The sequence below is a fragment of the Apteryx mantelli genome, chromosome 5 (assembly GCF_036417845.1).
Source record: "Apteryx mantelli isolate bAptMan1 chromosome 5, bAptMan1.hap1, whole genome shotgun sequence".
Lineage (NCBI taxonomy): Eukaryota > Metazoa > Chordata > Aves > Apterygiformes > Apterygidae > Apteryx > Apteryx mantelli.
In genome coordinates this window covers 12992742-13936605 of record NC_089982.1, presented here as the reverse complement: position 1 = coordinate 13936605, position 943864 = coordinate 12992742, and the positions used below count along the sequence as shown (strand labels likewise).

Below are 943864 nucleotides of genomic sequence, written 5' to 3'. Positions count from 1 at the left end.
CTTGAAAATCGCTTCCCACAGCTGGAGGAAAAAAAAAAATCAATCTGCAAATGAAGCCCGGCGTGCTGTCTCTGTCGCGCAAGGTAGCGGTCGGACCGGGCGGGAGCGAGAGGAGGAGAGCCCGGAGCAAGGCAGAGGAGAGCAGATGATGGTCTGCAGGTTGCTTTTGGAGCTTGCTTTGCTGGTGGGATGCAGAGGGAGCTGGCAGCTCCAGCACCAGCCAGCACGTTGCCTAGAAATGGATCACCTAGGAGAAGGAGAGAGCGCGAGAGATAAGTGCTATCAGCCAGAGAGGGAGAAACAGAGCGAGCGAGCGAGCGCGCTTCTCTCTAATAACCACCTCCTCCCCCTATCTGCAATACAAGGGAGAAGCAAAATAGAGCTCTCATCTCCCTTGAAATCTTCAGCTGGGACTGAGGAAGAGACACAGGCAGGAGTGCATGCAACCTAAAAATACATTAGGGGGAGGGAAGGAGGGGGAAAAAAAAAAAAGCATCTCTTTGAAGCGTTAGGCCCAGCTTAAAAAAAAAAAAAAACCTATTTATTTAACCTTGTAACTCCACCGTGGGTATCAAGTTCAAAGCTGGATGGGCACTTTTGCTTTTCAGTCTTTGACAACTGAGTCAGGGACATTGCTTGAAGGGGAAAGGAAAGAAAAAAAAATCAGGGACACCTGGTCTCAAAGGGAAAAAGAAGACCTAAAAATCTATTAATATGATTTTAATTATCTGTGTTCTTGATGGAATTCTCACAATTATTTAAAGCAGTGAATTGGCTTTTCTTTTTTTTTTCTTTGGGTAGTAGAGAAATTTCTATTGGAAAACAACATTTAGAGAGCATTTTTCCTGTGCCAGGTACTACAAATTCATTAACCGGTTAATCCTCAGACTTCACATGCTGTAGTTAAATACTTTATACCCATCACATAGATGGAGAATTGCATAGAGAAGTTAAGAACACTCCTGTAAGCTACTCCAAATCCCCACTTTATGTCCTATTATGCTCCCTTCTGACTTTAGTATTTCTGGTTGTATTAGAGACAGGATGCAGAAGTCAAAGAAATACAAACTTTAGGTTAAATCCTAAACTCATATAAGCCATTGACAGGACCTGATAGTCCTTGTGAAAGTCTGAATATAGGTAGATCAACCTTCTCTGAACATCCCTGCCTGAAGGCATCTCTTTAGCTACAGGACTTAGTCTAAGTTCATTGCATCTGAATTGAAGATTTCTGTAAAACTGAACTCAGTCTCCTTTCCACCAGGGGACTACTTAACCAGCACACTTGTATGTTTCTAAAATTTAAGGATTTAGCTCAGGAGGAGGAAGTAAGATTTTTAAGAAAAACACAAACTAAATCAGTGCAAATGTACAAAGGAGCAAGGTAATTAAATCTGTGAAAATTCCAAACAAACAAAAGAGAACCCAGCAGCAGCAATTTCTGCTTTGCCTAGGTGCACAGTGGCAGGTGAGTACTTCCTAAAACCAGTAACAGTCAGAAGGCTTAGAGTCAGACCCAAAGCACAAGGAAGGGGTCATCTTTCCTCCGGCTGCAAGGGGCTTTGTCTTTTCTAAGAGTGTAACCCAGTATTGTAAATAAAACTGACTTTAAGAGGTGAAAGAAAGGGGTACAGAAAGAGGAGAAAAGATGATGAGCAGTGAGAAGCAACAAATCTCACAAATTATGTCACTCACATGTTGCATTCTTCCATGTCCTCTATGCAACTGTTACAGATCTGTTATTCATAATAGCAAACAGTATAAAAGGCTTTTTTTCTATAAATGACAGTTTATGCACAGTATCAGCAAGTGTAATGGGCATTAATTTTACAAGTAATAAATTCCGATTCATCTGAGAAACTTTTGGAGCTGCTTTAGTCATTATTACTTCTTCACAAAAGAACAGAGTTCAGAAGAAATGTTAATTTGCTTCTTTGGGGGGCATGTCAGAGCAGTACTCTTTAATAATGTACAATGCACAGTAGGCAGAGTAGGAAATGTAATGAAAACCTTTGGAAAATTATAACCTTTTAATCCTCAGTTTAGATAATACTGAGAATTTTGCGGCCTTATCTGGAAACCAGCTATCCTTACTGACTATTTAAAGCATTCGGTAAATGTACCCTGCCTTAGCCATGCTAAATGGAAATTTTCACTTAAGTCTGTGGACATATTTAACAGGACAGGAGGCACAGCTGAGAGTCTGTAGCGCTCAAAAGTCCTCTAACTAAAAAAATTGCTTTTTGAGTGTGGCTCTGATTGATAATTCCAGTGATAAAGATTGCTACCTGAAAATTTGAGAAGAAAGAGTCTGAAGTAAAGTTAAAAAGTAAATTAAAAAAACCCTCGCTTTAAATAATGAACACGTTATTGACTTAATATGCATCCTCTACAGAGATAAAATCATTTGCATTTCCTCTCTTTCATTCTCTTCAATTCTTATTCATTAAAAACAACAGCCAGTGTCATCTACATAAATAGGCTGGAAAATCTTATGCTACATGGTTAGCTAAATGATCAAGGTATCAAAAAAAGATTGTTGAAAAAGGATAATAGTCTCGTCCAATCAATATATGCTAAGCATTTACACAAAGTTAGAATAAATTACAAAACAGCAGTTACCTGGTCCTGGGAAAATACTGTTCTAAAGAAGAGACTACTACATTTCAAGTGTACCAGAGTAGACATATTTACACAGTTTTACAGGAGTTAGTATGATAGCAGGATGGCTGCTCTCTTGTAGCAATATCACTGCTCTTCAAATCAGACCACTAGTGTCCCCACTGCACCTACTGTACAGTGAAAGCACCACTGTGGACGAACCAATGTTTTTAACCACAGGGAGTAGCTTTCTCACCTTACTCTATGATGGGATAAACCGCAATGTGGTTAATGGTCGGTGTACATAAGGTTACCACTGATCAGCTATTGCAGTGTTGCAAATTAATGCAAACTCTAGAGAAACAGCAAAGGAAGGATGCTTGTAAAACCGATGCAGCAGGAAAAAAATATTTCCATCTAAAGCTTATTTCCTCTCACCCTTGCATAACACTGCTCCCTTCACCAAGTCAGTTTAGGACCTGAACTTCTGTCTAAGAAGAAAGATAAACACATAAATCTTATGTGCCTGTTACTCATCTAAAGCCTCAGTTTTCAAAATGTTATGCCACTTGCCCCTTCTCCTGTCTGGGTGGCCATATAAATAGATCTGACCATGCAGCGAGGTTAAAAATTACAGTTTAATCAACCACCACGTACTATCTTTGCACATGATTTGTTTAATTCTGAGTTCCAGGAGTTTCTTCAGTTACTGAAGAAATTCACAAAGCCATAAAACAGTCACTTGCATCCTGCTGTGTTGAGAGATGATCAGAATGGCAAAGCCTTACAATGAGACTTCAGTTACATAGTAAATGTTTAACATTTCCGTACATGAGCATTAAACTCATGCCATTTAGAAAATGATGTTTTGTATTCAAATGTATTGTTAAAAATGAAAAAAAAGAGATTGGATGAGATTGGATTACACCTAAGATTAGTACACTGGTCCATTTGCTCTAACATCTTCCTTCTCATGAAGGCCCCTAAGTAAAACTTCAGAGGAAGGCAAGCAACAGTACGCCACCATCCAGTTGTTCTGTGCTGTGCACAGTGAGAAAGGGAGAGAGGAGAAATTCCTTCCTGATCCCACTAAGCCATCACCACCTGTCTTGTCATGGAGTTATCCTTACAATAAATAATTAAACAAAAATCCAACAACTGCATTAAATTCAGTGACCTCTGTGGCAATGAATTCCAACAGTACCATTGGCTGTGAAAAATAACATTTCTTTTACTTGGTTCAAATTTACTCCTCTGTCTTTCAAAAAGTAGTTCAATATTATTGCATTATGGGGTGGGATTAAAAGAACTGATCACCTGTTACAGGAGAGAACCAATCACAAATACATAAGACATACCCAAATCATTATTGATGCCTTTGAACATGGGAGAAATGCCAGAAAGGCCCACCTACTATTGCTAAGATTGGTTTCTATTTCTGGACTTTTAATATCATTTGTTTTCATTTTCACCACAGCTTCTTCTTCTTCGAGTCCTTGAGGGTCATTTTTTATATGAATGCTCCTGACAGGGGAAAATTCGCAGTAATTTTGCGAGTCTCCATATTTCTTTGATGGCTATACCGAAGGATAGGCTTGTTTCTCTCTTCCAACAATATTTTATAGTTCTGATTTGTCACCGTGTAGTAACATTATAGATTAAACACCGGAACTCATAACATTCTCAGTACTACAGCTCCCAAAACATAGTGTGCTGACCATGCAGTCAGATGGTGGTTCTATACAGAGCGCTATTTCAGTGGCTATTGACACAGGTACAGAATCTCCCTGTAAGCATGCCATTCCTAACCCATATCCTAATTTAACCGAGATGAAGCAGGAAAAAAAAGTCATCATAAATATTTAACAATTCAACTGTTTGTGACTTTCGACTATTATGATATAGATTTCAAAAAGATCTGCCTAACTTGAAAACTTAACGTGCTCAAGGCTGTTCAGATAAATTCTTAATGATCACGAGACTACCAACCACGGGCCCCCAACTCCTAATTCATGTAGGACAGCTTGTTCCATTTGACAGTGCTATTTGAATCTCAGTACTGGTTTTCTCCCATTTTAAAAACAGAAGCTGACAAATAGCCATCACCTTGCATTGCTATAGCATTTTTTAAAAATGCTTTCTCAACTGCTGATATCTGACAGACCTATCGACAGAGTATGTGCCACAAACAAATATTCCTTTGCCACTGAGCTGGTGCCCAGACTTTAAGGGAAAGCGCTACCTCTGAGAGGTTACTTTAGTTGACATGTCTACTCAGTCTTTGCTTGGCCTGGCATAGCTTCAAACAAGAAGTCATCTGGGAGGGTTTTAGTTAAGAGGACATCTGTCTGTTAGGAAATAGACTTGCTTCAGTGACCGCCAGATAACCTTTAAGTGAAAGCTTTAGTCCACTGCCAACTTTCAGATTGTTCTCTGTATTATAAAAGAGGTCCAGGTTAACAGGACCATTTGAATTCTAAATAGTGGCCCAGACATTGACTCCATCTGTCCTGTCTTACTTTGAGTGAAACATACACTCTTGGATCTCTGCTACTACTTCTGAATAACAGCAATAATCTTTTCTTTAGTTAAAGGAGTTGTCTGAGGACAAATTAATTCATTTTTGTCAAAGGCAAAGTATTACGTCCTTTTTCCAATTTTCTTCATTCTATTCCTCCTCAGTTTAAAGGTGTGAATGTGTACGTATGTGCATATGCATATATAAAGACAGTGATAATTGGGGGTGGGGGGCGGCACATGCATATCTATATAGATAGATGGAAAGTAATTTCATTTAGTCATTATACAAATAAATATAACATATCAAATATTTACTCCATTTCAAAGGACAGTGAATGTGACAGCCTTGAAAAAATCTTATCACAAAGAAACAAACACCAAATCAGAACCAACAGTTATTCTGCTGAACAAAAAAAATCCAAAAAATTGTGTGCAGTACACAGCAAGAATTTCAAAGCCTTTTGCTTTTTTTCAGCTACATTGTTACCGAGTTTATTTGAGAGCTTGTGTCTTATCCTTTAGCCTCACTACACAAAACTTAGAAAGCAGTTATGAAATAAAGTCAACCTTTAGAGCAACCAATGTTATCAGAGTGATTTGGAAGGATTGCTGCTATGGTAGACTTATTTTGCCTCTCTTTAAACTCACGTTATAGATCTCCTGTGTTGCCTGAGCCATCCTTTTATGTGCCACGCTTAGAAGCTGTTATGCTACTGGAGGGAGCAGGCAGTGCATAATAGCAGTAAGACTTCTTGGGCTTGATCAGAACAAAAGAAAACTTGAGAAAACAAAACCAAAGGAAGAAAATTGTGTTCAGTCGTTCTTTTTGTTGAAAGAGGAAACAATGTCATGCTCAGAGATACCTATATATCAGAGACATGTCAGATATATCAAAGACATATCAGATACCATATATCAGATACACAGATAGATTGATGCCATGCATCAAACTGTGTGAACTTTTGTTCAGGGAGCTGTAGCAAACAAAGCTAAGAAAACAAATGCATAGAGCTAAGTAGCATCTTTTCAATATTATCTAAGTTAAAAGCAAACCAGAAAATAAATTCTTCCTTCTCCTGCTTCATCTGCTCAGTGAGTAGTGAGTATCAAGTCAAACTCTATCAAGCCATATCCTTCTCTGTCTCCGTAAACACCCTGCTAGTCTTCTTCTTTCATCTCTGAGAATCTCTAACTCCTTCTCTTATCTACCACTCTGCAGAGCCATTTTCTCCTCCAGAATTTTCCTGGTTTCTCCCAAAGATGCCTTACCTTACCTCAACACCATATATATACACACAGTTTCACTCTTCTCTCTTGCTGGTACTTCATGTCTTTCTAATATTCCTCCTCCAGTTACTCACCACACTGCATTTCAGAATCATGGCTCTTGCTGCCCTCTTCCCTTTCCCCCTCTTTTTTTTCCATTCAAGAACTACACAAAGGAGGAGAAGATGCAAGACCCTTTCCTCCAGCGTCACCTCATAGTTCTGTCCAATGAAAAGCAAATTATGAATGGTTGAAAACGCCAGTAGGTGAAGCAAGAACAGCAGGGTATCCCCTGCTGATGCTAGAGTCACAGCTAGGATGGCTACCAATGACTACCTGTTGCTGGCAGCAGCACAGGAGAGTAGTCACTTTCCTAGTGCTCAGTCAGGCCTAAGTGCTTGGGCAGGTAACCAACGGCAAACACAGAGGCAGCAGCCTCAGTATCTTCTGCACAACAACAGATTAAGGCAACAGCCCCTATTAGCCATGTGCAGAACTAGGTTATTGTATTCTAGTTGCTCAAAACAAGGCTTTATTTTCAGTCTCTTTCACCATGGGTTTATATAGGAATATATGCCTTCACACTGAAAGCACAAAGGAACTTTCCTCTAACCAACTAATGAAAGACACGTGTGTGTTGCTCAGTCTGTCCACCTCACTCCTAGCTCCTCTCCTGGTTCCTGTTAAGGACTTCTGGCTCTCTCTAGCCACAAGTCCAGGTTATAATAAACCTAGATAAGGGCTGATGATGCTCTGTGGAGGCTGTGGAAAGAAGCCCAACCAAATGCATTAGTTGCTGGGGAAGGTATGCACAAAGGAGAAGTCAGGAATGCTGGAAAACTGGCTTTGAGAATAGCAAGCCTTACGGTGGTGAGGAATCTGCAGAAAAGCTTAGAGGAAAGAAAGACAGCAGAGTGGTGGCAGGATACGGCAAGGTCTGAGTAGCTCTTCACATAGCCTTTTAGTGTCATGTAGATAAAGGACTCAAATTTTTTGGAAAGTACAGAAGAGAGAAAGGACTGAAAGAGCCAGCTAAGAGCAAACCATTTCACTAACCTCATTCTACTTCTTCACCACTGCTGAGAAGAAAGAGAAGAGTTTCAGCTGTGACAGTAACAGAAAGGCCAGTCAAAAGTCATCACTGAACCAGAAATGCCACATGCTGTCTGTTTGCTTCATATCATGCAAGAGCCAGAATCAGCTCAGTCTGTACTGCTGCAGACAGTGGAAGAGGTAGTCGGAAAGGCTTAGTCTGGGAACACAGAATTATTGTTGCTTTGCGAGCCAATGGTTCAAGCATGGGAAAACCCCACATATGATGTTCTTTTGCCTATTTGGAAGAGATAGGAGGGAGATTGTTAAATCTGATGGTTTAACAGAAGTATGACTCATATGGTTACTTATGAAAGACAAATAGTGCGGGCATTGTTAGTTATTCAACACTGTAGGCAAGCTGGCACCTGCAAAGCTGTACACATTTTCCTACTGCATCTTTATTTGGTAATAATTAGTGTTGTAATGGGATTTCTGGAGTTCCTTGCGGTAGATTTCAAAATTTCATTGTGGTAGATACAGGACAAAATGCATAGCAAAGTAGTTCTCTCCACAAATACACTACACTAATAACACAAGGAAAAGAAGAGTCAGAAAGGGAAACAAGAACATCAAGTATCTTACCAAGGTTGTATGTCAAAATCAGAAACAGGATTTGGAGTTCCCAAGTTCCAATACAGGAAACTACCCACCAAAATCTACCCACTATCTTTTATGCCGTATTTTGAACAGCAGCTGGCCTCTTTTGAGCAGAAGCAATAATAGGACAAAAATTACTCTTACCTGTGAATTTACATGTCTTTAATATTGGGACCGCAAAAACATTTGCTAAGCTGTTGTAATACAAAATCTGAAGTAAGAGTCTATGCTGCACGCTACTTTCTGCGCACTGACTTTTTGGAAACAAATTCTCAGTACAAAACAACTCTCATGTCTTGTCTAAGCTTTGTCATACAATTATTGGTGCAAGGTTTTTCCCAAACCAGCAGTTATCTGAATCCAGCGAAGACCCAAGTAGAGAAGGATGACTGCTAAGTAAGAGCTGTATAAACCATTGCTCCTCATGTGAAAAGACAAATAATTCCTTATGCCAGAAAGCACTGATTGGTCATTACATGGCTGGTTGTTAGCAGGTCTAATTGTCTCTGAAACAGTTTGTGTGTTCTTCATCTATGTGAGAAACATGTTTCCATACCTAAGTGCCTTTAATCAATCTCTGTGACATGCATGTTTTCACACTGCTATTATTTTCAGGAAGAATTCTTCACCTTGCCCTTCATTCCTTTCTCCCTAAAAGAGATACTAAATCAAGATAGCTGAAATAACCTATTTGAAATTTCTTGCTTTGATGCATTAAACATAATTTCCTTCTCTCAGTGTTTTCATCATAACAAACAGCATCATTATAGTTGACATTTACCTTATTCCACAGTATTTCTGTCATAAATTGAGAAAGAACCATTAGATCTGATGACATGGCAAGAAAGAAAGTACCTAACTAACATGATAAATTATTTGTGGTGATTTTTAAGATAATTCAATTTTATCTAAAATTAAGATAAACAACCTATTTTTCTCAGTTAGAGCTGGCTTCCACAAGTACTTTTCACCTAATATTTACCCTACACAACTACCCTAACAGGACTGGAAAGGCCACATAACTTTGAAATGCTGCTATTTCACAGAAAGCCAGGCAGAAAGACTGTTCATTTCAAGCAGCCTCTTGAAAACATACAATTCTAACAAACCTTATGAAAGATGGAAAAAAGGACACACAAACAAAGTAAAATTATCTTCCTATTATGACCTACTTTTCCTTGATGCTTACTTCATTTGTTTAGAATTACTAACAAGTGAATTTTGAAAAGAAAAAAACTGCATTTTCTGTATCGACTAGGTTAAACATTTGCTTCACATGAGCAAAATCATGCTGATAAATTGAAACAATTCCTATTAGCATGACTGTAAAATGTGTCTTGGGTGACTTGAGATATTGAATGCTCCTATGCCATCCCCATCACACGCAAAAATCCACCCTATCTATTTATATTACGAGCTTTCCAACCGTTACTTCTCTCCATGTTCTTAAATCTCTTTTCACATTTCCTCTTTAACATTTACTCTTCTGGTTTGTGCCCTTTCATCAGTTTAAGCCACAAAAAATAAGTGAATGGGCAGTATACTTTTAAGTGACCAGTGAAGTATAAGATCTTTCCGAGCACCTACCAGCTGGGTGGAATGCTGAGAGCAATCTCATCACCGGGGACAATGATCAAGTGCCCCATTCGATGGTCCTTCACCTTTCAACTTTGTGGTCTTTTCTCAACAGTCAAGTGGTAACAATATAATTCAGCTCCTCTACGTTTACTTACACTGAATGCTTTTTACAATTAATTAAGAGTACAAACACACACACACAGAAAGACTACATCATAAAGTCTCATTTTAACTCTCAGCAGAGGAAAATATTGTCAGTAATATTGTCAAAATACAGCTCATGGCCCAGTAACAGTACTTCCATTAGTCATTTGGCTTTGAAAAAAAAAGGGGGGGGGGAAAGTGTTCAATAAGAAGAATGCACACCTATGTTACACTCTTAACAGCAGCATAATTTGAATTCTTAGCAAGGCCTGAAAGAAAAAGCCAAGAACTTCTACAGCTTAAAAACCGCACCCTCTAATTACTTTATTAGACAGTTCTCCAAGTAGCGTTAACACAGCAAGTGTAAATAAATTATTCTTCTAGATAAACAGCTACATGTTCTGTGATCTTCCTTACATGCACAAATCTGAATGGACTTCTGCTGATATATGCAAGCCACCTATTTCAAAAGCTTTAAACCATTTAGCCTGAATATCTGTGTCCTGATGCATATTTCTGTTGAGTATCAAAAAATTGTTCAGGTTCAGTAAGTGCTGCTCTACTGAAGGTCTGCTGTAAATACTGTGCTACTACCTCCCACCTTTATTTCTTTTTATTTTACATATTCAGACACGGCAACAGATTTCAGCAAACACATGGAGCTTTGATCCTTTTATACACATTACCTCTCAAGTAACTGAAGGGAAATGTAGTGGAATTGCTTGAGGAGCAAAGTATGGCTTATAGTGACACAAATGTGGCCCTTGACTTGTCCAAGCTGCTTGATGAGCTGCAGTTTCCGACTTCAAACTGCCAGCCTTGCAAAATAAATTTCATACTAACACAGCAAGCACCCAGTGAGGGGGAAACAATAATTGCAATTGCATTAAGCCACATTTAAAACACTTTTGACAGGTGAATCTTGGCACAAACTGGAAAGCAGTAAATCACCCCAGGGGTTTAAAACTCCACACACATCTAGAAATTCATGTTACCATCAAGACTCAGTTACCTAACTCTCTTTTAAATTGGTTAAAGTCTCCACAAGATCAAGGCTAAACACATCTGCTCATCTTTTTGCTTCAAAGAGTTTCAATGAAATCAGAGGTCAGAGGAGCATTCCACATGCGGAAGGCTGAGCACACAAACACAACTTGGAAGAATTGGAGTTTAATGGTATACTATGTATCAGTTCTTCTTAGCATTTTTTACTGTTGTTCTTACCAAAATATTGGAGCATAAAAATCAATAATCCATGGAATCTGCCATGTCTCCTTTTTGGCTATCAAAGTTAGATGGATAATACATATATTATTTTTTAATATACGTATGTATGTATAAAAAAGAGGTGACAGAGCACAAGCAACTTTAATAAATGCATTGTCAGCGAGATTCTTCTAACTCCAACTTTGAGCAAATCTTCCAAGCCTAATAATGCACAGTGCAAAGCAGAAAAAGAAGTCTGGTTTTAAACTGTGCAAATAGAAAGCAAGCAGCTGCTCATTTATAAAAGAAAGCAACATTACAAGAGGCCACCAAATTTGAATTTGAAGTGTAATATGGCAATTAAAAGGGTTATACATGTGGAAGAACACAGACAAAATCCAGCAGGCAAAAGTGAATTCAAAATCAAATAATGAACAAAGCCATTTAGACTAATTAGCTCTCTCTTCTATCAAGTTATATATAAAATGAGAATTATTTCAGTATAAAGATTAAACTTTTAGCAGAACCAAGAACTGAATTTTTTGGTCTCCTAAGGGCAGCAGAAATAAGTGAATGATCCCTATTTGCTAGAAAGCCCTCTTTAATAAAAATAAGTAAATAAATAAATAGATAAATAAAGTCATCCTTCTTCTGGATGACCTGTGTATAGAACAATATAGGGTTGTGTATAAGGCCTGAAGGAGGAAGGTGCTCATATAAACTGTATGAGAAATAGTACTAAGCTTACTCATTGACATGAATTTTGATCCAAAATCTCAGTTTTCTGTACTATGAGAAAATACAGAGGAAGGAACTCAGATGAGAATAGTATACATTTGAATGGTGATTAGAATTTTGTCATCTATTTCATTTTTCTTCAAAAGAAGAAAAAAATCTGTGAGACCCAACAGTTGAACCCGAAAGTTTACATGACATGTTACCATTGATAAGTCTTTATCAGGCAGTGTAGGAATGGCATTTCTGATCAAAAACAAACTAAAATACCAGAATAAGCAGTATCCTCACGGATTAAACCTTAAGGCAGAGCGATAACTGGAACCTGGATCTGAGCACGTCAAATGAGTTCCTTAATTGTTAGTCTATAAATAAGGGCTGGCTAAATGGTGCTGAGAGCTTTCAGGTCCTGGTTTCCTGAGAGGGGACCTGGCCAGGACGCAATCGTTTGCCTCCCCAGGTAAGCAAGTCGCCAGTAGGATAGGGCCTCTCACCGGACTGGAGTCCAATGCAGCGAAGGTGAAAACAGACTACTGAGAGCTCAGAAGTACTCCTGGATACAGCAATTTGTACAATGCACTTGAGCTTCTCCTGACAGAGCTGTCCCACTTTCTATAAATAAAAGAATTCTCCAGCTAAAGGAGATTGACTCTATGCTTCGGCTGTTCTCACATACGATTTAATTTGGACCTTCTACTTCTGCAGTGAATAGTCCTATTCACAGGGATAGTGGTTATTCCAAGACACCACTCACCACTTTTTTTTTTTTTTTTTTTTTTTGAGGATGCTCTTAGTAAGATTTAAGTTTAATTCCAGGAAGGACACTAATTTAAAAACTTTGAAAATTCTTGTGAATGGAATGCTTGTATTACATATCAAATGTATGCATATTACAAATGGCTCCACTTTTTTTTTGTTTGCTTTTAAAGTGCTACACAGAAGATGCCATAGCAGAGTGAGCCAGTGGCACTGAAACTGGGTTTTGAGTTTTTAGCTTGGGTTTTGAAAGTGCTGAGGGACATACGGTAAAAGACAGAGATATGCACCCACTTTTGCAAAAAGGAGAAAATAAATGACTATGAGATGAAAGCATCAAAGGTGTATTCAGCTGTTCTTCAAATGATAAAAGTTTGTGAGAAAAGTCAATACAAGCGTCAAAGAGCCCACCCCTAACTTGACACATCATCACCATTCAAAGAAAAGCCAGGATTTACCATACAGACTCCTTCCTGAACGCCAGCCTTATATCAAAGTGACCCTTTGTTTCAGCTCCTTTTAGTACATTTAGAGGAGGGTCAAGAGGACTTTATAAGTAGGAAACCGCCAGGGAGACAGAGAAACAGGATCAGTGTTTATCAGTAAGTAACACTCCCCATTGCTGTTGTCCATCTAGACAATTTCAGCCCCTTGGTAGAAGTCATCTGACAAATCTTTTGAGAGACAAAGTTAAAGAATGGTGCCATGGCCAGAGCTAATGTTGTGCTATGGAAAAAAGTTAAAAATGATTAAAGAAAGGTGCAATATACAACAGCTGTCATGCAATTTGATTTGTTTAATAACCTAAATATTTTTTTTTGCATATGCAACCTCATACCACTGAAGGAAACCCCCATATTTCCAAAGCATGTATCTACACTCAACTGAGGGAGAAAAAACATTTTATCTGTTTAAAGACTTTATGATACTGCTGTCACACAGGAGACCCTTACTTCTAGAGAAACATTCTGCTTGAGTATTTCTAATGGGCAGTTCTAGTCCACATTGTGTCAGCTTCACTGTATGCAAAAATTATCTATGTCAAATAAATTTCTAGGCTATTTTTAACAGTGCCTGCTCAGCATAGTAAGCTATCTTTTTTATCATAAAAGTACATAACAGCCAATACAGTGATGCAAAAGAAAAGGCAACTGATCTCCTGGGTTTTGTTGATGTGATTGAGGAAATTTCAAATATGTTCACATACCATCAGATTATTTGCTTTCAAAGTATGTCATATTTCATCATTCTATTATGGAGCAGAGTTAAAAAGGAGGCAAAGAAATGTCCACAGTTGAGAGGCAAATATCTGCATATATTTACCTTCAAATCAATTTTTAGGTGCACTTTTGAATTTAAATTTATGCATGATCTACTTTTGAGAGTAGATTGAGGTTTCTTTAAAAACAAAACCTATCCCCAAAATGCAAAGCTATTCAAGTTTAGAGTACTTGCACTCAAACTTCCAAAGTTAAGATAACTTTATCTGCACATTTTGTATATACACTATATACATAGAATTTGTTACTGGCTATGAATTTACCTGCAGTGCTTCTGTTCATAGTGAAGTAGCTTTTAGTTCTTGCTTAAAGTTACCTTAATAGTAGTTTTCTCTGCATGCTTGATTCCCTCGATGTTTAAATGAAAAATTCCTGTACTGTCTGGCTGGGGAATTAAGTAAAGTCCATGTCCTTTATAGAGGGAAGCTGGAAAGTTCCTTGAAAGAGGCAATTTCTTCAGAGGCTTCCCCAGAACTTCACAAACAAAATCTCTGCAAGACAAAATAAATGCTTATGTCATTTTGAACTGAAGAAGCTACTAAAAAGGCAAAAGAGCAAAGCTACAGCCTGAGGTATCAGCAGTAAAGCCCTCTTCTCTTAAAATGTCAGCAGCTTCAGTTACTTTCGATCAGTTTGCTTTCTTATCTTACACACCCTTAAGAATTGCAAAGAATCAAACAAAAATCTCAGATAATGGTGGAGCATTAATATTTCACAAATCAATAAATATTTTTAGTTTATTTATATATATAAATATTTTAAGCAACTGAACACATTTTCTTCAAAATGCAGTTTGATTTCACTATGTGAAATGTGTCTTAATATGATCTGTCATGCAAAGGAAGTTTCAAATTGTTACCTTAAAGGTTCATGAGTTCCTAGAAGTATTAGGGTTTTTATCTGAGCTACAACTTGAAACATCCCTCTTCAGAGCAGTAACCAATTATTTTCATTAGTCAGCAGTAGAATGATGGTGATTAAAAATCCAGGACGACTTCTATTTTCCTGGAAAGGCGGGCCTATACTGAATGGAGGTGAGATACCCCCCAAAAATATTTCATTTTTCTAAAGAAGGTTCTTCACAGAAGAATCAGCAGTTCTTCCTTATCACAGAAGTTAATATCCTTGGCTACAGTACGTGAACAACATTATTCAAACAGCATTTAGAAAAAGTAAGACTTCAACTCCTGGTCTCTCTTTTTTCAGCCCAGGAATTTTCCTGAAGGCTTTTCCTTTCATTAGATTAAAATTTGCTAAGGTCATCTTATACTTGCTTCAGTGCTTATAGTTGTAATTTTGGCTAAAACGTGCAAACGTATTCTGGTCAACAGTAAATGAGCAGCAGGTATATGCATGAAAGATAGGTCCACAAATGTTTGACATCACTTTTGTAAGTGAAGTGGAAAAAGCAGCAAGCTAATTTGATGAAAACTGTCAAGAAGATTAGTTTAAGTCATTTGTTAATTCATTTTTCTTGAAAATGATGAGAAAATTCCAAGATATATATCAATCATTTCTTCCTATCAAAAATAAAATCTGCTCATTGAGATCTAAGAGGGTCATTTTTTATGTATTCTTTAGATTTGTTGATATCTTAAGTCTGACAAGGCTACTTTGATCACCAAGAATAATTACAAATAGCTATGGGACCCTGACAATTATGAAGATCCATATTTTGATAACGTAATACTCTGGTGACATTTTAACAACTTATCTAAATATATCAGACTGTTTCCACATAATTTATTTGCTTCCAGACATTCTGATTTCTTTCAGTTGACGTATTCTTTCAGAGCTGTCAATTTGTAGTGTTCCTTGAGCATGTAAAATTTCCTCAGTAATTTAATCATGTATTTTTCTTCTCTATTCTTTTAGACCCAAACTTCTTGAAAACTCACACCTTCTCACCTGAATTCACTTAGTCTCATAAAGGTATATGTCTAAGTTTGTGCTTTCTCCAAATATTAATTCCATGCCTAATTAAAAGTTCTCAAGTATGCCACAGGCATTCAACATTTTGAACAGCTTTACCACTAAGTAATCTCCTCCTTAACCGCCTTGTTCCTCCAGAGATTTGGAAAGTGCCTGATTTTTTATTTTTTTTTTTAAGACAGATATGAATAATCTACAACATTAACATGCAGAGTCACTTATTTCAGGTTCATAATGTTCTCTGGTAGAAGTGAGAGTTGTGAAACTCTTTCTAGAGAAGCTGAGCAGACTCTTGCTGTAAAAAGACAGCACTTCTCTAAGACATCCCAATCTAGCTTGAGTAGCTTTTGTTGCTGTATGCAGGGCCAAAGTTGGTCTTAATTTTTATTTGCTCTGAAATGTTTATTTGCAGAGTATCTTCTAAATATCTCACAGATGGTTCAGGAAACAGAACAGTGTTCATGGAGACCCCAGATAGCATCACTGCTTCTCCCTCTTACTACTTCGTCATTCTTCTCTATCAAAGTCTCCTTTTTCTAATACTCAGAATAGACCTCAGATATTGCACAGTGGTATTTATATAGTGCTGCCAAGTTTTTAATTGTTCCCCACTATTCTTTTAGACAGAGAATATGACTGTTTTCTTTTTAAACGAAGAGTCTTGTGCTTTCATGTCAGGCTCTGAATAACCATACACACTTAAGCATTTCTTTAATGCTTGGAAAATTATACGAGAATACTGTTTCTAGCATATCTAAAGATATGACTTCTATTACCTAGGGCAAAATGTTCTTGTGGACTGAATGCGTGAAATTGAATTTCTACCTTTAATTTGTTTTATTACATAAGAGGCTTTGAAAAGCCTATTTGAAGATGCATTACAAAAGTCTGTTTTGTGTTGATCATTCTGAGATTAATTGGAGATTTCTGAGAAAGATCTAATCAGACTGTACTCATTCTGATCTCAGATAACACAGGAGCAACTCAGCATGCTCATGTATATATCATGCAATATCATTGTCATTGCAACACTTAAGATCAAATCATGGATCTGGATTTCACTTGCAGTAACACTCTACAGTGAAGCAACATGTAAAACAACAGTGTAAAACCTAGTAAATCAGCACATTTAGCATGTTTCAGATGATGTAGCCACTACCCTCTCAACTGTAGTGAAAAGTAAATGCCAGTCCCTCTAAATAGCTTAAGAAATGAAAAATACAAGAAATGAGGCAACCAAGACTTTCCCAAGATTGTATCTAAACTTCCAAAAATCGGCGGTCCAGACATTTCCTATGCTTGATGCAGCATCCTTTCAAGATTATTTTGTTCAAAAATAAAGTTTAAAATACAACATGAGTTTTGCAGCTTTTCTAAATTTTATGTGATTAAGTCAGGTATTCTGTGAAGGGGGGAAATGATGAAGTGTAATTTGTGCTCCACTGTGTAAAACAACTGAGAATTTTAAATGGTTTCCCATATTAAAGAGATTCAGTTAGTCAAAATTTACTGTAAGCAAATTTTACAACTCTTACTTTTACAAATTTGGCCAGACACTGAGACAGTGTTTGTTTCTCCGGAATTTCACTGATTTCTCCAGGTTGCCTGTCCATCTGCACTCAATTTTTTGTCAACTAGTGACAGAGAGAGATTAAACACAATCTCAAATGTGGCATGCAGCACAACTACCATAACACCAGGATTAAACTCTAAACTGTACATTCTCTTCTCAGATCAACTTGAAAGTTGACAATTGTTCTAATCAGCTTCAGTCTTCTTACTCCACTTTTTACTTCCATGCATCACATGACAAAGATGTCACACAAAGCACATTTAAGTGGTCAAGGAATAAATGCATGCAAATTCTACATAGTTGCTTTCTTAAAATGTCAGTTTTCAGGGGGTTTTTTCCTCTGAAATATGAATAGTTTTTCCTTCTCCCCCACACTCTGTATATGCATACACTGTTGAATTTTAGGTATGAACAGTGACCATTTCAGCAGTTCAAGGGGTATGTCATTTTTCAAGGTATAATTACCGATAGTTGATGGTTTTGGAAATAGCATTTATCCCCCATACAATTACATCCTTTAACAACTAGTACAGATTCAGACTAAGTTAGAATATGACCAAGATATTTTTAGCACTCTATTTAGTCGTTTCACATTAGAAACAAAAGAAAAATGTTTCTATCAAACCCTACAGCCTTCCAAGGAAAGGGAGAAAGAAGCAGACACAATTAAACTAATCTGACCATATTCCTACAAACTGAGAAATAAGTACCCTGACGAATTCACTTCAGTTTTTCTACCTTAGACCAGGGTATATAGGAATTTACTCCACTGACGTAAAGCCCTACCAAAATAATTAACTGCATAATTAACTTAAGGCAATACAGATACGATCAGTTCTGCAACTCAGACTAAATCGTTAATGCTTGTGTTTATAAACAGGTGCATCTCAGTATCTTGTATCTAGAAGTATCTCAGCTCTCTTGTATATTTACCTTGTGTTACAAACCAATATTTCCGCTGAGTACAAAGATACTTAGCTCTAACTAAATAGATGACAGTGGGAGCCATGAAGTTAGGCCCTCTGATGCTGTATTAAATTCTTTGATTAACACTTCAATCAACATAGTATCTTGTACAGCTCTGCCTAAATCTAGGACTAGGACATAGAAATTACAAAAAAATCAGTTTATGTATCAATCTTGGTTTTATTTCCTATGGCAGGAAAACTTCAAATTATGTGGAAAGTAGAAAATTTCAGATCTTGCTAAACTATTTATCACAGATTTTCCAGGAATAGCATCAGAGTTTGATCTCAGGTGTAGTTCTTGAGAAAATGCCTTTGTGAAAACAACATTGGGGATTCCACGGGCAATGTTTTTCATCAACTTTTCTATAAAATATTTATAATTTATAAACAGAGATAATTTCTCTATCTGTCATCAGTGCAAGCTCCTTGGGACATGATGATCATAATAGCTTCTTTCCGTAGAACACACTAAGATAAATAAAAGGGGGACTGCAGACCCACAGGTATATCTGTGAAACCCTCCCTGACTTCAGCTTGTACACACATACTTACTAGTCTTAAATGGGTTTGCACCAGTATCACAAGGGAATAATCTGAAAAGATTGTAGTTGCACAGAAAAAAGTTATGGGAAGCCATAGGCTACAGGCCTTCTGTTACTGTGGGTAATACACAAAACAAAAAGAAGTCAGTTTGACTGTTAAATCCAAGCTATGCCTGCAAGACAGATTTTATGTTACAAATGAATATATTTTAAACTGGGGAAAAAAAAAGGAAACAAGTGAGATACAGTGAACACACTCCTATGAAACAAGTATACAAATAGCCCATATTTAACCTAGAGTGACAATTTAGAAAAACGTACTTCTGACATCTTTCTCATCTCCTGGTAAGACCTCACTGTATAAATCTAACGTTAAAAAGCCTGCAGATTTTTATTTACAGTGAGCTGAAGACTATGCAAGTTCATCCAGCAGTTATATCCTGCAACAATAAAACAATAGGTCACCAAGTCCAAAGGCTTTTATTTATTTTCATGGTTTGTGAAAGAGATTTGAACATTATTTTGCTCTGTGCATTTCAGTGAGCAGATTCTGCTTAATACCAGTTTAGTGGGAAACCATGTGAAAAATGTGAGGTCTTCACTTTGCTCAAACTACTGGTGTTTTTGAATGCATCAATCTGTATTAGTAACAGAGATGAGCATTTTCACTGGGATTTGTGCTGCTAAATCAGTTAGATTTTTAAAAAAATCCTGTAAAGAGCCTTGCTGGTAAAATCTATGTTGTAAATAAGGAAAGTGGTCAAGCAAGAGACTATCAGCTCATCACTTTACTCCAAAGCTGAAGAAGTCTCTTATCACAAAGCACGTGCCATTCATCAATACTGAATTTCAAAACCTCAGTAAAGCACGTCTCCAATTTCTTGGTAGCTCTCCTCATTGATTTTGTGCCAAGTTTACAAGATCTGCTAGTAACCCTGTCCAGGGAATCCTTTCTTGGCATTACTCTATTTTTCTCAGCCATACAGAAACCCCTATGAACAGATCTACATCAAAACAGACATCATCTGACAGTTAGGGTAGACAGTGGAAAAAGGACACCTCCATGTTCCTGCATCAACATAGGGATTTTAATTCCTTGTTAATGTACTTAAGGAAAACATTGCAGCCAACAAAATTTTTAGGCAGATATTGCTTTCAATGTTTCTTGTTAGAATATTTTTGCTAAGAAGAAAGCATTTGAGGCATTCAGCTGAGGTGCCAAAGCCTAACACCAAAATCTGTCCTTCAATAAATATATAATTATTTTTTACAAAATAGGTCGCCACACATCCATTTGAAAGACCAGGGTTCACTCTACTTGTCTAAATTACACAGTGCACAAACCTTAACCCTTCATCTTTGAATTACATTGGCAAGGTTTAACCATTGAGTCATTGAGAGACTGGCTGCCTAGGCTGCAGAATAACTAGCAAATGCAGCTTCTCATTATTCATGTGGTGCAAGTTCAGAACTGTGCCTTGCCGGCAAAATAACTGAGCTGACAGGGTAACAGATAACAATTACTCTGTGAGACAGCAACGGACAGCATATTTTGCCATCGTATGCCATTAGTACTTGCTAACAAAAGATGAACAGAGAGACTTTAAAGATTTGAGTTTAATTCTATACTTTGGAGGAAACAGTAACAAATGGTACCATCCCCAATTTAGGAAGTTTGAACAGGTTTGGAGAAACAGAGTGTACTCTGGGGAGGTCCTATTGCATGCTTTCCTTTTCTCATACGTCTCCTAGGTATTCACTGTTGACTGCTGTTGCAAATGAGATATTAAGTGAACCTCTGATATGATCTGCAATGGCTCCTCTTCTATTCCTGTGTTTCTTCTTCATGAACACTAAGTCTTCTCTGTAAATACCATAAGCCTGACCCTTCTGCTTCATCTCATCCATCCTCTCCATCCTTTGTTTTGGCATACGTGCCATCTTTTCCTCCTTCCCGATTCCTTGAAGCAGTCTTATTTGGCTTGACCTGATATCCTCAGTCCTCATTCTAGTCCCCATCCTCTAGCCCGGTCACAATGTTAGACCTCCCTCTCCTGGATCTCCATCCAAGATCTCAATTCTCTACTGACTTTCAGTCTTTTCATCACACCTAATTCTCTACTCCCACATTTTCACCAGATCAGTTCCTCATCCCTTCAGCTTCCTGTTTTCATTCCTCAGTCTATGTGTCTCCTTTAATCTAGGCCACTGTTCACACTGAGGCAATAAATTACAGGCACATTTTCTTTACCTATGCAGTCTCAGTTCTGCTTTAAGCCAGTTCCTTTGGAGATCTGTTTTCCTTCAGCCCTACTTAATACTCTGCCTATATTACCTCTTTGTCTAACCAGTCCCATCCTTTCCTCCCACTGTCTTCATTTTTAAGTGCTCCCTGACACCCAACATCTATCAAGTCCTAACACTAAACCCAATCATGTCATTAGATTGGATCTCAGTTTCAGCTATGTACCACATCCTTCTTATCTTTTACTTCTTATCTGATGGTTCAGAGGGAGGGCAGTGTGTGTTAAAGAAGACAGAGCCAGATTCTTCTCAGTGGTATGTAATGAAAGGACAAGAGGCAATGGGCACAAATTGAAATACAAGAAATTCCACTTAAATGTAAGAAAAACCTTTTTCACTGTAAGGGCAGTCAAACACTAGAACAGGTTGCTCAGAGAGGTTGTGGAGTCTCCATCCTTGGAACTATTCAAAACCCAACTGGACAAGAACCTGCGTATGTGCTCTAGGTGACCCTGCTTTGAGCAGTGAAGGTCCAACTAAATCATCTCCAGAGATCTTTTATAACCTCAGCTGTTCTACAGTTTTATGCAATTCTGAATATTTAAAATTTTATTCATGACAGTGCCATGGAGAATATTATCAGGAGCTGAGAAGGGGAAATGCAACTCCTGAATTGCTATTAAATAAGGTACAGGATCCAGTCACAGTGGAGGAAGCACCGCTCTGCAACAATGACCACAAGATCATATGTTCTTAGATTCAACATCCCTACAAGAACAATCAAGTCCAAAAATCTACTGCAGTTGTGCTCATATTCAAAACTGCAACTACGTAAAAAATGAATAAGTTGCTAAAAAGAAGCTAACAGGAACACATAGGAAAATTAAAAGCTTACAGAAACTGTGAAAACTACTGAAAAAAGTCATCTTGGTAGCAAAGTGCCAGTAGATATCACCAGTTAGGAAGGGCTTGAGATATGGGTAGACATCAGATTAAAAGAGGCTATTAGAAATAAGAAGGTGGTCTTCAGAAAGATAAAGACCTACCTAATTGAAAAAAGTAGAAAGCATCATAAATTCTAGCAGCTTAAATGAAAGATGATGTAATCAGCAGGCCAACAGCTGTGTCTGAGGCATCACTAAGTTATCTGAATCAAAACTAGTACTAAATCCTTTTTCCAACAAAATCAGGAGCCCACCAGAAAAAAAGAAAAAAAAATCAGGTCGCACACAAGAATCTGTGGGGTCAACTGATGAGCCTGGAATAAAAGCAGCACTCAGAGAAAACAAGGTCACTGTAGAGAAATAACATGAATTCTCTGAATCAGTGTTTATTGTAAGAAAACTGAGAAGATTTCCAAACTCTAACTCTTTCTTTTTGAGGGATTGAAGAACACTTAGTAGGAAATCAAAGCGGCTGTGGAGAAAGTTGAAGTATAGGTAGGCATAAAAAGAAAACAAAAGAAAAATTGTGATACCAATTTTGGTACTTTAAAAAACAAACAAAAAAATCAAAAAAACCCCCACAAGCTTGAAAACTTGCTCTCTGAACCAGACAAATTAATAGAGACAATGAAAAGAATTAATGGATATCTTGAGTAAATATGATATACTTAGAAAAAGACATTATGGCTCCTGCAAAGCTAACTTCAAAAAGTTTTTGAAAAAGTTCTCTGAAGGTGTCAACAAGCACGTGGATAGCAGCAATTGGGCTGATACAGCCATCTGGGATTTCCCTAAGCCTTTCAGCTTTTAAGGAATCTAAGCGTTTAGGTATTAGTGGGTACAGATAACACTGATTTGGGGCATCTCTAACAAGGTAACAACATGAGAAATGATAGGATGTTACAGAAAACAAAAAGGGGAACTAAAGTATACATAGATGGCCCTCCCTGACCTGTGGCTCCACTAACAGTATAGCAACATGGGAAACTGCAGGACACTACAGAGAACCAAAGGGAAACAATAGTCTAACAGAACTGCTGGCCTAAGTAGAAATTACCAGGGTAAACATATCATAAATACCAGATAAGGATATAAAACCAACAAAACTGGGTCTAGCAGGGAAAAGATAAATAGGGGTCAGCTGTTTATTTGAGAGGGAATGTGCAATAAAAGGAAATAAATTGGATGCAGGGTGAGAAGATGAAGCAAATAATGTGATCCGGGCAGTTTGGGGATACCTGTCAAACAGCCCTGTGCTTGATCAATGCCCCCTGAAGCAGGACAATCAAGGTGTGGATGCTCTAACCATACTTCCATTTAACTTACTCCCACAGTTGGGGGAACCTGGGTACTTCCCTACTGCTGGTTAGGGAACAGGCGGAGGGACATCCTGACATCCTAACACAAAGTAGACATGACTTCAGAGGTAAGGGCCTAGAAAGGACAAATAATCTGTTTATAGTTAAGAAACAGAAGGTAGAAGTAAAGGACAATTTTCATAACGGTAGATCTGCAGGGTTCTATGATGCAACCTGTTTATGTTTGTGAATTTAACTTATTTATAAGTGACCTGAAAAAGCAGTTGAGCAGCAAGATGATGAAGGCTGCTGATAACACCAAGTTATTCAAGGTAGTAAGGATGAGGGCAGACTTTGAAGTATTGCAGAAGGACTTTGGGAGGCTGAATAACCAGGCAACAGAACAGTAGATGAAATTCAGTGTAGGTATATTTAAGATGATGTACACATGGAAAAAAGCCCCAGTTTCGTGTATAAAATGATGAGCTCTTAGGTGACAATTAGTTTTTCAGGAATTAAACCTTGGGGGTTATGCAAGCATCACAGCAGTACTCAACAGCTGTTAAAAAAAAAAGAGGCTAAAGGAGTTCTTGGGAAAGGAATGGGAGTCAGAAATAAAACATCACTATTTCACGAAATCCATGGTTCACCTACATCTTACTACTGTGTCCACTTTGGCCTTCTCATCTCCAATGACTATATTAGACTTGAAAAAGAGTAAGAGAAGGACAACAGAGATGAGAGTAAGGCATGGAGTAGCTTGCGTACAGGAACAACTGAGCAGGCTAGGGCTCTTTGGCTTGGGGGTGTAACAGAGGTTTATGAAACTATGAGGAAAGGAGAAAGAAAGGATGCGAATCAATTCTACATTGTCTCTTCCAACAGAAGAACCAGAAATGCAGCTAATAACTCAGTTCAAAATAAAGAAGCAGAGATGGTTCTTTTAGCACAACTCACCTCTCAAATTCCTTGCTTCAAAGATACATATGGCTATGAAACTCCCATTGCGATCCCTGCACTCTGATAGCATTTGAGAATGCCAATGTGAAAGTAATGTGGTCTCTACACGAAAGAACGGTGGCCTCTACCTGTAACTATCCCCATATGGTATAGGCACAGTATCCTTTTTTCTGCAAAGAATATCTTAGCTGACTTTTTCCAAAGCAATGAACGATAAGCTGGGTTGCTAGTTTGCAGTCTAGTCTTTACTCATCTCAGTCTCTCTCTATTTCTTCTTTCATTTAAAGAAAACAAACTGCAATCTGCTTCATCTTATGCTTCTTGACAGACTGGACTAACCAGTCTTATTTTCACTGTGTAGAAAAATGGGGTCCTAGGTCTGGTGTATGACGGTGTCTAAAACAGTTCTACTCACATCAGCTCAAACTAAAGATGGCCCAGTTAATTAGAAGTTTCATCAACAGTTAATGGGGTTGAATAACCCATCACTTAAAAAAATTAATTAAACATTTCTCTGCAGTTTGATGAAATTTCTTAGCAAGTCTTCCTGTGGCTCATTCTTTTTGTAAATGACAGAGAGAAAGTTTCCGCAGTTAGTCTGATATTTTGGTTTAATATGGCACATTACCTCAGGTAACCATGGAAAGAACTTTAGAAGGTTTGGTATTACAGATTTCCCTTTAAAAGACCTTTTAAAATTATTATTTTATTGGACAACAACAAATACCAATGCATTATCTCATGTTTCCTATTTGCTGTAATAGTAATTGGACAAATCTCAGGCAGATAGAATACTGATTAAACTGTTACTAGTATTTTGCCTATCCTTTCACAGACCTGGGCCCTTTGAATTGCATGCACAGGTAAATAAGAATCTTACTCTTCACTGCAATAGGCTTCAGCTCAAACCCTTTTTTTTTTAAAAGGCATTTCTGATAGAGAATTGACATCATTTAAACAGATGATCAGCTACCCACTCAACAGTGCACTCGCGTGCACACACACAAAGAGAAGAAGAAAGGTCAAAATACACCATACAAATCTGTTCCATCACTGATAACACAGATATTCTACATAGGCCGTGAGCAAAGGAAGAGCTACCAGGACTTCTGCAAGAGAGAATTTTTCTCACAAGGGAATTAAAAATAAAGCCATAATGTCACAGGGTTTTGTTGGTCATAATGGACCAAAGATTACTTCACAGACTTACAAAATAGAATAGAATCTTTTGAGAAGAATGAAACTTCTGATATACTTGACATAATTGCATAATTAAGATTCCTTTGGAGTGGAGGAAAAATACATCCAAACTATAGGAACCCACTACTAAGTAGAGATTTTTCCCTTGTATAGTAAAATAATCATACCAGTGAAATTCTTGCCTTAAGGATGAGATTAAGGCACTCTTCAAATGAGCTCGCAAGTGAGTAATGGCCAAAGCAAAATGACTTTGAAAGGTCAGGAAGAACCCTGTCTGCTATCAAGGTAAATGCTAAAAACTTTGGATGAAGAAATCTTAAGCTAAAGTGGTCCCTTCATAATATACTTGTCTATGTAAAGAAAACTGGACAGGTTCTCCTCTAAACTGCAAGAAGAAGGGGACAGCAGCCCCACTATACTACAGAGAAATCTGTTATTGTTGCATTTTGTGGGCAGATTGTCAGCAGATGCTATCAATTTAAGGTTTTCACAAACAAAATTCTTCCCAATAATTTTTCTCACTTGGTATTTAAAGAAAAGTAGTAGGAAATGAAGGTGACTGTTGATTACACTAGACAACTACTCCAATAAACAGTAGCTCTGTCTCTGTTTCGGTATGTCACACAGCACAGAGATACTCAAACGTCTGAACATAGTCATGAAGGATTATCCATGGTGGTGAGAAATTCTATATATCAAAGACTAGCATTGTGAACTGCTGCAGCCTTGTTCAAGACGTAATTCTACATGCCAGCTCTGAATCTGCATTTCCATCTAGAGACCCTCTTGAAGTTTCTGAATAACTCTCTGCTACAGAAATTGCACTGCACGCATCTTCTGCAGGATTTGCTTCCCTTAGAGGTTGTTTCCAGACCATATTACTTAGAATTGGAATTGCAACTGTCAGACACATTCAGATCAATTCTGTTTTAAGGCTATAACATGAGTTCAGTAGGATTTGTGGCTGTTCATCAATTTGTGGAATGGTGTCTTTGAACATGAAGGTCATGTCTATTTCTCAGATTATAATAATGTTATATATTAACATTTTTATTCCATGCAAAACACTAAAACTAGTTTATATAGGTTATGGATATTAAATCATATCACTTAGTAAGTTACTCCACTTTTGTATTTCCCTGTGCTTCCTTTCTTAAGTAACTGTCTTTTATTCTGCACACTTTTCAGGGAAGAAACCGTATTTTTACTTTTGTTTGTTTCTGTGATAAACAAATAATACTTAATTTACATGATTAATCTTTCTCTATAGTTTTTAATATTATTTTCATTCTTTCTACCTTAATTGCTGCCTCATAATTCTCCAGTAGATCTTTACTGACAGACAAACATGTTATGCTGTTTTCTGGCTGGAATATGAATTCCAGTAATTTAGTCAGCAATCATTGCTGTACATTTTCTCCTCAACTTTCCAAATATATGTGTTCCTGAATTCCCTTTTAATTGTAAAGATAGCTTATCTGCAGACTGAGGTGTCACGTGTCAGAAATTCCTCTTACTTTATATTCTCATAATTAACTTCCAGCTTATTGTATAAAAATTGTTTATTGGGTTTTTTACAGTGTAAACAATGTGAAGACATACTGCTTGCCATAAACTGTAGTTAATTACATGAAAAGATGAGTGTCTATATTAGAAAAAGCTGTATGCTAATATAAATATAATTTGAAAAACCATATGTGTCCAGTTATAAACACGCAATAGGCAAAGTTAATGCAGAGCATGGAATATTAACTCGATCACTTCCTGCCATCTAGATACTTTCCTTAACCATATAATTTTTAACTTGGGACGACAGCATAAAATTTGCATTATTTGTGTTTTGGAAACAAGATTTTCTGGCACATTCCAATTAAATTTATAACCACTGGAGCATTCACTTGACAGATTATAAACTACTATTCATTATAAGTTAAGTCATTTCAGAGCTCTAATTGCTGAAAAAATTTTAAAGTATTTTCTTTTGTTCTGAAAGGGGGAAGTAATATTTCATTGTTTTTCTTGTATTCTAAAGTTACTTAGCTTGAAAGAGCTGATCAAAAGTTATCTGCCCAAAGTGAAACAATTCAAGAAGTTTTCAGTTCTGACTAGAGGGAATTAAAATGAAACGTTAATTATACTGATTGCCACAGCTCTTACAAGCTCAGACTCTGGTACAGATAACTATCCTCTTCTGGATAGCATTTTGATTGCTTATGTACCTTCTGTATTCTATAGTGTACAGAGGCAACTAACCTATTGCTGCCCTGCGTTATAGACAGTTCTGTGCAGAACTTCAACTGCCAAGTTTTTCAGAGCCAGACACTTATATGGATATATATGTATGCTATCTTTTAAGCTTTGTAAGGGGAAAAAATTTCAAAGGAGAAAAATTTGTCCAAAGTAAAGTGGGTGGGGAAGGGAAGAAGTCCCCAAACCGTGAAAAGTAATTTTCCATCTAAATTTTTAAAAATGATAGTGACATGGGATCTGCATCTTATTTTGAGAGTACTGTTCAACTACCAATCAAAAAGAACATTAAGATTATGCTGCAAGTTGCAGTCTGCAACTTTGAAATGGAAATGAACTTTGAAATGTATTTCTAAAACAAACCCTGCAATGAATTATCCCTTTTCAACCTGACTAATTAGCTTTACCTCCCCTGAGTCTGTCTTTAGTAGTTTCTTTAAACTTCAATGTCACCCTTTCACGATGACACAACCTATGCACACACAGACCTATTATCACAAGTAGGTTGATGTTTCAGCGATTAATACAAAGAAAGAGTGGAAATACACAACAAAAAGGAGCATTAGCTTGACAGGTGTAATGAATGAGAAGAGTCTTAAAATAAAAATTACGCCTATCAGCAGAGATCAATCATAAAACTTGCTAACATTAGGACTTGGCATATAAAATTTTATCTTTCACATTTTGGTCCATGGAAAGAACATATATTCACAGGAACATATTTATTACAGATTACTTTGGAAGTGACCAAAAATGCTTCTGCACTTTAGCTAGAACAGTACTGTATGCTGTCCTGATCTAGCAACATTTTTTTCATTATTACCTTTTGAATGATCAATGGTTATTTTCAGATACATTCACAGTATTCACTCTAATCTGTGCAGATCCCTTTTTACAATCAAAGTATCTAACTCGCCTATAGGGCTCTCCCTCTCAGAATACATTTTCACGAGAGCAAATATCATTTAATGGTTCAGAAACTAATATATGCTTTTGTAATAACCGGAGTTAATTGTTGCTATGAATTTTTCATCTACTTTGTGAATTTAACATACTTTCCATACCTAAACAGGCCATAAAAAGTCTGTGGAAGATAGTAATTTGTTATTTACAATTATACAAAGAAAAAAAAATCTACAAAAAGAAAAAATTTTATCCAGTGAATCAGCAACAGCTGGGATGGTAATTTATTCACTTACTCCCTCACTTTCCAGCTACTTCCTTTTTGCGATCTGTTACTAACCTGTCAGGTTTCTCATTTTAATCATACGTTATTATTTCTGCATTTTGATAGGATGACCTAACTTCACACAAGGGGTTTAGACTGTACTGTTAAAAGGCACCCTGCTCTGTGAACAGAGAAAAAATAAGAATGCATCAGTGTGTGCAAATCCTTGTTTGCTCAGAGAGGAAGGGAAAGGAATTTCATTCTTATCCCGGGAAAGACCTCCTTCCCTCCCACCAGGAGCAGGGAGTGCAGTCGGAATCTTTCCGCTTTCCATTCCTCTCCAAACCTATCTGCTCTCACTCAGGAAGCTGGAAAATGAGAGGAGGCTTTCTTTGGCTTGGCTGGAGTCATGGAGACAGCTGGGATAGCCAAAAGCTTACTCCTTGATACTCTTCCTCACCTCTGGTTAAGCGTTGAGACAGTCTATCCTTCCCCATTAAAGATATTCTAACCACAGCCCTGATTTCACACTCGGCAGTCACCCTAGCAAAACATTATCTTCACTAATACTAGTAAAAAGCAAATGAACATAATGAGTTGACATGAAGCTAAGTGGAAGTGATTCAAACATCCAAAAATAAGTTCATCTTTTTCCTTTGCCATTTCTTAAGTTTCAAGTAAAAATTCTGTTCCATGCTTGTCAAATAACTGAAGGCCTGATCCAAATTTTTAATCAGCCAGTGACAGGATTTCAGCTTAACTGGAGTTTGCATTGCTTCCTAGTGATCGTTAAAGACAGTAAGTCAGGATTCTTGTATTCTGTGGCATTTAGATTCAAGCAGTTTAAGCTGTAAATCAGTGTGTGTGTGTGTGTGTGCGTGTGTGTGTGTGTTTTGTTTTTTGGGTTTTTTTTTAAGGTGGGAAAGGCATTTACCACTGGTGCCCACTGGTGTACAGTTCCAAGGAAAAGAGGAGTTTATAAGTTTTCAGAATGAAACCAGATACCTTTCTGGAAATTACACTCAAGTCACATAAAACATATTGGGCTTTAAGCAGTGGTAACAGGGAAAAATGAAGAAGTGGCCTGTAATATAGAAAATAAACCTAAGCAATCCTATTTGTAACCTGTGACTTGAAATGCACTATGTTGCTATTCTGTTAGCAGTATCTTCAGCTTCAGAGTTTTGGCCCTACTGCTCAGGCTTCCAGTCATTCATTCAGCTTGTCACCTTTGAGCGCTGCCTCCTCAGCTGCACTGGTGCAGGAGTTTGAACAGCTCATTCTAAGCCACATCTGCGAAATGAACTTCTGTGTTGAAGAAGGGGTGGTTTGCTCCTGAAACAAGTAAGCCAAAGAAGTCTCATCAGCATAAAAATGATCTTCAGTAAATCAGAGATATTGGGAGATAAAACTGAGGACTGGCAAAAGGAAGATATGCTAATAGAAGATAGAAATGTAGAAAGAGGACAAAAAGCTCTTGATGTGTTAGCAAGAATAATCAGGCATATAGTAAGTAAGGAAGACAGTATGTGAACACGTGGGAATAAATGTGCAAAACCCAATAAACATTGTTGGTTTATTGAAATCTCTAGTAGGTCATGCCAGAAGTATGTAATAGCTGGACTGTGCATATATTAATTTCTGATTTTAGTGTAAAAGAGGAGGAGAAGATACTAAAAATTGGGTTGGGTTTGTATTAGAACCTGAGAGCCATTACAGGGTAACAATACAGCATAACAGTGATATTACTTCACGCATACACGGAGGGATTCAAGTGTAATACCACGTAATGTGCTGCTGCCTTTGTGTAGTACTGCATTAGTTTCAATGAGCTGCCCTTAGAAAAGGCAGCAAAACAAGGCAGGTGCAAAGATGAAAAACGCCCTCATGAGATCCAGATTTCTTGCATCCATTACCTTCTTTTATCTCCACAACCAACTAATTACCACAGGTAAAAGAGAAATTTGTTTGGCATGGCTCAGTAAAAATGTCATAAACCCATGTTGTTTATCACTTAGGCAACTCCTTATCCCAAATTCTTACCTGCTACCATATACACAAGTGGTTTCAGTCACCAGGAAAGTATGATTGCTTGCCCAACACACAGCTCATTTACATTGTAACGCAGTGATAAAGAATACTGCATCCAACTGAAATTTCAAAAGAAGTTTTAAGCTGTTAGAACCTAAAAAAGGTATCTGAAATCTCCCCATACTAGTGTTCTGATGAAAATTTTTCAATTCTTTTAATTTTTAGAAGTGGTGAATACCCCTAGATTATCTCTCAGTAGAAAGTCAGGATCACAAAGTTGCATGATATTTGGGGAACTTTGTCCCATAGCATGTGTCCAGGAAATAAGTCTTTAGCAGCAGATTTCTGTCTTAGCCATTTTTTATACAAGCATTAACCAGAACTACCCCACTTAGCTTGCTTTTATCAAAGAAGGTCTGGGAACTTAGATTGCACAAGACAGTATACACTATGTTGCCTTCTAAAATACTAAATCGATTCACAGAACTGTATAAAACTAGACCAAGACAATCAAAAGGACCTAATAAAGTAAATATAACTGAAGTTTTACTGAAGTGTTATGGTAACAAAAAGATCTATTTTCTTTCTATTCTCTCTTTTTCTCCTTCGCATCTATCTACTGACTGGACACATTATTCCATCCATAACATGCTAAACTAAATTAATATTTCTGCATTTATAAAATATCAGTGAAAATGCTTTGCTTTTCACTAACTGTTATTTTCGGAATTACAAAGCAATCAGAATTATACACACATAAAGAAACTACCTATTGATGCTATTGCTTCAAGTGTTTATGGTCTGTAGTGCATCATCTCCTATACCATATGGTACTGCTTCTGCTTTCCCGAGAAGGCTGAAAAGCATACAGAAAAGCTTTTCAAGATTGCCACCAAGCACAGTATAACCTGGTATATCCTATAGATGATGATATAGAGTTTAAAGCAAAAATGTGGATTCAAGATCAGTCAAGTACTATCACAAATATACGTGTCTCTGAAGTTTAATCCGATTTCATGAGAAAACAACAACAAAAAAATGAAAGCACATATCAATTTGACATGAAGAAAATCTAGGAGAACCCCACCATCTAGTTAGTTTTCCTTTCACATTTAAAGGCATGCTGCATATGACAGAATCACAGAATTGCTGAGGTTGGAAGGGACCTCTGGAGATCGTCTAGTCCAACCCCCCCTGCTCAAACAGGGTCACCTAGAGCACGTTGCACAGGATCGCGTCCAGGCAGGTTTTGAATATCTCCAGAGAAGGAGACTCCACAACCTCTCTGGGCAACCTCTTCCAGTGCTCTGTCACCCTCACAGTGAAGAAGTTTTTCCTCATATTCACATGGAACTGCCTGTGTTTCAGTTTGTGCCCGTTGCCTCATGTCCTGTCGCTGGGCACCACTGAAAAGCGTCTGGCTCCAATATACTCTATTTATGAACATATAGGTATCTCTCGCTGCATATACTCTTTATGAACATAAGTATCTCTCTTGGTTCATTTGTTTTAAAAGTACTCTGAGTAGACTGAAGGAAAAGAACACAAGCGAGATTTACCAATCCCATTTAAAATGAATATGAAAGGTCCCATTAATTGACAGCTACTTTAATCTCCAAGTATAGGCACCTGCCATTTTAGTGAATTTCATAGGTTCTACAGAGCTCTCCCATACAGAATTTTCTTCAGAAGGGGCATCTTTGGTTTTGTCAAAAGCATATGTTTTAATATAATACATATTGATTCAGTTGAAACATTCCTTCCTGCCACCAAAACCATCAGTTCCCGATTTAACACCTCTTTGTATTTGCATCAGACTTAATGGGTAGCAGCAATTTGTTCTGTCAAGAAAACCAGAAAGTGATTTTGACAAGGATTAGATGTCAAAGCTGATGGAGCAAACTGAAGCACTAAGAACAAATATGGGACACAACCATGGAAAAAACATTCATCTTTATAAGAATATTTCAGTTAACTGTGTAGTTTTAAAAAATGAAAATAGGCAAGGACTACTAAAAATATTTCAGGTGACCATGTTATACAAGTAAATAAATACCTACCTTATTTAAAATAAACACAACACATGAGAAGGTATGAAGCTAAGCTCTCAGTGCTTTTGCTCTATATATAATACAATAAAACTAGTGCAGAAAAAAAGGCAATCAGACAAACTCTGCCTAAAATATGACCTTCAGTTCTAGGAACCACATCTTAAATTTAACCTTCCTGAAGCCGGGGGTGGGAGGGATGTGCGTCTTGTAGATTATTTTCCTGTACAGAGGATAAAACTCTGAAGGCAGGCTCCACAAGGGAGCATGTGGCTGGACTCCTCTGGCCTTCAACCAAAGGGGACGCTACTGGGAATTCTCTACTGACTGCTTTTGGCAGTGTGGCTTAGCAAGGAAAGCAGTCTCCTGAGGAGGGAAACACAGTACCATTTAAAGTTCTGTAAATTCCTAGCTAAGTCTGCTTGTAGTTCAGTGGCTATTCAGTGCAGGTTGTGGGTTATCAGTGTGGTTCACATATGGTCTGGGACACCACTCTCCAAATGGAAATTTGCCGAAAATTAGAAAGAAGTTGGGGAAAAAAAAGGAAAAAGAAAAAAGAAAAGCCTTCCTTATGGAAGCAGCAATAGCTGTAGACATAAAAAGTACCTTCAAAATACAAGCTGCAACAGAAAAGACTCCTTAAGGATAACTTAATGATAACTGAAGTAATAGTAATGCATACGACTATCATACCACGAATCCCATGTGCTTCCTCATTAACCCTTCCAGTCATTCTACATGCACATTGAAGACAACTGGTGATAAAGCTTTATCTAACCAAATATAAGAAAAAACCTTATAATAAAAAAAATAATAATAATTAAAAAGTCCCTGAATCTTTCCCCATTTTTCCAGGTTCTGAGAGACAGAAATATGTTTGAAAGCCAATGTTACCTCCTTCTTTTAGCTGATAAGTTAACTCTCTTTACAATCAACATACGTAAGACAGAATTTAATAGCATTTGCGTGGACATATGATGTCTTTGCATTGCATGTAAAATATCGCCTACCAGTTTCTGAATCACACCAAGAGTTGTCCTACAACTGGTGTTATATTTCAAACAGACAAATACTATGAATATATCTCATTTACCTTTCTCTAATAACATAAAAGGGAAAAGATGGGTGCAAGACCGATAATTGGTAAGATCAAATGAATAGCTTATTTTTTGACCACAGTCAAAAAGGAAAGTTCTTTGACTACCTGACCTTCCTAAAGTGTTCACTGACAGCCACTACAAATAAGAGACGCATTACTTTTCTCAAGGGAGAACAAGAAAAAGAGAAAAATGGAGGCATTTAATAAAAACAAATTACGAGTTGCAAATGTGTAGCACGTGATACAACTTTCAATCTGTCAAGACTCAGATGCATCACACAAATTCAAGTGGCAGATGCGCCAAAGTGCAAGACAGCTCTTGAAAATTTTGTTACCTCTTTGCCCCTTATAACTGTATCTGAGAGCATTTACTTTATGAAACCTGAAAGCTGACACACCTGCTTTGTGATCTTTACACAAAAATTTCACCTATAAATTGGAAAGGTATCTTTGAAGGGCAACTTAAATAAGAGACATCTAGCTTCATCAAATTTGGCTTCAGTAACTGTTTCTAAGAACAGAACTTCTTCACCTCTGAGCTTTCACCTAAGCATTCATCAGCTTTCATAAATTAAGCAGCTGGGGGGCAAATTACCCAACAGTGTGTCTTATTTAATCTGACCTTTTAAATGATTGACCTTTTTCTAGCTGCATTTGGTCTTTTTGTATCTTTATTTGAGTGACCTTTATTTTTTCTGACTAGCTTTTCTTTCCTGGCATCTGTTAAACACTTTATGAAACTACATAAAATAGTTTAGTGATAAGTAAGTCAGGAAAGCGGGTGACAGAAGTTCAGATTAACAGCTGCAGCAGGAATTTAACCCTTGACATTTAACCAGAGATTGACCAGCCTTGGGTAACTCAGTAAAGAACTGCATCCACATAAGGTTTGTAAACCCAAAGACAGACATTAAAACAGACCAGATGAAGTACAAGCATGGATTTAGGATATGATGGTGAAAGAGGTAAATAAAAGGCAACAGGTGATACGGCATCAGAAAGTATTCTTTTAAAGAGACAGATTAGAAACATGATAAAACCTTAAAAAATGAGCACAACTTATTTCAGCCAGGAATTCTTAAACTAGAAATTTGGAGAGATGAATCTTTTATCTTTTTACTTGCTATAGTCAGGACATTGATATTATACTTAAATGTTCATGAAATTCTATACCTATAATCTAGGTGTGTGTGTACATATATATATATTTTTTTTATATGTATGTATGTATATATATATCTCCTATAACATAAGGATGCACCTACCACATTACAACAGCAGCACTTTCTCAATCAAAAAATTTTATGCCTAAACAAAGAGGAAATTAAAAAAAAAATCATGTAAGAGTAAGAAAATCTGGAAGTGAACAGGCAGGGGACCCATCTGACCATTTTACTTCCCTATAATCTTTCACGTCTCTCATTCCAACAAATTAAGGATATGTCCACACTGAAGGCGTGTACAGTAGCAGGCTTCCTTCTGGTAAACTTTACTATGTTTTGATTTAAATTCCTAGCCAACAGAAGAGACAAGCTTTTTATCAGATTTTGCAAGAAAGACCAACTTCTCTACACATGCCTCAAAGACAAGATAAGCAAATAAAATCTGCCACCTAGCATTTACAGATAAGGCAGAGCATTTCATTCAGTGCAAAACTACTTGATATGTGGTCCAATATAGATAAAGGTTGAATTTTGCTGTTGAAAAACAATATACTGAGACTTCATCACAACCCTTACAAACATATTCAAGAGAGTTTGCATTATGGACCTCCAGAAAGTGCTTCTTCTCTCCAGTATCCTCAAAGCATATCTGGGCATTAGCACCTTCAAGAACTTTGACTTGCAAGTCAGACACAACATAGATACCAGTCCTGTATCACTAAAATGCTTATTTCACAGTGGGATGATGTAGAGTAGGCCAAGTGAAGCATTTTAAAGAAATCTTCCCCAAACTGAACTGCTGCAAGAAAGATTCCTATCACCACTTACAGAACTAAATAAAGATCCATCTAGCCACAAGTTTCCTGAACTTGTATTCTTTGTGCATCCATGAAGGTACACAAAAACCCGGGTAGGAAAGAAGGGCAAAGGCCGCCTCCTCCCCTCCTTCACTGGTGAACGGAGCTTGGGGTCCTCTGCTAATGCATGGTTTCAAACACAAGTGCCAGTCTCACTGGGAAGGCACGTGTGCCTATGCAGGAACTCCAGCACAATATGACCTTTTATGGATTGGATAAGAAATACAAAGTCATGCTCCCTAGGTAATTAACCCTAAATCTATATCTGTGAGGGAGAGATTTCTATCTATGGTATGCCCCCTACTCCCTCACCTCCTAAAAAAGTAGTTAAATAGCTTGCTGAAGGCTGTCTGGGAAGTCAATACCAAAACCATCCCGACTTAATGTTAAAACAATGTTTTGGTACAAAACATTTTTATTCCACTTGCTTCCATGCCTGTGCCCCCCTGCCTTTTTTGGCGAGCTCTTCCACATACACACTCTGTTTAATGAAAAGCTTCTGAGGGAAAAAAAAAAAATTTGTTATTCTGTAAGTACATCTATTCCAAGATGAAAAACTCTCTTTAAACTTCCTCAGAAAACACATAAGAACCCAAGATGAATAAGAAACAACAATTAAAAAGAATATATATCAGTAAAAGTGAGAAACGAGTAGCAAATCTACGTTTTGCCGGCTAGATGGATACTAAAAACATCTAAGGGAATTAAGAATCCCTTAGAAAAGGGCAAAACCTCAAGGAAAACGATTACCTGCATTATAGTAATTGGTAATTTTTGCAGTTATTGTACCCACCAAATGCAAGCCGCTAAGTGGTAATTTTGGTAACCTGCGATTCATTACCATAAGCATACAAGAGAAAAACTCAGTTCCCAGTCTGGTATCATAGAAATTATCTCACAGCAGAGATTTACAACATTCCCAAATCCCAGGTGTTAAACCAAGTTCTAAAGGAAAGAGTAATCTAAGCTTTGAATAATCAATCTTTGCAGAGATTGATGTGGGTCAACTCTAGTATAATGAAGCTAGACATATAGTAGTAGATGCAACACCTGAGTATTTCACATGTTGGTAGGTACTAGCAAGCAGTGCTTACAAGCTCACACTCTATATAATTTTAGTTCTTTATAATGGACAAAATTTAGTAGTACCTGTAAATTGAAATACAGAATTTAATTGGCTAGATATTATGGTCTTCCTTTCATGCATGGGGACATCAGCAGGGAGAGAAAGTACAGAAACTTGCTCAAGATTACATAGTTGCTCATGCAGAGCTGGGAGCAGGAGCAAACAGTTATTAGGCCCATCCTTAGTCCTTCAGATTAAACTGCTGTAAACAGGTTTTAAGTTACTCTATGCTTGAAGAGCACAAATACATAAATCTGTGACCCATCCTGTGAGACGGGGGAAAACACCTTTGCCTGCTCTGAAGACCTCTGAAAGAGTTTCTGAAGTCCACCTTCTTCCTTGGCCTTTTTTTTTTTTTTTTTTTTTTTTTTGGAAAAGCATAGACAAGCAAAAGTCTTTGTGGAGCAGCCTTCTCTGAAGCATTCCCTTTCTTCCTTCCACACACGCCTTTTCGTTAGACATGAGAGTCCATTCTTACTTACAGCATCACAGTGTTAAACCCTTCAATTAATCAGAATAGCTGCTCTGCTGCCTCTGACCTCTACTCTGCTTCAAGTAGCAAACAACCTCTACACCTCAAGTACCAAGGTAGAAATGATGAGGTGGTCAGGAAAGAGACCATCTGCTGCATCCAATGGCCTGGATATATATCTTGGGGAGACATAAGCACTGTCAAGGTTTTCAACTTGGCCACTTTGTCTTCTCTGTGACTCTGTTGCTCCCGGAACCTCATCTTTTACCAGGTTTATGGGAGCAGAATACCTTAAATGTCTTCCTGCAAAACGGACATTTGTGACAGTTACAGCAACCAATAGAAGATATCTGTGTAGAAACCAACGCATGGAAAGGCTGGGGTCTATGAGAGTATGTCATAGCAGGAGTTTAAGAGTCCAGGTTACAGAAGAAATGCATTGTTTAAGTCAAACTCCTAGCTATTCAAAGTACAGTACATTAGATATAAAAGGGAAATGCCTGCCTGGGTCAGGAAGCTGAATCAATATTGAATGGGATCAGCTAGGAAATGTCTAACCACACTTTGGATAGCTAATTTAAGGGAGATGAATCTTATCCTTAGGGCCACATTTTGCATCCCTTCTTCCTTCTGAGTAGTACATTGCTTAATCCAAAATGACTTCTTGAAAAGTATATATCTTTGCAAAATGAGCAAGGGTATTACAAGCTGACACTTAAACTATAACTCTGGAGCCAGGGACTACCATTTATTGTATGCAGAACAAGCTTTGATTGTCCTGCTAGGCACTATTGAAAGTATACATATTAACTATGAAGCATATAATCAGTCTAAGCAAGCAAAGAATCCTAAACTTAATATTGGTTGCCGAGTTCTCATATTGACCAAATGAGCAAGAAAAGATAGATAATTATTACTTTCTGGCTTCTTTCTTCTGGTAAGCTTACACTTTTAAAATGCTGCTATACTCTTATGCATACTAAAGGACACCAGGCCATTGGAAAAAAAATCGAGACCTTTGTTATTGTGACTACAGTCTTAATGACAACAGCTTGGTAATTTGTACGCTGTATAATCACGTTGGGTTGATTACAATGCTCTGTACACTATAGTTAGGGTTAGAAGACTGAACTTAGTACTGTACAGAACATTGGATTTAATACTGAATAATGACATTGCATATAAAATGTACACTGTAATTTACAGGTGAACTTTAAAGCACAAAATGAAGATATCATAAAATAAAAGGAAAAAATACATGTTTTATTACCTTTTATTGCTTAAGAAATTGATCTATAATAGCATTAAGTCAAGCAAGGTGCAAAATATCAAACAGGCGTAATTGCACAGTTTCCATCTCCTTGTAGCTGGATATGAACTGATTAGTATATTCATAGACATCAGGGTGTCATTAGATCATCTAATCTGATTTCCAGTATTTCACCAATTAAAGTTTTGGCTATTTTCCCTGTAGTATGCCAACACTTAAGATTTGATTGTAATCAATAGAACAAGAAAGAAATTATGACCTATGCTTATTTCAGCCCTCCCACCTCCAAATTCTGGACCAGCACCACTGCTTCCTATGACCCACTGCTTCTCAACTTGGTTCTAGCCTCTGAACTAGACCAGAGGCTGACATGAACTAGAAGTTACAAGGGAAGTTGGTAGATGATGATTAGCATTGTGGTTGCAACAGGGTGAGTAACAGAGCCAAGACAGACCAGGGTAATTGTTAGTAATGGAGATAAAACAAATAAATAACAACCACCACACTGCTCCAAACAAATATTTATTTGATTTGTAATAAAAGTTAGACTATTTGTGGACTGCTACTGAGCCTAACTGGAGCCTAACTAGCAGAAAGAATATCTGGCATTAATTTGAAGTCTTCAGGAAACACACAGTCCACACTTTCCATTGGCAGTTTGTTTCAAAGGTTAATCCTTCTCACCATAAAAATGTGTCTTATTTCTAATTTGAGTTTACGCGTCTTCTGTTTCCAGCCATTGGTTCTTGTTATTATCCTTCTATTAGATTAATGTAACCCTTTAGTACATCTTCTCAAGCCTGTCAATCCTTTTCCATAGCTCTTTTCAACATTATCTTCAGGTTACTGTTCCATTAAAGACCAACATCAGATTGTGCAGTGCAGCAGTATCAGTCTCAATATTACTTTTATCATGTAATAGTTGAGGTAAAAATCACTTCCTTACTTCAAAAATCTACTACCCTGTTTACAAAAGCTATAGCAAACACATATACAAGGGACCATCTCTTGGTCCCTTGTATATGTGCCAAGGCTGTAGCAATTAATCCCACTACATTTCAGCAGCCTCTTTCCAAAACCTGTAGTTTCAGGTTCAAACCTTCAAACCTTTTCCTAATATACGACCAAAAAAACCTTTATGTCTCTTTAAGCTCATTATCTCTTGCTCTCTAGGAGAACTTGGAGAAGAGTTAATTCGTTTTCTCACTGCAACTAACTCATGTATATTTGGAGCTCATCACCATGTCTCCTTTCTATCTTCTTTGCACTCCAGAATCCATTGCCTTCAATACTTCTCCAAACCTTACAGCTTTCTAAGCCTCCTATCCTTCTTTCAGTGATGTCTTCCAGACTTCCCCCCCACACCCAACTAACTACTTTCATGAAGTGTTGTGCAAAAAGTCAGAAACAATGACTAAGCTAAGCTTTTACCAGTACTGATAGAGCAGCAGGCAGGTCATATTTGCTCATTTTGCTGATGATCAGCACCTGTGTAGTCCAATATCTAGCAGCTACCAATAGTAGCATGTCACTCCTCAGAGGGTTATATATGTGATATTAAATAAAGGCCCTGACATGGTGCACATTGGTAAATAATTACAATTTATATAAAAATTAGAGAGCATTCAGCAACACCCACGACCAGCACCAAAACTCCATTCAGATACAGTTCTACAGATTGGTGAAAAGGTGTTGTTACTTATGTTAAAGAAGTGATGGTGGAATGTGAAAGGATGAAGGTGTAAATGAACTGTACATCTGCAACTGTCATACATCTCATAGCATGAAAGCTTTATTTGCCCCAAAGAAGGCTTAAGCCCAGCCTGATAGGTAGGGATTTATCTGAAAATCTGCTTGTCTTTCCTTGTTGTGTGGTATACTATCTCTGCTTTATGTTTTCTCTGAGGAAGAATGTACCTTTATATAGTATATTCCTTTTAAATTTGTCTCCTTATCCAAGACTGGGCCTTTTTTATAATATCACCAACGTGATCAAAAGGGGCATAACCTTATGAAAGTGTATGATGTATCTATGTCATCAGAAGCACTTCCAAATGAAATGCAGTGTTATCAAAATTTCACTGTAGCATGTTTGTATTAGAGATATAGAACTACAATTTCATAAGATAAAATTTTAGATTTTCTACATGGCATGATCATAGGTTTGCTATTCACAATATATTCAATGGAAGTCTTGTGTAGATAACAAAATCTGTGATTTAAACATATGCTGTGTTATTCACTGTAAAATGCTGTAGTTTCATCCTTTCCCCTGGTTTTAAAAGTAACTGAGGGAGAGTTTTTCCTGTGATATATTTCCTCTATCATTTTCTATCTTTAATACCATGTTAAGTACAAGGTCTTGTCTTTTAATCTTATGTCATTATTATTAATATTAATAGTAGAAAGACAGTTACTACTTTTCTTATAAAACTTGGTTGAAATGATGAGCTCTAAACTGAAAAGTAACATTTTATATGTTCAGATTTTCAGTCTACCTTTATTTTAACTGGAAAAAAAAAGTGTTTGCACATGGTTTTCTCTTCACAAATACAATTGTATTATATACAAAAACTTTTCTTACATGTCCTGCAGTTCAAAGAGATTACTTAAAAAAGCAAATAGTTACAAATATCTAGGAGAGGAATAGATGATAAAAGATGACGTCACGTTATCACAAATTCATAGTGAACTGGCACTTCAAAAACTGTATGCAGTGTGATCTATCTACACTACCTCTAGTAAAACTGGAAAATGTTCAAAAAGGCTAGATGGAAGGATGAGATGGCTTCCATACAAAGAAGTGGGGTTAGACTAGAAGACCTCCAGAAGTCCTTCCAATCAGTCATTATTCTATGAATGACTGAATAGATTCAGGCTGTTTAGCCTGGAGAAAGACATCTGAGAAGGCACACGCACGAAGGGTCTATAAAATCATGAAGGGTGGGGGGGAGCAGAATGAATGATCACCACCTCTTTTGATGCAATGACTAAGGTCTGTCAAATGAAATAAGTAGGCGACAGGATTAAAACAACAATAAAAAAAGTGGTTCATCACACAGCTTGTAGCATAGCTGTGGGATTCCTGATCACAGGATGCTTTAAGTTTGTACAAGTTCAAGGATAGCCTGGATTCATGGAAGAAGAATCCTTTGAGGGTTAAGAAATAAAAAAAAAAAAAAAAAAATCAGTTCTAGCTCAGGAACTTCCTAAGCTGTAAATGCTTTGAGGCTGGGAAAATATTTCTACTTGCCTCAGTCTTACGCTCTCAGACATTTATTTTTCCTCCCCTGGCCACCGTCAGAGGCAGGATAGCGGGCTACATAAACCTTCAGCTTGGCCCAGTACCCAGTTCATTATATTATCTTCCTTTGTTCTTAGCTAAAATATTGACTAATAATATTTTAACCTGAAATGTGCTCATGAATCTTTTTGGAAACCCTTTAATTTGTCCACTTAAAACAACCTTCCCTCCCTTCCAAATCTTATCTCCATTTTTTATCCGAAAAAGAAACGTACTTTCTCAAATCAGTTTTTACAAATCATCAGTATATTTAAAACTACAGTTATGAAGTTTCTAAAAGACAGTTTATCTGCGAGTATGAGGGCCTGGCAGTTTTTTGCAGTATGCTGCATTAAGACTGCTGCTAACAGACTCCCACAGTTGTCAGGAAATACTCCTCTGGCATGGTTCACTCTTGCTCTCACTGGAGTTCATGTTGATCAATAACAGGAGCTGGATCAGGCCCACAGAGTGAAATCGTACACTCACTAATGATGGACAAGTCAAATTACAGTCGCAGTTGCGCTCAGGAGGAAAAGGTCACTGGCCACAAGGAAGCTGAACAAGGTATCTCTAGAGTACTATCACTTGGCACCAGATTAGACAATTTTGCTTTGACTGACTTCAGTGTTTTTGTCCTTTCTATTGGGTCTTTTTAATCTACTTCTATTGACAAGAATCTAATGGTGATACCAACTTCAGGCCTTTCCCTCCAGCAGCTCTACACTATTTTGCGCACCTTCGTGTGTGTGTGTGTGTGCGTGTGTGTGTGTGTGCGCGTGTGTGTGTGTGTGTGTGCGTGTGTGTTTAAAAACAAACACAAAAACCCCACTCCTATGGAAGATATGTATTCAGAAAACCTCTCCTTTAACCCCAATGTTATCACGGTCACAATCCCTAGAATCTGTTCCTGGCACTAGTTAAATAAATACCTTGATCCATGATTCCATTTTTCTCTTAAGCTCTACATATTGTTATCTTAGCCTCTCACCTTGCCCTGCCTGCGTGATTGGTCCACCCTGTCCTTTTCCGCCATATCCTTTCAGCTCCTTGGAAGAGCAACCATACTAGCATTTGTCAGTACAGTATCTAATATAGGGGTGTCCTACTGCTTCCTGCAGTTTGCAGTTACTACACTTAACATACGCTTCAAGAGCGAATTTAACCTTCAAATTCTTACTGGAATGGATACAAAAATCAGATATTTAATACTATTTGAAAATTTTTATCACCAATTCAATCCAGTTCAACTTCAGAATCTCTTTCCAACTTCAGTTCATCTTTTCATCTGCAGGACTTTGATTATTAGTCCTCTCTTAAGACACTCACAGTATTTAAAAGGCGCTTAGCTATGTTTAAAAAAAAAAAAAAAAAAAAAAAAAAAAAGCACAACTCAGGGTTCAATACACACATAAAGCTTTGCCTTACAGAAGTATCTAGCTATGCTAACCCAGCTTTTAATAACTGGTCTTGACATGAATGAATGCATGCATGCACTTTTTACATTAGTCTATTCCTTATGTGGCAAAAATTAGGATAAAAGTGTAGGAACAGTTACTAAGGCACTATTCACATAAGGAATCCTCTGGGTTAAGGCAAGCCTCCTGCAGCTGGCTAAGCTGGCTTTAGGATCTCTCTCTCCATTAAGGTCAATGAATGCATCTAAGCAATGAAAATAGATTTTAATTAGTATGTATTAAGTAAAACATCATGTTCTATATCATTTTGCCGATTTTCTTTTTGCCTTTGATTTCTAAATCTGCCCAAGTTCCGAGTTCCTTCCATCCAGCTATTGATGGCTAAAAAACAGAAAATGACAGAGCCCTGCACTAATAGTACCAAAGTCCAATCAACACTGGCTTTTTGTTTGAATGCTTTCTTAAATAAGAGTACAAACAACTCCTGTTTGCTCACAGATCCATGCTTTTAAATAGCTTTGAGGAATGACGACATCAAAATGCACTCTGTAAATTTAAGGTGAACAAAACAAAGGTAAGTTTTCTTTGGTTTGCATCATAAGTTACAGATATTGTCTGCAGAACAGTCTAATCTATCTCCTGGGTCATCTAATTTAATCACCTTTCATATCTCTCTTGTTGATAAGCCTGAAAAGCCTCGGTAACAATCTACAGTTTCCATGATGCTAAGCTATAACAGAAAACTAAATAAAACTGAAGTACTGTGGCTGCAAGTGAAGAGACAATATCATCCACTTAGAAATTTCATATACTCAGTTGTACAGAGGTCACATTATATACTCCAAGTAGAAGGATTTGGTTAAAGGTCTCACATACGACTGCTTTAGTAGTTCAGTGGTTATTGTGGATTTTATCCTTTCATTAAGTTTTAAGGCACAAATGTCCAGACATTTAAAAACAAATTTGTCATTTTGAGCACTAGGGAAATTACCATTTAAAAATGAGGCCATCTTTCTAGTATTCTATCTTGTGCAGCAAAATGTACCCATACGCATGACAACATTCATACATAGACAGTTTAACATACAGAAAACACAAATTCTGAAGTACATTGAACATTTTTAAAAACCCTACATATCAGTTGTCTAATTATGTATTTATAATTTTCTTTAAACCGTCACCTGGGATATATGCATTTGCTTTACTGATGCACTTGGTTTGAGCTTATGGATAGCTCCTTCATTCCTGTAATCTCTCTAATGAATGCTGCTACTTTACTAATCTCTGTTATATTATCTTATATCCCTGCTATTAGGAAGGAAAGGTACCAAAGTATGAAATGTGTGTTATGGGAGAAAAAGTGAACAGACATACTTATATAAGTGTATAAAAAGTGTATAAACAGGCATTAATATTCTGTTTTCTACTCCAGTAAATAGAAGCAGTTCAGCTTTCCTATGCATGGTGATGTTTTATAATCAAGATTGTACATATAAAATATTTTTCTATTCTGACAGACAAATTCATGTTATGATACAAAAGGAAGCAGTCATGATTTTGGGGGCAGAGAATTAGAAACAAGAATTTCTGTTAGCAATTCTGCTGACTCTCAGGAATGTCAAATTGAAGCAAACTCAAGAGAAATCAACGATGATCAAATTTTCTGTAGCCCTCTGCCCTGTAGGAAAAAGACCTCTGCAAATGATAGTTGAATTCATGCTGAAAGTTAATTTGGTTTTGTTTTTACAAAGCTGTAAGTCTGAGACAGCTGGAACTCTCTTATTTATTTGCAACATTAGAAAAGAAGCCAAATCTTAAATGAGGAATTGACACCTTAAAAGTAAGTGATTCAATTATTCTCATACCCTTCGTACATTACCCTACATAGAACGAATATTTTAACATAGTAGTTGGCAAAAAAAAAAGCAGCACTTAAAGAAAGCAAATTCTAAGTAAACAATACAGAATATTTATAAAAATTTTCTGAATCTGTATTATTTTTTGCATTGCAATTATTCTTCCCGCTGCAGTCATGAAACTAGTTTTGCAATATTGTACTAATAAAGCAAAACAGTTTGCAGATTCTTGGCACTACTTTTGCATCATGGGGCTTTAATAACACACTTGGATTCAATTTAGACCAGAGTACTAATCCAGTCATTTGGAAGTCCATGTTTGAGATTTAAACAGAGTTGCATATTGTGAAAACAACTGATGATAAATATTTAAAAAATAAATAAATAAAGGGGAAAAGCAGAACTGATTTATATTAGGGATAGAAAAAGCTTTTTTTAGTTATTAGCCTTTTTATGATTGAGGAAGAGAGCTTTAGAGACCAAGTACAACTCTTACCTAACTGTTGAAGAGAATGAAGGCAAGAGGAAAAGCAGATAAGGCCTGAGATAAAGCTGATAAAGGACATTATCCAGTCATTTTAATATTATATAGTACATAAGAGCAAGAAAAGTCAAAGCTTCCACTGACTAAAATCATATATATTGACCGAAGACACAATAGCATTTCAACCAATCATTATATCATCATATTCTGTCAGTTGCCCAAAGGAGAAGAGAAAGCCATTGAAAATCCCGTTTATCTTTGCATCACTAATACCTCAGAGCAATCAGCTGCAGATGGTCAGTGTTAGCATCCCAGTGCATGCCTCTGAAGTAGTAAATTAGCTAGTTAAACACACACATTTTCATTCCTATGGCTCTGAATTACACTGGCTCAACCGTAGAAGAATCTATGGTCTCAACTGCTGTTGGTCCCTTGGGGGATGTGCTGGCCACTGATGGGGGTTAACCTCACCGGCCAGAGCTCAAGCCCCAGCTCTGCCAAACAAGTCCCATCTACCTGTACAATCCAAGACCTGGCAGGAGGAAAACAATGCTGCTTTCTCCATCGTGGTCTAGATGGATTTAAAGGTGCAGTGCCTAGAACTCAAGATCATCAATGTTAGTTGAGATGGTTACATGCTGTTGTGTTACAAATAGTAATATTAAATAACTTCATCTAGGACAGGGCTTACTGTTCAGCACAGAAAGCCAAACAGTGGAAGTGTTCTTATGATCTATGCTTCCTGCGATTACAGTGGCTTAAAATGCCTTTGCATTCAATAACAGGAGACTGTGTTGCTGAAGTAATTGCTCACAAATACTTGAGAAAAAGATTCTCTAGTTCAAAGACTAAGTTACTTAAAACAGTAATTAAAACAATTTCTCTTTCTTAGACAGTTCTCATGCTGGGTACCCTGTAGTGCTTGTAAATAATCACCTGCCTCATGGGAATGATTCTTATATTTCTATTACAGTAGACAGTGACCAGATTATTATTATAAACCTCTTTCTTAGTTTCCCAACAAGCACATGCACTTAACTGACTTCTAAAGTAATCACATGATTTAATTTGTTTAAGCTGAAAAGTTCCTACAGCGTGAAAATTACTGGGACAAAAAAAATCTCAATTCGATTAAAAGCAGAATCTTTTTGTTCCAATGATCTTTTTAACAAACACTGACACATACTTCTAATTGTTTTGTATCCTCTAATGTTTAGTGATGTCTTTTGGGGGCAAAAAAAAGAACTCCTTTTTATTGGAATAAGAGCACTACAGAACTGAGTCATTCTATTAGTAAGTCTCAGTTACTGAGTTATGCAACTGCTTTTCCTATAGCACAAAATGTTCATATATGACCATAACAGTTTCTGACTAAGGGTGCCCAAGAAGAGGATGACATGTCCATGAGAACAGCTGAAGAGCATTCATAGTGCCATACTAGAGTTCATTTTCAGAGACAGGTGAAATCCTGCAAAGCACTTGCATTTTCCATAGCGCAAGTTTTTGAAAAAACAAACTCCATGCCACTCACTTTAAAGAAAAGGTAAATAACTAATCTCTTTATCTAAACCATTATTTTTTACAGTCTTGGTAATTAACTTTTTTCCTCAGTTACGAAAAATAAGTTTGGCATATGTAATTTATTATTTTTAATGTCAGCCTGATGACTTAATAAGGTAGTTGCTCATACTGAGAACAGTAAATTAAGACATTTATGATTTATTAATTGGTAAGTCTGAAACTGCAAATATTCCTGAAGCTAATGCATAGCACAGCTCCTCATTATTTTGAATATACCTTGTTAAAGAGCCAAGGTCTTGTCTCTTTCCCACGAGAAAAATGTCACTTCATATTGTGCACTTGAATTTATAGAAGCAGTAACTCAAGTGAGCCAATGTTTCAATTACAGGGCATCATATGAGTATCAAAGTACTTTTTTCTTTCTCAGTTATCGAGGTTTCAGTCTCAATGGATCTGTGACTTGCTCTACATTGCACTTTCTCTTCTCGCATTATAAGTTATATTCTTCAAAGTCAAAGTTCTGAGTGAGCAAAGTATTTCTAGGTCATAGAAATAACTGGGATAAAACACATGTGTACAGGACAGTTTTACTTGACATAATCGGTCCAAGTCAGGCAAGCCAACAGTATCTGTACAAAAGGAAATTATTCACTTACGTTCCCAGAGTTGATGAGGCGACCTGGACCTAATCAATCTTTATGTCAGTGCCTTTCCATCACAGTAATGAAACATTATAATAATATACTAGCAGATACTGTATATGACTCCTACGACTCCTAACCCTTGCATTCTGCTCCAGGATCATACGCTAATCATCATCATTATCCTCCTCCTTATTTTAAGGCTCCCTGCACGGAAGGACTCCCCTAAGTCCTTCCCTCCCTCTGTTTTCTAATAGTCTTCCAATCTGTTCTATAGAAATAATACATTAATCACTCCTCCATATGTTGGGGCTATATCCACTGTGCTTTTTAAGATTTGGCTTCTATTTTGGGATTCAATTCTTCTTCCTTGTCTTAAATGCCTTCAAAAATAAAGAAAAAAAATCAGAGGGAAAGGAAGAATGAAGCACCTACTTTACTTGGGTTATCATTTCTGCAGTAGTCATGGTGAAGATACTGAGCACATGTAAGTGAATAGTCATCCTTTGATGCAAGAAATTCACCCCTTTAGCTGAAAACATGATCTTATTTTCACATCTGTCATCTCATCCTTACCACCAACCAAACTTGCCCATCATTTTTCAACTCAAATCTCGTTTCAGAACCGATTTAAAACTACGCAGTATATATACATATGGAAGGCAGGGAAAGCTCTTCAAAAAAAAAAAAGAGAGAGCAAGTTCTTCTACACACTTAGGAGGAAAACATTATGATGGCAGCCCTCTGTCTTCATGTTAATTAGAAAAATCACTCTCTATATCTCCGATATAACTGCACTCAATCAAGCTTCCACTTGTTTTACATTTGGCAGATCGCCCATCCCCAAAGGTAAATAACTAAGACCTAAACAAGAAGATCAACAAAGGTCTTTTTCTGCTTTACCTGCTTAGCCCTTCATTCTCCATGTTAAAGTAAGAATAGTGCTGTCAGTGTCCAAAATAGCCATAATTTGTCAAACTGAATATGGTAGTGTCCATCTTCTTGAGGAAACTGTCATGGAGGTTTCTACTAGTGGGCTTTGTGTCTAGCAAACAGTACAATAGGACAGACTGAAAAAGTGCAGATCACACATCACTGACTGTCAAACCTTACATACAGGAGAATGAGATGAAGTGCTGCATGGACATTTTTTTTCCCCCTATTTCATGACCTTTTGCTTGAATCTGAGTAACTTTATACAATTTTCAATAAAACTTTGAAGTATTCTTATTTTGAACCATACTATTATATAGCTGGATTAAATGGTATTGATTTAGTTTAAAATTTGGGTTTGTTTCAGTCAAAAATTCAAGGCAAAATTCAGGGACTCAAAAATCACTCTTGTGTCTTGGGAAAAAAAATTCAATAAACCTAAGCGTAGCAAAAATCAACCAAGATCCAAAATAAATACTTTAACACATCATTTTTTCAGCACAGACTCCTTACTTTTTTTGAAGTTAAACTAGCAGTCAGTAGGAAAAAAAAAAAAAAAGAAAGAAAGAAAGAAATCATGTAATTATCCTCATAGCCTCTGTAGGCTATATAAATTTATAATAAACTATGTAAATAATGAATTAAAACCACCAGATAAAGTATAATTTCTTCCCTTCATCTGAACACTATTTTAAAACAACTGTTTGAAATCAAAACATACTCGTTCTTTTCATTCATGCATTAGGGACAATGGGATGTAATGACAGAATTGTGACCATTTTTAAACCTTACAAATCTAAAACAATTTCATAATGAACTACATTTATTTTCCTGAGCAACCTTATCTTTTGTTGCACTGTTTAGCACTTCTCCTTCTCACTCAATTTCATTTTTGTTCCTTCAATTTGATTGTGAGAAAGTCTCTATTCATCTCCTCTCACACCACATGAACTGCAATAGATTCTCTGTAAACAATTATTTGTCCAATAGGTGTGTGAGTTGCTGAAGGTCTACATAAGTTTTTATGCCATTCATGAAGTAAACTAACTCAAAAGAGGCTCTAATCCAAAAATCATGAAATTACCTTTTGTTGTTCAAGATATTTTCAAGTGAGTATGCTTTCTTAGGGTCTGAATGTCAAAACCATTCCTTTTAAGTATCAGCACTTCTTATGTGCGTAAGAGCAAAAGAAATGGGCTTGATCAGGCAGCCATGCCAAATAACACATTTTCAAATACTAATCCAACTCAGTTTCAAAATCAGATAGAATTTTACCTTTACCACACACTGGGTGGCCATGCTAAAAATCTTGTTTGATGGCAAGTTTTTCATGTTTGTATCAACCCTTCTCTTCTGCAGACCACACACCATCTCATTTTGCTCCGGTAACAGGCCTGTCACCAGGCTTCAGAGCTGTTTACAACACCTCATCTTGATACTGATGTGAATCTCCTGTCTTTATATTTCTGTTTTTGGTCTGTAGAACACTTAGGCTTTCTATTCTCTTTTCACATGCATCTGCTTATCATCTTTGCTTTTCTTTCCTGCACTCCTTTCACTCCTCCTTCCTCTTCATCTCCTGTCCTTAGCCTTTGACTAACTCTAATCTTCTAGTCCTCTTTTTTCCTGGAACTAATTCATTCCTGCCTTGCCAGATCGTTTCAAGCTTCTGTTTTTATTTGGTCTTCAATGTAGGCAGCTTCTTTGACAATTGTATTGTTTTCTCCACTAGGCCATCTCTTCATTTGCCATGTTCTCGATATCAACCATCAATCTCTAGAGTTGTGTCCCCTGAATATTTGGTTCAGTCAATATTGGCCGATCTTAAGACCTATCATCTACTCTTCTCCATCATGTTCTTTAGCTGCAACATGTCACTGTCTTCACCTGTGTCTAAACACAATATAAGGAACATTTTATCACCAGTAGAATTATAATGTTGTGTCTACCAGTAGTCAAAAATCACATCATGTTTTTGTTTTCCTTTTGAAGCAACTTTCAGCCTGTTTACACAGCACAAGTGACACTTATGCTCTGTATTTCAACAGACATTCAGTAGTTTAATAGTTTCACAAAGGGCACAAGCTAATCTAAAATTCACTCTATGTGATTTAATACACAGAGCAATAAAGGCCTGGACATTTTCCCTGAATTAATAACAGTAAAATATAACCAATATATCACCCACTTAGGACCTGTAACTCTCAGGCAAATTTTCATGAATAACATCTTCCCTGAAACACTTATTTACATGATAGTTCTGCATGAAGTCAAAAGTGAATGGGAATCTAAGGAAGGAAGGAATTTCAGCAGATGTGTAGTTGTGACCCAGGAACCGAGGCACTGTTACATACAATTAAACCCTCCCAATATATATTTGTCTAACCTGTCTCACAAAAACTATTATTTTGCCTCAATATTTTACTTTCCTCATAGTCTGAGCAGATTGTCTGAAACTCATTGTCTTTCACCGCTTCACCATTGTTTTCTTTTTCTTGTCCCTCAGTTTGAAGAGGGAGGGAAACAACTGCCTTTCTAGATCAACAGCAAACTTCCTTGTTTCCTTCACCCTGCTGGATTCTGTCATTGCTGATTCTCTGGCATTTTAGGCTTATTGTCTAGTTCAAATTTGTTTTGCCCAGAAGCAAATTACTATGACTTAAAGGAGGTAATCACCTTCACAGCCAAGTCACTGGGACATCTGGAGAGGCCCAGAGCAGGATGTCTAAATCGCCGTCAGTGCCTGTTCTGCACACATGTGTACATGCATACAGCATGTCAGGATATTGCCACTTCGGCTTCCCTGCCCACTCTGTAGATCATAATTTGCAGCTTGAATAAAACACAGCAAGCCACCAAGCAATGGGTCAACTGTTCACTTTTCCCAAAAGATCCAGAATTACTCTCTCTCTCCCCTCCACTCCCTATTTTCTGCTCTTTGTCTGATGGGCCCTAGGGCACTGAGCTATTTACATCTTCAAATTAACTTACAGCAACATCGTTTACATATGGTTAGCTTGGACAGAAGATGAATATTTTTACAGATATATTGATAAAACAAACTAAATGTTTTAAAAGTTCAGGAAGTAACTGGAATATATATCCTAGATCGGACTCAACTGAAAAATAAATCTGAATTTAATTAGAAACAACCTGAATTACAAGGGGAGCGGAACCCAAACCCCATCATTTCCTCCCAATGTGGCTATTCCAGTCACCCATCTTGGCAAGAACGTAACAAAAACATACTCTACTTGACAGTCCAGCCATGAGGTCTTAAATGTATGGTATATTGCCTAGCTTTTAGCATAGTAAATCAGGCACAGCGCCTAAGCCTTGATTGCTATATGTGAATGTGTTAAATCACAGAGGGGAAGTTCAGACTGGTTTATGTCCTTTGCACATCTATTAGGCTACTGAATGTCTACTGAGATAGAGATCAGAAGCACCGCATAAGCCACCTCCATAAGCTGGACAAAACAAAATACACTGAAGGTGTGCAAGCGTATAAGTCTAAATTTATTGTTTTATTATTCTAACCTACTTTAAGGAAGGGAGAGATTTCCTCCACTTCCAAAAACCCCAGACTTCAAATTTGATAGAATTTGCACAAGATAAACAATTTAGGGTGATTCAAATGCCCTTAATCACGATGAGCAAAACTTTGCTTTGCAAGTAGCCTGAGTTACCATTTGCAGAGAAAATTACTACCAACAGCAGAAAGAATGGCAGAATTTGGACCTAAATTTTAATAAATCCCAAACTCAAAAAGGATTAAAAAATGCAGTATAATTTCTATTAGGAATATCATTATAATAAAATAGTAATAAAATGTTCCTTATACATTGGTTAGACTGAGACCAGCAATACAACATGCACAGGACTGTTGCATTTGCACTGAACTCTAAAGAATTTGTTGAACCCTATTGCTGAGGAATTACAGATTATTTATTTGCATTTGTTTCTCATGACAAGACTGAGTCCTCAGAAGGGAAAGAGAATTTGTGTCCTGTAAGCCTGGATGTAAGTGTATCACTAGGGGCCAAACAGCATTTTGTTCACAATAAGGACAATGGGAGTAGGTTCAGTGTAGAAGGTTAAATGAAATTTAAACCGTATGTTTCATTTTTCAAGCTCTAGTTTGGAAGCGTTTATGGAAGGTTGAACTGTCAAACTAGCTGGGTCTCCTTCCTCCTTTCTTAGCTTTTGTTATTTGCAGAAGAACTAAAATGATAGTTCTCAGTAGCTACTTGCATAACATACCTTAATGGGACTGAAGAATTATTATTAGCTAGTAAGAGAGTTATAACATGAAACTGGTACACGTTAATTGAAAAATCACTTATAATCACATTACATAGCACATTCCTTGATAATGACATAATGAAATCTCATATCATTAGCCGAGTGCCCTGCAATGATCCTTAACACCTCTGTTGAACAACGTGCATCATTTTCATAGCAGTTTTGCTAGCCACATTTCCAAACATAAAGAAAATATATCAAAAAAGGATAGACTGATTGTATCAGTTATGTCAAAAACAACCAAGTTCCGATAATTATTCTAGAAGTTATGTTCTTTTCTGAAAATTACTAGTTTCAAAATAGGTTAGCATTTATACGTAAAGTTCCAAATGTTTAATACTGTCAGCAACCCCAGGATTCTTTTCATTTACATTGGAGAAGTTTTAAAATTCTTCATTTTTATGCAAGTAACTAAATAGCAAAAGGAAAACTTTCAGAAAAGGGAGCTGCCTTGCCTCACTCAAGAGAGAAAGCTAAAAAAAAATGTGTTTTCCTTTTACCAATGAAAATTTTCAACATATAGATCTGAAAAAGTTCTGTTATTCACCAAAATGAAAAAGTGAAAAGGAAAACATGAAAATATTCCCTTACGTGACATGTTCTCATTGCATTCAGAAAAAGGGAGCATGAGGAAAATCCCAGAATGTCAACATGCAAAATGTATGTGTTTCTATTTTAAAAGTTCAAAAAAAATCCTAATTTTTAATCATCACCTTCCTAAAAGAAATGGAAACCAAGGGATCATAACAAGAGGGCATTAAATTACAAAAATCAAGCACTAGATTTTGTTCCATCTTAATGCTACCACTTCAGGTATGTATTATGATGCAGGCCCTTATTAGTCATTCACATGCTCCATTTCTCTTTCCTACAAAAGCTGTCCTACCTTTGGGATGCACACAGAAACCAGGAGAAACAAGTCAGCATGTAGAATACCAAATCTTGCCTTTTCTCACTATCAAATACTTGACTTTTGTTATATTTTTTGAAGAAAATGTGTGACATTAAGCTTTTTAACCTGGAAATCTATCAAGCACTCCCTTTAATTTAAAAAGCTTAGAATTGATAACATCAGCTTTAAAGAGTCACCTTCCCTCAAGAAATCCGTATCTAACAAACCAAAGACTACTATAAGTGAAAGTTATTGGATCTTCTTTTTATAGGTGAAAACCGCCACAAACAGTTAGCTTAGTTATTTCACTATGAAGTTATAATTAAAATCCTTCAAATGTAGGTACCATGTTAGTCACATGCATAGTAACAAATAAACATCCATCTGTGCAAATAGTTTAAAAGTATTTCACTGGGGTTTGGATCAGGCCCTTAGCTAGCTAGTGCATTTATGTCACACAGAAACTAGAGGTAAGAAGGAACCCCTGAAATAATAGCTCAAATGACTGCCAAAAAAAAAAAAGAAATAGAACAGAAAACAAACAAAAAACTCCACAGACAGCCAGAGACGCATATTCAATAACTACGCATATGTCCATTCTGGGAGACATCTGCATTGTGTGGCTTAAGACCTACAAACTTAGGCTCAGCAAACATATCCCTTGCCATGCACACTGCATCATTTATACACACTATACTTACATGCCTCTACGCCATCTCCCCAACAGTCATGGAAGTCACATTTGGCAAAACATCCGAGTCACATTTGGCAAAACAAACTCTTTTCAATGCCTTTCTTTTCATTCATGGTATACTGAGGGATAATATATCTTTCCTACCCAATACAACCTCCATTCAACTTACTACCACATAAAACTTTTCTGATTCTTCACTCCACTGTTCCTTGCATTTTTACCAGAGTGTCAAACCACAGACCCATTAGCTGATGTTCTCCTGCAGCAGTGCAACTATTTTGCTAAGTGTCTTTTTGCCCCCTAGCATTAATGAAATGCAAGAGGAGATGAAAAAGACAATACATCGCTTGATTGCTCTATTTCTGTTAAGTATTCTGTAAATATGTTAGGTACCATGATTGCTACCTTACCCTGTGCGTATTCTCATGTTCACAGAGCAAGAGAACAAGCACTGTGTTCTGGGATATGCTTTTGCAGACCTAGACTGATCAGTAACACTTTCAAGACCTACGTGAGGAGCCTGCCCCATCTTTCTGGAGCTATAATAAGTGACAAAGAACCAAAAGAGAGAAGAAACCCAGTGAAACCATGGTGTGTTAGCAGGCTGCTCCAGAAGTCCACAGAGCCCTAATTAACCAGCATGGTTCCAGTAACACCAACACCAGCTTGCTGGTGGCATGCATCTGCAGTGCTATTCTGAAAGCCCTTTACCTATTGCTTGCGAGCACATAGAGCATGCTTTGATGGAGGGTGGTCTTAAACTGTGGGTGCATGGGGAGAGGGAGGAGTGGGCACAGTGAACCAGCCAGTATAATAACTCTAAGCACTGCTCATTAGTTCTGCAAGGATTGTTTGGCTCTTCTTACCCTTTTGGCATTGTTACACTGGCGAGTCACAAATGGCCAGGGTCCTGTGGAGCTGATATGCCCAAGATTGTTCAGGCTTATGTTCTTTACTGATAGCACTTCTAATACGTTAATATCTTAATTGACACTACTATCGGTGAGATTCATTTGCCTATCATTCTTTCAGGGACACCACTTATTTTTCATGGTTGTGGACGATGAAGCTGAACCCACCACAACAGTCAGGCCCATCAGGAAATACAGTTATATGCTAAGCAGTTACATGAGGTTGATGGAGGCTTGGAAGGCTGAAGGCAAGATGGCACTAGCTCCCAGTTTGTTTGGATGCAATGGCTCAAAACGTTATTTATAACTCTAGCCAGCTACCTATCGTTAGCACAGCTAAAAGTGGATGTTTTCATATGGCAGGTACCCTGCACCACTGACCGTGTCCTTTCCTGATTTGTACAGCTGGAAATCTACACAAGGAGCAACATCAGGCTAGGTCCAAAGAAGCATTCAATGATGGGCACGATATCTGCACACATTCTAATAATATGATTTAATGGTTATACATCTAGTTTTGTGCTTTACCAGAAGATATGCAATATCTGCATGGTATAAGAGTTTAAGATCCTACTTACTTATTTCAAATTTCTTGGATGATGTAAAGTGTAGTTTTTACAGAGCATGTGGTGCCTGTATAGCTTAATGGGCTTCAAGTGAGCATAGGCAATTGCTTCATCAGAATCATGGATTCTCATAAAATTAACTTCTACAAGGAATTTAATATTCTCCCAATACTATATTAAAAGCTTTTGGCTTAACTATGTCATTGAATTTCCTTACAGATAAGCTAAAAACAGGTAGCTAATAAAAGCAAAACTAAGCACTTGACTTTAACATATTAGAATATTGTGGAAAAGGGAAATTCACAGCAGTGTAGCCCACTCCAGGGCTCTGCATCCCAACCCCAGATGTCAAACAGGTCTATTTCAACTGCTACAGACAGTGTCACTGTCCTCCAGGTCATGTCTAAAATTTGTGGATACTCCTCTGGCCCGCTACCTATTTACGTCCTCTGTCCAGCACAGTAGAAGTCACATTGAAACCAAGAGTGACAGAAATAATGTCTCCAGTCCATAATTGTCTGCAAAGAAAACCCAGACTGAACAATCCAACACGGAGCGCCAACCACCTGCCAGAAAAGCAGGTGTAAAGGCTGGAAGATGCTGACAGGGAATGGGAAGAGTACCACCAACGGAGTCTCTATAGTCACACTGTGCTCCTGGGATCAAGACAAAACTAAACATCTCTGAAACACTGCTCTTGAACAAATTAACAAAAAAAGCTTTCTTTATGTTAGAAGTGGCACAGACCAGGATACAAGCACAAATGCACAGGTAATTTGGCACCATTGATACTTGATGGATCAACAAACATAGAAAGCAATACTTTCGCAGAATCAGGTTTCACACTTCATTCCTTTTAAAAAATTGGAAGATAGAGACATTACTATTTCCTAAAATTTACTTATCAGAGGAAAAAGTTATTTGGATAAATTTCTGTGATGTGGAGAAGAAACCCTCCAGTGCCATCTAAAAAAATTGTAGAGGAGGAGGGAAATCAGTCGCTCAGAGAGACAAGATATGACATTTTCTTACTATGTTCAATTATAGGTGACCACCAGAGAGTGTCCAGAGCTGCAGAACCATTTGACACAAGCTATTGGTTTATAAAGTGACCTTTAAAAAGTTTGGATTCCCCTTCACTCCCCCCGACCCCAAGCCAATGCCTGAAAAAGTTGGTTATTTATCTAGCTACAGCTTTTTCTTTCCAAGAAGTGTAGGTACAGAAGGTTGTCTTCATTCTGATAGATGCAAATGTCAAAAAAAGCTCTCAAAAATATACATAAGCCTGAAGAAATTAAGCAGTGGTTATTGTGTGGTACTTTTAAAAGACATTGCAATTAATTCCAGCTGTGTGTTCACATGGAAAATGTTTTAGACTGTAGTATACTACTTTTACGTACGACCTTACAGAGAAAGAGGTGCATCGCCATTGTAATTATATAGATCAGATATTTTATCTTTGGACTACATTGAAATCAATGCCACAATCCACTTCATGAACTGATGCATAACAGTCTGACAAGAACAAGCTATGTATAATGGCAAGAATTCACATTTTCCTGCAGGCCCTGTGAAAAACATGTCTTTAAAATTAAGCAATTACAGAAGACTACCTTACACAGAGGTCCCTACCTGGCATTCCCAAGGTTCCCAAGGGCAGCAAAAGCAATGCTAGCAGAGTTTCACTGCTAAAAATTCTGGTTAAAACGAGAACTGTGGGAGCCGACTTAAAGTTGTTATTATTTATAGACTGCCCAAAGATCCCAAGGTTTAGAATCATTTAGTACAAGTGGCTGTATATCTATATAGCTTTTCCACTGACGATAAGAAGTAAAACCTTTCACCTCTTCATGTGATGACAAAGTAGAGCTGATCTCCGTGGAGAGATTATTCTTTCCAAGTGCTTCTTTCTACGAGTTTTACAACAGAAGGAGTCAATCAGAACAAAAGGCATTTTGCAGAAGTGCACATATATTTGATATTAAACACCAACTGTCCTAAAATGGTGTTCAGAAGAACAGCTCAGAAAAAAGGTCTCTCTTTAATACATGTCCTCATTTTAACTTACTTTAAAATATTTTAGAACATTTGATCATGATTATTCTTTCAAGAAGCATTACATTTGTAACACATTAAACCTCTGAAACCATTATTTAGAAATACAAAATATTTTATCTGAAAATTATCAAAAACTGATAGTGACCAGAGAACTGCAATGTGGATATTCATATACTTAGAGTGACATTTAATTAAGTGCTTGGAATAATTTGGGTGCTTGTGATGATATCTACTGTTGATATCCTCTAGGAAGTGTTCACAGGGTAACAGTAGTGAAAGCACTGATCATAAAGCCAAATTTCTAAACTAACTTTCAAATCTGCTATATAAGTTCAAAATTCTAAAGAATTTCTGGGAAAAATAGATTCCCACTTCCAGCATTAACAATGGTGAAGTAAAATGACAACCAGTGTAATCCAGTTTCCTGAAAAGAAGAGAGGAAAACTCCTTGTTTTTAGGCAAAAGGCAAGCACAGAAAGTTTCAGTCTGAAATAGAAAGACATCTATGTCTATGCTCATGACTTCCTGACAGGGGCGGGGGGAACCCAAGATTGCCACTCTGCAGATCTACTATAAAAGTCCTAACAGGAAACCACAACAAAAGTAAAGAAAAATACCCACACTCTGTATTACTACATTCTTCAGGTATCCAACAGAATTCACCAATTAGCCTTCTGACAAATGTCACACCCCTCTAATTGGGACTCCTGCCAGAGAGCAGATTCATCACTGGGTATTGGAATGGCTCTAAACAGTGCATACATGGTACACCTGCTTATGCCAGACCCTTAATTACAACCTTGTACTAGGACAGCATTAGAAGATTATCATTATTTACCCACAAGGGAAGAAAGGCCTGGTAATATGATCTAATAAGTTGGAACATGGTTGGTTATAATGGATCTGGCTTTAATTTTCCCGACACAGAGCGCTGAAAATAAAGCGATTTATAAAATGAATGGGTAGCACCTGCTGAATCGCTACTCCTGCATACTGAAAGAGTTAAGTAAGGTGCCTTGCATTAGCAGAGATTAGGTACTGAAACGTCTGCCTTTTTCGGGGCCTGGCCTCTCACGTGTAACCAAAGTCAGAATTAGGTGCCAAGGCTTTGCATACAATGTATGGGGAAGAGCTGGGCACCTCAAACAACGAGTGCCGAGGATGCCACGCTGGTCAAAGAAAACCGCTAAGCTAACAGTGCCTGCGAACTGCTTCCCTTCACTGGGCCAGGCCCCTAGTGGGGCCAGCACTGCTCCTGCCCCTCAGCTGCTATAGCCCAAAATCCTCTCCAGAGGGTAAAGGTGCGGGACTGCTTGCAAGGACTGATCAAGGCTCATTCCTCCCCCCCCTTAAGCGAGCACTCATTCTGGTGATAGTAACTTTGACTCCCTTTTGATATTGAAAACTGGTTATTAACACCTTCATTAAGGAAACTGAAGGCCAATTTAATTCTCTTCCAAAACTAGAAAAGAGCATGATGCCATATCATGCTGACTAGTGTGCTCAGCTAGGAAGGACAGAGAGGATAAAAAGTTCTGTTCTCTTTCCAAATCATTTTTCCCATACATGTGAATAGCTTCAAATGTTTGATAAAAACTAAAAACAGTTCAGAGAGCAGTATTGAGACCTGCTTTTGTTTCCCCTCTGAATGCCTTTGCCACTAGAGTACCCACCCCTCTTTGCTTCTTGCTGAAGGGCTTAGCACGCATCTGTGCGGAAAGCGTTACAGAGCACGATTCTGTATTAGCTCTACAACTTTTTCCTTTCAGGCATTTAGGAGATTTTTGTAGCTGCCTATCAAAAGAAGCAGTTCCCACTTCCTGATCTCTATAGCTATACCTTCCAACAGAGTGCTGCAAACACAAGGAGAAAGATTATACACCACATTTTCTTCACCAAAACAGATGTCGTCCATGGTGTTCGCTCTTATTTTCCTTGCTAGCAATGGACACAAATCAAAATAAGACTAAAAACCACAGAAAAGAATGTCATCTTTTTAGATAAACAAACATAATTCAAAATTCTGTTTACAAAGAGCACAAAAATGAGAGCAGCATAGTTTCAAGTTACAAAAGATAAGCCATTTAAATTTGCCCTTTGATTAGGCTTAAAAGACTGGAAGTTTTCTGAAGATTGCCAGGTAGATTTAGGAGCAGCCAGGCCTTAGAAAGTAATTAGAGGACTGATACAGAAAAGAGTATCAGAAGATGGATATCACTCCCAGGGAAAAAGAGAAGGGGGAGTAAAGGGAGAGTAATATAGTAAGAAATGATTATCTAACTATCCCTCAGTATCTTTTTTGACTACCTGTAAACAGATCTAAACTAATAATTTGCCAGTATATTTTTGTTTCAATACACGTTGCTGTCTTCCTGCATACCAGGTGTCTGAAAATAGACTGTGGTAAAAACATTGGTAGTGATGAAAGACTAGAAAATAAACAGCTATAGCTGTGGTAGCAAATAGTAACATAGGTAAACATAGAAAAGGAGAGCAAGTTCCCAAAATAGTTATCAAATTAAGACAGACAGTAACTAGCTTTTTCTTCTACTAACTGCAGCTTCCTCTGAAGCTTCTCTTGTCCTTCCTGAGCATGTTAGTTAGTGAGCCACAAATAACATCTAGGCAGTTCAGGCATGTAACTGAAATAAAATGAGGTCAAAACTAACTAACTAAATAAAATAAAAACGCACAGCCCCAAAACATCCAGTGCAGTAAGTAAGCAATTTCAGTCTATTTCATTTTAAAGACAATTTGGGGGTTACTTGTCAAATAGAACTGCACAATTGTAACGGTCTCTGATTCTGTTCTCAGCTTTTGGAGTAAAAAGGGCCTGGGATCCAACAGATCACTTTCTAAAGGCTTAAAGCAGCTCTGAAACATAATTTTCTTTCACGAGTCTTCACTTTGAGAACTTCTGCCACTGAACTTCAGTAGCATCAGAGCTCTGCAGAAGCGAGGAGAAGAGAAGGGCTGGAAAGGCGCGCGCCACGCCACGCTCCCCGGAGGCCCTGCGTGCTTCCGCTTGGAAGCCTAACTGGGAGGCAATGAAACAGCTGCAGTTCCCTTTAAACCCTTCTCACGGGTTCCCTCAAAAGGCTGCGGAAACCTGGGGCTGACCAAAAGACCGTAGTCACCAGGGCATAGAAAAAGTACCTTGCAGCTATGTAGACAGAAAGGTTTAATCAAAAGGATGAGAAAACTCACTGTATTTAAAGGCTATTCCTCATCAATCCTCCATGAAGGGATACCCTCAGAACAAGTGTTTGGGGCTAGATCTTATGAAAGCACCTGGTGATACTCTTTAAAGACTCTGGTCTTTGTAGCTTTTCACAAGCTCTAAGATAATTTAAAACCAATGAGGTAAAAATATTCTGCAGAGTTTTTTATCCTGTTATATTAATGAATTGGAAAATACTAGTTTGTGGTGTTTGACCAATGTGATTTTTCTAATAGTTATCTTTGTGGAGGTATTCTATATCTACACAGGCAACATGCCACTTTGGCTTGGTATCACAGCTAGAAGGAAGGTGTCATATTCATTCTCAGTTAAGAGTAATGTATTTACTCCAAAAACATACCAATGGTTAAAATTTGAGTAACAATACACTTTAAAAACTTTATAACATTCAACTTAGAAACAAATTCTCCTATAAAAAGAAATGTGATTTGAAATCCTCTTCTGAAAAATTAGAATGCAAAAGTGACACCTTTCAACTCTCTTTATAAGCAGCCAGTCTCATATCATCTGCCATCAGGTCAAATAAAAAGGCAATACATTTTACTCTTGCTTGCCCTACAGAATTGCCATAGATGGAATAATCTGAATTCTATTTCTATACACCTCTGACAGAACAGTCTCTAAGTACTAATCAATTATACTTTGCAAACATATTGTGAAGCAGGTTTAAATTAGCTTGCAGAGCTTCATTTCCAGTGATCATATGGATGTTAGAATGATGTAATCATAATTGTACCCGTAACTGTTTACAGAGCTGGTGGTTAGTTTGCAAGCTGAATAATTTCTAAATTAACTGTACTCAGTTAATAGAAATAGATGTAGTTGATAGTTATTTAAGTCAGTTAATAGCTAATTAACTCTTAATAGACAGACATATCTAGAATAGATAACTTTCTATCAAAGAAACCAATGACGATGATATTTTTAACTGTATGTCTGCTTTCTAAATAAAACTTCAATTTACCACCACAGAAAACATCTAGATGCTGAATGAACCAAACATCTTAAAATGTAATTTTTCCTACAGCCTCTATAGTGCTGCACAGTTCTCCAAATCTCAGTAGGAATTAAAGGTGTTAAACAAAGGAGCAGCCAATAACATATAGACAGCACAACCTCATAGTACTGGGGTTTGCTACGTGACCACAAGATTTCCAAAAACATTTCCATCAGACAGATGCAAAAGAAAAACAAACAAGCCTACGCAACCAAGAAGGTGGCAAAGTTAAAGTTGGTAAAACCCCATGAATGTTCCTCTAAGGATTTTTCTTGCAAGAGGATGTCACTGTTTTTTCTTTTTTGAAAGCATTTTGGAACTCTTACTGAACAGAGAAGTATTTTGAACATACCATACAGGGAGGTTTTTGTCCTCTATGACAGGCCAACAAAACGTTATTCGGCAAGTCCATTCTTAGGGTTCACTTTCCTTTACAAGGTCACTTTTTAGAATCACTGATAACTGCAGCTTCGCAAAATGGCAGTGTTCAGCACTGTACAGGCTATAATCTTTCTACAGCTTTTGCTACTATGTTTCTCGCTACAGAAAAACAAAGGCGTGCATATGCCCAGATTCCTCCTAGCCACATTTAACTGTGATCACTGACCTGATTTAAGGAAGCATAGGCTAGACAACAGCTTCATACAGAATTTGCCTTCAGCCAATAAACTGAACATACTGGAGATCACAGGTGTGATAAGCTGGCTTCCTGCGTTATCCATCCATGCCCTGGCCCCCAGGTGCATTCACGCTGTGCAATCATATAACCTTTCAAATTGTCTCTCTAATGCAGAGACCTCTAAACTCAGCAGCCGCTGCCAGATCACGGGCATGTGCTTCCTTATGGTAGATCCCACATGTACATGCCTATGTGCCAAGAGTACCTGAAATCTACAGGAGAGGAAGACTCAGGATTTGGAGACAGCTCTGGTTGCCAATGAGACAGGTTGCACTACAGCAGCATCCAAGAAACTCTGACAAACACCTGTGATATTGAACACAAAACAGAAGGAGACAGCTGCCTGCAAGCACTCTGAATGGAAGTTCAATCATGAAAAACAATAGCTTGAGGAAAAAAAACTTTAATTACAAAATTGAGACTCTACCACATATTTTGCTTTCCTCATGGCTAATAGGCACATCTAATGCAGTGACATTATATTTGGACCTAACAGCGGCCACATACCACAAACTCATCAGTGTAGCTTGACTAACTAAAAGGCAACAGTCCCACCACGTTACACAGAGCTCACAGCAAGGTACAAAACTTACCCGGGAAGGATCTTGCCATCATTAACCTACTTCTGGAACCTGACCTAACCATGTTTTACTTACTCAAATACATCTGCTAATCCAAAGTCACTGCTTGGCCTATAATATTAGCCTAGCTTTGAAGTGCTGCAGGCTTCTATGTTTAGAAAATGAAGAATGTGTCTGTCACTTGACCACACTGCCCTAGCTTAGATGTAGCATTCCAATACACTAAGAAAAATGCTAAGAGGTGCCTTACAGGAAAAAACAGGGGCAATGCCTTAGAGTTTGTGTGTGCCCTTAACATGAAGGCTCAAACACCCATTGACAAAATGGAAGCTTGAGAGAAACTTGTACAGGCTGGTGATATTTCCGTTTAAATGAAAGTATACAGAGGTTATAAAAGTTGGGGGAGAAATGTTAGAAAGCTCATTATACCAATATCTAGAAGTTCTGTATAGGGCCATACTGCTTATAACGCTGACTCAGTTATCTTATTTTCTTCCTCTGCCCTGCAGTACTTGAGTTAGGACTAACCTCCTAAGCACTTACTTTAGTCTGTCACTACTAACCTAGGACTAGATTCAAACTACAAACAAAAAGTTACAGGGGAAGGTTTTAATCTTCATATCGGCCTCCCAACAATCCATGGCGCAGTAAGCAAGCAAGAGCTGTGTTATTGTCACATGGTATCCTAAATGCTGTAAGTGACAGAACTGTCTGTAAGGGAGTCCAGGAAAGTTATAGCACCTCAGTGCTAAGGCACCTGAGACTGTTTTGGTCCCAAAACAGCTTAGGACTAGGAGAGCACAAAGATGCTGTAATATTAAAGCCTACTTTGCTTTCCATTACCCAAACTTCAATCATGCAGTTCTGTAAAAGGCGAGGCAGACTTCTGTCCTAAACTATTTTTCAGTGACTGAAATAAAACTGACATTGTGCAATACAAATAGGCCAAAAGAGTGTTTCATACTCTTTCTAGGTGCCCAAAATTCACACAGTTCCAAGCAGCCGAGGTACAAAGAGAGTACACCGAAGTTAAGTACTAAACATAACCTGGCAACCTAAGTTGATTTGAAAATGCATTTTCTATCTCCCAGTCTAGCATGGCTCATTGCAGGAAAGCATAAAGAAAAGCTGTTAGATATTATAGTACCATTGCAGTAAAAAGTTATCCGGAAAGTATGACTCATCTCCACAGTTCCCTTCATCAGGTAGCTGGCACTTATTTCTCAAGTGCACGGCTTTGAGAAAAGCACACGCAGCTGAGCAGGCAGAACTGGTGAGATTCACTACATAGCGTGCAGTCAGCAGAGGGCAGCGGAAAGTATTTTCTTCTTAGCAAGTTTGTTTCTACTTGCAAAGCTTTTCTCAGGCTTCCTATTTTGAAACATTTTACAATCTTTGGTCCTGATCCTGATCTCCCACCGTCTTATAATAAACTGGCTAGAAGAGCTCCACATTTTGGTTTTCTCTTATGCCTTTGGGCTTTTGGATGAGGTATCAACCCCCAGCCCCTCCTTATTTTTGAAATCTGTATCATAGTCACCACTATTCTTGATAATAAACAGAGCCTGCTCAGGCAGATCATGTGACTTTAAAAGACACAAATCTTTAGATATAAAATAATTCAATGCTCTTTAGCAACCCAGGGCAAGCAATTTCCCCAGTTTGACACTGTCACAGCATTTCTACAGGCAGCAGCAGAGTACTAGTTTAAATAGACTGGGGGACTTCATCAGCATAGGCACTGTATGATTTAGATCTGCTAAAGCTAGAGTCTCACCCCAGCTATAACAGCAACTGCTAATTAAAATAGACCAATTGATCATATGAGGGAATACTAACAGAGCATTATTACATGTTATTTGGCCAAATCAGCTATCTTCACTGGTAATTTTAATTTTAGAAAGGCCAAATTAAACAAAAGAGCAGCAGTATTACCTAAATCCATGATTCCCATCTCTACTGCAAGACAGCATGCAACAAACTGGAAACCATATTGACAGATAGGAGTAACCAGGTTTCTACAGAGGAATGATTTAAAAGCAAAGGAGAGAAGACAACTCCCTCTGCACCTTCCAATGGCAGATATTAACCACATTTTTAAGAAACAGACTTTCCTAGATGAATTGTCTTCTAGACTGTTTAATAAGTAAAGGTTTGAACGCACTTGGGGGTCTGGAGGGACGCAGAATATTGCTACAGTAAAAGCAAACTATTAATGTTTTGCTGTTAACTTATTTTTTCTAAAACAGCAGCATATGCAGGCAGAATGTCAAGAGCCATCACGGTGACAACTCTGCATCCCTGGAAAGAACCGCAACACCTGAAGGGCACTTTGCCTTCTCATACTTAGAAAATAGTTGTCTTACAGTAAGGCAGCTCTCTCAAGTGTAGGCATCTCCTTTCTGAAAAGTTCTTAGCATGTCTGTTTATCAGAGGACCATTAATTTTGATTTGATTCATAAGTTGTGGAAGAGGCAGAGAAGGGAAGAAATAGACCTACCACCAGCATCTTCTCAGTGGTACTTTTACGGCTTCAGTTTCTTTTCAAACCTCTATCCTGTTTTCAGTTCCTAAATGCCTGAAGATTTATGAAAAAGTGACTGCACAGACATTTGGTATCCAAATTCTTCTGTTAATATTTGCATACTTACTCCTTTCTGTAAATATCTTGTAAATCAAATGAACAAAAACTAAAAAGGAAGTGCTGTGACCAAAACAAGATAGCATTCAACTATCTTGAATAGCAAGATAGGTTCTCTAACTTGAGCAGCATCCTATTCAACTATACCTTATAATATTTGTAGCCTACACAAATAAAACTAATTAAGAAAAAGCTATATTATCAGAAGCCTTCTCCTTTTACAAGTCATCACTGATGATACCAAAATATCCAGTAATTTTCAACAAAGGCCACACAGTGCTAAGACTTGTACAATATGGACTACAAATTCCCCTTACATTTTTTATATTGTCACCTGCTTGCTATAAAACCTACATGCCTTCTGCATAAAACAGATAGACAAAGGCAACCTCTACAGTATTTCCCCCTGGCTTTTTTATTGATATCAATATAGAAAAATTTTAAGTGACTGTGTCCTGCTAAACTGTAATTTCATTCCACTAAATTTTAGGTTTTATGAGGAGATGAACATAATTTTATGTAAATTATCTTAACTTGAGGGGAGGGGGGGTCAGCACAGACAAACACAGACTCATTTATAACTATCCTAAACTCCTGACATAGGGTGTCAGGATTATTCCAGAGTCCACATTATTATTCCACATTATTCCAGAGTCACAAAGCAACATCAAAAGCTTGTCTGCCTACTTTCCTGAAGTTTTTATTATTATTATATGAATATAAAATCAGTATTTATGTCAGAACATCTTACAAACAAAGCTCTATGAAGATATCAGTAGCTGAGAGCAAAACTAGACCACAAAGTCTAATTTGTAGAGTAATATACCTCAATGGGGATCACTTATCTCTTCAGAAGCACTGCGAAGAGCCCAGATTAACTCAGCCTAACCTTTTGAAGTTAAGCAAGTAGGGCTGGGCAGACAGGTATATATAGAATCACAAAACAAAAAAAAAGAAAAACCTTAAAAATACCCCAGTGTTGCCAAGTATTAATTTTTCCACTAGCCACCTCAGCCTCAAGATTTCTTAGCCGGGCATACACACAAATGCCCATGCTCCGTTTACTCAGCATCTATGTTTGAGGTCTTTGAAAGGCTTTTCATCAGGAAAGGAAAAAAAATTAAGTTTTGACATCGCAAGAACAAAGTTAAAATTAATAAAATGACAGCTTACAGTCACCAGCCATAGTAAAAGAAGGTGATGGGAGCGCAATCTGTCCCATTCTCTATCCCCTTTCCACTGTAGGGTGGAAGGTGCTCCCTTCGAGCTGTTACCAATGGTCTAGTCAGCAGACTTGCTGAGCCTTACCTAAATCTGACCCTGCTTATTTTACAGCAAGTTTCAGTGGAAGTCCTGCGGCTTGCAGCGCAAATCCCCTTTAATAAGCTTACCCACAAAAATGACTTCAAAGATATCCATCACACTCCATGAGTTTATCCCATTCTGAAACAGAGTATAGGCACTCATCTACAAAGGAGATTCATAATTACAGCTCCAGAGCTGAGCTAGCAGCCATAAAAAGCAGTTAGCTGAGCAAGGGAAGCAGAGTTTACTTGGGATACTTTTTCTACAACCTGCCTTAGGTCCCCAGTCAGTGCTTGTGTATGCAAAGCTTGCTATTTCCCATGTCTATGAATCCTAGAGATCTCGTCTCACTAGAATTTAGACTACCATGTCTACAGTACCAGGGTTCCTGGAGCCATATAGCTATATTGTAACTTTAACCTGGGGCGGGTGGTGGTGGTACTGACTTCAGGATTATAAATAGCCTTGTCTGCAGGCGGAATTTAAGTCAGATGTTGCAAAGCATAAATATGCAGGACTGAATTAATCCAAGATGTCAGCAAAATTCAGATTTAAAACTTAGACTTTGTTCTTTTGTCTTAACTTTTCTTCACATACTACTAACCAGAAGGCAACTAGTTAAAAGGAAAAAAATAAAATAAAACTTTGAAAATTGCATAGGCTGTTTAAAGCTGCAGGAAAGAGCATCTGAACTTTTTCAGTATGCTAAACTATGCTGTGCCTAAAATAGTCACTGAGAATGAACTGCTTTCCAAGCTCATGGAGTTTATGTAGTCATTCACTACTGCACATAAGATTTCTCATATAAAAGAAAAAAAAATGGCACTGGCTTCAAATGAGCATTTTCCACTGTCTAACTTGAATCTAAAAGTTTCCCTTGCTAGGTGTTGCCATGTTACAGATCTCAGACTTTCTCCATTTCCAAGTATCTATAGGATCTTAACAGATTTGAGTAGGCAAGCAAGTCTCTCAAGAGATCTTGTTCATATTTCAGGTAAGGGCAGGGAAGGGGAAGCAGTTTTCCTTCCCAAACAGTGTAGTCCTCAGTTTTCATGTCAGCAGCATTTGACATTGCCATTTTTAGGCATTATTTATAGACTCTGCTACATAAGAACCTAGCTTTCTTTCCTTGTGAGTAAGGGATTATCTCCTAATGCACAGAACCTCTGCAAAATCATCCTGTTCATCCAGGAAACAGGAGCAACACTTCAGAGTTTAAATCTGGCAACAGATAAGTGCATCTCTATAAACTCAAGGGAGTTTCACAGAGCAGCTACACAGCTTTCATTGGGAGGATTCTTGCCTTTCAGGCAACTGCCTGCTTTGCCCAAGCTGTGCCGCTCTGAAAAGCTTTGTGTTATGGATTATGGCAAGTCCAGGATATAACTATTCACTAGCACTCAAGCTTTTTTTTTAATTCCCCAATTTTCTCCAAGGGAGAATACAATATAACAAAGCAAAGCAATCTGGTTGAATATTAGATCATCTTATCAATGTGTATAAATATCTGAAGGCAGGGTGTAAAAAAGGCAGAATTTTGAACACAGGAGAAGTCTTTTTTACTGTGATGGTGACTGAGCACTGGAAGAGATTGTCCAGAGAGGTTGTGGAGTCCCCATTCTCAAAGATATTCAAAAGTTATCTGGACGTGGTCCTGGGCAACCTGCTTTAGGTGATCCTGCTTGAGCAGGGAGGTTGGACTAGATGACCTCCAGAGGCCCTTCCCAACCTGTGTGATTTTGTGATCTACCGGAAAGTGCCTGTACAAGGAAACCTAGCTATCATATATTACCATGATCATTCAGAAGAGACTCTCATGGCTTTGCCATAAAAATCCTAGAACATGATCATTGCAAGGCAAATTATCTTTTGAGTTAGAGACCTATTTGGCACTGGCTCCTTCCAGTGTTCATGACTTGCCTCCTCTCTCCCCTTCTGCTTAAGAAGCTAAGCCAATAGCTGTAGCTACACCTTTGGCAGGGAACGCAACCTGGGCCTAGATGCCAAACATTTAAATACTCTGCATTTTACTCCACCTCTCTGCCACCTCAGGGACAGACTCAGGGTCTGTAGATAAACTTTTCTAAACAGTTACCTGGCAAGGTCCTTGGCAAAAAATAACTTTTGACAGTACAGCCACAGTGACGGTAAAGAACACTACAGAAGAGTCCCATAGTTGGGTGTGATACCACTTTTGCATAGCATCTCTGCCTGAGAGAGGATGTCCTACCATACAGCAAAGTACAATAATCTCCTCAAGCTCTAGGGTATTATAAAATGAAGGGGATTTCGTGATAAATCTGTTTCAGTAGCTACACCTATTTCCAACACAGGTATTTCTGTATCTTCAGTAGACACAGTTGGTGAGAGGAAAATGCCAGTCACATCATTCAGTCTCATACCCTTTATCCAGTACTGACTGACCAATTCCCTTTCTGGAATATATCCATATCCACAACACTCAAAAGGTGATGCTCTGTGCAGTAGAATCCACTTCATTCCTGTATATTTTCGGCACCCAAAACCTAAAAGAAAGAATGGATGGGAAATGCCAAAGAAAAGTAACCAGGAATGCTTTTTTCTGATCTTTGGAATTAGACTAGCTAACTGGGTCTTTGCATTGCAAAAGCATGTGCAGAATGGGAGAGAAGCAGTCCTTGTATATGGAAAAGGTTCGGTAATGGCTGAAATAGGTGCTCTTTTTATACACTGACTGAAAGCAATTTGGTAGGAGGCATTTTAAGCAGGAGGCATTTTAAAGTAGATGCTATAATTTAAGAACTCACTCAGTTATTAGAGGTACCTAGTATACAACAGTATCTGTCCATATAGTCACGTGAGGAAGGCCAATATGCACATGCATGAACTGATACAAAACTATTTGGCAGCCGTGCACTCTTAGCTGGAGTTCCTTAGAGCCAGTCTACTGCAGCCATGGAGAGCCAGAGCTGCACTGTGCCTTCCTGATTCTGATAACCAAGAATTGTTCATATTCAGACTACAGTAAATGAGATAAATAGTGTATTCTTCTTCTTACACAAACTTAATAAGTGATCTGTGTGTGCTTATGGAGTCTGTGCATACATGTATGGAGTCCATTAAACAAAAAATGTGCAGCAGCACTGACACAGGCTCTTTTTGCATGTAGCATTATCAAGTCAGTTTTAAATGGATTGAAGTAAAGACTCTAACGGAATGGATTTGTACCCAAGCATCTGCATCAGAACCTTTACGGGAAAGATTATAAATAAAGGTTATTTTTCATTTTACCCCCTCCCCCCCCCCCCAAAAAAAAAGAAAGAAAGAAAGAAAAAGAAAAAAGAAAAAACTGGCATGCCCTTGAGTCATAATAGCATGAGAAGTTTGTTATTTAGGCACAAACACTCTACATGGAATCACATTAGCAACAGAGGATGAGACCACAGCAGCCTGTAATAAAGTAGCAAGTGCTAAGCAAGAAGAAGCAAATAAGTCAGTCTACCATGAGATTAAACCCATAACATTGTGACTCAAAAAGCCCATAAAACATCTGCTTTTTGAACCCAAATAAAGAGACTCTGCTGGACAGAAAGCAGGCTCTGTCTGAGCAAGACCTCCACCCAAAGCAAAAACAAAAAGTATGAGACCATTACCACTAATATTTATATTTAACTTTAAAAACAAAACTAATTTAAAAATAATTTTCAAGAGAATTCTATTTCTGTAGCAAGCTGTAAAGAGGCTCTATTTTTGCTGCATCTCAGATCACTCACTAGATGCTACCAAATACAGAATATTATCATTCCTCTACTACAAAAAATCTGCTCGTTAACCTGAGTTTTTTGTTGGGGGGGGGGGGGGCAGGGGGGAAGTAGTCCCTTCCAAGAAATCCTTTCCCGGCTGGTGGACCAAACATGAAGTATTTTCACACAAGCACTGATTTCATCTGTAGCTCTGCTGCCCAGGTCATAAAATGAAGTTGCACTGCCAGTACTGTGAGAAGAAAGATATGTACTAACTGTTCCTAAGCAAAAGTTAAGGGGTGAAGATTTTTAGATCCCAGAAGTCATTTGGTACTTGATGCAAGAACCATTTTATCTTAAACAACACAAATGAAACTCATTTTATTAGTCATATCTTTCTGTCCTATGCAAAAAACTTGCTATCAAGTGCTGTATTCTTTCCTTTAGCAAGTCATTCTTGAAAAGCAGCTCCTCAATTTGCTGGAACCCGATTTGAACACAATTCATACAACACTTTCTAGCCAACAGAGTTTACACCCTTCTACCAAGTTTCACCTCATAAAGACTTCTGGAGAAAACCGTAGGTCTAGATAGCAACAAGCTAAAGCTTCACATACTTATTCACAGCCTGATATAACACATTATAAGGCATAGGGTCAATCTTGTAGTGTTTGCTTGGGTGAAGCTCCCATTAATTTCTAAGATAGTTTCACCTTCTCAGGAAAGGTCGGGCACTGTATCTGCTTACAGAAACCTGCAGAAAAGGAGTCAGCTTTGTCATGAACAGAAATAAATTCCTTCAGGATTAACTAAACATACAGGAGGAATCCTTTTAAATGGTTGGACTCCACATATTATTTGCTGAGAAATTGTTTAGGGTGAAGAAAAATGGATGAAGGCTAGGGAAACCAGAATATGAGAACAGACTGTAATGAGACCAGAGCAATTCAAAGCAAACTCACTTTAGCCAACAGCTGGATTTCTCTGTTCCCATACTGATTTCAGTTCTTGGTCCCATAAGCTGCAAACTCTTCTTCTTTTTCTTTTCTCCATTTCACTTACAGGTTAAAAAATGTCTCACAAACACATCTGCTCTGCCTCACCAAGATCTACTCAGTGAGTGCATATTCAAAGCATAACAACACTCACCTGTCTTTAGAAACTGACCCAATCCTTTCTCTTGCTTTTCAGGTGTTTCTGTTTCCATCATTTAGTTACTACATGAAGTGCTCATAACCTGATGTCGACAGCACATTATCTTCAGACTCCATTACATTCTTCCCAAGGAGAGTTCTTGTCCCATAATGCTTTCCACCTGTTTTCCCAGCACACAAACCTCTCCCAGCTTTCTGCCAAATAGGTATCCAGAGCTACCTGACTAAAGCACATGCACTTCATAAATTGTCAGCAACCTCAAAAGACTTCCTCACATATTACCTACCGTCTAATGTTATAAACAGAGCCACTACAAGCTTAGCCAGCATGATGTCTTATGAGAAGCAGCTAACCTCAGACACACCTGACAGCTATACAAGCACTTCAATACCAGCACAGACATGGGACGTTTGGGGGCGAGGGGAAGGGAAGAATATCCCAGAAAGCCTAAACTATATTAAGAAAACATTACATTACCACATGACCTTTTCTACAAGAATAGTAAGAACAAATTAAATATATAGCTTATGACTACAGTGAAATTAGAAGTACAACTTCAATACACACAGACACACCTGAACAAAGCTGAACCATGTATAGATATGGAACAGTTCTCAAACTCACACCCTTGACTGCTTAGAAAATTATCTTAGACAATTATCTCAACCTCTTTCTTGTCAATAGTCTTTCTGGTGCACAAGCCTCTATCAGTCAGAAACTAAAGTGGTGCAGGCTCAAGCCCACTGGAAAAATGCAGACTGAAATAATACCAAGAAGGAGTTGTAAAAGGCAAAAAAAAAATAAACAGATCAAGTCATTGTGACCATAATATAATCTATAAGCAACAGATGATCTATAATAATAAATCATCTATCACTGAGACCAGTGAAGTATGCTTATTTGTCGGAGGAGAATAGACTTTGTTACAAAGGATGAAGCATCTGTGATGTCTTCCATAAGCCTGTAGAAGAACTCTACCTGAAGGGCTTCCCAGAAGAGCTGTGTGGAGCACCTTGGGGAAATGCTGACAGTGAGAGCTTTAGCGAAATCAAGACAGAATTGCATGCAAGACTAAACCAACACATGGCACTCATCAGCGAAAGCCCAGCCAGCTCCCAGCTAGGAAAACATGCCTTATCCACAGGTTATAGAATAAACACAGATGCAGCAAAATGAGTCACCAGAGGAAAACAAAAATTTAAATTGGAGGCAAATGAAGCTTTTTGCACATGCATGACAAGAAACCCATTGAGCAAAACTAATTTTATGTCTGTGCTGGAATAGCTGTCTTGCATGTTAAAAATAAAAAGACTACAATGGGAAGAAGGAAAGTACTATAGAACCTCAGATTCTAGGGAAAAAAAAAATCAGAAATCAAAAAGCTCACCCAGATAAAAAGGAATGTATCTCCAAGAACTTTATTTCCTAGGTAAAAAATAAATAAAAGAATAAAAATGATCCAGCATTGTCAAAAAAAGTGCAAGAGGAAAAACCAGGTTTCATATAAAATAAACATTCATACTTCTTTTGCTCATTTCTAAAAATGTTAGATCCCTTTCACAGAGGCTTACATTAATATATTTTACTTTCTATTTGCTGCAGGCTAAGGACATACTATGGTCATTCACTGCACTGCAGTTGATAGGCACTAACTAATTAATCCACAATAACTCTACTCTGGATCTAGTATGCATATTGTGTCTTTTCACACCAATAAATCTTACTTTGTTTCAAATGGCAAAGCATGACTAGAGTCACCCCAGTGTCCTGAGGCATACAGAAAATAACTGATTTCCAAAACACAAAAACACAGCAGAAACACATAATATATATAAAAAAAATAATGATTTTTTTTGTAGAGAATACCAGCATTGGGAGTCAGACCTTTATTCCAGTTGGTGCTTTAGCAACACAGAATAAAAAGCCAGGCTGAGCTGCAAGGAGCTTACTTCAAATATTAATCAGGCATCTTGTGAAATGAGTGCTAAAGAAAACAAGTATTTTCATAAAGGCTCACGTAGGAGGGTCATTTCAGAAGAATGCAGTGTTTGATGTAGGTGCTTCACGCACAGTAGATCCTAACCCTGCATTCTCTATCAAGGCAAGTGAAAAATGCTTCCAATAATCTGAGGTCATTCCCACTATAAAGTAAACAGGATTTATAAACTCTTTGAAAACGAAGGGAATAACCTACAGTTTCCAGAAGTATCTTTTACACCATTATGATTTTATACCACTTTATTACCTCGCAGTAACCATCCTAGCCAAAAACTATGCAGAGCATAAGAGCAAACTGTTTTCTACAAGCCAATGCTACAAAAGTAACCACTGTCTGGAAGCAAAATAAGTGTTGCAAAGTCAGGTGTCCCAATGGCTTACCATCTTTTTTTAGGTGGCCAGTTTCCCACCCATATTTTGTGGCTGCTGATTCTTGCTTATCTAACAAACAAGAGAAGGAGCTGAATAAATATTTTGAAAGTGATTTGATATTCTCAGATAAAGGAGGACACACACAGCCAGATTTTCAGAAATATATGTGTGTATATGTATACTTAGAGTTTGAGCATTCTTGGATTATATTTCCTATATTTTGTTCAAATATTGCAGACTTTAGAAATGTAAATAAAAGAAAAATAACTATTTTGTAAATGAAAGAAGCTCTTAATCAGGTATGTCACGTATTTTTAATGCATGTAAAATCACAACCAGTGAATGAATATGAGAATAGAAAACATCCCATTAGCCATGAATAACTGAACCTTAAAAAAAAAAAAAAAAGACTCTGTCTTTTTATTTGTGATGAACAGCAGTATTTGCAGTGTTGTAGTCTTGATTTTCGGCTGGGACCCATAGGAATTGCTATGCATTCTGTTAAAAGGCAGGTCTGGGTTTTGGAAACTTTCTGTTTCATTTGTTTGTGTTCGAAATGGACACAAAATTCCAGACAGGCTTGTTTGGGGATATACTCGCAACAAAGAAATAATTGAGAAGAACAGTAAAGGGCTAGTTGCTAAGCAATATACTTTTCATAGGCCAGATGGAATCCCATCCTACATGGGAGTCTTACTGTTTCCCTTTAAACACTATAATAACATGCGTTGAAAACGTGCTCTCCAAATGGCATCCTGTGAGTCTGTAAAGTGAAGTGCTTGATTCAGCCTCACTGAAGTCATGAGCGCTGCCTGAGGAAAGCCCTTCTGCCAGACGCTTCCTGTGATGAAGCGGTTCAGCAGTTGTTCCATTAGGATCTTGTTGCATTTACTGGCACAGACAACAGCAACCCTAACTTCTCCATTTTCTGCACTTTTGGTGACCGTGAAGAAAGGAAAAAAAAGACAGAGCCCCACTGGTTCACCTTAGCCTCAGCACTGCCTAGTGGAATATATTTTTTCTTACCTCCTTATTTCCACTCAGGACAAAAACTGAATAAAAAAACCCAAGTGGACACACGCACACAAAAGCAAAGCATACCAAAAAAAAAAAAAAAAAGTCTGGAAGGAAATCCATCAGTCTAACCCTCTGCAGGGCAGGGTGGGACTGCAGGGAACTGCACAACCCACAGGTTCAGCCTTCACCCGTTTGCTTCCAGAGTTGACGCTGCACCAAAATTTGCTATTATGTTTCAAATCGAACCCAGTAGGCCATACAAATGTCCTCGTGCAAACACACAAGAAACGCTGTTCAGATCACCTTTGGTCAGTTGAATTTTCTGAAATATTTATCAGTATTACCAAGTTTCCAACCAGATGTACCAATAAACAAGTTAAACTTAACAGGCAAATATGTATTTACTGACATGATTCAAATTTCCTAAGTATCACTCATACAAGAATAACTATAAGATTTAAATATTGCAGTGTGTTGTTGCTGTGAGATGATGTGCAACAGCTGGCAATCTGCATTTTCCGGGTATTAAATAATACCGAACATGTTAAAGAATAAACATTCTGGTCTCTTAGGGCCCGATTCTGGAAAATCAGAAGTCTGGCTCCCACTCACTTTGCTGTGAGCTAAGTGAATTCATCTTAGAGGATTGCCTTGGAAGGGTGAGTTTCAAATTAGATCTATAATAAGCACAGCTGTTTACTTATGCGCAAGCTATGTTTAAAAAGACATTAGAGGTTAAAATCTAATTTTCTAATTTCAATAGTATGTGCAAATGGATTTGCTGCTGCCAAAATTTATAGCTATAAAAATCCATAACCTTCCTTATCTCTCTTTTCATAGTGTGCATGTATAAGAGAATATATAAATATGTGCTGACATGGAGCAGCAGCGATGAGCTTTTTGAAATGTCTGTTCAAAAATGTATATTGTAGTCAAAATAAGACACACATTATATAATATTTTGCTTTGCTTCATGTTATCAAATATTTGGCCAAGGGAACCTGTCATACCAAGTGCAAACCAGGAAGGGCTCACCAATTCTAAAACAGTTTCTTTTGTTGTTGCTCTCATTCACAAAACACATTGCCACGTCATGCTGTCCTTTTAGCTAGATGCGTGTAGAGTAATTCTTTACTGTATCACAGCAAAGACGTCAGAAGAAGCCCTTTTTTTCCAGAAAAGGGGTATGTTCTGCCACAAAAAAGGAAGAAATTATTTTTTATTAATATCCCTTTATTGCATTTTCCTTATTCTACATGTTGTACCTGACTGTATTATCATCTTCTCATTAAATAAGGAATTTAGTGAATGTTTAGCATTTGCCTTTTTTTCATTATAAACAATTCAAGCAAATGGAGGAAAGAGTATTCATGCAGCAGTTTCTGTTGCTACTGTTGATCTTCTTAAAGTTACTGATGTAAAAAGATGTTTCTTCTCTTTACAATTCTATTACCTTCTGAAGAGCTTTTAAAGTGAGTTTGGCTCCTCTCTGTTTTGTGAGCTGCAGGGATACCTTGGTTGGATCTTCACCCTTTGGCAGATATGTCATTTTGTAACTATTATGTTATGTGCGTATATTAATATATATAGTATGTGTATTCATATGTAAATATACAGTAGGTAAAGCATTAAGTTTCTGTTCTAAAAGGCTAAAATATGACAAACATAAATGGTATTCTAAAGCAGTGATAAGGACAGCCTTTGAAGATTCATAGTTTAACTATGGAGATAAGACTTTTTCAAGGATTAATAATGATATCATAGCTTCTTTAGTGTTGTAACATTTCCATTGTTTCAGTATTTACAAAAGCTTTATTTTTTGTAATGCCAAAAGAAACTTCATAGAAAAATGAAGTAGTATTGAAGTAGAGCAAGGGAGAACAATCTAGCCTTGGGCCACTCATCATCAGAAAATAAGACTACTGGAAGAGAAATAAAGCAACCCTTACTCCAAGCACATAAGTATACTTAAGCTATGAGAATATTCTCACTTATGTGCTATGTAAGTGGAGTGAGGGTTTCAGAATCAGACTGCATAATGTCAGGAGACAGCCATGAGGTTGGGGCTAATAACTGAGCATATAGAAAAACTGAAAAGGGATGGGCTTAGAAGAGGAAAATTAAAGCAAGGAGAAGGGTGGGAAACTGTGTGAAGAATCTTAAGCGGACAGACAATAGCAATATTTCTTAACGCAATCACAAGTCTGGTAAAATTCAAGTACATACCTACTTTACAGTCACAGAAAAAAGGGGCTGAGATCAGCCAGTCTTAAAGACTGTGCTTAGCAATCTACTCTGCTCTGTGAGTACAGGTGCCAGAACATGGCTTAGAGAATGAGGCCCAAAAATAGTCAAGGAAAAGAGGAAGTTGTGAAGGAAATAGAAAAGACAAAGATAGCAGTGTTAAGAGGATTTTTGAGAACGTTAGTATTGCATTTCAAAGCTTAAAAACTTGCAGACTGCAGAACTCAACGTAAAATAGAGCACCGACACATATGCCCATCTCAAGAAATTACAGACGGGTTTTGGGAATAGAGAGATGAAAATTAATTCTCTTGTTACTGAAAGCTGAGGGCCATTTCAAAGCTGCAGAAAAGAAAGTATCGCAAATGCAACGTCAATTGTTTTTTAAAGAGATTGTACCTTACTTCTACTCAAAAACATAGTGAGTGTCTTAGTATGACATCAAAGGAAAAAAAGGAGGAAAAGGTATTACAAAGGCTGTTTCACGGCAATCTTACAGTAAAGAGTCATGAGGTAAAACTGAACAGAGAAAAATTCTGGGCGGCAGAAAATATTTCCCAGCAACATTTATTTGATAGTGGAAATTATGAGGAACGGGACCACTGGCAACATTGTCATCTGAGTTCTTTAAAATGGAAATCTACCAAGCAGAAGAACATAGGCATATACAGACTGAAGTGGATTCCCTAACAGATAAAAATCTATTGTATTAAACACATGTAAAAAGCACTAAAGTCTAACTTTTGGTGGCCTTCTATATGCAGGCAAAGACACATTCACATAAAAAGTTCCTGTAGCTTCAAACTGACAATCTGGAAAAGTACATCTGTGGATTTTGCTTAACATTTTTATTCATCTTAAAGTTCAAATAACTAAATTATCCTGGAATTATACTGGAAGGGGACTATTGTCAAGCTGAGCCAAATTCCCTTTTTAAACAACTTCTTAGAGAAGAGCTTCTTGTTACCGTTCTTCAAAAACTTCAAAAATATCTTTATAAGCTTTAAGATCTTCAGAAGATTGGAGCTGTGTAAGCTCTGTTGTACTGAGGCCTCTTTCCACCAAACCGATCAATATTGTCTCTGTTTGCTGGACTCCTCAAACTGACTATATTCCTTTCTTGTCCTTTGCTGTCCTTGGTTGTTGTTCCTTGCTGTCCCATTCCTTTGCTGTCCTTTGATTGGAAGCTATTTGGGCAGGAATTCCCTTCTTTGTAAATGCTTCTACAAACCTAACACAATTTAGTCCTACCCAAGAATAAGGATTTTACATACGGCCATAATCAGTACTAAGAATGAGAGCGGCCAGAATAAAGCACCCTTTCTCCAGTAAAGCCATGTAGCTTGGGCCAGACATTAGCAAAATAGTACCTGGGTTTTCTGTCTAATCTTCACTTTATCAGTAAGAACATAGAACCATACAGTACCTCACATATTGACACAGTTCTTGAGACAAACTGTAAAAGATATGAAGCATCTCATCACTGGAAAATAGTTTTAATTTGAGACTTACTGCTGTCACACAGAAACATGAACACTCATTTCTCTGCAAATGTAAGAAGATACTTAAGACTTAAAGATATTAATTGCAGTCAAGATATGTACCATTTTAACGAATTTTCAAAGTTTAGGGAGGAAAAGATGAAATAACTGCAGATCTACTTGGTTTAAAAAATGTAAACTGAAATACTTCTTCCCTGATTTATAACTGCATAAGATGATGTTGGTCACTAAAGTAAAAACAATTTGTGCCAAACTGGCATAGTTTAAATAGAAACAAATGCCAATTCATGTCAATGTCCAGAAAAATGTATTATAGCTAGAAGAATATGAAAGATGATCTGGTAAAAGAAGGTGACCAGCAGAGGGAAAGATATGTTCTTACTAGTGTTTTGAACCATGCTACACTCTGAGTTAAAAAGCCTCATTGAAGCTTAAAGTAGCAATAGCTTTCCGAGGGTTTAAATTGTTTGAAAAGCTGGCTGTAGTGAACACTGTTAGGAGGCCTAAGGTACATCAGAGGGGTCTGCAGTAAAGCCAAAACCAAAGTAGCTTTCAAGATCAATCAGAAACTGCTGTTTCAGGAGTTGTGCTAGAATTAATGCCAAATCAAATACCTGTTGTTCCACAGAGATGTTAATGAACCTGCTTGGAGGTAAAAGAAAGAAGGTGCTGTTGGAATGGAATAACACTTTTGAAAAACCTGGAGCTGGTTGCCTGAAGTCCAAACATTTATAACAAAGCTGAGCAACAGACAAAACAGGACTAGAAACTGAGAAGTTAATGAAGTTCTGTACACAGCATAAATCTCTAACTAAAACATACAGAGAAAACAAACTACATTCTTTTCTTTTTTTTAATGGCATGCAAGATATATCAAAATCCTTTGAAAAGGGTGGAAGTTTGCTTAGCTCCTCTGAACAGCTTTGCGCATTTACATTCAGTAAATAAAACACCCAGGGAAAATTACAGTCAAGCCCTCCTGTCCCTCCGAGCTAAGTTCATTGGCATTTGTCTCTCCTTTTCTTCTCCATCTGCTCCATGCTCTTTTTCATCTGTGTTCCACTTTCAATATACCACTTGGGATCAGCACACAGCAACAGCAGCAGTGTTTCTGTATAACTGTGCTGCGCCAGAGCTAGTTACGAGTTTATTCACCGCTGTAACTGAGCAGTAATTCCAAGGCATTCCTTATTTCAGTTTTTCTGTTTTCTCTGAAGAAATTTCCTCGCTACTCCTGGAATCTGAAACACATTTCAGTCAACAACGTCAAAATTAGAAATGGCACCCTAAGAACTGGTACATTTTTCAAGCATCTCTGTATTAGTAAAGTGGGTATTTTCAAAGCCAGCACTGGAGAAAAAGGGGTGCTACAATATATTTTACCTTTTTTTCCCTACTTATGCTGTTCCTATTTGTTCTGCTCCTAAGAGGAAATGAGCGTCAGCATCTGACACAGAGCTGAGCTGCTATTGCTAGGATGAAAATGCTGCTTGTCTGACCCTTGAAGTTTGGGCCAAGTTATTACTCCAGTAGTATTAATGTTGATGAGTTTCAATTGTACCAGACACAATGAACACTGGATCCTTGTATCCTCAGAATGGCTTCTTTGTAGTAGTGTCTACCAAAGCTACGAACAGGGCAGCTGAACTAGTCAAAGCAATGGGGGAAAATCTTAGAGGAAGAAGAAAAGCTAGGCCATAAGTTATAGCTCATTAAGTTACTGCAAACTTTCTGGTCTCAGATTTTCCAGAGTAGACTTTCAGGAAATTTGTTTTTGAGAATAGTCTTTTCCTTCTTTTTCATGCAGAAATGCATAAGATATGGTACTTCACAACTTATCTTGCTCTGATGGAACAATTTCTTTTAGAAGAGTTCAACAGTTAGATTGTCATCCTGTTGGTAATTAAGATCATGTCATCACAGTTTCAGACACCAAAAGTGAGTGTAATATACCTGAAACAAGCAGAAAATATGTTCGCATTTCAATTATAGTTTTTATTCATTTTTTCCTTGTCATTTTAAACAATGTGTTACAATGAAAGAGCGCAAAAGCATTAGATAGAAAATTACAACGTATCAATATTATCACCTCACATGAGTGAAGTGCAAAAACAAATGATACTCACATGGCAAAAAAGTAAATGAAATCTTTAAAATCTTTAATTTTTAGTACTCACATTAATGATAACACAGTTGATGACCATTATTAATATAACTGATTTTGCCAAAGCTTACTGCACACCTGTATTTGAATCTGGGCTAGCTGGAGTTAACACTCTTCTTGAACAATAAGAAATGGTAATAGTTGATCTGTGCAGCTATTCGAGCCTGGCTGAACATGGCAGGGATGAATGCATTTGGAACAGGTGTTCAGCAGCTCAGGCAAACACAGCTTGTTTGGTCAGAATAAGGGAATCTGCTCAGTTATTTTTATGAGTTAGGAATACTTAACAATAAATAGGGAAATACTCCCCATAGCAAACAACTGTGTTCTTGACTATATGTGGCAAGCACAAATGTTGAATATATCACCGACAGAACAAACTGCAAAAACAAGGAGGGGAAGGTAAGGTAGAGGCTATGAATCCAAGCAGCATAAAGGAGAAAATACTGTGAGGAAATAAAACACATGCTTTCCAGTGGTTCTTGTGTGAGGGTAGCTGGGCTTTTTTTGTTGTTGTTGTTTTCTTGCTCTTCATTTTTTAAACTTCTAGAAACACTTTAATGAATTAAAGTTTGATAAGTTTCTGGATTATTTGTATGGCCCGTAACAGGAAAGCTGTGGGAAACAGCAGTTCTTGGCAAGCAGATAAATGTACAAAAGCTATGAATATTCTCAATAGCTATATCCCAAGCACCACAAACAATTATTAAACACAGTTGAAAACCGTTATCTTCTTTGTATTTAGATTCACATTAAGAAATCTCCTGTTGTAGTGGAGACCAGAAAGAGCCCAGGAGGAACAAAAATAACATATATAAGTATATAATGTATATATGTTATATATGTAATGAAAGAATAGGAAACCACCAGCAAAGCACTGTTTCTTTTTCCTCTTATTTTCTTTAAAAAATGTACACACGTAAGTCTTGGGGACCAGGCAAAAGTCACAAAGAGTCTAGCTTAAGATATACATGGTATAAACAAAATCTCTCAAAAGAAACAGTAGGCGGGGTGATATCAGGTTTAGCATCTCAACAGTCTTTCACCACAAACCTAAGGGATTTCAGGACTAAGCTGCAAAGGCCTTATGAGAGAAACTTTCATTATTTACGACCTTGGATGAGGATAAACATAAACAAAACATTGAAAAACAAACAAAAAGCTCAGCAGACATCATACCATGTGGTTTACTACATTAGGAGTTTTGGTTAATAAAGTGATCTTTTTTAGCAACAATGTAGCAATTTAAAATAATAAAACCTAATAAAAAGTTAAACATAACATGAAACGTTTTAGTAATGTTCCCTGTAATGGCTGTTGACATGGGAAATAAATCATCAAAAGGATTTTTGAAGAACAAATTTAACAAAGAAATATGTAATAAGAGCGGCTTAGATGGTTATATTCGGTACATAGACTTAAAATGTAATTCTATTTCTCTCACATTAAATATTTAAATTCTCATAAGGAACAAAGTGTGGGAGACTCTCTCTCTCTCTCTCTCTCTCTCTCTCTCCAGGCATATTACATTTCAAAGAAAGGATGTTCTTAGGATCCAGCTAAAGTCTACACCTGCAACTATTCTACTGTTTGGCCTCAAACTAATTGTAGCAGAAAATTAATTATGTCCAACATTTCAAACTTAAATTTTTAAAATGAAGTTTGATACTAAGGGCAGGAGTTGCGCAGCATGTTACATATTGAAGCTCTATGTGGCCTGATTTTTCAGAATTGCTTGACTTGTCTAATGCACTAGCTTTTGATAGAACCAGATGGCATTTAGGTCTCAGTATTTCAAGGCACCTTGACACAGATCCTTAAATGTGTTTCTGTATAATTCAAAGTGATTTTAATACCTCTGAGAATCTGGCCCTTGGGTACATACTGGCATGTACTAAATGTGGACACCAACATTTGGAAGCTTCAGTCTAGGCATTAAAACTGTCCGTGTGTGTGTGTGTGTGTGTGTGTATGAGTGTGCGTGCGTGCACATGTGCATGAACATGTGTAACATATGTGGACAAACACAATTTGAGCAGTAGAGAGCAAAGGAAATAGGTCTTTTTGTATAAGTCTAAAACACAAGTGAAAGATTCTACTAAAATTTTGGCCTGTTTTTTCATTTTACAAACTATGGTTTTTAAAAGAGATTGCAAGGTTAACAATCTGTGTAGTATTCTCTAACTGAAGAATTTCAAATGTTGTGTCAAAGATATCAGAGTGTGTATTTGACTTTTATAATCAATAACTGTAACAGCAAAAAGAAAAAAAGCCATGAGAAATACTATGTATATAATCACATCATATTTATCATTACCCAAACTACACAAAACCCCTGAACTTTAACCATTAAAAGGAAAACAGCTTAAAATGAGGACTTGTAGACTTGTCAGGGCAGAATCCAGATTCTTCCAGAATCTTTTATATCCAACAGGTGGGAAAGTCTCAATTCCTTCAAGAAGGCTCATCATTGCAAAATGGTTATGGTGAATGTTCTCTAAAAGGGCTGTTTTGAAATATAAATATCCTGTCCTTGACTTGACTTGAAGCTCTGACAGTTTCTGAAGTGTATCATAAATTCACACACCTTGCTTACACTTGCTGAAGACTTGGAGGTTTTTATGAAGGTATTTATAAACTGAAATCAAAAATAATCTCAATTACAGCACCTACTTTGCAAGTGAACCCTGTCTTGTTTTATGTAACTGAGTTTACTGCAAATATTTTATAAACCTCCTTGGTTTAATATTTATCTATAGTTTGATATGTTTACGTCAGGCTGTGGCTTAATATTGAACTGATAACTTCCAGTAGCAGAAAGGTAATAGATAGATTGTCTGAATTTAACTGAAACAATCAGTGAAGTAATGCTAAAGTGAAAACCAGAACAATCTCTGAAGTCCACCACCCACCACAAATACTCCACTCATCTTCAGCTACTTTCCTTTACTATAATAGTCCAAATATCTTAAACAGAATGACTCTCCATCCTTCATCTTGCTGTGAAACAAGTTCTGTGACCTTTACAGACATACTAATGATAGCATGTAGCTGGGAAAAAGTGAATGGAAATAAAATGTCCTGTTGTATTTTAATTCTTCCATTGGCCTTTTAAATACTCTATCTTCAAAAACGAGGAATAGGCAATTGTCAAGGATAGTAATTTCTCCAGCTAGCTGTATTATTCACAGCACCGCAGAGTGTGTAGGTGACTCCTTTGCTTTTGTTACAAACAGATATTATTCAGTTTTATTTTGTATTTTTGTTGCTGAGATAATAAAGCAAGGATGAAACAGTAGGTTGCAGAGGAATCAAGATGAAGCACCAACATGTGTGCTGAATAGCATGTGCTGAGCTACAACCAATCCCATTTTCAATGTAACATCAAAGCCAAGACTTATCATAAATGCCTCACTAGAATATTTGTTGTCAGTAAGATCCTCAGGAGGCGCTGAGTGGACAGAGTAGGAAGTGCTCACCTCCTTGGTGGCTGCCCTGAAAAAGCAAATCCAAATGCAGAAAGGCTGCTTGGGTCTCTCAAACTGTCTCAAGCAGGGTTTAAGGCTGACAGATTGGCAGCACTCAAACTTTTTTTCCCTTTAATCTTGCCAGATTCTTTTGGCTCTGTGGGCATCTTATGTCTCTGAAGAAGTCTGCTATAATAACTTTATCTAACTTCATTTTTTATTCTCAGACTGGTCATAAAATATTTTACATTTAAAAAAATCCTGCTTTCAGCTTCAACTATTCACTCAATATCCTAGCAGGAGAGAATGCATTTCCTTATTTTGTTTTAGTGAAGTCATTCTTTTTTTTAACTGTCTATGCATTCATCTCATAGCAGCTCTGAGTTTTTATTCAAGATACTAGTAATATAAAAGCATTTTACCCCGTTCATTCATTTAAAATTCCCATCAAGGCATCACAAACAAACTATATTTTCTTCTGAAACATAAGGATTAATGTTTATACAGAATAATCTGCAGAGCATAGAGGTTTTAAATTGACACCCATTTTATTCTGAAGGAGAATTATGGAGGCAATTGGAGTCTCACTGTAGAGGAAACGAAGTAGTTGACCTTTTTTGTGCTGTTCAATATGATCTTTACTGCCAAATAATAATGATAATGATGGCAATGATGACAACACTTACTGATTTGAGCTACTCAAAATAATGAGGAAAAACATGTCCTTAATTCTGACTTATAAGTAAAAAATGGGCTGTTAATCCTCACAGGCTCTCTCTAGTATACAATCAATAAAATTGCAACTCATTTTTTTTTAAATCAGTATTCCTCATAGAAGACAACAGACAAAAAGTGAGCATAAGAGCTAACCATACTATGAAGTATTTGCCTAAGAATTCAGCATTTAAAGTAACTTTTGGAATTAATAAATACAACAGTCCATGCAATTTTAACTTATTTAAAAGTATGATGCATTTGAATCGTTCTGACTCTGCTCTCATGAACATTGATAAAAATAATTCAAAGCAACCACTTCACTGTAAAACTGGAGACAGGCCAGAATCAGGCCCTTGTTAGCATGCTTCACAGCCATACAAATGATTATATCTATTAGAGTCTGCAATATTTTTTCCAATAGAGCTTGGTGAGACACTGAAAATTGGCCTTTGCAAAGTGCTAAAAATACACGGTAAGGAAGAGTGTTGAACGAGCACAGAGATGGATGACATGATCTGACAGGCCTTTTCAGCCTCTACTACGTTATCTTATGTATTTATCAATATGGAATGGAGAGAATTCGATGACTTTCCCAACCTGAACATGGCATTGAATATCAGACTCCTTAAAAAAAATCACCAGTCTTTAAGGTGTGATAAGCTAAATCCACAAAAGGATTTCACTGTTATGGTTGCTTTAAGCTAATTATTATATCAGTTTCCAATTCTTAATTTGTTCCCCTCTGACTGAAATAACTCCCCCTTCCATTGGTATCATAACTTGGGAATGAAAACATATGGGGTAAAATCCTGCTTGTCAAAATCCACTGCAAAACTGGACTTCACCCCAGTAGAACCAAGAGTTCACAGCAACGATGTTAGAAGGTTTAGTCTTGTGTTCCAATACAAAAGTCTTAAGAACACTTTTTTGGTATTTTATATGTTTATAGATGAGGTATACCCATTCAATTCAGCACAGCTTCAGGAATTGTACATTTTACAGAAACATTTTACAGAAGAACATCAACTAGGCTATATCAAAGCTTAAAAAAGGTGTTTCTCAACTTTTAAATAAGCAAAGCAGTGATTATTTAGAAACATTGCAGGTTTTGCTTTAAGTGTTGCTTACTGTGGGGATGGCATGAGCTGGATTTTGAGTGAAGGGTGGGCAGATAAGGAAAGAGGTCTTCTCTGTTTAGACTACTACTGCTAATGTGGTCTCAGCACCAAAAGATTATCCACAGAGAGGACAGCTCAGCCCAGCCTATTCAAAATTTTATAAACCAATCAAGTTAAACTACTTAATAATTGCAAAGCAAGCAAAGCAAGCTAAATATGATCAGAACAGTCAAGCTCAGGAGTGGCAATGCTACCGCGTTCTGAACAAGCAGCAGACTGACATGAAGGGTGCATAGCCATCAAAGCTTGAAGTTGGAAGAAATGAGCTATCATGTCTACACTGATACAGGTTAAATATATAATATTTACTTAACAATATTTACCTAATACAAATTATTTATCTAAAAGTGTAATCCAAACAAATACCTCTCTATGGACATAATTAATAAAAAAATGACACCAAAGCCTTTTAATCAGACTAACAACCTTGAAGAAAGTCCCCTCCACCTACACGTAGAAAAAAACGCCCCCCCTCACAAGAAATAATTCTTGTTCAATTCCATCAGTTCCACCTACACTCAGAACTGGTACAGCAACTCTGAAGCATTTGGTAATGATGTTATTCAGGCATTCCCATAGAGCCAAAACCAATCCCACAAAGTTTTTATATTACAAACTACAAACCAGGCATTCTCCATATACCAATGATCTACAGGCTTCATGGCCATATCTGCAGCTGGATCTGTGTAATGACAGAGCATAGGCAATGAGATGGAACCTTACAGATGCAATAGCAACAGCTGAAATTTCTAAGGCCAGCTCTATATTTTGTATTCAGGATAACTTAAAGCCTAGCTGGGAACTAAATGTCATTCATATGTTATTAAAAGGCCACATAAGCAAACATTTGGCATAACTCATAAAAAAGTCAGCCATAGAAGATTATGCACCTACAGGAGGAAGGTTAAGTTAATGTTTGTATTTTCTCACTCTTTTGTTTTGTACTGTCTTTCAAAGGCTCAATATCATATTGCCTACTCAGAATAATCATTAATCAGGTATTTCCTTGAAATTCATTAGCATTTTGTTTTTTCTTTGGAGAAGGATTCATATATCAACATCATCTTTTTTTGCTTTATTATCTTGCATATAAGACTAACAGAATAATGTTAATTACAGAAAGAATACCATGATTTAACATAAGAAAACAGAACAAAATTGCTTAATTCTAATGTTTAATGTTTAGAAAATACTAAATAACCATAAATGTGATGCTAATTAAGCATACTTTATTCATGTATCACTCTGAATCTGAATTGATGACAATTTATATGAGAAAACTAGGCTCCTCTGCATATTAGTATATTTATATTCTATAAAATTTGGAAGATTTTTAAACTGTATGGATTACTATAGATCTATTTTTACTCTTATTCAGAAGAAAAGAATGATGCTTCTGATCTAGCTTGACAATTTTATTCTGGCAAATGGATTTTGTAAATTGGTAAAGGAATGCATAACTTCAAAAAAACACTATTTTTGACAACATAATGATGTAGATTGAATTCTCTTCTTATGTCCACAGGAATATAGAAATGATCTGAAAACTAATGGTTGTCCTAGCTAAGAAAAGTTACATTCACTTACTCCTAAAATAACAAAGATAGTCAGGCTGAATATATATTAGCTGTTTAGCTAGCCATATAAAAACTATGCTTAGTGCTAAATAGTATCTCTTTCCTGAAAACACCTATACAGGTCAGTAGTTTCAATTATATCCCTTGAAATGCATTTTTGTAAAACCTTTTCCACAATTAGCCCTCACATGTGTAAGTAATGAAATGGCAATTGAACATTATCCTTGATTGTATGTTTTGACCAGATATAATAAACCAAAACTAAGCTTCCTATTCCCTAAGGTGTGTGGAGAGGCCACTATCTGCAGATCTATATGTTTTAAGAGACTAGAAAACTCAGTAGGAAATAGACATCTAAAACATCTGTTTTCTTGGTTCTGTTTTCATATGTCAATAAATTGTTCTCAAAATATATTTAAAATCAGAAATTTTTCTATCATGAGCTTGTATTAGCAGCATTATATATCATCGAATAGCCTTGAAGCTCCTTGGTGAATTTACATTATGCAGCAAACATTTTTGTTGGGGCCAGTTTTCTCCTGAACTATTTATTTATTTATTTTACATCTCCAAAAGATTCTTGACTGACAACAAAAGAATAATTTCCTCTGCCAAAGTGCATAGTTTGATAGGAATTTTGCTTATATTAAGAAGTAGCCAAGAGCAGAGCCATACAAGCCACTTCTCCTCAAAGAAAATGAAGTCCAGCAATGATCTGTATTGCAAGAGCTGTGTTATTAGCGTAACAAAGTCTTTACTGTGGTGAGGATATGACTCAAACAGGGCTCTGGAGCACAAAAAGAAGTCAGATAGTTCAGGTATGACTCAAGCTTTAAGTATCAGTGGAGCCTCACACGTAAAATGACAATGGTGCTGAAGTACAAAAACAAAGGAACAAAATAGTTAAAACTGTTGTTGGGTCACAAAGCACATCTGAGGTAAACAACTTTAGGATTCTGACCATTTGATTACAAAGTTTCCTGCTCTCTCCTTTTCAGTAAACGTTGGCATCTTTTACTTTTGACAAAAAATGTCCAGATTTTCTGTTCTTAATCAACCCTAGCTATTTATTAGCAGCTGGTGAAAAGAAAATATAAAATGTAAAGTAATAAATTCAAGAAAGAAGTTCAAAACAACCATCTTTCTAAAATGCAACTATTGAGCAAGTCTAGGAATAGAAAAAATAGAAGAGAAGAAGAAAGACACTTTACATAACAGAAGCCTATCATAAAGCAAAAGCCATGGAGTGAGAGCACTAATTGCTTTAGATAAAGCATCACTAAAGTATTAACATCTGAAATGGGAAAGGATTATTACTATTATTACTATTGGGCATTTGGGTATGAACATTATATAAAATGTATATGCAAAAGAACAGAGGTAATGATAGCCTCCAAAATCCATGTTTTCATACCACTCTATAAATGGCTGAGCCAGGAAGAAAACTTCTCCCAAGAATACCTATCATGCCAAGTAAAAGGCAAACCTGCAATCATTACAATTGTGTGCAGCCACGAGATGGCACTCGGAGTGATGGTCTGTAAAACAGCACTTCATGACTATGGGATGCCTACAATCTCATTAATTACTATTTCCATTGAACCATACAGAATTCCTGTTTAGTCGAGGCAGTTGCACCCTCTGATACAGTAATGAAGGAAGGCAGGAGTACAATCTTAAAATGCTTCTCAGAGACAGAATACCAAGTATAAAGGGAAGGGAAAAAGACAAACAATTCAAAGCAGACTGTGAAATGCGTAGAAAGAAGAGAAAGCAGTGAACAATTAGAGAGAATATATTCAACCTTTCACCTCAGTCATATCAGTTTAAATCCTGCATATTCCAGAGTAGCACTATTACTGAAACAATAAAAATAAATACAAGACCGAGCCTTTAACCTTATTACCCCTTGACACAGCACTGGAGAAATATCCCTTTGGGAGTTTCAGCTCAGTGATAAAAACTGTTTCTCAGGAATTTAATAATTACCAACATGAGTGGAAAGCACGGAACATCACAATACACATCATAATTCCAAAAGATAATTATTTTAGACTTAGACAAAGATAATACAACATGGGTATTTTTAGTCTGAGAATACGACGACATGATGTTCCAGGACATGCATTGCCTTTACACAGAAAGTGAAATGAAGAACATTCTTCTCATATGTGTTGGTATTGTTACCAAGGGCCTCAGACAAGAAGTCTCAAAAGGGGAGAACGGGGGAACTGTTACCAGGGGCCTCAGACAAGAATGCACCCAAGGACTGTGACTGGTACATCCTGAGGAGTGCAGATAAACCAGCAGAAACCAGGATAAGAAACAAGACAGCTTGCTCAAAAAAAGAGATGAGCCAAGCTGAGACCATATATGGAAAAGGAGCTCAGAGTTCATGGAAAAGGCACCTCTTCAGAGACCACTAGGGACCACCAGAGACCACCAGGGACCACCAGGGACCCCCATAGAAGCCCCCCGGAGACTCAGACCGCATGTGTAATGACTACGTGAATATGATAATTAGTTCCAGGAAACAGAATGAATATGTATAATTATTCCAGGAAATTTAATGCTTATGTATGTAACAGAGCAATATAAACTTTGACTGATGCAACATACGGCATGCACGTTGGGTGGAGCGATCCCCCATGCATGCACGTTGGGTGGAGCGATCCCCCATGCATCCGGTGCTGTAATAAAGAGAATGCCTGCTTCTTAACACTACATTGGTGTTAAGGAGTTTTACTCCCGATTTCGGTGACAGTATGGCTTTTAACTGTTAATATACACTGTCTCTGCAGCAAGAGGCAGTTCCTTTATGTTTCTTTATTTTTTTTGCAAAGCATCATCCACCCGAAGGATGCTATAAAAATGAAAACAGTAACTGTGGGGGAAGTAACAAAAAAAACAAAAAACAAAAAAAAAAAAATCAGGTTTCATTGCTAAGTTTGACCGTTTGCTAAGTTTCAAGAATCCAGGTAGTACAACTGATTTTAATCACCTCATATGAGCTCTTCCCTTGCTGAGCATGCCATATTCTATATGGTTTTGGTGTAGCTTTAAGTTCTTCTCTGTAACTTGTCTAAGAAATCTGACAAGGACCACTCCTGAATACTCCAATTTTAGGGGCCCTTCTATCACCTCTTGTACTATCATTCCTCTTGCACACTGATGATGGGTGAGTTTAATCCCTGTCTAGTGAAACCATTCTTTACAGGCTGCTTACAAATGGCCTGAAATCTAGAAAATATACTTAACTTCAGCACTGATTTTCTGCCAGGCAGAGCTTGGACAGAGGCAGAGTCTCCTGGGACACTTCCTTCTAATTGTGCTGAAATCAGTTGTTACAATTAGAAATATAGCAACACTTTTCAATAGTATTTGCTGTGTGATGTCCCTAACCTCCACAGATCTTCATTAGGAATGGAACAGAAAAGATATTAAAACTAAAAAATAAACAAATAAATGAAAAGGAGGCCTAGGTAAAGAAGTGAATTCTTCAATAAAATAATTAAAATAAAATCCAGTAACATCTCAAAATCTGCAAGATTCAAGCCAAATGAGCCAAGTCAAACTAATACAACTCCAGGTCAGAATGGTGCTCATTCAGTATCTGAGATGTTCATTTGTCCTTGATCACGATAATGAAGAAAGTTTACACAAAAACGGGGTTAAGAGGCTCATTGTTTCGTAGCACAGTTGCACTCTTCTCCTGAAGCAAAGGCTAGAATTAATGATCTGAAAGCATTTACTTTCTTGTGATGTAACAAAGCAAACATTAGAGGTTCTTAATATTGGCACAGCTATGAATTGATGGAAAATTATTTTAGTTGATTAAAAAAAAGGTATGATGCTGTCCTAAAGATTCATAAACTGGAGATGTCTTCTTTTGTCCTTACTTAAAAAATAGTATCACATTCAAAGCTGCTTTTATAACTGTTTGAAACCTATACATGACTAAATCATAGACCTACTATGTCTGGGCCTACAAAACTCCTGTGAGTTAAGGTCCAGTTCTTTTCAGAAGACTGAAAACATAAACCAAAAAAGTTGCCCAACAATATTAAAATCAAAGGAAAACTTCCCACTGGCTTGTATGAAGCCTGGATTTTACCCAAATTTTCCAAACATACCAAAATACTTCTCTATCAAAGAGAACATCACTGATTTCTAAAAAATAAATTATTAATATGAACATCCCAAGCAACATTCAGGTAATGAACAGTCAGTCAGCTAATGCCTGTAGAGAAACGGACTGCTCTTTTTGCAGTAGCATCCACTCATTCTGACTGAGATATATCTCTGGGTTTCTGTTTAGGTGGCACTCAGAAAAAGGGATCACAGTCTCTGTGCTGGAAGATGAACCAAGTCTGAAGAGGGACACACAGTCACGTTAAAAACGACTTGTCCAAATTAACAGAGCCGTTAGTGAGGGCGAAAGTAAAGAACTGGAGGCCTTCCAAAGTCTTTTCCAATGAATCAGACTGTCTTTCAAACGTATGTATCACTTAGAGGGCAACACCTTCCTTTGTGTTTCATTATAGTAATTCTTCAGAACACAAAAAGCTTTCTAGGGAAGTACCTATCAATGTGGAAATCAAAGATGTGTTGGGCTGAAAGGCACCCAGCGAGATTATGTAGTTCATCTTTCTCCCCTAAGGCAAGCTGAGGTATATACCTAGAACACCCCAGACAGATATTTTGTGAGACCTATTCTTAAAAACTGCAAGGTTATCTCGTTACTTAAATCTTCTTTCTACAGGCTAAGATTGTTACTTCTTGTCCTATGTGCAGACATGACAAAAACCTCCTGGTAACATTTTTCAGGGTGTCGTCTCTCAGCCTTTTCCCTTATCAACAAAGCAAATCCAGTACTTTCAGCTTTCTAAATCTTATTCAATTTTTACTGTCCTAAACCTTATGCTCTCCTCTAAACTCTACATTATTCTTAAAGAAGGATATCCAAGAGTGGTCATTTTACTCTTGAGTATAATGTGCCTGTTACTACGTTCCATGCAAAAGGGACAATAAGCAGCAGAAGCAGGATTTCATGTTAAAAGCAACACAAATATATACCCCAAGCATTATCTTCTCTTTGATGCTCACTTTAGTTAGCTGCTTACGGAGATAAAGAAAAAGTAACTGAGGGAAGTTTCCAGAAAAAGCAAATGCTGCACAGATCAGACCAAAAAAAAAGCTGGGAAGAGAAGCAGTGACAGTATCAGCAGCAGGAGAATGTGTTTGTCTTTCTCCTTTTCTCCTTTGGGAGTGATAGAACATGTAGAAACGTGAGGGTTCTGTCATTTGCAGGAAGTGTGGCAATTTTACTAAGATGGGACCCATCTTCTTCAAGATGAACAGAAGATTATTTGCATGATAATAACCTCTTTGTATGTTGCAGAAGATCTCTGGTGCATTAGAAACACGGAGGAGTGACACAATACTATATTTATCTATTTAGCTGCATGTCACAGGTGTCCATATTATGGAGAATTTTACATATATTTGAGTTGCGTTTAAAGAAAAGATTATATTTTGAGTTACTTGAGGACATTTGGGAATGGAAATAGTAGAATGGACCATTTTCTAGTTAAACTTCTGCTTGGTGGTGGTTCAACTATGAAGTTTGCCCACTAGTCACAAAACAAACTTTTTACTAATCTCAATTACCATGATGAACATATCCTGAATTCACCTATTTCAGATACTACAAAGAAAATCTTATCAGCAAAAGGACACTGGATCAAACGTGGGTGCAGGAGACACATCTTAGATTTGTAACATGAAACTATGAAAAAGCAGGTTTTTTCCAGATTTATCTATATTACTGCAGACTATTCATCTGCTATAATAATCACCTATTCTCTCTTCATTAATTTACACCCAGAATTAACTTGTGACTGGTAGTCATATTAAATAGTATGGACCAGTTCTATCAAAACTAAATTTGGTGGGGGCTGTAGTAATAGATGTTAAGCATGTTTGATCAATTATTTTGATCTGTAATATCAGGTAGAAATCTATTAAAAAAAACTAAATGAGCCCCTGAAGAGCCAAATAAGGCACCATCAAGCAAGGCACCAAAAACACTAGAAGATCTTATTGCAGTTAACTTGTATATTTGAAAGCAATTTTTGAGATATTTCTCAGGACTCATGAATTAACTAAATTAATAAATTATGAACTAATTAGTGTGCACAAAGGATGGATTCTAACTCTCTTCCACCAAGGTATTAATGTGAATACACTAATTAGCAATTCCTGCTTCTGTGTTGAAAAGATCATCACTTCAAGGTTGTGCCCCTCCTTCCCTTTGGGAAATGTTTTGCATATTGGTATATTGATCCCTTCAAACTGGGAAATATGATGAAACAGCGAAACAATATGCAATGCCACACTGCATATACGCTAATCTTTTTCTTTTTCTTTTTTTTTTTTTTTTGGCAACTATATAACCTGGCTTTTAGCTACTGCAGCATGGTTCATAAAGCATAAATTATATATTTTTTAAATACTTTGCATTAATCCTCTGCTGGAATATGGATGAAGAACATGCATACTCATACCCACTGCTAGCATGTTGTCTAGTACTGTAAATTTAGAATGCCTCTGATACAACACACTATATGACAGGCTCTATATGAGATTTGCTGTGCTTTCCTCTGTCCTAGTAGAAGGCCCTATTCATTCTGCATTTTTACTTCTTTCCTACAATTTTTTTTTTTAATAGAACTATGAATAGCTGCAAGACTTTCTCCTCAGGACATTAGCTGCTCTTTCAGCATCTGTTTTTAACTCAATTTACTTTTACTACTAATCTATGAGAATTTCCTTGCATACAGAGTAGCAGTAAAAGCTTGCTTGCTTGTGTATACCTGAGCAAATACATTTGGAATATTAAACACCTGCTAATTAGAGGCAGATTTCCAAAATCAACATGTGTGACTACTTATGTGGGTGAATTGCAAATTCCTCTCCAGCTGGACAACAGAACTGGTTCAAGGATTTTGTTTTAGTAGAGAGATCATAGCTATATTCATCTGGAACTGTTTTGTATATAAGGGTGACTTTAGATAGAAATGAGGATTTAGACTAGCTGTTTTCCAGTAGCTGTGCCATTACACTAGCCAAGCATAAGACAGATTATCTTTACAGCATTATAGAATATCTTTATATCTCCATTCATTTTCTGTCAAACCGTATTTCTTTTATCTCAATGTTCTTCCCAGGAGGCCTAATCTTAAAAAATACCAGCAAAATGTCGGCTCCCACTGAAGTACATAGGCACCTTTCACTGCATGGAGATTTTGAGACAAGTAGCAATAGCTTATAATGTTGCCTTTTAATAAAGTATGAGACAAGTAGCAATAGCTTAAAATGTTGCCTTTTAATAAACTACTGTTATCTGCTAAATGTGTATTAAGGTAACAGAATTTTAACTGAAGAAGACATTATTTTAAAAGAGGTTTCTGGGAATAATATTAGTAACTGTGTGCCTAAAGAAAAAGAATTTGCTATGAATTAAAAAATCAAATCTTTTTTCAATTCAAAATACTACAAAATTACTCTACATCAAAACAACAGGTATATCTTTATTTCTAAGCCACCTCTCATTTTATTCCTTGCCCTACTCCTGGTCATACACTACTGCATGCCATTGATAAACTCAGAAAAATATAATTATCTGGCTTTTTCCATTTGCAAATACATTTCAGGAAAATAATTTTCTCAAAAGTAGAAATATTTCAAATGTTTTTATAGTGCAGTTCTTTTTTTTTTTTTTTTTTTTTTTTTCCAAACTGCAAATATACCCAAAAGGAACACTGGGTTTATCTAAAAGTACTTTGCAGCATTTTCATGACATGTGCCAAGCTTTTTTGTATACCAGAATGAAAAAAGGATTTTACAGAAGAAAAACTGTTTTGGATATGTTCTTCAGAATAAATCTGATTAAAAAAAAAGAAAAGAAAAAATCAATTGTTATCAGTGGCACTACTTTCCAGGAGCAAAACATATGTATTCAACCTCTTTCCTTCTGTCCAAAAAGAAATGCCAGAGGAAAGAACTGTGGTTCTACTGCCCACAATTTCAACTTCAGATCTCTAGAGAATATGCTCCAGAAACCTAAAAATTTCTGGGCTTATCTGTCTCCTTTCCCTCTCTTGGTGTCTCTCACTGTCTCACACCTATTTGCTGATAACTCAGTATGGATAGCAAAAAAAAAAAAAAAGAAGAGGGAGAAAAATTGAAATGGTGCCTTAACTGTTGGGAACAAAAAGTAAGCGACATAGACTAATGCATGAAGACGCAAAACGAAGGTGTATATAAATTGATGGATGAATTAAAATGTTAAAATTAGAAGAACAGGGAGAAAGATGGATAATTACTCATTTTCATAATACATCAACATTTGCTCCTGAGCAGAGACTTTTTTTAAAGCCAATTTTAGCACAAACTTCATCCTTCTGTTTGACTTAGTAACAAAGCTTCATGAATAGAGGCGATACAGCACAAATGTCTGATCAGTCTTAACAGAACATTACAATTGGATGTTACTATAATAAAACTGCAACATTGCTCTGAAGTTAAGACAGAACTTCTTGTCTGTTACTCGATAAATTTCTAAAGGATAGGTTCAATAAAAATATATCCAGTTTCTGCACTGCAGATTCTCACAAGGCCACAAAAGCTGTATATATTTTATTGAATTCTGCCCGAAGCATAGATTTGTAAATGAGAAATTATCTGTTCTTGAAACCCAGCAAGAAGATATCATTTTATTCTTCAAAGCTGATTGTATCTCACTTTTTTCTGGAGTCTGAAGAGCAGAGTAAAATAGCAGAAGATACTGAAGACTTTCTTGGCTATTTAAAATATTTATCTACATATCACAAAAATGCAGATGGGTTTTTAAAAGTGAACAGTGCCATGGGATATTGTTACGCTAACACAGGCCAGTCTTTTTAACGCTCTGGTCATGATTTTAAGTAGCTGAGATTATTGTGTACAGCACTTTGTTAGCACAGCATGAATACAAAGATTGTTGCTGAGATACAATTACTCTTCTAACAAGCCTCTAAGAAATTCTTTTCATTCTTTTTGTTTCCAACCTTAATGTTCTTTTTACATACGTCCATGGGTTATGTCTGTGCAACTGTGCCTACATGCACACTAGTAAACAGTCAAGATCACTGTCTCTTTTGAATAAAAGAATATTAAAATTGTTTATCCTTCTTTAGCTTACTTGCTGCCTTGGAATCAGTGGACAACATTTACTGGGAATAGCTGTGACAAAACTGCAAGAAATACTTGTCAGAATTCATTACGTCTTAGCTATTAATATAATGAGACTTCACCTTTCAAGAAATTCAGAGGAGGAAAGAAAACTCATCTAATGACATTTGGACGCATCTTTCTGAGAAAAAAAAGTCCAGAGTTTCTAAAATAGTGGAGATTCTGGCTTTTCATAAGCACAGAAAACAGTGCTGTAGCCTGAGATTACTGTATGTCCTCTGTAACTTTGCCCAGCTAGGGGCTGTACAATTCAGAGAAGCAAATCAGAAGACTGGTGCCTCCCTGTGGAAAAACTGCTGTATTTTCACAGACAAACGCCAGGCTGCTCCAGCCATCAAAGGCAATGCTGCTGACTGATGTCTGAGCCAAAGACAAACAAACAGACAAATTTAAAGATAATTTTAATGGAGCAAAGAGAAAAGGATCAAAGACATAGAGGAAAGGAGGTGTACGCAACAGTAACACATACTTGGAGTCAAACTGAAAAACATGGAAATTCAGAGAGGGAGGGAACATGATTTCCTACTTCCAAAATTTAGACATAGCATGGCACCTAAAAAAGACATCAAGACACAAATCTGGTTCATTTCTCCAACACCACAGAGTGCTCACAGGCAGTGAAATCAGTACAATCCCACTGCACACTCTGACATTGTTCAGTCCGAATGCTGGGTGAAAGTTGTGATCCTAAAAGTGCACTAAAATCTCAGCTGAAAGTGTACTAAAATCTCAACTACTGCCAGGGACTGTCCTGCCAAGAAGTCAATCTCTCCAGTTTTCCACAAACACCACTCATTATCATGGGGTTGTGAAGCTCTCAGTTCTTTCCTAGCCAAGAGATACAAAGTCATGGGTCTGATGCATATATGCTACAGGAAAACTTTTAAAGAGATGATAAGATGGGGAGTGTCCATTTAGTAATTAGGACAGCTGGAGAAGGATTGTGGATTGGAATAAAAAAGGATATGAATGTAGTCAAAGCACCATTGAGGGGTTACCAAAATGAGTTGTTTTTAAGGAGTAAATTCTTCAGACTGCTGTGATCACTGCACACCCTTCTGGCAATGCTGGAAGAGCATAAACAAAGGTCGTCCCACCCTATTTCAGGACATTCACAGCAGAAGTGAACTGATTCCTGCTTTAGCTGACTCCTGTGCAGTCCCTGCTGATGAGAGTAGAGCTTTTGCTCCAGTTAATGTCATCTGGAGAATGATCTTTTAAGGTCAAAACCAGATACTATTAGGATAAACTAATCTCCTGATCTCTATCTATCACCATACTAACAGCAATAGAGAGCAAAACTCTGTAGTTTTGTATTAGCCTTATTATTTATAACAAAAAACCTCAATTTCTTAAATTCATCCCAACTGTGCTCTGCCTAGCTCTGCAGCTAACATTTTCCTTACTTTAACAGTAGCTAGCTATTTAGCTCTTTAAATAGAATACACAGTTAAGATACAATAAAACCAATTTGCAAGTGTTCTTATTGCAGTAGGCAAATGGAAATTATTTCTCACAGATTTAGTGCATTTTTTTGGAATAAGAATCATGGTTAAGGATTCCTAGGACTATATCAGTTTATCGCAACCAGTAAATTGCATCTTTGTCACTGACTTTTACAATAACCACTTCAGCAGAAGTAACTACAACTACTAACTTGAGTAACTCTTCCACAGTTTAATGAATAGGAAACCTCTCATATTATCTCTAAGAATAAGCAGCTAAAGTTAGCAGCTTTCCAAAGCATTCTGCACTGGAATAACTGTAACTTGTTGTACTGTGAATATCAGATAAAGGTAGGAGTTTTTCTCAGAAGTACTAACAGGAGAAAACCTCCATATCCCCCACCACACTACAGTTGCAGACTACTCACTGACAACAAACAGAAAAAGAGGTAGAAGTGTAATCTACTCTAAATGTGTTACTTCCTGCTCTTCTTTCATTAGAAAGGGCACTTTAGGGGAACAGTTTATACCTTGTGACAGGGATACTAATAAGCCACAAACTGTATGCTGGGTATTGGCCAATTCCATAATCAACACACCCTTTCAGTAGGGTGCTAAAAAATCAGTGCAGAATAAGCCTTTTATCAGAACAGGGAGACACCTCACGAACTCTTTTCCTCTGGTTCCCTTCAAAACATTTTGGAATCAAACCCTTTGAGCAGGTCTGTTAGGAATGTCTATGCATTACAGTGATTCTTCAGTAAATTCCACTTCCTCTGCGATTGTAGACAGAAATTAGCAGATTTTAAATACCTGCCCTTTTTGATGCTTTAAAAGTAAATTAAAAAACTGTGCTTAGCAGGAAGAAGGGCCAATAGTCAGGTTGACAGAAAGACATAAAAGAAAAGCGAGTCAGTCTTGCTCACAAAAAATCTTTTTTTTTTTTTTTTTTTTTTTTTTTTTTTTACACATTTTCAGAAACGTAGTGCACAGAATGAATCTAAGATTGTCTTTAAAGTAAAAGAGTGTTCATTTCAAATTAAATAGTTAAGCTGTTTAGGAATAAATCATGATGAAGTTGGTGAGAACACAATTACCAATTAGCAGACAAGTGGAATCTGAAGATAAAATTAATTCTCCTTTTCATTTTTCATTTTGTACACCTGTTATGTACTATGCAGAATCCAGTGGCAGTTAATCAGTCTACAGTCCCATCAAAGATTCAAACATTCAAAAAATTATTTAGACACTGTTCTCATTATGTATGTTATGCCTATATACTGCTTACCTTTCACGTGTCTTCACTTTCATGAGACTTTAAGGTTCAAACTTTCAAGCTTTTCTCTACAACCTTGAGGTTCAGAACTTTATTTAATGAGTTTCTTCTTCTCCTTCAGCTGGATAGCAAATTGATGTGGGTGAGTTACTGAAAGAATGAAACATGAAACAAAGTGTTCTTCGTGAAGCTGGAACCAGTTCTAGGGAAAGCAAACACAATAGGATAAGAATTGTGAGCTTGTTTGATTAATGCTTACGTTTTGGGCAGTTTTTTAGTCACTGTTCCTATACATTCTAAGTAATTCTATGAACTGTGTAGTTCATACTACACAATACCTTGATTAAATGCAATATTGTGTAAACAGAAGTAATAGAAAAGTGAGATTATCATATGGTTGTATGACTTCAAGAGCTGGCAATTGAACATTACAAAGTTGATGGTAGTAATTACATAAATAGATAATGCTAATTCTAGGACCCTCAATTTAATCCTCTGTCTCAAGTTGATCTCCAAGTAATCATCAACACCGCTTTGAATTGATTGTATGAAGACAACAATGACAAGTACTGTAGTCCAAAAATGCTACCTATATACAATAAAAAACAATTACAATTGCTGTGGGAACTATAACTTCGATTAAACATTATGCAGTATGATAATGTTAAGTAGTCCCTTTAAGTATTTGATGCTGAATATTTAACACCAAATTTCCTTCTTTTTTTATGTTGACTAAAGCATTTCCATGGTTTTTTTTTTTAATTAAATTGTGTAAATTTTTTGATAGGTCCAAACAGGCTGAAGTTCTGATAATTGTTTTTCACATATTAAGATACCCATAAGGAACGAATAATATTTTTACAAGTCATATTTCTTTCTAATTCTACATAATGAAACTGTTATAGAGAATGCCATACCACTGATGATGAACAAAATGTTGCCATAATAAAAAAGAAAAAAAATTTGGATCTTATATATACATAGGAAATCAGGTGTAAAATAAAATCCTCTCTAGAACTAAGTTTCCAGTGCTTAGAATTCAGTAACTTGTATTTGGTAATTGCTACCAGATTTTTCTAACTTTTTGACACCTGAATTAAGTTTGGCTGAAAATACAACTCCAGCTGTGACTGCTGAGTTGTTGAAACCTGGGCTCATCCAGCTCTCAGTTCACACATTTGTTGGCATTAGAGGCTGAGATTACGCTTCGTCTGAACATTATAATAAGTACCTAAAGCAACAGCCCCAGTTAATATTGCCTGAAACTTCCCACTGTAAGAGTTTCGTTCCAGTAAACTAAAACTAAGATTGGTAGGAACATACATGCAAGTTCGTAAGTCTCTATGTTTTCCCCCTAAATTGATTTTGCATATGCAGTTTGGATCCTTTCTGGCCTAAATTAGCCTAGAGACAACCACAGACAAGCTGTTCAGGTTGAAATTTTCTGTGGCATGTCTAGCTTGGGACAACTTGTTTTTTCTGCAAGTTTAAAATAGCTCAGCTTACTTTCAGGGGACAAAAACACAGTGCTTTAGACTATGCCAGAAAGCTTTCATGCTTTGAAGCAAAGACTTGAAACCGGGATCTTTGCTACTTAAGCAGCAATATAGAGAGTTAACGTGGTCAGGGGACAGTTAAAAAAAAAATATGTCTTTTTCCACTTGCCCCCATCCCTGATACTTTTTTTTCCCCCACCTTCAGGCTGCAGTTTGAAAACTCACCTTTACCAGAAGGCCACCATGTCCATTCCCTTCTTCTCCCTTTTATTCCCCAAAGAGCCGGGCGCAGCACCACGGGGAGGCATCACCTGTGGGCGGGCGGGCGAGCAAGCGAGGCCCCCTGCGACCCGCAACGCGGATGCGGGAGCAGAAAACCAGGAGCTGTGGAGGCGCCCCTGGAGGTGGCACCGCCGCCCGGACACGGGGCCTGCCACAGTGGAGGAAAAAACCACCGTTTCCTACATGTTTTAACCTAGTTTAAGCTGGCAGTCCCTGTCACAGCTGCCCTCCCCGGGGAGGCGGTTTAAGCGGCAGGTGGCTGCGGTGGCCGGTGCAGGCGGAGGCCGCTCGGGGCCGGTTGGAACCAGCTCCAGCCGGTTCCGAGGCAGGTGCAAACACCTGCCGAAACCCCCAAACTGGAGCCGCGCTGCGGGCCGGGAGCGTGTGCCGCGCCAAAACGGGGCACGGGTGCCCCCCGCCAAAGCCGAAACGACAGCCGAGGCAAAAGTGAGGCAGTGGAGCCGGGGGAGCAGGGAGGCTCGGGGTTCGCTTCGGTGCTTGTGAAACCGCTTGCGTCCTTCTTCTCCTTCTCGATATCCGAACTGGCGATCAGAGGTTTGTGTCAACTGACGGTAACTTAAGTAAAATTGCCCAGCTCGAGACGCTTCTGCCCGTGGCGCTCACCTTTCAGAGAGCTGCCGCGCTCGGTTGCTGCGCCGGCTGACGTTCACAGCGCTGTGCCAGCCGGGGCACGGGGCAGAGAAACCGCCCTCCTCGCTAAAAGCTAGCCCGGCCAGAAACAGCCGGGCGTTTGGTTTGGTTTTTCATTTTTAATTCAGACCTACCCTCCAAACAGAAACTGCTTCTCTTAGAGAGAAGGGCAGTTCCTGCCGATTTACGATGTACGCAAAAACTGTAGCCTTAGAATTGCCTTTCAGAAGGGAAAAAAAAAAAAATCATGTTTTAAATGGTGTTTAACCGGGCATTAATTAGGTGTGAAACTCTGAGCTAGTCTACTAATAATGAAGTTGCCAACTAAAAATTTAAAGAAGCAAAGATCAAATAAAGATGAAACGGACTGAATCACATTTTTATTCTTGCAGCTTTATTCAGTAGAGTATTTTATGTTATTTAGTCTTTTCAAACTTAAAGGAAAAAATGACATCCTACTGCTTTGGGAGAGCTGTTCAACAGGACCAAAAACTGTCCTTGGAGGTATTTCCACTTAAGGTGATTATTATGGAACTGCACCCCCAAATGGTTATTCTGACATGCACTGCTAGGTAGGGGAGTGTTTTTTTCAAAGGGAAGATCCAGTTCTCTATAGCTTACAACAAATTTAATCATAAACATATGTACAATGGAAAAGATGACCTGTAGTGTAAGTGAAGATTTCTCATAGGATTGTATTCTCATTGCAAATGTAGAAATGAGAATGAAAGTAAAACCTTTTAATTCAAGGTACAAATGCAGTTTTCTTTCTGTTTTTTTTATTTTTCATAGCGATGGCATGTTCACAACAAAAGATGTAATGAGAAAGCATGTACATAAGGGTGTAATTCGCAGGCTGCTTTGTAAGAGCAAGAGCTAGGTTAAAAATTATTTCAGATAAGTACCTCCTCCCTTTTTCTGCAGTGAAAAATAGTGTAAATGAAGTAGACGAAAAGAATAATTTTTGGCTTGTGGTTCATTTTGCTCCCAGACAGCAAGTTCCTTGAATTCTTCTCATTTTCTTCTTTTCTTTTCCATCCCCTTTTATACTCAATGGAAAGAAGGAAAATGTAAAAGCAAAAGAATCATAAACAGTGATGTATTATGTACTATGTATTGTATTGAAGTGCATTGCTTTAAAAATTATATTTAAAATATATTTTAGAAGTGAACAAATTTTGTAGTCATTTCAAATAAAAAAGTCATTTTCTGCTTCTGTTCAAATTGTCTACAGAAGATATTATATTTGACGATGCCTTCAGTTAAAAGTTTTCAATATAAATTTGCAGGTTAGTGACTCACTGTTTACATTTGCATTGTAAACATGCTCTTATACTGTAGTCTAATGCCTTAGTTTAATCTATTTTGTAGCATAAAACATTATGGTGGTTCTAATAATCCTAATTTTAAAAAGATAGTAAAATATTTTGTTATGATATTACAGAGGCCACAAGAATTGAATGCTTTATATGCTGTAGTGATCTAACCTGTACAGGTCCAAGTGGCATTTAATAGTATGATTTTTTTTTTTTTTTAGTTGTCTAAAAATGTAGACAAATACTTAAGTGTGTTTTTGAAAGTACATGCTTTCTTCACAACCATTGAAATCACAAGAAATGGCAATAACCTTCCCAAGATATACCATTGCAGGAGCCAAAGGACTAACTTGTGTTCTGTACGACTGCACTCTATCAGCAGCATTCAAACTCTTCAAGGAGAGCAGACCACTTAAAAGCATCAAAATCTAATCCGGATATCCCTTCCGCAGGGTTTGGATGTGATAAATGAAAAGGTTTTTTTTCTCATGTTCAGTGACCAAGCATTGTAGCTAAACACGCACGTGCTCGAACAAAAAAAGAGCCTACATCCAGCTTGCTTTTCAATAATCAGGAATTGCTAACTGGAAAAAAATATCAAAAAGGAAAGACAAACTGTGACAGAATTATGAAGCAGTAGGTTTCCAATCACTGTGGACCTGCTATGTCAAGTACTTGAGCAATACAAATGTAGAGTACTGTGGGAACAATGCACATAGGCTGCAGTGCGTTTTGGCTGGCTCAGGGAAATGGCACTGCTTTCAGTACTGCTGCTTTTTTATCTATAGGTCTTAAAGTGTCCTTGAGGAAGGGAAGTGTTGTTGTTCCATTTTCCAGATGGGAAAACTGAAAAGATTTGCCACTGAATAGCTGGAAGGAGTAGTAAGAGAGCAAGGAAAGTATTTCTTATATTTATTTGATTTTTCCATTTGAATGCCGGGGTCCTGCTCTCCTTTAAGCTACATAGCATATTCCTTTTTTACAACAGTAAGCCATGGCTACTACTATAAATTTTTCGATCAGAAATTACCTCACTCGAAAACTGTGTAATAATTCTTGCAGAGGAATTAAAACCTCCTAGATCTTCCTGTGTCCTTTGCTTGTACCAGAACCTCAACAGTCTGAGAGGTGCTAGAGGTACATAGAAGCCTAGTAATTATGTCTCTGTTAAATGCAATTCTAAAGAGAGTTCATCAGGGACGTTTAGAAATGAACTAATCTACAAGATAGATTTATGAATCTGTTTACCATCCAAACATGAATAAAAGCATTAAACAGATGTTGGTAAATTGCAGCAACTGTAAAATACTATTGTAAACAGTGAAGGGAACAAGGGATGACAAGAACAGGGCCCAGCATCCATGGGGGAAAGGCAATCCTGTATTTACTTCCTTTCAGCTGAGAGGACATGCTTAATAATTACTAAACTAGAATTTCCTCTGTCAGCTCTTCCACATCAGCCTGGAAAAGTAGCCATAAAAATATCTGAATATTTACACAATATGGTCTTTTTTTGCCCCTTATCCTCAGAACACAAGATAAGATAGCTAAGATACTGCTGAACCCTGAGTTTGGGTAAAGAAACAAGGACTAAAGGAACATCTGCTACTATACTCTGAAAGATTTCATCTGAGCTTTGCAAGGCTCAACTTTTATTATTACCTTTCCTTTGTAAAGTTTTAATCCTTCTCACTTTAGAGGTACAGAGAGGTGATAATAACATCTGAACTGTTTTTGTACCTCCAGTTCATCTCATTTTTACCTGTGTTCTTGAAAGAATGACAGCGATTGCTACTGCAGGAGCATTAGTACTCTTGTTGCACTAAGTAGATCACTCCCAAATTTAAATATTGCCACATTTCTATGGTAAAATGGATCGTGACTGTATGTCACCCTACCACCACCCTGAGGCATTCAGTTTTCCCCAGGATGCTCCTGAATTCCCAGCAGTGCCTGCTAGCAAAACTGTCTGTCTCCAATCCGCCCTTCTCCTTCAGACCTGCAGGGTGGCTACTGCACCAAAAGGCTGTTGGAAGTTAGGTCTGAGCACCAGGAAAGATATAATCACACAGGAGTTTTCAGTAGGGACAGGTGATTTGAGTTTGTAGCAAAAGAGATCTTGTGTTATATAGGGCTTTCAGCAACACCACACCTTTCTCTTGTTAAGCCTTGTTCCCTTTTGCAGTCTGTGTTATCACTGGCACTGAAATGCAAGCAACTTTTCTATCTCTTGTTATGTCCTAGAAAGGAGTTGTATAATCAAAGCTGGTATGTTAAGGACTCTTGAGAAGCCAGGAAGCTTAGTTATAACCACACATTCCACACATCCAAATTTCCACAGACACCTACCCAAACTACACAAGCTGTAGAACATATTGTGTATCTCATTATCAAAGTGCCTCTGCTCTCATCTTCTATTAAACCTGAATTGTTTCACTTTAAAATACTGTCAGTCTCTTACAGTTTCTGCGTCAGTTAGATCACTCCTGTTTTCAATAGCTAATTATCTTGTCTCAGCCTAGAGATACATTGTTGACCCTTACTGGCCTAAGCAAAAGTGCTTCAGGTTTTTTCTATTCACAGAAAACATAGCTAATCAAGTCCTGTATTTCTTTGGGGAAATGCTGTTTGTTTACACAGAAGATACAAACTGTCCTTTTCCTTTAAACACAGAGAAACAAGTTAAGCAGTTTCTTTTCATAGTAAGCAGTGGGCTTTAAAGCAATCCCAACAAAGAGACCTTTCTGGAGCTTGCTTCAGTGGCATTGATGCATAGCTGAGACTGATTGACCACTCAGCCTCAGCTGCATTTGCTGTCAGTCCCGAAGCAGCACCTTACTTCTTGGGCTTTGCTGTTCTTCTGAATCAGCTAAGGCTTCCTTTTGTAGTAAACTGAACTGTAAAAGGTGCTAGAACAGCCAGCTGTATCCTGCTACAGTGTTCTTTAAAAAAAAAAACTAGTACACTGTGCTCTGGTGGTGATATTTGGTGCTTGAAAAAAGACAAAAGAACTGCCCTCTACCCGAGTATGTGACCAGTGCTATAGGAAACATGGACAAAGGGGAGGAAAACAGCACTGTCTTCTCAGAGGAATTCTTCCTAGGACTGGTAGTCTGTTTCAGTAGATGGTAAAATGGATTTTTGCTCTGGAACTCATTAATTTCAAGTTAGACTAAAGGGTATATATATCTACAATTTGCCAGAAATGTTGATAACAGCATCAAAAGAAAATCCAGATGTCATAAGTAAAAACAAGAGCAAGATCATATGTTTTGTAGTGGGACTAAAGACCCTTAGAAGTGAAGGAGAAGGGAAGAGAAAAAGAGAGAAGTGATGACAATAATAAGTCTCTTCTCATACCTTGGCTATAGGAAGCAAGTGCACACATAATTTCTTTGTGATTAAAACCTTTGCTGCTAGAGGAAAATAGAGGAAAGAGCTCAAATTATTATGGGAAGATAGTTTATACATTTTATTAAATGACTTTTTAGAAAAAAATTTATTAATATGCCTTGGAATAGGAAATGGAACTTAGTTTTCTCCTGCCCCAGTCAAGTGCCTGAAACTATGGTATCATATTCTCCTGTTTTTCTTTTCATAGTTTCCCCCCTTCCTCTCACTGTTCAAGTGTGATGGAAGACATCATCTTACATAAAAATAGCTCCAACCCTCCCTACAGGGACATGAGAGTTGCCTCAGGTAGAGAAGGAAGCTGAACTGGGTCTCTTACAGTCATGTACAAAGACATTAAATACGGCTATTATATGAGCAGGAAAGGTAGCGAAAGATATTCCTCCTTCTCTCTTAAATGACCTGTATCCTCTAGTAATGATTACTGCGTTAAGGTCCATGAGGCAGAAAGTGGCAAGAGAAGAAAATAATTTGTTTCTGGATAGTGACTCTTTTAAGCGTGAACTAGAATATTCAATTCTATCAAAACTGAAACCTTTTTAGGCATGAATAGAAGCAGCCTTCTGTGGCTTTGTGGAAAATTGAGATAAAAAAGGAAGTATGACAGTAATAAGAGTGAGACTGGAGCTGTTCGAAGATTTTTAGGATTGCAATTTAGTGGTGTTTTTTTTTTAATCTCTGGCTTTAATGGGTTGGGGTATGTGATGTGCTTTAAGGATACCAACTCTAGCTTCAGGTATTGGTCCAGAGGTATTCCAAACTTCTGGAGGTTAGCATTTGTATCAAATTTGGATCCTAAAGGTTGTTACTTGAGCCCTAGATAATATTCACCAAAGCACCTGTACAGCTGAGAACTTAAGTCATATTTTCAAAAGGCATATGGCTTTATTTTCCTCACAAATGGGTGCTTAGTCATGGGGAGAAGGAGATGGACAGGGCAGTGGCAGAGAGGATGTTCAGAGAATATATTGCTTTTAAAAATGAGCCCCATCTGTACTGTGCAAGGGACTACTGTCTGGAGACATCTGCCTTTGTATTAATCCAGGTGTTATATCCACAATATGCTGTGCCTGGAGAAAATACCAACTCATGAGCTGAAATCACTATCTCTGAACCCACACTGCTTCTCAGATCTAGAAGCAACATAGCTGGTGCTAGAATCAGGATTCTCTAAGCAAAATAGATGTACCTTTGGTCTCATTTTCAAAAACATTTTAAGTACTGAGCCTCTACATCTCTTTTGAAGTAACCAGATAAAAATGATTCCGTCAATGGGACAAAAACATGTCCCTCTCCCTCTCAAAACAAAAAGCGGGGCGGGGAGAAACAAGCAGTGATGGGTGTAAACAAAGATGTCATTTCTACAGTTAAACTCAGTAATGCCAGAAGGCTCTGTTCCCTGACTGCTCTGGAATTTTTTTCCTTAGGCTTGTTTACATAGTATTCCTTGGTTCTAGATAGGAAAGGACTCTGAAAAAATTTGCAAGTGTCTCAGTAAGAAAAATATTGATTCTTCCTATGCAAGTGTGTGGATTTGGGGCAGAGGGAGTGGGAAGGGGATGGAGAAGAAGAGGTGGTTTCAGGCTATTTATTCTTTTTAGAGGACAAAGTTTGAAATGCTTGGTAGGCGCACCTGAGAATTGCAGACTTCTTTAGGACAATATAGGAACTTCGAACCAAGGAAGAATATAAAATCTTGCTTTAATGGAACCCAGATTTTAACTGTATCATATGTCCACAACACCTTTTAAATATTCCAACTCAAAATCTTCTAGGCTAGCTATACTAGACAAGTGCAACTAGCTTGGTCCCCCCCCAAGAGAAGGGCTCATTAACATCTGGACCACTCCTCTAAAGTCAGATGAGATAAAGTTAGCTCTTAACACCCTGTAAGTAAAATAAAGAGAAACTTCTAACACTAACAATTATTAGTAGTGCTCCTTACAGAGATCACTGTTCCTGGTGTCCATACAGAATAGAGCCAGGCTCTTTACTTCATGGTTTATTAATAAGCTTCAGGTTTCTGCCCAGAGAAACTGATTTCTCTCATGTTTTAGGATTAAGTTTGTTTTGGTTTTCTAATGAGTACTTTTATGGATAAGGTTTGGAAAGAAAGCAGCTGTCAGTTATGTTTTAGAACTTGGTTTTGGCAGAGACATTTATTTTCTGAGAAATGCAGTCAAATCTGTCTAAGAACTGATAGGCCAAGGTCAAACTGCAGTCATCTTTGGAAAGGAAATAATCTTTTTCAAGTACTTTGACAGGAAACCAACATTTCCAGCTGAAGGTACATGCAGAACATGGAAACATGTACATATATATACATGATTGTGCATTAAGAACTGGAAACAATTGTGGCTTTTGCTTCTAATGTTGTAGTCTAGGGAATCCTTGCCAAAATGTAAGTTTTGTACTATTATGCCCTCATTTCTTTAGAGGCAGCAGTGTGTTTGGTATGCACCATTCCAAACACGCGTTTGGTATGCACCATACAGGAAAGTATTCTTAAATTTTTTAGGGATCAATGCATCTCCTGCTAAAGAGAAAACTGAAAGTTAGAAATAGTAGGGAAAATAGTTTTCCAAGATTCATAGCTTATAGTATTTTAAGAGATGACTGATAAATCAAAAGGATTGTGGGTTAAGTGCAGATAGTGAAATCAAAACTTACAGAATCTAAATATCTGTGCTGTAAGTAAACGTGAAACGTAACAGCAAATCAATGGCAAATGGGCAGTTACGTCCTTTCAGTTCATGATTCTTTGTGAAATGGGCAGTTCTGCCCTTCTGGTTCATGATTCTTTGGGGAGTTATGTTAGTATTGATAGTTCTGTTGTCTTCACAGAATAAACCATAGAAGATAATGCTGCTTAGTAATGAGACTAGCATAAAGAAATGCTTGGGAGATGAGGCTCTATCCATCCATCCTTGCCTGGGGCTGCACTTCCGCACAATCTGTTAGTCTCCTTACAAATTGCAGTGTTGGGCTGCCACAGACTCCTGAGGACAAAGATGATGAATAGGATCCCAAACTTCTGTTACCAGATGTAAAGTTCTAAATTTCATTTCCTCCTACCCTCAAAAGCAAGAGATCATGCTTTTTCTGACTCAGGTGGGGGAGCAGGAAGATGATCATTGTCACTTTCTTATTCCCAAATATATTGATTCAGTTAAATATCCAAATGCAAAAAACACCAGCAACATTTCTGTTCTCACCTATAGCCAACCCATAACAGATACCAGCTGGGGGAAAGGAGAACAATAACAAAAGAATACTCTGACATTTAGTCACATCTAGAAAATGATAGAATGTCTAGCCAGCTTTTGAACAGAGGTCACTATTCTCAAGGCACACTTAGACATCTTTTTATTACAAGAAATATGCATTTACAAGAGTGAAATGCAAACAAGGTAATATAGATGTTTTTGCTTGAGAAGCAGACAAATTGTTCCCTTTTTATCATGCCTGTATATAAAAGATACATTAACTAAGTTTATTCTTTACAGTTTGCTCATGATAGTTTGTGAAAAATATACATCATACTGTTCACAGTACATATTTAAAGAAATATTCACAGTATTCACATGAGTATTAAAATCAGCATATGCTTTTGTATTCAAATTTTAAGGAGACTTGAACTTTGGATGTTCAAAATGTTAGCGTATTTGTAACACTATTTCATCTAGCATCACTGCCAAACGTCTTTTGATTGCAAGGAGTTATTAGACATATAGTTAGAGTCAGGTATCACAAAGGTATTACCCTTTTATTTTTCCAGTTTCCTTAAATTAGTCAACACTAGAAATGATGCTTTTAAAGAGCTCTCACTTCTGGCATGTAGTTTTGCAGTTTTCTGTAGCCCCCTAATATTGACAAAGTTGACCTTTTAAAAAGAGGTAGGTTTAAAAAAAACAGTCAAGATTTATTTAAAATTTGTCTCAGAAAGAATGATACAACGCATTGGCCTGTCTTTGCATGGAAGAATGAGTAATGGGGAAGATGGTGATAGAATCTAGATGAGAAAGACTTGAAACCTGAGGCATTTCTCTTCGGTTTTCCCACCACCTCCCTTGCTGCTAGTTTGTGTAGAAACCTCCCCCTAATATACCCCACAGATCCATGCATCAGGCATTCACTTCTATGTTCAAAACATTAAGAGTAAGCATCTGCTACATTTCTCAGTCTAAAAGCTAGCCTTTTAATTCAAATTTGACATGGCATACATGTATCTGTATACGTATATATAGATATCAGGACTACTTTTGGATATCACATTGCAAATGACTCACTAGTCTATAAGATAAGATACTGTAATGAGCATTTGAACACTAGAAGTAAAATTGCTATTCTACTTAGAATTTCTGTTTCATCCCTCTAAAATCTTACTAAGAATACATTTGCAATTTTCTTGCTTTTTGCATTCCTAATTCAGGCAACCCTTTCCCTTGGTTTTAGGGCTGCAGAATCAAATACATTCCTATTATATTATTCCACAGAGAACATGTAATTTTCTCTAAGATTTCAACCTTTCTGCATATTTAGGGGACACGTGAAGGAAAATGATACAGACCTTGTTTTTAAACTGGAAAATGGGGCTAAATGTGACTCCTAGACCATACACCACAGAGAGAAAGGCAGGTTACCTTCTTTTTCCTCTACCCTCCTCATCCTAAGGTGCAAGGTTAAAGAAATTCAAGTTGTTGTGCTTCCCCCTTCTTTTCTCTTCCTTAATTTCTTTGAGGTTCAAACTAATACATTTCATTAAATGGAATAGCAGGAAAGAACACCACCATAATGTTCCATAAATGGAATAGCAGAAATCACTTCAGGATTCTTTCCTCAGTCTGACCCTCACAGGCTACTTTCTGTGGAGATCCTGCTTAAATCAAATTTCTTTCTTCTCCAGCTTTTTTCTACTTTATGTACTTCCTTAGGTAAGCGATAGGCAAATTGTATACAGCATGTTTTGAGTTCTGTGTTACAACGTCAATTACAAATAACTATTTTGATACTTGACATAGTAATGTAGGGCAGGAAGCAGGGCATAGACTTTGCCAAGTATTCCGAGAGGAAACAGCTAAGAAAAAAATTAACAGTGGAAGTCACAGATCTTTAACTTGTGCTAAATCAATACAAAGTACAAGGTATAAGCAAGAACAGCTGTTTGAAAGAATGAAGCTTTGATGCAAGCTCCTGGATGCAAACTTTACTACGGCCATTATCACTTTTTGGCTTGCTTTTTTGAGTGAAACCAGGAATGCTGTGGTTAACTCAGTTTTCATTTTATTGATTAGTGGTGGCTTAATATTAAAAAACATCTGTTATTCACAGCCTCAGAAAGGCACAGTTGTATTTTACATGGACACACTGTAAACTATGGGAATTTCACTTATTATCAATCTAGCTGTTAAAGTGTAAGTGACATGCTGTGGGATGCCTTCCAGATTTTGAACTTACACTGTCTACCATGCCAAATGCTAGGTCTGTGATGCTTCGAAAGAGCTGAGATTTCTCACAAATCCTTTAGCCTCTAGCCTCAGTGATCAAATCTCAATATGTAGATTCCGAATGCCTGGATATTTATATCCAGGATTTTTTGCTTTGCCCCCTTATGATGGAAAACTCTGCGCTTTTAATGTCTCAAGTGAAAATATTTCTGATTTTTTTTTTTAATCCCCTATATTGCATGCCAAAATCTCACCACATAATTGAATGTGACTGATCTTCTGCCAAGGCCTGGAATAGCAGGGAGAACTGCCTGCAGACATTTTTCACAATTTCTGCTGGTAAAGCACTTGACTCAGAACAATTTCTTATTTTTGTGTGTTAAAACTTCATTCCCAAATTAAGGGAAAAATAGCTTCTGATGCTTATATTAATTACAAAGTAAAAATGTGCTCAATACTTCAGTACAGGTCAGTCATCTACCTCATTATAATCTCAAAAATTACACTAAGTTAACCACTGTTTGGCATCAATATTTTCTTACTCAATTTTTCTTGCCAGTAAATTTGCTGACACTACTCTGACTTCAGAGGGAGCAGAATCTGTCTCCTGAATGGCTAGTAGTTTGTTGAACCAGGACAAAACCAAGACCCCAGAAGGACACTTACAGTTCATACTAATTTATGCACAATAATATTATTGTTCCTCTCACCCCCAGTACAGCACTGCTGCTACCACAAGCATCTTGCAAAGAATGCGGGACGAATCTGGCATGCTGACCCCGCTATTTAATAGGCATATCTCTCTCCCTGGCACTGTCTGCTCCTGGAAATGTTAACTAAGATCTTCATGTTCCAAGAAAATTCTTTTGCATTGCTGCGTTTCAACCTTTACTTATTTCCTACTAGCAATAAGTTGTTATTTACCTTCCAGCGAATCTAGCTGCAGTTGCCTTTTGTGAAGCCAGAAGTTTCTACCAGTTCAGCTAGAGGAGCATCACTGACAGTCCATACTTAGCAATTTCTTTAGAATTATAAAGGATTTTGCCTTCTTTGCTCTTACACAAAGACTCGTTGAAGAAATCATTTGGGCATGGTGGAGCTCAGTGAATGATTTCTGGTAGATGGAAAGCAGGCAAAGCCAACCTCTTTTTACTGCTGTCGTAGGCTTCTGAAACAAGGCAAAAGCTACTAAGAAGATGCCATCCACTTATTGTAATTACATCGTCCTTATAATTCTGTCTGTATCTATTTAAGAGAGGAGGAAACTAGAGGAGGAGAACTATATTGACTCTGCAAACAGAACTCTCCCCAAAATAATGTTTGTTGTGAATCCAACTTGTATCATAAAATTAAAACCCAGTATTGTTCCTTGTTACTCCTGCTAGAAACTATTATATGACCAATACCTTTCTCCCAAGCACCAGCGGGTACGTCAGTACTGGCATTCCAGAAGATGACCTGTGCCTGCATGCCTAAAGCAATCAAATTCACACTACTAGTGATGAGGGAGAGAATCCTACTGGCAAGCGTCTCTCTGTTATATGGGAGGAAAGTCCAGTCTGGAAACTCTGATGACCTGGACAGGGATAGCACACTGTGGGCACAACAGATGGTTATTTTAGTCACACCTATTGCAAAATCTCTGGTCAGGGATTCATGGGCTCTCTTTCTGGGTATTTGAATATGCAGCCCATCATACCTGCACATCGGTGCTCTGGAGTAACAAAAAGTCATGGGAAAACTTTATTTGGAAAAAAATTGTGTAGTCTCCTATTTCTAAGCTCAAAAGCCAGTCATTTAAAAGACAGATATCACATACAACATGACTGAATAGTTCCCAATATAATAAGAACAATACAATAACAGTGCTTAGTCTTTCAGAATGCTGAATGTGATCAGCTCTCACTGAAGACTTTAAAAAATATATAAATAAAATTGATTAATTTGAGGAAGCTGCATTGTTGAGAAGGTCTCAGTAAAAGCGTATTATATAATGTTAAATTGTGCTGTCAATACAGGTTCAGCTCACCTTGAGAATAATAAACTAAAATATATGTTACATTGTACTATATTTATTAAAATCAGTTCTCTCTTAAAAAAAAAAAAAAAAAAAGCCAGCTAGGTATTTAACTGTAACATGAGCTGACCAGAGCAGCTTATCATACCGGCATGAGTAGTCTACAATGGCTTATATTTCATGTCATGCAGCACTTAATAGCCTGTTAATGTTAATATTGGGATTCAGCCAGAAAAGAAAACTCTTTTGGAAGGAAAACATAATTTAGTATGCTCCTGCTGAATGCTCTTGAGGTACGTTATATAGACTGGGAACAAAAAAAGTCACATTTTCTTTGCATACCCTTGTCAAAATATGGGTATAAGCAATCTCTCCTACCATCATTAAAATGTTTAAACAAAAGGAGTTTCCAAATGCACAAATATGAGCCAGCTGTTTGATTCACCTGAGAATCATAAGGAATAAGATGTTTAAGTAAGTCTACTTTCCATTGTGTTTTTTGAAAAGTCCTACTTTGGGCGTAAGGAAGAAGTTACTATAAAAGGTACAATTCCAAACAAAAGACAATGGCACAAAACTGGTCATTAGGCGTCCTGTGTGGCAGATCACAAGCATCAATGAGAAACAAAAAGAGAAGGGGATGGAAAATAGATTTGACTGAAATTTAAAAAAAGATACGATGTAGAAAATGAGTAGAAAAGGCAGAGTCATATTATAGAAACATTAACTGAAGAAACTTTTCTTCTTCATCTTGAGAGTATGGGATGAGTCAAAGTTTGGGAGGATCTTTGCCCTGGGAGCTAGAGATATCACAAGGAGCTCCTGCAGTAAAGGACCGTGCTGTGATAACAAAGTAGTCTTGCATGCAAACACTCCACAAATCCAGTTGAACGTTCCAGGCCTGAACAATTCCTCCTGAATTCTCACTCCTGACCAGTGAAAGTGAGCTACACAACTGCCCTCTTTGCTTCTCTGTTAGTGTGCCAAGTGGAGTGAAGTACTTCAGAGATTAGACATAGCCATGCTCTTCCTCTGCCTAAAGATGCAAAAAAGAGGAGTGAACACCATTGTCCTGCCTGGTCAAAATCTGGCTCAACCTGCAACACCTGTTTACCAGGGGATCTCTGAAGGGCATATGGCTAACAGTTTTTATTTCATGCTGTCAGTTCAGCAAGGATGGCTGTGCAAAACAACGCAACCAGAGCAATGCACGCATTGCCATCTAGACACAGGTCAAGTGAGAGAGCAGAGCCTCATTGTATTGGACTTTTCCCAGACACATTGCAAAGATGTTCTCCACCTTGACGGGATAATTAAGAGATACGCAGGTAAACAGAAATGAACATGCTGAAATTGAGGAGAGAAGGGAAGAGGGAAATAGACTCCAGGTTTTCTTAGTGTATGCCAATACTGAACAGTCTCAGAATCATATAGTACAATCTGCTCAAAGTCCACTTTGCACATCATCTCCTCAGTGCTAATTACCCTCCTTCCCTTTTCCCAAGAATCCAGCCCATGACTTACAGCAATATGGTGATCTTCAGCATTCTGCAGGAAGACTGCCTTAGTTAACCCTAGTGGCACAGTGAAGCAACCAAGGCATCCCTGATGGCCTTGTAAAGAATACCAGAAAGAGGAGCATTTTAATCTCCAACCCCACAACAGTTCAGTGCAAAGTGTTTCCTCAAACACCAAAGTCTCAGATTTTTAACTACAGACACCACTCATGTATAATGCTATTGTTATACTACTCCTAAACTCTTGTCATTTCTCTCTATAGCTGCAAGAATAGCTTTAGAATACATAAAGCTATATCTGTATCTCTATACAAAGGTAAACAATCTCCATAAGACATTTTTGGCTGAAGGCCACCAGCAGTGGCTAAGCTGTAAACCTCTGAGTAATGTGATTTAGAATAGAAATGCTACCAGAGTAGAAATGAATTTCAGTCTTAGTGGTATGAACAGGAACTGCTATCATAATGAATCAGGACAGTAATCTGGATAGTCTTAAGAGCAATATGCTTTGAAGTTTTTGGATCATATAGCAAGTCCTACCATATATTTTTCTATGATTGAAATTCAGAATTATTCTGCAACTTAAAAATGGGAATTTAAGTGTTTCTAAACCCTCACTGTTGAATGTCATTTTATTGCTATCCACATTTATGCTGTATAATATCCTATTGTCTGTGAGACTGGTGCTACTAGTAGAACAAATCACATCCGCTTTTCATTACTATTATGGACAAGAATATAGGTGAAGCAGCAAAACCAGCACATATTACTAGCTGGTATTTAGGATTTGGGAAACCTTATTCTGGTGAGAGGAGGGACTAAAGCACATTATTAGGATGATACATCACACTTGAAGAAAAGCAAAAGGATGCATTTTGTTCATACTTACTAAGAGAGTGTTTGGATCTCAATGGATTTATATTCTTTTCTCCTGTTTGAAGGTAACATATCCCAAAGGTGTTCTGGATTTGTGTACAGGCAAAAGATTTTTAGCAAGGAAATATGTCAGAGTGGAACTGACATCAGAGCAACATACCTTTAGTTATATTCAGTTAGCAAAAACAATTTCTTTACAGCAGGTCAGGAATTCCTGCCTTGAAATGGATTTTAAAAAAATCACACTCAAGCTTTACAACCCTTCACAGGAGCATGTTTCTAAGGAGTTGCTAAATAAGTATTGCACTAACTTTCAGGTATCAATCAGAAATATTTAGGACAGGACAAGAGTTAAAATTTTCTTGTTTTTTGCTTTTGGTTTTTTTTCTTCATTTTTTCCCCTCAAAATAAAGCATCTCACATGAGTTCTGGAATCTCCCCAGGCAGACAAGTTGTGCTGCTAGCACCAGTATGAACTGTTTCTGAATGCACATGTGTTGAACTGGGCTGTAGTGCTTTGGTATTGCCGGTGTTTAATGCACTACATTTCATGTTTCCTAATACTGGGATGGTGAGGCTACAAGTTGACAAAGGACAGAGAAAGTCACACATGCAGGATGGTGCTTGCCTATCTAAGCAATTCTTGCAATTTTTGTCAGTTTGAAAGCCTGGCTTAGCTCTGCGCTGTTCAGCCCTATGACCCTCACAAGCAGCGAATGATCACTGTTGCCGCACTGATTCCAAAGTAGAATTCAGCTTCCATTTCCCACATTTAGACAATCATTTTATTAAAATGATCTCCCAGAAATTACAGTACAGAGGATATAATTTCCCTTCAAAGTTGGAGAGGAGATTAACGGAAGAAGAAAAGCATGCTTGTTTACTACAATATTTTATGTTTAACATACTTGACTCGAAAACAGCCTAGTTGGATGATGATTGTTGCTACTTGCCTTCAGAATTGCCTCTCCAGTGGTCACTGCTTCTGTTTCCGGGATCTATTCTTGACTACACTGGATTTGCCTTATACCACTAGCCTATACTAGGTTTGTCATAGAGATTTCCTGTACTCAGGCAGTACGGACAGCAACAAGCATAACACAGGTGACTAAACAGTAAGCCTAGGTCTAAAAGATTCAAGCCCCAGCTTTGCTTTCTACAAATTTTATTCAGTTGTTATAATTTGTTGCCCAGATTTCCCTTCTGATTATCTTCCATCGTGTATCTATCAATAATCCTTAAATTGGCTAATTGCTTTGTAAGTGAAACACTCACTGAAGATCCCGGTTGCTGGATTTAGTTCATGCAACATATCCTTATATGCTGCATAAGGACACTTGCCAATTTGCAAATCCATATTGCATAATACTACAACCACCCTTCATTAGTCTGTGAGATAGTGTTAAAGGTGCAAATGGATGTCAGATGAACTAGTGACTGAGTTCTGTGCTTATTGTCAGTTATGCGATAACTGAATCTACTACAGGAAAATTTCACTATACTTTGACTTCTGTTGTCTTTAGTTGTCAGAGCTTGTTTCCTAGGACCAATGAAATAGCTCAATCAAATGTCACTGTAAAAAAAGTAGAATTAAAAAAAAGAAACCCTAATACATTGAACAACAAGAGGTTTTGGTATTGCTTACATCTACTATGGACTGTAATAGTACATAATGTGATATTGTATAGAAGGCTAGATTTCTTTGGTTGTACACTCAAATGAAAGAGGAAAAAAGGGAAAAGGGAGGAAACAAAAGACTAGGTAGTTAGAGGATATCAGAAATAATAGCGTTAAACTAATATGGAGTAAACCGAGGTAGAAAACAGATAGGAGATTGCCCTTTAGGACTTTAAAAGGTTCTACTTTTTGAAATAAATGCCTTGCCTATAGCAGTCTAGGAATTCTGCCCAGAAGCCCTTTGTGCTTAGAGGAAGGTTATTTATCCATGTCACTGCATTGCCACAGTTTGTTACAACTACCAGGTGTCTCCCAGGCTTCAAACCACACAAGCTTCCAGGTGAGCTCGATGGCAGAGAGGGGATGTCATAAGAGATCTGAGAAGATCTAATCTGACAAGGCCTGTCAGCTCTTTTCACTGTATCAGGGAATAACCAAACCAAACCAAACCAAACCCCCCAGAGAAAACAGTTGAGATGATAGCTGTGGAAAATTAGTAGCTTTCAGTGTCAGACGATTTCCCTAATACTCAGTTCAGATGGATTCATCTGTCTCTGGATTCACATAGAGATTGCTTACGTCTCTAAAGTTTTTCTTTACTGAGCTCATTTCCATTCTTAAAATAACACATTTAATATTTTCGTTACCTATTACTATAGTACCTCTACTGTGTTTCCAGACTATGTTTATGTTTGTCAGCCTTTTCAGATTATTTTATTCCTTCAGCCCACCCCTGTACATACCTTTAAAAATCTACAGACTTTTGCCAGTTTTTAAATATATTTGCAATAATGAAGTGATCATAAATATAGGCATTAAGTATGATTTTAGTGAATCCTATCATTTTCCTGCCCCATGATTAAAGACACACATCATGTGTTCAGATAGTCTACCTCATCCACAAATACATAAACAGCATAATTTCAGTAGTTTTCTTTCAACATCGTTTCTATGGGTAACTTATGGGAGAGAGAAGGCATACAAAAAGAGTCACCAGAATGAAAGGAACCTAGTATCAGAAATAGGGGGAGGGTGCAGTCCTAAAATGTTCCAAGTATTCAATGGTGCCAAATACTTTCTTAATAAAATTTGACAGAAAGGTTTCTGAGGGTAGGTCTACAAAGGCACGTAATTGACTTAAGAGTGTACATCCATTGATTTTTAATAGGAACGCTGTTTAGGGGCTTTGGAAAAATCCTGTTTGAAATGTATTTCATGTCTTGATCGGATTACGAGATGTGTCTTGACATCTGTGTCAGAGGTCAAACCTCATTGATACTTTTGTCTTGTGCATATATACATGGAAATATTCTCATCAGCAAAGCAGTGCCACTTTGGGAAAGTTTGGAAGTCAGGCACAGACTGCAATTGGTTCAGTTCCCAAGTCCATGTAGGAGTGGTGCTAAGATTTACACCTTACAATAGGACTTCTTTTATTAGAATAAAGAATTTTCTCACCTTTTTATCTTTACTGTCAGTGTATTGTTCTTGATTGCTCATATTGATTAACTGGAGCTGCATCATGGTTAGAAATTGATTTCTGTTTTGAATCATTAAGGCCATAACATTTATTTGTCCAATCACAGTTTTCTAATAAAACTCTAAGGAGTTGTTGTAATTTATTTTTGAAAGTGCAGATTTCAGGGTGTTTCATTTATTCTTTTCATCTATACTTTAATTAATTTCTCTTGTTAACAGGAGATGTTTGTTAATTTAAAGCACAGTTTTGTTTAGGATAGATTTTTTTTTTCCTGCATGAAGTTATCTAGTATGCAAAGTTGCTTCGAATTTCTGTGCATGAAAAGATCAGTGAGGCACTACTTTATTCAATTTTCCTGTTCAAACAGACTTAACTTCATGCTTCTTTTCCTTTAAGTTCCTTTTAGGTGTCTTGTCCTTTTGACTAGTGGATACATAGTTTCATCGATCAGTTGCATAACAATTCCAGAACAAATGAAAATGCAGTCCTGTGCAACTGGGCACTTCTTTTGGAAAATAAGGAAGTCCTGCAGTGTATTTATAATAAGCTGTATTGCTTTCATTTCCTTTTTATAGCAGCTGGCTAACATCACACTACCAGAGCCAAAAAAAAGTTTGGATTTTAATTTAATCAACAGATTTTTCTTCCCCTTTCAGCAGTTCTTTTCTGTACATTTCAGGTTTACAACTATCTTATATTAAGTAACATTACAAAAAGCTATTTGGGGAGTGAAATTTAACAAAACTGAACAGATTTCATTTACATTAGAAGAAGTTCTGTTTACCATATGTGGAAAGCAGGCTGGTTTGTCATGTCTAGAATTTCAGACAGAAAGCAGTAATCTTTCTTGAAAAACATCATTATGGTGCAATAGACAGAAGAGTCAACCCCCTGCGAAGGATTGTGACTTCCTCATTATTAGTTTTCATTGCAGTTGAAGTCTGTCTAGCCAGTCCATGTCATTTTGTGGGAAGTAGGTAAGGGTGGGAATGAGATCAAAGTGTAGAATATGAAGTAACATGTTTATTTTAATGGAAGAAAAAAATTTATGACTGCAGTAGAAGATGGCAGATGAATTTTTCTGCATGCATATCCATTTCTCTGAAAAGATACAGACTCCAATTTAATCATTCTCAGAAAATACATTAATACATATTAATCAAAAAGGATTCTATGTGTTAAATATGCATATAATGATGTGAAATGTGGACTATCTGATGCATGATTGTTGCAAGAATTCACAACATGTTTCACTGACTAAAACAATCAGGCAGCTGGAGCTTATTCAGCCTCAACAGTTTCACAGCAGACAACTGCTGAGTATTTTGCTCTTCAGTATAAAGCATCAAACTATTTTATAAATAGGTGACAGTGAGTAAAATTAGCTGATGTTCCCAAACACCTTTGGCAATACATTATTCATTGAATTACATTCTGAATTCACTGAAAGAACCCTTGGTACAGTTCATTTAAATTGACTTTCTATTTTTTACACTAGATTGTATGATACAGTACAGTAAAGCACTTCTAATGCTATAGAGATTCCTTATATGCACTATTCTATACAGTAAAGTAATTGACAGAAGTTTATCTCTAGGTGAATAAGCTGAGCATAATACTCCAAATAATTTTAATGAAACTGTCTCAAATCAAGAGTGGGATGTTAAAGCAAAATCAATTACAATTTATTATGAGGCTGCAAGTGTCATATTCAGCCTAGAAAAACATTATTTAATAGCCTTATTAGTTTTTTATGGAATAGACATAAAAATTAAGATAGCTCTATCTAGAGATATATCTAGTAAAGTGGCATTATGTGAGGGTATATGGAGGGATTTTTCTTTACCGTATCTCAGCACCATTCATACGGCACTTGCTTAGCTTTGGAGTAGTCTTGTAGGTTTTAGATTTTGTTTCCTTTCCTTATTTTGTTACCTGGAAGTGTGATCACTGATGCTAAGCCCTTAAATCCAAATTAGATAATTTTCTTCTCATGCATCTCCAGCAGTCATGAAGATACAGCAGGCCAATGTGACCCTCAGGGACATACACTTCTGCAGTCCCATTGGCCATTAACTCTTATTTTCATGGACCAGGACTGTGAGAGGAGAAACTGAAAAGCAGCTGGATCTGCAGCAGCTCTACAGAAATAAATAAGTTGCCAGTACTCGTAGAATATAGTGAAAGGAGTGAAGAAGAATGAAAAAATGGTGTGCATCAACCATGCCTGTTACTATAAATGCCCTAGATTTCCATTTTAAAAAGTGCAAGTTAGTCATAGATGAGAATGGATGGTTAGCTGAAGACATAAGAAAGGATTATAAACAACACATTTTCTTTCATTCGTTCTCTGTAATAGTCTAATATTCCCTGCAAACATTTATTATCCTGTATGTTCAAATAAACTTCTCTGATTTCCAAACAGGTTTCTCCCAGTTTTGGCTTAATCTAGTCTCTTTCATATAACTTGCAACATTTAGTTTCCTTCTCTTTCCCCCTACAGAAGTTCATTTAACACTCACTACTTTTACATAAAGTCGGGGCATTTTAATGCACTTGATGGCACTTTGTGGTTGCGAGACAATCTCAAGAGAGGGTGTCAGAAGCAGTGAGATCTCCAGCTCTGTTTGGTCACCTTTGTTTTTGAAGCAGGTCAACATCCTTCCCAGTATGTGCTTGAATTTTTGAAGGATTTATGTGCAATTTATATGCACAAGATGGAGAAGTCACTATTTAAACAGTATTTAGCGAGTTTTCAGTTATGTGCGTGTTTGATGTGAGATTGTTGTGCATTATTGTATGATTACAAAAGTATCTGAAAAACACAGGGAAATGCCATGTCCTAGTCTATTCTCATTCTGAGCCTCTTTCTTCCCTCCCCAACCTTCTTCCCCACACACAGTGTACTATAGGGTTTATTTTTTTTGTATTTCCACATGTCCACTATTTGTGAACATTCCCTTCTTCATTTAAACATATTCTTTTAACCTTCCTAGTAAATAATTGCTATCTCTAGAAGTAATTGAGCACATTTGTAATTACTGCGAATTACTTTTAGTTAAGCCAACTGTATTGCTAATTAAAACCCTGGCATACCACTTGACAGAATATACAGTAATAAATACTTCTTTTCAAATATTGTAACATTAAACTTGTTAATCACCTGTCTAGTGAGAATCAATTCATTCCAGCCCTACAAACAGAGAAATCCTCTTAAAAGATTATCTTGGAATACCAAACTACTATTAAAAAAAAAGTGTTCTTCATGGCTAGGAAACCAAACACAAACAATCCCACCAAATTACTTGGAGAAGTAACAGTATCCCTCCAGAACACACATTGCTAGGAACAAAATTAAGCAACTTAACACAAAAGAAGAAATGTAGCAAGCAATTGTTCTAAGGCTCCCTGGGGTTTCTGAAATCAATCTGCCTGTGCTCAGGAACCCTGTCTCCCTCTGAACTGCCTCACCTTTCTTTACCATCTTGCTTTGCATTTATTTTTTCCCACTTTCTCTGATTATTTCCTCCCACCCCTTCCTTCTTTTGGCTTTCCTTTCTTTAATCAGCCTTATCTTCTGTTGCCAACTACTCTATTATTTTCCTCATTGTTCTTCCAGTTTTTTCCTCTTCTTTCCAGTATACTTCTTTAGAATTAGAAAGCTACTGCTTTGAACAGAGACTGGACAAAGTCTAAGTACAAGTTAAATATCATTTGCATCTTATGATTTAGGTGAGACTTAATTTAGGCACTGTAGGGCTTTTCGGAAGGGGAGAGATTGTTTTTCTTTACCGCAGTTCTTTTGCTTTTCCTCAGGCTGTTTTTTAATAAAATATACCTTTTTGCATTTTACAATTTCTTCAGTAATTCTTGTTGTCTGTGTGTGATGCAAATAAATGCAAAGAGTTACACTGGAACAAGAACTAAGCAGACACAATGAGTGTACTTGCCACATCTATACTGTTCTCTTCACCTTTTATAACTTCACACTTTCTTTGGATGGGCTCTGCCTTGGTTGTAAAGATGTGGAGCAAATACAATGAAAGAAAACCACCCCAAAGTTTTCAAAAGACCCCTAACATGATGAATGTAGAATTACTACAGGAAAATCATAGAGTTTCCTCCAAAAAAATAGGCAATGTTCTTGTCAGTGCAAGCAAAAATAATATATAGATTTTACAGTGCAGTCTAGAGAAAGTAGTTATTTTTTTTATTAATTCTCAGGGAATAACTTGTGGAAAAAATGAAGAGTAAACTACCAAGAACATACTTCTGAAAGTCATCCGTGTTCAGTTCAGAAAAAAATGAGAGTTTTTAAATGAGGAAGGTTCCTGACACTGTGGGGAGAGGGATTAGCAAATTAGTTCAGGAAAAATTCAACGGTGAAGAATGTAAAGGGGCTGAGCCTTAATCCCAGGTGATCTACTAAGGAATGGGCTACATTAGAAATCAGAAGGTGCCTGGGTATATGATGTCAGATTCTTCAGAGACCTGACTTTTCAAGGTGATTGGTCCTTGTGTAAAATCAGGCAATTTCAAGACCTTAAAAGTTGAGGAACACCCAAATTACTCATCAGTTTAAAAAAAGTGGAACTTAAAAAACCCTCAGAAGCTCCATGCTTTTAGAACTTAATACAGCTTTTGGCATACTAAAAATGCATTTTGCATACTAAAAAAGCATACTGTCCCACTATGGTAGCAGAGTAAATGATGCAACAAATAAAAGGTTATGAATAAAAAGTGTGACATCATAGGGGGTAAATACAAAAGAGGCAAATGTGTTATTTAAAAAAAAGGATGAAAGGCTGATAAATTCCTGTCTGGTCCTTGAGATACACTTTTAAAGTCATTTTTATAAAGTCTATATAAAGTAAATATATTCTGTGTACACAAAGCAGTAAGTCCTAAGTGGAGGAAACTATGAAGAGATCGTGCATTTTAGGTTTCTGGCTGAGTGCAAGACAAGGTGGAAGAATCCTGTATAACAGCTAAAAACGTAGTCATATGTTTCCCAGTTTTAGTCCCTCCAAAGCTTCCTGTTGTAGAGGCCTGCGTCTAAAAGTTTTTTGAGGGTTCTCAGGACTTCTAATAATCCATACAGAGGCATTCATTTTGCAGAACAGTTGGAAGATTAAATTTCTACAAGCTGGTGGTTAACTTCAATGAGAAATGGTCTGCTAATGAGGATGTCTCCATACAGGGCTTCCGTTCCTACCTTTCTTGCCTGATGGCTGTTGTAGGTTGCTATTACCCTGTGCAAGGGTATTAGACACACTGATTCCCTGGTATGCAAAATATTGATCATTGATGATGGAGACAGACATACTTACTCCCAGTCTAGATATGTTTTACTTTTTGAGAGAACTTAGAATAGGGTTTACATCTTTTGTAATAGCACTGCCCAGAGCTTCAGGAAGTGCACTATGCTCACAGGCAAGCAGTCTGGCTAATTATCCACCTCCTTTCATTTAATGGTTTGTGCAATAGCTCATAGCAAGCTTCAATTGGTACCAATTCCCATTTCTTAACCTACTGCAAGAGCAAGGGTAGGAATGCTTTAAATACCACTTAAATGCAGAGAATACACTCGAATCGGCAAGATAGATACAAGAAATGATAGCGGTCCAGTACCGCCACTATGCTCACAAAAAGGAAGAAGAGTTTAGATACTTCCTAAAAATGTTTTAAGTATTCATCTCAAGTAAATAGTTGTGTTCTAAATAGAATGCGAATTAGCCATGAATGGAAACAGAGAGGGAGCAAATGCAAAGTTGCAGTGTCAGAAACAAGGCAGTCATACAGTAAGTGCCAGACCTACTAAGGATTCAGACCCCCTGAAATCAGTGATGAATTTTGATCCAGCTGAATGTACAGTTGTGTATTATGAACTATTTAAGATGTCTGTATACACACTGCTGCAGTTATGAACAGTGAAACACATATCTTTCCGTGTTAGGATGTCCGACCTTCCCACAGACCCACTAACAAAAATTCTCAATGTTTTACATGTGAGATGTACTACAGCAAATCTCTGCCTCCCTTGCAGAAATCACTTTCATTTAATGTTTCTCTCCTATTGTTTTAAAAAATCCAACTCACTGAGAAGTAGTCCTACGTAGAATAACATTTTTAAACTGGACTGCTGAGATACACTAGAAGGCCTGTCGAGGATGTGTTTTGCATTGCAAATTTTTTTTAAGTATCAACCATTGATAGATTGCATAGCGTGATGATATGCTTTTATTCTGCTGCTCTGTAGGAAACAAATCTCTGAACAGTTCATAAGAGTCTAGCTTAGGAGTTACAGTCTATGATACCACAATCACCTACACAGCAACTGGTGTGTGAACAAGTTACAGCATGCATTGTAACCACTATCACATTTATGTATAGCATAACTAATGTATAAATTACTTTAAATGACAAAGCTCCTGTTAAACTAAAATTCTTAATGCTTTCCTGTTTGAGAAGAAAATACCTCAAGATATTTCTTTACCTTCCTGTCATACACTGAATATGCTAAGAAGTGTGTCAGCTCACTCCTGGGCCTGGATATTTGTCAATAGTTTGAATTTTCACCATCATGTTAAAGCGAAGCTTCACTTAAAACTATCTAAAATAATTTGTGATGGTGTCCTGTTTTGAAATTTTGTCTTGACCAAAGTCACCTTCTCCAAAATGCGTTCCCGGTTAGCAATTCTAAAAAGATTTTATTTTGGAAAACAAGATAGACCTGAATTGTTCATGTACAATCTAGGTACTTGCAGACCCTGACAGTCCTTCTCAAGATTAATCCATTTCAGGAATTCTAGAGTATGAAATAGTAAATATGTCTATATTTACTATTATAATACACATATGCATTCAGGAATATATTTGCAGCTTGCCAAAAAATACATCTGTTTCATTATGAACCAGGGGTCATCTGTAGGCTTCTTGTTTTGAAGTGCTTATAACGCGGTATTTGGCTTGAGTATCACAATCCACAAACTAGCTCTTCTGTTACATTTTTCTGTGTCCTTTGCCATTTCAAATTCATCCTGTGAAATTCATTTAAAACTTCACAACTAGTTTAAGTGCATTTTCTCCATTGATAAAGCATCTCATTTTAACCTGTCTTGCTGAATAGGCTGCCTTAGTGAAAACAAATATTGCTGTACCTTGCAGTTTCACTTTCTTTCCACAATTCTGTACATACATACTGCCCTGGGTGTAAAAAAGCACTACAAAAACTGAATGTCCTGTCTTCCAACTTAACCAATAGATTGTTTTATACTTTATTCTCATCTCTTATAGTACCTTAGGGTTTCAATCAAGGGGCAAAGTTTATCATGCAACGTCCTATGCTAGAAGTTGTGTTTTGTTTTTTATAGAGCATCCATGGAAACAGGCCTTATTCAGAGAATTTACAGTCTAGGTGTATTTTCCGTGTTTCTACCCTGCTGATAGGAGAGAAGAAATGGCAATAAAAAGAATGGTCCTGCTCTTAGTTGGTAGTTGGCTTTGTATCATTAGAAAATACTGTCCAAATGTGATACATTTGTATTGTTCTTCACAGATAGATAATGACCAGTTTAAAGAAAGAACTCTTCACATGCTCATTCAGAATGGTATTTACAAAGCAGATAAGTCTAAAATAGTAATTTGAAAAGATGCTTTTTTAAAAAAACTTTTTAATAGTCTAGGAAAACTTGGATGTAAGTATAAATACAGGGAAAAAATCATCAAGAAGAATATTAATAGGTGCAAAAGAAATGCCACTTTCTGTCTTGAAGTGCCTAGAATTAGTATGTAGTACTAGAGAAGAGATTACATTTCACAGATTTAAAAAAATATCTTTCAGTTGTTAGTGCCATTGTTGGTTTAAAATTTATATTAATCTGGATAGTCTGAACTGAAACAGCTATTGTACTGAATAACAAAGCATAGAAAGGGATGATAATGAGAAGTGAACATACGTTCAAAGAAGGTTTGTAAGAAGACTGGAAGAAGTTTAGAGATTACAAGATAAAAAGTACATTTTCTATAACAAATATAGTGAAACTCCATAGAAAAAGATTACTTCCTCTTTAAATAACATGATTTGCATTAATATTGTACCCTATTTCATGCAGCCATCAGAAAAAAAAATAAGTTCCACCTTATAGTACATTTTTCATTTATTACGTATTTTAAGGGTGCGACTAGGTATCTGTGTGTTTTTGTTTTGGAGTTCAGATGCAGCAGTGCCAAAAAAGAATCATTCTGCTTAGCTTTATGGAATGACTCTGTATGGTCTGTTACATGATTTTAAATGAGAACAGGTTTTGGATCTGAGTTTATTGTATGCTTCCTGTAGATGACATCGTAATACTTAAGAACCAAAAAACCCAATTCTTCACCATTCATAAAATACCTACAGAATTATGTTCCATCATTAAAAATAAAAAGAGAGTACTTTTTTTTTTTAATGACTTACAGCAATTTATATAAGTTTGAAATCTGGCCTAAGATTTAAAAACATATAGTAAGAAAAAATGACTAGGATGTAAATATATAAATATTTATAAAGGGTTGATAATAAATACTAAAGCTTTTGCCTTGTTTGCTTCCTCCCCCTATCCCTGAATTACATTTTTCAGGTCTATCTTCAGAGACTTCAGCGTTCAAAGCAACATCAAATGCAGCAAAGGAAGAAGTAGAATGAATCCTAATAGAGAGTTTGATCAGAGTGGGAATGAGAGCAAGAGTAGGCGGACTGAGGTGAGTGACTAAGAGGAGAGTTAAAAACAATACATAGAACACGAGTTGCAAGAAGACAGCAAACATGAGAATTACAGAAGGTAGCTCGCAGAAACAGGTGCAGATTTTATACTTTGTGTGGTGAATGATTGGGGGCAGGAAAATGCTGGTTTAGTGAACAGAGTTTTTATAGCTGGTGAATGATGTGCTAAGCAGGTTTTGTTTAACAGATTTGCGTAGGAACAGAGAATACAATGTCCCATAGTAAGTAATTACAAATGAGTGGGAGGACTGAGCAATGGGGACCCTGGCATTGAACCTCAGTCAGCAAGTGGCTAAAACCTCAGTGAGAAAAAGGAATAACTACATAAGAATAGCACAGGAGAATGGAAGAGACCGTTATTAAAAGGTAATCCAGTTCAAAAAAAGACCACAGAATTGCTGTGAGTGCAACATTTTTATATTTTGGGTTTAAGAGTTGCAAAGTGACAAGTAATAAATGCAAACTCTTTGCTGATCTTGTCTGTGCAAGAAACCAGGGAAACTAACACTGGACACATATCAATGGTCATCCTTGTGAACCCACAGAAAGGGAAAAATGAAAATAGAGGAAGATGCCAATCGAGTGAGAATGAGACCTACATAATATTTCATTAAAATCACATGAAGCTAATATTTTATATCATACCAAGTTTAAATATGATCATGATCTGAAACTAAAGTCAAATAGTGAGATACAAGTGCAGCTACAAACCACATTAGAAGAACAGGATCATGTGCTAGCCTTTTGTTTTCACAAGTCTTGTCCCACAATAAAATGAACAGGATAGAGTAAAACTATTACACCCTTCTTCAACTGCAGATCTCTATCAAAAGATAAATCACCACAAGGAAATGGAAATCTGATGAAAATAAAAATGACTAACAGCAAGGTAACATTTAGACTGTGTGATTAATATTGGTTCTCCTTCAACCATCAGCTATAAAGAAAAATATTGAAAACCAAAGTATGTATGTTTCTGTGCATAAAATTGGAAGCGGAGCTTATCTTTTTGATAAACACTGAGGGACATCCAACTTGGGGTTGAGGGGAGAAGACGACAAAAACAGACAAAGCATCTGGACCGTAATCTAAAGCCAAATAAATTGACCTGAGAGAGTTCTATTGTCTGTGCTTGGATCAGTATTATCCTACAATTTTTTATAATTATTTAGAAATACATCATGGAGGTATTATGGAACTTCTGATACCTCTACACATTACTTATGAGGTCAGGGTAATCCAATATTCTGTTTATTATACTTTCATGTATGTCACAAGATAAATCTTAAATAATTTTATTTCATAATGCTGCTTAGTTGTAAGACATTTTTGTAGAATAAATGAACATAATGGTTATGCTCAATCTCCAGATTATCTATAATGTACATGTTGGAATAAGTGTTACTAATTAACATACGTGGCGCCACAAATCTTGAAATATTTTCAGTATTGTATACCATATTTTCATTCTTTCTGTAATACTATCTTCATCTATCCTCTTAATTTACCCCCTACTGTGCTTCTGTACTTCAAAAGGATGAAAACTTTGTGCTGAGTATATTATACATACACTTTTCTGGTTTAGGCAGACAGATACTTGTCCTGTGCTTAATATGTTGCTGCAGATTCTCTCTCTCTCTTCTCTCTCTCTCTCTCCTCTCTGTTCTCTCTCTCTCAAAAACAAACAAACAAAAAAAACCCAACCCCCCCAAAACCTTCTGAAAACCCCCAGAATTCTAGGTTTCCAAAGACAATGCTACAACATTAGATTAGCATAAGATTGTATCTAAGCAAAAAAGCACAATTTAAAATTCAGCTTTCCAATAATCAGTTTCACTTTGTGCAGAACTAATTTCTATCAATTTTAATTTCATCTGAGATGAATGGAGAAGAGATTTGAGGTCTTAGCAGATGATTGTCACTAACTGCAGATTACAAATGAGGCCAACATTTCCAGCAGGCAGCATGTGGGAACTGGGCACGAAATTTCTAGTACTGACACAAGAAGTCAGGAATCAGGAACCAGTCTCTCCATGTAACACTACAAATTTAAGTTTAATGCAGGAGGATATTTGGAGAAAGATTTTTTTGTTCAGATTTTTTTTTTCTGTGTTTGAAGTTTAGAAGTTTGTACAGTAATCCCCAGTGTTTGGCTTTAAGCTTTCTGACAGACTGAAAAGTACATATTAGAATGAGTTGTAAAAGACAGTTCATGTTATGTTCAATGACTAACAGGTTACCAAGACCTACTATCCTACAGGTAAAGAAATAGAGCAGTGATACTGAAATCTTTTAAGGCCTCCCCTGATCAAGCATGTTACCCCTACAAGCTTGTTGAGTAACAGGTATTCCTCCTGTTATGACTGGCAGGTATGTATTTTTCTCCTGCGTGCTTATACCAGTGACAAGTCAGTAGCTTCAATGGCAGCACAAGCTATTATCCTTCATACATTCTGGAGCATGTTTTTGGAGACAAGGCATTTTTTCATAATTGGCTGCATCCATAAAGTGAGGTTTGCCTAGTTGTTATATATTTATCTTGAAGTCACCCTTAAGTCAGGTAAAAGTATTATGCAAATAACAACATTTATTTACAACATCCAGAAGAGAAGCAAACAATTGTAACAAGCTGTCTCTGGAACAGTAAGACTGAAAACTGCCCAATCCAAAGGCAAAGTTTCATGAGATAGCCAAGTCAAGCTATAGGATCACTGCTGTTAAAAAAAGAAGTAATTCTGCTGCACCATTTTCCACTTCTATTCAGCTGGGCACTCATAATGTTTGGTTGTCTAGGTCTGGCACTTCCTGCAGTGAACTGGATTGATTTATCAAGCTGACAGAAATGTGGTTCAGAAAAAGAAAAATAGTAAATGTTTTCTACAGGTTTATTGAGCAGTAGTGGCTGATCAAGGGTTCTGTCAAGTGCCAAAGTCATTACAGGAAAGAGCTTGGGACCTTCTAGCTTGGACCACAGTTTGGAATAATTAGATCATCCCTGTTGGCAGCACAGAGTTTGGCTCAGCTGTCTCATAAAATATCCCTCAAGATTAAATCTGGAAGTTTGCCCTCTCCCCATAGCCAGCCGACCTGCTATAGATACTTCCCTGACACCCATTCTCTCAGGATTTTTGCCTTCCTGAGAACAGGAAACTTCTTTGGTTGCATCCATTAGAGAAAACCACCACCTAGTACATCATGTTTCATAGCTTTCTCCATTTCTGAATGCCTCCAGGGGCTAGAGACAGACTTGCCTACTGTCATCCTTCCTGTCTGCAAATTATTTACCTTTAATTTACAAGAGTCTTTAAAATTGTCCAACGAAAATAGAATTGTCTCACTACCTTGGACATACGAATGCCACTTCTTTAAACAGATATTATCTCACACGCTTGGCTGGCTAATCAACATTTTCCCTCTTCTGCTTTCAAACTGATGACTCATCCTGTTTACTGTTTAATTTAGAGTGAAGTGACTCCATCTACTGAACTTCGTGTCAATCTACACATTAAAAAACACACTTGACACTAATATCGAAGTCGGATTCCTCTCTGGTTCATTATCTGAAATTCATTGAAATCAGAGATTATGCTAAGTGAACACTCTGGAGTGACAGGAGGTTGACATTAACACTAAAATATCCTAAAAATATCATAGTATCATTTTATGGAATTCAGTTGTGCTGATGCTCTCTGCCTGTGTATTTGTAGCGTCTTCCTACCACTGAGGGGAAGACTAGAAAGAATACATGATGGAAAACTGCCCCTTGTGTATTTTGTCATATGCTTAAAACACATTGTGAACACTGGTAAGGGTTATATTGTACATATGGTAGAAATATATCAGTAAAGATACATTCCTGTAAAACCAGGATATGCCTCCAGCTTTGGCTGACTAGCTTAAAAGGTCTCCAATTAATTTTCGCAGGAACAAGCACCTCTGATTTCTGTTATTACCAGAAGGAATCTCAAGTGCTTGGCAAACTGTATTCACTGACAGTCACTCCTGTGTGTAGGATCTTTCTTGTGTGACTCAAGGCAGAATCAAAACAGTGTATTACTAGCATTAGTAAGACAGTCTGCAGAGTCTTCTTCCATGCTGATAGTTTCTTCCATTCTTACTAGAATGAATGTATGGGTAAAAGTAGTGTTTTTGTGAAGGGAATGTAGGACAAAAACCTTGTCTGCTTTGGGGCACCACAAATTGTGAACAGCTCCACAGGAAAAGATGATCTAGAGATAACTAGCCAATCTAGTGTATAGACAGAGTACTTGTGGTAGAAGAATAATAGCAGTTCCGTGCAATTTCTTGTTAAGAGAACAGGGACACTGTATGAATAAAAGCTACAAAATCTGCTAAAAGCAGAGTTTCATGAACAGTCTTAGTGCCCTGTAATAAGTATATGGTAGGAACGTATATCAGTTCTTCCAGTAGACTCAAATTGAAACATTAACATTCATAGAAAATTCCCTGAATAAAAGTGCTCTTTTTTGGTCTTTTTGGTTAGGATATGCAGAAAAGCACATCAGTTGAAAATGGGACTTCAAGTGCACAGTTTTAGAATGAACTTACTACAGTATTATTTAAGAAGCAGAATTTGCTCAGAAATGTTTTCATGAATTTTAATTTGTATAAATCTAGCAAAGGTCCAACGTCAGATTCCAAAATCCTCCTTTATAAATTAGTTCTATTTGAATATATGGGGAATAAGGGGCATGTCAATGAATTCAGGTTCAGTAGTGAGATTATGTACCGCCACTGCTGCTTTTTCAATGTCTTATCACATGACTATAGGAAAACACTATGAAAATTAATTTATGCTGTACTTCAAGCATTACCTGAATTGACACTAGGTAGATGAAAGAAGAAGTGGTCTGCTTCAACAGGGAAGAATCCTTAACTGAAAGTTCACTGTAATGTAAATAGTTGAAGTACCTTATTTTTCTATTAACTTTTTGTTCAAAATATGTCAGAGAGAGTAGGTGAGTAGGTTTAATATTTATAAACCTCCTGAAAAATTTGTGTTCTTAGAGCACTTGTATGTGTAATTTACAGTTACTGTTGATTTAATTTATTTATTTACAAGCATTTTTAATGGGGTGAATATGATTTATCCTCTGTCTGACCTTCTCTACTGAGGCTCATTTTGGTGGCAAACTGAACTTTATAATGTCAGACTAAATAGCATCATTTCTGCTAGCACAGCTTTTCAGCACAGTAGCAAGGAGCACTCTGCTGGACCCCTGCTGCTGCTAAGATTTCCTCTCATTGTTTGAAAAGTTAAAGTTAGTAACAATACTTAAACGCTTAGGGTCACTGATCTGTAGACCCAATCTTTACCTTGACATCCTAGTCCTCAAAGGGATGTTGCGGGTGCCTGAAAATGTGTCACACTTAATCAGAAGTTTCCACTATGCTCCTGAATTTGACACACTTAATTTTCTCTAGGTGAAAAGCAGCTTCTGGTGTTGAAAATTAGTTTGCTTTTAACATTTCAGTGGATTAAAAACAATGCAATATCTTCTGTCTCTAGTAATAGAAAAACCTTTAAAAAGGTATGTTTCAGCTATGATTATCTCACTCAGGGGCTGATCCTGTGCTTATAGAATATCTCCTAGATGTCGGTGAAACTACTCTCCTGAACTTGCCCTTTAAATATGACTAGTCCCAAGTGACTGTGTGAAGTGCAGAGCTTTCATTGAAGTCAGGAGATAGCCAGCCTCTTTCAGGGTCTGGCTCTGAGTCTTCATCCTCACCAGAGACTAAACAAAGTAAACCCTAAAGGCATGGGAATTAATCAGAAAACAGTTTGCTCTCCAAATCCCTTTGTGGTGCCATCACACTGTTGGAGTACTTATGATTTCCCAGATGGCTAGCTATATGTTCAATTTGCATATTGGAAGTAGGTTTTTTGTTGTTGTTTTTTTTCCCTTCTGTCAAAGAGGTGACCTTAAGTTCTGCCCACAACTATTCGCTCATTATAACTGTCCTACTGAAGATACTCTCTCTACATTCAGGCATTTCGTGAACTCCTTTCTGGTATTAAACTTTCTTTGAAATTAAATGTGTTACTTTCCATGCCAGCATTAGAGCGCAAATGAGGCTTCAATACAAGGGTACATTTTTCATTGCTGGATCTAACCACATTTAATGAGATTTGTCATTTACATCTATACCATCAGAGAAGAAAGCTCCCTAAGGTCACCTGCTCTTAATGTGGTCACACTGAAGCATTCTATGCCCCCATTAATAATTTTCTTTTGTCACAAGAGAAGCAATGCTTACTACTACATACACGTATTTCCAATCTTTTTGAAGAAATTCATCTAAGAATTCAATGCTTTCTGAAAGTACTACTCAGCTCTTGAAGGCTTGTGGTCATCAATAATGATGTATATCTATAGAAAAACCTGAATGCTTGTAACGTCTAATATGCACAATTTAGTTGCCAAGAGCTGTCACAAGCTACTGTTACAGTCAAATTGCCCTAAACCAGACAAATTTCCTTTCTGGACACAAGATATGGGGACCTATTGGACTGCTTGTCATATTAGTGTGCTTACGCTCCCGAAGTTTATGACCTAAATAATGTGAGTTATTTTTCAACATTTTTATTCGTGTGGTCCTTCTACCCTCTCCTTGTTATTGTAACCTGGATGGATTAATTGTTTTGAGAGGAGTCAGCTTGAAAATTGCACCTTGTCCGGTTCAGGCTTCTTTCTAATTCGTATGGGTTTTGCAAACCTTTTGCCCATTTAAATCCATACACTATCCAGTAACTTCCCCCTCCTTTCTGCCACAATCTCATTGCATGGCTTCAGTAATTACTGTTTATTAAAGAGGGCTGCAGACAAGGCATCAGAAAACATCTTTCCAGCTTCACTACTTGTTTTTCCTCCATGTTGCTTGAACTACTCCAACTGTCACCCAAGGTTAGAAACAAAAGATTAGTCAAAATCAGTTTCAACAAGTTCATATTTTCCTTTCATATCTGAGTGCATTCATGTTCCAGTCTTCTGTACTCATCTTTTTACCTTTCATTTCTCCTGGCATTGTGTTCTGCAACTCGTTTACCCCAATACGTTTTCCATAAATGCCTATAAAGTAAGCTGTGTAAATGAACAATAAAAATTTTCTAAAAAAAAAAAATCACTGGAAGAAAGGAGAGACTGAATAGTTCTGGATAGTGTCAGTGAAAAGTTCAGGTTCCTCATTTTGGTCATAGGTTAGAATGCTGAGGTTCTTCTAGCCTTTGGCTATTTTTATGGTAGAGCATGCAAAGTTCTTTGAAGCATAGTGTTGTACTATTGCCTTCAGTCTGCTGCTTGTTTAGCAACCTTGTACATATCAAATTAGCTCTGTGAATTCCTCACCAACAAAATCAGGAATACCTAGTGTAGTCACTAGTACAGTGGATTTTGGATCAGGCTCCAAATCTGTTTCCTGTTATTTGCACTTCAAAAAAAACTGCTTGACCTTGCTCAGGGGCTTCAAAAATACGTCTAATCCAAGCATTCTTTAGAAGAGCTGGAGTGGCATCCTGTAAACTAAACTGAATAGTCACACAAACACATGCACCTACTGTACAAAGTACAGTTTTTTGAATAAGAAGGGCAAAGCATGCAGCCAGTAGACTTTGTTAAATGATCATTTAAGTTCTTGTTCCAAATCAGGGACAGCAAAGACTAACTGTTTTCAAAATGCAAAAGCTACTCGTGAGGGAGGCATGAGGGTGGGAAGGAAGAGAAAGGAAGAGCAACATCTTGGACTCTTACAGCGTATGTAGCAACATTAAATCTAAATCACACCCCGTCTCTAACAGTAGCCAATAAATGATGTTTAAAGAAGAATAAAAGAATCAGAACATGAATTCTGTGACTCTTACTATGGCATACCCACTCAGCTGACAGCATATACTGATTTAGGGGCTTTGTAAACCTGCTTTAGTAGTCAAAAGGGACCTGTTTTCCATCAATTAATCTAATCCCAAGCTGTACCCATTTAAAGCTTTTGGCAGCCCTCTGAAAAAAAGGTATGTTCCTGTGCTTCATTCCTAGAAAATGTTTCCACTTCATCCTGATACAGGCTCTGTAATCTGAGTCATGGAGCAGAAAAAATTTCTGCTCAAATAACTTCTTTTTTTTAATGTTACCTTGTATTGTACATCAGCATAATTGATGTTAACCCATATAATGTAGGGATCGTTTTTATGTGTTCACCCTTTAATGCCATGAATTCTTCGTATGTATTGGGGTCTCAAGTATATTACAGTGGTTTACTGTGATATACAGAGCCTCATTAAAGGGCATTTTCTACTCTAGAGTGTCTTTACCCATTTAATCGTGAGTTGCTTGCTTTCCCATAATGACTAAAAGAGTAGTAAAGAAACCAATAATCAAAGTCTGCTGGGTTGTTAGCTCTTGTCACATGTTTCTGCTCGGACTCAACCCTTGGTAGACAAGACTGCCTTTATGGTGCACTTCAAGCAGCCAGGATGGCTGAGAGCTAGGACTGCTGGGCTGTTCCACAGATCAAGAGGGGTGGCAAGTTTAGTGTGGACTCCCATTGAGAGAAGCTGGGTTTCAAGTTCAAAATAATTACCAACTGAATCCATCTAAAATTTGGCCTAAACCATGACAATGACACGTTGGCTGAGACCAATTTAAGGCCTTGCTGCTCTTTACTGAAAGTCAAAGGGAACATAAAATCTGTCTCCAAGGAAGCACGAGTTTATTAACAGGTGAAGAGCAGTCCTTTTCCATAGCAAATAGTAAAGTATTCTCACTGAGGTGTGAGCACATGGCCTTTTCGGGAATTGATATCATGGGCAATACTCATGTTATGCTCCCTCTAGAATAAGGCTGGTCATGGATACTCGCTTAAGCAGGTGTTCAGCTGTGTTTGTGTAAATCAGCTGCTGGGAAATCAGTAAGCAAGTTCTACTGACTTGGTAATACAAGTGGGTCTTCACCTGGGAACAGATAGATGAAAGTGAGTAAGATCTCAAATAAAGGTTGAGCTTATTCTCCTAGAACTGCTGAAGAGGAGTCAGTAGTAAGGAAAAACTAATTCCTAGAACAGAATGGCAAGGAAAAAAAAATAAAAAAATAAAAACTGAGTTTTTCTTTCATCCTGATTCAGGTCAAAGTCAAGATTTATACGCCTGTTTTCTTGTTTGCTTTTCTTTGGTTTGCAAAATTATCACCCTTACAAAAGGTTCAGGAAGGCTGCACTTATTTTCGTGAAGTAACAAGTAGCCAGATACAGCAAGAGAAACAATTGACCTTATCTAATCACTTGGGAGTTGTATTGAATCAAGCAGTTCTGCTCAGTGGAGCCAAGCACAGAAAAAACACAACCAGCACCTGTATTTGTTGCGGGCTTCAGGAACCTGACATAGCCCTGCAAAAAAAGATCCTTACTATCAGACCTCTTTGGCCATAGTATGCTTATTAATGAATAAAGGCCATAGTGCTTACAACTAGGACTGTTGCTGATGCCTGCATTAGATTTCATATGGCTATAGGACCATACAACTTTGTTTCCAAAATAAAAAAAGTTAGCAGTAAGACAAATGAAGGTATTATTCCTACTGAATAGGCATGCATCTTACAATTATTTCCTAGTTTAAAGCACTGTCAAAAAAAGAGCCCTGTATCACAGAAAAGTATCTTTTTCCTTGGTTGTCTCCTGACAAAAATAAATCTCTGATCTTTGATAGCTTTTCTGAAAACATGCTAGTTTATTCCTCCTCCAATCCTAGTAGCAAAGGAAAACAAGAAAAAACTGGGTCAGAGTTGAAATACATATGTTATTAAAAAACAGGTGCAGATTTTCTTAAATACAACAAAAACTCTTAGAGTTTTAGAGACATTTTTGGGCATTTTGGTCTGAATCACTTTGCAAGTATTTATGTGCAAACATGCGCATGAAAAGAACAAATACTAACATACACATAGGTTTCTACCTTGCATGAAAAAAACACAGGTATTCCCTGAATAAGAAATGAGGAAATTTGCTACACAGTTAATACTAACAACTTTCAGAATTCAGCTTTTATCATTTTTTTATAGGTTCACTTAACAGCGAACAAAAAAATCCGAATTATACTGCCAGTGTCCCAGAAGGAGGAGGCAGACCTTAAAGTTGGACAGAACTACTGTAAAATGAATTGTTTGTAATGTCTCAAGTTACATGGGTAGCAGACGCCATTCAACAGGCCTCCTGTAATAAACCCTGTGGGAGGGGGAAGGAAGGAGAGAAATATGAAACTTCATGGAACAAATCCATTTTACTCCCCTCAAATGCCTCAGATTTTTCCATAGCAGTAGAGAAGCCATTTGGTGTTTGTTACAAGCTCAAACAGTGATTGCAGTACATCAGTATTCAAAGCACCAAAGAAAAAATGTTTCATAATAGAGTTAAATATTTTTATAACAGTAGTTTGATTATGAAAGCTCTTAATACATATCCGTTCCTTTATCTGTATCTGGTATATTTGTCTACTGAAAGGTTGAATGCAACAGTAAGGTCTTTATCCTTGGATCTTTGCTTTGTTGTGTGGTTTGGGGATTTTTTTTGGGGGGGGGGTTAAGTAATATGCCTATATGTAGGGATTAATATTTTATTGGAAAGCTGCCTCTAAACACATTAAAGCTTTGTATGTAGGGGTTTGGTTTTCTAGCCACTCTTCATTCATACTGAACTTTTAAAGAATTTTTATTCAGTTATAGTTCTGTTCTGGACTAAAAAGCAGTAAGAAGTGTTAACCTTTTGATTTCAAGACACAATACAAAAATTGTAGTTCATCTGACTCCCAAAACAGCCAAAGATGATAACTTGCACCCTCAGCACTGAATGTTTATGTACTGTATCACAAAGTTGATGCAAGTCAAAGTATTAATTTAGGCCTTGCATTGTTTTGGTCCTTTGAGTCAGAAAGCAAGCTACCATTAACCTGAGCAGAACTAGATTTGACTTAATACCTATGACTAAGAAATGCGCAAAAATAATTTTACAGGAACCAAATTACAACCCTCAGCTACAGCCTGGAATACTCCAAACCCAAAAGAAAGTGAAGCAAGTATTGTTAACGTAGATACTGGCATATCCAAATTTCAGACTATATGTAGACTGTGATGGCAACACAAGCTTACTTTGAACTGGCTCAGGATCAAGGAACAGTTCAGCTATAGCATTAGGATACGAAAACCTCCCTCTTCCTTCCCTCAAGGATTAGCCTGTATTGAGCTTGTATTGTGGTTTACACAGGTCTCAGTATCCAAGCTGCCTTAATTAAAACTAAAAAAAACAGGTGCCTCATTCTCCTTAACTACAGTGCTTTTCTTGAGTTCGCTTGTGATGTATTTGACGCTCTCAAAACTCAACTTTTTTCCTGTATAACACAGCTTTGTTGCCTGACTCAGGCAAAAGGATAAGCTATTGCAATGATGTTAGTCACGTGCTTGGAGGACAACAGCCATTCCAGATGGCCCTCACACTGAGAATGACACTCAGTTTTCTACCACAGTAACTTATGGTCATCTAGAACACACACCACCTAGCTCAAAACAGTCAGCTTTAAAGAGTTAACATGGACCTATGCCGTAAGTCAAATAGAAAAGGTTACAGTTTTCTCATTAAAAAAAATTTAGCAATAGTAATAGACTGGAGAAAATGATATGCATTACTCATTTCCCTGCAGTGCATGCTGACATGCTGTCACCATAATCATGCATATGTACTGGTGCAGAGCAGAAAGGGCGTTGGTACAGCAATATATACCTGGAGAGATGAAAGGACAAGTGTCATATGCTCCTGACACAAGGAGAAAGCAATTGTCAGCCCTACTAATTGAAAGATCAACCTTTAAAAACACTTATCTTCTCAGCATCTTAAAGTATCCACCTTCGGTTTTGGAAGCCCTGCCTGGTATTTTGATACTTGGTACTTTGGCCCTTTTGCCCAACCACACGTTTTCTTAATTTTCTTGTCTGAAGCTAAATGCAGATGTCCTTGTAAATGAAGAAGGAAGCATATATTTCTCCTTCCTGTTTGGGCGTTCTGCCAGCAGCGAAACAATAACCTTCAAAAGGTGACTGCCAGCCAGATTACTGGCAAGCAACTTTCTTGCAATTCCAAACAGCAAAGAATAAGAGACAAGGGCAAGCACAAATCTTTTATCTCCCAACATTGCAATCTGCTTTTGTTTTTATGCCATCACCATGATTTCATTAGGGCCATACTTTGAAAAGTACTCGGCCATCAGAGGATAAAACTGACAAAGCAGGATCAAGAATTGCTCCAGACTGTAACATTTGGAAATTATATGGCTATCTCTACCACTGCATGTTGATCACCCTTTACCATAACACTGATATTGCAATACTCAGTAGAGAAAAGCCAATATACATTCAAGTGCCAGTGGCAGCTTAACCCAATTTCTGTAACTGCATTCTGTAATACTATTTCTTGACCTTCAGAACAGTTTCTGTCACTGATAATGTACCAAAAACCCTTTCCTGAAAACTCACATCTTTTATACAGATTCAAGGCCCCCTGAGAAAAGAATTTCCATATAGTCACATGATTCCATTGCCTATAGAACAAATTGTACCAGTATGAAGTTTCTTCTTTCTCCAAAAAGAACCAAAGTAGATTGTTTTAAGCTAAATTCAGTCAGTGTTGTGAGTGACAGAAAGAGCGATCAGGGACCTAGACATCAGAAGTGCTAAATTGGGGATGCAGATGATTGCAGGCATGAAACTCCTCCTGCAGATATTGTGCCCTTAATTTTCCACCCACAGAAAAAGATATATTTTAGGCTTCTTTCCTACCCCCCTATCAGTACAGCTTTAATAGTCAAGGAATCTCAGTTTTGAAAAAAAAACAAAAAAAAACCCAAAAACAAAAATAAAACAACCCCCATTGCTTTCCAAGCCAAAAGCAGAATTTTATGACAATTCCATTCTTCTACTTCATCCCATTCAAAAAAAAAAAGTTAAATTAACATTTGTTGGTGTTAAGTTTACTGTCAAACAAATTTTACATTTTGATTCAAGTTTAATTTCTTGATTTGCCTCTATAAAAAAAAAAAATTCAGGGAATTTTTTTTCCCAGCCACATCAGGCTCTTGAATTCATTTGTTCATACACAAAAAAGACAAAGAAAGATTTATATTAAAAATAAATCTGCAAGAATTTAGAATGATTCCTCAAATGGCAGTGAATGAAATAAGGGAGTTTCCAGGCTGTAGTAATTGTTGCCCAGATGCTTCTTGTGTGGTAGTCACCTTTACCACTTAAAAGTGCATGCAGAAGTTCAACAGGAAAGTTAAGAGAAGACCTTTTTAAAAGCACCACTCCTGAACTGAAGAGATATAACTTTAACTTCTTAGTTACGCTAGAGCCACTGAGTAACCTTGGAAAAGCTATTGAGGTTGGGTTATAAAAGACTGTTTCAAAATGCAAATTAGCATCCAGTAGGCTTCTCCAGAATATGTAAAAGTCCTTCTTGCCATTTAATTGCATAAGGCTATTCACTTAGATTAAGCACATGTTTAAGCATTCTACTCAAAGTAAACTGGAATTAACCTTATTCCTGTGTTGTTTATGAGAATGCAAGTAGGGAAAAAGCTGACCTTAAGTTTGAGGCACAACCCTAGGTTACTTTCCAGAAAGGTTATAGTGATACCCCGCTCATTCTCAAACTGGCTAACAGAAAATGCATGAGGTTTGTGTTAGACTGGGCTGTTTGCTAGAATTATTTTTAGGAACTTAGTGAATTGCAAGGTTAAGGTGTGACAGCAGCAGCAGCTATGGTAATAATATGCACAGACAGTAAAGTGACTCTTAAGTGGATAATATGTGACAGCTACACTTACAGGAGTTCTTCTCCCAGGCCACACTACAATAGCTAGCCTTCATATTGCTGAGGTCCAGACAAGCTGTCTCTTCATTTCTGCTTAAATAAGCACATGACTTTCTGCAGTTGTTTTGGGGTGAATGGTGAAAAGCACACCCAAAGTGTGAATTGCGTCCCATCTAATCTTGGTCTCATCCAGTGATTAATAGTAACAAAACCAGAAGAAGCAAAAGTTTTCCAAAGAAAACCAAACAGAGCATTTTATCTTTGCTTGTTTTAGAGTTAAAACTTCTTTCAGTAGACTACACATACAAATAAAGAGCTGGTCATGCTGAGCAAAGGCAACTGATTTTGAGTCCTTTTTCACTCTGAGCATTTGGTGCTATAAGGGCCAAGTGCTGCTCGTGAGACTTAACTACCTCCTGAACACAACAGGATGAAGCAATGAACAGCTTTGCTTCTACTTGTGCACTAGGACATTTAAAAAAAAGTATTTGACATTTTCGTTTGGAGACAAGCTTTTAAGAGCATGAGATAATTTTCTTATTTTTTCCACTATGCATATTTCTTAAAGGAGAAACTGGTTGAAGTACAGCTTCAAGTTAAGCACACCTTTAACTTGAGGCTGATGTCACAGCAATGTTTAGCTTGATAATTTTTTGTTACTATTTTCTTCTTCATTTTTATTCTTTGAACCTGAGCAAAGGCACCAAGACACAGGTATTCCTGCTCTCAAGTGGCAAGAAATCCCTGCCAAGGAAGGTCCAAGATGAGGAAGGCATTGCTTTTTTCCCTTACAAGCCTTCAGCAGGAAACAGTGGCAAAGTTCCCATGGACCGTGATAAATAGTGTACCCCAGTTCTGTACACAAGAGCAGAGCAAGAAAATAAAAAACAACAATGAAAAAAACAAAAAACAAAGAAACCAAACCCAACTAAAAAAATCCCTTGCCTGCTCAGTATGTTCAAAAAAAAAGATTCAACCCTTGAGGGTTTAGGGTTCCTCCCTCCTCCCTGTCCCCTGACCAAGAGCACCAAGTTAGAGTTTTATTCAGCTTGTTCCTGAAATGAAATTTACTATTTCCCCAACTCCCGTATTGTAACTTACTTTACTCATCTCATCCAGCCTGTTTCCAGGCTGACCCTTAAAAGCTAGACTGAAGCTGGAAAAAGGATGAACAAAGTGTCACAGCAGCCAGTGACAAAGTATTCTGAAGCTGGAGTTTGCAGTTTAATTTAATATAAATGCATGGTGATTTTGACTATATGACTGAAATTGTGTGTTAAATTTTTGCCAGGAGTTTGAATACAAGTTCTTACTCCAAAGAAGCATATATAATCCAGTATGTTAAGGAAGAAATTTTGCTCTCAAAGTTTTTGCTCAAAATATAACACTTTTTTAGTTAAATTGTATTTCTTTTTTTCACGTGTAGATATTTTACTCTTATTTATGGGAAACAAGGATTTTTTTTTTTTTAACTTTAGGAGAGGATGGGTTTATCTTTAAACAAATACTTTGTTCTTAGTTTTACAATACCAGCAGCTTCATTAGGCTGTGATGTAATTGAATAGCTCATTGTAATCTGCTGTAAGCAGCAAGTGCTGTTTCAGGATTTTCGGCAGTTTTCTTTTTTTCCCTCCCAAGTCAAATTCTACAGATTGTAGTAGTAGTTGCTTCAAAAAACTTGCATTTTTCTTAATATTAATAATAGTATCTTCACCATGCTATTTAATCTTCCACATACCCCAGTAAAGCGTTAAATTCTTGCATTTTTGCCATCACACTGAAGAAAAGGCTTTAGACTGCCCAAAATAGCAACCATCTTTCCTAAAAGTGCAGATGCAGCGTAATAGAAGAGCAATGGCCACAGCCTTAAGACTATAGAATCCTTTTGGATGACAGTAGTTTATCAAGGAAACTACAGTTTTTTGTTATAAGACAAATGTGAGGCCAAAAAGCCCCAGGTATTTTGAGCACTTACATAAGTGATTCCCAGATACTTGTTCTGAAGGATGATACCATTTTCTGCTATCACCAAAAAGTGCCACAATTACATAGCTAGACTAAATGCAGATACAGACACAGCTGCCAGTCCTTCAGTAGGCATTTGCAATGTATTAACAGAGCTATTGCAAAACAGTGGCTCTAATGGTGACCCTCAGGGCATCTCTTCTAGGGAGTACTGAATTCATCTGGTTCTCTAATACATAAGAAATTGGTGAAGAGTCCCAGTCTGTCCCACAGCACCTTACACCGCTGATAATGGTGGTACTGACTTGGTGTATGACGACAAAGGGTGATGATCAAGTGATTCCATGACAGCAGATTTATGCTGTAGGGTAATGTGTTTCAGACAAGAAATAGAAATACTACTTTTGCAGTCATTTTTCTACCCCCTCCAGAACACAGAGCATTAATAGGGTAAGCTGGTTGTCTTGCAAATTTGTTATTTTGAATCTAAGTTATCAAAACACGAGAGATGTGTTAGAATGTCTTGTGCTTTGGGAGTTCAAGTATTGTCCCCCCCCCCCCTTTTTTTTCTGTTTTAGTCAAGAGTTTGCTTTCCTAAGGTGTCCTAAGCATTATGGCCATCACTTCTGGTTTTGTTCTGTGAGCTACAGTTTTGATAATCTACAGACGAGAGAAACAAATGGTTTCCCCCCTCCCCCCCTCCCCCCATCTCTAAGCATGCCAGACAGCTTCAAGTATTACAGATCTTGAGCAATCATTAGTACCATTTTTAGGGCAACAGATGGAAATTGTCATTATTTCTATAAATATTTCAAGTAGCTTAAACAATTTCTGTGAACATTTTGCTGCTTTATAAATACCCTAAGAAATTCACTTTCTCAGTTAGCTACAATGACCACAGAAAGTAAAATAAGGGATTGACATCTTATCTTTTATAACATGCTTCCCAATTGGAAGTGACTGTAGCTCTTGTTTTCCTATGTGCTATATTTTAATTATACGTATGTAAAGCCCACGCAGCAATATATTTACCTCTTGCCACCAGAAGGTTTTACTTTGGGAAACATATCAGTTTCAGTGATAAAGCATAAACTACATTTAGTCTTTTGTAGGCTAAAGGTTTGGGGTCTCTGAAATTATGCTACATGTGGAAGTGAGATTTGGAACGGTACACAGTCTCTAATGATGTTTCATTATGTCAGAAGACAGAAGGCCAAAACCACCTGGATAAATTAAACACCCATATGGCAACTCTGAATAATATGAAGTGACCTGATGGCAACATGCTGATGCTGCTGTGTAACAGGCTGCAGCTATTTCAGAAAGCAGAATTTTAAATGACCTGATACTATAGTGCCATAATATACTGGTGGCAAGGTCATGGCAGGTACTCCTTGTACCCTTCTCTAGGTTTGCTGCCTATTTGGTTGTGCTCTTACAGCCATTCATGAAGCTCATGAAGAGAAAAGACCCTTGAAGAAAGAAGAGGAGGGCTATTTTTAAACCAGAATTGTGTATACATCTGTTTTTTAGCATAGCCCTACAGTTTACATGGAGGCAGCTTGCTTGGAAGCACTTCAGTGTATGGTTGAAGTACAAGCTGAGGAAATCATCACTTTGGGCTGAAATAGTCTTTCTGAAAACCTACATTGTTGATTTCTTAAGAAAGGAAGGGCATCCCTCTTTGGGACAGGCTAGCATTAAGGGCTTGCCGATTCAGTCCCCATAAATAATTTAGCTCTAAAGTATGGTAAAGACAATTGATTCAGTTCTTATCTGTTGCCACAAGTATATAGTCAGTTGAATGTTCTTTCTGCCTTTGAAGGCTACCGTACGCTTGATACAAAGCATCTGACACCTGAGAGGTTCCCAAAGAAACAAAAATAGAGCAAGGAAAGGATATATTATGAAATAGTTAAGCTTCATGGCAGAAAGGCTGATCTCAGGTCTCAAGTCTATCAAACACCTCTGTCCAACGTCTTCATTGATTTTGTAAGCTAGTTGCCATAGAAAGCAATTCAGCTGCAAATCAGTCTGGCCATAGCAGGGTTATCTCAGAAAAAGCAGAAGATACACGACAAGAAACACAGAAACAGTCCCTCAAAGGATTTTGTATGAGAACTACAAATTATTTTTAAGTTTAGGGTGATAACTGTGGAGCATAAGGAAACAAAATATTGAAATATTGGAAGCAGTTAACACAGAGGGAGACAGTTCTCTGATAAGCTCTAAGGCAGGTAGCTGTTCTCATGGCTTTATGAACCTAGCCTTCTCCAAGTCAGCACAAGAATACCATTTTAGTGCAAGCCATCCAGAAGTTGGCAGCCGTAGAAGAGAGGGGGAAATAGAAATTCTTTCGATTTTTCAGTTAGCTACTTACCTTAATATTAAGTTGTATGAAATTTCTATCAAATTTCCTCTCCCATCTACCTCTAAAATAGTGCACTGGCTAGATGAAGGATTTATAATGTTAGAGGTATTTCACTTCTAGTGGCCAAACTGTGTATTTACTACAATCAAGTCTGATTCCAAGAGCTCGGAGGTCTGTATACAGCAATACAATGGATTATCTGAATCACAATGGCAGCTAGCATGCATCTTTTCATGTAGATTATAACTGATGCTTGGAATAGATTAACTTGTTAACAATTAAACAAAAACAAGTTTGTCACCAGTGAATACCAGCCTGTAAAAGAGCTGGGGCCCAGAGCAGAACATTATGTGCCATTGCTGCCAGGGTAGCTTAGACTAGTGGAGTGCTTGCTGTGCCGCCCCAAGAATTGCCACAGCTAGCGACTTCCTTTCAAATTTTACTTTACTAACTCTATTAAGTTACATCAACACACCTAAAGGCGAGAATACATGATTCAGGGGAGAAAAATAAAAGCTTAATGCTTAGATGCTTTTTCTCTCTCACAACAATGCTTTAAAGTCACTTGCTTTCTAGCTCTATCTGAACTGTACTGCAAGCATCTGCATTTCCTGAAGGTATTTTATATGGCTGTCACACACAGACTAAGGGAAGTTCTTTTGAAGTATCCTTCACAGCAAAGGTTGCTGAAGGCAGAAATGTTTCCCAATTATTTATCCATCAGATGGCTAGGTCTTCTAATATATTTTCTTTCCACTTTCTTTGGGGAAGACTATGCTGTTAGTAGCCTTTGCCTGTAAGTTTTTAACTGGTTGAGGAAGGTAGCATCACAAAGAAGACCTCTTTCAGGGATGCCAGAGCAGTGATCTGCATGTGTGTGCATGCGCATGTGCGTGCATGCATGTGTTGGTGCAACAACCCTTTCCTTCCAGAAGTTTTTCCACTCTCTCCAATCAAAATAGAAGTAACAGTCACTAGGAAAGACTCACAAGTATTTCTGAGAAATAAACTCAACAGTTCCCAGGGTCTGGGATTATTGTTTACTCAGAGTACACAGACATGGAAATTTGAGGCTGATATTAATAGGCATTTGAACATAATTTAAGGGTTTATTATTTTTGAAGGGTGGGATAAGGAAATTCATTTATAAGTAAGCACTATGGAATCTATTACTATAAATTTTCACTTATGTAATAAAGTGTTGCTCAGACATAGGTGTCTCCTGATACTTTAGATGCCATAGGGTACCAAGCACAGCTTCTAGCTGTTGCTCTGGAAGAGTAAGATTCTTCCCCCTGCCTTTTATACATCTGGGGTCAGAGCTGTCCATATAGAAGGATGCTTCATGCCTTGGAACATCTGAAAGGGCACTACATATCTGCCTAGGAAACAGACTCCCAGCCAAATTGCTTTGCTTAAAGCTTGTTTGCACTGTTCAGTATTGCAGAAAAGGTTTATTTGAAAATATTCAGTTAGTTGGAGAAAAAAATTCTTCTGGCTTACCTATTAATATGGGCCTCAAATTTCCATGTTCTCTGATATTGATGTGGGAAATCTTTAGTAATGTCTCATTCTCAAAGAGTCCAGCTTACCAAAAACAGTACACAGCAGATTACGAAGACAGGGGTGGTGGTGCGCAAGTTGGGAGCCTGGAAGGGCTGATGAGTATGTAATGTCTGCTATCCTACCTTCGGAGTACTGTTAGGAGTTCTGGATCGTATTACGGCCTCATTAGTTGTGAGTGATAGAAGTTTTGTATGAGGTCTTGTGACAGTAAAGACATAGACAACGAATGATTGCAGTCAGGGTATCATACCCATCAGCGGAGAACTCTTTTCTCGTTATTATATAACCAGAGAATACTTGGGTGGAAAAAAAACAAGACCAAAACAAACAAACCACAAAACAACAAAAAAAGCAAACAAAAAAAACAAACTTGGCAGAAATTCAAAGCAACGATATGATGCCAGCAGCTATTGCAGAAACATGGTCAGGCTGAGGATACTAGGACACAGAGAAAAATTTAACAGACACGGATGGCCTACCTCAAAATTCAGGACTACAACTGACTTTGAGGAATAGCATGACACAGCAGCACCCCACCCTCTTAAAAACACACACACCCTCTCTCAAACAAAAAACCTCTAAAACAACAAAAAATATGAACCACTTCACAGCTTTAAGGGAACAGGGGGAAAGTTCGACAAGCTAAGTAACAATAGTGCACATGACCCTCTCCCCCCACAGCCCATATGGCCCAAACCATATTACTCTCCTTAGTGGGAGTCGAAGCTCTGCCTTTGTAGATTTTCACAAGGAATTTAAACAAAACAAGGCTAGAGACAGTATCAATAAGCCTGGCTCCCTCTGGCATCTGTCATCTAATCAACGTCCCAATAAGACTTCCATAAGGAGCAACATTAAAAAAATAAGTTAGATTTTGAGTTTAAAAATTGCAAGCGAACAAGGCAGACGCTTAGTTGAAGATAAAGAAAAGGAAACTGGGGTTCAAAGAAAAGGTAAAGCAATTCAACAGAGCTTAGAATAAGAGTCAAGGCATTCAAATAATATACCACGTTCTCGAGGCACTAAGATGAATATTATGTAAATACTAAAAAATAAAATCAAGGTATTGCCAATTTAAAGAAACTTAATTTATATATGAATAGGTATTATTGCTAGAAAGGAGAATGTCAAGAATTCTCTGAACAGACATTTCAGCCTTAGAAGAGAGTCCCAAGAGTCACTCAGTCACTGAGCCAACACTGTTTTTTGAGTACTATAAAGGGAAGTTCTTTTCAAGGCATAACCCTGGAGAGTTTTTAAGGTTTCTTCAAACAGATATGCCAGAAACTAGTTAGGACTTTTTTATCCTTGGAGTCTGACTTTCAACTCTTTAAGCTCATAGCAAAGCCAGAGAATTGCCAAGATCCCAATGGAATTAATTTGATGTTAACACCCCCCCCCCAAAAAAAAGCCCCAGTTATTTTGCGTGATTTGTTCTATGTACTGTACTAGTGTTGATTTTCCACCTGTCATGAGCTGAAAGGTCTTTTGCAGTGAAAGAAGGTGTGGTTTTTGTTGTTTTTGTTTTTTTGCTTTTGTCACTTCTGTATCAGAGCATAAGCTTTATGAGAAATGGTATTGGTGAATATCTAGCACAGCTGTCCCAATCCATACCAATATGCCTATGACTGTGCTAATGTAATAATTAATTCAGTGATACTGTTCCAGAATTCAAGCTCTTAATTTTACAATTGGATTGCTCCAGCTATATATTGCAGTTCTTTGACGGCTTAGCGCATCAGGCAACCAGTGACAGTGTTCGCATGGCTGAACTAACCCCACATTCTGTGGATGTATTTCTTTCTTAGCTTTATATAGTGGCACGTTACCATGGAAACTAATAAAGAAAATTACTTATTCATATGTACCTTATCTGATGCTTGTCTAGTGCAAGCTTTTCTTAAGGCCGGGTGCTGCTAAGGCACTGAGAAGCCTCAACTCCTCCTGTTGTCAGGGGGCAAAACACGGAGCAGGGGGAATTCCACAGAATTTGATTCTGCTGGCAGAGTCAACTTTTCTCCATTTGTTCATAAGGTTTAGCTTCTTTCCCTGCTTCTCCAAGATACATCAATAATTGCTGTCTCTTGCATCTCATGCAGCTTAGACCATTTAAAAACGGTACTTAGAATCAAATGGACCTTTAAGGAACTGTATCTTTACAGCAAGAAAGCAACAAGGCTTCAAGTAGATAGAGTAACAGCAGGTCACAAGAGTTCACATGTGTCTGTCTGTGTGTTAGAACAGACCACAAATTTAGATCCTTTTCACACTTGGCTCTTACAGATAAAGAAAATCTGCCCTGAAGCCATTATAATTTGAAAAGAGAGAGTCAGGTCAAAATTAAGACCAGCAATATAGATGAAATAATTATCCCAGGATTATACGACTAGTTATCAACAGAATTAGGGATACAACTTCATATGATCTGTTGCAAGAGTTCTCTCCAGCAAGCCATGCTAAATAAATGAAGACATGTCCCATTTTCATTAGTCCCTGGTCAGGTTTAAAAATAGCAAGGGGAGAAAGGTACACCGCAAATGACAGGCCCTAAGCATAATGAACTAAGGGATGAAAACAAAGCCTGATTTTATTTAATAGGTCCAAAAATTCTGAACTCAGCAGCACGTAGCCATCTCCCAATAATAAAAATTTCATAGTGTTAAAGTGTAGGGCTATAGTGACTTACCAGTGTCTTCTTTCAGCTGGTTTATGGCAGTTGTCTTTTGACAGTGACAATGCTTCCATCTTTTGTGTAGCCAAAGCTTGAATAGCTCTTTCTCTCTTCATCCCCTCTCCAGAATCAAGTGACCAGTCTAAACTACTGTAGTCATAAAAAAGAACATAACATGTAGTTCAGAGCATGCTGCTCCCATCCTTGCATGGCTTTTGTCTTTGCTATTATTAATAAGAACACTTTTAGGCTTTTCCTGGTTTTGACTCAAAAATCCATGCCTCCTGCTTATGTTAAATTACAGAGTCCATCTCTTTCTCCAGTTCATTCTGTGAAGCAGCAGATCTTTTTCATTCTCACTACTAAACTTCTTTCTTTCTTTTTTTAAACTGCTTTCTGTAGGGTTTATTTCTTATTAGGTTTTTTTTTTTTAAGCTAGTTCAGCATACTGTTTGCATTTTCACTGCACAAAGTACACTAGCTGCTTCTGAGTTTCACTTAACCAGGGTCTTTAGTACTGATGATAGCAATGGTTTCCTTTTCGCCACCATCCTATAAAGCCTTCTTCTTAGGCTAATGATCTGGGAGTTAAATCAGGCACAGGTGAAACTCAATTCAAGAAACTCTCTTAAGAGGGTCAGGATGTCTTATATTACAGATAGAAATCTGTAGCAAAGTGTAAAACAGATCAAAAAAAAAAAAGAGAGAGAATGAGAGAGAAAGAAAGAAAGAGAGAATATGATTAAAATGACTGAAGAAATTTCAAGTAGAGCCTGGATCCAGCTGCTTGTGCTCTAGAGTTAACAGACGTGCGTATGTTCTGTGTTGTGCAACAGTATAGCATTAGATGCATGTCTATTACTCTAAAATAGTGCTTCGTATAACATCAGTTTGCTTGAAACAGTACTGCATATAGACCAAATTATGCTTATAACTAAATTACCTTGCAGGGAATCAGTGTATATAAGGGTTTTTTTGAATGAAATAAAATTCTTAGCTAAAGTAGCTCATGTTTGTGGTTAAGAGAGAGATGAATTCAACGAATGATGCTTGTTATTAGTGCTTTTTTAACATTTGGAACATCTCTGAGATTTTATTCAATTACTTAAGTAACCTTTAAAAAAAAGCACTTAAGTACTTTTTAAAAATCTGAAACCATGTATTAAGACTTAGCTCATCCTCTTATATGTGTTTTTTCTAAAACAATAATATTCATAATCTTTTTGGAGTTATTCTAAATCATTATAAATAATAATACGTACCGATATTTACTGCTTGCATTATACAGGTTACTTGTGCTGAACACAGTAAGCCACAGGGTCTTGGTTCCACATCTGGTCAGATAAATATATAAACACTTCTTAATGTGTAGTTTCGTGCCTTCATATATAGTTGTTCATGTGGCTTTGAATTATGCTTTCTGAAACACTAATTCTAATAAAATGCAACCCTTTTGCCTCCAGGCACAGACAAAAAGGAAGACCAAAGCATTTTAGAAGAGCCATTTGAAGAAAATTGTTCTTATGAAATGTGATTCTCACAAAAATTGAGATTGTATGAGAATTAGGAGGATATTTAGAACCTGGAATGCTGTATTGTTCTGCTCTTTGACATACAGCCCTTTGTAGTGGAGTTTGGCAGAACAGACAGAACTATTTTCATTTGCTTACAATTAATGCATATTTTTCATACTGAACTGTCAATCCCCTTGATATTAAAAAGAGTGTAATAGAGAAATTCTTTTCAAATATATCATGTTAAGCCATTGTAATGTAACAAAGCAAAATGTCGAATCTGGTTTAATTTTGGACCGTTTTTTCACCTCATGGGTTGGCAAGCAAAGTGTGCAGGGTGATGTGAATAGGAAAGATCTCGTAATCGACAAGACAGAGATGAAAGGGGCTCACTTCAAGCCTGTGCACATAAGTAAGGAAGTGCCCACAGAACAGCATTATGGGGAAGGCTTTCATACCCTTTCTGGGAAACCAACGTGACTGGGTGCCTCTTTGAACTGCCTATACACTAATGCACACAACATGGGGAAAAAAAACACGAAGAATTGAAGGTATCTGTGGAGCTGCAGGGCTATGATCTCATTAGGATCACAGAGATGTGGTGGGATAGTTCACACAACTGGAGTGCTGTGACGGATGAATATAGGCTCTTCAGGAAGGACAGGCCGGGAAGGCGAGCAGAGGGAGTTGCCTTTACATGAGAGAACAGTGGGAATGCATGGAGCTCTGCCTGGGGACAGGTGAGGGGTCAGCTGAGAGTTTATGGATGAGGATTAGCAGTCAACAACACTGGACTTCAGGAGAGCAGACTTTGACCTGCTCAGGGACCTGCTTGGAAGAGTCCCATGGGATATGGCCCTGGAGGGAAGAGGGGGGCCAAGACAACTGGTTGACTTTCAAGGATTACCTCCTCCAAGCTCAAGAATGATCCATCCCAATGAGCAGGAAATCAAGCAAAGGCTGCAGGAGGCCTGCAAGGAGCTTCTGACAAAAGTCAAATATAAAAAAAAGGAAGCATTCAAGAGGGGGAAGCAGGGTCAGGTGATCTGGGAGGAGTAGACACTATCCAAGTGTGCAGGGATGGGGCAAGGAAAGCCAAAGCCCACCTGTAGTTGAATCTGGTGAGGAATGCGAAGGGCAACAAGAAGCACTTCTACAGGTACATCAGCAGCAAAAGGAAGACTAGGGAAAATGCGGGCCTGCTGCTGGATTGGGCAGTGGACCTTGTGACAAAGGACACAGAAAAGGCTGAGCTACTCAGTGGCTTCTTCACCTTCATGTTTCCCAGTGGGAAAGTCTAGAAGGAAGACTTACCCTCAGCGGAAGAGGATCAGGGTAGGAAACATTTAAACAAACATGGAGATACATAAGTCCATGGGACCTGATGGGATGCACCCATGAGTGCTGAGAGAGTTGGCTGAGGTCATTGTGAGGCCACTCTCAATTATCTTTGAAAGCTCATGGTGATTAGGGGAGGTTCCTGAGGACTGGAAGAAAGAAAATGTCACCCCTATGCTCAAGAAAGGCAGGAAGGAGGAGCCAGGGAATCAGAGGCTGGTCAGCCTCACCTCAGTCCCTGGGAAGGTGATGGAGCAAATAATCCTGGAACTCATTTCCAGACACATGAAGGACAAAAAGGTGACTGGGAGTAGTCAACGTGGATTTATGAAGGGGAAATCATGCTTAACCAACCCAGGAGCCTTCTGTGATAACACAGCTGGCTCGGTAGATGGAGGCAGGGAGAGCAGTGGCTATTGTTTAGCTTGACCTTAGTAAGGCTTTCAACACTGTTGCCTGTAACATCCTCACAGAGAAACTAATGAATTATGGACTAGGTAAGTAGATAGCGAGGAGTGAAAGCTGACTGAACAGCAGAGCTCAGAGGGTTGTGATCAGCAGCATGAAGTCCAGCTGGAGACCAGTCACTACTGGGGGTCAACACTGTGTCCAATACTGTTTAACATCTTCATTAATGACCTGGATGATGGGACAGAGTGCACCCTTTTCCAAGTTTGCAGATGATGCAAAACTGGGAGGAGCACCTGATACACCAAATGGTTGTGCTGCCATTCAGAGGGACCATGACACACTGGAGAAATGGGCAAACAGGAGCCTCATGGAGGCCAACAAAGGGAAATGCAATGTCCTTTCTGTGGGGAGGAATAACCTCATGCATCAGCACAGGCTGGGGACTAACCAGCTAGAAGGCAGCTTTGCAGAAAAGGCCCTGCAGGTCCTGGTGGACAGCAAGGTGATCATGAGCCAGCAACATGCCCTTGCAGCAATGAAGCCCAACAGCATGCTGGGCGGCATTAGGAAGAGCGTTGCCAGCAGGTCGAGGTAGGTGATCCTTCCCCTCTGCTCAGCACTGGTGAGACATCCATTTGCAGTGTTGTGTCCAGTCTGGGCTCCCCAGTACAAGAACACAGACCAGTGAAAGGCCACAAAGATGATTAAGGAGTTGGAGCATCTGATACATGAGGAGAGATAGAAAGACCTGGGACTGTTCAGCCTCGAGAAGAGCAGGGTTGGGGGGGGAGGAGAGGATCTTATCAATGTGTATAAATACCTGATGGGTGGAGCGGGTAAAGAAAACAGAGACATACTCAGTGATATGTAGTGAAAAGACAAGAGGCAACAGACACAAACTGAAATACCAGAATTTCCATTCCATAATGGAATTCCATAAGAATAAATTCCATAAGAAAACCCTTTTTCCTGTGAGGATAATCAAACACTGGAACAGGTTGCCCAGAGAGGTTGTGAAGGCTCCATCCTTGGAGATACTGAAAATCAGACTAGACACAGCCCTGGGCAACCTGCTCTGCGCTGGGCAGTTGGACTAGGTGATCTCCAGACATGCCTTCCAAAGTCGACAATTCTCATTGCTAATACCTTTTGGGTTCTTCTCTTCTTCGCTTTAACTTTTCCAGTAGCTAAAGCTACCTATTGGAACAGAAATTTTGTGAGAACACTGCTGCATCACTAAAACAGAACTGTGATATGCTTGTGTCTTTCAGAGTATCTGCAAAAATCCTAATTTGAACTTCACATTAGGCAGCCAAACAACTGAGGAATTACTTTGCTATTCACTGAATATTATTTAACTCCAATTAATCAATACCTTTTGAGGTATTTATGTAACAGGGAATAAATTCCTGTCATATTGTTTCATAAAAATAGTCTTACAGGCAAGTAAAGAAACATCTATAATATGTAATCATGGAAAAATTCTTAGGTACTTTACCAGCTATCAACATACAAAGGCTAAACTGTCCATCATTTTGGCAACACAGCAAGAAGTCAAGCTTCAATATGCTTCATAGAAGTGTTATCACTTACTTACTCCCCAAACACTTTGTATAACTTGTGCAAATTTCAAAGAAACTTCTGCTCCTTCTGCTTGTATCTAATTTGGTTTTCATTTAGCTTCATTGAGTAGAAGACTGACAATACAGTAATCTAAATTCACAGAAAAGCACCAGTGTTCTCTATAGATATGGACTGGTATAACATTGTACTTTATTTTTCTACTGATATAATAATCATGCATTCCAGTTTTATAGTTTGTTTTCCTTTGAAGATTTCAAAAAATTACATAAAGCGTTACATTCTTGCAAGGCACTCAAGTGCCAGAAAGAATCACTATGTAGGTACACCACTGAACTGGGGCAGCTATTGAATACTGTATAGTAAGAAACAGCTTAGAGTAGGATATATATTTTTAACAGTATTACTGACAAAGTGCTTGGACATATAAGTACTGCGAAATGAGCTACAGGCTTTTCTGGATGCTGAATGGGAGGCCAAGCTGAGGCTTTCAAAGTTGCGACTGAAAATAGTATATTGCTGGTGATGCAAACCAAAACCAAATAAACCTGCTGGACTAGGAATGCAGCCCATAGAAATTATTTACATGCAGAGATAAGCTGAAGTGGCATTTTACTAGACACTAGATCATCAGTTATGACAGCATCAGCAATCATTTAGCTCTTCATGTTTCTTTTATTAATAGAGCAGTGTTAGTGATGACAAATATTTTATAGCCTTAAAAATGTGATAATTCGCTTATTTTTCCTATATTTGAATCAAAATAATATTCATTATTTTGGCCCTTGCAGGTCAAATATTCATTTAGACATGCTACAGGGAAAATAAAGCAAAATGAGTAAGTATTTTATAATATCCTTGCTTGAAACACTGCTATGGACAATAACCAAGTGTACTTGTAATGTAAGCAAAGAATATAGCAGAACAAAAAGCTGTAGAGAAGAAGCAAAATAAAATTAGGCCTAATTTTGATTATGGAAATTACTATTTTCATACTAAGAACAAGTGGGAAGTGGAGTAGGGAACTGAGAACAGCTGTTGAAGCAAAATTACATTGATACTCAGGAAGCAGTGTTATAAGGACTTTGCAAAATTCAAGACAGAATAGAAAATTCATTCTTTTTTTCCTACAGCAGAGTAGGCCTGTTTATTTTGTATATACACTTTTAATTGTGTAAAAAGTTCTGAAGAGGCCTTTTTATTTAATTATTAGTGCAGTATCAAATAGCTTCAGTCTGTGATTGAAGTGATGAGAGGGCCAACTGGAAAAGTAATAGAAGTCTTTTGATTGTGTCAGATTGCTAATAACTGCTAGTCAGATTGCTAATAACTGCTAATAAACTCATGAAAGTATTTGTATCTATTAAAGTGCAACATGTATTTCACCAAAAAAAGTATGAAGAGAAGTCAAAGAAATATAAGATATTTCAAACAAAAAACAACACAGGATCATCAGAATAACAGGATTTTTATTAACCAACTTTTTTTGGAAGAAAGGAAAGAAAACTGTAAGAGCCCTTTATGTTTACTTTAAGTACGGAAGTATCTGAATGTTCACCTCTACAGTGGACTTTAAAATTAAAATTCCATTTAAATATTCAAAAATAAAATACAATTTTTTCCATCAAACTGAAAAGTAAAAATAATTGGCCTTTAAACAAATACACTGAATGCCAGCTAGAAATAAGCACAAATGTCCATTAAATAATACCAATACAATCCTGTGGTACTGTTTTATGAGCTGCCATAAATCTTCAAAGTAGCCCACATTTATATCCCCAGTAATCTGATAAAAAAAAACAACAGAATGCTCCTTGATATTCTTCATACGCTACAGTATTTGTATTCAAAGGTTATGTGGGGGGTTTCTTCAGTCAGTGCACAAAGATTGAATTTGAAACAATCAGGTTCATATTGCACACAAGTTACAAAAGCTCAAAACAATTAAAAATATAGAAGAATATAGAAGAAAAATCATAGGAATTGAGGTGCTGTGACATTAAAATCAAAGGTTAGAGTTATGCTTTGAACATTTTAAAATACTAAATAATATTTAACTGGTAAGTATTTGAATTTAACTCATTTGTGTCTTTGTAGGGTAAAAACACCAAAATTCACCAATGAACTTGTCCAATCAGATCTTAGATACTCTTTACAGCTTTTTACTCAGAACTTAACTGGAAGTTAGCTACCATGGGGCTAAATACCTTCACTGTTGTAAATTCTATTCCAAGCTGATTTTAAGTTACCTTTTGAAGTGTGCTATTTCTTTAAAAACTGTTCTCATTTTTTTCTTTTTAAACTGACATTACCTTCTAAGTTTTCAAACTGAAACCCTGGACTAAATGAGGTTCACAGTAAAGAATCTTCCATAGAGCTGTACTCTTTTCCATACTTTTCAATATTGTATTATTTTATACTTAAAGTTCAGGTGAGTATTTTCCTCCATTTCTCCTCTTTGTTACAGCCCCAAATCAAAGCCTCTCTATGCTATTGCCAATTAAATTTAAAAAAATAAATCAATAGTATATAACAAATGGCCTTGCAGCCTACAGCTGCTGAAATAAAATGGATGTATCAGCATATAATATGAAAGTCAATGTCTAGTCCTTTCATTTTTATAGTGGTCAGTAGGTAAAAAAAATTATCATCCTGAACAGCAAGACACACATAAACAAGTGCACAATGAGAAAATGGTCAGATATAACCAGTCTAATTTTAATACTCAAAGTAAAACATTCCACATTTAAAAAAAATGCTTAAAGCTTTCTAATGGTCATTGTCTTCTATTACTGAATGAGGACAAAAATGTTCAGGCCTGGCCTAATTTTAAGTCTCCCCAAATCAGTCTGAATTTCCGATAGGCCAGATAGGATTCATTTAGATAGTATATTTTGGAGATACTGTTGTACAAGTTTTTTCCAAAAGAATCATAGACCTTCATTGGAAAGTAGGAACAAAACAGTGACCACATAAGCTAAATGGAGTTTTTGATGAAAGGTCTGGTTCCCATCTTACATATCTCCTGATTATTTAGAGTATGCATATACCTAGTGTAAGGATATTACCACATCTGTGTAAAATATAATTATACAAACTTATTTCAGCTAGATAGAAATGACTACACAAAGTGCAAGGCTTTAAAGATACAATCTTTTTCTTCTGAATTGTTTCTGAGTTACAGCACAATTGTGTTGTTCTGTTTATACTTATCCTTTAGATAAAGATAACTCAACACCATGGTAATAAAAAGATGTAAATTCACTTGGATGCTATTTGATCAAAATATGGACGTACCCTTATCCACACCTTCTGGTGTTACATGATCATTTTATCTCTCACTTCTTTTTATTTCAAGAGATTTATTTTATAAATATTACTTCAGTGTATTTCACAGAAAACAGCTATGCACTGCCACCCTCAGAACAGAAAAAGAGCTATCAATCTGTTGCCCTTTACCCTTCCATTAGATTTTTACCAGATACAAAACATCTGTTCTCCACTTACATGGATTTTTACGTACTGTTGAGCCTCTAGCTTAAACAACATTAGATGCATCAATGATCAAGAACTTTGATATCTTATATTTTCCTTGTAACATTGATCATCCCTACATACAAGGTGTAGAGTATATACAAAACCATTATTTTTTTTGGACTCTTAACCATGGAAACTAAATAGATTTTTTAAAAAAGTTAATGAGTTGGAAAACAAGGCCTGACAGTATAGTTGGACAAGGAGCTTGAGCAGAAAGGCTGTTTCTCATCTTTTCTACCTGTCTGAGGGTTTTGAAAATTATTTATATGTATATATAAAGAAAAATATATTTCACACATCATGCCTTTAAAACAATAAATATGAATGAGACTGTTTATGTTAGAAAAAATATTTTTTCTTGTTTACCTTTTCAAAGAATCAGGATTTGATTGTTTTACTTTGATGGGATTGTTTACATGCTTAAAGTTAAACAAAGAATTCTGAGCCCTGTTGAAATCAAGTTTAATTAAGAAAAAGAATAAAAGCTAATTTTTAATTCATATTAAGCCTTCATATAAAGTGCATTGACATAATGGAAAATAAAAAGAAATCAAAATTCTGCTCCTACTGTTGATACCAATATACATTTAATAGCTACTCTATTCGGGCTTTTTCAGCATGATAAAAGCAGACTCAAATCATGCAATGTATTAGTTTATACAGGTGGTTAAGAAAGTTTAAGATTCTTTTTGGCTGGATGTAAATCTGACATAACCACATCTAGTCAATAGAATCCCAAAGATACACAACCAGTATCAGAGGCTTTAGTTTGGAAGTGGAAATTTTCTGTGACTTTACTATCTACTGCTCTAGCAGCAGCACAACAACATTCTGGGAGAGAATATTAAACATTTTGGTGAGCTGATGTTAAGAAAAATACAATGGAGCCTTCTTAAAGTGGAAATGACGCTACTTTCTCTGTTGCTACAAAGAAACCTGTCTGCATAATCAACACATATTTACCTAAAGCAAGCATTTGTGAATGCCAGATGGAGAGGCACAGTGAGGATCACAATACAAAATACAAGTTCGTATTACTTGTACACTAGAAAAACCTTCTCTGTGGAATGTTCTCTGCTCTATAGCCTCTGTATAGATTTGGGAAACCAACAGATATGACACTCACCAGATCCATCAGCCTCTCACAAATCTTTCATTGTTAGGATAGGTCAGCATAGGTTTTCCATCCCCAGGGATCATGCAGAGACCCTCATGTAAGTTTATTGTTGCTCTGCTTTCGCAGAGGCAGGATTACTTCTTTAGAAATCCCCAGCAGTCCTCCCTGGGTGTTGGACTTACAGGACTGAGGGCACAAGAACAAAACTAGGGTTAATGATTTGCTGCTAACGAAGCCCACAAAAATGGCAAGTCCAAAATTATTTCACAGTAGCACAAAATGCAAGTGGCACCTGTGCCTACTGAGAATGTCTGATTTATAGGCAAGTTGTGGTAGAAAAAGTTATATTTATTTTCTTTTTTTTACAACTAGCTACTGAGGGACATTTTAAGCATATTCAAAAAAATTAACTACAAAGTACTTACAGAATAGATCAATAAGTAAGTTCCCTTACCATTACCCTTGCTACAACAGAAGGCCCTTAAAGTTCAACCTGATGATAATTAAATCCAGGAAGTTGCCCTAGACTGGAAATAAATTGCGAATCTCAAATCTCTCAGAGAGGGCAGACATCCAATGTCTTTTGTAATACAAGGAGTTAGCATCATATGCATCATGGTGGATACATTATCACAAGTTGGACAATCAGTGAGCAGGAAAGATCCAAATACACAGAGTTTACGAGGCATTTTTATGTTTAAATTGGTTGGCTAAATAACAGCAAGACACATTCTACAGCTACTGAAGTTTCCAAATGACCTTGAGTGCCTTAGGTAGGACACTAGATTAGATTAAACTTAGTTTAAAGGCAGTTACAGCCTGCATGACTTCAGCATATTCTTCACCTGAGGGATGTCTGCAAACCTCTTGCTGACTGCAGAACATTAAAATGCATATTAGAAATAATGCTGTATAATTCTCCAAGATAGGGGAAAATCTCCACCATTTCTTTCAGTTTACTTTCTCACTCTGTAGTGTCTACTTCATCTGGCATGAGCTTCAAACAGCAAAGAAAGAAGAAAAGAGACTATAGAACATATTCCATTCACCCAAAATATCTGTCAGAGGATTCCACTATATTCTTTGCTTCAGGAATTTATTTGAAAGTTTTGTTAGAGGTCACTGTTACTCTACTGTGTGAGAGGACTTTGTTTAAGACCTATATAGATTTACGAGGATTTTTGTTTGTGGGTTTTTTTTTTCCCCACTTTTTAACCTGAAGGAAAAACATTTGCATGTTTGATACAGATTATGAATTGGTATTTTGCTAGGTCAAATCTTTTCTGATCTTTTCTGTAAGCCAAGAAAGATTTCAGAATTCAGTGAGAGCATATACTGAAATTGGTTGGCTTAAAGGCCACAATCCCAATCCTCAAGTGATTTAACTCAGTATAGTCTATTTGAAGCCAATGATGCTACACTAATCAAATCAGTGGAGGCACAATGGCACAACAGTTATATAAAAGACAGGACTGATTTTTAAATAGCCTATATCCATTAGTTTTCAGACTGTATATTATACTGTATATTTAACAGTATACAGGGAATCAGTTACAGCAGCCAGAAATCACTACTTCCAAACTGGCTTTTAGAAAAAGGAAAAATGTAAATTTATGCCTTTGCCATCATCTTGCTGAAGTGACTGGAATTAGATTGTAGGACAAACATGAATATCCCAGGTAAGCATTCATATGCTTATTCAAACCTCATCTGAACATTTTCAGTCTGGAAATATGCTCTTTCAAAACGTACAGAAAAAAAACCAACACATAAGGAAAGCCCTTCTAACATTTGAGTGGAACTTGATCTTTTGGAATGAAAAGCAGTGAAGTTAAATATAACAGTCTGAACTGGAAAAAGGAATCTCTTCCAGCTGTCCCATTTTGAGTAAAAAGGGATGCCCTTTGTCTAAAAGGCGGTAGGTATTACATTGTCTTAATGTTACTGAATGCTTTCAGACGCTGCTAAATAGCCTAGATGGAGGGGATGGTAAAAAGATTTCTCCCTCCAGTATGCACAAAGCATACAGTCTGAACTTCATTCATGTGCAAAGTATATACCAATTACCTTTCCACTACTCTGAAAGCCAAATATGAGTACAGTACTGGACAGATGTTTTCCTTCCACCTTAGTAGAAGGAAGAGGAATTAGGATTGGCCCTAGCATGCTTTGTATGGTATAATACATCCAGTTGAAACATGTAAGTGGAAGCACTCTAGTAATGGAAGAAAGGATAATTACAGAGATGATACAGCATTTCAGGTGTGGTTCTATTAAATTATTAAAAAATATTTAGGGCACAGAAATAATGTTTCTCATGCCAAGTGACTGTTTCAAAAGTGGGACATTGATTCAAATGAAAACAGCTTTTCTTTGGGGATTTCCAGCTCCTTAAAATGCCCTCTACAGCACGAAAAGATCTGGAAGTAACAAGAAGTAATTTGCAGTAGAAATTTTACAGTTATGCTTTGCTGTGCAGAAACATCAAGAAAAGGAAAAAAAGGTACATCCGTGGCAAAAATAAGAAGTGCCTTTTCCCCCTGGTGTCATGTCTTTGGATATGTACAGCCTTGGAGAAATGTATAAATCATTTTATACATGGAACTCTTAAAAAACTAGAGATTTTAGTACAAAGGAATCAATTCACTGAAAGAATGTCCACATGCTGTTGCTTTATGATTTACTATATACACAAGAGGATCAAACAAAGGACCTCTGTTTTACAGTTACTGCTGTACTGTACATTAACATGTGGCTAATACCCTTCTCTGGGTGAGATTTACACTTAGTATTACAAATAATATAACAATGCTGAAAATACTGATACAAAACAGCTTCAAGATGACATTTAAAAAATATCCCTCACTTTAATTGAACTGTTTTCTCCAGTTTTTTTTTAAGTTTCAGCTTTAAAAAAGATTTTTCAAGAAAATAGTAGCATTTAAATGTAATTTTTGAAATGTATAGACAGATTTTTTTAACAAAGTGTAATCCAAAAGTCCATTTTTCCAGGAAGAAACAACTATAGATACAGTACATGAGTTAAAATTGAATTTTTTTTTAATGTAGTATAGTACATTTGTATCCTGGAAAAAAATTCCTTGATTACAATGTAAGTTTATTTACAGATCTGAAATATAATTGCATACATCAACTCTTGAGATAAGCAAGAAATGAATTGTTGATAATAACCAACTGTCCTTTCAATCTACCATAAGCTTAAGAAATTGCTCAGATGAAAACATGACTAAATAGTGAAATTCTGTTACTAGTGTTTTTAATTTTTTTGGTAGACTTTAAACTATGAGTTTCAAAGCAGGACTGAAAGTCTTGAATACCCATAGTATGTTCAGTGAAGCTGTGTCTGCAATTTTTGCATGTTTTGTTTTGGCAGTAGCAACACACACACAAATATATAAAAGCATGAAGAAGTTTGGCAAATGTTTTGATTCATATGCATCCAACTATGGACACCCAAAATTATCACTATAGAATACTTAGGCAGAACCTGCTCTATTCAAGATCTGATAATATCATCAAATTTACTCTACCCTAATTAAAATCCTCAATAAACAGAATCCTGGAAGTTCAGGCTGTTGAAATGGCTTTACAGAATCTGCGGAAGCTTATAGTCTAGTTGTTTCATAACCTAACCAATCTTCGTATTAATCTGATAAGTAAGTAGTTGAATGGAAGTCATGTTTAACACTAGGTAAAATTTGTATTGCTAATTCATTTTGTATGCCTTATGGACTTACTTTTAAAAGAAGTTACAGCATTTTTACTGGCCACAGAAGCTTCATTTTTCTTTATATCCTACTTCAGTTAAGTCATACCAGGTGCTTGATTCTTTGTGTGAGAATGTGCTACGCCCTTGTCTTTCATTATTAATCACCAGTTAGAGAGAGAGGTGACTTGTCTCAGATCTGTCTCAATCATACTTAAATGCGCTAGGTTACTTATGAGCTACTAACTATACGATCTATTATCATTCAGACAGATTACCCGTCATCAGAGAGGTTGTAAACTAAGTGTCATGTTTAGTATATGCCACATGTTCAGAGTAACTTGACTTAGCTACCTGTTTTCAAGCCCTCTGAAAAGGGAAAACAGGGTCTTTTGTTACTGACAAGCTTTTAAGTTCGATGGTGTCATCAGATGACTTCATATTCCTATGAGCCCAGCCTACTGCATGCCAAATAGGACTAAATCCATCTCACTTGTGCATAATACATTGAGACTATCAAACCTGCTGAGTTAGTGTAATTCAGGTCATTAAGTGCAAGATATAGTCTACAGAAATTCTGATTGCATGGTTAATTTGGACTGGGTAACAAGACAATTGCTTCTATTCAAGTAAAATTTACTTCCACCCATTTTTGGTGTGGGAATGCAATTATATGACGCATCATATAGCATAGAACGTCATGTTGCGTCATGAGTGATATATTGTCTGTAAAAGCACAACAAATACCACCACAACATCACATGTTATAATAGCACAAAAATAGTAGAAAAAAAATGTAGTTTAAAAAAAGGGAGGGGGGAGGGAAGGTTGAGGCATCAAGCTGCCATCCTCCGTTTGGATCCCAGTTACTGAGTCAAATACCTGGTAAACCTCTATGAAACTAACTGTTAAAGGAAGAAAAACGTCAGTCATTCCCTCTGCTGCTGCCCTGAGGCATCCATAAAATACATACAGCAGGAAGTGGTAACATATCTCTACAAGTGAGCAAACGTCATTGTATTTAAAAAAACTGTAATGAGAGTGTCCTCAGACTTCTGACTCTTTATTTCCTTAGTCTCTATGAAATCCAAGAGGGTTTCCTAATTACTTATCTATTCAATCCTCACATCTACTTTTACAGTAACATTATTAAATGTACACAGTATTATTTATGACCACCTTCCAGAACTTCAGTGGATCTTAGTGGCTTATAGAGGCAAGAAAGAAAAAAAAATTTAGCCAACTTTGGATTAGCGATGCCAGCCAAATGGTCCCATTTATTAAACACATGGTAACTTCTGCACAACAAATCAGTTTAGTTATTTAACAATCTAGTTCATCCCTTTGCCACAGTCCCAAATGGGGAAGTATGGAACCTACAGACAATGCTATTTTTTTTTTTTTTTCAGGTAAAGGTAGCAGCAGATGAAAACTTAAGACTGAGCTCTAGAAGAGTTTACATTCCCATTTAATCAACTCTCCTTCCACGGTAAGAATACAAGAACCCTGTTACCCATCTTGTTGACCTAAAGTCTGCAGCTCTGCTGTGTGCAAATTGTGGTGGAGAAAAACATTTTTTCTGCTGTACATGTGTAAAGAGATGGGTCCCCTCGGAGGCTGTCCCAGTCTCCCTGTGAAAGTGGTATGCTGCCGAGGTACAGCAGTTTGGTCCTTTGGAGCTCCTGAAAAAACAGGGTAGCCGTCTGTCTTGGACGCTGGCTTTGCCGTACTTTGTGCAGTGGTGGCGAAACCATTCTGGGTGACCTCCGAAGCGAGGGTTTCATATGTGCCTCTAGTATGCTTGATGACGTCCACTATTTCCTTCTCTTTCAAGAGGTTACTCAGACACAAATTTGACAGCTGACAGCTTTTGCTTTCATAGGCTATTGCTTGGTTGTCTGTTGAATATCTAAAAGGGTCCTCGGTGGGAGTATGTGCTGACTTTCTGTCCCTTGTGTTGAGATTTTGGTTCCCCATTCTGTTTTGATATGTAGCCTGGGGTTAAAAAAAAAAAAAAAAAAGAAAAGAAAGAAAAAAAGTATTAGTAACATGTTACATACAACATATTACTAGGAAAATGGTACAGACTATATAAAACGTGCCTCATAATAGCTATAGATGCACAGCACACCTGGCTGGCTGATTAAAGTGAAATGAAAGACAAATCTCGAATGCTAATAAAACCTGCTAAAACACTGCTAGCATTACATGGAAGATTCATATTTAACAAACCAACATTGAAAAATACTTATTATATGTATTATTTGGGGCATTTCCTTAAAAATATTTGTTTAAATAAAAGAAAGGTTTTTAAGAACATAATAAATGGATAAAATGTTCCATGCATGCAGATTTTCAAGAGCATTTTATTGATAAAACAAGAATTTTGATTGTATAACCCTTAATACTTTTAGATTATTACAAAATGTAAAGAACATCTTTTGTGAATAACTTCATGCCTCAGTTAAGCTCAGAACATGCTCATCTTCCAGTGTCCCTTGAATCTAGGTATTTTATAGTGTACTTATGAGTTAAATATGTGCTAAAGTGCTCTTCCAGAGCACAGCAGTAATTTCATTTCAGCCACCTGAAAAAAAATACATTTTAAGAAGGATTCCAGAATGTTAGCAACTTCTGATTTACTGTGTGAGCATGCATGTATTTGTATCTGTTTAAACAGAGGAATTTATCTGTTCATGACAAGCCAGATCACTATAGATTTCCAATTCCACTTAGTGTGATGGTTCATTTTCCCCTACTCAGAACACCCAGCTGGGGAGGACAGGAGAGGCCTGTGGGACCAAGTTTAATCCCTCTCTCACACACATTTGAAAACATTTATCAGTATATAAAAGTAAAATAAAGAAAATATTGAGGGGAAAGTGCTAGCACAGTCAAAGCAGCATTCTGCCTGTTCCACGACTGTCTGCACTAGGGTAGCTTCTAGAGGTCTTGCCAAGGAACGCAGCTCACTGGGAGATGCTTTTGTGGCTGAAGAATTGCACTAGCCAAGCTGTGAATGTCAGAAATTTAGTCTCTGGACAAACTTGAGTTTTGAACCTGACTTTGAAAGAAAGCTTCATACCTTTATAAATTGTCACAAAACATATCTGACACCAGTCTGCCAAATAAAAATTAAACATTTTAACATCTAAAATTTAAACATTTGAAATTTAAATATTTGAAGGTTTGAAATTTAAACATCTAAACTTTTGAAAGCTACACTTAAATGAGTTGGAAAAACTGTTGCTGTAAGCTACTTAAAATCTATTTCCCTAGTGATCTAATATAGTGTGAGCATAAAAAGAAAGAAAAAAAAGAAGACAGGTGTTTCATTAATTTCTCCTTTAACAATCTTTAAGTTACAATGCAATTAGTGCACTTCAAATTTTGTTCTTTTTTTTTCAAACTAGTCAGGTTACAGTAACTAAGCTGCCGTTATGTGAGAAAAGATTCTAATAATAGCATCAATTGTACTTCATTTTAAAAGTTATTTTGGAATATACATTTTCGCTTGTTTTATCCCTGTCCCACTTTCTCAGGTATTGTTCAAAGAACCTAGTTCTGGCATTCATTTGCAATAAAAGACCAATATTATATCATATAGGTTTTCTGCAACAGAACCCTGAAAGGACTTAGTAGCAGCTTTTTGACATTCATATTGCTGTTCCTATACAGGCTAAGACATTGCAGCGCAAAGCCAAGAGAATCAAAAATACTCCCAAGTCTTATACCAATACGTTGCTAAAAAATATTTCAGGATGTTTCCATGATTCCATAGGAAACATTTAAGTATTGTTTCAGGAAAACTTGTATCACTTCACATGCCCTTTGCTTGTTTAAGCAACTCAGAAGAAAGATATAGTCAATATCCATGGCCTACATCTTTTTTCTGTGCAGGCATGCTAATGATTAGCCTTCTGCACAGATTCATATGTAGGTATGAACACAAATATTGCAATACATTTTAGACATTAGAGGTGACATCTTCAAAAAGGATCAGTATTGGTGTAACATTTTTCCCACTTAATTCAATGATGATTGCTCCCAGACTGATCAGTGGGAGTGGAAGACCTCTGAAAAACATCACTTTAAGTATTCATCCTTGCAGCACATATGTATTGAGATGAAATTCAATTTAGTTTCTAAGGAACCATTCTTGGGGATACCTATCTGTAGGTTCAATTACAATTTTTTTTATGCCAATAAATAAAATCTTTCCACTAGTACAAGGGATTCACATTCAACACCTTGCCAAAAATCCGTGCTTTTGCTGTAAGGGAGTATTTCTGGAGTTACAATCTAAAGATTCATGTTCCATTCCACAATAGCCATACATATGCTAAGATTACCTATATATCTGAGCGTGCACTTACTAAATGTCTTTCATGAATATACAGGAAAGTATTTCTTGAGGAATGTTTAGGCCCTTTATTAAACACTATTTCCTTGCAACTTATGAACTTATGTGAATTATGTTTCTGTAATAACAAACCTTTAGGAGCTACTTTTGTAAATGAAAATATCTAATTTTGTGTCTGAGGGAAAGAACCTGCCATGACATAAGGACATACAAAGCGGTGGAAATTATGAAACATACCATGCTACCATACCACAGTATCATAGATCTCAGAGGAGCCTCATGGAGGGACATCTAGTCTATTCTACACTTCTGGTCAGGATTAGTTTATGTCTTTCCTGGCATTTTTTCTTAACCGGCTGTTATGCAAACGCTACAGATTCATCAGATACTCTATTCAACTATGTTTTCCTTACAGTTAGGAAAGGTCTTCCTAATGTCTGAACTGAATCTTTCTGGCTGCAAGTCTATTCCTTCTCTTTCTATCCACCATGCAATTCAAGAAAGGATTGCTGTTTCATCTTTCAATACCTGTCTTTGAAGAATGCTATCATGCTACCCTTTACTCTCCTCTGCTGCAGAATTAAAAGTACCACTTTGATCTTTTCTCATAAGACTTGTCTTCTAGACTTTGAGTCATTCTCACTGGTCTTCTCTAGATTCTCTTCAGTCATTCCACAGTTTTGTTGAAGTAGATGGCCCAAGAGTTACTGTTACTTAAGGCACTGTACTCCTACCACTACCAATCAAAAGAAGCACTAACAATCCTACAAAGCATTTCTTCACCTGCTCCTTGTTAATTCACTTCACTATGAGGTTTATCTTTTTTTGCAGTAGCATGTGTTGACTTCCATTCATCTGACCATCCACAATGGTTCCTAGACTTTTTTCTACAGAACTGCTACTAAATTGTTCAGTCGATTATTTCCACAGAGGAATAATTTCTCTCCACTGAATTTCATCCTTTTTCTCAGATTTTTTTCTCTAGTATATCAAGATCATTCTGAATTCCTGTTTTATCCATTAACATATTCTCCATCCATCCCAGCTTCGTGTCATCTGTAAATTTAAAATGAATATTCTCTACTCTACCATCCAGGATGTTAATGGACAGTACTGAACACTGTAAAAAGCCCTACTTGATACATCCTTCTGTTTTAACTTTGTGCCACTGGTTAAGTACTTCCCAAGGACAGTTTTCCAATTTACTATATATTTGTTTCATATAGTCTGCATTTCCCCAGTATATTTATAAGACAGTGTCAAAAGCCTTACTAAAAGCAAGAAATCTGACATCAACTGCTTCTCTTCTAGCCAGAAAGGCTGTTACTGTGCTGCAGAATGAAATTAGATTGGTTTAACAATTAGTTTGATTTGTAAATCCAGGTTGGCTCTTGTTCATCTCCTTGTTTTCTTCTAGGTGCTTGTAAATAGTTTTTTTTTATTATCTTTTTTTCATAAACTCCCCCCCCCCCACAAAATGACAAAACACTGATACTGCACCTGATCAGTTTATACTTGCTTTAATAAAAATGTTGCTATGCTTTTCATGGTGTTATACACTGCTCAGTAAAAAGTCTAGGAATTAAAAACTGTTCCTCTTCTTAAACCAGCTACTGAAGTGCCAGTGAAAGCATATCACTTAACTGTTTAAGAATAGTTGCTGATTAAACAGATACAAACAGCATAGCATTTGCATAACCAGGTTTAAGCAAGTTATTGCGGATCCTTGGAGCCTTGGATATTGAAGCCACTTCCAGTGATAAGCAAAACCATTGTTGGAGGTCATGGCTATAACGTGTTTTATAGTCTTAAGAATGGCTTAGCAGGTTTGTCTGTCTCTTGAAAAGCTAAAATAAAAAATAAAAACTTGTAGGGAAAAAAGTTTTTATTGAATATGATATGCTAACAAGGTGTGTTTTAAAATAAATACAGAACAATTAACTGGTTTTGAAAATAAGGAATACAGAAACATGTAAGAGAGAGTTCAAAGCGACCAGGTAGCAGTAAATGGCATAAGACATGATTACAGCATTTTGTATATTGTTATTTTAACTAGACCTAAGATGAAATGCTTTATTTGGAATACCTAAAACACTACTTTTTTTCTTTCCTCTTCCTTATCAAGTTATGCTTTGGATGACATATTTTCATTTTAGAAAATAAGTGCTGGGTCTGTGGGTCTCTAAAATACTGGCTTCAGGTTGTAGCTTATATACAGTGCGTGTTTGCACCAATAAATGTTTAACAGTATGTATGTGCTGAGGAAGAGTCTTACTCAATTTTGTAAAGCTGTAACTTGCTCAAATTCCTCTCCAGTTGAATAATTAAAGAACCACCACATGGTGCCAAATTAAGAGCTAATATACTGAAATTCTAAAACAGCAATAGAAATTTAGAAGATGCCATCCACATCCTAAGACATTGGTTTGACCCCATCTCCAGCAATAAGTTGTTAAACAAGGAAAGACAAACTTATTCCATCAGAGGTATAGTTAGTCTTAGAAAGAACAGAGATTTTAATAGAAACTTTGCTAAGAAGCAATAGCATCTTTGTTATTTATGACAAACTACTGAACAACAGTTTCTGATCAGGAAAAGAGAACACAGCGGTCAGTTGGGAGTGAAAATCAAAAAGAAATCTCTTCCCCCCACAAAAGAACTACTTTATTCTCCCTCAAAAATACTGACAAAACAGTATCTAATGACATCGAATGCTGCTTTGAATTTAATGGAAGTTATACTTTGCTATCGTATAAACTTTCATATGAGAATCACAGCAACATACAGAGCTAAAGATATCTGTATGTTGTTAACTTTTTGAATTTGGATCATTTAGCTAAAAAGAATCCAGTCCAACCACATTTTCAACTCAGCAAGAAAAATATTCCAGAATGAAATGTGGAAAAGTAAAAAATAGACATGCAAGAACAACAAAAACTTCAGAAAACCTGAGAACCGATTTTTAATATACTTCTCAAAACTGCTCATCTTCCTGTAACTGCGTCATGCAACATTTTCCACGCTGGGCTATTAGGTGCAACTGCATTCCACATGCATTAGTTAGGTTAGTGAGCAAAGCTACGATCCCAAAGGAGCCATTTGCCAATCTCACGGCTGAGCCGTGGTTCAAAGATGCCAGCCTGGGTTTCAAACCAGCATAGAGCAGCTGCAGTGCTGCTGTAAACTGTTTCTTGGCAGGGCTCCGAGAAGCCAGTATGCCAGCTGGTGACTGCTGCAGCAAGAAACCATTCCCCCTTTTCTCCTTTTATCTTTGAGTAGCTCAGTTAAAACCACCCAACTTCTCTGCCCCATAAATCCCCAAATGCCACCCTATGGTCTTAGCTGTGGACCCAGGAAATGGGCTGCAATTAGGAGGAAAACGTTGCTCCTAAATTTCTTTCAAAAATAGCCCATTTTAAATATACAGGAAAAAAAGCCTCCGTTGTTGTTTCAAATATCCCGACATAAAACAATGCCTTAAACTGAATGTTTAAGAAAACATCTGGATTTGAATTTCCTGATCAGATTAAACAAAAAGAATAGATGCTTTCTTGCTTAAGGGGTCTATTCCCCCCCCCAATTTTTTTTTTAATGGATTTCCATTAAAATCTGTTTGCCTGTAAAATTTTGACAGGTTTGTCTGTTGATCGCTGGTGCATTATGGTACATGAATATGAGGAAGTTCTAAGGATTGTAGGTTTGATTATTACACACTAGTACTAAATTCATTAAGACTAAACCAAAAACTGGCATTTAATATTCTTAAAATGTTTGTTCCATAAACTGTTTTGAGGGTCCCCTTATGTGATTGTCATTCTGGCAACTTTTTCTTACATTAAGAAAAAAAACAACCCCTCAGTGACCCACTTTGAAGTAATGAAAATTGACTACCCTTATAGAAAGCTCCAGAAAGGGACATGTTATTAAAAAAAACACTGAAGCCATTCATCACTTTCCATTTCCAAACCCAATGAGTGAAATATGACAGGAGTTAACGACAAGACAATACTGCTGCAGGACATTCAAAAACGGATATTGCTGCTGTCTTGTGATAAAGTACTGATATAAAATAATAGAAAAAGACATGAATTACAAAAATGCCAAGAAAAAGATGCAGATTTTTAAGACGCCTGTGCCCAGAGGCATCTAGAAGTCTTAAATGCCTTGAATGTAATTCTTACAAGTAGAGCAACTTTCTTAAATACATCATTTTGACAGCAGGCGTAGAGATTAAAATCAAACAAAACATTCTCTAACCCAGTGTACCCAGTGTATACTGACATCCAATTAACAGTGCATTTGAAGAACAAGATTTTCCCACCCCAAACGACTTTTGTTTTCAGAGGTGTTAAAGAAAGTGCATTCTAGAGAATAATTATTCTGACAGACACCTGAAGACATTCTGGATTCCCTTGAGATTTCTACCACTTACTTCATTTGTGTTTGCGGGTATGTAAGGAACGTAAAATGTGTCCTCTAATTTAATATTAACTATATAGCCCAGCATAGCTCATTTGTGCCTTGTCAGGTCCGTTGGACTTCAGCACTTTTTGCAGAACTGCCTTCATCCCCAATCTAGCTCCGATTTCATAAACTATAAAGTAGCATGAAGAAGTCAAGAAACAAAACAAGCTAATATGGCACTATACTTCTCCAAAGGATGAAGCCCTCTGCTTTTGAGTTTATATCCCTTCAGATGCCTTTCATAGTTCCAACGTTTTTTTAAGTGCAGATCTAATTTACCAACACAGGTTGACTTAGCACTTTGGTATGCCACATCCGTCACCATGTCAACTCCTTAATTTCTACACCTCCTCACTTTTGTGCCCACCAGCTTTCAGCGTGTGAAATGGTCCAATACAAAATGTAATTTAGCTGCAGCAGGTAATTGTTCTTCATTCAAGTCTTTTAAAAAGCACTCTTTCATATTGATTTCAGACAGGACCTCGACCACAAGAGTAGTTTTTACAACCCAAATATGCTCCTATTGATCAACCAATGCTGCCTTCTGGCAACAAATGACACATGAAAGAAACAAAGCCCACTGTGCTGAGATAAGGCATGGGGACTAGTACCCACAGGTTAGGGGCAAGAACCAGCTGCTGATCAGTGTGCAAGTTCTGCTGTCATCAGTTACAAAATGCAGTCAACATAAATCAGAAGCATTTACTTTCCTCCCTTTCAGATTTCTCTAGCATCTTTATTTACTTACTAAAAGCAAAAACTATGACACAGTTTAAAATGCACGCCTCTTACCATAACGCACTTTTAAACAACAGTCCAGTTTAATAAAAGTGAATGAATACAATGAGTGAATACAGCTAATGTCCTGAAAGGATTTTCAGATAGTGACAATACAGTGTGATAAGTAGCCCAGTAAGGGCTGAATTAAGATATTCATCTTCTCACTACATAGAATTATCCCTGAACAATTTCATTTATGTAACTAATAAAATACAATTACAGGCAACCAGGTGTAAAAAGATACAATGCTGTTTTATAAAGTGCGAAGAAAACAGTGAAGAATTTCCCACTACCCTCCAGTAACTTACAGTAAATCACTGCTCGGCATTCTCAATACTGTATTTCTAGGGCTAACTGGAATATTTTTCTCACTGGTAAAGGTAATGGAAAATTTTGCATATTACAGCTGTTTATCATTCCCTTTCAAATTAAACATTTGGAACTATGGAAGCTGTTCACCAGTATTAGTCATATTTGTCCAAAATGATACAAAATTCATTTAGATACTGAGTACCTCTTGTCATACCCTAAAGCTTAAAATTCAGATAACTGTAAAAATGCTAATGAAAATCAAAAGCTATTGAACACTGTGGATGTTTCAACAGTATGACTACAAAGCAATAGGACATACTGTGTGAGATAATTTTTATTTCACATAGTCCTTATGTAAGAGTTCCCCAGGATCAGTAAGTCTATCCAAAGGAGTTATTTCCTATCAGGTGGACTTTTCTTATTTTGGACATGGGGACAAAATGGCAAGAAAGATGCAATCAACTCTTAACCCCATTTTAAAAATATGCTAAATTTATAATCTTGGAAACCTGTCTTTAGCAAAGACTAGCTCCACCACTTGCAGTAACTCTCATACAACCTCTGTTAGTTTTGAATTCACCCTGAGAGGGTGCCTTTAGCATCTGGTTTTATTGGCCTGCTACCCCTTCAGCTTTTTCAGGTAGCCACAACTATTGCAGCCACTGAGGAGGATAATATCTTCACTGAGCTCTTGCTAAATAAGCCCCATCTTTGTTTACAGGTGGCAGAGACTAGAATAAGGTGCCAAAAGTTGGCCTTGTTTGTGAACCTTCACAGCTACCTTCGAGGGCACTGGACAGGCCCCATGTTCACCCAGTACATGGGGTCTCACTGTCTCTGTGCAGTCCAGGAATTAAGGGCCACCTGTGCCATGGCATGCTTTTAGCCACAGTGTTATAGGAAGTCATAGGTGTCTACACTTGGGATCCTTTTGCATAAATGAAACCTAAATGAACTGACAGAAAATGGAGAAGTGGCTCCACTGGAACTGGAGGGTCACTTCAAAAGACCATATTTCCTGCAGTGTGAGCATTCCCAACGAAACACCAAGTGAGCTTGCTCTGAAATTACAAGCAGGAAAACTGCACAAGTGCTACTTAGCCCTTCTGAAAGATAGAGCTATTCAGTTGACATTTACTGCTGTGCTAACACAGGTGTTCTGATTTTGCAAGCCAAACTAGTATTTCTGTACAGCATTTGATATGCCATGTAGACATATCAGATTATGCCAAGATATCTCCAAGATCATTACCTTGTGCCTTATGTATTTTTTTGATGACCAGCTGCCTGAAAGCTATGAATTCCACTTCTAATCTCAGATCTGACACTGTGGTCACTTAAACCTGATTATTTTATCTGTAGATCATCTGAATTAAAAGTGACTTACAGGTGATAATTACCTTTGACAACTAGGTTCTGTTAGACATATGTTTAGTTTTTATCAACGTTCTATTCATACAGTTACTTATTTTTCGTATTCTAATATCACCTGATGTGATTTCCTGATATAACAAACGTTCCACAAGTAAAATGAAGTTCACATGACTATGCATTCAGTGAAATGAGATACACAGTGGTCTCAAAAAGATTTAAAGATGCAAAGTTCAATTTTATATGTATCTACATAGCCATATATCTGAGACATACTTACAGGAAAAGAAAAAATACAGTCCCCACATTAATTGCTTATAAATTCTCATTTAAAAACCAGAGGCATACATTAGACATTAGGCTTAGAGATGTAATTTGGTTATGTTTAGGATGAGTATCTTAAAGACTTTGGCATATAAGGCTTTTGCTTTATCAGCTAGACATACAGGAACTCAAACCTCTACCTCATCACTATATATTTTTATTATCCTACTTTCTATGAAGAAAACAGTCATATGCACTTTAAGTTCAGGGCTTTATTGTCCCACTTTCAGTTATCAAATGTCACAAATTGGCTACTTGCTGAAAGTGTGCCTTCTGAAAAAGGCACTGCTTGCTCTCTCAAAAAAAGCCCACAACAAAAAAGATAGGAACTGTATTTAGCCAACACCTTTTTACATTACACTTTTTACCAACAATAAAAAAACCCTTTCATTAAACTGAGTTTCATAGATTACCATCCTTAATTTTGTCAGCAACAGGGACTGAAGTTAGAAGAACAACGGGGGAATTGCATACATTGGCAAATGATGTTCAGCTACTGTCATGTTAATCAGTAATGCTATCCCTCAGCTCAATATACAATCTGCAAAGGAGAAATCAAAGGACTAACAAAAAGGGCAGCTTGTATCCTGGTGACAAGAAAAGAAATCCTAATTATCCCTTAATTGACTTGACTCTTTATTTTTATGACAAGATTACTCAGAGCAAGACATCCCTGAAGAGAAAGAGAAAATAGTCTTTTTTATTTTATTTTATATGAGGGCACCTGTTTTAGAAACGAAATATCACAGATACCACTTACTCTTAAGGTGAGCTTCCACATAAGGCTTTTTGTGTGGTAAGACAAATGCATACCTACAATCACTCCTTAGCCTGAACTGGTAGAGTTCAGTGTGTTCAATAATATGCAGAAATAGTTTAGATTCCTACAAGAAGATGAATCATTACTATTGCAAGAAGATACTGAAGCTGGGCCTGTAGGATTCAGTCAGAAAAGACTGTATGAACTCTGCACTCTGAACTCTGTGGGTCTGATACTCAGTGAATTGTATTTCAACTAAAAAAGAAAGATTTCTCAGGTACTGACAATCCTAGAAATTTGCAAAGAACAAACATGGGTCTCTCAGAGCAGAAGCAAAATAAGTAAGGCAGTAATTCAGCAGAAGGAATTAAAACTCAGAGAACACAGCTAAAAATAACTCTCCTTTTTAAATCTCCTTTTCTGTTAAAGCAGCTGGCCACAAAAGGTATTGGCTTTGTCAACATGGACTTTGTGTATATAAATACTTTTCTCTGATCTCATTAGGGCAATATCAGATATATTTATTTATTTATAGCAAGAAAACTTTATCAGGAAGCCAAGAGGTATAAGTTGCGGAGGAAACCTGATGTCCAGAAGGAATCCATAGGACTAATTTACTTGACAGTTATTGCTAAGATAAAAGAGTGAATCTTTGTGGTTGAATGACATAATATCTCTCATTTTCTCAGACAAAAAAAAAAAGGAAAAAGAAACTGATCCCCTCTCATTTTGAAATTGTATATAGTTGGTGCTGACAGAAAATTTTCAAGTTTCGCATAGACAAGATAACTTCTCAGGTAAGTAGACAACATCACCTCTTCCTGTCTATGGCAGTAGCTTACGCAGAAGAGAAGTATTTCATAGCATCTTTACTACAGCTCTATAAAGGTCCATTCAGTTCAGCTCTTTATAAAATAGCTAGCATAGCAAGGTGAACGTTACAAGAAGTACTACTTACTGTTTTTGAAAGTAGACTCTAACAAGGTAAAACTCTTTCCTATACTTCACATATTTTAAGGCCAGCAAAAAACATTATAATCATCTTGTCTGACCTCCTCTGCAGATGGAACCATAGATTTCTCTTGGTGAAATCATGTAATCCCAAAAAAGTGGTAGAATTAAAGCACAACTTAAAAGGCTTAAAGTAATGGAGAATGTAGTTTACTTTTTTCATAATCCATTCAAGGATTTAACACTGTAATTCAGGTGCTCACTGGAAACACTGACACATTCTGTTAATTGATCATAAATTTCATGTTCAAACAACAGAAACTAAACAATTTCTGCTGACAGAGCTACTGCTAAAATCCACTAGGAGGTGAAGTGTCCCTGAGGACCAGAGGGGACTAGTGTCTATGACGTTTTAGGAACCGGCAATTTTTTGAGAAAGTTCTGGCTAGGTTTGGAATTATACTGGCTGGAGAAAGTTTTGGTTATGTAAGTAGCTACATGTACCATGTGAACGTCCTATCCCCTGTGGTAAATGAGCGTTCAGAGTGCAGGACCAACAAGAGCCCACTACAGAACAAGGCAAAGAACCCAACACTTCACAGAAGTACTGTAGTACCAAGAAAATGACTTTCCTTTCCATCTCACTTACCTGGAAACATGAAAACAGTTAATGCAGATATTTCAAAATATTAAGCATATCAACTCCTTATTTTGTTCAACAAAACCATATTACGCAAACTTATCAAAAGAAAAAAGAACAAAAGGAAACCGAAACATAAATAAGCACCCCCAGAAATTTGTTATTTTGCCTTTCCTTCTAGCAGAGCTGACATGAGAAATTTCTCTGCTTTTCTATTCAGTTGCTTTATGTAAGGAAGGTTAACAAGACTCCATTTCATATTCTACCTCCAACTTACTGTAATAGATTATATTTTGTACCGTACCTCCAATTTACTGTAATAACACACATAGGGAGACATTTACCTACTTCCTGTTGCAGTACACCCTTTCCCTCTCAGTTTACATCTTCTTTTCTTTATCGGCCATACCACTCATCTCTTACATAAAAAAGTATTAGATGATTTACTCACCTAGATTTACAGGTTTCAGTTGATGTAAATTCATGTAGTAGTGCTGACTTACTAGTTGCTACATACCAGCTGCTAAAGTGGTCCAGTTTTTTAGGCTTCATGCAACCTAAACATCAGCTCAACTCCTAACCTCCACTGTTTGCAATCCTATTTTGTTAAGTGCCATTTTAATGGAATTCCTAAATTTTGAAATGGTAACACAGTAGGTAAAATCATGGTCCCATTGAATCCACAAGCAAAACTTCGACTGGCTTTAATATCCGGTTAAGTCTTGAGCGGGAATGATCTTAGGCACATGCCTGAAGGCTATTTCCTACTATATAAACTTCATGGAACCAGATTTTTTTTCCTTGTCTGAGTACTATATGCTGTTGTGATACCAGCTGTTTCTCTCCCCCCATCCCCAAATTAAGGATATAATTACTTTAAATAATGCATGACCAAAGTAATTAGTTCTAATATGTATTCTTTGCAAAAAGAAGGCTCTTCAGTGAATTTTAAGAAAAAAGTAACAAAACATTTATTATAATTAACAGTCTCGAAAGATGAATTTCTGACTGGTTAGAGCTGTTTATCAAAGACAGATTTCAAAGATGAAAGGTATTTTTCTGGTCTGACAATAAATAAAGAGAATAGGTGAGAAGCAAAAGGCTTAACAGGATGGGGTTTAAGAAGTTACAGACATATCAGACCCGCAGCTCACCGTCTACCTTCCCTTTTTATTTGCATCATACAGCCAGGACTGCAGCTCCAAAATCTGCTCAGCCAGGGCACTGTTCCTAAATGAAGCAGAAGAGTATGATACAGCTTAAACTGGCAAGGAAAAAAAAATTCTGTAGGACTTGCATTCTTCCACTGCCCCAGGCCTGAACACTGGGTTGCTGCTGTGCCGCTTGAGCACCAAGTAGTTCTCTAGTAACTCATGAGAGATCTCTGACCTGACCATCACGCTTTCTGCTGTAAGCTCTCATCTCAAAGCCCCATTAAGCTGAACTCCAACATTTTGTAGCATTATTAGTGTTGTAAATGTGCTCAGTGTTTCCCTTCCCAGCTAAAACACTGCTTTTTTAAGAACTGTGGTTTATCTAAAAAGGATCCATTAAGTATAACCCACAGGCAAAGAACCTGCCTATTGGTTGAGAGGCTGTGACACTTAAATTGGCCAAGCATGCAGCTACAGAGGCACTGTACTTAAAACTCACAAAAGTACCAGAAGCAGAATAACAAAACATTGCATATAGACAAGGAAGCTGTCTAGGCCAGCATACAAAGCACCCCAATTAGCTGTACATTGAAAGATAAAGATGGGCAATGTTTGAAATTTATGAAAGAAGACAACGCATGCACACACACCCTGGGGATTGATAAAATATAGCCTCACATTTGACTGACATCCAGCAACTCATAAAAGCTTATAAAGCACACACAAAGCAACTCCCCAGAATATCCCAACAGCACATTCAAACCAGTATTTCTTTATTTCAAAGTAGGCTACGTATACTATGTTTACAATGCATCCTAGGTAATCATTATTTAGGAAGAATTATCTTACTAGGGGCCCCTGTCACCTCTGGGCCAGTAGCAAGCCTCTCTCCTCACTCTCATAAACATTGCAGAAAACAAGGAGTAGAATTATAATTCAGAGCACATATCTACTCTGCTGCCTCCAGGCTTCCAGCTACTGCATGCCATCTACCTTTAAAGTCCCTCAAACACAATCTCCATTGTGATCTTGCAGCTGGTTAGGTACTAGTTTGGCAGTTCTTTGCTCTGATTCCAAAGTAAAAGGCTTCCTCAGCTGTAGAAACAGAGATTAAGCAGCGAGCCCCAGAATAAAAACGAGTACACTGAAGGCATTCATGTCTATACTGCTTAGCGTGCTGCAAAATCACCCTTTTTTCCTTCGGAAAATCAATCTGGTGTTTTGAAAATCCCAATTCATTGACTTTTCCAGATCAATCAGCACTAAAAATAATGAATCAAGTGTTTATCAGGCATTGAAGCACAACCAAACCTATTCTTTCCGACATCTCTCTAATTTACTGCTGCCAAGATAGTCCCAAGATTGCGTTTCCCTGCAATTGCACCGGTATGGCTGAGTGATTGCATGCAAAACCACTAGTAACCTCGGGAAGACTGGCAAACAGTAGGACACACACCAACTGCTGCCTGACGCATATAATGAGTAGCACAAAGTCACCACATCAGAGCAGTCTCAACAGCTCACCTCCCCAGGCCAAACAGGTTAACAGCAGACTTGTGACTTTTCACACAGGAATAATTACACGCTTCTCAGCAAACTCTCATATTGGTATGCTGTCTGTAGCTGCGGGGAAGGAAACCAAATGCAAAAGCTCTTCAGCCAAACCTGATTACCTTAGATCTGCAACACAGTGCTTTTCTACCAGTGAGCAGTTGTCTCTTCCTCACCGCACAGAATTACACTGCTTCAAGAAAATTCAGGCTCAGGCATCATCTCTATTTGGTCTTTCTGTTACCCTTTGCTTTTTCCGCTTACTCATTTTCCTCAAGATGCAGCTAGAGGGAAGAGGAACTTAGAGCAGTTGCTGCTATTCCACAAATCGATTGTTAGAACAGTCACAGTGACAATATGTCAAAGATGCCATCAGAAACTGTTGAATATGTCTGACTGCCAGGCTGCAGTGCAGAGAACTGCTCCTTCCACGAGCTCCCAAGCATTTGAAAACTGGTGCCAGAAGAGGAGGAGAATATCAGAAGAGCAAACATAAGGTTTCCACAGACTTGACCTGTGAGGTGGAACTCAGCGACTCCAGTTTAGTTTCCACAAGATATCCTGCCCCGGACTGCAGGAAACACACGGCTACTTGAAATCTGCTCAGGTGAAATAGTTATATGTGCGATAATTCTTCCTGTGAAAAAGCTCCGATTGATTCCTTTGCAAACTGGTTTTGAATTGAAATGGGGATCATAACTTTTCAGACCGCTTTCCTTTAAATGCAGAAAAGCATGTGTTGGAAAATAGATAGGAAGGTACTAGTGTGTGGAAAGAAAAGCTCTCTCCTTTTAGTACCTGAAGATGAATGCTGAAAGTGTATATGAATACAAAGCTTTATATGAGAACACAAATGCAATATGTCTCATACCTACACAAAAATGAAACTGCTTTCAAGTACCAGAAATTTATGTTCTCCTGACTCTACAGAAATTATTTAATTGAAAAATAGTCCATGTTTAACACCCTTCATTTCAAGATGAAGCACCAGTGCTTTGAAGTCTTAATAGTGGATTTAACAAAATTTATGCTATAAGCTCAACACACACAGTTATTGGAATCTGTAACCAGAATCTCTCAGTATGAGTTCTTATTAATATTAAACTATGCCCTCCTCCTGAAAGCTCTGATAAAGGCATCTAATCTTTTCTTTTTTACCTTACAGCACCCACCAAGCTTTATCTTAATAGCATTTAAATCTCACAATATCATCTTAAAATAAGTTCAAGCAGCCTTGTACGTCCACGTAAAGGAAAACTACAAATGCTACCTCCAATATGCGCATACAACCCTCTTTCTCTCCGTGCATAGTACATACGTGCACAGAAAAATATCAATGATTTCTACTTAACATCCTCTTTCATGAAATTACTTCTACTTCCTTCTGTGGGACTTTAACATTATATTGTTTTTAAACAATCTTGGCTATATTAAATCTCACACATACAGAGAAGAATTTATATAGATACCAAGAAGCAGAAAGAAAAAAAAACCACTGAAAAAATAACCTCAGAATAAAATAAATGTACTAAAAATAATTAAAAATAATAAAATAAAAATAATTAAAACAACCCACCAGAAGCATAAGAAAATGGCAGGTTAGACTAAAATTATTTGTGTGTACACATGCACAGGTTTCAGTTTGTGTGGTAGGACTTACAAGAAAATATAGATGTCCCAATATGAAATGTATATATTGCACAGGTAATATTCCCTTAAGGTTGCAAGAAATGTTGACATGATGTGCTGGCTGAATTTGACTGTTTTTGATTTATACAGTCAATGTAAATGCAAAGTAAAAAGCATGCTAAATCTAACTGGGTCACAGTGCCATAAACAATACCTATTATACTTTATTTCAATCTCTCAGGAAAAAAAATATGGTAATTTGCTAAGCCATTTTCACTTCATTCTTAACATTTACAGCTACCCCTAGGAGAAAGCAACAACAGCTTGACTTTTTAGCATGCAAAATGCTACATCAGAAAAAGACATATAAAAGAAAAATGTGTGTTACTCTCCACTTGTACTGTGTCAGCAAAACCTTTAACTAGGTATTCTTAGTAGATTTTGCTAATTATAAGTGATTTCCAGTGCTTACAATTGCCAAGGGAAGAAAAGGAAATGAGGTATGAGAATAAGATAAATTTATAGGGGCGTGGCTTAAAAAAAAATTATGTCCCTATCTTGCCAATGTTTTGAAGGTGAATTATAGCAAATGAACAGCATTCCGATGCCTTTTTAGGAAATGCCCTGCATACCAGACTGCGCTCCATATTGAACAGTTGCGTCTACACTGAGATGGTATATTGCTATGTTCATTATGATCACTATTTTTTTTTCTAAAACATCAGGGAACAGGATGTATATATTGTAGGGAATCACCTAAAGCTTATACTAAAAAGCAGGATGTAACTTCCAAAGAGCACTATTAAAAGGTCTATTTTGGAGGCTTAGGCTCTTTTCAGAATATTATTCTTGGGAATCATACTTTTGAAAATGACAATATATCAAATAAAATGGCCATTGCTATGGTGGCCACAGTGGGGCACAAGCTGTGTTATGCTTTGGTCATATGCCATCTTTGCTCTTCAACTTCGAATAAATCTTCCCTGCTGCTTCAGGGGTGGCCTCATCTCGTTCCCAGTCATCCGTTCCTGCAGATTCCCTTGCGCAGGTATTAGCATTTGAGTGGCTACGCAGTGAGGTAGGTACAGAAACTGGTGTGGCCGAAAACCTGAAAACTAAATCCTTCAAATCTCTCCCTGCGGAAGGTTTTTTTTCCAACCAGAACAGTACACTGATCAAGTTCACTGTGCGGTTGTACAAACGCTTTCACTAGCACAAGTAAATCAGCCAGAACGATGAGGCAAAGGGGAAGAGGGAAAGCAAGATCTCTCCCTTTGGCCACGGGCAGTCCTGCAGTAAATGAAAGTGGGTGACAGAAGCCAGCTGGTGGGGACCCCTCTCCTCCGCACCCAAGCTCTGCTCCCAGAGGCAGAGCGCTTCCTCCACCACGCTGCGATGCTGCCAAACGCACCAGCGGCCCTCAGCCCTGAAGGGAAGCGAGACTCACCCAGGGGCAGGGGATTACAGTTTCTGGTGGGAATGGATCCCACCACCTCCAGAGAAAGAGCTGCCTCTGCATGTAACCCTGACCTTCGATCCCCTAGTGCAGCCGCACTGCCACCGCTGCCCAGCGAGCCTGGCTGCAGGACTTGCCGCATTCATCTCAGGGAATTTTGTTCGTAGTTGTGGTCTGTCAAGGTCAAAGTATGGACACAGCTGCAAGCATTGTCTAAGCTCTCTCCTATATGTGACATCAGTGGGAATTATCAACTTTGTAACTTCACAAGGTCACCATCTAACTATTAATTTTGCTGTTGCTGTTAAAGAATTTCTTACTCACCACTGCACTATGAAAAAACCATAAACATCCAGCTGTCTTAAGTCCTATTAGTCCATTAAATGAAAGCCATCGCCATGGTAAATTTTCTTGCCCATAAGAAAATAATGATGAAAAAGATGCACAAAAACTAAAATACATAAGCAGACCCTCATTTTTCTTTCTAGCACATAAATTATTAATAAATATTTTGTATTAGAATAAACACATTTGCATGGAGTTCCATTTACTTATTTATTTACACACTATCTCAACATACTAAATAGGAAATTGAGTTCCACTTATGAGATCAGATTTGTCCAGAAGCAGATATAGGAACATTATTCTGTAGTTTTTTGTTTTTTTTTTAATCTGTAAATGGGTAGCGGTGTTATATTTTCCAGATTTGTAATAAGAAAATGAAGAGATACTGATTTTAAATATGGGCTGCTGATCAGGACTTTGTCCAGACAATTAGAAATTATTAAAAAAACCCTCTTCTTACTAAATTTAAGAGAGAAAATACTTCAGTAAATGTTGCTATGAAAACCTACTGGTCATAAGAGAATGGAAACTGTTCTCTTCCACATTATAGAAGTGTCAGGTGCAAGGATGGTATCATTAATAAAATCGCACTGGAGTGTTTCATCTTTAGGCAGTTCAGTTTTGAACATTTTTTTGAGCTTTCCCTATTTTAACTTTTCTACTAACACAACCACTATCCCCCATTATATGATTACTTCACAGATATTAATATAGTTATTCCAATGAAAACCAAGAGAAGAAGGCAGTTATCAGCTTGTAGGCATATGATATACAGAGGATTGATGACTTCCCTAATTTAACACAAAGATCTTTTGATCCCAGGATTGGTTCAGGTTTTGTGGCTTCCACACCAGAAGAACATTCAAGTATTCTTCTCTCCCCTTCACTCCCTGGAAAAGATACTGCCTTTTACACAGAGTCAATAAAATGTTTATCATTTGTTATTACAAAAAGAGAATGAAATTATTAATGCACTCTTGTATTGCAATGCCTGGCTTCCATCTGTTCTGGTTTGGTAGACATTTGCTTATTTTTAACATGTGATAGATTCTATATCAGATTCAATGTTATTCTCAGACACTCTGTGCAGTACAGGACAAATAAATAAATCAGCATCACCTCCATGTTATATTACATACATTGAAAAATGCTATGTAATATGAAAAATGAAAAATCCAAAAATTGGGACAACTTTGAATTATTTCAATATTTCAGTCTTGAGGGGATAGATGCTAGATTTTTTGCTTATCTGCATTGCTTACAATCAAGTGATGTAATGACACAGAAAAAGCTTCTGTCATAATTAAATCTTTCTTTTCTTTACAGATTTCTGGCACGATATCTTGAATTTAGCCAGAAGATTGCAGATGGTGATAGAAAGCCATACAGAAGAAGAGTGGAAGCTGTGGCTTTCAGGTGAATTTCTCTATTTTGTAGAGCGCCATTATAAGGTCTCCACAACATTTTATCCCTGAAAATAAAGTTTAGCTAGGATTTTAAGTCTTTTGTAAACACTTGCGCTAGCAGAGAGCAGTTGCCCAGTGGAGCTCTTCCTGTCTTCAACCATATACCTACGTGACTCTTACTGAAGGCTTGGGGCTTTAAAAAATAAACTTAAAGGGCTTTTTTGTTTTTTCTTCTTCCTTTTCTGATATGTTTTGTATAATGGGAAATATGAGAGCTGCCAACTCCCAGAAGTGTCAAGTGAGAATTTATTATCCCTGGCTTTGTAGATGGCAAGGTAGATTACTTAGGAGGAAGAAATTATTTTTCCTCTCCATTATACATAGTGAAATGTATGCGTTCAGATTTTAGAGGCAGACACTTTTATCTCAGTATATGTTGAAGCAGATCATTAAGTATACAGTCACAGTTTTTGCATTTTTAAGCAAGAACGTGTAACGGAAATCCTTATTCACCTCCCACATTCTCCATTATGATGGAAACTCAGACACTCTGAAGTGAAGAAATTGTTACAATACAAGACTTCTCTGCTCCACTTTTATTTCAAGTCTTGGAACTCTGCACAAAGGCAGCAGAATGGTTTCCCAAGGCTTTTAAGAAAAACTGTATGCAAATATATGTAGAAAAATAGTCCATACATATATTCCAATATCCATTGCACATACTGTGTCCAAAACAATCCTCAGCGCTTATTTCAATGCTGCATTTTAAAGCTATCAGTCATTTTGATAAACTCTTGTTTGAGACCTAAACTAAATTCTCTGAAGTCCCTGTACACCTCCATCAAAGGTCTCAGCAGATCTGGTAAAATCTTCTTGTATCCTCCTTAATATTTCTGGCCTCGCCTTTATTTGTTTTTTTTTTTTTTCTTCCTTTTAGTAATTCAGATAAATTCATAGCTAGTTTTGCTGCCTCCTCATTCATTTTAGGGTTGCCTTCCTGTTTGAAATGGGTAACTTCTGTCCTCCCTCTTCCAGGTTGCTGACTGCCACACATACTAAATTTTAAACCATTTAGAAAGAATATAATTACTAGATTCTTACCTAGAAATTTACAAATTGACCCACTAACTTCAGAGAGCTTTGAATGAGGCCCTTAGTAATTGTCATTTATTTCTATATTTGTTAGTGTGTAGGGAGTTTCAGAGCACATTAGGTCCCTGCTGGACAGAAGATGCCTTAATGCTCTCTTAACATGTAAGACATGCTCATATTGCTGCTCTGCTCCTGCACTGATCAAAAGTCAGACTAAGCACTTGCCTAGAACCTTTTTGACTTCAGCGGGAATTAGCCTGTAATTCAGTTAAGAACAGGAGACTATTCTCTCTCTCAGTTTGAGCTTTTATCTACTTGAAATATTGGAGGAAATAAGAAACAAAACCAAAATATCATTGCTCTCTTCAAAATCAACTGCAGTATTCTTGCCAAAATGTATCATTATCATGAGGTGAGACAGTAAGTTGAATTTCAGTGGAAATAATATTCCCACTAAAATCCATTATATAAAAGAACGTCAAAAAATTCCCCTAATGGTTAAGGTTTGAGCTCTGGCATATGAAAGCTCTAATTTAAAGTTTTGCATTAATCCTTAAAAAAAAAGTCTGGAGGTATTATGAAGGACCTTCTGCAATATCAGTAAGAGACTGTGTAACTCCAATTGAGCCTTTTTGAAAGGGAAATAATGGTTTTTATCTTTTGAAAATTGTGAAGAAATGTAATGATGTAGCATGGAAATTTATTTCAATTTGGACACTAAGTCCTAGGGACTCTTTAAGTAAGCAGGGTTTCTTAATATTTTTTCCTGTTTTTGTTTTAATAAAAAAAATGGAAGCAAATTCATTTGTAAGGGAAAGCCATGTTATTTGCCTCAAATATATTCATGAAGCTGCTTGTTCTCGTTGGACCTAATTCAGTCCTCACTGAAGCAAATGGAAAAACTTCAGCCGATTTCATTGGGCTTTGGGTCCAGGACCCCAGTGCATTGTTGTAATTTTGTTTCTTCCTTCTCTTTCATCACAGACTATAATGGAATGGACAAAGATCGTATGTAATGTAGAACACACAATGTGTTATACTCAGTATAAATTTGGGATCACCATTTGATTGAAAATTACAGTTCTCCATAATTTTATACCACATGGCAGTCAGTGTGCCATGTTTTATAAGGAAAACAGTATTTCACAAACTTTTACAGCCTTTTTAGAAAGTGCTACTTGGCATCTTTTTATTATGCCTTTTTCGCATCTAAGACAGACATGAAATCTGTAGGACGCCATGCAGGTTTTTTTGCATAACACTGTGTCTTTAAAATAAGATATGTCTAGATAATTTCAGGGTATAAAACTCTTTCTTTGTGCTACTGAGCAGGAATGCCTATCTGTCCCAGAGGTTCCATTAAAGCTAGAAAGAAATGCCAATCCTAAGCTTGCAAGCATTCGATATCTGAAAAATGACAATCTTCAGCCACTGATTCTTTGTCATTCCCATTGCATGGGAAGCAGTTGTTGTTTAGAGTAGGAAGAATTGGGGAAAGTTGATAATTTTAAGGCTGTTTTCAATTAGAATAGTTATATTAAAATTGCAAGGACGTAGAAGATTTAAACAGTGAGCAAGGTTAAAAGTTCTGTAATTAAAAAAACTAAAAAATACATTTAACTTTCCTTTTCCATTAAATGCATTGTTGTTTTAAAGATCTGAAATTTTAGAAATATTCCAAGGCCAGAAAGAAATGTTATATTCTACTGCCAATCTGGGAGTCTCCTTTTCAAATTATGAAGGGCCCCATGGCAGAGTCCAGCTATTAATTAGCTGGAGAGACCTAATAGGGAATTCCCCATGGGTAATGGTTTCTTAACATTCTCATTTCATTCAATCCATCAACTGTTAGGCAGATAGTTTTTGTTTGTATTGCACGTGTTTTTTAATTAAAAATAATTTGGCTGAAAATTATGGTTGATTTTGTAAGAGAACTGTGCCAATTTCTGCTTTTGCAGAAGGCTGGCAAATGTGAGAATTGTTCCAGAAAGAGATGGCGTGCTGAGAGGCTTGGGTAGATCCAAGCTTCACTGCACCCGCAGCCTGTGCACAATTTAGAGCAGACGCTCTGCTGCTGAGACCAGACTGCTGTGGTTTATGACCAGCTCCCTGCGGTCAGCGCTCTCTCTCACAACTGAGAATCAGAACCTACCCTGTTCCCTCTCTAAGACCTGAGTCACTAGAATTAAAATGTAAATGGTTTAAAGAAAGAAATTGGGCTCTTTGAAACTCCTCAGAGTATAAAATGCCAGAAATAATACCAAAATGTTTGCAAAGTGGGGAAAAATATGGAGAAATGATTGAAATGTGGTAGCCGTCCCATGCCAAACTGCAAAATCATACACATTATTTTTTGAAGTATTTTAAAAATGTCACACTTTTATGAAATACTAATTTAGTTAACATTATCCTGTACAACCCTGTCTAGGCCATATTTTTAGCTTCATTTCTGATATATCTATAGAATATTTTCAGCTGATTTCTTTTTCAGCAAATGTACAAGGTCTCTCATTCTGTTGAGAAGACTGTTCTACAGCAGCTTTGTCAACAGTCCTTAAATGAAAACAGTATTGATTTTAATGAGTTTACTGTCAAATATAAAATTTTACTACATTTTAAACAGTATAGCTGCAAACATATCATGTGGTGGGTGTCAAATGAAATCTGGACTCAAACTTCAAAACTGAGAGGTTTGAGCCCATCTATCACTCATGATATTCATTACAAAAAGAAATATTCACATTTTCAGTTTAACATCACTGCTCAAATTAGCCAGGAGAAAGGCTGAAACACAACCTCTGTATTTTCAAGGGAACACCAAGAGATCCTAAAACTTACAGCAACCTATTTTGCCATTTTCTTAATTTCCTTCAATCAAGCAGTAATGAAAAACGTATTGTAATTCTTATGACTAATCAATATTCTGTAACGATCTTGTCCAGAAAACCTTGTGGGAAGAAACAAAAGTCTCAGCCTATGCTATGTAATAAAATGGTCAATTTAAGCAATGCATGCTATTTTCCGTTTTTAGTCTTATAATAATATATTACTAACCAAAGCATTAGTAAAGATTACATTTCATTGCATTCTGCAATTTAATTAGGGGACATTCATCTTTGAATCAGCAATCCTCAAAACAGTCTTTATGCCCTTCAGTGGCTAACAGATTTTATTCTAGCTATGAAGAGTGCACCACTGTGAAGCCTAAAAGTTTGCTGCATCCATGGAGGACTTAGGAGGAAGCAAAGGAGAAATCAGTGAGGCTGAAGCAGACCCTGGTTTGCATAATCTTTCTATGTACCACATAGTGTCTTGAGGCAACTAAATGAATTTAAAACCTTGGTCCTTAAGTTGCTTTCCTAAGTTCCCATTGATGTAAGGGTACTAGCTGCCTACATCACTTAAATAAGTAGTCCATAAACTCTTCAGGCACTAAGAGGTCTAAAAATGTTTACTTTATGTCATACAGAAATATGATGCATTTTGTACATCATAAACATGCACAAGACAAAGCACACCTATAAAATATATACACCAAACGTATATGTCAAAAGGAGAGAAAGAGAGAATATAGAGAGGAAGTGACATACATGTTTGCCTATCTCAAATTCAACCTGATTCCCACATTATGTACATATCACAAAATACAGTAATGTCGGCAGGTTAATAATATGCAAAGGAACTCTATAATAATAATAAAAAGATTAGAAATATCAAGAAAATCAAGAATTTCATAACTATAAATTTTTATGGTGCTTTTGCATATTTTGGATTATAAATGACAAACATTTTCCTAAAATAGAAAGATGGTTCATTCAAACATTACATTCAGGCGCCAAAAATTAAAATGTACTATATTATTTGATGCAAACTTCAGTATCTTCCATTGAAGGTGGGGGGAAGAAAGAAAGAGAAAGGCATATAAAGGGAAAATTTATTAAGTATTAATAATTCAGCAGAACTTTTTCCATCTCTATGTCTACTCAATAATGCCATTAATGAATATTCTTGACATAGCTTCGCTATTCAACACAATGCACAAAAATACACTAAAAGCTGATCTTCAGTGAATATATTGAACACTTGAAATGAATAATCTTATGAGAGTATATCTACAAATTCAATTTCTGTTAATTGAACAGAGTAAGAACATTCAGAGAAGGAACTGACTTCTAGTACATTCTTCCAAACAAAAAAATCAGCAGACTATTAGCATGAAATAATTTCTTTATAGAAATATAAATATTTCGCTGAAGTACATCACTTATAAATTTAGTACTAGAGCTAGTCGGTACAATCTGAAGTATATTTTCAGCACCCCAACCCACAAACTAATGTCTTTTAGGTTTGATAGTAGTGTTCCAAACCTCACAGTTTCCTTGCTTTATCAGTGCAGATAATGGAAGAACAAATAAGCTTTTCATAAACCTTACATTCCTGCTTTGGTGTTTTTTTCCTCATACCTAGAGAAGACAGTCTTGCAGCAATTCATTTCAGTTAAGTGCTGTGCATAGGTCTTTGTTTTCCAGATTTTTTTGCTTTAAAAATGTATTTTTTACTTCAATTCTCTATTTTTTATTCTTAATCCGAAAAGCAGTTTCAGTGTTCAGTGGATATGAAAATGGTTCATAATGGAGAGGAAAACACTCTTGGGATATGAAGTGCTGCAGGGAAGAGATGTAATACGCATGCAGAAAGTAAATAAATTCCCTCTCACTACCCTCTGATGTGAATTTTAGTAAATATCTACAACTTGTTGTGTCAATACTAATGTTCAGAACATGTATCAGGCATGTGACATAGAAATGAATGACCCCAAGTAAAATCCATTAAAAAGTCTCTTTTTCTAGCCTAGCCCAAGGAAATCAAGCAATGACTTTCTCATTAACAGAGAGAGTAATTCTAATGTTGCTCTGGTAGCTTCTCATTCCAGTGAGTGGTTTTCTGATCCTCTACAAAAAGTAACTGTTCTAAGCAGACTCTGCTTAAAGATTTTTTTTATCCCGTTTCTAAGCCAAAGAAATAACAGGAGCAGCATTACAAATTATCTTTGCAGGTATTAATGTTCTTGGGATAAGACTGGTCACAATATGAATGATATAATGTTCATGAAAAAAAAAGCTAAAGTTGACGCAAATACAGAATAACTGATTTACACTAATTTTGTCACATTTGATTTAAACGTACAGTCTTCATATGATTCCATGGGGATTCATAATCACTTAGTGCTTGCTTACAAAGTTCCCTTAAGTAATGACAGGGCTACATGAATTCTTATGGCAAGCTTTCGCTAAAGTAATTTGGTGTGTTAGGACCATACGCAAATACAGGTTATTTTATATGTTGAGAGGGTCTGCTATAAAAGACGGCGATCTGACATAAGTTGACACTAGAAAATCATATGCGTAAATTTAAGAGCTTTCACAAAGCTTCTTGCTCCAAGGTTACCATTAAAAAGCATCCAGGGATTCATATAACAGTAATCATTACTGTACTATGCATTAAAAATCAGTGTACAGTCAAATCTGTTGCTTTACTCTCCCCTCCATTTGTTCCGTATTCTATGAAGCTATTGTTGATTTTCAATGAGAAAAAACAAGAACATAAAGCTGATAAGGTGATTTTTGTATGTATATTTCTATTTCAAGTTCAACAGAAAAGTTGTTTTAAATTTGATACTTAGAAAAGCTATTTCATATTCCTGCTCATCCATCCCTTTACCTTTAAATCATTTGAATAATAGCCTTACTTCTGAAAAAAATATGTCTTTAAAATCTCATTTTCTATATTCATATTTTCTATATTCTTTCTATTTGATATTGCAGAACTTGAATTCAGGAAACAACAACAAAAAAGCAATCCTTTTGGCCATCAACTCCACAGCTTTATACATTGCAAGTCATCAGTGAATCTTCAAAATTAGGTTTTGTTTTACATCGCATGTGTGTGCACTGAGTAGATACTCAGTCATCATGTTCAAGTGGACAAACCAGGTCCCTGAAAGCCTGTGTTTAGGGACTACAAGCACACTGCCATACCTGCTTTGCATGTGCCTATTGGCTATATAGCTGTAGGAAAGATAGGCAAGTTAATGCATATAGATAATTAAGTGGCTCTGATTTTAAAAGCCTGCCTTAACACAGAGGAAATACTTTGAGGTTCACAGGAGATGTGTTCTTCCTCAGAAGCTCTTCCAGAGCCCAAAACAACAGAATAAAGTATCCCACAAAGGAGTTAATAGTTATTTGGAATACAGTGAAGGATCCAGTCTTTCAGACCTGACTAAAGCTAAACTTGCATTCCTTTCAGTGAGTCATAACTGAATCAGATAAAAGTGAAATTGCTTCTGATTAGAGAAAAAAAAAGCTCATTACAGCAAGTTCCATATACGGGTTTTCAATATCCAGACACCTTCTAAAAACACAAACAACTCTTAAAGTGATAAGGAGAGTTAAGTTTTTCATTTCTATAGTAGATTAGACAGTTGATAAAAATCTTTGTCACAAAGTAAGAAAATCAAACTGTGCGCTTCTGTAGAATTGAACATAAGAGGACACAGTAAGTAACATAATAGTAATATGCAACAGTTTCTAGGGAAGAGTTTGTCTGTTTCTGACTTTTTTAAAGACATATTTTTCTGAATTCTTTTGGCTTTTTAGAATATACAGCTTTGACAATGGTAATCTCCTTACAGTAGTGAGATCCATCATTTTTGCTAAAAGACTTCTGCTTAGCAAAACTGAATTTTCACCTTCAAGGGCAATGCAAAATATTGCCATAGAGACCACCTATTTTTAGAAAGAACTACCAAACGTGCAAGTAGAGGTCTGTACTTGCTTCTTCTTGATCTGCATAGCGTAGAGAATAACATTTTGGAAGCTAGAAAGGAAGCATGGTTAGTAGTTGAATTCTGAAAGGAAAACAAGGAAAAATTTCAAAGGAGAGTATCAAAAGTGGGAAAGACGAGAATGGAAGAGAGATGGTTTCATTGGGTTTTAATTTTAGAGGTAATCTCTCTCCCCTTACCAGTTTGGAAAATACTGCCTTTCATCATGTACAGAATTCTGATGTGCATATTTAAAGTTTAATTACATTTTCAGTAAGCCTCTTTCTAGTTGCATAATTTCTAATCATTCTCTTGAGGGAGATCAAAACCACTGTTACTCCTTGAATGCTTGACTGTTAAACCAGTGGAATCATTGCCATCATTTTCTGCTTTTATTTATTTATATTTTAGTGTGTAACTCCTTGACTAGACTTTTTCATCAGCTTTTCTGGCATGCATTTCACTGGAGCTTGATGGAGGAATGCCACGAAAGACTTAGCAAGTATTATTAAGCAAACCTGTAGTGCTTGCAACCCCTGCAGTTTGGAACTAGCAGAGTATGATTAATTAGAAACAGCTGGGCATTGCAACAAGCACCTATCTATATTGCCCTGGTTGGGTTAGTTCTGTGACATGAGGATTTTCTGTAGCTCAAAATCTCCTCTAAGCTGATTTACATAACTATTCTATGTTGCTTTTGGATGAAAAGTAGTTTTCCACCATCTATACCATAAGAGCATAACATCCCACACTTCCCCTTCTCCTCTAAACCAAGAACACCAAAGAGGTCAAGAGTAAATGGTGCATGCTGTAGAAAGATTAGGAAAGAACTCAGAAAACTCTTTTCACATTTTATTCACCTAATAGAACTATGACTTGTATTAAATGCCAGCTGTGCCATATGATTGGTCTGAATACTAAGAGCTTTTTAAAGATTCATGCAATAATGAATCTCATCCTTCTGTTCTATCATAAAGCTCTATTAAAGAAAATCCAAAACGTTCCTCTTCCCCATTTTACATTTTTATCACCTATATATGTGGCATATTAACATCTATTTCTTGCTGCAGATAAATACATAAAAAGAGATTGTTTTCGTGGCCCATCGTAGCATCCAAGTGAATTACCACTAATGTGACTTATTGTTCATTGTCCAAAATAAATTTTAAGTTATTATATTTAGAGCTGTCTTCACATATTGTTGTTTCAGACCACGATCATATGAACTGCCTATTGATGGCTGAACTTCTTTATAAACTAATACCACTTTTACTATACCTGTACTCACCATATTACAACACTTCCACAGTCATTTTGAATTTCCTTACTGCCTCAATGACTGCCATTAAGTTCAGCGAGAGTTGATTTGCAGTGATCCACTAGGGATCTGCGTGTCCATGTCACGTCTTTACTGGCAACGAAGTTCACACCAGTTGCTGGTTCTGCTGGGTGCTGCCCACGTGGAGGGAACAACCTCTCTCCACCCTGCAAATAGCTCTTGTGTGCAAAGTCAGCCCAGGCTACACCAGGAGGGAGACCAGGCCAGACCAAACACACCAGCGGGACCTCCCAACTCAGAGGATACACACAAGGCAAAACTGCATCTGCAGTTCAGTCACTGCAAAATAAAACTCTTTGGAACATGTTGTTGCTTTGGATTTACTTCAGCTTAGTACCAGAGGATATTAGATGGAAATGCTGTATAATGTAGCTCTGCATAGGAATCTGTTGGAATTCTTCTGCTTTTTACATGACACAGATGGAGATAGGACACCTGCAACACTTTTTCCACTGTTCATCAGAATGTTCATTGCAAGTTTCTAATGCTAACTTCCATCTCTTCTTTGGCGATGAATGCCAGCTACAAATTTTTCTTAAAAAATTTAAACAGCACGTAGCCTGTGTTCAACTACTTCACTGTGGTTTTTGTAGAAAAAACAAGGTCTCAGGTTCAGCAATAAAGTCAAAGTTACTTTTTCTTTTGTAATAAGTACACACAGGCTTATGTCAGAAATTACTCTAGAAACATAGCACATCAAAGTGGTGGCAATATCATTTACAAATGAGAACTCTAGAAGAGAAAATAGTATTGCATTACCAGTCTTTTTCATAAATGCTCATTAATAAGAAATGATGAAATATGTTCCTTTGAAATTCAGCTAATGAAATCTGCATTGCAGAATATGCATTATGGGAATTCACATTACAGAAAGAGAACCCAGTAACAAAACAGGTTTGCAAACTGTTTTTAATATATGGCTAAATTAGCTTGTTGATACTTTGGGGAAGGTGAAAGAAAACAGCCTCTATCATACATAAAGTTCTTCATCTTTTCATCTGACACACCACATTATTCCCCCCAAAAGAAAACTGAAAAACAGTGCTCAGCAAATTCTGATAGCAATAACTCAAGGAAATGTCAGCAATGGTTTTTCTCAATGCTGCTCTGACTCGCAACCATGAGAAAGAGTTCCAATGACACAGAGTTCTGAAGCTTGAAACACTGGTTGTGAAAGCAGAGATAAAAAAAACAATCAAGGTTTTCTTCAGGGTGAAAGAAAAGTACAAAGCCAAAATCTCCTGAAAGAGCTTCTTAAATGATATCATTTTCATAACAATGTAATAATAATGCTATAGATAGAAAAGCTAAAAAAAGCAACTGTTTTCTATGTTACACGGAAGTGTTGAACAGGAAATGCTTGTGAAATTTATTCATGCACTAAAAATAATAGTAGCTGTCAGGTCAATGCGACAGAGCAGTAAAATACTTTAGGTTCAGTGGATTTAGATCTCCACATTTCATGAGTTTTAGCATGCGGTCTTCAATATTTCTAAATTCAACATTTACTGCAGTGACTGCTGGTAGATACTGTTTTTTTTTATTTGGAGAGATTATTAAAAAATGTGCATTTAAGGGCACCCTCTCCAGTAATGATTTTGTGTGCAAGGTATTGTTCATCTTGGGAGACTATGCCTTAAGTTTATTTGGGGCTGGGCTGCAGTGTGTTGGGCAGGATCAGTGTTGCCAAATTCATAACTCTTTATGTGGAAAATGAGACAAGCCCAGCAGTTTGGGGTTTTGCCTATGGCAAATGATCACTGAGTTTTGTAAAAAGTGATCCTTTGATTTGCATTAGTGTATATGACTATGGAGTTCTTCATGCTTTCCAACAATCCTCTGCTTATCTCTAATGCTTACACTTCTTTTTCTTTCTGTATAATTTTCACCTCCTTTAGGTTATTCTGTAATTAAAGAGACAAACACATGTAATGTAAATCTATCCCACTGCATTAAGCATACAGTACAATAAAAAAAAAGGGGGGGGTAGTAGGAAACAGAAATGGTAAGATTTTCAGAAGTCATTTTATCCCTGTCCCTAGGAAGGATCAGTGATGCTTGTATGATGCTCAATGTTCCTAAATTTTTTAATGAAAACTCTCACTAGAGCTCCACACTCTTCGAGTGACTCTTCACAAATATCAGTAGCAATTTTGCCAGTGTTGTGAATACTTTGTCTTGCTTTCTGGAGTTACAGAGTATTTGTATATATGTTTCTGTGTTAAAATCTTCTCAGGAGACAGACTCCTTTCTCTCTTACTTCCCAGAGTACCCATAAAGCTTACACTTAACAGATCTTGTATCACCAAGAAGATGCTGCAACTACTGCCCCCCACAAAAGTTCTTGTCCCTTTTGTAGCCCATAGGTAATGACAATAACTATATTTTATGTCCTTTTGAAGTAACGTAAGAGAAGCTGCTACTATCATTCTGAACCATGTGCTATTCCACTATATCAGAAGCCTTTATACAATATATCTAAGCACATCACACAGGGTCTATCTACTTCTCTCTTTAAATACTACATCCTGAACACCTCATTTCTTTCACGATGGAGGGCAATTATGAAGGCAGGAGAGAGCAAATTAGCACATGCTTAGACTTCAGATATAAAACAGATTAAAGTAATTTAACTATTTCACACCTAAAAAAACAAGTAGCATTCAGCTATTTGATGTTGCCTTCATGAGGAATTATTGGACTAGTGACATTTCTGATGACATTTTGATTTTCATTTCCTAATTATCTAAAATCCTCATAAGGAATAATCTCATATAGCTCCAGTGAATTCATGATGCTTCACCAAACTTGCACAGAGGAGGATCTCTCTGGCCCACAGTTTTGCAGGAAAATTGCCCACAGTTTGAAGACCAAGGCCTTTGCAATCTCTACTCACTCCAAAGTTTTATCAGACTTCATAAAGCACCTACAGCACATTGAGATAGGAGAGTAGCCGACTTCTGTTTCTTCTGACAATGTACACCATACAATCAACGAGCTTATTTATGTGCCCTGTCAGGTCTGAGGGTCTTGAACTGAGGAACTTCTCAATAGCCAGTATCAAGCAGTGTTTATTCTTCTGTACGCGTTTATAATTTGCAGATAAAACTAAGGTCAGTCTTGTCCTGTATTACCCTCTCTTGATCTCATTTCCAGCCACCACCATCTGCTCAGTAAGATTTACATCCACAGAATTTCTTTCATTTGCTTTGATAGAAGCAGGAATTGGCCTCCAAGACGAAATGAAGATAAAGAAGCTCAAGGCAAATTTTGAAGAAAAACAATTCCATCCAAGAAAGTAGAAATTTTGCTCAGTTTACCAATTAATCCTCTAATGCAGACTTTAGACATGAATTACCTGGGACAAAGATGACAGTTCTCTGCATTATAGTTAATTACTTGTGCAAAGGTCAAATGCAGGATAATGTGACCTCATGAAAAATTCTTAGTATTGGCAGAATGAAGCGAAAAGTGAAATGGCAGCAACAATTGTTTGACAGTTTAAACATGACTGTCTGAAGGTGCTCCTTTGTTTTAGATCTATGGAAAACACACTTCAATTCCCCATCTCACACTCCACACCCAGCCATCTCGGACTGCCTGGAGCTGCGAATAAGTATGCCACCTTAACAAATCAAAAGAAATGGGATGATAAAAGCAATTAATTCTATCCAGGAAGATCATCATGCTACATATTAGTTAGTTTTACTTACTGGCACAATACTATTACTCTAAATATTCCCGTAGTTCTTTTGATTTGTATAAAAACCTGCATAATAACTGCCGATAAAGAAGTCAGTCACTGACATGCTGATTTGTACTGCATTATATAAGGAAGATTTTTGAAGATCTGATTTTTTTTTTTTTTTTTTTTTAAGTTCTGTTAGGTGTGTGTGTATTCTTATATTATGCAGGGAGGGAGATAATCTTGCTAAGTGCTGACAAAGATCCAGAACAGAAGATTCAACACACATAAAAGCTCCATAAAGAAAGGTGTATGTCATCTCTGATCTGATATATTTTGTGGGATGAATGCTGACGATAGTCAAGCTGTTAAGGTTACTTCTGTTCTTTTCTTGAGGTGATGTAATAGTAAATACTCCTATCTAGAGATGGCAAAAATATTTGGCAACTGAAACAGTAGTTGGGTTTGGACAGCCCTTTCTAACACTAAAAAAAAAGGTGTGTGTGTGGGGGGCTAGTTAAAATGGGAGAAAGTCGTTCAGAATTCTTACTTGCAGTCGAAGAATGCAGAAAAGAAAATTGCTGTCAAGTAACCCTGCGTTTAAACCTGGACAGTTCACATGCTTAGATTATTTGAGTGTTTCAGTGTTTTGCAATGCCTAGACCTTTATGGGGACACTAACCTTTTCATTAAGCATGGCCATAAAACTTCTCTGGAGTAACTGCAACTTCAAAAACCAACACACATCGCTGCCAAGTGAACAACCACCCCAAGTGCAGGAAATGCTCTAGCAGGTAGCATCCATCGCACACTCACCGAGTTAACAAGCAACTTTTACCCAAGAAAAGAATATTGTTTTTAATGTAATCCAACCTGAAATAACAGCCTAACTTTCATTTTTGATGACTTTTACTACTCTCAGAGATAAACACTCTTCTCTTTTTTTGAAGCACAGGAAAAGAAGCATACCAATGTGATGAACATTTTTGTATTCCTTTTGGCAAGAGGACTAACAATTCTCTGAGGGTTTTTTTTTTCATTCCAGTAACAATTGGTACTTTATCTCTCCGTAATATTTTATGTTCAATTGTTTATTTCAGTTGTATTCTTTCAGTGATCGCTGTTATTAAACAAACCAAAAGACTGCCAACTGAAAAACAGGATATGCTGCCTGATAATAAGCAGTGCAAATAGGATATTATCCCCGTAGGGTGGTGTTTAAACAGTACGTTTCAGACACAGCCATAGGAACAATCTGTCAAATTGCTGGAGTCCTGCATATGAATATAAAAGTATACTTTACAAAATTGTATACACATACATATATGCACATGTGTACGCATATACACACACATTTAATGAGAACTGTATTCACATCAGCAATTCTCACAGATCTTGAAAGTAATTATTCTATGAAGATAGAGTATTTGCTTAAAGAAGTGCTAGATTTCTTTATCTGCATCTATGTAAAGAAAATTACTGCAAGTTGCTTGAATTTCACTTAAAATCCTAGTGTTTTAGGACCCTAGGATTTAGGAACCTGGCAGTCTACAGATAAGTCATTTATATTTGCATGTACTTTACAGCTTCCTGTGCTAGAAACCTTGGGTAAAAATGCTTTTTTGCATAGGCCTACTGTGATTTTTGAACCCTCATACAATCTGTCAAAGCAGAAGCACTTTCCATAAGAAAACTCAGTAGTGACTGTCCTCTGGCAACTAAAATTTGTGACTTCTGAATAACAAGCAGTTTCAGTGACTCTGCCATGACTGCAGGACTGGAACTCCACTTCACAGGAAACTCCAGCATCCTACCTGCAGGCTGTCTGGTGCTGAACCTGCTTGCAGAAGTGATTTTTTTTTTTCTTTGAAATGACAAAAGTGTTTTTCCTCTTCACTTTCACCTCTCTTGAAAATGGATGACAAACACTTGGCCAAATACCTTGTAAAAAATGGAACTAGTAGTTTCACACATTGCAGAAATCAGAAAAGGGAAAATGGAAGACAAAAATAGTTTAAACTTGAATTCATTTTCCGAAGGGTGGTCTAATCGAGGAAGATTCAGTTGAAGGTGCTCTTTCATTACTGCTTCAGAATATGCATCGAGTATGATAAGTGGAAATTAAAAGCAACAAAAACAGATGCATATGAAGATGAGACATGCGGAAAGTAAGGAATTGTCCAGGAGAGTGGAAAGTGGGAGTTTTAGATTGGCATTTGTATACTGGATAAAAAATGTAAAGAAGCATGTAAGTACTGCTAAGGTGGCAGTCACGAAAACTCATGAAAAAACACTTGGGGACCCCATAATGAACTTAAGGTAGGAGGAGATGATCTAACATTGTCAATCATAGAAAACTGAATGCTTGGAAAACAGGAACAAAAGCATAACAAGTCAGCAATCAGAGCTTCAAAATAAAAAGCTGAACTTTCAGGATGATAAATGTTCTTTTGGGGGGAAACCTTTAAACTAAGCAAAAGTCCATAGGCACAGCCTATGTGAAATCAAGAACTAAGATTAATACACCAGTGCAGAGAAGGTGTTCAGAGATTGCATGTGATTTTAGATTAAGAATCTTTTATATTGTAAGAAACATATTGCATCTGTGATGTGTAGCAGAAACTACTATTATGCAGATAACACAATTCAATCCATTATTCTTAGAGCTCTTCATGTAGAGTTTGGAATATAGTTTGCCTGTGAAGATCAATGTGACAGCAAGTTATCACCAGATATACTGCATGGAACATCAAATTGTGCAGCACAGATACCACGTTTTTCATTGGCAACAGCTGCACTTTGTTCTTAAAATATCCTATAAAAAATGTACACTGCTGTTGCAAAGTGCTTCTCAGAAATTCAGATATGCTTTATCTTGGACTGTCCTTTAGAATGTGTAAATTCAGGCAAACATTAATGGCTGCTATCCTTCTTATAAGGCTAATGTGTAGGACTACCAGACATTTATTTTCAAGGGACTCTGTGACATAAGTTGGATTCCGAGAAGAAAGACAAAAGCAGAATATGTTATGAAAATGATTAGAAACATATTTAAGAAAGAGGACATTGAAAAGAATCAAAAGAATGCAGAAAAAACATTTCAAGAGTGCTAATTCCATGTTTGCACTGCACCTGCAATTCAGGATGAGATTGCTTTAATAACCTATTTTTAGTGAAAATCTCATTCTAGTTTAGGGTTTTCATATTTAAATCCTCAGCTCAATCAAAAACTTAGCTCAAAAGTTCAACTCAAATCTACTTTTGCTCTGCAACCTGTTTCTGTTAAAAGACAGCAAATGGATTCTGTAGTTCAAAGGAAGGTTTCAGGAGTGCAGGCATGGCTGTTGGGAATGGGTTTTCAGAAGAAAAACAACGTACTGGAATGAAGGCCTAACACATTGTCTTTGCAGCTTGATTAGCCTTGAGATCTTGGGCACTAATCAACTGTTGCTTTGTAATGATTCTTATTAGTACCCTGTTCAGGTTCCAGCTTCACTCAAAACTAATAAAATATAATTTTATCTATTACTTTGTATATATAACTGTAATTGTACAAAACACTGCTTCCTTTTACCTTTTTAAATTATATTAGATTAAAATTATATCCTGGTTTTCAATTCTGCGCAACTTTATGCATGAGCAGAAACGTATCAATTTGTGATTTGAGCAAATGCTGGAACACCTAGTTGAGTAATTCAGGGGACAAAAGAGAGCCAGGACAGAGAAAGAGGGGTTCTATCATGAAGAGTATTCTTAAAGTTACAGAATTTATATCTTCTAACTGACTTTAGAGCTGAGTTCATCCAAGCATGCTGGCCTCGCTCTGAACCTAGAGGGAGTAAATCATTAGGAAAAGAAGATCAGGAGTACTGAGGCTGAGTTTGGTAATTTGAAGTAAATGTCAGACTAGTTGGTGGTCATACAAAGAGCTAACTGTGCAATGTGAATTCAGCCTATGATTGAGGAGGAAGAAATTTCTGGAGCATTAAAAACAGCCATGGAGAGGCTCAGGGAAAGTGAAAACTGAACATGCTCCAGAAAGATTGACATTCATAATGGAAAGAAAAAATCCCAGCAAGTGTTTTTACTCTTCGTTTGTTTTAACATTTGAAAGGTCTTAAATTTGTCTTTCTAAATTCTTGACCTTTTTTTGTTCTCTCCTTCTCCAGATATATATTCATTTCTTGAACTTACAGATTTGAGCGCATTTAGGGATGAGTTGTTCCCAATTTTTAGTACCTTTACACTTCAGAAAGCTACAATTACATTTCCTAATGCCTACCTCAGTTCACCTTTAACATCTAAGGAGTATAAAAAATTTTTAAATGTGAGGTCAAGGCACTCCCTGTTTAGCATCATTGCTAATGTCCCTTCCCTATTTAAAAATTCCCTAAACATAAAGCCTATGCAGAAAAGGAAAGCACACATTTAAGATTTCAAAATATTGATTGAGTGCTGTTTCAGAACATCATCTGGAAAATATGAAGGGCATAGACTGCACTAGAGACACGCTGCTGGACAAAGATAACTGCAAGTAGGTGAGGAAGTGAAAAAGGACATGTGACTGAGTCAGAGACAAAGTAGCTGTACTAGCATCTGCTAACCTTGTACACTAATGCAGCAACAGACTATTTCTGAAGAAAATTAACATGGCATAATAAACCATCTGCTTAATGGGAAAACTAAATGCAGTCTTTCTCTATTTAAAACAAAAACATTATAAGCAAGGTGAAAGAGCAAGCAAGCTGCTGGCAGCAAATGTAAATGCATAAGATGTACAAATAACCAACTGATTAAAGCATCAGCTCAACCCCATTTATAATTGGATAGAAAAAGCCAATGAATTTATGGAAACATCCATGTATCTAACTGCAATCTTCATATTTACAATCATCTCGGGCATCTGCTGAAAGACTTAGTTTGTCAAAGTTAATGAACATTGAAAACCATGAAAGAGAGTGACCTGTCTTCTTTCAAGAAATAAACAGGCCATTAAGTCATTAAATTTAGATAATACCTAGAGATACTGGTTTAACTGTGGGGTTTTATAAACTATTCTGTGGTCATCTAAATCAGGTACTAAAATCAGTGCTTCAGGAAGCAGAGAAGAAAACACATATGTACACTACTTAAAGGCCACAATGCTTATAATCAGAATCCATCTCTGGCTAGCAAAAAAAGTTTCAAGATACTGAGCATGTAAAAGGATGATATATTCATTATGCTGGGCATATCAAGACTAGTGTTTTACAGGAGGAACACAGCATACATATACCAATATAGAAGTTTTGCAGTTAAACTGTTTCATTACATCTCTTACTGTTTCATTACATTTCTGTTTCATTACATCTCTTAATGGAAAGAAGGGGACTGACAGAGCAAAATGGAGTTATGATTTAAAAGCATTATCATTTTGGCCCACAAGTCTTTTAGCATCTGAGATTTAGCATATGTAAGACATTCTGTCTTGGAGAGTAGTTCTGACTCCTTCAGGTTACTGTCAGGGCTAGTTACGGAAAAACAGCTTTGCATTTCCTTTAAATTTATGATTTATTACTATCTTCTATAACACATTCATTGAATCTGTCTTAAGCCATTTATTTGTCATGCGCAAAAGGCAGTAAAGGCTTTAGAAATAACGCAAAGAATAAACAAATGCATTGTTTGGGCAAGATCATCAGATACACTATACTGAGGTGCAGAACTACAGATGGTAAAGACAGGCTGATGCATACAAAGACAGAATTCAGTAGGAAACACTCGATCGAAGGCACATACTATCAGCAATAATATCCCCTGCTTTGGTGCAGTCAGAGAATGACCATGCACATCCTCTACAGAATCATGAGATGTTTCTAGGACTGCAAAAGCATTTTTTCTAGAAGCTAAGGTAAAACACAGGGATGCAAAGCACAGCTTAGGACATTACGCACTGCAATAATCGCAGCTGTTTGAAGAGTGAACTTCTTGGTCCAACGGCTAAATTAATTTTTTTCATTTTTTGCTTTTTAAATTAAAAACAGAAACAAAACAAAAATGTTGCTTTCCATTTAGTTTTTTAAAATAAGGTATCAAGGGGAATATTTTTATTTGCACATAACATTGGCATCTCTCTTTCATCTTCATAATATTCACTGAATTTGACTTAATTTCATGAAGTGAACTTTTGGTGAACTTAATATTCACTGACTGTTTGTGGAGTTGTACTTATTTTAGAGTTTATATATAAAGTTGGGTTATTTAGTGAGGGACTAATATTTCTTGTAACATTCGTGATCCTTCCTCCTCCAACTAAATCCCCATTTCTGTCAAGCTGGTGAGCTGCACCACATTAGCCAATATTACAGGAGCTTTTATTTTTGTAGGTTGTTTTTATAATGTAGCAAGTCAGCCCATTTTTCTACTTTGAGCTGCTATGCATTAGAGGTTACACATGCCTCATGTACTTTAATTCTTCTGAAAACAGATTTGTTTAACCAGCATTAACTGTTTTCTGATAAATTGTTTATTCTTAAACATATACACAAGCAATATTTGTCCACAAGTGTTTACTACTGTAAAGCTTGCGAGAATCTTTCAGGTAAAAGCCAGTCAAAAAAAGACTGAGTATTTGTTGCAACCACATCTTTTTCTGCAGATAGCTAAATTAAGTGAATGAAATTAAATCAAGGTTTAGACAAAGGTACTCTAATTATTGATTGCTTATTTGTTTTTTAAAGGTCCACAGGGGTCTCTTATTTCAGTTGTACTGTAGTATAAAAAACATTAAGATTTACTGTTTGGTTGATAGATATGATATGACGTGATTTTGTAAGGACTTGGTTCTCATCTAAAAAAGCACTTAAACAACACAGTTTAAGCATTTTAGCAATTATCATTGATTTTAGCGAGACTACTTATTCACTTAAAATTAACAGTAATAATAAGAATGGGTGAACTGGAGATGTCTGCAGAATTTTTCTTCATGGAAAACCAAACCTAAATGCATGTTCTTCCTAAGCTAGGAACTGAAAATTGCATGAACTTGTTTTAAAATTTGGAACTCCTGCTATTGCCTCTCATTGAAGGGGGGGAAAAAAAAAAATCAGTAAAAAAGATACATAATATACAGCTTGCCTAAGAATTATCACTGTGCTGGACCATTGTTATGCCTTATGATAGAGTTCAGCTCTCCCCAAATTAAACTGTCAGTGACAGCTCACAAAAAAAGTGAAATGCTTTGATTCCTCCATAATACAGGAAAAGAAACCTGCAATTCCCTGTCCTTCATATTGATAATTCTTTAAGTTGTTTGTATAAATTGACATTTTACTGAATTCCAGTTTAGATAAGTTAGCCAAAAAACAGAGTCAAGTCAAAAGCAGTAAAAAAACCTCTCTGTTAACATTTATTTGTATAATAAACCATGTACTTATCATGTCAGAAAAGTTCACCTATGACTTTTCCCATTCCCTGTATATTTATTGGCCTGCGTGTAGATTATATAGGAACATTTTCATGTCCTATTCACAAGAGAAGAATATACTGTAGCAGGTTCTGTATCTAATGATTGCAATAGATGTACCATTATTATACCCTTAGTTCCCAAGCCTCCCCTCTGGCATTTTTAAAAGCAGCTTTTGCTAGTAGCCCAAACTCTCTTACGCATTACTGGAAAGCAGCTATGAGAAGCCAAGGTAACTTTTAAATGCTACTACAAAGTAAAACAAAGCTCAAAGGAAAAGAACAAAAAATGAGAATCCAAGACCCATTAACAGACAAATAATTTTTGCCATAAAGATAGTTGGAGCTGGCAAAAAACAATGGACACCCTTTTTCAAAGAGCTATTTTTAAAAAGAGTTTAATTAAAACCTGTCTGACACTCTCTGCTTTGAACAAAGCTTTGACTTGTTTCAACTTCAGTGGCATGGCATTCATTTATGGCATAACTTTTTATAGCATATTGCCTCTAAATGACATGGCTAAATCCATTATTATACTGCCCTTGCAGAGAGAGACAGAAAATTCAGACCAAAGCTCCTTCTATTGTGATTTTGCTATCTTTTCAAGGTCTAGGACCACCAGCTCAAGCTATTCACAATGCTTAAAACAGGTAGGGGAAATGAAAACTGTTCTCAAAAGTTAAAATGTTTATTATTGCACACAGTAATTCCTTACCTAAGTTTTTGCTTAGTGTCCCCACTAACTTCCATTCAGCCTATGACTTGCATATTTATAATTCAAAGAGTTCTTGCCAGACTACTTCTCTTTCCTTGTTACATAAGCCCTGTTCATTATTTAAGAAGAGGCATCAAATAAATAAAAAGAGGAATCAAATAAATAAGAGTTAGAACAAAAACAAATAAGAGGACTTAATAATTAAGTTCTCAGTGAATAATAGTTGGGCAAGGGCAGAACCTTGCAGCAAAAGAAAACCATTTATTATATTAATTATGGTATGTGTTCAGGTAGGGGGATTCCACTGATCAGGACCTTTATGAAAAAAACCCCTGCTTCCAAAGACCAAAGAAATGACAGACATTACTTGTTCCTGTACTGTTTCCAGAGTGACTGGAACATACAAAACTGCAGAGTAACAGCAAAAAAGTAGCATGGTGTCATGCTTACTGTCTCCGATCTCTTCCTTCCTAATACATTAAAAATGTCAGAGTTGTCCATGACTTCAGGAAAATATGGTTTCACTTTTCCCTATTATTTCGTTAACAAAGATCCAGGCAAAATGCGGATAAGTTTATTAGTTAATATACTGAAATATTTAAACTATAAATCTGTCCTGATTCATAAATGTAACTTCATTCCTTCCCATATTTTCCCATCCCCCCCCCCCCCCAACCCATAGCTTTTCTGAGCTTGTCAAATCATCCTTTTGTCCTCTAAAAGTATTCTGGAATAGTATCTTCTGATGACAGTGACATTTAGTGAAGACAGCAAAGCTGATAAACTGATTATTGAGTTACTATAATCTCCTGTTCTCCTCCCCCAAACCTCCCCTTCCTCTATAAAGCTGCAATAAAGAAAGTCTAGTACATGCACTGCATTAAGTAGTCCTTTTAGCATTCCCTGAAATACCAGCCTTGGAAAAACAGAGCCATTTGCAGACTGAAGCAACATGAGGCTACCACGAACTGTTTCTTCTTGTTCATATAAAAGCACAGATGTCTACATTTTATCAATGAAATACTGTGTCGCTAATAACATATTTCATAAAAAAGAGATTCAAAAGTGATTCTGCTATTTATAATATACATGCTGGTTACCTTTGTTCATATGGAAGAATCCCTTTTTAATGCAGCAACCATACTTTCCACAAGCTACAGATTCTCCTCAAAAATCTGTGTACGCCATTGAAGATTTAAGTCTCTTGTACCTTTCTTGCAACTATCTGTCTTCATATCCTTGACAAGTTTTCTTAAAACAGATAAAGCAATAAGGCTTTCTGCCTTTATTTCTGCCTAAAGTCTATCACAGTGTTATTTTTGCAAATTTTCCTTTTTTTCTCCTACTAAACTTAAGCTTCATTTTGTTCAGAGTGAATGGACAGTAGGTTACCATCTCAGTTTTAAAGTCAAGTTAATATGTGGCAAAAGGAACTGTTCTAGAAGGCATGTCTTATCATGCTTTCATTAATTGGGTAAATATTATTTACTCTTCATTAAGGAAATTCAGGCAGAAGGAGAATCTGGCTCACCCAGTATAGTCTGCAAGTCACTAGATCATCTAAGAACAGAACAAATCAATCCTAACTCCCTCTTGTTTTCAAACTAATATATAATGCTCTGGTTAAGCTGTACTTTCAGAGTGCTTGATTAATGAGTGCATATGCAGTAAGATTTAATGAAATCTTCCCTTTGCTCCATCTGGATGAAGGCATTTATATTTTGGCTAACTAAACTTTTCTTCTCCTTGGAGCACCGGGGGGGGGGGGGGGGGGAAGGAGGGTGACAAAAAGCTGCAGGAGCATTTGGCTGTGGTCTCCCGCACTTCAGAACGCAGCAATTCTCATGAGTGATTCTCAAAGCCTGACTCTACGGTCTTCTCGCAGTCAGTGCGTATCTGCACTTTCTAATGAAAATGCATCAGTTTTTATCAGCTACAGGTCTGTTCCATGAGTGTAAATGGAAAAAAGTCTTCTACCCCTGCTTGTGGTAAGAATTCTAATTAGTATGAGCGCCTTGTGTAATGGGATCTCAATTAGGGACTCACAAAAGTTAACAGAAGTACGCTTGTTGTCTTCTGTGGAAGCAGATCGAGGCCTTCATTAGAAAAGAGCATCTTACTTTGTGCTTTGACAAGTAGCGCTATTGTTATTTCAGTAGCACTGTTGACTTAAGTGGAATAAGATACGGCTGTGTATAATTCAGGATATTAAATCTATTATTTAATACATCTCAGAGATGTTCTAGCTGTGCACTTCAGCAGTTCCTCTATTTCAAAAATGCTATGAAATTTTATGATGTCATTTTGATCAATTTTGCTCTTAAGAAATGATAGTAAGTGTTCCACTTGTGTCACAGTAGAACAAAAACAAAAAGGGGACATGTACTTCCCATGGCAAAGGTGAACCACAATGTGTGCAGCTGAGCAGTCACAACTGCAAATAGCTGCAAATACATTTCTGACTAGAAATATTTCCTTTTTCTAATAAAAATAGCAGTGTTTTTTAGAATAAACCAGTAATTTTTTTCCTCCAAGACTCTCTCCTTTTGACAAACAACAGAACAGTAATGTATTCCATTTCTCAAAATGAGGATCAGTGGGTCAGAAAAAAAACATCTTCAAGCTCTATTTTCCTATTATACAAAACATAAGTGACCCTACCATTCAAGAAATCACACTAACATAGTGAGTTAAACCCTAAATGACTTTTTACCACTGATTTTACACATGCATGAACATGCAAAATCTTGCTCCTTTTTTTGCTTTGTTAAACCTCACTTCTCCCCCTCTCCTCCATATGCAGATTTTTTTTCAGCAGTTTTTAGTATTCTACATTTCATAACCAAACTACGGAGAATTTTGCTTTCTGAGAACTGTGCTGTTCCTTGACTGAGTCACACTACCTTTCTAACGAGTGGGGGATTCTTCGTCAATTCTTGTAAACCCGGTGTTTTCTACCATACTTCATATCTTCCAACTAAAAGTATAGCAAAGTAGATTCTGAATTAGAGTTGTCTTGTGTTTTCTTCCCTGTCTAGTAGATTGAGACATTTTAATGACAACTAATATGATGCCTATAACTGTGCTAAATAACATTCCAACATATACTGCCAGACATATTATTTTATTGTTAAAAAATAGTTGCAGTCTTGGAATTGCTTTGTGAAAAGTGGCATATATGACTAAAATTGAAACACAGCTATTCTGGTGGCAGTTAGCCATTTTTTTCATTGAATTCTATAGGGCATTCATTCACATCAATGGACACTGAAATAAGACTCAAAATTTATCTCTAGAAAATCCAATCCATTTTTAACAACACTTTAACAAAATGAAAATAAAAACTAATGCAGCATACAGACTAAGGGCTCTAAGTATTCAATTAAATTATAATCCAATAACATTTCTTACAAAAATGAATACGTAGCTTTTCAAAAACGCTTTTCGTCAGCAGACATGAAAGCATTCTGTAAAGGCTAAAACCTATCATTCCTGTTTTAGAGAACAGATAGAGAAGCTGAAGGTAGAAGAAAATCTGGATCTCCTGATTCTCTGTCCAGCCACCTGTTTGCTATGTGACATTGCCAATTCAGTATTGTACAAAGAGCAGAGTAACTGAACAGCCAGACTCTCTCCAGCTGAAGTACCACACATGCAGAAGGGAATGGTTGGGGAAGAAAAGGCAGATGAATCTCTTTTCCATACAAGTGCATACACGCATGTACATGCTCTCCAGCGGATCATGGTGCAGCTCCCTTCTACCTTCTTTCTCTAGCAGGCTGAGATGAAAGATGAAATACCAAGTTCATGGCTAGGAAGGCACGTAGCCCTCCCCATGCTCACCTCAATCCAGTATTACTCAGTCATGCTCATTTTGAAGCTTTTCTATTAGCTGTTGCAGAGGAAGCTTAAACTGATAGTTTTGTAACCCAAGTAGTGAGTGTGTATGGTTCTGTAGAAAAGGTGGATGCGTCAATCATAATGACTTTTTAAAAAGAACAAAAATACAAGAAATTGCAAATACAGGACTAGCACAGAGATGGGGTTTCAGGGGATATCTTTTCTGAATATTCAACTGACACTTTCCTCATGCAAAAGCACACTGCGAGAGTAAGTGCTTTGGAAGGCCTTTAGGGTTTTCTACGCATGGGTAAATTTGCACCTTAGGAGAGAACAACAACAAACATTAAAACATTAATGTTCTAATGCAATAAAATATTTCCCTGAATGCAGTATCACATTTTATTTCTGAATTTCAAATTGTACCTCCGATCTTACAGTATAATATAGGAGCTAAAAAACTGTCCATCAAAAATTTGGCATCCATTTATCTCTTGATAGTCAGGGCCAGCATTCGAAATTTATACTGACTATCAAAATGCTTTTTCTTGGAAACATCAACAGCAGGTTTGGACTAAACATTTCAGTTTGAGGATCTTCTGTTAACTTTGCTGTCAATTCCTCAGCAGACATTTTACTACCTCTCTGGAAATTTGTAGCATTATAGCCCTACAAAAAGATTAAATTATTATAATTTGCCTCAAGATAGACTGTGAGACATCCTAAAATTAAAAATACACAAGTTGGTAAAGTCAAAAATTGTCCAAATATTATGAAAATTAAGTGAATAAACATATCTTCTAAAAAGCAGCATATCTAAACAGATACCCATTACTGTAAGTCCTGAAAAAGTATTTGCGTGAGAATGTTTATAAAACACTCAACCCATTCTTTTATTACACAATAATAAACAAAGCCTTGGAATAATAATTACAATTCCTGCCATTTGACCTGTATTTACTCTATATACTGACTGTATCTGAAGTATCATAGCTCCAAGAATCTCTCTCACCTCAGAAGTTAAAATGTTATTTCTGCATACAGTCACTTATCCTCTCAAATCTTTTCCTTAGCTTACAGCTTCATCCTTGACATCTTTTAAGCCTGGAACTTCCTTGTGTATTTTACGCTTCCTTAAACTTCCGCCTTTTGAGACTTCCCTCACAGTATCCATATCCTAAAACACCCCAGCAAATCCATGACAGCTTCGTAGTTCACTCTGAGCTGCAAACTATTGCTCTGCACAAGCTTGTGCTACACCAACCAGGAGGGCTACTGCCTGTGTAACCAAACACCACTCTTCCGTGAAGGCTTCCAGTGGGAGCACACACTCAATCTTTCCAGCAGTATCTCATCCGTTAAACTCAGCCTGGAGCAAGGGTTTGCAGCACTGAGCCCAGAGACTCTGTGAATGGCACTGGCTGGCACGTATTCTTCTTCCTCTGTGTTCACTATTGTCTTCTAATGAGTTTGATACAGGGCTAGAACAAAACCTGCACTACAAAATTAGAGAACATAAATAACAGAAAATTTTCATTCTCTGACCCATGCTGCATGCTTTACCCATTTTTTAAAAAAGCTATTCTCTAACATGGCGATTCTCTCTTAGGCTTGATACTATCACCTGAGCAGTTGAAAGATGGAAATGTGTCAAAAGCCCTCTGATCATACTTATAATGTTAGCCTGCTTCATTCAAGGTATTAGTCTATACTTTTTTCACCAGAACCTCCACATTTCTTCAGGGAGATACTTCTCTAAATTTCAGATGGATTCAGGACACTCCTTCCATGGTTTTTCTCAGTGGTTAGCAGATTAGCTTTCACTCAGCCTCCCTCAACACTTCTCCAGTCCTGTAAGGGCTTTTTTTTTTTTTTTTTTTTTTTTTTTTTAAACAAGCCAAAGCATATCTTCTGTATTTCAGGCATAAAAAGCATGTCTTCTGCATTTCAGGGGTAAAAAGCAGAGTAATCATGCTAAACATATTCAAACCTACAACTAACAGAAAGGGCAGTATTTCCAGTGCTAGTGAAAAAAAGGTGATGAGAGAGAAATCAAGAAAAAAGACATCTCTCGAAAATAAAGACTTCTGTATTATTTTGTGAAGGATAGGATGTACATAACAAATCCTCTGCTATCTAGTCCAAATTTCCTATCATTCATTTGCTCAGTTTAAAACCTGGCAGCTTCCTCCCTCCCTTAGAAGTAAAGTAAGATTCTCTTACAAGTGACCACGCAACCTGGCATAGCACATGCCAGCCCTATGGGAGATCGTCACAAAGTAAATCAACTCTGACCATTCTTTCATTTCCCCAAACACTTAGAAAAAAATCTTCTACTCTGCCAGAGGAGGAACAGTATATTGATCACTCCTTGGGAAAGTGTTTACAGGAATAATGAGGGTTATTGTAACTGAATACATGTAGGGTTTTTTTGTCTGGGATTGCAAGGGAGAAATACTTTCATGTTTTATCTATGATTGTCTGAGGCCAAAGCCTAACTTTAGCTGTGTACAGTTATTTCTATCTTTTTTTCTGCGTTCATACAAGTTACAGGACAATTTCACTGCAGTTCCATTCACTACTGATAACATGTCAAAGACTAATTTTTAAAGCTAATGAAAGTCTTGCTACTAAAAATGTACTTTCTATAATTACTCGAAACTATTAGCAATAGTTGACTTTATGCTGATTTGAAGATGTATATCTGACATGTTTTTAAAGGAAAACATGAATTAAAATTTGACTCAAAGTATAGATATTATGAAAAAGTTTTTTCTTAATCTAAGACTAAGAAATATTTTTATATTTTAGATAATAGTTTCAAAATAAAAACTTTCAGCAAAACATTAAGTAATTTATCAACTTAATCATATTTTCCTTTATTTTGAAGAGAATTGAATGCTTTGCACGTTTTGGTGTGTGAAGATTGTTCCCAGATACAGTATAATCATTTTTTTCCCCTGTATTCTTATTGGTCAGAAATAAGCTTTGGCTATATATTATAATACTTTTTCTGAAGTATTATAATACTTTTTCCTTTTTCTTTGCATGAAAAAACAGCTTTTTCTTTAATAATTACAATAAGAAGAGATTTTTTTTTCTTTTTTATGTAGGGCTTCTTCAAACGAATAAAAATTCCTTTTCGTTATCCGCAACCCAATATTGCCGCATGGACAATTTGAAAATGAAGCTGTTGATAAACAAGAATTAACGCCTGCTTCATTGATTTGTCATCATTCTGCTTCAAAAGAAAAGATTTGTCAAAAATCAAAAAAAGTGTTTTATATCCAACCTAAACAGTAAGTACACTCAAATGGAGAAAGTTAGTCCATTTTAATAATGCTGAAGTGAAAGATGTAAAAAACTAACTTTGAACTGCCAGTTTTTCTTTAAAATGAACTTTTTGTGGGCAGCCTTCTCTAAATGGATAATATAAAATGCTCTTACTGACCTTGAATACTTCCTGATATCAGTGTTCCATCTAACAATATAAATAATAGGTATCAGAATAGGATTCTTAACCATTTTTAGCCTAAATGTTATCTTAAATACATATGCTTCTATTTATCATCATCAGTATGGTCAAGACATGTTCAAGAAATGATTCTTAGGAAGGGCTTCTGTAGTGTGTTATTTTACCAAGCCAGATGCAAGCCAGACACAAACACACACTCAGTTTTGCCTGCCAGCTGTATATAAATTCCTACTGAGTCAGTTTTTTGTTATATAAATGAGGCAGGTAGGTATTAAGTACAAAGAATGGCCCGAGTGAACAATTCCTTACTGTGGATAGTTAGATTAATTGTAATTCAGCAGATTTATTATGCCTATAACAAAGGTAGGGCTATTTAAGCATACTGGGAAATACTTATGTGGACCATAATTTCCTTCCAGTGTTGCTTTAAATTTATATGAAATATACATGCCAAATTCATTCACTCTAAACGAAGACACACCGCAACCCAGCAATTCTTCTGACCCGCCACTTATGCTGTATCTGTCTTTATCACAGCAATCTGTCAAAGGATTGCTGTGCAATGGCCTAGACACAATGACACTTCATCTTAAACATATGGTGAATTTCAGCGTGTTTAATTTCTTTGGTATGGACTAAGCTAAAAACTTTATTTACATATACAGTGCACTGTTTTCATTGTACATTTGTAGAGAGGAAGACAACAGCTGCTTCTCATGCTGTCACAACACTAAGCTTAGTCTTGTCCAAAGACAAAACTAAGTTCTTTAATACATTGTGTTAATATGATCCATTAAAGTACAAGTGTTCTGGCTTTACCTGTTTAACTTAACGTCCTCTGAAAAAATATATATTGAGGTTGGGTAAATGGATTCAATCTCAAAATCATCTATTGAATGGATAGATTTAATGCTGTCCAGGCAACAACTTTAGTTTTGTTGATCAGTGCTGATTTTTAGCTCATGTTCTCTGCACAAGCATGAAAAGAATTCTGAAGAGTCTATGTACTACTGAAGTACTACTGAAGGAGAGAGTAGGCAAACAATTAGAGGATGAAAATATTTTTAAAAATCAAGCTAATTCAGGGAGTAATTTTGATAGAAATATATGGAGAAAGCTTTTAGAAACTTTTAGATAGGCGTTTTCCTAAAGAAAGCATTTTGGCTTTTCATTAAAATGAACAAAAAACTTAGACATCAATTTGAGAAAAACTTTTCCAGGTTTTTGCTATCCACAAAACCATACATGTTTCACCATCTTTCTGGATAGAAACCAAAGCTGTTTTCAATTTTAGTTAAGCACCAAACAAAAAGATCCATATTCACTAAACTTCATAAATCACCACTATACTCAAGTATTGTATAAAAAAAATTAGTTTTCCAGAAAAGTAGAGAATTTGCAACTGACAAGGAAGCTGAAAAAAAGGAGACTGGGGGTTACATGTGGCATAGCAGATCCCCCCAAATGGATCCAACATGAGTATTTTTTGAGGCTTGAAAAATGTACTCACGTACCTCATACGCTTGCTGTCACCCAACTAAATGTGGTATCTATTCATCTGCTCTTTTAGTGGTAAATACACAGTTCATCTTACAAGGGACAGTGCAGAAATTAATACAGGTAAATATGGTGCGAGTGAAGCATCAAGTATTGCCAGTGGTTGAAGAGGAATAGCCACAATTTGGCAAATGTGTAAACTGACAAAATTAATAAAATATAACATGAGAAAAAGCACCTAATTTTGGTTCTTTTAACTCCTAACCTTGCATCCAAGTTATAATAAAGAAAAAGATTTTTCTAAGATCACAAATAATCTTAGTTTATACAGAGGTGTTTCTATTCTGTTTGTGCACAAACATATCCTTGGGTTGGTACGAAACATTTGTGAAACATGGCGATCATAAAAATTGCAGTATAAGCCTGTATTGAATCTTGTCAAGCATATATTCTACTTGTAGAACTTAACATCATGCCTTCCAGCATACCCAAATTCAGACAAAGCTCTAATATTCCATAAATATCATCTGTCAATTCTACCTTAAAAATCTGTTTTATTAATTAATTTTCAAGTTTTTAACCAAAAGGAAATTAAAACTTGAAAGTACATTATTCCATTTATTTTACAATGAAATCATCTGATGTATTCTTGGTGCTACAGAACTCTGTTCAACCACTCTAATTTCTGTTGTAGCTTAATACAAAGCCTTTTACAGACTACAGCATAAACATTATGCTCATAGTTAAGGGGCCACAACTCTAGAGTTGGAACCCAAGTAAACTGCCACAACTATTTTCCCAGTGCTACTGCAGTCAGGATACAGTCAAATGGTATGACAGCGCTTTGTACAGCAATTGTTAATATTTATGATACTGACTTTACATGTATCAGTTTTGTTACAGTTTGAGTTTGTCTTAATTGCAGCAGTTAGTTCAAACTAATACCCTTAAGGTGATCAATTTAAACTACTGCAGTGGTAGTGAAATGCTGTGAAACAAAAGCTGAAAATACAGAGTGATTTCACTAACAATACGAGATGTGTAACCTTCTATTTGAGCTTTTTGCTTCTACATCCCTTTATAAAATTGCAAAAATTACACTTTTTTTTTTTTTTTTTTATTTCTATGGGAACAAATCAGAGGATAACATGACCTAATTCTATTAGGCACTGTGCAAAAAATGCCTCCTGAACTAGTTTATGCCTTAAAGATCTCATGATTTTGGGTGTTAAAAAAAAATGCAGCAGCAGAGAGCTGTAAATTGGAGGATAGTCCAGCTAAGTACTGACACCCAAGCAACCCTATGTCAGATAACAGCAATTTGTCAATAGAACAGGAACACAAGTACAGTACTAAAGACAATTATTTTTTTGAAAGAATAAATGCATACCTTTGTGATTTTTGATGGGGGAGATGATGGCACAGGAGAAGGCACTTGTTGTGAAACTGAATGAAGGGGGAAGTCACACCTTACTTAATTTTACTGCATTGCTGCAGCAACACTCCATGCAAGCAGCCTTTGAAGTTCACCATTAACCGCCAGTGTTGTCATGCTGTGGGCACTTGAGGTGTGTGGCCCTTGATTCACTGAAGTCCAAGCCTTTAAGTGTTTGGAAAATATGCTAAATATATACTGCAGAGAGAAACATTTGAATAAATGGCTAGGCTTAGTATTGTATTTTCTATGTGAAACGGAGTTGTTGGTAATAACTTGAGAGTTACTCTGTTCTACCCTGGAATGCAAGATTATCTGGGTTCCCTCTCAGAGTATCATCCATAGCTTAGATCTTCTGAAGAACAGCTGATATTTGAATTTTTCCCCAAATTCCCCTCTGCTTAGATGTGTTGACTTCTCAGTTATAAACTGCAAGGATTTATTCTCTGTATCATATGACAATAAAAAGTGGCTGGAAGTAATTCATTATTATATTCCAGATAATCAGACTATAACATACACAGTCCACAGCTAACAACAGAGAAAAAGAGAGTCTGATTTGCCAAGGAGGATTTTGAAGTCCTTGAAAAGGGAACAGGAGGGAAATCAGAACAGAATAAAACTAGTAAGGATCGTGGCTGAATATGCTTCAGACAGCAAGTTAGTTACAGGAGTAGACTGTAGGACTTTTTCTCTGCAGAAAGAACCACCGGACTATGAAATGACCGCACTAATAAAATAGCATTTAAAAAGGTGGGAATGATAGTAGTGTAAAATTTAAATTATCCAGAGATGTAAGAGCCTAGATTACATCTATTTAAAGTAATAAGACCAAGGGGCACAATATGCCGGCCTTTCTGAAATGTTACTAAATTCAACATGTACATCAAATTACAAAGGAACAGAAAGGAAGAAACAGATCTCATTTAGGGCAGAGGAGGATCTTGGTAGCACAATTTTGATTAAAAAAGAAGTTAAATTACAAAGAAGAGAGGTACTTCCAAGGCTGGGTGTATATAAAGCCATACCTTTGCCCAAATGGAAGTAAGCAGGAGAATGCAGGAAAAATAAGAATAAATGAGAAGGAAGGAATTGAGAATGATTAACTGAACATACAGATAGTATTGAGGTTGCTTATAGGAGTTAGAAAATAAATACATTGCTGGAATGTCACAGCTCTGTGACATTTGGCTGGAAAGGTAGGTTGACAAAAGGATTGAGGAAAAAGTCTTACTGGAACTTATAAATATCAGTGAAAGAGGTTGAGTGAAAAATATATAAACAGAAATTAAATTAGAATCTCTGCACGGATGTGGGGGAATAAAAACAGCCAGTAAGATAAAAAATGGTGCAAAAAATAAAGATGAAGATCAGGCAAGCCTTTTGGAAGATGGTTTTGTAGTTCACAGAAGGTTGAATGGAAGCTAAGAGATGGCTAATATGTGCAGATGTCCCCATAATTAAGATAAAAAAAATCAAGGAGTGGTTCTGTTGCCAGCTGTGACGTGCTTCAGGACACACTAATAAGAGAAAGGTTTATATACAACGTGCAATGAAATAAGGGCCAGTCAGCCACGATTCATGAAAGAGTATCACACCTGTCAGACATGCTTGAGTTCCTCTGAGCACATTACTGAACTGGAAGGGAAAAGGTGAGGTGACAGATACAATTTGCCCAGCATGAAAAACAGGCTCATGGTATAAAATCCATGTCTGCAGGGAGGTTTGATTGCTCATGTCAAAGTGCTATAGCAGAAAAGAGTTATCAAAATGAATTAGAGCCTGCTTACAAGGAAAAAAAAAAGTCTCATCAAGCAGTAATTGCAAGAAATTGAAGAAGATAACAGGTGGGCCTACCAGCATCGTGGAGCATCTCGGATTTGGGTTTTTATTCCTTACATGTGAATAACCTGGCAGAAGACATTATTTCCAAGTACAGTGGAGCAGAGAAAATCATTTTAAGAAGCAGACACAGTATCGTCATCGGTTAGCTGGGGTTGAGAGGTAGGCTGAAAGTCTCTCCTTAACTGTCATGATATGCAGATGATAGGTCTCACATGGAAATTTGCTGTAAATTGAAAGTTATAGCTAGGACTACGATAAGAGAAGAGAAACGTACTTACATAGCAACAGTGAAAGCCATCTTCAGAAGTAAACAAAGATGATATTATTGCAAATGAGATCATCTTATTTTTGCCATTTATAACCCCCCCCAAACACACATACATACATACTCCTGCAACCCTCAAACTCTGAGAATTATTCCCAGTTCACAGAATTGTTACTGAGAGAATTTGGTCCTTTTTATGGAATTACTATGGAATTTTTCAACTTAAAAGTTGCACAGAGTGCAGCTTGTTTTAACATATCCAAACTAGCTTTAAATTAATTGGAACAAATATTAGTAGCTACATAGGCACTATTTTCCTTAACCACAATTTAGGTTGTTCCCTTTGATTCATATTACGGCTATGAACATGGCAATTAAAGCTATTTCATATCCTGAAGACATGCACAGCACAGGCTACTGAAACTCTTAAGTCTGTTTTAATCTGGTCCACAAGTTTTAGATCACACTGTAATTCAACTTCATTTCAATCACAGCAATGGTTTCAGTGCTCTGTAGACAAGGCAGAAAAAAATGTAAAAAGTTAAAGAAAAAAAGGGGTGGGGGAAATTGCAACTGCTGTAGGTTCTTGATTTTTCATCCTTTAGTCTTCTGTGAAGCGTTTAAGGAAAGATTGACTAGCATGAAACTGTTTGCAAGTAACTCTTCACAATTGCTTTAAGAAACTAAGATCCATTTTTAAGAACAGAGTAAACCCTCAGATAATATATTAAAGAGGTGATCCTCCTTTGGCGCCTGGAAAGTCCATAAAAGCAAATAAATTGCATCTTTTATTTCTGTACTACTACACTGCATTCCTCCAAAGCACTTTAGAAAAGGGTGCATATCTCATACAAACGAGCATTTTCTTTTTCTCCACCCATGATAGCTGGTTACAATCTTAGTAACAGAGAAGCTAGTCATTAGAAAATAAAATGCAGCTCTTATCTAAGTAAAATGTTTGCTCTAAGTAAAATGTTTTTTAGGAAAATATATTGATTCCACTGAATTTCCATCAGAAAAAGTAAAAATAAATCAAATTCCTCATTCTGGTACTGTTGATGTGTTTCAATTATCATTTAGATATTCTTTTTTGATTGTTGGAAAAGATATTTAGCTGTAGTACTAAGATAATTTTAGCATAAAATCAAGGTGAAATAACACAGACATTTTTGCTTTCATAACTAAAAATATTCAGAAGCTTTGTTCTGTACAAAATTTAATCTAATTCTTCCAGTTTGCAATGGAAAGTAAGGTTTTTCTACATTTGATATTCCAGCCATATATAAAGTACCACTTCTTTCTTGCAAAGAATACGAATGCTCACATAAATAGAGGCAAGAAAAAATAAAAAGTTCAGGAAATAGGAGTGAGAGAAAGCAAAAAAAGGGAGCAGAGCAGAGCAAGAAGATGAACTAAAACCAGTTATCAGCAAGAAAGAAATGCTTAAAAAAAGGGAGAGGGAGAAAGAAAAGACAGGGTAAGAAGTCAAACATGAGGAAAGAGGAATACAACCCCCCCCACCCCAAAAAAAAAAGCATACACTTAGTAATGACAACAAACTTTTACCTTCATCAGCTGTGGCCTCACCTTACAAAAACGTACCTCCCTCACTAATGCGTTTAAAATCTGAAGCCTAAATAATTTATGTGCTGCTACAAGAATTTCTGCCTTTATACAAAACTCGCATTCTTTGCGAAGAAAGGTCCGTATTACCTCCAAGAGTAACAGCAACCCAAACTGTTCGGAAAGTGGAAGGGGAAATACAGTACATCTATAGTCTCAGATTAAATCAGCATTCAATTACTCTAGAACCCCACTTGTAAATCTTTACAATTCCCCATTTCACAGTGCTCCAAAGCATCAGAAGTGAAAAAAGCCAGGTTCTGATTTCAGTGTAGTTGCCCTGTACCTAGTGGCCCAGAATACAAACTGTCTGCACATTTGTTATTTCCAAAATAGAAGCGGAGTAGCCACACTTGCTTCTGTTAATTTATATTAGCATAAATAAGAGAAAAAATGTAATCCTTGGTCTGTGGAATTAGATCATCTTACTGAAATATCAGTGCAAAATTGTAAAAATGTAATACCTAGGTATAATTCTTCCATATTTTTAAACATAAAAAGTTATATTTTATTTCTCCAAATTCCCCTTCCACTTTTATTTTAGACTCTGTATGTGAAGTCTGACATATTTTTGGTCTCACAACCCCTGTGAATAAAGTATACTGATTTTAAATAGATAATAGGTAAAAGTGACCTAATTTTATATTTCCCTTCATATCCCTCAAGGCAAAAGACACTGCAGAATTTGGATGCAACACTAGCAAACTGCCTATTTTCTGAAAAGAGTTATTAAATTCCAGTAATACTCTTCCATTAAGTAGGCAATTTTGCTATGAGCTAGATTCTGTTTGAGCTGTACCTCTTCATAAGGTCAGAAGAAGTGACCTTCTCTTAAATGTGGAATACTTCACATTTAGCAAATAATGGGCATTCTACAACTGAAATGCCTGTTCAGCTAGGCATTAGGTGACATATAGATCTCATTTTGGCTCCTATAACACAGTATCCAAATTATCTAAGCCAGAATAGATGGTTTAGTATTGCTGCCGTTATATACATCAGACACAAACTATTGCCCTCCAAAACAAGGTGAGACTGGGAAAGGATATAAAGCCTGGGAATACTCCTAAAGACAAGGGGATGGATGCCATTTGGCAAAATCTGGCCTTAAATCCTTGTACAAAAAAGTCATTTGCCTGACCTAATACACTAGAGGTGTTGGGAATGAGGCTATGAATGCTGGCCCTGCTGTGCTCAGTGGCAAACTTCTCCCTACACCATTGGCTTTCATGAAACCAGGATTGCACCTAACCGGCTCAAGTGGCATTTCAAGTCATCATACAAAAATCCTGAAAAATACAAAATCTTCAGAGCAACATGAACTGTAAAATACTACTACTGAAAATATGCAAACAAATCAGGAATACACTATTGCTTTCTACTTTATATGGTATTTCTCTCATTGCATCTGTAAGGTAATTTGAGTGAATAATCAAATAAAGTCATTACTGGCTTCTTCATCATTTCTATATAAACATTCCATCACTTCATTTCATCACTATTTACAGCTGTAATAATTAAATATAATAAAACTTTATATATTATTTCCTATGCACTCCTGAACATACTACTTGAGAAGAATTTCGATTTTTTCAAGAATACCATCAGCTTGAGAAGCAAGTAAAATTGCAAATTGCATTAATGGCTGACTTTTTCTTTTCTTTCTTTCTTTTTTTTTTTTTTTAAGAGAAAAGCAGCTTGTTTGTATATTGTTCATCACTCTTCATCTGTACAAGCCTACAGAGAAATATCATTTTCCAGATTATCACCCTGTTAGCACAAGGAAGGAGAAAGAATAATGTATCATAGATTATAAAATATAATTAAAGCTTGCGCAGAAGAAACATCATTAAAATTAAGTCAGCCTGCCATAAAAAAAAAAGCGCAGCCCATTAATTACAATGGAGTGGAGGAAAGAGAAGAAAGTGGCAAGTAACAAACTTATCTTTAGATGCTTCAATTAATTTCACCCATAAAACTGTCAGTACACCATGGCACATATAAATTCCATAAATATGATTTGGATGACTTTGCAAAGACTGCAGTCATGAATAATGTGAATGCCAAGTACCCAAGGACTGTAGATGAAGATTAAATCCTAAGGTCAGAAGTTATCATTGAACAGCAAGTACTGAATGTGGTACTTGCATAAATGCTAGAAGGGGTTAATATGGATCAGTTTTCAACCACTGATGAAGAGACTGAAATGGATATGGAAGAGTTACAGAAGAATCCCTGGAATAGGAAGAAATCTCTTTTCTGGCATAAAAGGAGTTCATGTGGTCATCATGTACATTATTCTATATATTACATATAATCTATTCCTGTATACGGCTGAAATCTGTATGCATTTGAACTCACAGTAGAGCACTGCAAAACTAGAAGACATGTACACGTGCATGTTACATATGGATGAACGCATAAAGCCAATCTTTCTTTCTTCCAGGGAGGCAAAGATCTAACATAACATAGCAATTTCTTTTGAAGTTGCTATGGAAGAAAATGTTGCACAGCTTTGCAAATAACAAATAACTATAATAAGCAAAAGAAACACTCAGGTTCAGGAAAATGAAACATTCCGAAGTTAGTTAAAATATTTCTGAGAGAAAATGCTTTAAATATTTCTTTTAAATGCTGTACCACAAAAGCTGTCAAAACCCTGTCACCCTTCATTTTGATTTCATTTTTTCTACCTAGTTAAACTTATGCTAACAAGTCTTAAGTTCTTCAGTTCTACAGTATAATTTCAGAACACATCAAGAATTTAACTGTATACTCTGGTAAACTGAGCCATAAATACAATGGAAAATATTGAACACTGTATGAAGTATTTATGGTAGCTTTATTTCTCTTAGAAAACTGAATCCATGAGGGTCTCTATCAGGGAAAAAAAAGTCTTTCAATCTTGGAAAAAGAAAAAAGTGCTTTAAATTTAAAAACAAACAAAGCCATCTTACAATTCACTTCAGGAACAAATAACTTTCAGATGCTTTTGTTCAGCACAAAGTACTTGTTCTGAGAACAGCACATGGTAGCAAATAGCTCAAACTCCAGGCAAAAACCAGATTTGAAAATTTATATTAAAAACATGACTGTGAACTCCCACATCTGAGGAAAGGTCTTAAGCATGGAGCTACATGACATTCTGAAATAGGCCTCACTCAGCTTCTCCTGCAGGTGCTCCTTTCTTTTTGGGTGCTCCAAAATACTTGGACATGCACCAAAACAGGGACTGAAGTAGAAGCATTACTTTCCAAGTGATCACAGCCACCTACATACCCCCCTTTTTCCTGTCTCAATTACAAAAAATGTCTTTGAAACAAACTGCAGAAAAGAATCACCAGAAAAGACTGAAATTAAGTCACCTTATAATACAATATGGCTCTAGGGATGGGATGGGAGCTAGAAGTTGTGATTTCAAATCTTTTCAGTCAAGGGAGAAAACTGAACCTTGTGCTCCGTGCCTAGGCTAAGCATTGCCTGAACTGAGAGCATGATGTCCTCCTGCGTTCTGACATTGTGACTGGCTTTAAAGTTTGGCCCTACATTTCTATTGCTTTACTTCTATTAAAAATCCTGAAATGGAAAAACCCAGCATTCTAAGTAAAATTAACATTTGTTTTGAATTAAAAAGAAATTAATTGCAATTTTTTTATTTTGAGAAAAAATTGGGAGAATGTTCATTTTCACTGGATAAAAAAAGGTTCCTCTGTGAGGAAACCTCTCCCTTTCCGTTCCCATGGAGGGGGAGAAAGAGTACACACTCAGCTATGCAGGCAACAGAGAAAGCAATGAAACCGTTCCTGGAGTGGCTGTAACAACATGTCTTTACAGAATAAAAAGGCACATCGCTACAGAGGTAAACTGAATAAAAAGAGAGAACAAATGCACACACAGGAACACATGTATGCAGGAATCTGAGACTTTAAATAATCTTTCAGAGGAAAATACAACAAAGTAAGAAAAGTCAATCCTTATTTTGTAAAATAACAAACAATCTAGTGTTTCACCTTCACGTGATTCTTCCGATTCTTCTTCCCAAAGCATCAGTCTATTCCATACCAGTTTTCATCTCAGATCAAAGCGTTATTTATCAAACTTGCTTCTACCAACAGTTTAAAGTGAACCCCCCTTGTGGTACACACTGGACGCTGCAGTTCCCAGTTCCCCACCCCCCAAAATTCAATGTGATTTTTAGAAAATCTGCTATTGCTATTTATTTATTTTTAATGAGGAAAATGAAAGTACTCGTGCATCTCTGTTAAAAGACTTCAGTAACGTAGGGATCTGCAAGGAGGGAATTTATGTTCTCTTCACTGGGGTAATACTCTCTCCTTGCTAGAATAACCATGCCACGGGAGGAACATACTCTGCTATGAATGGGCAGCTCCTAGAGAAAGCACTGTCCATTCTTGGCCTCCTGCAGCAGAACGGTTCTCCAGACACAGTAATCTTCCCCAGGGAAACACGGGGCAATGCATCACACCAGCACTATCTACCTTCACCTCTTTGTATGTCTCCATAACCTGGAGGAACCCACTGCTAAGAAGTGGCGAAAACACCAATGTGGAAAAACACAAAACGCATTTCCAAATGCATACCATACTGAGTATTGCTGTTTGGCATCACATTTCTCATCTCAGCAGCTGTCTAAATTTATCTATACTCTATATAAAATGCTTGTATCTCTCCATATTGGCATTCTTTTATCTCCTCTGACCTGACATGAACCATTCAAACAGTTAAACAATGTAATGCACCAAAAATATGAAAGTTTGGAGTAAATACTTTAATTCCATCATGAAATAGAGTAATTCAGGAGATTAAGAAAGCGATTTTGGCTCTTCAGTGGCTTTGCACACAAAAAAATTCCCCATCATTTTTAGAGTGCATTGATTAGCATAGGACTTTGCAAAATTAAATTTGCCTGTGATCAATACCAGCAGTGCTGGAACAAGGGAGCCACTTACATCCTGCTGTTTCCGGTTTCTCTGTTGGTACTATACACACTGATCTTCATATGACCTTAGGACTAATACTTGTATAAAGAATCATTTGCCCAGCAAACAGAGTTTGTTATTGTTATATCAGAACACATAGCTGCCTAAAGCTTTATTTTTCCTAGGCACTACACAAGGTTAGCATAGTATGCCAATAAGACTAGCAGCAGAGCATAGGACAAGATACACTACAGAGCAAGTCCAAGAAAAAAGACCAAGTTCATTTGAGATAAATCCTAAAACTAGCTACTTTCAGATCCCCTAAGAAGATCTGGATGTCAAGTAGACAGTATTACTTTCTCCTCCTTTTCCTCCTCCATATGCCACCATACAGTCTCCTTTATCTCTTTTTTTAAAAGTTTATCTATAGGTTGGCATCAGGATTTCTTTTTTTAAGGAAAAAAACCCCCAGAAATTAAATGAAACAAAATAAAGGGATGCAACTGTATTTGAGGACACAAATAATGAGGGGTACCAGAGAAATTATAACTGGCATCTTCATTTACAAAGGTACCTAAGTCAGGCACATATAGTAGGTAAAGGAGCATGCAAGTTAAAAAACGTGTTGATTTAATGTTAACCCCTAATTTGCATTTCAACAATGAGTACAAAATATGGTGGTTTATGAGTAATGAGTAATCAAGAGCTTAAAAGTGTACCAGAAATCAACTCTCTACTTTTTACCAGCCTGTACTCAGTGTATCTGAGTGCTCCCTGCAGAAGTAGCCCTTGATTGTGTTATATGTACTCTTATACTGCTCTCTTCGCAACAGTATCCATCCATATTTACATTCTGTTTTAGCAAAACATGCTCTCCCGGAAAAGAGAAAAGCCATCCCTCTATTTTCTGCAATGCTTCATGACAGTTAGGTTTCAAGCAATTTAGTCAGGGACAGAAGAGGAGCTCTTTACTTCAGGAACTCTGAAGAACAAAAACCGAAAACAGAGTAACAGACAAACAAAAGACAACATTCAGTACCAGCCTAACAGTTTAGGAAGACAATGATGTGAAGTTCCTTTGCTTCAACAGAAGGAAACCACAGTACTTCATAATTTGACAGTGCCTGTTTTCTTCAAGCTCTTAAGTGGTCTTCATGGCACTGAGATTTGAGTAGCTAACATATGTTGCACAGTTGTGCTTGTCAAAGGATAAATCTTGGCTCAAGTATTAATATATTTATTCTCATACAGTAAAAGTTGAGCTAGTGAAACAGTATCATATTTAGGAGTTGTGAACTGAGAATGAAGGCTAGAGTCCAACTCTATGTATACCGAAAAAAAAAAAAAAAGGAGCTTTAAAAATTAGAGGATGAGATGCACGGGAGAGTAAATTTCCCTAACACGTACTTGCACACCTGAGACAGGAACAGAGCCTGTGAGCAAGGCCACGCACAGACGCCCCTCCGAAGAACAACGCCTCCACTGAGGACTTCTCAGTTTCTGCCTTTTTATCATTTCATAACAAATGGGCTCTATGTCAGATGGCAAAAAGTAGTTTCCTGTATGCTGCTATAGTGCAAAGAAGATCTGTGTTCTGCTGGCATGCACCTTTCTTTTCAGACTTTAAGAAGAAAATGTTAGAGGAGATTGTCTCCGTTAAAGATATAAATAACAATTTTGCAGCTAGTGATCCCATCTTTGAGTTAAGAACATCTTATAGTCAAATATCTAATAAATCGTGTTTTGCTGCTGTCATCTCTAGCCCCTCAAGTAATTCTCAAAAGTTGAAGTGATTTTTTAGCAGTTCTACCTAACTAAAAGATTTTTATTTAAAGCACAAAATTCCATGATGCACTCTGAAAGTATTTTTCCTGAATAATGCTATAAACCAAACCTTCATTTTATTGCTGTGTTTGTACAGCTTTGTAGCTAGGCTATAACTAAAAAATTGAGGAGAACACCTGGTTAAGATCATTTTACTTGTCTCCAGGGATAGAAGGCATCTTTACTAGGAGCCTGTCTATGACAAACTTTTTACTAGAGTTTTTTTTTTTTTTTTTTTTTAATAACTGCAAGATGAACGCTGAATATAAAAAGACTTAAATTCACTATCAAACACCATGATTGATCGAACTTTTACTGATTTTGGCATAACCTTATCAGCATTTGGTAATCAACAATACTATCTGTAGCGGAAAACTGTTAAGGCTAACTTAACTATATATTAAGGAAGCTCTGAAGCACCCCAACATTAAATGTCACTTTTACAGGAGAATACCAAGTAGATTTTTTTGTTTAGTTAGAAAAATACATTCCAGTCAATTCTTGCCAAAGTTTTTCACCTTCCATTAGATGCAAAATGCCTATAAAAAACCTGTTTTGGCAAATTGGTGCTTTGCTTATTTGTCATTGTATTTTTCTATATTTTGTTCAATTGCATGGAACAAACTTCCATTTGTCTGGCCCTGTTATTGCTTATGCTGGCAACACAGTAATCTGCTCCTAGTATTATGAGTCTGACTCTTCTTTACTAATGCTAACTAACTAAAAAAAAGGAAAAGGCACTAGCTTATTGTAGCCATTAAGTCATTAGTAATGCACATTATATTCTCATAACCTCATGTATTTCTTTCTTTAAGGACAAAGAATCAGAAATAATGCTTACCTCAAAGACCTTACTTATGCCAAATGGCTTTACATTATGTAGCACCAAGAACAAGAGAAAGCACTAAGTGAAATGAAATGCATTAAGGAAATTTAAATGAGTTTTTTGTTGCTGGTTCTGGTGCTTTTTGGAAGACAACAACGAGATCACCTAAGGGGCTGGTCAGGCTGAGTTTTTGCTGGCTTTATTACCCAGCAGATGGAATGGCAAATGTGTGACATACGGAGCAAGCTATCTTATATGCCAGTTTGTTAAACAGATTGTCTTCATCATCTGACCACTGTTAGAAAGGCAATTGAAAACCACAGGCTTCTAGCTCCTCCATAATGAATGTTAAAAATGCAAATATGGAGCCATTTCTCACCCTTCAAATGGACTGTCAAAACCACACACACAGCGAAAACTCTGCGCAAGCCAAAGTGGGTCAGTATCATTTGCAATCCACATCCTGAAGACCCTCCATGGGAACCAAGGAGAATTTACATCTTCAGTGCTTTGCTCACTGGTATTCAGTGGGAAGAGAGTTCACAGTTCTGTCTGTGCAAAGCAACAACAAACAGTGCCTTAAACTTTCAAAAAAGTACTCTCCATACAAGATCTCTGCATAAGGAAACCAGGGAAAGCTTTTGTATTTGTATGTGCTGATAACGTTCTAGGGTACCACCGTCCCTACTGAGTGGTTCTGTGCATTAGATGTGCTGCACTACTATCAGCATTTGAGTGCACAGTCAGTGCAATCACATGTGCAATAACTGCGAGTAACAAGGCAGTGCGTAAGTGCTCAAATACTTTGAGAAGCAGACTGTTGATTGACAAACAGTATCAATAAACTAAAAACTGCTAGTCTTGCAATGTATTTTGAATAGAAATTAGGAGAAGGGAGTTTTGGAACTGTCTTCCAAACACCATAGCAGGGCAAGAAAATTGATTGTTTTATGCTGAAACTGGAAAAACTTATGGGAAGAACTGTGAGACAAACACCAGAATTCCTGGATGTAAAAAAGTAATATAAGCTCACGGTTACTTAGGTGTTGCTCTCTCTGAAGGACAGTGGAAGTCTGTACCATGCTTTTACTGCATTATTCCCATGCTGATTTATTTCTGCTGGTCTGCACAGGAGCAACTTGTGGGATCTAGAAAAGAGTATGCTTTTCCCTTTTTGTTGCATAGTTTAACTTCAATTGCTACAATTGCAAATACAATGTAAGGCAAGATACGGTTAGTGATACTAACATTTCTCAGGTACTTGTTGTGTATCCTGCTGCCACTTACGAGTTAAACCAACTGCTAGTTTTGTGGGAACCCCTCACTCCTGTCAGGCTGGCAATATCACTGGGCCTTTATAAGCTCCATTAGATTATAAGGGAGTTTTACTTAATGTAGAACCTGATGCTGCAGAGACGTAGAACATTAGCGACATTCCTGTTCTCTCATCTAGTTGCATGCTGTAGTTTAAGCTTCGAGTCTCTTACTTTTTTAAGATTACCAGAGACAGTTGTGCCTGTCAGGGGGGAGGGGTTGGAACTTTTTGGACATGACTGTCCTTTTCCAGGGCGTTGTGTTCAATAAAGGATATATTCCCTTTCGGTCCTGTGTTGCCATGTAATGCAATAATATTTGTGCCATTGGTGAAATGATTATTTATATTCTTTTTTAACAAAAGATATTTAGAAGAGAACCTTTTCCTCACTAGCACATTTCATCTTTAAAGCTTCCTTCCTCCCATTAAGCCAAGCCCAAGGAGTTGACAATAGCAAGTCCTATGAGAAGAACAAAGTGCACAAATATGCTCAGAAAGGTACTTGGAACTATTAATGTGCAAGAGATGCAACTTTACTGTGAGCCTACAGCAATCTCTCTTTAATGCATATGTTACTTAGCGTGTGAACTGTTGTAATACCTTTTAAATCAAGAGAATAACACTTCCCTCAGGGAATTTCAAAGGTTAGCATTGCTTCAAACACTTGCAAAGCAAGCTACACACAGCTCACAGGCAGTTGGTTCACAGCTGAATATAATGCTGGCTTAAATGTCAGTTAGATGTATTTTAGTGAGAAATGTACCATTTCTTCCTAGCATCATTAAGTCATGAATGCAAACAATTAGCAGAACTACAACTGCTAGATTCATGCTGTCTTATCATTTATGTTAGTACATCCTAGTGCAGTGACACAGTTTCAGCCTGTGCCACTGGAATGCTTTCATTAATTTCAATTTTTGTCCATTCTCTCCACTCACACTCCTAGATAATATTATTATTATTTTTTTTAATTTCAATACCATTTCCGTATTGCTTCCTTTGGTACATGCCTAACTGGGCCTATGTGTTTGAAAAAAATGAACTAAACAAATTTTTCAGTTTGAAACTTGAGCCTTTTTGCTTTACAGAGACACTTAAAAGAAATAATATTACTTACTCTTTTTAAAGATAGTTCTTTTAAGCTGATTCCTCATAACACTTTTATACAATTAAATGTTACTACTCTGCTTTTATAGAAGGGTGAAAAGACAGATTAAGCGAGTCTCTCAAGGCGCTGCCAATAGCAAAGGAGAAATAAGAATGAAGGCTAATAAATACATCTTAGAAGCTATATTTGAAGAAAAACTTTTTTGACAGGGATTTTTTTTAAAAACAAAAGTATTTCTGCTGGTGAGTTTTTCTTGGAAAACTGAAAACAAGAGGATTCTTCTGAAAATATTACGTGCTCTCAGTTTTCAGTTGAAATACTTCTTCTTTAACGAGGTGGCCCAATTTTATGCTGTGTAATAATACAGAGATATTTTCTGCCCAGCTCTAATTAGACTTGTAGTTCAGTACTCCACCTTCAACCTCATACTCTATGTTTTGAATTAGAGATGCTCCAATACACCCAAACACATATGACACCTTCTCTATTTCTAAATAATGACTGATGCTAAGTTTCCACCTTTTTACATGCATGACTATATTCTAAAAGATCCTGTGAGCAGTTAGTAAGAACAGGTAGTGAGACAGCTCAGCAAATACAACAGGTGAACCAAAAAAGCCTGCTGAGCCCAGAAGATGACTTCAAGGCCTGCAGAGCACACCGTGGGAATCTCCTGCACGCTCTCTGAAATCACAGACTACAAATTGACCAAAGAGACCATCTGAAATCAAAGGCAGGCAGACAGACATGCTCCTCTTAGGATACAACAGAGAAAAACAAACACTGTACTGGGAAGTCTGGATCCTCACTGTCCAGTTTTGAAGAATTAGCCAAATCAAATGCCATTTTTTATTTTGACTTCTTGGGTTGAGACATTTTTTAGTGCTTGTATGATGTGCAAAACAAATACGGTTCTACCTTGTTCAGTCTAAAATCGGGCATACTTACGCGGTTAGGGCACAGCTTATTCCTGAGGTTTACTTCCACTGAATTACTGGGACTATTTTGAAGCAAGATACTATTCAATGTGAATAAAGGTATCACAATCTAAATTATTATAAACTTCATAAAGAGTAATCATTGTATTCTGTCTTCAAAAAATAAAAAATAAAGTTCATAAACAGCAAGGACCAATAGAGATCCCCAGGATTTGCATGAACAGTTTAAAGCACCACAAAGACAGGAGAAGTAGCCAAAGTTAGAATTATCATATTAATCTAATCTAGTACCCTAAATAAAATTGGGGATGAGGGAAGGGATTTTTAAAATCACTTATGTGCCTCAAGGCATATCTATTTTGTTTTTATTTATTTTTCTCCTTCATATGAATTCTGTGATCCATGAATTACAATAGAAATACTGCTTCAGGTCCCTTAAGTGGGTCTGAAAATTCTTCTTAAAGACTAGATTTTCAGAGAAGCCTGGTGAACAAAGCACCCAGATCTCTTTGAAATAAACAGAAATTGGACATCAGATTTCCACAGTTTCCTTCAAAAGTCCTGTCAGAAAACTGAAATAGAAAAAATGTCAAATGATATGGCTTAGAAAATTTTTTCCTAATGTATTTCAGTGACCCTGCTATAAGAAATCCCCTTCAAGAGTGGAGAAGTAGTTCAGTTCACTACTATTTGGAAAAGTAGAAGTAGAGTCAATTGCTAATTCCAGTAAGAGACCAGGTTATTCATGAGGAAGAATTCCATTTCTTCTGGCACAATAACTCAGTAGAGGCTCCAGTGGAGAACACCTATGATACTAAATGCATACAACTCTCTTAGAAAGAAATAAGGACATAACATATAACTTAGATGGTAAAGGACAATGAAATACATCAGTATTTCCTTCTCAGGTAGGCTGGCTTTAATGTCTCCAACACTTTAACCTTTAGTGTTAACTGTAAGTGGAATGTTTCCATCGTAAATAGTGACACATGCCAATTAATAGTTGCAAGAAAACCTCTATTCTTGCTTTGAAGCGGTAAACTTATGCTATGACAGGAGAAGTTGTTTATGGAAAGATGTTAAGACTGTATCCTCCTTTCTAATTGGAATTTTAATTGTCTTTTGCTTCTTTAAAATTACATGCTATTTGATATTTTCAATTAATTTGAGAAACTAAAAAAAAAAGAATCCATTCACTGAAAAAGACAAATAAAAATATACACCTAGGGTGGAGCTGAGGCAACCTTTTCTTAAAGGCATAGTTAGGATTCACAGTGATTTTGTAAGAGCTGATTTAGGCCAATGCTGAACAAATCTGAAGATCTGACTTCAATTATTCATGATCAGACTCAGTACAAATTGTAATAGAGAGGAAAAAGCAAGAAAAATAGTATCTCCTGAATTTTTTTTAAATCCCATCACACCTGTCAATGAACCTTCCTAATTAATAAAAATTCACTTCTCTGAATATTGTATCCCGGTCCAAGCTGTCATCAAAAACGCATGCAGAAGCTGTTAACCTTTAAAATCTGCCCTTCAGTGCAGCTTGAATTACTTTGCTCATTGCTAACCCAAGGTGCTAAATGTGGTATTTAGCAGGAGCTTAAACCACTTAAATTAAAACTGGCAACTGTGAGAAAACAAAAACACTCTGGTTTGACTTTAGATGCTTGGTTTCTTTTACCTGTATTGCCTACTCTATGGACAGATCAACATATCATGTAAGAATTTTTACTTCATTACACACTCTACCATTGGAGAAGTTCGCCAAAGTAAATAACCAATCTGACAAAGAAAGAAAAGGTACTTACAGAATAATGTCCTATGCTACACTGGGTCACATGAAATAAACAGCATTTCTGAAGTGAATGATACAAAGCAGCTTGTTTCAAAATTAGTATCCTTACTGTAACACTGTTCCTATGGTCAATACAGATTACCAAGTCATGGGAATAGCTTCCTTCCAAAATAAAATGACAACAGGGCAGGTCAGCGTAGCCTCACGTATTTGAAAAGGTGGGCTAGTTAACAAACTGGTACTTCTATGGCCATTACAATACTTTTGGGGGGGCACCCTCATACCAATCTTCTACAGGATTTTATTAAGGAAAAGCATCAACTGAATCGGTAAAGCCTCTTATTGAACCTGTGACAAATTTTCAAGCATTCATCACAATTCTGTTAAATCAGGAGATTACCTTTAAACTAGTATGCTTTACACAGGAAAACAGATACAATAATTTTTTGACTTAGTCAATGAATTACTATAACTAGTGAGCAGCTCGTGAGTGGGACGGAGGGTATGACTCTGATAGATTAACGAGAAACCTCCTCAGGGTACAGGAGCCAAGCAGGACTCTGCCACCAGACCATTTGTGCTTTGCTTTTATATAAAACAGCTGCTTCCAAAATGAAAGATACTAAAAAATATCTATTTGTGTGCAAACCCTTTAGCAGGCAGTTTGTTATGGACAGCTGCTATCAGGAATCTGATAAACGCACTAAGGATCAAATCTTTATACCTGACTCGTGTGGAGTGAAATCCTATACAATCTGATAAAAGACACAAGGATTTGGTCCCAAAGGAGCAGATATCAAGCCTGAATAAAAGTTCTGCCTCCTAGAGCAGAAACCAGAAAGCAAATCTGCACACAATCCCACATCATCAGTAGGGTAAAAAAAAATAAAAAACAAAAACAAAACTTGAACTGTTATATCCAGTAAAAACACAATCCTTGCAGCTCTTTTTGACTGCATAAAAGCTATCAAAGGAAATCAGGATACAGCTACCTGAATCTGAGCTGTTGGTGCCAGAGACTTCCCCTGCTGCAATTAAGAGAATCAAGAAATTCTGAAGAAACAAACATGTCATTTATTTGTCCTATGTCTATACTGAAGATAGCAAGAATTATTCAGCATTAAAAAATAGCGCACGAAGTGGCCACTGCCTTCCTCATGTATCCAAAAAACTGTTTCAGGTTCTTAAATCGGGAAGAAAATGGTATGTTCAAGGTTCATCTGCATATGGAAAATGGCTTCTTGCTCTCAACAGCGCTCACGCCACAGGCCTCCTGACCGCTAGCGAACGCTACGCCCGCGCGTGCTGCGGCGCTCGGAGCGGAGGAGCTGCGACGCTGCTCTCGGCGCCCCGTGGAACGCGCGCTGCTGCCGCGGGGATGCCGCATCGCCGCATCACCACAAATACGCATCTCCCCGTAGACACAGCGCAGCATTCCACAACCAGAGCGAGTTTCGCTATCGACAACCTCAGCAACAAGCAACGGAGCACAGAGGTAACAAAAGCTCACTTAAATACGCCACAACTATTGCTTACCAACCTCATATTACACGTATTGACAAAGAGTATAAAGCAAATTGGGAGCTGAAATAAGATGGCTGCATTTCAGCAACCAATTAATTCTCTTTTTGAATGTCTGGATGCTCCCCCGAAAGGTACATTACTATATTCTAGGCTTAAAACTAATGCATTTTTTATAGACAGACAGACAGACAACTGGCCACCATGGCAGACTTAAACTGGTATAAAGTTTAGTCCCATTTATATATGAGAAAAGCCAGACCAGTTAAAGTACATAAGTGTAACTGCATTACGGGAAGTTACCTGTAGATATCTAAATATACAGAGCTTTAGAGAGAAAGAAATGTCAGAAGAGGCTAAAAACATAAAATAAAGAGAACACAACATAGAGAAGAAATTACTTATGAATATGGCTATATCCATACATTTTTCTTTTTTACTCCAGGCGCATATTTCCCACTGACTTCAATGCACATCCAGTATACAGGTCAACAACATGACACAGAAAACTAAAGTGAGATCACTATGATAAGTCATGTTCCAAAAAGCTAGCATTATTTGTAGAATAACCATTTTAAACATCTTTTCCAACAGAAAACTCACTATGTTTCTGCTGATGTCAGTAAAAATAAAAAAGGCTAAAAAGATCAACTGCACAAAAATATAACAGTAACAGCCCATCCAAAAATGCTGAAAATTTCATTTTATTACTGTATCAGTTTACATCCTTTTATTTCATCTACCTCCTCAGAAATAAAGAATGACAGTAAATGAACTATTTATAGTTATAAAAATAGTGACTTCCATCTGCTAGAACTTGGAATTACTGTGTCCCAACAACTTGCATGCTTGATGAGAATCTATTTTTCTTGATGAGAATTGTATTCTGCTTGAGCAGAATATAATTAGGTAGTGTGACTGATGCATAATGTCACTTTGCACTACAGTATACTGAAAACAACCACCCACCTCCTCACCCACCCCCAATATGCCAGACCCACAGTACCTGCTTGGTATACCAGATAAACAGGAGCTTTGAAAATTCTTGGGACATTATGTGGAATATCACAGCAAACGCATCTTTTCCACTTTGGAAAGCTCTAGAGGACTAACATCTCAGTATTCCTGTGCGCAAATCAGTACGTTATTAAGACAAGCAGCAAGCAAACACTAATAAGAAATAGTAATATTTAGATGGTGATACTAAGAATCTGGGAAAAACAGAATACAAGATCAGAGTGCAGCGCTTCTCATTTTTAGTCTATCGTATCTGAGCAAAAATTCAAATCTTCAAAAGTCCTTAAGTGACCTCATAGCACCATGTTCCTATTCCTTATGCACCTCAGATGTTTATGCGAGTATCAGTTTAATTGTTCACTGCGGCGCATGCCAGGTACACTCAGTGTTGTCAAATGAAGGTCTCACCAAAAACACAACCGGCAGATAAACTGAATAAACTGAACCATTCAACCATTTTAGGAAGATTAAGTACACTTTATTCCTAAATGAGTGCATCAGAACTTTGTGGATTAATACAATAAATACATAAGCTTCACATTTGCAGCTGATTTATCTTACCCTGCTCAAATCTTTCCACGCAGAAAAACACTAAGAAATGAACTCTCTTGGGGCATACTAGGAGAAGTTTGCAGTGCTACCATTTAAATTGTAACTGTGCTTTAGAAAAGGTTCTTCCCAGCAATTTCTATCAGCAGTATTTTTTCACATGAAAGAGGAGGAAAAGAATTATATTTAAATATACCTTCAGGTCTAGGAAATAATTTAGTAGCCAAAGTCTTGTAGCAGTACTCAGAAAAAAGAGCACTTCCACTCTCGAATCTGCAGGCTTTTATGGGCAACTTGTCTGTAGCTTGAGGTTTGGCTTATTTAGGAGAATCAAATCCCTTCAGGTTCATCACAGAGGTAAAACAATTCTGATTTCAAGGTATGCTTTGAGTACTTTATTATATTTTTCATTCAATGTTAAAATTTATTTTTCACAGATAAATGACACTTTTGAAAGGGACCTTCTCTTTTCCTCTTGAATAACTCCAACTGTAAAATGTTTGTCTGACAAGTCAGTGACTGAGTGAAAGTAGAAATTTTAGCTTAAATGCCAACAGATTTTCAGCATCAAAAGAGTCCAACTTATTGCTTCACTGAAACAAAATTAAGAGCAGAAATCCCACAGAAAATCAGTTTTTATATGATGTCTTCCAGTGTTCAAGTATATTTCTCATTTATTTAAATCTTGCAGGAAATCACTCCGAATAAACACTCGGAATTAAGGCAAGGTTAAATAGTATTATGTTAAATACCACTTATGATTCACTGAGGACAATTAACTCTCCAAATTTAAATTGTTTCAAATGATTGTGGTTAAACCTATCAACCACTTTCCTACAAGAATTAAACTGGAGACTTTTAATGGAATCTAGACCACTAAACCCCACTGACTGCAGTGAGACTCCGGCTCCTAAAAGGGTCTGGCATCGGTGGATAAACCTTAGCCTTCCAACAGAAGACTAGATACGACTATCTTGACTATACCGAGGGATGAACCACTTTTCACATTATGCTTACTACAACAGTCCTCAGTTTTTCAACGAGGACAACTCCTCTGAACAGCAGGAGGTTAAAAACGTCCTTTCTCCTGCTGACCCCTTTGTTATTCAATGTATAATTAGCTTTTCATGAACTGAAGAGTATGCAAGTTAACAAGTGGCAAAAACCGTTGACAGTTAAAGATCATTTAAGTTTGGGTTTCCTCACAGTGAAAAAGTGAGAGGAATATCCAAGTATCTACTTGCCTGACTGCTTTACTGGAAAAGTAGTCCCACTGCAATCAACTCAAGTACACACAGAGAAATTAGGCCTCCTAAACGAAGGACTAAATGGTTCCATTTCTCATTATAATATATATGCTTTTGCTTGTGTACAAGTACATACACAGTGACGTGCTCATGACCTTTACAGTACTCATCAGTAGCACCCTGCAATGCTATTATATTTTTAAACTCTTACCCCCCCGTTGGTGGACATAACTGTAACACAACAGGGTTTGCCTGATCAAAACATGCACGCTTTTCTTTAATCAATCTATTTTAACTTAGGAGGGATAGGAAGGGCTTATTATGTGTACATGTGGGTTGCTAAAGCAATTTGTATACATATTTTACTTCTTTCAGTTATTTATATTTGCTTGTATGTATCTTAAGAAAGGCCAAGCATGAAATTAGAGCTGTAAAGCACGTCAGAATTTATTGATATGACTCTGCTCTGGGAGCTCAATAGGTGTGCAGCAAAGCAAGAAGGGTAAAGGGGCTGAATTATTCATTGAACCTTTAAGCACCAGCAAATAACACTTGCAGTGAAGAATGCACGTTTTGCAATAGTAGGTGTGAGGTGTACACATAAAAGAAAACAGATGTTCCAAAAAACATTACGAGAGCATTACAAAGTCTGCTTTTTATAAGTAATTCTGAAGCAAAAGAGACACTAGCAAGTTATTTACAGGAGGCGCACAGCACGAATGGGTTTTTCTATCTTATTTAGCGTAACACCTTGAACACTGCACCTACTGTATCAGCTTACAGGGAAAGTTAAACTGATAAAACAAGTAACTGATAAAAGGAAAAGACTTTCCTATCAAGCAATTACAGTACTGCAATAAAGAAGCTGTTACTAACATAAACTTAGCATGAGAAATGAAAATATGTGAACTATACCAAACTCACTGTCTCCCTCTCTCTCTCTATATATAACATATGTCACATAGATGTTATAACACAGGCAAATTACTTCTTTTAAGTTCCAGCTTCCATTCCTGTTTCCATTTCTGTGATTGCTAATTTTCCCAGAAAAATCCTTTGGGCCTGAAATTATCTTTGAGCACAAAATTAATTGTTTTGATTTTTTTTTAGCTACTCAAATTTTAAAAGTATATTTTTCTACCATATAGTCAAAAAGAAATCTTTAGTATAAATAATTTAAATGTTCAGGCATTATTTCTATTTTCAAACTTCACTGAAAATGTAGAATGTAAGACAGAAAAGCAAATACGGTGAACATCAGCTAAGGATTCATATATACACGCACATATACATACATATTATTTCTAGCTCAGAATCTGACTCACACAGAATCACTTTGTCAAATTCTCAATTTATATTTATAAACATAGAGACCCTGAGTCAGTTTAAAAAAAAAAAATCCACACACGCTTGTATAAGTTTCAGGTAAAGGACTGCGCAAACCATAAGCTCAGCTTCAAAACTAAGCACCTTCTAAGATTACTGAAATTCAAACACTCCAGCTGGGATGCCTAGAAGGATGAGAAAGGATGGAGCTACTTGTGAGCAGCCACAAGGCTGAGCAAATCTGTAGGTGTAAGAGACCAATGCAACCCACTGCAAGAAAGTGCTGAGAACCTAAGAAACAGACTCAACAAATTAGCTGGTATATTCATGTTTGTCTAAATACCCAAGCTGTGGTATAAGAAGGCAAAGAATTTATCTTTGCTGTGCACCCTGTCAACAAGTGGAGAACAAACTTCTCTCAGGGTTTCAAATATTGACTATTCCACTGTCAATAGGGCTCTTGCACAGGTACAATAGCACAAAACTTGTCTGTTCTGCAAATTAAGTAAGGTATGATGAGTAGGACTTCATAATATGTCCATTGTCTCTATCCCCATGTCCACCCCCAGCATAAGTGGTATCGCAACTGGAAGTACTCTAGTTCACTTGGATCAGACCCGGGGAGCAGCAGACAGGCAGCAAGGTTTAATCTTGCTTGACAGGTAATTGAACTTACTGCGGACTCCATCTTTAGGCTTTTTGATTTAAACAAAAAATAAATCAGATTTAAGGTGAAATGCCCCATCAGTACTAACTTTAACAAGATTCATTTTATAGCATGCACCACTCAATTCATTGCTGAATGTAAGCAAGCCACTTAGTTGCTAAACACAAACGGAAGCACAACTCCCATTTGAATTAACAGTGAAAATAATACAACAATGAAAATAAAGAGTGAAAATGGAAGCTGATATTCTATAAGAAGATGCAATACTCTCTTCATACTGAATTAACACTTGTTCAAAGGTATTTAACTTGCAGGGAAAATACTTGTTTTTATTACTATGATACTTTTGTGACAGATCCAGAAACTGTAATATTTCACATCTTCAAATAGGTTTCTGTGTTCATGGCTCTGGTACTTCAATTTGTTTTGATTTCACCTTTTGTTGGCCTAATCCTAACATCATAACCCTTGTCTACTGCTTCATTTTCTGAAGGACCACTTATAGTATCATTTGGGGTGGGGTGGGGGGGTTAATCTTCATTTCTGTTATCATTTTGTACCTCACAATGCAAATATTCTGCTCCTCCTTTTAATTTCCATTGTATTATCATACAGACTTTTCAAGTTTCCCATCTGCTTCTTAAAACATAGGAAGCGTGAGAATGACCACACCAAACTAGGCCAATACTGTGCCAATCTGGTATCCTGCCTCTGACAGTGGCTGAGATCCAGTGCCTAGGAAAGGGTAGGAGATCTTGGGCAATCAGAAAGGGATAGTTCCCCAAAACACTCCCTTAGCCTCCAGCACTTTGTGGTACAGGAGCTCTTTTTATAACAAACCACACAGATTTCCACTTCTGCTTTTATTCGGGTTTCTTTGAGAATTTGATGTACTAACTGCTCTCATTAACCAGAACAAGAAAGCAAAGCACAGGAATTTTGGCTCCTGTGGACCATATCAAACTTACTAAAAAATTCAAGTTTCTGCCTCCCAGGAGCGCACTTGCCCTGCTTGCCACTTCTGTCAGAAAGGACTGCACATCTAGCAGAGGCAGCAGGAACAAATGTGCGTCCCTGTCTCGATGGTTGCAGCTCGCAGTTTGAGTCAGCACAAAAATGACTCGGAGTGGGAACCACAGTCATTTCTATCTGTTGCTCCTGCTGTGGCATTACTAACCCTTTGACAGCGAGAGAGAGAGAGAGAGAGAGACAGACAGACAGAGAGAGACAGAGAGAGACAAAGAAGCAGTGGGTAACAGGCATCTGTAACGTCTTAAACTGCAGCAACCACAACTGGAGGAATAATGTTGAAGTTTGACATCACAGGAAAGACTATCACGTTACTGAGGACAGCTTTGGGCAGAAGCAGCTTAGAGCCCTACTCTGGCATGGGCAGATAGATCCAGCCGAACTGAATTTGAGGGGAAGTATCAGTGGAGTAGTATTTCTCATATGTCACATGTTAGACCACTTGTTGAAAGGACATTTAAGACATGCATTGCTTCCTATTTTCACTAAAAACTTCATAAATTTGCTAATCACAAAAATTAGCTAAATCTCAAAAAACATCACCTCTATGTCAGCATGGCACAGCCTCCTTCTTGTGACACAGGTCACTTCCTCAATGAGTTATCATCCTTGAACATTTGGTTACTCTTTTCCTATGCCAGGCCAACATACCATCAAAAAGCACAACAGGCAGTTTAAAGCTTTAAACTCTTAAATAAGAAAACAGGGTTGCAATGAATTCTCCTCTCATTTCCTAACAACTTATGTATACCTTTATATAAAAGAAATTCTCTTGTTTTGAAGTTTGTACAAAATAAATAGCTTTTCCAAAGAATGGAGTAATTCAACAGTACTTCTACATTGAATTAACTGCAGCAGGGTTTTTTTTTTGCTTCACTACAAAGAATGAGAGCTATGCATGAAATGAAAGCCATATAAAATACAGCTCTATACATAAACTTAGCATTATTTCCTGGGCACAAATGTTGTATCCTCTTTGATACCATTGTTAAAACAAGCAGCTGGCTCTTACAGAAAGATTCTGTTAATGCAAGTAGTATCTACATGTCTCAAGCAAGACCAGAAAGAATCCCATTTTGGTAGGACTCGAATAAGTCATGGCTAGGGGCCAGTTAGTCAGTTATCTGAATAACTTCCAATTTGATAACTGAGAGGGCACAGAGATACAGAAGTGTAAAGTGAGGTTGTAAAGCAAACCAGGAGTAAAATAGTGACAGACACATATTTCTGAACCTGATTCACTGTTGCATCCACTGAAATGCTCTGTCCTACCCCTACTAGCCCCCAAACACAACCCCAAGGATTGCTTTTAGAGGGCTTAAAAGGACCAGCCCTTGCTAGACTTTTGCCTGCTGCTCTAGAAGATACTCCAGGAAGATGACTGCACTCCCTTTACAAACCTTAATACAACAACTAAGTGTACTGGAGCAGAAACTCCCACATAGGCAATTCTACTTTTGCAGAAGTGTGTGAATGTCCCTACAGCCTAACCACACAGCCAGGTAGCCTCTCAGTGTACCCTGTTATGCCCCAGGAACCCTTTCAGCATAAAATGAGCTAGAACAACCTAAGGAAAAGGTTGTGAGGCCCATGAAATTACTTGATGAAAGTATGATGCTTTTCCTTCTTATATTTCTTTATCATCTTTGTACTCTGTTTAAGATTTCAAACATAGGTCTACTTTGCTGGGAAGATATAGATCCATCCAGGACCTATTCTAGCTGACTCTCTTTGAGCCAGCAGTCCCCCAGCAGAAGTTAGACCTCCAAGGAGAATGGAGCCTCATTACTCCATGCTGTCTAGCACAAAGATTGTAGAACTGCATCTGCTGCTGTCTCCTGATAACACCCTGCTCACTATTTAGTAACTTCTGGCCAGCGAGTGCACATTTCCTTTTCATGTCCTTCATTCTATGTTGTCGTGGTTCTGTATTTCTCCACATGTAACTGAAAATCCATCTATCTAACCCGAATCCAAGCCTGTCTAAATCACTCTGAAGTTTATTGCTTTCTTTGGCAGTTTCAGCTCAACAGAGTATTTCATCACATTTCAAGTTCTTTCTCTTGAGTCTTTAAACACATAGCAAACAAAAACCTTCTTAATAGCTTTCTATCTGGAACACAATCAGTTCACTTCCTTTGTATCAAACTGTGTCCACTCACATATTTTCTGGCTGCTAGTCTCCGACACTACGCTTCTCAGACCCTCAATCCTTTCCGCAATTTCTGACTTTGAACTTTAGTCATTTGTAGCTCAATTCCAAACAATTAATCAGATAACTTCTACCCCATCACACCAGAGAGGAGAGGTGAGAAGTCTCTTAACTTCTCTCCACACAGTTTACTGTATAAAAACCTCCAAAAGTTCAGGAAAAAAAGAGGAAAAATTAGATGCAGCAAACAGTTCACTCCCAGAGATGTCTATCAAAGGGATCACTATCTAAGCTCCAGATGGCAGGTCTCCTACCGGAAGCAGCTGGTCCTTTGGCAGCATGTCCTCAAAAAATGCCAATGGCTAAGTCCGTCTGTGGTAATTCAGGGCCACCACAGGAATATTATGCTGAAATTATTTCAGTTGTACAAGCTAAACAAAGAGTGGACCAGAGACGGTGGCCAGACCCACTGCTTTATCGTGTATCATCCATTACGCCATACTTACTGTGCTCTATGGGGGAACATTCAGATGTACCACGTACTTTTAACTGTTTTTAACATAACCACAAAAGGATATTGGTAAACTTGATCTATTACCAGGGCCAGTGTTTCTGATTTCTTCAAGCACTGACATATATTACTGTGCATGTAAAACGTTTGGTACTAAGTTGTGTAAGAAAAAGAACAGTACATCATCTTTTATGCAGAATGGATGATACCCTTACTTCCTTGCTTAATTTTATTCAGCCCTTAATCAGAATAAATCTTGAAATTTAAGTTCAGTATTACTTGTTTTACTACAGTTCCTAAACTTAATGAATTCCATATCTAATATGCTAACCCTAAATTGATTTTTTCAAATCTCTCCTATTTCTGATCAGTATGTTTAAAGCATAGTTCAGCTTATTTCCTTCTTTCATTATCTTTATTGAGAGGCATAATTAATTTGCTTCACCTATAAGTCCCCTAGAATCTCCTTAAGATAGGAGATGGGTCACTTACCTCCAATCACACTTTTCAAGCCAAACTTTATGTACTTCCTTTTCCTTCTATAGAAAACTCTCCTCAATGTTTTTAAGATGCTGATCAGAGATTCCTCATTACTGTGTTCCTAAGATGACCACCTAGCTTCTCCGGATGGCAGTTTTACTCCGTAGGTGCTCAGCAAACATGTTTTGCGCTCCTGTGTAACACACACAAGATTCGTAACATTGATCTTTTCTAAACCAACTATATTGGTCAACAGAGAATCTAGTCCCTTAAAAATTAGAACACCTTGTAGCTTACCTAAGTACATTAATAGCTTAGGAAACAGACAATGACACACAATGTCAAGATTTCCAGTCAGGCTGCAAAGTCCTGCTCGCTCCACACATCAGTGGCACCAGCTGTAGCCCAATTAAACTCAACAGTGCACAGGTGTTCCCAGAAATGAGTAACAAAAGCAAACTTCCCTTTAGGGTTCTTAAAAAAAAAAAAAAAGAGCCCTTTAACTTCTTCCAAAAACCAAACAAAATGAGAAAATAAGAAAGAGAATGACATACAGTGGAGTAACAACAATCTGAACTATTACTTAATTAAATTCAATATTTTTGGTACAATTAGAAAATACATATGCTCATGGTTTACCTGCACAAATAAAGACTCATGAAAAATTTTAGGGCTTTGACATGAAAGTCCACTTCTGTTTTGGCCCTATTTTTAAGGAGCTCTTTTAACCCGGAAAAGTCGCATGCATCACCCAAAAGACAAAATGTAATATTTCTAAGTTCTGCTGATCTGAAGCTTCATCTTTTATCAACATTTGAAAGCAACCTGCAGCAAAGAAAATTTTGTGTAAAAGCAACTCATCTAACTCCCTACAACTTCTGGTGATTGTTCAATATGTCCGAGTAGTGTGGAACCAGTTCACGTAAAATATCAAATGTAAAATGAGACTACCTAATTATAGAATTCCAGAAAGCTCACAGCTGCAATATTCCAAAGAGCTAACTGAAAGAGGAAAACAAGGAAAATAATTCTATGAAAATGTATTAATAAAGAAAAACATTTCATTCACCTCAGAATAACCTGTTCATTAAAAGAAATCCACTTCATTTTCAAACTAAGAAATTAATCAGTTTGGAGATTTGAAGAGTTTCATTCATCAGTAAAATATTATTTCATTAAGGCAATAAACTTGCTCTGACAAAATGAGCAAATGGATGTTTATTAATTAAACTGCTAGAGAGCCAAGATACTATGGTACAGTTGTCAGCATGTAAGATTCACAGATTAACATTCTCTTATTAAAAATAAGAGTACTTATACTAAGTAATTGATCTTATTCTCTTAATAGAGACTTGAAGAGAAGCTGTGTGACCATACAGACAGCACAAACAATAAAAAATTAATTATACTGGGAATGACACAGTCTTTTCAAGTGGAGGCAGTATTTAACTTTATTGATATGGCCAGCCAATACCATTGAATATCACTGGCAGATGGTCAATTGTCTTATAAATTATTCTAATATACTAACTGGCAACACAGCAGATTTTCAGCTCATAAAAAGAAATACCATTAACACTTACTCTCTGAACTGTGAGTTTGTTTGTAATTTAATAAGGTAACAGCAATCCTACAAAATGGATTGGTCAATAAATGAGAAGCAGGTGTTCTAGCATGCAAGATACTCCGAATCATCACAGTCCACGATGTGACTGCATTTGATAGACTACGGGAGAACATCAGCTCCCAAAATAGCCATTACAACAACTGCAGTGTGGTAATGTGGAATATTTCCAGTCCTGCAGCTCCTGGATGCAGGAGCTAGATGGACTGGGAGAAGCCAGCTGGTTGTCCCTATAAGAGATCTTACAAGCCCTCAAAAGGAGTTTGGAAAAGTAGTGATTCCAGCTAATAGGTCGGATGCATTTAGCCAAGCTCTCTGATGTTTTACAAGTTTATTTTACACTGAAATGCGGGAATGAAACAAGGCAGAAGAAACAATACCTTGTGAACTAACGCTGAAAAGACAGTTCACTGATTCTCTGGGACTTGAAACCTGAGTCTTATATTGTGCTTTTCTTGTGCTGGTATACCTGACTTAGTTTACTGCTCCATGTCCACCACATCAAACCAAAGCTCTTTGAAAGAGGCAAATAGAGACATACAGCTCCACAGAATCCCTGAAAACCCATTCATATAAAATCTGTTTTCTCTGCTCTGCTGACAGACTCAGAGACAGGATGAGAGATTTCTGCCTTGAGCTTAGATCACATCCCTCCTTTGTCAAAGGATGGCAATACTGATGTTAGGAAAGTTTTTCAAAGCAACAGCCATTGATAATTTGTTTTCAATTTGTGCCTAAAAATAACAATCCTTACCTCTCTTTCATTCTTAATGGCATTGCAGATGCTGCTTGATGACCACTGTATTTGTGAACAACCCTTTTTTTTAATTAGGGTTGCAAGGAAATAGAAATCTTAATGTGAAACTGCAAAGTTGCTCTGTAAATTTAACAAGACTTCTGTCTGTTCTATTTCTGATTCAGTCTGAAAATCAGTCAGGGAACTTGCTTTTCAAGAAGGATTTCACAGGCTTGGCCCTGTTCCCAGCAAAGTACAGAGCTGCAATCTCACAGACTATGAAGAGTAGTTCTATAGACACCTCAACTCTGCCTAAGCCTGGTTGGAAAAACTCAGGGCAAGAAGTTTTAGTTTTTGAAGAATCAAGTCTCCACCTTTCCAGGACTACTTTGCTTTCACTAATATTTAAATGGTCAAAGGCTCAATAAGCAAACACAAAGGTAATAGCCAAGAAATGACAAAAAGCTGATTTAACTCACTGTTTAGAGCTTGGAGAGAGTCCAGTACACTGCTGAAGAGATACAACATTTTAAGACTGTTTTTTGAAGCTGCTCTCTGTTGGAGAGCTCTTTGCTAAAATCCTGCTTAACAGCGAAAAATAATGGGTTGAAAAGCAACCAAGAAAGCAATTAATTTTTTCATCCTTTGATGACTTTTTTCTTGGTACCTGGTAAACCTAATTAATGCGCTCTGGACAATTTTGGGTGCAGACATGCCCTTGAGCATTAAAAATATTTTTCAATAACACAAGTAAGAATGCTGAAGACATTAAAGTAAGAAATTTTTTTTTGAAACTTAAGTTCTATCTGTAAGAACACATACAATAAAGAAAAGCTTGAGATAGCCTTAGATCTGTCACACTTCAAAATATATATTATACTTTACAATATACTACAGCAATTGGCCTTAGGTAGATGTGAGCTGTTTGGGGTTTTTTTGTCTCAAATCCTGAGCAAGGGTCTGAGGGCGGAAAGAAAAATGTGACTTAAACCAGCAGTTTAGTCACGATTCTCACGTGTACAAAAGATCAAGTTATCAGGATTAGCATTATTACGCTACAAATACTGCCCATTAAATAGAGGAAACAGAGTCAAGTTCCACCATTAAATGCAAATCTCTGGGAACAAGGGAGCCTTTATGGACTCTTGCTTCCCTGTGCAGACGCACAGCAGCATCACAATTTGGCCCTTAATTTCAAGAACAGCTCAGTGGTTTCTCCTAGTTTCATTCCACTGGTCTGGAGGGCTTTTCTACAAAGGTTGGAGATGAAATAGAAATAAAATAACAAAATAAAAGTCCTTCTGATTGCAAATATAACCAAGGGAGAACTCAATTTTAGAAAGCCTTGAAAGGCATTAAAATGTTATAATGAGATTTTTTTTCCTCCTTATACAACAGTGGATAATCCTCAGAATTACAAGTCTCTTCTTACATATAGTCATAAATTACATTGTTAAAATATTGATATAGTCAGACCTGGTTAATTCAAGCCAGTTTTGCTTCTCATTAAGGTTTAACAGAGGCTGAAGCACATATGGTATAATGTCATTCAGACTGGGACACAGGGAATACAGTGAGCATGAATTAGGCTAGAATACAACAGCAACTGAATTGCGTCAGAAATAAAGAGAACATTTGACATGGAGAAAATGTTTTTCTCTTGGGCTAATGGTAGGAGATGGAAACACAGACAACCAGCCTCCCAAGAGAGTTGCCATGCGAGTCTTCTGTAGCCTTTCTCATCTGCCACCTTCTTTGCCCGGAGGGTGCCGCTAGCTTTTATCACAACACCTCCCTGCGCTTAAAGCACATCTCACTGTGTGAATATCATCTCTCCGGCTGCCCGCTTCATCCACAGCGATCCATCGCAGCTCTGGGGGGGTGCTCAGGCTCGGGGCCGCCCAAATCGGCAATGTGATAAATCTAAATGTACTTCTAAATCTATTGTGAAACAAAAGAGTAGTTCAAACTAACTACATTAAAGAACACTTTACTTTACAAAGTCATCGCTTTGCAGAGTGGCGGTACATGCACTGTAGCTTAAGATCAATACAAAGTCCAACTTTATTTACTCTGGAAGAAACAGCAGCATGCAATAATTGCGACAACAACAACAAATGTGTTTTTGAGAAGTGTTGAAAAGAAGTGACTGTTTCGAGGCAATCTTTAGTTGTCTGTACCATCAGAGACGCAGTCCAGCCAACAGTAGCAAAATGTCTTTTGACTAAAAAGTTCACCGAGGAAAAATAAGCAAAGCTCAGATCTAGTGCCAAGATATTCAGCCCAAGCATTACTGTGATGATGACTGTTATTTACTTATCAGTAAATTGCCTAACCTGAAACTAGGTGACAAGATACAAACTTAAAAAAAAAAAGTAAGTTCTACTTTCTGTCAAGTCCATGTTCCTGATGATAAAGAAAGACATTCACAAGAAAATTCTTTGTTGCAAGAGATCTAGGGTGGAAAGTCCAAACAGTTGGGCAAAAAAGCAAATCCAACCACATTCCTAAAACAAGATTAAACCATTTGACAAAAATGCATGAATATAAATCAAGTATTAAAAACAATAAAAACCTGCTGGCCTACTCCATGGTCATACATTACCACCACAGCTTAGTTGCAAAAGCACAGCAGTATCAAGAAGAGGTAGAGAAACATTCTTACTACTGTTACGGTTGTAGCAAAATGATGATGAAATTTCAGAGGGAAACTGCAAATAGCATTTTTACCAGCAAGCAACCAGTGGAAAGTAAAGAAATGTATATTTGAAATTAACTTATTGCATTTATTTAAAAACAAAATTACTAAGCATAACCTTTCTTAATATTTCTTAATTCTTGGAAAAATACATCTCCTTCTGTGCTCCAGAAACTGAAGTCAAGCATGCAAGAAATCCTATGCACAATGCTTTAAAATTACAAAAATTGCTGATTACACCCACGTCTGCCTGTTACAGCCAGTTGCAGATCTCTGGTGGAGACAATATACATACATCTGGAATTTTAAAGGACTGCTCAAATGAAACCACCCAGCCACAGGAAAATAAAGAGGCTTTCTCTCCAGCAGAATACAACTCTGGTCCCTCCCTGAAATAACAAAACTGGAATTTCCCTGCTCGTACATTTATCCTTATTCTATCCTGCTGCCTTTTTAACCAGAAGACAGAAGGAACACATCCTCCCGTATCATCAAACTACACCATCTGTCTGACAATTAAACACTGGATAAACACTTGCTTTTTTACTGTACATCAGAAACAGGGTTCTTCAAAATGTAGAAGTCAAAGAATATAACTCCTATCAGGCATACGAAGTCCAATTACATTTGCAGGCATTTCTGGGCCTTACAGCAGAATTAAAATGTAATTCTTCAATCTGTTCCACAAGAGGAGCTTGATAATACAGCTCTGTCATTTCTGAGCGTGCACCGCTGTATGGTTCTAGAGATGTTAAGTGAACTAGAGACTAAAGTTTGGGCAATCCCTCCTTAAGCAAAAATCTATGCTGCTGCCACAGTTTAAGTGTGATGAGGTTAGGAAAATTTTATGACAACGCAGGAGTTTTCACTTGAACTCTTACTTATGACAAACAATGTATATGAAGAGCAAATAAAGCACAGGCCTCCATTATTTATCAAGTAGCAAGCTGGAACTTCCTTCTCTGACACCAACAGAAAAGAAACTGAAATATCCACCCCATACGCTACCACTGTGGCGCAGAGCTACAACTACACCCGGGCTGCGCTGGTCTTGCCTCGAAGGTGCAGCTCCCAGCAAGAGGGAAATCCTGACAGATGGTGCCTGCAGAGCAGAGCATGTTACATCAGAAGGGTGTTTTCCAGGAAGGCACCACTGCCCAGCTGTTTTGCAGTGCCTCCGATTTCACTGGGTAATATGACTTTGCCACCCGGCTAAGTTCTCAGCAGAACCCTCCACCTGCTATTTTTTTAAATCAAATCAAAACAGAACAGTTTCAATACCACTGTAGTTTGCATTTCTATAAAAATGTAAATGACAAAATGTTTGGAAGCAGAGGTCTAGCCTCATCAAGAAATGTGCAAACGTATTTCCCATTATATGCTAAGGGGAATTGTATGCGTGCAATAAAGAGCTGTCTAAATCTTACAATTATAATACATTCCTTTATCTGTGTCTAAACCTGTGTCTGTGTGATGGGATCCAGTGTAGATTCAGAAATAGATACGGGTCTGTACGTGAATAAAGTTTTCCCCAAAAGCAAGGTTTTATTCAAGATTAGGTTTTCTACTGGAGTGCATGTCTTCTATCAATTCTCTGAAAAGGTGGCAAGAGAGATGCTTTAACAAAACCAGGATGCGGTACTAATCGTTTCGTACTCTTTCCTAAACCAGAAAGGTAGCAACCCTGCCCTTCCCAACTGTATGGGGGGTATATGGAGGGGAAGGCAGAGAGTCTGCCAAATGGCAGAGGCTCTCATACCGAATTAAGGAGCTCAAAGACAACAAGAGAAAAAAATCCCTCTAGGAAACTCCATATTAAGACTACAGAGGTAGCCACAAGGACAACAGGGAAAGGTTCAGTAAACGGGTGTAAGATACACAATAAAATTAATAAATAAATATGAAATTATCACTGTTAGAATAGATTGCTATTACTTAAAGATAATTAAGTGAAAGATTCAGAGAACAAATTTCTCAGATTTATTGGACACAGCAGTTAAATGGTTGCGAACAGTGTGAAAAATAAATGACAAAGATTACATTAAAAAACTGAAAATAGTGTTCCCAGGTTTTAAGAAAAGACAATCTATCACTAGGGTAACATTCATAACCGAATGCTCCTCTTACAGCTACTTTGCCTGGTGGTTAGGGCTACTCCTCGTCCGATGGGAGGACAGATCCTCCAGCTCCTGTCTTGACAATTCTTATCATAAGAAAATTTACTTTTACAAAAAAAATCTCACAAAGCAAAGCAGATGACGTTATAGGACTTCTGCTGAATCAAATGGGGAAACCAGGCCTCTTTCGAAGTGAATCTGGATAGGGAACTAGGTTAAGACTGGAGATGGTGAAACAAAGAGAGAACTGGAATTCAAGTTTTGAGTTTTGCATATCCTACAAAATGAAAATGACAAACCACTATTGACGAAGTGTCTTTCGGAAAGAGTCTAGAATAGTATACTTTTTAAAATCTAAGATTTAAAAAATGTAAAATGAGGTTTCACTTTCCCTGCTTCAGCCTTTTCAGAAATGGCTTATTCTTTTACCTTGGTTATCCATGTCTAACAAAATGGCTGGTGTAAAGCTTGATGCTACATGCAAGTCCCATTCTTAAACCTCGTCTCTTGGTCCTTGGCCAGACAGGCTGTAGCTATGCGACTGTTCTTAACAACCATGGGGACTCCCAGATCACCTCGTAATACAAATCCGATAAATACCGAATAGGGATCCCAGACAATATTTTAGTTGGAGTGCACAGTACAGAAGAAATGGCAGTTTTAATGTCTTTACGCAGGCATTACGTCAGTTAAGAAGGTCAGGCAATGCCTGAACCCACATAAGCCTTCCCATATTCAATTAACCTGTCAAAATTATTTGAATCAAATACCGAATACCAATACTGGATTGGTACTTTACTTGAGATAACTATGCCATTTTTTATTTGATACAAGGAAGTCAACACAGACAGCTACAGGTCTTCCATCAGAAAGTTGACAATTCGAAATCTACTCAGGCAGAGATGTTTAGCTCTGGATTTTGATCACTTTACATAAGGATCACTAGCATCCTCAAAATACTTGATTTTCTATCTTCCAGAGGCAAAGAACTGCAAATGAAGAACGACTCATCATTCTGTTTCCCCCGAGGATTTATTGCGATGAGACGTAGAGGCACTAATAGACTGAGAGAGAAGTGTGGGCTAAGCTAATTGAGAACTATTGATCCACTAGTGCCAGGGAGATTCGCATGCAACTTTCCTTGCTTAGCTGCAAAGTCTTCACAACATGGAAAATTTCAGGTGAAGTAACTGATTCAGGAAAAAAAAACAACCCTCCAGCCAACTCTCAACACTACATTTAGTGACTCTGTTGCAATAATACTTAACAAATATGCTACGTGGCCAAACTTATTTTCCAAGCTTTACAAATATTAGCTAATTAATCTTTTACCACTGTAGCTTTACTCAAAAACACATCTTAATTTTTCTTTGTAATTGAAGCTAAAGATGCTTTAACTGGTAGACAACTACCCATTTCTAAGGAGAAAGCTCCATGACCTCATCATACTTAATTTGCGCCATACAACAGGTAAAAGCTTTTAAAAGGATGGAGGAAATGTACATTTATAGAATGAACTACAATCACTTTTCTGCATAATATTTCAAGTAAAATACATGTTCACAACATAACAGGCAGTAATGCAGTTTTACTGGAAGTTTAATGAGAGACGTGTGATCAAAGTTTGTAGTTTTGCACTGCAGCCAGTTGACGTGCTAAAATGTCAAGCACAGACTGATTGCTGCCTAATTACCAACCCATAAACAACCTTATATGGCTACAGAACTACTCCCCCAGGTCTTTACAGTGCTGCAATCAAGACCAACTTCAAGAGGGCTGCTTAATTCATGCACTGTATTCGATACATAATTTTATTGTTAGGACTTTTCGTTATTCAGTCAAAACCTGGATGATGCTTCCCCAGTAATCATTGCAATGAAACTTTCATCTCTTCCCTGTAAAAAGATTTGGTTTTTCATTTCTGGTCCTTACTTGTTCTTGAAGCTAAAAATTGCATCAAGAGACATAGTGATTTGGTGACGGGGTAAATGTTCACGCAAAACAAGAAAGAAACCAGCATTCACTGCAGCCCCGTTGTTAAGGGGCAGGAAGTTCAGTGGATTAGCTCAGTACACCACCTCTACTCAAAGCACTTAAAATACTAACGTACAAGATATAATTTGCTTATCCCAACATGGGTGGGAAACCCTCTGAGCAATTCTGAAATCATACAGGACTTCTTGCTATTTTATGATACCAGCAAAGGAGAAGTTTGAACTGTGTGAAGCTATGTCACCGTTCCCTTCAGTAAGCAGGTGACATAAAAGAGGAAATAAACAAGCAGAACAAGTCAAGAATAACAAAAAAAGTGAGAACTAAACTGCTCCCAAGAACACAAAAAGCAGATCTTGGTCATAAAACAGTCTCTTATCATTCACACATATAAAAAAAAGTTTGTAAGTTATTAACATATGCGATATGACTCTTACCTTTGATCTCTAATTGGAACAAGAATTGCAAGTGCAAAATGATGCACTGTAGCATCAGGCTTTAGTAAAACTATTTATGTGTTTCACACTACGTGGACTGAATAACTGTTTATTAATATATCTGTTATTTATTTTTTTTAATGCCTTACTAAACAGCCTATTACCTAGCTATATCACACAAATTTTAACAATAACATATTGATAGGTCAGTTAAATATTTTGTTAAAACAATATAAGACTAAAGTATATGTTTTCCTTGGTGTGTATATGTTAAAACCTAATCTCATTTAGGTGTGTTTGATTATTTTGTGTGTTGCACATATAAGCCATTAAACACTTAAGAAAAAATTCACATTTGCCAACACACTTGCTCCCAACTCATTTTTTCTAATCTGAAAGAGTAAAGCTGATTTGAGAATTTTATTGTTTTGGTACCCCTCCTATGTATAATGCATTTCCTTCATATAGAAAGTTTGATTCTACTACAATTCTCTCTCATTTTTCTAACAAATAGCCTCCCTATTCTTTTAACTGCACATTACATTTTTGTTTGTATCTCAAACTTTGTTTCACCATCAACATAATGCAAATCTAGCATAAGAATAACAAAGCTGTCACTGTCCTTTTAAGAGCCCAATACGTTTTCTTAAGAACTTGGCTGAGTGAACAGCTTAAAAAGTTGCCGAGTATTTGAAATAACCAGTTAATGGCCATTGTATTCTATACTGCTGCATGTCTTGTAAATCTACAGTTTTCACTCTACTTCTATGCAGTTCAGTAAATCTTAAAAATTATACTAGTACCTTTTCCTCTATTTTCTGCCCCATCCTAAAGGCTGCATTACAATCCTGATAAGAAAGCACAGCTAGTCTTGACTACTAAAACCACCAAGATGGGTTCCCATGGAGTTGTGGCATTGAAGTCTGAAGTGCTGTCACAACATTGCTATTTCAGTCTTATTCAATGTGTTTTAATCTTTGCATCTTGGCTGAACTGAACTCTCATTTAGATTTGATTGTCATTTTCTCTAAATGAAATGCCTTAGTGGTTTTGTGCACAATCTTACTCTAAGTTTTTATATACATATTAAAGAAACACGTTTTTCCCCTCTGAAGATGTAAAACCACATTGGCTTTGTGACTGGCAACGAAGCTGGTTTAGCAAGTTTCCCATTTGCCTGTCCCCTGACTGCTCATTGCTGTCTTCGGGAATGCCAGCACGTGTCTCTACCCGAGTTGTGCTGTTACCATTAACAGCAGAGCTGCGCTGTAAACCAAATCACTGATATGATGTTGATTAAAAATAAACTTCAGTTTTACTTAAAAATTAACTCACATTATTCAAGTTGTTTCTGGTGTGAAAAACGATCCCATAAAGCATTGTATTGGCATAGTTGACAGGTGTGGCAAACTCTGCCTAGGATTGGAGGCAGCATCTTCCCCCCCCCCCCAATCAAAATGAATAAATATTCTGACTAACATTTTCTACTATGGCAAGTGAAAAGTGCACAGCTGCATCATTTGCCCCTACTTACAGCTACTTTTGAAAGGATAAGTGTGTACAGATTATTCCTTTTACTTCAAAATTTCCTCCACTGGCCAGAGAAAGCAAAGAAATACTACTACCAATAATATGATACTTGACTTTTTTTTTTTTTTTAAGTCAGTTTGTGGAATTATTTAAATGCCACATCTCTTTTTCCTAAGATTAGAGATGTGAACTCATTTTTCATTTATTCTGCTCTGGAAAGAGGAAAAAATTTTTTGAAGGAGTACTATTATTATGAACACTATTATCATGGATTCAGGTTACATTCTGAGTTTTACTCTCTTATTTGAATGTTTTAGTTTGCCCTGATTATGATTCCTGGGCCTCTAACATTTGGAATAAAATATGCACTTGTGAGCTCCATCTATGTGTTCGAGTTCTTCCTTTCTCTCCTCTATTTTTTTGGCAATTTTTGCATTTTTTCCTTCCCTCTCACATCCTTTTAACTCAGGGATTTCCTTTACAGTAACTAGTAAACTCTTGCTCCGTAATCAAGCCGTTGCATAAAGCTTAAATTTCAGAAATTACTATACCGATATACAAATCATCTTTATGCTTTTTATACTGCTTTTGAATTCAATGAAACAACATTGTAAATACTTTGAATACTGCAATGACCCCTTCTCCCAAATACCATAATTTTAACTTAAAATCACCAATCTGCTGATGAATTTTGTATTGTAGTACGACGTAAGAAGTTTTGTTGCAAAAAAAAAATTTTTCCCCCCAAATTGCTACACAAGACAATTTTACTCACAGCATTCATTTAGCTCCCACTCTTTCCTTCTCCAGCTGTTTGGCCTCCTGTAATCCTTTTCGCATCTGACTATGAGCGAGACTCCAAAACAGATTTAGGCATGTAAATGACAGACAGATACCTGGTCCTGGAGAAAAATCCATAGCCCTTAATCAGGCATCCGGATTCCTTACGCAGTACTTCATAGCAGTAGCAGTCTTAGAGGAGCGCTTCACAAACTGCCTGCTATAGGAGGAGATAATCCTCTCTCAAGCTACTGCTACCAACTGCAAGTGTGAGCAGCCCACCCACGCACTGCCGAGGGCACAGAAATCTCTCTGGAAAGGGTGAAACCCCCATCAACTCTTGGAAGGAAAGACAGAAAACTCTTGCTCTTTTGCTGTAAAACAAGAAAAGGAGGGGAAGGTAGTTATCCAGAGGGTTATTTTTGGACTGGCGTTGTTTCCATGCTCTCCTCTGCCCTGTGGCCAAAGTTGCTCACCTCCAAGTTCCTACAAAGAGGCCCCAGTTGGGGCAGTGGGTCAGGCAGAGCTGAGCGCTCTCAGCTCTTCCTGAGGGTGCCGTGACGCTGCAGGAGGAGAGATTTATGGGCACAGAGCGCGCACACATGCTCAAGAGCATAATTTAGGAACTGCGAGGTCAGGGCATTCGGCAGACAAGAATAGCAATTGAACAAAACAAGAAACTGTAAGTCACACTGGCCACTCTAGGGCTACGTGAGAAGTAGCAGAGAGGAGGAGAAGTAGAAGAACTGGAGGGAATAACAGTATGAACAGGGAGATTTCAGTTCTACCTAAAACCTCTTCTAAGGTACATATAGCCATGACTTAATTACACCTTTCGTCTTCATTTCTCATGCCTACAATCTCTTTTCATCCTATGCATGTCAACTGAGTTAACAGTAACAACAACAACTGTTTTTCATCGTGATTGCTATCTTAGTCACATTCCTCAGTTTTCTATATATTTTGCCGAATACATTTGACTACATTTAAAAGTTACTTCTCTCTCCTTGTGATTTCTCAGTTTGTTTCTGATAACATATTTGTTATTTGTTTGAATCAAGTGCTATGCCTCTGTGCAGACATATGTCTCCCTTACATTATTTCTGTACCTGTTATTTTGTTCTGTTTTTATAGAAGAATACATTAAAATACCTAAGTAAAAAAAAGGCTTGGTTAGCCAAGCTGGTAGAAGGACATTTTTTTCTGGATGAAATAGTTGCCTACATAAGATAAATTTATTATAATTTAAAAAATGAGATAAAATAACAAAATAAGAAAGAATTGCTATTTTTGAAGTCAGATGATTTGAAAACTGCCTTTGAACTGCAGCAGTATGAGCACACAATTGCAGACAAAAGCTTTTCTTCTGCTCCTGCGTGGTGTTTATATTGACAAGTCCAATTATAAAATCAGGGCGGTTTCAGCACAACACTGAAAACATCAGAAGCAGACACTATGTGCAGGGCAGCAAAAGACAGGGCCACGTGCCTTGATTTATCTTTAAACCAGCAGTAAATTATGAAGCCCTGAATACAGGCAATATCAAAGGTCTATAAGCACAATGTTAATATTCTGACTGGTGAGCATGTAGAAAGGCAACACGTTTCCCCCTGAATAAAGCTTTATTCATATTGATCCGGACAACAGCCTTCCTCTCCTTCAGAGGATGACCCGAAATTACAAGCCACAGCCACCAGTGGCACTGCTCTTTCGTTAAAATGCAAATTATCACCAAAAGCCAGAGGGTCCTGCTGAGGAGGAGAAGAGCTGAAGCCTTGAACACAGATGTCTTTCCCCAGACGTTAAGAGCTCCCGTGCTACCATTCACATGAAACTATTCTCTGCCAGTGGAAAAATCTAGGTGGCAAATTAGTAGTACTCATAACTAACTTCTGTGGGAATTACAAGTTTTGGAAGCAGTAACTGGCACACCGCCTAACGGTGATTTTCGGTTACGCTGCATGGCAAACATACGGCTGGAAAGAAGAAAACATTCAGTGCCTCAGTCTATTGTAGAGTCCGCCTAAATAGCTTATAGGGTGGAAACGGAAATAAAGTGATTATTCCCATTATCAGTGGCTCACAGGAATATATTGAGCTGTAAGAAATTTACCCTCATTTAATAAACTACTTAAAACTAATACTGTAAAAAGCAGCAAGACAGTTAAAGGCTATATGAAGTTCAACTGATCTGACTGCAGCAGCTCAGGGGGGCAGGACACACCGAGCAAACGGGGACAACGCTCCTCTTCCCAGGCTGTGGTGACAAACACCCATTAAGCTCTGTAAAGAATTATGACTAGTCTTGAAAACACCAAGAACAAGACATTTGCATGGACTTGCAATATGATTTACCAATTGTTTAGGTTTCCTGAAACACCTTGCCTTTTGCTTCTATCCTCTGGCATTTCTCCATTACAGTGGTGTGCCAAAAGTGAATTGTTTCATTAAAATTTGAAACGTGTGACTGAATCTGAGTTACAAAAACTAATCTTTTTAGAAGATACTATTTGTTAATAGACAGCATCTGATCACTGCGATTCAGTGGTTGCACTTCATGCCATTAAAATGCACTGAGAGTATGAATGTGTAAACTAATCCACAAGCACATTTTCAACAAAGCTCCAGTAGTATTTTCTTTATAAAATAAAACTACAGATAAATTTCTTTCCTTGGCTTTACACGAAGTTACACATGTGTGGATTTCAGCTATTTCATGAGTGGAACTATAGAAATCTCCTCCTACTTAAACCCTTTTTTTTTAATTACATATTTTTGCATAAACCCAAGGGGGCTACATAGAAAAACTATAATTTAATCCTCTGTCAGATTTTTAATGATCAGAGGGAAAAAACACCTTAAAGTCTTACAATTTGATGACAGAACAGCATCTGTATATAACTTGAACTATCAATAATATATTGTTTGATGAAAAATTACAATATTAAATATATGGCATTACATTTCTATGACAAAGACTTTTAGTATATGTTTTAGAAAACAAATTACAGAACAAGTGATACAAATATAAAGTACTTCAATGATAATATTCCAATCCATAGAATCTCATTGAGGTAACTCAAATTGCCAAGATGTGTTTGAACAAAAAGGTTTTAAAAGTGGAAATACACAGAACAAAAAGATAAATAGCATAGACCAGATCTAAACAGTACCACTCACATGTACTCTTCTATTACTGATTACGTCCAAAAAAGTACTAACATTTAACTAATCTATTCTATGAGATAGAAGGGATAGTTTAGGGGATATCTCTGATAAATGACATAATACCAACTGATGTGATCAGAGAAGGCTTAAATTGCCAGGATCAGGATTTAAACAACAATAGCTAAACATAATTTTCTTTTTCTAAACTCACTGCAAATTCATGATCAATACAGTATAATCACACTTTTGTGTAAATTGCCCTACTCTTTCTCATTAGCAATGTGTAATGCAGAAATTAGGCAGAACTGGTTTGTAGGTTTTATTAGCTTACTTCTGAGCAGTGCTACAAGATAAGGCTCTGGTGCTTGTTCCCAGATTGTCCACAGAAGCAAAATACAGGCCTATTAATTTCTTTCAGTTCTTATTCTCCTCCTCCTTTATAACATATCTTCATTTTAGAAATGATTTTCAATGCCTAAAATTTACTGAATTTTTATCACTAAACTAAAGGTTGCACTAAAAAAAAAAAAATCAAATAGCTTCTATTAGAATCTTATGGTCCTCATAAATCAGGGAGCAGCTTGCATTTTGAGAGTGATCTTGAGATTGCCAAACCCTAGTAAAAGAGAATTGCATAAATTTAAAAACAGATTTAAATCTTTGTTTAAATATATGACAGGTATACTGCATCCATCTTGTAACTCAGATACTGATTATAATGCAGAATTCTCTACTAATTTGAATCCAAGAATGTTGCAAAATCACTTAGCCTGCTGGTAGGATTAGACTCACAGTCATTTAACTATTTGTCCATCCATTATATATATCTCTAGTTATCTCAGTGTTTCCAGGTCTTCTCTAGGAAGCTCAGTGTTCAAAAATAAAATCAATTTTTAATTACTTTAAATCAAATTACATTTGTGCTTTTGCAAAACGTGATGCGATTCCACAGCAGGTACCGTATCACAGCTGTTATCCCATGTGATTACCCTAACCGAGCCATGATCCTTTATCCATTGGCTTTACTGAGCCAATTAATAGTTAATTTTATATCCCCCATCTTTTACTTTACTATTAAGTAAGGAAAATCAATTAAGGTAATGTAATTATGCAGGCTGGAACATAACAGGGAAGCAATGACAGTTCATTTAGGTTTGACCTCTCAGTAATGTACCTTGCAGTTTGCAGGCTATAAAGCTGCAGCTATTTAGGACCACATCTTATTTATGGCAACACACATCCTGAATACCTCTGCATAAAGTTGTGAAAGAGGTACTGAGTTGAACTTTAACACCTTTAAGTGTTATCACTTAACACAAGAAAAAGTTGTATAAATAAATCCAGCCTTTTCAAAGTATTATTTTAAAGAGAAGCTTTGCTACCTCCCTTTTTAACTTCCTAATATTTACTAGCATTTTACAGTCTGAATTTGAGGGGAAAGACAAAACACCTCCTACTGACCTATCAAAAGAGGAACTTGTATGGAAAAATAATTATGTTTACATGGGAAAATGATTATGATATTAAACGGTTGTCACAGATACACTGGAGACGAGAACGGAAGAGCCTAGAGATGACTAAAGAGCCTAGACTAAAGGCCACGCAGTACAAACATGCTTTTCTTTTTCAAGAACTTTTATTTTCAGAAACACTAGTTTTGAGAGTTATAAGGACTGTAATTTGTTTGAAAACAAACATTAAATAGAAAGAACTGTCATCTCAAATGGTATGAGACATGTCACCATCAGAATCAACCGCGTTATATTCATATTTACCGATGTGGATTTGATAACTTGCATTTAAATTCAACTCCTGTGCAAAGAGGAACGCTTAGAAATACATCGTGCATCTTTGACACATCCATGTATAATAACCGTGCATAATAATTTCTTGAACTTAGTTTTTATTTTTGAAGAATATGTCATAAGACCATTTAACTCTATGTTCTGCTATCACCACCAACAGTTTATTTACAACAACTCTTTAACAAAGTTTTCTTCTACTAAATTGCAACAGTATACTGGCTATTCAAGCTGCAAAGTCAGTGATGTCCAGAAACACATTAGAAAGTTATAAAAACTTGCATCTAAGGGAGCATCATTAGGATCTTGCTATTTTCTTCAGGCAAAATAGTAACACCTCTAGAGGAGGCATTTCCACCTTGCTATACACCAATCCCAGAATAACATATATCTGAGAGCCCCCAAAATAATGGGGGACGGCAGTTTGAATACACAGAAATAGAACAATAAGGAACAACAAAATACTTATTTGTTCACCAGTGTTTAACACTGAAGAGCTGAAAAGTACAGCTGAGTATCAGGCCTCTCATATAAATTGTTCAGGATTACAATAAAAATCAACTGAATAATATCAACACACTAAAAAAATTACAGGTCCAAGCCATGACCTCGGGACTATGAGAAACCTGTGCAGTATTGCCTACTAGTCCATAAGAGAGACATCATGTGCTAGCTCTTCCCTAGATCTAGATCCTTCTTTGCTTCAAAGCATTACATCAAATGCTAAACAAAACAAAACAAACAAAAATAATGAATTATTTTTAAAAATAAGAGCAATTGCTGTAGATAGTGCAGGAATGTTAATTCATATCTAATAGGAAAGGAAGAGAAAGAAAAAAAAGGTGAATCTGAAAGAGTCTTGCTAAGACAATACACAACACAAAAAGTTTGAAAACACACACACTTGTTTTCAGAGAAATAAGACACCGTACCTGGTGACGTGGGGGATTGCCTTCACATGGCGGCAACGATTACACACACTGTAATTAGGAATGCAATTTGAGACATTGGATGGATGGAAGCAAAAAAAAAAAAAAAGGAATGAGAATGATATAAATATACACGCAAAGATGATCAACAACTTGAAAACTTCAAAACTAAATGCCCCTCCAATTCACTTCTGAAACCTCCAAACTAAACTAAACACAGATCATACCTTTACACTGACATTTGTTTACCTTCTGCTCATCTTTCCAGTGGTGACTGACTGGCCTTCTGTGCGTGCAACGTTTCAGCTGACCTGCTCCCCCCATCGCAGCATCACAGATTGCTGAAACTAGTTCCACCACTGTCGCCAGGCACCCACTGGGTTTTTTTGGTGAGTATCCAGTCCAGTATGTTATATTAGGTTATGAGCATACGCACTGCAATCCTGAGCATTTTTGTTATCAGTGAAGAAAAGTTTCCGTTAAATCCCAACAAAAATAACCACTTTGAATTTATCCTAAAATTTGATACATCTTTAAAATCATCCTAAAGTACCCTAATTCCTCAGTTGCAACTACATTTAAGAGTCTTGTTCGAATCACACAAAACAATCATAACATTTGATCCATCTTTGCTTTGCCAGATCTGACAGTCTTCCACCAAAATTCCTTCCAAAGTCCACTTCTGTTTGAAGACCTCTACGGTTGAGATGGGGATTTAGAAGGGATCTCTCAAAATGCTGTTAATTGTAGATAGGTGTTATATGGTTTTGGGCACCCATTAAAAATGAAAAAAAAAAACCTTAAATTTTAAAGGAAATTATTCCTTTACCATAGTCCCCCTCCCCAGCATTCAAAATATAATAAAAAAGAATCTTAAATTATTTTACAGTATTAGTGGGTCATCTGCAAGAAACAAATAACAGGTAAGAAAACCACAGACCAACAGCAGCTCAGACTCCCTGGTTCAGTGCTATGTGCGCCCTGAGGGGGGCTAAACAACAGGCTGAAAGATGGATTAGGAGGTTCCTGGTGTTTCTTTCTTGTGTTTTCCTTTGCGTCCAAACCACTTCGCCGATGCAGTTTCGACTACCTCCGCCGAAACAAGCCGCAGCAGAACCGCCGGGGTAGCAACGTGCTGCTGGCGGCGGGAGTGGGATGATGGCAGGGAAAGGAGGAAATCTCTTAAATCAGGTTTGTCACCAAAGCAATGGCAGCATTAAGCAGTAGCCAGACTATCTGCAACTGCCCACATACAGTCTTTCAAATGATATACAGTGAGCCAAAAAGATATGACTGCAAATAAACTTATACTACATTGAGACAGCAATCTTAATCTGTCATTTATATATAGTGTTATAATTGCCTATGTTAACAGGACTTACAAATTTCTAAGATGTTACCACTGCTGAAAGCCCTCCATAGAAAGAAACACGAAAGAAGTTGTACTCTAAGTAACTGGTATTGTCATTTATTGTATCTTTTCGCATTTTTTTTTTCCTTTCTTTAACAGTAAATAGCCAGATCACTGATGGGGGAGAAGGTAGCCCCATATGACTAAAGCTGTGGGATTGCATTTTTGGATTGACAATAAGAGATGCAATTATTTCAACAGGCTTCTTGCATTTCTTTATTAGTCTAGGATACAGCTTGCTTAGTTATTGAAGATGTAAAAATTACTTGGATTCCTGCATCTTTGAATCTTTTGAATGATCTTTTCTCATTCTGACATTATCAATTTCTTAGAGAGGAAAATACTAACTGTATACTTCATTAAAAAAAAAGGGAAAAAAAAAGTTCCTACCCAGAAATGGGCAATTTTTTGAATTAGGACCCCTTTGTTTTCCAGTATTATGTGTATGTCATCTGTGGATATTATATGTTATTGTATGTGTACCTTATATACACATAATATGTGTATTTTGTGTATACACAGGCCATGTGTTGAACTCTACCAGACTATGAGAATTTGGAGATAAATGTAAAACTTATGAAAGGGGTCCATTGAGCTGACATGCAAGTGAAAAAATAAATTCATCATAAGCAATTTTCATTATAAGCAATTAAACATTTCTATTTACTAAACTCAGTTTCTATCTACCTTTTATTTATTTATTTTTAAGGGAAACTATCATTAAACTGCTATTTAGAGGTTTTGGTTCATATATTTTATTAGTGTAATTTGAACAGCAGAACAAATGAATAAAACTGAGAAACCAAACTGAGAAACTAAAACAACCATTTAATGAAGAAAAATAACATGCATTTTTTTCCTGTTATCTGGCTGATTTATCTGAAAAATCATTAATACTATTTTCAAACTAATTTAAATTACTCTCTAAATCAGTAAATCAGTGATAATTACATTATAAACTGAAATCCCAGTTTCAAAGCAGAATCGCTATATTGCTAATTGATGGCTCAAAGAAGTGAAAGGCTGGAATCACTGCAAGTTGATTCTTTTATGCTACCATTCTCCTTAGAGCACCATTACAGCTTTCAATTACAGAGAAAATAAGCCTGAAAATAACATACAGAGCTAAAACATAGATGCATACAAAAAGTTACGATTTAAGCCACACATGAAGCAAAGAACTGAAAGCGACTGTAGTATCATATAGAGCCCAAGGAGCAAGATGAAATAGCAGTTGAATCTACTGAGATGTAGGCAGCTAAGTTACCATGCTACCCTGACTCTTTCTAATCTTTTCATTAAAATCCGGAAACTTTGCAGTAGTTTCAGTTATAGAGATTGTGCTAAAATTTTGACAGCATGCCAGTAAAGCCAAGATTAACTGACAAAGTCTAATGCTTTCTAATACTAGTTGGACACTGCTAAGGACTGAAGGGAAAACCTAAATAAATGGTGTTTAAGCAAGTTGCCTGTCACTGAAACGCTGTAAATTCTTCTCAAAAAGTCCTCTAAGGACTGATCGGAGGGGGAATCCCATGGCATGAAAGTTATCCTAAATGTAAAAGGAACCAGAATCAAGGCTCAAATTCAACAAACTGCTTGGCAAGAGTGGTCCCTCTGAAGCCATCTAACGCTCCGTCACAGCTCGCTTGGTGATCTTCACAGCCTGCGCTGCCAGTATAACCACAGGCCGACCCACCGCCACTCCAGTACACCCCACGTTATTAGGCTTTGCTCTTCCCCAAGATGAGAGTGGCGAACAAATCAGAGAACTGTCCATTACTCCGCTCACTCCTCCATCCTCTCTGCATGGGGACATATATTTCCATATGGAAACATCAGCACTCTAGGGAGGGTTTTAATGCATGATCAGCTGGCGCATCTTTTTATCTGCGGTTGATATTCATTGATAGAGAGGTTGTGCCTCTAAATCACTGTTCACGGTGGCCCAGAGGAAGACCTGGAAGGTGTTCGCTCCTCTCTCCCCGCACACAGTTTTGGGACAGAACGCGTTGCAACCCTCAGCCCAGGGCTGCAGCCGCCTGCGATTCCAGGTCTGGGCTGAGGCAGCACATATACGTGACCGTCGCTTACTCAGAAAATTGTTGTTCAGGCGTAATAAAGCGCACCAGGTAAAGCAGTGATTAAAAAAAGGAAAATCAGTTAGAAATGTAACTGCTGAGATGGGCATAGTTAGCAGCTGTAGGATTTAAGAGCAAACACGGTCATGGAAAGGTACAAAAGCTTAAGGGTGGAGGGGGGGCGGAGACACAGAGAAGAGCAATTCAGCAACAGGATCAGCCTGTTCCAGGGCATATTACTGCTCAGCCCAGGAGCTTACTACTCCTAGCAATGTACTGGGAGTATTAGCTAATAAATAATTGCTTTATAACCTTGCCCTGTACACCCTTCTTGAAGGGTCTCCTCAAGCACAGCAGAGGTTGCCCAACAAAGTGACTCGGAGAGGGAGAGTTACACTGTATTTTCCTGTATTTCATCACACCTCTGGTTCACAGAGTTTCCTTCCCTTGCTTTTTTGTTTCTTTTAAAGCTAACCTAGGATATCCAGAAGTAATTGCATGATTGAAGGAAACATCTATTTATCACAAGTTATTTTATATTTTGAGCTCTCTTGACTTAGTTTTGCTAAATACCTAGAGTAAGGAATACATCTTTCTGCACTGCCTTGCAATCACCAGCAGAGCTCGGATCTCATCAGTGCAAAAGCTGGCTGAGAATTCATTATGTGATACAATTAAGACAGCAGGTACAGAAAAGAAATCATAAAGGACAAGGAGTTCTAAATCCTATTAGTTAAAGTGAGTAAGCATATTAACAACTCAACTATCTTCCATTTAAGAAGAATAGAAAGTGATATTTTTATAGTCTGAATCTTCAATCTCAAGACATGTATAAGTAGTAAAAAGTAAAGAAACAACAGGAAAAAACAAAAGCAAAGGCTTGTAAGACAACACAAACCACTAAAGAAACAAAGGAGATCCCTCCCACCTTAACTACAGAAATTATCTGTCTTTCCTCAAAATCTAGTAAATTTACTTTGCCCCTTATTTTTCATGGAACCTTTTCTTAAAACAGTATGGGACTGATTTCCTCAAGTTCTTTTTATGATGCCCTTTCAGCTTTATCATCCAGCAAACGTTCTGCATTCAATGTATCAGGTGTCCATCTATTTCATTAGTTCCTGCTGGGTAAACTCTGTTGCTCTTTTATATGTCACTTGCCATTCCTTTGCACAACATGATTTCCAACAGTTTGCCTATAAATTAATTCAGGATCCTTGTTACTGCTCTACATCCTAAACTACTTTTCCCACAAGAAATCATAAAAAAACCTTCTCCTAAAGAGATGTCTTGTTCCCTGTTTTTAGAGAGAGAAATGATTCTTTTCCTTATTTTTAGTGCAATTTCCTGTGAAATATTATCAATATTATATTTCTTGGTATGTCTTAATTTGAACAGTTTACAATTATCCTGGCTATGTCTCCTTATTGGGAAAAAAATGTTTTTGTTTTGAAACATCCAATAACCACTTGGAAAGCTTCCATAAAAATTGTTGCAAAATGAATATTTATAAAGACTGCCTTGATAGAAATAGATTTCCTGACACTATATAACCAACCTCCAAATGAAAGATACAGCTCTAAATAAATACCTAACATTTGGTAAAACAATTCCTGTTATCTCTCTAATGGAGCGTGTATAATAAGTCTTTTGGCGTGCAAGGGAACAGTTAAAATTAATTATTTCTCTGATGGTTAACAGGCATTCAAGCACTGCATATTTAATCTTTCGCCAAAAAAATTCATGTGGCGCTGTAGAAGAGACATTTACAGGAAGACTGAGAAAAGACCTGCATTGGTAAGCTTTCACGGGGGGTTATTGCACACGTAGAGACAGCACGGAAACAAGGTTAAGTGAAGGTGGGGAGGGATTTGTGAGTTTGGCCTTGTTGAAAGCTTTGAATGTTTGGGGGAAGCGGCAGGACACAATTTAACACAGGCAAGCTCATGAGGATTTGTATTCAGCCTTGAGTCTGAGAGTGAGGCTTTTACACTTGATTCTCAAAGCAAAGGATCAAAAAATCTGGGGCAATAACACCTCACATAAATCATGCTCAAGTACCTTACTCCACAAGTAGACATACTGATTTTAAATAATCAGTGCATCTGTTTACAGTCATTATGACGACTGGAAGAATCTTCCTTTTCAAACTCATTAGGTTCCTCATTTAATTTGCCTTTTTATATAGAACTAAATAGGAACGCTTTGGGGATCACAGAGACTCATGCACAAGATACCCTTTAGTTATGCATAATCATGCTCAGCAAAACACAGCGGTCAGGCTGCTGTGCTGTAAAACGAGAGCTGGATTTCAGGTACGCTCAACAAATGGCAAGATAAGCAGGCTAACAGCAGCATTTATACGCTGCTATCGCAAGCTCCTCCATCCAGCACCCTTTACCAGGCCCTGCTGGAAGCCACCAAGTCTGCTGAGGTCACTGTATTAACACCATGCCTGAAATTTAAAGTTTGCTTAGTTGCTTTAACAGAATACGGATTGATATTTATCTGGAGTTGATTTGGGCAAGAAAGATCTTCCCTTCATTTCATCTTGAAACCTCAAGGTTGCTACCTAAATTAATTAGTAAACTGCAGCAGCTTTTCAAGAGGATGAATAAGTTTTATGCAGGCTTTACTCTTACAGGGTTTTCATTAGAATTATTCCCTTTACACCCTTTACCATTAGTACATACTTTCTTGTTGAAGTTTTGTATTACTTCTCAACATATAAAACCTAAATTGGACACTGGCATAATTGTAAAATGATATGATATGCAAAATACTTCAGCTTCCACCAACCCAGAGGACAGATGTGTGGAACGATGTCTATCATTGGTATGTCCCATACTGCTACTGTTGTGACTTTAAAATATAAAGTTATAGCATCAAAAATAAAACAGATTGAAGAAGAAAGGGATAAGAAAATTGCTAGCAGAACTCCATACGGAGTCCGGTATGTGCTACACACTCTGTGCACTGACTGCAAGAGAAGCCGAACACTTCTTTTGCAGAAACTCAGGATTTTTTCAGTGGGGGTAGACCGTTACTGTTAAATGTGGCATATCCTATGAAACCACTTCATAACTCTTCAGCAATAAAAGCCTGTCAAAATCATGAAAGATGCAGTTAGGTACTCTGCTTCCCCAAAGCTGGGGTAGCAGTTAGGAGCCACTGCAGGCTGCAACAGTTTGTAACGGGCTTGTGGCTCCTGTTAAACTACTCAGGGGAGAAAGAGCAAGCTGCAGGAGAACAGCTCTTTTCCAATTTCCACGCTCCTGTGGACCTACCATTTGCTAGAAATGTAAATGTCTTTTTATTAGATTCCAAAAACCCATTGGAGCTTGCCGACCGTTATGAACTACGTGCAAACGTACATGGAGGAACAAACTCTGTCCCATAGCAAAGTGATCTCATTTAAAGCAAATACCCGAAACAAAAAAGGTGGCAGGAGAAAGGACAACAACGGAAAAAAGCAAAACACCTTGATAATTATCTTGGGTACAGAAGTGATTTCAGCTGAAGAGGGGATGTTCAACCATCTCGATACACTCAACACCTTGAAGAACTGGTCCTTGAGGGTTTTTTTTGTTTGTTTGTTCTACAGAAAAAAAATCCTAATTGGGACTGAATGACAAATGGGGGCACAAGGGATCTTAATGGATGAATTTTACACATTTAACTTGTACAATGTGTCTAAACATTCAGCTTGCAGCAATTTTTTCATCAGCTCTAGCACAAGATCTTGTTTTTACACTGTGCTAATGAGACAAGCAGATGTAAATAAAAAGATATTGCTCAGAAATAAAATGTCTCATCTCTCTCTCTGAGGACACTGATCAGACAAAAAGAAATTCTTACTTTGAATGTTTTATTTAATTTATATAATCCTTTCTGGAAAGCTTTCCCCATCCCAGATTTATTAATCCTTACTACAGCATAAAGCCCTAATTATAAAAAACTTATCAGGATTTTTTTGATATTGTTGCTGTATTAGTCATCGATTTTGTGTTAATCATATACAAAAAGGATGGTTACAGACCTCAAACGTCCACGTTCTTTTAACTACAAGAACAAGAACAATATCAGAACTGTTAGCTGAAAAGCTGACAGCTTTATCGACAAGACTGGTATCTGTTGCAGATACCACCCAAAAGATCATACAACAGGATAACTTTGAAAACTATTATTCAGTAGCAAAACAGAAGTGTCATACGTGTATATCTTAAATAAATGTTATGACAATTCAGTTTACATGAGTACACCCCAAATGAAGGAGGTCAGAACGTGTCAGTTCATTAAATCTGGCAAACTGCAAGCTTTTTTGTACAACGACACACGGTGTCACTAGCTCAGTCATTTTATTGACCTAGAAGGCCACAATGGGCACAAGTGCTTTTCTACATTAAAATTTGGGTTTTTTTTATTTTTAAAATATATCTTCCAAGTTTGGGCTTGAAGAAAAGCAACTTGGGTTTGCAGTGTCTTTTGCAGGCTAACTAGAATTTTCTTGCAAGGAAAGAATTAAGGTCACTTATTTCATAAGAGGGACCACAGATTTCCAAAAATGTAGGAGCAAATGCTTTGAGTGGTATTCAAGTTTTCATTTCTGCATTCCCTTCTGAAAAACATTCCAGAATCATGGCAATATGTACACTGAGATTTGTACCATCTTGCTAATTCTTCTGTTCAGCCTCACGGCTAAACAGTAGGGTTTTCAATATGTAAGTTTTGGGAATTGGCAATGTCCAAGAGTTTGAACTACGTGTCATTTCCATCCTCGATGCTGCTGACAGCTTTATGAGCTGTGGCACACGCAGAATATATTGCACACTCAGAGCATGCTCAGCACCGTTATTTCAAAAGCACGACAGATGTACAGCCCCGGCAGGATCTCACGTTACAGAGGCCTCAGAAATCCTGCCACGCGCTTGCTTCCCTTTGTTCGAGGAGGCACAAGAATACCCAGGAAACCAAACTGCCAAAACCCATGCTATTGCAGCAGCTTTCCTCTAATTCATTAACCTCTTGTCGAATAGCAGCTTCACTTCAACATTTCATGCTGCAACTTGTAAGGCCTTCGTGAGACTGGCACAGTTACTGGAGATGCTTCCCTTCCACTAAATGCTCATTCGTAACAACAGGAACAAAACCGTACACAGCAGCCCCATTTAAAACATAGAAGCTTGGACCCTTGACTCAGGATACTAACTTGCTGAATGGACCTGAAGGGCTCTGAAGTTCACCACCATCAGAGCAACTTGCAAACCCACTCTTTCTTCAAGCCTATACAAGATAAAGTCAGCAAAGGAGATGGTGAGTGGGAATTCACTCTCTATATTTTAAATGAAAATTTGATGTAATCAGATGCCAAGGTGATGAATGCATAGAAGACGAACTGCCGTAACTGAGAGAACATTAGGATAGGATCTTTTGTTAGCATCTGTCCTAATACTTTTCAACTCAAATGCCATCTTTAAAAAAGCTTCTAACATATCCAATTACACAATGAACAATAATCTCTCTACCTCCTTGTGAGAAAAGTGCAACAGTACATTTACATCAAACAGACTCATATGGGAAGCAATCCAACCTTCTAAAATGAAAGCTCTAACATGATAAAGTATTTATTTGCTGAGAATAATTCTTTTAGAGCATTTTTCAACTTCAACTTTTCTAACCCAAGCAAACTTTCTCTCCTGAACTGGCTTTTCCCTTGTAGGGAAAATATCAAATCTCTTTGCAATGTTAGGAGGCAGTTCTTTTATTATCTTTCTCCTGTTTTTTCTATTGCTTATTACATCCCGGATCAAACCGCCCCAGGGATGTCTCTTCACAATGCTAACTCCACTTGTGAGAGCAACGGTTTTGACTTCCCTACGGAGACAGCAGTACTGGGAAAGCATTTAAAGTTGTTGCAGGTAGGAGGTTAAAATCTGCTTCTCCTTCTCCTAGGAGAGGGATGCAGAAATCCCTTACCCCCGTGCTCCCACCTGAGAGCCAATGCATGGCCTCTGAGCATAGTAGCCTACCAAGAACGTCAGTGTGAAAGTAAAAAGTCCAAGGAAAATAGCTATAGTTGTGGCTTCTTTTGTTAGAAGGGGTATATAATTCAGGAGATCAGGCTTAGTAGCCCAGAGTTGCATGAAGACCATTTTAACTCTGCTGCAGAGTTGCTACTCTAAGACAGTAGTAAATTAGACCCTGAATACTTCTCATAATAAAGCCAGCTGGTTTAGAGCTAGTTTAGCATGCAATACAGACAACCCCAAAGACAGAAACATGAGGAAGGAAACTCCCACTGGCAGCAAAACAACTGAATTTGGATAATAACTGTTCCAGCCAAAATGGCTGTGCTAGTCGACCACGTATCATGCTGTTCTTGCACCTAGAGTCACAAAGAGGCCAAATACTACAAGCCTAAGAGCTTGGCAACATTTAAAGACTTTTGTTGGGGTTTTAAATGGTCAATTTTTATGAACTGAAACCACAGCAGCTGTCAGCTACTCCAATTTTTACTATGTATTTGCTTAAAAAACAAATGATATACAAGTGGAATTTACTTGAAACAAGAGATGGGTTCAAAACACAGAGTTCAAAGCCTAGTGGGAATGTCTTCAAACAATAAAGGATGGAGGCACAGGACTAGCTTCAGTTTTGACTTACATGTATGTATAGGGTACAACAAGGTTAGAAAATTCAAATGTTAATTTTTCTAAAATATGAGAAGCTGTCCAAATATTTACAATTTTCTCTTTTAAACAGAATTTCCTAAGTTATGTCCAGAAAGTTTCAGTCAAAGTCCTGGCACCATCTGCCATCACCTGAAATACAGCCAAGGTATGACACTACAATTGCAGGTGTACGCGGCCCAGCTTCACTTGAAACGGGGCCATTCACCTGCCTTTCAGCTTCCCTCCACTGCACTGCAGGAGATTCCTAGCGAAGGATTTGTCCAGCTCCCTTCGGAAACTTCCCCAGTCAAGCGGATCCTCTCCCTCATTCCACAGCAATCCTTGGCCAGCCGGACCTGCCATTTTACATCAGCCTTCTGCTGAGGAACACACACAACCAGATTTAATGGACCCAGGAATCTGCACTATCGATCCCCAGACAGGGCTGGAGTGATGAGTGGCAGTATAACGGCAAGGTCGTGCCCAGGCTCTTCTGGCAGCAGACGGTTAAGCAGCAGCATTTGTTGATTTAAGAAATTTCAACAGCAAAAACTTTTTCACACTTGAAAAGGAGAAACATTTTAGCACTCAACTAAAGGGTGAACAGAAAGAAGGAATTCGCTCCATTTTAAAGACAGAATCGGAAATGTAAATCACAGGAAGGAACTGTGGGAGAAAGTATTTTCAGTTTTTTTTTTTCTTTTTTTCTTTTCCAATGCTATTGTATAAGCAAAGTTAAAAACAAGAGAGAGACTAAGCACTGGCAGAATATTCACCAGGTTATAATGCCTCTCTAGCTTGTAGGTTGGTTCAAAAAGATTAATTTCCTGCTGTAAAATTAGTAACTACAGTAACCAATTTAAAATTTCATTTAGATGCTGCTTTGGTAAATAAGTGTCTGACACGCACTGATAGCCGAGTAAGACTGTGTACTATACAGTCTTCAAAATTCTCTTCCCCAGCTATCAAGCCGAGCACAATGGTTATAAAAACATGCACACTTGGACAATTCCTCTGATAACAATAGGATCCCAAATGTTTATGAAGCTGTGTAGTGAAGATGATCTTTCTGACAAGAATGGCTGGTTAGACACTTACAACCATCAAGAGCAAAGGCACATACAAAGAGACAATTTCTCTGTGATACAACTATTCTTAAAGATTCACTGAGTCAAAAATGAGCATTGCTTAAAAGCGCATTTGAAAGTTTACAGAACTTCTCCGTAAGCAAAAGGGCTATATATCATCAGACCATAATTCATTATGTGAAATGCTTTCATTTTACCAAAAGACATATTTTTAAAGATTTTACAAAAACACTTTTAAAATATTAATTTAATGATTATGGTAATAGATTGAAGGAAAGAAAATAATGAAAAGAAAATAATGATGCGGTAACTGTAGTCTGAAAATATTTTCAGTCTGTTGGACCACTTGTCTTCTCTTATGCATTAAATCTGCTAGGTCTGCTTAAACACATGTTCTATCTATTTTCACTTTTATTAGCTTATTTTTTGACAAAGTCTGTTTTAAAGCAAAAGAATAACAGAATCAAAGCTACAAGAAATGCTCGTTTTACTTGTCTTTTAAATTACATGGTATGCATTTATTTTTTTTTCCTACTAGCATGAAGTCTTACATTTAAGAGATGAACTGATAATTATCAAGTTTTGTGAGTTCTAGAGCAAGTCCAGATGGATCTATTTTTTTTTTAAGTAAACAAATTCAAATACATATTTTTGTTTAGAAGAAGCGGATTTTTTCACATGTTACACATTATATAAAATTTTCTTAAGTTTGGACAACATAGAACTTGATTTTTATAAGTTTATTGACGAAACTAAAATTCTAAACTAGAAATCTAAAACATTGCCCATAATATAGTCTCTTTAGGACTACTTATAAATTTACCCTTTTTGTTTTAAAGATTTTTTTTTAAATTATAAAGATAAAATATAATTATTTATTGATACAGTCTTTACAGGAGCTCATGGTTAACCTTTGTTAACCATGACCTGAAGCATTATCCTGCTTCAGGCTGAACACCTTTTAAACTGTGCAATGAGAACTTGAATCTAAATCCTTTGAGATCAGCTGAGAAACTCCCATGGAATGAAATAAACCTTGAATCAAGCAGAAATCCACAGTTTTTCAAGAACTATCAGAAACATTTAGAAATGTTTAAAGTCACTTCTCCTCATTTTCTTTGGTCTCAAAATAGCAAAACCCTTTTCCCTCAGACTTAAGAGAAAAAAAGCTGTCAACAAGCAAATACATCCAGAACCAGGTATTTCCATATTTGTGATAAAGCTTAACACTGTGTTTGCACTGTGAAAACATTGTTTAGGTTGTTTTTATTTAGCACACAACAACAACAAGGACAAAACTTGGATAAACCAGTCCCTCCATTTAGGAAAAAAAGCTTCAACTCTCCCAGGTGGCAAAGCCTAATAGACAAGGAACCAAAAACTGCAGCATCAAGTCTACAGTCTATGCTACTGATACATCATAAATAGTTCTAAAGGGCTCTAGACACAAAGCCTCACAAAAATATATTCAGTGAAATTTTCATATGATATATGATTAATAAAATACATAGACAGTTAATTTTGGAAATATTTTAAATAAAAAATACAGCACTGCTTCTCCCAAATAAGTCCTATACACTTCATCATGAAACTGCCCATGAAACCTCTTTCAATAGGAAGAACCCAACTTAAGGCAGTAAGAGGAAGAGGAAATAGGCAACACTGCAACTCCATTCAAGGAAAGACATGTGACCCACCAAAAAAGGTCATTCCTATTGAAAAAAAACAAATAAACAGTCCAACAAATTAGACTAGACGAAAAAGACAGACATGGGAGAACATCTTGGACAGAAGAAGGGGAGAAGAATAACACAGAGGATCAGACAGCATCAACTCAAGAACTCTGAAGGACCTCAAGGATGAAATAGCTACATTACTATTCGCGGTGTATAATCTCTTGCTTAAAAGTCTTAGCATCAGAGAACTGGAGGATGATAAATTGGTTTCACTGGAAAGAAGTGACAGATCTGGAGACCTACCAATGTTCATGGTATCTGTACTAGACAAATGATTAGAAATGCAAAAAGTCTAGAATTGGTGTACATCAGAATAAACATTTTCTACTTGAGAGGAGTCAGCTAGCTGACAGTTTGCCAACAGTACTTTGTTATTCAGGGCACAAAGGGCAAAGATGACTGTTAAGAACTGCAGAAGGACATTACAAGACTCAGTGAACAGGCACGAAGTGGCCAGAATGAGATCATCTCCGCATTAGGATATGTAGCTGTGTGAAACATCAGTTCAATGCTCAGCAGCAGCCAACAAAGGAAAGGAAACGTTGGCAAGTGTAAGAAATTGATGATCCTTGTTACCTTTCTTTGAACTTACTCTAAGGTGTGGAAAAGTGTTCCTCTACAAGGAAGAGCAGAATAAACAAGGGCACTTCAGCTTGGAAAAGAAATTACGATGGGGGCATGAAAAAAGTGTTTAAGAACAAACTGTCTACTCACTTAGAACAATCAAATGAACGAACAAAAGCACACAGTTCTTCACACAGCACACTGCCTGTCACAGATACGCTCTACGTAATCAATGGGAGGCCTCAAACCAACCCAGCCGAATAGCTGCTAGACAACAAACTGAGGAAAGCTGATCCTGTAACTTGCGTTTGACCTGAGTGATAACGTAAGCCAGACTAAGGCAGCCTGAAGGCTGCAGCAAACAGGAGAAAACACAAAGTGAGGGTTGACTATTTGTGAGTGGATGATGTGATGAAACCTCCAACTGGGTGGGTATTTCTGCACAGCCCTTAGAAGCCTATAAAGAGTGATGGGTGAGAGTAGGGACCTAAGAAACAACACAAGATCTCAATTTCCCTTGTGAAGATACATAAGATCTGATCAAGCCTCACTTAACCATAGCTATGCTTATTGATAGTAGATACAAACTTAATTTATTGCATCCTATAGCTGTTAACTAAGTCATATCTTTGGCAACTGGTAACATATTGCGTTACCTAATTTGCGCACCATAATGCTTATTTGCCCTCACTGTAGGGATTCTCTTGCTTACTGCCTTTAAAACCCAACGGGTTCAGTGGCAGCCTGGACAAGCTTGTGGAAAATAATTCCACTGAGGTTTACAACATACACAAAAGCACACCAGTCACAGCTGAAAATATCCGGGCTGTGGGAAAGCATAGGCCAAGGCACTATCATAGGGACTTGTCCATCACTGGAAATAACACAGGGCAAACAGACTTAATAGAGCCTTTTGTATGTTCTTACTTAGAAAACTCCCTGCAGAAAGCAACCCTGATTTGGAGAAAGGAGGTCCTCAGATTCCCCAAGTCACTTTTAATGATCAGTTCGAGTTGTATTTAGGAGGTTAAGCTGAGGCTTAGCTCATAGACTGTCAGTGCTAAGACAATCCATGACTTTAAATAACTTCAATCTCTCACACCCACACTGTAAATACCATTCTTGATATGACTCATTTTCTATATGTGTATTTTAGCCAAAGAATTGAAAGCTCTTTATTGTACACTGTGTGAACTCTTCATTCAGTTCTATTTCTCAATATAATTACGTTCTACTGTTGGGCGTATGGGTGAAAATACTCTGCCCTCTCCCTGTACATGACTAAGCATACACATAGTAGTTGCTTTCAGTTAATCTGAAGAAAGAATTAAAATCTCCTCTACTTAAAAGAGCTGCATTTTAATAAAGAAAAAAGAACGTCAAACAATTGCTTTTCCAAAGAAAAAAATTAGATTAATTTCCCATTAAACGATTGATTCATAAAGTTGTGACTAATGAATAAACATCTCCATTTTCCAAAAGATAAAACTCATGAATCATTTTACCATCCACAGTATTCTGAGCTATTAATATTTAATTGTGGTCTCAGATTGTTTTTCTTTACTTGTCTAGGACTGAAAGAGAAACAGAATATTACCAAGTACTTATTCCTAGTTTAAAAAAAAAAAGAAAGAATAATAGAAGACAACAGATATGCAAGTTGGCTCATGTATTAGCAGTATGAAATGCTGCCATTGCAAGCAAGCAACGTGCAGCAAAACACAAAAAATGTGTGAGACCATGAGTCTGATTCCAGACATCACACTACAAGGCTGAGCCACATACTTTAATCTCAGCTTTGCTGTGGAATGCTAACAACTCTGAAAACAACCTTGAGCAACAACATATTTCTGTCTTGGTCTTTTATCTGTCTCATAAAGATGATGATAAAAAGACTCTTCGGTTTTCACTGGCCTCATAATTAACTAGGTGGCAGAAACAGCAGAACAGAGGATTAGCTGTATAGAAGGACAGACAGTCCATCTGAAGCATCATTAACTGCTGAGGGCTGCTGATTTTGGTGCTCTACTGCTCTAACACATCTTAGTATTTTAGCAGGAGGTCAAGCATAATATTCCAATCCAACAAATGTGAGAGTTAACGTCACGCTCATTTCAAATATATTTAAGGTCTCAAATACATTGGGGGTATAGTTTTTCCCTGATCATTGATAAAACTGTCCTCAGTACTTGCAGTAGATCAAAACTAATAGACATATGCATACACATGCTAACTTCATTTTACTTTTTCAAATGCTGTATTGTTTAATATAAACTACTGGGAAACAGAAATACTTAGTCCTAGGACTTGAGAAAGTATCTAGACAGAAACAACAAGAGCTTGGTGGATAAGCTTTCTCTTCTCTCTCCAAGACATAGAAAATCAGCATGCGTAGAACATTTGTGAATAATGGTATTGGATTCACTATACCATGACCTACAGCACAGCTCCACTGGAAAAATCTTCTGCTCTGAAATGGTTATGCCTCGTAATACTGTAAAGGACAGGAATGAAAGAAACAATCAGGTATATCATGAGGACTTTAGGAGTTATAGATTTTTTTATGCAACTGTTGCAGTAATTAAGTTAAATCAGATTTCAGCTCCTCAAGCTGCTTTGACTATCTGTACAGTAGGGGCAATTATCCGCCAAGACAGCAAGTAACCTTTTGGGGTGTCTCTGAGAGCTGCCGTAAGCACTCCATAGTGACTGCTGTGGTTTCCATTTTAAACAATAGTTCCATCTTTCTGTTGTTGTTGCTCTTTTCAACAAAATTCATTGATATGTATTGCTGCCTCTCTTATTTAAAACATCATGAAATTAACTGTACAAACAAAATATTATTTATTAAACATCGATAGAGGCCAAAGTCTATTGGCCTCTAATACAGACGCAAAATTCTGGAACCAAAACTAAATGTTAGTTATGCTTGAGCACAGTTTCTGTTCTTTTTTTTAAAAGCATCTGCGCTTATCAGTAAAAATAAGGATGGCAATACTGAAACCTGAATTATCAGATTTTACAAACTGTATGAGAAGATGCATCAAAAGAAGAAGCTTCAGGAATTACTGTTTCCATCTGCTCCTGTACTTTAAGTGATAGGTGTTCAGACCTGTAATTACTGATAGTTTCCTACCCTTAGGTGTATTCAAAATACCAAATTGCTCTGTGGCACTGGAGAAAAGAATAAAAATGCCCATTTCTACCTCTAAGGAAGCTGCTAAAGAAGCAGCCATACACTGATAATGTGCAAGAACAGCCTGAGTATGACTAGGACAAGCTCCTGTTCTTTGTCCTGTGGTTACTTAGCTTGTTTTTCAAAGTGAAATGGGGAAAATTAATAAGTATGTCCGTTCAACAAATGTCTTAAGTCCATCGTGTACCTGAGATATCACAATTGCTTCAGACTTTTCAACAGCGGGCTTTTCCAAATTCGGTATCTGTAGTATACAGGATAGCAGTATCTATGGCATGTTGCCCTACTGCACTGTACAACAGACATACGCTGTCAAAATACGGCACATTGGAAGCAGCTGCACACATGACCACGTTAAGAAAGATCAAATGCAAGTCCCCTGGCTTATTGCCAAGGAAGGTGGCCGAGGAGGCACCTGCTCCCTTCCCAATTCCTAAAGCACTAGCTGTTGTAGGGACCAGAAACTGAAGCTCATGCAACTCTCCCGCATCAGGTAGTCAATTTAATATTCTTACCTTCCTTCTCTTTGTAGTATGTCTTGGGACTGACTTCAGCAAAATAAAACTTCTGTGCTTCTATGAGTTGAACTGTTCCAGCTCTGAAAACCCTGGTTCTAGCTCTCTTCAGTTAAGGCAAAAATTTAAGAGGCTTTTAATTATTTCAAAATATGTAACAATATTGCTGCATTGTCTTTCTTCGGAAAGGGAAACAAGGTCATGCACTTCCAGCATCTGCCTCTTACACAAAGCATTTTTTATATTTCAGAGAAATATCTGCATGTAATGCAAGCTTTTTTCTGAAGAGTTAGAATCCATGCTGCAGATTAGAAATACATTAGACCTATAAGAAAACTGTCTGCAGTTTCATTAAATACATAGTTATATAAAGACTTAATGTTTAATGAGATACAAAACTTTAAGTCAGTTTACTTCAAAAAATAGGAGACAGTGTCTTTTTCTGTTTCTCACTATTCAATATATTACAGTATCTCATCTGCAAATCTTTAGTTTCATTTTGCAGTGAAATGTTTTTAATCCCTTAACACTACCACCACCTATAGTAAATGTGTTAAAATGTAACAAAGAGCTTCATCCAAAAAGCGACAAATAATTTGTAGGGGAGCATTCTGAAAGTCAGATAATATGAAATCATCATTGCTTAATAATTTTAGAGGGCTGAACTCTCCTTCCTTTGTTAGGCAGACACCGTCCTCCATGTCCACAGCAGCCTCCGAGCTAAGCAGCTCAGCCCCAGGGCGCTGAGCGTGCATTTACCCTTTCTTCCTCTTTCATGCTCTTGGCATGCCACGGGCAATGACCGGCACTGCCAGCATGCTTACAGTGCCTATTACTATGATTTCACACTTTAAACTAACACACAATTGAACAAGCCGCTGATCTGTATCATTTCTGGAAACAGAAAACTGCTTAGAGCTGACTCAGGCCCTGGTTCTCACAGCACCTTTCCCACCCCGTAACTGTGGCTTGTATTCACGGTGCTGCATGCAAATTAAGAGGTTGTATCCTGACCAGGAATAACGTTTTCCTAGAATTCTAGTGCACAGATAACAAATTTTCATAACGTAATTAGGAACAACGTGGGACACGGGAGACATCCCTTAGGGATGCTTTATGTGCTGGCACACAGTTGCAGAACCGCCTCCCGGCACACACAGCACAGCTTAACCCTTCGCAGGAAGGGCCCTCTGAAAGGAAAGCGGTGTGAACCACACCAGCATGACCAGTCAGCGTACAGCACCCCTTACCAATGAAGGGGCACTTTGCCACGGTCACAGTCTGAGAAATCCGCACTGATAAAAAATCCTACACAATGGGTTTAAAGCTATTTAGCCTCTATCAGTATTTAGTCCCTGGAATTACATATTAACATTTGTTTGTGGTGAAAAATATATTGAACCTTAGATGCCTTTTATATTTTTGCCATAATAAAACACGAACTATGTAGCTTTATGTTAATAAACAGAAAAATAATCTTGAGTATTTCTGTTACTGGAAGCATTACCTTCACCTAACTAAAGCACTCCTGTAGGGAGGCAGGTAGCATTTTTGTCAGACCCACCTGAATAACACACAAGAAATTATTTTAACATGATTATTGACTGTACACCCTGGATGTCGCATACTACCCTGCCCTCACACCTATACAGGAAGTCATTACACGATTACACCTAACACTAGATGATGACCCATCCTTGAAGTAATTGCCCCAGAGCCCTGTTTTCTATACTTCAAGCAGTCCCTTATCCATATACTAAGCTCCTCATCAACAACATATTCTGTGAGAAAAGACTGTGTCATGTGTGTGCAAAGCAGCATGTGCACAATTTGTTGACCCTTTTCCTCAGTCACTACAGTAAATACTTCCCAGATGCTCCTCTTCCTTTCATCCCAAGAGAACATCGAATAGCAGCATAACAACATATTGATCTCCTTCCTGCCTCCATGGTTAATGGGACATAATTTCTTGTGTTTCATTTCCTTAGGCACTAAGCATCTTATTATATCTTTTTGCTACTAACATCTCCTATGCTTCACAAGTACCAGCTACCTTTTCATTCAGATAGACTGATATATGTCTAAATAAACTCACGGTAGATGTTTTTGGTTCAAATTTTGTTTTCAAATTTGCTGCATTTACTTCAGATGTGGAAAAGGACTTATGCATGCAAAAACTTGCCTACTTTGCCTATCATGCTGGAAGATGATAAACTTACGTAAAAAAATTTCATCAGCATTTACAAACCTGGTCATGAATGCTACATATAATATTTTTCATTATTAACAAGAACCTGCCATAGACTTAAAACATCCTCGTTAAATATTGTCGCACTGTCACGCTATGAAGGTTTGATAGCAATGACTGAGACAGTAATATAATAATAATAATAAAAAATGTTTATTTCCTCACACAAGTTCTTGGATTAGTAACATCCATTAAAATAATGTGATTACTAATTTAGAAAGGATAACACAAAACCATCAGTTACTAATTTAGAAAGGATAACCTGAAACCGTCGATTACTGCGCTATTAATTGGAAGCACTGCTTATCCCTACTTGAAAGCTAGCTTGCTCACTCTCTTAGTGAGAGGACTCTCAACCTCGAGGAGTTACCTTACCCCAGCGTCCCAGGAAAAGGGGAGGGGGGGTAATACTCATGGGCCAGCCGGAGAGGATGGTCAGGTCACGTTCCCGTCCCTGCTCAAACTCTCCTAGCTCCCAAGTCTCTTTTTATACGGCTGGGGCTCTGGGCAAACCCTACTTTTGCTGACTTTTAGCAAGTTTTGCAATCACAGGACTGTCTGTTTGTCTGCTTGGGAGGACCCTGCTAGCGAGGCAAGACCACAACACCTCCGTATGGTTTCTTCCCTCCCCGGGGGTCCGTGCAGATTCCAGGTGGCAGACCTCTTCAGTCTTGTTAATGCTGCCGTTCCACAGCCTTGCTCATATTGGTTGGTAGACTACTTCAGTCCTGTTAACTCCTCTGTTCAACAGCTTTGCAATTACCAAACTTCAGTCCTGTTAACTCTTCACTCGCCCATCAAATATGATACCATCTATGACCTGGTACCTTGATTCAAAGGGGGAATAAATACCAACCTTTGTTTCCCTTCAAAAACAATTATTGAACAAAGGCGTAATTTTCATGCTTGGGTTGATATTTAAAATGGCAAGTTTCCATGAGAGATTGTCTTTCTGCTTTTCAGCATTAGAATCAATAATGCCAAACTGTATTGCTTTCCACAGATGAAGAACACAGAGGTTTATCAACTAAGTTCACTCCAGGATCAAATGACTGGCATTGACTTTGAAGCCTTTGAGCAGCTCAGTAATGCTATCTGAGTTTCACCTAATGTCTGTATTATATCGGAACTCACAATTTTCTTTTATTAAAGAACAAATATCACAGGTAATGATGTTCCTCAGACACTGAGGTTTTATAAATGTAAAATAGAATTATTTCTTAGAAAGCAACATTTAAGAAACCAAAGGATCCTTCTGCAGCTTAAAGAAATAATAAAGCGTGCTACTTCAAACAATCTTTATTCCTATACCCTATATACCTCTTGTATTTATAGCTCTTATAAAAAAGACTGCAAACAGACATCTTCTCTTTTAATAAGCAGATTATTGCAGAATCACCTTCTAGAGACACCACCTCACTTTCACTTCTCTCCAAGGGAATGCTATGACACGTTTGGTTAGTTATTAGAATAAATAGAGTTTAAAGCATTATGGATTCAGCATGGCAGAATATCCTGGATACATTATGGTCTGTCATAATACTTTTAGTCATGCCTTGAGGAGTTTCTGGTTTAAAGCAACATGGCGCACGTGGAAAAAAAGAGCATACAAAAGAGATGAATGGCCAAAGCACTGCTATGTTTGTTGGGTCTATTATGTCTGAATAAATGTGTATCTATTTAATTTGTTGGGTTTTGCAGGGAGTAGAGAAAAAAACAACATGCAGCTGATGGAACCTAAGACTGAGAACACCGGTGTTTAAAGATCCTGAAAGAGGAAGATTCACAAAGGTTAGGAGATGATGTAGCACGATGGACTATTTGTGATTTTGGTCGGCTTGCCTTGCACTTAAACATAGTACAAGCCTGCTTCATTTAGGGTAAGAAATAAAATGTTTTGTAGTAATTGTTTGTAACAATAATAATAATAGTTGCAAAAAAATAGTCCCACTAAGATAGATAAAACATCCTCTCTGCAACTACTAAAAGGAACTGGATGACCAGCAGTCAGTCAGTAAATAGGTAACCCCTGCCTCAGCGAGCCAGAATAGATCTGCACCCAGGAGGTAACATACATCTGGGCAAGCCGGAACGGACGCCTGATGAAAAAGCAGAAGGAACCATTTGGCAGAGGCCAGCCTGGAACCCCAGAAAGGTGTTCACAAACACCACTGACAGACAGGGGAGCTCCCCTTTGCATCTGGTTTCCCTTGAGGAAGGGCTCTGGAGCATGGCCAGCTCCACCTTCGGGGCTAAGAGCTGTCAAAGACTGCGGCCACCACAGCCCTCAAAAGGGCACCGAAATAGCTGTATCGTATACCTAAGGCTTCACTAACATGCTTGAGTAACGCTTGATTCTTAGCTGTTAACAGATTAGTAGACGGGCTTAAATAAATGCTTGTCTGAGGTTTTGATATTTGCTTGGCATCTCAGTCTCAGAATACAGCCCTCACAGGAGCGCCCAGCTCCCTGAAAAGAACAGTGGCAACAAAGATATCAAAGAAATTATTCAGGTTAAATTTATAGATGAACGTATGTTTCTAAAATACATTAGAAGTTCTAATCCAATCTAATCTTTAGCTAGTGCAGAAAGATGCACTCCCGTTACGGTTTAATAAGCAATGCATTAATTTTTCCATATATTACCACTCTGCATTCTGTAATATACATATATAAAATATAATTTATATAAATATAAATATAAAAAAATTGAAATAATGTCTTGGAATAAGTCACATCAAGAAAGAAAACTTCCCTGAGAATAACAAGTAGTCTGGTCTAAAAGTTTCTATGTCTGACCAGGAAAACTATAATACAATACAGAGTCCTTGGGTGAATTCTTTAAACTTCACTGACAACCAAAAATATTTCTTTTATCAAAGGCCTAAATCCTCTTTACAAAACTAGTTTATCTGTAATGCTTAATTTAAGATTTCATCCTATAGAATGCGATAGGGCTACTACTTATACACCTACATACGTGGGCTAAGCATTGCCTCAGACAGATCTGCACTGAGGATATGAAAGATGGTCTTTCATCTCTTCCCTTTCATCCTGTTAAAAGACCACAGGTTAATGCATATTTAATGGCATCCAATTATATCAAATGATTTATAAGGGTGTGGGAAAGCGTCTGAATTATTTCTCACGACGACACTTTCAAGAACAGTCATAATAACATATCCTCACTTTTCAGCCTCACCTAAGACCAGGCAGTCTAGTAACACAGTTTGATGGTGGTTAACTGACACTAACAGATACAAAAATTCAAGAAAAAATATTAACCAAGAAACAAAAATTGTAAAACCCTAGCAATGCTGAAATCATTCGTGTCAGTGGACCAGCAGTTCAGTGTCCAGAAAAAGTTATAAAGCTAAGCACTCAAACTTTCTCATTGGGAAAATTGTAGTTTATAGTACTATTAACTTAAATTTACAAGTAAATTTACAATATTCACTGCAAAATTAAAACCTCTGTGGCTGACTGATAAAAAGAAAAATAAAGAGAATTTAAGCGAAGTCTGAAAAATGCTGTTAATGCATGCCTGAAGCGCAAAGACATTTAGTACTTGCAATGTCAGAATCTCAAGGTGAAACCAGCAAGCAAAATTTTAGATGTGAATCATCCTGAAGCCTTTACAAAATACGTGTTGGATATAGGATTGTAACAATCTTATTTTACAGATTTCCCTTCTTACCACTGATTTCGGTTGGGAACATAGAACCACGTGATATATTTCATGCTTTCCCTCAAATGTTTAATTGTATGTTACTCTGTTCGCCTATCAGGACTTGCACTGCTTTAAGCTATGGCTGATGTTTGAGGAGAAAAAAAAGTCTGTAATAAAGTGAATTAATCCAGTATTTGCCCAAGCTTGAGGAAGTTCCCTTTTCAAACTTGTCCGCAAAATATCTCAAGTGGGGGATAGTACTATAAAATTACTGATGCGTTTTCCTGACATGATGATAAGCAGGAATACCTACAATCACATAAAAATAGTTCTCAGTAGAGTTTGTGTCAAATGAGAATAGGAGGCGATCCAGAGGGCTGCCTTTGTGCTTGCAAGCTTTCCATCTCAATGTGCATCTTCAAGATTGATTGCACAAGCTTTGGATAAACATCTTAAGGCATTTTATCAGGACTCATATTTACATAGCTCTTGATAAAGGTAGTGAGGCAGTTAGCTGACCAAAGCATTGCGTTAAACCAGGAAACATTTCCTGAGGAAAACTGTCAGATGCCCTCCCTTCTTTAAGATTTCATCAGCTACTTCTGCAAGGCAGAGGAATTGACCTGCCAAGAAAATACAGCTGTGGAGCCAAAAGCACATCCAGGCACATCTGGAGCAAAGGGAATGAAAGGTGGCATTTCACCTCTCATCCTTCCTTTCATCCTAACTAAAAGAGCATAGCTTAAGCTATGTTCAGTGCATCTAACATTTCCCTTATAGTTCATCTTGATCTAATCAAAAGGGCCTAAATTTGTTATTTCGCCCAGAGAGCTGCAAGAAGAAACACCATGGCACCAGTTTCACCTCTCATTTCCATCTTTGAAATGTAAAATGTTAATTCTAGGCCCATTTCTAATAAAGAATAAGCTGGTCAGAAAATACTGTCCTGGTTTCAACAAAAAGAGATGCAGCATTGGTACTGACAGCTCTATTCTGATATATCTCACATTTCTGAAAGCATTACCACTGAAGCCATCCAAGTTCTCTGTATAATGACAAAGAGAGTAAACCGATATCAACTTCCCTTATGACTTTATTCATTATTTTAATTAATCACATGTCATCTTCCCAAAGCTTACTACAATTATTAGGCCTACAAAAAAATGCAAAATAAAATGAGAACTAGTGCTTTTAAAAGTTATTTCTTCCACAAAACATATGTACGCACTTCTCCGAACTGCAGATACCGCTATTAAGTTCTGTCAATCTAGCTTTTACCACCAACACAGAATGGTTAGTGCCTAATGGGCAATATCTTCAAATGCATTAGTGTCAAGCTGTACAAGAAAGGGAGGAAAAATAGCAATTACGTGCCATTTTGAAAGCGCCTGGTAAGGCTGGTAGGGTGACAAAGGGGAAGTAAATGGTCAAAATACCAAGCGAATGTTTTGCATTTGGATTTTTTCCTTCCTTCCTTTTCCATTTATGAGGTCACTGGCCCAATATTTCTTAATTTTTTGCTCAGACTGAACTGAACTACTTCAAAAATCAGCTTGGATGCAGTTTTAACATGCATTTTGTTCCAGATTTCTCTATTTCAATTTCAAGGGAGTATTTTATCACAAAACAGGTATTTTACTCCAAACGAAACTATTCTGAGGGCTTGGATAAACCTGTATTATGAATCTAAATGAAAAGTTCTGGTACCACAGTAAAAAGAACCAAAAGCAGTAGTCATCCAGTTCAAGTTATCTTAACTGTTACGATAATAGGGCTTTGACACATTCAAAAAAATTTATTTTACAGTAAAACTGCTCTTTACAGTATGTTTCTAAGAGCAGTATATATTTTCATTGGTATTTATTTTGTGATAAGTGACACATTTATATAGTGATTTATGAACACTATTGAAATATATGTTCCAAGAGAGTAACACTTTTTCGAGAGGGTGAACATGCTGGGGGACTTCCAAGCACTTCAGAAACAAGAGGGCCAAATGACAGGTCACAAAGACAGCGCAAAGCACAGCTGCTCAGAAGGGAGCTGGACGGCATTCGGTAGGTGACCAGCAAGTATTAGGACTAGTGCGGATTGCCAGCTTTCTGCAGTAACACAACCATGTCCGTCTCAGCTATACAAACATAATTTAAGCAACTGGAGAATAACTGTGGTGTCATTCTAAGAACTGGTTGCCACTTGAACTTTATTTTGTGGACACATTCTGCACAGTCAGATGCCACTCATAATCCACACGCTGATTCCCCATCATTGCATATATATCATATTTTAATACCATAATAGAAAAAGCTTTAAAAAAATCTTTTCGTTCTTTGTTCCATAACTCTGATAAGTTAACCTAGGAGCCAAGAAATGACTGCAACAACATGATGGCATGGCAGTAAGTTACTTTTAAATGCAATTATTAAACATACTTTGGCTTATGGATGTCAAAGTAAATACATTTTCTTCAATAATAGCTTTAAAATGGCTCCAGATAGCCATCAGTGCCCTTTCAGACTTAGTTGTTCACTTAAAGTCTAGCCAGAGAAATTAAAGGTTCAAAGAAAAAAAGTATTTAAATGGGATTTACTACCTGACCTATAGATATCCAGAAAACACCACTTAGTTTTAAATATTTGTTTTGTTTTTCATTTTCCTGATTTTACTTGACTCGGACTCTAATTTTTACTTTACTCAGAAATGCTGTATTTTTCCTCAAGCTACATTAGCTTCAATGGCTGAGATGAATAAGAACACACTCCAAAATTAAGCTGAATGCTACAAGGCAACATAATTTCATATAAAGTCAGTATCACAAGTGCACAGTTTTGGGGAAGATGACATCTGGCATATGTTCTGATTAAGATCCAACAAACATAAAACAAAGCTTGTAAGTTCAAAGTTATATCAGAAAGTCAGTAGCAGAAAAGTGTTCCTACTCTGAAAGAAGAAACCTCCGTAACTTCAATATTTATGCTGTCAGTAACTTCCTATGTCAAAATAATTAAGTTATTTGTTGTTACTGGTCTTTAATAAGAACAAGAACTTGAGTTCAGCATGCAGCATTAATCGGCGTGGAATAAAAGGCATGGGAGTATTTTACAATATGAAGAGTCTTTTTTTTCCCCACATACATAACTTGAAACTGGTCTAAGATGTATTAATGATACCAGAAAATGAACATTGGCATTTAAAGATGCCTAAAATACCAAGTGATCATCCTATAAAGCTCATTATTCTCTAAAACAATTCTTTTAAAAAACTGGCAAATCTGTATGGACCATTAGTGGATGGAATTATTTTCTCCCCAAATTAGTTATTTTATTTTTATAATTATAGAAAAACATTAGATGCTTGCAATTTTTGACTTCCTAAGAACCCATTTACCCACTGGTACATTTTTTTCATAAGTGTACATTTTCAAACTACTGCTTATTCAGTAAGGCTATTGTTGGAAATCTGGGCTATTGCTCGAAAGCTGAGCAGGTATCTTCTCACTCATCCTTTATATCCCATTACAGACTTTCTTTTTTGAAGAGTACTGCTTCAAATTTCAGTGTCACCTGTCATTAACATACATTTCTTCCACAACTTAGTTTACACTAAGAGATGTGTGCGAACAAGCAATGTCAGATTGTACCATATGTTGTTTAATAAGGTGTTATAAAACATACACATGTAAAATACAGCTTCCTGGCTGCAGGTTTCTGTGGAAAAAAGAACACAAATTTGCCCTTTGTATTTCTTGACATATTTATCCAGATTCCAGGAGAGCTGAATAGCCATTTCACGCCACACACTTGGCAAGACCTACTTGTACTACAGCTGTACTGCAAATGAGGAAACCAGCTAAGCGCAGCAGAGTCCCTCCAGTGCCACTGATTCTTCTCTAACAAGCAGTAATAAAAACAGGGTTGAGAAAAGAAGTTCTGCCCAGGGAGGGACTCCACATCATCAGCAATCGCAAGAACTTGCATAAAAATCACGTAATATTCAGCTCATGTTATTTAGGTTAAGGATAAAGCTTGACACGTTACTTGGTCATGATTCCCTTGCATCTTCCCAAAGGGAAGTTTGCAGATTTCCTTGGTGGCTACAGAAGATTTTGGCCACCAAAATTTGGATATGGTAGCAACAGTTTCACGGAATCTCTTGGCATTTCGTATAAAGTCAACACAGGAAAGCATAACATTTCTCCTTTACAACTGAAGCTAAAACTAGACCTCGTACCTGCAGCAGTCACATTTGGATGGTGAGGGTCAGCATAAATGAATCCCTTAGCAGGATCAAAATGTTAATTGCTACATGCTCAAATTATTCGCTTTCAGCTACTTTAAATACATCATCCATCAAAGATAAATTACAGTATTTAAATTGCCTTCTGTCTGATGTTTTGCAAGGGAAAGAACAGCCTTTCAATAGCTAGTTACAAAATAAATATGCAAGATGAGGAAATACTCCTTATTTGCCTTTCTTGATTATCTGCATAATTCAAAGCAAGATAACTGCTTAAACTGTATACTAGAAAAACTACAACAATATAGCACCTCATTCTGTAATTATTTAGTTAAGTATCTGTAGGGTAACTTTGTTCTGTGACATTCTAGTCCATTAGGAATTAACACAATTCGCCCGCTTTCTGCAGCGGTTCCTTTTGCACATTATAGCTCAAGGTAAACGTGAAGGTGGAATTGGTAGCCAGGCATCCTACACCTAAGGCAATAAAACACACATTTGGCACAGAGAAGAACCCAGGCGTGGTAGTTCTCCTTCTGAGATGAAATAATACTGCAGGTTTTTTTCACACTATTCTTTTATTCCATGAGACTTATCACACAAATTACATTTAAGTTTATTTTAGCACTGAAATCAAAATGAACTGGAAAATATCCTAATGCAATTCTGAGTTCAGTTTGTGGCTGTGTTCAACAGTCTCTTTCAAAATATTTGAGATACTTGCATTACCATATAAATAATATACATATACAGGTAAAAAATTTCTTTCACTACAGAATTGCCATTAAATAAGTTTCTTTAGCCATATTGTTGGTACGAAGGATAACCTATAATTTCAAAATAAGTAATAAAATCCCAGTATAGCTTTATGGTATCTGGTAGATTTTACTTTTACCATGTTAACTTTTATGCATATGTTTCTTTGGAATTATAGTCTTTTAAATAAAAAAGATCAGATATGAAGACAAATGTCAAAAAATCAACTTCCAGAAGCAGTGAACTTCATATAATATGCCATTTTAACAACAAAACTAAGGCAATTATTAGCATTTTGGAGAGAAGGGACATGAAAATAGTTACTTTACAGAAAGGCTCAACAAGGTTTTGTAGTAAGCACAGCTTTTATTGTATTTTCATATAATGAATGCTTAAAATAGATTCCAGAAAACTTTCAGCACACATTTATTTCCCAACTCTAACAAAGCACAAAAAAGAACACTCATTCTCTTTCAGTGTGCTTTAGCTTCATCAGTATGACCAAATGACAATAATGAAATGACTTTTATAGAAAAGTAAAGCAGCATATTTTTTCAGGATGTTAGAAATGAGTGCATGAAAAGGAGGAAAAGCTTATTAGAAAAATAAATGAAAGCAGAATGAACTTGGGCTCAATAAACTGGGTTGATATATTAATGTAAAGTGTTTATATATTGCTACTTAAATTTGCATGATACTAAATGTTCACTTTCAACAAATCATACCACATTATTTGTATTTATAGTTCTTATGGGTGACCTTCACAAGCACCCCTGAATAACTCAAGCATTTGCAATTTCCTGCTTTATCATATTAACTCTTTCCAGTCATATGAAGTAAAACATCTATCAATCTGCTTTTTCACTGTTAGGAAACAGTGTTTTTCCCCTAATCTGGGAAAAACCATGCTGTCTGTATTAGAAGTTGATTAACAGTAGCTAACGGATTAAATAAAATATAGACAACTGTTAACGGTTTAATAGCTACATCAGAAGAAAGAATGAAAAATGGCATCATGGTAAATCAGTCTATCCACATTTGCAGTTATGTCAAAGAAAAACATTTGTAATATACTCTAATAACATATTTAACATACAGCAGTATGCCAAAAAGTGTAGTTTCCTAGGTTTTCTTCACTGTATTTAACCTACTTTAACATGAGAAAGGCGTGCTAACTTTTTAATATTGATTTGCCTACACAGTTACTTAAATTACTATATGGCTATCTTCAGCACTCCCAAATTTCATTAATCCCCTGAGGTTAGAACTGCTGACCAAAACAATGAAGGTAACAGTTTTTAATTTAACCACGCATGGCAGAAAAGCACCATCTTTTACAATGATAAATCTAAAAGTAAATACAGTCTCCACATTTATTAATGCGAAGACCAACAAAGGGAACTAAGATGCAAGCTTGCAAGCTCTAAGTCCTTCTATCATAAGAGGACGGTGTAATTCCTCATATCGTGAAATAACGTCACAACTCTCTGCTAATTCACATGATCTAAACCAGACAAACACAGCTAAGTACTTTCTTTAGTTTAAATTCTGCCTGAGACAGCTTTGCTTCAGCCTGTCGCAGCACCCGTCAGAAGGCTGGTGCCCGAAGCTATGACATACCTGACACTCAAAGGTCTTCACAGCAAGAGCCTTCCAGCTAGCAGTGGCTGCAGGCTCTACATTTTCTCCTTCACCGTAATAGTCTTCCCTACCACAAATTCTTTCCCTGGAAGTTCAAGCTGTATCTACACAAAATTCCCCCTACTATACTCATTAATGAGTTAAAGCATCGATTTTGTATGAGTCATTTTTATTCCTTTTCCTCACACTCTCTGTATATAAACCTTTGGTAACTACATGATCACCAGAATATTTACAATAATCAAAGAACTAAGAATGCTCATAGGAAAAGTTTATTCCAGGAACATTTAACGGCAGACACTTTGAAGATATCTATTGCTATTATAGCACCATAGATGGTCACTAGGAGAAAGTGAAGTTATTCCCTGTAGGGGAGTCCGGGAAGAGGAGCAATACTACAGCGCTCAGGAAGGGAAGCGCTGAACAAGGGAGATGATTCCACAGACAAATCACAAGCTAACAAACACGTATACTGACAATTCATTACAATTCCAAAGAATAAACACAGTTATAAAAAAATCACTGTCAGCTTTTAGATATTCACTAACAGGAAATAGGATTACTCTGACAGGTAATTTATTCAGAATAAATGCATCATTGAGTTTACTCCTAATGGTGATCTATCAGAGATTCAATTTCACTACTCAAAATAGACTTGGGTAAATAATGGACACTGATGTTTCAATGAAAAAGATCAGATCAATCAGGAATATTTTGTTAAGCCTAAAATGAAATATTACTTTAATTCAAGAATTATTTGCCACTGTAGCCTTTTTTTAAGGTTAACTTAAAAACTGTATTGCTACTTTGAAAACTCAGTCTCATTCGCAAAATTTAAAACAAATCTCTCACTTAAAAAAAAGACTGATGTCACTAGCTGAAGCTTCTTAAAATAGCTTCTTAAGATTAACTGCACATGAATCTGCAAATAGAAAATAAATTCACAGTGATGATGCAGGTTTAGAGGACTGCATTTTCCCACTCCCTTCCATCCCCAAATTGCAGAATCAGAATCACAGAGGTGTTGGTGGGCAGGGGCCCCCGGAGGACATCATGCCCTACCACCAGCTTGGGACTATCACCAGTTCCATCACCAACAAGCACAGAGATTTTACAACTTGAGCGACCTGTTCCAGAGCTCCACTGCCTGACTAGTTAAAAAGTTTTTCCTAACAATCATTTTGAACAGAAGAGTAAAAGGCTTCATGCAGAAATTATTTCAAAACACTTATAATGATGAGTTATATTTTATAGATGCTTTGAAATACTTGACAGAATGTCAGAAAATGTAATTCCACCTATAAATTATATGAGGTAGTTCAAGAAGCCTAGAGAAGCATCTTTCTTTTTAAAATTGCTTTAGAATTACTTTCACATGAATCTATATAATTTCTATAGATTCCCTTATCTTTCATCTTTTAACCTTATAAAGAAGTGTAAAAGAACGCATCTTATTTTTACACACTCCAATGGCAGTGACAACAGAAACAACAAGCAGAACGAGCAGCTCCGCAGCTCATGCCTGCTGTGCTCTCCTTTCGTTAAGCTACAGTCAAGTCTGGGAATACAAAGCACGACACAACAAACTGATGATATCTTCCTTTAGTGAATCTCACCCTTTTACACTGTTTCTGTCAGCGATGAATGACTACGTTTTTTGAACAAAAAACCCTCTTTTTAATTAAAAAAGCATGATGGCTTTTCTGTGCTCAAGGATAAGCTAGCTGAGATAGCAACAACGTATTCGTTTTATTTCTCCTTCCAAATTCGTGTGCACTACACAAACCAATCTTCTCCAAGATTTTTAATTTACCAATGTATATACCACTCCAACATAAATGCTCTTCTCGCTCTCATGAAGCACATACTGAAAATTCAGTTCCTCTGAGTTCCTCAGTGCTCCCAGGTATTGAAATACATCCCCAAGTGTAATACCCCTCTTGGGGAGTTCTGTACTAGTACACTCCAAATCCAATAAAAATTCTTTTTCAGGAGAAATCCTTCCTTGTCTCTAATCAGGGAATTAAGAAACAAATAAAAATAAAAACCACATGCTGAGCTGTAAAATAAAAAGGTTTTATTTCTGTTCTATATCCAAACTCCATGGGTTTTTGAGTGGGTTCCAAATTTGCTTAAATGAATTCTCCAGTCCCCAATGTTTTAAAATAATAACTTTTTAAGAACTTTTACTATGCTAATACTTGTTTCCATGGAAACAGGACTCAAAGCAAGAGCTGCTGTTAAAGGAATTAGAATTCTCTCCCACAAATGAAAGACTTAAAAATAATAATACATTAATATAACTATTGTCAGAATATATATTTTCTCATTTTGCAAAAACAGAGCATGATCTTACATCCACTGGAGTTAATGAGAGTATAACTTGTGATTACAATAGAATAAGCCTAAATAGCTGAGAATGTATTATTGAGTTAAAAAACCTGATCAAAAGCCTATTCAGCCAAATAGATAATTTTCTAATGAATTTTTAAATTAAATTTAGCAGGTGACTGTCAGATGAGGCCATTTCTGGAAATATTACAAAAAGAATTATGAGCTAAAAATGTAAAACAATAGATCCTAAGGATTATTACTATTTGTATAATTTATTTCTATTACTGTTCTTAATTTTTTTTGAGAATGAATTATTTCATTAAAACCTTATCCTAATCTTTTGCAGTTAGTCAAATATATTTCTAAACTCCAGCCAGCCAGTAACTGAATCCATGGACATCACTCAGGTATGAACCTAAACTTCTGTAGAATGAAGACCCTACATATTTTACAGCAGTTAGAGCACTCTTCCTCACAGAATTTAAGTGTACCTCTCTGCACACCTAATACTCATTTAATACTTGATTGAAAAAAAAATCTGGAAAATCAGAATTTACTTCACCCAAAACTCTAACTTCAGCCAAAATCTTGGAGAGAGCGCCTATCCTGGATCCACTAGCAGGGTTCCTGACCTGATGAGATTTTACCCATGCAAAGAGTCCTACTGAGATTAACAGTGTTGCTCCGATATTTCTGCACGACCAGAATTTCGAGGTCCAGCGCTAACCACTTCACTCGAGGGATGGGCTTCTGTTATAGTGCGTTGATGCAGACAAAGCCTTCGTAGCTCAGGTTCACATTAAGCTCAGGGATTTCCAGTCTGCCCTCTATCATACCATGCAAGAGGCCCAAGAAATCAGTTTTGATCACTGTGACAGCAACAGCCATAACTGTTTGGTAGGATTAGCTGCCATTAAGTTTTTGAAGAAATCATGGCAAAAGAACAGCTTCAGATTTTCAGCATTTTTCCAAACTTTCTTACTTCTCTTGAGTAATGAAACACACCTAATGTAATTCTCCTACACGTTTTCTACACACTTTTTTCTAGAGCAGCCTAAAATTGCACCTTCTGTGATGAAAACAAAATATTTGCATCTTCAAAGGTTAATTCTTTACCTTCCCTGCAGTTCTCAATCAACTCCATTTCTCATCTTTCTGCACATTCATTTAGCCTGATCAAAAACCTCGAGTTCTCCTGAAGTCTCTCCTTCTCCTCCTGACTTACCTGAACACTGTCTTTGTAAATTTTGATACACAAATATCTATTTTATTTTTCAGAAGACAGACAAATGTGTTAGCATCATTTCAAGTAAAAACCCATTAAACAACTGATACCAGTCTTAACACAGACTTTGAGACCTGCCACTCAAAGTGGTGACACTACCTTCAATTAAGACATTGAACATGTTCTCTTATTTAGTTCAAAGTCACGTCTGGGCAACATATTGTATCTGCCATACAAAGAAAAAAAGGATTGCACCCTTCTGCAAAGGTAAATTCTTCTTATAAAGCTTAAAATACTCAAAAAAAGTTCATAATTTTTATGATTAAAAAAACCCCTACTCTAATAGATAAATATTTGCAGAAAACATTGTGGTTGGACTCCACAAACTTGTAGGTCTTTTCATTGAGGTATCTTAAGCATTATTTTAACCAATCTGCTACCAGTACATCTTGACTCCATATACTTTGATGACGTCCGTAAGAACTGACTGCCAGTACATTACATTTTCTAAGTGAACAAAGTCTGTTTTTACTAATAGTCTAACCCACTCATTTCTAAATTCCTTTAAAATTTTGAAAGATGTTTTGAATCTTTCAATTTGCAACTTTTATATTTACCAATTTTTATCACCTTAGTTTTTTCTCTATTTTAGAAATCCATCTGTGTGAAAAAGGTTTCTTTCCTATAAGAAAGAATTCTACAATGCACAGTGATTCGAAGCAAGTTAACTTAGCAGCAGTCTACCTACCTTCCTCATTTTCTCCATCTGGTTGACCAAAGAAGCCATGACTCCTTTTGAAATATCTTGACAGTGGGGAAGTGCTTTTTTTAAGATTGCTGTATATACCTTGAACTATCCAGACCAAGAATTTAACTCTTGTAATTTCCATTCTACATATTTTCTGCTCTAATTTACACTTTAAAAAAATCACTGCAGCTGAATTTAAAACACTGAAATATTTGTTTGCCTCAAGTAATTCAATTTTGCCTTGTGAGATTATAACATTTATCAAGAAACCAAGGATTTTACTTCTTTTAACTTTGATGTCAGGATTTTTATTTTTTATTTTTTTTAACAGTAAAGCCTTCATCGTTTGAAATGCCTAAAGGTTAGTTTAACTGTGTTAGATTTTGGCACTTTTCTTCTCATTAGAGGCTATGAAATTCTTTGGATATAGCACAGCTGTTTCAAGTGTCTGATCCAATTTGTTCTGTCTGTAAAGTTTATTGTCAGGTATGGCAGAACTTCATTGATTTTTGCCAAGCTTCTGCTGTGTTTCAGCAACACCTATTCTAGCAAGGCTTGCTCCCTGTCTGGATATTCCTTCTCACTGATTTCTGCTTCTAAGTAGTGCTAATCAAAAACGGTAGTAATTTTTCATCCCCTAAATTACATGCAGATGATAATATATTTTCTCAGAGAGTACTTCCGACTGTTGCCCTCAACTTGTAGTTATAGTTGGAGGACATTTCAGCTTAAACTAGGAAAAGGCTTGAAATAAATTTGCCTTGATAAAAAGCACCACACATATAGAGATGTTAAAGCTTTGTCATCTAGTGCAAGGTCCATCAGCTTAATCCAATTGGTTTAATAGTGGATATAAACTTAACATTGACTCTCATGTGTGTCTTTGCAGGAACAGAGCGTAGCCATACTTTGCAGGGAAAAGAGTGCAGTCAAAAGGAAATTCTGTACTGAACACGTGTGTTTTCAGAATGTGGGTTTTACTCTTTGTAATGTAATACACGAATAAAATATTCTGACAGTTTAAATTGCACAGTATACCAGTTTCACTGGTGTACCTGTGCTTCTGTTTCACATAGTAGATATATATGCCTGGAGAAAATATGAATGATCTTCTCCTCCTAGGGCAATCATACTGCCATTCTACCTAGAAAGCTGAAGCTGCATTTTATTTTGATATATTTTATTTGGTCGTGAGTGTATTCTGTAACTCTATTTTGCTTGTATGTCAGCAGTGCTCAGATGAACAAAGCTGGGTCATACAATTATCACTAGGGGCTTCTGACAACGTATATATTTACTTTGGATTCCCCATTCACTTTGTTGTCTATCTTGGCATCTTATTTTGTTGCTAACCACAGACCTCCTCATATATATGGTCAGTTTTGATTGTATGTTCCTTTACTTCTACTTCTGTTGATATATTTTATGTAAAACAAACTAAGTCACGACCTATTGTCTTCAAAGGTTAAGTTTTTATCTTGTGGAAAGGAGTATTAACTTCCCTACCGAATTTTTAAATTATTCTCATTGCACTCAGTTTACAGCCTGAGTTTTAAAATGCACCATTAGTAGAAGCTTGTTATTTTAAAATATTATTTAAACAGTATCTTAGTCTTGACTACTCATTAAGTTGCCACATCTCACCAGCAGCTTCTCTGGGCCCTGGGCTACAAGGGGCAGTGCGGTAGCACAGCATTAGTACAGATACTCCTTGATGCCTTCGGCACCTCCGACTCCCAAAAATGCATGACCTGCTGGTGACTGTCAAGACCGCCACAGAAGCAGTGGGCCATCTCCTCTGCCCACTCCAGAGGCCAAGCAGCCACAAGTCCCCAGTTAAATTGAAAACAGCTTGTGTGAACTCAGAAATCAAATTAACCTTGTTTCTTCTACAGCAGAGGTGTTATTCCAGGATCTCTCATAGCACTAATTAGAAAAGATACAGCTAACCTGTGAGTTTCTGCATGATAGGACATTTGTCCAGCAGCAAAAGCATTCTGGGTTCCCGGACATCCCTATCTCGTGTTTGGCAGTAAACAATCTGAATTTTCAACACTTCGCAAGCACCAGAACAATTGCCACTATTGGCTAGAAGACAAGTTTAAAAAGCCCAAACTCTACTTTTAGCCCACTATTAGAAGAACTTTGCCATAATATATTTATATTTCCATACTCTATTTGTCTTCTAGGACACATGAAAGCAGAAAAGAGCTGGCTGAAATAGCTCCTTTTTACTCTGATATTATTTATTTCCTCATTTATATTTTTCTTTTACTCCTAATGGCTTTACAATTAAGCCATAGACACATTCCATATATGCAATTCGAAACCTACTTCCCACATTTGACCAGTTCAGTGATTTTAGTTTTATCCTTATTTCATATCCTTATTCATATCTTTATTTCACTGAGATTCTGCCTGTTGTCTCCTACCTATCCATCCATACATTTAATCCAGTCATTATCCATTCCTCCTCGTTCACATCACAGTTCTTCACTTTTATTAACATTCATAAGCCTAATCCTGTCTTTGCCAGAAAAAAAAATATTCTGCTCTTCCCAAAGCTTTAATGTTCCAATCCTGAATACTTCAGTACATGATACCTCATGCTCACCTCAAACGCAGATCCCATAAAATGAAGGAATCGGCAGTGACTCCATGCACATTTCTGATTATTTGTAGCTAAGCATGTTACCAAGTAGGTATGCTTTCAAAGTCCTCGCTGATTTTGTTAACCACGGAGACCAGTAGCAGGACTAACTTGAATGAAAGTAAGCCAGACAGCAGTTTGATTTTTCATTTTAGCAGACTGTTAAGTGTAACGCATCTTGGATAAAAATAGCAACTTCAGGTTAGGGACAAGCTAGAATCATTGTTTTTGTGAAGGATAAAAATATACATTCAATAACAATATTATTTTTTTCCACCATAATTTAAATAAGCATAATGGGAGCACAATTACAGTATTTCATCTTAATATTTCTTTTTTTTTCCCCCTCTCCTTAGATATATCCGGTAGAATAAGAACATCTTACATAATTGCGCAAAAGAAAGGACAATGAAATACAGATTATAATTTTTATTGCTTTTGCAAGACCCACATTCACAGACAAATGCTGTATGTTTGCCTATGAAAACACAGAGCAGCACTGGTGAATTTACGCAAGCAACATGTTTTAAGACTGCCAGCAATGAAGCATCATTCAAACTGCACTGTATTTCATGAATAAGCCTGTAATGTTACACTGTGATGAATCTATTTGCCATTCAGTGGTGTGATGCAGTGCATAGTAATTATAATAAAGTGCAAGGGGGGCTCCAGCTTATTATATGCATATGGATTACACCAACGTCTTTAGGATGGACATTTAGATCAAGGTAGGAGGAGAGAGACAGAAATAGACTCAAGGAATGTAAGAAAGTCCTCATCTCAAAGTCTGATGGTATTCTGAGAATCTATATATTCAATATACACACTCACACACGCACACCACGTTAAAGCAGCAGAGAGATCATCTTGAATTATAATGCTTTTCTCTTCTTTTAAAAAAAAATTTATATAGCACATTACACTTGTTTTCTGGTAGACAGCTGGTGGAAATTTCTTTAGATAAAAGAAATAGTATCTATCATCAATATTTTTAATGGATTTAAGGGAAAAAAAAATGAGAGACCCCTTATAAAAGTCCCCTTTCCTCCCTAGCTCAGGGGACTGACTTGTTTTTCAAATTAATTAGAAGGAGAGTCTTATATGAAATACAGCTGGTCTCAGTAACATCTGCCTTGCATCATGCTGTTTGATTTTCTGTTTCTTAGCTTTTTGAGATCCAGATTCTTTCTGGTTTGTTTGCACAATGGAGAGATTAATTTGAAGAATAGGAAAGAGATATTCATTGGTTTTAACAATGCTATTCATTAATATGTTGAGGACCTGATCTGAGGATATTATTTGCATTCCCTCCAGACTTTGAGTTATCATGGTATTTTCTTCCCCTCTTGCAACTCCATAGTGTACAGCACAGCCTCAAACTATGTGTTGGACAAACACAACAAAGAAATAAAGAAGGGGTCAATAGAAGCTCAGAGCTACAAACACATTACAGGCAATATACAACACCGGTGGTTGAATATTGACCTCAGGGCAGTAACTCTATTTTGGCATGCCATGCTACAGCACATGAACACATAGTCATCTTTACAACACAGAGCGGAATTTAAGAGACTCACATAATTGCCTGCGAGAAGGTACAGGAGCACTTCCAAATGCTGTGCCCTGTAAATAAAACACATTTTTTTTTTCTTGGAGCAAAGGATGTCAGATTAACAACAGCAGCAAATGAAAAAAATGACACAACATGAAGAAAATGAAGGCAGTGAAACAAAATAGAGACTGTTTAGATAGAGGAGCTTCTTATTACTGAAGAACTATAGTTCCTATTTTCAGATAAACATAAATTATGGTAGAGAAAGTTTTTATGAGTAATCCACCCATCGGCAGACACAATGAGCCAGAACGAGAGAGAGAGAAAGAGAAGACAGAGAGAAAAAAGTATCAGCATAAGACAGGCATGCTCACACTTGTCAGAAATTAAATTTGATGGGAAGGACAACATACAGAGCATATATTGAAATGGATTCCTTTACGAAAATAAAAAGGCTCCATTATATCAGTGTCTTAGCTGATACTGTCACTGTTTGAAGGTAAATTTCAAACAGGTAGGAGAGCTAGCGCAGGAATAGTTTGGTCCCTGTCACTCCCCCCTCGTCTTCTCTCCATGATTCTTTCACAAGTACTCACTGGGGCAGCTGGATGACAGCTGATAGGAAGCCACTTTGGTAAGTCCCTGATCAATAGAGGCAGGGTGCTCTTTCAGTAGAGAGCGCTACAGCTTTTCTTATTATGCCAGTAATTGCCAGGTAGCTCTGAAATACCAGCTATGCACATAAAGAAAGTATGACTCAAATGCCAGGCAAGTTATATGGGTTGGGATCTATTGACAAGACTCTTCCACACACGCCCAACCCTGTGCCTCCCAAAAGACAAACCAGTAACAGAAAGCTTGAGGAAGAAGAGGATTAGAAAAAGAGAAACCCTACCGTACCACGTTTGCAGAGCAGCATTAAAACAAACCAGGTCATCTCATTCTGAAACTAGATAACGCATTATAGCTTTGCTCTGACTTTGTGTCCAAGGCTCCGCTTGCCTTCCCAGTGTAACTGGGCACTGATCACTTGGACTGGGTAGTCGGTGGTGACTGAATATGGTAATAATTACATTGCATCTATTCCCTACAGAAAAATGAAGCACCTGAATCATATGAGATCCAAGTGGAGCTTCACTTCCTTTTGCTATGCACCATTTCGAATTAAAGACTGGGAACTGATTTACCAGGCATTTAGATATTGCTACACACTTGTTTTCTGTATTTTTCAGGTCTTTTAAAATTCTTTTTATTTTTATCTGGCAAGGGCGAAGGACAGATATGCGCATCTGGCAGGCACCACAGAGAAACCACCTCTAAACTACTCCTCCCCATCTGATTTTATTTAACGAAAACCAGCATGGCCCTGATGACCAGTTACTTCAGCCGCGGCGGCTGTGCAGCTGAGCCTGCAGCTCACGGCGCGCGGGCCGCATGCAACGCCAAGCAGCGCTGCAGATGCCGTTTGTCTCGCTGTGCCCAAAGCTCGTCAAGCCGCGACTAACTCCTTCCTACGGCTCTCAGAAGAGGTGGCCCTAGTCACAAGGAGCCACGGGAGCAGGCTGGGGGTAACTCACGTAGGCGCTGCGAGACCCCTCTCCTCCCCGGCCCCCGAGGCTGCCGTGCAAAGGCATGAAGCTCTCCTGTCACCCAGCGCGAGGGAGCGAGCAGACAGCGTGCCCGGAGTCCGTCCCGGCCGAGCGGCTGGCGTGCCCCAAACGTGCCACCCCGCTGCCCCCGCGCCTATTTGGGGGGTTAATTCAGCACCGCCGAAGCCCAGCTTTATCTCCCCATAGCCACATAAAGCTACCGAAGGACAAGTAGGCAGGCCCTTGGTGAGGTACCAAATCTGATCGTATGTTTGGCACTTAACTTGCTCTTCCAGAAATAATAATTTCCAGTGCTCCTAGAAGTATCTTCTAATCAAAATGCAGTTCTTTGAAATACTAAGAGTACACGCATTCATCTACAAACACCTGCTTAAAGGCAGATTTCTAGTAAAGCTGCGGTGCACACGTGGTACCTCATACTACTCAGAGAAGCTGTCCAGAAGAACGCTCCCTGATAGGAGTTAAACCGGGCACATTAAGGCTACTGATTTATTTCTAGGAACTGGAATATTCACGGCATACATTCTCAAAGAGCTCTAAAACTTGATTTTTACCCTCCTAAAGGTAACAATTTTCAATTCTTCATTTAAAGACGCTGAAATGATCTGTGAAAAGATACACAAAAATGAAAAACGCTAAGTAGATTGATCTGACAATAGTTAACTGACTGACTGCTAATTTACCAAAAGGACTTTTTTCCACAATTTTCTATTATTTTTCCCTGATGAACTGAAAAGAAAACATTTAAATGAACTCAATACATACAATTCCTTCAACCAAAGGACTGGGAATTTCACTAACATTCATCATTATTAGTCACTATTATCACTATTGAAACCAGTTAAGTAATGTACTTCTAATAACCTAATACTCCTTTGAAAGGCAAAATGCAGATGAATTTGACTGCATTACTTTTTCATATTTCTGAGTAAATGGCCTTTTTAGGGGAAAGGATAGATATACATCTTTAAACCAGAGCCTCCTTTCCTCTTCTCCCCTCCTCCTCCTCCAGAAATAAATGTTATCCCCTTCAGCAACATCTGGCACCATGATAATGGGCGTTCTCAAAAGTAAGCAAAGACAAGTTCGGACACTCTCCATGGAAAACTCAGGCTCCGTCAAAACTCTTATTAGTGACATTTCTCTTTGAGTCAACACTGAACTAATGTCTCATCATCCTCCAGAGCATACTGTACATCAGGGTGTGTCATATCTCTGACAAAATTTACTAGCCAAGCCCTGGCCACTTCTGATTAAAGACCAGTCCCATGACACGTGTTAATAAATAATGAACCTGGAGTGTGGGCAGAGACTGTCAATAGGATATTCATATTCTTCTTACTTAATAATCTCTCACAGTTTTAATCACATACAGCTTTTTCTCTTGCTTTTTTTTTGGTTTCCTCTCTGAGTTTGGTTAACACTTTTTCATTCTTCTCTCTGTGTATGGTAACCCTTTTTCATCCTAAAGGTGGAGAGACTTCCTTGGTAACTTAAGTGCTAAATAGCGTATTAAGTTTTTCAAGTGCCCTGTGATTCCTGGAAATGTAGAAGCTCATATAAGCAGAAGCTTTTATATTAATAATGTAGAGGCATGTAAGCACTGCAGATGAACTGAGTTGCCTTGTTGTTACTATGTTAACGTTTTATAAAGTTAGCACACTCACCGAATGCTTCTGAAGGACTAAATCTTCCCTACCTTTTAGCTGCATAATTTTAATCCAGGGAGATTACTTACACATCTCTCAAACAATTGCTTCTAGTATACAGTAAAGTTCAAATTTTGGTTCTACTTGGCGTCATTTTTTAATATTCCAATACTGTGCTACAGTTGCATTAGGTGTTAAGTATTAACCAACACCTAACACCTTAACTATGTGTTAAACATTTACATGCATATTAAATGCATGCAACTCATTTTCACTTTAAATGTTTTAAAAAGCTGTTTTAGAGGATAAATAAAAACTGTTAATAATGGTATCTTCTGAACCTTCATTATGTAAACGCACAGAAGAGAGGTGCAGTTTCACAGCCTCAGGACCACTGTGCACGCATTTCTTGTTTGTTTTGGTTGATAACTCTGGCTATGTCTACTCAAGGTCACTTAATATTTTATGTTAAAATCTAGACCCAGCCAGTCCATACTGTCACTGACAAGAAGCAGGAAAAAAGTTTTCCCGACAATTATATTCCTTACTTTTCCTAATCACTTAAATCAGTGCTAAAGACCTTTTTGTCTTAACGTACATAAAATGAGTCTGCCTCTAATTCATTTAACAAGGAAGAGATTTTTAGAATTATAGCCCTGATATTACAAAGTACATTATGCTTCCAACAAATACCAATGCAGTTTAATGAGTGCAGCAGGCCACACTTCATCATCAGCCAATTAACATGCCACTGAACAATAATTTGTTGTTTGTGACCAGAGACCTTCTGGAGAGAAGGTTTAAAAATAGACAGCCCTTAGATTTCACCTTTGAATAGGCACATGAGGAGAAAATAGGCATCAATATGTGAAAAGTTCACCAAATCGGAAAGAATTAATCAAGATCCGGGAGCCCCTCAGAGCGAAGCTGTTAGGATGCCCCATTTCTAACGCATGCCCGACTCAGCGGAGCAATGCGGGAAACGCAGCTTTTAGGACCGCTTTGCACATTAGCACACTATGAAGGGGAAACGCTCCTGCTCAGGACTCGATTCCTGCCTTTTTACATCCCTTTGGCTCAAAAGGAGCATTGAGATTTGAGTCTCGAGTGCTGGCCCACTATCCTGGGAGGGCCAGAGCTCCTACTCCAGGACTCACGTGTTAAACTGGCTCACGTGATCTACAGGCAGGCACAAGACACATTCGGACACTTCTTGAAATTCAAAAACGGTTTAAAATCTCTGTATAGTCATATTCATTCATTTAATATTTACGAAAACATCAGATGCTGAACTAATCACTAATTAGCTAGTTACTCATGCTTATGACGGACCCCCCAGTAGATTCCCTAGAAAGTATGTTCCCTTTGAAAGCAGGGTAGAGAATAATTTTTCTACGCTTTCCTGTGCCATGTAGTTCAATACTACAGCCTTCGTTCCTCTCAAGAAAAAAAGAGACTTTTATTATCTTTTCTCCCTCCATACAACATATCCTTGCAGCACTGACTCATTGTTAATGCAGGAATGTTTGATTACCCAAGACATTCCCTAAAGTAAACGTGGATTTTATGCACCAAACAAGCTGATACATTGTTGCTCTGTTTATATTTTTTCACTCAGTCATTTGCAATTTCTTTTCACTTAGCTTTCAGAAATGCAATCAGAACATTATAAAACTTGGTTCTTCTTGAAAACACTATCAATTTTTAATCTTCTCAAGGTGAGTACACGACACAATTTCCATCAGAAGTCAGAGCAAGTACTCACTGAAAGCTCCAATGAACTCACCAAGGGAATCTGGCATTAACTTCCCAGTTATTTTATTTTACACCTCTACCAAAACCAGTTCCTGCCAATTTTTCAAGTAACAACCACAAACTCAGCCAGCTTAACTAGCTGTGACTGTTGCTATTCTGGGACAACAGCAGCAAGAAAGTCCGAATGAAAAAGATTCATAATGCAAGGTATTCAATGAAGCAAAACATTCAGGTATGCAGTAGATTGCTATTTGAAGCCTTTCAGTAAAAATATGTTAGCAGTTGCATAAGGTTGCCTACGTCTCTCTAAACTCTTAAGTTATGAGTTCACCTGTTACTAACTCTATCGTACATAGTGACTGAAGTCCTCTGGGTTCACCTTCAGCAACTTGGAAGTCCGAGTACTGCAATGTATGAAATGATCACATCAGTAGAGCTGAACTGAATACCCCCAGTGCAGCGTAACTACACAAATATTGCTGTTCCTTTTGTGTCACTTTCTAGGAGGAAACTTCAAAGATATGTATTGACAGCAGACCAATCAATGCCAGAAGAAAATGAGAGCTCACTACTCATCAAATGAATGTTTTTCCAATAAACACCGTCTTTTTTATTAGAGCACAAACCTATCTATTACATAGTTAACAAAGTCACAAACAAAAAAAAACTTTGATCTTTACAGAGGATACTCATAGTAGGTGACATTTTCCCTAAACAGAATTGTATAATACTTTGACCTAGAAAAAAAATAAATAGCTGTTTTTCATCACAGAAATAAGACTGATACCTCAAAATATTTCAGAGCACTACTAGGAATAAAAAGCACTGTCTTAAATGACATGTACATGTACTGAAGTCTTCATTATTACCACAAAACTGATGCAACATGGAAATTTTGGTAGATGGTACTGTAGTATCGAGTGATTTGACAAACTCTGTTGATGAGCTAATAAACTGAATTCCAATACATTTTTTATTGCCTCATGAGCCATTGAGCTCTGAAGGACAATTATTTGTCAATACATGATGGCATAATATCCATTTATACGTAAGATTGCCCAGAGATGGAAATTTGTTGGATCACTAACACATTCTCCTGCAAGGGCAGAATATTTTTCTTTCATAAACAGAACAAATACTAAACCAGAAGGCCACACACTGATATGATAGCTTTCTCTTGTATCAAGTAGCACTTCACCGGTTGAGTATATTAATGAGATAATTCAGAGCAGTGTGCTGCTCAGCAGGAATAAGTGCAGTAAAAGCTGACTTGAATCTACCATTTCTGTAAAACAATGTCACTGTTAAATGTTTTTAAAAAAAAAATTAAATTCAGTATCATGACATTAGCAGGTCTCCAGATACCATGCTGCCATTATATTCTAAAAATGCAGACTTTATGTCCTTTCTCCAAAGGTTCAGGTTTGGTGGAAGATCCTTATTCATTAATACCTTCTTCACCACTGGATTTTTCTGTGCGCTCTCAACCATTCTGAGCACAAGCTTCTTCCAAAGGCCTTGCACAGCTGAGACCTATATCTAGCTCTCCAGTATGTCTTGATTACTATATTATGACCCATGGCCTCAACATCAGTACTGCCTCTTCCAGCTGCATTCAGAAAGCAGCTTGTAATAGTTGATTTTGTACCATGTGACTCCCTGTCCAATTCTTCACCTTGGCATTATGCCCCACCACTTACCTACAATTACCATGTTTCCGAGATGCCTGCTGTCGGTTTCTTTATTTCAGACGATGGAAGTTCACCCATTGTATTTTTAAGATTTTTACCATTTGGATAGAAGAATTTGTTCTTTGGTCGCCTATTTTTGTGCGAATTGATCCAACGGGATTATGTTTGTTAGGACAGCTCTGCACTGTTCTCTTCCTGAATTTCAATAACTCAGTTACTATCTATTAGTAAGAATTGTTTATGGGTTTGTTGTTTTTTTTTTTGGAGGAACTTACTTGGACTCGATGCTCCACAGCAGCTAGCCAGCCTTCTTGTCTTTCATTTAAAGAAATTCCCATTTTAAATGTTATGTGCTAGGACCACTCTTAATTATGTAGAGCTTATCCACTCTGTATAGCTAAAATTAGACTTCGGGATCCTTTTGACAGGTTGAAGAAATGATCAGTTGAATGCAGAAAGGTGAAGAGTTTGGTATGTTTGAATGATCAGCTGCATAAGTATAAATGAAAAATGGTACTCAAAGTAGCAGTATTACAGACAACAATCAAGGCATTAAAACAGAATGCAAGCAGGAAAGGAATTCTTATTCCTTTTAGAAAGATAGGATTATAAAATGCTAAAAAATATTACATTTCACAAGCAATTGTTTACATCTTAATCTCTTTTATAGCATCATCCAACTTTAACAACAGCCAACATTCATCAGAGGGATTGTAAAGACTGAAAAACTGCTTATCATTTGTGTCTTTTTCCTTTATTAGATTTCAGATTGCAATGTGTTTTTCCTTAAACGAAGAAATAAGAAAAAATATTTTGTTTCTACGGAAGGCAGAAATACCAACATGTGGCATTTACACAACTCCAAAATATTTAAAGCTATATGCAGTTGCAGATGATAGCACAGAGATCACGCATATTTATTTTCCTTTTTTCTTGAAAGCTATACCAGGCATGAACAAAATTACTAATAGAATATAGCCTCAAGAGTGAATGCAACTACACAGTCTACAGATATATTAATATAAATCTGTTCCTCTTCCAAATATCTTCCAAACTGAAGTTATAGCTCAATAAGGAAAGCCTATTCATCTCAAAGTTATCAGTAAATATTTTACTAGCAGTATCTTGGCACATTTTCAGCTCCCAGAGAATTAACATTTACAAGCACTTCTCAGCAATCTGCTTCTTCCACATACAAGTGAAAGACCCTAAAATGTACTTGCACACTACAGTTTGGACTGCAACCTCATAAGGCCAAACTATACATACCGTGTTAATTCTAGACACGATGCCCACAGAAGTCAGTCTTTCTGCGTACCTACAGTCCATTATGTGATTAGCAATAGGATAACTGTTTTTAATGGATAACCCATTTGTTACTGTACATGTATCACATGTTACTGTAGAGCTAGCTTGCATTTGTTAACCAGATGTTTCCTTGGAAGCACCTCAGTAGCAACAATAACAACCTGCTCAAATTGCTTAGGAAAAACCTTCTTACGGATAACCTGTGAATTCCTGCATGTCTCAACATCTGCTGAAATACTGTTCTTCCTGTTTAAAGAAGTAGTTGTAAACATAATAAAAACGTGAAATAGAAAAACAGTACCTCACATTGCAGACATCTCATTCACACTCATAATGTTACAGTAACTTCTTAATCACTGTATGAGCCATCCACCTGATTTTTTATCCTCTCAGGGTACTACTTTCCTTAAGAAAACTTGAATTTAGCTATTCCTGCATTCAAGCTGGCACATGTTGTTTTAAAGCCGCTGCTTTGCTCATTTAAGTCTTTCCTGAACTTGGTCTTTCAGGCCTCTTAGACGCTATTGCCTATGACATCTTTCATTTGTAGCATATTAGCTGTACTCGCTTCAGTAACAGTGTTTCTGTTTTAGAGCTGTGCGCTGGAAATGAGCTTGGAGTGAAACTCCAGGACAGTCTCAGTCCTGACACAACTTCCACAACTTTTCTACTTCTGATCAGCCCTCTGTTCCTGCCAAGGGTCTTCCCTCTGCTGACAGTCTTATCTGGACTGATACTATGTATTTAGGTCCTCCTACTTGCACTAATTTTTCTATATTTAGTCATACTGGCAATCTTTTTTTCTGTGAATGGCCATTTTTTGTCTGCTTGTACCTGTACCATAACCATGCTATGCAGTTCTGCAAAGCAATGTTCAATCTTTGCTTGCACACATTAAAGATCCCATTAAAAACAAAGAAAAAAATTGCATTATATAGCATGACAGTTTAGCTTATATTTTAAGGAAGACAGTTGAAAAGCTACTACGTAATAAATTGTCACATACATTAGAGAGGGTGCTGTGAATGTATTAAGAAAAAGGCGGGGCGCCCACCCTACTATCAGCTTACCAGCAAGCACATGCTTTGTGGTACAGAATACTTAAAGATATGTGAATAGAGTGGGCGAGTCTCAGGCCACATGCAAGTTTGTTTAGTGTTTGCAAAGTCCTTTTTGCCGATATTACATTTAATAAGAGACTGTAGATGTAATGGATACCTCACAGCCCCCCAGGGAGTGTTAAGTTCATTTCTTGTCTGAACCATTTGGCTCTAAGCAACACCTATGAGTGAATCTGATATGGCTCAGGAAGACACGTGATGACGCTGAGGCATGAGTGAGGGGCTCTTTTAAAGGCAGGTCTTATTCATCTCTGAACTACCCCCTGCTTTAATCACTGGGACCTTTCTTTGTTAGACTCAAACGGAGACAAAAAAGGCAAATGAGCGGTTGTGAAGTTAATTTTTTTTTGTTTTCCATTTTTACCTATTGCTGCTTTTGTCTACACATTCCTCTGTCACTGCATATACATACATACACATACATGCACACAATATACTTGGGACATACAAGTAACATATCAAAAAATAAATAAGGCATGGGTGTGTGTACATGCCATTGACTGAAAAAAATCACAGACTCAGACTCATTCTCTTTGGAATGGACTCAGCTGGTCACCTCGTACCCCCTCCTGCATCAACAAGCTCGCACTTAATCCAGGCCCAAATTAAAAATTCAATATAGAGAACAACAGAAACCACTGGAAGATGGTACCTAGATCAGAATACAACGCTGCAGTAAACGTTTGTATAAAGCATAACTGAATCACTAGGAATTCACGTACCAATTTTAATTTATAGTCAGAAACTAATGCTGGAGAATATATATTTATTGCTACCTTTTCAGCACATATTTCTGCTAAAGCTCATTTATTTCTAAAAAACCTCTAGTGCTTTCATAAAGAATAGCTTTAATGCTAAAATGAAGGAAAAAAGAAATATATGCTAAAAAACAATGAATGTGTGAAATTTAGATTTTTCTCCCTATTGCAAACTGCAAATTTATTCACATATATAGAAAGTGCAGACCGGCAACATTTGTTTTGCCATATTAAATAAATAGTTCTACAGTTCAGTACACTGTTTCCCATAATGGTCTCTATCTGAAGTATCCCAGCAAGACAAGCTCCTTTTCTTATTTTTAAGGGATGAAAATGTTTGATTATCTTTGTACAAATAATCATGTGATTAACATTACAGGTTGGGATGCAATTACATTATAGGTCTAATCAGAAGTCACTGGGAATCTTTCATGTCCCAAAGCACTTTCTCCTTTCATAAACACTAACACAGTATCAAGCTCTAAAATACTGTCCACACCAAGACACTCATAGTCCTAAACCAAAACTAGTAGAGAACATTTTTAAAAAGGTCTTGTTTGATTTAGCTCAGTATCATTTTATCTGTCATGTTTAGAAGACTTCATTAAACTAAATATCCTATTACCATTTCTACAATTGCCTCCCAAAAGAAAATGAAAGGGTCATTAAAACACTGAAAGTGAAAGGCCTAAGTGCACTGAGCATAAGGTGGTATCGGGGCAAAGCTAACCTAACAGGGAGCAGACTACCCCTTTCTCCACATAAATTCTTTGAAAAAAATATTACTGTAGATCACCATTAAGCACGTTTCCCCCTCAACTGGATACGTGACCCCCCTCCCCCCCTTACTTCTTGACCTCAGTGTGTTTGAAGGTCAATGAAAGTAGAGCTGGAGAGTGCTCTAGATCTAGATGTAGTGAATTACGGGAAGTTTGGAGCCAGCACAAGATGCAGCTCTTGCTCAATGCTATTAAGTATAAATACACACGAAAAAAAGATGTAAGGCATTTAAAATTTGTCCTCAGATGAAATGTAATAGTAAGACTCTCTTGCGGTGCCCTTTATTACCCCATCTGCTGAAAAAGCAGTTTGGTGATAGACTCCTATAGTGTGTCAGGGAGTGTTTAATTAAGCTAACAGAAACAGTTAATTCCACAGAAGATCTCTAACAAATACAGTGAATCTGTATCTCAAGACTGTGTACAAATAACATGATTAGAATTTTTGGGTGCCCCGTTGCTCAATTAAACTAATTTAATGGTGCAATCAGGGAAATTTCAATTATAGTTGAAAAATACAAACAGATCTTTAAAAAAAAGAAATCACGTGATTTCACAAGAAAAAGAAGGCTGCAAGGAGAAATGAGATGGTTATTAGAAGATGCAGATTTCATCCAGCAAAATCCCAGGCAGGCAGTAACGAAAGCAATTGCCATCGGATCAATGCTTGATCACTCTCAAGAGATGACATTAGGGCTTGTGGTAAATGCTCACATGACAATAAAACACTACACTAAAATCCTCCTTGCTCAATTAAAAAAAAAAAAAGTGATTGGACACAAGCTGTCCTCTTATGCCACAGAGCCGAAGGAAACGGTTGTATGAGAAAGCTTTCAATGCCGAGATCTCTGTTAATTCATCCCATTTCAAACAGAAGACTTTGTTCTTTCAGACTGTTGATTCGGCTTTGCTTCAGAAGGAAGTTAAAATATACACAAAATGCTTACCACACAAGAAAAGGGACATGATTCCGGATACACCTCATTTTCATCCTTATTTTACAGGCAGTGTGACTAGCTCTCAAAATTTAATTTCAAGTGCTCTGGTAGCAACTGTTTTAATTTCTTAGCTCCTGAAGAAAGTTATCTTGACTGCCTTTTCTTTCCCCCTCAAAACAAAAACTTTCCTTTTTATTTTCAAAAGAGGTAGACAAGACAGTCATTGCAGTTGAACCTTAGACACTTTAAAAAATAAATAAATAAAACGGAGAAATCAAAACAACAAAAGTTTTAATGATGCCTGTATCTAAACCATAGCCTGATCCGTGTGTTCATGGTTTATCCATGTCCTCTAGCATCTAGGTTTGTCAGCTGTGTACAGTAAAATACTTGGCTGAATGTATGGTCAATCACAGAAGTCTGCTATTAAATTTAGCTTTCCTACTTTTTTCCTGTCTTTTCATTTACATATATATATATATCTGGGTTAATTTGATCTCTGTGCACCTGAGCAATAGAACATTTGAGGTTTCTTGGCACATACCGATAACGTTGCCTTTAATACAGGCCATTTGTCATCTTTGTACAGAAGCCCTTTAGCATCGTGCTGCTGAAGCATCTCAGCTGCTGAAGGAGCTCATCACAAAAAATAAAATGAAGAACCTCATATATGGCTGCAGGGGATTACCCTATTGCTAAGCTGTAGGGTGTTACCGCCTGAACATTTCTGTTGGTGCTTGATTATGTTTTCTTCAGTGTTGAGGGGTGGTGGGCCTTCCAGGCACAATCTCTATTCCATTCAGTTCTGTCCTTTCCTCAAAATTCACCCAGAAATCACCCCTTAAACGCTATTTTTCCCATCTCTTTCACAAAAGGGCTTTCAAAACAAGTGAACGTCTTATAACTACATCAACACCTTCTGAATACAGCTCAGTCCCTTAGCTTTGCTCTTTAGCAGATGCCCTGACATCTCCTTAAGGCCTATTTCCCTGAGAACGCAATTCCCTCAAGTGCCGCCTGCCTCACATACAGGGTGTGAGGCATAACAAAACCCAGCTCGGCTCCAAACGTTTTTTCCTTCCCGCATTCTGCAATAGAAGTAATAATGCTATACAGTCCTAATATGGAGAAGGAATTAGGATTCATTACTGTAATTAGATTTGCCAGTATATTATACGCCATAATAAATTGCAACATTTTACTGAATTGATAGGAGGCTAGGGGAAAAACAAAAACAAAACTATGTTACTAAGTAGCCTCATCAATGAGGCATAAAACAAGAGGAAATTAGAGGTGGGGGAACTAAAATGAAGAAACACAAGAAACAGGAAAACAGGCCCAAACTCATAGACTAAACGTCTGTTACCCATTATTAAAATGAGTAAAAATGCCAAGGTAAAGAACACCTCAGCTACAGCCTATGGAGCAGTAAGGAGCTGCGCAGAAAGTCAGTTCTAATAAACCTAGCTCCAAAGTCAGTTAGCGACGAAGCAGGTGACATTTCTACTTTGAACCCCAAACCTCTGAACAAATTTTGGGTTTTGGATCTCTGAAATTCTCATCTGATTAGAACTGGTTCGCAGCAACACCTAACCCAGTTTTGCACAGCTGGAGACATATTCAAGCTATGTCTAATTTTCTAATTGTAACTTCATAACTTTCCAAACCATGGATATAGATCTGCCACAAAACAGATGAGGTTAAATACGAAAAAAGAGTAATTATTGGAAAAGAAGTTGTTCAACATTGCAGAAATCAAAACTGTAATGCAAAACAAGATATTCCAAGGTTTTTTTTGGTGAGTGGGTGTTAATTATACACATACACACAAGGGATCAGGTACCATACTGAAGTTTTTACATACACCACAAAAAAGACAGTAACATCTGCTTGTTTACTGTATCATTATGAGAGTCACATTGACTTTTGCTATCATTTAATTTTTTTTTTCTTTTTACATATTGACTTTGCTTTGAGGCTAATACAGTTAGTTACTGAATGTCAAAAAAGGAAGGCAGATATTAAGAACCAACGATGACAGACAAAACTGTCCTAGAGTAATAGCTGCAAAAACAATGACAAATACAGGTTTTTAAAATGTTTTCCTTCTCCCTTTAGAGAATATCTAATATAGTAAAAAGGAGGTATCACCAACAACAAGACGCGTACATGCAGCCACTTAATTGGGAGGCGAGGGCATGCTTGTCTCCTGATTTAACAAACATTTAAACTGACATATAAAGGAAAAAAAGAAAAAACAAACTTTTGAGTATGCTCCACACACTAGAACTCAGTCTCTCTTAACAGTGCCCACAGTGCCAATATTTTGTAAGTATTTGTCATCCTGGCAAAGAGCTTGTACCTCTAAGTATTTGTTGTCAATGCATCATCCCATCAAAACAAGAATTTAACCAGTACAAAAACAATTATAATAAATGCAAATGCTATTTTAAAGGCTGCCAAGGTGTGATTAATAATAACCAGTGTCACATTTAGAAATCAAACCCTCATTTACAGTTCATAAACAGCCTGAATGATACACACTCAAATAGAGATCCCATCCTTATTTAAATGCTTTTTTGAAGAGAAACCCATGTGATCAAAATGTTTTTACTACCCACTAAGAATCTTGAGATTGAAAAATTAGCAGCAATTTTTTGGCACACAACTTCAGTGTTTGGACATCCTACCACATAATTAACTTGCAGTGAAAAGCAGCACAGCTCTAAGCGTACGTTATGAGTAACTTTATGAGTAATCTTTGAGAAGTTTCACTCATGAACACTCACAATGCGACTTATGCATTCAAGCCTAGAAAACCAGAATCGTCTTTTTCCCTAGCAGAAATTATAGGGCACACTGATACTCACTGCGCCATCCTTAGGTCAGACATGCAAGGAGGAAATATTCCAATTTTTTTTTTTTTTTTTTTTTGAGTTCTTCAACTTCTTTTTCAGAAACTGAGAAAGATTCTAATTGAGAAAAGACAGAGATTGGATAGTGAAGAGATAGCACCTGCCCAAGAAGCAGAATTTCTGTTCAGCAACCCTTCTTTCCCCTTCAAATGATGCCTACAATTGCAAAAAGATAGGGTGGAGGGGAAGGCCTTGAAGGCAACCTGAGCACTTCACACATGCTAGCATTGTCAGAAGTGGAGACTGGAATCAAAAAGAAAACACATAAGAATGAATAAAAAATGTGAAAACCAACCAACCAACCTGCAGTGCAGTTTCAAAAAGGTCTGCTAAACCTCAGGGCTTCAAAATCTTCAGGAAACCCAGGTTTGGTAGAGGAGAAAAAAATGAATATTGCATAGCAAACTCTACCCTTCAAAGTCCAAGAAGGGAGTAAGGTGTTTAAAGTACACAAATCCTCCAGTCTGCAGCATTTAAGTGGTGCTCCATCCTACTGTGAAGCAGATGCAAGGAGGCACTCCACAGAAAACCTAAACTGCCCAGAAAATAAATGCTATGTTGTATACTGAGGTAACTTCAGTGACCCAAACCCCAGCAAATGCTCATTAGAGGAAGCAAAGGAAGAAGCACAAGATATGTCAAGGTAAGACAAGTTCACAGGTTTCGGAGATCAGAAAACAAGCACATCACCCACCCAAATACTAAAAGCAACAATGTACTTGCATTTGGATAAGAGATTAAGCCAGCTACAAAGAAATCCGAAAAGGAAAAGCAGTTGAGCCTGTTGACGCTGCAGTAACTGGAGTAGTCAAAACAGAAATGAAGAACTGTAGGACTATAGTTGAGAATCTCACCCGTTTCCTACTTTGGGGTGGGTCACTACCATGGGTGAGGCCACCATGCTCACGTCTTGTCTGTACTCCCAGACAGAGCTTGGTTTGGGCCCAGGGTCACACAGGTGGCAGGTTCGAGTCCCGGCTCGCAGCACATGCTCACCATTTTGACAAAAATCTTCACATGCCTAATTTGAATAGCTTTGTGTCTAGCTGAGCTAGTGCTAGATAAAATGTGCCAAAACCAATTAGTGAAGAAAGATGCTGCTATAGCAACAGCTTCTAATTTTCCAATTAGTAATAATTGCTGAAACACCTGCTATAAAACACACATACATTCGGATTGGAGGTCTCTGCAACCAACTTTGCTTTAAAGTTTTTTTTAATTGACCTTTATCAGGAAAATGAAAGAGAAAAATGTGCCAGTTCTCTTTTTCCTGCAATCAAATGTATACAAATAGACAAAGTATTATTTCTTTTTAAAGGAGTCCAAAGAATGTGTCCTAAAGTCTTAAGCTAATTAACTACGCTGTGCTTAGAGTTTCCCAGGAAAGGAAAAATTCCAGATGGCAGTCAGTGACAATGAAGAGCTGTACAACGAATGCAATATTGAAATACCAACTGTAAGATGCAAATGCGTTGTTTCTCAGAGGAAAAGACAAAGCACATAGTAGCGTAACTGTAAACAAATTAAAATTGGGATTAGACAAGACAGCAACAACCCTATTCAAGCTAGACATGTTCTGATCTTTGAACATGTCCTTTTTGCATATGAGTATATCTGTACCCTCTAGTTCCAGTCACAAACAACAGTGGAACTCATATTTATTGTATCCTGTACCCAGAATATTTTTGTTCTTGTGGTAACCATTAGCCAGCTACGAGCTGGAAGTATCTGAAGCTGTATTGTGGAACAGGATGAAGGCAGTAAGCGGATACTTATTTTCAGTCTTGGATAACATCAGTGGAGATTCCCATGGTCTTTATGTATTCAAAGTAGGTGCAGTTTTCACTGTTTCAGATGTTTACCCTTCCTCCCTCACCCATGGAGTAGGGATTATATAGTTATCCATCATTTACCAAAACTGATTTTGAAAATAATAGTTGGTTTTCCCCACTTTTCACATATAAATCTACGTAACTAGATGGAGCGAACATTTTTCTGTGGTCACCCACCTAAGTACACATTCTTACACACACACTCTTCTAAACATCGAATTTAGAAAAATGCAAATAATGTAATAGAAACGCAAGGTAATAGCATACTGAAAATTATAAATAAGTTCCAAAACACACAAGTACGGGCAACATGCAACCCTTGAGAAAAAGGAGACAGAAGAAAACTTGCAAAGTTTGTTTATTTTTAAACACCAAAATGGCATCTGAAATATTAAAAAATAAATAAATAAAACCAAACCAAAAAACTCTATGGTCAAGCTCTAACAGGTTGCAGAAAGGTGGCTGGAAGAAGAAAGGGCATTTTTTCTCCTTTGCAGTGAAAAGTTTGATCTTACAGTGAGAGATCATTTCAGAGTGGTCAGCAGTTAATTTCAGCTAGCGAAAGACCAGCTACTCATCGGGTGCCTATTTGTAAGACCCTAAAAGGGGGCACACAAGGATCTTCACTGCAGCCTTCTCGGAAGCTCTAACCTGACTGAACACGAGCAGCTAACCAGAAAGGCAGGGTTCAAAGCCAAATGTAATAAACTAACCCCCAAAAGGTCAAGCCCAGCAGCGCTCCTTAAAACACGAGCAGCATCAGTTGCAGCAAACACGTGCTGCTCTTTCACAAAGTCAAAAGAGGTTTTAACAAATACTTTAAGCTACAGCTGAAAAATAATGTTTCTGTATCACAGAGCCTTGACTTCTTTTTGGATTTGAATGGAAAAGGAGGAGAGCAGCAGTAAAGACAAATCTGCACTTTTAGTGATGTATGGTGCTCATTGCACTACCTTTATAAACTAGCTATGCCACCTGTTGAGACCAACTGAATTATTTTCCGTTTTTTTCTTGGAGTTTTTTTTAAGCTTAGAGAAAATAAGCTGCTCTTTGATGTTAAAAAATAAAAAATAAATTTAGCACATTAAATCCAATAGTTATTCAAAAATGGTACTTATTGCAGCAGACAGACAAATAGGGGAAGTATTAATGGTATTTTAATATTCTATTTTTGCAAATGACCTAATTAACTTTTACACAAAAGTGTCCTTTAAGTTGCATACTAGCGTTTTGTGCTTCAGAGTCTCAATAACGTATTAACTTCAATAATTTATATGAAATCACAATCCTTGCCCAGTTATTATTCCTGAAATCCAAAGGGACATCTTTGGATAGAGGGACTTATCTAAAAATTACTATTTCATTAAGCAATTCACTTTCACTTCACCTTTGAAAGGTGAAGTCTCAGTGACAAATACATTTTGAGGGAACAAAGTTTGTGATAAAGGCTTTTGCAGCATTATTAATTATGCCCGCTCTCTGAATGCTGAAAAATAAGATTCGCTTCCTTTATGTGCTTAAACCATAGTAGGGCACATAAGCCACTGAAGCTACTGGAAATCTTACCTCTGAAAGGAATGCAAAATTATATCAAGATGGAAGAAAAGCCTCTAAGAATTTTCTAGCTCCTATTAAAAAGGGAATTTAAAAGGTAGACATAGCTGCCTTTCCAACCTGCAACCTGGGTGAAACTTAAAGGATCCAATAAATTGTATGACTTTATCTGTTTTTTTTTCCTCATTTACTTCAGCCTCTGCAGAACCAGCTTTGCAATCTCAAGCTGCTTCCCAGGATTTCTGTGAGCAGTAAGAACAGTTAGATTAAAAAAATAAACCCAAAACAGCAAAACAAAAAATCCTACTTGTTATTATACATCAAATTGAATCCTCCACACTGTTTATGACCAGCTTTTGATGGAAGGTCTTCCTACTGTACTTCTGAGTCAGGTAGGAAACCAGTACACTTGAAATCGTATGAGAACTGCTTCAACTAAAGCCTTCTGGTAGTTTTTAAAATAATTGCATTTATGACATTATTTTTGGTCATAAAAGAACAGAAATATTTTCAGACACTTCATGCCGGTGCACTACATAAGCACATTTGCTTTTAAACACTGGTAATCTCATTGACACTGATAACATTATTCGCACTTTGAAAATCAAGGCATTAAGCATGTCCTTACACTTTTTCCTTCACCGGATCTGTAGGTAATAGGCTCAAAAGCACAGACTGCACACGATTTTTACATGACAAAGCATGATTTAAACAAAGAAACAAAAAGCTGAGTTTAATGTTTCTCTCCAGCCTTTCTGAGCATGTTAGTCCTTCAGGGGGACAATTATGAATCCTGCTCTCCAGAAATGACCGACAGCGCATGAGAAGTAGAGGAGGAGGAAGATATGCAATTACTTCACAAAAGGACAGATCGACTAAGAACCGGTGATGGGCTACACGGCAGGGAATGAGCATACTTAAGATTTGTATTGGGCACTAAGACTTAATGAATCCCCAGGCAAGTTTTATCAAAGAAACAAAAGGAAAGGGAAAAGAAAAAGACGACTGCTTGATCATGGATTAGCTAAATGAATATACTATAATGTTAAAAATAAAATCCACCCAAGGCAGAATGACCTTGAAAATTTAGTTATAGTACTAATCATCAGGAGGTAAAATACTCTGTTATAGCAATGTAATGATGAATTGACTGCCATGAAAAGAAATCCAGGTTGCAAAGGTTTTTCAAAATCACAGTGCCATTTTTGTAATATGCGTTTTATGTATTTTTCTGATAATAAGAGGTTGTAAAATATGTTTTTCAATATGGAAAGGTTAAAAAAAGGGAATGGTTTTCTAAAACAACTAAAATAAGCAATTAAGTGTACAAGATTTTCACTAGAAGAACATCTAGTTCTCCTCTTTCCTTATATTCCTCCCAGAGATAGTAATCTAAAATTAGATGGGTACCATATTGCATCCAATACACAAATATAACTATCAAACACAATTATCTACATGATGGTAGAAGTTCACTGCACAAAGTGATTTTTTCCTTTGATAACTACACTAAAGGAACTGTTTTTCAGGACAGAGAAAATAGAGTTTATGGACTGATGCAGACATACTATAGGCAAAAAGTGGTTATTTGGATAAACGTTTCCTATCCATCTATCACAGAAGTAGTTCCGTTTCTGATTTCCAACTGCTGATATTTTTAAATGTAATTGATGGTAAATGATTTGTGGAGCTGGGAACTGAAGCTTTCAGATTCACATTGTAGGTTTGAAGAGCTTTTTCAACAGTTTTCCTCTTATATTACACATAAGCTGCCATAAAGAATATTGGGGAATGTTCCATTCCCAACAAATTCAACTCATCTGTGCGACATATAATCAGAGACCAAATCTCAAGCACCAAAATTGCTGATTAAGAATGCAGCTACTAAGGAGAAAAAGCGCGATCAAAACGTCTTCTGAAAGAGCTCATCATACATTACACATTGCACAAAATAATAGTAATGATGGCAATTTTAGTCTGTTTAAGAGACTCAATGTTCCTCTGTGAAACTGCAGGATAGAAAGTCTTTTGTGGGAAGCAAGGAATTCCAAAAGATGCAATTCCTGTAACTAGTGTCATCGTCAAAGATGTACACCCAGCAAGAAATGTTAAGACTCGTCCCAGGGACTTGATTCCAGCCCTGCAAGTGTATCCGACCATGCTCACGCCCACACTATTAACAGGAGACCAGGTCCCTTCTCCATCCAAAGTCATTCTTCCTCAACAGGAATAATTCAGCAATAACCTGTATGGTATTCTTGGCACTAGCAAGGTACTATTTAGAATTTAAGGCCACGGAAACTTTTTTGGAAACAAAATATTTTGGAGTTTGAACTGTGGGATGGGAGAGCGGAAACAAATCAATACGTGTCTTAGAAAAAGTGGCATCTGAGGGTGAATTTCTGCATGCCAAAGTATTGGTCCACATACATTAATGCTTTCTCAAAAACACGGTTCTCAGGATCTCTTGCAAATTATTCTGGAAAAGTGGATTTTTAAAAAGTATGATTTGAATAACAGAGCATTCAGAATCTTCACTTTTTTGCCCAGTGCTTAGTTTTTGTTTTTGAGACTGTAAGGGATTAGCGCCCTTCTAGCGTTAAACTAATACAAAATTGTAGTATTATTGTAGATAGTTTTCTAGTGTATGAACACTGTATTACCAAATGGCAGTATAAAAACTACAGTTATGGTAAGTAGAGAAGAGCAAAGCACTGCAAACTTCTACCCGCAAATAGGATAAAAAAGTGGGAGGAGGAAGACAGATATCTTCATAATTTCATGGAAAATACTACTGTCAGCAATACACGTTAAATTTTATAACTTCTTTTCCTTCCTTTGCACTTATGTGAAACATCTGGAAAAAAAATGCTCATTTTTATTTGGTATTTGAAGAACCATGGGCCGGTACTACTGTACTTCTCTGGTTAAAACTCCCAGTGAAATACAACCTATCAAGAACAGTAAAGAAAGAGCCTAATCCCTTCCCTAAAATAATACTTTCTCAGTAACAAGAATGTAGTTCTTATGTTTCTCTTCTATTCAGGATATATATTTACTGGCAAATAAAAAGTAATTCTTCTCATTCAATGCTAGAAGAATACTTTTTGAAGCAGTCTTCAAAATCAAGAAATATTTATGCATGAATACAGGCAGTAAATCATGGCTCTGATGTAAGTCATTTGGCTTTCAGCTTTGTCTTCCTCCTTTTCCCTCTCTTCATAGTGTAGCTGCTAGCAGCTATCCTTTACTCCAGTAAACTTTTGGGAATGCACATATCCTTCCTCTCAGTCAATGTAAGAGCTCATCACAGACAAACAAGGTTGAACAAAATCCAAACAGCATGAAACCCCCAAAATTAAGAATATTCTAGTCCAGCGCTAGTCGCCAGAACAACCTGGGAGAAAGATGACTATCTACAATTATAACTATTTATTTTTATAGGGTACATGTCACTTTATTACCTTGATACTCTTTAAATATGGAGCATCATAAGCAATTAACAAACCAAATACAAGAACATAAGGACTTCATAGAAATGCCAGTAGCAGACCTGCTTTAAAGGACAAAAATGAAAGAAAAGCTATTAAGCAGGCTAAATGTCAGAGATTCCTCAGTGCTTACACTTAATTAGAGGAAATCTTTGTTTCAGTAACATATTCTCAGTGTAAGGGACTTCACAGTTAATCATATACCTGCGAGAAGCAATCTCCACAGATTGCTAAATCCTATAAATGCGAAAAAAAGAACAAGGCTTTTTTAAGGCACCAGCTATTGCGGAGAAGTGTAAAGAATAGCTCAAGCACACTCCCATACATATAAAACAGAGAAATCATTTGGAGACTCTCCAAAGAGGCAAATACAGTTTTCTTCTCGGTAAGTAATTGTTTGCTACCAGGACTTCCATCCTGCGAGCTCCTCACAGAAGCCCTACTGCTCTGCCCATGCTGTGCAGAGGTCTGCCTGCATAGATAATATCATGCAGATGTTATGCCTATATTGGCAGCCACAAGCACTAGCCTAAAAAGTTAGAGCCTATAACCAGTCGTCATGTTTTGATTTGTAACCCCTCTGGGTTTTTTTTTTTCTTTCTTTTTTTGGTAGTAATAATAAAGATACTTCACCCTTTACACAGCAAAATGTTATACAGAAATTTTAAAATACCTGGCAAATCTTACGCATTAATCAGCTAATCTATTCTACAACAAATTATATTTAAAGTCTGCTGAAATTCACACTGTAGCTCCACCCTGTTCCAGGTCACCACTCCCTCCTCTGTGTCGTTTAGATCACGGGTGGTAATTGCCACCGAAGGGATGGCAAGCTGAGACGAGACTTGGTAATGAGCAGTGGAAAAGGCAGGGGTGATAACCTCTCATACCAGCTCTTTCGGAAGAGCAATTGTAACTCGATGCTGCTAAATGCTGGCAAATATAAAACACGTTTATTGCAAAACACCACAAAGGATGCTGTAACTAACTAGCATACTGATGACAAGAAAAACCATGAACGATGACACATTTACCCCCCTGTGGCAAGCTAACGATCAGCAGTGTTTGCCGCCTCACGGACAACAGGTAGAACACAGACAATGATTGCTCGTCACTGGCAGCACCTGAAAGCAGGATTAGGGGCTTCCAGATGAAAAATTGTTCTAGTCAGATACGCAGCATTTGCGGTCTTTCTGAACAGCTGTGAATACGGACTACAGCTACCTGCACTTGGACCTAGCATTTTCAAATCCCTTGTAAATCGAGGAAAATTGTGTCTTCCTAAGCACACTTGTTTGTTGCAAAGGGCAAGGTATAACAACAAGAAATAGTCACCAAAGAAAAATAGGGACCTTTTTCTAGCCTCTGCAGTTTACCAAGTGAGTCTGCTTGCATACGGCTCAACAGAAGTGAAAACCTTCCTAGCTGTACATAGGCAGAATCTCTTATTTTGATGTATATTACACAACAGTTCATCACAGACCAGCTTTATCAGAAAAACTAACTTACATGAATAATGAAAATCAGGGTAGGGCATATAATGGGAGTTCCTTCTTGTATTTATTTATTTACAGTATTTAGTAGCTTTTTTTTCTTTTAGTCTAAAACAATTCGTGAAGTGTCATCAATGAGCTCTGAATTCCCTAAGCTGGTTCTAACAAATTCCCTACCCTGATCTGCTGCTTCTCATCCTCATCACTGGGACTGCGTAGGAAGTATATGCTCAACACCTTGCTTTTCTTCTCGGTCTATGACTAGACTGGTCGAAACACCCATCACCAAGCAGGCTAATTCTGCCATCTGTCTTAAAAGGGACGTTAACTTTAAAGGCCAAGCGCAGCCATTGGGACGCTAGGGCTGCTAAACTACCAGGCAAAACACACATGCTCAGCCTGAGTCATTAAAATTTCCCTGTTCCGAAGATTAGCCTAATTTGGTTCCAAACCTGAGGACCAGCGCGCACGTAGAAGGAGAGTCAGCGGCACTTTCCAACGACCCCCAGATGAAGAGCAGGAAACCTGCCCCAGCCTCTGCCTTATCCAGGCCTCTCCTCTCAACGGCTGTGCAACCAGGCCTTTTTTTTTTTTTTTTTTTTTTTTTTTTTTTTTTACAGTGTTTAAGTATTATTTTGATTTGTATAAGAACTGGAGTAAAAGAATGCAAACTGATGGCTGTGGTCAGTAACCTTGAATCAGCAGGAGTTACTAATTTATTCCTGCTCCTGAGGCTTTTTACTGAGGTACGGTATTCCTGCTTTCCCTAACCAGTGCTCGGAGGGGGAGCCTGACACTGCAGTCCGGTCAGGGCAGGTGTAGCCCCAGGCATCTTCAAAGGAAAGGAGAGTAATTGTACTTCGCAAAGACGGATCTAACATACCTGATTTAGAGCGTAAACTGCCCGTCTAAAATGTATGTTAAAAACTATTGCAGAATAACCAGTGTTCTCTCTCTCTTGTTCTTTAAGAAGGAACTGAAACAACAAAGCATATCCCTTCCTGCTAAAGTCAAAATAGTGGGTATTAAATTTAGAACTTGCCTGCAGTATCTCTTCATAAAGTTCAACTCATCACAACTCAGTGATCTTTCCTCCAGTTTAAAAGGAAAAACAAGGACAAAAATCATAGCAAGAACTGCATCTTATTCCCTAAGCATAGTGTTTAACCAAAGGAAAAACATTCTATGAAGGAGAGGCTGAATAAGAGCAAAATAAATGCATTTATGAGGATTCAGGTGCACATCCGTGATCAGCCCGCCTCAGTGCTACCCAGAACAGACTATATACAGAATTTAGCTTGTAGCAAGATGATGAAATTTATATACCTCTGATGAATCAAGTCTTATTGCCTTCTATATAAAAGAGAAAATCAAGAGAGCAAACATGATGTATTTTACATGCATTACCTCAAATGCCAGTGTTACGAAACCCATAAAGGAGGAAGGTGAAGTTGAAGGTTCTTTTCCTCCTCATTTTTCTTATTTAATGCCAGCTATTGATGCTGATACAAAGACTCCCATAGAAACTCCAATTCTGTGGGCTTTGGAGCAGAGCCAGCCTATTGGTTATCAACCATCCTTTCCTCCTTATTTTCCTACATGCTTTAGCTATCCTGTGAACCATCTCATTAAAAGACAAAAAGAAAACAGACTGGATTTACTAAATGGCAGCGCAGTTTGAGTATTTTTTTCTTGTCAGAATAGAGTCCAAGATGTTAGCCAGCCTTTGGTGCAAATTGTATTTATTTTATGTTGTGTTTTCACGGTAGCTGCTGTTTATTATACAGGTAATAACCATCATTACTAAAACTTTTAAAAGTAACAAAAATACCAACACCACTACCTTGACCAGCCTAAACCTTCCAAGTTTCGTATTATAATGTAACTGAAATAAAGAAATTTTTGTCTGATGCTAAGCTCTGGACACACTCAAAGTGGTCATTCCTGACTCTAGAACAATATTCATCATAAACTGCCCATCAGTCCCTCCCCGTGTCTTTCTGTGCCTTTCAGGTCACCAGCATTAATAGTTTCTCCTCTGTCTTCAACCCTGCCCCTCAGCTCCTGAGCTGTGGATGCCCTCTTTTCCAGGCTTCATGTACCTTTACCCAGACTTGCAGGCTCCTCTTCCTCACCAAAAGGGCTATGATGACAAACGTCTCCCCCACCTCACCCTTGAGAAAAGCTTACTTTGCTCTTGTTCCTTGATTCTCTCTGGTAGGAATCCTTTAACCGGACTGATCTCTCTCTTTCCTCTTCCTTCAATTTTTCTATCAGCTTCCTAGCTAAACACTTCGGCTCCTCTGGCTTGTTCCTCCTCAATTCCCCACCTGACCTCCTGGAGCTTTCTGCATTCCTGGGTTACTCCTCAAACCCTCTCCTCCCCCGGGGCCTTTTTCCTTTTCACACACTGTCCTTCCTAATACAAATAAAAATACTGGCAATGACTAAGCAGTTGCTATGCTCAGAATCCTTCCTGTCATATATTTCTCACATCTCTCATTTCATATATCTGCTATCCATCATCTCATTCAGTTTTAAGTTATCTGAAGAAAGACTTTCTTGCCTATATAGTGACATACTATATATCACAGGCACAACAATAGAAATTAGTTTTATTGCAATTATTATTAACTTAAGCCATCTCCAACTAAATTAGCTTCCATTCTCATTTGTATTTTGGGTAACCCATTTAGAGCAGGAATCTTAGTCGCATCTGAGGCCATTTCAGGCTTCCTGGAAAGTTCAGCTATATACCTTGTTAGGCCTACATAGCTGGGGTAACTACTCTTGTAAAAAGGCTCTGTCAAGTCAAGGAGAAATCCTTCCCTTTCCCCTGAAAGTTCTTGAAAATATTACTATCTTTGCCACGAGTGATGCTATTTAGCTTCCTGCAATTGTCTCGCTTGGGACACCAAAATTTGGGAGAGAGTCCTGCATATGTCCCCTGAGTCAAGCTGTAACAGCAGCGCGCAGACTGTTACGCCAGCTGGGGCCACCCTGCCTCCAGATGATCCTACCAGAGGAACGTAGGCCTGTCACCCTGGGGCCACACTATACCAACGATGCATCGCAAAGCTGCCCTAATGTACTGGGAGCATGGACTCCCAATTCTCAAAGCAATACCTTTTATCATTTTTATGGTTTTTCAACTGTTCAAGCTAGCGCTCGTTAGCTAAGGTAAACCATATGCCAAAAGTGATGATCCTGCAGCACAGCAAACAAACTCAGTTCCTAAGAGAAGGCCTCACTTCATTCTAATGGCACCGGTTTTCCTAAACATGATATTGCAAAGATATGGAAGGATTTTGCTTTTTCTTCCTGTAGCACTTATAATTACAGCTTCCCCCCCTCCCGCCCTGCCCCAGCCTACTAGAACTACCAATTGTATTCATGGAAAGTGACAGGGAAATAATTTTTTTGATATAAAACAGCATAATCAGAATAAATTAATCTGGGCAGCAATTTTCCAAGTGAGTTGCCAGCACATTAGCAAAAATAGGAACAGGAAGATCACAGTCACAATTCATCACCCTGTAATGGGGGACAGTTGGAAATAACTGTCCTCTACTCCCCTTTTGCAAAGGGATCCAAATCAGATGCTTCCTGTTCACTGAAAAACTAGTAATATCAGAGCGGAAGTATATGAAGTATATTTTTAAAACTCTCTGCCACACTCTGCAGGTTACAAGGCATCATGTCATCGTGTTATATTCTCAGTGGAACAGAAAGAAGTGTGCTGTGACCTAACTGAAGGGGAAGTAGACTGTAAAGTCTCTTCGAGGGGGAACAGATAACAAAAAAGCCTAAATTGCAAGCAACTTTCAACAGGTATGATTTAAGAGTTTAGTCTTCAAAGACCAGACAAGCAATCAGTTCGCGCAGGAATTTAGAGAGTTTTAGGAGTTGACACAGATATTCTTCTGCTAGGTTCGAATAACGGCTGTCTTCTCCATGGCCAGCTCTCTCTCCTTGTCTTCCAAGAGAGGAAAGGGAAGCCCCGCAGCGGTACCTGGCTCCCAGGAGGGACTGACCATTGCAGGGCTGCCGCTAGAGCATCCGGGTGCAGAGCCAAGGGAGCTGGAGAGAGAAAAGAGGAGCCGGGTAGGCGATCCTCTAACGTGTGGCCCTCTCGCAGCACCCTCAGTACCTCCAGATGGCCTGGGGAACTGCTCCTGTTAAAATTTTAACATTTTTATAGCTGTTTATAAATGTAATCACTTTCTGCATTTGCTAGCTGTGGGGATTGCTTTTACCATCAAAAATATCTTGATGAGACCTGGTAAATATTGCTTTCCCCTAATGATTTCAACCAAGATACGAGGGAGGAAAACTGTATAAAAAAAGGCAGGCACGGGGTCCCATTACATTACAGGATTCCATTTTTAAAAATCTTTCCATATATATATATATATATATATATATACACACACACACACATATATACACACACACTTCTCCCAGAAATGAAACCTTGGGTATGATGTATTATTTACAATTTCAGAGATTAGTTTATTATGGGAGAAGCTGGGAGGCTGGTTAAAAAATAAGATTTATAGAGTGGAAAGTTTGATTCATCTTTAAATATTGGAATAGCTACTGCTGCATTATACAATCAAGATGGATGACTGGATAAACAAGTACTGAAAAAAAAGCAGAAGTGCTTTATAAGAAGCAAGACAAACATTAGTGCTAAAGTAACAAAATCTAAATCCTGCTGAATTACTTGAAAGGATGGAAAACTTATCATTGTGAAAACGAGATAAATCTAAATAAAAGATATATTAAACTGCTGTAAAGTTGTATTGTTTTAATTCTTTTTGCAATGTTGACAGTCTTATGATATATAGGTCAAAGATTTTTTTTTTTAATTGGTATATCTGATTTGAAGCAGCAGATCACATTAGAATCTTGTCATAATATTTCTTCTTCCCTCCACATATATCATCTCTACATCTTGTGAATGCAACACAAATGCAACTTTTTCAAAATGAAAGAAAAAAGCTTTCAGCAATCAAATTATATAACAACTGAAGTAAATTCTTTCATAGAGGCTTTGCAGGATAACATTTATTATATATTATGTAGATAGCCTAATTAGGCTAATTAGTTATGCTGACAATCGTTTAAGTAGGGATGTTCAAAACAACTTGGTGATTATATTCTCTAATGAACTATCCCTTTTTATTATTTATTTTTTGTCTCCGATAGCTTTCAGCATTAACTTATGATGCTAAACTCCCCCAGAGAAATCTTTATAAAATTAAGCAAGCAGCTAGCTAAAGCTACCTTCTACTAAGCAATTATTTACACTGAGCAACTAGTAAATATTGTGTAAACATAATTTCAAGCTTTTAAGTTCCTAGATAGACCTACACAAAACCCCCCCATATTCTTCCAATTAATTTATATAAAGAAATACATTAATATGCATCCACAAAGTTCTTAATCTTTATCTTATGCAGCAATAATATTGACAAAGCAGAACACAACCTCTTTTGGGAAGTAATTTTCCAGTGTTTAGTCACACTGTCCAGTGTCAAATCTCTCATGGATGCTGGGGAAATTTCATGCTTAACTAGCTATACTGGGTTTACACAGACTATGGTTCCTCCTGTTTTTATCCATTAAGCACACTGCAAACTTTATTGTGTCTTTAAATGTACTGAGCTTTAAGCATGCAAAATCACAGCCATATTTCTTGAATACAGTTTATTTGTACTAAATTGTCAAGTTTGGCAGCGGAAATAAAAACAAAATTAAGAAGCAATATCTTCCTTCAAATATTTCATCATCAAGCAAAGAAACGGGTTTGTGATTTAGCAGTGACATAGTTATATGAGCATACATTAAAACACATCCGATTTAACACCCTCATCTGCTGTGAATCTGTGCCCTAGTTTTCTTTGTAGCCTACAGCACATGCCAAATTTGAAACAGAAATATTTCCCTAATGAGTTAAATCTGGGTCAAAATGTCAACTCAACTTCAGTCTAAGTCAATGACACTTCCGATCTCTGGAATGGCCATAATGAATATTTGTGCACGTGCAAATAACAACGGGATGATGGAATCAAAACATCAACAGCATGACAGTCTCCTAATGACTACTACACAAGGCAGAAAATATATCCATGCGATATATATATACATGCTTATATTTTCCTCTGGTACATGTGGCTCTGACTACCCGCTTTTGGAAAGTAAGCCTCGGGAACAGAAACGTTAGAAGTGTTTCTGTTGCCTTAGTGCCCTCTCCTGTAGAGTTGGCCTCAGTGGCTGCAGGACAGTTCCTGTTCCATAAAAAGGCACTTTGCAAAGACAATTCCTGTTTGGGCGCAGTTAGTTTTCACAGTAGCAGCTTTTGCATTATATTTATAGCAAATTAAAGCCACTTATTTTTAGCCAGTCAGCTAATTTACCTTGACTAAAATACATAATATACACAACATTTTCACATAAAAGCCCATTTGCAAGGAGGGGGCAGATGCGCAACGCTTACCAGGAATTGCTCAGTTGTGCTGACGAGCAGGCCCACGGCAACAGCCAGATTAAGCTCAGCGGCAAGCACGCGGGGCTCTCATCGACACGCGCAGCGCCCTCTCACCATCTCCAGTCACCACTTCCTAACCGGGAGTTGCCAAAATCAAGTAGTACAGCCGCAGTGGTAGCTCTGCCTCCCTGCTCTCTTACGTTATATTCAAGGAAAACATTGAGGCCAAAATAAAACGTTACACAAGAAAATAAGGTCTTCACTCAGAATATATATGACAACTGGTAAAAAAAAAAAATCGGTGATTTAGTGCATTATTGAAAAAATTCTCTATGTTCATGTAATTATTGTCTTTCAGTGAGCTACACAGAACAACAGGGCACAGTTAAAGCCAAGTCTTACGGTCCAGTTTTATTGGACTTATACTAAACACCGGCAGCATGCCTAGCTCTTCGTTATGACATTTCACCTCTTCTAAGCCACTAATTCACAATGTCAGCATTTATTTCACCTGTTTTTCTTCTTCTCTGTGGAAAGACACTACGCATATTTGATGTGTATGAATACATGTATACACATATATCAATCATACTAGAGATAAAGACATGGCACAAAAACTTAAGTAAATTATACTGCATTCAATCATCTTCCTTTACTTTGCAGACAGTTCCTGTTCTGACATAATTGGCCCAGTGGTCAAGTAAAAGCAGAGCAAGCAAAGTAAAACTGAATTATTTGCCTCAGGTTACATCATTACCTAGTCTGGATGTGCAAAACACCACAAACTACTGAAGGCCTTCCTCTAAACTACTAGCAACCCACATATTTTTGTTGAAAATGGACTTTTTTTGGGGGTGGGGGTGGGGAGGGAATCTCTCTCATGTCTGAGGCAACCTTGCAGAAGCTCCTGTACGCTCCGTAACGTGGTGCTGAGCACAGGCAAGCAGCTTTCCCTGCTCGCCGCTGAGGACACTGTTTCATGGGTTAAGCAGCAGGGATTGCTCAAGCAGTGAGACATCTGGCACACCTCTCCGCAGAGACCAAACAAATCATTCCTAATCTCCTCCACTGTAGCAGGGCCTGGGCTCCATCCAATGCTAATTTGCAATTTTACTAGGCTTGCTGTCACTTCTACAAACTGTGTAGTTAAAATACTGAGCTACATATTTATTCCAGAGGTGTGTGTGGGGAAACAGAACTGTAATAAGAGGAGTTTTAAACTGCTAAAAGACAAAAGAAGAAAAATTTTTAAAGAATACTTAGCTAGTACTGTTGGTTTTGTTTTTAAGAATACATTTGTGATATTTGTCAGAGCTATTAAATTGTTCAAAACCAACAGTTTGGAGAATAAACAGGGCAAAATGTGGCAATACAAAATGTATATAATTTGAGGCAGTAGAAAGGGTGAAATGAAAAACAATACTCCTAGAAGTACTGGTGGCATAAAAATCTAAACCCATCAATTTTAGGTAGAACAACGGACAAAATTCTTCAAGCAAGGCAATTATTTATTTCTCTTTGCTCTAAATGCAGGAGAATTAGGCAGAAAGATTGTTTTAGCATAGAGAACATAAAAGCTTTAAGTTTCAAATGTGAAAAAGCTTCTGAGCCTTTTTTTACTTACTTAGTTTTTCATTGCTCTGCTCACACTTTTCATCTGAATATTTTAATGTAAATGAGTAAGAGGATCACAACAGGTCTTCCACCAAGGGGCCTCAGTGGTAGAGATACACAGGTGGAAGTTTGACTAGGATAAAATCCATTACACTTTTCTTGAAAGGAGAAGAGGCATAAAGAAAAAATGATCCTCTGAGAAGCATATCACATGGCACCTGTGTCAAGCAGGGTAAGAAATATGACTGTATTACCAAGTTATGCTAGGCAGAGTATCATAAAACAATTTGAGATTCTCTTAGTTTCATCTGTAAGCATATGTCCTGTTTTTCAGGGAATAACCTAATATAATAGAAGTAATTTAGAGGTAATTAACTGTAAAAACCTTTGAATGGATTATCACTTCAACAAAGAAGTCAGGTCATCATCTATACTCAGAAATATTCTGAGACTGTTTCTTCACAGAGCTCCTATGCATCTTGGGAGGTACACCGCATTTTAAAATCTCTCCATATATTTCAGCTTTAGGACAATAAACAGAGAATTATAATTATATTCACATTTTCATTTCATGGGTTTCACATATTGATGCTGTTTTGGAAAAAACATTTGGCAGTGGTGGGGAAGCTGGCTAGGATTTTGAGATTTTGCTATTGTTTGACTGGAATTATGCAATGGTAGAGAAGCAGGGCTAGGGCACTGACAAACCCCTCCAGCAAATCACTAAGCTGTCCTAAAACCATCATTATTCAGTAAACAAAATGCTCACGCTCTCTCTGAGACAGCACAGTGTATATTTCTGCTCCCAAACCAAACAGGAATCAACCTGACAGTTGCAATAGGGAAGAATGCATCAGTGAAACTATTAAACTGAGTTTATATGCACAGCTCCTCATGCTCATGGCTCTAATATTGGGAACAAGAAAAGACAATCATCGTAAAATTTTCAGCTATCATGATACTCGTGTTTGGCAAAAATTTTTGTTGTAGCCCATAACGGTCAGTAAATTCTAATTCTTTTTCAGGAAAAAGAGAAGAGAGAATTGCGTTATGACAATACCCAAATACGGGATTTATCTAAACTGGAATATTAAGTAGTGTTATGTTACGGCTCACAAAAGAAATAGCAATTAATATAACAAACAAAAATACTTACTTAATAATACTAAAATACTTAAAAATTATAGCTGCACTGAAGTCGGTGTGAACTTTGTGACCAGTTTCAGGAGAACCAGGGTTGTACCTTCTGGGTTGAAAAAAGTTGTTGCATTCAGTAAACTATCACTGCATACAGGATTAAGTGCGACTACCTGAAACAATACCTAACACAATAATCCTCCCGATTCAGAAAGTACTTTTTTAATTAGTATGTTGTATGAATTAATATAGTTGTATGAATTGTTAAAACTGTTAAAAATTGTTAAAACAAAACAAAGCATCTGACAGACAGAGACAAATCCATAGAGCAATTAAGAAGTATAACTGATCTTTCTATCTTCAACCTAACAACTGCAACAATATAAAAGTAAGCTGATCTAGACATGACCCTACATTCACTTTGAGGAAGCCTAAATATTAAGAGTTAGTTATACATGTTATTGAACACAGTTCAAATCCTTACTCTTATTTTTAGACTGAGGTGACTGAACAAAACCAATAATAATGTGATACTAAGATTGCAAAGTTGAAAAAATAAATAGCATTTACTCAGCAACATCACAGCTTCTGCACATTTAACGATACACATTAGAGAACCCACTGACATCTGCCAAGTTAGTGGTATATCACATAGTAGACTGGCCACGTTAATATTATTAAGGGTTTGTAATTTAGCCTCTGGAACTTCAGTATTACTGGAGAATATTTATATACACAAACACATACATATATCCAAATGGGCCTATATATAATGATAGGCCATACTAACACTTGTCAAGATCGCTAATACAGACAGTATCACTTCTGTGTGTACTGTATAGCAGAACTTCCAAAGACAATTCATCTAATCTGTATCTATATTAAGTTATCAGATGTGTCTTTAAAGGATATTTAACTTGGGAAAGTCACATGACATTCACTGGTTCACTATTCACTAGTAACATGATTTTTATATATTTAAGTGTTAATTATATATCATTACGACCTAAAAGTTTTTGAGCAGAACTGCTTCAGTTCAACTTCTATAACTATTAATGTTTCAGTAGCATAGGCCGTTTTATTTTGAATTGGAGCAGTGTGGGGAAGGAAGTGAAAAGAAAGTCTGTGGCACAGGAACACTTTATTCATTCTGTCTTCCAAACATAAAGCCTCAGCCATTTCAGCTGCACTTCAAATTCTCTGACGTACTAGATAAATACCAAAATACTCTATGCTATTGAAATACACATTAACATTTATACTGACTTTTACAAAAAAAACTATATATACTTGGGAGCAATATATGTGAATTAACTGCATTTCTGAAACTATATAACTTCATCTGGAAAAACAAAGTTTCCATTTCACAGAATTCCCTAAGCATGATCACAAACACGAAATCATACGCAATTCCTCCAGTGTATCCAGTCTACCAGCCAAGTCACAATAAGCGTAAGTTTGATCCATTTAACAGGCAGTCTTTACAATCTCAGATTGAGATGCAAGAGGCGTGAACAAGGCAGAGTTAAATGGCAAAACAATTACAAGCACAATTCTATCTCCTAAAAGATGCAGATTTTCATCATCCAGAAAAGAGCCATATGCATGACAAATAGTTACCTCAGACTGGGTACCACACGCTGGTCATCAAGCTTGACATTTCATTTGCAATAAATGTTACATATACTGGAAAAGACCAGCTTAATTCAGGTGGAACTGGGAGCTCACTGTCTCTAAATATGGTTCATGACATTAACATATAAATTGAGATATAAAAGAACTACTGTAAATCTTCTACACAGAATTCTATTCCATGTTTAGACAATTTGTATTTTCAGTGAATTACATTTCAAAGCACAGTACGTTTATTCTGAAATCTTTGTATGCATGACAATCTGTCAGATGCTAAAGAGCTAGGAGAAATACAGCATTATAGAAGTAATGATCAAAACAAACAGGTACTGCTCTGATACTATGACTAATTCTTTTATTCATAGATTTCTAGGATTCAGAGATATTTTAAACTTGCTGAAAACTACTCACAGTTCTTCTGAGTGGTAATTGAACAAATATCTTGCCAATTTGTTCATTCAAGATGAGTTCCATGTCCTCTACACTTTTTTTTTTTTTTTTTTTTAATAGAACTCTAGAGCACATTATAATCCTGGAAGACTTGTGGTATCTTTGGGTTAAACCAAGACAAAGATTTTGGCAGATATTTCCACAAGGTAGAAGCACCTCTATGCCAGTCCTTCATTGCTCTCTCCAGGTTTGCACCCTGTAGCTGTTGTCATGGTCTCTGAGCATGTTGGATACCCTGTGAACACCCTATTAAGTAAACAGGTAACCAGCTCAGAGCCAAACACAGTGAGACAGGGAAATGTAAGTGTAGAGTACAGCATCTGTCTTGCTGCTCTTTTTGCATTGCAAAGGCCAGCAGCTCTTACTTCCAAAAAGTAGGAAGCATTCAGGCCTATCACTACTCGTTTGACAAAGAGGAAAATGAGGGAATTTGCTCAGTTTTAAGTTTCTGTGTAGCAAAAATAGCATAGGAACATACTTAAAATCAGGGTTTGAATCTGAAGAATACTGATTTTTCATTAGCATCATATTTAGAGTAGTCATTCTTATCACTAAACTAAATAAAATAATCCCTCATGAAAACTCCTTAGGTCTTAAAAATACTGACCAAAAGCACTTAAAGACAAGAAACACCTTCTTGTCCCTGACTGGCACATACGAAGCTGCATTTAGTTATACATTATATTTCAAAGATTGCTTCTTTTTTCTAATATCTAACACCCAAACAGGAGTACCCTCAACTCTTATAATGCTAACAATATTTTCAGAAGAAAGAGGTTGTCTTACATGGACGCTTCATCCTTTAAAGAGATTCCATAGTTTAACTACTATCACTGCAATACTCTATATTCAGCGACATCTTAGCACTACAGCATAAAACATAATGGAAGAAAAAAGAAGATGCATATTAGGGTAGGAGAAGAAGGGTTTTGGGGGGCAACTACATATAGTACGTGCAAGAAGTAGACACAAGAGTGCAACTAATATACTTCCATTGATAAACTACTCAGGTGAAAGTCGCCACTTTCAAGGTGCCACAAAAATAAAATTCCTTTGAAGCTTAAACTTGTCATAAAGAGTTGGCTGCCTTAAGATCACCACCACCTTTCTTTCCTCTTCCTAGGATGTGGCATTGCTTTAGATTAGAAAGGCATTTCACTAGTGTCAACATTTTGGAGGAGCCATTGCTTTGCTCTCCAGGTGAACATCTCCAGCTGTGAACTGTATCACTGGGGGAAAAAGGCACCTATTAAGGATTTGGAGGACAACCTTTTTGCCTTTACTTTTTAGTCTATGATTATATGCAAGAAATGAAAGTGTATTTTGTTTATGACATAGAAAATCTTCTGATAGAGATGTATTTCAGTCATATATATATATATGACTATAAAATATGGAGTATAAAGTATAAATTGGCACAGCTTTACTGAATGAAATGGGCTATGTCATGTCACATGAGAAATATCTGCATTATATATTTTAGATACCTACAGAGTTCATTGTTGCTAAAGAACAAAATGATGCTAATACATAAACACAATGTTAGTTTGTAGAGCAACATTAACATGAACTTTTTATAATCATTAAGCCTTACAGCATGCAAGTATAATAGATTTACAGTTGGAGAAATTCTTATTTTAAAAAAATGATCAGAATATTTTACTTATAAAGTTCAGGAACTGACATGTTTCCTTTATTTCAAAAAAATATTTTGTTTCAAAAATGTGATATTTTAAGATCCAACTTTTTAAAATTTAGTCAAGAAACAGAAAATTCATTTCATAGAAAAACTGAAGGATTAGTTATTTGCATTACTTATTGTTCAAACTTCAATTTCAATACCTTCTACCCCAAAATTAGTTCTACAGTGAGTACTTTCTACATAAAAGATTAAATTCTCTATTTTGTGAATTTCTCTGAATGACAAACTGAACAATACCATCACCTCTGTAACCTCTTTTATTCAGTTATATTTCTGATGTTTACATTGGTAATGTTAGTATTAGAGTGCTCCAGGTAAGGTTGTAATACTGATTTACAGATTTTATAGTATTTTCTGTATTTCTTATTACCCTGCTCACTTCTGGAACAGAGGCTAGGGGGAATTAATACTCTATTTCAGGCATTTCTCATCATTGTCTTAGTTCAGACTCCTTGTACAATCAACAGAAAGAGTTCAGCTCCAAGTTTATATACTTTGGACAGAAGTCACTGTAGATCTTGATCAGATTGAGAATTACTATGTGAAAAGCATGCAAACAAATGTATTTATCCTAACAATCTGAATAGCAACTGTAAAGTTAATGGCAGTACAAAAGCTTAAATGTGACAAACAAAAAATAAACAATTAGCCCAAGAAATATTACTTGCTTTCTGGCATACAGAAGTGCCTCTACTAATCACCAGAAGGTATTTGTACAACCTACATTCTAAATAAAGCTTCATTTTAAGCTAAAGACCTGAAAATCCACAAAAGTGCCAGACAGGTGCTTCTATGATCTTCCCTTATTTCCTGTATTACCCCTTCCAGGTTTGCATATTCTCTTCATCATGACCATCATCTTCTTTCTAGTTGCTTTCTGCTTGGGAGCTCTCAATGTTTCCTCATTTTGGAGCAAGTAGTGTTAAGCCCTTATTGTTTCTTGCTTCTCGAAAGCAAGACTGGAAAGTAAAGTTATAGAAAATTCATGGAGATCAGTGAAACACATCCTTACACCTCTCAACTTTGTTGCTATCTTTGGCCCTATGTTAGTTATCCATTTACCTAAGAGGGCATCCACAGAGCATACAATGTGCCAAGACATGATAATGGCAAGAATGATTTGCATCCTAACAGCACCTAATGCCTTGCATCTGAACAGCAGCAGCGTATTAATAAATGCATTTTATGCTCTTCTCACAATCAACTATTGAAGCTTCTTCCGTCAGGGCAGATAAGCCTCTCATCTAATTTACTAATGCTAGACAAGAACAATTTTCTAATTGCTAGGCTCTTAAAAATGCCTTCTAAAACCACTGGGAAGGCACATCATACAGACAATAGATATGGCAATTACATCTGCCAATTCCTGGGAGATTACTAGTCTGCAGATAGTATGTAAATAAGCAGCAAAGGCTAACTCCTGAAAAGGCATCAAAACAGTTTGAACAAGCTTAAAGAAGTTGAATACTCACTGCAGTACCATGCTTTGAAAATGTGGAAAGGGTATGATTCCTGGGGAGACCAGATGCTCTCATATCAGCCTTAAGAAATTACTTTAAACGACCTTTCTTAAGGGAAACATAGCATTCTGGGTTCTGATCAAAAAACATGAAATGGAAACAGTTAGAAGCAGGCTGACTAACCAGCTATTTTTTCCATGAAGTTTACTCTGCTTGAAGCTTATTTTGATATGAAGCTTCTTCTGATATAATCCCACCTGCATCCATGAATTATACTTCATATTTTAAACTATGGAGGAAGAATGATTACACATTTATTTTTTCCAGGGAGCTTACTACATCTGTGAAGATTTAAAAGAGCTCTTCAACTAAGTCTAGTTCTGTGAAGGGTGGCACTGCATCTATTCTAGCAGACAGTATCTTTTCCAGAGTAAGTATGCTTAACTATTGCTTGATAAGATTTCTTGATTTTCTGTGGCATATTTATGTAGATTGAAATGGGATTTAATTAGCTTGCTTAATCAATAACAGGTTACAATAGCACATCATTAGGATTATTGGAAGGGAGGAGGCGATCAAAAACTATTAATGCAATAACATGGTCAGCAGCTCAACCTCTTGGTGCCAAAATTGGTGTCAACTCAGTTGAATAATTAATTACCTCAAGGGAGAGAAACAGATAGTATGCACAGTTCATAACTGGCTCTTTCATTACAAATAATGAATTAGGATATATTTGCAATTCATAAGTTCTGGGATTTCTGTTATTGTTAGACAAACAACAGAAGAGAGACCCGCTGAGAAATACAAAGTTGTATTTCACAAGCTGTAACGCAGGAGAAAACAACAAAGAACTTAATTTACAAAAAGATATTTAGTGCAACTCAAATCTTATGAGGGGAATTATTAATCTGTATCGCATGCATCTTTTACCATCTGTGATGCATCTTGTTAGCAGATTCCATGAACGGCAAGGAATGACTATTAGAGCTGGGAAAATGCAGTCATTTGCCAATCTAAATGTGGAAGACTTTGGGCAAATATCTGAGACCAGCTACTCTGATCTATCCAATAAAAATGCTTATCTATAATTAAAGACCACATCCTACAGGTCTGAGCTTGGACCAGCTCTTTAGAACGCTGTAGTGTTAGCAACAGCGTAACAGCAGCCATGGCAAGTTTGCTATCTCACCTACAGGTTTCTACAGCAAGAGATTTTGCAATACTGTCACACTGCAAACATTCTAGGGAAGAGAAATTTTATGCGTTTGTATGGCGCTGAAAATTTTGCGTATACACCCCAAACACACTTGTTTCCTTTACCAAGGCATCCATTAAGGTAATCAACAAACGTATTTTGGGCCTAGGGAAACCAGAAAAAGGTTCATATATTAAACAAGATTGAAAACCCATGGAAAGAGTCCTACAGACAACTGAAATGTTCCTAAACCATAATTCTACTACTATTCCTAAATACTAGCTGCCAGAGGAAATCACTTGGATTTAAAATTAGCTGTAATATAAGCAGATAATTTAAGTTGCCTCAGCACTGGCTTATTTTATTAAATAGTTACAACAAACTGAAGTACTCTTTAATATTTCTCAAGCAAGAAGATTATTTGTAGACTCAACAATTCTTTTCACCTTTCCTATAAAATAAAAGACTTGACTTGGAAACATTTCCTGAATATATGATTTTATGTACAGCACAGTTAGCAAACTCAAATGTAGTCTGTCATCCTTCCTTAAAAGACGTATGACTAAAACATATGTTGGAGGAGTGTTAAGATGTAGGGCTACCCATAATCAGACTGCATTTTGATAACAAATGGAAGTAATTTTACGAGCAGTGTAAAATATACAGAACATTTACTAACTTCATTAGCGTACAAACACGTATACTTCAGAACCAATACTTTAGCCTAGAAAACAATACATAGGATTCTAGGACCATAGTATCAATAGAGCAAGAGGAGGGCCCAAAAGGCTCTGTTTCAATAGACTTTTATGTATTAGTTCCATACCACTGAGAAACTTCTGTCTTATCATAAAGGAGTTTTTAAATTCAAGTTTTTTACTTCAGTTAAGTAATTTACTAACACAATATTACCCTTCTTTTTTCTCCATGGATTACCTCGTATTTGTTTGGGAGCACTGGATTTTTAAGACAGCTAACTTCTACAATTTCTGAGTAATTTTCTTTTAAAATAACTAGCTGAAAAATAGGCTGATTGTTCTCAGGAGAAAGACAGAGTGGGGAAAAAGAAAGAAACTAATTGAGGTTATAATAGAAGCTGGCTTCTACCCAAGAATTCTACCAACTGAACCACTGAATTAATTGACTGGCCTGAATTCTCATCATATATTGGTGCAAAATTATACTGTCCAATTAGGTTGGTAATCTAATATTTTAACTGCACCTTAGATTTTTGTACAGTACCCCAGTACTGAATTCCAAGAACTTATTAATCAACTTGAACCCTTGCTCACACTTTTAACAACTTTTTACTTAAATTTGCATTTGTTATTTTGCTCCTGCCTTAACTCAAAATCCTCTTTAATTTCTCTCTCCCCTCCAATTTGAAGAGCCATGGTGGGAGGATAGCATAAGAGGTTTCCAAGCTAATAGTCACAAGTTTACTCAGATTTTGCTGAAAGAAAAACTCGGATGAGAATTACATGCCCAATTATAAGATGTAGGCCTCAGCTGCACAATGAACAACCTAATACACTTTTGTAAGCAATCACTGGAACTTTCTCAGACTGCATTTGCTTTAGAAATAGCCCGTCACACCTTTCCACCCTTCAAATAGATTCCTATTGAATAATGTTTTAGTTCAGCATCTGAGTATAAGTCAGATGCGATGCATTAGTCTGCTAGGGCCAACACGGTTACAAATGCATTTCCAAATGCTCACTGACAATACGGCAAATGTCTCGAGTCTGTTAGCTAGCTTTATCACGGAACATGAAGGCTCTTAACGGCACTGGAAATACAAAGTAAATGAAAACCGTCAATTCAAAATGACTTTTCCTTTTATAAATTAAACTCTATATGAATGAATGAATCAATACTTGCTTTCTTCCACACTTAGTCAACAACTATACTTCTCAGTTCTGGGCTGGGGTCAGGCTGAAAAGGAGGAGCAGCAGGGAAAACAGAACTGATGTATTTTCTCCTTGCCTTGCTGCAACAGGTCAGTCCTCAAAATACCCAGAGAGTTACCCTTTGCCTGCCAAATGGTCTGCTGTGCATTGCTCCTACTAGAGGACAGCATGTACTAGAATAAAACCTGAGCTGAATACACATTTTAACCTGAAAAAAGTAAAGACACTAGTGCTAGAGAATCCAGAGAATGAAAGCAAGCCACATACTGTAAATAGAGTCCTGACAGAGTTGAAACCTTGATTTTGGGGGTATCAAATTTAACCCCAATTAGTAGATCTGACCTGGTTTCAACCATAACTTCTAGATACCATGTGAGAGAATACCTATTGTCATATCATGAAGTGTATAATATCTTACACTCAAACATTAAGGACAGGGGGCACTAAGCATCAAGCCCCCAAAGGAGGTTATTCAGCAAATTCTTACTGGAGTTAGCACATCCAGAAAGCAGCCCTCAAAAAAATGCTTTTAAAAGTAAACTTTAACCTTTACAAAAATGGAAAAAGTATTTTAGTAGCCAAATAACTGAAGTTGCTATCTTTTTTTCTGAGACTGACTGATATTTTGCTCATCGTAATGTTGTAGTGTTTGGAGTTAAACCATAGCTGTCTTTTGTTAGGATCGCTACAAGATAAGGTGGAAGGAAAATACTTGGTTCTTAAATAAAAACAGGTCAGACAGGTACATAGAGGGATGATACTTAAAGCAGAAAAGGATGATTGTAAATGTGACTGCTAATATAGAAGAAAAGTACAGAATTTAAGTAACAAACTAACATAAAATCAAGGACTTTGTTATGCTTTGCTCGCATAACACGTCCAAACTGGTAAGCTCAGAAGTAAAAGAATGCATGGCTTCTTCTCTGATGCATGCTCTGCATTGAAATGCAGAACTCTGCAGAAGTCTCCTTCACTGTTGTCACTTGTCTCCTGGCTAATTCAAAGCACGTTCTACCATCAAAAGGAGAAAAGAAACTGAAAGCTTGGAATAAACACCAAAGGCTAACTGAAACAATCAGCATTTATACTGGTCTAACACCAGTTATGCTCTATCTGGACAAGAGCAAAGGGAAATACTTTATTCTGGTGCACTTGGAACTGTCAAGACAGCACCTGTGATTCTAAGTCTTCCTTTGCAATCTCCCTGCCATCAGTGGTTTTCCTGCCATTGTGTGAAGACAGCAAACTTAGACAAACTTATCTGTATTTGAAAATCATATTAAGAGGAGGTAAAATAATTGCACAGGACTTGCTCTCTGCTGTGCTTAAGTAACATGAGAAGTAAACTCCACTCCCTAATTTAAGTGTACAAATTGTGGCATGTAGTAGACCGCTGACACAAATACGTTTTTATCACCCTACTTATCAATGTATGCCGAGCAGACATAATGAAATCAGAAGGAATTTAATTGGGAAGAGATACTAAACAGCATGTGTAGAAACAACAGGATCTGGTTTATGGTGTCTTGCGCTTTGTTAAATAGATACCATTCCTGCTGTTTCACAAGTAGGAAAAGCACAGTGCCCAAAATTACACATAGCAACCACTCCTTAACAAAAATATCTGTGGCGGTGTACACACTGTTCTCTTAGAGGTCCAGATATTTGGGTTATAAAAGCAGCTTTCCCTGGAGATTTTGATCAGCAAGGCTATAGTTTGCTGATGGCTGGGTTTTTTTAAGGGGGAAAGGAAGAAAGCAGTTTCAGTTCCAAGCTAACAGTGTAATACACTCAACACCCAGTGCTTTAACTGAAGCTTGTTCCCATTCAAGCTGGACTGAAACTATCTAGCATGGGTACTGCTGAGCAGGGTCATCAGCCTCTTATGGGCTACCCAGGGTCTTTCAAGCGCCTGCACAAATACTCAGGGAACGCTGTGTAGATATGTCCTAGAACATGAAACGATACCCTGTAGCCCCCAACTCCTGTAAGACTTGGAAATGATTCACCACACAGGTTTGCTGCATTACGTCCTGCTTACTCATCATTTTGACTACAAATCCAAAGATACATAGATGATCACAAGCAGTTTCCTGCCCTGGTTCATGTCTTCTCTGATACACGCACAACTAAAGGTAGATGCTAGATGCAAACGCCCCTGAAGCTGCCTCCAACTCTCCTTCAGCACCGATGGGCAGAGCGGGGCAGTGCAGTGACCCTGCTCACCGCGGCTTCCCTTCACCCCCTTCTACCTCTCGCAGAGGCAGCTGCGATGCAGCCCCCAGCAACTGCAGCCAAGGCCCAGGCCCAGGCAGCAAAACGCTGTGCTCCCTGGGGCTGCCTGTCGGGGCTGGGGAAGGCAACGCCACCAACCTCGCCTTGAGGCATAAGGCAGGGTACAGGCACTTCTGCACAAGTGACGCGCACAAACACCAGCAAGACACTGACCGGTCATGCTCCAGGATCATGAGACATTCAGTGCAACTGCTACATGTTGAATCTGCGTTTTCCAAGGAATCTCTAATAAGAATTATTTCCATTATCATTCTTTTAACCCTTGGTTTAGATGAGGCAAATTGCAGGGGAACTGCTTACCCTCTTTTCTTTCCTGGAGGAGAAATACACATCCCTGGCCCCAGTGTTGCTCCTGTAGGAATACGACTTTGAGCACGTGTCCAGGGAGACTGACCTGGGCCTGTGTTTGAAACAGGAGCAGCTAGAGAAAGCACACACACTGAATTTTCACTTCTGTGCAGGGGCTCAAGGTATGCGTGGAATCATCTAGTCTCCCAGTAAGATCAGAATTCTTTTTCTTTGATAGAGTATTTGCTCTTTGATATCCCACTGAATCTATTTAACGCATTTATCTGGTGAATTTATTTTAAATTCACACTCTTCTAACTTGAAGTTTGAAGGAGGCGAATATTCTTTTTTGTTCTTTTTTCCCCCCTCCAAAGACAACTACTGAAAACTAGTCTTGAACTTTATTTGGATTAAACAAAGTGCAATGAGATTTTCTTAATCTCCTTCAAAAAAAAAAAGATATTACTTGTAGTATTCCTGATTCTTTAAGAATATGGGTGAAATTTGGCTTATATAAAGACAGATTGTGTTTTACCACATGGACTTTTTCTGCAGTTTTACTTTTGAAAATGTACAGGTATATGTAAGTATGTAACATTTCTAACAAATCAATAACTACTCAACACACCTACTGACCATATTTGTTTATGAAAAGACCTGTAGCAAGTGTAATTAATACCAAACAAGCTCTATGCCAGTGCACTACCTATATTATTTCTGAAGATTCTTACTCAAGTGCAAAAAAAATTTTTAACGCACATCAACCAACTTTGTCTCCTCCGTGGGTTCCAAATTCATTCATTTTAAGGTACTTACTGATTTCCTTCTGAAGAAGGCTGAAAAGTGACAGAAAAGAGTTGCCAGGGAAAATATATTTCCCCTTTACTTTATAACAGAAGCCAAATAGAAGCACATTGACTTTTCCCAATACCAGTACAATTTCGAAAGCATTTTTCTATTGCTACACACAAATTACTTTACACAGAATATAGCCATTGGATTTCATTCTATCCAAAAAACCCACAATCAATAAAAATGTTATAACGATACTCTTCCATTTAAATAAAGAACCTTGTAAAGCAGGTACAACTACTTAGGATTGCACCACAGTCAGAGAGCTTGACTAAAAAGTCAAGTCTAGCTGGTAAGTATACTTTTCCTTAGAAATGATGATTTTCAACCATATTTAGGCATGAGCCTTCAGGTGCTGAAAACCTCCTCTTGGGTTTGAGCTTTCTCAGTTCTAGTTAAAGATAGCACTTACTGCAAACGCTCAGATTTAGGATCAGGTTCACGCTGCATTGCCGCAAGAAATCTGCTACACCGCAACACTTGCCAGTTCTTCTAGAGCTAAATGGATAAGGTTATCTGAAGGCATGAAGTAATTTCTCTGAACTAATTAGAGCACTTTGAGGCTAACTGTATTCTGGGGGAAGAGAAGAAGGGGGGCTTAAATTATTTTATGCCTATAATGAAAATACTTACTATTTTTCTGCGTGGCTCAAAAGACACAATTGGGAGCAGCAAGAAAAAGGTAAGGTAATTATCACAGAGATTACCAATAGTGTTTTAAGAAATTATGGAAAGGTATCAGTAAGAGAAGTATCTACAAGTGTAGCTCATTCCAGGCTGGTACGGTTTATGGTTTCCTCTACTTGAACCCAGGAATAAAGGGGATCCAAGCCATGGTATCGACGAGGGAGGAAATGAGTGGCTTGGGTTAGGAGTGAAGCGGACTAAAGTGTGAAACAATCTCAAAAGAATTAGAATATGCTTTAGAGGCTATTAAGCATAGATCTAGAAACATGGCTGGCTGTTGTAAACTTGCAATGAAGTAAGATAAAAACTGAGCTTAAAATTTTTATGCTGTGCTAGGTTTGCTATGCGTTTTGGGCTGAACAAAATTGCTCTTCACAGGCCTTGTAAGAAAAGACAAGTATCAATCACAGTTGGGACATACTTGGAAAACTCAAGGGATCACACCTCAGAAATCATTCCCAGAACAGCTGAATAGCTGGTGTCCACCTTGAATGAGCCTCAGAAGGCCTATCCTGCCAGCAGAAATACAGGTAAAAAGGACATTCAAAGGGATGTAACATGGCAACTCATTTGAGGACGCCCAGAACATTACCAATAAAGCTATACTGAAGCTATTGAGTTCACTAATCTAAGTCTAAAATGTCAAAAAAGTATATACAGTGTGATTTAGAAAATCCACATTAAAAACATATAACTAAACCTATCTTCAACAATGTAGATCCCACTTGTGCTACTATCCTTTATTCAAAACCAAGAAACTCATTTGTCTTACTCACACATGATTTGTCTTATGCAAATTACCACCTAATGTCAGGGTTAGCTCCTGAGAGAGGCATAGTAGGCAGCAGGGTAGTGCAGCACAGCAGTCTGACGGAAATGAAAACAGCAGAAAATCAGCTTGCCTCAACATCCTAACCCCAGCTCAGGGTACGAATTACCTGAACTGCTCCCCAATGCAAGTAACAGGCAGCCCCCGCTCTGCTGTGCTCCTATCCCCATTCTACAGCTGCCTTCACCCTTGGTTCTGCTGTTAGAAACTGGTTGTTGCCCCCTTCAGTCACATTTTCTCAGTGAGACAGTGATTTCATCCTCATTCTTAGGGCAGCAAAACCCAGCTTTGCCTACATCACTGGCAAGTCTTGAGCCAGCTTGGACAACGGCTGTTTCCCTCCAAACCAAAAATTAAGTAGCTATTCTATTACAGATGCACACAATCCACAACTTACAATCCATGAAACCAATGAATGAAATCTCATCTGTTTTTCCCCATGTTTTGTTTTGAGCAGGACCACAATATACTATGTGAGAACCTGAAAGTCTCTGAACACTTAACAGGGCTAGACATACAAGAAGTAATGCATCTGTTTTTAAGTTTAATAACTGCACAGAATATTTACTTTTCATTTACATAGGAACAAGAGCAGCCAGTTCAACCTCCTAATGTCTTCAGACTAGAAATAGCTGAGTCCTGCAAACCAGTGCAAAGAGACAACCTGAAACCATGCAACTAAGAGGTTAGGATAAATCTCTACACATGCAGCCAATTTCCTTTTGGGGCATTTCAAAATAAAAACTTTATACAAAACCTGCTCTCAGTAATGTATTCTCAGTGATTTAAGTGGGAGACTCAAGTTCTCATCAATGGCACCGGAGATACCTTTTTCATTTTTGAGTCCGCATTATTGGAACTGTAGTATAATGGGTAGTTCTATACTGAAAATAATCTTTATTAAGAAAGTCAACTAGTATATAAAAAGTGAAAGAGAATATGCTTCTTATCATACAGGAAGACTGCAGTAAACAAACAACAACAAAAAATAAAAGACTTTAGCTGTACAAATAATTCAGTTTCTCTTCAGAATGCCGAACATCTAGGAGTTAGTTTTGGTTTTCCTCTTCTGTGTTACCAACTTTGCTTAAATGGCACATAACAGAAATGAAAATGAGGTGAAAATGATGAAAAAGAAAAGTGCCTCACTTCAAAATTCCAAGATAGAATTTAAAAATACAATAATTTCAAAATTTCTGGTATGAAGTTCTTCTCCTAACATGGAAAAGGCATCAAGAGGTGGAGGCTCCTGTGTGTTTTTTTTTCTCCTCCTTTTCTAATCTGCAATTTTGCTGGCTTCACCACAAGGCTGATTCCAATTTCAGCATCACACATGACCTTCTAATCACTCAAGGTCCCCCAACAATATTGTCACGATAGGATAACAGGGGAAAGAGGGAGATGGACCCTTGAGAGGTGGCTAACCTATGCTGAAAGTGAAGATACCAAGTAGCAGCTGTCACAGGAATCGTTGGTAGGAAAAGTGCAAGTACAGACTACCATTCATCCACTGGTTGCCTTACTTAGGCAAGGCCAGACGAAAAATACTGCCATCTGCAAACACCCAACTCTAAACATAATGTTAAGAGAAAGTTTTGCCACACAACATATACAGACAGTAAACAAATTAATGAAACCAATGCAAAACCACAGGGATCATATTTTCTCCTCAGTATAAGTAGCACTTCCTTTAAGAGGAACAACAACAAATAATAATACTTGTCGCCTGCATATCACTGTTCATCAGACACCACTTTCAGTCCATGAGTTATTCAAGGTCCACAGCAGCCTCAGATTCCAGAGTACCTAAATTTGAGTTTGTTCTGCTACTGTAAATGGATTTCGCCCTTTGCATGACTACTTTCAAGTGGCTCTCATTGCAAATTTGGTCCCAAATTTCAAATTTTCATTACATGACATTGAGGTAAATGAATGAAGAGCTCTCTCATATGTACGTGTAAGAGATGTTCATAAAACTCAAAAGGAAACAGTTCTTTTAATCAAGTGCATCTTCAGCAGTAGATGACTCCAAAATTGCAGCATTGTACATGAGAACATAAAACCCACAATCTATTTCAGTATCCCTGTAGCGGCGGATGAGAGAAGGAAACTAACTAAATAGAAATGAAGATAGGAATGTTAGATTATAATAAACTTAAAAAAAAATCTAATGATTAAGTATCCATATTGAACATGAATATAGTGACATGTATGACTTAAAAATGAAGCAAAAGATTTCTCTAGATTAATCTTTGAAAATATTTTATAATATGCCTACACAATAAGAGTAACCACCACCTGCTTTGTCTATTTTTTTAGATAAAGGAAAAATACCCCAATGCAACTGAGGAATTCTCCATGATGGAAAATAATGGAAATTATTTCCATACTTAAAAGAGTAAGTTTTACCTGAAAAGGAGGAAATTTCTTAGTACTTCAGGGGGAGTATTAGAGTCATAGTATCGGATAATTACATTCTGATAATTCAGAAAAAGAGAAAAAATAACTATGTTTTAAACTACGATGCTATTTCTTTACCTCATATTCTTAACAGATGCATATAACAGAGTTAAATATATCAGTATACAGCCTTTTTTTTCCCCGAAAAATATCATAAAATGCAAATAGATTAGGTCATACAGAGCTGTAACAAAAGCTAAAAATGAATTCCTTTGTGTTGAAAAAGAATAGTCAGGTTGGAGATGGGTCCCCCTGTAAATAGGTATACAAGGAGTAAAAATCTATCAACCTGTGCACTTTATTACTCCCCTAAATTCAATTACAGAGACTAATATTCTAATGTCAACTCAGATATATTTGTAGATTAATTTAGACTTACCAATTTCAGTAAACCTCACAAATCTTTGCCAGTACTATACAAACGGATACAAAATGTACTTGTTTCACAATACATTTAAGTAGGAGGTCTTGTCGATATTTTTGCCCACTAAATTATGGTACTTACATGAAGAACACATTATTAAAAGGATGCCAAATTCAGTGCCACCTCCACTTAAAAAATATGTCAAAGTATTGACTGTTTTGCAGGGTTTCAGAGAAAAAGAACTGATTTAAATTAACTTCCCATGCTTTCACCTGGTTGTTTCCACACTTAAGTGGAAGTATTCCCCACCGTGAGACAACCATTGCGTGCAGAATTAGGTCGTACCAATCAGATGGCAATGTTTTTAAAAATGAAAGCCACCACAGAACAAAGAAAAGCTGTTATGCTTCATGAGAAGCTACGCTCCTTCCCAGGAAACGCTCTTGGTTTCCAGAACGTTACAAATGGAGTGGTAGCTGCTCTGGTAGTAGCACAAAGGAGCAAACTACCTGTGAGTATAAAACGGTGTATTAGCTCAAGTGATTTTAAGCAGCTCCAAATCTTGTATAATTTTTTTTGTTGACATAGGTGTACCTAATGGGTGGAAGGGCAGCATTTTAACGGCAAAATTGCAGTTATCTGAGACATTTTGACAGCATAATAGACAAGCCGACAAAATTAGGTAACTTGTTTCTCTTTTCAGTATTAATTTTAACCTACAAATTGATCAACCAGTTATGAGTGTTAATACCTTAACCTTTATCTATTAATTTTGAATATTATCCTTTACATCAAATGCTGCTGGTCTAACTTATAAGCTATTTAAGTTTAAACACAGAATGACATTTTCTTAAAAAAGGAAAAAAACAAAAACAAAAACAAAACCCCACACCTTCCACACAGCACATGCTAAAATTCTCTTCAGATGTCCGTAGAAGTGAAGTACAACCGCTGAAGCTTCGGATGGACCTTAAAAAGCATATGTTGGTTTGGTAATGGAGGAGGAAAACTAGAGTAACAGTACACAAGCTCAAGAACAATTGCAACAGACTCCGCTTGCTTTTAGCAGAAAGGTATCTGCAATCAGATGCTACATGGAGCAAAAGATCTCAGGATGAAGTTTAAGATAACAGCAAGGTAACATGAGTGAACAATTTTATACCCATGAAAAGACAGTACAGAAGCTGGCTAAAACCACCCAAAAAAAGGCAGTGATGGTGGTGAAAGATTTAAAAATACAGAGCAAAAAAGAGACATCAGCATTTGCAAAGGGTTTTACTACATTTCTGGAGATCTTCAAGGAGGAGGAGTAGTTTACACTATGAAACAGGCAGGATGCCAGTGCTCGTTTGCAGTTATCCGCAAGCCTCCCGGAGTTTCATGAAAACGGTACAACTGTAGTAAAGAAATTCCTCTGCTAATCCTGATTTCTTGCTTGCCAAAGGATAAAATTGAAAAATTCAATGTCCACAGCAAGATTGGAGAGAAAGGGGAGTCACTGTTTTCAGGGCTGAAAACATCTAGATTGAAAGCCTTTACATTTCTAAGAACACTTTATTCAACCAGTGTACAGATACTATGAAGATGCTGAGAAACTTTCCTTACTCCCAAACCACATGTACATTTTTTATCTTAATAAGCAGATTTGGTTGATTAGGGCTAATCCAGCATTGTTCAGTAGCATTCTTAAAATGACATATATATATATATATACACACACACACACGTATAGCCTTTGCTAAAGCAGAACAACATGCTTGTAAAAAAAAAAAATTGGGCCAGTAAACAGGCTGAGACTATGATTACATAGTTCACGTTTGTTAATTTTTGCATCTTTTGTATCAGAACAAATGCCATGAAAACATTTTTATTTGCTGTGAAACAAAACCAAACGCAGCAAGCATATAACAACACAGCCTACTAATTTGTTGCTAAGGGAAAAGTCCCAGCCAAGGGGGAGAAAAATTGACTTAAGAACCTGACAAGAGACATGAGACTGTAAATCATCCATTTAAAAAGAGGCCTGTGAGCTCTGAGTGACACTGTTGGCTAGATTTTCCTCTTTGCTACACAACGCCTTCTTCTATTTACACAGTCATTGCTGAGAAACTGTCTGGGAAAGTCTGCTAATGACTAATTAAAGGGATAGCTTGTCAGAGACGGCACGATGACGGTCTGACCTGCCTCCCCCATTTTTGTACTTCCCCCAAACAAGTTGCTGCTTTTCTGATTTGTGTCATAACCATCACATCATTTAAATATAATTATATACATGGAAGTAATCGTTCCACAGCATGCATAAAGAAAGTATAAATATTAAAAAAGCAGATGATTGCAAATGACTTGAAAGAGCAAGTGATTAAGCTTAATGCTTGCAATTTAAAAGGCCCAGGCAAAGCATATTCACCTACACATTTGCAGAGTTCTCTTTAACAAGTACAAGCCAACAAGGCTCACTAGATAATTTTAGTGTTATTTATCTTATAAAGAGCACTAGAGAAGAAAAAAAACCCTAAATAATCCTGGCCTCCTCTGGTGCCCAAATTCCAATGGCATATGTCCACAAGTTCTACATGAATACTACAAAGAGCGCAAAAATCAACTTTCAGTTGACTATATAATGCACATCCACTTCAAATGAGACTGCTATTTGAATATCTTTAGGTAGTACCTGCACTGAATTCTGCACGCTGTTGTGCAGTGAAATATATTTAAAGCCATCCCCCTGGGAGTAAGAACAATAGCTTTTTCTTTCTTTTAGTGCACAATATAATTTCACACATCATTATGCATATTCAGTATTTGATATGGCTTTCTGTCTGCATTTTTCTTTTTATTTACATTTCATACTTTTTTTCCTCTCTCTCTTTTTTTCCGCCCCTCTTTTTCCACTTACACTTTCAAGATGTATTATGTGAATCTGGTTTACATACAGTATGGCAGAAGTAGTTCACTGCTTGCTTAGCCCTAATTGCTGGCTGCATCTGGTCATATCCCTCCCTTGGTCCCAGCAGAATACCATGGCAAAAGTGCCAGAAGTCATAGTAATTAGTCACCGTCTGACAAGAGCAAGAGACATTTTTTCCACAAAACATTTTTTTCCTTGAGGGAAACTAAACTCCCAAACACAAACTGCAACAAAATTCTCTGCATTTGGGAATTAATTGATTATCACTGCGGAGATCCTGAATATAACGTTCATATAGCACTCTTCTGGAAAGAAGCTGAGTTGGCTACAGAAAGGAACAGAAAAATATCAGTGGCACAGCAGGAATATAGATCTGAAAATGAAATTTACTGCTTAACCACAGCTTGTCAATTCTCTCGGAAATAAGAAACAATAATGCTGACTGTACAATGATTACAGTGGATACTTAGTCAATAAACAGAGAAGTCAGCTTAAGTGTGTATTTAACTGACCATTCAGGACTTTCTAAAAATGCATTTTTCAGTTGCTCCCTCTGAAGGGGCTCAGATAATCTCACCTATAAATATGAAGGACTAGTATCAAAATAAGCTTCTCTTTAATGGCTAGATTGAAGGTTTATACATATGTTAACAGGTTTGATTCAAAGTGCTTTAATTCAGTTCTTACAAACTCCTCATAAAATTAATAATGAGCTATTCTCTTTACTACTGATATAACTCTAGGTGTCTGCGCAGAGGAGCTGAAATGTTCTAGTTAGCAGGAGTAAGCAGTCAAATTACTATTGCAGTACAGTCAGAGTATTCCTCTAAATTACGAATTACACACACCGCATGGAAATTAACACGGGTCATGGTGCATTTTTTACCTTGGAACACGCTCTCCTCTTGACTGGCAACTCTGAGCAAAGATGTGCTCCATCACAGGCCTTTTGGACGCTCACATGAGTGGTTCTTGACCTTCTTCAGCCAAAAGGATCTACTACTATGAGTATGAGATTCACCTTTTCTGGGTGACGGTCTTTAAGCCCCTGTTTGCATATGTGAAATAGAAAATCATTCCTTTCTACTCAGCCTTCAGTAGCTGGCTTTTGCAATGGTAACCTCTCTCTCTCTCTCTCTCTCGTTTGCATTTTTGTTTTACTGAATACTTGAAAGTATTGCTGACATCCAATCCCAGGAAGGGTCAGAAAAAGAAGTTAAATTGTCTAAAACATTGGCGCTGATATACGTTTCCCCAGAGATTTTCAATGTTATGTATCAAAACAGAATAGCCTTCAGGCTTAAAGAATTGATTTTTCTTTTATTAAATAAATCCTACTTCGCCTAGTTATCATCATCTTTCTTAAACATCTGTCACACTGAGTATATCCACACACAGTAATATAATGTGGAAGGGTAAAGCATTGAACTATCCTTCCATAGAGGCCAACATCAATTATGGCCTGATTTTTGGTCATGGTGAGCAGAAATAACTCCCACTGACCACTTTCAGTTTTGTAAAGTAGGACCTGAGTTAGAGCACAGTGGGGTAGACTCCCATCTCAACAGCTTTCACATGAAAGCCTGTGATCTCAAGGAAGCCATTCTTGGCTTTTCACTGATACAAATACTGAGAGAACCACATCTCCGAGATTAAGGATGCCTTCTTACGTGTGTTCCTCTAGAACAGTTTGGGGAAGAGCAGAGCCTGAGTCCAACCACAAGCAAAACACATCAGTCAAAAGTTAAAGGAGGAGAAAGCAAGTGTGTAACCCTAACACCAGCAGTTCATATCAGGACAGCTGGATGGTGAGCCAGAAGCAGTAGTCGCATTGTGAGGGCAGGCAAACTGCATGCAACATCCTGGTGAAAAAGAGTAAGTTGGTTCAAACCACTTATCTTGCGTATGAATAGCCTAAAGATCTTGATAATACAAGGAAATAAACCTAACAGTATTTTTTCTGGATATCCTCTGAAATGACTATAACTAAACAGTTATTGTTTATTTAATATAGGCTGTTTATTTTTAATCTTAGGGAAAATCCTTTTTAATAGTGTATGCTAATGCAGTGAATAAAACAGATTATAGCCTGAGCTAACAGTTCTATATATTGTTCTGGTTGCTGAACACATCCCCAGATAAAAAAAAAATTCAATTGCTTACAGCTTGCTGAATTTTAAACAGTTGGGCTGAAATTTTTCATGCCTTATGTCTGCCTCAAGCTGACTTTTTAAAAATTTGAAATTAAAATAGTTTGGCTAAGTTTGAGAGTGATGTCAAAGCAAACCACTCTTGGATAGAGTTCCCAAATCAACCCCCTTCACTTGGTAATACTAGCGCCTCTGTGCTTTGGAGTTAGAAGGTGAGAGAGTCCTCTTGGTTTCACAGCTAAGTCCTTTGCCATTCTTACGGAAAAGGATCCAAACTTGGGCAAATTACAAGCTACCAAAAAGCCCCCTAAAGGCAGTTTCATGGCAGATGCATTTGTATTTGGCCTCTACGTGTTCTTAAAAGTTCTTCCTATGCACTAAATGAGCTCTGCTTTGCTCTACTTTCTCACAGCTCAAATGCACTTACCGTGCCACAGGTGGCTGTGCAGGACTTAACTTGCACTTGCACATTGGGGTGAATCATAACAGAATCTGATAACCACATATTTCCCCCCATAGCTCCTGTTTCACTCAGTGTCCAGCACAGACACTGCCCAAAGAATACATCACATCTGTATAGTAAACAATCTGCGCAGATCTTCGATAAGTAGAACCTCGGAGATGTGAAATGAATGAGACAATGAAATGGGAGACAAGGTTTTTTTTTATTTATTCTTTTATTTAATAAAAGAAAAATCAATTCTTTAAGCCTGAAGGCTATTCTGTTTTGATACATAACATTGAAAATCTCTGGGGACACATATATCAGTGCCAATGTTTTGGACAATTTAACTTCTTTTTCTGACCCTTCCTGGGATTGGATGTCAGCAATACTTTCAAGTATTCAGTAAAACAAAAATGCAAACATGAGAGAAAGAGAGAGAGAGGTTACCATGCAAAAGCCAGTAAGTCTAACTTACTGACGAGTATCTTTGAAAATCAGACGCTTGCTTCTACCATCAAGTTTTTAATTAATGGCAGTCAAGCCACCAAACCCCAAAATTTTCACAGATATCCACTGGTTTTTACAGTCTACATTTTCAGGGTTGAGAGAGACATTTAGTGTTTGATTTGATAAAGTACAGAGTGCTCAGGATGCAAATGAAGTCAGCTGGATCTAGGCTTTGAAGAGTATAAAACTAACCTCCCAAAAGGCCATGGATTTCACATACAAAAGTTACTCATTTTTCACGATTTGAAGTCATGGTATCTCTTTGCCTCAGTCCCCTAAATATGAAACAGGCATACAGGACTGTTGTGAAGAAGTGATTATTCTGGGGTGCATTTACCACAGCATAGCACTACGAGTCCAAGTGATGGTTGCAAGGAGAACTCTAATTCCACCAGTTCTAACCAAATTTGAAGCCGTAATATTCTTTTAATATAGCTGTTGAAATGCAATTTCTGAACACATTAACATAGTAAACATCATAATGTGCCATTAACCTTTGTAATCCAGACATATTAGGTATACATGCATATTCTAATAATGTGCTCTAATTTGATCATCATCTTATTTTGCTGGAATCTGCAGACAGGAATTTAAGCTAATGCAAAAAAAAAGAAAAAACCCAAAACAAACAGCTTACCATTATAAAACAACAGTAATTCTTTCAATTTGCAACAAGTTTCTAAATGCATATGGCATATTTCTACCTAACATATTCACTGAGTGGTTTGCTTCTGAGGCCTCAGAATGGAAACAAAGCGACTGTTTATCTTTCGGCAAGCTGCGAGTTTCATACAAACCAGCACTCTTCCAGGACTGATTAGGAGAGGAAAAAGCCAATATAATCTGATTAGAAATTTAATAAGATTACATATGCACAAATACATGTGATTGCTATGTAACTGGGAAAAAGCAATATATGCCTTCACAATAATATCTATCAATAAAAAATTATAAAATTTTTGTTTACATGTGCCTTTCCACCCCAGTTGAGAACGATGAGATCATACATCTAAGCTGCAACTTCTGCTAAAGTACAAAAGGACAGGACAATTCATGGCTCCTCTAACTGTCAAAGAGTGATTACCCAATCTGTCTTGGTGCTACCAGGATCAAACATTGTCCATTTCCCAAGAGGTACCCTGAAGGACAAATAACTGAAAATGTATCACTGGATTAATGATAAGGTGTCAGAGGCTGAAAACAAAATTTTCTTACGCTGCCTTTACAGAGTGTCACCTGCCTATGAACAGGGACTAGAAATTACTGAATTTTATCACTGTCCTAATGAAAGGAGATGAAGATGGAATATATGTTCCCTTGGCTAATCTTTTAGCCAGGGGCCACTGTTTCTAATGATAGATAAAGCTAACTGAGATAGAGCCCCAGAAAATCCAGTCTTCTCTTTCAGCAATAATCAATGCAACATCATGCTAAGAGAGATCCTAGGGCTAGAAAAAAGCAATTAGCACACATTTTTATAAGTTTCCTCCTGGTTTTAGTTTATGATAAAATATAAAGATAAAAAGCTGAGCTTGATAGGTAGTAGCTTCACTTGAATTCAAAAGCAAGACAAAAAATTAGGGGATCTAAACAATCCAAATCCAAGACTTGAAATATACTCAGAAATAAAAATTTGAATTAAAATGCTATTTTTCAGCTCTATTTTCGTGGATACCATGTCCAAAACATTCTAGTTTTCTTAGAAGGTCTTGGCCACACACTTTAGATCTAGATTTATTTTCTTCAAGTTCCATTTTGTGCTTTTTTTTCGGATGAATTGTTAGCTTGACCCTATATAGAAATAAGGGCTAGTCATGGATCTGAGATTGCCCAAAAGTTATTACAAAACCTCTTTAATTAAAATATGTTCATTTTGCTACAAAACTAGATAATGACTCCCTTAAAGACATGGTTGGAAATCTAAAAATGTGCTTAGAAGCCCCAAAGTCTCATATTTTGAAAAATTACACTTCGTTGTTTTTTATTGCAGACTGGCAACAGTAGAAAAGTTAAGAAGCAACTAGTAAAACAAACTAAAAAACAAACCAGTTCAAATCATTAATGCCATGAGTGACTGTTTGATCCATGTTTTCCCTTTGAATCCCATCAGAAAACAGTCAATTCTGAACATAGAAAATCGAATGTTATGTTCAGAATTTTCTTCTTCTTACAGACATAACAAACTGCAAATTACAGCCAGCAAATCCAACCCTTTTAAAATGGAATTTTAAAATACTATTTTCTAGACAAATTTCAAGTTTGAACTGATGCAGTAATCCACGTCTCTAAAATCACTTATCTTGAAGAGCAAGTCTTAAGCAACCCAGCAGCCTCTGTCAAGGTTGTGGATAGAAACCTGCTTTAGATGACCATGGCTGGCCAAAGTGTGTACCTCCTGCAAGAGGAAGTATTTTCTGAGCAGAAGATACAAGGATGATAAGAAGATGTGGGAAGAGAAGCGGGAGGAGACTACCACCTGACAGGAGCATGAATAGATACATGACTGGAAAAAGAATGACAGAAAGCCATGGCTGTGGGTTATGTATTCAAAAAGGAACTACTGGCTACAAAAAAAGGGGGTTAAAATTAGACAGCTATCAAACCCTTTGAACTGGCAAAAAGGTCAAGAAATTACATTGCTGTTGGGAGAATAACTCTGTATACCAGCCATTACATCGGTGTAGAAAGTCACAGTACTTCAAAACAGCTAGCTAACATATAGATCTTGTATATAATAAACAACACAAGAGAAAAGAGACAGGATGAGGTAAACAGATTACTCCTTCCTGTTTCACAAGGCTATATATTGTATAGATAAAATAAATCCAAAGGTTACATACTCATGCACCCACACAGAACAACACTTGCCCTGTTGCAGCCTGCGGTAATGGTGCTGAGGGTGTTGATGTGTGTGTTACTTAATAAGCTCTAGCTTATATGCAGTTACTTTGATTTCGGCTCCGAGGTTGGTACTGCACATTTCTCCCAGGACCACTGCTCTTTAAGGTCAAAGCAATACATATGACATTTAGAGTGGAATGTATACAAGCATATGGAGTGATTTTCCTTCCTCTTTTACATAAGAAACATCCACCACGCTCTTCTCCGCATACACATGCTGTTTATAACAACCTTAACATGCACCAGAATGCAGGCGGGTCCTTTACCGCAACGTTTGTGAAGATACTGCAAGCTCCACGCTTCCTTTTGCACTTTCCTGTACATTCATCCAAAACGCAGACCACTGACCTGCTTGAAAGGACACTGCTGGGCACATAACATCAACGCCCGCTTGGTTTTGAAGCCTTCCATCGTAACCAGGAGAGACAAAGCAGGGCACACTCGCCTCCCACGGACATCTCGGATTCTGCCATCGAAATCTTCCCTTCGCAGCTCCTCGAGGATCAGCAGCTATGAGAGTCTGGTGCAGAAGAGCACCCGCTCCCAAAGCACGAAAAGAGAGAGCTGCTCAGTGCACCCCAAGTCTTGGAACACATCTAATCTGTAGATGAAGGCATTTTCTACCCATGACTAGAGCGCTAGAAAATATTTTCATTCATTCTTGTTAGCTGAAGAACTAACGGCACCCTAAAATAGAGAATGTTTGACTGGATTAATGCTGGTCATCACACATAGAAAATTTAAAAACCTAAAAAGGGGACTGACCACTCTCCCACATAACTACAATCTCAACAACTGCTTTTGAGAAGTATTATATATCATGCAAATCATTAGCTTTTACATATACAGATCATTTGTATAATCCACTTCCTCAATATCCACTTAATTGCCTCATACAGCCACCACCAAAAAGCTGCTGGCACTTCCACTGGCTGTGGACATAGTAACAACATTACCTTTCTAACTACCTTTACGGCAAGGCTGTCACTTAGGGCGCGCTACTGTAGTATAATTATGTACTGAAATCCTAAGCCAGCGAAACGCAGGATGCTGAAGATGGGTAAAGGAAGAGAGACATGTACAAGTGCAGGATCTGTCACAAAGCTGTATTACCTATTCTATATTTTAACCTCCCAGGAGACTGCCCAATTCTAAAATTATCATAGTGCTTTAAACATGCCAGACATGCCATAGGTAAGAAAAGATGCATGTGTATCTTTAGCTTGCGCTTGTACTCCCTTTTGTCATAACTTTTTTTCACATGAAGAATAAACGTTACATCCCCTTCAATTTGAAATGTTGTATTCTCTTTAAACCTGTTCCAGTTCAAGTTTTTTTCTAAATTACATCAACATGCATTTATAGTCTACTCTAGAGGATCAGATACTCAGACCCTAACGCAACGTATTTTATCCCAGCTTATTATTAAAATCTTATTTAGCTCAAGATCATATGGAAAAAAGTAATTGTTAGAACAATGCACAATCCCAAAACAAAATATATTCTAAGTTTGCTTCCTGTCAGTGAAAAGGCATCGAATGTTCTGCAAATAGCTGACAAACGTCTGATTTACAGCAACATCTTTTTAAAATGCAAGTATGAGTTAAAACCTCTTCTGATTTTTCACTGGCGGAAAGGAATATAAAACAACACTTTCTTCTTCTTGTCAGCTCCCAGGTCCAAAACCAGAAACACAAAGTATACATGCCTACTTCCCTTGCTGAGCAGGGAGGATCGTAGGTCTTAGCTTTGAAACCTGGACCTAAAGGCTATCGGCATTCCTCTGGCTGGGCTGAAGCTACCACGTGTGCTTGTTGCACCCTACAGGCGATACCCCAGTGAGGCCACCAAGACAGCTCTAGGGCTTCCAATACATTTTTCAACTTAATCCATCTGAACCTGATCATCATTAGCAAAAGGGAGACTATGCTGACCCTGAAATCAGAGGTGCAAAAATAGCTGGTAGGTTATGTCCAAGCTACCATTCATTTTCCTGCTAATTTACCTAGGGTGCAAAGCGTGCACTGTATCATATGTTGCTGCTGCTCCGTCTCTGGTAACAAGAAACACAAAATGGCTCAAAGTAGAAATATAACATTGGCACAGTCACCACTGAGAATTAGTGATTTTGCCCTGGCTGCAATAGAGCCAGGGAGCATCAAAAATAATGGACCGGAAAAATCGTTTGTGGCCACAAATACTGGGCTTCTGCTAACATCTGTCTAGGCAAACAACAAGCAGTAACAGCAATTCTTGCTAATTTGTGTGAAAGAAGCTTTTGATTGTCCTATGAAACACCCTTTGAAAAATTCTTCAGAGTAAAAAAGAAGAAAAAAGAAAAAAGAAAATTTTAAAGACAGCAATATATATTAAAAAAATCAGCTCAGATCAGGTGACAAGCCAGTTTAGAATTTTTATTTTACACCAGTATTTAAGTTAAAAAAAATATATATACACACACAGATTTCTACTAATTTGTAATGTGAAAGTGCAATTTTCAGGGCACAAAGGTCTGTGCCCTGCTAAATCACTGCAGAAGATCTGTCTGCAGCCCCCAGTAACAGCACCAAAACCAAACATTTCTATTGCACTATATCAGCCACCAGAAAAAGCAAAAGTATGAGTTTCAAGGAAAGCATGACCACTCAATTGTAGCTTTTATTATTTTGAACAGTAGTATATGAAATTTGCCTGCATTTCTCACTGTTCCAAAAAACCTCAAATACCCCCAAAACCTACTAAAAAGGAGTTGAAATAGAAAATCTTATAAATTCAATTTTCTGAAGGTTTTTAGAAGTTCCACTTTAAGTTCCACTTTTACTTGACCACAATTCATATAACCAGCAGGATATAGAACCTTTATTTCAGGTTAAATAGCTTCCTCCATTAAAATCAGTTATTTTCAGCTTTTTAAGTGCCATCTTTAAGATCCATTGCTACTGGTTACTGAATAGAGTAAGAAGCTATTTCAGTCAAGACTTACTGGTAGTACTGAATATTAAAAATATTGACTTTTTTTTTTAAAAAAAAGGGGGGGGGAACCTATCCAGTACAACCCTAGGCAAGCTTTTTGTCCTACTGACTCTGCTAATAAAATTCATTCGCCTAATGACAACACCTAAGTATGAGTGTCAGTGATATGAAAACAATCAATTAGTTTTCCCTGTAGCTTGTTCCCTCTGCTGACTATTTCCTTCTGTCCTTTCCTCTTATTTCTGTGGCACTAGTCAAAATACATCCGCTTGGCTAAATGACTTGAGCTCTGAATATCTTCTGAGATTAATCACAGAAGCAGATACTTGAACTTAAAACTTTAATGGTGCACTTACAGTCTTGTAATTCAGAGAATTTCATTGAGGGTAATTCTCTATGATCAATCAGATCTAAAAAAAAGAGGTGGGTGGGGGGAACAAAACCAGCAAGTAATGTACCAATGAGACACTCTATAACAGGATACCTTTCATTAATGCAAATTCTTAATTGACCGCTGAACACTTGCAGATCAGGGACACTGAACATCTACAAATAGTATAAATTAGTGAGGAAAAAAAGCTACCAAGCTTGCCACGGACATCGTCTATTAGATTGTGTAATTTGACCTACTGTACTATATGTAGCTGCTTCTGTGAGTGAAAGAACCAAAACCCGAATAGCAAGCATCACCAAAGCTTTGGATTCTCATTTATCATTTTTCATGTCTGCAGTAATCCTACTCTCTAAACGATCCCTACTCCAAGATACACAGAAAGACTTTCAAGCTGAAACAAGCCTTGCAGTACCCACGCAGGCTCAGCCAGAGGGGGGCTGCGCCCTGGCTCACCCGGCAGAGCTGGGCTGACGCCTGTGCCTCAGCACCACCACGGGTCTCGGTCTCCACTGTGCTAATGTGCGAGTTGCACACTCTGTGGAGTTTGTGAAGGATCCTTTAAACCAAATTATTACATGGCCAATCATTCTCCCCTATTCATCACTAAAGTGCTTGCTGCATCAGTTTTCTATTACTACTTTACTTTGTTTTGACAACCATCGCTTAGATTTTACCCAATTTTTTCCCCCTATTGCACTGTCTAAAAGCAAAACCACAAACATGAATCTCAAATAAGTCATTAGACAAAATACGAACACAGAAGTATATTCATGTGGTGCTGATTTAGAGCTTTCAAAAATCTGAACTGCACTAAGGAGAGGGTAAAGCCACATAGCCTGAGCAGTGCCTTAGGCACCGCACCTTCTAAGACCAGAACATATCCAAAGCCACTACCAAAGCAACATGTTTTTTGCACACAACAGGTGGAGCACAGACTCCTTCTGGTACATCCACATGGGAAGCAGAGCAAAAGATAATATTCCTGCTCACATCTCAGAAAATCCCCTGCTTGGATGCAATTTTTCCCCTCTTTCTGGATGGATTTTAGCAGCAGACATGGCTGCAAGCCCTTGGAACTAAAACCGGAAACATCTATAGAGCTTCTACACCCTGTCCATTGACTTCTGACCCCACAGAGCAGAAACAGAAGCACAGTGTCATCCTTTATACCTGATACATCCCAGCTGTGAAGGCTTTTCACATGTTTGTATAATGGAATAAGGATACTTGTAGATAGTGGTGTTTTTTCCATATAATAGCTAACATTTTATTTAGAGAATGGAAAATGAGATTCTCTGAGGAACTATGAACTTTATGTGATAAGAAGTAATGTAAATTGTTCTATTTTTCCCAAGGGGAAAAAAGTTGATGTGTCCTATAATGAATAAAGCACTCAGCTGTTAAGGTTAGGGATGATTTAATCCTGTCTTGATTTTTTTTTTTAAACCTCAGGAGAGAATGGTTTGTAACTTGGAAAAAATGAAACCAGCGTGATGTTAAAAACTTGGTGGCAGACTGATTTGTGACAAAGTTAGCTTTGCAAACTTGTGTGCTTCTCTCTGTAGCCCCGCTGGAAGCTTCTCCCCCCCACCCACAGGGTCTGGCTGCCTGGGCAACAAGGATCCAAGGCCCCACTCTGATACAGCCCAGTGGCATAACCTTGGCTCAGATGGCTAAAAGTGAGCCATGACAAAACCTGCAGAGAGGTAAGAAAGGTAAAGTGACAGACAGAGGCAGGGTTGTTGCAACAGGATTGTTAGCAGCTCCATGACCAGAGATGCAAAACACCTGCATGGAAAGGTATAAAATCCTAACAGAGGAAAACAAACCAACCAACCAACCCACCCACCCCATGAAGGTAGCCTGGCTTAACTGGGGACTAGTCAGGAATCACTGGATGATCAGGTCTAGCTCTAGGTCTGTTTGTCTGTGCTGATGGCACTAGTGGGACGTGGCAACTCAGCAACCTGAGGATCCAACCCAGACAGCTGGGGGACCCTTCCCCACTTGACTGATACCTGTCTAGGCAGCAAAGATGCTTTGGCTGCCTTATTACCAGGGGTTACTGCTCGTAATGGCATACCATTGCTTAGCCTAAGAGCTCATTAAATCCTAGCTGCCTTTTCTACATGTCAGACGAGGAGTAATTGCTTTAGATTTTAAGTTGAGCTTATGCTGGTTTCAGGGACTCTCTGCATCAGGCTAAAAGATGCCCAAAAAACTGACACATGCTGGTTGTTAGTTTGACAAGCTGCATGTGGAGGGAGGAAGGGAAGGAAAAATAAAATAAAATCACACTTACGTATACAGATGCTATGTAGAAAAGTTTGATCTGTTCTTTGCAGGCAGTAGCTATTGAGGGTTCTAGCACCCCCAAAGAACCGTACCCTGCATGGCCAGGTTACTGTCTTTCAAAGTAAACAGTTTATAAAAAATATCACATGCTCTGCTGCAGGTCTGCTGTGAATGTGGCAATGCCCAAATCACAAGAATATATCTAGCCAAAGCCTGCTGTCAGTGTTCCACAACTCTCTAAAGCTAACGAAACTGCTAAACTTACTATCTCAGTAGTAAAGCACCAACGCTTTTCACTTCAAACCAGCCATATGATACAGCATTAAGCATGAGATAATTTTTCCATTCTGTCAATGTTTGATTTATGCCAGCTAAGAACCTCTTAATGAAGAAAAGAAAGAAAAAAGAAAAAGCATACCCCCCCCCCCCCAAAAAATAGCTTCATCTGGATAAGTAACAGCTGAGGGCTCAGCACTTCCTTGGGAAATGCGAGTAAGGTTCCAAATCCCCCTCATTCAGATGGATCCAAGCTCTTGTGCCACCCACGTTCCAGAGGAATGTCCTAGGAGACAGCTACAGGATACTCAGAGGCCAGTCTTAGTTTCTCCTGCTAGTTCTTTGAACAAGCAAATAAATATTCATTAGAATAAAGAACTGAATCGTGATCTGCTACATGGTAGGGGACTACCGTTAAAAGCAGGAGAGAATCATGCTTCTTTCCAGTGCTAGAACTGTTCCTTTACATATAAATCATGAAAACAGCAACTGTAAAAAGCACTTTTTTCATCAGAAAATTCCATACCAATTCCAAGTCAATAGCCTTTCCTTCTCCCAAGGCTGGAGTTTATAACTCCTCCTGTCTTTCTGGTTTACTCACTGTAACAGATTAATTTGTTTGGTTGAGCTCACAGAAAAGTTTGTGGTGAAGGGGGTGGGGGTGGAGAAAGGGGTTTGACAAAGGCAGTGATAGAAGGAAGCAAATTTACAGCTAAAATTTTAAAAGCTTCTAGGGATATGGACACCCAAATACCTGTTAATTTTTACAGCATCCTAAGGAAAATATTAATTCAAACTCTTTGGGAAAGCATTGTCTAATTCTCTAGATATGCATGGTTTGCACTGCTTAAGAAAGCTGTGTTCTCCTAAGGGAAAGAGTGCTCCAATTAAATAAGAAATGAACCAGAATTTACTTCCTGATTTACCCATATACTTTCTGTACAAGCTATTTACATTCACTCTGGACATAAATTTACATTTGCTCTTTGGTAGATTGCAATTTAAGCACAGGAGACATGAAATGATTTTCTCCAAATGACACAGCAGGCCTGGAAAATGACAAAACCCGCATCTCACAGGGGGAGGCAATGACTGGGGCACTCAGCCTTACCATAATTAAACAGGTAAGTTACACCACAATATCAATGATGCTATTTTAACAAATTACATTTGAAGGGATAATAATGGACTAACAACAGCATTGCTCTCAGATAGTTAAGACGTTATTGGTAATAGCCTATGTACACACATTTACATACTAAAAGGTTATAATGCAAATAGCATCAAAAGCATCTAACTTAAGGTTATTAAAATTGATAACATAACAAACTAAGGTACTATTCTCTTTTTAAAAAATATATATTTTATTCTTCTCTTCTTAATTTATACTGGTACTCAGCATATTACATTCAAAGTCTGATATCCTATCTAGCAATAGCAATTAATTCTCCAACAGCATTTACCAGTTAGCTAAATGGCACACTACTACCCGCTTGAATTTTCCAAGCACAACTTAGCTGTTGTCATTACCTCCAACAAGCAAATAGAAGAACACAGAAGGTTTTTGTTCGTTTGTTTTTTGTTTTTAAATGACACAGCCAACAGTCATTTTATATTATAAGAACCTGTTACCAGATGTTTATACCTATGGCTAGCTGCAGTTTAAACTAGAGTAAATCAGTGCATCATAACAAGTAAACTGCAAATAAGCTCTGGATTTTGAGCTTCGAATTTTACAACATGAGAGTTGGACTGAGTGTTGAACATAAGCCAGGGTCGCATCCCGTTCAGCTCAGGATCCCACCTGGGGCATGGCTAGATGGCAAGCTACAAGACAGCTTACTGTGCGACTCAGTCTGATCTAATGGGATTGAACTTCCTTTTCTTCCTACACTCTTGTCCTGAAAGCAAACGACAGCTAGACCTTTACGCCTGCTTGCTAACAGCAGGCCATCAGAAAACAACGCTTCACCAGTAAAGCCTGTGACCCCAAGGACACAGTCTTTTGGAAATAAGACCTACGGTGCCACCCTCTGCGGATATGCATTGCCAGCCAACCTGGGAGCTACCAGAATACAAATCATGGCTGTTTTATGTAATCAATAAGCTACACTTGACTGACAGCCATTCTATGACAAAGTCCAAACTTTACAGGACTTCTTAGGACCATACTGTAACTGGCAAACAGGATAACCCTCTTTTCCGACTCCCTCTTTTAACTGATGTACCCGCTCATCATACAACTTCACGAAGTTACATGAGCGTAATCATTACTGATTTCCCAAAGCAGTCCCATATTTTCTTCAGAGCTGGTGCTGTGTGGACCATGTCTAGGATTTCTGGGTAACTAACGGTCTGGTCAGAAATGACATCTAGAAATCCTGGACAAACATGCAAGGGTCTTAAATCCTATCCAAACCAAACCTGGGAAAGGGAAGAGTTCCTCCCCTTCACCCCAAATAAGATTGGGTAATGTAGATTCACGGCCCAAATCCATACTAAAGTAACATTTTCTGTTGGAAACAATGAAGAATAGCCAAGAGCATGGAGGTACGGAGGCATGTGCATTCAGACAGGACCAGCTCGTCACAGGCTTGCTATCATCAGACGTGTTATACTAGTGCTCAGAAGTTTGGGAAAGCCAGCAGAACCGTCAGCAAGTACCTGATTGCCGTATCAGAAATGGTATGCATTTAGGAGTAATTTTGAAAAGTGTGATGATAAAAGGAACTATCATGGGAATTGTAATCCTCTATATTTCACCTGCACAGAATGAACTAGAATTTCAATGCGACTGACTTTATTCTGGCTAGGAGTAATTCTTCTTCTTCTGTATTTTGTCAGTATAAATAGAAAACAAGTAATAGGGAAAGTGGCAAAATGATGCATTCAGAAGCAAGATTTTTTTCCATTAATTTCTTTTCCCAATCAAATTTAAAAATCACTCAATAAAATGATTATCAGTTAAGGAAGATATAATAGATGATATCAAAATAAATTTTTAATCACAACAGAAACATTGATTTCTGATACCTTCGGCAAGCTAGTTTTATGCTGAAAATTCATATCCATACTTAAGAAAATACTTTAAACACTATACGCTAGTGTAGCATGTGTTTTGCTACCATATTCCCTAAAAGTTGCCTCTATGACAATGATTTACTTCCCTTATACCTAGAATAATACTGAAGAGCGTTCCTTCGCCATGCCTGATGACTGGACAGAACTGTCCAGTGTAAGAGAAGCCTATGAAAGTATTTTGGGCTTACATGCTTTTTTTTTTCCCCCCTCCTTGTCCCTTGCCCTGACCTATTTATGGCCTTTCTTGCAAGAAAGTTTGAGTTGCCTGTACAGCTACACCAGCCTAGCTGTCAAGATACGAACCACATATATTTGTACCCTTTATTAGTGACACAAACGGGATGGTTAGACCAGGGAGAGCAAGTATTTACAGTAGCATACTGTCTGCAATGGGTTTTGAACTAATGTGACCTGCATTACTAAAATACTTTAAACAAGGTTATAACCATCTTCCAACAGAACACTGACAGTCCATCCTTTGATAAAATTTCAACTGTGAAAAACGAATCCAGTAAGCATCATAAGCCCTATTTAAAAGGGACACTAAATATAGATTTAAGGCTATCTCTTCTTGACTGCATCAACATTATCATCTATTAATTCTCTTGTATGCATATTCCCTGTGTCATTTGAACCATCTCCCAGGAAGGCCAAATCAGAAACTAAGCTTTTCATATATCTGTTCAGTTCCTTTACCAGAAACATCCCCACCCAACCTCCAAAACACTTAGCCACACTTATCAGAAAAAAAGCAAGATAAGAAATATGCTTATAGCTTGATGATAGCACTCCCATTACAGTGAGGAATCCTATAATGTCAGTTCTTGTGTTTTTACTGCTTCAAATCTATCAATTGGAGCTATCTGGTCTGTCACATAAACCAGAACAGAATTCAATCAATGTATGTTTATGAAACAGCCTGTGATATTACCCAGCTCTTCCAATGTCATATTTTAAAGGAAATGAACTATGAAGGAAAAAAATACATGAAAATCTCAAGACAATGTTTTTTTTGAATGTTGATTATAACACAACTGAAAAAAAGAGATAAAGGGAATTCATAACTTTTACTATGTATTTTAAGGTGAACTACAACAATTTAAACAAGCTAAGCTCAAACAGTACCAACTTGTTAAAACATTAACTGTGCGATTTCCTTAGGTTGTAAGGTTCCAGTAAGGGTAACCTAAAGAGGGTTCATGTTACACTGCGCATTAAGACACAGCATCTAGATACTACATATTGATATCACAGAAACTATTATAAAACCAGACTACTTTTATTAATAAAACACATATGTCTGACAATCAAATACTACATGCTGTTTCACTACTTCTGTGCAATTTCACTGACTTCAGTTTATCATTAGGAAATTATTGTTATTCTATCACAAACGGCCCACAGGAAAATGCCACATCCCATAGTAGTTTACAAAGAATAAGCTAGACATCTGCACAATAAGAGGAAAACAAACCATGAATATATCATTTTCATAGACAGACGAATGAGTCCCAGAAATACAAAATCATCTGACCAATATCACACAGAAACCTCTGGCAAACCCAAGACGTTAACATAGGTATGCTGAATCCTGGTTTGGTACCCTACCACATAAACATCTTTCCTAGGTGTAAGTTTATACCCGTGCAAATCTCAAGAGAAGAAGTTTAACATTAAGAGGAAGCGCAAGAAATGTATATTAAACTGTTTGGCCCAGACAGTACTTTAGATAGAGTGTACCCTGCTTTGCTTGAATACTTCATTTCTTTTGTTTTAAAATACCTGTTCCAAGAAGATGCTATTTTCCCTGTAACTGATCAAAACTAGAACACAGTAATTTGTTCAGAAAAGGGTTTTATTAAATAACTAAGTGTGAAAAAATCATACATTACTCAGCTTGTCTGGACTGATACTGTTAGCTCTCTGCTTAAACAGGCAGACAGACAGAACTGCTCATACTTGTTATTCAGTGGGGAAAAAAGGAAAATGTTAAATTCTGCCAAATATTTGCAAGTGTTATGAATTTACATCCGTTCAGAAATGTAGTTTTGAACATTGAATTTTAAAGTGGGTTGATTTTTTATTTATTCTTTAAAACTTTCCTATTTAAAAAGATCTAGTATCACAGTACAAAAATGAAAATATAGACCAACTTTTTAAATCTAATACACATGACATCTCCACCTTCACACTGAAATGCTGCTAACTGCTGTTTGCTTAAGCTTAAATTTTGCATCAGTAGACAGTGACATGGAGGCCTTCTCCGTGAGCAACACCAGTTCTGATCATTTTGAAACAGAAACATCACCTAGATGAAAAGATAGGTACTGAGATACTCCTTGTCTCCCCTTCCATTTTATCTTGAAAATGAAATGCTTTTCATCTTGCTCTACCACAACAACAACAAGAAAAAAAACTGAGACTTTATCTATAGCTTACTCTCCAACTCCTTCTGCAATCAATATCAAAGACTCAAAATGTCAGTCATATGAGCACACCCAGCTATTTTGAAAACGGCAGTGTTAAAACAAAACAAACTCCAAACCTGGCCCCAGCTGGCATCTTTGCTGTCAACATTAAAAAGGCAAGGCAAACACTGTGCGGATCACGGAGAACTAAACAAGGAAATACCGGAAGCCCAAAACATCTACAAAACCAAAGCGAAAGCAGCAGACTCAAAACAAAGAAATAATTACGATATGCATTCAAAGAAATAAGCAGACGATGAATGCCACGGGTGACTAAATGAATACAACTTCAGACTCCACGCAGAGAAGGATATTAGCATGACACTTTTTTTTTTTTTTTTTTTAAATGTTGTACCTGCTATATGACAATCTTTTAAATAAGTATGAAGAACAGCTCTCAGAAGGAAAGCACTATAGTATAGACATTTTCCATGTTCTTCCAGTATTTAGCGGTAATTACAAATACGGTTCTTTTTAAAGAGAAGACACAGCCATACGTAACACAAGCACTTCTATGCTTTTAACAACGCGAGGAGCCCCGAGTCTCAGCTGCCCTCGCTGGGCAAAGGGGGAAGGCCAGCAGCACCTCTTCCTGCACGTCGCGCACGTTACAGAGCGCGGGCACAGCACCGAGCCGGCTGCTCTGCTCGGGAACCAAGCAATACTGGCAGAAGGGTCGGGCCAATATCCCGAGATCTTATTTCTTCTCTCTTCTGTTCTCCTTTTCTGTGCACACACCCAAACTACAGCCAAGCTGGTGAACCGCAGAGCTGCCAGTGCGACGCTGCTGTTGCCACCGGCCCATCTCAAGCCGAAGCAAAAGGGGCTGTTAACAAGAACTGCTCCCGCCCGCCGGGACGCACCCTGCGCTGCGCCTCGCTCCTCCCACGCCGGCACCCACACCGCCCAAAGCGGCTCCCAGCTCTCTAATTTCCAGGGGAGCTATGATCTCCAGATGAGGAGATCATAAGCTAGAGCAAAGGAGGCTGGCACTGAGGTTAAATAAGTATGCGGAATTTTATGCTTTTCTTAAATGGCTTATTCTTTAAAAAAAGTGCGTGTGTGTGTGCGCGCGCGTTATACATTTTGTTAATTTGTTACATTACTGTCTGCAATACCTAACTATTTAATGGCCTGAGGCCAGTAACAGATAGGTTCATTTGTAAACGCAGCAATGTCCACAAAGAAAAAACTACATAACCTGCATTGTGATTTTATATACCCAAAGCCCAACAAAAACTAATTAATCACTGCAGTAGCATTTTGATGTCAGTGAAATATATATTTTATCTCCATTTTATAAACACAATAAGGATGAGGGAAAACTGTTTCAACTTCCGATATACAATAGAAAGATGATAAAAATCAGAGCAACAACCCAGCACACCATGAAACGCAATTCTCTCATGGCTTAGATGTAGCAGCATGTTACCATAATCTCCTGCATTATCATTAATCAGAGGAGCTATCGGGTAGCAGCAGCTGTGTACGTCTTCTGACTCAAGCTTGTACCAAAGGACTTGACTGGCACAAACTTAAGAACCAGAGGAGTTTATACGGCAGATGACCGGGATCTTCAGACTAGCACTGAACTAGGTATGGGACATCAGCACGACAAACCAGCAGCAGGCACGCGATTGCTCTTGTGAACTGCTAAATACCATCATCAACATTCACCCTTGTTTCAATGGGAGATGGATGCTGGGCAGGTTCCACAGGGGGGCAGAGACGGCAACCCCAGATGCTGTCTTATTTGCAGTGTTAAAAGTTTATTAATGCCTGTTTACACAGTTCTACAGTAAACACGCACTGCAACGTCTGCCAGATCATCTCCTCTCTGCAGAAGCCTGTTGCTGTAGCAACCTGTTGTAACACGAACACTGCCAAAGTGACCATGCTACACGTGCACACAACACACAATAATTCCTGCACAACATGGAAATTACAGAACTAATCTAGCTGCAACACTACCGTATGGCATACTTCTGCAACTATAATACTGTCTAGGTAGTTAATCCCCTAACAACATGTCTTTCTGTACAGGCAAGAATCCCAGAAGACCTTACAGAAATGGGGATCAGCCTAGTCCTTTCTGGTCAGTTTTTCCCCCCACTGCAAAACGTGGTTCTGAAAGCATCAGAGATCACCTAGGAATGGGCTCGTCACTCTGACAACTCTTTTCAAGTCAACTGGCACCTAGACACTCTTTGCAGTCAGGTCTTCAATAAGCTTGACTATGGCATATTTATGGTACAGTAGTGAATTTGTATGTTTAAACATTCACTAGAACTATTTTTTGTTAATAATTAAGTACCAGGCCAATTTACATATTAATAAAATAGTCACAGCAATAGGATAAGTAGTCCTGATAACTGTGATCAATATAATTTGTGTGACAAAAACTATACCAAGAGTGTACTGCTGCAAATTCATATTCTAAGCATTTCTCAAGGTTGGTAACCTTAAGCTATAGAGACATGTCTAAAACAGCGCCTCCTTAGAACTCCTGGCAGAGGTCACGGCGTTGGATCCTGCACAGCCCCACTTCCCTGCCCCTGTTCTTCAATTTGTGTACGCAGGTTTTTGTTTTTTGTTTTTCATTTGGGTTATCTCAGCCTCTCCCACTGATCATGACAGTCAAGAAACGATTCCATGGGGTCATATATTCATGCATATGCATGCATACATACTTGTGAAATCATATTCTCTGTGTATACGTAAAATTGTGTGATATATACAGGTACATACATACATGTACACACAGAATATTACTCATGTGTAAGAGAGAGGGATGGGAACACATACACACACAGTACTACGAGCATATACCAGGATAATAGGATTAAGACCTTAGTCAGATCTAGTAGGCTCCTGGGAAACATGCAAAATATCAGAAGTTACTAGGACTAAAAGATTCATTATGATTGCATATGTAAGAATGGGATATGATTAAATATCTTTATTCAAAGTAGAATAAAACTATGGATATATTTCTCTATGAAAGTGAGAGGAAACACATTTCCATGTGCAAGTGAGTGCATCTATCAGGATGCAGACAAGATGCATACATTCTCTGTGTATGCAGTAACTACATAGAAATTAATTATATAATTAGTGAATGCATCCATAATTAGCACCTTTACACAAATCAGAAGCTGAATCACAGGTTACATAAGTTATCTAAATTGGCAAAAAAATTAGCAGAACTGGAGGGTTAATCCAAACACTGCGTCCCAACCTACTATTCTGTTCTTTCAAGTCACTTCCTTCCACACAGCAGAACAGACTTTAATCATTTCCGTCTGGAATTCAGCAAGAATCCTTCCTTGTTCAGTAGATTTTTCTGCATTTGTTTAATCAATAGATTCATTTCATGCAACAAAACACAATCTGGACTTTTAATCAAACTGATATAAATCCCCACTCTTAATTACAACCAGATGACCAATTATAACCAGTGAGAGCTAGAGGAAGTATAAAAGACAGCAGAATTGGACTCATTTTCTTGTTGAAAGGAAAATGTTATCTTTTCTAGTTTATTTTGCATTGTACCAACATCTACATCTGTACAAATGTTCAATATTTTAAAGATGTTATTTTAATGCTATTATTTAACATTGTTAACTATTTTAGCAATATTTTAGTAACATTAAAATCCTGTTTAATTAAAAAAAGCACAGTTCACTTTTTCCCTGAATTAGACTGCCAAAAATGCTTCTCAAACATCATTTCCAAATAGCTTGTTCAAGTCTCTACAAAAAGGGCACTGCTCATTGAGAAATAGTGTCAGATCTCTGCTGTCAAAATTATTCACAAGAGACCCATTTTACCGCCTCGTAATGATTCTAAACCTTTTGAAACACTTCTGTGGTCTCATAAAGATTTCCCTGGATACCGTGTAAACAAAGGTCAGATCTGCATTCATCCAGGTTCCACAGTTACGGCAGATTTATCTCTGCAATATCTGAAGATATGACATGGGCAAGCAAGTTGGAGCACTGTTTTTCATCTCAAGCAGCCATGCCATTTTGCCATTTTTTGGGGGGGGGGGGGGGACGTTTTTTTTTTTCCTCTTAGCAGAATGGAAAACTTGATAGAACTTTTTTGATTTGTTTTCTAAATCACCTAAAGCATTCAATTAAAAAATGAGAGATAAAACAAACTGTTTATGTAAATAAGCACCAGCAACAAATGTTTGCCTGTTTTGCTGGATTTGGCTGATTAACAGTCTTGAAATAAGCTAGCAACCAGGATATACATTTTTGGCACAGAAATTAGTCCCGATTATCAAAAGCATTAAAGGGGCAGTAAAAGTTTAAACGTTGTTAAGTGAGCCTGGAAATGCTTTACATAGTACAAGACCGCTATTCTAAATCAAATAGCCAAAACACAGTATTTGTCCTTTCCCATTTGTTTACTTTGTGTATACGACAGAACTTTCTGTGCAGTGTTTTCTCTGTGCTCTTATTTCTCTCTACTGTCTGTACTGGCAGCCAGCACCAGGCATAAATGAAGGACCAGAAGCTATTTTTAAGTTTTGCTTCCACTCCTCACCCCGCTTCCCTTAATTGGCTAGGTTCAGGTCCACATTTTCCCTTTAAGCTTGAGCTCCTCAGTGTTAGGTTTTAGCAACAGATGGTGCACTTCCCTCCGAGTTAATTCTGAACCAGTATCTCAGGGTTGAGCTTGCTAGAGGTGTTATCTTTCATAGCACAGCAGAGATCCTGATTTTATAATCATTACCAATCCAAAGCACACTTTTAAGAAAAAGTTGTTAAGCTGCACTGTGGCATTATTCTGAGTCAAAGAACTGCTTCAATCCATCTAAAAGAAAGATGTTACCAGGATGCTGAAGATACAACACTGAAATAGGATATTAAATTAGGAACTAAGGGCATGCCTGTAGAGTAAAATATACTCTCCTAAATTCTCTCACAGATTATACACAAGTTTTTGCAAGTTCTCACCAATGCCAAGGAAGTAGCTTTCCTCAACACAGAGTGCAGGTAAAAGAAATAAAATAAGGCTAAAAAATAAAAAGAGGTAGAATCTAATGGAAATTATATTAGAAAAGAACAACTGGAAAGGACAAAACTGGAGAAGGGTTAAGACAATTTGATAGAGTTAAAAGGAGAACAGGAGAGAGATCTTGGTCAATAAAAAGAGGGGAAGAGTAGTGCAAGAAGCACTCATGAAAGCTTGACAGGATGAGTAAAACAGTCGGGGGGGGAGGAGAGAAGAGAGGAAGAGGTAGATAGCACAAAATCATCTAACTCAAGGAAAATGTCACCAGACCAAACTGTAAAAATGAGATCTGATATTAGGAAATTCAATAAATTCTGGAAGGATTTTGGAATTTAGCAGATGGGCACAATAAATATATACTTTTAATCTAACATGTTCCTACAATAACTCCAGTATTAACACCATGGGTCATGAATCCATTAAAAATGGAAATAAAGGGAAAATGAAAGGAAATGAGCTTGGCTTTCAGTACTCTTGATTCCATCCATGAAGAGCAAAATTCAATTGAAATGTTTCCTGAGGCAGAGAAAGATTAAAAGAAAATTAATGGTACTCTACGGGCACAAGTAACATTTCATAGGGTTTGTCTGTGGTTATCATAGCTAAAGGCTAAATGAAATATTAAGTTTGAGTGAAAGTTTGAATCATACAATATGCAATTGCTCTTACTTTTTCTGTTGCATAAACAAACTCCATTGCATCAATGACTTAGAGTTGTAAGGGTGTAATCAGTCGTGGTGTTCTGACCTCTGACCAAAATTTTTATAAATAGTTATCAAAGGTTAGATAACTTTTTTTTCCCCTTCTCTCTAGAGATGCTGCAGATGCTTAATCTGCCCTGTTCTAAGTCAGTAGCCTCTGAATACTCTCCAAGGCAATCTCATTTGCCCTTCGGCTACTCTCTTTTGAGCATATTGACCTTTATCCTTATTTATGGCCAGTACTTCCAAACTTGCATAATGTTATGCAGAATTTATTTTGTAAGGGACTCTCAAATTTGGCTGCAAGCAGGACAGTTCTCTACAGTAATTTAAAATAAAGCTTCAACCACTTATTCCCATAAATTAGATTTGTGGAGCAACTGGGAACTCTTAAAACTTGCATGGCATGATGAATAACCTTTGCACTAAACATTATTCTCTGGTCTCTTTTCCTCCTATCAAGCAAAAATTCACTATGTCATCACTGCTCACTTTGGCTGGGGTGCTCGCTCCGTCTCTTTCCCTCTCCCTCACCTGGTCATAGATCTCATATTCATCCACTAGCTAAAATCCTACCTTTTTTTCTGCATGCCATGAAATTCAGAAGTAGTTCCCAATAAAATAGAAAAAAATACATATTTTTTCCATTGTAATTTGTGTGGAACTGACTGTATGTTTGTTTTGCTCCACCAGAGCCTGATATTTGCTAGGAGGAATACTGCATTTGTATTAATCGCCATTGTGATGTAAAAATAAAATAAAATAAAAACAGTAATCATATTTTTGGTTTTCTGACAGAAACTTTTCTTATTTTGCTACCTCAGTCAACTAAAGTTACTTAAGAAAGAAAAAAGTTCACAAAGTATAAAAATAAACAATCCAACCACCGTTAAAAACAATAGAATATAAAAGAAACAACATTATACCTGCTGCACTAAAACAGCGAAGACTTAAATATACTTCTTTTGTTCAAGCATATAAATTCTTATGCCTGTTCTCTCTTTTTCACTGGTGCAACGTATTTGCAACACCCTGCAGCACATAAACACCGAGTCGGGACGTATGGAACGGATGCATCCTGGTTCCATGTCCGGGCCGGATCGGGAACAGACCCCCTCTCCTGTGGCGGATTGCCATGGTAGGAGAGCAGGACGCAGGGGCTGCAAGAGAGCTACAGCCCACTGCGAGAGGCAAACTCCACTTAGGCAAACCAGGACGGCTGCAGCTTGACAGCCTGCATCTGTCCTGCAATCTAGGCACAGCGGCAGAGAGCCAGATTATCTGCTGATGGTCATCAGCCATGTTCCACCATTCAGTCATTTTGCACAGAATTAGTTCATTAGTTTTCTCCAGAGAGGTTTACAAGACAAACAGGCTAAAGGTTTATTAAATCACCTAGTACTCGTACTTTTAAAGTAACTGCCATAGCCTTTGCTACAGTCTGACCATTTTACCTTTGGGAGGCCGGGGGGGGGGGGGGGGGAAGGATCAGAAGACACTTAAAATGTTAACAAATGTTTTCCTCAAACCCGGTTAAGCTTTGATCTCCCTGCTTATCCCCCTATTTCCTAGTTACGCACAACATCGCATAATGGTAGACATCAAAAACAGAACTGCATTTGTAGAGCACCAGGCAATGACCCAGTCTCACTCCCTAGAAGTATTTAAGGGCCATCAATGTAGGGGATCTTAAAATTAAAGAGTTTTCATTACTTTCCTGTATGCTGTATCACAGCACTGTTGAATGAGGCTGCCAACCTCTTCAGAAGGGTGTCCCCAGAAACCAGATGTTTGTAGAGGCTTTAAGTTATTATTTATGATACCATACTAAATACATTATGCTATGAAAAATGCATTATGCACCTGATGTATACGTGCATGTCCCGCTATTTGCTTTCTGGACCTGTGCCTGTAGATACATTCTTATTAGCATCAACTTCGAAAACAGCAGCAACAGGAGAGGAAGAGTCACACAAAATATTCCTTTAAAGACACCTAGGCCAACTCTTAACTCTGTTGCCCAGAGCTAGCAGATAACCAGGACAACTTTAATTTTTCAATGGAAATAACCAATTCCAGGCATGAAATTCCTTTTTCAAAATACAGGCTTTCATTCAAGACACCTTTCAACTGATGACTCCTAAACTCTCTTCTACCCATGATTGCCTGGACAGAAATCACTCCTATTCTGTTCAGGTACTAGGTTCATGGGAGCCTATCTTATTGTCTACAGCCATGCTCAAGTCACTATTTCCCTGTGATTAATTCTGTATATGCTAATTTGTATCAGAGATAACCATGTACCAAAACAGTTTCAAAACAGTATTTCTTTAAAAAGAAAGGAGAAAAAAAAAAGCATAGTACAAGATTATTTCACCTTACAGAACCACTGAAAATTATGCAAATCACACCCTCTGGCCTATTATAATTAATAGAATACAATATACTCAAGAGCAAATGGAAAGCTTTCTGTAATGGTAAGCAATTTATACTGTCCACTGAACTATATATGATGCAGTGAACAGAAATATTAGACCTGTACTTCAAATTTTTTTTCAAAAGCAGCAGAGTACTACATACATGCATCAACAGCGCCTATTACAGATTTTAACAGCCTGTTTTAAAATAATTCTTTGTTTTAAGTGCAGATACAGGAAAAGAGGTGCACAGACACCTGCAAAGGTGACTCCAGTCTGGTAAAATTCTCATTTTGGACATTGGACTACGTGCCAGACAGCTTTGGTCAGATGAGCAACACAAAGCTGAAGAGGATAACCTTCTCAGAGCCGGGGGCAACTCTCAGCTCTCATGTTCTCTCCTCCCCATAACTAGTATGTCTAAATACATAAGGAAGGGTTCCGAATATAAGCAGAACACTAAAACTTAGACAATATGCAGCGCTCAGTGCAAATTTTCACTCAGTATTATGTGCGACAACCTTATTTACCCAGCACATGGCACTAGCCCAATCCTACATGGAGTTCATGCCAGGATTGAAGCCATATTTATTGGTTTTTCCAGAATTTAAGTAGACGAATCCTTACACGCTTAAAATATCTAATAAATGAGCTGTGTTAAACTGTAAAACTTATTCCCCAAAGCTCATGTGCTTTGAATTCAATCCAGACTTGAATATATTCATGACAAATGATTCCATCCTTTCATTGTTTGCCAAAGAAGGTAAGATCAACAGCGTGTTAACATCTGGAGCAAAGCAAGCGTAAGGAATAAGAGCAATGTGAAGTTCTAAAACAAGAGGACCATCCTGGACAATGTCTCCAGACCGTCTGGATAGTCTTTGCAAGCTGCAGTCACTGACTGCACAAGACAAACTCAGCCGTCTGAAATCAGTCTTAGCTTTATGTGCTTATGTCACGCTTCTGAAGACAGTTAGGTACTTCACTCCCAGTAAAATCAAGGTTGCTAAGTGCCCAAAGGCCTTTGAGAATGTGGTCCTAGCAACCCGGGACCCCAGGGCTGCCCCTTTTTGGTAACCTTTTTTGGCTACCCCAAATGGCCTAAGCACATAGGCTTTTGGTTCATTGTGTGAAATATGAGGGACATTGGGATGGAATCCACAGAAGGCAGCGTGACAAGCAAGATGTTTCCCCAGCATGACAGCAGAAACTGGGAGACCTTAACCCAAGTGCTAACAGTCCGTAACCAAAAGTCTGGTCATTAAAATATTCACCCAGAATGTGAGAAAGCACAGTTGGATTTCCCTGCTCAGCCTCAGGAGATTTGATTCTCCCAGCAGGGTGCTCCAATTAGCAAGCTGTCTCCTACTGGGGGGTGGGAAGCATCGATCTCTCCCACTGAAGCTATTTTACTTTTCAGAGAACAGGAACACTGCAGCTGCACTGTTCAGCTCCATACGACAGAGGGCACTCGGAAAGGGAGACAGGAGTTCCTCTCCCTGCTCCAATGGCTACTCAATGTACCTAAAATGCATTAAAGCACAGAGCAGAATTCATGTCTCCTCTCCCAGGCACGTGTCTCAACACCCATATTCCAGAGACAAATTCTCCTCACCAGCCAAGCAAGTCTTTAATAAGCTATGAAAAATGCAACAGCCTCAACAGAAGGACTGGGAGCATCACAGGTACCAACAGGCTGGTGGTTAGGTCACCCAGGAGGTGAGTGATGGGCAGCCCCACCTCCTCAAGCAAAAGGGTGCACAGTTACTTGGTTTCCTGAATCCTGGGGGACAGCTCTATTTCATGGGAGAGGCAGCGGCAGCAGAGCAGAGGCAGCAAAGGGGGTATGACCCAGTGCACGTGCTCCAAGAATGACTACTGCAGTGGTTGTTGCAACAGACAGAAAAACAGTGCCCGATTTGTGAATTTTGAAGAGTATGAGTGAGATAAGCATCAAGCTGCCCAGAAGTGCATCCCACAATATCTAAATGTCAGAAATGTATGTTCCCCCAGGAAATAACAATAGCAAAGCAGGTCTTTGAGGATGAATCTTGCACTCAGATGCCCAAAGAAACACTTAAACAACTTAACTATTTTTGCAGCTCTCCCTTCTGGGCTCCTAGGTCTCACAGGGGATTTTACATCAAATAGCTTTTTACTGATTACTGTGGGCACTGGACTGGGCAAATAGTCTAAGACGTTAAGCCAAACATTTAAGTGCTTGTTACCTAAGGATATGCACTCTGACTTCCTCCATTAAAAGTTGATTAGTCAAGATATAGAGTGGTTTGAGATCTTAAGAAGAAAAAAGCAAGCACTTGCATTCATTATATTCTTGCATACATTATACATGCAAATGACCCTGTTGTGTTTAATGAGACAACATGCACATCACATGTTTACAAAAGTGGAAGGGAGGTGCCCATCTTGGAGCCCTCCTGATATACATGAAGTTAAACACACACACTTGTTTTTACGACAGCATTAAGATATGAAACCTGTTTTTTTTTAGTTTGACCTCTACAGAATCACCTTCAAACCTCAATTCTTTTAATTGTTGCTTGACACTGTGGGAACAAACCTGGCTTGCAAAGGAGGCCAGGTGAATCCCCAAGGTTTAGTGTTCTGTTTCATTTCTATACTCAGTCACTAACTGTGAGACCATTTGGCAGCAGCAGTCTTCAAGCCTTCAAATAATTAGTTCTTGCTAAGATAGGTGGAGATTGTAGGAAGAATGTAATATAGTAGACTATCACAAAAAGAAAAAAAGAGAGAGAGTGCGCGAGCACAAGAGAAACTTTTAAGCAGTATGCCCTACTTCAAAATACTTTTAAGAAAATTCTGTTAACTGTAAGTTTGTACCTCTATATTCCCCTACATTCCAGTTAAAAGCAGGGCAAGAGAAAGAAGAATCCTTTCTAAATGGGAAGTGTAGCAAGAAAAAGGAACAGTTATTCTCAGCAATTAAATTTGGCAATAGAGAAAGGAGATCATTTGGGGAAAGTTATCTTCTCTTTAAATATTTTGTATAGTTCCATAGTAGCACTTTCACACATCACCTTAAAGAAATGTTAATGTAGAAAAACATAATTTAATAACATTTCCCTTAAATTTTAAATAAATAAGAATTTTGTAAAGAGCTAGGGGTTTGTTTACTTTCCCCCCCTCCTTTTTTGAATGATCAGTATCCTTAGTGTCCATTTATGTCCAAGAAGAAACACAGCTCTTCTGAAGTCAACAGGAATTTTCCTGATGACTCCACTGGAAGAAAGATTTCTTACCCGTGTCTTCATCTTCTAGTTCTGAAGAAAGCAATCTCTACAGAAACGAACAACTGAGCTAAGCACCACTCCGTGTCCGATAGGGAAAGAGGGCTGTGGACGCAACGAACAGACAACTCACTGGATGACCTTTATGTCTCTCACGCTACCTGCGGGACTGGGCAGTGGTGGCTGCACTTTGTCAGTCACTAAGAAACTGCAGATAGGATAAAGGGTCTGAAAAAGCTGCAGATCTGCCTACAAATGATGCCAGAAGCCAGGGGTTATAACCCTCAGAACCAACCCTTCCACTTGTTTGCCTGTTACATGATTATTTCCACCGTAGAGCTGGACCCAGCGCCATGCTGAGTATAAACGGCTCTTGGAGCTCTTCCCCCCCCTTGCAATCAGTGCGGAGCATGCTGACAGCTTCCTTCCACTTCTGGAAGTCCCCAAGCACTTTTTTTTTTTTTTTTTTAACTAAGTAATTCATATCTAATTCCTTTCTCTGCTCTTACCACTGTTCTTTCTTCACCTTTTCATCTCGAGAAAAAGTGCAACTGTCGGATAATCTGTGAAGTGCAAAGCTAGGTACCCATTACTTTTTTTTTTTAATAGTTGCTTTTACTTATTTTAATATTTGCTTATTTTAAAAGAAATATCAGAGATAACAAGAAGGAAGCTACTACTTGGATGCATCACCAAGCTAGAAATTGGTAACCGTAGATGCTCAGAGCAACCAGCTGTCCTATTTTTTCCTGTTTTATGTGGAAGCTAATAGAAAAGTTAAAATAAAAAATGGTCAAGAGAGAATGGGATGACTTGCTCGCCTTCTGTTTCTCACAGAAAATCAGTGCTTTGATGCCTCAATTTCTGAGTTATTTCCCTGCACAATCCAGCCTTCACTACCTCCCACACACACGGGTACATTAAAACGGAGTCGCAGACCGCAGTTCAAAATGGATCTACTGGTTCCAACTCATGCCGTTTAGAGTTCAGATAAACCATCTCCCTTAAAGAGCATTGCCCATCATCTTTCAGCTTTATTGCCTATATTATAACATCACAATCCACCAAATACACCAAGTCTCTGATAAAATCTATAATTTACTGAACTCAAACTGGAACCACATGACCAAGGTTTCCGTTGCCCTTTTCTGTAAGAGGGAGAGCAGGCTTTTTTTCCTTCTGAACAGCTGTTACATATTCTGCTGAATTCTTATTCCAGTTGGGACACAAGACATAAGGGCTTTGCCAATGGTAACAATAGTCCTAGTTATCTATAACTACATTATAATGCTCTAATATTATCGTCAAGTTTGGGATGTTCCTCAAAATTTTAATGACTTATTTTGTACTTAAAGGAAAACAACAAACTACACATACAAATCAACCTCCTCAAACCCTCATGGCTATGGTGACTGACTAGGTACGGGAACCAATTCTGGAAAAGAACAAAATATCCTGACACTGTTAGGCTTTAGAACATCACATTACAGTCTTCCTCTTACACTTAAGACTACAAATTTCAAGTCTTTGGAGAAAAACACTGCACCTCTCATTTCATGTGATTCTTCTGCACTTGTAAGTTGTATAAAACCAGACAAACAGATTATTCTTTTATTACAGCTAAGTTACACATATAATAAAAACCAAACAAGTCTATTCCTGGAAAAAGAGAGAAATGCACAAAAAATGATGCTGTGATATAGAAGAAGTTCTGTCATTATAAACTGTTGGCTGCTGCATTGTCAACAGATGGCAATGTACTCATGACAAGCTCGCCCTCAGTAAGTGCAATATGTATGTCTCCTTACTCTACCAACCATTTGCAAAGAATATGGCATTAAAACATTCCTAAAATATTTTCCTACTTATCACTCAAGCATTATCAGACCTATTTTTAATAGTTCTGCATGTAAAGTCAGATACTTTACCATAAACCTGTTTTGTGGCAAGCACAGAAAAGGTATTTTAGGTCTTAAAAATTTAAATTTTAGGTATTATATTTAGGTAACAGAAATATTTCATTTTGATGTTTGAGGTTGGGCAGTATTGGAAAGCTCACTTTTTGTTATGATGTAAGAAGTTAGGGAATATTTTCAAACTGGTGATTTTGGGATGTACTACTCAGGACACCGTAATGTTTTCAATATTTTGTAAAATCTGATGCAACCAAAAGATCTTAAACCCATACCCCCCAAAAATTACCAGCTACCTACAGCAGTCTTTTATTCTGTTTATATACTTAAGCAGCAACAAAGTATCAATTTAGAAGCTTGTGCCCTTTCAATAAAAACAAAAAGTATGCCAGCAGTTTAGAAATGCACCTGGCCGTAAGCAAGAAAAATGACAAAAACATTGCTCTGGAAAGTGTTCTTTTTGAAAAGACAAGGAATATGTTTGCAGTTTAATAATCACAACAAACTCCGATGAGCAGAACGGACAGGACAACTTAGCTGGTTCACATTGCACACTTTCTGCAGCACGCGCTGCAGCTCAATCCATGTGATACGCTTACACGCAAAAACCTGTATATATTGGTGCATATATTGAGAACATGAAGGAGCTAGTTTTCGCAGCTTCAGTCAGCTTTAAAAACAGGTTTTTAAAGCGTGACTCAATTTAACAACAGTAAAAAACATTCTACATAAAGTGCTTAGCTACAAAACAATTAGCTTTGTAAATCAGTTAATTTTTTGGAGAGCTTGTCCTGGAATATTTTTAATATCAGGGGAGCATAGTGGATGAGGATTTTGTTTGTTTTAAACAGTTGGTCTAACTCTTTTCTACAAAATGCTTGAACAATGATAATTGCATAGCTTCACTCTTCCCATATATCTCATAATAGCAGTTAATAGCCAGCTATATTATTAAACTTCATATGGGAGATATAATAAAAATTAATGCATGTTATTCAATTACTAACTAATTAGAAGCATTTACTGTGTTTAACCACCATAATGCGTGATAGCAGAATGGCAATTTCAATGAATGTGCTAACATATTTTATTAATGACATGGTAATTGTCTTAAATTTAAGTAAAAATTGTATTGAGGAATCATAATTATAATCAGCATCCTTTATTAAAATTCTTGTTAAGGTCAGACAATTAACAACAACCAAGGCGGGATACTCTACGCCAACTGCTCGTGGCAGAAACGTAATATGATTCCATAAAAATCAGACTAAAGTGACAATGCAGGAGCGCAGCCAGACTCTCTTCAGACTTTTCCCAGGAGGACCGAGGTGCCCGTGGCGCCAGCAGCCTTCCATGAGCAGGCTGGAGTTCAGCAGTCCTCTCAAAATGAGCGAGTTCCAGTGGAGGGGAAAAAAAATCCCCCGATAACGACCTGCTGCCATCGTTATCCCGTCGAGCCCGCGGCACCACGACTCCCATCCCAACTCTCTACAACAGCTTTGTTTGCTTTATACCCACTTATATAGTCACTGTCGCACAGCACAACCAAAAGGGTTATTGAGGTGGCTGAGAGACAGAGACGAGGTAACGAGTTCACTGCTAACGTTCCTCTGTATTGTAATATGACAATTAAGACGCGACTTCTGCACGGGCAAACTCAACAGGCTCATCTACTTGTCCTCAAAACCAGGAGATAACTGGCGCACAAAACAGCAACCTTTCCAACACCCAGCACTCATTCAGAAATAAGCTATTAGTACGTCCACTTACCAGTATAGCAATATCTGCCTTTTCTCCTCCCTCCCCCTTTTTTTAAGGTATGCAAGATCCCTGCAGTAGTTTGCAACCTTTCAGTATGTTACAGAATCATAGTTACATTCTTGTTACATCTGGGAATTGCAAAGGCCCATATGAACAACAATTAAGAACCCCCCAAAAGTACAACTTTTAGCAACTCTTAAATTAACAGTAAGCTGCTCATCTGCACATGTTATTTATTGCTTTAGGGTACAGGGAACAGCAGATCTGGTTGTACAGATGAGGTTTTATCTTGCTTCAGAGATAGCAGGAGTTTTTCCGGCAGGAAAAACTTCCGCTATTAAACAAGATTAAGCCAAGGTTACAGAGGTGGCTGCTACAGCTGCATGTAAAAGTCTCTTACAAACACATACAAATAATTGTATTCATGCAGCTATTTTGTCGGATTTGGTCAGCTCGATGGCACTTGCTTAGTGACGCTACCGGGACGGTTTGGTTTCAATAGATTCTGCACCACACAAGAGGGAGCCAGAAAACAGTTATTCAACGGGACACCGCAAGCAGAGACTGGCAGGGGTGTATCATGTTGCTCCGGAGATCGCAAGCAAGTACACATATGTGCAGTTTACACATGAATTGTTCCAACCTTGCTTCGTTTTCCAAGCTTTTCATTCTCATAACCTAGCACTAAACTGAAAACTACAAGATCTCTGCATGATAAAATCATTAAAATATCATATAATGTAAAATACCTTAAAAAACAAAACTAAAAAGACATGCAGTAGCCTGACATTTCATGGTGTTAAACCAGCTGCAGGCTGGTACGTCTCCAAAGTTCACAAAGCCACAATAGTATGGAATTGGTGTAAAGTAAGGGGGAATGGTGCCCCTGCGTTTCCACTTTAAAATACAGTAATCCAAGAACCTGAAGTGCCCAGGAGAACAGTCGCAGAAGCTGCAACCACAAGGGATCAGAGCGGCCGGTCTACAGGAGGGTGCAGGGCAGGCTGCAACAGCCTACATTAGCATTGCAGAGTTTCTCCAGTAGAAACAAACAGCCTATTTTGCATGCCAAAATCAAGGTACAGGATAGCAAACAACCTGGAATTTATGCAGCTGAAAGTCAAAAGGCAAAAGCCTTAAGGAAGTTTTATAATCACAACCTTATCAACTGACAAACACAATTTTATGAGAAACATCTGTGTAGGTGTGTATGGTTTTCAGAAGAGGAAACATAAGCCATTAAATGTCTTCCAGAAAAACTATACCCTGCAGTTTGCATAAAACAGGTAATTTTAAAACAAGATACTAATATAGTGAATTTAGTTTAAAGTCAGATAATCCAATTTCCTCTCCTACATCCATGACAAAATACGATATAAGTAGGAATATGCATACCAGACTGACATTGTACTATAATGAAACATTCAATAACCAGTTATATTTTACAATTCATTTTGCAGCAAGCATTTAAAAAGTAAATACCAATACATGACACAGTTTTTCAACATGTGAAGCTGATGACATGCCAGTAAAAGCTCTGCCTGTTTGCAGCAAAACTGGGGGACAAAAGAAATGTTATTTATTTTTTCTAGGAAGCAAATCAAGGCTGATTCGAAAAAAACCCTATCTTATATACTTTACATTTTGTGTTAGACAAACCTACTTCATGAACATACTTAATTTTTCTCTAAAGTACATTCTAAGATCTTTAAATTAATTGACCCTCTTTGCTTTCAGGAACTTAGCTGGATTTCTCTGCTGCTGGTGAGCAGATGCAACATACTTTTATTTTAAAAAATGTTTTCAACTACATTATATTTTGTCTGTACTGAAGCAAATTACCTTACCCTTAGCTATGTAGCAGCTGGGATTTACTTTTCTAAACGGAAATTTTATGCTGGCAGCATCAGTTCTGCTTCATTTGTGATAGACCCTCAGATTTTCTTTATATGAAAACAAATGGAAATGGAACACCTGGTAGCTGTCATGTCAAAATAATGTGTTTCAGCCCATGGCACCCTCCCATACCTAGGGACTTCTTGCACAATGACATGAGAACTCTTCAATTCTAGCCTCCTTCTGCCACAAGAGCTTTGCAATAGTCTGTTGCTCATCATTTTATATAAATACCAGGCAATTTTTCTCCTCACTATTAAACTATTCTGGATTTTCATCCATTAACAAATGCAATAGAGCAATTACTCTAGAGTCAGATGCTTGCAACTCTTGAAAAATTTCATGTCTCATGCATCTCAATTTGTGTGTTTATAGAGTTCTCAAAAATTATTCAAGAAGCTACATTCCTACCTATAATTTCTTGCCTCAAAAATTTTCATTTTTCCATTTTAAGAACATATGAAACTTCTCTGGGTCAGAGTAGAAAAGAAATTCCCCAGGATCTAGACTACCACAAGTGAGTGACGTTCAAGAGTTCAACCGTATGCCTCTATTTTCTATTTCTTGGAGTCTTAACATCGGAATTTTACTCTTTGCCTCTTTTATTTTTCAGGATATGTCTACTTGAGTGGCCTGCAGAGTTTATTCAGATAGTCTATTCTTTTGCTAGCTTAATTTGAGAACGAGCAAAACAGTGAGTGCACACCCATACATCCTCATTGCTTCTCAATGTGCTGTGATGCAAACCCATGGGTCTTTGGACTACACTAAACTAAACCCATCTGATTTTCTCCAATTCAAGTGTGGGAGGACATCTCTGTTGACATGGGCACATGATTTGGACAGGCACTGAAGAACCATCACCATTAATTCTGTATGTTTTTTGCAGAGAAGGAGAACTACCAGATTGGGTGAGAGTGAAAGGCTCTAACCCATACACCAAGATCCTCAAACAGGTAATTTTCTGTGGGAATGGGACAGGGTGAAATACACGAGTTAACAAAGGGTACACCAACACAAGTGATGAAGTTTGGATTAGGTGTCATCTTTTGAAGCAAATCTTCCCCATAGCTTACTGTGCCATGGTTTATGTTGTGGAGCAAGGTTGGTACATGAAGCCAAATTCCTTTGGGATAAAACTAACCCCCAAGATGTGCTCCCAGAGCACACCTAGTCTGCTGCACCTGCTAACGGACATTCAATTTGGCCCATGGAAGCAAGCAGTAGGCAATCTTTTCAGATTAACCTCATTTTTCTGCTTCCCTGACACTTGAAAAGGCAGTAGCTATTATTAACTCATCAGTCTCCACAAGGTTTTACCACTGGAATCAACACTAGCATCTCACACTTTTCTAACACTCGCACTGAAAAAACAGCTCTGTTATCGGCTAGTAATGGGAAGCTGTCATCCTTTATATGCAGTAGGTCTGAGAAAAATACCAGGTAGAAACACTCCTGTACAACAGGATTATAAGAATTTATTGGAAGTCAAATCTCAGAAATCTTTCATTCAAGAGAAATGATTACTAACTCATTGTGAATTTCCCTGAGTGAGAAAGAACAAATACTGTGTTCTGAACCCAGCTATTAAAAAAATATATATAGGCATAATTTGATTTTTGAGAGTACAACCTACACTTTAAATACTCTCATCCTAAGTTTCTTAGAAATTTAATTTTTCCTAGAAATTAATTTTCCACCAAACCTCTGAAAAAACCCTTCCCTCTCCAAGCATTGCATAAAACTAAAGAAACCTGAAACACACAAGCCAACATATTCTATTTTCCTTTTGATAACACCCTTTCTAAAATATCATAAAGGAGGTAAAGAGTGTCAGTAAAACAGCTAGCAGAAAGGAATGCCGATGGTCAGATCTATAATTACTATATTCTCCTTCTCACTCTTTACAGTCACACTTCTGACTACTCAAACTTTAACAACAGCAACAGTTTGATCATTTACTATGGACATTATAGACAGACATATCTTCAAAGACATTGTAGAAACAAAGTTAGGTAGCTTGGTAAAAGCATAAATGGAAATATAAGGGGAGCTCTCCTGTGTTTTCCCATTATTCTTAGTCTAAGTCACTTTGTGCTCAGGCAAATCAAAAAACATACACAATAGATATGGATACACATACAGATTAAAAATTCATAAGCAAATTTGCTTAAGTCACTCAATGTAACAGCAGTATTCAAAAGCTGGGAAAGTACATACTACTTTGAATAAGGAATTTCTGAGAACTGAAAATGTGGGTTTTTTTTAGTTACTTTTAACTGGATACAGTGCAACAAACAACATACAACAGCCTTAAAGTCCATTTTAACGACAACATTAAGATTACTGAAGCAAAGCATTTATCTGTTTTCAGTAAGCTGTAAGTAAACAAATAAAAAAAATGCACCGAAATCAGTAACATAAGGATTCATTCTAGGCCAAGAGAATAGTATGGGTCACATGTACAGGAAACTTGCTAACAGGAAATTAGAAAACTAAATTTATAGGAAATAAAAAGCAACCTGCCTGTGTAGAGCAGTAGTCAGTGCTTTCCAGTATGGCTCGGATCTGTAAGTCACTGACAGCTAGGTGACCTTCAGGGGTTCCTTCCAAAGTTTTTTTCAATGATCCTAGGATCTCTGGACCAAAAAGCCACAGGGACATCAAGCAAAAATAGATAGTACATAGAACTTAACAGTGAAAACACTTGAGTTGAACCGCAGAGTGTTCACAAATTCATTTACCAGGGCTTTAGAAATAACTGCAAATACACCTGAAGGATACTTGTCTATGAAGTTTCCAAACAATTCAGCAGTTCTAATTGTTAAATGCAATTTCAAAGAAACCAATTTATATTCCTTTGTTCAATACTAGAACAATACAATCTGTCTTTAACTTAAGGTCCACAATGCAATTCAGTGGAATTAATGGATCCCTCAGCCTTGAATTTGAATTCCTATTCCTCAACCTTTTTTACATCGTCTCACTGAAATTTCCCATATACACAAGCAATAACACCTTAAAATGTCTTTGCATAGTGCAAATAACAAGTCACAATGCAGAAAAGAATCACACCTCAAAAAAACAAACAAACGAACCCCACAATAATGGAAATTCATTCTTACGTTGAGAGCCATCAGCATCCCAACGTGCTGATGTGCCACCTTTGATGTTCCTTTGATGCTCTTTTCTAGTCTTATCTAAGAGAATGAATAAATTCCCTATCTCAATCTCAAAGATTATTTTTTTTCATTTTTTCCCTTTGTTATATATGATTTCCTTAACCCAAAATGCAGTATTTCCCCTGTTTTGTCTACTGCTTCTCCTAACTCATTTCTGGATTCGTTGGTTAAGGATCAGTAACAACAATCTTTCCTCTGAATGTTTCTTCTTTCAGGCACAGAAGCAGCATTAATTCACCTGACATTCTGGTGGGGGGGGGGGGGAAGAAGAAAAAGAAAACAGACAACAGTTTAACCTTTCTTATTACTCTGGATTACTTTGCCAAAACTGACAAAAAAGCCTACACCAATCTGTGAGCGAGCCACTCTGCTTAATTTTGCTTCATAAACACTAAAAACATCTTCTACTCAGAAAATGAAAACTTTCAGAAATATTTGGTTACTGTTCCTCAACTGCAGAGGAACCAACTTACTCATTGGTTGAGTCTACACTCTGGATTATACCATACGTGAGCAAAACTAAAGCTAAGAACAACAGAGTAAGGTGAAAGTGTTCCTCCCATCAGCAGTACTGCAAAGGATTAATCACTCTCAAAGACTTAAATGCTTTAAGATCTAAGAAATATTCCTGTCCTACCCGTTTGGCACTGCCTACAAGAAACTTGACTGTCCTCCATTAACAACCAGAACATCAAAGAAACAAGCTGGCACAGATAAATCAGCACAGTCAGCTTCACCTTCATGGAGCCCGCTCTGGTTTGCGTACCAACAACAGGATTTGTATGCTTTGACACACAAATAGCTTAGACATTTTCTCCTGCATCCAAGAGCATGTAGGTGGGAAAACTCCACCATCTATAATGACGCTGTCATCTCAGTTGTTACTAATGCATTAAATACTGTGAAATGTTCAGTTTGCTGTTTCACCAGATACTGGGTTTTCTAAGGAAAGCCAAAATAGCAGAAGTAAAAACATGTTTTTTCCCTTCCTCATCGCATCAGAAACACGTGACAGAGTGATTTGTTTGTTGTGCTACCACGATCCAAAGGAAGCGTCCAGAACAAACAGCCTCGTAGCCTCCCCCCTAGGGCTGGGGGACCCTGAGCTCTGGTAGAAGCTGGGAGCCTCCGGAACCCGCTTGCTCTTTATTCGCCAGCTCCTCCCTGGCCCAGGGCCTTTCTCAGCCTCTCCCCGCACCTACTGCATGCCCGAGCACCGCATGAGTGAACGCGTTGATACCCATTGAGACATACTAACGCTGAAAACATACAAACACACGTTTAAACGCTGAAGTAAACGGGCTAAATAGGCCACAATTTGTGCATATAACTCTGTATACATACATACACATATACATATAAAAGATAGATAGATAGATTCACTGTGTGTTTGCAATACACACGTTCTAGCCTCAGGACCTTACTGGGGTCAATCACTCTCATATAAAGCTGTTGTAAAATTCAGTACAATCAACAGCTTCCCAAGACAGCACGTAGCAGCTGTAAACAGAAAAACAGTTTGAATGATATCGCCAGATCTCACAAACGGTGCCTCAGCTACGCAGCTCCAGCAATGCTCTTCTAAAGCAGATATCCACCGATAGACAAAGTATTTAAATAATGAGGTCCATTCACAATAATTTTGTCCAGGAACTGAAGACCAGGTCAAAAGCATCTATGTAACATCTTTATATATTCCCACCAATTAGTCAGACCTCATTTAATTTAGAGGAAAAAGGAAATTTCTTAACTGACAACTACATTACCTATCCACAAAGTCATCTAATAAAGATATTAAAACATCTTAATAAACGTATTAAACATTTAAAATAAATAAATCAATCTTTCTTTAGCAGGATGCTTTGACTAATATTCAAATATTAATCTAGCATTCCTCTAGAATTGTTTCACCTCAAAGCTATTTTTAAATGCTAAAATTTCTTATGAAGAGTAGTACTAGGCATGGTGTTTGGTTATATTATGACAGCATTTTAACTTAAAACAAAAAAGAGATGATTAAAATATACATTTTTTTAATATATATTATATATATATTATATATATAAAGGAGGGCAGCATTCTACTCTAGAAATAGCCCTTGTTCATGAATGTATTTATGTACTGAGAAGTGATTTACCTACGCTTATGAAGATCAAGTAACACAGATAGGATTACCCTCTCCTGCACAGTTAGACTACAAATAAAGGGCAAAAAAAATTTTTTTTAATTTGGTAAGATTTCGGATACATGCCACAATCATTTACGACAAAATGTAACCAGTATTTTTAAAGAGGGGGAAAAGGAACAATTAGAAAAGATTTAGTCACGATCACTCACAAGAAGTTTATGTTATCAAAGAAAGTCAAAGCAAGCATGGAAGTAACCAGAATTACAGTAACACAGCCTTTGTTTCATAGGCAGCTAAATTCTTTTTTTTGCACTTTTTTCTACATGGATAAGTGTTCTCTAAGCACTGATCTGACTAAATGACAAATTCCTTAGTAATCTATAATAAACACTTTAAGAAAGAATTTTTTCTCCATCATTTTAAGTGAATTTTGTATACAACTTCCATCAAGCACTTATGAAAGACTATTTTGATTACAGGATGAGAAATAACGAACATCATGCAATGTGTAAGCTAGTGATAAGAACTGGGTAGAAATAAAGACCATTGTATTCCCTTCATCTGTCATTGATCTCGGATGAGTAATTTAATTTATCTCTACTACTATTTACCCACCTGTAATAATATTTGTCTACTTTATATTCACAAAGTTTCTTTCATCTAACTCTTACTTTTGGAAATTTCTTCCATGTTTTGCTTCACAATATTTGCAGACTCCTCTTACAACCCATTTCCTCACCAAGGCCTATAAACTCCTAAAACTTCCAAAGCACTATAAAAATCCTGGTAAAAAGGATTTTTTTATTCTACTCAAATGGAAAATTTAAACAATGCCAAACCATTTCCATTGTTAAAACATCCTCAAAACCGGCTTAGGATTAGGATGGCATTCAGCAAGTCACTTAAATGCTTTTCTGAACTGTAGCACCTTAGCTACAAACATGAGAGAGCAGGGACCTTCTCCATATTTCTAACCTTCTTTTACTTATGTATGTCAAGCAGCAGTTCAATCCAATTACATGCCATGGTACCTATCATGTTAAAATAGCATTATTTAATGACAATTTCAGTTAATGTCATCATACCTATGATGCACATGAATTTGAGGCTTCAATCCTCAAATGGGGATAAATAAGATGCAAAATGTGATGTAATTTGCAAAGAATAATGTTCACACAGCATCTCACACTGCCAACCTCAAAGCAGAGCATGTTGGACACCTACTAGCCTGTGAAGCACTCCCTCTTCTGAGACCAAGGCTTATTTTTATTTCACTGCTATAGTATATTCTGAAGAATAAGAATAACGTTTCCTGCCTTACAGCTAGTATATGTCTTAATTTATTTTGGAACAGGTCGGAGGTGAAATAATCACCTGTTTTACTAGCTAAACTTCCATTTTCAACTCTAGGTGATGCATTCTTTTACAAACACACAACGTCCATGATAATAGGAACATGCATGTGCTTACGATCAAACCTTCTTGCAGATATGCCTTTCCCACTAATAGGGTTGGCACACCCACACAGCCAAAATAAAAACAAGCTGACACTAGTGGACAGACCAACCTGTTCTGAGCAAAGAGCACAGGATAAAAACCTCATATTGGAAAGCCTTGTGTGGAGGACAGTTTTATGGATCTTTATACCCCCATAACCTTGTTCTTCCCTTACAGTCAGAAATGGAACATTAGGTGGCAGAAGCTGGCACAGTATTACCCGTCTCTAACAGAGCAACATAGATTTATATCTGACCTCCTGCTCTTCACTTTTCCCTGTTCAAAGTTTTAATTATCACTCCCATGTTCATGATTTGCAAAATTCATTCCTTCTCTGTCTTCCGTGCTTGTACATTATTTTCCCACGTTTACAGCTCAAGCATAAATTTTATAAACATTCTGCCGCGCGACAGCCACAATAAGCAAGAATAACATTGCAGTATGTATAGTAGGGTTAGAAGGAGCATGGGATCGGGTTTTCATCTGCTAGCACTATACTAGCTGGAAAAAAATGAATCCGAAGAAACTGAACTGAAAGAATAAGTAGTTATTTTAATCCCATTCGTTAGTGCTTTCTAAATTAGAACAAGTTATGCAAAAAAATGCTCAGTCTTACTGCAAAATATACTGATCATTCTTTTAGTTGCACTGCACACAATCCAAGTAATTAAATTCTCCCTGTTTTTAAAAATATAGTATATTACAATTTTTCTGTTGCAAAATAATCGTAAAGCAAGCATTGCCCTGAGTTACTGTTGAGCCTGGATCTTTATCATCTTCCCATTCCTTAAGCTAATAATTGTCTCTAACACATTAATAATGTGTATTAAAGACTCCAAGATGCTTAAATGGTTTGCAGCGATACTTTAAAAGCATTCCTCCTAGATCAAACTATCTTTCCAGAGTTCATAACATCATTTTCAGATCTTTTGGGAGACAATGTGTATCACATTCATTGGATTTGGAGCTTTCCAGATTCATTTTCTGTGCACACATAATCAGAGAACTATTTACATGCATGGAGAAAACAAACGAATAACAAAAAAAGATTTTGTACTATTATCCAGTCAAATGCAGTTTCTGTACTGAAAAGCATTTAAATAAATAAATGACATCTGTAAGCAGTGTTTGTGTGCGGTAAAAAAAATTTGTAAGCTATTTCATACTCACAAATGCAAATATTAAAGAAACACCACTCTCTCTCCTATTCTTTATCCTCCAAAACTAAACCAAACCCCACATTCAGCATTTGTCTTTTAAATCCGTTCACGAGATGGGACTAAACATAATGAAAAAAGATACCTTTCCAAAAACACACTGAAGGATGTCACTTCCAAGAGATCTTATGCGCGATGGACCACTACCGGCATAGTTACAGTGCAGTACAGCACCACATTTGGACACACGCTTGCAGTTTAGTACTGTAAGAGAGCGAGATGTTTGGAGACAAGACACGCTGCATTAAGGCACCGTATTGTAATCCAGTACCACAGGATGCTAACCAGTCCTCTAGAAGGAGATTTTGAGAACTGCAACCCCTTAATATAAGTGGGGTTTGTGGGATACAGTGTGGTGACACACCGGGGCCTTCCCTCCCGCTCCGAGGAAAGTAGTGACAAGGAAATCCTAGAAACGCTACGATTCCCCAAGAGCACGGCGAAGGGGCCCTCACCAGGGGTCGGTTTCTCACGAGCTGCGCTTTGGCGGCAAGCGCAATGCACGCGTGAACACATCTTCCAGCAAACTAAAATACGTACCTTCCACTTCCGTCATTACTGCCCAACAAACCACGCTCTTTATTATTCCTACCTCCCAGCTAATGGTGTGCAAAAACATGGCTCCGCACTTCAAACAAGAGGGTTTAAATCTGTTTAATAGCCTTTAAAACTTTATGCTGAACTATTAACACAGAAAGCACTTAAAGTTGTAAATTCTTACAAAGTCAAGTCCAACTGAGGCAAAATTATAAATTTTTTGACCAGTCAATTTATTTGCTGTTGTTTTTAATGACTTGGATTTTTTTAAAAGTCATATACAAAATTTGCAGTACTCTAATTCCAGGCTATCATTCTATCAATGTTTTATAGTGACTCGGTCGATCATAAGGCTGGGAGGACACAGTGCTTCTACAGTGAGAGTATAAGCAGAGTTATTACTCTTTCACTATATTAGAGGAAATAAGTGATTCTTTAGAGTATACGCAGCAAGAGAACTATGCGCAAGTCATGAAATTGCTTCACATATAAATCCCCAATAATCTAGTATTTCTACAGATTTATTAGCGCAGTATAGTCAAAGCTACGTACTTCACCCTCAACTACATTTTCAGAATAGAAATTCACAGCATGAAGTTGGAAGATAAGATGTGGTGAAAAAATGGTCTTCTTTGACTAGTGTATCACAGTTAATTTTCAAACATAGTAAATGGGAGGGAAGATTGTTATATCTTAAGAGCTTGGATAACCTTTTACAGTATTTTGGCTATGTTTCTAGCTCGGCTATAAGTTTCCCTTCCCACCTTCGGACAGACTGTTCAGTGTCTCCAATCCAACCCAACAAAACTCCAGAAAGCGTGCGTGTGCGCACCTCTGTTTAACTTGTCGGTGGTGTCTAGGAAATAAACAGGATTTACTAACGCATTATGGAATTACTGAAGCCTCTGCTTCTCAGAGACCCTCTCCTACTTCACAGGGCTTCTTAAGGGCATCCCTTGAAGAGCTAGGGTATGTGTATACCCTTCAATTCATGCAGGTTTTCTTACACACAAAACTGAATCATCAAACACCTTAAAGAAAGAAGCATGTTTAAAACATATCTACAACATGAAGAAATACCTCTAATGGTTTCAACTTTAGTATGAAGCAGTTGTTAAAAAAAAATCACAGAGGAGAGAAAATATATTAATAAAAACTAAACAAAGGAGATGTATATAGATGCAGGACAAAGGGGACCTATTTGTTTAAATCACTCTGCGTTAGATTTATTCTACTCAGCAGTTTTCCACCTTAAATTACAGCCCAACAACTTCCAGGGACATTACTGTTTAGAACGCACCAAGAACATAGTGCTCAAAACACAGTATTTACAGAGGAGATAAGCATTTGAGTGAGATTCTTCAGTTTTCATGTACTTATTCAGGTAATTATTTGGTTTATTACTCTTAAGACAGCAAAATCAGAATAGAAACTTTTTTTTTTTTTAAACAGATGGCCACTAGATCTACAGAGACAATAGTCCACTTGCCTATTATGCTAATTGATTTCATCTCTTTATGCATGAAATTAAAAATAATAGACCCCTTTAGGCCAGAGGGTTTTTTTATGACTTGAAATTTTTGAGCTGATGGCAACAAAGCACTCAACTTATAAATAAATAAAATATAATTTATAAGTAAATAAAGACTTCACAGTGACAGTCAAGAAACTTAGGTACTCTGCTTTCTCCAGTACTTCTTTATGTCATTTAATACAGAAGACAACACTGCTTTTAAACACAATACATTTAAACAAGAGAAACACGGATATATACTTTGAACACTACTTAGGGAGTGTTTAGAGTCACCTGAACTTAGTTTTTGTTGCCCAAGAACTTCTGTCTTCAGCAACAGATTTTTCTAATTGTTTTCTGTCTAACTGGGTACTTTTAAATTGTTTAATTTTCACAAGTTACTTAAAAAGATTTTAAAAGCCTCTGGAACTATTCATGTCCTTCTTGATCTGAAACATTTTATTACATTTAATAAGTAATACAATCTGATTGGTAAATCATGTCAGGAAGTGTAACAACAAAAAGTGAACTAGGCTGGTTTGAAAGCATAACTGGATGAAACATGACCAATGACAAACCATAAGCAAAAGTAACCATAATAGAATAGAATTACATCTAGTTTAGATGAAAAGCCTACTGCATCAGCATCTGGATAAGCATTAAGATTTCAAAGTTCTACAAGTAGTTGTAAAATGAAGCCATTAATTAAATCTGCAAATGATGTAACACATAGGAAGATAGTAAGTAATAGATGGATGTAAAGAAAAGAAGAAAAATGGACCTCTGCTGACAAGAATTACCAAAAAGGAGAATGAAAAAATGCTACTTAGTCCCTCTAAGGGAGATGCACTAAACTGTACATGTATGAAAGGCATTAGATTTATGTTTCTACATAAATGCAAAGTAGCACTAATAACGCTCTGAAAGGCCCAAGATTGAAAACAGAACTGCCAGCTAAAAATCAAACAACATTAAAAAAGCAACACAAAAAGAGCAAAAGCAATTCAGAAAACTGATAAGCAGGATGGTGTTCTAAAGCAGAGCCTGTTCCTTGGCTTATAGCCCTGAATACATTGTCAAGTTTCCCTACCAAATTTCAGAGTGTTTCATGAGCTGCCTAAAGGAGAAAATTTAAAATTACATTGGCAGCCCCAGCTCACCTTTAACTTCCTCAGACTGACTCATGATGACCAGTTTCTGGGGTATCTCAAGACTCACAGGAAGCCAAAGGAAGCCTGGGTACAATCAAATGAGCCTGCTCGGAGCAGAGCACAGTCTAACCCTGAAGCTACTCTTGTCATCAGAAGTTTCTCTTAGTATCGTCAGTTAATGAAGCTTCAATAGCACCTGCTGGTGCATAAGCTGCCCTATCTAGTAGGATTCCCACCGTTCACTCCATCTCTTTCTGGAAGTGGAGAGAACTATCCTGACACACGGACAGACAGAGATGCACTCTGCAGCCCCAATAACAACAAGCATGAATCAAATTTGCTGTCTTTCCATATCGCCAGTCTCCTTCAGTCAATGCTTGGCTTTGTTCTTCATGGCACACAAGTTATCAGATGTAGGTAAACAAATTGCTGTAGGATAGAAAATAATTCTAACTCTGATTTCCCAAGATTTACGTCTGTTTGCAGCGGGGTTTTGTTAGTTCTTTTTTGTTTTGTTTTAAAGCAGAAGTAAAAATGTCTTTCCTTTTATTTTATGCTAATGTTGCTGTCTCTTTTATGGTGTAACTCTGATTTTATAGGACATTACTGTCCTATGCTTCAAGAATAGCATCCAGATTCTCCACCAACCCCCTACAGTGCCTCACAAAGCTGCATATTTTATCCCATCTCACTTGCCAGTCATGTCCACCCACCGGAGACACATCATTCAGATCCAAAGATTGTAGCATTACTATGCTGATGATACTTAGATTTATTCTCCTGTTAAACATTAATGACATAGTATCCTGACATAAATTTAGAGTGCTTTTTTAGATGTACAAACCTGAAAATAACCACGAAATAAATCTGCTTTTCTGCAAACAAGTTTTATACTCTCAATATATAGTTAACCATTTCAATCTCATCTCCTCCAAATAATCAACCACAAAAACATACTTCTATCACAGAATCACAGTCTATATTTTCAGCTAGTCTTGGTAACACCCTAGATCAGTGGAAGGAAGTAACCAAAAAACTGTTTAAGAATTAACACTTCTGTCAAAATGATATGGGAGTGAACTGTATACAGTTATTTTTGAGGACTGCACTCATGTTGGTACATTAATTTTCTCATACCTTTCAATAACATAATCAGACTTCTGACAGACATTGACATATGATGGCAATATTATTTCCAAAAACTCCATTCCCCCCCCCCCAAAAAAAAAAAACAGGATAATTTTAGCAGTTAGATTAAAATTAAAACTTGAGACTTGATCACATACCCAGAGGACTAACTAGTACATTACTTACCAGGCTTCCACTACTGAGCACAGCAGGAGAGTCAGGATATGTAAAACAAGCTCAAGCTGTTCTTGGATATTGCCATTTCTAACGCTGTCAGTAGGGGACACTTAGTAAGATGATACATATTATCTATCATACAGCACATCTCACACAATTTAACAATCTGCAGCCTCAGCAAAATGGCTTGCTTGCAGTTTGCAGGCTCCACTTTCACAATATAGCTCACGTTCTCTGATCAGAATCAGTTTAAGAAAGCAGAAGTCCTTGTAAAGTTAACAGCAAACTAGGAAGAAAAGCAAAGAAAAAGAAATAGGAGGTCTCTGTCTCCACAGCATTCTGTTTTTTTCTTTATGCCCAGACAATGCTGTATCAGAGGTCAGCTTTGGAGTCACCAATTCTCCTAATGAAAAACACCACCTTATTTGGGTTAGTATTTCAAGCCAAAGGTAGACTTCTCATTATACTGGTTGTTACACTTAAGATATGTACCACTGCAAAATAACTTTGAAATACACAAATATTTTTTGCAAATATTTATGCAAATATTTTTTTCTTTCTAATAACAAACTATACTTTCCCTGAAACCAAATCCTCTACATATCTCCACATAATGCCTTCTTGAACCAAGCAAGGCAACAGAAGGTAAGGTAAGTAAGAGTGGGCTTTGCGTTTTGCAGTGCTTGTATTTTATTGGAGTGACAACTGCTTCTTCGGGTTGCTTTGTTCTTGTTCTTTTGTCTCTGTACTGGCTGCCGCAGCAATAGATCTGAAACACTGGAACACCACAAAGGCTAAGCAATAGTAGCAAGGACTAGTCAAGGATGCTGTGATCCGAGCTGGGCATGTCTGGAGACAGTGAGTCCCTCTACACTTCCAGGGGGGTGGGAGGGAGGGGAAAGCCAGATGGCTCACTTGCAAAATTAAAGGCAGTGTCCTGATATCTTTACAAAGTAATTCAAAACGTGTCTAGCTGCAATCAGAATGTACTTAATTGACATGCAACGCTGTTTTGCTGACATATAGCAGAAAGGAACTGACACATCCTTGAATCAAATTCAACAGAAGAGCAGCATGCTATAGTGCAATTCGACTGACCGATTCATAACAAACAGCAGGACTCACTGGTTACAAGCAAGCCCTGTCTTTTAGGGTTATATTTCACCTTTTCATCAAGTTGGATATTTCAGAAGCTCAACCTTGCTACGGAATAGTAGGTTATGGCAGCCTACAGGGAAAAAGGAGATACATTGCATACAGAGAATGATGAATTTGAAAACATAGAAGGCTCATGAGGTAGCTTGCTGTCCAGCTGGCCCATATTTTGCAATGCATTAATCAAAATAGCACCATCTACTACAGTAGAAGTTCATCCTATCATAATATGGTAACACAGAACAAGCCGCATAACGGTTCTAAGCCATGCTGCCATACACCTTCAGTAAAATAGCAACACAAAAAACTCAACTCTTCTCAACAACAGAATACAGTTCTCCACGCATGCTTGGAACGGGGGTTCATGCTAAATCAAGGGATGGGTGTCAAAAATGTCAATGCATCTTATCAGGGAACAGCACAAATTTACTTTTGCATATACACTGCTCTTTCTGGAGACCAGCTGAGAAAGTGCATTAAACTAAAATTTAGTTTTGCTATGAAAAGGTTTATTCATTAATGAAAAGTTCAAAAAACCCCCACACAACAACAACAAACACCATCACACCTAGGAGGTAATCTTAGTCTGAACCAGTTTGATTTATGCTCTTTCTTCTAGAAACCTATTCTGATTTTCTGCAAGAATTCTGTCTCACAGATGGGTATTAACTTGATCTAAACTCTCTACCGTGGAACGTGCTTTTGGATAAAAATTCTCCAGGTGTTAGGTAGAAATTTTGTTTTCTAACATGAGATAAAATATATATATAATATATAAATAATATATATATATAGCAGAATTTTCAAAATATAGGGCTAGGAAATACAAAATCAAAAAACACTTAGGTTTAAGCATATGAATCTCTGATAATTTTTCCAGTTCAAACAGAAGGAACAAAAAGAATTATCTTGATCCTTCCATTTCTGTATTTTCAAAACTATTGTCCTTTCCTGATTTTTTTAAGAAAAGTTACAATCTGTTCAAATCAGCTGCCACAGAAATAGCTATATTAATTCATTTGCATAACACTACCTACAAAATTCAGTATGTTGTTAATAGACAATGGTAGCAGTGTTAGACACGATCAAGTGCCATATACTAACAGCAGGCCGAATTCTAATACTGAACACACATTTCATAGTTGATGCACATAAAATTAAGAGCTATGGCATTTAAACTACGCCAATTTATAATCCACTAACAATCTCATAGTATTACTTTTAAAGCTAGGTAAAGACAGACAAGGGTTTTAAATCTACCTAAACTGTTAATAATAATTTGATTAGCTAATGGCTTCTGTATTATAAACTCCATTTTAAAATGTTTACACAAAGCCATCAAATTTGATACCTACACTAAACATATATAAACCAATAATGCAGTATCACATGTTTAAATGTTTATGCAAATATTAACAGAGATTTCCTATTATGGCCTTTCAAAGAATTCAAAGCACCACTTCAATAAATGGCAAATGGGGAAACTGAGATACAGAAAGGAAAAATGACACAGTAGATCATACAGAATATTAGCAGCAGCATGGGGTCAGAAAACAGGTCTTCTAAAATGAATTCAGAAGTTCCACTGCTAAACCATGCTGTAGTGAAAAAAAGGCGAGTGCAAAAAGATAATAAATAAATGCCAGAACATTCCTCTCAGAGCACTGAATGACATTACAGCTACACATACAGAATAAGATGACAATGACACTGAAAGAGCAAAAATACCAATATTAAGATATCAATTCATTGCTCCCTTCAGAATCATAAAATATATTACAGTATTTTATCTCCAGCAAGTACCTAATTAAAATGTAGAACTACTTATGCATTCTTCTAGAAGCTATCAATTGATTTGAGCGGTAATTTTGTGCAAACTGTAAAAGAAAATTTTCATATACATAGTGCTTAGGTACTTACATCCCAGGCATAGAACTATTTCTGTTTGTACATGCTAATTTAGACTTCTGTATCATTTGGAGATAAAGAGAAATGCTCTTGATAAGACTGAACTTCAACTGCGGTCACCCTGTGAAAATTTTTCCTCCTTCTGGATCATTTATCTTCTTTATTCATTCTTTCCTACCATAAATACACTGCTGTGCATACTTATTTTTTTTTCCTGCTGGTATTTAATGATTGATTTTTAAGCATCATACTTTTCAGAGAAAAAATTTCAATGTTTGTATTTCTCAGAAAGAAATACGTCACCATCCCTTAACAGCTGCCCATAACAGAAGGGGAATCATTCTTAAGGTATTTACACCAAGGATTACAACATCAACAACTTACTTGCAGGCTGCCAACCGCTAGTCCTTCATTAGTTGTGTCCCTGGATGGTACTCGGGCTTTTCAGCACCGTTCCCAAGGAACAGGCAGACAGCGTACTCGAAGAGGGTTTGTCGCAGCACGATACACGTTCTCCAGGCACTCTGGGCACACCAGCACATTTCTCCAAGACTTGCTGCACACCAGTGGCCCCCCTACTTATCACCAGCCACCACAAGCTTCTCACTCCGGAGGGAAGTCCTTTTCCTGCAGTGCCGCCCTACAACACCAGCTCTTGATCCTGCCTGTGTAGCACCTACATGTGTTCACACCGACAGACAAACTTGATAGACTGCGCTGCAAAGCTGAGCATCAGCTTGCCTCAATCCTTGCTTTCCTCTCACAATCCGAGGCATTTTTTTTGGCACCACAAACCTGCTGCAGTGACAAGCTGCACCAAAAGAGAAGTTCATGGGTTTCTGCATCCCACCATCCTCTTCGGGCCAGATCCATCTTTCCCTCATCTCTCTAATGCATTTAATTGGTTTAGGAGGATGTAGTCCAAATACCAAAAAATATCAAAGTAACGAATACCAAAAATAAAATGGCACTAGAGGCCAACATTAAATTTATGTCACTTGGGCCAGCCATCTGTGAAAATATCATGAAATTTCTATTCTCTCTGAGAGTCATAGCACTAAGTGGAAGCAGAGGCATATACACTTTCCATTGACTCTTCTAAGGTCTTCCAATTTACAGTATAACAAAGTACGGGTTGCTTGCCTTGAGCAGGCAGGATGTATCAGCTGACTCCAAGGGAAGAAAAGTGCATCTTTTCATCTACTGTTAGTTTACAAGAAGGTGAATTTGTATCACAGATTTTTTTTTCTATCTGCATGTTGCACAGTAAAGGTTGAATATACTCTCATTGACTCTTAAGCGTCAATGGAGACACTTAAGACATTTCATGGCATTTCCTTACAGAGATTCCACATCACCTGGACAAGTCACCCGTTAGCTGGAAGTGTGCAGTCATCAGACCTTGGATACTATTATGACCAACAACAAAAAAAATCCTTGGAAGAATGAGTCACACGTGCAACAAGGTGGTCTAAAGTTTGATTCTGCTAGTACTGTAATCTAACATCTACAGAAGGTTTGCTAAAAAAAATTCCCAGATATATTTAACTTTCCTCTTGTACCAAGATGACTAGGATATGGTATCTTGCATTCTGGTGCAAGAAAGGGTAAGACTGAGATCACATCCTAGGAAGAGTTCAGATGCATGACACAAATGCAGACACAATTTAATTCAGGAGTTACTCTGATTTCTATGTTACTGACATACAGAACAGTTTGATTAACCAATTCCCAATTCCAAACACAGAAAGCCAGCAATTACTGTTGTTATATAGGCATAAAAATATTTTCAAGTTGTACCAGTAAGTTAAACCTGTTCTCCTGTATTTAAGAAACCATCACCACATACAATCTAGTAACGGTTGACCGTATAGTTGACAAGAAAAGAAAGAATTCAACATTTGGAGACAATACACCACATAAAATCTTCTTTCCCCTGCACTTGGGTTTGCAGGATGCTAAATTAAGGATGGAGCTGGAAGACACTTCAGCTGAGTTTAGGGAATATATTTAAGGATGGGTATTTCTGAAATAATTAAGATAAATTTGCCTAAATGAAATATTGATGAATGGAGATACATTTATCTCTTGTCAGATTTATATTAATAGCATGGAGTTTTCTTAGCAAACATTAAACTACATCTTTAAGGCTTCCCTTTCAATAGCCTCAGGGTTTCTACGCTATGGTACATATGGTAACTGAACTCTTTTTAATGACCCAGTTGAAAACACAGTTAACAAAATTAGTACTTTCCCATTTATTTAAAAAGCAATTCTGTCTAACAATACTATGTGGAACTTTGAGATTCATCATTCAAGGATTTAAAACATTAACTAGACAGGCAAGAATACATACCCACGCGTACATAAACCTGAGCATGCACAGACACTCTCCATGGGCTAAACTGTTTGCACTGCATTTAAAATTTAAACCAGTTTTCATTTATTCTGTTAAATTCTCAAACTAAGGCCATGACCCTGCATTTAAAAACACAATAGATCAACAGAATTTCAGGTGAAGCTTGAGGTCAGTTCTTTACACAGGTGAGTTATTACTCCACAGCACCCGAAGTCAGTCAAAGTTTGGATGCCATAGTCTTGCTCTTAGACAAGCAGTGGCCCTCTTGCAGGAGGTCACTGTCCAGATGAGCTGCCTGAGACAACGCACTACCCAGACTGGTGAAAAGCACCACCTGCTGTGAGGAGATGGTAAGGCCACACAGGGAGGATTACACCATCTCTGGGTCTTCTGCTTTGAGAGCGCCCTAAAGGGATACAGCAGCAAGCTGCCTCCTGCTTCGTCCTTTTCACCAGCACTGGTACGCATCTGACACCCCAGGGGGCCACTTCAGGGGTTCAGTCTGGGGGAACTAACCCACGAGAGAGGTGAGCATACCTTCCTGTCAACTTCACATCCTGAACCAGCTCACCAGGTGGTCTGACAAAAGCAGACACGAAGGCAAGGGCAGAAACAGAGAAGCAAGACGGGACCAGTCCCTTCCACGGCAGATTGCCACTAGGCAGGTTTAGCAGGAATGAATCACGCTTCCAGGGAGGAGCTATGCCTCCCTGAAACCACACGCTGTTCCCAATTGCATGATACTGCCCTTCATTCTGCTGGCCCTGGCATTAAGCAGACCTTGAACTAAGAGAGCAGAAAAGTGTTCACTTTTGGCTGAGTTAGATGTAGGTCCACACCATGAGTTAACAGTTCACCACTGCTGAAAGGGGCAGCAGAAGGAGGAAAGTCTGTTCTGTCAAGGAACTGAACCCTAAGGGTAGTCCCTTTCCAGGTAACCTCAGCTCTGAAACATTAAAACCCACTTTTGCTAATAAATCTTCTTGCTTCCCTGGTTCCTATTAATAAAGAATTATTGCCATTTTTCTTCTTCCCACTTAGCTCTAATTAACTCTCACCTCAACTTCACCACTGCTCATATGCAGTTCCCAAGCTGTGAAGTTACTGATACTCAAGCACTAAAATACAGTTTTTGCAGAAATCCAAGTTAAGAATCTCTAAGTTAAAAGGTTTAAAATAAGATGACTTCTCCTTAAACTAGCGCTATTGCAATAATCTCTCTGCACAGGTGATGGTTTCTAGAATTTTGATCACCCTGCTCTACTTCTTTTGAAGTTTCTCAGTTGATCTATCTCTGGTCTTGAAACGCAATCCTGAAAACACAACAGTCGTCTGAAGAGACCTTATCAATGCTGAATGGACTGGAAGGATTACTTTGGGTCTTGCTGACAAAATTCCTATTTCTACATGCCTCTACAATGTTTCCCTTTCTCACAATATTTACTAATTCAAATTCAGTTTGCGTTCCCTTACAAAATACTCAGATCTACCTAATCTTAAGAAAACTGATAGCGCAACTGTAAAATTAGATTCCTTTTTTCATAACTGCACATAACTTTATGTACAGACATATTCACTTCCGTAGAGGTGGAACAAATGAAGGTGACTTCATATTGAAATTTGTCTAGTACAAGCAACAATACTGATTTATGTGAACTTTCAACAAGAGCAGGGAATAATCAGGGCAGAAACCGTAGCAGCATTGCAGGTTCTGGCTATAATTCAGAATCCCTCCCTGCAGGTAACTCATATTGCCAATACAATTGCTCTGCTTTCTTAAGGCCTTGATAGAGATGAAATGCTTAAATGTCACATTCAAGAAATGATGACAACTCAAGTGAATACCCCAAATGAGGACATACAGGGAGACTCAAACTTCTTTAACAGCGATTGTTTCCGGCTCTCTTAAATCCCTCGCAAACACCACTACATAAATTACAGTTGGTTCATATCTTGTGGACAGTCCTTGAAAGTTTAATAGCTGCATCATTAAGAGGAACATAAAACTACATAGTTTAAATTTTAAGCAAAAACAGAAAGAGTGACCTATTAAAGAACTGCAATTTATCTAAATTGAATCCCAGCAAAGGGAAGGTTGTTCAACATACCAAATAATGCACTTCGAAGTTTTTTGGGAAAAAAACTTCAAAACAGGCAAAATTATACAGTTTTTGAAGGAATAATTTCCTCAGTGCTTAAACTCAAATTTGCACTTGCAAAAAAAAATCCATCTCTTAGGCATCCAGTTTTTATGCTAGGATTTTGGGGTAATCCATACACATCATGTGAGCTGCACAGAAAACTGAAGAAATTTCAGTGAGACAGCACTATCACAACACACAAATATGGATTAGCATGCTTTTAGCGGACCTCAACAATTAATAGCAGGTTAAACAAAAAAGGGCTTCATTTCACAAAAGTCAAAATGAAGGTAAAACCAGCCTGTGGAAGGTAAAAGGACACAACTGAAAATGAAAATTTGTGAGCAGAGGATTGATGTGATGATTAAGTTTTCCAAAATAAATGTTATTAAAAATTCACCATTAGTTTGTTGGGATAGCTGTGGCAGTATCTCTTGAGATAATTTATTAAAACCAACTCAAAATAAAATTGCCCTAAATCAGTTTGCAAATAAGCTCTAAAAATTTTCTGGACGAAGTCGGAGAAACACTCCATTCTTACTTCTTGAAAGGGATAATAGACAGCAAATGACTTCTGTAAGTGCAAATCCTACTTATCATCTATAGTACAAAAATATATTCATTTAATTCCTTTAGGGGAAAAACAGGTCCATTCTCAAGTTCTATTGACCCAATGAGAAAGAACTTCTCTAGCAAAGAATTTCCCTTAAATCATTTCAGAGAACTTGTGCTGGCTGTTCAATCCCAGTAATGCTTGGTTGTTGCATATAAATTTAGTAATAATTAAAGGAGTCTCCCCCTTGCCCCCCCCCAAAACTGTTAGATCACAATTTAAATTTTTTTTTTTTTAAAGATCAAAACAAAATACACAAAGAAGTGAAAGTGTCTCAATACCCATAGAGAGATCAACCACTGTTAAGAAATCAGACCTGGAAACATCAGATAAGCCTCAGCAAGCAAAAGGCTTTGAGTTTTTGCCATTCTCCATTGAATTTAATCTTTTTTCCTTCATACTGATTATACTTGTTTACCATCTGAAGACCTGCCCCTCCAATAGAAGCATTTCAGTAGGTTTTTACCTAAAGATTTTTAAAAAGCAATTAATAAATAAGTCAAAAGCACATATATGTTAAAAAGTTACCCTATACATGAGAAATGTTCCAAAAAAAGATGTCCATAAAAACTGATGCTGTTCATTTTTGATTCGGGGAAACGAAGAAAACATGCTATGAACTGGAAAAAACAATGCAAACATTCTTCTGAACACAGAAATGGCGATTTTTAAAATGTTACCAAGTAAAATTACAAACCCTTCGGCATCATCCCCAAAGTCAAACTTCACAGCAGGAGGAAAGTCTGTTCTGTGATGGAACTGACCCCCTAAGGGTGGTCCCTTTCCAGGCAACGCAAGTCAAGTAGCAGTCCCAGAAACTGTACCAGTGGATCATCATCACATCTCTTCCACTGAGGCTATTGCTATCTCATTGAGCAACCTCTAAATTAAATTTACTGAGCTATTTCAGTAGGTAGAATTAATCAAAACACATAGAACATACAGATGTTTAATGAATTTATAAGCAGGTGCTCAATGTTTATCAGTGTTTTTACAGTAAAAAGGAGTAACAGATCTAAACCACATGCATCAGTAAGTAAAAATCCAGTTTTAGGTTCAAAAATCAAAATTCTTTTGTTCACAAAACTGACTCTTCTTTATTTCTGTGCTGCAGCTTTCCATATATTCAACACAGACAATTTCCCCATCACTGATTAAAAGAAATACGTGACTAAAGAAAAAACGTGTTACATGTTGCATTGTTAGGATTATGTCCCACTACGAAGCCTAATGTTAACACAGCCTTCAATGCCAATATCACCTTGTGAGCTTGGTGATCATCTACTTATTTAAAAAAACAAAACAATAAAACTACACACACTCTCATCTGTTCTGGGGAAAAAAAAAGTTTTAAAAATGTTCAAGATCAAATGTGTTTAACAAGTCTTCCCCAATGATGATTAGATTTTTCATTATGGTATCTAAAAGAAAAAAAGGCAAAACAAAAAACCCCAAACCCCCAAAATTTTACCAAGAAACATTCTCCAATTACATACCAACCATCATCTCAAAATATTAACCACTTGAAACTGTATTTTGCAACTATTGTTAATAATTTTTTAAAACTTTAATTTAGAAAGTAAGAGGTAATTTGTTATAGACTAACTATAAAAATAGGATCTACCAAATGTTATTTTCTGCTCATCATGGCTGAAAATTAATACTTTGCTTAAATTACCACATTACAGAATCTTATTTGATCTACAATGTGTACTTTTTAATCTGCCACTGAAAACAGAAGAGTACAGCATCTCAAAAAATTTCTCCTTTCAGAATTTCAGACTGCCAAGATTTCAAGTTCTGCTTATCCATTAAAACACACAAAAAGCATATTTACAATAAAAATCTTCATTATAAAGTATTTATGATTACTGTTAGCACAAATTTCTTACATTGCACATTGAGCCATGTATTATTAGTACACCAAGTGCAAGTTTATTACTACGTAACTATTTAGCAACCTAAGAATAAAAAGGAAGCATTTATGCAAAATGGTGGAAGGAAAACAATAGAAATTCCAAAATTTTGCTCCCTTTCATCTGAATATAAATGAAATATGATTTTTAAATAAAACACTACTGATTAGTTTAAGTTATGAAAAGACGAGCCTAGACTCAAAACCAACTTTAAGTTGCATGTTTTGGACCTGCGCCAAAAATTGCATGCTATTTTCTTCTGTTCATAGAGCACTAAGTTGAGTAATGAGAACGCAACTCGTTTGCAAGTGTAAATACAATGATGCAGTCCTTAATTAGTATATGCAAATATAAGTTTCAAAAATGGCTCAAAACATTATCTACAGTGTTTAAAATTGTAATTTCTATTTACACAAATGTAGAGATTATATTCTGTGTAATTAGGTGTAAATTTTAAGAATATGCATTAATCATCTTTTGTTTTTGCAAACAGGATTAATTAGTATTTGTAATAGCATATGCAAGTGGAGATTAACTGTGAATCACACTTGCTCAAAGTAATAGACTGAATGAAGTCAGCAACACTTTTTCATTATATTTTTTTGTAAAACAAATGGAACAATATACTTCAATATAATTTCAGAAACTTTCATGGAAAAAGAAATACGTAAAAGCACAGACAGTGCCCATGCAGAAGACACTGTGCTGCATACAGCTTATGATGTACTTGGACGCCCTGGCGGAGTACTATGGATCTGTCACAGGTCAAGTTCAGGACCCAAGAATTCAGAGTGCTAGAACATGAGACAACTGAGAGAAGATGACAGAATACTTATTTCTCTCCACCTGAAAAGTGATAAATGCTTAGATACCCACACCATGGCCTTCTATGTAATGCACAACTTTGTAACAAAACCCGATGTGATCAGAACCTAATTAATGACACTAGAAAGGTCATACAAAGCCAAGCGGCTGGAGAAAACTACTACTTTATTTTTTTTAATCAAACAATTTGCAGGCAGAAAAAAAAACAGTTTTTTTTTTTTTTTTTTTTTTTTTACAAAAGTAGCAAGATTCTCCAAATTCTTAATGAGCAATGCCTGTTTTCTCCAGCCACAGTGCAAAGAATTGACAACAGCAACAACAATATATACTACCCATCTCATCCCCAAAACTCTTTTGATAAGGGCTGAGAAAGAATACAGCCCTTAAACACTGTGGAAGGTGAATAAAGCATAGGAATTAAGTAACATTTTAATTTGGAGGGATAAACCAATGAAAAACAAGAAACAGCTGTTCCCCTTGTTCTCGCAATTTGCAAATAGCTTTTACTTCAGTCTTGATGTAAATACACATACATACGAACGTGCAAAAAATGTCATGCTACTCTATTTATACCACATAAATAAATGAAAAACATATTCGATATCAGATCCCATTATAAAAAAACAAATAGGTCCCAACTCCAACACCTTTCACACCTGAGCATTTGCGCATTACAAAGGCAAAAAACAGACTTCTGTTCAAACAATGGCGAAAACCTCTTCCAAACAAATACAATGGAAAACACTTCTAGGACATAACTACTTCATTCATTTATACAAAATAGGAAAGCAATAAATACTCATTAGCTCAGGATAAAATTTTTGGCATTATTTCATGTACGAAAGGTTCAGAAAGGAAAACCTCCATTATGCTAACTGAAAATAGAATGGTGAGAAAAAAAAGGAGAAGCACTAATGAAAAAGATCTCTATAAAAAAAAGTCTGAAATAAATTTCAGTTCTCCTACAAAACCTATCAGGACCTTATATTTGCATAAAAAGTTGTGCTCAGGGCATTTACATTACAAAGATATTTAAAATTCCAACAGCTACCTTGACCCACACCCACAAAACATACTTAGATCCTTGAAGGATGTTGACTGCAGCCAGCACTTAAATATTTCTCTGCATTTGGACTGATGTGCTACACATTTGGCATATTGGGTGTCTCCTAATAGCTTCCAATTTTCTAAAAGATCTTCAGTTGGAATAATTGTACCAATGTACATATTTGACCCCATTCACCACAGATGTCAGTGCTGTTTGACTTTAGAAACCAGTTACATTATTTTGAAGGTGCTGTTCAAGATGTTTTTGCACGCTTTGTTGAAATGAGACCATAGATCTTAAATACACTTTTAGTGCAACCTTTGAGCCCATTGGTTGAAGTGTATTAGGCTGCTCAGGAATTAATTGTTTTCCAGAAGCAAGAAAATCACAGTAACGTCGTAACCTACTGAAGTTAATGCTTGTTAGGGCAAGTAACTTAACCCTTTTAAAAATGTAGCATTATTGCAATATACAGAAGTTGGTACTGTGAAAATTTTACCCAATTATTACAGTACCATTAGAGTTTCTATGGCATTCTACATGAGTTGGGTTCCATTTCTGTTTACAGCCAGCGATGGAGTTATAATCCTTGCCTAGGTACTGTGAGTGAACACCATGTAATTACAGATTGCTTCACCAAATTTTCCTAACGATAATACAAATATTTATAACAAAATAACAATAAATAACAACAATAAAATATCAACAAACAATTTAGGCTACAAAGAGAAAAGTCTTCAAGCATGGCATCAGTCAACCTGCAAAAGCTGAAGTTGCTATTGGCCAATTCCTACCTTAGCAAATGTAGCTTCTTTTGAAACTAAGAGAGTGTTAGGATATCTATCCAACAGCAGCGTATTGCTTCTTATAACTGCATATAATTTGATCAATTATTTCAGAAATATTGCACTGAATTTATAACATTTATAACATTCATAACAGACAGGTAGCTTTTGCATATTGTTATATTTATATTAGCTATATACTACTTTTTACCTAGGAAAATAACAGTCAACTAAGTGGTGATTAAATAAGATAAAACAGATACAAACAGATACAAGAAGATACAATGACAGATCTTGGCTCCCTTGTATTTTTAAACCAATCCAGGAAATAGTTTATATCTAAGATTGAGACTCTGAGCCACCCTACAGATGAAGTATTTTCTCTCCCAAAACTTGTCTCAACTCTATAAAGATCTGCAGAGTAATTTTAAAGGGTCCTTTCAAAAGGAACCTGATGGGGGAAAGGTGGGGAAAGAAAGAGGAGGATTGTTTGTTTTAATTGGGACTGCAGCAATCCAAAATAATATAAATTTATGTCAAAGAGTTAAGAAATTATAAGCAGGCAGAGAATTACTGCAATTCCATGATGATTTTTAATTTAGATTACTTTTTCAACACAGGCATAAAACCTGTTTTGTGGTAACTAGTATACAAGTTCAGTATTATAAAACATGTTAGTAAAAAATAAGCAATTCTTTTTTTCCAATTGGAAGTTCTATTCTGCACCCAGAAGTTGTACCTCTTGACTTCACTGGTACCTGCATGTAAGACAGACAAACTGCGACTCCAGATTATTGGTTCTGCACTTTCAGTCCTTGCCAAGGGAATTAGTAGCTTACTTGACACACAGTCCATAGAGCATCTTTTAAATCTATGCAGCAAAGTGATCTGTGTTACTGTGTTAGTGGCAGAATAATCTAGGAGAAGGAGACCAAAATCCTCAAAAGGGATACATTTCAAGGAAAGATTTAAAACAAAGAGGGAAAACTGACAGAAGCTGCAAATAGGGAAACTCTGCACAGAAGAAGAGGTAAATGGAAGCAAAGTGCTGGCAAGGAAAAAGCTAGGAAGTAAAAATATATTTATACATATATTTGTGTTTTTTTATATATGCATAAATATATAGCAAGAAACAGCAGAGACCAGGGGAGTACAGAATTGTGACGGGCCAGTGGGGCAAGTCACAGAACCACAGAACAGTTGAGGTCAAAGGCATCTTTGGAGATCCATCTAGTCCTGCTCAAGCAGGGTGACCTAGAACAGGTTGTCCAGAAGTCTGCAGGAACAGGAAAGGGAAGACATTGAAAGATTTCAAAGAGAATTTCAAGTAAAGATAGAATAAGCATGGGGAAACTAATATTTCACTAAAGATATTACAGTGTCTTCATCCCCAACCACAGACAACAGACCTTTTTCAGGAATAAACTTATTTGTTAACCTGTAAGAACAAAGCTAGACTTTACTCTTGGAGATATGCAAAAATGAATGATTTTCATGTACTGTGGGAGGTTTCCCCACTTTTTGAAGTTTGATTTGAAAAATCATCTCTTAGACACATGGACTGTGGAGTAAATCTATGCAAGTACTGGGTACAAAATAACATGTTTTACTGTTATGGGTATATTTAATAAGTTTAGTCAATGTTTTTTAGCCAATAAATTTAAAAATAAAATTGGCAAGAGCAAAATAAAACCCAGGTACAAAAAAGAAGGGCAGAATAGCTTTTGTGTTCCAAAGACTCACCATAATGCTTCAGGATCATTCAATATAACATACTGGAATCCCCAAATGAACATGGAAGTTGAAGCAGGGTGTCCGCACTTCCTTATCCTCAGTCAAAATAGAACTCCCTCTGGCTATACATATTGAGCTCTATGCTGTAAGTACTTCTACAGAAGTTTTCTTTTAGTCTAATGACTAAAAAAAAATCTGAAGCAGCATGCATCCCCCAGGCAAGAATCCTCTAGATGACAGAATATTTTGGTGCTTTCTTTACCTTCAAATATTGGCCTTTAAAAAGCTTGTGTGAAAAGGGTTTTATTCCCTGTTGTGCAAAATCTTCAATGGGTATGCTTTCCTAGGTTTATTGAATACCATCTTTATTTGGTCCTGCAATAATCTAGTCAAATTAATTCATGAACATGCTGAGCATTTTACAAGCACATGGCCTCAAGTCTCCAAGCATGTCTTTTATGCTCATGCAGAAATACTGGTACTAATCATAAATTAAATTAAATTTATCAAGAATAAAGCAGAGCATTACATTCACTACTTACAACTAAAGGGCTATGGGAAGCGATGGTAGAAACAACACAGGACAGAAATGAAGTGGAAATGAGCGGAGCAAAAAGAGAATGGCCCAATACTGTCTAAACATTAAAACCTCCTATATTTTCTACAAAGGTAAGCAACTCACCTAGAGTTTTAAAACTAAATTTTCTTAAGAATGTAATGTGTAATTGTGTGAATAACAAGCCTTATGAGGTCTGAATTAAAGTGTACAGACTAGTATTATGAAAGAGGAACACACCATGTCACTACTCTCCCCATACTCTTTAATTTATGGTCATAGGATATTCCACTAATGCATGGCATATCACATACACAAAAAGCATTTTGTGCATTTAGTCAGAACAGTGGCAAGGCCCACTGAAATTTCACTAAACTATGAAATATAAGGTACTACAAAGCATTAATGCAAAGTGAGTCTTCTGGCAGCCTAAAAATCAGATACCCAAACAAAAAGTATCTGAATTGAACTGCTCATCAGCATGGTCAAATGAAAATAACTATTCTCTATACAGTCCAAGCTCTATGATGACAACATACAGTATAGCTTTACAAAATTACAGAACAGTTGAGGTTTGAAGTGATCTCTGGATATCATCTAGCCCAATCACAGAATGGTTGAGGTTGGAAGGGACCTCTGGAGATCATCTAGCCCAGCACCCCCTGCTCAAGCAGGGTCACCTAGAGCACATTGCACAGGATCGCGTCCAGGCGCGTTTTGAATATCTCCAGAGAAGGAGACTCCACAACCTCTCTGGGCAACCTGTTCCAGTGCTCTGTCACCCTCACAGTGAAAAAGTTTTTCCTCATGTTAAGATGGAAGTGTCTGTGTTTCAGTTTGTGCCCGTTGCCTCGCGTCCTGTCGCTGGGCACCACTGAAAAGAGTCTGGTCCCATCCTCTCGACACCCTCCCTTCAGATACTTGTACACGTTGATAAGATCTCCTCTCAGCCTTCTCTTCTCCAAGCTAAACAGGCCCAGCTCTCTCAGCCTTTCCTCATAAGAGAGATGCTCCAGTCCCCTAATCATCTTTGTAGCCCTTCGCTGGACTTGCTCCACTAGTGCCACATCCCTCTTGTACCAGGCAGCTGCTCAAGAAGGGTCACCTTGTGCACATTGCCCAAGACCCTGTCCAGATGGCTTTTGAGTACTGCCAAGGTTGGAGACTCTACAACCTCTCTGGGCAAATTGTCTTCACCTTTGCCTTGCTTCAATCAAGCAGCATACTTTGAATATATAAACATGTAAGCATTTACTCTTGAGGAGAAAGGAAAAACGTTGCACCTGATCCTCTCATTGACTGTAAGGAAGGACCAGAGTTCAGCAATCTTGACAGTCCAATATTAAACCTGATCTTCAGGTGTGGGATTCAATCAGAACCAAAAGGGCTGAAGTTAGAAGCCAGCTCCCAGAAAACAGGCTTCTTTTTTGGGTGAGGTTCTCTCATTTGCCTTTTTAATCACATTGACAGAATGCAGTTGGTGAACTCAGACTTGCTACAAACTGGACACCAGATGTATCCAAGCTAAATTCAAACTGGTCCACTGTGATCAGACAGCCAAGGACCAAGTTTCAGAGAGAAAAGACTTAGAACAAGCCATTAGATTTGGAGATACAGTAGACGACCTACCTGCTACTAGGCTGATGGCATTTTCACTTCAGACAGATGTAAGATGGAGTCGTTGATCTTTCACAGAAGACAGAAGTTTACTTTGTTTTGAAGCTGTTACCTGAAAACATCTAAAGTGTAACACCTGCTGAGATCACATTTGTGATGGGTTTTGTTGTCTTTTTATCATCTCCTTTTTAAATTTTTTAATCTGGATTTTAAGAAGAAGGAATGAGCATCCAAGATTGTGTGTTCAAGAAAACCAAAGGGTGGGGAATCAAATTTTACAGGAATTTCTTACTTGACACAGGATGGATGAAACCAATACAATTTTATAGACATCTAACAAGATATTTAAAATTGCTTTAATATCCACAGAACCAAATATGGCATTATTTTATTTTTACATATGTTGACCACAGCAGCTAGCATTCTTAAATATAGGAAAACTACCACTTTTTACTCCCTGGCAATCATTCTGTATGGGTAGCTTGCCTTAAATGCTTTTTATCTCATCCTTCCCCCCTAAAAATAAGAAAAACGATTGGAAGGAAAAAAAACCCCAGAAGTTAAAAGAAGTGTGACTTTCTGGTTTGTGTTATTGTCAAAGTTTTAGGAGCATGTTTTATGGGTGATAAAAATGATGTTTTATAGAAAAGAAAGAAAGAAGAGAATGAGCCAAATGGGACTGTAATGTGGAGAGAGAATAAAAACAATACAGCTAGATAAAAGGAAATGAGCAAAGGAGCAACAGCAGGGGAAAATAATGAGCCAGAACAAAAGCCCCACCACTAACAGAGTTCAAAATATTCCTAACAGCAAGAGAAATTTGCAGACATGGCAACAAGAGACTCAAGTCTGAAAGAAAGGCAGAGAAAAACCTGTTTATGAAAAAAAAAAACAAAAACACAGTATTTATGGAATTTAATACAATATACCAATCAATTTTTATCCCACCAGCTATCAAATAAAATTCCAGTTCTTGTGTAAATCATGAAGGTTAATTGTTTTGAGGTTTATGAAGGTTAATTGTTCATCTGACACACCTGATACAATGTCCAGCTATCTCACTTGTAGTAACAAAACTTCTCTTGACCTGAGGCAACACTGGAAGTTCTGCCAAGAGAGTCTCTCTCAATCCAAAGATGAGTTCATAGCAATCACCAAAACCCCCATGCAGTAATCAGTGTATCTAGATATTTTGGAACAGTACTCTCACCAAGGTCACTTTGTACCAAAATTATGTTTCATTAGTTCCTGAGCTTAGATATGTTAGCAAATTCAAACATCTAATCAACCATTTTAGAATTCTCATTCCTCACATTTACATTATCAGATCAGTAACTCTAGGAGAGCATTCTGTTTTCCTGAAGTGAGAAACAATTACAAGATTATTAACATTCACCCCATTCAGGTCAACTCTGGGATCACTCTTTGAATTTTATTCCTTCCTTCTTTTTTTATGTTGGAAGAAGTTCTTGTTTGCTCCAACTGTGCTTCAGTTGTTACTTGTTGGAACAAATATAAAACAAAAAATGGAAAGTTATCATTCTTTTCCAGATCCCAAATTATTGCGATTAGTTCTTTATCAACTGACCAAGAGAGCCTTTGGCCATAGCAATAGCCACACACCAGTCTGCTCAGAGACCTTTATACTCACTGAAGAGGCATAATTAACCCCTCAGTTTCAGATCTCAATTGAAAAGCAGGAAAGGCAAAAGACTATCTCATAGCCCTGCCCTAAGCTCACTCATATGCTCTCCACATCTTCAGAGAGTCCCATAAACAATGCTGTCTGTGGTTTCAGCACATCTTATATTTGGCAGTGCAATTCAGGGATCTTTTCCTGTATAAGCAATGCACTTGCTTCTGTCCAGTTACCAGGATAATGAGAAATTCCTGGATTGATTCTGCTCTGTATATGCGTGAAACAGCCTCTCATAGGCAACTAATCTGTTAGCTACTGGTTCTCTAGTAAGCGCCCTCTAGCTTCAGGGTTTGATAAGCCTTCAAAAAAATCCTTGCAACAGCAGGAATAAGGAACCATAAATAGCAGTGCTGAGATTGCAAAGAGCAAACATGGGACAAAATCAACTGTTCATCATCACTCTCAGGATTTTTACTCATGTTCTGCAACTACCCGAGTTTTTTTCAAGGTACCCAGATGTTTGTAAAGTACACAGAATCTTAAAAGGTGACTTTCAGATAGGGTCCATTTTCATGTTGAACTTGTCCTTGTCTAAAGCTCCACTCTAACCAAGGAAACTGATCTTTATTCACTTTGTCCTTCTTTGTTTTTGTAATATTTGAAAATTTACAGTTTCTTAGGGGCTCTCTTTGCAGACTTAATCCACACCTGACAAGATTCCTCTAACAGATTTGTCCCTACATTGGTCTTTTCTCCATTCGCTTAACAGACTGGAATAAGAAACATACATAGACACACAAATGTATATATATGCACATGCACGCTTTTTAATGCTTGTATACTGGGAAGTTCAAGTCCCTGGTGTGTGCATTAAAAGTTGTTTCATATACTTAAGGTATGGAGATCCTACTGCCACTGGATGATTCTCATCTACTCCTCTCATGCAGTTGTGCATTGCTCCTGTTCTTAGCTTGAAAACTTAGTATTACATACACCAGTGATGGCTTTCACATTTTTCCCCAAATATTAGATAGCATGTATGCACCATTACACAATATAAATCACCTCTTTCTATTTTAGTATCAAATACAAAGCTATCAATTTCATCAGGATTGTTAACATTAACAGCGCCACTAAGTTTTTCCCCCGAATGTTTTCAGATGAATACAAATATCCTGAAGCAATGGAGCTGGTACGGAATATAAAGTTATAACACAGCATCTAACTCATGCACTGTTTCAACTTTGACATCATTTAATATGTGCACACCCACAAACACACACCCCTACTTCTGCAGGGTATTTTGCAGTACACTTGCTAGTAACCAAAAAGAACTTTTTTCATTTTATTGCTGGCATTCATGTAATTTCTCTTTTCAATTTATTGCTTTTTTCTGAACTACAGAAGAAATGTATTACTGTTTCCCAAATCTCATTTGTAAAACTTTCCCTCCATGCTACTTCTTGCTGTTTTATCATTAATGTTAATATTCTGTCGACTCAGAAATTTCCATTACTAAAAATGAATAAATGAATACTAAAACAGCACTGTACTGAAATGAATGCAGGGTACACAGCCTAGATGCAGTACTCACCACATTTTTATTGAGAAAGTCCTAGTAACAGGCCAAGGATAGAAATGGTATTTTCTGTTCCTATTTCTGGTATAATATAGGTCATATACTGTATGCTAACTTTATCTTCCTAAGCTCTTTCAGTTTCAAACTTTACGTAAAGTTCTAAAACATACTGACAAATTTAAACTACAGTCTGAACTACTAAATCACATACATACACCTAAAAAAAAAATACTGGTTAACACTGGATAAACTCATCTCTAGTAGCTAAGCCACAGATCTCCCAACCAGTTAAGAAAAACAACAAAATTCCTATCCCTTTCACCATGCACACAGTTCCTATGCCCCCAAATGCCTCATTGATTAAATTTCAAATTATTTTAGAGATCTTTCTAAACATTGCAAGCTATAAGAATCCTTTATTGGCCCAAACACATTGAGGTACAGTGAAATAATTTAGATGCTAATTTCTACACTATTTGGCATATTTCTCATATTGAAATTGTTTCAGAAGATTAAGTTTTTGATCAGAAGACTTTCCATCACAACCACCATCACTGCAACTCCCCTTTAGCCCTGCTGAACTATACATATGGCCAGAAACACCACCAGTTCCACTGGTTCTGCAGAATCTTCCAAGAATATTCAATTTCAATATACAAGGCTAGAGACTAACTAATTTAAATATAATGGCTAATTATTACCCATAATCCAGCATCTCATGCACCCCTTTTTTTTCTTGTATTAGCTTAGTCAGAAGTTACTAACCTGCCCCAATATCACCAGGTTCTATCATTATCTACTATAATTCTCTAAATGAAATATAGTCAATAAAAGGAGCACATTTTATTCAGTTACATTTAGTTAAAATATGTTATCTCCAAGATCTCATGGTGACAGAGCTCAGAAGTGAAAAAAAGCAATAATGAGATGCTGAAACCCAGACACAGGCAGACTTTATCAGACAGCTCCTGTACTCCAGGCACAAGATCCTACCACATCATTATTTGAGAATCACTTATCGATTCTTTTGTTTTACTTACTTTTTTCCCCCCTGTGTTAGATACTTGTTTATAAAGTAGGTGTTACAGATCATATGTACATGTTTGAGAGTTTCAGAAATGGAAGGAAGGAGAAAGGGGAAACCATGGGAGACCTAAAAAAAAAAAAGTTAAATTTAGGTAATTTGGCTGAGAGAACCGGGGTGCTAATTTACAGATGCTAACAGACTTTCCTAGTAGTTCCACACAGTGGTTTCAATACATCCTGAAATGGAAGTCTCTTAAAAATTGTCCAATACTGTACACATTGTAACAATCCATGGACATCAATCCCAGAAGTCACACCTCCACTTCTCACTACCATTCACAGCATTCCTCATTAGAGGGTGAAAAAAAGAGTTGTTAAAATGGTACTCTAAGCTATGGAAATTTTGGATAGAGATGGACCTGAACTGAATTCAAGATTCCAAATAATTTGTAAAGTCTAGATGCAGATAAATATTCTGGGTCTCTCTCCAATACTGTGAGAAATGAACTCACAGATTATTTCTAAATTTATATGAAAGTTTTCCAGCTTATTTTTATTTTTTAAAAATTGACACATGAAAAAAATCCCAGTTCCTTTCCAGCAGGATGCAATCTTCCTACTTCTGTATTCTACCCAGGTTTTTGAGACCTCTGTCTAACAGCTTATCACTCTTAAAATTATCTTCTTCCTTCCTAACATCTACCACAGAATATTTGTTCTAACTGTATCATTTTTGCACCTGCATTATTTTAAATCCAGTAACTCTATTTCCACTTGTTCCTTCTTGTGCTATATTAAAATAGCAGAACACTCACACATTTGGAAAACCTTGTTCATCTACTTAAAATCCCTGGAGAAGAGTGCAGAGAGCAGATTTCAGTTATTTGGTGTCTCTTGCAAAGAATCAAAAAGGAAAAAGAACAATTTGTCTTAGTTAAAATAACAAACATGAAACCGTCATTCAAAAACAAGCAGCTCCTGAATCTCCCACACTTGTTCTATGTCAGTGTTCAGCACGAAAACAACATGTTTTGGCACTACTATTTTGCCATTCCATCACAGTAAATACAGTGTTGCCATTGCTTGCAACAGGCCACAGGCTTGGGGGTAAGGTGACAACACGGGCCTTGATCTTTTTTTGTCTGGACTTGGCTTGGCTTGCCTGGAGCAATTATTTAATGACCAGGTGACTATTACCTGCTCCACATCAGTTGTTGGTTAGCTTTGTACGAGCGTGAGGTTTAACACCTACCCTTAGCTATGTGTTTGTAGATACCAATAAGAAGCACTTATTCTGCAAAGACTGAACTGACCTCCAAACAACATGCAGCGCAAAGGAGCAAAGGCATGGGGTGGGAGCAGGGGCCGTGGAAACAGAGGTGCTGGGTGACACCAGAGGCCCCCGGGCTCTAAACAGCTCAGCAATGGTCAATTACAGTCATCCTTTACCCCCGGGAGCTGGGGTAAAATCCGTTGTAAGGTTAACAGAGAACAAAAATGTCATGTAGACTTCCAGGCTACTGAAGAAAGAGCAAGGCAGACAGCAAACATGTTAGCAAACATGCAAATGAAAGCCAAGGTGGATCCCAGAATGAGGGGAAAGAAGTCACCGTCCTGAGCATCAGACTCCTGCCAGGACAGATGACGGATGCCAGACTTGCCATAACCTCCACCTCCCACCTTGATCTGAAGCCACTGACCTTCAGACCCACAGAAGCTGCTCAAGAGTGAGCATAACTCCAAAGAAAGGGATAGGTACTGGAAGGCTTGCGTACATTGCATTTCGACTGTTCGTTAGCATCACTGCAAACCCCCAAAATAATAATTCTTTGACGAGACTGCTAAGACTTTAATTATACTAACAGTAACTTCTTCGCTTTGCACATGAAGTGTATTCCTTTGGCACACGAGAAGATTTTGTATGCAACAACATGGGGGGAATTCAACCAACGTATTCTATAATCTGGATGCAACAAATTACTGCAGTTTATCCATTGATGATTGTTGTCAATAATTCTTCTCATATGCAACTTGTTATAACTCTTCTTAAAATAGCTCTTTTCCTCACTACTCCTATATATTCAGAACTCATTTTTACAATTAAGAATTTTTATATTGCTTTACATTCTCATATTAGAATATTGTCCTGCCAACTATTTTTTGGTCATGATAAACAGAAAAAAATGAATTTTGGAAAAATCTGAATACTACTTCCACATTGACAGTTATTGCAAAGTGAGTGTAAAGAGAAAAATCAGCTCTGTACCAAATGAAGACAGATTCTGAAAAAAGTTCTCCACTTAAAACAATCTTATAGATCAAGTGACTTTCATGTGTTCTAAGCTTCAACAGATATTCTGAAAAAACAGATCAGTAGTCTTTTCACTGATCTACCTTAGATGAATGGGTCTAATTGCATCTCCTTAGAGTCTGAATATTACTTGTCAATCATGATTTTCTTCCAGACTACAGAAATGCTATATGAGAAAAAACCCAAACTTAAGTAATTTCTTATAGGTTCATATGGTTACATAAAATTAGGGAAAACTAAAAGTAAATAAAAAAAAAAAAATCACAAAAACCAAGGAAACAAAGTATCGGAAATACTGGGTAATCTCCTGGGAAAGTTAGAATCCCATCTGTAATGCTCCTTATCCCAAGTCTAAAGGTTGTGACTGAAATGACTACTACAAGTAACACCTCTACCAGCAGTTTTAGAAATACACTAGTATTTAAACAGACTAGCTGCTTAAGTATTTTGAGTATTCTTTCACAAAGACATAGGAAGAACAGATAAAAAGATTGTTCATTCAGGAAAAAGGACTGTAGTTAATCTTTTCATTTCTGAAATAATTTTTTTTTCCTTCTACTTTTCTCCTTTTACTGACTTACAAAATGGTTGTTTCACAACTCTCTCCATTCTCGAGATCTACTTCTTTAAGCAAAATACAGATCTCTGTGCCAAAGCACCACAATGAAAGATGCTTCTCCTCTTCCAGGTAACAATACCCTACACAGACTGAAAATATTAGCATAATAAAGATGGTGATGAAAAAGGAAAGCATGACAGATAGCAAGAAGCTGGTGTTTCTATGCTCGCCAGTTATTACAGGAAGGAACCTTGAGTACCGAGGAAGAAAAGGAAGAATGGCAACAGATGAAGCTCAGAAAGGAAGCTGATGTTCAGAAGGGGTAACATACACGTGATCATTTCAGCTCTTTCTTTACATTATGTATTTGTTACTTGTTTTTTCAGGATGCTTCAAATAAATATATTAAGATCTTTGCAACTATACATGCAAAGAAGTTTCAGCAAGCCAGACTGGAAGGGCCACGGAGAACGCTCAAGATGGCTAAGACAAATGAGGACAAAGCAAGATGACTGGTACATAGTAGAGCCATAGTCAGTGGGACAGAAATCGGCCAACATCATACAACAATAGCTGTGAAAAAAGTTCATTCCCTTCAAAGAGTTGCACAAATATTTATTTGGTTGATTTTATTATCCTTATACAGACCTGAACTGAGAACTGATAATACTTAATTTTTAAATGGGAAAGTGTTATGTCCTCTGTTTGAAATTCAAGCTCAACTTGAACAACTGTTTTCATTACATACAACGTGATCTGTACAAAACAGCACAGTAACAAGATTCAAGTATCACCTCCTGATCATAGAGACAGGTTAACACGAAAGGTTTCAGCATACTATTGGTACAAGCACCATATCTTACCTGGTAAAGATCAGTGGAGAATACTTTCTCAGGTGGATCAAAACAATCCAGGGTTAGAGAACATTGAAACAACTAATAGTGGTGATAGGGTTTGTGGTGAACTCTTAGTTTTATTTACAACTTCTTGCTTCATAAAGCCATAGTCTGGGAAAGATTTTTTTTTCTCCCCCCCCCCCCCCCTTTTTTGACAAAGGCAGCTATCCACTCAAGTAGCAGAGTTACAGCTAGCAAACGTGGCCTTTAGTTTGCTCGCACATATTAGTGGTATCTTAGCAAAGCCCCTTAAGAAAATGAAGTACTCATGGAAAAAATAAAAATACAATAAAGCTATGATTCTAATGCATTCAGAAATCACAGTGTATATTGCAGGATCAGATCAAGCTGGATAAACTCTGACCATAAACTCTAGCATAAAAATTACAGATCTTTATAAACATAATACAAATATTCCCTAATACAGCATGGTATTAAAAGGAGTTGACCCTCTATTCACAAATAGTTCAAAGCTATTATCACTGGAAGACAGAAATCAAAGGTTTGCAAAACCATTTCCTTCTATTTAGAGGCCTTGAAGACATGTTTTCCAATCTGCGGGGGATAACGGTCACCGCAGTAAGATCTTATTTGTTGTGAATTGGCAATGGATGATTTCAGTGGACTCAGTGACAAGAATAATTGAGTTCTATTTCAGATAACTTCATAGTAGCTTACTAATAATTTACTAATAGATGTATTTAACAATGAAAATACTACTGCAAAAAAATTGATGTTTCGCTTTTGATAATACAACGTCTATGAAGTAGCAGAATTTCACCAGTAAAGGTAACTTGTGACTCATTTCATATTCAGCAGTATTTAATTACATCCATAAGTGCAGAATGTCCAGATGCTGTTTTTTAATTTAATAGTGATGGAACCAATGAGATGCTGATAGGTTTGTAACCTAAGCCTTCAGAACATGGTGAATTCCACAGGGCCTTGAAGAAAGAAAAAAAAAAGAAAAGAAAAGAAAAAAGAAATGAAATGAAATCTTAAAGATGCATGCCTTGATGGTAACACAAAATAAGTTAAACAAAAAAATTTCATTTCTGCGATAAGCATTCCATGCAGGCAGCATGTAAAAATAAAGCTGCTTTCAAACCAGCAATCGACATAACAAGAAATTAAGTGACAATACATATTAAAACAGAAATATGGCTCTTCAGAAGCTTGAACATTACACATTTCTAGTTAGAAAACAGGCATGTACAACAAGATGTCATGGCTGTACAGGAAGAAGGTCATCAGCATGAGCGAGATTATGCTAATGGAGAGAATCTACATGCAGCATGCACACAACATGAAAATATTTCCACAGAATGATTTAAATGTCCAAGTAGCTAATTCTTCATTAAAAAGCACCTCATTTTAAACATACTAACATGCAAACCCCAAATACACATATGCTTTAAGCTACATGACTTTATAATGCTATGGTTACCCACTTGATTTCTGAAGTTTGCTAGTTGATCTTTTTCCAAGTTGAGTCCAAGTTTTTCCAGTTTTTAAGAAAACATGCTCAAACCCTACCTTGAAACATTGCTATGTTTGAGAATTTCCATTCAGGTATTACTGAACATATCTTAAGCTCATAACTCATTTACTTGTGATAACCTATTAAAAGTTGAAATCAACTTTTCCCTGACAAACTATTATTTATAAAGGAACAAAATTCAAAGGTCTTCAATGCTGCTAGAGTTTTCCCAAACCATTCCCTAGCTTTGTAAGTATGACACAGCTAGTATTCAGCATAATACATAAACAAGAGTCAGTAAGGTATGATTCAGTGGGACTAGAACGTGTGTTCAATTTCAACAAAATAAAAAACAATGAAAGGTCCTGATGCCTGTACCCTACTTATTTCTACCCTTAGTGTAACAGGTTTGAATGTCAAAGTTCACATAGTAAAAATACGCTTTTAATTCTAGGGACAACTGTTCATTCAGTACTTAGAGACGTTATGGACAGCCTCATATAGATCCTGCGCTTTATGGTAGAAACTGTATATCCAAATACAATACTGCAGTAACATTTTGTTAAGTCAGGCTCACTTACAGATTAAAGGAAATTAAAAGGAAATAAAAAAAATAACTAAACAGATAGAGCTGCTTAAGTGAAAAGCTACCTGTAACTCATGGAGAACTACAAGGAGAAGACAGTGATGAAGTGGAAAAGGGGGAAAAAGCACTATCTTCAGAAAAAGGATTTATAGGACGAATAAGTAGCAATACCTAAACACACTCTTTTCCTCTTCCTCCTCTTCTCCCCAGCCCCATGAAATATAAGCAAAAGTTTTAGAGAAGTATTGATCAGACTGTCACCAAGTACCTCACCTTATATTTTATTGCACCTTAAAACAAGATAGCAAGAGCTATGAAGGTAGAAGGAACATACAACAGAAATGTAGAATAAGTGGGAAGAGGGAAAACTTACAAACCAAGAAAAACACTGCACATTTATTACACAGTGGATTACAAGAAAATAAAAATTTAAAAGATACAGACACAGCAGTGTAATATTAATTTCCAATCCACCAGGAAGCTGAGCTATTATACCACCAAGCCATGTATTGCTACAAATATTTAAACTATACCTTTATTTATACAAGCAACCAGAAGTTAACTTACATTCAACAAAGCAAAACAGAGTATCATTGATACTAACCGAGCACCACTACAGAAGGTGAGGTTGACTGTTCTTTCTTCCTAGAGCTGACAAAATGAAATGTATAATGCCTGGAGAAATTCAACCCCAGAATTCAACCGGTTAGTGGAAGTCTGGGTTTCCCACACTGCAAGCCCCAGCTTCTGTCCCAGCACCCAGTTGCTTTTGGGGTTCATTCGTTTTATACGCCAACCTCCATATCTTCCCGTATTTTACCACGGACGCCAAGCTCTCAGCACAGAGCAAGCATCCTCTGGCAGATTTAGTACTGAATAGTTGAACCATTTATCCCTCTAATAAGCAGTACTATTTCTAAAATTTATATAATGTTAATAGCTTAATGCCTAAACAGAATTCAAATAGCAAATGCCTATCGATTTGATGGTTAGGCTATATGCTTGGCAAGAGTTGGCAGGACACTATTGTAAAAGAAAAAAGTCTCAGCATAATCTTTTACTATGAATGGATGGAAGGTTTGAAAGAACTTGCACAAATAGAACAATCCAGAATAAACACAGGAAGTTTTTAAATGGTATCTCATAATGAAAATACAGAAACTAGGTATTAAGAAGAAAAAGTGATTGCTAGAAAAAGTTGTAAGGAATAAGAACACCAAGAAACAACCTGGATATCAAGATATGAATAGGTATACAGCAGTGCAAGCAAGGAAAAAATTTGAAATGGATGATTTGATTTTTAAAGGTACTTACTGTTTAAAGAATTTTACATTTAGAGAGGTGCATTAGGCATAATTTTGCATTATACCATTGTACAAGTTAGAAAACAATCTCTGAGAGAGAAAATAAGAAATAAAAGGAGAAAAGTAATGTAGTAAGATACAATAGTGGACGCACACAAGTTCCCTAGGCAAAAAGGCAGCAGAGGCAGAATGTATTTTCAATTTCAGCTGGCAACCCATTTCACATTGCAACCAACTATATGATACTGCGGATAGGTATCCATTTACATAGAGCTGGTAAAGTTCAAGTACTTTGTTACTCTAAAGTAGGCGGCACAGCCCAACCCAATCCCTCCCAGCATCCATAAAGCCACCCTGGCAGCCTGCTGGGAAGGAGAAGGAGCATTAACTGGTTGGGGAGGAGAGCAGGTCTGCCTGGTCATCCACCTCCAGGTCTTCCTCTCCCTCCTAGGAAAATACGGAGGCCGTGCAGAGAGCAGCGCCCAGGCTTTGAGAGGGAAATAGAGGCATGCTGCACAGTGTAATGTAGAGCAGGCTACAAGACAAATACGCTGAAAATGTTTCAGCATGGGAATCTACTGATTTTAATATTGCACGGTAGTACAGGCTAGTCCGCACTTACAATATTTGTGCATTACCTGGCACTGTTGTAAACATAATGCTAGAGATCATCAATCCAAGATGATTTTTGCTGGTAGACATGAAAACCAAATAGTAAGCAAATTGGAAGTAATAATAAGCAACTTTGTTGTCTGAGACTCTAGAAGCACAGGACAAAAAAAAGCAAAATCCACTGAAGAGGAAAGTATTCTCATTTAATGGGGAATGAACTGAAGACCAGCCTGAAACCCATTAATATCAATTTTACTCTCAACATGAGAGATAAAGAACAAACAGAATAGCAATTCTGAGATGCCCAATCCGTAATATCAGCCTAAGGCAAATACAGAAAAGACATTGCGGAAATCATGCCAACTCCTCAAAAATTCTGCTCCAGGTAGAAAAAAATTAAGTACAAATGCCTTTCACCCAAACCCACTCAGTAGTCTGTTGACAAAGGAGTGCAGAGTCCGAAATCTTTTGTTAACAGAAATTGAGATTTGTACCGTGATTGTTTGACTCTGCTTTCAAGAAACATTTTAATGAAAACTTACTTGCAGCGTTACAAGCTACAGAGCGTTTGTGTGATGCCTGCATGGTACTTAAGACTACTTATTTAGCTAGTGGCCATTACTGGAGTTGTACTCTAGTACATCACTTAACACAATCTTGTAATCAGCCACAAAGGTAGATGACTACATCTTTTCATCTTCCATTGTGTTTTAGTAACCCGACAGAAGAATTACTACTTGATCTCTCAATAAAATAGTCTGTGCAGACAAAGAGCAGCAGGTTAAATTGGTATTGATTATTTAAGACACATTCATTGCTTATTACTTAGCAGTCTGGCCCATCAATCTGTTACGCACATGGTTCTTTCTGCAAGACCGCATGTTTTGAATGATTCTCGGTAGAGATTCTGGAAAACAGAACAAACTTAGGACAATCAGAAGGTGGACATCCCTTGAGAGTCTGCAGCAGAAAGCAGTTAGCTTTCTGAAAAATCTGAATTATTTTCTAATGTCTTGTCCCTATACAGACTATAGCTGGCTTGATATTTTACTTTCCATTTAGTTAAGTAGCCAAGTGGTCATCTTAATCACTTGAGGCAACAACAGTATTTCTGACCATGGAAGACCCTTCTCCTGCTTATCAAAACTTATCTAAAACTTTTGTTTTAAATTCTGTAATTAACTATTTTATTAGATTGTTTTAATACAGAAACGAGACTAAGATTGAGCTTTCTAGTTCAAATGATTCTTTATGATTAACACTATATTTTTATTATTTCCACTTCACAAGTGAGCTATTTGTACCAAATCTTGCTTCCATTTGCTTGGTTATATAGTACTGTAAAGCAATTTCAATCAGAAAATCTCAGAGTTCTGGGTGGGAGAAAACAAAGAAATACGTCAAAAACCTTATCCAAAGATTTATAGGTATTGTAGAAGATTCCACGATCCCAAACTTTGCTGATCAGTTTAACGATCAGAACCCAACTCTAATTATGTCACGTCCAGTATCATGTCACATGCATGACAGACTGTATAATCAAAAATATGCTATAGTCACCTCCACTCTGGTATCCTCTCAAATACTTACCTACAACACTCAGTCAACACTGTCTATGCTTTTTCAGAGCAGCTCCACAGAGGGAAATAAATGTTTCTTCCCTTTGAAATATTGAAACTTTCTTCATTCTTCCCTCATTCCTTCCCAAAGACAGACTAACCTCTAGCCTTTTTTCACTGCTGTACACTTTATGGACAAAAGGATTCATTTCTTGTTTAAATCAAAGCAAGAACTTCCATTTATTTCTAATGACACAACTCCAAAGCTAAAGAAAAGTATCTCTTAATCACTAGGGAATCCAGAAGTCAAATAAGATAAGAGTATTTGCTTTCTTTTGGAGACTAACCTGTCTCACAATCTCAGACTCTGTCATCCCTTCCTTCCTGCCTGAGGACATTCATTGCTGAAAACAAAACTGCAGCACAGACTATTATACATCCTCTGTTCTCTTGTGTTTAAATTTACATATTCTGGATTACATTTGGCAACATAAAATATTGACATTAATTCAAGGTAAGTGCATCGGAGGAAGGGTCAAAGCCAATTACATATGTTGCAGACAGCAAAAGAAAAGAAAAATGAAATAACTTCATCAGGCATCATAATACACTGGAAAGATAGGTAGTCACTTTTTCAGTTAATTTTCATTAAAACACTCTCTCATTGAAACCAAAAGCAAGACTACTCCAAAATCTCAGCAAGGACTTTGAAAAAGTTACAGGATTTTTAATGGAACTATTAAGCTTATACACTGAAACAAAAATAGGAAAGAATATAAGACAAACTTTTCACAGAAACACTAATTCAAGGATTTCAGTAATACTCTGTTCTGAAGCACGTTCTGTTTGTACAACATAGGTGAAATAATGCACATTATTGATAAAGTTCTTACCTGATCATAGATAGCTTTTAAAGTTCCATTAAATAGCAATAAAACAGGTGACCTTTTTGCTTTCTGGAATTATAGTAACAAATCTGTAGTGATGACGGAATGAATTTAAGTTTTCTGCTTACCTGTTAAACTAGACAGCTTAACTATTCAGTGTATAGTATTCCCCAAAAGTGAGAATAATGGGGTGAGGATTACATTTTGCATTCTCTGACCTGTTTTACATTTGACTATTTCATCTAATTTCATATTAGCACAATATCCTTGTATTTATATGAATATGCACCTAAACAAATTCTATATACATTAATTTACAGACACCACTTACCAGAGATATAATTTGCTCTTTAAAACCTCATAAAAAAAGCAAAGAATACAAATACAACTTGTCTTCAGTGCAAACACAATTGAAGCCATTATTAAGTGTAATATCCATTCTTTGAAGACAAGTTCCAAAGTCTAATCAATAAAAGTACATAACATTTAATATTATGAAAAATGTTAACACACTATTTATTTGCACATTCTTCTTCATTCTAGCATGACTTGAGCTCCCTTATGAAGATCACAGTAAGCAGCATGTGTTATTCCTGTAGAGTCCTGTTCAACTTTCTCCATAATCTATTCCCTGTAATATGATTTTCACAGGCATTCTGTACAAGACAAATCAATACAGGTGGATATGCTGTTCCATATAAAAACATTCCTCATTTGCTTTTGTTGAGGTATCGCACTACCCTATTTAAGAAAACCCCTGATTCCAACCCTGACACAATAGGTAGGTAGGTAAAGGCCTTGAAAAATGTGTTGTGCCACTACTGTTGAAGAGACTTCTACTTTTTTTTTTTAAATGTATATATTTGGCCCCAAGTCAGAAAACTGTACCGGGGGAGGCAGGGTGTTCTTCTTTCTGATTTTACTGCAGGAACAGCAATCATCTAGTTCACTGACAAAAAACTCCCCCCACTCAAAAGGGGCAAAGACTCGGGGGGGGGGGGGGCAGAAATTATTTACCAGCATGGATTACTGCAGCATGAGACATTACATGTGTGTGTGTGTGTGGGAGGAGGGGGCAGGGGGCAAAAACCAAAACACAAATCACATTAGTTAAAAAACAAGTAAACAAAAAAACCCCTCACAGCCAAAAAGTAAACACTCCTACAAATTGCTTATTCACATTTTTGGTGGAACATCCAAGATGCTCAGTAAAATACCTTTCAAGAACTAATTCTTCCCAGCAGAAAGAGGTATAGCATAACAACATACAAAAATGTTTTAAAGTATTACTGAATATTCTGGGCTTTCCACCATCAACGAACACGTCTCACGTTTTCAGCACATCGAAAAGACACTGCTGTCATTTCACAAAGACACAGCAGAACATAGAGGCTCATACTGTGCAAGCCATGAACAAGAATGAATCAGTGCAGACAGATGCCCCGAGTAAAATATTGGCACATTTACCCTAAATGAAAAACACTCAAAAGATAAAATACTAAATGTGTGGACTTGAACAAAACCCCAAGTATTAAGAGTAATACACATAAAAGTAATATATTTTTGTTCAAAGTATTTAGCTCTACAGAGTTAGTCTTTCTTTTAAGCCAGGCATGCTAAGAGGAAAATCAAGCATAACTGACTTCAAGAACTTTTCTGATTAAGAATGTGAAACTTTTATTTTCTTGTCTTTAGAAGGATACCTGAAGACTCAGAAGACAGATCTTTAACACCTAGTTCTACAAAACATGTTGAAAGGTTTGTTTCAAAACTTGTGTTTAGCACCAATTGATTTACCATTCTTTTTACAAATTTGAAGCAGCACATTGATATACATCACTGCAGAACTACAACCTTATTTTGCAGAACAGTCTTTGGTAACAAGTATTGTTGGATTCTGCTCAAGTGACAAAAAAATAGAAGAACCATGCTAAATATTCATCAATGGGGCATTCTTAATCAAAGATTATTCAAGAAGGATCACGTACACAAGCAAATCACTACATATATTCAACCAGTGTTTCATAGAAGGAATACTCTTATTAAAAAAAGATTTTCTATATTAGGGATTTTTCCTTAAGTACATTCTTGCATGAAGATGCAAACTGTCAACTCACTTTCTAGCAGAAATTCTGACTGATGCTGCTCCAGAAACAAAATTTTAACATGACTTGACAAATTTGTACTTCCATTATTTTCCAGAATTCAAATATGATGCGGACAATATGTAGTGATTATAAACAACAACCTCATTGTATTGTTATTAACTGAATAAATTACTTCTGATACTAAAAAAAAATTAGAATCCACTTATATGTATCCCCCACATGTATTTATGCTAATTCTCAGTATACTGGAGCCGTTGGTAAAACATGAAATTAATAGAGCATTAGCATGCTGGCAAGTAGCTGTAATTATCTTCTCATGTTGCAGAAGACATCTGAGAATCATTTAAGAGCAAACGATGAATGGTGTTCCACATAAATCCTCTTAAATCAATGCACGGAGACAACAGGCATAGAAGCAAATAGGCCGACAGACATCTGAAACCCATAAACGTGATTTAAAAAAAAAAAAAAACAAAAAACACACCACTGCCCAACACAGCTACTTACATCATGGCCTACAAGTTCTGTCTGAGTGGATTTATCTGCTTGGGAAGCGAGAGCCTTCTGTAAACACTGGGCTTTTTCCTGTAAAACAAAGCAACATATCATAGGTGAGTCACATTTTTCCTCACATTTCCCTGCTATTATTTCCTTATATCAGCTGATCCTTCTCTTAAATCAAGAGTGAGCACAGAAAGCATGACTACGTGGGAGAACCGGGGCCACCCTGAGGATGCTACTGCAGTGCACAGGAACCTTCTTCCAGAGCAGACAGACGCCTCTACGCACAAACCGCGCTAGGGAGCGGCAGCAAATCTAAATATTCACACTGTTCTAACAGCAAAGACATCATTTTTAGAAACGTTAAGAAATGTGTAAACTCTACGGCAGATCAAAACATGTAGACAACATCGCTCTCGCTCAATGTAAACACGTTATGCAAAGCCCAAACATTTCCTGGCTAAGTACCCATTTCTACTCCCCCCTGCAGCCCCTCTCCACTCCAGCATTTTTTTGGAAGTCTTGCATGTAATCTCTGGGACAGACTCAAGCAAAGAAATCTGGCCATTTTGACACCATCATGCTTCACAGAAAGCTTTTGGAGGCTTCATTTAAAGTGTCAAAACTTATCATTTATTAGAAATACTGATCCTCATATCCAGCCTCAGCCTGTGTGTGTGTATGTACAAAAATGTGTGCGCGTGTATATACATATGTATGTATGTATGGGTTTTTTCCCCCCTGGAAAGAATATGATGGAACCACCATAACAATACAGGGTAAGGTGGGAAAACGCAAGCAGGAAGAGAAGGTTCCAGGAACAGAAAAGAATACTAAAAAAAAACTTCACTGCACTTAAATTAAGCATTCCTGTCTACCAATTCACACTTCTGTTTTTCAGCTATGTCCATATGAAATATTCAACTCGTCTCAGACTGAAATGCCACAGACCTATTAAAGTATGCTTTCATGTTACCAACAGCTATGTATTACAGTAAAACAGAATCTTTGTTAATTGAATTTCAGGTTAACTGAATCTCAAATTGAACGAATCTCAATTTTCATTGAAATAAACATACAGAAACTTGACTATTTTCAGCTGTTTGGGTTGTGATTTCCTTTATAAATATTTGTTCTATATATTTTTAAAATCAATGTCATTCATTTCAAGGGCTGAAACGCACAACTCTTAAAATAAATTTTCACCCAAAGCATGTACACAGCAGGAAGAAAACACCAACATGGTCCAGTCTGACAACACAGCTCTTAAACAAAAAAGCACACCCACCACTGACTGATCACTTCAGCGACATAGGACAACTTGCTCCCAAACTCACCGACATAACCAATTAGATAAAACTTGATTCAAAGCAAAGGTAACTTCCTTATTTCCAACAGAAAAGCTTCATCTTCTTCAAGGTTGGACTTAGTAGTACATTGCCCACAGCATTTTAACTTATTTGGTTTACATACCAGTCACTCGTTCAGTATTTACTTTCTTAAATATTTGGACAGTAATTTTTACTGCTAAAAAACTGCACAAGTTTTCCAGTTACAAACCCAGGCATTCACAGAGACTGAATATTCATTTAAATAACATGATGTTTGGACCAAAAAAGATATTAACTTGTATCTGATCAAATTTAACATCTGCATACTTTGTGTGGACCAACAAATACATATTTTTGAGTAACTGGGGGCGGGGGGGGGGGGGTTAGAACAACCGTAAAGAGATCAAAACCTTCCGTAAGACAACCTATTAGTCTGGGAAGTTAAGAAGGTTGGAATAATCAAAAAATACTTTTTCTGCCAGTAGCTCATTTAACTATGTCTATGCAGAGAGATCAATTTTCAACATAGTGATCCGAGTTCTGATTTCACATTAATTTAATTACCAGAAGTGGAAGTTAAAGACTTTCATGCTGACAATGAATAATACCTCCCCTATACTCTACAAAAAGAATACATTCAATTTTGTTGATGTGAAACAGCTTCATAATGCCACCTAATTCATTTCAAAAGTATTAAAGATAATAAAAATACAACATATGTCATCTTATTTCCAGTGATGCAGCAAAAGTCTGCAAAATGTTTAAAATTATAGAGCTAATATTTTTGCACGCAGTAATACGTCAAGCTCTAGGCTGTCTACAAAACAGCATCCCGCTGGAAGAGGCTACTTGCACTTAACAGTCATTCAACTTCATCTTCATCCTGTGTTTCATTAACTTACACTGCTTCATCTCTACAGAGATGAGATTCCTTGTTACGAGAACAAAATATTTATTCCACAAGATATGCCTTAGTTTATGAAATAGTTTTGGTAATATTAAAGGTATTAGATCCCTCAAAACACTATAAGGTGCTCTTTCTGATATAAAAGCTCTTCTTAGAGCAACAAATTGGTATTCTAAATATAATTTCATGCTGCATTGACTGTATCAGCAGACAGACTTTCTAACAGACTAAACTGATAAAATGCTGGAAAGAAAGAAAAACTTTTTACATTGCAATGCAAAGTTCACATTTATAAATTATTATATACTACACAAAGCAAATTAAATGCAAAACTTCAGTGTAACTATTTCTGTAAAACCGTAGCAGAACTTCACACAATAAATACATATTAATCCTCTTCCACACAGAAAGAGGTGTAAAATATTAACAGCCACTTTATTTTATTGTATAAAAAAATATCATAAATATTTGACAATGTTCAATAAGTATCTACACCACTGGCTTCTTTTGGTCATGCATTTACTGCTCCCATCCATATGCAGGACAGGATTTCAAACAAAACCCAGCTCCCAGGCACAGCCGAACACCCTCTGCAGGCAGGCAATCTTCTCCAAAGAACAAAAATTGCTTACAGGAAACAACCTTCCCCTCCGCCCAAATATTTTCTTTTCAAAATCTCTTAATAAGAGTAATCACTTAAAAGATTTGGTGTCCAAAATACCCATTCATTTTGCTTTTGCAAGTGTGTTACCTATCACTGCTTGATATGGCCAAGATCCCCACAGTTACTCCGGTCTTCACCATTCGAAAGGTTACAACCCGGCAGCACTGCTGCAAGCGAAACGGCCTAGGGAACTGAGCGAGAGACAGGCTGTAAAGGAAGCTCATCCCTTTTGCTTAGCCAACTTGGGACGGATGAACAAACTTCTGGGTGCCCAGGTTCTGGAAAAGGGCTTTTGGAACCAAAACCTTGCCATTTTTCTCAGTTATAGCAAATCAGCCAAATAAAAGATTGTCTTTGCAAGCCAGGGGGCATGTTTTAATATTAATAACAAAAAAAATAAATTGCATGGCTATATTCTTTGTTGTGGTCTTCAATTGCCGTCCCAGCATTACTCCCAAAGACAGTTGCTTAGTATTATAGAGTAACATTTTAAAACAGTTCAAGCTCTGAAGCTTCCCTGAGACTTTCCTGCCGTCTTAGAGCACTACAGTATCTCCTCCTTTCAGATGCTTCCTAGTTGAATAATTAGTGATCATTTCCATAAGTGACCTAGTCTTCATACTGACTGTATATACTGAATCCTACCATCCTCCCTCCTATCTAGCAAAAAGCTTCAAAAACACATTTTCATAATTCTATATTGAAATGCAAGCATTTTGAAAAAGTTAAAACACAGTATAGGTGCTTCCTTGATCTCTTCATTTGTCTACTGAGGTACTTCATAGAATCACAGATGGTTAAGCAGTCAGGCCTCCTGCTTTTTGTCCTTTTCTGCATCTGAGAAAAGCCTGGCTCCATCTTTTCCATAACATGGTAAGCAGGAGTAAGGGACTGCAGTTAGCTCCTTCCTAATCCTCCTCCTCAGGGCAAACAAACCAGTTCCCTTAGCCTCCTTGTACGTCATGTGCTCCAGCCCCCTGAACATCTTAGTGGTCTTTCAAAGGACCTCCTCTAAAGCCTAAAAAGAGACCAAATCATTTGTTTTTGAGATGAATTTTAAATTTTTAAGATCAGTCAAACAAACTACTCCTAGGTGACTTTTAAAATAGATCCTCAGCTAACATCTTTTCTTACTCTTCTGCATGCTGTTAATCCCTACTAAAACAAATAGCATTATGAATACACTTGTATGGTGACAGGAATAAGAGCATGAAAAATTCTCAGTCACTGGGTTCACTCTAATTAGTGAAAAGGCAAGAAGAGCTGTCGGTGATTTTTAAGTCACTTAACTCATAGCAACATTGCCAGCAACATTCATCCCAACCCCTGTCTTAACCTCATGGGAGGGGGAGAGTACTTAAGTGACTGTGTGGAATGATGCCTTGCTCCAGCGTTCTCTGTTGCTTATGTTACTGAGATTACTGTCTGAAGTACTTCAACAGCCCTAGTGAAAAGCATTAGGCCACGATCAGTGAAGCTATTCCTTTACAAGGGAATAAGTTTGCATGTACTTTACATCTTTAACTCCCTACAGCACAAGTGTCATTAGTTATATACTTATTACTATTATGTTTGCAATATATTACTGAAGGGTACAGGAAAAATAATAGGCATCAGCTGATCACAAGCATGTAAAAGCATTACAGATAAAATAGGAAAAAATATGAGGGAGGGCAAAAGAATGCAACAGAAGAGAAAGAAGAAATGCCAATATTCTTTGCATCCCAATAGAGTGCCAAAGTGTTAACCAGAATAAATTTACATCTGAAGACAATAAACGATAGAGACTAATGCAATCAGAGCAGTGGTAAAGACTAACTTGTGTTAGAAATGAACAAAACCAACCCACTGCTTCTCCCCAGATATATATATCCCTACATGTGTGTGATTTATAAAATATCAGACTGACCTTGAGTGTTGTCAAGATCCCAAGTACTACCCTATTTTCAGACTCATTACTCTGCTCCTCTTAACATCCCTGGAAGAGGAAAAAAATACCAACAAAACCCACCCAAAACAAACCCCAGAACATACATTTAAATTCCTGCTCAAGACAGGACTATCAAAAGTCATTCCGATGCTTTCTCTCTCCAGAAAGCACCACTGAAAGTCAGCCTGCTTGTGGCTGACACTCGTCACAGGAGACCAACTATCCCTCTCACATCTGTCAGATACCCTGTCCTTACTGAGGCCCCAAGGTAACAAGTTACCTGACTTCTCACTACACTATCCATAAAGCTTGCTCCATCAAGCTGAAAGCCTTTGGCTGACCGGGGGGCGGGGGGGAAGAGTTTAGGAATCATTATCTGTTTTTAAAAAAACCCTTACCCCCAACCAAGCATTCTAGCTAACCCTGCAATTTAATGATCAGTCATATAAGGAGCAGGAAAACTGTTACGAATGCAAGAATATAGTTTTGAAGAGAGAAGAGCACCTCGCATCTTCCATCACTTGTATGGGCTATCTGTCTTCTGACTCCTACTTTCTGCAAGCGCTGACACGTTATCAGCTGTTAGACATGACGTCAGCTAATATACAAGTACCAGGGAACAAAGGATTTACACGATTAGGAAAAGTGTCCTTGTAATACAAAGTCATAAAACACAGCAGCTCCCTGTCAATATTGCTCCTGCATGGGTCCAGGGCAATCGCTGGGACTGCAAACAACAGAAATTTTGCACCCAAGGGGAGTCTTGTACTGTACATAAAAGGTCTATGGGTACCTCTATGGGCACCACACACAGGAATAAGGGCAATCCTAACTTCTGTAAACTCTCCTGCTCAGATGTCTGTTCATTTGATGGGAACTGAGCTATCAATCCAACAAGTACCTCCCTCCTTCTAATCTGACATGACATTAGATACAAGATGTTAAAATGAGCAATGCCTTGGAGGAATCTGGAAAAAGCAGACACACCAAAGATTGTCAAATTACTTTAATATTTAGACATACCAGAATTACCTTGTGGACTCTAAGAGCTGCATTTTTATTGCTATAGCTTGGGTCTTTATTATGCTGCATGCTACAATACACAACAAAGTAGCATAAAACACTAAGAGAAACACCTCTCATTGATGCATTTATCTGTCAGTGTTCTCCGAACAGGCCTATTAGGAGAAAAAGTTGCTCCCAACTATACTCTGAAAAGATGCCCTTAACATATACACACCTACAGAAGCTATCCAAATCCAGTTATATGCCACTTTCCTTATAAATCTAAATTAAATACCAAATATTCCATTTATGTATGGTTTGAAAATAGCCCCCCCCAAAAAACAGCCAATATGCCTTAACAGACACTCAGTGATGTTTTATAATATTAATAATTTAATAATAAAAATAAATATTGATGTTTTAGATTTGTTCAAGTTAAATGTATACTGGAACAGAACATTTATTTTAAATGGTGGAGCTTCATCTGTCAAATCCGCTTTTTGGTTAAGAACAAAAATTAGGACTTCAGCTGAAATGGTGAAAAGTAGCATTTAGGGCTAGTTCTTTTGAATGGGAACATAGCAAAGGAAAAATGTGCTTAGCATAAAGCCTTTACAGTTGAAAGATAGCTACTAGACTAAAAGTAAAGTGAGTTATTACCAGACTACTAATATTTGAGGAGTCAGTATAGGTTAAAACAACCTGAAACACACGACTGGCTTTTTACTACCTTTCTCCTCAGGACTGAGGAGCACAAAACAATCTTGATACCTTTGATTGTGAACAGATTGAAGGGATTCTTCGTGACCACTCTCTCATCCAATTTCCCATCAGTGGCAGCATGGGCGCTACTTGTGGTGTTTTGCTTAACTGCAAATTCCAAACCTCAAATGCTTAGAAATTACCTTGTATACTCATATTAATCGAGCAGAGAAAACCCCTACAGTTCCAGCTGCTTTGGATCATTCAGAAGTACGTTAACCAGTACAGCTGTGGCTTTCCTCACTAAATCTATTTTGTCTAGTTTATAACATATTAAATTACTTATTTTACCTTTATTTTTTTGCCTAACAGCAAATTTATTCTTAGATACCTTTATTCTTACTTAGATAAAAGACCTCACAACTTTTTGCACTCAAAAAGTCTTTACACTCAAACTCAATCTCTCCCCCAGAGACAGTACAGATTACAGTACCGCTTTATGAAGACAAATCTATCTCACTGAAACAGTCTGTAATTGTCAGCATCAGTGTTGCAGTCAGATTTACAGTCCACATGTAATTGTTTCCTTTACATTTACCCCCCTGTGAATAACAACTTATGTTTGTCACAGAAGTCTTGGAAAGAAAAGCTTTTCTTCAGAAGACAGCTCAGGTACAGCTGAATCATATCACACTTGGAAATGCTTTATGGAGCTCAGCAAAAAGCCCAGATGTCTTTCCAGCACAGACCAACAACGCGGCTACAGTGTTTGAGCACACTCAAACACTACAAAAAATACTAAGTTGGTGGAGGCCAACTGAACTAAGAGGCTAAAAATCCGCATTACAGTTAGAGGCATTACTCTGGAGTCACAGCAGCAGATGGGTGCAGTCATCCACAAGGGCACTAGCCTATTATTCAGGAGAAAAATTAGGGTGAAGTTCATGAGAATGCATAAAATTATGCACAAGCATCAAGGTATATACTCCTGTCAAATGATGATAAATGACAAAGACCAAAAAACCCAAGAGATTTCAATAGTAATTTCATTGAAAAGTCTCATAGCTGTCACGCCCAGTATTTTTCATGTAGTATTCTTAAACAAGTCAACATAGTTTTACAGTTATTAAATAATTATTATTTTCTAACACACTTACAGAAGACAATTTCCTATACATATGCTACGAATGATACCTGGAATGAAAGAGGATGCCCCTTTAGCTTTAGGTTCTATTTAAACATAGTATCCAGGTGTGAAACAAGAAAGGCTCGGAAAAGCCAGTTTCCAAGCAGTCTGCAATACCTAAATAATTACTTACTGCCAATTCAAAAACAAATAAATAGTAAAAATCTGAGTACATTTTATGGGAAAAAAAAGCAGCTTCAAAGAGTTATTATGATGTGATTATACTTTTGGAAGATGAACAGATGTTTGGAACAGTTCAGATCTTAACCGAATTCCAAGTCTCACCGGAGTTATGCTACATGTTCTCACAGCTGAGCAAAGGGTTGCTAGATCCGAGCTGTCGGGGGCACGCATGCGTTTTTACATTCTACCACAGAAACGGGTTCTTATCTTTTGCCAAACATTGTGCAGCCATACAGAAAGAAAAAAAGACCTCAAGCTTTTAGAGCACAGGCTATCTAAAGAGAAACATGAACAAGTGAATCACTTGATCCACAAAGCTGATGAATGCTAGAGACTTGAAAAAAACCTTAGAAACTGAATCTTCTGACTCCCATTTCTTTGACTGGGCCACATGGGTGTCCTAAATATTGCAATTTTTACTTGTCTATGTATTACAGAATTAAAAATAAATATTTACAAGGATATGAGACTACCACAGAATTTCAGGATAATGATTTGGCAAACATACCTGAGCTTTTTTCCTTTTTTTTAAAGCATCTTTGGAAGTTTAAGATATAGTGGATATCTGTTCATGCTATAAAAAAGTAACTTTCCATTTCTTGGATCAAAGTTACAAAACAAATCTAATTTCTTGGATTCATTTGCTTGAACAACAAATGTATCTTGATCAGTTATCACCCATTTCATCAGCTGTATCTCCAAGCAGTATTAGAATGAATAATTTGTTTTTTAAGGCAATACCTAGTTATTGGTTTGGCTATAAACCCACGATTAGCCCCCATTCTGTCTTTCAGTTAAACTGTATAGCAAGTAACCATTTTCTTCTTACTCAGGTTTCCCATAAGATATCAGTGGTGCTCTAAGGCATGTTTACATACACACATCACAAGGTATAGAGGAACTTATTCTGCTTATCACACCTCCAGAACAAATGAACAAACAATTACAAATCACACGTTCATATATGGCCCAGGAGTGTCATCGCATGCAGTATAAGACGACATTTAGTGTCACACTCTGCAAGTAACAGCCACAACCACTGATGGCAACTTAAAAACCAACCAAAAATAACCTAAAACCAGAACACAGAATGGTTATTAGTATATTCTTGTTTCTAAAAACTGGCAAAGAGCAGGGGAAGGAAAGAGAAATGAGCAGTAATACAGTCATGAAAACATCCAAAAGGCAAATACATCATCAAGCATATTGTCACTCACGCAGAAATTAGCTCCCCACGTACTGTTTTGAACTTTTTGCTAACATTGTTATTAGTCCTAATTTGTGTTATGGCAGTAACTGGTTGTCCAAGAAAATATCGTAAATCCCATACTAGCTGGTCTAATAAAGAATTACTTCTATCTTGTCTCATATGTCCTTAGATGGCCACAGCTACACCACCACTAGTCCCACTTAGATAAGTGCAATCCTGTCCCTAGAGCTGAGGATGTGAACAGGCGAGCCAAAGCTGCAACACTACCAGTGCGATAATTCAGAAGTTGTCATACAGAGAAATGAAGCCTCAGAGCTATGAAGCACAAAAATATTAAGCATCTACCTAACGCCATTGACTTCATTCTCCCACAAATATTTAAAGGACAGTAATCAGTGATTTGTTTCAAGGTCCTGTGTGAAGCCACTTGCAGAGATAAGGAGGGATTCATAGTTTAGCAGTCCAATTCTTATGTCCTACATACAAAAGTCAGTCTTTCTTACACCATTAAGGCTTCCACATATTCCCTTTGAATATGAGTTTTTACACTCAATTATTTTCTCAGAATCCTGTCACTATCTCCAGTAGAAAAAAATTAAAAAATCATCCTACAACAGTAAGCACTGAGTGATGTTGAATACAATTACACATGCAAAATCACTGCAAAACAGGACTCAGATTTGAAGATCAAACTTGCACACCTTTGATTTTCAAAACAGCCTACATTTCTAGCCACTAGATTCACAATATTTCAGCTTTTTTTTTTTTTTTTAAAGACATCACACATACAGCAGTGAAATCTCTTCAGTTACAGCTCTCATTTACTTAACCGTACAGCATTAAATTGCACCACTGAAGATGTGAAACTGGTTCGAACATATGTTACTGCTCTCTTGCACAGCAATTGTTAACCATAAGCTGTAAAACACTTGATCATTGAGAACAATGAGGTTTGACCTCATTTAAGGCGCACTTAAGTTTACTAGCTAAAAATGGGGGAAAGACACGTAAAGTGGAAAATACTAAGAACAGAACAAGAGTAACTGAATTGCTTACAAACCAAGTAAATCAGTGTTCGGGATTTTTAGAAAAAAATTCAAGTTAGCAAACCATTATCTTAAGCCTTAAAAAGGATATAAACATACTTATTTCAAATATTTGTCTCCCTCTACATGGAAGCAGAGGGCTACTCCTATCATATACCATAGCAAGGATTATTCCCAGAAATTAGATTAAGACAAATGTAGATTACTCCCACACTTACTCTTTCCATTAAAACATGCCACCATAACCTAGCCTTCAGCTGGTATGCTCTTCACTCATGGTTCAGCTGTCATGTTGACAGACAACACAAAACATGTAAATGAAAGCAAATCACTTAACTTTGTTTTTATAAACTGTTTTCTTTGTATAACCTTGTTTCCCCTCCCCCCAATCCCTTTTTAGGGCAACCACACGTGTCATTTGCATGATGTACACAGTTTCAATATTGCCAGCTCTAGAGTCCTGCAAGGGCACAAGAACACAATTCCAGCATCTGCTCCTGAACTGCTGTTTCACAGGCTCTTTTTCTTTCCATAGCTCAGTTCTGTCAGCTATTTTTTTCTTCCGATAGCTCAAACGGTTTTCACCGAAAAAAAACCCACCTCTGTAGTTAAACAAATACAATACAAAGCAGCAGCAGCAGCATGATAACACTTGAAGATCACGTAGTGATAACTAACAAATGATCCTGCAACATCTAATGTAAAGTATTACTTAGGTAAATTATTTAACTTTTGAAAGAAACAGAGACACTTATTAATTTTCATCATGTCTCTCTTCCTTACCATGTAAAACAAAACCTGTTTCACACTTTATCCTTTAGGCCTCAGAGCGGAGATATTTAAGTCTTGTTGGTTTCTTCTTCCCTTTCCCTCTGTGCAAGCAGAGATGTTCATGTGCTGTGATTAGCGTCAGTGCCAGGCACCTTCCACACACCTTTAATTGCATATGTGTTAGTCACTCAGATTGCAGGAATCATTAACTAAGCACATTCCACATTGCAACTAATGTTTATTGAAGGCTTCTGGCATTAATTAAACCTCACAGAGCCACACGTTTACAATAATTTTACAGGTTGTGGTCCTGAAGAAAAAGCTTCAAGATTGCAACATTAAAGTGTACGCTACAAATAAAAATCAAAGTACCATTTCCGAGTTGCTCCTGTGACTTTTGCACAGGGCAGATTTTGATCATTTGTTGGTCAAAGGAATAGGGGGAAAGAAAAAAAAAACCAATAGCACACATATAAACCAAGTAATTGCTGCCACCCAGGAAATCAACATCAACATGCATTAATTCTTGTAATAACAGAAGGCCCCAGCTTTATTTATGGATATCAACAATGTGTGATCCAAGGATCACTGCAAATAGGTCTAGCGATAACAAAAACAACTCACAGCTGCCAATTCCTGAGTAGTTTCATGTGTGACATTATATGCAAATAGTTTATTGAATAATTGGCATATCTGCAAATATTTTGCACAGAATCATCAGCTTAAAAACGCATGGGTTTGGCACTATTAGAAAGCATCAAACTTAAGGACAACTATGTGACTTAAGTTTGTCCTGCATTTGTATGCACACCATGAAGTGAGATAATTTAATTAAAGCATACTACTTAGCCTACTTGCCTGAAAGCAATCCCACTGGAAATGATCATACTGCCTGTCCATCTCCATAATAATTTTTGATTGCAATGATCAATCCCAACCAGTCAGAGCAACAGAGGTGTTCAAGAAATGAGGCTTCTGTCAGTTTAATGAAAGCCACTGCCTGGACAGACCCAAGTCAGCACCTGCAACAAGTAAAACAGCTTCAGCCCCAGCTTCGGGCCTTCTGAAGAGCCAGTGCCATGGCCACAACACGCGCTGCCTTCAGCCCAGCCAACAACAGCTAGGAGGACATTTCCAGCCTGCAAGGGAAAGCAGCATGTGGACAACTATGGGGAAACCAAGAATTGTGGAGGAAGACTGAGAAGCCCCCCACGCAGTAGGATTAGTGGTATTGCTTATGAAAGGACTCAATCACTAAACCAGGCTCCCAGAGGCACAGCCAGGACTTTTTCCTCATCATTTATTCGCATAAATGAGTACCAAAAGGTACTTTTTGCCTTTGTGGACCTGCTCTCAGGGGAAGCCACAGCATGCATTTTGCCAGTAATTGCTACCTGAACATTTATTATGGTGAATACTTTTTATTATGAATTTAGGTTCACCACTCCTGCCCTCCACTTACCTGTTCACCTCAACTGAGGTGCTAGAAATTAAATGCAAAGTAAATGATACTTAAGTCAGTAAGGCAGAACTAGCACATTTTAATGTGCTTTCTCATGATATTCCAAACACATTTTCCCCCCACACCTAACCAAAACCCATGAGAAATATTCAACGGTTTTGCGCTAGTCTACCAAAGCAGACTAGGTTTGATCAGCCAATAAAACTTCAGTTTTCACTGTGACAGTGCCAAAGCAAGGCAAAGCAGTTAATATTTTCAATAATATTTGCCTATAACATAGCAATGTTCCAGCTGAAATGGAAGTATATCACTCTTCTTTCAAAGATTTCTTTAATTTAGAAAATTTCCCAGTGACTCAATGAAAGCTGCATTACTGTTACAATTCCTACAGCAAACTACTGATACATTGAAACTGAGTCAGTTGAGCGTTTCTAACACTGAAGTTTTGATTTCACTTGGTGAAAGTAAAGCACACAGCAAAACATTTTCATCACCATATAAAAGTTGTGTGAATCCAAGCATCTATGAAAATCCTTTTATTATTGTATGTGAAAAGCAGCCATGACATTCTAGCATTGGTGTACTGCATAAGCACAAAGAAGCTGTAAGAACATAAAGAAAGGGAATCATGTTTTTTTTCTAACTTTTTTTTTTTAAAGTATTAGAGGATCTTGATGAAAGAGCACTGCAACAAGATTTCTACTTTTATCTCCCTTTTCAAAATATAGTTTCTCACCATTTAAGGAAATGCTAACTAGACCTTTATTTCCCACTAACATATATCAGCAGCAAAACACACTGCAACGGTCCCTAGATTACTGCTATAATGGAACCACAAAGACAACTTATAATCATGAGCACAAGCAGCTGTCACATAAAATTGCTTGAAGAGGGGAAATAACAACCCAAACTATGATATATTCATAAAAGCATAACAACTACATTATACAGTTCTAAAGAGACACCCCAATACAATCTTACAGAGCTATTCAGGCAAAAGAGGAATAAACTCTAATTTTGCCTCAGAAAGATAGAAGTGAAAAGAGCTGAAAGCAAACCTATGGCAATCAAAAAACATTATTAGCCAGTTTATACCATACCATAAATTCAATGTGATGAATAAACCCTCTTATTGGCTCATAATCAGTCTGTTGGTACACTATTGTTCAAAAAAATTGTTTTGCTAAAATTTTTACAAGTATTCTTTAATGCTATCCCATTTCTGTCTTAGGTCATAATTCATGACTATTACTAAAGTATTTGTTAGTGAACTGTGCCTTTAGACAAGTCAGGGTTTCCAAAGAAGCCTCATTCTTCAACAGATGCTACTTCTTATAGAAGTTTTGTAAAGATGCACAAGAAGAGGGTGAATTCTGGCAGTTAGTCAAAGATCGGGGACCCCCTCTAGTCTGTAAATGTAAACCAAAAAAGATAGCTTTGAAAGAAAAACACTCTCAAACTAGGCACATTAAAAGATACAGTAAGTTGATGAAGTAGAAAACGATGGCACAAAACTACCAATACTGCAAAAATTTCACAAGTGCAAGGGAACACCAGACAAGAAAGCAAAGCGATCCGTTGGGGGTTATTAAACATACAAGTGCCAAGTGGTGCAGGAGATCCTTCCGTGCTGGAAAGCGATAATATCCTGGGGAGAGTACTCAAGGGAAATGCCACAAACTGTCACATGCCGAGTCCTCTCTAAGCATCTGCTTGGGGCCACCGTTGTAGACACAGCGGTTAAACGGTTGGACAAACCCTGGGACCGAACGAGTGCAACTGTTCTTACCTACCACTCTAACGAGTAAAACAAATCTCAACAGTAAAACAAAGAAACATCTGCAAAACAGCAGTATCGGCATCCAGCACAAACTGATTTGTCAGGGGCATGAAAAACTAGTTCCCGTTACTTTTCTTCTGCTTATTCCTTGTTCTTAATAAGCAAAAGATACTTTGTGTGGAATTTTTCTCTTTTTTTTAGTCTAGCTTGCAGTGCTAGGAGCAAAGAAAATAAGAATGAGCAAAAGCTACTAAAACAGCACATCTTGGAGAGGACTTTGTAGGTAACTACATAAACTCAGAGAGAACAATATTCATTATGATTTTTTCAGTAAATTATACTAAGGTGTGTAACAATATGTATTTTCAAACTGGGCATATCAAAATAGTCTACAGAGCATTAACCACAATGGAAAATAAACCTTTTCTATGTATTTTTTTATATGTAAATCCAAACTTTACTACTGTTTGAAGATGGAGAATTTGGTGTTTAAAAGTCAGACATACTTAAAAACATAGTAAGAGAGAGAGAAAAGAAAAGATTATGATAAAGACCAGTATACCGGATAAATTTATATGACAAGGTGATGGTGGGGAGGGGAGCATAAATGCTACATAACATTCTACTTCTGCACAAACTTTTTCAGGTCTAATGGGCAACGTACAGTGAAAGGTACTCAGTCAATGTTATGGTCCATGGCTGATTTTACCTATGCACAGTGATGTTATTTACATAAAAAAAAGTCTCTGCCAAAACAAAGAGAAAAATCAAATATTTCACTCTATAGCTTGATCTTGAGTTACAAATATTTAGCAACCACACAGCATTATCCAGGGACTAAGTACTAGTTAGCAGTTTTAAAATACAACAAGAAACATTTGTTAAATTAAAAAAAGTTTATTTTAACCTATAATATTTTCCCCTTAATTGGGAGTCGTATGGCATCTTTGGATCAGTTTACAAAATTTCAAACTGAACACAAGTTACAAAACAGGCTAAAGAAACAGATATTTTATTAACGCTGAAGCATGAAGAGACTTCCACAAGGGCCTCCAAGATGTGTCCAAAAGATAGCTGCAAAGGCATTTTACAGTTTAGTTGCGAGACCCTGGGGTAACGTAACAACCTGTGTGGCTATACACTGTACTATTATTACTTATTTTGGCTTTTACTTGTTTTCTCCAGAAACTTTCTGCAGCATCCAGCATAACAAGATATCTGTGGATTTAAGGAACCACCGTAACACATACAGCACATACAATCATTGAGTCTAAGCTGTGCAACAAGTTCAATCCCCATTTTTGATTACTTCTAACTTACCAAAAACCAAATAAAGGAAAACCTGATTTTACCCTCCTCATTAAATGAGCTTTGCAGAACTTAAACATGAATAAATCTTTTTTCTTTCTATCAGGAAATCAGTTCATTTGTTTCTCAGTTTCCTATGCATTTTCTTGAATCTCAGTCTGACTCGGCAGACTAATAAATCAGAATATCACCAAGCTCTCAAAGTCAAGCAAATACAGAGAAACCATTTTAGATAGTGCTATGTTTTTGACAGTCACAAAAAGTTTGCTAAACTTTGTATCTTGCACATTTATCACATGTTGTTCCATTAACAGTAACAAAAAGCCCCACTCATCTGAATTCAATGATGCACTTAATAGCAGGCCTTCGCAGATCTATTTACAAATTGTGTAAATTATGAAACAAAACCAGAAATTAAAACATATACAGTAATATTACCTACTAATTACCTATTATGCTATAACATAAAACTTTCTTCACACTTTTTGCTTTCTAAATCTTCAAGTTGCAGTACAGCTCAGTTTAGGTTCAATTCCGACACACAGGTTGTTACACTACCACAGGGTCTCACAACCAAATGCTATTCAACAGTAGCTAATATTCCTTTTTCAATCTCCATGTAAAACACAATGATTCCATCTGAATGATGAAAATATTTGCTGCAAACTTAGCTTTTATAGGAAATTCTCAAACGATCACTGTAGTTGAGGCACTAAAAGGAATTCAGAGACATGATTATCATTTCTAGAATTGCTAGACTTAATATTACAAAATACAGATATTATCAGAAATAAAGGATGCATCTTGTCTTCATAAAGAAAAATAGTTGAGTTTTTCATGAGTTCCACAGAATTTCTCAAGTAGGTCATCTTAAACTTTCAGATTATCTAGCTGTATGTCCAATAAAGCCTGCAGTCAAAACTGACTTCAGTTATTCACAAGCACCACTCTATGTCAAGAATGGTGAGCTTCTTGAAAATTGATGCAATGTTCAACAGTCTTAGGAAGAGATGCTCAGTTTAGGTTAAATTCTGTATAAACCGATTTTGTAGCATCACCTACAGAGCCAACATTTGCTTTCCTATCAGTTTGCACACAAGTGAAAGTGGAAAGAAATAGCAGCTACTTTTTGAAGTGCCAAATACTTGGGAGAAGGAAAAAGGAGGAGGCAGGGGGAAAAAAAAAAAAAAAACACACATGAAAGTGTTTGGATCTGAAGAAAATAAAATCCTATTTCAGAAGACTAAATTGATTTTGGCAGCCTAAATTTCCAATTCTACCAAAGGGCCTGTTACAATAGATATTATAAACAATGTTATATAGATGTTATAAACAAAGATGAATTTTCCACATTTGTGTTCTGAGTGCACTTCATTTCTATCCTAGTCTTAGCTTGTTCTCCTGAGGCACTGCAGACATCTTTCACCACATCTGATCCTACATGCTCAAAAGGTCACTTCCATTCATCAGTCTTAGTTGCTGCTCAGTGTCCCATCAGTTGTCTATTTTCTACTGGTCCTTCTGGCTGTTGCTATACGGCATCTCAGGTAGGATGAGAACTATGCCGTGCAGAGCCCTAGTCACAGCACTACTTATACACAACACACTGAGCAAGGAAAACTGGCAACGTGAGGAGATCACTGATTGTCAGTGGATACCAAGGCTGGCATCATAGAAGGTCTGCAAGCTCAGAGACTGAGACTGCATCCAGTCTTCTCAGTTCGCCACCTCCGGCCCACCAGGTACCACTGAGCTTTGCTTACTTATGCTAGTGTAGGGCGCATAATGCTTACCTAATCACATGTAGTGACCTAACCTTTCACAATCTACTGATAAACTCTTGGTCCTGATTATGTTTGCACAACTCCTGAGTTCAACTCTTTCTGCAATGCAGTACCCTAAGTTTTACCTACCAGGGATTTCACGATCAGTGCTATCCTTACCCCTGTAAGGATATTGCAAAACTTGGTGTTATGGACATTCTAACGCACTTCTGATGTTGAGTACAAGCTTTCATAGGGAGAGAAGAGGAAAAAAAAAGTCCACACAACTTCTTACTGGTCAGGATAGTTAAGAATCAGATACAAGTGTTACAGCTAAACTTTTGACACAAAATTCTCTCTCAGGTCTCTCCAGGTTGTTCTCCCCTTCTCCCTTTTCATCTGCCCTAGGTAGGACATTTTTGCTTGGTAGCCTATTCCTTCATTTGTATCCTTTTCAGTCCTTTCTTTCCCTATGTTACAGAAAGGCTAAGAACCTTTGTTCTTTCTCCTTCCATAAGAGATTTTGCTATTCCCTTTAGCCTTCAAGCTTCTGATGCATGTGGCACTGGAACCCGAGCCCCCCCCCCCCCCCAGTACATCAGTTTCAGCTTCAGAGGCAGTCATAACAAACTGGTTGCTCATGTTCCAGCGCTGGCCCTGGGTTCCCAGGTGTTGCCACCTTCTTCAGGGTTCTCTGTGAAGCAGTAGAGATGTCATAGAGAGAAAAAAAAAATGGAACTGAATTTGCTTCAAAAATTATCTTAGAACTGAAGCTTGTATAGCCTTAGAACATCCAGACACATGGAAATTCAAAGTGAAAGAATATTAAGACATGCTAAAGATGATAACAAAGATGCTAGGTAGTTTCTCCACAGGAATGGGACCACCTTTTTTCTCCATTACAGAACAGCTTTCAGATCACACACATTTGCTTAGTATTATATCCTAAATGTACATCTAGACCTTTAAGATCAGCAGTCAAGATCAGCAGTTCTCCAGAGGGTGAGATGACTCTCCTGACATTCTGCTTGATCTTCATGGAAGACAATTATGTTGCTCTGTCTGGCAGAATTCCAGGTAACTATACTGCAACCAATAGTCAAGCTGAAGCTAGATTTGTTCCTGTATGTAGGACCCTACAAAATCATCTAGAATACCAGGATTCTCCAACTACCTTAAGAGCAGAGCAGTATAGCCTCCACCACATTGCCCTGCTTTCATCCTGTTTTCTTCTGCCTTCCACACCTCTGCATTTAGTGAAGCAGCCTGCACATCCCAGACTTTATAGGAAGGATGCACAATAAAGCCAAGCGGACTGGATGCAGCATGTTGACCCTACAATACAGGGTCGACAGAATAGGGAAAGCCTAACTTTATTAGAACTTAAAAAAAACAAAAAACAAAAAAAAACCCACAACACATTTGTTGGGCAATAAGTGGTGGCTTCCATTCAGCTGGTTGCGATTGTGACAATCACACACCATTATAACTTCCTGTTTTTCTTGATATGGTCCAGTTTAAAGGGAAAACACTTCTGAACTTCCAGTCCAAAAGTTTTATCTACAAAGTCATCATTAGACAATACAGTTACATATGCATTGCCGCATTCTGCAAGACGGCCCTACCTTTCCAACAGTTCTGCTATTTTCTCACAGTGCAAAAATTGTTGCCACTAATATACTCACACTAATACACTTGTGAGCCAGCAGGACCACTCTGCTGTTCAACTGTTCATTGACAAGTGCAATGGCATTTGGGGAGGAAGAAAAAGATAAAAATGTATTGCTATAGATTATGCTTTTATCGGTAGAGGTCAGAATTTTACAAAGTTTAGTAGTAGTGGTCCAAAGAAATGTAAAAGAAGCATATGTGAATGTAACAGTTAATATCACAACAATCTCAATGAAGTTAGTTATGATCTCTGAGTCTCAGACATGAAAGGAAATATAAAAGTTATATGCTTTCATTAATAAGCATTATAAAAAAAATGTCCTTTTATAAAAGAATAACCCCAGAAAACCAGCTGGACCATGCAACACCTACTTGTTGTTTATAATTGTTTCAGGAAATATTAAAAGTTTTTAGTTGTTTTGTGGAAGCGAATAGCCTCAAGACATGACTGTAAACTGGGTGTGCATATATATATATGCATTTCTTTTGCTTGAGCCAACTAACACCTATTCTATGTATCTGAATAGTATTTCTTATGTTCCTTTTTGAGTTAATTTTACTTTAAAGGATGATTATAAAATGTATATCCTGTATAGCATAAAATATCCCTCACGCACTCTTTAAGAAAAGCCCCACAACTTTAAACCTAACTTAATACATACTTTTAGTAATAAATTCTCAGACAAATGCCTCAAATCATACTGGCTTTGATGCTCTCTTTCCAGGGGAACTTTTAAATGAGACATGATGAAAGATCCAAGGCCAAAAGGGAGGGAAAACAGTTCTGCTGTATTGTACTTCTCTCCGACATATCCTTTTTCCTATATTTCCATTTGTTTTGCAGTTCAAAAAGGTAGTCACCAGAAATTCAATGTTCTATACCAATGATTCTTACCAAATTGCCTTGCAGTGCAGGTCGCAGTGTTCATATACTCCCGTCTGTTATGTCTGCTCTTGTGCTTCAACTGACTGCTTTACATAGATGGTTTCCTCATCCATCTCCGAATCTGTTCCCTACAGTTACTGAGTGGTAGTGCTCATGATGCCATCCTGCAAAGAACAATAATTCCCATTGCCCCAAGTGGGCTGTGTTGTTATAATCTGACAGGTTAACACACTCAGTTTATCACTTCTTTTTCTGTCCAAAAGATTCAAGCCGGATGTTTTACAATTACATACATCCTCCAAATTTCTTTTGCAAGCACAAAACATTAGTCTAGATTCTTCTTCTTTTTTTTTTTTTGAAGTCACTACGCATGATGGCAGAATACTTTATTGCTATTTCTACAAGTAGTATTTGCTTGATCTGTGGTAAAAACACTAATATCTTCCTGCATGTTTGAACAAATCTTATTTATGCCATTCAGAAAGCCACAAAGTTAGCTGTTCGGATTTCGTAAGGTATGTGACATATTAAAATATTGATGTGGTATTAGGAATATGTTTCTTAAAGATACTTTGGCACCTGTGGGAAATTAAGTGTGGTCAGACTTTAATTCACACAAAATACCCTGCTGAATCAGGTCTCAAAGAAAACAATTAAAAAAAAGTTCATTTATATCAAGTTGTCCAAAGATTTGTTTTGTATGTGATAGCCAGAATTTTCCCATTATCAGATAGATATAAGTCACTGCTTTTTAATTTTTTTTAATTGGACAACATCATATAAACATCTTTCTCTCAGCTTTCCTTTAATAGTAACGACCTTACAGAATGCCAGACAACCTTAGCTGTACTCTCAAAAGAGCTGCTTTTACTTTGACAATAATCCTGCCAAAGTTCAACTCCTCTACATTTTTCTTACCAGATATTTCACCTCCAACTTAAAAGTTTAATGTATTATCAGAAATTAATCTACGTAAGTTACAGATTTTTTTTTTTTTTTTAAATCTGTTTCTAGGGTCTCTGTACTTGCAGCAGTGACTTCAAATCTAACAGGAAGGTGGAAACTCCTAAGGGCTAGAGATGCTGTCCCAAGGACATCTTGCCACCTTTAGCTGATGAGGAAACCAACAGTTCTGTGTTGGGCTGAAAAGAAGTCTCAAAAAAGAAAGTCTAGACTGCATAATAAACAATGACAATTAAAAGCAACAATATCCCATCATAAGATTAACGCTTCACTCTTTTTTTTTTTGGGGGGGGGGGGGGAGGGAATGGAGGAAGGAGTGAGGAGGTTCGCATAACTGGAAACCCTAGCACTGCCAACAGGAGCAAGACCAGAAATGAAGACAATCTTCACCAAAATAATTCCCAAGTGAATGCTTTATTTTGCTGCCTTAATTTTCCTTCAAGGTTTTATTGTTATATTTACATAATTTCATCATATAAACAATATAATCATTTAGGTACTTCTCCTTAATTCTATCTCATAAAAAGTAAAAAGCTGGTGTTTAAAAACAAACAAACAAAAAACCCCCCCAGCTTTTACAGCTCTCCCTGCGACAGGGCTTCTTGAACAATAGTGCAGGAGGAAGAGCACTTCTTCTCTTTCCCCAGACTTCACTGCACAGCAATGCTACCCAATTCAAGTTTACGCTTGGTGAATTCACTTGTAGTTCAAAAATTATGCAATATTAGCATCGCTCTATCAAGTAAAAACAAGTTTATACTGATCACCTTACCCTATGGCTGAGCACAGAAAATTTTGATGCTCAGCCTCAGAGACAGGTACTTAAATGATGAAAATTCGTTTCTTATGAAGTACTGACAACTAAACTATTCGTCTTAATAAGGATGCCTAGCACCACTTTTTCCAAAATATCCATGTCCGCACTGAGATTTCTAAAGAACTCTAACAGATGACACTTTTTTTTTTTTTTAAATAGATTGCAGATCTGGAGTTCAGTTATCAAGCCCATAAGCAACTAATTTTTCAAAAGTTTTAAGGACCCAAAGATTTATACCAGCTTTGAGACTACCAAATACCAATTTCACCTGAAGACATGTCACTCATGCAGTTTTCAAGGTGAGGACACAGAAGCCTAACTTCAATTAATAAAAAAACAAAACAACTAACCGCTTGGCCTCCAAAACATGGCTGTATGATAAATTCATACCCTTAAACCAAACAGAAGATGAACAAGAGTTAAAGTACTTTTCTACAGCATCAGATTAAAATAACATTTACATATTCACAGCACAACATACTGTCACCAACTGAATTAAGTTTTCAAAAGCCAATGAGCAACAATTGTTGCTGTCAACTTGTCAAGTAAAATTAAATTAAATGAAAACCCAAAGCATTAACACTGAAGTAGAGGCATTTAAAAGTAACATGAATACAAGAAATTAACTGGTAGGAAATGAAGGATATTTTAAAAAAATATTATGAAAACCATATCATGAAGATTTGGGAGAGGTGCTTTGTGAAGAATGAACTTGAGTGAACATAACAGTGTTTCTGCTAAATATTTACATAAATAAAAATACAGTATTACAGATGTGTAACTTTTCCTTGATAGACTGAAGTCAAAGTTAATGATTGTACCTTTTATTTCCTATTAACACAGTAAATTTCAATTGAATTCTCCATGATTAAAGTGGTGTAAAGATACTGAATGAAAACATTTTAGTGCAGCATTGTCTCAGATCATTAGTTCACTTTATGACAACAAGTCTTGAATCTAAGAAGGCTGAAGTCAATTAGACTTGATATATTAAATACTGAATTTAGACCACATTTGATCTTGGGTACGACAATGTGAATTCAGAAATTATCCACTGAAATTGCTACAACCCCTCTGGATTTTCAGAGGCACAACACAGGGGAAAAAGCATACCTTCACTTCTGACTTTCAGAAGAGTGACCTCAGAAACAAAGATTCCTCAACATGCTCTTGACTGAAAAACTGCAATACCTTTTAGTCACTTTTTTTTTAAATTAACTGGATGCAGTATTGTTCAATACCTTTACAAATCACCTGAAAGGCAGGATTGAGTACACCCTCACCACATGCGCAGACAACACTGAACCAGCAGGAGAAGCAGATGTGCTGGAAGAAAAACCCATCACATGGAAAGATGTTGACAAGTTGGAAAATCGGGCGAATAAGAATAGCATGAGGTTTAAAGATAAATGCCTAGTCCAGCATTTGGGACAAGAGAACCCCAAGTGGCAATCCAGGCTGGGGTCTGACTGCCTGGGGTGTAGCTCTGCCAGAAGGGGGGGCCTTGAGGGGTCCCGGGCGACAGCAGGCTGAGCGTGAGCCAGCGCCGTGCCCTCGCAGCGATGACGGCAAACTGCAGCCCGGGCTGCAGCAGCACGAGCACAGCCAGCACATCAGGGACTGTTCCTGTTTGCCTTTCGTTCAGCCACAGCTGGAACATCCAAGCCCAGTTTTGGTAGCCCCAGTTCAAGAGAGACCTAGCAAGACAGGAACAGGCCCAGTGAAGGGTCCCTAAGATGATCAGAGGACTGGAGAGTCTGACATCTGAAGAAAGCTGAAGGAATTGCCTTTGCTCCGCACAGAGAAGGGAAAGCTCAGGGCGGATACAATCAGCCTTCCAATACCTAAAGAGTCGCTACTAAGATAGGGACACGCTCTGCACAAGGACACATAGTGACAGGAAAACAGGCACAAGCTGCTTCAGTGGAAATCCCATCAGAACATAAGAGAAAAAAAGAAAAAGTCTTCCCTGTGAGAACAACTGAATATTGGAATAGGTTGTCTCGGGAAGTGGCAGAAACTCCCTAGCTGAAAATACTCAAGACTCAGCTTGTCAGGACCCTGGGCAACCTACGGCCCTCTTCCCAGCAGAAGGTTGGGGCCAAACAGCCTCCAAAGGCCCCTTCCAACATAGAATTTTATACAGTTTCCATGATCTTGCCACTTAATATGAATTCATTCAAAATGCATAGACATCTCCTGCCTAAGCCTTTTAATCTCCCCCCCACACACACACACTAGATAAATTAAGCAATCAGGCATCATAAGCCAACAGACATGTTGTATTTTTGAATATAACAGGAAAAAAACTTCTCTCCTGAAACAAAAAAACGAACTATAAGTTATTTCTATTTTTTTTTATAGCCTGAAGCAAAACTTGCAAAAATTAATTCTTTTGTCTGATATGCAAAGGCAGACACAAATATAGGCTTAGAACATCCCAATAAAATACCGTACCTGGAGTTAAGGTTTAGTGAAGAACAGAATAAGACAACTGATCTTTGGGGCTGATCAAAAGTCTGCTTCACACAAATAATCCCACTCATATCATAATTAATGAATTGCATCATTGCCAGATGTGTCAACAGAACTATTCTGGTATTCATCTAAGAAAATCTCTATAGCTATTTTGCTATTGGTAATGTTATTGTTATAGCTCATTTGCTACTGTTAATGCAAATCTTTCAAACAAGTTTTGAACAGTGAAAGTTGCAAAGAGTTTCATTACACGGAAAAATGAAGGGAGAGAGCAAGCACCTAGCTGACCAAAGGTAAAACATGCCTCAGTACTTTTTCCTCTTCTCCCTCAGTCAGCACAAATGGTTATCCGCCCATTTAATCAAGCATCAGTGCCAAGGATTTGGGAAGTAACAGGGGGAGAATAAACTGCAAGTGCATGCAAATTGAAGAAATAAAGGTTTTACTTTACAATCAGGGGGATTTAGTCCCTCAATAATTATTCCTGCTTTGCATTAGTACACAGCATTAATCAACTAATCACGACTTTGATGCTTTGGAAAGTTTCTTATAGGGCAATATATATCTGGGGAAAAATAAAAACCATACTTGGTTTTACAAAGTGCAAAGAAATGGAAAAGCAAAAGTAGAAAAGAATAAAGTAGTTTTAATGTTACTTTTTTTCTTTTAATAGCTATTTTCCTGTATCTGGAAATTCAGCGAACCATGGAAGATGGTAATTGTTACAGCAGATAGAGTCATTGCTGCATAATAACTGTATATATAAAGGTATTCTACCAAGAATAGTATTTGCTAACTGAAGAAAGGCTATTAGGTACTTAAGGGACATGCTTTGTGCTAAAGAGCTGCTGTATGACCTGGGATATTTCAGCAGATCAACACAGGTACCACAGATGCAAAATCACTGACAAGTGAGATCAGCAGACCAAACAAGACAGACATAATTAAAACCTTGAGGTCTGGTGAAGGAAGAACCTAAACTAACTTACTGGACTTCCAAACATTCGCATTCACATACACATATAAGACTCAAAGAATGCTACACTAGTGCAAAGCCTTTTCTCCCATTTTTGTCTCACACAAGTGAGATATTAATCAAGTTAAATACAATACAAACAAGCAAACTGAACCAAATAGATCCCTGCCAGTATTTCTTCAATCTAAGGCTCCCTAAGTCTTGTTCCTCTGAGGATAAGGTCATTAGCGTACGTATGAACCAGATCAAGTTTCTAAAAGCACACGAAAATTAAAAATTACTTACTGCTTAAGTGAGTGAAAACTACTGGACCACGTTTTTCAACTCCATATACAAATATATTAAGTGTGATTACAGATACAGATTACCAGTTAATATGGATTTTGAGTGCACATTAAACAAAATTCATTACACAGAATTTCATTACTTAGTTTTAAGCATACTGTAGTTTCAAGTGTACCAGGATGGCCTTCATTTTCTTTGTGCTAGGCCAGATAAGTTTTCTATCATATGGATATGACTTCTTAACACTAGGATTATACTGAGTAGATACATAACAACAGTAGCTGCTTTGAGCTCCAGGCTTTTTTGAAGTGTAATCTTTTGTGAAGGCTGCTTCCCACTTCAGTACAGAATGATGCATTTTGTCAGTCGGCTTGAAACACAGCTACGGACTTTGCCTAGATTTCTGGTCTCCTGACACCCAGATTTCTCCTCCTGACTAAGAAGTCCTCAAACACGGTTGGTGTAGCAGCCATACTCACTGCAATGCTCTTAAAATGCAAGAAAGTAAAGTTGAATGCAATAAACTGTGATTAGAAATTAGGATTATAAATTATATGAAATATATGTGCATACATAAATATGTATGAAAGAATCCAAAAGATCTGGCTATGCAGAAGATACTCAGCTTTTAATTTTCTTCTGAAAGTTTGAGAGTTGTACTATTTTGGATGATCTTATTATGCCATATTATTAAGTAAAATCGATTCAAGATCCTTTCCTAAGCTGTTCTACCCTGTCAAATTCTATTCCACTAAACTAAGTTCTGAAGAATACATATATCCCCCCCCCCCCCAAAAAAAAAAAAAATTGCAAATCACTAGGTACCACATGCATTGACCTTCGCTCTTCTTTTGAATTTGCAGTATGGTTCATTTTAGTCAAGCTGTTGAAACATTTGTGCTATAATGCATCAAATTAAGGCAGCCAGCTGTGATGTTTAATTTAAGCTAAAAGTTTATGATCTACAACTACACAATACCTTAGGGAATAACTGATATTTCATATCACTAAACTGAACACAGTTACAAAATATGTAACAAAATGGTTAGAAAATTCTCCACATTTTACTGAGAGCACATTTAGTCATTTAAGCTTCAGGTTTGTAAAGAGCACAACCACTCAGCCAAAAGTGTATATTAGAAAGAATAACTGAACAAGCAGTTCTACCCTTCTCTGAATACACAGATTTGAAGCCTTCTGGTCTAATGTCTTGTTAGATTACTCCTATATTTTATCCTTCATTACGCATAATGGAGTTCCGCCATTTGTGAAAAAGCTGGAATTAGGAGAAGTCATTAGCTATTTTGTCATAATGCACCCTTTTTAGCAGATACTTTGTCAAAGCAGATAATATAAGCTCTTTGGGGTTTTTGTTCTTGTTTTAATTATTATTCAAATCTATTTCTTTTAACTATCAAACACTCCTAAAAGAAAATCCTCTCCAACAATGCTTAAAACATTTTATTAGTCTTGACAGTGTATAAAAAAAATAAAATAATAAAAAAAGTCTTTTGAATGATTAGATAATGATGATCTTGGAACATCTTAAGAGATGAATGAAGGAGAGCAAAACAAAGCAATGGCCATACATCAGATGCAGAAAGCGTGGAAACTAATGGGATCGAAGTTGAAACTTCAGATGACAAGTCTAGAAAGGAACAATCTGGAACAAAATCAGCTAGAACATTGTAATAAGGCAAAAAAAATCATTCCTGTTAATTAGCTTGCTACTTTGTTCATCAGCAGTTAACTGTTCTTCTAAAAACTGTAAGCTACAGCTGTGATGGTTTGTAAGCAGAGAATAAGTAAGGCAGATACACCCAGTAGAAGGATATGTTGCTAACTTTTACAGATAACATACCGCCAACTAAATAGAAAGCTGATTTTCATCAGCATCAAAATATTCTAAGATAATTCTTTAAACCTTTCCTTGGTTATAACTGAATTCAGCAATCATCTGTAAGAGCCAAAACACCCAGACAACACCAGGAAAAACAAAACTAAGCAAACTGACAAAAAACACACACACACAAAACACACCACACCCCAAACACCCCCAAACCACCCCTTGTGCTTACTTCAGCGTTCTGGCAACAAGCTGTGTCCTGGGCGAAGATATTTTGCTATAAGGATGTGCCTTAATGGCCACAGCTCCACCACAGGGATATATCGCAGCCCCAATTATGCCACCCCCCTCCCACACTACCTACAAGAAGGTAGGCGGCTAAGGGGAATTTAGTTTTATTAAATTAAGCATTCTCTAAATTTATTTGGGTTGGTGCAGCTTGCCTTACAGGAAACTGGGCAGTTCCTACTACATCAGCAAAATTTCTCTGCTAGAGCTTCCACTAAAAGCAGGAGGAAAAAAAAAAAAAGAAAAAAACCCACAAAACTTCAAGAGTGATCAGAAACTTTCCAACTTAAACATCCAAAACCCCACAGAAACTTTAACTACGTATAAATAAAACAGATTCCAAATATTATTTTTCTAAATTCATTTTAATCACCACCCTGCTTCCCTGCCATATTTCAATCTTGCATGATTGCAGCAGCCAACCTCATCGCAGGGTCATGTCGTTGAGAAAGCCACACCATTTGAAAGCTGATTACTACTCCAACATCCTTGTGATAAAGACTGTTAAAATCCAGTGAAGGATGAAAGCAAGCACAGAATCTGCTGGTATCAAATCATATGTGGTTGAAAGCATCTAGGCACTAAAAGCCTGCTATATTAACATTTGAAATCAGGAAATCACCTGTTAAAATAGAAGTTCGTTTTCTACAGAAGTATTTCAAAATCATTCCTTCAGACTTGGGAAAAAGTAAAACACACACAAAACAAAAAAACCCTAAAATGAACAAACCAAACTCTGTCTGAAATGGTTTCTGGTATTCCAAACAACTGCTTAAAGAATACTTAAAAGTCAAAAACTGAATACTTGACACCGAATACTTGACTTGCTCTCCATTAACAATTATGAAATGACAATCATTAAAACATTCCTATAAAAGCTCATGTAAACCGTATGCTTTCTGTGTGATTTCAAGCAAGCACTATAATTTCACAGTAAGAACTGTGAAGCATGGAAAACAAAGCAGTACATGGATATAAGACATTTGAAGGCACAGCTCTTATACCTACAACATTCTTAACTGATTATAATCTTTCATTCAACCAGACACTACCTACAACCCAGAGAGGAACAAAAACAACCCAACAAACTACAAAATAAAAAAGATCCATGATAATTATACTTAAACACAAAATACTTGACAGACAATTCCTCCTTTGTTTGACTGCCAAATACCGAACTTGGAATTTTATGTTACTTCAGCAACAGTGAATTAGATCAAGTGTCTATAAAAGTAGGTTTTAAATTCCATTACAAGAATGCACAATATCAAGAGTTGCAGAGAAACAGAAAATGAATCCATAACTCATGGCTTGCAAGGTAAGAAACTGAGTTTAAGCATTTTGTTTGAAAATGCAATTTATTATGTTTAACAAACACTTAGAGAATGTAAATCCTGAGAGATTTTGTTCTGCTTCTAAACAGTTAATGATTAGCAGTTCAACTTCAGTCACACCCTGCTTAACTGCCATGTAACATCAGCAAAAAAATACCGACAAAACAAGGCCAGTTTCTTTCGCTAAGAACCAGCGGTGTCTGAGACTTTCTGGAGACACTAGGGTCTTTAAAATTCAACCATAGCCTTTTCCACAGATGACCATGAATGATTTCAGATTGCTGTACCTTCTACAATTTTCCTATTATGTTCTCCCAAACATCAGAATGAAGATGTAGAAGGCAAGCATAATTTCCTGTGTGCTGAGAAAACTCTTTTATTCATGCTGAGACTTCAGATGCATGATAAAGCTGAACTTCTATGACTAGGGATAGAAAGCGTTCTTTCAGTTAGCGGCTTCCCACCCATCGACACATCCTCTCAAAAGTTTGTCCCTTATTTTGGATCAATACAATTGATCCAAAAGAATATTTCTTCTTTCCTGTTCCATGTTAGCAAAGTAATAAAGCGCATGCTGAACAACAAATACATGCCAAAAATCTCACATTTCCATTCCGAGGTGACTTTATCTTTTGCTAACGTACGCTGAGGACCAACCTTATAAGAACTCACAGGGAATAAGCATATGAAAATGGAAGACTGTCTCACTCTCTTGCATCCAAAACTATACATGCAGACTGTAACTTTAAGAGTTTGACTTGCAAATGATGGACTTGGTGGAGAACCATTTCAAGTTGCATTCTGCAATGGGATTCTGGTGCGTAAAATAGTATTTGCTGTCAAACGCAATTGAGAACCTGCCAACTTTGACAGATGTACACATGAAAGACTGAACAACACTATGGAAGAAATAGGCCTTCAAGGATCTCAACATACCTGTAAATGTAGTGTATTAATTTTCTATTCTGTCTGTGGAACAGAAAGAAAAAAACCAAAATGAAAGAAAATAAATAAAGAGAAATTCAGCACAAGACATGTTCAGCAAAATCAATCCTTTACCTGTACTTGTCTGAAAGAAAAAAAAACATTAAGTCCTTTGTATTTCCTGAAGCTGTAAAAACATTGGCTTAGAAATAAAGTGTGTTTTTTTACTTTCAAGTTTAAGAAAATGTTCATCTTCTGCATCTTTACTGTAATATTAACATATTACCTAGTATCTATCGAAGAATTGTAATGCTCTGTACGCAGATGTACAGCAGCTTTGCTGACTACAGGTTTCTTGCCCACTATTCTCTAATACATAAACTGTTTTCTCCTCCTTCTACCTTTCTGTTACATTCTACAAGGACAATAGCTTTATAATTTTCAGGACTTTTCTTGGAAGTCTTCACTAAGATGCAATTTCTTTTAACAGTTTTCATTTTTGAAAGATTAATTAGCAAAAAAACTCTTGCATTTTGTTAGGATAATTATTAAATACCACCAGCTAAGATCACTTTTTTTTTGGGGGGGGGGGGGGGATGGGAGGGGGATGGAAGGGGGTGGTAGAGGGTACTTTTTTCCAGGAGTCTGAATAGATCTGCTTTATATGAAGTGAGGGGGATGTTTCATGAAAACTAGTTATATCAAGAACTATATAAACAAGGAGTTTAGGGTAAACCCACATAAAAAAAATATTTCTATATTTTTTCTCCCTGAGCTACACTCTGGACTAAAATGACTTACAATCATAATCCATACAGTCTTTTTCTAAAACATATTGGTGTGGTGTTCATCAAAATTTTCCATTCTACACAGAGGGTTTTTTTTCCAAAAGGTCAAGAAACTAGTAATTCTAATAATTCTCATGTGAAATTGGCCAACAGGCTTTAAAAAAAACCCCCCACACACAAAAAAAAAAAACAAGCCCCCACCCACCCAAACTAGAAATTACGGCTTTAGAACTTCATCCTGTAGAATAAATTCCTGCAAAGAAACTCCCATCTCATACTAAAGTTTCAGAACACTACCAAGTGCTAAAGTGTTTAAGCAGCTTGCTCACAGAATAAGAAGTCCTACTTTTTCCTTTCAAAATAAAAAGCTTTCCTTGTCATGAGGCTTTTATTTGAGAAATTAACCATTTCTTAAAAATGTATATGTAATTACTTCATTTCAAGGAAGTGGTATTGTTTGGTGGGTATGCCTTTTAAAAAAAAACAACAACAACAAACCCCACAAGTGCTGCCATTACAGTAAGTTTCATTTTCAGGGTTGAAGGACCCTTCCAGAGATCAACTTACTCATTATAAGCCCCCACAGAACTGGCCAAACATAGAAAGCGCCTGTTCTTCATAGCAAAGAAGAATTTGAAGGCTTCAGGACTCCTTGCGCCACAGCTCATCATACACTTTTAGTTCAAGGAGAGCAAGAAAGCTCTGAAAGAGGCCAGGGAACCGGCTCCCTGCTCTGCTGGGGCCTGTGAGGGAGACCTTCAGTAAGCTGCTTGGGGCACTAGGGATGTAGCCCTTTTGAAGGGGGTAAAAAGTCACAAAATCCAGTATGAGCAGTACCATTTTTACATATATGACCTAGCCATTCTGAAGAATAATAAATGTTTTCAAGCTTAAACTTATACACACAGCCTAGTCAGCTTATCAGGGACATATCACAGTGAATTCCTAATACTGATATACGTATTTTATTCTCATCAGCTGATCTGAAAGAAGATTAAAAATTTATTGGGAGAACATACGAATACTTATGAGACATGTTAGTACATATCATTACCCATGAGTCAGTGTTAGTTTCTTAATTCCACATTAATGGAAGCAAGGAAATTAGAAGTGACACAAATTAGTCATGCTGAATATTGATGGCCTTTTGGGTAGAAATATGAAGTAATATTGAAGAAATCTGCATATGTATGTAAATAAAAATCCACATCTAGGTTAACAGTACGTTAAATAGAAGGATTCAAATGAAGGAACTAGACTTTTAAAAAGTTTATAAAATATTAATCTCTGCGTTTTACTAAATACATTTTTTTCATATTTAATTCTATTATGCTCAATACATTATCTTCAGTCAGCATAAGCTTGCTTTTTTTTTTTTTTTTTTTTGGTCTTAGGTAAAAATAAACAGTGAAATCACCAAAGGAACGCTGATTTTGTAATCCATTCTGCTAGCCAGAGCTCAGCTTTGCTCTCCTCCTATTTGGCTTCTGTCAAGATCAGGGTGATGAACTAAAACACTGACTAGGAGACAGATGTAAGCAGTCGGTGACCTGGCTAACACCATCTCTTTACAGACTGGAAGAGTGCAGAAGCCTGGACAAAAAGGGGCTGAAGCACAATGAAAACACAGTCTTAGTGACATTTCCCTCTGGAACCAGACAGTTGGATGAAGCCAGAAAACCACACATCACACCGATTCAGGTAACACCTACCATAAATGTCCAGATGCTTGTGTATGCATGGAAGAGAAAGAATAAAGAAACAATACCCAAATATTTCCCAAGGATGCATCTGGAAGGAGCATGACTCAAAAAAATCACAAGGTCGCCCGAGACTATACTGGAGCCTTTGAAAGCTGACCCCCACAAGAAAACAATTTCAGCAGCACCCAGAGTGTCAGCCCCTGGCCGTGTAGTTTGAGGGCCTCTCCAACCACAACAGCATCTTGACATAAGGAGATTTAGCTGAATCTTAATTTCTGATGAAAGACTGGCAACCCTTAAATGTCAATGTCATACTGATATAAAACAATAACACTGCCTGCATATATGTGCATGTGGAAAAAGAGCTTACTGATCTTTTGGAAGATTTATGTTTTATGATTGTACATATTACTCAGACTGATGGATCCACTTCACATTACATCTAATCCATAAAGGGCTTCCTCAGCTATCCTTACTCTCCTCCCCCAGACTCTCAGCTCCTGGCTGCCCACTTCCACTGTATGTCAGTGTAGCATTTGCCCCACTCTTACCCTCTTTCCCAAGGCATCTGCTACTGACCACTGTTGGAGAGGGGATACTAGCCAAGATGGACCTTTCATTTGAACCAACTGATCGTTCTTCTTATATTCTTAGGAATATAAATGGTTGTTCTTATACCCTTATGTTTTTATGACCTGAGAAAGCTGCAAGCATTCAAAGGGATCAGGCAACACAGCTCACAATGAATTTCATGGAAATTGAAGCCTAACTTTTGGCCAAGGACTTAAACATGTGCCTAATTTTAAGTCCAGGTATGACTGAAATTAGTTTAAAATACTACGTATTTAAACCACACATAATGCTCAAGTGCTTTTCTGCAGCAGGAAATGACCTGGAGCATAGGATGGGACTCTTCTGCATTGCTCATGACCTTCCCTGTCATTTTTAGGTTAATCTCTGGCTTATTATAAAGAAGAGTTTTTGAATACAGTTGAGATTGCATCTTAGAGACTGAGTGCAACTTTAACATACCGACAATGCCACTAATGCCTTTTGAAAACTAAAACCAATAATTTCTTTTTTTTAATAAAGATGAAAGAGGGTATCATTGAAGTCATTAAATGAGAAAATGAAATGCATCATTTACATTTAATATGGTTAAAATAGTCATTTCACAGACACCAGTATGTAAACAGGCTAATGTCAGGCTATTCATCTGGAAGCTAATATTTCATATGTAGCCTGTAATATGAAAATGAAGTCTTATTTTCAATCTATAATTAACATGTTCGGAAGCAGGTACTTCCACTTTGGAAGAAAAATAAGCTAGTAAAGCAAAATGTTTGCTTTGACATCTTACAAAGCAGGGTTTTGCTTGCTCCATGTGGTGACAGACACATTTTGGCAGTTGAGGCCTTATTTCCCTTTAAATTGCAAGACGATGTAAAAGTCAGAGATGTAAAACACTTAAGTACCCAGAAACATACAGATTACATATTTTCCTTGAGTTCCTATACTCATCTCAGTGGCAAAAATACGTTTGATCTTTCATTCATAATCTTATGAACAGAGCTACCCCACACTGCAGTAACTTGGTTATCCCTGTAAGACAGTAAGATGCTCAAATAGCTCCCAAGCAAAACCAGTTTGGTCACACTAGACCGCCCACTACTGACACTCCGTGATAGCTTGAGAAAATTCCATAGTCAGATGAACCTTTAATATGATAATCAGAGATCCAGCACATCTCGGGGGAAAAAAAAAACACCCTCTAAAGTTTCTAACATCTCACAGCTGTTTCATGATGTATCCATTAAGGGCAACATTTATTAAAGCTTTTAACATATTGCTTAAAATCCTTCCATGTAATACTGATACATATTCACTCATTTTCTTGTTCAGACTATTAATCCAAAGAGGAAATGATTGTTTCTGTAATATTTTTCATGGGTGGACAATATTTTTATTTCCTGTTTTTATATGTGTGTGTGCACGCACATACACATGCATGTATATGCATGTGCAGCATGTGTGGTTCTCTAGCAGAGATTTAAATAACAGGACCCGTAAAGTCCCTTTTATATGGACTAGTTAGTTCCTTATTTCCAGGATGAGAAGGAAGAACTACTAACACAAAAAAAAACCCAAGAAAAATGTATGTTGTATTAATTGCTTGAAACCACTTAATCTCCAGGCCACAGCTTCATATAGTGAAAAACCAAATCTTCTGAAATAAGCAAAAACACACTGATAAAAAAGCAGCTAAGGACTGAGCCACCTAGCTAAAAAGCTTGATATGAGAAGCTAAAATTTGCATCCAGCCCCCCCAAAAGCCCAGCTGAAGACTTGACATTACCTTCTTGACTATTTTCCCCTTTCTTTCTTCTATGTAAATTCTCAGTAAAGAGTAAAGGGATTAAAGATGACATCACATAATAGATCTACAGATAGAAAATTCTAAACAGAAGTAAAAATATCTTCAGTATCAATACTTTTTAAATGTTTTTTTTTGGCTGATAGTATGGACATTTAGAAGTAATCCACTGCAACCAGTACTTGAAAAAAGGAATTGGTAATTATGGTTCCATATACCTGAGCGTATATTAAATCACCACAACTGCTTGCAGCTTAGTCTTTTCCCTTCTGCAGTCCAGGAGTCATGATTACTGCCCTGGTATTGCAAAAGGGGAAGTGCGTAATAGACCTACATTTCTTAATTAATCCAGACAGAGATTTTCAATGAGGCAATTAATCATAATGCAACACATTATAAAACAAAACCACATCTAATTTTCAATTGTTCCTATCTACAGCCAAGTGTAGAACAAGGACATGTCTTCAGCAAAACTTTGATATAAGGACACGAATTTTCACTTCGCATAAGCCATCAATTAAGTGGGGAAAAAAAATAAATACTAAAACCAGAAGAAAGCGCATATGTAAGAAAGAGAAGTTACATCTAGCTCAGCCATAGAGGCATTTTTGTGTGGCAGATTCAACAAATACTTAGACACAAATAACCATCTATGGACTAAGAACACACTGACTTTACATTGTGAATTGACATTTCTGAAGCAACTCATTAATGGTAACTTCTAAAAGTACAAGAAAAATGTGAATTAAAGGCAGAAAGAATAAATAACCCCAATAAAAAAGTTGAAAAAGAAAAAAGCAGCTTTGCTTCCCATGTTTTCCTCCTCAGTTGTTCTAGCCCTTCATCCTTCCCTTCTCTGCCACAGTCTGCTCACCTGCCTTGTCTTTCTTTTTAGCTACCCTACTCTTAACAAAGTCTCTCCACAAATAACGAGCTAACAAACTGGGGAAGGCAAAGGCCCTGCCAGCTCCCCCCGTCCCTGCTGGGCTCCTCGCAATAGAGGCTACTGATTGCTGTACGTCTGCGCTCTGCCTAGCACAGTTAGCGCCTCCTCTCAAATTGCTCCTCTGCACTAAAGTAATGCAAGTAAATAATAATCATCAAGTTGTCTGTCGATAAACCAGCAAAAATAACATCAGGTACTAGCAAAATCACTGTTCAACATGATCACTCCTAAAAAGCCTATTTTGAATAGGGTTTTTCTGATTAAAAAGACCTATTCATATTGTTCAATAGACATGAGAATTCACAGCTTCCAAATTTATGGCTTCAAAATATGGATTTTCATTTCAGACGTTATTGTTTCCACCGCTAAAACTAGCGGAAGGAAATTACACTCATCTCTACAAACCAAAATCAGGAACGAGATCCTCACAATACTAAATCACTGTTAGAAGGAAACAAAAAAATATTCTTACGGCAGACATCAGAAGACACATTATGACCTGCTTATCATCGTAACTCAAATGAAAAACAGTAACATTTGAACCGATCAAACAGTGTATTTTTTCCCCTTTTAAGATCGTCATGCCATGCATCAGTGAACTACATGAACCGCCACGCATATGTAACTTCACACTATTTCTTTCTGCAGAGAGTACACTAGTGTCTTGGAGACTAAGACATTACCATAAGCGTCCTTAAACAAACAAAGAGCCCATTCATTCTTTCAGCAATACCAAATGCTCTTTCCCTCTGAACTAGCCGAAAACCGCTACTGACAGAGAATTCTGAAGCCCCAGGGACAGCCATAATCCCCACTACATTCACACCTGTATTTCCTGCAATAAGGACATTTCTCTTAATACACAGAAAGCCAATGCCACCCGGGCAAACAGAGACGATTTAAAATCATTCTATTTCTTTTGCTCATTAGCTATCAGCTCCCCTTAAAGGGCCATTTAGAGTCTCAGTAAGTGGGAACACTGGAACCTGCAAGATTTTCAAGGTTAAAAATTAAGCAGTTTTCCAGCAGTCACCAACTAAGCTGTTCCACATGCAAGAGTTGTATTAGTTAGGAATACAACGTCCTACTGAAGCAGACAAACCAGCATATTGCAGTCTTTGCTACGACAGCATTTACACTGCCACTAAAGCCAGCTGGTTAGTCTGGGTGGTGAACATTTCAACAGCTCATACCATCATGAGACACATGGGCAGCTCCTACTGACAGGACTTGCACCTAATACAGTTCGCATGCACGTGGAGTATAAAGCAACAACATTCGTTTTTATATCACACGTTAGGTTGTTGCTGTAGACAGAAGCAAGTTGTATTCAGCAGATACATCTTTCAGACCTACTGTTTAGAGACTTCCACACTCGCCCTGCAGCTAAGAAACTCTTACGTGAGCACAGTTCCATTTGAAGAACAAGCTGTACTGGCCTAAGAGCCTTTGCTCTGGTGTCAATGGATCCAAAGTAGGATTCCTACTGCCTGAACTTCAGCGTAATGATTTTGTAGAGAGGACAAGCTGTAAGAGCACAAAGTTCCAAAGTGATAATACCCTCTGCACCGCAAAACAGCATTGGGGATTTAAGGGTATGCTGGTCTGAACTTCAGTTCACAGAACTGGATGAACAGGTCTGCACAAGGCACGAAGAAAAAGGTTATAGCCTACTGCCCTGTTACTCTAGCTCCATAACCCCGGGTCCCTTCAACTTGTGCAGTTTGGTCAACTAACTTCTCCAATACACCTGCAGATATAACAGACATTTTTAAAATATTTCATAAAGAAACATTTCTTTAAAAGATTTCAAAAAACCCCCCTGCTTTCCACACTAAGAAACATATTCATAACCTGAAAATAAACTTATTTAAAAATAGTTACTCAAAAAGACTCTAATGTTTTATACTTTAAATATTGAAACATTGAGGATGAACACAGTCATCTCTGCTTAGTATCAAGAGGCTTAACGGAAATTCTCACTTAATGGGAAAACAATTTTCTATCCCACTACCTCATTTTTTGCAGTAACTCAGTACCACTGTACAGATTTAATATCAGTTGTTATTAATGATTTCCTATTTAATGTCGATATATCACAGACTTCCTGCTTGCAATAGCACTTAGTGTCAGGTACTACATGTGACACCGATAGCTTTTTCAGCCTTTCAGTGAAATGCATTGCATTCATTTATGATTTCATTCAAGTTGTTTTGCTTCAATAAATGACTATTTGAAACAGTAGCTTCAGAGGACAAGATGGAGAAAAGTACTTATTATTAAGCAATTATGCATCTGTAACCATATTTGTAGTTTGAAAACAGTCAGGCAATTTATTGGATAATCCTGTATGGCATCAAAAAATCCCATGACAATATGGAACATGCTTCAGGCTTTGTTGGTTACTCTTACCAGTCTTTGAATTCCACCGCAGAACTAGCACTCTTCATCAGCTGCTCATCCACCCTTGACCCCCCCCCCTACACAAAAGCACTATGATTCAGCAGGATTTCTTCTTTCACAAGGAAGGCAAGAGAAATACCTTCTACCTTTTCAATATTTCCATTGCAGAGGCAACTTGCATTAAGACCCATGCCATATGTGAGCACAAAGCTGGTAAAAGTCTTCATCTGCAATCCTTCCAAGGTATTTTATTCTCAGTATAGTGAGCCTTCCATAATTTAAGTATTTTCAAAGTGATCAGTTTCCAAAAAACAAACAAACAAAAAAACCCACACACCCAAGAAACAACCCACAACTATACAGCTGTTCCAACAACAGCACCAAATTCTGAGTGTGAATGATACAAAAATACTTTATCAAAACAACAGCTTGAAGACATGAACTAATTGGTTGTATTTTATAAAAGCTATATTACAGCCTCAAATATAGAGGCTAAAGTTACAATGGTACTTTAAAAATAAGAACATCGTTAACAGCTTGAGTGTTTCTAAAGCATACAAGAATGAAAAAGACTATTTTGAAGCGCTTCCCAAAACATACAGTCCACCTAAGAATATCACTAAGGACTACATGCAAAAGAATGTGTGTGTCTTCAAATGATATGCAAAGCATTTAGCAGTGAACAGAATTGTGTCATTAAAAGGCACAACTGATTTCACTTTCTCCATAATTCAAGATTTCTGATGTTTGAGAAATGTGAAGCTAAATCCTTGGCCACTTCTTAGAGTGTGATCTTCCCATTTTAGAGCTGTGAATAATGCAGCAAAAGCCAGACTTTCAAAAAGCAGCTCTTTGAGTGCCTAGAGATCCAGGTCGATTCCCCAAGTGGAATAAACAAAACTGCCTGATGCCCAGCTTCCTCTTCTAGTAATATAATGCATTTTAAGAATGAGAGGCTCAATAAATACCAAAATCATTTGGTGTTTTATCGTAAGATTAGTTACTTTGTGACTTAAAAATTGAAGACAGACATTTACACTGGGACATCCCATTCCCCAATTTAAGTGTTGTCTATTAGAACTAAACAATGCTCAGTTATTCAAAGCTTTGGTTTGTTTTTATTATTGTTGCTTAAAATTTTAACATACAGATTCCAAAATTATGCTGAAGAGCAACTTATTCTACGAAGAGCACCATTTTGGGGAATTAAACATCATTCCGTATAAATACAGAAATCAGATTTTGGCTCTGAACTTTTGAGAAATGTAAACAGAATAATGATGTATCAAGACCTATTTAATCAATACATTTAGTCACATACAGAGAAAGCGTACAGCAAGAAACAACACCAGCGAAATGCAGACACAGAGCTATTTGAAGGCAATGGGGTTTAAATGGGAAGAAAACTTGAAGTCTGGCCAACATCACAAAATAGCAGTACAAACCTCTTCCACATAGAGAATTTGTTTTCTTTGTATTCATAATTGCAAGGGACAAATCTGACCTAATCAGACATAACAGAAATCCTGTCATCAACTTCTAGAAGTGACTGATATCTACTTGCTTGAAACTGTAGAACAACAGAGGTTAATATGATGAATCATTCATAGATAATCAGAGAGAATTAAGTGTGCTAGTTCCTTCATTAGCAAATCAATTTTATACTATCACTCTGCATTCAGGGATTCCAGTCTCTCTTTAGATCTACACTGATGATACCACAACAGCATAAATGTGAGCATAAACGTTGGGATAATAATACTAGCAGGATTTTTATAAACTGATTAGACACCGCAAGGGAGGAACAATGCTCTTTTCACTTGAAATCTGTGCATCTTCTCAGTGATCTACAGACACTGAAAAGCAGCAAAGCATGGACTTCAATGAACATTTCAATCACTGCATGGAGAAGGAAGTACACTTCAAAACCCAAACAGGGTATTTCATGGTGCTAAAAACTTATTTCTTCAAATACCAAAGAAATAACAACTTTAGAGCTTTTTGAAGTAATAGAGCCTGTGTTACATTTGGGTGAACAGTCCATTTCAGATCATTTTAATAAGGAAATGCAGTGATATATGAAATTATACAGTTTAAACATATTCAGTTCACTTCATAGCTCTATGATGAGGGGAAGAGATCACTGACTTCTCAATCTTTTGACATGACCTACAGCATCTCCATGGTTCAGAGTAAGCACAAGTCCTTTCACTTCATTCCCATGACAGACCTCAGGTCACGCTTCCAGAGGTGAAGTCACAGGCAACCCATTTAGCTTACGGCCTCAAAACAAGTCACTAAAAACTTAACAAGTCTAAGGGTGCATCCACATTGACATTTGAGTTTAGGTAGGCTTCTGAATGCAATTTTGAAAGAGAAATTAAAGAGCCATTTCTTTTTGCTCTTTATCTCAGTTTATACCACATAATTATCCCAAAGCGCATGAACTCAGCTCCTTTCAGATCAAACTGAACCAAAAAAACCATACTGCAGGAGCACAGCCTGTGTGCTTCAGCTACTAACAGGTGTTCAAAGCAGGGGACCAGACTTAGCAGTAAAACCCTGCAAAACATGGCCAAAGCAGATACCAGGTCCTCAGAACCAACTGCTATGATCTTCAGATTAATTCCTACTGCTGTCAGTGTTTGCTACTTGATAGTATAGAAACAGCAGAAACTTTACCAACTCAGGTGAGGTATACAACACAGACAGCTTCCCTAGCTACAAAATAACTGTTTTAATGAATGGTGGTTGAACCTTGCCTATGGTAACAAGTCTTTGTATCTTAACATCATTTTTCTTCCGTCAGTTTTTTTCAGAAATATTCACATGAGAGGAAAATTATACAGTGATACTAAAGTTAATTCTAAATATTTGAAACACCTTTAAACTGAAATCACAAATGCATTTTGGAGAGAGGGGGTGACTTGCAATCTAATCTGTTTTCTGGTTCTAATAAGTTATTTCTGAAATGAGACAAGTTTAAATCTTTAGGGTTTTCCTCTTTGAGGCTTCTGAGAGGATTTAAACCTGAAATTTAAATTTAAACTGAGTTTAAATTTAGTCACGGAACTGAAGTCAAAGATGCTTCAAGCCACTAGAGTTGTCTTACTGACTTGGAGTTCCTCTTCTGGATTACCACTTGAAGACTCCAAACCTCGCCATGCCATCACAGCCACTGTACGAGTTCATTTTAAAAAGATAAAATAAAAAAAATGAAAGAGTGCCTGTCTGTCCTGTAACAGACTGCCAGAAAGGAGGCCCAAAAAACCACTAGTTATTTCTGACGCTTACCTGAAATAAAAGGTTAGCTCTTCCAAACCCCCCAAATAACAACAACAAAGTTAGTTTGCAATAAAAATTACCTACTATGCAAAGGATTGCACTAAAAATTTTAGAACCAAAGTATCCTGACACCAGGAAAATACAGATCTTCACTTTCACTTCCAGAAGTCATCTGCAGAAGAGTATTACACCTTTATGGAACTGCAGGCAAAAAGCTTAAGACTGCTAAGTTTTCACTCCTGCTGAAGAAGAAAGTTCCTCACAGTGGCTTAAATGGAGTTTGCTGTTATTTTTAGTATTTTAAAAGAATGGCCTGAATGCCATTCTATGTTCAATCACACCTTTTTAGGAATAGATACAAAACTTGAACTTGTATTATATAGACTTTCCTGCGGCTTCTCAGATGATCATTTGGAACTCTGTCTTTTAAAGCTTAAAGACTTAAATCCTTATGACAACATATTGCACATCTCCTTACTAAGTCAGCTTTATTTCTCTTTAGGCACTTATTACATTATATTCTGTGTATACACACACAGAATGCCCTGTTGATTAAACTATAAAATCATACTCTGCTCTTAGTGCTTTAACTGTCTCCGATTCAAGAGATTTTTTTTTTCTTTGGAAAAAATTATAGTCTACCAAATTCCTAAAGACAATAATACAGTTTTGGCAGGGTAAGAATCTTCTGGATGACCATGGAAAGTACGAGATGAGGAAAAGCACAAACCCTTTTTTCTTTCATCCTTCTTTTTTTTCTCCACCCCAAAAGGGCATAAAGTATATACAGTTTTAATATCCCATCACCAAGAGAGTCAGCAATAAAAGCTGTGTCCAATTTCTTTTCACAAAACCAGAATTCTCATACCATATTTAGCTTTTCGGTAACTCTTCTTGCAAGGCTAAGATGTTTTGACTTGGTAAAACACCTTTTTCCAGGACAATTCAAACATGCTTTTAAGTTGATGTAAGTGCGTAAAAACCACTCAAAGTCACTTCCTAAGTTTCATTAAAGCTTAGAAGTGTCTTAATGCATTTTTGATTCCTTTGGCCAACAAAAACATAACAGGATTCACAGCAGTTGCAGTGCAAAGGACAGTAATAATCACCTATGACAGATGACCCTGTGAATAGAAGAGAAATTTTTTCTAGGATTCAAGCACAGTTTTTTCAAATCTTCCCTAAAGGCCATCTTGTCATTCTGGTTAATTTTGTGATTGCCTCCTCCTAGCTGCTATTGTGTACTTCAGCTACCATAAACCTAAGAAGGGTCGGAGAACCAAAAGGGTTACTAAACCTTGAAAATTATTCTCTCCTTTTCTTCATTTTTACCACATGAGGTCTGTGAGACAGTGTTTTTATTTCACTTCAGAAAGATTAGCTTTCCATTTACTACACAGATAAGCTTTTCTTTTATGTTGGCATACGACATGGTCAACCTTTTGGTTTATTTCCAGTCTGATGTTAAAAATAGCACTTTGTTCCTTTGGTTATTTGGTTAAGGAGGTCACACCATTAATCATAAAGGGAGACAGGCAACTTAATTAACATTGGCCTTTTGTGTACTCACCTATTTCCTAAGCAATGCACAAGTCTTCTCTACATCAAGAGACACAACGTGAAATAATGAATAAGCTAGCTGCCAATGATCTTTACATGTGTGGCATTACACTAATATACCTCTCCATCAAAAGCATGTTGTTAAGTAAATGGAGTATTCTCTTGTTCTCTCAAAACAGAGACCTGCACTTCTCCCTCTAGGCATACGGTGACAGGACTTTAAATCTGCACAGCTCATCAGCACTACGCTTACTTGCGCCAGTTAAGGACCTGGCTCTTAAGGGCAGGTACACCATAATGAGCAGACATTAGGGCTTTCTTTCCTCTTCACACTTTAGACCGAAGTTTTGCAAAGGAAAAAACTGTCAGTTAGCTCCAATTTCCGTCCTAAGTATTTTTAGGCTTCCACTAAACTAGTTATACCCACTATGTGGCAAAGTGAAAATATATTTCCTAACTGTAAATTTAAAACCAGTATGAAGTTCCAAGTTAAAAGGTGTAAAAACACATGAACTATTGACAATGAAAGGAAACTTAAGTTTTTTTCTTTTTTCTTCTTTTTCTTTTTAAAGTATTTTTTAAGAATATGTCATGCCAGTAAGTATACAGGCTAAGAGAGAAGGTGCTGTACTACAATGAACTACTTACATTTTTAAGGTTATAAAATGGTTCAGTTGCAACTATGGAGAGCAAGCTCTCTTTTAGAAGAAGGGTGTTTTTTTTTTTTTTTTTTTTTAATTTATTTACTGATTTAGTAAAAGACTTCTTGTCTCTGCCAAGGAACGGACCTATAGCCAAAGATGGCTGCCCAAGAATGATGTCTGCAGGCAAGAACTTTAACAGCAGGACCTAAGGTGCCCTTACATAGCCATCTTTATATTAGCCCCTTATATAGCCATCCTTCCAAGCCTGGTGAGAGGAACAGAAAATGGGTGTTCTGGGACTAGCACAGGGCATGAGAAAAAGAGATTGCATTATTACTTCCAACCCTACAACAGACTGTGAGACCACATGGCTCTAATCTTAAGACACAAATGGGATGTGGTCAGCTTGTTTTCTGTACTCCATTTAGGTTCAAACCAGACACAGTGGAGACTCAAGTCCAGCACAACATACAGCTAACAAAAAGGTTGCTAAATGGTACTTTGTTGAACAAGGACAATCGCGCACAAGCACGTACACACAATTCTCTTGTAATAATTACATCTGAAAAACCAAAGCAGCCAACACTTCAGAGAAAAAGGAAGGATCGTTATTTTCACTTATTTTCACATAAAAACAGATGAGCTGTGAAAGACATCTCCTTGTACATGATCGTTTTAAATTGCATTAATTAGTCATAAGTATAAAACTCTACCCCAAGCCTTCTCAGAAGTATAGCACTATTTATAGTACAATTCAGGAACTACTTCACTTCATCGAGTGCCTAGTGGGAGAACAGAAATGGCAATGTTAAGAAGACATGTTATACTGTGGTTTATTTACTCATATCAAAATGTATACAAGGACTCTGGCAATAAGAAATGCATAAAAAGGGGATGTTAATGATTAACCTAACTCCAGAAAAACAGAAGTACAATTCACAACAAAACATTACCAGGTTAACAGGTTACAGGCAACAAAATGTTACCTGTAGCCAGGTTTGGTATTTCCTTAACATTCCTCACAAATAAATAAATGTTTAGATTCTGCAGCCTAGAGTCATTACCAGGAAAGCTGATCAACAAATGCTAAGACATTAGCAAAGCTAAACTCATGGAGCCTGTGAACGTGAGGCCCTTAAGACCCCTTTGAGAGATGTCATTCCATAAGTAAAACATATGGTACAATACAGTTATGCAGACATGTTCACTAAGCTAAATGAGCAACCTTTTATTAATATTGTACATTGACACTTTTAGCACACACTAGTGTAAGTACACCTAAAAACCTGAAACATTTTAAAAGTTACCTCCCAAAAAAGCACTCTCTGTGTACACTAGTTACCAGGGCAGAAAACAGCACACTCTTCAGGGAGAGGTGACCACGTTCCTTATCTTTCTAAACACAAACTTCTTCTCTGCATTGATACACTTTATTATCACGAGATGGCTTTCCTGTTGAACGTCTTATGTTAAGCCCAAAGATGATTAAACTACAAAGTATTCTGTGCAAAGGGATGGTCCATGCCATTCAGAAAATCTGTAACAGTGAGACAAACCCACTCAAAATGGGAAAAAAACAACAACAAAAAACCACACACACAGCCACAAACCACACACAACACACCACTAAAAAGCTTTTCAGTCAAAGCTGAAGAAAAACAATAACGAGAACAATTCTGTTTTGGAAACGAACCACCACATCAGCTTACAGTGTCTTCTTTTAAAAAGAAGAGTAACCTCACCCTATTTTCATCATGATGAAGCACTGAAACATCTAGTTTGTGCACCTTGTGTTAACTTCAGTCTGCTGTTCACCTGAACTCCACAGTCACTTGCCACAGAGAAACTCTGAACTGGAATTATGCTCCGACAGTTCTGAAAATAACTGCATTAATAGGGCCTCCCCTTCCTCCCCCTTATTTTTGTATTATTTCATCTACTTGAATTTACGTCACATGCCCATGATCTGAAAAATATTTTCCACACATTTACTTTCTTAAAGTCCTGTCCTTCCAAAGATGCCCTGCTTCGCCTTTGCACACTGTAATGACACAGGCATACCTGAAGATTCAATTAAGCAGAGGCAAATTTGGATTCTCAGTTCTGGAGTGACACCTCTTAATTGGGTAAAATTGCAGAGACCCCTAAGGCCATTGTCATGTATTTGTGTGTATATATAAATATACACACACATGTCATGTCATTTGTGTATATATATATATATATGTGTGTGTGTGCATGTGCATACACATATATAGTCTGTGTTTAAATATATGTATTATATATCATATGTTGTGTGTATGTACACATACACATATATATCATATAAAAAAATAGTGTGCCCTGTTTGCATATTCATTTATAAAGTTTATTCTCAAACTGGAATTCACTGGAATTATTCTGTTAAATTCCTTGATCAATCTTTCTAGACTAAAAAGCCACCACCAACCAAAAAACACACCTATCCACAGAGCTTCTTCATTTGCAAGTTTCTCACATTTTCAGAGGGAGAATACCAGAAAGCAGAACCACTGGAGTATTTCACCTGTAGGTCATCAAGTCAAATCCAGGTCAAGCCCACAGCATGTCACAAAGCTGTTACTCTCTTCTAGATGTTCAGTGACCTATGGAGAACGAGCTGAGTTCTGCTCCTACTGGACAGGTGTCTACATGACCAAACCATAATTTGTCATTAATATGCACCCTTATTATAGCCTAAGCAATCTGATGGAAGACTGAATGAGCAAGGAGGCTGAACTTGACTCTTCCATGGCAGGTTATAAGTTTCAGTCCAGGACTCAGTCATACCATTAGAGCAATACAGAAAAATATACAAGAAAGCAAGATTAAGACACTGTTTCCATCACTGAAGAAATACAGTGAAGTGTAAAGAGTATGTGTGGGGTCAGGGACAGCAGAACTTCATAGAGGAAAAGTACACAAGCATAAAAGACATTGACAGTATGACAAAAACACTTGAAGAAGAATACACTATATCGTATTTGCTAGTAGAGCTATACCAAGGCAACTACTTTGGTAAACTTTCCCCTTGGGGCAATAGCTAATGTGAGGGGGAAAAAATATATATTTTGTGGATATAACTTATGTAGTATAAAGCCTTGGTGTAACTATATTTCATAAGTATTTGTGTTCAACAGTTAAGTGAGTTTTGCAGAAATACACACATGCTTTCTTAAATGACACTGCCATGCCAACAATGTTATTGAGTGAAAATCAGGTCGCATATTCTAGAGGCTTGGTACTTCTGATAAACAGGTTGATTTTTTAATCTATAGTTATCCCTTCCCAAAGGCCTCTGGATGGCTAAGCAGAGCTAAAAGTACAGTTTTAATTAAAATTTGCACAAATACCAAATCAATGCAACTGAAACATACTCACTTGAAGCAGAAATCTGTTCTTATTATTTAAGCTCTCTTTACTCAGATTTATTCTGATGATCATTTCATAAGGCGTTTTTTAAAGCGGATCTTAATGTTGAACTTGTTTGCTTGAAAGAATAAGCCCTGTACTATTAGCGTTTTTGTATTCCCAAACAGACTTTAACAGCAGAAGACCTTTATACTATTTTACTGAACAGTTTATCTAATAACCATAACATGCTGTACTTTTATACTTCTCCACAGAATATGGAATATGCACAGAAGAACACAGGTCTGTCTTGAGCCTTCATTTTTTCCTGGGTTTCAGTTTAAGTACATCAATCTAGAGAAGGAAACACTAGAGCAACCAGGAGAAAAGGTGTCGTTTGTGATGACAGTTTCTAAGAGATGTTAATGCCTCAGTCTCAGAATTAAATGCAACAGCACATTGATCTGGATTGTTGGCATCTTTCCCAGATGACAAAGCATTATCTGCACCTTAACCATTAATAGGAAAACATTATCCAGCAACACAACCTACATGGTTCCAATTCCCTGCCCAGGTCTGAACCCCAATTTCACAATTTCTTAAATAACAAGTTCCTAAATAACACCTTGACATCAGATATCATTAGAAGACATGCTAGGAGCCTGATAAATGGCTAGGTTGTTGGATAACGTCCATGTGAAGGATGACAGAAGGATCTTATTTCCAATAAGCACAACATTTCTTAAAATACAGTAATGTAAATAATAAAACCTGTGATTTACGATCAGAGTCTCAGACCAGACACTGAACAGAGGAAGGACAGTTCCTACCCTAGAAGTTTGCAATCTATATAATGCACAGCACCATATAATAACAGCAGAGCAAAAAAACCCATTAACTTGTAAATTTGTCAGTGACCTGGACTAGAAGACAGAACACTCCCTCAGCAATTTTGCAGGTGACACCATATTGGGCTACTGGTTGATACAGCCGAGGGCAAGGCTGCTATTCAGGGGAGTCTCAACAAACTGGAGAACTATGCCTTCAGGAACCTCACAACAAAAGTAAAGTCCTGCACCTGGGATGGAAATGCCCCTGCATCAGTCCAGCCCCAGGCTGCATGGCTGGGCAGCAGCTCTGAAAAGCTGGAAGGTCCTGGTAGACAAGTCAAACAGGAGTCAGCATGCCCATGCTGTGAAGAAGTTTAACCGTGTGCTGGGTTGCATTGCCAAGAACATATCCAGCAGATCAAGGGAAGCGGTTTTTTCCCCCCATCTACTTAGCGCTGGTGAGGTGGCATCTGGAAATAATATGTATTGTTTTGGGGTCCTCAGTACAAAAGAGGGATGCCAACTGTAGAGAGTGCAGCAACAGGTCACCAAGATGGTAAGAGCGCTGGAGACATAAGGAGAGACTAAGGGAACAAGTTTGGGTAGTCTGGAAAAGAGAAAGTAAAAGGGAGTCCAATTGCAGTCTTCTACTACCTAACACGGGATAGAGAAGATCCTTCTCAGATGTGCACAAAGAAAAGAGCAGCAGCACAAACTGGAAACACAACTGGACCTAAGGAAATAATTCTTCTCAATGAGACTGGTTAATCAAGTCATCTAAGGAGGCTGTAGAGTTTCCATCCTCGGGTTATTTCAACACATGGCTGGATCAGGCCAAGTTGTTCAGGGCCTTACTTTGCAGGAGGTATGACTAGAGGACTCCCAGAGATGCTTTTGACCTAAACTACCCATTATTTTAAGTTACTTGCTTTTGTTCAAGAAGTCCCTAACACCGCAGTCTGTTCCCATCAATCAATGCCAAGAAGTTAACCAATACTGGCATGCATGCTGAGCAATATTTTAGTTTATCGTCAGCCTACAAACTGACAAGTCTTTATAACTCTTGCTGCACAAGGCAGTTTTAAGGAGGTACTTGAATGAAGAGGCTTTCCAGATGCTTACAGATTCCTCCCACTGTGCAGAACAGCACAACGAAAACAATTGCACCAGTGCAAAGAAGCTACTAAAGAAAAAAAGTTAATTTTCATATTCACTGATAGGAAGGGAATATAAGGAGAAAGCCAATGGAGGAATATAAAGACAGAATGACTTGATCAAGCTCCTGTAGGAGCATAAGAATTGTATTCAAACAAATTGGGAATATGGACAAAATTGAGACAAGCACACAGATAAGAATTTTAGGAGCACGTCTCAGTAGGAAAGGCTGCAATTTAGAGTTTTTCTGCAGAAAAGATCTGCAACACCTGAATAGAATACCATGACTTTTTATTTTTAATTAAAATATACAACTACTAATTATGAAAATACTTTACTTGAGCTTAGTGGCCTCACTGAATAGTTCATCCTTCTCGTTAAATGCAAATGTATATTAAGAAGCTTGCCTGGCGGGCCACACACAGCTTATTTGCATTATGACTTTTAGTACATTTTTTAAATGCTACTTCCAGACACTGGGCTAACACAGAATATTAGTGACCATACGGCACAGTGTTCCAATTATTAAAGGGATGACTGAGGTGAAAAAATGAACACCAAATGATTTAGACTTTAAACTTTAATATATAAACCTGCTGGAAGATGTGAGAATTAATAAATTACCTTAAGCTTCTAATTAGCATGTTCTGCAACTGCTCTTGTGTGTCTTAGTGAGCTTTGGATAGGGATTCATGTTTATCTGAGCACAGTAACTGAGCAAACAGTGCATGGGAAAGGCTAGAATAGCCCAAGCTTGAAGTATTCATAATTCAGCACTGATCTTCCACAGGTAGAATAGCAATTCAGTTTGCTTTCTGTATCAAGAAACATGCTGACAAATAACGCTTTGTCAAAACAACAGATGGAACAGATAGAACAAAGTCAGCAAGAAAAGTGAAGGAAAAACAAAGGGTAATAGTGTTTTTACTTCAATATTCCATTTCTTTCAAAGCATTGGTAAGTTCCATTCAGGCTGGCTACCTCCAACTCTTACAGGAAGAGTCAAGCAACTGGCCACCATTTCTGGGCATCTCTATGGAAGTCTGGACAGGTGCTGACAAGTCACTTACTCCTTCGGATAGCATCTTTAAGCTTTCACTTGACCATCCGTAAAATTAAACAAGGCTCAAGCCTTTTTTCACTGCCAGTTATAAGAATTACTTAAGACAGATCCATGACTTTGCCACTCTTTTAGAGGTCTTCCTCTCTACACAGAGAAACAGAGGACAGACATGCATGAGATATTTAGCTTCCAGATTCTCCATGTGATATGTTTATTTTCCACTTTCCAGCTTAATTAGCTGTAAGCCTTAATGGTTAGTCTCTTAGTCTCTCACGCTTTTTCTAATACGATTGTGCAAAACTTGAGATTTTGGGTCTCAAATGCTTCAGTAATAACAATGCATGCAAACAAGCACTCTGGTTGGATATTTCTTAAATTCTGCTGGCTAGGCAAAATGGTCACAGAATTTTACATTTAAGAGTTAAAAAAGAGAGAGAGAAATGCATGTTATTAATTTTGAATTGACAAATAAAGATCAAATGGTACTAGGAAAGTTGTCTTAACAAGTCACTGGAGGGAAGAAAGAAAGAAGTTGATGAACCACATCATCCCAGTGGTTCTAAACCAGAGGGAGGAAAAAGGCAAACATCCCTGCCCCTTAGGGACAGAATGCTATTTCCATGAATTAAGCAAGATGCAACAAAGTAAACTCCACGAAATGCCAGAGATTGATCTAATCTACTTTATTCACACTGGCTACTTAAGGAGGGATCATTCTCACGGCAAGTTCTGTAAGCAGAGCACACCTATGTTTGCAGTCATCTTAAGGTAGCTTTAAGGACAACCTGGAAATCCTTAGTCCTCTCCTACACAAGCCTTCCTCCAGAATCACCCTGTTCTTGAAAGTAATGATATATACTCAGTTCAGCTGAACAGCAAAATAAGTTCTTCTGCTGCTTTAGATCATTCCTTTAATCATATCACTTTTTATTTTTCCAGCCTGCTAATCTGAGTTCCTCCAGCAGCACACCAAACACACTGAAACAAGTTTACATAAAGATAGTTTGTTTTTCTTCCTTCTCATCTGCACACTACTAGTACAGTACCTACACTTATTTCTGAAACCATACTATAGTGACCTACTGCCCAACTATCAGTGTTCAGTAAAAGTCATTTGTAAGCTGGAATACAAATATTACATTGTGATAAAGCCCAGTTTTATAAAGCCCTGTGTTGATAATGGGTGAATTCTCATATATACTACAGCCTGCAAGCCATATTAGTCTTCTGGTAAATCATGAGAGCTCCCTTTGAGATAAACAATATCATCTGTAAGTTAAATTGGTAAATGTCTTGCTTTATTGCTAGAAAAATCTGAAATATGTTAAGTACATTACAAATACAGTGAATAATTCATAAACAATGTCTCTGCAAAAAAAAAAAAGCTATATTGTCACTCTATATTCTGAGCTGAACAAAGACTCCTAACCAAGTTTACTGCTTTTTATTTTACTAGCCATACAGAGCAACCTAATAAAAAAAATAAAAACCAAAAAAACCAGAATTTAATACCGGGGGGGGGTGGGGGGGGGTGGAGTGGGTGGAATGGGACGCACACACAAATGCATAATAAGTGAGATTCCATTAATTTAGTACTAACCAGTAACTTATTTTCTTCTCCATGTAATTTAAATGTAGTATGTGGTTAGAAGTCAGTAAGATCACCATTCTTTAATTTGATTTTCTATAATGACAATATTTTACATCCTTATCATCTTCTAAATTAAGATAGAGGAGTATAAACAGCTCATCCAGTTCAATTACCCAAGGAGCTAAAACATGAAAATTTAAGCAAGTTTTTTTTTTTCCCCAAATAATTTATCAATGAAAATACAAATTTGAAAGCTAGCTTTCTGCTAGGACACTTGTAACATGCCATTTTTCAGTGATATCCAATACTGCACATTTTCCATTACTCAGCATGAATGCACTGCAGCTCTTCAGTCACCTCCTTCCTTCCTTAAGGGTGACGAAGCATTTCTGTAAACCACTGCCTACCTCCCCTGGTTTAGACCCCTGGTTTAAAAAACAGGGTACTAATCCGGTCACTTATGAAAGCTTTGTCACAGTCAGAATCCATTCCCTCTCCTCATCCTGTTGGGACATGTGTGAAAGTGCATCGAGATTTGAAGGTGTTGCAGCTGAACATCAGTCAGGGTAACCGAGCTTGAAAAGAACAGCAGCCTCCATCCAAGAGACAGAAACAGGCATTGAACTCCAATTTCTCGGCCACTGGATGAAACAAACAGGAGACAACGAAATGAAAACTGTTGGTTTGCCTAGAAAAGAAGAGGGAGCAATACTGCAAAAGAAAGACGGATGCAGAAAATGAAAACAGCAGGAGAGACCCAAAACTTCAAAGGTGGAGCACCTAAAGAGCTGGCTGGAAGAAAGAGGCTTCTAACTGTCAGCAAAACCTGTCTATCACTGTTAAATTTCTATGATGGTCAAGAAAATCGAATTTTACCTAAGTTTTTTGAAAATAAAGGGCACTGCTTCCAATAGATATCTCACTTCATCATCCTTCCCTCTCAACCTGGTAAAAACAACACAAGCTACCCAAGATGTTTACTATCTACTCAGATCAAAATGATCGATAGTATTTTATTGTATTAATTCACTTTTCCCAAGCATGAGAAGATGTTCCTCACTTTATCTCTCCCCTCATGCTACCTGGTCTCCAGCCCAAATGAACTTAATATAACTATGTAAAATACATTTTCGTTACCCCAAAACTGAAAGTAGTAACATAAATATATTCATAATTTCAGAGCTCATTCTTTACACGGATGAATCAGGCATATGACAGTAACAACATGTTCTATAAGTTACAGTAAAAGTCTATACACATGTAGCTCCAACACTACTTAAAAGCACTGCAAAGCTTGTTGCAAAAAAAACAAAGTACTTGAGGCATTTCAGCACCTTTTGAAGCATGCGGTATTCACAATGCCATAGAATAAAAAGCATCTTCAGTGAGGAAGCGCTGGTTGAATGAAACCCCTTAGATCTCTTGTGCCTCAAACAACAGAAAAACATCTCATTCCTTCAGTAGGAACTACAATGAAATAACAGGAGAATGACAGAAAAACACGCAACATTTGGAGAGACTTTATGAAGTCAGCCTCTGTGAAGCTGTATTAAAAAGATCCAACGAATACCAGAACATGGCTAATTTCTTGTTAGGTTCCATATTTAGGAAAGGACAGAAATTGCTGTTCAAGTTCTCAACGGCTTAAGAAGAGTTTCCTAGTCTTTGCATCAAAGTATTTTCAAATGGAAGTTTACTATTTTTCATCCCAAGAATCCTCTGTTGTGGACATGTCTCATTCATAGACATAAAAATATTTAAAGTTTTAGAATATACCATACAGGAAGGAAAAATATTCAGCTACATTATACAAAAGTTAAGGACAAAAACAGCATAATGTTGTTTCCCCTATAGAACTTCACTGAAACATAAACAAAAAAGACATTTTGTTATTAAAACACAGATGATTCTTCATTTTTAATGTTTGCTATACCAGGGTGTATGCTCAGACAGTTCTGTGAACCACACCCAGGTATGATAAGGAAAACTGGGCAAGCCACTAAGCTATAACTAAAAAAAAAAAATGAGGCAAAATAGTATTCTTTTATTAGATCTCTACTGAATTACACTGACAGACATCCTACATCTTCCAAAGTGCAAACATTTCCCCAAACAGAAAATGAAATATTGGAAGAAACAACAGTACCAATTGATTCATTAACTATTGCTGTGCAGAACTGAGGATAAAGCAGTTATTAATCTGAAACTCATGTACATCAGATGGCTGCAATAAAAGCGTGTCACAAAGATGCCTTTAGCAACATACTGAAGCTGTTAAGTCATACAAATTAAACCACTGATCTTGAGAAGCACAAGCTTTCTATCATGTGTGTCTTTTTTTTTTAAGCAACTTTTCTTTCCTTTTTGCTCTTACAAATATATATAAAGCAATAATAGCACGTGGCTAGATGATACCAACAGAAGGTCATATCTTGTAGTCACTCTCATGCAAGCCAAACTACTGCTTTGAGAATTTATCCCCAAAACCAAGAATATAGGGCCATGTCAAACAACAGCAAGTTTCCACACTTTTAGAGAACATTTCTTCTACAGTCATCTTTGGCACCAAAGTGTTGGTAATTCTGGACTGGAGAGTAACCACCAAAATGCATACATGTATAACATGCTGAAAAAAAAAAAAATACATAAATAAAAGGAATTTGAGCTATCAAAACCCTACAAAAACCATACTGGCTCTTCACTGCCTTCTTCACATCCTTTATTTATAACATTTATAAAAAGAAGCAAGTTTTCCTTTACCTAACTCACCCAGTAAGCATAGGTGTAAATCCTGTTTCGCATCACCAAAACTCCATGCAAGAGTCTTATATGTTAACTGCTCTGGCCAGCCACTCACATGATGTACATCAGTTTACTTCTACAGAGCTCAGAGGACACCATGTAAAGCTCTAGTTAGACCATGACACAGTCATAGTATAAGATAAACACTATATTCCCTACACAGCAGCATCTAGTGTAATCTAACATTCACCACGCATTTAAGGTGAAATTTGAATCTCAAAAAAACCCATATATACACACACATCAGTTGAAAAGCATACAACCTCCTCCTTTCAGGGCAAACAATCTTCAAAGCTGATGAACTGAAGAGGACAAAGTCTTCTGTCCCACCCCAGAACCTGCCATTTCCATTTGTCCCCAAATTAGTAATTTTATACTGTCATTAGAGTTTAAAGCTAGCTAATTCAAGTTGGTTTAAAAAAAAAGTAAAATAAAAAACACACCCTCCCCCACACAAGTGAAATTCAGACCTACTTTGTCTTCCACACAAAAACTGAAGTTTATAGAGACTTCAGAGTAAAGCCAGACCGTATTTGCCTGCATTTACTAAAAGACCTGCCTGTGAAATGCCGCACGTCTTGTGAAACCAGCAATCTACGAGTGACACTTTTGCAGGAGACAAGCATATGTGATGCTTCATTATTAAAGGAATCTGAACCTGAGCACTGTCTCTCTAGAGAAGCTTAGGACATATTTTGTATTTCAAATTTGCTCATTTCTGCAGTGCTACTCACTTGAGCGAGACTAGGAAGACTCTATTTTATACCAATGACATAATCATTTATCTCTGCCAAACACTGCAATATGACAATGGTTTGTGATAAGGACTTAAACTAATATGCAGAATCACCTCCACAAGTGGCAAGGAATATTAAAGATCATATCTTACTGACAGCTTCTCATCTAGGGACTGGAGTACACAAGGAATTGGAGGCTAATCCCCAGTGCGTATCATAGCATATTGCCACTTTTGCCCTCTACATCTGTCTCGTGGAACTGATTCAGAGAGCAATTACAGCTGAGATAAGCCTTTTCTGGAATACATGCAATTAATTCTCCTGTAAAAAGGGGGGAAGAAGCCTGACACTTTAATAATGTGTAAGTACCCCTAATCTATTTCTTTTCTGTTCTTAAAGTTTCCTAAATACATGAAAGAAAGAGGATTTGAAAGTACATACAACTGCTTGTTCTTATGTAAATCATCCAGGGGTCTGTAATATTCCATCATAAAATAGCCAACATGAAATAGCATCACAAAACACTAGAGTGTACAGTAAGTGGGGAATTAGTGTAAAGATGAATCTAGAATACACTTTTTTGCACTTAAGGATTATTATTTTTTCCAAAGAGAAGTTACATGCTTTTTTTGAATTTTGAAAACAGGCTGGTCTAATCAACATTCCTCTTTTTCCTATCAATTCCAAAAATGGTATTTATCATGAGCTTATTAATTTATTTTTCCAAATCTCACTCCTGGCCTGTCATAACAGCAATAAAAAACCCCACACTATGATTCTAGGACTGTACATTTCAACGAATCTATATTGGTGTAACTACATTTTGAGGTGATTTTTATACTTAACCCAAGTGTCTTTCATAAACAGCTCATCAGCACGACTCAAGAGCATCTCAGGCGGTTACACTACAAAGCTAGAAAGCAAGTACTCAAGTACTCATCTTCATGATACTTAAAAACAGCACCAATTGGTTAACTGCACATTAGTAAAATCAACCTACAGAAGAGCTAAGCTGGCCATCTTTCTGCCCTCCAGGGACTTCCAAGCTGTATTTTTTAATTTTTTTTTAATTATTTAACCTAGGTTTTGGATGATGAGGTAAAACTTCTGTGTGATTCACAAAGATAAAACAGATCAAAAATATCTTGGTTATTTTTTGATGAGCCAATTCCAGAATATCTAGTTTAACATCTAGAAGTTAAAGCATTAACTTCTACAGCTTGAGGTAAAGGTCCCTCGGCCAGCACTGTACCTAGCTAGTCCATAAAACAGGGAGGGGGGGGAAAAAAAACCTACAAAGTTTGATGAACAGCCACTTTCGCAACAGAAAACCATCTCCCACAGCTGTGCTATAAGGGCAATTCATTACTTGACTTAACTTTGCCTCTAGTTTTACTCAGAATACACCAAAAATGCCTCACTATTTTTTTCATTTCAATGGGACAACACACAACTGAAGTTTTGCAAGTACATCAAAGCTGACAGAATAATGTTGTTAACACTCATTTTTCAGTATTAATGTAGCTGTATGAGCGACAGCAGCAGAATAAACATTACTGTAGGCACCAGTTATTTTTGTCACCATGAAAATATTCGCTGCTTGCAATAGTTTTAGTAATCACAGTGAAAGAGATTTAAAAATATAAACAGAAGCCACTCCAGGGCAGAGCTGGGTAGGAAACGTTTCAGATTTCAAATATCTTTCTCTGTCTAATCAAAGCAGGTTTCATTTATTTTATTTGTTTTGGGGGGAAGAAAAAACCCCACAAAACAAGCACAGGAGAACAACTCCTTTTAGCAAACACTGAGTTAATGGACTCACTTTGTTTCCTTGATTCTCTGGATACACGGATATTTTTACCAAGGAGGTCAGGAGAGCTGGCCAGGCACTACTGGAGCAAGTCCAGCGAAGGGCTACAGAGATGATTAGGGGACTGGAGCATCTCTCTTATGAGGAAAGGCTGAGAGAGCTGGGCCTGTTTAGCTTGGAGAAGAGAAGGCTGAGAGGAGATCTTATCAACGTGTACAAGTATCTGAAGGGAGGGTGTCGAGAGGATGGGACCAGACTCTCTTTCAATGGTGCCGAGCAACAGGACGCGAGGCAATGGGCACAAACTGAAACACAGACACTTCCATCTGAACATGAGGAAAAACTTCTTCACTGTGAGGGTGACAGAGCACTGGAACAGGTTGCCCAGAGAGGTGGTGGAGTCTCCTTCTCCGGAGATATTCAAAACCCGCCTGGACGCGATCCTGTGCAATGTGCTCTAGGTGACCCTGCTTGAGCAGGGGGGTTGGACTAGATGATCTCCAGAGGTCCCTTCCAACCTCAGCCGTTCTGTGATTCTGTGAGAGGAAGCAATGCTTGTCCCAGAGCAATGGGCAGCCTGTACACTCAAGCACCCAACGGGATATTTGGGCTCAAACTTTCAGTTCCTGCTCAAGTTCACCATTTTCAAGCAGCTTTGCAGCAGTTTGGGATATCAAACATCCTAGAGGCCAAACTCTCCGCCAATTCCTGAAACTCCTATTTTTCAGGAAACAATGAGGTAACAGAGAAAGTAGCTCCACTGCTCCATCTACCCACACTTTATTTCTCCAAAGAAGACAGGTAGTTTTTGTTACTAAGAGCATCAACCCAATATTTTTCATTAAAAAACAAAAATAATTCCTTACCATTTTTTCCCCCGCAAGTTTTTCTTTGCTTGCTCAGAGATAGGCAAGGTCTCCTCACGTTTTGCCTTTCCTACCCAGACCTCATAGCTGAGCACCCAACTCTCTGTTTTCAGTCCTCAAAATGGAGGTTCCCCCCCCCCCCCCCTTTAAGGGCTACAAACCAATTAGGGGCAAGACGAGCTGCAGGTGCTCTGCAGCACAGTTGCACCTGGCAGCCCACTTTCAGCCAGTAAACTCAAACTCCACCAAGGTTTTCTACCCTCAGCACTATTCATGACCTCCTTCTTTATGTACCCAAGTGTAGTAGAAATCCTTTTTAAAAAGTGAAAATCACTGGGCGAGTGAGAAAGGAGCAGCAACTAGAGCAGTAGAGGAAACAAATCCCCTAAAGAGCCAAAGTTCACACAAAGTTCGCTTTAGGTTAGCTGCAGGGCCCTGGAGAAAGGCTAATTAACCAGGTGTTTCATATCTACATGCGAGTAACCCACTTAGAGACCATGAGGAAAGCACAGATTTTCACATACACCTTCCACAAAGTACAAAGCTGACCCAATTTGATTATTATGTTAAAATTCTACCTCTGATCTTTGCATCACGATGCAAAGATTTTAAAACATGCAAGCTGTATTTGCAACTATTAAATTATCCTACTCAGAGGGATGATGAACACATATTGGCCCAAGATTCAAGAATAAAGAAGGAAGTTACCTAACAAGTACCATGTCTGCAACATATTGCAGCTAGTTTCCAAGACGTTTTATCAGCCAGAAACGACAGTTGCACTGATTTGCTTTAAGCATTCACGCTCCTAATATTGACCACCTCATGAACATATAAATAACCATCGCTGTTCGGATTTGCAAATTATCAAAGCATGCGGTTTTCATCAATATTTGTCCAACACTACAGAAGCGAAGAAAAAAGTATTTTAACCGCACTTTTCAGCTGTGATTTTAAGCCTCCTTTTCTTCTAGCAGCTCTAAAGAGAGACTGTGCTTTCCCTGGGCAGGCCGTGGCACGTAGCTGCTCAGCAGTACCTCAGCCACCATGAGTGCTACCAGAAAGAGCACGTGAGGACCGCCAAAAAAGGCAAAAAAAAGGCAGTCGTGGGGCTGCGCCAGGCAGCGGCGTGTTGCCTAATGGCCGAGGGGCGAGCACGCGCCCGACGGGGCTCGGGGGGACCGTGATGGGCAGTAGGGGAACAGCAGGGGCATCTGGCAGCTCTTACAGCTGCTAACACACAAAAAAAACCCACACCTCCCCAACAAAACCCCAGAGTTTTCCGAAGTAGCATAGCAGGAGATACACAATAGAGTTAAAAAAATACATAGAAGCCCAAAGCCTGGATGCTGATGCCATACTTACGCATCTCACGCCCAATGTTCTTTTTCTTCCCCCAGTGCGCATCCACTACATTTTTTTTAGTAGGGTTCATAGCCTCAGTCTAGCTTCTGCGATGTTAGTCTCCCTCTCTTGCTTTATTTGGATCAATAAGAGTAAGTGAGATATGCTGAGTCCTTTCAAAACTTAATTTAAAATGACTAAATGCGCTCTCAAGAATCCTGCCTGTACTCTTTTTAACAAGTCCTAGAGTGTCAGTCCTGAAGTCAGTTTTAATCCATGATACTCATTTTAACTCTCATGGAAACCCTTATTTCATGACCCTATGATGATAGACTTTTCTGCCTATTAAGGAATACAAACACCAAATTCCCTGTGCGACTTTTTCTGCAGCTGACATATGCATAGATGCACTCTGACAACAGTTAACAGTAAATGAGCTACAGCTCACTGTATCAATACAGGATAATTTTACAGTGACAAAGTTGTCAACCAGTTAATAGCATATGTTCTGAACTAGGCTGATATAAAATTAATGCTCCAGGAGTGTGCAGAAGCTCGATGTTCCCTGTATCCCATTTTGTCATTTAATTTTAGATAATAATTACATAATACATCATTTCTTAATGTAGCCAAATATGAAACAAAGACTATTGATGACCTGTGTTTATTTTGCAGATGTTAATATATCAAAGGCATCTTTCATCAGTGAGCAGCACTACATTTTCCCCATGCAACTTCAGATTTAGTTATGGCTGCTGACGTAAAAATATACTGGTATTTCTGGTTAGTAAGAAAGACATGCAGTGCAACTTTGCCATGGTCATGGCTAGCTGCACTTGAGAACCTTTCTGGTCTCTCAGATGAGTCTGACACTGCCCAGCCAGCTTAGCAAAATTTCTCTCTGGTTTGGATGAGTGGGCCTGAATTCATTCTGCCCAAGTTTTGACCTGGTCACCAAGTGTGAGACCGAAAGGCACAAAAAGCACCTGAGCTAGATCAGAAAATTAAGTTCTGGTTAAGGAAACAACCCCACCTCCAGAAGGGTGCTTACACAACATCTTTAGTGCCTGCACATCTCTAAGTGCCATAGCAGCAAGCGTACAAGCCTTAAGCACAGGCTGAACTTCTTCCTGAATGTGGTGACCCAAACGCGTACTTGCATGCTTTCTCCATGCAGTTTTTAATCAAGTTCTCTCTTTGTGACGAGAGGAGCAGAAAAATTCTCCATCCTTCAATTTTTTATACAATTAAGAATATTGAAGACATACTGTTTTGATCATGTTCCATCACAAATGGATTTTTAAAATTATTTTAGCAGTCTTAATAGTGCAACAGAAAACATTTTATGGGTTTGGGTTTTTTAATTGATAGATCACATATTTTGCCTCACTCTGCCATTTGGGGGTAATATGCCTAAGCCCAGAATGGTAGTACTGAAGCCTTGCTAGGTAATATAGGGAAAAATTCAGTAAACGTGAGAATATCTTTTTAATTAAAAACACATCTATTTAAGAGAAAAAGAGTAGTTCATTTTCTACCAGACAGTTTTGTAGCTGCGAAAGGTAGCTCATGGGAGAAATGTTCACAAATCACCAGAATGTGTGCATAGCCCTTCAAGATTTCTGGCACATGCTGAGCAGAGCATACAGTGCTGTGCTCTTCCTCCACCACTGATTAATGCCACTTTCACACTGCAAGACAATCTCTTATCTTGAGTCACCAAATCACAGTCAACACAATCTCTTAAAACAAACTCTACTAGCAGTGCATTTAGATAGCACCCATTTCAGAGGCTGACAAGTCCCTAGAAAGGTACAGTCAAGCGTTATCAGTGTTAATCTGAATGATTAACATAGCCTTAGGATAGTCATTCTGCAGCAGGTGTGAAATTGTATTTATTTAGTTTCTGGTATTGGTGAATGACATTGTCAGGTAAATGAACTACAAAAAATATATATATATATTTCCTGCTTACCAGCTCCTCCCGAAGTTGGGCTATGAGTTCATCTCTCTCCTTCAGCTGCAGCTTCAGCACAGAGCATTCATCTCTTATTACATCCTACAAAAACATCAAAAGAGATGTTATAATAGGCTTAACGCTTTTACTTTGCTCTTGACAAGAAAAGGCTGTTCCAAACAGTGTGAGATAATTACATTCAAGTAATGAAACTCAGTTCTCCTTTGTCATGTGTGATCTTTTTAATAACATAGTCTAAGTTACAGTACAAACAAATTAATGCATCCAAAGACACTACATAGAAATGTGAATAGCTCCCTGCACAGAAGTCCATTTTGTTATTTTCTGATTCTTTTAATCCTTTTTATTAAAGTTCCTATGCGGTCACTTCTTTTCCAGTTAAGGAACATCTATGAAATGTCATAATTTTACTCACACAAAACAACTTTAGAGAAATACCAACTTAGAAGCATTACTGTGGAGCTCTCAATCTTAGGATAAAAAAGAAAGCATAATAGACCATCACAGGAAAAGCATAGCGCCCTTCCCATGCATACATCTTTTTCTCACATCAGCCAAACAACAGTAATTCATATATTAGCTGGATGGAGGAAAGAAAATAGTTATTACTCTGTCAGTTAGTGATACATCCATAGTGCTAACTATAACTCAAATTGATGTGCATGAAAAATACCAAAATAGCTAAGGCTGTAGCCAAACCCAAATCCATGAGACAATCTGCGAGCTGCCCCCCCTCCCCGAGATTTTGTGGGTTCATGTAAATCTAACCGCCTTCTTTGGAGAAGAATTATCAATCACATATTTTTGTGTGTTTTTCTGGTAAATATCCAAGAGGGGAAACTCAAATGAAATCACCAAATTGCTGAAGACTAAAAAACCAACCAACCAGCCAACCAAAAAAACACAAATTGATGGCACAACTGTAAATGAAGAACTATACCATTATATCCTTCTAGCAGAGAGACATAACTACAAAGTTCGGGCAATTTGCTGGCTTGGAGTTTCCCCAAAGAAAATAAACTATACAACAAGGAAATATAGTGATATTTGCACCACAGTTTCATCCTTAGTTTCAAAATGTCTTATAAGAAAATTGCACCTATAGCAAACATTAGCTAACAAGTACAAAAGTGTAAAATTTATTTGAGCCATGAAGAGCTCAGGGGGTTCAGAAGTGCATAACCAGTGTGATAAACTTGAACTCTGTCAGTGCTAATGTGTTTGCAACTCTAAATAAATATACAAAGATACAAAGATATAAATATGAGGTTTCCTTCTAGGTTTTATTAGTAGAGTCCATTTTTCCTCAGTTAAATGTTCAGTTACAGTAATTACCTTTAAAGGCAATTATATTGCTTATCTTCTGCTTTGAATTGGAAGAGGAAACAAAATATTCACATATAAAACCCAAAATATCAACAGCCACAATAAAAAGAGATATTCCATTTCTGGCAGACAGATAATGAACATGCTGATTCACTACTTCAGTCCTATGTACAGCTCTCTTGGAAGACACACATTTAGAAAAAAAGTCAGGACATACACTATCTTCAATAGGGAAGAACTCACAGGTTTCGTTGCTATATGATACACCAGGATTTCACTCTTACTATCTACTAATATGTTGTCTAGGACTGGTAGCTGAACATAAAATATCAGTCATTCCAGAAAAATATGTATAGCCCTCAGCACACAATATTTTATTACAATATATTTAACATTTTATTTATCAAAAATATCTGCTCATCAAAAACTTAGCTTACAGTGTCTAAAACTTTACTAATATTTTATCTGAGGCCTTTTTTAAAAAAAAAAATTGGCTTTAAAAATGATGTCACATTAGCCATAGTACCTCAATTTCTGGTTACACTTCTCTGAGTGCTTCGGTGAGCAGGGTTTCATGTTGCTTGTTGCTATGTCCCAGTTTTCCCCTAAACCCTAAAAAGGGTTTATGGACTATGCAGTGAAAGAAAGAAAACAAGTTCCTGCAACCAAGCAAGGACAGACTATCACAACACTTTGAGGGAAAAAAGCTTTTAGAAAGCATGCACAGGTAACTACAGTAATGAGGCATACCATACTAGTGTAGGGTATCTAGAGCAAGATAGATTTTTGAGACGAGCTTTGGCACTCAGTATTGTATTGGAGGCAGTGCAGGCCTCCCAGCACTACTGACAGCTCAGAGAAAGTTTTTGCTTTCCAGAGCTTCTGAAGACTTAAAAATAATGGTGCATCTCTCCTGGCAAAATGCAGTCATGCACCCAACTGCACCTTCCCCACCTGTAGTAGGGACCTGCAGAACTTGTTTTAAGGGAAGCACAGTATGTGTACAGCGACTGGCCCCTCTGTAAGAATTACTGTATGTGCTAAAGGCATCCTCAAACAGAGGCCCACACTGATGTGGGTACTGTCTTCTGCAGTGCAGTTCTCCAGCCACGTAATTTATATATTCCATGCAATGATTTTCTCTTACTATCTAGGCCGCACAGAGACATTGCAGTTTGGAAAAAAATACCTGGGGCTAAAGTAATTTTCTCACTGTCTTGCTGCATGTCAGTAAAACTCTGATTAACACTTGCCAGCAGGACGTGATTCTTCTAAACCGATACTCTACATTAGCAGCTTCTATGCAGAGCACTGCAGCTCAGTGAAAGTACATCCTGCAATTTCCAGGTGACCCGCAGTGCTGGAATGCTTGAGAGGGTAGGCCCCATACCCTTCATGCATTTGCCAGCTTGAGAAAAAGGTAAACCTATCGTTTCCTCTCCTTGCCTAAGTAATTTTCAGTATTAAGCTAGCAGTTAGGTTAAAAAAAAAGCATTTTACTCAGTTTTAATGCTTAGCATATTGGCTATTCTATCTGAGGACAGGTACCATTAATAACACACCTTCAGAACTACTAATGACTTGGATGCTGTTTCTAGGTGTTTTTCACTTAACAGACTGTCCTGTCAAAATCAGCACCAGGAGGCTTTTATACAAGTCCTTGAGCCTTTGACAAATTCTCTCTCCAGGTTTTCCTTCCCAGAAAGGGATATCAACTTGGAGTGAAGCTTCTCCAAAAATGCCCTTATTCAATGTTCTTTGGTTAACTATGAATTTACCCTCAAGGTCTTCTGCAACCCATGGTCCTCATAACTGATTTAACCAGGGCTGCAGTTCTTCTTTCAGCACTTTTGTCCCCTGCTAACATCATATTGTCCAATACAGCTTCTGGATCATCTGTGAATATAGTGCTCCACTCCACTGGATGGATATTAATCATCTTGACATTTGTTGATTATAAAGACAACTACTGACAATATGAAAATGCACATTTTCTAGGCATTTGTGCTAAATCACATGACTTCTGAATATGCATGAGTTTAACTGCCTAACATTGTCAAGAACACATAACAAACACAAAAATGAGAACAAAAGAGGTGGCTCCTTACTAGCTCTCAATAAAAATAGGCTTAATGGCAAAAAAGAATGTGGCATGACGTCTGTCTGCCTGGTGACCCCTGTGTATGGCCAAGTGGGACTCAGGAAACCGTAACATATATTGCTTCTTGATAACTGAAGAGGGGCAAACATACACTGATCTAGAAAACGCCACTTATCACTCTCTCTTACCCCAACCCCTGACCATGAACACCTTAACTGCAGAATGTGGGTGCCACAATCACCACCACCAAACAGCAGACTTCACCGGCCAGCCGAGCTGAGTCTCAGCATCGTCCTTAGACAGAGGTACAGTCAAACCAATGTGTGTGCAAGAGTTACCCAGAACTGTCTAGTAAGAGCAAAGTGCTGGACATTCCCAGATTTTTCTGCTTTGCTTAGTAAAAGAAAAACTAACAAACTCAGTCTATATTCTATCCACTCTAATACCATTTTGCTGGGCGGTATTTGCACAGGTACCATTTTTTCAGAAAAGATAAGAAAAAAGGAAAAGAAAATGTGGGTTGGTGCTTCATCTATATTTCTATTGTATTTTGGGGACATTCCTGCTGTAATACCAACTGAGGGCAGGTAAAGAAGGAAGACAATACCATACAGGAAATAAGGGAGAGAAAAGCAAGGAGGGCTGCTGTCAGGCTTGGGAAATTTCATCAGCCCATACACCTATCTGAAGGCAATATTGACAGAGGAAAAATATGTTATGGAACCAACCACCTGTTGCCAAAACAGTGAATACAGTCCTTCCAGAAGGTAACTGAACTGAGAGCTGGGGAAAGAGAGAAGGCACCAAAATCACATCTTGTGCAAGGGCTGGAAAATTTCAGCGAAGGCTTGTATGGAGGATACCAAAAAGTAACATGTAATTGCAAGGTCTGGGAAAGCAAAGGCTGGTGGAATACTACGCTATGTATTAGTCCGGAGGGTAAACAGCAATGCGCATCAACTAGTGTGAGTTCAGAAACAGATCACCTTTACTCTTTAGAGGGACTGGAGCAAGTTTCATTATCCAGTGTCAAACTGTAGCTGGCCCTAGTGCAAAGCTGTTATGTGAAGACCAAGAAATTCGTTAAGGAAAACTTCTAAAGGCGAATGAGGAATAGGAGTCAAAGTCCAATGGGGATTTATTAAAAAAAAAAACAAAACAAAACTACCAGAAAACAGGAATTCCCTTCTAAGGAACTGTCACAACAGTAGAAATCAAAGAGGAATGTATTTGATACAGATATCCTGTTTTTAGCAGAGAGTGCAATCATTGCATTCGGACTCTACACTGTAATTACAAAGCTAGAAGAAACACTTCCCTCCTTAACAGTAAGGCTTTTTTTTTTTCTTTTTACATATTTTGAACACTTAGGGGCTGCATAATTAGGGTTCTTCACTATCTTCCCATTCCAGTAGGTATTTGAGCCATGTATTTCTGCATTTAGAAAAATAAGCTTATTTATAATGCTGATTATGATCACATATGCAAAATACTTCTCACTACTTTGCAGCCCTGATACTATTTAGAGAGGGTACTAGAATAATACATTGACAGGTAAGTATAGCTGAGTTCAAGCGCCAGCCAGAATCAAGTAAGACACCATAGCTTTAAAATTTTTAGGTAACATTTATCATTCCTATTTAGTATATCAACATCCTTAATCACTCTGGTACCTTCTTTCTACAAAATAAGTTTATACCCCTATATTTCATCAAGGATACCAGCCCAGTGAGAATACGTATCCTACGAAAATATTAGTCACCATCCCAATAAATCAAATCACGTTCTGTGCATTTGTTCAAAAGCCATCTGAATATGCTATAGCTTTGAGCACATTTGTTGGGTTTAATAAACTATATACTACATATCACACACAATACTGCATACTGCAATATTCTGATGGCATTTTTATGAATGCTCCTCTTGACTTCATTAAAAAAAAAAATTCTGCTGTCCAATATAGTAAGCATATTAGTAATAGCCTCGTCCAAAACTTTGAAAATACTTGATAAAAAGAGAGGTCAGTTAACAGCTGATTCTTCATTCAATGCATCACAGATTTTTAAAGAGAACTAATTGTTAGACAATAGGAGACCCAGCATGCTCAGTAAATAAAATGCTGTGTCTTCAAAATACTTTATTTTAGAGGTAATTTGAAAAGCTTTGTATTTTAAATTTCAGCTCTCTGCTTTTATACAACTGGCTTACCAGCATACTTTATAAAAAAATAACAGCAGCTCTGCACAAAATGTCAGTCACATTTTCTTCATTTTTATTTTCTGATATTGCAAAAAATGATAATAATTTAGCTGTATAGTCACTATGGATCTGCTGTTATTTTTGTACTTCTTCACAGTCAGAATATTCTTCAAATTATCATCTTTTTACTCCTTCAAATTATCACTCTTTTACTTATTTTCCCTTGCAGTCTGTGACTCTGATTGCTATGTCTCAGTGCTAGTATTTTCCATGTTTAGTTTAATTTTGTCCATCTGGGAAACTGCTAAACATAATAGTAAACCTGTTTCTTATCAGATCAGATCACAAGATGACAAATTATACTGCATGGGGGAAGACAGCTGTAACAGGTTATGCCTAAGTGCCCACAAGCATAATCACTTACATATTGCAAACTTACTTCATACCTCTCAGTACTTATGAACAAGTAGGCATATTGTGCTTACTGTAATCACAAAGTACTATAAACAGATCTAACCAAGTATTATAGAAGATAAATTTACTGCAATTTTACTTTGATACCAAACAAATATGCTGCCAAAATAGTACCATAAAATTAGAATACTACATGACTCATTTGATAAATGTGCTGAATTTCAGATGCTAAACAGATTGTTTACCAATTTAGGTTAATGTAAAAATCAGCAATTACTTGTAGTTTCTTAAAAAATATCATCCTAAGAGGCAACAAACAAATACACTAAGAAATTTAAAATGGAATGACAGGTCCAGAGAGCTGCATAGATGTCATAATACCCGAAGCTTCCTATAAGGCATTCAGCAGATTCATACAGCTGAATTAATAAAATTCTGGACAGCTATCTAGAACATACACAGAAAACACAGGACTCCAACACATACAGTTTTTTTTATGGCAGAAATGTAGGAGTCTAGCCTATGTGCAGGATTTGGGAGGTCTTCTACAGTTGACTTGGTAACACTTGGCATCTGAAAAGCACCAAGTTCCTTTGTGGATCTTAACTGAAATTTGTGAAGGAGCTCTACTAATCCACCCCCAAACAGAGACGCCACTCGTGTTAACATGTAACATGTTAGCACACACACAGTTCTGTGAATTTAAATAGGCTCTACTGATTTGAGATTACTCATGTTAATAGACTCGCAGATATTCAAGTCTGCGTTTTCAGAAATGGGATTTTTTTCAGATAATGAATAGTTGTGCTGGTTATTATTGGTGATTAGGATGAAGAAAATATTTCCTGCTGTTTTATGACAAACTTCATCTGAACACGACACAGAGAACATACTGCACGCTTTGTTTCACAGTGAAGTCACAAGTCCCTCTTTGAGAGATGGTCCCTCGGGATATTTACACCACGACAGAACATATGTACGCAGTATCAGTTATCAGTGGGGGTACTTTCCCTTTCTGTGTCCACTCTAGCTCTACATATTATATCAAGTCGTATCTGTCATATCAATTCCTTTCAATAACACCAAGAGACAAATGAATTGGCTGGCTGCAATTCTTCTCATGTGCGAGGTCTATTGATCTTTGGCTTATCTTTGCTCTTGATACCCTGTGCCAAGCGACTCCGTCTCGGCCCGAGTCCTGCCAGTGCTCCCAAAGACCAGCTTCCCATTGCTCGCTGCAGGCAAGGCTCACATTCACTCTCCTGCTTCTCGCTTCACACTGCTGTACCAGCTGTTGCTCAGGCCCAGCACAAGGGCGAGGGCAGGTTCACACTTAAATTCCTGTTAAAGCACAACAAGGCACATTCCTCAATTCCCCGAGGCCATCGTCACTCAGCACAAGCAGAGTCTCGCTGCATGGGACCTTCCCTGGTCCAGCAGGAACAAAAATCAATAAAATCCTGAATCAAGGACTTGCATTTGAAAGATATGGTCACGTCAGAAAGAGACATCATTATGGGCATCTTCTGCTACTGCAACTACAGCATTCAAATCGCATTTCTACATGAACAGCTCTACATTCTTGATCATGACATCAAATGGAGTTTGGGGAGCACAAGATCTGATCTTAAAATGATAAATAGGGGTGATTAACCCTCATAAAACCTGCTGTGATTCTATACACACGTTCTACTTAAATTCAATTACACCAAATATCTCAATAAATATTTTACTGGAAAGATTTGGGGCAGATATACCCATTTGAATAATAACATTGAATTGATATTTTACTATGAAGTTAACACACTCTAGAAGACTATATAGACCATGCTACTTTAACCTCAGACATTTATGAATACAGAAATAAATAATGTTTTCTTCACAGTGATCCAGTTGTCAGTGAACTGTGAATTACAAATTCAGCAAATTAGGGGTTTTTTTGCTTCAGTGAATTTTGCTCTCTGCAGCAGTGACAATAAACAGCATGGAGTTTAAAGGAATGCGGCTTGATTAATAAACTCCAAAACATAAAACGGCTAGAATGACCACAGTAGGTCAAGCCCAAGGTGTATCTAACCTGCAGAAAGACTTGAATAGCAGCCAGCAGTGGAAATGCATAACAAGATGAGCATATAAATGAATTTTTTCCTGACATAACCACTCCATTTACCCTCTCCTTCTGGCTCTTCCTGAGCGAGAATTCAAACACACTGTAGCATGCATCCATTGGTGATACATTCTGATTAAATTATACATTCAGTAACAGAAAACAAAACAAAACAAAACAAAAAACCCAACCCCCAAACCTTCCTTTTGTTTCAAGCCTGCTGCTGAACAATGTCATTGTTCCTGTCTTAAGAAAAGAGTATTTCATATTCACCTTCCCTGTGTCTCCCATGGTTTTGTATGTCTGTACGGTAACTCCCCAACGTCGCTCATCTCCATTCCAAGCCCAGGAACCATTGCCTATATAACTTCACTTCTTACAGAAACCATTCTGGGAGTCTCATCAAAAAGTTTGACCTACTCATTCTAGTCACACTCTATCATCTATTAGAACTGGATCATTCAAATTCTATCTAGCACTCAAGAAGTGGCTTAACCATCCTCACACACAACTGCATTATGGTATTTTCTGTGTTGTTTTGTATTCCTTTCTAAATAATTATTCCGAATAATTGTTAAGAGGCCAGATTGACAGAAAAAAAAGTCTTCCATTTTTTTCTGTAAAAGAGGGGGGAAAAGTCCATCACAAACCCTTTTGCAAAGTTGAAATCAAAATGGCAAATTTCAGAATAAGTAGTTTGGGGACAATTTCTCTGTACATAATTTATCAAGAGACCTACAAGTAGTATTAAGAATAACTCCTCAACTGTATTTACTTCTTGACTGTTGAGTACTAAACTGGTGTTTTCATCCCTTTCCTCGTTTAGAATTCATCAAAATAAGGTTGACTTCCCCATGTGTATGCCTTTGTGTCTATTGACATTGAATTTCATCTGCCTTTTATCTTTAAATCATTCAGCACGATGAGATCTTTCTGCAACATTTCGTTCTCCATTTTAATTCTGACTGTTCTCAACCCTTTTGGAAGCGTAATTCTTCCTTTAATAAATGACTACTTATTCACACCTTTTGTACTCTACACCTAATGTGCTATTAATCCAAGAGAAGACTTTCCCCCTCATCCTCTTAGTTTTTAAAAGCCTTTGATGAAGGGCCTTGTTGAAAGCTTTTCGGAAATTGAGTTAACTACACACAACAGATTATCCTTATTCACATGCTGACGGCTCTTCCAGCAGACTTCTGAGCTATGATTAAAAACTCGGAAAGTCAAGTTGGCTCTTCCCTGTTAATTACCTTCATTCACGGACCAACTAAATCTATTTGCTAGAATCATTTCTACCAATTTGTCTAGTAACAAAGTCAGATTAACAGAGCTTTTCTGCTGTTTTTTAAAAAGGCATCTTATTTCCATCTGCCATTTTGCTAAACTAAAGATGAATTTAAGCAATAGCTAACAGAAAATGTTTACTAGTTCAACAATTTCTTATTTCAGGTTCTTTAGAATTACTGAATGAGTACTTGGCGCTAGAGATTTTCACTCTGCATTTCCCCATTTTATTCTCAAATAACTTCAGTTCAAGACTCTTTCCTCAGACTTGTTCCCCCAGTGGTGTTGGTGAGAGTAGCTACTTATATGGAAACAAACACAGATCATTTATTTGCCATTTTTATGAAAACTTTACTAGCCAGGAGCGATGCCTTTCACAACAAATATCTTTCAGCCTTACAAACCCTCTGGAAGGCTTCATGCCACTTAGTAAATTGAGGAATTTTTTTTTGTAATTAGGGTGTTTTAAAAAATATTTTGGCCTTGCTTATTACAGTTTTACATTAGACATGCTGAGGTTTATGAAAAAGAAAATAAATGACACACTTTTAAATAGGAAATAAAATAAGCTTAAGGACATATACTTCAGAAAGTTTTGGAGGGGAGGGGGTTATTTTCTTATCAAAAGTGAAGAGGAATTCTGCATAAATTATAACCATAAAGTTTAGCAATTTAGTATTCTCCTGTTGATTGTATCACCACCGGAAAATATCTTATTAATATCTGAATTTCTGCACTAGTACTAAGTCAGCAAAACCAAATCCCCCTTACACTCTTAAATGCAAAAGACATTAATCATGAAATAGATAGATAGTCTGATTCATGTCAAAGAATACCTGTAAGACTTGCAACCTTGTACAGCTATATTTTCACTTACAACGGAAATGCAGCCACTTTTTCACTGGTCTGTCTCAGTTTAATTGTGCAAAGCTGCATGACAAAACAACTGAGGCCAAGAAGTGAAGGAAAAATGTCTGCCAATTCCTACCTTTTCTGAAAGGTTTCACTACAGCCAAGCCAGTAAATGCAATTGTTCATACTCAGAGAATAATGCCCCATGCAAAAAATCATTTCTCTAAACAGAAGAAGACCAGCCCAAAGCAGATCCCATCATCACCGAAATCAAAGCAAGAGCAAAGTTCCTTCTAACTCCAACACAACACAGGCCAGAGAGCTGAACTTTCCACTAAACTCACTGTGATATTCTACTGTTCGCTTGGAAATATGACCCCTTTCCATTATTTATATTGAATTCTTCTTGGTGTAACATAAAAATTTTAGAGAGGAGGAAAGGAGAGCCTTGAAAGATAGCAAATTCAGCTCTTGAAGTTGTGAGGGAAAATATGAGGAAACAAACTCTTGTGCACAACAACCAAAAGACAAAATGTTTATGTTTATGCTTTGTTATTATTTTTAAAGCCAACTCAAGACTTTTTTCAGGACCTGAAGAAAAATCTTAGACTGGCTGAGAAGATTAAGGGAGGAAAAGAATGAGTAAATGTTTAGATCTTCCAAAAACATAGGAATTGACATAAATAACTTTATTAAATACTATCCAGAGAACAAGAAAGGGAAGTGATCCAGCCACCAACTACCTGTTCAACACATCCAATCTCTGTTATATCACAAAACATGTGAAAAGAGGAGGCATGTATTACAAGGAAGAAGAGATCACGATGACAAAAAGAATGAATAATTCAGGGAAAGTTTTTAGGATCCAAAATACAAATTTTTGCATGCAGGGCTAATGGGTTAGATACAGTCACACATTTCCTGTGTGCCCTTGGAAATATGCAAATCAATAATAAATACTCACAGAACTAACACAGTCGGAGAAGCTACCATTAAATATCATTTTGTGCAGGTCTGGGGAGAAGCGAAAAGAATGTTAAAGCTCATGGTGGCAGGGTACCTAGCTCTCTGCCATGGATTGAAACAAATGATTAACAGGGAGAAATACGACAGATTCTTCAATTTATATAAGAAGGTGTTCTTAATGAGAAAAAATTTAGAAGTTGTTTATCTTTTATCTTTTTATAAAATGGGAAATATGCTGTACAGATAAATGAGATCTCTAGGGAAAGTAAGAGGTATTAAAAGACTGTACAGAATAGTAGAACAGCAGTGGACATACAAATACGCTTCGGAAATGGAAAGTTTATCCCAGGTTTACCTAAACCTTTCCCTTGATACTTGGGACTCTAAAGTTTAGATCAGACCACTAATACTTCATGATATTAAGAGACCAACATTTTTAATTCTAAAGACAACTTCCATTCTAGTGGTGGTAAGTTGCCTGGGGGAAAAGGTGACTGAAAATACCTAATAAATAATAAATAATTATTAAACACATTAATATATATATATATGTACTATTCTGAAGGCAGGCACATGTCCATTTGGAATTTTGAATAAAACTTTGTTTTTGACTGTGCTTAGACCACCTGGAGTCGGGGTGTCCTTTTAAGCTGCCCATCAAAAAAAAAGAAATGAAAATAAGCCTACTATTAAGTGGACTATGAAGGTTCTGCACGTTCTCTGGAAAATGTCTAAAGGAACCAATTAATTATTTTCATTCATCACTTCCATTTAAAGAGATGCTTAAAAATTTCCCATTATCTTTTTCTCCTAATTATCCTATTTAATTTGCTGTATTCTACCTTAAATACTTTTGCAACTTCAGTGACTAACATAAGTATTCTGGAGTTCTGATGCTATGAATAAGATCAAACTAGCACCAAGATCGACAATTTCAGAAAAAGGCACTAAACTCAGTATAGTTCTATTTCTGTGTGCCCAAACTGAGGCAATTTCTTTCCTGAGACAATAAGCTCTGGAACAGTGACACCAACTACAGTTTTAAGAAATAAGTAGCTCTGAAAAGGTTGCCCCCCCCCTTTTTTTTTAATTGGGGACCTACTAGCTGAATGGTATGAAAATCACTTTTAAAATAAACTTTAAAAATTACATAATATAAACAACATGTTGGAAAGTATATTTATTTCTCTATGTGCAAGGTTTTTGTTTCCATATTACTATAAAACACTGCAAGTTTTTAGGGAGCAAGACATTTTTATATACAGAGAATTTGATCATGTTGTTATACTTTAATGGGTTGCACCTGGCTTCCTTATTTTCCCCTTCAAATTCCTAAATATATAGTATTTTGAAATAAGAGTATTTTTGTATTTTAGATTCCAAAAATTTCCATATAAAGAGGCCCGTGTCACTCCTGTTTTGGCAGAGAAGGAAATTCAGGCGTACATATGGGCAGAGGCATTCGCCTGGAGTACCCAGAGCCAGCAGATGACGACAGGTTGGCCGAGCTTTATGCCTGTCAGAAAGGGCTTCTTGTTCGTGGCAAGAAATGCCATGCTAATACCCATACTGAGTAATGCCTAATGACATCTCTATCTGGGGCCATATTCATTCAAATAAAATATTTCAAAACATAATGGCTTTGTCTTGACTGTACTTAAATTATTTTTCTACCAGTCCAACTCCATCGATTCACACTGGTATGGCAGAAAAGTAAGACCCTCGTATTTGTTTACAGTGAGAGAGCACAAAAGTACCACAGTCTATATAAATATTATTTTTATCAGTAAGGGGTAAGGTGGAAAACATGATGTACATTCTTAAAAAAACATAATCCCTTTAATTTACTACTGCTTACAGACTATCAAATACATTATTATGTCAATAAACACATCACATTATATTACTAATCCAGTAAATAAAATAGGAACAGCAAAATGATACATAGAGGTGAGCAAAACAGTAATTCATTTTGAGGTTTCAGAACGTCTTACTACACTTTTTTAAAGTAAAACTGGCAGGTATAAAACAGGAAGATCATTCCCTGCCTTTACCACACTTGCTGAACACAAGTAGAATTTGTTTCGCTAGAGGAACAATTCTGCAAATCCATTGCATATCCTTTTCACCTACTGCCATTTAATACACAGAGCTCTCAGACATTCATTTCTTATACAGAACTACTGAGGTTTTATCCAGTCTTCCCAGGTAGGCAAGAGTTGATTTTAAATTACATTGAACACAGTTTGCATTAGGTACAACCGTATAAGGTCAATCACGACACTCTACGGCACCAAAATTGGAGGGGCTCAGTTTTATGTCAATACATTTGAGGAAATTTCAAGATAATGAAAGAATGTAATTTTCAGTGTATGTCTTACGAAAAGGGTAATTTTTGTTTATTTTTTATTGAAACTATTCTTGCTGCTCGTTATTTTGATGCTTTCAAAGAAATATTTTGCTTTTATTTTCCTGTTCATACAGGTACATCTCCAGCAACTTCTTGCATTTTCATCCATGAAAGTTTCAGGGCAGTGGAGGAAACTTGAATAATTACGAAAGATACTTGGGATACTTGCATTTCTAAAAAAGAACTCTGAATTTTCCATGTCATTGTTCAAGTTACTGGGTGACAGAATTAAAAAAAAAAAGACCTAACTAGAGACTATACATGCAGTGTGAGTGCCTCACAAACTGCATAACCAATTACTTATTGACCTTAAATGAAAACGCACTTTTCATTTGAGAGTAAACCTTTGTTCAAGTAACGTGACGTTTTGCTGGTAGTTTTTATGCAGCTACATCAATCTTTAAATACCATCAACTTTGCACGCATACAGAAAGTCTCATTTCTACATTAACATTACGATCATTTCCCAAGAAAACTGGTCTTTACCTTAATGGGTTTTTAACCAAAAATAGAATAAAATAAAAAAGGCTGTGTCAGCTAACTGAGATGAACAAAATTCAGGTATCAGAAGATACAGTTATGCTGACACAGGATAATTACAAAAATACTGCAACATCGAAGTCTCGCAAGGCAACCGAGTGCCAACTAGAAATACCTAGCTAGTTCACCTGGTGCAGAAAACAGTGTGGGCTAATTGGCATAACACTCGCTGGCCTAATCAGCCTCCTAATACAGCTCTGCTCTTCCTGTTTTCGGAGCTAGCATGTATAGAGATAAATCACTGCACTAAGCCAAGAAGACATAAACTTCTATACATAAAACTATGTATAGAAAGAGAAGTTTTTCTATACTACAGTCCCCCTACATAGCACATTTTAAATCTGAATATTTCAAGTTTATCACAGTCCTGCAGAAGAAACCTAAACTATATTGGTCCTATTTTAGGAAAACCTAAAACCACACTAAAAATGTATTTAGGAACATTTAGGAACATTCTGTAAATTTGACAGATATTCTCTGTAAAATTTTTCTCTGTAAAAACAAACAATGATGCTAAAATTCCACAGGAAAGAGTAATGGCCATGAAACAAAGAAATCCCTTTTTCTTGTTTTGTTTTGTTTGTAGCCGAGCTGCCCATTAATCTACTTCTTCTTGAAGACTGCAGCCAATTGGGAACTTTCTGACATCGTGTCTTCTCATTTTAAAGAGAGCTTATTTAATTAGAAGAAGCCGCCCGACCTTCCTGAACACAAAATTATCGGTTTTGAAAAGTCTTACGCCAGCAAAATGTTTTCACCCAGGTCAGCAAAAAGAAGCATGGCCACTACCCTACACCGCTGCATACGACTAGCTCGGTGGCTAGGGGCCGTCTCCGGCGACAGGGATCCAGGCAGGTGCTGGCATCCAGCTGCGCTGAACGTGGGTGCCCCGACCGCTGCCTTACCAACGTTCGGGGGAACCTTGCACTTTCTCTCTCTACAGCAAAAGTGAAACAAAGCCTCAGTAATTTGCATTAAAATGTATGCCTGTTCTAAGCACAGTATTATTCAAGTGTCTTTGTTGCAAACTAGAGAAGAGTATTGAGCCTGTCCCAGACAAGACACCGATGGAAAACTAGCATTATGTATTTGGAACAGCATATTTAATTTACCTTCTTGTGTATACAGTGGAAACATACCTTTTGCAGGACTTCTTTTAGTAATAATAAAATACATAAAATCAATGGAGTTAAACTGAAGATTTATTTGCCTGGTAATAACACTGTAATTATGCCTTTGAGATTTTAATTAGAGGACTCCAGATGCTAAGAAGAATTAGAAAATTCCACTGGATACCTATGATTAGCTATCACTAGACTTCATCTTTTACTGATGGGGAAAGTTACACAGTAACAATCTAAGAAAAATAGGGGGTTCTTCTAAATGGAGATTCACATGAATCATGGCCTATTTCCACTCATAAATCTTACCATTTAATTTTGGAGTATTTGTCATTACAGACTTGGAAGCATAAGCCTACAACCTCTTTTCTGCTCAGTTTGAACAAACAGAGAAAAACGCCAAGAAGCTCAGCCAAAACTGAGCTTGATGTTATTTTGTTAAGGAACTTTCCCAGAGATCCAGTTACAAAGGCATTATTTGTGAGTCATATTTTAAGTGAATTGTGTGTGCCACGGAGGCATTAATTATGCTGTCATTCCCAGCACAACACTACAGCTAGTTAAGTTCATTCACAGTCCTTCCTTTGGCCGCTGTTACAGGGCCTTAGCTATTTACTCCTTCCCTTTCTGATTATTTAAAAGAATATTCACTTACAGCAGACCTCTACTGTTTCCTATTTTTAGGCAGAAAAGGAAAATAGATGCTTTTTCAGCATCCATTTTTTCTGTCCAAGAGCTATATCCTGCCTTATCTACAGAGAAGCCTAGCCAATAGATGTGCTGAGCGAGAACGGATAGATTAATGAGCTCGTTATAATTCATTAAAGAGTGATGTGGGGATGACTGCCCACTTTAATTAGTTTTATTACTGTAGGAAATTGTTTCATATGCCAAGCTCACCACCAAGCATGCCTGGAAAACATTAGAGGAGTAATCAGAGTTGATACGAGAACCTTTCATTAGCCTGTAAGGCTAAAGGCACTTATAATGACAAGGAAGGTATTAAAAAGATGGACATGACAGTGGCTAGCATAAAATAATTTATCGTGTCTAATAATTCAGTGGTAAACAGGGCAATGATGATTTTAAGTTAAAAATCTGGTAGAACAGCAGTGTTGCTACGGCACACAGTGTGCTCTTCCTGTAAGCATGACATGAGCTGACAGTAATAGATTTAGAAGGTTTAATAGATCAGGTTTACTCAGATAATAAATTCGAATGCAAATTAACTATGACTCAAATATTCTAATGTTAATTGGTAACTGGAAATTCTACAGAAATGTGCAGGCCTCTTTTCCCAGTCATCCCCCAAATGAGCAAAGGCATTTCCACACATTTCTTGACAATGGAAAGTTGGAAAAAGAAGCACAAATTAAAAAAGGCAAAAAAAAAGTCAGCATTAGCTGTACAAACAGGTACTACTGTGTAGTCTTACAAAAAGAAAACAGAAGGCATACAAATCAGTCTTTTAATACCTCAGGGAATTTTTTTTAGATGGTGTTAGGCTGATATTATGTAACAAATGGTACCATAAGACAACTGCCAGCAAATAATACATACTTAACAAAGGGATGAAACTTTTCGAAGTATTACTTGAATGAACTTTGAACAATAATCCAGAAGGAAACAAGATGAAATGTCCTCACTTGCATACAGTATTCCCCTACCTCTTTTCTCTCTCCCTAAAAAAGATCCCAAACTCTAGAAACCTCTTTGTTTTTCCCCCCATTAAATTTATCCTAATAAGCCTTCAAGTTAAAAGGCAAGATAATCACCTTCCTAAAGAAAACTATGAAATCAAAACAAACAGGTCTTGCTCTAGGGGTAACATAGCTTTTTAATATATTGAATGGCTTTGCAAACAAATGAACAAATGAAAAATAGCCTTTACATTAATTTTGTGTTATCAAGGGCAATTATACATGGCAGCTTCAAGTTCAGAGAAAATCAATTTGAAGTAGCAAGACAGAACTGCTCTGACACATCTGCTTTATGTTACTGCCTTACTTGCGATTTGATTTTTAGCCCCAGTTCCACTCCACAGCTCTCAGAAAGCTGTCAATAAGTATGTGACGCAAGTGAGAACAAGGTGAGATGACAGTAATTTGACAGTCTCTAAAATGTGCAGAATGATTGGTCTGTGCAGATTAGTTAAGCTACAGCTTAACTAATTCTCTTTTTTCTTACATACATAAACAAAGACCGGTGATGTTGAGCAAATTTTACTTTCATCGAATTCATCTATTCGATGAATTTGTTCTATCTAGCATGGGAAATGTTGGCATTAATCACTCCTAAAAAAAATACCCCCCAAAATCCCTCCTCCTGTTTCAGTGACTGAAAGCAGACATAGGCATCCGATCGCTGAATATTTCCAGTTTGGTAGTATTGGCTTTCCATTGCAAAGTATTGGGAAAGCTTTCTGCAATACAAAATCCAGGATTCAGAACCAGCGTGGCCTGGAAAATGTATACATCAAGAGATGAGCTGATTATGCTTGACCACGAGGTAATACAAGGCTAAAGAGGATTAAGGGGTGTGAGCCACTAACAAGCAAAAGAGAGAAGAATCATGTTATGGTCGCCGCAGCAAGTGGAAAATAAAAAACTCCAGGTTTTATTCTGAGATTTTTCATCGCCCTTTATGTTCAGCTTCCTTTTCTGTAAGATCATAACAACAACCTTTGTCAGAAGATTTTCGTAAGATTTATTTCATTAGCACTGTAAGCCCCAGTGCAGTAGCAAGGAATACCTTTAAGATAACAGCAAACAGAGCTGTACAGAAGGAATGTCCCAGAAATCTGTGTGAAATGGGGAAAAAATCAGACAGCCAGATTCTGTTGGCCTAACTCAGGCTTAACAGTATCAGACTCAACCAACAATAAATGGGACTGCTTGTTGAGGGGAATGTTACAAAGATCATATAAAGAAGCCAAGAGCTAGTGTCATCTGTTTCGCTACAAACAGCAAAATAGCAGGGCACAGTTGATCTGTTGTATAACCAGAAAGAAACTCGCTTGTTCTGCACTGGAAAATTGAAGTGTAAGCACCAATTTGGTTTTGAAAATTTGAGAAGAAAGAGAGGCTTTGAGGTAGTGGATATTCAGAGTGGCTGAACAACACGAGGCATGAAAATGTAATGATGTTGTTTGAAAACTCAGATGAAACGGTTGTGGGTTTTTTACATTGTTTAATTAGTTCATATGTTCAGGGGAAAAAAGATAGCACGTTGGGTTAGGCCACTCTTAAAATCACCTGAAAATTTGATCTTAAAATGGAAAGCACTCCTATTTCTAAAGATATGCTCAGCAATAATTTACTTCACTAACATGACAAACTATTGAGAAATTTGATCATCCATGGTCTTATCAATCACCCGTTTAGAATATAGTTCCATCACTCTTTTTTATGTACATGGATAGCTGCATTTACAGATGTTACTTTAACACTTGTATTAAAACAAATACCTGCAGACTGAAAAACACTCATAAGTTAATTTTCAATTTCTTTCCATCTAAATTTACTATTATTTTACCTATTTTTTATGGATGCTTTGCATTTTTCTACAAAATGAAGACATAGGGAAAAATAAATCATTTACTTGTGAAGGGAATATTTTGAAAATACCAGGCGAAAGTTAGGATCACTGAATCTATAAATGATGCTAATATTCCCTGTGGTCAATGAATATTCAATTTATGTCCGTTTTGCTGTGGAAGAAGTAGAGGCACACTTCTACCACTCATTGTCAGCTGTTAGTACTAACAGCTAAAATACTGTTCCTGAAGTAACTTTGCCATGTATGTTTTAAGAACCTCATTTTTTTTAATTAATAGCAATAGGATTATTCAGATATCCAGAACTATATACGGACTTAAAGAAACATATAAGCTACACCTACAAATTAGACTTACAAGATTTTTTCCTTTAGGTTTTGGGTGCCTGACTTGAAAAAATCTACACAGGGCTCAAGGTTTGAGAAAACACTCATAAAAATCTTCAGCTCAGTGTCAATAAACTGGAGCCAGCCAAAGTTACAATAATTTTTGCTATATCTTGACCAACTGCATTAATCAAAACTATTATTCTGTTAGAAATAAATACTTTTGTTTGAAGAAACATGGTCCAACTGATTTAAACAAAATATACATATGCATGGAGAAAGATAAAGTAAATTTTCCTATTTTTCAAATTCTATTTAGCTTTTATAACCACCAAAATGTTTTCTAAACCTGTAATATAGTCCTTCAATATGTTACTAGCACTACAATACATTTCATTATATTTTCTCAAGCATGCCTGTTTGAAACCTATATTAAAAGATAGGGTATCAACCATATCATTCTATTCGCATGAAAAATAAATCTACATTTTTCATCAGTATAACCAGTTTATGAAAAATGACTTCTGAATTCTCCAAATAACATCACAGACCTGTATCAATCTATATGTCAAATTCAGCATTTGGAACTCCCACTTACTTCAAAGACAGGCAAGATCTCAGCCATTCATCTGTATTTATTTTAAAGAACTGACTGTCCTAAATTTTATACTCTCTCTACACGAAGAAAAAGGCCAAATACAAGCAACAGCCCATTCACAAAGAGCAATAAAAAGGCAGAACTTAAACTAAGGAAAATAATGAAAAACAATCAGCAAAATAATCCTGAAATATTAAAGAGCACATATTAATTTTTCTTAAAATAAATGGCAGATCATGCCTGTTAACCTTGACCCTAATTTTGCTAGCACATATATGTTTAACTTCAACTGCTGGTAGTGACTACACTCTCACTTGTAAAGCTAATTATGTGCTTTTGTGCTTAAAGATTCTTTGTCTTTTTTCTCAAAACATTTTGAGAAAGACAAAACAATTACCTTATATTGGCAGGTTGGAAATGGAGGAAAAAGTTATTTCCTTCTCAATTAAGTTTCTCAATTGGAGATTAAACTATAACCTGAAAGGAAGAAGATGACAGCTCTCAGGGCTATCCCCAGCTGACTGACAGTGAGTACTGCTAAAGTCTTCCTGACAGCGTATCTGTGGTTGTCAATGCTTAAAACACCAGTCTTTCAAAGATCTTTAGTCTGACAGATAAGCAAACAGAATTTAAGCCTAACTATTCTTTGCCAGCTGCTGCTACATTTGTAAGTGCCATTGGCACAAGCTTTGTCCTATAAAAGTCAAATGTTAATTCCTGAAAGATATAAAATGGCTGATTTCGCATTAAAGGAGCAGAAGTTTTAACTATAATTTGTAGAGAAAATCATCTGGGTGTGAGACTGCTGTGGAAATAAACACGGTTTCATTTGATTTTTTCAAGAAATTTAGGCTCGTGAAAACCCTTTGCCAACAAGTACAGCATGACATAGAAAATGATGTAGCCCTGGCACCCCGTCCTTCAGTGCCTTTCACACTGTCAATGAGGAGTTTAATAAAGGCTATAAACTAGGAACAGAGATGATTTCCACATCTATATATATATATGATTAAACATCTGTCCTAATGAGGTCCTGACCTTTAAAGATGGTATTAAGCACTCTTTCTCAGAGGTTAAATCTTTGAAGCAAAACTTCAGAATTTACTGTCATTGTTCAAAGAACGACTCACTTCCACCGTGAGTTTTCATCAGGTTAAAAGGTGCCTCAGAAGAATATCTCGTGTACGTCACGGAGCGACACTGCCTTGTTTCCTTTGTCTGCCGGGCGCACGGCAGGAACGCAGGCAGAAGCCTGGGGAAACAACCAGAAGGCTGCAGTGAACCAAGCAGCCAGTCACACTCAAAATGGGAGCGCCCTCGCACTTCGAACCACGTGGCACCCTCTTAGAAAATCCACTGTCCTTTTAACAAGTTCAAGTAGCACAGGAGCGCAGCATAGGCCAGGAGCTCCGCTTTGCTCTTGTTGTAAACGGGAGAAGTTTTAAGGACAAACAAGTCTGCGCATATGTTTAAGGGAGGCAGATGCAGTTTAACACAGTCGGAGTAGCAGTGGAGCACAGGCTTCTTCCCATCGAAGCTGAAGCAGACCCTGCCCAGGTGAACACCGCTGCACGTATTATCACTAACCAAAGTAATTATTTTAGCACACAATTCATCCCCCCCACTCCCCCATGAAAAGACAGCTCCCATAAAACTCATGGATCCAGCTTCTCATCCTCTATAAACCACTATACTTCTACAGAGATGGAGAATCTGCCCGACATATTTTTCCAAGAGCTGTTTGCAACCTCAGAGTCAGTGAGAGTTTGAACCAGTAAAAATAGGCTGCAGTACTTACTACTAGTGTTATGAAAATTAATGGGACTATGCAAGCTAGCAAGCCTGTATTAAATACCTACAGAAATGAGTAGTCATTTTTTATATCCTGCAGAGATATGAGCATAGACTTTAGAGAACAGAAAAAGCCAGACTGATTTTGTGGAGATATCATATAGATGAAAACCCTAGAGCAGAACTTCTCCATTAAACACAGAGGCATAGATTTTCTTGATTCAATGGAAAGAAGCAAAATTATGAAAGAAACACAACACTTCATGGTATCGTAAAGACCAATTTGGACTACCTCTATTTTGCTCTTTACAAGAGCAATGTGTATTCTGCTGGGCATCTCATTGCTCAGTTGGTTTATAATTTTTACTCTCCTTCCCACAACTTGTAAAATTCTTAGTATGCAGCCAAACCCATCAACAAAACGATGAAGGTATTTTTACCTTATAAAACATCCAATGAATCATCTTCTGTCTAACCTTATCATGAAATTTCTCCCAATCCTCTCAGTAACAAAGAAAATGCTTCTGCACTGATATGAATTAGCAGTTGTAAAATGTTTTAGGAATGTTGTTAGCCTTTTTACTTTAAGTCCACTTTGATAAAATCAAATCAGTACGTACGTGTGAAGTATGAATGAGACCAAATGCTATTAATCTTTTAAGCAGCAAAACCAAATCACATTCTATTATAATAGCAAAAGAATCATTTGCTGACCATTAGCTGCAGTGAATGTGAAAGATGGGAAGTTTGTTGACTGAGTCACTCAATGCTGAAGAAAGTGCCAATATACATTTAAAGTAAAGATGACACAATTGACTAGATGGAGAAGAAGGAAAAAAGGCTTATTTCCAGAGGGCACAACCTTTTATTCCTGGTACAAAATCATCTGCATCTGAATGCAGACATGCAGCATACAATCCGCTCTGACAGCTACAACTGAAATTATACATTTCTTCCAACCAAATATGTCTATGCAGTTCCTTACCGGATATAGGTAACAAATGCTACATCAGGTAAAGACTGCCCTTTTAATTCACAATCATCCCCTAATTTCAGCTACCGAATCCTACCTCTCCTACCTGAAGTTATTCCAGTCTACTAATAATCAAATCAGAGGCACAGATCAATATTATATTGCTTTGGACATCATGTTTTCCTGCTTGCTCTTGGGTATCCCAGGCGGATGCTGTTTCCTGCTGCAGAAGTGCAGTATGTGACTGTCGCATCAGGACAGCTGCTTCCACGTACTGGAGGGCAACTCCTTAACCAACCCCACAGAGATCTGCTAAAGGCTACCAAGGTGTTAAGCGCAGTCCCCGCTCAGGCACAGTATCTTATGTAGGGCCTCCTATAGCTTGCACGCACCCACTGGTTACAGCAGAAGCCAAACTACTGCAGGTCGTTACGGCCCCCAGCAGGAGAAAGAGGGGAATGGCTGACAAGTCAAGAAAAAAAGGTGGATTTAAAGGGTGAAACAAGCCTTTCCAATCACTGAGATGGGCCTTCTGCACAGAACTGGACAAAACTCCCTTACACAGTAATACCTCCATTAAATTCAAACTGTCTGGATAACTTTAGAAAAACCTTTATTTTGGGTCCCTCTGCAAAAATTGGGCTGAGAAAAAAGGGTTCAACTTATTTCAAAGGCGATGCTTTCTCTCCTGCTTATCAGACTGGCTGGCTCTCTAGAAAGCCTAAGGAAGTGCCCGGGCTAGCGTATGCAAAGAAACAAAAAAAACCCAAAACCCCAAACCGCAAGGACAGCAAGTGAAGAGAAGGGGACATGAAAGAAGGGCAAATAAGTAATGTAATAAAAGAATGGATTAAATAAGACACAGAAAAAAGATGACAGTGTGATAGAAGATATATAAGGAAAGCCATGAAATAAAATTTAATTTAGAGGAAGATATCAAAAATAGTGGAAGAAAAATAAAGAACTTCTGACAGAAAATATAATTAGCAAGAAAAAAATATAGAAAAAGAATAAATGTCAGGGAAAATCTGAACTCTAACTTTGTCTGGTACAGTTTGCAATAATCAATACCAAAATAGACACAGTAGTGTAAATAAAGCCATATTATATACAGGCAGAATATAATTTTCCTGTAAAAAACGCTAAAATGAATGTTTCATCAAAAGCCCAGACTTCAGATGTTTAAAAAAGCAACTACAATATTCAGAGTTTATCCTTGCTTTAGAAAAAAAGGCAATCCTGTGAAATGCTCTAGATGAAATGATGGCCCAAGGAATGAAATCGGGGTTACATCAAGAAATGACTATGGTCAGAAATTTCTGAGTATTCAACCATTTTTAAAGAGGCAGCCAGTGGGAAAAAGGCTCAAATCAATGAAAAGTCAACAAAAGAAAGAGACAAGTTTGATGTTACAAATCCTAAGATACAAGACTTTTAATGGGCTGGAAAAAGCAGAGATCAACTGGACCTTGCGTAGACAGTACATCTGGCACAGGAGCGTAACCTAAAGATCATTTCCCGCAGGGGAATCTGAGAATCACAGCCTGAGACTCCAGGGCCAGAGAGAATGCGGCAGCATGAGGAGGGGAGGAGGCAAAACCTCTGCCTGCTGAGGGAGAAGTGTGGGATTTGACAGAAGAGCAAATATGCCTAATACTTCTTCTCTTTTTTTGTTGTTGTTCCCCAGAAAATACTAGAGTCACTATAATGTATTTCTGCATCATTTTCAGTCTCTGGATACAGATAAAAGACAGCCCACACGCGGCTGGCAGGGCAGTTCCTCACCTGTCTCTTCAGTTAACCCTGAATCTTAAAATAGCTGTGCATTGTGCTCCTTCTCCTAAGACAGAAAGGATGGATCACCACTTCACACGAGCCTCACTCCAGAGTCAGACTAGTTAGATTTCATAAATGTTTTATAACTTTATACTGCACCTATTTCAGTATCAACAGAATAGCAATCCTAATGAATTCAATTTACTGGAGGGATGTGTGTATCCTGAAACAGATTTGACAGAAAATAATAAAAATTACTCTAAGCTTCACACAATAATTGAAATTAAATACCAGATGGTATTATTTTTGCATTGACAAAAACATTCTGTCTCTGCTTCATGTCATTATAATAATATTCAGGACTGAAAATAAATTAAAATATTGATTACAATATTTTCCTTTTAAATGCAGGTGAAACTATTATAAGGATTTAACTGGTTTATTTTTAACACAAAATGGCCAAAGAGCCATATAGCTAATCAAAGGAAAGAGCAGAGATGCCCAACCTAAGAACCAGGAAAGGGATTACACCTCATTTTATTCTCTTTTCAAGCTTTCCAGTGCTCAAAGCTCACAGTCAGGATGGTGGGACTTGCTCTCACCAGTGTACTTGGCCATCTCATCATATCAGTAGGCAGAAGTCAGAGCTTTCCCTCCTCTCCCATTCTGTAAAATAGTTCCAATGTGTTAACCTGCAGGGCATTCCTTTCAGTTCTTCATCTACCCAGTGTTCAACAGCACTTTGCAAAGACTGATAAACTCTGGCCATTTTTAAAAGCACACTACAACCAAACCGACATTGTATTTTTAGCTATCAAAATCTGTTCATTAAAGATGTTTTCTAACTGTGTCAATCAATAACTTAATTCTATAATTTGTTGAAGTATAAACGTAAGGGGACATGAACAGCACTTTGCAAAATCGGCTAATTTACACGGAGGGAATAAAACATTCTTAAGTGCAACAAAATGACAAATGTTCATTCTTCTGTGGTCTTTTGGGGACTGTTTTTTACTTAGGCTGCTGGGGAGGATGGTGAGATTTTTCTCATAGCCTTTATGGGCTAGAATAGGTCCCACTTAAGTTGCCATTAGACTCTAATTATGTATCCCAGAGCCGAGAATCATATGACTGGAAAGCTCAGCCTGAACTTGGTGGGGGGATACCAAAGACGGGGAAGGGAATGTCACAACCTAGAGCAGAAACTGCAGGGAGGGCGAAAGGGTGAGCTAAGGAAGGTGGACAGCACAGCCATGAAGAAGACATGGGGAACTAAGAGCAAGGAGGGGGTGCCTGGAAAAGACATTAATCCAAGGGGAGGACTCCTGTTTCAAGAGAGAGGCCAATGATGTGGCCAGCATGAAGTTAGGATTCAAAATTGGGCTTTTACTTCCAGAAGCTCATTATTTCAGAAGGCATCTCTGTCAGAAGGTGAGCATTCAGAGACTGAATCATGCTGAAAGCAGAGTGGATTTCTGTAAACCCTGGAGGGAAAATATTATGCAGATTGAGTGCAGTGCCATGCCATAATGATGGATGGTCTGGATTACATCCTGCTATGATCAGACATAAAATACGATACCTGATTTTTAAAAAATTACAAGTTTATGGTCTAGTATAAAGTTTGGATCTCCCATTATCCAAGCTGCAGCTAGTCTCTTTTTTAAAAATGCATGTAAAACACTTTATAATTCAGCTCTGCAATAAAACACTCAAATATTTGTAATTTCAACTTTCCAAAAAGCATTAATGCTATATGCTCTTAGCTAATAAAGTCATCATAAATGCTGGAGGGAACTAGAAAGATGTCAGTATGCCGTAAGTGACCAAAATGAAACAGATTTTCTTAGCTAAAGTTACCTGACTCTAACCAGTATCAAATGAAGGCAATTTATGCTCATTTAGACTGTTAAGTCAAGCACTTCCTGAATCTAATTTTTGGGTTTGGAAATCTTTAGAAATTAATGATGATTTGACAGATCTTTTATCTGTAGAAGTATGTTCCCAAGGTATAAAATACATGTTATGCATTACTCAGAAATTAAAGAATATTGCATCCAAAGACCTATTAATCATGTAACTTTTCACTGATTAAAAAGGAACATGTATCTTTTCTGAAATATTAGGTTGCAGCTGTATCCCTATCAGAAAGGTTAAATAGATTTGTCTTGCAAGTACAAATAAGATGGTCCTGATATTCATCAAACATTCCTTTTGGGATCATAGGTCTGTGCTTTCTGTTAGCAGACATTCATTATTATACACTCGCTTGACAGATGAACAACGTCTGAACTGTCTAGTTACCATGTAATGGCTACTCATTCCGAAATATCACTTTTGCTAAAATGATTTCCCTATGTATCTGAGTGCCCAAGACGCCACCTTAGCTCTTTTCTGTTGTGGTTGTACACGAGCACCCCTGGATGAAGGCACTAGAGTAAAGTTGGCAGACTACCACTTTTTCTTGCCAACTTGACAGGACAATATGAGGAAGGAATGCTGGAAAACCACTGTTTTTTAATGAAATAATTGCTACTACTACAACACTTACAGTCAGAATATTGTCACGGTACAATATTTCTCCTAGCATTCAGAAGATTTTTACTTGCCAAGATCTGAGCGCTGGTGAATTCTACTTTTACGCAGGATGTTCCAATAAGCAGGACCGTTCCTCAAGAAACCACCCCTGGTTGGAATGGCTGCTTCATGTAGAAGGGCACACTTATACTGATCCTTGGATTTAATTTCTTTAACATTGAAATGCCAGAGGTAAACCCCTGATTAACCTAAGTATATATGCAAAGATAAGCACATGCTTGTATTAGACCTATGTTTTAAGAACATAAAAGGAAGCTGTTGCAGCTGAAGTTACATTTTCAAAATATTCAGTGATACAAAAAGCATAGAATGTCAAAGCATCCTCAAAGTGTTTGTGCAGAAAACTTGTTACAGGTTTCAAGCAAACATCAGAAATATAAAAATTACCTTTCAAGAAAATTGAAGGACACTTGATTAATACATTTGAGAAAACTATTGTAAAATCAATGCCCTGATGAAGAGAGCAAGCTTATTAGGACACTTTTAGCAGTCTCTTCAATTTCACTTGATAAATTTATTCAGCAAAAAGTTGAGAGCAATTTAGTTATTGTGGTGGCTTTACCAAACTGTTAAAATATATGAACTAGAGTAAGCACAGGCTTCAACAAGTTGTAGTAACAAAAGAGCGAGTTTTATGACATTACTTGCTTAGAAACATATTTAATGTACGAAAATAAGAAGGTATCCTGTACCCTTCGCTGAATGTCTATTTGGGTGTGCATTTTACAAACAGTGTACAATATGCAAATTCTTGCTTTAGGCATACCTTTTTCTTCACATGCTGTGTAAACTGTCCAGCCGCTTTTCTAATATAAGCTTGACTTACATAAATACCTACCATAACCAGCATCAGTTTTCTTCTATTTTATCTAATACCATTGACTTAGTACAGTGAATGCTTTTAACTGCCATTGTTCATCTCCTGTAGAAAGCTTTCTTTGGCTAGAACTGACTGGTTTGAAAAGCAGCATTTCTTTTCCGTGCCGGAGACGCTTACCAGGCTAACAGGAAGACGGCGGCGACACAGGGGGACTGGCCTTCCCCGGGCCTCGTCCCTGCAGCCCGAAGGAGTCCGAACCCCAGCACAGCTCAGCCGGTTCCACTCCTGGTACCGCGGGGCCTGGAGAAAGGGGAATTTGGCAGCTACCTTCCAGAGTAGCCTAAATTCAGCATCCGAAATCTAACCTTCCTCCCGCGAGTCTCCCACATATGGGCAGATGAAACTCGTAGCGTTATTAAATGCTAGGCCATGCTTTTTCCATACAGATTGGCCAACTGGCTGGAGAAGCAGCCAGTTTCTCTTGGCCTCTCTTCTCCTTTCCCTGTTCATACTTTCTTGAAGATGGGGTCTGGCTCAACAACCACTGGATAAATATCCCAAATTTAGGTATTTTCAGCTACTCTGCCATGTGGCTTTCCTGCTACTTATTGTCTCTCTGCCATTCTCAAAAAAATGTTAAGTGTTGTGAGGTGTATCATCACATCATACCTTTCTATTACAGTATGTTTAGAAACATTGTTATCATGATCCAATAGCTACAGAAGTCTCATGTTTGTGTATATATATATACACACACATATATATACATACATATATACATATATATATGAGCAAGAAATTAGCATTTCTGTAACAGAATTAGAATATGGACCTAACTATCTTCACAGGCAGTTTCATCTAAATATCTAGTGATGTTAGATTCTTGCTTTTCGTACTAGTCTTATAACTCATCTTCTCTTCACTTCCAAGTGAAGCTTTTTCTCTGCTGAAAACATTCAAAACAGGACCAAGTCTTAAGGTTTGGGGAGTTTTGTGAAATGAAGTCATTAGAGAAATTAAACCATATGTCACCCTTACCACTACATTATTTCTCCTTTACCCCACTGCCTCTCATCCACTTGAGCAACAGAAAAATGAAGGGATGGAAACAGCAATTTATTTAATCAAATTTTCATTATTATTTGAATTTCAATTTCATTATCTGTTAATCAAGAACAAAGTGTTTATTTCCTCTTGTGATATGAGGGGAGGGGAAGAGATCTGAAATGAAAGAAAAACTGGTAATGAAATATTGCTTAGAATTCAATATATTAAACTCTAAAGACTCTTATCCTAAACATTCAGACTTTATGTGCATACTATATATAGCTACTAAGAAATTAATAAAAGTTTTAAGATTAGCAGCCTTTCTCAAAATGCGTTCATCTTCTGTTATTTACAGCAGCTCTCCTGTTTCAAACTTTATTACTCATTAGTGGACAATGCTGTTTGTGAGGGAACTTAATTTTCATTGAAACTGTCTAATAAGCATGTCATCATATGCAAGAAATTAAAAAGAACCGGAGCAAGATAGTTCCAACGTGTTTCCTGTAATGTAAGGTGTCAATCCTTCTGAAGCTCTGTTATACTCATGACAGGGAAAGATTAATTAAGACATAGCTGTATCAGGCAAGACATCTCCCATCCCTTTCATGCATATCAGATCTAATCTTACCAATCTGATGGAACAGCTTCAGGCCTGCCAAAAAGTAGTAATTAAATCATAACCTTCGTAACAAACAGTCAGATGCCAATGTGGATTATTTGATGTAGATTCATATTCTTATCCCCAGTTAGCACTCCCTTGGTTTTCAGTATGCAGCAGCCTGCAGTACCATGTTCACTGGCCTATTCTTATGCATTTTAGCATCTAGAACATTTGCAAGTATTAATATTTTGCACATCTACCACATCTGCCTTCTGAGAATGTGAAACGTACTTCAAAGGTTTAATAAAATTAGTCTCACCATCCCACTAAAAAGAATAAATGCACTGTGGCGTTCTGCAGATAGAATTCAAATCACCTACATTATCTCCCCTAGGAAAGTAATGCAGCTTCTGGGACAGAATTCCGTATCCTCTGAATTTCACTTTCACCCAAGGCCATCTTTACCTATAAATAAGCTACTAAAATAATACAAGACAGCTATTTGCAATTTAAACATGTCTGTAAACCTCAAACAGAAACCCCTGCCCATGCAATCTTCTCCCTTTCTTCTACCAACAGAAACAGAAAGAAAAATCCAATTCCACTTTTGAAACATCACAGAAAAAAGTAGTGCCTTGCTCTGCAACACAGAGCAACACTGTCTTCCTTTCCTTGAGGCACCTGTTAAGCACCTTTGATTGACACTTGTTTTAAGGATTTTCTCCCTCTTCTTTATTGCTTTTTTCTCTTTCACCCAAAGACACAGAATGAAAGAAAGGAGAAAGCAAGGATGAGTAGGCTGTTGTCATCTAGAGCTACATGCATGCAGCTCTGAACGAAAGCAGGTGTAGTTTTTTGGTTTTTTTAAAGGAATTGACTGCATATTTACACTCAGTAAAAGAAATGTACACCCGTATTTGTGGGTGGGTATATATCTGATAGTGATGAAAGAGGTTACCAAGTGAGCCTGCTGGTAAGCTTTATAATAAAATAAATTTTAAATTAAACTAATAGAAACTCCCTAAGGAAACCTGAAGGGTCTTTAAACATGGAGAAGGAGAAGGAGAAGGAGAAGGAGAAGGAGAAGGAGAAGGAGAAGGAAAAGGAGAAGGAAAAGGAGAAGGAAAAGGAAAAGGTTCCACTGGAATTAAAACAAGAGCATGTAACTTTTTAAACAGAGGAAAGGCCAAGTTTTCTAGGGACGACTGAACAGGACTCCACTCAGCCCTGTGGGCCAGGGTCGGCCAGCTCCTCTCTCCCGCATCTCTCCGCCACTTGGCTCCGCATGGGGCAGCTGCCAGCTCCACGCCGGCTCCCTGCCGCCTCCTCTCCCTTTAGCAGCCTCGCTAGATCTTCCCCCTCCCTTCAGGATGTCTCCCTGGCCTCCAGCCATCTCAAAAAGAGAATAATGCAAGTCCTCTAGGAGGAATAAGTAAGCTTTTTTAATAAGGATTTGGGTAAAAAAAATGTTTTCTTAAGCACAAAAGCATCAAGTGGGGTGACGCACTCCACCGTCTCCCACATTGTATTACTGCGTTGGATTTGCTCTGTGACAGTGATACAAAGCTGGCCTCTCTCTGTCCACTCCAGTCCCACCATCTGTAACACTTCCAGGAAAGTCTCCTGGGGCTTCTCTTTATTTACTAAAATTATATTATTTGAGGAAATACTGAGCTGTTCCTGCCACCTTTGGTCTCTTTTGGTTATCTTATCAGTGGGAGCATATTCTAATAGAAGCTGGGTGCTGAAGTGGTCTTGACTAGCTCACACAATTGTGAGCTACAGACTTATTGAAAGCTGCTTCATTCAGAAAATTTTGCTCTAGCTTGTTACACAAGAAAAAAGAAAGTTCTGTTTCACTACTTACATATTTTACTGGCACTTACTGTACATTATGCACAGACCATCTTGAGGACTCAGTTCAATTAACACTTTCCTGGAAGGGGCAGGTCCTACCCCCAGAAGGAAGGTCCAGCCCTTTCCTCAACCCCAGCTCCTGCTTCCCACCGGCAGGCTACCAAGCACAGTCCAGCCACAATGGGGATCTCGCTGGGCTCAGAGAAAAGATTATTTTCTTCAGCTAAATCAGGTTCTGGATCTGGTCTGTCATGCCTCTGTACAAACTAGTTTGATGGCAGAGGAGGAAAAGTGAGGCTGGAAGTGAAAGTGCTTCTTCAAGCAGCTTGGGCTTGTGTCAGTTCAAGAAGTGATTAAACTGCAGCTGGAGAAGGGCTAAGTGAAACGGAGAATCCCAAGTTCTGGATTCTCTGTCACTGACAGTGTGTTTATGTTATTTCTTCATAGCTACATGTTGTAATTTTCCCTTTTCTTTAGTACTTTAAAATGGATTTTTTCCAATAGTGGAGAATAGTGGTCTACTCATTAATGAAAGGAACTAGGGCAGCTCGTACCTCCTGGTTGCTTTATGACCTTGGGAAAGCCATCTAACCATTCCGTGCTTGTGCAATAGGCTGCAGTCCTGCCAATCTGTACTATATATATATTGTCAGTGATTTTTTTTAAACACACCTAAGAATTTCACACAGGTAATAAAGATTGACAAGCATAAGAATCACTTTGTAGGTCATCTGCTACACAGATGTATTTATATACCTTCCCTGAACAACTTTTTTGGGATAAGACAAGGTCGTTCTGGATTATCTAATGTTCTCAGCACAAACTACAATTAATAGTATTGATCCATGATCTTCACGTTTATTTATGCTTTCACACAGTTTTTCACATTTCCAAAATTCTATGAAGAAAGCAGCAATATTCCAGCTGAATGCAAGAACAGCATAAGTCTTGATATTTTATTTTACAAAAGTATGGATCCCTGCACATACACCAGGCATCCAGTGCTGACTACAGTGGAAGTCAGCAGACTCACACAGCACAGAACATCACAAAATGTGCCTAAATCCATTAAGTGCATGAGGGTTTAAAAATAAAAGGCAGGGGCTCTAACATAATAATTCTTTAAGTAAGTTCCCCAGTTATGTGCTACGAAATATATTTTGATTTAATTCAGGGATGCAAGAGATCTGTTGCCCTGAAATTGTGTATTTTTCCTTTTTTTGGATAATTCTTGTTCATCAGCAATTCATTAAATGAAGACTGCTTCCAGCTCCCTGACATGAAAGTAAGTTAACTCAAATGGAGCTATATGGCAAACAGACTAAACACAAATGAACTTTTATCTGACGCCTGTTGAGTGGCATGTGTGAGCTAATATGATTTGACAGTCCGTCCTTTTCCCTAATGAACATATACTCTGCAGATCTGAATATGTCCATTGGCTTTTTTTGGCTTGTAGACTTGTTCTTATATTCTCCCATCTGGCATATAAATAACAGAGGAAACTCTTAAAAAATACACTGTACGTTATACAGATTTGTGATGCTTGCTGTATCTTTTTTAACAGGAGGAATGAAATAGTTAACAATATGGACTTTTAAATTGAATTTTAAAATGTCAGTCGGCATCATCAGTTGACTCTTATTAGTGAGATGATAGCTCTTATACCAACTCTATTACTCTTACAGGTTTATCATTTTTCTAGGTATTCTTCTTAGAATGTTTTATTTAAAGCTATCTCTACTACTAGGTCTGTAACATTGTGGCATTCCTGGGAAACTGAATATCTTTTTGCACCATTTTAGCTCTTTCGTAGTCATGTTATCTATGACACTTCTATTCAATACTTTTAAATAATTTTACAGTCAGAGTTGTGTCTTAATAAACACCTGTAACTTCTGACAGGAAGTAAAGTGTTTGCTTGAAAGTATATTGCATTATTTTTGCTGTGTTTATACCACAATGATGTCTGTATGACTAAATATTAATCAAAACCAGAAATGACTATCACAATTTGTCAACAGAATTAAGCACATTCCTCTTTGCTGAATTACAAAGTCACAAGCAAAATTCAACCATCTCTGAAGGATATTCCTACAGCAACTCTTTGCTGCACAGCACTGGGGACAAGGCTACACTGCAGCCAAAAGTATCATCCAAGTATGAAATACAACAAGCTTTCTGTAAAAATCACAAGAAGCCCTCAAACTCTTAGTTTTAAAAATTCTGTTGCCGAAAGAACTGGAAAAGAGTCTAATTCCAAGCCTATTTCCCAAGCCTATTTCCAAGAAGCTGGTATGACACAGAAAAATCTCAGAAGATGCTCATCTTCTCCAGGACAGTCTTTGTGCAATGGCTCAGAGGAATCCCCTTGGTACCCACTCCATCCATATTAGCAGTGCTTATCCCAGATCATATATCGTATCAGCATTTTTATTTACAAACAGGATTAACATGAACTGCCACATTACAGACTGTATTGAAACCTTTTTTAAGGTAAAACATTTATAGAGAAAAGATCATTTGGTGTTAGCCGTGTGAAATTTCCATGTACAGTAATGCTGTCTTATGCGTGTTGATCTCACAGAGACAAAACTGAGTCAGGAGGGCGGAATGATGAACACGCTGTTATTTAAGACTACTAATAGAAAAAAAAAATAGATGGAAAGAGCCACCTTATAAACTGAACTTATACAGGGCAAAGAAAGATGGCTTCTGTTGATTTAACGTAATGATTGGCTACTTCCACTTGATTATAAACCTTTTGGTTATGCTGCCAAATGCTTGGCTTTGCTGAAGAGTCTAATATTGAATTAGTCACACAGTGTGACAGCATCAGGTTTTTCTACCCCCATAACTCCCATACGCTGAAGAATGAAGATGTTACTTGATTCATTTAAAAACAAAAAAATACTTCCCTATCCGAAATGATTCATAAGCTTAAGAGTGATTAAAGGATGTTAACTAGGTTTGTCTTATAAAAATTACATCTAAACTACTAAAAAATGCTGGTAACAGAGTCGTATGGCTGAAAAGTAGCTTATGTGTACTGTACATTTGCAGATATGTCTTTTCATTCAGCAGAACCCTCTGATGAATTTCCCTGGCAGAACTACATACATTTTGTAATGCTGAAAAGTCAGGTTAAGAGTATCTCTTCTATCTTCTTCAGACTAATTTAATACAGTTACAAATTAGAACATTAGTCACATCGATTAGGATGGATATTTAAAAAATGGTTTGGATAACAAAAACTAATACTTTAGTCACTGGTCCAAACTATAGGTCAGTGGTGTCCCAAAGCGTACACTTGTATTTTTGAAGGGAGCTGGGAAAGTGTCAGTCCTTCAATGCACAGGAGGAAATTGATATATTCCACCTGACATTACCCATCCATCCATCTATCCATCCATCCGTCTGTCCGTCTTGAATCAGACACCTTTGGCACTGACTGCCCAGCAATGCTGTGACAGCAGGGCCCTCCTGTTGGCTCTTGGTACGGTAAATAACAAGCCCCAAACCGCTGGACTGCCAAAAGCCTACCGAATCACCGTTGCAGCCTCTCCAAACACAAACAACAAGCACTTTGTTTGCTGCTGATCTTTGGTCTGACTTAAATCACACGACTGTTCCTTGACTGCTTGCTCCTCTGCCATTAGGCTTGCACTGACATTAAACACTACACTTGTTTGAACTCATATTATTCTTAATTTTTCCCTGACAAATCTCCTACAGTCAAAGGGATACAAGCACCCAACGAAGTGGTCAGCTGCGCTCCAGTTCACAACATCAGGCTTAGTTACATTTTCTCACTCTGTCAGTAGTGCCTGAAGGGATGGACTGGCTGTGACTGGGCAGCCAAATAGCAACCTATTTGGATAAGTCACAGAAGAACATTCGACGCACTTTAAATCATAATCATAAGCCAGTTTACCTGAATCTGTTCCCTGGTGAAGCATGCACTTGCTTATATTCAGCTAGTTTTGCCATTTCTGTGCCCATATGGGAATACACTTCTAAGGGATCTGCATTATGAAGATTGCTTGTACTGTTGCTTCGAATGATTCATGGTGGAGCTAGACATTCCTACGAGCAGCTGAGGGATTAGGATTTCCACAAGCAGCAAGAAAAAAAAACAAAAAAACCCCAAAGCATATGAAAACATTAGAGAAGGACTTGAATAGAATTGGACACTTACACCTCTTCTCTTTGCAGCAGAAGAGTGACTAAAATTTTTAGCAAATATCTGCCAATTATATTTCCTCCCTCAGTAATTTTTTAAAGCCCTTTGTGTACACACTGCCAGAAGAGAACCAAGTAACAGAGCACAACTGGAAGGACCCTGTAGAAAAAAAAAAAAAGGAACTGTAGAGAGGAATATTAACCACTCCACATTTCCCATAAAATAATATGACAAAAACTTGAAAACAGTTTTTTTCAAGTCCTCTTTCCATCCCTTGAGCTTTGAATTTGCAGTACTACACAGACAGCTGACTAGTCACTCAGTGACCAATTACTTCTTTTCTAATGTGAATTAGAAGTTATCTTAAAATATTACAAATATTTCTCAGATACCACTTTTCTATTTAAGGGAAATTACAATATCCCATATGTGACTGTGAATGGGAAGACCTGTTTGCATGGCAATCCTGGTTCCCTGAGTGGGGTAGCAAAGGAGTTGAAGAATCCTTGTTTCGAGCAAGTAGATTAGCCCTTTGGGTAAGACAGAGGTTGGTGACGAATAACTAATAGCTGGAACTTGAAGGCAGGAGAAATAGGATCTGTTCGCCGTCCCAGCCCAGGCCGGTGTATAACATTAGAATTACAGTGGAAACCTCCCAACACCTCCCAACTTTTCCTATGAAAGGAAGATAGTAACACCCGTTTGTCCTATAGGAGTGTTATGAAGATTAGCGTTTGCAAGAACCTCAGCACCTCAGAATAAATTAATACTCATGCTGATCAGTCCCCTCAAATTTGCATACTGAAGACATCTGGGTGACATGTGAGTAGCATTTATATGATTGCAGTACTGATATATAAGAAAACTGACAGCTTCATAACATTTTTTAATTTTTTTCCAATTAATTTCATTTACTCCAAGGACCTCTTTCTGTCTAAGAGCTGCATACTGCTTTATAAAATAGATTAAACCCAATAATAATGTTGTTTTAATTTATGGACAGATAATTCTGTTTTTTTCTTGTCATGATAAGGAATTATTTTTTTGTTAACGAATTTGCATTCATCCTCACACATCACTGAGGATAATTATGGAAATCAAGAAAAGAGTACTGGAATCAACCATTTTGCAGTTGTGGAGGGAGAGAGGATTACAATATAGTCAAAAGAGGAGAGTGAAGCAAAAAACTTAAAGGATTAATAATTTAATGGGCTGTATATATTTTTTATTCAAAATGATCATAAGCATGGTAATAACCATAAAATATATAAACTCACAATTGTAGGAGTGTCCTCAAGGATTTACCAGAGCATAAACAAAAATAATGAAGATACCTACAAGTCACGAACACCAACCCGGCTGTTTGTAAATGTGACAACACCTTACTACCCTGGCTAACACCTTCGCTGCTTCTAATTAGGGGCGGGTGAATGGTATGGCTTTGGGTCTGCTTGTTGGGTGTCGGTACAGAACAGGAGCAGGTTTGAAATGTCTCAAATTTCCGTGGGATGGAAAAAGCGCTTCTCATCCAACCGCAGTTGTGGGTGGATTTGACAATCGGAGCTGAAGTGCCCAGGTTCGACGCACTCCTTTCCCTTCCACAAAAGCCTCCCCTTGCAGTGCTGCTCCGTGAGGGGAGCCCAATACGGATGGAGCAGGCAATGGGCAGCCAGAACGGCTTGCAGAAAGTAACTGGTCTACAGAGCTTGCAAATACAGGAACACTTATTTTCAGTCCAAAAATGTGGAAAAGTTCTCAGACAAAGAAAATTGACTGATAGCAATCTAAACAGTCCCACAAAAACAGCAATGAGTCAAAGTTATATTAAAGTACTCAGAAAAAAGGTAGGAACTTTGATACAGTCCTTCATAGACCCTTTCCTTCTTAAAACTGAGAAATACTGCCAACGCTGTTGTTTGTCGCATGACTGTGCCAGACTGTGTTCAGCGTACCACATTACTGCTGTGGTTATTTAAAATATGTGCATCAATAAGCACAAACTCAACTGAGCATTTTAAGCAACACTTGTCCAAACCCTCAACCTGTAACTTTTGGAGGCTGGCTCACTCTCCCATTACACCCAGATACATAAAGCACGACATAAAGTACAACTCGCTGCAACGCAGTGGTGCTCTACCAGTTTGGAAGCAGTAAGGAAGAAGAATCAGGCCCAGCTGCTCCACAGTACTGTTCTGCATTAGATTCATCTCCCACTTAATGCCAATCTAAATACTCGACGGCAGTTTGCAGATTCTTTTAGGAATGAGAGACTTTATCAGCTTCAGTCCTACTTCTCCTCTCAAACAGTATCATAACTACACCCGACCTCACAGTGACCATACAAGTGTGCAAACAACATTCACTGCCTTCACGTTTTTTTCTCTTGTAATATAAAAGGATTAACAACTATGGTTTTTGTGAAAGTCTCAGACTTTCACATTGACACAGCAAATTGAATAGTAGCTCACTAATAAAAGGTTCTAGTATCTTTTTAAATCATTTTAAACATGTACTGTCACCAGTCTTCTTCCTAGTTCTCTTTTTCATATTCTTACTGCAGCTGCTTTTATAGGATATATAACTACATTCAGAGGATTTTCAGTCGGGGCAGGTTTCCGAGACACTTTAAATTTGATGCAGACATGGTAGGCTATGAAAAAAGTACTAATTTAGGTATTTTTAGTGAAAGGCAAACCCAAAACTTCAGCAATGTAATTTATGTGTAAAAGTTTGATATTTAATTGCCTTTGAAAACAACTCTATCCCTCAAATCCAACCTTCACCTGGTTCAGTTTTAGATGCACTGATTTTTTTCTGAACTTTATTTCTGTTTATTGATTTATTTAAATAAGCTGGCTATTTAGGCATCTTATTAGGAGCACTAGAAACTAAGACTCGCTCTATACTGTGCACGTGGAGTGCAGTATGCTTCTGCGTCTTTCCATATAAATATGAAACTTGACTGTATTTTGGAAGGATCCTGGCATGTGGAGAAAAATCAGCCATGCCTGATCATTCCTTTCCTGCTTATTGAAGATATCCAAAACTGGAACAATTAAGGCAAATGGTAATGTTGACTTTGCGCAATGGACATAGTCAGACACCCCTGGAATATAAATTACTGGGACAGTCTACCAATAAGACCATTAGGGGATCAAAGGCATTTCCTAAAGTGAGTTGACTCAAATCAGGATTGGGACTATACGATATAGCTGCTCAGAAGAGTAAGGAACAGGCTGGGAGGTACCGGAGGTCCCCATCATTCCTGATTCCTGACAGTGAGCAACAGCGTGGCCAACAGTAATGAACTTTATTATTTGCTCGCTGGGAATGAAATTAAACTGCTGGGCATCAGTGGAAAAGGATTTCTCCTGCCCCATTCAAACCCTCAGTTTTGCACTTAAGGATGCCTATCGAGGCACCGTTCATCTATCCTAATCCTAATCCCATCAAAGCCTAGAATTATTTGGATATAAATGTTCATTCCTCTCTGTTCATACTACATGGTTTTCCCTAAGACCAAGAAGTGCTACGGATTAACTACAAGGCTGAATGCAGTGAAGTGAAACCATTCTACCACGAGGTAAACCAAACATACACAGAGGTTCACGGATATGGATCTGGGAATCGGACCTCTCTGCAATCTGTCACGCACTTAAAGAAAACTTTTTTCCACTATACCCTGATTAGCTTTAATTTAATCTTTTAGAATTCCTGTTCAAAATGCTAAAATCTATCATTTGACTGCACGTAACAGCGTACAGCTCTTCTCTTCACAGTTTTATTTCCCTCTCAGTTTATTATAGGATCCCATTCTTATAACAACTAGCAGATGAGTTAATTGGTAATAACAGCATTTCATTTCAGATTTTTAACTTTGGGTCTTGTTCCTAGTTAGCCAAAATTGCAATGTTCAGGAAGCAAGGTGGTGAAAAAATGTAGCGGTAGGGCATGCAGTATTCGTGATTAATTTTAAAAGGCTGTAAGAGACAGAATATTAAAAAAAAAATCAGTTATGGAAAGAAGACAGAACGGAAATACAAAGACTGCAAAGACTCCTTGAACGTACCAGCCTGGTCCAGTATGTGCTTCCCAATGCTGCCTCGTCCGTGTAAACACTCAGCAGTGATTTGAACTTCCCATACCTTCCGGCCTGGACTGAGAAAAACATTCTCCTACTCTCTATTTTCTGCATTATTCCTAGCAATACAGCACAAATCTACCAGGGGTCTTTTGAAAAATCACTGAAGTCAAAACTTTTTCACATCATTCCAGTAAGTTGTGTGGCATCTATGGACATATAACTTAAAGACATTTGAAACACAGATATTCCCAAAATGCCACAGAGGGAAAATTTGGCTAACAGAATACCAGGCAAAATAAGTTTAAAATATTTAAACAATATTATCCAAAATAAAACTTCATCCCTCCTTCCCATCTCTAGATTTAATCCTTATTTGAAGACACCAAATCTAACAGATGAAAAAAAGTTTCTTCTTCTTGGTTGAATCAATCCCTGTCAATTTTTGTCAGACAATCTGGTGAATATTTTGTTCATTATTCAGCTGCCCAGAACTGAATGGCTAACTGTTTAAGGGCTGGTTTTCCTCCTGTCATCAAATCCTTCATTCATGAAGGCACTGCTTATTCTTTTACAGCAATTTATAAATGTATCACATCCTCAACTATTTATAAAATAGTGTTTAAAAATATATTACAGCAGGTAAAAAAATACAGCATGTAAAAAAAGTGTCATAGTAATCTGTAAACTGCTCGAAGTAGAAATGGCATCTTCCTATATATATTCCCAAAGTCAATAATGAAACACCAACTCATTACAGCCTTTAGACATTTTAATAAGTAAATGACCGACACTTTCTATTGTCTCGTTCTGCTATATCCTTCAGCACCCCCCCACTGGTCTCTGATACCTGAGGAAGTTGGACTAAATAGATTTCTTACCCTATGCGTCCTATGAGATGCAACTTTCCTAGATTGATGTGAAGAGCCAATTCCACATTTAAGAACCCTTCAACAAGCAAATACAAAAATTCTTGTACTTGTCCCCCTTTTTTAAAATTTGTGGACAAAAGACATCTTGATGATTCTTGAACAAGTGATGAGGCATGCAAATATATTTCATTTACAGATAACCATCCGTATATTGGAAACAAAGAGAAGGGCATAGAGTACAGAATGCAGATATTATGGTTTAAAATCAGGGTACTTCACTTTCAGGAACAAGAACCTTACCCCACTAATGCTATAACTCTTTTATACTTATAATATTTAAATATAGGGAAAATGATTTTTTCCATACTAAACTAGCATTGAAATTATATTCAATCATATTTGGAAAAATTCCCGATCAAACATTTTAAGTCATGCAGTTCAACTGTATTGCACATGCAGTCTCCTCCACAGGCCAGCTCCCTCAGCAGAACTAGGCGTCCCAGGTAAGCACCTGGCTCCGAAGGGAGATCAGAATTTACCATAAGACGTAGCATGACCAAGGGACTGACCTAAAGAAAAAAAAAGGAACATGACCCAATCAAACTGTTACAACAGGGCAGCATCCAGCAGATCTTGGTAATCTGTCTGCTCTACTGGAGAAGCAGCTGGAGGAAAGGTAGGATGTAGCGGGTTTCTTAAGTGGCATAACATATCTGTGTTTCAGCAATTTAATCTTGCCTTTAATTTTAGATGATTAAAATTAACTGAATATATCCCACTCTCAGTAACTGCTGTCTAAATTGCTTACCAGAATGTCTGCCTTTTTAATCTCTAGGAGAGCATTATCAAAATCAGTCACTTATTTTTAGTGTCTCACTTTTCAGGCTTCCAACTTGACAAGAATTTCAAAATGAGAAGCCTGCATTTCCTCCAGTAAAGCATTATGTTCGAAAACATGTGGCTGGGTCATTAGCATTACTCATACAAATCCTGGGAAAGTAGCTTATGAGTGTTTTAACAGGGAAATCAATGAACTTTTTACCGGATGATTTTCATTGGAAAATATTCATTCAACAAAGCCAAAATCTTTTTCCAAAAATGTGTTACTAACCATGCAAGTTTCTCTCTAAGGTTTTTTGAAAGGAAGATGGACTCACTGGTCAGAAAGAGAGAGAGACTGCCTGCTACTGTGAAAATACGCATCTGAGATGTAGGAAACCCATTTTCAAATCCCTGGTTTGTCTAATTTATTCCAGGATGGATAAATCTATTGTTTCCGCAAGTTCTAGAAACTGAATTATTATTATTAAACAAATTCTTATATTCCCATCAGTCCTAAATTTTAATTATTTTCAAGGAAATATAAGAACACAGTCCAGGTGTATCTCATTTACTACAATACAATTATTAAACATACTCTGGGGTCGGAATGGTCAGTACAGATTTACATTTTCGCCTCTAAAATAATCCATGCCTCTGACATAGCCCATGCCATCCCTGGATTGAAGGCATGTGCCACTGTAGTCAATGAGTAGTTTGTCATTGATTTAAACAGAATTTCACTCTGTCCCACTTGGAATAATGGCGCTCACTAACAGCACATTCATCGTAGTTTCTGAATACACATGTGCTCCCCCAGACTTACTTGTGCCTAGCAGTCACCAGCCAAGGTGAGATTAGGAGGATTTACTGTCTGCATTTAGATGATTAGGATGAAGAACTTTAAGTGCTCTTACTTGGGATACCAGGATCCTCCCGTGGAGCTTCAAGAAAATATTTTTTCATAATCTCTAGTGATAATATGTTTTCAGCAACCTGTAATACTACAAATTTTATGATTTTTCCACTTAGGTACACAGTACTCAGCAGGAAAACACTTACCCTGTAGGTATGTATCAGAATTCATTGTGTGATAGCATGTCTACCTGAGCAAAGGAACTTAATGGACCTAATATTTACTCTCGTAGTGCTGATTATATTCAGTTTTAAGCTATACTGGAGATCCTGTCAACTAAAAAAGCAATGATGACCCAACTATAGGTCTGTGGTTGAAGAATCATTTGAATTTCTGGCAGCTTCTGGAGATTTTAACAAGAAAGACATAAAACCCTTTCTGTCTATGGCTGGCTGAGAAAATAATTTCACAGCATTAAGATCAGCAATTTAGCCAATGGTTGCAATTTTGCTTTCTCAAACAACCGTCACCCTATGAGAAAGTTTTAATAAATCAAGAAGAGCATACTAACAGAAAAAAGAATGCATGTTGAAAATTTTGGGAAAGAAGGGTACTTACGATTACGACTTTGTAGAAAGAGATCAGGTGATACAGGTTTAAGTTCCCAGCCTCATTCCTGATCCTTTCAGCAACTATATTGGTGACACTGGGAAGTTACTTCTGTTGTATCTAGGTTCCTTGCAATAAAAAACAGCTTCATCTTTTAATGATTACTAGGATAACTGTATTTCTGAGCCTGCACACGTCTGTTTGAGCGATCCCTCATTTCAGGCATTGGGCCTTCAGACGTTTTCTCTCTTCAGGTAAACAAATGCACAAAATTATTTTGTTCTCAGACCAAACTTTGAGCTGCAGTCCCTGAAGGCTTAAAGGTAATCTCAGGGAAGACCAGCTTATTTTCCTGCTGTGTAAATACTTGTTTGTCTCATCCATACACAGTATCTTGTAAGTGTAAGTCACCTAGAGGCACACCAAGATTACTTCTGTCTTGGCGACATTTTCTTCCTTAACCATAAATCAGCCGTTCAGACAAAAAATAACCTTTGCAGGGTTCTTGATGTTCACTCCACACAGTCTGTCAGTTTTTAACAGTTCATTACGCTTAGATTAGTTAATTGCCACCACTACCCAATCAAGGATGGAGCCGTAGCCCTGGAGGCGATCCTTTGTCCTGAGCTTAGCTTTGTCTGAGAGACTGCTTATTTAGTCTATTTGTTTCTTCTTGTTCAACCGATTTCCCCTAAGAGAGCTAGATCAACTGCTTTCATGAAAGAAAGTCTAATAACCCAAAGAAGCTACGAGGTAATACTACCTCAATGATTAAATCACATACAGTATTCCTAAAATTGTATAGATGTATTTTTGAATTATTATTCATATATATAATATTATATATTATTATAATAAATAGTATAATATTGTCATAATATATTATTATATATTAATTATATATGTATTATATATATATTATATATTAATATTATAATATATGGGCATATGTATTATATTATACAATATTGTAAGGATATATTATTATATCCTTTCAAAAATGGCAGGAAGAGGTATATATGCCTGGTTCCATGGTGTCCAAGACATCTTACTCATCAGATATACACAATGTACCTGAGGGCATGCTCAAAATTTGGCCATAATTATAGCTGTATTTTCTACAAGGGCAAGAGGTGAGAATTGACGGAAGACACAAAAAGCATGTTGGGAGAGAGACAACCAGTTTCCCAGGCTCAGTTTAGGGGCCTGGATAAGCTAAGGCCTGAAAGAAATGATTAGGTAAGGAGAAAACAAGGTAAGTATATATTGTTTTTAACTTTTTTCTTCCATTAAGCTCTATTTTGATGACACTGTTCTTAGTCACTGCATTTTATATCAGTCAAAGCTTAGAAGGAGAATTCCACAGCTATATCCAATCCCGGCTGGATGAGCTGATGCAGTTATTATTTACAAACAGGTGACATGTTTCTGCTCAGATAGACTTGCTGACAGAGTCCTGTTCCTTAGGAAAAGCACTCACAGAGCTACCAAGAAACAAGGAAAGAGAATGAATGCATGCACAGACACAACTTGCAGTAGGACCCATAATATCTACTTCTTCCTCCTACCTTCAGAATAGGTTCAGGGCTTTGCAGCTCTCATATACTACAATGACAAGGACTAAGAAAACAAATTAGATGTATAAAACTTTTCTGAGAAATTACAAATTACAGAATTGAAGGCTTTCAAAGGCAGAAAGCCCCAGTGATGACATGACTTTTGAAAGTCTTTGCAAAACCAGTCAAACATAAGGACTCTGAGAAGAAGGGAATACTGTTATACAGGAGATGAAAGCAAAGAGTGGGAGGAATAGATTAAACCACTAAAGAAGAGATGAGAGAGCGGTTTAAAATGAGCTGGAGATCAGTGGGCGCAGATTAGGAGAGGTGGGGTTGGGTGAATCATACTTCTATAACTCTAGTCACTTTAGTGGAAATAATGAAAATATTTCTGTAACAGAAGAAAATCTGAGGCTTCAGATATTACATGCTGTTCAGTCAAGGCAGAACTTCAGGAAGAGGGTGAGATGACAGGGAGAAGAGCTAAAGAACCCTCCAGCCCATTAATGAGAGTCACTGAAACCTAATCTGTATCTGCTCAGTGGGATATAATGCCTATGCAATTATTTCTGGGTGTGTTTTGGGGGGGAAAAAGAAGCAATCCATTAAAAATAGTCTCATTCAAAGATGTACTGGCAAATACTTTCCAAAAAATTGGAAATAGTGCATTTTCATTAATGAAGAGATGGGCTCTGTGTCACCTAGCATAAACAGTCTCATTAAGTACAAACCCAAGTTGTGGCCATCTTTTCTGATTAACTTTAAATTAGGACAAGGTCTTATTCTTAAGCCAGATCTGTCAAGTCACACTGTCAAGGATATGTTGCCCTGGTCAGCCAGCGAGCATTATGGTAACTGTCATACTGACTATTCCAAACATCTGTATTAAAAATACAAATCTGATTATCATCCAGATGGAAAATTTATCTCTTTGTAAAGTTGTATGCACAAATGTCACAGACTGCCACAGAGTCATGTCCACTAGTGATTACAAAGATGTTGAATATATCCAGTATCAAGGCTTCAGAGCCTATGGAGCTCCAGGATGAACAGCAGAACTCTTAGTATAGATCTAATTTCTGCTTTTAGTAACACTGCTAAGGATTGTTCACTTTTGCCACTTGTATTGACACTTCCGTTTCTCACTCAGGGCATTAGCATCAAGAGTATTAATTACAGAAGTCAGAATACAGTGAAGTAATAAATGCTTAGGAAATTCTTAGCTCTCTTAAAGTAGAATAGAAAGAACATTAGGATTTTTTTTTCTTATGTTTAATGCCAATTAGTAAAGCATAGTTGAGGTTAATGACAGAATGCAAATGCAATTAAACATTGTTTTAACAAATTATTATTATGATTAGTATTTACAATGTGGTTACAGTGTGTACAGTTGTGGTTGTGGTTGAGACTGGTGCTCATTATAACAGATGATGTATCAGTAGGTAATACAAGTAATCTACACTATGTACTAAGTGGCTCTCATGGATTTCCCACCTTAAAAGTTTCTGTCACTGTATTTTAGAATAACTTTAAAATTAAGAAAATACTATTATAATAAAGCATGATATAATGAGCAGGAGAAAGAAACAGGTTCTAAAAAATGGATGAGACGCTGCTCTGTAAGTTGACCTTTCAGAAACATCCCCTCCCTTCGCTGATTTTCAAAATGAAGCGTAAAGGCAAAATTATTTTTAATTACAGCTTATAAACATAGATATAAGTAGTTATAATTAAATGTCATTCACATTTGTGCCAGAGACAGTTTTGCTATTATAATGCAGAATAATCACTTGGGTTAAGGTTGCATGACAAATACCATTCTGCCCTGTTTTTCAAATTCTTAAATCAGAAATTTTTCAACTGCTGTGTCACATTTTTTCCGAAGATAAAGCTCTAATTCTCCAGTTCTCCAAGGAATACTCTATAGGGACAGAAGGATAAATTCCTGTTCAAAATAAGATTCTTCCCTACAAAAAAAGTTTAAGTAATGTCGCGGTCCGCGGGAGTGACGGGAAAGAATCATACGCACTCACAGAATGCAGATTCAATTCCATCTTTATTCAGCAATTTGCCCATTTTATAAGTACAGGTATTCGGCGCTCTGGCCCTTGATTTGTGGTTCATACAGATTATGTCACAGGTAGCCAATCATGGCACCGATCACGCACGCAGCGGTCATGCCTTGTACCTTGCTGCTTGTTTAGCAAAGCTGTCTAGCCCTTAACCTTGGTTCCCACTGGCTTCTGCTAGCTTATCTGTACTTTCTCAGGATGTATCATTCCCAGCTGCACCAGTGTCCTTGGTAAAACTACTTTAAAGCACGTAGCAGCGGCTACAGCCTGAGGCCTAAGGCTTCAGCAAATTTAGCTACTAATGCTAAGCAAGTTGTGCTAAGCAACTAATCCTAAACAGTGTAGTTCCATACTCTATATTTCATATAGATTGTTGTTCTGAAGTACCGCAAGGGCCCCAACAAAGTAAAAGACCACCACCAACAACAAAGATGTTCTTTTGAGAGAGAGGACACACACTTTGCCCATAATACAGGAAAAGATCTTGCTTTTTTAATAGCTCTAACCATGGAAAACAGATGAGGATAGAAAGCTGAAATCTGACATAAAAATAACCCTCTTGGAAAAGAAATGCCTTTGAGCGTTTCATTGAAAATTGGTTTAGATTTGAGGGAGAGAAAAGCTTTTGAAAAGTGCACTGTTCGCATACTTGTCTGAACAGGATTTTCTTCTAAGCTTTTAAAGTGCACAGCTAGGGAAGGCTGCTGTGTGCGCAAGTGTAGAGCTAACTCTGCACAGCGAGAAGTAAACCTGAAGCTGCATAAAGAATTGGTTATCTTTCTGACTACTGTGCTCTTTGCTCAGCCAAAACCAACTTCCTGTACTATTTTACTATTTACAACAGTTAGGGAGCGAAGGTTGCTGAATGGGAACCTTATGCTTTCATTTCCTCTGGATTGCTTTTACCTTTAAATGGCTCCAGAGTTGGCTACCTTTAACTTCTTACTCTAATCTTTTCTTTTCCTGTTTTTAGATATCACTGACATTCCTTTATAGATGATGTATTAACACAAATAAAATACAGTGATTGAATAAAAAAAAAGGTATATAACAGACCCAGGTGGAACTTGTTGTACTAGAACAAGCTTTCCCCCAAATATTCCAGAACATTGCCTGCGGAGATTTGGAGCTCTCAGGTCGTACTGCATATCATAGTATACACAATATAAGGTGAAAATGGTAGCTGAGTTCAGAGCTACTAGAGCTGAGATGAAACACATAAGCACTCCCATGGGAATTTTGCTTCCAACTTTCCTTTGATTAAATTCAAAATCTTAAAATGTTTTTTGAACAAGTTTTGGCTCTCCTTCATATTTATAGATTTTTATAGATTTTCTTTTTAATCCCGTGAGATTAAAAATCACAAGCATCTGCTATGGTAAAGTTAGATGCAATATTAGTATGATAACATGATTTGCATGCTTTTTTAATACAGAAATGAAGTCTTTCTTTTGAAAATAAACTGATAAAATCAAAGAAGGAACAATTCTCTTTCTTGGTATAAAATCAGGTATGACTGAGAACAGGGTCTTGGTTTCATTTCACTGTCTAATACAAAAGCTCATTAGCTTAAGCAATCTTCAAATATTCCACAAGACAAAGTGTTTATACTGCCCTGTTTTGTTGCATCTGTGTTTTCAGAATCACGAAGTAGATCTTTTTTTTCAATTTTTTCATTTCATACAGCAAGGAGGTGGGAAGGGTTACTATCATGTTGGTATGGCAAATATATCACCCCATTATCAAAAGCCAATATTGTAGACTGACAGTATTTGGAAAGGGTTATGGCTTGCAAAACCACTCACTTGCATTATTACTGGAACAATATTGCTCTCTCTTGGAGCGAGTCAGAAAGCAATAACAGAAACTATTGCATTTTATATTATTTTATTTCTACTTAACGGCATTGGTTGTGAGATGTATTTCTCAGTCTGACCTCAAAATTTACATAAATTCCAAAGGAAAATGTATCTCCTGTTTTGAAAATTGACTGAAAATGAAAGACTAAATAAAGCTGCCTGCCTTCTTTTTCAGTCTCTTGTATCATTTTCTACTATAAAATATAAAGGAAGGGGACTTTTAATATTAAGAAATACCTTATTTCTTTATTAGAGCAACTATTCCCATTCAAAGAAGCCATTTACAACCCATTTTGAGCTATACAAGCACTATTTCCTTTAAAAATAAATAAATGCACTGTAGTGTATTTGTCAGAGTGATGCTAATGTGAAGAGAGTAGTGCAGGCTTACATCAGCTGAGGATTTGAACTCAAGCATTTATTATAGCTACTTCAGGCTATATTTTCTTACCTTTAGGTGGGCTGAGCCGCCTCTTCCTTTGCTGTTTCCAAAGCACAGGGAGAAACAATAACTACAGAATCTGCCTTATAATGTTAAGAAAATTTCAACATGTATTTAACCTGGTATCCCAAAGTATAAAGATTTGTGTGATCTAGCATCTTGGCATAACACTGCTCAATTTCAGGCAAAATGGACCGAGAGCCAGGGGTCTCGAAAACATTAAATCTCAAAAGAGAAATGAAAATCAGGGGATAGCTGAACACAGAGACCCCATTTGTACCTCTGTGGATGAAAACAGAGAGCAAGCTTACTCCTTAGGCAATCGAGACCATGGATGGGGTGCCTAATGAACCATAGATAGAACGTGCACGGTTATGAGCCACGGCATGTAACTCTTGCGCAGACGCACAAAATATGGGGGAAACGGGAAAAACCTGTGAAAAGAGGTGCAGAAAGCTGAGTGGGCACAGCAATTGAAAGTAGTGTAAAGACACAGAAGGGACACTACAGGTACCACCTGAGCAGGTGACACCTGCAGCTCTGGGAATCACTGTATTTACTGCAGTGAAAGGCCATAAGGAAAGAGAAAAGCAAGGTTTCTCATGAGGCTGGAAAGGTCTGAAGGAGGCTAGTATTTCCTGCACTGAAGGCATATGCAAGAGGGACACAAGTGTATAATTAGAAAGCTTCATCAATTCTACTTCCTCAGCCTTCCTTTGGTGTCATCACAGTGTGATCTACGCACAACTCAGGCTACTAACTGCCTTTGTACAGTAGTGAGAAGCTTACTGAGGAAAGGGGAAATTTTAAAGGAAGTACAACTTTGGCCATAGTATGACACACATTTGAGACAACGATGGTGCTGAAACCGTAAGTCACCTCTTCCTTGTCTCAGCAAACACGAGCAAGGAACCTGTTTTTCCTTCAGCGGCACCACTACTTGAAATAGCTGCGTAGCCTCGGGAGAACTCTCACAAGAGCCAGGTTATGTCAGAGGCCCTTCTGCGCCCCAGGGCTTCTGTAGACAGGATAAGTTAAATGAAAAAATGAAATAGGGCCACCTTTTCCTCACATCGCAGACATTACAAAGTTGCATATTGCCAGGAGCGCCTTGTTACCACAGTTCCCAAGAAATTCACGTTCCTTTGCCGAGAGGGAAGCTGAAAACGGAGTGCAGCATCTCTCACAGTCAGTACCACCAAAATACACTGATTATCATAATTAACAACAGTGACAGGCCTGTGGTTTACACTGGATTTACAATGAAACTGGCTTTTAAGATGCTTTTAAGATTTCTTGTATGTTTGAGAAAACTAATCGTGTCATTAAAATATGCACTTGAAATGCAATGTATAGAGAAATCCGTTGAAGAAAAACTATATACACACATATCAAAATGTATCACCAGCAGAGGAAATATATAAAAACATAGTCTTCACGTTTCTAAATAACATTTTATAGCTATAGTCTCTTGTTAGCGGAAGAATAATCCTTTCACAAACAAGAATATTTTGTTCTAACTAATTTTTGAGAAGTGCATAAGAACATCTGCTGATACCAAACCAATTTTAAGAAAGTGAAGCAACAGTTTCAGCACTTCACAGTGTATAAGTACATAACAAGACCAAAGTCATATTCAATATTTATTATAAAAACGATTAACTGTACCTTGAAAAGTATCGGCTCCTCAGGAAGAGGGCTGACCGGAAGCGAGGTGGTACTGCTGGCTGGACTCATGTCTGTACTCTGAAAGAAAAGCACACAGCAGTTAGCCCTTCCAGTCAAGCTTTGGGCATGAAAACACCATATCGCTCTTCAGTGCCTTTTATGGGACATCTTTTTTCATTCTGAAAAAAACAACCCTCAAAAACTACACTGTAGGTATTAAAACTAGAAGAAGATTCAATAGAATTAAATTGACAAAGCAATTGCAATCTATACTATATCTTTAATTAGTAAAAGATTAAATATTTTACTAATGGATAAGTATTTTTTATTTTCTGTATTTTGAATTAACTCCCCTTTCAAAAACTGTGTTTATAAAAGAATAATACAGGAGGATAAATGAGAATATAGAAATTATTTCATAGAGAGCAAACTACAATATACAACTTTTTTTGATGTCCTGATACAAAATTATAAGGCAAAGTTAATATGAAAGCTATATATTACAGGAAACAATTTGGATCCATGTTTAAAAAAACATTACTTTAAAATGAGTCAATATATCTTGCAAATGAGCATTAATATATGAAAACAAACAGTGAACAGCAAAGTTAATATTGAAAATAAATTGATATACCTCAATGGAGGTATCTGGACACAATGTCTGAAAGACTGATGTAAGAACCTAGTCTTTCTCAGGTGATATTTTAGTAACATATTGGTTGGCATAATGATTACTTCTATAGATGAGAGAGCTGCAAAAAGTAGTGAGAAAATTGTGTGTATTTCTGAATGGTAATAAGACTACAAGAACAAATCTAGATTTAAGAAAAAACACAAACAATATCAAAGACTGTTCTGGAGAAAACTAGAACACACAATACCTGTTGGGAAAGAAATTCTCAAGAGTTAAAAGAAAAAAGAAAAGAAAAGTTATAATGGACAGCATAAAAAACATGTCTGCATGAATGGCCAGAAGTATATTTCCTTTTCATACTGTGGCATTGCACTGCAGAACGATTTAATGACTTCAACATATGCAATTAACTCATGAGGTATCTGCTCGCACACTGCTACGAGCCTACAGGACTCCTTCGATGAGCACAGGTTCCACAAGTGAACACCACTGCTGCACCCAGGAAGCTGTAAGGATGCAGGCAAGAGCAGATTTGTACGCAGAGATAATACATCTATTCAGCCAACCGGTGCAGTAAAAAAACGAGACACGATTTGGGGTACCAAATTCCTCCCTCAGATCTGCAATAGAGGGCACAGACTTCCAAGTTAGTACCTATTGAGAAAATTACTGAGTTTAGTTAGATAGGTATCAGTTACACCATATCTGAAAGAAAAGACCATAGGTACTTTTTGAATAAAAGGGATGTTAGTAAAGGCAAACTGAAGGGTGATGTGGCAATTATTTTGTAGGAGGAAGACAGAGGTGGGCAGATTATAACGTGTGGAAGACAGATTCTTTGGGAATAAGGAAGATTATAGCATGTCAGAAAGCCTGCTGAATCCATGGCTTTGGTAATCAGTAAAGTTACAAATTTTAACACTTAGACTCCTGAGCTTGTTCACAGAAACAGACTTCTAATATTTGCTAAAAGGAGGTGAAATACAGCTCTTTCAGATTAAATTCAAAGTGCAGTCAAAACTGGGGACCTTCTATTTGAGACTAGTCTGTCTATAAAGCAGTCAGTTCAGCTGAGGATAATTTAATATACATGGAATGGAAAAAAAAACCTAAAAGAAAAAACATCAAGTAGCTGCTTTCCAAAACAAACCCAGCACCCTAATACGCAATTAGAAGCGAACAGGAAGACAGTCCAATCTTTTAAGCATTACAACAGTCTCGGCTTGAAAGCCGCAAAGCGGATTGGTACCTGCTCGGCTCTCCACAAGCCACAATTTCTGCAAATTCTCAAATATAGCTAGAACCTCAGAAAGGTCAAACAACCCTGAGGCTGCCGAAGTTGCTTTGACAAAAATTCTCAGGGCACATCCACACGATGGCTTCAGAAAAACCTAAGTTCCTCCGTGCTGGCTGGCCACGAGCCAGCTCAGGTGTGGAAGGTGGGCTGCTGCAGCACCGTGCCCGAACGGTACAGATATGGAGAGCTCGGCCACAGCGACTACACTGCTTCTGAACTGCAGCTGGTTGGAGTCTGGCCAGCTTGGGGTATGGGCAGAAGAGCTTGCGTCTGGCTGCGGCTGTCCACATATACCTACCCGCAGTGGTCCTTCCAACAACTTCAGCAGTTTTGCTCCATAAGGAATACAGAACAGCTTCTCTGCGAGTGTAAATTAATTAAATCCAGTGGTGCTAGTAGAGTTTATTATTGGAGAACTGAGAAAGACAGTACCAAAAGGGTTGTTTCTTGAGCTATTAAACAAAAAACCTCTCCAAACTAATCACTGCTTTGAGAGATATTGTCAGCTTGCCCTCCTGAAGGGACACATTAACAATTTCAAATTACATAACACCACCCATCTAGATTTACCAGCCACAGGGTATTTGTCATAATCACACTTTTCAGTTTAAAGCTCCCCATACATAAAAAACTACAACTGCGAGGAATTGATCCAAGGAGGACTTTTTATCTGACATTCCCTAACCCAATTCTGTTCTCAGAAAAGCAGACAGTCTAGCTTAAACCTGATTGATTTTAGTCATAAATTAACTAGAAGATGTTATACCATTAGGCTATAATCCTATGTTAAATGTCATAGTAGATGTTCAATATTGTTCATATCATAATTACACATATTAGGCAAAACAGAGGTAAATTAGGACATATCCTAATTTTGCACTACCTAGCTCTGCAACTGTAGCATTTTTTTAACATGTTTTTAATGCAAAATGATACCATCACTGGGTTTTGTAAACTGGGCCTTTCACCTGGGTTGCTGGAAATTTCTTAATATTCTAAAGGGCATAGAATATTGCAAAGTTTTAATCACCTAAACTCCATTTTTACATGGAAAATGTCTGAATATCAAACAATTCAACTACTTCCCAGAACAACAGTTGAAAAAATAATGTCTTGCCCGTATCAGAAAAAAGCTGTGTTCTTTTCTTTGAGTGGTTTCAGCACTTTTTGTTTCCTTTGGAACTATGTGTTAAAATCCAGCAAATGGACATTAGACATTTGCAGATAATTGTTTCAAGATTTCAGTGACCAATGCTTGAGGTTTTTTTCTAATTTCTAGAGCTGATCAGCCTAAACATACATCATCCTCACTGTTTAACTGAACATGTACTATGCAATCATTGCTAGGCAGTGCTAATGATTAATCCTTAGAGAGAAACATTAAAAATGTGATTAACTATCAGGAGACTTCTGGAGAATGAGGCAAGCAAAGGAAGAAAATAAGTATAAGGAAGCAAACTTTCCTCACATCCTGATGGAGGATGAAGATCTTGCTCGAGGACAGAATCCCACCTTTTTAGCTGGAGGAAACAGAAAGAAGCTCTTTCTGGAGCTGCTTTCAAGTAGTTTTAGGCTCGGTGTCATTTTGTTTTCTTCCACTTCTGTAAATATGTCTCAAAACACAGTGACCATTTCATTAACCCGTATACTGCAGCAACGCAAATTCCTTCTCTAATGACAACGGTCATCTAGTGTTAGGTGTGAGAAATGGGGACAAGGTACATCCTTGCAGCGCCCGGCAGCCGGCATCGCATGGAAGTTAGCCAGGCAGCAGCGAGACAGAGACACTGCCTGGCGTGCAAGCTGTCGATGAAGGAGAACAGTTCTAATACCAGACATTATTGAGACCACCCTTTAAGACAGGGGAGGCTGAACCTCGAGTGTCTCCACCAATACTGTGACGCCGTCCTTGCCACAGGTATACTGGTTTGCATGCTTTGTAGGTGCAAGGCATATGGGCATGCATGCAGCTGTAACCCAACTACTTTGCTAATTGCTTTTGCCTTACAGTGGATCCCTCCCCCACAGAGTTGTTTTCACGCAGGCCATTCTTAAATCCTGAGGCTACCATGGTGACAGCATTTACTAGTACTACTATTATGACACTACTATTTTTCATACTTTGACATGTTGCTTGACACAGGTAACTCCTGGCAGAGTTGTGATCCAGCTGCGTAAAGCACAGTCATTTTGAACGCCCATGAAAACGCCCCGGATATTTCACCCGACAGCACCCCTCACGCAACGTGTGAGGCACAGCGAGGCCAGCACGAGGTTTCTCAGCAGCGGAGGAACGCTCCATTTCACAGCGATGGCAAACCAGTTCCTCCAGGACCACCCGTCCCGCGCGGCTGAGCCTCACGAGACGCGCTTGATCCCCTCAGGTCCTTCTCAGCCCCAGACCTTCAGGCGCAGGTCCGGCTGGGCTGGCCTCCACCTCTTAACCTCTACCTAAGCGCGCACGCAGGCTCTGCAGTCCCAAGGCAAGGCAGTGACCAACGCCAGCCGGGGCAAGAGGTGGCGGGGGGCAGACGGACACGGCTCGGCTCTAGCCCATGCCCCCCGCCCTGCGTCCCTGAGCCGACCCTCCCCGTGGCGGCAGCACTGGGGCAGGGCTGGGGACACCCGAAGGCCTGGCCGGGGCCGCCCGTCGCTCACCGGTTGCCTCCCGCTCGGCTCGCATGTAATTATGAATCTTGCTATTTGACAAAATAAATTACTGAGGAAAAGCTATTAGAAAGCACCTTCCATTCTGGTAAAATGTAGTCAGTGTTTCCCAAGCGGTGCACCAGATCAAGAATATATAAATGCACATTGTTAAAACTATGCTTCTTAAAAAAGCAGTAGTCATCTCCCAGTCTTTGAGTCTTCAACACTGTTCTTTAAATGAAAACAGATTCATCTTATCTCATAAACTGGGGTTTTTCTAGCTATAGAATCTTGCCTTTAATCTGTAGGAAGAGGCTTATGTATCACCCTTAGCTAATTGTACCATAAAATATGGACCATGCACTGCATATCATCCAGTGACAGAAGCCAATTTAATTTGCTACAACTGCTTTTCAACAAAAGTAAACACTGAAATGACAGCTGGCAGACACTGACTTCTCTGGAGATCAGTATCACAATTTATTGATCCAAGAAGTTCATACTGACAGAGAAAACCTTCAGTGGATATTAGAGCTAGAGAACAAATAAATCCTTAAAATAACTAAAGAAAAGAAAAGAAAGGACAATCTGTGTACTTTACAGCTTTTTCTAAGGAGTAGTGGATGAGTGTTGAACTTACTTCTAGGGCAATAGTTTTAGTTGTATCGTAAGTTATGTCACTAAGTATCATTTTATAATCTAGAAGTTGAGTACAACTAGGATATTAAATAAGTGCAGTCAGCAAGCTCAATAGTGACATTCTGATACACTGAGAGTAATCAGAGAACTGTAAATGGATTTATTAAGGGATCTGCAGAGTATCTTTATGAAATATTGTGCTTAAATATCATTACCCCATTTTATCAACAATGGAAGTGAAAAAGAAGGTGAAGCGATTTGCTCAAAGCTACAAAAGACTGTTAAAAACAAAGCTGGAAGGCAGGCGAAGCACTCTGGTTGTTCATCCCGAGTGCGCAACCTTCCCCTACAAGCTTTTGGAATGCTGTAATTTCTGTAGTTTTTAGATTACTGAACATCACGAAGAAACTTTGCTGATACATAAATTTCCTGCAAATAAAACAACTATAAACAATGGAAGCCAGCAGAATTAAAATCACTTTTGTTAACAAAAGTGCCAGATATATGAAATGAGCTTTCTACCATCATGCACCTGAGTAACCATTACAGAGAAATGATCTCGAGTATGGAAAAAAACGTTCAGAAAGTTTTCTGAGCATAGTTTTATGGGCTTCGTTCTGGGTAAACCAGGCTAAGTTCCCAGTGGCTTCAATTAGAATTAGAATCTTCTTGAGTAACAACATCAACAGAGAACAGGACTCATATCTTTTTAATATCTAAGGATATTAAAGACATTAAATTGCCTTTGTATCAAACATTGATAGGACTTGTTATTTTAGTAGCCCTAGTGCTAAAACACAACTATGAAGCCTCAGTGCTCACAGAACTGATTGGTTATGCTCACTGTGGTTGGTTATACATACACGTATATGTATATAACTGTGTGAGCAGTTGTTTTAATCAGTCTTCCAGTACTAAGCAGATTTCTGATAGTCCATGACCTGAAAGACAGAATCCTTTGGTTTTGTCTCCTTGTAATTACAAGGGAAAGAGAAACAGATAATGGTCTGATGCCAGATGCATCTTTTGTTGAACGTCCTGTTACCCCACTTCTCTTCAGCTCCTTGAGGAAGCTCGGAAAAGGTTGCCTGATCCCCTCCAATTGCAACAGCCTCCCCAGGCACATACCTAGCTCAAAAAAGGAACGATCTGGACACCTCGCACAACCCTCACGCAACACAGGCACGAGCAGTTGTTGTGACTGTGGTGAAGACTCGAGGCTGGAGAGAAGTGGTACTGCAACCCAGGGTGAGTCACAGGGGAAGAAGTGAATAGCAGTGACCAAGATGAGAAAGGTAAATATTTGGTGGGTTTTAGCAAATGCTACAGTTGCCTGATATTTGAGCCATAGAAGCACAACAGAGCTTTTATTTTTCTTATTTGAGCACTGTCAGGTCCAGAATTGCCTATAGTTAAACACATCAGCACAACTAGAATATACTACAAAACAGAATCACAGAATCACAGAATCACTGAGGTTGGAAGGGACCTCTGGAGATCATCTAGTCCAACCCCCCTGCTCAAGCAGGGTCACCTAGAGCACATTGCACAGGATTGCATCCAGGCGGGTTTTGAATATCTCCAGAGAAGGAGACTCCACCACCTCTCGGGGCAACCTGTTCCAGTGCTCTGTCACCCTCACAGTGAAAAAGTTTTTCCTCATGTTAAGATGGAAGTGTCTGTGTTTCAGTTTGTGCCCGTTGCCTCGCGTCCTGTCGCTCGGCACCACTGAAAAGAGTCTGGCCCCATCCTCTCGACACCCTCCCTTCAGATACTTGTACACATTGATAAGATCTCCTCTCAGCCTTCTCTTCTCCAAACCATATACAATTTCTGGGATGTCAGGATGTCACTGTTATCTTCTCTACGGTTTCAACTTCTAAATTCATGTTGAAGGTTGACTAATAAAATTTAACTCTCTCACTTTCAAAAAAATTCAAAATGAGTGCCACACCAGCACTATCAGATAAATTCGACTGAAAAACAAAACACAATTTCAACTCCCACCCCCACCACATCTGATTAATCTTCCTCAACACCTCCTTTTCTCTCTCACTGGCAAAAAATGGAAGTGTCGTCTTTAAGCATGTTTACACTTATTTCCTAACACATTTGAATACAATCTAGATGGTTTATTCATTTATTATCCCATTTCATTTGTCTTTTATTACTAGGTATAGTTGATTATACATATGAATTGCTAATACTTACAATTATCAGCTCAGATATATGAATTGATTATTTTTAGGTATTTCCCTAGTACATTGCCTACAGATTGCTGCTGCCATGGCTTAGAAGGCTGAGTTATCATAGCTCACATCTCAGAGGAGCAGCATAAATTACAGTTGCTACGACTTTCTGCTGCCTCTTTTCAAGCTAGCATGTGGGGTGTGGATAGCCAAATACGTTTTTAATGGTTCAGTTATCTACTGATTCTTAACCAGCACTTCATATACAGGCAGACAAATTAGACTCGATTCCTCTTCTTAGAATCTAAGGAAAGCTAATAACCTGAGTTGTGAAATGTCAGTGGGAAATTGCAGCTTATTTAAGAGAAGATGCTGATCTGTCACTTAGCAGTGTTTGTATGTCTAGTACTGTTCATCACAGAAGACTCAGAGTCCCTGGCTCATGGACAAATACATTAAATGTAATATTTTGTACATTACAGCAAGAAAGGAGGAGGATGAAGGATATTCTGTTGACTGTTATTTGTTCCTACTTTGAACAATAGGTGGGAAGATGCTCTTTTAGCTTATTATTTAGGGTTATAAAGCCCATAACCAACCAGCAACATAAAGACTATATAACCAGTCCATGGTTTGTTGCAGTGCTATGGTGGCTGAAATGGTGTAAACTCAGATTATATTTTCACATTGTTTTATTTCTATTCCATTTACTCACAAGATTTAGCTGTTCTTAATTAGCTGTCTCCCCTCTCCTTATATTAAATGCAGAAGTATAAGAATACAAAAGTACCAGGCACAAACTCCTATTACTAGTATCTGTCTTTCCACACCTGAAAGTGGAAATATGAAAATGCATAACATAAAGCATCTTGTGGCTGGCACAAGGAGAACTCCTTACTAAATATGTTTTTAAATTGTTTTTAAATTCGCAATCTTAAAGACCATAAAAAGCCAAAATAAGCCTCTAAACACAAGTGCTCAAGAATTGGAGGGTGCTGACTTGCAATTGAGCACAAAGAGAGGGGGAAAAAACCCTCTTTTTTATGGGCATATAAATGTACATAAATGTGGTATTTCTCATAATAAAAACATATATAGCACTATGTAACTAACAGAGTTATATACTGACAAAAAATTCTTCCTTTGTTCTCTTTATTCCCTCTTTGATTTTTCATTTCTTATACTTCCTCTTGGTCTTTATTCCCTGTTTCCTCCACAAGACTCCTAATAAACAGCAACACAAGTTTACTTGGGCAGATACATCTATGGCACCTAGAGGTTAGATGAAGGGTCCAATTTTATGTTCATTAATTTCTAGAGGAAGATTACCTTTACCTTCCCAAACAGCAAATTGAATCCTACTTAATCTCTAAAAAACCCTGTTCGCTTCTATCTGCAGGCAGAATGTAATTTTGAAAGTAATTTGGACAATGACTTTGGAGTTAACATCTCCTCTCGGTGAAGAGCACTGCAGGATCATCAATGATTGTCACTGCGTGAGCTGGGACTGTTACTGTGACGCATTATATTAAATGCAATTCTGGTCATATTTTTGCCCTAATGAAAATGGAGGGCTGCTTTCCCAGACTGCAAACATTTCGTTTGCAACAAACACCACAGTGGAGAACTGATTTCCTTGAGCAAAACTCTAAGCTCTGCTTCCTCTTAAGTTTCTATTGTTTCTTTCATACTTCATTGACTACACTACCCAGCCTTGACATTGTTAGTGTATATTCTCCACTAATAATATCATATAACATCAGCTTTTTCTGTTCTTTTGGCAGTCAATTGAGAGAACCAAGTACTCTCCTGGGATTTTAATCTGCAGGCTGCCTATTTCAATTCCTTTTCTTTCCTCGCAAGAGATCTTTTTCCTCATCTCAGGTTTAAATGTAAGCTTCTTTTTACTCAAATTGTGTTCAGTTTTGTAGCAAATATGAAGGTTGTTTCATATGTTAGCTTCAGTGATGTCTTTCTTTGGCACCAGTCATAAGGACATTTTATCTGTCCAAAACCTGCAACACAATTTAAGCACTAAAAGTAACTACGCGGATACTCCGTACTACAGCCACAGCCTGATTCTGGCAAAAAACGTCTGCATCAGCCCAAAGTCTGTATCTGCAAAGTAACTCCACCCTGGGGCTCTCTCAACCCCCTCTATCTTACAGACCCATCAATTTTCTGCCCTTCCATACACAGTGTTTAGAAAGGACATGATAAATTAATGAATCTAAAAAGGATCAAATTTTATAATAGAACCACCTCTTCCTCTCCCCCCTCACACGTTTATGTGTATTCTGCATCGTTAATATGCCATGAGGTATTGGGACCAAGACATAAGCTGGATGCAAAAACGATCAGATATTAACACAAATAGGTTCACCTACAATTACGTTCAATAAAAACATACACGGAATATACATTTATACGCTTCTGGACATGATAAAATAACTGTCTTCATAGGTTAGGAAAAAAACTGCTCCTGAAAACAGGTTGTTCTATAAGTTCCTCTGAAGTATCTGCCATTGCCACTGTTGAAGCCAGACAGAGATTCACGTACCAATTTCAACAAAACAGTTTCTATAAGCACATACTAATATAATTAACTGTTTTCTTTCCATGGAGCTCTGAAAGATGTCCATGATGTTCATAAGTCTTGAAGAGAAACAGAAATGACTTTTTCAAGAAAAAAGTCTTCTTGCATTTTCTATTAAAGAATATTTTTCTTTAATGTATCCACTTTCTCATCTACTGAACTCATGACAAGAAAAACTACATATGCTTTATTGTTTAGTACATCTCTTTATCCATATGTAATATATCCAGATGTGACCATATCTGCTGTAATTGTGCTGTTTTCTGTCTATAGTTTCCTTGCCACATTTTGTTTTCATGTGAATGAAGATAATTACTTAATAATATTAGTAAATCTTACTTTTTAAAGATGAATTTAAACAAATTCAACCTGATTTTCATTAGTAATTCACTGCTCAGTTGTCTGGTTGTTTTCTATCTTCATTTTATTTTGTAAGTATCAGGAACAACACTGCCAGATTTTCACACTGGAAAGCTTTTAATGTGAGGTTATGTTTTATTTTCCTGTGCCTCTCAAAAAGATTCACGTTCCTTAAATTGCTCCGTATTTCACTGAGGCTTTAACAAGCCACTTTGCACTTTCTAAATGTTGTGACTGCAATTATTCTCACTTCTTCATCAGTTCTCAGAAGGGTTTTTACAATTTCAGTATGGAACCACTTCTGACAGGTTATTTTAACTTACTTAGATGCAGAGGCTTCATTCTCAAAACTGTCTTGTATTACCCAATAACAGCTTAAAGAAAACATTAAACATCTGTATGTTTCTGCTGCTAAATCAAGGAACACAGATTTTTTTTCCCACTGCAAGAAAAAAAAATGTGACATTAACAATTTGAAGCATGCTTTCACCGGCTGCAACACTTCCATATCATATTGTAGAAATAAAAGGTAAAATTCAGTAAGTAACTTCTGCCATGTTATTTCCTTCAGAGTGTTTTTAATAGTAAAGTTCTTTAATGTTTTCATCAAGTTGAATCAATTTGTATAAAATGAGGCAGCGTTTCAGCCCCTGAAGTGTAGAAGTTGTAAAGTTACCATAGACATAGTTTTGAAGCATACAGAGCCTGCTTTTGGGGTTAGCAAGCAGGTTTCAAAGTAGAGTTAGTCAAAGCAGAACAAATATTCCTTGATTTTGTAAAAATGCTGTACCCTGAGTTCCTACCTTCAGGCAGCAGTTGTAATTCTTAAGAGAAGGCTTAGGTAGGGTAATACACGACGGGAACGTCAACTCCCGCACTGTTGGTGGGTTCAACGGAAACTGTCCTTGCTGTGGTGAGCTCTCCGCAGTCTTTCTTGCTCTATTTGCTCTTCTTCCCTTCCCTATTCTAGTATTTCCTTCTCTTCCCAGCAGCTCAAATCAAGGTCAAAAGTGCCCGCTCTTTCTCACCTCTTACAATATTTGCACGATATCCTCTTTTCACAACATTTTCCACACAGCATCCATCCTATCACCACCAGCACTCCTACTGTGCCAAAGATCTGAACCTGAAAGTCTCCTACCTTCTCTGCCTCTCTCCTTTTCTTCGGCCCATCCCATCCCCTCCAGCCCCTGACATCCATGACTGACTACTCTGCTGGTCGTTCTCTCTGAAGGCTTCAGCCGGTCTCATGCTGCTGACCCTGGTCCAACCACTGGAAAGCAGGGTGCTGCCATTCCCCTGCCTGTTCCCACTATTTCTACCTCCTTCCCACCACTCTCTGTCTTTTGAGCAGTGCTGCACCTGACACGCCTCCTCTTTCTCTCCAACTTTATACTATCATCTGCTGTTCACCTACATGCTCGTCAGCACTCCTAAATCTCTTGACTGCACAGCTTGGCAACATCTATTTCTTTCCTCAAATATCCCCTGCCACAAGCAAGAACTTCAGCACCCATGTTAATGCCCCATCCTACCTTTTTATTTCACAGCTCCTCACTCTCAGCCTATTCACACAATAGCTGTGTCTTAACCCTCCCACTCGTACATTTAAACTGTAAAATATCTCTGGAAAATATCCTGTCAGATTTCTTTCATCCAGAATCACCTCTGCCCTTTCAGTTTTGCCCTCTTCCAATGCAGAAGACTTTACATTACTATGTAAGGACAAAATTATTTCCAGACACCTTTCCACTACCTTTGACTCATCCTCAAACTTTTTGACTCATGCTCTTTACTTTTTGTACAGGATTTTACACAATCTGTTTCTTTAAAAAATTAAGAAAATTAAAATAATCATCTTTCACCCCTTGAACCAACCATTCCATCTCTTTCCCACTTTTTCACCTCTCTTTTCTTTCTGTCCATTCACAGGGACTGAAATTTCTCACCATTCATTGTCAGTAGGAAACACAACAATTAATTCAGAGTTATAACCTAGGTCTTGCATTTGACGCAGATCCCATCAAGACCTCAAATCTAAGCAACTGAATAGGACTATTTATATCAGTGCTTGGGTATGCATAAAGATTTGCAGGAGCAGGACTAATGGCACAAACCAAAATTAATGACAATTCTTGGAGAGTGCGTGTGTGTATATGTATATATATATTTGGGTGTATATATAAAAATTGACTCAACTTCATAGAAAAGAATCTCTTACTCAGTTGCTCTGGTGTAACAGTCATATGACTGTTACAGAAGCAAAATTATCTTCTTGCTACTGAAAAGATACACAGTGAAGCTGGTCAGATACTGTATGCCTGAAAAATATGACAGGCTTCCAAGACTAGAGTGGATCTCCATTTGACACAGCTGCTCAGCCCCAAGGTCTGTAGAGTTTGGGGCTGTCACAGTGCATTGCTCAAGAAACTGATGCAACTTGCAAAGGAATGGCAGAGTTAAAGTTGCCTGTCTAGTACTTGGCATTACCTCATGGTTATTTTTAGAGCCCTTAGCTATTAAAACTGAACATTTTGTTTTCATTTTTCCATTTTGCAATGGAATTACATGTTACACTTGCTGAGACAACTGAATAGCATTTGATAGAGGCATTACCAATAAAATATTCATTTTTTCATTTATATTATGTCCAGGAATACAAACGAGTATAATTTCTTCATACTCTTCACCATTAATAGGGAAACCAGGGAGAAAAATTGAACACACCTTTCACATTCATTTAACTACAATAAAATACAAGGAGCTTGTCAAATAGAAAATATTTTGTTTCAATAAACACTGTCTGTTTGCTTTGGAAATATTGTTACATGCATCTCCAGCCATCTTATTCATATATTTATTTCTTTTCCAGTTTAGTAATTTTACAAAACAAATTTAAGGTACTGGTTCAATCACCATGTGACAAATTAATATTCTTTGAAAGAGCTTAGGTAGAACTATTAGAAAAAATAAATTAGCAAGAGTTAAAGCAAATGAAGAGGCATGTCAGCAAACTCCTAGACTCATAGTATGGGGTAAGAGTTTATTCATATTATGCCACAAAGTAGCTGGCACTCACCCTGGCTTATCTGATGGCACTTTATCTACATGGCTCTATTGAGCTCCATTTCTCTGCTTCTTTTCCCCTGCCTTGCATCCACCACTATGATCTACATCCATTTTTCAGCTCAGCAGCTGCCACCGCTTCCAAGAATCTCTGCAGGCTCAGTTATGGTAAAAACAGAAGTTTTTCTTGGCATCCACCAGTGGCATCTTTCACTCCTGTGCACCAGAGAGGTGAGGGCAGGCGCTAGCACCACTGGGCTGCTGAGCAGAGGCCTCGCGCTTGTCACTGCACCGGCTGCTTCCAGGGGCAACAGCAAGCACCGCCCGGTCCTAGGCACGAGCTGGCATCCGAGCGACAAGCAAAACTTCGTTTCCCAGCATCTTCCTAAAACTCCAAGAACTCCCCGGGGAACTGAGAGTCAAAAGGACATAAAACTACACCCACAGAGAGCACGGGCAAGGCAGGCAGCAAAAGCACGCTGGGTAGAGCCGAGGCGCTGCGACAGAGCTGTGCTGCAAAGGCCGGCTCACGCCATTCCCGCTGCAGTCTGCCTCTTACCCTGTTTTCACTCCCAACCTTTCATGAACGCTAAGTTCATACAAAAACTTAACCCATCTGTTTTTTCATGCCTCTTAAACTTGGGACGATTTTTGATTTGCCCACACCAGATACTGCTGCAAAGGGCTATCCTTGAAAGGACGTTGCTCCGAGAATGGAACCAAGTATTTTATGACAAAGGGGTTGCACCAGGATACAGGAAAGGAACAGATCCAATATAAGAAAGTTTTAGCATATACACTGCACACGCAGAAACATATTACTGGAATATTGCTGAAAGAAGAAATCGATATTGAAGGAATGCTAAAATCAATATAATCCATGCCTATATATTTTATTACACCTTTTAATTAATGGCCATATACTATTTTTGGCCAAAGTTCTGCTTGAATCAGTGCACCTGATGATGGCTTTTTAAAGCTTTTTCTTACTTTTTTAAACTTTTTTTTTTCATATATCACACTCATATTGCATCTCCTAGATGATGCAAAGGGCCCGGAAGCTGACCATACATGTCCAGAAAAAACTCTGGTGTCAGGCTGTAATCCTTTCTAGTATAACGGCTCTGCTTCTTTCACTCAGTTGTGCCCGTCCTTCAGTAGTATAAAGTCTAACTGGTTTCTTTATTGGAAGGGTGAGGGATAGGTGCTCAGAAGTAGTTTGAACTCTAATCATAGACAGCTGTCGCTGAGATACAGATTTCAGTTATCAGGAGTTCTGGGCAATTACACTACTTGTTACTATTCTACTTGGAAGGTCTTAAGAAAAAAAGACAGAAGCAATCTAGTATTTTATCATTATCTGATTCCCTATTTATTTTGAAAGTAAAATAGCACATTTACTAATTAGCATTAAAATAGAACAGAATTTTTAAAAGTCAAAATAACAGAATTCTTTGAATCTTAATTGATTATGTCAATTGAAATGAAACAACCTTAAAACAACTGATAAACTGAGAATCTTGCAACGTGAAATAATCAGTTATTGTATCTATAGCTGAGATTAAGCATAAAACACTGCTAACTAAAACTGCATGTACTATTCACTTTGTCTGCCAGTGGAGTTTTTTTCCAAATGAATTGATCTAAAATTAAAACTAATAATCATCAGGAAGGTAATCAGACTCTAATTTACAATGTCTGATCTGCCATTTTGGAAAAGTAACAGATGAGTTTTGATAAGCACATTCAATTATATAGAAGCACTACACAATCCCATTAATAACCCTATTAAGTTTAAAGACTAGCAAGGACAGAATGAATGTGAAAGGTATCAGAAATGCCATCTACTGCCTTGTGATACATAAATTTTCATATTTTCACCCTAAAATATTATAATGAAAAACCCTTATGAAAGCTTTGAATGCATTTCATAAAGCCAGACCCAACTGAGAGGCTCATGCAAAAATCAGGCTATTATGGAATATTACAAACAGAATTGGCAGTTTGGTCCCTGTATTGTAAATACAGAATTACTGACTGTGTTTATCAATGTTTATCTAACATTGCATGTAAAAAGATAGCCACGGGGCTCTATTCCCTGGTCACCGTTGATAATTTCCAGTCTAAACATTCAAAGAGTCATGCCCTTTTTCTGCTTAAGCCCTTACTGCATTTAGCTTAAATAGTTCTTCATTCCCAGTGCGTAGACTTGTAAATAGAGATGAATTCCATTGCAGGTGGAAAACTGTCGGAAATTAGCCTGCCAAACCCCAGTTTCCATCCCCTAGTGAAAGCCAAGAGCTGCAGAGTCAGCGACAGGAGCTCGTCACTGAGGGAGAAGCCACCGAAGAGGAAGCCAGCGCAAGGACCTCACAGCGGCGTTTGCCGTACGGCAGCGTGGAGACAGCACGGGGAGCACAGCAGCAGCTCACACCTAAACTGCGCTGCTTTACAGATACCTAAGGCGCCCTGTACACACGGGAGTAGCACCAGGCAGAGACAGGGAGGTATCCTGAGAAGAGAAGACGTGTGTCACTGTGGTGCCACAGCCTCCGCATGATGACTAGGATTCATTTCCTCTCCAGCCCAGATGCCGGTCAGCAGCAGCTTCAGCATCCCTTGCACTGCCTCCACCGATGTCGATACGTCAACGCCGTGCGTGCATCTTCAGACCAAAGGAAGCAACAGAAAAAGGTAACTTATCTTCTCGCTGGGAAATCAGAAAAGGGGTTGGTGCAGTGTAAGAGGTGGCTTAGACAAAGATGGCTTGATGGGGAGGTGCAGCCTCACCCCACACCGAGCAGCCGCACGTCTTTGTTACCACTGCACAGAAAGGAGCGGGGTGGAGCCCACCGGTGACAGCGAATTTGCCACACCGCTAGGGCAAAGAGGAGAACAGAGCACACTGGGGAACTTCAGAGGTTGCCATCAAGGACAGTCAGGATTTAAGGATTTTGTTTTTTAATCATTCAAAAAGTCACATAGTAACTTAAGCTCTTAAAGATGATGACTTTTAATATTAAAATTTGTAAAATCTGTGCACAGTGGGAACAGAGAAGAAATTTCTAAGAACTGCAACTTAAGATCTTCTCACTTATATAAATCTTTTATACTTCATTAACGATATACAAACCTGAGCTTAATGGGGGAAAAACGAATTACCGTTGGTACGAATTATCATCCCCTTTTGTCTCCTCTCTTAACATGATAAATCTTAAGCTATCTGACTATTCAAGTGTAAGAACCATTTGCACAAACTTCTCTGAGGTGCTTAAAATTTGAGTTTCATCAACCAAAAATGTATTCAGAAAAATTGTGGAAATATTTTTAAAATTACAATAAAGACTCATGCACAAATATAAATATCTACTTTTTCTTGAAATTATACGTGGAGTTAACAATCAAACTTTAATCCTACTGTTTAATATTCTCATACAACCCAGATATTTATCATGTCCTTACAAATTAATTCCTTCCAATAACCATCTCCTTGCACAAAGTCAACAGAATCAGAAAAAAAAATTTGAACACAAAATTAATTGTTTCCTGAACACCACACCAGAATCATTTCTTCCACTGAAAAATAAATACAGATTAAAACACAAAAACCACTGCATTGCCAAAAAAGAAACCTGAGTTAAAACTAAACAAACATACTCATTTTAAAAAAAGTTCTATCTTTGGCATTCACATTAAACAAAACCTCATTAACAAACTTCTCCAAACAAGGAGCATCTGCAGCTCTTAAAGACAATACATTACAAAGGGCTTGTACATGGCTTTTCATTCCTTTGCTTTCTGCATGGCAGTTAGAGAACATCAAATTTCAATGCAATAAGCAGAAAAAAAAGCTCTTCTGTAGCTTTTTAATGGATGGACGTAAAATCCAGCAGAAAACCTTCATTAGAACTCTTGCTGCGTGATCTCTACAGGGTGTTGTAGGCAGGTACCCATAATTAAATCCACATAAGAATACTCTTGTTAGGAAAGCTACTCACAGGTAGCAGGATGACTTTTTTGCAGGGTGACTACAACACACAACACTGGAAAACCACTGAATGCTATTATTTCCATGTACTTCCCAAAGTTTCCTAAAACAAAAACGCTTGCTTTTAGAGTCACTAGTAAATGCTTGTATTGAGAGTATGTAAAAAAATCTAATCTCCTGAAAATCAGACCTTGCTGTTTTAGAAATTAAGATGTCTAGCATTCCAAAGCCAAGAACCAAAACCACCTAGGCTTAAAATCTTATGGATTTGTAAGGGGAGTTCATAATTACAGCACTCTTCATGAATCTGGCTACGCCAGAAAGGAGCCACCCCTACAAACGCAAATTGAACGAAGTCAGATCGGTGTAATAACTGTATGTAGTAAAAGAGAGAAAAATCACAAACCTGAACCTAACTATTAAGATGGTTAAACTCTTTTCAGGTGAATCATGCATAGCATAATCAAGTAAAATGAAACTGTCCCTCAATCATTGCCTGGGCCCCAGAAGATCCCTCGCTCCCAATACGTTACACCACTGGATTCCAAGTGCCCACAAAAGCATTTCTAATGCCCAGACATCCTAATTCCAAATAGATTCCTAATGCATAAACATTAGAAAACAAAGAAATGCAAGACATTTCTGAGTATTACATGAACAAATAAATAAGCTCACCTGATTTTTATGGTGCATTTATTCCACTGAGAGGCAAAAGCAATGAACATTGGAAACATAAAGGATTTTTGATGAAAGAAGGGAGCTTTTCCCTAACCATAGGCTTTCATATCACTTCAAATCTTGAAAACAGCAGGCACAGGCCTTCTTTGGATTTACAGAGCAGTGACTCATATGCAATAGTCACAGGTTTAAGTGATTGAGGCCCCTGTTTTAAAAGCTATTTCAAGTAGATGCACTGCCTGCATTGAGTGTCATATATAATTGGGGCCTGAAGTGATGGACAGAATACAGGAAATTACGATTATTGAAGTTTAATTTATTAAATCAACAACAATGGAAAAAGCAAAGAAAAATTAGGTTGGGAAAAAGGGTAAAAATGCATGATCATCAAAATAGCATTGATAACTTCATTTTCTATTTTGAGCTTTATGATCACTTCTGTAGTCACATTTGAATACATTTATAATTAAAGCTGATTAATGGTTCATAGTAGAAAGTGAATAAAAATTTCAAATCTCATGATCCTTTAAATACTCTTCAAGAGAAACAGGCCTCTTCTTCCCCCTTTCTTTTTTAAATCTGTGATGGGGGTGCACAGATTTAAAATTCACCTTGCAGCATTGTACAAGCAGGGCTAAATTAACCTGTGAGCCAAAATCAGCAGGTTCCCTCCGGGACTAAAATATCTTCTCCTCTGTGGCAGGTCTATGCAGGGAGTTAATACACAGTAAGTTAAGATGTGAACACACACAGTGAATATGCTGGTCTGGACTAGCTTCCCTCATGAAAACTCTTCACACAACTGTCAGTGTGAAATGTAACTAAACTTCATTTTAAAACTGAGGGAGATCCATCGCTCTGTAAATTCAAATTGTTACTGAGCAGTAAGCGCCTCTTGTGGATAAATCCTCATTTTTTTTCCCATGCTCTACATTTAGAAAACAAAATAGGGAAACTGGAAAATCAACAAGGTCAAAGCATTCTGTACATCATCATGTAATTCTCCAGCTAAGACTACTGTACTCTCAATGACTCTGTTCTGCCGAATGATTATTATCAGAATAATTTCTAAAAATAGCATCAATTGCTAGATGCTGGGAGGAAAGAGAAGCATGTGTGATTACTGAAAAACAAGCTTGCAAAGAAGAACCTGTGTCTTCTGTGCTTATTTTGACAAGAGCCTTGAAGCATTTGACTCACTGAATTCCAGCTACCTACACAGACACCCCACTCATTTCAGATATTACGTTTAAAGGAAATGTTCCAAATTTTAACATGTTTTGTGAAAAACGGAATCTCTGTTTTCTTTATTCTAAACAGTCAGACCAAAGAATAAAAAGTATCCGTATGCCAAGCAACAGAAAAATAAGATTCCATGTTGCTACAGGAATGACAGATTCCAAGGATAAGAGTCACATCTCTCACACTGTACACATTGCACATTAAATATTAGGGGTAATTTGGATAAAATCTGGTATTGCTTTCCATGCCTGATAAATTCACAGACGGCATCTTTTCTGCAATGCTTAAACAGCACATATCTATACCAAAATAATTGCCCTACAACTCTATATTCATCAAGAGCTAGAATAAATTGTTGATTAGTAACACTAACTCTAGAGGTCTACGGTTTGTCCGTTCCTTAGGACAGGAGCCAGCGAAGACTCCAGCAGAATGGATGGGAGCGGAATTTTAATGACGCATGATGATCTTGTGAAAACAAATTACTTTCCAGAGGTGTTCTTTAAGGACATCAGACAAGAACAGACACATTTTGCTTCTGGTTGCCAGGGGATACAATAGAAGGTTCTATCTGCCTTGCACATAGTGAATCATCACTGTATTTAAGAAAGGGCATTAGCAAGAATTTCTAGCACGGATAGGAGGATGAATCTCGTTGTCACCTTAGTGATTCTGCAATGATCTACAGCACTGACATAGGGTGAGATACTAGTTCCGTGGGTTTGGTTTATTTTCAATAATCGTCCTGTCCATGTGGCCGTTACAAAGTGCATATTGTCATTAATACATAGAAAAACTCGTAAGTATGATTCAAGGAGGGCGAAAGCCTGACAACGCTTTTTGGGAATGGTAACATACTGTATAAACCCTACCTACTCAATTTTATAATAATGTATACATTCAGAGTAATATTTGGTATGACTAAAGCCTCGTATGACATGATTTTCATGCAGTTAAATGAGAGCTGAAGACTTTGTAGACAATGAGGAAAAAGCAATGACACATGACTTAATCTACCGTAGCGGCTGCAATCAGCCTTCTGACGTGGGTTTTTGGAATTCAGCGTTTTGGAATTCAGAGGAAATCCACTTTAAGCCACGTATGAGAGCTGCCATAAGAAGAAACATCAGTTGCAGTTAATTTCCATTGAGCAATACAAATTTGGAGGAGGGAAGGAAAGCCTTCAAAAGATAATTGGTCTGGAATGAAAAGAACTATGCTACACAGAAAGCAATTTTTGTAGCTTATTAAAGGATAGGCTCAATAAAAGACAATTCCTGAAAAAAGTCACAGTGATCTATCAACAACAACAGTTTTGACACCTTACCTCCATTAATAATTCTGTAGATTTTGTATATTTCATTTTAAGAAAGAAGAATTAATTAGACTTAATGTAAACATTTTACAAGATGGTCTTAATTATGGCCCCAGTTCAGCAAGCTGATACCTGAAGTGCTTGCTGTGATCAGATGTGCTCCTGAAATCAGGAGTCCCTCAGAACAACTTCAGACTAAGGTAACTAACTGGATTTTTTTGCTGAGAGGGTGAGAAATCAGCAAGCCAAATCCAATAGCATCCTAATGATGTAACCGATTCCAGAAGAAATTACAACAGTGCACACAATTTCAGAGGTATGTTACAAGATATAATAAGGCTGGATTAATAACAGGAGAATAAACAACATTACACGTGACTATATGTGGGGTAGATCTCTGGACCCGCTCAGATTTAGTTTGAAGAAAACAGAACTGGTCTGGAGAAGATTATTAAAGCTCTGAGTTCACCTCATGTATGACAGAATAATATGTTCAATAAGATCATTCAAACAGGGTGTGAAGAATGAAAGAAGAAGAGAGAAAAATGCTTGACAGCGCGCTCGTGGGAGAGTCAGGGGATTCCATACCAAAGAAACCACCAAAGAGTCAGAAGCAGACAAGCTGACTATTCGCCAATGCCACGAAGGACAATATCAGAAGAACATCTTGACGTGTGTGGTTGGCAGGTCTAAAATAATGAGAATGAAGTACTGACTCTTTCTTTTGACTGGGAAGTTAGCATTAGAGACTGAAGTTTCTTGAGTGGAGGAGATCAAGGACGCATTTGAGGACATCTAGGACTATTGGAACAGAAGAATTCTAAGCAGAAACTTTGAACAACATTCTCAGAAATAGCGTGAGAAAAGCGACTGAAGTGGTACCGAGGTTGTTGCCTTTTAAGACAGAAGACATTAAAGAGGGCTTTGCATTGTGGCAAGTAAGGCATGGAGGAGGTTGAGGAAACAAGGACGTGTGTGAGGGGAGTAGTTACATTCAGCTTTCTACCAAAAGCTAGATGAAATACAGTGGCTGATTGGGGCCAGTGGGGAGACTGGAGAGTGGCAACAAGTGAGGAACTTGACACGGGCTGCACAGACAGCAGGGTGGGAGCCTCAAAAGAAAGGAATTCTTTGGAAGAGGGAGCTAGTAGTGTGGAGCTAGAAGGTAGTGTGCAATGTCTGCTCTCTGGAGGGAAAAGACAACAAGAAATAAAGCAACAGCCCAGCTTCATTTTTATGATGATTTGCTTCGTTTCAGAGATGGGCATCTTCTGTTTCACAGCATGTTAGATAAATTGGAATTTAAGGGTAAAAAAGACCTGTGCCAGAAAGATAAAGTTCTTTCTTTTCCTGCTTAGATAACAGCAAGTTTCTCGTACAGTTCCATGGGTGTGCCCTAGCAATAGGGTGATTTGCATGTAACTGTAGTCCTGCTATACTTGACAATAAAATAAAATAAAATAAAATAAAATAAAATAAAAATGAAGAAGCATTGAAACCAGCCTCACACATCAGCTAATCCTAAAGATAAAATCATTTCTTGTGGTAGCAAGTTAACACAAAGTTAATACAGCAGTGATAAATCGTATCTGAGTAAACATCATAGAGAAAGCCAAATCAAACCAAATTAAACCAAACCATATTAATACAGGTAATTGCTGTTCTTTACCTAGACCACAAAATTTTGCTGCCTAAAAGAAAAACGTTATGGCACTCAGTATATACATGTATATACTCAAGTATATATGTTTCAGTACCCACTGCTGATAAACCAAAGCGAAACAAGTGTTTTCACTTTGCTGAAGAGCATTTATAAACACTTGATTCACAAATATGGTGCCTTGTGAGGCAGTTTACACTGCTGAGTGCAGTATATCGACAAACACAATTAACAAAACAATTATAGATAAGTCTAATTTCCCAGCATAGCCCACTGTTTTGTTCCCTCTCAGTTAATGCATATTAAATGCAAACTGTTTAGTTTAAACTGTATCTGATTTTGGAAGACAACATTTTCTCCAAGGCCAAAAAGTTAATGATGAATCAATTTTGGACCAAAAACTGTATCAGAGAAAGTAACACAAAATACAAACCGTGATAATCATTTGACCAGGCATTGATGTGCTATGCAAAAATAACCCAATTTAAAGCATAAAACTAAAGAGCACAAGTGTTATGTAAAAGTGTTCTTCAATTTCTTGCTCTTCAGTACCTAAACTATATTAGACCAGTGTCCCATATTTAATTTACATGGTTTTGTTCTAACAGCCGAAAGGAAACCTGTAAACTAAAGATCTTACAAATGCTAAAATATTTCAATTTGTCTTTTGATTTGGCAGGTACACAATTAAAATTACTCACATGTCTGCGCTTAATTGTTTGCAAGAGTAGGCCTCCGGGTACACGCACGACAGCTTGGAATGACACCTACCGGCAGGCTGCCTCATGTTTTTCATTATACAGAATTCTTGTGACCTTTTCCTCAAAGCTTTTATGCACACCCTCTTCTCTGCAGGTCTTTTATATTTAGTACAGAAATCATCCTTGAACTGAAGAAGTGACTTTTCTTTGTCTCAGGAAATCTTGCTGAGATATAAGCCATTTAAAAGCACAATTTCTCTTCACTTCTCTGCATTCTCCAGGAAAATGTGGACAGTCCACCAAAAACAGGAACCCACCAATGTAAAAAACTGTAAGACTTAGGCCACAGCACTGCTAAAGTACTAGTAGCTCCTCCTAACTCCACAGTATAGAATAGCTGTGAGCTGCCAGTGAAAGGAAAACGTTCGTTTGCTGTGTGAGGACCATTTTTTAGAAAGCCATGGAAAAAAACACAACCACAGGTATCACTAACACTGCCAAGATCATTTCATGATTTGAAAAATTACAAAAATGTTTAGAAACTCTGAGAAACTCTATGTAAAATATTGCATGTATATGTGCATATAAATATATAGATATGCAAGCACCATGTACACCCCCCACCCCAACTACATATCACTCTCTGTATTCAGTGAATATGTGTAGTTCTTCAAGGTATCAGCAGGCAGATGCATAGCATTTTCTGCCAGGATCTGTGCATCTCCACAATGCAAAATGATGAAGTACGCATTTGTTTTTAAACTAATAATTATAGTCGGCAAAACTTGAAATTAATAGTAGGATACTGCAAAGGTTCAGAAATACTGTCACCTTTTGAATTTGCTTGTTTTCATGCGCAATATTTGTCTTATTTCCCAATGTAAAAAAAGATTTTGCTGAAATTTCTTTTGTGTTTGAAAAAAGTGCAATTCCCAAAGCAAACAATCCTCTTTTTAGAGAGCAACTCCTAGGAGGCAATGATGATTTTAAAACACAAACAACCCACTCTTCTATATATACACTGATTACAGCTTCAACATCTGTACAGTTCCATATAAATGTTAACTCATGTATACAGATAAATACATGCCGAAGTTGTAAAATGACATAATTTTATATAATATATATTCTACCAGCAGATTCATAAATTGATCTGCTTAACGGTATGGCGCAATGACACAAAATAGTTTATACCAGGAAATAAAGATTTTTTCACCTGAACGGAACTATCAGGGGAAATTCATGGAGGCAGGAGAAAACTCCTTAAAATGTAATTGCACTGAAGAGAACAGACCATGTGGACTGGCAGGTGACCTTTATTGCCTAGAAATCTAGGAGTATATGCCAGACGCAACACCTACTTACATGGAAAATATTCAGGTCTGGGTAGGACAGTTGTTCTGCAGTAAAAAAAATGGAAAAAAAACCCTGTTCAGGCTCTAACTGTGCTTGCCGACTGCTGATGTATCTGACTGTTGGTTATGAACATGTGGGCACCGGCCGTGAGAGAGCAAGCAGGGTACAGGAAAGCATGCAAATGCACTTCTGCGACTCACACACACGACCTGTACGAGGAGAAGGTTAGAAGCAAAAGTGAACTGTGTATCTGCCAGCAGAGCTCTCTGTCCTCAGGTGATGGGATATATAATGCCTTTTTTACGCACGTCTGGAAACTCCGGGAGAAATTCTCTGAAGACAAAGTGCTACGGCAGGTCCCGGTTGCCTGGTGTGGAAAGACACCAACGCTGCCTCCAACTAGGGGCCTCCCTGTGAAAGGCAGCACCGCGAAAGGCAGCAACATGCTGAAGCTCCCTTGTGCCTCGACGCTGGTGACTTTCAGATCAATAGCAACAAACAGAGCATTTCTGTCCTGCCCCTGCTCTTTTCCTCCACAGCAGCCATTCCATGAAAAAAGTGCCTGAAGCTTACACAGACACATTGCTCAGCTACCTGGGCAATGTTCCTTTAGGCTTCTCATCACACAACGTGGGCAAAATAAGTAGGACTAAGCATGAGAGATCTCACAAGGGATAGATAAATGTTGTGAAAGCATAAAAAACAACTATAAAGCTCTGTTATTATGGTTTAACATTATTCAGCACAGTCGTTAACAGGCTCGTTTATTCTGCACCATAAGTGTTCTTCCCTTGCTCTTCTAACACACAAAACAGATTGGTTATGACTCTTTTCAAGATGCGAGCAGTTATTATCCAGCCTTGTCTGGTGATCTGAAGCCAGATGGTGATATTGCAGGCTCAGGCTCTCAGGACTGTACCGGTCGGAAAGCTTCATCTGACCCCAAGATTTTTCATTCCCAAGTGACAAGCGTTTTGGAAACATCGTTGAGGCGAGGGGGAGACCCGGGGGCGAAGAAAGGCAGGGTACACGGGGAGGTAACCGAGGCTGCTGCAGACAGGCCCTAGCTGAAGGCTGCTTGCCTGCTTGCTTGCACAGACGGACGTGACTCACAGCTTGGCAATACACAGTCTGTTTGCTAGCAGTATGCTAAAGCCATGGTTTCTATATGTAACAGAAGAACCTAGAAATACTCATATCAGTACAGCCACAGCGACAGCATTTTCCGTGATTAATGCTGCACGTTGCCTGCTCTGGCCACCATCCTCAACATTAACCTTCCTCCTGTTTATGCTACAAACAGCAGTGTGGCTCGCTGAAAGAAGGCAAAAACATAACTTTAGGTAGCATGGTAGAAATATTATATTTGTGTTTTCTTTCTTTAAAGCATAAACAAAAGTTATGCAAGTGCAAAATATTGTAATAGAGGATCTAATTCTCTTGTCCAGAAAGCAGCATCTCTTCTCAGAAGTTTTACTAGCATCCTAAGAAAACCCTCCTCCAAAATTAGATATGCACCAGCAAATATGGAAATGCTTCTCAACAAAACATTTCTTCAGTTTTGCAAGTAGCAACATAAAGTAAACCAGAAGACAATGTAAATATTGCTTTGCAGCTTGCATATAAACTTTTTATGTTCTTTTAAAAATATTCCTCTCTCTCTCCTCCTTCTTTCCCCTAAGACATTGGCCATGGTATCTTTAGCATCTCCATGAAGCTAGAACACACCCTGTTTATGCATGGTCTTGCATATGTATTTTTAAGTGCAGATGTCTCTGTGAACAGGTATATAGCACAAATGTGTAGGATACTAATACACTGTTTTCAGTTAAGACGAAGTTTGTATTTGAATGCCTTGCAATGACTGTTCTACTTCAGCATAAAACATGCAAGACAAACTGCTCCCTCAGTGATAGCTATGGAGAATAAAAGGAACTGAGAAAGCATTACCAGCAGGCTGCAATCAAAATGAAAGTATATGTAGAATTTTTCCTGTAATTTTTTCCAGAAGACTATCCAGAAGTTACTATTCAGAACCATAAGAAGTCAAGAAAGGGGAGGGAAATCCCAGCTGATTCAGTAAATCTTCATAGCAAGCAGTCCCAAGTGAACACATGCCATAGGTCTTGGGGGCGGAGGGGAGATTGGTGCCCTACTGTTTTTACCCTGCAGCAATAGTGGGGAATAAACAATAATCTTGAAGAAGACAAGCATGGAAGCAAACAGAGGCCAAAGGACTGCAAGTCTTTCTACTCTGACTGATTCCTACAGTATGTTTGAGCAGCCCTTGAAATCTGTTAAATGAAGAGTTAGGCTTAAGTATCAATTAACATGGTGTAGATTCAAGCACTTTCTTGGCTGAGTGCTAGAGAAGCAAAGAGAGTATGCCAGACTCACTACTATCCTAGCCAATGCAGACCAACTCAAATATACTGAATAAAAGCTGCTTCTGCCAAAACTGAATTTAGTCATCACCATCAAACAACTGCTTAGCTAATTGGCACTTAATGGTTCTTGCCTGTAAGCATCTGAGAGCCTCGAAGCCAATAGCCCTTACCTTGCTTGCTATTCTATTGATTAAGACAGGGCCAACTATGGTATAACAAAAAAAAGATCATAAGCCTAGGACCAATTAATTAATTTTCACAACAATCTATGACACTAAGATGCAATGAGTAAATAAACAGTCCAAGAGTTAAAGGCTCCATGGCAGATCCAGGCACTTATGGCCTATTTGCCAATGTCCCAAATTGGAGCTTTACCCACACAAACATTTTCCAGCCTGACCTACTTCAATCACTTGCCGGCAGACTGCTAATGAAAAGCTTACCAAAAAAAACCCAAATAAAAAGAGCAATGCTAATACACTGATGTAGTACAAAGACTTTCTCCCTGTCAACAACTTATCTCACATACATTGCAGGCCACATTAGTAAGCAATAAAGGAGAAGTAAAGCAAAATCTAATAGGCCAGGTGGAGAAAATGAGAGTCAGCAGCGGCCCACGATAACAACACAGTTATGCTGATAATATACTTTCATATCCTACTATCTCAGCTGGACATTAGAGTTTTCTGTGAGGTACTGGGATGTTTGGTATTGAATTTGGAAAAATTTAATGCAATAACTAAAGTAATTGTTGACACTGTGAGCAGACAGCATAAACTACTGAGATATCTATACTCGAATTGCTGGGGAGAAAAAAGAACCAAAGGCAAGTGTAATATAAAGCAGTATATCCCCTTCCTCTCTTGCTCTCAAATCAGTTTATTAGAAAAGTGGTTAGGGCAAGTTAATGGTATGTTACACTTTTCTGCAGTAAGTATGGCAAAAAAGTTTTAAGGAGAGCTACGTTTTGAGATCCCAACCTGAAAAATATAACCTACATGCAGCAAATGAGGACCATGCTGATGCTCGTCTCAGCAAATCCACGTACTTGTACAGGCAACCTAAAGTGTGCAACTGCAATTGTAAAGGGTGATCAGTGAGCTCAGGCGCTTCCCAGTTTGCTTCTGCCTAATAGCGCAAGCACGCTACTTTTCGGAGACGTTGGCTGCCCCCCGACGATCCACCCGGTTCCTCCCAGAGCCTGGCAGTCTTTCGCCAGCACCTGTTTCCTGTAAATTGTAAAGCTCCTGTTCGCCTCCTCTCCCTGCGGACAATTCCAACCACCTTCTACCTTGACAGCGCTCAGAGAAGGGCAAACGTTTGGATATATGGTATATCCAGAAGGAAGGGACTGAAGAAGGAAAAAAAACCCAAACCCACAGATATGCAGAACTACATTCCAGGCATCTTCGGTTATCCAGGTAGAAAAGCCTTTCCTCATATTTTGTCCTCACTCCCATCTGATTTGGATTAAGCTTTTCCTGCACCACCAGTGCTTCTTTCACCAAGATCTTTTATTATAATTTTCCAACTGTGTCTCAGAAGCTTGTTCATATTCACCTTCGCTGAGACATACTTTAGACTACAGCTTTTCTCCTAAAGCCTCTATATGTACCTAATATATTTAAGAGAACTATCCTATTAAAATTGCTGTTTGCTTGGGCCAATTAATTACCACTAGATCTCTTCATTTTTGAACTATTAATTTGCTTCTTGTTTTATAATGTCTCTGGTCCAAGAATTAGGGTTATTTTTCACATTGGGAAATTGTCTTATATATATTTTCCAATAATAATAATAATAATAATAATATAATAAAATATTACGCTATTTAACAAATTACTGTTTACAAATCTGCATAAAAGAATTAATATTTGAAACTTCAGACTATTATTTTTTCTTCAGGTGATTCCACTGGAGTGTCTGAGGTAAGCAAGCCACCATCTAACATAAAAGTTGCAGATTACTGATAAAAAAAACTCTGATAAAAAAGTACTGATTTAAAGCAACAGTCTGCACAAAGGGAACATGCCTGAATCTCACAAATGGACTTTTATGCCACCAAATCTCACTGTGTGTTTCTCCCTCCCCTGCCTTCTCACCCATTCCAACTTTTTTTTTTCCGTTTTAAACACTGTAATTAAGCCAAACATTTAGTAGCCCTGTTCTGGTTGAAAAAAACAAGCTTGTTGACAGTCACACTGTGTGTAACATCAATACCCACTCTCTTATTTTAAGAGTCAGCATGAAAGGGTGAGAATAATATTTTTAATTTTTTTTTCTAATTTATACACTAACAGTACTAAACCATGACAGCAGAACCTATTCAAAAAGACCAATTAAAAACATACTACGAATACACTACAGCATATAAAAACAAACTATAAATTCTATTGACTTCTTCACGTGATACAAGTAGGTATGAAAAATAAGTATTGACACAGAGGGGATAAAACACGAAAAGCTACATTACTGTAAGTAATGCTCTAGAGACTGTTTCCTCATCGCTTTCAATTGCTACTGCTTTTTTAGGCATGTATTAAAATTGCTGGAAATTTCAAAGATGGCCTGAGGTTTAGGTTTTAGGTATCTTTCACACAAATCAAAACCGCAGATATTTTAGTTAGGACAAATACTTTCAGTCAGAACTTTTTTTAAAAATGTATTTTAAATAACATCCTTTCTCAATAATGTCAAAGCCATTCAGAAACTTCCTTTTCATTAGGAAGCCCCAGCAAGCAGGTGGCACTAGCCACGTATCAGAAGCACAGCTAGGGCAACGCAGTATCTGTGAACGCACAAGGCGCGCCGCGCCAAGTCGTGCAGAACGCCCACCCACGAGCCCTTCGTCTGGGGCTCTGCCCACCTATTGCACCGTGAACTCGTGCCAGCGGCTACGGCCGAGGTCAAGAACAGTTCCTCTTTCCCTGCCATACAAATGGCTTCTGCACCCATAGCCAGCTATACCAGACGAGCTTTACTAATGGTTCAAATGCTCACGTGACCACACCGATATTTGAAATATCAAGAAAAAGCCGGTAGGACATATTTAAAAAGCAAGTTGAACTTGAATGAGTTCTAGAACGCCCTACCTAGATTTGGCCCGAGGGGACACATGCCTTTTGCTCTTCCACTCCCAGGTCCGACTGAAATCCCTAAATGTAAAACTTGATAATAAATCTATAAGGCAGAGGGGAAAGGGCTGTAAGAAAGGCAGAAGAAGGAATGGAAATCAAGTGCTAGAATTGTTATACCTCAAAGCAAAGTTCCTTATGAAGATAAAAGGCTTAAAAAATGGAGGAGAGCATTTATTCTTTTTAATTAAGCAACTCTGTCCCCGACAGTTGGTAGCTGTTAATATTGTTCTTAATACAGTATTTCCTTCTGTCGTACATACCCGAAAATCAGTATTAAGGACTTACAGAGAAGAAGAAATTCTGGTTTGTTCCATGTTTTGGAAAGATTGGAATAGACCCTCTGTGGGAACAAGAGAGAATTCAGGGAGAAAGATAAGGGGGCACACGGGAAAAACAGTACGTGGCAGCCAAAGCACATCACCCTTTTGCAACATGAGTAACGAACTAGCTGGTGAAGGCCAGACAGTTTGTTCCAGCTGCACGGCGGAGGAGGGAGCGATACGGAGGTATCACGGTCCTCCCCTGACCACAAAGGGTTGCATCCCAAAAAATAATTGCTGCTCACAGACTAACTGTTGACCTATAGTACCCCCAGCCTCATTATCCCTGCTTACCATATTAAAAATCACGCCCTTTGCTGCATAACGACATGTAAATAAGGGGGGCATACCCCCAACAACCGCGCAAATGGCAATCTGGCCAATGAAGTATGTCTGCCGCACTTCCACATCCCACCTTCAGCAACTATAAAACAGAGGATAGCTCACTAAAGTTTTTGGAAGGGAAGAAAATTGAACCGCTGACCTGTTCACTGGAGATTGCTGACGAGCGAGCCTCCTTCTCCCTCCCCCAAACAGGGACGCCTCTTTGGTAAGACTTGCGCCTCCGACAAACGTCGGACGTTACCCGGGAAAATATATTATTATTGAAAGCGCTTAATTGTTAGTTTGAGCTCATGGAAAGAAAATTTGTAGCAGCAAGTGCATTTATCAACGGCAATTCCGAACCTGTTGTATCTGTCGCTTTAATAAAATCTTATTCTTTTTTACTTTGCGAAACTGTCTCAGGGAAAGTCCTCAAACAGGGGGGCTCTGGCAGGCAAATGTAAATTACACAGATTCTTTTTACTTTGCGAAACTGACCCAGGGAAAGTCCTCAAACAGGGGGGCTCTGGCAGGCAAACGTAAATTATAAAGATAAGGAAGGGCCTTCCGTCCCTCCCTTTCACGCGACAGTAAATTGGCGTAGTCGGCAGGATTGCCATGGATAAACTGCTGCATAAATATAAGTGTGCACCATCCCAAGCAGGGAAAGAATGGGCCCATAAATTTTGGAAAGATGAAGATAAAGTGGTAGAGCGAATAGAGCAGTGTAGAAGCCAGCAAAAGATCAGGAAAGGTAAAGGAAAAGGAATTGTTTGTGCGGTATTGGGGGCTTGCTTATCTTGCGCGCAGAAAGAATATAAAGAGTCCCCTCCCCCCAAAATAGTTGCAGACGCAGAATATGCTGCTTTAAAATCAGCTAACGAGGTGCTGGAAACCTCACTAGCCTTTGAAAAAGAGAATCGAGAAAAATTGGGGACACAAGTAAATGGTCTCACAGTTGAAAACCAGAACTTAAAGACAGAAGTTAGGGAGATGAAAATGCTGCTAGCTGCAGCAGAAAGGCGAGAGAAGCAGCTGCAGGCAAAATTAGACTTACTCCTAAACCAAATGCCATCCACAGTCTCAGCCCAGCAAATTCGTAAACTAGTACGCTGCGCTGACCCTGAGACCTGGGATGGGGATATCTGGTATGACAATGACGATAATGACGATTTTCTGGAAAGCTCCGATTGCTGTACTCCCACCCCAGAGCCTGTGCCAGTACGACCACTGATTAAAACTGAGGTTGCAGCTGAGGGAGAGGATAACATTCGTACTACTGTACGCTCAATCCCTTGGTCCCCGGCAGAATTGGCCAAGCTGCAAGAAAAGTACTCTAGACGGCCGGAAGAATCTGAGACCGAATATGTATGGCGAGTCTCCCTCACGGGGGGAGATCGTATCTTGCTGAGTGAAGGAGAGGCAGAGGGCTACTGGGGCCCCGGAGTATTTCTAACCACCCCTCTGGGTGACCAGAACTATTCATTAACCGCCCGAGCTGTCTATTGGGCCGGTGGCATAGACCCGCAGGAGCGAGGGGACCCCCTTGTTATCAAGACTTCTGGCTTCTCAGACCTTGCTGCGTCTGTGCAGAAGGCAGCCTGCATACAAGCAATGTATGAGAGGGAGGCGTTAAGGAGATCCCCCATGCTGGCTCCAATCGATCCAGCAAGGTTAACCCCCCTTATCCGCAGTCTCCCTGATAGCCTGAAAACTTATGTGGCCAATGCTCAGGATCGCATACAAACCGCTTGCACAATGAACGCTGGCGCAGCTGCTGCACAGCCCCCGCGAGAGCAGGCTCATGTGACCACCTGGAATGAATTTGTGCAAGAAATAATAAGTTACGGACGCCGTATGGGCTGGATTGGAACTAAGCCCGGAGAACCGACTGAACCTCCATGGTGGGTCCGTCAGGTACAGGCTAGCAATTTGCAGCCTGAACCCCACCAAAAATTCGACAAGGAGCGTAATGACCTCTGGCGCAGAGCACTGGCACTGGGAGTACCGCGGCAGTTACTGCACAGCACCCCCACGGCTGACCTTCAGGCTCTGGTACAATCTCTGGGCCGAAGGATTGATGCGAGCGGGGGGGCCCTGCCCATAAGGCATGACTCAGCCCCGCAACAGGACCTGATTGACTTACCAGATGCCACACCAAAAACCTCGCATCCCCAGGGAGGGCAGTGAGCCACCCTGCCCGGCGAGTGCTAGTTCCACAATGGCTCCTTGATGCTGTCTGCAGCCACACAGGCAGGAATTGACGGGGTGGTACGCACACTCCCCCTACAATTCTCCCGCTTGTGGCCGGTGAGGACATTCCTACTCCCTCAAGAATCATAATATACCAATATGTTGATGACATACTGGTAGGCGGAAAAAAGATATCAAATTAGTACTAGATGTATAGTACCCACCTTCTAACATAAATTTCGCCGGTTGGACGACAACCGAGCATCTTTTCTTTATGTTTCCACAGGTATTCCACATGCCAGGAAATTGCACCTGGGATCAAGGACTCCCTTACACTGACTGGGAGTGCCCCCAAGGATTACTAATTGTTTGTTGCTGGGTAATTGTATTTCTAATGCTTGTAATTGTCTGTAGGCCAAAATTGTAATCAAAGCCTAGCTTGCACTGTCGCTTGTAACCCACTGTCAACATGAACCTAATGTTATATATAGGCCGCGCCGAGAAAATATTCTTGAGTTTAACATGTATATGCTTAATAGGTATAATGATAATCACATGTGTAAACCGAGAGAATAATTGGCAGAACAGTACAAGAACTTGTCGCAATCAGTTCCCTCATGATTTGAATGGTAATCTGATTTTAGCCTTGATAAGGGGCTTTGCAGCAATGCTTAACGAGTCCAGCATCACTGCTTGCCTGCCCCTACCCAAATCAGTTGAGAATCCCCTGCCTATGGGAATAATTCCAACGGATATAGAAACCAGTCTATTACATCTCTGGAATCAAAGTGGACCCATACCATTTGTAAATCCGCATGCCCCACATCAGGCACCACTAACTGTAACACCTACTGGAGCTTTCGATTTCTCAACAATTTCCAAAACTGACTGCACCCTTAGTTGGAACTACACAGAGGAGCCTAATGGCTCAATGATCTGGAACCCAGGCGGATGGACTACACGCTGTAGTGCATTGCCTTGGGGTGCTTTAAATTCATGGTCTTGGGGACGTGCAGCCAACATCCTGCAATATACCCAGCCTGTAAACACGTCCTGGTGCATACAATGGGACGATGGAATGGGCCAGGGATGTCCAAAACAATGCCACGATGCTACACTGGCTGTAAATTGTCCTTATAGTTGCTCTTGGTCCGATCCTGATAGGGGCTTCATACCCTTTGATCATGGGTCCCCTTTTATTCCCACATCAAATGGATCAACACTGTGGTCTTGCCGAACGGTGATAAATTGCTCCAACTGGGAACAATACAAGTGGGTACAGTATTACTGGTCAGTTTACACGACCCTAAAAATGGGCTGCCTGTGCCGAAACCACAGCGTGCCCTATGCATACGTAGGATCAGAATTCGCACCCCGCAATGACTGCTGCATCACCTCCGGCGATGCACCAGCAGGCCTAATTTGGGCCTGTAGTGATGGTCACATGTATACTACCTTATCTGCTAGACTGCCTAACCCCCAATGTACACTAGGCATCCCCACTTTGTGCCCTGTATGGAAGAGGACCCCAGTCCAGCCCCACTGGTTTGCTCGCACAAGAAGGGAGCTGGGAGGTAAGGTTGAGGGGTGGCAGGACCCAGGAGCAGCCGTCCGAATAGCATGGGGAATGGAAGGATTTTGGGGATTTGGGTCCGCTACAGTACGAACGCGGTTGTGGATAAGTAAATTAGCCTACCAGGTAGAACTTTTAGCCAACGCCACGCGAGACAGCTTGTCCTTGATCAACACACAATTGCAAGCTACGACTAAGATGGCTCTCCAGAATCGCATGGCACTGGACCTGATGTTACTGCACCAAAATGGACTGTGTGGCTACCTCAATCTCTCAAGCACGGACTGCTGTGTTTACATCCCAAACGTCACACAGGACCTCAACACCCAACTAGAAACCATACGACAGGTGGCCAAAGATACTCGCGAGCTCCGAGAGTCGATGAACAACAGCTGGCTGTCGAAACTGTTTGGCTGGTTTGGACTCAGTGTCACCGGATGGATCCAAAGCTTGTTACAGACTGGGGTTATCATTATCATTGTGGTAATATTACTATGCATTACTGTTAGCTGCCTAAAAACCTTCATAAGCCGTGCCCTAGAGTTGCGTCCACTCACCACTTCCTATACCCCATTAGTGGAGGTCAGTCCAGACACATACGCATCACCCCTCCAACAAGTTATCGATACACCTGTGACTGAGAGTGGGATGTGAAAGTGGCAGCAGCCACGGGGTGGATGATGTGGGAACAAGAGAGAATTCAGGGAGAAAGATAAGGGGGCACACGGGAAAAACAGTACGTGGCAGCCAAAGCACATCACCCTTTTGCAACATGAGTAACGAACTAGCTGGTGAAGGCCAGACAGTTTGTTCCAGCTGCATGGCGGAGGAGGGAGCGATACGGAGGTATCACGGTCCTCCCCTGACCACAAAGGGTTGCATCCCAAAAAATAATTGCTGCTCACAGACTAACTGTTGACCTATAGTACCCCCAGCCTCATTATCCCTGCTTACCATATTAAAAATCACGCCCTTTGCTGCATAACGACATGTAAATAAGGGGGGCATACCCCCAACAACCGCGCAAATGGCAATCTGGCCAATGAAGTATGTCTGCCGCACTTCCACATCCCACCTTCAGCAACTATAAAACAGAGGATAGCTCACTAAAGTTTTTGGAAGGGAAGAAAATTGAACCGCTGACCTGTTCACTGGAGATTGCTGACGAGCGAGCCTCCTTCTCCCTCCCCCAAACAGGGACGCCTCTTTGGTAAGACTTGCGCCTCCGACAAACGTCGGACGTTACCCGGGAAAATATATTATTATTGAAAGCGCTTAATTGTTAGTTTGAGCTCATGGAAAGAAAATTTGTAGCAGCAAGTGCATTTATCAACGGCAATTCCGAACCTGTTGTATCTGTCGCTTTAATAAAATCTTATTCTTTTTTACTTTGCGAAACTGTCTCAGGGAAAGTCCTCAAACAGGGGGGCTCTGGCAGGCAAATGTAAATTACACAGATTCTTTTTACTTTGCGAAACTGACCCAGGGAAAGTCCTCAAACAGGGGGGCTCTGGCAGGCAAACGTAAATTATAAAGATAAGGAAGGGCCTTCCGTCCCTCCCTTTCACGCGACACCCTCTTCCTTTGGATAGATCTTTGACAAAGTTGCATGTGACAGGTGTCTGCTTTCACCATCAGCTACCCAGTAGACAACAACAAAATATTATTTGAAAGGAACTATGCCCAAACCGGAGGCAATGGTGAGTAGTATTCCAAGGGAGAGCGTCTAGACAGATGGCCAGTTGTACTCTAACTGACAACATAAAATTGTGAAGAAGAGCATAGAAATAATATATATAAAATTCCAAAGACCTAAAATACTGTTCCTCATGAAAAATGAAATTTAAAGGCACTATTTAAGGAACATAATATGTGAAATGGAACATTAAAATGATGAAGTTTAAAGAAATCAAAGTACTAAAAAAGTGTATCTCCAGTAATTCATCATCTGAATCAAAACTGATTTTTACCAGAATACTCCAAGACAACACTCTATAACTAATTTTAGAATTAAGGGCCTCAAATGCATGTTGACGAGGTTCTGTTATTATCTGCACTGGAAGAGCACCAAGGACTGTATAGCGGACCATGACATTATTATATGAAGTCTATAAAAACAGAATGAAAAGATCAGGCCCTACAGCAGTCAGTCATAAACTTGTGCACACACAGATGGAAGAGGAATGAGGCTTTTTAACCCTGTCTTCTTTTGAAAATTCCTTTTTTTAATAAAGTGTGAAATAATCCTGCCCTTTCCACCTCAACTTTATTAGCAACTATTAATTTTTAAATTTTAGCTTATTTCACTGATAGAAGCCCAGGATCAATAAAAGCATTCTCAGATAACTGCAGCCAACGCAATTTATAGAATATATACCATACATACAGTCACTACAAAAATACATTATCAAAATGCATGGCAATGTGTAGTTACATGCTCTATAACTTTTATAACTCATATACCCAATGGGTAACAGGACTAAACTAATGTATAATGTGACGTTGCCTTGAGTCGGCCTTAAAAGAAAAATGAACAATCCAGCTCATTTTTCCTGTTACATTGCATTAATAATCTAACTTTTACATATAAATCTGTTATTGCCATACTTTTGCTACACACTGCATATCCTAGTATATCTAATTTACGATTATTACTTTTAATTGTTCAGTTCAAGTGCAGTACAGTCAGACTTCCAAATTTTACCAGTTATAGAAATAGACCCAATTCCCAAGCAAGTCAGCTTTCAATTCTTTTAACTCTTGACCTGTCGTATGTAAAGCCTTGTAACGTTCTGGAAAGGAGAGTGTGGAGTGAATGATGTAATTGTAGTCAGACTTCATTTTTTTCATTCAGAAAGGGATCCAAATATGCTATAACTGTGTAACAATATAACTTTAACTGTGCAAATGCCACAAACCTCCCGTAATTCACTTTGAGAAAATGCCTTATCTTCACGAGAATTCTCATTTGGAGAAAAGGCAGAGTCTTCCAACAGAGTAAAAACTAATTGTCATTCTCTCAGCAGCGTAAGTCTTTTTCAGTGGACACTTAACACTGCTTATTCATGTGAATCTTTGGTGATGGTGATAAACAGACGGAGGTTGACCTTAACAGCTCTGAGCAATAACATAATACAACAATAGATAGCAGAGGGGAAAATGAGCAAATGCCTCCAGGTTATGGAACATAATAGTGGGGGAGGAAGGGAAGGAAGGAGAGAGGGTGGGAAGGAGGGAAGGAAGGAAGGAGGGAAGGAAGGAAGGAGGGAAGGAAGGAAGGAAGGAGGAAAGCTGCTGCCAGGGGCCTGGAAGAATATAAGAAAGCCAAGGAGCTTGAGCTTAAAATTTGTCTGCTTTACAATAAAAGGGGAAAATCAGTAAAAGTAAGAACAAATGCTTCTTAGAAGACACTTCTAGGAATTGTTGGTGATACAGGTTCCCGTGGCAGGGACACATTCAACTGGTAACAGGGAACCACACCACAGGATCTAGCAGAGGGCCATTCACACGCACCGGAGGCAGGCTGCGTGTGGAGGCTTTCTGCCTCTTTTCAGCTCTGTTTGATGCCAAATACTTCTAGAAATTCCACCGACAGCCCCTACTTCTACCGTTAATATATTGCAGGAGGTTTGCCACAGACAGGGCTGACAGCTTTAGCGTAACTTGTCCGCAGAACTAGCGTGTATTTGGGGAAGAGAGGGAAGGTGCTGTGGAGATTCACATTCAAGCGTAGGGAACCTCCCAGGAGACTGCGATGAGTAGAAAGAAGACGGCGAGAACTGATGCTAAAAATGCAAAGTTCCCCATACTTAAGATAAGCCAGATTCTCATTCTTCCTCGTGAGGGGAAATCAGGTCATTCTTTAATAAATTTGTGCATATACATTACTTTATCTTCCTACTTCAACTCAATTAAATTCTGGGTGCAATCTTAAGTCCTTTGGGTTGTCTGTTTCTTAAAACCTGTATATCATAGCTACACCAAAAATGAAGCCTGGGACAAAATCCCTGCTAGTTAGCATGGAAACTGCACATCATGAAATGTTTTCACTCCTTTAGGAAACTGGGATTTAATTTTAGCGACCAATTTAGTGCTTCAGACCACAAGTTAAATGCAGTGATTCTCCCAGAATTGATCAAACTGCCAAATGAATGAGCATATCAGCTAGAGACATTTGTCCTTAGGTGGAAGTTAATGAAGTCAAGATCCTGACTCAGGCATTTGACCATGTTCATAATACATGACCTGCAGTTTGTAAAGAGCCATGGGAAAACCAGAAGGCAAGACTGACCAAAGTAATATTTTTTAAGATGAACTAGCTTAGAAAAAAACAGGGAACGCTTAGAGTTGTTCTTCTAAGAATTGGATTTCTGATATTTTTTCTTTCTTTTGTTATTCATCTCTCTGGAAAAGATTAAGGCTTATTAACTTCCAATGCCAATATATTAACTTTTTACTTAATGCTAGCCATCTGCTTTCTATACTCGTTTAGCACAGTGATTCAAAATCATTTCTGCAATGTATCAAATCAGTTCTGTATTTTTATGGTAACTCTTTTTGATATGTTAGTCATTCCTAAGAATATAATTTAAATAAAAAGCACTGCATTAAATACAGTGATGGTCCTCGGATCAAGAATCAGAAACAATGACTTTTCCCCCAAGACAAGCGCTGAACAGTGATCAGTGCAAAATCATGCTCACCACCTAACGCTTGTTTTTTTAATCTCTATCTGAACCAACGAATCTTGAATTCTTTTCTGCACAGAGGAAAAACACTGAAGGGAGGAACGGATTCCCCTGCCACCTTCATGAACCGCGTACTCAGAATCGTCACATGTGGCTCTGAATTTCCTTGGGTACAAGAAGGAACCGATCCCAGGCCTCTAACACCCCTCTCACTCTGCTGTTGTGTAAAGACAGGCACCGCCGCTACCACCTTCTGGGGAGACTTACTAAAAAAAACACAAGTGGGTTTATTGAGGACACCCAGATTATTGGGGTTTGGCAAAGAGGACCATGGAAAACATGTATGGTACAGATGCCCGAGTAAAGTTAGATGAACAAATGCCTCATTTCTAAATCTTGATCTCATCCTTGCATGAGCAGGTGCAACGTTCTGGCAACTTCACGATGCGGTAGGGAAGATTTGCTATACTGCAACTTTGCCTTTCAGCAACAAAATTCCCAGGTCCCTCTTAAAGGATTTAAGGTTTTTTTTTTCAATCTGGACCATTAACTGCTCTGTATGATCAGGAAGAACTAGATTTATAAAAACAGAAGTGCTTACAACTATACAAACATATTTGCAAACAGTGACATATATATGTAAATATCTGTCAGTGCCTAATCAAACAAAGATTTTTGCTTTTCCACATGACTAGTAAAATTTACTAGCCATTTGGCAGGGCACAGGCCTAATTTGAAATATGCCTATATAATTCAAACTCAAGTATGCAACAAAAATAACAGTTTAGTAATATCCCCAGTTACAAAGTTCCCCCAATTAAAATGGGTATCTTTAAAGCCAAAATGAGCTTTTCTAAAACACCCATTATGCCAGCAACAATATACATCCAGTCCTGTACTATATTTTGTAAGAATATGAGTAATTTTGCACACACACAGGTACATATCTATATCTCTATATATACATACACGCACACAGATGCACTTACTGGTTTCAAACAGTTGTTAATTCCTTTGAGATAGTCAGCATATATAAGCCAAACATTATTCCTTTATTTCAACTCAGTGAAGCACCCTGAAGATTTTAACCAACTACTTATTTTCAGTAAATATTTCCGCAGCAATGCATATGTCCTGAAGGTGATAAACTAACAGCCACTCTGAAACACACTATATAATTGGGATGAGTGGTGGGGAAATCTATATGGACATTTTCCTTGAAGAGTCTCCTCTTTTCTTTTAATACATTTGTAAAATGATTTACACAGCTGGTGAACAATTACCTGAATTTTGGTACACCTCCAAATGGGTAGTGCTAGAATTACTATCAAATCTTTAGTGTTTCTTGTTTTTTAAATTAAACCTGATAACCTTGAATCAGCAGCTGGTTATTCTTACTGTCAACAACAGTTATGTAATCAGACTTCTTTGAATGGCATCCAATTGTAATTCAAAACAGATTAAAATTTTGTGCTTTGGATTTTAGGTTCAACTTAATAAAGTTTAGTTTTAGGTTCAACTTAATAAAGTTTAGATTAAAATAATTAATTGACAGGCCAGTAGGTGCTCCTACAAATAAGAAACCATCTACTTACACATCTGCAGCAAATTTCTGCCAATGCAGACATATTTTGATTTTACTCTTTCATTGACTAGTTAGCAATAGCTATGAGAAAAGATTTGAACCCCATATTCTTTGAAAACAAATAAAGAAATGAAGATAAATCTTCCCAATAATGGCTGATCACCACATCACCTTCATACGATTCAGACACGCCACAACTAAAAACAACTTAATCGCAAAATCTCACAGTCCGGAAGGGGCATGCCAAGGCAACTCCACCTCCACGCCACCACTTGGCACCAGAGTGAGGAGGAGACCTCCTTGTTCAATGTGGCAAGCACAGCTGGGCTTGCTGGAAGCCCCCAATGCCCAGGACTGCCGCTACTTCGGCAGGGCAGAGCAGCTTGAAACTCGTATCACATCACAGCTCAGCAGGAACCACTAAGCAGGCACTCCTCGGGCCCCAGAGTCGCCGGGGACGAGGGGCCTTCTCCAGGCTTCCTTAGCAGACTAGATGCATTAAGCTCTGCCGAGACCCCAACAGCAAAAGCCCCTTTTACACAGTGGCTGGACAAAGAAAAAGGTCGCCAAAGCTACCTTCCTTTTTTGGCAGGGGAGTAGCATGACAGGTTTAAATTCCTGAAATAAGTAATAATTATTTGGCAAACAGAAATGAGGAGGATTTCAGGGCTTTTATTTCTAAAAAAAGAAATGGCCACCTTTACCCATAATATGAGCATCACATTCATAAATTCTTTTTATTGACTTCAAACATTAACTTCAGGATAGACAAGATAGAGTTTGCCTTTTTTCTTGTACATATTACTGCAAACAGGAACAGGTTAGGATAAATTTTCACTGATTCTTTGGTGGGTTTCATAACCCAAATGTAACTCCCTCCCTTCCAGGTAAACAGCTATCAGTTTAGAGTCAGTACTTCAAAGGTAACTCTTAATACTAACAAATACTGAATACTGACATGCAGTCACTGCTATGACTGCAACATTGTCGTATTTTGACATTTTCAAACAGCACTCTGAATTTCTGAGAGAAGGACAGATTTGCCTGCGCTAATGTATTTATCTTAATTTCAGACAATCTTTTGCAATAAAAAAAAATGCTTCACTGACATTTCTGAACATTAAAAGAAGAGAAGGAACTTCTGTAAAAGAAAATCTTATTTGTGTTCCATAAACGCTTACAGGTTGAAAGTAAAACAAGATGCTGGCAGTATTAATCTCTGTATAAACAGATTGTTTGTGTCCCATTGACTTCCAAAAAATTTAAATGTGTGTTCACATGCTAGTTTAAATAAAGGCATTTTCCAGAATTACACAGAATTTACATGGGGATTTACACGGGTAATAGAGAGAACAAGTGCTTTAAAGAGAAATAGCATTTGTATTTTCAAGACAGGAAACCAGGTCCTTACGGTGCCTATGGGCTGAGCCCAAAGGCCACGTAGCTGGCAAAGGACATCTAACTGACTTCAGTAGATCAGGCTCTGAACAACTCCGTGAATTGTACAGCAGAAATCTGAAAATGAGCCAGAAGACTGAGAAGTGATTCCCAGCCTGGTGCGTTCTTTTACCATTTCTTTGACTCCCATTGCGAAAAGACAGAGAAACAGACTGTTTAAGTTAAATTCAGTATTACACTCAGCTCTGGCTAGCAGTAATCATACAAAAAAATAGGTCCTTGGGGTCTAAGGAAAGGCTTAATTCTCTAACAAATAGGCTTCATTTTCAAGAGACAATCAGAAATTTAAAAAGCATACCTTACTGTGACCTTCCTAATGCAGGAAGGCGAGCAATTAGATCAGGCATCACAAGCATAAGAGAAGTAGGTAAAATGAGTAACAACTAAATGTTTACACTGCTCAGAGAAGCTACTAAAAGATTTTGCTTCTGAACAATTTGATGGTCTGTCTTGGACCGTCTACTGCCATTAGCCAGTACACTACTCAACACTAACAGTATACATTTCTTCTAATGAACCGCATGCCATCTGGCTGTTGGAACAACAGAGGTTAGGAGAGAGTAACACTGTTCACTACAAGCCGACACAAGAAGGAGGGGTGAGCTGGCACCCACGGCCCAGAGCCTGATCCAGCCCCCGCTCCTGCTCCCTCCTCCATGCAAGAGGTTGGCTCTCGCTTCAGAGGTGGAACATACCCTCAGCGAGGCTGAGCCAGCCACCATTTTCAGATCGACATCCAAGCTACTGTACAATTTCAAGATTGGATTAGGGGACGGGTTTGGATTCAACTCTCAGAATAAACTTAATTTATTTATGTGCCCCAGTGCAACTTTCTTGCTTTATATTACTCATAGATAAATAAGCACCACAGTTTCTCAGAATTTCGGTAAAACTATTTTAATCAGAAAACAATCACGTACAATATTTAGAAAGATTATGAAAGCAGAGAGGTTTAAAAGACAGTGAGAGAGGAGAGGTACTTTGGGAGCTATGTGAGACAGACAACGTGAGTTTAGGGGCAGCTGTTGAGAGTCTGGCCCTACACGTCCCACAAACTAGCAAAAAGTTGGCGCCTCCTCACAGACAGTAAATTTAAAACGCAACTGACTCAGGTTTGCTCTTTCAGAAACAAAATTTCAGACTCCTAAATGGCAGGACAAATTATAATTAACAAGACAACTCACATTTAAAGCTTTTTGAGCACAAAACCATTGACCATTATTTTAGAGTCTCTGTTGTCTTTGTTGGCATTTTTCTAAATGCTATTTTATGCCATTTTTCACTCAAAATGTGAGTTTCCCTTCTTGCTCTTTTAGTAATCTGAAGTGAATACTCACAGTCTCTGCTGTTTGCAAGATGAAAAGTGAAGGTATAAAATAAGTGACAGTTTCAGAACTCCTTCACAAGCGACACTAAAATCACGATTTCATAATTTTCCCATACTACAAATGGTGTAGGCAAAGCAGAAGAGAGCCAAGCTATTATTATGTCATGCTGAATGATAGCAAAGGGCACTCTGGCAAGCTGAGCACAAAATACATCCTTCATTTCAGCAGACAAGCCATATTTAGTAAAGGAGATGTGATATCCTAGCATAACACCAAAAAGGAATGAAAATGATGCTTATTTTTCAGCATCAGGAATAAAAGATGCCATCACAGAAACACAGCATCTTCTAATTTACAGTAATTTATACCATCCAGAGTAATTTATACCAAAGCATCCAGATGGAGGATAAAAAAGCTTTTCTATACAAATACACAGGGAAATGTCATTGCCGAATGCTTCGAATCTGACTTGACTTATGGGTAAACGTTCTATTAGCTTCCAGGAGTCACTATGCTGAAATACTCAAAAATGAATTGTTCAGAATACCCATCTTGCCTTCGTGGACAGTATGAGCTGTGAGAGATCTAGCTTTACAAACAAACAAACAAAAAAACACAAAAAAAGCCACTTTGGGGATCAGCCCTAATGAAGGTAAGACCCACAAGCTGCATCACTCCAGGAAGCAAAACCCCTCAGGCTGTTAGTTCTTCCCAGGCAGCCATCAGGCAGTGGGAAGGAGAACGGAAAGGAGGGGGAAGAAGGAAAATAAAAAAGGAAAATAGTTTGCTTGTGGTCTGCACTTGTTTCTTTTTTCTAAAATACGATGAAAACCAAGATACTTAAGCTAATTTCTTTTAATGTTTTAAAAACACTCTGAAAAATCATTGCCAAAAAATGATGTTTGTTGTGTTTACCAAGGAATAAGAGTGAGTGAGAGAGTATGTGTGGGTATGTTCATGTGCATGTATATACACACGTAAGAGGAGATGCAGATTCACACTGTTTAATAATCTGTTTGTACGACATGAGTCCTGTTTTCCTAATTGTTGCAAGATACACAAAGCATTTTGAAAAAGTGAACTTTGCCAGGAGACAGAGCAGTCTTCAGACTCTTACAAATAATATATATGTCCTACTTCATGCCTGGATGCTTATTTGTTAGGCTGAGATACCTGGAGGATGGGAGGCTGCCCGTTGCCCACCCTGGCTGGAAGCAGCAGGCAGGAATATAAACCCACCCCAGCTAACAGGCAGCAGCTGGAATTCCCCTGCCTTTGCACAACGCAACTGGTCGGTTCGAAACCGCTTAAAAAAAGAAAGGAAGACAGACAGGTGCTTCAGAGGGTGCTGAGAGGCAGAGGGTGATCAAGCCAATTCCCTTCTTCACTAGCTTGGATTTTGTTCCGATTTATCAGTTAAAACTTGTGGCCTGCTTTCTGGCTCATACCCATGCTAGAGGCATATAAGGCATTTTAGACATAAAATTACTTTGCACTATAGGCAATTAGTGAGGCCATGAGGCCGCTAGAAAGCTGCATATGATGAATATAATTGCTAGCAGGTAATTCTGGAGGGTTTTTGACCTTGTTGCTAAGAAATTTTCACTTTCCTTGGGAATACCCTGAAAAATCACACAGTTTGGACATTATTGTTTCTTCGGAAAAAAATGGTGAGGAAATTTACTCATTATGGAATTAATAGCTCAGAGCCTAAAGAGTTTATGAACATTAATATGTCCTATATCAAGCACTAAAAAAAATCTTAGCACCAATTCATAGGAAATTGTTAATAGCAATCTGTCTGAGTGAAAATTTACTAGTCCTTTGGAAATTCTTTTTTTTTTTTTTTTTCAAACGCTGACAGGGTTTTACAAAGATGTGGACCAACTTGAGGTAGAGAGCACCTGCACACTGTGAATAATACCATTCCACATTGATTAACATAACAGAAACAGCCCCGACGGATGTTGTAGAATTTGCTTTTATATCTCTTTCCAAAAATGGAAAGGGAAGGTCTTCAGCCAATATAGCACTGTAACCACACAAAAGATGACACTGAAATCACCGTTGCTCAGAAGACGCCCCCACCGCCAGCTTCCACCTAGCTAACGTGGGCACTGCCAGCGAGGCAGCTGCAGCAGCCTGCGTTTCACATCAGCGCTAAGGCTGCCTCTGAACATATTCAAAGTCTCAGGCAGCTTTTGAAGCTCATGTTGTGCTTAATGGTGTGGCAGCTACATTACTAGCTACTTTGAGTTTAAAGCAAGCTCCGTTGTGTCTACGCAAGCTGCAGTCACCACGCGGCAGCCACATCCTACGTCTGCTCTTTCCCATGTTAATGTCGACAGTTCTTTCAGACAGGTTTGTATTTATTTGTATATAGACAGCAGCTCTGAAGCGATTATGTCTCCTTGTTTCCTACATGGAAAGGAGGATTAACTGGCTAAGAACAGAGCTCCTTCACTTGGCATACAGAGAAACTGATAAAAACAAGCGGTGGAGAAAAAGCACCCAAGCGTAACGGGAAACACAATAACGACATTCCTTGGGTGTCCACTAGGAACTGTCCAAGCTTCACTGGAGCTTATTACTGGAAACAGTGGCGAATGCGTATTCATGTAAATCATGATGACCACACCGATGGATAATATTTACTGCAGCTGCCGATTACACAGATAGTGCTTCAACATCCATTTGCAGAGACTCAATAAAGGGAGCACCAAATGCAAGCTTTAATTTTTCATCATTGTATGAACACTCCTATTCCCGCTCTTTGCAAAAGCAGGTGGATTGCGCAGTCAGAAAAACGCGGCAGACCTATGCCTCAGCATGAAATCAAACAGCTCACTAAATCCAAGAGACACTCTCGCTGAAATCTGAGTTTCAAAAGCACCAGCCCACAACTTCAAAGATTAAGCCTAGCAGAAAAGCACTGATGGTGCTGTTAGATGTACTATTTTAGTGCCATTCTTGCCTCACATGAAAAGTTTCTTCTGAAAGATACAGGCAAGCTGTGAGGGCTTGATACTGGCATTAAGTCTTGTAACTGCAATACTTTACTGCATGCTTAGCAATGCTCAAAAATGGAAATGTAGGCTTTCTTGGCTAAAAGGTAAGGAGAATTGCACACAAAAAGCTGCGTTTGATTGTTTGTTTGTTCATTTTCTTTCTTTTTTTTAAATTTCTGTTCAAGATCTTCTCCTTAAAAAGAAAGACTACGATAAGGAAAGTAGCATTAGGGAAACCAATGCTGTCTTTTCTCTTTCATATATGTAAAACAGAATACAGACTTCCACAGGGGTAGCCTTCCAACAGCAAACACATTTGGAGCAAACATTACCCTAGCTTTACGCTCTGTCGCTGTCTACAGTGCCGTAAAAAATTTGAAATGCAGTTAGACTGCAGTTGTTTTGACCTGTTCAGTTTTTGATTTGAGATTGTAGGTGCAGTTCAGTTGCCTAAATATATATTTATCTTTGAGATGTCCTAGGGTATCTGAGTCATACAGGCAGGCTGGCAGATATGAAATAGGACCTACAGCAGACCCACTTGCCTCTTCAAGGACCACATCTAGAAGCCAGCTGGGATACCCTAGCACATATCAAATGGTATTCAACACTTACAATAAAGCAACTGAATCAAGCTCTTTCAGCCTTTAAAATACCTTAATTTATACCTTGACAGTGCATATAAATTCCAAGAGTGCAGTCTGTGATAAGGCAGAAATCTGCCAGAACCTTTGTAAGGAAGGCAGGGTTCTTCCCCTAAAACGCTCTGGACTCGGATGCTACAATCTTGCAGAGCGAGGTGCAGCCACCTCAGGAGGTGCACCAGAGAACCCCCCTTAAAAACTGAAACAACGTGGGAAACTATGATACAGGTGACCTTCAAGGGAAATCTTAAGAATAGTTAATCAAAAAGAATAATTCTTACTGAGGCTTTTATTGTATTATTCATCACATCTTTGTCTTCATGTATTCATTTTTTATTTTTCTTGCTGTGTATGGAATTATGAAAATAGAATAGAGAATTGCATCTCTCTCTCCTCCCTTCAATCTTTATGTACATATATACACACATAGGGTCCATGTTACATTCGAGAAGCTAGTGGAAGTTCTGGATTTCCAGAAGAAATTGAAACTGGTTGAATCATTTTAGTTTTTGTTCAAGCTTATATACTTACGGTTACAGCAAACCCGGGGAATTTGGCCCAAAACTGTCAGAGTTCTAGAATTAGCCACTGAAAACAGCACCAGAACAGAACTTCTCACAGATGAATGAACTCAACATGCCTTGGTCACTCAACCCTATGTAATTTTTTTATTTACAGAAATCACATGAAAAAGCTTGAGGCCTCACACTACCGTCTTTAGCACTGTGTTTCTCAGAGCTCAGTGTCTCTCATCTGAACATAAACAAAAAGCTCCATGAAAGCCCCTTAGTTATAAGTCCCTATTATACATTAATACTGCTTGAAAAATGTCTTTCAGCTTGTGTATACTCATTTCCTTCCCATGTACCTATTTGCAAACTCCTTCAGGAAGGACGGTTATCAGTCTACTCTTTATAGTCAGATAAGGATATAAAGGACAGATATATTTAATTTTCATTTTCCCACAGCTTACCACTCTACGGCTATATTAAAGCCTGTAACATTCTCTTTCACCACTCATATACTGAGGGATTTTCCTCTCCATTCTCTGACTACAGTCTTTCAAACTGAAAACCAAACCCAAATATCCCCACATCTAGAAGTCTCTTCTCAGTGAGGGAAGCAGCTATAAAAAGATCCTTTACTATTCTTGAACCTATCATTAAAAACAGCCAAAGAAGATCTAATTTTATCCCTCTTTTAAAAAAAGTTTGTCTTCTATTTTCTACCACAATTTTGATTTAGCATCAAAATTAAATATCCTTTCAACAATCTCTCATATTGTCTGCCAGACAGCAGTACACATTAGCTATTCTCAATTCTCCCTCACTCTACTACTTTATTAATGTGAACTCAAGGTCTCCTGACCTCTTTCATAATTTCTAATTACCTATAGGCAATATTATAAGGAATGTCCATTAGCATAAAGATTATTTTTGGCAAGATAAGACACATTTTAAGGATATCAATCTTTCTCCTGACTGAAAGTGATATATTTTGCCACCTCTAAGTCTTTCATTAGAACTTTATGAAAATGGTATCCCATTCAAAGAGGTTAGTTCCACTATACTCTATTTTAATTTTATTCCTAGCTATTTTTATTCCACCAAGTTCCAATTTAAGTTGAAGTTTGCCATCATGTATAATGACTGACAGAAATTTAAAAAAGGATAATTTCATCTTTCTCTGTGTTCAGCAACAGTGTTTGGAGTTTGGTCTGTCATGCTGTGAAACTTTCCTGGCTCTGCAATCTGCAAATGTGCTCGTAAGCATCAGAAAACGTCTGTGTCAGCATCAGACAGGAAACATGTTCGCCATTTCAGAAGGCTTTTCATTTGGAAGTGTAAGTAGGACATATGTTCATGAATGCTGGCTCTCCTTGTAGGAAGAAAAGTCTAGTTAGTTGTTTGTTCTAGCTCGTGTATTCTTCAATATCTAAAGGTAAACGTGCATGTGACAAATCTGTGATCATCACTCCCACATACACTGGAAAAATACACAAGCACATTTGTATTATACATTCAAAGGCAACTTCAGAAAAACTCTCTTTTTTGCTCTGCATGTCTGCAAATGGCTTGCACGCTAGCATCTGTTGCCTAATTTGAATGTTACATGGAAATCTCAGAAGGTCAGATCTTGCTGGTGCATTCTCAGCCATGTAGAAGAACAAACGATTTCCTCCTACAAGCTTACTCGACCTACTCAGAAATTGTTCAGGTCTAGTAACTCCCTTGGTGACTGCCCAGTGAAGTCTCCCTTCCTGCCAAATAGGTGTTGAAACTATATATCAAGAGAAGGCAGAGGTCTAGTTTCACCAACTTGCAGTCAGTGCAGGACAGGCACTGTGTAGGAAATAAGATTCCCTCCTTGAAGAACTGTAGTAGTTTGCTTCTCTTGTCTGGTCTTCCCCAGACCAAAGGAAGAGCGAGGCAGGAAATGCGACCACATTTCTTCCTTGGGCTGCTTCTAAGAAGTGCACTTACCAGCTACTCCACAAGTAGATGTGCTGAAAGGCTGACACTACCCCAGCTGATCTTCTGTAGTCTCAGTATTAAGCAGAACCGATTTTATATGAGAGAATGAGAAAGCGCTAGATGAACATCTCTTGGGTTTCTATCTTTTTCAGAGTGAAAAACTAAGGCTACAGGAAGCATTTGCTAGAATTTTTAAACAAAAAGGAGCAGCAGCTAACTAGAATAAATCACCAAGCTCTCACCACCCTGTATATTGTTTCCAAAATAACTGCTTCTGCTCCCTGAAGGCACTTAACAGTGGACATAGTTTAACAGCTGTAAGCACATAGAAGCGTCTACTTACAAATGCCTCTTGGAAGTTTTACACAACTTGTTCATCTCACACACAAACATATTTTATAAAAATCTATCCTCTCCAAGAAAGAAGCTCAGAAGGGATCTCAGGTAATCTCAAAAGCCTTTTGTTCTCTGCATGCTATAATTCTTATTTCCTTCTTTCCAAAGCTGTGTTTGCTTTTTCTTCCCAGGTCTATTTCTTCTTCTAATCAGCATCTGAGAAAACTGCTCTATTAAAAAACTACCCATACAGAAAGACAAAAAAACAACTGAAAATTTTCTGGTGGTGATCAGACACTCACTGAAAAAGATGGATATTAGAAAAAGTGATATGCATGCATACGTGGAGCAAGAGGCCAGTGATACATGGTAGTGGTAATTTTGCTATGAATTAATCACCTCTGGATGGAGCAAATTAAAATGATATCAGTATCTTGCAATGCTCGCAATATGTTCATACATGTTCACAACACCTAGCAGTGTTCACGAAAGGAAGAGGAGGAATGTTTAAATCACAGATGAAAGATGCAGATCAAGACATCACCATCCATTTCTCTGACAGGAGACTTAATGGGCCTTTTGTCCAAAGTGAGACCTAAAATGCAACGGCACACTGGAAGTAAGTGTCAGAGCCACGCAGCCATCGTAACTTTATCTTTGCAGTCATCTAACTTCAGGAATTGATTTGGCTTGAGAAACTCTTAAAACTACATTAAAGCATGACAATAATTATTCTAGTTACTGGTGAAGATTATTTTTGTAAATAGAACTAGCTTGAGCAAATTCGTATTTTAATAGTTCTGTGCTATAATCAATCAAACCAGTCACAGCAACAACAAAGCTTTTTAATTTTCACAGGTAAGGATCTTTTCACGGTCAAGCCCAAAACAGAAAACAATTGTAATGGGCAGACTTTCAAAATAAAACTGATGATTGTTCCCTTCTCCATATGGCTGGATTTCACTGTGAGTAGGCAAAAGAACAGAGTTATAAACAAACTTCTGTGCTGAGAATGAAATAGTATCGCACACAGATATAAAAGGGTCTTAATGCCCATGAAGGCCTTGTATGTGGAAATTCGGTCAAACTGTGGAGATCTGAAACTCCTAGCCTTCCAAATTTGAACCATGTCTTCAGTACTTTTTGGATGTCTGATGGGGTGGGGAGAGAGGGAGAAAATGTTCAGTAGCAGAGCAGCTAAAGGAACGTAACTATAAATTCATAGTCATCGTTTGCTTTTGATCTACTACAGCAGAAGTTAAAGCACCATAATCACTGGTTTAAGTCCACTATTTAATGTTGCTTAAATCCAAGTTGTTTCAAAAACATTCTTTTCTGTACATTCGCCATTATCAGAATAGCTAGGTAGGCATTTGCTTCAGATACAAGAACGGAAGCAGGAGACATTGCCAGTAGAAGAGGCCATAGCGCAGAATCTCAGTTATTTTGTGTGGCGATACAGCTTGGATAGTTGTTTCAGGTGGGCGCTATGGGCCCTTTCAGACGGCCAGAGCCTGAGGAGTGCCACCCGCTGTGTGCTGGCTGTTTTACAGCTTGCAAATTCAAGTTGCCAGATTGGCTTCAGCTTGGTTTCATGAAGGCCTCTACGTCACGCTACAGCTGAGCTGCTATGTGTTGGACTCATGTAGAAAATTGGAAGTCAGGCATCCATGACAAAAACTGCAAAAGTGATTATTTGATTATTTAGGCTGTAAGATCAGTGCATGAAGCAGGCTACTATTTGAAGCTGAGAAGAACAGCAGACTTCAGATTTGTTTTCAGTGGAAATTAAGAGTTGTTCAAATGATTCAACATAAAATCAGATAAATACACAAAATGCTTGAGCTGTCTTAAAAATTAAGCCCTGTTTTCATTAATGTTATTTTAATTTCAGCTGTCTGTCAAGCATGGTGTGAAACTGAACATCGTACTTTGGTACAAGCAGTCACTTTGCTCGTACCCAGTGGTGCACAACATCCTCTCCTCTATCTGCCAATGTTACGAGCTATCGATGTGTTCTGCTGGGCAGAAACTGCTCTAAGTAAAACTCAGCCTTAAAACCTAATATGGGAAGCGAAAAACACATCTTGCTTTAAGTTAACACTCACAATTTCATTACCAAGCAACCCTCAACTTAGAATAAATCCTGTACATTATATAATTATTAGCTTCTCTTCACAATATTTTCTTCTTTGCTCCTTCTACGATATTTTTTCCTTCAAAAAACAGTTGAGTGAACCTGTTACCTTATGGATGATGAACAAGAAGATTTATGAATAATGTCACTGGCTAAAGTGTACTTTTAGAATTCCTACTGTACATTTTCTCCTGTGACATGCACTTCATTTTTACAGGACATTACTATGCAGCTAATCTGACACGAATACTATAGTAAAAGTTTACTACAGTAAAAGATGTTACAAATTACAAAAGCTTTTTACTGTTAGAATTCAGACCATTATTGTAGGATGCCTAATAATCTGCATAAGGGCAGATTTTCAAGGCAGGCTATGTGATTCTTTTGTTTGCAATTGGGTTTCTTGGTTTGTTTTCTTAAGTACCTTGGCACACATGGGGCAGACTTGCACTGCATTCGAGTACTGCAGATTTTGATCACCCAATGGCTCGAGAAAATCTCTTACACATTAATTGCAAATCTGAAGATGAACTGCATAAATTATACATTACATTTTGCCAACATCAGTACATATCTCACTGAAAGCCAGTATTTTACAGTGGGTAATTTGAGAATTTCAGCATACAGCATATGAATACTTCAAGCTATTGCTTTATAACCCATTTGGAAGAACGGTTCTCGCAGACCATTGCCTTCCACCTTTCTGTTGGCATTGGAGTTCACATTCTTATATCAGGAGATAACGTTAAGTATAGATCTTGGGAGGCTAGAATGAGGAACGTTTTAATGCTAGCAGTATTTGGGACAACAGACCAGAGGTTCAACTCTCACAAGATGCAATGTTCCCTTGCCAAAACAAAAAAACAAAAAAAACCCATCACCAAACCTCAAGAAAGCAAAAAAGCTCAGTTACTAGATCTTATTACAAGAGTTCAGAAAATACTTGCTGAAACACATACACCCACAAAACAAAGCAAGACCAGTAGGACAGATGACAAGAAGATCCAGAAACAAGAAATAAAGCATATTTGTCCTCAGAAGCAAGGGAGAAGTTGTTAATCTCTAGTGAAATAGGATTCTTGCAGTACTGGCAAGGTTAGTGTCAGGATGAATTATTTGCTTTAGCAAGTAGCAAGTACAGAAGCAGCCCTGTCAGGGTGCCAGACTAGCTCAAACAACAGGCTTCCAGAGAAGCATTTCTATTGCACGCATTTAGTTCTTAGTTCACCACTTTTCTCCTCTTCCAATTTCTGCACTTTTCCTTTTGCCCAGCTACATTTCAGAGCATGGCAGGAATTTGAAATTTAACATTAAAAACCAAAAGACGGATACATTGAAGGGTTCTTCTGGTGTAATTTACACAGAATGCCTTCTTGAATGACACACATGAATAAAGCTATTAATCATTCCTGGCACTGCATTTCCCAGAAAGAATGTATGAGTGAAAAAAAAAGTTTAGGGCCATGCAGATTTTGATTATTTGGACACACTGAAACAGCTCGAAAGGAATACACATTTTGATTATTTGGACACACTGAAACAGCTCGAAAGGAATACACATTTTCAGATCCCAGGACATTAAAAGGTTCATTTCCATGTCGATTCCATAGCAAATGGAACAAAGATCTAAACTGTAGCCCTGGTACAGACAAAATAAGTGGGCTCTTAAAAGATAAAATTGAGCACAAGAAAATATTCCCTTGAAGATTCACCATACATCTATTTATATCCCAGTCCTGTTTAAAGATCAAATGAGAAGAACGTGAGTAAGTGTTGCCTTTGAAGACCTGGGGTGATTCCGCCACCAAATGACATGGTCAAGGTGCCTTCTCCAGCTCTGACAGAAAGATGCTCCATAAGACTCATACCCTATCAAACTGTCAAAATCTCAACTGTTTTCCAGCACAGTCTGTAGGACTATACTGCATTTTAGCTACCAGTACAGAGTTCTGAAAATCACTTATAAATAGTATCAATTTAAACATTATGCAGAACATATTATTACGTTATTACAATATTATAGGACCAACGTTAATCCAAGTTTGCTGAAGTATACAAAAGAAACTTTGTGTTGACACAGCTTCATTTTTTTTATCTCTTAATGCTGTCAAGATATTAAAAATGTTTCTCTAAGTTCCTCTGCAGTATTCCTACAGAAAAAGATGTAACCCTTTGCCAGGGCAGGAAGCTGCATAATGTCAAAATAATGAGAAGACTATTGTGTATTAATTCTTAACTTTCTGGCCAATTCAGCAGTATGTAATGTAAGTCCCAAAGTGGCTAGAATACAGGGAAAATATCCAAATAATGCTACATAATTAAATTACAAGTAAATCTGGGATACAAATATTAAATGATCATACTTTGATCTACTAAATTGCCCAAGAAGCTGCCACAACATTTAGAATGAGCATGAGGTAAACTGATAGATACTGAAGGTGTGGAAAAATTACCAAATTATATGCATTTATGATAAAGCAACATCCAAATATTGCCTTGTACCAGAAAACTACACTATACAGTAAAATGTAATAGGCAAAACTGCGAGACAAAATATACAAATGAAATCTGCACTGTCAAAACATAATGATAGCTCAATAAAAAAGGCATAACTAAGAATGACATTCATCACAGAGGTCAGAACAAATATACAAAAGTTCACATTCATTGGGAAAGTCAGTCATGAAAGAATAGTCCAATGACAGATGGAATGACGTAGGAAAGGTCAATATCTAAAGAACAGTCTAAGAAATATAGGTTTTAAAAAATATTTTTTAAAGATTTAGAATTATATGACAAGTTCTTAGCATTGCCTGGGTTTTTAGCAGCAAATTCAATACCTCAAAAAAAAAGGATAGAGAAATTTTTTTACCACCATCACTTTAGTTACCGAGAGACAAGAGTGGGCTTGTTTTAGATATATTTGTAAGAACTGTACACATGTGTGCATACACATACACAGACACACATATCTTCATAATTAATTTGATTATTATAAAAGTGTCTACATAATATACAGCTATACATTTGCATTTTACCCACAGAAACATACACACACACACACACAGTCACGAAGAAAAAAGGCAGGCCAGCATCACCATTTGTGTTCAAATTATAATTGCAACCACATACAAACTGAAACTACGAATACAAATTCATTTTGATGTCACTGTATTATTCATTTAGGGAGTTATCCAAAGCTCTCTAACACCAATACACAGCTTTCCATTACTTCAATGAGTTCTCAATGAGATCTTTAATGAAAAAGAGAATTAGCCAATTTATACTTACGAGAGTTGACCAGTTTTACAAAGGTCAATGCGATTAACAGTATTTTCATTCTGGCTTATCTTAGATTTTACCTTGAACATTCAGCTTGAATAAGCTAAAGCAGCTAGCTTTCTGTTTAAATGTCAAAGTAGCCTACCCAGAACGAATACAAAGTTCTTCCTGCTGATGGAGCAAATCAGGAAAGGTCCCACATGAATAATACCAAATAATTAACAACTCTGATTTGTTTAGATTTTACCCGATGAATTTAATAAATCTTTTATCTATAATACAGTTAGACACACTAAGCATTCTCTTTCTACATACACCATGCTAGTCTGATTCTGAAAGCGTTCGCTGTTCCTTAGCACCGTGCATAAGCGATTGTGAAAATCGGACAGGCTAGGAGTACAGGGTTAAGAAATCATCTGATCCAGTGCTGCATCATGAGCTAAAGGTAGAGAAGATGGAAAGGAAGACAGCTAGGTCTCCTAACCTCCCAGGGTTTGAGCACTGAAGAGAGGGAGAAATATTCGTGCTTATAGCAAAAGGCTCACACAAAAAATGCTTGCTTTCCCTGTGCATTGACAAGAGCTTAATAGTAGCAGAGGTCTTATGCAGATGACTAGGTCTTGGATAGCTGTACACTGGAGATTCAAACATTCATTTCATCCCTGAGCTAAATTCATAATATAGTTCAAACCCAAAGTGAAGAGCAGTTTTAGAAGAGAATTTGCATGGAGTGGCAAGCAGTAGAAACCTGATCCTCAGTTTTCCACAGTGACATTTTACAGCTGTGACCTGAGAGCCACACCTGTTTTCTTCATACTCAAAACGGGCAATAGTTTCACCAAAAGGAATAGCAAAAAGAGACCCATTTAAGGGGAAGAAAAATCCTAGGATATAAGTGATTGTGGCTTAGCCATTCATTCTAGTTATCTCTATCCTGCTTAAAAGAGATAAGAAAAGCAGTTGTCATCAAACTGCATCCTTGTTTAGCTGTTTTTTGATATGCTCAGTTTCTACTGAGGCAATGTCAGCTATTTCTGAGCATATCTTTGCTCTTAGATGAATTATCTTCATACAGATTTGATATGAGAACTGCTGATAAAAAGAAGAATCCTGTCTTTTAGGCTTATATATGAGGAGAATGCTTTCACCTGACAACTTCCCAAATATTTTTATTGAGTCCAGGAAAGAAAACAGATGAAGTTCAGTTTATATTTAAAGTTTCTGTTTCTATTTAAAAAATAATTGCAGGTGTGAGCTAACTTTGCATTATTCATTGATAAGCTCTTAATCACACAGATGATCAATGTTTCTATAAGGGGAACTCAGAGTGAACACGAAAAACTAAGTGAAAGGGAAGATGAAGAGAGTAGCTTTCTGAAAAGGTTCCAAGTACCAGCTGGATTAAAGGGACCTCTGCTTTCTCACATCCAGCTGAGGCTCTGACTGCAGGCAGAGAACTGCTGTATTTATAATAGCAAAATATATAAAGCAGAGAAATACAGAATACTGGACATATGCAGTATTTCTTCTATATACACCACATGTTCATAAAAACTACATGTTCCTACCAAAACCAGCTCTGGACAATTACAAAAACAGGTGTCGAAAACGTCCCAGATGTGTGACTCCTAGTGCAAAGGGGAGGATTTCTTTTTTGTCACTGGGAACCATCATTTTACCCTTCAAACAAATCACTTGATCTTCATGAATTAAAGGAGAGCCAGATTGCACAGAATCAAAGCATTATTTTGGCCAAATTCCTGAATTTATATAAGCGTGGCATCGCTACAGTTTTTGTGTCTTTTCTTTCTTCCACTACGAAAATGATCAGCACTATACTGATAATCTGGGCTACAAGCCATTCAGTGAATCTTTTCCCAAAGTAATGGTATGCACTGTGCACAGGAAACATTAAATACATCTGCAGCACAGAGCTATGCCAAGATCCATGTTATGAACTGTGAGAATCTCCCTTGTGATTACACTAGGGCTTATTCCATAAATTCTGGCTGAAGAAAGATAAGGGACAATTAATTAAGAGATTAAAGCTAGATTTTGCCAAAGCATCTATATGCTCATATACAAACACAAATATTTAAATGTGTAAGTACATGCTCAGCTGACCCTCCACTCTCTGAAAACTAGACCTACACTTTTACCTAACACATTTCCATTCGTCTTGTACATCCTGTACGGCAACAGTTGCATATAGTCAGTTTTACTGCTTTGTCTATACAACCAGTCATTTTTCTGAGGTCTCTGAAACCCATCATGATGGGAAAAAAAACCCTCTTAAAATGGCAGAAATATACAATTGTGAAATTTTGAACTGGCAAACTATTTAAATTAGGATAATTCTTGTTTTTAATCTACTGGACTTCAAGTTAAAGGCACTATCTGTAAGTCTCAGACTATATCCTTCTTTATAAATTGCAAAACTGTTTGACAGGTTGGTATTTTAATAACTACAATCCCGGTGAATTGGTAGGAAATCCAATTACAGTGCATCTTGGGTGCTGCACACTCATCTTCATCCCACTCCTATTTTCATTTCCTTTTTGTTAAAAGAACTGGATAACTCACAGGGAACCTTGTTAGATCTGGCATTATGATTCGCTTTCTTATCAGAAGCTCTTCCATCTACCACCTGTACTGCACCATTTAGCTCAAAATCGCTCACAAGCTCTTTCTAACAATTGAGTACAATCAATTCCTTCGGCAGACTTCCATGCACCTTCTGAATTCCTTTCACTGCCTGCTCGTTATTTTGCAATGCACTTTTCAGTATTTGCAGACTTACCAGAAAAGGTAATTGGTGTGATCAGCTCCATTGCCGAGGAGGGTCAGGGGGGATTTAGCTGACTGACCTGCAGGAATTGATCAAATCCATGAAAGTACTAAACGGGGAAAATGGTTTCGTTTTTGTCGCTTTTATAATTTTATGGTCTTCGGCCACAAGTTAATCACAGACAATTGCACAGAACTGCTGATGTTGGGCCATTATATATTAATGGCGCTGCTATTTTTAATGCTTCTCAGCAAGGTGCTGTTAAGACTTGCCTGCTGAGGAGGCTGGGGCAGCATGCTAGGCAAATCTGCAGATCTGCAGCACACTGCAATGTCATATGAAAATGTTTCATTCAGGGAACCCTAGCAGAAGTTTAATGTCAAAACACAAGGAAGAAACTAATCAAATGCCAGCTGAATACATGGAGAAGGTACATACACCAATATGATCTCTACATGTAGGAGGACAAGCTGTTTCATGGTGAATCTGGCTTCAATACGACTGCAGGACACAGATGTAGCAAGTCTACAGAGATTAAGCCACTAGGTCAGTGGTGGAACAAATGGAACAAAAAGAGGGGAGAGAAATAGTCTCCCTTTATTTTTCAGTATTAAATATTAAGTGTATTCATTTGGGACAGATAATCTCAAAGTGTAGCTCAAAAAAGCTTTGAATGTGACCTGCAAAAGGACGTGGTGGTGGGCACAGGCAACCACATAACTGAGGTCGATCATTTCAGAGCAGCTTCTCACTGAGCTGAGATTAGTGTGATTATGCAAACACCAAGAGCAGCAGAGCTGTATGCCAATCACAGCTTGTAACCTCACACTCATTAGGTACTCAGGGAGTGTTAGCAGATGTGCACACCTTCAGGAGCACCTGCTGTTAAGTGTGAAGATACATGCATCTCTCTCTTTTTTCTTTACCCTTCACCTAAAAACGGTGAAAAAAAAGGGATTTCTTGTACTTTGAGCATGTCTAACCAAATAACAAATGCTGGTTTTCCTTGTTACTATTAAATAACTTTTAATGGATTATCTTAGAATAAAACACCTGTGCTGCCGAAGAGACCATCTGATTACAGTCACAAACTCCTAATATTATCAGTTACCCTGAGAGGAGCTACTAGAAAACACACATAAACAGTGCCAGTGGAGTGTTCTGCTTTTTCTTTGCAAGCAGCTGAGCAAAGGTGTACCAATGCGTATTTCCAAGTGAAAAAGTGATTTTAGGATAAAGTTAAATCCTATTACTAAATCTAGTACCTTTTTTATTAGTTATTTAAATTTATGGGTATATGCAGTGTCAACCCACCATGAAATGAAGGAATTACCAATTTCCAGCATGAATTACTTGATAAAACGGACTGCATTAAATACAGAGCTGTTGAATAAATCAGTAATGCTACACTGGCTAATTACAAAGTTACTTAAAAAGAAGAAAAACCTGCAGTATTTTACAGTGTATTAAACTTGCAATTGCTTCTTAAGTGGCTAACAGACAAATGTTAGTAAACTCAATACATTTCACAGTGGACCGCAGGAAATCCTTTAATGTCTTTAAAAAACATAGTTTAAAGTTATTGAATAGTTAAACTATTCAATATTGCTTCGTAATCAGGCTGCAAAATATTGCAAATGACACTTAGCTTTCTTTTAGTGCTTTCTATCAGTACATTGCAAGTACAGCATAAAAGATGACTCTATAATTATGCTCATTTTACTGATGAGGTGAAAGATGCATGGGGAGAAGTACTGTAGCCAGTGTCATTCAACAGGCTAATTGTGGAGCAAGTGGTCTGACTCTGTCCCCTAAGTCTCAAGCAACTATCATGGCCAGTCTCACAGTGATTTTGAGAAAATTTTCCAAGGTTCTCATTTTTTCTAACTCAATCTAAAAGCACTGTTTTGGAAACATTGAATTTTAATAGCAGTCACAGACAGCTGCGATTTCTCTCAGTAAAATAAATGATTAATTAGTAAAACACAGTATGTAATATATGTCCAGAGTGACTTATTCCTATTGCTATTTGTAGCAATTAGCTTAAATTTCTAAAGCTCTACAGCCTGCATGGTGTTTTGCAGGGTTGCAAAAGAAGCACGGGTACCACACTGAATAATTTATGCTCCAAATTACATAAACACATAGACAGCATATCTTAATTTGCTAGATTACCAGCTAGTAAGATCACTTTCAATAGGCTCATAAAAATATCTAAAAGCAGGAGAATTATCCAGTAGATAATATATATGCTTCATAAAGAATACAGGGAAAATGTGACCTGTGGAAAAAAGTCTAAAAGTAGGCAAGAGTTTCTTTATACTGGTACACTCTGCTTCAGCCCAAAATAACCAACAAGTCCTACTCCTACACTTGGAACAACAACCCCTTACCAATGACTAAATGGATTCTTTCCCAAATAGCTGTATTCTTTCTGTATGTTTATTTCAGCATAAAACCCCTCTCTTCCCAGGCACAAACCTGAAATATTTGTCCTCGCATGTATCTGCCTGAAATGTTCTACCAACGGTTTCAATAAAGGCAAAGCCCTTAAATGTTCTCTCAATTAGCCAGCCTTCAAATATTGTCTCAATTAGCTATAACTCAAACCATAAAGAAGTTATTAGAGAGAAATCATTTCAATCCCATCTGGAAGAGCACAGAAAGTCTATATATTGTTTGGGAAAGAGGCATTATATATTCATTATTGTTGACAGCAATAAATGAGCAAGAAGCTACATTTTGATTTTTTAGAGGCTTTTGATGCTCACTGATCATATGCAACCAATTAGTGGCCAGAAATGTAATAAAACGTAGAAAGTACACGGAGGAGAAAAGATAATGACACAGACTCTGATTTGGAGGACCAGTTCAGAATGCAGATACCCATCTCAAACTGGAAGATAAGGACTCCATTTCTGAGGGCAGGATTTTTATCCATCCAACTCCCCATCCTTCTTTTCTGCTTTTTCGTATGAGGGTCAGCTAGTTATTACTGAACAAAGGTCAACACCAACTAGACCTTGAGAAACAAATGGTTCAATAAACAGCACTGTGGTGGAGAAAAGGGAGATCAAGAGCTACTTGTAAATCCCAGAAAGGCTACGAAACAGCCTATAATGTCTCATATTCTGAAATGGCTTTTATCAAGCTGCCTGTGCCGATCATCTCCGGCAATGTTTTTTCACTAAACTAACTTTGCCGGCCACAAGTCTCAGTTAGTCCATTTATGGCAGACCCGTCTGTCAGCAAGGGAACATCCATGAGAAAAAGCTGCCAGAGGGGATTCAGAAACACTTTCTGGGCCAGTTTCTGTGGGATCCCGGAGTTTCCTCATGCGCTAGGGTCCTCCAGATGATCTTCAGCTTTGTTCACTGAGCTTCTCAAAGCATTTGGGGACATCCTGCTTTATGAGACTTACATGGCTGAACTTACAAAGAATTATTAGCAGACATTTTCAATGCTTTTTCACTAAAAGTGAAATGGTAATTAATTCTTGTAATTGAATGAACATTCATTAGACTTCTACTAAATATATTACCTAATAACATTCTCAGTCTTGCCAGTTACTGCCATGTCTTCAATTTCCCTTTGCATGATAAGACTAATAAGCTAAACTCACAGCCTTATAAGCCCACGGCTCAGTATTGCATATATTATATGTAGTTTTTCCATATAAATTCTTCAATCACAAGCAATGCAACAAAAAATAGCATATTGTTCTAGCAGGTATTACATTTTGCCAGATCATAATTAAATTGTTTCTTAGACGTGGCACTTAGTGCTTAAGAAGAATCATTATATTGAATAACAGGGCTAATATTTTAACTCAATTAATATGTTATTGTTCAATAAAGAGGTATACACTACTGTAATTTCTTTTTCTATGGATAACATCAGCTATAAAACAGAAATACTGCAGCTTTTTCCTGATAATTCATGTGTAGATTTTTTTCCCATGTAGATTGCATGCTTTATATATTTTTTAAAGTGGATTAAAGTATGTGACATACTATTATTCTTCAGAACAAATATATTTATTTTATATTGTATTAGGCATAAAATATTTCACTTCTATACCATGTAAACCTGACAGAGACTATGTCTGAGTAGGCCTAAATGTGCATGAGAATTCCATGGCAAGGAAAGAATTTTTCTTTTACGTCTTTTAATTCTATACTGTTGTGAGTTTGATTTATAACACTGGTTGGGGCAGAAGTTTTTGGATGAAGAAATTACATCTAGTTACAATAAAAGTATGGTACCTTTTCCATGGAAACTGCCTACCAAATATGCTCAGATGACTTATTTGTCACATTCTTCTACTCAATATTTCAATTTGATTGAATTATATTTTTCCGGAATCTTTCACTAATAATTTAGAAGTGACATAAATGTACAAATGTCTGTATTTCTGAAGATAATCAAGTTGTGTAATTCCAGTATCAATTCGTAATATATTGCAAGGTCATTTTTTCTTTGGTTGTTCACACTGTTAAACTGGGATCCTAATGTTCTTTGCAATCGTATTCCATTCTTGGCTTATTTCCTACATATTTTAATGTGTTTTAAAGATGTTTGTAAGTATTTTATTTTATTGTTACTATTCTTTTAATCTGTTGCAGTTATACCATGGATGATACCCACCGTATAATGGACAGGGTTTTTTTACTCTTTATGGAGATACGAAGACTGTGTAGTTTAAAAACGACCTTGAAAAATTATTTTTTGTTTTAAGAATTAGTGTTTGAATTTATATCAGTGTAACTGGAGTGTATTACATATCAAATAGCTATTTCTCATGTAGGGTTGCTAAAAAGTATACTCCATGTTCCATACCTTTTCTGTCACTGACACTATACAAGTCACTGATTAAACAAACAAAAAAAGATCTTAAAGGTGATGGAAAAACTAGGAGGTAAATCACAGCACATACACACCATATATAATATCCAACTGTAGCATTAGAAAAGACCATTTTTATTTCATGAGACAGGCAAGACAATCAGAAAAGAAAAAGAGCAGAATTACACTGTGTTACAGTCAGATGGGGAGTTGGAAGTTCCATGGTACAAAGAACGGAGTAAAAAGGAGAAGGAATGAGTAAGAAGAAAAATGGATACAAGTTACCTAAGGAGGATTTAGTAACTGGCTCACATGAACTATCTTGTGTTCTTTTCATATAGATCACCTGGTGAATGCTTGTAGACGTGATGTACTATAGACTACGGCATATCTCTATATAGAAAATCACAGTAGATCCATACCCACAGGTAGTGGAATTTGGTAAGTTAAAAATAAAATTCTCATCCTTACCTTTAGAGTGAGAAACACCTTTTTGAGCAAAACAGAAGTAGTCAAACTAGAAGCAAGCTATCAATGGTACCAGCTGAAGCACAATTTATATGCCATGCGATATTATAATTTTTATTATTTATTTGCATTTACAATAGGGTTATAAATCCTGCACAATAAACAAGAACCCTTAAAGTCACTCTACTCCCTGATACTATATAAGCTCAAAGTTATGGAGAATTAATTATTTCAGTTCTGGATTCAGCAAAACAGAAGGTCATAAGGAAGTTCAACAGCTTAAAGCCTCTAGTGACTGAAGGAGACCGGAAGGCATGGGGCTGACCATCTGGCAAAAACATGCTATTGAGGAGGACTAATGGATAACTATCACAGTTAAACCTTTAATAAATCTTCTAGATAGGACAACAATTGGTTGACTCAGATACAGATGGTCAAGGAGTGACCAAAAAATGTTGCCAACGTCTTATTTTGGTGTTTAACTGTCTCAGTTAAATGAATAGCACTTCATCATAGTATGGAGTTGCAAAAAGGAAATTCTGATCAGATATTACAGAAACAAGTTTACAATGATACAGTCAAATATTGGAACAGGCTGCTCAAAGAGGCTGTGGAATTCCCATTAAGGTACCAAGACCTTAACTGGACGAGGCCCTCAGCAACCTGTTCTAACCTGGCCTTGCTTGAGCAGAGCGTTGGACCTCCAGAGAGTCCTCAGAACCTGAACTATTCTGTATTTCCAGGAACTGTACAACCAAAACAGCAAAAAAAGATCCTTCTTGTAGATCTCAAAGAACATCATTCTGTGGTACACTGACACAAAAATGAAAGCTTGTCATAAATTAATCTGTGTCATAGCACCACAGTTGGACAATGACAGAAAATACCAGTAATAATTTGGTTTCTTCTAAAATTCTAAAGGAAACTTAATGCAAAATAAAATTTTCAATATACTTCCACAGTTCATGAGGGAGGCTGGAGAATACAGCAGGAGTGAACAAGTCAGCATTCTCAAAATTGTTAGAATGGCCTGAGAAATCTAATTTCATCTGTCATTTATGAAACCTAAGCTAGTAACCTTTAACATTAATACTTCTAAAATACTCAGAAGAGCATTTTCTTTCCTTGTGCAACTCTCCTCTGAATTAATTGCATATAACCTCCTATTCAACAGCAAATGCAGAGAGAAAACTGAAAATCTCTAACATAGGAGAGGCAAACAATAGAACAATTTATTTTAATCTAAAGCAGCCCACCCATTCCATCCCCCCACCTTTTTGGTTAAGGCTTAAGAGGATTTTACTTCTCTGCACAGAGAGATGGCAGTATCAGTTAAATTCTGGTATCGTTATAAGCTTTCTGAACTTTACCACACTGAGGCACTATTTATCACTATAGGTTGAAGATATAAAATACAATCTAGAAATAGACTTACACCAAATAGAACAATGAATAACAAAATAAAATAATGAACAAGATGTTCTGCTCCAATCTGATTCATAGCATGTCCCCCTTCCTTTTACACCAGTGGTCACTTGGAGTAGAACTTCTTAAGTTGTTGCAGGGTTTCAGACACTCAAAAGAAATACTTCTGTACCAATTCCATATATTGAAGACATATTAAAAGACATCAAGTCCATAATATTTTTCTGACCCCCTTCTGCTGCTTAGCTCAATAATCCTGCAAGCTATTAATTTAATTTAATAAATGAGTGATTACCTCCTGAAGAACCCTCTTCATTTTCAGCAGCAATGTCTTTACAGCTGTGCAGTCCTGCAACATCAGTCTGAAGGGCAAAGATTCAATGCCTCCCCCTTCTTCCAGACCAGTAAAAGGCCACTCCACCGACGGGCTGCCAGCCAGCTGGCTGACACGAGGGTACCTGGCTTCTCCTTGGTCCACCTCCTTTGATAACTTCAGGGATAGGTTCCTTACAAGAGAAAACAGAAAGATCAACGTTGAAATATGAAAAGGAAAAAGAACCAATGATTTTCAGCTTTTACTTCTGAGTTTAAAGAGGCATTACACATTCACTTTTTGAGACTGCTATCATGAATGGCCCTTATAATGTACATATAACCATATGGTCTTAGCAATAAAATGTGCATTTAGAAAGTGTCATTTTCTAAAGGATTTGAAACCAAGCTCTCTCCCATGCCCTTCAGAAGAAAGCCATTTTCTTAAAACGAAATACCCTATGGGCCCGACTGCTATGGGTATATTCTGCCTGAGTTCTGCTTTATGAGAAAATCAGTAATTGCGCAATCTGCATGCACTTTCAAAAGCTTAATCATGTTCTTCCATATGCTTTGACTCAGAAACTCAGAAAGAAAGAAAAAACAACAAAGAAAATATTCCCTTCTGGACTGGCCTAATGACCATGTTATTCTATAAGCTGGAATTTGAAATTTAATTAATCTTTACTCACCCTTAAGTTTAGTTACCATTGAAGCTATTTAAGCAGAACATGACATGAAACAAGATTAGGTTTTGGCTGAGAACCCATTAAAGACAATGGAAAGATCCTGACAAATCTTGATGGTCTTTGGAGGTAAAGGAATACCATTATTATGCTTTTTGCACCTGAAATCCTGTTCTACAGACATACTATCTTCCATTATTATCAGAGCAAGACATCTATAAGAAAGACTAATATACTGGAGCAAGGCTAATAAGAACGTTATGGGGCTGGAGCACATGACATATGAGGAGAGCCTCAGAGAGTTGGGTTTGTTCAGTTTTCAGAAGAGAAGGCAGAAGGGATCTCATTGCTGTCTACAGCAATGTCTACAGTGGGAGGGTACAGAGGAGGTGGAGCCAGACTCTTCTCAGGGGTGCACAGCAACAGGACAAGAGACAACAGACACAAGCTACGATACAAAAAATTGAGACTAGCATAATAGGATTACAGACTTGATATAAGGATTTTTTTTTCTTTTTTACCATGAGGGAGGCCAAACACAGGAACAGGGGCCCAGAGAAATGCAGGACCTCCATCTGTGGAGATATTCACAACACAGCTGGACAAGGTCCTGAGCAAACTGCTCTAATTGAACCTGCTCCAAGCAGGAGCTTATAGCAGAGACCTGCACAGGTCCCTTCTCAACTGCATGGTTCTGTGGTCTAGAGGACTGTAAAAACTCAGCCAAAAGATTAATAATGGGGGACAATTTAAAAGTAGACAACTTGACATCTTGGTGGAACAGAAAATAAGTAAAAACACTACGGATATTTCTGGCATGAAAAGCATTCAAAACTTTCATGTTGCACCTATTTTCTCTTTGACCAGTGGGAGAAAGGACAAATGCTGAATGAAGAATAAATCTCAGAATGTGGTTGCACTGTGTAATAATGGCATATTAATTATTGCTAAATTACAAAAGGATTGTAACAGCAATGCATATGACACCCATATTCATACTAATTTAATTCACTATAATTAAAGATGTTAGCATAGGTGGTGAAGAAAATTAATATTATTCATTTAATGTATAGTTCAAATTTTCTGTTCCATTTGAAATTTCATGCAACACAAAACTTTGAATCTGAATTTTAAGTATTGCCATCTTTTGAAAGAACAAAGGATGTTTTTCCACGTGCATTTTACTTTAAAGTTAACCTTGGTTCTATAAGAACCATGTGCATAAACAGGATTAATAAGATTTTTTAAGACAAAAAATTCCTAGTGCCATACAAATAAATGGTAAATGAGACTACTAGAATTATCTTATATGGATGGATCCTTTTTATACGTCACAAACTATGTAATGTGCAGTATGGACAATGCATTAGATCAAGGAATGCACTAAAACAGATCACTGATCTGGACAGATGATCATAATGGACAACAGAAAGAGAATTTTCTAATCCAGGCTTTTGAAAAGTTTTAGTGAAGAATTAAATTAATCTGTTTTTAATTTTTTAAATACACTGAAACAACTTTGTGAATGGAATATTTTGTGTCCTTTAAAATGTAATCTGAGGTGGATGGTAAAAGTGCATGAGCCTGAAGGACGTTAAGTTATTGCTGGTTCATGGCCTTTTTTAAAGCAGCAGGTATAAATCACGCAGAGGAAAAAAACAGCCCTTAACAGAAGTTTTGTAACATAAGCCACTTTTAAGGGTTTATTAAAAAAGCCATATTCAAACTATGGGAATCTATACTTCAGTAAGATTTATGTAGCCAAAATACATTATTTAACTTGAGTAAGGCAAAACAGAACTAGGTCTCTCTCTTTCCTGCCTGATGCCTGCAGGCTGGGAGATAAAATATTGCTTAGAATGTTCCCCATCTTCACATTGCGAGTGCCAGCAGAAGTTGCATCTTCCTCATGCTCCTGAAGAGATGTCTTGTGTGGATAACATCCTGACACCGAGAAATAACCCACTGAGATGTAACACCTCCTGGAAGGAGTCTTTCACAGTGCATTTTTTCAGGGAGAAGAACCTGGCATCAACAGCAATAGCCTGCTGCCCTTCTGACTAGAGAAACCATCAGTACACTTGGAGAACCATCATCCTCTGCTAGATGGAACAGATGTAGTATTTATGTATGAACTATAAATGCACTGAAAATTCAGCAAATCTTGATTTCAGTTGAAGGAAATACTTTCAATGACTTCAGTGAGTTTTACATTGACATCACACTGCTGAACACACGAAATTATTGTCTTTATAAATACAGAATCTTATACTAAGGTATGAAAAGAACCATAATACATCAAAACTCACAGTCATAAAGAGTTAAAAATCTAACTTGGTTGCTACTAGATAAACTAATGTCTACTTACAGTTGGCATACATGAGTGCATAGATCATATGGTATCTCTGAAGTATCTGAATAGAATATAACTGATCTATGACAGAAAAATTCTTCACTATTTGATACAACTGCTTCTACTTGCTGCAGGAAAAAGCTAATTTGAAATTCATTCCACAACTGATTTTTCATCAATTTATCATTAACAATGTCTAGATTGTCTATTATGGTATTATTATGGTAAACCACTGCAATTCATTTCAAAGCAGCAGTAAGGATTTAGCAGAAGAAAAGTTCTTACTAAAATTACGAGTTTTCCCTTACTAATAGAACATCTCTTTGCCTTTGAATTTGGAGAAGGAGCAAGTTCCTTGACCATCAGCGGCAGGAGCCGCTTACAGATGGTCAACCCCCTCTACCTTCCAAAGAAGTATTTACTGTAATCAAAACATTTCACAGGCATGTGTTAACTGTGACAAACTTTCTGAATTGTGGATGAAAAACCTCAAAAGGTCTATTTTAATGATTGAAGACAAGGTACTTCATTTAAATGACAATACTAATTCCTTAATATTATCAAAATAAAACATTTCAAAAAAGCAATTTAGTCTCATTTGAATATATGGCTCCTATCTGAGCTCTAAATTTGTCTGTCATATGCACACACTTAGGCTATGTCCATACTACTTACTTAAACCATTCCAGAATATCTTCCTCAGAGCTGAAAGTCAACAGTACTGTTAGTGTTAGGGTGATTCCTGAAATGGCTTGATCCATCCCAACTATCACTCTTTCAAATGATTTCCAGGCAAGGTTTGGTTGTCAGCACAGGAGGTTTGGATGTGGCCACTCCATTCTGGAGGTAAGAGTTAGTGGTGCGGATGGAGCCATTTCATGCTATTTGGGCCAGTGCTGAAGAACAATCCCACGCGCATTTGCTAGTGTAGTTGTCACCTCAGATTCCTGATCCCAGCTGCAGGACTCCTCACGCTGAAGGCTTGAAACCCAGCTAGACTAGTAGGCCAGAGAAGAGGCAGCCTGTTCTGGCAAGCCTTGGTATGAACTGTGGATGCAGTGGCAAATCACAGCTGAGATCAGTGGGTAGGAAGCTGCTCTTCATGTCTTCCCAGGTGTTAGACTTCACTTTTCAGACAACACATGAGACAACCTCCATGAATAGTCCCTTCATCGTTCCATTCCTTGGCGTGGCTCTCACCAGTCTCCCCATTCTGCCAGCTGTGTGTAATCTAGCCATCAGGCGGATCATTTTGTCAAGAGCTGAGGCATAACAATCATGCCCTACTAGATAACTTCAAAAGCAAACTCTCTGTGTATGTTAAAAAATTCTACCTGCAAATGCAAAGAGCAGCATTTGAAACCTATGATTCCGGTATTTCATTTGATGAACACCAGGCAAAGTCTGACAGAAGGTACACTTAAAACTGCCCGCTCCTCTAGATCAGTGTCATAGGATCATGGGATATTCAGGTTGGAAGGGACTTCAGGTGGTCACCTAGTCCAAACTCCTGCTCAAAGCAGGGTCAACCTAAAACCTGTGCCTACAGCTGCGTATTACATCTAAGCGATTTGCAAATGGTAAATGAGAAAAGTAAACAATGTCAGCAGAGCTAATGTCATCATGAGGTCTGAAAATTTACAGAAAATTTGTTACAAATTTCTAAATGTAGAAAAGTGTGAAAACCTGTGCAATTTGATGGTACTTTGGGCCTATTGGCTTTTTTCTATTTTATCTGGACACATCTGCTAAATATCATAAATATATTTCCTCATTTCAAGCTACAATATCCACATTCAGCAAAGTGATAATGCCACTAAGGCAAAGTAGCTCTATTTCAAAAGCAAATTTTATTGAAATAGTGAGATCGCATAAAAATTACCAGAGAAGCTTAGCATTTTTAATAGCCTCCATAAATCCAGTGCAACTGCATGTTAAATAACTGAGGAAGAGACACAATTGTGCAGCTCCTGTCAAAGCTTCTTTCACATACAAAACTAAAACAAGAACAAATTTCTTATTCCAAAGCATCTTTAAAGGGTTCTACTGTAAGAGAAAAACCCAAAGATTTACAACTTGAGCTAGTTGGAGCTGTTTTCTTCTTTCTTACTGATCCTCGAATCAATAATTTGAAGACTATGGTAATTTGAACTTCACTTACACAAAGATCCCCAGATTATGTGAAGGTTAATCTTCTTAGTTTTCCTCAACAGTGCTCAAGACGCCGGCGTAACAGAATTAGCCCGAACTAATACAATTGTCCCATAGAGCCTGCACCTCTGGGTACCAGCATAGCAGAAGAGAGGCATCTAGCACTGCGTGCATCAGGAAAGCTCTACGAGCAGCGCAAACGACCCCAGACTCTAAGAGAAGAACTGAACAAACCTTCCCCGTTCCCTGAGGGCATATCTCATAAAGCAGGGGCTTCGATAAAGCTTTCAATCACTTCTTCTAAGTGTTTGTGTGTGCATCTGAGTGTGCATATGCATTCATGTATATACATATAATCACATAAGTATAGCTATAAAATACGTACGCAATCACAAACACACACACTCATAAACTTACATGAGTAATACATGCATATATAAAAATTCATATATATTCAATCTTTGGGAACATTTCAGCAAAAACAACCTCTTATTTGTTCTTAACCTGGCCCACAAGGAAGCATATTTCCTTTTATATCAGAAAAATGTTATTAGCTCAATATAGAGATAACATCAGAAAGGATCCTGAAATCCTTTTTCATACAAATCTGGAGAGCCTTCAATACCTAGTTTTCCACTCATATAGAATTTTATTTTATTTTTTCTCACCAACAGCCGAAAGGGAGCCCCTTTTAGAAAAAATTCACTATTATTCCAAGAAAGAACCCTCAGTTAGACCATGTAAGAGCAATTACATCCGATTTTTAGAGAAAAATCTGCCTACCTCAAATGGCTCCAAAATTCAGTTCAAAGCACTCTATGGCCCTCTTGCAATGATATATGCTACTGTCGACTCCTACAGTCACTCCAGACTGGACCTTAATCTCTAGATTAATCTAGAGTAATCTCTTGCTAATCTCACTTAGTAAGCAATGTTCTTTTTCCCATCCGATTACAATTCAAATTTATGGAAAAATGTTGGAAAAAAGAAAGGCCTTTCTGCACATTTAGCAGAACACAGACTTTTAAGGCACATGCCTAACTGTTCCAAAAGGCATATCACATTTACTATTAAGTGTCTAAATAATTTTCAAACTCTGGTCAAGAAGGACAGAAATTCCTAAACTCCACACTCAGTTCTGAAAATGGGTTTCAGGCTTTGCAATATTGAGAAGATAAATAGGTAAACCAAACAAACACTTGGCTAATTACCCCTACTGGCATTTTTTGGCATCAAATCTTTATGACTTTCTGTCCACCCTCTTCACACAATTTTTCAATGTTACTTCTGTTCTAACAGAGAATGCTTCAAAAGTTACAGGGATGACATCTTAGAAAATAAAGCTGCGTTGTGTCATAGGTATATACTGTTTGACATTTTACAGCTTTTAGAACTATGTATCATTTTTCGGTACTCTGATGATGAGATTTTTCAAGGTCAGCCTTTTGGAAAAATGATGTTCAGTATCTGTCATTACCAAACTATGCACACACACACACACAAATGTGCACACATCCTATAATGGCTAGTGTTGCTATAAGTCAAGAGACTGTCAGCCTTTTCCATTATAACCCCTCTTTTTTCAAAGGTTTATATCTCAGCCATAAAGATTTCCTTTGGGCTAGAACTTGGCAATCAAGAAATATGGAATCAAATTTAAAAAAAAAAAGCCCTCCATTTTTCAGCTACTGCTCAAGTACAGCTGCTAAGGGCATGTCTAACATTTCTTTTCTTTCTCTAAATTCTACAGGAGTCAAGAGTTCCCCTTATATTCCCTTGATCTAGCACACGAAAACACAAAACTTGAGATTTTGATCGTCTTCTTCCTCCAGGAATCTATTATGACATTTTAAATATGATACAAATAAGATAATGTAATACAATACAGTAATCGGATAACATCCCAGAAAATAGCTACTTGGAAAAGACCAGTGGGGCTTATTCAATTTCAAGCGGTAACTGCGTGGTAGCAAATAAACCATTACAGACAAACCCCAAAAAGGAAATGAGGCTGCCTGTGTGCCGAGAGTTCTGAAGAATCTGATTCTTTTTAAAAAAAATTTTAACAATTCAGCAGATGATCATTATTTCAATTATTTTACAACTAGTCTACAAAATACAAAGTACAGCTTAATTACGCACAAAATGAAGAAGTAAGTAACATTTTCTCTCTATTTGCGGTATAAACAAAAGAAGGTTTACTTTTTATCTGGATAAGGATAAGTCTACGTGCAATCATTGCAGCCTTTGTAAAAGCCAGGTACTTCCAACTGGACACTGTCTTGGCATAGCTAAAGCTAAAGGTGCCCAGTGTCTTCTCCAAACTTATTCCACATGTGCCCCACATAACTGTCTTAGTTCAGGTGACCCAGGACTAGAAAAACAAAATTTCAACTAATCTAGAGAAGAAGACAGGTATACAAGTGTGCTGAGCAAACTTTTATAATGTTGAGGAAAAGGAGAAAAGTGAATCTGTTTTGCCACTGTTACCTTCTAGATCAAAACACCATTTCTCATCAGCTTTGCTCTCTGCTGTAAATGGTTGGGTCTCGCTCTGAGAACTTCTGCAAATAGGATGGAAAACTTTTCTGTTCTCAGGAGGTTAAAACATGTAAAAACAAGCTGGAAAATTAAGGCAGATATTGGACTTGCTGCCTGCCTTCCAAGAAGCATAAGAAGTGCAGTCCATTCATTCAGTTACCAAACTAGGTCCCCTGAATTAAAAATAAAATGCTAATTACTTTCTTCTATAGGTCAGCATTTTTTCCTACCAAGGCTTTTCAAAAATCTGTTCAAAATGATTTATATTTCATACATAAAAAAGATTTAAAAAATTGTCTGCAAGAAGCTGCAACAATCCTATAGTTAAGAGGTTCATGTGAGATACGTTTGAAGGATTTAATTAATATTTAATAAAATACTCCAAGTGGGATACCTGACACATTCCACTTGCTTTCCTCACGTCCCACCCCCCAGGCACCTTCATCCTGGGCAGCCAATTCAGGGACTTCTTCCTTCTTCCTGGACTGGGCCCAAACACAGCTTTCTGCGTGAAGAAAATACTCTATACTCTTTAATGAAATCAACACAATGCACCTTCCTTTTAGTGAAAATACATGATTAAACAAATGTATCCCTGATAGTTCTCATTGCTGTCTCTCACAGTTTAAGAATAATGAGTTAAAAAGAGTTGTGTTTAAGTGCGGAGGCTACCTTCCATCTACTTTATGTAGGGAATTTGATTAATATGTCAGGAGGAAACTGCAACTTTTAAAGCCATCCTATTTCATTATCACATAAAATAGTTAGAACCTAGTGTTATTCTTAAAAGAGCTTTTACGTTAAATCCCCTTTTATGACCAATAAATGAAAGCATATAATGAATTTAGGGACATAATTTATAAGGAAATCCAGAATATGCATGTCGCTGTATATTCATTCCTGAAAAACTGCAATCTACAGAGTGTTTAAAAAGAAATTAATCCTTAAATTGGATTCATCTGTAAGGTTTTTAGGAAACATTAGGAAATTAAGCTGTCACAAAAGTTCCAATTCCACTGACAAACTTCTGCACAGCCACAGTGATTGTAAAAGCCTGATTAAAGCAAAGGAACATAACATGAGAAATCCAGCATCAATGTTAACTATAAACACACCAGGTATTTGGTAAAGTTTGCTAACAAGAAATTTAATGCAGTTTTGGGCACAGTGGCTGCAGACACCAACATGGAACTATGACAGGGGAAGTAAATAGCTCTCATCTGTGTATAATCACCTTAAAAGGTATGTAAGATACTGTGAGCTTCCCAAGCACAATGACATTGCAGCAACCACTTGCCTTCGGGGGGCACAAAGCCTCCATTTGTCCCCCGACCACTACGTAACCGGCCAACACAACCAGTTCCCAGTCGCACGCGGGAAGAAAGCTTGTAAGTGGTGGGAGCTTTGGGGCATTATTTCCATGTGAAAGTGTCCTACCAAGCTGCTAGAGGGCTTACATTCGTTCCGCGAGGTGTCACTTACAAGGCAGGCGTTGCCATGCGTGCACTCAGATTTTAATTAGTGAAATTAAACCCCTCCAGAAGAACATGCTCAATTTTTTAACCAAGATGTTAGGGACCAAACAAAAAGAAAGCAATAAACTAATTAATGTGTAAATTAACCTAATTGTGTTGTTCTTACTTGACATAATCAATTACTCAGTGCCTCAGCAGAAACAGGTTATTTTATCATATGGTGAAACTAGTCTGTCTACAAGAAAATTCTCCAGCCTTTTCCAGTATGGCCTTGAATGTTTTTCTTTTTGATTCAGTTCAAAGAATAATCAGAATATTTATTTTAATTTGACCAAAATACTGCAGTAGTATTTTTATACTGCCTTCTTAAAGAGGAAGCCTTTCCACCCTCCCCCAGTTTTACCTTCTATGCCACAGTAAATCTAAAATCTTGGCAAATTAAGGCCAGAAGCAGATGAAAAAGAAACGTTCAGGTTGGTTGACTACGGAGGCCCAAAGTTCAGCTCTCTGAATCATATTTCAATACCTCTAAATATTTATTTGGAGTCCAGTACACAGAAAGAAGTAGCATGAAAAAATTTAATAGCAGCACTGAGCTGTTTGCTGTTTACTGTATTTTTGTTTTGATGCTCATCTCTCTTTAACTACAAGGGACGTTAGATCCTCTGTCTCTTACCTTTGGTTTTTAGATTGTCCACATTAAGATTAACTGTTTATTTCAGTGTTTTACTCTCTGGTTGCTACGTTCTCTACTTTAGGGACTCTGCCTGAGTTACCAGGCTATCTGGAGGCTCTGTAATTGCTTCGAGGGTTGCACTGGCAGCCATGCTTAAGGCTGAGAACAACAGGGAGAGCAGCACTGGGCAAAAAGATACAAGCTTAGAAAAGGTGCGTCTCGTTGAAACCTCACGGCCCATCATTTCACATTTACGTCCGAAGTCTGAACTCTTTTTGGCCGCACGTAGTTGAATTTTGAGCAATTACAATTTAGTAGAATTACTAATTTGTAGTAGAATTCATAGCATTTCCTCTGAGAAATATTAAACATATATCACATAAAAGAGTAATTTATATTTTTATTTACTTATTTTGCAAACTCTTTGTCACAACAGCATTAGTAACAGGCAGCCCTAACAATTTTTGGAGCGTGTATTAAAACTCACTGTCCAAAGCCCTATCTAAATCAAGATTAAAACTGGACTTGCCAACTCTCATTAATTTTCAAGGAACTTAGTATCATTGCTCCAGTTTTTGGAATACATTGGATTTTTCAATAGAGATAATTGTTGCATGAAAAGCCAATTTCCAGCCTGCACTGTTGCCATATACAGCTTGAAATTTTGATTTAAGCACACCTTTTGGAAAGCAGAAGATAAAGAAGTCAAAACATATGCCTGTGTACATCTATACATTGTACAATCTTTGAATTTTGGTATGGCCTGACTTATGACTCTGAATATTTTGAGCTGATAATGCAAAGCCATCCTCCTTCCTTGCTTGCAAGGATGTAAAATCCATCAGACACATCCATTAACATTCATATTAAGCTAGCTGTCTAGCTAGGCTGTCATTCTCCAAGTCTGACACACAAAAACTTAGCAACACTTCAGGGATTTATGGGCATCACTAGAGAAGAGGTCCAGCAAGTATGCATGGGACACCGGCAGAAGAGAAAAGAAGGGAGAAGAGAGAAGAGGTTATTTAGGAGGGGATGACTGAATGAGGAACAGCAAGACATTTGCCTGCTATTACCAGAACAATTCTATTCCTTACTGGTTGGGTTTTTTTCCCCCCCATTTTTTGACTTAAGTGGTTTTGGGGGGGGGGGGGGGTTGTTTGTTTGTTTTTTAAGAATTATGTCTTCTCATGCGTTTGAACAAGCAACAAGACATTTGGAGATCAACTGTAATAAAAAGAGAAGCAGATAACAACATGCCTAGGAATACAGGGGCTTCGTCTAGGCATAAACATGTAATTAGTCTGGGGTGCCTCAACTTCAAGAATAACGTCACAGCTTCAGCCCAAGGTACACCAGAACAGGCCGTGTTCAGAAGTGCGCTCCGCGGGCCAGCCGGGGAGGCGTCCTTTCCAAGGCTTGCAAAGAGGGTGCAAATACCTACCTCCTGGTGCCATAGCCCTGCTTCCAACTCGGGCCAGCTTGAATGTTATCACATCTTCTCTGCTGTGCACACCGAAGAGTGCTTGACATTTAAAACCAGATAACACTGGCTGGTAGCAAAGGGGAAGGTTTCTATTCACACTAAGCGGCATAAACACCGATCACTATCTTTGTTCAGTTGTGCTTGAAACAAAGCCCAGGATGCAAACGACTGCTCTGTGCAGAGTGAGGAAAAATGATAAAAGTTTTCCTTTCTGCTGTGACCTCTCCCAGGAGAGACAACCTCATTCTGATGAATATAGTGCAGGGCACTTGTCACAAAAGGATAAAGTTCAATTTTTTCTGACGGAACTGACAATATTATAATGCTGTTTTTCACCTGCTTTGTGGGGAGATGATAGAGAAAGATGAGACAGATATCAAATTAACTCCTAAAAAAAATCTTGATGTCACAAAACCCTAGGGAAGCTAGCAGTATTCACTTTAAAACCACAGTTCTCAGTCCCAAAAAATTGAAATGTTGTGCCTTTGAGTCTGCATTTAGCACTTTATGGAGATTTACACCTACCTAGTAAAAAGGATATTTTATTGGTTAAAACATCAAGTTGATAGAAAGTCTGGGCAAAGCTTAAGAGAGGGAAGAGGGCACAAAAGACCTATGACATGCAGAAACCGTATTATTACTTGCTTCCCAGGATGGCCAGGAGTTGTTAACATCCCTTTCACTTAGCTTCCTTGTTTCTCACAAGGAGACCAAGCCTCAAAGAGGTATAGTGTCCAGATTGTATTCATCTAAGGATCACTTAAGAAACTTCAGTCACAGATCTCTGGGTCCTGACAGCTGAGATTTCAAATTTCAAACAAAAGAAGTTTTACTTAACAACTTTGGCCTAATTAAAAGTATGTGAATGATATCTGAGAACTTCTGGATTTCTAGTGTGTTGGGGGCAGGTAGTAAAAGGATCTACTCCTTCAAGTTTTATGGAACCACTTAAATTCATGCCAAATCTACAAAAAGAATCATTCTCAAAATGTTTGCTCAATGGCATCATCACTTTTGAGTACATTGTGCAAAATACCCAAAGTTTGGGAAATATTTCTGGGAAATGACACGGCAGGAAGGAGAATCTGCCTGAATCACTTTCCTGAAGACAAAGGGAGACTACTGGTCCCAATCCTAAAATTGCATAACTGGACGTGTCAACTATAAATATTTCAGCTGGTTATAAATAATTCAGCACTGTTAGGTATAGTTTGCAAAGAAATTTAGAGGAGTTTTGGATACCTCTCCTTGGAATTTTTGGCTCTGTCTCACTTTTTTGGTCTCATGACATCCCTTCTCCTGCAACCTGTGAACCTCCATCGCCTCCTGGCAGCAATCTGTCACAACTACAGAGGTGATCCCAGAAAGAAAGGAAATTCTCTCTTTCCCTACACACACCCAGACCCCCAACAAGCCACTACCTTTCTTCCAGTGGAAGCCTACATGCAGCCAGCATAATAAACTGGTATAATTAAGCACAGTTAAGCTAAACTGACATTAGGTTGATCTAGTAGATCCTTTACTAGTCACAGGTGTGACAGTTCCAATAAAACTCCAAGCATAACCTGCAAGATTTTCTCCTTCCCCGAAAAAACATTGTCTATCCAGCCCTGAATGAAATTTTCAGCTTCTGTTGGCCAGAGTTGTACAGTAAAACACAATGTTTGCCAGCAAAATCTGGCAGCAGGCAATTAATAAAACAAGTTTTTCTTTAGAGACGTTTTTATTAGTTCTAGAAGCAGCACTCTGACTTTTTTTTTTTAACACAGCACCATTTGTCAAGCTTTTTGTTTAATTTTCAACAAAGAACACAATGTTGGAAAACAGAAATGCCTAGATCAGAGCACAGTTTAAGCAAAAGTCACTTCTAAATCATTTTATACGTACTTTGATACTATGAATTATTTTTAGGGAACATAAAATAAAGTAAGAATTCATTAAGCTAATTCAGATGGGTTTTCCCTCATCCCATCACTCCTGAATAAAGCCATCCCTGGGAATAACTCTAAGGGACAAATGCAGCAACTCACTTGAATGACAGTGAAAACTGTACCGGATGGTAAAATCCTTATGCATGTGTCAGAAAACAGGGAAGAATCAACCCAAACCTACCGGACCTCTGGTTTGCACTTGCAAAGCTTTCCAAGACACATGATGAAAGGTAGGTGACCTTTACTCTTCCTCCTCAGAATAAGCCAGTAAGAATTTTTGGCATGCAGAACTTAGATGTCACAAGTCATGTTCTCACCACAGCAACAATAAAGAGAAGAAAATGCTTGGAAATGTAAAGCGGAAGATACAGGAGTATTAATTTCTGCATTTTAAGCAAATTAAGTGAGGATAATCAAAGAAATAATTCCACTTCTCACACCTTTCAGTGGAAGAATAGAAGCCTGCTTTTTACAAATAGCAACTGGTTCACTACCAACAGAGAGAAACCCTATGGATCCTACAGGGACGATTAAGCAACACAAGGATAAATGATCATCCCTTCAGAGCACTAACCAGAGACTGCAAGACAAAATGATTCTGAGGCAGTCACTGACAAAAACAAAAGTTTTATGGAAGAAAGTTTAAGATGCTATATCTTTATTAGTATCTACTATTCTTTCCTTTTATCCTGCTTGGATGATTAAGGGATAACCAGTAATTTTACTTATGTAGATGGTATTTTTCCCCACGGTATAATTTAAAAGAACAGGGCGAGTGTTCTAGCCTTAATTACTTTATTTCCAATTTCATATATGCTGAACCATTTTCTGAAAAGTTAGGTATTCTAATCAGCATTAAATTCTCATACTTGAAAACACAGAGTGGTAACTATAGTTGAAAATGGCATGGAATAGCCAAGGTAATGAGATAGCAGTTCTGCACCTTGATTTATATATTTGTGCCTATCTCTCTGTGTATCTCTCTATACTTATCTCCAAAAACAGTGAAAGCAGAGAAAGACTGGAAAATATATAAATATTTTTTAAGCCACAAGAGTCCTGGAAGTTAACGAGATTAAACTAAAGTGTTATTGTTTTTAGGACTATAAGGTTATCAGTACAAACAGGTGCAAGGTGAATATTAGAAATGTGTAGTAGACCGGGGTTTTGTGTCATTTTGTGAGTATCTGCTATATAACCTCACTTTTATTCCCGAAATCAGCAGTGCAAACAATCAGAACTTTGGATAGGTGCACTATTAATTACAGTACACACAATTTAAACAAAACACATAAGCCTGCTTACTGCTAAAATGCAAACTTCTCTTTGTAAACTAGCAAAAATCTCTGCAAGTTTTTGAACTCTACATTGTCCAATTTAAGAGCAGAAATTTAGAAACATACTTCTCAATTACAACTACAACTAATAGCTGGAGTTACCATTCCTAAATGAGAAAGATTTGGGCTTTTAATAACTTAATATAGGCAGGAATTCTACCTTATATCCCAGTTCGGAATGGCACATTTTATCATCACACTAACGACTGTTGAAATATGAAATGAAAGTACTGAGCCTCTCATAAGCACTACTGGCTACAGGAGCAGGAACTTTCATGGTAGTCATAGGTCCAAATATTGGTCATAACACGTAAAATATGTCTCGAGCTTTTAGAGAGCAAGGGAAAGAATGAAGAACAGTAGCGCATGGAAATGCAGTTTAAGGACATCATCTTCCCAGCCCAAGGGACACTGCTTCACCTCTGTTCCAGCAGTTTATCTCTGTGCAGATTCATTCACGTTCCAACTCAGAAGCAGATCAAAAGCAATTTCGTATTCTGCTGAGGCACCGCAGAGCTTATCACTCTCCCTGTGTACCTTCAACTCTGGTCTCTCCGGACTCTCCACTGAATTTAGAATTTCAACATCTAAGTGGAAAAATTCCATTTTCAGTTAGCTTTCCATAAATTTAAATGTTTTGAAGTCACAAAGCAAAGTTAAAGACAGGGACTTTTTAAGAAAGAGAAATCTTTTTCTACTAAAAAAACTGAAGAGTGGAGGCAGCTCTTATGTTGGGGATTGTGGGGTCCATCCCCACCACAGGTTGTGCTAATCACAGACAGCAGCAATAAACATGCCAGCGCCAAAGGCAACACCAGAGCACTCCAGCCCCTGCAGTATATTGTGGCTGCACAGTAGCCTCGGGGCAGGAGGATGCAGGGAAAGGCTGAGTCCTTCCCCGATAAGAAGCATTAGAGCAGCTCCTGCTATAGGGGCAAATTAATCTTGATGTATTTTTGAACAGTTACTCTGTAGCTTTAGAAGACTATTTTTGCTAAGTGCTTTTATTTCCTCCTGTTTTATTTCCTCCTCATTTCATGGTTGCAGAAATTTTGATCAAAATTTAGATGCATAAGAGAAGGAGCTTCATGTGACAGACTGCTGGATCTATTCGATGTGACAAAGGCTACTGCTCATGCAGGTACCTTTTTAGGGGAAAAATATCTTCAAGTTTCACTTATATTAAGGCATGCTTTTCACCTCATACCACAGCACCATCTCAACATACCATATTTATTGCATGAAACCATTATCAGTGTTTTGTGACCAAAGATTCTTGTCTATCACACAGGCTCAAATTGAACTTAGGTGGCTGAGAGCAGTAAGAAGCTGTCAGCCACCCACAGGAACAACACGAGAGACCAGGCAAAAACCTGCAGAACAAAAGAACGGCCGTACAATCAAAAAATACACCCTTCTCTTAAGGACTTCTGTGTGCAGGCAGAGGGTATAGAAAAGAAGTCAGCACCTTGTTTTGCCCTCAGAATTCCCGAAACTGTCTTTCCAAACCCATCCTATTTAACTGCAGAGGGACGGAAAAGAGCATTTTCTGTGGTTCTAGGCTAATATATGCTGGCTAACGGCCTTTCTCTTCACTTGCTTCCTTGATCCTTTCCAAAGACATTCAAGAGCTGTTTGCCTTACTGGTGTTTTCTGGCGTTTATGCACACTGTCCCCATTGCACTTGTTCTCCACAGAGACAAAACTTTGTAAATGAACAAACGTGATGGGTACAGGCTTCCACATCAGCGCTTATTGGGGCAATACAGTCAATACGCTCATAACAAAATATAAATATTACTTTAAGATATGACTTCTCTTCCTGCTCCGTAGGCAGAACTTCTTAGAAGCAAAGGACACAACAATAAAGTTGATTCTTTACTGTCTCTGAATGTAAAAAATAGGAAATAATTCTTCTGTTTTGGATATTCTTTCCAAATTGACGATAGCAAGACCTGTTACTGCTATGCTTAGAAAATCCTACCAACTGCCAAAATGCCAAGAGCCACACCACATCGCCAACTCACTACTCCCAGCTGCTTCCTAGGAGAATTAATGACTGGAAAGACAAATAAACATCAAGAGAGGCATCTCATAAGGAAATGGAGCATAGAGGCTGAAATAAAAACTCTCACTGAAGCACTCAAAACAAATAAGTGACAACTCAATCATGGGGAAAAAAAATCAGTAATAGAGAAATGAAATTTACAGTAGAAGTAATTTGACTGTGTCTAACACAGAGAATGACAGCTCTGAAGCGAGAAACTGTAAATACGTGCAGTACACAGAGTACCCAGTGATGCGAGGGACCTGGACAGATGCTCCTCTTTATGCCTTGCTCTATCACTCATGACCATACAAAATCCACGAAAAGAGAACGATGACCCAGCTTTACGAGCTGCACGTCCTGGTCCTGAAGTGCGAGCGCAAGTATCTGTAGGGACAGGATAAAGCAGACTAACTGTAGGTATTTTAGGCTGAACTCCAGCTACTAGAGTAGCTCCAAGCAGCCCAACTGAGAACCTACAGCACAAGCTAAGTTTCCGGCTGGAGGCAAGTGCTGACTGACAGCTTACAAGCTAACTAGGAGAAAAAGGAAAGCAGTACAGAAATGGTGTATTATCGTCACCTGCGTACAGATGGAAAAGCACAGACAGATTATGTTGCTTGTCGAAGCTGACTCGAACAAGACGTTTGGTGCCAGACACTGAAATCGAAACCAAAGCACCACAATGAGGGAAGCAAGCAATGAATGAAAACGGGGTCACAGCTTTCTGTGTGTGCTGGTACTGGAAAACAAACAAGAGGGCAAAAAAGAGTTTGACTAGAAATTTTTCTCCGCAGTTTTAACTCAAAATACTCACTAGTATAGTGTGAAACTATACTAGCTTCATGGAGTTCACTGAGACCTGAACAGTAAAGAAAAATATCTTCTAGAGTTAAGAATCAAGCAATTGTGTTTTTTCTGCGTTGGGTTTTTTTGGTTAATTGATTAGTTTTAATTTTTTGCACAGAGTGCTACCAAATGTCTTCACTTCGCACTGATTTGTCCTAGTCCTTCTGATCTCTTTTATACAACAGTGTAGCGGTAAAGAAATGCAAGAAAAACAGACTCGGGCCATGAAAAGAATGAGCTCGACTGTTGTTTTAAATACATTTTCATTCCTTAAAAAAAAGGAGGCATTCCAGGCAAGAATTCTGAATTTTCTTCAGCACTCATTTATCTGGATTTTTGCTTCTGTGAAACCACTATGCTCAGGTTTACATGAGCTCACTTTAGATACTAGAGAAGTTTACAAAATAAATAAGTTTTAGTCTAGAAAAACAAAGTTTCTTGAAAACATGATTGGGAACTGTATTAAAAAAGACAAGCATGAAATAGGAAAATGCAGCTTTTAACCATACTAGGAATTAGCCCCTTTACCAAGCTGCCCATAAAGGTTTTTCTACAGTCTCTCTTCTGCAGCTAAGGACCCCTGTGATGCACTCGTGCCTCCGTGAAGCCGCCTTTGGGAAGGGACAAAGTTTTATTTCAATCAAGCTGCAAGTTTATCTAAGCTGCAGTGTTTGAAAATGACTCCGGGAACCAGAGCCTGAAACTCTCACCCTTCCTGCTAATTAATTTAGCAAAATTTATATGCTTAGGTCTCACTCTTTGCAAGAATGTGAATACTAAGCTCATTCTCCTGCCTGTGAAGTTAATTAAAATCTCTCAGACTCCCTCTTTCTAAGCTTCCTAATAACTTGCGACTTACATATTATAAATAGTAGTATATATACAATTGTTACATAGGTCTCAATTTGAGACACAAAACATATAAAAACTAGAATACTGACTTAACATGTGGCATGCGTAGTTCCTTCCCTAGCCTTCGTTATCATTTGTCTAAATGACAGCCACCACATTAATCATCTAAGTATGCTGCAATATTTTAAATACATATCCAGAAAGATTCAGCCATATATTAGCTTATTTTCCTTGAAAACCCTTTCGTACAGCAGAAACAAAGAGACGGAATACAAGTTCCACAACATTCTTGTATGGGCAAAATGGGAAAAAGTAGCCAAGCAGACTTTTTCATCCAACAGCAATATAACAGGAAGGGAGAGATATATACAATTATAATCTTTGAAATGTTATTAAACAGCTACCATTCCTAATTGTGTTGTTGTAAATATTTTCATTTGCTGAATAAATAAATGAAAGGCCTTATGTTCACGGTGTCTCTTCCCAGAAATGCAATTTGCACTTGGCTTCTTAAATTCTTGTAGGGAAGATTATTACATAACAGCAATACGTGATATCAGCCACACTATACAATCTCATTCTGAATAAAATCTAATGATTTTATTTTTCACTTAATGTGAAAATCTTTTTTAACTGTTAAATGTTTTCATGAAGACTTCAGTATTCACAGTCAGAAAAATTTAAACCCCAGAGAAAACTTCTGAAGCATAATCAGGATTAAGATTTCTTGATGCTTTTTATATAACACATTTCATACTCCTAAGATGAAAAATTTCAGTGTATGAAGAGTTCCCATAAGTCTTTTCTATGCAGATGCTTTTCTGTTTTACCCCAAAGCACAAATGTAGTATAAATAGCCACGACAGAGCTTCAGCCTTCATAATTCTAGCTTATAAAATAAATACTAAGGATCACATAAAGGCCCACTTCCCATCAGAATAATGTACAGCAGACAGAAGCCTTTGGTTCACTCTCTATGGCAAATGTGCCAAACATGCTCTTCTGTATGAAGCCCATAGCTGAGAAATTCAAACCGTGACCCCTTTGCTCTCCTGCACGCAGGCTGCCAGCTCAGTATCGGGCGCCAGAGGGGCTGCCAAGGCCAAAACGCAAGCAGGCAGGAGGAGAAAGAACCGGCAGGACGTGGGACGTGAGCCTGGTGTCACTCTAGAACGCACGCACTACAGATTTACCACATGAAAATCGATGAGGCAAAGTACCGGATAAGCGACTGCTGTAGCTAATGCTCCTGCAGCCAGCACTACTGCGACAGGTATGATGTGACAGGTATCTCTGGAAGTTAGAGCTGCACAGAAACCAAGCTTGTGTTTATACATTCAATTCTAGGAAAAACAGTTTTTCCTCCTGCTGCCACCATCACGGCTGCGTATTTTTGACAGCAAAGGCACTGAAAGCAGCTGCAAGGCAAGCCGCAGCAAGGGCAATGGGAGCCGTGACACAAGGCACTACAAACGCAGTTTAAGTATGTGAACTAAGTTTTTGTTTGCTTGGATTAACAGACTAGTGTAAGGCCCCTGGAGCAAGCAGGGAACTCGCTTCAGAGCTTTGCTGAAGTTGTGAAGCTGAACTCTTTGCAGCTTTGCTTCACGCTCTTTACAAAAACGGAGATTGAGGTTTCTTTCCTGGACAAACGCGTGGACGTTTTCTGAATCGAAAGGTGTCTTCTTGACTGTACAAACATTTTTAGAGGCTGTTTTCCATTGCAAGGTCTACATTTTAGTCAATGGCATGTAAACCCTACCAGAACCAGAGGCACAGACACTCACAAGTTTTGCTCTAGTAGTTTACACTCTGCTGCTCTTGGAGGCTTCAGGATTTTTAAGAGCTTTTGAAAGGTGTACATTGCATTGGAGTTATTTTTCTTTTCTAAACACTGCTTTTCTGTGTGCAATTTCCTAGAATTTTAAGAAATGTCGTATAAAGAAAAGAGTAGATCAGTAGATGGATGACAGACATAATCTGAAATCAATTCAGAAGCAGGAAACAGGCTGGCAAGAACAGAGTCTGTATCCGTGTTTCTCAGTTTCAGCAGTTATTCATTCAGCACACAGAAAAACAAAAACAGGGAAAAAAAAGCCCACTGAGCAATAGCCACTGGCCACACAGGATGGCTTCGTGTACTGTAGAATTCAAGACAGTTTTACAGGGAAAGACAAAGCTAAAATTGTATTTGATCACAGAATTCGCTGAATAAACTCAAATGACGTTTCTTCACCCATGAAAACTGCTTGTGAATTCACACCCTAAACTATGTAGCTGCTTATTGTATATACAGGGAATGACTGACTGAAACCTATGTGCTGCACAGTAGAATATATGCATCTTCTCCTAAATAAAAGACCTTATAAAGCCACTTGAGATATACACATCGCATGCCCCTGGACATATGCCCAAATCAAATTTTATAATGCAAAAAGTAAACTTCTCGCAAAGCTTTATGTATATCAAAATTGCTAACAATAAAGTGGTTGATGTTCAAGATTTTCCAATCCAAACATATTTGCCTGAGGAAAGAACGCCAGCACTGCTACTTCTGCGTTATGCCTAAGTTTATCCATTTGAGTTGTACATTAACCCTCATGTCTTCAGATGCCCTGTCCTATTCCTGAATAGAGAAATGCATACACCAGTGATCATCATTACCTCTGGGAGACATCATAATTTCAGGAAATGAACCACCAAATTAGAATTTTTTTTACCCATTTTTTTGCAACATTTCCATGCAGCTGGTTTGATGTGAAATGATGCATAATGCTCCAAGAATAAAAGTAATAAGAATCCATTTATACTACATATCAGGAAGGGTAATTTGCTCAAATTCGTAACAGTGAAAAAGTAAGAAACTGAACATTTACTCAAACACAGGCAGAATGACAGATTGTGCAACAATATATCCAAAAGAAAAGAGATAAAGATGACTTACTAACACTGTAGATGTTTGAACTATTCTTCTACATACGAGGATATTTAAATGTAAGAGTACAGTGCATGCAAATTCTGCAGTCCACAAGCTTTTTTTTTCAACCACTGAGAACGTTTTAAAACCTTGATTTAGTGCACAGGAATAAAATATAAAGAAGATCAGAAAGTAAGGACTGATCTTGTGGTCCATACTACATTCATAGCAGCTTTCTTCAGAAGTAACATCTGTAAGCAATTACAGAATTAGTTTGTGGAGGAAAAAGAGTTCTCTTAAAAAAAAAAAAAAAGACAACAGGAGCTTTCTTTTATATGGGTGAATTCAAATGAAAATGTTCAAATGGAAAATTTGGAGCTTTTTTTCTTTGCTTTTAATTAACAAGACATAGCAACAGCTTCAAAATTACTACAGTTTTTCTTCCCTTTGAGGAAATTCTGTTTTTCTTCACAGGAGGTAGGATACCCTGGTTTGAAAGAAATCCTGGAAAGCGCATCATGGCAGCAGGTAGCTGAAATGAGCCTAGTGAGAGGCAGCAAATCACTCACATCCCATTTGCCATTTTGAGGCTTCTGAGAAAGGAGGGAAGATGAATGCGTGTCAGGGAAGAGGTTAATCCTTAACCTTATGTCTCCAAGTTTAAAATCTATTCTTAGGCTTAGTTGCTCAGTTTTTGATTAATCACTTCTGCTTTAAAACATTTTTTGTATCTTTATTTCACTGATACCCTTTACTTCTACTAATTCTACGCTCTCTGCTTTCATCTACATCCTTTCAACTTCTCCCTTCACTTTCCTTGCCCATTTCTGCCTCCTCAAACTTAGCACTGTCCCTTGCTTTGCCAACCTTTACCTTTTGCCATCTGGCATCTTTCAGGAAAAACATACAGCCACCCGAGTGTCTCCCATTGGTCTTGCTTTCAGACTTGCTACCAAATCTCCTTGACATTATCCTGGGCCAGACTGTATCTGCAACACCAGTAATTTTATGACCTTTCATTGCACTTTCATCTGCTCTTCTCTCAAATCAAGAGCTTTACGTTTTCAAGTGTAGAGATGCCTCTCGGTTATAACTGGAATCCTCTCCTTTCGGCATTGCACCCCACTCCAACCAGTATCGTATCCTCTCTTTTGTTCTACCAAATCCTCCTTATCAAAGTCTTGCATGAGGAGCTTTCTTTCCTAGATGGCAACCATATTCATCACAAGCAGTTATCTTCCCCAAAATATGCCAGCTTTCAAGCCTAGAGACTACACTTCCCCCTTAAACTGCTGCATTTTTTAACATGGAAGCTTTGGCCAGGACTCCTTAGGGAGATAAGTGTTTTGTGATCAATTTAGATGAACAGTTCTATATTAATTTTAAATAATTACTTTTATCAGAGGCTAATTTGTCTAACTGGATTAAAAAAGAACTTCAATTTAAGACTGATTTGTGACTGTCATGCTTCATGCATCAGTGTTCACCTATGAGCTGTTTTCAGAGAAAAGAGAAAGACCGCTCGTTGTGGTCCAACACAGTTCACAACTCTTAGCTTCGACACTTAATGCTACGTTCAGCTGATTTGTAGCTTCTTGCCTTTGTCTTCATAAAGTCTTCTTACTTTTCTGGTTTATATATTGATAATATCAATGACATCACAGGGGAGAGCATCAATAAAAATGCTTTCTTCCATTACCTTGCAATTTCACACTTCAAAAAATCAGCAATGTATCTTTAAAGAGAAAACCTAATCTAAACAAGGAAACAAAAACCTACAAAGAAAGCTATTAAGAAAGGCCTACAATAGTACAGTTTAAAAAAAAAAAAGCTACGAATAGAATGCTTTTTCAGAATGCTTTTCCTACCAATGTCTTAAAGGCCTCTAAATGCCGTGGATTATAGCTATATTATTAACATAATAATAACACTTAAAATTTACATAGCTACTTCCATCCCAGGAGAAAAAGCGTTTTGCCAATGTTCAGTTTCAAGTTTTGAATCACCAGTCTTGCAGTAAAGAACTTATCTGTAATTAAGCAATGGGGACACTGGGTGGGTACAAAGCATGGGGCAAACCGACTAATTGCTTAAGGTCAGTTTTGCAGGAATCTTCTAACAGAGTCATTAAAAAAACCACCCTCAAGCCGTCTTCCTTTCCAAGAGGGTTTCCATCCCCAACTGGAAGACTGGGAGGAATTCCAGGCCATATTTCCACAGCAGCACTCATTTAGCTATTCGTTACGGATTCTTTTCTGATTCTTGCTCGTTCTTCCCTTCTTTCTCCCATATCTTTCCCATGCCACCATTTGAAACAAGCATCAGATGTTTCCCTTCGTAGGCATTGTTAAAAAAATAAAATTGAACCATGACTTGCCATTCGCTTCTCTTATTTTTCGCCCTGTCATGAGCTAGAGGAGTACAAAACATAGTAAAGAAAAAAATACTGCGAGTGAAACAATTCTGCACTAGCATTATCACACTTCTTCTGCCATTCACCTCATAATTATTTTGATTTTCTCTTTTAATGTCATCAGTATTTATTATTTCTTCTCTGGTAGCTCTATGACTTGTCAACTGCGATCAAGAAACTCCCAAACTCCAAAACATAGAGTCCCTTAGTTTTAAATTAAGGAATATCAACAGATCTTTGTTCATTCAACCTGTTTCACAGAACAGAGTGATAGTTTATTTTCTTAACATTTTCATTTTAACATTTAACATTTCTTTTGACATTTTCGGCTCTTCTCACTATAAAATTCACTATCACCACCAAATGTTGAATCCTTTCAAGGGTAATATTACTCAGGAGAAACACAAGAGGGAGAAGACTGCATCAACAGGGATGCTCAGAGGGATGATTTGGGTGAGTGAGGAAGCTACGAACTGGAGTCCCCGTTGGATTGTGGAGAACAGCCACTTGTAGGTGAACCAGAATAAAAGTAGCAAAGATAGGTGACAAGTGTTACAGAAAAAGCCAAATCATCTGGGACGCCAGCGGTTTTAAACACTTTTAAAGCCCAGCTATCGTTGCATTTCTCTCTTAATTTCACTGTCAATACAAAAGGGAAAGGTTTGCAAAGGCTGCGACTAATTCTCATTAAAAATGGAAATTAGTTATACAACTGTCTTTGAAATTTTCTTCTAGACACCAGTGTTGTACAGGACTTTGGAGTAGTGGAAAATGTTTTATATCTGTTTTACACTGCAAACAGCAAACCAACATTTTACAGGAAGCCAATTTGAAAGTTAGGGTCATGGAAGGAATCACTACTGTTGTTTCCAAGTTGTTTTGAAATCAGTTTTTGCCTTTGGATTTCTAGGTTCTTAAAGGCACTGCTCTGGATATTGTAAATTGCTCTTCTTCACTGAAAACCAAAGCCATACAGAAACATGCTCCTTATCAGTAATTTATACCAGTCAGTTTTTCTTGCTTTGTTTTTTAATACCTGCCAACAGGCGGATGGATCTTATCACAGTGAACTATGAATCTGCTCCACCTTTTGTAGAAATTTGACAACAGCCCTGGAGCCTGCAGGACAGATTAGGGATAACTTCTGTCAAGAACCAACTTCATGTAGCAAAGTCAATCACATTATAGCTTCTCGTGTTACTGCCTCAAAGCAGCAATGCTCAGTTGGCTTTTGTGACAACTCAGGACTCTCAGGACGACTGACAGAACCGTTAAGTCTTTGGGGCGATTGCAGGGATCTGAACCGAATCGCTTGTACGATTCCTTTTTGATCTGACACATTAGCACCTCTGCAGGTCTGCACAGAAGAAACTTGGCTAACTTTCACATTGTTGATTTAAAACAGCTACAAGAGGTTAAAAAGTTGGCTCTTAAAACATGCAATCGCAGATTATATAACCTTATGATTACAAACCTAATCAACCTGTTTTTGGCACTGCACCTGTTTTTACTTATCTGTCCACATGAGATTAATTCTTTTACTCTTCATTTGTATTTTGGCACATTCAGAATCATGCCTAATATTGGATGAACTTCAGTCGGTAGTAATTTCACTGAGGTCTAACTAGACAGATACTCAAAACACTATTGACATGAAAGAAAAATTCTGTATCTCACCTGTAAAGCCAGGTTTTCCCCTTCTTTCTGGGTTATAGTACTGGTCTTTTAGTGCCTGAAGGTGTCAGTCGTTATTCTCTAATCTGATTTACAGAATAACCTGACCTTTTTTCTATAGAAACGAGTGCTGGAAACAGTTATTGCTAAATCCTTATTAATTGCCTCAATTAACAGTCCTAACCTTGGCTAAATCATTCATCCCCCATGCTCCCAGGCAACAGCTTAGAGAAGGAACCACAATCCTAGAACATCTGGCACCATTTTATAAATGTCACCTTGGCTTTCCCTGAACTTTTACAGTCCAACAAATATTTATTACTAGCGCCACCTGAGAATGCACCAATTTCTGTTTGCACAGATCCCGCACTACTTCCCTGCTGGACTTGGACAAAAAAGGCAAATGAACCAAAAGAAGTTTCAGACAGTCACTTGGGCTTGGGTCTGATTCCCAAAATATGCACACAGCTCAGCTTCTCAGGTCTGCTGTGCTTCTGCCGTGCAATTTGAAGCTATAGAGCTCTACCACTTAGAAAGAATTACCTCAAACAACGCAAGAGTATTACACATTTTCTAGATGTATCCTTGTAAACTGGCAGTAGATTCTGTCCTATATATTTTAAATTGACTGGGGCTCTGTAATTGACGGCTCTGTAAAGGCTTAAGGGATAGATGCCCCAGCCCATGGTGGTCAGAATGGACACACCTGGAAAAGCGTGAAAACACCCTGAAGGCCTATGAAGTGGTGGAAAGACAAATCTTCAGCATCACGTCTTTCAGGGAGAGGGCTCAGAAATCACCTAGAACAGTCAAGTAGACATAATTAGGAAATCTCCATTCAATGTAGTAGAACTAAACCTTAGAGAGGGATACTACACACAGCTGAAGTCCCATAAAAATCAAAATATTACAAACACAATCTTTCCTTTTTAAAATAACACTGTGCTGCAACTTATCATAAACATCACACCAAAGTAATCTTAGAAAAGGACTTTGATCAGAGCAATGGAGAAACAGTATCTATTATATACAGAGGAAGGAAAATGAAGAGGCTTACTCTTCCCAACCAAAGGCTTCAATCTGATAAATCTGACAGGTTCTGTTGTGAAAGCATCTCTCTGAGCAATGCTCTAAAGTATTATAACTCTCTTACTTCCCACTGTAGCATCTGTTAAAGCATTTAAGGCAAGCAACACTGATTATTGTTAATTTTGGGTGTTAACAATTTCATACCCATAAAACCACTGAAAGCAACAGTAGTGCTGAGATGCACCTCCCTTCTTGGAAATTCAGGTATGGAGAACAGGGATGGTGTAGACCAAGGAAGCAACTCCAACTCCTTTAGTTTAAAATCAAAATATTGTGTTTCTTTCTGAGCACAGTTTTCACGTAGCAGCGCTTTCAGCCTTGGTAATTTACAATTCAATCCAACCCTGGGCAAATAGCGATGCTCATGTAGCTGTGCCAGCCATATCTGCTTTTACCAGCTCGTGTAAGTCAGTGAATGCTCACACTCACAAACCTGAGGAAGGGGCAGCCGTAATGCAGAATCAGGAAGGAAAATTTGAAATTTATGTCTGATGTTATTGGCTCCAGTAACATTTTTAATCCAAATACTTGTATTCATTTAAAAATAATAATAATAAAAAATATTTGAACTGTAACATTACAGAGAGCATGTGTGCATATTTAGAGAGACAGAAGATGGGAGGCAGATGGAAAGACATACTAATTTTATTATTAATGTACCCCATATAAAGACCTATGATTAACTATCAATTTATAGGAAAAACCTGTGTTTCAGATGTTTATAATTTTTCCAGATTTTCTCTACCAACAGGCCTGAAATTTTTCAGGTAAGGCTGAACACTTTAAAAACAAACAAACAAACAAACAAAAAAAACAGTCATGTCTATAATACACATCTTAAGTATCCCATCACACAGTAGTTGCTTTTCAAAATTGTCACTTTGCCCTCTTTCTTTAACTAACAAAAGCAACGATTCCACTGTATGCACGTCCTGTTAAGGCTGCGCATACTGGAGAACGCAGAAGTGGCAGAAGGCCGCTAGCTGCACAGCTCAGGCCTCTGCTCCACCTGGCGAGCCGAGCACAGAGCAGAGAACAACCGCAGTAAGCAGGAGGCAAAGGCCGAATTTTAACAACACCCAGGCTGCTCTGCAATTAAGGTTTTGCTGTGCTGGGTTCTGTAGTTCTTCGTCTGGGTTCCAAAATTACTGAAATGGCACGGTGCATTATTTTAAGATTATCTTTACCTGAAGATTACCTTAAAATTATCTTTCAGTGAGGCACACTTCAATTAAGAGGCACAGCTCAAAATATGCGACCCAGAAAACTCCTCCATTATGGATGATCAGAGCAATCTCTTCCCTATCAAATCCCTCAAACCCAATCAAGAGACTGGGTCATCACAAAAAGACCTGCAGACAGTATTTATTTTTGCATATGTAAAGTGGGCTTATCAAAGTCTAAGGCTTAGGTTGGCGGGCACATATTTATTTTCTGTGAAACACTCATCCTGGCTGAAGTGGGCACGCACCCTTGCCAAGCTGGACACTGTTTCCAATAGCATAAGTGCAACTGTAAGGATTATATATAATGCGATTCACAGGTATGTAGCCACGCCGGTATGGTATGTAATGTTCTCAAGCTTTAGGAAAGGGTTTTCGCTGGCGATTGCGGGGGGGGGGGGGGGGGGTGTTGTTTCCCTCTGTTTTCTAGACATGAAAGAACAAGGAAAAAAGGTTGGTTCGTGCACCGATTGCCCACTTACCAACCTAAAGAGAGAAAATGGAAAAGGTTTACTAGTCACTAGCACAGAGAATAAAATTCAGCTACAGCAAATTCATGACACAAAACCTGACAGGGGAAAAACAAAATTAAACCAAAAAAGGTTTGGCAAGAGAGCCCAATTTTGCTTTTAAGTGTCATATTGTACAACAAGTACTTTCTTTGCAGATCTCTGCTGGTTTCTTAGACAGCATCAAGTGCCTTTCTACAAAGAAAAGCAATGAAACAGCTATCAGTCCCCAAAGGAGCGCAGAGTGTGTTGTATCAACACTTTGTGAGAAAACTGCACTGCAAAGGAACGTGAGAACGAACGTTATGCTAGCAGCTCAAGATACAAAAATGTGAACTAAATTGCCTAACAACCTATTTCTGACTCAAGCCTGTACAAACACAAAACCAAAAACCCTTTAAAAAACAAACTTAATACCCATCTAATCTAGCCTATTTTTTTCATACTCTTATACAAACAACAGTAATTAAAGCAAATGGCTGAATCATGTTTCACTGTTGTTTAAAAAAATCTTCATGTAAACGATGTTATAAAGCCAAATGCTTCACAGTTAGAAATTTATGATGGCATATCATTTTATTGGCACAGTAAAAGGCTACAGTCATGTTAACATCTCTCTGTATAAAACGGTGATCTGTTTTTTAATGTCCATTCTTCCCCATCCTCCCCCCCCTTTTTTTTTGAGAACCATAAAAATCACTCTTTTGCTAGTTTTCAGACAATCATTGGCTTTCTTTAGTCAAAAAACTTTGATTTACTTGCCTTTACTGCCCATTTGGTGCCAGCCATAAAAAGTACAGGAGCGGTTATAGTGTAGCACTTGAAGGACTACGGAGACTATTTATTCGCTCACCTCGGCACTCGCTTCTAAGCCTCCGCAAAATTTGTCTGCTGTTACTGAGAAGCTATCAAGGAGGGAGAGAGGTGGGAGCAAAACCGAGCAGGGCAGCAACAAGCCTCTCAAGTGTTTGGGGCAGAACGAGGGGAAGAGCTTACGCTGCTCAAGTGACTCGCCTCTTGCTGCTTCTCACCAGCACTTTGCTCTTCTCTCCTTCGGCTGTGGCCGCAGCACGCGCCCTGCGAGGTGCCTTCAGCCACCACGACAGCGCTCCGGCAGACAGGACTCCCCCGCACTGGAGCAGCATTTACCAGAAGTCACTACACTACGCCTCTGCTAAACCGTCCTGTCTTTTAGCTCTGGCAGTCCGGGTTTATGAACTAAGGAGGATTAGACTTCATCTGATCTATAGCCACAAGATACCCTATAGCTTTGGGCCCTGAAGCTTCAGGAGAGCTTTTGCAGCCACTGGGAGCGTGTAGCCAACTAGCCCTTCCAGCCCCTTCGTAAGGGGCTCGGCGCAACTCCCTCCGTCGCGGGGAAATGAAACAGTGACTGCAATGGCCATGAGAGAACGAAGGGTATGAGAAAGGGCTGATACCCCAGGCAGCAGCACCGCAACCTACTGGGGGGAAGGTATCGCACTCCAACTCCCGTGGGATCAACTAAAAAGGTCAGAAAATGCAATGCTAAAATTACGCAGCAACTTGCGGCTGCTATTAGTAAAATTATTGCTTTTGAAAGATACCTAAGAAACAGACATTCAAAGAAATTATGAAAAATGATGGCTTTGCAAAGCTGGAATTCACTCGCCTCCACCCATCCTAGGGTGAATCAAAAGAGGACACATCTTACTTCCCAAGTCCAAAGTAGTAACAGGCTAGAAAAGACCATATGGATGCCCGTCATATGGGCATTTCTTAATTAAAAAAAAGTAAAGAAAAAAGAAAAGTCAGGTGTATGAATTATTACAAACAGGCTGAGTTTTCTTATTGTGAAAAAATTGCTCTACATGACTGACAATCTTGATTAAAATAGTAACAGTTGTAGCATGTCACAGTTACTCTGAAACTGTGTCCCAAAACCCCACAAATCTTTCTGCTACAAGTTTGTTTTAATTGGTGTAAAAACTATTCAATTTGCAACAAAAATGGCAATTGCAAGGAAAAATCTGCCAATTTTAATATTCAAAGGATAAATGATTTCTTCAACAAAAAATAAAGACAAATGTAATGAACTTCAAAACTGTAAATGCCTAAATATCATACAAACAGAGACTGAATATTAAAGGCTGAAACACCAAGAACAGAAGCAAAATGATTTAGAAATGAAAATTAAGGAAATGTAGCAAAAAGAAGCAATAATTTTGGTTTGTGAATAAAATTTCTTTTTTAGGTAGTAAGAAAAATGCAAAAATGATGGCAATATTCAAACTCGTAACCGCTTCCTCTTTCTTTCTCTTTTTTTCTTCTCAAAAAGACCCTGAAGTTAGTAAGATGTACAATTTCTGGTCCAGTGCGCCTCTTAAAAAAGTGAAGTGGAATGTAGTAAATGATGTTTAAAGCAATTCCTATAACGTATTATAATAGATGCCATTACATTCTGTACTCAATTAGAAAAGGCACTTTGCTTTATTACCATTATTTATTATTTATGGAGAAAGCTGAAATTTGGAAGAAAACCATGCCTGGTCCCATAAACGTATGTAAAAATGAGTGCAAATTCTACCCGTAACAACAATATCCATGCTGAAAGTACTAAAGTCTCATATACTTGGCATACTTTTATTTTGGCATTCTGCAATAAGTGACACTTCCTCAGACATAACTGCCTTTTAAAAATGGAGGAGAATTTTAACTTTTTTTTTTTTAATCTCAATGCAAAAGCGCATCTTTCATCAGCATTGGTATTGGTGTCAGAGATGATAATCATACCACAGAGTCAGTTATTTCTGCAGCTTAAGGAGTTGAGTATTTCTTAGAGTTGTTTAGCAATTCACAACACTGATGTCAGGCTGCCTAACCTCTCCACAAAGGGAGATTAAGCACTAGGCACAGTTGCATGATCGTAAGTATTAATGTGAAACAATTTATATGTAAAAGTAAAACGATAGACCAACTCATTCATTCCTGTTCATTAAAGATAATTACGTTATTGGCATCCTCATGCATTTCCAACAGTTCATATTTTCTGCTGCTAGCTTTCCTTGCCCCAAGACAGCACACCAGCACAGCAAAATGAATACCAGAGCAAGCATTATTATTCATTTTGTTTCCAAATAATTTTGCTAATCTAGAGGAGGATTGTTATAAAATAGTTTTGAGAATGAAGTATGGTATACGCTGCCTCGGAGAGCTAACTAGACAATAAAATCTGGGCTAAAGCAAAAAAGAGAAAAGAAAAGCTAAGTGTCACATATTTTCACTTTAGACTGACATCAGCTTTTGGAGCAAGATATTAAAATAATAATTTAATAAGGAAATCTGTTCTTAACTGAATTTGAACTAACAAAGCCCATTTCTAATGCCATCAGATTTACTATGTACCACAAAGGTGAATTGTAATAACATAAACTAGTTTCTTTTTTCTTCCTGTTCTTCTTTAAAAAACAAGCAAACAAAAAAAAAACTTGGAGCTAAGACAACAGCTGGGTCTTCTAAATAACCTGTTAACATTTTCCTAATTTGACCACTTTGGCCAGAGCCATGTCTTTAGTTTGGAAGTGACATAAAGAAAAATTGGATTCTTCTCCTTACAATGGCTGCACCATCAACCTTTACTTAGTGGTAAATATCAGACAGAGTTGAAATTAAAACTTCTTCAGCTAATCCAGGCTTTGGATCTATTTTCATATATCACACATAATGCATGGAAGTTCAGATAAAATCATGATGAAGCCATGAGAGACAGAGAAAGGAAATGCTATTTGGTTGGAAGAGTCTAACAGTCTTATTTTGCTTTCCTAACTCTTTTCACTTATCCCTACCAGCATTACTAAGGCTCACATCCACTTGCCTTACCCATGCTAGACATCCCAAAAGAAGAGATGACACAATGCACAAAGCAACTGAGATTAGGGATAGAAGTACTGTCAACAAGCTGGTGAAATTGTAACCCCATCGTGCCCTTTAATCCACAGAAGATATCAACAACACAAGCACTTAAAATACTTGAGGCATGTACAACAATTCCTTCAGATGATCTGAGAGCGCTTACGATGCGGGAACTAAAGAGACAGAGTTGGTGGAAGATTTGTTCATTGTCATCATGAAGTCAGAAGTAATTTCTGACACCAAAACACAACTTCAGTGACACAAATTCCAGTTTTCACCTACAATCTACAGAGTGAGAGCTTGAGCTGGCCTGTGCGTTGGGGATTTTTCTGCTGCAACACCCACGTGACATATATCGGACAATTAATTATTCGAGGATTATGAATCCTCAACATACAAAGAAATAGGAGTAGAATATAAGACTAGGATTTTTGTACGTTTCCTTTTTCTGGCAATAAACTGACAGGATTTTAGCCAGTTCAAACCAGCATCAGGTAGTGTTAGCTGCTTTAAATCAGGCTTTTCTGACTACCTAGGGATACTTCCTATCTCCTAGCAAAAACTCGTCCTAGTGGCTTGCATAAAAAATAACATATGTAAGTTTATGCATGCATTTAAGCAAACCTGGCTCCGAGTACAACTTAATGGGACTTAACCCTTGCCATGTTATAAGGACAACGGAGACAGGTGCAAAAACACCACTTCATTTTGATACTTTTAGCGCTCTCTCCTCTGTTGTCACTATTGTAAATGCTCATTTCACATAAAAGCTCATTGGGGAGGTGGCTGGTTCATATTTTCGTTTCACTATATTATTCCAGGATGAATCACTTTGATCTGACACATCTGAAGAGAGAAAAGAAATTCCTACACATTTACTGCCATGGAGACTGCTGACACTTGGGTCTCTGTTTATTACAAACATTAAACCTCATCGTCCATTCAGTCATAATTTGCTTTGATGACACATGATTACCTGAACAGTCCCATTCTGAGTTACTGACTATGACAAAAAATTCACTTAAGACATTTAAGATCTAATGCTACATCCTGCATAAATCAATGATGTCCCACTGAAATCAATTTACACTAGAAAAGACTCTGGGTGCTCAGTTTCTACTTGTTATTCATATTTGAATTAATCTTATCCTCGCTGCTTAGAAGTGCTCAGACTCTCAGGAATGGTAGTAAATCTAAGACTATTAGGTAAAAATACTTGACGGGATGGAATTCTATTAATGTAAATAAAAAGTCTCAAAAGCTCTCAGACCGTCGCAGTGCCGGCTGAGATGGTGTGCACCGTTCAAGAGCTGGTATCCCAGCGCGGTGACGAGGGGGCAGCCTGGGGGCTGGAGAAAAGGCAAGGCCCAACTCTGTTGCTTCCCCCTCCTCGTCTGGAGTTCATCTCTAGGAGCGGGACACCCAGATGCACCGTGCACTGCGCTTCTGCCCAACTGCATCTCCTTATGCAGCGGGTGTAAAACAGGCCCTCTGTACAAGCGCTGAGACTATACCAAAGAGAAATTCAACAGTAGGCATACTGCTGCATAAAATGTAATTCGCTTTATTTTTATTAATCTTTAACTAATAATAAGAAGATGCCTAGGGTACTCAGTACCTTCGAACAACAATTATCATACACTCAGCAGAATCAAAATAATGAGTTCATTACCAATTTTGCCACCACAAAACTCACTTTATATCACATCACAGTAATTGGAAGTACATTTTCAGTTCAGTGAAATCCACCAAGCAGGTGGCTTTTGCAAATTGTATGGGCCATCACTAAATCTGGAATATTATGGCCCAAGGAACAGTAAGAAATTTCAGAATAATGATATCATTAGATGGTTACTTTGCCAATAGCTCCGTGACTGTTTCAAAGAGCAGACGCAGTTTAGTTACAATCAAATGCAAATGGAGGAGGGTCTCAAGCCCGTTTAGGCCTCTAAGTCATCAGCAAGTCTTTCAGTTCTACCCAGACATCAGTGGGAAATCAGTCACGCAATATGATTGTACCAAAGTCGCTCTAGAAACTGTAGTTTGGAATTTTTTTTTTATTGTTTTGTAACAATTCGACATGATGCTGCAAGAACAAAGAGTAACTTGGGCATTTGTGATCCACTTTTTATTACTACTTTTATTTTTACTTAAAAAGAGCCATTTAATTACGGTACACTGAACTCCACAGAACAGAAACTCAGTAACATCGTCACTGTAGACCTCTAAGGTTCACATGGTCATCTTCTTGGCTTTCTGCTGATTTCAGCTGAAGCTCTTCAGATTATCTTTGATACCAACAGATTTCTCAGAGTGAATGAAGTTTAATACAGAGAGAGACATTTTTCTTCACATGCAAATATTCTTCATATTTTGCTGCCTCAGAAAAGCAAATGTGGAGGCAAAATAGCATAAATTATGATTGACCTCAGCAGGAATGACTTATGCTCCTGGCCTCTCTGTGTGTATAGCCGGGGGGGCTGTCCAACTATATGAATTTTTATACATCTTTCAGCTAATTTAGAGATCCAGAGATCAAGTACTCAAGGACATCATAAATATTTGTGGCACTCTGAAGAACTTTGGGTTCATAAACCAACGAATGGATCCATACACTGATCCATAAAAGTCTTTCTCTTCATCTTGGACAGATACGATCTTAATTTTATTGAAGTGCTTCAGCACACCATAAGAGAGGACAGCTCAAGCCGTGTTTCATGCTATGAAATACGGGCATCTCGGTGAAACAAAAGGTAAGCCACAGGCTAATCTTTTTTAAGACACGTGAAACAATATGTAAAGACAGCAAAACAGTGGGAGCATATATTACTTGTGATCCACCATAATTATCAGGAACTTTTATCTACATTACAGCATCTGGTCTTATCTTTTTTCAACTTTTCACCTTCCAGCAACTTCTGTGTATCTTAACAATCACTAATGTATCCATTTTATAAACAATGAAGGGCATCTTGGAAAATAGGGTAGAATCCCTACATGGTTTTACTAAACTCCATTAATTTAGAGAAGGCTGATTTGCATTACCAGAATTTGGCCATTCGCTTCAAAACAGTTACAGCGTGACAAAAAAGATCCAAACACTTTCGATATAGGTACATTGCTGAAAGAAACTTGCCCACATATGGCTGACACAAATTCTGTTTTCTGACATCTTTGGGCAGAGAACCCCATAATCTGCCGATTAGGGGAACAATCCTGAAAGGAGCCAAATTCAGCACTAAACATTAATAAAGAGAATTTGAATGGACACGCTGAAAGTCCAGTCTAGGTTAAAGGAAGTTCCAGGTACTGAAACTACCTCCAAAATTTCCTTACTAAATTGTGTAATTTAAATAAAATTAGTTTTCCTCTAGTTTGTTATTTCAGTCCTATTCCTCCTTCCTATTTTTTGAGTAACTTACCAGATGCTAGATTTAATTTACTTAGGAATTTACAAAGGAAACCAATGATGCTAGGTACACAGCAAGTATCTAACAAACACACAATTAAAAATTAAAAAAAATATAATCCTCTTCTGTTTTCTTTTGCAGTGCATTTAAAAATTACCTGTAATCATATGAGGTCAAAAACTTTCAGAAAAATTATAATTTTAAACTGCCCCATAAAAAAAAATTGAAATAAAAAATCCTCAACAGTTTAGATTTTTGTTGATTCTGCTGCTGGTAGTGTTTTCTTAAAACTTTGAAATGAATATTATTTCTATCAGTTTTAACACCCATGTTTTAGCAGTTTCACAGACATTCCCCTCCTCCTACACTGTCTGTCTAGTGGAGCAGAATACACCAGTGTTGCAGAAATAAGAAACAGTTAATTTTAAACTGAATTTTACCAGCTGAGAAATGTGAGAAAGTGTCACCCAACCACCACCCCAATCACCACATTAGATTAGCAGGGCAATGCAATGACAGTCCACATTCATTTCATAGTTGCAGTATAATTACACAACATTCCTGAAAGGTCCCACAAAAGGCCACATTACTGGAGCCAAGGTTGTTACAAGAAATAGCAGCGTGTGGTTGCGGGAATGTAAGGTGAAACAAGTTAATAGCTTCCTATTATCTCCTGGTAAAGCTGCTACCTCCGTATGCGGAAGTAAATGACACGAGAAAAAAGCTAAATTAAACAACCGGTAATTTATGTGAGGTAGCAAAAGAGTACAGACAGCAATCCTAAACTGCACATATCATGGTAACAACAAAAATCGCCCCCTTCTATTTGGAAAATACTCATTTAAATAGCTTTTTCAGGGAAATGCATGCTAAGGTAGAAAAAACTTGAAACAATTACAGTAACATTATGGTAAATATTCCTACACATTAGCTGGGAGGAAATCTATGATGTACTAAGCCTCTCTGCTCAGGAGCCTAAAAATAAGAACTTACAATGAACATTTAGAAGTCCTGGATTCAAAATCCTCCTCCACCTGTGGGAATTTTGACCTACATGTTTTGACTCCTCCTCATGCTTCAGCTACTCAGCTACAGGGAATTTTTTTTAAAGGGTTTAATGCTCCACTGATTATCTGACCATTTTAAACAGAAGAGCTTCAACAGAAGGGACTAAAACAACCTCAGAATGCTAAGCTAAGTCTAGAAGCTCTCCTTGGAAGTCAGGCTTCATGTTCTCTAAGCCAGAGGCAGGACTGACATGGGGATTTCCCATTTGCGGGTCTTTGATGCACTGAAAAGCATAAGCCTGGGGTTCATCTTTTGCTAAGTTTTCTGCCAGGTCAGTTATGGCCTTTTTTTTCTAGTAGAAGCCCAGTATGTACAAGCACAGAAATATTTCGAGACTAACAAAACACTGAACAAAGAAAGCAATAGAAATACTTCTCTCAAGCCTAACGCGCTTCTAACAAGAAAGAGAGTCAACAAAAATTGAAACTGCTCTGTAGTATTGCCTCAGTGGCTCTTTGAAAGCACACTTTTAGCATTTTTCTGTCATCCAGTTCCACAAGTGAGGTAGTTGGCGCAGTGCCTATTCTGGGAATCCCAACGGAGCCAAAAAACGAGCCAGATGCAGAGCAGCCCATGTGAAGATACTACGGCTTTGAGTATGCCCAGAGGTATAAACCTGGGCACCACAAGTGAGACAAATATTTTGTCAATACTGGAAGTGCCTGAAAGTTCAATTTCCATTTAAAAAAAAGTGTTTAGATACCTACATCCCTCTAGTCACTCTACCTCAAAGAGGTTAACAGAGTGGATTTCCTCCTATACATTTTTTTCTGAGCCTGCTATAATGAATAACACTCTTTATTCCGTTCTTCGGGTGCTCTGTCAATTCTATAGAAAGGTCATAGTTCTCTGCTAAGTTCTGTAGGAGTTTACAGAAAAGGATGCACTCAAATGTAAGAGTTGTTAATAAGCATTCTTTAAACCCAGAAAAACATTAGCGGTAGATTTGCAATGTTTTTACTAAATAATTTATCAAATACTGTGCTAATACCTCCAGACTTCACAGTTCAAAGCCTGAAGAGACTGCAATTCATCTCGTCTCCACTGTAATGTTGGCCAGTCTAGAACAGATTCATTCTGTTAGTACTAGGTTGAAAAAATGACTTGTCTTTGAAGCAGCGCAGCATGAATATATCGCAATATCCCTCCACAAATAACACCAATTGTTTCATGAGAGATTCCTGTACACAAATGTACAATGAAATAATTGCATGTTGGTTATGTATACATAAGCCAGGTTTAAACTAGCTGGGTTAAGGATAGCGTTATATAGAGCAGAGCATGGGCTGCTAAACACAACTGAGTAAATACCTAGGGAATTATCTTTAACAGGGAATGAACTGCAGAAAGTAACAGAAAACAGACCATGCAGATAACAGCAGATGGAGCTAATACAGAAGCCATATCCCTTCCTCCTAACATAAATCTCCAGGTGTGGTAGCTGCACAGCTAGCAGTCACTTAGCTGAGTGGTTTACAGCTACCCCAGAACACCTGCATGAACTGCAGTCACAGAATACAGACATCTCTCGTGTTGCAAACTCTGTAAATGTGAAGTGCCCCATCTTAATCTTGCGTGTTCGTTTGATCCCAGAACAGCTGGGTCCTCATCTCTGATAGAGAGCTCTGTGTATGGCTTGTTATGCTACAAGGACAACAAAAACTGTCCTCAAACAGACCGTAAGAATTATAAATCATCATTTATGAGTGACAGCAGCAGCAGAGATGTTGTATCTGCTCTGCAGGAGCATAGAAAACTCAAAAAGTCAATCTTCAAATTCAGGAACTCATATCCTATGCAAAAAAAGCTCCCACTCCATAAGCAGTATTATATGATACTATAGATATCAATACTTATATAAATGGTGTGTTATCATTATATCAGCCATTAAGTATTCTGGAAATCAACTGGTAAGGTTAAGAGAAACCTAAACATCTTACTGGATAAGCATTTCTCATTTAAACAAGCACAAACAGGTATTATCATTTTCCCTAAAATCCATGAAAAAGATGAGTACAGAAAAAGTAACTGGCTTGTTGAGAGGCACTGAGAAAGCTGGTTTGAAAATAAGGGTCACAACCTTTGCCTGCTGCTTCCACTAATGGCTAGAACATTCCATGTGAATAACCAAGCTGAGCATTTTTATCTCTGTCCAAAAATTATTACTGATCCAATGGTTTACACAGTGTTTTCCGCAAAGGCTTTCACATCACTTAAAGAAGGGGAAAATATCTACTAAAATCAATAGAGTTCAACATCTTCTTCAAGATAATAGTTTAGATTCCTGTTGCACGAGCAAGTTCATAATGTATCTGTTCCAACTTAGCTCTTCTAGTCCAAAATTTAAATATTTATATATTTATTCGTTTATATCAACTTTGTTCCTTCCTTCATAACTTGCCCTAATGCCAAATGACTAGGTGAGAGAGACTACAAAATAATCTAGCACTGAGAGAACTGTGTTAAAACCCCATCGCCTATAGTGTGGAAATTTTCTGGGAAGCTGCTGGGAGCATCTGTTAGAAAAGCTGCTCTAGATTTTCCATTCCAAGCTGAATTTTATATGCCAAGCTTTTTGAACCCTACAGCTGACAACTACCAAATGAGTTGTCAAGATCCAAAAGAAATTTTCAAAGGCACTCAGAAAATACTGTGCTCATAAAAGAGTTGTTTCCTGCATTCAGAAAAACCATAGCATTTACTAATTCACTCCATCACAAAATTTTTCCATCTCCTTTCTGTATTAAGTACCAAATATTTCTCCCTCTTATCTTCTTCAGATGCCAAGTTCCTGTTCTCAAAAAGAAAGTAATATATAAAATATATAAAATAAATACCAATCATATCAGGCTTAAAAAAATACTACTAAAAAAAGTCAATAAACAACAAGTAATATCCTGATTTTACCTATCTCCATTGCTTTCTATTGTCTATTGTCCTAGTCGCATATAAATAATGAAGCTAAGAATGATCTGAATAATCTTACTTTCCTAATTTTATTCCCTGCTTACTCCTCTGATTCTACGTTCTTTGTCTTGTGGAAATAGTAAAAGAGAAATCAGAAATTCTGGTAACATTTCATGTCAAACACAGGGGGACACTCTGCACATCGCTAGAACTCGTGGACGCAGATTCTTCTTACAGAACTTACTTGCTGCATGATTTTGGAGAAATGACTTACTGAGCTTCTCTGTATCACTATGTTCATTTAAAAAATAACTATCAGTTCCTATCTAATGGTACCTGGGGAAGTATAACGACAAACTGAGCTAAACCTCATTGCAACTCTATAGAAGCCGCTGAATTTACTAGGGTTGAGTGTGATCCAATTTTGCTACATGGATTTCTTTGCTGGAGCACTGTGTCCTTCCAGAGCTTGAGATCAGTAACTCGAGATTACCGTACCATTTACAGAGGAAGGAAGTGTCGAGAAGTGGTCTCAGATACCTAGAATTCTCTTTTAATTATCACTCGGTTCACAATACGCAGATATCAAGCAAATAATGAAACAAAATGGAACAGAAAAATAGGAATCATGAAAATTCATACTAGAAAACATTGTCTCTCATTGAAAATGCAGCAACACACTGAAATTATTTTTGTGGTTTCTTTTTCCTGGACTAATGACACTTTAGCACCATACTCTGCATTGCTGGGAATGGGTGGCATGTGCAAGAGGACACCGCCACAATTCAAATTCATGTTACCTAATGAAGTGACAGCCTTACTTTTTAAATTGTTCCCTCATGTGCTCCCAGATTTTCATCAGCATTTTTAAAGGCTAAGTCCTTTCTAAAGGAAAACCGCCACCTTCTCTTTGGCTGCAGGAGCTAGCTGAAACCTGATGTAAACTTGATGTAGCATGCCTACTCTGCGTTCAATAGCCAGACCTTTCAACAGTTGACAGCAGTATAGGACTATACAATAAAAATGTTTTACTGGTAAAAATGATTACTAGTTGTGAACAAAACCACTCTGTAACACCTTGTGATTGGTGTCCTGACATTTCCCAAATCACTACTCTCCATAAGCTCCAAATGATTCACAAAAATCAATGTTTCCTGGCAGGAAAACACTTTACAAAGGTGACAGGCAACAGGCAGTGTAATGATATCCTTTTTAACCTGTGTGGCAGTATAGATGATATTATTGTTGTATTTTTAGACATACATGGCTCTTAATACATATAAATGTACAGGGAATCATACAGGTAAATAAATAACACAGATGTTGGATCAAGGAGATTAGAGACTCAGTGCATATATACCACAGAGGGGTAAAAACATGAAAAATATGGTTGAGGCTGGAGAAAATAGGAGTTACTCAAATATATGATCACATCATCACTTCGTAATGTGTTCTTTTTCCCAAAGGAAAAAAGCCACACATGGTTTTCATACACATATGGATATTTTCATATGAATATTTGCTTACATATTAAAAAAGATTTTAATATACTTTTTCATGTAATCATATCCTGCCAAGAAATCTAACATCTATCAAGAAAAGCAAGGACTACTTCACAGAGCATCCTCTGATAACAGCTAAACTCCTGCTCCATGGTATTTATAAATATACCCTTTTAGACCTTTATCTTCGTAGTAAATAATTCAACTGTATTATTTGTCAGGAATATAGACTAGAACAGGTAGGAATGAATTGCAGTTAAAAAAAAGAAAGATACAGCTTATTGGAGAACAGCAGTGAGACATGAAAACAGTAATTTAGCGGTAATTGAAGAAAAATTGGTAAGATGAAGAACAGGATAGAGTAAGCTAAAAGACTAGCTGGCAGTAACAACTCATAATGGAGCACCAAAGTACAATTCACAGTTTCTGATTTTCCAGGATTCTGCATGCAGCTTCTACTGTCATTCACTTGGAGTTGAATCCCCTTATCGCAGCTAAAATATTGATCATATAGTACCAAAATAATTTCCAAATGTGAACGGAAGTATATCTGAACTAAACAGCTAAACAGTTCTTGCTGCTTCCTATACTTCCAAGGCATCTGTCAGCATGGTGAACAAGTTCTAGTTAGCAGCAGCATTTTGAAAAATACAGACTGATAAAAGACATGTATTTGGTAAATCGATCACTGATATAGGAGAGAATGAGTCTATGCTGACAAGTCTTCAGCATTCTTAGAGCTGAACACAAAGGAGAGTAACTGAGAGCAGCCAAGGGTTTTCTGAATGTCACTGACACAGGGAGGCAGCCTAAGCCCGGTGATTTTGAGTCAGAAATACATTTACAGGGTGACTGAGTTTTGGAAATAATTACAGAAATAGAAAGGCTACAGAGATATTTTTTGTATGATGGCGTTCTCTCCTTTGTTTACTTTTTGTTTTCCACAGGATGCAGGTTTTCTTTGGTTTTGATCAGCTCTGAAAAGAGAACATTATATGCCTTTAATATCCTCAAGCTCCAAATAGTTTTTCTTAGGAAAGCAGTCCAAAACTTTAATAGATATTATGCTGAGATCAACAGGGACCAGGTAGTTCAGCAAAAAACTGGAACTCTATAAAGGCAATAAATGAAAGACTCGGCATATAAAAATACTTGGATAAATTCTGAAAATATTCCCCAGGTCATCTGGGAAATTATATCCTCTTCTGGTTTTGAAATCATCTATAGCTGTAGCTAGTGCCTTAAACACTTCAGTTGTCTGCAAAGTATTGGAGTATCTGTATTGACATAGCCACATATAATTCAGGTAATTAACCTTGTTGTTGGAACTCTTCATATATTTGTTAGCCGTAGCAACATTTATAGTATCATGAAACCTTGCAGTTATCTTCCCAACACAAGTGAAACCAGAAATGCATCAGAAGTCCATCTCTCTGTTCCATAAATTTGTAATATTCTAATCAAGGAAACACTATTTCAGTTGTAGGGTTTCAAACACGGTGTGTGAAGGCTGCACGTGTGAAAGAAATTGATGCTGAAAATGAAATAAGTGAAATAATTTTATATAAGCCAATTGTTATCTGTCCCCTGAAGATAAATTCAGATAATCCACCTCAGATTCAAATTCAAAGAGGACCACTAATCCACAGCAGCCATTCGGTGCCCAGACTCCAGAAAGAGCCTTCTCCAGCCTTTGCTTTGGGGTAGGTGGAAAACGGGATAAAGGGAGGTCTGGGTGAGACAGGCTGAAAATAGAATATCAGGGAGCATCTGCTAAACCCACAGGGTTCAAGCCAAAAATGAAATAATAATAAAGCCTCATACATATGGAAGTTCCTCCATTCACAGCATTCAAAAACAAGGCACCAAAAGGCAAAGGAATGGTGAAGAACCTCTGCCCATATGCATTTTGCTTCCATGCAGTCCCCCTGGTCTTTCTATTTTCTCTAGTACTACATCTAAATGAAAGAGAGCAAAAGGTGAAAGCGCATCTTGCTCCATGAAATGGAGAAGTATGGGGAGCAGCGAGGAGTTCAAAAAGATCTCCTATGCCAAAACCACTACAATAAAACTGAAAAGCACTGCTGCTCTGCAGCCTTTTCATTAAAAGCACACAAAATATAGGATCTGACCGTTGTGATCTTCCAAAATTCACAGGGCACAGGCTGCAAGAAATTAGGGGTAAACTTTAGAAGGTTCCTTAAGTAATTAAGGATTCTATATTCTATAATTTAAAAAACCTAAATGTTTATCCTAAATCTCATTAAGGGTTTATTGCTTCTAAAACTATTAAATGCATAAGCTACTTCTGAAACTAGGATTTTTACTCAGAAGTGCTTGAGAAAGATTTTGAAATGTTGACCCTTGATGCTGATATTAGCATTCTGTGACCTCTGCCAGCACCTTCTTCATTAATGGAGTATGCTAATTATCTTACTATGTATCCTTAAGCCCTTCTTAGTGTAAATTTTACACCAGATACAGTCTAAGCTTCTTGACTGCTGAAATAAACTCTTACCTGTTTCATATAAGGCTTCATTACATAAGGAAAATGATCTGATACACTTTGATTAAAGTAGGAGCTCCACTGAAGTTAGTTATACGTACACATAGCTATAATATTCTCAGTAAATGAGTAATTGAATGAAATTCTTGGGCTTATTTTAAGGAAGAGGTCAGACATGATGACCTGCTGATCCCAGCTGGCTAGTAGAATCTATGAATTATTTAATATCTTCACTGTATGATCAGAATGTATAGTTTGAAATGACTTGTGCTGGTGTCTTTGGCTTACTTTTGCCAAATCAATGAAATTCAACATAGGAGGTTTTCTATTGGCATGATCAGTTACAGAATAAAACAAAGATCAGTGAACTGGAAGAAAAAAGAGGTTGGAAGTCAGGTTTCTGGTCAGGAATGAAATTCTGCCAGATTTTGAGATCGTAACCCATAATATAAAACCTCATAAATATTCAGCAATCTTGTGTATGCACACAGGAAAAAAATATGATCTTTGAAACTGCTTAATCTATTCAAAATTTTTCTATTCTGTTTTACTGAAACAGAGAACAAGGATAACATTAAAAAGAAACAGAAAATCTACCTCTTAACCTATAAGCTCTATCCAACCCTCTTGATTGAAAATGATGTGTGCTTTGATTCATTCAGACAGTGAAATCCCTGTCAAATTTCATAAAACAAAGTTCTTATTTGCAGATAAGATGCAGAAATTTAAACAGTAAGTGTGTCATGCTATTGACATTTAACTAGAGATCCAGCTATTATGAGGAAGAAAATAGTAGGGAAAGTTCTTTCTCCTCACAATTTTCTTCTGAAACATACTCATTAAGAATATTTGACTGAATCCCAATACGTCCAGTGCTTGCAGCCCTCACTGACAACTGCAAAAGGCTACAGACCTTAAATACTTAAGTAATTTGTAACAGAACTCATTTGCAATTTTGGCAAATTCCCTTCAAGCCAATGACACACATTTGCATTTGGTCTTACTCAAGGGCATTGGGAAGTTCATATTCTGGCTTGTATTTAAGGACTGTCTCTCATAATTCAGATAAAAGCAAAGTGACAAGCACAACTATGAACCTAAAGTTTTAATTCCTTGCTGTACAACCAAAGCCTCCAGGGCTTAGTCTTCAACAACGGGAGCCGGGAGCTGCACACGAAGCGGATTGGAACTTCCTAGTACCACAAGTGGTAGGGATCATCGAGCCCTCAGCGGCCTGCAATAATAATTTCCTCTATCTTTGAATTTAAAAATATTTACAAAACGGTTTGGCTCTATAATGACCAAAATATTCATGTTGTTAATGTACACTGCTAAAAATAAAAAAGGGGTATAATTTTTATAATTTCTTTTTTTTTTTTTTTAATTTTACTGCTTCCTTGGGCCTTGGCTGATATAAGTTCAGTTTACCCAACTATCTCACTTCAAGACCCACTACATTTAGCAAATAAAGTAGAACTACTTTGCAAAGTTATCTTTTTCATAGAAAATCAATACCCTTTTACAATTATTAGACTGATTTAGTTGCTTCTACATTCAAGTACCATCTATATTACTTTATTTACATAATCCATTACAGCACTGAACTTTCCTCATTTCAAGCAGCGTACTGCCTATATAAACACCCTGCTCTTTCTAGTCATTTCAAGCATGTCTACTATTATTTCATCAACAGTGGGTGATTCATCATTTCTAGCTTAGGGAAAGCACTGTGTTTAATACGGTATGTCAGAGTAAGCTCTGTTCTGCATGCCATTACTTTCAAATATTTTTCCCATCTCTTTTACAAGTCGGTCATAATAGGTTTTCCTGCTTCTGTTTCACTTTTATATTATTACTTTCTGCTTTTTTTCTGCGTGGGTAACTTCAATATTCCAAGAGAATGACTTATTTCCCCCACCCTTAGAGTGGTACTTAAGTCATACTCATTCTCCTATGTTTTCTCAGCCAGATTGGCTTTTCTTTTGAGTTATCTTTTTGTTCAACATTTACCTGTGAAGCATCATGCCCAATAAAACCTTTATGTCAAATAAAAAATAGGGCTTTATATATTAATTTATGCAGCTGTAGCCCAATGCATCTTATATCTCACAATGCTTCTTTTTCTCATATGATTTAATAACAGAAGAATGAATGTTGAAAAAAACTTCCAATTAATTTAATTGGAGCCCTGCCCTTCACATAAATATAACAAATAACTACTTATCAAACAGCATTTGCCTAGGTTGACAAAGATAAATATTGATACTTTTTAGCAAACTGCAGATTCTTTAAATATAAATTTAACAGCATCTAATGAAAGACTCAGGACAAGAGGGGGAGCGAGGGGAGAGACCACATCACCATGTGTACACACATATGTCAACATGTCCTTTCCAGGAGATATTACTTTTACACTTTTAGTAAATTATCCTCTCAGTGAGGTTGTTTGAATTCCTTCTAGGTTCAGACATTTATGATCTATAAACTGCACTCCTTTTCCCCTCTAATTTGCCTCCTTGTAACCGTTGGACAGGACAGTGCAAATGTGGAATTCCACCGAAGCAACAACACTGCACTGAAAAGATTCCTTACTAAACAAAGCAACGCTACTGTTGGCAGCGTGTCAAAGAAAAGATTGCCATGGCTGATCACAGCACACACGGGGACCATCCTTGCTTGCTTCAAGGAGATTACAGTATCTGCTGTAATAATAAACGAACATTGATAATAATAACTGAAGCTCTAGGAAAGAAAAAGGAGCTAACTTGGTGTCTTCTTTGTCCCTCTTAATATGAAACAGGTGAAGGCATTTGCCGACAGTGGTTCATGGGTGGTGGATCAAGCAGCACCAACTCTTCTGCGGAATAGTTCTCATGAGGATTTTCCTGGTTGGCTGTTGGCCAAACACTAGACCTCTGTGCCAAGAATGGGGGTGGGTATTTCAGAAATCCTGGACACAGTTTCAGGAAAAGGACCAAAAGCTATTTCTGTGACATCACTCAGCAGGCTGTAAGGGAAATTCATAAGCACTTTAACATATAACATTTAGTTAACAAATATATATATGGCAATTACAAATCTATTACATTGAATACAAGCCAAGAATTTCACTCAGAAGTTTTTGGAAGTCTGACCCGATTGAGGACAGTTTGTGTTTGCCATTATCTCTAGGAAATTCAGGATTCCCAACAGCTATTTTTACAAATGTTAGAACATTTTCCTCTGTGGTCTATTCAAGGCTTCAGTCATAACCTTCATGGATTTTCTTTGTATTTCCAACTGTAACTGCATATATGGCCTTATATTAAACCTAGACAAAGATCAGTGTAACTAAATGGAATTATTAATGTGTGTCTTAGTAAACACAGCTCACAGGATCAGTGCCTGAAAGTATTTTTAAACTGTGAGACACAAAGTAACTGCAGTCCTAGCGCTGGATTTACCCATTTATCTTTTAAATGACCAGCGTGAGTAGCAGGGTAGCAGAGATTCCAGGGTGTACATTACCCATCTTTTGGGTACATCTCTCTGTGGAAGAGACATCCACTGACACACATGCTTCATACTGGCATCCTGTGGAAGGTACCTTTCTTTCATACTTTCTTCTTTTTTTTCACACACTATAGTAAGAGTTTCCAATGACAGAGAAACATGTCTAGGGAATGTTAACACTGCTTTCAAACATTTTTGCTACTTTCTTCCTCCTTCATCCTGTATTTTCAGTGTGCTTTTAACCTCTTTTCCATTGCATGTTTGGCTTTTCCTTAGCAATTACAATCTTTTTATTATTCTAAAAATTCTGTTTCCTAATTAATCAAATGTATTTTTCCTCCCAAATATAGAAATACAAAAAGACTGGCAAGACTGTGAAGAAATAGAAAAGCTGGCCAAGAAGTTCCCATCCAGACTTCCTCAAAGCTATCTAGCTCAGGCATTTAATGAGCAAATAATTTATTTATTAAGCTTCATGAACAAACCTATTACAAACAGCAGAAAGTTACCTTCCCTTTAATCCAAAATATCCTAACATTAAAGTATTATTACTCTGCTGCAGCTTCATTTCCCCCGCTTATACTATCCTTATTCTTCACCTGTTTGTTTATTGGCCTAAAACAAGTAGTAAACTTGTTCTTCTAAATATTACTGTGGTTTCTAAACTGACTTGCCAAAACCACACAATCAATCACTTCAGAAACTTTTTGGTCTGAAATGTTAGTGTGCTCAGACTCAGCACCACAAGCATCACTGTTGAAAATCTAAGGTAAAATAAGCCAAATTGCTAAAAAACAACTTTACTGATAAAATTATTCAGGCTAAAAATAACAGTCAAAGTGAATTTTTAAAATGCACCATCTTTTTTTTTTTTAATTTAAACAAATCTGTTTGTTCAAGATAAATAAATGTATAAGACATTCTACGCTTACAGTTGGTTTTGATCTGCCTGACTGTGATTTTATTTTAAAGAAAAAGAAGTAGGCAAATCTCAGATCGAAGGGACCCCCAGCCATGGTAGTCTAAGCACAAGAAATGGAGTTACAAGAAAATACCAGTATAAAGTAAAACCAGTAAAAAGCTCTGAAAAAAAGGAATCCTTCACTTACAAGAAATGGATAAGGGAAGTTACAGTCAGAAACCATCAAATTACAATGAGTGGGTGAACCTTTTAGGACAGAGTCTTAATGCTGAAATCCTAGACTGTGACTGAACACTCCTGGGATCTATTCCTATCTCCACCACACCCTGAGTGTGACCTTGGGCAACTCAGTCGACTCCTTAGCGTCTCTCCTGTAAAGATACGCTGACGATGCTTCTTTTCTTATTCCCTGTCTTTTCTACCTACCACAGGCAGGCACTTCATCAGAAAAAACGCCAGACCAACACGTCCGGAGGTGCCTGTAAGAGTGGTTAGCAGAGGTAACCACGTGGAATTCAAAGCGTGCTTTTGACAGGGATCAGAGGGGGTCTTCCTACACGCAAGAAAGTTAGCTGGACACCACTGCCATCTGAATAAAGCAACTGTATAGGAAAAAGAGTTAGGTGCATTGCCTGAATTTTAACTTTTCTAGTGTTGAGGGGGATATACTCTAGGTTTAAACCTTCCTTATTTAAGCTATGAGGATGTTTTATTACTTATTTCAGTGGTTTCAGAATCATGTTCTTTGAAAACTCAGGGATTGTTCAGATTGGGAGCCTGAAAACAGGAGCGCTAAAATCTGTAACTTTCTATGTTAATTGCCAAATTTACTGACTTCTTTTTTGCACTTCGCAGAAAAAAACATACTGCCTGAGTAAAAACCCATTACTTGAACAACACTGGCTAACTGCAGCTTTTTTGACGCTTAGGAAATTAGTCTTTATTTCCTACAATATAATTCTAGTCTTTACTTATTTTAACAAGGGAGTTGCTTCCGAAAGAGCTTACTCATAGCACACTAGATAACAAATTTGGATCCATACTATTGTAATGGCAAAGTGTCAAATCAAATTTGGTCCCAAATTTAAATTCAGTAAATTTAGTCTGGTAATAAATCTAAGATGAACTGACAGAAGTTTCGCCCTCAAAATGCAGAATCTAAGATTTTCTGCTCCATCCTTTGTAGTGTTGTTGCTTTTTTATTATCAAGTCCCTGGACCCAAACTTCTAGTATGACTGAGGAGATAACAGAGAATTCCTTAAGGGGGGTTGGATTGAAATAGAAATATGGCCTCACGACTACCTAATCATAGAAAGTAACATCCTCACATGGCTTAGATGCGTATTCTTAGCAACTATAAATCAGATGAAAAGCACAGCAACACTTCTCCCTCTCTCCCTTTTGCAGTTTATGGGCATGCATGACATTTTGCATCAGTCTTCAGCTCTTTTGAAGATCTTGAAGTGAGGAGGCCCTGCTAGGCTTGAAAACAAGGAAATCTGGGAAGTTAGGAAATCCATAATAAGAGTGAAAGTACACAGAAAGTGTCCCTTAAATCACAATTCCTACCAAAGATCGATTGCCAAATGAGTTCCCTGACAACCTTCATATTTTCAATTCAGAACTGGAGTATTCACAGACCTCCAATTCTAGTAACTATGCTATGAAACCTGGCTGACTTCAGTGAATGAAGTAATGGTCATAAGCTTGCTCATCATCTGGAGTTTATAGAGCAGAGAGCATGAGCTGCGTTAGTAATAGCTCAGATATGGATGCTTGCGCACAAAGGGAAAGAAGGCATTAGAAATTTTCCTGTCACATTACCTGACATTTTATCTGCAGCTATACAAGAAAAATAAGAGGTTTTGGTGTATTTTAAGGAAACATTCAAAGCTTGCAAGATAACATAATGCAACAAGCACAGAAGGCTCCTGGTTTTTCTCCTGAGCACTCTTTGTCCTACAGAGAGATTTACTGGGGGGTGGGAGGACCTACAAACTTTTGAATTGTGTTATTGCAGCAATTAAAACAATCTATATTATTAAAGTGTTCTGATTTTTATAGTGTCTGACAACCATTATATTAACAGTTATTATATTCCGCTGAATTATGCTATTTATTTTCAATAAGCCAGAGAAAGCAAAAGAATGAAAATATTGTTGAATTGTAATGAAAGTTTAAGATAGACTGAATGCAAAGGTCTACTTAAAACCTTCTTTGCCTGAGACTGCAATTACTGAAGTCATTTTCCCATGAGCTACAGATTGGGGCTATTTCTGAATTCTCATCCACAGATACATTGAATAATATACATTCAAACCAGCTGCCTGACAGGCATATGAGAGTGCCATGGTTGACTGCAACAGCAGACAGCGTATTGTACTCCTCTCCGAGCAGAATCAAGCCATTAATCTTTATTAGGCAAACAATCTCTCAAAAAACGGCACTCTTTGTGCTCATTAGAAAACTTACAGATTTTAAGATAAACACAGCAGTGCCTCACGATCATTTCTAATGACTTTAAGGCTCATTTTACTTTATTGAACAAAACTCTGCATAACTTGCACTAGTTTCAAAGGGGAAGAGCAGTGGCAGAGGGAAAAAGAAACCAGGCAGTCGGTTCTGCTTCCCATATGGTACATCAGCCCATCCTGACCAGGCACACAGGCCCGTTTTTCTTACAGAAAATGTTATCTGCAGGTGTAAAAGGGGGGTTGGCAGAACAAGGGAATGCGGCCGGGATTTCTGGACATTTGACAGAAATAAATCGGTATATGTGGACCCCCAAAACATTCAGAGGTGTGGGATATACTGCACATGTACTTACATAGGAGAGCCTATGTCCTTCTGCATTAGCCAGCAGAGTTTAGGGGTGGAGAAGGTACGCTTTCAGAAGGTGTGTGTTGGTAACTGCAGCCTCTGAAACAAAGGTTTTCAAATCTCCTACTGCTACTGAACCATCATTTTTTACACAGAGAACCTGTGATTTAACATGAAAATCAGTAATTATTTTAATCCAGATTTTAAAATTATTAACGCATGTTAGTTACAGAAAAATAGATAATATATATGCCAGTATATTCACACAAAAGTGAAAATTTGAAGTAATAAGTAAGTTTCATTTTCTCTTATTCCTCTCTTTTTTTTTTTTTTTAAACAAATGGTCTTGTATATTTTAGATGCTGTAAATAAAAATTTGTGTTTGATTTTACACTTATGTGAATTAAAGGTTTCAAGCTATCTTGCTAATATCAAGCATTTCACATGTACAGACATGGCAATATTGAAAATGAGTATAATTCTTCAGAAGCTACATGATATTGAAAGGGAAGAAGAGTTCTGGAGTGAACAGTGGAAGCTAGGAAAGCTCTCCGGCATTGAACAAGATAACAAGAAGCTTGCTTGAGCTCTGATAGAACTTGTGAAATCATCTCACCTTGATTTTCTATCAGTTTTTATCTAGAGGTTCCTTACAGGTCAAAGCAACTGTTTGTGGCTTATCATCTTTATCGAGCTGATAGCACAGGACTCTCAGTCCTCATATCTAACTCCTGCAATTATACCGTGGTTCTTATGAATGTTATCTGCATACCTACCTTCTTTTAACAATGACAATAGAAAGAGAGAAGGGCAACATTCATTTTGGCTCCCTGAAGATCCACAAGAGTGCGATTACAGCTGATAGGCTTACTAAATGTTACCTGGGAGAAACGGCCACCTGCTACACCAGGAACATAGCCAGTCACCAGGAAAGCAGAAAACACAGAAGATGATAGATCAGCTTGGAATTATCCCGAAATATTTCGTGAGATTCTTCCTGAAAGGTCAATCCCCAAATTACTGTGTAGTCATTTCCCAGCTTCGTAAATAAAAGGATGGGTCGGTAAACGATATACGGTGTTCAAAATTTAAAAACTCTCCTTTTGTATAAAAGCTATTCGCAGTTTCCCTGAACAAGAGAAAAGATGTAATAAGGAGCATAGCTGGTGCAGCTCTAGCAGCCCAGGAGCACGCAACAATTTCTTGCATCATTATCCTAACAGCGACATACATGCGTGTCTAATGGCACGAGAGAAGGCAATCCGCTTCTTGTCCAAGTAGGCAGACTCACTATCAGAGCCAGATTCACGCTGCCTTTCCTTGGAGATAACTCCAACCCAAATTAGCAAGTTACTAGTAACTAAAGTAATAATAATACTATGCATGTAGTATCTCAAATGAATCTTCCAGAGATGCAGAAAAAAAAAAGTCTGAAAATCACTAATCAAATTTCTGCACCTTCTTGAGATTAATGTTTAACTCATGTCCAAAGTTGTCAACTCTCTTGAGGTGTCTTAAGACTCAAAATTTTAAGCAGCTGTTACGGGACCTCCAAACAGACTCCAGCCTCTTCTATACAAATATCAGAAACGGAGCGACTGCCGCGGCCGAAGGAGAGCGCTGTGCCTTAGACCCTTCGCAGCTTTTCAGTGATGAGGCAGCCAGCTGAACGGACGAACGGCGCACAGAGCAAGGGGAGCGCTCTGCGGACAGGCACTCACGAAAAAACTCCGGGAAGCAGCGCAGTTCCTGTGAAGGAAGGATCTCACCAAATATACTTACATATGTGGACACCCACACATACCTTCCAACCTTGAATGTACAATCTCGGTACTTTAAATGTGCATTTTGGTTCTCTGCTGCAAGTTTTTAAATCCAAATCTATTGCAATGCAGGCAGTTGTTTGCCTACGCAATTCATCCCCTCAGTTCTCATTAAAGAAAGTTAAAAGGCCAAAATAATCTGATCTTGCTTTACTTGAATGTAAAACAAATTCAATAAAATGAAAAAATACAACCATGAGTCAATTTCACTGGATCTCTCCTTTACAAAAAATAGAAATAGCTAGTTTTGTAGTTTTATATAATTTCCGTTTGAAGTAATTCTTGTTATTAAAATCACATTTTATTTTTAAGAACCATTACTAGCTTGAAACATAAGCAAAATATTTTGAGCATACCCACACTTTTATTTCTAAATCTGACAATAAAAGCTTTAAATCCAAATTGGAAAAAAATATTTTTAAATTGCCAATGAACTAAAGCATAACAATGTGCTCATTTTATACCCAAGCTTTCTGAATTGTTTATTCATAAGCTGTAAGCTGACTATAAAGAATGTTGAGTGTTAATATTGCAGCAAATGTCGAGAGCTAGGTAACTTGGGTAAATTGGCATTCTTACTGTGTAAATAAAATTGATATCAATCCGCAAATAACATGATACATCAGCTTAAAATACAGACGTTATAAAATTATTTTAGAGGAAATCTCCACTTATGCGCTCTCAGTTTCAGTATACATAATTATGTGCATTTCTCAGAAAAGCAAATGCAAAAGCAAATGGATGATCTTCTTATATGTGGAGCAGATCCAGAAAAAGAACTAAATACCCTAGCTGCCAGTTCACTGCTCTAAATCCAGAATATTCAGTCCTAACGTAATGTAATGTCCCCCTCACATTTGTCTTTATCTCAGCCTTGTCCACTCAGTCCTTTCTACTTTTAAAACTGATAAGCACTAAGTAGTGGTGAATGATGTTATCTTTGTCAGCGAGAAAGTAAAATGTGAAGTTTCTCAATATTAATTGGACCAGGGATTTAAGGAAAAGTGATTCTGCCCTTTCCAAAATCTCCCAAGCTGTTTCCTAGAAAACAGACTTGATTAGAGGGCCAGCTGGTGTCCGGTGGGATACCATCTTCCGTAAAACCTCGCCAGCCGCACGCTGGAATCTTGAGGTGAAAAAGCAGAAGTTTAAGCACTGCTAGCAAGACACAGAAACATTTCTTTCCACGCTCAGTAAACAAACTCATTTAGCAGCGTGAAGGTCCTCAATGTTGCCAACACAGACCTTAACTCTGTGAGGCTGGTGATAGAAGGTGACAGAACCAATTTACTATTCTCAGGCTCTTTTTTCAACCTAATTAAAAAATACCACCCACTAAGGGCTTGAAATGTTTATTTTCATCGATGACTGGATTTTCCACACCTATTCTCTGTCCAAAACTTCTAATAGCCAAGAGTCAGCACAGCAATTCAGCATTATATTAGCACTGGCGACCTGTACACATAAGGCCAGCATTTGTATTCTCTAAAAGTGTAGAATGAGATGCCTGAGCCCATTACAGTCTCCCAGGTAGAAATGAAACATTACACAAACATGACTATGAAAAATGAAAGATTAGATTTAAATGGGTGTGAAGCAGCAATGTGCTAGAGGAGAAACACTTGGAAGCTTCTTGTTAAAATTGTGCCGACAGTTAGAAGGTTATTTTCCTGCCTCCGGTGAAGTTCATTGTCTTTTAGATATTGTTAAAACCATCTTTGTCAGACATGATAATCCCACAGGCAGTAAGTATTATAAAATTTGTAAAGGACCTAGCTGTGCCAACTAGCAGGTATTTTCCCTGTGTTCCCAGACTCTCTGTCAAGGCAATATCTCTCCCCATGGCCCAGCTGATTTGTTTGCTGGAACCACATTTTAGTACTTAGTTTCTGTCCAAAGTGACAGAAACTGTTCATCACAACGCTGTTAAGGCAAATGTTTTTAGGAAACATTCAAATCTCTCAGGTAAAGAGAGATCTGTGCATGAATATGCCACCAAGCTGTACAAATCCACGCTTAAGGAGGATCACACAGAGGACACGACTTGCCTTCACAGGAAACGCCCCTGAGGAGCTATGGGGGTGTTCTGCCAGGGGTCTGTGTTTCATTTATAGGATCTCAGTATACCTGGCTATCCTGAAGCATCTCAAGTTTCATTCAGTGATAGCTCTCCTGTTATTGATGAAACCGCTTTAAGCGGTGGGGAGAGAAAAGGAGGCAGAGGGGACAGAGGAAGAGAATGGGTGAGAGCAGGGACAACGTCTGCAAGCCTGACTGACATAAACGCACTTCTCTCTGTTGTGTGAAGACTTGTTTTCATCTAAACTACAGAATATTTCAGAGCGCCTAATGCGGTCTGACAGTCAATCTTCAATTGTGTCATTATATATAAAAGAAAAAAAACACCCTACAAAAACCTGTGTTACCTATCACACTTTTCAGGAAGTTGTATTTTTCCCCTCTTCTTTTCAAATCTAATATATAACAGAAGCATTCACTGAAAAGAATACCTAATATTTCCTATGTTGCCTCTGGTTCTTTCTTGAAATCTGCCCTTTATTAATGGTAATGGGTAATTCCATAATTCTGAAGCATTGTAATGCATGGTATTATTTTATAAGAAGTGATCCTTTTGGATAGAGATGATGATGATGATGACAATGATAGTGATTATTATTTAGTTTACAAAACAGATTGCCACAGTCTCTGGTAAGTGACATAGCTAAAACACAACCAGATGCAAAAGATGGTTGAGGCCCCTTTCCCATTTTGTAGAGCTTATTCAGAGACAACCGTCTTGCCATCACAAGAAATAATCACTCAAAACATTCCGTAAAATGCCTTACAAATGCCTGCAAGCACTATGCCCCGCAGCTTGCTGCACTTACTTTCTCGTGAACTGCCTCGAGGGAGAATGATTTCGTAAGCCAAGGAGCTCTCCTGAACATGTCCTGCCTTCAGCGCTTCAGGATTTTATTTTCAGCATCAAACAAAAGCACTCCAAGTGATGTGGAGCACAGTGACAGACACAGCTTCTCTTGAGCGCTGCACCTGTAAACGCGCACTGTTCAAGAGCAAAGTTGGACAAGCGGCTGAGAAAAATAGTTGATTAAGTCTCCTGTGACTTATGACAACCTTTGAAAAATATTTTGGTGCCTAAAGACGACAGGTCCCAGGTCAAAACCAAAAAATTATCCTCGCTCCTTGCCACCACCAATAAGAGGCAGAATTTTTACAATCCTATTGTTTAAAAGCTGGCTTTTTTTATGGATCTAAATTCCATGAACATGAGACTGACCAGACAGACAAATGTTTAAAATGTGAAGGATTGAGACTGATGTGTACGTCTGTTTCCAGAAGTAATTAAGCAGGAGAGTCGATGGGATTTAGGTGCCCAGAAGTTTGGATGCTTTTGTAACCTCCCATTCCGCAAGACACACAGGCAGCTAAGTATTGCTGAATATCTCAACCACATGCTCTAAAGTTTCTAACTTCACTGGCGTCGAGGATAGGTCTACACTGTACGCTGCAGTGTGTGCAAAGAAACCTAGGCTGGAGTAACACAGTTCAAGTATTTGGAACAGAAAAGTATAACAAGGTGGCCCTTAGGACATATTACTTTACTGTTCCTTGTACTTCTATGCATCTCTGAAAAGATTACTTCTAGCAACAAAATGTTTTAGCATTTAATTTTAATATATGATTTTAAAAGTATTTTGGAAAATGACAGCATTTTTACATCAGAACTTTTGAAAGAGATTTTGCAAGCAGGCAATTCTCTTTTGACAGAAAATGCTACTTCACATTCAAGCAACAGAATGAGGCGAGTAACAAAATTCATAAGTTTCTCACATACCTGCACATCATGTACCTCTGAAGCCAGACTGAGAATGAGGAAGAGAACTACTAATTAAAAATCATTTTCACTAATATTGCATTACAAATAGCCTATCATGAACAGTCCTTTTTTCCTAGGGTAATTATTCATCAAAATATCCTCTTCAGATAGTCAGTTTTGAACACTGTTTGTTCTGAAGATCCATTTCACTTAATGCCAAGTACTGTTAAGGGCTGTCACAACATAATATACTAACTCCATAAATTCTGTTGTTCCTAAGGAACTACTGGAGGTCTTATTGTTTACTCAAATTTTGTTAGAAAATCTACAGCACAAAATACAGCCTGTTTTTGCAGAGGGCAACGGGCCTGTTGTGAATGAACTTCAGCATTCAAGTTGAAGGTGAGATATTTTGCCTGTTTGCCAGCTTAATCTACTTGCCCTGAAGTAGATCTTCAGATCTGCTCAATTAAGTTATTTTAAATGCATACTTTTGGACTGCCCACAGTGATATGCTTCATCTCCAATCAAACAGGGAAATAAATCATAAAAATGGATCAACTCCATGCAGTAGGTGACATACAGAGTACATCCTGCATTGGTGACCAGGCAGGTCCTCTCTGAGATGCAGAGGCTCTGCAGAGACCACGGGACCTGCAGAGGTGATCTGCAGTCAGTCCTCAACTTCTCCAGCCTTTTAGGTTTCATTCCCACAGAAACCCTGGCACATACAGGAGGATCAGGTATGCCTAGGTGCCATCTCCACACAGAGACAAGATGCAGCTGGAGAGCAGCCTCCCCAGGGAAGTATCTTCTTTGAAACATAACCATACAAAAGAATATCTCTGCTTTTTTTTTTTCCCGCTTCCTATTCCAAGCGGATCTTTGAGAGCCCCTTATATTTCAACTTTCCCTAGGGAAAAAAAATGAAATAAATAGCTCATGGTTTGAATCTGTTCTTGTACTTTGCTCATATTTAAAGTAAAAGACAAACAAACCCTCCACAAACTCTTCAAGAAAAATCATCTGAGACTCAGTATTCTAATATGTAATAACAGCAATTTTAGTATCACCAGCATTCAAATGGTTTAGCAAGACACCCACAAAATGTCAATTTTTTTCCTTATTGTTTTTTAAATATAACCTTCACATATACACACACACACACACACAATATATGTAAAAGCCTTGTAAGAAGCATTCTTTCCCTTATGCCACAAGGGCATTGTTTGACCACGCCACTCTTAATGTGGGTTTCTAGATTTTTTATGTAAAACATTAACAGGCCACTGTCATAAGCGTTTTAAAATATGTCAAAAAATGTGACCAAAGACCACCCTGAAACTGCATGCAACCACGTGTGGAATTGTCTTCTCTGTTATTATAATACAAGTACAGACAAGAAGAGCAGCAATGTGCATGTCCTCATTTCATTATACAGTATTGTCTTATACACACAGACACTTCATTTGATATTGTAAGAAGTAGGAATGAACTCAAGTGACAAATGAGAAAAAAATTCTTAACTACTTTTATTCCAGGAGAGGAACATGATGACTGAAATGCCCCAGTATTTACAGACTGAACCACACCAGCACTTCCCTTTCACAATTAAAATGGAAAAAGGACAAATTGCCAAATCATCTGTAAAAAGACTGGTATGGTATAAAAAACCGTAACTGTGAAAACAAGCAAAGAAAAAAAAAAAGATGCAAACCTGATCTAAGGTGGTCAAAGTTTATTCATGTAAGTGGTGGTTCAATATAATTTGTCAGTATCTAAGAAGAACAGTAACTCTTGTGCCATCAGGTTATTAGGCTGCCAAACAGTTCCGATCTATTTTCCATTAGCCAGGGCAACAACTAGATTTTGTATATATTTTTTCCCTTGATAGCTGTACAGATGCACTTGCATAGTGACATAATTTTAAAGAAAAAAGAATGAAAAATAAAGGTTGTGTTTTTCAACAGAGGTGAAGTTAATACATACTTTTGTGAGGAATACTGGGCACCAACATGCCTTAATAGAGAGAAAGAACCATTTACTCTTTAGAAGAGTCAATCAAACCGCACAGAAAATATGCTATGCTAGACTCTGGTCTTCAGCCTGTAAGCAGGGGAATTACATTAATGCAGTAAAAGGAATATAAGCAGCAATAAAAGACACCAACTTGGCAAAAAACGCACACTTTGAATCTAGGGTATGAATTTCATACAATTAAGCCTGTGGTTTTAAAAATACATGGTAAAGCCATTCTTTGAGGCTATTCGGATATAGCTCATCATAAATGCACTTTCTTCACAAACCTTCAGCAAGGAAAACAAGCTAAGCACGTCAAGTAAATTATGCAGCGTGATCCAGTCACTGGTGGTGAGGTCCAAAAAGGTACTTATGGCTTGTGACACTGAACATGGTAACAGCTGCTGAGAAGCCAGCTCGCAGAGCAGAAGCTGCAGCGCAGGCTTAGCCACCTAAAGTTAGTATAAAACGGGCGGAGAGAAACAAGTTGCCTAAAAGTGGATCGCAGGCTCAAAACTGGAACCCCTAATGAACCTATCCGAAACACTCAACGGAGATGAGTGTCTAAAATCTTTCCCATTTCAAGTGCCTGAAGTGGGTTGCAGAGGGATCCTGAAGCGTCAGATTGCAACCCACGTTGTCGAGCAGCCGCTACGCTACTGATTACAACTGCCAGATCCCACTTCATAGTCTTATTTCGTGTATTGCATTTAGGCACCTAAACCCCCGAGAACATGCTCCACCATTTGTTTTGCAGAGGGAGTTTAAGCCAGGGGGCGGACGGGAGCACGCGACCGTTCGGAATGGCAGTGATAGTGGGCTCCCACCAGAGAGAAAGCAGCTTGGCAGAGGAAGCGTTTGGGGAGCGGGCAGACACCGAGCCGCGCGGCAGTCAGGAGCAACCAGCCGCTGGGCTGCACCAGCAAGAGGGCAGGCAGCAGGCAGAGGGAGGCGATTCCTCCTCTCCGTTCAGCGCTGCTGAGATCACGCACGCTTCAAAATCCCACACGCTGTGTGCTGTCCAAAACCAGAATTATTTTCAGCTAAAACTCTGAGCTGGAGAAATCCAAAGCCGCTCATCCTGCGACCATCTGCTTACCCTGTTACCTGCGCTCTCCTCTTCGCTTCCTTATTTCCCTGTCTCTCCCATGACTGCTACTGTCCGAGTACAGAAAAGCAGATCACCATTCAGGGATAACCATGCAACAGCAGTACGGCACGGCTGGTAGTGACTATTAGCTCAAGTACTTTGATTAACCTCGTGGTTAATTTGAGCATACGTACCTTACATAAACACCAGAATAACTGCAGCTCACTGTCCAAATAATGACACTTAAAATCATTTTACAGTGTCAAAGAATAGATTAGATTTACACACTGATGAAATACTGCTTGGTTGCAATAATAATCCAGTTCTTTTCTCCTTTACATGAACAATGGGATATAATAAAGCAAAGACATAAACTGAATAAACTTTTCTGCTTCGTCATTCTTTAAATTTGCAATTACCAGAATAAAATAAAATATACAAGCTATATCTCCATTTTATTTCATGGGTTTCAAATTATAATTGTGAATACAATTTCATTTTTCTTACAAAAAAGGAACTGCCAGATACATGCTGGATGTATTTAAGCGAGAATATAGTATTATTGTTTCAAATGTGAAAAAGTGAATTATTAATCTACAGTTTAGTTGTTTCATAACCATGATAAAATATGATCTTAAAAAAGAATCTAATGCTTAGAAGTTGCAGAAATTAGTTTAATATATTGTACCACAGGAACAATACAATCAAGCCACCATGTTTTGGAAAAAAAGTAAGTGAACCTGTAATTATAGAATAGTAGCAAAGAAATTAGCAGACAAAACTGAAAAATGTATCTGACATGCCTTAGACCTGAAATATTTGGGGATATAAATTGTTTAAAAACGATCCGGTTATGCTGGAAAATATTGCAGTGAGTCTACTAATGCTCCAGCTGGTATCCATGGCAAAACTCCCATTGATTCCAGTCAACTGCTCCCATTCAGAGAAGCAAAATGCTGCGGTAGCCTGCGGGAGTAGCTTAAATTCTTTCACAAGGCATACACAGAAATAGAAAGATTTCTACCGGGGGGGGAAGCACAACCAAGATTCACTTTGGCTTTCTTCGCCCACCTAGTGCAGTCATTTCTGCCAATGTCTTACAGTAAAATTCCTCTCCTGGCACACAAATTCAGGCAAGCCAATATGCAAGCTTTTTACAAACAAGTACCCCTGGAAGTCATTATACATAAATATTGAAGTCACCAAAATTGAGCATTTCAGCACAGTTGACCCACAAAGGCTTGACTTACTGCAACGTTTCCCAGTACTTACAATAGCTGATAACTGTTTATGCAAACCTGAGAACTGTAAAGTACTGACCCAAAAAATGAGATAATGGATTAAAAACAGGAGGAGAAAAAAAAAAAGAGAGAGAAAAAGAGAGAAAAGCAAATCAACACGTCACATAAGACCACAGAGTAGATACAAGGATATATTTCGAAGGTCTCCCTGGTAGGGAGTGCCTACTTTTAACACCCTTGGGTTTTGAAACTGCTGACTCCAAAGGCTTCCCCGCTGCTAACTGCTCTCACCTGAGACCCAGAATTTGGCCCTGGTTTATTGTATGACCCTGACAAGCAACGTTTGATCTTCCTCATCCACTCATATGATGCCAAATGACACAATGAATTGGCAAAAATATAGTAAGATATAAAAAATGACAAACACTTCCCTCTTTCTCCCAAGTCCAAACGATCTTTAACATGATAGCGTACAAAAAAATCCCATCTAAAAATACGGAAAAAAGAATACAGCTACAGATTCAAATCACAGTCAATGACAGAGACAAGGACACTGGCTTCAGCACAGGGTTCTGCACCACGTGGAGGGAAACCTCTGCACAGGGATCAAACATAAAATAGGCAAGAAAACCCTGCTGTTTGGACCACATACAATACTTTTGCTCCACCAGCCCAATTACTCTATTTTATTTTCTCCATTATGGCTGCCAAGGCCAAAACGCGAGACTGAACCATGGAGGAAAAATATCAGACTGAAAAATCTCTTAAAAAATTGCACTTCCAGCAGGGCCATCCAACCAAGAGCCAGGAAATCCACTGAGTGGAGGGAGGGGGCAGGAGAGGAGTTATTACATTTTTCTCTAGTTATGCTGATATACACTTAAGCATTTGCCCCTGGAAACGTCAATATATTTAGAGCTTTCCCACCTCATCTCCCAGTTTATATACCTTTTCTAAACTCACCTGAAAAGCCATGCATTTCAGAAGAAATTCTTTCCCCTTATTAAATCTTTGGGTTCTTTTAATTTATAAAATGCCCATTAGTATAGCAGATAAAATCCAACATATTAGAAGAGCAACTCTATTTCACTGGGCTAAATTTTATGCTATTGTGGTTTTGCAAAATAACACAGTCTGTTCAAGATTTACAGGAGGCAACGATAACCCTTTTCTTTAAATTATTGTGGCAGATTAGGATTTCTGCTTGAGAATCTCTATTTCATATACTACCTTCAGTGCCTCTATCTAATTATTCAAACAACTGATGCATATTGTGCAACAGAGATGTACACCTCCACGAACCATTAGTTACATATATACACCCTAACACACAGTGAGCTCAAAATGAATTTAAACAAAATCATTAAAAGATATGCCATTTTATGGGTGATGGCAACATCACAGTAGACCACATTAAACTGGTATTGAAATGGATGCATCAACATGCAGAATTGCCTAACCGGATGCTTATGGCGCTTCTATAGAGCTAACCCAGACAAGGCAGAAAATTATTCATTTCACCTGAGCAACTAAGCATAAGGTAATGTAACAAGGATTCTCAGCTAGGAGGCTAGTTAACATTTCCTCCTTGAAGCGCCAAAACCTCTATTAAATTTCTATATTAAGAGACTTAAAAAAAAAAAAAAAAAACTAATTCTAAATCTAAAGTACCTTGTGATTAACTGGTCCTTGTCAGGGAAGGCACTGTAAAACCAGCAACTGCACTGATACAGCAGAGAAGGCTTTAACAAACAAATAAAAGAAACTCACAGCAAGGGTAACCAGTTTTGGTAGAGATCTGCATGCAGAGGCAAAGGTCAAAAATAATATTCTCTTATATCTTTCATGCAACAATAACGGTTGTTTTTTAGGATGCTATTACCTTCTTGTAAGGCACAATAACGTTGACTTAAGGCCTCGTAAAGGGGGAGGAAAAAAAACTCATTTTCCAACAGATGGAAGTGAAATCTTCTATCCTGCCTTTCCTTAGGCATAACTGTTTCTAAGCACACCACAGTCACGCAGAGTTTTGCGGGGTGGACAGTGCTAGTGGATGCATATAAAGCCGGGATGAAGGCTAACGGCCTAAGGGCTTCGTCAACAAAAGTACAGCCAGTAGATCAAGTGAAGTGATTGCTCCTCGTGATTCAGCACTCAATAGACATTATCTGGAATACTACATCTATTTTTAAGTCCCCTGGAACAAGACAGATGATAAACTGGACCAAGCGCTGCAGGGGACCACAAGCTGGTCAGGGGCTGAGCAGAAGCCCTGCAAGGAGAGGCTGAGGAACCGGGACTCATTCAGCCTGGAGGAGGATGGCTTCGGGGGCACCTCGCAGCAGCCCCAGTACCAACGAGGAGGCTTTCGAGATGACAGAAACCAGGCTCTTGATAGAGGTGCAGGTGGGAGAAAAGAGGCAGCAGGCATAAACTAAAACAGGAAGGTTTCAACTGGGTGCAACAAAAGAAATGTTTCACTGTGAGGATGATTAAGCACCAGAACAATTGCTAAGCCAATAACACTTATTTGAGGAATTAGCCAACAACTTTCACTGAAATCAGTAGACATTATGTAGCTAAATACCCTAAGCTGCTTTGTGCCATATTTGTCACCTATAAAGACCAATGGATTATGCCCATCTTCATCAGTAGTGATGAGGGTTTTTTTGGTGTTTTTGTATTTGTGGGGTTGTTGGGTTTTTTTTTAATTCCTGCATAGCTCATCTGCATGTAGTGTATTTTCCTAATGGCGACAGGGCACATGATTTTGCCCTGCCTCACGTCTCTGAATATTTAAACAATACTCTACAGGTAATGCTGAGGTACCATCCAGAAAAGACAGACTGTGATATAGAATTGTGATTAAAACACGTAACTGAATCTTAGAAAATCCAGATTCAGCTGGTAGCCCTGTCCAAGACTGCTACTGGTATGAAGCACGTAAAACTGGAACAGATCACAAGATTCCTCATCTCCATTTTCTGAAATGACAGACAATCAGAAAAACACCCCCATGTATCATATATCATAAGACCCTTACTAAAAGATACACTTACCAATTTAAGAGCTCAATCACAACTCACAGAATCCTTACATGCTGCACTTCTTTTCTGACACTGAAACCATTCGCCTCACTTCTTTAGAGTATACCACCCCGGCAGCAGAGGCTGTGTTCTTCAGTAAGGGCTTTCAGGCAGCATTATATTAGTTCATTACTACGGTGTTATTACGGATAGCTCACAGACAAAAGGAGCTGGTAGAGAGTGTAAACTAGCAGGAAAACATGGGAAAACATCGGTTTGTTAACAGGAAAGCTAATTAATAACAAGTCGTCTTAGACCAGTTACTGAATAGGTAATTTCTGTCTTCAACTTCCAGCAATTCATTTCTAAGAAAATAACCTTGCTCAGGACAGCTCTTAGCTAAAGTAACGTCATCTCTCAAACTCGTGCGTATTTACACTACTGGAGCATTTGAAACCATATGTACTTTACTACTGTTGACCCATCTTCTCTGTTACCCCAGCAGTGCATTCACTAGAATGCCAGACCAGCGCTATCAGTTCTCCAGCACACCATGGGCCAGGCTCCAGAAGCCACCCCCGGGCTGCTGAAGGTCTTGATGCTCCACCAATTGTTGACTGGATACGAGTAGAATGAAGCAGTTTTGCAGAACAGTTTGAGCAACCAGCAATGCAAAATGTTAGTTTTGTAAGGTCACCTGCAAACTGAGATGAGGTAAGCCAGACTGTGGAAGAGATGCGGAAGCATCACAGCGTGTCCAGCTGCACTTCTGAAAACTCGGCCCCTGTCTTTTCAAAACCATAAAATTCCAGCATAAGATGATTTTCTGTTTAAGGCTCATGTTGGCAAATCCTGTTTCAGTACTTGCCAGAAACCCCAGCAAAAACAAAAAGATACCCTCGCAACATTTTGGCTTTACCAATTGCCACCCTGGCCAGAAAGCCACGTAACAAGGCACAGAGCAGTTGAAGATTTTTCAAAGAATCAATTTTAACAATGTTTCTTAAAAACGTACGACACCAATAGGGCATTCATTTCTCCATCCCAAACATGCTAAACAAAAGCGTCTAGTGACATGAAGAGGAACCCCTCCAGCAGAATGGGAGAGCAGCAAAACAAAAAAAGAAGGCAAAGACAGGGAAGCTAATTCCAGTGCTCCTCCTCTTACTGGGCAAGTCCTGAACGGCCGTGCCAAGCTCCTGGTCACTGTAACGGACTAAACCCTGCAGGCAGAGTTTGGCCACTGTTTGTATTTGGGGAAGGGGGGAGAAGCCAGAACTGTTAAATACCAGCTCGACTAAAAAGGAATTATCATTTATAAGCAGGACAAGAATGTATAATTGCATTATCTGCTACACGGCTGTATCCAGTTTTGCATTTATCTTGTTCTTTCTGCAGTGAGCAGACACACTTTCATGCTTCAATAAAAGGCTCATAAAAAGTGCCTGATGGACTGCAGAAGGTATTTCTACTGCCTTGAAAAATTACATAAATCAAACACTGAGCGACTGCCACTTTCCAGCTAAATGCTATTATAAATAACTGTTTGTACGGCCTTATCATTTTTTTCTGCCTGTCAACAACTGATAAAGATTCACTCTCTAAATCACTGTAATTTCCTTTTAGCTGTCAGAAAGGAGATTTAATATGGTGATAAACAAATGAAAAAAAGTGTGCTTTACTTTTTAAAACAGTTGTATAATTTTATGTAGCTGTTTCGAAAGCATTGTACTTCCATTTTTTAGTTCACGTCCAAACAATGACACCAATTTATTGTGACACATGATACTCTCTTGGAACGCTTTGATATAAATAATTAGATTACATTTCTTATACCTGCTAAAACTTAGCACAATAACTTTAGTTTGGAAATGATGTATATTATCAGGCTGGTTTCAGATTTATTAAAGTGAAATCACAAAATTGGTCATTTATTTTATTTCTAATTCATTTATTTCTAATTTTATTAGAATTAGCATTCAAAGCTGAAATATTCCTTCCTCTTGTCACTGGGAATGCCATATTGATTAGCTTAATACTATTTATTCTGAATACCTGAAAATACAGATTCTGTCAGAGATAAGGATTCATGCCTTCTCATCTAACTATCACAACAGTTAGATGAGAATGTGTTAGTTAAACTGTTCAGAGTAATATGTGAATGGGACAATTAACATATAAATTTGGGGGGCAAAAATTACACTGACTGTGTAAGATCTGAATGTAAGAAGTTAAATCTTGCTCACTGGTATAGCTTCACTCCTACATTCTCACATGCAACCACTCACATGCAATAACTGCTAGAGTAGAAGCTGGTAATTTTTTCATCCCCCAAATACTTCTTTTTAAAGTAAAAATGTGAAACATGAATTACGCTGTGAACTGTTGATTGCAAATACAAAGAGGAAAGCCTTCAAACTGTGGTTACTAAAACTGAATGTAAATTAATGTTGGATGTTAGTCAAGAATTTTCAAAAGAGAAAGTCGTATATTTATACATTTAAATAATACCTTCTAGCTGCGATCATCCTTTGGCAGCACTGAAACGGCACATGTAATTGCTAAAGTCAACAGATTTTCTTCAAGAGCTTTGCTGCTTATGTTTACTATCCAATTTTATAGAGATTAATTTCACAAAAACAGAATTTTTATGTGGCAATATCCCCAAGGGTATGCAGTCATCAGTTCGCATAATGATATTTTAGTAGGTAGAAGAATAACTCAAAGAGAACCTTACAAAGAAAGAAATACAGCAAGTCCTTTTAAAAAAAAAAAAGAAAAAAGAGAGAGAAAACAAAAAAAATGCATCTATAATATTTTAATCTTCATTTCCACCCCTTTGTGAAGGCTCAAAATAGCAATTATTACCCACAAATGTTACTTTCAATTTTTCAACAAATAAAACAGTCTTCCTTTCAAATTTTCAGCATGAATATATTCATCCTCCCAAACCACAGGTTTTTGAGGTTGGCTTCACACTTGGTAATTAAAATAATTCAAAGTTGCTTATTTGTTCTGTGGCAGATACAAACACCGGTGATGCCTTGTGCTCTTCCAGGTGTGAGTTCTGGGGCTGTCAGGTTGGCTATTTCATAGTAGCTTATTTTCAAATCCCTTCATTCCCACAACATTATATATTAAATAGCCTGCACCTCACCTACCATATAGGAAAGATCAGTTATCAGCTGGTTTCCATATCTGCATTTGGAAATGGCAGAAAACTCGTTTCCAAATATACCTTCCTCTTCAGTTGTTCCTTATGTCCGATGCAGGTTACTAACCAGCTTTTCTTGCAGCGTTTACTCTCATTTCAAATATACTCCCCTTCCTACAGCCGCAAGGTGACGTATTACAGAGGGCAGTCAGGCAAGCTCTGCGTTTATGCGGACATTTGCACTACCGCCTTCCCAGGTGAACAATTTCAGCCATGAAAGAGCAACAGCAAATGAACCGGCTGGCAGATCTCAGTAGGCAGAAGGGCAACACGTGCCTTTCCAGCCTTGACTAGCAGCGGCTTGTCCTTCCGGCGCCTCTCAGCTTCTTAGGATATGGAGTTCCCACGAAGTCCCTCCCTCTGGCAGCATTTTGGCCAACTACCCTCTTTCCGGGGACAGGGCCAGCACTCTCGTGCGCCCCGTGAAGGGGGGCGCGCAGACAGACCGACCTGGCTCGCAGGGTTTTGAAATGACAAGTTTGCAATCAGGCCGGGTACCACCAGTCAGCAGTCCACCCAAGCAGGTCTCTCAGACTGAGCCTAAAGGCACGGTCTCGCAGGGCAGAGCGCTCGTTGGCCTCCTTTACTGACGGCATCAATACGAATTTGAGCTACTGCATGAAAGCAAAAATCAAACATCAGGAGAGGTCTTCTTCACTGCCCTGGTAAAGCCAGTCAGATTTAATACTCAAGACCTTGGGGGAAGCTCCTAGAGTATGATTCCCATCGAACTTAATGGGCTTCACAAACCTGAATAATAAGAGGACAAAATATTTAATTGTATAGTGTATGTGTATTAAAGATTTTTCTGGAAGGCGGAGGAACAGTGCTTCGAATTCTCTTCTGGATTCTGCGGGTAAAGAACCTACTATTTCTAGTCACTTAAAGGCTTCAAAGAGCACGCCTGCCCGCTGTCCTAATAATCACTGTTCTCATTCAAAAATAAACCACAGATTTAAGACTTTTTAACAGACTTTCCTGTTAGCGAATGACATAAAGAAATAGCCAAAAAAGGACAGATGTCAAAAATCCTGTTTGCTCTTTCTGCTCTTTCCACTTCTCTTCTCTTTCCTGTATATTCACTAAATTCCTGAGGCTCACGAGAAAGTATGCCCTGTTTTATTTCATGCTGAATGCAATGAAAAGGCTCCCATCAAATTCACTGTTTTTTTTCAGAACTATCATCTGTTTTTTCTTTTGGTAAACAGTGCCTCCTTTTCACTCCTTTCCTGCAAGTGCTGGGCAATGTTTTTATACTTCCGAATTCTATGCTGTAGTCATTTTTTGTATTTTTAATATCACGCCACAGGAAGCAAAAGGGTCTATATTATTATTTGTTATGGAATCAAAATGACATTAAAAAATGTTTCAAAAATCACTCTCCCAACAGCATAAATGCTTCTCATATCATCAAAGGATTAGAAACAGTGAAAATGCTCTTTTAAGCAAATACTGTAGTCAAATTTGCTTTCTGGTACCTCAAGAATAACTTGACCTTCAAAACTACCCAATCTGAAAAGGCTGAATGTGTTTGCAAATCCTATCATTTGAATAATTTGGTGGGCGTCTATATCCTGATCTGCTGGGAAGTGGTTTCTGGAGGCATCCTGGTAAAGAACAGCCGGTTAGCACACTCCTACAGCATCCTGCGACTTCCAGTATCCCCCCAGGGAGGCCCAATTCCTTCCTCAAGCTTAACTATCCAAAGGCCGATTAACATGACGTAAAAACTATTATAATGTCAGATTATTATAAGGGAGACAAGGAGAAAGACAGCAAGACAGTTTTTAAACAATAAATTTTAAAAAAACTAGATGGTCCTTATGTTCACTCTATCCATCTGTCATTACTAAGGCATAGGTATTGTGGGCTAATTAAATGTTAATGAAATATAAATAATCTGCTGGTCTCAAAGCATTAGCTAAGGAGCAGTAACTGCTCAACAGCTGCTGCAGCTCATGGAAAGTGCTCATGTCAGCACCTCCAACAACATCTAAAATCTGGCTGCAGAACATCTGAATGAAATACTAATGACTCTTCTGTGCAACTCATTTTTGAGGACCTGTAATTGTTTTTGCCTAAGGCACAGGTGAAAGGTCCAAGTGACAGAAACAAAAGCTGAAAAGTTTCACTGAACAATGCAGTTAGGTACGAGATATTTTACTGTTGACTGTTGCTGTTTCACTAAAACCTTTCTAAGTAAGGCAGAGTTTCTCTAAAAGTTGGTATTGTCTTCTGTTGCTCACAATATTAATAAAGAAAACTTATGACAGAAACCATAACGTTAGATACACAAAAGTTCCACAGCATCAAGGACCAACAGCACATTGGGCAAAGCTAAGGTCTAAGCTCACTCCCCATTTAAAGCCTGATCCTTACCCACAGACCTCCTCCTCTGCAGGAAGGCGGCTTACGGTTCGCTGCGGTCCAGGTGGAGTGCGCTGTGGGAGGCACGAAGGACTGGCATGGGAAGTGAAACGCCACACGCACAACGTGCGGGAAGCCAAGTTACAGCTTCGCACAGAGCACAGAACATGCTGGCCTGCAACAAAAACCCACCAGGTCGTACCCATCGCTAGCATTTTCAAGGCTGGTCCCCCAAACCGCAGGTTTAAATTGTATCCTTAAAATGGCAGCCCTGCTCAGAAAAGGCGGAGGTGCTCCCTCAGCTCAGGCTCCGCACATACTCTCACAGCTTCTTTCCGCAAGCTACCGACTGAGCGGGTTACGGGAGCCCATACGGAGCCAGTCCGGAGGGTGCTGTGCTCCCTGCCTGATGATTTGGAGGGACCTTCTGAGCACCCTGTAAACATGGGGCTGTTGTACGAAGCTATATTTATACCAGTGCTGTCTACGACACCTTTCATTAAGCAAGAAGAATTTGTACTCCAGACCAAAACCTATTCACCCAGAAGAATAAAAGCCATTATTACAAAGATACAATATTTTTCTCTAAAAGGTACAGCAAAACTTTTTTTAAAATACAGAAACACTCTTCGCAAAATATCAGCAAAGTCCATCTGACAGAAACTGTCATTTTGAAACTACAAGGGAATTTTTTTACTCTGTTGTTGCGTAATTTTGTCATCTCTTCAGCAAGAAAGAAAATTGCTGGAAATGAATTGAGGGACTTGAGAGGATGCTAGTCACATTCACCCCTTTCAAATAACACAAAGGAAAATTAAACAGCTACAATATTACAAACAGCCAATATCATAATCAGTTGTAAACTTCAGTTTCCTTGGTGTTCTGCTATCAGGGGAGTCCTTGTTTCAAGGAGAAATAGTCTGAACAAAAGCAATAATTCCATTTATCGTAGACAGGGCACATGACTGTAAAATCACTTTATACCGGGAGGAAACATGCATAAACACAAGTATTTGTTGTCTATGACAAATGAGAAGTCTATGAGAAGTCTACGCTTCTGTGTTTAGAAAAAATTCAAATACCGTTTTTGAATTGTTAATGAAGTATTTTCCAGCAACTTCTTATATTTGGAAAATATCAGCTATTTTCAGCTCCTTGGCTGAGATTAGCATACACACACACACACACAGCATCAGAAGGCATATATGTGTGTGTGCGCACGTGTGTGTGTGTGCTGTGTGCGTAGCACACAAGAGATATGGTCACCATGTCAAAGAATCTGGTTTTTAACAAGAACAGGTGAAACATTTGCCTTGCGGACATCAAGTCATGCTGCCTGTGGTGGTGTTGAAACTGTGTAACCTACCTCGCATGAACCTTTTCCCAAATGAATACAGGAACTTCCTAATTTAACAACACGAAGTACACTGTATCACTTAACTCACGACTGAACTGCAATCTCCTTCAGGTCAAAACACACTGACCAGGCAACATGAAAGCTACTCAGCCCAGGGATTCAGGATGGGAAGAGGAAGAACGTCACATCTAATATCGTCGTTTGTGTAATTAGCCGAAATGAAATGTGGCCAGAACAGGAGGCTTCTTCCCCAAACGAGACATGAGACCTTTAATGACCACAAATGATCAGAATTGTGACTTTACCCTTCCTCCAAAACCCAGCACGATGACTCCGAGTCCTTAAGATTTCACTTTGCAACTGAGTTGTAAAATGGCGTCCACTAAATCACCAGTATCAATTTCCCTTTTCTTTAGAGATTCATCACCAAAGCATTCATCCAAGCAGAATTATTTGAAGTCTAACAAGCTAGCATCTTTAGTCATTATGGCAAAAAAGTAGAAGAACGTCTTATTTATATTGCACTTTCTATTACAGCATCTTATGTAGTCCAAAAAACATTATTAGGTGATACACTCACTCCAGGTTTCAAAATCTGTTATTATGAAAAAGATGAAACACAATGGAATATTACTGTCATCTTCAAAGTTTTCCTACTTAACTTGGGGGAAACATGAAGAGGTTTCAAGCTTTTCTCCATTTTTTTTTTCTTTTAGATAATATCTTTCATCTTTTGAATATGTCATTATCCTCTTTTAATCTTTCATATTTTGATTCTTTTTAAGCTCTTGTCCACATGCAGGGAGACGATTAATACGGACTTTTTTGTGTGCAACTACAAACAGGTTTAATGAAAGTCACTCACTTATACCACCGATTTCTCTGATGAAAGACATATTCCAGAATGTATTAACCTTCATATTGAGCAATATCTATGAACCATGAAAAAAAAATCCACACCACAATTTTTTCTGTAGAGAAAAGGTAAGAAAAGAAGCAATATCCATTTTTTAATTTAACTGTTTAAATTTCTCAAAAAACCCCACAACCTTTCCTAACCTTTTCTATCAAAGGAGCCAATGAAGAGAGTCTTCACAGACATGATAGGTGTGAAATTTCCACTTATTTTCTTTAAGTAAAATGAAAATGTATTTTATGCAGCACTCCAGAAGACAGAATGTGGCTTTTAGTTTTTTTCCTCTCAAGATGCAATCTGACCTCAGACTTTGATTCCACTTGCAATACAGGAAGGCAGTATATTGGACTAACATGAGGAGTTATTTTGTATCAAATGTCTTCTGTACATGAAATTGTACAAACGCACAAAATAGCATCTATCTGAGATAACATTTATTGCTAGCAAGCCACCATTCATGTTCCAAAAAAGAATCTAAAATCAGTTTTTTCCCTCTCTGATGGACTGGGAGACCTGGAAGTATCAGGAACTTACCCCAGTTTTATTAGCTGGAAAAATACTTTCCAAAAAGCAGTGTAAACTTCTTTTTTATATTCTAGAGATATTCCTCACTCTTAAGGTAGGACTAATAGAGTCTGGCTTGTGTCTTCCACTAAAGCACTATGTCATAATTGTTTCCAACAGAAAACAAATTTGCTTGCCAAAAACAATGTTAAAGTCTTTGTCAAGCAGCATTTATTAACTTCATTAACTTCCATTTTTCGTACAAATTCCTAATAGATCAAACCTCATGTTCTAAGAATCCATAGATATGAATATATTAACATTCATTTTTCCTTCATCAGAATCAGTTGTAAGGGAAATATTTTATTCATAGGCTAAGAATTATCACTGCATCTTGGCTTCTGAAATTCCTCTTTACACTTTACTTGAAACTGGTGGTTTTTCAGACATATTTCCTTTTGCCTGTCTTCCACTTTTATAAAAAGTCTTCTAGCATTAGTCCTTAAAATTAAAGAATCAGCTTGAAAACAGGTTCCTATTATAATTATTTGCTTGCCCACTACCTCCCCTGGGTGTAATACAATTTCATGGAAGGTCATCACTGGAGATGGGAGGCACATCCAAGCCTGGATGTACACCATGAAGCTCTACTGCTTGCTCTAATAGATAATACCTGGAAGTTTCCAAGGAGAGACAGATTCCTACCTCTCAATAGGTCATCTCATCATTAACGAAGAGCAAAGGACTGTAGACAGGATCTGCAAAAACAGTACTGGGGTAGACTGCCAAAACCTCTTTGCAGTATTAAAATATCACATTCATCCTGCAAATACGGCTGAAGTTATTTTTAACTGATGAGCTGGTATTAGGAATTCCACCCATAATAAGCAATAGCACATAGATTTCAATGTGAACACAGAATAGTTTAGTTTAGAGTAGTATACAAAATATACTTGAGAACATAATGGAAGAGGGACAGTATTTTCTGTAGCATTTCTGCTGGTCTATTCACCGCTCATTAATTCTTATAGAAAATACAAAGTTTGCTTGTCTACTCTTTTTGTCTCGAAGATACACATTTTTAAACATGTCTCTATTAATGAAACTCTTTCCCCTCTTTGCCCATGTCACGGGCTCTTCATTTTGTATTCCTTGTTACATTTCGCTGCTATCTTTCACAGTCAGAAGCAAGCTACAACTCAATTATATTGCTGCTATACATCCAGCGGCATGAAGTTAGGAGCAGGAAGAAAATGATCTGCCCAACCAGCAACTCGGACACAAAAATGTTGTTTCATGGCTTACAGTGCTGTATAAAACAGTACAGAGTATCATGTGAACAGACAGCACACAGGTACTTACAAAAGCTACCACAAGCAGGCAGCTTTTCATGCCAAATTTGCCTTTCCATTTGTTGATTCACTGCACATAATTTAGTAAAGCATCTTAATCAGTTCAAATGAATAATAGTAATAATGGAAGTACTGCCAAACTTTGGGCCTTCTCCAGCTCTTGGGTTGTTTTTTTTTTTTTTAATTGTTCTGTTTAGTTTTTGGTTTTGTTTTTTTTTTCCTTTTGTAGGGCTTAGGTAACTGAAGAGGCTGCTTTAAAAAAAAAAAAAAAGAGAGACCTTTAATATTCTTTTCCTTTTCAGCATCAAGCCTTGTAACTTCTCACTATTAAGAACTATGTGAAGAAGAGTACCATAAGAAAACTGTTTAAATTTCAGCATACTGTGAGATTAATAAACCATGAAAATCTGACATTACTGCAGATGCAGAGCATTAATTGCCTTCAGACAAAGCTTTAATCACCATATTCCATGAAAGTCTAGACAAAAAACTTCATTTTATTTGGGGTGAGGGGGATGGAATCAACTGTCGCCTTCAAAACTACCTACATTTCCTGAAATGCTACCCTAGCTGCACAATATATTTTTTCTAGATGACAAAATAATTATAATAAAATAATTACAGAAAAAACAGTGTGTCTAGGTCAAGAGAGTTGGGATTTGCAGAGCTTCAGGACTGCTCCCACAGCTCTGCCAAGGTGCCTACTGTGCTACAACATACTGTTGCGCCGTCCCCAGCAAAGCCAGCCAGCCACAGCTTCTTCTGCAGCCCAGCAGCCCAGCTATCATAACCACTCTCATCCGCTTGTCCGTAACATCTAGATCCTTCCACGCTTGCTACAAATTTAGCTTCCCTACCCCCTACAGATGGTTGCTGCTCAGTATAACCCTACCAGCTGCCAAGGAATGCAGCTCTCCATCTGACTCCTATCATGAATCGAGGTAAAAGTTCAGGGAAGAGAGAGTTTATGGTTTCATAGAAAATCCTTTGAAACACAAAAGCCAGTATGTTAGTCACCAAGCTAAGCTCCATCTTTAGCATTCTTTGTAAATTGTGAGAATATATATCTGTAAACTGGGATTAAATTTTAATTGCCATTAGAAATAACTATATGATAAGAATCAACTTGATGGTAAAAAATTTTACAGCCACAATCCTTTTAACCACCAGGTTCTCACTGCAAAGTTAACGGTAGTTGATGCAATTTTACAACATCAGTCGTCTTCGACCACCCATCTTATCAGAAGCTGCCATAAGGCTGCTGCTGTCCCTGGAACGTGGGACCACCACAACACCTCCAGCTTGCTGTGTGCATTGCATTTCCGTTGCCACGCTTTCCGACACAGTGCAACCCCAGGGAAGCTACAGCTCTTTTCTACTCCATGGCACAAAGATGAACTGTGCGAGTTAAGTTCACCTCTTCCCTTATGACAAAACCTACCCCAATATAAACAAATAGACCAGAATTCACACAGAGTGTGTCACACCGCTGTAACAACATCAGCGTAGTTAAAAAGATTCAACTTTGTAAAATACAGGGTGTCTTCAAAGGACAGAATTTAGCCTGAGAAATTCTGGCCAACTAGGGCACAAGTGGTGTCATATTCTTTGCAGATATGTAAGTTAGCTTACTGAACGTGCTGATTTGTGTATATTTGTAAAATTTGTAAATATTTGTAAAAATTTGTATTTGTAAATAACTTTCATATGATCTTAAATTTAATAATACATCATGGCCAAACCATTAGGAGCCAAGAGGCATGGCTAGGAGATTGAAGCTGGGCAAGTCTTGGTACTTAAATAACTGTATATTGGTTCATAGTGTCTATGACTAGAAGGCCTCTGAACCTTTATTTTGAATGTGAGAAGTTGGTAGGAGAAAGCAAACTGTCATAGTTATTACAAATGTGAGCAAGCAGAAGTGCAGGCAAGGAGTTTATATAAACTGCATTTGTGATGGGCAATGTGATCTGGTGGAAAAACTGATTTAGAAAGACCACCAGAAAGATAAAATATATAGGTTACACCAGCAATTGGCAGAACTTAGGAGAGAGGTCTGGAAAAAGAAATTGGGGCCAAAGTAAACACAAGAGATATCAAAGGCTAGTCAATACAAAAACATCCTCATTCTCATCTTCAAAAGGATTTTACTGTCTGGATGTAGAGATCCCATTATTTACTTGAGGTGAGAACACCAACTGAAAATAGGCATATTAGAAGTGAATAACGAGGGTTCAGTGATGACTTTTATGATGAAGGTTGTGAGTTTTCATTCCCTTTTGCTTGACTGTAGTAAGCACTATCAATTGCACATGTTCATTAAAGTAATACTAAGTTGCCTGACAATACCATATTTTTTCACTTACAGAAGTTTACAAAACTGAAATAAATAGAAATACCGAAGCAATTCCAGAACACAGTATTGGAGGAATACAAATTTAAAAGTAGTAATATGCTTCAGTAGCAAAATGATGCTTCTCGTCCATAGATTCTACCATGAAAAAAGTACTGACTTAGTCATCTTGTCTGGTGTTAATCCTTGTTGATATTCCCCAAAGTCAGATATATCCACATAAGCTTATGTTTTTATATGAAATGATTATTACACAGGAGATGATGTTTTACATTACTTTAATGGGGGGGGGGGGAAAGAGGCCAGTTTTTGTTCTCAATTAGTGAAGTGAATGCTCAGGAGCTCCACTGAATTGCATGCAGCTTAATGAGAGCAGAATTTACACCAGGGAGTTTATCAGTGGTAGGCATATGCACGCCTGGTATCTGAAAAGGCAAAAGCTATTCTTCACATGATATATTTCCTCATCATATGCACACAACTTCTAGATTTAGATATACAAACTTGGAAATATTAATTTTACATTAGATGTTAATCATCAGAATCAAAAGAAAAAAAGAACAGTTCCAGAGATTTCTTAGGCTTATATTGGTCCCCATCACTTTGGCTTTGAATGTCACAAATATATTTTGTGCTGCTTGGAGAGAATTTATTCTGGAGAAAGGGACAAAATTTTACCACGGAGCTAAGTGAGGTTATACAGCTGATCACTTAGAACAACTAGAAAAGAAATGCTGGATTTCCACAAAATGCTACCCTCAAAACTCTCCCGATGGACAATCCCTTCAGCTCTAAGACAGACAAAAGGTCCTCATGCAAGCAACTTAAAGGCATTATATCATAAGAATCGACCTCCACTGGCTAGACACAGGGCATTAAAATGCTTCTGAAAGCAGCTTTTTCCAATATTTTTATAGGTGTCATATACCATCTAAAAATCCTATGCAAAACCAATAAGGTATTTATATTTTGCTATGTTAGCAAATGACTTCTCTGCTCCTCAGCTCTTGCATATTACTGCACGCTAACAATACTAAAATCTTTGAAAAGGAACATTTTAACACAACTCTTTTCTTGCATAGTGATATAATCCAAGCAAGACTTCTTTTTCTCTGTGCTGTTTATAATAAAGTGGTCACAACAGTGAGAAAACTGAGATTTAAAGCAATATTGTCAGGCTTTAAATAGCATAAGTTCACAGGAACTAGTCAGGGGAAAAAAACAACAACTTTAACACAACCACATTGATACTACCAGTACCTCATGCTCTCTGGATAAAACAAAAACAAAAAACAACAACAAAAAAACAAAATAAAAAACTAGTTTCTAGATTTGCAGTGACAAATAGGAGCAGGAAATTTTAAAACTACAGAATGTGGCTTTTTAGCAACTTAAAAGAGATCTTATTTTATGCCAAAATATATTTGACTGATAAAAACGAGTCTTTTATTATCTGCCTAATAGGATGCCATGAAGTTTCCTTAGAGAAGGCCTAGAAGGATTATCTATGGCATTAAGGGTGCAGATTAGTTTCCATATCCTCTGAGTTCAGTATGAATAATATTCCAGCAGGTTATGTTCTGAGGATGCAAAGACTACAGATTATGAGGAATCTGGATTTTATTCTGAAAAAAAAATCTGCCTTGAACGAGCTGAAAAAGACTGCATTATTTGGGTTAAAAGTCACATTAAAATTTTAAGAGAAAAAAGATGTTTATGTTAGACACACAGAACATAAATCATGTTTACATACATCATCTATACAACCAGGGATTTCCAAGAAAGTGTCTCATCTCCACAAGGTAAAATAGATACTAAAGGAAGATACTAAACTTTTAATCCATCAGTAGCATAAAGTAGAGCTCTACACGCTTACTCAAAACTGGATTAATACAAACACATGCAGTCTTTGGCTGATGCTTTCTGAAGGGAGCCGTTCTTTTCCACTGCACTGTTCTATTAGTTTTAGAGACTCATCATACCAGAATCTCCAGCTCAGCATTCAAGGCATCTATGCTATTTATTTCCAGGGTAGACGAAGCTCCAATGTCCAGTGACACCTTAACAATACCTCCGGTTCCCTAGATCTCCCACAGTACTGCTAGTCTGCTGCTTAACTAGATTTGCTCTTTCCTGTATCTAAGGACTAAACAGAGATTAGATCCGTTTTGTGCTCAGAACACTACATTTAATTAAACGTAAGTGGTTCATATTCTGCCCTCAGCTATGCATGGGTAACTCCTATTCACCTGAACTGCCAGCTTCAACTCCCATTGACCAATTTCCTTTCATTCACAGAACAAAAAAGTGGCCAACAGTTCAAGTCCGAGGCGGAGGTGTATTTAATGTGCAATGAATATGCGCACTATACTTCGGGGAGGATTTTGATCTGGAGTGGCTAAAAGGCACTTTATGACGTTGATGTAATAGAATTTTTTTAAATGAGGAATTTGATTGTGTAAAAGACGTACCCCTAAATTCTCAGTTCAGTTTCAAAAGCAAAGAATGAAATCTGAAGTTGCATTAAAATCTTTTCGAGAAAGAAAAGGTGATGGTTTCAAACTATAACGGGGAGTGCATGTACAGCTTCAAGCTTCCAGTGTATACAGTCACACCTATATGCTAAGATTTTGGCCTCACTTGAGGAACCACATCTCTGTGGTTCTCTTCCAAACAAAAGCATGAAAAATCAGCTGAGGGAATACTGTTTTGCATGACTGTGGTATGAACAGTTCATGCAGGACCAACAAATATTTTTGATCCAGAATTCAGCAGGTAACTAGATATGGAGCTTAGTTCCCCAAATCATCTTTTTAAATGGCCTGTTCTAAGCCTGTATCCCAAAATTTCTAATGACTTGAGATTTTTTTTAAATAATTGTCGCAAAAGATGTGTTTTACATGGGAAAAATCACAAAAAAAAAAACGAACAGAGGAGTCTATTTAGTCATTCTGTTTTACTACACACAAGATTTTTTCCAAGGGCCCTGACTTTGGCAGGGATAGGTGCTTACACAAATTCCGCTCCTTACTGACATCTACCGTAGCATGCTAAATTTTCTACATATATCATTTTTCTGCTCCTAAAAATCTATGAAAATAAATGCTTGAGAAAAACAAATACAGTGAACAGTGTTACACCTTATAGCCTGAAAACAGCTGTTAATGAAGGCTAAAAACACATCTGTTACCATGCCCTCACCAAAAACACCTCCTTGAAACTCAAAGCTATAAATTAGCTATGTAGTGTTTGGCTGGGGATTCTAGCTATGAGGGCAAAAAGCTCCTGAAGCAGATTTGCCATTAAAAAGAAAAGAAAAAAATGCCAGCTTTTATTCCACTGGTAGCTGTTATGCTTTAGAAAGTTCCTGATTCATTCCCTAGCTCCAGACATTCACTTCCCTCCCTCAGTCGTCTGCTCTAGGTTCTCCCCCGAGCAATACTGAATGCTGAATCAAGTTTTTGGGTGGCTGTATCCTAATTTCAAGAGGAAGGGAAGGAGAGGAAGTCAGGAAGGCATCAAACTCACTTTTTATCATCCATACCCGAGAAAAACTATGGCCTAAACAGATGCTGCACAAACTCAGAATGCTTTTCCCAGTTTTTAATTGCCAGCTTGGCAAAACCATAAGAAGTCTTGGTGTAATGTTCTGGTAGACTTCAAGACTACAGCTTAGACTTCCCTCAATGTTGGAAGGTTTCTGTGCAATGCTAAAGCATAAGAAACGAGGTCTGGAGTTTGCAGAAGGTGACACTTGTCTCAGAAGGTATCTATACAAGGTGTAAAGCTACTGCCTGATTCAGTTAGGATACTGGGAATAACATCTTTACTTCTTCAAAAGGTGATTTGAGATCTTTATCAAAAGTGGTTAGGATGTAGGTTAAACATTCCCATTTGGAAGAAGTAAGATCTTAAGTATCTAATAACTAATACCTAGCTAGAGGTCCATTACCATTAAAGATTTCAGTCTTCCTCAATGAAATCACTATGGATAGCAAATGGATTTATAAGTATCATTAATATCTAAAGTGAATTTTAAATGCATATGTAATAAAGGACAGAAAAGGTAACAGAACACCAAATTTCTTTTTAATGGTTAAAACTGTAGAAAAGATTCTCTCCCTCTACAATCTTTGCCTCAAAAGACAGAAATAGCTGAAATTATTCAAAATGAAAACACAGTCCACTTTTTATAAGGACACAACCTTCATCTGTTTGAATTGCAGCTTTCTCCTTTGTCTCTTTTCACTGGACAGTTGAAAATTTCTGACCAGTTCTGCTGGAAATAGAAAATCTTTTATCATGTTTCTGTTTTTCTTTCAGTTTTCAGACTGATTTCCCTAAAGCTGTTTAAACACTGCCATGCAAAAATACTTATACTTTCTTTTCACAGACTCATGTATCATCCCAGTTTGCTTGACTGAATGAAAGAACACTGGATAAAACAGCACAAGCTTGCTAAAAACACTTAAATTTCAATGGACCAGTCATCTGCTTAAATTTGAATAAATGTGCAGATCTTCATAACACTAAGGTCAAATTTTTAAAATATATTTATTTCCTCACGACGCTTTCAGACTTCAAATAAAACTATATTTATGGTAAGCTTCATTTTCTGCAAAACTCATTACATCAAAATTGGTGATGGAGTTTCAAAAATGGGAAAAAACACAGAAAAGGGTTTTAAAATACTCTTCCGTATCTGTTTTTTTCTCTTTTCAATATAGGATTTGAGCATCAACAAAGTTATATGAATCCAATCCCACAAAGTTAACTGACTGTAATGTTCTCTCTAATACACTTAGCCATTGTATGTCAGTAAAAAAAAAATAATAATAATATAGGAATCTAAACCTATATCTAAGGAATTATCATGCTCAAGGCCCCAGTCTTATAAGCTCACATGTGTATAAGGACAGTCGTTCTCTTCTAGCTTTTGGTAGTTACAGCAGCCCTCTTGTGCAGAACAAATTATTGGGCAGGAACACTCAGCATAATGCAGGAATCAGACACTTTATCATTAAATATACAGACTTTGTATGTCAGCAAATTAAAATCCATAAAGCAAATGTCAACTGTTAAACTGCTTTACGTAACTACATTGTATTTGCATTAATATAAGAAATGGAGAGATTGTAATTACTCTTTTGAAGGCAGTATGACAGCTGTCATATTTTGTACTTACCTAGCTATATAACTCATGGGCAAGCTACTGCTTTTAGCTACCTTAGTTCAACTGGAGGAAGGACCAACCTCAGGATAGGCATGATCTTCAATCAAAACTTCCATACAAATTTTCCCTGACCCAAGATTTTTCATTACTTTTGCTCTGGCAGATAGCTAAAGCTACTGTGAACTAAACTTTAAAAAATCCAAAGTCTTTGACCAATATATGATGTGACATACTCACATGGCCGTCCATATGCATCTGAGGTGACAGATCTTTAGAGCAGACATGAATTTTTCATAGGTGTGCTTGAAGGAACAAGTTTATCCCTGTGTCATCAATATAGATGGGATTCATAGCCCCAAGAAACCAGAGGAGCGAAGGCAAGACAGCAACGTGCTTTTTGCTCATTAGCATTCACTGAACCGACAGGGCTGAACCGTGCCCATTTCCAGCAGCAGGCCTGATCACAAAACACATGTGCCTGTTTGAAAAGGATCTCCTAATCTAAGCAAGTACAGATTCAAGATTAGACGGCTCACAAAATTTAGTCGCCCTAGCAAAATGAACTACAGTCAACCCCTCTTGCAACAACAAAAGAGGATTTAACAGAGATTAGCATATGTTCTGTTCACCATCAACAACGATGAACGTTTATACATTATGTTAATCAGGACAGTTCTTTCCTTCCAGCTCCACGGAGAATCTATAGAAAGAACGCTACAAAGTAAAAGAAAAAAGCGTTCCCTCGCTATCGGTGATGCTACCAGGCTTGATGATGTGAAACCGGCCTCAGCCAAGGAACTGTATCAAGCAGGTAATGCTGAGCCCTAAATTCATTCCAGTTCTGTTAGCGATTTGCCTGCAGGCAGCACAACAGGTTTGTCTCAGTTCCCATTAAGGCACTTCCACACGCTTGTCCACTACCGCTGTGAACAGGCTCGGGATGGTAAGGCAGCAGCACATCACGCTCCTGGTGGCAGCACCTTTGGAGCGTGCAGCCTTCGCAGTGGCACTTGGTGGCAATTCCAGAAAGATTTGCAAAGAGCTACTGACCAAGGGCAGCACAAAACCACCCATAATGCCTAACTTGCTAGCTTCAAAGCCCCCAAATCTGTCTTGTCCACAGAAAAGACCATCAAGGCCAATGAAGACGTGGGAAGTTGAGAGCAGGCCACTGAGCTCCTTCATACACGGCGCTCTCTCTCTCCCCAGGACTTTTCTGTTCATTCAGTTTTGACAGCAGTTTGGAGTTAGATGAGAAATTTGAATTTATTAAGTGATCTAAGCACATGAAAGTAGGTGAAGACCCTTGTAAAACTACTCTTTGAAGACAAAGCTGTCTCTAAATATTATAAGATCAGGATCAAGTTAGAAATAATTTCTGAATATAATGGTTTTTTTCAGTAGCTAGATATATGCCTACGATTTGGATGATGTGTGTTCAATCCTTGTCTCTTATAACAGAGATTGTCTATGACACTCCCGGAATATCACTTCACCAGAAATTTATAATACATTATTTGTAATATGAAGATAATTTGTGAGGACAAACACAGAAAAATATTTGTTAGGCATTCAGATACTAATGTAAGGGAGGCCAGTTTTTAAGGCAGATTTGTCATTACTAATAACCTTGACTGATTTAAAGATGACTGGATACTGTATAAAAAAACAAATGAGTGGACCTTGAGAGATGCAATTTCTTTTCCCAAATTGCAAAACCCAGAAAATTATAGTTTATGACACTGTGGCTACAAGATATGAAATACCTCCTCAGCTTTTAAAGGTAAGATGTAAGAGAAAAGGAACAACATGCACGGGCTCAATAAAGATCCCAAGCATTCAAGCAAAAATGAATCTAAAACTAGAGACTTCCTTCACTCTTGATTGCACACATATATACGTCAGTTGGTCCAAGGTCTCTCAATTATGATACAGAAGCATTTTCCATAACAAGACTCTTTGACAAGAGTCTTTCTTTATAGCCGTGAAAAATGGTGTTCAGAAAATGAGTTTTAAAGACTTTTGAACAGATTTCTTTAGTATGCCCCTACATGTGTATTTTCAATTTATAGTACTTTTACTTTGGTATTAAAAACAAACATACCATATGGTACTTCACAGAGGAAACTATGTCCTTTCACTTCACAGGTAAGCACAGACAATTAGACGACACATTTAACAAAGTTTATGTAACTGCTAGGTTGTAGTTCAACAACAATACATTCAAATATCTAGCATTTTAAAGAGAAAAATCACACAGAATCACAGAATCGCTGAGGTTGGAAGGGACCTCTGGAGATCATCTAGTCCAACCCCCCTGCTCAAGCAGCGTCACCTAGAGCACGTTGCACAGGATCGCGTCCAGGCGGGTTTTGAATATCTCCAGAGAAGGAGACTCCACCACCTCCCTGGGCAGCCTCTTCCAGTGCTCTGTCACCCTCACAGTGAAAAAGTTTTTCCTCATGTTCAGATGGAAGTGTCTGTGTTTCAGTTTGTGCCCGTTGCCTCGCGTCCTGTTGCTGGGCACCACTAAAGAGAGTCTGGTCCCATCCTCTCGACACCCTCCCTTCAGATACTTGTACACGTTGTAAGATCTCCTCTCAGCCTTCTCTTCTCCAAGCTAAACAGGCCCAGCTCTCTCAGCCTTTCCTCATAAGAGAGATGCTCCAGTCCCCTAATCATCTTTGTAGCCCTTTGCTGGACTTGCTCCAGTAGTGCCACATCCCTCTTGTACTGGGGAGCCCAGAACTGGACGCAGTACTCCAGATGGGGCCTCACCAGGGCTGAGGAGAGGGGGAGAATCACCTCCCTCGACCTGCTGGCAACACTCTTCCTGATGCACCCCAGGATACCATTGGCCTTCTTGGCCACAAGGGCACATTGCTGCCTCATGCTTAACTTGGTGTCCACCAGCACTCCCAGGTCCTTCTCCGCAGAGCTGCTTTCCAGCAGGTCAACCCCCAACCTGTACTGGTGCATGGGGTTATTCCTCCCCAGGTGCAGGACCCTGCACTTGCCTTTGTTGAACTTCATGAGGTTCCTCTCCGCCCACCTCTCCAGCCTGTCCAAGTCTCTCTGAAGGGCAGCACAGCCCTCTGGTGTCTCAGCCACTCCTCCCAGTTTTGTATCATCAGCAAACTTGCTGAGGGTGGACCCTGTCCCTTCATCCAGGTCATTGATGAAGAAGTTGAACAAGACTGGACCCAGTACTGACCCCTGGGGGACACCGCTAGCTACAGGCCTCCAACTAGACTCTGCACCACTGATCACAACTCTCTGAGCTCTGCCATTCAGCCAGTTCTCAATCCACCTCACTGTCCACTCATCTAGCCCACACTTCCTGAGCTTGTCTATGAGGATGTTATGGCAGACAGTGTCAAAAGCCTTGCTGAAGTCTAGGTAGACAACATCCACTGCTCTCCCCTCATCTACCCAGCCAGTCATTCCATCATAGAAGGCTATCAGATTGGTTAGGCATGATTTCCCCTTGGTGAAGCCATGCTGACTACTCCTGATCACCTTCTTTTCCTCCACATGCGTGGAGATGGCCTCCAGCATGAGCTGCTCCATCACCTTTCCAGGGATGCAGGTGAGGCTGACTGGCCTGTAGTTCCCTGGGTCCTCCTTCTTGCCCTTTTTGAAGACTGGGGTGACACTGGCTTTCTTCCAGTCCTCAGGCACCTCTCCAGTTCTCCATGACCTTTCCAAGATGATGGAGAGTGGCTTAGCAATAACATCCGCCAGCTCCCTCAGCACTCGTGGGTGCATCCCATCAGGGCCCATGGATCTGTGGGTGTCAAGTTTGCTTAAATGATCTCTAACCCACTCCTCCTCCACCAAGGGAAAGTCTTCCCTTCTCCAGACTTTCTCTCTTGCCTCCAGGGTCTGGGGTTCCTGAGGGCTGGCCTCAGCAGTAAAGACTGAAGCAAAGAAGGCATTCAGTAACTCTGCCTTCTCTGCATCCTTCGTCACCAGGGCACCCACTCCATTCAGCAAAGGGCCCACATTTTCCCTAGTCTTCCTCTTGCTACTGATGTATTTGAAGAAGCCCTTCTTGTTGTCCTTGACATCTCTCGCCAGATTTAATTCCAAACGGGCCTTAGCCTTCCTCGTCACATCCCTGCATACTCTGACAATGCTCCTATATTCCTCCCAAGTGGCCTGTCCCCCTTTCCACTTTCTGTAGACTTCCTTCTTCTGGTTGAGTTTTGCCAGGAGCTCTTTGCTCATCCAGGCAGGTCTCCTGCCTCCTTTGCTTGACTTCCTACTCATAGGGATGCACCGCTCTTGAGCCTGGAGGAAGTGATGTTTGAATATTAACCAGCTCTCTTGAACACCCCTTCCTTCTAGGGCCCTAACCCATGGGATTCCTCCAAGTAGGTCCCTGAAGAGGCCAAAGTTTGCTCTCCTGAAGTCCAGGGTTGCGATCCTATTTAGTGCCCTGATGCCTCCTCGCAGGATCCTGAACTCCACCATCTCATGGTCACTGCCCTCAAGGCTGCCCCTGACCTTCACATCTTCCACCAGTCCTTCTTTGTTTGTTAGTACAAGGTCCAGCAGCACACCTCTCCTTGTTGGCTCCTCCACCACCTGTGTCAAGAAGTTGTCACCAATGCTCTGCAGGAACCTCCAGGACTGTTTGTGCCTAGCTGTGTTGTCTCTCCAGCAGATATCGGGGTGGTTGAAGTCCCCCATGAGAACCAGGGCCTGGGATCGTGAGGCTACTTCCAGCTGTCTGTAGAAGGCCTCATCGACTTCCTCTTCCTGATCAGGTGGCCTGTAGTAAACACCCACCACAGTGTCACCCATGCTAGCCTGCCCTTTAATCCTTACCCATAAGCTCTCGACCCGCTCTTCATCCTCCCCTAGGCACAGCTCAATACATTCCAGTTGCTCTCTCACATAAAGAGCAACTCCACCAACTCACTTTCCTGGCCTGTCTTTCCTAAAAAGCACATCATCCATGACGGCACTCCAGTCATGCGAGCTATCCCACCATGTCTCTGTAATGGCAATGAGATCATGGCCCTGCGACCACACACAGATCTCTAGTTCTTCCTGTTTGTTCCCCATGCTGCCTGCATTGGTGTACAGGCAATACAAATACAGAATATAACCCAGTATTGTTTAATATGTATTTAAATAATAGTTGATTATATCTCTTCCAGACATTTTCTTTCTTTTAAAGGCAATCAAAGAACTTTCTCCTTTGAAAATTCAATGTCATATCATGAAAGTGAGGGTGCTAATTGGCTTCAGCTGCCGATTCCCATACTCCAAGGGAGGCAGCTTCTCAGATGTTGCAAACTCTTACGGATGGTGCCCGTCTGAGTACAGGACTCAGCATTCCTGATGATCAGGCTTCTAGAGCGACTCTCCTCCCTCAATAGGTACATAAAAACTCTAATTTAGATCAAGTATACAAGAAGATTTATATGTTTTTAATTAACATTTGCTCTACGGCAAGCTTGATGCTGTAAGTACCCTTCCTGTCTGACATCACTTCCGTTAATAGTATCAAAATTGAGGTATGGATGATACCCAATAGCCAAAAAAGAAAGAAGGAATAATAAGGTAAATAACTGGTTTAGCAATATTTTTAAGCATTATGCACGCATAATGTCGCTGTGCAACCCTATCTTCAAAGCACTTGAGCACTTCTGAATTTCATGAATGGTGGCCAAACACAATACAGAACAGATACAATTTTTCCTTATTTTTTTCCTCTTCTTCTTGTGCATTATTTACAGGTTAAGAGAATAAAGAGAAAAGAACACCAAAGAAAGTGTGAAACGACAGTATAGACAGCCAGAGCTAAGAAAGATTCATGAGACAGGATTAGATCTCTTGTAAATGGTCCCAGAAATAAAATATCTTGTCCACCTTGCTGTTTCAGTCACTAATCCTCTTTGCAATGTGTTTTTTGCCAAAGAGCTCAAAATTCCTAACTCTAAAAATTAGTGGCAAAGGAATGAAGGGAGGGGAGTCAAAAAAAGCACTGACATATTGTAGAGAGATATCTAAAAGCTTTTGGTTCAAACATTTTATATTACTTAGTCTTTTCCTTGGAAACCTTTCATGGGTTCTTTGCCTGAGAAGAACATTATTTCTCTTGTATACACACAGTGGTTTGTAATGCTGAAAAACCTCCTTCTTTAACTGTTACCATAGTAACCAAAACCATTCTATTATATATATTTAATTGTTGCCTTTTCAAGTATAATCTATTATTGTAGTTGGAGTCAGCCTGTTCAGTTGCCATCTAAATTATGGATTCCCTGAAGTCTATCAGACATTCAGTATAAATTCAGGTTCATTTTCTATAATTTGGAATTTAAAGCACTTAGTACATTTTGTTATGTACTACCACATTAAAAAATAATTCAAGAATAAGCATGCTGATACTGAAAAGGTGGAAGCATTAAATATAATTTTGAACAGGTGAATTTTAGTGATTTAAACTTTATATATAAGGATAAACAAGTCCTGACAGAGCTGACAGTTCCCTATGATCTGAAGGGGGATATGACTTCCTTCTAAGACTTTTTGAACTATGGCTCAGCTTTGTCATTCACTTCTGCAACGGACTTCTACTGAATTCCAAGTTCTGTAAATGTATTTGTGTTCTTATGTGACACCCTTAAAAAACACAAGCAATTTCTGGGAGAATAAACTAAGAGCGATGATAGGCCTTTGCTATCTTAAATTAAATTTTTGTTTCAGCAGTGTATTCTCTAAATTTTAATGATGCTGTATGATTTTAAAATGCAGCCATGAATTGGAGTATAGTGCTTGAAAACAATTACAATTAATACTTATTATTAGACCTATTTGCATCGCTTCATCCCAATTCCACCTTATATTAATACCTTCAATTCTTAGAGTAAAATATATTTAGTGTATTATTTCCATGTATATTTGTTCCCACAGACCCAGCACATGATTCAGAAAGGAACGTGGTAATCCTACTTCTAAACACTTGGGTTTCTATACTGACCCAAAAATGTTATTTTCTGGCTCCTACATTTGTTATGCCAAATGGACTGTGCTGTTCCTCAGACAAAAAACAGAGGAGTTTTTATTTACATATGGAGGTACATGGCACATTTTTGAGTACTGTAACACAGTTTGCTATAGTGACCATTAATTGTCAACTCTGACAATTTTATCCTGACCATTAAAATTTTTCCCGTCAAAAGTATGAACCACTATTATTTATCCAGGTTCAGGTAAAGATTAGAAAAATAAGGCTCAAAGTACAACCCCATTAATGTGCCTAAGAGACCCTAATGACTTGGCATCACCTTACCTCTAGCTCATCTGCCAAAAGGACTTCTGTTTTTGCTGTTTTGGCTTTAAACTGTATGTCTGAGACATCTTGATGCAAACAGCATTACAAAAAGTGTTCCTTGAAAGAAAGGAACGCCTCTCATTCTTGCTTCTCCTAACTTTCATGCCTGGTTGTTTTGTGACTCTGATTTCGGGTCTCTGTTATCTCTATTCCTGCTACTGCCAGGAGAGATGAGTCCTTTGCAATTCATTATCTTCCAAGGAAATAAGCTGGGCACATAATAAAATTGTGTATGAAGAATATATAATATAAGAGAACTTAATAAAAAAGATCCTTGGAATACTCTTGAAAATTCAACATTAAGAAGTTTGAATAAAAGGCTGGGGATGGAGGAGCAGGTCAGTAGGACAGAGTTAGATGAACATTATCATACCTTTAGGTAAATACGCCATAGGCTTTTTGTATAAGCAAACAATTTACCAAGAGTGTAGTTTAAAAGCATGAATGATTTAAACATGGGAAAGTTTACCTCAAAACTAACTCTTCTTTCTCCCCTGCCTATACTTCCCTTGATTTTCACTGCAGTAGCACATTCCCAATAACCTAATAATCTCTTTTATCTGTGTTTCCCTCCTTCCACTTATCTTGCTCATTGCAGGAATACTCCTGGGATCCGGGGGATTTGCTGAACATAAAACAGTTGATCTTGGAGTAGAAAAGGGAGAGAACCGCAGGTTGTTTAAATTGTAACCTATGGCATGCTCTGACATATACGTACATGCTTCTGAAAAACCCACTTCTTCCAAATTCTGCATGCTTCTTTTTGGCCAGCTATCTTAACTTGCGGAGGTTGAAACCGAGACTCCACACAGAGCTCTTTGGGACCCTCGGAGGTTTATAAACTGCTTGTGCCTGACACTGCAGTTCAAATTTACACATTGCTAATACATGTAACTTGTATTTAAACCTTTCAATAAAGAAAGAAAGAGGTATGATGCAAGCACTGGCCTCTTTTTCTTTCCTTCTTTCTCTTTCAAGACATTTATCAAAGCTGTACACAACTGATGTGAGCTGCTCTGACGGAAGCTCTAAGGCTAGATTATTAATCAGTGGATGTATTTGCAATACATGCTGACACGTTTTTAATCTATGTCATAGCAGCAGCAAATATGTTTGGTGCGCAAAAGCCACAGCCTACGCCACTGTGTAACGACAGAGAGGATTAAAGTCCAAAAAGCAAAACAAATTCCCATGTTCCTTTGAGTCAAATCCTACCACGCTCTCAAAGACCTAGTAAATGGACCTGGCGCAGGGAGCACATGAAATACTTTTAGGTATGGCACGGGAAAAGAAAAGAAAAAAAATCTTCCTTCGCAAAAATCAGTAAATTATTCCATTGCAGCTACTGCAGCTACTACTGATAAAAAGCAGCTTGGCCAGTAGGTCTCCTTGGTACATCCCAGCTTAACCCTGCTCCTGGAGCACAGGAGGAAGAACCAGTCTGTACTCGCTTCATAACTTTATGGATAGTTTTTGTGGCCTTCAGCTATCTGAAATTCACTGTTGCTTGATACAGTGTTTTGTCTTTACAACTGAATTTTATTTCAATATAATTGCAAATGTCTGTCTCAACTGACCCAGCTGCAGCAATGCTGCATGTGTCGTGATGTGTAAATGCTCTGCCCTTTCCCTTTATCTCCTCTCCTTCCTGCCTCCTCAGGAGCGAGCAAGAGAGAAAGCAAAAGGAAGGGCGGCACCACCACTACACCTTTTTAGCTGTACACCTTCACCCCTGCTATCAGTAAATCCATGCCAGTAAATCACAGTGTATTCAATATTCAATGTAAACATGTATTTGGATTAGTTACTGAAATCCCTACTCCCAGAGATATTCATAAGTGCACTGAAAATGTAAATACAGGAGTAAGAGGGATATTGCCTCTATATCTTCATTCCCTCCAGGAAAAAACAAAGAACAAAACAAACAAACAAAGGAGCTGGAGGTGTGGGAAATGTTTTTGAAATTATTTCTATCCTTTCCCTAATACCTCTTTTTTCTCTGCAAAACAGAACAAATCTTGCCCTTAGAAATACTAATATTCAGATTGTGCACTCTTCCAGCACCTCTTTCTCCATTCAGTTCTGCAAAACAGAAAGTGAAATCCCACCGATGGTTTGGGAAACATAGCACGCAAGTAATCTATATGTTTTCTTATCATTCATTCCCTCTAGGATGCAGCTAATGCCTCAGACCTGAAGCATCATGAGGCAATTCTAGCAGCACACTGACTGAACCTCCTTTGCTCTGGTGCTATTACTATTTTAAGTCACAATAATATGACACAGACTAGTGTAATATGTTATAACAAAGTTAACTCTAAGCACAGCCACTGCACAGGATGATGGTTTTCAGGCAGGCTTTACAAAATTCATGGCTTAGAAAACCTCTCAGTGAAAACAATAACAGCACCATCACAATAGTATTGTTTTTCACTGATCAGAATCAAAAGAGCATCTGATAATGTTTGCACTGGAAGCATACAATGAGCTATAAAATCAAACAGTGTAGTCCAACAGCTATATCATACAATCATAACTGCAAATCTGCCTATTTTTTCCCTGACATCCCTCCTTTCCCCTTCTTCCAGCGAGAATAAGAAATTGCCAAGAAACGCTGTTCTTTGTTATGCTTCAGTGATATTATGAAATTACTGTGAAAGTAAAACCAGTACATCTCTGCTATGTACTTGATCTGTTTTTTCTAGTTTTAATCTACAATGTATTTGTCTAACCAAATTAAGTACTTCACAATCTTAGTATTACATATACAAGCATATTTCCTTCATATTTATTTTCCACTTTATGATGCTTTAATTGTTCACAAGTAATAGCATAGTTGATTAATTTTTTACATTTGAGCTGCAATTATGCTTTGAAATCTAATTTCTAAGAACTGGGGTTGTACTTTAATATGAACACCACAGACTTCTGCATTGCAAAACCAATTATCCCCCTCAGTCGCTTCTCCCTTGCACGCACGCACGCACACACACACACACACACCCCCCAGGCCTCCGAGGACACCACCACGCACTGCCGGCCCTGCTGCACAAAAGCATGGGCCCAGACCTGCTTTCAGTTTCTCCTGAGACGCTAAAGCTCACACCATTGCTGGCTGCGGTTCAAACACAACTTTAATTACTGTCTAGCACCAGCAGATGCTTTTACATCCCAGAAAGTGCAATTCTGTTTCTAGAGCTGCTCTCTATTACCAAGCACTTCCCCTTAGTTTTGTGCAAGCTTGAGTTGAAGAACTCACGTTTAACAAACATTTTTGCCACAGTTTTTCAGGAGTTTCAGGAATATAACTTCTGTACGCATTTAAAGCTTTTGGACATAGGCGCGTACAAGGAAAGGGAATGGGTGCAGCTGGCATCTGACTGTCTCTCCCTGCTCGAGTCGAAGGGGCGTCCTGCCAAAGCTCCCCCTTCCGGGCTCTGCCAGCCCGCTCCCTCCGCGGCGCCTCGCGGCTCCTGGCAGTTCTCACCGGGCTAAACGGGCATCAAGGCTAACCGTGACACTTACCATTGCCCTCCCTACTGCACCTCGGTCGGTGTGCTACGGAACTCCGTCACCGAAATACAGATTTAATAACCAATGTCCAACAAATGTGCATACGAACTAACTTTACATTATCATAAAAAGGCCTTTTGGAAAATGAAGAGGAAGACGACAGCAAGACCGCAGCATCCGTTTTGAGATTTCAGTGCTCTGCCGTGAGCTCAAGCTCTTTCAGCCCACAGAATAAGCCGGTGCTAAGTAAAAACTTTACATCTCCTCCATAATACACTGGAAGCTCAGCGAGCAGCCATGTTCATTTGGGGTGTCTACTTTTGACAGGAGTCCAGACAGGATAAAAACAAAGCCCCTGTTTTCCACAGGGAAGTGGGGTTTTTTTGGTTTTGTTCATTATCATTTTTTTACGTAAATGAGTGGGTCATTTTCCACGTGCCAAACTGCAGCCTTGGCTCAGAAAGCTGTGATGTTTGAAGGGCATTTTACAGTCATTCCAGTGGGCAATGGGGTTTACAGGGCTTAGGCAGCTGCCACATAAAACAATGGAAAACACCATAAATTTATTAGAATAACAAATCTTAAAAGAGACTGAAGCTACAATTTAGAAGAGCAATGCTTTAAATGTGCATCTCCAGACAATAAAAATAATTGATGTTTAATTGCCTAAGCCTGTTCCCTTTGCTCCATTTCCTAAAACCTCTCAAGTGTTCCTGCCTGCACTCCCTGTGGTAACGCGTCCTTCTCTAAGAGCCAGGTAAGATTTTATTTACTTCAAATAAATCACTTTTTAAACTTGCTCCGGAGGTTAAGGACTCTCAATACATACGTAATCATTCCAATTTCATCCCATGGTAAAATCTCAACACAAAATTCAAACTGCAAAGAAAGTCCTGTCTAGTCAAAACTATGAGTCATGTTTCACTGCTCTCACTATAATGTATATGCCAAGAATATTCTTCCAATGATTATTCAAGTCCATTAGCTCAGAAGAGTCCTTTGTGTTCCTATTGTGCCTTTCAACACCACCTAGCTCAAGCCAGTTGATCCATCCATTCCACACATTAGAAGATACTTTACCAAAAAAACTGCTTTAATACTCTTACGGTTATTTGGTACACTACTTTTTTCTCCAAAATAGATTTCAACTGGATAAAACTCTTGTCATGATTTGCGTACTCAAGAACCTGTCAAAAACAGTGTATCAGAGGCCTTTTCCAAGTTAAGTCTATATGACCATTGGCCAAAGAAGCCAATTTTCATTGCCAAGTGTTAGGCGTCAACGCTCTTCTCTGTAATCTAAATAAAGCTTCTAGAAGCTATAGCACACGCAAAGTGAATTTCCATTCTTACAGCAAGCACATCTTAAACACCTGCCTTTACAAGTCTATCTGGATGGAAATTAGTAGCTTTTCAAATAAAAAATAAATTTTTAAATTAAAAATTGAAATTTAAAATTGAAATTTTTCAAATTAGAAGCTGCAAAATACTACTCTTGATGTATTTCCTTTTGGAAGATTTCTGGAGTAGGAGAATGAGCAAACCAGATGACCAAAGCAACTACTACTGGAGAAATGTCAAATGCAGAACAAGATGGTTCACAGAGAACAGTAAAGAAAAGATACATGGAAATGCAGCAAGTTTAATTTAATTTAGGGGGGAAAACTATCTCAAGAGTGAGACACAAATGGATAATCCTATTCTGAAAAACATTCTTATTAGAGTTATCATCAAAAATATAATGACTTTACAGTATCAGAAAGATACATAAGCTTGGGGATGTAAATGGAATAAAAATATTTTATCGTTGCCTCAGGCTAAAGCAGAATTGTTTTCTAAATGTAACTGTGGTGTGGTGACAAAGGTTTCAGTATAATGACTTCAGGTCTAGTTAGAAAATTATAGTCACTGAGGCAGCTATTTTGTCCACTGTTTGCTGCTGAAGCAGGGCAAAGTTGCATTCCTACTTGCCAGAACCACATTCTCCCTAGTTTGCAGAGTTCACTGCTTTAAGTCAGCTTTGGTCATACTCTCGGTCAATGTAAATCATCATACCTGTTTTGACTCTCCACAAGTTCTACAGGAAGCTCATTTGGAGCTCAGACACGTTGTATTTCAATAAAGCTGTATTATCCTTTGACGTTTTTATTTTCTTAGTTTTCTCTTATTAATAAGAGAATTACACAATGCTACAATGCACTAGTCTTATTTTGAAAATACAACAATTATCTCAACATGGAAATGGCTTAGTGTCCTTGCTCCTCTCTGCTTTGATTCGAATGGACCTAATTCAGCACTGTGACTGCCATTCCATCCCTATGTCTTTTCATGACCTGTCATGAGGTCTAGACATGTCACTAGTACTTCAAAGGCAATGACAGACACCCTTACGGCCCATTACAAACCAAGTATCTCCTCAGAAGGAAGAGGAAGCATTACAGGCAATGACCATATTTAAAGGATCAGAGTTTTTGGATCACAATGCGGATTTTGTTATGGCAGGGCTATCGATAAACTCTGTATAGCATCTGTCCTCCACAGGACAACTGCAATCATCCCTCTGCCTCTTGCATTATTCACCACCACACAGAAAAAGACTGGATTTGAACTATAAATAACTGAAAATAATATTGAATGCTATAATTACAATTTGTTAGTGGCTCTCAAAAAACAGTGTTTTCAACATTTGCAACTAAAGAATTTCCTAATCCTTTAGCTGCAAACAACTGCCTAAGATAATTAAAATACTTATCTAGATTGTTTTCCTGTTGATCTTTCCTATAAATTTCTAGCTACAATGACAGAGAAGGAATGTGAGAACTGCTGATACTCTCATTCTATAACCAGATACAAATTTTGTTCCACATTTGCTTTGTAGTCTAATTATACTGCCTTTGCACAACCGTTATTTATTTTTTGTTTGTACAAAATCATAACTCATTTTGGCAGTGGCAGGACATAGAGAAGACAATAGAAACATCAGAATTTGATTTGTTATTGTTTATTTTTTCCTCAAGGAAAGCAGAAAGAAGTTATCAATCTGAGCTGCCTGAAAAAGAGTCAATGTCAGGTAGGAGTTTCAGCTACTTGGGGTTAGGGGAAGGCAGACAGTACGTCATCCATACGTGCGCACCCAACCCTTCCAGCCTGGGCCCTGGGGAGACCCAGGCCTGGCTAGTTCCCTACGGGGCAGCCCAAGCACCCATGTCTGTCAGGCACTTCAAAGAATGCATTTGGCCCTTGCACAAATGTATTTACTTCCTACTAGTCCAGGAAGCAATCGTCACTAGCTCATTTGACTATTCACAACATAAGCCTATTGTACTGGAAGTTCCTTGCTACAATTTCAAGCACATGTTTTAAAGAAATTCATACAAATTCTACTTCTCTGCCTAAGTATCAATAAAATGTTGTAGTGGAAAGTATACTATAATTCAGGTGAGGTGTCTATTACTGTTTCAAATCGAGTCTGAATGAGAGATTTCAAACCAATGTAATTCCAGAGCAATAGCAGGCATCCATATACTCTCAGTATTACCCAAGGAGCAATGCTTTCTTAGTGCATCATTGCAGTTACACAAGAAACTGAAACACTTCAATCATCTTTTAACAGGTTGTCCAAACTAGTCTGAAAAGCATTCATTTCTCACATTACCAAAACATGCCTTCTTGAACGGACTGTCAAACCAGATACAAATCTGCAGGGGGATACTACAGCCCAACAAACTGGCTGCATTACAGACCACACCGCCTGACACCACGGAGGAGCAACCAGTAACACAGGGGTAAAATAACAGCACTGTCACTCGGTGCGAAGAATTTCTCCCCAGAGATTTATCAAAAAAATGAAAAAAAATTAAAAAGAGGAAGAGTGAGAGAGAGAGAAAAGGGAAAAGAGAATCTGTAACTCAAAGAATTGAAGAGTAGACTATAATCAGCTTCTTTTCTACTCCTTTCGAAAGGAATTAGGCAAGGCTGTAAGAGTCAACAAGGACTACCAGAGTCTTCCAATGTAACAATTACATTTTTACAACTTGAAGTTCATATAGAAAAAAAGGCTCCTAAATTTAGCTATAAATTTACTACAGCTGGCAAATATGGAACATACATGCACCAAAACCTTCCTAGTTGTCAAACTGAGTATCTGTACTTAACAGTTCAGTACAAAATTGCATTGAAGCTAAAATTCTCCCATTTACCCTATTTTCCATCAGTAAGGATCCAGCTTGTCGCTGTGACTCCAAGGAGACTAGTATTTGAAGTTGAACTCATGCATGAGCATCTTGCTTAGGTAAGTACAGTTGCAAGGGACAAATTAAACAGCTTCAGCACAGATGGGATATTAAAATGACTCACCGTGTAGGCCCACTGATGTATTCATCAGAAGAAAAATCTGACTTGATTCTTAAGAGCATAAAGTGCTGCCAGAGAAGTTGTAGCATTTACCCAAGAACTTAATCTGGAAATTTCCCTAAAGTTCATGAAAATATTTCTTTAAGATATGGCAAACAGCTGGCAAATTACAGTATCTGAGTCATGACATAATTAGTAGTTCTAAAAACAAATCAACAGAAATATCTCCCCCCCCTCCCCAAAAAGCAAAACCTATGAATGTGACTGCAGCTGAAGTACAAATGCACAAGCCAGCTTTAAACTAGCCAGCTCAGACGGCTATATGCTGCCATCACTTCTCTGCACTGCAGTACAGTCATACCCAAGGATACCATTTAGAAAAAGGACACAAGCACCTGCTTAACTTTAAATTTAAAATTAAGCACCTGAATTGTACTACACTTTTTTCAAGCCCTGGTAGCCCATGAACAGGTTTTATTCATTGTTTATATATAAATAGCACACAGCAGCAGATTATCATCTTCTGGGAAACCGGTATGTTTAGGAAACTTCTGCTTCCATACTGTCCCTTGCAGTGTGAGCATTCAGTTGATACTTTGATCACAGAAGCTGAAGCTAAGTTGTTTTAAAGCATAACTTCCAGTTCGCTGGCCTTGCCTTCGTTCCCATGCTCTCTGTAAGAACTTGAAACGGAAGGGAGGATTCCTCATGTCATTGCTCGGCCTCAGCAGCTGATTTATTTTTATTTGAATTCAGAGAGGAAGGCCTCCAGTTAAGACTATGCAAATAGAATAAACTGTTCCAATTATTGTAGCATCTGTGCACCTTCAAGAGAAGCCGCCTGAATTATCACCACAGCAACGCAAAGAGGCCTTGAAAATTTGAACTGTTGAGCCAGTGTGGGTTTTAAGGCTTGTATTTCTACAAAATATAACAACAAATTAATTCAATATCCTAGACGAAGTGGAGGGCACAGAGGAAGAAGCAAGCTGGAGCTCACATTTCTTGTTTTTTGTCCTGACCTCACACTGACATCCAGACTACATATTTCTCTGCACGGCAGCCTGCTGGGGACTGGAAGGCCGAGCGCTATGAAGGAGGGCCTCTTGCTCTTGCCGGCTGGACACACAAAGCATACTTTGCTGAGCACAGAAAACAAGACGACTTGCGCATTGTTCTTCAATAGAAAGCAGAGAAATGCCCCCATTCCAAAATTCATCTTTACGGAAGAGCAGTGAACCCCTTCTGTGCTCTAGCAGCCTTCAAAGCGACACAGAAAAACGGCCAAAGCACCTAGCAAGAACTGCATCTTCCTCCTGCAGGTTTTGTAGCTTCACCAAACAGGTTCCTTCATGCTTGTTAAGATGCGTTATGTCACTCCCAGGCCTGCTAAAGGTAAGATGTTTGCTTGGCCTGAGGAAAGCCAGAGCTTTCTCTGCTTATTTTGCTGCTACGTTCTTATATTATCACATTACTCAGTCAAGTACAACTCTGCTGAACAACAGAGGGAGGGATTTTGCCCACAGTGCACAAGGTGCACAAGAGTTAGTAATTCCCTACATACTGCTAAGAAATTGCTTTCTCATGAAATGTTTATGAGCTTCAAGACAAAATACAGGAAAAAAGTAAATAAATTGGCCTTTTATTCCTCCGATCCTGATAATATCTAATTACTGACACTTCAAAGAATCGTTAAGCTTTGCTGCTACAACTTCTGGCATGTTTATTTGCTACTTACAGTAAAACTACATTAAGCAAATACAGTACATCATTTAAAAACACTAAAGAGTTTCTTACTAAGACAAAACAACATCATTAGTCAACTATTATGCAATTTACACTAAAGGCTCTTTTTCCCCCAGGCTTCATTCATAGCTTCTTGTGTCCTAGAAATCTTACATATAGCTCTACTGCAGTCTACAATATAATTATTTTTAGTTATTTGTAGCTGTTTGTTGGTTTATCATTAATATGTATTTTATCAGTTTTAGATTATATAGAGTTTCCTTTCGAAAGCATTTCTTATTCTAAGCATATTCTGTCCAAGGCCCTGAAGTCAGCAACGTTCTTTTCCCAAGACTTCCTTGCTGGAGAATTGGCCGCTGCACAGCTCTTTGCAATATCCACAGCTTTGGGAACATATAAAGCAAACCCATCGAGATGCACAAACATAAGCATACAAATCAAAGCATGTGTGTTACTTTCAGGGAAAGTGATGCCCATAATTACAATGTAAAGATCTGTGCAGATCAGCCCACAGAGGGGCTCTGCACTCAAGTCAGTGCAATTCTGCGTGTGCCAAGGGCTTCCTCTTGCTTGATGTTTACAGGGGAGACGAACAGATGATCCCGGCAGATTTAGACAAAGGAACTGATACCTGTTTTGCTTCCATTAAAAGGGGATATGGGGAAAACAATCCACATGTAGAAAGCACAGGGATGAAATTAGAAGAGGGAAGTGAAAAGGATACTGCTGTTTCACAGCTCTTGAGATTTTCTTGAATCATGCTTTAATCCCCTTACAATTGCTTTGAAAGTTTATAGAAAGTTTACTCAATTCCTGTCCAAATAACATGTAAAGGATTTCTGAAAAGATGTTTCATTCCTCATATTTATAAGAAATGTTGGTTTAAAGGTATTAATATGGCGATGCTGTTTTATGTGAAGTTCAAATATGTCTCATTTGTCTAAGCACAAGCTTGTTTTCTTTTAAAAAGAATCCCAAAGACCTACAAGACCAACAGATTGGAACAGTAGTCAGAGCATGTTTGAGACCTCTGAGTGCATGAGATAAGTATAATTTATGTGACTATGTGCTTAGAAGATATCACCAATGCAGTTTTAAATAAAAAAGAAAAAAAAACACAAACCAGAAAACAGCAGATGAACATACTTGCTAATATCAATAAAATGAAGGGGGAAAAAAAAATCTAAGAGGTGGCATCATTCAAGTCCTCAAGCACGTGCTAAACACATACAAGAATTGCCTCACTTTGAATTCATAAAGGATTATGAAATGCTGAAGCTGCTGATAGCATAGGAAAAAGCCCATCAAACAACAGTTCATGTTCGTCTTTCAATGGAGAGGAGGCAAAAACTTAGTAAGCTGTTTGAACTAACCCTAAAAATACTCTGGATTTCTGTCTAGTATTTTGGGGTCTATTGCCTTTCCTGTTCCTTAGTATTCATCATCCAAAGTCATACCAGTAAGACAGCAATTAGATGCTAGCAGTATTTCAAACATGAAGTCATTCTAACAAGAGCTAGATGATGGGCAAAAATTGTGTTAAACTTTTAGATACAGGCAGACTGGGAAGAAGCACTTTATCACCAGAGTGAAACAGATGTTGCAGTTAGATACAGACTTAAGTCACGTACTTGTACCAAGGCTACATGTGTATGGGGAAGACAGACTTCATACCTTATGAGTATACCTTATTATAGCTAGCAACAGATACGATAGTTCATACATATTTTAATCTGACTCAAAGTATTTGCACCTACATTTCAGGCCTCATATCTAATTCACTGTTGTTGCTTTTTACAGTTAAAAAGCATTCATGCTAAGATTTTACAGAAAAAGAATTACTGATAGACAAGTTCTACTGTTATTATTTCTTTCTTTCTTTTCCTGAAAAAAAAGTTATTTTCAATTGTTAAGAAACAACCATCCTGCCTGGTATTGCAAGATAAATCTTACTGCTCATGCTGTGGTCATGAGTCTCATCTAATGCGACAGGGCAAGATATCAAATTGGAGTCTATTTAATTTAATAGGATTTCCTCAGAAGACCACTACCGTACTTCTGAAGATGCCATCATATCTCATATTACAGAAGTAAAACAGTCACTGAAAAATACTGAAATATCTAAAATGAGCATTTAGGAATTATGTTCTTTCTAAAAATCAACTGTTGACTAGAAAACATGTGCAAGAATAAAAGAACTATTTATACAAAAGGAATAATCTTATTAAGCCTGTTAAAAAGTCATTTTCTTGGAGTATAAATGCCCATTTCTTCTGTGCACCTCATTACCAAAAGTCATGGAAAAGACAAGCTAATGAACAAAAGAAAGCCTAGCCTCAGGCCAGTTTCTGCTTTTGGAAATTCCTACGTAACCCCTCGTGAAACAGAAAAGAGATGTACATGCATATCCACAAGAAAGAATCTGGCCTGATGTTTAAATTGCACTTATAAAAGATCATGTTATTTGAAGCAATAACTCACTGTTTAGACACATCAGGCATTTTTGTCTGTTCTTTCTTCCTCGTATCCACTGTCGGTTCTACAGGGCTAAGTACTACAGCAGCACATGAGACTATCGACTGGTATGAGTCTTCCCGGCAAACTGCAAAGATAAAAATCTCAGCGTTAAAAAGTGAACTCAGTGTGTATTTTAAATGTTTTTTTAAAAAGCAAAATATACGATCAAGTCCTACTGCAACAAATAAAATTGCAAATGATTTATCAGACTGCATTATAGTCTCCTCAAATGAAAAGCTTCATAGTTTTTCACATTTCCCAAAGTGTTTGCTTGGCACTTTTTTGCCATAGACTGATGTGCCCATCATCACTCACTAAGGTTTAGCTCGCACAAGATATGATGTCAGTCTACTCCAGCTCACTGGTGTGTGTGAGTCCTAAAAGGACTCATATTTTCACAAGTAACATCAGAGTACGATGCATTTTTTGTTCTTTTTTCTGTCACAAATTAAAAGTGAGAGCAGAAAGTAAGGATGGTTTTCAGATGAGCCTCCCACCATTAGAAATTTCAGACTTGGTAAGAGTCTAGTTTTGAGAAAGTCTGATTAGCCAGGTTCTTTGGCTTCAACCGTTAAGTCTCACTTCAGTCCAAAAAGGCCAAATCCAAATGGTCTAGGAGTGATATCTGCTATGTTGATTCATGCTTTCCCTTCATACAAATTATTTACGTATCATAGTGCTGGACAATATGACTCAGATGATATCAAAGCTGGAAGAACAATCATTTATCGCAGCTGAGCATCTGGCCCAAGTAGTACTAATAAATGAATTCTCAAAAGCATCTGACCTCTGAAGAGACAGCTATACTTGTTAAAATATATACATATATAGATATACACACACACATATATATAGTCTAAAATTTAAATTACAAGTACTAGTAATTTAGCACTTAAGTAGTCACCACTCACTGCTACACATTTTGAAGGTATAGATTTCCCTAACAGCCAAGGTCTACACTTGCGAGCCGAATAAAAGCTGGAAGTAAAAGTTAGTTGTATTGTACAAACCACAGCAGCTTCTTGTATTATACATTTGTCGGACTATACATGTTGTGCGTAAGCAAGAAAGAGTGTGGTGACCCATGTTTTAAGCAGAAAGTCGCACAGGATTTTAAATGTATAACATATAAAACTACTTTATAGTGCACACGTGCACATATACAGCTTGTAACAGACAGTAAAACAGGAACGACCACCACACCTTGCCAGGGATTCAAAGCCAGAAAGAACCTATTTTATCAGTGCGTACATTAGGGCGAGGTTGTGACAGCTGGTAACGTTCAACTGGGACATATCGCCATGGCAGACTTGTTTCTGCTGCCTCACTGACCATCCAGCCTCCACAGCGATGTGCCTCCTCCTTACGGTCTGCAGGCGACCTATCTTTTGCAGAGCCTGTTCTCCTCTAGCAAAACCCTGCAGTAAAGCTTCATCCATACAACCGCCACTGAGCACCAACCCACAACGATTACCAAGATAAATAGCGTGGCATTTTCCCCGAGTGCTCAAATGGCACTGAGTATGAATTCGGCACACATCTACCAGGCGCTGCATGCCAGACACACACCCTGAAGTGAAAACTCATGCTTTAAGGCAGCTCCAGAGTAGATTTAAAGGAAAAGGTCAAAAGCCACTTGGATATTTGCACAAAGGTCTGCAACATGCAAGCGGGGGGTTTTGCTTTCAGAGCAATTCTGAGCCCTTCGCAGCATGGGCAGATTCTGACAGGAAGAAAATCTTTTTACGGAGCACAAGTAATTATGTTTAATGCATTTGATTTTCTCCAGCACTGTTTATGCTGGTATGTTTAAATGCTACCAACACAAACTAGACAGTACTGAAATGTCACCTTCATTTTCCTTTGGAAGTGATGTTCATAACTTGGTCACCATCAGACACCAGTCTCCAAAACACAACCATGCCTAAAGAGAACTTATCACATTGCATATTGACATATGAGTGGGATAAACATTACAAGTTGCTACTTAAAAAAAAAGTAAGGAGGGAACCGTGCAAAACACAGCTAGCAAGAATATAGAAGAAAACATGAGTTGTAGGCGAGTTTTATATTACTGTAAACATTATGTTCAACCAGCATACCTCATATCTGTGAGATGCTATTTGGTAGGCACCAAGCAATTCAGTGACAGCATCTCCAACACCTTGTACATGCAAATTAGCATCTTCTCATTACAGCCACTGACTGAAACTGAATATGTGCAAATGAGAAGCTTTAGGTCTGTCCGACTCTTGATTTATAGCTAAATTGTAAAAAGACAGGTTTGTCTAGGGGCAATACTGAATTTCATTACCTGAATTTTAAGCTAAAACACCAATTAAAAAAAAAAAGGGAAAGTAAAGTATGAAGCAAATATGTATTTCTCTTTCAAATAAGAGAGCTGTGATACCACTTGAAGATTTAGTTATTAATTGACAACTTGTAAAAGGTCTTGTAACTATGAAAGCGTCATAGGGTAGGATTTTGCCTGGATCACCTACTATCCATCAGAGTAGCTACAAAGAAAGATAAAACTGTAAAAAAGATGCCACTGCTAGCCTCTCACCCTGCACAGAAACTTCACATGAATGAGCAAAATCTAATGACCAATGCTATCTGGTGGCTGAATAATCCCCTCGTTCACAGCTGAAGACAAACCCAGCAGCCTTGCAGTGAGCTGAGCTTGAGGAGTTTATTATCCTCCCATTCTAGAAAGAAATATGTTTTGGCATGGCTTTTTAAAGCCCCTACAATTCCTTCTTTTTATCTCAAGCCTCTGTGCACACAACCATAAGTCATTATGGGCTAATTAACTAAAATGTCATGAAATAGTGACAACACAGCAGCAAGTAATTTTCATCTGCTGGAGTGTATTCTCTTATTATCTGTTCAGAGCTTTCATTCAAGTAATGAGAATGTGCTTGAAAGCAGAATAACAACTCTCATATTTAACATTGATGGGGACAGGCACTGTTCTACTTAAGAAGCCCATTTGGTTTTCCATTCTCCATTTCAAGTTTCTCTTCAGCGTAGTTTGTTTTCTGTACCTTCACTTTTCAGGTACTTTTGGTCCACATTTCACCAAAAAAAGAAGAAAATTTACTGATGTCTACCCACTGTACTCATCATTAATCTGAGTCTCTTAGATTCCCCAAATATTACAGACCTTGAAATACCAAACCAAGACACTGAGGGATTTTCCCCTCTTAACCATAAGTCCTTTCAAGGGTCCAATTTTATCAGCCAGCAAGAACTTTGAAATTTAGCCTTCCCAAACAAATTGGTAAGGAAAACAGAAAAAAAGCAAAATTTTTCATTATATGAGTTGGTATAGGTAAAAGCCATCAATGCAAACAGCTGCCCCAGGCTCTAACAGTATTTTGGAAGCGAGTGTGCAAGCTAGTTTGATGCCTTACTGACCAGCTCTGCTCTCCGTACGTATCCCTGCAGTTTACGGACAAAAGGAGAACTGGTATTTTTAACCTGCAAGGAGTAAGTTTCCAAAGCTGCTGACTGCTTCTTTTTCCTCTGTATTTTCTAACCACCAGCTTGGTTAGATTTCCCATACAATACTATAGATGGGGCTTAAATATGACAGACTTTACTAAATGTTTTTACCATATTATTTTAATTCTGTTCTTCTTGGGTATCATATAGGAAAGTTTGCAAAATGCCTGATTACAGTCATGCATTTAGTTGTTCCATTTTCCTAACACTGTGCTGTGTAAAAAGCAAGTGTTGTTCTTCAGTCTATGAATAAAAAACGTGCCCTTTGCCTACAGCATGTAGTAAGCAAAGTGAAACACGTTTTATCTAATCACCAACAAATATGCAGGGAATAGTACAAGTAAATGCCTCTGCATTTGAAAAATATCCCCAAAATGCCTTATGTTGCCAGTGCATGTATTGTACAGGATCACTATCTGAGTTCAGCACTTCCTTAACCTTTATTTTCCAGCTACAGCAAAAGATAAATAAGCAGTAACAAAAATTGCCTCACGAAGCTGAACTACCACTATGTTTGTGTACATTGTGCTAAGCGCCAAAGTCCAGCTCCCTTGTTCACACTGGGTAGTAGCTTGCTCCACAAAAGAGGGAATACATTTCGACACAGTCAGTGTGCATAGGTCTGCCGGGAGGGGACTGGGCAATTTAGGTTAGTACTTCTTGATCATTAACAGCCACTTCATGAGAGGACAGTTGTTGGGGACGCATCACCTCTGATCTGGCCTGTTTAGTATAAATCCCCAATATCACTTCATTCAATATTTAGGGAGGGAAAAAAGGACGACTGTCCTTTTAACCGTTTGTAAAACAAGACAGGAAGCAGCAGTTACGTTCTGGCGCGCTGCTGCGTTTTGCCAAGGGCACACAAACTGCAGCACGGCTCGAACGGGGAGCTTCCTTCGCTCGCTGGCTGCTGCGTCCCTCCGGGGCTGCGGGGGAAGCCTGGGCAGGGCACCAGCGCCGAGGCAAACCACCAGCTCATTTGATAGTAGCTGTAGCAAGTCCTTTAGATGTAGGAGACAACAATATTTAGTGGCTCGCAATGTGTTACACGGGGACTGTCTTCTGAAAAAATAGGTAATTCCCATGCAAGCGAGATGGTACTTTTCAGTAATCGCATCGCCTTTATTCCTTATTTACCCCTTAAGTAATCAGCCAGTAACTGCAGTGAAATACTGCAACTGGAGGAACATCTTTGCTATGTATCACCATTTACAAAACGTATTTCTCTTGGTAAAATAAAGACAGTATGTATCAAGTCATATACAGGACAACTCTACAGAAAGAATAAAAACAAATGGACTAACTTCACACAATGGTATTTTAAGAGATCAGTACTGCTTTTAAAAGTTACCTAATTCCTCGCCCAGAGTCTCCAGTTTACACTTCAATGAAGCATGCAGTTTGTTTTCTTTCATTGCCAAGTGTTTTAAAAGTACCTCACATATTTATTACTAGGAGGGTTGACTTGGAGTGACCATAGTTGGTTTAAGCATTCCCAGAACACGGTTTATTATCGAAATAAATCTACCCATTTGGAGACACAAAAACTTTTTCTTTCTTTTCCCGTTTCTTTCAAGAACAACGAGAGTGACTAATTTGACAGTTACTTCAAGTTCGATCAACTAGAGAAAAATTTTTCATTCCCTGAACAGTATGGCCAGTAAGAAACCTTCAACAGCCACTGAATATAAAGCATATGTCTGGAGAATAAAAGGATTTTAAGCTCTAGGGGCATCTTCTCCAGCATCTACTGCAAATACTCTGTTAATTGTACACTTTTATTTTTTTAATTAGAGAAGAGACGAGATCTGGTTATCACCACTAACTAGGAAAAAAAAAGTCTCTTTTGATACAAGACACGAGAGGTCATTTGGTAAAATTAATAGTAAGTACTACACAATTCAGGGAAAATAAAGGGAAAATGTTGATGTGCGGTGTCTAATGGAAGCGTGAGGGATTCAGGACACAGGCAGCTGGGGACAGTGAAGTATTCCTGGATTCAAACATGCTGGATGCTCATTCTAACAAGTATTTGCACTTCTGACTGTTAAGTTTAAAATAATCAAACGTCATTATTCAAGAGACAAAACAAGTCTGGAAACAATTGCTGTTTTTTTACCAAAAGCTTCTACTTTTTCCTGCAAAAAGTTAGGCAATCAACCAGGAGCATAGAAGAGGTTAAATACTCCCCTCGGACATATCAGCCACCTGCCACTGCAGGAGGCAGGAGACTGAAACATCAGGAGCAACACCTGCATCCAAAGGATCAGTCACACATTTCTTTTTGCATTTGCTGGCTTTCCATAGTATTTTAATTACTCTAGAGCACCAATTCCAGATTCAGGCCTTTACATTTCAATACACTGTTCTCTAAATTTCTGCCCTAATGAGGCTTAGGAAATGAGCTGAATTCTGAGGTGATCTGAATGAATAATGAGTTGCACGAGTTGAGTCCCACCTGTACGTGCACTAGTTTTATAGCTGAGGCAGAGCAGGTCATACAGGCTTTCCTCAAAAAGAAAAAAAAAAGGGGGGGAGAGAGATTGAGATTATACTGCAAATTTCTTCAGTTAAATTATTCTGGTATTGAAGAGAATGAATGTAGAGCTAAGGGAAGAAAAAGGAACATTTTAAACATGCAACTCAAGCTATCTTTTCAGGAGCTGTTGATACTAGAAATAGTTCATAAGAGAAGATCCTAGTGTATTAATTCTGGCATCTCCAGTAAAAAACTGTGGTTAATTTAGACAGGTTTGGAAGATTTATACTCATTTATTTCTACTGACATTTAAAATTCGATGAAAAGATATGCTGTTTCAGTCTCTTGGTAGTCCTGTTCACCAAAAGAATCCTCAACTGTTCATTCTCTCTTTAGTTTTTCCTCATATACCTAGACTTTTTCAGTTATTGTATTCTAACTTTTTATATATTTCTGAATTTTAACATGTATTTTTTAAATTATGCTATATTTAAATTAGAATGGATTTTTTTCCTTTTTATTATATTATTATATTATATGTTGAATTTTCTAAAGCACACCTCTAATTTTTTCCAAGGATGTTCTTAGTATTTCTAGACAATACGTGCTTAAGTAGAGAAGTAAACCTCACAGGTTTGGGGTGTTCATTGCACAGGCATCAAAAACTTTGGCTACTTAATCAAACCTCTCAAGTCTCTACTATCAGGCTGAAGATTCTCGTAGCAATAACATTTCTCCCAAATTTCATACATAATCCTCATTTCTCCCTAAATCAGAAAAGAAAAAGGAGAAAGGGAGGGAGATGAAGATGAAGCACTAAGAAACAGGTTGTCACTTACGGTTTCTGATCTCACTCAAGTTAATGAAAACAGAGGGGGAAAAAATGCCCCTAAAAGAGTCTTAAAATTTCAAGACATTCTAGTCTGAATTGAGAAAGGTATTTGAGAGTTCACGTATCATTGATTTTTTGTTAGTTTTCAGTTCCAACAGTTTATTTGCCCTGCGCCAACTTGCATAACGTTAGAGAAGTTCCAGCGCAGTATCAGGACACTCTAGTAAAAATCTTCGAAGTCACACTGCTATAGCAAGTCATACCGTTACCTTTTCAAATCACCACCATATTTTTTAGATTCCACAGTCATTTTCTTAGGAAGCTTTATTTGCCTTTTATTATAGCATCTTATAAATAGCTTTTTTTTTTTTTTTTTTTAAATCTGTTATCCCTTCCTCACGACACAGACTTAATGTCTACTTTTCTCTGTCCATTCACTGGGCTCAAGAACGAACCATCGTGCAGACCAATATCTTTGTCAACTCGAAACACCATGTGCACTAAACACTTCAGCAAAACCTAGTGCCCAGTTCCACTTCCACAAACTCTTTCTCAGTCCCAGAAACACAACAAAATATTTGAATTCTGTGTTACTAAACCTTAAGAGCCCAAAGAGACTGTTGATCTCTTTAAAGTCATGCAAAAGGCCAGGTACTTTGGCTGAAAACCATTTTGACCATCTATTTAAAAAAAAGTCTAATAGCAAGAAAATGCCCAATTTTCCTGCTTCTTGATTGTAGATTTGATGAGGACCTTAGCGGAAAGAAAGGCGTGGGGGGGGGGGGAACTGAAACCATCACCATTTTGTTATTAGTTCAATAGTTATTCTAGTGCCTCTTGTCCCTTAGAAACAGCTACATTTCACAATGTTGGCCACATGAAGGCTTAAGAGAATGAGACTATATGCTCACAGTCCCCAAAGGGTTTGCTGTAATAACTCTGCAATAAAACCACAGGCCCAATTCTTAAACACAGCATAGTCACAATCAGAAATTCTATAATGGCCGGGTAATTGGCGCTATTACTGGCAAATGAATTACATTCTATCAGCTTCTTACACTTCCTGCCTCTTTTGTACTATTCACAAAGGCCGCACACGCATATCAGCTTTGTGCTATCTACACTGGAATCCAATTGCGAAGGCTATATAGCTCAGCATTATTCGCAAGTCAGGTAATTCTTCTAAAACGCTAGCAATTCTGGAGTGCATTATTTGCACCCTTTCATTTGTATTCTAAGTTTACTTATTCGCCACTGCAATAATTTGGTAATAGCCATATATGAAATTCAGGACTACTAACTTGTACTCCATAAGAAATTAAACTAAAAGAAGCAGCTCCTGCTGCTTCTTTTAAGGCTAATGCCTAATAGAATGGTAATCCTTGCACTTTGGTCATCTAATCATGCTAGAAAGATGATAAACGATGAAAGCACTCATCGATAAAATAATTGCCTAGATAATGATGACTCTGGTGGCCACTTCTCATACCTTTTCTGTTAAGTACACAATATTGACAGATTGACTGTAGTTTGGTCTCTCTTGAGAAGGAAAGGGTATCACCTTAACTCCTGTTTAGAGTGGTACCTCCCCAAAGCTTACGATGACTTGCGGACTTCCTTAACCAGAAGGGTTGTCTCTCTATTTACTCAACTCCAATGGACTTAATGAATTTGCTAAATTACTTTTATACCTATACCTATAGAAACTTTTATCATCCACAACATCCTGCAGAGTTCCAAAGCTTATGTATCTGTTACATGAAGAAGTATTTCTATTAGTTCATTTTAAACTTGCCACCAACTAGTTTCCTCCATTAGATTCTCCATTAGATTCTTCATCAGTCATCTCTTTTGCAGGCCACAGAATCTGAGTTTGCTCTTGCAGAAACTGTTCTGTATCTCTGACCACCCCATTATCTCCCCCCAAACTCCTGCAGTGATGGATCACTGTAACAACACTGGCAGAAACTGTAACTGCATTCACTGAAAAATAAGTGGGTTAGTTTTTCAGCTGTAAATACTTTACACCTAAAACATTCTAAGTATATCTATATATATATATAATTATATGCCTGAGGCTGCTTCTAAAATACTCTCTTATTCACAGGAAACTACTTAAAGTTAATATCATTATATTATATGTATGTATACACACATGTAGGAATTGAAACATCAACTTCCAAAGCATAAAATAAAAGCACATTCTATGTCTAATAGGCAGGTATTGCTTCCCAATATCAAAAAGCAGTGTTTGGCAAAAGACATGAAGGAGAACTTGTATTTTATTCACCAAGTAGCTCTCCTCTGCATATTCATGTGGGAAAAATGATGGCCATGCTTATATTTAACCTGCGGAACATCTGTGACTCCTGTTCCTATGAAGTCATTGCCTCACAGAACACCATGGATAGAAAAATACCTTTAACCTAAAGGACAGGGAGATTTCTAGATATCACAGCAGCGCCACGGACCAAGATCTCACTGGGCTAGCTCATTACAGATATACAGACCAAAAGGCAACCTCTGCTCCAAAGGCTGAGCAAAGGGATCACAAACAAATCCATGATGGAGCAGGAAGTTAAAGCCACCTGGCCAAGATCCCATTAACTTTGATTACTAAGTTGCATTTCTTTTTAAAACCCGGTTTTAACATTATAAAAATGTTTGCTAGTGCCTCTTCACAAAATCTGATTTTAATACAATAAATTCTAAGCACTTGCTAAATATGCCTCATTGGGTAATTAATTTAATAGCATTTTAATAATCATCCTGTGATCTTTCAGTAGTAATATTAAATGTCATTTTTAAAAATCAGTGTACATCAGAACTCTAGCCTGCAGACAAAACCACAGAATACTTCTCAAATGGAGTCTTTAAGTCTCTTTACAAACTCTATTTGAAAAATATTTTGAAAAACTGAAAAAGAATATTATACTACCCATGTACACATTGCAACCAGCCCAGAGATCTGATTACCCAAGAAGGGTTTCAGTTAGAAACCCAAATTTATCCTCCGCCTGCAGCCCCTTTGCACTGTTTCTCTTTCTGGTTTGCAGCACTCCCTCCTTGGGTGCTGAGCCTGCCAGCTGCACAGCCTTGGCTGGGAGCGGACACAACCGTTGCCTGCAACCCAGTCTTCCCAGTGGCAGAAGTGAAGACAACACAGTCTACACTCAGCTGTCACATGTATTTCATTAACCTGTTTTCACTAAGAGAACTAGATCAATTTACAAGTCATTTTAAAAAAAGACTGTTTTGCTGCAATACACTAAGGTCCATGCAGCTACAATCCCCTGATTTCAATGGCCGTAGTCACTGTGCACCTTCGCTGCAATGTAGCAGAATTCAGTCCTCCCACTTCAAGAAAAAAACTAAGTTATTGGAAAGACTTTGGTTTACGCATAATCTCAAGAACCCCATCTCACACTGGTTAAATAAGAATACCAAGTATTTATACATCCAACTACTACGACCATAAAAGCATCTCTACAAAAACTGTTATGCCAAAAAATGTAAACACTGCTATATGCAGCAGGCTATAGCTTTGCACCCTTCTTTGTTTATATCCTAGCAGATAAATGGTATAGAAATGTCACTGAGACATGATCATGAAATAGGATCCCTTATAGGAAGATACCGTAATTTAAGGTTTGATATTGAGAGAAAACATTATTCTTGCTTTGAACTAGTAACATTAAGAGTTTAAAACGCAACCAACTTTCACTAGCTTTTGGCAACACATTATCAGTCAGAATGATGCTGCAGGCTTGTATTATTAGCACTGTAGTCTGTGACTTGTGTCATCACATGGATGTCAATAAAAAGCACATGCATAAGAGGGAAAGGCTGCAATGAAAGACTAATGATCTGAACCCCAACAATCATGTCTAATTCTGCCAAATGGCAAAAAGTACCACAATTATAAGGTATGAATACCCATTAGCACAAAAAGCACAGCCTTATTCACTCCCTTTAGGACATAAGGTAACGTTCAAGATATAGTTCAAATACAAGCATTGGTATATTCCCAAAGGGGCTTTGAAGGTAACCGGTTAAATTCATTTTCCACAGAAAAGAGTCCAAAACATCCGTAAAATATGTATAAGTATATGTATTCATTTAAAAACTAATACCTTTAAGATAAAGCTACTATGCTAAGTTAAAAAAAATGTACAAACACAAGTAAAAGGGAACTTGAATACATGAGAACACAACAGTAACTAAAAAGAAAAGTTAGATTTTCCTAACAATTTACTGAGTTTTTCTAAGTGAACACAAATGTATGGTAACATTTGGCAATCGAATCACTTCTGACAATCTCAGGGATAAAAAGAGATGAACATAGTATTCAACACGTTGGAGTTACCAAAACATAATGAATTTGTGCCTGTCCACAGAGCTGCTCAGAGTCTTCATGGATAGGTTTATGGGGCAAAAGATGTTCACTCAAACCTCCTCCACTGGTAGTATATCCAAAGTTCTTGGTCTATAAGCAGGTTTTAACAAAAGTACACTTTTAAATGATACTGGAAAGAGCTATGCAATCTGCTTCTAAAGCCAGCTGAAGAGTATGAGAGGAAGGAACTAAAATTTTAAGTTTTTTGCCCAGCCAAAAGGGTAGGACTCACATATACCACTTGATAACCCTCAAAATGCCATCTGTCTACATATTTCATAACATTTACCCTAAGCATTCAAGTAACATGATCCAGGCTTCAGAAAATGACAAATTACTTTAAAAATTCATGGTATTACTTAGAACAGAAAATGCTGGTTTATTTCTACTGGACTTCTGGAGTTTATGAGTCTTTATGATGTACTCGCATCTTTTTTTAAACTTTTTCTACCATCAAAAGAGCAAGAAACATACTCAAACAATGACCGCAAAAGCTGGAGCTCTTGGAAAAGTCACATGTAATAAAATTTCCATTAGAAGGACAAGAATTAGCAGCTTTGCACAAAAATGACATTAAGCTCTAGTTTGAAATGCTCTCCTAGCTTCTGAAAATTTGCTGGTCTGATTAAATCTAAGAGATCTGAAATCTAAATCATGCTCACATACAGCTGTTTTACAACGTACTTGGAGATTAAAAAAAAAAAAAGTTTGTGAAAGTTTGCCTTGCGAATAAGAATCTTCCGAGCTGGTGCCTGCTCAGTGCTGGCAGGACAACTTGAAGACTTGGTGAAAGAGGATTAATAGCAGAGAAAAGTCACACAAATCTGTTTCTTTGAGATGCAACTTCTGCCCCTGTCAGAACCCAAGCAGCTTATGAGATATCTAAGTATCAGGTGGGTTCTAGCTGCAGGCAACAGCACCTTTCTAAAGCTTTCAAGAACATTAACTGAAGCGGCTTATGGTTTTGTGCACTCATTTAAACTACAAAACACAGATGAGTTAGAACCGAGGCTCTACAGAAAGCAGATGTCAGGTACCGGAGCACAGGGCCATGACGCCCCACAGAAGGGCTGAGCCCTGACCCAAAGTAAGGCCACTCCCGAGATCTGGGACATCATTACTGCTGGGCAGCTAATACCTGTTGGGTCAGCAGTAAGATGCATCTGACTAGAACTCCTAAACCTTTACTGGTCCCCACTAAAGGGTTCAGGGATCACTGTGGGTGCAACAGAGGCTGTGCCCTGGCCTACAGCCTGACCAGAGCTTTCTGTGGGGTTGGGGGTCAGCCAGGAGCAGGGGCAGCCAGGAGTAGGGGCACGTTTCCACATGGCCTGAGAGCCAGGCCCCACGGCGCTCAGCCCAGAGAGCTACAGGGGGCCAGACCCCATAGCACACAGGGCAGGAGAGCTGCAGGGGCCAGGCCCACGGGGCTCAGCTCAGGGCTGCAGCAAGCCAGGCTTACCGTGAGAGGGCAGCAGGCATCAGGGCACCAACAGAGGCAGGGCAGGGACCCCACCAACGGCCCCATCCTGGGCAGGGCTGGTGGCAGCAGCAGCAGCAGCGGCAGCAGCAGCAGGCTCCCCACCACCCAGCAACCACCAGAGAAACACATGGGGATGAGACAGACCTGGGTCATGCCAGGGAGCCCCATCAGGGCCAGGGCTGGGTGCAGGCTGCCTGCCAGCCCCCCAGCCCAAGTGGAAATGGGGTCCCTGGGCTCACAAGGGGGCCAGGTGAAGCTCCTCAGGGCAATTAAGGCTGTCGGTACCCTCCTGGCCCCACCAGCACACCTGGTCAGGACTGCTGGCTGCGAGGGATTACTGAGCAAGACTAGGCACCTGCAATAAAAGGACTAATAAGATCTCTTCAGCAGAAAATGCCTCAGCTAAGGCTCTCCAGAAGCATGAAAGCGAGGGCCTTTAAATGGCGTTTTTCTCTGGGATCACACAAACTATTGGGTTTCTGCAGCTTCCTGGAGTCTCTTCATGCCAGCTGAGCCCAATAACTGCCTGTTAGCCTGCGGCAAGCCTGGGACGAGGCACCACATCTGATGCCTCAGTGAAGTGGCTTAAGCTAATGCGTGTTACCTCACAGTTGTGAATGGCTCTAAGTTCAGTTGTCTCATATGGAGAAACTCATGAAGCTGTAGTAAGCCCATGGGTGGACCTGACTCTGCAGACACTAACTGACGCAGATTGCTCTGGGACACCTTGGTCCTGACGGAAAGCTGACCAAGGGCACGAGGAGGCGGCCGGCTGCCTGCAGGGTCACCCTGTGGCAGCACACTGGGTTTCCGTGCAGCGTCCTAGTTCGCAGCCAGCGCTGCTCTTGGTGGGGGGAGAACTGTGGATTCACAGTGCTGTGTTCCTGTAACACATCAACATATCCGAGATGCATTTCTCTGCACAGTTCTAATTGCAAAATAAAAGCCAGCCCTGGCTGATGGAAGAGAAAATGAAACAGAAGCCAAAACCTCTGCTTTTCCCATAAGAATGCAAAAAGTATTATTGAAAGCACCATTTCTAGATGAAAGCATAAAGCCACCCCCCGGCAATTTTGATAAGGTACCAGAAACAGTGCAACACTTCTCTCTTTCCTTAAAGAAACAGAAAAATTCACAACAGTGATTTTTCCCAGCCATAAGAACAGGCTGCCTCAAAGTTCCCTTTTCAGCCAAAAAGAGAATGATAGTTTCAGTTCTGTTTTGCGATCATGTTTGGGTTTGAGTTTCTACTTGAGCTATGTGATGCCTTCAAGAAAAGCAGCAGAGGTACAGGAGTGCCTGTGACACTGGCACCTTAACAGGGGGAATATAGAAAGCCCTGCAGGGCATTTCTGTAGGCACGGTACAAGCCCCTGAAGGAACGACTACTTTAACAACAATATCCGCTACCTCCGCTACTGTCATTTACCACAAGTAAAATAATTGTCAAAACTCAATAGCAAGTATTTTCAGGTGCATAGTCTCTTGGCCTCAAATATTATTCTTGACCTAGCTAAAAAAAAAAAAAAGACTGACAGGCAAGAAAGATTAATTTATTGTTGTTCATATAGAACAGTAATAATCACAAGAAATTAATTTAAGCAATTGATACATAAATAAACCTCCAAAAGCACAGTTTTCCAAGAAAATTATTAAATAAAAATGCAGTGTCAGCTCTTCCCCCTTGCACTTTCTAACAACAAAAACTCGCTGGGAAAATAAATGAGATATTTTTGTTTTGTAAGAGGAATAGTAGGAGGCTGTTTGCCATTCTGTTAAAAACGCACTGGCACCTGCTAGCAGGAACACCAGGTATAATTGCAGATAGAGCTGTATGTCTTCTCAGACACAGAATGACAGCCTCTGTCACCTGCAATGACAAGCAACTCGGTGAGCAATCCCTAAAGCAGTGCATTTGTCATAGCTATTCCAAACTCCTTCAGTCTTTTGCATAAGACACTCCCATAGTGTGTATTAGAAATTTGCATCACACTGAAATGATTAGAGGAGGCATGAAGAATATGCTGTCTCTTTTCTCAAGAAAAGAATCTTCCATATTTATAATAAAACACAAACAATATATTCACTCTTTTGCCCACTCTAAGATGGGTGGGTTTTATTTATTTATTTATTTATTTAGCTCTTGAGGGAGTTTTTGTTTAGTGATTAAAACTGCCCCAACCCCGGAACCTTGCTTAGTTAATAACTTCAATATTTGCACATCTCCCTGGAGAAACTTCAAGACCACTGTGCACTTAACTGGTATTGAGTTTTCGTTTTGTTTTTCTTAAAAATCATCAAAATTGTATAAAATCACAGGGTTTTGATATTATTTAGTAAATCTACAACAACATATACCAAATAAAATCACTCTCTTCAGAAAATAAAAATAAAAGTTTATTGGGGAAAGTCAACTCCATATTATGCTTTGAACTACGTCTGCAGCAGTAGCAGGCCTTTCCTGAGCTAAACTGCAGCCTGGGCTAAACTGCAGCCTGGGCTAAACTGCAGCCTGGCCTCTGCACTTGCACAGCACAGTGCAGGAAAGCCAAGTCAACTCACGTCTCTGCAAGTGCCTGGCAATCTTGCATCCAAGCAGGTGTAAGTAAACAGCTAGGCTCACCATCCCAGCCGGGCAACCTCAAAGCAGTGGAGAAATAAAGAAAATGGGTAGAGCTTAACCCACAGTCTCAGCAACAAATATACCAGCAGCAACTGGAACAGGAGGGCAGTATTATGATTACCTATTGATACACCGCTGAACCAAGAGGGAAAATGCAGAGACTTAACAGCCTGTTAAATCATGGAATGAGACAGAATACACCATACCCCATAAGGTGGGCACCTACGGTCACCAGGGCCTGAGAAGAACACTTGTACATTCACAGGACGGGGCAATGAAGCATCTTCACTGGTATGTTGTGGCAGCAAGCAAGAGAGAGATTCTAAAAGGCAGGCAGAATATGAATTTCCTAGGCTGTTTATATAGTTTTTCAAGCAACACCACAGAAATAAATAGATGAGTTAGCTAGGTGACAAGAAAGGTCAGTAGCAGTTGTGGAAAGAGAACATTGAACTTCCATGCCAAGAAGAAAACTGTGAAGCAGAATACGACTGCTCATCCATGTGCCGTGGCAGCACTTTTAGAATCCTGTCCATTAACATACCTTGTAGATTTTGCTATACTTAGTGTTTTTCAGGACTTCCAGGCCAAATGAAATTATTACAGTCATCTGATCTGACGTGTGGTACAGTACAGGCTGTGGTTCTTCTAAAAGCATAGCAATAATTTACTGTTCCCTGTCTTACCTTGTTGCAAAACCTTGGTGGAGATCACTGCTATGTCAGATTAGTAAGTGATCTGCTGAGTTCTCCCAATAAATGGCCAAAATAACAGCATAATTTTTTCCAATTGATTTGCAGAATTATAGAATGCTAGACATATATCTGTGCAGGATATACAGCATACGTCAAACGACATATGCATCTTTCCGAAAAACAATAAACCAATTGATTACATTTATGCATTTTCACACTTCTCTTAAATATTAAAAAAGATACAGGTTGAAATCTAAGTAAGTTTTGAGGTAGGTGTATTTTACTTCAAAGATAAATAAATTGAAATACAAATAGATTACTGCATAGTTGGCAGAATGGATCAGGATCAAAATGATAAGGCAGGCCTAGCAGTCTAGAACAGCAAATAGGCTGGCTAGTTCTAACAAAAATGTTTGAATACAGGCAAATGCAACACCCCCTAGAAACAAAGAATGCAGACTATCACTGCATTTCTGCAATGGAGTTCTGGCCCACAGGAAACCAGGAACTCAGTATGCTGCCTCTGCAAAAATCCCAAATGCAAATCTGAGTTGTACAAACATGGAACTGGTGACTCTGAAGACACTGAAGTCAGGCTCAACTCACTTACCTTCTCACCTTATCAAAAAGGCAACTGAAGGGTGAGTTCATTAGGGTGTATGCAATCCTGCATGGGAGAAAAATCCTGGGGGGGGGGAGACCTCCTTGAGTACACAGAGAAAGATTTAACAGAGAGTCAAAATTGTGGCATTAACAGCTATTATGCTATTGTAAAAACATACCATAAAATTTCTAGATGCATGGCTTCAGACATGTTTAAAATTAAGACCAATGACTTTCTGAAAGATATATGTCAGGCAAGTCTATAAGGTTCATTAGAAGCAGAACTAAGTAAAGGATAGTTGCTTTGATATTTAGGAGACCAAATGTGATGAACTGAGGACTTCATCTACTTGTAAAAGTCACAAAAGCTGGTTGCTCAAGGTCACAGTTCAAGGGTGGGGTTATGGCTGTTTCAGATATCCTGACCTGTAAACTAGTGTTTCTAATTATATGACCAGTCTTGGCAAGTGAACTAACATTAGAATGTTTGAGGTATTTTGGAAGCTTCCTACTGTTTTCCTTAAAAAAGTTATTTAAATCATTTTCCTCTTCCTGCAATTTTCAAGTCCAATTCTGACATTGCTGCCCCACAGAGCTCAGTGGAGTGAAAGAAGAATCAGATCATTTATCAGTAAATTAGAAATAAAAATACATGGCTTTAATTTCTCAAAAAAACATTTTCCTATGGCACAGGTCATCTCCCCTCAACATGCAGATGTCTGTTAGCTGGCCACTTGCTGCGCATCTATAAGTCAACATGTCTGAAATACTCCAGATGCTTCAGAGCAGGTACCACCATAGGACAAGGAAGCAACATGTAGATATACTGGTCCTGGAAGCAAAACAGCCACAACTCAGCAATCTCTACCCAGGTCTGTAGTGGATATGCTTTATGCTCTTGTTAAGCATCAGAAATCATATCAGTTAGAAGTATGTCAAAATTCCTAACATGAATCAACACTAAACTACACAGAAAGTCAGTTGTTCCTCCTCTTTTTTTGCATAATACATAAATTTCTTTACAGAAATCAATGTTACAAACCTACCAATCAATGCAACACCTAAGCTGTTACAAATTCATCAGAGTCTGTTTAGATTCTGCCAGTCATAACAACAGCAAGAATGAATAAATAAGCCACTTTTCTCTTATTGGCAGCAGAAGATTTGGAGACTGGGTAATAAGAAAATACACATTTGCACATTATGCCTCTACCTTGGTGAGGCACCTTTCTGCTGTTTCTGACTCTAAAAAGGAAAGAGTGCCATTTAGTGGCCAGGTAGATTTACTACACCTTTTAAGCTGAATGTACACTAGCAGTATCTGTAAGACAATTACAAATGCTGAGCAATGGCACCGTCATTAATATTGCTGTTGGTGTTACTGGATCAAATACAACAAATGTTTTTTGGAGGGGAAGGATGGTGTTGTATTTAAAGCATGATTGGGGACCTGAACTTAATCCCTTTGTGCTTCATCTCCCCTGCTGCAAAAGAACTGTATGTCCTTTCTCTTACATTCCAGCAGACAATAATCTGGGCTATAAATTTTATGAATACAAAAGAGGATACAGTAAAATTGTAGGTGCCAGCAGAAAGATAACTTGAAAATCTGTTCCATGGAAGAAGTCATTATGCTTTAAAAGAGCAGAAAATGCACAGTAAATAGGAGTAAAGCACATATTACCGATTTTCACAGGATAACTCTCCAGCTGAAGATAAAAGTGAATGGCCAAATTCACCTGAAGCTTTCTTTAGAATCATCACGCTTAAGATTTCTGAGCCCAAGGTGAACTGGTTAAATAGAAGGAAAAAGATGAAAGCTCAATGCTCAAATTGCACCATTTGTCAAAGCAGATGAAGTGTGTTCATGAATATGGAAGACTGGATGTGCATCTGTGAACAGAGCAGAATCTGGCCTAATGACTATTTAAATAGCGAGAACACATTTACAGTCCCACATTCCATTTTCCCTTGGGAAATCTCCGATCTTTACTTCGGATGTCATGCCAGAGGCACACTAGGAACTGTTCAAGTAAAATAGATTCTTTTGAAAACTAGCCACATTTCTGGAGGTACCTAAAAACACAGACAAACCACTTCTTTCTAAATCATGGTGATTTTGGAGCTATCTTATACCTGCCAATAAATACCAGAGAATCTGGCCATATATAAAATTGGCTATATCTATCAATGTCTGCCACTTGTGTCCTTGCCGCTAGAGTGGTACATACACAGCCACATAAAAAAATCCTGGTTCTAGAGAAATGGCAACCTACATAGTGAAGCTGGACAAATTAGCTCCCAGGTTTCTAAAACGCAGCGTGTAACTACTCCTCTGTTCGAAAAGAGCAATGTTTCAAGCATCACGGCCTTCTCTGGCATGGCTCCATTTTCATCCAAATGTCAAGAGCTGTAACCTCCACAACCTAATTTAAAACCTGAGCATTCATTGGAAGGAGTCCTGCTAACTTCAAGAGGGCTCTAGACACGAGGCGCAAAGGTTATATCCTTGTCTCTTCAAAGGGAGGGTGACTAATGGGATCTATTACGTGCAGATCATCGCCTTGCATTTTGCAGCGCTTGACCACCAATTCTGGAACCTCCTTCTCACTAGTTCTTTAGACCGCTGTGTATAGGAAGGCAATTTACTTCACTCTCTGGTGAACAATTATGCTCTTAGCTGATTGGAATTTAAAAGCAAGCCTAAGATTAATACTTGACATTTGCTGAAAGCTCTCCAATTTAAAAACAAGAATTATTTGGAAGTTGCACAATATTTTAACTATCATATGTATTTATCAAAATGAAATTTTACTTTTGATAAAAATCTTAAATATGAATGTTATGTATTGCATTTAATCTACAGTTAATATACTTATATATAACATAAAGATCCAATAATTGAAGGAAACATACTTAACACATCACCCTCCTTAAAACAGCCTCTCAGTTGCCCTGCATAATTAAATTGTGATTCATCAGTGGCTTTTGAACTAACCAGATACATTATACACTCAATATAAAAAAAAAACCCAAAAAACAAAACCTCAAACTCAGTTATCTAAAGCAAAATTATTGTGTATAAAAGAGTAGTTCTCTGTTTCAGTCCAAATATAGATCATAATAATTATACAAAACTAACACCATTCAGATGTGAGATGACATGCATAAAAAGTGCCTGAATTACTGTGCTCACACCAAAGTATATTCAGCATCTACTTAAGAGTTAAGAAATAGGCAATGCATTTTCTACTCAACAAAAATTTCTTATTATAAGGTTAGACATCTTTTAGTTTTCTTTAGTATGTTCAGTTTATCTTTAGTAGCACAGCAGCTTTGGTTTCAGAAATACTCTCTAGTATAACAATATAAAACATAAACTACTGTTGTGAAACAGCTGCAATCCCCTGGGATTAAACACTTGACCAGGGCTTCATTTGACCACCATTCCATGTCCACCTGAGTACAACTGCACAAGAAATGAGGATAACAATGATCATATAAAGAATTACTATCCACAGATGAAGAATGCTGTGAAAGAGCAATATATTAAAACATGGTATTAATAGTGCTTCTGAATTCTGAGCATCTATTTTGATTTTTAGATCTGCTAATGGGTTTGTGGCTGAAATGTGTTTTTAATATGAAGTAATATATTAAATATTTTGCAACCCGTCAATGCAGAGCCAACAGAGAGACTGTTCAATTTAACTAGCAAATGATTCCCAGTGCTGTGCTGTCAGTATTAATGGTGTCAGGCCACAAACATGAGAGATGGGCATGATTACTTACTTTACAGAACTGTGATTCCTTGTGATAGAGTAGGCAGCAAAGACTGCACAGTAAGGTATGGTTCATTGAGGTTTCAGGTAAGATATACACAGTCCTCCATGCCTCCCAAGCAAGATCAAAAATGACAGAGGGACCGGGATTCCTTCGCAGTCCCTCGAAATTCAAAGCATTTACTAAGTAGCTTGAAGACTGACAACGAAGTTTGGATGATTTTGGGACCACGGTTGACCACAAAAATCTCAAAGACATTACTGTAGGGCACATAGAACCTTCTTTCTTCTTTAGATAAAAATTTCTTAAATAAAGCAACCGACAAGAGGTGCCTTTTCCAGATGGTGGAAGTCAAGATTTCTGGCTGCATCAGTCAGAAATAACAGCCCTCAATTTGGTGTCTGACTAGCAGCTAAGATCTGAGGTTCAGGTAGTTTGAGATCCAGCCCTGTTGGTCACACTATGTTGCACTTTGCATTTTTTGGATATTGGCACAGTCCTGAAGAAGTGAGAGGAGGTAGCCTGTGTCTAAGAGTAAGAGGAAGATTAGTAAGCTGGAAGCAAACTGTGACATAAGATAGTCTTCGTTTCTGTATTTTCTATGCAGAAATGGTTTAATGTTTAAATCATCCAGCCATGCCTCTAAGTAACAAGGAAACCCACTGAAAAGGTGTATACAAAGTGTATCTAAAATAAAACCTTACATAAAGTCCTAGATATTGTTAATGAACCTAGCTGCTGCTCTCAGCAGCAGTTTCCCACACCTCAATTAAAAGACTAAAACCTCCAGATGGGGGGTCTGCTGTGGAGGTTAGCAGTGATGAGGTCCTTGTGCTGATGTGCAGAGGGCTGGGCAAGCAATTATCACATGCATTAGCTGCGTTCTCTTTCTTGATTACGGAATATCTAACTCACAGAAGTCCTGAAGATAAAGACAATGAAGAAATATTTCTCAATAAACTAATCAAGAAGAGCTGGAAGTTCAGCATGCAACAGTGTATTAGGCAATCTCCAGGTTCCGCCTGGCTGACACAGGGCTCAGGGAAAACGAGTTTTCTGTTGCTCATAGTTTCTCACAGGACAATGAAAAGTCACAAGAGATGTGCGTGGGCCAAGGCCATGCTGCTAAAAATTCCCTGGTCATATGCATTTGGAGCACACATGCACTGTCATACAGGGACGTTGCCAGTGACGTGCCCTTGAAAGGCAGCAAAACACAACTCGTCTTGTGGGAACTTTTTGAGTAACATGTACCAATACTTACAAAATGCGTCCCAAAGAAGTAAAAACAAAACTGAGGGAAACGATGAATTGCTTTAAAGAAGAGAGCATTTCAAATGACAGAGAGGGAAAAACACAAGTTCCCTGCTAGGCTCCACAGTAAACGTAATCTCAGCAAACAAACCAAGATTCAAAAAATCTACTGGGTTAGTGCTACCACTTCCCAGCTTTTTTATTTTCAAATCTCAACGAAAACGGTGTTTTGCTTGCTAGAGCTACTGAAAGAAAAGGCAGAAAATTCACTTGACACCCTATCCAATTTTCTAGTGGATACCTAATATAAGGCACCAAAATAAATGCTTTGGTTTTGGTAAGTGCTTAACACCAAACAAGTATCACTTTCAGGCAGTGAACGTGCTTTCTTTTGAAAAGCGGTCCCTACACAGGTACCTTAAATGGAGATTCACAGATGTTACTTTAGACTTGCACTCAAAAGAGACACAGAGATGGAGGGAAACAAAGCCTACGCCCAGGCTTTGAATGGTATCAAATACCCTCTGGAGGCAAGGCTGAACTGTTCTAGACAGACTCACCCCCGCAGGAATCCCAGAAAACAGCAAGGACCAGAAGGGGGTGTAGGCCCAGCCGCCCGTTCCAGCGCCGCTCAGCTCGCTCTCCAGGGCCCGGGCTCCGGCGCTTGCTGGCCCCTCCTGCAGGCTGCCGAGCCGGGGTGAGGGGGCGAGCGGGCCCAGTGGCCCCCGCTGAGGCGGCAGAAGGGCGCCGGTAAAGCTCTTGGCCCAGCGGAGCAGAGGGAAGCCAGGAATTGACTCCTCCCTTGAGTCGGTGGTATCTCCCGAGGCATCTTTTGAGGAAACACAAGCGCCGAGCTGCTTTATTACATTTATCCTAGAATGAAGGCTCAGTCTAGTTCTTCCTTACAGCAATGTGTTTGCTGTAAAGGAAAGAGGGTTTAATTGACTGAAATGTGTTATGATCTAGAAGCTATAGGTGAACATCTTGCTGTGCAATTACCTTTCAGTATTAGCTTGCCTCTCAATCCATATGATGGGCTCTCATAAGATGAACGGTACTGTAAGTCCCAAAGATTTATTGCAAGTCTTGTAATTTTTGTTGTCTTAAAGCATCAGTTTTGAAAATCATAACGTGCAGGAATCGAACCCTCATTTGTTTTTACAAGCTTATCTGTGACAGTGAGTGAAGTTTGAAAATATGACTTCAGTATATCACTGAAACTGGAAGGCAAAGAAAAAAAAGGAAAAAATCTGCATATTTAAAATTGTACAACTTTTAAACTAATTTTTTTGAGTATATGAAGTTGGCAATACTTTGTTCAGACCCCTACTAACAGGGCCCTTTTCCCTGCCCGAGGTCTCTTTATGTTAATGAAATAGGAATGACAACAATATGCAGAATTTTAAGCTCAACAGCAGGTTTTGTTGCTGTTAACGATTAATGGGCAACAGTAATTTACATAGCTCAGTTACAAAACCATATGCAAGAAAAGTTTAACAGTTATGCCATAGGTTAGACAACTGTAAGTTTTTACAAGCTGTACATAAAAACTGAGTATGAAAACTTTTTTAAAGTAAGAATTTCCAGGAATTTTGTATACAGTCTGCATTCATGTACGCACAGAGTGATTTGAAGGCTAATATTGGGCACTCCTATTTATAGTGTTTCACGGATGCTACCAGACAGCTAAAAACGAAAAACATGCTGAACAGATACGTAAGGCTCAGCTAATGTCTCCTTAATGTCAAGGGGATGAGGGGAAAAGGGTACATGAGCAGCCTCCCTTGTGTCAAGTAGTCTGGTAAAAGGCTCTACCTAACCCAGACTGCGCACATGGCCTAGAACACGTAGCAACAAAAAGAAAATGATCTATTGCATAAATCAGGTGACTTCCTCCTTCCATCCCATGTGTCATTAGCTTTACAGCTAACTGAACCAGCAGGCTTCAAACCACTTGTCCCGAGGGGACGCTCGGAGCCCCTGCTTCCCCTTAGCCTGCGTTCCCGTGTTTGCAGGAGGCAACATTCACACCCCCGTCACAGCAGAATTCCCCAAACTGTGGTACTGCTGCTTCCCTCCACCTACTACGTGGGCAACCCTTCCCTTCCCAACTACACAGCGTCTCTACCCTGATATTCAGGAAAACGGGCTGCCCGTTTAAAACCAATTTTCAGTTTTCTCACTGAGCAAACAACGAGATCAAGAACTGAAATCTATTTAGATGGAATCTCTTACAAATATTTCTACAGTGAAAATAAAAGTACTTTCTACGTTACATACTCTATTTGCAGGCACCCTATTAGCATGCTGTTCTGCAGGTATTTCACAACTTTGATTATGGAGCTGCATTCCCCTGAGAAGTATTTCCACAGTTTAGTTCCTATGATTACCGTGTGAGAACACTCAAGAACAACATAACGGAAATTACCCTTGAATATAATTTGCAGCAATGCTTTAGCATGTGCGTGAATTAGTAATGTTATTAGAACTGGAGAATTCAACAACAGTATTCCACTTTAAAAATATTACCTAGTAAAATTTACATTAACACAGCACTAACTTTGCATTTTTAAGAACTTGGAAATCAGTGATGAAAAACTTAGTAATTCACTTACGTTGCTTACACCGTGAATTTAGGTGCACATTCAAGTGTGCAGCTGTTTCAGAAAACTCCAGATCCTATTCAAATCAGGTGCAAAAACTTACTAATATTAGCAGAAAAAAAGTGCACAGAACACACATACGCATTTCATATCCTGACAAAAACAGGCAAGCAAATACTCATTTCTGTAGAGTGCTGTGGAATACTTTTCTTCCTAAACGTTAACAAAAGTTTGTAAAAATACAAAAAGGATTTACTCATTCATTTTTCTTGTGCCTTTGAAATTAACCCAATATTCAATTAATTCATAAATTAGTTCTCAGGGTCCATACCTAATCAGCAAAGTCACCACTAATGTCAAAATTAATTTTCACTTACTAAGAAGGAAAACATGATCACACCTTAAATTTTATTTTTTTTTTAATCTTCTATATGTTAATTTCTCATAGGCTCCAGATATGTACCCTTGTCTCTCTGATGCAAAGTGCACATACCATAGAGACTTTACATTCAAAAAAAACCTCATGGATCCTTGCACAAGTAGGGCCACGACCCTGAAAGATAACAGGACCGGAGGCAGCGGTACGCTTGGTAGAAGAACCTGTCATTTAACAACCTGATTAATCTTTGCATAATGGATACAGAGGGATTATCACTCAGCTTCTCAGTAATTCGTTTTGTTAGTTTTACAGTAATATGACTAAATATGTAGACGTTTTAAATGCCAAACTTGTTTTTGTTTTCTTTGGTAGTGGCTTTTTAAGGATACTGATAAAGATTCTCATTAAAAAGCATAGCCTCTATAGACAAAATTACCTTTTTACCAGGTCGCTAATTACTGCTGAAATTAATAGTATCATATAAAATTTAATAGCTATTACATAAAGCACTGGTAAAGTTGAAACTTCCTGACACACAAGCAAATAAACACAAGCAGAACCGTGCCACCTGCAATACACTCTTGCGGTCCAGAGTTACAGTCCAAGCACCCACAGGCCCGTTTCACCTTTCAGCGCTGGGCTGCCTTCACGGTACGTATTAACAAGGCAGCTGGGGGGCTGGCAAGAAAGATATGATACAATTTCTCCACGTTTTGTAATATGCCAGATAGCTGAACGATACAAGTTTTCCCTCACGTTTGAGAATACAACCAGTTGCAGAAAGTTATTCTGAGGACAATTTGGTCTTTTGTGTCCCATCATCTTCATGTTTTTGAGCAAAAATGTTGAGCATATGCTCTATCACAAAGGACAAAATATTTAGTAAGTTCTACAAGATCTTTTCTACAAAAAGAACAGTTTCGCATATCTATCGCTAAGCTCTGCCAAGTAAAAAAGGCAAGAGAATGAATGAGAATAGACACTGTTCTGATCCAGAACGTAAGCTCCCACGTTATCATGTTATTTTTATTATAATATCTACATTTAAGAATTTCCCTTACTTCCCAGAACAATTTTCCTGAAATGAATTATCGTCTCTCTACTGTTTTGTATGTATCGATTCCTTGTTATTCTGAATGGAGGTAGAATATGGACACAGGTATTGTAAGAAATAAAATAGATAAAAATTCCCAACTTCTACCAAAGCATTCTTTTACAGTAATTTTTCCTTGTGGCCTTAATTCACATATTCCTTTCAAGCACTTCATAGACACTGAATCACAGCTTTCCTTTTTATCTTCATCATATTTCCAATCAGTGCTTGCAGTTGAAATACGTATTTGCAGGATCATATAAGTATATTCCTTTATATAGTGAAGAACTGTTTTCAAAGAGTATTGTAAACTCTAAGACAATTTTTAAAAGTACTCAAGCATACGAGATACCACGATTAACCTCAAAGTACATTTTGTGTGAACATAACCTTTTTCAGACAAAACTGGACTGCAAGATGAAGATGCTAGAACAGAAAACTGGTATCATTCCTAAATCCACCCCTGAGATAACAAGGCTCCAGTAAGCAGATCACCGAGTGCACTGGGCACCTCTTTTCTGAATTCCAGCCTTCCACATTGTTCTCCACGTGAAAGGCTTAAAACCCACATTTTAAAGACAGACTTGCATGTTACTTTAGGCTGTAAGGCCCAACTGAGCCGAGGTTTAGTAGATCCAAAAGTTTTAACAGCTAAGCAAGAGAGCATCTAGTTCTGTTTGGATGCAGGACTGCTGTCTGATTTCAACAGTAAACCGGCCTCTTGGGCACCTTCATCTCACCGAAAGTCAAGGGAAAGCCCCAAAGTAACTATGCAATTTTTTAAAAATAAGACTTGGACTCTCAGATCAGTTAGGTCTTGCAATGCTAAGCATAACAATACATTTAAAAGTCTGGGCACAGAACCTAGCCGATGAAAACCAGGATAACTCAAACTGAGCACTTAATATTACATATTGGTATAGTTCAACATGGCTGTTTAATCAGTTCTCTTAGCTTTCAAACAAAAGCTGCGTAAAGCATCCATATACTGGAAACAAATAGTTTGTATGTACAATGGTACAGTTCTGTGTGCAAGACAAGGCAGAAGAGGACCAGGAATTAGCTCCGCGCTTTGTGGGTGTTCTTAGTACTAGGAGTTTTGTGGAGTAAATGTTAATGTTCATTTTAATTTACGTAACACCCTGTGAAGCCGCCATTTATTACACAGCTCTGTAAAGGACAGCTAACACCTTAAAATGCTACAGCATTAATTATGCATATAAATCACTATACAAAGGACACACAGTTAATTTTTAATCATTAATTGTTTGCTGTTTTCGCTACAAAGACTCGAGGCTTAATTAAGTACCAGAGGAATACTCTTTCATGTTTTCTGACAGCCACTGTCACAGATGAAAGTGTTGAGAGACTTCCCCCCCGCCCCCCCAATAGGCTGACGTCCTCTACAGTCATCCCACCAGTTCAAGGCACGATAACGAAGCATGTTAAGAAGCACCACACTGAGATACACGTGACAGAACCAGCTACCTGCAGTTGACCACATCCCCCCAGAGCTCTTCCCTAAAGCCTCTGGGAATCCGGGAGCACTCATTCGAACAGTTATACACTATTTATGCCGCACATAGCAGGGCTATATCATTTTATTTTTCAGCTTCTCTGCAATTTTCAGGGAAGAGCATGAGAGACCCTTACCAGGTTGGGGCTGCTGCCCTGCGACAACGCACTGCCTTCGGAGACCTGCTCCTCGCCAGAACCTCACTGGGCACACGGGCTGCTCAGGGAAAGCAGTAAAAGAACGACCCACCGTCTTTTATTGAAGAGTAAAGGATAAGACTGCACAGGTCAGCTATACACCGCAGACAGCTCCAACAACAGAAGTGGCAATTAATTTAATAAAAAACAATATGGCACCGTGAAAATAAAGTAGGTGTGTGTCCATTGGTGACATCAATTATGCTCAGCCAGTTTCTAAACCAGTATTTTTAAGGTGGTGCAATTTATCATACAACCAGTATCACAAGGTCTTAAATAAAACTTTTCTAACTAAAAAGCTTCATAGAAGCATTTAATAGACATAACTTTATTGCTCCGCATCATGTTGCCAAAGATCACAGAAAAGATGAGCGAATGCCAGCTTGCGGTCCCTTCTCACCTCAAGGACTCTGAGTACTACCTTGTCCCTTCAAGGCATTAAAAACTGAAGTACTGAAAAAGTTTCTCTCTATTAAAAGATATTAAAAGATACTTGTTCCACACCCTGATTTTCAATATGAATCCTTCAATTTCACCTAAATTCTCTCTTACAAAGATTATAAAAACAGAGACATGTTAAACAGAGGGGTCTTTTTCTTTCAGGATACTGTTACTTATTCTATTATTTCTTAGCAGCATTATTCATCCAGAGCAGTGTATGCTGAGGATTATGCAAACACAAATCAAAATAATGATTTCTACCACAAAGAGGCTACTAAGTCAAAAGCACATTAACCGACGCAGTCTTCTATGAATAATGAGCTGATTAATGTACAGTTCTAACTTACATGGCCACAGATGTGCAATTTGCATTACTAAGCTGCTGATCTTCACTATTAGCTCTGGAAGAGTAATGATATTTCTTTAATACTTCTGAGATCTCCAACTTTGTGAGACTAGCAGGCAGATTCAGGAATCTAAGCGTTTCGCCAATTCTTAGTCTGTCAGTTGAGTTCTGCTATTATTTATTTTCCATGCATCCCTGGCACACTTTGGGAATTATACTTCATTTAGTAATTGTAAGGCTGAGAAGAACTAGTAAACTTTTAAAAGTAATATGAATACTAAAACCAAACTATTGAAATTAAAGTTTACATTAGGGCACCTAGTGAGCATTCAGAGATGGTAGAACCTATAAATCCAAAGACTGAGCGCTGATCTTCAAAACTCTAAAAAGAGACAAATTCTGCAAATCTAAGTCACAGAAGCCAAACTACTCACCTTCTTTGAGAGGTCTACTTAAACACTAAAAGGTATAACAGAAGAATATTCACATTATTTATGGGACTGATGTGTGTGCTTACCGAATGTATCAGCTCAGAGTGACTGCATATGAAACAGTCTCATGAGGTCTCACATTCATTCGCAAAATGCTTCTAGGCCAAATACACACTCCAATTATTACCAAACACTTTTTCTTTTCTCTCATGGCCGCATTAGAATGCTTAACACAGCATCTGGGTTTCTTTTTCAGGCTAATGAATCACCATTAATAAAATCAGATGAAGCTCTCAGTTTTGTTTCTTGAAAAATTTGTTGACTCAGACCAAGAAAAAAGTAAGTTAACTTCCTCTCTTTTGCACTCTCTCCTCCAACAATGAAGACCAAACAAAATTTAAAAAACCTGGACACCTCGCTTTGTAAGAAAGTGAGCACATGAGAACCAGAATATGCAACACAAGCTGACTTACTGAATAAGAAGGTATTTTACCTAGACATTTTCCTTACTACAACAAAAAATCATATTGCATTACAGAGGTTGTGAAAGAAAAAATTCTTGTGGCAGTTGCTTAGTATTTATAGCTCTGTACATATTAAGTATTAGAGACTGAACTAAATCTCTGTGACGATGTTTAAACTGTCAGTTGATTAGTAATAAGGTAGTTTCAAGATCATCTATTTTACCCAGAGTTGATACTCGTATAAAGAATAGCTTAAATAATAATGCTGCCCACATCAGAAAAAAGCTATTGGAGATTTCCATTTTGGGCTAATATCCCTTATGCTTAAAGTAAGTGTCTGTTACAGAAAATCATTAAAAAATGCAATTTTGGTTAAGAATAATGTAGGAAAGAGGTGGAATGCTATACACACCATCTTAATTCCCTCATCTTACTATATATCTTTTGCATTACTTCGGGCATCATACAAAGATCAATGACTTCCTGATACAAGTCAAAATAAGGAAATACTGAAATGTAGAAAACTCTCAAGGCAACTGGCAGCAGTCTTGCAACTGAGGTAGTGCAGAGCGGACAGTAAATACACTGTAGGAAACATTCTGCATGGGCAGGAAAACAAGGAACAACTCGAGGAGGGAGTTAGCTCCTTCCATCTCTAACTTCTGCGTTACCCAACCCTACTAGATGAATTGAATGCTTCAGGTGAAGTGATCAGCAGTGAAGGAGGTAAAGTTGGCATTTAAAATTCAAACAATAAGCTTTAGGGTTATTTGCCTACTGCTGTCAATGGGCAGTTTATACTAGTCAGAGCAATCATGACAAATTCTTTTTCAGATATATTGGCTTTCACTGCGGATTTTTGGAAACAACACAGTAAAATGTGGTTTGTTAGGCATAGCTGGAGACTGAGGACAGCTTTAGCTCAGATTTAGGAAGTCATCTCCATAGCTGTTGAAGTTAGCAACTTAATTTACTTTGAATTTAAAAATTAAAATTAATGGCAGCAAAAGAGAACAATTCTCAGCTCAATTTCAGCATAATGAACAAGAGCTGCATACATAAACAACAAAAGCGGTCTCTGCATTTCAAGATTACATAGCGAACTTGATTCTACAACAGTTTTGCAAATGGAATTCCCATTTCAGTCAATTACAGACTGTTTACTCCAGTGCTTCTTCAGCTTTCAAACACCACTGGGTTTAATTAATTAAACAAATAGGCAACAGTTTGATTAATCAAGTGCACATGCAAAAGCCATTGAAAAATCAGGATCAAGGAAATCTTCCTAGCAACTTCAAGAGGCTTTGTGATCAGGCTCTGTAATACCACATAAATTATGGTCTAACAGGAAAATAAATAAATAAATAGATGCTTAATGAAAGAACTGAGATTCCACAGGTAACTGTGTCTTCAAATGGCGCTATCGGTAAATCAGCTCCTGTTAGCTATGTCAACTGGCCTCTGAGGTGCTTCCAAAGCACTGAAAAATGGGATGTAAGTAAACTGTATACAACGCTTCTAATGCTGTTGTGACACACCAACATTATGTATAAACCGATAGACAGGGATTGTGTGTGCATTAAAAATACATAATGCTGTATTTAAATTAAAGGATATGAATGTATAACTTGAGAGTCCATAAATGCATACATGCTGAGATGGAGCGCGCAACTACAGCTTTATCACAAAACCTAATATTCACCCACTACTTTCCAAATACAAATTGGTAAAACATGAAGAGTTAAGAAGGAAGACACAGGCAGAGCCCTCAATCTGTTTTAAGAAGCCAAGACAGAATCCAAGAAAACAGCAGAGAGATGCATTTCACCTCATTTCAGCAGGCATCTACGCCCGGGTCAGCTGTTCAGGCTCTCTGTGAGCCCGTGCGGACAAACAGGCCCTTCTGACCTATTCTACACACCTAGATGTATGCCCATAAGCAGTGGCACTTACATACCACTGAGTGCAATGGAGTCCTCAATGAGTAGTTCAAAAGTAGGTGTCTAAAACTGGCAATATGAGTTCCAACCCTGGGCAGTGACAGAGAGAAAAGTGGAGAGATCAGTCAAGAGATTGACCTGCTGCAGAAGAAACAGTTTGAGGTTGTCTTCACTTATGCTTTGAGGACAATGAGAGACACAGTGGGACGATGTGAGGTATCTCTGGACGTGCCTCTCGGTAGAACTGAGATTGCAAGTACACTTGGCCAAAAAAGATCCGAAATAACTGTATAATTTTTAAATGTTTAATAAAACCCATTGTGTAAGAGAGACATGGAACCAAAAAAAAATCCTCTCAAAATTGAGAATTACAGTTCACCTAAATGACTAATTATTGACAATGATATGAAACTACAATGCATGAAGAAATATTCATCCTACAAAAATGTTTCACATTTAATATAATCAGGCTACATTCATATATCAATAATTGACAACACTTATTTCTTCCAGCTAAATGGCTTTAAATGACTTCTTGTGAAATACAATGAATGTAGGTTACTATGGTGATCAATGTAATTCAGGAATAATTGCTTTATATTTTAAACAAACACGTTCAATTCTTCAACCTGAGGCTCAGAGTAACAGCTTTAGCAACAGCTTTGAACTTCGGTTTTCCTACTTAAAGCCCATGCTGTGCTAAGGAAAGTATGACCTCCTCAAAGTGAATAACGCATTAAAATGATCAGTCCACAGTGCTGAATGCGTATAAAACCATCCCTTCTGCCCTTGACTCCTGATGAGTGATAATATCTGAAACTTATCAAAACAAGTGTCATTCAGTTCTCCTGTAAATTGATATGACTGCATGTAACAGCTCCGTTTTCAAGCATTCTATTTCATTAACATAAGCCCAACACTACTTATTTTTTCCAGAACTACAGTGATTTCTACTGACTCATAAAACCCGTATTTGTTGGCTGCAGGTAAGCATGAAAGATGTTGAAATACCTTTCACAGAAGTAGGGATGATCAATTACATGTCCTTTCCAAACTTCTGTATTTTCCTCTAGTTTCAAATGAACTTATTTTTCCACTTGTGCAGATAATCAGATTCTAACTATATTATAATTAATCATTTCTACCTAAACCCACAATACTAGTGGATGCCAGGAAACAGTAAAGGGGAAACAGCCTTATAACCACAGGATCCAGAAATCACAAAATAAATTCATGTAAGATTGGGTACAGCATGTACTGGTAAAGGTAGATGATGAAAATGGCTCAGTTCTGTCATCTTGATGGTTTGGCTTTTTTTCCTGGTTATATTTTGTTTTTCAAATTGTGTTTTAAACTAAGAGTATAATAAGGGACATAATTCCATTAATACTGTTTCTAATGTTGTGAAATGTTTTGATACTCTTTAAAAATAACAACTTCATGTAAAATACGGATGCATGGATGGAAATAACTTCTGTGAAGTATGTTTTACCTGTTGATACAATACCTATTAAGCGAGCACTTCTGCAGATTTGTCAAAGGAAGAATGCTAGTGCTGAGCACGGCGGCCCTTGCACCAGCCCCTTCAGCACAGGCTCATTTCTGCTGCCTGAGGATGTAGCTCTTGATGAGTCTCATTTCTGATGTTCCAGATCAGAATCTCCTGTTTTTATTCGTTGTCAATCAAGAGACCAACCTCCCTTTAAAGCATTTGGTTTTATCGCTGTCAATTTTAAAGCTATTTACTTTCTCTTTTGTTAAAAGTAAATCTCTCTTGCACAATTACAGCAAAAAAATGGATAAGAAACATTTCTCAAATGATCAAGTTGATATCAGAATATTATTTACAAAACAGTTACTTAAAGTTATTCAGCTGTAGGATACACTATGGCACTTGGAATGACAATATATAAACATGTGTGAAATAAAGAATGCATCCCAACAGGATCCTTACACTAGCAATAAATACTGATGAGCAAATATAATAGAGCAGGTATCTTGCCCAATATTATATAGGTAATCTGTGGCAGAGATAGAAGCAGAGCTCAAATTTCCTGAATCCAGATTCTATACTTTTCCTGTACACTGAATGATTTATTTCTGCTTGTTCAGAGTAGGGCTGTAATTCCATTACAGTTTGTGGGAAGACCAAAAAATATACCAGAAGAGAAGCTGAAGTGATTTGTTCAGAATACCAAAAACCAACATATGAATGGAAAGTTAGTGCTGGTTTCATTTAGCATAGCTATCAAATGAATAGTTTAAATATATATTCATTGTTATTTTTTTAAAGTTTACACTGCCTCTACCTGTACCTACTTAATATAAATAAACAAATAAAAATAAAAATAAAATTCTTTCCTCTCCTCTCCTCTCCCACACCTTCCTTTTTCCCCCCAAAACCCCAAAACCCAACAACCAAAATTATGCTGTCTTATTGTCAGTATAATTACTGATTTCTGGACTCTAGGTACTCCAGGGAATTCATAAATCTGCATGTTGCCCCAGAGTGCTAGAAGCACTGTTACATCTCTCTGAATCATGTGAAAGATCTACGAGAGCTCACATAACCAGACAGTTCCCTACTGAGTAAAAATGTGAGGAGGATCCGAACAAAAGTTACCATCTCTGAAGTGACTGGAAGTAAATTCTTTCATCTCAATATTCATATATTGAAAATGACAGTATTTGACTAAATTAAACCTCTCAATGATATTTTACATCCATATAATATACTACATCTCTTAGGAAACTGGCAAGCCCATACTAAAAGATATGAACCTGTGAAATTGTGAATTTTCTTGAATCTCAGCAGTTTCATTAAAGCCGAGTCAACTCTAACATCATAAAGCATCTGGCAGAAGACAGTGGTGGACAGTGGGATACAGCAATACAGTTCAGCTGTTTCGCATTTTATACCTGTAGCAAAATTAGGACTTTACCAATCTATTTGCTAAATATAATTTTAAAAGCAAAACCTAATCCTACATTCATTTGGAAATTGAAACCAAGTTCCTAATACAAATATTTCTTTAGGGTAGATCCACATTTATAAAGTTGTGCAGAGAATGAAACATTTCACTCTTCTCAAAGCCAAAAGGCACCTCAGAAAGTTTATCACTACATTACCAGTATGAGATCTCCTATTAGCAAAAATGTTGAAAAAATCCCCTAATGAAAATAATGTATTTAATATCAAGTTCTTTCCCAACTACATTCCAAATCCTCAGCAACAGATAAGGACACGAGGAAATTCCTAGAGCGCAACCACAAAAACTCCATTTTCTACAGTAACGGGAAGAGAAAACTTTCTAGATGAGTGAAATACAATGCTATTTATTAATTAGGATTTCTAAGAAAACCCCAACACTGTTCATGAGAGCTTCTTTTTAAAAAGGAACTGTCATTTTCAAGTGACAAAACATGTAAGCAATAATCAGTAGTGGCTCAGCTGCATTGTTTTGCTGCTGAATAAAGAAAATGAATTTTCAACTCATAAGAAATCTTGTTTGTGTAATATTATTTCACAAAAGCACAGTTAAATCTTCTCAGGATAGTATACAATAATTTCTCAGAATGATTCCCAGTTAAGAGAAAGGCTTTGGAAAAAAAAAAAAAATCACAAGGAGGAGTCCAATGTTGTATAGTAAGTATAGCCTAATTCTTCCTATTTCCCACAGCTATTTGCTATGTAAAATATCTTTTTAAGCTATTATGTTATATCCTCAGGTGTAAGACTGCCAAAATCAGATAACAGTTTCTAAATGCTATACTTGGCTTGAATAGCACATTGGCTATTATATTTTAAATACGCAGGTAAACCAAAAAAGTGTGAAAAGCTATCAGGTTAATCTTGCAGTCTAGACAGCTACACTGCACACAATGATGCATATGAATAGCAAGGAAAAACCCCAGATAATACTGAGATCGCTGAAGAGCAAAAAAACAGGTCTGGCTGCTTACTGAATGGCCTTAAGTATGGAAAATTGCTGCAGAACATGAAAAATTACAGCTCACTGTATTGTTGACAATCTAAAGAATAATGATTTCATAGATTCTATTCTTCCTGTAAATAGGCTTCACCTTAGCCTGCTTCATTTTGCAGCCATACATATCCTGTTTACTATGTGTAGGAATGCACTACAGCATAAATATCAGAAAAAGAAAATACAGTTAGTAATCTGATTTTTCTCAAATTATAACATCCAGCACTTGAACAGCAAGTGGCTCCCTAACTCCATAACATTTTTTTTAATCAGTGTGTGACACCTCCATAAATTATTTGCTTATTTATTACCTTCCCAGAAGGGTGGAAGTAGAGGTTTAAGAACTTTAACAGAACAGACTGCACAATCAGATAGGAGCAGAAATACCACTAAATCTTAGTAGTTTTAGCTTTCACTTGCTGAGACAGAACTGCTTTTACAGAAATTGTGATTTGATCCTACAACACAAGCTCTTTCAAAATAAATTAAATTAAGTCTTTCACTGGAGTCTTGACTTGTTTCTCCTAGTGAAAGTATTCTAGATGTTCACACAGGTCACATAAGAGATGGAAAATCTTGTAAAAATCTGGTGCTCAAAAAATCATTTAAAAATGTGGGCAAAGGAGAAGAAAATACGAACATAGTTTTAGGCACTTATCTAGAACATGTATGGAAAAATAAGGGCCAGGATACGAAATTCAGCAACAGAACTGTGAAACCACGGTCATTGGTTGAGGACAAAAATCAAATATCCTCGTTAGGAATCTCCTGTTCAGCCTTACTGGGTATGTAGGAGACCACCTATGTGACTGAGACTTCCATGAAGGACAAAGCTTCAGTTAATAAGTCAACTAGACTGTAGTACTTCCTAGGCTAACTAGAAGCAATTTCAATGGAGATGACTACAGAAATAATTGACTTAAGGCCTAACAATATCTTCTGTTAACACAGAATATTTAGACATTATATTCATGGAAGATAAACAAAATGAATTGTTTAAGGAGACACATAGCCAGGGATCTTATTTGCAAAAGTTTCTACTTTATTGAAGAACCCATCTCTCATCACTTCTTAAAAAGGAGTCTAGTGGGTTAAAAGGCATGCTGAGACTTTAAATGAACCTAATTTAAACAAACCTTGAATAAGTTTTTGTTCATTTGTTCTTTTACATAATTGAATTCAAGCTCTCCTCCAACTACTTAGTGTAGAAAAATGGTAGCGATGAAGGAAGCTGTTTAAAGAAAAATAGGAGTAAAGTCTTCATATTACCAACTTCTACACTGGTTGGATGATTAAGAATGAAACAGGAATAATTCCTCTCACCGCTTTGAGAAGATAGAGGCTTGTATGAACTAAGTCTCACCGGAGAGGAGTGCCTCCTGCAGGAATTTGTTCTTGAAAATATATTAACATTTTAACATAAATAAACATACTGCACTTTGCTACCAACTTTAATTTTCCTTGCAATATAAACAATAATTTCGTAGTATCTTCAGATCTTTTTCTTTTGCCTCCATGCCTATCAACTACATGAAATGAAACAGCTGGACTGCATCCCTATGTTTATCTGGGGGAACTTAATCATTAACCTTTTAATAATGTGACCTTTTGTTCACTTAAACTATGCTGCAACTAGTACCAATATTCTGAAGAAATTAATCCATGCATTATCTGTCTGTGACTATACCATTTCCTCAACCAGGCTACACAGTTTTGTCTTCTACCGTATCCGCTATCAATATTGCACTCGCACATAGTTTTAGCTGCAGCTAAGTATATTAAAAACAAATGATGGCAACTGAATAGCTATAAAATTCGGTCTCACAGGAGGCACTATAGGATCAAAGTCCAAATTACTAGGACCAAGGTCACTTATGAATAAGCTTAAATCTAACGTGTATGATCCCACTGACTTCAGTGGGGATGCTGATGTGCCTTAGGCTACGTAAATGCTTAATGCCCCACTGAGAAGCTTTCACAGCAAATTCTTGAAGGACAGAACAGTGCCTCTCGGTTTCCTGAGGAAAAGATGTCTTTTTTCTGAGTACTCTGTGATACATAGTAACATTTTCCTCCCAAAAAACTAGTGAAGAGGTTAACAACATGCATATATACTAAATGAATAACGACATAGAAGAGCTCTGAATCCATAAGGAACTTAAAAAAAAAAAAAATCAAAGGGATAAGTGGTAAATACAAAACATGCTGAATCATCCTTGATGAGAGAGGAATATGAATAGAACAGTAAGTACAGTGACCTAAATACTGCTATCAGAATTTCAAATATATTTTGTAGCAATAAATAAAGGGACAAATCATCCCCACACATAATTAGCAAGTAGGTTGATCTCCAAGGAATTCTGCCAACTCCAGAATGCCTAACCTACAATTTAAAACTACAGCTAGCATTATTAAATAAAGAATCATGGTGATTGGATTCTACAATAAAAGAAACAAAATAGTCTACTAGGAGATGGGATTCTCCATTATTATATCTGAATACAAAAATTTGGTGATCTTTATTAATTTGTCAGTTGTGTAGACTTCTAAGCATGGATGCAAACAAGACTTATCTTTGGCCTATAGCTTCAAAATATAATACTTAATGAATATGCTGTTATCTGAAATCAAGAACTAATCTGAAGTTGGAAAGATCCATGCAGTTTGCATCATACCTCAAATTGCCACTTGGGCAAGAACGTACAGCAAAAAGAATCCAACGTTGTTGTTTTTTTTAATAGAAAGCAAATGGAAATAGGTCAAGAGAAGAGCTACAGAGGAACAAGTAAAATTTTTGCATGACATCCATGTGACAAATTGAACCTGCAAAATAAATAATTCATCTTGTAGGCTAGAGCTGTAATCATAATAAATCCAAACAACATCTAAGATGCAGAGACTCCTGTATAGTCTAGGAAAGCACAGAAAGCTGGTTAGGAAATGAGAGGTAAGACATGCTAAATATGAAGTAGAGCCCCCCACACACACACCTTAAAATGAATGTTATGTGACCTAAAGAAAGTGTCTTCTTTTATCTACAGTTACAGAACCTGTGAAAAACCAATGCTTTTGCTGGAAGAAGGTACAGCCATTTCTGCCAGCTCCTCCGGCCTCGTAGTGCTCTCTCGCCGCCCTTCGTACAGCTGCCACAGCACTGGCTCCTCAGGGCTTATTATTCCAGGACGCCAGGAGGAGAAGCCTCAGGAGCTCTTCTTGCAGGTTACACCAGAGCACAGAGTACTGTGAGAGCAGATGCACCATCTCCCGCAGCTCCCCCTCGGTTCTTACCCGTACCGGGCGTTTGCTGCGGGGAGCAGAGGGAGCGGCGCACAAAGCGGCAGGCGAGCGTGCCCCCAGCATGGCTAACTGCTGCCGGCAGCGCTGCCTGCCTCCCGCAGCGCCCCGCGCTGAGGAACGCGCTCGGCTCCTCGGTCCCTCTCCCGAAAGGAGGGGCACACCAGAGGGGCACTTCTGACGGCATGGGAAGCCTGGCAGCGCCCACAGCGAGAAGCCGGCGCTCTCAGGCGCGCGCGGGTGCGACCACCACTTTCTCCAGGCGAGTAACTCCGCACACCTCTACACAACGTGCAGCCTGCGGGCTCAGGCTGCCGCGGCTCAGAACCTGGAACTCTGCATTTCATCTAGCGTATGCTGGCGATACCATGGTTAAGTAACATGGCATCTATGTCACTCTGGTTTAAATAGGTAATTAATAACGAACACATGTTGTCAGTGATGTTACTTTTAGAAGCTAAAGAACACCTCTTCCCAAATGCCCCGATCCTGCAAAAAACTCCCAGTGAAGCTGAACAAACAAGTTAAGGAGCCAGTAGGGAAGGAAGCAATGAAATGAAGCCTTAGAAATAGTCATTCCATCTTTTATTCACGGGCAAAATGTAGTAGAAATAGAGGCTTGTCAAAACTATTTTCTGTGAAATCAGCAGTTTGGGGGAAGAGCACAAGAATAAAAATATTACAGCACAGCTGTACTTTCATTTTATCTACTGCTTGCTTTTCAACCACCAAATGTATTTTTAAACTAAATCACTTTCACAAAGAAAAACGTGATTAAAAAAAAAAGGAAGTCAGGAAGACATTCAACAGGTTAGTCATGCTGCCTGGCCTTTTGACAGTCAGCAAAATCACAATCATAATAAAGAGAAGTTTATCACCAACTCATTTTTTTCATCTTGGTTTTTCAGGTCCTAATGCCTCTGTGGTTCCCTTAACCTTTGGAAAGATATCAGCTTAATTCTTATTTGTTAAGAAAAAACACCCACACCCACGAGCTGTGTTTGCCGGGCTGGAAATACGCAGAGCAGGAGGCAAGAAGGAGAGGAGCACATTACCCATGCTGCAACCAGAAAGCACCACATTCATTTACGAGCACTTCTGCTCTGTTTCTCGCCCTTGCAGATTCAGCAGCTCCCGTGTGGCAATACAAAACCTGTCACCAGTTTTGAAAAGTGTGGTTTTGAAGATTTTGAATTATTTGAGGAATTAAAGCATATAAAACCTGAACTACAAACTGAAAGCCCTCAAAGAAATGCCTTTGGTTTCTCTGTTCCCTCAACTGTGTTCCGCTAGCTGAAGCACATACACACAGTAGCATATGCCAACACAACCCTCTGCCCTGGCAACTGCCTAACAATTCATTCATTTTTATTTGCATCTTATTAAGTGGTCTTAATACCATATGTCTCACCACAACTAACTGCAGCGTCTTTTCCTCATCACACAATGCATTGCCTACAGGAATATGGTTATTTTTCATTTTTGTGCAGGCCTGAAAAATTCATTTTCACCACCGTTCATGGTGAAAGAGAAACACTTTTCATGGAGCAAGAATCCAAGCGTTCTCAAGTTACCCATTCGTCAGGCTATGTATTTGGAAGGGGAAAAACGTACACCAGCAATCAACTTTTCACAGACAAACGCTTGGATCAACTACTTTTTAACTATCAAGCTGATATATGGTTAGTTCTGTGAAAAAAGGGGAAATGAGATGGCTCCCCGTAGATTCACTGTAATATAAATGTGGGCGTACCTTGCCTCTCGCAGATTCCTCAGCATACATGTCATCCATGCTGCAATAGAGCACTTGGTGCTGCTTCTCAGAAGCACTTTCTAAATATTTTGAATTGCAACTGTAGTTTCCTTTAAATTTTAACTGGAAATAGACTCTCTATCCTAAAAATGTTACAGCATTAAGGAAACAGGAAAAAAAAATCCGTTCAACAAGAATGACTAGTACTGCTGTCATCCTCGGTACACTTAATGCCTGGATTGTCTTTTTCAGACGAGGCTGGAGCAGAGGCAAGGAGATGCTCTGACAAACTTTCATTTTAAGGCTGTTCCCTATAGCCAGGGTTTTGTGGAAGAGTTTCAAAAACAGGCAAGTGAGAAAGAGATAGCCTGGCATTTTTCATTATGGGCCAGACTGAACAATCCTAACATAAGTACTGAAGGTGAAAAAGAGAAAATTTCTTCACGCTCACCTTTCAGACTTAATCCCAGATTGCTTCTCTGGCAAAGACAGGTGTATGATTTCCTCCTTACAACACACTACACAAATGTAGCTAAGCTACACAAGTGCGAAAGCATGCACTTCTTTTGGGAGTCTCCTAGAGGCCAAAACCCTTCTTACAAAGCTCCTCTTCCACCAGTCTACCTCCAGAGCCTTCTTTCCCTATTGACCCACTTCCTACAGCTGAAACAAGGCTGCAGCGGATTTCAACTTTTTTCCCTGCATGGCCCTTACTTGTGAATTCCTTCCTCCTCAAAAAAAGTTGGAAGTAATAACAGAAAGAAAAATCGACAAAACCCAAGCGATGTTAAGTATTTGTCAGATTCCTCGCAGGGAAAAAAAGGGGATAACAAGCTCTCACATCACAAGAGACTCAGTCACAAAAGATTCAACAATAAAGGCAAATAATATTTTCAAACACCACAAAAGATCTGACCCAATCTTTCAATAATGATGTATGGTAGATTCAACTTTGGAAAGGTTTAAAAAGTCATTTATTTAAGTCCAGACTCTAACTGATGATTGTGATAGGCTCTTGCAGAACTTTTTTCTTCCTGTGATAAATTTGTCGGGGAGGGGTTGGCATTTTTTCAGGAGAAAGACAGACAAAAGTAACAGCAGTAGTAACAGTAGCAAACGCTGCAGCACCAGCAATGGTAGTGTCTAGATCACTTTCTGGAATGAAATAGGAATAGGCACAAAATATAACATAAGGGCTCTCTAAAGATTATAATAACTCTAGATATTAATGTAGCTCCATCCCAACAGTATCTGAGAGTCGTTAAACTTTAATGCCAAATCCTTGTGAAAATGGAAGTGCCACTTTCTACATGTTACATGTAAATTAAGTGACTAGCCCAAGGCAACACAGGAAATTGTATCAAAGAAGCCAGCTCAACCCAGGAGAGCTAGACTCCTCTTGTAACCTTTACCTTATCCTTCCTTCCTTTACCTAAGAGTGGAGATACAGAGATCCAAGAAACAAAAATATTTCAAAATGTCACTAAAGCACACTTTCTAGGCACACAATTTTAATCTGATCTAAAGTAGCATAGTTGTAGAAGTTGTGTGGAAGGTACAGTTGTTTTGACATGAACTGAGTTATGTCTATTCTGGAGAATAACTGTGACTCCTAATTGTTATTAATTATTAATTGTTATTAATTGTTTACATGTACAAGTATCTAAAGGGAGGGTGTCAAGGGGATGGAGCCAGACTCTTTTCAGCGGTGCCCAGTGACAGGACACGAGGCAAAGGGCACAAACTGAAACACAGACGCTTCCATCTGAACATGAGGAAAAACTTTTTCACTGTGAGGGTGACAGAGCACTGGAACAGGTTGCCCAGAGAGGTGGTGGAGTCTCCTTCTCTGGAGATATTCAAAACCCACCTGGACGCAATCCTGTGCAACGTGCTCTAGGTGACGCTGCTTGAGCAGGGGGGTTGGACTAGACGATCTCCAGGGGTCCCTTCCAACCTCAGCCATTCTGTGATTCTGTGACTGTTATGCTTAGTCCCTAAGCCTTTTGGTTGGACTCATGAAAAACTAAGAAGTAACACTGTCGTTCCAGTTTTTTGTAAACCCACTAAGCAGGACAGAGAGAAAAGCAGCATTTGGCACACTATTCAAACTCGGTCATCTAAAAATGTCAAATTACTTTAAATTAGAGGATATGTTTTGATTTGTCTTAATGTTTGTTCTTGCATTTATTTTCTGGCTGCAGATATCATTAAAGATGATGTATCATCTCAGGGTATGTATAAAAAGCAAAGGACTGATGGAAGGCCATATGCCCAATTCAATTACTGCCCTGGTTCTTTCAGTAAAGGAAGGCTGAGCGTACCAGTTTGAATAAGGATTTGTAACTAAATGTCACACTGTAATTATGAAAGGGCAGGAAACGGAGATACAGGCTCCAATTCTAATTGCTCCCCGATAAGTACACAAATGCAGCTCACTCCAAGTACTCTCCCATGACCCTGGAGTTCAAGACTGTGCTCTTTTGCCCTTCTTGACTATTTATGAAGCAGAAAGCTCTTGGCATCTAAATTACTGGTGTGATTTTCTGTGATGCTGATCTTCTAACTGCCCCATTTAAGTGAATAGGATTTAAAAGTGCATATCAATAATGAAATTCAAGTCAGCTAGAAAGGAACCAAACTTACACCCACCATTTGAAAATATCAGTCCCTCCCTCCTCTTCACACAAAAAAAGAGCACTAAACATACTATTTGCTCAAGAAACTGAGTATCTTCCTTGATTCACTGAGAAAGCTCAGCATAGCCAAATTATCTGTAATATCTCAGACATGTTTTAAATGTGTCCTGAGGGAAGCACAGCTAGAAGCTCATGTCTCCATGCCTCTTGCAGTTCATGCACTAGGCTCTTTTGTAACTCAGCTTCTCAGGTGAAATAGCCTGAGAAATAGCCTTTCGGATAATGTTAAATTGGTAGCACTTTTGTGTTATGATTTTTTCCTCAATTAAAATCGGAATTAGATTACACTATTCATTTATATAAATAGCAAAACAGAACTCAATTAATTACTTCTTTTCCAGAATACAGACCAGGGTGCTCCAGGATACTGGAGAACTAACCTTATATTAGACTATTATTTCTATTTAGTTTCATTCCAATTTAATACAGTATTAACTTCTTCTGTAGGGCTTTTTTCTTTTTCTCCTTGCTTTCAACAACTTCTGCTTTAAGATTCCTAATATGTCTAGCCACAAGCATGCAATGATTATTTTTGACTAACACAACTATGCTGTTTTCAGTTGATAATGCTACCTATTCTTTCAGTGCAAAGCCCACAAATATCCCATTCCTATGTGTCTGGTGCTCTTTCAGAAGTTGTAGATCATGGTTTAAAAGAGTTTGGAAGACGACAACTTTTATTTTATTCACTGGAGACCTTCAGTTACTCCATTATTATGTCAGATTTACTGTATAATGCTTCAGGGGAAAATGCATAGCTTGGTGGAAAAGGTTGTTCTGGAAAGACAAAAATCCCTCTGTTTCTATGTTTTCTAGCTATGGAGAAACTAGTGTATTACACAAATAACAGCACACAACACACTATACTTCCAAACAAATGCTGTCTATTCTTTCACTAAAGTTAAATCGTCGGGTTTTAAATGTGAAACCAGTCTGCTTTGAGCTCTGGCTCGTGCTGCTCTCCCTTTAAAACAGTTTCATACAAGAAGAGCAGGAATTGATTCAGTGAGTCTTTTTCCTCACAGAATTGAAAACTAACAAGAACTAATTTTTATATTTTTTCTTTCCTAATCTTTACTAGGCTATATAACGAATGAAGCATGCATTAGTTTTTGTCACATTTGTTATTAGGGCTGCTTATTTTCTGCATTATTGCATTGCCTAAAATCTCCAGCCACAACCCAAGATGCTGCTGATCGAAATAATCCCTGCAGCTCCTTTTCAGCAGAGATGCACAGGGTTGTTACTTTACCGTAAAATTTTTATTTTGTTCAAAACCTGTAATCAAATGTTATTATATACAGGAATTTCAAGCAGAAAACTGAAATGATGCTGCCCTAGTTTAACCTGATATTTACCACATACATCTCTCAAAGCTGGCATTTGGGGATGATGCAACTTTTGGAAGACCTCTATGGAGGGGTTTGGTACCCAGCTCCAACTAAAAACCAAAACATGCCACTGCTTTTGTACACAGAGACATAAGCTGTTGCCAGTAAGACATTCATTAATCAGCTATTACATTCAAATTACCACCATTATTATCGCTTGTCTTGATTCTCACCAGTTGGCTGACAGAAATATAAATGTATGATTTTTTTTCCTACTCTCTATTTAAAAGCAAAATAAAAAAACTGCAAAATCTGCTTTCCTTGAACTGACAAGAAAACACTTCATGGGCACTTTGGTAGGCACTCAGAGATGCCTTGGGAAACCAGGTCTGCTTTGCTAGAAATATCAGAAAATGCCCAACAAGCGGTATTTGCCCATTTTGAGCTTTTGGGCTGGCGTTACTGTCTGCCAAGATGAGACAAGAGCTACGGAGACGCAGGTTGCCTTAGTGCCAGAGCTTCTTTCGGCGCTGCCTCCCAGGCCCGGCCGGGCGGCAGCACGCGCAGGCTGCCCAGCCGCTCCCGTGCCGAAGGGGCGACGCTGCTCTCGGCTTTCGACGCGAGCTGCCCTTGGCTGGGCTGCGGGCCGGCCCCGGAGCCCAAGCGCCCAAGCGCTCCGTCCCTCCCGAGGGCCGGACGAAGCCCTCGGCGAGGCTAAGCTGCCGCCGCCGGCCCCGCTGAACCGCGTCTGCACTGGCATCACCAGGCCGGGCCGTTACACCAGCGCTTTAGCTGGCCGCGTACCGACGGCGACTGGCCTGCAGGCTAGCTGGATGCAACAGAAGTGAAGTAAAAATTTCTGACTCTTACTTCCTAAGAAACAACAAGGGCACTGCAATTTTGCCAGTCAGGCTGCTACTTACTGATGTAATTGGATTGCTAAAAGATTGCAGTTTGGTATGGTGATTGTAATTTGACATCTAAAATCAATATAATTAAGTCGTGCAGCCATATCAAAACCCCAGACTCTGTTTCTACCTCACACTAGGAAGTTTGCAAAACTCATTCAGTTTTCTGCTAATTTCCCAATGACCTGTTTATTAAAACAAGAAAATCTAGTAGGAACATGTGACAGAAAGATAACCCGTGGCTTCTCATCTCTTCATTGACATTTTACTCTCCCTGCTCATTATTTCCAGTGCTAGACAGAAAACATACCACACCATTACACTTTAAACATAAAAAATACTTACTCAATAATTCTTTTTTTGATTTTATAGTTACACAGGAACAGGTGCTGTAAAAGTGATATTACTACATCAGAAATTCACCTGCTTGTTCCTTTCATTACATTAACATAAAACTACACAAAGAACATGCCCTTCTTTCTGAATATCCACTTATAAAGAAAGCAAAATACTATATAGGGCACAGAATATCCACTTCCACCATTTTGAAATTCATTTTGTCAAGTCAGCTATACTCTTTCACATCCATAAACCTGGAGCCTGGAAAACATTATCACTCAAGCAAGCAACAAAGCATGTATTGCCACAGACATAAAATTAAACACGCACTTTAAAAGCTTCTAACACAGAAATGGGCTTAAGTCAGGTTTGAATGCGAGTGCAAAACGTGACCTACCTCTGAAACTCTTTATTTTTTAAGAGTTGAAAAATGTTTAGACTAATACTAAAGTACATTTTCATATTTCAAATCTAATTCATTTTTTTCTGGGAAGTGAGACAATTTCATTTCCGAAACACACTGGATGAAATAACTATGCTTTACGCGTTTGTTGGATCACTGCTTTACAGATGAGGCTGAGATATTAGATCTGAAATGGCTAAAGACAAATCTCTTCCAAAAATTATAGCAAACTACATTATTCAAACCTATTCAGCAGGCATTCAGGTAATAATATGATGGATGCAGCAGGACAGTCTGGGTACCCAGCTAGTCCATGCTGCACTCTTGAACAGTCGCTGCCTAGTTTGGATCCCGATGTTGGGAAGACACACAGATGTGCTTAATATCGTATACAGCAAGCACTCCTACCAGTAGGCATTTCAGCGAGACCACTTAGTACACATCCCAGGCACACACACATCTTCGTGAAAACGGGGTCTGTGGTAGTAGTTTTATGACACTGACAGCAAATAGTTAAGAAATTACAAAATACTTTGGATAGCTATGGCTTTGTGAACTTACAGAAAAGGCATTGGCTGTAGTCATAGTTAAAAAAACAAAGCTAAACATATAAAAACAAATATCATCCATATTAACATGTACTGCTTTAATAAATTCTCCACTGCTTACATCACTCAAGATAAAGGTCTTCATTACATATTTGAGTAATCAATACTTGGAATCAAATAAGCCATGTTTCACTGGGGAAAATGAAAATGAGTAAGGCTAAATTACTGCTGTCACTTCCTATAAACAGTCAATGGTTTCCTGCTATACAAACGACTAACTTCATTATTTTACAACAGGAAATCAACGCTGTAGCATATTTTAAAGGTCTAATTTACTTCAAGTAATAAAAAGACACCCTCAAGGCTCATCTTGTTTGTCATATTATGCCTACTTTTAAACATTTCAGCTTAAGAACAGTATGTAAAAAACTAAGCAAATCAAGCTGATTAATATTTAGTATTTGTATGCAGCATTATTCTCCACTCCCCAACTACTATATAAATATTATTTCATTAAATTTCAAAGCAATTGTATTAGGTGGAACAATAAATGTCTGTCTTACATTCTCTACAAAAAACAGAAGCAAAAATAGTAAATTAACACAGCAAACTCAGTAACAGAGAAAGGATCAGAAATGAAGGATTCCAGACTTTTAAAGCCATGTTCAGTCTATTCGGACATGGAAATCTACATCTAAAGTCACAGTATCCGTACCAGATTTGCAGGGATCTCCTCATTAATTATATGGTTACATAATAAAAACATAAGATTTTTTTAAGATTTTTTTTTTTTTGCCTGTATGACAGATCTGCAGTGGAAGCACCTATATTTTAAGGTACTGTACTGTACCAAAATAAACTCTCCATCTGAATTATGGGTATTCTCTTTCCACAGTTTGACAAAGAAGAAGGAAGAGAAAAAGTTAGGGAAATACTTGTATTTCTAGTATTCATCACATTTCATAGTGCCTTTTTGCAGGAACTCCATTTCATGGGGATGCAGCTGGAGGGCAACCAGCACCATTAGGGAAAAGCTGAGAGGACGGAACAAGGACACAAGGGAAAAATCAGTTGGGGTAATAAAAAAAAAAAAAAAAAAAAAAACATGCAAACAACACAAGATCCAGGAGATCTTTGTCTCTTTTTCTCCTCTCTAGTTCTGTATTTTAATTAAGAAACAGTTCTGTATTTTGGAACGACCTCCCCTTGTCTGCCAGTTGTCTCTTAGCTCCTATTTTAACATTCTCTCCTTAATAACCACACTTCTCCCAGAAATCCTTCCAACACTCTCTGATTTTCTACTCATAAACAGTCCCTAAAATTACGGTAGACCAAAGTATCATAATTATTTTGTTTAATTATCAAGTTATTGTCAGCTTCAGTAGAAATTCAAAAAGACATATCCTCACCCTAACAAATACTGTACTTTTCAACATCATCAGATAAAAGTTGAGGCTATTGTAAATCTGGCCTTAACTGATGAAGTTTCTTAAAATCTGAAGCTGCTAATAGCAGTTAAGAAATTTTCTCAGTTTACCATTAGCCAGCGCATCCACTGCACTTATTCATCGTGGCAGTGCCCTCGAGAAGGGCCATGCTCCAACGTCACAGCTTGCTGCATGCCGCCTCCTGACCAAGGAGCGTTTATTGACATTCAAGTCAAAGGTGTCATATTAGTCCTTGTTTCCCTGTAATTTGTCATTTTAGAGATTTTCTTAGGAACTTGAAGACTAAGAACTTGCTTGATTCATTAGTTGTCCCTCAGTAAGAATCTAAGAACTGAATTCTTTTGCAATTACACCGCTTCATAGTTTATGTATTTATTAAATTATTGAATTGAACTTTCCTTGGAACATTTCCCATTAAAGTAATTCCCCACAGAATTCCTTATAAGAAGCCAAAGTGCAGTAATGCAGCATAAGTGAATTGTAATATGGCTCCAGGACTGATGATCTTAATCAAAAAAAAAAAAAAAAAAAAGAAGCTATAATTAGAATCAGTATGTAAAACATCGACAGGATTTTAATTGCACTACAAATGTCATAGTAATGTCGGTATGTTTAATGTCTAGAAGGGGACCATTTTAAGATTTCCATGCAAAAAACATCTTCATATCATATTCTGATGCTCATCAACACCCTCATTTTGATAACAGACCTGGAAGCGTACGCATTAATTCCCAGCTGACTTCAGTGCAATACACATGCAAATGTCACATATACAGACCCCTCTGTAGTATCAGAGGAACTTAAGGAACTTATTAAAAATGTAAATGAATACCGCTACAAAACTGTTCAAATACGTAAACCTTACATAACTCAGGGCTAAGACCTGTGTACAACGGGCAGTAGGTACCAACGGGGAAGACGAGGCTGACTAATCGTTGGGAGGGCGGGAGGGAGGGAAATCAGAGTACACACCTTCGTTTGTCCAGGCTTGTCTTGGCTGATTTTGGTAAAGCCAGCCATGTATAAAAGATCAAGTCCATTGTCCTAAAGGGCTTTTTAAAAGAAATCTAAAAAAAAAAAAAAAAATCAACAGCTAGCAAATTACTTGATGTAATCTTGTTTTCAGGCAGGTCACATACTAAAAGAATTAAAATAGCCCCTTTGGTTTATATAATCTCCATCAGAATAACAAATTCTGGCATAACAGTACTGGTTCATCTTCAGTGCGATAGCTATCATCTTCTTGTTTATAAAGGATGCAAAATTAAAGATGTTTTAAAAGTATGCTGCGTCCCAATTATCTGCAAGAGCTGATAGGTGTATGCCCAGAAATACGATTGCTTCCATTCTGATGGGCTTATAAAAGTTTAAAGCTCTGCATTAAACTAGTTGTATATCTTGCATGTGAGCGCTTGATCACTTCTGTGTTCAGCCGCTTATAAAAAATTGCATCAATAATATTTTATGTTTTCAAACTGCAGTAGGTCAGAAGAATGCTAATTAAATAGGAATGGAATAGCCTTTGGGGAAAAAAACAAGCCCCCAAAATCAAAACAAAAAGAATGGATTGATTTGAAATTACTAAAAAGAATTTTGTTTGAAAAGCATTAATCCTGAAAATGGGCCACACTATAATATAGCAATCAAAATAGCAACCTGTCAAAGATATTTAGACGTAGGTGTCTAATTTTAGGGTTTTATGTACTTCGAGTGCCAAAAATCTCTAGAAATCAAGCTTTTTTATTTCAATATCTAAAAATGGATTAAGATGATGACTTTTAAGCAACCAAGTCTAACCATTTTGTACCAGATCCTAAGACAGTATAAACAAAGACATCAGCTTAAATTGGTGAAATTCTACCAACTTATACTGTGGATCTGTCCTTTCAACTCTTTATTCTAATAACAATAGCGACAAAAAAGCAGATTCTGTATTTTCTGCAGCTAACAGCAACCATGAACCAAAAAAATTACACAGAGCAAATATTAATAAAAGGAACACCTTTGTGTTTAAAGATGATGCATATACTGTACTGTGGGCCTCTACATTAGCACTCAAAATACAAATCGTCATCATTCTTCAAATTGCAGTGTAGATATTTCTTAGATATTTCTGTTTTAAAAGCCTTTTATCTGCTCTGGATAATAAGCCAAGAAGGATTATGTACCATATCACACCTCCATCTTAATTATTTTCCATTAAGTGTATTGTCGTTTAGGCGTTAGGATCTTAACTGTTCTAGAAGCTGCTATTAAACCTTTATAATAATATGCGGGACATAAATTTTCTATCACTGTTAATTCAATGCTTTATAAACAGAAAAGGAGAAAACACAGGTGAGGCAAAGTACAAAATGTTAGGAAAGTTTATTTATGGAAAATGGTTCTGCCAGTGAATCCATTTCCAAAATGTCCAGGGAATGAATGAGTCTAAAATTACGATTTCTCATAAAAAGTAAGGCTTGTTTGGGATTTTTTTGACCCGTGTTTCTACACCCATGAGTTGTTTTCCTGTAAACAGTTAGTACCATTTTCAGCATTGGGTAGAAAGGGCACTTTTCTGGGCAGTTAATTTGATTCATCCTCCAACATCTATCTCTCAGTAACTTTGGAAGCTATGGTCACTTTGCTGCCACAGCCCTGCATTTCCACTGGTTACTCTGCCTTCTACCAACTACCAGGGAGCAGTAGGTCAAACTTTTTGTCCTAAAAGCAGATACGCAGACAGGTTTTAAAAGCACAATACAATGATAAAATACAAACTTTATAGAAACTATCATACAGAGAACAACTGAAACTGGAGCAAAATTCAACCAGTTGAGCTGCAGCCATTGCTAAATTTGTAGCAAAGCAGGGACCAGAACTGAAGTTTGCATATGGCTGCAGGCACATCTGTAATAACCCCCCCCAACCCCCCGCATCACACACACACACACCCATGAGTCTCTGAGAATATGGCCTACAGGTACCTACACGTGTGGATGGAGAAACCAGTGTCAGAAAACAGCAGGCCAAAGAGAGGTTCAGAATAATTCCCCCCTATAAACATACCAATGTCACAACAGTGTATCACAACAGAATACGAACACAGAGCACTCTCTGTGATCAAATCCAAAACTCACATGAATTTTAAGTCTTTCTGAATCCTTTGGAATTAGTAGGACTCTTCCTGTTTATGTACTACATCATTCCACATCACAGTAAAAGGAACACAAAATTTCCTGCCGCAGGTGACACCACATACCAAGACCTTGTTTCTTTTGACACTTCATACCAAAACCTTGCTTATTATAAAATTGTTCTGAATACACCTTGAGTTGACCTTGGGTTTTGCTATTAATCAGTGCAATTCTAGTTAACTCAAAGTGTAACAGTGCTTTAACCAACTGTGAAAGAAAGGATCAAGTTATACTCAAGTCTCAAGTCAAAGCTTCTTATATTTGAAGCATACTGGTCTGGCACACACAAAACAGGATCATAATTATATCAGCAACAGTCTTTTTGGTAACTGCCTAGGAGGCAGCAGTCATTTTAAGTACCTAGAATACCAAATAGGTCTGTTCTTGTGGCTGCGTAATTGGAAATCTTCTGTATCAGCAAAAATCACTTCCATCTGATAATGGACCGTATGAAGTGTTCCATGGGAAAAGGGCCAGATCCTCAGCAAAGGCAGCATCTCAAACAGTGATAAGCAACAGATTGGCAAATGCAGTCTATAGAGTATCTCTTTGTCAAATGTCAAAGGCATTTAGAACTATCATGCTACAAGATGCATACTGCTCTTCCCTTCGTAACAGAACTTTGCTATTTCCAAGAAATTGTACTGAACACATTTCCTTTGTATTTCTTAAAATATAACACCTAGCTGAAGATATCCAGCATTTGTCTGACTTACCAGAACGACGACGATGATGTTCTTCTAGGAACTCCAAATCAAGCATTAGGTCATCTTCATCCAGCTCGCAAGAACCCAAGTTATTCAAGACATCCTGATATAAAAAACAAAAATAAGCATTTAGACAGATGGGTAACCAAACTCTTCTGCACAATATAACGAGGAATCAGATCTGGGAAATCAGTTTGAAGAGTAAGTATGGGAAATTTTTCTATTAACTTTGGACCAGTGGGAAAATTTATGAACTGTCCAAGGAGAAATGTATTTGTCACTATTCTCTGGTACTAAAAGGACCTTGAATACTTAACTAAAAAACAGAGCTAGAAATAATGCCGTCCATATAATTCCAATTTTGTATACCATTCAACTTCAATGATAATTTATATCTTTGTAAGTTTAATCATACCTTATTATGATGCATAAAAAAAATTTAATGTAACAGAATTATCAGTACTTGTTTTCCACTAAATTTTTATTTCTAAGCACTGTATGCCCTTACTAATACTCTCTGAAGAGAGAATTACTGTTCTATTTATCCAAGGTATAAAGAAACACAAATTTAGGATATACAACAAATGCAGGCAAAAAGAATCAATTCATGAATTAAGGTGGGTGTAAAGGCTTATTACGCTGTCAGAGAAAAAAGCTTGAAACATGAGATGTAGCTGCCCAGTTCTCCATTCCCTTTTTATTCTTCATTTTATTTTCTAAGTTTCAACTACAAAGAGGTAAGTGGGGTTTATACAATACATCCTTTGCAAGCAAAAAGGGGTTGGTGACTACATTCAAAAGACAGTGAAAGAGTAACCTTTGCACTAAGCTTTCCTCTACAGAATTAGTTTCTCAGAAGGTAAAATGACTAAGTTACACCTCAGGCAGACATCGTTACTCTGCCAATTCCAAGCATAGCAAAACCACTGCGTAGGCTCCATCTGCGGTCACGCAAAGGCGTTCGGCCTCGGCGAGGCCCCACTTCGACAACCAGAGCCTGCAGCCAGACACAGGGATGGCGACTGGACTCCGACAAGACGAACAACCACCAGGGAACAGAGCTCCATGCAGGGAGCCAGTTCTGAAGAAAGGCTCTGCCCTTCTCCCATCCAGAAACAGAAGCAAGTTGCTGGTAGCACAGCAGCACGCAGAGCTCAGCCCTGCCCTGAACCATTCACTATTCACTATTGCCCATTCCTGTACCTACAGCAGCCAGTTATGGAATGTGAGAAGAGAACGTAATTGCTTTCTCTGGTCACTACCATTCTCAAGTTGCTATATTCTCTTTATGAAGGTAGACATTCATTTTGCAATTTTCTTCCCATGTATATTTACTTTATGGTCAAGCATTTCTAATTAGTATGATATGAGGAAAGGACGGTGACTTAAAGAATGGGGAATAAGTAGTATCACACACTGTCAGTCACAGGCTCTACTGCATTTCTTTTGACTTGATAATATCATGATATTGGTACTTTTTTCTACAACCACCAGTGTCTAATCAAAGATAATTCATGCATTCTCCAGCTGGCATTTTGTTTGCAAATCTGCAATGATATTGCAACAGGCATAATTCTTCAGTCCATTCACAGGCAAAAATCCTCTTAAAGTTAGTCGATCCTGCATCAGATGCTGCCATTCTGTATGTCCCAAATGTTCCCAACAAGGATATAATCCAAAGAAAACTGGAAATCAGTGTATATGAGTCTGGGTGGTCATTCTAATGTAGCAAACTATTCATGAGGCTAGAGTCTCTCAGTAAAGATCAGTTTGCTGTACAGAAAGCAGAGAAATAAGTATGTGCCATAGTATACATCACACTGGCAAATGACCTTTTTGACTTCGAGTTCAAACCGTATTTTTTATGTTCCTCCTAATTCTTTGAAGTATTTCCCTCCCCCCATAATAGACATCAAATCTTTTTCCTGCTCACAACCTATACTCATTCACCATTTTGAGTATCAATCTCTAAATTCCGTTTTGCTCTTTTTCAGAGCATTGTACAGGCAACCCAAGGACTTTTCCTCGTGTTCTTTCCCTAAGTTACCACAACTGCTAATATACCTCTTCTGAGATACAGAACCAACTGTTAATGCCGCTACTACTTTTACAGATGCCAACTACAGAAAATGGCAATTGTCAAGTGTAGAAACCTCCACACATTCACTGAGCAGTATAGCACAGAAGGAAAATAGGTATGATGTAACCATTACAATCACATGAAACACAGACCACCTCATTCCCTTTATTTTACTGTTCAACATTTAACTCACAGAGCTGCTGGAAAACCTGTTCCATAATGGCTATTTTCCTCATGCCAGTGAAATACGGACGTTCAGTAACCGTTATGTATTACTATACAGTAAACAAGCATAAAAATAAAACATGAAAAATGCTTTACATAGATGCATTGTTTCAGGTTATTGTACCCAGTACTCCTACAGATACAAACTTTTCTAGTCTGGATGTACTTTAAGACGTAACAAACCCAAGGCAAAACTATTGAACCCAAAAAAAAAAAAGGGGGGGGGGTAGTAGTCTCTATTAAATGAAAGTGGGAGAACACACATGCCTCAACATTATAGAGCTTAAATAGCTTTTGATTCACTACTGGAGCTAGTGAAATATTGAAGACTGAAAGTCTCATTTAGGGCTTATGTGTATCCTTTAATACCTAAATATCTTTCAAAATAGTAGCATCAAGACACTAAAATTTGTACTCTATTCTTTCTCACAAACTCATAGTCTGAAATACTTGGGAGATGGCGTGGGGAAATGCAGTGATCCATAGAACGACAGGGCTAGCGTGACAGAGCCTTAACTGACTGCAGCTTTGACAAGAATCTGCCCAGATCCTGCCAAAATACTAAGCTCTCCAAAAAGATTTAAAAAAAGGCAACAAAAACAACAACAGCAACAAAAAAAGGCTATTTGACTTTGGGAAAAAAAACAAACATACAAACAAACATGCAATTTTCTAAATAGAAGAAACTCCAGGAAACCAAGAAAGACAGAACAAACCCAAGAATTCGTATAGGAGTCGTCCCTGCATACTATGGCCTTTGAGGAAGGTCCTTGCTTTCAGGGACTTCTGGAGCAGAACAAACTGTGCTCTATGTAGCCCCTCCTGCCCTTGACGAGGAAGCTCCTCGGTTTGAGGGGTGGCCAGCGTGCACCCAGCCCCTCACAGCAGCACCCCTGCCTCCCTGCTTGGGCTGCAGGCTCCCAGCTGCCTCCCCAGCCGGGCTGCGACTCCCTTGCCTGCCCTCTCCTACAGCCCTCTCCAGCTGCGCGAACAGCATTAGGCAAGACACAAGTGATGCTGAAAAGCTCCCTGAGATGTGTTCTTCTTCAAAGTACCTCCACCAGGGAAACAATCTCCGTCTTTACCCAGGAGTTCACTTGACTACTTCTTCTTCAAGAAACAAGTCACAAAACTTGGAACAACAGATAAAACAGATAATATCCATCGCAGCTACAATGAACACTTGACATGGAGAGCACCTCTAATTATAGATGTGTCCATTAGGTTAATTCAGCTGCTTCCTTGCTTTAGTCATCCACCACTGAGGAGAAGCATTTGTTTGCAGTAAGTCATCCCAGAGATGTAAAACAGATACAAACTCATGAACAGATGTAAAAACACACCCAAACAGAGAAACATCAGTTGGGTTCCCAGGGCTACCCTAAATGTGCTTCTTCAGAGAAGATAATAAAAGACCCATCGAACGACCCGCCAAATGTCACAGCAGAGATGAGCGGTGCGGCTGCAAATGCAGCCCTATGCCCCTGCTTCTCTGCCTCCTCGCTCGGCTACATCACTTCTGGGGCTCCCTTTGCTTCTTTTCCCCACTGTGCTACAACAATTAGTAACGATTTTAATTTCTTCCTAAGTTTAATATTTCTTGACCCTTTCCCCGCTCTCCTCCTAACCACTGCTACTATATTCTTTAGAGAATAACACAAATTAAAAAAAAAAAAAAAAAAAAAAGAGATCAAGCCCTAAACATTGTTCACAGTGAATAGTTTCAAGGCTTTGTTACATAAAGAAAAAGAACTGAACACTTTCATCAGGGTTCCAAGGAAATGTTCATTATCTATTTATGGTGACACAATATTTATTTGTTCCAGGAGGCAAATCATTTTGTGAAGGCAGCAGCTCTGTAGCAAAAACCTCTTTATTGGCTTTGTAATAGCTTCTTAGAAGCTTTAAGACTTTTTTGCTACTGCTGGTGTCTTTGTTTCCCACTTGACTTCTACCACCGTTTTGCACTTATAATGGCGCTGAAATGAACACAACTGTGTTTATCATTTTCAGTTTATGTAAACATTTGTTATACCACAATGTGCCTCTCTCTGCATGACAGCATCAAGAACTACAACACATCCCTGGATCAACGCTGAGCTGATCAGCTGCTGCAAAGAAATACTCAGGAGAGTCAATCCCTGCAGTGCTGCTTCGGGCAGAACTTCAGTGCAACACCAGATATGGGAAAGTTCTGAACACGGCCCTGTTCAGCCTGTTTACAGAGCATTTTTATCGTGGTCCTCAAGTACATATAATCTAATACATCTGTCCTGATACCATCTCCCTTATTGCTATTTTAACAGATCAGACAGAGAAAGCCTAAGGGACTTGTCTAAGATCATGTAAGAAGCGTGTGGCAGAACAGGGAATAAATTTATATCTACAGAACTATGTCCTACACAACACTGCCTTGCAGCTGCTGTTAGCAACCTTCTCAGTTACGGAGGAAGAGCGGAAAGAATGTGTTGTAACTTGTGAGAGGTACATAGGAATACACTTACCTAGTTCAGCTTTTGACTATGTCTCAATTGTATCTTTTCCTCAGTTCTCCTGTTTAAGATAGACTTCAGTCCTAGTTAGTTTAGGTACTTCTTGTTCTAACTTTAACTTGGTAAAATACCACTGTTACCTAAGCAAGTAGATAAGCAAGAATTTAGCGGTGATATTTTAAATACCACTAATTCCGATGAAAAGTCAGCAATTTGTATATCAGTTAGGACTGCTTCTGATAATTGCTATGGTACATACTTTCTCTAAAGGCTGTACCAGAACAGAATATTAATTTAAGAAAATTTCAGGCCATCAATAATTTCCAGTAACAACTTTTGTATCACAAATTCCTTCAGCAGCAACAAAGAGAACGAGCTGCTCTTTTTCATCCAGGTGCCAGTTACCGTATTCAAAGCTCACGAAATCAACAGTACTCAATTCAGATTCACTGGGCCCAGATGTTCTCAACTAAGAAACATGGCCTAAGAACAGTTTTATTACAGAAAGAAGAGACGCAGAGATTTGCATGGATATACTTCATAAAAGGTTCAAATATTGTATGGATAGAGTCGTATTAGACATACGGCACCTATCAGCCAGCGGTGCCCATGAGTCTGGATAGCAAGTTTATTCAGGGTTGCAGAAGGGGGTTTCCTTCCCACCTCCCTTCCCTCCCTACCTCTTTTTTTCTCTCTTTCTAGTTTCCTTTCTTATTATCACTCAAAGGAACCCTCATGCATAATACATGAATTCTCAGTCCTTTTACCAAATAGTCAAGTATTTCATTATTTTTAGCCCTATTTCAGCTCACAGTTCAGACCTTTTGAGAAAGAGTTTGAAAACTGGAATAAATAAGAACAGCTTTACTAGTAAATACATACTAAATGCCCAACATAACGGGTCTTAAATCTGTTGTTAGGTTTAACCAAACAACAAAAAGCAAGTAACTTGCTTTATGAAGCCCCCTTTACCATGGCAGGGTTTTTTTTAACTGTTAGTCTAAGTAACCAATTTACACATATAAATAACTAGAAAAATTGCTGCCTATATAGTATAAGCATTTAAAAATGCACTACCCTGATACTCAAAAACTGACAATAAAACATACATGTGAATATATAAATACACTAAAGCACAATTTCATTTAACAACGCAATTCAAATCCAAAATGGACTTAATGAAATCCTATTAATTGCCCAATGTATAAACAAGGCATGGTGAGCCCACATGGAACTGAACATTTACAAATAATACTCAAAACCAAGATGAACATATGGTTTTAGGAGACAAATCTGCACATTTTAAACATTCAGCAATAAATGGAACCAATTAAAACGATTTATTTCTTTATTTTGTTTTTCCACACGTTTCTATTCCAGACTTGTAGCTCCCACACTGTTGAAATGATACAGTACCAGCAAGGTCCTAAAGACAGCAGGCACAGGTTCTCTGTCATTACCAGTATTTTTGGAGAGTTTTATACATTATTTTGCAATTTTATTCTAATTAACATGCAGTCCCTAGTCAACATGATTTTCAATTGCTTACGTTTCTTTTTCATTTTCTGTGATGCTATCTGGAGGGAGATGTAGCTCCAACAAACTTTTGTTTTTCCTAAGCAAGGGGATGCAGACTTTTTTCTGACCACCGTTTTTCTGTATCTACACACAAGCCATTGCTCAGGCCTGACCTCCTCCAGTGTTTTTCGGTGTTCTTTCACACAGATGACACAGATTTCCATTTCATTATAGCAACACTGCAACAAAACCATGACTATTGCTTCGAGATTGTTCAGGACCTTTGAGGTAAGCAGTTTAAGGAAGCTACAAGATTGAAGCACTTATATGGTTCCAGTTACCCAATTCATAGACATTTCTGTCAGATACAAATATGGCTGAAGACATTCACAGAAGTTACTGACAGTTAACTTGGGTTATGCATTGATACAACCATATATCACGAGGAACATATTGGCTACATTTTTATCCTTAATGTTTCTTCTGATCAAGCTTTGCATCTGTAATCACGAAGACCAACGTCAGCCTAAGACCCATGCTCAGTAAACACACCCTTGCCGCCAGAATTCAAACTCGACAGATGAGATCGGGTCACGGGAATCCCGTTTTGAAACCTCTTTCGCCATCACCAACATTCCACAGAGAGAGATTTTTCCTCAAGAATCTATAATCCCACTTTGTAACCACTTTAGACTATATCAAGAAAGCCCTAAAGCCCAGGAGAATAATTTTTGAAAGTTTTCTTCTGACACAAGGACCTATGCTCACTTCCATAAGTGATTAGGTGGTGACCACTGAGTTTTCAAAGGTATTTTAGAATTAAAAGAATCAAAAGCCACTTTTTAGAATACACATTAGGTTCCATTTTGCACTCCATTTTAGCTTGTGCTGGCATTCAGACATCTTATCTTCTTCCTCTGTGTTCCTGTTTTTAATCACTTTCTGAACATAGATTTTTATATCCTGTTGATTTTTTTCCAAATATGAGGGCTTAATCATAATGCCACCCAACTGAAATGATGTCCTACATGTGGTTTATAAAATTTACATTGGAAAATAGAAAAAAAGCATAGTATTATTATATGTATAACAGCATGTTAGCAATTCATATTAGAGATTCCTCCCCCCACACACACTTTAGGAATATGGGGGGCTATTTGAGACCAATGCTTTTGCAAGAGCAGAAAGAAAACATACTCTAGAAAGAATAATTTGATTCTTTTGCAAAAACATATGTATGACAATTCACCCGTACCTACCCAGGTTTATTACATATCTGATGCCAAAAAGATCAGAATTAAATACTTATTTCAAGTCTGAAAGGATTTCTAGAGATTGTCAAGAGATAGTACTTCATCAAAATTGTACTCAGCAAAGAAACATGGCATACAATCAGCATAAGAAAGAAAAATCTGCGACACACTCAAGGAAGAAGAAAAACCTTGAGCTATTTAAAGTAATGTTAACTCACAGAACTGTACCTGAATAATTCATGGACATAATGAAGTATTTCCCCTTCTGCACTCTCCCACATACTTCAAAGAGGGAGGGGAAAAAAAAAAAGTACACGAGACCCAGCAAAAAGAAAAGCCTTTAAAAAATACAGAATCCCTGCCAACATTTAAAAAATTGCTGTATCAAATGTATGGCTTTTGGATGCCTTTCATATACCAAGAGTAGCTTAAAAGCCTTCTTTCTTTTTTCCTGAATAGCACCACCTATTAAGCATATTATTCCCTACTTGAATATACTTCAGAAAGGAAAAAATAAATCTTGTAACATTTCATAAGAACATTTTCTGTAGCTAACGTGGAAATCCATTTGTGTTATAAATTAATATGCTCTTAAGACCCAAAGGCAGGGAAAATTAGCAGTGGAGGGAACTGTCTAACTACATATCTCAGATCCATCGTAATACTCTTCAAAATACTTTTTTCATACATGCTTTCGGCTGTGTAAGGGAAGCACATTATTTCCCATCTTGTTCTTACTTCTGCCCTTTCCATCCTCTCTGTGCATTAAATCAATGTCTGCAATGATGCTTCTTTTGCCTGAGTGATTATAACTAATGGACTCTCCTAACACGTCTTCCTTTGCGCTCACCCAGATGGGGTTCATTCTGCCACAATATGGTCTGCTCACTGAAACCACAGCACCGTAACACAACGCAGAACCCAAACTTCAGCAGGAACAGGATCTGACAGTGCTTCTGCCAGGCCATATACTATACTGTCAATCAGCATCAGGCTACAGAGGGAAATGGCACCCAGCTTCGAAAGTTCACAGGAAAAAACACTGGAGCAAATAATGTGTTGATGTACAGCACCGGCTTTCATTCTCTCTGTGTTAACAGTAGTTTTCCTGTCATTAAAACAACACATATAGGGATCATACTGTTAAGGTACTTCAGCACCCAGAGGTCACCAGCACACCTTCCTTACCCTGCCACTGCCAACCTGCAGCTCCTCTCCCGAGGCAGCGACTGCTGCCGGCCGCTCACAGACACATCTGCTACTCTTTGGTCACCCGCTCTTGCACTCAGCACTGCGGAGGAGAACACGGGGCCTGAAAGCCACAGGCTGGTGAGCATCCTGCAGTACTGATCGTACTGCGGTTTTGTAATCTGCTCCTAAGAGGGACATGTGAATACTAACGGTTCACTTTTGTTTGGGTAGCCAAAGCAGAGGCCTACTTGCACCAATGAAGTAAATGGATGTTATGGAAGACATATTTAGTATTTGCTTGCTTTGAATTCTGACATAAGCACGCTAAAAAAGAGTGACAATCCCCAGTATATATGCTTTCTGTACCACTGTAATACTACTAACAGCATAACTGGTAACAATGTGAGTACTTTGTAACACAGCTAAACTTAGGTACATAAATAATACCTAAGCCCAAAGATTCAGACAGAGACTTGTGATACAGTTGCACAAACAAGGAACAGAAAAATAAGAACAATGGATGTAGAAGAGGCAGGAAAGATGTGCAGTGGAACCAGAACAAGTCCTGGTGCAAAAAATAACATGACCTGTGTGAGGAGCAGAAAGATCCCCTCCCTTTTCTTTTGGGAAGGAGGCTGAGAAGCATAAAAACACCAAGAATGAGTGAGGAAAGACAGGAAAAGAAGTTGCCCACTTCAGTTCAGCTTCCCACGTCAGAGAGCGCTGGAGCCCGGTGCCCGCAGCCTCAGCGGCTGAGACCAGCAAGGCCCAGAGCCATCAGTGCTCACTACCCGGCATCCCCTTCACAATACTGCAGGCTCTCAGCTCGCGTGGGATGTGATTGCTAAGGACCAACTGCTCTAAATACATAGTAATAATGATTGATAACGTCTAAGAACTCACCATTGGCAATTTGTATAATTAACGAATGGCAATCCAGTAAAGTGTGGCTTGTAAGTTTGAAACTGGCCTGATTTGTCAGTCTTCTGAACATTCCCATCACAGCAATATAATTCCCAAACCTATATACATATACACTTGTATACACACACACACGTGCACGCACACACATACACACACACACTCATCTGCGACATGTGGGCTAGCTGCATGGATAAAGATCTCTTAGGGAACAGGGAGGCAACAGGTACCCTCAGCATTTAGATTTTATTATACTTTATGTTTCTATTACAGTCTTCAAAATGATCCAGGTTCAAGTCATGCCCTAGATAAGAATGAGCTCTTGACAAAGCAGATAAAGACAGCAATCACTTAAGGTTGAATTAACTATCAAACAATAGACTACCAAAATAAAAACCACACTTAAAATGCTTCTGTGCGCCAGAAACCTTGAGATTTGAGTTTGTGAATAAAAGAAGAAAAAAAGCCATTTCAATAAGAGATGTACTAATGTTTGCCAATTTTTCAAATAATTCTAGAGCACTCAGGTTCACTTTGGTTGTAATAAAACCATGACAACTGGATTTTCTCATGTTCAAAAAGCAAAAGGTGTATACATTTTTCATACCTCAATCTGAAACTTCACTAACAAAATCCTCAGAAAATTTCTTCTGCTAAAAAAAAAAAAAAAGTATGAAAACTCAGTCAAAGAAATACCTCTCAGTAAAGCTTAAAATGACCAAATAAAACCTCCTTCAGCAGATTTTTCTCCTCACCCATAGATGCATATGCTTTATTCCCAGCAGAGGGATACATCTGCAACACATAATTTGTTTTGTGGATTAATCAATGTTTTTACAGCCTTCATAATATGCAAAGCACTATGCAAGCCTTCTAGTACAGTCGTTATCGTCATATAGCTTTGGGAAAGTTGTCTACCTCTCGTGTGCCAGATTTTGCTGCCAAACAGAAAAAGTTCCTTGGGTATCTCTAGCCTGCATTTATACAGAAAACAATTTAGACCACTCTGTGAAGTTTATTTGTATGTACTTTAAGGATATGAGTACAACAGGTTATTCAATGGATGGATTGGTCAGGTGAAGTTTTACAAAAACGCTCATATCAGACACATCACTTGTGGCTAAACCTTTCGTCAATTCAAAGTGGTCACTAGAACCTTCTGGCTGCGTGCTGGTAGCACCCAAGTCAAGGCTCCAACCAGCATTTAAAGGGTCAAAAATCGTTTTACAAAACTAAATCAACTTTGGATTCCACCTTGGCTTTTTCTTGGCCAGTAGTAAACACAGAGAAAAAAGATGTAACTATATAACTAGCAAGGAATTGGCTGCCAAAAAAGACATATTTAAATTCAGGGGGGAGACTAGAGGGAGAAGCTCATCATTTATAATCTTGATAATCCATTACCACTCCTAGGGGCAAAACATAGCCATCCCTTTAAAGATTAAAAAAAAATTTTTTTTTAAATAAAGGCACAGCAACAACAAAACATGAGACCAATGCTACCTCTGCCACCATCCAGAACTGGTCACATTCATTTAACAGAAAATTTATATTGACAATGGAATTTAGGGCTCATTTCTCCAAAACAACAGAACTAATATTGTTTAGCATGTCTTTAAGCAGTGCAGGAAAAGGTACGTATATGATACAAAGTTCAAGAATTAATCAACTATTCTTGCACCTATTTCTCCCCAAAAGTCTCTGCTTTAGCTGTATCACCTGTACTCTTGTAGTCAGTACTTCTGGATGCTAAGTGAAGATAATCTATTTCACAGCCTGAAATGACAGCATTATTTTATTTTTAAGAAAACACTATGAACTTGTTGCATTCAAAAATCTCAAAACTGTCACAGCTATGTGTTTAAATAAATACAATATTTTTGTCTAATAACAGAAAAATTTAATACTTTTTCCCTCCCAATATTATTATAAGCCAATTCAAGGTTGAACCTTCTTCTATGTCTAATTCTAATTTGTAGCCAGCAATATTGGTGATAAATCACTCAAAACTGAGCCCTGCAAATGAAATCACAACTGACCCTTTAGTTTAGCATCGTTAATGCAATATCACAATAGATATGCTATTGCTAATATTATTTGAATTCCTTCTGTTTCCATGGTAACTTTGGCCTACGGCTGCTCTGGTAAACAGGGTTTTAAATCATTCTTTGAGAAAGGCTTTTGCTCAAATGTCATTTTTCCTTACTGAATATTTTTCCTAGTGTCTTTGTTTTGTTCTTAAAAAAAAAAAAAAAAAAAAAAGTAACGGCAATTACTGGTCCAGAAGATGGATTTTTTTTGGTTATTACAGTTGAATAGGCAGTAAAGTAGGAACCTGAAAAAGCAAGGCGTCCTGTAACAAGCTTCGACTAACATCAGTGTCAGCGATACAAAATATAATACAGTAATATTCCACCCTGGAGAGGAATCTAAATCTCATGAAGACTAAGGAACAACAAGCCCTTGCTGGCATTCTGCAATACATGTGTTTTTACAGGCTTTGTTACTGCTCCTCTTCACTTTTAGAACACTTTGATGCTTAAAACAACTGAAAGAAATAGTTGCAGAATGAAGGAAAAACACAAGTATCTGTATAAAGACAGTGCCAAATTCTTTCCTGTGATTTACACGGGTGTTTAAACCCAACAGAAGAATTTGGTGGGCCGTGTATGCCCAAATCAAGGAACGGCGCAGCACGCTGGTACCACAGGTCATGTGGCTGCGATGGCCGAACTCAGAAGCTGCCAGAATCTGTCCAGGCAGCCGCCAGGCACCGTGCCAAGAGCAGCTGGGAATAACTAATAGAACCTGCTTAGGCCACAACATTTCTCCCTCAAAATCTGTCCCTGGAGTCAGTCTGCGATTAAGCAGACTTACAGGTCCTTACAGGTGTAAAGTGGAAGCACCTGAGAACCTGCAGCTCTCGGAGACGTAATACACTTCCTGAGCTACTTAGGGCAGGGCAGAACAGATGATTAGTCTAGTCCTAAAGCTTTTTTGCCTCCCTGTCTGTTCAGCCCAACCCCACAACGGCACTGTAGCACTAGAAACACAGCATGCTTCTTTATTACTGCTGCAGAGCGAAAGCAGCAGCAGCAGAGGATTGCCTTTGTAAGCCCGCTCACAGAGGTTCGTTTCCAACACAGCCCAGCGTTTCACAACCCTGATGCATCACAAACTGTTAATTGTTGGCCGGTCATGAAATCCTTCATTAACCTACTCGAGAAAATATAGCTGTTTTACAAATCAGACTGATGTCAGCTTTACCAGGTAGGGAAAAAGTCATTGCTGATGCTTTCTATCTGAAGACAGCTCAAATAGGAAATGCATTTCAAAAGGGTTTGTGTGATACATGTGTTGTAAAGATCACAGCAGCGTCTGGTTCTTCAGAAGAAAACTTCCAAAAACTAAGTGCTGGGTTTGCCCCAAAGTGAAGCACAAAGCCTATTCATCACTCTGCTTATGGGCCTTTTATCTGCAATTCTGCTTCCACTTATTTCTGTTCACTGTGTGGCTTTGCATTTTAACAGTTTAAATGGCATCTGCAATACTTCTTTGAAAGGTCCTGTTCTTCCCATAAATTTAAAGGGAATAATGTATGAATAATAGAAAAAGACAAAGAAATAGCATATTTTTTGATTAAACAGGAAATGAATGAAAATATGCACTCACTCAGTAAGCAAATTACCTACTTGCTAAAGGCTCTCTGGATTGCCATTAAATATCATATATCAAGTCAGAGAATTCTTCATCTTGAGCACATGACAAGTCTACTATTTGAACAAATGGGGATGGACAGCTTATTACACTAAACTGACAAGTTAGGTGTCAGACCTGAGATATTTAGGAAAGACTTAGCTTTGCTAGGAAGTACTCCAAAGCCCTTTTACACCAATCCACATTTAGGCATCTTCAGTATAGAAAGGAACTGAAACTCTTTGAGGTCACAGTGACACTGTCAGAAACTTTCTCAAAACTGCAGTCCAAAAAGGACTGTCATTATAATGATTTTTAACTTGCTATTAATTCCCAACTGCCTAATTCAGTAGGGTAGAAAGCAGTCCCCCCAGTGCTAATTGGAATAAATTTTTAATTTCATAGTCTAACGCGCTCCAGTTTTTTCCTTTCAGTGAATCAATGCCCTCATTATTTGTTAACGGCTATGTGCTCAGAGCAATACTGTAAGAGGTCTAAAGTAAGACAGCCTCTTGGTCAAAAGTCTAAGTCTAAAAAGAAGCAACAACGTATATATCATAGGGTAGCTTGCTTTGCAACATTTATTTTATTTTTTCCAAAATAGGTGAAACACAACCTTAGGTTTTGTATTTAATAAGGACAGCAGCATTCATAGATTCAGCTAACATAATGTTGCTACTTCCTTCCTGTTCTAAATGGGCAACACCACAAAAATTCAGAGATGCTCAGCACTTAGAACTCCACAGCTTTATATCTCCTAACGTGAATTAACCAGATCCTCAAGGACTAAGCTTCAGGAGGGTCACCACAGTGAAGTCATTGGGGAAACACTTACCAAGACAAGACAGTCAGGATATAACAGCATATAAACTTGATGTTCGAATTTATGCTAGGAAAAACTTGGATTCTTAAATGAGACAAGTCTTCAATGTAGTCAGGACCTTACAGAATAAATTAATGTACTTCACAGTAAATATTTATCATCTTAGCAACAGCAGATTGCTATTATTTTAAAATATTTATTAGAATGAGGAAGTACTTGCACCATCCTTCTGAGAACATTTGTGTTGGTAATACTGCTATAAATCACTTGCACACTTGATTTTCTCTGGTGCTTCAATTATGGCCCTGATTTAAAGTTCATTTTAGTCAACAGGATCCAGTAAACCCTCATATAAGGATAAGGAGACCTCTTTCCACATCCAAAATACCTTAACATGCGCTTTCTTGGCCAACACCCCTATTTTTAGCATGCTTTTCTGCATTTAAGCGTCCTTTGTAGCTGCTGTTGCTTTTAGGATAAAATAAGAAGCAAGTATAGAGGAAAAGAGTTTTTAGAAACATGCAGTACAGCCTAAATAAAGACTAGATATTACTGAATGTCCTGAGTTAAAAGAAACCTGAACAAACATAAAAGCCCATACCTTCCGCAGCCTTAATTCTGTATATATACACTGGATTATGGCAAAAATGAATTTTGATTTTACTTCTGCTTATTGGAGTCACAAAGCCAATATTACTTTGATAAAGCCAGAGTATGTAAATACCAGCTTTCAGTACTATTATTCCCAGCTCTGTAATGAAAGTGCACACATATTTTTACAGATGATAACTTATTTGCCTACTTTCCTGAAGAACAAGGTTCACGTCACCCCACTGTTTAAGCACAATTTTTTTCATTCTTTTCCCAGTAAATTTTGAACCTCTTTACCAACATTAACTAAATTGTACAGAAAGGTTGTGGTCTTAGTTACAGGTAAGAAGCTGAGTGAAAACAGATATTTGGGCAAAAGAGCCAGATTCCAACAGTGTACCTGCTATGAGCAAAACTACTGTACAAACTCATACCTTACAATGGTTGGTATGAAACATCCTTCTCATCTCAACTTCAGGAAAAGTTTCAGTCAAACCCTATACCCTCTTTGATACTATCATCGATCAGTCAGGCCCAAAACATAAATCCACTTGAAATCAGGCTTCTCTACTTCCAGTGCTCATAAAATTAAATTTGCTTGCTATACAATGAAACAGGGAGTATTTTGTAATTGTTTAGCATATACTAATTAATATAGACCAACTTAACATCCTATTGTTTTTAGAAGGGGAATCACAGAGAGGTGAAACTGCTCCACAGAATGAGATGGCTGCACAGGTGGGAGCAGAATGCAGAGTCTCTGGTTTTTGCTGCAGCCTCATGCAGCCATATCAGGATATTGCTTGTTTTTACTGTATCTTTATCTGAGCTAACTTTTACCCAATGGAACTGAATTAAAAAACGAGAGGATTTCTTTGAATGGCTAGAGGATCTTAAACAGATGACTGTGTTGCCATATTAGCAGCTAAACCCCTCTATCCTTTCTTATAGCTCCCAAAACAAATAGTGTGTACTGGCATAATCATATGCTGCCTGCTGTTAGCAAGAGAAAGGAGAGGTTTTTCTTCTCTAATACTGTATTCCCAAACCCCTTCACTTCAGATGGATTAGGACCTTAAACTGTTGGAGAACTATAAGCAAATTATTGCAGTTAAAGATTTACTGTGTTAAAGGTTAGGTGTAAATGCTATGATTATATTATTATAGAAGTGTGATTATTGAAAATGACCTAGGAACAGAGACATGCCCTTTCAATATATTTAAACTGACATACAACACACCCGCTCATCTACTTCAGCAGCACTTGTCATCACAAACACATAATTTCAGTACCTTCACCACTGAGCAGAGTCCATTTACAGGTCAATGACCAGGCAATAAAGGGTGCAGGGAATGGTCCTGTCCGAGGGATGACTAGCTCTTTATGACTTTACCCTCCTAAAACAGCTATGCTGCATTGACACAACGGCCATATCGACCAACTGACGGAGATTTAGGAGTGCAAAAGGCAGTCTTTTAAAAACATGGGGCCAAGATTACAACATTTACTTCAGGAGTTAGTACTTTTATGAAGCTCACTGTGGATAGAGAAAAATGTGTGTAATTTCTTACAGTTCTCATTCCCTAAAGGAGTTGTTCAAACTTGTGGATAAAAAAGAAAAACAAAAAAACAAAAAACACACATAACTACTCACACATATGAGCACCATAAACTAATTAATCTGTTTGGGGTTTTTTTTTAGGAAATGAGAAAGCAAACACACACAAAAATCAAAACTCTTCATTTTCCTTCCACTGGTAACTCTAGGCAGCATTCCCTCACTGGTGTGATGAGACCACACTGCTCCCAGCTCTAGTCCTGCACCTTAGCTGCAAGACAAGTGCTCTTCTGCACTCTGAATAATTTTACAGTATGTGCTTTCTTCTTTAAGTTATGAAGATTCAGACTGATCTCAGAAGTATAAAATGCAAAGATGTAATGGTTTTGTTGTCTTCCTTTCCTCAAGGTATATACTAGACTAGCACTGCAAAATTTGAAAATACAGTAGATCAAATGAAAGTCTGATATTCCGTCCTCTGGGATAAAGTCCATTTTAATCTACACGAATGTAAATATCAAATATTAAAAACAAACAAACAAAAACCTATGCATGCAAAATGCACATCGCACTGTTTTTCAGGTTACATTAGGAGACTCACAGTTTGGGGGTCATTAAAAAAAAAGATACATACCTATACCAGGCTTTGAATGTTTTCCAATATAATGCTACAGTATCACACTACAGTTGGAAGATACACTTGCATTGACGAAAGTAGCATCTTTCATATGTGCCATCTACTACACAGGCTGGGCTAAGTGTCCAAGGAAAAGTAGACTTCAAGCCTTTTGAAAAAAGGTAGGTGAAAACCTGCTTTTAGTCAATGACTCTTAAAAAAAGGCCTGAAGCAGGGTGGAAAGGCACTTGAAATGGAATACAAGCCAATATTTGATTTGATTTGCTACACAGCTTGCAAAAACTTTTTGATTAAATATAATTAATATTAAACCTGTATCTTTATCTAGTTTTGGTATGAAATAATAGAGAAACTTGACAACTGACTATATCTTGCTTTAATTTTTTTAACTTACCAAACCAAAAATCTAGAAGGATTCAAACATTAAAACTGAGAGGCAGCATCACCTACTGGGAGCATCAACAGACTTAGAAGTTGTAAGTTTTGATACACTTTCTGCTTCATTACCTCCAGTAATCTCTTCAACCCGAAGGTACCATGGTTTCCTCTCTTTCTCCTTCTCCGCCTAGCCTATTCACAAAGCAAGTCTGAGGGCAAACATTCTCTCCGAGGTTTCCCGTTCATATTCAGCAGAAGGTTTAGCAGGGAGCACTGAGGAGTTCACCAGCCCCGAGACTGCTCCATCCCACCTCAAGTTTATTATGACCTTATGAGGATACACGGGACAAGTACTCAGTTAGGAACTGCCACCAGTTGCCATTAGGAGTGTTAAAATAAACTGATAACGGCATTAACTTATTTTAACACTGTGAGGCAAAATTTGGTAGCCTGGAACAGTCACATCTCATATTTGGCCTTCTCGGCTAGAAAATGCACCAAGTGGAGAGCAGAGGGCTAAAACTACTTCAGCCATAACAACTTATTTCACCTTCAGCATCCTATGTCTATGCAAAATGCCAAGTATCCCTTCTAATAATATCTGTATATCAGTGCTCATATGCTAAAATAGAACAAATAATGACAAAGTAGTGTAATATTAAAAAAAGGAAATTCAGAAGATATCTTTTTTGGTGTGTGTCATACCACTAAGTGCCACATTGTTTCCACATAAAAAAAATGGCTCCTTCATTTGCCTACAATGTCTGTGTACTATCAATTAATTCTTTTCTGAAATGTCTTGAGACAGCTTACAGTAAAAGAAAACCAAGCTTACCTCCTATTATGCTGCAATTCACTAAGGTTTTATTTCCCCTTCCATCTATTACTTGTATTGCTACTGAGCAACAAGAAGTTTGAAAGCATGACAAATCCAGCTACAAAACATTTATATTAACCTTCATTAGTAAGGACTTTGGTGTCAGATTTTAATGAGAACATCCCAGGATAATGGGCTTTAAAATAGGTTGGATAAATAATTATGTTGTAAAAGTAAACTGAAGTTTAAAACAACATGACAACGATAAATACATTTTCTAAATGATCTTAAAAGAAATAAATGAAAAAAGAAAAAGAAAAACAGAAAATAAGAGAAGGAATCTTTGTCTTATCTTCATTTAGTCTTCATGCCCTCTTTGGAGCTGGTAACAGCACTGAACTGCTGCAGCTACTGCCTCTGCTGGATACACTAACCTTAGTATTTAGAAAGCAGCAAGCTTCTTTCCCTCCCTCTTGCTGCTTACAGAGTCAGAGTCAAAATGTTCTGAGCTGGCCTGTCAGTCGCAGCATTCAGAAACATTTCTCCGCACAATGCGAAGAATCCAAGCCTACTGCCTGTGCAGTGCCTTTAGGTCTCGCTTCCTTATACGCCACAAAACATGATTCCGAAGTTTAAACTTGATGTCTGATTCTATGGAGCTTTAACACGAGATTTGACTTGTGATGGTAATTTACCTGTCAGGCTTCTTTACTGCTGAGTGATCTCAGATACTTCCAGTTCTGAGGACAAGATACAGCCAATTTCATAACTTCACAGGATTACTGCTTCCTGGCTACAACAGCAGTATCACCAGTAATAAAAGCTAAAAGAGCCACCTTTGTCATGGGCCTCGACTGCTGAGAAACTATGATTTAATTTTTTGCTTGCTTTTCTCTCCAGGTCGCAATACATTCTCCTGTGCTCCAGCGTGGTATGTTTCCACTAAACGCTCCCAAAACATTACCACATAGTTATTTGTACAAAATAAGGAAAACATAATTTATATTTTAATCAAAAGGCTTATCTGTTCTACTATGTGAGAAATCAAGCAGCCTTCTATTCTGGGAAGCATAGACCCATTTTATATCAGCATTTACTGTTACAAAGAATCCTACTGCCACCAAGTGGCTAACAGAAAAATTTCTGGTGAAATGCACCGAGTTTGCAGAAAGCCTGCAGATCCTGATCTTGAGGCGTTTCCCAAAAGAATGATTTTCAAATGCAGTTGATGGTTCGTTTGTGTTAAGAAAACAAAGTAATCAAAAATTCATTTAAAAGCACAACAAGCAACGGACATTCCACTTGGACTCTGAGGAGACAAATGGTGTATTGACACCTTGACATAATTGCCTTCAGTTTTAGCCTCAGGGTTTTGTATCATAAATCTACTCCAGAACGGAAACGTATAAGAATTTAAATATTAATGCTACCCACAATTAAAAAAGCAAATCATTACTGCTCATCAGTGGCAGACCTGATACCTCTCTGGCATATTTTTACATTAACTCCACACGCAGGGGTTCCAAATGCATTCTCTGCTATAGTTAGATTTCAGCCAAACACATGCATAGTTTCTTTTTAAACTACATAACACAGGATGACATTGTACTGCCTTTTAGCCAGCCGCGGAAGGATACTGTTCATGCAGACTCCAGTACCTTAGACAGTACTCTGTCTTTTCTTAGCCATGGTGGACTGATACCTAGTGGGCCTGGGTGACTACAGAGGTCCTGAAAGACTTACTATTACTATTATATTGCTTATTTCTTCACGGGAGTTCTTGCACTAAGCATAACCATGTTACAGGATGGTGGCCCACTTCTTCTGATTTTAAGGTAGTCCTAAAGACAACACTGTGCAAGTTCTTCAGGTGCTACTGGTCATTTTCTCCCACTGATATTTAAAAAAAAAAAAGTTTTAACAACTTCCTGCACCCATTTGCATTATACCATGTCATCACTTCAAACATTTCTGTTCAGTTATCAACAGTAATAATTTTTCTGGATGGCGAACACTCTCTCCTGTTTCATGCGATACACAGTACTAGAAACACTGATAATTTCTAGTAGTAGCTGATAGTTTTAAATCAACACCTACAAACAAAAAACCAAAAACCAACAGCTTAATTTTTGGATGCATGAACTATTTCTACTCAAACTCAGAGAAAAATAACAGTCCATGACATAAGCAATCTTACTGTACTCTGAGCTGGCAATGGGAAAAGTTGTTAAGGATTGTTTTTATATTTTGAAGACTAGGAGACAGTTAAATCCTATATTAAGATGAATCTATTCATAGATTGTTTATGCACTCATAAAAGAGCTTCTAATTTAATCTGTGCTATCTAACCAAACATCCTTTGTTGCTTTCAGCTGATAATACTGCCCTTAACATGGTGCGATAGAGACGTAAGTACCAGAAAAGTCTCAAGACCCAAACGGACAAGGCCCTGGGCAACTTGGTCTGAACTTTACAGCTGGCGCTGCTGCGCACAGGAGGTTGGCTAGAGACCTGCTGAGGTCCCTTCCAACCTGAAGGATCCTATGAATCTACAAGAAACTATACACATAAGATTCATAGAACAACAGGATTTATCTTCCTATTAGATTTGTTAAATTAAGCTGGTAAGAAAGAAAATGACAAGAAAGCATCAGAAGCACAAAACATCACAAGAGATGATGCAGCATTTCCAACAGCAATATAAGTAAAATAGGCTTGACTGAGAATAGCAAGTAAGTATATCTCTTTATCTTTTATAGCATATGATGTTTTCCTACTACTGATAAGGTAATAAAAGTAGAGTTCCTTTTGAAGAAGCAGAATTGTATTCTTTCATTTACTACTCCACACTCCTTATGTTGCATTATTCTTTATCAGCTGTATTGTGTGTTCAGAATTAGGTGAGGTCCTTCCTTATCTACCATTATGAAAGCTTGACCTCTATGTGGAGAACTGTTGAGCTTTCTTGGTTCCCAGCTCATGGCTGGGGAAAACACATAGTAATGATAACTACAAATGAAAAGGAGGAGAGGTTCATTCACACAGTATTCAAATAAATGATGAAAACATCTTCTCCATTCCACCCCCCCCTTTTTTTTTTTAACTATTAAATAAAGTACAGGATATTTTCTAGGACTGTGAAAAACGGTCTTCTTTCCAAAGCTAAACTTTCAAACGTCTGAGTTATGAAACAACTTTATGACAAAATAGTTTCTTACTACAGTATTGCTGAACAAAGAAATCAAATTTGTTTGAACTGCTGATACAGTAACATAAGATTATGTTTTGCACTGACAGATAAGGGAGTTAGTACTAGCATTAACTTCTACGAATAAAAGGTAGCAAAAAAAAAAAAGAAGACAAATTGGGTTTTTGCAATTAATTTTTAAACTTGATTTTATGGGCCTAAATTCTAATGAACAACAGAACTCTCTATGTGAGATCCCCAAAACTAGCGTAATGTCTAATGTCTATTTAGAATTTATATTACAGGGAAGTCCACAATGGTGCTCTACAAATTATCCAAAGACAGTGTAGTGGCACTAGGTGACTTGCTCATTTCTTACAAAAAAAGAACTCATTGAACCCGTAGTTTGGCAAAGATAACAAAGCAGTTGTGAGTTTTCATGCAGTGTCCCTCAGACTGCCCTGCCATCCCGCAAACTTGCAAATTAACTAAACATGTTCTAAGAACAAGATTTTTAACCATTCTTTACCCACAAATAGGGGTCATACAATTCCAGTAAGCAAAACTCGGCCTTCAGAACATAGATGTTAGCCTCTAAAGTCTTAAAATGCAAGGCTAATCAACTTTAAGGAAGGGTTTTTGGACTGGAACTATGTGTTGACCAAAAGGAGCCAGGAACAAGACCAATAAACAGCACTTCTGAATTTGTTCACTTATTAATTGACTGTAACAACGCAGTCTCCAGTGAAAAAATCTTTACTGTTAAGGAAAAGGAGTAAGTGGGCAGCAATAATGTGCAACTATTAACTGAGCAAAACTGCTAACACTGCAAAGTGCTCATTTTGAAGTGAATTTGCATTTGAGCATCTTACTGTCCCTGCTCCTTTTAGCTGTTTTAGATGGGCCACTTTACTTGTTCTTTCAGTGAAATCTGCCGCTTGTCATCACACAGTTCCACATGGGAGAGTTGGGAGTTCTGCTCAAGAGTTTGATTGTTTAAGCCAAGTGTTCTTCTCACTCTTTTTAGAATTGAAAGGAAAGTTCAGTAGGAGGGATTTTCCTTCTTACTATCACCATGACATTTTCCATGTTGACTTTTCCTGTTTTAGATGTTTTTTGCAGGCAGCACAGGCAACACAAGTTTGTTATGTTCAAAGGTGAAATCACAGAGACATTAAGCAAATCCTACAGAAACACAAAATAAGTCCCTATTATTATAAGCCAGATCATCTGCCAAAAAAGAAAATGTCCAAGGCTATAAAAGGAACAAGAGAAGAAGCTTTAAGAATTCCAACCTGAGCATAATTGGACCATACGGAATCATCTGAAAAGTTATGGCTTTGACTCAACTGATTTGATTACCATCATATCCAAAATCAACATCCTAGACAAAAACATAGATTAGCAAGCATCAATGTCTTTCACTTTTAATTTTTCATCTCAAGTACACAATAATTCAGGATATGCACTACACTACAAAGGAGGCAGAAATAGGATCATGTTTTTCTCAAATTCCCAGGGGTTTTGCTGAGATAGTACAATAGAAAGGAAATCCAAGGTTTTCATGCCTATGCTACAGCCACCAGATCACCCTGTCTCCCCATGAATACAGGTTTACTAAAACAAGCCTCTCTCTGAGTTTGGTTTGAGTAAAGAAAAAAGCTACAAGTGTTGTATCACTACTATTTCTCTAGCATTAGGTTTAAGACCAAGACACATTCCCCAGTGAAGATACAGCATAAGTGAGAAAAGTCACACTTTCATTAGTGGCCATCATAGAAATAAAAAAAAAAAAAAAAAGAAAGAAAAAAAAGAAAGGTAAGAACTTTGTCACCACCCAGCAGATGTTTTGGGGCTGGGGGACCAAATGACCCTCATGTGGTATTACATCAGCACATCATTAAAGTGAAGTTCTGATTTGAAATTAATCGCATTCTCATAAGGTGGCACATTGACTAATAAGAGAAAGTATTTGCTGGAGGCAGCAATTTTTTCCTATTAGCAATGCTTCTGCTCATCCCAATTATTCTCATGAGTACCACAACACAGTATTTAATCAAGGGTAGAAAGATAAAGGGAATAGAAAATGAAGTGGTAAATGTGAGGAGGAGGAAAAAAACCTTAACTGAGATATCTCCCATCTTAAAATACTGGATGTCTTTCTTTGAAGCTGGAGCTAATGCATTCAGTGAATACTAATACATTCTTTTAACAAAATTTAAATGCAAGCTGCTTGACAAATCCATTCCTGCAGGACTTTCAGACATTTCTATAAAATCAGAGAGTGACCTGACGCACAGTATTTTTATGGTTTTTTCCCCCCGTTTAAAACAATACTTTGTTCATTGAAGAATTTTGCCAATGGTTTGGGGGGAAAAAAAATGCGAAATATATTTCTGAACATGTGGCCAGCTGCCACCTTCTCCTCACATTAAGAAAAGTATAAAAGCATTTTTTCATGCTCAGATGCATATTCAGATTGCCTCAATTCCATCTAAGTCACCATTTTTGCTATTGTTGGTTGGCTCAAGGATCTGCAGATGCTTGTAGCCAACAGGAAGCAGGAAAGACAGAGCAAGTTGACTGATTCTGCCAGAATGATTTGAAACATCCAAACCCTCAAAATACAAAGTCCTGCTCCTGGAAAAAGAGAGTGGGATTATGTTGGTTTGATGGGCGAAATGGAGAGTTACTGTTTTTTCCATTAGCCCATTGGTATGCCAGCATACCTCAACACATGTCACTAGAGGAAGTTTATAAAAATATACTGCTTGCTAAAGTTTGAAAACCTCTAAGACTTTTCTAATATAACTTTCCTGAGCAAGTGTGATACAGACATATACAGTGTGAAAGCTGTTATTTCTGGACGCTTGAACCCTGACAAATTCATCTAAGTAAATTACATATGCATGCACACACTAGGTACCAGGCAGCATGGTTAATAACATAAAATCCTAACTTCACACATACATACATTCCCCAGAATCTCTCTCAGACAGGAGATTTAAGAGCAATGACATTTAATAGCAATGACTGCAATCTAATGGGAAGGTTAATTTCAGTTAATGGAGACACCTTAAGGTGATTTAAAAGTGCTCTCAATGAGTATTTCAGGTCTTGCTGATTCTCTCGTGTTGGCTCCTCTAATAACAGGGTTTTTTCCTCCTCCGCTCCCGTGACACATGCAGACAGCAAATGAATTGTCAGAAATCCTGCCTGTTTTGGCTTTGACTTTGCCCCTTCTACATACATCAACCATACCTGCTGGTACGCCATGCTGAAGCTTCACAACTGCCTGCAGAGTGCACACTGCCTAACTCAGAATCACAGAATCAGAAAGACTGAAGCAGGCTAAAGGCAGTCACCTGGTCAAGTCCGCTACCCAAATGCGGTGTGAAATACAAGTAATAATTCCTAGCCAGTGTTCATCCAATTTATTCTTCGAGATTTCCAATGATGGAGATTGCACAATACCCTTAAACTATTTCAGTGTTTTACTACCCCTTACTATCAGAAAATGTTTCCGAGTACATATTCTGGACTCTCCTAATGCAAATTAAATTAATTACTTCTTCTCCTAACCACTTTGGATACAGAGAACTGATTATTTTCTCCATCTTTCCAGCAAATTTTAATGCATTCGAAAATAACTATCATTTCCTCCTCCAACTTCTCTTCTTTAGGCTATTCAAGCTCAAACCGCTCAAATATTCTTTCTTTGATCATTCCTGTTGCTCTCCTTCCAATTTTTCCCGTGCTCCACATATTTTTGATGCATGGGTGCCTAAACTGAACACTGTACTCTGTGTTGCAAACTGAATTCTGTTCATGCATTCCAAATTTAGGAGGCATCTCTTCCAAACACAAAGAGGTTTCCAGTAATAGTTATTCAGTTAGGTAATTTTCAGGACCATGTTTTAACTACCACTGTAAGGTATTTTCTATAAATCAGAATATGAATATTACAACTACAATCAGTTCAAAATAATGTCTCCAATTCTGCAGCGTGTTGACTTACAGATGCTAAATTCCATGCTGAATCATCATGATCATTAAGAACTAAAGTATGATCCCCTTAAAATGCCAAGTAAACAGGCACTGTATGTGCCTGACTATCACCAGTGCTTCCCAACACTGGAGCTCCATTACAACCCCAGGGTTACACTGGCTTAAAGAAATTGAAAACTATCTTCACTCAGTGAAAACATCCATGATATCATTAATCTCTCCACCAGCATAACAATGCATTAAATTTATTCCTGTGTTCTCAGCAGAATTTAAATTAAAAGAAAAAAAAAAACTCAAGAAACATAAAGGCACAGAAAAGCAGAATGTGCTAGAACACAAGGAAGAAACTAGAAAAATCTAAGTTTTAAGACAGGAAGAATCTAGGTTTTAAGTCAGGAAGGATAATAAAGAAGGCCTTCATCTAATGTCAAACATTATATATTAAAATGAGTGTTTTGCCATCTAAAACAGTGGGATATGTTCAGACATGTTCAAGATACATAAGGGAAAAGCCATGGAAATAAGCTGCGCAATTCTTTGGCTTCCGCTGGATATTCCTGGACTGTCACCTATGAATTTGTATTATGACTGTAGCACTACTGACACTACAGAACATGAAGTTTTGACTATTTCCATTTTAAACTCTTTTCTTTTGTCACTCATGACTTTCCAATGTCTTTCACATTCAGGGATAGTTCTTCTCAAGTTTGCCTTCATTCTAGCATAACAGTACATGGAACTACAATAAAAACTGACCATGGAAAGTGTTGTCACTAATAAAAGTGAATTCATAGCTTAAAAAAGAAAAAGATTGTGGACAGGCTGTGGGAGGAGGCACCAGCAGAGGAGCTTATTTTCACTTCTCTCTTCCCCTACCACCACTGTAAGCACAGCCTTGGGCCTGGCGTTTCACATTTAGACAGACTTTTGTCCTGACTATATACTCAGCACTTACAGACTCCAAGGGCTCACAGTGCCCAGCAGTGATGTGTTTTTTTCTGCTAGATCAAGTTTAATATAACTGAAAACAGTGTGTTCTAAAAAACACTATTTCATGATTTGCGCCTGAAGCACCAATATTTTTGAAGCACTTTATTTACCTGTGACAGGCTATATAGAGCTCAGCATTGGTATCTCTTAATCTATAAAAGTGTGTTTTATTACTATACTGGTGAGTGAAAAACTAGCTGCCTCATAGGATAATCTACTTTCAGTACTGCAAATCCAAAGTCGAGTTGTTTCTCATCTGCAGTTTTGCAGTCTGTGCTCATCTGTAAGATTAGAGCAGAGCCCAGTCAGACAAGATTGCTCCCCTGGTGATATAGAGTTTCGTTAACTTGATCAAGGGTTGTATTAAGGCATTAATTAAAACCTTAAATCGTTGCCTGTTGCAGCCCTTGCACAGACAAACACCTGAAGTTTCTTAGTACAGGCAACCAAATTGACAAAAACAACACATGAATACACAACAGCAAGTAAGCCCCTATAAAACTGCAAGTTAGAAAGGGTTTTGCACTTCCCAGTGAATACACAGAATTAACACCAGATTATTCTCCATGGGAAAATTCAAGTCTTTTCTTTTTCTAGTATTCTCTTCACTTTTCTTCTTTTTTTTTTTTTTTGAGAAAATAAAAGGCAAGAAAACTACACAGTGGGAGATTTAAGTGCTACATTCTGCCTATTCATCACTTTAATACAATTTGGGTACTCATTACATCATGTCCATAGTTAAAATTATCTAAAGATAAACAAATGAAAATTAGCATCAGGAAGAAGGAACCAAAACTTACCACATGTATTCACCACTATATGCCTGCATCAGGATCACTAGAGATCTCAATTCAAGTTATTTAAGTGGGGAAAAAAAAAAAATGCTGATGCAGTAATCTGGAGAAAATCACTCTTCTACACAGAGCATACAGTACCAAGCTAAGTCTAACACCAGAATTTTTCATGCAGGCTACTAAAAACTCCTGCTTTTTTAATTATACTAATAAAATTGGAATTTTTTGTCTCCCCTGCCATGTCAAAATAACACTGCAAGGTTTCCAGAAAAGCAAAACTTGCCTGAAAAAAGCAAAATTTCATACTAAAATATTTTTCTGAACTTCAATTGAATGTTTCCCTTGCTTCAATGAATGTTGGACCCCTGAGGTCCCAGCAAGCTGCACCACCTTACCATGTCTGACATAAAAATGCAATACGCTCTAGATGCCTTCTTCAAACAGTCTGTCCAGGGGCACTGGACAGGCAAGGCCTTGTTTTTCTTATAAAAACAAAATATTCATGCTCACCCTCAGTTTTTTTCCATCCGAGCTGCCATATACTCCATGGTGACTATCATGTGCTTTGATAAACACCTGCAAGATTAGTGCTGTTTTACAACCATGGTAGATCTTAATACTACATTGATACAAAGAACAAGAAATAAAAAACCTTTATAAAGTAAGACAAAAAATAGGGTCACTGACAACCTGTACCTCTGACACTAGCCCGAAAGCCTCTAATTGCCAAAGAAATAGATTATTAGTTCATCTTCCTGGTTCTTTGGTAAACTTCTGTTACAGGTTTGCTTTGTCAAATTTGTTCTACATACAGAATTTTTTGTTTCCTATAGCTTGGGTTTGTCATAACACACCTACAGGCTAACTAGCATCAGAGTTTTCATTTTCGACCTAAGATTGGGTGCACTTGGTCAGTCAAAGCATCACAGACCTCTTTTTTTTCTTACTAATATAAAGGCAATAAAACCAGTCAAGTCAGTGGAGGCTTCCGCTACAACAGAAATATGTAAATAGGAGCACAGAGTTGGCTGCTTAGAGGATTAGTTATTTTTTTAGATGTGACAGGAAGGAGATATAAAGACATTTTTCTTCACAGATGAAGGAAAAATCTTAGATTTTCCTTAAAAAAAAAAAATCACATAAGCATCTCCTTCACCCATAAGAATATTAATACTTGGAATAAATGTTTTACTGAGATAAAAAGAAGGTTTTTGTGTATTGCTTGTATGGCTGACAGGAAAAAATTGACTTTCCCCTTGACAAATGCCACTGGGCTGAAATGTCAATAGACTCATAAAACAAACTGATACCTATAATTAGCGATGACATTTATAATTAATGGAAAATTAATTCTGAATCATATAATACTGATTTTACTTGTTCCAGCAATGCTTCGAAGTATATTTTCAGTCTCAAAGACATCAGAAATCCACAGAATTATACCAATAATAAAATCAAAAATATAACATGAAGTAGCTTGGAATTGCAAACATAAATCTTTGCTAATCTTCCCTTTATCCTTCACGTTTAGATGGCCGTTTCCGATTCTATTCATTAGAGCAAAATTCAAAACACATACAGGCTTTTAGCTGTTGCATACATTCAGATACTAAACTGAAAAGGGCAGATATTAAGGGATAGCAACACCCTCCGGTAAGATATCTTTTATCATCTTATGCTTCTCCAGAGATAACACCTCCTTACATCAGAATTGTCAAAGCCAACAGGATGACTGTATTATTTTTATTTTTCAGAGGGGGGGAAGAAGGCATTTAAGCGACTCAGATAAGGCTACGCAGCAAGTCAGTGGCAGAAACTAAGAACGAACTTCGGAGGTAACAGCTCCCCATCGTTCTATAGACTAGAATACCAGGCACAGCAAAACAAAGTCCTTCTTCAACAAATGTGAGCTCAAAACATCTGCCTTGGTTTTATTACCATTCCTTCACTATGGTATCTGAGAAACACAACAAAGACTGACTCATATTACACTGTACCTTAGGAACATACTGTGCATCTTATATTATGATGAAATACCTTCTTTCTATTATGGTAAATAAAGTTATACTACCCAGAGATGCAGATTAAATTAACATATATATTTTAAAAGTTTGTACTGTACTCCAAGCACGCCACAAGCTTTGTACATAAATAAGGCAATGCTGTAATTAAAGTCTACAGTTTAACAGAGATCAGACAAATGGGGGTCTTCATTAGTCCTGATTACAAAAAACACAGAAGAAAAATAAATATGAACACAACTGACAATGTTCCATTAATGACTGCCGTGGAGAACGCTAAATGAGAACACTGGGAATGAAGAAAATATGGAGTAGAGATTACAGAAAGAATTTACCAAAAAGGGAATGGTCTCACTTAATAACTAGACTGTAACTTTCTTCTTACAAAGTAAGATAAGCTTCAGATTGGTAAGATACATATTGGTGTTAAGGAGCCAAATGTCTGTAATATGTTCTCACTGAAGTGTAACTGTATGTAATGCTACAAGTAATATTGTGGATGCAGCCAATTGTGCAGAAAGGATTTCAATGTACATATTTTCTTTTCTCTCTCTCTTTTTTTTTTTTAATAAACACCTTTATTCATAATTACAATACACTGTTGATCCTTCTTCTCTGCTTCTCACACAGTCCTTATACTGTGGGAAGGAAGGACAGAAAGAAGTTTCTAATTCCTAAAGGTCCTGTTTATCAAGAGTTGACCCACAATCATCTGTCTTTCTTGAGAATGTAATGGGTGAAATGTAGTGTATCAAGCCTAAAACAGATTTCACCCTGGAATCAGTAGGCAGGAACATTGATAACATGATACAGTGCAATATAATATTCATGCATTTAGAAATAAATCCCAAAGGCAGCAGCAAGCCAAATTACCCTAATACATCAATCAACAGAGGGAAGCAAGGAATGGAAGAGTAATATCTGCTCTCTACATATTAAGCTGTTAGTTCTTTAGCTGTTAGTTCCATATTCTTTCTTTCTAGCTTCAATTTTATTTTCAGCTTTTTGGCTAAACTGAGATAAAATCTGATCTGCCATTAGATCTCTTTAATTCCTGCATTCAATCCCTGCAATCTCCTTCCTATTTCAATTGCATCCTTTTTCAACTCCCTACGAGAGGCCAGTGACACAGCAAACACTCTTCATATCAAAATTTTTTTCCAGCAGTAGGAGTATTTACTATAACAAGTCATGATCAGTTATTTTGCAAAAATGCGAAAAAGAAATTCTTGTACTATCCCAGGCTTTTTCCAAGCAGTGATACTTTTTACTTTTTCTGACCCCTTTTTCCTAAGGGGTTTTCTCATGCAAAAAGGAATCTGCTTGCTTAGTGACTGATATTTCAAACCTGATGACATTAAAGGTTTGTCCAAACACCCCAAAAAGACAGTGTTCTACTCCACTCATTTCTCAGGTCTTCAAATCCAGGATCATACAGTAAGAGGGCAGAGTATTACCTCAACTCATGGGAGAATTAGGAAAAATACAACTTCATTAAAAAAGAAAAAACCCACAGAAGCCTTTTGACATGTATAATATTCTCTTTCACTAAATTTAAGCTATTCCTTTTCCGGACTTGAACTAAAAAGAGACATTCTGAGAAAGACGATTTAATGGAGCATAAGGTAAGCAATCAAGATTACAAGTCTTTCCCAGCATCTATGTAATTTATATCAGAATGTCATGAAGAATAATGGTAAGATCCTTGGCTAGATCTAATCTTTTATATCCTGCCTTTTCTCATGCAAAATATCTACTGATTTTAGTAGGAGTTTCCTAATTCTTTATTTCTTATTTGAATAAAAAAATACACTCCTAAAATAAAGTGTCACATGCTGCAAAACTGGGCTCTATGCTATGAAAATAAAAAAGTAGGTTCCCCCCCCCCCCGAAGATTATAGAGCCAATATGATTTCAGATAACATCAGCAACTAAATCTCCTCTATAGCCAGTCTGAAGTATTTATTAAAAAAAAAAATACTGATCAATGGACGAATTGCAGAGCAACACTTGGCAGGTACAATTTCTTCTTGCAAGTGAAATATTTATACTTCTGATAGATTAACAGACTTCAGGTGTTTGAGATCAACTGAGGTGGATGAGGCTTATCTGAAAAACAGGCAAGTGTGCCGTAACAGTATGTTTTTTAAAATTACTAAATTCAGATGTATTTTCTGGTATGAATATGGCCTACCTGACTTCAAGGATCACAGACTAAAATGAGAAAAAGTATCCAGAAAAAAACTGCTTTAGTTTTACAGTTTGTTTCACACTTCATTGTATTTGTACAGGAAGTTGACCGAAATATTGTTTTTTCTATTCTCGCTAATGATGAAAAACACCCTAGTGCAAACACAACTTTTAGAATTGTCAGTTGAGGTTAATCTTAAAATATGGTATCATAACACAGAAAAGTCTCAGTGATAAAAACAGGGTTAACGAATTAATGGTCAGTAAAAGCTGCTCTAAGTAAATAAACAAGACTCAGAGAATAAGAACTGAACTTCACAGTTCAAAATACAAAACCAGCAACAATATAAAACAAGAACACAAAACAACTGTCTTCAGTTGCATTGCAAAGGCACAAAGATTCAAATGCCATTGCAAGACTTCTCCAGCAGAAGCTCCTTAGGGAAACTATGGCTCTATTCTACCTCATGCTAGGTATAACAGCCAAATTAAAGACCAAAACAACTGAGTCGTGTGTGTGTATCTGTGTGTGTACACATTTACGTGAATAAGGAAGGATAAAAAATTGCATCAGTGAAAAAGGAAAAAAAAAAACATAATTATGTCCCTATATGACAACAGTAAACTCGCAGCAGAATTGATTCAGAAATATATGGACCTGATCCTGACCACAGACTGGCTTCTGCAGGTTTCCCCAGCAACTCAGCCACGGCTTCTAGTACCTGAACGCTCCCGGGGCTCCCTGCTACGCAGCGCTCTAGATATGCCTGGATCTAGCTATTTGAAACGGAGCAGAAAGAAACATAGCAGAGAGGACAGCTTCTGCAGAAAGAGAAAGGGGAATACAGTTCGTTAGCCAACTCAAAGTAATCACACCTACAATGCCTCTTACAGCAATATGTTATTTGCTCTACTTTAAAAGAGCCTCTCCTCTGCAAACTGCGGTCAAAAATGCTGTGAAGGCATTGCAGATTTTTGAAAGTTGTCTACATTTTTAAAAGTGACTTATGATCCCTGAAGCTTAATATTCAGCACCTGAAAAAGCTCCTTCCGATTTTCAGAAAACAGCTTGCTCCTCTTCTGTTTTTTGACAAAAAGGACCATTTAGGGTGGCTGTATATACTTGGAGGTATATAAGCACTGAACTGTCAGGAATCAAGTCTAAAATTTCTAGCAGTGCTTCTTTGAGAAAGATAAGTTTTCATGTTCTAATTTCATAATACAAAAACATTTTACAGCTACATAAAACTTGGACTATCCTGAAAACCTGTGGCCCAAATTCTGTCATTTGGCAAAGAGTGCAAATTTTTACTGTCTTCAGATTAAAGGAAGAAGCTGACCCTACACTTGTAAGTAATTCTACAATACAGTAGCAGAAGATACAGGATGCTGAAATAAAGTAGAGTGATACCTGAATACAAAATTCAGGAAAAAAAAAAATTCGTCAACAGATAATTTCCATGTCTACACTAACAAATACACCTTCTGAAGGCCTGACTCTTCATGGACTTCTTAATAAAAATTTAAAAAAAGGAAATCAAAAAAGAAGTAACAAAGTTCAGCTTACAGTACCAACTATTACATGGAAATTGCACTGACTAAATCTCTAAATTAGATATATATATGATCATATAAATTATCTTCTTAATAATTTATCTACCAGTAAGCTGTTTTGAATACTTTTTAATAAAAGGCATTACCTTTTCCTGCCCTTCACATGTTGTCCATAAGTGGGGTTACTTCTATTGGAATAAAAAAAGCTTAAATCTGACTGTCTTCCAGTTCTTTAAGCATTTTTGTAGGACATTGGAATTTCCAGATGACATTTCCTCTTTAGTAAGGCTGTCTTCCCTCTCTCCTCCCTGACTCCAACCTTCGTCCCTTTTCCAAAAAACCTTTAAGACCAGCAAATCAAATGGCAGCCTTAAATGAATTACCTTCAACCATTTGTTGTTGCTGTTCATGATACCTTCTAATACACTTCTAGCCAAGATATTTGGATAATTCTTTGAAAACATTTAGCAATAACACTAAGAAGATTGAAGGATGCAATATTTTTGGCACAGGAAGAAAACGTTTCCAGAGAAAAGATGCATCCAAAACAGCACAACATAAAAAAATGCTGGTTCACATCTACTTTACATAGCTTTCTCACAGCAGCACAAGTCAGCCCATATAGGAAAAAGACCTCCATAAAGTGCAAGTTTTTACTCCAGTGAAATGGAATTTTTATTTAGCTATATTAAACCGATTCCCTTTTAAAAATATTAGAGATGTTATGCACAGAATCTCAAGCTGGACCTCAAGCAGTATAAACTGGGTCAGATCAAATGAAGTGAGAAACGTGTCTCACTTACATAGTCAGCACCAACACAGCCAGTAGGGGTGCAAGCGTCTCGAAAGAATCTGGCCACCCGAACATGAAAGAGGTGCAAGGGGCCAAAGGCTTTCAGCTGAAACATGCAAACATGGGGTACGCTCAAAAAAAAAGGGGGGGGGGCAGGAGAGAGGAAGAGGAGAAAGGGACATCATTGGGGGAAAGAAGGAACAAGATCAGGTCGAATGCTTTAATAATTGGCCAGGTTTTGAAACAAGAACCAGCCCTATGAGGCTAATCTCTAGTTCCTCTCAAAAGTCAGCAAGAGAAACACAAAATACTCATTTTTGTGGCTTTGAATGGAGCCTGAAATTAGCCACTATTAATTACCTCCTGGGGGAGCCTTTCTCACCACTGACTGCCAAAGGAACCCAGAAAAATTAGCCATAGGTTTAAGGCAAGCTCTACAAATTGGTCCTACTGGGTACTGGCTATACAAGATCAGAGGACAAGTGTCCAGTGTTAGGAGATGCCAGGTCAGATCATAAGACCTGAATCCATACGTGGTTGAAACAAAACCAATTTATAAATTAATTATTTATTACACTACAAATAATATAAAAGACACTTACAAGTTAATTGAAGTTCTCTTCCTGTAGTTCTAGGCTCAAAGATTTGCTCTCAGTAAAAATCAGAAGCATAACCTTCAGTATATGAATGAGAAATCTGGGGAAGCTATGTGAAACATAATCCACTCTGCTTGCTATTTGCAAGACGACCCTGAAGGGGATGAAGTTGTTCAGGTCTATCCATTGAAGCATTTGGTTAAGAAAAGACGAGATTCACCAAGTCTTTAGAAAAGATCATAAGCAAAAAGAAGCCTGGGAAATTCTTTGCTGTCAAAGGCCCTAAGAAGAGAAAAAAGCAGCTCTCCTTCAGAATGGAAGAAGCACTTGCATTAGTGACGTTAAATGTCGGCTGAGGCAAATCTGTGGGGCTGACCTAGACCTTAAGAGACAGCAAGGGGGCTCTCTTAAATGAGCTTGTGTATTCGCATTGGCTTTTTTTGTCCTAAAAGGGGGGACTTTCTTGGGTTCACAGAGAGAAAACTAAGCTAATTTACCATCAAGACAAACCAAAGCAACTGTCACATTACCATAGCTACCGAACAGAAACAGCTACTTGTCCCCTTTATAAGCCTCCTCTATAAGGGAAAGGAAAGAATGATAGCCAAGTGCAATACAAAATTCAGTAGACAATGTCTTTGCTCTCTAAAGGGGTAATCAGAAACAGTACCATAAAACCAAGCAGCCCACAGGTTCTCAACATCTGGTGCAGAAATCTTCATCTCTAAGAGCCATAAAAGGTTTATCTTGCCATCCTTTTATATGACAATATGTTATAAGCTTTCTGTCTTTGTGGTTTCTCATTAGCATTTAATCCTGTGGATATCCATCGTTACTTAATTTTTTTACTGTTACTAAATGAGAAGAGGAATGCTTTTAAAACAGAGGCCTGCAGCCATTGCATCCACATCTGGGATGTAAGGCTGAAGACCGGGTTTTGATTCTTAATCATGAGTGATATGCCTGTGATTAGCAGAGAAGCTTGCAATCAGCCCAGATAGATTGCAAACCTGCTCAATTGCTCTCTGCTGTCCACACCTCTTAGTAGAGGGCAACCTGTCACACAGGGCCTGTGAGATGGCAGTAGTGTCTGCAGCTATCGCTCTAAGACATACAAAGCGTTGTTAATTATAACACAATCAAAGCACAAGTCCCTGAGCTCATCACTTCCACTGTGTACAAATGAGATTTTCTGTTACCATGAACTCCTTCCATTAGCTTATGTCACCTCTTACAGTACCTCATGTGCAAATGTTGTAAGAGTACTTTACAGGTTGACAGTTTGAGTTAACAACAGTACAGAAGAGAACTTGACAAACGCATGGAAACATCACAAATACCCTCCTTGTAAGTTTAGCCCCTTAATAAAGCTTGGCAGCTTTTACCCAAAAGCATAAATGATGAAAACTGTCAAATTAAGAAAGGCACCATTTTGTTTTATCAACAAAATAAATATGAGGAAACAGGAGCTTACAGTGAAAAGCTGCAGCGTGAGAAGAGCAACAGCATCTTTGTGAAAAGTAGCTGTCTAAAAAAGTTTAATAAACAGGTATATTTTGAATTTTTCTGATATACTTCAGCTTTTGCAGACTTTCATGGGTGTAAAAAAAATAGATAAGCCTACATGCTGCTTGTGTTTATTGCTGACACAAAAGTGGAGAGATGAGAAACCAAGAGCTACTGAAACACTGCATTAGCAGAGTTGCTGTAGCCATAACTGACTAAAGATACAAGAGAGCCAAGGTTTATTAGAAGTAGTAATATTTTTTACTGGACCAATTTTTCAGTTAGGAAAAAAAAAAAAAAAACAGACAAGTCTTCTGGACAGAAACACTTCTTCCGGGAAAATTGCCTATTACCTAAAGAACAAGCCCTAAAGAAGAATTTATGCCCCAAAAGCTTGTATATTTTTTTTTCCTCGATTTCAGTTGGTCTAATAAAATATTACCTGTATTACTGCATTTTTCTGCAGCATTATAACATCTAAAAATTAGAGCACTTCATCTGACCAACAAGTTTCTCTTCACTGCGTTGGTGGAAACCCACACAAGCAGATAGTAGATGAATTAACAGATGTAGAATATTCAATGAAGAACTGACAGACAAGAAGTTATTATCAGCAGCCCTTCCACAGACATGCGTGTAGCCCTCTGAAACAAATAAAAAAACATTAAGAATAACAGAACAGCTGCAACAAGAAAATCTAAAGTCACATTATTTCCCATAGCACACTGGAAATAATTTCATAAATCATCCAACTGAGTTACATCGGGACTTCTCCTTCCGTGAATACAACCGATACACCAAATGTGTTGCTGTCTGTGCTCCATTTTCTCTAATGCATAAATGGTTGCATTGGCTTTGTCGAAAACAGCCAGTACAGTGGAAAATTGCCAGCTCTGCACAAATTTTAAAAGAGCTACTCCCTTCACTGAGCAAAATGCTATACAAGGGACTAGTTGTTCATATCATTTGCTCGAGTAACATCTAGGTGATGTGAATATACTTCTCACGAGAGAATTCATCTTTCCAGGAGATGCAGTGTATTTTACTCTCTGCAGAATTATTCACTCATATTGTAGCTATCATCTATACGAAGGACAGTAAAACAGAAATGAGGCAGTGGTTTTTGTCTTTCTATATCAGTTATTTTCACAAATGGTTGACAGGTTATTTTTATTAATTTCTGTTGGAATACAACTGTTTTTATTTTTTGCTTTTGCTGAACTAACCCTCCCTCATTCATTCATACAGCCAAATAAAAAGCTACAAAAAGAACAATAAAATGTTTCAAAAATATTCTACAAAGAGAGATAATGTAGTGTCCTCAATGTGCTCAACTAAAACAGGAAAATACCAAGATGGTAACCTCATTTATAATTTACAAGCACCTTTAATGGAGAGAAAAATGACAGGTACTATGAGAGACTTTTATTCCAACTGTGGAAGACAAACTAAGGTGTAATGGCTGGAAGTCAAAACACAGTTATCATTAATTTAAAAACAACACAATTTTTCAAAGTTTTTTTTTTTTTTCCCAAAACCTTTGGAACAACCTAGCAAGGGAAAGGGTATCTGTTCCATCTCTTTATACTTACGGGTATCTTTACTCCAATACTTCATATTGTCCTTGACACAGAGTTAATTGGTAAGGTTCTATCACATGTGCTATAAAAAAGGTCTAACCAGAGGAGCTGATGGTCCTTCCCAGCTTTGGAAATCTATTAACTTTTTTTCTGTGGCTGTGGCTACATGTACCAGGAAGTTGTTTGATATCACCCCTTGTGTACACATGAGCTATTTGCTCTGCTCTCATATTTTCAGCGACTCTGTTCTCTCCTAAATTTTGTCATACCGTATGCACTAATACTTGCCTTCTGCTTGGATACAGCACCACCTCATACCTCTGTAAACACAAGCACAAGTACACGAACAAAAGTAGTCTGCTTTTGGTCTAAAACTAGCTAAAACAGAAAGGATATTGGGCAATATAACGCGATTTTTTTCTTCTATTCATAGATACATCTTTTTAATTTACCCTCAAGAATATCTTTAGGTACATGTCTAGTCCTATTCAAGTTCATCATCATCAACTTAAAGCCACTCATGAATGAAAACTTCTATGATTTCATTTTGCCCTATATTATTACATCGTTTGAATTTATAAGCACAACCATTCCCTAACAATACATATTAGCATGTAAAATTTATAATGATACAGTGTGCAGAGCCTGTACATAGCAACAGCATCTCAAAATGCAATACAGGTCTGAACCAAAATTCTAATTCATGTCAGGTTCCGTTAATCTTTTCTGCTCATCCTGCACAGGAAAATAAGTTGCACTACATCTAAACAAAAATGTTGCCTGAAGCTGTATCTTTGTACCTTTGAAATATGTAAAGTTAATAAAAACTGTAATTTCCTTTGCTATTTGCCAAACAATTCTAAGCTTGATTAAAGCCCTGGACAGAATTTGTTTAGCGTTTGTTCTATTTTTGGTAAAAAAAAAAAATACTATTTGCCATCATAACTCAGAGACAGAATAATAAGGAATGATAATTTGTTCACAAACTATCAAAACACACAATTATGATTAAAACACCCAATCATGAAAAAGTTCTTGATTTTATTTTTGACTTACATGTAGGATTGTTGGCTTTTTTCTTCCCTCCCTTACAGCAACAACCAAGCTGATGAACAATTTAGCATTGGCAGCTTCATGTGTTAGCTCCAAAACAAGGAGCTCCATTGAACAGAAACTGAAATGTGCATTATAGAAACAACAGAAGAACCTAAAACCTTTTATCTGACACCCTGCTGAATGTATTTTTTTTTAATAAATACTGAACAACAGCAAGTATCTTTGAACTTCTCTAGTTACTAGACCTTACAGACCTCCTACTGTGCAGCAATAAATATGGTTCAAGAAAACAGTGTATCACTTCATAACATTGAATAATGGCACAATTGCCTTTGTTAGGCAGGACTGCATATAAAGGTGAATGCTATCTGAGACCAAAATCATGTGTAATAGCTCCTCTTTCTTGTGTTAGTAAGCACAGCATCCCTGCTTCAGTTCTATTTTCCTCTGCCTGTAGATCCTTCCAGTGGACTGCTGAGTCCACTTAAAGCATCGAGTTCAGAATAGTTTGGCATCCAGTTTTCTTACTCAAGTTTTTAAAACAAGAATTGCTGTGATTCATGAACTGTGGCCAAATGGCTGACTATTCCTTTTGCTTAAGTTCAAGATTGGTATTAATGTATCTACATCTCTTTGAAATAAAAAGCTCCCAAAGACACCAACATGATGAGATGCAATGTCTCATCTTATCAGTGCCTAATATAGGATATGAAGAACCCGACATCCAGAAAGCTTCCATCCTAAATCTGTGTATTTTGAAGATTTCATTTCCACAGATAAGCTTTGTAGATCACTACTCACTTCTCAATGGATTATTTTATCTCTTATGTTGCATAAGGGGACAGAAAAGTAAGACAGACATTTTATTTTTTTCATGATTTGCTTATTTTAGAAAGCCTGAAAAGTGACCACAAAATTAAACCTGCATCAAAATGAAACAGTGAAGAAAAATCCCTACCACTTCCCTTCTGTATTCAGTCTTTAAAAAAAGAATTTTTCTAAATAACACAACTGGATGCAAACACTTTTCTCATTTTTCATACCACAGTATGAAACAAATTGACACGACACACCTTAATACATATTAATACATACAAACACATTAGGAAGAGATTGGCTTTCACAGAATCACAGAATGGTTGAGGTTGGAAGGGACCCCTGGAGATCATCTAGTCCAACCCCCCTCCTCAAGCAGCGTCACCTAGAGCATATTGCACAGGATTGCATCCAGGCGCGTTTTGAATATCTCCAGAGAAGGAGACTCCACAACCTCTCTGGGCAACCTGTTCCAGTGCTCTGTCACCCTCACAGTGAAAAAGTTTTTCTTCATGTTCAGATGGAAGCGTCTGTGTTTCAGTTTGTGCCCGTTGCCTCGCGTCCTGTCGCTGGGCACCACTGAAAAGAGTCTGGTCCCATCCTCTTGACACCCTCCCTTCAGATACTTGTACACATTGATAAGATCTCCTCTCAGCCTTCTCTTCTCTAGGCTGAACAGGCCAAGCTCTCTCAGCCTTTCCTCATAAGAGAGATGCTCCAGTCCCCTAATCATCTTTGTAGCCCTTCGCTGGACTTGCTCCAGTAGTGCCACATCCCTCTTGTACTGGGGAGCCCAGAACTGGACGCAGTACTCCAGATGTGGCCTCACCAGGGCTGAGTAGAGGGGGAGAATCACCTCCCTTGACCTGCTGGCAACACTCTTCCTGATGCAGCCCAGGATGCCATAGGCCTTCTTGGCCACAAGGGCACATTGCTGCCTCATGCTTAACTTGGTGTCCACCAGCACTCCCAGGTCCTTCTCAGCAGAGCTGCTTTCCAGCAGGTCAGCCCCCAACCTGTACTGGTGCATGGGGTTATTCCTCCCTAGGTGAAGGACCCTGCACTTGCCTTGGTTGAACTTCATGAGGTTCCTCTCTGCCCACCTCTCCAGCCTGTCCAGGTCTCTCTGAAGGGCAGCACAGCCCTCTGGTGTATCCGCCACTCCTCCCAGTTTTGTATCATCAGCAAACTTGCTGAGGGTGCACTCTGTCCCTTCATCCAGGTCACTGATGAAGAAGTTGAACAAGACTGGACCCAGTACTGACCCCTGGGGGACACCGCTAGCTACAGGCCTCCAACTAGACTCTGCACCGCTGATCACAACCCTCTGAGCTCTGCCATTCAGCCAGTTCTCAATCCACCTCACTGTCCACTCATCTAGCCCACACTTCCTGAGCTTGTCTATGAGGATGTTATGGGAGACAGTGTCAAAAGCCTTGCTGAAGTCAAGGCAGACAACATCCACTGATCCACTGCTCTCCCCTCATCTACCCAGCCAGTCATTCCATCATAGAAGGCTATCAGATTGGTTAGGCATGATTTCCCCTTGGTGAAGCCATGCTGACTACTCCTGATCACCTTCTTTCCCTCCACATGCTTGGAGATGGCCTCCAATCATGGAGGTCCAGGATGAGCTGCTCCATCACCTTTCCAGGGATGGAGGTGAGGCTGACTGGCCTGTAGTTGCCTGGGTCCTCCTTCTTGCCCTTTTTGAAGACTGGGGTGACATTGGCTTTCTTCCAGTCCTCAGGCACCTCTCCAGTTCTCCATGACCTTTCCAAGATGATCGAGAGTGGCTTAGCAATAACATCCGCCAGCTCCCTCAGCACTCATGGGTGCATCCCATCAGGGCCCATGGATTTGTGGGTGTCAAGTTTGCTTAAATGATCTCTAACCCGATCCTCCTCCACCAAGGGAAAGTCTTCCTTCCTCCAGACTTTCTCTCTTGCCTCCAGGGTCTGGGGTTCCTGAGGGCTGGCCTCAGCAGTAAAGACTGAAGCAAAGAAGGCATTCAGTAACTCTGCCTTCTCTGCATCCTTCGTCACCAGGGCACCCACCCCATTCAGCAGCGGGCCCACATTTTCCCTAGTCTTCCTTTTGCTACTGATGTATTTGAAGAAGCCCTTCTTGTTGTCCTTGACATCCCTTGCCAGATTTAATTCCAAACGGGCCTTAGCCTTCCTTGTTGCATCCCTGCATACTCTGACAACGTTCCTGTATTCCTCCCAAGCTGCCTGTCCCCCTTTCCACTTTCTGTGTACTTCCTTCTTCTGTTTGAGTTTTGCCAGGAGCTCCTTGCTCATCCATGCAGCTCTCCTGCCCCCTTTGCTTGACTTCCTACTCATAGGGATGCACCGCTCTTGAGCCTGGAGGAAGTGATGTTTGAATATTAACCAGCTCTCTTGGACCTCCCCCTTCCTTCTAGGGCCCTAACCCATGGGATTCCTCCAAGTAGTCCCTGAAGAGGCCAAAGTTTGCTCTCCTAAACTCCAGGGTTGCAATCCTACTTAGTGCCCTGCTTCCTCCTCACAGGATCCTGAACTCCACCATCTCATGGTCACTGCCCTCAAGGCTGCCCCCAACCTTCACATCTTCGGCCAGTCCTTCTCTGTTTGTTAGTACGAGGTCCAGCAGCACACCTCTCCTTGTTGGCCCCTCCACCACCTATGTCAAGAAGTTGTCACCAATGCTCTGCAGGAACCTCCAGGACTGTTTGTGCCTAGCTGTGTTGTCTTTCCAGCAGATATCGGAGTGGTTGAAGTCCCCCATGAGAACCAGGGCCTGGGATCGTGAGGCTACTTCCAGCTGTCTGTAGAAGGCCTCATCGACTTCCTCTTCCTGATCAGGTGGCTTGTAGTAAACACCCACAACAGTGTCACCCATGCTAGCCTGCCCTTGAATCCTTACCCATAAGCTCTCGACTCGCTCTTCATCCACCCCTAGGCACAGCTCAATGCATTCCAGTTGCTCTCTCACATAAAGAGCAACTCCACCACCTCGCTTTCCTGGCCTGTCTTTCCTAAAAAGCACGTAGCCATCCATGATGGCACTCCAGTCATGCGAGCTATCCCACCATGTCTCTGTAATGACAATGAGATCATGGCCCTGTGACCGCACACACACATCTCTAGTTCTTCCTGTTTGTTCCCCATGCTGCGTGCATTGGTGTACAGGCATTTCAGGGAGGTGATCGAGCATGCAGGTTTCCCAGGAGGGGTAAAAGAGGATCCTCCATAGCCACATCCCACACGCACTTCCCTGGCTGCATTCACCTGCTGGAGGCATCCCGACTTGAGCTGTCTTTTGCCAACTACCCTGACACTATAACTCTCCCCTTCCCCTGTCTTTCCTAGTTTAAAGCCCTCCTTACCAGGTTGGCCAACCTGTCGGCAAAGACACACGTGCCCCGCCTCGTGAGGCGGATCCCATCTCTCCCCAGCAGTTGTCGATCTTCAAACAGGGTCCCATGGTTGTAGAAACCAAAACCCTGTTGCCAACACCAGCGGCGCAGCCAGTCGTTAACCTGGAAAGTCCGTCTCCTCCTCCTCTCATCCATCCCCCTCACTGGCAGGATTGAGGAGAAGATGACCTGGGCTCCCAGACCCTTGACCACCATCCCCAGAGCTCTGAAATCCTGCTTGATGGTCTCCAGTTTGCCCTTGGTGTCATTGGCGCCCACATGGAAGAGCAGCAGTGGGTAATAGTCCAAAGCGTGGACAAGCCTTGGCAGTCTTTCTATGACATCTTGTACATAAGCCCCTGGCAGGCCACAAACCTCTCTAGACATGAGGTCAGGTCGGCAGATAGATGCCTCCGTCCCCTGCAGCAGGGAGTCCCCCACAACAATCACCCGCCGCTTCTTCCGGGCGTTCCGGCAGGGCACAGGGTCTGTTGTCCCAGGTACTTCCCTTGCAGCCATGCCCATCTCCTCCTCATCCTGGAGGGCACTAAACCTGTTCTGCAGCTGCAAGTCTTCAGGAGGAGTAGGAGCCTTTCTCCTCCCACGAGCAGTGACCAGTTTCCAGCCTTCTTCTACGATGTTATGATGTACCATTTCACACAGCACAGAGCCCTTCGGCCACTCCACTGCTGTGAGGGGTTGGGACTCCTGAAGCTGTACAGTCTCCGAGAACACCCTATCTCTTGCTCATCTTCTCGGACGCTGCGCAGCCTACTGACCTCCTCCCATAACTCCCTTACCTGAAAACACAACTCGCCAACAGCAGCCCACCTCCTGCAGGAGAGCTGGCTGCCAGCCCAGGCCTCCCGGAGAGGCCCCAAGCACTCCCTGCAGCCTGAGACCTGTAGAGCTGCATCTGCTGTCAGAGGGTCGGTCTGGGTCCAAGCCTCTGACACAGCAACTCCAACAGCCACTGGGGAACGCGCTGTGCGGCGTGTCACGACCATACTTGAGGAAGCGTACACCACAGGGAACAGAAACAAAGGCCCCTTCTGCGCGCCCTTCTGCACAAACTGCTGCCTCTGTTCGCTGCGCTCTGGGCCTGGCTCTTATATAGGCCTCTCCCTAGCACTGACTCACAGGGTGCTTGACCTGCCCTCATCAAGGGCCACCGGGGTCAAAGGCCCCAACCCCCTCTGGCCAGGGGCAACCAAGAGCTCGTTAGCAGCAGCCACTCCTAGCTAGAGCTTTTCCCATGAGCTTTTCCCAGGAAAAGTCAAGGCCTCCTGCAGTTGTCCTTGCCTAGCTTCCCCTTTCCTGGTCACAGCAATCACCTGCTAGTTCCTCGGGGGTCCTCAGAAAGCCCACAACTTCCAACAAGATCCTCAAGTTCTAGTCAGAGCCCAAACACTGCTGCGCAAACTGCTGCGTCTGTTCACTGCCTCTGCTAGCTGCGCTTTAAAAAACCATATGCTTTCATGATGCTTCAACAACATTCTTAATATATTAAAAAGCCAAAATGGCTTGAAAATATTGGTCATTATATTTTAGATATAGTGAAAAATGCCTGTGTTAAGCAATTGTTTTTTTTTTTTTAAAGGGGATATAACTTCTGAAGTTGAGCCACACATGAAGTTTTATAGATAGATATATAAAAATATATGCATGTTTATGAATATATACATTCACATAAATTCAGTAGCACTCTACTCTGTGTCAGTTTGCCAGTTCTGATCACATCCTGTTAATAAACTGTACTGTTTTGAGGAATTCATTTTACATTATTTCATTCAAACTAATAGGAAAATTTAAATAAGCAGTATCCATAGCAGACACCACAGTAAGTACAAAACCGGATCAAATATATATGTTACTTCCCCAAGCACTGTCCCAGCTGTTAAGTAATTTTCCCCTCGGGGGACGACCTAAACCAGATGTGGTTTGCCTAATCAGGAACCCTCAATGGAGCTCTCTTCCAGGTATTAGTCTAACTGTTAGTAGTGTTGCAGCGAGGTCTGGGAACGCCAGTCCCTGAGCAGCAAATCGCTGTGCTAGAACCTACACACGGAACAGAAAGGCAGTCCTGATCCAAAGCAGCTAAGATCTTAGCGATACAGTGAAGACAGATATTCTCCTGTATACAGCTTCTTCAAGTATTTGCTAGAAAGGTTGGATTTTGAAAAATACAGATCATATAAAGGACTGATATTCGTATGCAAAACTCACACTCTTCGGTCAGCACCTGCTTATTCCAGCTATATCATGAGACACCCCATTCTATAAGAGGCTGATTTGCTGACAAAGAAAGGGAAACAGGGGTACTATGTCCAGACTGTAGAGCTGTTCCTCCTTCCCTACCCCTGGATCCTTCCCATACATCTGCATGATACGTACTCTGTCACTACAACATGGTAAGTCCTTTCGTGCAGCTCAGAGAAGAAGGAATACAGAAACACATAATGCTATATTAGAAGGTATTTATTCATGTTTAACATCTTCATTAATGACCTGGATGATGGGACAGAGTGCACCCTTCGCAAGTTTGCAGATGATACAAAACTAGGAGGAGTGGCTCCTACAGCAAGTGGTTGTGCTGCCATTCAGAAGGACCACCACAGGTTGGAGAAATGGGCAAACAGGAGCCTCATGGAGTCAAACAAGGGGAAATGCAAAGTCCTGTACCAAGGGAGGAATACCGCATGTACCAGTACAGGCAGAGTAGAAATACAGGAAAAGAAAAGAGGGAAAAACAAAAACAAAAAAGCAAACAAAAAAACCCCATAATTTTTTAAACTGTGAGAGTGATGCCCAGAGAGGTTGCAGTCGTCATCCTTTGAGATATTCAAAACCCAAGTGGACATGGCCCTGGGGAACTTGCTCTAGCTGGCCCTGCTTTGAGCAGGGGTGCGTGGGACTTGGAGATCTCCAGAGGGGCCTTCCAACTCTAACTATTCTGTGATTCTATCCCAGCCCTATTACCGATTAAAATACGGTAAGAATTGGCAGGAAATATTGATTAGATTTGTTGGAGGACTGCTTAATCCTTGGTAAATCCCTGACCTCTCCCACACTCCCATGGCTTGGCAGGCAGTGAAGAAAAGGTAAAGGTCTTCATCACAAGTGAGGTGTCTTTTTGGCCATGGCACGTAGGTGGTGATGTACAGACTTCAGTAGCCCGCACGTACAAACAGACTGAAGACCATACAATAGTCTTTGCCAAAAACAGTGCATAACAGTATTTGCTTGCATTCAGAACATGTTTGTGGAAAACGTAATGGTGAATAGGAAATTAAAACGTGCAAGTCAAAACAGAAAAAGAACAAAACTTCTTTTCCTGAACAAATATAGTTATGTGTTTAAACAGAGAACGTTATTGCATGTTTTATCACTTGCATAGAAGGCAATCTTTCACTTTATATGGGAAAAGAAAACCTTAGAAATAACGTTGCCAACTCAGAAAGAGGAGCGGCTTCAGAACAATTAATGGGATGTAGCTAGCCTAACAGAGAACTGTGTTTTGTTAGAAAAACCCATGAACTGGATGCAACAGTATTTGCTTGCAAATCTCAACGCATATCTAAATATTCATGAAAAATATGAAAACAAAAAAACAAACACAACATTATAGAGGACAACTATCTGCAGCTTTAGAAGTCCAGTCACTCGTAAATTAATTCAGACAATATTTATAACAGGCACTGTTATGTTTGAACTTTTGAAGAAAATATCCGATATTCAACTGAACAAATTATGTTCTATTTTCACTCTGTAGCAACACATTCATCCACTACCATGCTTACTCTGAGATTTACAATTGCTAATAACTCAATTCACCTTCTACCTGTATTAACATAAATGTATTCAATTCTAAAAATTACGCCAATGTTAAAACTGTTGCTTACCCTTTTTTGGACTATAATGATCGTGTCCTTATGGAACTGCATAGTACATTAGAGCATAAGTATTTAATTGCATAACTTCTGTTAGCTACATCTCAAGAATGAATTCAAAGTGTGTGACTGCAATACTGCAATCTGATTTTTTTTTTAACAAGTTCTTAATATGCTAAGAAATGTTTATTACACAACAGACAATTTTCCACAAGGTATTTAGCTGAAAAGCTTCTAGTTAACTTGACCTAAGAATCACAGACAACCTAAATCCCAGTTCACCATTTCCAGCTTTCTTATGCTTATAGCATCTGAAAGGTGCTTTCTCAGTGCCAAATTAAGAAAATGAGGCCCCAAAGTACTACTTACCTGCAATCAGTGGCTTATTCCTATTCAGATAGCACTGTTCAGCTTTTTTTTTTTTTAATCCAAATAGACCTGACAGTTCTTGCTTTAAGTGGCTTTCACAGTTTCCTCTACAAAGAAGCAAAACACCATATTCTTTGCAAATGAAGAAATCTTGTTACGTTAGTACAAAGCTAGTTATAAATGAAGGCTGTCAAGTCCGCTTCACATGAAGGGTGAACTGTAGCCTTACAGGGTTTGCTTGAATAGTTCAATAAGAATTGATGTTGCTAAATATTCTCCCTTGAGAAGACCAACACAGCAGAGATGAATTTGAATTAAGTAGAAATCCCATAATTCAATGACAGAACAAAACCTAAAGCCTATTTTAACAACAACAAAAAAAACTGTGTGAACATCACAGATACTAGAGGTAATATATGTACAGTGTGTTAACAACAGGTTGCAGTTATTCAGGGAAACATAACCTTGTTAGTTCTAAAAAAGGTTGTCTAGAGGTTATTAAAGGAGTGTGGACAACCTGCTTACCTGGTTCATATTTTTATAACACTTTTGGAATATCTGAAAAGGGTTGTTCTGGCTTTTTTGAATCTGAACTGAAACCCTGAGCACTCAGATCCTCTCCAAAACCTTTAATTCATTGCCTTCCCAGCTGAGGCTGTCAAGAGAGAAGCTTATTTGCTGTTAAGACATCAATCATTAGTGTATTTACAGCCTGTAGATGGAGAGAGAGTGTATCCCACAGGGATGTCTCAAGCCTTTACAGGTCACATTTACAGGCCACAAAACCAGCCACCTTCGATTCCATTTTTAAGCCTACTGGTCACCCGCTTTAGCTCATAAAATATTCAACTCATGTATTTTTGCTGGCATCCTCCAGCTAACGTGCTGGCCACCAGATTCCATAAAACATCAGCTTCCAAATAGACTCTGTTTTGGATGCTCCATACAAATTGCTGGAAGGTATGAAGCAGAAGGTCAAGTCCATACTCAGGGAGAAAAGACTGGGATAAAATAATGTAAAAGAACTAGGAACAAATATCAAAATCACTACAATTTTACCAAGACTGGCAGCCAACCTTATTTTACCTATGCTTAGTTCCTCATCACATACTGGCAAACTGTCATACTATCCAGCACAGAGAAGATGAATATAGCAAAACCATTTTAGCCCTTACTCTTCTGCTCTTCTAGCAGCCTCGGATGTACATTCAGTGAAGCCCATGGGGACACAGAACCCTGTTGTTTCTCTCACGACATAGCAAGCGGGGGTAGGAGAACCAATGTTTGATAATAGGATTACTCAAACATTAATAAAGCCAGAGAAAGTACTGCTCACATTTTCCTGAGTTGCAGACTTAGCTACTACTTTGTTACATACAATATAAAGGGCAAGGGATAGATCTGAATACACTGGCTCGCATACTTGCTCTAACACTGCAAGTGCACTTCCTGAAGTACACTAGCAACCTGATTATTAATTGCTAAGTTACCCCAAATCATCTAGATACAGTGACTCACACAATATATTCAAGACACCTAACTAAGATTTAGATACCAGCTGCTAATTAGACAGATAATGATTAAAAACAGACATTCTGAACAGGCACCATAACACATTTCTATTAAAGTGAGCTATATTTTGCCATTCTACTCCCTCAGAAGATATGGTAAGAATCTCAACCATTCATAGTTCATATTTCTTTTGCTAGTATTTCACTATTTCTGTGCCAGTTATTTACCTTTATGTCCTTTACTTACAGACAGCTCCCTCTACACTAAATTAGTCAATCATTAATTTTACAAATTTACTGTTTAATCTCCCATATAACTGACATATTCAATCCCTCCCATTATCAAATGGAACCCTGCAATAGCCCATGAAATATTACCCTGTATTCCAACACAGTTTTTTGTATATACTTACTGACATATACTATTAAATGTTAGATAATCAAAGTGTCCCTACACAACAAGCACAGTGCAAATATAATGAAAAGCAGACTTTGCCCAAGCATCAGCATTTGATGGGTAAGCAAGAAATCCCAAACCCTGTAATACAATACCGGCATACATCTTGAAAAACACTCAGTTCAATAGTTACCTAATCAGCATCATGTTACTCGTAGGCTAGGCAAAATAAATAAATAAATAAATAATAAAAAATAAAATTGAAGAGGGGTATGAAGAAAGAAAATATGTGTTTTGGTGGCAACAGCAATTACGCCAGTGCATGATAGGCAGTGTGAAAAAAAGCACAAATTCAACTGTTACACAGTTTGACAAGTGGCTAATGAAGACTTGCAACACTGTCAAAGTTGAGGAAAAGAGCTGGGGTAACCTTAAGACCTTGAACTGGAAGCAAACAAATTCTAATATATTGAAATCATGGGAAAGATGCAAAGAAATGGTACAGTGAAAGCAACAATGCACAAAAAGCACTTGTGCGATCCTACTTGGAATGACACAAGTAGGCAAGGCTGCCTTACTTCAGGCAAAAGAAGAGGAAGATGCAGCCCTGAGGACAAGCATAAAAATTTCTGCCTGCAAGGATGAAAACCACCGGCTGTATCTGAATCTAAGAAAGAAGAACTGGCAACATTAAGACATGATTCAAATATAAGAAACTCAAGAAAAATTAGTGCTCAAGGGAGTGTCCAAAGATAGGGGGCCTGTAGAACATGGAGGACAGCAGTAACATCCACCCACAGAGAAAGGAAAAAGCAGAAAGATTAGGTCCCTTTTAGTCATGCAGATCATGTGCTGATAGCCAGGTGTGTACAAGGAGCAGTCACAAGGACAACCAAATATTGTCTTTCTAATGGAGACACAGAGCGGCAGAAAGGCAGGTCTGTGACAGTCCAACAGATATGGATAGTCTCACTCTACTGCATTCATTCAGTCATATTTCTAGTCAGATTAAAAACAGATGCACATGTGTGCATACAGCACGGTACAGCTCATGTGCTGAAGTTAAGCATTGTGATCTAGCATCTCCAACAGTCCTCTATTCTTTTTTATTTATCCTGTTGTTACCTACAGCTACCTTCATTCATGTCTTCCTCTAAGACCATCCAGTTCTAGTGACTATGATTTAAGTTAGCATTTCAAAATCTCTATTAGAAGCTTAATTTCTTTATTACATTTCCTTTTTATTACTGGTAATGATGTCTGGGAGAGTCATCTTTCCACATCAACCACTACTATGAAAAGTGATGGATAGTTTCGTTGCTCAAGCTCACATCAACTTCTGCTGTTAATTCTACACGTTCCAGCACAACTACTCATTTTTCCCCGGAGTTCTGTCCCTTGATGCTCTTCAAGAATTTACTTACAGTGATATTGCAGTCTGACCATATCATTCTCAGTTTTATTTCTGTTATTCGCATTTCCTCCTATGTATCAACAGCCAGGGTTTACGTTCTTCTCATTGGTTTTGCATGGTTGCAGTGTTGCATATTTCAGGTCATTCTTTTACCATGTTGCCTTGCATTTTTCTTGCATTTCTATTTTCTTTCTTTTTGCCTATCTTACACACTGAGAAAGAAGGAGAACCCGAGTGGAGAACAGAGAGGTCAGTCATAGCCTCTGCCAGTCTTATCAGGCATAGTCAACTAGTCTCCATGTCTAAATATTTAAAGTTGTAAATGCTAACTTAATCGTTCGAACATTTTCATGACCAGACTTTCTCTAGCAGTATGAATCCCTTTCATTTGCATCAGTTTCAACCATGTTTACTTGAAAAGGCTCTATTATAGTGCATGGGCTAATCAACATGTAACTGCTCCAAAAACAGGTCCTCAATTTCAGTTTTAATTTTTTGCATTACTATGTAATACTAAAGTCTAAAACTATTTTTAGTCAAATATTGACATCTTGTGGCATAAATCAGTCACTACAAGAACAACTGCTTCAAAACATGCACTGATTAAAAACATATAATTAGTAATCTGAGCAGTTAATCTGATGAGTCTGTTTCAGTTCAGTTCTTTGTTTACATTGCTGCAAAGTGCACACATTTGCACAGAGTGGGTTATTTTGAAACAGGGTTTTTTTCACCCTACACCTTGGTTTTAAAAGCACTACTCCTCCCTAGTGTCTAAATTCCTTTCAGTATCTCAAAAGTGAATTGATTCCACTTCTGGGGGAGCTGGTGACCCCTCTTTGTAGGTTAGATTCATGTTCTCAATATTCAGAAGTTCCACACAGCCAAGGTTTTACCTAATATCTTAGAAAACAGCACTGCCAATCACGTAAGAATATTCTGTTCAGTGAGTTGTTTAGGAGGAACAACAGTTTCTCAGATGCTAATGTCTGCCTTTTTTTCCCCTCATATCCTGTAAATACCTAGCTTCTCCTCAGTTGTTCCGGCTCTTGCTGCCCTCCAGCCACTCAGCAAAAGAATCCCACACTGCTTACCAGCAACAAAAAGGAAAGTAACGGGGTCTTGAAGGGCCTTCTTCAATCTGTGAGGAAACGGTATCTTACAAGCTACAAAGCTTCTTCAGTGCAACATGACTTGTGAATGATGCCAGCGAACTAGCAACTGTAGTTACTCCACTTGGTGCCACAGAATAAAACTGAAAAGCAATGCTGACCTCATCAGGGAAAACTAGGCGATCTCAAATGAACTTGCAATCAGTTAAACATCTTTAGTTAATTTTCTTCTAACCTAGAACAAAATGAATACAAATATCCACAGAAGAGAGGGATTAATGATTTTCTAGGCACATGAGAAAGTTCCTAATTCACTAATATATACAGGATTGCTGAATAAAAGTGGATTAGGTTTCCAATTATTTTTATAATATTTTTTGTTTAGCAGCTCCAATTCTTCTTTACCTAGCATATAATTATTCTCCATTATGATTATTCACTGGTAACAGTCTGTGATGTCAAATACAGAACTGAACATTAATTGTTTGTGACAACTATTTTGAAGGGGTCTTTTACTGTTTAGATATGCATTGTTATGAACATTCAAATTTCTTCAGTTTTTAATTTCCTTTTCTTCCAGGAACCTCTGCTTAGTCTTGTCTTCTGTTTCTTTCCCTTCTTCTTCTTCCTGTTCCTCTTTTTTAAAATACAGAAGTTTTCATCTAGCAATTTTCTTAACATATGAAGATGACCATATTATGTATGGGGGAAAAGCAGGAATAATTTTATTTTCATTTATGAGTGTGCACAGTAATCCTACAGTTGATGTGAAAGTTCTTGGTCTGTGATTGTAATACAAATAAGCATGAGCAATCATGAAAGAATTTGTGAACAACCTTGCTAATAGAAGAAAAAAAAAAAAGAAAAAAGTGGATTTCATAATCAAAAAAAAAAATGCAAAGAAGCCCCAAATCACAACTCCCCTTCCTTTTCCCCCCTAATTTTACAGTGTTGACATCAATGACATTGTCAGCTTCCCACTTGCATCATTAATACACGGCTAAATAGAATGAAGTGCTAAGGCATGACCCTAGCCAACTATTTAAATGAAAGCAAAGATCTGCCTAATAGCTTGGGCCTAATGACCCAAATAAGGTTTACAGGCTTGAGCCAGGGTTAATGAGCTTTTTAGGGCAGGAAGTACATCTACGTAATGCTCTGTATGCCTACATGAAAACAGCATCTTTAAATGTCAAGATGTTGTGGTTTTGAAAAATAAGATATTATTCATTGTTATTAGGATATTCACTTATATTTCACTTATATTCACTTATATGCACCAATAGAGAAATATGTTGTAACTATACGCTTTAATTGCACTATGGTTTCTTCTCCTATCTAGTCATTCAACATCTTTATCTTGTATCTCTGGGTATAATAATTCAAAAAAAAATCAATTTTTTTATTGACATAAATTTTGCATTACTGCGCTGGATCATCTGACAAACTGGCAACATTCTAGAAAAGAAAAAACAAGATAGATAGACAAAAACTTCTCTTTCTTAAAATTAATTTGCTTACTAGCTGAAAGGCCAGTATAAAATTAATTAGTACTGATAAATCTGAAAATTCTGCAACTGCTAAGGAAAAAAATAATCCTGTCATTCAAGCATAGGTAATTTTGCATCGGTTACACATAGCGAGCGTAGAAGCAAGTGTTTCTCAAGAACAATTGAGCCAAGTAACTCAATCGTTCTTGCAGTTTTAGCGAGCATTGCTCAAGGACACCAGCACAGAGGAAAGCCTGTGCTCCTCTGGTCATACATCATAAGAATGCCCTCACTACTGACCTAACTGTTCTCCTGCCATCCGAAGTGGCATTTGTGAGCTCAGCCACAAAGGATCTTTAGATGATACTTTCAGACACATGGGTGAGATTTACCATGACAAAAGACAAACTTTACATCATTCTCTAGGGACCTGTTCTTAAGTTACCAACCAGGAACAAATCCGTGCAAGTCTCAAGAGCAGAGGAAATAAGATGTTACATTTAGTAGCAGCCAAAGAGCACAGAGTCATAGAAGTTGCCTGAATAATAGATATTAGCTGTTGCATTTTTGTCTGTAAAGTTACACAAAAAGAGCATACAACTGGAAATCTGACATCAGTTTGGATCAACCAGTTTCAGATCCCCAAAAACCTGCAAAAATTCTTTCTTACAAAAGGCAGATGTTTTCATATCTCTTAGGAAAACCTTTGGTCCCACATCATGGCAACATAATGGCTGTTATACAAAGGGGCTTTTCCTTTTCAGATCTATTTATAGATCTGGTTAACAACAGTAAGCAAGAGTAAGAAACTTCAAGTTTTTTTTCTTTCCATGGAAAGTTATTTTCAGACATGGATACAAAATGAATCCTCCTTTGTTCAGTCAACATGTTGAATAAAATATTTAAAACTGATAATGGCAATAAAATTTATTTTAAGGATTTCCATAAGCTAAAAAGGAGAAGCACTGCTGTTTCTAGTTTCTCTCATTGGAGTGCACATGCATATATGTAAATTACACTCATCTTAAGATGTTTATTCTCACCGGCTATAGAAAAGCAGACTTAAGTCAGTCATTTCCTCCTATTTACTTCACTCAAAAGAGGTTTCTAAAGTACTCTCCCATACTTATCTGATAGTTTCTAAACTTTCACAGTTCTAAGGATTCTCAAGGATTCTCAGAAGTCTTTCCTCTTTTCGCTGTCTTTTGCTCAGAGTGAAAGCATTTAACCTTGTCACCAATTTTAAGGGGACCATTCAGACCTTTGAAATTAGCCTCATTACACAGAACTTTGTGCACAACTTTTGGTCTGAATCTCCTCTGATTAATAGCAGGAATGATTCCATGAAATCACACAGTAACACTGAAAATGTTGCACAAGAGTGGGGAATCAGGCGCTCTATATTGAAGTGCAGAAGTAGACATACCAAAATTTGCTACATTTCACTCTCCCCCTATCTTTATTCCCAGGCAAATCAAAGCGTGACTGTAAGAACCTCTTCAGAGAAAATATACAAACTTTTCACATTGTCACAATCTGAAAAAAGTACTTTTTACTTCTGCACCTGAGCTTGGACTACATTTTGTGAGCCTGGGCCAACATTTTGTATGAGTAATTATTTGTAAAGTTGCTGGTTATTATAATTACAGTAATCACAGAAAAACATACACATATGAGAATAAACTCACCATGCTGTTCATTTTTGAGGAAGATGAGCTTGCCCTCTGCTTTCGTAGACCGTTAAGTTCTTCTGTGTTTCCATCCTTTGGTTTTATGAACAGCCGACTGCTTCCAGCAGTACCTTCTGAGGAGGATCTCAGTCGTTTCTCAATAAATCTGCCTTCTCGGTATGGACTGAAACTACTGGCAAGATCAACTACGGACAAAGAAGCAACCAGCAATTACCACAGAGAATTATTTTCTACAAATATTTCATTAAGGAGAACACCATTCTGCTTGAAACGCTTACACTAAATGGGAACAGCTAACAGTGCTACAGTAATAATTATTCAGGTGATTTGGAAAAAGTGGATCTAGTTTATCTAGATAAAAGTGCGACCTAGGCCACCAGTTCAGTGTTCAGCTCCCACTGAGTGGTATGCTCAGTCCACTTCTTCAAGAATCCAGCAGGACCTTCACTCCTTCCCTTTCCTTCTCTCCTCATTCTAGGAGGCTTCCAAACTGCTGCCCAGTAAAATCCATCAGAGAAACTACCACTGACGCAAAACCCAACCTGTCTTACCCTGTGTCTCAAAGCAAGTCCAGGTCGTGGACAGCCAAAGCCTCACATTATCATTGCATAAGACAATGATACACAGTGGTCTTGGCTTCTGTGCAGCCTTCCCAGGTGAGTCCCGCATTTGGGCTCTCCTGCAGCCAGCAGGCTGAATCCCACTTCCCAACTACAGTGAAACAACACCACATTGGGAAAGAGGAAAAAAATAGGTTTTGTAGTGGTAGGGCAAATTTAGAGATGGGGAAAGAAAAAAGTATAATAGTATAATAAATATAACACATTAAATCTTATCTTCTTTTGCAATTGGAGAGAGAACAGACATTTTTCTAAGGCTTTTCAAAAAAAATCTATATCACATAGAAGTTTCTATTAAGAAATATATGACTTGTCATACCTGCTCATACATTAATGTCAAGTTCATTGTGTATTCTACAATGAAATCTGCAATGAGACAAGCTATGAAAGTGAAAATATCTATGACCAAATGAAAATGCACAGAAATATTTTTGGTTTCACATTTGGTTTTAAACACTGTTTAGCAAAACCAAATGTACTAAAAATTCCTCCAAAACACACTGTTTACAACAGATACAACTACTTACTGCCTATATTATTGAACCCCACATAACATCTTTCTGTATTTGTTTCATTTCATATATGGCTGGATTTTATGTCTATTTTAATAGTTCCCTTCTATAGTCCAGTTCCTAATATTAAATATATTTTTCATTACAGAAGAAAGAAGTTGAAAAGAATTGCACTTTGAACAGGACTATAAAACCATAAAAATTAACAACAGACTTGTATATAGTGCAGTATTAGCTCTAGCGATTCTGTGAACACAAGTCCCATTTACAGAAGTCTCTCGATTGCAGTTTCAACTCCAGTGTGCCGCCTTCCAGATGTACAGATTAAATATATACCTTCTGCACATGCATGAGTTTGAAAAGCATTGTGTATTCCTTTTCTAAAAGTCACTGAGCTGCTCCCATATCATTCTGCAGCACAACTACTCCACTCTACGTCAGAGTCAGAATGAATTCATTCAAAGATGAGCTAACTTTGCAAGGAAGACCAAAAAGAGCATTCAGGACAGATAACAAATAGAAGTATTTTTTGTCCCAATTGACTAAGTTTCTGAAGTGAAGAGGTACCTTCTCATGAAAGCTAATTTGGTGGTTAAATTTAACTTCATATTGCCATTTATGTATGAGATATCCAACTAAACCTGGGCAGGGACAAATTCAAAAGGCAGGATTCCATACATAAATAAATGCATATATAGGCTACATACCTAGATGTCCAAGCAAAAGGATGGGTATTAATTTGTACAAATTTACATTCATCTTCTAATAGTAACACTATAAATGTAGTTTTGTAAACTCTCACAAATTTTGGCGCACCCAGAAGAAGCCTTATGATTAAGCAAGAAGTGCATCAGTCTTTAGGCTGTTTTGAGAAAAACTATATCAGAGCTAAATGTCATCTAAAAGGTGTCCTTCACTCAAAGGCCTGGTGCCTTTATTCATCTGCAGCTCTCCAGGTTGTGATTTTTAGACACAGCTTTTCCACCTAATCTTGTTAATATTTCCAAATGCTTCAAACTACTTTTAATTAGCCAAAGATCCAATACGAAAATTCAATGATAATTAACTCTCTCCATTTCACAGATTAGGTAATGAAAACTTGCACAATGTTATTTCAGATGGAAACAGAATCTAGTCATCTGTGACAGTAACACTCACTCTAAGTTAGTCTGTAACACTCTTTGAATACAGCAAGCAAAAGTTAGAAACTTTTGAAACGCACACCAATATAAGATAACCTGTGTTATTGTTCATAACAAGGCTATAAAAGGAGGCTTATTTCTCTGGTTATGCTTCTATCTCAAACAATGTAACCCCTTGGCACAAGTCCATAATAGGCATGTCTCAAAAAATCCCAGGTTCAGTCTTCAACAAGAAGTGAGAATGAATACACCCTTAATTCATTTTCTATCACAGAAAAACAGAGCTACCAACAGCATTGACAGGTTAGTAAACCATGAGACATGAACTCAAAAAAATATATATATAGGCTTTCTGGTGGGTTGGTTGTTTTTTTTTTTAATAATTTTGAATTAAACATGATTTTGGGAAACCACAACTCAGAATTTTTGAACTTTCTAGCACTGGCAACACTACAAAAAAAACATTTTATGACCAAACAATTCTTACAGAAGAACTAAGGCCCCTCCTACCCATCCCCATCCCCAAAAGACATACCTTTAGAATGGTTTGTTTCATATCCCTGTTGTGTTTTACAGGACTGAGGTTCAGAAAATGATATAGACTCCGTTACGGGAATTGTTTCTCTTATGTGCTTAGATAGTGTTCTTTCATCTTGGTCCCCACTTAACCCCCGTGCTTTTGTAGAGCACATCTCTGGTTCGTCTCTGTGATATAATGCAAACGTCTCTAAATTTGCATTTGCCAAGTTAATTTCTCCTATGTGCCTGGAATCTTTAATAGGTAGTTCATTGGCTTGCAACAATACTTGCGTTTGATTAGCAGCAGAGGTTTTGAATAAGGTACTAGATTCAGTGCTACAGAAGCTTGCATGACTCACAGGAGATACACCCGCAGACTGGCAAGTACTTTCCACATGATCTGTTTGCCTCACATGAGCAGCAGCAGGATTAGAGAAGATCTGAGAGGTAGAGACATCGTGGCCAAAATCCTCCGCCAGCAGCACGCCATTTCCACTGCCAGGCAAGGCATCAACTTCCGAAACAGAATCCTCCGTCAAGGCTACAAACTCCGAGGGGGTCTGGGCCGCTGTGAGGTCAGCCGAAAGCAGCGGGGACTGCAGCGAGCTTCCCGCACATTCTGTCGTCTCAGCAGAACACGGTGGCGAGGACTTCACCATTAGGGGTTCGCTTTCAACGTACGATTTAATCTCCAACACGCATCCAGATGGTTGCGCACATGAAACTGACTGACTCTGCGGAACTGCTTTGGAAAACTTGTAGTGTGAGGAAAAAGATTTAGGGAGAAGTTTCCGTGTGGATTGTTTGACAGAGTGTCGACTTTGCTCCTCCGCAAAGCCAGAATCATCGCCCTCATTTTTCCCAGAGCTTATACAATTTATAAAGACGTTCTTATTAGTTGAGGGCTCCTTTCCCTTTTCAAAATCCTCTGTCAAAGACCTCGTTATCTTCTTGCTACGCGAGCTGCCAAAGCCAACTGAATGCCTCCCTCGGCTTTTAATGTGCTCCTCTAGGCCCAGTTTTTGAAAGCTGCTGAGGGAAGACTGGGCACCATTTGAGATGTTAACATTTTCGCTAGCAGAGTTGGGCTTCTGCTCATTCCCCTTCCTGTTATGGAAGCTAATGGAAGGAGTACGGAATATACTGCGGCGCTTGCCTGTGCTCCCTGAGCTGGAGTTAGTGCTGGAGGGGGAGGAGGTGTGGACACCAACAGTATTAACGGAGGAAGGTGAGGAAGGAAGAGAGTCGTGTCTGCGGCTAATACTTCTTCTGAATATTGGCAACCGAGATACTAGAGTCGATCTTCTGGATCCTGAGTCCCCCATCAGGGCCTGAAGTGTTTGTGGCTCTTGGAAGCCAATAAACCAGTCTGGGATGAGAAAAAGAGAGAGAGAGAGATGAATGATTAAGCCTTGAAGTCCAGGTGAGCAGGCTTTAAGTCAGTCTAAATACATGAGACGTCAACAGCATTTTTAAGTACAGATGCAATTTGTTGCAAAGATATTTTACAATATCAAAGTGACTTACAATTTGTAGCCCAGCAGTCAAACAAAAGATGTGGCTCAAAACATACTTTATACATGAGATATATAATATTATATAATATACAATGCAGATTATACCGGGTAATAGTATAAAATCTGCATGCCAGCAGATAGACAATTGTATCACCCAAATATCCTTTATTTCTGTAAGTTCTTGGGACAAGCCAACTGTAAGCAAGCTGAAAGGTCTCTGAGAAGCAACTATAGCTTTTTCATGACCTGAATAAAGCTAAACTTTATTTTGGCTTCTTAAATACTCAGATTTTTGCAAGAAAACACAGGATTTAAGTATTCCAACTCACTGAACTTTTCAATGAACTGGATTTTTAATTCCTTGATGCTCTCTGACTAAAAAGCCTCACAGGAGAGAAAATGTTAGTGCTGCAGTCAAGCTAAAGTATGCACCACCACCAATTGCTAGGGAATTTCAAGTTCTAGACATTTATTGTTAAAACGTATGGTCACACTTCTAGATTCAAACATTAAGATTTCCTTTCAACACTTTTCCGAAACCACCCTTTAGCCTACTTTTCTTCCTAAAAGAAAGAACTAACTACTTTTGCAGTTTGAAATTAGTAAACACCTGGCATTTTCTAGAAATATTTAAGCAATAAAAACTGACTTTGATCAGCACAGAAGATATGCTAGAGGAAAACTCATGTTTAGGAAACATACATTAGATCTATCTTCTTTTTGTTCTTGTTATAATGAACTACTGCTGTGAGAGTCAGGACCACAAGGAGAGCAGTAAAGACATGCAATATGTAATCACAAGAACAAGACAGGCTGTAGGTATAATGCCCAAGTGCAACTTTATGAGCTGCAGCTGTTTGGCACATTGGGATAAAATCAGGTCCTTTGTCTAAACAATCTTTGTACGTCAAGTGAGAAAACAAATGCATTGATCAAATGAGCAATTTAATATGCTTTATGTAGCTACAATAAGCAAATATCTATGAACATTGTGTATGTGGGGAGGGAGGGAGTGTGTATGGGTGTGTGTGTAAAATGGGAACAGAGCATTTAAGGAATAATAACACTAAATGTATGTAATACTACTATAAAGAGTAATGAATAAGTCCAGAGATACTATTTTTGACTAGACATTGGACTGCAATTTCTGCTCTGTTAAAATTTTAAAAAAGCTAGTACAGCTCCAGTCTGAACATGCATTGCCAAGCAGCCACAACAGAAGGATTCACAAGCATCAGGAAGCAATAAGCAATTTTGTAATTTAAAATAAGAGAAGCAGTTTGAGAACAGCCACTAATTTTGAGAACTCATTGGTGACGTTTGATGACAAGCTAAAATCTAAGCTAGACAACACTGAGGTCCTGCAACTGAAACAAAAATTTCAGTCCTATGAAGTGGAGGGTACAGGCACACAAACAGATTATCATAGTAACTGTAAAATCCACAAAACGAGCTGATGCAAGGCTGGATGTCCCATTTCACTGATAAGGTAATTCACATTTACAATACTCTAAGAGCAAAAGCACTGGCAATAATATAGAGAAACTGAGGCCCCGTGAACTCACATACGGGCTTACATTATATCAACTTGTTCATGTGCCCCTAATTCAAGCTACTAAAAATGTGCTTTAGAAAGTCACATGCAACCCCCCCATACACCCCATATAAAACCAGTTATTTAATCACTTTAAGATATGTAGTGTTTCCTGCTTTTGTGTCTGTGTACTTGCAGACATGCAGGTCTGTACAATAGGTACATATACAACACAAAAATACTCATTTAGAAATTGAGAAGATTCTTGCTTGTATTTTAAGGTGGCATCATAACTGCTGAAAGGAGATTTTATAATGCAGTTTTATAACTGCAGTAGATGACAAAATATTTTTAATATACACTAAATTGCTGTAAGCTTTTTTTATGCTCAGACCAACTTTCTCTGTAAATAAAAAGGCTCTGTCTAGAAGACAAAATGAGCTTACTCCTAACAGCTGGCCCATGCATGCACCTAGCCCAAGCTTTCCAGGCAGTTACAGGTTTTACTGGAACACAATACCTATAACAGTGGGTATCATAAAAGGCTTTTATTCATTCATTCTTCCCTGCCTCTCAAAGAAAGAGCACAAACAGATTGTCAACAATTCTATTGCTGCCTAAGCAGCAAAAATAAGCAGCACACAAAATATAAATTATAGTATGCTGGTCTTTCTAGATATACCATGGCTATCAGAAAACATTTCTCAAAAAAACAAAAAATATCCACGTAGACATACATGTATATAGGCATACACGAATAGTCATTTGTATATATAGGACAGCATAAAAGTGACAAAGTTTGGCACTGAGTTAAAATGACAATTCTACTTGCAAGGCAGGAAAAATATTAATAAATTAAGATCTTTCATTAATTTTAATTCTTATTGCAGGAGGAATTACAAACTGCCATATATGAGCTACTATTAACAAAACAGGAGGCATTATTAACAAAATAGGAGGTGTTTCTCGTCAGTCTTCACATATAACGATTACCTATGCCCACCACTTTACCCACACAGGGTGAACTACAATTCAGCTACATAATTATTCTCTATACCCAGCTTCCTCATCCCTGCTGACATAATTGTTAGAAGCTGCAGTAAGGGAAAAAGAGGGCAGCGCAGACAGACACCTTTGCAATGGTATTCTGTCATTCTAGACTCATCTTCCAAATTCTAACCAGTGTTTACTAAACTTATCACTGCAATTCTGACCCTACGAATTCAGTCTGGGACCTAATATGAACCTCAATGTATTTGAAAGAAACCAGTGGTTTTTTTAGAACACTAGCAAGAAGTCAAGCAAACAAGAAGGAAGCAGAAGAGGGAAAGACCAAGGGTAAGAAGGCTTTCAACTATATCAAGCACCTTGTTTAGGACAAAGTATATTCTGCACCATTAGCACATGGTATGGGTAGTCAACAATATTCTGTATGGTGTTCTGCGTGGATGTGGGAATCTGATTACCTGATTAAGTGACCAGGAGTCAGACTAGCCAGGACATATTATACATATGTCCCCTTCATTTTAAAATTATAGATGTGTTCTTTTTTATTTTGTTATTTGTTGGGGGGGGGGGTTGGGGGGGAACATCTTGGAAGCCAATAAACCAGTCTGGGATGAGAAAAAGAGAGAGAGAGAGAGATGAATGATTAAGCCTTGAAGTCCAGGTGAGCAGGCTTTAAGTCAGTCTAAATACATGAGACGTCAACAGCATTTTTAAGTACAGATGCAATTTGCTGCAAAAATATTTTTGAAGGTCTTTAGAATATCAAAGCGACTTACAATTTGTAGCCCTGAAAACCCAGCAGTTTTTTGGGGGGGAACATCAATTCAAATGATGTTTCTGTCTTGCAAAAAAAAAAAAAGTACACTAGGATTGATTCTTGTCATGCTATTATATGCTCTTACAATAATTATATGCTCTTGATCAAATACATAAACCATTACTTTTTAATATTTTCAATTCTAAAATCCCAATATTACTGAAACAACAAAGTGTTTACACTTTGTGTGAAGTGTTTATAGTTTGAGTGCTACAGTAGATAGACATTCAAATTTGCTTTTTATGCAACTGATGTTTGGTGGACATTGCTGCAGCTGGTATTACACAAGACAAAGTAAGAGATATTGAAGAAATCTAAACTTGGAAAATATTTAATTGCAGCCTGAATAATTATCTCATGTTCTGTTCTTCCTCAAACACTTAGCTACATCTCAGAATTTACATGCTCCTGCGCTGAAACCAATGCAAATGAAAAACAGGCAAAGTGTGAACAAAATGTTTTCCCCCTTACTAGCAATTTAAGAAGCAATTCTAACAGAAATAGTTTCCTTTCACTTTGCTCTGCACCAAGACGTTGCAGAAATGCAAGTACTACAAAAATTCAAACAAACCTCTGATTAATCTGGAAAATATCTCAAACTCAAGTCCCAAACTCAACTGGAAAAATGAAAACTGGTATTTTTAATTTCATCTTCTGTCAGAGCATTACTCACAAAACTGTGCTGAAGTGCAGAGGGTATTTAATAAAGAGCCACTCCTGAGGATGTTCCTGAACACCAGTAGATGGAGCAGTGTATCTAATTTTTCATTGCTTACAAATATGAAAACAGTGCCTTTTACATTTATCATGGCCTTTGAGACAAATTTAGGACTTGAAATTATTTGCAGATTTTAGCATCATCATAATCACATGTACAAACCAAAAGCTAATACATGCTTATTCAGCAAAAAAGTAATGTGTGTGTAGGCCAGTACAAATGCAACCTTTATGAATAACCACACTGCTACTACATCTCAACACTTTTTAAACAAAGATTTCCTGAAGATGTTTTTCTTCAAGATCCAACTCCTAGAAACATCACACAATATCTTCCAGGCAAAGAATAAAACAGAACTATACATTTAAGTCTAAACTGAGAGAGATAACATGACACACAACTGAAAAGTCCCAACCTCAAATCGAAGAACAGAACATAAATACTCTTCTACTCCATACCAGTCTGCTCCACAGCAGTGTGATTTTTAGGCTGAGCTCATAGCTTGAAGGAGATTACACTTTTTTTTTTTTTAATGCTTTAACTCAGTAATCATATAATAAATAAAATATACATGATTAACATACGTGACTCTTTTAAACTAAGAACATTCTCAAATCCTCACTAGATCACTACCATAAGGTAGAAGGCAGGAATCAGTGATGTGATACAAAGGTCTATATAGACTAGTTGGCTCCAGAGTTATACAGAACTGTAATTTATCCAAGCATACTACAAATACCTGAAATAAATACCAAATAAATAAATACATTAAAACAAATGTTTTTAACTGTTGGTAAGTCACTGCAAAAGAGAAGCCCTAATGCCTCAATCCTATTGCTGCTTCTAAACGGGCAGACCTGTGCATTCATAAGGAACTCACCTTTCTTTATTCCAAGGGATATCATTGCAGCCTGCGGTTCCCACTAGTATAATTAAACTTCCAGGATTCAGATCCTACTGCTCTACTGTCCTTAGCATTTAAGTTTTACTAACTTCCAATATCTTTTGCATCTCTAGCACATTTGTGACTTATTTTTATCTGTATAGCTCCCAAAAGTCCCTGTGTGGGATCCTGTACACAAGGAGAATATAAAGGCCTAAGAAGATCATTTTAGAAAAAAAATGTTTTTTTTAAAAACATATAAAACAAACAAAAAAAGTCACCTGCATATAAAAACATTTAACTTAAGGTGTTATGAAGGATATTGTTAATAACTGGATTTAAAAAATGCCTCCTTGAAAATATTAGCAAAACAAAATGTCTTTACAAGGGAATACATTCAGCAGCTAAGAAAGATAAGGTTGCTGAAATTGAGGCAATTTGCATTCTTAAATGAAAAGACTGAAATTCCTTCCAATGTTTAACAGTTGCATTTTCCTTTATGAATAACACTTTCTTTTCTGTGTGTAGGTACCGCTTGCAGTGTGCTACTGAGCTCAAGAATTTCTTTTGTGGAACAGCAGCAGCAGCAGCCATATTCTCTGACATAATTGTTTAAACTACTATGACATTTGCAGTTGCTTGGAGTTTAATTTTTCTGAAGAGTTCATTATAAACAAAAGAGGAATACCTAACACAGGGTGTCAGATAGACCTACACAGAATTACAGTGTTTACATGTGTGCACACGCACAAGTTCACATACAACTTCACGCACGTTTTCTCTCTGCCCTGAAAACTGATTGCGAAAAGTAACTTTTATATATCCAGAAAGACAGAACGCAGAATCCAAACAGTGAGGTTTCTGAGGGTGAGAAGAGAGATCTCCTTCAATTGCATCTGTACTGGAGTCCAAATCTATCTTTACTTTCAAATGTACTTTCAGGAAAGAAGAAAGAGGAAGCACAGAGATTAATTTGCACTGAAGCCGCACACACATTAAAACACCTTCTCCAATTTTGACTGGTCAAGTACCAACTTAAGACAGTATTTTATATGCCCTTAAATACTATTCCCATTCAGATTAAATTAGAACTATAACAAACATACAAAGAAGAGAACTGCAGATAACTTATCTACTTCCCCTTCCAACTTTAAATTATCCAGAAGGCAAATGTTAGCATGAGGTAGGTCACAGATGATTCATTCTTTGTTCGTTATCACTGGATATGTAAATTCATCTCACTTACAGTAGGTAAACCGTGGGTTTACTGAAAGAGAACCGGGGAAACAGGTCTCTAGAAACCTAGAGGCCATCATTCTTTCCTACCTGAATTGAAAACAGCCACTACTTTACATACCTCTGTATCACACCAAAAGGTATCTCAGAGAAGAGAAAGCCAAAGACTTAGGCCTGAGTGCAAATGGAAATTATACCATGCAGGATGCAAACACTTTGACTAATGATGAGACATCGCTGGTGGACACAGAAATGGCAGTTTGTGACAAGTAACTCTGGAAGGTTTCAACAGCACTAAATGGCATCCTTCTTCCCTCACATCATCATCTCCCTCCCTCCCTCTCCCACTGATAATGCAGATGGTAGCATTTGTGATCCTTACAGAAGGCAGAAAATCTTGTTCATTCAATGAAAGCTTTAAGAAATACAATTATGTTTGTACTTTGCACTAAATACTGTGATGTAGTCCTAAAACCAGAATGTGTTTATAGACAGTGATTCAATTTTCAGCTGTACAGATTTTGAGCCCCCTGTTTTTGACCTGTATGTACACAATATTCTGCTCTTTCCTACCTACAGTCTTTGCTTACTTTACTGTATGCTGGAGTAATTAAAACTATCTGAAAAGGAAAAGTGACCTAGAAAGGATCTTCTTTTTCCTTCATGCGGAAAACCGGGTGTACTGTGCCCACTGGAGCACTGATTCATCTGTACTTTGGAAAAAAACAGATCTAACATTTCATGCAGCCCAGGACTTTTTTCTAAGAGAGGAGATGCTCTTTGCCAGCTCCTTTTGCTCTGCAGTTCAAGTGGAACGGACCGCCAGCGCATAAGCAAGCGGACGTTCTCAGGGGGAAGAGACAGCAAATAAAACAGCCCTTGCTCTAAACCCGCAGCGCACTACTCACAACATCAAATCTGTCAGCAGTATAAAGCAAAGCACCAGGACTGGCTACGACCCCCCCAGGCATTCAAATCACCCCCACCAGCTCTCCACAAGCAAACACACTTTCTTACAGTACTCTGCTGGCTCACAAGGCGTCATAAGAGTCTTTAAGCATCATCTGGCTGACTTATCCAATCGCTAGTGATTTCAAGTACCGCTCTAATGCTTTTCTTCCAAAACTTGTCTTTCAATATATTACAAATTCCTATCTCTTGCTCCCTTCAAGCAACCATCCCATAACTGTCTTAGCAGCAGGTAGCCCCAGCAGAACTGAGTATGTTCATTCTATACTTGTCCCTTGTCTATTCTGCTCATCTTCCAGAACCGTAACTTCAATGTCATCATCAATTTATTTCTCTGCTGAAACGTCCTGCACCTTTTCTAGTCTGGCTGCTCTTCAGGCTGAAGTGTTGCCTGCTGCTGCTGTGTATGTGGCAACCACGGTGACAACAAGAACTGGGGTCATTTATTACTGCTGTCACTGACTGAACGTGTGACCTGAACCGCATTATGAGGAACCAAATCCTCATCTGTTGTAAATCCATGTGACTCCACTGAAGTGAATTATGCTGATTTAAACCATTTGGCCTTTCATCCCTACAAGCCTCAGTCACCCCACCTGTAATTTTTCTTTAACTCTTGCAAAAGCAATACTTAAACATATATGATCTAATCACTCCCAGTGCACAGACTCCCAATTTAACTGGATGGAAGCAGGATATTTTCATTTGTGTCTCTCTCTTTTTTTTTTTAATAGGATTCTGCACTTGCTCAGTATTTATATTAAATTGATAAATCTCTAATCAAATAATCATGGTGTTCGGAAGATTTGTATACCTGCAGTCCATTCCTACTCTTCCCTGGATGTCTGTTTAGAGGCGCTATTGGAAACAGCATACTGCAACAGATGGACCCATAGTCCATCTTGCATCCTTATAGTGAGAAGGGCTGGGCAACGAGCTTTTCCAGGAGACTCAAATAAATGAAAGGATTTTAAAATAAGTCAGTGTAATCAGTAGTGTTCATGAACACAAATCATGGAAGTTTGCCCTAACAGATAAATTCATTTACAAACTTATCTCTGTTTAGCAATAAGGTAATTGTGGTACATTGCCACAGCAGCGGTTGACTATGTCACCATGAAATAATGTATCATTGACAGCAACAGTAGCTAGAACTTGGGAGAGTTTTTCTTGCTCTTTTCCAAATTTCCCAGAGTTCAGTGGAGGAGAAAAACGATTTCCAACTCACATCTTGAAAGAAGATGCCTAGCAGGGTGAGATGAAGCGATAGCCTCAGCTGGCTCTTCTAGACAAACTCCTTGCAGCTTACGAAATTCTAATGAAATGGAAGTGCGTGATTCTGGTCCCCTGTAGGTTTTACAACACGTGTGCCTCATGGGGCTGAATATTAAATACATTAATAATTTCCACCCTTAATATTGTGTAATTTTATTACTTTAATTGCAATCCAATTGCTTTAGTTTATTTATATGTTAATGTACTCCACTGGACATCACTTTTGTAGGAAGAACACATTTTCAGAAATAAATCATACCATTGAGATCATCTACTTAAGACTTCCATGAGTCTTCAGCAAAGACTTAGGCAATTCCCCTTTTGCTTTATTAAAAATATAATTATTTCTAGATTAAATTTATCAGACTCATTTCAATCTATCTTCTTACTAATAAAAACAATGAAATAGAAGAAAACTCCAAATTAAAATTCTCAAGACAATTGAATACACTTACATACTCAAATTCTGACTGCGAGTTGTTAATCAAACATTAAAGCATAGGGGCTCACATTTCTACAGCAGTGTGTCTCCTAAGGACAGGAGATACAGCACACTTAAGGAAATTCAAATGCCGTAGCAGTAATGCTCAGGACCACATATTCCCAGTTTACACAAACATATTAAAGAGCTGCACTTCATTACAAAAACTGAAGGTAAAGAAGGTCTAAGCAATACACTGAAATCCACAAATAAAGCAAAAAATGGGGGGAAAAAAACAAAAACAAAAAAACAGCTTGCAGACTGAGTTGCCTAACCAAAACAACTAGCGTGTAATTTCACAGGAGTCTTGGAAAAATAAACCGCTAACTTGCATTTGCTTTCTGTGGGGTTTTGGAACCCAGCTCTTGAGAAATTCACAGCTCGTAGCCACAAAATAACACAGGCTTCCACTAATGTTAGGATTCAAAACAAAGTTTAACTAAGAGAAGTCTGCAAAAAGATGATATATCACAGTTACTGTTTACCACATGTACCAAACAAATATACAGAAGTTAAGTGTAAGTAAGACTCTTTGAAGCCATCACCTTTCTTCCCACTACTTGCAGTGATCTTTTCTGTGACCCTAAGGGATCTACGAGAACCCACCAATCTCATCTAAACTGGGGATCATACTTATCCGTCTCATACAGGCATTATGATTTTGTCCTATAAAAGCAACTTGAGACATCTAGATGAAAGGTTGCAGAGAAAAGTATTACTGAGTTATCAGAGAATTATGAAACATTATACCATATATATTTTAATAAAATAAATACCAACTTCATATTTAGAATTCATATTTTCAAAACAGCCAAATAAAGACCTCAGGACAATACTTTAACATTATTTAGGAGGATTTTTATCAATAAAAAGTAAGCAAAATTGTTTGCCAAATTTCTATAACTTTTTTACCAAAATCTTTGTTAAAGTTGTGTGCACCAACATAACACTTTACAAACTCATAACAATTCTAATAGTCAGTACTGTACAAAAAGAAAAAGAAGCAACCTATCCCCAGTTACTTTCAAAATAAGGTTTAGCATTCAGGTCAATGATATTTGGGAATTAAATATTAAATCTGATTGATTGCCAAACACTCACTCACTCACTCCCAAACATACCCACTAAGACAGAGGATGTTCCATCAGGAAAAGGTAAAGGAGACAGGGAGCGGTGAAAAGAGATATTTAGGAAAGAATAACATGTAAGAGGAAACACTGGTTAAAGGACAGTGTTTTCAGAAGAGAATAGCTGTATGGTGGATGCTATGAACAAATGACTAGAGTTTAGCTTCATTCAGATTGCTTAAGAATCAAGAAAGTGAATACATAGACACGAAATGGGTAAAAAAGAGTCTACTACAGATGTTCAAATAACAATCTTCTAAAACTATTTTTTGATCTCAAGTTTGTTGCCTCAGTAATTCTGTCCATGCTTCTGTTCTGCTCATTGAGTAGCCTGCCTCTATTTTAAAGCTAAAAATTTAAAGTAAATTTCGTTCCTACGCTTCCACCCACCATTCCACCAAGTCACTCTTTCGAGCAGTCCTATCACCTCTCTCATCCAATGTTGTATTCCCTCTTACAGCATGGTTGGCATCATTTCCAACCGGATTCTGTTAACCTGAACCTCCCTCCACCACCATTTTCAACACTTGCCAAACAGTTATCCCCCAAACTGATCAGATCAGGTGACAGAGCCACGCAACATTCAGAGTTCACCCTACGAGGTAAGGTTTCTATTGTACCTCCCCGAATTCTCCGGTGTCCCTTGTCATTTTTAACTAAAACAAAGGTGTACAGTTTTAAAGAGTCTCTAATCAGACTCCACCGTGATGTGGAAGTTAGTGTCATTTACTCCCATTTATCCTCCAGTAAACTCTCAAAGCTAGTTTGATCTTCTGAACAATCAGAGACACTTCTTAAGGCATTTTTACAAAAGTGGAAGTTTTAAGCCAGTCCTGGAGGTCCAATCAAAAAATTAATCCCTTCCCAGTGTACTGACCATTTGTGCACTGCCTCTTGTTTGGGAAGACAGAGAGCAGAGATGATTACACCATGTCTAGAAGTTTGGCAGCAAGACAAACAGCTGTTTCTTTACAACATGTCCTTTTCATACGGAAAAATACAGATCTGTAGCCCACATTTCCTCTCCCATCATTTCAGCACATGAGAAGTTAGGACAGAGCCAGAAAACAGGTGAGCAAGAAAGCTAACAACAACAGAGAAATAATGACAGAAATAATCTCTCATGTCAAATCAGAGTAGGCAGTTACTTTGGGGGTCTATCTCAAGGCAGAGAAATACAGAGAATGGGTAAGCTCATATCACAACAGGAGAGAGACCCACTGAAGTACAGACTGCTCAGAAATTCAAGGAAGAAATTCAACTCTCCTCTCAACCTAGAGAGAAGATAAATGGCTGAAATGGACAACTAAAGAAAAAGCAGATGGGAAATTCAGAAGCAAATAAAAGAGACAAAGATGGAAGAAAGAAGAGATATCCGGGGACAAAACTTTGTCAGAAATCGGAGGAGCCCTAAAAGCAGCCCAATTTTTTTCTTTTCTTTCTTTTTTTTTTTTAATTCCATTGAAAGATCTTGAGTAGAACAGTTTGCTTATGCTTATTGCTAATGACAGTATCTAAGAGTCAGTCTTTGTTCAAGAGTCACACCAAATTCAATGGAATTACAAAAAGGACCTTCTGAACAAGTGTGCTACAGCTCCATTTTTCTTGTGCTAACTCATAGATGCTAACTCAATTCAGCAAAGCACTTAAGCACATGCTTGACTTTAAGAATGAGAATAATCTCGTCCCTATTCAGTAAAACACTTAAAAGCACACACTTAACTTTCAAAACATGAGTGGTCCCATTGACTTCAATGGGACATAAGCACAATGCTGAGTGCTTTGCTAGATCAGTGAGGCAGGAAGTTCTGGTCTCCTTCCCTGGATGAGCTGGACACCCTGTGTCTTGCTATTTCACAATAAGAGAAAGAATAGTACAATGCACTTTAAAGGGTGAAAAATCAACTATTAAGTAACTATAAACCAAATTGCCCTATTCTGAATGTTTTTAGGGTTATTGTAAAAGCTGTAATGAGTAATTGGTGTATTTTATACAGTAAGAACAAATGAAAATGTTATTTTCTTAAATTTATGCACAAGCCTAATTGATATGCAGACACAATTAATAAGATCTAAGAAATGTAAAACCAAGATACCATATGGTTCTCAGTTCCAAAAATCACAGACATAAAAGCAGATTTCACACATTTGTGTGTGAACACAAAACTCTGATTAAGAGACAGTGAAATGCAGGTCTCCGTGCTTTTGTAAAAAAATTTTTGTTTTTTTTTAAACACAGTTTTCAATGCATATGAGAAGGTGTTTTAAAATCAAGCCTGGGTATTCCCCAGTTACCTCAATTGCTCTTAATAAGAGACCATTTTGCACACTAAATCTTTAAAGCTTAATAATTTCAGGTGAAAAAGGACTACTATTCATATTAATAAAATCTTTAGAAGCACATATTACTCCATTTCTGCATGGACAGTCATGAGATACAAACATTTATATCTCACTGTCCTCCAGCTCTATACAGATCCGAGATTTTGCTGATCTGGCTGCGCTCTTTTCAGATAAGTGAGATAAGTAGTTTTGTACACTGTCCTTTGTATATAAGCATATTTTGGCTGATTTCTCAGCACAGGTAAGCCTGAAGAAAAAGCTTTTTCGGGGGGGGGGGGGAGGGGAAGGGGAAAGTGAAAGTATTAGCAAACAGTAGAGAAGAATGAGAAAATTAAGCTATATCACCTAATTTACTATTGTAGGCCCTCAGAACCAAGTAACTACGAGCCCACAGCTAGAAGTTATCAACTGCTTTAAATTTGGGCTCACAACAGCATCTATCTATACATTCCTTATTCCTTCACACCCAAGTTCTATAAAATTAAATACCAATAACATCTCCATACTTTCAAAGTGACCTACAAATATTGGAAAGTGTGCTGTGATACAAATGTAGTTTCTCAGCTGTTGCACAAGCATATTTACCCCAGTTCCATCCTTTTCTCATGGTCTTGAAGTGATCAGAAATCAAAGCTCACAGTCCCAGTAGTGATTATTATTCCTATGGCGAGCGGCTTATATTACTAAGGCTGGCCCTCTCATTATAAGGGCTTGCTTTTACATGTTTACATCTCCAAGCATTTTAGCTTGTTCTGCTTTGGTGTATCTGCTGTAAACTGGATGATGTTGGAAAATGTCAGTCAAAGCTCTGTTACACCTGAAAAAGAAGCCAATAAATGATTCAGCCCAGTTCCCAGAGCGGCGAGTAAGTGTGGAAAGGTAAAATCTAAAATCTGGCAGCTGCAAAAAAGCCTCCTAGAATAACTCCATATGCCAAGCAAAATGCCCTATAAAGTAGTGCCAAACTTGGATTACATGTGACCGGTAAAGATGCCCCAGAACTGATTTTGAGACATGTAGCTCTGAAAAAGTTGGTCCCGAATGAGCAACATAAAAATGAATATAATCCAGAGAGATGATTCAGGCTCTGCACACTAGGAAGGGAAACATCATTCATTTGGAATGGCTGGTTAACAAGGCTGCTGAATTGGACCCTCCTACACGGTAGCACAACATGTGAATATATTCCCAAAACAGAGCACATTTACATTTGAATACAAAAACATCTACTGATCTCCACATATACTAATTTTCATGGACTCCTTGATCTTTTTGTTTGTTACATAATGAAGTTTTCAAACCGGCACAAGCTAATAATTTAAAAGCCAAAACAGGGACACCCAAGCTACTGTTATTACTGGTTTCTGTGAGTAAGAAACCCTGTTAATACATGAAATAAGTGTACTTGTTCAACAGTGAATCCCTTTGCATATTTGCAGCTTTCCCCGTATCTTTCATAAATTTATTTTCCAGAAATAGGCCACCTATTCTTCTTCAGAAAAAAAGACCAAAAATAAATATCTGACCAAAATGATCTGTTATTTATTAAATACAAAGAAGAGTGTTCTGTTAGAAGATGCAGACTGCAGCCAAAATTCAGAATAACAGAATAACATCACTTGAATTCCAACAGTTGTGGTCATAATAAGCAATCTCTTTTTGAAACTATGATGCAACCTTCTAAATCATGGTACAGCACACTTGTTTATCATTCCTGTGGGGAGAGGCAAAGACAGTGCGACTGAGATACGGACAGCATGAATCAAGAGACCGGGGGGGAGCTTTTTTCCATAGGTTACCCATTGCTTTGTGCAAGGAATTCTTCTCTAAAGACAAGGTGTATTAATTCACATTTACTATATCTCTGTATTTTAATATACATTCACAACTATTCAGCAACATTAAGGATCAGCCTGTTCCAAGGGGCAAAAAAGAATGACTCCCCCACCCCCAGCTGGCCAGCAAAGACTCCTTAGATGTCTCATCTGGACGATGAGCATATTAACACTTATCCTCGTAGCTCATTAGTCCTAGCTGTCAATTGCATTGGTTAGACAATAAGTAATTGCTTTGCACTTGTAAAACATGTATATCCTGACTGCAGACTCTTTGCACACAGTAAAAATTGTGCAAACAAAATGACACAGGAATGAGGAGTTACAGTCCAGAGGTGAAGCACCTGGAAGTACTAAAGAAGAGCTCTGTTGCCTGAGAGCAAATTGCCAGCTTCAGAGCAAGCAAATCTCCCTTTAGTGGAGTGGGGGTATTTTGTACAAACTTTCTGTTATTCAAAAAGTGCGACCAAGGAATTCAAATAGCAACAGCTCCATGCCATCTGCTAGCAGGGATGAGATATTGGGAAGCATCTGACACACAGCAGGTCTCAACTGGTCAGTTTTACTGAGATCTTTTGAAAAAAATCAGAACTTTTGCAGAGAGAGGCAACGAGTATTTTTAAAAATCTAGTGTATCTGAAAAATGCTACAGTAGACTGTAGCAAAAAGCAGATAAACTTCATGAGACATAATTTCATACAGTGTTAAATTTAATGCCTACATGTCTGGTGACGACAACAGGACGGCAAAAGCAGTCCGCACTCATCTGCCTGCGTCAGGAGCGTAGGCTGTGTCTCACAGGGACAGGCAATGTCAGGCAGTGAAAGAGAACTCTGAATGGAAAGGGAAGTTTCTCCTTTTAAAAGAAAAAAAAAAATGCTGCTAACAGAACCATCAAGATGTTTTATCATCTTTAATGTGTGACAAGAATTCCTGGTATAAATAATCAGAGCTTGTTTTTTAGAGGTCATTTATTATTTGGATTAGACCAGTGCCTGAGGGTCCTGTCTGAGGCCCCCTGTGGTACGTTACGCCTAAGACAAAAAACATATGGTCTGTACTTCAATGGGCTTACAACTTAAAGACAACCCAGATACCTGAATGTAACGAACGAAGGTGCAGGAATGGGGCAGAGTAAGAATAAGAATAAAATTGAAATATAATGATACAAAAATTATATGATTAGTTTGTCATGGCGCAAACTTTTCTATTGTGGCTCTGAGGTGGTTTTATAATGAAAAATTACAAGCCACATAGCTGATGGAAGCCAGTGGAAATCAGTCTTCCTTCTCTTCTGCCTAGGCTCCAAAGATCCTATAGTAATTTTATAATTTTTAAGTTTACCACTATCTCTTTTCTTCTGTTAAAGCTTATTTTCCTCATCATTTATAACTCAAAGGAGGATTTCTTAAAAGTCCTCTGTAGTCAACAAAAAGCCTGAACAATACATAGGAAGTCTCCTGGTCTTTACTTTGTCCTCCTAATTGCATTCACTAACCATCTCAAGACAGTGGAATTTCACCAAATTTCCTGTATCCTTTTTCCCCTGACTTTTAACATTCCCTGTCAGATCTCCTGCGCAGGCCGCAATGCCAAGAGACTCCAGGATTGTGCCTCGAGATGTATTTTTTTAGTCACACAGGGCAGAGATTGCACTGTACATTATGTTTTAAGCACACGATTATTCTAATTATTATGTCCGGGGTTCCAACATTTTTTGCCTGTGGGACAAAGGCCATGCCATAATATATTATGTGTTTTCTTTCAGTCTGTTGTTTGATCCTCTCGCAAACTGTTTTAGAAGAGAAGGCTAATGGAAAAATATTTGGAGCTCCAGGGAAGCTCAGCTCACAGCAGCTGAATCCTCAATAGTTAGATTCCCTTCATTATGTACATAATATAAACACAAAATAACACAATTCTTCACCCTGCTACAATATTAAATATATATCTTAAGATTCCCTGAAGTTAGGTCTCAGTTTCCCTCTTAGATTTACTTGTGTGGCTCTTCTCATTTCAAGAGTCTAGTTGGCTACTTTTACGTTCTACTCAGTCCTAGATTCACAACTCTTTGAGTTAAATTTTTTCTACAAATAATTTAGCCACGTACAACATTTTTACAGCAATACCTGCAAATATGACCAAGGGTAAGATTTTATTAATGACGTCTTCAAACAAAACTTTTTTATATTACAGTCAAAGCAGTGAACTTGCATCCCTTGGAAGAGATCTCAAAGTTGTTATGTATTCTCTGCTAGCAAGTATTCATCACTTGCAGAATAAACTTATACTGCTTTTTGATTTATCAAAACAAAACCATTGGTTTGCCCTCTCCCTCTCTTCTTTCTCCCACAGGATAAATCAGAAAGACTCAAAACTAGGTGCTTTTTTCCACCTTCTTTTCTGGCAATGAATTTCCTTTCCACAGCACTGTCTGCAGTTGCCAACTGTAGGCCTAAGGGAAACAGAAAGATTCAGCAGTGCTTTCAAAATGGTATGAACAGATCTGGCGTATTATCACCATGAAGAAATTTCCGTCCTGAAGAGGGAAGAAAGGCTGAGAACTATTTTGTTCTTCACAGCCACCACCAGATTTATCCACCATGTAACATTGTTAGAGTCACAACAGTTACACTAGGAAAGAATCTGCCCCAGGCGGTTATATTTTCTGAATTCATATCGCTAAATGAAGAAAGACAGATAAGAGGAAAAAATAAATGAGGGGGAGGGGAAAATAAAAAAAAAGCCAATCTCTTCCATTTAGTAAAACACATTTGTATGCTCATCTGTATGCAACTTTGCCAAACACGACAAAGAATATATATATATGTGCCTAAAATATAGAATAAACTTGTGCTATCTTCTCTCCAGAAGTAAGAAAGAACATTCCTAAATATAAATAAATATTTAAAGAAATGCAGCTTGTTAAACAAAAGCAAAGGAAAGGAACTAACCACAGCATCTTTAATTTCTCCTTGCTAAATTTATACTGAAATAACTCTGAGGTTTTAGCAGCTGTGCTCAAATCACTTTCACACCAGTTATTGCTACATACACACATGTACTGCTCTTTTCTTCGACAATACATGCTTTATATGAAACCAGCTCCGAGCTAATGTAACATCAAATGAATATTCCAAGATACACAGGGAAGTTACTCTGCACAGGTTCTTGCAAAGTACCTCCCAACCAGCGAAAAATTCACAATAACTATTGAGGGTCCTCCAAAGAAAAAGCAGGAAACAAGGGGGGACTGCATCAGCAGCAGTTAAGGCACAGTCACAAAATCAGACCCCTCCTACAGTGCCTGTGAATAACATTATTCCTGCAATCAGTCCCACCGGGTTAAGTGACCACGCTCTCACATGCAAAGTTAAAACACATATCCAAATGCCTGCACAGACCAGTGTAAGATTTGCCAATTTTTCTCACTAGATCCACTTCAAAATACCAGCTTTGTTCTTATTACCCTGTTACCTGTTCCTCTTTACTCACACAAAACACACTCCTGTCCTCAGGTGAGGTGACAAGTACTGTAATTAAGTACCTGTCTATGATTACATTTTAGCCAATATAAGCATCACTAATAATCAAAGCAGAGATTTGGGAATGCATCCCTGTAATAGCTGTGACTTTCCACTGTCCCAAGACTGCCCGTCTTTCCCAAGAAGGGAAAGCTGCCTGGCTCAAATACAGGGGCACAAGGCCTGAATTAAGGCAGACAACAGGAGAACAGACTGGAGGAGAAGTGCAGAAAGGTTGGAGCTAATGCGACAGAACTAAGACTGGGACTCAAGACTCCCCGCTTACTGACCAAACAAGAAACGAGCAGAATCTGAAATGAAATTCTGTTATTTTCAAGTTTTTGGCATGTTTGATGAAGCTCACACTCTCCCAACGAGGCATGTGCGCGCATGTGCGCGCATGTGCAAGAATGGATGACTGGTTATGTGTGTAGACACACCAGAAGCCTTTTGGGGGGACCAGAAGATACAAAGACCATACCTTTTGTCACCATGCATTCCCTACTGGCAGGTATGTATCTTGTTATGCAAGAGTCACAAGCAAAAATACACAATCATAAATATTCCACTGGTAATCTCACCAGAAGATGAACCTTGCACTACTCATAACAGTTAGCAATATATCTGTCAGGACTTCTGGACAGATTTTGTCAATAATGCACAACAGCTCTGCAGAAAAATGTATATGCAAATACATTTTTTTAAAGAAATAATGGTTTTACCACACCATTACAGCTCTGAAATTTGTTTCTTTGCTTGAATTGTTGTTGTTAAAGCAGAAACTTATTACAAATTCAGTATTTTTGGTTATATCTCAAGTTCAGTTTTGGGAGTTTGTTTTTTTTTGGGGGGGGGGGGGGCAGGAGGGGAAAGGGTTGTTTTTTATGTCCACACATGGCACCCTATATCAGTATCTTCAGCAGTTCAGAGGAAGCAAAAGGTCAGGATGAAATCTATAGTATTTTTCCTTATCTATTTCCTTATCCATCTCTTTATCAATCATATGTCTAATTTCAGAGATAGGTATTCTGAGATACATAACTGGTCTGTGAGAGAAATACCATCATTAAAGACAGCTTTTTCAAACAAGAGTTTTCTTCTGTGTAGACCACAACTCAAAAATACTTTGATATCATTAAGGAATAACTTCCCATTTCCAATCCAATAGCCAAAAAAGTGAAATTTGAAGTCTTATTCTTGGATGAAATTATAGATGTGATGATAGCTGAACAGGTCTGTGTGTGGTCCTTCAAGGTCATCTGAGGGCAAAAATGCTTTGAGTTTCCAAAGGTATTTCATATTACCAGTAAGAAAAGTAAGGCTCTGAAGTATGTGAAAGCAAATTACTCTAGTTGAAAAGACAGGACAACAATTCTTATATAAACATGGCTTTAAGATTAGTGGAGTCATGCAAAGCTTGTTGTGAAATACGAAGTTTGAGAGTTTCACCTACTAATACAAAGGAAGAGACTTAGTCTTAGAAGAAAAAAAAAGAAAGAAAAAGAAAAACAGATGTTTTTCAAAGCCAGAACTGCTTGACTGTCTTGGGAAAAAAAAAAAAAAAAAAAAAAAGACAAATACAGCAAGCCAAATTAACAGATGCCTTTAGCAGACAGAAAAGTTAATAACAGAAACCGTCTCCCCTCAGAATAACTTCAGCTTCACTAAAATTGATCTTCATTAAACTGCACTTCATTCTATTGGTGATTACAATCAAATCTCTGCCGGGCCAGCATCTGCTGCTTATATCTAATATGAAGTCTGTTTAGATCAGCAACACATTATTTAGGACAAGGGGGGGGGGGGAAAGGACACTTGTGGAGAAGTAAAGAACGATGATTCCAAGAATGTAGCTGTAGACAAATGTAGAAGAACAGAGTAATTGAACAGTGAATCCCTTAATCTTTGGTGAAGCTCACAGCTGGACAAATCCACGGCTAAGAAGAGGTCCGCATCCCTAGAGATAGCTATTGAATAGGACCGGGGCCAAAAAAAACAAAAACCTGTGTTGCATACCTTGCAAGTAAATCTGACTGGGAGAAGACCTGGGATTGTGTTAGTATCCAGACAGAAGTGGCAGCGAGTTTGGGAAACTATTCCTTCAGCTCCGTTAGAGATAGTCACAGAAATAGCTGGACAGGTAAGACGTGCTGAATGCCAGATTTAATTACTATCTTCCTAGTAAAAATAATACTTATGCTTTATCACTAGAAATACAATGCATTTTCTGGGCAGAATGGAATATTAGTGCAAATAATTCAATCTTAAATAGTTAATTCACTCATATAGATATCATCAAGAAACATCACTGAACAATGGCAGGATTTTTTCCCCCTCAGGCTTCAGGCTTAGAAGAAACTTTTAAGACCACAGTGACCTGATAAGACCAAATGATCTATGATGCAATAAAGAAGTCTAGTAGAAAGTTGTCCACATATAAAAAACATGCTATTTGTACCCATTCATTGGGGTCTTGATTACTTTGTGAATAATATTGTAACAAAGAAATGAGTATTCAGGCTTGACTGGTCCTCAGACAGACCAAGGGGAGTGAAATCAAACATCTGCAGCCTACTAAATTGCTGTTAATGAAAGATCTGCCAATTATTGATTGGCCTAATGAGGAAAGGAGAAAGAACAAAAGAACAAAAGAAGTCATAGACTTCCAATGCGCTGTAAGTAAATAAGTGTGAAAGGAGGAGACGATAACACTTTCTAGGGAATATATCAAGATTCACATTTGATAAAACTGCTGAAAAACTTAGAGTTAAATGAAAAATAAAAATTAAAAGAGAATTCTTTTGCCTTTTCTTACAGCTTTGGCATTATTTACAGGAACTTCAGAATCAAAATCCTGTAAGACCACATTTATCTCTAGCAGAGAGCTATATAAGAAAGTTATTAGATAACAGGTTTTCTGCTGAAGGAAAATGTGTACATATTATACACATTTTTCTACATAGCACTGTAAGGCTGAATTGGGAAAAGGAAATTAATCAATACATTTCTCAAGAGGATATGAAGGCTAACATACTATTCACAAGAAACTATACAAGATTCCTTTCAGAAGAAATAACTAGGCAGGAATAATTTTAACTGATGTTTTTAAAAATATACCCTATCAAGCCATTATGCCTTCTAACGGGAAGGTTGATTTCAGTAGAATTTTAATTCAGATTACATCCTTCAAAACACTCCAGGGCTGAGCTGATCTACCAAAATTTGCAGTGGTAAGCTGGTAGCTTCTCTAATTATGTTGTGCCCTATTTTGACATAACTCTATACCTACCTTCCATCTCCTCCATATTCAACGGTCCTAGAAAGAAGCACCTTTCATCAGGAAAGAAAACTGGAAGTAACACCCAGTACTTGGAATTCCCTTTATTAATGAAACGTATAGTACCCAAGAGGGGTAAAGGGACTAAAGAGACAACCTCTCCCAGCACTGCCTCCAGGGTGGGAATCAGTGTGACATGCAAACACTGTGCCACTGAGCAGCTCCCCATCAGCACTGCAGCTACATCTGCCTTTGCAGAATGCTTCTTCTTCAAGGCACTTGTGGTCTCCCCCAGCTTGTCTAGGGTATCTTCTGTGATTTTGGGGAAGTCATCTAGCTATTCAAGCATTAAAATAGATGATCCTTTCAGAGTTGTTGGAAAGATTTAATGTAACGCCTATGTAAGAGCTCTCAAATCTTCAAACAGCAAACCCTTCTGCAGCACCAAATAGGCACAGAAAACAGTGGGGACAAATAGTATCAATAAGAAAAATCTACCTTACGAATGGAACACAAATTAATTATGAATTATCTTAGTGTTATCCCAAACCCTCAAGTGAGAAAGATCTGTTGCTAATTGTTAGACCATGCATCTGCTGTTTTCCAAGAACATATGGTGCAAAATTGTAACAGAAACTGCTGACTAAAGAAACACAGCACTTCATTTGGATAATAAAGCATATCTTGAGAAGCACTTGCATTGTTCATCATCTCGCACTAACATCAACACAACAGTTGCTCTCTCACCAAGTATCAGGCTTTGGGCACATATTTGCATGGCCCTTTTTGAACTGTCCACTGGATATTTGTAATTTTTTCCTTCTGACTAAGTAGCTAGGGTCCTAAGTCATTCAACAGACTAAATAACATAGGAGTTAAGGACACCTTTACATCTCTAGGTTAGCTGGAAATAGCTGTTTAACCTCCAGAGGGAATAAATATTTTCAGAATTATCTTTATTTTGATCATTAAAAGAGAGGCGGGGAGAGGAGGAATGCCTCTGGGAGACAGCACCAGAGTTATGATTTGAACCGAAAATCTGTACTGATCTCTGCAACCAAAAAACACCTGTCAAAATCTGCACATGTGTGTTCAGTAATTTGAAATGTATGAATGTGTGTAAAAGATTTCGTATCTACTTTAACCTCTTACTGCTTCCACTAAATCCAGCCCTCCACCACTATCCATTCTTTAGCATGTAGGATGCTCTTGTGTTTATCTGGGCAGATGAATCATTTAATTGGACACATAAGCGAGCGGACATATTGGACACTATGGATTAGTCCTACTGTGTTTTATCGCTTTCAGGGGACAAGTAAGAAATTCAGCATCTTAGTGCTCCTTTTACTAAGATTTCTGTTCTTGTTACATTCTTTGCAGTGGTTTACAAAACATGTTTTCCTCTTACTCTGCTTTGGCACATTAGCAGTGTGAATTTGCCAAACACAGTAATTCGTTGTTCCACAGTTTTTTAAATGAGGAAGTCATTAGCAGGTCAAAGCTCAGACGTTGGCGTCCCTGTTTAAAGTTACTTTCATTCTTTTAGAAATCCTTCACAGGCATGCAAGTGGCACTTCCACACACCTGCCTCATCTGATTTGAGGGAACTGCATACAAGAAAAATATTTGCAACACTCAGGCCAATAGGTTATATTAAGTATTATGGTCCTACCTTTAACCATTATGACTCCAGCTTTAAGAATCTACTTTTATACTGAGTATCTGCAGGAAGTTAAAAACAAATAGGTAGACACACCCCTGAGATGGAGAAGGCAGCCAACTACTCAGACTTTAAACTTTGCCCAGGAGGATGACTATTAGAAAACAGGGAACAAAATACATAGAAATTTTAAATAGAAAATACCAAGAAAAGTGAAGTTTTGTACAAAGAGCCAAACTATTCAAGTACTCCTCAAGACAAGACGACGACACAGCTGGACAGACAGTTCATTTTGTACCAAAAATGTAACTAAAAGTTATCTGAATATAACATCACAATGGATAGTGCATTAAGACCCAACACAAAACCTGCCACAAAAATAAAACACTGCTGGGAATGTCCATGCCACATGATACTGGTAAAATCCAGAAGCTTAACACCAATCTTGTTGTAGCAGATTTTAAGCTATTACATATCCGTATTTGATATACATGTGACTCATTTGCTTTATTCTGGACTCACTCAAGTTAAATGCCAGTAGCAAATCCTCAGGTGCTCAACCTGCCACTGATCAGCCACTTCCTAAGTGTCATCTGGAATCACTAAAGATGCTGTGGTAGGATAAACTGTTCTCTGAACGAATGGATGAATCTGTGTTTTCAGCTGTCTCTTCTCCCTGACACTCAGGCTCTGACCTTCCTCTCTTCAGGTCAGTTTTTATATATTCTGTAAAGTTATCAGAATGGGATAGCAGTGCACAGCACACACCTGCACAGCCGATCATAATGCTGGCCCAGCGCTTCAGCAGAAATCTATCTTACGGTGCCCAGAGACCCCTTCAGCCTCAGCTCGTAACATCTAAAAGACCACTGACAGCTGTGTGTGTGTGAAGTGACTGCTACAGTCCTCAGGCTCTGACAGACAAAAATTGAAATAAGAGATGAATTGGCTGAAAACACAAACCTGAGTTTTCCTCAGCAACTTCTGAAGCTAACTGAGATTCAGTGGAGGGGAAAAAAAAGGGGGGGGGAACTAAAATAGGGCAGTAGATTGGATTTCTGGAAGGGCAGTAAATGCAAAAGGTGCTGTAGGAAAGTAAAAGCAATCCACTGAGACACTTGCATTTCAGGGCAACATGGAGGGTTTACAGGTGATACCACTATAACCTAATGTCAGCAGCTCATACTACTAGTGCAGAGATTATGAAAATTTCAAAAGATAAATCTCATAATGCAGGGCATTAGTAAGGCAGATAAAGTGAAAAACTTAGGGAGATTTTGGACAACATCTTACCTATCTTTTCACAGAACCAGGACTGTTTAATAGCAGTTGCAGAACATGCTGAATGAGAGAGGGAAGACATGTAACCTTAGCCAAGAATGCTTGCTTGAGCCATTCCACTATTTAGGAATAAGCTATACAGGAACACAATACCAGGAACAGAGATAGGATATGCTTCCCAAGGCACAAACTAGAAGAGAAGCTGGCACCAACTCCCTGCAGCTCTGTTTTGAGCTACATGAAATATTTTCGTCTCTGTTTCCAGGAGGCAGAATTACCTTAGAGAGGTAATATCTCAGGAACAAGCGTAACAGTGGGCTGCTGAGGACCTCTATTTAAATTGCATGGGCACAGCAGATTAGAAGATACAACATATTAAGCTATAATTATTCATTTGGTCAGTGGAGAGTCAAATCAACCCATACTTCTGAGAACATATGCATTCCCAATATGAGGAAGGGGGAAATACTTTATGTGCTGACAAATTTCTGAGGATAACAGGTCAGATTCACCAATGGCACAAAGTTGCAGAAAGCTGCAACACTCCCAAGAGAGGACGGCCGCAGCAGAACCACAAGACGATCACAGTGGATATCAACTGAAATGACAAATATCACCCAGCAGGATTCAGCAACAAGGGTCCTATGGAACCAAAGCTGAAAACACGTTCCACGAGTCACACCCACAACAGCTTTGATTCGTATGCACGCTTTACAAGTTTAGGCACACTGAACTCTGCCTGAAACAGTCACAGATGTGAACTACCAAACAGTTAAGATTTTTCTGTTACATAGAAGATGATAAAAAAATATATATATCAACATCCGGTGATCCCCTCAGAAACAGCACTTGCTCATGTGACAGTGACTACAATTGCAAGCATACCTGGGATGGAGTCAGAGACCTCAAGAACTAAAAGAATTAATTTCTTTAGACCCAGTTCTTTGGCCAAAGGTGAAACCATGCAGAAATTCAGTTCTTCCACAGATGGGACCCAAAACACACGCTCCTCCAGAAGGCTGCATTTACAAGAGGTCACTCCCCATTATCTTCCTGCTTCAGACTGTAGAAATAAGAAAACAATAGCCAAAAAACTCTCTACTCTGCAAAATTAGAATAAATGTTCTACATATGGCTTCGACTGGTATTAGTGATTGGATATATTCCATAAAAAGGGACAGGCCAGCAGCTTGCCAAAGAAGCCATAGACAAGCAAATGCAAAACAAACATTAAATGAATCAAAGGTGCCAAGGTTTTGTCTAGACCAGAGATTAGCATCGAAATTAGCAGCAAGCACCCAGCCTCTGGAAAGCCTATACTGCAACAAATGCCAGAGAATGGACTTGTGGAACCTAGCCCGTAGCCTAAAAATATTTTTGTCACTATGTGCACAGTTTGCCTCATTGAAGAAATTCCCATTGCCAATCACCGAATGCTGAAAATAAGGTTCACCTCCTCTTTAAACAAGGATCTGAGCATTGCAGTAAGCAAAGTGGAGAAAAGGCAGGCCAAAAATATACAAAGACCAGTTGCAAACTGAAAGGAGAAAGAAGTGAGAATAAGGAAGGGTGCTGAGGGGGATTAAGGAGAAGAAATAAGGGAATGAATGTATAAATTATTCTTATCACCTGGAGATGAATCCTTTTTGCTATTTTTATTTTCCATATTTTTATTTCAGGCTTCCTCTCAATCATACATCAGCAAAAATTGAACAAATCACAACAGAACGCAATGAAATATAATCTGAAATTTGCATCCATTAAGTTGAAAAGTAATATATGACAGCCAAGCTGGTTTCATAAATTAAGAACTTTGCCAGCCTCATGGATCATCACCAATATCTCAAAATGAACTATTTAAAATATTTGAAGTATTCTAGCTAACACTAAAGTGCCGAATAAACTGAGAAAGCCCTATTCTTGCCTTTTCGTGCTATGATTTAGCATGGAAGCTCATGAAATATTGTCATACCATGTTACCACAATGGCTTGTCTGCCAACTTCATGACAAAGTAGAGGAGTTCGGAAACATCTTTGATGCTGTTTGTATTGGTAAGATTCATATTATTGGTATTAAATAATACCCATCACATTACCACAACTATCAATATACAACAAACAATAAAAATAAAGTTGAACGGCAGTTGACAGTAAGTGGTAGTTCAGCATAGTATAGCTTCAAGCATCACGGCTTCATTTGAACTGTGGTTTGGGGGTTATCCATACCAAATGCTAGAAACGACTGCCTGCTATCAAGTTGAACTGTGCATGTGCACACACTCCCTAGCACTCAAAAATCAATACTGGTATTCAGTTTATTAACAGTGAACTGCATGCACTGCTCCTAGGCTAGACTCAAGGGGTAAACATCCTTCACCTACTGGCTTATACAACAGCATAAAAACGGTTTTAAGTCACATGTAGCTTATTGATACTTTAGTGGTTCTGCTGAGGAAGGTTTCTCAAGGACTTGACCTGAAGGTGCAGCTGTCTAATCAAATGCAAGCCTACGGCTTCAGGCTTGAAATCTTTATCAGGTATTTTTCAGTCATTTTTTCCCCAAATGCTTGTTAGGAGGAGAGAATGTTGAATACCTTCAAAACAGATAAGTATTTTTCTTAATTTACAACTTAAAATAAAAGTGACTTGGCATTATTAAAATTACAGCCATGCTTATGAATCTGCTTGCAAAAGCAACTTGTTCCTCCCCTCTCTAAGAAAGGCAAAAAAGAGAGAACCATGTTTCAGTTAGCACTTAAGTGCTTACTTTTGGGGGGGGGAAATGAATTTTGCTTATTCTTTCCAAATGTAGTAATGTTAATTAAATCCCTATATCTAATAAATTCCAAATAAAACTGATTTTTTGAATATTGGTAAAGACTATTTCCCCCTAAAACTACTTCCCTTGAAAAATAAAACTAAAATCAATCTTACACATGACTATTTACCCAAAGACGTCTCACAATATTATAGATCAATGCTTGAAGCACAGTACATGTCTCAGCAGCACTGAAGCAGTCAATACCATTGGTTGAAGAGGCATCAGAAAAGCTGCTGTTTTTAGGAAGACCCGCTCCTGACGGAAATGTACAGACCCTACTTCCTGATTAATATCTAAAATGCCTTGTTTACTAGGCAAAATAATTCTAAAAATATATTTTATCATCTCATAGTGCAAATGTTTTAAAAATCCTAGACAAACCCAGAAAACAGTTGTTTAAATCAGCAATCTTTTCTCTTATCCGAAAAGTCTTGTTGCAGATAAGACTGATATTAAAAGCTCAATTACACCAATTCTTAGATGAACAATGACTAGAGAGGTTTCATTAGCTAACCTAAAATGAAGTATTTTTAGGAACAAAGAAATACAATAGCTAGTAATCACATATATAATTGCTGGTTATTCATATATGTATTCTAAAGTGTTAGAAAATCAAGTTCTTAAATATCCATGCTAAGACGACTCATTTGGCGTTATCAGGCATTGTGCTGGTAATGTGTTCACCACCTGGCAAATATGGCCAAACATCCGCAGGTCCCAAGAGACTGAAACTAACTGTGGCCTGCCTAAAGTAAGCGGTGCAACCCAGTGCTCGCGGCTGCATGGCAGCTTGTTTGGGAAAGGATTTGCTCCTGTAGTGACCTTTCAGCACCAGACAGGCAATGCCAATTTGAGGCCCTCACTCTCACTGTGTCTAATTTCATTAGCAATTTTCTATAATCTAAAATAAACAAGTTGTGAAAAATCCTTAATTGATGACACAGCAGAAGGGAAACTTAATGTACCTAGGAAAACTGGGTCACTGGTGTATCAGTCTTCCAGCATGTGGGCAGGTATTACTAGGAAGGTTTCACCATTATATCTTACGAATAACTCACGCACCAGTGTTTCAAAGTAAAGTTTGCCTTAAAGACCTTTTAAAGGAAAAAAAAGAAAAGAAAAGAAAAAGAACCTTTTCTACTGTTGACACTGCTAATCCTTCCAAATTGCCTAGAATAATACTGGCTTTCATCTAGTGTAAGAACAAAATACTCTTTTCTGTTAAAGAAGCAGAGACACAAACTGTGTTTAGACGCACTTTCACCAGTAAGACATCCAGCTGTTATGATGGGAAAGCACCATTGCATATATTAGCCAAAGGTGTTCAGCGAGAACAGCAGGTGCAAGTTGCTCTTGAAGAGCATTACACTGAATCTCTACTCAGAAAGGGATTTTTGCGACTCTGTTTGACAGCTGACACCGCAGCTCAACAAACTTGAATGCTATCTTATTATTACAGGTTCTGCTAGAATCACTATAATTAAGGAACTCTTGGTGTTTCCATTACGAGTTCTTTTTCAGGGGTTAATAACGGAGCTGTAAAATTTGCTTTGGGATGGGACTTGGCATCTGGGTATGAACGCCTCTTCCACACAAGAAAAAGGGTCTGGGTCTTTCGTCTTTTTCAGAATATAAGTAATTATCAGTTTTGCTCAAAAACATGTCCAAAAGCATTCTGAAATGCAGCACCCATAACAACAGAGCAGCCCTTTCAGAGTTTTTAAGGAAATAATTAAACACGAATGGCTCATCGTGGTTCAGTGGACAGAGCATGGACATGAGATTTATGAGATGTGGGGTCAGCTCTTGCACAGTGCTACTGTGACTTTAGGCAGGTAACTTAATGTCCCCGTGCTTCGCCTTCCCTGTCTCTGGAAGGAGGATAATTGGCATAACGGTCTACAAACGAAACGCACTCACTAAAACCTCGGGAATACGCTGTGTAACTCGCATGTCCTTTTTAAATATAAAATGCAACTGTTGACCCTTACACAACCGCAGCTTCTACATGCTTCCCATAGATGCTGCGCGTATTCTTCAGTGCTGAGAGGTCAGGCCACCTATGGGCATTCCATGCGGGCTTAATAAATACATCTGTTCCATATAATCAATTAGACCGTTAACACCAAAGTTTCAAGATCCTGATTACAGCTGAATGTTGGAGGCTTAATCTCAAGAGTCCAGACAGCATTAACACGCATATCACAATATTCTAACCGTTTGTCACTACCCAGATAACTCTACTGGGAACTCTTCCTAATGGCATAGCATTTCTGATAAACTGGGCCTTTTAACACCTGCTCAATCAAATATAACACAAGTGAATAAGGCTTTCGTTTACACCAAGATTTTCAAAATTACCACTTTTGCTATTACCTTTTGTCACCTTCCTAGGTACAGCTGATCAGAAGTCTGTGGTATAAACACCGATTGTTTAAATCCTAAGGAACTTCTTTCCCCTCCAACAGGAAAGGCAAACAGGGAGGCAGCAAACGACGACAGAACAGCTTTTGGAAGCAGCACAACCAGACTAATTGCCCTACTTTCAAACCTCTGAGCAAATTAATCCTTCTAGGCAGTATTTATAGGTACACTTTTCCCCCAAGGATTTTTAAACACAAGGACTCACACCAAGAGCTCTTAAGTCTGATGCTGCAGTCATGCCATTAACAGAATCTCACTACGGTCTGTGAATGGGATTTGGCAGTACCAGTCTTTTCAATATTGTATTTTCTATGCCTAAGCTGATTCACAATGAGGACTGTGGTGTAAATATCCATGGCACAGTACTGACCAGAACAAAGCACCATTACGGTGAAAATAAGCTTTGGGCTTTAATCCTCTGTCACTATATTTGCAATCCCTTAATGTTTGCAATGCTTCTTTTCAAAGGGTAAAATCTTATTAACAAAAATTCAAGTGGTGAGCTTCCCAAAATTTGGGAAGAGGCAGCTCCATAAACAAAGTACTTAAGGCACAATTTAAATGACAGCTGAAATCAAAATAGGTGAAACGGGTGAAATTCACACTTCATTGTGCCAGTGCATCTTAAAAATGTATGTACATTCTCACTTTGGAGAAAAAAGGGACATATTTGGCTATAATTCTGTTTGGCTTCAGGTTCCATGTAAAAAAGCCTCTGAATTGGTACTAAGATAACACTAGTACTTCGAACAAAAAGAGAATTCCATGTTTTACTACAGCTAAGATAAAAAAAAAATACCTTTTCAACTTAAGTATTCTTTCCTGCTATATCAGAGCCTTTGAATCTCCAAATCCCTGGCTCATCGTCAGAACCCTCGACCTCTCGGAGACAGACAGAGCAACTACCACCGTAAGCAGCACAGTTATGGGCACCTTAATACAGGAAACTCCCCTGCTTGGTTTTTTTCATAGCTGTCCTCTGATTTGAGAAAGTAGAGATGAAAAGAAAATCTGATCTAAGTCATTGTTTGCCAACAAAAATCTAACAAAGGTTTAAGTGCTTTACTGAACAGAGATAACCTTGGAACTAAGTCTATGATAAAGAGCCTGGTTTTAAAAGGCAAGGATGAACTCTATTAATTTTGCCTTGATAATAAAATGTCCACACCTATCTTTCCTGAAAAAGTTCAAGGTCCCACTACCTATTCTTTTTTCACTAAAATGCCAAATCTCTTAATAATGTCTTGTTGCTGTTAATATACTGCTCAATCACAACACGAAGTATAATCCTGCACTTAGCAGATCGCATGAACTATACTGCAGACCATTAGTTTGGTTCAGCCTCTTCAGCACTTTTACCTAGCCATACAAGGAAAATGGGAAGCCCAGCTCCCAGAAGTGTGGTCGACAAGCTGAACAAGAATCACTCACTACCTTGTCTTTCTGCTTGCTCAAAAGCTGAGTTAGCTTACAGAGTTCACCAAACACTAGTTTCCATATTATACTAAAATAAGATTAACACTGGCTGCAACCCAGCAACGTACAGGAACAAACCAAGGTCTCATATTTTACAACAGAGTTCAGATTCAGCTGATATAGTATGAATTTTGCAAGCAATAAAGAACGTGCAGTAAAGATTATTAAGAAAAAAAAAAAAAGGCACTCAGGAAAATTGAACAAGGCCAGCAGAGGTATACATTTTACTTAGATTGTAAGGCTTTGTTTCAAGGGGCAACATAGGCAAAAAAAAAAAAAAAAAAAAAAAAAAAAACACACACACACAATTTAACAAAGTGTCTTGTAAAATCATCATGTATTCATAGATTTGTCGATTTTTTTTCATCCAAATGTCCTGGGCTATTTTGTAGGTGTTAACAAAGCCTCACAGCCACTTCACAAATAATGATGTTACAGAGGAATAAACCGAGACAAGGGATACAAGTTTTGTGGTCAAACACTGAATCAGTGTCAGAGTTAGAAGCTGTTTCCCAATTCAGAATTTGCAGGAAGATTTCACAAACTCAGGAGTTTTCAGAATCAAATTTATTCATTCTGTTAGAAATAACAATAAAGGTTCAACAACTGTGTGCATATGTATATCTGTGTATGTCCTATGTTAAATTTACTCTTCACGCAGCAAAGTACATCAAGATCTCAATTTACGAATTTTTCAGTATTTTCTTTCTAAGAAGTAGGAAAAAGCTTGTTGAATCTTATTTGGGGAGTACAAAGTTCACAGACAGCTCATTCGGTCCATTATTAACCTCACTGCCAAATTACAGACGTAGTTTGAATGAAGCAATGGATCAATAGGTAGTGCTTAGCCTCTTCCTTTCTATAAGCAAATAAAATATGAGAGGCATATCTCCCTGAAATCAATACTGATAAAGAAAATCCATACTGGCATAGAAGGTTAATATATTGTGGATTTAACCAAGTGAAAAATTACTGTATCTTAATTTTTTTATCTGGAAAAAAAAATGAATCAAATATTTGCATAATGAGTTCTGTCTATAAGTGGCATTAGTCAATTATTAAATTGTAAATGCTGCATCATAATCTTATTAATAACTAATATCTAGCATTGCATAATGTTTATACTGAATAACCTATTTCCAAAAGGGATTTATAACTAATCAATTGTTCTAAAGAAGCCAGTTTCCTAAAGCAAAATCTTACGCTACTTCAAATAAAAATAAGCACAAATCACCTCACAAAGTTTTACTATAAATAATGTCATATGACATTCATTTGAGCTACAAAATCTTGTAGAACAAGAAAACTCCTTTTAAACACTATGGCCTTTCTATATTTCTCCAAGCAACTTGTCTGTCATGAGATTTACTGCAGATATGCAATAAAGCATAATAGGATGCTATAGGAAGTAAATTAGCATAGCTGGCATCTAAAACAAAATTCCACAGAAAACTCATTCCTAGAAGCAGATTTTTAAATTTCAACTTACTTTTTTGAATTAAGCAGCAGGGTATGCAGAATGATACTGCTGCATTTCTGGTCCAAACAAATTGGTGTGCACACTATTTGCTTTTGGGAGTTTTTTTAATAGTGAAAAACAGTATTTCTTTTGGATTCATGTTCAACTAACTACGCTCCCTTTAAGGCCACCCCAAGGCAAATGGGTTAACAACTGTTCATCTAGGTCTCAGCTCCCAGCCATTCCAAACATGTTTCTGGGTGGTGCCAGACAGGAGGACTGTAGAAATTAAAGAGTACATCAGAAGTACAGTCATCAATCACAAGGTAGTGAGCAAAAATAGCAGAAGTAGCAGGGAAGGTTACAGCTAAGAATCCTACAGGGATCCTCAGGAAAAAAACAGACTGGAGGAAGAAAGGAAAAAAAAAAAAAAGCATGATAAAGGGAAATAAGATTCTAAAATGAAAATGAGTATACAAAGAGGAGAGTAAGGTAGATTAGAAGTGACAAAGACTACGGCATGGGAAAGAGAAAGTCTTACTGCTAACAGAGAAATGCAGAGGCAGAATTTTACTTTTCTTACCAGATTTTTGGAAGCTCAGCTATCTCCTGTCCTCAATCCTTCAGCTGTTCATGGGTAGATCCCAGCACTTACATGAAGCTCAAATGAATTTAACCAAACCCTGCACTGGTCCGTCTGCACACGTTAGACCAAAGAAACAAAGCTCGATTCACTTTCTAAAATCCACAGCAATTTGATCCATTTGGGGGGCATAGAAGTAATTATTGAAACTGGGATAACAGCATAACATCCCTCCATAATTCCATATCATCTGCCTCCACCTCGTTCACCTGCCACACATACTCCTGTTCCTTCTCCCTCCACCCCAAGTCCACATCCCCACAGCGAGCCTATTAACTTAATCAGTCTGACCACAATTTTTCTGTCATCCCTTGCTTGATTGTACGGGCTATAATTCTGCAAAGTAAAAACTAAGCAAAATCATTTTTATGAAGTTGGCCCCTATTTAGGAGGGAAAACCACAAGAACTGTTCACCTCACAGAACTGCCCCCTTGCTCAACATCTGTAGGGGTTCCCCCTCCCTTGGGGGGCTTCCTGCCCCTTCTCTCTGACCTCTCCTGCAACAATTTCTCTGGCTAATGCACTTACCTTCCACTTGTAGCTAATCAGGTAACAGCCAAATACAGGACCCTCCTCAGCAGTCTCTCCTTTTGAAGCCATACTATTTTGTACAAAATACTTAGTTATCCATTGAGAAAAAGAAAGGAGTGAGAGTAACATTCTACTCTCACACTGAAAAGAATGATCCCAAAGTAACCACCTCACAAAAGTTTATCCAGACACTGGAGGAAGGAAATAAGTATCATCAATCCCACCTTTACCTACTAACTATACTTCCACGGTTGGAAACTATTTTTAATCATTACTTGGAAATGTTGTTTTCCCAAACGTGCACGTGTGACAGCTGCAGCTTTGAGTTGCAATAAAACTGCTTGTAGCAGGAGCATAAATCATCACCATCACAAATATATTCACAAGAGCTACAAAGAAAGATTTTCTGCACCTAATAAATCCATGTAACTTTATCACTGAGAAGGAAATACAAACTGTTAAGTGCATCACTTAAGTATCCACTTCAGTGTTCACTTTAATGATCAATGTAAAAAAACACATCAAGTCTTTATTCATGCTAAAAACATGATGTTAAGAGTTTTGCTGATACACTGTGGGATCTTCTGCATATTTTCCCAAACAGATTTATCCCATGCCTTGTACCATTCATGCATGCAGAAAAATGTTTCTATCAGTTTTAATTTGTAATCTGTAATAAGGTGCAAAAAAGAGACTGACTATCATTTATCAATTAACATTTATCATAGTAAATCATAATGCAGCTGTATTTCAGACAGAAAGCATTAGAGGTAGCAATTTCAATGAATAAATTCATAAATATCATCTAGCTCAATGTATGCTCCGAAAATGCAATTACAATGATCTCAGCATACAGTAGGTCTGAACTATTGAACTATAATAAGCAAAAACCTTTTCAACTGTGCCATATGGACAGAAAAAAAGTATAGAACGCATACCAGATTTAGAAACGGACAGCCAATTTACACTTAGTAAAGGACTAAATTAACTGGAAAAACACATGAGCTAGCTCAAGGTCCTGTTTACTGAATGTTTAAAAACATTTTATACAGCTTGAGTTGTTAAAACAGAGTTCTCAAACAAACAAACAAAAAAACCCCAGAAAGTCTACCTGGTAACAATGCACCAGCCACATGGAAGAGCAGTTACATGTTTGGCAATGGCCTAAAATATAAATGCACAGGTCAGATAATCCCACAGTTCTTAAAAAGGGAAATTCCCATGGAGCCTAACATTCCTCTGTTGTAATCCTTAGCAGAAGACAAACTGAACGAAGGTTTTAAAGATCAGTACCAGGACTTCAATTTAATCTGGAATTCCACAGGGAGCCAGTACAACATCTGGAGCACGGGGCACAACCCGCATTCTAATCAATTCACGCTGCTGAGCTGCTGCACCACCGTATTCTGCGCCAGCTGGAAATCCCTCATAGCTGTCACGCTGCTCTCCAGACACACTGCTTTCCAATAAGAAAGCTTATCAGTCATAAATGTGTGTGCCTCAATACTACTCAGAAACTAAAGAAATAAATATGTTTGCAGACCAAATCCAGTAGTAAGAGTTTGTTCCTTGTCTTCAGTACTAAAGGAAATATTATGTCATTTGGTTTTCTTGATTTTCGCCTTTTTTAAATCTCTTTCAAAACAAACAAACAAACAAACAACCCCCCCCCCCACACACACACACACACACCCATAGTATTTTGTTTTCAGGTCTGCCAGATGCCCCAGTGAACAATTAGAGTCGCTACAATCCATGCTGCAAACGGTGCTCTGGCCTCCTCTCCCACCAACTGGCACCAGCACTGTCTGCCCTGCTCCCACCTCATCCTTTCATGCCAGCACGGGTGCTCTCAGGCATGAATCAAATCAGAGAACTCAACTAGCTGAAAACTAACCAGACAAAAGCAAAGCGAGTTCTCCACAGGCTTAGTGATGACCTGGCTGTGGTAAGAAACAGTCAGACAATGCTAGTGCCCGGAACAAAGACGACGGCAGGACCATGCCTCCAGCGGCAGCATGGACTTCTGATGAAGTGACGCTGTAATCATGGCTACATGTAGGAAAGCCCAACAGCCAAAAACAAAGCAGTAGTATAGTGCCTTATTATTCTGCTCAGTTTAGTTTTAAAACATGTCTCTCATGGTTTGTTCACCTTCATACTGTAGGGAATGACAAACAAGGCTTTATCAAAAGCACTAAGGATGAGTGTTATTTGCCGCTAATTTGCTAGCCTTAGGAAAAGCATCCCTGTCCTCCGCTATGCATCACACTACAAGAAAAATTCTGTAGCATTTGAGAAAATAAACAACACTAGTATTACAAATGAGCAGTGTACCACATGAGGTAAGCTACTCATTACTTCCACACCAGTAAGTTTAAGAAAAGTAAAATTAATCCATCTATTTGGCTCCAGAGAATGCTCAAAGATATGCAAAACTGTATGTTAATATATGATGCCCTAAGTTAATACAGGGGTATATCACATTCTGTCCAGGAAACACCTGTGGACGTGCTAGGGAACTCCAGCATTTCCGCAGAGTTTCAAACAAATTATTCCTTCCTTCCTTTCAGCACAAATGGCTAAAATTTGTCCTCTTGCAAGATGAGTAATGGATAACATTTGAACCTTTGCATGCTTCCAAATTTTTAGAGGAAGCTTTCATAGTACTCCCAGCATCTTTTTGCTGTAACCAAAGGGCTACACAAAGACCTTTCTCTCCTTCACACGCATTCTGCAGTGGAGAGATTTTGCAAATTGAGCTGTGCTATTTTGCAAACATAACTTCTCTGCACGCTGGAAGGCTGCCCTGTCACTCCTATTCGCATTCCAGATACAGTAAATGTGCAGTTAGCACAAACCCAGGAATATACAGATCCTTGCACTTACCAAATACTCTAATTTGCGTAGCGGTCAAATCTTATCCTCCATTTTGCTTACTCCCTCAATAACATACTGCACTGTGAGTAGTTCCAAGGGGGAAGGGGAAGATTTCATGAATTTGCACATCATTTCCTACTAAGGCTACTCTCTGCTCACAGTTTCTCAAGAAAACGGTATTTATCCTCTCAAATGCAACGTTATGAACCAGCCTATGAGGCTCTGAGATACTTAAAAGCTTTCCAGACTTTAGGGATGAACACAGCAGAAAATTCTCATCTTCCACATCTAATTTTATGGCTCACTTCTTGCACTGCCTCTACAGGAAGGGACTAAAGAGCTTCCTAGAGCAGTTCTACTGCGAGGACTTGACGGAAAGAAGTGTTTATTATTTAATGTTTGGATATCATTTCATAGAAAAAGGAAATATCTAGAAAGCTATCAGGGAAATTAATTCCTCCATCACGTTTTATTTTAAATCGTCTATAGCGGTTTTGTTTGTTTTACATCTTGACACAGTAATTTTGAATCGTTAGAATGGATAAACAAACTGTTCTATCGCGTGATATCTTGTATGGTCCCAAAAAGAACCACCTCTGTGCTCCAGGGAAGTCAGCCCTCAAGAGAAAAAGAAACACCACAAAGGAAAGCAGCATTTCTGTTGTATACGTTCTCAACACCAATCTTCACTTTTTTTCCCCAACAGTTTTCTTCCCTTCTTCCCTAATTTCTACTGCACTTTGATGTCAGGTGCATTTGCTGAATTCTGCGCTGGCCATGGGTCTAAAGCACAAATGAAGGCTATTTTCTCGAGGGCCATTTGCCAGAGAAAATAGCAGTGAAAAAACCCTGCTCTTGCCAAAGCTTCAGCTCCTCTTGGCTCATGCTGAGGATAGCAGGAGGATGGCACAAGAAAGATTTATGTTTCAAACTGAGATGTCTGGAAGCTTTTATCGTGTTCCTGTTGGCAGTATGGCAGAAAGGCTCCAAAATGGCAGGAAAAAAAAAAAAACTGAAGATACATTTTTCTCTTTCTGTTCCATCTATACTGCTATAAAAAAAAGTTTGCTACACCTTTACTGAACCTGAAATGATAATCAGTATATGCAAATTTCCACTTACTGTTTTAATTACTTAATATTAAAAAGGCAGAATATTAAACAAGAAAAACAAGATCAATTTTGAGCCCCTAAAAACAGTTCTCGAATGCCTTGTCCTTTTTTTGCCCTGTTTTTCTTTTTTTTTTTTTATTCTAGGTTTATGTTTTTAGGGTTTCTATTACAATTGGTTAAAGGGAAAAGGAATCACAAAAATTCTTCAGCATTCTCTTCTTTCTTAAAAATGTTCCAATATTTAAAGGTATTTTGTAGACAACTACTGAAAAAAACCAATTAACAATACAGGATTCCCATCCATCATTCTCTAATACGAATGACTCAGAGAAGAAGTCCATAAGAGAAAGAAGATGCCACTATTTAATAGGTTTTTCACTGCGGATGCTAACAAAAGATGTTAAACAGCACAAGCTTACCTGCATGCAAAGAAACAAGCCAGGAGCACCAATCTTTTTGTGTTGGTGACTGAAAAGCTGACAGATGCCAACTACATGCTGCTGTTCAAAAGACTTAAAGGAAGAAAGAGGGGAAAAAAAGAAAAAAGAAAAAAAAAAGCAGGCCAAATCCATTGAACTGTACAAGTAGTTGCCTCAGCTAAACACTGAATTTGGTTCTGGAAGCCATATAGCCTACTGCCACCATGCTGAATCCTACAGCCTCTGACCTAGCCCCCTCCCTCACACTCACTCTCTTGCACACACACACAATATTGAAATAAATGCCACAAATCACTTTCAAAATATTCATCAGTTGAGTGCTTCAAACAGCAGATGAGCTGTTCCAGCTCCAAGATTCCCTCTTTGTGTGGAAAAGCTGTGACTATTGTAATAATGCCTTTAAATTTAACATTCATCTGCTCATACTCTTTCCAAAGGAGGTACAGTAGTGCCCATGACTAAAGTGCCCAGCACAAATGTGTATTTCATAAAGTTGGAAACTGGGAATAAGTTTAATCATACCAAAGTGTTACTGGGAATGGAAGATCTTGCTTTCAAACACTTGTCTCAAAATTATATCAAGACATTTCAGTGAAATAAAAATATTATAGTGATGCTTGAGAAGCATCGTACTTCCACCAACTGGAGATAAATTTGTACCGTCAGCTACACTTGATCAAGTGTAGCACATCCCAATGCACCGTACCAAGCAGAACTGTCATCTTCTGATGCTTATGCTTCTTGAGGGGGAAAGAATCCTGCAAAGAAATGGGTCTGGAGTAATAAGGCAATGAACTGACATATTTAACACAAGCTGGGCTCTGCAGGGCGGATGTTTATCAGTTACCTTGCTGGTACCCTCTCCCTTGCAAAATAGCAGCATTCTTACTTCAGTATTGAAACACAATGCAGCTAAAGAGCAAGTACTGACGCTGATTTTTATTGATTCTGCACCATTTCATCACTGCATCTCTATGTTCAGACTGCATTTTAAATATATATTTGACATAATACCTGTATCTCTGTGATTGATCTGGACCACTACACAAAAAACTAGAAGGTCAAAATGTGATGTTCAGTTGTCACTCGATCTTATCTTAAGGAGCAGAGAAGCTGAGGAAACGCATTTGAAGAAAAGGCTACTTAATTTAATAGATACGGTTAGCTTTAAACTAAATGAATGAGAGAAAAATAACACAGAAAGATTCAAGTAAGGGGACTACAAATTACTCTCAATTGCTTTTTGGTACTTCTCTCAATCTCAGTACTGGCTACATGTGATTCCAGATGTGATCTGATCTGCCACTTCAAGGAAGGGGTAGATGCCTTCAGGGTATGTATATTCATACAGAGTATAATTCAGGCTTGATCGAAATCTAGCTAATGCTCTGCAATGGTCTGATCCTGTGCTGCATAGAGAGTGGGCTTGTAAAAAGCTTTGGATGGGTTCAGCTCTCTGCTTGTCCCTCTGCAGTACAGAGCAGAGGCCTTATATAGCATATTTTCACAGCGGTATTAAAAAACAAAAACAAGAAAAATACAACTTCATGGAAAAGCAAACATTGGTTCAACAACTTGGAAAAATTGGCTAAACTTAAGTCACAATACTAGGATGAGGTCGAACAACAATTAGGTTTACTTAAATCTGCTACATACTGACTTTTCATGCAAGCAGTATCTGTAATACTGCACTGTAATAGCAAGCTGGACATTCCATATTCATATTGACAACCAATCTACACCAAAATCAAAATACTATGCATTATGTTGATAATAGCCATACAGTGAGAAATCATATCAAAAGTAAGATTGAGGAAAACTTTGGTATATTTTTACAGGATCTATCATCCAAAAAAAGCAATTCACTGCTTCACTTGCAGATCACAAAAAAAATGATGCCAGCTTTTTAAAGTTCAGCTATCTCCAAATGAAAAGCAGACGGCGGCTTATGCACTTTTCATTCACCCTGCCAGTTCATGGGTTTTGCCTTCATAATTGCGGCAGACAGAATCAGTGGGAGACCCCTGAGTAATCCTGCAATGCATTCTTTTCCCTTTTTTTTTTTTTTTGAGAAATTTTCAAGTATTTCTAGCACATTTTTGGTATGTCTGAGCAAATATCTCCGAGTGCAATGAGATGCACATCCAACAACTTGGATTTTATACTTACAAACACTGTGTGGATGAGTAAGCACAACAGACTACAATTAACCCTGTCCCTCTCCGTTTTGTCTTCACAGTTTGGCATAAAATCAGCAGCAGTTTATAAGTGAAGTGAATCTTACATGGACCGATTGGTTGTGCAAATAATGAACAGAAAAGAATATTCCATAGACATGAGATGAAAACTTCCATTTAAACTTATTCAATGCAATGGGCTTCCAACTCAAAATTAGATTATTTGTAGAAATTACCTGTTTTCCCTAGAAAATACTCATTTTTTAAAATCTGAAGGTAGAAATGTCTGCTAAATTGCCTTCACTTCTAAAAATATTTTTCATTTCAAACTACTAATAATTGTTTTTCAAGTAACAGATGAAAGCTTCCATAAAATCTTTGTCAAAAGAATACAGATGCCATCTGAACCTTCAGCAAAAACAAAAAAGCAAACCTATACACTATTTCATGATCCTATTTAGCAGTACAATATTAGGCCATTTAAAAGAACTGTGCAGTATGTTGGCCTTCAAAACAGAAACAGTTTCAGTAATATCAAAACCAGATTCCTATAAATCAAACAGCTTGCCACCTTGTTTTAATGGATTCCTACTAATCCACGTTTATGTATTAAATATCTTAAATAAGTACACACTTATATGTCTACAAGGGGTATCAAATAACGGGTGCGACATACACCACTCTATTATCAGCATTATTAGTGTAAGTTTCAAGAAGGAGCATCAAAGTACGTAACCATGATTTTGTGAACTTTGCTGTCTTACAGCTTACACGCATGCACAATGAAACTAAGGTTGTGTTGTCACTCCTTCAAACACATCTGGTCATCACAACACTTCCAGTATCCGTGAGCTGTGCCCAACATTATTAGGCCACTCTTAGCCTAACAACCCAATTCAGACAGTTCTGTGAACTTTTAAAAGTTGCTTTTACGAACGCGTAGGAAGCACCACATAGCAAGCGAGCCAGCTCCAGCTTGACCCTTAAGTGAAGCCAAGCAAAGGCTGCGCAGAGCTGGAAGGAGTGTTTATGCGTTGCAGAGCACCGACTGCCAGATGAAGCCACACTCCCAGGCTGCAGGGGGTCTGCAGACAGCTCAGACCTTACTACAAGACAGCAGCACAGCAGTGGCCTAACGCTCAGGCCCTGTTCTAGTGTTTTTCCAATGAGTTTTGCTGGTGTAAACTGTTTCTCATGGTAGAGGGAAGCAAAGTATAAAGTCAGAGGCTGTGCAGCCTATAGTTAGCTCAATATTCTCAGCAAGACTTTGGCTTTCTTGGTTCAAGTTCTCCACTTTTGCAGATTTGCACTTCTGACAACAGGACGACTCCTAAAATCAGTCAGACACTGTTAAGTATTTATATCTGCAGATATATGTATGTATTATCTGGTGAAGAATGAAGCCTTGAAAGTCCACTACCACAGCTTCATGTAAATTGCTCTATTTTGTATGTTTGCTTATATTATAAACCCAAGTTCACAGGAAAGAGTTACAGTTCATTAAAATATTTTTCTATTTTTTGTCCTTTTTGACAAGCCACACTTGTCAACTGAATGTACTTCTCTGATTTATACATTTCATGTTACTTTCATTATGGCATTATATTACAGATTAAACTCCTTATTTCAAATAAACTACACATCCTTCTAAATGTTTTCTCATTTAATACTGTTGTACGATCTCAGCCAAAGTGTATCTGGCCATTCTGCTGCTCTCCATGGCACGTTTCTTTTGCATGAAAAAAACTGCTATTCTTTGATTGAGAGCACTGAGAATATTCTACTGCAAGAGAGAGGACCAACAGATAATATAAAATATCATTACTTGGAATAAATTTTTACTATTTCTTATTTCACATGAAAATCACTGAGGCAAGAAGTTTCAAGAACATATTTTTATGTTTCAGTGTATTTTATTTTCAGCTTACTGAGCAATTGTTTTGTAAAACAGAAATAATTGATTCAAGATGTGCACATGCTTAACTTGAGTAACTGTGCGATCTTACTGCAGCAACCTTTGGGCTTCCTTCCCAGGCACGCCTAGCTGAACGCTGCCTCACTTTTTCACATTGCCTCCTATCAGGCTGCAAGCTCCTCGGGCTAGGAAATTTATCTTCCTGCTTGTGCTTTAGGAAATGCAGAACAATCTGAAATAAAGTATTAGCAAATGTCTGACACTGAGACAACTTGCTTCAGTTTTTTGAGGATTATTTTTAAATATGCCCCCCTTAAATTGGAAAAAGGCAGAAAGACTGAAAGACAGGTTATGGTGAACAGAGGTGTGATCCTTCGAGGAAGTGAGCATGCTGGCCCTGATTCAAAAAAGCACTTAGCCAATGATTAACTTTAAGCACATGAAGTGATCCTGTGAAACTCACTGGAACTATTAAAAAAAAATCTGCTTAACTGTCAGTCTGCAAAGAAGTCAGACTGTTCACAGTTATCCTTTCAGTTGTGCGCCAATTCCGCCAGTTGATGATAGAGATCCAAAAGCAATGCTCCTTCTCCTATACCCTGTAAACATTACCATTTTAACTTATTAGTAAGTCAGCCCAACCCCACAACTTGTGCACACGTCCTTAATACCTGCACACTAAAGTTTGACTGAAGTCAGTAAACATTCCCTTTGTACAAGTAAAAGCATGTGTAAGATGTTCCAGAAATCTCTATCTGACCATTACTCCCTCTCAATTCTAGAACATCCAGAACTGCAATACATGAGTCATGAAGAGCATTAGGACTATTTCTGTGTAAACACAATACACACACTACTTATGACTGCCTAAGACAGTAAGTTCTCTTTGGCCCCCTCATAATGATATATATTTTCAAGTAGGAAGCACACTTCTGTATTTGATTATCCCATCCTGAACGAGATTTTCAAGAGCATTTGGCATTGGTTTGTTTCCACCAGTGACAAAATTAATATCCTCTACTTTTCAATGACAGTATAAATAGACTAATACTAAGACATTCTGAAAGTCCTCTTTTATGGTGATTGCAGTATTTCCTGATGGATTATCACCAATGTTTGATGGAAAAGTTTTTATAAAATGAGAGGGATAGGTTCAGTGTTATGATACTGAATTTATGGTGCTTTTCCATCATATAATGTGAAAATATATTAATATCATTAATTAAGTTGGGTAGTGGAATTCTACCATATCTGACTTAGGACTGCCTACATTAGGAAAATAGCTTCCCTAAGCTCCCTCTGAAGAAAGGTGGGCTCCATCAGGGGGCAAATCAGAGAAGTAATCTACTTTAGATGCTCTGAACTGCTTTGCAGAAAAGCCTCTCTCTCTCTCCATTGACTGTATAGGAAAAATAGATTCCTAACAAAAGAACCCTATTAGGTGATTGAAGTTAGATGATGCGGATGCCTCCTCCACTCAAAAACGCACATATTAAACATCAAAACACAGTTACTTACACTTATTGCCTTATTCACAAAGCCCAGGACACATCCTGAAGAGGTATGTGCTGCGCCTCTTTCCCACAAACTTTCTGTTCACAGTAGCGTTTTAGTTTAGTTCAACAAAACTAAGACATCTATAGCAATCTCGTTGTCACTGCTCTCCTAGCTGAATAGTCTCAAGATTATTCTAACCTTGTAGCTGCAGTAAATCATCGTAGCCCCAGAGAGGGGGAAGCTGGTACTCTGCATTTATTAACACTGTAGATTAGGAGGGGCTATTGTGAAGACATCACTTAGAAGAGTTTGTCCAACTAGTCTCAAAACACTCACCATCTGCCTATGCCCACAAAGAGATTCTCTTTAACAAGGCCAACCATATATTAAGGATATCGGGAAATACTCATGGAATTCCCTAAAGCATATGAAGGGATTAGACTCAGAAATTTAACCACTTTAGCCATATTAAGCTTAGTTTGCGTTAAATTAACCAGCTCTCCTTCACCAATAGGAAAAATACGCTAAAATGTAAAAAAAAATAAATCCATACTCCCAGTTTTGCTAAAATGAAACAAAATGTGATATAGCCAATTGCATAAAAGTTCACAACTGTTGTACACACATCATACAAAAAAGTGCTTTAAATAAGGTTATTAAAATAAAACATTTCTTCTGCCAAAACATGTTGATGCAAAACATCACAACTATCAAATACAAGGAAATGGAATTCCCTGGTAAAAAACTGGAAGGCTTCCTTTCAGAAGGAAGCTGTTTCTGTGTAAATAACAAAGAAAGGACTTGATGCCAAATGTTAAGCAACAATTTCACTTGACTTGACTTTTTTTTTTTTTTTTTTTTTAATTATGGCAGATGCTTTAGGAGGAAAACAAAGGGAAAACATTATCTTCTTCCTTCAATTTTATTTGACACACAGCATAACCAAGCTCTTCCTAACCCTTGTTCTGGCCTCTGTAATTTGCCAAGTTCATCATAAGTGATTCTAATCTAAGCAGTGCGAACCACATTTTCTATTGGTTGTACCTATTTTTAGAAGTCAGTTTAGTTTTCAGGAATGATAATTTCTTCATGCTGATTTCAGATATCATAAGAACTGCTACTACAAGGCAGGCAGGCTTCCTTACTGCTAATTAACGTCTATAGTATTACAGTTTCTATGTTCAAAGGCTAAGCCGTTACAAGCATGGCAACTATGCAGTAACTTTAACCTCTGATCAGGGTAACAGGGAATAAAACTCTTTTGCCCACTTGCTACAACTGCCATTTCCAAGTGATGAGCATTCTGCAGTTTTGCATAGAAGACTGTGTATACCATCCTCACAAAACACGCTTGCTAATTCCAGATAACCTGCTGCTGGAGATCTCCTATACAGATCTTCAGCCAAGATACCAGACTTACTCTTCTTTATCGATAAAGACTAGGTATAAACAAAGAACACACCATCACCTCTTCAAAAAATTGATATATCTAACAGAAATTGTTTTTCCAATAGCAGTATCTTAGCTGCAATAGTAAATCATGTTTCCAATATAAAAATCTTGCACTCAACATACTCAGAAGTTACACCTAACATATATGTATATATAAAAAAATATATTTGTGTTCTGTTCTTTCCAAAGTTATGCAACACTTTCAATGAAGGAATTTCACTATTCTTCCTGGATGAGTCAATCTGCTTCTTCCTTCCAGAACAGGCATAAGGAGCTCAAAAGCCTTTTCAAAGTTTCTAAAATCATCATATATTAAAAAATAGCTTTTAAACAACAGTCAGGATAATAATAATTCAGGTATACCATGTCCTATAATACCACACAACTGGTAAACAGAAAGACATCAAAATTACTACTTCAGTTATTCCATTAACTCTATTATTTCAATATCTCTGTGTGAACAATTCCTGATTTCCACCAAACTTTCAATAATCAAAGAGAATAAAAGTGCTAGTGTTTATATTATTGGAGGGTTGATGTGGACCGACACAGCCACACTCAAAGCTAAGCATTCTTTCTGCCCCTAATCTAAGCAAGCAGATATGAAAGGTCTCAGCAATTTCACAGACTTGGGTAAAAATCCTTGCTGAAACCCTAATTTGCGTGCGTTGTTCCTGATGCTTGACAATGAGACCAGACAAACTACATGCTCTCCGAGAGATCAATCACAGCTAGCTAGGCAGTCTTTTACTGTTTCCCCTAACAGACCACTAGACCAATTTCGGTACGTGAGAATTACAGTAACCTCCAGCATGAAAAAGGAGTTAGATATCCAATTAGACGAGGGGATTGTTTTTTGCTCTGCAGCTTGAGGTTGAGAAGGGGGGAGGGAATCCCGATACCAGCAGGCTCGAGGCATTTGCATATCCCTGGTTTCTGTGACTATGTAAACTACACAACTGAAAAAGGTGAAAGAATAGGAAAAAATAAGAAAAAGTCCCTCTGCAGTCCTCCACAGTTTTTTGTAAAATGAAACAAAACAATGCACATTTTTTCTGCACTCGTCCATTAAATGTGTACAGCATGAAGCTTATCCTATTCATACACTAAGTTTCCTTGAAATATTTGTTGATCAGGACAGTGACTGATGGTAAGGAGACATTTTGATGCCTGTAGCCCCACTGCACCAACGGTTAAGACGTATGTTCTGCTCTGATCAAAGCAATATCCCAGAGAAGTCAGAGTACTGTACTCACTAAAACATCTGAGACTAGGCAAATTCTGATTTTCCAGTTAGATATACAATGAGGAATAAAGTTCAATTCTAAATGGCTCGAGACAGGGGTATGTGTTTTTCTTTGATAAGGTTGCCATGTTTCACTGCACTGTATTAGCAATGTACAGTATAACTAAATTTTAATTCAACACTTCAATATTCCTTCATCTTCTCATTAATTAGGGAAACGTAGAAGAAAAGAGGAAATGTAAAGAAGGAAACAGACATCCAATAAAATGTGGAAGAAAAGTAGAAATATAGTATCAAGAAGGAAATGAACTATGAGAACAAACACTGAGTGTCAACGTATTTATATTTGAAGTTAGTAGCTCCTCCCTCAGTGTTAAAAAACTAGCAATAATGAACTATTCTATATACCCAGGTTAGTTATCAGAATATAATATATTCAACACATACTCAGCAGATGAATCAGTGTGCTTGAACAGCAAGTAATAACCTCTTTGCAAATGTGGTTTCTTCCATTCAATATTCATTCATAAAGGCCAGATCAACAGAGAGCATACTTGAAATTGCAGCTAGTCCTGAATAAACAGATAGCAAGGAGTAAATTTTTTTTCCTAGTTGATTGCGGCCAGCGTCTGTGCTTTGCCTCCTTCTCTCTCACCACTAATTCACTAAAAATTTTATTCTAAAAAGTACACTAAAATCAACAAGCAAGAAACATTTTACTACCTTTTAAATTTAATTTTTATTCTGTGTTTCCTTGTATGGACTCTTTCAGTAGTAAACAAACAGATTAAAGCTGTTCAGCTCTGATTAGCTCTTAAAATGGTCTCAGAATGGCAGTTATGCACATCTTTTCCCCAAAGCTTACCACATTCTCTCAATCAAGGGATCCATCTGTACTGACATGGAGATTAAGAGGTCCTAATCCACTTCTAAACTCTCTTACTCATAACAAGCTGGTGCTATTGCTTCACCCTAATAATGTTTTTGGCAATAAAGTGAGACACAGCATTTTAACTCCCCATGGTGCTGTGCCAACATTAATCAATGCTCACAAAACACCTCCACGTTGCAAGTATCTCATTGGTACAGATAAAGTGATGAAAGATTCACTACACAAGTTCAGATCACTGAACCTTTAAGTCCCGTATCTTTCTTCTGAAAGGTTGATTCAGCTGTAAGAAAACCTTTTCTTCCTTTAATGCCACTGGCTCTTGTGCTCTTCTAAAGTGAATAGAGAAGGAAAGCAGCACCACAGGTCCCTACAGCAATCAGCTTCTACAACGAAGCATGATAACCTTTATCTTAGCATGCACAACTGTTAATGCTGTTATGGGTTATTAAATTATCTGGCCCTGTTCGAATCCAACTCCAATATTTAACTCTCTGACCTCCACCAGTCAGTCTGCAGTGACATTATCTAATAGAATATGCACCGCAATTTAAATTGCAAGAACTGCTTGAGTAAACTGTTTATGTTCAACGCTTAGTATAAAATTCCATGAAAAATGTTCAATTACAGATGGAAAAAAAATTCTCAGCATTATGCTCAGAGTAACATCCAGCATGCTAGAATAAACAGGCTGCTCCTATCATTTGCCTTTCTACATTCATTCAATTTTGATTACTTAACATGGTTTTCAACATTTACCCCAATAAAGCCAAAAATCTTTCAATTTATTGGTTTCTAACTAGTCTTTTCATATTGAATAGTCAGTTATTTGGATGTAAATACAGAATAACCCTACTGGTTTTGGTAGAGTTACTACAGGTTCATACTAGCCTGAATTCAAGATAAAAATTTTACACATTATCAGACTTCGCACTATATGAGGTGTTTCAAATGACCTGACCAGTGGCCAATAGCATGCCTATTTAGCTGCTGAAGAGCATACATTTATCTACGTGATTGTACAAAAGCCCTAGCATGTTTGTTGAGATCTGTAACACCCCACTAGTCCAAAATATAATTTTAGGCTTAATAGATGCCTTTGTTTCTGAACAGCTGCTAGGCATATTGCTCAACAATACTTCTTAGATAATTAAAAAATATTGTACAAACAATTCGGACCTGATATTGAGAGGATTAAAACCCTTGGACTTGTAACTGAGAGGTTGCCACATCGTGTCACTCTTGTAAATTACTCTCAGGTAATACAGAAATTGAGCTTTCTTAATAAGTAACAGTCAGGGCCTCACATTTTCAAAAACTCCAGACTTTCTAGCCTGATCACAAGATTTACCATTCCTGCAAAATCTAAGCTACAAAGAAAAGAAAAAGAAAAGCCTGTATGTTTCCAAGCTAAGTTTCTCAATATGAGTACATAGAAAGGCAAGCAGAGTTGTTTCTCTCTAGGTCAAGAAAAAGACTAAAAATACAGTCCTACGTGCAACATTGAACTGCTAGCATTCATATAAAAAAAATGTGTTAACTTAGCAACCTAAATACCAACTTGAGAAAGAGTTTGAACATTGGTCAGTTCAGATAAAATGTTCTGACAACATGTTTATCCAGTGTCACTAGACACAGTACAGTGAGGCACCAGAACAAGAGGGGATTTGCTGCATACTGAGGTGACGAACTGGGAGTTTATTTACACCTCTTTAGACCAGTCTTTAACAAACAAACAAAAAACCCACTAATATTAGCTGTTCCAGTCCTATTCCCCTGAAAAACATCTGAATGTTAGTATACGCTGTCATACAGAAAGCTGCAGACACAACAGAGACTTGAAGCAGAGAGCATAAATAAGCAGAAACATGTACTAAAATTAAAATCAAAAAGACAAAGTGAGCTTATTCCTCACAACTGACCTGTGCATATACGTGTGCCTTAGCTTTCCAGGTGGTTACAATTTTTACTAGAACACAGTGCTTCCAACAGTGGATGTTCATTCATTCTTTCCTGCTTCTTGAAGGAGGAACATAAATACACTGTCAACACTGAAGATGCAGCATGCCAATGATGCTTACGGTTTAGCTGTCTCTTTTAAATTAAAAAAAAAAAGCGCCCCCTGCTATTTAGCAGGAATCAAGATGCTGCACATGTAATGATCAAAGTATGTAACTTCAGAGGAATTTTAGCATATTCATAGATGCTTTACGATACAGCAAAGTGATCTGTGCTCCCAGTTTCTATTTCTTAAGGCATACGGGGTATTGAAGGTACCTGGCCCATTCCTGGTTGCTAAGGCTTAGAATCTGAAAAGAGTCAAAAAAAGTGTGTCTAACTTTACAGATAATGTTGATGACTACCGTACTTAATGTTAACATCCTTCCCAAGTATTTTGTTAGATCTCATCCGTCAGGGCTTTAGCAAATACCAAAACTGCAAGGAACAAAAGCAATACCTAGACAGGAGTCAAGCCTGCAAGTCGTCCTGGAGCACTTGCTGCTGGTTACAGTGCAAGGCAGGACACTGGATTAAACAGGCCCCCGACTGACCTATTTCAGACATATCTATTTACTTTGCAAAATGCCTAATAGAAGGTCCACACCTTAACTAAGACGTGCAGTGAAAGACAGCAAAAAGAGGCAATAATACACAGTACTAATTATTCTTAGCTAACAAAGATGATGAAAAGTAACTATCATTTCAACTGAACCAATTTGACTTCCCAGAAAATCATTATTTATTGCAGTCTTCAGCTAATCAAGTTTCTGTTTCTGTAAGGTCAAAAAAATTGACTTTAAATAAAAAGCAAAGCAAATCTCTTTCAATGTTTAAATGCTGATACCATTCCCTGAAACTACAGCAGACATTGTTCTACAAAAAACTAACTCCAGGTAAAACAAGGTCTGACGCATTTTCTTACTAATAAGGAATTTCTAAAAGTCTGGAAACATCTCTTAGACAAAGCCTGAGAAGTCTGAATTCTTTGAGCTATAATAACAGAAGAAAACAAGAACCCCCCTTTTCCTGATTTTATCTGCCTTTTTCCTCCTTCCTTGACACCTCTTTCCTTTCTTATTCCGTCTTTCATTTCTGAGCCCCTGTGGGGTCACTGGAAATGACAGGCTCTCCTTGAACTGGAGGGGGCAAGTTGCACAGAGAGGTGCACTCAAATTTGGCAAGCTGTAGTCCCGGCAACTCTTACATAACCTGAGAGGCCTGCCAGAGCCCAGGACACGCGTTATACTCCCACCTCACCAAATGTGGAGGAGCACAACACTGAAGTTATGCCTGTAACTGCGAGCTGGAGGTGAGGAAAATCAGTGGCAACAGCAGCCCTGGTTCTGATGTACCAGGGAAAGAGACCACCCGAAAGAAGTGTTTCCAGTGCTTCAGAACCACTCAGGAAAACTGGGGTTTAATGTACTTGGCAGCAAAAACAGGGATTTAAACAGAGATTTGTGCCAGTTCCTCAGTTCACTCAGATCAACGTAGGTCCACCAAAGCACATGGAGCAGTGGCAATATAGGCTGCGGTCCAGGACAGTGTTTTTGGCTGTTGGTATTAAGTTAGCTTACTTGGCCCTTGCCTTGCTAATCAATCTGCAAGTGAAATTAAATAACAATGGTAGTAATCCTTTTTCCTACACAAAGTCCCAGGTGCACACACTGTCTTACTGAGAACACAATTTGACATGTATGGATATACTGGCTTTTCCTACCCCCAGATCTAAGCATGGGATGTGAAATCTATTGTACCTTTTTAGTCCTGTAATCATGCTCTATGTCATAATTCAAAGTATTTCAGCCTTCCATATTTAGACAATCTTATTCATTGACTTAAGAAGGAGCTATTTGCCAGGAGACCAAGATACTATTTCCAATCCTGCCTCCTCTGAAGTTCATTTTTTTACATATCTGCAAAATGGGGAAAAGCCAACTTTGTTGGGCTTTTTTTCAATCACTATTTGGAAGATATCCTACAAATGCTAATCAGTCTTTTATTTCTAAGAGTCTTTTTAAAACAACATTTGTATAAAACAGAGGCCTTGAAAGAAAAATCTTATCAGTTTTTAGTCTGAAGTATACTAAGAGAATGTATAGCTGTATGAGCTGTTTGTGAGTGAGACCTATAGGTGGGCCTATAGGTATATAGGAGGCAAAACTTTCATGGTATATTGTCAGAAGAGAGATTCATTAAGTAATACCCAGGGTGGAATCCTCAAGATAAGAGCTATCAAAAGGGAACAACTATCAAAGAAGGCTATCACCTCTGACGATAGTCTTTTAAATAGGAAATAATGAGATGTGGCTAGACACATTATGCTCTCCTGGCCTGGCCATTTCCAATGTTGCAGCCGACTTTCTCCACCACTGAGTGGCTTTTTCAATTTCAGAAAACAATTACTTAATATTTTTAAAGTGCTTTTGGAAAGGTCAAGCACTGTGTAAGCCCTAAATGTTATTGCCATAGTAAGGAGACAGAAAAGATTTCAAATTAATTGAAAAACATACGCTGTAATTCTTGTAGAAAAGCAGATGTTTGTTCTTAAGTTTTAACCCATCCTACTTTTATTTGTATCGCAGTCACAGGGGGAGGGGAAAATAATCAAAGAAGCTAAAAATAAATTTTAAGATTTAAACACCTCTAATGAGGAACTCTCTCTTCACAAAAACAACATTCAGTCAAACAGAACACACAACAATTTTCAACAGGCATTAGTAAACACTTTCATTGCCCTACATACAGAAATCATGTATGCAAAAGGACATAAGCTTATGCAGATGTGTATGTTCCTTCACACAACATATATACACAAACACTATGTACGTATGTTTGCTCAGAAATACAGAGAAGCAAATACACATTCACTGTTTTCCACCAGTGTCTGTCTTTTCTGTGAAAGCCTGTCCTGGTCTCTGATTGAACAGGTTCAGCCAGAAAAGCTACAGCTGTACAGCTGTCATATGGCAAAAGGAGCATCATTCAAGGTCGACAGTTCTGCTGCCATCCTCTAATACACAATCAAGCGCCTGGCGCACTAACTGCACGCACACATACAACATGTCACTCTTTCCTTGCCTCTCGGTTTCTCCATTCCCTCTTCATGTGCCCTTAGCACTGTACCTCTATCTGTATTACTCATCACCCACATTTTTCTGATGCAGGCACTGTCAAAGTCCTGACTATCCTTCCAATCTTTTATATAGCAAAAACTGGAACATGGTATTGAAGTGGCTGATAAATCCATTCCAGGAATACATCTGCCACAGCTGACTGGGCAGAGAAAGGATAATCCTTAGGACAGGGCATCCCCATTGCCAATCCTGCAGTCACTGAAATGCTGGGAACCAGTGCTTCCACTATGGCCAGTTGAGACACAGCATCCTAGCAGTTTTAGCCTATACCCGAAAGACAGCATTGGAACACACACTTACAATATCCTAAACACCTGAGACGTGGCTTCTCCACGGATGCTGCATGTTTGCTTCTATTAAACTGTTTTCACTTTTTGTCATATTTCATTAGCATAAATTTTCATTTGATTAAGTATTAAACACCATTTTTAATTAAAAAAAAAAAAACAATATTTGGGGGGGCTTTAAGCCTCAAAGTCATTAAAACATTGAGCTTCTCACTACGCCATTAGCTGCATATGTCTGCCGAGTTTTTAATCATATTTTGAAGAATAAGAAATCACAGACATGGAAACCACATGAAAGAAATGGCCTCAGTCCAAAGGAAATAATGTATCATACTAAACTACATAACTCAGTAGTAGTTTAATTATAGCTTTCATAATTATACCTTACAACACTACTCTATGATACTGATATTGGCACTACAACCAAATCTCTCATATATACACACACAAAACCTATATTAAAAAAGCATTATGCCTGTGCTATACACTATAAAAGTCAGGAGTTCATAGTCAGCTGAGAAACATGCCATATGTCCTCCATTCACTTCACCCAGTGAAACTCTACCTTGACAATCTTCTTAAAAGCCCAGCTGTGGCAAAGTGGTGGACAACATACGGTATGCCTCAATTATCTACAAACTTTTTCAGTTTTTTTTTCCCTTGAAATGCCGACATGTTTCAATGCAACTCTTGGCATAAAAATTTCTTTGGTGCAGTTTTGTTTCCATGAAAGGAAGAAAAATTCACACACTAATGAGAAGTCCTAAAAATACAGAGTAGTCTATTATAATAAAGAATGTAACAGTGGAAATAAATGAGAACAACCTGGTTAAATTTGGGTCGTTGTACTGGACAGCTCAGACAGAAGACTGGTAAAGCTCACCTTCTCTTTCTGCGTGTTCATATTTATGGATGAGGTATTCAGATTTCCCCAGCAGTGTGAGAAAACTCCAATACAGAGACATGTTCTAACCGTTTCAAGCTATATAGCAGCTATATAAAGTTTCTTATAAGACTCCAGGTCAGCAATGAACCCATACAGAGGAGTATTGAGCCAATACACTAATAAATAGGAAAGTAAAACTATTTCCCCCCCCGTAATCTCCAGATAATGATGGACTTTGTTAAACTGATACCACCCATCTTTCATTTACGTTAGCTAAAAGAAGCAATTAGATGCACCTTTTCATAATGACACTGAATTCAATGTGAAGCTTTGTCTAACTACATGCTTGTACAGCAAAATCTAAGCAGAGTTAAGCCATGGTCTCCGAGGGCTCCTCCTGGCACAGAGTGCTAATGGAGGGTAGGGAGCGACTGATTGTAACTGCACGCGTCCACAGATATAAGAGGCAAAAGGCCAGCAGATAGCAAGGAAAACAGTTGCAAGAATGTTGCAGGGCTGGGGGGCATAAGTTTCAGGTTACCAAAAATCTATAACCACTCAATTTCTGATTGCTCTTTTTCATTATTACTGTCATTATTCTCAAGAAAACAAGACTTTTAAGTGTACTGTCACACAACAGAATTGCAATCTTTTGGGAAACCCACTTTTGCTAATAAAGAAGCCTACCACGAAGGCTGCGGACACAGGCTGACCATTCGGATGATCCGGAGGACAGCCTGTGGACCATACCTGGCATGTGGGACACTTCCATCTGGCCCGTCACCTGGAAGAGATGCAGAACAGCTGCTCGAGCAATGAACACAGCGCTAGCAGCTGAATGCCTCCTCTTGAACGCAGACAGGCATAAATGCTGCTTATGCACATTTGCTGTTACGGGCAGAAGGAAGCACTTTTCCGGATCTGGATCCCTCTTTCTACTCCACAAAACTTGGGCCATCCTAACACTTATGCTATATAAAAATAAGTTCCCTATAAAGATTTTAAGCCAAATTTAATTCAATATATAGGCTTACAGAAAACAGTCTTCTATGAGAAAATTAACTGTATCCATATTTATTTTTTAAGTCCCATGTAAACTAATTAAATGAATTAACCTCTCTCCATCAACATTCTTATTAAGAGACTGTCCTAGTGCGTAAGAACAGGAAGATGGAAGAAGTTAGATCATTTTCCTATTCTAGGCTGTAAAAAAATGGAGAAAATAATTAGCATGAATGGTGAAAAATACTTCTGTATTAAAATTATTGCAGTGTTAAACAGAAGATATCTGGACTGAGTACTCCTTGAAAATAATCATTTCAATACTTTCTGCCTTTTTTCAAAAAATCCTTTTTAGCTATTTCATAATCTCTAAAGGCAAAAATCCAGATGAACATCTCTTATCATCATTTTTGTTGTTGAGTTTGTCTGAATAGCCAAATTTGAAATCTCTAGTTTACACTGTCTTTTAATTTCTCCTATAAAAACAACCGAACAGAGTTTTATAATAAAATTTACCATGTGATATTGTGCATCTTAAGAACAACTCTGTTATTCTCAGGTTTTAGGGACAAAGCAACCGTGATGAACATCTCATCAGACCTCAAACAGTCTATACAACTTAATTCCTCTGTATGCAGATTGCAGATTTTATAGAATCTCTTGTTACGCTTCCAACTACTAAACTGTAACTAAACACCCCTCTATTTCAAGAAGCTTCCTCCTATATACATTTGTATTTCTATATTTGTATTTATCAGGTTTCCTTTTTTTTTTCTTCCTCTTTTTCTTTTTTTCCCCCTCCTGTTAACCCAGAGAGACCTTTTTTAATCCCTCAGGGTAAAACAGATTTTCTGATTCTTGAATGAGCATCCCTTACTTTTTTAAAACCCTTCCCAAGTCAACATTGTATTTTTCAGTCTAAGACACCAAACAGTTTCATTCCAGCAAGCAGTCTCACTTATGAAATATACAGTAGGAGAAGCACCTCCTTTATTTCTGCTCAGTATTCCCCTACGTAGGGACATATTGCAGTCGCATCCTCTGCATGTCACAGGGATTGGTTACCCACCATTTCAGTGGGACAGTGTTTTCCAAATGTAGTTTAATGGTGACCTAAACCTTTGCTTCCTACTCATATGATGTTTAATTTAACTTATTAAAAATGAACACTCTACAACTGAGTTAGTTCATCTTATTATGCAGCTCAGATCACTCTTTGAAATTGAATTCCCCTTGTTACGTATACTCTACCAACCTTTTTGTTCATCTAGAATCTGAAAGTTTAAGAACCGATATTTAAAAGAAGTGATACTAGTATCGTGGCCACTGCTTTTCACACTGTTACCTGTAAAGGGATCAAAACGTGACACACGCATGCTGCGTAAGAAAGTAAGGGAGATCAGATTTAAACAAAAATACCTCAGAGAGGACTTTTTCTTTCTATGAACAGAGTTCAGAGGCTAAAACACTTTTAGCTATGAGAAGTCCAATGTTAATCTGAAGTCATGTTATGGAATATGAAATGAATTCAGCTGCTGAGAAATAGTTGCCATCATTTGATAAACAACAAACAAGATTTCCCTTGTCCTGCCACATGGGACAGTGGATTATCAAAGTTCAAAAAGCAAAAAGATCAGCAAGATTCCTTTAACTCCCAGGATGAGATTGCCAGCTGGTGTCATTCTGCATTATCTTGGGCGCTGTGTACATAACTAGTTCTCATAAAGACTTTCAGTTCTCAATTTGCACAATTCTAAACACTTATCTGAGGAAACAGTCAATAAGCGCTTAAGAACGGCCACACCACACCAGATCAAAGACGCAGCCAGCCCACAGTCCTGCCTCAGACACTGGCAAAATCCTATTTCCAAGAAGAATATCAGATACTTCCTCAGAATATGCTCCCAGTCTCCTACCATTTTCATCTCAGAGAATGATTTCTGCATACTTGCCCACTGGATTGTTCTTCCATAAACTTGTCCCGTACTCCCTTGAAAATACACAAACTTTTAACCTTCGTCACACACTTTAGCAAGAAGCTCCCTATTTACCTATCCATTGCATGAAGAGCATATTTTAAAGGGGATTGTCTTGAAATTAGCTACATCCAATTTCTTTTCATTCAGCATAGCCAGTGACAACTAATAAACAAAGCTAATGCACGTTAAACATACAAAACACTTCACCAATACTTTTTTTGAACTGTATTTTTACAACACAACTGATCTTCAGAGGATACCAATCAGGGAGGCAAAAAGCCTCTAAACCAAAAAATCTAAAAACTTGATGTTTACGCTTTCTGAGAGCACTCATTCCTTCCATCCAGCTGTGTGAATAATTCAAATTAACCAAGGTCCCCTCTCATACACCCACAACTTTAAAGGAATTCCACCATGAAATTTAAAATCTTTTAGACATCTATTCCTTCTTATCTGTATCTGAGTAGTGACATGACCAATTTCATGTCTTGAATACTTTATTTAAATACAGTCTCTGCAGAAAAAAAACAGAGCATATCTGAATCTTCAAATGTGAATCAGAAAAATTTAAAAAAAAAAATCCAAAACAGCAAGTGTTGCTGAAACAGTGTTTAAAAATGCTTAAATACAGGGATTGGTTCTCAGATTTTGTATCTGTAGGTTATTCTCTTGATCTCCATCACTTGACTGGTCTGTGCTTTCTAGGGAAAAATGTCGAAACCACAGTAATGGCCTGATTTACTTATGGATTTAGGGAGAGATTAACCCAGCTTTTCAGTAATGATAGCATTTTCTGAAAAGCCCACAGAGGTCATTACTAGCTTTAATGACATATTGTTTATTACATTCAGGACATTGACAAAATGTGCTTTAGATGAATGAGGTACTTCAGAACGGAATACGTTGTTGTGCATTGTACGCCTCACTCAGCTCTTCAAAAAGAGTCTGCTCCTCCACAGCAATCGCAAGTAATCATATTCCTTTTAACCACCCTAGCTCACACACACCATAAAGTAGGAGGAGTCGCCAGAAAGCTGTTGTCTTGCTGGAAATATAAACCAACCCCCCTCCTGTGGTTTCAAATCTAGCAAGAGCTCCCCAACAGACAGAAACGGTAAAGTGTGAGATGAGGATGCAGGATGAACACAATACAGAAAAACAGCTGAACAGTACAATCATTGAAGTGGTTCTGATTTGGAGAAGCATTCACCTAACAACACAAGCAGAGTACAGCTAGCCTGTGAGCAGTAAGATCCCAATGAGGAATGGGCTGGAAGGCATATAGTTCCAGTTGCTGCTGTTTTTATAATAAACCTGGGAAACCCGTTCCTTACCAAAACTTCACTGTGAAAGGTGCTGTTCAGATAAAATAGAAAAAGAAGGTCCCAAATCCAAAGCTGTTATGCTGCGCAACTGAGGCAAAGGATCTGAGAATAGGTACCGTGTTGGTGAAATGCAAGACACGCTGTTTCCACCAGAACAGACAGAGCCCAAAGGACAGACAGAGGATAAATACAGCATAAAAGGTAACAATACACCGGGAGCTTGTTAAGCTGCTCACAATACATTCTTATAGTGAAGGAAGGGAAAGCACCAAGACAGATGGCAGAAACTTTTAAAACCTACTGGTGTTTTTTTTTCCCTTTTGTAATCAGATGTAGCTGGAGAGATTAGCACCACATAGTAAACAGTTTGGGGATTATACTGTACTGAAATTCATCTTTGCATGCATGTATTCCTAGACAAATAAACAAATATGAAATATACTGTTTCATCTCCAGCCAGGATATGATTCCAGTTTCCATCAAATCTGACTTCTCAGGTAAATGCCATTCAGCAGGAAAACCAAAAGGCCATTAAATGGACAAAGTGAGCCATGCAAACATTCCACTTTAACAAAGCATGTATCTCCAGTGGGTCTTCAATTGATTTGATACTAGATTCACAACAAAAAATCACACCTTCTGTAAAAGTCTTTCCAGAATGATATGACTATGACCTAGCATTCATTACAGCAAAACACTGTTTATTTTTATTGCATTGATTAACTAATGGCAACAATCTACTTAACAGAGAGAGGGGAAAAAAAAAAAAGACATGGCTAAACATCATCTGAAATATCAGAGCATATGCTTCACCTAAACATACCACAGTGACTGGTATCTTTCCCTTAATACCATGAGCGGATGCAAAATATGATTCTGCAATTATATTGATTTCGCTAGAAGCATACTTTGAGTAAAGATTGTAGGACAGGGAGTAAAAAGAATTACATTTTGTTCATAATAGCTTTTGACTTGGGAATCCAGAAAACATCTAAGCAGCATATTCTGCTTAATTTACTTTGATATGTGAAGATTAACTCCAGGGAAATAAAAATAATACATTCAAGGATTCTTTCCACCACCCCTGTAATTGTTTCCATTGTCACAGACTCATTAAATCCCTCTGGCAAACCTCTGAGCATTATAGGTTTGTGGTGTTCCAGATAATAAAATATCCCTTTAAACACAATTTTCCTGAATAAAAATAATTAATAATTGATAAATTATAAAAGGTCCATCTAATACACATACATAATAATCTGACTGCAACTGAAATGCAACTAACACCGACAAATACAAAACTATCGCAGTACCAAAGCAAGAACTCCAGTTTAAAAAGGATGCTTCACCCTTGAGTCATTTTGTTGCACCCTGCATACAAGTTCATTGGAATGAAAATTTCAGCTGAGATAAACAGGTGCATTTTTCGCACACAAGCTCAGCAAATGCTTTTACAGGAACGCAGCAATACACACCTGTCTAATAGAGCAAACCAAGCTAATTTTATGTATAAACATGCCCTTGAATAACCACTATACAGTGCTCTGTCCAACCTGTTTTCAAAAATAAATAACCACATGAGAAGACTTTTGTTTTTGTTATCATGCCAAACACTCGTACTTCACAGTCTAGGGCAAACCTCTCTTCAGTATTTATTCTGTGTATTATTCTTCACCATAACTTGTGATCAGATACAGTTGAGAAATATATTATGCTTTCTAAGTCTTGGCATAAAGACTGAAGTACTGGAACTTAGAGTTCCGTATGTCTGAAAATCTTCTTTTGTCACAAAGAGTCTCCCTTGCTTTATTTTCATGCTCTTTTCCTCCTACAGCAACAAACTATTAAAAACATTGGTGGGATTGCACACCGCGGTGTATTTGGATTTTGTACTTGCTGCCAAGTGGCAAGTGTTAAAATTTTTTTGCCATAGGAAAACGTGCCTGTAAAGTTTATTCCTACTTCTCAATGCACCTTCTTAAACTAAAGGTAGCAGAGAGATGTTAAATGGCCACATAACATAGTTTACTGGTTTCCCATCTTCAGCTGGATATCTGTTGTTGGGATCTTGCCTTCAGTTTCCTACACTATGGCCAGCCAGATAAACAATTCTATGCTGGCACGTCTTCTGCTCTTTTTCCAAGCATTTAGCAGCATTAGTTCAAAGGAAAAACAATTAATCCGCACCTTCTTCTTGAGGGTATTTCAGAAGGGTTTGTTTGGGCTTCCCCTTATCCTTTGTCAACACTATGCAATGAAAAAGTCAAGTCTGGCCTTCTATGTTTCTGCTGACAGATTTGCTGGATGTCAAAGAAGACAGACCAACTCAAGAAATACAGTAGCTTTTCAGACAAGAGCTCCACAACAAAACAAGACAAAAGTTGTTGTTCAACAAAAGCTCCGTATCTGCAAGATGCTTCCCTGAGGACTTCAGGTAGGAAAAACAAAACCAAAGACGAATCTTCAGGTAGTGTAAACGTATACAACAACATGGGCTTAAACAAATCCATTCTCACCAAGCAGGCGTTGGTCCAGTGCTCTGAATGAGTGTTCCACCCTACATTTCTGAATATGGTTGTATAAAAAATAACCTAGGGGGAGGGAGGAAGACCATCAAAAGAAAACCTTAAGAAAACCTCTTAGGCTTTTTTTCCCCTCACACATCATTATGAGTGCCAAATCTAACAAGGCCTAGCTTCCTATGGATTTGCATGTTCTGGTTAGTCCATTTGAATGTCTAAGAAGCTACCAGCAGCCAGGACACGTACAAGATTCCCATCCCAGGTTGACTCCCGGATCCTGAACAGAAAATGAGCTTACCAGGACAGCTCTTCTCTCAACTAGAGAACTTACAAGAGTCTGTCTCTCTCCTCAGATTTCATAAAACTTACTAAAACTTAACTAGTTTTGAGACTTCCATCCTTTTGTCAGATATTGCTGAAAGCAACTAACAAGTTCAAAAATATATGGTGGGCATAAATATACAAAGGACACACAGAGACAGTAGGACGGCATAAGTCTTGTTTCCAACTGAAAGCAGGATAAGCTATTTTCACGTTTTCATTTATCCTCTGAGCAACACAGAATTTGCCACAGGTTTGCAAGCCTCCATTTTTGATTTCCAAGACAGAAGCAAGTTCAAGAAGAATGGAGGAGAATCGACAATATACTAAGGGAGAAGTACTAGAAGTGCTGTAGTTCAGAAGCTTCTACATTGCCTGCCTTCTCCATGTTTCTTTCACTCGGCCCTCAGCAATCACTGCTTAGAATAAGAACAAATTAAGGCCAAACAGGAGCTACTGGCAATAGGTGTATTTGGCTCCACTGAAAGAAGCAGTACTACAGCTGTAAAGCTAGCTGAGTCTAGCGCCATAACACACTAACACACACTTGTAAACAGCTTTTAGTTTATGACTTATTAAAAAAAGTTTCTCCACAAATTTAGTGTGTTGACTCTTCTTACTAGCTAAATTAGATAGAAATAGTAGTTTCTGAAAACTGGTTTGAAAAACTTCAGATGGGCAAAAATTTAGTTCAGACTACTGTATTTTTTTTTGGGGGGGGGAAGGGGGGGGCACATGAGCAGGGAGCGTCTTCACTGTCCTTTCAAGCCTCCCTTGAACCCTTGACTTCAAACAGTTGTTCAGTTCCTCACAGTTCCTCACCAATAGCTCTCATGCCTCTCAAGCTGTTCTGTGTCATGTCAAGTCTTGTTTTATTTAGACTATATAAACTCTTTAGGCCAAGGACTAAGTCTATATTTAGAAAATGCTGCATAAAGATAGTGCTGTGTAAGTGTTTTGTAATTTCTCTAGTGTTCAGCTTCAGCATTTTGGAAGTTATATGCATTGTCCTGGGCAACTGCAAACTGTAAGGAAGAGAGAATCATTAATTTGAGTTCAGTTGCTTGAGCTCAGACATACCATATTTTTTCCTTGACTATTTTCAAAGCACATAGATTCACAATAAATTTTGATGAAGACAATAGCTACAATGTAGGATCACAGTCAAATTCAAATGAAAGCAAGAAATAAAATACAGAAAAAAATCTAAAGCTCTAACACCCTTTACCAACAGTAATTTTTTGCTTAGCTTCTTCAATCAATATTGTCATCCTGAGCCCCTATGAAACTAAGGGTGTGAACTAAGGTTGCAATGCAAGTATTGGCAACATGCACATTTCAGGAATATCTTGCACATAAAGCAGTAACTCCCTAAAAACAGAATATTATTTTTGTTATTTTCTCTCTCTAGTTAGAGACCTGAGAGCGGATTTTAAATTGTTATCTGTGACCTTAACTACTTTGGGATTTTACTGAACAATTAAATGATGATTAAATCCTTTTTTTCCCCCGAACCTTTACACAACATTCACTATTCCACATCTAGAACAGAGCCTGATTTTCAACTGAAAGTACTGCAACCTACCTTCTAACTTGCACAAAGACTATATATATGTATACACATAGACACACACCCCTGCTACCATTTTTAGTTTGAAACCACTATATGTATAAATTGTGTGACCCCGACAAAGACATTTCTGATGCATAATCAAGTTATCAGGCCTTAGCTACACCACATTAAGTGACTACTTGCATGCTCTTAGCTCATACCAAATATTAAATGAAGCAAGTTTAAACTGGCTTTTCTATATGTTAAAAATGTACACAAGTGTACCAGAACTGCACATGTGAGAGTCTAAAACAGCCCTATAGCTTCTGGTTCTGATTTCTGCATGTTATAAAGTTCTATCTAAAACAAAACCTATCATTAACAGACAAATATGTCCATTACTCCCTTATTAAGGGCTCTGAGCCAGTACTGAAGACTGGTGTGAAATTTGCTGAGACATCATCCCCCCACCCGAGTCAGCCACCAAAAAGCATATTGGACCAAGACCAGGACGTTAAAATAAGGTCTGAAACAGAGGATAGGGATTACCTTGTGGCTAATGTGGCTAATCCCTGAATTTCTCCTTACAGCCTTTTTAGGGTAGAGTAGAACAAAGACAGAGCTGGGAGAACCTAACAGCTGGTTTTTCTTTTATTCGCCACCACTTCTCATTTGCCTCTTTTTCTTCCCCCATCTCCGCAGATGCCCAGGAGTTTACCAGCTGTAAAATAAAGATTAGCAGATAGAAAGAAGCTATTTGTGGTACCAACTTTAACAGCTGATAAACTAGTTTCTCTATATTCCTCATCCTCGAATATTCAAAAACCAGGAAAGCCCTTAACATCCCTGGTCTTTTTAAACTCTGCTCCAACTGGACTTCGTAAAAACTACAAATATCCCATTTCCTACCTGATATTGTGCCCTTGCAAATTCCTGTTAGTACAGAATAGCTGCCTGAGAGTTTCTTTTCAGAGGCACTGAACTTATTCATGTCAATTGTATCCGCAGTTTCTTGACCACTCTGAAAAACCTATTCCTACTGTTTTGCACTCTCAACACATTTTAAGAAAATTTCTGATGACTTAATTTTTAACGGTACTGAGAATTCAACGATCTAACAAAAACCGTGAACACTAGGCATGCTCAGTGACTTTTGAAAAATGAGTCCATGAAAAAAAAAAAAAAATGTTGCACAAAGCAAACTAACTCAGAAAAAACTGACATGAAATTATTACTGAAGGGTAAAATCAAGGCCTCATTCAAATGAGTAGCAGTTTCGCTACTGGCTTATGGGGCTAAAATTTCTCACAGAACTTACAGTTTATACATAAAAAGCTGGGTTCAAAATAACAAATAAGGATGACTGAGTTTTCCACCCACAGCATAATTACTTCACTAACTCTAGCTAAAGGACACTAGAGAATCCACACAAAACAAAACAAAAGCATGTTATTTTGCTACTTACAGTGAGGACAGCACCTACCATCACTTTTGCACATCACATTCCTTGTACCCCATCTACTTTTACATTGGAAAATGGCAAAAATGACAGAGAATAGAAGATATCTACATTGTTATCCCATCCAAGATTCCTCAGCAGCTCATTAATCTCTAACAGAAAAAAATGTATGCAGAACGCCTCCATAGAGTGCCTCTGGAAGACACACATGTATGCTTTCACATATTACATTTTTTTTCAAACAGTAAGCAGTCATCCAACAAGGGATTATACCATAACCTTTGCATTTCTGTACGTATACCGAAGCTAATGTCCATGTTACATGACGTGAGTTTGTAAATAACGTTTCCTATAGATATTACATGTTCCAGCAATACTTGTTTTAAATATTTAAGTAATATTATTCAAGTTTAACATGCATTGATATGTATTATCTATGGCTAGTTCATCACTTGAAGCACAACTGATACCTTGCACTCACAAATGGAAGCATGATCTGCTCTCAAAGTATTTTGAGAGGTCTGTGAATCTGAAAGAATGTACATTGACTTGCAGAATCACTTTGCTTTAAATAAAGATGGAGAAAGCCATATCATTTTCCCTATGGCCATTTTCTGTTGGTCATTTCCCTTCAGAGATCTCAAGAGAAAAAAATGTTAATATATCACTGGAATAATCTGCTTACCAAGGCAGTTTATTAGTATTTCTGAATACCACAAATAAAATTAACATGTTAGCACCTACATGATTTCAGTATACACATTACACTCTTTTCAAAAACTTATGTGTTCTCCCTGGTAAACTGTGATAAACAATAAAAATAAATACTACTTGTCTTGCACAGACTAAAGTAATAGGTATGGTGATTACTAATACAGAAAATGAAAGCCAATATTATTTTCAGCAGTACTGTTATTCTATTTCCATTGTACTTGCCCCGCAACATGTTCAGCTGGTCATCAAGAACCCAACTTGTACGTATATTTTTAATTCTCTTCTTAAAGTCATAAAGCAGCAATAAAACCTGTTAAAATGGTCACCAAGGCCCCATCCAAACCAGTAGCAGTTCTGGCACTGGCTTATACGGCCAAAACTCACTTAACTCTTCTCCTCCTCTCCATCCACCAATCATACAGTTTAAAAAAAAAAAGTATGCAACACAAACACACACACACACACAAAACGCAACAGGACAGTTGAACAGGTGAGTTGTATACTCACAGTATAATCACTGCAGCTACAAGACACTGAAGAACTAGGACCTAGCTAGGATACAGAGCAAACTACAGAGGATTTACAAAATGCTGTTATCTGGTTACTTATAGAAGGAACAGAGCCTGCCATAATCACTTTAGCACACCATATCCCTTGTACCACATTCTGGCTGTACTACTTGACTCCATAATACAGCAAGATTAAAAATAGATTTTTCTTTTTTAGGGTCTGAGATTTTGCTGGCCACCATGATATGTTAACACCATTAGAAGGTGACATTTGCATTGATGTCACTGCCTCAGAGGTTCTGCCTCAAATTATAATATAATATGGTTTAAACTATGTCACAAGCAATACCTGGATGAGGAACCTGTTGAGCACTTCCACACTCTGAGCCAAATCTAAATCACACTGTGCTGTACAAAATTGGTACATCACTTAAGAGCTGATGTTTTCCCACGAAAACATTTGAAAAGATCACATCAAGATGGTGCATGAAAGCAGGAACAGGAAAAAGGCCCAAAAACAAGAATGAAAGAAGCAAAAACAGAAAAGAAGAAAGCCAAAGCTGTGAATGCACTGGAATCAATATATTTTCAGAAACACTGATTTGAACTACAAAACCTATGGGCAAAGAGTATTTTTAAAGCTTCCTACCAGTTTGTCACAATTGGTTCTTCATATGGGAAGACAGCTGTGACCCTCAGAAGCATTGCTGAGCAGAGGATCTCAAATTCCTGTTATACTAGAGCATTATAAAAGATTAAGTGGTATTTTCTTAAATAATGTAAAAGTGTCATTACATTCCAAAAGTGGCTGCTCTCTCTCAAACTTAACAGTAAAATGAAACTAAGGGAAAGCCTTTTCTCCTAGACTGAAGAAAAAAAAAAAATCTGGTAATAATTAATCTTTATAGAGAAAATGATGCACAACTGTATGTCCAAACCCTGCAACTGGATCTGTAGGAAGTTTCCATATCTATGCCAAATTATCAAAAACACTGTACCAGTATGGTTAAGTCATTAGGACAGTACTGTGAGAGCTGGGATACATGGTCTAGTGCAACTGTCTTCTCTATCACAATTCATCTGTGTGACTTCAATCCAATCACTGGTTCAATTCCCCATCTAAAGAGTAAGAAAATAATTACATATTCATACCTCAGGACTTACAGGGGTTTTCATAGCAATAATTAGGGCAAAAAAAATAGTACCACCTATAGACAGGTTAAGTACATTTAGATACAGAAACCTTCTGGAACACCTATTAAGACTAGCTTTTAACGTCAATACAGAAACATCATTATTCAGATCTTAAAATACACCTTAATAATATATTCAGGGTCTTTTTTATTGTAGTTATTTTTGTGTAGAATTACGAAATGCATACAACAGACTATAATGCAGATATTTTAAGAATGTCTTGCTTTCTCACATCCAAGATTTTTCTGCATTTATTCTTTTGCTTGCCTGAGGTTTCCCTTCTCTTACACTGTCCTCATATGTTTCATACAACTATCATGTATAAGGCAGATCACACTTCAGAAAAAAGCCGTAGCCTCTGTGTGAAGCACAAACATTTTGTTGCCATACAATGAAGAAACCATACAACAGTTTTAAATAATATAAACTCTCAGGCTCCATGATTGAAGTGGTACACCCTGCCATGTAGTACAGTGACAGCAAGTCAAAAAGCAGTCAATAAAGATAACTACACATTTATCTAGTGAACAGCTATGCAGGTTTTTAATACAATTGCATGTAAAATATATGGCTGCATCTTCTGTTATCTCAAAGTTATAGGCCCTTGCTGAAGTATAGGAATATACATGAAATGTTACAAGTACAAATCATGCTACATGTACTATTTTAAATGTTTAGAAATGCTGTATTTTACAAGTCATCTTACACAGCCAACACATTCAATAGCTAAAGTCTTACACAAAAACATATCAACTTTACCAAGATAACACATTTATTATCATCGTAGAAAACCTCCAAAGAAACCTAATAATGAGAAAAAAAAACTGATAAAGTTGCAAAGCTATTTCTCAAGTTACAAATCCAGCCCTCGTTTGCCATTATTTATATATATATGTTTCAATTCTTTTTCCTCTGTGACTAACCCCCTCATTTCATCAAAACTTCTTGCAAGGTGGAAACCTGAGGCACTGAATTTTTTAAGTCCAGACAAGCCTTAACTTCTGCAAGATCCAAGATACACTTCAGTTCTTGCCCCTAACAGTTTGCTAATTCTTCCAAAAATAAAACGTACAGCTCTTACCAATTTGTAACCTGAAGCGTTTATTAGGTTCCCTTTCCATGAATACTTTCATTGATACACAAAAGTTACTTCATCTGATGCTTTACCCTTGTTAATCAACCTCAGAAAAATAACCGTACAGTTTCCACTTCTTACCTCTTCTCAAAGGTCTATAATACCTGGTAAATACACAGCCACTTTAGACTAGAACATCTCTGGAAGTACAGTGAAAGTAGTAGACAATCCAGGAACTAAAACTCCATGAAAATGTGATGCCCTGAGAATGTGCAGATTTCGATGTTTTTCAAAATGTACCAGTAAGTTTATTTTAACAGAATACTTTTCTGAGAGACTTATAGCTCTGCAGTTTACAACTGCACGTTAAAACTGTACATTGACCATATTCAATCCTGACCTTTCAACTACTCCAGTGGGCTAACCCAACACAGTCTCAGTCACTTCCATAGACCTTCACAGAGGAGTAGTAATTTGTCCAGACAGAGCAACATCTCCATGTCTCTTCTATAATTTATGAAACCACTCTAGCAAACAAAAAACATTGCCAAATTTATCACAAGTTACTCAAAGCCCAGCTATTAATTACAAAGACTCATGTGGGCCATTAAGCTTGAATAAGGAAGGAGAAATTCAACCACACACACACAACTCATGTGGCATGAGAGCTCACACTCTCACACAAGCATATGCTGACCTGAGGATAAAAGACAACTCTTCCTCAGCACCTACTGCGACTAACATACTTAAATACCAAATGCTTTCTCTCCGTGTAACCCAGACACAGTACACACCTCCATACCCTCCAGTTCCAAGTCCTCCTTCCAGAACAGCCCCATGTCTATCACTCAGGCCTGCACCAAGCTCTCCAGAAGGCAGGCCCTTCCTAAACCAATGTGTACCAGCTATTCCAGAAAGTCCTGCCAGGGAGTATGACGTGGGGCTTTAGGATTCCACCCTATGGGCTGACAGACAACAATCCCACTGAATTAAATTCATAACAAACTGCCTGAAAAAGCTGCTACAAGAATCCAACTTCCCTCCAAGTGAAACTGCTGAAATTCTTCCAAACTTTCACAAGCTTCAACAGAATCTGGATCAGTCTCTATGATAAAATAACTAAGTTACTGTCTCCAACTTCCAAGTTGTATTGGGTAGTTTCCATTTTTCTTAAAAAAGTAAGAAGTTAAAAAAAAAAGGAACATCCTGGCAACCCAGAGATGAGTTTTCTTTTTAGAAAACTGAACAAAAATTGAACTACAAGGAAAACATATAAACAGTAAATTGACATCTGCCCAATCTCTTTCCATTTCCCAGTGCTGAACTGATGAGATCCAGGCAGCCTTTACAGGAGCAAAGGACCTGAATTTGCCGCTATTTCTCAGTGGGTATATTTGCTCACATAAGCATGAAGCAAACTAGAAGGCAGAAATACAGGTTACAACTGCAAACCAAAACACCACAGGGACCCTTGCACTATGGATTCCTGTGGGTAAAAGAACTCCCATCTGCAAGACAGTATTCCCTTGTCTGTAAGGCACACACTTCCAACATATCCTGGACAGTCATGTATTTTGTTCTCCTGAGACTGTGCTGCCTACTTAGGGAATGTTGCTCTCGACTTGGGATGCTAGAGAAGAAAAATAACTTTGGGATGAACAGAGTCTTCGTCACATCTTTAAGAGAACTTTCCAAGGCTAATCCTTCCTCTGGCTTATTCCAGGACTGAGTCAGCCCTTAGCATTTCCATTTCTAAGAAAACATTCTTGAAATATTTTTTTACTGCTTCTGCAATAATCCTCAGTCCTACAATGGCCTCTAAAATCAAGGGTAAGGCAAGTCCCTACAGAGAAGATCACCAATGTAAAACGCATTTATGTATTATTATTACTTCTAGCTAGAGAGTAACAAATCTTGCTGCCCTTTTTAATAATTGCATTTGTACTACAGAGACACAGTACCACATGCAGTGAAGAGTTGTAAAGAGGACAAGAATCCTCCTGAATGGTTAGGCGCAATGTCTTGCTATCGAAGCTTTTTCACTTCATTAATATTTCACTTTTATATATTCCTCAGCTGCTTTTACAGCATGTTCCTTTCTCCCCTTTTTAAGTATGAGCAAGAAGAATTGTTTGAAGTAACTAGTAGACCTTGCCTCATATCCCCCCCCACGCCCCTTGAGAGCTTAACACTTCAAGTGCAATATATATGTGATAGAAAAACACGTCTGGCATAGAAAAGGATAAGAAGGATAAGAAGAGATTTTTCAAGTCTCCCTTTTAGTTACATTCAACTATAAAGGTGTGCAAAAATAAGTTTACCACAATTTTTCTCTGTGCTGAGATGCTTACTGACAATCTCAAAGGAGACAGAGCCACAGAGCTGAGGGGTTCCCTTCTCCGTGGGAAAGCAGAACTGCCCCATTCATTAGCAAGACAACTCTCTGCAACTTTCTTTTCCTTGCAGAAAAGTGAAAGATCACCTCTTCCAGCCAGGGGAAACAACACAAAAAATATGTGGAGAAAAGCATGGGATTTCCACAAACCTCTTCCATAATAAGCAGCACCATCTCCGCCTGCTCTACCTTTTAAGTGTACCATGCATTTTTGGAAAACACTGGCAGTATCCTCCAGCTCCTGCCTCCAGATCCAACCCCATGCAAAGGCTACACATCACCACCCAGTGCCCTGGCCCTACCCATCCACGTACTTCTGGAAACCCTTCCTGCCACCCCCCGCGGGTTAACTGCAGATTCCTTAATAAAAGAGGGGGGAAGAGGGGAGGTGGGGGGGAGACCTGATTTTCTTCCCATTCACCTGCAGCAGCGAGGCAGGAGGCGACTCTCAGAGGAGCTGCCCTCGGCGTGCCCCGCCGCAGCCAGGGGACGCCGCCGGCCCGCAACGCCCTCGGGGCCTCCCTCCCCGGCGCCGCGGCCCCGCACCGCGCCAGGCCGGGGGGCCCCCGGTGACACCTGCGGCCGCGGGGCCCCTGCCCGCCCCGCCACACAGCGGTCTGTGCCCGGCCGCCCCCCCCGCCGGGCCGCTCTCCCTGACCCCAGGGAGCGGAGCTCCCAGGAGCAGCGCGGACCTGCGGCACCGGCAGCGCCGATCCTCCGCCGGTGCAGCCGCGCCTCGGGCCGGGAGCCGCCGCCGCCGCCGCGCGGTGGGGAAGGGAAGGGAAGGGAAGGGAATGGGGGACGCCCGCGCTCGCGGAGCAGCGCCCTCCCGCATCACCTCAGCGCCCGGGCTGGGGGGGGGGGAGAGGGAGGCGTGAGGCGAGGCGGCCCCTAACCGCCGCGCGCCCCTAACCGCCGCGCGCCCCTCGCCAACCGCCGCGCGCCCCCCGCCAACCGCCGCGCGCCCCCCGTCACCTCCCGCCGCGACCGGCGTGTCAGGAGCCCGGCGGCGCCCCGCGGCCTGGGCCGGCTCCCCGCGGCAGCCGCGCGTGTCACGGCCCCGCCAGCGGGCAGGCTCAGCCCGGCGGGGCTGCCCGGGGCTGGGCGCAGCCGCCAAGGCGGCGGCGGCGGCAGCGGCAGGGCCGGGTGGACGCAATACCTGGCCGGGCTCCTGCAGCGCCCGGGGCGCTTGCGGTGCGCTGCGGGGAGGCGGGCGGGGGGCTGGGAACCCTCCTGGCCCCCCTCCGGCGCCGCCGCCACCCCCTCCGCCTGCGGGCTTGCTTGGCTGCTTCCTGATGCCCCCGCCACGCTGGGCGCGGGGTGAGTAATCCGGCCGGAGCGACGGCGTCCAGGTCAGTCAGTCAGTCAGTCGGCAGGCATGTTGTGGCCGTGTGTGTGTGTGTGTGCGCGGCAGGCGGATTGGCGGCGTGCGGGGAGAGAGAGGGAGCGGGCGAGGGCGGGCCGGGGCGGCGCTTCCGCGTGTGTGTCGGTGTGGTGTGGTGTGGTGTGTAGGGGGGTCGTGTGTGTGCGGTGGGGGGGTTGCGTGTGTGTGTGTGCGATGCGAAGGATATGCGAAGGGGGTGTGTGTGTGTGTGTGTGATGTGAGGGCTGGGGGCTGCCTGCGTGATGAGAGGGTGTGTGGTATGCTGGGGGGGGGGTTGTCAGCGTGTGTGGTCTGTGTGCGCGTGGGGGGCGTGTGCCGTGTTTGGGGGGGGGGACACGTGTGTGTGTGTGTGTGTGTGTCTGTGGGGGGCAGTGATAGGTGTGTGTGTCGGTGCACGTGTCTGGTGTGGGGGGTTGCGTGTGTCTGTACGTGCCCCTGTGCCCGTGTGTACCTGTGTGTGAGCGTTGCCACCTGCCGGCGAAGCCCCCCGTGCCGCGGCGGGAGCGCGAGGCGGGCAGAAGGGCGGCGGCGGCGGCGGGAGCGGCCGGGCCGGAGAGGGGAGGGGGCGGCGGGGCGGCGGGAGCCTCCCCTCGGCGGGCTCTGACTCGGCGCGGGGGGTGGCATCTGCCCCTCGAGCCTCCCCAGCGGAGGGGCAAACGCATCGCGGGGAAAACGGCCGAGTCACCCAGGCAGGAATTCAGCTCTGCTCCAGTGTATTTACGCTCACCATCTGCTCAAGGATCTTTTTCCCGTAGGGTAGTGGAACAGTGTGATTTCACTTCCTCATCCTCTTTTCAGCGACGTGTTTGGTAATTATTTCTCAGTTGCTCTTGTGAACCTATCACAATCCAGGCACATGGTCATACTTAAAAAAGGAAAAAGGGAGCAGCATTTAAAAGGCAGATGCCATACCAAAGGCGAGGTCTCATCTGCATCAATGTAAACGCAGGAATGGTTCCCCTGGAATATTGGGTCAGGGCAGAGGTCAATTACACACCATTTAATGTAATGAATTAAGTTGCCAATTCAATTCAAAACAGAAGCAGAGAAATAACTGTTTTATGCAACTAACGTTTAAGGGATGTGATTGAATTTTCATACTGTGGGGGAGGGAGGGTTTGCCAATTTATACAGGATCATTCCTGCATCCCTTATCAAAGTAAACTACCTTGCCTCAGTAGAGACCTCACTTGAGTATATACTTGAAAATCATATGAGCGATGATTCACAAGCGTGAAAGACTGCAGATATGCACTCTGTGCCCTCATCTTACAAAAAAATAACATGCATAACTATGCGTTTAAGTATCACATTGACTTTGCAAACTTAAGTCTTCATGGGAACAAACTGTGTTCTTCATTCTGTAACGTCATTGCTCATTCTGAAACTGAAGACAAATTTCTGACACTAAAAGAAATTTTAAATTTTTGGCTCACAGTGAAATGCAAATCGGAACAAAGTCAATGGGAGTTTTGCAGAATTTGGAGTAAACTCTATTTCTGTAAAACATATGCAGCTACAATTTAATGGCTATGGTAAGGCCTGTTTCTACTGAAATTCTAAATAGGAATTGCAGGAGAATGCAGGAGTTGTGTCTGATCAGACTTGATGTGAAAGTGTCAGGAAACTGAAGGGTTATAAACATGACTTTAGAAAAGATAAACTTTAAAACAAGTGAGCTCACCATATGTAATTATTTATAAATAGAACTGTGTCAATCAGTCATATGTTAAGATTGTTCTGTGAAATGGAATGACCAAAACTAAAGGTGTGTCTGTTATCTTATCCTGTTTCTTCCTGGGCTAGATAACAAACCAAAATTAGGTAATATGTTCTACAGTAAGTCATAGAGGAAGTACATAGCACATAGTAGTACCACAGTGATACCACATGGATAGAAAGAAAGACTTTTAGTAACCCCTGTTGCATATTAACAAGGCTGAAAAATCTTGTGTGACACCATCTCAAGAGAAGTTTTTCATTATTAAAAGTACCTATCTTCCCAAGTCATGAATATCAAACAAGAAAACGCAGTAGACATTTTTACTGAGAGCCAGTACACAACTCAGCAAAGCGTTTAAGCATGTACTTAACCCTATGTGCATGAGTAGTCTTGACGAAGGCTAAGATTTTTCCCATAACTGAAATTGTGTGTCTGCTTAGCCACTTTATTAGACTTATACAGCCTCGAAGTTAAAGGCAGAGGAATAAGCGTTTTGCTGAATCAGGATTCTCCTAAGAGTCTTGCATGTTTTTCCCACATGGACTCTCCCCCTCCTCCTCCTTCTTCCCTGGTTCAGAAAGAGATTCTCAGAGCCTCCTAATGGTTATCTCCAACTCTCCAGCACGTTTCTATAAGCTCTCCTGTCTGCTGTTGCCCTGAAAGGTGAGCCCCTGTGATTAAACAGCACTTCCAGACACACTCACAAGTGATGCTTCTGGTAAAGCAGGCGAGGCTTTGATCAGCGCAGTGACACAAGCAGAAGAACAACAGCCAGCAGCTAGAGGTTGTGCAGAATAATGGCAGCTTTCTGAACACTAAATTGCATTCTAGTGAATTGTGGGGGGTGGGGGGAAGTCCCTGTTGTAATAAGTTTAAGCATCAAGCAGCCCTGTGCTGAAGTAGGTTGCTTGCCGAGACACAGCAGACAGCTATGGGAGGAGGAACCCATGTGGCCACCACACCCTGCATCTTCCCAAGCACACGTAACCTGCTTCTCTTCTCCCACCAGTTTCCTAATGGTGTGGCCCCAGTGACTTCAGCAGAAAGCCTCTCTGTATAACAGGTTACTTTGCCATCAGGTTATTTTACCAGCACAACGAAGCCTGAAGAGAAAATTCCAGATTCAGAGATATGCAGATTCACCAGGAACAAGACATTCTCGCTGACTGAGAAATAAGTGTCCTGAAAGTCATTACAACTGACATGTCTAGTTCCCTCGCATTGCCTTTCTGCTCTTTCCATTCCTCCTCAGTTTGTGTTCATTCCTTGTTTCCTGACCAAATTGCCTGATTTCACATGATCCCCCATGCCTGATGCTGCCTCCTTCCTAATAAATAAGAAGGCTTTGAGTTTTTCACTTTTTTTTTTCACATGTCAATGTGGACCCACCCTAAGCTAGGTGCAGAGGGAGCTTAGGCACAAACAGTAGGAACAAACCAGTTTGAACAGCAATGTCCAGCAGGGCTGTGTGTGCATCCCGGTGTAAACTTCTGCAAGGCCTCAGCCCTGTACGTAGGCGTACAGACGTCGTATTCCTGAGGTAAGACAGAGAAATAGGTGCTAGTCTGCCTTATTCAAGAGACAGGACAGTCAGTGACTGTCTGCATGAGTGATCCTAGTTGCACGTAGTTTTGAGCTGGCCATAGCTGTAAAAAAAAATCTTTGGGGTAACAATAGATTCATGTCTGCTTTGCAGGCACATTTTATGAACCTTTAAGGAGCCAGTTCTGCAAGAACAACTCAACACACCGAGTGGTGACTTGCAAGTACAGGCCAGGAGAATGGTCTGACATTGGCCCTGGGATACTCCTGGGCATCCCGAGAGGTACGGGGCAGCCGTATGGCCTTCACTAAAGGTTTTTCTCTAGCAGTATTATCTGAGCCAGGGCCAGGCTGGCACTGGGGGGTTGGTGCCCCACAGATCCCATGAAACACTTGGGTCGGTCAAGCCAGCTTACCTTTCCTGCCATCATGTGAGAGTGCAAGGGAGGCCCCCTGTACCAAATTGCTTCCACTCTCCTTTCAAGAAACAGCTGTTTGGTGGAGCACTGTAACGCTAATCAATATGTATTGGTTTTGTGTTGCCTGGGATCATATTCACTTACACCTTTGGAGCAAGGATTAATCAAGTGACCTTCCACCTGCTGTATAGTGCCATGTGTATGCAATGTACTGAATAAACACTGTCATGGGAACCAGTCAGTCTGTTAAAAGTGTTGGATTTTGTGATGCTAACATTAAAATCTCAGCAAAGGAGGTTAAAGTCCACTTTAGTTAATCATAAAAAAACAGTAATTTCAAGCAGTTTTTTAATTTATGTTCACGGGTTTTGTCCCCTGCTTTTAAGCAGGCATAAATTGATTTATAGTCTCTGTCACTGGATTCCTGCAGTGTCAATGGCACAAATGACACCACTTTTTAGCAAGATAACCACCTTCCGTAGTAAGCTCAGAAAGAACAATTGCAACTGGAAATGTAGAATACACTTCCATTCATTCTAAAGACAAGTGCTCCTTACGCTCTCAAAATTTACTTTATTAAACTAAACAAAGAGAGGTTTTTTTTAACTGGCTCTGCAGTGAGATATCTGACATTAATTTAGCTTTGATGAAAAATCTCCAGTTTAGCATTAAAAAAAGAAGCAATCCCCACATCCTTGCTATACTCCTTGTTTTATCCAATAAAACTGCCCAATTCATTTTATTTTGTCTTTCCTATTTTTTTTGAACAGCTTTAAATAACACAGATACTGTCATCATGCATTGTGTACTGATTCCAAAGAAGTCTCTTAAAAATTGAGTGAGTGGCAAAAAAGGAAGAAAAAAGTTTCTATCAATCAGAAAGCAAGCTTTGAGTTATTTTCCCTGAAATGGAAGGACTGAGTCTGAAATTGTGATGCCAGTGAATGTACAACTATACTACAGAAAGGCAGTGAAGAGAAAAAAATTTCTCTTCAACATAATCCAAACCAAAATTTGCAAATACATTTATTTAGCTAGTACCATCTCAAGTACTGTCTACATGCAGAAGTTGCATGCTGTATACCTTTATGGGTATAATCAAAATCGTGAAAATCTTATTAGCACTAATATCCACATAAATTAGCATAGTGACATAATTTGTTTACATTTTCATATAGAAATATGCCATAACTGGAGAAGACATCATTGTATAAGTGTAATTGTATTTCTTTCCATGTTACACTGACAAAACTGGGGGAAAAAAAACACTCCTGACTCGGAAGGGTATTTTCACAGTAAAATCTCTGCACAGCCAGGCTGAGGCTCTGATCCTGCAGTAAGCGAGCACATTCCTGGTTTTGCACTGTGATCCCTGAAACTCCACATGGGTATGGAAATCTGAAGGACTCCAAAGGACTTGGGCTTTATATTTTTATACACAGTAGCTTAATTAAAGCATCCAATTCAGGCCTTGTGTGTTTGCATTCCTTTTTATTTGGCCAACAAAAGTCTGTATAAAATCAGTTTTACTTTTCATTCTGAGCTCTTCCCCTTTGAGGATCCCCGTGTCAAAATATTTTGGTTCTCCAGGCTACTAGGGTTTATTTGTTTGTAATTTGTCTGTTCAGCCTTGTCTATTCTTTGTACTTAAATTGTGGAAATATTTTGGTTTGTCTAGGGATTTTTAAAAGTTTGTTTTTATTACATTTACATGTTTGGCAAAATTGCAATTGACAAGCCTTCTTTTCAGCATTGTTATTTATCCATTGCACAATATGTGAATAGGAAGGAAACCCGCTGGAAGGGAAAACTGAATTTCTATTTGAAACATACTGAATATTAGCACTGAAAACAGAGTCTGAGGGTGCTGTTCTGTACCAGAAAATAGAGGATTATAAAAGAATAATATATGCCTCATTTTATCATATCTGTGACTCTAATGCATCATCACAGCAGGAGCTTTCTGCAGTACCATTGAACCTGGGGGTCTGAGCAAATTCTGCATTTAACTCTCATTAATTAGGCTTGCCTTAGGCCTAAATATGCCTTAAGTTGTTCAGTTAGCTTGGAATTATGAAAGTTTTCTTCGTGTTTAGTGAGCAGCAACTTCTCTGCTTTACAGACAAAAGACCACATATTAGGCAGATAAAGAGGTAGACCTCATCTGAGGTTATGCAGAGGAATGTAGGATGTCCAGGCATATATGTGGTATTCTTGTGCCAGCATATATATTAATACATGAGAACATGTATAAGGTGTGCCCATATTTTAGGCAGTGTAACACCCAAAAGACAAGTTAATGAAAAAATAAGGCTTCCAGCAGCATATAATTTCTGCCTTCCCACAGATAGACTAAGAGCCTCAAAATGCATCTTTACAACTATTACAGGCTCTCCATATAGCAGATTACGCTCCATAACATTTACCAGGTAGAGCAATGCCAGCTTTCCGGCACTCCAGTCCACCTCTGCTACTATAGATCAAACTTCTCTACCCAAATGCTCATTAATCTATACTGACTCTCACAGAAAAAAAAACAACAGTTGTTTCTATACTTTTTTGGTTTGGCAAATTAAAAAAAAATCTGCTAATAAAGAACATCCAGTTAAACTTTAAAGATTGGATAGAGAATAAGAATTAATACCAAAACTAGGAGATTAAATCATATATTTTATTCAACTGACACCTAGTCGATATCATCTATAAGCTTTGTCTTGGCAACACCCAGAAAAATATATAAGCTCATCCAGGCACTGACATTCTTCAAACAGCCTTTCAGTTAGATCTTTAGCAGGAGGAATCTACTTGGAAAAACATACTGGGAATACATGCACAATTTTCAGTCCCCTAAAGGTGTTGTCTGTGTATATCCCCTGTATAGCAGCCACATTGGCAAGTGTAAGAATTTGGAAAGCTGTACATAGACCATCACTAGTGCATTTTTCAGAGAGGATTTGGTGTTCATATCAAACATCAGCTCCTTATTTCATCAAATAAAGGAAAAAGCACTGTAGTCTCTAGGTCTCTAGCAGTCATGTCTGGCAAAAAAAAGAAAAAAGAAAGAAAATTGTGGCAGCCCTTGAATGTCTATACAAAAGTAAAAATGAATCTAAGCAAAACCTAAAGCTTTTAGATTTAATTATCAGTTTGAATTTCTTTAATCCTGGAGGCAGCCTGTTCATGGACTACCACGATAGAGTGTGTCTGAACGCTCAGTGAATGCACTGCTGTGCCATATCTGTGCTTGCAGTTGGAGAGTGGACGTATGGAATTAAATGAAGTGACAGTCTCGCACTGGAAGCCCCTCGCTGAGCTGGAGTTAGAAGGAGATTTTCTGCATCCAGCCCCATTGCCTTTTCTGCAGCACTGCCCTTGCTTTTTATTTGGTATTACCTGCGACACAGTCTCAAGAAGATACATATGAATGAGAGACAGCAGTTTCATAGGGTATTATTCGCATGGAAATTTCCAGATTTGTATCAAATCTGCAAGAGATTAATGTCTTGCATTTCACTTCAGATTGCTATTGTAGCAGGGGCAGCTCTGCCTCATCAGGCATTGCCCTGGCTCAAGCGATCCCAGGGCTCCAGAGGAGAAAGGCATCAAACCACAAGTTCTCCTTCGTGCTCTCACAATGTGCAATCAAACAGAGACGCGAGGACGTGCTAAGATGCATATTTTCTCATTTATATCTATTGTGCCTAGCTTCATATTTAGTATATATGGAAGAAAGAGAGTTTTCTTCATTGAGAAATCTCATTTTAAAGTCAGCTTCCAAAAATATTCTAGACAGCATGCTCTGTTGGACTTGGCGATGGACAGTCATTGAAACCCATGTAGTGATTCTGATTTAAGTCTGCTGCTAAAGGCTGGAAATCTAGTCTTCTTAACAAATCCAGTGGGCTTTGGCTCATATCCTAAAGAAGATTTATTACTGCATTACATATTGTGTTATTACACAGTATTATTAGCATCACAAACACCCATGATGTATATCACTATCACAGCTGGTATGAGAAAAAAAATAGCACATTTCCCCAAATATAGAAATGCTCAGTGTTTCCTCATGAACTGAATATCTGACTAAGCTCATGTTTTGGCTCAGGTCCTTGAAGCACATGCCTCTGCAAGTGAACATGCGTCCAGAAGAGAAGAGCTATGACAAGGGGGCGAGCCAAAGGCAGCCTCCCCAACCCAGCACCCTCGGACAAGCAACGACTACAGGCGGCTGTTCCGGAGCAAGGTATTCACTCCCTGTAATGGGCCGCTGCTATTCTGCTGTGGAAGTTTCTTTCCCAGTTGGCGAGCAGTTTAAATAACCTGAGGAATGACACCAGATCTGTTAACTTCATCCTAGATAATTTGTGTAATTTGTCATAACATAAATGTGATAACTGGCATTAAACAGCCTAATTTTTAATAGTGTGGATTTCAAAAGCAGTAGCAAACACAGCAGCATAGAAGATGTGGGTAGAAAGGTACCAGAAACTTCTGGAGTTCAGCAGGGCCCAAACATTGCCAATTCAGTCCACAACTAAATCAATAACAGAAACTGTTCAAAATGCAGAACTTATTATCACTGTGCATCAGTGATAATAATTCATGTGTCACAACATTTCCTGACTTTTATATCCCTATTTGCTCTTCCCCAAGTATATTTTTATATTTATCATGACAACCTTTGAATCATATATCAATAATAAATAGGCTTCTTCTGAGATACATATATAGAGTAGTTATGAAATAAACACATACATATTTGTTATCAGCTCCATTTAATTTTCAGAGTTTTTTGAGTTTACCTCATCTATGCCTAGAGTCTAGATAATTAAGTTCCTTTGGAATGGATATTAAATAACAAAGGAAAATGAAAAACTAAGTGTTGTAGCATGTAAAATGTGCTAGTATATTAAGTATGTGTTCATTAACACACACACACACACACACACAAAATGTAGAGTGTCTTTCCCTCCCAAGGGCAACAGTAAGTTATGCCTCAACAAACAGCATAGATTTATGTCCCTAAATGCTTCTCTCTTCAATAAACATTTGTTACATTTGTAAACCTGCCATGAAATCTGAGGAATCGTATGTCCATTAGTTAATTCCAAGATACTGAATTATACTTTGAGAAATACCTATTAGATATTGCTATTCATTAAATGATGATTTAAAAAAATATTAGGACAAGCCAAAACAACCCCAAGCTTTAATATTTATGCTGTAGTGTTGGAAGAAGGCATTTTTACACAAACCTATGATTTCTTTTCTTTAAAAAAATGGATCCTATTTTTGAAGTGATTATACATAGGATTCTTTCAGGCAGAAATTGTCACTTATTCTGTGTTTGTACTGTTTTTAGCACAGCAGGATTCTGGTCTTCACTGAAGATTTTGGGGAGTAAATAAGTCTGAGATACTCTGAAGAGTATAGAAGAGTTAGCGATCTAAATCCTACCAAAATTACTGGAAATTAGGTACTAACTCCCACAGACTTCTTCAAAAATTCCATCCTAAATGGATGTGCTCTTTAAGACAACCCTTTCCTGTGAATTTATATGAAAGGTTTATTTTATAAAAAGTAAGGCCTCTGAAAATACCAACTGATGACCACAGATTTCATTTAGAAATGATTACTTGTGACTGTCTGCATTATACAAGACCACCAAGGACAGAAAAATTTAGCCCTACAGAAGATACACTGACTCAATGAAAAAGAGTGAGCTTGCTATGGAAGCTCATGAGCAAATATATATATTTTGTTAGTTAGTATTAGTGAAGAACACAACCTAGTATCCACTGAAACCAATGGCAAAGGTCCCAGTAATTTTCATGAGAGCAGCACTGGAGTTGTATCAGTGGGTGAAACATCTGTAACCATACTACTAAAGCCCTCCCCTGTGTGTGGATAGATGCTTGTATTTAGAGTCCCAAGAGCTTCTCCCTGCCCCTTTGAAGAAAAAAGGAGTTTAGTCATTGACTAATAGGAACAAAACAAGGGCTGTAGGGTGCATTTTAAAGCATCTATAGTATTAATAGCTAGAACATAAAATGCAAATGGGAGGACTACTACACTCTAATACCTTTAAAAACAGAAAGGTAATTACACATATCTGAGGCCTGATCTAAATACCATTAAAAACATGTTGAAAGAAAAGCAGTTGGTTGCAGAAAGCAGCCAGAGTTACTGAACCACCATTCCTTTACTAATTGCTTTTTCAGTAGCAGAGGTAACAAGATGAAATATTAAAATGTGTTCTTCTACGATAATGGCTTTTTAACAAAAAAAGAGAGTAATAAGTTATAAAATGTTTTAAAAACTACAGGTATCTAAATCTACAAATACATAGGAGCATATCCCTGTGACAGACGCAGAGTTTTATCCTGTTCCAGATTCACCACCTAGCTCCACTACAAAAGCATGATCTTAAAAACATCAAACTGAACAACTGATATATTATTTGTAAAGGGAGAAATATGTCTTTAAAAATTAGTTAAACTTGCCTTTGAAATACACACAAATTTCTGAATTATCACTGATAGTATATGTTGTGTTCAAACAAAACTTGCTGTTAGGCTCAACTATCAACACCACTCTGCTTTAGTTCTTAAATAGTGTGAAAAAAGAGGGTGGGAGAAGAAAGGCAGCAGAAGTGCTAATGCAATTGTTTGATGTGTGGATGCGAGAGAGAAAGAGGAGGTGGCAGGCATTCTGCTACCCAGGCTGCTGGCAATGAAAATCTTTTTTTTTTTTTTTGTACTTTTCCCTTTCCCTCACCTTCTTTAAAGGAAAATAATTACTGCTGTACATTAAGATCATAACATTGATTTTATTGGTCTAATATCGCTGTTACTTTTATTGTTCCTGAATTGACCATTTTTCACCAATCTTTTTGTATGTCCCTCACAGTACACTACTACACTGCATACGCTGTGAAGAGAGCTGTGAATGAATCTATCCCTATACGATTCAGTATGGCATCTTGCCAATGGAGAGTGACTGACTTCACTTCAAAATGTTTTCCCTTTAATTAGCGTGAAAAAAACAGCAACCCAATTATCTAAAAGGACCATGTGGGTTCTCCTCACAGTGAGGAAAACAATGCCATAGACACCCTATAGTGCAGCAATATCCAGGTCATTTTATCAGAACACTCATCATACATAGATATTTAATGACATATTCTTAGAATAACTAGTTTGGCTATAAAGCTTTGAGTTTCATGACTGGCCCATTAGGAGGCTGCTGTATTAGAATTTGAGCCCTTAAAGTCTGGGTTCAATCATTTCTTCTGTGAGAAAACCTACAGGGCAATGAAAGAAATTTGAAATGAAATGAAAGAAACATCAACATGGTGCTAACAATAGAAATAACAGAAATAATGTCAGTTTTCCACCATCCTTCTTGGCTCCAACATCCTGCATCTACCAAAATCAATGACAAAACTGCTTTTGACTTCACTGTTGGATCCACTGCAATCTATTGTTTCTTTGGACTTGAGCCAGACTCACTTATATTAATTCCACTTATATTAATGTAGCTATGCACAAAAGTTGGGCTGAAGGCTGAAGCTCTTTTTTGCAGACCTATTCCTTTAATTCTAGTAAAATGCCTAAAAATATTATTTCTACATGTTGTATATAAACTAGTCTATTGATTTATGATTTGTTTAAAGTGCATAATTTGAACTGGACAGTGAAATGAAATGTTTTACTTTTCCAAGCCAGAGGCAAAAAATTAGTTTTCCTTTGCAATAGAAAGTTCATTACATCAATAGAATTGTGTGTGTGTGTGCGTAAGTTGATAGTTTTACATCAATTATATGCATTTTACTTATAATATTGTAGGAATATGCTCTGAACTGCAGTAGAATAAATTTGTAGAAATTCATATTCTAGTATTTACCCAGCACTTAAAAGAAAGATGATACTCAGCACTGGTTGGAAAACTCATTTGGGCCCATTATGTCAGTATTTATAGAAGAAAGCCTCCTGACATTCAGTGTAGAGTAAGATTTTCCTGAGGAAAAAACATGCAGAACTGAGCCCCCAGGGCCTGACTGCAGTCAGGACAAGGGCCAAATTTGCAGAGATACACACGCACGTTTCAGCTGCAGTCACGGAATACTGGTATCCCTTTGGTGTACGCTGGCTGCCACTGAAGCCTGCATGTAAATATGTTTCTGATGTTGGTATGCAGTTAACTGCATAAATGCTGACGCTGCCACAACAGCTAAAAAGCTATTGAAGTCATGGCCCGTGACAAAACAGCAACTAGTCCAGTGAGCAGGTTGAGCCAGGAGGTCAGAGGGTCATGGTCAAATCCCTGTTCGACCCAGGGGGTTCTCATCCCAGGTAAGCATAGTTACCTGGAAACTATTCTCTATTCTTTCCTGTCTACACTGCATAAATAAATTTATTAGCCCGGTAGGCAAGTGCACTAACCTATGGAGTCAGTATCCACTGGCTGTTTCTCAAAGTATATTCAAGTAAACATCTCCAAAAGAAGACGCCTAGGGAGTCCACCCTCCTCCAGAGTATCTATTAGTCTATTGGTTAGCACAGGGGAATAAAACATAGGGGTTCACGTTTTTGTGAATGAGGCAGAGCAGGAACATGATCTTGGGCCTCTCACACGTGGCTGCTTTAACCACAAGCTGTTGGATAGCTGGCAACATGGGGCAACATGGTGCTATTTCTCTCCACCCAGGCCCCACTAGCCAGGAATGATTTAGGCTGGAAAGGACCTTTGGAGGTCAACTGGTCTGACCAATTTCAAAGAAAGATCCAAATAACTTCACATTTTGGAATAAACTCTGGGAAAAGGGGCGTGTCTTTGGATCCTGCGTGAAGGGCAGGGGAGTGGCAGGTAAACTCCAGTTTTCTTCTGCTTTTCACTTCCAAGGCTGTCAGAGCAGTGTGGGCTTTGCTGATTTCAGAGGATTTCTTTTGTTTCACCTCTTTGAGCATTATATGGGGAGCCCAGAAGCCCAATTTAGGCTTGAATGCTAAATAAACGTCAAGTGTTGAGACATATGAAGAAACCCTCAGAACATGGCCCTGACGTGCAGAGCACCCCAGCTCCTCTGGAAGCACTAGAGCACTCCAGAGTACCTTTACTGTGATGGGCATTTTTCTGCTGACCCTATAGCATATCAGATCAGCCCCTGCAAAAGGAGAACTGCCAGGGAAAGTATCTGGGCAAAGGAGAGCCCAGAATCAGTGATTCTGCCATCAGAGCTCTAACACTGCTTTTACCACTCATATTCCACTCCAAATAGTAGGGATGCTGTATTCAACATTTTTCACAAGAGATTTTATGAAGCACACTGCTTGTTGATTACCAATGATGTCAGTTATTAAAAAAAAAAAAAAAACTTCCAAAAACTAAGTAGATCTTCCATTATAATATGTACGGGCTGAAACCCAAGATCTACTCTTTTGGAAATAGACTCAAACAAAATCTCCATTAGTATGCAAATTATTATTTGAATAATGAAAATATGGGATGGAATATGAATGAAGACAATTATGGCAGAGATGCTGTAGCTACAGTAGAAGAAAATGTGTCTCAATGCCAGCCACACTAACATACGATAAAGCTGCTGATGTGGCAGAGGGCTGGCAGGGAGAAAAAGGCTCTGGACTAACCTGCCTCTTCACAAGGCGACAAAAAGGGAAGCATTGGAAAATGAACAAATAAAACCCTTTGAACATGAGCATAGTGACCAGTCAATTAACTACAATGGGTTAGGGCTAAGGGATAGAAGGTTTCTCACTTTAAGTAAGCGTCATCTTTTTTCGGTAAGGAAGCGCAAGCAACACTGAACTGGCCAGAGACAAAGAGGCAGTCCTACGCCTACCTATTACAGCTACAGCGGGACATAGCTTAAATTCTAAGCTGAACTGAACCGTATTTTACGGCACAATCTTAGATGAGTCAGTCGATCAACTTGTTTCACATTTATTCCAGCTAGATGCCTGAGAGTCTGAGAAGGTAATTTTTGATCTGTAACGCAACTATCAAAAATTAGAGAGAGAGAATTAGATGTGCCTGATCGTTACAAATGAATTCATATGGAAAGTTGCTCTGATAGCTAAGAGCCCATTTCCAAAAGGTGCAATGAGGGGCGGTGAAGTTTTGGTGCGACTACAGGGAATACAATAATACAATGATCAGAGGGATCACCCATGCTCTGCTGACATACAGCTGCGGGAATCTGCTTCGGTCTCACACCAAAAATAAATACACTCTGATCTGCTCTTTAGCGGAGAGATCACGTGAATTACGACAGAACCAGATATTCGAGTTCATCCACCTCTCGGGAAACCAAACACCATCTCTTTGACTGAGCACCTCCTCCCCCTGCAAAAGGCCGGACTGGGTGCACAGGCAGGTGCTGGGGCAGAGAGGAGAGAAGGGTCCCAGCCTGCTCACAGGGTCCACAGGGCTGCTTTGCCCTGGCTGCATTCACGGTGCTTGCTGCCTCCTTCACGTACAATCCAATCTGAGGGTGCAGTTTCTTCCTCCTTTGCCCCAGCCTCCTTCTGCTTCCCATCGGCACAGAATGAAGCCAAAGCCTGGGGCAGACCCTCCAAACTAAGACCCCCCAAAATTTCACCTTTGAAGCATTTTAAACGTATTTGTGTGTGAACAAATGGAGAATGCTTGTGTTCATGGGAAGGAGTTGTTAAGCAATGCTCTCAAAATATTTAATCCATTAGCAAATAACTAGCACTGCAATAATTTTGTATGGGCTGGGGGGGAGAGTGATACATGAGCAGGACAAGTTCACGTTTCTATTCACACTATGAAAGCTGTATGTTCATAACATAGTAGCCTTTTAGAGCAGTTTTCAGTTGTTCATCTGGCCCCTCTGCCGCTGAGAAATAAGGACAGCAAGGCCTTTTGTTTACGGGAGCTGAACGCCAGCAGAAATGCCTGTGATGTGCGGCAGCAGGCTCTCCTGTGCGTGCTCAAGCAGCAGAGGAAAGTGGACATCAGCCCATAATCAGAGGAGCAAGGAGCAAAGACGAGGAGGCCCTGCTGGAAATCCTAGGAACAGGCCAAAGGAAAAGCTCTCGCTGTGCTGGGGGTTTTTTGTTTTGTTTTTTGTTACCAAACTCTAATGAATTTATTTTACCTTTCAAATAAGGAAAACTTTATACGTGACCTTTCCATAGTGTCTCCTTATTCCTTCTTAGATTGTATACAAAACAAAGTTGAATCCCACACTGCCTTTTTTAAGAGAAAGAAAATATTTGTAATAAATACTAAATCAGCTTACAAAACTAACACAAAACCATGCTTATAAATAACATCTAGTAATAACATCATACATTTAAGATGTTCCTTTCTGTCTCCCACACATAATATAGAGAAAAGTGAAATTATGAGCTATGATACAAACCAAAAACATCACTTAAACCAGCATTTCCTAGAAAAAGAAAAAATATTTATTTAATTATTCTTTGCCGTTGTGTGTTCAATCAAATTTTCTATCAAGGTTGACAAGGCCAACTTTGCACCTTCCTGTTGTTTGGTCATATAAAAACAGGATGTCATTCCACCAGGGAAATAACTGTCAACAATAAAGAGGTGGTTTCTTTGCCATATGCTAGGATATTGCTGAAAAATCTCGTTAGTATGGATCACTTCACCTCACCGAGTAGGAGAACTGACTAGAAAGTAAGCTCTAAAACCTGATGCCTGCCATTGTGCCTAATATGAAAATGCAACATCTACATTCTCCACAGCTTAGAAGAGACATACCCCCTACCAGGCAAAATACACATACACGCTCGACTCTCTCTGCCTTCAGTTCCTGCTGCAGCCTAACAAATAGCTGTTCACAGGTACTTAAATTCTAATGAGATACAACCGAAATAAGAGATGAATTCTTTAAAAAAAAAAAAGAATAGTGCTAAGATCATGATGGACATATCTGCAACACCAGCATAATTTTCAGACTGGTTCAGAAAGATAACCTTGAAAGCCAAGATCACACTCTAAAGATATAAGACTTTTCTGTTAAAATAAGCTGTGGAACATAGCCTGTGACTCAAGGATCAATAGGTTTGGGGGAATGTTTGGGGGCAGAGGGATAAGGAACCTCAATCAGATGGCCTGACCCAGTTCTCATTTTCCAACAGTGCACATAATGCATTCACAAATAAAAGCCACAGTTTTGTGGGGATCTTGAGTTTTCTTAATTTCATGAGAAAATTGTTATGCATTAGACCATGAAGCAAATGGTCAGATAGTTTGTCAATGGCTATCAAATAACATGTGACATTTTACAGTGGTGGTCTACAGAGCTAAACACTTGCAGTGTCATCAAAATTAATCGCTGAGGTTTTATTTGACATGGTAATTAGAAGAAAAATATGGCAATTTTTTTGAAGAATACTCAGGCAGATGTAAGAAAAGTCTTGCAATGTTGCTTCATCTTTTCCTTTTCTATTCTTAAACCTCCAGCATGATTAAACAGTACGTGTGCTTCCTCACTCTACAAAAACATAACTTAAATACCTGAAAAAATTTATTTTAGTGGACCCAAGACTGCACCAATCAGGCTGAGTCAGCGAGTGCATAGAAGGAGCAAGAAAGACAATCGCCTCCCTTGGCTTTTCCCTGGGGTTCGAGGTTGTCAGAGCCAAACCTATCCTTGGCTTGTGCTGCAGGCCATGGGAAGTGATGAAGGCAGCTGCATAGTTTCCATCCTTCATGCCTGTCAGGAAGGAGCAGGAGGAACTGGTGAAGGGTGGCTGTAAGCGCCCTGCAGACACTGAAGATTTCGTCATGTTCAGGGGCTCTGGGGTTGCACCGTGCAGAATTAGAGTCCAGCTGCAGAGGGGAGATGGAAAGGGAGAGAACGACATCAGCTCCTGGGACTCCGACAGCTTAACTCCGCAAGGCAAAAGGGATCGGAGATAATCCAGGGATGCAGCGTGCCCCAGCTAAGTACCGTCATACGATTGACCCAGTCCCAAATCATCTTCCTTACGCTGGAAACATCAGGGACCATTTTCAGATGCACAGACAAGGTTTCTGAGTCTGGCCATCATGGCATTAGCAACAGCCACTCGCTGCTTCTCCTTCCTGCTCACTAAAACCTCACCTCCACAAGAGTTAGTGGACCCTGTATCACAGCCACCCTATCTGAACGTGCTTTCTTGGTTCCAATCTGCCGCCAGACTACTACTTCAAATGGAATGAGGTTATTAAAACACGGCCTAATCAAGGGCAACAAAACTCCAGGATACACAAAGATGACACAGCCCCATTACTCAGCCGCATGCTGCTGGGGCACCAAATTCATCTGGGCTGTGAGGTGCTCACGGGAGCTGCTTCCCTTCTGCCTTTTCAGCACAGTTTCCAAACATACAGAGCTGACTGGGAATATACAGCCCTGGTAGCTCATCCCATTCTGGGGAAAACCAAGAGCTGCTTTTGACCTGCAAGTTCTGAAGCTGCTCTTTTAACCTTGTCCTTTGATTCCCCTCTTCTCTTGCAATTTGGTGCTTCTTCAGTGTTGGCCCCTTCACTTAAAACAAATCTCATTAACAGAGTCTGAGTACCAGCCATATTTCCTTTAGTGCTTAGTTACAGTCCCACCTTTTCCAGCAAACTTTATTGCTCAGCCGACCATAAATGATCTTGAATACCTATTGCTTCTATTTGCTGCTATTAAGACAAATCTTGCAGACATCACTTCACAAAAGCATTACATTTCATACAGTATGAGCAGGGTTGGACCATGTGCTACACATTTTCTTTTAAGCAGTGTGTGTGTTAACCAGTCAAGCGTTGCATGCATCACTGTAGATTAATAACAAAAAAGTGTTTCCATTATTCCTTTTAATGTCATTCATTTTGCTGAAAGCTCAAGTCTTAATTTTTTTCAGAGAACTACCCATCTATATGTATTTGTCATAAATGTCTGTGGCATGTGGAAAGATAATACAAGGCTGGTAAAAATTAAAATTAATAGTGGAACTTTAGTCACACTGGAGTAGGATACCAACAGTAATGTGCATCAAAATACACTATCAGTAGTTCCGTGTATTAAAACACTCACAAACAGCAACAGATATTTCTTGTAGCTTCATGTGGGTTGTTTTAAATTCCATCTATTTACTAGCTAAGCTATTCACATTATGTGTGAATTCACGGTGAACTATTTTAAGAGTGCAGTGTTTTATACCACTAAATAATTGCATAGCACAAATGGAAATACAGCCAGTGTCCGTATAAGCACTAAAAAAAGATCACAACCATCAGTACTGTTTCAAAGCAATATCAGATTAATTCAGAAGGGAGACTTAAATTGGTATGCCTTATTTATGATTTAGACACTGAAATCACAAAACAAATGAATGCTTGTCCTTGGCATTTGTTCTGTTCAATACTCTGCTTTTCATAAAACCCACGACTTGTCTTCATTCATGATCTACCCCAGTGTAAATCAGACAGTACTTGACAGTGTGTTTGTCTATTCCAGCTTTTTAGTAAAATAGAACAGCAATTGCCAAAGATCACCAAGTCAATGCACGAATGCACAGAAAAGACAGCAAATGTATCCTCAGAAAATGCGGTCAGCAACTTCTATTGTTATTTCAAGCGTGTGAGAAGACAGACCTGTATTTCACTTAACCTGTTTACACTCCATTTTATGCTTATGAAATTGAGCTGATGGGTGCAGGTGGCTACAGAGTGTGTTGTGGTTAAGAGCCCAAACACAGGTCTGGAGCTCTGGGCTCTACCTGTGGATCTTCCACTGGAGCTGAACACATTAAATTGACTTGTATCTGTTTTGCTATTTAAAACTGAACAGTGATACTGCCCCATCTTGGTAAAGCCTTTTTTGTTAATTAAATAAAAGGCAATATATGTTTAAAATAGCACTGTAACTGTCAGGGTCTAATTTTACTTTGATTAAACTCTTCTCGGCCTATCTTCAGTGACTGGTATAATTAGATGAGTGGCACGTTTAGCCCATACTTCCCCTCTCCGCATTGTTTTTCCTTCTCATGAGAAATAACAAAACAATACAAATGCTTAAAAAAAAAATCTCATTTCAGAACAGTCCTGAATAGCAAGGAAAAGTAAAAATCCTACCACTTTACCCTTCTTAATCTGCTGTTTGGCTAGAATACAGCATAAAAAAAAGTCAGCCAAGGATCAGATCATCATGTAACTAATTTAGCTAGTTCCACATGCTGAGCGATTAGAAATAACGTGTCCCACCATACAGACTGAATGAGTTAAAGTAACAGCACCAAAGGTTAAGTTTTCATTTGAAAGTTTTGTCAGGAATTGGAAAGTAAGAAATTTAGTCAAGCTTTTTTTTCAGGCCAGAGACATTTCTCTTTATTGGCAGCTACCAAGCAGTTTCATTTGTTTCTACCTAAGCCGTCAGGATAAATGGAGGAGTTAAAAGTCCCCATAGCGGTTAACAAGCCCATAGCCATAAATCCAGATGCACCCATTAAGCCTCTGTTATGAGACCACTGCAAAGTCAGTTTGGCAGGGAAAAAACAAAGCCAACCATTCCAGTGTCAGAGGACGAGCCTACAGCAAAGTACTGGTCCTCGAGAGTGAGCTGAAAGCAAGTACTTGGGAGCTGCCTGACTCTGAACTTAACCAGGAGCAGCCTGGGCAGGCTGCGGGGGGTTTAAAGCCTAATGCTCAACCAAAGGTATCTTACTTAGCAACGCCATTCACTCCTGGACTTCCCAGAGCACGCTGACTACCAGAGCTCTCAAAGGAGGAAAAAATAAAGATTGCATCCAAATCACTGTATCCGCCTTCCCCAAGGCTCTCCCAGAGACCAGACTTGGTGACTGTACAACAGCGCGGCCTCAAGCACGACCCCGAGCATTGCCGGAGGCCATCCATCAGATCTCCTGCAAAACGAGGTAGCTTAAAACGGAGGCGGACGGACGCTTGCAGGCAGGGTGTCAGTGCCTGGCTGCCGGGGGGCAGGCTGCGAGGAAGCCCTGCGCGAGAGTGGTTGCCTTGCGGAGGCTATGCAAGTCTACAGCCATTCTTGCTTCTTCCTCTGATCACAGTATATGCACTGATGATGTGTGTTGTCAGAAACGCATGTGTTTGCAGAAGCATTAGCAGTAATAAAACTCCTCAGCACCAGCAACCCAAAGACAGGGATGAGAAGGGAGGTTTTGTGCGTTACCAGTCTTATCTTTCTGCTGAGCTCTACCCTCATTTTCATAAGCAGCAGAGGGTTGTAACTACAGTTAATGTTAATAGGAGTTACTGTACACTGACATATCATAAAAAAAACAGAGCCCTTTATCTTCTCAGCAGACTCTTGCTTTATTTTCTTTTGTGATGAAACAGAGATTTTGTGTAGCCTATACGATAAAGCTAATTTTAAGCTATTTATTCTAATGCTTCCTTTTCAGAGCCTCAGAAATCTTCTGCAATGACTAGTTAGCAACAGCAAAGTGCATCATTTGTATTTGTTTTGTGGAAACCAGGTTTGCATCAAAGATAGAAGCAGAGGGAGGTTGGCTTTGGGAGGCACTTCACATCTGCAGCTGGAATGTAAAACAAAATTTGAAGAACTGTGCTGGTATTAACTGTTTGGGACCAGTAGCAGCCTGCTTCATAACTGGGGCTCTGCATTACTCTCTCGAGCCAGCTATCTCTGCCGCAACTAACAGCATTGAAAAGGAAGACAACTATATGCAGTTGCTATCCCTCTTCTGCCAAAGTACAGATAAGTCCTTCCCTGGGCTGCTTCAGTCCATAGCATACGAGTGGGAACATTTATACAGCCCACACTGAATACTCACTTAGATGGCTTGGATTTATTTCACTCTTTCCCGATGCGTTCAGAAATATTCAGAAGTTACTCTTGTTTACCAAAGAATAAAGGAATGTATCAGGGCTAACCATAGGTCATATCATCTAAGCATCTGTAACACCAAAAAATGTCCTTAATACAGTTCTCTCAGTAATAAACAATACTCCCTGCTAAAAAACATCATAAAAATAATTATCTTGAGCCTGGACTGCACATTGGGTAGAAGCATGCAGGGCTACTGTGGGGCTATGCAAAGAAAGCTTGAAATCATTTTCATGCCCCATAGCTCTAGGCCAACTCCTCTCATCTGTGGTCCTTGTGTGGCCATCACAACACCAGCTCTGATGGAAAGATGCAGGGGATTTCAGAGCTGTACCTCCTCTGCCTGCTCCCAGAGTGGGCATTGGCACATGAAATACTGCACTGACAACATGACTTAAGGCAGCATCTGCACGACCCAAAAGAGATGCCACATCTGGTTCTACAGGGACACACGCCAAATATCTTAAAAATGCTATCACAGCATCTGATCTGTCAAATACACTCTGATCAACAGGGTCACATAACAATAATAAAAATGTATTTGCTAGATAAGGCCCAGAGCTAGTGAAATCTTTCAACTACATAATGCAGTGAAACCATCCTTTTTGAACTGCAAAATATATTTCAGCTTGATCTGATGCCTCTAGTTTCAGAGCTTGAGAAAGCTCTGCAGGATCAGCTGAAGCAGTCTCTCATGATGCTTTTCCCTAAGTGTTGCTGAGTCTTGAATTCAGATAATTGGTTCTCACAACACATTTTTATTGACCACAGAAGAAGAAGACACCACCTTTCTGACAACTGTGGTAACAAGAGTAGGAAACAGCATTTAATCCTGCTCTGAGACTGCAATCTTATAGTTCTCTTTGCATGAGAAGAATGCGTGTATTTTTAAGCTGCACAATGGTCATGATGGTGAAATAAACATTCGCTAGTTCACAGGCTAAAGGTAAAAGGAGCCACGGTAAGCATGCTGTATGAGCTCACATACATTATTAGATTAGGTGTTAAAAACAAATCTAGAAATTTCTATGTTAAAACTAGCTTTCACTTGAGCAATAGCTTCTCTTTTAAAAAGACACCCAGATCTAAAGACACCAAATGAAGGAGAATCCAGTTTTTCTCCAGGCATTTTTATTCCAATGGCTAATTGCTCTTTAAAGTAAATATTAAAATTCATAATTAACTTTCTTGATTACTCAGAATAATTTGTCCCTCATGTTATTCATTTTGGTTGTTGCTTTTAAAAGCAATGGGGGGGGGGCATGGAGGAGAAGGCAATCTAATTTTTCTGCAGGGGCAGGGGGGAGAACCTGCCAGGAAAACACATATCTGACACTGAATGGCAAAATTTTCAGAATGTGCAAATCTAGAGAGCGCCATTGAGCTCACTGTTTGTACCAGTTAAGACCGGTTGATAACCAGATTTTTTAAAACTTAAATCTTTCTATAGGAACTTACCAGGTTTCTGCAATTACCCTAAGTATCTGAGCAGAGGCTAAAAAAGGTTTGCAGTTTTTCATCAATAATTTTGTAGCTTTCAGACAGACTCTGCCAAGAACCACTTCAATTTTCTCCAAATAGAAGTTTTACATTTAGATCTGGGAAGAACTCCAGTTCTAATATATAGAATATAGATGCCCATGCAAGATACATTTATAACCATAATTCAAGTCTGGCTACAGAACTCTAAAAACTCCAAATTAAATCTTGAGACATGACTTCCTAGGTTTTAAATCTTATACTATCTAGTAATATTATCTGATAATAATTCTTACAGATAATAGATCTTACGCTATCTAGTAATCTACCAGTAATTCACTCTCTCAGACTAACTTATATAATTGAGTCATATGCCACTGTAGAGAGGTTGAAAACAACATTTACCTCTCTACAGCAGGAAGCTGGTAGAGGAGTGGTGAAAGGATCAGCAGCTCTGTCACTTACTGAAACAGAGGTATCTATGATAATTCACGGCTGGATATTCTCCAGCTTCAGCAGTCTTTCACAGACCAGTGTTAATTTTTTTTTAAAAGATACATTTCATGGGTTTGCTCAAACTTTCTGTCTGCTTATCTATTTAGCATCAGAGGAATTTTTTAGTATGTGTTAATTGGAATACGGACAATTGCACCACAGTTTCAAATGTGAATAAAATTCTAGCAGGAGTAGCTGGAGCATCAGCAGTAGATACCAAGCGATCTGTTGTTCCTGATGTGGTCTGCCTTTGCAGAACAGATGGAAAATGTCAAGTTCGTTCCCACTGAGTTGGTGTCATACTCGTTTTTCGCATCTCAGGGTGAGTTGACGTAGCAGAATAATTAAAGCACTTTTATGCCAGTTGATAGATGAGTTCAAGCTTCAATTCAGATTTGTGAAAACAGTTACTTTCATTTAATGCCAGGGAATTTCTAGTTCCTTTATTTATTGGTGGTACAGAAATGAGCATCTCTTACCTGTATTAGCTTGATAGGTCACTAGCATGGGCAGATGCTTTACAATCTGTTTTATGAACTTTTTGTCACCTGAATCAGGAAATCTGATTTTTAGAGCCAGCATCTTCAAAATGCCCAGCCATCTGGCAGGAAAGCTTCACATTCACTGCTTAGCTCCTAGCCTAGCCTGGCGGTAGCTGCGACATGTGTCCTTAACTTACCTTCAAATTTCCTGTGCTTTCTGAGAGGGTCAGAGTTGAGTTTGCAGACATCGGTCATGCCTCAGCTGCACATGGCAGGCCCTTAATCTTCAGCAACTTGTGAAAGAAAATAATCATTCCCTGGATGTATCTTTTTCTCCTCCTCATGATATGCATCAATTTCTTGTTTCCTTCTGACTGTGGAGCCATGGGAGGCATCAAATGAAAATAATAAAGCAAAACTGATCTTTTCTAACTCAGTCATTTTTTTTTCCAAAGCAACAGCTGTTTCATGTAATTCACCTTAAAACAGTAGAAACAGCCCTTTTGGGGATCAAGTCCTCACAGCAACATGTACACATTTTGTTATGTAGAAAGCATAGATATCACACATTTATGCTAGGCTGAAGAAACGTATCTGTGGACAGTAGATTATAGCACCACAGTAACTGTGGATGATATCGCATGCTCTGTGTTGTCCAGAATGTATACTAGATACTACTTTCTTTAGGAGCTCAGAAGCTAAAACTGAATCATTAGCAAATCAACTCCCAGTTTATCTGCCTCGTATGGTTTAGCAGAACACAGATCAGAAACGGACTCTTAACTAGTTGTGCACCCCTAGCTATGGGCATCAGGGGCAAGCGTGATGCTGCTACAACACGGCAATAAAGTCGTCATGGAGTCTGAGAAGTCCTTGACGGAATATAGAAAGACCTGTATCGTAACAGCTTCTTTGCTGACTTCACAGACCTCACGTATCCCTGAAAAAAATCTGCGCCTTCCTGTAAACAATCACACAGAGAAACTGTTTTCCTGCATTCTGCATGTTTTCTTTATTGCTAAGCAGTAAGTTACATTTGTGTGATATCTTTGCAGAAATAATCTTGAAAAAAAAGCCATAGCTCTCTAAAAAGGTGTAAGAACTTGTAATAATGATACTTCTTTACTAGAAATAGAATCTGCTAAATAAGAGTGCCCATCACTATCATAAAATACACGTATGTCAGCAGAAAATAACCCTTTTACCTTAGGTATAATATACATGTTTCATTCTTTTCATTCCTAAGAATATTGCATTTCATTACCTAAAACCATCTATCTTCAAAACAAATTTTAACAGCTGAAAGTATTGCACATCAGAACTGAAGAACTGCAAGAGAGAAGTTTTAGAAAGAGCTATTGAACCTCCTCTCTTTGTCAGTTTTCTGCAAACATGTCTGCAGAAAGCAATGCATATCCTTAATTTTAGACTTCATCACCCCCTACATACACCAGGGGGATGGAGGCCAAACCAGCCACAGAAGGGAAAGGAAATCCACCAAGAACCTGACCGCTAGGATAGCTCTTCTGCATGAACGATTCACTGGTTAGGTAGTGACATCCCAGGACACAGAGACATGCTTGAATAGCGAATATGCTGATGTATGCAAATATGTTTGCAGACATATATGTATATGCATATGCATTCTACATGCTAGAAGTATTTTGTACAGATATATACCTGAATTCAAGAATAGCCACCTTGATTATTTTGGATTATGGGAAACAAGATCAATCAAAATATCTGTGATTGAAAATGTGAATGCACAACTACCTTGTTTTGTAAATATTTGTCTGATCAACAAGTACTTTAAGTAGTTTGGTCACATACACACAAAACTTCTTCTTCTAGATCTAGCCTTTAAAAGCTATGATATCTATATTAATAGTATTAACTTCACAGGGAAGACTATGCAATTACTTCCACACAGAATTAAGCTTCAGTACCTCTTAAAGCACAGCCACTCTCTAAGCTAACTTTCCAGCATCTAGATTTATCTGTTGTATTTCAAAAACAGTGTAGAGAGCTAGGATGTTAAGTAGCAACATTTTTCACTATACTTTTCATCTTTCTTTCATATTCTCAGTTTGGTCCCCTTAGATAAGAATGCATTTTAATTTCATGTTCTCTTAATTAGCTGTTATCATAATAATTGGGATATTATGGATCAAGTTGAGACTATAGTGTGAAACTTTGCATCTCCCTAGCGTACCAATTTGAAAATTGGGCAGAACACAAGCACAAGACTGCACAGCAACTGCACAAACACTTCAAAATAAGAACAGGTTTATGCAGATAATGAAATGAATGCAAACGAACTCTTTAAGAAAGCGTTACTTTTTGCTACTTTCTCTAGTTACTTTGCGCCAGGCTGAGCAACTACAGCCCAGTCCCTGCAAACTAATGGATCTCACCACCTCTTTCTTGCTCTGTTTCTACTCATCTAAAGAAGTGATTTGTCTGTTCATAGCTCTTTGGACTTACCTCTGCACTGCAGCCTCCGTCCTTGTTAGGGAGATCAGGAACATGCGGGGAGCAGAATGGCAGAGCGCTTCGTTGCCTGCAATTGTACTGCCTGGATGCCAAGCACAGTCGCGAAGCCCCTTCCACCTCACCAGCTCTCTGTGTCTCATCCTCAGCCCTTGCTTGCAGTAGGCACAGCTGGGTTTGAGCAGAAACAAGGTCTGCTACAACTATCCCTTCACATGGCCGAAGGAAGACCACTCTCCTGCATGTCAGCTAAGAAGCAAGGAAGAAAAGCAAGATCTCTTTCTCCTAGCTTATCTAGTACACTGTTAATAAAAGAGCCTCATTACAGAACCCTGTATTGCTGGGAAAGATCGCAATACGTCTACTGCAAGCGTGATTTTCACTGTTACACCAGCTTTTATGGGGAAAATGCTGACCTCATAATTTTGCAACTATTTCTGACTTCTTGTAAAATAGTATCAATAGTAGGAGTTCATAAGAGAAGCAATTAAACATTATTAGAGCCCCTTAAAGGAACAACAATTCAAACTCAATTTCTGTTAAAAACACTATTTTACTCCTACTTAAGTTAGAATTAAACTGATCTCCTGACTTTTTCCAGGCATCAGAAACTGAAAGAAAACATCATATCTCTCTCAGGACTGGTCATTTTGTTTTCTTCCATACAAGATTGGTTACAACTCTTAACCAGCACAGAACTACAAATGCCAGAGCTGGTCCACTTAGCCAGACTTTTGCACAATAAAAAAAAAAATAAAAGGAATTGAACAGCTACATCCACTGAGAGAGGTAGGGAGAAAAAAAAAAGTCTTTCTATCCTCATTTGGTCAGGCTACAGTAGTCCTCAAGTGAAAAAAAGGGAACTCTCCTATAAGTGAGCACTAAAGCCAACCCTCAAACACTTTTTCTCACCTGAACCGGGACCCTATTTAAATCTCTCAGCTGAGCTGACTCACAACACCCATGGCTTGTTTTATTACAGAACAGAGCTAGCTGCTCTGCCAGGGCCAATTTAAGCCTATTTAAGCAGATAAACAGAAAAATGTTCCAGGAAAAAATATTTTTTTGTGCCCTCAAGCTGAATTTAACAAATACCTTTGCTGCAAAAATAGAAAAGGGGGAGAATTTTTTTAGGAAAATGTAGCAGTTGTCAGAACATTTAACTTGGATATAATGTGTTTGTTTCATTAACCAAAGATGGCTAAAAAGGCTGAAAGTGGAAGTCTTTGTCCTGGCTAAAAGAAATGTTCAATGATGGTCAACACTTTTATTCATAGTTTTTGTCTGGACATTTGGGCAAGTGCCATTTTTGTACATGGGTGAATACTAAGATCAAAACAGGAATCAGCAAAAGGGAAAGGAGTCGGATATTACAGAAAGTTAGGTGGTGAGGGCTGGAATCTCATTATGCTAATACCTGGGTGTATTGCAAAAATTAATTAATTTTCATTGCACCCTTTGTGAGATGAGGGAATGATACTATCTCTGGTATACAGAAAAGGAACTGAAGCACAGACAGCAGAAAAAAAGGACACGCTTTCACCATGAGGATCTAATCTGATAGACATAGCACATGATTTCACACTACATAGTATTACATAGCACTTAGTATAGTTACAACACAGCCTTTACCCACTAGTTTTTCTAAAAATATTAGCATAACATAATCAGTCAGCTCTTATAAACAGTATGTTCAGAGCTTTCTCATGCAACAGTATGAGTTAACAGTTAATAACAGAGGGCTTTGATTAGTTCTTAATAAATTTGTGATTGTAAGAATCTACCCATAGTTTCTCTCATATCCTGAGCTTATGAAGCGCTTAGTAAGACAAATTGTTATAAGAACAGAAGCGAACTTTTTCAGATAAAATAGTCTGTATGTGAGTTCACACTGAGTGGTCTGCTTTCAGTATTGTCTAGCCTTCCTTTGCTGAAAGCTGTATCTGATGTTAATGATACAACAGGAGCTAATTAGGGAAGAGTCAAGTATGTACTAGAGTAATCCTACCTTTTTTTCCACTTTTCAACTTAAAACTCATGGCCATTCCCTGCTAATTACGCTGTATGGATTACTTAAGTGCCAACGTAAGCTGCATGAAAAAGATAACACTAAACTGGGAGATGAGTGAAAAGGATCTGACCTTCTTAGTCAAGGTCATTGATAGTGTAATTATTCTGATAGGCTAGGCATAATGATCTCATGTGCTATCAAGACACCCAGGCTATTCAGTTCAGCAAAAAAACATCGTATTTTTCAGTATGCAATCCCTGCCTATGGTTTTAACACACGTATTATAGTTAAAGCTGCACAGGCTGATCTGCCTGAACACGGGACACTGCGCTCGGAAGTTGCGGCAAGGGGAAGAAAGAAAGGTGTTAGAAAGGGTTGTTGCACACACGGCTCCCACAGACAAAGCAAGAGTAGCGGAATTTCCTGGCTCCAGCCAGGAGCTTTTCTGTTCCCTCCCCAGCGCTACGGGAGCTCTCGGTGGTGGGTGCTGTGAGGGGTAGAGCAGAACAGACTCCACTTCTGCTGCATAGGAGACCTCTGCAGACAGGGAGAAGAGACCGGAGTTTTGCTTGCTATTGAAAAAAATATCAGTACACTAGATATAGTAATTTTGTTCACAGTACCAGTAGTAATAGTGTGGTTGCAGCTCTGGTAGCTAAGCATATAAAAGAGAAGCAGCGTTTCTGGAGAAAGGAAATATTTTTGATTAGACCTGCTTATACAGCTGGACTATATACAGCAGACAAAGCAGATAGAGTACATGCACCCAAAACTTGCTGGTTTTAGACAATTGCATCAACTGATTAAATAAATACTTTTTTTTTTTTTTTTCAAACTCCACTTCTAATCTCAGTAAAACGATGGCAAAACCCTCTGTGGAGCTGTGAGATTTTGGAGGTTTTTATTGCCATTATTTTATCTACTTGCAGTTGCTCATGTTTGATCACTGAAAGGATGCCTGAGATAAATATGATTAATTATCATTTAGCATATACCATTTTAAAATGAATTGATTGCTGTATTTGGCAGTATATACCATTGACTGAGACGTCAATGATCACATAATCTTTCCTAAACTAATTTCATTTTGCAACTTTCGGGAAATTTGAGTATGGGTCAAAAACCTGATCTAAACTCTGCTCTTAGGGCTTGTTTACCTTGCGTTTTCAACAGTTTCTGTTTTCCGGTTTTCTAAATTCAATATTTTTAATTAAATCTACTGCTATTTGGCATACCTCCATGCTACAGTAAAGGATTTGCTGGGACACATCAGTAAGCATCTGCAGGATCCTGCACACTCAAAGAGCAGGTGAATTGAGTGGGAGCAGAGAGTGCAGTGAACGGCTTCTGCAGGAATTCAGAAGCGCTCCAGCTTGTGCAGGTACTTAGATTTAGAGTCTGCAGTTTCTGTATAACGCAGACTCTCACAGACTTCCCCTTACCTTTAGTATTAGTGAATGTTGTGTAACAGCTGGCATGTCACATTCAACATCTTTTTCCAACTCAGTACAAATCATCAGCAGTGTAGGTGCTGTATTCCTGTTACAGAAACAATGTCTAATTTACTGTGAATGTAAGTAGGCCGATCTCATCTCAGTTCGCACTTGTGGTGGCCTGCTTTGTTTTCCTGCTTTTTTCTTTGGAATGTATTGTTTTTTCTCCAGTATTGTTCAAAGAGTCTGAGAGCTAGTCAGGTAAGATCTAAAAGTATTAGGACATTTAAAAAAAAAAAAAAAAAGAGACAAAACCAGGCACCTCAAAAAGTAGAAAAGAACTAAATAATTAAGAGAATAAGGCTCAAGCATTGTAGTTTCCCCATGAGAAGGCTGAATACATCTGTAGTTAAGACAGTGCCAGTGTATAAGATTTGGGAAGTGCAGTCGAATGCCCCGGAGAGGACACACCGGGAGCAGGATTCAGGTGCCACATGCTCCTTCTTGGGATGAAGCTGAACCAGAGGGATGTACATGTCCCAGCCCCCACCGAGAAATCCTGGCAAAATCACCTCCTTGCTTTCAGTGGGTTTTGAGTACACTGTCCCACCAGCTCTACTGCAAACTATTGCCAAAATAAAATGACTAAATAGAAATCACCTGCTCTGTGCAACTGGCCCATGTTTGCAGAAGCAGAGGAAATGAGCCCGTGTGGGTTTATTGTGGGGCCTAAAATGCAGAGGGAATTGCTCTCACTTTCTCCACAAACAGTGGGTTGAAAGAAAGCTCAGTCCTCAAATAATCCCTGAATTTAAAAAAGCCTTAATCTGTATTCACAAAGAAATTACTTATGCATGCACAGTAGACAAGACAAAATGCAAAGTTTCACTGAACTTCAGGCTGGCTGCCTTTTTTTTTTTTGATTCCTTAGGCTCTACAGATAAATTTCAACACAGCCAGGAAAAACAACAGTGTATCATATGGGTTCCTATAAAACCAAGGCAAGGATTTTCAACATGTAGAAAACACACCGAGCATGTGACTAAGGCAATAACAAAATATTGCAACGCTTACAAGGACCCATATTTAACACATGACCAATCACTGCGGATTGTTCTGTGTGACAGGCAGGAAATTATGTATCCGCCCCATAGGACTCCTATCACAATTGAAAAAAGCAGCTGGGGAAAGGGCTGGGCAGCTAGTAGAAATGCAGACAGCTACTGAGCGAAAGGCTTCAGGGAGAGTCAGCTCTCCGAGGGCACATGGAAACCCCAGCCTGAGCTGAAAGCAGGCCTATGGCTGTGTGGAGAAAGAAGGGAGCAAAGAAAGAATTCATGCTATTAGGATGAAATCAAAAGTTGATTCCAATGAACAAAACCGGTGAATCGTGTTCCTGAAGTTTTACCAAAAATCGGATGTACTCTGGGCTCCCTTTTATGCTGCATTGATAACAGACTGTATGTTTCTCTGATAGGAGCAATCTTTTTCTCACCTCAGAAGGAAATGCACAGTTTCCCACCGGGGATGTCAAAATTATATGCTGGACTGTGACTTGTCCTATGTGTTTCTCTGGCACCGTCGCCTGGGTTTTCTGGAGTGCAGGCAGGCAGGATGTGATTCCCATTTTGTATGTAGATACGAAAAACTAGGGAAGTGGGTAGCTCGAGATGAAGGAATGGGAACATAGTTATAGGTGGGCATGATTAAGATCACTACAGACTTTTTAAAATAGTCCCTTGTATGGTACAACTGAGCAACACTTGAATACTTTTCCTTCAAAAGAGGAGGCGAAGAGGAAGGCATGGGTGGTCCTGTGCAGTGCAGGTGCTTTGCTCACTCAGGGCTGCACGGCTGATGGTGCACGCCTAGGTCTTTTCCCAGCACAGAGACAGGACACAAGCAGGTTGCAAACCTCCGAGTGGAAAGCTCTCTGAGGTCCCACAGTTTAGACGTTAGCCAGCTCAGTGTTGTTTGCTTAGAGACGAATACTCTAACTCAGACAGAAAACCTGATACCAGCTCCTGACTTTACTACACGGCCAAGAAAACAGCCGGCATGATGGAGAGCAGTAGAATATTCTTATATATGCAGTGCATGATACTCTGTTAACCCCTTTTCTTATGAGTGATACCTTTTCAGTAGCCTCCAAGCTAGGGTAAATCAGTTTAACTGCAATGATGTTTGTAGCACTGTGCTTGATGTTCGTATCTGATCAGCATGCCTTCTTCTTGGTTACCCTACCTTTCCTGTGGAATATGCCAACCCAGGGCAAATCCCCTCGTTTTGATTTACAAGAAATTTTTTTATTTGTTTGTACACAAATGTAAGATATCTTTGTAAGTAATACAATACAAATTTAAATGTATTCATCCTAAAAATCATCACCCTTTAGTGAAGTGTTTTTCCTTACGTTATTTGCACAGCCTTACTACTAAAGTTATATTAGAACCACTTTAGTTGCTCGTAGTGCTTTCACACATCCACAAAAGTGCAAATGGTAACCCAGGAAATATGCAAGTGAATGGACAGACCTTCGTGATAGAGCGTAATGGGCAACATTGCTCCCTATGCCAACACAGCTCCTAAAGGACATTCTTCTTATATTACTCAACACTGATATTTTTGCTCTTTGTAAACCACTGATGCTGGCTAAAGACCCTTTGGTTGAGACTCAACAGCTCACAGGCAATTCTGGGGCGACATTTGTCTTATTTCCAGAGCTGGCTCATCGTCAGACCAATGCAAGAAAAGCCCGATGGCACTGCAATACACCAAGATTTGGGGAAAAATTGACCATTTGATTTTCTCTTAGCTACAGTCCCAAAAAGACAAGGTGGCACACATGTTTCTTCCTCTGTGATGTTCCTGGTTTAATCCTTGGCTACAGTCTATCAGCTATTTTTTTTAATTCTGGGATATTTGTTCTTTGACTCTCACAGAAAATATTCTTTCATCTAAATCCATGCAGTATACTTTCTCTTCTTCACTGCAGGTCAAGAGAGGCACTAACTGTACACAATAGAGGTCTCTGAACTGCTGTGTAAGCTGTTATGAAAATTAATGTATTCAAGTCTGTGCAAACCTCCTTCTTACTTAATCCTCACCTCTGGATTGGCAAATCTTCTTTTCCTTGGTGATTCAACCTCTCCTTTGGAATATGTATCTTTAATTACATTTTGCTATACTTAATCCAAGCCATCCTGTGTCAAATATGTGACAACATAGATAGAAAACTGCTTCATAGCTAGGGTGGCATTTATGCAGAAAGCAGACTGTCAGGAATAAAAAAAAATGCTGTGCATGGTTTCCTGTATTTTAGAAAAATCAAGGACTGTATGTAAAAACAAAAGCAAAAATCGCAGCATCATTTTAGATTTAACTTAAATAACTGTAAAATGCTAATGAAAAAAAAAAGCAACAAAGACACTTCAAAGCTATGGTGAAACCTGCCTTAAAAAATATCTTCACTTTCTCTTTAGATTTCTACGCATGACTTCTTTTCTCTTTTTTTGCATCCCAGAAAGTAAGCTTTCCGTGAAAAAAAAGTCTCTCGCTGTGTGTCTGCACAGCACGCTTCACCATGAGGTCCACAGCAGCTGGGATCTTTCAGTGCAACAGAAAAAATCAGGTAAAAACTATTGTTGTAATAGGAAAACCATATCCCATAGGCTCTATCGCAGCTATCGTCTACTGGGACTAATCTGAGCATATGAGAAAACAAATGGCTTCTGAGTGCTGCAGTAGTAATCAAAGGAATTGCCTGGGTTGGATAGGGAATCAAAAACGATGACGTGTGCGAAGTGATGGCCTGCTGCCCACACAGACAGAACATGATACTTGAAAGTTGCTCTTGTGTCTGCTAAGATGATAAAGGACTGTTACCCCAAGTGAGATAAATTTCTGGAGTATCACTCGGGAACAAGCAGCATCTGGATTTACCTTGTCAATCGGCTCATGCTGTATTCGCCTCCAAGCAAGTTTTGGGTGCCTTGATTTTCTGAGAGTGTAACTTGCTCTACCTTGATATAATTACTGATTTACAATTATTACTGTACATAATCATTTAAAAATCATTCCCTTTTGAGATGTTGCAAGTTGGGCAGACAGAAAAATTAAGCTATTTCTAATAACCAATAATTTCAAAAATGTTAGCAAAAATGCTTTTAAAAGCAAAGCCATGTTACAAGTACATTAGCAGTGCCAGGCATTTTCAAATCTGCCTGAGGTCCTACATGCCATTAAAACATTTGATGGGAAGTCTCTTAAATATGGTCCTCCTGTTATACTGTCTGTTGCTGTATTTATGCCCTAGATAATTAAGTAAGAAATTTCATTTTTTTCCTGTCTTTACCAAATTAAACTCTGTTCACATTAATCTGCTCCATATGCTCATTAACTGAGTTATATTTCATATGCAGGATAATAAGATGGGATTCATTGTAGACATCCCACAATTCCAGATGTGACTCCATGATCATGGGTTGAAAAAGTGAATTCCCCTCTCTACCCCCACTTCACTCCTGCATCAGATATTGCTTCTTAGCAGCCAAGTAATATGCCAGCACAGTCTGACAAAGAACACAGAAGAACACACGCCATAAATGCCAAATGAAAAAAAATCACTGTTTTTTTCTGATGAAAAAATTGTAAGCTTATTTTCAGCTGAAGAGAAGAAAATATAATGCAAATGAACAATAGGTATGGATGGAGGGATTACAGATTTCCTGCTTCCAAACAAATTATCTTAATTAAGCAAGTCTCTTTTCTCTGTTCATGTCTCCTTTTTTGGGGGGAATTATTTTGCTCAGCAATGAATGCTATGTTCTGTCTGCAATAGAGTAATGAGAAAAAGCAGCTGTGTATCTATGTTTCCTCAGCAATCTAAGAAAAAAGCAAACAGACTTTTTTTCTTTTGCAATCATCCACTTCTGATATGAGTGGTGGTTTTTAGGCATTTAGCCTAGGGGATGTCAAGAATGCTACAGTGATTAAACATTATCTTGTCACATCTGTTTAGAGGCAATACATAACTCTTAAAAAATCTAGGCTGTGATAGCTTATTACCTGTCTACACTGGCAAGATGTGGGGCCTTATGTAAGGCAAAGACCCTGGCTGAAGATGGAAAGTAAGAAGAGAGAGGTGGGAGTTGTTAATGATAGGTCTGAGAGAAAATCTTTCATTTGCGAAGAAAGGCACCTCTTGTCAAGTGCAGTGTCCCAGCTGGCACGCAAGCGGCTTTATAAAAGAGAATACAGGGAAAAAAAATTCAGCGAGAGGATTAAGGAAGCAAAAATCCCGTCATAAGTGGCATGCAGCTATGTCATGTTTTACAGTACTCTCCAGAAAAATTAAGAGACCAAGGCACGCTTCTGATAAGAGGCAACAGGGCTTGGGAACACTGGGTTAAGGTCTCATATTCTTGCTTGTGGACAGTTTCTCCAAAACTGATCTTTTTTTTTTTTTTTTTTAATATGGACTAGATGCTGTACAGTATTCTCCATGTGGTAAAGATGTATTGAAAACACTGTACAAAACAAAATTATTGTCTGCTCCTGATGGATATAAAATGTCAAAGAGCATACTTCATTAAAAAACTTGAACTGTCTGGGAATGGGAGCTGAAAGTGTACTCCCCATGACAACTAATATCCATGCATTAATGAGCTGTCTGCATATTCTGGATTACCCTACTAATCATGATGTTCTGTGAATGATGAATACAGATATTATACGAGCAGCAGCTTCGTAGCGTTTTCAAGTCTTGGGATGGCGGATTTTATTTATGCTGTGCATTTTTTCTCTGCAGCATCCCTGCCTTTGAAAAAGTGAGCAGGCAGGTGTTCCAGTGAAAATGTGAAAACTCTGCTGATGAGCATTAAGTGTCCTTATTTCCAGGTGCCAGCAAGGAAACACTTAAAAGAGACAGTCTTACACTAGGGAGTAGCTTATCATCAGGTTCATTTTCTCTTCTTCCAGGTATATGGATTTACATAGAAAATGCTGGATGACTCCTTTGTTTCTAGGATCTGTATATCCATAGATCAGACAAATCTGCGACTGCTAAGGCCTTTCTGGATACGGGCTGATGGAATCGGATACCTGGTAGAAATCAGTGCAACATCATTGCATCAATTTATGCATCCAGTCTTGTAGATTTATCATTAATCTCTTCCTCCAAGTTAAATTTTTACTTCCTATTTGTCAAAGCTACTTACAGTCTTCCCTCAGCATAAGCAGTGATCTAACATGTTCATGAAAGTGGACTCTTGTGCCTGAACAGCCTCAGTCTGTATAGAGGGATGTCATGGACTGGGGCCAACGGCTATGAGCCATGCCTTCTCATTTATTTGCTTAGCACTCTGCATAATGTTTGGGACCCTTGGGGTTTTGCCATGGAAGAGTAATAATAAACAAAGGAAAATATTGCAGAAATGAAGTGCTCTGGAATGGGTAAGTTCTTCCTTTTTACACAAGTGAAGAGAAACACTGCTCGCCTGCTTGGTTTTTAACCGGTGATTGACTGAGGGCAACTCTCTAGATAAATACGATGCTCAGAAATCTTGTATTGGCGATACATATATAAGCAGAAGAGGCTGAAGTGGATCCAGCTAATAAAGCTATGTGTTTGTGGTTTTGCTTTTTCTTCCATTTAGTTGCGGGATTTTGTCTCACTTTATTCTTTTGTGATTTGTTCTTCTCTAGCCACGAGTTTTGGAGATTGGGAAGTTTTAACATGATGAGGACTCTAGGGAAATAAGCAGTAGAATTGCTTATGCCATTTCTGTTGAGACTGCTTCTGTGTTTTTACTCTAATCCTAGCGTTTTGGTCACATGAATAGAGATTACGTGAAAGAATACAAAAGATGTTAAGCTACAGATTTCTTTCCTCTTGTGAGCACAGACTGGCAGCCCTGGCAGCACCTTGGCTGTAAATCTTTCAGCTGTAGGAGATCAGGAGAGGTTAAAGCAGGTTTCTTTTGAGTGATCTAGGCAGGTCTTCTTTTCAGATTTCAGTCTGATCACTCAGGTTAACAGGAAAGAATTAGCAGCAGCGAAGGGAGCAATCTGCAGGGGGGCTTTAGCAGATGCAGTCCTGCATCTAGTGCATTATGCAACACCTATCAGCAGTATTCAGTAAAAACATATTGGAGGACAAAGACTCAAGCACGCGTTTACTGAAAAGGGCACGTGAAATAATACGGTGCTGGAAGAAAGACCCCAGAGACTGCCTACACTGTGCCTACTTGTCAGCATGATCATAGAATTAAAGGAAAGGAGCAGGCCTGCTTTCCACCTGTGGCTCGGTCAGCAGCAAAGCTAACAAGGCCTTTCTGTCACATTGAAATTAATGGCCATTTTGCAGTTTTACCTGAATGAGAAGCAGATGTCTCACAGAAGGAACTTGTGCAGCAACATGTAATATGTCCCCGAACATGAGGTACAAAAATAGTAGCCAAATACAAAAACACTACGGGATTCCTTCTTTCCTTCAAAGTTAAAAATGCTTCCTCTGTAACTGCATCTTTACAATTCTTGATTTCTAATGTGAGCCCATTTTCGATGCTAAAAAATGAGTAGAGCTCAAATTTTGTCAACAGTAAAATCAGCTTACTCTTGAGGCTGATATGCTCTGGCTCTTTCCAAAGGAAGATATATTGAAGGGTGAAAGACTTCTGCAGTGGAATGTGTCCAGAACACAGCTCTTATCTTGTCCACACTTTCAAAGCTGTCCAGAGACTGAAATGAATGGAAAAGCCACACCAGAAATGAAGGAGGGGGGAAAAAAACCAACAAAACAAAACAAAAACCAGGACAGTAGAAAATAACCAGTCATGAGAATTTTATAGGACAAGGCGGAGAGAGAAAAAGATGCATAATGTGTTATTGGCCGCTAACAAAGCTAAGGGTAATAATAAAAACCTGTTTAATGGAACAGGTATAAAAACCACCAGGGAAAAGCAGGTCCACTGATAAACGAGGGGGATAACCAAATTAACAAGAACTTTATAATGGCAGGATTAATGAACTGTTATTTTGTGTTAGTCACCCAGAAGAGAAAAAAAAAAGGTGAAGAGGTATGAGCAATTATGCATTAGTGAAGACCTGGATAGCAGGGTAGAAATAGTTCACTGAAGTAATGGAACAATATTGTGGAGTATTTAGGAGATGTTAGCTAAGTGACAGTAACCTGTGCTGAAACCTACATCTCATTCACCCTTCAAAGTCAAAGTGTTCAGGAAAGTTAAGAAAACTTGCTGCAATGATGGCCTGATTCAACGGCTGATGGAGATAACACTGCCCACTAAGAGTGGGACACTCTGTCATTGACTTTGTTGTTTTTGGATCAGGAGCTGAACGATGAGCGAGTTGTGGGGGTGCTCAGTCCTGCAAGGTGGGGAGATGTCTGGACCCTGTCCAACAACAAAGTAGGTGATACATTTTAAATAAAAATGTTGCTGTTCTAACTGCCACAGGACTCTTAATTTACTTATAGTTAAGCATGTGCTTAGCTGAACTAGGGCCATATTGCTCTGCAGTTTTCAGGACTGACCCCATCCAAATCTGACATTTCCCTCTTCCAAGCTTTGTAGTCCAAAACTGTCGGTAGCTGATACAGGGGACCTGAAGTGTTCTGTAACATGTCTTTCCCGAAGGAGTGAACTAAATCCATAAATACATTGTTTCAAAAAAGGAATTCAAATGAAGGCTAGCTGTTTTAAGAGTTTATCCAATTTCTTTTTTCTGTTTCTATAGTAGGAAGCCATCAGCTTTTGATCGAGGTAAAGTGTAGTTAAAAGAAAGCGAAAGGTGATTGGTTCTTGTAGTAAAACTATGCAGAAGCACCATAGTTCTTGGCACACGTTATAACTGAACACTGCAACTGCTGTTTCTGTGGACATAGACTTATACTTGCATTAAAATAAGAAATATACTGATGCTGTTTTTACTGATTTTTGCACAGAAGGATTTCTGTGTTCAAATTACAAATGAATGAAAGAGACAAGAGTGGGAACTACAAGACTGCTCTCTAGCTCAATACTTACTTTATATGTGGCACTGACAATCAGAATAGCAATTGCTAATTAGGAAGGGGACAATTCCCTAGCTAGGAACACATTTCTATTCAAATTCATGTATTTCCCCATTTAAAAAGGATTGTCAAATTATTAGTCTTTTGATGTTCCAGTTAGCGACCATGTTTCCTAAGCATCTCAACATTCAAATTTAAAAGATTTTTATGCACTCTAGAAAATGATTTGTATAAATAGTTTCTTTTTTATAAGCTGTATTAAAAAAAGGCAGACAGACATTCTGCTAGTCTAATCTAATCCAATTGTGTGTTTACAGAGTAGAAACCTGAACATAGGCTCCTAGCAAGGTAAGGCTGCTGGAACTGGAGGGTGTTTTGCCTATGGATTTTGTATTTTCCCAAAACATGGGTTTTTCTAGTAGTACAGCTGTTTTTGTGTTTTTAGTTGTTTCTGGTGCACAATATGGAGAAATTTCCTCTGGAACTGATGCTGCAGATAGCTAAGAACATTTTGATGGGTGCTCTGCTGCCCCCAGCTCTGCTGGCCAGCAGTTGGCAGGTCCCTTCTGCTACCATCCTCTTGGTCAGATGGGAGCTGGAGACAAATTCCATTTTCTCCAACAGATCTCCTCTAGCAGTCGTCCTGTTCTATATAATTTTCTACTCCACACATTTACCTGGAACACCTTGGACCATCTAAGTCTTCCACTAGACTTGGAGGAATATTTTAGTCCATGCTTACTGTGCTCAGAAAGAAACCCACACCCAAGATCCCTGCTCCTGAGGCAGTCACACTGAAATGCAGGAAAATTCAAGCAGTTGCACCAAAAGCCAGTATAGTTTGCAGGGGGGGGGGGGGGGGTGAGCAATAGGGCCCTTGTGGAAACAGATTTCATCCTGCACAAAGTCTCAAGTTAGGTTAATGTCAGCTTCATAAGAATTATGAGATTGCTGGTGATTGGTCAAGTGGATAAATTACCCAGTTTCGTATATGAGCCTTTTTGAAAATGATCCAATGATTTCATTCTTCTATTTGTATGTGTTAAGAATGTCACAGAACACAAAGTAGTTCCTTATCAGTCTAAGAGAAATGGGCTCATTTAAGTCCCTAGCATTTCAAATGAATGACTGCTCTTCAAAGGAACCTGTTCATCTAGGAGCTGTTCCTTGCTGCCCAACATGACTTTTATTTTTCAGTCTCCTGATAAAATGATTGTATAGTTTCTCTGTATGAAATACTAATTCATTTTAACTGACCTGGTTGCTTTTTTGTCAGAAGCACTGTCAAAGAACCTCAGAAATTGCTTCTCTTACTAGAGTGGAAAAAAGAGCTTTCAGTGACACATGCCATCATTCTCATCTGATCTGAAAGAAAAGTGTCACTAGACACTTTCAGAACAAGATTTTAAAGCGCAAGACTTATGCATTAGTCTCTTTTCAGTAGCGTTTGTAACCCACTGGCCTAAATTTCTAAGGTTACTTTTATATAGGTATCTCTGTATATTACCTATTGAAATGCAATATAATTTATTTCAACTTTCTTATCCCCATCCCCCACCCAAAGACCTTTGTAATTTCCCTTGTAAGCCTTGTTTGATGGTACTGTGCTGTTAAACATATTAACAGATATCATGAGTCTGGAGTACAGGAGAGATGGGCGGTACAGCAGTAGGAATGAGACAGATGTATTGCATGCATTCATAAAGGAGCTATTCATTAAAACCATGATGAGTTTCTGCCCATGATACAGAACATGCGATAAAGTTTGTTTTAACATGGGTTCAGAAGATGAAAGCTTAAGTTTTACTGAAGTGAGTTTCTAATATCTGATTTCTAAATCAAGATTTTCAAAAGTTCGATGGACACATCTACTAGAACTCCCATCAGCGCTTTTGGAAGCACCTCCATCCACACTTTAGTGGCCTGATTTTACAATATTTCATCCCTCTGCTTTGCAATACATAAAATCAACACCAGTTTTTCCATTTCTACTTGAAAGGAGAAATATTCCCATTACAGAAAAGGGCAATATGCACTATGTATCCAGTTTTCCACCTCACCCATGATAATTCTTATTTGGATAACTTTTGATAAACTTGGTTGGGTATTACACCATTCCTGAATATTTTGAAGGAGTCTTAAAGGCAACAGAGCAGAGAATATGAAGGCAAGTCCCCTGCAGAGAGACACCAACAAGATGGCATACGTAAAGTGGTCACCTAAAGACTGTATTGATCATGGAAGATCACCATAATAATAGGCAAAAGAATGTCAATAGTGGTTAAATACAAAGAATGATTGATAGAAAGGAGATGGGGCTTATATTACATAAACATATAAATTGAGAGATTTGGAAATAATACATTTGGAGGTTAATACTTGCAGAAGAGTGGTACCAAGCCTTTCCAAATGCACATAAGAACAATCATATTGTGATTCTTCAGCATGTGATTTTTCCAGCCTCTAGGGAAGAAGCAAGATAGAAAGCATGGCTGTGATAACAAAATAATAAAAATAACCCAGTGAAGCAGTGAAATGAAGTTACAGGCAAAGATGAGATCACACATTCTGTTTACAGGTCTTGCATAACAGTCGGGGATGAGCGCACAATACAAGATCTGTTCTGCTGCACTCTTGCTGCAAGTCTGAACTAGACCTGGCAAAAGGATGAAAATATTATTTGGCAAAAGCTTTAGGGAATTCAAAATCTGTCTTGGCTTCAATATGAGCTACAATAAAACCTGATAATTTTGAAATTCCTGTGAAAGAAATAGTCTGAAAAGAAAATCATTTTACTTGGAAGCTCTCTTTCTGAACAAAGAAAACATTTCATTCTAAAAACATTGTAAGATATAATAATAAAGAACTGGAAATTGAAACAAAAATTGTCAAGATAACTAATTTATTACAAAAAAATGTCAAAATGACAGGAGCTTTAATCTTAATCTTTTTAGAGTCAGTATTGGAGAACATGAGAATTCAAAAGATTTGGAAAAGGGAGAGAACAGCTGTGCTCTAGAGGAGAAAGGTACCAAGAGAAATAAGATGATTAGTGCATTTTTGACCATTTCAGTTGAGGCAGACACTGCTTAGTAGACTAGGACTGCAGAATCAGAAATATTACTAGATGAGTTCTATTTTGTCCTTCTAACCACCAACCAGTCTTTCCCCCACACCTGGCTTAACGTTCACGGTGGCCTGCTTTCCCCTACCTTTTCTCATTAACAAGATCTTCAGTTCATGCCTGTGTCTCTCACTTAGTATAGCTGCTGTCATCAATAATATATTCTCTTTGATTCCCTTCCTCACTTTCTTCCCTCCATGGCCTCCCAGAAAATATCAGGAAATTTGCATTTCTATCTTAACAGTGCACAGCACAGGAACAAAGATACCGCCAGACACACAACCAGGAACGGCATCACAAGCAAGTCTTATTGACATATACGCAGGCATGCCATACCTAGTTCTTTTGGCAAAGTGCTTTTCCTGAATCAACCGGAGACTTCTCTTGTGATTTTCACCATTCATTTAGGATTTTCAAGGCAACCTCTGTGTACTTTCAGCAAAGTGGGAAAAACAGTATTTTTCTACTCCTCCCTTCTCCCATCCCTCCAGTAGAGGAATTTACAAGGAAATACTTTTTTAAATTAGGCATTTAGATACTATGGTCAATTTGTACATAAACACAGACAGATACAAAGTGCAGGATATGTTAACATATCTGTACAATATGTGTTATTATACACTATTTACATCAAAACTGGTTTCAGACATTTGTTACTTAGAAAGCTAGTGCTCAGTCTCTTTTGGATTCCTTAATTTCTCAGAAGGAAACAGGTGTTTTTGTAACTGACATTACTCCTTAGATTATTCACTAAAATAACAGACTTTGTTTCTCCAACATTTGTTGATGAATTTTAAAATAAAGATGACTAGAACTGTGCCATTGTATTCCTCAGGCTCATTAATACAATGGGTTACTTGTCAGCAGAAAGGAGCACTGAGTCACAAATGGTGTGACAATAGGGAAATCACATCAGCTTATAATGAGGGGTTTAAGTCTAAGGTGTGACTAGCTGCCATTTAGAAAGATTTTACAGCAGCTGCAAATCAAATTAAAAATATAACCTCATAAGGTTACAAAAAACAAGTGTGTGATTAACATAGCCCAGACTTCATCTGCAGGTGGCCAGTATTCAAAAGGTAAAATTCTAGCTCAAATGCTGTAGACAAACACAGCTGAGTTCAGTGCGAGGAGTAAAAAGTAATTACATCAATGCAGCTAGACCCCTAAAAGATGGTAAAAAGGACTTCCTTTCTGATCACAAACAATTAGTAGCTGGCTTATGTCCCATGGCGTCTTTGTTTGCATTTTATCCTGATGAGTGTAACTAGCATTATTATTTACGTAGGGCCCAATTCAAGACAGTGCTTGATCTTATCAGCAGGAATTTTAACCCCAACGTACAGCTGAGGCAAATCAATTAGTAGATTAAGTAATGATTAGCTCTTTGCAGCCACAATTCAAGAAAGTGTTTGTATTGGCAAAGAGCACTTACTTGCATATGTTCTGGAGATACTTCATCCAAAATTACTGGCTGGCATTCCTCTGGGAAGGGTGAAGGAGTAGGGATAGTGTCTGCTGAATGGAGTGGCCTCCCAGCGGACGCTGCAGATTCTTGGGAACAGCTGAAGTAGAAATTGGGTAAAACTACACTGGCCAGACCAGCTAGTGGCACAATATGACCTTCTTTTGGTTTGCCCGTTGCTTGCCCTGCAAAGTCCAACTGGGCCACATTGACAAATTTCTCTGTTTTAAGAAACTGTAGTTCAGACCACACAGTTTACCACTACACCATTCTCTTGCTCATTATTTGCAGGTGTTTCAGCAGTGCAAAGAAACCACCAAGAAAATAAAGTTATGTACTTGCACTTTAAACACGTAGTGTACTTGTTGGTCTCAACAGGAAACGTGATGGGATGTAAATGAGAAATGCAAATGAAGCCACCCACTATACAAAAATCTCACAATATGTTTTTTGTTGAAAGACTATTTGGTCAAAGTTTAATTTCTCCTTCTGTGTGTCAGTAGCTTCTGGAGCGTGGCATCTGTCTGCAATAGTTTCAAGAATTATCCCTGCTTTAATAGCTGTGCCTTCTCAGCTTTCCTACAGGAAAACTTACTTTCCTTATATTTCTTATTTTCCCCTTGAAATTGTAATCCTTTGTATCCACTCTGAAGTTTGTTTCCATTTACTGTATGGTTACCTTTTCCTGACCGTTTGCATCTAGATGAAACACTACTGAAGAACTCTACTTGTTAAATGTTTATGCTTTCTCACTAAACTTTTATCTTTATGTCCTCTATTTCCAAATCTGTTGTTACTAAAAAGAAAATTTATGCAGACTTTTAAAGTCCTTAATTTTGACCTTGAAAAATTCTTAGACTTATGTTTTAAGACTTTCCTTTGAGGTACTATTTCAATTTTTGTTTGTGTAAGGAAGAATCAAAATGAATGCAAGTTTTAAGGGAAAGTTTTACCAAATCACGTCTCACTACATTAGCCTTCTTATATACCTCTGTTGTACTATTTCTAGTCTTTCATCTGCTTTATGGTGATCTGAACACTCAAGATTATTTCAGAGAAAGCTGGAGCAGTTCAGACAGTTGCTGCCTAACTACTTCATTGTAACATCCCAACTAAGCAGCTTTTCTGGACCGTATGAAAGCTTTGAGTCCACTTAGGGAGAAGTTAGCCAGGTTATTCTGAAATGCCTTCAGTGGTGATTTAAATTAATTTGGCTGATTGCCTTGAATCAGGTTTAAAGTTCTCCACGAGCCTGTCAAGACATGCTGCCTGGAGGGGCATGTGCCTCCAGGAAGGCTGGCTGCACAGACTGGGAAACAAAACTTCTGTTTAGCTACACTGACACAGGAAGACAAATAAAATTACCTTCACAAAACCATCAATGTTTCCTTTCAAAGGCCCACACTGAAATGAAAGACTAGAAATAGTACAGAGCCATTTTTATTCCTTTTACCATCCAGGACTGTCTACTCTATATGTTGTCAGAGGCCAGGTTTAATATACAGTGTTTGAAAGTTTTCATCAGGTTATTTTTTTTTAAATGCACACCAAAGAACAGTACAGTTGTGTCTAGGTCAAAGACATATCCCTTAATGTACAAGCCCATACAAGAGACTGAGGCATATACGGAGGTCAGTAATGCAATATTTAGCCACATGATGACTAATTTAGAGTTGCCTGTTGGTTCTACCTTCTTCCATGAAAGTACTCTGAAAGTATCTTTTTATTTTCCCTTTTAGACTCTTATGAAATTCATAGGAATGTATTTCCAATTGCATCATCATGGTGAACTTGCACACAAAATCTAGGAAAAAAGATGCTAACTGCAGATAAAAGTGATTAGAAGACCAGACCCTTAACAGCGGCAAAGACCAAAATCTTACTGATATGATTTGGTGGTGTCACTACTTAGGCTTTAAGAGTAGACTAGTCTTACACATCTTGTTAAATGGTCATTTCCAGAGCCTGATGATGGGGAGGCACAGGAGTCTAACGGTGATCCATGGGAACAGGAGCCAGACACAAGGTACCCAATGGCTAGTTTCCTACTGATACCCTGCTTGAGTTTGGACAAGTTACCTTAGCCCTCTTCCCCTACTCTGTCTCTGTCTCTCCCGTTTAAAGAGTAAGCTCTTCAGGTGAAGAGCTACCTTTCAGTACGCGTTTCCATCGTACTTTTCTCCACAGACTTACTCTGGGCTGGTGCCTTCAGTGCTACTGGGGTACAAACAGAAAGTTGTATTTATGAGGGTCTGAAGCACTTGACATGCATTCCTTATAGCTGACGTTGCCTGGAGGCAGGTCAGATATCAAAGTACACACACCGAAGCATTACTTCTTGCAGACACAATATTACTTATGCCTTACAGAAAAAATACAGTATGCAGGTTAAAGTTCCTCATTGATAAGAAACATCCCCCCACACAAGTCAGCTGAGCTTGATGGCTGAAGTGTTGTGACATTGTATGTTTGTTCATCTGTTTACATGACCTGATCATAATCCTTAACTCCAAAATACAGTATGTTATCTTAGCTTTTTGTACAAGACTTGAGTAGTACATAGTGTTCTGTGCTCTGCAAAAGGCTAAATTCCCCTTTAAGTTATTGATACAAGCACCTGTATATTCTTATCACCTTGAAAATGGCTGAAGGTGCACAGAAGCTTTGGCACACCTTCCCATATCCTTGCGGCATTTCACAGCAAATGTTCTTGACACAGAAAGAGCCAAAGTCACATGCTGTAGTTGGTTAAAGGATACAGCAAGGTGTGCCAAATACTCTTAGAGCAAACCATCCCAGTGCAAACAGCTCCTTTAATGCATATAGTACTCCATGAGACCCTTGTAGAGGTGTTACAGTGGGTGAAGGGCCTTGTACAAAGCCCTGCAGAGAAGCAAATTTCTCTTGAAAAAAAGCCTGATTCAGTCCCCTAGAGGCAGAATTTGGCCTGGAATCAAAAATACAACAGCACAAATTGACGCCTCGCCTACCTGCCAAGATGAATTTTACCTGCTGTTAACAATATAGAACCAATGTCACCTGCACTTTATTTTCTGCCAAAATTATCAATCCAGCATTGATATTTCTTGGTGATATAAAAAGTGTGAAGACTTGAAAGTGATTTTTCTGTCTCAAGCTGAATTTACGGCACTGGCACAGAAAAGTAAAACTTAAACAACATTTTCTTCCCTATGCAAAACCCAAATTCCACTGAATTGCTAGCATTTTCCTCCTCCGCTTCCAAGAAGCAATGGGACCTACCTCCCATGCCATTTATTTGTGTAGAGGTTCTGCATCTCCATCTGACCTCCAGCTCTCCTTTGCTTCAGTCAAGTCCCCTGAAGCCACAGTTGGGGGACAATAGAGGAATCTCTTCCGAGCTGAATTATGTTCTCCATAGGATTTTCAAAAGGACAATGGGAAGAGATCCCTCTAAGAGCCTGTGTCCAAAAACTCACATGTGCACTCTACCAAGGGATAGCCCTGCATGGCTTTTGAAAGACTAGCATCATGCCAAAGCAGGAACAGAGCCTTGCAAGGAGAGATTTCTGCTTTCAGGGTTGGTGGCCATCATCCTGGCCAAGAGAGCAAGAATTTGGTTAGAACTACAAACAAGAGCTATTGCAGGCTGAGCTGACGTTCCCTTGGCAATATTGCAAGATTCCTCTCTTTGCTGAGTATCAGTCAAAAAAAAAAAATCTGTCAGATACATTCAGCAATGGATTACCCACAGGACTAAACACTTTGGACCTTACCCTGAAAACCAGTGAAAGAAGATAAGTATGTGGCACTCAGTTATTTCAGATGCATTTTTTGCTAAGAAAATGTTTTATTGTTAATACACATACTGATGATTCCAGAAAAATCTCAGTTAGGATATTGATTAAAGTATGACAGTGTTGTAAAAATAATTCATTTTAAACTATGCAATGTAGAATTAACATGGAAATTTCAAAGTATCATGAGGTGCTTTAAAAAAAATGTTTCAATCACCCATCAGATTGCTCAAATGCTCTCTATTCTGATTTAACATAAACAAGCTTGCCCTGTCCTTACTGATGCTGCAAAGACTACCAACAAGGTGTTAATGAGGATTTTCTTATTTTTTTCAGTGAGCAGGGGGGACATGCCTCTTCACAAAAAGCTTGACTAATCTGACAAGGTCACTTCTATATAAGCCGTGAAACATCTGTCAGCCTGTAATGACTTCTTCAGATCAATAATGACATGGCCAGATTTGAAACCAGCAACCTAGAGGCAAAAGGTTTTGTACCCTATTACTAATCTCCCGAGCCTTCCAGTCCCCTCTGAGGTGCTGCTTTTTAATGAATACATTCTACATTCAAAATGACAAATGGCTTCAATTAAAAAAAGATCTTTGGGAAAACATTCCTGTTGTTTAGTGAACAACTCTACAGTGTTACTCATTCTTTTAGGCCATTGGAGTTAATATGTCAGTTCTGTAAATTAAATGTTTCTGTGTGAATCATGAAGAAAGATGCCTAAGAGCCACATTGCCTTGGGACGTGAGCAGTTCCTTTTGCACTAACAAATAAATGAAAACTATGTGGTGGTTAGGGCTGGGAGATGTGCCTTAGAGAGCATCACTGATATTTATAGAATTGAAGCCCTACTTTAATTGTTACAGATGTCACTTATAAAAACCAGCAAGTAAACATCGCAATGTGGAGGGAACCGGGTGAATTCAGTCACCATGAGAGAACCCACTGTTTCTCTCACTACTGCGGAGCTATAGAACTGAGATAAGAAAAGCCACCTGCTGTAAAATTGAGCTTTAAGAAATTTTACTTTTCTTCTTCATCCCAGACAATTTTTCCTACTGTTACTGGTGCTATGGAACACAGGCTCAGTCTTTCAAGTCTGGCCACTGGCAACAGATGGAAAACTAATGCAGAGGTCCGAGTACACAACGACTTTATGAGCTCCACAGCTTGTCTGACTGCTTTTTCTATGGTGTGTTTTTCAAAGTTAAGCCTTTCATCTAGATATTCAGGGTCTGATCCTGAAGATCAAGCCTGATTTCAAATGAAAACTGTGCAGATCATATTGCTGGTCAAATCTTCCCCCAATATTATCTCCGTAGCTAGACTTTAGATGTACCTCATAGTTGTACACTGCAAGCAGTCCTGAGTTAATCTGAGTCTAGGAGTAGCAACTTCAGAAGGTGAACAGAAAGGAAGAGAAACTATCCTAAAAATTAAAAATCCTTAATTTTAAGCGCAGAATTGTAGGGCAACAGTAAAAAGCAAGAAGCAAAATTTACCGGCTCATATAACTCAGAGGTTAATGCTTTGCCAGTTAAGCATTCAAGTGAGCTGAACAGAGACCAAAGCAGACAGGCTCTGCAGCAACACTGAAGCTGTTGGACCTGAACTCTTCACTGCCAAGTTATGCAGCATTTGCACCCATCCTGCAGCCTGAAGATCCTCACAGCTAGTCAGGATGTGATCAGCTCTCCTGGTATGACTTAGAGCAGCCTCACTAATTTATATCCCACTGTTGTCTCACAGCTGGAGGCCACTGGAGAAGCCAACATATCACCCAACTTCCCTGAGCTCTGTTGTGCAGAGATGTCCTCTTCATGCTACAAATGCCCTGAGCTTGCTGTATCAGAAGTCACCATTTGAACCTTTGATGGTTTGTGCCTATTGCCTGTGCATTAAATTCTACCTGTGTCAAACTTTGTCAGAGGCACACTGAATATAAAGTGTTACCATCCGAGCTGTTCCAAAATGGTTGCTAACTTCTACTGGTGTAAACAAGACAAAAAACAAGGTTGTAGGAAGTTAGATCAAAAGTTTTAAAGAAGCTAGAAGCTGACCCAGAGGGTTATGTTGTCTGTAAAAAGAGGACTTAGAAAAGAAATCACATCATAGCTTTGGAACTTCTTCTATTCATGATGTTGCTATGAAATAAAAGCTTTCTCTTCTTCACTCCAAATTGTCAGTAGAGTTTTCTATGGTTTGACTTTGCTAAAAGGTCATCCAGGTCATTAGGCCCAACATTGTCCATCTGCCTCTCCCTTCTCAAGTTCAGGGATTGTCAACCATATTCCTCTCAACTCTTTGAAAAGCCTTCAAAGATGGTATCTATGGAGTTCAATTTACACCAGAGAATTTTTTTTTTTTTAACCTAATGAGCTCCAGCAGAAACACAAGTTGGTTGTTTCATTAGGAAATACTAAAAGGACTTAAAGATAATTCTGGCTGTCAGCTGAATATGAGAAAGGCCCTACACGGCTGAGCTGCTGCTGTTCTGCCTCTCTTGTGTGCTCATTTATGTCGGAGCCCAGAATATAAAACTGCATTAGCAGTTCAAAGGAGATCCTGATAAACTGGAACCCTTTATATCTTCCCACTTAAACAGTCTGAATTCAAGAAAATGAATATCTGCAGGTCTTGTTCGTTAGCAGTGATGCCACTGTTAGAGAGATTGTATGAGGGGGACTGCATTTGTGCAAGTTAATGTCTAAGATGACAAAGGTAAATGCTACAACACCATACATACAATGCTCAGGCAGTATTATACAGTTTTCATAAACATGAAATTACCTACCTCAACTTTTACAAGAAAAGCTGTAGCCATCATATATCTAACAGCAAAAGTCCTGTTAGTTTTAAATAGTGAGCTAATCATAAAAGCCCAGGAATCTAAATAGTCCCATCTTAACTGTCATGCTCTGCAGCTTCCAGCTGTGACAGTCATATCCACAATATAGTTAACCATTAACAATTTAAGATGCAATACAACCAGAGAATAGCTCAGGTCTTGTTTGTTTTTTTGCTAAGTGCCTACCAAATTTGAGCATACCGTTACTCTGATGTTCCTTGTATATACGCACAAATTTTATTTCGTAAATATACACAGACTGATTCTTACTATACCTTTAACTGAATCCAGGATATTCAACTTGCTAATCACATCACTCTGCACATACAAGAACAAATAAGAGAATCAGAAGTCCATCCAGCAATGTGGTGTGTCATTCAGTGCTACAGCAGCAGTTTAGTCTACTACCCAAAGCATCACAGTAGGCAGATATAAACCTCAGCCCAAGGAGCTTTTCAGCTCTGACACTGAAAACTGGAGCCCAAAATCCACATTAGCAAGATACTTGTGCTGTAATTTATTTTAACTTTGTTATGAATTTGACTTCTATGATGCTTCTCTTCTGCTGTATGATATGCTGAGGAGTCTGATCAGATTTACAGTTCACTGGTACGTGCTGCAAGTACCTACCATCATGATAAGCAGAGGAATGAATGGAAGGGAAAATTGTCTATCAACACTCAGAGGCAAAGTTCTCAAGAACAGCAATCATGTAAGTCATACAACAGCTACATTTTGCAAGTTTAAGTCTGAGCGCATTTCCCCATCAGCTCTAGTAAGTTGCATTATACTTGGGTGTACCCATCAGTATATTAATGTTACTCTTAAACATGTGATAGAAAAAAAATATCAGCAGAGTTTAATAGTATGAGAAATGAACACCAGCAATAAGATGGGAACTTAGTGGTAAAAACATTCATTTTCATTTGGAAGCAACAATACACAGTAATCTCAACCCTAATTCAGAGATGATATCAGGAGCATCCAGATGGCTTTAACCTGAAGAAAAACCAGGTATCACTACAGCTACTTACACAGCAGTCCAAACTGACAAGAGGCCATTTGAAGGCTTAAGGTAACTTAGGGATTTTCTTGATGCTTACACCAATATTGTCATGGCTTCAATTTAGTTGGCTACAATTTTTTACACTTCTTTAAAGATGATAATCAAGCTCTAAAGCCTAACCTAAATGCAAAAAGCCATTATATACCTTAGACAAATCAATAGACTTGTGCTAACCACAGTCCTGTAGTTTTGTTTTATGTATCAGCCAATTGGTATGATCAGAGGAATACTAACAGAAAAAAGTCGCCTTATTAGGCAGCTTGTCTAACTCCCTAGATGCATTCTCAGCGTTAGGATCCAAGGGGTTAATACTTTTGGAAATGGCATTTTGCTCTTGTGAATGTCAGTTACCTTAGCAAGGGAAGCATGACAAACTCTGTCCTGGCTCACACATCACACCAACGCTAACCAAGCACTACTTGCAGGGCACTCATCTAGCACAACTCTGTACTTCAGCTGCACCTTAACACCTGGAATCAGGATTATTGGCAACAGCTCCTGATTTGATTGTATCATCCAAGGGTGGCACCATCTCCTTCCACGTCTGTCAGCACTTAACATACAATAATGCTTAATTGCAATTAGTAACAATCACTATGCCTATGCCAAAAAACACAGCTTGATTTCACATTCCTGGCTGAAGTACTAGCACTGTACTAGGTTTTATCAACTGCATATTGGTGTTGTGCTACTCCCTCCCAAAATCAGGGCAGCTTTTCCCTGCTCTGGGCCAAATCAGCTGGAGGATCCTCCGGGTCCATGGGATCTCTCACATGGTGAACAGCTTTTGCATCAATTTTTCCATAGCCTCTCCCTGCCTCTAAGTCTGCCCAGGTGACCGAAGGAAGAAATAGGTGGTCAGCACATGTTTTCTGTAACCTAGGTATTCTCAGTAGCTGGCTGGCCCTTTGGAGAAGCTACCACCTGGCATTTGCTCTATTTTGCACTGTCCCGGCACAAGTGTGAGGTTACAGGAAGAGAGAATAAAAAGGCCTAAATCTTATACACCCTTCCTCTCCTGCAGTGTTTGCACTATGAAGCTTCACCTCAGTTTCTTGCCAGCTGTGTGGCAGCCCGCTGAAGGGGCACAGGCGGCTTTGGAAGAGCCCTCCTGTATCACTCCTTCAGACTGTTACAGGTATAAGTCGGCTGATGGGAAAGGAAGCAGAGACTTCAGACCAGTTTTCAAAGGACAGGTATCAGCATCATGCCATTACCATAACTAGCACTGAGTATTTTTGACATCTTACAAAAGGAAAAGCAGCCGGGGGGTCCAGTGTAGAATTTAGGGTGCATCCTGTGCAATGGCTTGTATATTGAAATCAAGTTGTGTCAAAGGAAATTAGTTCAGACAGCTGACACAGTACAATCATACTGCTGAAAAAGCAGAGGTAATCAGCATGGGAAAAGCAGGATAATATTCCAACTATCATGCATCCGGTACTGTAGACCAAGCAGTCTGTAGGTGGCATGAACAGCGCAAATAACCCACAACTGAAACACCCAAGAATTAAAAGAGTAGCTGCTATTGCATAATTAAAGCTTCCCTTCTCTCCCCTGTTCTGCCTAGGAAGTGTCTTGGGAAAGATCAAGAGATATAACTGTGGTGGGAAATACAGCTGCAGAGGTAAGCAGGGACATCACCAGCCTCAAAGAAACAGAAAAATAAAAGGTGAGAAGAACAAAGAAGTTGTGAACAGTTTGGACTTAAAGGTGCAGAAGCCGCCTGACCCTCTACAGTTTCCCATCGCCAGCTTCGGGACTCCCGGGGTGTCTGGCTGATGGACTGGTGAGAACTTGGTAACAGGGGCTACACATGTTGCTGCTCAGTTTTGCACAGTAACATACATATTCAGTAATGTTTGCCTATTAAAGAGCAGATTTTGCTTAGGTTGTGACTGCTCAACTGATTGCTACCCAGATTTGTCACAGTGCATGAGCTAAATATACACCAAGACAAACTAAATCTGTGGAATCAGTAAATGCTGTCTTGTTAGCATCCGCATTGTAACTGCTGCGACAGTTAGGAGAGCACCAGCCCCCAGACCTCTCAATTCACAAATATCAATACATCCGTGTATCAGCAGCTCATT

The 943864-nt window shown here is 38.1% G+C and overlaps 1 protein-coding gene and 1 long non-coding RNA gene across 6 annotated transcripts; one reads left to right on the top strand and one right to left on the bottom strand.

Moving 5' to 3' along the window:
- Positions 1-166484: 166484 nt before the first annotated feature.
- On the bottom strand, positions 166485-891329 carry CCSER1 (coiled-coil serine rich protein 1). Of its 5 annotated transcripts, XM_067297076.1 has the most exons (11): positions 891281-891329; positions 819332-820684; positions 816520-816707; positions 761986-762079; positions 710278-710398; positions 609816-610026; positions 544751-544828; positions 494462-494545; positions 433507-433584; positions 301647-301692; positions 167516-167647 (listed from the first exon to the last, which is right to left on the bottom strand). In XM_067297076.1, the coding sequence occupies exons 2-11, from the start codon at positions 820638-820640 to the stop codon at positions 167562-167564; spliced, it is 2295 nt and encodes a 764-aa protein (XP_067153177.1). In that variant the 5' UTR covers positions 820641-820684; positions 891281-891329; the 3' UTR covers positions 167516-167561. The 5 variants fall into 5 exon arrangements, with proteins under 5 accessions (XP_067153176.1, XP_067153177.1, XP_067153178.1 ...); XM_067297075.1 differs by lacking the exon at positions 301647-301692 and having other exon boundaries at positions 166485-167647; XM_067297077.1 differs by lacking the exons at positions 167516-167647; positions 301647-301692 and adding an exon at positions 424180-425407.
- Positions 891330-891392: 63 nt separating this feature from the next.
- Positions 891393-902821, top strand: LOC106491951 (uncharacterized). Its single transcript, XR_010884246.1, has 3 exons — positions 891393-891473; positions 899295-899432; positions 902099-902821. It is a non-coding gene; the product is annotated as an uncharacterized lncRNA (long non-coding RNA).
- Positions 902822-943864: the final 41043 nt, after the last annotated feature.

What these genes read in the sequence shown, in the direction of transcription:
- CCSER1 (XM_067297075.1), bottom strand. Translation starts at nt 820,640, where the DNA reads ATGGGGGACTCAGGATCCAGAAGATCGACTCTAGTATCTCGGTTGCCA. An exon ending in TGAAACAAACCATTCTAAAG is followed by an intron (nt 816,708 to 819,331) that starts GTATGTCTTTTG and finishes CTTTGTCCGTAG; the next exon opens with TTGATCTTGCCAGTAGTTTC. An exon ending in CCTCAAAAATGAACAGCATG is followed by an intron (nt 762,080 to 816,519) that starts GTGAGTTTATTC and finishes TTTTTATATCAG; the next exon opens with GATGTCTTGAATAACTTGGG.